This window comes from Buteo buteo, chromosome 5 (genome assembly GCF_964188355.1).
Source record: "Buteo buteo chromosome 5, bButBut1.hap1.1, whole genome shotgun sequence".
Classification (NCBI taxonomy): Eukaryota; Metazoa; Chordata; class Aves; order Accipitriformes; family Accipitridae; genus Buteo; species Buteo buteo.
In genome coordinates, this window is record NC_134175.1 from 24,583,653 (window position 1) to 25,737,085 (window position 1,153,433).

General features: G+C 41.2%; 13 protein-coding genes, 2 long non-coding RNA genes and 2 other non-coding genes across 51 annotated transcripts; 5 read left to right on the plus strand and 12 right to left on the minus strand.

Moving 5' to 3' along the window:
- Positions 1 to 14,494: 14,494 nt before the first annotated feature.
- Positions 14,495 to 29,114, minus strand: CPO (carboxypeptidase O). The gene is made up of 11 exons (XM_075029284.1): positions 28,938 to 29,114; positions 25,621 to 25,696; positions 25,078 to 25,202; positions 22,403 to 22,517; positions 21,240 to 21,341; positions 20,339 to 20,443; positions 19,596 to 19,706; positions 17,782 to 17,872; positions 16,995 to 17,197; positions 15,956 to 16,040; positions 14,495 to 14,763 (listed from the first exon to the last, which is right to left on the minus strand). Exons 1-11 carry the CDS (start codon positions 29,015 to 29,017, stop codon positions 14,495 to 14,497), a joined length of 1,362 nt encoding a protein of 453 aa, XP_074885385.1. The 5' UTR covers positions 29,018 to 29,114.
- A 13,273-nt stretch (positions 29,115 to 42,387) lies between these two features.
- On the minus strand, positions 42,388 to 55,256 carry FASTKD2 (FAST kinase domains 2). The gene is made up of 12 exons (XM_075028206.1): positions 55,194 to 55,256; positions 53,661 to 54,429; positions 53,160 to 53,263; positions 51,560 to 51,668; positions 49,891 to 50,014; positions 47,468 to 47,607; positions 46,990 to 47,162; positions 46,443 to 46,603; positions 45,198 to 45,419; positions 44,187 to 44,271; positions 42,987 to 43,101; positions 42,388 to 42,522 (listed from the first exon to the last, which is right to left on the minus strand). Exons 2-12 carry the CDS (start codon positions 54,342 to 54,344, stop codon positions 42,403 to 42,405), a joined length of 2,037 nt encoding a protein of 678 aa, XP_074884307.1. The 5' UTR covers positions 54,345 to 54,429; positions 55,194 to 55,256; the 3' UTR covers positions 42,388 to 42,402.
- Positions 55,257 to 55,373: 117 nt separating this feature from the next.
- Positions 55,374 to 64,746, plus strand: MDH1B (malate dehydrogenase 1B). The gene is given in 12 exon segments (XM_075029285.1): positions 55,374 to 55,395; positions 55,847 to 55,959; positions 56,076 to 56,166; positions 56,169 to 56,209; positions 56,917 to 57,051; positions 57,214 to 57,356; positions 58,030 to 58,532; positions 59,622 to 59,763; positions 60,736 to 60,899; positions 62,045 to 62,184; positions 62,909 to 62,993; positions 64,715 to 64,746. Coding segments are annotated over 12 exon segments (1,611 nt in total).
- Positions 64,747 to 69,779: 5,033 nt separating this feature from the next.
- On the plus strand, positions 69,780 to 90,765 carry DYTN (dystrotelin). Its single transcript, XM_075029286.1, has 14 exons — positions 69,780 to 69,816; positions 71,879 to 71,953; positions 73,599 to 73,800; positions 76,456 to 76,541; positions 77,433 to 77,521; positions 78,191 to 78,262; positions 78,623 to 78,786; positions 79,673 to 79,784; positions 82,392 to 82,537; positions 84,138 to 84,309; positions 86,025 to 86,095; positions 88,181 to 88,340; positions 89,615 to 90,095; positions 90,662 to 90,765. Exons 1-14 carry the CDS (start codon positions 69,798 to 69,800, stop codon positions 90,763 to 90,765), a joined length of 1,953 nt encoding a protein of 650 aa, XP_074885387.1. The 5' UTR covers positions 69,780 to 69,797.
- Positions 90,766 to 97,448: 6,683 nt separating this feature from the next.
- Positions 97,449 to 102,159, minus strand: FAM237A (family with sequence similarity 237 member A). Its single transcript, XM_075029287.1, has 2 exons — positions 101,751 to 102,159; positions 97,449 to 97,588 (listed from the first exon to the last, which is right to left on the minus strand). Exons 1-2 carry the CDS (start codon positions 102,157 to 102,159, stop codon positions 97,449 to 97,451), a joined length of 549 nt encoding a protein of 182 aa, XP_074885388.1.
- A 15,394-nt stretch (positions 102,160 to 117,553) lies between these two features.
- ADAM23 (ADAM metallopeptidase domain 23) lies at positions 117,554 to 201,136 on the minus strand. Of its 6 annotated transcripts, none has more exons than XM_075028211.1 (26): positions 200,555 to 201,136; positions 199,260 to 199,486; positions 188,789 to 188,865; positions 174,381 to 174,444; positions 169,788 to 169,870; positions 168,993 to 169,056; positions 166,619 to 166,691; positions 166,009 to 166,082; positions 165,026 to 165,091; positions 161,092 to 161,163; positions 158,172 to 158,242; positions 156,083 to 156,167; positions 155,225 to 155,315; positions 153,581 to 153,629; positions 150,678 to 150,777; positions 147,954 to 148,025; positions 147,086 to 147,172; positions 146,850 to 146,930; positions 144,242 to 144,292; positions 143,708 to 143,771; positions 141,982 to 142,087; positions 140,434 to 140,553; positions 139,277 to 139,445; positions 137,100 to 137,211; positions 128,138 to 128,228; positions 117,554 to 120,802 (listed from the first exon to the last, which is right to left on the minus strand). In XM_075028211.1, the coding sequence occupies exons 1-26, from the start codon at positions 200,721 to 200,723 to the stop codon at positions 120,754 to 120,756; spliced, it is 2,367 nt and encodes a 788-aa protein (XP_074884312.1). In that variant the 5' UTR covers positions 200,724 to 201,136; the 3' UTR covers positions 117,554 to 120,753. The 6 variants fall into 6 exon arrangements, with proteins under 6 accessions (XP_074884312.1, XP_074884313.1, XP_074884308.1 ...); XM_075028212.1 differs by lacking the exon at positions 128,138 to 128,228 and adding an exon at positions 124,952 to 125,006 and having other exon boundaries at positions 158,172 to 158,338; XM_075028207.1 differs by having other exon boundaries at positions 158,172 to 158,338.
- Positions 201,137 to 221,752: 20,616 nt separating this feature from the next.
- On the minus strand, positions 221,753 to 241,220 carry ZDBF2 (zinc finger DBF-type containing 2). Of its 3 annotated transcripts, none has more exons than XM_075028213.1 (7): positions 241,185 to 241,220; positions 237,847 to 237,958; positions 237,208 to 237,259; positions 236,614 to 236,665; positions 235,897 to 236,002; positions 234,965 to 235,092; positions 221,753 to 229,150 (listed from the first exon to the last, which is right to left on the minus strand). In XM_075028213.1, exons 2-7 carry the CDS (start codon positions 237,868 to 237,870, stop codon positions 226,441 to 226,443), a joined length of 3,072 nt encoding a protein of 1,023 aa, XP_074884314.1. In that variant the 5' UTR covers positions 237,871 to 237,958; positions 241,185 to 241,220; the 3' UTR covers positions 221,753 to 226,440. The 3 variants fall into 3 exon arrangements, with proteins under 3 accessions (XP_074884314.1, XP_074884315.1, XP_074884316.1); XM_075028214.1 differs by lacking the exon at positions 241,185 to 241,220 and adding an exon at positions 239,579 to 240,179; XM_075028215.1 differs by lacking the exons at positions 236,614 to 236,665; positions 237,208 to 237,259; positions 237,847 to 237,958; positions 241,185 to 241,220 and adding an exon at positions 233,660 to 234,032 and having other exon boundaries at positions 235,897 to 236,005.
- Positions 241,221 to 244,584: 3,364 nt separating this feature from the next.
- On the plus strand, positions 244,585 to 266,865 carry CMKLR2 (chemerin chemokine-like receptor 2). Of its 4 annotated transcripts, XM_075028244.1 has the most exons (5): positions 244,585 to 244,599; positions 248,486 to 248,598; positions 249,134 to 249,348; positions 251,795 to 251,937; positions 262,725 to 266,863. In XM_075028244.1, exon 5 carries the CDS (start codon positions 262,741 to 262,743, stop codon positions 263,791 to 263,793), a length of 1,053 nt encoding a protein of 350 aa, XP_074884345.1. In that variant the 5' UTR covers positions 244,585 to 244,599; positions 248,486 to 248,598; positions 249,134 to 249,348; positions 251,795 to 251,937; positions 262,725 to 262,740; the 3' UTR covers positions 263,794 to 266,863. The 4 variants fall into 4 exon arrangements, with proteins under 4 accessions (XP_074884345.1, XP_074884344.1, XP_074884346.1 ...); XM_075028243.1 differs by lacking the exon at positions 244,585 to 244,599 and having other exon boundaries at positions 247,178 to 248,598; XM_075028245.1 differs by lacking the exons at positions 244,585 to 244,599; positions 248,486 to 248,598; positions 249,134 to 249,348; positions 251,795 to 251,937 and adding an exon at positions 254,385 to 254,883 and having other exon boundaries at positions 262,725 to 266,864.
- Positions 266,866 to 268,507: 1,642 nt separating this feature from the next.
- On the minus strand, positions 268,508 to 272,597 carry EEF1B2 (eukaryotic translation elongation factor 1 beta 2). The gene is made up of 6 exons (XM_075028247.1): positions 272,436 to 272,597; positions 271,951 to 272,073; positions 270,465 to 270,588; positions 270,017 to 270,083; positions 269,215 to 269,340; positions 268,508 to 268,698 (listed from the first exon to the last, which is right to left on the minus strand). Exons 1-6 carry the CDS (start codon positions 272,513 to 272,515, stop codon positions 268,544 to 268,546), a joined length of 675 nt encoding a protein of 224 aa, XP_074884348.1. The 5' UTR covers positions 272,516 to 272,597; the 3' UTR covers positions 268,508 to 268,543.
- LOC142031708 (small nucleolar RNA SNORA41) lies at positions 269,585 to 269,718 on the minus strand. Its single transcript, XR_012650604.1, has one exon. It is a non-coding gene; the product is annotated as a small nucleolar RNA SNORA41 (small nucleolar RNA).
- On the minus strand, positions 270,159 to 270,235 carry LOC142031706 (small nucleolar RNA SNORD51). Its single transcript, XR_012650603.1, has one exon. It is a non-coding gene; the product is annotated as a small nucleolar RNA SNORD51 (small nucleolar RNA).
- Positions 272,598 to 272,914: 317 nt separating the features above from the next.
- On the plus strand, positions 272,915 to 288,020 carry NDUFS1 (NADH:ubiquinone oxidoreductase core subunit S1). 2 transcript variants are annotated; one of them, XM_075028241.1, is made up of 19 exons: positions 272,915 to 273,229; positions 274,019 to 274,086; positions 274,323 to 274,414; positions 275,883 to 275,990; positions 276,792 to 276,868; positions 276,961 to 277,042; positions 277,146 to 277,276; positions 278,009 to 278,194; positions 278,667 to 278,801; positions 279,216 to 279,330; positions 280,327 to 280,472; positions 281,077 to 281,205; positions 282,394 to 282,523; positions 283,014 to 283,174; positions 284,761 to 284,915; positions 285,518 to 285,693; positions 286,446 to 286,580; positions 286,777 to 286,849; positions 287,205 to 288,020. In XM_075028241.1, the coding sequence occupies exons 2-19, from the start codon at positions 274,023 to 274,025 to the stop codon at positions 287,294 to 287,296; spliced, it is 2,187 nt and encodes a 728-aa protein (XP_074884342.1). In that variant the 5' UTR covers positions 272,915 to 273,229; positions 274,019 to 274,022; the 3' UTR covers positions 287,297 to 288,020. The 2 variants fall into 2 exon arrangements, with proteins under 2 accessions (XP_074884342.1, XP_074884343.1); XM_075028242.1 differs by lacking the exons at positions 276,792 to 276,868; positions 276,961 to 277,042.
- On the minus strand, positions 275,942 to 297,169 carry LOC142031205 (uncharacterized). Its single transcript, XR_012650450.1, has 3 exons — positions 296,984 to 297,169; positions 283,471 to 283,530; positions 275,942 to 276,520 (listed from the first exon to the last, which is right to left on the minus strand). It is a non-coding gene; the product is annotated as an uncharacterized LOC142031205 (long non-coding RNA).
- A 34-nt stretch (positions 297,170 to 297,203) lies between these two features.
- On the plus strand, positions 297,204 to 344,246 carry INO80D (INO80 complex subunit D). Of its 8 annotated transcripts, none has more exons than XM_075028234.1 (12): positions 297,204 to 297,599; positions 298,987 to 299,056; positions 306,898 to 306,993; positions 307,100 to 307,346; positions 313,011 to 313,759; positions 316,897 to 317,005; positions 322,964 to 323,188; positions 325,208 to 325,317; positions 327,195 to 327,328; positions 328,771 to 328,988; positions 329,379 to 329,536; positions 330,515 to 334,350. In XM_075028234.1, exons 4-12 carry the CDS (start codon positions 307,129 to 307,131, stop codon positions 331,681 to 331,683), a joined length of 3,090 nt encoding a protein of 1,029 aa, XP_074884335.1. In that variant the 5' UTR covers positions 297,204 to 297,599; positions 298,987 to 299,056; positions 306,898 to 306,993; positions 307,100 to 307,128; the 3' UTR covers positions 331,684 to 334,350. The 8 variants fall into 8 exon arrangements, 6 of the variants coding, with proteins under 6 accessions (XP_074884335.1, XP_074884339.1, XP_074884337.1 ...); XR_012650448.1 differs by lacking the exon at positions 297,204 to 297,599 and adding an exon at positions 341,477 to 344,246 and having other exon boundaries at positions 298,567 to 299,056; positions 330,515 to 332,722; XR_012650449.1 differs by lacking the exon at positions 297,204 to 297,599 and adding an exon at positions 342,477 to 344,246 and having other exon boundaries at positions 298,567 to 299,056; positions 330,515 to 332,722.
- Positions 344,247 to 381,031: 36,785 nt separating this feature from the next.
- NRP2 (neuropilin 2) lies at positions 381,032 to 474,918 on the minus strand. Of its 13 annotated transcripts, none has more exons than XM_075028220.1 (20): positions 474,679 to 474,918; positions 474,459 to 474,589; positions 473,974 to 474,130; positions 473,521 to 473,665; positions 459,225 to 459,402; positions 442,017 to 442,198; positions 437,507 to 437,737; positions 436,773 to 436,928; positions 434,717 to 434,886; positions 433,516 to 433,671; positions 424,871 to 425,015; positions 424,220 to 424,569; positions 422,956 to 423,100; positions 419,096 to 419,212; positions 416,385 to 416,537; positions 406,302 to 406,564; positions 404,274 to 404,370; positions 401,765 to 401,806; positions 385,176 to 385,244; positions 381,032 to 384,553 (listed from the first exon to the last, which is right to left on the minus strand). In XM_075028220.1, the coding sequence occupies exons 4-20, from the start codon at positions 473,594 to 473,596 to the stop codon at positions 384,249 to 384,251; spliced, it is 2,835 nt and encodes a 944-aa protein (XP_074884321.1). In that variant the 5' UTR covers positions 473,597 to 473,665; positions 473,974 to 474,130; positions 474,459 to 474,589; positions 474,679 to 474,918; the 3' UTR covers positions 381,032 to 384,248. The 13 variants fall into 13 exon arrangements, with proteins under 13 accessions (XP_074884321.1, XP_074884320.1, XP_074884325.1 ...); XM_075028219.1 differs by having other exon boundaries at positions 473,974 to 474,178; XM_075028224.1 differs by having other exon boundaries at positions 381,032 to 384,502; positions 473,974 to 474,589.
- A 95-nt stretch (positions 474,919 to 475,013) lies between these two features.
- Positions 475,014 to 482,445, minus strand: LOC142031620 (uncharacterized). 2 transcript variants are annotated; one of them, XR_012650583.1, is made up of 5 exons: positions 482,280 to 482,445; positions 480,113 to 480,374; positions 477,881 to 478,019; positions 477,310 to 477,388; positions 475,014 to 476,222 (listed from the first exon to the last, which is right to left on the minus strand). It is a non-coding gene; the product is annotated as an uncharacterized LOC142031620 (long non-coding RNA). The 2 variants fall into 2 exon arrangements; XR_012650584.1 differs by lacking the exon at positions 477,310 to 477,388.
- Positions 482,446 to 493,036: 10,591 nt separating this feature from the next.
- PARD3B (par-3 family cell polarity regulator beta) lies at positions 493,037 to 927,263 on the minus strand. Of its 4 annotated transcripts, none has more exons than XM_075028231.1 (24): positions 926,824 to 927,263; positions 898,827 to 898,928; positions 792,908 to 793,079; positions 773,318 to 773,427; positions 742,374 to 742,465; positions 731,360 to 731,446; positions 727,668 to 727,793; positions 721,929 to 722,287; positions 720,145 to 720,284; positions 719,238 to 719,366; positions 703,343 to 703,528; positions 696,333 to 696,491; positions 692,814 to 692,943; positions 687,090 to 687,189; positions 684,788 to 684,903; positions 676,684 to 676,704; positions 672,813 to 672,857; positions 638,981 to 639,187; positions 637,759 to 637,990; positions 593,847 to 593,957; positions 575,928 to 576,224; positions 544,735 to 544,870; positions 524,173 to 524,252; positions 493,037 to 497,860 (listed from the first exon to the last, which is right to left on the minus strand). In XM_075028231.1, the coding sequence occupies exons 1-24, from the start codon at positions 926,941 to 926,943 to the stop codon at positions 497,506 to 497,508; spliced, it is 3,612 nt and encodes a 1,203-aa protein (XP_074884332.1). In that variant the 5' UTR covers positions 926,944 to 927,263; the 3' UTR covers positions 493,037 to 497,505. The 4 variants fall into 4 exon arrangements, with proteins under 4 accessions (XP_074884332.1, XP_074884331.1, XP_074884333.1 ...); XM_075028230.1 differs by having other exon boundaries at positions 696,321 to 696,491; XM_075028232.1 differs by lacking the exon at positions 676,684 to 676,704 and having other exon boundaries at positions 696,321 to 696,491.
- Positions 927,264 to 1,153,433: the final 226,170 nt, after the last annotated feature.

Here is a 1,153,433-nt window from a genome sequence, read left to right on the forward strand (position 1 = left end):
TCTGAAATTCAGCTAGTAAACTGAAGAAGGCTCAGGGAAATGAACTGAAATGTCTAGTGAGAAGAAAAATGGCACTGTAAGGATGGGATAAAAAAAAAGCTCAGGGTAATAGAGATTGATCACTCAATCTGACCATGGCCTCAAATAAAACTGAGTGAGTTTAACACGTTAGGTTACAGCTAAGAAGCTGAGTTGTTTCCGTGGATATAATATAGTTTCAGATTATCATGGGGAGCCATTTATTTATTTTTGCATTTGTGAGTCATTTAGGCAGTCCCTTTATGTGAGTGAAAATATGTTTATTTTCCCACTCCCTGCTGTTGTGTGTTCTATTAATATCACACTAGTTGAAATAGATGGGCACACTAGAAACTATTTGGTGTTGATTTTGTTTTTCAGATTTCTTTTTCTCTTCTTTTTCGTCTTCAGGCAGCTATTTTTATAAACCTGTTCAAAAGTCCCCAGGCACCTTTAATACAAGTTTTCCTCCATTTTCAAAACACAGGGCTTAACCCTGCAATAACAATCCACAAGGATGCAGGAGCCTATGTAAGATCTGCAATGTCTTTTATCCCTTTCAGACAAGATGGAGGTGACACTGTATTTCCCTAGCTTTCCAAAACAAAGTGTCAGGCACTCAGAAGTGGCCCCAGTTCTGACTGCTTCTATATGATTAAAATAAAAGGTAAAAAGCTAGAAGCTGTCAAAAGAGAAGCTAAAGTGAATAGAAAAGGAATGTTGCTGTGAGATGTACTGGTCCCTGTAGTTTACCAACAACCACAATTACCATCTCTTCTCCCTCACCAAGGACATTCCTGGTAGCTGCTGCCAGAGATGCTGTTGCCCTTTTCCTCATGGCAGAAGTTAATGGGACACTGGTAAAGTTGAGCCTTTTAATGCTCCCCATAACCTCTTGGAGTTCTTTTCCCTTCACTCTGCCCTTCCTATGGCTCCATTTTGATTTTACTAAAGTATGGACACTCCAAGCAGGGATCTGATGCCATGTCATGCTTGGCACTGCATGTACAAACTATAATGAGGATACTGAAGAGCTTCTTATCTAAAGAGATGAGGCACAACAGGTTTACAAAGGAAATCAGTGGAGAAAATCAATGTGAAGTGTTCCCAGCTGAACTGAGCAGTTCCCCACTGAGGGAGGTGAGAGATGAGAGCTCAAAGTCCAGGAGCTGGAGCCAGAAGACCTGACTTTCAAGTTTGACTCAGCCATTCTTTCACATGTTGAAATGATGGGGGATTAAAGCACCAGTACTTGATGGAGGTGCCCTCCCCTTGGTGGAGGCAAGGGGATTGTACTAGGGGCTCCAGGCAGTTATCTGTGGGCGCCCGAACTCACATAAGCTGAATTGTGCTATTACTGCTGTCTGTATCAGAAGCAGGATGGCACTGAAAATGATATCCTCTTCACGCCCTCAGCTAGCATGACCCATTTAGCTTGCAGCAGACATCAATCAGGATGTTTGCCTCTGCCTGTGACTGAGCAGCAAGCCTGCTCTAGTGCCCCTGGCTTGCCTTTTGCTTTGCCCCCCATTTGTCTCCCCGTTATGTGTCCCTCTCTCCTTGTGCTGCGTACTGTCTAGGTAGCAAGGTATGTGCATCGTCAAAGAGGCGCTGTCTGGTTTAAATATCACTATCATACCTTGTCCAGGATGGCCCTGACCTCTTGGTATTGGTCTTAAGAGCTACAGAAATAGAAATTGATACATAAATCCTCCCACCTTAACAATAAAGGAAGGGTGGGCTGGTCATGACCCCATGATGCATATTCCCACCTTCCCTAAGAGTCTTCAACCCTAGGTTGTCACTCCATGATGGAACACATATTACCATCTTTTGAATGTAACCTCACCAGCTTTCTCCTTGTGGGAAAGTGCCTCTGTCTCTTTGTTCTTTCTTGATCGCATATTTTGGTTCACATACAACCCATGTCATGTTCTCGCCTCTGCCAGTAGGAGAGCAGCAATTTTGAAAGGGCACTAATAGTCTCTCATTTCATACATGCTTCAGATAGATCAATGAAAGTGCCAGCTCTTCCAAAGATACCGCTGGACAGTAAGCAAATGTTATATAAAGGTGAAGAGCTACATAGTCTGCTCCACTGGCTTAGGCGAACAGATAAGAAGACATGAACAAGCTTCCTGCAGAGGGAATCTAAAAAGACCAGTCACAGGGAGCAAGAGATGGGAACAATGGATTGGAAGAGAAAGCAGGAAAATAAGGACAGCTATATTGGTGTCAGTCCTACTTTTCTAAAGTCCAAGAAAGATGTGTCAGCATCTACAAATAAGAGCAAGATCAAGACACGAGAACTTATCCCCTCATTGCCTACCACTTGCATTGAATATGCTGGTATTATCTACTTTCCCAGTCATTTTATTCAGCCGAGGAAACAAGCCTGGTAAAAATGTCATATGTCTTCCCCAGGAACAAGTCTGCAACATCTGAGTGTTTTTGATCTAGGACATAATTTTCCTCTGGTGTTACTAGCAAAATTGGTGGTATCACCTTATGAGTCATCTTGTACAGCAGCAGTTTTTGAAGGCGTTCTGCTTTCTAATGCTGCATATCTTTTAATAAATCTTTTTCCAAAGTCCTCAGGCCCTAGGAAGCCAATTTATAACACATCTCTTTTTAAGTGCATGTGCCAGAAACCCACACATTCAGCATGTCAAGCATGGGAGCTTGACATTAAGTTCTTAAACCTGTGGCTGAGATCCTAAAAATGAGCACCAGAAATTTCAAGAGGGGTGAAATCTAAAGAGCTTCAACCCCAGATCAAGAAATTATGTATTTGATCCTTTTGAAAAGCCAGAAAATAACAAGAGACAGGGCTTGTAATGCAGGACTCATTTTCTAGCCTGTGTGAAGTGTTTTACAGCATTTTACACTGGTTTCTCTTTAGAGTGATATTCATCCATTAGAGAACTGGACCAGAGTCCAGGAATTTTCAGCACATCTTATTGTTGACCTGTTCTCTTGGCTGCAGTTTCACCTTCTATAAAATGAAAGGTGGGGAGGGAAGATAAAAACGTAAGTAGAAAAGAGGAAATTATGGTGACCAGACTTAAGAAGCAGCTTGAGCTCTCCTGATGAAAACAGGACAGAAGAGCTAGCAGTTGTTACGGGGCACCATATTCATACCGGACTAGAATGTATACAAATAGGCTTGGCAGAGCCTCCCCAGGAAAAGGAGTCCCTGAATTTATTCCTATATTTACACAGGGATTTAAGTATAATTATTATAGGGCTGCAGAGTCCTGATGTAATGACAGGGAAATTGATGTTCTGTTCTATGACTCTCTCATATAACCAACCCTCTGCCCCATAAATCATTGCCCAGTTACATTGTTCTGCTGGAGAAACTTCTGTTACTGCCCCAAAAACGTAAAAAATAAATTTATACTACCTGGCTTTTGAAGAGCAAACAGTGGCTGTGCCTGGAAAATTACTTCCTTCGCAACTCTTTATACTAACAAACCATGTTCCTTCTGTGCAGGTGGATCCCTGGAGGCAAGAGCATTCAGCATTCCATAACTTGGGATCACAGTGGCAGAACTGGGCCTTGGGTTTTTCTATTTTGTTTTGTTTGTGAGGGGTTTTTTTCATGACTAGCAGTCTCCTAAGCAACAAAATGGGTAAGAGGAAAAATAGCAACTAGGCTAATAACAAAACTAGGGGAAATCCCAGCCTGAGTCATTGTAGGAAAGGGAATTAGCAGTCCCCTTGAGCCTTGTGACACTTATTCAACAGAAAAAGTTGTTCAAGATTATCATCCTGTCACCTGATGAAGATGTGGGGTATGTGCCTAATGGGTCTTCCTAATTGTAGAGCAAAACTCCCTCCTTGCCTTCCCTTCTGCTTGCTTTTAAAAAAGCAGTATTTTAACAATTGAAGAGTAAGACAGTCCTCTTTTCAGCAGGAGCTAAATTCACACAGAAACCAGATTTTGTTCACAGATTGGCTTTAAATGGGAAAAAAGCCTGGCATTTCTACAGGCTTGCTTTTGCTTTTCAAGACACAAATGGGAGCAAAATCTGACTCTTTAGTCACTTCTGTAAGGGCAGCTCCTGCACAGCTTATAGCTTCCCCATTTCTCTACACAGGTCATCTGAGATCTCTTCTATATGAAGGATGTGTTTTTTAGGGCTGACACTTGCTTTATCTCTAAGCATTTATGCTGATGCTCTAAGCATATTCCTACAAAACTGAAAGTTGTTCCAGTCTAGAGAGCGCAATGGTCAGTTCCGAGTTAACACTTCTACAGGAAGCTGCAGTGCAATAATAAGGTGTTTTGGTTTGTCCAACTTCCCAAAGGATCAAAGAACTCTCAGAACAACCTTTGGCTGAACTCAGGTATGTCCAAAAATACACACCGATTTATGTAGGTGCCACCCTTGCTCTAAATGCCCCACAGGTTCTTTCCTATTTTCGAGTGCTTTCAGCATGTGCATTACTTTAATTAACATGCAGTGTAAGCTATATGTTGATATTGGCTCTTATTGTGGATGACTACATATTACATGGCTTCTCAGCATTCGAGCTTCTTTTCTCATCATCCTCTTGTGGTTCAGGCCTTTTCAAGTTGGTAATGCAATTGAGTCAGCTATGTCTAAGAATCCTCATCATTTTCACAGAAAACAATAATACAACCAAGCAGCAGAATTAACAAAGTCTAGTTTCCTCTGAAATTGTGTCCCCGCCCACACACAGTCTGTAACCCACTTCTCCTCAATTTCCATCAAAAGTGTGCCAAAAAACACCCTCAATTTCCTCTGCACTTCTCTTGGAGAGGCCCCCCCCCGCTCTTTTCAAACAGGACCTATTTACTGACCTCATCGCACACCCCTTTCCCTCTTAAAGGCACTAATGTGGGGTCTGTATTCCACATAGCCACCTTTTTTTACAGAGCTTATAAGAACTTCTTAATTTTGTGACCCCTTTCACATTGCCAGTTTGGCTGAAGGCAGGCAGCTGGTTCACAAGTTATTAAGGAAAGGCTGAGAGAGAGACAGTATGATTTCTCAGGCCTTATTTCTTCAGGAAAAGAGGATAAGAACACAAGATGATTAGAGCCCGAGTCTTTATGTCTATGGACCTGGGGTTTTAGAGGCATCTTTAGCCCACAGATCTGGTGATTTTGCTGAGGAGTTATTGTGTATACTCCCACATAGTATCTAATCATTACATTTTAACATCATCCATTGAGGACAATAGAAATGTTTCAGTATAATGGTTAATTTTTCCAGTTGGCTATGAGAGACTGGGAACTGCATTTTACCAAGGCAACAATTCCCTTCTTTTTTAAACTGCTTGGGAGTTTGCAGGGACCTCATCTGACTCCTGATTCCCCTTCCTTACTGTTCCCTGTTTTCTAAATTGGCGCATGTTGCCAAAAGTGCCTGCTGCCCAAGGAGTGGACGGCATAGCTTCCTGGCAGGCTGTCAACATAGTTCTTTTAATCAGTCAGGGATTTGTTGCTGAATGAAAGAAATCTCCCCCAGACATCTTTCAAGTGAATGGTCTCCACAGAATTCCCAACCCAAGTTGCTGTGGGAAACTGGGTAAAAAGGTTTTAGATATCAAGCTCTCGTCTCAAGCATGTTAGGATTTACAGGGTCAGATCCATCATTGCTAAGGGCAGGAGAAGTTTGACTATGGACTCAGTGAGTGCACGATTAAACCCATTGCCACTTAGGTACCATGGTGACAGAAACCTTAGAAATTTCTGAGACATTGCTGGTGTGCTGGACTAATTTCAAGCTTAAATTTGGAATTGTCTGTACAGTAAGTTTAACATTGCCTTTTAAATTACCATCAACTATCTTTTCTCCTAAAATGCATTAAACAATATATGTATTTACATCTCGGAAGTACATTGTGGTTTTGCAAATTCTCTTCCTTTTCATCTAGAAAAATTGACTGCTCAACAAAGAGGATGATTTCCCTTTAAGCAGCTTCTGTTTCCACTCTTCGTGTTTAGAAAACGCTGCTGTTCTTTAGTGAAGAGCCCTCTGAGACACTTTGGCTTTCTGTGAGGTCAGAACTCCTCACCCGCTTGCTGCAGTCTGCTCCTGACACATCATCATATTAATGTTTCTGGTGGGTTTCTCTGAAGTGTCTGTGTGTTTTGAAGCTGAGGAAGAAGTGGAGTCAGTAATTTCACAGAGTACTGTAGCACCATGTCAACATTTGGGTTTAGTCCTCTAAGTAAAATCTGCTGCACTTTATATAGAAACCTAAGGTCTCTCAAAAAAATGTGACCTTTAAGCAGGTTGTATTTCACTAGAATACCTGTTAACATACTTACAAATTATTTTCATGGTTTTTCTCTAGAAAAGCAAAATGAGAAATTTGCACTACATTACTAAAAATGCTATGTAAGAGAAATGTGATAAACAAAAAATATTGATTTGCTCTAGGATGCTATGTGTTTTTAAAGTAGACCTGTGCTTAGAAACAATTTCTTTTCCTTTGAAGCCATTTTTCATTTTAAAGCTCTGTGGCTCAGTTTGAATGCTACAGGGTCATGAGTAGGTCACCGACTGAGACTCCAAAGATCTAGGCCCATTCTGTGTTCTGCAGTCCATCTTGCTAGGTACATTTATGCAAGCTGGTTTTCTTTCCCCTCAGTTCACATGTGTTTTGTTGAGTAGTTTCTCTTGCCTCAAAGAGTAAGACTTTCAACAGCCATGTGGGCCTCACTGTGTTGGCCTCACTGGAGGTACTGTAGTCACATAAAAAAATAATATTTTTGCTTTTCAAAAACATAGAACTCCAAAATAGTTCTGCAGCAGTTGTCATTGTATTTGATTGTACAGGGAGGTGAAATAAATCGTGTCTATCCCTGAAAGCTTACAGGGAAAGTGCCATTTTAACCTATTCAGAAAATGAGCAGCTTTTTCTTTCCTGGTCACTTCTGCATCAACATTGCCCCTCTGAGAGGACCTTCACCTGGCAGAGAACTGAAGAATAACATAGCTAGATTAGTGGGACTGACCAGCCTGCCTAATTTGAGTGATCCTGAGCATGGAGTAGATGTAGGGTTAGAACAAGCTTTGTATCAACAGCTATCTTAGGCTAGAGAACTCAGCTGGAGTTCCTGATTTTCCTTGGAACATAGTCGAAGAGCTCAATCTTCTGCTGATATTATAAAGAAAGCATACAATAGATACAACATCAGATTCCTGGTAACCTGGACAAAACCCACATGTTACAGCTGAAAAAAAGCTTCACAGCCATCTTATCCATACAGTCTAAAGGAAGTGACGGTTTCTGGAACTTACTCTTTTTCAGTCTCTGGGACACTGTGGGTCACAGGTAGATAATTAATGGGTGAAACCAGTGGCTGTCTCTGGATCCTTGAGAGTCCATGGGATCCACAGAAGTAACTAAGTAAGTCTTGCTAAACAAAAGAAGTATATATATATATAAAAAATACATATATATTTGCAAATATATATTTCCTGTGCTGAAGAGAGTCATTCATATTGGAAAAAGTTGAAAACTGAAGGTAAAAGTACAACTCCACAGTTTGAAGGGGGACATGGAAGAGGAGAGCTTGAGACTTTAATGGCTCAACTAGACAACCACCCCCAGAAATGTACCCCAGAGAGCAATCCTAGGAGACGGTTAGGCTTTCATTGGCCTTTTTTGTCATTTCTAACTTCTTTGATTCCGCACATTTCCATGTTCTTTAAATAGAACAGGGCTCCTATCAATCTCTTGATCTGTTCTCCTGGCACACACAATGACAGTCCTATGTGCAGATGGAGCCAGGGGAGTTTTACTGCTTTTTTTTTCTAAAAAACATGTCCAAACTGCTTTTGGATTCACTGCTTCTCCACCCACATCATTCTGCTACCTCTTCCCATTTCTTTGCTGCTTACATTACATGACTTTTCTCCCACTTGTAAGATATATGCTTTATTTTATAATGTTTCTCATGCATTTAAAAAAAGTGCTAAGTCAAGCAGTTACCAGAGCTAGAAGATCTAACCTTCCTCCAATCGGCACAGCTGTCATGTAATAGCCATCATGTTAACTTTAAGTATAGATTATTATTATTGAGCTTGTATTACCTTGGCTGTTTGCCCAGCATGTCCTTGATAACTCAGGGTCACAAAAAATGACTAATACTCTGGTCCTACTCAATAAGACACAGGATCAGCATGATGAAAATGGCCTTAGCATTCAAGAATCTTTTAAATTTGGCACTCCAAATTAGATTAAAAAATGGTTTAGATTGCTTTCCATGAATAATTGCTATTAACCCTTATTCCCCTTCTTGCCCCTTCCCAAGACTAATATTGATTCCCAGTTGCTAGGATGCTAAGAATATCCTTGGATAATTTTGGGGGGATTTAAGGCATTAAAAAGTTTTTTAAATTAATGGGATCCTGTAGGTAGCAGACAAAAGACAGCTGGATAGATTTCTCCATACACAAGTAGCTTGATACCTGCCTCTGAGATGGGAGCAATGTCAAGTAATGCATTTTGGCTGTGAAACTCTTGTGCAATCATTTCCCCTATAGAATTACATTCTCCTGGTGTGGGATGCTTTGTCACCCCTGAGCATGACCCTTTTATAATATTTCCTACTCAAGTGTTTGACGCAGAGCTGGCTTTCCCAGATTTCTACCTCTAGGTAATGATCCCTTTAAGTGTTTTCAAAATCACACCGTAATTGGTTCAGGTCAATGTCAGAGGTAACTGGTGAAGCAAACAACAGTGAATTCAGAGGCGGTTCCAATATCATGAGTGTCCTGCCACAAAGGACACTGTTTATGCCAAGGAAGATTCATTTTTCACATAGAAGCTAAAGCATAAGCCCCCCAAAACCAGCCCCCCCCCATTTGTTTCTAACTAGGTAGCTTGGGGGAAAAAAAGTCGCAACATACAAATCTAAAGAATATGCAGAAACAGTGACTGAAGTGAAAAGAGAGAATCTGCAGTAAAGTGGCCTTTCTCATGGATTCATGTGGTTTTGTTTTGTGTTTAGAAACTAGGAACACAGGCATTAAATACAAACTTACTTTTTGTGTGTTAGGTGATGGCAGTGCATGGGGGATCCTTGCTACAGTCAGTTGATTGATTTGCCCTGGCACTAGCAGTAAATGACATAAAAGCCTGTACTGCAGTCTCAGGATGGAAACTTCTTTTAGGTGACTCTGGCAAATAGACTTTTACACCTAATCATCACAGAGTGTGCTGCCTACTCGTGTGTTCCTTGCTGCCTGGTTATGCTTGTGCTCAGTATCTCCCTCATTAGTTTTAGTCCTTCTTCCACCCTGTGCCTCACTAATCAGAGCTAAGTATCTTTCATCGGTAATTCTTTTCCTTCTCAGCCCTCTCCCAGGTAAAGCTGTATGGGTGCTTGAGAACAGGAAGAGTTTGTATTTTCAAAACAAAGGCTATCTCTCTTAGACACTCACGCAGAAGAAACTAAAGCTAGGAAAAATGGCATTATTAGTCTGTCTGTGACCTACCCATTTCCTCTTTCGCACTGCTAAAGCCAGTGTTACATCTTTGTCAGCACAATAAATTTCCATCATTTTTGCAAATGCTTTCCCTCCTCTAGGGATCTTTCATTGCAGTTGGCACTATGCAACCCTAACCACCTCCCCCTAAATTACATTACCTTCATTTGAGGCATTCCCATACAACAGAGTGCAGCTGTGATGAGATGTACGTTGGGTCAGTATACCAAGGTGAATTAAAAGGTATGAGCATGACACTGCATTTCCTCTTTCTGCTTGCCACTGGCTGCCTTGTGAATAGCATACTCATATTGTTTGCCAACTTGCAGAAAAGAAGCTGGTTTTATGAATGCCTACCATGCACATAAACAGACAGCATGAGATTTGGCAGACAGGAGCAAGTGATGACAGGTTGTCATCAAATTATTCCTTTATATTTTATACCAACAAGGATCATCCAGATTCGTTGGAAGGAGGATGCAGGAAGTATAAAATGTATTTTAGACAAGATTTCCATTAAGAGCACCCAAGTTTGCTAATTCTAATGCCCAATCATAACCTCTGGGTTTTTTTTCTTATTATTGGTCCCCTCTCCGCTTAGTGGTAATGAAAACAAAGCAGCCTTGGCCAGCCATTTACATAGAAGGAAATTGTAAGCACAGCATGTCTCATCAAACCAATCTGCTCTGCTGTGATTTTTGTGTATGGTATAACTGGACATCCCATCTAGTCAAGAAAACCCAGCTCTGGATGAAGCCAAAAGAAGTCACAGGGAATGAGACAAGGCTTATCAGGACTGTGAATACCTACAGATTGTAGGCTGAGGGAACCCAAGACCAGCTCAGGATACTTTGATTTCCATTCAGATCCTGACCCTTCTGTGTCTGAAGTAGGTCCCAAGCTAATTTGAAAAAAGGGGAGTTTTGGCTAGGGGGATTTGGGACACAAATGGCTAAGTCTTCAGCTGTCATAAATCAATACATTTCCATCTATGATAATGACTGGAACACACTGAGACATCTTTTTGTGTTTCTGAGCAGGTTTGTTCCAGTTAAGACTGCTTTCAGTTTTCATACACAGTTTAAGATGTTCAAGTCTGAGAGTTCTTCATTTGGAATAGAATCTGCACAAAAGAATAATGTTTGAGTGGATTTCTGGAGCATAAGTAGTTTATCAGGAAGTAACAACTTGCATTGCAAGTGCTTCCCCAGAAAGGTCAACTGACAAAGGTGCTTTGCACACTCCCCTCAAAACTGTAGGTTTTTGCTCTTCTGTCATATGATGCTCTAAGAAATGAGGCTACACACTTTCGTTTAATATTATAGTTCCCTCGTGATATCTTCACTTTCCTTAATGAGGGCAGTGTTGCTAACTTGTTAGGAGCCTGAGGACTGTATCAAATTAACATAGCATGGAAGAGAAATTAACAGAGAGAGGAGCTCCTTGCATGAAATAGAATGAGATTACTGGTGGCCCTTTCTTCAATCTTTAATTTTGTATTACAGACAAAATGTTAACAAGGATAATATAGAACACTGTTACTCAGAACTGGGATGCCCTTGTTTTTATTCAGTAACCTGAATGACCAAAAGTAATTAATCCTTCACAATACTAATTATATAATAAAGCAAGCATGATTTGGGTGTTTAACTGTGAGAAAGAAAGGGAAGGGGCATGGTCTTGGTAAAATTATTGGGGAGAAACAACAATGAATAAAAGAATCTTTTAGTTTTGCATAATAACTTCTAGTTTTGCATGTGTTTACACATGAGTAAATTGAAATTCACACTGTTGTGTCAGTAGGATAATATGCTTCTGCTAACACGCAAGAAATCAGAATGCAGCTCTTTCCATACTTCATCATAAAGCAAAACCTGGCAAGGGTCAGAGAAAGCCAGGCAATGGATTCATGAAGTAAGGGGAGTTTCAACAGAGACATCCATACCGTATTTTTCTTTTAAAAGTTCCTTTGCAAAACATGATTGATAAAATACACCCACTCTGCAGTGATTTTTGTCAGCCATACATACCATTCTTCTACAAGCACAAGAGGTACATAGAGAAGTCAGCAAACTGGGCGGGTGCATGAAATATAGAGCCCATATAATGTTTGTAAAGATCAATTTGCTGCAGCCTTGGCCTTTTAGTGGTTGTGGCTTATTTGTGCAATGGCAGTTCCTAAAAGGACCTGTAAGTACTCATTGCAGGACATCTGTTCTGCAGTGGCAATGAGGGCAAGGTGCTCCTTCCACACAACCTTCATTTGTGGTTTCACTATGCAAAGTGGGTGAGTCATTGCTGACAGATCCAAGGACCTGTAAGCCCAGGCATGATCAGTGTGCTGACAGCAGCACACATTCTTCTAGATAATGATTATTGCCAAATACCTAATTTTTTTTCTGGTGAAGTCTTCCTCTCTGCTTCTATGATTCTTGAATGCTGGGAATGCTGGAGGCAAAATCTCCCCTCATCCCCCTGCCTAGGTGCCAGTTGCAGGGGCATCTTCCCCTGCCTGATGGTGGTTCTTACAAGAGGAGCTTATGAGGGACTGAGCCAGTCCACAGAAACCTGCTAATTAACTTTGGGACACACCTGATTGTATCTTGTAGTGGTAAACAATTTTACTAAAAGATACCCAAGATTAGTAAAATCAGCTCCCTTCCTCTCTGGTTCTAGGTGTTCAGGCTGTGCAATGTCTCTAAATCTAGTAGAGAAGACCTGGCCAGCAGCATTTTTGTACCAGTGTAGTCATGGTTTAGTTTTGGAAAGCACTTGGTGGCAGCCCAAGCTTGGGTTGGCTTTGGCAAAGTAAGTGTTTGGGCATCAGTCCCCAGAGGGCACTGCCATCTGCTGTGGGTTGCACTGGGGAGCTTTACTGCCGTTTGCCAGCAAATGGCTATGAAACACTCGTGGTCAAACCCCACTTGCTTAAAGACATCTCGCAGTCATGGGCCAGGTGGACTTGTCTTGTTTCTTACAGTTCCAAAGACACAATATACAAATACAAATATAAAGACTTACAAGTCACATCCTAAACTAAACATAAGTTTGGGGAGTGATGCTCCTGCAGGGAGAGGTGCTAATTAGTGACACCTTCTGCTACAGAGCTCAGCAACAGACGGGTCTTACTGTAAATGAGTGATTGGTCTGGAAGGACTATGCTCTGGGGAACCTGCAGGAGTTAGACAGATTTAGCTACACCAATTGGTAATAATCTGTGGACAATGAACACAGGAGCTAAGATTTGTCAACTAATAGTACAGACAAAATGACAATAAGATGTACTTTGGAAAAATGATTGCAAGGTTTTACCTTTTTTTTTTTTTTTTAACAGTACCATGGTCAGGTGATATGCATCCTTCTCTTGGCAAAATTGGAAGAGAATTGGACAAAAGAATTTACCAGGTTCTGCCACAGATCCTCTATGAGATCTTAGTCAAGTCACTGAGTCTTGCTGTACTTTATAACTTGAGGACAGTAATATTTCAGTGCTCTCAATGCCCTTTATCTGTGAGTTTTCTGGCAGAAGCTCTTGATCTAGCCTTCAAGCAGTCAGGGGGAAAAAAGCATTCTCTTTCCCAAAGTTGGAAATACTTTGTTGAAAATCTCTGGTTAGAACACTTTCAATTTTCAAGTGGAATCCTGAAATTTGCTAAGAAAATCAGACATTTCATACAAAGTCTTTTTTTTTTCTTTTTTTTTTTTTCCTTCCCCCTGGACTCTTAATTTTCTATCAGGAAAAAAAAAAAAGTCTATCATATTATCTGTAATAGCCAAGCCTGGTGGACATATTTCTGGGATGCGGGACTCCTGGATTCAAAACCAGACAGAGTACAGGTTAAAATAGGTCTTCTCTATTTTAGTGAATGCCCTGCACCCTCTGGTGTTGACCGTAACAACACAGAAGCTCTTTCCTAGGTGTTTCCTTTCAAGTGGCTCAGGCAGAGTCCCTGCTCAATGGGCTGGAATGTTTCCTTTCCTCTGGCACTCCACTGAGCTTCCAGCTTCTCATGAGAATCCCAGGCAGATCCCTGCAGGCTCTCCCAAGTGATGGAGAGCCACAAAACTGGGTCCCAGTCCTTCTGCAGAGTCAGCCCCAAAGGATTAAGGTGGTTTGTAAAAGAAAGGCATCTCTCTGTAAATAGACATTCTTTACGTACCATCTGTAATGAAATCCCTTAGGAGTCTGACTTTAGGAGAATATTTGTCTCCACCAGTTACACAGTTTTGGAAGTTGAGGATGCAAAGAAATCACTTTCTGGTCTGCACTGTAGGAATAGCACCCCATCCTCATCTTACTTTTCCCTTTCCCTTCTGTATTTTTGAAGGATTTGGGCAGTTTCTCTCTTCACTAATCTGACTGCATCTAAGTGACAGGGCCACATTTCTTGTCTGTCCCCACATGCTTGCACCAGCTCAAGCTCTTCAGCTTGTTTCAGGCTGCTGTTGATGGTTGCCTGATTATGACCTTTCACCAGCTTTTGAGGCCCCGTATTTTGTGGTAAATCCCAATGTGGCAGTTTAGGGAAGGAAGGTGGATGTCAAAGAAGCTATCCAATTTTCGGTAGTGGGAACTGGGGACATTTAAGTCTCACAGGCGTACTGTTAATGCCAGCAAGACCCAGGAGTCAGCAGGGTCAGGCAGTGGGGAGAATTGTGACAGAGCAGGACTGTGGTTGATGGAAGGGCTGCACAGGCCCAGGTGAGCCCCTGAAAACATGCTCAAGAACCAGGCAGTAATAGTGCTCTGCCCCCATGCGTACTCAAGCTGGCTTCTTGCAGAGCCAGCAAGTGAAGCTTGGGAAATTGCCACAGTCCTTCACTCTTTTCCTCCTTCCCTAAAACATAGCTATCAAAACCAAAAGTGCACGCTTGTATTGTATGGGACGAGCCTTTATTGAAATACTTGACATTTAGTTCCTCTGCTCAGGTAATTTTGTCTTTTCAAAGGGACATTATACTTTGCATGGGAGTCTCTTGCTGGGTTATCTAAGTCATTTTTAAGAAACAGTCCATGTAAGTACAACACTCAGGCAAAGGCTCAGGCCCAGGCTACCAGAGGTCAGCATCACAGCCCCACCTGGGAAGTACTTCTGATCAATGTAGTCTATGATAGTTGTCACAGCCAACATAGTCTCCTCACATGTGGGTTGGATCTGGTCAGGGGGTAGAACAAATCCATGACTACCCTTGTCTCGCAGTTCAAATGTGTAGGAGAAAGGAATGCCAATCATGTGAGCCCAGTCCCGTGAGGAGCCTGAGTTACTGTCTGTGAATTTAAAAATAGACAGGAGATATATGTATTAAGCACGGTTCTTTGAAAATACTTCTTGCTATTGTTAATGCAAGATTATACCAGAACCCCTGAACTAAGCAGTAACCATTTATTACTGTGACATGGAGAGCTAGGTGCTGCAATTCTTAATTATACGAAAAGGCTTCCATGGAGTTTCCTAAGTGAAACAATCCTTCATAAGATGGTATTGTACAATAACAGGAGATGATTTCCAGGGATTATGTGTATTTAGCATTTTATTGTGATTATTGTGGGGTACAAGATGGATTGGCCATTTGTCTGCTCCGGTACTTCCTTTCCTACATTGGCACTGCCTGGAATTTCTTTGTATATTTGTTTTTAAGCATACTTTTGGTCAAGTCTGAAAAATTTCTGACTACTCCCTGTATCACTATTCATCTGCCTCATGGATCTTTTTTCTTATCTATTTGGTATAAGTACAAACCCTGGCAAAATGCAGTCCTAGGCATGGACAAGTTACCTTATACCGCATTGCTCATGCAGTAGGTGCCTGTGTGACTCGGGGACTGGCACAGTGAATATGCAAAACCGCATGGGTATTGGAGCCAACTACTTACTGTTCTGAGTGACTAGTGTGACTTATTGGTTACTGGGAAAAGATTGGGTTTACCAGGCAGTTTCTAGGGCCCTCTAGTCCTCTACGTAAAGGGTATCAACTAGTATCAGCCATGACGGTGTGTTCATGATGTGGCTATCCAGTTTATTAGGAGCGAGGCTGAAACCAACATATTTCTCACAGAACTGCAAACAGCTGCCATGTGATGGAGTAACTATAGACTTGATTGGGATTTTAATTTTTGCTTGACTCCAGTGAAGACAAATAGGAGTTTTGCTGCTGACTTAGCAGGGTCGGGATGATCTATCACCAATCTCCTTCTGTCCCCTGTGATGTATCTGTAAGGAATTCATGTAGGAACTAGCTTCTGATCAATGATTCCTTCCTTCCTTCCTGCAGTCAGCTTTATAACATACAGTGTTATCTTGTATTCAAATGACTGTTGCTTAGATGTTCCACCGAACCAGCCCATTAAATGTTACTCAAAGAGGAAACTCAGCAAAACAGTACTTACTGATGCCTGTGACACAAGAATGACTCTCTTCTTTGAAAAACAGAGCAATCAAAGGGAAACATAAAGAAACTTACATAAAATTAAAGAGGTTGATCCTACTTCATATCTGGTCCCATACTTTCCCATCAGGGCAGCAGATGCTTTCTTTGCAACATGCATCTGTAAGTCCAAAATAGGAACAGCATTGTCATCAGTGCCAGTACCTTTGGCAATTATTTTGAGTGGACCAAAATTTTTGTCTCTTTCAGCTTTACATTTACATATGACGAGCTTTAAGTTTTGATATTATTAGTTCAGGACTTTAGAGAAACTCATTACATACATTTGGGCAAATTTTCTTGATTTTTTTTAATGCCAATTATGTTGAAATTTTAAAAATTACTCTGCAATTAGGTAGAGAAGATATTTGCTTTGTTGTAAAGCTAGAGGGCTGTATCTTGGAAAATTAGAGTCTATGCTGTATAGCATCCTGATACTGACTACAGCAGTGACTGATCTCTTACACTTGTTATATCGCCATAGACTCTGTATCCCACCATCTTTAGAAACTGAGCCATAGATAGACTAAATGACTTCTCCTATGACTCATATGAAGTCTGAACCCAAGTCCTTCATGCTCTTGACTAGTGCTCCAGCTACTGGAATGTTCATAAATACACAAGTTAATGAACTCAAATTAGAACACTCAGAAACTGAGGGGAGAAGTAACTAAGAAGTAGGTGCCTACTTGCCTCCCATTCTCCTAGTGAGCACATTTGGAATACCCTTTCTGAACACAATCGTGACAATCGTGTGTATAATGTGCTGGCATCCTAAAGTGCAAACACATTCTTGTATGCAGCAAGGACTTGGTCCTCTTCTCCACTTACCTTGCATTGCAGTAACCCTATCTGTAATAGTTCAATTTTCCTGATTTAAGGTGAAGGATTAGGATTAATTCTAAGGCAAATAAACCTTGCTGATATTGCACAGAGCAGCAGTAACTCTGGGAGTCAAGCCCCTGAATATGTCCAGCTCCTCTGAAGGAGACGCAAGAGGGCAAATAGAGTTGTGCCACATGCTACTGCCTGTACTTGTTCTCTACAAGTGTAGAAGATGAATGTTTTGCCCTACCAGTTCTTCACTGTTACTTGGAGGTTTAGTTGTGGAACCATATGGAGTGAGGATGTACTGTCCGTAGGAGTGAATTGTTAAATAGCACAAAATGTCACTCTTCTTTCTTTCAATAAACTGAGCCATAGCTCTTGTCTCAGGCTCTGATTCTGGTCCAGATCCACAGAATATTTCACTGCTGCAGTTATAAGAAACACCAATACCTGGAGAGGAATACAAAAAGTGAATCAAAGGAGAGACATATAAATGCCAGTTCAGAGGGAACAGGGAAATTTACCTTGGAGTGTTAAGGTGTGTGTTTATGTGGGCAGGGAGACTAGACAGCTCAGTGGGACTTTAACATTTTACTCTGTTGGTAGCAACTAAATTTTGCTACAAGACTGAAATATTTGACGCACATTTACAGGCTGGCTGCAACAAAAACACTCTGACACCACCACAGTGTACCACCTGCCAGGGAAACTTTGGAGGCTCCTTGAAATATGTGGCAAACACAAATACTGGCTGTTAAGTAACTAACTCCTAGCATTACTGCCTAGAGCTGATGCTTGCTCCTGCAGTGAATTAGAGGAATAGTTATATAAGCAGCAATTTTCTGCTCACAGAAATAAATGCCGGTTGAAAGTCAATGACTTAATATTTTTACAGACCATGTTTTTATTTTTACATATGTCTTGGTGACAACAAGATGAGTATGCCTTTCTTACAGGACTTCATCTTATTTCAGAGACTAGTTATTACTCTTTCTTTACATTTGCGTTGCTGATCTGAAATACTTGGAACTTACTGCCCCAGGAGGAATTGAAGTTTCGGTTCAGGTCTGTCCCATAGCAGGTGCCATTCATATGTGGAGAACGATTTTTCCTCCACAAACGATCCTAAACAAAAGTAACTTCAGTTACGTGATAACAGCTCAGTGATCCATAGGACCTAGTGATAGTACAGTGTAAAGAATCCTTTATTTTAGACCTCTGCATTCTGAGTAACTCCTGCATTGTAAGAGTGCAAGTCTGCATGCAAGGGTGATAAAGCTTAGTGATAGAACATTTTATCTACTGCAGCCAGGCCGTCATCTTCCACAAGCCTGCATGCACCTTGAAATGAGCCTCCTGAACTTTAAAAAAGAGTATGCTTTTTCTGTAGTACTCAACTGCTTCCATGCAGTGTTGCACTCCTAATAAAAGCTTGGCATTGTAAGGGATACCTCTGTGTCCAAGAGACAATAGCTGAACCTATGTTTGTTTCAGATTCAAGAAGATGACTGCTTTTTTCGTCAGCTAATCTTGCTGCTGCTTCTTGGTTCCCTGCTATACTCACTGCTATACTTGGTTCTCTGCAGACCTCGCTACACTGCCTATATGAGCTTCCCAGCTGAATTACGTGTCCATCAAAGTGCAATGTGTGGTATGTCCCTGTCGTGCTTTAACCCCAGCTGGCAACTAAGCCCCACACAGCCACTCACTCACTCTCCCCAGTGAGATGGGGAAGAGAATAGGAAGGGTAAAAGTGAGAAAACTCATGGGTTGAGATAAAGACAGTTTACTAGGTAAAGCAAAAGCCATGCATGCAAGCAAAGCAAAACAAGGAATTCATTCACTACTCCCCATTGGCAGGCAGGTGTTCAGCCATCTCCAGGAAAGCAGGGCTCCATCACATGTAACAGTTACTTGGGAAGACAAACGCCATCACTCCAAACGTCCCCCCCTTCCTTCTTCTTCCCCCAGCTTTATATACTGAGCATGATGTCGTATGGTATGGAATATCCCTTCGGTCAGTTGGGGTCAGCTGTCCTGACTGTGTCCCCTCCCAGCTTCTTGTGCACCCCCAGCCTACTCGCTGGTGGGGTGGGGTGAGGAGCAGAAAAGGCCTTGACTCCCTATAAAATCCAAAACATAGCCCCATACTAGCTACTACAAAGAAAACTAACTCGTATCTCAGCCAAACCCAGCACAGCCCCAAAACTGCCAGGGAACAAGCTGGGAGACAGCAGGATCCACATGGTGGTAGGCTGAGCCTGTTGGGCCATGCTGAGGTCCTGCATTAAAAGGTGTTTCAACTGGGCTCAGGAGCCTGGAAGCATGATGAGAGTTGCTGAAGACCAACATTTTGCATTATCCTCCATATCACAAAAGGAAGATTATTTGGGAGGGCGCACCTATTTCAAAACCAAATAGCCCAATATTTGACCAATTCTCCTCTTGTCCCATGCTGCAAAGGTGCTTAGACCTATCTGCCAGTTGGGACCTCTTGCGAAGAATAACTGACTCGTCTGGATATGCTTAAGGCCATCAACCAAGACTTGAGCTGTTAGCAGGGAAGTAAGTTCATCCCCAGAAACCCAAAAGCAATTGATCCTGTGGTTTTGTCCTTCTCTCTTCCCAAGGCTCATAACACTTGCCAGGAATTTTTAGCCCTGTAATCTCAAGTGACTGCAGATTTACCAGAAGAAACAAAATCTCTCTGCCATGAGAGGATTTGTGTGAGTAATGATTCTGTCACTGTTCTCTGTTCAAATATAATTGCTATGATTGTACCTAAAATTAACCAAACATGCTGTGTATATCTAATTTTCAATCTTGTTCCTGGATTTTCACTACTTACTTTTTCCCAGGAATAGATGTAGCCATCAATATTGAGGACTGGCAAGATGTAGAGGTCCAAATTCTTCAGAAATCTGCTTATCCTTGGGTCAGATTTGTAATTTTGAAGAATCTGAAAAGAAAAAATACCGAGAACTGAGCAGAGAATCTAGTGGTAATCGCTGGAAAGAGCTAGTTTAGAACTATCATCAGGGAATCGCTCACTCCTGGATATCACCATGGTATCTAAGATCTAGTTGATCCCCAGATATGTTGAGGTATCTACCTTTTGCCATTAACAAAGTGACAGTGTATCCAGTTACAGCGTATTTCATACGTACACAGTCTTGCAGGTATGAAAGCTACATGATAGCATATCTGTGCGCCATGTACTTCCAGTACATGTGGAATATCGCTATACCATATCTTAGGGTTGCTGTATTCCAGGGCCACTGTGGCTTTGTGATGCAGAGAGGCTTGATTCAAAAGGCACTGTGGAAAATGGAGAGATTGCTATCAAGTTCAGTGGCTTTGGAATCAGTTCAGGTGGAGGAAACAATGCGCTAACAAATATTGTCCCGTATCTCATCTCAAACTGTGATTTGGACTTAGGCCTCCACAGGTATCTGTACTATGCACTAATTTTGAAAATCATATTTTAATAGAAAAAGCATAATTCTTGGCACCATGGTAGAGAAGAGAACTGAAGTATCTAAAGCGATATGGGGTTTTTTTATTATCTTAAGTGGAAAAGTGAGGACTCACTTCTTTCACAAACCACTGGCAGAAGGCTGGAGAGATCCATTCTCTGGCATGAATCCCACAGTCCATCCAAATGATCTTTTTGGTTTTATCTGATGGTTGACTGATCTGGGAGAGTGTAAAAATGATCGTTTGGAAAACTGTTACATTACAATAAAATAGCCTAGCATAATACAGAAAGAAAAGGATGTGCCTTGATATGCCATTGAGCCATCTGAGATTATTATTATTATTATTATTATTATTATTATTATTATTATTATTACAGATATCATTATGACAAGCTCTCTTTCCTAATCACCCCATCACTGTAGTATTGCAGGGCAAGAGTTTTAAAGTGTCTGTTGAGCAGGAGTGTCAATAAAACAGCTTCTTTTTCATTTATATTAGTCATTCGCAGGACTGGTTGTTCTCACTTTGAGATTCTTTCTTTTTAGAAGGGGAAGCACAAAAAGGCAGGGAATCTAATTTTACTCAATGATAGGAACAGATTAGACAATAACTAACCCAATTGTTAAGAATATGGTTTTTACTAGAGCATCTGATAAAAAATGTCATGGAATACTCCTAGCAGAAAGGGTATATGCTGTAAAAAGTAATAAAAAACAAAAAATCAAAAGTCTTTATCCTCACACACAGCTGTTGCCAAGCTAGTTTTAGCTTGATTTGTAATTCTAAACAAGACTTCAGCTAAATTTGTTGTTTTCACTGCATAATAACAATAGCAAGGTTATGGTGATAGTGTATATGAAAGTTGGCAAATCTTACTGTACTGTAGAGTAAAACCATCTCCTGTTATTTCAGTGAATTGGGATGAGCACTGTCTTAGGAAAGATCTGAATCCTGTCTTCTCCTGTGTACTTTTTTGTGCCTTTTATTCATTTTAAGAAAATTCCTCTCTTACCTGCAGATAATACATTGTTCGATTCTCAATTGTCTTCCCCAGGTAGTGCTGAGTCACCAGCTTGCTGTTGCTTTTCTGGATCTGAGTCATCCATTGATAAATCTAAAGTAGTCACAGAGAATCCTTGGTCCAAAGTGGGAGTTTCCTTTTCTTTCCCACCTCCATTTCCAGATTAAACTATTTTCTTTTGCTTAGACAAGCAATGTTTTCCTCAGAGCTTATTTCAATCTGTGATATCACTTAACACTCATGGAAGGCCTTTCACTTGCCTCTGAGCAAAGACATGGTTGTATCTTGCTGGGTGTTAAAAGATAACATCACTGCAATACAACACTGATACTCTATTCTGGATCTCATTCAACATGCCCATCCTATTGGGCATCTTTCTGTTGACTTCACCAGACATGGAGCCACGCCATCAAATCTTCAAAACGGTATTACAGTCTCTTCCCTATCAGTACTGATTTTCTACATCTGAGTCCAGCAGCAGTCATCCCCAATGGGTAGCTCAAACAAAATACACATGAGGATTAACTCTGTTCTGTGACTCTTATTATGTGGCTAGGAGGAAGAATACCACCATGCTCTGCCTTTATCCAGGCTTACCCACTGGTCTGTGAAACATAGCACCAAGAAGTCTTCACTACCCACCCTCATGGCATTATTCTCTCCTGAAGGGTCAAAACCCTGTCCTTAAATTAATTCTTTCTACAGGTCTGCCACTGTTCACCTCTTCTTCCTCATTGGGATTCCAGAGACCACAATAGTCATTGCACTTCACCTTTGGCTCAGCCTCAAACATACTGGGGGTTAAATGAATAAATACCAGAGATAGTGATAAAGCATAATAAGGTAGAGAGGTAGCAAACCAATCAACTGAACCCCAGAATATTATCTGCAAAACAATATGGCTGCTTCATGCAGAGCATTTAGGCTTTGGTCAGGGAGGAATTGAGGATTTAATCAAAATCAACGGCAAATTCATGTTCAATTCAACCAGGCCAAGATTCTAGTCAAATGCTAAGGACTGATTCTGCAAAGAAGAAAGCCAGAAGGAGCTCCACTGACTTCAGCTGAGCTTTCTGCAAGCACAGAGTTGCTTGCTGTGGCATTTACAAAATAGCAGCAACAAAGAAAGCAAGCAGATTTAGGTTTCTCTTTACCTCTTCCATTGGATGATACTGGGTGTAGACGTAATCTTCTGGGACCTGCGTGTGGCTGGTCCTCTCCCTTCGCATGCTCTGATCCACAAGTTCCTGCACATCAGATATTAGGACTCTGAGGGGAGAGGAAAGGGAGAGGTAGAAAAGAAAACAATCCCTAACAATTGCTGCAGAACTATCATGGTGTGTACATTGCTTATATCAACAAATGAAAGGATTTAGCCTCTTCTCTTGTGGGCTACCTGGCAAATTCATCACCATCAACTTAATGGTTACTTCCATGTAAGAGAAAGTTCAAAGTACTGAGAGTTTCACTGGGTTTTAACAATAAAATAATAATTTTCCCAGTTTTTTTTTTTTAAAGATTGACAACTTTCTACAAAAAAATGTTTAATATCTTTCTTTTCTTTACCACTTCTACTTCTGGGCAAAACTTTAAAATAACACATTTTAGGAAAAAGAGGGAAAAGTGAAAAATTCAAGATTAGGGTTTCACCATATTTTATGGAGACATTTTCAATTTGCAAAGGCTTCACAGAAGTATTTATTGCAATTCACAAAACATCAGAACAAAACCCCTCTTTCCTCCAAAAAGCTCTTCTTGCTTTTTAGCCACAAATTAGTTCAGAAATGAGTATAGCACAGGAGTGATTCCATGATCAAGGGAGTCAATACAACCTTTTCCTTGGCTTCAGAGGACTTTGGACATGCACTATGCTTTCTCACTGCAATCAGCCCCTTGTGACACTGTTACAAATCTGTGCTCATTGTAAACTCTTGTGATAAGACAATTGCAAAGGTAGCTTAAACGTTGTTGATTTCAAATGCTGAAAGTGCTAATAGGCTATTCTGCTGACAGTAGCACTGATCGGCATTTCTGGAAACTGCACATAAGAAACTTTTAAGAGTAGTTACAGCTGACTTTCACTCTGAGCTTTGATGTTTATTCACATCTGAACTTCAAACTAAAATTCAGGCAGTGCAAATTCCCATGAACTGAAACCACACATGCAAAATGCCTTATCAGAGCTCTGGAGAATTGAAAACCCAGAGTCTGACACAGTCAGAATATTGATGTCCTGATTATAATTTGTCATTTATGTCTCTATCATTATATACCTAACTGTCATGTTACCTTCCTTGCATGTCAACTGCCTTCTAAAAGGTGGTTCCTGCTTTGAATTTTATAGGAACTTTAACTCTAACATTGCCGTACTCATCTCAACCCCTTTTCAATACAAAGCCAGAATTTCAGCTTGACTATTAAATTACCCACCTCTTTCTTTAGGACCCTACACAAGGTGGAAACAGTTCTGGCCCCAATCCAGGGGGGAAATAAAAAAAAAAAAAAAAAAAAAAAAAAAAGATTAAGCTGCTACCTTCAGTTTAGTCTTTAAATTTCCACTAGAAACAGTTGAAACTATTAGAAAATTAAGAGCCTTGACATGAAGAAGAGGTTAAATATCTTCTGGAATGTTGTCTAAGTCCTGAATATCTAAACCTGATGCTAGATCATTTGTACTGGCTCCCACCTCATCTCTCTTCATCTCTGGTTGTCAGGGCATCACACTTACTAAAAAAAATTTGTCAGGCAAGATGCAGGATGTCAAGATCAGCTTTAACTCTAAACAGCTTTGAAGTGGCACCAATTGTCCTTTAACTTATCTTGGATTGGTAAATGTCAGTGTATGTCCATAGGCCATTTGTCACCAGCCCTGATAATGACTACAGGTTTGTTTATATGAAATATAGCTAGCTACTGGTTACCTGAAAAAGTCAGTTACACATGGGAATGGAACTGTGTGAGGAATAGATCTTATTTAATCCCATTTGGCTTTATAAACACTCTTTGTATCTGGATTAGATCTTCTGGTTGGAAGTAGAAGTGTGGCAGTTAGTGAAGATGTGTGGCTGGGTAGGTGTGATAAAGCATCATGAGCCATTTGCAGCTCCTGGCTCCCAATTGCGTGCGCAGTGGGGACCTGCCACAGGGACTTTTGTCCCAGGCTTGGATGTCTGTTTGGCTGGATGGTGCCAGGAAATTCTTACTAGCCTGGCAGGGGAGGAGGGGATAGGGGTAGGAAACTGCAGCTTTGAAGAAACTGGCTGAATATTCATTTTGAAAGGGCTCTTCTCAAAACCAGAGGAGCAACGAAAGACAGGGAAGGAAAAGCAGAGCTACAGAGACTGCTTCGCTGCAGTCACACTAATTAAACCTTTGGCCCGTCCAAAATAGGGAGGACCTTGTGTTCAAGTATCCATGGTTTCCAAGAGCAAACCATGCTCCTATAAGTAGTGGTTGTACCAAGTTTGGCTTCCTTTAGTTTACACTAAAAAAACTGAGCCATACATCCAAGTGCCATCCTCTGCTGCTGAGAAGTCAACAGCAGGAAACAAGACAGATTGAGCTGTCTTGGATCCCAGCTTCAAATTCACAATCCAGGCTAGATGGAAGGTGAATAAGCAGGGCATAGGGGAATGTGCTTTTGAGACTCTAAGATATATATAGCATCTGTGCATTGGGCAGGTCAAGGTAAGTTGGAGGCACTTGGAACAAAGGTTGGATCCTATCATCAGTACTTGCTGACTGTTCATTGGAAAGGGCTAGGTCCTTTTGTGATAGCAAGGAAGATTGTTAAAGCCAGCCCTTCCCATCAGGAAATCAGAGGTTGTACTTGTAAGAGATCATATGCTGATCTAAGCTGTCTTTCACCTCCTGCACCAAAGGGGCTGGGACCCTTATGTGCAGGTCTTCTCCAGCCCAGATGTCTTCAGGCAGCAGGGGCTTCCACAAATCCAGCTGTGCAGAGGAGAAGAAAGAAATGCACAAATCAAGCTCTGTTTTCAGAATGAGAAAATATATTTAAGATAGAGTAGCTGCATATCAATAAATGGAAGAAGTTTTCCTTCAAATTCTCCTCTTAACTATTCTCCAGCCATCTGTTCATAGAGCATGCAGAACAGGGTTAGTGTTTCCATTGACTCGGGCACCACTGGTAAGGAGCAGCACCTTCACAGAGCCATGAAAGGAAACTAACTTCTTCCCACAAATTTCTTCAGGTAGTGGAAGGGCAACTCCACCCTACACTAAGGAAAAAAAGCTAGGTAACACTTTTTCAAGTTTACTTTAACCTTCATTCCTGTCCAAAGTTACATGCAAATTTTACAGCCCAAGACCTCACTCTGCTTTTTGGGCACACATGGTTATTCTTACTCACCAGTAAACTGCTGCAAAGATGCTGAAGATGCTGGACTTGCTGAAATGTTTCTGGCACAATATGCAAAACCTGATCCCTGGAAATTCAGCAAAGAAACAAGATCAGTTTTAATGTCTGTTAAAGTATCCATGATTTCATAAGTCAAAGGGAGATATTTTGTTATGTAGAAGGAAGACAGAGCATGTAACTGAGTGCTGTTCCAATAAAAACATGTCTGAGTGATGAATTCCTGGAACGTTTTAGCTACAAATAGGACTAAGTAATGTGAGTTTTCTGTTGCTAGAGCATTAGGTTAACTCTCCTTCCTTGCCAGTGGCAATTCTTTATTCACCATACCAGCTTCACTGAAGCCAACTGCTTGCATGAGCCCTAGTGTATGTTTCTGCCTTTGCAGGACCAAGGCCAAAACAAGATCATTCTAATATATAATAAACTATTTATTTGATAAGATGTCACTGATTTTTCCTCCTGTTTGGGACTTATTCAATTATTCCAGATAGACTTGGTGCTTTGCTGATCTACTTCAGCATGCAAAAACATTAAAGCGCCATGATAAATGAACATTGCTAAGAGCTTGAGATGTTCACAAAGCACTTGTCATGAGAATAGCCAATTTATTGCACAAATAGTGAATAGTACAGTCTCCAGAATTGTATATTCTTACTGAATTCCCAGGAAACAAAAATTTCTAGTACAGGATCTGTCATTTTATATTTCTAGAAAAGACACACAGGTCCAGTGTCTGAGTATGTGTTTTCATGAGGTTCTATGAAACTTTCATCTACTACAGGCTTAATTGAAAAAAATATCGAAAGTTTACAAAGAACAAATTAAAATGGTTGGAAATGCAGAAAAAGCAAATCTGTATGTTCTATTAAAAAACCCTTTGTAATTATTTTTCTAATATTTTTTCAGTGATCGTTCAGATCAACTTTCCAGGACTGATAGCAAGCGTGACATTTCTAATGAAAGAGTTTCATAATGAGGAGTGGATTTTGACGACTACATACATTACATTACTCAAAGGTGAGATAACAGCTACCTGCTACTGATGTGATACTATGGGGAACCTGAGAAATGTTCGTATTTGTTAGTAACTAATAACTACTGCTTCACAGTCTCCTTCAGTGACTTCAGTGGGCCTTGGAACCTTTACAGGACAAGTACAAAAGAAGAACATTTTACTTTTAAAGCTTTTGTAACAGAAATTCTTGTTGCAAAATCCTTACATGGCTTTTTATTAAAGCCATGGTCATTATAACACACTCCCATCATCTGAACTGCAACTGTTATCATTTGTGCTTCCATACAGAAATGTACAATTATCAGTTTAATATACATGCAAATAGAATTCACTGTTCATTCACATTATCCACTGAAAAATAGGGGGATTTTGTTTTTTTTACATCTCTCTTGAAAATATCACCTTGGCTGTTAGAGGAATGTAGAACTTGATAGTTGAAATGGGCTGTTTACTGCTGGTTCAGGAGACGCTGTTAGCATATAGGACCCTCATCTATGGGGCAAAATGAATACATTTGCATTGCTAACTATTTGGTACAACAGCCATATCTTTGTAATAAACCTTGTAGATGCAGGATAAACATCTTTGCTAGGAGAATAAACATCTCAGCTGCAGTTCAGAGTTTATTCTCTCTAAATGCCTGGGCTTGCTTTGCTCTTTGTCTATCAGGAAGGGAAACAATATCCTGTAATATCTTTCTATCCTCATTGACATTATGTCTTAATTACACCAAATGAAAGAAATGCCAGACAGTCAGATTGCTGCCAGATGGCCAGCTCTTATTTACTGATAAACCTTTTACAATAGCCAGTGTGGAGACAAATCATTTTTAATAGTAAACTAAGATTAGAAAGCACACACTTGTTTATGATTATGGACTAGGATTCTCAGTTGAGAAGTGCAAAGTCAGCCCATGTGACCACATGAGAACATCAGGTTTTTAAATGCTACAGTTAAGTTTTCTTACCAAATTAAAGGACTGTTCTCAGCACAAGCTGTGTTTCCTTGGATGCTCATAGATTGGATGTTTCATTTAAGTTGTTGAACAGAACAATTGACAGTGAAAATGGGCTTTACTAGTCATTTCATCTTTGTGCAGGTACTGCCCACCCGAAGTCACACTGACCATTCAGTTAAGTGTGTTTTTAAATCCCATGCAAGTACTCAACAGGTTCAGTCCTGGACAGCAATTAGAAACAAAAATGAACGCTACCTAACCAAGGATCTGTTGAATTCTGTTCAGTGAAATCGACAGGTTCTGACTGCATCTCTGATACAAATCTAAAGACTAAATATTATCCAAGGGAAATAACACATTTTAAAGACAGAAGCAGTGACTCTGTATGCTTTGCCAGGAGAGTTGTTGAATGGGTATACTATGAAGGAACTTACTTGCAGTACGTATTACTTGGTTTTCTCTCCTTTTTAAAGCTGTATTCTTGGGATATAATTAGCCTAGAGGCATTCAGCACTGGTCTATTTTCTCTGTTTACTTTAGAAAATTCCATGTATAAACTTGTATGTGGATAGCTGGCCTCCACACTATTTTTGTGCCCCTCCTGCAAATCCCAACTGCTGTAAAGGCAGAGTGACTTCTCATTCCTTGTAAAGTTGTGGGTGAATGAAACAAAATAGTTTAGATAGATAGGCAAACAGCATAATTTTATATCACTCATTTTCTTACGAAGCAGAACTGAGAGTGGAGAATACAGCAAAACTAGACATTTCATACTTTTTGAAAACATTAGTCAGTAATAAAAATGTGATAATCTCATTCTCTGAACACCTTGGGGTGAAGATTGTCTGGACCAACTCCATTAGCTTTTTTTGTTATTGTTACAGATTTCCAGCAGGGGTTCAGTATCTGAGCTGCTTTTGAGACACCATCTTTTCACATAATCTCAGCTGTCTTTTATTAATGGATATAATTTTGCTCAGTCATCCCCCCCACTTTATACTCAGAAAAGGCATTTTATTTCTGCAGCATCTGATTTCAAAGTTCATTATGAAAGAGGCTAAGCCAAATGAATTTCAGCTAATGGAAGCAGAGCATCCTGAGGTACATTTGAGCAGCATTCTGTGTCTCCTTTGGCTGCAGCCATATCTTTGTTGGCTTGGATTTGGTTCACTCTTTCTTCATTTCCCATCTTTATTTTTTCTTTCCAAACCTTACAAAGCTTATAGCTTAGTAACCCTATCTCCAGGTTTTCAGTTCATAATTGTTATTACTCTTCTTACACAGTTCCTGGGAATTTCACTGCACAATTCTTAATGATACCCCATTCACACTCACCTGTCATATTGCAGTTTCAAGCTGTGTTTTCCAGGAATTAGCACCCCCAGAGAAAAGATGATCCCAAGAAAAAGCCACATCTTTGTGCAAAGAACCCAGCCCCAACAGTGCAGCACTGGAGAGGAGGAGAATAGGCCTGGACTGAACACTTTATTTGTACAATTATAATATATAACCAGACTTATTCTGGAAGGGAACTTGCCCTTGTTGAATCATTAACTTCACTTTTAAATAGTTCTACTTTTTCTTAATTCTCCAAGCTCTCTTCCACACCCCAAAACACAAACACATAAAAATAGCAATATTCTCACTGAAGCACTTCTTCTGAGAAGTAAGAAGATTTTTCTATGTCACCTTAAAATATTTGAAAATGTTATGTGACAAAGTTGGTAGTCATTGGAGAAAGTGTTATCTGCAAGGTCCACAGCAACTAGTTGAAGGTTAGCTTATAAAAATCAGAGGGATGGGAAGAACAAGAGAACAGTGGTAAAACAAGCTCCATCCTTGCTCTCTTCCTTCCTGTGTTTGTGCCTTTGTGGAGCACTTCTTTGACCTCTTAACTTTAATTCTGTCACTTGCCTAGCCAAAAAAAGGACATGAAAGAAACAACCAACATTCCTGTGAAAGGAAAAGATGGGGACATCAGAGTCTCATCTAAACCAGTTTCAGTTGGACCAGATCAGTATCTGGCCACAGACTATCAACTTTACACTGTCATAAAGAGTGTTTTTGTTATATACTCAAAACAGTGGGCTGGTTACTATCTGAAATATTTAATCTCTTGCTTAGTTCATATATTGAGAGTAAACAGTTGAATTCCTTCCTTCATAGACTACAGTTAGACATATAACACATTTCTTCAGAAATCTCAGCTTCTCTCTTGGACTAAAGCTATCCCATGGTGATTCAATGCAGAAAACTGCATGCATTTGCGGTGAAGAGAGTCCAGTAAGTCAGTTTGTTTGTGTACACATGCAATGGACATTAACTGTAATTATAGTATCTTTGTAAATCTTTCTCAGTGAAGTATGAGTTCCACTTACAGTACTACCAAGGCTGTCATCAAGGAAACAGGCAGCAGAACTGTCCCAGTATAAAAGAGGAACAGCTTAACTCAAAAGTGTGTTCTCACAAAACCAGGCTGCATGCAAAAGAATATGTCCTTCATAAATCACACCAGACCCTTCCCATTTTATTGCCAGTTTAACCTGCTCAATTTCCTGAACCTGAAAATGGTGAATATTTCCCTCCACGTAGATATCCAACCCACAGTGACTTCCAGAAGAACTGAAGGAAGTCCAGTTTACAGGATTAGAGGCAGCTCCATTTGTGAGGAATCAGAAAAACAAACTCATGTTGGCAGACCATATTCCATATTGACACTCAGGACATCTGCTCAGATAATCTTTGGGTTTGCTTCCTTTGTCTCCACCACTGCTATGAGGTGGACTAATGTTTTGAAGTCTTCTGCAGTGTTGTCTGTGCCCTTTTACCGGAGCTGGCTTTGAACTGGGGTTCAATCCCTTGACAGGGACTCAGAATCTAGGAACAAGAGAAATGGAGTCATAGAGAAAAAAACAAAAGGCTTCAACTTTTTTTTTTTCTCTTGCAAAAAAAGATATGCACAAATGGAGCAAATCATGATATGCACTAAAGTTCAACTCAAGCCCAAAGCTTACCCCTCTATGCTGAAAGCAGAAGCTATTTATTCTGTGGTGAAAACATTACTCCTGTGATTCCAAATAGTTATGAAGATAGATAGGGTCATTTTGTTTAATGGGCATAGGATTCAGAAGAAATGACAGTTGCTTGCTAAGTCTTTGATTCAAATTCCTTTGAAGTCTAGTTGATTTTAATGGGCTTTAGATGAAAGTCCTGTACAAATAATCACGGACTTTTCTCACTGATTTAAAAAATTGACTTGTTTTGGGACTTCAGCAAAAGATTTGTTCATGAAAGAAAATACTTAAGTATGTACTTAACATTCAGCTCGCAAGCAGCATTGCTGAATTCAGAATAAGAGCCATTGGAGACATTATTCTGCTACCAATGCAAAAATATCTTGGGACAAACAGTTAACTTCAACAAGCCTGTTGCCCTCTTGGGCATAAATAATGTCTCTCTCAGTAATAAAGTCAGTTCTTTGGTCAGGTTCTTACTGGCAGCTGCTTATCTTTCTAGCAAATGTGGAAGGCAGCTTAATCCATTTATTCCCTCCTTGAAAACTGTGCAAAAAGGCATGGGACAGTCTGGGGAGAGGAAAGGTCGTAAACATATGGCACAAACATGCCATATGAAACCATGTGGTGTCCTTTCTTCCAAACAAGTTTACTTTGCCGTTCTTCCATACGTTCTTCTTAGAGCTTCAGAGCATTTTTTCAGCATCAGTTTAGCCTCTCAACTGCCCTGTGAGACAAGCAAATATTATTTCCACTACTTAAAAGATTAAGAAAAAAGGGGGGAAAAGTGACTCCCCAAGGTGACATAGGAGCACTGCTGCAGAGCCAGGAATAGAATTCAGATCTCCTGACTCCCTGTCTGGTGCTTCCTTAAATATATGACCATCTGCTCTCCTGCTGGAAGTATAGATACTATATGCTGACTCCAACAAGCTGGCTGCTAAGCCTGTTAGTTTATCCTCTTTTTATCCCATACTGATATCATCTCAAGCTAAGCTTTTGGCCTGGAGTCAAAGTGATTTCCAGTGTTTGAATGATTCGACCTGCTTGTTATTGTTTTAACCTTGCACCACACATATGCTCAGCTATTTGTGACTTACCTGCATACAGTCTGTGTAGCAATAGCTGCAAGCTAGAACTGTTGTTTAAAGATTCCATACTGAAGCATACCACATGTTTTAAACAACTATCATATAGTGGTGAGTTTGATCCTGGTAGCTGCCTGCACCCAGATTTCCTGCTGAGCTGCATGTAACTTTCAAGGACAAAATGCTTATTAAAAAGACAAAAAATTTACACAATTGTGTGTCCCCACAAACATCAGTTCATCATGTTAAGCTTTCCCAGTTCCACAGCTAAATCCTGCACTGACTCCATCTGAACTAAAAGCCAAACTAGAGCTAAATGGTATTCAACATGATCAACATTTTTTTAAAATCATCACCTTGATTCTGAGAAAATAAACCTCCAGTAAATCTCCTTCTCTGCAGAAAATTCACAGTGTGCGTCCAAGACAGAATCATCACTCAGTAGGGTCAATACAATAGCATGCTGACTAATGTGCCTTAAATCCTAGTCTTCTATACCCTCTGGTTATCACTGTAGCTTTACTTGGAGGAAGCACACAATGAATGGACAGTGTCTTTCCCATTGACTTGTCATAGGAGATAGCTTATTCTATAGGTATTGTCTTTTTCTATGAGTACTAAAAGATATTTTTGTCTTTCTGAGCAATGTTCAAAATATTCCAATTCATTCTACGATATTAAGTATATGGTCTTAATTCTGTAGCATATGAATATTCAGCAATACATTGTGTGGTCTGCAATGTGAATCATTGTTCCTCTCAGTATGCCAAGTCTTCAACTTTCACAGCTTTGTTAGAGAAAGGTTTTTCTGAAATTCTTTGGACTTCATTATGATTTGACAGTGCTAACTGTTCTTAAGCCTCGTTAGCTCCAGCAACAATCCTAGCATAAGTGGGAATATACTGGAAGCTATGCTAAGTTACGACAATTCTCTTCTAGAGTCATCTTGCTGAGTTTTCCTCTCTCTCTCTTTCTCTGAGATTACACTGAAAACACCCCATTAACCTTACATTTGGGATTTTAAAATAATCTTAAACCAGAAAGAATTCCAGCCAACATGCACTAGATTAGAATGACATTACTAGCAAACTTTAAAATTAGTTCCATTAAGCCAACCTTAAGTGTCCTGCAGATCAACTGACATAGGATACTTAAGCTTTAGCTTAGTGGAACTAGTTTGATGATTGGTACATGAGTTGTTAGTAATTTCAAGAAATACACATTTACAGGTACTTTCAAAGATTTCTACATAGTTTTTACAGCATTTATACACATGCTTACATATTTTGAGCCAAAAGAGGAAATATTAGTGTGTTGTGTTAGTGTGGGAAATAACACCTGCCTTTTCTCCACAAGTCCCATGATGCAGTTTTTAGACAGCTTTGTTATCAGAGAGGAGCTTCAAGTACCCATTCAGTAAGCAGTTCCTTATGGAAACGGGCTGAAGCAGGCTGACAAAATCTGTATTGGTTTAATTAGGTTGGCAGAGCAGCTTCCTCAGACACCATTTTCTTTACCTAGAAAAGGAGAATGTTATTAGTGAATTCTCTTTCCTTAATAACAGGTGGCCTGTTATTTTTCCTTCATCCTTTAGACAGCAAAATGTCACTGCTAAGGAACCTTGAGCTGGTCCTTTAACATACAATCTGAATTCAAGACTATGTTTACCACCTGTTACTAAAAGGTAACCAACACTATTGGTTCAGTTCTAGGAGTTAGGGGTGATCACCTTTATGAGGAGTTGTGCACAAAATCCTACAGTCCTTATGTAAACACAATTCCTATGGGAATTTCTATGGCAATTTAACTTAAAAAAAACCTGGTAGTATATTTCAGGTGCAATGGTAAATTGTTGGACCCAAAGTCCACACATACAAGCTGGCTGCAAAATATTGCCCTTGTAGTTTGATGAAAGGAAAGATTCAGTTTGCTGACAGTTTTTAATGTTCCTAAATCTACTGTCAGAAAGACCAGTTGGATTGTCTCACTCACCTTCTCCAGGCCTGAAAACTTTCCCTCATGATGACATGATTAGAACTTATAATTTCAAAGGTATTGCTCTGGGGGAAAAGGATTATCAGAAGTGTTTGATCCTATATTGATGTTCTGAGTGGGCAAGAATTAGACAAAAAGCCTTGATTTTGTGAAGAAACAAAACTTCTTGTAAACCTTTAGCTGTCAAAGCAATATGTTGTTTGTTTTAATTAGGCCTTTTTAAAGAGGATGTCACATAAGATTAAAAGCCTATCTTGTATTTTTAAATAAAATAATTACCTTTGTAAGTAAATAAACTAGTATTATTTTATTGCTACTAGCAGAACTGTAAAGGACAACACATAAGTCTCTATTATTGCTTAATGGTTAAAAAACAAGCTTACTGCACTGTATTCTAGAATAACTAACATTATTTTTAATGAGTTCTATTACAAGAACTAAAATACTTCATGATTAGATGAGAATATGCTTGCATACAATTTCTTAGACCCAAACAACATACACTATATTCACTTTAACTTAAGTAATTAGCTTTTGCAGCTATAAAACATGTTCATATTAGCCTTTGGCCTCTGTTCTATCAACAATGATACACATTCTTAGCTTTCTGTTCAATACCAGCACCACTGAGCATACCAGTATTGCTTGCATGCATGCCGTTATGTATGTATGTCCATGCAATGTGAGTAATACTCTGAACCCCTCAACCAGCATGAGGATCTGTTAAAAATGGTTATGATGTCCCTGAGGAATCTCAGTGATTATTAATGAAACCATTAGTACCTGACAAAAGACCTCAAAGAGGATCTTGTCTGAGCCAAACCAGTCCATTCTACATAACTTATACTCCCTAGAATTTATGGTGTATTTTTGCAAATGAGCCTTAAAGAATTTATAAGCCAGTTTTGAAGTGTGCTGTGTATGTATGGGTGTGACATGCAGTAGAAACAGCTTGTACTTTAGTGTCTGATTTTGTAAAAAATCTTTGCTGCTAATAGTATCTGGGGAAGGGACTGGGTAGTGTAACTTTGAAGTGCTGCTTGTCACAGGGCTGGGTAGGTTTGCAGTGATGCTGTTGACATGGCTTTCATTGGTCACAAATTTTGGGGTTCTTCAGCGAAGGGAGCTGTTTCTTTTACAATTAGCCAAGTCTCTCCACTCTCATGGCTGAAACGTTAACTACTCTTTGTACAAGGAGTGGATCTGAAACATCAGACAGCTCTGCCTGGGAGAGCTTATAAATCCAAGCAACTCAATATCCCCTTTATAGAGACAGGGAACACAGACAACTGGCTGCGCTGGGACTGTGCGTCTGCTACCAAGCAGGGCATTCCTTTGAGTCAAGGCACTACTGAGATGGGTGCTAACACCAGGACTCTGGGAGTGGCACGAGGACCTCCTGAGTGACTTGCCAATGAGCAGACAGGTAAGTGGTGGCAAGCAGGGAGCTGAACTCAGATTCCCTATGTTTCTGTCTAATGCCTTAGTGTCAGATCATTTTATCCTCTGTTCAGAGAAAGTGGTTTTGATACCTTCAGTGTTGGTTTTTTTTTCCCCTTCAAATACCAAGTGATTAGATTCAGCAAATTAATATCAAACCTACCACCAGGAGTGAAAAGTTTGGAAAGTTCTCTTTTTATTCTGCATCAGCAGAAATCAAACCAACCTTCATCATCCTCAGTACTACCTTTTGGGGGGAGTACTGCCTACTGAGAAGGAGGTCTTCTTGCTGACATCAGTGAAGCATTCACCATATTGTACTATTCCTTGAGCTTAGATTGATACAGAGCAAATCTCCAAACATGCATGCACACATTTTTTTTTGCCTGCTTAACTTTTCAGAAGTCCATAATTTTTCCTTACATTTATACAGAAGTGACACAGACTCAAGATTCATTTAGAAGATGGTGTGTCCCTGGGACAAATCATTCATTGGCAAAATGGAGCCTCTTCTAGAACAACAGAGTCAAATGCATCAGCAGTCTTTACCCTCTTCTTACCTCATACACCACAGTGTATAAGAGGTTTAGGTTGCTTTTGTGTTTTCTGGAGAATTCCCTGATCTGTTGTTTTGCTAAAGCTGGTATCTAACTGCTGAGCCAGCACAAAGGGCAAGTAACCACCCAGTATTGGTCTTCAGCATGCATATTTAAAAAGATTAAATAGTCTTTTCTTATGTGACTGACATTTCAAATGTGGGCTCCATGCTTGGTCACTCCTCCCTCCCTATCTATTGTGTGCAATAACATCTTAACATATAAATATATAATCTCCTCCATAATAAGCCACTGTATATTCCCTGTATCTCATCTGTGTGAGTACACATCAAGACTTCAGTGACAATTCTCACCATTTACACCAGCCTCTGTGCAGTCAGAGTCCAATTCACCAGCTATTCCCTACTGCAGAAGGAGAAAACTGGGCTTATATAACAATTCAAGTTTTCTCCTTTAAAGTTGTACAGCCACAACCTCAGCCTCAGCTGGTGTATGTTGCTGTAGTGCCCTGACTTTAATTTAAACCAGCTGATGAGCCACACCCCCTTTCCCCACACACTTCCCCACCTTTCTAAATGGTGGTTGAGTATAGATGACATCTTATGTGCAGTGGAATCTGAACCATGAAAATCAAACAGGCAAATACAGAAAATTGACCAAGTGTCCTTTGTGGATTGAACTGATAAGAGTAACTATGGCACATACTCAGGAATGACAAAGAGTGTTCAGTAAATTGCCTCTTGTCTGGAGGCACGGATAGAGTTCCTTACCTATAGCAGTGAAAAGAAAAATCTCCTGTTTATAAAAATTTGTGTCTTGCTACATAAAGCAAGAGCATATCTGGGTTTTGATGGGTGCCATGGCAACAATGTTACTGGAGTATAGCATAGGAGCATTTTCAGTGAGAGGGAACAGGATGAAACAAAAAGCTCACTGGTTATCGGTGGACACAAGGACTTTTGCTGCAGACCCAAAGACAGATTCTCCTTCTTCTTGTTCACGGGTGGCTATTTACAGTTGCCACCACATTCACACATTCACTTTATACTGTGGTTGTCTGGAAATAATGAAAAAAGGGAAAAACCTGCTACAACTAGAAGGACAGATCTTAAACATAGTTCAGAGTACCATTATATTTGCATCACTTAAAAAAAGAAGAACAATGCAGAACTGCTAAAACCACTATGGTTACTAGCAAAGAACAAAACCATAGGATTACATGTTCAGTAAAACCTATGCTTAAGTACCATAATTGCCTTAAAAGTATGTTTGTAGAGAACAACAGATAACCATGGCTCTGCTTTTGTTCTAAAATAGCTAATTTCAGCACATTTCACCTAGGACTGAATGCTCCACTGTTTTTGAGATCTACAAAACACCTGCAATTCTTTTTTAATCCAGATATTCTGGTGTCAGTAAAAAGGTATTAAAACTGGTACCTCACTCATGCAAGCTTATGTGCTCTGAGATTTGTGTACAAAGGGAATAGGAATATAAAATAATACCTACTGCAATGGCCATGGGGGGGAGAAAAAAAGCATTAGAGGGAAGTCTTAGCATTTTCTTCACTTTAGCAATCTACCAGAGCCACATCTGTAGGTCTCTGCATACAAAACATTATTCAACCTCTTGCCTATGCAGAAACAGTTGCAATACCTGAGAAACAGACTTTCATTCTCTAATTCCAAGTTCCAGTTTATTCAGATTCTAACTCCTTAACAAAAATCAAACTCTTGCTATGTACTTTTAGTCCCTCTTTCCCAGTCACTTTTGAACATCTTGGCCAACTGGAGACCAAGGTGGAAGTTTTAAAGAGAGTTCCTGGATGTTTCTTGTGAATGAGTGGCTAGAATATTTCATACCCTGAGAAGGCTGGAGTTAGGGCTCAGAAGTGGTTTTAGACATAAGCAAATCCAAGCAGGAGAGAACTACAGGGGTCTGCAAATGCAGCTGCTTATGGTAACAATTTGTTTTTTAAAACTATCGCTGTTCTCATTCTGCATTACTTCACAGACTTTGTTTCATTTTTGCTCAGATGGTGCTAGTTTATTTTCTGTTCATGCAAGAGCCTTCTTGACCCTTGCAGCCCACATCTTCTGCCTTCCTGTTTCTTGCTCTCATTTTAGATCTGTTCACACATCCTGCAATGCTTAACATCATCCTTGGGCCAGTGAAGTTTGCTGTATAACTTACATTTGTAAATCCTTCTTACAATGTTTTCTTATTGATTGTGTGATACATGACAATTATCTGAGCTTGTCACCCTTTTGTATGTGGATATCCTTCAGATGACCTGGAGAATTCAGAGGGTGAACAGTATATGTATACATTATTCTCGAGGGGAAAATTACCAGATAAGCCAGTTTTATCATGGCATTTTACTGTTTTGTAATAACATAAGATTTATGAATCAAAAAAAGTCTAGCAGCAAGCAGCATGTAAAAAACAGGAATCATAAAAGGCACTATCTGTTTCTTTGAGATTAGCAGGGCAAATACTTAAGTCCAGTATTTCATAGCTCAGAATGAAGGAAAGATTTGTATGACTACTTTTCAGACGACTTCGTGGCTCAAGAATAAAATGTGCTGCCTTCATACAAGAATCTGGTCAAATATATGGTTGCTCTGTGCAGCTCAGTCCACTGTCTTTAAGTCATAGCTACATAATTACTCTAAGCCCTATACATGCTTTATCTTCAATTCATTGAAGATCCTCCCCTCCCTCAACAGTTTAGTTTACCTAATAAATTACCTATTTTCACTTTACATGGGGTTGAGGACCTTGGCCTTGCTACAGATTGGAAACACCCTTGAAATACCTTTAGTGAGTCAAACACCACAGCAAATGTCTGGGTTCCATCCATTAATAAGATACATCCATGGGCTGTATGAAATAAAGCCACACTCACCTTCCTGGTTCCTCACTCCTTGTTCAGAAAAAATTTCCAGCCACTGTGCTTACAAAGTGTTCCAAGTGTGAATAAAGGTTAGAAACACATGTTCCTGAGTCTGCAGGCAGACTGTGAAAATGGTAGAGAAAGATGCAGCTTGCATCTCCTGTTAGCCTCACTGGTGGGTCAGCTAAAAACATCTGTTTAGCATCTGTTTTGCTTAAAAAAGAGGATTTTGCACCTTTCGCACCGAGCAATCCATGCAGTGACAAACCCCACAATTACAGGAGCAAAATAATTATTGTTGATCTTTGTTGTGAGTCTCCCACTAATTTTAATAAGCATGATTCAGGAGAGAGAGGAGAATGGTATTCTAAATACAGATTGTAATGCAAAAACCAAGGGATTAGAACTTCCTTACTACATGAATTGGACATCTAAGAAGCCTGGGTTTATTTCAGACATTGCAGCAGAGTAGTTTTTTAGTAGATGTAAATATTCAAGAAATCCACAGCTCTGAAGTCTCTCTGGCAGCAGCTACACACTGCTTGGAACTACGAATCAGTGTAGGTGACATAGTAATGACTTAAATTATTAAGTTAGCATAAAGCAAGATACTTTAATAAGCAAGGTGATCATTATGGCAGACCACTGCACTTCCAAACTGTTTGTGTAAGTTCCCACCTACTTGTAAGGTGTTTAAAAAAAGAAAGAAAAGATGGTGATCAGCTAACTTAATGTAATGTGCTATGCTATTTTTTGCCCACTGGTGGCTAATTCTGTCCAGGCTGCTGACACCCAAGAAGACAGTACACTTCCCGGCCTGTTGTTTTGTCCCTGAGGAGATGGGAGCCACGTACCTGCTACTGACAACCTGACTGAGAAGCTCAAAGCACAAGCAGTTCCCCAGCTCAGGCAAGAGCCCCAGCTGTCACTGCATTAGTTTCATTTGTAGGGCTTCAGCTTTGAACAGCACCAAATGCTTTCTCAAACACAGCTCTGAGCACTACCCAGCTCTCCAGCTGTATTAGCTTTGTGTGGCAAGATTTTGGTAGCAGGGGGGTGGTGGGGGTAGTGGTTACAGGGGTGGCTTCTGTAAGAAGCTGATGGAAGCTTCCCCTGGGTCTGACAGAGCCAATACCAGCCGGCTCTGAGACGGACCTGCCACCGGCCAAGGCCAAGCCAATCAGCGATAGTGGTAACGCCTCTGTGATAACATTTTTAAGAAGGAAAAAAAAAAGTTGAGACAGACAGAAACGGCAGCCAAAGAGAGGAGTGAGAACATGTAAGAGAAACAACCCTGCAGACACCAAGGTCAGTGAAGAAGGAGAGGGAGGAGATGCTCCAGGCGCCGGAGCAGAGGTTCCCCTGCAGCCCGTGGTGAAGATCATGGTGAGGCAGACTGTCCCCCTGCAGTCCAGGGAGGTCCATGGTGGAGCAGATATCCACCTGCAGCCCGTGGAGGACCCCACGCCGGAGCAGGTGGGTTCCTGAAGGAGGCTGTGACCCTGTGGGAACCTCGTGCTGGAGCCGGCTCCTGGCTGGACCTGCAGATCTGTGGAGAGAGGAGCCCACGGAGCAGGTTTTCTGGCAGGACTTGTGACCCCGTGGGGGACCCAGGCTGGAGCAGTGTGCTCCTGAAGGACTGCACGTGATGGAAAGGACCCATGCTGGAGCAGTTCGTGAAGAACTGCAGCCTGTGGGAAGGGCCCACGTTGGAGAAGTTCATGGAGGACTGTCTCCTGTGGGAGGGACCCCACGCTGGAGCAGGGGAAGAGTGTGATGAGCCCTCCCCCTGAGCAAGATGTAGCGGCAGAAAATAACATGTGATGAACTGACTGTAAACCCCATCCCCATCCCCCTGTGCTGCTGGGGGGGGATGGTAGAGAATCCGGGAGTGAAGTTGTGCCTGGGAAGAAGGGGGGGGGGTGGAGGGAAGGTGTTCTGAGATTTGGGTTTATTTCTCATTACCCTACTCTGGTTGATTTGTAATAAATTGACTCAATTTTCCCCAAGTTGAGTCTGTTTTGCCTGTGACGGTAATTGGTGAGTGATCTCTCCTGTCCTTATCTTGACCCACAAGCTCTTTATTTTCTCTCCCCTGTCCAGCTGAGGAGGGGGAGTGATAGAACAGCTTTGGTGGGCACCTGGTGTCCAGCCAGGGTCAACCTACCACACCAGCACAGAGTATTTCAGACCTCCTCCAGTGCAGGCCGGGACTATGAGTCAGTCAGACAGCTCAGAACATCAGAATGGCTCTGACCAGTCTGCTTCACAGATGAATTTGTACAGACAATGCTTTCTTAAAGTAGCAGATCCCAAAAGGGAGCACAATAAACTTCTCATCAAGTCAAGCAATGAACTCTGCTCTGGTTGTTAAGTTTTACAATTGCACCTAACCTGTTTTTCTACATGTGCTGCATTTCAGAGACTGAAATGCTGAACAGCTCTCTCTGCTTTTTATGCCAGACAGCTGTGACAATTCTTCTTTGGTTGCATGGTTTCCTTCATAAACGTGCACCATATTCTATCTACATGTTCTGCAAGAAGTTGGGTGGTGAATTTTTTTAAGCACATTGTTTCTTTTTACCTTATGTCATCACTGTAATAGCTTTTTTATCTCATCATTGTAATAGGTTAACCACGTGTCCACGCTACTTCAGAAAGACAAAGAACGTAGTGCTTGTAGCTTATCAAGTGAAGCAAGGGCACCACGGTTAGGTAGCACACAGTCACTGTAGAAAGTATTGCCATTTCCCTTCATGCCGATTGGGCTGTGGCTATGATATAGCAAAAGTGGGAGTGAAGATCTAATTACCCCGCAGAAACAAGCAACCTGTTGTTGGCAAATGTATTTTGAGCATTTCAGTGCTCTTACTAAGTATTTCAGCAACTCCAGCATAACAAATGGATTTTACCAGTAAGTTACTAAGAATGGCAAAGATGTACCAGTTCTCTCTGCTCCTTCAGCTCAGAGGCCCAAAGCTGCTTTGGACTTCTAGAACTCTGGCAACATAATCAATTCCACCACTACATAACAGGCCAGTGGAGATGCATCACAGTATGTAATGAACAAATCTGAGTATTGCAACACCTCTTTAAATAGTTGTGGAGACACTAATATCAGAAACAGAGAGCAAGAGTCAGTTTAAAAAGGCGTGCCAGACCTATGCTCTTATAGCGAGAAATCTCAAAATGTATTACAGTAGCAGCGAAACAAAAGGATCAAAAGAAAAAGCATGCAGCTAACAGAACCATTATTGGCCTGAACTTCTGAAAACTGAGTGAGATTGATTTCTTCAGAAATTTTTCACCTAACTTTGGATTTTTTAATATACCCCTTAGACTGAGTTATTTACTGCTTTACCATCTGTAGTTCTGCATAAAGAACATGGGAGGATGGGGGTCGGATGGTGGGGGGAATCCTCCTAGTGCATACTTGCAGGCCAGGTTCCAATAGCACTTGAAATGGTCACTTCCTTTCCCTGACCCACCCCAAGAGAAGAGAGAAATTTGACTTGGGCATAGGGGAGGGGAAGCAAAGTGAAGCTAAAATTAGGAGATTTCAAAGCAATAGATACCAGGATGCTTTTTGGATTAATTAAGTAGTTCCTTCCACTAAAGAAAACCCACTCCCACTTCACAAAATAAAACCCCCACTATCAGCAGACACTGCTCGCTTCACAAACTTTTCTCAACTTGTAAATACTTTGGAGTAGGCAGTTGTGTATAAAACTGCTTATCTCTTCCATTTAAACCTTACACTAATTACACAGGAAAAAGAGAGATCAGGAGACCCAAAATCGTTGGTTTATTTTAATTATTATCCTGCACAGTCATTTCAGGAAAAGAGAAAGCATTTTCTGAATAAATTTTTCCTTTTAAAAACTCAACTGCATCTTCATTTGTCATTTCCTGAAAGTTCTTGTTCAGGACCTGGAAGAAAGGAAAAGGAAAAGGTACATTAGTTTGACTGTCTTTAGCAAACTGCCCCATCCTATAAACCGAGTGCTCAGTGATGGGAAGGCCATAGGGAGTCAACATATTTTGAAAACGAATTGACTTGAATCATTCATTCTATAAAAATCAGGGAAATAAGCCAAAGTCACATAGGTTTTTAGGTACAAAGCAATTTAGTGGCTTGATTTTTTTTTTTTTTTTTTTGCTGAACTATGATTACATTTATTTGGCTGATAATGGTAAGCGGTAGCTTGTCTTTTAGAGTTCCTCTGTCCTTTCTCCCTAGTGACACCACCACCACCTTCTAAGGAGAGATGATATACAATTACCACTCTGGAGAAGGCTCACCACTCCCTACAAGGCCTGTTCTATGAAACAAACATACTCATCACTGTGGTGGTAACAGGTCCAAAACAGAGAGAATAACAGGACTCTCTTACCAGAATCACATGATAGCCCAGTTTATTTAGATGCCGCTTCTTCATTGCCAGCTTCCCTTGGGGGTGCATTGTACCCACACAGAAGGCAGACAGAGGAACAAAGAGAACAGCCAATCTACAACCAAGAAGAGTAGGGAAGAATCCATTGTACAAATACAGAATAAGCATTTTTAAGACAATAATTCAATTATGTCCTTTAACACTGCAGAATATACAGCTGTCTTTCTGGTAGGCAAAAATATCAGGACTGCAAAATTTCATTACCCTTTTCCTTCTCCAGACTTAAGTAATTTAGACCCTGTCTTCTTCTATGAGCTTCGCACAGGTACCAGCATCTACTCAAATTCGTACAGCAGAATTAAGTCCTTAGATCTCCACTTCTCCCCAGTGAGAAGGTAACAGATCATTCAAAATTCTACATTATTTTGACAGCTTCTGCATTTACTTTGATCCTTTGCTAATATTGAGAATTAGTTACTTCCTGCCATAAAAACCTACTTGGAAGGGTGAGGAAAGCTGAATGCCTTGTAAGACTGACAGTGAGTTTCTGTTAAACAATTCATTAGCTCTCCTTTTCCCAAAAAAGCAAACTATACAAAATACATTGCTGCGCAGTGATCCAGCACACAAATGTTAAGTATTACCCAATTCTACTTAAGCGTTACTTAAATGATATATGTCCCACTTCAGTTACTGAGAGGTCATTCTTCTACACAAGATTAAATTAATCACCTAAAATGTGGATATGATGATCCTTTTTTATTCAGATTATATTTCAGCAGCTGAATTAATTGCTATAACGTACCATTGAGATGCACATTTTAGAGACTTAAGAGAATAACTGAATGTTTAATTGGACACACAAATACCTGGAGTTTTAAAACCATAATATAGCAATTTTTTGGAAGGGATTTCAGTCTTATTTCAAAACCTGTATCCATTACAAGAGTATCAGATTACTGTGATGTTTCCTGCCTCTTCCTTTGAAATGTTACATTTTAGCCTCTGTTAGAAGGTAGTGAGCTGAATGAGTTGTTGCTCTGAATTGGCATGGCAATTTTTGTACATTTCAGTGAGCTCAAGTAACAAGTTAGTTAGCTACTTCACTTCTGCAAATCAGTGAACCAAAGAAGTAACTGGATGGAATACATACAAATAAAACTTAGCCTGCCAGAAAAAATATGCAGTCAGAAAAGACACCTTTGAACACTTGAGTCAGCATGATCATCTGTTGCAGCTATTGGGAGCACTTTCTTTCTGTCTGAATCCATTCTGATTTCAAAATCTGAAAACAAAACAACAAAATATTTAACACTTGCAAGAGATCAGAATTAATGTTCTCATGTGAACATTAGTTGTTCAAATTGTTTTCAAATTAACAGCTCATTTGAAAAAGTTAACAGACACCGTCACTGCCCTGTTTCTAGTTGCTGTTCGCTAATAATTTACATATTACTGATGGCTTTTTCCTCCCTGCAACCAATATACACAGCTATAGCTTGCACATCTCCAGAAAGAAGCACATTTGTTATTGCAAACTGTAGATATAACTTTACGGGAGTGAAATCATAGTTTAAAGAAACTAGTCTTGATTGCAGTCTGTCATACCTACTCACATTTTCCTATAATCTGATTACTCATTAGAAATACTTAGGAAGAAAATTATTACAAATACAAAAAAATTGGTAAGCTGGGTGACTGGCAAAAAACCAAGCAATATCAAAATGTAAAAGCAACCAAATGTTATGAAATGATCGCCTGTCAAAGAAGGTCATATCCCATTTCATAAATGAAAGTAGAACCCAAACCTTAGTCAGAACTTCAGAGAAGAAACAAGTCAGAGAACAAAAGATGGCTGCTGTTTGGCTTTGTTTCTAATGACATGTTAGTACTAAATCACAACCCTCTAAAACAGTTGGCCATATTGGATTTATGTACAATTAACATCTGCTTGCTGATGCTTAACAAAAAGTCCAAAGCAGTTTTGTAAATAAGAGTAATCATAAAGTCTTAGTAAACTAACTTAAATACTTTAACAGAAGCATCCTAGAAAGTAGATTCACCAATCAAGGACATACTTGTTAAAAGATTGTGTCTTCAAAGTGTTACACTTTTAATCACTTGCACCCTACACAAATTTATTATCACCCTTTTATTTTGGGAGTTATAAACCTACATTAAAAAGAAAGTGACAGTAATTTGGCTTCATACCAATATGATATTTATATGGCAGCCGAACATTTTGCCGAAACATGTTTTCATCCCCCAGAAGTTCTATCAGTGCCTCCCGAGCTTTTCTGAGATTAAGAGATATTAATGAGGAGAAATTCTCAGTCAGCACAAATGCAGGCTTCGTGAAGGAAGGGCTATCAAGTTCCATACATGCTTTCACACAGCAAAGCATCATTTCCTTTTGTTCTTTGTAAAGATCATCTGAAAAAGGATACAAGAAAATATTACATCCAATGTCTCATCTCACAGAATTTTTCATTTCATTATCATTTATAGTCTGTTCTGGCAGAGCAAATGAATTTCAACACAGGAATCAAAACCCAATTATTTTTTCAGTGAATATTATTGAGTATCTTCAATATAGTTAAATATACACTGCCAATTCACTAATTATAATATTAAAGTCTATGGTTGGGACCTGCCTATTTATCCAGTTTTTCTCCTCTACTGTACACAGCTCTGTGCATGCTATCAGTTATTACAGGAGACTTAAGGAGAACATGGAATGAGAGAGCATGCATAAAAACCATTTATAAAATCCAGACAACTAGAAAGCTGTTTATAAAACAAGGAAGGGATATCAGACTTGGCCATAATTTTGAAACTGTACTTTAAGAGTACTAAGCTGCACAAACTCTTAAGCAGTTACAGCTTTACAGCTTTCATGTTCAGACACTGCAGGCTCAATGGCAAGACACAGTGTTTTACTCTACAATGAGCTTCTACTCCACTGAACTACTCTACTGGCTGTAGAGAATTGTAATGTGGAAACCAAATTCTACTACAAACCTTTCCAAGTTCCTCATTATAACTCAGAGCAGTCAAAAAACCTCCTACTCATGATTCCAGGTACTAAAATTGGTTTACAAAGGTTAAGATTTCCTGTGTTTCTAAAAATGCCTGAGCATCTGTCGAAGATAGAACCCTTGGCTCTTACACACTTCTACCATTTCCACAAATCTCATATTCACCTCTCTCCACATGCACACCTACTATAAAACTGTTGCCACCATGGGGCTCAAGACAATAAGCCTGATGCCCTAGTGCAGAAACAGTTCACTCAGATCACCATCACTACATTAGCTCTGTCTTGAAGGACTTCAAATTTAATATTAATTATGTTTGCATTCTTTAATTTCTAAATTTTTAACACAATTACAACAAATTATGTATGGAGGCAGACTATCCCTTTTAAAACAAGAACATGACAAAGTAAGGCCTGACCTGACAGAAGTTCACCCCTGCTGTTCTTTTGCAGCAGCTCATCAAGTGCACGATGAGGAAGATATCCTAAGATGCAAAGTGAATACACAGCCTTCAGCAGTTCGGTGTTGGAAATCTGAGGGAGGTACTTATTCAAGCAGCTATGAAGAGTGTCAAAAAACCTTTTCCAAAAGCAGAAGAAAAGTAACTAAATACACAAATAAGGCTATATAAAATACAGATTTCAAACAAAAATACAAGTTAGAAATCTTTATTATCTTCTATAATTGTATGTTGTGTAATCCAACATTAGCTTCTGATTCTTGAGGATACAGCTACCTATCAACAGATTTAGTAGCCTGGTCAGCATAGAACCAAGGTCTCCATTTTCAATTACAGAGAAAAGTTCCCACGTAGAGCAAATGTGAAAAGACACAGCAAATTTACCTTACAGATTAATAAAACAGGATTATGAACTCTTTCACAACTGAAATCAAATACTAGTTGCCACACATTATTCTATAATGACTACATAACGTATTATCAGGAATTCTAAATGAAAACCTACAGATGCTTTTGACCTCTGGGAACATAGTTGAGTCGTGAATACACTCGGAGAACAATCAAAAGGTTTTTCAAGTTGAGGAATTCAGGGTCTTCTGTCACCTTCTCAGCAAAAACACCCATCAGCTCACTAGGCTGAAAGCCAAGTGTCTCGAAGGCAGAAAGAAAAAGGATAATCTAAAAGAAAACATAGTTTTATAAGGTCAAGAAAGCCAGTACAGTGGACCCTACCTGTTGATTTCATAAAAGGCATTTTTAATGAAAGCAAATTTTTCAAACTGTAAAACCCCTTTTATTTCTTATTTCTTTATAGATCAGCAAATGGAAGAGTATTTTAAAAATTTAACTATATTATCTTCATCAGACTGGTACTCCTAAAAAATCTGTTCTCCAAAGATCAAACACAAACATGAAGAAAGGTCAGATGGAAAGCACCAGATATTCTACTAGTACCACTATAAATTATTTGGTCTCAAACTCACCTGTCTTTTGTCCCAAAGGCAGGCAGTGGAATTAATATAGTCTGCTAATGCTGAAAACAGTTTTACATTACGGTACTGGAGATTGTAACAAGCTTCCAGAATGAGAATTAACTGCCGAAATGGAGCATCGTGGACATTTTCTGTAACAGAAGAGCAAAAAAGGACAAATGATACAAAGCAATGGAAGCTGTAGGTTGGAGACATTGTGGGAACAGTTTGGCTAAGGGATGGAGGAGGGGCAGAAAAAAAAAAATCAGATAAAGAATTGTGGAACAGACTGAGACTAGCTAGGCAAAGTCAACTGAACTAAAACACATGAAGAAACAAGAGAGGTAGAAGAAACCAAACTGAGTCAGGATCAAGCTAGAAGGGATAAATCAGCAAAAGGGGACAAATTAAAAAAAGAAGCAAGAAGATTGTGTTCCCAGAACATCTTCTGTTCCAGCATTCTTGATTTTCAGCACCTCCCCGCATTCAGCATGGAAACCCTCAGGCTAGCCCCTTTAGTACTGATTGAGCCTTTGGGCTGTCCACTTCACCATGTCAGCTGAGGGAGGAATAGAGAGGTGGATCTAAAGCTGCTGATTAATCAGATATTAGCACATGATGAAATTTACTTTTTTTTCACACTTGGTTTCACAAACCAGCGAGTAACTACAAATATGAATCTATGTCTAAAAAGCACTAACAGCTGTCAAGCACTAAAGTGTTAGTGTAAGCCAAACTGGAAAACATGGAACCATAACATCACGTCCCAGCATACGAGCGTGATGACACAGATAGAGTGTCAGATGACAACCGACTGCTGCACAGGACTGCTGCTTCATTTACCACGTAAGACGGACCTACTCCTGAGATGAAAAAGATTAAGTACTGAAGAACAACGGTCTCTCTTGAACATCCTGCTTTGTTTGCTGCAATGAGGGGTATACATGTCATAAAAGACAGTGACTGCAAGAGAAAAGAGCATAGTTACAGCAGTAGGATCAGCACCCACCAAAACTAGACTTTATCTTTTCCTCTGCCAGAGGATGCAAGAGGATAGCAGTAAAATAACTGAATTTAACTACTCTGAGTTGTCCTTAGTGATTTTCCAGGCTCAGCATAAAAACACTGTTACGTCATTTCTTGAAATGCTGAGTGCTGACAACTGCGATTGAAGCCAATGAGAGCTGTGCATCAAATAAAGTGATCTGTAGTGCTAGATATTCTTAAAGAAAACAGGCTAACGCAATCTCATATTACTGGACACTTTGACCTTCATCTCTCTCTTCTGCACAAGTATCACCACTGGGTCACTCCCTTGTTGTTGTAAAAATTAACTCAGTAAGTACCTACAAAGTACATAGTTATTACAATTCTGGTCGGGCCACCAGATATGGGAGAGCGCGCTACTTTCTTAAGAGCCCCAGCAAGAGTACAGGACCTATAAAACCTGCTGAAGAATTCCTTTGCCGGTGGGCCCCAAAGCATGCCCCACACACACACACTTCCTGTTCCATCTCCAGCCTCTGACAGGGGCAGTTTCTGTTCAGAAACTAATCACTCTGTCCCCAGAGCATCATTTGCACAATGTGCAGCATGTAAGTCCTGAGAACATGCACGGAAAAAGTGCATAAAAAAGTACTGAGGAGCTGCTCACTCTGTGTATGCCATCTAGCCTGTGCACTGAGTGTGGTGTAAGTCCTGTGGGAGAAGCCAGTATGCGTAATTAAAGACCGTTTCCTAACACACATGAACAACCAGGGCAAATAAAGGCTGTACAAGCAGCCCAAACATTCCTGGTTCATTTATGTTAAGAACACTATTTTACTATCTTACTGGTTTTTTAGAAACAAATTTGTTCGTATTTTAAGTGTGAATCAATACATACTGACCACATATATTTAAGAAATGTATTGTAAAGGTATGGAGAGAGGTGAAAGCATTAGCTTTCATTTAATTTTCTTCTGGGCTGCAGCATGAGGTCAGTTATTAAAAGCAGCATTCAGTAATGAAATCCAGTTAATCAGGGAAACACTATGTTCCCTTTAGTTTATCAACTAACCATGCTAAGCCATCAATCCATCCTGTAAGATGTCCAGTTCAAATTCAGATTTGTTTTAAAAGTTTATCTGAAATCTATTTTTAATTGCTAGAATTCAATTATTTTTCCTAAACTCTGCATACAGAAAAATGCAAAGAAAAATATGTAACTCAGGTAAATGTTAAGAAGGGCAGACACAACAAGAGCTATTTGCTTTCATTATCAATCAGTAATTTTCTGTCTTGCTGCTTGTCAAATGGCTCCACATTACTCTAATATCCTGTAAAACAAAGATGTTTCCTGAGTTTTAAAGGAAATCAGAAAAGGGAGATGAGACAATAATTAGGAAGAATTTGGTACAAGGAAGAGAAATTTAATAAACATATTTTTTTCTTACCCTGGATCTTTTTACTGCAGGCATTCAGGATTGGAATGGAACAATAATTCATTGCAACAAGAGCCGAAAACACACGCAGCGCATTCGGGAAAGTCAGATGGTCTATCTGTTTCAAAACTGCCATCTAAAGTGAATTACAGTTTATTAAATCCTTCATTCTTCAGGTATATTATCACTGCTTTCTGGTAAAGGCATTTTCACCAAAACTTTCCCAAATTCCTTAGCCTGTTCAGACTTACATGAAAGAAAAAGGAGCAACAAACAACAAAAGCATAAAGTAACCACTCTCAATTTCTTAATATACAATTACAGCAGATCAAGCGTTCTAGAGCCATGTCACTACACAAGTTTCCAGCAATTTGCCTTTATATGTTTTTTTAAAAGAAGGAAGTCTCAGTAAAGCTCATTTCCAATGTGAATAGGTATCTTCTACCAACTCTTAAAAAAGTAGCAGAAACATAATTGGCACAGCTGACATATTTAATAGTAGTCCAATTACTGTTTTGGATGCATATGAAAGCTGTCAGCCTTCAAAGTGATCCAACAGCACACAGAGTGGAGTATCTGTAATACAAACACCCAGCTACAAATGTGGACTGAGCCACAGCAGGTCAGCTCTGGTGCCACAAAAGAGACTTCCTTTATCGAAGCAGTAATTAGATTGATATAAATGACAGTAAAAATGAGACTACAAAGTATGTGGGCTATTAAAATACAATATTCTTAATGTATGCATATCAAAGGTTAAATACAAAATGCATCTACAATAGAAATTACACAGTATTAAAAACAGCACCCTGTAGGCTCAGAAAATTAAGAGCTCCCTTCAGTTAACAAGTGAAATGTTACTTTCCTCTTAGTTCTGTATTCCACCACATCTTCAGCCAGTTCCTCACCATCTTGTAAAAAGTGATACCTGGTCCAAAGTTTTGCAATTTACTTACATCTAACACATTGCATGACCCCCTGCACTGCTCTATTCTTGCTCAGTTTCCCATCAGTGGCATCTTCCCTCACCTCCTCATGAATGCTATTACAAACTCTGACCTCAGAGCCCTTCAGCTATGTGATGAAAACACTAGCAGGCCCTGTTTGAAAGAAGATTTCAAAAAGTGTCTTTAAATCAGGGGATGAAACCCAGTACACCCTGTCATAAAACCTACAGCCTGCTCCCAACCACTGTATTTCCCAGGGGACCTTTAAGATACAGAGAAAGATAAGGCCATGAGCTAGGTGAGTTCTCCTGGCATCTCACTCCCATCAGTCCTCTAGCTCCATACCATTATAAGACATAGCCCCATCATAGACTAGTTTTCTGTCGTCTTCTCTTCCAGCCACAAGCTGGGCAAAGGAATCAGGGAACAGGCTATAAGTGCTTCTATGAAATACCATGTGGCCAACCCAAACAAGAGGTGAGGGCACTGCTATTTTACTGCCTCAATTCCTTTTGTACCAATGCTTTCTGCCCCCTTTCATGGTGAGATATTCCCATCCTCCAAATACAAGTTCTTCCTGCAGATATAGCTGGACTATGATTCATATAGCAAATGCAGTTAACCTTTCTATTATATTTTCTCTTTGAGTGTCTGGAAAGAACCACACACAATTTATAAACAATGCAAGAGCACAGGCTTTGTGGAAGTGAAAATGAGCCTCCAGATAAATTTACCTCCAATTTCTTTTTCAGAAAGACTGGAACATCTTTTCCCATGCATTTCATCAAGTTTTGCAGTATAAAGATGTCTCTGATACTTGGAATGCGCTGCTCCACTAGTAATCTGATGAAGAAACACACACAAGGCCTTGAGCTAGAAAGAGTAACTGTTTAACAGAGCCTTACTCATTTCAGCAGAAAAAGGTACCCCCATTCTCCCTCACTGATATACACCCAAGTTAAAGCTGTAATTAATTCCCTGCTCCTCTCCCACCTCCTTTTTTGCAAGGCTGGCATAACTCTACATGATGTAGCTGCAGCACAGATATTTTCCACATGGAAACAGTTATATATGCTTTCTTAATGTTATCCTGATATGTGAGTGTTGTTGCCGACACATTAACAGCAGGGGCACCTGACTGCACATGTGACTGTGCAGATGTGAGCGCTGTTAAGCCTCAAAGAATTAACACTCTTCAGCAGAACAAAAAAAAATGCATCTATGTGCAGGCAAATTCTGAAACAGCTAAGAAACTTTGGTATGGACACTGATAACAACTTGGTGCAAGTGAGGGAAAAAACCAAACAAGCAGTGCTGTGGGCTCCAGGAACAGAAGGGGATGTCATAACACAGAGGGATCATAAGCACAAGATGACGGAGTTCTGCATCCCCAGCACCTTCTTTTCTGCCTCAGAGAGAGGTATTGTAATTGCTACATCTGAATCAGTCTTAAATATACCTGCACAGCTATGAAAACATGAAGTGCCACTTTCTAAGGCAGTGCACTGCTCTGAAATTCATCCCTGCAGATGTGGCTTCCTGCAAATGGGTAAGAGCTCCAGACATCGAGACACAGAAAGAGCTGTAGACAGAAGTCCTGCTTTCTACCAATTTAAAAGAACTGTGTGCCTGAGCTTCCAGGAGAACCTATTTATTGCGTATCACCAACACATCCACTTTCTCAAAGCAGGACCTGACACAGGACAAAAAGTACTAATACATGGCAAGTTTTGTGACAGCCTCAGTAAAAACAATCTCATGGGAGTGAGCAGATTGGTTACCCACATAAATGTCACTGGTCTAGAAAAAAATCACTACAGCCAAAGAAGTTATTGTGATAAAGCACTACCACAGAAGGCCTTGCTGGATGGACAGATAAAGTCTAAACTTGCCTTCATCTTAATTTTTACTTACTATATTAAAAGAAAATATTCCTTGGCTGTTAAACAGCATTTTTCATCATGACAAACAGAAGTACTTCGCAAAGTAAGCTAGTCTCATTACCTCCTTTCTACACACAGAAAAAACAGAGGCATAGATACGCGAAGTGACTTGATCAACATCACAAAAAACCGCACAGCTGTGGAGCTGCAGTCAGAATATGAATCCCCTGCAGAGCAGCCTAGCACCCTACGCCATCGGAACCCTTTCTGCTTGAAACTGCAAAGACAATGTCAAAAATCACCGTCTTGTACAGCTGTTATCTTATGTGATACTTAAGTCCTAAAACCATGTTGTCTTTTATGCACAGACATTCCCTACATGATTTCTAAAAGACATATATTCAAACAACATTTAAATATGAAGAATATGTGAAAGGTATCTTTTTCTCACTGTAATCCAGCTTGAAGAGCGCTCACATTCTTGTCTTTATCCAGCCCTGCTAAAGTAGTTGCCAAAACTGAGATACATCGGTTATCAAGTTGATTGAGCTTCTCCTGTTAAAAGTTTTCACAATGTCAGGTTACTTCAGACCAGTAAAAGTTTCAGAAAACAAAAACTGACCACTCTTAACCTGTACCTGATGTCATCTCTTTCCCCCCCCAGAAGCCAATTCATGAGCTTTAATTCTGCAGTGACCGACAAGGTCTCGCACCAGTCAAATTTGGAGTTTTGAGATTTCTCCTCTCTGTTAAATCTGCCTGAAATCAAGCAGTGGTTTCAAAAATGAAGGAAATTAGAAGTACACACAAACTAACTATGGGACCCCTGTTTCCATGGAACATCAGACTAAATCAGGGACATAAATCAAAGCTGTCTGATGTTGCACAGCCTCCCAGAATTAGCCCTGAGGTTCCAGCCCAAACTTAGGAGAAGAGGGATTTCGATACTTACTTGGCACACTCTCAGCAAAGTCTGGACTAGGAGAGTGTTCTGAGGAACACCTAGGCTCACCACGGCATGCAGACTGAACACCAGGTCACCCCGTGTCATCCTTCTGGAGTCCCGCAGCACCTGCTGACAAAGCTTGACAAAAGCTGGGTGCTCAAAGATCAGCTGCTTCTCATAACGCTGCTGGTCTTCAGACAGGTTTTTGAAAAGCCTCCACACCGCAGTTAAACAGTTTGTGAAGTGCTTAATGGAAACAGCAGACTCTGAAGCCAAGTCCAGTATATCGCAAGGACAGGTACATTTCTGGAGACCATTAAAAAATGGGTCACTATGATCCACTACATGCTTCACTTTGAAGCTCCCAGAATCATCCAACTTTTCAAGTTCCAAAGAGCTCTGGGGAGCCTGCTCACTCACAAAAGCCTCTGTACTCTTCTCTGCTTGTATATTAGCACCTGTGCTAAAAAAGTCTGTCTCTTGAGACAGAAATCGAAGAGAAGATCCATGCAGAGAAGGAAAAATATTTAAAAATAATTTCCTGAAGTTCACATTTTCCAGGGGATCCCTGTATCTGCCAACCCATAAAATGTGTTTTCTTGCTGTGGCTGAAGATTTGGGAGTGAGCACAGAATTGCACCTATGCATGCATCTAACAGTATTTAGCAAATAACTTATTTTATTATTCATTTTTGCTAATGTTTGAAATGCCAACTCAAAGTAAGGGATCCGATGAAATTCTACTGTCCTGGAGAAACTGCGTAAGATCACTTATCTGTAAGAACAATTAAAAAATACGGATTAGTTACCAGACTTTCAATTCCTTAAATTTCAATTGCCATATCTATGCACATCTTCTACAGGAGACCACTCCCCCCCCCCCCCCCCCCAAAAAAAAAAAGTATTTGGCAAAAGATCCCTGGAAAACGATTTGCAGAGGGACTTCTATTGGGTCTCCTACGTTTTAGTCAAACATCTCAACACATCCCGGCTGTCAAGCCTTTTTCCTCTTTGCTGTTTTGGCCAAAAACCATGGTGGGGGGGCAGAGCCTTTTCCTAACTGACATTTCTCCAAGCAGGCGCGTCTCCTGACAGGGCTCTGGTGGGTCACTGCCAACCTTCAGCTCCGGTTAACAGAATCCTGCCCGGCCGCGGCCACAAACAGCCTGTCCCAGCCTCCCTGCCACCATCCCACAGGCGAGCCGCCTGCCCGGCGGCCGCGGCACACCCGCGGACACACGGGGGCCGGGGGCACCAAGCGGGGCAAAGCCTCTCGGCTTCGGGCTCGCCTTCTGCAGGCGCTGGGAACGCTGCCCGGGGGCGTACGGTTCCCGCGGCGTAGGCCCGCGGCCCGGCGCCAAGGGGACGGAAGCCTTTCGGCGGTTCCGCACGGGCTGGGAACACCCGGGCGCAACGGCGGGGGATCCCGCCGGGCCGGGCCGGGCCGGGCCGGGCCGGGCCGCCCGCTGCCCGCCTCAGGCGCGGCGGGAAAGGACGGGCGGGTAGGGCACCAGACCTCCGCCGCCCGGTAGCTGTTACCTCCCACGCGGCGGCGCCATGACAGCCGGGCCCTCCTCTCCGCCAGCTCTCGGCGGGCCTCGCGAGAGGGACGGCGCGGGCCGAGGGACAAACGGCCGCGGCGCGTGGGGCGTTGCTGCGCAACGCCGCGCCACACCACGCCGCGCCGCGCCGAGGCGACCGTTGGAGGGTGCCGCGCGCATGGCCAAGCTGGTGCTGGCAGGTGAGGCGCCGCCGCCGCTCGTCTCTGCAGGCTTCGCAACTGTCCGTTCGTCTAGTCCCTCTTGCCAGCGGTGTCTGCACGGCACGCTGCCCCAGCCGTTCCCGAGTCAGCCTTCTCCCTCACCCCGTCGGCGAGGCTTCTGCCTCTCTCTGCTGCTGTCCACCCCGGGGTGGCCTCCCCAGCCCCCTAAACGCTGGCTGCAGAGGCTGTTTCACCTCCGAAATCACCCTTTCTCTGCTGGCTCATATGCTGGTCCTGTTATTTCCCGGGAACTCACAGGATGCTGGCTATATAAGACTCTTTTTTAAGTGGAACAGTGTGGGGAACAATGTCTCTCAATCGCGGCAGAACAATTTTTGACTGGAACAATTAAAAAATGTTTGGCTCGTTAAGCCCTTATCAGTCAATGTCACAAAATCTTCCATCTGCGGTGGTGTCACTGTGTTCACAGGTAAGGCAAACTGCCCTTACTATGCCAAAGCTGAACTCCTGGCTGACTATCTCCAGGCTAACTTGCTGGACTTCAAGGTTCACAAGATCACTCAGCACCCTGACAAATGGGAGGTAAGGGTTGTAAGTCAAGTCATTGGTAGATGCCCCAGTGTTCTACAGAGCAGCAAATGTGCTTGCCTGTAGTATGTCTCTTCTTCTCCAGTATTACTGTTTTAATATGTGGGTAGAGGTACTGCAGAAACAGCTTTGGCAACAAAAGCCAGCCAGAAGAAAGGTTTGAACGTTGTGAGAGACTGGCATTCTCGCGAGTCTTCGCACAGAAGATGGGCACAAAACATGGGCCAGCCTAAAGCTGTATTTTGTCAGTAAGAAGTTAATTATTTTTTTATCATGTATAAATGGGTACTCAGCCTGTAAATCTTTTGCACATTGTGATTGCATATGCATTCAGAGTTGTTACTTGTTAAGAGCATTTCTGGCATTCAAGGGCTTTGAATTACAATAGAAGTGCGAAATTAAATCTCACATATTTGTTTACAATGTGGGTGGGCCTTTCTGAGTACTTTTGCTGCAGACTTGTTGCCATGTCTACACTGTAGCCCCTATAAGGAACTCAGAAAACTGCAGTATTACTTCATGAGATAGACAGTACTATGATGTTTATTACCTCTTATATTTTGCTTGACACCTCAGCCAAGTAACTCGAACAGTTAAGTGAATAGTGATTAACCTTTGCAGCTTGCTTACCTTCTGTGGCTAAATAGGAATCCTCAGGTTACTCGCTGCTTCTCAACATTGCTATCTTCACTACCGCTAAGACAACTGAGCAAAATTATAGCAGTAAAATCAAGCAGAAGTAAGACCTTTTGCTGAGGTATCACAGTGAATCACCACGCCTTGCTTTGTGTTATTCCCCCATTTTGCACACACTTTTTGCTTACGTAAGTTGTGAAGCACCTTGTAATTATGTACTGAGAGGAAATAATAAGAATGTTTATATCTGTAACATTTAAGTGTTATCAAATGTGAAAAAGTATTAAAACCTTTTGGTGGGGATGTTTACATTAGCAGTGGCTTCATGACATATGTGAAATGAATGGATGGGAACACAGACAGTCTCCCATCATTTGGAGAGAACTGTTGGACCGTGGAGGGAAGGGTCTGCTTCTCGGAGGAGTTAATGATTTTCTGGAATATGCTCAGGTAATGAGCTGCCCTTAATACTGTAAACTCATATTTTACATTTTCTTATAATACTGTTGTTCTTCATTCCTCCTTCCACTGTAAAATAAAGCTATCCTTTCTAATGTTACCTTGCCGTGTTTGGGTTGCCATTTAATTAGAGATCATCCTTTTTGTTCTTAGCACTATTACGGCATCACCTCAATGATGTCGAGTGAGGAAATGTTAGAAATTGCTGAGGAGAACCTGCAGGCGCATATTGAAGTTGAAAAAGAGGAGGAAGAGATTAAAAGTCTCATCAAGCCTTTGCAGATCTGGATCACCAAGTAAGAGTAAAAAGAATATCTATGAAGTTTCACTCAGCTTCAGAAGAACGCACTTTTTCCTATCACATATAACAGGTGTAACCTCTGAAGTTATACACAAATCCCTGTAATTTGCTGATTTGAATTAGGTCCTGTGCCCCTCAGTATGAGCATTCAGTATATAATTTAGAAATTATTTCTACTTTTGTTACATTTTGCACCAGTTTAAGTAAGAGATGTGAACAGGCAACATTTAGACCCCAGATCACCTTAGAGAAAAGCAAGTATTTACAAAATAGGCTAGGAATTTTGTGCAACTATTTTGCATTAAATGCTTTTGGAAATATTTAAATATGTAAAGAGTCTCTTGCATTTCTAGCTTTAGAAATGTCTGTACTTCTGATAGTCCTAACAGAGCACCTTAAAAAAAATTGTGGTTCTTTAAAGACACTAATTTTTAAGTGACAGTATCAACTGAAATGTATAGGGTGGAAAAACCTCCAAATGAAAGGAGGATCCAACTGTTTTAATTTTTAACCTGTTAAAATGACAGAGCAATAAAAGATTCAGGCTAGTGGTCTATTTAAACATTATCAAATACAAAAGAAATATCTTTGTGTTTATTTATGTAATACTTCCAAACAAGCAGTGGTTAGTCATCAGCTGTAATTTTTCTATATTCTTCTCTTACCAGTGCATCAGGACCAATCTGTTATCAGCTGATCCCTCTGTTGGCAAATGGAGAAGTGTTTGGGATGACCACAGAAATCAGTATCCATTTGCTTGACACTGGCCAGTTTAAGGAAGTTCTTTGCGGTGTTGTAATGGAAGCTGAAGATATGGCATTCCCACTTCTCCGCAGTATTTCAGAGCATACTGAAATAGATGAGGCTTTTGTGCAAGCCGATATTATCATTGTTCTTGATGATGTTCTCTTAAACTGTGAAGCCCAATCCCTTGAGAACTACATCAGAGAAGTGAGTGAGATCTGTCAAGTCTATGCTCCCCTAATTGAGAAGAATGCCAAGAGTGAGGTCAGAGTAATTTCATCAGGAAAAACATTTGTAAACCTTAAGGCGATGATGATTATGACATACGGCCCATCCATTAAGCCTGAAAATGTCATTGCCATTGCGACATCCTGGGAAAGCGCTGCTAAAGCCATGCTGGCCAGGAAGTTGAATATGAACGCAGCAGGTGAATATTTATGTGTTCTTGTAGCATTTGGGGAATTCAGTGGATGGACACCTTTGAGAGTACATATTTCATTGCAGAACGCAGTTGATGTGCATGCAGAAATGCAAGCACAGCAGTGCACCCACTGAATTGCGTGGCTGTACAGAATGCCAGGGTGTGACGAGCAGGTGCTACCGTTCTCTCCGCTTACTGCTGTCTGGATCTGTGCCTGATCCCATGAATGTTGATTCTTTTGCTAACTCTTGGACGCAGCCCTGCCATTCTAGAGTGTATTTCTTGCAGGAAATATACTAAGAAGGACTGAGCTGTGTTGCAGATCAGGAACTAGGACTGCAAGATTGTATTTGAACTCTCCAGTGCATTGTTGTTTTGGAGACACACAACCCAGCTGTGAATAAACATGACAACATACTGCTGTGCAGATAATGAGAGTATAGTAGAACTGTGTTGTAGGGTTATTTCTGGGTTAATTAGCTTTCTTTCTGAGGTCAATTGTTATAGCTTGGTTATATTTGCATGGTTCTGCACTGCATAGCAAAGAAGTGCTCCAACAGCCTGCTCAGCATCAGGATTCTTTCAATGTTGCGGGGGTAGGAACTGGTCATCAATGACAAGTCTAGATATTTTGAAGCCTAATAAAACAAAAAAGTATGTTAAGGGGCTGAATAGCCTACCAGCAGTTTGTTTGAGAAATTCCTTTTGCACCAAAGCAGGTAGATTTTTTTTAATTTATTTTTTTTTACTGTTAGGCATTCTATATTTATGTGTACAAGATTTTAAAAGGAACATTGCTGTATGTTTGCAATATGACTTGTTTTGTTTTTTAACAGCTAACTATTTACTAGGTTTTGCCTATTATGTAAAGTAACAGGATATAAATTAAAGTACCTTTTTCAGCTTGTGATGAGGTTTCATATGTTATGGAGAACCTCGTTGCATTTTTTAGATCAAATCTTTTCTGCTATCAAGGCAGAACACTGTATTAAAGAATAATTCATCTTGAAAGGGCCTTCTGAAGATCATCTAGTCCAGCTTACATTGTGAAAGTATTTGTCTCTTCATTAATCTATGTATTTTCCTCTGTTACAGGAGTTAAAGATGTGATTGTTTGGGGCAATATTACTGGCTGTAACTACATTGATTTATCACATGCAAAACTTTATGGATATGACTGTGCTCTTTGGGGGCCAGCTGATTTTCCACACCCTTTGTTGAATGTGATTTATGATAGGTACAGTATAGGTTTATTTTTTTAAAGTAAAACTAAATAACTGCTTTTAATCCATGTTTATCTGAATAGTGTAATTAGCATTAAGAAAGGTTTTTTTCTTCAAGATTTGTCTTTACTGACTAGCGCTGTACATAAAGGAAAATTCAAGTTGAAGTACTCAGTCTGCAAAAGAAGATGAGTAGTTCCTAGTGCTACACATAGTTCTGACTCTTCTGCAAACTTTGTTTATAGCTATATTTTCCTACATATTATGTTTCTCTTATATCATATCAGGAACAGACGATAAGAAGTAATGAAAGTCCAGATAGTGACTTAGATGTCTAGTATGCATGAAGAAACTTTGAAATAATACTAAACATTTATCTGCATCTTGAAGTACCTGACTTCCACTGAACATATGGCCTGAGCACACTAATATTGGCAGTTTCCCAAAATAGACAATTTGTTAACATATGTAAAAAGTATACCTGGCAGCTAGACAGCTTCTTGTGGAAAGAAAAGTAGCAGAAAAAGGATGGGTGCAGTGAGAGGGCGGCAGATGTGACATACACTCAGGCCTGGCTATATGGAGCTCCCACTCTGGTCTAAATCTAGCATTTATTGGACAGCAGACATTTCTTTTGTTCTATACTTGTCCTGTGCCTAGCACAGGGGGATTATGGTTCATGGCTGGGTTCTTATGTAAGATGGTAATACATATAAATAATAATAGTAATAGAGGTTATGACTTCAGTACATGAACTAACTTTTATTAAGTAGTGCTTGTTGTTACCCTTTGAGCCACTTTTTATTAGACCCTATTTTTTCTGTCTTTAAGTGCCTTGTCTTCAGCAGTGAAGTTTGAGTAAGTTTCGACTGTTCCCTAAGATTGAGTTCTTTTTTTTCTCTAGAAAAATACTCTTCCTGCAGTTGTCTTAGTTTTTTCTTCTTTTTTTTTCCTTTTTTATTTTTTCCCCCCTTTTTTGTCGGTAGCAAATGGATCCATTCAGAATTTCAATCTGCACAGAGTTCACTGAGCTCCCAGGTCTGTCATTGTGTTGGAATGTTACCTGCTCACGCGGTAGCCACTATACTGAGATACTGGTATCATGGCTCTCCTCCTGGAGAGATCATTTCTGTGGGAATACTTACTAAAGGTAAATCTACTTTTGCTTCACATATTCTCTTGTAGCTTTCCCCAGTATTTATAATGTTATTTTTTAATCAAGATTTTTAATTGAATAAGAACTTATAAAACAAATCATGATATAATGGGAGGCTCAGAGTTTGTTTCAGCATAAGAACCTCCAAATCTAAGCAATTTTGCTCTCCAGAGCTTGTGATTTGATACTCACTTCTTATAAGCATCTCTTAGGTTAATATTGTCTTGTTGCAGATTGTCTCTTAGACTTTTAATTTAAATGCTTTTCTGGTGTATGTGTTTTGCACAAGGACTCTATAGTTCTTGGAGCCTAAGCTATAAAACCATGTTATTCTTGTGTAGTTATGTGGACCAATAAATGGAATGTTTCACCACAGCCATTTAACCCTTGTATGAAATTAAAAATTTAATTTTTTTCCCCTTTTTAAGATGTAAAATTTTTACAGCAATTGTGTTAGAGCACAGTAAAGACATGGACCTGTTGGAGTGGGTCTGGAGGAGGGCCACAAAAATGATCAGAGGGATGAACACCTCTCCTATGAGGAAAGGTTGAGAGAGTTGGTGTTGTTCAGCCTGGAGAGGAGAAGGCTCTGGGGAGACCTTGTTGTGGCCTTTCAGCATTTAAATGGGGCTTATAAGAAAGATGGGGACAGACTTTTTAGCAGGGCCTATTGCGATAGGACAAGGGGTAATGGTTTTCAACTAAGAGGGTAGATTCGGACTAGATATAAGCAAGAAATGTTACAATGAGTGTGGTGAGACACTGGAACAGGTTGCCCAGAGAGGCTGTATATGCCCCATCCCTGGAAACATCCAAGGTCAGGCTCTGAGCACCCTGATCTAGCTGAAGATGTCCCTGCTCACTGCAGGGGGGTTGGACTAGATGACCTTTAAAGGTCTCTTCCAACCCAAACTATTCTATGATTCTATGATTCATGTATGTCTAACTAAAATACAAAGTTACAGTAAAAGGGGAGCTCTTCAGTCTCTGAACTGTACACTGAAAAAGCCAATCTCTGTTTATAGCAAGATCTGACAGTTTCAGCCTTTTCAAGTCTGTAAGACTTAATCTTGACACTGGTGAGGATGCGGTTTTAATCAGAAAAAATATGTTTGAGTCATTTTTTCCTTCTTCTTCAGGTCAATTTTGCATTCCTGAAGGAATTGTCTTCTCTATGCCAGTGAGGTTCCAGAATGGTAACTGGGAAGTCATGACAGAATTAGAAATCAATGAAACGACCCAAGTAGTTCTGGGACGCTTAGCCCATGAGCTGATTCAGGTGATTTCTTGTATTTAGTAGTATGCACATTCTGCCACCTAGGGGTATGTTGCAATATAACTTTGAATACCAAGACCTTTAGTCCAAATGTTAGACGTATGAACTGCACGCATGCACTTACGCATGATAAATACCAGTTATTTATAAGTGTTAGTTAGTATTTTTATATTGGAATGAACAAACGACTGCTCTGTTGCCCAAAAAGGAGATGATAAAGTAAGTTTACCTATGTAAGTGTAGATTTTGCACCCCCAAGTTCTGCAGGCTTTGTGCAAAAAAAAATAAATATTAGCTTTAATTTAATGTTTCAAGGTTCTAATGCTGCTGCTGTTGATTTTGTTTGTGTCATATTCAGAGTAGTTCTATGCCAGGAGACATATCTTTTGGGATCCTTATGGCTGTGACTCTGCATGAATGAAGGCCAGATTTTACTAGAATTAGGGATTTTTCAGAAAATGCAAAATCAGTGAGCAGTAATTTCATCATTAACTTCTTGTCACTTAGTAAGACAAAATGAATTTAATTTGACTAAATATTAAATACTAAAAAGACTGGTTAAAATTCTATGTTCTATCTTCAATCAGATTTTGTGATCTTCAGTCATATTAGTAACATGCTAGGATTATTTTATTGTAACATATTTTAAGTTTGTGCTAGAAATTACAGTGGATGACAAGAATGGGTGATATTAAAACTGCTTTTTTTTTTTTCCTCCCCCACTCAGGAAAAGCTTATTGCCCTAAAGGAAATAAAAGAAATGCATCCGTATGGAGCTGATAAAATCACTAGTAAAAAATATTTGCATCAAGGTGGGTTTTTCTCCCCATAAAAGATGAGATCAAGTTTTAAGGGAGAATTTAAGTAATGGATTCTTATTTTATGTCCCTTTCATTTAAAGCAGATATAAAATCCTTCAGGAAGGAATATAAATAACAAGTGCTTGTCCAATGTATCCTGACCATGTCTGGGGCATGGTAATAGGAAGGGCAAGCCTGCATGGTAACAACCTTGTTTTTATCTGATAAGTTTCTATTGTGTCATTCATAGATCATGAATACAAAAGCTGAGCATAAATAATACATCTAGCATGACACATTTTATCTTAGGTTATTAGTAAATATAAAATCTTTTTAACCCAAGTAACTATTATTAGAAAAGCACTTTCACCATATGTCCTACTATATGTTTTTGAACTCTTTACTATACTATTCTTTACTGTCTAGAAATAATGAGTTGAATTTCTAACAGAGAAAAATATACTTTAAATTGGAACTCAAACTTCTCATTTTTTCTGTTTGTTACAGTACCAAACAGTTTCATTCAGTAGCTTTAGTCTATAAGCCAGTCAGAAGAAGAAAAGCTTGAGACACCCAAAGACAGTAGGCTAAAAAGAGAGATTCCTACTTTCTATAGAGAAGGCAATCTTGGTAAGTGGCAGCCACATCTGCCACTTCTTTCAATTACAATAGATGAAAGATCTCTTAGAGATCCCTAGATTATAAATTATTAAGCAATTTCACTTTGTTTGTTAATGACACACCAAGTTTATCATGACTTAATTTTTTTAAATGCACAATGGTATGAGAGATTTTGACTAAAAATCTATAGAACAACTCTAATATTCCTTCCTAATATTTAGGAACTTGTGTGAAGGCTATAGCCTACATGATACTGCCATGGCAAAACTCCCCTGAATCCACAATCTCCTTTTCCTGTGCAGAATAAAACCCCCACATCTTCTCCCAAGTCTGACTATGCTGCTTTTCCTACCTATTTTACTTTTCAACTTCTCTGTCCTCTTGAGATTAAATAAAGGAAAAAAGAATCATTCATCAAAATAAGAACTGATAAACTTTAAAGTGTGTCTTATTTTTTTACTTTTCCCTATTCTCAGGTTCTGAAATCCCTGCACTTTCCTAATGTTCTAGCCATTTCTTTCTACTTTTAGGTCCCAGAGGCCTTTTTCCTTAGTTAATTTTCTTTTTCCCTTCCTCCAAATTCTTTCTAGTACATTTATATCGGCACTTACCATACTATGAGCTGTTCTTCTGCATTAAGGGCAGGCTGAAGAATGAGGAAACTATTTGGAGCTTGATGCCCAGAGCCTTTAGTGAGCACATAAACCTTTTGGTTACCCATGCTTGTTTCTCAGGAAAGGACTACAGACACAATTAGGTTTTCTTGATAAATGCAGAGTTTAATTATTCCACTAATCATGACTTTGATTAACCCAGACAGGAGATTCCCAGTTAGGTAAGCATGTCCTTCCCTGTCTGCTCTCAACTTTTATGGCACTGCTTTTCTGTAGAGCTGTCCTGTTCCTCTTGTGGCTGCTTTAAACACTAAGCAAAGGGCCTTTCCACTGCTAGCAGCTAACTGCTTAGTTGTGGCCTATTCTTGTGACATTAATATCAGGTGTCATACTATTCAAGTTATACTGAAGTGCTCTGCTTCTCTTCTGTGTAAGTAGTGTAGGAGCTTGGCAAAAATATATACTTTTTTCATTTTTGGTTTTGTTTTTTTTTTTCAGAGATGGAAACCTTGCCTACTGGCTCACTTTAGCCAGAGTTGTCTGAAGGAGAAAATGCTGGAAATTCCCGTAATAAAACAGTATTTCCATTGCTCAAAAGAGCAAATTACAAAGAAAGGCTAAACATTGTCATAGCTTTTACAGTATCTTCCTCATCAAAAACCTGGAAATCTGTAGGCAGAAAAATATTTCAAAAATAGTGTGAACATAACGTTCTTAACCTGGAGACCAAAGTAAAATTCCTACTGACTTTAATGAGTCTAGGATTTCATTTACATCCAACAACTTATTTCTTCAGACCAATAAACTATTTCAAAACCATTGTTTAATGTCTAAAGCATTCATATTATGACAATTTTGAGCAAGATTGTCACACATAGAGTAGCAGTTTTATAACTCTAAATTCTTGTTTCAAATGTAGTGGAACACAGTACTTGCATAAGAATATATATTCTCAGGCAAAACTGATTTTTAACACTAAAATTTAAATGCATACATCTCCTTGGTGACAAGATCATTTTTGTCTCCATGTTTTTTATTTATTTCATGAGTTTCCTATGGATTACTCATATGTTTTAAGTCAAACATGCAATTAAGTCCTTGTCTAAACAGAATTGTTGAGGAACAACTTTCACTTGCATGTCTTTGGTGTCTTAAAAGATGGAGACTGTGTTAAATGAAATATTATTTTACTTGCTGATTTTTTATCAGATGTGAGTCTTTAAAGCAAAATTAAAAGTTTCCTGTTCTTTGAATCAGATAGACATAGTTAGAATAAATTAATTATTTCTGTTCAAGTGGAGGTTCAAACTCTGAACAGGGGTAGACTTCTTACATGAGGAAACCAAGAGGAGTTTATTTGTCATTTATCAGCTGACGTGGACAGAATGAGGAGGGGCATCTCACTGGTCTTAGAAAGAAGAGCTCAGAAAGCTGGGATGTCGCAAGGGAGTTGGAAGAGTGAAATGTTCTTGCATGAAATGTATATGGAAGAAGCAACATTTACAGGAACTAAGATGTTGTTACAAGTATCTTCATGGAAGAGTTCACGTGGGAATTGTAGAGGCAGGTGTTGTAAACAGTCTTGCAGAAAGTGGTTAGGAATCATTCATTTCATGAGGAAGTGGTCTCCAGGGAATTAGTTTCTAGTAGTGTATGCACAGAAAATTGGCTGAGTCTCAGAGGAGCATCTGGAGGCAGATGTCTCATGAGAGCACAGCAGGGAAGGATACTACCAGTAGTCTTTACAAACTACCTAGCTTGTTCCACAGCTCCTTCTCCAAGACAGGAGGGTAAAAGTTAGCTTCTCTAATGTGTATTTACATTTGGGTTTTTTCTATATGGGATATGATTTGGCGATCTTTTACACACTTAATTCTTCTATTCTGCCTATGGAGATAGTACTTCAAACAGACTGCAATTCAAGCACCCACGCTGCACAGCTGTTAGTGAGTAGGAAATTATCTGTTTCTGCAATATATAAGGCTTACCCGACTTCTGAGTCACTACCTGAAAACCACAGGCAAAGAATTTCTTCTCAGAGATTGAGAGGGGAAAGACAAATGTCTTGGATATCTCTTGTATCCTAAATTATTCTAATTAGATTTGCCTAGTGGCCTGCAGGGAAATTCAGGTCTTTCCTCACTGAACCATAATAGAATGGAAAAGTTTCTTTTCCTAGGTTTTGCTTAGGAGAGAAAGAAAGAATAAATATAATAGGAAAGCTAAAATATGGTAACATATTCAAAGTTGATTATAGTTGTAACACAGTGATTGACTTAGTCATCACTAAGTTTGTTTTTTCTATAAGTAATAAGTAAACTCTGGTACATATTTTCTCACAAGTTACTGAGTAATGCTATGTATGCAGGATATTCATAGCATTGATGAATCCTGCTACCTGGGTGTTAGAGTAACGGTTGAAAAAATTTATGAAAAGGGGCTTTAAGATAAATGTATCTTTCTTACAAATGTTATATATATTCTGCATAAACCCTAGCATTTGGGTGTACTGAAGAGTGTGTAAGCCTTCTGGTTGGTCTGAACAATTCTTATTCTAGGACGTTATCACTAGGACTTACTATTTTTCCTCTTTGTGTAGTTGCACCAACTGTTTGTTACAGCACACTGCTTTCTGCATTATTGTGCCAGCTTCCACCTCGTTTTCAGTCTCTATAGCAACACTGTTTCTCAGCAACTGGGACATGCTTTGTGAAGGCCCCTCAATTTAGAAATATTGCACTCCAACCATAAGAAAAAATTGCTTTGAAACAAAGATCAAAGAAGTTTTATCTTTAATAATTCAGGATATTTATTACTAATTAATTAGTATTCTCTGTTTTGACTGCTTAGACAATTACCTGATACTTTGATGTGGGCCTTTGCCAGGCATTTGTTGTGAGCAGCATTCATTTAAAAGCAAAACCTTTAGAACTATGTCTTGAAGTCAGCTTTTAAGTGCTATAAAACTACCGGACTTTTCTGGCAGTGTCGTCTGACTTCTGGGCCTTTAGTAAGTAGCTGAAAGAAAGGTAAGTGCTGTTACTGTATTTAAGAGGAGACTGTAATTTTGGCCTTTGAACACAACATAGAATGCTTTCACCCTTCACGGGAAACAAAAGTAATTGTAGTTTATTCATATTTAAATTGTTGATCATATGTTGTCTGATTTCAAAAGAAGGAAGGCCTCTGTGATCAAGTCAATCTATTGGGAGATTTCTGCCTTACTTAATCTGCTTTGTCTTTCTCTGTACTTTAACTTTGTTATGTAGCATGCTTACAATGCATTTTATTTGCTAAAGTACATATTCTGAGAACCTGTATAGGCAAACAAAATACATGTAAGTAATCAAACATGTTACTTTTCTTGCACATTCCAATAGGATTCAAGGATAAGGCTATTCTTGTTCTGCATATGAGACTATTTGTGTTAATGGTATTGGGGTTTACAATTGTAAAAAAATATTTCCTGTACATTTGTGATAATTTTAAAATTATTTTTTGTTTTGTGGAAGTGTTTTTAATTATTAATAAAGGGGTCATGTAGCTGAAATACAACACACTGACTGAAATAGTGTATCAATGAGCAGAGTTAGTTGAGATTTGATGGCAGGCAGATACTGCTTCTACTTTCATATTATGTTCATTATAAAGGAGATGTGCTAACACTGAAGTAGATCCTGTTGATTTCACCCAAGCACTCCTGCTGCAGTCAAGATCTGGACTCTCCATAGAGTTTTGTATATAAAAATGTAGAGTGTACATATGTTAATAATGCCTTTCATAACTTTTTGGAGGGAGGGTTCATGGGTATGATGTTATGATGTTGCACAATGACAGCCAGTTTGGTAAAACACATAAACACATACTTAACTTTGAGACCACAAATACCCTAGTACAAGAGTATAGTGTGTTTATCCATGTGGGTAATTTAAAGGTTAGACATTGCACTGTACTGGATAGAGAGCTTATCATCTTACAGTATCAAGTACTAATAGATTATGCATGCTGTTTAACTCGGTGAAGTCAGTGGATCTGTTCTTATTTGAGTGAGCAAATTCTAAGGAGTGAGTTCTAATTTAAGTGAGTTTAACCTGTGTATTTTTACATTCATCCTTTTGCTTTACTTTATGGACCTTTGGTGGAAAGAAAAAAAGGAGGAAAACATGAGGCAAGCTGTGTGTTTGTAAGTCTATCTTTCAAGTTGCTACATGTAGCTTTCACTAAACACTTATGTTTAATTCATTGCTTAGAATCTTCTGATTTCATTGACTCCATACATTGACTTTTCCGTCAAGCTGTGCAGAGGCATATACTACTGCACCTATTTTAGGAGTAATTGTATAAGCAAAGTTACATGCGTACGTAAATATTGGTCAGAATTGCAGTCTTGCAGAACACAGGGTTGAGTCCAAGCTCTAAGCCTTAGTAAGGAAGAAAATAGAAGAATAGTGAAAAGGAAACATAGTGGTATTTCTTTCAAAGAAGAACTTCAATAAAAACTGTGACATTGTAGTCTTTAATGAAGAAGTTTTACAGACTGAAACACAAAGTTGCAGCTTTCACCAATTAAAATGGTGAGAAGCATATTTATGGTAGACTCAGTAATTATAGACCATTGAATATTTATGCTTCATAATCAGCCAGTATTCTGTCATGTTTATGACAAGTGACCAATGACTCTCACTGGAAAAAAGTAATAAAAACGAACCTTTGGGTAAGTTCAGATTTAATACCAAATTTATTATTTAAGTTTTAGATAGTTTCCAACTATTTAATTTTTATTTATTCTAGCAAATTTCCTTTTTTTGCCCACTATAAGCCACATATGTGGCCTTTGGAGTCTTGTGTAACTTAGATCAGCTATACCTAGTGTTTTTCAACTCTGATATTTAGTGAAAGGTAGTTACTGTACTGAATTCATCTTTATATTTTTATGTTGCATTAATGAAATAAATCCTGAGGGGAGACATTCAGTTTCTATTATTAACAGGGACATAATTACTTTTGCTTTCATGGTTGTGTAAAAAAGTAGATTAATGGTTACGCTTCCCTTTTCCCTGCTTTCTCAGCTCAAAAAGAAATAATGTCAGCTCAGCTGAAAACTTTAGTTCTCTTTGAAAGTTTTAGAAAATATACTTGTGAGCAATTGCAACCAGTGAATCTTGGGAGGAGTCTGGTGTAAAGGTATGCCCTCTCTGACCTGAAATTATACATGATGAACTGTGTAGTAATCCTGTATGTAGACACTGGACTCTTCAATAGTGAAAGATCCCATTTCCTGTACTTGAAACTGTTTTGGGGACTGGTTTCACCCTGGTACAATTTCGCAGTTACTAGAGTTACTCCTACTTTATCCTGAGCAGAGAGCCTGCAATTTTCTGGAGTTTCTCTGCACTTGGCACCAAGAGTTTTATGTTGTTTTATGTAGTTCTGTTTAATTTCTTTTCTGAAATGCATCCAGTAAATTGTTCAGATTAAAAGATTTGATTTGAATGGTTCGATATGTCTCTGTCTAGAAAATGTGGTTTTACACTTTGGTTTGTTTCATTATAGAACGCCTAATGCCATCTGTTCATTTCAAATGGATCCAGACTTGCAGGGTAAGGATTTTTATCATTTTTTCCCCAACTTTTCTCAGAGACATTTCTGTGTCTGTTTGAACAGAAACTACTGAATTGTAATGAAGTCATGCCACTTTCAGAATCTCTGTGCTGTAACACATAAATGACAAATTACACAGCTGTGATGTCCTACCTTTATTTTTCGATCTGTCCTGGAACCTTCCTTGCCATTATCTTGTTGGTTCATGGAATGGTCAGGCGCACAGATGCTGTGTTCCCTAATTTATAATATATGGTAAGTTTTTTCACATATTCTTGAATAGGCATGAAGGATGGCCATACACTCCCTTTTTGAGTGCAAAGTCTTAGTGGATACTTCATCTGCTACATAACAAGTAGTGCAAAATGCAGAACTAGCAGGTAACCAGCTGGAGATGTCAGGAAACAATGCACTCTTTTCTATATGTGTAGGAATTCCTTTGTCAGCTTCTCAACAAAGAGCATTTATGAGTCTTGAGGTGAAGTTTGACCCACTGCAAAATGATTACATGCTGCTTTTCTGTCCAAAGGGGAAGCTCCATTCTTATGAAAAATGAAAGAGTTTAATGCCCCTGAATAGCCTCTCATAAATAATAATCCTAAAATATTTCCTATTTTATTTGGGCTTTTTTTTCTTTGTCTGCTGTTTTACTTATGTGCTCTTGCAAGCTAATTCTGGAACTGTGCTTGACAGGCACAGAATGCCCTGCTTTGAGGCCACATTTTGTCTGTAACGATGGACTTGAAGTGAGTAGCAGATGGCTACTAAAACAGATTCTCTTCACTTAGAAAGTCATCTTGCACATGGAAGGTGTTTGAGTTGGATCATGTGTATGTTTCTAGCATTTGTATTTGAAAATAAGCATTTGGAATTTAATCCATAGCCTACTGAAAACTGTGGGAGTCTTTCTGTTACTTTCAAAAGAGCTTTGGATCAGCTTACTGAAGAAGGAGAACTGATGATGCATGGAAGTCAAAACTCATTTTTCACATTGTATGACATGCTACACTACATCTCCAAATAATATCACAAAACATAGTATGACAAGAGCAGGACTAAACAGATGGTGTAGCAGATATTGGCTTATTTCTATATCTTAGGCAGCATCTGGGAACCAGCAGAGCCCATAATTTGCTGACTATTAACATTAGTCTGGTACATTTGTGGGAAACCACTGCGCAGATTGGCTCATTTCCAGACTAAACAGGTAGAGAGTTTCATAAATTATTTCCACTCAGTTATGTGTATATGTTGCCTATCTTTGACCTTAATTAACTGTCTGAGGACAGGAGGATAACTGACAGATCCCTTTCTAGTTTCTAAAGCTTTGTGAACAAGCCTTTTTTTTGTCTTGAAGTTCTAGGTTTGTGTGTAAAGTATCAGGCATAGGTCATGTTCAGAAGCCCTTACTTCCCACTCAGGAAAACATCCTTTAGTGATGTGAAAGGAATGAGCTGAAATCATGTAAGGGTATGGAATTTAGTCAAGCATCTTGAGTGGGACTACTAAGAAGAGATGTCAAAAGCCAGTTGCTCTGGTAAATTGCTGATCTTCATCTGTGAGTCCCAGATGTTGATCTTGACAGAAAATTTGTTTAATGCTTGAAACGATATGCATCCAAAACAATAACCCTGCTGTGCAGACTGACAAACTGTTCCTTGTAAAAGAGCATCTCTGATCAAGAAATTGTTTTGCCTGAAGAAATATTATTTCATTATGATCTTGGCTAAAAGTATGCACAGTGCATATCCTTTTTTCTGGTCTATGAATGGATTTGATTCACAAAGAAGCAGGTGTGCTCTGTATGTTAAATACTATTTTTATGACTTGTCATGTCACTGTTCATAAGAAGACCATTTTCCCCACAAAGCTATTGGAAAAAAAGAACAAAATTTTTTTTCCCCATTTTTTTCAAAATTTTCCTTCAGAGTATTGTTGCTTTTGATTGAGTTCAAATTTGGTTATTTTGACTTTTAGTTAAACAATTTGTTTTTCTTTCTTTCCTTTTTTTTTTTTTTAATGAATCACTCTATTGTAATGTGTGTTTATGTTCTTTCACAGAGGCTTTCAATGATGTTCAGAGCTCCGTCTACAGAACAGCCCTAAAACTACGCTCAGTACAAAGTCTGTGCCAGTGTTAGTAGCTGAAGAGAATCCTGGTTGCTTTGACAGGGAGAAGAATCTGTAAAAAACTTGTGTTGCTATCACCATGAGTTATTATGCTTCTTTGCTCTCTCATTTTCCACCTGAGAATCTCAAGATGCATTACAAACACTTAAGAGCTAGATCGTACTTCATATACAAATTGACCCCCACACACCTCCCTTTCAAATGTCAGTGGAAATACATGGGTAAAATTCTAAAGGCATGGGAGAATCACGTTATTATTACAATCTACAACACTGCTATGTAGACATCACTGGCAGTTATGAATCTTTATCTGTATATTATTATTCTCATTAAATGTCAAATTCTCATGTGTTTCTTAGAAGTTGATTTATTGGAAATAATTGCAGATAATTGAAAATGCCTTGACAGGCATTATTATTAATACTATAAGTATTAATGAGAACAAAATAAAATATGATAGACCAGAAAAACCCTGGCTAGCACTCATTCTCCCTGTCTTTGAAATGAGCGAGAATTCTGTGCAAGCAAAGAATTATGGAACAAAGCCCTGGTCACCTAGCTCGCTTTGAAATTACTGGATGTAAATTCTATATCGAGCTAAAATGCATGGAAGTCTTGAATTTTCCACTTGAAACAGTCTGTTGCTGAAAATGCACAATACTGCAAGTGATGTCTTCAGGGTAGCACAGAAAAGATGACTAGTTTGTTGGCCTTGGCCATATTTTTTCATTTTGGGCATGCTCTTCTATGAATGTATTTAATCTGATCTCAGTCCTGATATGGTAAATCTGCCCGGTGCTATGTGTCACAGCACAGAAGTACCAGTTCACACAGGTACTGGTTTTCATTAGCTCTGTTGCCTAGTCCTCCATGTCTCTAGGCACTCGTAGCATCTATCCCAGTTACTCTACTGCTCCTTGAACAGTGGTGACCAGAATTGTACATAGGTTTCCAGATTGAGATTCACCAGTGTCTCACACTGATATTTCCCCATCTGTGCTGGAAAGACCATAGGTGACATATTCTAGCTTCTCTGCTTCTTCAGTGATCTACAGACTTTCAATCTACTACAATCTTCTGATGTTAATTCTAATTGATCATGCCTCTGTGGTGCTGAATGTGACATTTAAGAAGTCATAGCTCTCTCTTCCCACTGGATATTAGTTATTCCACGGCACATTTATATACAGCCTCTTTGCCCCTTTCTTGGCCATAGCACCCTCCTTCTCTTTCTACTTGTGCATGAGGAGAAAGCTTACATCAAAGCACAAATTGTTTTTACGGTCCCAGGTGAGCTTTTTTTCTGAAGTGCTGAATGGTGCATAGTTTTATGCTATCTCTACATAGAATGAAAGTTAGGTCTATAATTTGGATGGAGTTAATTGTGCTATTTTCTTCCCTTCCTATCTATCCCAAAATCACATCCAGGGAATTTTAGTTGAGTTGCTCTATCTTTGTAGTCCCACCAGTTTTGCTACATCCATAAACCCAGCAAGAACTTTCCCAGATTATTTCCTTTTTATGTTGCATACTGTTTTAGACTTCATTTTACAGACTTACCTTAGCTAGGCACTTCTAATAAAAAAATGTTGAGCTTCCATTCATGAAAAGGCAGAGATCCTCATTCATTTCTCCCTTAATTTTCCCACAGTGGATTTGATTGATGTTTCTCTGGTTCAGCACATCCTATCAAGTGAACAGAGCCAGAGGGAAAGGCAGATTTCTCTGAAAGTGCAGCAGATCTCTGGAATGCTGACAAAACTGTTCCAAAGGGTGAGATTAGAAAAACCAGGCCAGGTAGATCCAAGAGCTGCTGGATTCACATTGAGCCTGCTAGCTGCCATGTATGACAGGTGAGAGGAAGCACAAATGTAAATCCATCACGAAGTACAGCTAGAATAAGTCTGTTTCTACCACTTTTACAGCATTTCTGTATGAAACTTTCCCATTTTTACAGTACTTTGCTTGGTATACACAATGGGAATAGCTCAGCTATAGGAATATGAGGCACAAAGCTTTACCAGAGAAACAGTGGTCAAATGTTTCAAAAATTATCTGGAAGTCCAGATATCTGCCAGTCCATGTTAACTTTTTCTGTAAACAACTTTACAGAGAGTAGCTCTTCTTTTGAGTGCCATATTTTGATACATTCCTGAAAAAGAATCGGTATTTGCCTTTGAATGACCATACACAGGTCAAGAATTTGCCAGTCGCTTTTCATTATTCATTTTTCTCCAGCTTAAAAAGTTCATCAACCAATTATGAAACAAAACTACTGTCTCATAACTAAGCTGATCAGCTAGCTCCTGCGAATAGTTTCTGGGAATAGTAAGGAAGCAGCTCACAGAGTGTACTTTTCTTATGTATTGTTTGTGATTAATGAATTAATTGACTACAGGCAAGATTGGTTTGTGATTGTATCAGATTTAAAAGACAAAGGCTAAGTTCATTGTACAACTTATTCACCACAGGTGAAATTTATTCCCTTCTACATCAGAGCAAAGTTTTTTACTGAAAGTGAGTGAGATATGAGTGGTCTGCAGTACTTTTTCCTGAATCACTATTCGTTAACAACATGATCACTACTGCTTAAGGTCCCATGTTATGAATTTTTTTGTACTTAAAAAAATCAATTAAGGCTAAGAATAAACTGGTGTATTATGAAACAAAGCTAGAAACATCAAGAATATTTTGTAATTTGTGTGCACTGTAGGGAAATCATTTAGAAGAATCTTCTGAACAGGACTATCCTGGTCTTTTTTTCTGGTTTCTTAGGACAGTCCATCATTTTCTTTGTGCTGTAATTTCTTTTTAAAAATTTTTTTCACAAGTTTCTTGCCATGAATATAGGATAGAAAAGGCTTCTTATAATTTTCTTGTAATCATGTTTTCTCTGTAGAGTGCTGTTCTCCACTATAAACACTGGAAAGTGTTTCATGGCAAGAGCACATAAGAGATTTTCCATGTTTGTGTGGTAGCTTATTAATAAGCTTACATAAACCACCATAAGGGTTTTTGATTGCATACTTTAGCTTTAATCTTGGACTTTTTTCCTATGAAAGTTGTGGAAAAACTAAATAGATAAATTCAAAATCTAGAAACTTTTAACCAACAATTTCCCGTGCAGCTCATACTTTAGAGACTATATTGCAGCTTTATGCAGTATGCTCTGTTAAAATGCAGTTTATCTAAAGAGTCTTGAAGACAACTTTACGTAATGATATTCTGAAGTGCAATACTGCTTTCCGAAAGTGATATCTTAAATATAGAATTCCAGGATTTCCTGAGTTATGGTTTCCAATTCATGTCTTCTTTGTCTTCACATAAAGAAAAGTTTTTTCATTAGGTGCTTATGTCACAAACTGGGGTTCTAAATTCAGCTACATTCTTTAAGATCTAACTGTCAAAACTAAAGTCCTGCTCCTGCATATATCCTTTTGATTAAATTGAGTTGCGGTGAAATTAAAGTGAATCACCCCAAGAGAAGCTCAGTGCAGATCTGGGGCCAGCATGAAGCTACCTGATGATATAATACAGAAACCAGATTGTAATCCTGCTTTCTCTTCTACATCTGGGAAGGCTTTCCACAAATGAAGAGCAGAATTTTTTTAGGACATGTATTGTAAATGTAAAATTATATTTTACATGGAATGTGAAGTCTTTGAAGGAGATGCTGTCTTTTTGTTTTATGATTGCGTGTGTGCTGGTTTTGGCTAGAGTGGAGTTAATTTTCTTCATGGTAGCTAGTATGAGGCTATGTTTTGGATTTGTGCTGGAAGCAATGTTGGTAATACAGGGATGGTTTAGTTATTGCTGAGCAGTGCTTACACAGAGTCAAGGCCTTTTCTGCTCCTCACCCTACCCCACCAGCAAGTAGGCTGGGGGTGCACAAGAAGTTGGGAGGGGACACAGTCGGGACAGCTGACCCCAACTGACCAAAGGGATATTCCAGACCACACAACATCATGCTCAGTATATAAAGCTGGGGGAAGAAGAAGGAAGGGGGGGGATGTTTGGAGTGATGGCGTTTGTCTTCCCAAGTAACTGTTACATGTGATGGAGCCCTGCTTTCCTGGAGATGGCTGAACGCCTGCCTGCCAATGGGGAATAGTGAATGAATTCCTTGTTTTGCTTTGCTTGCGTGCATGGCTTTTGCTTTACCTAGTAAACTGTCTTTATCTCAGCCCATGAGTTTTCTCACTTTTACCCTTCCTATTCTCTTCCCCATCCCACCAGGGGCGAGTGAGTGAGTGAGTGGCTGTGTGGTGCTTAGTTGCTGGCTGGGGTTAAACCATGACAGCATGGTATCTTGAACAGTTAACTCTGTAGTTATGTTCAGTGACAAAGCGTCCTAGACACAAAATATCACTAAAATGTGACATCAGTTATATACATATAAAGAGATATGAGTTTTGACGTTGTCTTCCAACATAGCAAGATCTTTTTCTTTAGAGGTTTCATTTTTTACATTCTTGGTGAATGTAGTGTAACTTATTTTATTTTCCTAGATCTGGAACAGGTTATATCAAAACTAGATCTGCTGCAGCTGCCCTAATTGCCCTTTCAGGAGACACTCTACTGGCTAAATACAGAGGTGTGAAATGTATGATTTTATACACTGCCTGAAATACTAAACATTGAGAAAAATCTCCATTGTAATTTTTTACTTTAAAAGAGAATACAGTTCTGCCATGCAAAAAGTAAATTTTGTTGACTGCTTACTTGTAGAGAAAGGCTGATGCAATAGAATACCTTTCCATCAATGTCCATAGCCATCTTTGCATAGAGTCTCAAAACAAGTCATGGTAAAGTTTAAGATAAGTAGAGATTAAAAATGAAGGCCAAGTTCTATTTGCCTAGCAAAAAAAGAAGAGAAAACCCCTAGTTTTAAATTTCATTGGATTAGAAAACAATTATATATATTTGATCCAGGAATCTTTTAGAGCCCTTTTAACATTAGACAAAATGCTAAAGAACTAAGTGTAACAGATAAAGGTAGCCCAGTGCAATGTGCAGCACAAAGATTTCTGCCTGAATTAAGTGCTCAAAATGGAGAACAAACGGACCACAAGTGGCATATTGGCCTCATACTCTCCCACTGCATATTGTGTATTTCCTTCCAAATTACAATTTGGAATTAACAATTCACAATTTAAATAGGGCATATCTTGTATAAACATATTTAAACATTTTTCTTACAGCCATGAAAATGAGCTCATTGTTTCCTTCATCCTTACCTGTCTTAGATGCTAGGAATAAGGAATTGTCATAATTTCCTTGCTTTCCTTCTCTTTCCCCTGCCTGTAGGAAGAAAGTATTGTCACAGCAGTCACTGAGTGCCTGTTAGATAGACAATAAAGGGGAACTTTCTTGAGGGGTTTATTTGGTAGGCTGCAATCATCATGTCGATAGTTTGAGAAAAAGTAGCTAGAAGACACTTTAGGCTCTGCCAGAATTCCAGTTTCTTTTCTCTGGTTGTTTTCAGCTTTCTTCCAGTTTTATGCTGTCCCTGATGGGAAGGCAGCCTTGATTACCCGTAGTGCCCTGAGAAGCCTACTAACAGACTTAAACAAGGTAATGTCACTGCAGTGCTGTTACACAACAGGTCTTGTAGGAGTATCCTAATCTAAGAGAAAAAACCACATGGTTGATACATTTTTTGTCTGATTGCATTATGGGACTGAATTCAGTAGGAAACTGTAGACATAGGGAACTACCATGCAAAGTAGGTAAAAGATTAAATTCTCTATCTTTTCTCAGTCAGAGTAACCACTTGCATCAGTGCCTCTGTGCATTCATTTTGCCTGAGCTTACAGGTCCTGGGAACAGCTGCATGCAGCTGTTCCTAAAGTGACCCCAAACTTCAGGTATCTCTATGCACTAGAATAGCTTGCGGGTGCAGAAAAATGCCTTAGCATACAGGTATTTCCAGGTGAACTGGTGCTGAAAATGGGATTTGAAAATGGCCCCTGAGGTTCAAACCCAGTGTCCTTCAGTATTCTAGTATGGCATCATAGTACGTTGATCCATTTCAGTAAGTGAGCTGGAAGCAAATCATTCTGACACTGAACTATGAAATTGCATACTGATGGTATGAATATGAACATGTTTTCTTCAGAGCAGTCTGTAAAATGGCATTTCTATAGATGCTTCACCATCTGTGTGCTGTCACCATCTCAGCAGAGCATGATGGGAACATCTGTTTTTTGTTGAGGTGTTTCTGAGCCTTTCTTCCTGATGCAGATCCCAGCCATTGTGGGAGAAAGCTGCACTCTGTCTTGTGTGGAAATTGCGACTCACAGCTGTTTCCATGGGGTGAGTGAAATTCTGATGTCCTGGGAAATTATTTTGAATGTTGCTTGTTGATTAAAATTGCAAGCATATCACCATATAACATCCACCAGTATCTACTTTTAAGGGGCAGGACTGATTGTCAGTTTCACAGTATAGGAGAATTTATAGCTGTAGAAAAGATGCTCAGTAAAAGCATCTTCAGTAAGATACTACTGAAGACTTTTGCATTTATTCCAAAACCTTTGGAACCCAGTAACATTTTACATGAATGAAAAATCTGTGCTAGCAGAGTCCAATATTGGAGATTTCATTAGGAATTGTAGATGAGACACCAGTTCTTTTCAAGTAAATGGCTGAACTTGAGACATGTATTTTTTCCAGGTTCTGAATTCAGCAATTGTTGAAGAAAAATTCCTCTCTTGGCTGAGATCGGAGCCTGCTGTTCTCCTGTGGCTCCCTACATGTTACAGATTATCAGCCACAGAAATGGTTTCTCACCAAGCTAGGTGTAGAGTCTGCAAAATTTTCCCCATTACAGGCCTCAGGTGCGTCAGTAATTACTGTAGTCTATAGCATCCACATAAATAGTTCTTACCATTGTTTGCATACCTTACAGACTGTATTAAGCAAGAAACTTTGGACATAATCTAATTTAACAAGTAAGATAGGGAAAGAGAGAATCATCACAGACTAGCGCTCAAGCTTGCATCCTGCTTCTCTTCAGTTCACTAGCACAGATGTGATTATGGAGACTTACTGAAAGTAAACTGGCAGTTAAGTGGTAAAGGCAATTAAACCTGTGTATCTTATTTCTTAGTTCTTTGTCCCATAATCAGGTGTATTAACTGTCTAGTTAAGTTATCCATCTTAGCATCTTATTCATCTAAGTAATAGTATAAAATGGTTTAATGGTATAAAAAGAGCACTATCCATTACCTACTGACCAGAATGCTCAGAAAAGCATTTTACTGTTACTCACTTCTCACTGATAGTAAGCTTGCAGGTTTAGGTTTTTTGCATTTTTAGTTTTTTGCAAAGTTGCAAATCCTACATCAGTAGTAGGATTTAGTAGTATTGATATTAACAGTTACATGAGAGCAGCGAATAGAGATAAGCTGGTGCATAAGAAGCATATGAAGATGTGACTGCATTCTCAAAAGTGGTGCTAGAACAACTGTTTCTTCCTTGGACTGAATTTCAGTGCAGCAAATAAATAATATCAAAATCGTTAGTGGGTTCTGGAGAACAGTCCACTGTCATTTGGACAAAATAACTCTTGCATTCATAGAATGCTGAGGAAAGTCACTATTCTAACAAAGGTGCTTCTCTGCATTTCAGAACCCAGGGATCTGGATTTCCAGTAATCAAGCTCACTTACCCCAAGTTCTTACTTGTGGGGAAGTAACTCAATCCTTCTGTTTTCCCTCACAGGTATCGCTGTCTGAAGTGCTTCAATTTTGACCTTTGCCAAGTCTGCTTTTTCACTGGTCGTCTCAGCAAACAACATAAGAGGTCACATCCTGTTGTGGAACACTGTGTGCAGGTAGAGTCCCATTGTACTGATTCATTTCCCTGTTCAGGTTCTTCATGTCAGCAAGCAGGCAGTAGACTCTCGAACTACATTGATTATGAAATTGTGTGTGTATTAGCCATAATGGCCATGACATATTAGCATTATTAATCTGGGAACAGTGAGTCAGGGAAAGGAAAAAAGGGGGCTTCTAACTTTAGAAGGAGTGTTTTGTTCTGAAATAACTGAATAGAACCATGAAATGTCATAGTGCAAGTCCTCTTCCCAAGGAGTTTTATGGCAAGTTTGCCATTTGCAGATTGTCCTTAAACCTGTGCAAAGGGCCCTCGTTGTGTTCCAGTGCTCCTTCCTCCCAATCCCAGCGTGGACTCATTCAGAAATTAATTAATTCTAAAATTGTACAAAGTCATGCATGAAATTTCTTTAATTTCAGAGCTTTTCCACTTTATTGTAAGCATTTTGGATTAATTTGTCTCTGTCAGTTAGGGATGCAGCACAAAGAGGCAGCATGGGCCCAACTAAGCTCACCTACTTGGGCTCCATTACAGGGGCAACTTGTGCTTTCATCACACTAGTGGTGAAATTCAACACTGGGAATTTGTGTTTGGAAGACCAGTTCCTCTTTTGAGCAGGAGATTCCAGATCTTGCACACAGCAGCAGACAGGGTTTTTTTGTGGATCTATATAACAGTATCTTCTTCTGTTCCAGTAAATGAGCTGACCCATGAAGGTTTCCCTAGTAAGCTGTACTTCATGGTCTCCTTCCTGAAACCCTGCACTTAACATGAAAGATATCTGAGCAGCCAGTGTCTACACCAAGACTAAAGAATGTTAGACTGCTTTTGCAGTCACCCTTTGTCTGGGGGAACATTCAACTATAGCCACTTCATTGCTCTCTTTCTGAAAACCAAACCCTATTGCTAACACTGTGAGAAACTATAAATGGATGCTCAATATCTGCATTAAAAATAACAGACAGATGTTCATTCCTCCAAATAATCTTCCTCATCCTCCATCTGTGAGAAAGTAGGAGAATCAAATGGCAACTGATCTCATCATGTAGAGATGTCTAATAGGACATTAAAATCAGTGTGAATGGGAGCGTGGGGATGTGGAAGCAACAGAAGGAAGGGCAGAAGGGATATAAGAAGGCAGGAGATGATGCAACCTAGATTAGCTGGTCAGCAAGATCACAGCACTTCCACACACAGCTTCTGAGGACAACCAAATCAGGAAAACAAAAGGTAGCCTGAAACAAAGGACAAACTGCCATTTGAAAATACCATCACAAGAGATGATGATGTGAAGGTAAAGAACAAGATCTATACCTATAAAACACCCAAATAAGGAGACAAAAGATCACAATCACTGCCAGCTCCTAAAGGAGCTAAAGGCACATCCGAAAACCAGCACATGCTTACACTAAGAAGAACCCAGGAGGCTTAAGGACAACTGACATCTCTTGTCCTCTGTGTCACTGTAAGTCATCATGGCCATACCACTGGTATGTGAATGCTGGAAACAATACTTGGACACATGAATGTTAGTGCTTGTGAGTGAGACAGTATGAGCGAGTGAAATAAGTTTTGTTTTAAAATGAAGTCCCCTTCCTCTCCTATACTGCCTGACATTGAGCTTTCCCACATTGTTGCTGCAATATTGCAACTGGATCACTGAACTTTGGGCTCCTTTATGAAGCCCTACTCTTAACACTAACCTTGTAAATATTACTTTCGTGGCCAAAATCTATACCAAAATTAAAAAGATAAGCTACTCACTATGACAGATACCATTTTTATATCCTTCCTGTGGGACATAAAAGAATCAGTAGTAAGCCACTTTTCCCATACCTTCCACTCCAGATGCTATCATTGGCTGGGTAAGTTTTCACATTGTGTTTATCAGGGAGGGTGCTGCTGAGTGGGGATTTGAACTATCAGCACTGTTTTTCCTTACCGTGCTGACACCTTGTGGTAATGTTATTACCATGTTGAGAAATGACTGGGAGGCATGCTGTATGTTTTCTTTGTTTTTCCCTGTTCAGTCTGTCAGGGCTCACCCCACGTTCTGCAGCAGACACTTCTTGGGACAAACTTGGTTTGTGTCCTCCGATAATATGGCTACCGGGCTTAGTTGTTGTACCTGAGCCTGACATTGCTGTGACAAATGAAGTGTGGATTTTACTGTATTGTACGAGAGGAGGACGTGACGCACAGAAGGCTATATCTATTAATGCTTCATACAAGTATGAAAGTACTTCTTCCCATTGATCAAGAGGGAACTTAGATACTAGTCAGGCAGCACTATCGTTGTGACTGTGAGCTTAATCATTGTAACCACCAAAATCCTGCATTAGGCATTTGCAGGCTGCCTGAATTTGGCCCAGGCAGAGTGTTTTGCTTATCTAACAGAATTGGAGCTGCTCTTGCCTGTGGTCCTGCATCATCATCCACCTCAGCTCCCCTTCTACAGCTTGGACAGCAGCCATGAGCCTCTTCAGTTGTTGAACAGATGGACCTTTGCTTTCTTATGTCTTGCCTTTGCCTTGGACTGTGTCTACTTCTGGGCAGCACCTGTTTGAAAATTGACTCTCTTCTTTATTATCCCTCATTCCAATAGATGTCAGCAAAGGCGAATGCAAAGCACTTTCTCCGCACCATCAGGAACAACTTGTTTCAAGAGCGCTGCAGAAGAAAGGAGGCTCAGAGAAGGAGGGCTCTGGAGGTAGTGGAGGAGAGGCACTTCTCTACTCACAAAAAGACTTTGTGAGTTTCTGTTTCTGATGAGTTTATAATCTCTGAATAATATGTCAGGCTGTGGGATATTGCCAGATTATGTCCCTTGAGTAAATGATTTTGTTATGACAGACATCACATCATGATTTTTCCATAAAAAAGGAAAAGCATAAATGGGAAGTTGCTGCACATTGTTCTGTAGCTTAACCATGATTACCATGCTGACAACCTAATGACCAGTTGTCTTATAAAATATAACATGCTTGTGTCTTCCTTCCCTCCTTCCTTATGTCATCTCTTTCTCTCCATGGTATTTCTTATGCTGAGTCTGGAGTCAAGCTTTGCAAATATTTAATACGTGTCACAACTGCATGTCCTCTGTGACAAATTCATTGGAAATTAACTGTGAATACTTTCCTCATGTGACCCACAGTGTATTCACTGACAGTCATTCTACTCAAGTCCCACTGAATTGCAGTCCTGGGGAATTACTCACAATAGTGAGTAGCTGATGTCACCATTCTGGTTCTTTCAGATCAGTTCTGTTTTGTGTGCTTTTAGTTAATGTGTAAATTCATTACTGGATTTCCACTGATTGCAGTGGTTAATTATGAGCACTGGAGGTCGTGTTGTGATTTTCCCTATAGTTTCTCCTTTCTTGCTCTGAGATTTTGGTTGATATTTAAGTGTAATAACTGAAGGGAATGATTATATGAGATAAGCACTACAAAGGTACCAAGGGTGAGATTCCTTCCTAGTTGTATAAAGACCTAGCAACTTTCTTGCATCTCACATGTTCTCTAAATGAGGCTTCAGTGAGACTGAAATAGGGAAAACCTGGTTACTCCTCTCTGAAAAAATTAATTTCATCCTTGCACAAAGGAGGAGAAAAATCTGTTTATAAAACTTGATTGTGCTATGCTGCTAGGTAAGTACATTGCTATTAGAAAGCAATTTTTTATAGAGAGTAAGACCAATGGATGATAGTTACAGTGATTCTCATGGAGAATATTATTTCAGTGTTTGTTTTTTACAATGTGGTGAAATGCAAAACATTTTCCATTGCTAATATTTCCCCACTTGTATTCAGCAACAACAAAAAATTCTTCATTTTGAATGTCATTTAATCCTTCTGTGAGCAATCAAGATTTCTCTGTAATTCTGTGGGGTTTTGCTTACCTAATGTTTGGGCAGCAATGAGAGAAAGAAGAATCTGGGGTTGCTGTTACAAGTGTCCCTGTGGGGCTGATAGGTATCTGGGCTTCTAGCATAGAATGGACTGAACAGTAGGATATCTGGCTCTTTGCTGTCTTGTCGAATTTCCTGAGATATTTAGCTCTTGGCTAAAGGAAGCAAAAAAGAGAAGCAGCAAATTGCTCTGATATTAAATGGATGGAAAGAAGAACCTGTTGTTGAGATTCTATCGAAAGAGTGGAATTTGTTTTAAGGAATTTAATTCTTTCAGCCAAAATATGCCAGCAGGCATAGCTAAACGATACTTCTTGCATAGTCGATAGCACAGCTTTCTGTCTACTTACAGTGCATTAGTTTTATTTTGATCTTTCTTGTGTACCAAAACCATATAAGGCTTGATCCTTTCTCTACTCATTATTTCTCTGTTGTTATACAGTCCCCCTGCAGAACTTCGTGCTTCACCACTACCTGGCCCTGAAAACCTGTCTTTCCCAGTGGATAGACCTGTCCTGAAGTCACCCAAGTTCATATCTGAAAACAGAACTGTAATGCAGAAGAGTGAGAGTAGTAGCAGCAAGACACCAGAGCAAGGCAAGACAAAAGCTCAGGTGAGCAAAACATGAAGCTGTAATAGTGCTAAAGCTGTGAAGATGACCTACTAAGCTGACTATCTAACTGACTTCTAATTACCAATGAGAAAGAAAAGTAATGGGCAGCTTCACCTTTCTGTTAATTTCTCACTTATGGAAAAAAATGTGGAACCTGAAAACTTAGTGAAGCTTGAATTTGATACCTTCCCAAGATTAGTGACTAACTCCTTGACTTCCATGAATTTCAGAACCATTTGTAAGAATATTTGCTCTGTTACTTTTTTTTTTTTGAGTTGTCTTAGAGTAGCACATTAAAGACTAGCTAGGACTGGAGTCCTCCCTCTATTCTGACAGTAAAAAATGCCATCATGTCCTCCTACTGCAAGCAAATGTCAAGGAAGGACGCCTTAATTCTTATTAGGCTCAGGCCATTTTTGTCACCATGGCAATGGCAAGAGGACAGAATGGGCCCTTCTTAAGGATAAACCCAGAGTAGTGTCCACTCCAACTAAAATAGTTCATGCATAAAAGCTCTCCACCAATCCATTTCCAGGTTCCCTGCATAGAAACAATGCTAGAGCAGTGGGTAGGACAGTGTAGATAAAAATAAGTACATAGCAGGTTTTTGTTTCTATATTTATTTGAGAGGTTGGTAGCTCTGCACATACTTGGAATATAGGGAACACTGGGTTGTGTTCAAACCAGTTTGTGTCATCCACTCATCTTGTTCTTCCCAGAAGCCAAGGGGGCAGTAACTGAGAATTAGCTTGTGCGTGTCAGGTCACTCCTTTGGCTGCTACTCCTGTGCTGCCCTTTGGAAGACCTGTCTTTTAGGACTCTGCTGCCCAGCCTGCTGCCCAGGTATAGTGCCAGCCAGCACCTATCTGCAGGAGAAGTTGTGGGCAGACATTGCTTAAGCGTATAATTTTGATGGCTGGCATTTGTCATTTTAGAAGACAGCAAGGTGGGACTTGCACCACTGTAGTGGGATTCTGTCACATGCATTGCTCTCTTATTCGTTTTCTCTCTGGGTGGAGAATTCTTTTTAAGCAGTTTTATACTGATTTCCAACATCTTATATTGCAGATTATTTCAATGTTGCTTAAAAAGATGCAGATCTTAAGTCCAATGATAGCTTTTAATAGAATCTATGAGCTTGGAGGTCCTGGGGACCAAGCTCTCAGTCTCATAGTTTCCTGGCAGCCCAGGTTATACCATGCCTCTGAAGCAGCTTACCTGGAAAGAGTTTGTCTCCCTGACTTCTGGGCTACTGTCCCCTGCATGGCCCAGAGACTGCTACTTCCATCCAAAGACCAGGAGCTTCTCTTCTTTCTTCTACAACCGGTCTCTCCCTCCATCTCCTTGCCTCAAAGCAGCTGTGGGACTTGGGAGAGACTGTTCCCAAATCAGAATATTCCATTTTGTAGAAATTCCAGGGAATTAGGTTTTTGTTCTAATTTAAAACAAAACAAATTCTCATACACTTAGAATTTGTCATAGGACAAAGAATTTGTTCTATAGAGTAAATTTTCTGGTCTGTTCTAATAGCCATTAGAAATACTTCAATGCATCAGTTTATTGCAATCAGTTAAATAAAGTAAGTTAACTAGTAAATCTGTAAAACAGACCAAACCCAAAATTTTCAATGCCCTCTTATAGCAAAATTTGGAAAGAAAATGAAATGTTATTGCTGATAAAGTTATGAACAGAGTCTTTTCTCTTTTTTATTATAGGCAATAGCCTCTTTTGAAGCAGATGTGTTAAAAATGCACAAATCCATCAGAAGCGTTTACAATGAGAACAGGTAGGTAAATGCAGTAGTACAATGACTGAAGACTGGTGGGCAATGCTGCTTCAGTGAAGAGCTAGAAGGCAAATGATTTTTCCATACTTTAGAGATTTTGAGATTTTAAAAAAAATCCTATCAAATGGGGATGAATGGTAAAAACTCAGCAATAAAAATTGTAAATGGAGATCACTGGAAAAAACAATTTCTGGCAAAGCAAAACATTTTGGTTTGCTTTCATCAGCATTTCTGCAGTTGTTAGTTTACATTTCTAAAAATCATTTTTAAGGAAAAATTGTTAATTCATATAAAACTATCAGAATAGCATACTGTTTCAATTTTTTCTCTGAATAAGGCTTAATCAAAACAAATTTCATAATTTGCATGAAGTTTTTAAATCAAAGTAGGATATCTTTCTAAAAAATATGCTGTAAATCAAATAGAGATTACAGGCTTAATACGGTAACTATTGGTAAAAATTCCACAACTTAGATTATCATAGAAGTGCCTTCTGATATTCAAACCTTTGACAAGATAAATTAATTCCTAAACTACAAATTTCTTGGGTGGCTTGTTTGTTTGTGGGGAGATGGTGTATGGGCAACCATGCTTACCTTTTCCTTTCACTTTTGCTTTCCCCTCCTTCATTTTTGTAGTTATATATGAATGTCCTGTAGACACAGTCATGTCTGTGACCACTGAAACTAATGGAATTACAGCGAAGTGTAGAATTTGATTCTGAATCTACTCTATTTCCTTCAGTATGTTCAGTTCCCTCTGTTCCTGTTTAGTTTCATTCTAATAAGTCAATGTACAATTGCTGCTCCAAATTCACACAAGGGCACTCCAAGGCTAGAGCAAAACAATTGCAGTTTCACTGTAAGTCGGTGTCCTTACCTCAGTCTCTGTTCTTACATGGGAAAATAAAGAGATACGGCAAAGATCTTCAGCTTTTGTTTAGATTAGCAATAGTTGAGAGGATATCTGGGAAGCCTGCTCCCGAAATACTGCATCACTCTGACCCAGAGATAATCATGTAACTGGGTGTAATCGCTTTACTCATGGGAAGCACTTTGTTCTTGTTTGTGGACCAACTTCCAGCATTTATGTGCCTGTTCACAGAACCAGGCTCTGAGTTTGTTGAAGGTAGTCTGCATTTTACAGTAAAGACCCATTAAATGCTGTTATAAGGGACTACTGTAATATTAATTTTAATTTTAAATGGTCTGACTTGATGCCCCATTCAGACAAATCTTGCATAATTCCAGTGAAACTGATAGGGCTCTTGTCTGTGAGCCAACGCATACCCAAAAGAAAGTGAATCAGATGAACTTCTGGATGTAACTAAGCAAGGGAGATAACTATTTCTGCTGTGTGATTTGAAGCAGTTGGTTTATTACTGTCGTGTTAACAAGATTTTCTGTCTGTCTCCACCTCAGCTGTGGGGAAGACAAAACTGTATTTCTACCTTGACTTCTTAGAGAAATCCCAACTCTAGAACAGAGATGTGGGTGGTATTTTTATCATACGGTGCTCTGGGTAGGTAATTTCTAAATCTTCTCTGGTGTGCATGGGAGGGTGGCACTTCTAATTGCAAAAATCACGGTATCTTTTCAAGGAGAAGTGGCCTGTGCAGAAACTATTGGTATCATCAAAAAAGCTGCATAGAGGAGGAAGAAGGAACTCCATCAAAGGGGTAGAGGCTGTTTTTACTCCTTTGTTGCTTGGGGGGAAATGATGGCAATCTTTTGCAGGTCAGGGAGTTGCCATAAGTAGTTTGCTTCTAGACAGAGAGACTGCTATAATGTGTCTCCTGTTGCAGCCACCTTTGTGAGAAAAGTAAAATTCCAAGATGCAAGGCTCAGTCCTGGCCACTGTTTCACTCAGCTCACATCTTTCCTGATCTAGAACACTCCTGGTTTTGCTAATTCCACAGATACAGCCCAGTTCCTGAAATACTGGCCTCTAACCCCAAAGCTGACAAAAATTTCCTCAGCTGATGAAGAGGAGAAAGTTTGTGCTACAGTGTTTGCTCTTTTCCATGACTGCATATATTTGTGTGTGTGATACAGCAAAATTTCCACCCTCCTGTGTCCCTGGCAGGTACATGAAGAAGCAGTTCAATAAATGGAAGGATAAAATGCAGTTTCTTCACAACTGCCAGGAAGACAAAAGCTGCAAAATAGAGGCAAAGCTCCAAAGTCTGAGAGCAAGCCATGAAAACCTGCAAATGAAGCTGCAGCAAATGAAGCAAGAAGTAAAGGTATGTGATAAATATACCGAGAATCATCACAGCTATGGGCAATTACTGAACACTAACTACTCCTTTTCCTGCAGACCAGCACTCTTGATACTATTTCATGCACCCTCTGCTTGTCTGCTCAGTCATTTTAGGTTCTTATCTTCAGAGAAAGCAGATAGGCTCTTTGCAGCAGGGGTTTTCTTGTCATTCTGTATGTATTTAGCATCTAGCACAGATACCCATGTCTGGGATGTTTAGATACTACTGCAATGAAAATAATGAGAGGGTATTCCAATAAGAGTGAGAAAATGGTTTCAAACAGTGTTAGATACTGCATCACAGTCTTTTCTTTAGAGAAGAATCCTATGTTGGCACTGAATAAATAAAAAACTCTTTTGTCATTCCTAATTGCTGTCTTGTACTGGGATGTAATACAGACCTCTTACAGAAAATATTTTCTTTCTTTTCAATTGTATTGACTCTTGCTCATTTAGAGTATCTCTGAAGTTCCAAAAAGGCCCTTATTTCACAGGGAATGCATACATATTTGCCACCTACAGCATTTTCTGCAATGCTGTTTTTAGAGTGTTCTTCAGGGATGGTCAAACAGAGAGAAAAGCCAGACGCACCTACAGTGCACACTTAGTGACTTTTATGTCACTTGCACGTGGAGTCCCGTATGACCTGGCATGTCATACCATCCTGTGTGTATGCTGTGACACTGGCCTGTCCACAACATGAGGGACTGGCTGCACACATGCAGTTAAGTGTCCAGTGTATGCAGTCAGCTCAGTGCATCCCAGTTACTTCAGACTCGGCATTAATGCAGTGGATGGTACTTGCCATCATAGTTCTGTCTAGAAAATTCCAAGTACAATTGTGGCACTGACAACTGACCTAGTTTTGGAATTTCAAATGTTAACAGGTGTGAGGTGTCTGATGTGTGTTTAATATACACATATCTTTTTTCCCTTAGTTTAATTCTTTTAGAACAATTTTCCTGCAAATTTATTCTTGGGACATTATTATTCCCACTTTTCAATGGCATTAAAGCATATAATGTCTTCAGACTAGAATTGTGGAAAAAATGGCCACATAGATTTGTCTAAACTCAAACACAAAGTTTTATTTTATTGCAGGAAAATATTTTATTTGTGAAAAGAATTGGTTTAGTTCACCAGAGATTTTTTAAAAAAATACTTATTCTGACCCAAAATTATTTTCCTACCTATTTTAGTACTACCAGCAAACAAAAATATCAATTATTTGTAGTTTCTGTGTTTTGTCTACTGTAGACAATGTTACAGTCATCAAAGCATCCTTTTGCACAGTGTCAGAATACGATGCCAAGAAATCCACATGTCCTGCTGGAAAGGAGAATGCAGAGTGGATTAAATCCTGCCCAAATAAAGCCTACTGCCAGAACATGTGCGGACTGGAAATCTTGGAATTCCCCCAACTCTGCAAATAGATTACAGCTTTTACAGACACCTGAGGTTCCCACTGCAGTGGACTTCATGTTCTCAGAAGACCCACTGGAGTCAGTGTCCCTGCAGAGCAACAGATCTTTTATGGGACAGTATAAAAAAGCAAAAGAGAATCAAACGTATCTGCCTGAATTGACAGAAAACTCCTTCGGTGGCATCAGGAGGAATACAGTTCTTACTCCCACTGCAGTGCAGATACCACCTGATGAGAAGGAAGTCAGTGAGGAAGTAGAACTGCAGCAGCTAGTGATGAAACTGAAGGAAGCATTGTCTCTCCAAGCCCAACCAGGTATAAGTTCTCTCAGTTATCTTGACACTGTCTTCTCACCTTCATCCACTTTAGTCTATAATATTGTTCATAATCATTTAACCCTCAGGGGAAACTCACAATCTTTCCTTTGCCATTGCAGAAGTACTCCAGCTCTATATTGCAAGGTAGAACATACTCCTGTAAGGTGAAATATAGCCCCTACTGTTGGACTAATTTGAAACTGGATGAGTCAAAGCACATAAGAGGAAATCAGTCTCAACAGCCAATTAAGGAGCAAACTTACACTGCTGAGGGCATGGGACATCTTTTCTGTTGCCACTTCAGTGACACTGTAACTACAACTCGAGTCCCAGGCAGACTTCCAGCAGTACAAAATCCCTTTGTAATCAATGGTCTTACAGAGCAGAGCTTTGCTCAACACTCAGGATGCCTCCCTTTTGATACTGAGGATGTAATAAGGAGAATGACAGAAAAAGCTGCTGTTTCTACAGAGTTATCTTAAATTAGAGATTTAGACAGAGTTTTTCAGGGCTCTGGCAGCATCCAAATGCTCTGAAAGACTTAAAATCTGTTCTACTTTTCAGCTCAACAATCTGCTTTGCAGCAGGAGTTCTTCTCTACAGCTGAAGATGTCTGCAGATCCTTTTCTGACCTCATCAACCAAGTAACTTCACCAGCTTGTAAATGATGGAAACTACTATTCACCTTACAGCTTCACTGAACTATTGAAGGTAATTGATGCCATGTAAGACTCTTTGAAGTGTCTCAGATGTTGCATTATAATAACCCAGCATAACAGATTTCTGCATTTACTGACTTCACCAGGAACCATAGTGTTAGAGAACAATGTTGCTTTTCTATTGGTGGCTTCCAGCTCCTGTGCAGTAGATGTTGGCCCAACTGATAAAAATCAGCATGTCTTCATTAATATTACACTGGCTTTCACAACTGTCCTGCCCTGTCCTCTCTTCTTACTGCTATATAATCAGTAATGGCCTGTGTTTCAGGAACATTTATTTTTTTATATGACAGTTGGCGTGAGTCAACTGGTTTCGGTGACGTATATTCTATCAATCACATCATTGTTTCTTAGACTAAAGGAAGGAATAAGTTCTTAACTGTCAGACTTCTCAATACCTGATATCTACATATTCATATTTTTCCAAACTATTGAATTTGAAGGAAAAGATACTTTGAACATGTAAAGGAATTTGATTGCTTTAGAAGAGCCTTTCCATTCTTGATTAACTTATATATTAATATAGAACAGTTAATAAGAATGTAATGTTTAGTATAGTATGGTTAATAAGAATGTAGTCTTACCTGCAGCATTTAAAATGTGAGAAAAGTAATTTTTTCCTTGGTTATTAGTACTTTGTATTTGGTGGAACATATCTAAAACTTCCAGAGTATTAAAAATACTTGTCAAGCCTGTATACACACATACGGGCATATATGCATGTATGTAAACATATAAGCTGCACAGAAGTTTGTAAACAGATAGATGATTGGCTGCAGGTAGCAGGTTGTACTTATTGAAGTCAATTACAAAGCATCTGTTAGGCATCAGCAGGGAAACAGGCTGGGATCTGAAGAGAAAGTAAGATATCACACAAAAGAAACGTTGCATACTGCTTTGATCCATTTGTACTACAGTCTAGCTTTCTTATAATGATGGGTGAGTGAAGGCCTTAGAAAGAATTTAGATGATTCTTAGAAGAAAAATAAGAAATGCTCACTGCTTTCCTTTCATTGCTTCTTGTTCGCTACACATTTCTTACAGCAGTGCAACTCAGTGAGATACATTGGTATAGTCTGTGATGATAATGTCATCAAACGGATATTGTTGTAGTGACATCAGTTCTGACATCTGAATACAGGATGTTAATGATTTGCATGATATTATCAGATGTTTTACTTCTTTGGATTGTTAACTATTTGTTAAGTGACGTGAACTAATGGCAAATTTACCAAGTGTGATTCCTCAGCAGTGCAAATGATTGCCCATTTCTTTCTAGCCGTTGATATGCCATGGTCAAGTTACTTCCTTGGAATTGTGCTGTATCTCTTGTTGATGACAGCGACAAGGAAAACATGGGGTTTTTTTCTGATAATGCACAAAAGTATTTTAAAGATCTGAGAAATGGAAATGTTTCAGTACCACTTCATAGACAGATAAAAATTATAAATTCAGCGACTTACTATCACTGTTCTGCAGGAAGTGCATAAAAAAACCAGTGAATGCTTATGTGCATGCGCGCTCAAAACCAATTATGGTTCAAGAAAATTTGCATACTTTAAAGGACGTAATTTGAATCACTGGAACTATACCAGCTTTCCAAGAGAGAAAATACTGCTAGTTTTTACAGGAATTTTTCTGTGATTACTAAGAAAATAAATTTGGTTTGGGTGAAAGGAAAATATTTTTTGAAGCTTTGGGAGAAAAGTCAGTTAAGTTACATATTCTGAAGCTTCATTTCATGTATAATCAAACAGGGTTTAGGCTGATATGATTGAAAAGGCCAATGAAAAGTGTAGTGCTTAAGAAAAGCTGCTCAGCAGAACACTTAATAGATTTTTCCTGGTCTAGCATTTTTCAGAATGAATTATAATCACCAAGATAAAGGGACTATCTGACATATTAAACTGGCTAGAAATAATTTTTTCTGTTGGTAGCACCTCAGCCACCTTTTTGAAATACCTTACACTGTGGTAGTGATAGTAATGAACATTCCTGGTTCTTTCTGCTAGTTTTGGTCACAGGAGGCCTTAAGTACACATACTGCAAACACTCAAGAACTACAGCAACAAATAATTGTATGCAACTGAAAGCTAACAAGCAGTTTGTCTCTAGCAAAGGAAGGGTGAAAAGTAAAGAAACTAATTGACGGAGGAGGACCCCAGAAAACAAATAGTGATGAGGTCACTAGAAAGTGGATACACCCATATTATCACATAAACAGAATATAGTGTGAGATAGAAGCTTAGTAGCTTTTGCAATATACCAGTGCTAAGAGACACAAACAGCAACCCAAGGAACTCAACTGTTGATTATAGGAAGATACCCATCAGCTTCTCATGAGGCTTTAAATCTCCTTCAGAGTGAGTGCATCTGAATTAAAATTGGTTGGAAACGGTGACAGCTGACAAATAGTAGTTTGGTCTAAAGCAACATAGAAAGTTCTGGAGCACAAATTCTTACAAATAGATATTCCTGAATTACCATGCACTCTTACTTCATGGCAGCACATAAAGACTCAAGGAAGTGTTTTTCCATGCTAATAAGCAGTTGTTTAGCTGCCAGGTCCCTATAAGATGAAAGGGACAAAATCCCAAGGCCTTTATTTTGTTGTTACTCAGTTCAGCTGACAATCATAGAATCATTTAGGTTGGAAAAGACCTTCAAGGTCATCGAGTCCAACCATTAACCATGCCCACTAAACCATGTCCTGAAGTACCCTGTCCACTCGCTTTTTGAATATCTCCAGGGATGGTGACTCAACCACTTCCCTGGGCAGCCAATTCCAATGTTTGACAATCCTCTCAGTAAAAAAATTTTTCCTAATATCTAACCTAAATCTCCCTTGCCTCAACTTGAGGCCATTTCCTCTTGTCCTATCTCCAGCCACCTGACAGAAGAGACCAACACCCACCTCACTACAACCCCCTTTCAGGTAGTTGTAGAGAGCGATAAGGTCTCCCCTCAGCCTCCTCTTTTCTAGACTAAACAGCCCCAGTTCCCCCAGCCGCTCCTCATAAGACTTGTGCTCCAGGCCCCTCAACAACTTGGTTGCCCTTCTCTGGACACGCTCCAGCACCTCAATGTCTTTCCTGTAGTGAGGGGCCCAAAACTGAACACAGGACTCGAGGTGCGGCCTCACCAGTGCCAGAGTACAGGGGAACAACCACCTCCCTGCTCCTGCTGGCCACACTATTTCTGATACAGGCCAGGATGCCGTTGACCTTCTTGGCCACCTGGGCACACTGCCGGCTCATATCCAGCCGGCTGTCAAACAGCACCCCCAGGTCTTTCTCTACTGGGCAGCTTTCCAGCCACTCTTCCCCAAGCCTGTAGCGCTGCACGGGGTTGTTGTGACTCTAGTGCAGGACCCAGCACTTGGCCTTGTTGAACTTCATATGACTGGCCTCGGCCCATCAATCCAGCCTGTCCAGATCTCTCTGTGGAGCCTTCCTACCCTCGAGCAGATCAGCCCTCCCTCCCAACTTGGTGTCATCTGCAAACTTGCTGAGGGTGCGCTCAATCCCCTCATCCAATGAAGCAACCTCAGTCAGACATGTTCATCCCATCCTTCTGACATGCTCAGACTGAGAAAGAGTAAGCCAGGAACAGTATCTGCAAAATCAATCCTAGCTCACCCCAATATCTGCCATGAAGTTTACAAGGGAGAGTGGTAGGAGGCAATATCCTGCCTTTAACCATACAGCCATTTTTAATTATTCCTGTACAGTAAATCTGCTTGCAACTCATACTCACAGCACTTGCTTTGTCTTAACACAGCCACCCTAGAAGGCCCCAGTAGTAAACATCAGTATCATCTGATTGTGTTTTCATGCCAAACTGTTGACAACTGGATAAAAGCAAGCAAGACCTAAGTTATAAAATAGAATTGAGCTCCAAGACCAGAGACAAGTTCCCTGAGGTAGGAGTTCCTTTAGGAACTTTATCACTTACAGATTGTATTGGGTCTGGCTGAGATGGAGTTAATACTCCCCACAGCAGCCCTCATAGCACTGTGCCCTGCATCAGTAGCTAGAAAGGTGTTGATAGCACACCAGTGTTTTGGCTACTGCTGAGCAGTGCTGGCACAGCATCAAGGCTGTCTCCCCAACATTTTTGCCCTCCCCTCAATGGCAGGCTGGGGCAGGGCAAGATCTTGGGAGGGGACACAATCAGGACAGCTGACCTAAACTAACCAAACAGATATTCCATACCATATGACATCAGCTCAGATATAAAAGCTAAGTTAAGGGAGACGGGGGGGGGGGATTTTGTCTTCCGGAAAAACCACTACGCGTACTGAAGCCCTGCTTCCCAAGAAGCAGCTAGACATCGCCTGCTGATGGGAAGTAGAGAATAACATCATTTGTTTTTTTTTCTTTGCTTTCGCACGCGCGACCTTTGCTATCACTGTATTAAACTGTCCTTATCTTGACCCACGAGCCTTTTGTTATATTTTCTTCCCCCCAGCTGAGAAGGGGGAGTGATAGAGCGGCTTTGGTGGGCACCTGGCATCCAACCAGGGTCAACCCACCACAGTCCGTTTTGGCACCCAACGTGGGGCTCGAACCCACGACCCTGGGATTAAGAGTCCCATGCTCTACCGACATGTAATTCATTGCATCCCCTTTTTTATTTCAACACAATTAGTAATATAGATTGTCTCCTTTACATCAGCAATATCCAAATGTTCTCCATAGTGTGACCTATGTTAGAGATTAATTTGTTTTCTCAGTCTTTCCTGCCCATTTCCTCAAAGGCCAAATTATGCTACAGCCTCTTAAGAGGCTTGCTGAAGCAGAGAGGCATTGCAAATTTGTTTAAGCTAAACATCAGTTTGGCCCATAGTGGTATTTCACCATTTCTGTTGCTGTCTGAAGGGAGGAAGCAAGCTGCCAGCAGACCTTTCCTAGGGGATGCTGTTGTTACAGGTGGGACGTATCTGAAGTGGAAGCACTAGCTCTTCCCAAAGACCCCTGTGGAAAAGTATCTAAGATAAACAGTACCTGCTCAGATAATCTGTCTGGTTTTATGTTTTCTAGAGCTTGAAATCATATGGGAACAGGTAACATCTGGTCTACCACAATACCAATCCTAGCTGGCTGGGGCATCCAGCTCTTAACATGTTCTTTGTCAGTTGCTGGTCTTAATAGCTGTAGGGACTGTAGGTGGACTGTCTCTTATATTAATACAAAGTTGTGCACAATGGGGCTTTTAGATATATTAATGTAATTTAGATAATTAACAACAATAGTACAGTAGTGAGCAGATCTGTTGTAACAATGCTCTTGCCTCCCTCCCACACCGTAGCAGGGCGCTCATGCAGACTGTGGCTGCAGGCAGAGGCGGCTGGGGGGGGGGGGGAGCGGTGCTGAGTATGCTAAGCTGTGTGTTCCTGTGCTCATCCTGCTTTAGTGTTCCCTCCTTTCTTGAACATTTAAATTGTTTGTTGAATGCTTAACTTTAAGAACAAATTCAGTGCCATTGGAGCTGATAGCTCTCTTACAATTTTTTATCTGCTTCCATAACGTCAGGATTTCACCCAACGGGACTATGTTTAAGCTTTATTTTGTTCAGGCCCAGTAACCATCTTAAGATTTCATTTACATATTTTGCTACTTGAACCTATTTTTGCAAGTTGATGAACACCCAGTAAATGAGTTTTTCTTTGGGCATTTAAAAAAAAAAAAAAAGAACCAAATATTGCTACATGCTCAAGGAAAGAAACTTTGAATGAGCAACTAAATGTAGTTTCCCTGGAAAGCTGAATTTTTTAGTTGCATTCAGTCAGCCAGGCAATGAAAATATTTCATTTCACCAAAGCATCAAATGTTACCTGCCCAAAGTTACATTGCATTAGTTTAATATCAAATTGCCTATTAGAGTTATGAATAATGGTCAGAGGAAACTGATTTGTCTACAAAGAACTTGCAAACTAAAAAAGAAGCAAATTCAAGTTATCTATGAGAAGTATTTTGATTAAACACTTTAAGTGACAATGTGTAACATTTTAAGTGGTGCTTTTAATAACTAAAAATTTAGGGAAAATACTGTAAAAATATCATGTGAAAGCAAACAGAGGAGCTGGTAAAACCTGTTAACCCTTTTACTTTTGCTGGAAAACTGAAAACATTTTTTAAGGTATTTTTAACATAAAAATATGTACTACTTTTCTTTAGTGTGATGATATCTTTCAGCAGTGGTTGTTTTGCACAAGTGTACAGCTGTGCATACAATAAAACATCACCATCTTGACCCTAATCCTGTCTTGCAGCCAGCGGAGGTTTTTGGCAGCTTCCTGCTCTGCTTGTCTGTGTCTTATTGGAGGATCAGTTATTTCCTGTTTTGGCACCCAGAACACAATACATTGAATAGGTCAGATGCCTTACAAAAAGCCTGACATACACACAGATTAAAGTAGACAACTGCTTATAAATCATGCAGTTTATTAAGGAGATTGAATTCATAGGTAATTAAAAAAAACCCACAAACTCAAGTTAATCAGAGATACAGTGCTCATAGTTATAGGCCTTCTTTCACCATGTAAATTGACATCAATGAGGATTAAAATGTAAAAATTAAAGAGAAGTAGTTAAAAAATATCTACAAATCAAGATCTTCGACTAAATGTGTCATTTCCTCTTTTTCCCTAGCTCTCCAATGAGTCTTCCAAGTAATGTAGATTTACTCTTATGCATGTGGATACTTATTAAATCTTCAAATGAGTCTTTCTTCTTCAGAACTGATGACCTCTGAATATGAGAAAATATCCCTGAAAAGTGACATGAAAATGCATATAAGTAATCAATTTCCAAACAGCAAAGAGCAGCTGAATACTTAGTTTCCCACATCCATGTTTACTTTGTCTTTAGCTGCTGCTGGTCCCCATTTTATCAGCATTACCCTCAAACCTCTTGTTTTGGCAATAGCCTATCCCTCCATTTGCAAGTTGCCTTTCAGTGACAAGTTACTTTTCCCCCAGCATGGACCTTTTCCTTCAGTCTTCCTATAAAATTCTTCCACTTGTAATTAGCAAAGTCAAAACACTCGAGTCTGCTCACAGTCTTACTGACTCACTGTCTTCTCATCAAGAGATCGCTCACACTGTTTAGTAGCGCATTTGTTATTTCCTTGAGGAACTATGGGGCATTTTCTTTGCAATGACCTCCAAAAGCCAGCAGATTGGCCTTATTTCTTTTAGACACATTTATCTTCTGAAAAAGTAACTGGTTAACACAGTATCTGTTCATTTACCAGACCTCAAATTCATAACACAGCAGCCTTTGCCCCACTACCTTCCCTGACACCCTGCAGCCCAGCAGATTTGGGACAGCAAGTTGTGTCTGTCTTGGGCCAGGTGCAAGGGCTGATCCAAGCCCAATTACCCACACCTGTGAGGGAGGTATGCACAGCTGTGGCCACTCTGAGTGGCGAGGTAGCAGGGGGGCTGCTGGGTGTGGAGAAAAGAGGTAGAAAGGGTTTTGTATTTGTGTTCTTCAAAGGTTTATACTGGGGATGTGCTATGTGGCTTCTTGGGGAGGGTCTTCTTGTACAGCTGCTCTTCAAGAAGGTTTGCTGCGAGTACAAAAGCTGCGTTTTCCTTGTGGTTCTGAGGTCTTATTTTGGCTCATTAAGGGTTGTTACAACTATAACATATCTAGCTCCAGCATTATATTGGAAATGTTTTTATGAAACCTGCCTTTTTGTAGTGTTTGGATTTTGTTAGGGGAAAGGGATGAGTTACTAAAGATACCTTGGCCAGGTAACTGTAAAAGACTGTCCATACTTGTTGCAGTTTAAAGCTGACTAACACTTCTCTGCAGGATATCTAGGGAAGTTGAAATGCTTCTCGGTTAAGTGGGATGTTAGCTGGATGGAGGCAGTTTGTCAGATAGCTCATATATGGCTGTCCTGATTTTGTTGTGTTTTTCATGGATTGTGTAGAGTTTGAAGAGTATCTTCAGACTTTTTAGTAACCTCAATCAGGAGCCTGGGAGGACTAGAGTGGTTCAGCAAACAGTGCTTGCACCCATAAGTCTGGACCTGGGCTACTTCTACCACTGTCTTGATGGATGCTCAGAGTTGTTTCCCAGGAGGGCAAAGTATGAGGAACTGTGGAAGTGCTTCTTAGATGTGACGAAGCAGTTCTGTTTAGTACTACTGAGATGCTTTTACTAAGGACTTCACTAGTCTTTTTGGCTTGGAGGGCTTTTCTGTTTTCTTCTTGGAAGTTGAGTTCCTGATGGTCAATTTTCACAATGACCTCAGGGGATTTGTCCTTTAGTTCTGAAATCTGACACTAGAATAATAACACCATAACATCAGCATTTCTGTGCCAAGTCCAGATCTCTGCCTTGCTTTTCTAATTCAATGATATGTTTAAGAAATTACAGTGAATGTGGCTTACAGATTGCTCCTGATTTATGATCCTGTTTGCAATTAAAAAAAACCACAACCAAATTGGAATTGTGAATATTTAAGAGGAATAAGATTTAAAACTTCGGTATGGAGCAATAAAGACATTATCAACTGTTGCAAAAGTAACAGTATAAAGCAAAAAAATTTTGCTTTATTGTTTGACTTCTAGAACAAGTCTACTGAAAGTTATTCATACCCACCCATGCAGACATGAAGTACACAAGGTCATTCAAATGCTGTTAGTGCTGCTCTTTGGGCTAGGAAAACAGGCTTGTACATCTCTTTACGCATAAGAAGTGGTAATTCTATTCCTCATCACTTGCTAGGATGCGATTCCTATCTGCAATTATTAACAATTGATTTCTGCTTTCACTGACGAAACAAGGCAGTAGGGTCAAGGGTTACAAAGATTAAAACAGTTGGCTTTGTTAAGAAACTGGGATACTTGGATAAGAGGTTACACAGCTCCTCAAAAAAAATAAAATTTAGGCTGTCGCTGCTATAAGCTGCCTGCTACTGACTGATGTTTATCAATTGTACAGAGAAACCAGATTAACTGATTACAATTCACAAAACAAAGAGGTAAAAATAGAGAAGGGGAGGAATCCTTGTTTGTCTTAAAGTGCGAATACTTAGTAGTGCTTAAAATCTCTCTGTATAGGAGTAAATAAAGGTCAGTATTAATCATAAAACCCATAATTTGATTCTGCCAAATACATCAGACTGTTAATCTTGACTGGAACAAAAGCTCTTTGTTTGGGAAAAATCACAGTGTGATATAGACATGAAGAGCCAGATGTAAACAAAAGGCTAAGGGGGAATTTACTGATATTCAAAACTGCAATTCTGAAAACAAAAATTCATCTGGTGCTTTAGCCTAGTGGGCATCTCAGTTTTTGATAGTACTGCCTCATGTGTCTAAAGTTGCATTCTGTTTGCACCCAAAAGTGCATCAGTCTGGTCAGGACTGAGCAACTTGTTGTCTTTTGAGATGTCTAATGCCACTTGGGAACCAGAAGGGGGTTCTGTGCTGCCTGCCATCAGTGTAGCTCAACACAGTAAAGATCTTCTCAGAGTTATGTGATAGCTCAGATTCTTTGCAGAGCAGGATAGGACCCACTCCTTGCTTTTAAAATGCAGATAGCTGTTGTTTGGCTCAGAGTTTAGAAACTGGCCATGTGTGTGTGAGGAGCTCTTCAGTCTGAGGGGACTGATTCAAGCACAACTCCTATCTCCTAGCTTAATGGCTAGGATACTCTCTGTAGGTAATGGGGGCAAGGACATCTCAATCCTTCCTATCTCAAACCCTGTCTTTCGATACACAAAACATTTTAAGGTTTGTGGGCAAGATCTGAACTGTCCGGTGGTGTAGTGTCCCTGGGGTGGAAGAATCCTGAGTTCAAGTCTCTTTTTTAGAGACACTCTAATGGGTAACTGCCCAGAGAGGTTCTTCATTATTCCATGGACGTTTCCCCCAAACATCTTGATGAATAAGACACTGATACAGGAAATGGAGATAAGGGTCTGAATCCATTCAATTGGAAAGGCAGTTCTGCTGTGTCCCTGTGGGCCTGATGCACTATGCTGTTGGTGATGGCAGCAGCACTTCTACCCCTCCATCAAATTATAGCACCTGCCAATTTCTGAAAGTGGACATTCTCAAGGGAAGGCTGCATCTGTTGGTAGCAGGATCAGAACTAAAGCCTTGGAAGAGACTGAGATTTAGGAAAAGATATGCTGTATGTTCCTGCTGGGAATGGGGAGGCTAAGTGACATGCTACCTTTTGCAGATTGTGCTGTGAGGTGCCAGCTCTTGCCTTACCGCTTATGGAGACTCTTTAAGCCTGGGGATTCTGCTCTGTGGCTGGGAACCTGGAGATTAGGAATTGCAGCATTTAGTGTCATAGGTAGTGTTCTTCCTCCTGAAGCTGTAGCTGTGTCTGAAAGCCTGCAGGCATCTCAATCCTAGGTCCGCTTCCATTGTGTGTTGGGCAAAGTTACCAGTGTGGAAATAGGAAATATCTAGTGATCAACTACTAGATGGCAAGTAAACATATCCTTACTCTTCTGCTGAAAGACTGCTGCTCTCCCCAGCAGCACCAGTGCAATGCACTCCTGGGGTGATGCACCACTCGGAATGAGGAACGCAGAACTAGCCTGTCTGTGGCACAATACTGGTAAAAATGCTGGTGTAGAAGAATTATCTTTGTATGTTCAGTTGCTGAGCTGCCTTCTTTGATTCCTCCTATGTTTCATTTTCTGCTGCCCCTCATCCCCCACCAAACTGAAACTTAAAAGCTGTTGTTAGAGTTCAGATTACTTGGAGGTCAAATTTTTACTGAGATCACTTTGAACATAAACACAGCTCTGTACTGGATTGGGAGGAGTAGGGGGCAGTTGTGCAGCACCGTCCTCTGTTTTTGTACTATTACCACATAACACAATAAGCCTGTATCTCTTTTCTTTCCTACTAGACTCTAGTTATTGCCCATGAGACATATTAATGGAGTAGTAACCTTGGTTTCTCCCCGTGAACTGAGACTGTAGAGTAGCGATCTTCTGTTCAGCTTCTGCTAGCTGCCTTCTCCCTAGGCCATGGGTTCTGGACAGCACGCAGTCCACATAGATATCCCAGAAGAGTTGAGCCAGGTCCCAGAACAGAGCCCCATGTTTCAAGTTCTCTGATGATTTCAGGAAGATCATGAAGTCCCAAAAGCCACTGACAGAGTCAGCAATGCGAGGGTTCCTCATCTCCAGCAAGACAGCCGAGGAGGATTCCCAACAGTGGGGGTCTGCTCGCCCAAGAGCTAGTGGATCAATTTGGCTATAGCAGAGGAAAGGTGTCATGCAAAATGCTCCCATGATTAGCAGAGTGCAGGTGAGCCTCATGTTGCAGTGGATTATTCTTCTGCTCCCAAGGTCCATTGTGTCACTGAAATGTAACAAAACCAAAAGAAGCTGAAAAACTTCTCAGGAGCAAAGCCTTGGTACCTTACATGATATAGAAGGCACTTCAGATGTTGATAGTTTTTTCTCTGCTCTTTAAAGACCTATGTATCCTTTTTCGGATGTATGAATATAAATACCAGTGGAGTTGTATTAACTCTGTGCAACAGAATTGTGTGTTAAAAATTTGTTCATCATCCTCAAATCCATGTGATGAACTTTCTTATCTGGAAATTCTTCATCTTGAAAGTTTTTGGCCTTTCTTGATTTACAGATCCCTAACCTTTTTCAGTAAAAATCCATTCCTTCTTACAGAGAATTTAAGCCTTTAGGCAGTCTTGCTTTCCTCAAAATTTTATGAGCCCTTTAAAATAGTCTGCAGACTCACAGGCATTTGTGGACAGCAGGTGGAAAAGTGTTTGAAAGTGTGTTCTAATGAATTAATGGTAGGTTGCAAAATTATCCATTAAACAGGAGTGTTTTACCTGCTTTAGCATTCTGGATTTTAATGCAGAGCAGCTCTGAAAAGAGGGTATAGCAAAGCCACAGCACAGCAGCTGTATTGTACAGCATGTATACATGCAGATAGAATCACAGAATAGTTTGGGTTAGAAGGGACCTTTAAAGGTCATCTAGTCCAACCCCCCTGTAGTAAGCAGGGACATCTTCAACTAGATCAGGGTGCTTAGAGCCTCGTCCAACTTGACCCTGGATGTTTCCAGGGATGGGGCATCTACCGCATCTCTGGGCAACCTATTCCAGTGTCTCACCACCCTCATTGTAAAAAATTTCTTCCTTGTATCTAGCCCAAATCTACCCTCTTTTAGTTTAAAACCATTACCCCGGTCTTATCGCAACAGGCCCTGCTAAAAAGTCTGTCCCCATCTTATAAATCCCCTTTAAATGTTGAAAGGCCACAACAAGGTCTTCCTGGAGCTTTCCCTTCTCCAGGCTGAACAACACCAACTCTCTCAGCCTTTCGTCATAGGAGAGGTATTCATCCCTCTGACGATCTTTGTGGCCCTCCTCTGGACCAACTCCAACAGGTCCATGTCTTTCCTGTACTGAGATAGATAGATATAAAAAGTACAGACGCTTATTGCAGATCACTGTAACAATTGTCTGTTACCTTAAAATTGTGAAACTTGATTAAGTAGCAGCTATAGTGGGAGAAATCCCAAGAATGATAACCTTTTGAGGACAGAAAGGCCCAGCTGTCTCCATCAGACTTCATTTCTAGTATGTGCTTCTATTGTGCATGTTCTAACATGCTTCTAGTATTTCTAATATTACACTTCTGATACACAGGTTTGGGTGTTGGTCTTGGTGTAGCTCATGGCATATGGAGAAACTCTCATTTGTGGAAATTGGCAACATGTGAGATCAGCTTTTAGGACAAACAATTCTGTTTAATGTGTGTCCTGATCTGTTGAGTATTCATGCTTATGTTTTGGGTTTGATTGTTGGAGGATTTTGGCTGGGGAGAAGTTACCTCTCTTCATGAGCTTAACGATCAACTGGCTTTTTGTGTAGAAAGCCTCCTCCATGAGTGATCATCAAGAGTGCAAGCAAAGTTTCTCTGTTATGTGAAGAAAAATGTCAAAGGCAGGATAAGTGTGCGCAGATGGATTGTGTGTGAAAGGTAGCCCAGCCACAGCAAGTGTGCAAGGCTAGGGAAGGGCAGGCTGCTTTGTGGAACATATTTAATTGTAGAGCTAAAGGACTCTTCAGAGATCTCAGTCCTGGCAGTGATATTCTTACCTAGCCCCCTATTTGGCTACCTGGTCAGGTTCTGGGAACATTTTTGAGGTATTCACGCTTCACTCTCCAACTGCTTACAGTCACTTTTTAATCTGAATTGGGATCTCATGAGGAGAATTGGCTTGACAGCCTTGGATCTGAACCTTGCATTTAATGAATAGAAGAGGTACAGCACACTCTTCCCACACTGCTCTGCCTAGTGGGATGTCACTTATGACAGTGATGGTAGTAATGGGGTTGTCCTCATACTGCTCCCAAGATCTCCAGAAGCATCATTCTTCTGTACCCTACTGCACAAGGTAGGTTTTGATTGCTTTCTCAGAAGCAAAACCAAAGGCATCCTGTGAGTCACTACTTCATTCTTACTTGTTTGTGCATCAGAGCCTTTCCACTGGGCAGCAGACACCTGTGCATATATGCTATGCAATATGCATGTATCTATCTGTTTACTGAGGCTTTTTCAAGGGACATAATTAACTTTGTTTATCAAGCTTCTGGTTTTCAAAACAACTTGGCAGTCTCAGATATGACCATGGGGAGGAAAAAAACCCACCACCACCACCAGACAGTTCAAACAAAGGAGCAAGATTAAAATTGGCTTCTAAGGATGGTTCTGTCACTTGGACAGGCGCTATCTGGTTTGCATTGGTTATCAACTGAACTGGTTGCTTTGCTTTCTCTGCTCCCCCCCCGCCCCGCCCCCAGTCCCTTTGGAAACTTTCTAAGTTACAAAACTGGGTAAAAGACAAGGACAAGGGTTCTGGACTTGTCAGAGGTGTGAGCAAAGGGACTGCCCTGGGCAGGGAGCTCTCAGGGCATGAACATGAGGGTGGGTGCCATTTAAGGTGTGGTGTGAATGGCATTGGTCAGGGCCAGTAGCCAGGACCACTAGTCCTTATGGTCTGGTCAAACTCTGGCAGCATTTTGCTGTTATTCTGCAAGGTTCAGGATTTATTTTTTTTTTTAAAGATGTCTGAGAGCCGAGGGGATGATCAGGAAATGTTAGTTTTCATTAATCCCTTACCTGTGCTTGTGGTGAATGCTTTCATGCAATTCCCCTCCTCACCCTCCAATCTTTAGGTCTTTCTGTCCCTAAACTGAAGTTCATGTGTGTGTGCTATTCACACCTTCTGGCTCTGACTACTTTTTTTTTTTTTCTTTTCCCCTCCCTCCTCTTCCTCGCAGTTTAACACCACCACCACCACCCCCCCCCCCCATTCCACTCCCCGTCATGAATAGTGCCTTACAGTAATAATAGTCAAAAAGTTAGTTAGCTCGTTCGTTATCACCATTTTACTCAGCCGGAGCTATCGGTTACGACCAGTCCCTCCATCCTAGACCTTAACGATGCCGAGGCCGGTCCCACGGAGCAGGGGAGCGAGGGTGCCCGCCTCGGCGGCCAGCGGTGTTTGCGAAGCGCCTGCCGAGCGGAGCCGCCGGGGGCAGCTCCGCGCCTTCCGCCCGCCCTCACCCCGGGGAGCCGGGCACCGCCGCCGCTCTGCCGCGGGCGCCCGCCCGACCCCGCTCCCGTCCCGTCCGCTCCGCTCCGGCGGCCCCGGCCCCGCCGCCGCCCGCAGCCCTTACCTCGGCGCTCCGGCGTGCAGGGCGGGCTGGGCCGGGCAGGGCAGGGCAGGGCTCTCCGCGCCCGCCGCCGCGCTCCTTAAGAAGCCGGAGCGGGCAGCCCCGCTTAGTTTTTACGTCAGGGCTCGGGGAGAAGCCCCCACCCCCGGGGCCCCGGCCGCCGCTCCCGGGCAGCCGGCGCCCCCGCCTTCCCTTTGCCGAGCTGCCCCCGCTGCGAGCGCGCTCCGCTCCCCTGCCCCGCCGGTCCCCCTCTCCCTGCGGACCCCCGGCCCTCCTGGGGGCCAGGCTGGCAGCGGCGTTGCCTCCAGCCGAGGGGAAGCTGTGCGCCGGGGGGGGGGCGCGGAAGAGTAACGACCCGGGCACTTGGCAAAGCTGCAGCCCTCCCCTTGCCCGCTCTCCCAGCAGTGCTGCATCGGGGGGCCCAAGGGCAGAAAGCGAGTCCCCGTCCCCCCCCTCCCCAACCTTGGAGCTCCAGTTGTCCGCACCTGGCTCAGCCCCCAGGCATCTTGCTTGCTGTGCTTGGCTGCCGGAGGTCCCTCCACCCCGGAGCAGGAGTCTGTGTGGCACAACTAGAGCTCTTTGCTGGCTCAGGCTCTGCCCATACAGCAGCAGATCCAGCTTTCCTGGGAACTGAGGCAGAGACCCAGAGAAGAGCAGAGTCCCACAAGAAAGCCAGTAAAGGCAGTAGCTGCAGCAGTGGGGCTGAGCCGCTCATTGCAGCTTGGCTCACACGACTTTAGATAAAGGAGAGCCACCTTGGCAGGCTGCGCACCCTGCAAAAGGAGGGCGCCCTGGCTATATTTTCTCGGGGGGGGGGAATAATGTGGTTTGTTATTGTTGCATTTTCTCTCGGTGAGGTTCTCAGCTGCAGCCCCTCTCCACTACTGCCTCCTTGGAACAGCTGCAAAACCTCTGTACACATTAGGGAATAGGCCAAGCTAGTAGGGAAGTGGAGGGAAGCCATTGGTGAAAGGGCCATCTCCTGGTACATGCCGTGCGGAGAGGAAAGCCTGAGCTCAACTCTGCAAGTGACAACTCTGCCGCAAGTGACAACTCTGCCCAAGTTCACTGTGTCTGCTGTAGCCACCCCCTCGCATGCATAGAATGTGCAACTTGAAGAGCTGGTGTTCCAGAAATAAGCTACTAACCAGTGTCGGGCATAACTTTTTTAACACTAGCTATTTGAAGCAATAGGGAGGGTAAGACCATTCTTTTTTCATAACTCCCTGTAGTCTATAGGCCAAATCATGTAGCACTCTGTGGACTGCCTGAAGCCAGCCCATAACAACTGGGCAGTAGCCCATTTTATTTCAAGATTTTCACTGGCTTCTGTCTTTGCACTTTGAACCATGATCCTTTCTCCATGAAGAAACTGTGCTTCAGTAGCACCAGGCTTATCTTTGTTGAAGTCAGTGGGGCCACATGGGTTTATACTAGCTGGAAAGTTGGCCTGAAACACTGATTTTTCTGTTAGTCATCTATATCCCTATAATTTACATCTTTCTGTGCATTCAGTCCATATAAATGGAGAAGCATGTTCCTTTCCTAACCCGTGATCTTACGATGCATCTGTGACGATAAACACTTGTTCTTTTCTCCTGATTTATTTCCTCTTCTCAATGAGTAATCCATGTGAAAGTGTATTTTGTGTAAGTAATGTTACTTTTTAACAAAAGTGAAAGGAATTTTTGGGGGGTGAGAGAACATCTGGCTAGAACCAACGTAGATAACTATATTGTAGGACTTTGGCAAATTTGCCAATGTTCCATTTATTTCTCAAGAAGTGTGGGGTTGGGAGTGGGGGACTAGTGAGCACCAACTGCTGAAACAGCCTTCAGGAGGAACTGAAGAGTGCAACACCTCGCAAGGAGCCCTTGCAACATGGCAGGGGGAAGCTTCTCGTTGCATGTTGGATCTCCAACGTTTCTTCCTCGTGCTATCAAATACAGGCTATTCCAGTAGACTGCCTTGTCCCTGGTTCTAGGGCTAAAATGATCCTTAAGCTTTTTTTTTTTTTTCTTTCTTAAGTCTGTTCTGTAGGAGCTGATTCTGGGCCCGCGTGCTATCTGGAGGCCCCTCGGCAAGTGAGTAACCAGTGTGCTTCTCCTAGCCTCCGTATTTGGGCTCTGAACTGGGTTAGGGAGAGCAGGAAAGTGTGCCTGTAAGAGATGGGTGTTGTGATATAACCTAAAGGCAGCTCCTGGGTAGAAAAGGCTCTGAGGCTGCTTGTGTTTATGGTCGGCCTGGGTGTAGGAGAGCGGACCACAGCAGGACTAAGTTGCTGTAGGAGTGTGTTTTTGCTCATGTTGCTGGGTCTGTGGCGCATTGCTCTAAGGACTCTGCCCCACACTGTTAAGGGTAGAGCAAAAGGCTGCAGCTGGAAAGGAAAAGGCAAAAGGTTTCTTGTGAGTTGATACTTTTCTGCCAACCTGGAACCTTTCTGAATTCATTGTTAAGAAGTGAGTTTATTTAATTGAGTTCCCTTCTGGGGAGCACTTTATCTGGTTTTGGATCAAGAATGACATTGGTTTCTTTCCACTCGGAATCCTTCTGGTAGACCCAAGGGTGCTGAACCGGGGGTTCTCAGAGAAATGAGAGTCACTGCTCAAGGGAAATACTGCTACAGAGCTACTCGGCTCCACAAATACTTCCTGAGCCTACTACACTCTGTTCCCTCTGAACCAGAGCACTCATATTCTATTTCTGGGAAAGAGGTTTTTGATAATTGGATTCATCACCTCAACCTCCTAGTGGAGAAGAAACATAGAAGGATTGGCCATCTCATTCGGTTCTACGTACTCTCCCTCAGTAAAGCTTTCTGTGCCCTTTTTAGGCTATCGATAATCTTTGTTTCATTGCACTGCATGATGTATTCCCCTGACAGCCAATGTTCATGTCTTCAGTGGGTCTCCATATCTTATGAATGAATTTAATTCTGATGGGCTGTAGGTCATATCCAGAGTCATTTGCCAAAGGATATTTTTATCACGAAAAGCTGATTATTTAACTCGTAGATCAGAGAGAGACTTCAGATCATATAATGCTACAGAAATGGCTTTATTTCTACCAGAAATATGTCAAAATAAAATATAAGCAAATGTTAAAATGATCAGGCTATAGGAGTAGGGAATGGGAAGAGAGAAAAGTAGGAGGCCATCTCACTGGTATTTGTATTTTGAATAAAGGCATAAACAACTATGTGCAGGGTTGCTTCCTTTCTGCATTTGCTCCCTGCAAACCCACTGATGTGATTTAACATTAGCAGTTAATAGGCAATGGCTTATGGTTGCTTGAGCTAAGTAACCATTTACAAGTTAAAAAAAAATTAAATTCAGCACTGAGACTGACAGCAATGTGTGATGGTACATACAGCTTGCCTGTTGCTTCTGTAAGCAGCCACACCTGGACCCAGTATTAAGCTTTGTAAAATGATCTGCATGATGAAAGAGACCTGTTTAAGCCTTAATCCAAAAAATGCTTTAAAGACATGTTCTTAGCTGAAAATTTGTATTTTGCTGAATTGGGTTCCAAATTATCCCAGCTTTGTGTGAAACCTGGCTAAGTGACAGCAAAGGCAAAATTTGTGGTTCTCAGAGGACGGAAACCCCAAAGGTCTGTTATTTTTAAATTCATGGTACATGGCAGAGACCTGATTTTTCTTCAAAATCCACAAAGGTAAAGTGGCGAATCTAAGACCCATTTATACCTTTTCAAATTCTCTTTTAAGCAGGAGATTAAACCGTGCTTAAAATTGGCTCCCTGACAAATATACCTAAGAGCTTCTTGGAAACGAAATGCTTATGCTTGATCCAAAGTCTGTGGATATTTTTTATTAATTTTTAAAATGATATTTAGAGGGCTTTGAGTCAGGACTCTGAGTGGACTCAGAGTTACGCTACTGCCTAGTAAACAATGAAAGCCTCTGAATGCAAAACTTGTTTGAAAAGTAGAGCATCAATTTAAAAAAAATAATTTTAGCTAGGAAATCATATAGCATAGTGACTAGTCTGTATCCTATTAGCAGGTGACTGATTTTTTTAAGTGGAAATGGGCAAAATGGAACAAATTCTTCACCAAATTATTTGATCACACCCATACCCCCCATCCAGGATGGCTTGTGTAATTCTTGATGAGTAGTCTGTATCAAAATATTGGTATCAAAACATTGTTTTTTACACTTTTGATGTCAAGTCTTCCACTTATTTTTTTTTTTATTATTTTATTTTCTCTGGTGGATTGAATCTGCAGTCACAAAGTGTTTGATGACCCCACGCTGCTCTAAACAGTCCTCTGGATCTATTCTCTGTTGGAATGGCCAATAGCAAAGTCAGTGGATGTGATGTGACTCTTAACCAGTTCTAACTGGCGAGAATCTCTAACTGGGGGAGATGTAGTTACTGAAACATAGAAGTCTTCAGTGCTATACGGTATTGGTGATGACCTGAAACATCTCCATGGAGTGAACAGACAAGACGTGGGACAAACAGAAGGCCAGTGTATTTCTGGGCCAGGAGCTGGAGCCCTGTGGACACCTGGGATGTCTCTGGCCTCTGCCTGGGAAGTGGTCTCAAGGCCCTAATGACTTAGGCAAGCTTTGCGGTGCTCTGCTTCTGTTGTTTTACTCCACCAGGATGTGCTTCTGCGCTTTGTTGGAATTAATGGAGTTCGAGAAGTGCTGGTGAAAACAGTCCTCTGGAGGTCTGTAGTTCCAACTTCTGCTTGAAGCAGGTCTATTACCCACACTAGATCAAGTTAGCTGTGGCTGGACTTTGGGTGGAAATTATTTTCCCACTATCTAGCTTGAGTTTCCTAGTTTGTGGCTATTGCCCCCTGTATGGCTCTACCAAGAAGAATTTGGCTTTGTAATCTTCACAATTACTTGAAGGGAAGTTATAGTTGTTTTTTAGATCGTTATAGTTGCTTTTTAGATTGTCCCTTAGCCACCTTTTTACCGGGTCCAACAAGCCAAGTTACCTCGAGCTGTCTTCAAGAGGTAGCAGGAGCCCGTCTTGGTTGCGATCTGTTGTTTGGCTCTGTGAGAACATGTAACGCCACCATTGTCAAAGGGCTTCAGTATCTCACCTAACAGTGCTTGTTAGTGCCTCTGGCTTGTCACCTTCTTTGGCTAAACCTTAGCCAGTTATAAGATGCAGCATTCTGGTATTTTTTTCCTGATGCATGCTGTATCTAGCTATTCTCCTTGCCTATAACTTTAAAAGGCAATGTTTTCACTGCTGTAAGTCCTACCTTTAAACCTGCCTAGAATGTAGTCTAATTTCTTGATTAATTTCTAGATTATTTGAACACATAGACTTTTGTGACAAACTTAAGTTTAGAACACAGCTTGAGTTATGAGGAAGTGTTTGTGGTATTTGTCTGGAATACCATTGTGTTTTGCCAGTTGCTACTGGTAATTGCTTGTGTACTCAGAGAGATGTGTGTACAGATCTTCACTGTGAGCTGGTGCTGCCATTAGTATTTCATATAAGAAAACCAGGCCAAAGCCCATCTATTTTTTTTACAGGTTTTCTAGTTCTTAATCTCCTCTTGATACATCTGATGTTAGGTGATTATTTGTGTGGCATGCAAGCCATGCAGTGTGTTTTGTTTGTTTCCCCACTTGCCATCAAATGGGTTGCATTCCTATTATGGTTTTCCTACTGTGTGGCAGATCTCTAGATCTTAGTACTTGTAGCAATAAGAATTAAACCTCTATCTTCTCATCCTGTTTCAGCAGTGTGTAGGGACCTTGTTTATTAAGGCCTTTCAAATCACTGGTATATTTTGGCCTTAGGGTAAACCGGTCAAGTGTGCGTTCTTTTATCTCCACAGGTTTGTGCTTCCACTAGAAGGTATGAGGAACTGCAGTTCCTTATTAGAAAAGGTCCATCTTTCTTTAATACAGAGGTTTTCCTACCTCTCCTTGTCTACTAGCCATCATATGCAAGCAGTTCTGTCACCAGGGGCATATTTGGAGTGTTTTCCCAAGAGTAAATTTAGGTGCCATTAGTCAGAAGTTTGAAGTGGCTTCATCATTGACACTGATTTAAATTAATTCATGAAAAGAGGTAACACTTCTTGTGGCAAATGTCTTCTCAAAGCTTGTGTTAAATACATTTGGAGCAGGTATTTTACAAGTGCGAACTAAGCAATATTGGTTAGAAAGTTAATATATACTTTTGAAAATGTAATTCAGTGACATGTGGCGCTATAAATGCAAATGGCCTCTGTAAAGAATGTGACTATGAACCTCCCACATTTTTACCTGACTGAAACATTCCAAGAAAATAATAAAAAACCTCAAAGTGATTAATATAGTACACTAAAAGTTAACTGTTCATGTCCTGTGGGCAGGTTGTCTCCCTTTAACCATTCAGTGCAGTTTTTAGAGAGCTTTTGATTAATTTTAATGGCATTCAGGATATTTATATCCAGACAACTGTTAGTTTTTGAATTAAGGGATTCATTGCCATTTGGGTGTTGCACTGATATCTCCATGCTCAAGAATAAAGTCATTGGTTCTTCCTGATTTCCCCCCACCCCTTCCTTCCACAAGAACTCACAGGCAATAAAGAAATCTTTCTCACCTTCAGGCACTCCAGGCAGAAATGAGAGTCACCCTGGGTATGTCAAGGTTAAAAGAACAGTTTAGTGAAACATGCTTTCATAAAACTGCCATTAATATCTAAGAAAGCAAGCCTATTATGGGATCAATTTCTTCTAGTGTGTTACAGCCAAATCTTCTGGGGAAGTAAAACACTTTCACAGTGTGTTCTTTCTTGCAGGTGAGTAGGTAATGTGATCTCTCCTACCTTTTCTTGCTCTAGGGGTGTTTCTTTCCTGCAGACCTCGGGAGAAAAGGGTGTTTGAGCGTGCCTGCCTCGGGGCAGCTTCTGTGCTATGCCAGTGGGCCAGCCCGGGAAGTGTGCTAGCCCTGCCACAGTCACGCTCACCCTGCAGCACTGGCACTACCCCGGCAGCCAGGACTTGATGCTGGGACCCTGCACATCCACATCTGAAGCTGGTTTGGGGAAACTAGTCTGCAAGAAGTGGGGGGGGGGGGGCAGCAAATTATTTCAGGCCAAGAAATGGGTTACAGGACGTTCTGGAGAGTAATGAGGATATTCTGTCTCCTGTGAAAGGGATGGACTTGTGGGGTCTTCAGCTTTTGTTAGTTACCTGCTGATTCTTGGATAGTCCAGCAAACAATCTGCTTTATTATATGTTCTGCTACTAGTTCTGGCCTAGGGTCCCTTGGGACTCATAAAGTACTTGCATCTCACTAAACCAGAGATGTGATGCCTTATACATACACTAATGCTACAGCTGTTGTCAGACGAAAATGGTTGTTTCCATGCAAAATCTGATTAGAAGTGTTGATATGTTGTCATGCATAACTTATTGGCAGGGAAATCTGCCTCCTTAAATGATGTTTCCAAGTGAAGTAGTACAAGCTCTGTTATTCAGTATACTTAGACCAGACAAATCCCATACATTTTCAGTTAGGAACAGTGTGATAGAGGCAGATAGAGCACTGATTTTTTTTTTTATTTTTTTTTTTTTTTAATTGCTCAGACCACTCAGCCTTTGAAATCCCCATTTTTCTTTCACAGACATACCCTTTGAATCCTAGTCTCAGAGGAGATGCTACAAAGGTGATACTAGAGTGGAAATTCTAGGAAGTAAGTTTATCTTTAAATCAGAGCTTCTGGAGAGACTGTAGTTTGATTTAACAAGGTCCTTCCTCTCCTGTTCTATTTTTAATTAGGTATGCCTAAAGAGCAGCACATTTCATGAAGAATTATAACTGTTTTGAATGCCTGTGTGCAGGGTTGTCATAAATGTATCAGCCAACCAGCTCTGCCTAAAATCAGAGCTCCCTGGGCTAGGTGCTAAAAGTCACCTTTGAGTAAGATAGCTCCTGTCCCAGAGATCTTATGTTTGAAGTGAAGAATGCCCAGCTGAATCACAGGAAGGAAAACTGAAGTAAAATATAATGGGACCTGAATCTTTTACCTACCTGTCCAGCCCTCTGATGCAACAACATGCAGTCTGGATCCTGCTGTGTAAGGGAATTGGGTTTTTTTCTTCAGTTTTCAGTCTTGAGTTCAGGGCCTCCTCATTAAACAAAGGAGAACTTAAAATCTTTAATTTCCTGAAGCTTTTCAGTGAATGCTGGAGGGCACTATAATAGTTCAGTTTCTTGGAACTGCTTTCTCATTACACAGAAATCCTAGTCAAGCATGCATTGTCTGTAAACTATGTTATTGTTAACAATATCTGTAAGAGTAACTTCATAATGGAGCAAGTCTTGCAATAGCAATACAGAGTTCAGATGTGCCTGAAAGGAAATGGGGGAGACTGACTGACTCCAAAGCAAACAGGCTTGCTTCTGCACTTCGCATCTGTCTGATTTCATTGTTGTGCCACCCTTACTTAGAGCGGGGCATGCTGACAAGGGAATAGGTCTGCGGAGCAAATGGATGGTCAGAATATGTCAAATGCCTACATAAATATATGAATGGAGTACGAAGACTTAGACTGTATTTTGGAAGTAACTTGAGCCTTCTCTTTGAAAGCGCAAGTTCTGTACAGTCATTCTCTAATTTATATAGTTATTGGTGTGTTTTGGAGTGAACTAGACTGCTATAAATTGTGTTTTGGGAAGAGGTCCTTGTTAGGAAGATAAACATCTCTGTTTACATAATCTGAAGAGACAAGTGGAAGCATACTTTGTGTGACTGCACTAAGGCTGATATTCAGACTTTGCCAAATTTAAGTGCTATGGACAGTTGGAGCTTTAAGTATCCACAATGCTGCTGCCACACAGCTCGGCACACTGACCAGTGGAAAGCAGGGTGGGTATTGTGCCAGCATGATCTGGGCTCTTCCTTCAGATTGACAGCAAAAGGTGCCGTTCAGCACAGCTCCCGTCGCCTTTGTGCGAGGGTCCTTGGGACATTGTCCATGGTGAGTCAAAGCTGCAGGCTCACAGGAGAATCAGTTGGTGCTGCTAGTGCTACCTTCTTCTGTAAACCCCTGGGTGAGGGGACTTCCACTCGAGCAGGTCTGCAGCTCGGTAGCTAGCTGGGAGGGGAAAAGGGGGTTGTTTCTCTCGCAGGTTGTTTCTCTCTGCTGTTACAGGTACTGTGAGCTATTTGGTTGTGCTGCAGCTCCACAAGGCATCCAGACGCCCTGTCACCCAGATTAAGACACACTAGAGGTTGATATGTTCAGTTTTCTGGAATACTAAATGCCCCTTTCTAGGAACAGTAAGGCTTTCCTGTGCTGATCAGGAGTGTTTCACTGTTCTTTGAATCCATAGCATCCTAAGTAACAGGCGTATCAAAGAGTCCCCTCTAAAGAGGAGATACATAGTAGATATTTTAAACCTCAACCTTTACAGTCCAAAGACCTCATCTATGGAAAACTGTCCTGAATTAATAAGGTCAGTGCTTATTCTGTTCCAAGGCAAATTGTCAAATTTGTATCTTGGATCTAATGTGTGAGGGCAACATGCATAAGGCTATTGATTCTTGTTTCCATGTAACCACGAATATGCACAAAATACTTTCAAAGGAGACAAATGGGGAAACTTGGATCTGTCAGTTGTTAACCCAGTGCTTCTTGCAGTTGATATGGAAGCAAGTTTAGCACAGCTGCCATGAAGTTACCATTTTTTAATTTCTCTTAAATTAAAGCTTATGCAAATAGCACTAGGTTTGAGGTATCTAGATGCTTTTCATTCTTGAGAAGAAGCTGGTCATCATCTTAGCTGGAGATGGGAAATCAGTCAAAAGTACTATTTGCTTGTGTCATTATTTAGCTGGACACTGTGGGTTAGACTGCAGAGAAGCAGTGCGTGTTTCTGTGTGGGGGCAATTCCTTTCCACAGAAGAGGCAAAACTGATTGTTATGGAACCACAGCATGTTACCAGTCTGTAATGTAATGGGTGTGCCATATGCTCATGCCTTGGTCATGAGTTAAAAGCACAGCTTTAATAACCTGCACTGCTCTCTGTAGTTGCAGGACTTCAAGCCATAGGTAGTGCAGATGAAAACCTGTTGTTTCACAGTCCCAAAAGCAAATTCAAAGCTTATAATATTTGGTCTGATGGCTGAGGAAATCTGTCAATGTGTGATGTAGGAACAGTTAAGAGAATTTTTTTCAAGTGGTGCAGTGTTGTGCTTAGGAAGTCTGAGAACTGGACTTGGATCAGTAGATCTGTTCCGGTTTCTGCCTCTCCACAGTTAAGTGTCAGGTAACAGCATCTATCCTAAAGAGGACCAATTCCTGGGCCAGTGCTTCAGACTAAACCCAGCCTTTGGCGGGGGGATGACTACTGGGAGACTGAGGCATGGGTTAGGTCAATGCTGAAAGCAGCAGCTTCCCCCTAGGTTGTACAATGGATGGTGGGCATGGCTTTGTCCTGCATGCAAGAGCAGGTAAAAAAACATTGTTAGCTCTTTCATGCTTTGAGTTACCAGCTTTGGTGGGGAAATTCTTGCACTGGCTCAGAAAGTGCCATGCTAAAGCATGGTCTGTTACACCACTAGTGGTAAAGATGAGGAGGGTCCCATGATTTATGACAAAACTAAGATCTTTTAGAAGAAAATTTTCACAAGAACAAACAGACTGACACTCAGTTACTGGGCTTCTACAAATTAAAGCATTCTGAATTATGCTACCTTCAGCAGTCTGTGGTTGCCCAGAAATAATACATGTGAAGTGGATGTCTGTGCTGGTCTGACGTGGAGTCCTTGTACTTACCTAGAGGGCCGTATGTCCTCTTGCATTACACACTTCCGCTAAATAACTTCAACAAACCTAGAAAAATGTGAAGATGTGCTGCTGTGCTTGCTGTGTTCTGAACAATAAATCTCTGAACTGAATTATGGTATGTGCAGCTTTAAGATAATGTTTCTGTGACCTCTTGCTTTCAATAGTACTGGTTTGAGCATCACTCCTACTAAAATTCCCAGTTACTTATTTAATTTTTTTTCTTCAAGCTTTCTGAGGGCACTTAAACAGTCTCTATTGTATTTCCGATGGATGATTCATGTTAAATTAGTTTTTCAGTTCTTGTGGGTAGGGATCTGTAGTAAGTGCATTTTTCGGGTTTGTACAACATGACTTGCTGTTGTGTTGGTTTTGTTCTTAATAGTAAGTGCCCCAACAAGACCACTATTCATATTTTGTGCTGTAATTGTGAAAGTTTTCAAAAATAACTTTAAGAATTTTTCTTGTAAAATCAAAAGCAGATACGCATCTATCTATATACTGCTTTTGTATTCATATCCTGCAAAGGGCTTAGCTCCTATTTTAGGAATGACTACTATAATTACAGCCAAAATGTTGCATGTTCATACTGAGTTTACAGAAAAATCCTCCTATATCCAAATGACAGGAAATAAAGTGGATGATAGTGGATCCACTAATGACAGTGTTCCCTCACTCTATATAGTTCTAAATGAGAAACAAGGTTTCATACATAACCTTGGGAGATACTAAGACAACAGTGTATTTTGTTTCCCCGTTTGGAGCTGGAGAAAGCAAAAAAACAAAAAGGGAAACTGAGTTTCATTCAGTAATCCATTAAAATAATGACCGTATTATTTGGTTATGATGAGGGCTTCAAAATATTTTTTTAAATAATTACAGCATTTGAGACCTTTTGTAATTATGTAATTCAGACTTTTGAACTGCAAAAGGCTTCCCTCAACTAACCAATGCATACAGGTCTCATTCAGTTCAGTGAAGGCAGCAGATGGGACTGCAGCGGGCCCAGCAACCCTCCTCCTGTATGTCTGCTCAGCCCGGCGTGCTGAGGTGCTGGTCCTGCACACATCGGAAAGCCCGTGTGCAGCGTCCTCTCACAGACAGAACAGTTTTAGAGATCTTCAGTAAAAGAAAACTCCAGTCAGTTTCCGCTACTATAAAGGTGGTGATATCTTGAATGCAGAAATTAAATAAAATGGAGAGAATAAATAAAGAAAAAATGACTGAAAATTAAAAACTACTCCATTCCACGTTCATGATATTTTTAATACTCATCTTGCTAAGATGCAGAACAAGGACTATTGAATTCCATTCATTAGCAGCCAACAAGACATGACTATTAACTTCAGACAAAAACTGATTTATAACATCAAGTTGTGCACTTAAAAAAATAATTACAAATCATTTTTGAAAGGAAGAGTAACAGTGGAAGCAATAATGAATATAAAACATGACTCATTCAGCTTAAAACATAACTTCAAGTATTCTATGGCATTTCCTCAGACATCAGTCTTAAATTTGTTTGTGCAATACCCATCTTTGCATAGTAAAGAAAAATTGGTTAAACTCCAGCCTTAATTAATCTGTTTCTGTTAACATGCACCTATATAGCTGTTAATTTGCCTAGCAGACTTCTCTTTTAGGAGGATCAGATCAAATCGGTGATGTCATGCAGCAAACTGGAACGAGCTATACAGTTACCACAGTTTCTTGTCCAGATGAATAGATAAATAATGGAGCAAATGTATAGTGAATGAAACAGAGGCAGTGCTGACCAGGTCTTCTTTTGATGATGCTTTGTGATGAACAAATTGAGACTAAACGGGTATGTACTTCCCAAAGCAGAGCAAAGGCAGGATGTAGAAAATCAACACCTACCAAAACTAGTTTTTTAGTTGTCTACCACCACAGAAAGCATTTCAGCCTGTACCTACTCTGAGCTGTGTTGTCACTTGCGCTGTGTACACACAGGGCAGAAAGCGAATGTGTTCTTCCACATACACACAAAGGCTGATGAGTGGAGCACAAATTCAGCCAATGAAACTGCTGGTGTAAATAAAAAAGTTACTCCAGCACTGAACATATGTACATAGTAGTTGAGGACCACTGTGGTCTGATTTAGAACATCACATCACACACTAACAATGTTGTTTGTGAAATGCTTCTCAAACGTTGGTTTATTACACAGGTAGGTTACATCTATCCAGTTGATTTTACTTTAATTTTTGGTAACCACTAGTGTTTCTGTTGTGGGTTACACTTGCTTTGGGAGCAGAACCCTAATAAACAAAGTTGGGGATTATGTTCCCAATCAAAGTACTTTTAGAGGTCAATAATACAGTTGCAAGTATTTTTGGTTTGCCATAAAAGTATTGTCACTAACTTCATTCTGCTTGAAGCCAGCCAGGAATTTTTCAGAATAAGATTTATAATATATATCAATGTTGACTACCTGTGTGCAGCACCTTTAACTCATAACGTAGTAAGTGTTAATGTGATTATGTTAAAGCTGTTCAAAACCTTTTAATAACTGTCAACCAAAACAATATATTGTAGTTCTCTTGTGAGACTGTTGGACTGAACATTATCATAATACGAAATATAACGAAGTGAGATTTTGTAAGTCACAGGAAATCTGCAGCATTTTCTTAATGTTTTGGCTCTTAAAGCTAACTCAGGAAACGGATTTCCACTGAACACAGGTGGAGCAAGTAGTATAACTGGAATTCCGTTGTTACTAATACCCAACCTTTAAATTAAATCTAAAATTACAGAAGTTTTTAATTCTGAGCATCAGATGCAGCAAATGAAATTTTCAGGTCACTTCACTTACATAAACTGAATTACCAAAGTTTTAAGATGAAAAGGATGAGCCAGACTGTACAGCTCTATACTTGAAGGAAGGCCTAAACTAGACATCTCCATACCTTTCTCAAGCCAGATGCACCCAGGCTAGCCTGGTTACTAAGGGAACAGTACTGCTGCCCAGCACTTCTCTGCAAAACCCCATGTTTGTACACACGGCATATCTAAAAGCAAACACAACACAAAACCCCCTAAAATTACATAGGATTTTGCACACTTTGTGATGGTAACTAGCTATCAGCAGCCAAGGGTCAAAGTATTAATTGTGCATTATACATTGAAAAGTGAGATGCATCAAAGAGATACAGGGAGTGAGTTAGAAATGTAGATCACCTTTGCAAGCCGCAGAAGGCAAGAGAAGAATAACTTGTTCCAAGCTTTTAACATTTTCTGAGTATTTTAAGGCTTATTATTTCACAGGATCTAGATGGGAAAAAAAATCAGCTATAGTTTCAAAAAATAAAATAATAAAAAAAAAAGCTTGGCACTTCTGCGATTAGTTTGAGAGGGTGTCACTTATGTTATATACAGATTTTTCTGTAATAACAGCCAAAATAAAGTAATCCAGACTTACAGTCAATACATAGATATGCATTTATACATTTTAATTGTTTTTGGTTTCAAGCATACAAACTTTAGATCACATCTGTTTGATGTCAGAACTCCCTGCATCTGCATGCTATTATCTGCCTTTTTTGAGCAAGCCCCGAACATCTGCTGTACAACATGCTACAGAAAAAAAGGGGAGCAAAAAAACCCAAAACCAAACCCAACATCAAAAATAGATTTACATAAAGAATAGAACCTTTTTATATGGAAATCCTTTTCTCTCATATATATATATATTTATATATAATCTGTGAAAATGATACGTCAAAATCTTATTTCCATATTTACACTTTTTCCTTCTTGGAAGAATTACATCCACCACTCGATAGCTTCCATACCCAAGACTCCTGGCCCAGGAGACCAAAACAAGGTGGACAGCGAGCTCACAGAGCAGGGAACTCTGAAGTCCAGCGGCAGAATGCACTGCGTGGCTGGGAAAGCTATCAGAGCCTGGTATCGGCTTCCCAGTGGTTTGCATGTATTGGGCTGCAGATTTGGCTTGGGATCAGCTTGCTAGCTTGGTTGTTTGTATGTGAGCCATGCAGGTTACCCTTTCAAAATTAGCTCCTCATGCCACTGGAGTTTGATAAGAAAAAGGAAGTCATGCGAACTCAAGTGAAGTTAGAGTGCCAGCAGGCTGGGAAACAAATCTTCTATTTCATTATTTTGGAAGAGTTCTCTTATTGCACTTGGTCTGTGTGTCTCCTCCTTTGTTCGAGAAAAGAAAAAAACCCACCTGATTTTGAAACAGTGTGCTTGTAACACTTGTCAGTTAATGTTAACAAGAGAAAGGTGAATAGAGGAAGTATTTCGAACTTATCTCCAAAAAGGACAGTCTTCTCCTAACACCCAACATTGTGTCTATAGTTACTGTTTCTCATGTTCTTCTTTACTGATTCAGTTCCTGTGCAGCTACAGCAAAGACATCATACCCAAAATCCAGCAGTGCGAGGAGAAGGTTTTTGAATCACATTTCTTCAGATAGGGCCTTGTTGACTTGGATCGAACCTTCGTTTTTTGACGTTTCTTCCAGGTTGCATCAAAAGGAGACGAAAAGTGAAAAATGCAAGACATTAGTTCGATATAACAGGAACAAAGTCATTGCCAAGGTCATAGTAAAGTAAAAGGCTCACACTGAGACAGTTTTAACAAGTAACTTTTCTGAGGGGTAACAATTTAAGGAATTTGTTTGCATGCTTTCTGTAGCATAGTATCAAGTATTCGTTTCCTTACACAGTTTAAAGATCATGCTGGCACACAGCATTCAATTAGTTCTGTAGTACTTCCAGTGGTGCTCGAAATTTGTAGAAACTTTCAGCTCACAGTAACATGTGTGTCCACTAGGCCAAGAAAGCATGCGTATACCTAAAGGGAATGAGTCAGAAGTGCCAGTACTGGAAATACATAAAAGCACATGGAGACCTGAGTTCTCGGAGCAAGTGCCCACCTCTGGCTATACCAGAGTTTAGTTCAGTATTCCACTGTGACGAAAAAGCGAGTGCCTCTGTGAGCTCTTACCACACTATTGACCGTAACTGCTGTGACTCTTAGTAAAGTGCAAAATATAGCAAAGACATTGCATTCGAAGGAGACTGGACAGTTTTGTAAATTGTGTGATTAGAATTTAATGTTAACAGTGGATAGCAAGCTGGTCAGCGATATCCAGTCTCCTGCGATACTGATATCCTATGTCAAACAGCAAGACATTAGGAAGCGACAACAAAAGTTGGGTGCAACCTCCCCAGTATCTGGCTTTATGTGGGGCATCAAGCAAGGGGCTCATGCATTTAGTTTTAACATTGGGCATAGGCACCACTACCGCCACCAAACCGACATGCAAAAAATACAGAACAGGAATTAGTAAATTCCCTAAAGCTACATACCAACCCCAGGATTTTCTATTTCCTGCAGCCCTGCTAACTACTACCACTGCTACAATATTTATAAATATACTATACACAAGGTTTGCCTGGTGGTTGAAGAGACTAATGGATGTATGCAAAGGCAACTTCTTTTTGAGAAAACCTCCAGAGACTGGTAATTCTTAGGCATCCTTTGTTTTGTTTTGGTTTTATCTCGGGTACCAGTGCTTGTGTTTTTGCAAGGTCAATGCTTAAGAATTCTCCGTTTCTGAACGATCGCTGTATTCATCTTTCATTTCCCCTCAAGAAGTACTGTACTAATACACATTTTGAATTAGGCTGACATTACTTCAATATCTCAACCCATCCTCCTCTGTACTACAGGTAAGTTTGAGACAAGCAAATTATTTTTTCAGGCCAACTTGCAGAACTGCATGATAGGAAGTATGAATATAATATAAACTTGGTTAAATGTGAGTTAAAACCTGCTTTGCATCTGCTTGTCCTGCCAGTTCCATTGGGAAAGGACATGTCTGCTTCTCTTCCCCCTCGGCTCCCCCACTTTAAATAACTGTCTAGCATACTTGAATTCAAACACTACCAATGAGCAACTAATTAGTCAGTCCCCTTAAAACAAATCATCAATGCATGTAAAAAATCCAGATGATGTAACTTGTCCTCCTACTCTAGGGAAAGTACCATATTCCAGTTTGCTTGAAGAGGACGAGTCATTAGAACATACCCTGAATTACGTTCTGTTACCTGAGCTTATTTTAATTAAAGAAATGGACTTTGTAAGTCTTGGAACAAGGTACAGAAGACAGATGCTATACTAGCTTCCCAGTACAACTATTGTAAAAAAACTCTTTTGACTTTTGCCTTATCGAGTCTTTTCTAACCTGATCTCCACCAGTGTAGTATTCCAGTAAGGACCATTTGGTTGTACGACAGCTTATCTTGTGCCCGTGCCATGGGGTGAAGTCTGCTATGCCCTCTGCATTCTGTGATCTGTCCAAACCAGCACTAGTTTTATCCAGCAGATATACACACTTCAAGGAATGAGATACTAACCAAACCACTGACTTTCTTCACTTAGGATATTCTGCTAAGAGTGTCATGTGAGAGAGAAATGTGTGAAGAACTAAACATTTAACATAAGAGTCTGAAATAGTCTCTGAAATATGGAACATCAGGTACAGTGTCAATAAGGGAACACGGTACACATGCGCAAAGCATTAACATGAGCCTGCCACATCTCTCTGCTGCGATCGTAGCACTTCACAAGAGATAGGCAGTCAGGTGTTACTCTGCAAGAACCAGAATTCTATTCTGATTCCCTGACCTGCTTTAACAACTTAATCCCAAATTACCAACCATTTTAATACTAAAATGAAGACAGTAGTCTTACTTAAATCAGCAAATAGAACAAGTCTATCTCTTCCCCAAGAAAATTACAATAAAAAGAAAGGAAACTAGGTGAGTATCAGATTCTGGATATTTGCACCTCTTAATAGCTATGTATTACAGAAGTACAAGGTTCCTTTCAGTATGCGTCAGTAAAACGATAAGGGAGGAGGCAGAAGGGTCCTCTGTGGAAGGACAGATAGGAGAATGAGGCCATTTCCTAGATCTTTGTTGTTTTATGTGGAAGATCTTAGAACATTAACTACTTTTTTGCATTTAGTGCCTCTTTAAATAATGAGGGTCAGCCTTTCAGTCTGTAATCCAACTAGAAAAATTGTCTCTAACAAAAGCAAAATTGTAGGTGATTCTGAATCAAAGCAACACACCACTGCCTCTCTAACATGGTCATCTTTACAAATGAAAAATACTTCAGTAAAAAAACCCTGGTTTTAAAAAAGGCTGCATGTATGTAAGAAATACCTTGCTGCAATCCTCTGCAATTTTTTTGCAACTAATTAGGAACGTGGTTACACAGTACATTACTTGCAAATCCATGCCTTTGTGATCACATAAATACAAAGCTTTACTTAAGCAGTTAAAGATTTATCCAAACCCAGTATTTTAACCACTTCAAATAGCTAATGTCTTCATAGGCATTCCTAAAGCATGGCTCAAATGCTGAAGAAGAGCTTAAATAAATGACCTTTTGCTACAAAACCAATTCAAATTAACAAAATGAGGGACTAAAATTAGCAGCCTAAAATAAGACATTGACCTGCCATTTCTTCTAGTAGTTTGGAAAAAAGTGAGAAAATATCTCAAGTTTGATTCTAATGTTGATGTTTGTGTAGTGGTGACTGTATTTAGGTCCATGATACATGGTTTATGGAAATGCTGGTAAGGGACCGAAACCTCCTTCCTCACAAAGGCGCCACTAGCATTCCACTGCCTTATCTTGCAGAAACTTTTGGGGTCTAAACGCATCTGCACAGACCAGTTAAAAACTCAGCATCTGTTATATCTGGGTAACTCTTTGGTCCATCCATTAATCTTCCATTAGAACAGGGACAGAAAACCCTGCAACTCTTCAGCTAAGAAACAATAGCTGGAAATAGAATTGTGCCTACAATCAACTCTTCTCCATCAGCCACTTTTGCATTCTGATATAGTGAGAAGCAGCTTTTCCTGTGCATTTACGCATCACTTCTTTTACTAGCATTGCCTCTTAGCAGTGTTGCTTTATTACTAAAAATTGCTTTAATACTGTTAAAGTCAGCAACAAAAGCATTTAATTGGCTTATATTACTGCAGTAGCTTTGCAGAAGTAAATGACTATATGCTAGGAAAAAAAGTGAGCATAGGCCCCTGAGACTGCGACTGCAGCCGATGCACAGAACTACTCTAATGGTAAAAATGTCCTTCCCATATCGGTTCTATATTAAACTCTGTATACTGAACTCTTGCACAAACTTGCTACACCAAAATGAACTTCACATTTCATGAATGCCATACTTCTATACATTACCCAGCAGAGTTCAGGTAGAAATATGCAGGACTCCCTTACCGCAGTCTAAACAGCAACAGTGTTAAAAGTACTATGCACGGCTCAGATGAAGTAAAATATACTGCTTAACAAGGTTTCCACCCACAGCCTTTAAGCCACCTGAAATGTGTAATGAGGCTCTACACCCCCTAAAATTGTCAGTTAACTTTTTTCTTTCCTGTTCTATTTACCCATTGACTTGATTAGAAAAAATAACCTAGGCTTCACTCTTGAAACTGGAAGGTTTGGGTTTTCTTATAGACTTTGTTTCTCCAAACTTGCATCAAGCCTTCTTTTACACTTCCCTCCAACCCCCACCCCCCACCACCTCAGTTCATGAACAAAGTTTGCTTAGTTGCAGCTTACGTTTGATATGGACTTGACACCACAGTACCGTATGTTCATATGAACATCTGATAACCTGTGAAACAGAAATCACATCTCCCAGTTTGTAAAGCATTAGCTACCTTCTCTCATATTTGCAGTCTAAGCATATCACTTACTTACTTGCTTAAAAAGGAAAAGTTAAAATCCTCTTATTATCCTTCTCTGTCCCTCCAGATATAGCTGAAGCACAGTATCAGAGGGTCTACATGTGCTAGCCCTCTTTTGTATACAAGCTGAAAAGCCTTTTCAGTTCCCCTCTGACCCCCAGAAGAAACATGCACTTCAAGCTGTGAGCTAGGCCAGGCCAGTGTATTTGAGGTTCTGCTACAGAATAAAGAGTAAGAGCTTCAAGAGACATATCCTCTATAGGGATAACAAGCTTCTACATTTGGGCAAACGAATGACACCAGGATGCAAAGCTGAACACTTGTGAGAGTAGTTTGAGAGATGTGGAACACAAAGAAGAAATAAACCATCATGTAAATACTGTATTGTTTCAGACTTCTAAAAATCTGTGTTCATGCAAGTTCTCAAGCATAGGTGTCCCCAGTCAGCAGACAGACTGCTCGCACAGATGTTAGCCGGTGCTGCAGCACTGACGCAAAGAGCAAAGGTTGTTACAGCACAAGACAACTTAAAAAGATTCAGAGGAAGAAACTGCCTATAGTTTTCATATTTTAATGACTTGTACTGTGTTTTCAACAAATTACCTTCTGCAATACAAACGTATTATTTAGGAATGAGTACTCTATGTCTGGAAAGTAACAGACATATGTCTCTGATGGCAGAAAACTGGTCCAAAAGTATAATTTGACATTTATTTTTTCCAACAAAATCTAGCTCGCTTAATTCCCATGGGAACTTGCAGTATCAGTGTTTCTAATATTATCGCTTTAAATGTGTGTACATTGTTGTTCTCAATAAACCAAAAATTTTAACAGAAATGTTAATGCAAGCCTTGCAGAAAATTTGGTTGTATTTATTTAAAAAGCTAATTGCAGCAAAGTGCAGGGAAAAAAACCCAACTCAGTTCTGCAACTAACTGAAATTTTTATGTATTGTTTATATGCTTTATTTAAGTTAATAAATAAATCTGCATCTATTAGGATATGGTAGAAACAATGTAAATGTACTTGTATTAGTTAATGCTATAGAATATGTCCAAGTATTACAGAAAGTCTGTAAAAAAGCCTTATTCCCAGACTAGGCCTTTACACAGAAAAAATCTTTCAATCCATCAAATGAAAAGAGTCCCAATTCCTTCTTGTGTTAACACCACGTGTGAGGCCATGTCTGTCACTGCATATTCTAAAATACACACCTCATTTGAATTTCTGCCTCTGAACATAGATTTGATGAAATAACATAACGAATGAAAAATGCATAAATACTAAATTATTTTACTGTTTATAAATATGGAAAATACAAATCTCAGCCATATGAGACACAATGCAAAAGACACAGGACTGTATTAAAATGATATTGTTTAGAGCTGCGCTGTAGTAACCTATAAATACTGGAGGCTGACCTAGGGATATTAATTGTACAACTAAGTGGATTTAATTTATTTACCTGAGAAGAAGCCATATGAAAAAAAAAATACAACAGCTCAAGGTTCAGTCTATCAGTAGGAATTAAAAAGGCTTATGAAGATCCATTCTTAGACAGATGTTTTGACACCTTTTGTATTTAATCTCTTCTTACTAAAGCAAATGAGGAGCACTGACTCCCACAGCTGACACATGCAGCTCTTGCCAGTGTCAAGGGGAAGCGCAGGGAGTGTTCCTTCCCTCAGAACAAGCATCTAGAGAAAAATGAATGCTGCAGGTGCTGGGTCTTTCTGAAAGCACCAACAGAGGCAGGCAGTGCAAGAGGAAGTACTAGTTGCCTTGTCCAGAAGAAAGGGCAAAGTCTGTCTTCTGTTTTCAGCAGGGCTGAAAGAGATTTAGAAATGTTTTGCTTCTGTATGCCTGTGTAATTAAGGCCACCAGACACTAGGAAAATACAACACTCTAAACCAGAAGTAAATAAAGATTTTCAGGTGACCTTTGAAAGTGAATTAACAGATAAATATGACCTGATCACTATATCCTACTTTGCTAGCCACCTTAATCTATTAGGGAACAATTATGTTTTTCTTCTCAACTCAGACATGGAATATGAATATAGGCCACATAACATATTCTTTGAAGAGTTATAAAAACCTGATTCAGGAATTATGGCTTATTGTTGTATCATGGCTTAATCTTGATTCATGTTATTGAAAAGAAATAGCAACTTGAATACCATGAGAAATTACTTGTGCTTAACGCTTCCATGATTTGTAAGGTTATAAACATTGATCCTAAATTTAGATCCTTTTTACCAAATATGGAACATGCATGTAAGTAGACTTGACACTACAAAAAAAGGCAAGAATTAAATACCTTTGTACAAGACTCTCTCGTTGCTTTAACGGTCACAAGCAGAAGGACTAGCATGTTACACTTCATAGTTATAAAACACATGGAACTAGAATTGGGTGAGAAATGTTTTCATCTTTCATGAGACAGTTCAAGATTTCAAAGTGTTCTCTCTAAACCTGATTTTTTTAAAAAAAAAATGTGAATTGGTAATTAAAAAAAAAAAAATCAGTAACCACAAACAAAAGTTAGCTTTAGCACTTCCGAGTCAACTGTGTCAACGCATTTGTTTGTTACTGAAAACTACTCTGCTACTGCCACCACTTACCATTTACACATGAAGTCTTTAATTATAAAAAAGTTTATCAGTTTGCAAGTACTACTGCATTCAAAATAAACACTCCTCAAGACATGTCTCTTTTGGAGTTTTTAACCATTGTAGTCAACTTCTGAGAACAACACTACTAATTGGAAGTGAAAAAGAGACCTTGTTCCCTGAGTGTTAGGGTGAACTCATGAAAGTTAAATTCATTCTTTTATTGTTCTTCAACTTTGCAACCTGATGACATCTGCTAGTTTCAAATTCGTTTCCTCCTCTTGTTCAGTGCATGCATAATTCTTTCTCTTCAAAGCAGTTTGTTATAGTTGGGTTGCAGGGGGGAGTTAACTTAGAAATCTTGTAGCAGGAGCTCAAAACTTAGTGATGTAAGCAAGAAATAGAAATGCCATAGCCACTGAAGAGAAGACATGCGGCATTGCTTACTTAAAGCCCCATCCTGTCCCCCCAAGGACAATAGCTGCTACCAGGATGGCACCAGCGATGGAGCCTATTATAAGATTGGTGGCACTAGGACCTGTGATAAAGGATTATGGTAAGACAGACATAAGAAGCAACCACTTTACTCACGTTAAGTGAAGCAACTGAAGGGTAGTCAAACAATTCAAGGAATATAGACAGCACACAAGGTGATGTCTCTAGACAATTTCAGCAAGCCCAACTTACTTTTCTTTAACACTAAGAATGAACAAAGCTGTTGGTCTCTGCATTGTGCTATGTTGACATCTACCACAGAAAAAAATCTAGTGTTAGGCAGTAAATTCCATTGTGACTTACTCCATTATCGAGTGAATGAACTATCAGCTGAGGACACTAAGATATTTGTGAATAATTCCTTATCTTAAAGGAAGAAGTATGAATACTGTATGTTTTATGACTACAGCAAATGAGAAAGAAAATAAAAATAAAAAAGCCTGGCTTTTTTCATGGAGATCCTGAAAGGTGGTAGATATTTTAATTTGAGCCGAGAGCATCTAGCACCACTTGCTAATCAGAGTCCAGACTCCCTACAGTTACGTCAATGCTAAATTTACAAACAATTGTTTGACAAAAGCAAAGGATTATATAATAAGGAACAAAGTTGAAATAAAAGCTGTATTCCCATTAAGCTTTCCAAACATCAAAGCATCTCTTCATCATCCTCAAGAAGCTACTTAACAACAAAGTAGGGAAGGGTGGAGCAGGAAAAAAGAGCAACAAAAAGAAGCAGCACAAAATATTTTTGTGCAATTTTCTGAAGAGGGCAAGAGAACACCTGAATAAGATATTCATAATTGACCCTTAAGTGCTCTATTTACACAGGGTGGAGGAAAACTGACAATAGGCTTGAGTAACATTTTAATTGCTCTGTACAAAAATTTCCTATTAAGCAGTCTTTGATGTAAAGTTAATTGCATCTGAGCTCAAGGCAAAATGAAACCAACCCAACAGTTCTTTTGCAGCATATTGGATGGTTTTTGTTTAAACATTCACATATTCAGGAATAGCCTTCAAAAAACAGTTCTTACCTCCTATCCCAGTCTCCCCAAACCAACATTTCTACACAACAATTGAAATTTTCCTGTTTTAAATATTCTGAAAATGAGTTTGGAAAACTGTCAGACAGCTAACACAAGGAAGAAAAGGGAGCAGCCAGAGATCAGCAAAGGAAAGAGCAAGGGCAGCTGCAACAACTGAAAGTTTTAAGCTGTTAGGGCAGTATCACAAAACCTTCTGCCCAGTCCCAGACACAATAAGTACGTGCCCTAAGCTTTAAAATGTACTGCAGTGACCTAACTTCACTACATTCATTACGTGTTTCCCGTATCAGTGCTTCTGGAGATCAGATTAGCTAAAAGAAAATGAAGTTTTAAAAATTGCTTCCTGCAATTCCTACACAAAGATTATTGAGGAATATGAATAAAAGATTTGGAATGAAAAGAAATATAGTGAGCTTTACAGATGAGCAGTGTACAAATTTGACAACAATAATTAAACGGTAATTTTCTACAGTTTGGAAGAATGTATCTTATTTGGACTTACCTTTAAAGTCACACCTGGCTCAAATCAGCAGGAGTGAGCATGGTGGAGGGTAAATCAGTGCCATTCCACAGGCATTATATTCCCAATTAAGGCTTGCTTTCAACAGCAGCCTAATGAGCTACAGTACCTGACTCAGATCTATGGCTTACTCTAGATTTTACCAAATGATTGCACACAACAGAAGACTGAAAACACAGCACATACATAATTAATCTGAAATAAATTTTAGAAGCCTTGAAAAATTCTAAAGCTGATTTTTTTTCTAGCCATAGAATGCTATCTTCCCACAAAAGAGGTACAATGATTAACTGATAGTAACAACATCATAACTTAGATAAGAAAGTACCAAATCGCCACTTTTTTACATCCCCGTTCTTACTATGTTCCCTGGTTGCTAAACCTTGAGGGGGGAGAATCTATTTCATAGTGCACATCCATTCAACAAACAGCAGTTTGTTCTTTCAATACAGAAAATCAATATTGGTTTTATTTACTATAAATATGGAATAATTCAATCAAAATTTAAGCAGAAGAGGGTAATATACAAAGCAATTATGTTCAGTTAATAGAAAAGTTAATGAAATTATGTTAAATAATAAGTGGGTCCTGATAAAAACACTTTTCAGATCTGAGCCAATTTTATAAAGTGTCAGTGACTAAAGAAGTGATGTTCATTTTTAACACAAAAAAAGCCCTGAAAATCAAATGCCTGTGAGAGTTAGGCTATCTACTTGAGAGAGCCTAAGAGCAGAGTAAATCATACATGGCTGTAGATAAAGGCATGTCCATTCATCTGGAATAATTTTAAAACTGTTTCACAGTATGCTGGGAGTGGCAGTTCCTATGAATGAGAGAAACAGCTATTTTTCCTAGTAAAGACAAGATGCTGAAAAGGCTACATTCAAGGTAAAATTTCACTGATAAGACGACTATAATCTCATTTCCAACTTCAATAGAAAAACAAAGCTGGTGGAATACTTATGATTATTAAACAGCAACCACTCGTTTAGCAGAATGGAGTTCTCCAATTAATGAATTCCAGTTTCAAAATACAGAGATTTAAGGGGATTATTGGTAAGTTGTTTTAAGACCATAACAGATTGTGCACATAAAAGTACTTACAGCAAGACTACTTTTACATGTTATACCTTACCTTAAGGATGTATACCTTATGTTTTATTAAGCATCATCAAGGAAACTGTATTACTAATAAACCAGAATTTTCCTACCAGTACGAAGCCTACTTTGCATTGAGTCATTTTAGTTAGTGACATTTATGAAGAAAAGTATAAATCAATATATTTTAGCTAAATAAGCCTCTCTAGCCACTGGACTCTGATACTTGACATACAAACTGAAAGCGAGAGGAAGGTTTTAACAACCACCATACTGTGGGGTCATTTTCCATCCAGACTATCACAAGATGCAACACGTCTGGTATGCTTGTTCTTTCTGCCATGCTACTGCTATAACCTGCAGACAGAGATTTATCAGGAGGAAGCTCCTGCAACTAACCACACCATAACTGCCTGGCACAATACCCTTTCCTGCAAGGCGCTGTCTGCTTTGGCATGGCTATCGTATCATCTCTAGACATCTTTTAGGACCCTGATACAAATCCTACTCAAGGTGTTAAAACAGAGCACACCTGTAATTTCAGTGGAATTCAGATTATTCCCTAAATCTTCATCATCATCAGACAGATTCTACAAGAATTAATACACATTGCTTTGAAACTCTGCTAGTTGTAGAAGAGGCAAGTTTCCTGCACATTGTCCTGCAGGTAACAACACACTGGGGTGGTTTGATGTTTTCTTCTCTTGCCTGTCACTTTGCCAGCCAAATCCTCTGGTTTAAGTTATCAAAGCTAAGTATCCATTTTAGGATGAAATCTGGAAAAAAACCTACTCTGCCATTTTGTCCCCCATGATTACTAAGTTCATAAAGCATTAAGAAACTGAAGTTATTTCAGCACTTTGAGGAAAAGTTTGCAATTTGCAGGTGAAGTGGTGAGGAAGGAGGAAGAAGGGCAGGACCTGCCATCAGGTTGTGATAGCACCACCTCCCCTGCAGCCATTGATGGTTAACAGCTACCAGGGCCTGAAGGGCATTAGGAACAGAGAGGGTTTTGTGTTCCCATGTGCTTTCTTTAAACCAAGCAACAAAAAATAGCAACAGCTTGCCTTGTATGTACATTTGTATCTGAAGGAACCAGAGGACAGAGAAAAGACTGATGGGATCCAGGAAAGAAGAATGGATAGAAACAAAAAGAAGAATGAGTCAGGTAGTGAGTGAGAAGAAGAGAGGAAAGATGAAGAAAAGCTGGAATTAGAGCAGAAGGATACAGGAGCAAGAACAAATGGTCAGGGACGTTGGTCAGAGCTGAGTGGATTGAGACAGCAAGTAAGGGAAGATAAAAACAGAAGGGTACAAGGCAGAATATAAGGGAAAGGCAAATGGTCCTCAACCTGTAGGCAAATAAATATCCTGCTCCAGAATCTGGGTCCCAAACCTTTACAATCTTCACAGTCTTCAGTTTCTAGCAAACAGCTGTAAAAGCCACCAGTAAAACACAGATGTGCTCTTTCTCAAGCAGATAATCTATTACCTTCTTCCTATTTGTTTTTCTAGTAGTTGTCCTCTGTGAGTGTAGAAGTCTCTACTCTTCTGAGAATCTAAGATGAGTTTCATGCAACAGTCCCGTTCAGCAACAGCTAAAAAGGTTACATCTAGGGCTGCAAACTCAGACATGCAAAATGCTGCCTACCAGAAGACTACCTATGCAGCCTTAATTAGAACTGTACAGGAATGCTTTTTCACACAGCTTGATTAGAAATCACAAACTGTCTTGTTATGACTCCCCCTTCAGAGAGATGGCACTGTCACACGACAGAGGTAATACATTCACACAGCTTGATTAGAAATCACAAACTGTCTTGTTATGACTCCCCCTTCAGAGAGATGGCACTGTCACACGACAGAGGTAATACACAGTATTAGAAACACAGTGAAGTTGGAAACCTCAGAAGAGCAGAGTAACTGCAATTTATTCTGTAGTTTGCACAGCGAACACAGAATGAAAAGTGTTCTTATATGGGCATTTTTGTATGTGTATATGTAACACACACACACATATATAAATCATAGCCACTGTTAAAATTGACGTAGTGGGCTAACACTTAAGATTACAGTTTCCTAAAACTATGAAAAGACAATAAAAATTGCTCATACATATTGTGTATATATAATTTCTATCCTTAAGCATTCTATGGCCTTAAGGTAACAGAAACCTAGCAACAGAACATTCAGCTTTACTGTAAAACTAACTGTCTATGCTATTATCATCAGCTTTCATCTTCCTAGCTAGATCACATGACCGATTATTAGACTGAAAGCCCCGTAGATTGTAATAAACAATTTCTGCATTTTATTAAATAGTCCATGTTACTTAGTCTATTTTGCAAAATTATCACGAACTTCCATTTTTTTCCCAGAATTTTTATAATTTGGTGTAATGGAAACATTTAGACATTTAATTTTACTGTGACAATGTAAAAATTCACAAACTTATTGTTTTATGCCCCACATTATCCCAGACAGGAGAAGGTTCAACACTGCATGAGCAAACCACATGACACAGACACAGTCAAATCACATGACAAATACGGTCACCACATGACAAAGCTAACAGGGGGTAATACACAGAGGGCTCGGGTGCATACGGTTACCTCACACACTAGGCACCAAACATAAAACTCAAACTAAGAAAAATGCTTACTCTATTCCCCACCCTGTGCCTCCAAAAATCACCCCCAAGGCCAGAATGGTCCCTGCCACTGCACCTATTAGCCTGTTAGTGGCCATGCTCACTGTGTGGAGGGAAAAGGGAAGATTTTTTAAGGAAATGATCACATATATGTCTGAAATGAAAACATGAAATAATTCCTCAAAGGAATATTTTATGCTATAATCCATTGTCAGATAAACAGTTCAAACCTCCTAACAGACCTTTATTTACCAAATACTGTAGCTTTAAAAATTCTGAAATGAGCTATATTTGGTTTTCTTTGAATGCTTGCAAATATTTCAACAAGAAGTTTTCCTGTAAATGTGAGACTATCCCTTTTAGCTTGTGACTCTATTATTTACTTAAAAAGGGAACATCCTCAACCTACTGCTTATTTAAAACAGCCAAAACGTAAATAAATCACCAATAACAAAGCTTCCTTTCGATCACCAGAAACTTACTGTATCCATAATAACACTAAGCAAATGAAAACAGTTTGTTTGGAAATGGTTCCATTGCAGAAAAAGAAAAAAAAAAACAAACACACACAACTTCTTAATTCATTCCTTTACTAGTTAGTAAAATTTTCCTTTGTTACTGCATTTATGAATAGGACTTTCTATCTATATGCCCTAAAGACAGATAACACCTTTTAAAAGGAAAAACCTACCCTAGAAATGTGCTTCAGGTAACACCCTGGAAATTTCAGTATGTTCAGATAGTGTCTCTTAAGACATTGAGGCCTTATTTTTTATTTTTTAAGGGAATTCTTTTCAGAAAAAACATCTATATGTTTCTTATGTTAAAGATTAAAAGCTTGATAGATTCATTGAGTCATAATAGACCACAAACAAGCAGCTGAATTCCCTGTCTAATGGGAACTTTTCCAAGGGACAAAAACTTTGTAGTCTTCTTGCTGAATGAAGTCTGTTTTGAAACTGTTTCATTTTTTTTCCTGTTTCATAAATACACACACACACACACATACACACTTGAGACATAAGTTTTATATTAAAAAAACCAAACAAACATTATTCCACTAGTCAAACAAAGACCTAATTCTGCAAATGAAATTGTAAAGGAAGAATCTTGTGTCCATATGGAGTCCTACTTATTTCAAAACTACTAGCCAACACTCTAAAGTAATTCAAAGTTTCTGGAGTAGCCAAAAACTAACAGCAAGAACTCTTTGTCTTCTGAAAACTGCTTGCGTGCTGTGTAGGTCTACTAGTACAGGATACAGTAGGTTGCTGAGTTTAGAGTAATTTAAGACTCATGTATTAATACTGACATAATTAAGGACCACTAATTTTTTAAATCCTGAAATACAGTATGGAGCCAAAAGCAACTGATGGATGATGGAAACGTCTGAAAAGTCCAGAAAAGTCCAACAGGAGTAGCAGTCAGTTGTCAATTACTGTAACAACATATAAATAAACAGCAATACTTCCTAGCTATACGTGCTCTAATTGTAGTGAGAAAAATGCTTGGATTTATGGTGTGAAAAATCTTAAATCTGGTGAATTTTCACATCATGAGTGTTCTGTTTCTGAAACGTAACAAAACTCAAATTTAGGGCTAAGGAAAAACAAGTATTTGGTTTCTGTCTCAGACTTGTAAACTGGCATATGACATAGGAAGTACTGGTAATAAGGGGGAAAAAAAAAATGGAAACTACTTCAGTACGTTGGATCTTTACAATACAGAAAACTACTCCTGTATTCTTCTGACATCTTCTTACAAAGGAATTCCTCTGTTAGTACATACACCAAAAGAGATTATAGTAGCTGTCAGTGTTCAGGCTTGTAAATTCATTGCTAGGTGCCTCAAACATCAATAAATTACAACAACAACACAAGTAAAAATAATCCGTCTTTTGAAATCATTGAGCCACCCTGTACAAAAACATATTCTGCCTTTTTGCAGAGGAGTCCATTGAAAAATGCAGTCTAAACTTTATGTCTGTACCTACTGGCAGAAATTCATGCAGATACTATTCATTTAAGACTTTTTCCCAGAACATTTCAGCATCGATGTATTAGTTTTCATAAAGGTATTTCCATTCTGAAATTGATGAGTTAATTTGAATTACAAAAATCTAACCAAGATAAGTGTATCTTCTGTGTTGCTTTTCCTATAGACCTTTTCATAGAGGAAAGAATTATTTCTTACCAGCAGGATTTGGAAATGAGCAATACAAAATTCATGTACTCTCAGTGTCACAACTGTAAATACTGCTCTCCTCATCCCCACAGAAAGGGAAGTAACCAGCTCTAAAGTGCTGTTCTCCACTTTTTTTTTTTTTTTTAAGACTCTGTAAGCAGCGTTCCACAGTTATGAAGGTTTTTATGGGAAATGGGAATGACAAGTAGCTTTGTAAGACAGGGTACAAACCAGCCAGCTCTACACTCAATGGTGGTGGTGTTAGGAGTCCAGGAAGCACCTGCACAGATTCCCTAACACAAATCTGGACTGTTCTAGAGAGCCTCCTTCACAGTGGTAACTTGTTTCAAGACGATCTCTTCAACAGTTCTTGGTAAAGGTCTACTGGAACCATTCTGCTAAGGGGCAAAAGAGTAAGGCACACAAGACAGAAGTAGAGCCATTCTGGAGGGACATAACAAAACCCTGTCCTCCCTTGAAACCTTGGATTTTTTAAATGAGTAATCAATAAGAGTCTGAGCTGTAAGGACTACATTTTTAAACAAGTCTATCTTCTTTCCATCAGCCTTATATAAGGGACAGAAGAATCTGGAACTGGGACATAGCAGGAAGATTTTGTTTGGGTTTCTCAGTTGTTTATTGGGAACTTTATCTGTAAATGCATAACACTGGATAAATACAGCCTGATGTTAGACAATGTCCTGATGACAGGAAAGACAAAAAAATTGGACAGCACAATCCAAAGACATTCTTTGGCAGAGAAGTCAGAGAGAATCTCAAGTGCTTTTCTTCCTCCTTGGAAAACTTTTTTGATGAATTATTTCCTCAATAGCTCCTCTTTGTATTTTATACTTCAATGCAGTTGAAATACCTACTAAATACATGAGTAAGCAATAATAGTCATAAGAATAATGTAATTCCTTAAAATCTTGATTTACTTTTTTTCTCCCATTTAAATCTGATTTCAAAGAATCAAAGCTTTTTTCACCAGGGACATTCCACTTTTCCCTTTTTTATGCCACTGAATTAGCTGAGAACAGCTAAGGGAACTGGAAATCTCTAGTAAAACATAAATACTCAATTATGATATCAATAATAAGAGCTACACTTAGTCAGTTTCCAATCACAAAGAAAATGATCATAAAAAATAGAGAATAAGGGATGAAGGAAAAAAACCAGAAAGTACATACCATCATCTATTGAAAGCTTCCCCAAATTTAGGTTAGAAACATAAAAGTTTCATCAATTCTCAAAGCAGAAAGACCTACTTCATCTACATGAAGCAGAATTTTACTGTCTGGGTCTAAGAGGACTGCACAATAATATTCTTTTTCTATATGCTAATTCTACTATCATGTAACAACAGAAAAATGTCATAAATACTTGAAAGAACATCAAAACTGAAATCACACAAACCCTTGGGTCCTTCATCCTTCTTGCCACCAGTATCCCTGATAGGATCATCAATACTGCAGTCTGTCCCAGCCCAGGAGAAATTACAAATACAAGTCGCTTCATTACTACAAACCTGGAAAAGACAATAAATGACAGCAGTTGGTTTTTAACTACATTTTATTAAGTTTATTTAACTTGTAATTAGGTATTTGATTCACAGTATAAGACATCCATCTATATATTGTAACAATAGCACTGAGTGTTTAGAATGAGTATAATATATCAATAACCTGAAAGTTTGCTTTTACCCTCTAAATACACTCAGAGGCTAGGAAAAGCAGAAGTGTTCCCAGTGGTTCCATCATCATTTGCACTACACACCTGCATAGGATGTAAAAAATAACAGAAATTCTCATCCAAAAGAAACTCCAAAACCTATCTAGACTAGTTAGATCTTCACCAACCAACTCTCTAGACTTTGAGCCTGGATGTCCAGAAGGAATACAAGCATTTGCGTTTAAAACGTTCAAGATATGGTCATGTTTTACAACCTCTCATTAACAGCTTGCTCCCATGTATAAAAAATAGCAAGATTCTCATCAGTTTTGTTGTCATTTTTTTCTAAGCAGCAACAAGGAGTGCTTGCTTATCTTTTAGAAAGAGAGGAAATAATTCTTCCTAAGTCTACATTAACTGAATGACCTCTAAAAAAGGACTTAGGACTCACAAAAATTGGCAGTACATTTATCAGATACAGGAAAACCTATCCAACTGACAAAATCTAAAGTATCAAATCAATAGTGAGAGTTAATAGCTATAAACTTTCCATGTGAAAAAGAACATGGAATGTCTTGCTAGAAAAGGTTACTAAGGAAAGAGTATGACATGAGAAACAGATGCAAAACAAAGAATGAAGTTTTGATTATTGGACTAGAAGTGAAATCAGTCATTAGGCATCAGCTAATAATGCCTTTTGGACACTGGAACATAATGTCAAAAAAAAACCCCAAAAGAACCTATGCACCAATGATTACAAGTAGTACATGTGATTTTTTTCATTTAACTTTCACCTCACTCTTCTTCTTAAAGTATTTTCTTTCCTTTCTTTTTTTTTTCCCAAATATTGTGAAATACTATTGCTAGAAAAATGTTAAAAAAATAACTTCCTGTGTGATGACATTTAAATAAAAATACTAGTGGAATAATAGAAGAGTTAAGAATCATTGTTCACTCACCTAACTATGTAAGAGAGTATTCTTAGCATGACTGAAGAATCTTATCTAGGAAGCTGAAGATAAATACATCTTATGGCAGGTTTGACCAGCTGAAGTATTCTTTTAAAATTATGAATCGGAATCATCCAAAGCAAAACAAAAAAGGTAACATAGTTCCCTTACCACTCATGCCACTCTCCAAAAGTACCAAGACAATTTCTAGAACTCCTAGATCCTTTACTTTCCATTATTAAAATTTTTCTTCTTGATTTTGAACTTAATCCTCTCTGAAGCACTCAAATTCATCTTCAATTACACATAACGAGAAGAAAAAAACTTTGTATAAAGTCTAGCCCCTTAGGCAAGTATCTGTCCACTGAATCCCACAGTGGAAAGGTTTTACCGATGTTGTATCAGTATCAGTTAAGACATGGAACAGTGAATCTGTTCATCAAAACATACCTACTGTCTTAGACAAATGAACTTATGGGTAGAATAACAGAATAAAATGTTCCTGAATGTAAAATGATACAGTTTGCAGCTGTTCAAGAAGAATGTATCTTCTCTGTTGAGGTCCAACAGTTTAGAATTTTAATTATCTAAGTCATGAGGTATAAATCCATGAACACACGTCCAACTTTATAAAGGTGTTAGTATGCAGGAAAAAGCTTAACTGAAGATGGCAAGTAGCTTGAAATATGGGTAGTACATTACAGAAGTCTTTACAATAACTGATGTCAAAGTTCTTTCTTGCTAGTAACAAAAACACCACATTGGATACAATTGCAGAACTAATTTGACAACTTTGCTTTCTGAAGTTTTAGCTATGCTTCACGGAAGGGCAGTCTTCCTCTGAATCTAACATTTGTGTTTTCAGATCAACAGGTCTTGAGAAGACTTTCAGGTAGATAACTCCACAGGGTCCAAGATCAGATATAGCAGAGAGAGCTGGAGAAGCTTAGCTAACTCCCAGTACAGACTTACCCCATGACCAGAACAGACTTTTCCATTAGAACCAATGGGACAGCTGCTTATGTTCAAGGACTGAATTGGCAGGCACTTTTTGTCCAGACACATCATGTGAGGTCCACATGGAGCTCCATCCTCCACATAACCTAAATCAGTATCGTCATCTAAAAGAACATGAGCACCACTAGGAGAAAAGTTTTAAGATACTATTAGTATTGTGACTGGAGTCTTTTGAAAATATTAAATATGTTAGTGTAGATACTAAAAGCCTCATACCTTTCTCTCATTCAAGCATACAGACAGATTGAACAAAAATTATAAAGTATTTCTGTCTGTCCACAGCATTGACAAGGTGTTCCGGTTGTCAGATTAAAAATAAGTCTAGATAATGACTCAAATACTCAAAAAGTAACCCCCTTAGGCTTTGTTGGTTTTTTTTAACAGTCTTTGATGGGCCAAGCTTTTTTCTTTTTTTTCTTTCCTTTCTTTTTTTTTTCCCAAATATTGTGAAATACTATTGCTAGAAAAATGTTAAAAAAATAACTTCCTGTGTGATGACATTTAAATAAAAATACTAGTGGAATAATAGAAGAGTTAAGAATCATTGTTCACTCACCTAACTATGTAAGAGAGTATTCTTAGCATGACAGCAATGCTGCCAATGTCTTTAGAATACAAATCCAGTATTGTGCACAGTAGACTAAAACCCATCTACCTGCCCTTTAACTAAACCGTAACTTAACATCTTATCCTGCCACAACTCTTCAGTTTCCTCCCTCTCAGCCTTCACTTCCCTACACCTATTTCTCTGAGGATATAATATGCAAAAACATTATGTTTAATATATGGATCTTCAACAATTACAGATTTGTCCACCGCCCCCAGAAAAATATAATGCTGAGCATTAAACTCTGACTGTGAAGTGAAGTTCTGCTACTGAAGAGACCAGATGGAGTGATCAAGGAGCATAACCCACATTTTGCCCTCTTTAAAATGTGGAATATTATTAGCCTTTTAATTTTTTTTTAATCAAAAGAAATACCACTCAGAATAATGATTTTGCTGCAAGATATTAATTACCTAAAAATCATACGATTTTACATTTATGTTTATCTTAATTCAGTTAGGTTTGACAAAGCAAAATCATGTTGGAACACTGCATTATCTCTTACCTGCAGTCCACTATTCGTCCTTGATGATAAAAAGAATTTGGAATAATTTCTCCTTGAACCTGACCAACTCGTGGAACTTTAGTAAGATTAGTACAGAGCAAAAAGCCACAGAAAACATCACTGTAAAATGAAAACATAAATCAAAAAGTTACTGGAATAATATGAAGTAAACGTACAAAAAAGAAAGACCAGCAATGATGCTGCTGATCACATTAAGTAATATATTACCATAAGCCACATGATAGACTTTCAGAGTATAAGTCTGGAAATAAAATATTATTTGATATAAATGACAAGAGGCAGAAACAAGTAATCATTCATTCTAATGCGCCAGTGAATGTTCACATCAACAAAAAAATTTATCTGTGCTCTAAATATAATACAGTACAATTATGAGGTGCCAAATTGTACAAAGCTTTGTCATATCAGGCTAAATTATATTTCCCTCCCTCTAGCAGCTTGGATGCTGTATGTTAATATGAAGTTTTAATTTTTAATTTTATTTTATTTCCCTTGCAGGACAACAGAACTATAATAACAATCATTAGCATGCAGTGTGTGTGCCTGAATTTTGGTAGTCTGCTTTATTTGATGTTATTTTATATGAGCAATCTTCAGCAGAAGGATATCAGCTTAAAACTTCCATCTCTTACTCTAATTGTCTTAAGTCATAGAAGCAATTGGATGAATGCTGGAAACTGTATTTGTTAAAACTGCAAAAAATTAAAATGGCCCTTAAGCTAGACCATTCTTCTGCATATCTCTACTGACCCAGAAAAGCTTTTGTACAGATGAGTTTAATATACATATCAGAACACCACTGTTCTCATCTAAATACAAAAAAATTCATTAAACAACTTCTTTGCTTATGAACCTATCTGAAAAGTGAATCATGTAATTAAAAAAAAAAAAAAGCCACTTGATGACAAACATCAGATAGTTGAAGGAAAACACCATTCCGAGACTGAAATTTTTACATGGTTAATTAAAAATTACAAAACAGTAGGTAAATTAGGAGAAATTTAAGTCTATCCACTAATGATTATTAACCTGAAAACTAAATTTAATCAAATATTCATCTAGTAATGATCACATGCAAATGAATCAGCCATTTTCTCTATAGTGTCCAAATATCTAATGGTCCTCTGGTCAAAATAAAGGTTGGAATAAACTCGAAATAACATAATCTGGTATTAATTCCATAGCAAGCAAAAACATTTGCAGCCTAGTTTATCCCTACCAAGTCTGAGGTGCTTGTCTATTAGGAACTTGTGACTTTTTGCTCCCCCATCCCCCAGTCCCTCTGAAAGAATTAAAGTCACAGTACATTCTTCTGAAAATCTAGAATTCTTTACAAGTGTATTGCTGAGTCGCCCGTGGAATTGTCAGAATGAGCTGTGGAACTTTTTCAAGATGCAAACCTTGTGAGGGAAAAAAGATTCAAAATAATGCAAAACAAACTGCTCAAACATTCATGAAAAAGTAGACAATATTAAATTAGTATTAATCTATTTAAAATACAAATAATCTATACCAAGCTGAACTTACTGTTTGCTACACTGAATCCATCGGTCTCCATCCTTTCCACAGTTTCCTTTTTTTGTGCCTTCTGTGTTAAGCTTTTCATAACAAAATTTGTCAGATCCTGAAGACTCTGTGACGAAGAAAGGAAAAAGGAATATACTTTCCACTAGCAACATAAGAGCTTTGAAAACCTGTATAATTTATTGCAGTAGTTCTCTGTATTTTTTTAATACAAAACAGAAACATAAACACATGTGTATGTACGCAGATGGTATTTTCCAGTGACTACAGTGGGGACCTAGCAGACTGAACTGCAATACCTACAGATGGCTTTTCTAAAATAATCTCAATGTTCAAAATTTGCTCTGAACTTTTAAAAAAGCAATCTCCACAGTGTCGGTATTGTCTTCTGCATTTGAATTTATCTGTGGTCCACTTTTGTTCACTTCATAACAGCTGCACACAGATATAATCTAGTTATTTGCACTACAGTTACTCCTGATCTGTATTTCAGGAGATCAAAGATTTTATACATGGCATATACCATAAGCATATGTTCTGACATCAACTCAATGTTTATTTTATTTTATTTTATTTTTCAGGACTTCACTGAGAACAGGGTTGAACAGTCAGAGTGTAATTTCTACTGCTTTGTAGGAGTAGAAATCTGAACTAACAGCACCCCAGTTATTTACTAACAAGCCCATTTGTTTTTTCTAAAAATCAATTTTAAAAAGCACAACAACTATACAGAGGAAGATAAAATATTAAAAGTAAATAAGACAGTAATTTCAGTAAAATCACTTGTACAGAAGACAAACCAAATATTTTCAAATATAAGTTTGTAAGATACAAAGAAATTAGTTAACAAAAACATCTATTACCCTTAATATTATCAATAAATGTGAAATGGCAACATAAAGCTCAAAAAGGCATCAGAAGACAAAGAAAATGTTGCCATCCAATTTTACACTTACATAGCATCTTTTGTACTTGTTTTGTACAAGACAAACAACAAACAAACAAAAAACTATATCCCTTCCATCTTGCCTAGAATGGAGTGATTCTTCCGCCTCAAATAGGCAGTGTCAGCAGTGGCAGTTATAATTAGACAAAATGCACAAGAAAACATTAAGTGCTAGAGTACAGGACAACTTGATAGTTCTGCTCTGCTGAACTGTCTCAAAATCATTACACAGAGTGTTTATCCCCTCTCAGGTGCAAACAAACTCCATTGCAACTGCAATTCTATTTTACTTAACACCTCTGGGCTTAAATTCATAATATGTATATTTAAATTCACACCAATGTACTAATTTTCCTGACTTGTAGGATGGTATAGCAAAGAGAAGCAAGGTGGAGCAGCTTTAGCGTGAACCACTGCTGGGAGAATGGAATTAACAACTGTCATTAAAAATCTCAGAACATTTGTTTTGAACTATACCCAAAAAATCCTCAAACCCATTTTGCCCCCCCTGCTAACAGTAACTCTAAGTTGCCAATATTTTCTATGTTTTCTCACCTAATTCCACCAGAGTCCAGCATTTGCTGTCCTACCTACCACATCACGTCAGAACAATCTCACTGTCAACACTTCCACACTCAGAATTTCACTGGGCAATCAAGCCACAGTTTCTCACTGCAGTCTACTCTACTGAGCAGAAAACTTTAACTTACAGTGGCAAGAAGAAAAAATGAAAATACTAAAAATACAAAACAAAGACTTTTAAGGTAGTTAAAGTCAACCTACTAGATCCCCAGATGTATTTGCACTGATTATCTCTCGTCTTGCATTCACCATTATAGCAACGACCCTAAACAAAACACAACATGTTAGCAATGAGAACTGAACACTATTTCATTTCCTTCCCCTCCTCCAACAAATGTCTCATTTTGATTCTTCACACACATATTGGGATATATAATAGTTTTCATGAATTTGGGTAGATGAAGTACACATTTTGGCCCAGATTCTCAAAGTCAGTTGATGCTTAATACAAACCGACATTTCAGCAGCTGCTTTATACTTCTCATTTACATAGTTGTAAAGAACTTATTAACATGGAGTGTAATAAAAGATCTACATGTAAAATGTAAAGATACCAAGCAGATTTTATTCAAAGTAGAAATTTTTACTATTCATACAGTGCATAAAGCACAAGCAACAGAGATGTCCAAAAGACAAAATTTATGAAGAAATATGGAAGACAGGATTAAAGAAAGAAAACTTGTAATTGGTTGATTTCTATTTGCTGATGTGCAGGGATTTTAAAACATTGCATACCTGATTAGAATCACAGGCATACCCATCTTGTTTATGAAGATTTGGTGGACACTGAAAAAAATTAAGATTTTTTTTTTTTTTTTTAAATCATCTGTACTATAATATATTGAAGGATCACATACGGAATTTTCCTGGTTTTAAAAGACAATTGCACAACATATAAAGGGGGTAGATAACATAATTAGTGCAGGAATCTTTATAACTGCAAATACACATGAAAAAAAATAGTAACTTGAGCCATGAAATACAAGGTTTGATTCTAACTTTCTGCATATTCCAAGTAGAAGTTAAGGAGGTGAGGCAAAATGAAAAGCAAAACAAACGTGGTCAGTAGCAGGATATTTGGTAGCTAATACTGGGGCCATGTTTGCAACACTGCCCCTGCATTCATTTCAGTTCCACTAAGAAGGTAAGTGAGCACCTAGTTGTAGCCTACCAGTCTATTGCTTACAGAGCTGTGGTTTTTTTATGATGTTAATTGTCATGTTCTCTTGGCATTGGAAACTTTTTTAGTATGAACAAGTCATTAGGTCCAGAAGCCTCAGATTATTAAAGCTAGGAGCAGACCATTCTCAAAGCTTTTCGTCATCAAAAAGAGACCTGTGAAGATTTGGAAAGGGTCTGCTGCTGCAATGTACTGTTGTCCTGGTTTCAGCTGGGATAGAGTTAACTGTCTTCCTAGTAGCTGGTGCAGTGCTATGTTTTGAGTTCAGTGTAAGAAGAATGTCGATAACACTGATGTTTTCAGTTGTTGCTAAGTAGTGTTTAGACTGAAGTCAAGGATTTTTCAGCTTCTCATGCCCAGCCAGCCAGAAAGCTGGAGGGGCACAAGAAGTTGGCACAGGACACAGCCAGGGCAGCTGACCCAAAGTGGCCAACGGTGTATTCCATACCATGGGACGTCCCATCCAGTATAGGAACTGGGAAGTGGGGGTGGGGAATCACTGCTCGGGGACTGGCTGGGTGTTGGTCAGCGGGTGGTGAGCAATTGCCCTGCGCATCACTTGTACATTCCAATCCTTTCATTATTACTGTTGTCATTTTATTAGTGTTATCATTATCATTATTAGTTTCTTCTTTTCTATTAAACCGTTCTTATCTCAACCCACAGGTTTTGCTTCTTCTCCCGATTTTCTCCCCCATCCCACTGGATGGGGGGAGTGAGTGAGCAGCTGCGTGGTGCTTAGTTGCTGGCTGGGGTTAAACCATGACAACTGTATTAGCCAATACTTTGAGGGCAGCCTTTCCAGCTTAAGAAAGCCCTTCTCCCTCCCATTAAGAAGGCTCCATCAACAGAATAAAAGATTTACAATAAAAACTCAGCAACAGGTATGTATCTGTAAGTGTGGATGTCTCAGATGGTAATACAAAAAGAGGTTACTGTTAATTTATTGGCATCTATAATTACAGCCAATGCCCAGAGAGAGACATGTGATCTATCCTGAATCTTATTTCTTCAAAGCTCAGAACTTGATGCAGTAGATGACTGTAGCAGAGAGTTATGAAGTTTTTATATAACCTTGAAGCTAAATACTCAGTATTGAAAAGGAGCATATATCACCTAAAGCATCAAAGTTGCTGTGAAAATAGAATATGTACAGAATGTTGACTATTTAAAAGAACTCAAGTTAAAACAACCTTTTGGTTGCTCTTTATTCCTATACTTTTAAGTATTAGCCAAATGTTTTCAAGAGAAATGCATAAAATCCACTACTTTTAAAATTATCATACATGTGCACACTCTTAAAAAAACGTAACACTTTATACAAGTCTTATGAGGAGTGGCTGAGGGAACTGGGGTTGTTTAGCCTGGAGAAAAGGAGGCTCAGGGGAGACCTTAGCACTCTCTACAACTACCTGAAAGGAGGTTGTAGTAATGTGGGTGTTGGTCTCTTTTCCCAAGTAACAAGTGATAGGACAAGATGAAATGGCCTCAAGTTGCACCAGGGAAGGTTTAGATTGGATATTTGGAAAAATCTCTTCACCTAAAGGGTTATCAAGTACTGGAACAGGCTGCCCCAGGAAGTGGTGGAGTCACCATCCCTGGAGGTATTGAAAAGACATGTAGATGTGATGCTTAGGAACATGGTTTAGTGGTGGACTTGCACTGCTAGGTTAATGGTTAGACTCCATGATCTTAAGGGTCTTTTCCAACCTAAATGATTTTATGATTGTATACCTGATTAGTTGTAATTTTCTACATTTATAAACTATTTAATCTCATAAAATCTTACTGTTATTACCTTTTAATCCATTCACATTTGCAGTATAGTCTTAGTACTTACACTATAGACCAGTCAAAGAGTAAAGGAGGATGTCTGACACAAATACTGTACAGATACACAAAACCCCACAAGTTTTAAAAAACAAATAACCCTACAGAAGTCATATTTTAAGTCCACTTAGATTAATTTTTTTTTGAGTTTATGATAGTTTATTCTTATGTTTAAAAAATTTTGTTAGGATTACACCCCCACCCCCCCACCCCCCATTATTTTGGGTATATGAGTGTGCAGTTTGTTAACCCAGATTTTCCTCTTAATTTGATATAAAAATGAATGCAAACAAACATCAATAGTGTAGGAAGAGAAAGCTTCTGCATACATACCTGGCCAGAATCTCCAGTGCAGAACTCTGCAATATCACATTCATTCACTGCATATCGACAATCATAGCCCCGTGGGAAAAACTAGAAAATGAAGAATATAGTTCAGGACTAAGATTACTGTCTACATAAGATGTTCCTTTTCATTCTACAGAAAACACTCTTTGAACTATAACAGGCTGCACATGACTTCCATGGACAACTGAAAAGAACAATAGATATACTGCAGCAACACTCACAAGACACGATGTATTACAGCAGGGTCCATCACTACAATGAGCTCCATTAGAAAGAGAGCACTTCTTACAACAGTCTGCATAGCATTCCTGAAGAAAATATTAAGCAAAATTTTTAGTTTTCCATTTTAAATAAGTTTTTTTCTTCACAATCTTTCCAACAAACTATTATGCACCAGCAGACAAAAGATTCAGTTCAGCACTGATGACTTGAAATTATCAGCTGGAAAAATCCTTTGCAGTGCTCAAATACTAAAGTAAAGGGAAAAAAGTGGCATATATGTGCTAGCAACAAGGGGATTCACACCTTCTAAAGCCTCTTCATAAGCGTGGAATAGCCTGTGCCAAATGCATGCTGCTTAGTCAAATTGCATTCAGTGCAGAAAAAAGATTAAGAAAACTATTATGGGTGCAATTATAATTAAATACTAGAACTGGGACTCAAACCTACAGGGTAGATTTTTGCAAAAACATTATTGGAATATTTCCAGAGAAGAAAACAACAGTTTACTTATTCTGTCCAAATGCAGGCACCTATCTCCAAAGAATAGATAAGGAGCCTACCACTCCAGGCACGCTATCCAGGAAAAGTAAAGGGGTAAGCACTTCTACAGTGCAATTCAAAAATTGCTGGAAAACAGCTACATCTTGCCACTAGTGTAACAGGAACTGTTCTGAGGACAATCTCTGTCTTTGTACTTATTCTCACTTGAAAAAAATGTTTAAACACAGTCCTTGAATGAAGTTGTTCCCTAACAATAGGCAAAACAAATTCACTTCCATAACCTTTCCCTCTCCCTCACCAGTCACATAATTTATCTTAATATATTTTGTAAGAAAGACTTGTGGGGTAATATGTAACTCTACTTGCCATTCGGAAACCGCAGTCACATTCTTCTCCTGCTTCTACATATCCATTTCCACACTCAGTAGTTTCAAAGAGCTGAAAGCAAAAAAGCCCCCCCCAAAGTAAGAATAAAACTAGTATCAAATGACTTTTCTGTCCCACATAGCCCACTTCCACAATGCTACAGAAATATGGTCTCACAGAGAATATATATGCCATGCTACTGCAGTGGGGAAGGCAGGATGTTTTTCAAGTTCTGCTAGTCAGGATTGTTCAGACATGAAAGATGCACAGCTAAGTCACTTGAATACTAGCCCTCTTTAGGAGAATACTGATCTCAAAATTATGATAAACAGAGAGACAATAAAATAATAGTCATGGGGATAACATTTAAACATCATTCCTATTCTATGGACTCCCATTTCTCTGACAGTTCCTTCAAGAAACCAGTCAGCAATATGATCTCTGGGATCTACTCAGGTACCCATACTTGCTCATGCAATTAGCTACTGTCTATTCCAGTGTAACATGCTTGTGCATGAAAATAATAAACATTAAGAAACACTGCCAAAAGGAAGTTCTACGTGCCTTATTAATAAGTTAGAATAACACAACCACATACAGATAGTGCTAAACAGTTAATTGTAGGACCAGATATATACAATACAGATAAATTCTACAGTTCAGGATGATAAAAATTCCATACTGGTTTCACATATCATAATTTTGATTAAAGGTGATTCAGGATATTTTTCAGTCTTGTCACACAAATAATTTTGCAAAAACCTTGTCTGTTTTCCATATAATAATTCTGCTTTAAAATCCTATAAAGGTATCAGGAATCTCCAATTTAACCAGGATATTAGCAACAAAAACACAATCATCACTAGAACATGGTTGAAATGAGAATTTAAAAGTTAACAAGTTAAAATTAGAACAGATAAATCTACAGCTAGATAAAGGTGAAAGATGCAAATAAACACGTTCTTTCTGCATGGCCTTAGTGGCAGTACAGCTGTTGAGGATTATCAGGATATGAAATCTAGCATATAATACAATACAAATTATTTATAAACTTGGATGGAATTCTTCCTTGGTACTTTGATGGGGGGGAGGGAGGCAAGAATCATAACGCCTAATCAAAAAGAAAGAAAACATCTTACTTTCGTTGCATAAACTACATAGGTAATCAATACCACCCACAATTTTGGGTGCACTGAAGCAATACTCATATGTACTCTTCTTCACTAGCAATGTCGACACAATTCAGAAAAGTGAAATTTCTTTTTTTCCCCCTCTAGAAGTCACTGTTAACTACTATGCTTCAGTGGAAATAGCAAGATCTGTTATTCTGAACCTGAAATTAAGTTCTCCATCAGACCTAGTTATCTGACCTGTAGGCCATAAGAAAACAAAAAGGGGTCAACCAGAGTAATGCAAGAAAATACAGCACACACAAATTTCCTACAGCATTAATGAGGAACCACCAAATGTTCATATACATGTCAGAGAATAACTAAAAGGTTATAATTAAAAATGACAACATGGTGACTGCTTAACACAACTATATTTCATTTACCTAAAGATTAAACACACCATTTTCTACCTTACCTCCCAACCTGCAAATAATAGGATTCAGAACATTGTATGATTCCACCCCCCACCCCACCCCAAAGGACTTTAACTTCAAAGCTGTGAAACACTGACACAGATAACATACAAAGATAATTCAACCATTCTCCTGGCAGCATTTTCACGGAAGTAAACCAGATTTTTTTCTAGATAAAGTCAATTTGACAATTTGTTCACATCACCTTGCTAGACAGCCATCATCAAAAAATGAAGCTGTGTTTTTCTTTCTCCCTACTTCCTCTTTTCTGTAAGAATTCTTACATTCTTATTCTAAGATTGCTACCCTGGGAAAAGATTAAAAAACACTCTAACAAGCAAAATTTTTTTAGTTAATTGTGCAAGGTGGTGGTCTATCAAAGGGTAGAGCACACTAAACAGAATGGCCTAATAGTCTCACATGGTATTAAATTCTACAAGGACAGCAAGTTTGACACCATAATTAAATAGAATATTAATACTTTGGATTCATCTTACTTTGCAAAAAGAGCTGCATGGAATATTTTTATACTATTCAGCTTTAGAAGGATGTCAAGCTAATATTGCCTTGGAAAAAATTATGACCTTGGTACATTTTTAGGTGAAAAAAGCAATGGATGGTACAAGGAAACAGCTATAAATTACAGCGTTTGCTGGAAGTACGTCAGAAATGAAATGAAGTTAACTTTGAGAAAAACCACAAGCTGCTACTGTCTATATGAAGTAAGCTATTGATTCCTAGTGTGGTAATTGGCAATCTTTTTAACAACCTCAGGCAAAAAGTCCAAGAATTAAGTTTATGTGGAGCACGCACTACAGCCTCACTTCTGGATTTATTTTGCACTACTTCCAGCTTAATAAGTAGCGCATTTATGCTGAGTGGGGATGTATATAGCTGTGAAAAATGAACTGCAATATTTGTCATTATTTGAGCATGAAGAATTGATGGAAAACAAGTTGCATTCTTCTTAAGATTATTTTTAAATGTTATGGAAATGAACAGTCAGCTAATGCAAGCAATCTCAAGAAAATACTCACATAGACATTTGAATAAATTTGAGAACAGATGGGTGTTCGTGAAATTATTACATTTTCATTACAATGTTTAGCAGAGGTGCTGACTACCAACATATTTATTACCTTTGTTGGTTTGTTGAAAAGACAGGCACCTCCCCCTCGAAGTAAAAATTCTTTGTATTCTGCAATGCTGCATTTGGAGAATTTCCTGGAATGGTACACCCTAAAATGGCAAAAAATTAGCTGGGTAAATGCCTTGAAACACCAACAGTTACTGGAAGGGGGTGGAGGGGTCAAAACATTTTTTTAATACTGTAAATCCCAGTTTCTTACAACCACTGTGTGCAACAGTATGTCAGCTCAATCTTATTCTCAAACAGTAAAATCAGAACAAAATAAGAAGTTTTTAAACATTTTGCATTTTTATATTTCTGTTATATGGATCTGCAGTATATTAAACTGTAGTCTTCTAATCTTCTTAATAAGGTGAAAACCCACATTACCATAATAGCTGCTATGCATCCTCTCAATTGCATGCATAATGCGGTGTTCTCTTAAGTTTGTGTCCTGGTTTCAGCTGGGATAGAGTTAACTGTCTTCCTAGTAGCTGGTACAGTGCTATGTTTTGTGTTCAGTGTGTGAAGAATGTTGATAACACTGATGTTTTCAGTTGTTGCTCAGTAGTGTTTAGACTATAGTCAAGGATTTTTCAGCTTCTCATGCTCAGCCAGGGCACCTGACCCAAACTGGCCAACGGTGTATTCCACACCATGTGACGTCCCATCTAGTTTAGGAACTGGGAAGGGGGGGGCAGGGAATCGCCGCTCGGGGACTGGCTGGGTGTCGGTCGGCGGGTGGTGAGCAATTGCCCTGCGCATCATTTGTACATTCCAATCCTTTTATCATTACTGCTGTCATTTTATTAGTGTTATCATTATCATTATTAGTTTTCTTCTTTTCTGTTCTATTAAACCGTTCTTATCTCAACCCACGGGTTTTACTTCTTTTCCCGATTTTCTCCCCCATCCAGTGGGATGGGGGGGAGTGAGTGAGCGGCTGCGTGGTGCTTAGTTGCTGGCTGGGGTTAAACCACGACAGTTTGTTTTCCCTGCAGCTTCATTTAAAAGATGGATTACATTCCAGATCCCTGATTTCATGACAGGGTTTTAAAACTGTTCAATTCATCTGATTCTGTTAATAAGGTTAATTTTGAAAGTAAAAGTAATTATAGCCATAAGAAAGCTGTATAGGATCAGACTAAAAATCCACTTTACCCAAATCCCATCTCTGATTTTGGCCCTGAGGATGTGCCCACAGAAGAGTAGAGAACAGAGCACTGTACTACTACTTGCAGAATATTTTTCCAGCTTCCAACAATTTTCAGCTCAACTACTTTCTCAGGAAGCCTTATTTTGTCCTATTTAACAATCCTCACTGTATTTTCTCCCATAAATTTGCCCAAAATCTTTTAGCATCTACAAGATGCTACAGCAAGAAGTTTCACAGCTTAATTACAAGACTGGTAGAAGAACAACGTCATCCTGTTTGTCCTGTCACCTATTTGCTGGTCTCATTTCATGTCCCCTAGTTCTTACAGTGGAAGAAACAGTAATAATCTGCTATGTTGTTCATGATGTTACAGACTTCTCTCTTATTTCCTCATTTCCCAGCCTGATGAAAACATACTTTATTAGTCATTCTCACACACAAACTGTCTGATATTTTTATTAGCCATGTTTTGAGATGTGGGAATGAGAACCATTCACAATATTAAAGGTAACCATGCCATAAGGAGGTTCTCCATTCCTTTCCTAGCAGCTCACTGCTACTAAGCTGACATTTCCCCATTGAATTATACTATATATGTAAAAAATGTCTTCTGGCACTGATGGAGTTAAGTGAAAAAGGTTTTACACTGCAGCTAATTATTCACTCATTCCATTAGTCAGTCCTTTTTCAGCTTCTGGGTGACTATCATCTGCTCCTGGCATTTATTTTTTTTACTGTTACCTTATCTACAGAAGTTTGTTCCACAGCCTCTTCTACTGATATTTCCATCCGAGACTGGTACTTCAGTGAATTCACCATAGGAAGGAAGCTAGTATCTATTCTGATCAAAGCCTTACTTTGGATTCCAGAAGCAAACTTACCGAATAATTTTCTGTTGCATACGGTGCCCGACAATTACAAGTCTACAGGAAAGCCACACAGCAATTCTACTGAAGAACGAATTTCCAAATACTGTATGAAGAAACTAAGCTCATTCTGTCTTATTTATAACTAATTTTCTCCACGATTTTTGCAATCAAGCTTCCACAGTGACCAAGAATTCTAATAGGAAGTGATTTATGAAACTCAAAAACCTATGTTTCAGAAGCCATGCTTTTCTAATCAATTGCTTACAGTATAGATAAAAGAATCTCTGGCAGTGTGTAAGGGTAGAGGGCAATGAAACCTGGTTCCCTCCCATATAGATGTGCTTCCCCCTCAGACTTCACTGACCATTTAGCTAAGGATTTGAGAGCACTTGCTGAAAGTTTCAGGTTTCTACTTTTATTCACTGGAACAGAAGCAGAGAGATCTGTTCACGCAAAATTAGAATTTTGAAGGAATTGGGGGGGAAAAATAATTAAAATTTAGGAGGAAAATAGAAATATCACTTATCAAAAGTGTATTATAACACTTTTTCAGAGGCACGTAAAAAGTATAACTGGACTTATTTAATAAAAAATATGCATTCTTTACTTTTCAATCATTGTAAGTGTGGCAAAACATTAGTGAACACACTGCATTGCACTTCAAAATATAAGATTTATGAGTAACTTCTTAAAAAGTGAATAGCAAAGGGAATGAATTGCTGAAAGTTGAAATCATTGATCTGTATGTTTGGGTTGTTCCAACTGCTTCTAGTTTTGCATTTATTAGTACTAAAACACATGGACAAAACCCAATACACAAATATTTATGACATAATGTAAACTATTAACTCATTCCAGAGCCCTCAATTACTGATAGTTATAACATACCCTGTTTCCTCCATGATGCAACCACCCCAGGATTCAGTGCAGTCACACTCTTCTCAGGCAAGACCAAAATACAACAGAAAAGGAAAGCAGTTATAAATATGCTTAAAATAAAGTACTCACTATAAAAAGAGACCTTGACTAATTATACAAAGGTTAGATGGTTGCTTGGCTGTACAAATTCTAGCCCTAAAATGGAAGCCAGCCCACTTGAAGAGACACTAACATACTTAACATAAATGCAGTACTTTCAAATTACTATATATGCATGTTCTTAGCCTCAACACAAAGTTTCAGGCAGTATAAAAAGCCAAAAATAGCTGGCAACGTTCTTCCCTACATGCTCTCAAAACAGGCAGTAGAAGGGTATGTGCAGTACCCATGATACTGATGATTAAAAATGTTCACATTTCCTCCTCCCTAAAATGTGTACAGAACACCCTGAAGGAGATCTGTTACTGGACAGGCCACGTTTTTCCCCTTCAGCACAGAATTATTAATAGCAATGTGTGTATCAGCCAATCATTCATTAGAAAAAGTAGTTGAGTGAAAATGGATTTACAGTTTACTTACAGTTATATCATGTAAGTCAACAGCGACCAAATTCGTAAAATAAAACCAAAAGATCAACATCTTATGGCTGGTAAAACAGTTACAAACTGCCCGTAAAAATTATCTACAAAAGAAGTAATATTTTCAAGAAGAAAGGTTTCCACAGTGTTTCTCCACAGAAATATTCACAGATTATTTATATGGTTATTTCTGCTCTCTCCGGGTCTTTCATTAATCTTTCTCTACAAAGACTATCCAAATAAGGAAACTAAGCTATCATTTTAAAAACCTCTATCTTACAGTTAAAAAAGATACTGATTTCCAAACTATGTGAACTCTGTTTTACCTGTAATCAACAATCATATAGAAAGTATTTTAGCACTTTGCAAGTTTACACAATTCAAAAGCGACGCTTTACAAAACAACAACATTCCCTACTTTTCCACACTTTCCTAATTCACAGATTTCTGAAGTGATTACAAAATAAAGTCAGCATTATCATTCACATTTTTAAAGACAAAACAGAGAAAGTAGCAAAATTGCTTACAAGATGTCAGTGGAAAAAACCAACAATTTTCTTTAGCCCCAAAAAGGCCTTTTCCAGCAGCTTTTGCACCTACACTCTACATGTGTTAAGGTCACGTCAATCTAATCTGCTGGCTGCGAAGCAGCAAGGTAACAAATAGAGCAAATGTCACCCTGGACTAGGTTGTAGCGTCTTACTGTTTCTTCAATTATCAATCAGGTATTTTTGTATTTTAAGAAGTCAGTGATAGTTCTATAGGAATTACAGATTTTATTATAGTAGATAAGGAGTTCTGAGTTAAATTAATGGTGTTTTTACAATTATACCTTTGAATGTTGGTTATGAATCTCACCTCCTGACACAGGACATCACTGAGGTCATTGCAAAATGAGTGCTAAACTGGTGGTTCTTAGTTTGGTTAAACTCAAATTTTGATGCATATATTTCCAAAAGCAGCAGTTCTTGTTCTACAATTACAGCAAGTTTGGTATTTTTTCAAATATTACAAAAGAAGAGTTTATATATTTAGCTAAGGAGGACAAAAGAAGACTCCATGTCCATGCACATACTCTGTTTCCTGGCAGCTGGGTCCCATTGTATTCCAAGGTTCTGAGCAAGACTTTGTGCTAGTTCCTGCGCCATGGCCAAAGGGAGGCCATACTGCATTTCAAGGGGAGCGCAATTAAAAAAAAAAACAAAAAACAAAAAACAAACCATAAGTTATTGTAATGAACACTACACCCGCTCATTCTGGCTTACCACATACCTACTACTTCAGTAATTCTGTACAGCCAATCACAATTCTGTGTGCATGTAAGGAAAATAAACATAAGTACATAACAGAAAAAAATTTTCCTCTCTTAACCTGAGGGAATCCCTGTCCACTGGTTAACCTACAGAAAGGAATCTGATATATATGTGAAATAGTTTTGTATAGTATGATTAACCCATGTTAAAACAGGAGATTTTCATTATTGATTTAACACTGCACTGAGGAAAAAAAAAATAAATCAATACACAGGGACCAAATTTTTCTAGTTTTAATGTTAAAAAAAAAATCAGTAAGAATTACATGTCATCAGCACCTTAGAAGATCAAGCCTCTTATAGTGAGAAGACCCAAAAGGATATTCAGTGCTATATTTCAAATATGTCTGTCCGAGATTTTTGGGTCTAAATTTCTGTCAAATATACTAAATGCCAATTTAAGATCTTATGAAGAGAATAATGCAGACAGGAGGAATGCTTTTTAATAAGAAAAGCATAGTGAGCAATAGTTTAATGATGGTAGAAGAAGGTTGGCTGTGAGAATCCTAATTTTTTAATATGTAAGTTATCTTTAAAGCCCTGAATACTGAAATATACAAACTGTGAAGTTATAATGTACAGTTTCTATTTTATTTCACTTTAGTCGTGAAAAAAAATTACCTCATTCACTCCTACTCCTCTGGTCACAGAGCAAACCCCTCCAAAGTAACTTAAGCTGCTCCTTTTATAATGAAATGTCACATTCCTTGCAGACAAACAAAAATAAAGAAAATACAACACATTGGCATTGGGCACCAAGAACTTATTGAAAGATCACACTTTCACACATACTATGATACACTGCATGCACATTAATCCTCATCTAGCATCAAAAGCAACTGCAAGTTTATAAACAGAACACCAACATCAAAAGAGTTGATTAGATACAACCTTTGACAAAAATACTATTTTTATCTTGTAGAGTCAGAATCAGTCCCAACCCACAAACAAACCAAGCAGAGAAAGCTAGAGTACCAGATTTCTAAGAAAATACAATGATAACAATATATTCCAATTTATAATCTGTCAGGACGGAATTCTGTACTGAAATGTATCAGTATTGAGAATTTTTTTAATTATGCTCTTAATCCAAACCAATATAAGTTCTAGTTTCAACTCCAAATAAAAAGACTGAGAAGCCTACCTAAAGGGAAAGTAATTCAATACTGCTCTTTAACCCTGCCTCCTTTCAATTATTGTTAGTAAGCCCCAAATAATTTAATTAAATTAATGTAATCTGGAAGATATAAATTAAATATAGATATAAAATAACTATAAATTATTATGAATGACACTTATTTTAACTTCATATGCATAATAATAAATCCATGCGGCCCTGGGCACCCACAGCAAATGACCCTAATCTTTGAAAATTAAATCCTTTTACAATAGTAGAATCAATGTCCCTTTTGTTTTTTTTTAAATGACAGGATACTCCAGACAGGTATATATTTATTTTTTCAGAACATTCTGACAGCCATCAGAACTTTCAAACTGCAGCTCAACTATACTAAATGCTTAAAGCTAGATGCTTTACAATGGACAGAACTACAGTAAGGGCTGAGGTTAGCAGGCACTTCTGGAAATGGTCTAGTTCAACCCCCTTGCTCCAAGGGGGCTCAGCTGGAGCAGGCTTCTCAGGGCCATGTTCCATTTGTTTTTTTAATATATCCAAGCATGGACACTTCACAGCCTCTTTGGGCAACCTGCTCCAGCATCTGACCACCTTCACATTGAAAGTTATTTCCCCAATGCTTAAATGGAATTTCCTGCATTTCAGTTTGTATTCAGTACCTTTCACCATGCACCGAGAAGACCCTGTTTGCCCACTGACAAACTCTTCAGCAAAGGACAAAATACATGCATAAAAGTAATTAAGAGTGCACATCATCAGCACTTTGCATATGTTATGAAAAACGCAATTAGCATTTTATTGCAATGCCTGTATTAAGGCAGTATAGCTATGACAGAGGCTGGAGGAAATTCTTCATCCCCTATTTTTATCTTCCTGTGCAGAAGAAAAATGATAGAAGAATCACAGGGAAGACATTTGTCACTCCATCCTCGTGTATGTCATACTGCTGGCAGAAGGCTTAAGATCTTTATGCTGCACAAGTGAACACACTCTTCCTCCTCTTTGCTTACAATGCCATGAAGTAAAAAAATACTGTTGCCCAAGGTTGATGTGCCTAATGATGCAAGCAGAATCTCCCCTCACAATGCATTTTGTCTCAGAAAACAATTCATTACAGCTCTAAAGAAGACCTTCCATTAACAAATCATCACTGCAGCTACGTATGTGAATAAATACAGTAACTGGAATGCTCTTGTGGTAGCACATAATTCTGTCAGCTCTGCCCCCTCCTGGTCTTTACTGGGAAAACAGTACATTACACACCTGATTAGCAAAACCAGGTGTCCTTAAGGGCTCATGAGAAGACACTTCAAATATGTGACACTGTCTCCAGGTTGCAAAGACATTAAAATTTCAGTGTAGATATATATCAACATGACCATGGTATATACTACACCTATTAAAAACAGACTAACCTGTTAAAAAATAGATTAAGCTTCCTAAGGAAGGCAGATGTTGATTGATGTAGTGACTACCAAGCAAAAAACTAAGCAAGAAGAGACAGGTAGACAAAAGCAGTAGACAGAAAAATATACAATAACGTAATAGTCTAAACCATTGTATGATGGTACATACGAGAGCAGGTGCACAGCATCAGCATGCTGTTTGATGTAGTGCTGTCGATATTTGGAGAAATCATGAAGCATCTGCAGAGGATTAGGGTGAATATTAATACGATCTCTGTCTGTCCAAGTTTCCACAGCAACAAGAACCACCCTGGTGTTCAGCTGTTCCTTGTATATCTGCGGGCAAAGACAGGACAGGCATAGGAGTAGAACACTGGGTCAAACATGCACAGTTAGCCAGTAAGAGTAAAGCGGAAGGACAAGAGGGATAAAGCAGGAGGGAAACATGGGAAACCGTTAGCTGGTAACGCCTTGGATTTCCTAAAAATTAATATTCTGATCAACTTAAATTTTATATTTTAGAGGACAAAAAAGCCCCTTTGCTGCTCTTTTTCTGAGCTACTCCCTTTTCTTTGAAATTCTAATGTCAAATAATTTCACCACTGAGTTTTGCAGAAAACCTGTACAAAAATCAGCAAAGAAGAAATGTAAAGGTATACTGGGTGATCTTAAAGAAAAAGAAAAGAAAGATCTCAAAGACAAAGAGTAGCCAAAGCCAATTCCTAAGTCAACATTAAATAATTTCTCAGTTCTCCAGTATATCCAAAATTTAATTCACATAATTCTTGATTTTAATTTATACTATGATCACTTAATGCTACCTAAGTAATGTGAGAATTAAATAAGAATATTAATTTTTCTATTAATTTTAATGTCACTGTAGCAATAGACAAGGAAACAACGATTAGGCCCTAATAATTACAAAACAGCTTTATAATATCCATTTTAACTTTGGCATGATACTTCATTCTGAACTAAAACTGCTGCTCTCTTTAGGTTCAGGTCATAAAATGCCAAATTTTATTAAGTAAAGTTATTCAGAACTTGCACATCTACAAAAGAAGCATTCCTTATCCACAATTGACAGTCTGCCCATCAAAAGCCTTACATGGGACACGAAGAATAGTTAGTGATCATACTTAGTTGTGATCTAAAAGCACCAGATAATTAATACATTGGCTGCCTAATGCATAAAATACAGAAAAGGCAAGTTCTTTGATCACCTCCATGAGGCACCATATTTAATATTTGCTTTTATTATCTTTTTGCCAAATTATACCTACAATACACTAGACAAACTGCAAATATCCTCCTGCAGTTATGACAGATATAATGAATGAACTAGCACTGACTAGCATGCCAGTCTTTTGTACCAAGGCAGCATTATCCTTATAAAAAAGTCAGTGTATAATATTCAGCTTAGAAAAAAAGGCAATAAATATAGGAGCAAGAGAGAGCAACCAGCTGAGCTCAATTTTGTCCAAGAACTTTGAAGGAAAAAAGAATATTAATATGCTTCAATTTGAGGGAGACAGGCTGAGGACATACATAGAAAACGGTTAACAACATGAGAAAAATCAATAAAACTAAACCCCAGAAACTACATATAGGTGGATCAATAAAGACTTTACTTGTGTTTGCTGGGAGGAAAACCGTATTTCCTGAAGCAAACAGGAAGGAAAGAATGGAAGAGGGGGCAGAGAACGTGGAAGCCTCTAAAAGCCAATATCCTTTTCCCAGTAATATATCAGCAAGAAATACAGCCCACTCCCTATGAACACAAGGGAATAACAAGGCGGAAATTCCTGCTCCTTTTCATGCTTTGTTTAAAGAAAAGGCCATTAAGATGTCATTTTCCAAGATCTCTATCAGGGAACTGAATTCTACACTGGAGAGAAGCTGTTTCTGTATACACACACAGAGCAAATAAAAATGGAAAGACAAAAGGAATAGTCAGAGAAAGGAAAGATAGATTAAATAACTTTTGTTAAAATGCAGAAGGAATACAAAGAAATAATGATCAGTTGAGAAAACAATGAAGATGCCACCCTTCCTTTGGGAATGTCCAATATAAATTGCAGAAATATTATTTCAATTATTTTTATATGCTCTAGTAACTTTTCTTCAGACTACTGGCATTTTCAGACCATTACACAAAAACATTCCAGAACACTTCCAGTATTCATGTATTATAGATATATTCACCTAAGTTTTCAATATACATACAGTATACATAATACTTATATGTAAGATACTAAGAACAAATACTGTATTGCTTCCTCCGAACTAAACAAACTGTTGACAATCTTTTGCACTGAATCATATCAGGCAATTCTATTGGTATCAATAAAGTCACATGGAAAGGAGACTTAGAGTCAGAATTTTGCTAGCCTTTGTATTCATCACTACTAGAAAACCTATACTGTTTGAAAATGTATACTGTTTTTACTACAAACACAGCTCTGAAATGTGTGTGGTCATTACACATACATCAAAGAGGAAAAAGAAAAATCAAATTTTACCACAAATCTTACTTTTAGTTTATACGCTCTATGTGAAATCGTTCTAAATTTAGTCACAGATACAAGTATGGTACCTGTGTCAGTGCCACCCATTTATCATGTACTACAATGGGATTTTGCATTTTTTAGCTATACAGATTTATGAAGAAGAATTTTTATTCACACTCTCTTCTCCTCTGAGTAGATATGTGTATGCTTTGTGAACCATACTTGCAGCTTCAACCACTTGTAGTTAAGATTTGTTTCACAAATCTAAACTCAATTAAATGTCATTTTTAAGCAGTGAATGATACTGAAAGCTCCTTCAAATTTGAAATCCCTCCCTGCCAAGGGCAAACTCTGGCAGTTGCAAGCTTTGAGAAAAATGCCAAGGACAATTTGGTGGTTTCTTACACATCCACCCCAGGCTATTCTTCTCCAGAGGAACTGGAAATGAGTTTTAAAATGTAATTTTTATGGCTGCTGTTTTTTTTTTTATCCTGATATCTGCTAATTTTAACTTTTTTAATACAGTGCTAAACTAACAAAGTCAGTGATACCATTTTCAGAAGAAACATAGATACTTACAGCATCTACAAGGTTTACCACAGACTTTGCAAAATTGTTTGTGTATGCATTTGAAGAACGGTGCTTTTTGAACTAAAAGGAGAAAAAAAAGTAGAACACAGTGAGAACTTCAATATTTATTACTAATTCTTTATTTTTACAGCAAGAAAGGAAAATTAATATTTTAAGAAAGAGTAACAGAAAAACTCAAAAAGCTTTTCAGATCACAGCCTGTATCTCATATTCAAGAATCCCTGGAAGATAAATGAAGCCATGTATGCTAGACAGCCTTTCACATCTATGAAAGGAGCATTTAGCCACAAGAAATACCCTATTTAAAACCAGACTTCAAATGTTCGAGACCAAATTACATGTCAACATGAACATAAACATAAGCTCAAAATTGAGAGGATGCTGTACCCATTAAAACTGTGCTTAACCTGATGAGTTAAATATCAGACTATACTAGCCACATTCCATGACTATAATTATAAGACATGAAGATGAAGTATTTACCACTTGTCCTGTGTACAGCTCTTTGCAAAGGCATCCTGTCTCTACTACAGCACAAGACTTTTATGATGAGTAGCATTAGTTATACCAAAGCACAAAAAGGAAGAGGGAGCGCATGGTAAAAGTAAATATGTGTTTGAATGTGGAAAGAGTTAAGCTGAATAGCTTAAGTTTTAACTGCAATTTTTTTCCATTTCTATAGACTTAGATGAGCTGTATTACAAGATCTGCTTCCTAATTTCTGTGCAACTCATTACAATTGTTTCACGTCTTTCCTCATCCTGCCCCACAAGTCCCCTCTGTTCCAAGTCAAATTTTCCAAAGATGCTGCTATGGTATCTGAACATAAATCCATGACTTTCAAAAAACTGTAAAATCATAAACCAAAATGGCATTACACGATATGATTTGCAGGCAGGAAAAATAAGTCTTCAAAATTTCACAGAAACAGAACACAAACTTCCATAGAACAAAGACGGTAAACTGTTACTAATTTCAACTACTGGTTAAAAGCAACAAACCTCATCACAAATCTCATGAGCAAACATTATCGAGTTCCATGAAAGTGTCAGCTATTCCCACTCCAAAACACAGTGCCCGAAAAGAGGCCTTGAAACAAGAGGGTCTGACTCTTCTCTGAGCAACTGAGTAGCTACTCTCATCAAGTTAGATGATTAACTACCTTCCCAAATTAGAATTACAAAACAGACAAATCCTGTTTACCAGAATTATGCTTGGTGCAAAGGCGAAAGTAAAACTAGAAGACATATATGCTTTTAAAAGTAAATAATCTGTTTCTCAAATTCAAAGTCAGAAGTGACACACACACTATATCATAACAAATTTTCCATCCCTTTACATTGCAGTTATTTTTGCACAAGCAATCTAGTTTTATATGGACGAAATGCCACAAAGATAACAAAAAGTTCATCAAACTTAAGGATGACACTCATTCATTTGACTGTAGGAAGATAAATTTTTTACATATCCAGTTATTCACTGTTAAGTTCCACAATGCTTCAGCACATCCACAGCAGGTTTTAATACCCAAAGATCCTACAACATAGGTTTGCAGAGACCCCCTCCCCTATAACTATTCTCAAAACAAAGCACTTCCAGCTACAGCACTAGTAGGCGCGTAGGATGTACACTCAGTATCCATATCATGGACTCTGCTCCCCAGGGAACCATGATACAAGAACAAAATAACAGGGCAGAGGGGAAGGATGGCTTTGGTTTTTTGTTTTGAGCCAATCCCAAACTTTCCCAGAAGTGGAAAGGTAAAATAATATGCTTTGGAAAATGTTCTTTGTTTTTGTGAAAGTATTTAAATGCCCAAATCACCAGTAATATACAACATATTCTGTTTAAACACAGCTCCTAAAACAGAAATTACATCAGTAGAAAGTGCAACAACCTAATTAAATATGTTGAGCTGTGTCTTTAGTGTTACAGGAAGGGTAAATTTTCTGAAAATACATAGTATTAACCACTTAACAATCCAAGGACCAGAGGTTTAAGGTACTTCTTCCAACACAGAACCTTGCTGCAGGAGAAACCTGCCCTCTACTGGTAAGCAGAAAACCTTAAAAGTACATTTAGTGAGCTCCTGGATTGGCAGGCTTTAACTCATAATAGTGAACGCTTCCTTAAGTATATCCATTTTATTCCTTGAAAAGAATTATTATCTGCTTCTGAGTCACTGCCAACTCTGAAGCAAAAAAATCTTGAATGCTTGTGGTCTGAAGTTCTAACAAATTAAAGCCTGAGTGGAGACAACAGTTAGTGTCTGTAACAAGTGTACTGAACAGGATGGTTGTCTGTCCTTTAAACATGTCTGTAATACAAGAGGCCAGAGGAAACAGACATAGAAATATTATCTCTTCAGAAGAAACACCAACCACAGACCTCAAACGAGACAACAAAATGTCTGCAACTGCAGTTACTGTGCCCTACCCCTAAACAACTAACACATGAGCACTCTTAAAATAGTTTCCTACCAAGTGGCTTTACAAGTGAAAACAGTTGAAGAAATTTCTGTCCGACTCTTTCCATCCATTCAAATTCCCCCTCCATTGCTGAATTGACACAGATTAAATATAGGTAATTTTTGCCCAGACTATTTCTATGATTTATTAAAACAGATGAGGGAAGGTTGTATTATATGTCTATTCAGCACTGGAACAAGTACAAAATACTGCATCCCATTCTGGTATCTGCTATTTCTGGCTCTTTAAAATCATCCTTCAGTATTGACAAAAGAGCCCACAATAACATAAAGCATTGGGAAAACATGCAGTAGAGTGAGAGATGCAAGGAGCTCTTACAGAAACTTAGAAGTTTATTTTACTTGCCCATAAAATACGCAGAAACTGTTTTATCAACAGAATTTTATTTTAAAAATGGTCTTGCTCACACAGAAGCAAAGTCATACCAAGAGTTGATGATCCTTATTTGCCTCTTAGTCAATGTTAACAGCTGAGAAAGCTAAGCGAGACCAGGGCTCAGAACAAGGCACAATCAGGTGGGTTTTTTTGCGTAATTCGCTCTTGGTTGCAATATATTCTTTGTTACTAGAAAACTTTTAAACCTACACTGAGTATTTTTCCATAAGAGATATGCTTTAGTTAAAAAGTAGCTATTGGACTTAAATTTGTGATGCTTTTGAAAAAGGGTCTATAAAATAGTTGTTTAGGTTTACAAAAACTTATTACTCTCCAGGCCCCCTCCTGATTTTTCATAAGGGTAACACACGGACACTTTGATAGCCTTACTTGGTATAACTAGTGATAGTAGTAACATTTAAATAACAAAATGTCACTTGGTCTGATTTTTTCCAGTGATCCCTCAAGACAAAAAGGAAAAAAAAGTGGACTGCTTCCCCCCCCCCCTTTTTTTGTTTTTTTGGGGGTTGGGTTTTTTTTAAATCAAATGACAAACACTTTCTGAATTGAGCAAACAACTTACCTTGTACTTCATTATGAATTCTGTTTATGAGTATGGCATAGCCAGGAAGAACAATCAGATAGTTTTGTCTATATGCCTTCCTGCATTAAAATTTAAGTTAGTAAAACTAAAAGTAACAAGTTCTGACCTCTTTCTTTATTACTTTAAGGATAGGATATAATTTTAGAATGTTTAGTATGTTTATTCTGGACATAAATATTTTGTTGCTTTACTTTGTTGGTTATGGGCATATCAAATTATCCATATGATACCAAAGTGTTTCAGACATATTTTGAATATATAACTGCTGTAGAAAATCTTCGGTAACATTAGGCATTATTAGGTACTATGGCCTATACTCTGTCTTACAGTACAAATGTTAACAGATGCTGATAAACAATATATTTGACCCAAAGTAGCTGATGCAGCACAGTGCTGTACATCAACCTACAAATTATAATCAAAAGGAAGATTACCACTGAATTGATATACTTACCATTTTATGGTCATTGACTATCATGAGCTCCAGATATTTCATTTCTTCAAAGATACCACGAGATGCCTGACGGATTAAAGAAATTCTCTGAGAGATCATGAAGATGTAGCTATTTTCAAAAATAATTGCAGCTGATTTAATAGGATTACACATAAATATTATGTAGGATGTATAAACCTGTAAAAACTGGGTGAGACATTCAGCTAGGGTAAAAAATCATAGCTCCAGTAACTTAGTGAGTTATGACAGACACTGGCTGAGAACCTGAGTCACATCATTAAGAAAGTTTAGAGTCTATTCTTTTTGGCTCAGCGCAGTAGCCACCACTGCCTCCCTACTCTCTTATTTTCACAAAGGAAAAAAATCTGAAACACTAAAAACTCTTGGTCTACTGTCCGATTCATCACAGATTTAATGAGGAAGTTACAAAAAATAGATGCGTCCTCAAAAAATATGCTGTGGACTGTGCAACCCAGTGAAGAAATACAGATTAATCTTCTTTAACTCAATTACTCCCCTAGCTGACACATATGCATGTGTAGATCCTGAGAACTGTGCACTTCTGTTCTCTCAGTAACCCAGTTCTGGGTGTCCTCATTTGGATTTTTAATTTAAACATGCTACTTAATGAGCCAAATGAAAATAAAGTCAGATACCTACAAAGTACGAAGACTTAATTCAAAATTATTCTTTATCCTCAAGCAGACTCAAAACTTAAAATTCTCATTTTCACTACTAAACTTCCATTCAATTGACGTATAGTATTGCCGTCACTTTAGAAAGCTTATCTACTTTTCTCCAAATATTCTATTTTTAAAAAATAATCTCTTTTTATCATTTGATAACTGTATTATGAGACAACATTAAGCTACCAAAAATATTTGTTTTCTAAAGCCTATGTTCTCTCAACATTAAAAAATCTGTAAATTAGTGGGTTTGGTTTTGTTTTATAGATGGTCTTAACTCAGGGTCACACTACTTACTGCTCTCTTTCTTCTCTTTCTCCTCAGCCACTGTAGTTCAGACAGAAAGGGCCATTCAGAACTAGATTCAGTCTCTGTACAAATTACAATTTAAGAATTTCATGGCATTATTTTAAACTACTTATATACACTGTCTAAATCAAAAGTAGATTAAGATCACCAAAATTAGAAGAACCTTTGCTATAGAAAAGTTCATTTTTTAAAATACACAAAATGTAAAATAACTCATATCAAAACTCAAGTAATTTAGAAATCTGAAGTTATCATTAAAGCATGCTAAGGGAGGTAAAGAGATTGTAACCTGGGCTTAGAATATACATTTTCTTCCATCTTGTGTCCTCAATAGCATTACTATCACTGATTAAATTAAATGATTTGCAGAAGAAAGCTAAATACAGATCTCCGTGGATGGAAATCTTTCAGCTGCTTTTTGACAACTCTAAATTCCATTGCAATAATTGTGAAAAAAGTCACGTTAGTATCTATTTTTCAAGTTTATATAAAATTGCTGATTATTTAGAAAGACTGTTAACCTAATATTCAAATTTTTCAAGTTATATATACAATTATTTCCAATACTGAAAAACTCATAACATAAGCAAAAACATACCAAGGTCCTGCAACTGCTTGGAGGATTGTGTTCCATAAGTTCTTTGGATGATATGTGGCCTACTTTTACCTTCCTGATAAAAAAAATATGTGACATTTTCTTCTAATTAATAATGTCAAGTAAAAAGTGAGGCACTTCTTTCAGTATTTATCATTTTTATTATTTTTCCATAAAATGCAAGCAAACATAGTACCAATTTGGCATAGTACTAATTTGAAGCAATCTATTTGCAATCCTGAGCAAATCATGGAGCTTCTCTGCTTCAGCACATTTACTGGCCTACAAAGTATCACAGATGTCTTTCAGATTACTTGAAAAGAGTCCTTTAAAAGACTTACTGTTAGAGAACACAGACCGTTTATTCCAACAAATCAAATCAGAGAGTAAATATCTAGCTAAAATCTTCCTCCCACAGATGAAAAGCAACTATTATTATTTATGACAAAAATGTATCTTTCTAATTGTAGCAAAATGCAAGAAACTAATCAATATACTATCCATAAGAGGATTATTTCACCCTGTTTTATTGGTGTATACAACACTTAAAAAGGAGAAGACTTTTAATGCATATTCTCTGCAGAAGTCTGACATGCCCCAAATTATCGCATTTTGGTATCTGCTCTAGAAAACAACTATCTTTTCTTCCATAACACCTCTGCAGTACCTGCCAAAACAAGCAATTCTTTTAAAAGGGTAGGATACTACTGTTCTGTAGCTTCCATAAGAAATACATAACACACTGAAGGAAAATACCGCACATTTTTGCTGGGTTTTTCGGGGGGTGAGGGGGATGGGTGAGAGTTGTATATAGTATCTACTATATTTAAGATTAATCAAGCTGAATAAACTACATGCTGAAGGCTGTGTCCAAGCTATTTATCTCGCGTAGTAAGATCACAAAATGAATCTCTGAAAGCTCTCTGTAGCTGTATTATTTTGATCTTCAGTAGTTTTGAGAAAAATATTCATCTCATCTGTCTTCTTATCATTTAGAATTCCACTTGAATCCTCAACACAGTCGGCAAAGAGTATCTCACTTTTATAACTGGAACTTTTGCTCTACTTCCAAGTTTTACTGAAATATCACACTGAGAGATCTGGGCTTCCTTTGTCCACACAAGCAAGAAAACAGTTTAGTCAAATTCTCCTCTGCCTACTACATGGATACCATTGTATAAGTATAATCTCCATGAATTTACTGTATCCATGCTGTCAGTTTTCAGGCTTACAACCTTTATGAGTATGTGCTACATCAAAATGCATTACATAGCCTAACACATGACATGTTCCTGAGGAGACTGAGAAATCTTTTCGGACATAATATTTTCCCATGGCTCTACAGTTTCATTTAGAGCCCAATAAATGACCATCCAAATGACACTAATTCCTCTGAATGTTGATCCAGTTTCTTTGAAAGTGTCAGCAGTCAAAGATTTTGCAGATCTTTCTTTGGACTGCAAGTTCATAGTCACTAAAACATACCAGTTCTGCAGCATTACTTTATTTGTCATATACTGGTAATTACTAGAGCAAAACAAGCTTGAGAACTGTGACACAGCATCTGAAATATATCCTACAGACCAAGTGGGATACAAACCTTAAGAATTCTCTGTCTCAATGTTGCAGAATTATTTCACTGAAAATCACTCAAATCTGAACCATTCAAGAGGTAGAAATCTACCTGGTTTTACTACTATCTATGAAATTGAGTCAGTTTGATTAAGAGCTAAAGTTTTAGGAACATAAAACATGAAACTTAACATGAAGTACAAAAATAATAATAGTTAGCAAGATATTTGCATAAATGCAGACCTAACATGCTGATCCAGCATAGTCATACATTTGAATATGCTGGATCAGAATCATTTAAGCTATACAGCGATGACTGACTTAACACATACGAAGTGCAAGATACCCACTAGATATCTACTTCATTAAGCTCTGTGTGGAAACATGGTAGGTCAAGAGCAATGTGATCCAACTATTTAGAAGGATGAATAAATGACTTCCAGAGGTCCCTTCTACAAATTTATAAATCCTTTTGTTCAAGTACTAGAGCAAATTCATAAACGCTTTTTGACAGTCCATAACCATTTGCTATGGAAACAGTCTTATTAGTCTACTCCCAACATCTAAATGATAACAATAACTAGGAAAAGAAAGATTAAAGAAAAGCAGGGAAAAATCTTAGGTAATTCATACTTACACATTTCTTGCCACAAATAAATTCCAAGCAAGTGTTTTAAAATACTTTTGGTTTTCATATGAATGCATGAGAGATGTCACTTATTTATTAATTTATTCTAATAATTTTATTTGCTATTCCTTGAGCACTCTTTCCCAAAACAAATAAATTAGATACAAATAAACTTACTGCACTGTGAGTCAGATCCATCGGTTCTATCAAGTACAAATAAGTACTATCTTCAAACGTGCCACTAAAACATGGAGAAAAAGAAGTGATATTAAGGATTACATGGTAATTAATTTGACTCCAGGATATGATTTTTGACGAGACAAAACCAAACTTAGGGCTGAAAACCTGATCAATATTAAAATAAACTCCATGTATGCTCATTATTACCGCATGTGTCTAAAGCTAAGAATATTTTTAAGAGATCACGTGCATTTTAATGAACTAACACTGAATGTAATGGCAATGTAATGAAAAAGCATCAAAAAGAATAAAGATTTGACCTTGGAAAGAGGAAGTCCTAAGACATACATTAGCATACAGAATATAATCAACAGCTGAGTTGCACTTGACAGTAACTAATCCTAGTAAGGATTAATTTCTTACATTTTTTCCTTGTACAATCTAACAAAAAGATCAATTTTTCTATTGGCTGACAGAATTATACATGAGCAATACTGAGCATGCAAACTGCTTAAGTACAATTCTTGTTTACCCTTTACCATAATAAGTCATCTGGTGAAATATTTATTTGCACTTACCACATTCAAAGGTTTCATGAGACAGCATCAAAATACTTTAATCCCAGTGATACTAAAAAAAAATGCTAGTAGTTTGGCATAGCTGGTACTGGCATTTCAAAGCACCAAAAATCTTTGGGCCTGTAGAGTTTCAGACCCTTACATATTAAAAGATAATATTAAAGAGTAATAATTAGTTAATAGCCTTGCTTGAAAAATGGGAGCGTGTACTTACTGAAGTCCATTACAAGTTGAAAGAGCAACTTTGGAATCCTTGATACCTCTGATATTTCCATGGTAGTAACAATGCTCTCCACCCTAATAATGTTTAATAACAAACAAACAAACAATCACACAGACACAAAATTACCCTGATTTAATGTCTGTTGCTTAAAACCAAGGCAAAAAAAGATTCAACACCTTGCATTAGGTAAAATTTCAGAGAAAACAGTGAATTGCTAAAAACCAATGACAAGCCCTAATTGCTTCTAAGAAAAAAACTGTGCCCAGTAAAGACTAATTCATAACTTTTCAAGCCATAACACGGGTTATTTTTCTGCTTAAGTCACAGCATTCTTGACCTTTTAAGTGCATTTCTTTGCTGTACATTGATTCTGTAAAAATGTTACTTAATGCAGGTTACATGAGCATTGAATTGTTCCTTGATACCTTCCAGGTCTATTAAAATTACAAGTGATACAGTATTCACCAATCACCTGGCATGTATTTGGCTTAGATCTGGGTTTTACCAATTTTGTCTCACTAAAAATTTATCAATTAAAATGTTACATCATTAGACTGTAGTTACCGATATCACTAATGATGAATGAGCCAGAAAGTGAATCTAATTTAGTAACACTGAAGTGTACAGTTGCATTTTTACTGTACATATGTTAAAAGGGTACTAAAGTCAACTCTTGTTTTTAACTGCATAAAACTCCAAATAGATGCAAACTCCAAATTATTCAAAAAATGGCAAGATTTTTGTGTTTCTCTAAGGAAGTCAGCAATTGTGTTTTAGACAAGGTCCTGCCTTTTGTTTAATAAATAACAACATCTAAATTACCTACAAGTGTGTTTAAATGTTAGAGACTTAAAAAAAAAAACCAAATTAGGCAAACTACATCCAAAACTGTGATCCAAAACCTCAGTTCTCAAAGGCCCTAATGATATGATGTAAGCAAGATCCTGCTGAATGCTGCAATACAAGATTTGAAGAGTCAGCTGATGCAGGGATTAGGCTGAATAGAATTAGTGCAAAATGTGCTACCAAACAGGTGTGCAACGAAGCTCTGTGTGGAGTCTTTCGCTTCTCTGCAAGAATGTAAGGGAAGTTGCAGTATGTGTATATACGGGGGGAAACAGGACAAAGCAGGAGACCAAAATACCACAGAGAACAACTGATACATACTCTAAAATCTTAAAGTTCTGATCCAGAAAAGCCTTGCTCAGATGCCAACTAAACCCTAGTGAATGCTACATGCTTTCCTATGAACAGAAGTGCAGGTTCCCTTGATCTGCCTGGCTTTTATCATAGAATGAGCTAAGTTGAGCTCTCCTGTCCTGAAGCAACTAGCTCGTATCTAAGCTCTCCTTAAAGTGGGCAGAGAACTTCAAGCATGCTCAGAACACACCTAAGACAGAGTGACAAGACAGATCCTCACAAAACAGAGTTGCAGTGGATTTCTTTTCAAAATACTGACCATTACATGCCAATGCCCCTCTCTGGCTAACTACAGCACTCAACCCAGGTTTCCCAACTGCTGAACAATTTCCCGGGTCACCTTGAAGAGAGTCAACTCACATCTCCCCACCTTCTAAAAGTGTACTCTATCTCCACAGTTACTGGCTCCTTTGTGTCAGAGCACCCTACATGAATCAAACTGAAGCAGTCTTATTTTGTGGAACTCACAAAGATTTATGAAGTCAGAAAGAGGGAGAATGATTCTGTATCCCAGAGGCTAGGAAGCTTCTAGGAGGAGATCTTAACAGCAGACTACAATAAGTAAATGATTCAGATGAGAAATTCAGAAATAATTGTTTTGTCAAAGCATCATCTACTCACATGCAAGAATTACTAGTGTTAAAATAATGTCATGAAGATCTTTTTAAATCTCCAATTTTTTTACTTTCTGTACTTGCAGAACTTGTGATTTTTCTCTATATGTTCTAGTTTTCTTCTACGTACTAAATTTGTATGATTTAATTTCTCCGTGTAATGAAAGTAGAGTTCTACTGCACTATCAAGAGTTTTGTATTATTTGACTGTAAATAACTAAGTATGTATAAAAACTTAAAATCTTTAGCACATTTTTAGGATTACATACTATAGGAAGCCACATGGCAAATTATTAAATCCTTTATCTGTATTCTGATTCTGATAGAAATTAATTCTATCCTTATTGCTGGACAGTAGAATTACTAATCCCTAAAATTCCATAAATTGTTGAGGAATAAACTGATTAGACTGTTAGAGGCTTACAGAAGTACTTATCGTGACTAAGGGTAAAATAAACTAGCTTCATAGGAATGTTTCAACTGAGTAAACAAGAAGAGTATATTTATTTTCTATCAACAGAAACAAAGCATTAAGAGCACCATTAACAGACTGTTCAAGCTATGAATGTTCAGAAAGAAACCAAGAAACACTACTTTGACATTTCTAAAGAAAATGGACTAGTGAATTTAGAAGCTGTTAAATACCAGAAATGCTGCTGCTATTTGTGAGTGAAGCTGAAATGAGGAAAACTGAATGATACTAATTTACCTTATTTAAGTAGTTGGTCTTTAGTGTCTATCAACAATAACACCAGCTAAACTAAAGATAAAAAGTATTCTCAAAAAGTTTTATTAAAAACCCTTAAGTGTAGTTGTGTCTCTCACACATTGTTTGAAAAATGTACCATTCATCATCAAAATATTCTTAATTCTGGTGTCATGTCATCTGAATTCCAACAAGTATATTGGACCCATTCCTTCTGCAATTATTATAACTTAAAATAGTACCAAAAAAGTAAATGCTTTTTGTTTAAGTACGCACAGCATTATTTCCATTTTGCATCTTATTTAATGTTAATCAGATTCTGAATGAAATTCCTAAGACTACTGTGCATTATAAAGTCAAAGTACTACACAGAAAGCAATCACTATATATTTACCTTTCCATTAGTAAGAATGCCTAAGCCATGCTTTTTAACAACTAAATCGTGCTTATGTTTCTCGCACAAGTAGCTTTTCAAGAATTTTTTTTTAGAAGACAGTCATCTGAGTGAAGAAATTGCTGTTTGCTCTTCAGTGTTTTCACTCTTGTAATAGACTACCTCTTTTTACAAAATACAATACTTTTCATGAAGATCTCACTTCTTTACATCCGCATCAGGAAACAAAACAATCTTTTACTTACTCAGGTCTAAAAAGGATTATAAGATACTGCAAAAGACCAGGATACAGTCCTTACTTATCTCCTACACAAATTTTGTGTATATGTTTGGAACTTATAATGAAGCCTTTTACAGATTAATGTGACCTCAGGAGCTCTATTATTGTTGTTTCTAAATAAATCAACTCAGAAAACATCCCCTGGGAAGTTTGGATCAAGTTACTGCAGCATGCAAAGGTAGTCCATTTGCTGAGTCTAAAGTTCTAATATAATTTTCTAGTCAGATTCATGATTCAGCAACCGCAGTGCTCAATGCTAGTGCTGCAGCTGACAATTGCATGAGCTTGTCTAAATGCCAGAGGGAATTGTTTTCTTGCATCATTTAGCATTTTTGCCTGTTCTGCAGAGCACTGAGTCTTAATGAAACAACTTCCTTAGTATGTTACATGAAACTATTTTTCTTCTTCAGTGGAAGAAAACAAAACAGTATTTTGCAATAATTATATTGCAATGTAATTGTTTAATTTTGCCCTAATCTGTGATATATTGTTTTATTTGAGATTCTCTATAACAAGGGCAAAATAATAAACTACACATCTAATACTTGGACAAACAACAGTCCTGATTTTCTGAAGGCATAAATGCAACTTGAATGCTTGCCTTCCTCCACTCTAAATAGAGATGTATTTCACATGTAATAAGCTCACAACAAGTATTCCAGCATTCATGCCAAATATGAAAAAAGCCATTCCCTGAAAACATAGTTTATAACCTTCCTAGGAACCTACCAGTCCTCATTTTGTTACTACAACAAACAAAAGACTGATCTGGTTCCCTTAGGGGTGAACTATCTTGCAGAACTTTAATCTTTTTGTCTTTGGATCAATAGCCTATGGCACTGCATTCAATTTGGGAGCTAGTTTGACAAATGTAATTAATTGGATGTCAAGCAATATGCTGGTTTTGTAATAGCCGAAACCTTAACCTCTGGAATTAAGTCTTTCATTTTCTGTTTCACAACTGTATAGTTCTTGCAAAGAAAAGTCACTGCAAGTTTTTTTCGGTTGTTTGAATGTCTTACATTACCATTATGCCTTCCCCCTGCATGTTGTGCTAAGGTCATGTAAATTATTAACGAGGACTATACTGGTGGTGACTTCAACCCCTCCACCTCCTTCATTTTACAAGATGTAACTGTTCTGGCAGTATCTGGACCATCTTCACTACTACCACCTACCACTGCCTACCCCGCACCCTGACAGACAACTTTCCTTTTTTTGTACAATTCTACTTGCATTACTGAGCCATCCTTACAAGATGAGATCACAGTTACCTTGTATGTGTGGAAAAAGGCTTCTGTGTGTCTTGCAAAACTTTTTTTCTTTTTTTAACATTTTATTGGCATTGCTCCCTCAGAGAGACCATTCTGACGTTTTAAGAGCACAATACCTTAGAAAACTTTGGTTTTCCATCTTCATAGTGAATCTCCACATAATTGGAAGATAACAAGTCACTGTCAAAGAAAGGAAAAATCAAGATGAGAAAAATCTAAATATTCTTTCTACTGCTGTGGGTGGGGTTGGGGTTTTTTGTTAGAATTTTCAAACCATTTTTTCTTTCATTGTATATTAGTTTAACAAAATCAAGCAGCTTGTGTCCAGTAAATGGTTTGCTGGTGCACTGGAAGTCAGCGTGTTTCAGAAGGGGAATTTCATTCTGCAATCTAATCCCCTGTATTTTAGCTTTACAATTACATTATCAGCCTTTTAAATATGCAAAAAAAATCCCATGGCTTTAGAACTTTGTTTGCTGCCAGTAACTGTTACTGACAAAATGTACGTTTAGTTCATTATTGTTTTCAGTTAAATTTTATATTTTATCTAAAAGTTAAACAGGGTATATATAAGGCTGAACAAATACATACACAACTGTTCTGAAGACAAGAGCATATATTTTACCTGTAATTCACTTTCACAACTGCAAATACTCAGTTTTTTCTAAAAACAGTAACACTGTCCCAGTTTTGACTGGGATAGAGTTAATCTTCTTCCTAGTAGATGGTACAGCGTGTTTTGGATTTAGTGTGAGAATGATGTTGATAACACACTGATGTTTTAGTTGTTGCTAAGTAGCACTTGTCCTACGTTAGAGGATTTTTCAGTTCCCCATGCTCTGCCAGCAAGCAGGTGTACAAGAAGCTGGGAGGGAGCATGGCCAGGACAGCTGACCCAAACTAGCCAAAGGGATATTCCATACCATAGAACATCATGCTCAATATGTAAACTGGGGGGAGTTGGCCGGGAGGGGCAGATTGCTGCTCAGGCATCAGTCAGCAGGTGGTGAGCAACTGCATTGTGCATCACTTGTCTTTTCTTGGGTCTAATTTCTCTCTTTTTGTTATATTCCTTTTAATTACAATTAGTATTGTTATTATTTTATTATTATTATTATATTTTACTTTAGTTATTAAACTGTTCCGACCTCAACCCACAAAGTTTTATTCCCCACCCTGATTCTCCTCCCCATCCCACTGGGAGAGGGGAGGAGTGAGAAAGCAGCTGTGTGGTGCTTAGCTGCTGGCTGGGCTTAAACCACGACAGTAATGTTCTTAAAAGAAAAAACAAACCAAAAAAACACTAAAAAAAACCCAACACACACACAAAAAACCCCCAACCATACTACCCCTTTTCTTCCTTTCACTTTTTCTTCTCAGATTCTTTTCTCACTCTTATTTTTTTTCCTAACTCTGGCAAGACAAATTTCTGAAGCATAAAAATTTCCCTTACTGTATAATTTACGGTTCAAATTTCTTTTTTAAAAATAAGATTAGCTAGCCTGTACATATCCTGGGATAACTTCAGTGTCCCATTCACTTCTCACGCCATTATAATCTGGCTTGCAGCATAGCAGCCCAGGGAGAACAAAGCAGTTAAATATGTTAACTGGCCCCATCATATATGCAAGATAAGCATTTTACTTAATGGGATCCAGAATTCTCAGCATTTTTCAAGCCTCTAAGAGCCTGTACCCTTCCCCCCAAAAAAAAATCATTAAAGGGTCTGACAGTGGTACCTATATCAAAACAAAAATACTGTTGCCATGAATAAAAAACATCATCATTGTGGAAGCCTGGTCTGGCAAAATAGCTCTGATGGGAATTCACGACTAAGAACAACTTAAGATAATGGGTATCTCAAACTCAGTTTAGGCTATTAGCAATCCTGGTAACACTTCAACTCTGGGACTACTGGCTCATAAAATCAATTCTTCATGCTGCATTTATCAGGCGCTACACTTATCAGAGAAGATCCTGCAGAAGTCAGTTACCAGTGATTCTCTTAAAAGTCCTTTTTCATGGAACTGAGAGACCACATTAGGGCCACTCTATGCCTGCAAAACCAACACTAATAGCCATGAATAATTACAGAAGTCTCATCATTTGTCTTAACCTTCATTTTGATAGCAATATTTAATAGATATATTTTTAAAGTCCAGATTTAAAAGTAAATTCAGTTGCATAAAATCATTTTAACTTTCTCTATTTGTATCATAGTAAGCTATAAATTTTCTGCAAGAGAAAACAAATGCTTTATAAATAGTATAAGTGCAAATGCAATGCAAACAATCACTTCTTCAATGTGGCAAGGTTTGAAGCTTCTGAAGAGTATTACGTATCAAAGCAATTACACTTTAGAGTGTTGATAATGTCCTTTTCTTCTCTGCGTTTTTCATACTTACTATGAAGCATAAGAACTGCCATCATCGGTACTTAATAGGATGGTATAGACAAGGCTAGAGGTAACTGACACAAGTAGGAAAATGGAAAATTCTGATTAGATATAAGTTTAAAAAAATCACAGGATGGTTAAACACTGGAACCATGCTCAACTTGAAAGGGCCTTGACCAGATTCAGATTTTTACAGGCAATTCTGCTTCAATTCACAGAGACCATTTGGTTTCCTCAAACGAATTCCAGGATCAGCATTTATCTCCCTGTTTCAAGCTTACACTCTCACACTCCCTTTTTTGCCCTCTTCTACTAACCTTACCCGACTGATCTCAGAACTGCTTTCAATGCTATCTATCTAGTACTTTTGGCATCTCTTAAGACTCACAGTAGGTGATTTCCCACTGTGTCTACTGACTCACAACTAACTGTAGTTTAATTACAGTATTTGTCTCTTAGATTTATCCCATTTCATGTGATGTAAGAACTACTCAAAATTTCCTTAGTCCACCCTTTGCAGGATCTTTCCAGAGTTCTGTGCTCTTTTCTTGGATTTTTGGTTGAACTTCTGTTATAATCCAGCTGTTTCCTTCATCTGCCAACTGCTTCCGTTTTTTAGCTTCTCATTACTTCCAACTGCAAAGGGATACCTGATTCAGGTAGTATATACTGTGTCCTACATGATAGGATATCTAACATGACATGCTTGTGATGGAATACTCCATATATATATGTTACAATTATAAAGCAAGGATGCAGCAGACAGCAGCTTTTCCAGCAGACCCTACAATTTTCTCACTGGTGACTTCCCAACACTACTGTCCTGTGGGATCTGCTAGATACAAGGCACATCAATGACATTCTCCATACTGAATAAATTCTCTCCAAAGAAAATTGAGGCCTGCTATTCATGATATACTTCCCAAATGCTATGCTGTAAACAAAACACACCTTTAATTTGTGAACCACCCTTTTGCCAAATGTAACACAGTATCTGCCACCTAGAAGTTGGAGTGGAAAATCTATTATAAGGCTATTGTCTTTCACAAACCCGTTCTCATCCTACCCTGTAACAGGGTATTTAACACTAGTTTCCGATCACTATTATGTTCTTAAGCTTGTCACACATAACCACCAAAATACTGCAAGGGCATTTTTCTCTTAACATTTCACACAGGGCAGCAAGAATTTTGAACTTTCCATTGAAAAAAATCAGTCAGCTTCTCTTTAAACTGTATGCCTCTGCCTTGGTAGGTACCTGATTTTTGCTAGATACCTTGTATCACTTATTCTTATTTCAAGTATCTGTCTGCACTAGCAAACATCGGAAAGAACACCTTCCAATCATCCAGAAATCCCTCAATGTATACTGCTAATCTGAGACAACCATAATCTTATTCAGGGGAAGAGGGGGCAACGGGAGGGGGACAGTACGTTTGCAGGCGTTTTCCAACATGGCTCTGCTAGTACACACAACAAGTTGCTTCTATAATAAAGCTAATCTCAGTCCTGTTCTCTATATTCATAACAAAATCAGTACAAACACATTTGTAACTGTGCTTAGAAATGGTTAGTATTGAAATGTGATATTGCAGAGAGTAGTCTAGGACTGAAAAATCCAGAAAAAATGTTCCACTATTGCCGCAAAGAAAAAGACAGAATTTGGGTAAGGGAGTTTATTCTATATTTTGCTAAAGCTCCAGGAATAACAACAGCTGTAAAAATAAGCATAAAACTGCTACTGCAAATTCTCTCTAGCAAAAATTTTATATGTTACTAATGCTGACAAATCTGACAAAAGACAGAAGAAATTATTTAACGACAAGGAAAAAAAAAAACAAACAAACCAAAAAACACTTAACCAAAATAACTTTCAAACATTTTTTCCAACATGAAAGACAGATACACAGAGGAGCACTGTAATTTCACCAGTAGGTGTGATGGGATCCTTTACGTAAGTGGCATTAAAAAGAAAGGCCTGGAATACACCGATTAAGAGCTCATGTAGAAGTACGAGTACCTGAGGAATGAGATACAGAACTCAGGCATAAAGTAGGGAGTCTCCACATCACAAAATAATTCTTATTCTTTCATTATAATTTACAGAATGCCTAAATTTACCTCTGAAAGGTAGCCCTGAATTTTAGAAAATACATTTGTGCCTCATCTGCACTGGACTGTGTTTTGTCACCTTTCAGTTGATTCATTTACATTTGGATTGAGCAGAAATGCACCCAGTACAGCAAATTTGTTTTTCAATATTACGACCACCAGAAACAGTGCAAGCTTTAATTGAAACAATTATGTAAGTCATTATCACATCAGACAAAAGCATATTTAGGCTAGTGACATTAGTATGATGCTTTACAATGCACACATCAAATTGCAACATGCTGAACGAACTCATGAAAAAAAAAATTTTAGTCTGCTGTGTCCTTTTCTATAGTTCCTCCCACCCTGCCTTGTTTGTCTTGGGTAATTGTTTTTACTAAGCTGTCCTGCACCAGCTCTTCTGAGTTACATTGAGAGATGTAAAATAAGCAGCAAAGGGATATGCCATTCCTGGTAATTGCTGCCTTCGAAGACACAGACCAGCTGTTAAAGCAAGTAGCAGATGCTTTCTGAAGAACCCACATCCACTTCCCCAGCACATATCTCACTGCTGCTGTTTTCATTAGCAGGAGAGCTGCAGTGTGAAAAGTAGCTTACCTCAGCTGGCATCTAACCTGATGAAAAGAATTGATTTTGGTAGGTAAAGGCTATGAAATGACTAAAAGAGATCTCATACACAAGTAACCAAGTTAGCTTCCAAGAACTAGTACGCAGCCTGTGGAAAATCAGACTACAGCTGAATTATCTTTCCTGCATGCTTCTTAAATTATCTTTATACTAACCTACTACCAAGGAATATTTTTTTAAGTATTCTGAAATGATTCAAGCTCAGTACCAGTGTCTGAGCAACCTAGTTTAGTTGAATGACTTAACACCCATCAGATGTTTTGTCCATTTGACAGATATAGTTTAGTAGCACATAAAGATGTGAAAAACAAATTGAGACCTTGCTACAGCATTTTGTTAGATCATCAAGACACTGTCATCTAATGAAATGGCCACCTATAGCCTTGTTTCTATTACCAGTTTCGATTATACCCACAAGTTTTGTTGAATTGACTGTTCTTATGGGAATTCATTATTAAATTTCTAGTATGTATTTACAGTAGTCTTTACTTGGCCGTTGTCTTTGAAGCTGCTCTGGCAAGAGTGTCTCCAAGGAATAAATATACTGCAAATATTCATTGTTGTTTTTTAAAACACAGCAAAGTTTCACTAATTTTTCTGATATTACCTTGAAGGAGCTTCAAAATCAAAACATGATACTGTGGATCAAGCATCTGTGTTTACAAGCAATTAAAAGAAACAGCTGATGATGCAGGTGTATAGGTTAACTTTTCCATAACTATGGAATCAAAGAAAGTCCCTCCTCACTTCCGGTATTAATAGCATAATGATTCTATAACAGTAAACAGTACACTTATTTAAAAATCACTTCTTGCACAGTCTTGCTCTTGTTGTTTGTTTTCATTTGGCTTGTCTTTCAGGTAGAGAAAAGGATGACTCAACAACAAATTTATTACAATGAAATTACCTCGGTGATATTTTAGGTACTTTTTAAGAGGTCCTCAAAAAAGAGCTCCAAAAAAGACTGACAGGAAAGCATGTTCTGAAGTCGTATAGAACGGTGCAGAAAATGCTCCAGATTCTTTTCTGGATCAGTCTGCCTCCCTCAGTGCAAGAAGCCCTGAGTCAGGTCAAGGGAGTTCAGATAACAATGTCCTGAAGCCCTCCACCTGAGAATGGAACATGCTATATCTTAACAGCTACTTCAGCAAGCATTTTGAAAGTAGGAGCTTGAAGAGTTCTTCAGAACATTAAGAACAGTAGGTCGCTCAGTTTCTGCCATATTTTCCTTTACCATAGCCCTGAAGAAGATACCACTTTAAAAAGGGCTATGTAAAAGGATATGAAGAAATGAACAGCTAGACAATATTACAGAAGATATGTATGAGTACTGTGTCATGGAAAATACCTCAATGTAATTTGCTATGACAGAACTTCGCTAGAAGAGAAACTGACAAAGTAAAGATTCCTTTAAACAGCTGTTCAAGTTCATTCAATAATGCATTTTTTTGTCACCTGCTTGGAAAACAGGTAGTTTTGAATTATCAGTAAGAATTTTATTAACCTGTAGTGTAAGGCTGAAGGCTGCCATCTGTCTGCCAGAATGATCTCATTCAATGGTAACCATATTTGCCAAATCTTCCTTCATTTAAAGCAAGCTTCTTTATTTACAAAAGAAACTTGGGTTTCTTCTTCTCTTAAAGAATTCACTGAATGTTCCACATGTTCTGTTACTTTGTGTCTAATGATAACAGTCCAATTTAAACTAACTTTTACTATGAAGGAAAAATCCAACCAAATGTGGGTGTGGTGGGTTTTTATTATTTTATTTCTAATACTAAAACTAGTGAAGTAAGTTTATTTGTACTTACAGAGAGCTGACTTGGCCACCTTCAGATTAGATTAATGACTCTAGCAGAATCAGAGATACATTTTGGTACTCCAGCAAACTAAGTTTATTCTGGTTCCCTTAATCCATGCTTCCATGTTGAACTATATTGCACAACTTTAGTTCTGTCATTGAATCAAGTTAAACTCAGTTATATAGGCTCTTAGGAGCTAGTTTGATGAACTTAATTAATCATGTCAAGCATACACAGGCTTCATACTAGCTCTAAATGCAAAGATTTCAGCCTGACTATAACAGAATCTGAGATCCCAGTAATTCACTTCAGCATAAAGATGTCACTATTAACAAGACCAGACCGTGTCAGAAACAGACTGAAAAATCTACTAAATTAGAAAAATAACAGTTCTTCAGCACTGCCATGTTGCAGTGGTTACATGTGAGCAAGGAGTAAGAATATAACCTAAGAAAGGATGCATCAAGTCAGACAACTGCTTAGTAGTTGTTTGACAGCAGATACACACGTAGCAATTTTTCAGGGAGTTTTCTCAGCACCCAGTGATCTGTGACAGCAGGATTTCATAAACCAGAGTTAGTGTAATTGTTTTCAATGGCCCTCAGTAGATTTCTTTTCTGTTCTTCCAATCCCTTAACTCTTGTAAATAGTTTAATATGCACAGTATCCTGTGACAAGACCTGCATTTTAATTTTTTTGAGAAGCACCTCTTCTCAAGCCTCCTTTTGTATTTGATACCTGTAGCTGTTACACAGGGGAGGCAATAAACATCCTCATCCTGCTACACAGAATTTTATAGAATTGTCATATTGCCCCAAATGTGTATTTGCCTTGCCCTGAGCTTGCTGACCCTAACAAACCACCAAACCAATGGCTGTGGCCGCATCTCAGCTGACAGACATTCAAAACCCTGTTCAGAAGGGTGTGAGATCCACACTTAATTAAATCCAGGATCAGGAGTGCACAGGATAAAGTCTTTTCACTCCACCAGTCTGACAAGAGGGCTAACATTCACAACATCAATGTCTGCATTTTAAAATACAAACAGCATGTCCTCTCAGGTTTTGGGGTTTGGGTTTTTGGGGGTTTGGGGTTTTGGGGGGGGGGTGTGGGGGTGGAGGGGTTTTTTTGTTTGTTCTTTCGTTTTTGTTTTGTTTTTTACAAATTCTTTAAGATGCCTCTTCCCAGAGGCTCCCAGATGCCATGCAGGAACATACATCCCAAGAGCTCACACATCAGCATGGGGAAAAAAAAAAAAAAAAAAGGTGGAATTTCAAACAAACAAATTAGCCTGTGCTGAGTTTCTTGTAGTCTTGTTAAAATAAGTTCTGTGGTCAATGATTTTATTGATAGCCATTCTATGGAGCACAACTCTACTCATACATTGCACAGCAGGCATAGCGATATTACTTAATTACTACAGGGGAATCCAAAACTTGAGTTCTTGAAAGTCAGGGACTGCAACATTAATTTCTATAGCTGCAGTTATAAGTGCTCCCCTATAAAACATATTAGAAACAGACAGACATACACACTTTTTATTTTATAAAGATTTGCTAAAGAGAAGCAGATGAGATGAAGAAAAATCAGATCAAAAAAGAAAAAATATTAAAAGGACTGATCTAGAAAGTTCTAGGAGGAATGAAAGAAGTAGCTGACAAGGAACTAGAAACACTGCTGAGAAATATTTGAGACATTGAGCTAAGAGTGCAAGCCCTTGGTCAATGGCAGGACTGGTGCTGCCTCCTACTGTATTCCTGGAAGAGTGCATGAGTAAAACACTAAACAGTGCACATTAGTGAACATAAAAATGCAAATGCATACATAATATTGTAAGATACACATTTTTATCATAACCTTAGTGACAGGATGGAAAAAAATACCTGAAGAGAACTGTACTAAACACTTAAAATTACAGAAACAAAATACTAAGAGAAGACAGAATTACTGAAATACTGCTTTTAATTAATGCTTCTAATTTATGGCTGAACACAGTAATTGAGAAGGAAGCTTCCTCACACCATCAGGTTTTTATAATTTTTAAAATGACAAAAGACGACTTTTTTCACACATTAATATGTCTTGAAAAATATATAGAGGTTTTAGTATCTGTCTCTTTGCACATGAAATGCCCACTGAGGCAATGATAACTTTTAATAGGTTGCCTCCAGTTCTGGGTGTGGCAAATGAGGCAGTAAAGCCCTGTTACCTACAGCTGAGATGCTCAAGACTGCACTTACTCACAGGAGTACACACTCATTGTTGTAAAATCCTACCACCGAGTTCTTTGCATCTCATCTGTAACAAATTTTAAAAAGCTGACTAGAGTTAAACTTGCCACAGTAATATTATCACATTTAATTTACACAGCTTCTGTATCTCATAGGATCCATTTAGTACCCTAAATGTTTAAGCTTTTATTTAAGAAAATGTTATAAATATTTGAAGTTTTCTTTCTGGAAAACTGTGACTAGTTCTCCCATTTCCATTGAAAAAGAATTTTGAGAAAAAACAAGAATCAAATAGATTCTCAAATAATCCAGTTACTGCCCCACTGTTTTTTAAATTATGCTAACAATGTAATCTCTGCTGGGACTATTCTCAAGTTAAATTCAGCCCCACAGAAACATACACAAAGACTACACAACAATTATAAGCTTTAAACTGATGGATAAAATTGGCTGTAATATGTTGGCTGTAATGCTGCACTTCAAAGACTGACTGCTCACAGTAGTCATAATATTTTAAGGTCTCAAATATTTAAGTCGTGTTACAGTCAAACATGGTAGGGGTTTTTTCTCAGTTCATGCCAAAGATGCCAGATTTTTTTCATATGACCTCTTAATTGAAATCCATTTTCCTGGAAAGGTAGACTTCTACAGGGAAAAGAAAGAAAAGCTGAAAAATATTTGGAGGGAAGTTTTCAGTAGGAAGGGACAGAAGTTTTTTGTCATTGGTTTTTACCTTCTGTTTCTGTCCAGCTCAGGTACCTAATTCCCCATTCGTTGTATGGGCCTCAGACACCACAGTCCCAGTGGGAGAAGGCTCTAGCATGGTCCCAGCCCCCAGTGCTGGAGGTGACTCCTTATTTAGAGACTGGTGCTAGACCATTGGCTGAAAACTGCCAGACAATATACTCATCACTCAAAAAAATAGCAAGTAGACATTTTTAATTCACAGCTTTTGGTAGTATTGCTTTCTGATGTGTTTTAGTACTACACCAAAACATAAAAGACTGCTAGCTTTAAACAGGACATAAGAGTTACCTGCAGAAATACTTGGCCTTCAACAGAAGAGCAGCAGCTTAAAAGCCTTTTACAAATTGGTGGAAAACAGATCATTAAAAAGTAATTTGTTAGCACCTCACAGAAATGTATATAATACACAAATGTATGTATATAATTTATATTATACATACATAAATTAAAAAAGTAAGAAATTGTTCAGATATCCTAGGATCATTGATTACTCAAATACATTGTTACAACCATTAATTGACAGTATTGAGGACAAAAATATGAATTTACTGAAATTAATGAACACTTTTAAAGGATTTTTATATAAATCAGGTTTTGAGACAATGGTACATGTTACTTGTTGCACAGGAAATTTATCGAGTTTGGGCAATCATAGCTGAATTATAAAAAGTTTAACTTTTCAAATGGGGTTAATCGTTACCCCACTAGTACCCTATAATCTTTCATTTTTGTAGAAAGAGTATTAACTAAAACCATTATTTAATCCATTACAGATTAGAAAAAGTATTATTTTTTGCATCAAATTACTTCCATAATCCACATATCTGCAGTTATTATGCATTGTCATAAATTACATCACACTGACAGCCTGAAATTGGTCAAACATTTAAGTGTAACGAGGGGCAAAATGTCTGAAACTTCAGAGTAGCCCACCTTGTTAGAGTTCAAAACTAATCTTTTTTCTTGAGTCTTCTTGTCAGAAAAAGCTGCCAACAATGACCTTTAGAATAACAAATTATATTTCATCTGTTTTAACACTTGTAGGCCCTGTGCAACTGAAAAGCTGATTATCCATTCAAATTCCATACAAATCTTACATTTGAATTGTCTCTGCACATTGGATTCAAGAGGTTTGATGAGCTTGTATTCCCTTCAAGCTGTTTGTGCTGTTGCACTATAGCGAGATAGAAAACCTCAAGTAAGAATTTATATTAACGTGCTCCAGAAACTTCCAGATTGCCATGTGTTCTTCTTACAAAATCCTGACAGTTATTAATGCAAGTGAATATCCAATTTTCTTCACCTCCTGGTTATAATACTTGCTGTGAAAAAAAGAGCAGCTGGAACATAGAAGGTAGGTAACCGCACAGATTCCAACAAAGATAAAGAAAACTTAAAACCAAAACCTGTTTTGTAGGCAACAACAATCCTCTGATTTTAGCTTTATATACTCAAAGAACTTTCCTAAAAAAGGGACAAAACCAGAATACACACACAGAGCAGTAGACATTAACTCACCTTGGAGTAACCGACACAAATATATATTCAACATATTCAAGGGTATTCCAGATTTTGAATACATATTCCACATGTGACTGGATTATTTTGGCCAATAGCACATAACAGATCAAGTCTGTGGCCCTGTTGTTGTTCTGCCTTTCCTTCTGACCAGACATTAGCAATACCAGTATGCCAACTAAAATTCATTGTAATCCAACATAGTAGCAAAAGGCAGCATTTTGCTGAACACATAAATGTAACGGAATGGGTCTTTTTCAAATCATTGTCTACGGGTATTTACAAGTTAAGATGTTACAAGTTTTATGACTTACGGTTTTAGAGTCTTATGTCAGGTCAAGAAGTAGGGCAGGTTTTTGAAGTCATTATTTTCTGGAGCAGAGCCAGATCAAGAGTTAAACATTTATGAGTCAAAAGCCACATAGGAAGCTAGGAGAAAACCTGATGTATAAAGAGGTAAATGGTAGGGGTACCAATAAGGCACCTGAACACCCTGCACCTTACACATAGCCAGTAAGAAAATTCTCGATACCCCAAGAGCAGAACTTCTTTGCATAAGGTACACAGCAAGTGATCTTCCTCTCTCTTTTTGAAGTGAAAGACATTGCATTTCTTGATTGCTGATAAAGGAACCACAGTTGGAAAAAATATGTACATTTACTTTCTTTATGGACCCTTTGTTGTTATAAATAAGCAAGGACAAACAGCAGGGCTGGACAATGGTTAACACTGCAAGGGTGTGGGGAATGTAAGGCTATCTGGTTTGTGATGGTATTTGGTTAACAGCCATTCAGCATAAGAGACTAGGACAGGAAAAGCAACCAACACCCAGACTCACAAACCCTAATGAACAGAAGATAAGAGTTCTGGTCTTTGTAATTATCTCTGTTAGGTCACTGACTGAAAAGCCATGGAAAGAGCCACTCAGGCATAGCCTTGAAGAGATTCAACCAGAACTTTAGAACAGATAAGAAGTGATAAACAATGTCATCATGGGTGTCCTGGGAAAGAAAAAATTTATTACAGGATGTCTGCAGGGGCTTGTGGAAATGTGCAAACATTTTTGTGGGATGTCCAGGGGAAGCGCCAGAGATAGGGAAGGTGAATCAGGAGAACAAGTGCGGGAAAATGGAGAGGAAGTGGCATAAAAAGGAGTCACTAGTGTAAGCTGCAAGTCAGTATTTGTTTGGCCCAGCCCCGCACCTGATCACTACAGTCTGGCCTCTGTTTTTATTGAGTCCTACTCATATCTTCTGAGTGACTTTGCTCTCTATTCTGCATAGGTGTGATGTGCAAGCAAACTTCAGAGTCAGTCAACAACTATGAGAAGACCTGTATCTAGAAAGACCTAAGGTCTAAGCTGGTGACAAAGAGACCTCAGGCCTAGACATGAATGTTTGATCAACTTAAAGCCTGTGTTAACATTAGAGTCTGAATGTGGGCGTGCTTGTGAATCAGGAGAGGGCTGGTGTGCACATTTCACTAGCAAGCTTCCAGTTCCCATCACCTGGAGAACTTTATCAGGCTGTTTGTATTCTTGTTTACCTGAGTGCTGTTCGTGTTTATACATGGTGCCAGTAAAGGCAATGTTTTTTCTCTGTGATGATCTGTGTGACCAGCCATACCCTATGCTTAGTGCCATCTTGGGAATCTGTTCAGTCTCGCTACTGGCTGGACATGCAAACAGGAACAGTGGCAAGCAGACCAAGAGGAGAAATTCCCTGTAGCTTGGAGGCCACTAGATATAGGTTCCCTTCACAAATGTCATGATTACCCCACTGGAAATTACTTTGCATGGGTCCAGCTCTCCTAAAACACTGTAGTCTTCCACTATGCTACGGTTCTTCCAGAGGCTAGAGAACACCCAGTTATCTTCAAGCTTTCTTTCTCCTTCCATTCTGTGTGCCATTCTCTGCCTTCATATTAACTCATCTTTTCCCAGCCACTCAAGACTTTGTATCACATTTTAAAAGATGGAACTGCAAGAGCAGCCTAACTTCAAAATCATGCCTGGATGAAGGAAAATGTTCCCAGTTCACCTTTACAGCAAAACATCTGATAACTAGTAGCTAAGCACCAAAATATGTGAATATAACAGTTCAGCAAATTTTATAAAGCCATATCTTGCTGCTTTGAAAAGCTATTATATTTAATAAGCTTGCATTTTTCTCCCTAACAAAACTTTCATTACATGACAGTTAAGACCAAAGTAAGACCTCATATGGACCTCAAGACCAGAGGAACATGTTTTGTTTTGTTTTTAAAACAGTATGCAATTGTTTCTGTAAATCTGTTTCTCCTTTAAGTGTGCTGAAAGGCTCAAGGGCAGCAGAAGGGGTAAATAAATACACTTTTAAGCAACACTGTAGATAATCTTACCGGTCCAGAATTTAGTACTGATTTTATACTTCTACCTTATTCTTAAACTTTCTCAGTGTAAACTTTCAGTGGCAAAAAAACTTCATTATAATTTTTAGAAAAACATAGTTCCATACCTTCAGCTGGGGATATAAATAGATGTGATATAAACAACTAAACTGCCATTGACCCGTATTACAAGTCAGATCTTCTAGACCTGACGATTACGTAAAATTGTCTATCTTACTGGTAGACAGACTCTAGCCACACCTTTCAGTACAGCCAAACTGTTAGGATTCCCACCTCATTAGGAACTTCATGATTATAGCGACAACAGCATGTTTTCCAGATCATTAACGATGAGCCATTCATACAAGTATTTACAATATTCCTACACATCAACTTGAGCAACTAAAACAACATCTGCATGACAGTTCATCAATAAGTAAAAAAATGCACAAGAAAATTCACACCTTTCAAGCACTACTGGTACTGGAATCTCTCTATCATCATTTATTTTATGATGAATTATAAAATTTTAAAGGTATGTGTGTTATGGGCATCAGCAAGGATAACAGTTACCTTGCTTTCAAAAGGCTAGATGTTATTTTGTATTAATAAACTTGGATAACAGCATATTTTTCCACAGATCTTGGGATTTCACATGCCCTGACCTTGTACCATAAGTTAAAGACAAGAGCAGGAAAGAAAGAAACCTCAAATTGTGCACTTACTTATTCAGTGTGAGGTCAAGGATGAATTTGGAGCCAAAGGCCTCAATCTGGAAACTTGCCTGGGCCAGATGCACAGCCTGTAAACATGAACACACAGCAGTACTACACAGTTTTGCAGAACATTTAAAGTTGTCAGAAGAATCACTGAGCTTTATATGCAACAAATATGTGACAAACACCTGTGAAAAACAAAGTTATGGAAAACACGCTTATTTTCATGAATCTCATAGGCATATGAAAAGCTTTGCCCTTGTACCAAATTCTGATTCAGAAGGATATGCCTTTTTAGAGGGTAAAGGAAGAGAGAGATGCAAATGGTACCTGAAAAGCATGCTTTCAAATACACACTCATTTCTCACAAAAACAAGAAGAAAAAAAAGGAAAAAAGAAGATTCACATAAATGTTATATAGTCATCTGATTATGGCAAAATATAGATAAAAGCATAAGTAATGTAGTATACTGTTCTTTTAATTATGTTACTGCATTCATTCACTTTAAAAGGCCTGAAATAATTAAAGCATTTGTAATACACACCTTCAAATAATAAAATCATGGCAAGCCTTATATTACATGTTATGAAAGACTCCTTCAAAGTAATCCTTTCACAACTACAGACTTTTTACTTGGCATTATAGCCAAACCAGCACACAGAAGACTCATGCTGCTCAACATACAACACCAATAAAACAACATGAGCTTGTCTCACATAGGGAGTTAACTTTAACTTTCACGATATTCAATTTTTTTCAGTTATATAAATTGTATTCTTTATTCTTTTCTATACTGTTGCAACTGAAGCCAAAGGCATTTAAAACATGTTCATCTGTTTTCTAGAAAAATAAGGAGAAAAGATGATCCAAGAATTTCTTTTTTGAAGACACTGTTCCAGCAGGGTGGCAAAGATTAGATCTGAATTTCATAGAACCTCTTCCCCAATAATGGTCTAATCAAATCATGCTTACTTATACACTAATTTGATACAGCATTAATAATTACATGAAGTTGGAATATTATGACTAAGCCGTTTAATCAAAAGACAAAAATACTATTTTTTATTAAACACCACAATGAATCTTCAGGTATGTCACAAAAACTATATAGTTCTAGCTAGTTTACAACATAACATGAAAGTTAGCCTTTACAGCCCACAAGGCCTACAATTTTGTTCTCCTTTGGAAATTTTTCCACAAAGGATAAATTCTTTATGTTCCTCTTCCATTCTTGCACTACACAGAGCAGCACTGATTTTCATCTTATTTCTCAGCAAAGTTACCCATCATCTTTGATACACCCCTTCAATATAATTTTTTTAAAAATTTCTAAAAGTTGCTAAAGTGACTAAAATCAGCTGTAATGTTTCCTGTGTTAGTCAATCATTCTTTGCCCCCAGAATTATCATCTCTCTTTCAACAGGGTCACAGAGCTTTGTTGTCAAGCTTCTTTATAAAAAGTGTGGAGTTACAAAATATTTTAAAGATCTTTAGTATCATTAAACAATCTCTTACCTAAATCCTGGGGTTTTTTTCTATTAAAAAATACACTAGCTTTAAACAAGAATTTTAAAAATAATATTCCTAGGTGATATCTAAAATATTATGGAAGCAAGCCAGTATCAAGCTTTCTCTCTGTGACATTTTTTGGTAAATTAATATTAACAGTCATCTCACCAGTTCACCAATTCACTGATAACACTGGCCTGGCAAACTCAGTTTACAGCTGCTCTGAATCACCAGAGTGAAAGAGTTTGAGTATAAAGACAAACAGATGACTCAATGGAGAGAATCTCCATCAAGAAAAAATGTGAGAGAATCTGCAAGGATGAAAGCCAGCATATATACTAAAAAAAAAGCACAGAACCTCAGTGTAAATGCATGCCTAGTAGGAGAGGCTTTTCAGCCCCTGCTCCGCTTTTTTTGCACAATGAAACCAAGGAACAAGTGTCACAAGGTGCTTGAAAAGCACCTGTCTGACAAAAACCTCATGTTTTCAACTTGCACATGTATGTATTTAATTTTTCAAAAAAGCATGAAAATTTTTTGCAGGAAAAGAGTTGCAATTAGTTTTATCCCATAAAGATTCCACTTAAGAGTTACAGGTGCTACTGCTTTGAGTCTCCTCCACATGTAACATTTACCTAAAATTAGGCGTCTTCATATACATGCCACAAACATGACAATTATTAACTATCTGCAAAGTTTAAAAGAGCATGTACTATGTAGTTGGAAGTTTCAAAATATCTCCTGCTCAAGGATAAACATGGTAATTTTGAGTATACTGCATTTTTACATACAATCCATGAAGATTGAGTCTTTCCTTTAAGATAAGACTACCATTTACTGATCTATGACATAACATTCCTGACATACTTAACATGGCAAAGAGCGGCTGCTCAATCAGGATTTACTCAGTGTAGTATATAATTAATGATGTTTACAAGTTGTTTTAGAAATAATACTAACTACCAGTGATCCCAAACGCTGTACTTAGCCAAGTTGAGAAAAAAGTAATATCAAAAGGGACCATATACTTTTTCCATGGTTAGTTTAGAAATAAAAATACACTCTTTCTTTTCAGTTTGATACAAGTGCAGCATTTCTTCCACTTCTCCTAACAGACTACACATTACTTAAAATGTGTATTCTTTGAAACACTATTTAGAACAAGAGCAGCATCAAAGCTAATCACCTGCAAGAGAGAGACCCGAGTATTTTGTTTCCCACTTCAAATTTTTTTTTTTTTGTCCCTACTATTCTTCTGACTGCCAATTCCAAACCAACTAAATAAGCCAAACTCTTAAATCTCTCTCCTTTCAAGAAGATCCAAGCTACTTAAGTGATCAAGAAAATGCTTAAGTGTGGAGGATGACATACCACCTCGAATAATAAAACACACTTCAAAAGCAATCACGGTATACTGAAACACACCAAAATCCTGAAAGTTCAGCACAAGACATCACAGATACTAAAAATATACATGTATTAAAAAAACCCTGGATAACCTCAAGATCAGAAATTCCCATCAAGGGCTATTAAATCCAGAAGACAAGTTCTGGTTCCCAGAAGATCCTGAGCTACAATTTGCTGGAGTCTGGGAGACCAGTCTAGGAAGTAGCACCCCATGACTGTTATGCTCCTATATTCCACCCTAGGCATCTGCTACTGATTGCTCTCAGGGACAGCTAGATGGACATCTACTCTGATCTTCTATAGCCTTTCTTTTGTCCAATCAAGCCCATTCAATGATACACACGTATCATCCTTTAAGTTTCTAAGCCATCAACCATGTATTCTTTATCCTTCTGCAATTTAAAATTATTTAAATTAACTTTTCTACAATATCATAAGAAAAAGTTTGTCTTGTAGGATTAGATATAATATCATTGCTATTTCTGAAAACAATCGCTTCTGTATATAAAAAGACCACTTGCTATCTATTGCTGTGCCTCACTTAACAGATGCAGCCTGTACACATTAGCAAGTGCTGCAAAGCAGCTGACACTAATCTGCTACCCTGCAGTAGGGCATGTTCTCCACCAAACTCAGCTCAAACCACTGGTTACTGGATTTTAAATCCCTGGAGTTTAGTAAAAACACCATTTTGAATTCAGGTGAACATGATACACCACACTGCAGCAGAATACAGGTTTTGTTAAGCCAGTTTAATAACAGATAACCACCCATGAAAGCCATAAACTAGAAATCAGGTGAAAGTAATGAGACTGAAGTATTTAATCCTGAAAGGAGTCACCAGGTGTTTTAGCTGTTACAACCATCATATATCACCATGATGGTAGGAAGTATTTCAGAAGAGTATCTGTGGAATTTTTATCATGTCACAGTATTTTCTTATCTGCTACTGTGTAATACAATGCCTGAAGTATAATCTGAAATACAGTGTTCTTCTGATTGGCATAGAAATATAAATTCAAACAAGAACATAATGTAGATTAGTATACATTTTGAAGAACCTATATGGGCTAGATATCTTACCACGTCTTTTCATGGGAAAAATATTTAACATCACCTTCTTGTACCACTCGCTACATGCCTATGTTCACATCTGCATGAGTATTCTTTACTTACATAAACAGGAGACCAAGTTCCTTTGTACATGTTTGTTTATTATCTAAAAACCTCTGCAGAGAGGTTCCCACTTTGACAGCTATAAGCTACCCCAACAGCAAAGCTGCAAAATTACATAAAGTTTTTCTGCAGCAGACTTACTGATGATATATAGAGGAGTGGTTTGAAGGAAGATCTGAGTCTAAAATTTTTCCTGCCCCCAAACCCAAATTTTTTATTTTTTTTTTTTTTTGGGGGGGGGGGGGGGCGAATCTTTTTTTCACTGTTCTGGAAGCTCAGATTACTAGCATAGTCACTGTAATAAGAGATTCTTCATACTAGGGACATTCTAAGAGTGCTGCAGCTGCTTGTGCAAAACAGTAGCTCTCAGGGTTTTTTCCAAGCTAAAAATCCATACATAAAGAATTCCAGTTTCTTCCAAATCAGTTATTAGCTTACTGTAAATTTCAAGATAAAAACGGACTAGAGGGCTGTAAGTGGAATCTCAGTTCTACTGATTCATGTCACAACTTGAATGCTTTCACTGTTTTCATTATTGCACTTCAGCATCATTGGTCCATAGTTCACTTCTTCCAGACTTTCAGGAATTTTACAACCATCATCACCAAAAGTAAAGTACTATATTGGTTTTACTTTCATCACAGTAAAACTATGCCAAGTGCAATAATGTGTTATCCCTTCAAAAATACTAAGTTCTGTCACAAGTCTTTAAACAAAAGTAACAGCATTATTTAACTGACTGATAGTACCTATGGGTCTTTTGCTATATTCATACAGATATGATCTCCAAACAACAAGCTCACTGCTTTTAGAAATCTATTTTTGCATATAGTTCTGCTGACTTAACATAATGGCCAAATGCTGCCTCTCTCATTACAGTAGCTGAGCAAGGAGTTTCATCACTCCCATTTCGTAATTAGAAATCTAAGTCAGATTTAGATGGATTTTACACCATTAAAACATTTTTTGATCTAGACCTTCATTCTATTAATAGTACAAGTTTTGTCACAAATCAACGTGACTTACTATATAGTAGTTCCTCACTCTTTTTTTAGCTTGTTTGCATATCCTCAGACTTTATACAGAAGCCATCCTTCTTTAGTGTTCGGAAAACATCTACTATATGGCACATATGCCAAGATAACCTTCCACAATTCACTGGAAATAAAGCAATTCATACCACAACAGCATACATAAGCGTCACAGCAGCATGTAAAAACTCATGCTTAAAACATACTGGGATTTCAGAGAAGTTCCTGTTGATGATTTGTTTCTGGTCTTTAACAATTAACAGTAGAGAGGTTACTTTGTCCCAATTGAACCTCAAGCCTCAAAGGCTGTTCTTTGGAAGAATGGTTGTCAGCATGTGAACAAAGGCTCAGGCCTACACTGAAAGCAATCCTAGTGTTGCTCTTTTAACCCCAGAGACCAGAACCCACCACGCTCTCCCAACATGACAATACTTAGATACCCGTCCGTAGTGACACTGGCCTCTAAAATCATATCCCTCTCGGGGTTTTGTTCATAAGATTCTACAAAGTAGTGCATCCATATCTTGGACCGCTTTCCTGCAGTACCCAGCTTTCCACAAATGCTAGAAAACCTATGAACATTTTTTTTTTTTTTTTTAATTTCAGAACAAGGCCTAACAAGTGCAAGTGTTGCATTACCTAACACTTAGGAACTGAAACCTTTTGTAGGTTATTGCTTGAAGCTCATGAGAGGACCCAGAAACATATTTAAAAAAAAAAAGGGGGGGGGGGGATTTACAAAGTTTTAGAAGTATCATGACCCACATTTCAGCTAGGAAACCAAGATGTAGATCTACTCGATGAGAAGCTGGCATAAGGCAGATGGCCTTCTACTCCCAGAAACCAAAGACAGGAAGACCAATTTGAACCCTCCTTTAAGTAACTACTAAAGACACAGAGTCCAGATAAGCCTTTTGCATTAATATAAATTCAATATAGAATAGAAAAAAAAGTACACAAAATCATCTATTTGCAAGTAGTATAAATTGAAGCTGCTCCTCAGAAAATTCTGAAAAAAAAAATGCAAAGCCAGCTGAAATACTACAAAGATTCTCCAATAGTCTTAAACTCATACACATACGACACATGAAGTTCATTCATTATTTTGATCTGGTTTTATTACACAGGGATTAAAAGTGAAGACCTGGCCTAAAACAGGCAAGGGAAGGGAAGACAGTAATTAATGCACAGGATTTTAATCTGGATTTTAGTAAGAATTCACATGATGTCACCTCTTGAGAGATTAACCACAATCTTTCATCTTTTACAAAACGGGCCTGCTTTTTCTTCAATAACACCCCCTTTGCAATGGCTGTGATACAGTTGTTTTCTTTTCATCTTAAAGATGCTTTCCCTCTCCACTTTCATACACTACATACCGAAGCTGCATAAAGGACTGAGAGACCACTGTATCTCAACCTTTAAAGCAGGGCAACATTGCAGAAAACATAACATTCAGCCTGGCAGGAATATTTTCTTTATATGACAAACAGCTGAGCTGAACAGAAGCACCTGAAGTTTTCACCCCAAGAAAAATAGCTCAAAACTAATTTTTTTTTTTTTTTTTTGGGGGGGGGGACAGACAACTGTCCTCAGTTAAAACTATCACACTTTTTTTTTTTCAGTCATTAGGGTCTGCAAAACAGGTTTCTTAACACCTGCCTCCTCCCCAAAATTACACTAACAGCTTAGAATTATGCATGAAGACATTGCTTCTTTATAACTGCTGAGAATTTATGATTCAGTGATCTAAAAACAGTTAGCAACCATCCAGCAGATACAGTCTTCCTTCATATGCACCTAGTTCAAGCTATTTTCCACTCAAAGTTTGGTAAGGTTGCCCTGAGCTGTGTTTCTCTGGCAATCCTATTATCTTGAGATCACATCCTGTGCTGGGAGATTTTTCCCTCTGCTGGCCACCATAAAGACTTGCTCCTAGACTTTTGTGACAAGTGGTGTCCTATGCAGACTTCCCGCTAGGTCCTTACAATCTTCTATATGCAGTCTGCAAAAATGAATCAAAGCAGTCATCTGGTTCAATAAAGATATTACCAGTTCATTCAAAACGCTACCTCCATCTGCAGAAGTTTAGAAAGACAGAGCCGCAGAACACAGATGACTCAGACCTCTTCAGCAAGTTTAAGGATTCTTGTGAGCTTCTTCAGTGTGTTTTTATAAACAGATGCTCATTTCTGAGCATTTCACACTAAAAATAACTTCAGAAGAACTCAAAACCAGCTAGCCTTAATTTGACTATGAGGAAACAGGTATACAGATTTTAGAGTCTTCAAGCACCAAGTATTTAAAATATGCTTTTTTAGAACACAAAGAGAAAACAGATTATACACTAGAATTCTGTCCACCTTAGAGACAGACCATGTAGTCAAAACTATGGTGAACATTCCTTTTATTCAACAGTGAGAAAAAGCTTCTTAGAAGAATAAGAAGGAATGAGAGAGGTTCTACTAACAGTTTAGATCACATATACCATCTCGTTATGATGGCATTTCACCAAATTCAAAAGGGGATAAAGAGGATCAGTGCTAAGAAAGCAATTTATTATTTAAATTTTTGATTCTCTGATACACTGTTTCCTCCTTCAGCCCTTCATTTCTACATATATTTCATGAAAAAGTTTGCAGACCCTTACTTTTAAGAAGAGACTTTAAAAAAATACTTTAAATCATTTTACATAATCATATTTCTCTAGCTTTACCTCTTTATTCCCATGTGCACACAATTTCTTCCACTCTTCCCCTCTCCTTATAGTGACTCAGCATTTCTGAGGTATTCAGGCCTAATCCCACAAACTATCCATATGGCTTGTATTCTTTCGGCCACTATAATGAAGTTCCACAGAACTATTGAAATAGTAGTCTACTGAATAATATCCATAGTTAGGGAGTATATCCACATCGTATGCTTATAAATGGTGTATTAAGGCTGACAAGAAAATACAGGTTAAAGGATGTATGGTTCCAAGAACAGTAAAAAAAGAAGAAAAAAAAAAGGTATTTTTCTTCCTCAACTGTCCACTGTGTATGTATATAAGGTCATCACATTTGTCTTTGCTTTTTTCATGTGCTAAAAATCAATCCTAAATATAGGTTTCTTTCTTCACCAACTATAAAGGTATTTTGGTTATTTATTTTTATTACCAATATGGGAGACAGCAAAATCTTGCAAGTAGGACTTATTACAATACAGCATTTATTTTTATTCTGGAAAAGGATAAAAGTAGTACTAAAAAATCCCCCACCCAAAACAAAACCCAAAACAAAACAAAACCAAAATCCCTCATGTATCTTTCACAATCCAACTGTATTCTGTTTTCTTTATGGGTTGTTTTCCTTTTACATCCTAGGCAGACTTCTCCCCTCCTCCCCCCAAGTTATTGCTCTACAGAGACAATTATAGTGAATGTTAAACAGAACAAAACTACCAAAATATTTCTTATTATGTTATTGGTAAAATAGATGGAAGGGCAAAGAAATGACTTCATGCAAGGAAAGACACAAGATAGAAGCTGGGGCGGGGCGGGGGGGGGAGGCCTCTATGGTGCTCTGGAAGCAAGACATGCAAAAATCAATCCAGACAAGGAACATAATCAACCCTTTCCTTCAACTAAATGGATCAAAGCAGTAGAATTTTCATGCTAGAAGAATGAAGTCAACATAATGTTACTCTCCATGAAGCCCCAAGCTTAAAGAACCCTTCTGTGGTAAGAACTGCAGCGTTAGCATTCCCTACGTTTAAAAGGGACACAGTGAGTAGAAAGGAGATCCACTTTACACAATACTCAGCAGCAAGCACACCCAAGGAAATCAATACCAATTCTGTCAGCACTGATTTCTGCAGAGCTTTACCCCAACGGGTAGATATAAGGTAGGGCATAGGAAGGATAGGCAACAGTGGCAATGTTCTCGTGGGCAATGCTGGGTAAGTAAAGAGATTGGCAGACGTTCTCCTCTGTGGATTCCCAAGGAAAAACTCATGTAGAAACATGGAGGAAGCACTATTCCCAAAGGCAGGTCTGCAAGCACTTGCAAATCCCTTTCTTCCCACACCCCTCTTCCAAAGAGGACAACAGAACGTCCCTAGTGTTTAAGTTTCTTTAAAGAGTGGTCTCACTTTAAAGGGGTATTAATTCCAAATGTAGCATTCTCTTCAGTAGCCCCAGTTCCCAACAATTGAACAGTTTTTCTGTGCCATCCATAATATATTGCTGTATTCAGATGCATCCAAAGGCACATCCTGGCATCCAAGTTCAATAAGCTAGGAAGCAACCTTTCTTCCTGTTAAAACATCAAAACTATAGAACTATCTCATCCTTTTTTCACAGATTATACAGTCCCTCCATACTAATTCCACATCTGAAACGGCACACAGTCAATATCAACAAAAGCACATATAATGCATAATAAATTCACTTTCTAAAATTTCAAAAGAAATGCAATTCAATAGGTAGGAACGCCATTATAGCTAAGTCCTTCAGTAGTATCATACACACTGATCTGCTTTGCTGTCTCTCTTCAATCTGTCTCTACCATGGCAATCTCTTCCTATACAAACTATCTTTACCTTCACTTCACCATTTTAACCTGAGGGAAGAAGTTAATTTTTTTAAATAAAAATTTATGAAAATAGGATGGAAAGATTTTAAAGGGTGCCTCCTAAGTGATACAGTTTAGAATAGGTTTACTTCTTTATCAAGTTATTTCACAAAACCAAAGTTTGTTCAATCCCATGCAATTTCAGAAAAAAAAAATTACCACCTGCATCTACACAAAATTAAATACTAGATCTTGTCATTAAAAATGAAAAATGCAGGTATTATTTGACAAAAACTGGTAACACTTTACAGTGGTCTTCACTGGTCATACACTGGCAGGAAACCAATACTGCATTTATTAGGTAGTGCATGATACACTCAAAGCCAAGTAACTCATGCTGTAAGTTCAGGTTTCTAAAGAAACTCCCTATGCAGACATTTCTGCAGTCTAGAGCTATTTTGGAAAAAGCATTTTGTTGATGATGGTATACCATAAGTCAAGACACCAGAATCTATGATGCTCAGGCAAGTCAACTTTGCATAATTCCTATTCGTTTTATCTCTAGTTCAGCTTCTGAACCATCCTGAAATTCAAAATAATTATTTTTTAAATTAACACAAGGGAAATTACATTCTTGTTTAATTACATGTCCTCCTTTAATTCCTAAAAATGGTGGTAAAGACCACCATTAAGTCTCCAAGATCTACATCAGCAGCATTATAATGAATATAACATTCACACACAGTTCCACATCACATATTACCATTTTGAAAATTCTGCAGATGAGCCTCTTTTTACCCTACCTTGTCATGTTTCTGCTGGTGCCTTGCCCTAGTATCCAGGATATGGTAAGGGGTTTCAGAGTCTCTGTTGATGTAATAGATTAGTCTTGAAGGCAGTGTAATCTCTTTCTGGATTGCATTGCTGTAGCTGTTATTTTTACTGCTACTGCTTTTATTCTGTTGAAATGTATTCTCTTCATCTGCCAGTACTCCCTCCATACTGCCTGCCGTTTCATTCCAATGCAGGTCTGAGGAAGAAAGATATGTCAACCATAAATTAGATGGCAGAATGTGTTTATTTCCATAAAAAAGCTACACATTTAGCTTGCAGTATTCTAATATTTTACGAATCACTCAAGCAAACAAAGATAGTTTACTCATTGAGCTAGATCCGATTCATTTTTCACACATAAAATGGTTTCAGAAATAACCTTGTTTATTTAAATGCATATACATTTTCATATGCAGTCACGGACTATAAATATTTTAATGCCTCTCAACCTCCAAGAGGAAAAAAAAACCCCAACTTAATGGCTGTGTAGCCTACACCCTCTTTGATATCTAAGTTCTCTTCTCTATTGGAGACACACAGACACAGAAAACGAAATATACATCTACAAAAGTCTAAGAATACTCCCCATTTTCCTAAGGCAAACTGAATTCGGAAGAAGTTTTCTACCTCTCTCTTTTAACTTTGACAAGAGCCTTTTTCTTCGGTGACAGCTTTTCAGATTAAATCCTGTATCCTTCCTCATTAAAATTTCAAGATACAGTCAATCAACAAGCTATGTAACAATAACGGCGATAACATGATGCACAAACTAATTATATTCGGCATTCCACATATCATCTAAATGCAATCAAAAGCAAATAAACAAAAAGCACACACAAAAATCGAACCCCAAACAGATTAGCTTCCCAGTCAGATCCCCGTACACATGCATCCTAACACACACAAAAACCACCTAAGCCTTTTTTGTCGCATACCTCACCAGCGTATTTCTACACAGACCATCCTCTAAAACACTGCAGCACTGGCTTCAGAAGATCAGAGGGGGAAACCTCACATTTCTCACTTTTGTAAGAAGCAAGCCAGCCAAGAAAACATTTTCTGAGCCCCATTTTTCTACACGCCGAAGCAGACACGTACACAAAGCTGGAAGGGGCGGAGAAAGAAATCGTTCAGGAGGAATGGATGTTATGGAGGTTCATCACCCGGGGGGCGGCAGGGGGGCCGGGGGAGAACGGGGACCGAGAAGCAGCAGACACCTCACGCCCACGAACACACGCACAGACACACAACCCGCCATACTCACCGGCGGCCGCTGCAGCCGCGCGGGCCCGGGGGCCGGAGGCGCCGTGGAGGAGCAGGAGCAGCGAGACGAGGCGGCCGAGGAGCGGCAGGAGCGTGGGGCGGCAGGCGGCGGAGGAGGAGCGGCGGCCGCAGCGAGGCTGCCGCGGGGAGATGCTGCCGGGCGGCTTCATGGCTCATAGCGCCCCGGGGCGGCGCGGGGGGCGGCCGGCCGGGGGCTCAGCGCGGCGCCCTCGCCCCCGATGGGCTGCGCCCGGGGGAGGGCGGAGGCGGGGGTGAGGCAGAGCGGCTCCCCGCGGCGGCACCCGCCCGTCTGGCTCCTCTCTCCGCCGTTACGGGAGACCGTTCCCTCAGCGCGAGGGCGGCCGGGCGGGCAGCGGCGCGCGCGCACCTTCCCCTCCGCACCCTCCCCGCCCGCCTTCAGCCGCCAACCCCACGGCGGGCGCAGGCGCGCCGACCTCGTCCCACGGCGGGCGCGTGGGTTGGGGCGGGGCCGCGCGGCCGCTGTCCCTTGTGCTGCTGCCGCCGGCGGGGCGGAGAGCGCGACGCCCCCGCGCCCCTCAGGTGCGCGCCGCGGCAGGGCACGCCGCCCCCCCCTCGCGTGACGGGGTGCTGCCGCCCGCCCCCTCCCCGGGCGCGGTGACCGCCGGCAGCCGGGCGCACAGCTGCCGCCCGGCTCCGGAGCGCGGGGGAGGGCCGCGGCGGCAGGGCCTCGGGCTGCCCTGACGAGTGGTAACGTGCACCTGGGGCGGGCGGAGAGCGAGTAGGCCGCTGCCCGACGGCGCTAACGCAGAGAAACCCGCTCCGAAGCGGAGTTCGGAAGTGCTCGAGTTGTTTTAGGAACTTCACGCGGAGTGAAATTGCTTTGAGAAGGAGCAGCAGCCCTGAGCAAGGCTCGGAAGGGGCTTTGGAGACGGGAAGAAGCCGCCCCGGGTCAGTCCGTTCCCCGGAGAGCAGAGGCAGGCCCCTCTCCTCTGCCGGGGACGCTCCGCCGGTGCACAGAGAGGGACGCGGGCCGTTTCACCGCCTGGCAGGCCTCCTGTGCTGCAGAGGGCCGCCAGCTGCCCTTCCCGTGAACCCTGCCCCCCAACTCTCCTCCTGCTCCAAGCGTTGTGTGGAGCTTCAGGCTCCCCTCCGCTCCTCCCCAGCGCCTCCAGCCAACAGAGTGGTTGCTTGCATCTCCCCCCTTTTCTCTGCTTTAGTCCCCGTGGTCCGCTCGGCCTTACTGACTGCAGCCAACCCGCAATGAAGCCGTTGTGGAGGTGAGAACCAAACGTTACCAGAAGAGCGTACCTGTATTCACAAAGAGAATGGATGTGTGGGCAATAAACAACGAGGAGCGCTGCGGGAAGGCACACAATCATACTGTGACTTGGTGGAAATCTGCTCTGGCGTGCTGTGTTCAGCAGCAGTATTAGTGCGTTTCTGTACAGCGAGTAGTGTCTCTCATACTTCAGCGTGCCTGGGGTGAACCAGCTATATGAAGAATATTTGCAAAGATAAGAATAACTTCGGAGAGAAACAAGAAGATTAATCTGCTGCTTTGTATTCGTTCCATGGCTTCAGGAGCCGGAAAACCTGGAAGCTGAGTTCAGAGACAAGTTTAGCTATTGAGTTCTTAGTGCACGTTTTGCCCGGCAGACTTCTCATACCCAAGAACAGATATATTTTATTTTGGTACAGGTCTCACCACTGAGGAAATAAAGATGTTTCTCCTTTTTGTCTGGATATTGCTTTTTATTTGTCAGGTTACTCCTTCTAATCGGAGTCTGTATACCACATGGATTTCCAGAAAGATAGGCATTTTCTCTGCTTTACATCATTTTCCTTAGATTCCAGCCTGAATTCATCATCATTGTTAATTTAGAAAGTATAAGCAATTTCACAAATCATTACCATGCAGACTACCTCATAGCAGTAGTGTTATTACTTTTAAAAAAAATTAATTCTGAATTGTCATGCTGGTCGAATAGGTGTTACTTGTGGAAGCTCAAAATCTAAGCATGTAACAGCAGACAAACACATAGAAGACATAGACCCACCGGATGACTGAGGTGTGAAAAATAATAGAAATCGTGCCCTGGCTGTGTCCCCTCCCAACTTCTTGTGCCCCTTCAGCCTTCTTGCTGGATGGGCGTGAGAAGCTGAAAAATCCTTGACTTTAGACTGAACATTACTTAGCAACAACTGAAAACATCAGTATTATCAACATTCTTCTCATACCAAACACAAAAACATAGCACCACTAGGAAGACAATTAACTCTATCCCAGCTGAAACCAGGACACTGGGTCTAGGGAGAAAGCTGTACCAGTTTTCTATATAAAATTGTCTTCCTTGATGCTCACATTCCCACTTTCCATGCAGCCCACCTAGCCCAGCTGTTCCTCATCATTAGATATCACTAGAACATTTCAACCAACAGCAGCTCCCCTTTCTCCCCATAAACATATAAACAGATCAAAGGACCAGTTATATCAGTGCATCTAGATCTTAAATAAATAAATACAATTTAAAAAAATATTTTAGGACCAAAGAACAAAAGGCTAGAATGAGCACACAAATTAAAAAAAAAAAAAATCCAGAAACTAACTTTCACCACACCACAAAAAAAAAGTCTAGCAACAATGAATTCTAGAAGCCTCTGCTCTCTGAAACTATCAGTTCTTATTTCTGGTGTCCAGATTTTGAGAGGAGAAAATAATGATTGCTTCTTTCTGCAAAAGTTGTCTAGGGCAAAGATTTTCTAAAGTTCCTTTAACAAGTCTGCAGCAGAAATAATCACCTGAATAACCACGTGAAGCAGACCTGCGTAGTCTCCCAGTCCCTGATGGGCAGGTAACTCAAGCTGTGTTTCATAAACCTGCTACAAACCTTCAGATGGTCGTGGGCAGTTCACAGAGCATAAGCGGCTCAAGATTAAATACCCCACTAGGAAAAACAGCTGCTTTTTTTTAAAAAACTTCTTTTATCTTTGAAAGACACTATGAAATAATCCCAGATAGATTGCACTGCAGATGTCTGAAAACAAAATACCAGAAGCGTGGGTTATCATAGCAACATCTGTATCCAGTGAAAGAAATTGAAATATCTAAGTCAGAGGCACACAGGAAACCACTGATAGCTGGTGCTTCAAGACTGGCTAGGGAGCAAAGGCATAGTAGGCAAGGTATGCTATACACATGCTTTCATTCTGGGTGATAAATAAACTTTACATTGTATCTCCACATGATCGCCCAGAGCTTTTAAATTCATTGCTCCTTTATCAGGATGGGGGCCAGTGAGCACATGGGATGAAATTTTGTGATGCTGCAATTCAAATCAAAAAGGCTTCGGATGCAAAACTGCTGATAGTAGTGTTGGCTGTTCATATTAACAGCCAGTCAGGAAATATTAGTCCAGGCTCTGTGAACCTAGTGGTAAAGATACAACTGTCCAACACAATCACCTGAAAAAAAAAGAAAAAAAAAGTCAGTGTACCCCTTGGCTTGGCCAAGTCTCTATGTAGAATATGTTTTTAAAGAACTTGCTCCTTACCAAGGCATCAATAATTGTGCTCACTCAGCAAGGTCAATATAAGACTGTGTCTTACTAGGAAGTAAAGAAAATTTCTGGATTTCGACAATAGTCTCTTATCTAACATTTATTTCAAGATTCCAGTTAGGTCCTGTAAGAAATGAGCAGGTGGAGTATTCCTGGACGTTCCTCACACAGACAAACTCTTTACCAGTTTAATAGAAAGAGGAGTATTACTGTTGCAGACGGAATATGAAGGAGACAAGTTCAGGACATACAAACATGGATAACTAATTTATAAACAAGTCTTTGCAAGGATGCCATAGGAACCCTGGCTACCAAGTTTACAATAGTGGTGATCATTACAGAAGAGTAAACTGCAATATCAAATACTCAGTTTAATAGGAGGTTAAGCATAGGAAGACTGGCATAGTTACTTTGGTAATAACAGGCGATACCAGTTGGGCAGCTCAAGACTGGCCTTGGGTGATGAAGGAAGGGAACAGGCAGCACAAACAGCAGAGTAGAAGCAGCCATTGTTGAAGTCTGCTATCAGGTGAGTGCAGTAGTCAAGTGTGATTATGATTTATCAATATTACTAGCAGGCTCAGCCATAGGCCAAGGTCTCGCTGTGCTCTGTGCTGTACAGACACAGGACAAAATGACAGATCCGTTAGAGAAATTTCCTTTTGATTTGCAATAGCAAATAACTCAGCCAGTGCTGTAAATAACAGAAAAATATAACAGCTCTAGGAGGGGTACCAAGCACACTGCAGGTCTAAAAAGCGGTAATTACACGGTGGACATTGAAGAACAACAGAACCCTATTAGTTGGCACATAACTAATCCACACAACCTGTAATTTGCATGCAAAGCAAGGTGGTAGCCATTCTCTGTTTCTCAATAGGGGGTTAACAGCTAAGACAAAGCTGTACTGAAACTTCATGTCACTCATGTATTCTTACTTTATATCATATACAGTGTAAGTATGGATAATTTATACTTAGAAGAAACCTGGGAAATGCAATCAACAATGCACTGCATTAGTATAACTTTTTTTTAATCACACGTTTGAACACTCACTGATTCTCCATGTCCAGCTATTCTCAAAGAGCTCCTCAGTCATTGGTGTGAAAGGGAATATTTTTATAAGAAAGGCTGTTAATTTTTTTTTTTTTTAAATAATGTGACCATCTCTTGCTACACATCCCACCACCTAACAGCCCAGCAGCAACCCAGCATTTGGTCAGAAAAATAAGTACTTTTCATTTATTCTGTTTCTTTTAGCTTCTTTAAATACCTTTTAGCAACTGGGAAAAAAGAAAGTGTAAATGTCACAGTAATGCGACAAACACATCATGAAACAGAGCTGTGGCTCTAGATTCTTCTGAAGCAAGCATCACTTTCCAAACTGTAGATTTAACTGAACAGGGTTTCCATTGCTCTTCATTTTTCTTTATTTCAACATCATACTCTTCAGAGGAAGAGCTTTCTCCTGCTATTTAGTCCATAGCTCAACAGAGCCCTAAACCCAGCTTTCCTCTCCATGTACAATAGTGGAACAATGCACAATATTGGGCACAACACTGTTTTAAACACAGTAATATTATAAAACAGAACACAGTAAAACCGTCCCTTTTCCATCAGAACTATCACTCGTTTACCAAGCTCCACATGCACATCATCATTGAGCTGCTCCTCTCACCAGTAGTACTACAGAAATGAACTCTTTTATGAGTACCATATGTCACAGCACTACAAGTTAGAATATACACAGTAATTAGGATACACTTGCCAGCCCACTCCCCTCAACACTATGAAATATTAATGGTAAGGTCAAGTGAAGAAAGTAAGATGATGAAAAGAACATACCTCACCAACATTCCACAAGGAAGGGAGGTGAACACAGCTGTGCTGGTAACAGCCCATGAGTCAGGTTTTATTAATTGCAGTTCAATTTATATCCAGGTGAAACTTAGCATCAGTAATCTTCTTTTGACTTCAGGAAAAATTTATTTTGAATAAACTGCACCATACTCTAATTTCATTATTAACTCGCTGTGTACTCTGGTGTAATTAACTAAGCATTCATAGCCAAAGGATTTTACAAGTTGTTTAGTAGGATTCCTCAGCAATGTTTAAACAACTGCATGTAAGTCATTGTATACAAGATACTGCAGTAAGGTATTTTTGCTGTCAATGGAAATATTATGATACTAAAGGCTCCTATTATTCACCATATTGTCCAATTTATTAATAAGAGACAGAGAAGCAGCAGAAACATGCTGGTCAGTGGTGCTGTCTAGAACACATTTGTCAGCTGTTCTGACATGGATATACTTAGCAAATAAAACATATGCCACCAGCAGGAAAAAAAAATGCTGCTATTCTAATAGGCAAGCACTTCCAACTGTGGCTGTGACATCAGCCTACTCCTTGCTAGCTCATTTCACTCTTGTGAGTTAAAATGTAAAAACAGTGTCAAGAAAGAAAGACAGGGTGGCGGGGAAAATCTTACTTAAATATGTACTTTGTTTTATATTTCCTTCAAACTAAATACACGTTCACATCCTAAGGACTTGCCACAGCTGATCAAATACTTCCAAGTGGTAGGTTCTAAAAAAGCTAGATTGCAGCTATTCCAGTATGACTTTGCAAAGGGGAGGGAAGATATCCTCACTCTTTCCCTGACCCACTTGCATATGCACAGGGGAGAAAAGGGCTGCGAGGGATCTCTTGAGTCACCAAGTTCAGCCCCCAGCTACCACTGGCTATTCCATTGCACAGTTCCTTTCATACATTGCATTTAAAAGTAATTAGGCTTTTTGCACTTCTACTACCACTGGATGGCTGTTCCAGAAGCTCATTGTTAGAACCACTAAGTAAATCCTCCTACTTCCCAGCCTAAATTTGTCGGTGCCTCACAGAAACCCATTTGTTCTTGTGCCAGTGCTAGCATTAATAGCTCATTCCCCCTGCTGGTAGAAAGGACCAGAGTCTCAATGCTTACAGCATCTAAGCCCAAGCGATGGGTGAAAATTTCATGAGACTGTAGTTGAAAACATTAAGGGTGTTATCTTCAGCACAGAGATGCCCAGAATAACAAAGACTGCATTAGCCTGAGAAGCAGAAGGAATATGGCCATGCCAGTACAATGCATGCTTGAGCTACTAAACCTCCCCGGGAAAAGGAACTTCCTAGCTACAGCTACTACTACTTGGAAGCTGGTTCAAGGGGCATGGACACGCAGCATTTAAAGGTGTTACAGTTGCTTTTCTTATGTTCAGCCAAAAATAAAAATAAAAAATTCTTACTCCACTAATTTGCTGAGGCTGCTGCTCAGGTAAGAGACTTCTACACAGTCTTGCATTCAGGAGAGACCTGTGCTGATGCTGCTGCCATCATTGCTGTCATCCTATGCTATAAAAGGTAGGTGAAAATGCTGAAAAGCAGCAATGTTAGTCAGATGGGGAAAATCCTGGCATTTCCATAAAATGCAGCTCTACGAAATGGGGGGGATAGAAACTGCTATTTCCAGTTAGGCATCCTTCCTTTTCTCCATAGACAAACTTTGACCAGTTTCCAAGCTCCTTACCTAATTAGGCATAGGGATGAATCAGACATGAAACACACACCATCCTGAAAGATTCTTATTTGAGGATGTATCTAGGATTTGGCACTGATTCCTCTAGAGAGCCTAAAACATTTAACCATCATTTCTCTAGAGACATGGTCTGAATTGTTAAGAAAAATCAGTGCAAAGTATTATCAAAGTGTTGCACTGAAGTCCTAGGGTGTCCCCAACACATTTGAGTTACTAAAATACATTTTTTGTCACATAAATAACTTTCGGTATTGGATGTGGATCACAGATTGGTGTGTTATCATCACCCCCACCAAAGACCTTCTAAACTAATTTCCTTACAAGTTTGATATACAACCAAAGAAAGTCCTCTTTCAGCTTCTCCCCACCAATCAGTCGGGGCCTATGGATTCCCAAATTTTAAAGAGGTCAGTCACAGATCTGGTGATTCTCATGACCCATCTGCCAAAGATAGCATCTGGTAATGTCATCATAGATGTTTTGTAACATTGCATCAAAATTATGCACATATCCCACTGAACGCTTTGCATAATTTCTGCTGTTAATTCCTTGAGCAGATTCTTGCTTCCTAAGGAAGCTCCAGTAAATTTTCAATCTCCCAAAGGATGGAAAGAATCGCAGCCCAATAATATTTTCCTAGTTTACTAGACTCGAACTGCCATAATGCAGCAGATACTTCAGGGGATTACTACTTCTGCTTTGTCAGCATGGTACAAAGGCAAATAAGACCCAAACAGTCTTTCCTGATGTAGTATGCACCCCTCAGTCTTCTTGCTAATTTTCTGGACAAAAATCTCAGCCACAAATCTCTAGAGCACAAAGAAACCCAAAGTCCTCACAACCACGGAAGTGGATACTCCTTTCTCACACCCACAGGAGCCCCACACAGCCTGACCATGTGGACTGTCATGTCGAGAACTCGCACTTGGGGGATGTGAAATTATGCCCTTTACCCCACTGCTTCCATTCTTCCTCTCGCCCACATGAACTCACAATTAGTCACCCTTCAAAGATCTTATTATTTCTCTATGTGCATATGTTCCCTGTGATTTTCTGGAGTTGCTTATCCCACTGGTTAACTGTAAGTTCAAACACACATTATTATTTGTTGTTACTATGGAAATGTAGCGCTTTTTTTTTTTTTAAGACTTCCCTGGAAATTAAAGCAGCATTATTTTATCCTGCATGGATTATTTTTGTAGCATACGTGATTGAAAAAGTGCTAGTTTTCCTATACTACCCCCCCAAGAATGTGTTTATTATTCAAACCCATACTTCAAAAATAACTTTTTCTATTATTACTTATGAAACTGCTTCTTACGGGGAATTAAGTCATTTGCTTTTCTCTCTTAAATTCCATCCATATCTTATGGCTAAGAAATGCTCTAGCTTTAACCATCTTTCAGTTTCTCATCCTCTTCATCCTGCTTTTTACAGGTGGGCACCAGAAGCCCTATAAATCAAAGGAGGAGGTCACTTCCTTTCTCAAGACTGTTGCCTTGAGAAACCAAAGGCTTCAATGCATAATGATGCCAGAAAAATTTCTTGCTGCAGATGAGCTTAGGTGGCATGGCAAAGTTGTCTGTATGCATACATGTGCCAGCTACTGCTTGAAGTGAGACGTCACCAAAAGCAGTTCACACCTCCAGTTAAGGTTTAGTTGCACCAACTACACTATCACAGTTAAAGACTTTCACACAAATATTAAGAAAACAGTAGGAATGCATTAACTTGCAGCAGAAAATATTTGCTTATTGTAAGCCACTCTAGAAACTTAGCTGCTCCTACTTGTAAGCTGGAAGGGATCAGTTTGCTGATAACAAAAGCATTGCAAGTATCAAGTGCCTGAGCAAGAACTGAAATCAAAAGAAATCTTGCCTCTGATTAAACTTGGTTTCAGAACAAACCCTCTCCCCGTAACAAATATATACACAAAACTTGGATCATGGGGCCACAAAATAGAGAATTTAGTCACAAAAACTTGAATTATTCTTAATTTTTATTACTGTTCTCATGTGCTGATACTGCATGTGGAGCTTAGAGTGTGAAATAATTTCTTAAATAAATAAACAAATATGCTTCAACTGTTAGAGCTTGGTGGATTGAAGCATTAGACAGCAGGGGAACATGCCCAAAGGTACAAAGCAGATTAACTGCACAGTCCAAAGGACATCCTGACCTCTGCAGGCCAAAGGCAATTCAGGGCCCTTCCCACCAGACAGTGTTTTCCTGCCTTTATTTTTATTTGTATTATTTTAGCCCCATCCCAAAATTTATGTTGCTCTCCAACACAGCTGCATAATCAATGAAACTTCCATTTACCAAAGAGATCCTGCTGAGCACAAAATATCTCTTTTTCCTCATTCTGCCTATAGATAAATTGACTTTTCTTGTAGAAGAGAAAACTGCTTCTAAACAGCCACAGCCATCCATTGATTCAGTGACTGTTGAAGCAACACAACAGTGTTTCACAACATTATACCATCTACAATCTTTATGGGGGAAACAACAGTAGCTGAATAGAAATGGACAAGGAACATCACTGTAATAAAAAAAAATAAAAATGCTTAGAATGAAAGCAGTGTAATCAGATTTATATAATCTCTTTTGCATTATTTTGCCAAGTAACAACCACAAGAAACCCATGCAATTCTACTTCTGTTTCAGGAAGGTTGGCTACTCAACAATACAGTTCAAAACGTCAGCCTGTTTTATGATAGCTAAAGAATGACCCTATTTTTTTGACCCAATTGTTTTAAACTTGACTTGCACACTCTACACTGCAGTGCAGCACCCAGACCAGTATAAAATAGCACTGGTTACCACCTAGGAGCTACCACACTTGAAAGCTCCCCCTGGTTTCTAAGTGTATTTAGTAATTTCTAGTGCGAGAACAGCCTTTACAGATGTGGGCATACAGTAACAGCCCTCAGTCTAGGCTTAGATAAGCACGTTAATAGGTTTAAAGTGACATTTAAATGCTGGTTTCTGGAATGCTTTTTGATCCTAGACATATGTGTAAAGGCAATGTGTTGCAGAGCCAAAACTAGAATCTGTACTGGAAGCACTAATGTACTTATCCAGTCAGGGTATAAAATGTTATTTGGCTTATACGAGCTGTCATGCAGCTGAACTGCAGAGCTCAAATTTAAAATATTCATGATCATCCTGGCAATCTTTCCCCATCCCCCCCACCAAGACAGCAATGAAGAAACAGTCTTACATTTTCAGATATAACTGTTTTACAGAGGGAACATCTTTTGTTGGGCTGCCAAGCCTGAGTCATCCCTACAGACTCATTTCTAGAAGAAGTGTGCACATAGGACTGACAGCTGATCACAAGCTACCTCCTAACTTCCATAAAGATCTTATAGATTTTAAAGCAACCTAGTAAAATTAAGACACAGTAACCTTTTCTTTATAGTGGCAAACATTAATAAAATTCTCTGTTGCTGTAGTTATGAAGAGGGAAGACTTTTTTATTCATAAAACTAGGTCACTGAGGAAATAATACACTCACGCAGCAGGGGAATGCTCTCCGAGCGTGGAGATAGCGTATTTCGCAGATTGCTACTGCAGCTTGGACTGCCCCATTTGCCTCTCAGCTGCTCCCACCACAGTTCTGGCGCTGGACCTCACAGGGACCCCAGCAGCAGGGATGCCAGCCAGGAGCAATGGACCCTGAGAGCTTCTCCACCAGTATCGCTGTGAGCGGAAAAGGGACCTTCTAGTGGCAAGTGAAAAGAGTCAGCACAGAAGCTTTAGCCTGGTATGTTAGAGTATTAAGATGGCAAACAGCAGGTGGTAACAACTCTAACTTCTAAAAAGCACAGGTATTGGGTAAATAATAATCTTCCCTTTGGGTGGTTTTTTTTGGCTGATGCTACCATATCAGCCAGAACAGGTCAGTATTGCCCACATAACCTGTGGGCAGGGAGATCCTCCCAGCTGGCTTACTGCTGCAGGGGAGACTGGAAGAGCACACGATTGCTGTCTCTCCTGAGTCTGGGTCACCACATGGCATCCACATTCTGGGGACAGCCTTGGGCACAGATGGGGGGGCTTGTTTGGTGAGAGTCATCCTGGCATAGTAAGTCCCTGGGTAAAAGGCTCCAAGAGCGCTCAGGGTAAAGGGCTAAGCATCATGCTCAAGATCTGCAGTGCTTGGGCCTGATGGCCTTTGCTGGAAGCAGAAGACAAGGAAGCCCCCAGGTGACAATGGCCCAGGAGGCTCCCCGCTACACACTAACAGGTAAGTACGTGGGTCAGGCACCGAGCTCCTTCTCCATCCCCGCTGCCATCTCTGGCTCTTCTTTGGAGGAAGCCTCACTGCCTGGTGAAGACGCTAGTCAGCACCTCTCCAAATTCACTGGCTCCTTGCTGCCAGCCAAATCAGGCACCAGCAGCCCCCACAGCCAACTTGCTGCTGCAGCCAGGTCACCTTTCACACTCACTGCCCTGCTGAGCGGAGGGGCAGGGGCAGAGAAGGGCTCCGCGTCCACAGCAATTGGGTAAGGGCAGCCAGGTCTATGGGTGCCAGGGCTAGCGCCGTATCCTTTTGTCTCCTCCATCTCTTGGCTTCCCGTCATGTTGCTGTTGGAATTGAGGCACCTGCGAACGAGGGTCAGCATTAGGGGTGCCTCCCCTCTTTGAAAAGCTCTGCGAGTACGGGAACTGTCTGGGTTGCTTTCATGGTGGAGTGTCGCAGGTTTCATCGAGTGATTTTCCCATGTCAGGCAAGCGGTGTTTTTCCTGACCTCTTTCTGGCTCCTTTGCTGCAAAGCTACATTGTCACTTCAATGGAACTGCAAGTACTGAGACAAGAAGCCCCAAATCCTCATCTGGTGACCCTAATACCACATCTTTCACAGGTCTTCAATGGCTGTTAGGAGGAGACACTGAGAGATCCTTTGCTGTCTCCCCTGAAAATTGACTCTGTTTTGGTGGAAGCAGCTGTAATCTCTTCCCACGTATCCTGCCAACCAGCCTCCATCCAACACAAATCCCTGGTGGGATCCAAATTAGGCTGACAGCAAGCCCTGTTAGTCTTCCAACTGACGTTTGGAAATAGTAGAGATTTCTTACTTTTTTTTCATTTTCACAGTAAAGATGTCCTCAAGGAATTTACATGGGGATCTTTCCATTACCTTCCACAGCAGACATTTCTGCCCCAATATGAAAGTCAGCTGAATATCTAGAAGGGTCTTTGCTCAAGGCACATAGTAATTAGCATACCTTGTGCCAGGAGGGAGAGGATTAGACTCTCCCCAGCCATCTGCTGAATATGCCTTGCCAATGTCAGAGGACCATTCTGCTATATAAACTGCACAAAGCATATATCCGTATACAATTTTGAAATTTAGTAATTTTCCATTAAAAATAAAATCTGGTTTTGCAGAGCATAAAAAGGAGGAGTGAAAATGCACCACAGCATAACAAGACACAGAGAGTGATGTTATTGAATCTTAAATTTTAACTTTGGGCACACTGACACTAGTAGGAAAAAATGGCCATGTAATGCAAGTTCTCAGAGATTTCACAAATTGCCTTCACGACAACCATACTTGCTCAGCAAATACTTACATGAATAACCGGCTGAATAAGAAAATTGGAACAGACATGTGAGATTTAAAACAGAGACTTTGAAATTTATTTGGAGAAAGTAATGCTGTAGGGCCTAGGAGGAAGAGACACCCATGTTCTCTCAACTCTCATTTGTTACACCATCCTTCACCAAAGTATTTTCAGTTACAACAACAGATAAGTTGTACTCTGCAGAAAGGTAATTCAATTTTCTGGTGGATTTTGATATATTCTTGCATTATGTTTCATTGCAGTCTGGAGCAAAACAGACTTGTTTTATTTTCAGTTGCTTACCAAGGAGGATGGAGCTCCAACTCTGGAAGAGCCTATGTCTCTCCTCTCCAGAAACTGAGCTGCTCAGAAGCTGGCAGACATCATTATAGAGACTTCTCCATGCCTCACCCCATTCCACATGCCCAGGATTTGGAATTGCTGGGTAGCAGGTACATTAGTATCCTCCAGGCAAATCATGGAGAGCTTGGGAGTAAGGACTTCCAAATATTGAACCCACAGCAATTCACCAGCTACGCCCCTACAGGTGGACCTTCCTCCTGTCAGGCCTTCAAGAAAAACAGGACCCGAGTGCTTCTCTACCTGCAGCCCCTAATGCAAATAATAGAAGAAAGAGGAGAAGAAAGAGAAGACGACCAATAGCCTACTGCCAAGCCATGTCTCGTGCCAAGGCAGAAAATGCTTACCAGTAAATTAAGCCTTAAATACCAGCTTTCCCCTTGCTTCAATATTCATAGCCTACTAGCTGGACCCTGAAACATGATAAAAACTTACCAAGAGCTGCAGACCAGCCTCAGCATCCACTGATTGCAGAAGCAGAACATAAAATACACTGTAAGGACCAAACCTGGATGGAGCTTTATGCCTAAAAAGAATTTTTTCTATCTCTAATTTTTCTAATTCCTTTAAAATCCATACAACAGCTCTGTTACACTTCATGAGCCTTGTCACAAGTACAAGCCTTCATGTTGGCACATTTTAAAAATAACCAGTGAGTAAGTTCCTGTTCTCATTTCTATAAAAACTCCCCTACTGATGATAAAAACTGGTTAATAATTTAACAAAGTAATCTGAGTGTTCTAAAATGGGCACAGGGCCGCTTATATTTAAAGAAAGTGCTTAGTTATAGATTAATCTGCAAGAGAGGACTATTATTTAATAAAGAAAACACTTCCAAAATCATTTGCATAGGCTTCTAACATCACCTACCTATGGGTAACTATAGGCTATTTGTTCCTCATCTTGCCTCCCCTCATGTTTAGAGAATAGCTCTACTGAGAAAGGGCTGGCTACTTACAGACTAAAATATTACTCCACAGGAGGTTAATGCAGTTTGGGCCATATAATCAAGATCTAAACTCCACCACTTCATCCAGGCCCCAATAAAGTCATAAGAAAAGTCGGACCCCTGCAATACAGTTTATTGATCTGAAAATAGGAAAGAATTGGAGGGTTTGTGTTTCTTTTGTGGATTCTGTAAGGTTGCTTATCCCCACATTAACAAGGAACTCCATTTATGTCGAATGCCATTTTTCTTGATACTTGTTTCAGGTTACCTAGGGCCTGATTCTCCTAAATATCTAGCAAAGACTTGGACCAGCATCCAGGCCATTCAAACCTCTAAAAGTTAGTCAGTGTGCATCTTGGTTTGAAACTGAAGAAGGTCAAAACTAGTGAACATGTTTAAAATGTTTCTCTTGAGCGTCTTACCTCACTTTTCCAACCTTTAAAACAAGCATAATACCAGTTTGTTATTAAGAGATATTTCCAAGAATAACAACTAATCAGAAATTATGGAAAATGGAAAAAATAAATATGTGTTTTCTTTATTTGGTTAGTGCATCCCCACATCCTTCACATTTCACCTTGCAGGTAAAGGTATAAAAATATTTTTAAATGTTTTACAACGGATATCTATATTCCAAAACTTTAATAATTTGACAGAGTTATTTTTGGTTTGTTTAATATATTATTTTTATTCTTCAGACAAGTTAAATTTTATAACCAAATCTATGAATATGGAATACTGAGCTTCTGGATAGCTGAAAGTGAAGCCTGAAAGAAAAATTACAGTTCCAAGGCATTTTCTAATTTGGTTTATAAATAGATGGCTTTGACATACCACTCACAAAAACAAAGCTATAGTTAGCTTGCCTGAGGCAGCTGCACAGCTGGGAGAGGAACGTGCACTGGCAGCCTAGCTGTGCAGTCGCTCGTGTTGTGGTACATGCTATCAAAACACCAGTTAAGAACACAGGAGGAATTAGCATTTTGGCTCAAGGCAGAGTGATAGGAAGTGGTTTTGATTTTATGTTATCCAACATGTAAGCCACTGAAGAAAAGCAAGCTAAATAGATTCTTAATTGGAAGCAGCAGGTAAGAAACTCTAATGCAACTAACCTTCTTGGGTGTTTTGGTACAAGGCAGGTAGACTCACGTGAAAATTCCTGTTTCTTGTAGTTATAATGCTTTTTCACTATTGATAACCGTATAGCAAAATAATTCATATATTTAAGTCAAATGAACAGCACAAATATTCTCCGAGTGTGACTAGTGGAACAGATACCCCATAGAATGGCACATCCTGTGCGGGGCCTGAGCCAGGCTCATGTCTGCCACTCGAGGTTTCTGCATTGATACCAGCTGATTTCAGCCCAACCACTCAGATGAATATTCTGCTATACCTGCAGCATTCTGGCTCTGGATCAGCACAAAACGTTAAAGATTTCAGTTGAATCTCAGAAGTAGGTCCCCTTGAGCTGACGGAAGCTTGCCAGTTTTCTCAGATGATTTGGGCTCTAATTTACTGGATTCATGCCCTATTGCCCTCCCTTGAGTGGAGCAGATGTAGCAATTCTAAAGCTTATTTTGTGTTTATTAAATTAATGTATTCAAACTGCAAAATTAGGATCCACATCCAAACTTTCCAAAATCTCAGTTACTTCAACATAATGATTTGTTTCAGATCCATCTTTCAATGAAACACTTTCTAGCTAACAAATAAACCCAGTGCATGCACAAATATGAATGGATAATACCTTGATATCACACACTGAATGCCATAAAGGCCTTTCATGCTATATGCAACTTTTTTTAATTAAGAACAGTGTTTCCTGCCCCTTTACTTAATACTTCTTCCAACATTAATTTTCAGCATAGTAGACATGTGTTTTGCAATCACAAGAGGAAAATTCTATGTGCATTAAGAGACATAATACCAAGAGGCTGAAAAAGAGCAGGTATCCTCCTACACCCTGCTTACAAAATGATCTCTAGGCATCTGAGATGCTACGTGACCTTCACTTACATCAAGTGCATTAAACATTTACTTTAAATAAAAATAAAAACCACCACAACCTTTCCTCACAGAAGCATCCACACTTAGCATAAAAATACCATCAGAATTAATCATTTAGAAACAAAATTTTCCTTCCTTGAAAGTACAAACCTGAGCCTGTGATAAAAGTGATAGTCTTCTTCACTTCTAAGTGTTAGAAACATGAAAATTAAAGTTAAAAACAAGAGTCAACTTGTGCTTGAATTTCACCACTCGGTCCTTTCAAATCCACTTATAGCCTGAGCATTCTGACTGTCAAGACATTAATAAAAGTGCAATGTAGCTCTTTAAAACAGTGCTGAAGTGAAAGAAAGGAGAAAAAAACCCAAAACAAAACAAAAAACAAACAACTAAGAAAAAAAACCCCAAACCCATCACAACTTAAATACTTTACATAAAATTTCCAGAAGAGTCTGAATGACTTGCAAGCTCATGTTTCCCCCCACCCCCACCCCCCTTCAGATGTAATTCAATAATTTAGTAAGGTTCATACAAACTGATGACAATGGAGCACAGATTCACAAGTCCCCTTCTGGCAAATGTTAATTCTTTCCCTGTATAAACTTGAGGGAAATGAGTACATTTACAAAGAAAAAATACAGCACTACCATCCTATCCAAGATGGACTAGGAGAAAGAACTTAAGCTGATGGTTGAGTCATGCTGCAGTATTCAAACAAAAAGAAAACAAAACCAAAATGTCATCTTAAAGATAAACCTAAGTATAAAATGAGGGACAAACAATGCAAGCTTCCACATTGGGAATGTTTGTAACTTCAGCCCTCTGATATAAATTTATCAAGTTTTTGTTCATAGCAAATTTAGAAGAGATGGCAATGGCAAAATGCACTAAACTGTCTAACATTACTGGCTTAGCTGTTCTATAACGTTTTTAATCTACATACCTATGTTTTACAGAGTAGACATCACTGATGCTTAAGAAAGGAGATAAAGTGATAAAGTATAAAAATCCCACTTAATGCAGCCTGGGATTTTGCACAATGCCACTAGCCTGCTTTGGAGAAAGCAATGGCAGCACAAGTCAGCAAAGGAGGACTGTTTCAACTCCTGCTCCCTCAGCCCTCCTCATCAAAAGCTACTTAACCTAATTATCAGCAGGGGGACACCAAACACAAGCTCCTTAGAAACACAGGCAAGAGAAACCATAAAAAAGAAACAAGCAAAACCAATAATAAAAATAAATAAGCTCAAAACAAATAAGCCACAGCAAATTACCCCAAATAATCCATTTGTAAAATATTTATTAAATCAAATTAATACTAAGCCAATTAGGACAAAATATTGGACACAAAGTAAACCAATACGAAAGTCTCAAACAATAGCAAATGGAGCTAAAAGCAAACAGGAAAAAAAGCCATGAAAAGAACATGCACAAGAACCGTATAGACTTGTAACAAATTTATAATCGTAGCAAACAACTATGAAGTTTTAGATTTACAGTCAGTAAACCCATGTAACTTGAAATATGCAAAAGAAAACCAAGGAAAAATCTTCCATTGGAAAAAATCCCCACAAACCTTAACTCCTGTAGGATAAAAAGAAGGGAGGGTTAAGCCTTAGGAAGTTGGTTTATAGGACTCATTTTGCCTCAGAAGTCGGTAAACCACATGAAAACCAAAGCCCACGCAGGTCCTCACTGGTACGACAGCCGCCACCTCCTTTGTGGGCTGGGGTCCCCACTTGAAGAAAATCTCCTGGCAGAGCTAGGCAAGGGTTTCGGTGCCAGCTGTTCCCCACGGGCACCACAGACTGTGCCAGCGCACCAGGGGACGCACAGCACAAGCAGCGGCCCAGCTGCCAGCAGGCAAACGGGCTCTTCTCGGTGGAGCACAGTGAAAGGACAAGAGGTACCGAGCACCAACTGAAATACAGGGAACTCCGTTTAAACGTAGAGATATCTGTGAGAGGTGGTCAGATGCTCGAACAGGTTGCCCAGAGAGGCTGTGGAGTGTCCACGCTTGCAGATACTCAAAATCCCATGGGATGGGGCCCTGAGCAGCCTGCTCCAGCTGAGCCCGCTGTGAGCGGGAGGTGGGACTAAATGGTTTCCAGAGGTGCCTGCCAACCTCAGCCCTTGCTGCAGTTCTCTGAGCTTGGAGGAGACGGTGGCAACACAAGGCTTGCCAAAATACAACTGTGAGATTTTCGTTGTTTCCCCACATGTGCACTACAATGCGAGTCTCTTGTGGGAAAACGTGGTTGAAAATGGACTTCAACCCATTTTTTTCTGTGAATTAAAAAATTTTGGTTTTCCAACATACTCTAGAGTTAAATGAAATAAAGGAAATTAGTTGGCCCGCTGGCTGCACTAGGGAGCTTGAAAATAACGTAGCAGGCAATAAAACAAGATCCAAGGATTAGAGACAGACAGGTGTGAATGCTTGGCTCCCCTTTACAGCTTCCATGAAAAAGCAGAGGTGTCTATGAAGGCATAGGCAATAGCTACATAATTACATAAAACTATATTCATTATACAGCCAAATGACACTCATCACACCCTACTCTGAGAAAATAAAGATGGAGAACTCTGCATTGCAGATGAATTCTTATTTTAAAATGGAGGAGTGTGAGGGAGAAAAAAAGAATTTGCTAAGCACAGAAAAAGTGAACAGTCTCTGTAAAGTTGGAAATAAAAATACGTAAAATAGTTTCATTAATGTGTTCTCTTTTAAGCTCTAAAAAACAAAAAAAATTGTGCTTACCAATGCATTTCACAAAACGCTAATGTCTAAAATAAGAATAATATAGAAGATAATTCTTGATAATATTGAACAGTTGAGTTCTTTACAGCCACAAAAAGTGCTGTATGAACATTAACTAATTGTGGTAGGTGAAAATATGCTGACTTTGACTCCAACATCATCCTGACCCCAGATTCAATCAAAACTATCATGTGTTGGCAATAACTCAGGAAATGAGAATTTGCTAGAACAGACTGGAAAATTAAAGCATTTGACACATTTGGAAATCTGTAAAATATCTGTTACCAAAAAGTCAGTATGTTTATTTTTAATTGTATGCAGATTGAATCTAACACCATTAAAATGAAAAGCACAAGTGTTTCCATCATCATTTGGGCAACTGATTGATTAGTCATCATTAGATCAGAATTTTAACAGAGCTCCTTTTGATGTATGGAGAAACCTGCTGGTAGCCACACACTGCCTTACAACTTTCCTCTTTAGCCTTCAAAAAGAAGCACATGCACAACCTTTTTTATAATAATTTTTCCCCTCTTAGCAGTAGCTGAAAGGATCAAAACAAGCAGCAGTAAAGAGAAATATTATCCATGTATTAAGCAAATAAAAGTAACATACCAGAAGAAAGAATGATGGAATCTGAGCTGAACCACCACGGGAAATAGATGGATTTTGACAACTGTTTGCAAAGGTTCAGATGAAACAGAGATAAATACCAAAAAAAGAACAAAACCTGAATATTCATTGGTCTAGTTCCAATCCATACTACATCTTTAAGTCTTACTCCTCACTTCTACCTCCCTCTTCATCTTAAAACTTTAGCGTAATAAAAAGCAAGTCATGCACATGCATTGCATCGCCAAGGGATGCAACATGTATACTGAGGACTACACCTACCCCCCTCACTGTTAATTCTTAGAGCACAATCTCCAGGTCAGCAGAGTGTCTATGCTCTCTGCATGAGCTAGCAAGGGTATATTTTGATTCTGCAACTTGTCTGTACAATATTAAACGACTAAGGAAGCTATAACCAACGCTTTTAGTTGCACCAGGGCCAACATTAACGCAGTATGACACAGCAAATAGAAAAAGCTGGCCAGCTTTAATACACTAAAGTACATTTTTATTTGAGGATGCAAGAGAGAGAAAAACCTGATTACAAATGCTAATATTTGGGAAAAACTGTTTTTCAGTTTTCCTTAAGGAAAGAACACTGACAAAGAAAAAGCCTAGGTTTAGAATTGCTGACACTGTTAAATCACATAAGCTGTAATAATGATCTGTGTTCATCCGTTTCATCAAAAACGCTTCTGGAATTCAAGAGAATCACTGTGACTTCCAGGACCACAGAAACACAATAATTTTGTGCATCAAACCACTAATCACTCCAATGAATCCAAAGCCAACTAAATCCAAGCTATTAATTTCATCATAGCTCTCAAAATAGTCCAACTCGAACTGGACCTCCATTGTACTCGACACTCTATAAGTATATCATTAATTGCTTTTATTTCCCATGAAAGATGCAGTCACCAGACTTAAAATTTGGTTACAGTATCATGTCTGTAACTCCAGGTTTAGATGGTTGAACAATATGTCTTTACTGAATTATTATTTGACAGCACAGTAGTAACTTCATTCAGCCAGCTGCATAATGCATAGCTATCTTCAAGTACGCGTTGAAAACTGCAAAGCATGTCCTGAAATTTTATGATGTATTGAAGCCTCAGGAAACAACATGCCTATGCCTTTCAGCCATTTATTGATCCAAACTGACACATCTGTGTGCATTGCTCCCGCGAAAGATCATGCTGGTTTAAACAGGCACTGTTACAAACAGCAAATGACTACTAAATTTAAAGAACAAGGTATTCTACACAGGGTCCTATATTGTCCACTCTTAAAAGGATTTTTGCACACAGCTTTGAAGACAGTTCTGCATGCATTGCAAGATCATGATCAGGATTGTTTTGGTCTATGATTAGAGAAGCCAATCCATTTTACGTAAGTAGAAAGCTACTTAACACTATGATACTTCCAGCTCCTGCCCTCATTTATCAAGTGCACATTCTGAAAAAACTGTTCATGACTAAGTTCTGCAGGGATCTGGCTTGCCGTGTGGTTGGTGCTTCTTGGTTTCCTGCTGCCAAAATGCAGTTAGACACCTCAAATACATCTGATGCTTTTTCAATGCCATCCTAGGATGTCATTGCTTCAGTTGCCACAGGATGGGATGAATCTTGGCTTCACTGAAGTCAACAGAAGACTTCACTGGGTCAAGATATCATACAGTTGTGAACAGCTGTTTAAGTGATGACTTGCCTTCTTCATAGTAGCTTATTCCATAGCATTCTATGGTGTTCTTTCCACAACAAATTATAGCAAATAGTTTCAAGTTAAATTCCACTTCAAGAATAAAGAAACTACAAAAATGCAAATTCAGTCTTTATTTTATTAAAACAAGATTTTTTTCTGCTGAAGGAATGAATAAGCTCATAACTGGAAAACATAAGCAAACAAGGAACAAAAGCTTTGCTTCTGGGCATGCTCAGACCTATGCTACTACAAAGTTTTCTGAAAAAAATTATCAGCAATGCTGTGATTCATAGCAGATATATCATTAAAGACTAAAATTCTGAAATTTTAATTGCATTAGCAAGTGAGATACATTTTACTTTTCTTATCTGTCCCCAAAACATCAACAGTTGAAACACTGTTCTATTTCCAGAATAAGTGTGAATTCAGATTACTCCATTCTCAGGCAGAGTTACTCTAGGGGAAAGAGAAAGGAAGACAGCTAAAGAAATCAAGTATCATCATCCCACTCCCGTTTTGCACTACTCAGTGAAGTAAGCAGACTCCCAAGCACAGGAGCACATATGCCACCTTGTCCTCTGCACTTCAGATCAGGACACCATCAGTTTCTGTTACCTGTCACTGATTTACTTCCAAACAGAATATCTTGTCCTGTAATTTAGCTCTTCACAACATTAAAAAAAACTTCCAAATGCATGACCGAGGAAAAACATGGAAACAATAAATCTGAAATTAAATGAGCTGAAGATACAAAGAACGAACATCCAGCAATAGCACTGGACAAGTTTGGTAATACCACTGTATTCTTACAAACTCACATTGTGTCAAATGACCACAGACAGTAGAGACAGAGAAGCAGATAAAAAATTACAGCACCAAGCAAGAGTTTTGCAAAATACATTACCAATTACGAGAACACGAAAACCACAAAACCACATATTCTCATTTGGGCAGAAATTTAGCATGAAACTTAAACACACCTTCAGATTAAGTCATAGTCTCATTATAAATACAACTAAATACCTCATTTTATCCAAGTCTGAGAGGAGAACTTTCATACTACAATTAAAAGAAATGGATGCAAACTTGTCAGAAAGAACTAGAAAGCAAAAGATTGTATGAGAAAAGGAACTGAAGAAGTGCTAGGTGCAAGCTTCAAACATCTAATGTTTTGGGGACTTTCTATTCTATGTTTGGTTAGCACCTGGCACAGTATGAGTCTGGGTCACACTCAAGGTTCACAATACAAGTGAATAATAACAATCAAGCTGCTTAGAATGAGATTGTTTTAAAAGGTTGAGTGAGTACTTTGAGGGAGGAGAGACTTAAAATTATGAACTGTATAAAAACTGTAAGTATGAACTTGCAGAAGGTCGAAATCACATATGCATAGAAGAAACAGTAATATTTTTCTCAACTACTATAAAATAACCTGTACCTATCTGCTGCGAATTAGATTCAAAAAGCATTACTTTATTCCTCTTTAATCCAGTTATCTTTTCTTGCTTCTCTAGATTAAGACATGCAAACATACTGAACCATCTTTGTCCAGTAATGTTAAAAACAAAAAAACCCCAAATATCCCCCCAACCCTCCCATCAATTTCAGTGAGAAAGTATTTCAGCTCTGAAGTTTTCCATTGGTGTAGACTTCACAATCACGTTTCAAAGTTTCAGCCACGCTGCTAATGAAACAACATGCTATTCAAAAATGGTAGCAGAATCTGTATCATTTATCTAATAGGGAAGTGTTTGACTAATTCCTCAAGACCCCAGAAAACTTCTCTTTTCTCCTTCACGCACGTGATATTGAGCATCTCTGCATTTTTTTTACGTTTTGCACATATCTTCATCAAGTCTCTTTCCAAAGCAGTTTCTACATTTACTTCTCATATCACAGTCTCTCCTTTTTTCTACTAGTCATTGAGCATGCACAGAAGTTTCTAAACAGTCAGAAGTGAGGCACAGAATAACATCCAAGCTTACAGCAAATCTTATTTTGACAGTCAACCACAGAAATGTTTCCAGACTTGTAACCCAAGTCTTATTTTTTTATAAAAATTGTTACATTTCATACTTTTTTGGTTGTTTTGTTTTGTTTTTAAGGAAAATATATAGTTACTTAGAATTTTATTTAAATAGAATACATTTTTCTTTTTAAAAACCCAACCCTGACAAGGGGGTCTACTATTTACAAAAAAAAAAGACATTACAGACTAAAAATATTAGTCATTCTATAGTCCTCAAGATATTTTTACTACTCAAGGTTTCCAGGAAAAGTTGTGTGCTGGAGGAACACAAGCTTGCAATGAACAAGTATGGAGAACAGTATTTTTGGCTGTAAACAAATATGCACTAGTGATCTTAAAGTACAATGTGCATTAAGCCTTATTCACACACAAAACAATTCATGCTCTTCATGTGTACAATACTGTGAAAAATAAGATGGAAGAAGTTAGATAGGAAAACATTCTTGTATCATAAAAATATGTTAGAATGGGACTTCTCTATAGAGTTAATTTAAAGCTTTGCTTTAAAACACACTTTATTTAAAAAATCTTCTTTTGCTTTATCTAAAAATTACCCTTTCTATAAAAACCATGCCTTTAAAACTTTGCTTTAAAAAATCATTTTTATATTAGACAAAATACTAAATTATACAGGCACAATTAGTTAAGAGGACTATAAGAACGCATATTATAACCCTTCATTTTCCAGTGACTTGCAATATGGTCATAAGGTTCTGTGTCTACTGACAACCATAGGAAAATACATCCACAGAAATCAACTTTTATTAAAAAAAAAAAAAAAAAAAATCAAAAATCTGTCAGACCATTTTTTACTTGTAAAGGAACTTAGTTTCCAGCTGGCTTAAGTACATGTACATCTTTTCTTTATCCTGGGAAATACATGCATACTTAAGAAAATCCCCCAAATATTTTTTGAACAAGTGGTTTATGATGAGAGCTTTTATATTTCCTTCAGATACTGTATATTAAAATAAAACATTTCAAAGTCCACCTTTATCTCAACCCAAACCAGTGACCCTTGACATTTCAGAAAATGAATCAAGAATTATTTTGTTTTTTTCAGGGGAAAACACACAGATATCATGCTCAATGGCAGAGAGAGCAGGTCCTGTCTTTTCTATGTTTTTCTTGTGTTCTGAAAGATGCATTGTACCACTATAGAATTTACAAAGACCTTTAAAGTAAGACAGATTATATAATATACCAAATTGCGGATTTACAAACCAGAGCCCTGATTGTGATGATGTTTAACTATATGCTTAACTTAATACAAATGAACAATTAATCTTGGATTTTAAAACATAGAAACATCTGCAAGACTGGGGTTTATATCTCCTAAACACATTAAATACGCTGTCATCATAACTATTAAAAAAAAAAAAAAGAAAAAGAAAAAACTAAACCAAACCACTACGGTCTTTTTTGCCATAAAATCACAGTAGTTAGAGCATCAGTGGCCAAACATGAATCACTATGGAACATAATTTTAATTCAACTAAATATTTTAAAAGAGATATTTAAATATCTGTTGAAACAGATATTTGAACTCTAATACATTTAGATGGATGCTATTTAAGGTTTATTTAAATATTTTACTGAAAGTTTAAAAAGAAAGTTTCAACTATAGTATGTAAAAATGTAACCGATAGTACACCCAATTAAAAATCTAAGAGCACAGAAACTCCCAATTTAAGGTTGAAATTCTAGAACAACTCACTGCCATTTGTTTGTATTATAAGTTTTTCAGCCCCCCACTAAGGAATGTGAAATTCACCTATAAACTTGATCAATAAGCTATTTAAAAAGAAAAACAAACAAACAAGCAAAACCCACCCCAAACCCTAAGCCTATATTTCTTTTGGAATTTGAGATTTCACTTTAGCCACCACCATTTGAACAGTGCCCTAGAGACACATATTTCCTTACCAGTATGGTCCGTTATTGCTTGACGAGAGCCCACAGTGACTTTTTGTCCAAAATAACTGCTTTGGACATGGTTTCAGGAAAAAAAGTCAATATAAAAACATGTACAATTATATTTCATTTCAAGAAAGCACTGAATTGATCTGAATTGTATCATACTGTATTAATTTTAATGCCACTCCATAGGCAAGTATATATTACGTGTTGAAGTAGGTGTGCATATACACAAACATGAACTACATACACAGCCCAGATTAATGTATCTTCATTTAATTTCTAGCATAACAACTGAGTCATTTTTTGCACTTTAGAATTATGTCGAAAAAATGAGAATAGGCACAATTAATTACTACAATTTCTAATTTACCTTCTAGTGCACTATTACGCACTGATAAAACCATAAAAACAATATGATACTATTCAAGCTCATTTTTCTAATGTACAGGTGAAGTCTAGTAAATAGGATTCTAAGTGCTTTTTAACTCAAATGCACAACTTCTGCAGCTTTATACAGTAGAACAGTGCAATACATTATGTCCCCATATTCCAGGAACAAGAGCTGAGTTTACAGTTGTATTTGTTTCACATTAGACTGGCTTTACACTCTGCAATTCTAGCACTTCAACTGCTTCATCTATGACCTCCTTTTGTTCCCTTTCCTCTTCCTCAATCTTTCCCAGGTGCTGGCTATTAAAAAAAAAAAAAAATTCTTTTGGTAGCTAGCTCTCACCTGGTAGAACAAGACAGTTTCAAAGTAAGGGTACAGCAGAAATTCTTCAAGAGGGTCGGTTCACAGTGCTAGGGTGACCCCGATCTCCACTTACTTCCCAAGTTCCTGACTTTGGAAGAAGCTCACTCTGGCTTCTTGGGAAAAGATTCCGATGTGACTTTCTGCCTCTTTTCAGGAATCCCTGTGACAACTGTTGAGTTCAGAAAGGTCCTTTTTGGTTTCCTCCTCACCTTTAATTTTTTAGCATCAGACTTTTCTTTCTTACGGTGCTTTCCCACTGTAGTTTTCCTTGTCTGGCACCTGTGGATGGAGAAAGCAGAAGACTTCTGGGCACGAGGACGAAGTTTCCTTCTCATCCCTTCTTTTTGCTGTTTTTTAGCTCTGGAAGTCTGTTTGCCTGCAGTTACTCTGTTTCCTCTCCTCCCAACAGTACATCTGACAGACATAGGTCCTACAGCCTTTCTGGAAAAAACTGGTTCTTTATTAGTGCTTTCTTTTCTCTTCCATATTGCCTTTGGATTCTCTCTCTCTAACCGCTCACTCCTGACAGAGGTCAGAGGAGTTTTGGTAACTCTACTGTTAAATGGAGTTAATCTAACATCTCCTTCTACCACAGACTGGTGAGAGCTCAAAGGTGAAATGATCAGGTGTTTTGAGTTATCAGAGTGACCAGATACCCAACAATCTGTTCTTTCTGTGGAAACAGAAGATCCATCTGCCTTTTGGCTTGAGGCTGAATCATTCCCTTTACCTGGATCTGGCAGGAAAGATGCTGAAGATGAACTATAGAAGTCTGACCAATTCATTGACTTTGATGGCGTGCTTTCTCTCTGTGCATCAGCTAGTTTCCTCATGTTTGCATCAAAGCTGAGACTTCTGAAAAGCTGTCGAACATGGGAGGGCTTTTTGGCTTTTTCTCCAACTGTACTCTTTGGAGGCATTTTCAAAATTCGATTTGTTAGTGGGTCATAATACTTAAAAGAACACTGTTTGTATTTATACCTTACAGAGTCCTTGCTATCTGTGGAGTTACAATTTTTCCTCATTTTGGGAATATCTATAGGTTTACCTTTACACTGTTTTATCTCTGGGCACGAAAGTACATACACCACTGTCTTGGGCTGTACAGGACTCATAATCTTCCTATAGGACTCAGGAAGTTTAAGGGCACATAGTCTAGTTTTCATGTTTGGAGTTTTTTCATTCTCCGGCCACACAATGCTTGGTTTCTGATCAGCTGGATCAGATTCCCTTCTAGACATTTTTCTTTTTGCTACAGGGTAGTTCAATAGACTTGTTTGGGTGCCATGGCTGACTTTAACCACCTGGCATCTTGAAGCCAGGCGCCATGTCCTTTTCCTAGGCATTTTAAGAATTTGTGGGTTGCATAGTGTATCTGAGGCTAAAGATAGGTTACCAAAATCAGAGCCACCACTTAAGGCATCATTAAATTCTGGCAATGCTTTAACTGATGCACTTTCTGTTCCATTACCCTCAACGATATTGTTCTTTTTTTCATCCTTCTGCTTTTTTTTCTTCATTCTCTTTCCTGTACAGTTGGCTGTGGATTCACTGTCAAAGTAGCAGCGAAAACGACCTTCCCTGAAATCACGCACAAGTCTTTCAATTTTTATATCATCTTCATACATTATTTGAGACCAAGTCTTTCCCACAAAAGAAGGAGGCACATGAGGCAGAGCTGGAAGAACCGGTTCTTCAGTATGAGCTACAACATCCTGTTTCACTGCTTTTGTTTTCTCTACTGACTCACTTTTTAAAACAGAAGAGAGCTGTGTTCCATAGTTTTTATCTTGCAAACTTACTTGGACCTCTTTTAGGACTTCTATACCTTTTATAGCTGCCTTGGGTAAGTCTGTTCCTGCCTGAATAGGTACATCACAGTCAAAACTCATTTCAGAACCCTCTAAATTAGTATGGTCCAGAAGTGATGAAAAAGTTAAACAGGGATTATTCTCTTCTTTGAAATCAGTTTCTTCAGACGTAGTTCCATGGCAGTATTTCAAAATAACATCTTCAATAGTTTCATCCACTGAACTTTCATCATCTCTGTTTGTCTTCACATTTTTGCATCTTGCAAGTTGTGGGGATGTCCCAAGATCTAGGGAGCTGCTGATACCCACAGTATCCCTGAGATGGAAATCAGACACTAAAGTTTCATCCTGAGTTCGTAAACCACCTCGTTTTGAGAGAGATTGACCTGAGGTAATACATAAAGAATTGCTGTGGCTGCACATAGGTTTCTGATAAGAAACTGAAGGGCATTTTGGGTGAACCAGTGCTGGAGCAGGATTCAAGCATGGGTTCAATAACACATCACTATTGCATACCTCCACTCCCGTTTTATCACATCCACTATGCGGAATCAGATTTGATGCTGCCAAATTCCTAATGTTTTTTCCCGGTTTAGGATTAACAGAAGAACTATGGATTAAAGCACTGACAGAAAAACGCTGAGGTACAGGGCTCACAGCTATAAACTGGCCTTCATGGCTATGATTTGCAATCTGTGCATCTTTCGGGGTATTGCATTTCTCATTGCTACAAATGCCTGTAGACTGCTGGGATATTCTTACAACATGTTCCTGCCTTCTTTCTTGTTTTTGAATAAATGCTTGTGTTACCAAAGTTTTCTTTGTGCCCTCATCAGACAGGCACGGAGCAGAAGAGCGTATTTCACCAACGGACTCCTGGTCTTGGCTGGAAATCTCCTGTCTGTCTCTGTTCCTCTTTTTCTCCATCTCTTCTGGGGACAGGCAAGCAATCCTAGCAGCCTCTGGAGTGACAGGGAGTGGCATATCATCATAGCTTGGTCTAAAGCGGAGGGAAAAAAACCACCTTATATAGATACTTGAAAAATCTCAAGCATATTTACATCAATAGTGTCTCTTTAAAAAAAAAAAGAGTAATTACCTAGAGTGCATCACACCTAATGGACAAACTCAAGTTACTAGTTCTGCTACTTTAGCAGAGATACTCCATTTTTAAAAAGAGCAGAGGGGGATGGGAGAACGTTCCACAAAGCTAAAGATAACAATTTGGGCATTAGTCAGTTACCCTCTTCATGCAACCACCCATTAAGAATAGCCAAACACACATTACAATCCTTTTATAGAGCAAAGCAAGAAAAAGTAAAGGTATTTCCTTTGTTTGAAGCTGTGAGCTTATAAAGAGGTTATTTCACTGGTAAAACTATCACTAATTAATACTGAGCTTTTGTAGAGAAATGGAACATTAAAATATGGCACAGTGTAAAAATACTATTGAGTATAAATGCCCCTTTCCCTACAAAACATGGCTGCCCGATAGGAACTCTGCACATGTTGCCAAGGAATTCTGTACTTACTGTTTCTCACAGACATACCACAGCTTCTGGCTCACTTCTATAAGAAGCCAAGTTATGATTGTTCAGCCTCACTGTGACAGCAGCAGATTTTTATATATTCTGTAACTGGCAGTTCTGTCTTTAGGACTGCCTGAAATACAAGTGTTTATGTCTTGCAGAATTAACAGAACAGACAGATATGGACTAATTTCTCTTACACAACACAGGAATCAACAAGGCTTCAATGTGTAACAGCTGAGCAAATCCAATGAAAATAATTTTTAAAAAAGTAAATATAACTGAAGAGAGAATATTATGTTTCATTTGAAAGTTATAACCAGACCTTGCGAGACCCAAATGGATGCTTCCTTTAATACAACACGGTAGACAGTCATGCACCTCTTACGGTGCATTCACCTGCTAACAGAAGTATGTGAATAAATGTTATTGTAATTTCCTTGGTTATAAACATTCAGCTTCCACATTTATTGAAAGTTAAAAATCAATCAACATGTGCAGAAGTCCTTGAAGTACTCAGACATTAGTTATTAGTAAAGCCAGCTGATATCAAGCAAACATGTAGTAAGTATTTCTAACTAGCTACTTCACACTGAAAAAACAATTACAAGAGAACTTATCTGAATATAGCTATGTCTTAGCCTTTTACTGAGACATGACAGATAAAAGAAGAATTCTCAGCTTGGAAGAACTGTTTTATACTTGAAAAAAATGACAGGTTTGGCCAATGTTTAAAAAAAAAAAATAATAATTAAAACTGACATTTGAACTCTACAGAGTTAACAAGACTTAATCCAGAAAAGCTTACCTCATAAGGATCACCCCCAAACCAAACAAACAATACTTCCCACCCCCCCAATAACTCATACTTGAAAGCATCTACTTTAAACCTCAGGAGAGGGCTCAGTAATAGGGCTCATGATCCACCATTAGATTTTGTTTTCCCTCTCTCTCTCTCTGAGCCACTAGCAATTAAGAAAACAGTTACCCAGCCAGCCACATATTCATTTCATCACCATTTAATCCCCGCATTTTCCTTAGCTTGCTTATAAACCTTATACAAGAACATGCCAAAAGCTGGGCTTTTGAGAGGTGGTATGATAGATGCAACATGACAGATGGTACCAAGACAGATGATTCTCCTGTATTGACAAGGTCTGTTACCCTCTCAAAGAAGGAAATTAGGATGGCCTGATGTGATTTTTCTTAACTAAATCAGCAGTAAACATTCCTCATCACTTCATTGTCTTCTAGATTCTTATGAACAGTTTGGTTATTCAGTTCTCAGGGAAACACTGTAATTCAAGCAAAGAAGTCTATAAGCAGATCCTCTCTCTGCCCCTACTGATAACTGACAATCGCTACATTTGTTTTTTCTCAGTCCTTCTAAAACATCACACATTATCTGTGGCCTCTCAAATATAATTACTAACAGCTCCCAGACTGCCTCACAGAGTACTAAGTATCATGAGTGCCGAAAACCCTATTTACTGAGGTCATGTGAGAAGAACGAGAGTCACTAACAGTCATAAATAAACCAAATTTTTTTATGCAAAATAGCATGGAAATGAAAGTTATCAGAAGACCAAGACCTACAAGGTATTTCACAGTGCAAGGACTGAAGCACTGTCCATCAAACAAAAAAAAGCCTTCTAGGTAAACACAAGGGCAGTCATATGAACATCCTGTAGATCAATGTCTCCTCCAATCACTGCAACAAGTAACAGAAATCACACTGGCTACCTAAAAAGTGATAAAGCACTGCATGCTCTTCATAATGAAGCAACTTACATTTTACTTTGGCTATTACCATATTATCCTTCATTCACTAAAGTGATGTACACATCAAATATTGACTGCCAATACTTGATCTGAACTAATGGTGCAAGTTGTATTAACACACACCCAAAAAAAGATGTTTGTTATTACAGACTCACTACCTGTGGTTCCACAGGTAAAGTCAAGTCCGGGTTTTTCATGAGTCCAAATGCTAAATGCTGAAATATTCATGTTGCAAAATTTTACCTTTGTTTACTTTCCAGAGGCTAGAATATAAAGGCCACCGTGCCTATCTAACTTATTATAATTTTTACACAGTGTTCAAAAGCATGTACAAGACATGCACATGTTCCCGTATCTGTAAAAACAGTGTGTGGGGAGACTGTGTGTGTGTGTAGGAGTGAAGTATGTGTGAATGCATATACCCTTACATATTGTAATAATATGCAATTTAAGTGAAAGTTAGGAAACTAAAGTAGTAGCTGTCATGGCTCATGCACACCAGAAGCAGGTATCTTGCAGAAGACACGGCTATCTTGGTCAAAGGAAACAATAAAACAAGAAATGACATAATTGAGATGCTAAATTATATTTTGCCTCCTTACTGTAAAGGAAGTTTAACTGATACCTGCCACAGAGCTTAGTTTTATTCCTGGCAATATATACGGAATACAATCACAGGCTGAATGTTTGAAGAAAAAAATGCTACAACAAAACTTTTCTATTATAAATAGTTACAGTTACAGAAGACTGTAAAGTGGTAAATACATTGCTAACGTTTAAAAACATAATGAAGTTATAGGTGGCAACGCAGAAGTTTCATAGCAACTAAAAGCTCTTAGAGCTGTAGCTGGCAAGTTAGCTCAAGTAACAACAACTAAAATAGAATAAAATAGCTGGAAGACTGTAAGATCTAGTCACCATCAAGGTTTCTCAAAAGGAAAAGTTGCATCTCACTAATTTCTGGACCATGTGTTAGGCAGTGATAAAGGAGCAGATAAAGAAAAGATTTACTACTTCGATATGCAAAAGACTTTCATTAAGGTCCCTGGGAGTCTACTAAAAAGCTAACTAATAATTGGGGGAGGAAAAAAAACCCAGCAAATACTCCTCCCTGCTCAACATGCATTATTTTAAAAGAAAATAAATAAAATTTTATGAAACAACCTGCAATATTCCTTGTGTACTCCAAAAATATAACATTTTCCTCAAAAGCATATCATCTTTTGGAATACAGTGGAATTCTAGTTATCCAAGAAAAGGGATAGAATTCATCAGAGTACAGATAAGGGTTATAGGATTGACTTAGCAAAAGGAGAAACCTCATATAATGAAACATAAAAAAAGAGGATAATTTCTATTATCATATGAATGCATGTAATCAAATACATCAGATGATCAAACAATGCCTGTCAGCTGAACTGCTGTGCCTTACTGCTGCATGCATTCTTGGTCCACCTAAGCTCTGAGATAAAGCACCTTTGTTCAAACTTCAAAATCTTACAGATCAGAATTAGACCTAAAGAGAAGGCCAAAGGCAGTAGAAGTAATCTTTTAACTTTCTCACTTCAGAGTTCTTCCACCTCTGTGTGAAAAACCTGGCATCTGGATACTGCTGGAAGGCTGAATATAGGACTAAATGGATTTTGGTATGGATAAACTATAGCAAATTCCTAGGCTTCTAGTTCACTTAACCTATATACAATTTTTGTAAATTAATTATAAGCCTATGTCTCTGGGGTGAAGGGAATAGAACCACAGTTCTGTACAGTTAGGGACTTCTGACAGTTTTGCTACAAATTAACCTCAAAAGCAGAATGAAGATTTACTCTCTTAAATGCTCAATGTTATTTCTTTACATAAAAAACTTCTACACTAAGAGTTTCGAGGAAGGAATGATTTTTTGGTTTGTGTTTTGGTTTTTTTTACTGGGGGGAGGGGCAGAACACCAATATCCTTTGAAATTCAGTATAAGGCAAAGCTCTGATGAATTTTTTCCTTTTTCCACATCACTACTAGGTATACTGGTTCTGCAAAACAAATCAAGTCTCACAAATAATTTCTATCATCCTTTTAAATAACACTCTTAAGATCCCCTGTGTGAAGTCAGCTAAATAGTAAAAACAGGCATTTAAGAACTGAGTGAAACTGTGTATCAATCCAAGTGTTTTACATAAGAAAGAAGAGAATCCAATTCTTACCTCAGATGTCAGTTAAGAACATGACTTTTTTTTCTGTCATTTTTCAGAGCAGTATCGCAACATAAATCTATTCACACTTTCTTTTCCATCTTTGCTTTTCTTCCTTCAAACTCTGTTTAGATTTGGGATTACTCCTCCCCCTTCTCCCTCCAACTTCATCTAGATTTTCTACATTCTTTTTCTCATTCCATTCCTTCTTCCAACAACTTAGAGGAACATGAGTAGCTTGTTTTTCCTAGTTAGCAGGTTTCGTTGACCAAAGGAATAACCTTGTATTAGCGACACCTCAAGAGAGGGCTTCTTTTCGTTTGAGTGTTGCCTTAAAGTGAATCCTGTATTTTCTCCATGGCAAAAAAATGGTGGATGTTCTTATCTAGAAGGATTAAATTCTTATATTTAAGATGGAACGATTAATTAATTAATTTATTTATTTATTTGTAGTGATGCGTATATGTCCTGGGCTAATTTGTCATAGACATGCCTATTAGCTTGTTCTGTCACATCCCTGAAAACATCATTATGACTGCCTTCAGACAAAATACCCTTCCACTTGTTTGTCAGATCTATAGCAGTTGTGTATCAGGATACACTGTACTGGGTTCAGACTGGGATTTTTGTCTGCCTTGCAGAACATAACAAACAAGGAATGAGATTTAATTGATTTCCCTTCATCTACAGAGAAAAACTTATCTTATCCCTCTTATCACTCTTAAACATGTACATGATAAATAAAGAAAACATTTTTCAAAATCTGAGCATTAATAAATTGGCCAGTTAATGTAATTCATGTAAGTATTAACTGAATGTGTGAACTGCAAGGATAATGAAAAAATAAACATATAAATATTCACCTGACATTATCCACAAACAACAACAAAAATTACAAACTCTTTCAAAACATACCATAAAATATACTGCTAAATATAAAGCCCAAAATTATAAGAAAATATCTATAAAGCCCAAATTGTAAGAATTTGTAAAAGCATGTCAGACTGTACAGTCTGCTACTATACCAACTGACACATATATTCCTTCTTTTTTCAGGTCTTCACATTTAATTGCTATCAGTAGTGTTGTATCAAATCCTTAAGTAATGAAACAAAGTTTTAAAGTGCAGAGACAACACAAAAGCAATATACTTGGACAATGTTTATATAAATACACTCCTTTCTACATTGTCTTCAATGTGAAAGTTTCACTTCAAATGGGCAAAATTTACTGCTCAGCAGTGGAACAGAAATAAGAACTCGTAATACATGCATTCTACCAATACATATTTAAAAACAAAAGCCAGCTGTATTATACCTGTTGTCATGGTATCTGTGGGGATGATGCTGTAAAACATCTTGCAGGAAACGCTCCATCAAGCTACTGGTACCCATACGGTTCCTACAGTAAGTGGTAAAATGTCTGTGCTGGGAGCTGAAAACATGCTGGTGAAAGATAAAACAGATGACAAGTTTAATACTACTGTTAATGCACTGGTCTGTTCCTAAAAATTACTTCCCAGGTTAAACATTACACTGTTGCTATGAAAATATTTAAATAAAAAGAAAAATCTTCAGCCTTTTCTGCTTTCAAGGCCTAGATTCAATAAGCTTTTTAAGCATGCTTAGGGAGTCTCAAATAATACTAAAATGTATTGAAATGCCTTTCTGAGTTAGAACCTAAATTAGCAGCTCTGACAGCTGTGCACAAGTCTCTTGTAACTAGTACAAGCACTCCAAATGTATTATAAATTACTATTAAAATATTCTTGAACTTCATATGAGTAAACACCGTATAATTGGCTCAAATTAAGGAGAATTTTCATAAGCATAGAAGGTTAAAATATCTTTCTTATTAAAAAAGTCTTAAAAAGACAGGAGACTGAGTGAGTTAAAGAACAGAAGAGAAAATAGTTGATCAAATGTCTTCAGTCTTGATATCTAACATATTAACCCTAATACTTTACAATATATACAGCCACAGATATAAACCTAATGGATGCAATGCACAGCAGTGTGCCACTTCAGAAAAGCAGACAGCAGTAGCCATGCCACTCCACCAGCATCTTTTTATGGGTAAGAGATAAGAAGGGTATCTTCTTCTCAGGTGCATACACTGTGCAATTCACAAATTGATTTATTTTTCATTCAGTATTGGGTGTTCAGTGTAGAGACTGATATTTTATAAGCTGATAAAGCCTTTTGGTACTCCTTGCTACCTGTTACTGAATTATGCAGAAGTCTTCTCACCTGTTCCAGATTACTGTAGTGTACATGGCAACAGTTGCAGTATCCTTGTCTATTTTGCACAGTAGATACTCCAGGCTGAGGATGTTCTTGCCCTCTCGTGCGTAAGCTGAAAGAAGGTAATATTACCAAGACATGCTGGGCTGTTTAATTCATGTTCTTAACATGGAAATTCTAAATATCTATCTTATTATACAGCTGGAACAAACTTGCAAGATAAACGTTTCTATTTCAGAATTGTAATGGCAAGTAGGACCACATATTTTAATGTATTCCCAAGCGAATTTCACTAAAGAACATTTTTCTTAAATGCAGAACAAAGGATAACAGGTTAAAGGCACAGCTAACACAAACGCTAATATCAGCTGGCTGAAATCTGAAGAGACCTGTGTCTCCAGAAAAAGGCAGTCATCTTTTCAGTCTTCTGTTTTTTAGTATTTTGAAATAAAATTTAAAAAAAATAATTTAAAAAAACCCCGACCAAAGACAAAGAAATCTTGACACCCACACATTAGTTTTGGGCATTACAATGCACCTTCCCCACAGTTTTTAATAGTATGTGGGTACAAGATAAAAAGGACCTCCATCATACACTTGATCTATATTGCATCATTATCATCCATTACACAAGATAATAGGTAACATTGAAAAACAGATTCTTCCTGGTTTACTTTGTGTAAGCAGTAAGCTAGATGCCAGTTAAGTCATCACCTAACTTACCTGCTATTGCTATCCTGTTGTAGAGAGCCTTCAGCACCATGTCTTTCAATTCCTGTGGGAGGGAAACCAAACCAAAAATCAGAATATCAAAGAGATGGAATAGAGTTCTGCCTGCAATTAGTTACTTCTCTTACATTGCATTTGTCAAAACTACTATTTTAAAGGAAGATAATAAGTTTAGTAAATTCCAAGAAAGCATGTAGAGAGAGATCCTTTTGTCCTCAAAATTCCTCTGAAAGCTTCATAAAATAAGCTTTACTCTTTCATGGTTGAGGTGAGTGGGAATTTTTCTACTGATTTGTCTGGGATCAAGACTAGGCAATCTACATTTATATTGCTACATCCATGGTCACTGAGGTGAAATGTAGCATGTCTTAAACAGCTTATTACAGCACAAGAAAATTACACCTACATGGAAACTCTGTGGATGATTCAGAAGTCACTTCTTCTATCTAAGTTCCATAATGAAATTTAGGAAATCAAAGTATGCAAGTAGTAGTAGTTCACTACAAGGTGAACCAATGCTTCTACTGTTAATTATTACATTAAAAAAAATAATAACTGCAACAAAAATATCTGCTTTAAATTTCTCACCTTGTGCTGAAGAAGCAGAAGCTTCATCAGATGGTTTGATTCTGTCAAACATCTGCAAGTAAAAAAATAAATTACCTGAGAATAAAAAATAAGAAAAACCCACAGTAAAGCCCATGCTCAAGTTCATCCTTCAGTCCAAGCTCCAAGCTGTTCAGAAGCACTATATTGTTTCAGCTATAGACCAAAACTTCACTTAAATGAAGCTGCATTGTAAAAATAAATTTCTGCTTTACTACATTACCCTAATATTATATTTGAGAATGCATATTAGCTTTGATAGAAGGGGCTAATTCCTGATCTAATTAAAGAAGTCAAATACTATACTTATGAATACAGCTTAGACTCTGTTAGGTTATTAACCAATAACATTGTCAAATTTCCTAAGTTGCCTTTACAATAAAGATGAAAGATGTATGCTAATAAAAAACATACAAGACCTAAACCACACAAACTAATTATCCAGGCTGGAAAAGTAATCCTTATTGCTCGAAGACCTGCAAACCAGTACTGAATCCTACAATTTTTAATTAAAATATGACTGCAGCAACATGGAGTGCCCAAACACAAAGGGCTTCCGCATTTCACACAGTACTTCTACATTATGGATTGCAAGCATAAAATCAGCTTTCTAGTACAAACCTTAGAGGCATCAACCTTCTTCATCCACCAAAGCTGACTCCAGACTAGCAAAAACCAAATGTCGAACAGGAGGCCATTTGCAGTGCAGGACACTTATCTTTTCTCATCCCATCTGGCAACAATGAAGTTAAAGAGCCTTTTAAAATAGAGTTAATAATGCATGTTTTCCATGCCCTAAGGCACGTAAATTTTTCTGTACCACTTTGCAAACACGTCAGTCAATAAAATGGATAAAACTCTTTAAGTCCACAGTATGTCCTTCTTTTTTATTATGGAAGTTGTTTTGACAGTCTTTCCTACATAAATGCTAACCATACCTTCTGGAATAACTTTGTTCCTTCTTTTTTCCTCACAGTCCCTATGTATCAAATATTGTTGCCATTTTGGATGCTAGCACTCAAAATTAAGTATACTTCTACAATAACAGAAAACAAATTCCTCAATATTAACCAAATTGAAATGAATCTATTTTGAGCATCTTTCACAAACCTGCTCAGAAAGACAATGTTTCATTTTGCTTGTTATATAAACTAGTTAGAAATTGTATTAATACATTAACTGGAAATTTCACAGTAGGTTAGATGTTCAAATAATTTTATAAATTAATCATTATATACTCAATGAATATACTATTATCACTATTATAGTATAATATACTATTATCACTAGCATTACAGAAGGAAAACAGAAAGGCCACAATAATTTGCACAAATGCTGTCACCAGCATCACAGTGAAATTATCACATCCTGTCTCAAAACTCAGGACTTGGCAATTCTTAGATCCGCTCTTGGCTTACCATTTATGTAATTGTGAGATGACAAAATTACAGTTTCAAATCAACTACTTTTATTTCTTATCCTTTATAAACTGTTTTTACAGGAATCATTCCTTCCCTTCTCCTTTCCTGTTCTCATATATGTAGAAAATATGCTCCTATATGAGGCTACATACCATCAGCTTTGACAGATGCAAGATGTTGTTTGTTTTCTTTAAACTTGCTTTGCTCTTCCTCTGACTATGCACTGCTCATTATAAAATAGCAGTTATGGTCAGAAGGAATATCTTAGTATCTCAATTAAAAAAAAAAAAAAAACAAACAAACCCAAAACAAAACCCCAACAAACCATCCAATCAAAACACCAGACTCGTTCTCCTTCCCATAGTGTGTCAATTCATGTAATAGTATTTAAAAAACCCACAAAACAAAAACCAACCCAGCTGCTTTTATAAACCTTCTCATCAGGCAACAGAGAAAAGCTTTCTTGATAGATCAGCTGATCTCAGTCACCCTGTTCAGTGTCCTATACACAGCTGGGATCCAAAAGAAAGCGAAGGAAAAACCCACAAGACTATCTTTCATGAATGATGCGTTATGGAAAATAACTTGTTCCATGTGCTCCAGGTCAACTTACCGGTTTTTTTAAGGTCCTGAGATATAGAAATATATATATATATATATTCTAAAGATAAAGCTACAGATGTGAGGCAACCGCAGAGGCGGCCACCCCTTTGACATGGCGGCCAGACAGTCAGCAGGGGGCACCGCACCCATTCATCCCCGTCCACTGCCGCAAAACTGAAGCACCTCAATATACAAACACCCAGTCCCGCCTCAGAGACGCCAGTCAGCGGCAACTGCAGTATGTTGCAGGTTAACTACTACAACGGTTCGTTACTTCCTTATTCCAAGGAATAATTTAAATGGTGGTGTGCTACTGAGGGTTCACTCACCTGCAAGTACAATTCTGCAGATTACACCCCCAGGTTGAGACACAGACTCAGGCACGTTTAAACCGAGTTAGGAGTGTAGTAACTTTAAACAGGACAGGATTGTGAAAATACCTATACTGAATTACTCCAGCCTGGATCTCCTCGTCGCCTTTCTACAGTTTGAGGAGATTCAACGGACCAGATTTTCTCACTGGAGGAGGGGCGTATTAGGTAAAACTTGTAGAAGCCGGCTATCACTTGGTAACTGACAGGAAAACATCTCTGAAAGATCTTCCTCTGACACTTAGTTACAAAGCTGACAAGAAAGAAAAACCTATTCTCTTTATCTCAGTGTTTTATAAGAACCCTAGTGTACAGGACAAAGAAAAAAATCTGAACTCAAACTACATAGAGCTTGCTTACCATCTGAAGTCAAGCTCAAACCACAGGCTAGCAAAGTAAAGGAAATCTGCTATGTAGATGCCTTATGTTGCCAAAATCTGGGCAGCCTAAATGCAATCCTCACTTTACCAAAACAGGAACTACAGCTATAAATCCACAAAGAATTTTTCAGATGTCCACGCAAAGCCTGGAACATTCTAGTCTAGTTAAGATACTTCCAACTGTAAACATCTTAAACTGTTGGATTAAAAAAGTAAATTACATCTGTACAGGCTTTAGCATAAACATCTTACCACTGAAAAATCATGTAAATTGTAACAAACATAGTGCAGAAATGTTTGTAGTAAATTTCTAACTGGCTACTTTAGCTGTCTCTAACGCCAATACTTCTTTTTGGTTTTACCGAATTACTCTACATACAGCAGCTAAAGAATGAAAAGCCTCAGACAATCCCATTTAACAAGAGAAATCCATAAGGAGGCAACCAAAAGGCTCAAAATGTACACACGCACACAAAAAAAATCAGTGGTGCATTCTCGATAGTATATAAAAGCATCAAAGGCATCAGAGAAACTCTCCAGACAGTGTCACTCTTGCACTGCAACAGGTAAAATATAAATCAAAAGGAGCCAAAAGGCCAGTCAAAACTGCTCCTCCACAAACACCTCAGGAAAACCTCTACTGCCCCTTCACCTGAGAAGGTCTGTGCTGGGCAGACAGAGAAAAACAAGAGGGAAAACCCTCCCTTCAACAAAGCTACGTCTTCCAACAGCATCAGCACCAACAGGGGGGCGGTAACTTACTTCAGGAACTGCTTTTGCCCCACCACCACACACCGCCAGCGCTGGCTCCAGCTGCCGTCCCTGCGCCGCCGCCGCCGCGCCGAGAGGCGAGTTCGCGGTTCCCCCCCGTCGCGTCTCACCGCCCAGCCGCCGCCCGGGGCGGAGCCGCGGACAGCTCCCGGGGCCCGCCGCTAGCCGAGAGGCGGGAAGGGCCCGCTCTGTTGTGAGGGAGCGGCGCCACGCACAGCCGAGGCGCCCGCCCCCGCCGAAGGGGCTCCCCGCCGCGGAGGAGGCTGAGGGGAAGCTGGCGGCGCGGCGCCAAAAGCTTCACCGAGCAGCGCGCGGACCCCGCCCCAACGGCCCCTCCCGCTCCCAGCCGGCTCCCTTCGCCCGGTCCGGCCGCGCAGCATTCCCCCCGCTCCCGCCGCCCGGCTCCGTCTCACCTCCATCACTTCCCCGTGAGCTCTTCCGTGCCATGCTGGGGTCAAGGGACGCCAGCCGCTGCTTCCCGCTCCGGGTCGGCGCGGCGGGGGCGGAGCAGAGGGCTGCGCTGTGGGTGGGACCCGCTCTTTCCCGCCCAAGCCTGAGGGGCTGCGCCGCCGCCGCCGCCCGCCCGCCTTCGGGCACCCGCTTCCCTTCAGCGTCTCTCTCCGCCCGCTCGGGCCCCTGCGCGCCCCTGTCCCGGGCCTGCCGCGCCTGCGCTGCGGGCGGCGATGGCGTGCCGCCGGGCGGGGCGTAGCGCCGGCCCCGCGGGAGCCTCCCGCCCCTGGGCGGCCGGCGGCCTCGGCCCTGCGAAGGGCGGCAGCTGTCCCGAGCGGCGGCTGCCCGAGCGGAGCGGGGAAGTGCCCGGCGCAGCCTGCCGCCCTTTCGGCCCGGGCCGTTTTCTTCCCCTGTCGCTGTGTTACCACAGCTTGAAGGGAGGGAGCCCGAAACGCCTGGTTTTCTCCAGCCAAGGCGCTGGAAACCGGCTCCTACAAACCGGGGGTCTGCGTCTTTTTGTCAGCTCCGGTCGGGATTTTTCTGGTGTGGGAGGTAGCGTCTTTGATAAGTTTTATGTCAACAACTGCGGTAGTCGCTTTCTCCTTCAGAACACGTTATTTCGTATGCTGGAGAGCGGGCTATAGGGTTTATGCTCTTTTCGTTTACTGTCATTAAAAATAGCTTGCTTTTCGTGGTGTGCCTGTTTAGGTAGATTTTATCAGAAAGTGAAAGGTCTTGGTTGGACTTCTTGATTGAATTACTGCCAGATCTGCTTTTCTTTTGCTCAGAAATGGGTTTAAGAATATGACCTTAGTTCAGGTTCTTTTTTTGTTTCAATTGTCGGGTTTTTTTAACGTTTATCTAATCTCCCGTGGGAAACCAGCTATTGCATACTTAATTATGCTGAATCAGCACGATTTTTTAAGCATTCTGGGCAGACACAAAGATACCAACACTCTTATGTGTGAAGACAGGTGCAGATATACGCTTAGATTGTGCAAGGCAGGGGGGCGGATCTTGAATGCACCATAATACAGAAAATGTATTGGAGGCTGCTGTAAAAAGGCGCTGTTGTGTGATTATGAAACCATAGCTTAGAAATGTCCACCCACGCTGAACAAGTAATTGAACGTGAATCTCAAATGGCAGAACAGCAGGAAAAGACTTTAGGAGGGGACTATCTTAGTTGCTGTTGAATTCTTTTGATATGTACATAGATAGAAATATGTTTTTATTGCCAAATAATAAGTACTTAATACAGAACTAAAGTTGCCTGGTGATATTTTGTTGCCTGGTATAATACAGAACTTGGCAAAACTGGAACTCATTTAAAAAAAAGGTTCCCCCTAGGAACCTACTCCTCACATATGTGCAGGAACACTGAGCAGGGCTGACAAACTTCCTTTCCCCTTTTAAAAATTGTTCTCTCTCCTGGTCTAAGCGTCAGACTTTTTTCTCTTTGCCGGTATCTATACTTGTCTATTCAATTTCCATCAACTGTCCCCTACAGGTTTCACTGCTTTGCTTTCTACTTTTGCTTTGATTTGCTGTTTGTCCATTTCCGTTGGCCAAATATATTGCAACCTTATACCTATGAAAAACATTAACAAAAATTGATAAAGGTGAACAGCAGCTATTTTCCTAAAAAGAGTCACAAATTTCTTCCAACAGTTGGGTTCAGATTGCAAAGAGAGAATGTGACAAAAGAAAAACAAGGTTGGTGAAACTAGCTGGCAGAAAGCTCTTGCCTAGATTTTTAGTTTGTTGCGTATCTGCTTTGTACATTCTAATTTTAAAAGCCTAATTTATCATTAAATTGTTGTTTTGGTAAAATTCGTCAGAGCATCTGAGCTAAGCATTGACTGACTGACAGCAGTTGAGGGCTGGGGTTTGAGCCATGGAGAGAGTACTTTTGCCAAATGTCCACGACAATGGATTGCTAGATCTAGCCTGGATTCTAACAAGCACTGCAACTTTCAAGACAGTCTGAGCACATGTGTAGATTTTATAGCACTTCACATTCTGAGTAAGCTTGGGAAAGGAGGATCTTTTCAACTTTATAGCAGAAGGGATGTTCCGTAATGCCTGGCACTATGTTAAAACCTTTAATTACTAAGTGTAAAATTTTCTTAAAAGAATTTTGTTGTCTTTCTCTGAACAATCTGATGCTGGCCACTGCCCAACATCAGATATCAGATGAATGGAGCAATGATCTGATCTTCTATGGTATTTCAACTTTTTCCATTTAATGTCAGTTCAGTTACATTTAATAAGAAAGGGTTTCAAAGTGAAAGAAAAGAATTCCTCATCTGTGTAAAAGGCAAGGATAATCTCTTCTCCAAACAGAGCTTCTTGTTTTCTTTGGTCTGCTTTACTTAGACTGTTTGCTGGGGTTGGCAGGTTGCATATTTTCTCTGTTATAAGCATTTTTCTGATTTTTAAATGAAAAATATGTTTTTTAAAAATAATAATGATCTCTTATTTACTTTGGTATGGCACTGGAATTAAATGCAAGCCAAAAAGAAAATAAAAGAAAGAGTCTTATCTTACAAGAAGGCAAACTTACGGGCATTCTGCACTTTCTCACTATGTAAAACTGAGCTTTCTTTTTTTGTGTAGTACTCAAGGTTTTATAAATTTTATAATAAGAGCTTTACCTGACTTAACAATAAAAACATCCTCAATATATTGGATATCAGCTTAACCCCCAAACTTAAGGGATAGTCTAAAGCTTGTTCTTTCTATTTTTCATTCTCTTGCCAGAATTACCTTCTTAAGATTAAAAAATTGCAACTTAAATTATAATTTTAATTGCTTAATCATTTAAACAACCAAAAAGCTTAGCAGTTGTGTTATAATTGAAACATGATTGGATAGTGACCAAGGAAGAAGTTTAAAATACCTTTTTAACTGAGAGGATTATAAAAAGCATTTTTTAAATGCATGGACCAAGAATTTTTTCCTAAAAATATTATTTTACTTTCATGTAATCAGATCTTTCATTCTTAAAAGGTTACTGGAAGTACTTCACCATTTGAATATTTTTGCATATGTTATTAGAAGCAAATCATCCCTAAGCCTTTTTTTGACTATTATTTGAAGGCTGTGCTGCTGCTTTCATGGGGTTATATTTTCTGAGTTTGTGGGGTTTACACTTCTTTTTTTTGCACTAAAATTGTTCTCAATAATGTATTTCTGTATACGTGTACTTTGGAGAATACAGATATTTTGATTCTAATAGTGCTGAGCAAAATTCTGAGATACGCTGATCACAGAGCATTTTATTACTGCTGTTACAGCTGCTGTTGCTGTTTGTTTGCTGGCAGGTCATCCAGAAAGAACAGCTGATGAGACAACTCTAATGTGTCACTTTAAACAGTATGGCTACAAAATTTATCCAAATACGGTATTTTCAGAAAGTTTCTGCTTGATGGGCTACTAATAATGTTCTTACATTGCATTTCAAATCCATACCCTAGCATTGCTGCAATTGTTTTGAATCTGTCCATTAGCTTAAATTAACATGTTTTTAGTGCTTTCTGTTCTAAAAGAAAATGCAAGGAAATTAAATCAGCAGGTGAGAGGTTTGTATGCCATGGCTCTAACACTGCATGAAATTTTTCTTTACTGGACCAGGTCCAACTGTGCTGTACCTAAGACAACATGGAGAAAACGTGGTCTCCATGTCCAGATAGCCCTCTTGCGGAGCACAGTAAAATTCGCTTGAGTTAAAGCAAAGGGGAAACTCGTCTCCGGATCCTTTTTCCTGTTTGTAACCTGAAAGAGCAGTCTGCTTTCAGAGAACACGTCTTTCATCATAAAATGCTGAATAGTTTACTGTTACATTCACGGTCACTTCTGTTTTCTGTTAATGATTGTTCAGTCAGTTCATCCCTCTGAAACAGCTATGCCTGTTTTTTTAGGGAAGTGACACAAAGAAAAGGTCTAGGTCAGGAAGTAGGTTGGGGGTTGCCTGTAGATGACTGCTCATGAATTGCAGGATATTCTTTGAACTTCATGTTGTGCATGGAATTTTTTTAGCTTAAAAAATAACAGTCCCTTAGAATTGCTGAATTCTATTTGCCATTGTTTCATATTTATTTTCAAAAATAACACTGATTTTTAAATTGTCTGATTGATATAGTCAGATCGACCCTTGAGAATTGGCTAAGTTTTCAAGTATATTTGTTCATTACCAAATTATTTGGAAATATACGATAATTTCTGACATGTATGTGCTAGAAAATGCAGTGGAAAGTCATAAAGGGACTCCATCTCCCCATGCTGAAGGGAGCTCTACAACCCGAGGGCCTTCAGCTATGGAACAGAAAGACTAATAGGTTCTTGTATTAACTGTGGTCAGATAACATGACTGAAACACTTAGAATTATTTTCATCTGCATGGCAAAATGTTTTGATTAGCATGTTTTAAACCATCCTTTTTATTATTATATAAAGGTACAAAATTAATGTGGATTTTTTAATCAGATGTTAATGTGAGAGTCTTTAAATATTTTAAATAAGTATAGTAGATGACTATTACTCCCTTCTAGCCTACCTTACATCCTGTTGTAGTAGGAACTCCAAAGCATTTTTGCAAAAGTAAATATTAATTCCCACTTCTCCAGCAGGGAATAATGTATTTCTGATACAAAGAGGTAATTTTCTCAAAGCTTCTTGGACGGTTATTAATTCTGTTTTTTAAAGATTTTTCAAGCTTCCAGAAGTTGAGAACCTGCCTTGGCCCCTCAGAATATTCTGAATTAGAAGTTTGTATCTATAAATTTCGGTGGAAACTGTTGTGGTTTTAAATAGATGCAGACGAATGTAAGGTGATCCCGAATGTAAAATATCTCTACAGCTTCCTTGTCTGTAGTGTAATTTGTAGGAGTCGGGGAGTTCCAAATATATATACTATTATGTTGAGTCACTGGATGTTCTGCAGTCAATTTAAGATGGGGTCAAAATGTATTCCCAAGGTAGTTAAGTAAGCGTTATTTTCCTCTGCATTGGCTGTTCTAAATCGTGTTAATTTTTTTCAGTGTTCCCACAATAAACCACATAAGATATTTTCTAACATCTGAGAGCAAGCAGACTCTCTACCTTGCTTTACCCTGGGAATAATTTAAAGAAAGATTTCTTTATCTTATTCAGGAACGAAGCAGAAGGTTAAACAAGAGAAGTTTTGGTTTTTTTCCAAGGACAAAACTTAATTTTAGACTAGCAATGCTGATAAGCAAAAACATCAGCTTTTGGAAAAAAACTCTTTCTCTCATAGTTTGAAAATATAGAGACTTTTTCATGGAAAACTTTGAAAAGAGAGAAAGAGAACTTTTGAACAAAAAGCCTTTTATTTGATTTGTGTTTCTTCAGCATTTCATATACTATTACTGAAACTGCAGTAGTTCTTTGGATCAGAGTTTAATCTCTCTCTTTTCTGGTCCATCAGTAAAACCAGAAGTCTCTTCCATGTTGTTGGATGTTCTGTGTTTCTAATACTGAAGTAATGAGTGTTCAGTTTCTGGTTTGCACCCAAGCTACATAATAATTCCCCTTTGCCTAGTTTCCATCTTGAAATGGAGAAGTGGATGTTTCCTTCTCCACAACCCCTTCTCCTTTTGCAGGGGATTAGAAGGCCTTTTCAATCTCCCTGTTTGTAGTGTTTAAGACCAGGTCTATCACAGTGAGCACAATAGTCTAGCTGCAGAATAGCGAGGGACTGGAACTTGTAATTGTCTCCTCCCTGTGGATCTGCTTGTTTTGTCTGTTGTTGATCATGACAAGCTTCAACAACTTAGCTGTGAATTGTTAATAAATGAATGCAGAACATGAAACTTAAATACCTCTTGGGTCATTGTATGTAACACCATAATATAATCCTATTTAAACTGTGGATTTGGGGTTTTAATCAAAAGACCTATTACATAAAAGATGGATGACTGAATCTCCAGAGTTTATACTTTGAATGAAGAATAAGAGCTCAGTTCTTTGAAAGAATAGGTGTAGGCAGCTGAAATCCTGAAGACGTGTGGCTCAGGTTCATCTCTGTGCTTCAGGTTTCTGTGAACCTAGGCTGGTTAGGCTTTGGGCAGGTTTTGAGACATCTGACCCAATCTGTAAGTTGTAAATTAGATGCATAACAGTAAATTCTGGCTTCCCTTTTGAGGGCTTCCCTCCTAAGACCTCTTGAAGTGACTCTGTAGTTCCTGGTAATTTGTGAGGTGAAAAAGTACAAATTGGTTAATCCCTATAGCAGTACTAAAGATTGTGAAATATGTAGTGAAACAACTATAGTTTGCATAGCCACATTTTTGTTTCTGTAATCTCTGTAGTTCTCTCTGAAATTATTTTTTCCAAACGCTGGCATTCCTTTGTACAGGAGGAGACAGCACTTTGGCTAAAATGGAAAAATACTGTTGTTAAGTTGGCTATTCAATGACTATAATCTTTAGCACTCGGTGACATATCAGAAGGTTTGTTGTTAAGACACGCTCTGAAAATTCTGTGGCTTTCAAGTGTTATCTGAGCAGCAGCTATAATCTCTTTTTTTATTGCCATATGAATACAAAATTTGAATAGCTGTGGTCTGAAAGTTATGTAGAAAATCATTCCTAGTTATTTGCGAAAAATGAGAAAAAATGCAAGTATAAAAGCAAAATCTACGGGGAAAAAAAAAGACTATTTCTAATAGTATTTTTTCCAGGTATCATTCTTCGTAATAAAAAATATATCTTTTTCTTTCCCTTCCTTGTAAATTATTCTCCAATATTCATGATTTCATAGAATGTAACACCCTGCTGACTTTGTTTGTAGGAGTTACATGATGTGCTGCTTTTAAAGATCCTGCTCGAACTTCTATGTATATACACTCATATATATATACACATATAGCAATTCATTTTTATGTTTGTGTGTTTTGACCTGACTAAAGTAATAGATGGATGAAGGATTTTGACTTCTGCAGAATTACTGAATTTCTTTAACACATTATACATGAAAATCTTCAGATTTCTAATATCAGCATAGAAAGAGGATGTGGACCTGCCTAAATGAGCCAAGCCTCCCATCATCAGGCGGTTTGGTTTAAATGTGTCGCTGAAGAGTTTTGTCGTAGTTGCTGACTATGGTATATAGTGGGCACTTAAACCACAAGTAAACATTACAGCTTTACCAAAAGGATAGGCATGAATAGTCATTCGTTTCACAGGAAGGGAGGGAATAACCCTTTTCCTGATTGTCAGGTAGTTAAACTCTGTCTTTCCAGAGTGGGTTTTAATCGATGAGGTGTTAATTCAAACAATGAGGACAAAGGAGAAGTGAAGATTTTTTTTATTTTTTTTTAAAGAACAGAACTGTAAACAGCTGAATCCTCCAAAGGTAAGTAGTTTCTTTCTTGTGTTGTTCTGCTTAAATTAACCCTGAGAAAAACTAAATACCTTTTGTTTGACCTAATTTGCAAATTTATGGTTGGTACAACTTAATTGAATTAATGCACATTGAATTTAGTCTGGAGTGTTAGTGCTGAGATTATCTGCACACACTAATAGGCATCTTGATAAGATCCGGTGGTCCCAGCAGTGGGAAATAATTATCAGAACTAGGAAATAATTATCAGAACTGTCAGGCAATTGTTGGTAATCCAGGTAAATTAAACCTACTTTGTTTTTGTTGATTGCTTTGTAATTTGTGCTTTGGTTAATACTGGTAAAGTATTTCTGAGGGTTTTTCCCCTATATCTTTTTTCCATACGTCCTCTGCCTTTGTTTTGTTTTATAGGCTTAAAAATACCACAAAGCACTAGAAGTGCTTTTAAAACTCATTTGCTTTTCAGTAGACCTAGTTTATTCACTGCTGGACAACCCAATATCTATTATTTGTATGAAAATGCTCTCCTTTGTTCTTTTTCCATCAGATATAAAATAGTACTTCTCTGCTCTGCAAGTCCCACATGCAGTGTATGTTCATGAATGTAGGTCTGTCTTCAGTATAGCTCTGGCATATTGCCATACTTAATGTAGAGTGAAAACTGCAAGACTTCATTAACTTACCCTGTTGGAAAAGCACAAATGACATGGCAAAATAAAATACAACTTCCAAGTAGAAAAAGAAGACATGGAAGCAAACAAGGTACCTTTTTGTTTTCATTTTCTTCCAAGCATATAACTTCCACAAAATTATCTGAAAAGATCACACTTGTAAAATTATATCAATGGTTAATGCGTTGCATGAAAGTGTATATTAAAAAGCCTTGTAATTTAGTAGTCAACCATTCCAGTTTTACTGTGTCTGAGCATAGAAGGAACTAAAACAAGGAAAGGTTTAGGGCCCAAGCTTACATTCTTCAGGGACTTATGACTCCCACTGTGGTTAATCAAAACTGTAGAAGAATAAAATGCTGTATTTAGCTCTAAACAGAAAACAAAATCCTTTCAGATTAAATGCAATTTTGTCTGTAAAATTCTGTTCTCTTTTTTTTTTTTTCTCCCAGATACATTACATATGCTGGTTATACTGTGCAAATTGGGTAGCTGCTCATCAGAGCAAAAGTCCCTTTCAATTGAAAAGGAGCAAATGTAGGTAGGACAGATTGGTAGAAAATTCTTTTAAATACAGTAATCTGCTGTTCTTGGAAAAAAAATCTCATTGCTATGAAAGCTTGTCTTCACAAAATGTCTTCTGGGTCCTTAGCAGTTGTGATTTCATATTTGGTACAGTGGTGGGAAGGGTGAGGAAAATTGCTGTGTGAAGTTTAATCCTCCTTTGGTTCTGAAGGATGGAGGGGTTGAACTATCATCCCCAGTACATGTTAGAGGAGTCCCAAGCCTGCTTTAGTTTATGCTGAAGGAAACAGACCCTTAAGGACAATTCCTCACTACCGCAAAATGGCTAGAATCCATTGCACTCTCCAGAATGCTCCCTTCACCAAGAAGGTGAAGAGCATCCGGCAAATGTGTGACTCTACTTTGCTTGCTGAGGTTTTTCTCTTTTACTGTAGATCGTGTGTGAGGGTTATCTACCCAATAATTTTGTCTTTTGTCCTACCAAAACAGTACTGAGCAAGCCCTTGAATTAACTGCCTTACAATAGCTGCATTTGGCAAGTACCTAGAGACATACAGACCAGACCCGTGCCATTACAAGCAAAAAAACCTTGGCAGATTGGCTGTTAAATGGTGCCTATATTTACCCTATCCCAATATTTACAGAAGAAGATAACTGCTATTAAAAGAGCTTTTATCAGTGAAGGTTCACCAATCAGTTACCTAGAGAAAACAGAAAATCTTTAAAATGCAAGAAATAAACAAGTGAGGTGCCAAATTATGAGGTCCTTGGGTCTTTCCATACTTTCTCCTCAGCCAAACACCCTATTCTTCTCCTATGTCATACATTCACAAGACTCATGCCCCCCTGTCCTTTTGTCGTGGTCTAGGGCTGTGTCCCACTGTAGCATAATCTCTGTACTCCTTTCATTCGTAGCTTTTCCCCGTCATGTACAGGTTACCAGCATTTTAAGTTTTATTGGCAGAACAGGAAGAGCTGTCATGGAGGAAAGATAAAGCAGGGTAGTTTTGCTGGAAGGAGTTTTTGGTTCCTGTTAAGAGAATCTGTGATCTGTGGACCATAAAAAAGGTGCTTAAAACTGGTAGCCTTGCTAACCAGATGCTGAAATTTCAGGTTTGCTGCTTCTCACGAAGCACTTCTGTCTTCCATGGGTTTTTTTGTTTATTTCTTCCTAATCGTCACTGGAATTGATAGAGTTGATATCTGGGAAATTTGGAATAGACTGTATTAAATCAGTGTTGAACATTTTACATGTTTTGTATTCATGACAGAGGAGTACCACTGTTAGATTATTGCTTCCACTAGAAAATTTGATTTTTGGTAAGGGTAGACTGACATGATCAGCTGATTTTAAAATGGTATGACGAGTGTGGTATCATCAGAGTCGGGTGAGCTATGGTGTGTAGATAACTAGTGAAATAATATTCCCATTTTACTGAGAAACTAAGCAACATGAAGATGAGGCCTGGTCACAAAAACTCAGCGGTCCCTTTACAGAACTGGGAATCCAGCCAAGTCTCCTAAAACCCAGTTCAAATTTCAGACCAGTGTTGCACTGACTGACAGACAGAGGCACTAATTTGTGATGTTTTGTGGAGCTCACTCCTCTCTTACACAAAAGGAGATTAATCTACTAATCATAAATACAAAATGAATGTATCTCACCATACGGTTACAAAATTATGCTTTCAGTGTGACTTTTTAAGCATTTTTCTGCTCTCAACATTATTTTCTATACACCAGAGTGCTTACAAAGAAATACTGTTCAACCTCTTCTCTGTGTAACAAAAAGCAGCCTACAACTGTAAGGTCTCTTTCCATTCATCAGCTACCACATCTGTTGCTTGCTTGGACACTGACCAAAATGATTCATTCACATGTCTAATTTATTTTTGGTGAAATACTGGGATTATACAGAAAGGCAATATTTCAAAACTGGGTCTAGAAAACCAAGGGAAGTTGGAAACAACTTCCTCAGCTGAAAACAAACACAGTGCTATATCATTCTGCAGCTTTATTAGAAGGAAGGCAGTAGCCAAGTGAAGCAGCTGGAGTCACACTGAAGTCACTCTGAACTCTGCAGATCATTCTTCCTTCTGCTGCAGAGCTCACATCCCTGATTTACAGTGCGTTTCATTCCAAAGAGCTAAACAAGGTAGGTCAATCTCTCTGTTACGTTTTAAATCTTTCCCTCCCTTCTAAATAATGTGTTTCTATAGCTACAACACCACTTGCAGGCAAATCCTGTAAGATAGTGTAGCATATACTGGCTAAAAGCTTTTTGGAAGAAAAACTGTGATACTCATTTATTTCAAAGATTATTTTGAACCACCCCTGCAGCAAGATAAGATATAAAATTATGTGTGAATTTAATTTTTAATGACTTTTGTATGTGTTTATACACACTTCAAGGACTCTTTTATCCTGTCAGAGAATGGTAAGTGACCTTGACTTAAATCTCTCCCCCTCCCCTGCCACCTCCCCTTGTGTGTTGGTTTTAATTTTTTTATTTGCTTAGGGATAGTAGGTCTCCTGTAGCTATAGCAACTCCCAGTATTATTAGAAATAAGTACATCAGTTCTTATCTGAACAGATTCTAGAACTGAAACTGGAAAATCATTTCAATTTAAGTAGCAGATTAATAAAATAATTCTGAAGAATTACAGCCTTGCAGAATTAAAAAAGGCTTCTCTGATCCAAGCTGGCAGGTGTGTGTGTTTTCCCTAACCACTGTGGAATAAGGTAGGATGTGGATCTAGCTTTCATTAAGTGCATGGGAGCATGTTTCTTAGGAATTGACAAGAAGATCTGAAGCCTTATATACTACTGCACAGTGAGGCAGGGCTAGATTCCACCTCCTGTTCAGACTTAGTGATAACCATGTCATTGTCACCTGTAGCCTTTCTAAATGTGATCTTGCAAAGCCAAACAATATCCTAGACCTGGTTTTGTATATTTACAGAAGTTTTATAGATCATCTGTGAATTAAAACACATTTACTTTCTAGCTGAATAAAATTATATTACTGGATAATTTTAAATGTGTATTAATTCATAGCTAAGGAGATGAGAGTGAGGGAGGGTACGTCATGGTAAAGGAATTTGTCGAACCAGGTTTGTAGAAACTGATTCAGGATTAACTTGCTTATGACTGCTTACTTTCACTAGCATCGTATTCTTGTTTTGCCTCAGCTGAACTATGAAATGCAAATATTTTGATAACCCAATTTACTTTTGTTTAATGTCATTACAGCTTCTGCTCAAATGTAAAACATTATCAACCACTTATGCCAGGCAGACAGGATAGAGGTCCTACCAAGTTTACTTTAATCTTAGGTATTTTATATATGCTATGAGTGATATTAAAGTCCACTTCTATTGCACTTAGAATCTCTTTGAGTGTGGCATAGTGGAAGTTATTTGACTGTGGAGAATGAATTTATAGTTAGATTCTCTAATTGCCTTTGTGGAAAGGGATTATAAGTGAGGGAAACTCTACGTAAGGATTCCTAGGCAGGATTTGACTACAGATTTTTACTGCACCAGTGGGGGAAGAGGAAAACTGTTCATGATAATAATGCAATTTGTATGTACTATACATTATAAATTCTTCCTTTTCATTCTAAGAATTTCTTTCTCTGCTGACAACCCAATGAGCAACTTCTGAAATGCTGTTAGATTTGTGTTTCTTTCTGACAGACTGATAGAGGAAAATTGATACTTGTTTCCTAATAAAGCCATTTGCCTTAAAGAATTTTCTTCTCCTTATGTTTCTTAAAAGCCACTTGAAGTTTGTGATCTGTTCTTAGATATTAATTTTTTATTAATAACTGTACTATTCTAAGTACTAAGCAGCTATTTTTGCAGAGGACTGTAGTCTGTTGAATGGTCTTGTTATTTGCTTATTTATTCATTTTGTCTTTTGGAATGTGCCAACAGTTCAACTGTCTCTTACTGGGGTGGCTGGTTGTCTGGCTAATTTTCACTCATTATTTCTGATAATGGTTTGATTTGTGTTCATTCAATCTGAAGCTAGCAGTTTTCACAACAGTGCAGGGCTTTGTTGTTGCTGGCTTTGCAAAAGCAAGCTGAGTGGGAGGAACAGTTTCTCATGGCCTCTTACCAGAAGAAGGGATTACAGTGACTCGAGTGGGCAGTGTCCAAGAGACATTTGGTTTTAGAAGGGAAGGTGTCATCATGCACAGATCAAGTCTCCCACACTTGCTACTACTTTTACAGTGTGCTTGAGGCTCCTGAGACAAAAAAAAAAGTGTCCTCAAAAGAAGCATATAGTACTTCCAGGGGAGCTCAGCTAATTCTGTGCTCTTTATATCTTCAATATGTTCCAGAGGTTGAGGGCCTGGAGATGGAGCAAAAAGCCCTGTATCAGCCCACAGCTGCTCTTTTCCAGAGAGAATTCTTGCTGGCTTGTTGCAGCTCTTTTACACCTGGCCTGCCATTTTACTGCATTACAACTCTTTAGATGAACTGAACAGACCTGCTGCAGATACAATACTTTTTTCATTAGTTGGCACAAAGGGAAATTAACAAAACCCATTGCTACAAGCCAGGTTTGTTTGCAAGGCTTACCTGCAAAGGCCAGCACTCTAGAAGTCTCCAGTCCTTGTCAGGGACATTAGCTGGCAAAGAGTTTGCTGCCTTCTACTTCTCTTCCCCAGCCCAGGCTCCCTTGTCCCTTTTTGATACTGCTCAAAGGCAGTATTTCAAGAATCACAAGGCACAAGTATGAAGAAACAGCACCTTTTCCCTCTATTCACAAAAGATATTTGTCTCTTCAGTCTTTTGGCAAGATCTGAATTCTGCCTCCAACTCTACCTTTGAACCTACTATTTGGCTTTGGGCAAGGTACTTCGGTTCCTTTCCCTACTCTTCTTGTGTCTGTTTATTCTGTTTAATTATAAACAAGGCAGGAATTGTCTCTCATTATGTGCTTACACTGACTAGATCCAGTGGGGCTTTGATCTCAAAGATTAGGGCGTTTGGGTACTTTCCCAACATAAAATACTTGCTTCTTTCAGCAAGAGTGAGCCTGGCACAGTTTTATTCTCTTCTGAAGCTGCCTAGATGAGAGAGAGAAAGTGGTGAGTAGTAACTTCTGTACCATCAATGTAATATCACTTTCTACACTCCTATTTCTTCTATCTAGTGATCCTCTTTTAATGAGCTCAGCCCCACATCATTTTAATGAGACGTTTTGGAAATGTTAAGAATCATTGTCCATTTAAGAAAACTGAGTAACGTGTTGTTGAGGCCCTAAACTCTTAACTGAGGGTGTTGCACCGTATCTGGTGGAGTCAAGTGAGAAGTGATTTGCAAAGGTAATATGGGAAGCCTGTAAAACCAGTATTTCCAAGCTCCTAATTTAACACCTTAATCATAAGCGCAATCTATTCTTATCAGTGCTAGGGAGTGTTCCCAATGCCATAGTAGGGAGACAGATAGATATCCAGCCCTCCTGAAATTGTATTAACAATATGATTTTTTTCAGTTTTACAGGAATACAGGCAGTGCTTATTTTAGACTTGATCTTAAAGTAAATAAAAGAGCCTTGTATGAGTAGGAATGTTAGAGTAACACTGATACAGAAGTAGACATGCTTAAACTACTGTACACAGTGATCCTAGTATATTAACTGTGAGGACAAAATAAAGTATGTTATCAGCTGGAATGTTTTGGTTATATACTAGCCATGTTTTGGAATTGGATGTTCCGATACACTCATGTAAGAGTATGTGTCAAAAGTAATATAACCATAGCAATATTACAATTGTGCTAGAAGAAACTGCTGATGTAGATTTAATGAGCAGCAGAATAAACAGATAATTTAGAGGGCAGTACATAACTAAGCATACTGTTAGAAGTGACTGGGAAATTAATATGTGAAATAGAATAAGATATAAGAAGACATGTTTGAGGAATAAGTTATGTTGCTAATTTTCTCTGGGGTTAGCTCTTAACTCTTCTTGTTAAAAGGACTTTAAGTATTACAGATTGTAAGCTATTTTTTAATCTGTTATTTGATAGAGATTTTGTATCTTGTTGGAGACAGTTGTTTTTTTTTCTGTAATGACCTGTTGTTACCCTGCAGTAACTTTAGAATGGCTGTTATCTAACATGTTTAATTGGCCTTAATCAGTCTGCTGAGACAACAGTTGATAGTCTAAAGGAAATCTCTGCATTCACTCTTTATTCTCTGCTCTCACTTTGCTACTTCCTGTTAGGAGTGAGCTGTGGTTAAAGCATGTATTTGCTGAAGGAGTACAACCATTTAAAAAACATGCTCAGAGCTGCATGATCATGTAATGGTCATATGAATGCTAGTCAAACTCTTCTGTCATCACAAATACATGAAAAATGTAAAAAGCTATGCTTGATTAGAAATACAAGCATTCATTATCTTAACAATCCAGTCACTGTGAAGCTGAGGCACTTAAAAATTTTAAATCGGGTATCTCCATTACTTTAGGCGTGTAGTTATTATGGTGGCTTATAGCCAAAGAAAATACTGCTGGCATTTGTAGAGGAATAGAAAACATGTGAAATTTCCCTGGAACAATACTTCATTAGTGTGCATATCTTACATGCTGAGGACACAGCCAATATGATATATGGTGTACCTGCTTGGCTTTGTCATCTGAGAGGTGTGCTTAATGGCCCTGAGGTATGTCCTGGGCCTGCAGAGACAGATCATATATGACAAGCAAATGGTGGAGATCCATGTTTCGTTTCTTTTCAGCATAGAGCAAACAGGCCAGAATCTGCAAGGGCTGCCCAGGTAGGTGCTGGCTCCCTCCATCACAGTGGGCATGACAGCACAGGGGAGAGCCTCTCTTCAGGAAGGGGAAGGTCTCCTAGAGGTGAAGCTGTGGTTTCTCCACTCCGTCACGACTGAGGGGACAGTGTTATGTTTAAGAAAGGAGGATAAGACTGTGGTTGAACCACTAGGCAGGGACTCTAGGTTTAGCACCTGGTTCTATCAGAGACTTCCTGTAGATCATTCTCAGCCTTCTCGTCTGTAAACCAGACTGACGATACTTCTCACTTGAGTCCATATTCACTAAGGGTTATGAATACTGAGGTGTTATGACTGGCTATGTAAATACTTCAGCAGTGCTGACACGTAGAATATAAGACCATATTTTAAATCTCAGGTGGCACTGTGTACCTAAACTTCTATTTTCACCTACTTGTAAGAATGCTTTGGTTCCCCCCCCCGCCCCAGAATGGGGCTGCTTGAAGTGTTTCACAGATATCACTTGTCTGTAGTATTTGTTGTCACATGACAGACTTGCAGTGGTTACGGCACTCCTTACATTCAAAAGGAATATTAAAAAAATATATTTCTACTTTTACGTATATCAATAGAATGGAATAAGAACAGAAGAAGTGCTAACTACAAAGTTGCCAAGTGCCCCCCCGCCCAGTGCATAACATCTGAGTTTCTTTGTCTTCTTTGGAGATGGAAGTCTTGGTGCTTGCAATCAGCACGAAAATAAATCATTTTTGATGATATGCAGTGGCTGCTTGCAGACATTTATGAGTTACCTGATTGTGGAAATGGTATGCTGCTCAATTTCAGCCGTTGTCTGGATGATTTGTTATATTCAGGCCAGGCCTACTGTAGGTACCTTTCCTATTACAGCAGCATTATTTAGATATAAAGTTGGGTTTTGCATTTGTTGTTTAACAGTTCTGTGGCAGCAAAAGTGCTGGTCTGAAATCATTGCTTTACCAGTATTAACTGAATCTGCTTTATAAGCGTTTGTTAATCCCGCTGTAGCACTCACTTTGTGTGAAAAGTTATGAGGCTATTATCTGGTCAAATGACTTCAATACCACAGATGAAGTGGTGTGTTATGACTAACAGGGTCATGTTTGGCCTTGCTCAAAGTTGGTTTTGGCATAAATTTTATGAGATGTCTAGCTAGTACATTATGTATACATTTCTAACACTGCTTCACTGAGAGGTGTGATGGAGAATTATGGTTATTTGCATTCTTGTCTTGTCTGCTAAAACAAATACATCTATATCATGGCTTGAAAAGGTTTCCAGTCATATATCACATCTATTATGACCCATTCTATGGGTTGTTATGACCCATCCTTGAATTCAGGATGGCTTACAAAATAATTTTGTTACCATATGTCTAATGACCATTAAAATGATAGCCAAGAGATAGGTGTTTGTGTATGTGTCTGTGAAAGAGAAAACACACACACAAGCCTTGATTCTGCTTTTGTGTATACTAGCTTAAAGTGCTCATTTCCTAGTAGCTTTGTCTGCAGGCCCAGCTTTAAGTTTAAATTATAGCATAGCTATGATTTAATTTTGTAGTATGGGTGTATCGGGCACTTCCTGCTATAGGAATTCTACGTGGAGGCAAGTGGTCATCTTGGCTTTGTTCTTTTGAGGTAGAAATATGAATCTATGACAGTTCGTAATCTCATCAGTATTCCTTGTGATTTTTAGGATCTTTTCTTATGTCTTTGTAATATACTTGCCAGAAATATGTATATACCTCTAACAAACTTGCTCAGCCTTCTGTGTTTTGAACTTTACAGATAAACTACTTGGTGAATTTCATGTTTATGTTTTTGAAGCTAGATAAATTCAAAATTTAGCACCTCAAAAGTTCCAAGAAATTTTTTTGAGGGCTCTCAAATGAATTCAATATCCAAACAAACTTGCTGAGACACACTATGACAAGTAGACTTTAGGTGACCTTTTGAGGAACTAGTTGTTTTCCAACATTTGACTCTTGCAAATGACAAAAGTTGAAGTGAATCAATCAAATACACTTTCCTTTAGCCATAGATCATACACATGGAATGTGATACGCTCCAAATTACTCATACAGACATTAAAAGGAGGGTTTGTGTAATATATTCCCTCTATGAAGTTAACTGTTGAGACAGCCAACTCTGCAAACCATAATTTTCCTATTAAGTCAGGACCCACTGTTGTGACCTCTGAAATCAATTTAGCTGGCCAGAGGCTCTGAGCACTGTTTATCACACTGAACAAACAGATCTTGGGACTACTGCTCAAATATTTGTGTTAACATTCAGCTAACATAGGCAATGAATAAGCTCTTCCCTTGGACCTCTCTGTAAATTTTGAAAGTAATGAGGACCAAATGTGAGACAGAGGTTGTGTGGGCTCTAGCCCAAACATGTGGCATAAACTAGCAGTGTAATTAAGTTGGATCCTAACTTGTGTGGTGCCCAGAGAACTCTGAACCCTCAGGAAGACTTTGCATCAAGTGAAGTGAGTAGGAATTGCAACTGTTTTGTTTGTTTTCTCCTATTTTAGACTGAAAACCCAATAATTTTAATTCCAAAGCCATTCCACTGACCTCAGGGCTGAGGCGTGGAGAGGTCAAATGACTTCCCCTGGTCAAACAGGATGCATGTGGCATAGCCATGAACAGAGTCCAAAGTACTAGTCCCATGTCATAACCGTAAGGGCATTCTTAGGGTGACAAAAGCTGTTCTGTTTTAAGCAGATCAAATCATTTGTCCAAGTTGTCATTATGGCTCAACTTTATGAAATACTGTAATGGTGGCAGAGAAAAAAAACTCTAGGTACTTGTAGTAAAAAAACTATGAATGTGTCAATTGAGATCCGATTCTGTAATTCCCTGCTGAAGTTCAGAGAAAGATAATTCATGTAGCACATGGCAAAGTCTCTTCCCAGCAGTTCTGTGGCTTTGTATTTTAGAAATATTTCCTAACGATCTATGTTTCTTGGTAATTCTGTTTTCTGTCCTGGGATCTAAAATGTACTAGCACCAAGTGCCAGCCTGTGATATTCCTATGAAGTCATTTACTAACTAACTTTTATTTTACAGAAGGGGACAGGAAATGAAACCTCCTGGTCAAATGTTCTGAAACCTATTTGCTTAAAATTAAGCGACTATATTCATAATCAAGCAACTGAATCAAGGAGGCTCAGTTTTCAGAGCTACTTGTGACCTCAGCAAACAGGAACAGACTCCAGTCAAACAACTGCTGAGCATACACTTTACACAGGCTGTTTACTATTAAATAAAAAAAAAAAAAAGACAACATGAAGTCTAAACTTGGTTATATTCATCCGTATGCAATACAACACTGTTCTGTAACCTGTGGCTGCCCCCAAGTCCTATTGCCAGGCCTCTAACCACACTATCCTGTTTACTGAAAAATATTTTCCTCACTCTAGATCTTTTTTGCAACCCTGGACCAGCAGGGACCGAGCCAGTAAACTGCACCAAACCTCCCTTACCCTTTCTAGCAGTTGGCCTGAAAGCCAAGTGGAAACTGCTGGCAAAAAGTCTTGTTTTCTCTATTAAGCCTCTGTTTGCAGACAGGTTCATGAGACTCTTTCCAGTCTGGAAATTAGACCATTTGTCAAAGATCATACAGGAAATCAATGACAGAATAAGGAATAGAATTAGATTTCTTCACTTTCAAGACCTAGACTTGAACTGCAAGACAGTTCTGACTCTGAAAGTCTATTAATAAATCAAAACCAAACTCATGTATTTGAGACTATGCATGTCTCAAGAACACAAGGAAACATCCCTGCTGAATGATGGTTAACGTTTATCCCAGAAGAAAAAATCTGGGTCCTTATTGATGTAAACCAGCATAGCACCATTGACAATCCCCTACCGCTTATCTTTTTCAGGGCAGGGCTTACCACTATGAGTCCTGTTATAGAAGTGCTTCATCTATGTGGGTGTCAGAGGTAAAAGTTTCTGGGCTTTGCAAATGTAATTGTCAGTCTTTGCTGAGCCCAAGTCATAGAGATGCCCTTCAGCATCTGTGCACTAGGAGCAATGGCAAGCAATGTTCCTCCTGCTTTTTTGCCCCCACTGCTAAAGAGTTACTGCATTGGAAGACTAGGACTTAGAGATAGGGAAAAATACAAACTTGGAAAAATAATTGCATTGTAAAGGTGTGCCTCTTCAATGGAGGAGTTTTAAACTACAGGAGGCTTGGTAGATATTTGGTATTTATTTAGATATGTTTTCTTTCTCCTGCTATACTTCATCTTTGAAATTCTAAACATAAAATTAACATTGTTGGGCAGTAGGGAAATGTTTGTTATTGTCATTATGTTTTTTTAGCACCATTAGGAAAAAAAAAAAGTATTTGGGAGCAAATGTTTGAATCCAAGTATTTTTGTGTTGTGCTAGCTCTTGAGAAATGTAAACGCATAATTAATTAGTGACTGGAACACAGGATGTTAATCAGAAAGAGTCTGAAAATTTGGATTTTTTTTGTTTAATTGCATAAATTTGATTTGAAGGTATAGTCCTGTATATAGACAAAGACCCTTAAAAATCCAGTTATTAACCTGACTGTCCTCTGAAACTGTCCAAATGTAATGTTGTTCCAGATGTTAGTGGTACTGCTCCCTGTTTATACTATTTCTCAGCAGCTGTTAAGCTATTTGAAAAAATGACTCAGATGGGTGGTACTGGTATTTGATGCAGAATCTACCCCCACGGGGCATGTAATTACATAAAATTATATTTATTGGGCTTCATTTATCAGGACAGCAAACCAAATAACATTCCTTCAGCCTGATGTAAATTACAAAGGGCAAATGTTATCATAGCCTCTTGACAGAACAGGCTGTATTGACTGTTACTAGATTTTTTTTTTTATCAAGAGATATAAAATCACACGACTTCTTTTTTTTCTTTTTTCCCCTTTGTCTATCCACCTACAAATGAGAAATCTAATCCTGCTAATGTGTGTGCACATGCATATCTTCACTTGTGTGAGTAATCCTTTCAAAATAAGTGAACTACTTTTTCTGCAGGAAAGGTATGTCCATGAATACAAGCTTGCAGATGTGGTTCTGCAGGCAGTGTACTCTGGAGACCCCTGTCCTGTTGTCCTTAGTGTGCTAAAATGAATGGACTTACAGGAATGCAGGCCTGGGTTCCAAAAGTGGGCAGGCTGAATTTCAGTTTCTGAATCGAGCTAGCGCTCAGAAGTGTACTGGTGAGCTCATCTGTAGTACAGCTAATGGGCTGGTCGCATCCTGCTCTCAGGGACAGGTTTTAGTGCAGCTGAGTCCAGCCAGACAATATAACATAACAGAATTTAGCAGAATATTTGTTTTGACCATGGCAGATGCTTCTGTCAGGCTGTGGCCATCTTTGTTGTGCTGCAGCATTGTCTGCACTGTGGAATGGACACATAACTTTGGAGTGCTTTTTCCTCTTCAACCTCTCTTTGCTATCTGTTTTCCCATTCATTTCTTTTTTTCTGGGTTTTTCTTTTGGTTTATATTTTCCTTCCCCTCCGCCCCCCTGCCTCCCTCCCACGCTCTTCCTTTGGCATTTTAGAAGAAAATTCCTATGTGAAAAATCATGTGTACTTGTAAGTTCCAGAAGCTTTTGCAACAGAAAAAAACTGAGACTGTTGTTCTGTCTTAAAGAAAAAAGGAGACACACATATTTTCATCTATAGCTCTTACAGCATGTCTTACTCTCCTGGGAAGCTTTATTTTCTTTCATCTATTACCTGTTTCTCAGCTTACTAGTGGAATAATACTGCAATTGTATGTATTGTCCCTGAAATATGTTCTGTATGTTTCCTTCTCTACATCCTTTGCTGTGTTAAGGAAATCTAATACATTGAATGTGTCTGAAAACCAGCATTCCTTGATACAAAGATAGATACATCATAGAGAGGAGTAAACCCATGAACTTTCAGTTGCTGGGGAAATCAGTGTCTGTGACCAAAATACTCCACAAGCTTGGTGCTAGCAACTGACAGCTAAACAGTGATAGATATGTGAAACTAAGTCAATGATTTGGGATTTTTTTTAATGACCAAGAATGTAAAGGAATTGCAGGTTACTATTTGCAGTGCAGTAAAACATTTCTGCTTTGACTCTTCCATTTCTTTTCTTCCCTAGAAAGCAACTGTGCAACATGACATTTGAAGATTTTGAGAACTACTCTTACTTCTACGACCTGCCTGAGGAAGATGAATCACCCCAGTCCTCCCTCAGCATTGCCCATATGATTTCCCTTTCCTTTTACAGTGTGGCATTTCTGCTGGGAGTGCCAGGTAATGCCATCGTCATCTGGTTTATGGGCTTTAAGTGGGATAAATCTGTTTCTACACTTTGGTTCCTCAATCTGGCCATTGCAGATTTCATTTTTGTTCTCTTCCTGCCGCTCTATATTACATACGTTGCAATGGGCTTCCACTGGCCTTTTGGGAAGTGGCTCTGCAAAATGAACTCGTTCATTGCACTACTTAATATGTTTGCCAGTGTTTTCTTCCTGACGTTCATCAGCCTTGACCGCTACATTCGCCTAGTCCACCCAGTCTTTTCCTACAAGTATCGGACTGTAAGGAACACCCTCATTCTTAGTGGAATCATTTGGATGTCAGCTGCAGTTATCGGTGGCCCTGCCTTATACTTTAGAGACACAGCTACAGTTCTCAACAATGTCACCATTTGCTACAACAACTTCCATGTGCATGACAGAGAACTTATCTTGCTGACACATCACATTCTCATTTGGGTGAGGCTTGCATTCGGTTACCTCTTTCCTCTACTGACCATGGTCATTTGCTACTCATTGCTGATTGTCAAAGTGAAGAGGAGAACTGTATTGACTTCCAGCAGGCTTTTCTGGACCATCATTGCTGTAGTTGTAGCTTTTTTTGTTTGCTGGACGCCATATCACATATTCAGCATTGTGGAGCTGTCTGCTCACCATGATGAAAACTTGCATGACTTACTGCAGGATGGCATTCCCCTCTCCACTGGCCTTGGTTTCATCAACAGTTGCCTCAATCCAATTCTCTATGTTCTAATTAGCAAAAAGTTCCAGGCCCAGGTCAAGACAACAGTCTCTGAGGTGCTGAAATTGGCACTGTGGGAGGTGAGCCGCTCAGGAACTGTCAGCGAGCAGCTGTGGAGCTCGGACAACACCCATGCGCCCGTGCGCTATTGTGAAACTGCTCAGTGACTGCTCTTGTCACCATCCCTCTCCAAAACAGCTGACAGGAGATTTGGAGGTATTCTTGACTTCACATCTGCCAGTCAGATGTGCATCTTTGCAGATACAGTTTTATGTAAACAGCTGGCTTAATTACACTTGCTGCTTTCCTTGAAAGGTTTTTAAAGGACACATCATTTGGGTGTGGTGTACTTGCAATGCATACACAGCCTGAACTGAAAGTTGTCAGCATAAGTGGAATTGCTCTAATGGGGTTTTTGATCAGGAATGGTGTTGTAATCCAGTTGTGTTGTTGCGATTCCATACCTCGTTGATATCAATAGAGCACATAATAAAAATATTCCTCCTTGCTGTCACTGATAACACTCTTGATTGAGGCATTCTCATCGAAGAGGTTGTGGCCATATATCAATGGGTCATGAGTCTCCTGATTGTCTAGTATTGCCTTAAGTAGGAATCACTTAGCTACATCCCAGCTAAGCAAAGATATCTGTGGCTCCACTCTGCGGTTGGAGAAGAATCCCAAGACAGGGAACACTGAATCACTGCCTTCTCTTGTCAAAAAAGAAGAATATGGAAATAAATTCTGTTTTTTCCCAGTGCTCTTTTGTCTTGTACTCAAACCTAAGACAGGAGCTCCTGTGTTTCCTGGTCACTTATTCTTGTGCTTTTAGCACCAATTGGGTGCAAAATACTGAGCAGATGTTTCATATAGGTATTAGGTTCCTCTGAAAAGTGCAAAGAATTAGTGAAATGGTTTCTGACAGAAGCTGAGATTAAAGGCCCCCACCACACTTGTTCTTTTTCTGTTTAAACTTCCAGGCTCAAAGAGGTTTACAACTATCAGTTGCTCTTTATTGCTCTGTCAAACAAAGGTAAAGAAATAATGTAACATTTTGTTTGCCTTAATGCCAATCTTCAAAAAATGGGCAGAGTGAATTAAATAATAGTCTGTTGCAAGTCTGGAGCCAAATTTGGATGACTTTACCAAATGAGAGGCAATGAGTACATCCAGGAAATGGAGTCCACTCCCATAAGAAAGATGAAGTAGTCCCAGTTATGCTGTATTCTGTTCCAACTTGTTGCTTGCTGTAGAATCACACATGCATCAATGCAGACATATATGCTGAGTGGACCAATTTATGATGCAATACCACATAACTTAAAGAGTTGAATGTAGGATAAAACTCCACTAGAAGTAAAAGCATAAAGCTTTGGGTAAATTTGAACAGGTTTTTCCTTGTTATTGGCCTAGGTATACAGAGTAAAACTGCCTTTCAAATAATCTACCTAGTTCCTATGACCTGCCAACACACATAAGCAGCACTTACACTGCAATTGAGGCCTTATATGTAAATATATTTGCTTTTGTATAAAATATATATTTATATATGCATGCATAAGCACATCCAGTATTGGTAGCTGTACAAATAGAAACAGTCTGACTGTGGTCTGTAACTGTTCCTTTGGGCTCTGGTTTGAGAGTTTGGGAGAGTCAGGCAGAATCAGTGGAATTTCAATGTATTTCAGTTTGGACTGGAAAGTTGGTAAGCAGCATTCTTCCTTTGAGTCATTTGCTGCCTGGTACATAGAGACTCATCATAGTATTTTGGCACAGTGCTGCTGAATGTGCCCAAATCAAACATTTTGCAGTTTTTCTTCGCATGTTCCCTGACATCTTTCTAAGAATGATGTATTAGTACTACTCTCCTGACTGTACTCCAAGTGAAGTAATAAATTTTTGTAGTTCCAAAGAGTATGTTCATTTGCTTTTCTCAGCAGCAATACACAGTGACTGTCCATTCTTAGAACAGCTCCTTCTCAAAGATTTCGGAAGATGTAAGCAAGCCCTGACCCTTTCTACTACAGGCATTAAAGTTTATGTCAGCTTTCTTCTTGCATGTCAGCTATGTGAGCACACATATTGCTATATACTGTAAAGAGATTGATTTTCAACTGAAAGAACATATATATGCTGTCTTGCATAAATTATCGAAGCCTCCCCTGAAGTAGACAACAGAGATACAGAATAGAATTGAATAGGGCTGAAGTCAGTCCTGTTCTGTGGAATTAAGTGGATTAACAATTTTGCAATATAACTACTACCTCATTCACATCAGGATCAGTTACAGAATTATCTCCAAATCATTTCTGCAAGAGTAATGTGTGGAAGATACCTGAACAAAACAGATAACTCTCTAAGTTTCTGTTTCCAAAACACCACCAACAGTTCTGTGCTGCTTGGACTCGGGAATGCTCATTCAACCCACCACAGTGGAAAAAAAGCCAGACGAGGGGGATCTCTCTTATCATGCTAAAAGATACTATAGAAAACCACTTCATAGGAAGTAACTCTCTGATCAACCATTCATTCAAGAAAAATAGCTATTGACATTTCATAATAGACAGGTTCTGGTTACTTACTCTTACCTGCTTCCTGAACAGTTTGTACTTCTGCACATTGTTATGTAGGTTAGTTTGTAACCAATACTTTGTTGAAACTGTTTTCCCAGTATTTGTACGTATCTCATATTTAAGTTCTAGAACTTTCTGGTGATCTTTCTGTTATGCGGTGCACTTGGGATAGAAGTGTCTCATTTACTCCAAGATGCTTATTTTTCACAGGCATGATGGCACAGTAATATACCAGCACATAACCAAATACTACACAAAACCCCCTGACGTAGATATATGTGGATTCTGTGGAATTCTCTTGCCCACATGCCCATCTACTTTGTAACTGGGGAGACTGTGCTCTCTAGCTTTTTTTTGGTTTGTTTCTACGCAGCAAGTTTCCTTCTAACATCAGGACCAAAAAAAAAAAAACCAAATGAAATGCTAACAACTGAAGAGTTTGTGCATGCATGCTTCACATAAATGAAACACACATAAAAATCCAGTCTGGCAGGTGAGATGGATAGCCTATAGTGCTGTATTTTAGCAAAGTTACAGTCTATTTTACCCACCTACAATTTTATCCACTTACAGATTTAATTTCAAGGTCAAGGAAACAGTTTAAAGGCAAGAAGCACATTGAACAGGAGGTCAGAAACAGTGATGGCCAAGGATAATAAAAATTACATTTTTGTGGCAGAATGTTTATTTCATTTTTTTCTGGTGTGGCATTTGCTAATTTCTTGCTTTTAACAGCACCGTGACAGTTGCTAAAGCTAAGCTACATGATTTAGCAGAAGCGACAGCTAGAGAATTGCCACAGAAGGGGTACTGTGCATTAATCACACACAGGATGAAGCTAGGCTTTTAGAAGTTAAGTTTATGGAAGGTGGGAATGAAGCCTGTAATTATACTTACTTCCAATTCTTTAATTGCGCTTTAAACCTCTGGCAGGCAGAATTTTTTCTGAGATGAATTATAAAACAAAGCTCTTCTTCCATAATCTGAAGTTGGCAGACCTTTCAGCAAAGAGAAACAGGACCTGCCGTGCCAGATAACCACACGCAGATGCTCCATGAAAAAAAGAACAAAAAGAGTTATTTTAGCTGCTGCTGTCAGTCTTCAGCACTGAGCATCTTCATCTCAGAGTGACCAATGTGGCACATAAAAGGCTTCCATTTCATGGTCACAATGAATTCTTTCAGTCAAACAGAAGGCCCAGAAACGTGAGTTTATCTAGAAGCTTCATAACTTGTGACAGCTTTTACATTTGTATCATTCCTACAGATAGTTTTTGGAAAGCAATTTAGTCAATAGGTTCTTCAATCTTTAAAAGATGTCAAAATCAATCTAGAAACCAATCTGGAGCCAAGCAGGCAGCTCAAACTGCTGTTAATTATGCCACTTTATCTTTGCCTTTTAATCGAGCCCTTATTTTTTTGTTTTTAGCCTGGAGCACGCTTCAAGTTTAGTATGTAAGAAAATTATCCACCTGCATTAGCTGTAGCCCCGCAGTACCACAGCACGGGGTCAGGCGGCTGATGCCGAGGAGTCCCTGTGGCAGGCATGTGCTGCCCCCTGGTCGCCTCCGAGCTCCCAGCACCTTTCAGTAAGGACAACCCCGCTCCCCGCGGTGCCTGCCCAGGCTCTTCAAGGTGCAGGACGCACCAAGGACCTTGGAATACGAAAGGAGGAGCTTTTACCAACACCATTATTTGCTGTACTAATTAAGCCCCAGAAAAGATGCGAAATCTGAAGTAAACGTTTTCACACCTCGGAGGAAAAGAGCTCCAAGTCCAAACAACAGGAGACCAGAAGGTACCGTGGTAGTCTCAGCTCCAAGTAGTCCGTTTCATTGTATGCCTCATCATCTCTAGTGCATTGCAGTTGCTTCTAACTTACCTTCATCTCCACTCTCTCAGTGAAGCAGAGTTTTAGCTTTCAGCAAAAGCCACAGTGTATTTGGCTAGTCACCACCCTTACTAAGCAAAAAGAATTTATACTACTGTTTATCTGCTAAAAGAAGTTATTTTGAACCATGCCTGAGCCCTGTGCTCTTCCCTTAAAGCCATGACTCCTTCCAGAAGAATTACAGAAATTTCTAAAGATGTGACTTTCCCCCAAAATGAAGCTAAGAGCATTTCAGATTTTTAAAGCCACATAAATGTTAAATCTGGATTGACGGTAACCTCTGCTCATACTCTTGGGTGCTACAGTTGGGTGTTGCAGCAACCCTGAAATTCAGTTTTAGTTTCTGCTTTATCCATCAACCAATTTTATATTTGAGTTGGATTACACTACGATTTTGAATTAACCAGACACAGCCCAATTTTTGCAATTACATTTATTCTAGATATATCAAGACTTAAATCTTATTGAAAGCAGCTACATCCATTGATTGTACATAATCTTCAAAAGCTGTTATTCTCTCTTCCAGCATATCCGTTCCAACTTTATCATCTTCAACAACACACTGGATCTGAAGCTTTTTGATACCATAGCCAACTGGTACTAGCTTGGCTGCAAAAAAAAAAAAGAAAAAAAGAGCATTTAGTACTTGATTGATGGAATCTCTTAAAAATGCAGATCTAAGATTGAACTGACCAAAGTAGTTTGCAGGAGTACATAAAAACCAGCTTGTTCTGTATTATCAACTGCCTAATCAACAACACAGCATTCATTACAAGGTGGTCAAAAGGGGTTTTTTTTGTGGGTTCCCCACCGCCCCCCAAACCAGTGATGTGGGTGTATGGGTGTTTGCTTGCTGCATCAGGAACTGTACAGGGACATACAGGATAGCAGAGCCTAAGTTTTAAAGCTTTTAAAACCTGTATTTGAATCTTAGCCCGGCTGCTGCACCTTTTTGACTATGTCAAGATACTGAAGTACTGTAGTATTGTAATTTCCTCGCTATTTTAGCTACCTGCATTTTCACACATCACCAAACAATGACCACAAGTCTACCTATTCATACATTATCTTAAGAGACTGCATTACCTCTCCCCTCTCCCTGCTTTGAAATTTTCTCCTACTTACACGATCCCCAGACCAAGCCATCTGCTTGAATGCTTCGAACACACTCCTCTAGTTTGGCCATGTCTGTCTCATCATCCCAAGGTTTCACATCAAGCAAGATTGATGACTTGGCAACAACAGCAGGTTCTGGGGGAAGATGGGAAAAAAGCTAGGAAATTTTCAAAAACTTATGAATATACTTGCAAATTAGCTTTACAATAACAACTTTTCCAATTTCATGAACAAGAACCTCCTCGCATAGCTGTCACAGGCCTCTTGTTCCAACATACGTTTCCAAAGTATTTATGCTATGCATATCCCAATGTTCAAGACGTACATACTTACGTTCTTGAGAAACAGTCTCATAAGAAAACACAGATTCAGAACCCAACATTGTTTGTTACATAGGAAGTCCTTTCCAGAGGATCTGAGAAGGAGCTTAATGCTGTGTAACAGTTTATTTTCCACAGAGGGAATACTGCAACTGCTACAGTTCTGAACAGTTCCAGACCAGTAGCTGTGGAGGGACTTGCACATTGCAGCCTTTTCTCTAAACTTTTAAACCCTGGGGTTATCTTTTTATATAGAAAGCTCAGCCTCTGGGTAAGACAAACAAGAGTGTATTAAGCAGGACAAAAAACTGTGTTAAGGTTCCCATTTGCTATGGGAAAGGCTAAGCTCACAGGCAATTCAAGTGAAGCTAATTACTCCCATCTCATTCCAGTCAAGTTTATCTGTTACAGTTAATTAGTGTTTCTAGCCATCCTGTTCAAATGAATGAAAATTAACCAAAGCATAAAAGATAAGTTCTTGCCAGACATACTTTTGGACTTCTTTGATTCATACTGGGCCAGACGTTCTTCCCTCAGTTTCTTTGCTTCTTCACTTTCCTGAAAGAGAAATCTAAAGTTACAGAAAAGCACCAAAACTCCACATCTTTAAAGCATTACTAAATTGACTGGCATCTGCTCAGGCAAAAACAAATCATCACAACTGTCAGCCGAAAGATGGTGATTTTTTGTTTTATTCATCATGTAACCAGTCAAAGTTAAAGTAGACAGTTCATCCCATTGCAACACATTCCTTTCCAACTCTTGAGTTTTTACCTTCCAAGCTTTTCTGTTTTGCAAACACAGCTAAATTTAAGAATCCCAATTAGGATCTGGTATTAAGGTCACAAATTTAAGTAACTTAAAACTAGTTAAGGCAAAAATCCGCATACCTGGGTATTTCTAAAAAACGCAAATATAATACAAAAAGGCCACAAGTACCTCCTCATCATCAGACCCGAAAAGATCAATGTCATCATCATCTTTGCTATCTGTGGCTGCACCTGTTGTGTCCTCAACATCAGCAGGACCGTATTTCCCCAAAGCTTTCTTCACTCCTGGCAAGCTGAAAGAAAACAGCAGATATTAAGAACCTACTCAAACGTCAATGTAAATACTGCCAATTTGTCAAAAAACCTACAAGTGCATTCATAGTAAAAATGGTGTCCTAAAAAAAAAAGTATCTAATTCTGCTACTTGGAAACAGAACCTCCCCAAAGACAATCCCCAATGCTCCTGACATGCTAGCTGAGACTACAGCAAATCCCATATTCAAAGATTTTTCATCTAAGCTGACACAATCCTGGCCAACATTGCTGCTCCACCTAAGTATATGGTTAGAAGAAGCTTTCTTATTGGAATAATTTATCTGCATTATATTCTGTGTAGGAAGTTATCAACTTCTTGTTCATGCTTCCCTAAAAATATTTTCTTAATAGTGACAAAACCCACATTATTGCAAGGTAACTGATCCCGTGACCTTGCAAGTGTCAGTGAATGCTTTACTCTGAAAGCTAGCTCTCAACAGCACGCAAGGGACCAGAACCCCCTGAATTAATGCTCCTATAGCTCCTATAGTTCTGTCTTGGAATAAGCCCATAGTTCTGCTTCTGTGAACTGCCGTTATGAGAGTCATAAAACTAGCTTTAGTTTTCAGGAACTAGTAGTTTCCAGAATGGATTTTGTGAAGCAACTTTCTCAGTCCCCTTATAGCATTTTAAGAGCTTTGGAAATGGCCTGGTGACTAAGCCACCCAACTTTAAATCCCTGCAAACAGGACTGAGGCACATAGAGGAGGCAGTGTAGCAATACTGACACTACCTATGCTGTACCTTTTTAGAGAGGCCTGCAGTCTCCATGGATGTCAATACAGCACCTTTCATGAACACTAAAATCACTAAAAAAGAAAAAAAGATAACATTTGCTTTCATATTTCCCCTTCTTTATATGTGCTTCTGCATTGCAAATCATATTTTATCTCATCTCCCAGGACTAAAAACCTCAACAAACACTTTCCTTATTTATCATCTATGTACTGTGTATTTACCTCTAAAAGCTCCTCTAATACTTTCTAACCCATTTTCATGTTGCCTTTATGGGGTCAATTACTGATAAGTTATTTCCAGCTTCCAGGATAGTTGTCTGTGAAAATGGCAGCAATAAAAACTCAAGCTTTTCTTATAAGCTTTAATAGAAACGTCAGCAACTAAACAGAGACAGAATCAGGTTGCCCAAATTCTAAGTGAAAAGTGTGATGTACTGACAGAAGAAGTCTGCTCTGCTTCCCAAGCTGTTCCTGTTCCAACGGCAACACAAAAAGCCACGTGGTACCAGGGAAAAATGGTGTTTTGTTCAAACTCGGAAAACCAAATGCAACACTTCGCAGGCTAGTTCGTACGTATATTCCAGCTTTGCCGTTTAACCATACCTTGCCTTTTGCTTTTCGTACGACTTAATATGATTGTACCACCGAAGAGCATGAAACAAGTCTGCAGGAGGTGGGGCAGCGATTGCTTCAAAGACTGCTATATCAGCCTGAGAAGGGACGTACCTGCGGAGAATAAGCCGAAGTTAACCCCCTTCCTCGGTGCACGCAGGAAGACGTGAAGCAGCAGCCGCTGAGCGCAGAGACGACCGCGCCGCAGCAGCAGCTCGGCGCGTCCGCCTGGCTGCTGCTAGGCCCGGCGGCGAGCACCGCAGAAAGTGCGAGAAGCCAGGCGGGCTCGCCACAGCGGCGGCTACCGGGGATCGGAACACGCGCGTGCCTGAAGGCCGCCCCCGCCCCCCCCGCCGGCGCCGGCAGAGCACGGCCCCCCACCCCCACCGCTGGTTCCCGTCAGGCCAGCGGGCCTCACGGCGGCCTGGCCAGACTCGCCTCCCCCGAGCCCCAGCGCTCCCCCAGCCGCCTCTCACCCCTCGATATAGCTCCTGTCAGCCAGGAAATCATTGAGGACCCGGAGGCCGGCAGCGGACTTAAGGTCCCCGAAGCCCATGACGGCGGCGGCGCGGCACACACGCTCCCGCCCGCACCCCGAGCCCGACCGCCGCGCAAAGAGGCCCAGCAGCCCCTGCGCCGCCCTTATATAGCGACCGGTATCCCTCCGCACCCTGCACGCCCATAGATCCCTCCGCAAGAACGAACCGCGAGGTAGTTCCTCACGGGTTGGCTGTTCCGGCGAAGGGCGTGCGGCGGACGGGACGTCAGCGCTGCGGAAAAGGACCGCAGTGATGAACGTGAAGTTAACGGCAGAGCACAGGAAGCTTTTCAGCGTTACGGGGCAACCGTAGCACTTCCTGTACTGCCGTGTCCATTCCGCCACCGTCACGCCCCGCCCCCCCAGCCCCGCCCCGCCCCGCCCAGCAGGCAGCAGCGGAAGTTGCCGGAGTTGGGCCAGGAGCGAAGCGGAAGGAGACGGAAATTGCCGAGGGTGGGGTGTCCGACGGTGGCCGAGAAGGTGCCGGGAAGAACGGCGGAAATTGCCGAGTTCCTTCGTTCGCCGGCAATCTTGACGGAAGTCCCCGAAGCGGCCAGTCCCGAAGATTGCCGAACGCGCGCGTCGCCGAGGCTGCCCGCTCCGGAGATTACCGAAGGAGGCTCCGGGGAGCGGCGGAAAGGCCCGAGGCCGCCGCCGTAGAGGCCCAGGCGGAGGGCAGCCCCTGCAGCGGCGGGGAAGGCCGAGGCGCCTCGGCCGCCCGTCCCGCGCCAGGTAGCGGCGGACGTCCGCGGCAGGGACGGCGGCGGCGGCGGCGCCGTTTTCCCGGTGCCCTTGACGGGCTCGGCGGCGGGCCGGGGTCTGCCCGGCGAGCAGCGGCGGAGGCGCCGACAAGGTGACCCCCGCCGCGGGCCGTGCCCTCGGCCCCGGCGCTGTGGCGGAGAGCCCCGCCGGCGGGGCCGGGGCCGGCGGGCCCGCCGCCGAGCTGCGCCGTCTGGCGAGGCCCCGGCGCCGTCCCTGCGGGAGCGGGGCCCGGCGGGGACGGGGCGGGCAGGCGCCCGGCGCGGCGGTCCGCTGCAGGCGGAGAGCCCGCTTGGCTTCTGGCTGCAGCCGCCCCTCGGGGCGGCGGCGAAGCGCTTGGGGGGTGCGTGGGGGGTGAGGGGGTGTGTGTGGGGGGGTGTAGCTTTGCGTGCGTTCGTAAACACGGACCGGTTGCAGAGGAGCTGCCACCCGTTCTCTATGGCTGCTCGTCCTTCGTCCGTGCTCCTGGCAGCTCTTGCAGAGTTAGTGGCTTGAGCTGGGCTGCCAGCTGTTTATCAGCGTGACGTTCACCATTTTTAACGTAAGGTGGCATACATACCTACGAAGTATAGGTAGTTACAAGAAGAGAACCGTATCTTGCAGTTTAAGAATGTAGCTTCTTATTCTCTTATAACTCTGCACATATAGGTGCGTACGTGCTTTTTTGTAACTGGCATAGAAGTTTTTACTCTGCCTGTTTAAAACCTATCACCAAACACTTGAACTGATAAACACTTTGTGCTGTTTCCTCTCTTGCCAAAGCACCATGCTTCAACTGCCTGCTGTCCGCAGGACCTTAGCTGGGGTCGCCCAGTCCTCCAGAGTGTGTGGTAAGTGTCTCTAGTTCATGCGTGTGTGTATGGGGATAAAATTCATGTATGTGACATTAACTTACTGAAGGGCATGTATGCGTGCGTTGTTCACAGCTCTGGAATTCTACGTTGTGCTCTTTCTAGAACTCAGGTTCTATCAGTACTGTATAACTGTAAGATAAGGAGTGTGGGGTCTGATGGTTTGCATCTAGCAGTAACTGAAAGTTTTTGCTTTCTTTTTCCATGACTCTCAGGGCGTACAACTGCGACAGCAGCCAGCAACCAAATAGAGGTTTTTGTGGATGGTCATCCTGTATTGGTGAACCCAGGAACCACAGTACTTCAGGTGCGGGGAGTGGCATGCTGAATTTTTCTTGGACTCCCCGTTGTGCTTCTTGCCAGCATGTTCTATTCTATATAGCAAAAAAAAACCCAAACCCAAACCCTTTACATTGTTTCTTGCAATTCTTTAGGGGTGTTTTCACTGACTGTGATGCAATTTCATGTGGCAGAAATTCTTTGGGGAGTTCAGTGTTTGAAAAAGAAGCATCTGCCGTGATTGTCTGAAAGAAGATGCATGCAGCATGAATCCTGACTGCAAAAACCTATGCAATGCAATAACAGACACTGATAAATTCTAGTTGAAATTCTAGCTCTGAACTCTACGTGACCTGGTAGTCTTTTAGAACCTGTTAATTTTGTATCTTACTAAAGTGGTGTCTCTGGTAAATGAGGGATTGTCTCCTTTTGGTTATTAGTTCTTATGATTCAGAATGCTGATCCTTCATTGCTTTTATTCATCTTGGTGTGGGAAGAAATAGAATCTGGATCTCCCAGCCTGTACTCAGCGTTGTTGCTTTCCAGGCCAAAATTTCAAGTAGATCTTTTTCCAGTCGAACTTCTTTTTAAGAAGCCATTAAATGGGGATGTGGTACAGTGAGTTAGAACACTAAAGCACATAGTGTTTATTTAAAAAATATATCCCTCATTCTTTGGATACAAGTTACAAATTTATTTAGGCATCAGAATACCCTCAGCAGGAGTCTAGTGTAAAATTTTCTTAAATGCTATTTTTTATTAGCTTTTTAGTTTTGCTTACATGTGATAATTTGTTGCAGAAATCATGAGTAAAATTAGATCTTGTTAGTTCATTTTTATTGAATTCAGTGGTATTTCTTCTGGCCGGCATAGCTAGTGCTATAGCATAGATCCCATCAGCCATGGGGATTTTACGCAGGAAAGGCTGTCTTTATCTGTTCTCTGGAAATTTGTCATCTCTCTCCTCTTAAGTCTTCTTCAGATATGGCATGGAAGTACGTTTCTTTGAGTTTGGGGTTCTACTGAAGTTGAAGATTGACTATGCTCCAGTACCTTTATAGAGAGTATCCATGTTGTTGAATTACCAGAAATCATTATGCCCAGTGTTGTTTCCTTTATATTTTTCAAATGTTCCTTTTAAGCACTTTTCTGTAAATAGTGCATATGTACTTTAAAAAGTTATATGTATTGCTAGTGTCCTATCTATTAGAGAGAATTCTCTCTATTCTTGGAGGAAAGAATGAAAGAGAGGTCAGTTCTCATTTCCTCGATCAGGTACAAATTTTGGAAAAAATATGTTTGTGATTGATAACCTGACATGTTTTTGCTTGATCACAAATTTTTATTTATGGTCACTTCTTAAGATGAAAGGTCAAATGTGCTATATTCCTGAGCACTAATACTGTTAGTCTTTGAAAAACTGAATAATGTTTTATGAGGTGAAGCTGAAAGGTCTAACTAAAATTTAATTTTCCTTTGTTTCTTATTCTTTATAGGCCTGTGAAAAGGCTGGAATTCAGATACCTCGTTTTTGTTACCATGATCGTCTCTCGGTTGCTGGAAACTGTAGGATGTGTCTTGTGGAAATAGAGAAAGCCCCAAAGGTATTGTATGTGTTTCATAGGAATAGCAATTTTATGCTGTGCTTAGGGCCTAGTTTAAATCTTGTAAATAACTGTTTGTACTGTCGTTAGCACACAAATTGTTGTCATTCAGCTGCTCAAAGCAGTTTTTTCCCTTGTCCCCACTGGACCACAGTGATTGCCTATGGATCAAAGTCGGTTCTTGGGTTCTTATGGGTTATCTTGCTGCTGGACCTGAGCATTAGATAGCTGTGTGTTTTCAGTCAGATATATCTTTGTTCTGTAATTCAGCCTTCAGCCGCACATTTTCAGCTGATATGACACAAATGGTAAACTTCAGATACTGTATGATTCAGCTGTAGGATCAGTGTCTGCAGGTTTGTTCTAGCTAAGTAGAGATTGTAGTTACTTATTAGTTTATATTTTAATGCATTATGTACCATTGATGTCTGTTGCAAAATAATAGTTGACTTCAGGATTGAACGCTGTCTTCATTGCCTTATATCTGTTACAACTGACTTTCTTCTTGCTGTAACTGCTTGAATTGGAACCTGAAAGTGTAAAATTTTTAACTTTAAAAATAAATAAATCATAACTAATTTAACCTTTTTTATAGCAGATTATTAATAAATATGGTTTCTAGTGACTTTATTGGTTAGACTTTCTTCTTTTTTTCCTTGCAGATACCTTTTTAATTCTACAACACATTAAATTAATAACAGATGCCTATGTAAGAGTTTGGGGGGAGGGAGAAGTTGGGGGTTGTGCTCATATTGAGAAGAAATATGTTGTGTTCATGCTTGCTTTTTATGATTATTGTAGCCAGTTGCTGCTTGTGCCATGCCAGTTATGAAGGGCTGGAACATACTGACAAACTCTGAGAAGTCCAGGAAAGCAAGGTGCCTTTCTTTTAGCCTCCTATAGCTGATTAGTTTTACTAGCTGCTAAATGATCTAAAATTGACTTGAACTTTAATTCCTGAACCCAACAGAGAGGGTGTAATGGAGTTCCTATTGGCAAATCACCCACTGGACTGTCCTATCTGTGATCAGGGTGGAGAATGTGATCTACAGGTACAACATCCAATTAAATTGTGTATGTATTAATACTATTGTCTTAGGTGAAATTGTGCTTTCCAGCAGCCTGGATATGTCTGTTTTCTGTTGTCTGTTCTAGGATCAATCGATGATGTTTGGCAGTGATAGGAGTAGATTTAGAGAGGGAAAACGTGCTGTGGAGGACAAGAACATTGGCCCATTAGTCAAAACAATCATGACACGGTGTATACAGTGCACTCGATGTATCAGGTAATGTCCTTTATTTTTCACTGGAGAGACTACTGAGCAGGCATATTTATATCAGTTTGTTACTTGTAAAAGAAACTCCGTGAGGGGCAGTCAATTTTTTTTAATTTCTTTTCTGACTGTACTGAGGAATTTTGTTTCTGGTAGGGACTGATAGTTTACCAGAGCTACCAGACAGCTGTCCTACAGGAAATAGAGAGAGATGGCCAAAACGTGAAAGTGAAACCAGAATTCTACAGGGCAGAACTGGTCCTGTGGTGTTAGTGCCAGAATGGATTTTAAAAGATTGACTTCCTCAGCCATGGTTGCAAGATTTGTTTATTCTTGACAACCTCTAGTAGTTACGTTTATGCTGTTCTGTAGTCCTGAGATTCAGTACCAGCGTACTTGAGCCAGATGGAGAAGAATACAATATACCCGCCTAGTTCTAGAAAGAACTTGTTAGTTAGGACTGATCTTGGATGCAGACTGTCAAATTCAATGAGCACTGAACTGGTCTGGTTTTTGATTTAACTCCCACCTAGTTTTTGTAGCCCCATCTGAATGAAATTTTGGAGATGTATAGTCCTCTATGTGGTGGCACTGACTAATGCATCTAAACAATTGTTTTCTTCTTTCAGGTGTATGAACTAAGGCTAATGTTTTATCTTAAGAAAAAGAGATAAGGGCTGAAAAATGTGCTGTGTTGCTATTGTACATTCCAGATTTGTTTTTCATTCTTTTTGCATCTGCCAGGTTTGCTAGTGAGGTTGCAGGGGTAGATGACTTGGGAACGACTGGAAGAGGAAACGATATGCAAGTGGGTACTTATGTTGAAAAAATGTTCATGTCCGAGTTATCAGGAAATATTATTGACATCTGCCCAGTTGGTGCTCTTACCTCCAAGCCATATGCCTTTACTGCACGCCCATGGGAGACAAGGTATGTATCTTAACTCATACTGAAGATGCAGCTTTCTCTGTCATACACTTTATCTTATGTCCATCTATGATACCAAAGGTTTTCTCTGATTTTTATTCTCTGCATTTTTATTGTAGACTTTTCTGTAGACTGAATCTAAGATAAATTCTGTTATTTACTCACAGCTTATTCAAGAAAGGAAGAATGTTATAGTTTGTAGACTATTCTTCCCTTTTTTATTACTCTAAAATGTTTTGGACTTGTAGGTTGTGCTGATTGCTCAGTAAAAACAATGTGTATGAAGGAAAATTCACATTCATTAACTCAGTAATTGTTGAGGATCTTACTTAAAATAATGTTGTGAAACCAAGCTCTTACATGCATATCTAAAGCTAAACCTACAGCGCTTTTTTGTTGTTGTTTTGTTTGTTACGCAGTCTGTGGCTGCTTGTATACAGAACACTGCAAATGGTTTATTTGTTCTTCTGCACAGGAAAGTAGAGTCAATTGATGTTCTTGATGCAGTTGGAAGCAACATCATAGTGAGCACGAGAACTGGAGAAGTGATGAGAATTTTGCCAAGGCTGCATGAAGATATCAACGAGGAATGGATATCTGACAAAACAAGGTGTGTGGGAGGTGTTTGAACCCATGTGTGCCTTTATGCACACATTAAAGGCATGCTTTGTAGAACCAAAAATGTGGATGGTAGCACTGACTTCTGGATTCCACTGTTAATATTGTAAAGCTATAGTGAAGAATAAGTGGTAAAACATGTTTTTAATACTGTAATTGAAGCTACTGAGTTTTCTAATGTTTTCATTTTTGTAGCTTTTTTTTTTACAGTAACTTTTTGATTTGTATTGTGGATTTTTTTTGCTTGTTTTTGAGAAGGAAAAGTTAAACTTTCAGGGGAAATATTTCATGTGTTTCGCTTTTCTAATTGTTGCAAGTTGTTAAAAAACCTCAGTCGTAGAAAATATTTAGTATACACAATTATCTTTGTCTTTGCTCTTTCATAATATTAGTGGTGTTCACTTAGGTTTGCTTATGATGGTCTGAAGCGTCAGAGACTTACTCAGCCAATGATCAAAAATGAGAAAGGACTGTTTGTTTATGCCTCATGGGAGGATGTATTAACTCGTGTTGCTGGTGTGGTAAGAACAATTTTCAATATGCAGTGTAAAATTAATTTCTAAAGCTGGACATACTACAATGATTAATATGAAAACAGTTATATAGAAAAGAGCTTTTTTCTTTAAGGTTAGAGGGGAGCATTTGACTTCTAATCCATTGTATTTCCACTTAAACATCTTCTTTTGAGTATTATTTCCTGTTTAATGGATTAGACCATCTCAAGAACTTTGTCTTATCATGATTTCATTTGGGACATTGGGAGAGAAATTACTTTTATTTAAATAGGAAACTAAACTGTTCCTTCAGAAATTTAAGAGGAAGCAACTTCCCTCAATTACTCTGATCTATCTGAAGACTTTAAATTTATATAATCTGTGCTATCACCACTTTTGCCATCAAAGCCATTAATTCTGTATTACTTATATCTGAATTTTGCTTGCCTCAGTGCTTTCTCTGTGTGGTGATTGATTCTGCTGCTCAAATGAAGTGCTGCATGACTGCTTTGGATTTTGATTAAAAATTTTATGTGGGACGAAGTAGAATTGAATAACTGTAATTGAACTTTCCTCAAGGATGTTTTTACCCATGGTACAGTAGCAGGGTTTGTTAAGAAAGCTATTGCTTCTCAGATAATGCCTTTGAGTTGAGTTTACTACCTGAGCTTGGGTTATGGAAGTTTGTATTCTGTCTGCACTCTAGCTTCATTAAAATAAAAGCATTCACCTATCTTTCTCTCCTCACCACACCAAATGAGAATTAGCCACATCTGAGCAATAACTCAAGTGGGAGAGACCTGCACAGAATACAGAGAGCTGTTCTTTGCTTATCATGATTTTTGAAGGAGCTGGAGTTGCTGCCTTGCAGAAGTCAGACACTGCTGATCAGTTTGTGCTACTCCAGGCCACCGGTTGCACTGCTGGCTTTGGCACATCCTAATGTTACAAACGTTTACCTGGGCCAAATGGGAATTTATTTAAATGGTTTCTTTTGCTTATGTTTATACTTTCTCTCTCCAGCTACAGGCTGTCAAAGGTAAGGAAGTAGCAGCAATTGTAGGAGGACTGGTGGATGCAGAAGCGCTAATAGCTCTGAAAGACCTCCTGAATAGAGTAAACTGTGATACGCTCTGCACGGAAGAGGTCTTCCCTACTGCCGGAGCTGGGTAAGAGTTCAGGCAAAGTTTGTCTATAATTAGTATGTTAATAGACTTATGGAAAGATTCTGAAATGACCAAGGATACCAATTGCTGATGCATTAGCAGGTTTTGTTTGAATTTACAATATTCATTTATAGAGAGTATTTATGGATTGTGAGTTGATACATAGCGACTACTACAGCAAGGGTTGTACACTTTACTGTATGTTCAGGCTGCTGCAGTTTAACAGTAGGCTACTGAAAGCCAGCTACACTCTGTTGTAAGTTGGATAATTTAGTCTATTTCTATTTGTGTTGTGAAAACTATAGTACAATTATGACCTTGTAAACTGTGTAATAGTAGGTGAAGTTTGTGAAGGCTGACAATAACTGTAACTGTAGGAAATACCCACATTGCAATTCCTTTAATATTTTGCTGTCTCTCATATTCATGAAAGGGAGAAGCTCTTACTTTTTATTTGGGTTAGTAATTCAGCTTGAGAAATCTCTTCTTTCCCTTTTTCTTCTTGAGATGAAAAAACATTTTGAGCATCTAGAATCTTTACTATATCTTTATTCCTTCCCTTTACTGAATTCTCATCCTCTTTCTTTCTTATATCATTTTGTTATAGCACAGATTTACGCTCTAACTACCTGCTTAATACCAAGATTGCCGGAGTGGAGGAGGCAGATGTCCTGCTTCTGGTTGGCACCAATCCACGCTTTGAGGCACCACTTTTCAATGCTAGAATTCGAAAGAGGTTTGTATTCCTTGGTGGTAAATAAGCATGCAGATCCATCTGGATTTGATACAATGCTCAGGTGGAGCTGTAGGCAGTAAGTCGAGAGCATTCATTCAGATGGTCTCAGTGGATTTAGTTCACGTTTTAGTAAAGGGAATGGTGATATATGTATAGAAAAAGGGGGGGTCTCTTCTACCTGTAGTGTATAGCTATGTTTTGTTCATTCTCACTTTGACATTTTACATAAGTTCATATACTCAGACATTTATCCCTTTGTTACATTATACAGACACCTCAGATTTTCTGTCTTACAGAAGTTTGTTAAAGCATATTCCTTAAAGAATTAATTTCAGCATCAGTTTGCTGGTTTTTGTATTGTCGTTGTAAAAAATCAGACTTGCTGATTTTAGAAGCGGTCATTCAAGTAATGTGGCTTTCCCAAACTTCTGAACATAGCTAATTGAACTTCAACAAGATATTTCAGCAGGAGACAACTGAGGTTTATAAAAGCCCTGTCCTTCCTAATGCTGGGATCTTCCAAAATACATAGTTTCAAACAATAATAGCCTTAAAATTTTGAGAGGAAAAAATGCAATGAAATTTATGAATTATTCATATATTTTTTATAAGTCTGTGCTATGAGAAACTGCAAAAAAGGAAAAATTTCTAACCAGCTAAATTTTTCTGTTTATCTAAGAAATAGGTGGATTTCTAAAACCATGAGCACTGTCAAATTCAGAATTTTTTCTTCCTACAAATGACTTTAACTTCAATTCTGAAGTACCTAAGAGTTAAGTCAAGCTAAAGAAAATAGTAGCTGTAGGTATGGGGTGTTTTTTGTTTTGTTTTGTTTGTCTTTGCCTAACACTGGAAAAAGTGGTTTAAAGCTGTAGCACCTCATTTTGTGCAACATTTTTTCCACTGAATTGGCAAAAGTTTGAGGGGAGGAGGGAAACGAATTATGAACTTCTCATGTAAGGTGTGTTGCTGCACTGGTCCCAGAATGTATGTAGAGAAACCCTTAAACTTGCTTAACAGTCAGAATAATGCTAAACCGCATGTTACCAAAGCAATGAATGCTGTTTAAATTCCTTTGAAAGAATTTGCATCCTATTTCAAGTTATTGCTAAAATTATAATTAGTGGCTTTGGTTGAGTAAAACTCTGTATTTCTTTGATTTTTATAAAATGTTTGCTGTGTTTTCAGCTGGCTTCACAATGACTTGCAAGTGGCCCTTGTTGGCTCTCCTGTGAATTTGACCTACACGTATGATCATCTAGGAGAGTCCCCACAGATACTCCAGGACATTGCTTCTGGAAAACATGCATTCTCCAAGGTACACACAACCTAAGAGCGTGACTGTTAAATTTCAGATGCATTGAATAATAATCTGAATTCCCCACAAAGACAGATTTGAAGAGAAGTACCATGTTGTATATGGGGTTATTGGCTTTTAATCAAATGCAGAGATGAGGTAATGATTAGTGTGCACCAAGTGTGTGTGAACTGTTTAATATATTCAGGTGTGTAAAACTTCGCAGTATAGGAAACTCCTGGAATATTTCTTGATATAAACCAGGCTGTTTCAGCCGCTGCTGTTCCCACTTAAATGTCTGGTTATCAAGAGTATAGTTCTGTATTGACAGGGTAGTGTACTGCTTTTAGCAGTTTCTCTTGGCTTTATCTCTAAATGAAACAAAGACCATTTCAGAACTGTAGCTTTGCATGGAAGACTTATGTAGAAATTATCGAGTTTATTACATTGTGGGTACCAAGAATTGTCTTCAGAGCTGTGAAATTAATTTCTTGATTCTTTACTTGCACAGGTCCTCGACCAGGCCAAAAAGCCTATGGTGGTGGTAGGTAGTGCAGCACTGCAGCGCAGTGACGGAGCAGCTATCCATGCTGCCGTTTCCACCATTGCACAAAATGCCAGGACTAAAAGCGGTGTTGGTTCTGATTGGAAAGTCATGAACATCCTCCACAGGTTTGCTTTAAAGCTTTTTTGGGAGCCACTTTTGTTCAGGCTGGGCCTACACAAGTTACCACATTGTATCTCTGTGGATTTCTTTATGTACACACAAGGGGCTTATCAGGTTAGAACCTGTAGGGAGTATAAAAAATGGAAGTACAAACTAGCAGAAACTTCATAATAAAAATGTATTCCTTGACCTGGCAAACTTTTCAGGCTCTCCATGCGATTTTGCTATTCTTTTATATTTAAATGTAGAATTTAAAGTTTAAATTTAGAGGTATAGAACACAAGAGAGCTTAATAACTTACCACAGTGCTCAGTAGAATGCACAGCAGACCAGTGTCACTTGCTAAATGATTGCTATTTAGCTAGGGGAAGAAAAACAAACAAAATGGCAAAAGTATTTAAATAATATGGTTTCTTATAATATTCCTTTTACTGTACTTTAACTGAATAGTTAATAGAAAAGCTTCAAAGCTTTTCATTTTAGGGCTTTTGATCTTAGTTATTCAGTTTATTGGGATATTACTCCTTTTAATAGGCAAGCTTCTCTTGGGACAGTCCTTTCCCACTCTCTTTCTAAAACTCCATCTGTCAAACTGACAATCTCTGTAAAGGAAAAATAATTTCAGCAAATGTAGTGGCACTCAGATTCAGAGAATCAACAAAATCCTTCTGCCAAAAGCAGCTTCATTGATGTAAAACTAGTATAGCAACAGCAGGGCTTGGTCCTCTGAAGGAAACTTGAATATAAAATCCTGCTGTTGAAACTAAAACATTTAATACCAAAACACTGATGGGTTAAAGAACGCTCACGATACCTTTTTCACATGTGGTTTGGCAGTCTTTCATGCTACTGACTTTCATGCTTTTGGTACACCATCCTCTCTACCTTAAGTGTAAACAGCAACTTAACTTACTGGAACCTATATGTCTGACTAGGTCAGACAAACATGAGTAACATTGAAAGATCTGTATGGAGAGAATCTTTTTTCGTTTAAATATAATTGTAAGTCTGGCACCTGATTATGCAGGATTATGCAAAACTGTTTCTTTGGAAAAGAAAAAGACTGCCAGAAAATGAGAATGATTATTTCATTCTTTTAAAAGTATTTTTATTTGTGAATAAATGAATAGTGTTGAAATAGTGGTCTTAAGTCTTAGATGCTTCAGAGTAGCTGACAGTGCAGTAACTGGTCTTTCATCTTCCACATGAGTGCCTTAAATTAAAGGCCTGTTGAGTTCAATTCATAGCTGAAATGTCATCTGGAACATCAAGGTTCACAAGTGAGTTGCCTGCCAGTAGGCCCTGACCTGGAATGTCTGCCTTTATTTTGCTATCCCATCTTAAACAGGTGAGATTCTCCATGAAAACTTCAAATGGCATTAGTTTGTCAAAATGGAAAACCAGCCTGATATCCTGTCAAATACTCTGTCAAAATTTTCAGCTGCCTTTATGCTTCATTTTTGTCCTGTTACCGTTAGACACATCTTACGTACCTCTTAAATGTTTAGTTAAAAAAAGAAGTTAGGTCTGTTTTGATGTGAGAGGGAGAATTCTGAAATAACTTGAAGTTGTAATGTGTTTGTTCCTACAGGGTTGCAAGCCAGGTAGCTGCTTTGGATCTGGGTTTCAAACCAGGAGTGGAGGCAATTAGGAAAAATCTTCCCAAAGTATTGTATCTCTTGGGAGCAGATTCGGGTTGTATAACACGTCAGGATTTGCCAAAGGATTGTTTTATCATCTATCAAGGTACTTAGTAGATGTAAATGAAGAAATGTTGCTATCTAATATATTGAGAGAAAGCCTAAACAGTGGTATATTCTTACAAACAAACCTGACCCTCTGATAAATTCTAGCCTTTATTTTCTGCCAAGAAACGGAACTTCCAACACATAACCGAGATACTGGTTACCTATTTCTTAGGTACAACTGAGAAACTGTTGATGAGTAATAAGGGAATATAAACCAGTTTGGTCTTCTGGAGCATAGGTTCAAACCTGGCAGACAAAACAACGTTGGTTCCCAACTGTTCTATCATAACAAAACATGGTCTTAGCCTAATTCACTAAGCATCCTTGTTCCAGGAGCCCCCCAAAGCTGAGTGGCTATAGAGACTGAACTACCATTTACTACTGCTTGTAGTCCATTCATTCTCCCCAAAGTATTAGCCAAGATAGACCTCAGAACAGTCAGTGTAGTAGGTTTTATATTACTGGGTTAAGTGAACCTTAGAAACTCCTTTTTTCTGGGAACACAGAAATTCTGTATTGTGTTAGTAAAACATTAATTTTTATTTTGACTTACTTATGTCTTACATGGTTGTATACTGTTTCCTCCTTCCATGTATTTAGGACATCATGGGGATGTGGGAGCTCCCATGGCTGATGTTATTCTCCCAGGGGCAGCATATACAGAGAAGGCAGCCACATATGTGAATACGGAGGGTAGGGCCCAGCAGACAAGAGTAGCAGTAACACCTCCTGGGATGGCGAGGGAAGACTGGAGAATTATTAGAGCTGTCTCTGAGGTACTGTTGCTGTTATAGATTGCTTCTAATAAAAGTATACTGAGAGGTTGAGTTCCTTATATATTGAAAAGTGTTTCCAAAAAGGAGGTACATTTTCAGGGAAATACATGACCGTAGTCTTAAGAAGTAATGTTTTGTATTGAATCCTTTGTTACTTCTGTGAGTTAAATCATATTGTTTTCCTTTTGAGGATAGCACTAATATTGTAGCTGCTGTGTGCTATTGGAACACATAATAGGTGAAGCTTTGTCTGCAAATTCTGCTGGTCTTCATGAAGTGCTTTAGCAGAAACTGGTGGGAAGATGCAGTTTGTTGCTTTTTAGAAATAAAACAACATGAACTCTGAGGACAGGATCTGGTATCATTAGATAAGTTCAAGTATGTGCTTACTAGTCACTGGGAACAAGATGCATTGAGAATTGCATCAACTTTTGTCATTTGGTGGTAACCTAGGGAAAGTACAAGTGACATCTGTATGGAAAAAGAAAAGTACTTCTCGTCTTTTTTTTTTTCATTTGTAGAGCAAACAGGACAGCCTAGTTGTTTTTTTTTTAACATGGGGTTAACTGTAGGCATCAGAAGTCTAACAGAATACTGTGACTTTGCTTCTGTTTGTATATTATAATTGCCTGTGTTTTCAGGAGTGCAGATTTTTCCTGGTTTTACTTTAGGTATGTTAATGGATTGGTAATCTAAACCACTATGTATTAAATCCCTAGACTTGATGTCATTTCTTTCTGTGAATCTCTTAGTTGGCTGGTATGACCTTGCCTTATGAGAACCTTGATCAAATACGGAAGCGTTTAGAAGAAGTATCTCCTAATCTGGTTCGATACGATGATGTGGAAGAGGCTAACTACTTCAGCCAGGCAAATGAATTGTCAAAGGTAACCAAACCTGAAGCATCTGAGCATGATTTAGTGCTGTTACATAGCTGGATGCATTTTAAAGAAATAGGTCTCCTTCATATGTAGTACTACAAGCATTCTTTGACCTGCAGTGAATGCAGAATTTACTGAACAGATGCATTGATAATGAGTTCCTATCATAAAGCTGACTTTCTTTTTTTTTTTCCTGCCACAGTTAGTGAAGCAACAGCTTCTTGCTGATCCTCTTGTTCCACCTCAGCTCACAATAAAAGACTTTTATATGACAGGTATGTATAGTATAGCCTTTCCATTCTGAAACCAGCCATACATTTTACTTAGCTTTACAGAAAGATTCTTATGAGGCATTTAAAGCTTTCCACTAAGATATATGTAGGATTTGAGTCTTTTGAAGAAACAAAATTTTCCAGTAAAATTATTTGGAATTTGCATAAAGCACAGACTATTGGACTGTTTTTTCAACTAAGCCATTTTCTTCCTCCTCTTTGTATGCAGTCCTGTACTAAATCTCTTTTATATTATGTCTGTATAATTTTGAAAATGAACAGTTATAACACACTGACTGGGGTTTTTTGGTGGTGGTTGTTTGTTTTGTGGTTGTTTTTTGTTTGTTTGTTTTTTCAGATTCAATCAGTAGAGCATCCCAGACAATGGCCAAGTGTGTGAAAGCTGTTGTTGAAGGTGCTCATGCAGTAGAAGAGCCAGCCAGCTGCTAGAGACTAACCAGACTGCTACCACCTCCATCCAAGTATTTGTTGCAGTTCCCTGCTGTGACCGATTTTTTTTGTTTGTTTGTTTTCAGAATCTATTTGCTAGGTCATTGTATTTTTCTTCTCTTCATTCACATTTTCATCAGTTCAAATAGTCCCATAACATTATAGGACTGTTGTGTCTGAGAGAACATGCAGCACTCAACTCGCTGTATGTACCCAGAGGCAGAGTACATGATGATTGTATACAAATAAATTATAATACCAAACAATCCATTACCTATGTAATTCATATAGCTCATGCTGCTTGCATGAAAAGAACTCAGTAAGCAACTTGGACTCAGTAAGTCTTGATTTGCTAGGAACAGGTCTACATGGCAAAAATACTAGGTTGTAACTTCTTCCAGAGTATTCCAGTATCTTAATTTTAAGCACTGGTGAGAGTATGAACATGTCATTTTTGCACTTTCAGAGCAAGTTGTCCCTCTTAAGTCAAACATACCTGGTTTATGTCAGTGTTCAGACCTACTACTGCTCTAGATATTTGTATGATTCTCCATTTCATTTCAGCTGAGAAACTACTCAGGGGGGAAATAAAAATAATTTTCACGTCGTGAAAAAGAAAAGCAGTTTTCACACAGCTTCCTCATATTGAACTGCTTAAAAAATTTAGCATAAAGATAAAGGCCTTCAGCTACACCAGTTCAAATACAGAAAAGATCTTGGAATAGTTTCTCTGTGTGCTGATTTTTTCATAGCAAAGTGGGGGAAGGGGTTGTGTGTGGTGGTGTCTTGTCTTTTTTTTTTAAGCTTTAGAATTACTTCAAAACAGCGACTTTGTTATGTTGGTTAATGTATGTTTGGAAGAAAGATAGCTTCCTCTTCAACAGGCTACTAGGGTAATAAGGTTTAGAATAATCCTTCCAGGAATCATGCAAATAGGAATGGTATCATAAAGCCATCACTCCAATTTCATTTAAAAAAAAAAAAAAAAAAAGTGTTAATTTTGCAGGAGGAAAAGCTAAATTTTTCAGTGTAGAATAATACTAAGTGCATGACAGTGCTGCTGTAAAAGCCTTAGCTTTATAAAATTCCTTTTTTCTTCCATGCTTGAAATTTTTCAGTAACAAGCAAGTAATTTTTTTTAAAATTGTTTTCCTTCTGCCCAGGAAGAAAACTCTTCCTGGTTATCCTGGTATAGTCCAGTGTCATTACAGTAGCTGACTAAGTCTTAAATCTTGGATGTTGTTTGACTTCACCTGCCATCTTCCAGTTACCAACAGGGTCAGTTCTCGTGGTGGTACAAAATAAAGACAACTATTCACTTAATTCAAAGGTACTACTATGCATGTTAATGATACATCTAGAAATTTTGTAGTCTGTTTTTAATGTGGCAGTTCACAGGACCCTGTAGCATGTATGTCCATGTGTGTGACCAAGTAGAGCCTAAAACTTTCATGTTGTCCTTGCAGAACATTACTTCTTTAGGAGGAAGAGGGGTTTATGGCAGGGACATAGCAAAAGAAGAATGTGCGTGAGAACATATGCCAAAAGCAAGGCAGTTGCCTTTTCTCACAGATGGTAGGTTTAAGAGGAAAGGGTGTAACTGAATCCTATATTCAGTAAAACATTTGGTTCTCAGGTTCCTAGGATGAAAACCTTTTTCTTTTTTTTTTTCCTGAAAATCCATGTTGTACAAACACAGAGGAATAATTTCAGCTATGCAACAAGCCAGTTGTCACTACTTCAAAATTTATAAAGGTTCAAAAGCTTTAGAGATTTTTTTTTTTCTGTAAATGTTATAGCTTTATTTAACTTTGGGAGCTCTGGCACACAGACTTTTTATTTTTTTGAAAGCTCTGCATCCTTCAGTTAGTGTGTATAGGAGATCCTTATTTCTATTCAAAAAGTGTCTAGCCCTTACCTTGAAAGACAAACAGGATAAGTAGTACATGTGGTGCTGTCTGTCCTGCTTTTATCCTCTTTCCCACCTAACTAGTCACCAAGTATAGAACTTTTCAGCCAAACTTGATAATGGCAACAAGGCTCTCTACAAATTTGACTATTGGAAACTAGATAGTAAAGAGATATCAAGATTAGCATTCTTATCAACTGAGTTTACAGTGTAGCCCTTCCCTTGTCTCTTCTGTTTGCTCTGGTGGCTGGAGAGTTAGCACATATGTGGACTTTCACCCAGCTAGTGATAAAAGGATAGTAGGGGTCTGCAAAGGAAGGGAGTTGATGTAGGCTGGGCAAAGTATTGGAACAAAAATTACAGAAAAAGGGCTATTCATGCAATTTAGTGCTGTTTATTTTAAAAAAGTTTATGGTTTGTGCTACTACTTGCTGGTTCTAAAGCTGCAATCTCGGATTACAGCAGAGCATGCTAAGAAGGCAGCAATGAAGAGCTGGGATGATGGGATGAACGTGCTCCAAGTATTGCTCTTGACTGTTAAAGTAAGGGCTTATTAGCTAGGTGATACATTGCCTGAACGGTCAGTTCTGCTGATGCAGCTCACTTCCAAATGCAGCGTTGGTGGGTGCATTTATCCAGACTCTGTTGGGGGGTGGGCAGGGGGGTTATTTTACTTTTATTTTAAAGCGAAGACCAGAACTGAAGGAGGTTTAATTCCCCAAGTGCAGCCCTAGTACCACCTGGTGGCCAACTGGCAGAATTTCTCACTGGTTGGATTACCCATTATGCTCCAGAAGCCTTCATCTCACTTATTCCTGTACACTCCTCCCTGCACCGACAGCAGGACAAAGAACAGGTATGTGTCTGGGAGAGAGATGGATGGGTTTAGTCATTAAGTATCTTCTCAACACAGCACTGCATAAACATAGCTCTTGTGTGCAAGCAATTAACCCCAAACATGGCTTAGATTAAATTTTGCCTTTATGTAGTCTTGCCTTCAGCAGAAAGTTATGGGGACTGGAGAAGGAAGAGGCTGTGTTAATTCAAGGTAAAACCCTACTAAGCACTGCCATTTTCAAGCAAGTTTAGGCCAGGTTAACACCAGCAGTCAGATTAAAGAGAAAAGAACTTTGTCAAAATACTGCAGGCAGATTTAAGCATCTAAGTCTAAAGCTGGGATTTTAGAACAAATTTTTTTTTTAAAACCCTGTTCAATAGCCACCTTCCTGGAAGCACCAGCATCCCTGCAGTTCTAGAGGGAGACTGCTTTAAATTCTGGGCAATTTAGTGAGCTTCTTACCAGACTATGTGGTCCCAAATGGAAGTCAAGTCAAACTGAGGTATGTTCTCAGCAAGACTCTGAAACAGCCAACAAAACTAGGCCATTCATAAAAATAGTGGTAATTGACTCTTTTTAATGTATTTTGAAGTCTAGCTCAAGGCAAAAAAGGAAGTGTCTAGCATTTCTCCATGAAGTAAAATATTTGGGATCAGTGCCTCTTCTGAGGCTGACAGATTCTTGCCAGACAATGGCTGCTGTCTGTTTGGTTGAGGGATGTGCTGTATATTACTGCTGAAGCTGATAGAAAAGCAGCTCAGATTCATAGAGCTGAAGAAAAAGCAGAGCAGCAGCCTGGCATCGGCCTTAATCCAAAGAGAAAAGGTAATAAAACCTCATCTCTATCCCTGTCCCCACATGCCTGCTCCTCATAAAATACTCCAACACTGGCTAAGCCAAAACATCCTCTTCCAAAACAAGACAGTCTCTTAATAATGATTTGTTGTGTTGTCCTTTGAATATGCAATTGGAATAAATCACTTTCAGTGATGAAGGGTTGAAGGACTGACTCTTTCAAGGCACTGACAGGACATGAACAGAGAAAGTGCTAACAAGCATACTGATAGAAGAGGACTTAATTATGACTACCATCGTGGAAAAAAATTAGCCATAAGTAGGTGGGGAATTATGGAGAGCACCTAAAAGTTAAGGACTTCACTGACAACTGAAGTAAGCTTTTTATCAGGAGTACAAGAATATGTTTTATGGGGTAAGTTCTATCGGAGTTACCTGAGAAGTTGCCTTGTTCAAGAAGCAGTTTTTAAATTCCTATTTAAAAAAACCCATCACAACCTATTATTCATTTATTAATAGATATTAACATATTTATTATTATTCATAAAATGTCAAAGGGGCACAAGTACGTTTGGGAATGAAACACTGAAGTTTACAGAGAGTCACAAGGAAAACTTTGTGCAGAAACAAACCCTCAATCCTTTACTGGGGGGGGGGCTCACACAAGTCATGGTCCTCTCTGTTGTGTAAGGTTTTATGCAAAAGACACTTTACAGTAATGCATATTAGCTGATGGAATGACTCAGCAATGTGTCCCAAAGTACCTGGGTATCCCCAACTCCCCACAACAGAGAAATGGCACAAAGTCATATAAAACCTTGCGATTCAAACTCTCTCTGAGTGACTCTAATCAGCAAAGCCTGCTATGCTAACCACTGTTAAATTTTCCTCCAGCTACACGCAAGCATCCGTTCACAGTTCCTAATGCTGAGAAGCCTACTGAGATTTAGAGGCCTCTTTGCATAGTAAGATACAATAGCTGGTAGAGACATCTCCTCCCTGTGATGCTAATACTGAATTTTGAATACACTTAACTAATATTTCAAAGAAATAATTTTATTTCTTCTTGTCACCTTCTGTACACCTCTATGTTTGAAATGGATCAGAGAGGAGAACCATGCATCAAAAAGAAACATACTAAGAGCAAAAAGCTTTGTGTATAACAAGTAACTTTCAAAATTCACTGGGATCTCATGACCCTAGACACTAATTAAGCCTTATGCTTCGATGTTAGCTCAACTCCCAACTATTTTTGAAAAATCCTGTCCTGCATGCTTTTAATTTCTGAATTATCCGTCACAGGATGTTCTACACCTGTGTTTGAAGCATCTTACACTGGCTACTCTCAGAAGACCTAAGAGATCGCTGATTTGGTCCAGAGTGGGAATTCTCATCTTTACAATTTGCAGTGATGCCAAAGACCCACTCTAACCTTAATGTACATGAGTAACTGAACTAACAGCAGAAAGAAGGACTGGTGATAAAGTGTGTAGCTTCTTAACCGCTTACAGTCAATTACAGTTAATGAAACATCAATAGACAGAAGCAGATAGTAAAAATACAATAGTATACCTTGAATTAACAGTGGGCTTCCCAGTAAAATGGGACTGTATTAGAGCATTCTGCTGGGACAGTTTACTCCATTAATTTGTTTTCTATTTAAGGAACTCTCCACAGATGCCTGTCATGTACTCTGGACAGCCTTCCCGCAATTAACAGACTTACTATTTTGTCTTTGCTGAGCTTCAAGAAGACAATACCACGTATTTAATGCACATTAAAATACATGTTGATAATGAAGAACAGATGAGTTAAGCCTTAGTTAATTACTATTTTCAGTACAGTTCACTATCAATTAATTATATTATCATGCAATAGCTAGCATACGTCTGCTCCCAGTTGGTTAAATACTTCTGCAACTATACTCCTACTGAAGTCCACAGCAAAAGTCCCATTGCTCCAATAAGCTTTAATGAAGCCCCTAAGACTCAGGAAAACAAGGCCAGTCATCTGTACTTGTTGCTTTGCTAGCATTTATGACTTTTAAATGAAGTAAAGTGAAGTTACTCTGTTCTATATACGGTTTCTCCTATACTTTCAGCTGTGCTATCTGCCACGTAGGAGTGCACTAAAACATGGGTTTGAAGGAGTTTAGAGCTGAATTTATGCCATAACTTGGGTATATTTGCTAGAGAAAAATCCTTGGACTGTAGACAATGGTTTTAGTATAGGGACTCTGATGTTTTGAAAAGTGGCAAAAAGCATGCTGGTTATTAAATACATGCTACTGCAGCAGACAGGGTAACTGAAATTCAGATATTCTAGAGACAACCACTGCAATAAAATTTCCATGTTAAAGAACTGTTGAAAAGTAGGAATAAGCATTTTTCAATAATACTAATATGCTGGGCTTTAATGGTTAGCTTGACCACAGAACTGACCACAATTAAATAGACCAATACCACATAAAACTGCTGCTCAAGACATTGCTTAGAAAAATGTATCTCATCATAATTTTGGCTTTTATTTAATGTCACCTTTTTCAGTGTTTAAATGCCTAAAACAAGATCTTCTATACAAATGTGGCTCTACATACAAAAGTCTCTAATGAACATCTACATGCTTAGAGTTGTTCCGCCCCTTCACAATATTCACCTGCATTTTAAATAAACTGCTGATCCCTTTCACAAGCATTTGAAGACATGGGAACGGTCTCCTCAGAATGTATGTGTCTTTCAAGGAGTAATAGCAAGATGTTGACATTATAACACTATTTGCGGAAAACTCCAGACTCTTTACTACATGCATAGAGTCTAAGTCACGCTTCAGAAATTCCTGAGGTCTGGACTTGGGGTGCATCTGACCTTGGGAGAGAGTCAAGGTTCATTTCTTGATGCAGCTTCCTCCAAGTCACTGGTATACAACCTAAAGCATCTATTCCATTACTTTTATTAGACTCACAAAGCTTATTCACTATGTCACTGCCCTCTGTCTCACTATTAGTACCAGTAAGACACATCAGTGAAGTATGCCTCATTAGCCAGAAACTAGTGATTTAGGGAAAATTAATGTTCTTTGACCACTGTCTGCTCAAGCGTACAGTAGGTTTATTGGCTGGAACAGTTGGTCCAGGGATGTGGCCACTTTAAAGTCGAGGCAGACAGATCTATTCTGTAACTAAGAAATGGAATTTCTAGAATACTATTCTTCATGTTGTACAGGGGATGTTTCTTGCTTTGGGTTTACACACCGTCCTTGTACAGGAATCTCAGAGTCCAATTTGTTCTCCAACATAATTTCAGAGCACTGCTTTACTCTATCAAAATGATGTATCTCCCAACTTAAGTCTTGTCGATAAGGCAAACAATTTTTTTTTTAAATCTTCTTTTAATTCTGCATTACTAAAGCTAGCAGACTTTGCTCCTCTAGGGCGTTACTGTGTAACATTTTGTTGTTTATAACAAAATAATATTTGCAATTTTTAGTAAGTTACTGAAAAGCAAATCCTTTTAATCCTCTCAGGTAAATAAACAAAGTTTGATTAAATAAAATCCTCCATTCATAACATACAGATTTTAATTTCTCTGTTGAATGATTACACAATAGTCCATGTAACTAAGATCTAGTGAATTTTTCCTCCTTACTTTGTCCTCCGTAAAAAGAGTCAGGATTTTTCACACAAGACACTAAAAAATAGCCCATTTCAGTTTTCCTATTCCAAACTAGATTCAAAATGTTTCTCCTTTCCCTTAGCATTAAAGCTTCTGGCTTTGCAACTAACACACATTAAATAGATCTCAGGATGTCACCAAAATGTGTAATGCTACTATGATGCATGTTTAAATTTAGGCATGCAAGTAATGCGATTAAAGTCAGTATCTGCAAAGTCAAGCTCATAAGCCAAATAAAGGGTTTAATATTGTTTCTGTGTTCAGGTTCTCAAGTGCTTTCATAGCCATTTCTCTAACATGTATCATCTGCATCCCATTTAAAAAAAATACTAAGATACCCTCAGTGTGCTGTACAGATATTCTCAAGAGTACCACAGAAAGACAGTATAGACCAGTTGTTCATGGTATGCCTCTTCCTAAAACACTGACAATTTCTTAATAGTGCAATAAAAAGAACTAACTTGAATTATAGTTGAATTATAGAGAACTACTGAATTACAGTTAAAAGTAGCAATTCTCTTGTTTAACACAGTGCTAGATAGAAGACCACTTAGCGCAGAAACTTGAATTCAGGACTCTAGCAAAACCCTACCGACTTGGTAAGAGTTTTACCCAAGTAAGTATTGAGTGATTCTTCAAACACTTCTGAATTGTTAATCAGGCCTACAAGCACCTGAAAAACTGGGGTCTGAGAATTTGGTCCTTTATTTATTTAGAAAAAAAGAAAAGGAAATATTAGTTTATGCTGCATTTGTTGAATTTCTGAATACATTGAGATAATATATTCATAATATTTCAAAAGGAGTTTTTTAATCATCCCATATATGACCAGCATTTGTAATCCCTGTCATTCCTGTAATGAATTTTAGATATAGAATATAGAAGTATTTTATGTTTAAATATCTTACAAAAAGAATTGTTATACTCCATGCTCCAAAGCACACAATAATGACTGGTAAGTTTATGAAGTGCCCTAATTATCGCATTACTTTATACAAAATATAAAATCTTTTAAAATACGATAAGAGCAACATATTTGATTATTTTTTGTTTTTCTAATGTGAGAGCAGAATAATGCATTTAATGGATTAATAATATGATACAGAAAAACACCTCCTATGCAATAACTCCATAGAACGCAACACTGGATTATTAAAATGTGCTAGGTAGACTAACCATAATTTTAAAAAATTCCCGCTGAACAAAAAGTACACAGTTTGACACAAACACCAGCTGACTTATACGTTAATTCAAACTAATTTATCTAAATGAAAAACCCACTATAAACAAACTATACTAGCTAAGGAGACTCACAAAGTATGTTTTGAGAAGGGAATGTATCTAAATTCAGGATAATTTAAATTTTTTTTTTTTTTAAGATTAGAGTAACTGAGCTAAAACAACAAATTTTAAATTTGACAGAGGAGGGAGAGAGGTTGGTAACATACTAAGTAATTCAACACGTTCATTCATATGACCTTAGTCTAACTGCAGTTCAATTAGGCTATAGCACCTGAATAATTTCTACAATGGAAAAAACTTATTTTTTTTTTTATGTATAGCTCATTAGTTTCCTAATTATTTCCTCTTCCTTCAGGACAAATAAAAGGAACCTTTGCAGTTCATCTCTGAACAGGGGTGTGCATAGTCCTATTGTAAGAAACATTATCATAGGTCTGCTGAATACAGTGATCAGTGTCTTCACCTATAGATAAACCGTAGCATCTCACATTGTTTTGACAGCATTTCATATATTTTTTACAATCTAATAAAAACATTGCAACAAAGAAAAACACAACGGCTGTTTTATATTACAAGATACTGTAGTATAAATTTAATGCATTTCTCAATTCTGTAAAGAAGTCAGGAATAATAGTATTCATAAATATCAGGAACAAAGCCCCCAAATCAAAACAGTAACTTAAAAAGAACCAAAAGAGGCTTTAGAAGCCTGCAAAGTGCTTTGAAAACATTAAAACCAAAACTCAACTATTGCCTCCAAATTTCTTGCTATGAGCTTTATTTTTTCACATCCCATCCTGCAGGGCAGACAATTGCTAAATTTATGACAGATTAGTAGAATTTCTCAGATATATATCACAGGTTCCACTCACTTGCATTAAATCCCCCATAGCTTCTCTATATGGCCTACTCTAGGAAAAAAAAAAAAAAAAAAAGGCAAAAAGCAAAAAGCTGTTTTTTCCTACCAGTACATTCAGTTTTATTTACAATGCCTTGAGAGAAAGACGTAATGGTACAGTTACACCAAACTAGCCCACATCAATCTCAGCTGTTCTACTGAGAGTACAAGTACCAAAAAAAAAAGTTACACTAACTTTCACAGTTACACATTAATTTTAGAACTACCACACAACGACAAAAAAGTTATCAACTTTATAAATTACAGGAGAAAACCACGAATTTTTAATTTTTAAAGAAAAACAAAGTTACTAAAAATATATTTTTTACCGTACCTCCTTTTAATTTTTTTTCCAGAAAGCTGATCTTAACAGGTTATAAAGAAAATTATTTCTTCAGCCACATGCCTTTGTATTTTATCTTTATTTAAAATAAAAAGTCACATAAATGATAAAAAATTTGGTTTTGGCCATGTGGCTCCCTCCCCCAAATTGACACTTTATAAAAACCTTCTGTACTTTTTTTCCCCCTCCCTCTCTCCCTCTCTACTACCTCCAAGATGGTAGGAAAGTTGTTGTTTTGGAGGGCAGAGGAGCCGCTCTCTGATGTTATGTCCTCTCAGTGCCTGTAGTGGTGCTGTAGGAGGCTGCTGGCTCTCTTCTTGAGCAGCCCCAGCAGCCCTGCCTTCTTTGCTGGAGAATATATTCAGGGATTCCCCTTAATAATCACCTACCCTCTGAGCACTTTGTAGTTTTAAAATAATAAAGAGCCCCTAAAGCTTCCTCCCCACAAAAAGCAGGATCTTCTCAGAGCCAGGGGGGCAGCAGCTCCTCAGCACAGAGCCCGAGCCCATTCCCAGTCCCTCTGCTGGGGAGGAAACTCTGATCTGTCAGCCCAACAGAGGGAAAGGGGGGAGAGGAGAGAGAGGAGAAAAAAAAAGCAGCTGGAAAGGTAAGCCAGGCCCGGCCTGCATCCCCGGGCTCGCGTAGCGCGGCAGGCGGTGCGAAGGGTGCAGGGCGGGCGGGGAGGCGGGCTACGCGAGGCCGCGGATCGGCCGGGGCGGTGTAGGCCGCAGCGGGGGGTGAGGGGAGCCGGGGGGGGTTTTGAGGCTTTCGGGCGCCGAGAGGAACGCCGAAGGGGGGGGTGAGACGGTCGGCGGAGCCCAGCGGGAGGGTCGGGGCGCGGCGCCGCGGCGCCTTTGCCCGGGAGGTGAAGGGCGGCGGGGGAGAACGGGGGCGGGGGGGGCGCTAGGCCTCAGCGCGGCGCGGCCCGGCAGCTCCGCTCCCCGCCCCGCCGGGCCCCCCGCGCCGGGCCCCGGGCCCAAAGCGGGCCGAGCCCCGCTGCCGCCGGAGCTTGGCGGCTGGGGGGAGGCGGCGGGGGTGTCTCGGCCGGGGCCGCTCCCCCCCCCCCCCCCCCAGCCCCGCGCGGAGCGGCGGGACGGGGGGGGGGGGGCCGCGGGACGGGGGGGGGGGGGGGGCTGGGGGCGGCATTAATTTGCCGAAATGACTTTTAATGAGCGGCGGTGGCAGGAAGGGGGGGAGGGGGGGGAATGCCCCCAGCCCGGTCCGGGCCCGCGGAGGCGGTGCCGGTCCCGCGGGGCGTGCGGGGCCGCGCCGGCCAAGGCCTGGAAAGTTTCGCGGCGTTTTTAGGGTGCTTCCCCCCCTCGCCGCCGCCGCCTGCCCCGCGCCCGCGGGGACGGGGCCGGCGGGGCGAGGGGCGCCCCGGGACGCGGCCGCGGCCCCCCCCCCCGCCCGTCCCCCGTCCCCCCCCCCCCCCCGCCGCCGGAGTCCCCCCTCGACCGGCCCGGCGGCGGGCTGATTCGCCTCACAACTTTTTTTTTTTTTTTTTTGGGGGGGGGGGCCGGTTTTGGGGGTGTGTGGAGGTCGTCACAGTGCCTCTCCGCCCCCCCCCCCCCCCGTAAGGCGCCGGCACACGGGGGCCCCGGCCTGGCCTCCGAAGGTGGGAGTGAGGGTCCGGAGCGGGGGGCTGCCTCGGCCTCGCCTTCGCGCCCCGCCACGTGCTGGGGCCGGCGGCCACCTCGGCCCTGCCGGGGCCAGCGCCTGGGCCGGGGTCCCTCGGCCACCCCCGCCGCCCCAGGGCCGGCTGGCGTCGGCGGGACGGGGGCTACAGCCCGCTGGCCCCGCGGCCGGGGGAAGGGATCGCCTCAGCGGCCCCTACGCAGCAAGGGCCGTGCCTGGACTTGGGCCCTGGTCCCTCTCGTGTCCCCCGCTGGGGGAGCCTAGCTGTGCCCACGGGTCGGGGTCCGGCTGGGGTGAGGGGGTCCCCCTGAGGTGCTGCTGCGCCCCAGGCCTGAAAATGAAAGGATCCTTTTTTTCAGGGAAAAGAACGTCTGGTAGTCGTGAAGTGAGCCCACTGGAAAACCCACCAACGCGCTTCACCCCGCACAGGTGAAATAGCTCTCTGGTTTCTATCTAATGTGGGAGGCGTCTAGTTTTGATCAAACGTTCCTTAGTATGTCTTTTAGCTCAAAATGCTAATGGCTTTGTACAGGTAACCTCAAATGAATTTTGGAAACGACAGTAGCGCTTACCTTAAAGCCTTATATTATACTATCTGATTAAAATATGTAGATCTATAGTTAGTTCTAACTTTGTTACTTAACAACATACGATGAAGGTTTATTTTAAGGCTGTTCTCAATTTTTGAGAATTGGTAGACTTAAAAAGAAAACTGGCAAATTTAGGGTAACACATCATTCCCCTGTAGTTGAGTGCCCTCTCCTATGGGCACCCCTGTACTGGCAGTGTTGCACGCTAAGGCTGTACCCACCAGGTACCGCTGCTGACTGCTGCACTGGAGCACTTGTGGTTTTTTTTATGAAGCTGTCACTTATAACCTGGTAACATTTTTGCAGCCATCTTCAGCCTCTTATGTGATTTGTTTGTAATATATATGTACGTCAGACAAGTTTTACTAATTGTAAAGCTAAATTATTTACAGAAAGCAACCTGAAATTTACTTAGTGGGAGTTATTTTGATGTTTCAATATTATTATGGTGAGTGAATGAATTTGTATGTAGGGCCTGGTCCTACAGAGTTGCATGTACAGTGTTCTCACAGTACAGTAAATCCTCAGGTATGAATTTATTGTAATACCATATTGAACTTTGATAGCTTATACCTGCTAAAAGGCTGCTCTGTAAGGAGCTCTGCTGTTTTATTTTATTGAGTATTCCTACTGAAGCAAGAATGATATTCCTATGTTGTGTGAAAATAAGCTTGTTTGTCTTTGCAGTATTGGGACTAAAAATAAGACTAAGGCATTTTGTTTAACCGCGTATGCAAGTGCAGGTTATCTGTTATTCAAATAAATAAAAGGCTTGGACTTACAGCCTTTTTTTTTTTTTTCTTAAAGTACAGATGCAAGATATGCTGTGGTATGTTTAGTATCTGCTTTCTCTCAGGATCATGGTTTTGATATTTTGAGATAACGTTTTAAAGTGCATTTCTGCGACGTTGTGATGGCCTAAATGCTCCATTTATTGTTGCATCTGAAGGCCGCCTTTCTGCAGCCCCGCTTGCCCTGGCAAAACCTGGGCCTGTTTATAGCCACATTGAAATAAGTGGGCTTCTGTGCAAGCATGAGAATATGCCTGTGAGGATGTGATTACAGGACTGGGGCCTGCAACCTTCTGCTCAAATAGAGAAATCCTTGTTCAAAAGACTTCCAAAGATATGGAGCCCATCTTGAACCTTAGGTCAGGAATAGCCACGTTTAGGAAATTATTTTATTGAAATCTACAGGAGTGTGCACTTAGCGACAGTTACGAATCTTCCTACTTAACATCTTTTCTCTCTAGAAGTCCTTTGAAGTTTCTGAAATTCCAAGAGTCTTAAATGTTTGGGGTTTTTTAGGCTTTGGGCTTTGTCATGTTTTCTTTAAGGCACTATTTATCAGATGAGTGAATCAGCTGAAATTAAAATTCCTGCTTAAGTTCATTTTATGTGGGAAAACAAAAAGTAGAACCTGTTCAGTTTTGGAACAAGAAGAGTTATTTTCCCTCATCTTAGTTATGTTTTCTGCTGTTGATTGAAACTTTTTACAAGTCTCATAAGTTCTCTAGCCATTATTATTATTAGGAATAATACATAAATTTAATTCTATATTTATTGCATTATATTCTGAAGCATAATCTATATTACCAGTATTGCCTAAAATATACTGCTGCTTTTCTGTTAATATATCGGACATCCTTATGCAATATAAACTGCCTTTTTGCAGAGTTGAAGTAATAAGCATTCTAAAAAGGCAGAATGAGGACAACGTTGCTGCTTCTGTCTTCCTAGGTAGATTTTAACATATGAAAAAAAGTAGTCCAAAATATGATTCCAGGTGGTAACTCAAAATGTCTAGTAAGATCTTAACATGTTAAGTGCCTTGATCTGTCAGGGTACTTGCATGTGTGTGCGGTACCTTGACTTGTATGGGGCTCTTCAGAGGTGGTCTTGAGTAAGGATTGTACTCTAGTTAATAAAAGTGTTCCCTACAGGAACTCTTGTAGTTGACTTTGGTTGCTTCCCAGTGTTTTCTGTCTCAATTTGGATGCTTTTACTAACAAAAAGACTCTTGTTCCCAGAATTATAGCAGGCTTGGTTTGGTAGCTGAGTGTAGTAGAGAATTGAGCTGTTAAATGACCAGAACTAAGCCAAAGTTATGGTTAGATCACAGAATGGGGACAGAAGTTACAACTTTGTGGTGTTGATGTTGACCACAATTAGATGTGGTGCAGCTTCTCTTGATAGAACAGAGCACTTCACAGAAGAGGTACTAGTTGCCTGAAGTCTTAATATGAAATAGAAAAAATGAATGTTTTTGCTTTCTCTCTGATAGTATAGTTTTTACTAATACTGACTGAAAGGTTTTACTGTAAGGTAGCTTTAAATGTGTGTCTTTTTGCAATGATTTTTATGGTCTCTGTTCATCTCTGAGTGGATGAAATTCCACGTTGCCCAAACATCTTAAAATCTATGTATTTACTGTTAGTCTCAGCAAAAGGGTCAGACAGTGGCAAAGGAGGGAATTGTTCTTTCTTGGTCAAGTTGAGGAATCAACAAAACTACTAGTTATGCTATGTGTGTTTGTGGAAAAGCTGAGGTTCTTGGAGCTCCATGTTCCATTTCTGGCCCCAAGCTGATGGTTTTGGAAGCATATGTAGATGATTGTACCTTGTCTGTGAGATATCATGAACACACTGAGCAATTTAACATAAAGTCTGCGCTGGTATTAGCAAATGCAAAACAACACAGTTAAGACCTCTTTAATCGTGGCTTTTGTTTGGATGCAATGTGTGAAGCTCTGAGCTCAGTCCTCTTAATTATACATCTTTTAACCACTGATATATAATTGCCTTGCAATTTACAACGCATTTGGGGATTCCATTGCCTAAAAGGGTCTTATGTACGTTGAATGTCAAGTTCTGAGCATATGTTTAAGAATGTATCCTACCCACATGATTTAAAATATTCTAATATTTTCAGCACGGTGTTTTCTCAAAATTACTAATTGAGTTTTGAGGCTATAATGCTTTGGGCTTTCTAATAGTGAGTAGGCCGTTAACTTCTCTGTAGACTACAGATGATGTCAGGTACCAAATTTCTGTGTGACATAATGCTAATACTCAGTATGGTCTAGCAAAGATTGCCTCCCCAAGTTTGCTGCTGCACTGTTTCCCAGCCTCTCTGAAGGACTCTTGAACTGTTTTGGGAGAGGGTAGGTGGAGTGCAGGGCTATGGCTTTGTTGTCTTGGAGCTGATGTGCGCTGCAAGGGAACTGATTGTGCCTGCTTGCCAGTACTAAAAGCAGTTGGGAGCTGGCTTCTTCCTATGCCTGACAGCAGGTACTGGCAGCTGCGCAGGTGTGTGCCTGTGTGTATTTAAGTCTTTCATTTCTCTTTTTACAGTCACTTTGCAAACCACCTTCTGTTGTCTTATGGACCACCAGTGGCTGCACTCAGCAGGACAAGTAGCTCTGCTTTAAGTGGTGATGTCCCAGAGTGTGGCTTTGCTCTGTGTCCTGCCTGTTCTGGCTATAAAACCTGGCTGGGAAGCTAAGTTTGTTGCTCTTCACATGTCCAGATAGGGCTCTACCAGAGGGAGGAGATTTTCTTCCAGTCAACTGCTCAGGAATAAAAAATTGGAGAAGGGAAGAAATGAATGTGTTATCAAATTATAAATGTTCGTGATAACCTCATAAGAATACAAGAAGTACCCTGCTGGGTCAGATCAGGGGTCGACCCAACCTAGTGTTCTGTCTTGGGCAGTAGGAGTAAGTGATGCTATTTAGAAAAAGCCTGAAAGCCCAGCCACTTTTTGTGTTTTCTTCTCTTACTCCTCCACTATCCCTGTTTGTTACATTAGGCATGCTAGCAGGTACACCATTTATGTCCCCACTGTCTATGAACTTTTCTATTGTCTTTTTGAAGCTGATGATACTGTCTGCTTCCACAGCCGCTTTGACAGCAAGTTCCAGCAGTTCACTACCTGTGAATAGTAAAAATGAAGAAGTACTAGTTTAATATGTTTTGAGTCAGACTCTTACTAGCTTCATCAAGTACCCCTAGCTTTAATATTGTGTGATATGGTATATGACTGTTCTATATTCACCTTATCCCCTAGTATGATTTTTTTAAACCTCAGTAATATCTTACATCATTTGGCAATGGCACACATTTTTGGATTCTCTTCTGTTCTTTGCCCCGTTGCTTCGACTAGCTCAGAATCTTTTATTTAGAAGCAATTGTTTAAGGAAAATCTAGGTTCCTCAAGAAGCAGTCTTTGGTTCATGGGTTGTGGCTAAAGCTAGTCTGAGCATATGCAAGCATAAATTATGTTTCTGTTGAACCTTTCTACAGCTTCAATGTAGAGTATAAATGCAAAACCCAAAACAGCTTCCAGAAAGTTTTGTACCCTGATATTTTTGCAGTGAAGTACAGCTGCTTAAGCACTTGATTTTTCCAGGGGAAGTCCATGTTTCCGTCATCTCTTACTGAATCCTGTGGGACAAAAATAATTTCTCCCCCACCCACTATTTAGCTAACTGTAGTTTCAGTTCTCTTCAGTTAAGCTACATGTGCCTATTCCATGCTTGTGCTACTTTTTATGTAGCAGCAAAAAGCTCTGGTAAGAACTCCTGTATATTTTATTCAAAATAAAATACTGCATCAGATTAAATCAAAATCAGTAGATTTAAAAGTCTTCATTATTTTCATCTCTCTCTCTCTCTCTCTGGTATGCTATGGAAGTTTAAAAAAAGACCCCAAAACGGCCCTCTTTTTAGATAAGTACAACTTCAGTCTCTGATCCTGGCAGTATATCCACATAGTGCCACTGTCTTTTGGGGAGTCTGTGTAGGAATCTACCAATAAAGATATACTTGCAAGTTTGAGAGAGTTGCTGTAGGTGTTGGGGTTTTTTTATAACATTGGCTGCTAGGTATATTAGCTTTCTTTTTGTTCGTTGCACTGTAGTTGCACTAATTGATTCCTATCAGGATTTTTAACATGGTTATATTTGCACGAGCTTCTCTTAGTGTATATATAGATCCAAAAATTCATGTTCAAGCTCATGGGTTTCCCTGAGGGTTATTGTCAGTATTTTTGCTTAAATGTTTCATATGGCATTGTACTTGTGTCCTGTATCTTTCAGACAAGTGAGAAGTAAAGTACTATGCCTGCCTTGACACGGTCAAGTTAAATGCAAAAATAAGACTTAATTATGAGTTAAATCCAAAAATAAGACTGGGGGCACAAGAATAAATCCAGGATTATAGTGGCTGGGAACTGTGGAACAGTTTCTTTACAGAAGCTTGACAGAGGCACACCAGATATGCATTTCTCGCTGTTTACTTTGGAACCATTCTGAGGAACTCTTTTCTTTGGTGTGGTGCTTGATAACCTTCAGAAAAGAAATGTTGCTGGGTTGTGCAAATGAGGAGAAGGTCATTGATCCATCAAAAACTCTGCAAAGCATGATAGTAGTAGCTTAGAAGAAGGTGGTAAGTAAACCAGAAAGAAATAGAGAGCAGCATGTGAGTCACCCCAACTGCAAGATGCACTTGTTCTTTCAAGTTTTTCATCCTGTCCAGTATGCCACCAAATACAAACTGTGGTTAACTGTTGAGAGAAGCAATCTCCAGCTGCCTTTCTGTCAGCTTCTTTGTGTGTATGAGATGCAATTAGTTAAGACTCATTTGAGTCTTTGCTGCCATAGTAATGGAGGAGGCTGTCTCAAACATATGGGACCCAAACTCAGATCACAACTCCCATATTGGGCATGTCACCATGGGATTTATGTTTTTCTTTCATGCTGTTGCTGGATAATACTGAAGTGTATGTCAGTATCTGCCTTTGTAGAGGTGTCTGAAAGGTTTATTTGGTTCTAAGTATGCTAAAGAAGAGATAGTTCTCTCTTCCCATTCTGTGTTTTTGAAGGGCACAGCCAACAATGAACTTTTTTGTTCTTAAGACTGATACACTGTGAAGGTTCATACTCCAACAATTAGTTTCAAATATATATATATATATTTATGTATGTAGTACGTGCTCTGTACTTTCATGTGTTTCCATGCATTGAGAGAAGTTAGGAAAGGTGATTGGAACTGGATTAGATGTCCGTGCTTGTGTTGTGGCTGTCAGGTGTAAACAAAGCATGAGGCCCCTGCCCTTGGGGGGGTGTGCTTGCATGCGTGCATGGAAGGGGAACTATGTGTATAAAGAGGAAATACAAAATTATCCTTAATATTGTCAAATGATTAATGAGGTCACTTGTGCTAGTTATGTTTTGTAGCATGTGTCTCCATTGTGTATGCTGCACGTGTGCATATACAACTGTTTCATGAATTTTAAGTGTTTAAATTTTTAGTAGTCTTCTGTACTTCTGCTTCTACAGCTAGATACATGCTAAAGAAAGGCCTGGTTTATGCAGTGTACTGTTAGAGGTGTGATAGGGTGTTTTGTTTTGCCCTAGTGACTTAAAGTTGCTTTTCTAAATCCCCCAGTGCCAGAGTGCTTGTCATTTTTCTCAAGGTGCTTTTACACAGTGGGAGGTGAAGGCTTGTACCTTCACAAGAGGAAAATGCATCTTTCCTGCAAAGTCTGTGTAGGCTCCCTCCTTGCAGTCATGTTCTTGCCATTTCGGGCCTTGGGAACAAGTTGATTGAGGTGGTAATCTGTACATTTGTCACATGCCTCTAATTTATTACATATTTCCTGAATATCACCTCTGTGTACATTCCTTTGCTTGGTATATAACACATATGAAACTGAACTGAGTACTGAATATACCATGTTCAAAAGAGTTTATTCCAGTGCTGCAGGATAGCCTTTCTGAAGAAAAGCTGCCTTTTGCAGGCTAAGCTGAGTGTAGCAGAGTAGCTGCAGAATATGTGTACTGTTAATTTTATTTGAAGATACTTGGGGTGGGGTTTGTTTGTTTGTTTTGTTTGGTTGGGGCATTTTTGTTGTTTGGGGTTTTTTTTAAGGTGATTGCCAAAGACTCCCTAGTGTTGGGAAATGAAGAAGTACCTTATGATTGCATGGATTTGCACTGTAGGAGTCTATTTTAGGGGGGAAAAAACCCCAGCCTCCCAGCATCAATGGGAGTGCTGCCTCTGATATTATTAATGCCCACATTTACCTAAAATAAGTACAGTAGGGTAGAAAAAGCTCTGAAGAACCATGATGACCTCAGGAGGGACTGCATATTGATGCTTGCAGAAGCTGTGAGCAACTACAAGATCTGAAGACTGTTTGTCAGGTGTGGTAAAGAAAGCTTTTTTAAAAAAATAACCACTTTCTTGCACTGCCTGATGAAATTAAAATTTTGCAGAGCAAGGATAGTCACCAGCGTTTTTGTAAGCAAAGATACTTGAAGTAAAACCTCTGCGATCAAATAGATTAATCATCATTCAACTTGATTCCTGAAAGCAGGTGATCTAATCTGATGCTTAACCTTTTTCAACTTGTAGCTCCTAATGACTTTCTGGTAGATGAGTGGAGTTTTGTTTAACAGGTTTAAGTGCAGTGGCAGTAGAATTTTTTTTCCCTCAATAATTTCCTTTCACAGTTTCCAAAGATCTGTGACTACTGATTGAAAACTATTGTGCTAGTGGATTTGGCTTATTGGATGCTAGCTGAACCACAGGTTTAGTGGCTACATCTGACCACTTATTAAGCAGTAATAATACCTATTTTATTCTGACTGACTTTGACCTTTTTGATACTTTCCTTAGACAATCTGCTTCATCTTGATTCATCATCATTCCAGGATAGTGGTGTCCTTGGGGCTCTCTCTTAAGATTGATATGGTACAGAAGATTTAAAATCAGGTATTGTTTTGGGTCCCTCTTTCCTGCTGAAATGAAACACACAGTCTAGAACTGAATGCATTTTTTTTTCCTTATGTGATTTGTCTTAATATTTTGTTTCTTTCAGCTGATGTTCACAAGGAATAGAGTCACGTGATGTATGAAGGCAAACACATACACTTCTCTGAGGTTGACAATAAGCCCTTGTGCTCATATAGCCCCAAACTGTGCAAGCAGAGGCGACTTAACGGCTACGCCTTCTGTATCAGACACGTTCTGGAGGACAAGACTGCCCCCTTCAAGCAATGTGAATATGTGGCCAAGTATAACAGCCAACGCTGCACCAACCCCATCCCCAAATCTGAGGACCGTAGGTGAGTTGTGGTTACCCATCTGCAAAGAGGGAAGCGGCTGGGACATAGGCATGAGTTTTCTTTTAAGGCGCTGCTTGGTTTCAGGATGAGGGACGAACTGGCCTGAGTGGATTGAATTCCAGGATGTTCCTTTGAGGGTTTTGTTTTAAGACCAGTAAACTTTTATTTTATTTTCTGTGGGAGTCAAGTACTTAGAAAGGGGGCAGTAACTACTCCCAAGGAAGTTTTTGGGAGAGTCCATTGCTTTTCTCAAATTCACTATAAACTGTGGATCAAACCTGCTATACAATACCTGCTGTTCCAATTAATTTGCTTTGTCAGTCACAATACATGCTCTCAAAAAGGCCTGCTTGTTTGGCCAGCTGTGCCAAAAGCACACTTCCATCTGCTTTTTCAGGACAAATGGTTGAAAATGCATACCTTCTGGCCATAGGGAGCAGTGACACATAGGGACGGATCCAGAATTAGAATTCAATGTTTGTGATTTGGTACTGATCTGTAGTGTATTACTGGAATAAAATATATATTACTTGATAACAGATGAGCCAGCTGAGAAAGTGCTGTCTACTCCCTTTCTTCTTTGCTCCCCCCTTCCTCTCCCCCTCCCTGCCCAAATGAAGATGCCCAAGGTGCCCAGGTATTCAATGATTTGCAAGAGATAGTACTTGAGGTTGCTGGAGAGCTGGGAATTCAAACCAGATTTCCTGAATCACAGCCCATACTGTAACCACAAGGACATTCTTCCTTGCTCTTTAAGACTGCCTGAACACCAGTCTCATTGGTGTTGCTTGGGCTGAGATAGCAGAATTTGTCTAATCTTGGCTGCCAGGTATATATGACTTTAATTTTTCAGAGTCGTTGCAGGTTTTGCCAGTAACATAGTATTTAATTAATGTGTGTGTGTGTTAACTATCTGAGGCTTGTTCTGTTAGAAACTATTTTTTTAACCTAAAATATAAACAAAATGTGCCAAAAACGAATGAAACCACTATTCACTGACCTTTCACATTATTAGCTGCCATTCACTAACCTTTTGCATTATTAGCAGTGTTCCCACTGTGCCCTGCATATAACTTCCTTCTCAGCTCACAGCTCCCTCTCTTGTCTGAAACAACAGTTGGACTGTGCTCTAAATTAACTTGCACTTCACCTGCCATTTCAGTTGAGGAGACTGATGAAGTGAGAAAAAAACATGAATGTTTGTCAAAAGCTGTAGGGCAAATGCTCAAATGGCACAAGATGAATAACTTTAAGCTGTAATTTGACAGTCGGTGACTGTTTCTTTGCTACTGTACAGTTGAGGCTCTTTGGAAGTAAGCTCGCAGAAATGATCATGGAAATTGTTAGCGCAAATGGTATGCTGTAATTTCAGATGCAAGTGCTGACTGAGCCAGAGTTGCTGTTTACCGGGGTCATACTTAAAAACAATAGAAATAATAGTACTTAATGACACTTTTTTAGGTCTCATATGTTTCCATGGAATTTGAGATTTTTCTTTACACCTTGAATTGAGTTCACACTTTGTTCTTTTTTATTTTTCTCAAGTTAAAGTGAAGTGTGGTCATGTCATCTGGTGTATGTTATATTAGAATAATTCAGTTGCATGTCGAGTGTCACATTACAGTACTTGAAGAGGACAGCAGGTGTCTGAAGGAGAAGATAAACTTTTAATTTCAAATGAGAGGATGTGATAGTTTGAAAGAATATTTTAAAAGACTGCTTCTCAGGGCAGAGTTTAATTTTAACAATAAAATTTAATGAATGCTAGTGATAAGACTGTGCCTGCTCTAAACTTTTTTTTTCTTTTGGCAGGCAAACCTGTATCTGTTTCTTAGGAGACTTTTTTCACACTCCGTTTGAAATAAAGATGTTTGCTACGTTTGAGTTCTTCACTTGTAGCTTTTAATTTTCTGTGTACAAAATTACTGTCAGATGGTCATTTTGTCACAGTTTTAGACATGTAACTGTAAAAGATCAGAAGCAGGCTTTATGATGCTCTGACAGCTATCTTTTTATATACTTTTAAAGATTATAAAAATAAAATGTCTTAACAGGATGCATGCATAGTATGCCAAAAGCTTCGTAGTCTGTCCACAGATAATTAAAAAAAATGATTACTTGACCCCAGACAAATGAAATGCTACCAGCCACAAAGATGTTTAATATGCTGCCATATTATTAGATTTCTTATTAACCATTAACATTCTACAAATTAAATCTATTAATAGTGCATGACTTCATTGCCTTATTTGAAGTCTAGTTTCTCTATTCACTATCTTGTTTTTTTAAAGAATATATACGGGATGATACAGACATGGGTTCTGGATCTGTATTTCCTCTGAATAAATGTCTCCTAATCCTTTCTTATCCAAATGCACACAGAGATAATGAAGTTCAACTTAATTTTTAAGTATAGGGTTATTACAATTTAGCAGGGTTAAACACCATTTTATCTCTAATTCTCCTCTTTCAAAAGAATCTTTAAATATTTTGTTAATATGCAAGATGCTCTCTAGTTTACTTGGATCTTCCTTTAAGTGACAGAAGTCGATGCCAATCTGGGATGTACTGGGAAGCAGAATGCAGTTATAGGTGGAAAACCTCACTGTCTGGATTCTTGCCCTCTCAGTGATGTGGGAAACTGTCCAGCTGAAGCCTTTAGAGCCCGTCACCTTATGTGTGCTTCATGTTACCATAGGTTTAATGGATATCAACCACCACTCTTACCATATGTGCTGACTGCGCTCGACCTCACCTGCACAGAATAAGTGCCTTTGGCACTGAGAAAGGAAGGGGGGAAAAACTATATTAGATACTCAATGTGATACTGTCTGCTGAGCAGAACTCACAGGCAGGTTATAGAAGTGACAAACTGAGCCACTAAGACAGGCACATAGATTTGGCTCTTGTAGGGCCAGGTTGATCCTAAAGGGTTGCATGCTCAGAGCCATGTGAAAAGAACTGTGCTACTTGCAGGTGCTATTCCAGTCTTCCCAGTGATCTGTCTTCCACGGAGCATGAACTGCTGACGCTTTCCCTGGCATTACATCTGATTCAAAGAGTTTATTGCCTTAACTCAGCTGGTTATAGACTGGTTCCAGCAGAGTCGGTTAACATCTGCACCAGGCTCTGCAGCACCGCATAAAGTCAGAGCCAGTTTGGGCCAGGGCCAACTAAAAAGCCATCCTGGAACCTGAAGGATGGGGAAGCGGATGTGGTGTGTGTGCCTGCCTGGCTCCGCATGGGACTAACTAGAGCCTGACAAGGCCAAGGTTGAGTTGGTGCTGATAAATTCTGCCTAGCCAAAACTGCCTGCATGTAGTCCTCTCTACCCAGAGAAGATTTAAGTGCTCTTCCCAGTTTCTTCTTGTTCCTTTTAGTCCAAAGTGTATCGGCCTCGGTTCTGCTGGAAGACTGAGTTGATAGAGCCAAGTCAATGTGTACTGGAGTCTGCAAGTGCATGTGATCAGTATTTTCATTATGTTGTAGCCTGGCATCTATGGGTTTGTGTCCAGAGGTGATGCCTGCATAAGATACAGTTGGCTTTCAGTGATACTGTATGGTCAGAGCCAAAGAGCCAAAGCTTTATACTCTGCCATATAACAATGATTCTGTTAGAGTTAAATGAACAAGCAAACCCCTTAATAGCCTAAAACTCAGAGAATGTTAGCAAGCTTATTACCTTTTCATAGGTTTATTCACTTTTTCTATTTTTTTGCTTTCTCTTTGTTTTTCACGATGAAAACAGACTAGCCAGTTTTACCTCCTCACATCAGCACAAGCACAAGGTGGCAATATTTAAGTTCTGAACAGTATAAGGGAAGCATTCACATTGAGTAAAACTGTCATTTTATTCAAATAAGGGGGATAAAAATTCCCTTGTATTTGTTTTGTCTGTTTATTGTTTTTTCTTCTGTCATACTAAAAGTGCTGTTGTAACTGATCTCAGTCTTGTTATAAACAAAATATTTAAAAAGTGCTTAGTTTTAATTATGGGAATAGTGCTCTTGACTTTAAGGGAAGCTTTACTGAGCCCTAATTATATAATCTTATTTTTAGAAGTACATTTCTCAGTATGAATTTACAGTATTCCAGTGTGTTCTAACAAAGACTCCACACGTTGCTGGTTTTCAGTTTGCCTCATCTAGATTTATTACTTACAACTTAGTGTAATAATGAAATTATTTAGACAATAATAAGTAGCAGTGCTTTTCAGCCTTTTCTGACTTGTGAATCCTTATGGGTGTGGATCCCTTGGGAAACTACACATACGGAGATCATTAAGGAGCATATATGAATTTGCTTTTTCTTTTTTACCTTTTATGGACCCTTTAGAAGCAGTTCACACATTGCTTTTTTTTTAGGGGTGGGTCAACAAGTTGAAAGTCACTAAACTGAAGTGTTAAATCTTTTGGGGGGTTTGGTTTGGGCTTTTCTGCTATTTTTTTCTCCGTGAAGACCAGGAATAATTTAATTTTAATCTATTTGTTCAACAAAACTTACTTTTCTCAGATTCATACTGATCAGATTTTAAGGAATACCTTCACTGGTATTTCCTTATCTTGTCCATAAATACCTTGATGTAGACATCACTCTTTCCTCATATCTTTGTTTTCATCTGTAAGCTGCAGGTTATAGATGGGATCCTGCAAGGGCAAAAGTCTGATTGCAGGAGGGCCTGCCTGTGTAAAACAGGAAAAGGATCAGATCATGGTTCCTACTTTCCTATCACCTGCTTGTTTTAATCAGACAAAAATTGTTTACTTCTTAGTATGTTATCTGTGGCCATAAATTGTAATTCTTCTCCTTTTAGTTTTCATGACAAACTTTCAAAGACTTTTTTCCTTTTTTTTTTCTTTTAATAACATGACTTTAAAAGCCTTTTTTTATATTGGAAGAGCTTAAAATCCATGTTTGTGGATTGTATGTTTACATATTCCTGGCATTGTGTAAACATTTTGTAGCAGCAGAGAATTTCTTTTAAACTAGATTTTTGTTTGAAGAACATTCAGCTAATCCTCTGGCTGCAAAATTGATCATGTTAAACTACTAAAACAGAATTTAAATATTTATGCTACTTGTTCATTAAGTGCAAATAGCGACCCTTCTCACCAGGTATCTGTAGTGAGATTGTCCATACAAGAAACTGCTCCCTACTCCAGTGGAATTCATAATAATAAATGTGTGTGTTGATGAAAAAGTTAACTACTTCCAGTGAAAGAACAGCCAAATGAAAGGAAGTAGTTTTCAATGTACTTTTTCTTGGAGCTTTTGAAATGATCAGAGTTAATGGCTTAAGTTCTTACTGTTCTATGTATCAGACAGTCCATTTGTTTTGTTAGCTTTGTTTTGTGAATATGTACCATATTAGAGTAAATATTTTGAATGGTTGTGTGTTAATCTCCTATGAATAATGAATTAAGACTTTAATATCTTAAGATTGCAAATTGTCACTAGTATAAGTTTTTGTTTTCTGTTACAGGTTGGGAACACCACAGTTATCTGTTGTATTAGAAGCAGTTGTGTACACTTATAAAATGTCTTGTGTTTCGATTTATATTTGCATGAGATTGGGGGGGGGGGGGTCCCTTTAGTGATGTCTGTTTTCCTCAGATTTTACTTAGAGCAGTTGAGTTAATAACTGACTGCTTTTACTTTTCAAAGGTACTGCAACAGCCACCTGCAGGTACTTGGCTTTATACCGAAAAAGGAGAGGAAGAAAAAGAATGATCCCATAGAGGAGGTAAAGGTCAGGCATCAGATGGATGCTATGGCCTTCAGTCTGACAGTGCCCAGCCTGGCCTTGAAGATGCCCAATGGGCTGGATGGGATGTCCCTCTCCCCTCCAGGGGCTAGGCTTCCTCTCCACTACCTGGAGGCAGAATTAGAAGACCCCTTTGCTTTCAACGAGGAGGATGATGACCTAAGGAAAGGGGCAACAGTGAGGAAAAAGTTGCAGAGCAAGTTGGCTCAAAACCGGCAGCGCCAGAGAGAGACAGAGATTTTAAAAGTTCGCCAAGAGCACTTTAGCCCCCTTCCTGCACCTTTGCAGCAGCAGCCTCTGCAGCAGCAGCACTCCCATCTGCCACCTTCATCAGCTTCGTTAAAGCCAACAGGGCTACCGCAGGGCATAGTCTGCAAGTCACCTCAACCTCCGAACACCAGCCTACCAATGCAGGGAGTGGCACCCACCACACACACTATAGCACAAGCCCGGCAGTTGTCTAACAAGAGACCTCTGCCTCTCCTGCCACCCGCTAGGGCTCCTGTCACGGACCCTCCAAGGACTGATCGGGTCCTCATGAAAGCCACAGCCTTCTCTCCGCATTCATCCTGCATGAGCCGGCTACAGAGACTGGTGAAACTGTGCACTCGAAAACAGCAGCTGGACACTGATCTGTTTCCACATTTAGGTGGGTAGATAATAGATGCACTGCTGCCTTATTTTTTAACCTGAAACCAAAAGACAAAAGGGGAATGTCTTCCTAGTCCTGTCCTGCATTCATGTGTGGTCCTTACAAAATAACCCTGAACTAGGTAATCTCTTGGTGTTTTCTTTAGCCCTGTTCTCTATGAAGGGAATGCCTGGACCCGTCACATATGGTTTATGGCATTTCGGTTGTTTATTCTTCTTAAATGTTCTGTTAACCATTTGAGAAATCAAACTGAAGTTTAGAAAACATTGCTTGGACGATACAGATGTTGTATAGAAGATTTGCAACTCGAGTAGTAAAGGTGGCGCCAGCTGTACCTACGTGAGTGGACAAGGTTACATTGAATGTTAGATATGTGACAAGTGCACATTACAAAATGAGTGCAAGTAAAAGTTTGGAGATTTGGCTCATCGTTTCTGCGGATCCAAATTTCTAGTTGACTTGACTGGGAAAATTGGAGTGTAAGAGAATTTTTCTTGACTGGGCCTATTCGTGTACAGAATGTGGATGAACAAAAGCAAAAGACTGCTGCAGGAGGGCAGTACTGTTACAGAAGGTAGTTGGAAGTGGAGTCTTGTCCACATAGCAGCACAAGAATAGTCTCCTTCTCACTTATTATCTAGAAACCGTAATAATCAATTGCTGCTTGTGAAGATGTAAGTAAATATAACTAACTTGCTGCTATGGTAGTAGTGCTCTATAAAGCTTTAAAAAGGCAGCTGACCTTGTGGCTTATTTGTCTGAATGTGAATATGGACCTAGGTACACCTAGCTGTCCTTGTTATCTCCCTCACCCTCCAAAGTTACCTTACTTTCTGCTTAGTTTTAGATTGTACTTTCCTAAGAAATAAAATACTGACAGGGAAAAGGGAGTCAGTGTGTGATATTAGAGCAGGAATGCCTTTTATGATGTTTAAAAAAAAAAGATTTCAAATAAATCTGGATGTTCTTCATGTAACATCTTATTTAATTGCAAACATCTGTAATTTTTGCTATTTCAATTAACCTTTTTTTAATTTGCTGTTAAGATCTGCCCTTTGGCACTCATGGGATAGCTTGACTATTTGTTCAGAAGATAATTAGCATCCCATAGTATGTCTCCAAAGGACATTATTCATCAGAAAATTGCCTTGATGGTCCTATATATAATGCAGGTCTTTTGAGGAACGGCAGATCCAGAGGCACTTCTGAGTGTCACAGACCCCAATAGCTTAGAAAGTGACCTGCATTTTGAAAGACTGTAGAAAGATCACTTCCTGTGTTTAATGTTTTACATTCTCAAGTGGTGAAGAGAATATGTTTTCCTAAAAAAAGAGGCATAGGAAAAAAACTGCTCAGACCCATAAATGTAGAGTAATGCAGATTGCATAACTATGTGTGTGCAATTAGAACATTTTGCATTTGGCAAAGTAATGGAATTCACATGCTAATTATGTGAGAGTGGAAAACGTATTTGTTATTTTTTCCTAATATGCCTTAATATTAAAAACCAGTTATGCTGGTTCAGAGAATTTCAGGATTTCTTTTTTATGATAGAGTAGCACTAGACATGACTGCGCAGAATCTTTAAAAAGTTGCAGCCAGTTTTATGTGTAACCACATCAGAGCCATATAATTGGATATTAATGTAACTGCAGTCTTCAATGTGAGTATAGCGGAGTCTGGATTAGATTTTATTCCTTCATTTTTGCAGTGCCCCTTAGAAGCAAAACAACGCAACCTCTGATTTTATTTTTAAACTTGGGGTAAATAATTTGTTACATGGTATCAACTGTGGACATCTTTATCCAAGGATTAAGTTGTTTTTTCATTCCTTTATGGAAGGGGCAAGAGTAAAAAACATTTCAGTTGAAAGTATAATTCTGGCATTTTATCAAGTGTCTTAAGATACCTTAATTTAGTTCAAATGTGTATCTTAAAAATAGGAACAAAGAATAGAATTTTCAGGATCCTGAAGTTCCTGAAAAATACGGTTTTTGATATTTCTGGTTTATGTTAAAGTGTTGCTTCTAAATGATGAAAGCACTCCTGATGATTGTATTCCAAGTTTGTGTGTGTCTAACTCTGAAAGGAGGTGACCAAGTACTGATGCATTTCCCAAATTCAAAGCATCTGACTTCTTCAGAATCATCGCAGATATAGTTGTTTAGTTGATTTTTGGCAAAAATGAAGTGTTCTTTAACTCTATCCCAACTGCTGCTCCATGTTCAAGGAGCACACAAGAAAGTGAAAAAACAATGCTGGCTTGTAAATGCAGCTATGCGATTTTATCCCACCTGCTGCAAGGAACTGGCAAGAATTCCACTGGATGTGGGAGAGAGAATAGGAAAAACTGCAAAAGATGAAGCTCCAGCTAAAATGTTCCACCTGAGAACTTACTGGACGCTGTTTCTGGCTGTCCTGTTCAATGGTTGTGTTTAGCTTGACCAGCTGAGGCTGCTGGTGCATACAATAAGTTGATCCTACTGTAACATCATTAAGCAAAAGCATGCTGCTTAGTAAAAGTGCAGGAGTATTTGCATCTCTCCCTTTAGCTCTCTTTTCACACTAATGTAGACATTTGGCAGGCAATTATAGAGGCTGAGCAGAGGAACATCCTGTGTAGCTGTGCACCTCTCTGTCCGTGCTGCTCTGTCTTATGGTTTTCTATTCTCCCTGTGTTTTGGCACAGAGCAGGGGTCAGAATATAAACAGAAATGAAAGTGGCCCATTTAGATCATATAGTCTTAAAAATTACCAGGCAGTCAGTTCTTCATAGCAGGGACTTCTCTCACCTCATTTCTGAAGATTCCATGTGCTTGGTATGAAAGCTGTAATGTTTTTCTGTGAGTAAGAAAGCTGGTGATTTTTCTCCTACAGCTTATGGATAAAGAAGACGATAAGGATTTTAAAAGGAAAACTAAAATTTGACAAAAATCACTTCATGCTATTTGCACACTGTAATAGAGCTGTTACTGTAACTTTTCCTGTGTAATTGAGAATATTATATGATTTAATCAAACATAATTATGCTTGCGACTATACTACACATTCATCTTTTGTGCCATAGGTTGCTCAGAGACTGACATGAGGTGTATACACTTTTCATCTAGCTTTCATGTTTTCAATTCCCATAGGGCTGGATTGGTCTGAAGACAGTGGAGAAGAGTTGGAGGATTCAGAGCAAACCTCCCCTTACCAGGTTGCGTGGTCTATCCGAGAAACCCTTGGCTATGAGAGACATGAGTGAGTATGATTCTTTAGTATTCATGCTGGCCTTGATGGAATAAATCGTGTAAATATGAGCTTCACTTCAAGTGGAGTCAGTGGAACCTAAGCGCTTGTTCGAGTGCTTTGCTGAAACAAAGGATTGTTTGAATACATTTGTTTGTAAGAGCAATGAAACAGCTTGTCACCTTCTGTCCTAGTTTCTACATAACTTAGTGTCCTGGTTTCAGCTGGGATAGAGTTAACTGTCTTCCTAGTAGCTGGTACAGTGCTACGTTTTGAGTTCAGTATGTGAAGAACGTTGATAACACTGATGATTTCAGTTGCTGCTCAGTAGTGTTTAGACTATAGTCAAGGATTTTTCAGCTTCTCATGCCCAGCCAGGGCACCTGACCCAAACTGGCCAACGGAGTATTCCATACCATGGGACGTCCCATCTAGTTTAGGAACTGGGAAGTGGGGGGCAGGGAATCGCCGCTCGGGGACTGGCTGGGTGTCGGTCGGCGGGTGGTGAGCAATTGCCCTGCGCATCATTTGTACATTCCAATCCTTTTATTACTACTGTTCTCATTTTATTAGTGTTATCATTATCATTATTAGTTTCTTCTTTTCTGTTCTATTAAACTGTTCTTATCTCAACCCACGAGTTTTACTTCTTTTCCTGATTTTCTCCCCCATCCCACTGGATGGGGGGGGAGTGAGTGAGAGGCTGCGTGGTGCTTAGTTGCTGGCTGGGGTTAAACCACGACACTTAGTGTCCTGGTTTTGGCTGGGATAGAGTTAATTTTCTTCCTAGTAGCTGGAGCTGGTACAGTGTCCTTTGGATTTAGTGTGAGAATAATCTTGATAACACACTGATGTTTTAGTTGTTGCTAAGTAGCCCTTGTCTTAAGTTAAGGATTTTTCAGTTCCCCATGCTCTGCCAGCAGGCAGGTGTGTGAGAAGCTGGGAGGGAGCATGGCCAGGACAGCTGACCCCAACTAGCCAAAGGGATATTCCATACCATAGAAGGTCATGCTTAGTATATAAGTATATAAGCAGAGCAGGTATTAGCTGCTGGTACAGAAAGGCTTATGGTGTTCTCCATATACTGCTAGGTCATGAATCTGAACTTACAGCAGGATATGATAATATATTTCTATTAATGTAAATTTTAAGGTGCAAAGTTAAAGCAAAGCATCCCAAGCATAGTATTGTAACAAAACTGAAGCATGTTGATAGCGAAATTAGGGTCTCAATAAGATTTTATTATAGTTTCTATAATGTGATTCTCTTTCACTATGCAGCTGGACTTTCTGATACAACTCTCTCCCATTTGTTTAATTTTTAAACCACCATTAGAGTAATGATGTTAATGAAAGGTTATTTTGTTGTTACATGGAAATTCTGAAACTTACCAGAACTTCTTACCATGTCTAAAGATTGTCCACAAGGTGAACAATAAAGCTGTATCTCTGTCTCCAGGACAGACACCAGGATACTAAATACTGAGAGCCTTCAGTGTATCAGAGCTTATTAGCAGTGTGTAGACTTACCTTTTTTAAAAGAAAGGTTTTTTTCTGTTATGAATGACCATTGTTTTTTAGGGCATCAGGAGTCAGAGAGACTCACATTACATCACAAACATTAGTTTTAACTTAAAAGGCAATTTTTAAATAAACTGTTTTGGGAAAACATGAACAGACTTTCAGACTTTTAAATCATACATAATTTTCAAAGCAGATATATCTATTAAATAACTTCTATTACACTCTTCTGTCTTTGACATTTGATCTGGTTCTTCCATAGATTCCTATTTTTTTGTCAGCTTTTGAAGGTCATCTTTGTGTGTTTTGTCTTCTATTTGTCTTAACTTCCTTTGGATTCTTCCTACTCTTTTCACATGCTGAGAGAAAATAATACCTTGTCTTGACATTTTCTGTTCCATTCTAGCATTTTATGCACTTCAATTAAACACTGTCTTAACTAATCATGATGGATAAATTTTTGTATGGTACTGGGTGCTTTTGTACTTCCATCAGCCTGCCCAGTGTTAGCTGTTCAACTTCTTTTCTAATTTTGTTTATGGATAAACATTGATACATTCACTTGATGTCAGCCTTCTAAAACTTTTAATTCCTATTCTGTAAGCTTCTGTAGAGGTTTTTATTACCTGAAATGTTTCACTTTGACACTTTTGCAATGTGGTCTGTCTGCTGCTGAAGATGAATTAGTTCAGACTATTTCTTGGGTGGTCTGATTTGTGAAAATGACTCGGTCTTGCTAATCTGGCGGTGCAGACCAGTGGCTCCTAACTTAGCCAATGACTTGTTATGGCTCTGAATTTTGGAGGCTAATTTTACCAGAAAACTAGTGGAGATTGTTTCCCAAAACCTTTAGATTCTGAAATCGCATACATAAGCTTATGGGAATTTACTTACTGTTTTTCACAGTAAAATTAAAGCTACTTTTTCTCTGCTCATTTGTGTCTGATCTTTCAATCCCTGTGTGAAAGGGATAACTCTCCACCAGCAAACTCCATTCTGTCCTTTTCCATTTGTCTCTGTGGAAGACAGTGGGAGGGATGCTTCTCAGAACAGATGAGTAAGAGAAAGCGAACAGTTAATTTCTGCATTACTGGGCAGCTTGTTCTCAGCATTTCTGGTTGTATGATTGTGGGGGGAATCCTCTAACTTTCTGTTGAACTTCTTGTGTGATACTCTAGCTGTTCTTAAACGCTCAAAAATTGACCAGATTGGTTTAAAATTAATCTCTTAACAGTAATACATTTTTGAGCTCACTTGCCTTCTGGCCTTTTAATCCGTAAAATTCATATTGTTGCGATCATCGGTGGAAACACAGGCCAAATGTCTGCTTTTATTATTCTGTCCTTTAATTTTGGAAAACCGGGTTCCTGTGGTCGCAGAATTCCAGGATGCAGCGCTTCGAGGCAGGCACAGAAGTTTGAGTTCAAATAGTAGCGCAGAAGCTGGCACCAGGCGCAGTGCAGGCAGGGCGGCTGGCAGGGAAGGTTGCTGGGGTGGGAGGAATTGCTCACGGGAGCAGCAATTCAGGGGGAAAGCAGGGGCTGTTCCCTGCTGCTGATTAGTGAAGCTTCCCCCCAGTTGATTCGATTACTGGGTCTTGTAGCTTAGAAAGTACTGGAAAACAAATGACTTTAAAACAAAGTAGTTTTTCACTTCCTATGCTGAAATACAGATAAAATGAGCGTTTCAAGTAGCGAGTTTGAGAAGGGAGTGTGAGGATTGGAGTCCCTCCTCATACCAGCTCACTCAAAGGAGCAAATATCAACACTGTATTGTCAAAGCTGGATTTAATAACTCCCAATAATGAGAAGAACTAAGAGGAAGAGGGGAAGGTTCTTCAAATCCCTCCTTACAGAGGATTTTGAAGTACAGTTGCTGTGGTGTCTCAGAGTAGAGAGCATGATCTCCTGGTTCCCTGATGGTGCCTGACTTCTCACGCTACCCTTTTGCTTTTCCTTTCTGTTGCTTCGTGCTGCCTTTGTTTTCTTCATGAACACTCAGCAATAATTCCCCTGGTGTTTACACATGACAGTCTTAAAGGGAAGGGTTGGGAAGAAGCATTTTGGATTATCAGATGGTTTGCGTGCTCTTTCAGAAATCTTTTAAAACATGAAATGCTACACATTAAGTTGAACTTCAGAAGTTATATATGCAGCTTAAGGGAATAAACTAAATAGAAGTTGTTAAACTTATTTATGAAATGACAACAATAAAAGTACCTTTCGCTTTCAGTCCTTGCCTAGCAAAAAAAAAAAAAAAGAAGGTGTTATTGTGATATTTTTAGATTTCTTTGAACATATAAATATGCTTTGGTTAATCTTACTGGCCTGGAAACAAAATTCTGAATAAGCTTTCAGGAAGTGTTTGCCTCAAAATAAGCCCTTGTCCATTGCAGGCATGATTTCTTTCTACATCTTGTATATATGTCTTCATCTACTTTTTTTAAAATGATCTCATAAACTGCAGTTCAAAGTATTTTACATAGGATGACTTTTTTCTGTCTATTTCAATGGCAGGGAAGTAAAAAGTGTCAAATATGAAGACATTTGCATGAAAAAACACTCTTTCCACCCAGAAGAAACACTTTTTTTCCCTCAAGGAATATTCTTGTCTTTTCTTAAAGTTAATTTGTAACCATAATTAAAATTAAATCAGTATGTCTGCAACTTTGTTAAAAAATCTTGGCCCAGATCTACGACCTTGAACCTACCTACATCTAAGTGATCCCATCCCTGTATTCCTGTTTTCTATTAGTACATTGGAAAAATTAAAATCTATATTAAATAGCACACAATTAAATTTTTCTAAAGAGGTTGTTTTTCCCAGTAGGCATTCTTTCCTAAGAGATCTTAAAAGTGTTTTTTCTTTTCATTTACAATATGAAAATATTTTAAACATTACATATGTTAAATATTTTTAACAGGTTGTGTTTGCTGCTAAGCATTTAATTGCAGAGGTTAATTACTTGTAATTTATGCTTCCAGAAAATAATCTGTAATCTGTTGTAATAAACAAAATACATAGTATGGTTGACTTTACATAAAACTTTATAAAAATGTGCATTTGAGTCAAGGCAGTGTTCATTCCTGCAGAGTTTTTGTGGGCAGCCTTAGTGGAGATGGATGCAGTTTCTTAAATTTGGCCTGCATGTAGATGGAATAAGAGTTTCCAGAAAGGAAAGTAGGTCTTAGTCATATTGCTTTTCAGGGACAGCTATTCCGCCTGTGTTTCTGGATCTTTCTTACTTTATTTAGTAAACATCATGGCTGGTATTTTGCATCTTTTCTATCATCAGCGAGTTGTGGTCTGCTTTGCTGTGCACAGGTTTGGATGTCAGCTCATTCAATCTCGCTGGCCAACCTGTGCAGCCTGAACCTTGGGAGCTTTTGATTTGCTTCATTTGTTTAGACATGTTTTCTTCCCCCTGCCCTTTTTTTGTTTTACAGATAGGAAAGTTAGGAAAAAGTTTCTCTGTTCTATAAGGAAAAACTTAAAGGAAAAACTGAGCAAAGTCTGCTTTGCTTAGATTCAGTGTGCGGTCTTTGTTGCTCCATGAACAAAAAAATAATTCTGCAAACCAGTACTCGTTGTGGAGGACTTCTGGGTAGCTTCATGGACCTTGTTGTTTTAACAAGTCCCAGTGATGATTTTATTAAGTGTCATGATTTTTACTTCATTTAGCCAAACGTGTTGACATGGTTTGATGGACTTGTTGATATGTGCCTGGACATTCAGAAAGGCAAGATAAATGGAAAAAGGCTTTCTTAAGCAACAAAGAATTGCATCAGTCCTTTATCTGGTCATTGCTTAGCCCTGGTCTGATTTTTCCCTCGGTACCTTTGCAGTTAAATGTGAATTTCTTCTCCATGGCTGTACTGTAATTCAACTTTAACTCTGCAGCAAGGGGAAAGCAGTATCAACCGCTAGCTCTTGTGAGTGTCTGTTTGGTTTAGAAAGGAATACACCACCTGGTGGAGTAAAAGGAATTGGAAAAAGTCAGAAGTTTTGATACTTCTTAGGATTTGACCATCTTCTCCAGCATGACCTTTCTTCAATAAATTTCCACTATGTAGTTCCCCACCCTTGTCCTCTCCATTAATTTGCACTTTGATTTAAGAGTTTGTCTCATTTGCTGAGACGTTTACAGTAAATAAAGGTTAACAGTATAGATTTCTTTTGAACAGCAGGCTCCAGACATTTAAATGTGTCAGACTTGATGATAAATTGATGTAATCTCTAATAATGACATACTAAGAAGGGTAAGTACCTTTAGAATTCGAAAGGGATCTTGCTCTTACCATTTCTCAAGCATCCGTGCCTGATTTCAGCCTTTGGATGTTTGTGGGGCTAGAAGATGGATGCCAACTTAACAATTCTATTAAAATGACAAGTTAGCTTCCTTGAAAAAAAGATATTTAAGGCCCATTTATTTTTATTTTCCCTCCTTTAGGTCCGATGATGACAATGCAGATGACAGGAGTTCCAGGGTGACCAGACTTTGCACTTACTTTCAGCAGAAATACAAGCACCTCTGCCGCCTGGAGCGGGCAGAATCTCGTCAGAAGAAATGCCGGCATACACTCCGGAAAGCCTTGCTGCAGGCGGCCAGCAGAGAGCCGGAGCGTGCTGGGCAGCTGATACAAGAACTCCGAAGAGCTACGTGTGCTCATACCAGGTTAGACCTTCCACTGTGACTGCAGTCCGGAGTCGGGACAGGGTGGAGATGGGCAGAGTATCCAGCAGCTGAAATGCTGAACTCTGAAACTGGTAGACGTGCACAAGGCAGAAGAACCATGACACATAAATGCCTGTCAGTGGAGTAAAATAAACACGGCATACAGTGTTTTCCATGAAGACAGGCATTCTCCAGCTTTGTGTTTTAAAATGTGGATTGTTTGTTCAGCAGTATCTGGGCCCGATTTCTTAAATGCCACAAAAGAAGTTAGTGGCCTGCTAAAATTTATTCTTATTAATTAATCTATGTATTTTAGCTGCCTTCAAATACCTGGTACTTTACTAAGCCCAGTTCTTCAGAAGTTGTGCAGTCTGGTCTGCAGCTCACTGCTTCAATTCAGATTTCGTTTTTCAGAGCTTTTTTTGAAAAGCCTGTACCTCCTGTTAATTATCTTCCTAGTAAATCACACTTAAGCTCATGGTTTTTGTTAGATTTAACTCAATCTAACATTAAATGAAACTTGGCAACAAAATAAATATCTTCTAACAACTCTGAAGGTTACCTTCTGTGGGAATTCTTTCTAGATAATGTCAACATCCCTCCAGCTCTCGGCATACTGAGAGTTGGTTGATTCATATTTGTGCAGAAACACAGTAAGTCTGAACCCTGGTGTTATGTCTGGGGTATCAGCAGCATCCTTTTCTTGTTGTGGTTTTGCTTTACAGGATGTGTGACTCTAGGGGGTAGGAGGGCTAACATGAGAGGCAGGCTGGAATACTGGGAGTATATTCTGGTTATGGGATGCTTTTGTTTCTGGGCAGTGGGCTGTGGTTCATCACAATTGGAGGGTTTATTGTTGGGGAGGTGGAATGATACTGAAGAGCTGCTCAGAGATGTAATGTAGAAGTATGTTACTAGTTTACAAAGTTGTGTAAATGTCTCCAAACTTAAACTACAGCAAAACCTTGCCAGAACTGGCAAACTCTTTCTGGTTTTTTTCCATTATTTTTGCCTTTTATTACCCAAAAAAGATGACGTTGTTTTGGGTAGGCTGGCAAAGCCAGGTATGCCTGTCATCACTGCTGTGGTTAATTTAAGTAACCATAGAGTCTTTTCAGTTACGAAATTTTTCACAGGAATAATATTGCTAACTAAAACTTTGCTCAGTCAAAGTGCAGTCGATGACAGAAATGGCTGAAGGAAAACAGTCAGGCTACAGACAGCTTTTTGTCAACCTAGAAAACAGCGTGTACAGAGGTGAAAGTCAGTCCTGGAATCACCAGCTTTATCTACATGAAGGTGACAAATGCCTTGAGAGCAGGCTAACACCAAGCGAGCTGTGTAATGCTTGCAGTACTCATCCACGCTGCTGTCTGGTCGCCTGCTTGCAGCTCAGGCTCAAAGCATTGAGACTGTGCTGAGGAAGCGCTCAGCTCTGGGCACCTGCTGGTGGATTGGGCTGTAGCGCATTGATGAAGGAGGGCTTTTACCCATGTTGAGCACGCTCAGGCTCTGCCACTCCAGAGCTCAGTCTAAGTTTGTCTGAGCACATGCTTGCATGTAAGCTCTGGGGATGCTCGGCATGTTTTGATTTATGAACAGGCTTGGAAGTGCACTTGACTGCCCATGTAGGCATACCCAGTACATTGTATTCTAAAGATTGACCTCATTTTAAGGGTCACCTGTGTTGACACTCACTTACTGCTGTCCTTGATTCTGTTGCAGGGTGTTGTAATAGTTACATGGTAGTAGCACACAGCACCTCTCATTACAATTAAGGCCCTGTGAAATAAACAATAATCCTGGTACTGCAGTTGCACCTTCACCTGTCTTTGACATCTATTCTGTATCCCTGTGTAGAGTCTGGTAGTAGTGTGCACCTACCTGGATTATGACACACAGGTGTGTTACAGTTTTTCATCCTACTCTGCCACGCCACATTCTGTGCAATAGTTGTGCTAAGTAACCACCTGAGACTGGGTTTTTGTCTCTAAACTCTTCTATGCTTTTTTTTTTCAGCACAAGCCAAGCAAGGCAGAGAGATGCAGAACCAACAACCTGTAGTGGGACTTCGAAGGGAGAACAGTGCACTAACAAGGCCCTTCCATTCACCAGGCATTGTTTTCAGCGTATCCTCTTAACTCTGTTTGGGAGTTGCATTCAGATGTGGAAGCTGTTCTGGTTTAAGTTTGTTTTGTTTGTTGGGTTTGTGCGTTGACAAATACGTTTTCACAAAGAAATACCTATTTGTTAGTGTCTCATCAACTACTTTGCTTTTAATTTGTCTGTGTGATTTGGGTCTGTAGACAGTGAAGATAAGTAGTTTTCCACTGGTATCTATCATAGTCACATCATTTTACTTTGTAAGCTACATTTAGTAGGTGCAAGAAGCCTTTACAAAAACGATCATCTTTCACAGATGACTTGGTACAAACCACCTGGCTTTCAGCCTCATGGCTTTCATACAGTTCTTGGTAGGTTCCAAGAGACTAACTACTTATGAAGGGTTTGTGGGAACAAGTTTTTACACATAGTATAAAAAGATGGCTTACCCTGACTAGAAAGATGGAAATCTGATACTTTGCATTGCTTAAAGAAGCAGAATAGGAGGAGTCACAGAATTCTAGATGAGGAAGAATTCCCAGTGCACAGGATCTCAAGCAAAGCCTGAAAAAGATGTTAAGAGTCAATGCATGAAGATCGCAGAAAGGAGGGAGCACATTAGATGCGAGGTTTGATTCTGAAGACTATAAACAGGTAGACTTGTGACGTGGAATCCTAAGAATTCTGCAAGACTTGTCTTTTTTGTTTAGCTAAAGAATTGTTGGCGCTTTTGTTGGAGTGTCTCCTTTTGTTGGAACTTTTGGTTTTGGTATTTTAAATGACTAGCGCTGATCTGTTCCAGTTGTTATCAGACTGCAGCACCTTTTCAGTCTTTTTTTGTTTGCAGGTGCCTTTTTTTTTGTTGGTTGATTTTTGCAGGCCCCTTAAAAATAGTCTGCAGAGCAGTTCAAAACCTGTCTATGAGAAAGCACCATGGTGCGCAGCTGTGTTTGGGATTTGCCTCATGATTCTGATTTTTTTTTTTTAGTGGTGTTGCTTGTTGGTGTGTGTAGAGTAGAGAAGTCAAGACTAGTGATTTTGCATTTGTGCCCATTTTTTGCTCTGCAATTTCTTCTCAATGGAAACAGTGTCTCCTAAAATGAACAGGCTTTTGGTTCTGACCCATCCGTCCAAGTCTGCCGTCTGAACTGTTCTGCAGGTTTTCCCTTTTCTTTGTCCTTTCTTTTGCATTTCAACATTTTCTGAACATACATAGTGATGGTGAGGTCTAAGAACTGTTCAAGATGGAAGGAGTGCTTCTCATGTTGTTTGAAAAAACACAATGAAATATCTGTTTGATTTGCTGTGAGTCTGGAAACATTTTCACTCCTGCAGGGGATTTTTTTCTGAAGGAAATCTCAGCAAGCTTACATTTGGATTTACTTGACCTTTCTGTCTGATTGCACATCTTTTTTTCAGAGGAGCAGGAAGGATCTTGAAACTTCTTTCTCTGTGCTCTAAAGATAAATGCCAAGATTGTACCTTAAAAGACTGAATTAAGAAATACTCTTTCTTTAATGTTTCAGTATGGATTGTCATTAGTCTGTAAGGAAATAGTCCTGTTGACTACGCTGTTCCAACTGCTACTATTGATCTATTGATTAAGACTCCAGGAAAAGGCTTCTTTTTGCTAAGAACTCATTAGTGAAATGGCTGCTTCTATAAAACTATCTCAATATATAATAAAATCATTAGAAATTCTGCATGAATGCAGTTTTTCACTTTAAAAGTTGGGTTTGAGCCTTACCTAGCTTTGAACTTGAATAACAAAGTTAGGGTACTCATTAAAAATAGCATCTATGGACAGGTAGAGTTGAAGACTCTGATCTTCATCAGATTGATAAATCAAAGGGCGTTCCTCCATTGTTGCCTCATGTGTTATTCCTGATGCAGAAATGCACAGATATCTTATTGAACCGTTCTCAGCAGCTCTTCTCAAGTTGCACAGCCAAGTTTGCAGACGGTCAACAGTGCTCTGTGCCAGTTTTTGACATTACACACCAGACACCTCTGTGCGAAGAACATGCCAAAAAAATGGTAAGTACAAAGCCAAAACTGTAGTTACTTGTGTATTGGGATGACCAGGAGTTTTAACCCCAGTCTTTCTATGAACTCTTGCTTGACAATTAGCAAGTTTATGAACCTAAAAGCTCGTTTCCTTTTATTTTTCTTAAGGAGGTAAAACATGCCAAACATTTCCAATTAGTATAAAGTATGTTGTGAAAATCTTTTACATACTTTTGAGGATATAATAAAGTGTGCATGAGAATATCTTTCACTGGAAGAAATTTGATTCCTCTCTTCAATCGAGAAATAGAAGATCATTGTGAGAGATCCCGTGGTCGTTTTATTTGGGCTCACTCCTGGACCTTGGATCTGAATATAGTATGAGTGTGGTATGGTAAGAACACTGCATCTCAAGCAGTCTCAGTACGTGGAGCCCAAAATATTTTCTAGAGGAAATGTAGGTAGCAATTACAAGCATACAAATAATGTTTTTTGCTGCTTTATTTAGCTTTTGGTAATTATTGGAATTCATCTTTAACCTCCTTCAGGGATCCGTGGATCCCAGAGGAAAAGCATTTAAAATTATGCCCTCTGCTCTCCTTCTATGCCTCCCATCTTCCAGAGCAAAACTTCTGGGATAATTCAGAAACCCACTTCTGTCTTGCCCATCCTTCAGGGCATTAGGCATAAAACTGCATTTTTGTTTTTTTTTTTTTTTTGCTTTGTTCTGTTGTTGGATTGTTGTGGGTTTTTTGTTACTGTTTTTGTCCAGCTTCTCCAATATTTGAGAATTATGGAATTTTCTGGGTTAAAATGCGAGAGTCTGTGCTACACAGATTTGTATGGGATTTTCCCCCTCTCCCAGGCAATCGGCGGTGTGTCTCTCAAGGTTTACTTCTGTAGGACATACAATCCTCTGCCACTCCCAGTGTGATTGCAACTGAAAACTGATGATGGTTTGATTTATTTTTCAATTGGTCAATGATTGCTGTTCAAAAGCAATGAGGCCTTAGTTGTTTACCCACATCCTTGCCCTAGCCCTACAATATTAATTCCATTTCCTCAGTGCTGCCCCTCTTTTATGGCAGTGAGTACTTGAGGATGCTAGCTTCAGCTGCTGCACGCTATCCCCATTACTGCCACCTCACAACAGAGTTCTATCTTTAATACTTACAGAAATGCTGCCAAAGGTTACAGTTTTGCACTGATTTAGTTAGGGTTTGCTATGGTGATTTTTAAAGTCACACTGCGTGATCTCCTGTTTAGCATACCTCATAATTTGGTCTATGTGATTTTTGCCATTGGGATCAATGAGGAAGGAAACAGCATAATTTTTGTAACCTTGCCTAGGTGTAAGTTAGCAGTCTCTCTTGCATTACATGTGAATGTCTGTGGAGTGACCAGGCGAAAAAAGCAAGGAAAGTGATACTTGTTCTTAATATGCTCCCATTGGTATTGTTTTATTCCCAAAGGACAATTTCTTGAGAGGGGACAGCTCCCGTAAAGTTCAGCACCAGCAGCAGAGGAAACCCAGGAAAAAAACGAAGCCACCTGCACTTACTAAAAAACACAAGAAGAAGAGAAGGCGAGGCCCACGCCGGCCCCAGAAGCCCATTCCTCCTGCAGTGCCCCAAGGGAACCTCACCATGCCTGCCAGTGTCTCACTGCCAGTAGAGATGCCCCACATACGGTCAGTAGTAGCCCTGCCACAGTTTGCCCACTGCTAGCTTGAATGTTGCCAATGAACACGGTAGAAAGGTGTGATGTTGCTGTGCTGATCAGCATCCAGAGTGGGGCTAGAAATTGCATCTTCATGTGACTGTTGAAAAAAAAACCTTAGAGTGGGTCATTTCAGATTTGAGCAGTTATTGGGTTTGATGGATAAAATGTCTTGCTCCTGATGCCGCATCTGATGTATTTAATCAGTAGGCTAACTGTAGGCTTCCTAAAGAAACTATCTAAAAGCATTTTTTTTCCTAGATGATGGAAAAAAAAAAGGTGTGGGGAAACACCCATTATAGATGGATAAGCATTTGTAGTTGTCGTTGAACACCAGAGACTAATGGTACTTTTTGTCCAGGAGCCCCTCCACACCAGAGCTGAGTACTGATGAGCTGCCTGATGATATCGCCAATGAAATCACAGACATTCCACATGACTTGGAATTGAATCAGGAGGACTTCTCTGATGTCCTGCCACGGCTGCCCGATGACTTGCAAGATTTTGATTTCTTTGAAGGTACCATTTTATTTTATTTTATGCTAACGTGAACACAGTCAGTGAACTGAAGAAGTGAGTATTTCAAAAATGCGTTTTGAGAGATTGCTTGCTTTCCTACAGACGTAATAAATTTTAGGCAAGGAAGTGTGCATTTGCTCTATTGTTCGTTTGTGAGCTCTGAAGTAAAGCAGACTTTAAGGAGGCTGATGTGTGTAGTTCTCTGCTTGCTCTTATAATTACTGCTCTGAAAATCCTAATTGGTTTAGTATTTTAATAATTTATTTTATGTTTTTACTGCCTGTCAGTGTTGCAGTTTAATCAAGGGTATTCTCAGTAATGGCATCTTTCTGCCATCGAGTGGGGCTGGAATCACAGTCAATGTTGGCTTTTGATAAAAGGAGAAGAGAGTGAGAATAAAATCTTTAAATACATTTTTGAAACTAGCTTTTGATCAGAACTGTGCCTGAATTTGATTCTAAAGCTCAGTACCTATCACATGTAACAAAGAAATTAGAACAGCCCAGAGCTGGGGTATGTGATTTCTTTGGTCATTTTCTGATATGAGGTGACATCAGACTGTGTTTGAGTTTAAATTAACCTAAATTGTATTGACTGTAAATTTTAGGTCCAGGCTGTAATGTGGTAAGTAGGAGGGAGTTTGTGGACTATTTATGTTATTGCAGCATTGAAGAAAATCTTATTTAAGCGTTTTTACTTTAAGTCTAGTAGATTTGGGAGGCATCTTGTAGCATGTAGAAGAGGAGGGTGGAGAGAGGGAGTTCCATTGAAGAGGAAGATGTAATTTCTCATTTTTCTTACCTTGCTTACCTAGTGAACGCTGGTGAATGAAATTTTCTGTGTGCCACAAGCCATTCTGGAAGGTTATCATACAGTGCAGCTCTGTACTGAACTGTCTGTACATCTGCATCCTTAGAGTGCCAGTGCCAGGCTCACCTGAGGGGAGTACACTAACTTCTGCTGTCCCTGTTTCTGCAGGTAAAAATGGAGATCTCCTTCCGACTACAGAAGAGGCTGAAGAACTGGAACGGGCCCTGCAGGCTGTAACTTCTCTTGAGTGCCTGAGTACCATTGGAGTACTTACACAGACAGATGGTGTGCCAGTTCAGGAGCTGTCAGATAGAGGGATAGGGGTGTTCTCTACAGGTGCTGGAGCTCCAGGAATGCAGTCCTTGAGTCGAGAGGTTAACACGGATCTGGGGGAGCTGTTGAATGGGCGTATAGTACATGATAATTTCTCCGGTCTGGAGCTGGATGAGAACTTGCTCCGTTCTGCTACCTTGTCCAACCCACCTACGCCCCTGGCAGGGCAGATCCAGGGGCAATTCTCAGCCCCAGCCAACGTCAGCCTTACTTCTGCCACTCTGATAAACCAGAGTGGCCTTGGGGAGAGAGCCTTCCCAGGACAGTTTCATGGACTTCATGATGGCAGCCATGCCTCCCAGAGGCCCCACCCTGCCCAGCTGCTGAGCAAGGCAGATGACCTGATCACCTCACGACAGCAATACAGCAGTGACCATTCACACTCCTCACCCCATGGAAGCCATTATGATAGTGAGCATGTGCCGTCTCCCTACAGTGACCATATCACATCCCCTCACACCACATCCTTTTCTGGTGATAACTTGGCAGCTACCTTCTCAGCAGAGATGCCCATGATGGCACAGCACTTGCTCCCAACTCAGCTGGATGTGCCACTTAGCGGGGTGGTCAACCCCAGAACTCACTGGGGAAATCTTCCTGTCAATCTTGGGGACCCCTCTCCGTTTAGCAACCTTCTTGGTGCAGATGGACACCTCCTGTCCACCTCCCTGTCCACACCACCTACCACCTCGCACTCAGAGACCACACAGCCTGCCTTCGCCACTGTGACCCCCAACAGCTCCAGTGTGCTTCCGGGGTTACCGCAGACCAGTTTTAGTGGCATGGGTCCTGCCTCCGCTGAACTCATGGCCTCCACCTCCCCTAAACAACAGCTCCCTCAGTTCAGCGCAGCCTTTGGGCACCAGCTGAGCTCCCACAGTGGCATCCCCAAGGACCTGCAGCCCAGCCACAGCTCCATAGCTCCTCCCACGGGCTTCGCAGTGACCGGTGCCACCGCTACCAGTACCAATAATGCATCCGCGCCCTTCACCACCTCCAACTGAGCTTGTCTGCCTGGCTCTGTGCAGGTAGATGGGGGACCTGTGTTTTCTATCTTTCCTTTTTTCCTTTTTCTTTATTTTTTTTCTGTCCTCCCTTCCCTTTTTTTTAAGAGGGGGTTGAGAAGAAAACCCCTGCTTCAGTACTGACCAGGGTTAGCCCTCTGTGAACCTTGCTGTAGCGTTCACATGTGCTTGTTATGCACCGGTGCTCATTTATTGCAGGCAGGTTCACCGTTCCCCAGTAATTCCTTAAGGATACAGCACAGTTACTGGATGTAATTGACCTTAGCAGTAAGACCTAGAAATGGGAAGATACCTCAGATTACTGATGCATGTTACTGTTTCCTAGGGTTCGGATCAGTGCTTGCCATCCCATTAGCATCTGGTAGAAGGTTTTCCAGTGGGCAGAAGTCTCTTGATTTTTTTTTATTATTTTTTTTTATTATTTACTTTTTTCCGAAGGTAGCATCCAGCATGGAAAACTTGGCTGCACACATTGATTTGAGAATGGTGCACTGAAGTCCTAAATCAAGATCGTGGTTCAAGGATGAGTTTGGCAGTTTCTTAAAATAGTCTCTTGACCTCCTCAGTGTGCGTGTGTGTGTTTGGGGTGCAGGAGCAGCAGTTCCTTTTCTTCTTTTGGTGAAGAAGTGGGAGTTGTCCCCTTCCAGAACTAGTCACTGTTCTTACTGCATGCTGATTTTTGTTTCTTTATTACGATGATTTTTAATTCATTGAGCAGCAAGGGGATCAGTTGACTGGTTGCCCAGAAATCTGAAGGCTGATATGAAATTAGCCCAGGAAAAAAAAAAAAGGAAAGAAAAACAGAAGGATTGAAATAGATTCTGAATTAGTGAAGATTCCTGTGCAGAAATTCCCTCCCTTGCTGAATTACTGTGGCCTTGCAGCATTGATTTGCCTTTTCAAGTGTGGCTTTGTCCAGAACTCCTTGCCTGACAGGCTGACAGGTATTTCCCAGCTGAAACTGGAAGAATTTGATTGGTATTCTGCCCATCCACACAAGTCTAGGTCAGACCCTTTGGTAAGTTTAAAATGGACACATTTCTCAAATTATGTCCAGCTACTTTTTTGGATAGTTCCCCCCCCTCCCCCCAGGAGCCATACAGTTTTTTTGACACTTGTAGGGTTTGATGCTCTTTATGGGAAGCTGAATGTATGTAAAAAACTAGCAGGTACCTATCAGCAGTCATGGCTAACCAAAAGAGAAATCACTAAAGCTAAAGAGAGAGGTAAGAATTCCTTCTGTCTGCAGGACAGTTTTGCTTTTACTGCCCCCCTGCTAAAGATAGTATTCAGACTCTTCAGTAGTAATTTCAGTTCTTGAAAAAGGAGTCCGCTAGCTTTTAGATATATTTTTTTTATGTTTTTTTAATCCAAGAGAGAACAGCAGCAGAAATTCTGAGGTGTTTACTTGCATCTCTTTATCAGGAAGGGAAAAAAGGAATTTGCTTGTGACTTTATAGGGCTCAAACTTGCTACTGTACTCTGACTTTGACTGTAAAAGTAGCTCCTACTTGTTATAACAAGTCTCTACTCTTCTTGGTTTGTTTCTGAGATGCACATGAGAGAGAATAGAAAATCCCACATTTCAGTCTCTTACTGTAGAAGACAGATTTCATTCTACCTTACAGTAAAATGTCCTACCTGCATGTATTCTAGTCTAATTCAGGAAATTAAGAGATACCAAGCACATGTAATAGGGAGGCCTAATAAATTGTTTGAGCAAGGGATCATTGAACGAAGTTTAGTTGCTATAGAAATTGATTTTGTTAGCAGTCAGGCCCACACCCAAATCTCTGACCCAAACCTCTCCTTCCATCTTGCTAAGGAACAGAATTTAAATGGGATAGGTCTTGTGTCTTCTTACTATCGTAGCAATCATACTATCCCTCTTTTCTTGAAAGATTTGTCCTCCTTAAATATAAAGGAGTATGGATGATGCATATGTCCTTTTCTGAAATTGCAAGTGTTATGTGGGTGGAGGAAACAAAAATTATTTTCATGCTTCTGTTGTTATGAAGTCCTTATTTCATACTTGGTAAAATAGATCTTAATAATATAAGCCGAATATTTTTAAGTGGTGATTTAAATATGTTTGTAACATTTAAATGTTTTTAAATCATGTAAAAAGTTGAATTGAAGCCTATGAAATCCTGCTTGTGATTGTCCTGCTGATTGAGGAATGCCCAGTGGTATTGTGAAATGAGGCAAATCTGACAAGGCATTTATTTATTTTTGTATTATGTTCCCCATACTTTGTTGAGGAGACAACTGTTTGATTTGCAAATGATTTTCGTTGTGTCCGTATACCTTCTTCAATGTGTTTGGATGACTGGCTGAAAAAGAGTGGAGAACTAGTATACCAAATGGTTAATTCTTTAATCTGCTTGTGTATTCATGTCATTTTAGAGGATGTTAATTTCTATAAATTGGTTTCAGGACTTTGGTCTTGAAATCATTCTTGTGCCCATCAAACTTTTTAATGAAGCTGTGGCTACTGCAGAGTATGTTTGCCCCACATCACATTTCTCTTTCTTAGCAAATGCCAGGGGGAAGGGAAGAGAGGAACTGAGAGCCAAGTTCTGCTTGGTCGCGTTGGTATAAATTACAGAGGAGCTTTTTAGTCTAAGGTCACTGTGAGTTTGTACTGTTCTAACTCAGAACAGAACCCAGCTCCTAAGCTCAGCATTGATTTAGACAGGGAATTTCAAAACCTGTCAAAGCTATGCAGGTCCATAATTCCCATGTGAAATCAATGGTCATTATGTACCTGCATTCCTTTAAGGCAGCCTAGGATATCAACTCTCTTCCCCCACTTAAACTTCAATCTTTGTATATCCCTTGATGACTCCTCCCTGAAAAGTGACTACGTAACATTTTTCAATGAGCAAACTAAGTTTGCAATAAAGCTGCACTTTTAAAAATAAACTTCAGTTTGTATACATTTGAAATAGGAATCCCTCTGTCCTGTCTGACACAGAGTTCTGAAATGGGCCACCACTCTTGCCTTTTCCTGGTTCACCTCCTGTTCTTTCACTGCCGCCGATTTCATGGTTACAGTCTACCAAGCAGTTACGGGTCTTGGTCTTAGCTTTACAAGGAGGATCATTCCAGGTGGGCTTCTACACCCACACAACCTGTTGGCTTCAGTGAATTGGTGTCTTACTGTTGGATGTGAGAGATCCAGTCTGAGAGGTATGTGCAGCCAGAGATGTTTCACACCTCCTCTTCTGGGAAATACTGCAGGTCTGGTTAAGGTAGTCCTTGAGGCTGTTATTTATGTTGTTCCCAAGTAGAATCCATGCTCTCTTGCAAAGGTTTTTGAGTATCATCTCCTCGTATAGCAATTAGCACTCTATCACCCTTTCGCCAAAGAGCCAGTGTAGCAATTTCAGTCCATTGATTTGAGATGGTCGATACCTGTCGTGCCCTTTACATGTTAACAAATGAAATAAAGCTAGTTGAACCTAAATGTTAATTTCTTTACACAAGATTTGAGTTTTAAAGACTTTCAAAAAAAAATTAGACTTAGAATAGAATACCAGTAACTTCGTTTTTGGTAATAATAGCACCTCAATTAGTCTTTGTACAAAAGTACTTAACACAAGATGAACTTTGACAGTGTACAGAGGCTCATCAGGAGCAGCCTTGTGCTGGCATTGTGGGTAAGGCATTCTGTAAGACATGCTTTGATGTTTCCTTTCACTTGGGAAGACTTTCTGCCGACTTTGAGAGGAGCCATATGCACTTAGATATCTCAAGGTTGATTTGTTCTTTGGCCTCATAATTACTATAATATAAGAAGATGTATGTATGATGCAAGAATATAGAAAAGATGGCGCCTTTTGTCTCCTCCTGTCTTCCAGTTCCTCCAGGTTCTTGCTTAGTTCCCTTCTCGTTAGTAACATGCTTCTCTTTATGGTTGGGCATAAGGCTTTAAATCGATAATGCTGAGAGGTAGCACAGTTGCAGGTCTGCCTCAGGTACTGCGGAGAAGATAGCAACAGCTAGATTTCCTACTTCATTCAGCAGGTTAGTGAAATGAGGATTTGCAGTTCTCATTTGGAAAGCATTGGAACGCCCTGAGAAGCTTATCACCTGCTAGGCAAAAATCAGAGATGGTATTGGAAGTACAAATGCAAGGAAAAAAATGTTAGAGGAGAGTCATCCATAGTAGCAAAGAGAAGCCAAGGGAAGTGGCGCTTTTTAAAACATTTTTTAAAAATTTTATTTTTGAGGGAGATGGGTATTGAAAAATTGGGAAGTTCTCTTGTGAGCTGTTAGGCACAGTGTGATGCCACTGGCTTCAGGGGCATGACCAAGGCAAAGGGCCTAGGATTGAACCTGCAAACCAGTAGCGAAATTCGATTTGAAGCTTCATTTTGCTGTAACTGCATGTAAATGCAGTCTGGGATTGCATCTGCTTGCCAGGAAAGAAGACTCTCACGAAGGAGTACAATAAACAGTGGACAGGTGGTCTTACCTGAGAAGCTGGCCCTGGTGGTTACATACAGGTGGTGTTAGTCTGCTTCTGGGTTCTAGCTCCTCCCTGAGCTCCTGCAGCATCGTGGCTGCTGCATTTCACTGTAGGCATGGGCAAGGCTCCAGGGGTATTTCTCTGTCTCTGTGCTGCAGTGAGCTGAGTCCACTGGTGAATTCTCCAACAGTATGAGCCTTTGGGCAGGGAGGAGGGAAAATTTTTTAGAGGAGCCAGCTACCTGCAGTTGAATCTTTCAAGAGTAGTAGGGTTCAGGGAAGGTGGTAGGAGATGCTTTCAGCAGACAAACAATACAAAACTTACCTGCAGTGATTGTCTGCAGTGAGGTGTTTGTATGGGTGTCTGGGTAGCTTCCCTGGTGGGTTGTTTACTTTTGCTTTTGTATTTTTACCGTTACATATGAAGGAGTCTCCTGTGCAGGCCTGTTGCAAGGTCCGGTGGTGGTGGAAATATTAACGGAAGGAATGGGTTTGGGTTAATGCGTTGACCAGATCTTTAGGTCTTTCTGATCTTCTGGTCACAATCTTGCTGATCTTCTGGGTCACATTTCATGATAAGGTGTTGTGGGCTGTTTCACGTACCTCCTTTATTTCCTTTCTCTCTACATTTTTCATCATTCTTTCCTTTATTCTCCCATTCTCAGATATTTATCCAATGTAAGTAATGCCAACTGGTAAGTCTCTGGTGGTCCTGGGCAAATCTGACTGTAAATTGAAAAGAAGAAGAGATTCTTGCAATTCATAACATACATTTTTGGATGCTAGAATGACAGTGCAATAGATGAAAGTATTTCTCAGATCAGTGTATAAGATGATGTTTCACAACATGCTGATATGTCACGAACTAGATGCTGAGGGTACAACATTGATCATGGGAGTGCACAGGCTAGCAGTGAATGTGGAGGCATTTTTAACAAGAGTTTACCTTCTCACAATCTCCTCTTCTTTTGAGAAGTGCATCAGTAAAAAGTGAAGAAAAATTTAAATTATTCTTTTTAGTACCCACAAGCCCAAATAAAAGTAAGGAGTATTGCTGGAAAAATCTACATTTGCGTTTACTAAACTTAAACTGGGACTTTAGGAGAGGTCTGGTCATGAGAGACCTTAGCTCTATCAGGTAAAGTTTTGGTTTTGTCTTTAAAACTAGACAAAACCACTGTTATTGGGGAAAAAAAAGTTTTGTGGAGGAGAAGGAGTTACAAAAGATGTGTCTTAGAACAACTTTCTCACTCATGTCTTCAGCCTTTTTTTTTTTTAAAAAAAAAACAGTAGTGACTTTTTTAGGAGCTTTTTCCCTTTGCTGTTCTGCTACATCTCATGGTTGTTGGGTTCTTTGCTTTCCCCTGTTTTATTCTGCTTTCATTTACTCCTTCTCTGGCTACTGTCGAATAAGGTAGCAGAAGCATGAAAGGAGAAAGTGGGCTTAGCTGTAGATTGACAGCAATAGTTGGCGAAGGCTTTCTTTTCCTGTCTTCTTGAAGTAAGTGTTGGCACCGTTTCAGTCTACTCTGGCTCATAGAATTCGGTTTGGAAGTGAACAGGATGAAACTTGGGCTTTTGACCTTAAAACTGTACTTACTCAATGTAGAAAAATGCATTCTTCCTACTCCTTCCCCTTGCTAGTCCTCCAAACACACACACAGTGAGATGTCCAGCGTACCCGTGTATCGACCACATACACGTGTCGAACTTGGTCCAGTAATGCTAACGTTTTACCTGCTTTCTGTCATCGTCAGCCGGTGCCCACAGAGGTGAACTCTGGATAGGTAACATTCCCAGATACCCTCTGGAAAACTTTAACTTTGGTGCAGATTGCTCTGATGTAGCTAACTGCAATGGCGTTGGCTTCCACCTTGGAGTGGACAGATTTACCCTGAAATAACTCTCCAACCTGCGTCTTAAACAGTGTAGTTTGTTCCGGTGCAAATAGATTCATTCTGAAGTGATAGACAGTTCAATTCTCATGCAAAATAGCTACATCATACCAGAAGGGGTTGAACCAGTTTCTCTGAACAGTGATGACCTTCACTGTACAGTTTTGGGTATGTCTCAGGGATTCCTTGTGGAAATAAGGGCAGTTAACGAAAAAAAAAAAAAAGTAAATAGTTTTAAAAGTAAATAATAATTTAAGGTAGAGCGTCACCTAAGTGAGAGCGCAAGAAGGAGAAATCTTCGTTCAGTTTTATAGTCCACGGTGTCTGGCTTAGGGACTCTTTCTCTTCTCGGGGCTCTCATCTCAAGTTCAACATACAGAATCTTTTTCATCACGCTCAGCTTTAAACTTTTTATTTAAAGATACCCTTCCCCAATGAGCTTTCAGAATACTTATTGTAGATTTTAAGAGAAATGGTATATTAATTTATGCTATTAACATCACCTCATAAATTATAAGTTTTATACTAAAGCTGTATTGAGTGTAATGAATTATGTTGCATATGTGTTTTTAATAGCTATAAAATTATATACAAGCTTTTTTGGAAAAACAAACTAGTGAAGCACCTTTTTACACTGGATCTTTGCCGTGTCAAGGTGTACAGCTATTCTTTGCTACCTTGCAGATATCTATATCTATATATAGATATATATATATAAATAAAATAAAATGGTATCCTGTATCAACAAGCATAGAACTCTTTTTAACCCTTATATTACTGTTCCTATAACTCTTTTTAAATTTTATTTTGAGTGTTACATTCTGCAATAATTTATCCGTGGTTTGTACCTATGATTAGAAATTTAGTTACAGGGTAAATAGATCAAATTAAAAAAATCCAACTACTGTAGCTGGAAGTTGTGAACCAAGTTTGTAGGACCTTTTCTTTTTTTTAATGTATTTATTTCCAGTTAGCTCTGTGAGTTGGAATTTGAAAAGTCAGAACATTAGGAATCTACAGTGTCTTATTCAGGAATTTTTTCCCTCCTTTCCTCACAAAGGAATTCCCACTGTGACTTATAAATAGAATTAGACTGCTTGTGTGCATGTATGTATTATATATACACACAAAAAATATGCATTGGGGGGGATGTATGTGCGATACGAATGTGTATATTGTATGTAGGTCATAGTTTTGTAAAGAGAAAAGTAGTCGAGAGGTGATGGAATGTATTGTAGAAATGTGATTATTTAGTAGGGGGTTGTTATGTCCTCACTGTTGTATAAAAAACTGAAACTCTCTACTACATAATCTTCTGTTATAAGGCTAACTCTGATATCATGTCAATTTTACTGTTTTTTAAATGAGTTGCATTGAGCCATTTTAAAATGCCATGAAAATACCAAGCTCCCAAAGACAGCCTTTAAATAAAACAAATAGGGGAGGAGGAGAGCTGGGAGAAATGAGTGATGTTTTTCAGGAGAAACTGAGATGGGAAGGTTTGCATTCAGTGGAATGGGGAGGCATGGGAATTGCTGTGTCTTTGCAAATTAATACCCGAATCTCCTATGGTCTGACTTGGAAAATGTTGTCAATCAGTGTACTTGTGTTTTCAAATTAGGTTGTAAGGGCACTGTTTGTGGAGTGACTGTCTTCAAAGTAGATTTTTTTCTTTCCTTCCTTTGCATATATTAATTTCGCCCCAAATCTGCTGTTGTGGGATTGCAGAACAAAATATACTTTCAGGCCAAGGAGTTTCACTTGTGCCGTGAAATTCTGAATTTAATTATGGCCACTTAACTTTTTTTTTTTCCATAATTGGAGAAGGAAGATATCTTTACGGGAGTTCTCACTTGAAATTGTGAGAAGTCAGAAACATTCTTACAGATTGGCTTACTCTTCATACTGTTCTATTTAGGCTGGAGAAAGTAACCTAATTGTTATTTATTCATACAGTATCACTTTTAATGATGATGATCCTGGTGACTTTAAAAATCTGTTGAGAAAAACAGAGCTTCCAGTATTGCACAGACATTTGAATTTTTTGAAGGCTTTTTTTAAGCAGTTGCAAATCAAAACTTAATTTTCAAAAATTTGTTTTTCTATCCCCCTCCCTATCAGTGTGTCGATACCCCCCAGGCATCTCTTCCCCTTTCCCCCTCCCCACAATTTGTTTCTGGCACATATGCATACAAGTGAAAGGGCAGGGAGGTGGAAGTTGTCAGAGGCCTTTCCTTCTGCTTATTTGGTGGTAATGGGAGCTAGCAGCATAAATCTTTATGCCTTTATGGGGAAGAATAAACCCATTTTTGTGTATACCTGTACAGAGAGATATATCTGTATATGAGATGTTGGTAGCACTTTGCTGAATGTGGACTTGCCCTCATGATGTACAATAAATATGTATGGATGCAATCAACCTAAATCTATATATACATGCCTACAGATGTATAGATGGAATATACGTTGTATCACACACATGTACATTAGTTGTAACATGAGTAAGTGTGTGAGCTAAAGAGAGAGACTATCCACGTAACATATGTGTAACAGGTAAGCACTTGTGCCAAACAAGATTGTTCTAATTCTTTTGAGGGATTTGGATTATGTCAGTGACTGATCTGAGCTTGGTCACCATTGACTTGTGTTACCTCAGCCCTCACAGTGGAGTTCCCTTGGTACGTTTCTGCTTTTGTTTATTCTATATTAGGCCTCTTGCAATGCCGACCTCTTCTGCTTCTCTGCTCCCTTGCCTCCATTCCAGCTCCTCCTTACCCCTGCATCTCTACAGTTTCTCTTGCTAGCAGCAATCAGCTTTAATGGCCCAATCCAGCTCTGCTTAGGCAGTAGGGAAATTGTCTTGGTGACTGTAGTGGCAGCTGAATTGGGCCCTGAGCACTTGCTTGAACATGCAGAATTTCCCAGCTATTCAATTGTGCTCCAGGACGACTGTGATTGATTTGCAGATGACCACAAACTTTTCTTAGAACCTGATGCAAAGCTTCCTAGCATATTAAATGGTTAACCCAGCATCGTATTTGAGAGCTAAATGTTCAAAATGAGAAAAATTATGCCCCCCCCCCCAATTGTCTTCAATTTTCAGCCCCAGGGAGAAAAAGGGAGTTTGGTTTGTGTTTCCCATAATGCAGGCAGTAAGCTAAGCAGAAGGCAGGCCTGTGCTCTGTTCTGAGCAGTGGGCTTGTCATCAAACATATCAAGAGAAACACAGCTTGTTACATTTTACCATTAAACAGATTTTAAAACGAGCTACAGAGTTGACCATTAACATGCTAGCACTTTGCATCTAACTGTGTATTGAATGATCTTGCTTATCCAAGTAAATTGTGGGTTTAAGTATTTTATTTTCTGTTTTCTGACTAAATGGAGCTTTTATATCCTTTTAGCAGAAAGCAGCTGTCAGAAACCTGCTCAGTCACATTTAAGCACTGTTGAAACTCCTGGCTAACTTGGGCTTCAGTTTCAATGGAGAATGCTGCTCCAGTTCTGTCCTAGAGCTGTACTGCATTCCATGTTTTCAGAATGGATATGGCATGATTTTTCTTGGCCACAATTCAGCCATGGAATTTTGTCTTCCTTGCATTTCTATTAGAAAAAGGTAACCAGTGTCCTGTTCCATCTGAGCTTTCATGCAATCATATACGACAAATTCTATAATACATATGTTTGGGCGTGTGTATGGGTATGTCTGTGTACTGTGTGTGTATAATACATATTTATATGCACACATATATTACGCTGTTTCGGTTTATGTATGTGGAGAATGTACCTGTTGGTTCTCTCCTGATATATACTCATGCATACGTATATTAAATATGTATATAGAGTGTAGATGTCCTGCATATACATGTGTATATGTTATGAACCTTGGTTGGCAATTTTTTCTCACTTTTTGCAAATTGCTGTCCCTTATGACATATTTTCACTGAAGCTGCATTATATAGAAGAAACGGAGAAATGTGTTATCAAAGTTTTATTTTAAAAAGGAGACTCTTAATTATCTAAAGCCATTTGTAATTGTCTTGAATTTTTACTAGAAGGGTTGTTATTTAAAAAAAAAAAGAAAAGAAAAAAAAAAAGAAAAAAGAGAAAACAAAAAACCAAAAGCAAGCAGACAAGCCCTTACTCCCGCCTTCACTTAGATGGACATACGAAAGAAATGGAAACACAAGTTCCTGAGTATTTATTTCCTTCAGGGGTTTCTGAGACGTATGGTAATCGCATTCTGCCCCATCCCCCCTTTTGTCCAATTATAATTAATGATTCATGGTTTCTTTTACACAGCTTTTTCCCTTGTTACTTTACTTTTGTAAATCATTGTTCACCTCCTACATTCAATAGTACTGACATCACTAAGGAGATTTCATGTCCTTCTGTCCTTTTCAGGAGAAATACCAGTGCATCACTATTGTGTTACATTTTAACATACTTTGTGGAGGATGGATGTTTTTATTGAAGATATCTGTAACAAGTCTTTAACTTATTTAATGTGAGAAGCCTTCATTGGAATCTATCGTTTGTTTGTTTCCCACGAGTTTCTGCAACTGTTTTCTCACCAAGATATTACGCAGTTCCCTTATTTGATGCCTGAGGTTTTAGGGTTTGGGTTTATTGTTGTGGTTTTGGTTTTTGGGTTTTTTCTCTCCAATTCCCCAAAATGTTTACCTGCAAGTGGAGCAAAACAGATGTCAGAATCTCAACCAATATCCTTTTTATAGTTAAATATCTTTATCCTAGATTTAATAAAAGAAGGTGGCAGATGGACAATCTGAAGTGCTTAGAGGGAATGCTCACTCTTTAAGGCTGTCTCAGAGAAGTTTGTGTTTGGTGTCATTTTAAAGGTAGCTTGATCACGCTTTGATATCAGAAACAGCCTTGTAACAAAGAGCCTCGTACAGTTGTTTGGCCACTAGAGTTTAAAATGTAAACAAGTTGCAGTGGGAAAGCAAAGGTGAGGCAGAGTATTTTGAACCAGTGAATTGTAGCTTGCAAACGTACCTGATTTTGAAGTAACTGCATGGTAGCAAGGATTAGCAGTCTCTTACACCCCTTCCTTCTTCCCTCTCATCCCTGACACGTGTTCAGCATACCGTACATTGGGAAAAATAAACAACTTACTCCAGCAAGCTAAATCCACTTAATGACTGCTTAAAGGGAACATACAAACTTGCATTGCTGCATCCCGTCTCATGATATTAGCTGGAAGACTAGCTAATACGCACAAAAAGCCCAGTCCAGGTTGCTTCTGCAGATGTGTCGCTTTCGGAGAGTGCGGTGCATGGGGATGCCAGAGAAGAAGGGTCGCTTCCTACGGGGTCCCCGGCAGCGATAGCAACTCACACTACTGCTTCTAGTGCTGGAGGCTCACGGACAGCATTCCAGGGGCGGGTAGGAAAGCTCGTGTTTGTACTTTCCCTTTAAATAGGAAAGGTTGGCTCACATGTTCCTCATACTTCTCAATGAATGTACTGTATTACCATTAAAAAAAAAAAAAAAACAATGAAATGATAATAGATTGGTCTCCTTTTGTTATCTGGTCCTTGTTTAATTTGTTTAAGGGTTTTTGTATACAAAAGTTTACATTTTTATGTATATTTTTCTTGTGTAAAAACTGATGTAATATGTGTATAAAACACTGTATGTATTATCTGTATATAGTGTGACAAAATGATTTTCTTTCTTTCTTTTGGATGTATTAATAAATCTTGCTGTGAAGTAGCCGTGTTTACTATGATGAAAACCCTCTTCTCCAAGCCATTTTGCTAAGTCGGAGATGTATGAATATTGCCCAGGCTGAAATCTAATCCGTAAAGTCATTTTGTTTTTCTTTTAAAATATATCCTAAGTACAGTTATTAAACTGTCCTTTGCTTAGATAGCTGTAGAGTCTGATTCTGCTCTTGCTTATTCTCTATTGCTTTCTAATGACATTTAGCTAATTAGTTTTGCAAACAAGCTGGGGTCTTCACTCTCAATCCTGATTCTAATTATAGTGCTTTCTAGCTCTGGATCACTGGCCTGGAGACCAGATCCTCTTCATCTTGTTTTCTGGTTTGAGTTTGCAGAACTGTACTTGAAATATAAGGAGTATAGAATAGAATTTTGTCTTACATGTTGTTATGTTTGCTGAGATTTAAAAAATACATACCTGCTTCATCACCGAAACTGGTAAGTTGGCGTTTGGCATTATTTTGAAGATTAGCATGTGGATGAGAAATGATGGTTGCTGAGGTGCTGCGGGGCTCCGGTCAGCTCTCGGGCAGGATTGCGAGGCCAGGGCATGCATGTGGTAACTACCTGGGTTCGTCAGACGCTGGGAGTCACCACTGCCTTGTTAGGACACAGACAGTTTGCACACTGGGGAAAAGCTGCCATTCCTGCCACCTTGCTGCGGCTGGTGCGAACTAGCCTGCCTTGGCTGGCACTAACCTTCCAGTGCCAGGTTTGGTCTCCGAGAGCGGCCTTTCCACAGTAGCTTGAAGGATGTCCTCTCTTTAGACAGAACTATGCCTTGGACACTTTGCAGTAAGTAGATGGCTGCTGCACCTTCCTCTCACCATTTGTTTTGTGAAGTCTTCCCCTTTGCTTTCTGACGTGAGGGTGTGTGCTTCAACTGGTGTTTGCTTTGCTAGTCTCCATCTCCAGTGTGTTTGAGGTTGTGACTTGCAAGGGAAAAGCAGTCGTGTCCTAGGTGAGACTGTCTTCCAGGTTCTGTTTTTCATAAGCAGGCTCACTTAATGCTGCCCTGATCATCAGAGTAACGATCAGCAGAGATTGATGAGAAGGGAATTCAGTAATTTGACTTCTTTTTAATGAACAGAGGCCCAGCCATTCTGGACAGTGTAATTAGAGCAGCATTTCACAGTGCCTGGTTGCAATTCAGGCCAAGGGGTAAGCGGTGTCAGTGAATGATGTAGTCTTCCATGCTAACACGCGCTGCAAAGGTTTCATGGCAAAGGACAAAACTGGTTTGTGCGTTAATACCTTGCCTTCCTGAGAGATGGGAGTACACTGAAAGTGCCACCTCCAGACATCTCTCAAGACAGAGTGATGACAGAAAAGATCAGACACTTAAAGTAAACAAAAGGACAGTGCAGCAGCGTAAGTTCAGTGCAATATGGAGAAAATCTACCCCAAGTTTGTCCCTTCTAGGGAATTTTCAAGGTTATGGGCCTGAGGCATTTGGACACTATAGGGGTAATAGTGATGAGGCAGTTGTCGGCTGGTTTTGGTGCGATTCTGGCTGTGGATGTGGATGTTGCAAAGCTGATCCTTCAAAGTGCTCTGATCTCAAGTAGCACTCAGTCAAAATGGTGAGAGGTGGAAGAATTGATTCTTACGGAGAAAATAGTTGTTAAAAATCTGCTTTTAACAAAACACCAAAAGTAAGTTGCTATTTGGTGTAAGATTTGAGGCTGCAATGGGAAGTAAGAAAGTGGAAGTTAGGAAAATGGGGGCTTTTCCCTGGGGCTGACTCCCTGGCAGAAACAGAGTTGCCTGGTCTGGTCCCAAGCTGGACGTTCTCCAGCGTGGGCTTGACGATGGGCTGAGACTCCTCTGCTGACGAAGGCAGAGACCAACTGAATCACCTGGGGTTTTTTCCCAGCATTTCCTCGAACAACAAAGAAATGCTGCTCTTAGAAAATGATTGCATGGCTCTCAGTCTGAAACTTTACAAATGTAAACAACCAGTCATTGTTCTAGTGCCACATTTCAAAACACAAATAGGTTTTGTTTGAAGTATCAATTCAGGAAGAATGTGGCACATCTTTCTTTGTGTTTTAACAGCCCTTTCGAGCTCCAACAGTAGCCTTTTAATAGTTGGCAATTATTTTCTCAGGAAAGCTCATTTAGTTTGTACTTGAAAAGCAGGTGACATTTTGTTCCAAGAGCAAGTGTTGCTCTTGTATTCGTGAAGCAATTGGAAGGAGAATCCTTTACTGAATTAAGTTAAACCTCTCTCTCCCCTTCCATAGTCACGGGCAATTGTCTCCTCTGCAGGAAATAATGGGGGCCATCTTCCATACTCCCCCCTGGAGCCTGCACCCCAAGCGCAGGGCTGGTACTCTGCAGCTCTCAGGTCTGATTTGGAGATGATACAGGATGCTTGTTTTAAGGGGCTAAGAGGTGATTGTCGTGTTTAGTGGCATGAGGTTCAGCCCGGGAATGGCTGCCTTATTTTACTGCTATTGCTAATTTATGACTTACAGAAGGTGCCAGTGAAGACTCTTGGTACCACTGAATCTAGTAAGAAAATTGAAGTGTTGTGCTAAAAATGTCCCTGAAAGCAAAGTAGCTTTGATATTCAGATGCATTCTTGTGCTCCTGTAGGGGAACAGCGGTACAAACTTTCTAAGCCTGCATCCAGTAACTCCCTTGACAGATGTCCTTAGGACCAAGAGGCTTGCGTGTCCTGATCACCCCTCACAGCTCACTTGGGATGGCTCACAGCCACCCGTGTGGAGGAGTCCTGTAATGTGAAGTCAGTCTGGCTCTGATGCCTGTTTCTGCTCAGCTTGTGCACCAGCTTCAGGCTCTTGCCTGTTTCAATTTAAAATTAAAAGCCTTTGCTTTCATGCTGTGCAACTCTTGGTGGAAGAAACCCCTTGTAACTAGGCAGCAGCTGTCCCAGGGGGCTCTTACGAATCTGATCTGTGGGGCCCACTGCTGTGATGCCTACCAGGTAGCTGATGCTGGTTAGGCTGCTGGTACAGATGTAAATGCTGTCACACTCACCAGTATTTTCTCGCAGCTCCATTGTGTTCTGCAAGCCCACGTTTCCTGGGAGGGTGTCATGGACTTCAGCCACTTCCAGCTTCCCCATTGCAGCCATGCTGGATGCAGTGGTGGCCCTTTGCAGCAGGAGAGAAAGTGCTGTGGTGAGAGGGAGGGGAGAGGGTCTTCCCAGCTGCAGGCTGGTGCTGTGATCCTGCGCTGTGACCCCAGATGGGGCAGTAAGGCTTGCGAGGAGCACAGCTGGCATCTGACTCAGCACCCTCCCCTGTCTATACAGTCCTTCATCAGAGCATCTGTGTGGTACCTGGTACAACAGGGTATGGCTCATGCTAAAAACAACTTCATGGATGAAAAAAAAAAAAAAATCCTGGTTTCTCTTGGGTTTTAAGTGCGTTGGAGCATTTCTTTTCAAGCTATGGCTTTCTTGCACCGAGGCTTTACATGTGCTGAGGGTGGCAGTGCTCATGAAGAAATGCGTTGGGCCCAAACTCCAGCTGAAGGGGTAACAGCAACTCTGCCTCAGCATGTGCCAAAGCATAGGCAAGGATAGAGAGGCTGATTTATGCCAGATTTAGACGAGCGCTCTGCCAAAGTTTGATTTCAAGCTGTGAATCTCAGTTACAATACTGCCACATCAGCAGAGTTGGTCCACGTTTGTGCCAGTGGAATTTGTGCAGAACTGGACCCTGGAAGTGTTCACAGATACTTTCCAAAGTTGACTATTGTCGCCATTTCTATACAGGGCACGTGGTACCCAGTTACAGCTTCCCTGTGTCTCTCCATGGTGGTGCTGATCCCTTCCAGTGCTGGGAAAGCTGCCTGAGTGCGAGGGCCTTAGAAGTTTCTACAGCCAGTTTTGGGCAGGTCTTCAATATAATACCTTTGTTGTATTTTATTTTTCATTTGCTAATGAAAAATGTTCTTTGCCATCACTCCATTAGGATGAACCCAACTGGGATGGGGAGAGAGGTTTAAAGGGTGACTCTTCAAGTGCCTAGAAGCATACAGATGGGTTAAAACCAAGACACGTGAGGCATCTGGGGTTCTTCTCTGCACATTCCTGTTGCCTGTTGGTGCAGACGTTTAAAGTTGCTGCCTGAATTAAGAGACATGTATTAGCATCAGCAGAGGATACTTCCCTAAGTGTGTAGTCTTTGTGCTCTCAACAATTTGCATGCATTTGCTATGTCTGCTTTAGTAAAGAGCTTTTCCAGTCCAGCTGGGCATTCAAACTCAGTAAAACCATTTGACTTAGATATAAGAGAACTTGGTTGCTGGTTTGTTTGGGGTTTTTTTTGCCCCAACCAGTTTAATGCCTTGTTTAATCCCACAGAATTGAATTTTTCTGTTAAACAGCATTTGGTCAGTGGAGCCAGCCAGTTTCCTCTGTTATTAATCTCATTTTTTCTGCTCTCCCTTGGGTCCTACTGTTTAATATTAGCTTTTGGGTTTGGTTTTTTTTTTCTCCTCCTTTTTTGTCCAGTGCTTTGCCCATTCCATTCAATGTTTTTGTCTTGTCTTCTCTATCTCCTTTCCCCTCAGACTGCAACTAAAATTGTTGCTGAAGAGATTCTGGTAAGCTAAATTAGATTCCTAGAACTCAGAATTGTTCCTTGTCAGACCTTATCCTCTTCACTCCTCTCCTTTATCTCTACCAGCTCTGCCCAGGTACAAGGCCTTGCTTGGCAGAACTACTCCTAATACCCCTAATTAAGAAATTAGAATCAGTCAAGGTCTCATACAAATATATACGTTGTCTGAGATAGGCCCTTTCAAAGATGAGGGAGATGAGGATCTTGACAAATAATCTCTCTTAGAAAAATTCAGCAAAGCTGCTGTGGTATTTTGCATGCCCTTCAACGCTGGCTACCTGTAGCAAATTTCCTGTAATGACACACTAAAGTGATGATGCCTTTATCAGACACCGTTTCGCTTTAAAAATGCTTAAAAAGCTAGCAGTCCTGCTCCTATCGGTTCCCGGTTTGCTGTGATGTCGGCTGCTTTCATACAGCCCTGTGTTACGGGGAGCAGAGCGTCTCACAAAGACCGTGCTGTGTCTCTTTGAGTATGTCCCTGCTTTTGGGCAGACTTTGACCACGGGCAGCACTGCTGCCATCTGCTTTGCCAGGTGACAGAGCGCAGGACTGGTGGGTGGCAGCTTAACTCTTACTCAATTAATTGAATACTTGCAGGCACTGTTTTCCTTAATTTCCCCCCAGTAACATGGGATATTTTCCTGCAAGCTTTCTGCCTGTCTCTTCCTGCTTCTTCCTCGATTTTAAGACTGATGCTTTTAACTAATGCAAGAATCTGTATCTGGCTGCTCTAAGCTGAGTCTGTGAGAGACAAACAATGCATGAATCTTCTAGTGGCTCTAAATGTAATCTAAACTGTACAGAAAATGATGGAGGATACCAGCAGAAAAGAGCAAGCGGCTGAGTGTGACTGAATCTGTTCAGCATCACTGGGTGACACAAAAAGACACTGTCCTTATCTTTCAGTTCTGGTGCCTGCATGCATTTTGGAAGCCTATTTCACAGGCTCTCCATTGCCCCATGCACCTCACCGTCCCTGTGGTACCTGGCAGCACAGCTGGCTTCTCTGTCACCTTGCATACTCTTCGCTCCACATCTTCCTCCTTGTCTGTATGCTGCCCAGTGGCTGTCTCCTCTGGTGGACACCCTGCAGATGTTGCTGTCTTACACTCCAACATACTCCGGTGGATCCAAGCTCTTGCTAGCAGCTCTCCCTGGTCTGCTTTCATCTCTCGTCCAAAGCTCCAGTTTGCAGTTTGTGGAGCTATGACAGACAGTATTTTTCATCCTCTTGCTGCCTCATCAGCCACCCCAGCCCACATTGCTCATCCTGTCCTGTATGGGCAGCCTGTCCTGTATGGTGTGAGACTCCCTGGCTGGAAAACTGGTAGTTTTTAACCATCATATTCCTTCCATGTTACTCTCTGGTCCTGTAACTGACATGCAGCCTGTAGTGCATAATTCTTTATACATCAAAACTATAGAAGAAAATCCTCTTTTTACTTTGGTCATCTCTAATGGCATAAAAATGAATCCACTCATTCATATAATTCATAATTTAGCCTTGTTTTCCTTCTGCCTCCTGTTTTTCCAGCAGCTGTTTGGGACCTGATTTGCAGTGGTAGGTGGTGTTTGATGGAAGGGATACGCCGACAGAGCAAAGAGCTTCAACCTCTTGCACTCAGAGTATTAAGTTTTATGGCTCTCCCAGTGCTAAAAAACCAACACATCCTACTTTATTTTTCATTTTGGACATCATTCTGTTTATTTTTCTTGCAAGGTTTTCTACCAAGATAAGCATTTTCAGAGGTTTTTGTTTACTCTGGGAAAATGGCTTGGCAAGGGGAAGTATTACTGTGCAAGGCTTGCATTGTGAAATTGGTTTATGGCTGTAATTTTTATGTGAAAGATGCCAGACTGTTAACAATTGAGAATTACGTTTTCTACTTCTATTTTCAAACAGGTAATTTGCTAATTATTTACCATGGGAACATTCCTTGCTAATGGCCTATCTGAGTCCATGGCATACTCATAATAATCCTGCTGTCATGATCTATGCAGGAGAGAAATGCCGTTCCCGGGGTAGAAGTGGAGAAGGAAGGCAGCAGCGAGAGGAGGGCAGAGGTCCAAGAGCTGCCCTGCTCTCCTCGACAGTCGCCCCGGCTGCCTTGCTGGTGGATGCGTACAGCATGCAATGGTCAGCAGAGATGCAGTTTCTCAAAGGATGTAAGCTAGCATTCATGCTGTTAACTGCAAAGGTCTGTTTGCCCCAGCTGCAGAGAAGGACCTGGGAGGATGCCTGCTGAGTTGCTCTCTGGGTGGAAGCGGCCTGCTTGTGCCCACAAAAATGCTGGAAGAGCATAATCATCACAGATTCAGGTGCAGCTAAGGCAGGACTGTAGTATATTCTTGCTTGAGACTCAGGCTATTTTCTGCAACCCAAGACTGGTACCCGAAAGACATATTTTTGAATCGTTCCAATTTTACAGCTGTAGTCCGTGTTGACTCTCAGACAGCACCACAATACCATGGTCGCCTGTCAAACTCACTCCCTGGTGGTGAGACCTCTCTGTTGGATCAGAAAGCTTCAAATCAAAAGGTTTGCATTTTCTCTTTTCTTCACTGATGAACACTTGCTGGCAGTGCAACACAGCTCTCCCATTTAGTCCCCCCATGTCTGAACTACACCCAAATGGAGCCGTGTCCTCCAGACCAGCACTGGTGCCGACACTGCTGCTGACCTGTGCCAGGCTGGCAGGGCTGTTTGAAGGGACCTTGTTCAGAAGTGTGGTTCCCAGCAAGCATGTGGGAACTGCTGAACATGGTGTCAGGCCCTGGCAAGGAGCAAGCAGCAAGAACGCAGGCAGACAGCCAAGGGCAGGGTAAAGGTGCTGCAGCTTGCCGTAGAGGGTGACTTGACCTACTTGGTCCATCAGCTTTAGTTTTGCATTCCTGTTTTTATTTCATTCTCCCAATTCTGCAAGGAGCAGCAGGTCATTGTAAGAGGTTTTTGTAATATAAGTATTGCCTGAGTTTTTAATAATCAACCCGAAGTCGTTCCTGACCTGCGCTGGGTTTATTCCAGAGCAGCCATGACGGCGCTGCTGGCGAGCACCCGGCAGAATTGAAGTGACGGTGTGTAAGCTGCAGGGCTGGGGCTAAGCAGGGGATGCTGAGGAGCAGGACAGAGCCCTCAGTTCCAATTGTTCTTTTCAAACCCAGAAATTACATCCTGCAATATGTGGTATAGTCTGTGTGGAGGCTCACATGTGCAGAACCGATGCTCCCCAAGCAGTGTGAGATAAGGGAGAGCACAGGGAAGTGGAATATCTTTATTACTTTTTGCAAGGGGAGATTCTCTTTCACTTTTCATTTCCTCTTGCGTTTCCTTTCTGTATTTGTGCTTTAACATTAGGTTGGATTCTGTCTTGATAGCATTCAAGTGAAGGCTTACATATTTCATCAGGTTTGTCTCTTTTGTTTTCAGGGCTGAAAGTCCCAAACAATATGAAGCAGTCACAGCCACGTACACATCTGGGGTCCTTTCATCAGCTCCAAACAGGCACTTTCCTTTATTCCTATTCACCCTCATTACTTAATTTCCTAAAGAGGCTGCAGCTCTTTAATGCCTGAGTGACGTATGTCAAAATGTCTCGCTAGGCTCTTCCACTATGTGATAATTCAGTATATCCTGTTTCCAGAGCTAAGGAAATACATTTCCTTCACTTTAGCTCATTACTCTTTAGGAAATTGCTTTTCTTCAATTATCCTGACAACCTGGATTTTGACAGCTCCAGACTCGCTGGCTGAAGCTCCTGCAGTCTCTGCAAACACTTTTTAACTTGAGACTTCCCTGTCTGTCATCTATCATGTCCTTCCTAGAGAGGACCTTTTATTTGGAGCTTTTCTTACCTCTGCCAATGGAGGGTGGGTGTCAGGACACAATTTACAATGCCGATTCTGAAGGTTTACAGAGACTGGTTTACTGTCCCCTCTCCGACAAGGTAATGCGTTGCTTTGCATACTCACAGAGATCTCCATAGGTGAACTTGTATTACCCATTCCTGTGCTAATGCAACTTTTATGGCCAAGTTTTATAAAAAGAGCCATCACTTGTGTTGTCTGGAACAGGATCTTAAAGAAAGCATTAGCAAAGATGAACTACAGGGAGCACTCCTCAGCACTTTCTAATCCAAGAGCCACTTAACCTATCCAGAGGAAAACCCACAGATTATCCTGCAGCGAGCTGTCACAAGAGCTTTCACTTATGACGAAATACAGACGAGCCCAAACTTCAACAGCCTGAACATCGCCCTCCTTCCTCCTCTGCGCTATTGCTTGTGCATGTAGGAAGATGGGCTTCCCCTTTCCCACACCTCATGGTCCCTGAGCCCCCTCTCCGGTGGCGGCTGGGGGAGCTGGCACAGCCCTCGCTGTGCTGGTTTGCTCAGTAACTCCAGCAACTTCTTGCTGGTCCTTTCCCCGTGCTTTGTGGTGTGCTCTGAATGTTGTCTTAGGAGGCTCAGGTCCAGAGGTAGGGTGGCCTTATGCTGAGACACCTGTTTATCTCATGGCTAAACCAGAAATGTCCTGTGCTCCTGTGCACATGCTTCTTGCTGCTAATAGCACCTTCCTACCTCTCAGGGACATCTTGAAGAGAAAGCATGTGACTGTGAGGAGTTCCCATGCCATGCGAGGGAGGAGGCAACACAGGTGGAAATCTAGACCAGTTCATAAGAAGAAAACACTACACCAACACGAGGGACTGTTTATACTTAATGAGAATCTTGCATTTGAATCCTAGACCTTAGTAAGCCTGTTTTTTTCTTCAAAACTGTTTCACCTCATCCGCACAAGGGTCGTAACTGCAAGCCACCCCACCTCTCCTAGGGGCTGTCCTGACCCAGTCAGTCATCTGTCTGCTGCAGAAATCCCATGTGCAGGGTGCTTCTCCTTGTTTTCAGTTTCCATCAGCTCTAGGTGACAAGCTGGAAAACAGCAGTCTATGGCTCCCCCCAGCCTCTCTGAGGAAATAAAAGGCTCCCAGCTCTTCCCTTTCACCATACCCCACCAAGAATTACATGTTTTATGGCAAAGTTTCCCCTTCTTTAACCAATACTTTGCTGGCGACACTGGGTAAGATGCATTTATTCGCTGGAGACCTGCAGACACGTGTTGACATTACTCCCTGCCTAACCGCCACTCTGAACATGTATCTCATTTTCAGATGTAATGAACCTCTCTGAGCTTCTCCTTGTCTCATCTTCGACTCTGAACATTTTTGGCAGTTTCCCTTGACAGTCTGATGGGAAAGAAGCTTTACTAGATGAGAGTACTGCTTGCTGATTGTTTTTTTTCCCTCTTTTGTGATGAAAAAGCTCCTGTTGGGTATTCATCACCTGGGCTCTACTTCAGGAGAGAAGACAGACTGGCCAGTGGCAGCTTCAGCATTAGTGGGCTGTCAGGTATGTGTGTCTCATGGTCCTTTTAGGGACAGAGCAACTGTGCCTGCCTGGCTCCACGAGTGGCACTGGCTGCTGGTGTGGCTCTTCTGCAGGGTTCACCAGCTTGCCTTAGTTTGGTCCTGGATTTCGTAGCTGTTTTGTCACTGTTTTTAAGGCAGCCTCAAACCTGCCGGTGTGCTCTCCTGTTGACAACTCTTTCGCCTGCAGTTAAAACCAGACACCAAACTGTGGGGAAAATTAATGGCACCTGCAATTTACAGGCGCTTAAATACTGAGCTGCTTCATTTGCAAGTATAATCAGGTATTTTGGTATCTGAGGCCTGTTCCTCATGCATCTGCATATCTTAAGCATGTAAACAGCTGCAAGTTGCTCAGCAGGTTGGTGTGGCTGTGCACAGCACAGTGGAGATGGCTCCTCTCTGTGTCCAGTGTTGTGCATGTGTTGTTGGTGATTCCTGCCAAAAAAGCAGCTCCTGTTCTTCCCCTGTCCTCCAGTAGCTTTGGGAATGGCTCTCTGCAGTTCCCTTGCTGAAGACCTGAGGCTCACCTTGGACCTTGCACCAGGGTACCCTAGCCCAGCTGAGATCCTGCAACACAGCCAGAAGGTGAGATTTAGGTCCAGGAGACGTGCCTGGCCCTTGCTGAGCCCAGCACAGCCTTGGCCACTTACGAAGAGGACCCATATGCTCTTGGTCAAGGGTGCAGTTTTCTGGAGCCCACCAGGCCCTCTATATTGCCTCAGCTTTGCAGAAGGGCAGCGTGTGCATGGTGTGCAAACAGTTAAATCGAGCAGGGATGTGCTGCTCTTCCTCTCTGTTGTTTCCCTCCAGCTAATCCGAAGTAATTTTGAAAGCTCATACTTTGATCTCACTATATACAGAAAACATAACAGCTCCAAACCCTCATCCCAGCAGCACACAGGGACGCCTTTGCTGCGCTCACCGGCAGCACACATGGCTTTCTGTCACGTCCTGGGGCTCAGGGCAGTGGGCAGAGCTCTCCCGTGGTGCTCCCAGGCTGGCAGGGGCTCAGGCACCTCCAATACCCTCGCAGCCCGCCCAGTGGGACCTCATGCCAGGGAGTAGGGGTGGAGGTCGCTCCCTGGCCCCACGTGCCCCTCAGAGATGGGCAGCGACCACAGCAGCTTCCTGGAAGAGTGGGGAGAGCGAAGCTTCGGCAGCGGTGTGGGGAGGGGGTTGCATCGCCGTCCAGGGCAGCAGCTGGGCGCAGCCATGCCTGTGGCAGCCTCGAGCTCTCACCTGTGGGGCTGCTGGGGCGAGGGCACAGAGGGACTTCCTGGGGAAATGAAAATGTTGTTTGAATCCAAAATGAGGTTTTAGGCACCTCGTCTGCCAGGTTGCTTTGTGGGTGGCTGGAAAGGCAGAGGCTCGTGGCACTGTCCCGTCCCTCGGGGTCTCCGCTGCCCCGCTGGGAGCTGGAAGCCCCAGGGTGTCTCCAGGGCTCAGCGTGGGGGCCGGCAGGATCGGGGACAAACATCGCCTCTTCAGTGCTATGACCACATGGAGTGCAACACACAGCACATCCTAATTTTAATTCTAACATTTGGTTGCTGGAGCAGCTGCTTGGCCCCCGAGCCCCCTTGCCCTCCATCCCGTAGGGGTATGGCTAAAAGGGCTGCCTGCGGTTCTTCCTGCAGCTGAGGCTGGCGATGTTTCCCAAGCAGAGCAGCCCTGTGCTTGGCCGGGGGTTGCCAGCTGCCCTCCTTCTCCTGCCCCGGCTTCCTCACCTCTCAGAAATGGCTGAGGCTGCCATCTCCTCCATGGTCCAGCTGTGGGCAGCGCTGTGCAAGGCTGGCGTTCACAGCTTCATGGCCTGGCTCTTGTGCTGGATGAGGGGGAAACACATTTCCGAAGCTGAATTGCTGAGAAAACGCCAGGCGTAGTGCGCAGGTGGGACAGGCAGAGCAAGCTGCTGTGGAGGCGGCTGCCCCGCAGGACAGATGGACAATGTGAAATCATTAGACAGGCGAGCGAGCTGTGATCAAACGGAGCAGAATTACCTGCAAATGCAAAAAAAATCAAAGCGTGTCGGGGAAAGCAGGAACACAGAAGGGATAAAGAGCTCAGCATTAGCCTCCTCTTGGGAAGGGTGTCAGGGCAATAATAACTTGCCAGGGCTTTGATTTCTGGTGAATGCCTATGACGTGAGTGATTTGTTCGCTGCTGGCAGAAGATTTTATTGGGGGTGAGGAGACCAGGGGGAGCAGCCCGTGCTTGTTGGCTCTCTCCAGATAAGGAACTGTTTGATGTTGCGGCACCTCTGCCATTGGAGTGGGAGAGCTGATGGGCTGCTCTGCACAGGCACTACAGTCCAGCCAGCAGCACACAAGGTCCTTTACTACTGTTTCTTACTATTATTGTAATTGTTGCTATTATTATTATTACTACTATTAGTTGTTATTACAGACTCCTGCCAAGACAGACAAGCTATTTTTATTGCCTTCATAAATGCCTGCACCTATTTTGTTAGCTGTGAATCTGTGGGCACGTATCTGGGCAAGCCACAGCCTACCCTGCCTGCATGCTGATGTGGGGGCATTCACAGGGGGCTCCTCGGCATGAACTGGGCCAAGTGTGTGGGAGTGTGTGTGTGCGCACATCTCTAAGTCAGACTGTTATTTCTTAACTGTCTTGCTCTTTCCTCCATACTGCAAAGCCCAGACTGGGTAAAACTGAGCGCCAGTATGTGGAGAAATGCATTTCTCCATACCCTTTTGGATGCCCAAGCCTTGGTGTCTCACAGGGTTGTGGGCTGCATGTACTTGTGTCAAGTTCCTGATACATCCGTGGAAAGTCAGAGCTAAAAGTCTTTAAAGTGGTGATGTTTTCAGGTGCAGAAAAACCAACTGAGACCATTTGACATCCTCTGCATGGGACTCCTGCCTTGGAGCATCAAAGGCAATTTGGGAATCAGGTGCTATTCACAGGGAGGGTCAATGTACATTTACATCCATGCCCCAGACCACACAGACAAGGGTAACTGGGGTCAGGCTCCCTTAAAAGCAAGGCAAGACACTGCAGTGACTTAGCTGGCATGGGGTTGAGCCTCAGGCCAGGAGAGATCTGTAGGTGGAGGGAATCCATGAGGCAGCCTCCATAAAACAAGGCCAGAGCCAATGCTGCTGTGGCAGGCCAGGGCGCAGGTGGGAACACCATTGGCGAAGCTCTTGCAGACCCAGATTTACACTTGCTGCTGTCTTTCCTGGCACAAAGGTGCTCGGAGGAGGTGATTCACAAGTTGGAAGCAGCCAGCCAAGGAGTTCGCAGTGCCTAAGGTCTGTGTGCAGGTGCAGCACCCTGCTAGCTTGGCCGTCAGCCCCCCTGGGCCCTTTCCAGGTGCAGGCACGGCGTGTGGCACCGGCTCTGAAACACACCGCACGCGACAGCAGGAGCACTGCAAGACCATGGGAAAGCCTGTGTTACTGATGAGGCTGTTAGCGCTTTTTCAGTCATCTAATGTACAAGCCCTTATGAGAAGGCTCTGGCTTAATCTCAGCTCAACTGGAAAAATGCCGATGACTGGAAATGTCATCAGCTGCCTGTGGGCCAGGCTGGCCCTGAGCTGATAAGGAGCAATGCAGAATAAAAATGTCAACACAAAACTGGAGAAACACAGAGGCTGGTTGCATCTCTTCTCCATCCTGCAGGAAGCCGGGCCCCTCTCTTGCCAGTCCTTCCAGCAGCTGGACTTTCCCTAAAGTCTCAGCAAGAAACTGCTCTTTCTTAGAAAGGAGAAAAGTGGCTGATCTCAGCACTGCAGAGAAAAACTGGAACTCTTGCCCCATAGACTCAAACAAAGAGGGTAAGTAAACCCAATTTTTGTTGCTTTCTTTAACTTTTTAAGGCAAATCTCGTGATGTTCTGGGTTGGAACCTTGTTTTCTTGAAGCTTTGGTAGATGGTGGGGAAGGAGACCCAACCAGGAGAGCTGACCCACCTGCCCCACTGGCCATCTGCAACGTGGGCTCCGAGCATGACCTGAGCACTAGGTTTGAGCAGCAGCTCCTCCTCTCACTCCATGTAAAGTGTGCACTCAGGATCCCATAGGAACACCAAATACTGTGGCCTTTGGGCAAGGCATAATGCCAGAAGTAACTATCTCTAACTTCCCCTCTCTGGTGGGAAGGACATGTTAATTTTCCCTGGGGAATGGGGTGCAAAGCTCAAACCTTGTGATCTTTGGGTTGGAACAGTGTCTGAAAATGCCACCTGGGCCTTGAATCTGTCTGCATCCCTTCTCCAAGTTTACAGAGAAAATGAAATCTCAGGAAGTTTAGGGAGCTATACTTGCACAGCCAGCAGATTATAAGTAACCTATGAACTCGTGAAAGCAACCCGTGAACATTTCCATCTGTGTTTTAGAGAGGAATCTTTGAAAGAAAGATAGCCGGAGAGAAGAGAGGGAAAGAGTGATTTACAAAGGTCGCAGCTGGCATCAGTGCTGGCTTTATGTCACTAGAGGAGTACTGGGGTTTAGGAAGGAAGGAAGATGCACACGTTCCTCACCCCGCTGGGTTCCTTGGCCAAACTCCGACCCTGGGACTTGCTCGCTCTGCCCGAGGCACAGGAGGGACCCGGGCCAGACTCCTTGTACACACTTTACTTTGTCGCACCCGCCCTGATGTCAGCTCTGCCCTGCACATGGCGCATCGTGCCTGTGTGCCCAGAGGGCAGCGTGATGTCTGTGCATGGTCTTTGGGAGGCCATTCCTCCTCTGGCTGGCTGCGTGGGGAAGGTCCATTGCCAGCTCAAACCAACCTCCCCGGCTGACTTTCCCCCAGCTCCCTTCTTGACAGCATGGGCTCTCTCTCACGCCTGTATTTACGGCGTCGTCTTAGAGATTAACCCCCCAAACTCTCTGCCTGCTTCTGGTCTCTCTCCACAGACGCGGGCCCTGCGGGCAGCCGAGCGGTGGGTGACTCCTGATGTACAGCCCCCTCGGGGAGATCGGGACGAGGGCCGACAGAGATCCTGGCAGCAGCGACGTCCTGTTGCCACCCGCTCAGCCCCGGCATTTCCAGGGGGACTTTGCGAAGGGCTGGCGGCCGCCCGCCCCCCAACGCCGTGCGGCGGGCGCAGGGCCCGGCCCGGCTCGGCCCCGCTAGGTGGAGCTCGGGCCTCACGCACCGGCCCCGGCCTCCGCGCTCCGCCCGCCCGCCGCCGCCGATCGCCCGGCCCGGCCCGGCCCGGCGCGGCGCGGCGCGGCCCTCCCTCCGCGGCATCTCCCCGGTGGCCCAGCCGCGCTAGGGCCCCCGGAGCAGAGCCGAGCCGAGCCATGGGGGAGAGGGGGCTGCGGGCAACACCTGCGCCTCGCCCGCTGGGCAGCCCGGGGCGGGAGGATGGAGCAGGCGCGGGTGCCACCCCGGCCGACGTGGCGGTGCTGCCAGGCCGGCGCTCGCCCCGGCATCGCCTGCCGGCAGCGGAGCCTGTGGGAGGCTGGGGATGGCGGTGGCCGGGCTGACCCTGCGTCCGGACCCAGGCCGGGCGGGCGGGCGCCTTCGAGGGTCAGCCTGCCACCCGAATTTTCCAGCTAAACCCAGATAACCCCTGCTCTGAGGAGCTAAGAACGGAAGCGTGGGGCTTGGGTGGCAGCCACCAAGGAGCGGGCGGAAAAACGGGTGTGGGGACAGCAGAGGTAAATGATGCGGTGGCAAGGGCTAGCGTGAAAAATGTCATCCTCGCTGCCAGCCACTGCCACGTGTCTTTGAAGCGCTGCGGCAGAGATGGGTTTTGAGGAGCAACTGAAGGCTCACAGAGGGCTGGCCTGGCAGGCACTGAACTCCTGGTGTGTGGATGTAGGAGAAAAAAAAAAGCTTTGCTAGAACTCTTGGGTTTTGAATGGAAAATTTAATCAGTGACATTAAGTCCTTCCAATTATTTCTTGCCGTGGGTACTGCCTATTTATTAATTTACTTCATTGGAATCCATCGAGCAGTTGTCACACAGCAAGTAAACAAAAGCACCCCAGAGTTTTGATGGGACCGTATAAAAGTAATCGAAGAGGTTAATTATCGCTGTTAATTGCTTGCCTCGCAGACTCGGTTGCGCACAGCACTGCCTGGTGCCCTCGGGGCGATGGGGCTGCGGTGGCAGCAGCAGGGGCAGAGGGCAGGGAAGCAGCAGGACGCTGGCGGAGGGACCGACGGCTGGGTGTCAGTATGTCCAGGCTGGGACAAGGAGGTTTTTGTGGAGGCCTCTGGAAACCAGTGGTGTGACCAGGAACGTGTTTCCTTACCTTCCAGAGTGATTTGCTTAATCAGCCTTGACTTCCTGCTCAATCAGCCGGCTCCTCTGGTGGGGCAGTGTGGCCGAGGGGCTTTGAGGGGCTGCCCAGGGAAAGAAGAAGGTTCAGAGGCTGGAAAACTTTCCCTGGAGGGAGCCATGAAGGAAGTTTAATTTAGCATAACAAAAGAAAGGTTAAGAGGTGACTGGATCATCATCTCTAAGTACTTATTTAAGAATGAGACTTCTGGGAGCAGAGGGCTGTTTAATTTGGAGGACAAAGGCATAACAATATACAATGCCTGAAAGATGAAGACAGGCAAAAAAAGGGACATCTCCCTTGTTAATGCTTAAGGTTATCTACTAATGTACTCGGGCTTGGTAGGGTTTTCATCCTTCAGTATCTTTAAATCCAGATTGAAGATCTTTCTGAAAGTCATGCCTGGGGTCAAACAGAAATTATGGACTTGTGATTCTGTGGCCTGTGTCTTGCAGGAGTTCATATTAAGTGATTTTATCTAATCCTTTGGCCTTAAGACCTATATATCTCCTTGCAATAGCTAACAGCTGCCACAAACCTGCTAAATCCATCCGGTAGTTTGTAGATGACCATGACATGATGCACTTTGTGTCCACCTCACCCCAAAACATGGTCCTGATGTACGGCCAGGACCGCTGTGCCATTGCAGACAGCAGGGCGCCCCTTGAGCCCCCCTTTTTCCCTCAAATGGATTTCAGTGGTGCAGCATTTTCCCTGCACTAGTTTTCTGTCCAGGGGTGGCTGAAGGCTTGCTGCTACACAATTTGATGAAAGCATGTTTTGTGGTCTGGGCTCTTTTGTTTGCCAAGGACTACTGAGGTATATGGCATCATCTGCAGAGGCCATATGGCTTTGTTTCTGCGGAGCTTTGGCTACTCTGAAAAGTGACTGTCACTGAAATAGTGGGAACCAATACCTGCTTTTACAGAAAACTTTACAGTTTGGGAGAAGAAGTCCTCTTTTGCCCCCAAGAAATGTTCAGGTTTCTGTTGGCCAAGTCCAAATTTGCCTGATGGGGGCACGAACCTAAACCTCTTGGCTGCCAAATCCTCCTGATTTAAGGCTGCTGCACAGTTTGAATTTCTTCTCCTCTGAGTCCTTGAGTTGCTCAGCTGAGCGTTGTGTTAATGCTGGGCTTTGAATTTGTTATTCCTTCCTTGAATCGCTATGCTCTGTTGCCCAACCATGCGGTAGTGCCTCAGCTGATGTAGATCAGTTTAGCTCTGCTGCCTTCACTCCTCTGTCACGTACCCCGGCTCACGCCATCTCCCCCCAGCCCGGCGCCTGGAGGCAGCTGTCGCAGCAACCTCGCTTGCCCCCATGGGCCCTGCATAGGAGGGTGAGGTTTAGCTGGAAACGCCAATTAAAGCCCAGTCACCTGGGGCAGAGCTTCGGTGGAGCGGTACTCTTGTCATTTTGGTCCAGGGGCTGGGAATGAGGTCTCGTATCTCCCACCCTTTGGAACAGGCAGGTGAAGCGTTGCTGTCTGTCAGCCCCCTCAGAGCCGGTGGTGTGGAGGATTCGCCCCGGTGAATGTCGCCACGAGCAATACGTAAGAAGGCAGCGTCCCTGCACTAGGTCCTTGACTTCAGCAGGCTTCCTGGTGGATTCAGACTTCCAGCATGACTCAGGATAAGGATACATATTGCACTGTATCCTTAAGATAACATCTTTTGCTTGCCAACATGTAGGCTGTCTGCCAAAGGTGGGGGAGGAGATCTGTTGTGAGTCTTTTGTATGTGCTCATAGTAAATAGATACATGCCAAATTGATTGCACTTGCCTTTCTATTTCTCCTCTAGGAATTGAAGGAAGCGATGAAGTAGTTCCCCGTGGTCTGCCCCAAACCACTGCCCCACATCGCTTGGTTCCTTGGGTGCCTGCAGCCGCCCACTGCTGCTGTAGCCAGGACGCACCCCAGAAACAACAGCATCGGCACCTGGGTTTTGCAACGTGGTTCAAGATCCCTGACCCGCCGAGCAGGATGCTCTCCCACTCCATGTCTGAACATACTGCTGGGTGAGAGAGGTGCTGGTGTCCCTGATTATGGGTGAAGGGAACTGGGGTGCAGCAAGGCAAAGTGACACAGGGGTGCTGCTGGCCAGGGTCAGAACTGCCTGCGGCGGGGACGCCCTGCTCAGGTCAGCCCTCATCCTGCAGAGCTGAGCAGTGTGCTGGACCAGATCAGCCCCACCTCATGCCCTTGGTCCTTGCCTACTTGCAAAACCCCCGGACAACATCAGTTTTTGATCGACTGCCTCATTGCCAAACCATTAACTTTTCCAGTTAAAACGCTTAATACAATGGCCTTATTTTGAAGACTGCCAGCTGAGCTGCCTCTGCTTAGGACTATCATTTCCAACTGTTCTCTGGCAAGATGCTCTCTCAAATGATTTAAAAAAAAATAATCAAAGTTGTAACCACATCTGTGGCTGCCTTTATCTCTGGGAGCAGGGAAAATTAGCTCGGAGGCCGTGAGGTGCTTTCTGAAATGGAAGTCTTCTGCAGACGGCACAGCTCCTGGCGATGGAAAGTCCAGCCGCTAATGTGGCTCTCGCTGAAATTTTTGGCACTGGTGTTCTGCGGCTGAGTGAAAAGAGCAGCCTAAAAGCCACCCGATTTAGTCTGTTATGCTAAATCAACTGTGGGTTGTCTTTATGCACGCCATCCAGCTGTGCTGATACATTGGCAGGCTGACCCAGTAAGGAGATCTATAGTGTTAGTGAGTGTTTTTACTTAAATGCTTCTCTTTTTCTATTAGTTCTTTCTAGGCTGCAATATTGGTCCTCCACCCTTTCCTAGCACAGCTGGCAGAGGAGGAAGCAACATGAATTTTTGCCTCGGTGGAGAAGAACGGCAAAGGTACAGAGCACATCTGGAGCCATCTCCTGTGCATTGCTCCTGAATTAGCGGGCCAAATTGTCTGCTGGTATAAAAAACCCCACCTCAATGGCATACCAATGAGGTTACACCAGTTTACTGCAGCTGAGGCTCTGTCCCTGTCATCTCTAGGAAAAGTTGATTAGGTCCAGTGGATTGCTGACTTCTTTTATGAAGAAGCTGTAAAAAATTCTTTTCTTCTGCTAGTGCTTCTCTCTGGGGAGTTGTTGGCAGAGAGAGGCGAGTCTCTCAGCAATAATACATTTCAAAGTTATTATGCCAGCAGAAAAGAAACACAAGGATTTGAACTTGGTAATATATATTTTTTTATGGCAGGCCTGAACACTGAAGGGACCCGTCCCGCCCCTGCCACGCAGACCTCCTGGGTCTGCAGGGTGCCTGGCTCGCTGCACTGTGGGACAGCAGCAGCTCTGACTGGGACCCCATTTCAGGGCTAATCCTGGGGGGAGGTGGTAAGTGCGGCTTTTGGTTTTGTCGACTCAGTCCTGCCACCGAGCCGGCTCCCATGTTGGCTGGGAGGGATGGGGATTCGGATGGAGCTTGCCCGGCCTCTGGGCATATCCCTTTTTCTGGCTGCGGACAGACAGGGTCACCTTCTCCCTCTGCCCCACTGCTGTAACAAACCTACTGGTCACGATGACGCATTCAGGTAGCAAACAGTGCAGCCGAGCCTGAATCTTTGTGCTGCTGTGGTAATAATAGTGCTTTCACATAGGAAATGAGTGAATTGTCAGCTGAGACCTCCTCTTTTTGTAATGATTAACCCTCCGCTAATGATTTGATATAATATTGGGTGACGTTGAGTGCTGTGATATTGATGTTTAATGTGGTCCAAAGCAAGGGCTCAGGAAGCAATAAAGATTTACTCCAGCTAATGTGCGAGGGCTGGGTTGTCCCTGGGCCCCGTGCTAGCTGATGGCCTGACTTGTTTGCCGTGGTGTGGCAGCCTCGCCTAACAGAAGCTGAATTTCTGGCTAATAATTTAATGAAGGCTTTGCTGTATTTCCAATTACTGGAAAAAGCCATGATTCTTTTTTGCTACGTGTTATAAAATCAGCCCTTCATACTCTACAGAGCCGGGGAGAGCACCTGATCCCTCTCTTTGAGCTCCTAATCGGTCCTGCAGCAAAGCCTGCCCGCTCCTCAGTGATGTGCTGGGCTGTACAGAGGTGCTGCCCATGGGGCCAGGAGCCAGCTCCCAAATGGAGGAGGGTAGCAGAGGTAGAGCACCATACCTGAGGCACCTACCCAGCCCCAGGACCCTCCTTGCCCTGCGCAAGGCTGAGGTAGATGGAGCTGGCGCAGACTGGCACCACAAATAAGGTAGCGTGGGAGGAAAACTTGGAAGGACAAATTACCGTGAGTATTGATTCCCCCGGCTGCTTGCAGAGGGATTTCATTTTGCAACATTGCCAATGACATTATGTGCAGGATCTTGTCCATGGCTGGTTTGGTGGCATTAAGAGAATTACTTTGGCCTAATGAATAGAAATAAGAATATTTCAACCTCCTCCCTGGAAAGTAATGGTGGATCATCAAGTGTGCAGCCAAGTTCAGGTCTAGTCACTTGCCAAGTGAATACAAATGACGGGTTGTTTTATTTAATGGAGACTATGGTGTGTTGGCCAAAACTGTTGTCTCTTTTCTTTGTGGATTGCCCTCTCCACCCCACTTCTAAATCAGACCTTGTCTCTGCTCCTGACTGGCTTCTTTTTTCAAGAAGAGATTTTTTTCATAAGAGATATTTTGCTGATTCTTGCACTGAAATCTGTCTGTAGATTGCACCAAAACTCCTAAATCAGCTGTACTTTATGCTGTGCTATGGGGGGAGGCAGGAGCTAGTGTGCTGGTGGTGGTCACTGCCAGCCTGCAGTGGAGCCGGAGCTCCCTGTCTTCTTCCAGCTCAGAGACGGTGAGATGCTTCATCGATGTCACTGCTGCCCCATCCCACCGTGACCATGGGGACATTGTGGAGCCCCACACCCCGGCATCGGGCCCTTTGCTGGCACAGTGGCACGGGAGCACCTGGGCTGCGATGCACTTGGGTTCGGACAAACCACTTGCTCTTGCAGTGCACCAACACCTCTGCTGTTCAGCTGCCTTTCAGATGGGTGCCTGCCGGCTGCTCCCCTCCAAAGCCCATCCATCCTCTGCTGGCACAGCCCATGGAAGTGCCGCTTCCCTGAGCTGCGCCTGTTAACAAGATGTTTGCAGGGGTAAAAGCCCCTGCGAAGGCCCAGCCCCTCAGCTGCTGTACGTGCACACAGCCTGAATGCCAGGCAGGTGCGCTGACCTGCAGGGTCCAGGCAGTGCAAAAGCAGGGCTGCACCCCCAGCCCAGCACGGGGTCCAGCAAACCAAGGCAGGGGCGCTGGGGACATGGGGGAGTCCCATCCGGTCAGGGCCTTAATTTAGTGCTACGCTTACAGTGACTTATTAAACTCTTCAAACACAGGCTGTGCCTCACCATGGCTCACAAATTAGATCAGCATGAGACAAAATACTTACCATCATGAACAAACATTTTCAGATGGGATGCGGCATTTTGCTTCATACAACAGTGATGATTTGTAACAGTAATGGCTGAGGGTGGGTTTTTTCCCTGTTCTTTTGTAAAAACCAGAAAGTGTTTGCAAAGTAAACTCTGACATTTCAGCTACAGACCAGTCACCTTTCAAGTGAAATGGCTGTGAGCACTCACTGGCAGTTAATCCTTGCATGGAGATTCTTGCTTAAAGAGCTGGAGGGAGGTGGGGATTTTGTTCATTTGTTCAGAATCAGGGTTCTGTCCTAATTAATGTTTTAGTTGACAGGGAGAACGCGTTTCTGCTTTGTTTCGCCAAGTGTTTTGATGTACGAGCAGAGATGTTGTGCGAGATGTGTGTTTGCAAAAGAAGCTGACAGGAAAGATCAAAACTGATTTGTTACGTTTGCAGAGAAAGAGGCTCCATAACCGCAAAACAGAGCAGGGAGTGACTGAAGGCCCCAGACACCAGCAGTTTGGAACTGAAATTGTGGCTGTAACTGGTGACCAAAGTCCTGTTGACCTTGCAGAAGCCATGGTTTCATGCCAGGTGTCTGTCATGGCCCAGTCCTCCCTCCCAGTCCCATTCTCTGACCTGCCCCAGACAACAGAACTTAGCACAGCTCTGGGCTTTTCTCCTGCGGGATGAGCCCAAGGGCTTCTCCTGCTCCAAGGGTGAGCAGAGCGGGGACTGCTGGGCACTTTGGGAATGAGCTGGGCTGGGAGAGTTGCTAGACAGGTCTCCGACCATTTGCAAACAAGCTGCAAAATCATGCTGACAATAGGCCTGGAACCACGCCTGGAAAAAGTATTTCCCAAGTGGGGACTTCAGCAGTTACGAATCCCTGACTGATGTGGTCGAAGGACATGGCAAACACATGACCCGTTACCATGATCTGCCAGGCTGGATCCTGCTAATGCGCTTGTTTAACCCTCTCTCACACCACCCAGAAGCTTCTGCCTCTGAGTGACGCCAGCGTCAGCCCTTCCTGGTGCAACCCCCCCCATCCCTGCAGGCACGGGCAGATGGGAGCTCCCTGGAGGAGAGCTGGCCCGGCTGCTGGGAAAGCCGCAGCGGAGAGCATGGGAACGGGCGAGGAGCTGGCTGTGCTGCTCCCACGGAGAGCCCGAGAGCGACTGCTCGGCGCGAGGGCTCACCAGGGTGGTGGCACTGATGCTCCTCGGGTGGGGGATTGTCACCTCTTTCCTGACACGTGACTGCTTCTCAAGGCTGTCGGTCCCGCTGGCTCTTTTTCTGCTGCCTAACCCTTCGCTTGCAGCCTTTGTCCTTCGTGGCACACCACTGCCAGGGTGGGTGGGCTGTGGTGTGGGGTCTATGCTGTGATGGATGGAGGTAGGATGGAGGTCCTGTTTGGGCTCCATAGCCAAAACCTCTGCTTTTTGGGCATGGCAGCATGGCTTTGGGGACCCTCAAGGGCATGGGCACCACGTGGGGAGCTCCCTGTCCCAGCCCGCTGTTTGCTGAGGACGTTCACCTTCACGGGCAGGCAGCAGCAGCGAGCTGCCATAATACTTCATGAGCCATCCTAACTTGTCTCTAACGAGTCTCTAACAGCACAGCCCTCCTGGACTGATTGTCATCCACAGCAACACCACGGCTGGGTCTGAAGTTGGTGCCAGCTGAGGCGCTTCGGCTGAGGTGCAGAGATGTGGAGCTGGGTGCTCTCGCCTCTCCGAAGAGCCATGACACCTTGTCCTGACACTGCTGTGAGCTGGTACTGTGCTTGGTGAGTTCAGAGGATGTTTTTACACAATTGGGGCTGGGAAGGATTGAAGAGGTTTTCTTTCTCTTCCCCTTTTTAAACAATAAATAACGGCAAAATCCATCTCCTGCCTCTTTTAAAAACAGCTTCTTTTCCTGATGGATAGATAGATATAATGAGATTCTCAAAGTCGTAAATCTGCTGCGACTTTATTACCTGCATCTGTTGGAGATGATGTGAAGAGAACTTCATACAGAGAGGACTCTTGAAAGGTTACAAAGGGAACCAGCAGTCTTCAGAAAATCTTCATCTAGAGAAAACAGCCAAGAAAACCCGCATAGAAAAAAGCGCTTGAGCTGGATGAATAGGTGTCAGGGCTGAATGCGAGCGACACGGACAGCAGGGCACCTTGCTGTGAAAACGAGCCGAAGCCAGTCCCCGGCATGGGTAGCTCTGGTGCAGGAGCTGGCCTGTGGCTGCTGTGGACAGCCCTCACTCCCAGCACTGGCCGTGCAAGCGGCTGGCCGGCATCCCTGCCTTCGCACACCCAAAGCCCCTGCACTGCCGAGCGCGGGGGTCCACAAACAGCGGCAGTGTTAAAGCAAAAAGCAGAGCTCAAATGCGCTGTTGCTTTTTTATTTGCCCTCTGGTGAATGTGCCACCATTTCAACCTCTGCCCCGGGGCAGGGAGACTGGTTAGAGGCAGCACCGGGGCTCAGACCCTGCTCCAGGCTGCTGGGTCTGCCACAGCAGACAGCCCCATGGGTGGGATGAAGGCACATCACGGCCTCGACACATCCTCACGCTGCCCCCCCCTTCCCTCTGGGCTCTCATGAGGTCACCAGTGGGTGTGTGACATGGGAATGGGGAGGGGTGCAGGAAATGGACACAGAAAATAACTATTTTTTAAGCTGACGAGTAGCTGAGTGGGGATCTGACCGGCTCCCAGGTGAGTTGGTGGCAGCTCTGGGCTTGTTGCAGAGCCCTGGCCCAGGGACTGGCAAAACCCTGAAAAGAGCCCAGTGACCCCTGAGCAGGGTGGCCTTTTCTCAGCTGGGGCAGGTACCTGCTCAATGCAGCCGTGGCCAACAAAGCAGCAGGTAAATGAGGATGTCTCAGCCCGAGCCTCGTCCCGGGGCCAGTTCCAGTGCTGTCAGGGAGCTGCGATTAGCAGACAGGGGACTGCGATTGTCAGATGTGGTGAAAATGGGCTGGAGATGGTGCTGGAAAGTACAGCCAGAGCAGGACAGCTGTCCTGCAAGGTCGTATCGGCAGCGTGATGCAATGATGTCGTCGTCATGCAAGCTGGCAGTTATTTTGGTGGCAGAGAGTGAGGCTTAAACCTTCCTCTCCCCATCACAAGGGGGAAGATAAAAGGAGGAGCTTTGCTTGTGAGCTTTCCTGTCCAAAGTAGCCTCTGGTCTCGCTGACACCTCACCCTTGCTGAGCCAGGGAAGCAATCCAGAAAGCAGAGCTGCAAGCAGGGAGAGAAGAGACAACATCTTTAAGCTGTGATTGTTGAAGAATATTAACCGATCTTGGGCTTTGTGACTGCCAAAAAGTGATGCTTGAGCAACGTGGCGCCAGGAATCCTGAAGTCACTTTTGTAGCCTTGGAAAATGGAGCTTCTTTGGGATTTCAGCCCAAGACGGCTGTTATTATCCACTGTGCAGAATGAAGCTTCTGTTGGGAGCTTTTACAAAGGCCATCAGTCTTCCCAAATAGTGGTTGTTTTTATCACCTGGCAGTAATGATACTCTCTGGTCCCTTTAATATCTGAGTGTGTTCCCAAAGTGAGACCAGGAAACTCATTTAGGGCTGCCCCCTCCGAGGGAAACAGCTTACAATTTTCTGCCAGGTAGCCCTTACCGTTGTGAGAATGGGCATGGCTCACCTAATAAAAACCTCGCTGACAGGCATGACCTCCTGGAGGTTTATCTAAGTCGTTTGTTGCAGAGCAGAGCAACATATATCAGGGCTGAAATGCGCGCCAAGCAGCAATCCTAATGCACGTGGTGTCTCTGCTGTAATTGATTCACAGGCAGGACAAATACCCGATGGAGAGTGTGAGGGGCTCTGAGCAGTCTCCCGGCTAAACCGTTATAATGGTGTATGAAACGGTATTGCTGAAGCCTGTGGCTAAAATCCAGCTTGTGGGCTGGCTGACTGTAAAATCGCATCACCCAAAATATGCCCATCCTTGCATGCATTGGCTGGGGCACCTGGGCTCCAGTTCAGAAGGAAATGCATTAAAAAAACAGATCAAAAGTGATGACTCTTGCCAATAATGTGTGTCCAGTCAATGCATGTGCATTGACTTCCATTTTTTGGCCAATGCTGAGGTTTGTTGTTCCTCCAGGTAAATGTTGAATGAGGAAAAGCCTTGTCCAGTTGCTTGTTTTGGTCGGTAATTGCAGTGGGTGCCCTGGGTGGGAGGCACTGCCGACTGCCATCTGGGACCTGTGTGTCCTGACCCCTGCTCCCAGAGATGGGGTGAGTGATGGGACCGATGCCACTTACAACCACAGGGAGTTGTGAATTTTAGGGATAGCTAAAGTCAACGGGGATGGCTCGGTCTGGCACCATGGTTCCTCTCCTGCTGTGGCTGGAAAGCACAGGGTGGCTCTGGGCACACCCACGTCCCCTGCACTAGGAAATAGCCCTAAATTTTGTCATTCATCTGGCATCTCATATGCGCAGGTGGGGACAGCTGCGGTACTGCCTCCCCATCACTCTGTGACTGGGGGGACATGGGGTGCGGAGGTGCCCAGAGAGGTGTGAAACCTCACCGGACACTCCCTACGCAGCCTCCTCCAAAATACAGGCTGGCGGGGGGAGCGGGTGGTGGGGAAAGGCTGCCGTCTCCCAGCGAGCTGCGTAATTTCATCGGCTGCACGGGACTGCTTTGCCACGCGTCCCCCCGCACAGGATCAGGCGGTATTAGAGACTTGATCCTTGGGACGTGCTGGGGGAAATGTCTTACGGTGCGAAACTGGAGGAGCTCAGCCTGTTTAGCTTATTAAAAAGAAGATCAAGAGGTGACTTAATTGTGCTGTGTGAGGTACCTTCGCGGGGAGAGAAAGGCAGGTATTAAAGGGCTGTTTAATCTAGAGGAGAAAGGCATCGCACGAGCCCGTGCCTGGAAGCTGAAGCCAGACAAATTCAAATTGGGAATCAAACAGACCTTTTAAAAAGTGAGTGTTAATAAAGATTAAACTACCCAGGAGAGCGGTGCATTCTCCTGCCTTTGATATATTTAGACTCGGACAGGATGCATTTCTGTGCCATACACTTTAGCCAAGCAGGAGTTACTGGGCTTGGTATAGGAGTAACTGGATGCCAGACTCGGCCATGCATCAGGGAGAGGTCAGGCGAGATGGTCTAATGGTCTCTGCCGGCTGTTGGTCCTCCTGTGCCCGGCGGCTGTGATCTGTGTGCCTGCGGCTGGCCGGCTGACGGGGACGCAGCTCTACCAAGAAAAATCAGTGGGGAAACGCAAGGAACGTGGCATTGCATCAGCAGGGATAGGAGGAAGACAGGTGAGGTCTGACAGGCGTGTGGGGAGAGTCGAAATATTAGAAAGGAAAGGCTTTTAGCCAGAAAATGACCTTTTCTAAAAAAAACAGATTAACTTTGTGGATGTTAGCAGATACCTAAATTTTTTGTGTATAACCACCCCTAATTTTTCTCACTATTCCTTAACAATAAAACCACCTCTCAAGTTTTATATTGACCAGAAAAATCCAGGTTTCAATAGGAAAACCTCTTTGGGGGAAAGAAAAAGACAAACCATATCCCACTTTCGTGTAAGAAGGGTATGGTGAAACGATACCTGAAAATCTCAGTGAGACCCAGGACTGGTTCAGGAACCGCTTCTCACTTGACAATGCTGAAGTAGGTTGTGAACTTACTTTCCTCTTTATTTTTATGAGCCACTCCTGAGGGCTGGCAGGTGAGTACGGCTGCAGAGAGGAGCTGCCTTGGGTTGCCCCTCGTCATTTTTAATAATGTTATGATTCTGCAGAGCTCATCTCCCACTCGATGCCTGGAGTCACTGCCCCAGCCCTGTGGGATGCCGTGCTGGGAGTGGGATTTGGAGATGCAGCACGAAAGCGTGGAGGGACGTGCTGAGCCTCAGACGTCCCCAGGCTGAGAGATGGGCTCCTTCAGCAAAGGATGGAGCCTGCGGAGGCCTCTTGCTGAGAAGTTGTTGTTCAAGGTGCTTTTCATAATATTTAAAAAATGTGTTTGCTTCCTCTCGCAAATGTTCAAACATCTTTAAAGTGTCTGTGGTGCCAAGCTGCTTCTCACCCTGTTTTAAGAGAAAATAAGCTTTCTTTAAGGAAAAGGAGCCACAAAAAGCGCAGCAAGCCCAAAGTTAACAGTGAGCAGACCGAAACTAAATTAACACCAGCAAGACTTCAGCTGCCCCTCCAAAATATTGTGTCTCACGGCAAAGGGTCCGGGAAAAGATGGGAGAACAGATTGTTTTAGTGCATCTTCACGGTGTCTCTGCGGCACAGATGACGCTCAGGCTGGGTCCCCTTCCCCTTGCCAAGCCTGCAGTGGGGACTCCCAGCCCCTCCAAAAGTGGACAGTGGGAGGCACAGGCTTGGCAGTGCCATGAGCACCTGTGGGTCCAGCGCTGTGGGGGGATGCGACTCAGGATGCTGCAGCCAGCCCATTTGGAGAAGCATCACCTGCAAGACCAGAGCATGAGCCTGTAAAAGGAGCCTGGTGGTGAGAAGGAGACAAGGGACAGGGAAGAAGAGCCTGGACCTTCTCCACTGCCATAAAGGCGGAGGCAAGAGAGTGGGAGCATTGGCCATCGGCCGTGGTGTCACAGCTCCGTGTGGATTACGTTGGCCAGCTTCAGAGATGGAAATAGGCAGCTAGCAGTGAGTTCGTCTTTGTAACAGATAATAGTCAAAACAGCTTGAAAACTATTCATAATGAGAGCTCTGAGAACAGCCAACGCTACACACACACAGAGCGAATGCTGTCATTAAGTGCTCTTTGGATGACAGTCCCAGCAGTTCATTATCCCCCATCGCTGCTTGGGGAGGGCGGACGAGGAGAGAGAGGGGTGAGGGTTTTTTTAAATAATGCTTTTTTTTCCCCTGAATTAATCTCCACTATAAAGCAGAGCAACAAAGGAGCACTATAAAGACGGCATCCTGCCTTGCCAGTGCCCTCTGAGGCTGGAGCATGGGGCACTTGCAAGAACCAGTCAGGAAAATCGGGCACGGACTGGTAGGGGAAGGGGATGGCCTCACGGCGAGCAGGGCTGCAGCCCACCTCGGCAGGGCCGAGGGCCCTCTGCAGAGCGAGGTTGCGCAGGATGACAGCCGGCACAGGCGTCTGCTGCTGCGGCTGCGAGTTACAGGTAGGGCTGCGGGGGCTGCAGCCGTGGTGCGGGGAGGGGAAAGGCCAGGCTGCAGGTTAGACACGCGTGTGCGAGTCTGGCACAGCTAACAGCAGCCCAGGCACCTGCGCGGCAATTTGTCACGCTCGCTCTGCGCGCTCTGAGCGCCTGCCGCGGCACAGCACGCCGTGGCACCGCACGCCAGATGCCTCTGGGCAGGCAGCCTGCTCTGCTCTGCTCCCGCACCCCACGGCTGCACCCCAATGAGCTCACCCCGCTTTGCCGCTCAGTGCCACCGAAACACAATGCCAGCCTTGATATTATTTAATTTGTTTTGTTAATGAAGTGTATTTACCTCCATGCTTTCCTTCTTTTTTTTTTAAAGGTGTGGTTTCCGGCTGTATTTTTTTCTTCTGGAAGTGCAAACAAAACTTTACTTTTAAGACGCTGGTTAACATTTCTGACCCACATTAGGCAGCGGCTCCAGCAGACGCAGCTCCAGCCCCACCACCCGCTTACGGCGAATGATGCACCAAGTGCCGGGAGCCTCCTTCTCCGTGCGAGGATGCTCACGAGCAGGTTGTGCCTGCCTCACGTGGATGCAGGTGGGTGTCCCGGGCTGCGCCTCCTAAGCCCCTGCACATGTGTAGGGCTCCCTCCACATGGGGACTGCGGGGCAGGGGGGCAGCCAGGAGGAGCGGGTCTCCCAGCTCTTGTCCTGCAGTGGATCAAACCCCGTAGTTACCTGTCCTTAGGAGGAGGCGCGGGATGCCAAGCCCGGTGCAGGCACAGGGCTGGCAGCACTGTCCGCGTTCCCAGACTGAGCCAAAGTGTATCCTGCCTAGGCTAGATGGGGGCATCAAGGGACGGTGTTTTATAGTTAGCCTCCTCGTTTGAAAAAGAAGTGTTTGGTTTTGTCAGGGACAGTGTTACGGTGCAGTTTGGGTTGCCTGACCAGAGGTTTTTAGGATGTGAAAATCCCCATATGCCCAGAGGGAGACCTCTGCACCCTGCTCACCCAGCTGGAGGAGCCCAGCACCCCACCGCTGCCCTCCAAATTCATCAGGGCATCCCCCAGGCATCAGGAGGAATGCGGATGGGGCTTGTTAAAACTTGTGCAAATATTTTCCTAGCCTGCCAAATTGCCTGGGCAGCTGCGATGAGTCACTGTGGCTGTGCCATCGCTCCATCCCTGGGCTTCATCAGCATTATCTCCCCTTCATCTCCAGTATCTGGGGGAATCATCATCACTTATTCCTGAGTCAGGATGCTGAATCTCTTCAATTCCAGCAATATCGCTGCATTCACAACCTTGTCATTATCCTGAGGCTGATAACTTCAGGCAGAGGTGTTCATTTTTTAAGTCATTGAGCAATGTCCTGTTTGTGACACCATGAACATCCAGAAATATAAGATACAGCAGCCCTTTCTATCCTCCCAAATCACCTGCTGAACCCTCCGCCATTTGACACAGCCCCACTGTCCTGCTTAGCCCTTGAAATAGATCCTGGTTTAGAGCAGCTCAGCTGCAGGTCCCGTTACAGCCCCCTCCTCGTGTGCCACGGTCTGGCATCGCTGTGTGGCAGGGCCTGCCAGGGACTGCAGATCGCTATTTTAATGGTTTTATCATGACACCCAAAGCATTACACTGGCTCGTTCCCAAGTGTGGCACAGCTCTGTTTTAATGAGCTTTGGAGATTGCACCGGCAGCGCAGACCCGGCTGTTTGATGGCGGTCAGCAGGGCTAATTAATCTGGTGTGCACCCAGAGCCCCGCGCCTGCCTGCGGCCCCGGCTGGGGCAACGCCGGTAGCACGGCTGGGCTGTGGCTGAGATGTGAACCTGCCTTAGAAAGTGTGCTTAAAGGGGCCTGTTCTTACCCAGCTCTCCCCCTTAAATTGAGGCTAACACTGTTTCTACTCCCAAAGTCTAACTTCTTCCTTTGAGAAAAAAAACAACAAAAGGCTATTTTTGAAACAGTATCCAAATGGGACTCTGTGACTCGCTCTGTAACGCTGCCCGAGCCAGGTGAGGATGCTCCTCACTGGTACCTGTGTCTACATCTGGCCTCCACAGAGCTGGCGGGACTGAGGCCGAGGCACCCATCCCAGGGAGGTGGGCTAATGTGCTTTGCATCCCTCTCCCCTCCCCGAGCCCCCAGGCACACAGCCCCACGGGCATGCCTGCGGGAAGGGTTAACAGTGCTGCTGCCTTTGCCTTTGGCCGCTTCAGCGTGTTTCCCTCTGCGTTTCCCCCAGCCCTACAGCATGTGTTGCTGCTGAAGCTGGAAGGAATTGCTTGGATGGCACTGAAGTGTTTGTGTATTTGAAGTTCAGCAAAGCAAGAGTTGCCGGGATGGCTTTTCCTTTCCATGAGGAAAGCCAGAGCCGGGGCTGGGCTTTTCTTCCTCCTCCTCCCCCTTAACCAAAACAAACCCAAGTTTTTAGCTGCTTCAGCAGGTAATCACTACCTGCGTGTCAGAAAGAGCCATGGAAACCACCCTTTGCTCCATAAAACTGAGCAGACACATCCATCACCCTCCTCGACACAGCTGTCCTGCCGCGTGTTGGCAGGGAAGCGGCACCTTCCAGGCACTGGGATTTTCTTGCAGTGACAGCAATGGGCAGCGGTGACGGGGAGGCGGCATGGGTACCCTGCCTGTCCCCATCCTCATCCCTGTCCGGGCTGTGAGGGATGGGTGGCCCCAGCGTGGTGCTTGGCTTGGCCTCGGCACGGGGCAGGAGGTGTTTGTGCAGAGCCCCCAGTACCTGGGGAAGGTCCCCTGGCAGAGAGCTGGGCTCCCATCACCCCCCCACATGGGTGCAGGAGAGGGATGCGGTAGAGAAGGGTGTGCAAGCCCGTGGCTCCCAGTCACCCTGGCTGAAATGGCACGCGTCACCCATAGGAAGTGCCAGGCCTGGTTTTCTATGTGTTTGTGGGATGTCTCCTCATCCAGCAAAATAAATAAGTAGATAAATAAGAATTGCTGGGCGAGACATGGTGGCAGCGTGCCAGTCCCAGCCAATTCATTTGCAGTGCTCATTAATTTGGGCTGACCTTTGCTCACATTTTCACCATGAGCACGTTCAAAACAAGGCAGACATTTAACTTTGTTTTGGGCAACGTTACTCTAATGTGGCTTTTTTCTGCATAGCTCTCTCTTTTATGGTAATCAAATGTACTGCCAACTTTTCTCTTGCTATGTACACCAGCGAAGGGAACCAGATGCTTCGTGTTTTCCTCTGAAATGTATCTGAATGTTGTTTTTTGTTTAGCGTTTCGGAGGGAGGGCTGGCTTACAGACAGCATTTTGTAAATCCAGCCCTCGCTGCACCCTGTTTCCCAACTTACTGTGGGTTCTGGCTGTGGCTCCTGGCTGGATCTGCAGTCTCTCCTCAGCACGGTGTGGCAGCAGCCCCCGAGGCACTGCGGGGCTGATCCCCAGCCGTCCCAGTCTCAGCGGGGCATGCCTGCCACTGGGGGAGACCCCAGGGGAGGGCACCCCGGTGACATGGGGCGAAAGGTGTGGGGCTGGGCAGGTCCATCCCACCGACTTCTTGCACCACAGAACATCTGCAGCCTGGCGATGCTGTGCAACCAGCCACGGCTCTCGGAGAAGCTCGGGGGTCAGCTCAGAGCCACAGCTCGGGGGAGCTGATCCCCAGTTCAGGAGCGGGTTGTGCTGCTCCTGGGGAGTCGCATGTGTGGATTTGCCTGGCGAGTGCTGGGCTGCCTCTGGAAATGGAGGGGTTTTGCTCCGGCACGCCCGAGAACGCTGGGGCTGTATGGGGCTCCCTGTGCCCACCCCTCCTCACTGGGTCGTTTAACGCTGGTGTTCTGCATGGTAGGGGCTGCTCCTCCTTATGTCCACGCAGGGTCTAAGTTGTTGAAGCCCAGCCGATGAATTCTTGCTGCACAAGAAAAACAAGCAGTCTTGGGCAAGAATGTCAAAAATACCTGTGCCACCTGGGCACTTATGGCCATTTTTAAGAATTTCTTCTCTTCTACTTCCATCTGTACTTCTGCTGCTATTTTTATAATCAATTCTCTGCTTTCAACTCCTTATCTTCTTTAGCTTTCTTTCTCCTTTTCACTCTTTATGCCCCAAAATCTTTTCATTGCCTTTTTTTTTTTCTTTTTGGGTCTGATTGGGCTTTATTTCTTCTCCTCTGCCAGATTTATGTGAGTTGTTAAGTCCAGCAGCCATTTGTCTCTGCCTGATGACAGTCTTGCCTTCCCCCCTCCCCCCCCAAATCAGATTCATGGCTGTTCTTTAAGGCCCTTTAATATTTTAATGCTCTGACTATAAATTTCATTTTCTTTAAGCTTCAATCCTTCTGCAGGCCTTCCTGCGGCTGGGTTGGTGGGCACCCCCCCCCCCCGCTCCCCGGTGTGATTTGCGGTGTGTCACAGGCGACGTTTAGGGTGGCTTTGCTCCGTGCACAGGAGCAGAGGGCAGGGGAGGGGAGCGTAGCAGGAATTCGCTTTTCCTTAAGCTCAGACGATTCTTCAACACTTGACAGGAATTGACATTTTTTTTTTTGCTTCCAAGCCGTGATTTGTTGTGGGCTTGTTGTGCTTTTTATTAAAATGCTCTCGTGGAGTGCTTAAAAAGGTTGGCTTTACACAGCCCCAGCTTCCTTTAATAAACGCAGCCTCGGCTTACAGTTTTTCCCTCTGATGTGTCAGCTGGGGGACTCGCTCTCCATCTCAAATACACCCAGACTGCTTAAATCATCCTTATTTCTCTCGGAGGGAGAGAGACTTTTTGCTCTCCGAAACTTTTCACACCCTAAGTTAATAAAACTTCTCGGCTGAAAGGGATGGATGTGACACTGTGCTGAGGATTTCATGGCCGATCACTGGATTATTGCTGTGGTGTAAAGGGCTCCCCAGCTCTGGTAAGCACATTGAATGTCTTCTTAAAATATGAGGTTGAAATTCATTTGGCAACGGCTGTCTCTGAAGGCTGCTGGAAGAATTCACCCCTTTGCTCGTGCAGCGGAGCGGGACACCTTGGGGAAGCACTTCCCAAGGGGCAGCATGGCCCAGGGCTGCCTCCGTCGTCCAACGCAGCCCATCGGCGAGGTGGTGAGGCGAGGAAAGAGCTGCCCTGTGCCTCTGAAGGCCACTCCGCTTGGGAGTGTGCTTTGAGAGCTGCAAAGCGAGCGGGGCTTGAAGCCAGGGCAGAGTTACTCTCTGTGTAAACCCAAGAGACCAGAAGGGCAAAAATAGCGCTAGAAATCTTGATGGCGTTTGTAAAGAAGTCAGTCAACTCCGTTATTAAGCATGAGATTGGCAGCTGATCCGAAGGGTGACAAAGCAGCCCCGCACCACGCCAGGAGGCACCTGATAGGAAATTATCAGCAACATCTGGGACAGCTATTTCCTCCGGGTTTGTGAACACTTAACCGAGGAAGTGTTAGCAAAGTCTTTTGCAGCAAACAGCGCTGAGCTGCCAGCCCATGCTGGCTCATCCCACAGCCCTCCATGCACTGCAGCAGCACAAGGAAGCTGGGCTATATTTCTTCCCTTGATTTTTGGCACCCAGGCCAAAGCAGGGGTAGAGCTGCTGAGTGTTTAATTCAGTGCTTTCCATTTTGGATATTAGTGGTGCCACTGAGTTAGTACACAGGAGCCTAGAGAGGAGTCATTTCTTCTCAACACATTAAGGATTAGTTATTTTCCTATTAAACTGCTTTAGTCATGGTGAGTTTGTTGCTTTAAATGGGTCACTGCGTGTAACAGGTATTGATAGGAAAGCCTAATCCTACCTGATCAGTGTGAGTGACAATAATCTACTGAATTCAATGCAAATTTTGCTGTGGACCTGCATAGACCAAAACTCAGTGTCACCCTCCATATTTACAGCCACAGGGCTCTGCTGAGCGACCACTGGAGCAGCCAAAGCAAGGCTGAAAGGGCAGAGCATGGACGCAGCAGTAGTGGCACCGGCCACAGCGGGGCCCCCAGTGCTCAGCTCACCAGGAGTCAGCACTTGGGGCTTCACCAACACCTCTCATGTCCAGGCGGGTTTGGCCCATCTGGGGTGTAAAGCGGGAAGGTGTGAACTATTTCAGCGCAGCTACAGCAAACAGTGCAATCAAACTTCCCTGGGGACGGGCAGTGGGGACCTGGCCGGCAGAGAGAAGGTGCTTTATGGTGCTAGTCATCATGGCCTGAGCGTAAGGAGCCTGGCAGCTATGGAGATGTAGAGGCAACATGCTGCAACGGGCAGGCTCCCTGTGGTCGCCAGAGGGGGTGGGACCACCAGCCTCCATCCTGCCTGCCAAAGTCACTGTCCATGGCAAAGCCAGCACCAGGTTTCGCTAAATCCCCTTGGAGGGTTGGTGATAGCGCCAGGCTCCTGGAGACAGAGGAGCTCTTCAGAGAGGGATAGAGGAGACAGAGGCGACGGAAGGCTCCACTTGCACCTGCCTGCAATTAATTAATTACGAATCCACTCATTAGCTCAGCCCCGTGGCTCCCCCTCACTGCCAAGCCCCCAGCTGTCCAGAGAGCAAGTCATTATTTGAAAAGATTTCCCATTAAACCGAAAGCGAAGGAATATTTCAAAGAAGAAGGGGCAAGAGAGACAGCGAGGGTGCGTGCACGATTGCAATCAGCTCTCGAGGACGTGCTGGAGCGGCTGGATCCCCACCTTGGAGCAGCCCGAGAATGGGGAAATCGATTTCATTAGCCCACTCAGCTGCTGATTACCCTTCTGCCACACGAAACGCCCCCATGCCCCCCCCATATTCCAGCCTTCGCTGGCAGCAGGTACCCGTCTGTGCATGGCAAATGCACACAGGCACCCCTGGGTCCTACTCCATCCCACCAGCTGCAGAGCAACCCACCCAAATGCAATCCCAGCGCGTGCTAAAAAACCCCCTAAAGATTTCAATTTCCTGAAGTGGGTGCCTGCCTCCCCTTTGTGCCCAGGCGGCAGCTGCAGCCCAGCTCTCAGGCTTTTAACCCAGTCGGTGCACACATCTGCTTCGCCACCTGTTTTTCTATTACCTGCTTTCTGCTCCTCGCTTTAGTGGAGGCACCTCTTTAACCGCAGTGATTTACAGGCGGTGTTACGGCAGGACAGCTCTGACACTGATTGAGTCGCTTATCTGCCGTCTCTGTCCTGCTTGCTGACAGCCTCTCCCCCAGGTATCAATCTGCACATCAGTTCTTTATTCCTGGGTGAGGGAAGAGCTGTCAAGGTTGCAGCTACACTGTCATCTTCATCTAAGCTGCCAGCTGCCCTTCATCGCTTAAAGACCCTCTTTAACACACGCGTGCTTTAGGAGGGGGCCACAGCGTTGGAAGTAAGGAGACGGCAGCAAAATTTCATTTGCTCTTGAGGTGCCCGGGGCTTGATGGATTGGCTCTTGTTTGTCAGGGTGCCTGTAAATAAACACATTTCCATGCTGTAGGTTCAGCCCCACTGCTTCTTCAGCCAGCTCCTTGCAGCCCTGTCCTGGCTCCTGGCCACCGGTGCAGGGAGAGCTGCAGGGTGCGAGATGCAAGGCCCCCCTGGGCCAGGGCCACCATCAGGGCGGTGGGACACAGCGGAGAGAGGGTGGAGAAGACAAATGCGTGGGGCCAGGCTTGGCTTTGGGGTTTGCCGGGAGTCCCCACTGCCTAACGCCTCTTGTGACCCCCAAGGGCAAGGCTGAAGCCGAACCACAGAGGACTGCACCATCCCGGTCATCGCCCACCATCGCAGGGACCAGGACAGGGATACGCTGGCACCCAGCACCTGCACCCCAGTGAGGTGGCTGAGCGGGGACAGTCTGGCCCCCTGCGCGCCCCCGAGGCTGGCTGGAAGGAGGCAGAGGGGGTGCAGGTTTCTCCCTGCGTGGTGGCTGTGCTGCTGTGCTCTGAGTCACCCCCAGTCCCCTGTGCAGCCAGTGTCCTCCCCCCAGCCATCATCCCCCCGGCTGGCCATTACCCCGCTATGTGGTTGCGCTGCAAAGCCTTGACTGCAACTTTCTGCTCAGCACCGAGCCCTTTCAGTCCTAAATTATGTTTTTCTTAGCCTAAACCCACAGTCCTCTGCAGGATCGCTGGCAGCAGCGGGCAGCGGTGCAGGGTGGCAGGAAGGGACCTGTGTCTGCTTTTGGGTTTGTGTTCAGGTGTCGCTCTTGGGGCAGAGCAGCTTCCAGCCGTCCCTGGCTCTGGGAGGAGAGATGTGTCCGAGCAGGAGGACACGTGTGCACAGGGTCTGCATTAAAGCCCCGCGTCACCTCGGGGTGACCCAAAGGGATGGGCAGCATGCAGCAAAGGAGCGTGGTGGGCATGGCCCTGTGTGTCTCCAGCTGTGCCTCGGTTTCCCTGGGGTTTCTGGCCACCCATAGCCCTCTCAGTTCGGTTTCCTTGTTGCTGCTCTTTCATCAATAAAAAAAGCCACTGAAACATAATCTCTACCATAATGTTTATTAAATAGTAATTTTAAAAGGTTTTATACAAATCATATAAACACAGTTTGATTTTTTTTTTGTTTGTTTGGTTTTTTTTTTTTACACCGAAGAATCACAGTAAAAGCTCTTTAAGTCCATAAGTCCTGGCTCAGCCAGTGAACGGTCAAACACCTTGAACTGCAAACCTTGGAGAAGTTCCATTTCTGCATATAATTTCTTAATGGTTTGATTGCCCATGCTCACCCCCCACACCTTCCCACAAAATTAAATAACCCAGCACTGCAGCCCGCCCGTTAGCAACTCGTCCTCGCCACGGGAAGGGTGTGGAGGCAACAGCCCATTTCAGCAAAGGCATTAACACTGATTTCTTATTTTTTTTCTTTTCTGAATTTCACAGAGGGAATTGCGATCAGCAAACCTAATCTATTTGCAGAGGAGGATGCAATGAATTGAATGCACTGACAACTTTTTTTTTTTCCCTGTTGAAGTTACAATCAAACACAGTTTTCCGTAGAAGAACAGTAAAGCACCCAGCAGAGGTAAGTGAGGTATCGGCTTTGCAGCATTATTGGCCTGCTCCTGCCCAGCAAGCGCATGTGCGTGGGCCCTGCCCCGTCTGGAAGGGGCAAGTGGGACACGCAGGGCAGACGCTTCGCTGGGCCCATGCCAAGTTAGTGCCAAGATCAGCAGTACTCTCCTGCCCCAGATCAAGAGATATATTAACACGAGTCAGTCCCACGGAATAAGAAGTCACATACACAATACATACAGAGAATTCACGTGCGTGTGCAAACACACTATTTCTGAATATATGTATATACGAACTCTTCTCTCTGTACGTCTACGAGACACCATAACGTCACCTTTTTAATTATATATTTTCTCCTATGGTTTGCCTAAGTCGACTTTTCTACTGTATGGTCCTTTTCCATTCATCCTTCCCCTCTCCTGTGATTTGAAGGGGATAAAATCATCAAGCAGCAGCAATCCAGCTTTGAAATGGTCTGGTACATTTCCTCTTACTGCCTGTTTCTTTTGTACAGTAAAATAACACCCCTGTGGAATTTGTCCACGAAGAACGCCAAAAGAAATAAGGTGATTCGAAAGGGGAATCTGAGATACATTTACTGCTGTTTCTGTTGGGTGCACAGCGTGAATTAAAAAAATGAAGGTCTTTGTGTGTGCGCGTCTCTGCGTGTGCGTGTATGAACCGTGGATGTGTTGACGACACAGCTGCTGATATCTACTTCCCCAGTAACACATGCGTCTTTCTTACAGTGGAGAAGATGGATTTTTTTCCTAAAAACTTGCTGTCTGATGGAGCTCTTCATGAAACACTAGACAAATGTTCCTATTCCCACGGCACGGAGGAGCAGCTGTGGCACTGTCCGTGCTCATCTCCTCTCCAGATGTTGCTCGTCTCCCCAAACACCTGCCCTCCCACAGGATGTGTTTGCAGGGGCTCTGCAAACTGAGCTTCACAGCACATCACACCTTCGGCGCTCTGCGGTTAGCGAGGAAAAGAAATCCATCCTCAACCCAAAATATTTGCTAGGCAAAATGTAAAATCAGGACATGTCAGGTGTTTCCAAAGAGCCCCTGGAAAGCAAACTCAACATGCTGGAAAGGTTTCTCGCTTATATATGTGCAAGCTGATAAGGGTGATCTGTCTGTACGGAATTGGAAATGAAGGCATTGGTTTGGGGCCCAGCATTTGAACTCTTTTTCTCCATTAAATTGTTTTCATAACACTCCTCTCCCACGGCACAGTGGTAAGTGGAGAGCTATCAGCTGCCAGACAATGTAGCCAGACCACTTGAAAGTAGAAGGACCAGACTTCTTCAGCCGGGCTCTACCTGGTAAAGAGCGGCGAAGAAAAGTGTTTTGCCGGGGAAGGACGAAGGCCTCACTTGTTGTCTGATACAGCACTGATCATCAGATGGAGGAAAAATACTTCTTCTAAGGCACTTGTTCAAAGTAAAACAAAACACAGCTCATAAATAAAACTTCTGGGTTTTGCTACTGATCAGGAGCAGCGCAGCTTTGCTCCAAAGGGGATACGGCGGCAGCCGTTTGGTCCAGCGGTGCTGACGGCACCAGCTCGTGCCCCCCAGCTCCAGAGAGAAGGGGAGCACCATGAAGGCGAGGGGGGCCGGTGGGTGCCACAGCCAGGCTCCCGGAGCCGTGGGCATGGCTCCAGCCTCCTTCCCTGTTCATTTTCCCTCCCTGGCACTTCGGAGAGGCCTCGGCACTGTGCCTCAAGTCAAACCCCGAGCGAAGCCCCCTTTCCAAAGCCGTTGCCTGAGCGCCGGCAGCTTGACAGGCTCTATCTTTTGTTTGCTGCAATTTTCTCATTATAGCAAAAAGAAAAAGAAAAAGGGCAGGATCAAGAGGGGTGGGAGATTCAAAGAAAGGCCTTCCTGATGAAGGCCTCAGCTGTTGCAATCCAAGATCTGGATTTAATAAATGGCTCTTATTCACAAATCACTTTAAGGCTCTTCAGCTTCTCTCAAAGAGGTGCTTCTACACATAGGGTTTCCTTTCTATTTTATTTCTTAATGATTTCAGAAAGGGCTGTTGTTACCATCGACACTAAAGCCAGTATCCCACCTTTCCCCCCTACCAGGAGAAGAAAAGTTGAAGGTAACAACATGCTTCCATTTTCAGGACTGGAAACTGCAGCTTCCTGGACTTAGTGTGAAGTGCACAAATCCCTACAGCTAAAACGATATCTGGATGGGGTCTAAAATGGATCAGGTCTCCATCTGTGTGTGTGTGTGTGTGTGTGTGTGTGTGTGTGTGTGATTTCCAAAGATAGGGTGGCTGAAGAAATCCCTCAGCCTTCTCAGAGGCTCACCAGAGAAAGGAGGTGGGAAATAACAATCAACATTTAGTTTCTCACATCCAAAAGGTAAACCAGTCTCCCTCACCATGTCCCAGACACTCGCATCAGCAGAAAATGAAGATGAACCAACAAACAAGGATCTCGGTCCCTCCTCGCCCGGCACAGTCCAGTTTGCGGGAAAGCCCGCTCGGTCCTGGCGGAGCGTGACTCACTGGTGGGACCTGGCGGCAGGAGCAGCGCCTCCCCTCGCTCCTCCCACACCCCTCGTTTCCCGTTATGGCATTCAGTTCCCATAGAAAACAGCAAAAAAAGTACCCCCCCGCCAGCCCACCTCACCGGGTGCAACACCGAGGGTGATCCCCAGGGCACCCATCAGGCCTCCGAGCAGCACTTCTGGTGGTTCATCTTGACCTTGTGCTTGATGCCATCATACAGCTCAAAGTTGTAGTTCTCCAGCGTGGTGGAGCTCCGTGAGGACAGCCCAGCGTACGAGCACGTGCAGTAGAGGAGCAGACCAGCGCAGATGGCCCCGAGGAGGACGCCAAGGGAGCTCATCGCTATGATGGTCACCAGGATGGGATCCAGGGTGTAGAGCCAGCTTTTTTCTTTGTCTAGCTTCGGGGTTCCTGGAGAGTTAGTAGAGAACAGTGTGTCGTTCCTATCCGATCCAAAGTAATCTGCAGTGGAATGGGCACTTATTATCCAGGGATCACTTCCCCCCCCCCCCACCTTTATGCATTTCTTACTTGGAGTTGTGATGGCCTTACAAGAGTATAAGCACCACCATGGGTATATCTCAGTGGGATTTGCTAACCCAGGTCTACAAATAATGCAAAGCACCAAACTACCAAAAAAGTTAGGCACCCTAATTCACTTTTACATCTCAGGCTATGTAAATAGCATGCTAGCATTTTACACCCACTGAAACTCTGGCCCTTCAAGTGCCATTGGGTTCAAAACTATGGAGACAATCTGTCACAGCTCCCAGACTTAATTTTCTCCATTTACAAGTCAAAATGCCATGCAAGCAGCAATTAATGCTTGAAAGATCAGTTCCACTTGTCCTAACACAAATACAATATATTGACTTTGCAAGATTGCTGGCTGTTGAAAAAGGAAAACAAGAAAAGAAAATTAATGTCTTCATCCAGACACTAGGCCACCACTTCAGTGTACATTCTTGAGCGTGTTCTAGCTCCTAACACCCACTAAAGCTGAGGTTTGTGAGTAATGGTGGCATCTGATACTGAAACACAAGCTCCTCCAGATAAATTGCCCATGTGGCATTTGGGTACCAACCTGGATCATCGTTGTCTTCAAAGTCTTGCTCAGAGGTCAGAAAGTCATCCTCCATTCTTGGGAAGTTCACTAGAACAACAAAATGGGAAGCGCTGTTTGTTTAAAGAGGCCTTTTGCGGGCATTATTGCCACTGGTCACTGGATTGCGAGACCGGCCAGAAGAAAGCAATAGTTAAACTACTGGAAGGCTCTTCCTCATTGAAGGAGGAAGAACTCTTCCTCTTCTTCCTTTGGCCAAAGTCAATGAAGACTCTTGCACACTTGAGAGAACAGGATCTTCCCACTACATCACATTTCATGGCCACCAAATGACTAACTTTTAAGAAGAAAAGAGAGCAAGCGAAAGCAAAGAAACCAGATAATTTGAATAGCACTAAAATATTGTCATTGGTGCCTGCATAATTACCATAATTCACTATTAACATGTTCATGGGTATTATTCTTACAACTTTGAATAGGATCTTAGTGCCTATCATTACTTGCCACTAATGCTAGATCCATTTAGCACACTCTACTTTTCATCTTTTCCCATACATCTTACTAGACACAGAGCTTCAATGACCCAGTTTCTGTTTGGGTTTCAGATAAATTCATGGTAATTTGAGGAAGTCATGTACCATCATTATATGTTTTAATGCAAAAGCTGGTTGAAATGGAGAGAGTGGGAAATGGGTGTCCATATCTAGGCATTTATGTTAACATTTCTCTGATCCAAATTCCTTTTAGTGGTGACATTTCTTTTTATTGTTCAGCTCAGATCAAGCACTAGTAACCAAATGCACATGCTGTAATCTGAGCAGAACTAAGTTATTTTCCTGTGCAGTCTTCCTAGCATTATCTCTACATACAGTTACTATGGCCCTTTTTCAGTTTTCCAAAAGAAAATGCCCTTTCATTTCAATCTGCTTAGATTTTTCAAAGCTGACTGTAACTTGGGTTGCTCAACTGAGAAGAAACCTCAAAATGATCAGGAATGCAGAAAATCAGGGACTACTAGAAAGCAGCAAAGTCACACCTTTGAAATAGTTGTGGTTGAAAACCAAGGCTACTTTGTGTCTTGTGCAAAAATGGCAAGAAGAGTTTGAAGAGGTTACTTATGAACAACCAAAACCAAAGAATGTAACTTGTGCCTAAAAAGCCATGTACAAAGAAATTATTCAAAAACCTTATAAATGAATATTAGTGCCCATTTACACAGAGATTTAGGTCTTGAAAAGGCCTCCTGAATTGTCAAATCCATTTTTTTGCTATCCCAGGCAATGGTATCAGGCAATCCCTGCCAGCGACGTTTCAAGGTTCACTTCCAGAGCAGGGGGCTCTGCTGAACATCATGCTGCCCCAATCCTACCTTACACCTGCCTGCAGTGATCCTCTGTGATGGTACTAATGATACCTTCCCAAATACCCATTTTTTTGGGCAGAATTGTCTTTTGCCCTCTGCACTCAAAAGATTAAGGCATTTCTTTGAATTTTCAAGTGAACCTGGCAACAGGAACACACAAACCCCAACACTCTCCCCTCCTGATAATGAGCTCTGTGTCTAGTGAGCCAGGTAATTAAGCTGACTCGAGGCTGCTGGTAGCTTGTTGAAGAAACATAGGTGCACACCATCTTCTGTAAATCCTCACTTTAGCAGCGAGTTCACATGATTTCTCAACACTTCCAGAACTGACAGGCCCAGATGGCAACATCTTAGGGCTGGGAGAACTGCCTGAGGGCCTCTTGCAAACATTTAGAGCCGAACATGTGGAAAAATAGCTTGCAAAACAGTTCACACGTGGAGACGTCTGCTTTGCTAGTCCTCTGTCAGAAGACAAGCAGTGAAATTTGTCATCCGTGTCACCCACACAACCCTATGGAAACTGTAGGTTGCTCGAACACGAGCAAAGGTTGAAATTGGACCATGGTCTGCCCAAGGAGCCCACGTGCGGGGAAAGGCCGTTAGAAGTCTTTTGCCTTTCCGTATTGTAGCTCCTCTAAATTTTGTGTGAGAACAAGCTAGCAATTTGGTGCTTTTTTATTTCCCAGGGTAGCCTTGAGGGAAAAGCCAGAAAAAACAAAGTATCGGTTAATCAACACTTTGAAAAGAACACTAGTTCTTGCAGCCTGAAAGGAAGGAGCGCTGGGAAAACTTGAAAAGAGAGAACATTTATTCAAAAAGCCCAGCCCAAAATCTATTTACTCTTCTAGCAATTTTCCCAATTCCCCACGCTAATATGACTCCAAGTGCCGCTTTAATGATATCTTCCTCCTCGCCCATTCTCCTTCCTCCTCAGGCCCATGATAGGCCCTCATTCTTCTGTTCCCCGCACACCATTTCATTGCTATCAGACTGTATGTTGTCATGCAGGGCTCTAAGCTGGCTTTGGAAAAATGTAACTCGATGTTTCTTTTTCCATACTGGGGTTTCTCGAGTCATTAACAGAACCAGCTCTGGCTGTGTGGCTGTCTGTGGGAATTGAAGCTGGTGGTCTCAGTTCAGTTCCTAGCAGAGATGATTTCCTGTCACAGAAACTAGCCTGCTATTTGTCATCAGTTAGGCTCCGTTGTTACAAGTCTCAGCAATATTGTCACAAGTGGAGCGGGCCATGGGAAGTGACCCCCTTGGAAAGCAGTCCCCAGAAAAGCCCTGCAAGCTGCTGGGCAGAATGGGAGAAACATGCATTGCCCTGTGCTGTGGAGAGCTGCTTCCTTAAAGGGCAGCTTTCAGGCACAATTGCCTTTTTGCCTTTTAAAAGGAAAAAAAATATACTGGAGAAGGGTATGCAAGAAAGTTAGGGGAAACTGTATTTAAACATGAGGAATACTTTCTCCTGAGTGAAAGGCCCTTTTTAAAGCGTGTGTGCTAAATGATGGCTGTGAGCACCTAGCCAGTCATACCCAAGAGATGATGTTAGTGATGCTGTTGGAAACGGCCAGATGCCGAGAAAAGGCTGTTATCTGTTGGATCTGAGAGCACTGCCAGCTAAAAGGCTAATTTATGGGACCTGAAAAAGAAAGATGAGATTCTAATCAAAGACAAGGAGCGACTTAAGTACCACATTCGTATGAACTCACATGGAGGGAGAGCAGGAGAGAATTAGTATTTCCAGAGATTAAGGAGCTTTAGTGTACATCTGTTTTAAAATAGTAGCAGGGGCGGAAGAGATTGGGCCAGAGAGGGGGTTACGGGAAGGGGGGGTGACATGTGCTCGATATGCCTTGCCAGGGTGGACGAGGGAGGCACAAGAGCAGACGAGGTTCTCTGGTGTCCTACCACAGACATATATGTGCCTCTTGCAGGAAAGCTCTCCAAACCTGCCCAAGGCAGCTCACCTCTGCAAAGCTGAGGCCAGTATATCATATGGACTGGCATACATTTCGCATCACCACACATGCTCAACACCAGCCTGCCTGCACGGGGTTACCAGCACTGCCCAGTCTCAATTGCTGGAACCTAGACACATTCCTCCAAGGCAAATGACCACCATCGAGAAAAAAATGGCTGTTTCTTTCTCAACTGACTTTGTCTGGTGTAAGTCCGGGCGCCAAGCGCTGCCTCCTGCTGGGTCCCTCCTTCCCAGGGCAGAGCTCTGTCACTGTGCATCTCTCTACACACAGGCATTTGCAGATGGTGGCCTCTCGGGCTCTCTCTAGGTGAACAAAATGAGCCCCTTGGCAGGACGTGCCTTTCCCAAATGATATATCAAATTTGCAGCAATTTCCAGCCCTTTTTGTTGCCTGCCTGCAACCTCTCTGGCACAGGGGAGTCTGGCCTGGAGAAATCCTGGGATGGACTCCCGGTGACCTGCTCCCCACTTCCCACAGGGGTCCGTGGGCTCTGGGGCTGAAGGGGATGCACCAGGTGATGGTGGCTTGTGGGCTCTGCTACCTACCGTCTGTCACTCCCCAGTAATGTCTGCGGCTGTGCCTCCTGGTACAGAGGGGTAGCTGGCTGCCCTCTGGTCCTTTCCACAGTGGGGAAACAACCGTGTGCTGCTCACTTGCCTGAAAACAACAAGTGCCCTCCTATGGGCTCACCTCTCTCTTCTGCTGCTACAACATCCATCTCGGCTGGTGCTACCCTGACCGGCGAGGGGAGTACCGGAGGTGCGCAGCTTCTCTGCTGCCAAACAGCGCCCACGAGGGCCTGAAACATTAAATCCAGCTAAGCCCAGAGAAACAGGGTCAGAAACTACTGCTCCCCAGCCTTGGCAGAGAGGCAGCACTCCAGCTCTGCTCTCATCCTCGCTTTTCTCCCTTTGCTCATTCCCAGCCCTTTTCTCTCTGCAGCAATAGCACGACTCCAACACACATCATTTTGTTTTGACACAGCAGAGCAGCCGCCGTGGCCTCGCCTTGACACCGCTCCGTTTGGCGGCGGCAGCGGCGCAGTGCTGCTCCTTCGGCTGGGAGCCCCGGGGGCTGGGGGAGCGACACCTCCCACCCTGGGTGAATGTGAACGGGGAAGCACTTCTCAAAGCAGCAGCACAGGCACCAGGCAGAAACACTCCCTCTGAATCCCCCACCGCTCTATTTCCAGCCGAAAATCTGCCTTACTTCTCTCTTCCCCACTCCTCCAGAAACACACAATGACTTCAGTTTACAAAAGGGCTAAATCCCTGCCAAATTTCAAATTAAAACAGTGCTTTGGCTACAGCTGAGCATTAAAGAAAGCAAACAAGCAGCCTCTCCCCTTGCCTGGCCACCCTCTGCAGCACAGGAACCCCTGGACCTTATCCTCAGATTGCCTTGGGGCTGCCCGGCAGCAGTGCATGGTGCACACTGCGGCACCAGCTTCAAACTGGGGGGCACCGAGGAGCCCCCTGCGTTCCTTGGGCCTCCCGCCTGCAGAGAAGATGGGGAAGCGTGGCTGGGCAGGTGAAGACTCCCACCGAAAGCGCTCAGAGATGTGAAGCCAGGCTGAGGCAGGCAGCTATTTCCAGCCCCGGCGCTGCCCTCTGGCACGTGGCACCCTGCCCTCGCCGCGCGCATGGCAAATGGCCAAGGTGGCTGCCCGAAGTGGGGACCCTGCCAAACCCTCCCTGCAGCAGCCACGTCCCCTGTTGCAGCCCGACCCTTTCCCCAGCGTGTCCTGCTTTTGCACCTCTCCTCAGCGCCGGCACCGGGCCAGGGAAACAGTGGTGGCGGCGTGCGTGCGTGCGTGCGCACGGCATTACAGTGGCATTATACGGTGTGGTTTTCCTCTCCCTCTCTCTTAGCGCTGGACTACCCGGGTAAGGAGCTGCCATTCGGGTTCGGCGCTCCATGCTGGAGTTCGCCAGTCCCAAACTGAGCAGTTCCTCAGCGCAAGGGCAGCGCTGCCAGTCCGTCGCTGCCGCGCAAGGGCTTGGAGCTGGGGGAGAAGCTGGCAGCTCTGCGGCATCCTGATATGTTTATCTCCCTCCCTGTTGTTGCTGTTTGTTTTACAGTGGCGACGGCTAACGACGCTATTCCTCAAACTGGCAGTCACTGCTGCTAAGAGCCGGCAAAGCCACTGATGGAGGAGCTGTGGCGGAAAGCCAAGAGGCTGTCCAAGCTCGCCTCGGGGCCCTCGCCTGGTGTCTGCGCGCCTCACTGCTGCCCTGACACGGGGTGAGCTGGGGCCGGCCCCAATAAAGTCAGTAGGTTTTCACAGGGTTTCTAGAGGGGCAAAAATCTCAACACAGCCCTGTGCACAATCTGATTTCTACCTTATTCCATTGCATTCACCAGCAGAGGCATTTCAGCCCTGCCCAGGAAAGAGCCAGCCTCGCCCTTACAGCCCTGGGTTCCCTGCACCAAGTGCCATCTTGCAGGCGCTTGCCCGGGCAGACCTGGCTCCACGTCCAGTCTCCGGGCCGGGTGAATGAGCACTGTGCTTTGCAGCCTGCTCCTCAGCGACCATCCATCTCGGGCACGCTGACATTGCCCAGGCAAGGCACAGCACAGCCCTTCCCACGGCACCCTTTAATTTGCCAGGCCACCGCTCCCCCTTTCGCACTCCCGTTTGCCACCGGCTTTGCCCCATCGCTTACACAGAGGGCCCATGGGCCCTCTCCTGCCAGCCGCACGGAGTTGCCTTCCCTACAACATGGCAGCAACTGCAGAGATAAAAAGACCGACACCATCACCCTGCATAAAACCAGGGAAGCCACATCTGGACCCTCCTCGTGGTACACAGGACACATCAGACTTCCACCCTTCACGCCACTCCCTGAAATATGGAGCCCCTACTGCTACCCCAAAAAGTTTATCCCCCTTTTTTAAATAGACTCTTAAACCCCTGAAGTTACCTGCAGACAAGGTTGCATCCAAATCACACTAAGTTTATCTATTTTCTTAAACAAAGTGTGCTACTTTTAGCTGCTTTCTTCCCTATGATGTGCTACAGCCTGAGCAGCACCCAACTCTCCGGTCAATCTGGCTGCGGCACATATACGGAATAATTAAACCCTGAACAATTCCTCCCTTTTTGTCCGTTTACTTAACAGAATTTTTTTCTTCCTTGTTGGGAAGCCATCAGCCAGTCTCTCCCTCCCTGTTTTTCACATGTGCATATTTGTTTTGAATTTTGCTTGGACAGTCACTGAAGTGTACAAAATGCAAATTACAAGTGTATGGGCTTTGCTGTACAATTAGAGCAAAAAAAAAAAACAACAAAAGTGCGGCACGGGTCCTCAGCTTTGCTTGTGTTTGAACAGCCAAAGCGAGGGATCACATTTGAATTATTTTTTTTTTTGTTGATTGCCTGAATTCCTAGTAAAGCCAGGAAGTTTCATTGCAAAGCTGAGCTGTATGCCAAGATAAAGAGTGTGATAGAAGGAAAATAAATGCAGGATGGGAAGAAAAACCTCTCAAACTGGCAGCAAAATATATTTCACATGAAATGTGATGCTGCTGACTCCTTTGAAGGTGTGAAAGGTGCACCTAGAGAAGATGGGAAGGAGAAATGCTGCAGCAGAGGTCCCTGTAACAAGCTGGGAGGACTCAGGTGGGGGGAAGGCAGGGGACACACATCTCTCCAAACCCTTGGTGCCGTGGCACCCGGGCCACTCTCGTGCAGCTCTCCTACACAGCCCGACATCCAGAGGCCCAGCAAGGATTTCACGGAATGCATTGCCATTTTCATTATTAATTTTGGTAATGGCTTACCCGGTTTTCGTTGTGCTCGGGGACAGAGCGCACAGCTCAGCTGAGCTGGCAGCCCAGCTGGCCCCCAGGGCCCCGGGAAGTCGGATGTCCTGCCTCCAGGGGCCCCGGCCAGAGGAATTCTGCATAATCACATTGAGCAATTTAGCACTTAAGCAGTGTTAGCAAAATCTCCACACAATCCCAAGTGTCAGTCCAGCCGCCCAAAACTCCCACTAAGGACTGGTACAAACGTAATGGATCTAAAAGCCGCTATTAATGGTCCAATCCTGAGTGCAGTGAGGCAGGGTGCGCACACCAGCTGCACTGCCGGGGAGCTAGGTTTGCACGCAGCAGGAACAGGAGCTTCACTTTGCTAAAGGAGATACCCCTGATGCTCCAAAAGAAAACATGCAGTTTTGAAACACTGCTTCATTTCAACCAACAGCATTCTCATTAGCAAAGAAAGAAAAAGGAAGAAAAACCCCAGATATTTGTATAAAAATATCATCATTTTATTACATTCCACACAATACATCTTCAAAGATTTTCAAATTTCCACAAGATATTTTTCACACACAGGCAACTGGGCAACGCTGGGGATGTCAGGGCTCGAGGAGCAGGGGATAACTGGGAATAAAAATCTCGAAGTGACGTTCTGTTTTGTCTTTGGTGATTTTGGTTTGAAAGACAGGGTGCCACATTCTCCTCTCTGACACACCGATGTGCACTTGCTAAGTCCATGGAGGTGAACCTGGTCGAAGCGAGGGGATTGTCTGACCTAGGGATATCGAACTGACTTTGGAAACATGACGGTATCATCTGCTGACATGGCTTGGGCTGACCTGCAAGCGCATGCCAATATTTCACATCGGCTTTAATTTGCAGCTGGCTGAGAGGGGACGGGATTTCACATCACAAACCGTATGCACCGCAACACCAGTGCTGTGTAACAAGGAGGCTCATGAAGAAAGCACCCCTGCCCTGGAAGCCCCTCTCCAGGGACTTCTAGGCGGCACCACCTGTAAGGTGACAGGGGCTCCCCCAGGTCCCTTCCAGCTCTGCTGGGACAGGCACGTCTCTGCCACCCTCAAAAAGTTGGCAGGAGCCAGGCTGGGGTGGGATGCTGCCCCGAGGACCCACCACCCCCTAACATGCTCACCATGCCAAATCACCCTGGGGTTTTATGCGTTCCCTGCACGTTTTAGACACTTGCTGCTGCAGCTGAGGGGCTCCCGCTGAAATCTGCTAAGTAAACAGCATGAGAAACTGAAACAGGCTGCATGAATAAAGGCAGGGAGGGAGGGGATAGTGACCCCCCCATCAACAGAGACCCCTTGAGGAGAGGGCTCCGCTGCAACAGGGGCCAATACCACATACACACAGCACCGTTTGTGTTTCCACTTTTTCCCCAGACCAAAAGGAAGTTCAAGACTGCAGGGAAGTTAACAGAGCTGCTCGTCTTGATTCATTTTTATGCAATATTCATGGGCAAAGGAGGGGTGAGGAGCACTAGCAAGTTTAGAAGGGGGGAGGGAATCTGATCACTTGTCACAAATGAACACAAGATGGAGAACCTTGCTCACTGGAGGTACTTTTTTTGCCTGCAAACAGATTAGAGTTAACGATTCAAACCACTTTTGCATGTCATCATTCAGTAATTTATATAAGGCATTTCCACTACAATATGCTGGGCCATTCAACAGTCGGAGGCATGTTGGAGGCTCCATCTCACCTCCCTGGTTAAAACAGCAGCAATAGCTGGGCCCTCCAGGTGCGCCTGCTAGGCTTTGCTTGCTAGATGTTACTGATGCTTTAAGAAGCCGAACATCAGCAAACACAAAACTAATTGACATTCTAGAAAGTCAACTGGCAATTTTTATGATTCAGCAGCTATGAATTGGGCAGAGGAAAAAAAACCAAACCCAAAACCCAGAAAGGGGAATTATACTTGTTCCTTGAACATTTCTAGCAGAAAGACAAGGAGGAGCCCTCTCCCCCTTCCCCGTGTAAAAGTAAAAGCATCAGCACCCAGAGTGAGGATACTTACAAAATAAATAAACCTTCAATTCTCAAGAAACTACAGTATTTAGCATCCACCTTAGACCTGCTGAAGTCTATGTGTTACCCTAAGGCTGGCTTTAACAAATACAAACAAAACATTCATTATGAACTTCTCTGATATAAGGCAACTTTAAATAGATTCACTTGCAGGTGGGGGAAGGGGAGGGTCCCCCCCTCCCCCACTTCCAAACAATGGCTGTGTTATCATGTTGGCTGCAGAAAGAATAAGATGGAGAGATCTTACTTTTTGGATGTCTACGAACCTCTCTGGATTCTTCTAGCCATGTGAGGTGGACATTCCTACTGTCCAGCCTGGCCTCTTCTTCTCATTTTGCACCCGAGACATTAACGCTATCAAACAAGAAACCCAGCCAAAGCTAGATAAGGCAACAAAAAAGCATTGCTCTCTTCCCCAAGTAAACAAATCAGGTTATTTACCATAAACGTGTCCCAGACCTTCCGGAGGGGAGGCGGGAAGGGGGGGGCGGGGGGAAGCATTCCCTGTGCAAGTAGAAGCAACAACAAGCAAATGAAAAAGGGGCTATCTCTAAATATACATTCAGTCAGTCAGACACGCGCTCTCCCATGCACACTCGCATACACAGATTTAGCACACACGCGCACGAGCCATACACACAAGCTTCCAGGCTCACCATCAAGTTTCCTTGCATGTTGCCTACGGCGGAGAAAAAAACCCAAACCAAACAAGCCTACCAACAAAAAAATATTCCCCAAACAAACAAACACAACAAAAAAACCCCACCCAACACCCCAAGAGTCCTCGAAAAGTAATCGAAAGGGAGCGTTCACTTCTGAAGTGAAGGGGCGGTGTGTCTCTTCTGGCGATCCAAGATGCAGCATTAGTTTAGAGTTTGTAAAAGATTCGGGGAGGGCTGGGGGGACGGAGAAGGGACGGAGATGTCTAAGAGTTCACATGTATGCTAGGTAAGGAAAAAAGTGCAAAACTGAGGCAACGTATTTGAAGTCTTAGTTTCTGTCTGTCTGTCTGTTTTGTGTTTTGTTTGCTCTCTTGTTCCTGTTCGGCTCTCAGCAGCGTGAGCTGGGGTCTTGCTCTAGTTTTATGGTTAGGGTGGGCTCCACAGCCACAGGGGCCCCGTTGGCATAGTGGGAGGTTTTGTAGGTGATGGAGTGATCGCTCTTCTTGGCCGCATAGCGGAACCGGTGGTAGTGGAGCACAAGGGCCAGCGCGACGGAGACCAGCACCACAACAGCACCTCCGGCGGCAATAACGTAATACCAGTAGGCTGGGATGGGCTGCACTGACACCGTGTCCACTGTGGGCTCGGTCCCTGGCAGGAGGGTTGCCCCTGGGGAGGAGACACAGAACAGGGTTGCTAGGTGGGAGGCATGCAGACGCACAAAAAGAAACACATGCTTTCAAGAGTACAGCACCGAGTAACATGAGGTCCCAGGGCCGCCTCTGAATATGGCGCATGCTCCTGGTGGGGAGCACAGCCTAGTGTTTGCTGAGCCCACATATTCAAGGGCCTTTTTCTTCCCTTTTAATTTATCAGGCTGCCTGGATTGCAATACAAATTCCATATGCACGCTATTATTACTGTTATTTCTGGCATCAACAAATGTTTTTTTCCCCTCTTTTTTTTGGCCTTCTCCAGATCAGCCGCCTAGTTTTGTCTCCACATGGCAGATGTCATCAAGCAGTGACAAAACACATCACGTTCCTAATTGGAGGAAAAGCGTAATCTCAAATGGCCAAGGAAGTTACAACAGGAGACTGGGAAAGAAATTACAGGGAGAAACATTTGTCGTTCTTATGGAAAAGACAGAGAAGATCTCTCTCTGAAAGTGCTCTGCACACAGATCTGGTCTCACTAGGTGCCCCATTCACAGACTTACAGATTTCCTTATTATTTTTTAAAGCAAGAAAGGACGGTAACGATTATTTACACAGCACAGGCTGCGAAATTCAACCCAACACTCACATAAGAAACTCATGCTCTCTGCAGCTTAAGCAAGCCAGGACTATGAATTCATGCTGGTAAAGCAAACGCATCTAGGGAGGGCTGGAAAAGCACCTGCTTCCCTTGAATTCAAGGGCAGGCAGCACCCATGCTCAGCCCAGCAACGGTTAACCTTCCTACTCTTGCAGCTGCAGCATGTTGCAGGGCATGGCTGCAAAGCGCTGCTCTCCCTTCCCAGGTCATCCTGGGACAGCTCGGCGCACATCTGGTGATCAGACGCGCGTAGGACCTCATTGCCAGTCCGCAGAAGCATGCACACACACGCGCCTCCGGCAGGCACCGAGGAGAGGAACGCCGGTGCCTGTGCTCACGCCCACGGCCAAGACTGGCTCTGCGCTATTCCACCTGCACACGCTGCTCCCACTTCCCCAGCTCTGCTTGCAGGGTTGAGCTGTAAATAACTTGGGAGAGATGCACTTTTGCACCATGTTTATTTACTGGCTACTTCAAGGGGGCCAAAGTCCCTGGGGAAACTCTCCATAGGATTTGCTCTTCTGCTGGACACATCGACCCCCCCCCAACTCTGCTTGCCCTCTTCTCTTGCCCCCAGCCCACTGGCAGGGGGCAGCCCCCTGGTTGGGTGCTGGCAAGCAGAATTTTGGGGGCTCCTGTGGGTTGGTGTCAGCATATTGTTGAGCTCTGCGCTAACCATACGCCAACCTGGTTTCCTGAGCAGACTCGGAGGATGCCAAGGGGAAAAAACAAAACTGTGCAGGATGCACCCGACTTTGCTAGCAGCAAGGGCATCTCTCAGCATGGCCTCCGCCCTCCCCTCCAAACAATGCCCTACCAGCTGAGCCACTCGCTAGCAAATTCGGGATGGTGACAGCTTTTCTGCTGCTGGTGGCACAGAAGATGAGGCAAAATGATGGTTCCTCCGCCAGTCACAAGGCTTTCCTCCCTTCCCCATCCCCTAAAACCCAGGCACAGGGAGTAAAAATAAGAACAAACACTGCACCCAGATGCATAGCTGCAACAAAAAAAACCCTCAAAAGCAAGAAGAAAAGCCACACAGGCAAGACAAACCCTGCTTTTACAGAGCAGGAGGCTGGGAACCACCCACATATTTGTCATTGTAGGCAAGAAATTCGGATGTCTCGGGAGAAGTTTACCTGCCAGATACGCCGCCCTCGCCGCATCTCACCCCAGCCACACCTTGCCGCCAGGAATGGGGGTGGCCCCGTCCCTCCTGCCCCCTGACGGCGCCTGGGGAAGGGGACTACAGGCTGGGCTGTGTGTTGGGGGTGGCAAAGGCACGGAGCAGGCAGCCCTCCGACCTCCTTCTCTACCTTCACCGGCCACCCAGGTGCGGGGGAACGAAAGCAGCACATCCCTGAGCCTCCCTGAGCGCTGCACTGCACAGGGGGTGGCAGTGTGGGACACCCTGCGGGGACCGCCACCAGCCCCCCGCCGGGGTCAGCATGTTCAACACCGCCCTGAGCTTCACTGAGAGCCCGTTGCCGTCTCTCACCGCAGATCCAGCTGGCCAAGCTGCTTCAGACCCGCAGGCGGCCCACCGCCATCCCCAATGGATCAGCAACACTTCGCCTGCGCCTGACAGCACCGGGGCGCGGGCCTGACCCCCGGGAAGATCGCAGGTCTGCTCGCTGTGCAGAGGCCACTTGTGTTTACGCTCGGTGACAGCCTCTGCTTACATAGCGCCTTGCTCCAGCAAGAGGTTTACAGGCGAACAGCCTCTCACACCACCGATATGCACTGGGCCCCGCTGGTGGAAACTGGGGTGGGGAGAGGGCGGCAGGTGTCAGGGATGCTGACAGCTCCCGAGCTTGCGGGCGAGCAGCGCTCCCCTCTGAAGAACAGAGGGAAGGAAGGTTTGCACAGCCTCCCGACGGCTGGACATTGCCTGGCGCAAGGCTGGGAATACAAACGGTGGGTCTGGCCATAGAGGAGCCCCCTCCCCACACACCTCTGCCCTGTGCCTGCCTGGGGATGGAGGGAAGCAGCGTGATACGCCCCAGATGATCCCGCTTGTGGGAAGGGATCCCTGGGGACCTCGAGGCAGCTGCGGGTTCAGTACAACTTCTGCTTGGCTCTGACCGGCTCCAGATGTCCCCATGCAGCAGCCAGGGCTGCAAGTATGAGGGGTGGTGCAGAGCCCCTCCTCAGCCCTGTTTCCGTACCTCGCAGCCCTGCTGAGGAGATAGCAGAAGTCTGGAGAGTTCATTTAGCAACTGAAGTCATTAAGGAATCACACTCAGTTGTCTCTAAGCCCTAACGAAGCCAATTCCCAACATTAATGATTGTTCTTCCTTACACTGTCAGCCACTAAATATAGCTGCCCATCCACTCAGCACACAGCGCTGATGTTATCTGCTCTGTTTTTACTGGCTCTGCTGCTCTCTGGAAGTTTTCTCTTATATCAGTGGAAAAGTTCTCTGCTCAGGGAGATGGAAAAAAAAATCCATCTTCTTAACTTAATAATTTTTCCACTCCCCTTTGCCTTCTGCCACACACACACACACACACTTGCCCTTCCTCATTTATTCACTAGGGCTCTTGTCTTAATAAAGGAACGCCTCCCGCTGTTGCTGTCAAGTTTGTGGGTGCTGTGTTTATGCATAGCTTAGGACACCGGTCAACGGAAATCTGATTTAATCCCTACAGAGTGGATGCCTTAATGTGGGTGTGCTGCTGCACTCACACCTCCAACCTGGCCAGGTACAGCCCCCTCCTCTTCCCAACAGGGAAGACTCTACACGGACCAGTTTTAGAGCTGTGCAGCAGAAATCAAAACCCAAAAGAAGCAAGAGCAAATGTCATCTGGGGAAAAAAAGGAGAAAATCCTTTCCAGAGAGCCTCCTAGAGGGCTGCCTGCCTTGCTCTGCCACTGCTTTGTCACAGCTCGTATTCCTCTCTGAAATCACTGACATTAACGACTGTGGACAAGCAACACAGCTGGACTTTTCATAGATGGCACAGATGAAAGCAAGTATTACCTTCATTTAATCTGAATGCCACAGAACCAGTGTCAGCCTCAACCTCTTAATTGCTACCTTTCATTTCTCCAGGAAGATAACCCTGTCTTGATTTCAGGATACCTGGTGTGGGAGAATCCACCAGTCCCAAAGGCAAATTCTCCCCATGGTTTGTCTCCACGCTCTTTGGAATAAGTCTCTTATTTTTAACCTGGTATTTATCTAACTCCTTGCTTCGAGCTACTTGTTATACCTTTTCTTTAAGGGTGAGATGCATCAACTCTCAAATGCAGCACAGTTTAAGCACACTTGACTGGTCTTGTACGATCCCGACCCACCAGCTGAAAGATATTCCACCCACACAATTCTCTTATTATTTGCCTTGTGATCCTGGAAGGTGCATGTTTTCAGCTCTGCTCCCAAGTCAGGAGAGGAAGGATTTGCTATTATTTTTAATGGCATCTGACTTTTTCAGCTCATCAGGTAATTGCAAGAGTGGGGGCTACAGAACATCTCAATACTTCCTGCACAGTCTTTCCTCTCTGTCTCTCTTCTTTTCTCAGCTAGGGACTTCTTCCCCTCCTTTTACCCTCTCCTTCTGTTGGGTGTCTCTGTCTCCCTCATTTTAATTACTATCTTGCAGTCTACAGTCTTCATCTTCACTTCATATTTTCCCTCTGCATTTTGCTCTTTCCCTGGTCACTTCATCCCTCTGTCTCATCTATTCCTGCTCATCAGCCAGGGAAACCTTTTCGACATTTGCTGCAGTTGCTCACCTATTGTGACCAGTGCTAGGATGTCCTTGAGGGAGCTAGCAATGGGCAGGAGCCCACTGGCATAAGCTGGTGAGCTCCTGTGTGAAGGGGAGGTGTGCCTGCAACAGCACCTGCCTGTGGTGCTCAGGCACCTCACTGTGCTGGGCACAGCAAATGCTGTCCCTACCCAGCCAGTGTGCCCTGGGGAATACGATGGAGAAACGGAGGCATACAGGCAGCAAGGCATGGGGTGAAGAGGAAAACAACATGAGTTAGCAGGACTTTGGGATAGACTTGGTGTGAGGACCCAGAAGGAGGTTCAAACTGAAGATGACACACGTGTTACAAGCCCCAGAAGACAAGGATGGTGTCTGCAAAATAGGTACCAGCCCAGGCCCAGGAGAACATGGAGTGATGGTGTAAGTAAGGAAAGGTTGTGAGGCTTTAACTGTCAACTGAGAATATTGCAGCAGCTTTTCAGTGACACCACAAGCCTGAGTAGCAGATAAATAAGCAAGATAAAAACAAGCAACCCCAAATTCCTAGTTGCTACAGTATGGGTATGACTGTAAAATATGGTGTTATGCCCTGCGCATGTCCCTCCCATTGGTAACGCTCGACAGCCTGCGTCACACCCCAGGGACGGAGTCGTGCACGTGACTTCAGTCTTGGTGTCTACTTTTCCTTTACTGCCACAGCTTCCAACGCACGTACCCACCAGAGACAGCTTTGCCCTGCACAGAAACATAGCTGCTTCTAGGGTAGAGCCCAGCCATATCTTACAGCCCACCAGCAGAGTAGGTGATGGGAAGAGTATGGACATCATGTCCAAGTGAAAGCAAAGGGTGCATTGACTGAACTGACAAAACAACCTTCAAAGTTAAGGGGAGCCCCAAGTTTGCTTTTCATCACAACACAACCCCCAGATGCATTCCTGAAGAGGCAGGCAGGAAAACAAAATCCAAAATCAAAACGCAGGAAAAGAACCTCAGACAGACTAAACTGATCTTTCCCACAAAAGCAGACAGCTTTTCCCACCCCAGAGCAAGACAAACAGCATCCCCACTGACTGCTCAAAGAGCTAGGCAGTTTTTCTGAGTTCCTCACCTTTTCTCTTACTCTGTAGGTTTGATCAGAGAAATACCGGTTTCTGTCCTCCAGGCTAGTATTAAGCTATTAAATGCACTATTTCACCTTGTTTTCCTTTTATTGACTGTCACCTTCAGAGCTCCTCATGGCAGTTTGCTCTCCCACTTCTACCTCCCAACTCCCTTCCCCTTCCAAGCAGACCGGCCCCACCCTCCTTCCCCAGCAGCTCGAACACCACCACTGCCAGAGCATCTATAAAGAACCCCCCCCCCACTAACTTAAGTCACTGACACTCTTTTCACTTTTAATCGGCTACTGTTTTTTTGTTTAAGTCAGTTGATAATTATCCTTTATTCCTCAGCCTTCCCATTTTGGGGTCAGCTGCTCTTCAGGAGGGTGAATACCTCATGATGGCAGGTTTCCTAATGCTATTCAGTCCCAAGACAGCAGGAATTGTCTGTTTGCCTGCTCCCTGTCACCTAGCAGGAGTCAGAGGGTGCCACCTCCTGCTGCTGCGGCAGGGGAGGCTTAGCACACACTTGCCATTTCACTGCTCAGAACATTTGCTGTTTGTACAAGCACGCACATTGCTTTCCTTCAATGTAATAGCCCATGCCAGCCGAAAGAAACCACTGAGAGAAGTGCAGTTTTACCTGGAAAGTAGAAGTTCTCACCTGGGAAAGCTGTGATGGGTTCTGCAAAGGAAAAAACCAAAAACTAGTATTAGAGAAGGGAATATTACACACAAGGCCACAGTTCATGTCACTGTTGATTTGCAGCAGCCAAGTGGAGCAGGCGTGCAGCTCTGCCCCACAGAAGCCACTCGCTGGGAACAGCACAGGATGCTAGCCAACCTCCCCAGGACAGGGAGAAACCTGTCTCAGCTGGGGACTGATCAGACACAATAAGCTTCAACTCAGACACAGACTTCAGAGGAAAATATGTCCGAGGTTGAGGGTCATTTGGATTCAACTGGCTGGCCTGAGTCATCCAAAGACAAAGCCCCACCTGGCCCAGTCATGAAACTGTGAAACTCCCTAAAATTTGCAAGAGCAGTTTGGTTTCTGGCTCAACTCTGGCATCGTTATTCACATGGGAACTGTGTGGCAACATCTGGGCATCAATGCCATGCTCCCCTCCATCTCACAGTGATAAGAAACAAAGGTAAGTGATTTTTTTTCTTTTTTCAAGATACTTTGAAGAAGTAATCTATTACAAATTACTGGATCTGAAAAGCAATAATCGGTACTTATTACTGATTACCTTCTGGCAGAAGTAATAGACTTCTGATTATTTTTAGATTACTTCTGCATTATGCCTGTGAGTCACAGAACCAGACTCTGGCTCTACTGAGCGCTATGAAATCATCACTCAAGTTCAGAATGTGAATGACACATTTGTCAAAGGAAAAAATTATTGTGACTTATTAGTGTTCTTTCACGCTAAAAAGGAATCAGATTACTTCCCAGGATTACATTTGAAAAAACAGTAGCCTGTGCTGGAGTCAGCTATTCTCATGGCTCTAACAGGGAGAGAGCAGCACTGTATCTCTACTATTTCATTATTATTTTGGTGACATCAGAAATGACCTATAAGTTATGTTAAAGTTTGCAGTGGGAGCCCCTGGTTAGAAATGATCTGAAACAAACTGTCCTTATCGGTTTTAAGATTCCCATTAAACTTCCTAGAATGGGTCAAATAATTTTGTGTAGCAGTTTGGTGTTATTTTTATGGCTGGCAACACTTGAAACATTATAATTTATTAATGTTTTTGTCTGAAATACTAAGTTTTAGGTTCATGAGGCCCAAGATACAGTAACACTGGAGCTAGGTGAATTGCTGAGCTCAAAAGAAGTTAGATAGGAAATGCTATTAATGTTAATCATCAGTCTTGCTTCTTTTTAATGCCATAGAAGGCAAGGGATTAAAACACCACTGTCAAGCCTTAAATACAGGGAATTTGACATATGGAGTATTAGCTCTTTTGGCAGATGGGAGACCAGCAGAGTTCAAAGCATCAAAGAAACTGGGACCAACGGCGCTCAAGTGCATCTCTGGGGCAGTCCTGACCCTCTGTTCTATTATTAATGCTGGTTCTTGCACCATCTTCACCATCGCCTGCCTGCACAGGGCGGCAAGCGATGCGACCAGCCCTTCCTAGGCATAATTTGTCCCGTACCTCATCCCCCGAGATACACCCCTTGGAAGAGAGCATCTGTCCCGCTTGGGTTAGGAGGCACCAGAATTCTCCCCTCCCTTGGTGGGTGTGAGGAGAGCAGCTTCACTGAATGGGGCCTTTCAAAGCCCAAAGGGGAGAGAGGCTCTGCTCTTCCTGACTTTTAACACCGACTTCAGGATGGGTCAGACACTTTGCAGGTGTTTAACAATGAAACACACCTCTCCCAGGGCATGCAGAAGAGCAGGGCCTTCCTACTGTGGGCAGCTCCCAGCACAGATCCCACTAATTGAATATTACTGGTCCCACGTTCAGCTGGGATGGCTCTAAATCTACAACCAAGCTAGATGGCGACCAGAGTTATCAGAGTGCATGCGTGGATACACCAGGTAGAGGAACAGGGCAGGGCAATGGCTCCACCAGCAAACTGCTAAAATACACTTTTTTTGCTCTCTTTTTTTTTTAAAGTCCTCTCTGTCTTTCACATTGAATAAATCCACCTGGCTTTTGGCCTGGTTTGGGGAATGGTGAATTCTAGGACAAAAATTTCTTTTGTTATTCTGCTAACATTGCTGTAAAACCCCTCTGCTATTTTATTTCTTATTAGAGAAGACTCCTTTTGAACTCATCAGCGCCTCTAAGTGTGTAATACTGACTGACAGCTGGTTTCTTTTGTCCAGCACTTTCCTTTTAAATTTGGTGTATGTCCTTATCACATAGAAGAGTCCTCGGTAACCCTCGGCTGCTCTTTCAGCTTTGCGCAGCAGACATGTGCTTCCTGCCTCTCACACCAAAGCAGCCAGAGCCCCCATCCCCCAGAGACTGACTCCCCCTCATTTCTTTCATGGACAAGGAAAGTCCCAGCTGACATCCAGAAACTCCCAGTAACTCAATCAGGGGAAAAGTGGCCCACTGGCAGCCTGCGAGCGAAAGCTCTCCAGCCCCAGCTGCCCACCCCCACCACCCCTGGCCCCCGTGGCACGTACCCATGCAGTTCTCCAGCGGGATGTCGGTGCCTAGCCGGATGTCATCGAGGGCTAGCTCTCCTGAGTGGCCATTGCGTATAAATCCCTCAAACACAATCTGTGAGAAATCAGGACAGAAATGTCAATGCTAAGCTGGGAGACAGACAGTGGCTGCTGTTCCTGAGGGAAAAGGCAGGAAATCTGCTCCTGGCTTTCCCTGCACACCTGCAGATGACCTGAGACTAGTCCTGTTTCCTTGCCCTGCCTCTGCCACCCCTTCCCCAGTGAAAGCTGCCCCAGGTTTGGCAGAAAGATCATTACCTGGCCTGGCAGCACTTGGCTTGCAATTTGTTCAATGAAACGCCTCTCGCACGGAATAAAGACTCCGTGAACCAACGTTCTGCATTGGAGGCCACCCCCCAGCCCTTGTGCAAATTATGCAAGTGGCATAACACTGACTTACAGCAGCAGCAGATTTGGCCCGTGGTATTAACTGGGCTATGATCAGAAAAAGGAAGGGAAGGACACAAAATGCACAGCTACATTAACTGTAAAGTGCTGTTCCCATCAACATTACATAAGAAGTATTGAAATGTTAGAGGAGAAGGGTCAATTTATTCCTACTTAATCACAGGCAAAACATATTTACAAAAATAAATAGAGTCGTTAGCTCTAAGAACTGCTGAGTGGAGAGACTTGCATTATTTACATAATGATGCCATTATTTAGCTAATGCCGGTATATTCACATTTAACACATAAAGTAGTCAGCCAGTGCCCATCATTCTTATCTGTAGGCATATTGTGTTTACTGGCATTTTATTAAAAAGCCAAACACATGCATGCAAACTAGTCATGCAGCTCCAGTGCAAAGCTTCTGCTTTATATCTCCCTGCCTGCTCTCGAGGGTCCAAATAATTTCCTAGGGATATGTCTTTCACAAACCTCCTCTCCCTATTTTAGGTGCCCCCTTTCATCTGGGGTGCCTGGGCAGCCGGGACTCATGCTTGCCCACAAGGACACCTCCCTAAAGGGCTGGGCATCTGACTGAGCAGGGACAGAGTGTCAGAGCTGTTGGTCCCAAGCTCAGGCCATCAACCCACGTGGGAGGCAGCAGTTTGGAGGGGTCAGTAACCTGAGAGCAGCAGCTCCCCAGGTCAGGGTCGGGGCTGGGAGCAGGCTGGAGCAAGGCTCCCTGCCAGGGTGGTCATCGAAGTGCTGCCTGAAGCCTGAAAGTACATGTTTCCTTCTGCTTTGGAGGGTGCCGGACTCCATGCTGATGCTCGTTAACAAGTGACAACAGTAGCCCTGGCTCCCTGGCAAATGGCACGCTGCCCGGAAGGGCTAACCACGCCAAAGGCACTCCTGGAAGCAGCAGCCTCGCCGCGGGGTGCTGGCATGGCCGTGCCAGCGGGGCTCAGGCGGCTGCAGCGAGCAGCATGGCTCCCTCCAGCTCATCCCTCCCGCCCCCTCTAATCTGACAGTGGGACAGGGCCTTCATCCCACAGCGCTGCACCCAGCCCTCTGATCTGGTCTAAGGTACCCAACAAGCGGATTCACAACAAACCTGCGTTCCCTCTTCCTTCTCCCTGTCAGCACTTGCAGCCCAGCCTGAAGAAGGGCTGTTTGCTGCCTACCTTTAAAAGCTGGCTGTGCCCCCTCCCAGCTTCCCACTTCTCCTGGCTGCAGGGTTTGGGTTTGCTCCCTGGAGCTGCGTGCCTGCCTCTGGTCAGACTATCTAATGACCATCAGTTGTGGGGGGAAAAATGCACAAAACAAAATGAAAAAAAAAAAAAAGAAGGGAAAATATTTGCAAAGTGGGAGATTGGAGGAATGTAAAAGGCAACAGGCTGAACAAAAGCCCAAGTCTGTGCAGAAGACAGGCACTCTCTGAATAACAAACAGTGTCGTTTAGTTACTATGGTAACTCGAGAAACACAATGAAAACAGTCACATTCCCTAATGATGAATGGGGCCTGGCTCTGAAACACTGAAATAAAGATGCTGGAGATGCCGGCCCGATCCAGCACACCTTCCCCGAGCATCTTACCCGGTACTCCATGTCGTAGCTCGGCAAGATGACGCGACCTTCCCTCCACTCCTCCCCTTGGTCCTCCATGATGACCCACAGTGCCTTGTGCTCCTGGCTGGCTTCCCGCCAGACCCGCAGCATCACCCCGTTGCTGCCCCACGCCTGGTACTGGAAGACCATGCAGACAGCGCTCTGGGGCAGATAGATGGTGGGGCTGATAAGCCGGGCTCGCTGGCCTTCCCTCCTTCCGCTGCTCTGCAGCTGCAGGTAATTCTTGCCATCTATTCAAAGAGGAAAACACCGTTACATTATTTTCTGTGGCCACTTGCAACAAGCGTCTCACCTCCTGCCAGGTGGCTTTGGCAGTGCCGGGCAGGCTCCCACACCCACACCCACGCCCGCAGGAGTGGGTGTCTGGCACCGGCACCCCCCTTGTGCACAGCAAGCCATGCCGCTGCTGCGCCCTGGGCAGGGCGTCGAGGAGCACGCTTCCCTCGCCAGCCACCACTGTTTGGTAGGAGACCGACAGCAAAACCAGAAAGCGGTAAGCTGAAGATCGACATAATTAGGAGAAGTTACAAGAGCAGTTATTGTCAGAAGCAGTGACGCCACGATAATGACATTGCGGGGGTGGGGGCGTGTTTATTCTGCTGGGAGCTTGCTCAGCGAACAAGCCTGAGGTGGGTTTTTCTAACCGCTGGTGCTGAAGACTCATCTTGGGATGGGGATCTCAAGCTGTGTTTATCCTGCCTCTTTTCATCCCCAGCAGTAAATACTCCACAATCAGGATCTAGCTGACAATTTTGTTTTGAGGATACGCGTGACAAAATGAAAGCCTGGCTCTCAGTTTTTCTGTAATGCAGCAAAACAGCCCCTAAAGCACAGCTCAGAGGAAGGACGTGGTCCCAGTGAGTGAAGTATGCACAGGTGATAACCGGGTAGTTGCAAATTTGAAGGTAGCTGAAATACATACAGCAGGGGATTCACTTGCTTTAATATTACATTTATATTGAGCCATGCTTTTTGTCAGTCCTCAGGGAGGAGATTCAGTATGTTTGATATCCCAGGAGAAGTTCAAGGCTGAGACTGGAATTGGAAATACTTGATCTGAATACCAACAGCAGCAAAAGCCCACGGATACAAATCCCTGGGCATGGCTGATTTGGTCTGGAATCAGTGGTTTCCAGCCCTCTCTGATGAGAAGCCTCCTCAAGGAGTTTCCCATTTGCAGCTTGGATGCCTGAATTCCCTTAGCACAGACTGAAAGCCAAGCGTGTAGCTGATCTGATCCTTATGTGTCCCCCACATCAAGACCAATGGCAGGACAGAGTCCCTTGGGTTGCTCTGACTGCAGTGCCTGCAGTACAAGGTGACACAGGCCAATGACAAATATTGCCATATTTTGCGTTTCACGCAACAGAGGGATGAACATGCTTGCTCTTGCTACACAGTGGGCAAGTGTCACTGATGCTTCATGCCAGCATGTGCAAGCCCTCCCGCAGCCCAGGGGGGTTACCTCTGCCCCAGGACCACACCTCAGGGTCTGTCACTTCCTTTCCCCACATCTTAGCCCGCTGCGCTTGACAGGCAAAGCTCTGAGCAGCAGCTTGCCTCCTGCTTGCCCTGCTCCTTCTACGGCTTCAGTGCCCACAGCAATGGCAGGAAAGCAGCGTCTGCACTGAGAGTGCTTGCAAAGTGCACCCAAAACATCTCCAAAACTTAAACCAGAAAGACCTGAACTTAGACCCCAGTTCCTGAGCATCAAAAGACAGGTCCCACCCAGAAAACAGCGGCTGACGTCGTTGCCGCTCAGCAATCCGGTGACATCCCAGCCCAAGGGAGACGTATCAGTGGCTGCACAGCCACTGGCCCTGCCCGAAGTTTGTCACTGCCAGAGAGCTGGGCTGAAACCAACCACCGTGAGCTACACAGCTTTCTAAAATAAATACAGGACAAGACAGTGGAAAGATTTGCCATCACTCTACTCCTGGGATGTATGATCAAAATATTTCAAAAGCGTATCCGCTCCATATGAACTTTCACCGATTCTGCTGCGTGAAGGACAAATCTGTCCCTGACCAGTCACATAAAGAAAGTGCAACATTTTCCAGCAATATTTTCCAGCACCTATGAAATGTACTTGGGCCACTTGGCACTTCATGCCAACAAACAGTAGCAGAAAAAAAGATGAAAGCATGTTTGCCCACTCCTGCTCGAGTGAATCACTTGAAAAGGTACCATGCCGTTCTCTAATGGAGTGTTCTTGTGATTTACCTCAGAGTGGTAGTGGTGGAGGAGGAGATGTGGGATATAAACAAGTGGAGGAAATAATAAAAAAAAAAGAAAAGAACAAGCTGTACTCCATGCCTAAGGAGTGATAAGGCATAATAAGTCATCAAGGTCTTCTGAATTAAAATCCTCTTTTTGTAATTCACTACAAGCCTCTTCAAAGAAAAAAGCAACAACAACAAGAAAAAAGCAGCAACAACAAACAAGGTGGAAGAGCAAATCAGACTGCGATCATACAATTATCTCACAGCTGAAATGGTCTCACAGGCAAATCTTTAATAAAAGCACCAGTGAGGCTCAAGAATGATCAAATCCAGATCCTCAAAGTTCAGGACCGACCTTCAGTGCCAGTATCTAGGCAGCCTGAGTGAGTGCAGGGATGCAAGCCATCCTTGGATCCACCCAAAGCCCACAGCTGACCACAGGGGACTATGTTAATTGTGCAGCTGGACATCCCTCACGATCCCCACCCCTCTCTGGGAGCCGGTGGTACCCAGCATCGCTGCTTCTGCTACTTCAGCCAAAGAGCCTGTGTGCCTCTGAGTCACATCCCTCCCACCAGGGAAGATACCAACCTCCTGTTTGTTCCCATTCCTATCAGGCTGTGAAATCAAATAAACTCCTAAACTGCAGCCAAAACCGATGCTCCCCTCAACCACACAGGCTCTTTCAGAGCCACAGGAGCCCTCCCAAGCCCTGCACCTCCTGTGCTTCCCTCCCAGCACTTGCTGGGGCCCAGCGAGCTCTCCAGGACCTACTTGGCAGTCCCAAGGGCTGCAGGGAGGCTTGGTCTTCGGCTGATGAACCCAGCTGCTCCCCTGCAAGTAACAGTGGGTTTGGGCACCATGCGCTCCCGCTCCTGGTACCAGCTTCTGGAGCGGAGAGCTGAGTGCAAGCAGACACGACTTTCTGTGTCATTTGAAGATGAAATGGCTGGATCACTCTAATGGCTAGCTGGACCTTCTGAAAAGCCCCACAAATTTGCTGAGACTGACTGAACAAGGGCACTGTGGAGCTAATTGTTGGAACAGCATGTGGGAGCCTGGTGGTTCCAGTAGTCGCTCTGTTTGATACAGTAAATGGAAGCCTTTGGCACAGAAAGCACCTGAAAGGCTGATTTCCCCTGCTAAAACACTTGAAGGGAGCCTTGCAATGATGAGCTGATCAATCCTTCCAGGCTCAGAAATGCATTTTAATCTCTTTCCCAGAACTTTGCTTTGCAGCCTCTATTCCAGCTAACACAGCAGCTACATCCCCCACCGAACTGGCACTCGTAGTTCAAAGCACCGGCTCAAAAAAGGCAGGACAAACCTGCTCAGGCATTTTAACCTACCGCTGTTTTTGCAACCGATGCTACGGCATAAATCTCATGGAAGATTTATGGGATCATCTGGATGTAGGGGAGCCAGAGGAGCGTGAACATGCAACCATCCCCAGCCAGACGACGGCAGAGTCGCTTGTATGTGCACGGCAGTGAGTCCCGGATAAATCACCAGCCAGGCCCTGCAAACAAACCATCTGGCCAACGCCGTTTCCTCTTGGCGCGCCTGTCCCCTCCTGCTAGCAAGCCATCTGAGAGGACATTAGGGGCAGCGGGGGATGAAGCCTCGCGGTTTGGGTCAGGCTGCAAGCACGAGTCACGGCAGCCACCCCCTCTGCAAGGTCAGCCCGCCTGTGCTTGGGTCCTGCACGTCTTACCCCCTCTCCCAAGAAAAGCACCTTCCCTCATCGGTCTCAGCAGCACATCTGGAGGTTTTCCAGCAAAACATGTGGGGCAGGATGTACACAAGCAATTACTGAGATTTCAGATTCCCTCCGCATTTCCCCCTTGCTGGATGTTGTTGAATTACAGCTGCTGCTCCTACGGAGGACCCACGCTGAATTGCCTTATGTCCCTCCAAAGGTCACCGCACGCTTCTTCATTGCAGAGCTTGTTCCACGGTGTGTTTTAGTGGCAGCGCTGCAGCCCACCGGCAGCCACCTCTTGTCTGCCAAATCCCATAGGTGACACCTCTGCTCCAGGCCCTGCCTGCTGCCTGCACAGCCCCAAATGCCACCCTGATCATGCTGTGTCAGGGCCAAGGGGACGTCCCAGCGGGGCCTAATCCTGCCATTCTTCTGAGGCATGTGAACTGGAGGTTGAATCAGCCCTTGCCTTTTCCAGGGAGTGGATCAGCTCAGATACCCTGACAACTGCAGGGTGCTCTGGTAGCAGGGGGATGGCAGCTGCATGGATATGCAGACTGAAATTGGATAGTTAATGTATTTTTAATTTTTTTGGCAAATCATGCAAATTCACCTCAAAAGGCTGCCGCCGTTATTTCAGTGACAGGCCTCTCCTCAATGACAGACTTTCATTTACAAAAGGAAATCAATCCTCCGTAAAACTAATATTTATATTAACTAGATCACTGTGTCTGCTGGAAAATCCCCTCAATTTTGATTATGTGTTAATTAGCCTGCCAAGTCCTTGCCATTTCAGTCTCTAAATCAGTCCGTGAAAAGGCATAAAACCCCACACCGGCCCAGAACCAAGCCCTCCGCCTGCTCTCTGGAGCCTTTCTAATGGACAGGCCATTACATCCTCTCTCTTAATTAAGCCTCATGTCCTCAACAGCGCAGCACAATCGTGAGTCCTACTGCCTCCCCCCCGGGAGCGCAGCGAGGGCACAGCGTCCCTGACAAACCAAATGCCAATTAGAGCCTGACATTTATGCTAAGTGAGCTGATTGCCACAGTGCTGCGTCCACCACTAGCCTGGCAGGCACCCTGCATGCCCCTACATGAAAAGGTGTGTGCAGACCCACCCACACCCGGCGTCTCTGCATGCACAACGAGAGGCATTAACCGAGCCGGCACTTCCACCACACAGGCTGCACACTGCGGATTGCTCGCGCGCACGCACGCGTTCCTGAATCGGGCTCTGTGACTCACAGGCTGCTAAGTCACTGCTGCGAAGCGATGGAGTGATGCACGCACTAAGATTTGAGAGACAGTGTCTTGCTTTCCAGAGAGCATTCCAGCCCGGTTTTATAGGCAGTGTGTGTCACTGGTGCATAGGTCCAAAAAGTGACTAAGGACTCAGGCAAGCGGCGAAGAAATGGGTGAGCCCCAGAGGAATGGTTTCTTCTCCTCTGCCTCCAGCCCAGCCCAAGCGAGCAGGAGCTTTGCTGGCAATGCAGGGACAGACCATGGCCATGCCCCTTCTCTCATGAAAGACAGTACGGCCATGAGGACAGCCTGGCCCTAGCCTGTGGCTGGGGCACTCGCACAGCCCAGCCAATGCTCAGCAAACCTGCCGTGATCTGGGTACTGGGGCATCCCAGCTCCACCATGCTGCGGGCAGCCAAGGCATGAATGACTTTTTAGGGTTTGCTCTCCTCACTGTGCAAACGAGGGTCCAGAGAGCCATGTACAGCTTTGCTGAGAGGCAACCTGCACCACACGTGGGGGGAGCAGGGATAGACAGAGCCGGGTATGCGGCCTCCTTCCCACAGTGTGCAGCTGCTCACCCATTGCACAGAAGTGTTTGACTTTCACACCACCCCACATGCAAAACTCCCTCCTACTTCAAAGGGGACCGGGTTGATCCTAGAGGTCAAAATGTGTCCCCAGGGCACAAGCCCTGGGAGTAAGTCTCATGAGAGTAAATGCAGACCTAGTTCAGTCCAGCCCTCCTCCATTAACACCATGAAAACCTTTCTGCTGGTTTGGACAGAGTAGGATCAAGGCCTTCAGGCAGAAGTTCTCATGGATTGCAGGAAAAATATGAAACTTTCCCTTTTAAAGATCCCATGGGAAAAACACAGGCATGGTAAAGGGTCACCATCAGCTTAAAAACAGCTCAACATTTGTTTTCCTTAAAAAATAAGATCTTATGAAACTTCAGAGCACTACAAACATTCCTCTGCTGGAAACGCTTTGAAACAAATAAACCTCTCCCTGCAGCGCCTGCAACCCGAATGAGCAGCATTCCTGACCCTCAAAGCCAGCAAGGCTGTGGCCCACAACAGAAGCTCTCAGTGGGTTTTTGCAGCCCAGCCTAAGAGCTACGTGGTCAGGAGAGCTGCAAGGTTAAAATCGCTTCCTTTTCTGCGTGCATGTACAGCTGCCAACATCCAAACAACACAGTGTTCACAATGCTGCTGGGGCTCTGACCCCAGTGCTGTGCTCACCCAAATGAGAAGCAGCGTGTGGTAGAGGTGCAGACCCCACAGTGCTCTTCTAGGACCACAAGGTTATTTACTTAATGACTGCAAGAAAAGGGGAGGGGGAAAAAAATGGGCAAAACACACCAATTCCAGTTTTTCAGTGTTGACTTATTAGCGTAGCATCACTGAGAGCAATGCAACCTCACCTACCAGCTAAGGATACAACCCAGGATCTTCATACCCTTTGGGATCAAGACCCTGGTGAAATTCAAAGACAGTGAAGAGTTGAGGTTCCCAACTTACAAACTCAGATTTATTTTCAGGTCTTAAGACCTCTATCTTGACACCAATGGCATATTGCCATTGCGTGTAGCAGAAGGGGGGGATGAAACTTCATTGAAAGCTGAACTTGTTGCTCCTTGAAGCTTGCTAGGTGCAGCTAAGGGGAATCTTCCTACAGATGGGAAGCATCTGAAAATCCATAGAGGGGAAAAATCCTCGCAGTCTCTTGCGGGGAATGGAAAAGGTAGCAACAGTATTTTCTAGGCTTGCAAAGGGCAGGGTAACAGCTGGAACCATGTTGGGTTTCTGCTGAGTTGGGCACTTTGGGTCCACTTTTACCAATGGGGTCTGCAAACGTGTAACAGGAGCCTGCAGGAGAGGACGTGGAGCTAATGCATGGTGCGAAGAGCCCAAGGAACACAGGGCTAAAAAAAGAAACGCAGAGCTGCCTGAAAGAGTATCTTGGAAATAAAAATAGTGGAATGAGAGCAGTGGGTGTCTTGTCAGTCTCGAGAAGTTCTCCGTGCCAAAGATGAGGAGGAATTGCATGCAGCACATAAAATGAAATCGGGAGATATCTGAGGAATTCAGGCCCGTCTCTCAGCAGACTTTTCTAATCAAGTGCCTCACAGAGGATATTTCACCATGGTCACTTCCTTCCCCCTCTCTCTCATGCAGACTGAGCCAGGGCTCTTCCTTTCATTATTATTTTTTTCCCTTTTAATTTTAATTTTTGTTTTTTTGCCATTTTCAGAAGAAACAGAAACACATCCCACATGGCTCTTAAAGGCACAGCACATTTCCTTGCTACTGTGGAACAGCCACGGCCTCTAGCCTGAGCCAGCACCTTTAAATCAGAGTAAATTGGGCTCCAGCGGTTTTGAGTTCCCGTTAGCTTTTGGCCTGCCCCTAAACCAAGCACAGCTGCTCTCCTTCACCCAACTGCTCACCCCAGGGTGAGGAATTCACAAGGAGAGACCACCCCGAACAAGGGCTTTTAATTCCCCGCTCCCTGGAGTCTGAGGATGAATTTTCTAAGTAGAAACAAAGTGCTGGAGGGAGCGCGAGGGAAAGGCACGGGAAGAATGGGGGAGTGTGAACCAAACAATGCTTCAATTCTGTCCCTGCCGAGGGGCTGGCATCGCCTCTTTTTCATGTTTCTCGAGTTGCTTTTAAAAGCTGTGCGGGGATGAAAAAAAGCAAATAGTTGTTTTCTTTGGTGTCATGTCTCCTTAATTTCTAAGAGCAGGACCAAAGCGAGGCGTGGCAGCGATGCCTTTGCATGCCCGCCCCTCCGCAGTCCCACGCTGCGTGGAGGGTGCGTTCCTGCCCGACCCAGCCAGGAGGCTGATCCCATGGCACCACCACCAACCATCCCTCACCCCGTGCCTGGTGTCTGCTGCTGACTTCCTCCACCACCGTGGGCAAGTCACTTCAGCCCCCTGGAGCTGCTACTTCCTCCTCTTCCTCTGCCTGTACAGTCCATGACTTGCTGGGCAGGGCCTGAGCGCCTGCCTGCACCTCGCCAGTGCTTCGGTACCTGGCTCAGCACAGCACCGTGAGGGAGAGCTCGCCACACTGGCACAAAACCAGATCACTGAACTCAGTAGGAAAATGTTCCCTCAGCTGCAGCGATGCGGTTTTGCAATTCATAACTAAGAAAGAGAAGAAGGGGTAGAAGAAGGGTAAAAAGCAGAACTGCGTGCTGAGCTGTCTGAGGCAGCACCAGCCCCTCCCGGGCTGTGCATGCGCACACACACACGTGCGCACATACAACAGAGTCTTCTAAGAAACTATGGCCAACTAATTGCAGAGAGACTCGGGGGAGAGGAAATGAAATGAAAAATTGAGTCTGAGTTATAAAAATAAGTAATTTTTATCCTACTTGCAGGAGGCTTATATTAATTAAACATTATTACAGCGAATGAGATGGGGAGGGTTATTAAGTCTGGGGCTGGCTGTAAGTGTTCTCTGCTGTTGCCTGAGGCTCCACTGAGCTCCAGATATTAATCTTCTAAAGCACTCAAATGCTGAAGAGATAAACACTTGAAATATGAAAATGTTTTTCTCCATAGCAGACACTGTGACCCTATGTCACGCCAAAGAATTTGTCAGATGTCCATATAGGCTGCACTTACAGCATTACCGTGTCTCTTAGAAAGATGCCGAGCACCTCAGGAGCTGAAGAGAGAAATGATGTGTGCATTTGTGTGGGGGTGATTTGTGTGTGGAGATGTAGCAGATTCTCCTCTTCCCATATGTTTCTGGAATACATATTTTCCTCTTTAGCACTGCCTACCAGGTGTTGGCTGCACGGCTTTCCAACTGGCTGGCGGCACTGCCAATCTGGCCAGCGCCTCTGCCAGGTGGCTAACAGGTTCGCCTGAATGTTTGCATCTCAAGACTCAACCTTACCAGGGGGAGGGCGGGGAGGAGCCCACAGCATGCACTGCTCCCTGGGTGCACGGCATGCAGACACTGGAGTCACCAGGCATCAGGGCAGAGCTGAACACAGGTAGGATCAGCCAGTTCTCCCTGTGGGAGCCTTGAGTTTCATAAGCAATGACTGATAGTGAAGAGATGTGATGCGATGGTGATGCAGTCTACTGTTATGAGGAAACTGGAAAACATTCTTCATGCCACCCATGCCACAAAGTCAATGAGGGTAAGGAAAGGGGACTAGTCCTGGGGCAAGTTCCAAGATGTGAAGCTGAAGAACTTGATCTATCAACCACACTGCCAGAGGCAGGCTCCCTTCCAACCCATGCCAGCACATCTCAGTGAGGTCCTCCATAAATTAGGCTCTACCATGCTCATGCGAATCTTCTGCTTACAAAGCACAGAAGAGAAAAAGAGCAAAAGTCAAACAGCAAGAAGCTGGCATATTTCACCACTCTTAGGGCTTAGCTCATCCTTCACTTGGAGGAGGCTGAAATCCAGCCTATGCAAGCCCAGAGTGCAGAATAGCTGAAGACTATAGGAAATCCAAGCAACATATGGGAAGAAGCAATGCATCTCTAACAAAAGAGGAAATGCATTCTGTGGAAAAAGCATTGGGTCCTACAGAGGACGTTTGGATCAGGATGTGGAACAAAGACTGGGCTAACCTTCATGGTCACAGGGGATTCAAAGCCCACTGTCTGATTCAAGGCTATCTCAAGAGGATAGTTAGTATAATTCAGTGCCAGCAGTCACAGTCCTATAAATAAGTCATGAACCATACAGCAAAGCATCTGAAAGCTTTCACAAAAGAAAATGTTCAGCTCTGCACAGCCTTCACAACTCTTGATAGCTGTGCAATTATCAGTCATACTGTTCACACAGAGAAAGCCCCATCAGCTCCCTCTTCCCTGCTTTGGTATGGTATTAACCATCTTACCAGGCACAGTCTCAGGGCTTGGTTCAGAGTTGCCAGTCTGGGTGCTTGTAGGCTGAAAAGACCATGTATAACCCATTGCCAAGTCGTGTGACCAACCACAGAGGTCTCCAGGGAGATCAAAGTTGCAGTTGAAGTTCACAGGGAGGTGGAAATCTTATAAAAAGAAATAGAAGCAAAATAAAGTTGGATTAAAAAATCACTTACCCACGAAGGATTGCTATTAAAAAACAACCCAAAACTAAAATAGCTGACAAGCCATAAACACTGAAGAAAGCATGAAATCTCACTCACACAGATGCTTTTAACCTATCTCACATTTCGTCAGCTCCAGGGATCAGCCTTAAGTTCTGCATCATCAAAATGCTCACACCATGTCCTGTGGCTAATCCACCAAACTAAGCAAATATAAAAGCAAGTACCAAATGCTTCCAGACTCTAATCAGCACCTTCTCTTCATCCCCTAGAGCGGTCAAATATTAAATGCCTTCTTAAATGTCAGGGAAGAGCACTTCCTGAGTGCCCTGTGCTCATCAGTTCCTGCTCTGGCTCCAAAAGGAGAATCTCAAGTGCTCCAGAAACCCAGCTCCTGAGTGACAGATCTAGCCACTTGCACCAGACGGGAGCTGTCTGTCAACGTGGTGAGCTGTCACTCACCACTTCCTACCTTCTCGTGGAAATGCTACCAGGGGAAACGTGGGGCCACCATGAGCTCAAGCTTTTAGATTCTGAGCGAAAGGAGCCAGCCTCTATTTCTAGCTCTGCTATGGACTCACCACATGGTCTTTGGGCGAGTCATTTAACTTTTCATCTGTGAAACAGGAGTTGAGCTAATTCCCCTGTGTAAACAGCTTTAAAAGCTCTGGAGAGCCTTCCTGCAGAGACAAGTCTGTGAGCAGGAGGGCACATGCCAGGGACTGCATGTAGCAGCGAGGCAGCTGCTGGCTCCTTCAGTCAGGGAAGCAGCCATAAGGCATGGAGGCTGCAGAAATGGTCTGAGACCATCCCAAGCACTCAGCGGACATGCACGTCAGAGCCCAATTATAGGCTGGACTTTTCCTGAGCAGAGAGGAAGTTTTAAATCACAGTGACCACAAAATGAGTGATAGCCAGAAGGAGGTGAGTGACTCAAGCAATAGGCATCAGGGGAACTTTGCTGTGAGGGACAGAGGGCTTGCTTTATATGCTCCCACTCTGAAATAAAACAATGCAGATCATGGATCCTTGTATTCCAATCTAATCTCATACCCTGGAGAGCAGCATTGTTTCTGTTTGGCTGTCATAAATCTGATTGTCCAGAGAAAAACACTCATTGTTTATGGAGTATGAGAATGAAAATTGTTACTAAATCTGAGGGAAGCTGATAGGGAGGCTGGTTCCATGCTCCACGACATACTCCGCTCACTCTCTTGCCCTGGACTGCACCCAGGAATCGTGTTGTTGCAGAGACTATTACTGGCCTAAATTACCTCTTGGCAGTTTCCCAAGTGCCTCAATGGTAGCAGGGTTGCACAGGCTTATCATTGAGGCAAAGCAGTGAGACTCAGGCCCTTTGAGCTACTGCTGCAACTTGCATTTCCAGAACTGAACTACGTCAGAATCCTGATGGGAGGTGTGAAAAAAACAATTAATGTTCTTTTTAAATTTTATTAATTTTAAAACCCATTAATTTTTCTCTGGGACTGGAAGCTGAAGTGACAGAAGTCCTTGGAGCTATCTCAAAGGATAGCTTTTCCTCATGAGATTTCTTGTTGAAGTCCTTGTGTAAATGCCCCAACCCCAGTGCTGAGGCCCAGGCTCTGCTGTCGTGCCCAGGGGTGTGCATCTCCTGTACACTGCATTGTACAGCTAACCCTGCACAGCTCTGCCAAGCCCTCTTCACTTAATCTGGATATTTTACAAGCTTTAGATGCTCACATCCCCCTTTCAAGGAGCAGAAGAGTATGATGTCTGCTTTTACAGGTAGGGATCTGAGGCAAAGGAGATTAGTCCCCTCCAGCACTGGCTCTTAACAAGCACAGCATGTAGTCTAAACAAACATTCAGCCTCTTCTATAGTCAGAAGAGGCAGGCAAGAGTCACAGATACCAAACCATTCCCTGTACATCTGACAGCCACCTAAGACTGGGAGGACAAACTCCGGCCTGGAGTTAGTGTTCCTCTCTCTCTGCTGCCTGCACAAGGAGCCCAGTCTGTTCTCCTAAATTTTAGGCAGCTGGTATTAGGGAAGATGTTCCTTAATAGATAGGTGTTCAGGACATCAGCCTTCTCTACACATCGTGATTTAATCCCACAGTTGTGACCTCTGCAAAAGGAGCCCTGCATACCAGGCAGTCTGAATCTCTCCCCTGAATCACCTTCTGAATTTATGACACCTAGCCAAGGGGATCTGGAACAGGGGTGGCTCTAAACAGGGCACTAAGTGAGTTTCTTCAGGTCATGTAAGGAAGCTGGGAGACCAGCTCTTCAAGTCTCGTGCCCTAGGGACTGAATTAGCTGCTATCTCTTGCTCTTGCATCCTTCCTTGATATAACTTATCAGATTTTGGCAGGTTTTGTTTGGTTTTTTTTTTTATCTTAGCCTATCACTAATAATATTACTCTAAGCTTTCCAGGAATCAGCCCCATGTATAGGAGCTAATAGGAAGATAAGAGTATTTGCTTAGCTCCTAACCCATCGTTTATTGAGATAAAGATGTGCTGCTCTGATACATACCCTCCTCTTCTCCACAGCTATCACCACACTCGGTTGCCTCTTCATCAGTTGGGTATGGGACGGTGGTCTCTTCACTCTTCAAAGTGGGCACTAGTGTCTCTGCAGTGGGCTTCACATCTGAAAAAAATGGAGTACAGATGCTATTTGCAATAGACAGTACAAAAAGCCCAGGCAGGAGGAAACAAAGCAAAAAATCTTTCTCTCATGTTCTTATAATGGCAGGAAGAGATAGAACAAGAATACCATGAAATTTCCACGTGCTACAAATGTCAGCATGGTTTGAACTTCAAGTGAACTGGCTGTTTCCATATGGGAGTTCCTTTGATTTAGAGTTCCCATTGGACAAGGCTCTTCTCTAGACATACATGCTACTTTTTCTCTTAATTTTTTAATCTACACTGGTGCTGGCAATCCACTTAGCTGTCATTACTGGATAAGAGAGATCACAGGCAGAATGTCTTTTTCTTTCATAAAGGCACATGACACGTTAAAAAAAACACACAACATTCCCACTAATTGTGCCAATTTATAAACTAAGTCACTCAAACCCACAAATGACGTAACCGCAAATGGACCCAGAGGATCCCATAGTGCGCTCTGGCTCGCTGCAGAAAGCATCTGGTTTCACACTCCAGGCTCCTGACTACGCTTTCAAAGTGTTTCTGTCCAATTTCCCTCTCTCCAACACGGCCTGTGTGAAACAACCTCCAAGCAGGTGTCAGGGGAAATTTAAGCAAGAAAGGGAAGGATATTAAGATCAACAGTAAATGACATTAGGTTCCAGCAGTTTCTTCTTTTACGGGTGTGTTAACTGGAGTACAGCAGGCTTGATTCTATCCACTTTTTAAAAGAGGCTGCTTTGCTCAGTTATGTGTGATTGTTTCTTTGTCAGCACCCTTCAGGATATCATTTAATAAAGCCAGAAGCAGGAGGAAATGGCTAAATACATTGAATATTTTCCATAGGCTCCTTTCTGCCCTTTTATTTTCCTGTTATTAAACATGTTGCACATAAACTCTCAGGGGTTTTTTACTTTTTTTTTTTTTTACAGTGGCTGTCTTTTGTTCAGGATAAAATACCAAATAACCTCCAAGTCTTTTAATTTGTAAGTTCAAATTTGTTACGACCCCATAAAACTCCAAATGCAACCAAGAAGCAAATTGCAAGCAGCCAGGCACAGAAAAATGTCATAAAAAAAAGAAAAAAAAAAGCAGCAGGTGAAGGCAACATATCAAAAGATGCAAGTTATTTAGAGCTGGTACATTTTTTTAGGTTGTTGTTCTTGTTTATTGAGATTTATAGCTGAAATGTGACAATGTGGAAGGACCTTGAAAGCCAAGTCCCATACGGGACACAGATGCTGAGCGGATGTAAATCAACAGTGTTGCACTGACCTGGACAAGCTGCAGAAATGTATCTTGAAAAATCAGTTACCATGGCAGAGCCACAACACGATGGTTACAAGAGATAATGAAAATAGCAGGGAGGACAACGTGATGTGTGAAATGAAAAGTGAAAAAGAGGTCTTGCTTGCTCGCTTTTGCTCTCCCTGGCCCAGCAAGTGTCTGTGCAACTGGTGGTAACCACTGATCAAAATGCAAAGTCACTGAGCAATTGAAACCAGATGTTTGGAACTTCAAAGGAGAGAAAACCAGCTGCAAGTGAACATTCATCAATCTCCACTTTTCAGAGGAAAAATTTTGGCAGGTCTTTGAAAGAAGCCAATTGCTGACTGCCTGCTTCCCAATTTTTGAGTTACTAGCCAACTAGTTTGTGAGCCCAGTTGCTGTTAAGTTACCTGTTTGACTCAGTAATTAAGATGCTCATTGCTGATAAGAAATAGAAACAGCTGGGCAGGGTACACATGGGCTTAGGCCCTCACTCGAAAAAAATTTCCATCAGCTTGTTTTAATTCATCTCTTAATCTTGTTCCCAAGCAAATGCAATTGCCTAGGTTTTCACAGCCAGTTCTGCAGCATGCCTGGGTCCTCCTAGCAAAGGAGGGTCGTATCCTGGCATTGTCAAGGACTGCTGCATGTAGCAAGCCTGGATTTAGCATGCAGATAATGCTATGGGCTATCTCTGCTCCTCAGGTTGCATCAGGGATATAAATGCTTTCTATAACACGGTGAATCTACAAGATTACAAACCCTGCTCTGATTACAAAGCTGAATGCCTGTAGATCAATATAGCTACGAATATTTATGACTTGGCAGTTGAGTTTTAAATATTACAATGTACAAATGATTAGACAGCCACACTGGGAAATGACCATAAAGCACCCTGCCTGGAAAAAACATGGGCTGTTGCTGCTGATACTGAAACTGAGCGTGGACATAGCTGTAAAAGAAAATTTGGACCAAAAATAGCCCAAGAAGTTGAGGATACTAAATGCCTCTTATCTCCAATTTGGAGGAGTGCAACGGAGGGGCTGACATGTACGTGGTCGGAGGTCCTGTGTGACTGCCTCCCTTTGCGGCAGTGATGCAGCACTGTGATGCACCAGCCAGCAATGGTCTGCACAGATCTGGCAGCTGAAGACTCCTGGGAGCTGCAGGAAGCTGCGATGTGGGAGCTGCCCGACCACTTCTGCACAGAGCCTCAGCTCCCGCTGCTTGCATGAAAACCATGGCACCTGCTTTTCCTACAACATCCCAAAGATGTAAGATTTAAATTAAGATCTAATCTTGATTTGAAGTTTAGATCATTTACAATGGATTCCAAGTCCAGGGGGAGATTTGATATCGACTTCAAAGGTGACAAATGATCATTATTAATTGTGTGTACATGTGTTGCGTGATTTGCTGTTAACTGTTTGTAATGCATCTCAAAGCACATCACAGGAGGAAAAGGTAGTAAAGACTCCACAAAAGGGTGGAAAAAAATCTCAGTGTCTTTTAAGCTTCCTTGAATGGGACTTCTTACAAGAAAATGCCTTCTACAGATGTGTTTATAAAATGGAAATCATACCTCTTTATCACTGACATCTGGAAACCAGATTCTGATTTAAGCAGATTATTAAAACCAAAATAGATTAAAAAAAGGGACAACTAGCCCCTGGCACTGAAAAGCTAGCATCAGACCCAATGAGCTGTTGGGTGCATTTTTGGCTTTTGGGCATGAAACCATGGAGCAATCAATCATCACTGAGCCTCAAGAGGGTCAGAGGCACAACCTCTACTGATCCCAGTGAGTGTGTTAGACAGTTTTCACCTCTGTATTAAAAACAATGGTGGCTGCAAGGCATACCACTTGTGAAAAACAGGTGGGCAAAAGTGAACAAACTTCCCTGTTCTTAGGGATGTTGTAGAGATGTCATAGAGTTAAATGCCCAACCTTGTCTGCAAAAGGATTTCCACATGGGGTTCAATGAGAGAGGGACAGTTGTTTTTACAGGAAAGCCTTACTGGGGCAGTTCAAGGTACCTGTACTGGTCACTGCACCCCTCTTCTGTACCTCTGCTTCTCTTCCTACTCTTTGTCTTATCCATTTGGATTAAAAAGCCCAAATGTTATCTAACACAGAGACTGGGAAAGCCTGCACAACATCCAGATAAAAGATCTGAAAGGAGGGAGAAGGGAGTTGGGGACAAATCCTGCATGGGGCTCTGTGAAAGCTTGGATTGGGGTCCAAACATTGCTGCTACATTCTGCATCAAGGCCAGTTCTTTTAAGGTGGAAGCAAAAAGATGGGGTCAGGCCACACTGCAGGTCCTACCTTCATGGCTGCAGTCTCCCTGCAATGGCATGGCCCTGAGATGGGACAGCAGGGAGAGAAATAACCTTACACTTGCACCTTGCTGGTTTAGTGCCTGCCACAACTCCAATGGAGCCAGTGGGCAGAGGCACAGGGGCTCCTACCTGTCCAGTCGCAGCCCAGCACCTCCAGGCGCATTCCTATTCCTGCTGGGGACCACCTCTCTGGGTGCACTCGGACGTACTGGGCAGGAACAGGGTCAAATCTCCGGACTTCAGGGATATCATAGTGAATGTTGCCTTCAAAAAGCTACAGAGAGAGAGAGAGAGAGAGAAGGCAAGTGATGTGTGCATCCCACATGCTCTCCACCAGACTTGATAATTTGGGTCTGGCAGGACGCAGCCACAGTTTGAAATAGTTTAGCTGCCCGACTCCAGGCCATCGAGTCCAGCTGAGCAGAAATTGGGATGTTCCTCCTCAGTTTCAAGAGGACCAGACAGACTGTTTCTAAGAAACTTGCACAATCTATCTTGGCCTCTGCTTAATATCCAGGGGTCAGATTCTGATCCAAGCCATGCAGGGGAAGCCTGGGGAATATCCACTAATTTCACATATAAATAATATCAGATTTGTCCTTTGGCAAATAAAGACGCTACTGCATGTTCTAGGATAGTGTAAACGCGCAGTTTTCCTCACAGTCCAAGTACTGCTGCTTTTCAGCTTACGTGCACGAACTCACGTCTGTGGGGAATAAACAGAGGGCTATAGATAGCATCAGGCCTTCTAAGACTCATTTGTAGGATCGGGAAAAGTTAAACCACCCAAATTTTCAGAAGCAGATGAGTTTCCACAAAAACAGAACAGGCAGTAGCAGAGAATTTGTTTATTCCTCAAGCCCCTTGCCACCCCCATACCGCTAAGCAGAAAGATTATGGGGAACTCCAACGACAGGGGAAAAACACAGGGAATTTCAGGGTCACACCAGTGTGGCAAAAGGGACTTCAGATACAGCAAATTTCCCAAAGAGAAGTTGTGATTCACCTTCCTCTTCCAGAGGTACAAGCCACAACAGCAGCACCTTTACTCTTAAAATACGTAATTAGTTTGTGTCAAACATAATCAAACACACCATCTTGTGGGCTCTGACCTGCAGGGGCTGGGAGGACCAGAAGGTGATGTCCACATCCCCAGGCCTGGTCCACAATAAGAAATGAAGGGAAATTACCATCCCTGGGGCAAGGTTGAACCTACAGCCTCTAGTACAGCTTAGGAGCAGGACCAGGGGACACAACCTGGGATTTCATGGTGACAACCCAAAATCCCAATGTCTCTGTGGGGAGATACAGCTGATTTCCCAAGAACGCATCAGGCAGACTGAAGATAGCCAGAAACATATTTCATTTTGCAGCTGCTCCATGCAGTGCCTACCTTGGCTTGCATTGTTTTGGGGTCCTGGATGAAGTCCCAGTCCTTTCCATTCATGCTGTAGGCCACCTTAAACTTCTTCACAAAGGAGCGGGACTCGGCGGTGGTCACACTGTCCCCTCCGCGAGCCCCCTGAATAATGATGCCTTTGATATTCTTCGGGATGCCAAGGTCCACCTGCAGCCACTCCTCCCCAGGCTGGGCTTGGGGGACACGAGGAAACCAGCCTGAGCGGCTGCTCACCAGGCGGGCCATGCTGGGAGACCAGTCATAGCCTCTGATGGAAGAGGCCGAGATCTGTGAGTCAGGGATGAGGCCGGAAAGCATTCCCAACAAGTTGGAGCAGGGCGAATCTGCAGGAAAGGAAAGGGCATGAAGAGCTGGGGCGGTTGAAGGGAGAGCTTGTGGTTCTCCCCATAGGTTTAAGCTCTGGGCACTACACCAGCACCAGCACTGGGTGCTTCCCCCTTGCCTCCGGGGCCTGGGTGCCTGTCCCCCCAAGCATGTCCCTTGGGATGGGTGCCTCTATGCTGCTCACAGTGTCACTGTTCCCACCTCAGTCAGCCATGACAGCTGTGGGGGACAGCACCCTGGGACAGGCTGTTAGATGGACAGAAAGGAGGGCTGAGGCCCAGGGGAGGAGGGGACCCTCACCGGTGATGCGGCAGCCATACAGCTCCAGCCTCAGGGCGATGCCATTGTGCCAGCTCTGGGGACGGATGCGCACGAAGCGTGTGAGCACCGGGCTGTGGATCTTGTTGAGAACCACCTCCGTGGCGTCCTCATTGGCCTGAAAAGTCTGCAAGGGAGAGGGGGCACAAATACGGTTACATCCTCTCCAGGCAGAAAGAAATAACCAGTTCAGTAGCCGAAATAATCTCAGCAGGGAAAACCAAGGAGAGGCTTTCTGGGCTGGCCCAGCCTCTGGCCAGGGCAAGCACCCAGGGGCAGGCAGGGAGCGCTGACCCACTGGCAGGACAGCGTGGTGGATGGAGTCACCCATCAGGCAGGATACCCAGGAGCTCGCTGCTCTGCTGCCTCTCACGGCACCCCGAGGCACCTTGGACTATCAGGCCACAGCTGCTTCGAGCTTGCCCCCAAACCTAGAGCCACTCCAACGCGAAAGGCTGGATGTGCCCCAACGCTGCGCGAGATCTCGCCTCCCCTCCGTGGGTAAACGGGCTGACATCCTGACACGTCCTCGCAACCGAGTTCCACTAGGAAACATCATGTGCAAGCAGCGGTGTGAGCAGAGAGGATGCTGCTCCTGCCTGGGGTGACAAGCTGCTGCCCCAGCCAGCCCCTTCCCCCCACCTATCTCACACACATGCAGCCCGCCACACAGAGACAGCCTTTCAGGAGAGTTTATGATCCAACTTAATATGAAAAGGCTGCTGCCCTACCAGATGGCCGTAATCAGTAACTACCAGATGGACATTAGATCCACCTCTCTTGCCCATTATTTTAATAGGCCAGACAAGGACTGGATGCTTGTGTTCTCTTTCAGCCTGCAAAGCCATAGCAGTGAAAAGGGGGAAAAGAGGAAATAACCAACGTAAGGGTAATTTTCAATCCTTTCTCTGCCCCCAGCATAAAGCACTAAAGCTCACAGACCGGGGTTGCAGGCATCGCCCGCTTCCCCTCCAAGAATGCAGGCTCTTGGGACAAGGCTAGAGCATCCTCCAATCTCAGCCAGGAGCCGCATCCGCACTGAGATAGATGTTGGCTGGGCTCTTCTGCAGGCTCCTACCCTGCATATGCCGTGCTAAGCACAGGAGCTCCCACTAAGTTTATCTCGGAGTGAAGCAGAAAAGTGTAATCTCTGGCACTGATCTCCTTCTGTTGGAGGCAAGAGTCAAACAATTCAACTGCAGATCCCTGTGATCCGGGACAGAAAAAGGGGTGAGGCTGTATCCTGGCCTCTCGCCTTGAATAGCAGTTAAGAAGCATTTTATAAGCCTCCCCCTGCTCTAGGCCTGCTGATGGCACCTGTTACTGCTCTTGTCCCAGGATCCAGCACGCCAGGGTACGAAGAGAGTATTTGCAGAGGGGCAGCATCTGTTTGCAGCACCACAACCAGCTCTGGGCTGCCCCTGTGCATCACTGTCCAGCCTGGAACAGCAGCACTCCTGCTGGGGCAGGGAGCAGCCACCCCGCAGTGGGCCTTGGCTGCAAATCTGGCTGGTAATTGGGATTTGGGGTTGATGTGAAAGTGAGCAGAAATGCTAATCTGGAGAATATATATCATGCTGCTACTGTTTAGCAACGCAGCATGGTTTATGTGTTTTTAATATCCTATTTTATCCTGTCTGACCCCACTTCCCATCCTTTTCCTTGCTCAGCAGACACCAAATACCTTTTTTTCCAGCAGGAGAGCTATAAGAAGAGTGGTTCCTGTGAAACACTCTCCAGGCATGCATGTGTGTGTCTTGTAAACCTGTGGGAACACACACACACGCACAGAGGCTGAAAGGATACATTTCCACACCACAGCAAAGCCTCCAGCTTTATGTCAACACAGAAGCTGACACACAACACCTTACCTCTCAACCTAACACCAGAAGACAGGAAATGTTTATCTGAGCTGGTGCAACTATTTTAGCAGGAGGAGCAGCACGTCAGGTCAGCCCAAAGGTCCCTCTGTCCCAGGCGGCGGCTCCTGATGGTGGCCCCAGCAGATGCCTAGGGGCAGCAAGCCCGGGGGAGTCTTCTCCTGGCAACCTCTCTTCACTTCCCACAATCAGCAGTTTGAAGACTCCATGAGCCAAAGGTTGCATATGGACCAGCATGTTTAACAGTCACTGACGAGGTTTGCTGCTCTTTTTGGTTTAACATATTTCTAGTTTTGTTCTTTTTTAGTTCACTTCGCACATACGAGCATCAGGGGCCAGAATCCAAATTTACACCAGCGTAATTTGTTGCTGACTTCTGCAAAGTCAAGCTTGACAGAAAGCAGAAGCAGGACTGAGCCCAAAAACTTTATCACTACCACATGCATTGCTGAAAGCATCTCTTACACGACCTTAGTCCCAACCACCTGCTTCCAAGGAGAGCAACCTCAATTCTGCTTTAGATTTGGGGCCCTGTAATTTCCTCAGACTAGATGACATTCAACAAGCTATGGAACTCTGAATCAGGGCCTTAACACTCCAGACTGCCAGTTTATGAGGGCAGAAATGGCACCTGACTTCCAGCTCTAGTATCAGCCACATTGACAGGATCTGCCCCAGTGAACCTTGTTTCTGAAAAGCCCCAATTTATCATAGACAGTCATTGCTTCGCACCCTGTTCAGCGTAATAGGAAGGGGCCATTTTCAGAGGGCAGGTGCTTAGTGCTGTTAGAGAAGTGGGGTCTTCCTGCGTGCCTGGCCTTTCAGCCTCCTTCCCAAGTGGAAATGCATCGCGAGCCTGCAGGTCCCGATGCTGCTGACCAGGGTCTGACCCTGAGCATATGATTTCTCTGCACTGAAAATGCTGACCCCAGAGCCTGAACACACTGTGGAGAGAGTCCTATTGACTTGAACAGGCTCTACATCCTGCCTCAAATTAGCACTCACGGCATGGGAAGAACTAGCAGGAAAATGTGTGAAATTGGGAGTGCCAAGAAAGCAAAGATTTCTTCCCCCTTACCAAAATAGAACATTGCTATTCCTCCCATCCTATCTGCTTCCCATCCCACTCAGCACATATTTTGAGCCAAGTCTTCAAATGGTGTAAATCAACATATTGCCATCGAAGTATAAGAAGTCACAGTAATTTACACCAGCAGAAAAAAAAAATCTGGCTGTGATCTAGGGAGATAGATAGATACAACTCAGCAGAGAGCACACATGCACACGCGCATGCACACGCACACGCGCTGAAGGGTGACGGAGCCAGAAGACGAATGGGAAAACCATTAACAAATTAAAAGCACCTTCCAAGAAGCAGTCAAGGGACTCACTTTCACTGCTGCATCAAAAAGCTGCCCATCCCCTCCCCATATACTTCATGTTTACTTCTGTTTTAGTCCAGTTGGCAGGTCTACATGTAAAATTAAATTGATAATCAATGAGAGCTGACCTGCTTAATTAATTTGCTGCAGAAAGCAAGTGGTGGGAGATGATGCCTAGGCTAGAGGAGGATCGGGCATGTTTTCCATGTGCACAAGCTCCACACCAACACTTACAAGTTGTATTTCTGACATGTTGGAACTGCCACAGGGTGATGGGGGGATTTCTGAAGCTGCATTAGCACCAGTGGGTATGGGCATTGTGCCAACAGCAGTTTGGAGTGAAGGGAGTGAAAGACAGGGAGACAAAAAGCACTGTGAAGTCGAAGATGCAATGAGTCAGGGAGGGGGCAGGAGGTAACCCCTCTCCCGCTTTATTTATTGTGCCGCTTGGCCACTATGCAATTTCTTGGGGAGCTAAAGAAAGCAGCTAGGGGAGGCAGAGGAGAAGGCCAAGGATGGCAGCAGCCCTGCCTTCGTCCATATGTATGTGTCTCTCTGGACCCACTAGATTTACTGCAGGATTATGTTACCCCCGTGGAGACAGAGCCCTGGAACAGAGCATGCTAACAGGATTAGGGCTTCAGGATTTAGACAGAGAAGCATGAAGGAGAAAAGTAGGGGAGATTATTTTCCTTGTCAGAGAGGGAAAGCATAAAATGGGGCATGTTTGATGGTGGGAGGATTCTGGCTCGAGTGGAGGGTGGATAGTTCTGGATTTATTAAATCCAGGAACAAGGAGGTAAAAGAAAAATGATACTTGGCAACACTCAACGAAGCACAGCCGTCTGGGCAAGGCACAGTGTGCTGGGCTGGGCTTGCCAGCGCCGTGTCTTTGAGAGGCTCCACTCAGATCCGGGAGTCACCAGGGACACAAGGAGTGGCACTCTGTTAGCCTGCAAAGGAGATATCAGGCCTAGAAGTACAAAGCTGCAGCCTTGCTAGGAAAGCCAGGGCTGTAATTCTCCCCTGGTACTGCACCATGGGTGAATGCACGAGGCTGCTTTTCCCAAAGCTGGACATCTTTGTCCTGCCTGCAAAAGCAGCAGAAGCAGGCTGGGACCTGGGGATGCTTCTGGGCAAACCCTCTGCACCATGATGTCTCTGTGCAGAAGCACTTGTGGCCTTCTGGCTGATCATACAAGCTTTTCCTGAGTTTTCCAGATAAAAAAGCCACAGGACTGAAACCTTTTCTCTCCCTCTCCCTGTGAATGAACACAGGAGACATTAAGAACTGAAAGGACAGAGGAATGCTCCTAAGGGAAGGCACAACGGTCTCCAAAGAGTCATCCTCAATATTCCCTGCCACCACCGAACACCTCTGACATCCCCAGCTCCATGCACAGCTGAGATATTCGGCTCTTTGCAGCAATTCAGCCTGCCTTCTTGCATCCACCTGAAATACCACCCAGGAAGGTTAGCTGATAACAAGCACAAAGCCATCAAGATGAGTAGGAAATGGAAAATGCACATCAGCTGGATCTTGCTGCCATTTCTCATCCATTAACTCCTACAGGTTCTCAGAGCAAATGTTTCAGTCACATCCTCCCATTTTGCACACAGAGCAACGGAGGCAGCAAGAGCACCCATCACAGTCCCAACCCACCCAGAATCCTGAGACCCATCCTGTCCCCCAGTCCCTCGCCACACTAGGTGATCCCCATGAGCTGATGTCTGCAGTCCGCAGAGTGGCTGAGACCACATGGGAGTTGGAACCCGAGACCCTACAAAGAAGGAAATGAATCAGAATGGATGAGAGCTTTGTTTTCCGATAAAATCCTCATAGTTGAATCTGTCTGAAGAAAATGGCCAATACCAAAAGGTCAAATCCTGCCAGGTGCTCTTTTTTTTTCCTTGGGTTCAAGAACGAGTTGTTGTTTTCTAAGACGTTTGCGAACAACTAGGTAAGATCTCAGCATGCACACCAGGGTCGATGCCTGGAAGATAACCTCAGGGACCATCAACCCTGGATGACACAGAGGTGGATGCAAAAGTGAGGGCAAGAGTCAGAGCAGCCTTTCTGGGGCAGGGGTTGTTCGGTCCTGTCCCATGGGAACTTGCTGGTGGGTAGTAAGGGGTGCTGTGGGGCAACACATGGTGGTGGCCGCTCTCTTCCCTTGGGGGACACACAGGAAGACAGCTCTGCACCTTCAGCCAGGTCACTGGGTTAGCCTCTCCCCTGGTCCCATGCCCTGGGCAAGGACAGAGCATCACCCCCTGGACAGGGGGATGTCTGGGGTGTGCTGGGCTGGGCTTTGTGGGGAGCAGGCTGCCAGGCAGGGGGAAAGCCTGGCAGGGATGGGTCAGGAAGGAGAAGGTGTGAGTGTGGGGCTCCTCTCATGCTGGCTACAGACCTGACGCTGCCTTCCCACTGCCTCCCCACCCCAGAAACGCAGCAGCGCTCGGCATGGAAACAGCCCAGCCAGCCCTCTCTGCTGCAAGCACGTATTAATTTTGTTTTCCTCTGCTTCATCCTGCCTTTCCCATTTCTCTCACTGTGAGTGCCAGTGGCTGGGGACTCAAAGGTGAGCCATCATGTTTCACAAGGAAATACCCTGGTCCCACTCTCCTCTGAAACACCAGAGGAAGGGGAAATGGGGGTGAAAGAAAGCAGAAAGAAAGCAGGGGTCAGAGCTCCCCATCCTCGGCAGAGACCATCATCCCCTCTCCACCTCTCCTGCACTCGCTGGTTTTCACTTGCTTTAGTTCCCTGATGAAGATGTAAATGTTAGCTGACCCACCTATAACATGGCAGAGCTTTGCTTTTGGCCCACACAGCCAGCAGAAATTCAGAGCAGTGCTTGATACACCCCATATGCCTATGTGTGCATGTGCATATATATATATATATGTATGTGTATATATATATATGTATGTGTATATATATATATATACACATATATATCTGCATGTATATAGAGGAATAGAGAGTCCCTGTCTGTCCACCCCCTCCTCTCCCTCCCCGCTCCTCATGGCACCAAATCAAGCTGCGGCAGACTTGACAAATCTATTTGGCATGGTTCACTCCACTGTTGCAGCCTGAACCGTGCGGAGCGCCGCACTGACGCAGGGAGGAATCTGCACCTTGAATACAGACATCTGGGAACTTGCCTAATGCAGGAATGGCGGGGATTAATGTGGGTGGGGAATGTGGGGCCAGAGCCCCAGGCACCAGGCCCATGAGCAAGGGGCTTTGCCCCGGTCCTGCTGCGGCTTGGCGGCTGGCAGCCAGTCATTCGGCAGGAAGGAAAAGCAGTCACTTGGATGCAAGGGGTACGCGAGCCACCAAAAAGCAATTACTTATCCTCCAGCCTCGGGAGGTGTCTGCTAAATTGAGGCCAGAACATGGGAATGAAGTGAGACTGGAATAAAGGAGTAAAAAAGGAGAAGTTTGATTTTTCTTCTGTTTTATGAAGAGAGAAAACAGAGCAGAAAAAAGCTGATAGGACTCAAGGGTGAAATCCTGAAATGGTGGCGATTCACGTGGCTATGGGACAGCTTTGGGTTGGCACCAGCCAGGTTTTAGGGTCTTGCTGGAGCCATGTAAATTGGCCCAGCAGCACTGAAACCAACTGTGCTGTCCTGCTCCACCCTGGCTGAGGATCCAGTGTCCAATGCCTGGGACTGCAAGGATGGGACATCTACTTTTCCCTGTGACTAAAACCACCTGATTCCCACCCCAGTTAGACTCTGAAAGGTAAATTTATTGCCAGTGGTTATTTGAAACACTTAACTGTGTATTTAGCCCATCTCTCTGCCTGGCATGTTGCCAATCTCCTGTCTGCCTCGACTTGCAGAAATGGTCCCAGTGAGACCTGAAACTCACGCATTTCCATGGGGTGCCCAGGGTGAGGAGAGATGGCCCCAGTTCACAGAAAGGTCTGCCGCAGTCAGTGGGTCCTAGGAGAGCACAGAGCCTCCACACCAGCACATGGCCACCGCATCAGGGTTATACGTGAGCTCTGCCATGAGCTGCAGTCCCGGAGCCAGCCCGCCCTAGGTCTGGGGGAGCTCAGCTGCTGACTCTCCTATGGGGTGCTGGGATGCCCTGTGCCTCCATTTCCCTACCTCTAAAATAGGACTAACACCACCTCACTGGCACATGAGGAACTTAAATACTCCAAGTATTGGAGGCATGAGACCCTGCTAGGGGCCTCTGCACAGAGGACTCATTCTGGGAAGCAGAGTGAATCTGAACCATGAGACACACTTGTGGGGAAGGGGAAATCACATGGCCCGGAAGGGAAGGAAATGTCTGGATGAATCCTGGACAAGGCAGGCTACTGCATTTCATGCCAGCACTGCCTGTGCCAGCAAATGGAGGGGACAGCTAATTTAACAGAAGTGCTGAGCAAGCAGAAATTGCTGGGACGTGCATGTGGGGGGAAGTGTGTGGGACCCCAGCCACCGAGTTCACACAGACAGATTATGGCACATAAACAGGGAGGACCTGAGCTGCAGCAGCAGTGCTGGTGGGCACTACAAAAGAGCAGGAAAGGGCTTTCCTGAGGTGCCCTTAACCAGGGGACAACCACACAATCAAGGCAAATGACAGAGCAGGACCAGCCTGGCCCCACGGCTGCCTTAACACCCCTCCCCATATACGCCAAAGCTCCCATGCGGACCACCTCGAGCTTGCTTTCCCTGGCCACGCAGCAGCCCCTGCAAGGCTTGGAACGGCTGAACACTGATATTTACCCTCCCTCCCCCTCGTTCCCATCTCTGTGTGCCTCCTAGAAACACAGCAAGAGCGTGCAGCAGCTCCCAGGGCTCAATGCACCCTTGCTGACCACGCCTGCTAGCACAGATCCCACAGCTCTGGCAGCCTGAATTGCTCCTCATTATTTATTGTTCATTTTGTTCTCTGGGATGGTGCGATCCCCTCTTAGGATTTGTGCCCTTTCATTTCCAGGCCTCAGTAACTCCTGAACTACAGTTTCATGTGGTTTTGTGATTGTTAACCCAGCATGCAGACGGGGCTACGGCCATAAAAGCTCAATGAATCTTGTATGGCAAAACACAGGCTGTGAAAGCATTTTCTCCTTCATTTGCAGTCAAAGAACATACTCTTGCCACCACGAAAGATGCAACCGCAGCCAGGTTTTCCAAGGAATAGTGTTTCCTCATTGGTGTGCAGAGGAGAAAGGACTATTTCTGCTCAGAGTATCATCAGTCTTTTAACCCTCATCAGAAAAAGGGTTCCTCACAGATTAAACCCTCCAGGCCTGTAAAATCTCTCTGTTGTCTTCCCTCCTGTCAGCTGCAAGACTCACCAAGGTGCATGCAAAAAAGACAAAAAGGCCTTTACCTTGTGGTTTTTCCCATGTCGGTACATCATCCAGTCCTCCCCATTGGTGCTGACCTCCAGCTTGTAGGTACGGACATAGTAGCCATTCTGGGTTTCTCTCGAGATGGCACCCTGTGTGGCAATGGCTGTGAGCACAGTCAGGAATTGGAGGTCCACCTTTCCAGGGGAAAAAGTGACAAGAGAGACAGTGGTGACCACCTGAGAGCCCAGGCTGGCTAGTTAGTTCCTCTGTCTCTGAAGAATGAAAAGCTGCAATATCAGTCCATATTGCTCCATCTGTGGGCGCACATTTCAACAGGCACAAACCTCCCCAGGCTGACTTCAGCAGGATGCTTGCAGATAGGACCATGGGACAAGAGTAACTAAGGATCTCGATGTCTGTCCATATGGGACCTTCCTGCCTCAGACCAAGCAACAGGATCTGCACAGAAGCTCATGTCCATTAAAGCAGGACAGAGGCTGACTTTTTCCATGGAAAATAAAAGCATAATGTCCAATTAGCAAGTGCTGCAGTTTTTGGTTTTTCCTTGGTTTTTGCTGTTTGTTTTTTTTTTTTTTTTTACAACATGGGTTGAGAAAGGTCAGCAGAGTTGGCTTGGTAGCACTGCCATGAACGAAGAATGAGATGTCTGCTAGAGGCAATGACATTCACCACCTCCCATTCCTAGTGCCCTTTAGCAAGCAATGTCTCATGGCAATGTGACACAGCCAGAAGCCCTGTGCGGACAGACTGTGGCTCTAACCAGCTCCGAGGGAAAGCCTTTGCTCTGTCAGCCCCTACCTGACATTAGCCTGCTCATGCTCCCCCTGCATCACTGATGAGATAAATATAATTCTAGCTGTTTTTTCATGTGCCCCCTGGAGACTTTGGTCCTCAGGCCAGTGGTAGAGTCAGTGGCCCTTGTAAGTGGCAGAGGTCTCTCAGTCTCTGTCAGTATGCTGGGAAGTCCATCAAAGTTTTGGGCAGGAAGGAAGGGGTGGGAGAGGGACAGCGGGTCGAGTCAGCCCTCGTGCAGGCACGCTAATGGGAGAGCCAGCCCACTGCATTTCATGGAGGCACTGCAGCTCCCCTGCTGCTCGCTCCCCATGAGCCACAGAGGCAATAAAAAATCCAACAAGCTTTTGTGGTCAAGGGTCAGTTTACCAGCATGACACTCTATTTGGTGGGGGAAGAGGCGAGGGGGCTGGAAAGCGTGTGTACCTGGAGGTACTCTTTGTTGCTGTCTACATTGGGGGTCCAGCCATTGTCATCACTGTTGAGCCGGCTCTGTTGAGGGGTCCATCGCCCATCTGAGTAGGTGGAGGAGGCACTGATCTGCATGTTGGAGATCCTGCCAGACTCCATCCCCAGCGGCACGTTGCACTGGAAGTCTGGAGTGGACACACACACACATACACACGGATCAGCTTACAGTCTCTGTATTTCACTCCCAAGTGGAAGGCAGCCCTGAACTATCCTCCCCAGCTGACCCCGAGCAAAGCTGCCTGCCTGGAAGGATGAACAGATCTGCACCATCTTGCAGGTTGTGTGCGCTGACAGATGGCACTGAAAAATGAAAGACGGGGCAGCTTTATGTTTGCACGGCCCTCTGAAAACTAATACAGTCCAGATCTTTCTCCCTTTCTCCATCTCCTTCACCTTTGCACAGTTTTCACACAGTTTCCCTCCCCTCCCACCATCTCCATCAAGATGTCCCAAGTCCCCTTGCCATAAAGTTCCCCAACTTCTTGAAGGCTGGAGGTGAAATCTAAGCACGGACAAGGCAAGGAGTAAGGGCAGGCACAATGGAAGGGTGCTTACTGCTGTGCTGCCGGCAGGAATGTCAAGGCCTGGAATGGGCAGGTCTAAAGGTTTTGTGTGCATGTTGAGAGTATGGATACATGTGTGTATGTGTCTGTGTATATGTGCATGTGCTATGTGTGCTATCAGGCCCATAGGAATTAACCAGCCAAGAATATGAAAGACTCTGGTATGCTTTCATTTGAGTTTCCTCACTTCTAAGGCTTTAAAAGTCACAATTAGCTCAATCTCATTGCATGTCTCATATATTTTATGGAAGCTGTCCTGTAAAAACAATAGCAAAGAAAACATGGATAGGAAATACTGCATGGGCCCAAGCATGCTGCTGCTGTAAACCAATGGGGCCCCACCAAACTGCCTGTGTTTTTAATGTGGCCAAGCCAACCCTGGGTGGAAATGATGGGCCAAGTTAAGATCTCAGTGGTATTATTAAAGTTTCAATTTACACCAGCATAAATCAAAACAGGCCTGGCCCTTTAACAGCTCTTATGCTTGATTTCTCAAGCTTTGTGTGTCATTAACATTTTATTTCCCAATCCTTTTAAAGAACAGAGTAGGAAGAGGATTAAAGAACAGATCAACTGAATGTCAAGATAGGCAATGGTGAAGAGCTCATGCTTGTCTGTAACTCTCAGCCTCAGGAGAAGAGCAATCACAACCCAATCACAGAGCAAGAGCCTGTAACCCAGCTGCCCTAGTGCTGCACAACCCCTGCTCTCTGTCATAGGCTTTCAGTGTTGGGTCAGGGACTCCCTCTCTTTCTCTGGGACTGAGGGGTGTCCTGCAGGCTTCTTCCATTGTATCACAGGTTCACTGCAAACTGAGGTCGAGAACTGTAGCTCTGATGTAAAAATACCATGGGAAAACAAACTGAATCTTTCCTCGCCTGCAAGCATTATCACGAAGAATCAGAATGCTCTTCAGTTCTCAAAACACACAACCTACTTCCTCCCTCTACATCAATTTACCTCACTTAATAAGGGATCTAAACCAAATTCTGGTTTGAAATTCTCAGAACTTTAGGCATATTTTAATTAGACAGCCAAGAAATTCCAATTTGTAGTGTGGGACTGTGAAATTTTGGAAAACCAGAGAGAGGGAGAGTATTTTCCCCTGTGCTTTAATGAATCTGCTGCACCTGCTGGGCTGAAGTCTTCCCCTAAATCCTATGGGCTGAGCACATACATACATGAAGGATTCCATCCCAAAAGGTACTGAGAAGACTTCATGAGCAAGTGAAAAGTCAAAGAAAGGTCAGAAAGCGTGATTCTTACTGAAATCTCATTTCTATGAGAAACAGAAAACACACCTAGTGTAACTGCTGTCTGCATTGCTGGTGGGGAACCAGCCCCTGGACATACTCTTCTCTGCCTCACTCTCGCATGTGCCAAGTGCAAGACTTGGGAAGAACAGGTGACACGACTGCCTATGTCATACGCACACATTTCCAACTTACTTTCTGGGACTTCCTGCTGGATCAAGTAGTACTGAGCAGAGAAACCATCTTTAGCTACTGCCAGGTCCGTGTGGAAGGTGAGCGAGAGGACGCCGGTGGTTGAACGGATGTCCGATGGCATCTTAGTGCCACAGTACCTGCCTATCAAGGGGCCTACTGCAAAAGAAAGAGCAGCAAAGGTAATGCCTACTTTTCCACCAGTCAAACCCTCCCAGACCCTCCTGGGTCACCAGCAGATTGGCATTACTCAGCAGGGATACCTTAGCAGGACCAATTGGGATAAAAGAAAGACTTTGGGGATGGGCTATTTTTTACATCCGCTGGCCTGGTGCCATGCAGTATGCCGTGCAGAAATATCTACTGCAGCAGGCGTTGCTCTGCAATTTCTGGGAAATGCTCCAAACTGCTCTGTTTCTCTGTGTTGGTACAGAATAGGGAGGTCCTCCCAGCACTGCATGAACTCACTGCCCTTCCCTGAGGGAGGACCTGTGGTATCTTGGAGTGTCCCATGGGGCTCTTCAGATCAGTGGTTACAACAGAGCAGTAGTTTGGGGTTTAATGCATGCAGCCTTCTGCAAGTGCACCATCCCCACAGCTGGCCACAGAGCACCCCAATGGTGCAGCCACCTCTGAGGTTAGGCACCTTTGGTGTTCAGATATAGCCTGCACAGTTTTGGAGCTTTGTGAGACTCCAAGAGAGGTTGAGGACAGCAGCGCAGCAATCCATGGCTTACCCTGAGGGATGCCGTCCCAGATGTCCAGCCAGTCGTACTTGCAGTCTCCTTCCCCTGTCTGCAGCGGGTCATGCTCAAGGTCGAAAAGCAGAAAGTGGAGGAGGATTTCTGTCTTTGGCTTGGCTATGATGGTGAAGACACAGTCCAGGTTGTGTGGATACTTGTCAGGGAAACCTGGAGACTCAATAGTGCCATTGGAGGCAGTGAAGTTTCTGGAGCAGTCCTCAGACCCTGTAGTGGCAGGAAAAAACCCGCAGCTTTAGCAACAATGCAGTTTAATGTCAATAGCTTGACACTGTGGAACCCCCATTTTGAGCTTAGAGGGGTTGTGTATTCCGTTCTGGAAACATCCTGTAACCCAAGAGCTGTGTGAATTCCTGCAAGGACCAACAGGGTGATTTTTCAAAGCTTTCCACAGGTGGAGAGACAAGGTCCATGCATTCACTGGAATGGACAGCATGGTTCTAAATCCCTGAGACAGCTCTGCAAAAGTAAACTGTACAACACTGCTGGTCTCCCTGCCAATTACTCCAAAAACAGGACTAGGAGAGCGATCCCATCCAAAGCCACCCAAAGCCATGGCAGCGATTTGGCAGGCCACCACCCTGCCATGTCCCCCCCACTGGTGATGGGGGCCCTGGTGGGAAAGGGAGGTCACACCAAGCTGGGCTGGGCTTCCCCTGCCAGCCCTAACCCCTGTGTCCGCCACCCCAAAGCCCACAGAAGGGCCAGCCAGCACACAGAGGGCTGCCATATGCTGTCCTCGCTGCTGCGGCTGCCACCCGCTGGCCACGCTGGCAAAGGGCCACAGCAGCTCCAGTTCTGTCGGAAGAGCCCCCCCATCGGGGAGGGGGCTGCCTGGGAAGGAGCAGAGAGGAGTAACAGGGATGTCATCTCTTTGGAAAAGCTGTCCCCAGGGGCTGGTCTCCTGCAACCTCTACTCCTCTGGCATGAACATCTGTGCCTCAGTTTCCTCTTGAGAAAACCAGGAAGCACAAATATTTACACAGTGAAAGGGCCCGGGGGAGGGTCCCAATGTCTCCACTGTTAGCTGAAAACCCTCAGGAAGCGTGCAGCTAGCCTGTGGCCCCCTGAGACCCATGCAAGGGACGAGGGCCAGCTCCAGCATACATCCCCACGATGTGGCCACGGCAAGAGCGGGGGTAACAGGAGCTGTGGCAGGGGGGTCTCCACTGAGAGGAGGAACAGAGCCCTCTTTCTCACAGACTGAGCTGCCCGCACCAGAAATGCAAGTTATTTCTATCCTTAAGGAAGACCTTTGCATGGTGAGGAGGGCAGACAATGTTGTCTCTTATTTATCGCTGACCTCAGCACTGGCCTCGGCTGCAGCCGGGCCAGCTCGGTGGCCCCTCTCACACAGCCAAGGTGCCTCGGGGTGGCCAGGGAAAGGGGAATTTGTGTCATATTCATACCACGGTGACTTTGAAACCGCTGTGCTGTGGAGACAGGACAATAGGCAACAGAAATCTGCAGCCTGGAGCTATCGGAGGCGAAAGGGGATGTTAGAGAGGCTGCCGGCCGCTGCTGTAACCCGGCGCTAGCATTCACAAAGGTTTCTGCTTCAGTTTCACTGGGACACCCTCCTTCTTCTCTACAAACCCTTCTGCTCCAGCTCTTCCAGGCAGCATGAACCTTCCCAGGACTAATGGGAGACTTGTTATTCAATTCAGCATTAACCTACAGGAGTCAGGCCAGCAGCCCGCAGTAATAGCAGGATCCCAGCACTGCATTATGCAGCGCCTAGCTGGAGAGCTACTCAGGAGAGGCTTTTAATTGACTACCTAATGAAGCAGCCAGCTTTTCTGGTGTGAACCTGTGGGGTAAAACGCAGAGGCAAAAAATAAGGCCAAACACAAATCACAGCATAATGCCGTGAACAGGGATAAGGGTGTACTTTGTTCCAAACAGCTTGAAAGACAAGTAGATAAACAGGGAAATAACACAAGCTCCGCACTAGGGAGAAAATCAAAGCCTAAGCCCAGAGTCAGGGACTGTCCTCTAGAGACAGGAGAGAGACGTAACTATGTCACTGCATTAGACAACGACAGTTTCCTCATGTGGGGCTCTTATTGCATTTGGCATCTTTGTCTACAGTTTGGCTGATAGCAGCAAACACAATGATCAGCTTTTTATAAGGAAGCTGCAGATAATCAACAGGACTCATGCTGGCTTCGGCAGCACAGACCAGCCTGAGAGGAGACTTTGATGCCCAGCAATGGAGAGCTCAGGCCAGCCCTGCCAAACTGACTCACAAAGTGAGCAGCAGGGAAGCTGGACCAGCCAGGGCAGGTGGCATTTTTGTCAGCCCACAGACTGCTGACTGATACCCATCAGGGGATTCAAAGACTGGTATGTAGTTGTTTGTATGCAGATTGCTCCTCTCTCACACCGTGATACGCGAAATTTAGCACAAGATATGGAAATAAATGCTCAGTTGAAAAGAGTTGGGTTTTTAGGTCACCTTTAAGAAAGAAAGAAAGAAGCTGCAGCCACGCTGCCTTTGCTGATGTGGACAATGACAATCCAATGACCTTTATAGCTGGTGACACCCTTGCTGGCTACCCTGACAGCTCAGATGGAAACCCAGCGCTGCCCACCACCCTACCTGGGAGCCCTGGTGGGGACAGGGGCAGGGCAGATGAGGTGGGCTGGGGGTGCTCCTGGATCACAGGCTCATCACCACTCCTGTGCCAAAAACTGCCTTGCCAGCCTGGATTTCATGGGCTGTGGCTGGAAGAAAGCGTGGCTATTTCTGGAGAGAGGATGGCTGCCTGCGGGGGAGGGGGGTGGTGGCAAAATGAGCCCCAACACCACTTCAGATCTGAGGGCAGCTCTGCAGGGACCCACACCGAGGGACACAAACTCAGCTCCAGCCTCCATCCAACATTGACTCTCTCCCAGATCAGCCCTTGTTTCCACTCCCTCCCTACCAGCAGCAACAAAATCTCCTTTTCCCATGAATTTGGCCCCTTGCTGGCTCCCACCCAGGCAGACAGGGTTCCTGCCTGCCATCCCTTTCCACCCACACGCAGCCTGGCCTGGCCACCTCAGCCAGCTGGGCCACTCCACATTGCCCCGTGCCCCAACACACAGCACGGACCCGATGTGAGGGCAGGCACAACCCAGCGCAGTCTGCTGGGCTCGGGGGGGGCCGTTCAGGGAGCGAGAGGCAAGAGAGCCTGAGGTGGAGCGGCAGTCTTCCCACCTGAACACAGGCAGTCGTTGCCATCCTCCGTGCTGGCAACTGGCCTCAGCAAACCGCAATAGCCAGAGGAACCACTAAACTCCTTCAGGACTCATCTGCATCCTAACCATTAACAAACAGCAGTGGTGAGCTGGCTGTACCACAATACCTCAATGGCCAGTTGTACAGCCCAGGCCACCACCAGCAACAGCACTTTCCTCACCCACCTGAACCTCCAGGTTCACCTGTCCTCACCGTTTCACAATGAATTTGGGGAGTCGCATTCCAATCATCTTGCAGCAGAGTCTCCACATGCACATCTACCTGTCACTGGGTTGTGGGCAGCCTGCGCACCTCTGCCTGCCGCACAGCTAGGCCGGGGCCCCGGGGCACCGGTCCCTGTGCTCCCTGCCTTCCCTTTGAAGAGGCTGGGTAACTGACCCCGTTGTGCTCCTTTCTGGTTCTTCACCAGGCATGCACATTTTTATCGTGCTGGATGTGATGACGTGAAAGTCGCATGTGTGTTTTCTTCCAACGCACCACCAAAGGAATGTGGGCACAGGGCAGGCGCCCGCGTCCCCATGCAAAACACACTCTTGTTCCCCTGGTGCGCAGGCACACCTCTCACCCACGCACACAGAGAGCATTTTATTTTCTCAAGCCTCCTTCTCCCCAGACACACAATTCTGGCAAATATTTAGACAGAAACACTATTAAAAGGCCTTTGAGCAGCTTTTCCTTTCCTCAATAATAGTTCGGTATTAAACAGAATTATGAATAGTTCCTCTTGTATCTGCCTGGAAAGGCGCTGCCTCAGCCCTTGACAGCACTGCTGACAGCAGTCCCTTGAAAACCGGAGCTCCCCAGCTACAAAACCCACTTCCAGGGGGAGAAAACACAGTGTCATTGATCAGCCCTGAATCGCAACTCCACAGGAGGGGGAGCTCCATGCACTCCTAACAGAGGGACAATTGCCTCTTAGCCCTAACAAGCTCCACACATGCCAGGGAGAATGGATGTATGTTTCTAGTCCTCGAATACAAGACAGCATTTACAGAGGAACCCTGCTTTTGATGCCACACTGTGATCCAAAAACGCACTATCATACGCCACTAACAACTTTACCTTCTTGGAAATGTGATGCAACAAACCTGCTTAAATTTAAAAAAAAAAAAAAAAAAGAAAGAGCCCTTTATCTCTGGAGAACATGCTAAAAATCATATTGAAAAGGTGGCCAAAGACATCTCCTTGTGAAGATTGTCATGGCAGATAGCCTGGGAGACAGGCACTGACTCAGACACTCACCTGTCTTGTAGATCTCGTAGCGCAGGGAGAAGCCGGCACCCTGCCGTGCGTAGTCCGAGGTGAACTTGATATACAGAGAGGGGCCAGAAGAGATGATGGTAGGAGGTGCTATGTTCCCACAGTGCTTGCCCAGCAGGTCTGCCGCTTCACTGTCCCCATCTCGGATCTCGATGTAGTCATACCTGTGGAGGCAGGTGAAATGGCAGTAAAACCATCTGTCAGGGAGATGCTTCAGGATGCCAGGAACAAACGCAAAACGCTTCTTTATATCTGCATATTTCACACAACATCTTCCAGACAGGTACCTGGGACTCCATCACTCACACCACGCCACACACTCCCAATACATTTTTTGCCTTTTTTTCTGTCTGTTTACATTTAAGTCCCTTCTTCTGTTGCTCCTCCCATCATTAAGGTATTGCACCCACATCCAGTTCAACTTCAGAGCCAACATGCAAAATTTAGGACACAATTTACCTCCATTTCCACAAGACTCCTTCGGCATAGGAGCAGCTCAGATACAACTCTCCTGAGGCTACCCTGCTTCCCTTACCTCTCTCCTTAAGTGCCACTGTGCTACTTAGCACAGCTCCGTTTATTCCACTATTCAGGTGGGATTTGGCCAAGCACGCACCAAGCATTAAACAAATAGTCAATGTTCAAACCATGTGAGCGGGTAGCTATTTTGTGCACTGTCTGACACCGCATTGGTCCTTTAACAAGCATGGCCAGTACACTTACTTAGCACTTGGACAGTAATACTGATCTTCTTCTATTAAGTGCTAACAACGATTTTCTGTGGATGAGAAATGCTGTGTTAAGAGCTGGGTAACCACATTCACTATTGCCTGATCCTTGTACACCCTGTAACCGCAACCTGCCTTTGCTAAACCCTACCTGGAGATGTCCCACCTGCCCACTGGCATGGCTCCTGGGCATCTGAATGGTCTGGGGGATGAACATGTAGGGTTGGAAGAATTGTCTCCTGGTGCAGAGACAAAAGCTTGTTGCAAAGTCTGGCTAGAAGGTGAAACTCCCACAGATTCCTTCATATTTTCTAGGCCATGACTAATGGCAAGGTAGTATCAGGCTCTGTGTGCTGTGAAGAAACAAACAGCTTTTACGTGAACATCTTGTTCTTTAGCTGCTTTCTAACACCCACGCTCTCCCACCCCTCTTCTCCTCTCTGGCCAGCATGCTATTTACAGAAACTGCCCATCTCTCTTCAACTGTTTATTCGCTTTGTATCAACCTGTTTGAACAACATGCTACAGCTCTTCTCAAGGGGCCAGGGAGGGAAAAAGCATTTCCAGGCTGCCAGGAATCTGCCTTTCTTCTTTGTCACAAGATCTTCTGTTTGGGAATGGAGAGTTGAAAGGAGAAGTAGCTTGCTGGATACAGAATGATCCTCATGTGACTCATTCCTGTTCTGCAAAGCACACATCGGCAGGCAACAACCTCAAAACAAACTTACAGGGACTCAGTGTGCTCCTCCACAAAGAAAGATGGCCCGGACGGCTTTGGTTTCACTCCTTTCTGGGACTAAATCAGGCTGCAAGCCAGAAGCAAAATGCCTGCAGATAAAATCCTGTCTACGCCAGACCAAGCACTCAGCTAGCTGCAGTCACCCAGCCTTTAACTTCATTACAGACTCAATTGGCTTGGCCAAGGTGAAATTCAAGCGGTCTTGCGAAGAGGCACTCGCACAGGAAGAGCATTTGGCTTCGTTGGTGGGTGGACACGCAGTGATGTAAATGAAGATCTGTTCCCTCTGCTCGCTCCTCAGCTCTGTGTAGCTCCCTATCACCTCGTGACCCCTTATTACCCTGACACTGTCCAGCAGCACCCTGTGTGACCCCACTAATGTCCGTCATGTGTGGCTTGATCCCATCATCTCCCCAGGGAGGAGGAACATAGAGGGCAGTGTTAGTGCTTCTTCTAAGGAGATTTTTTTCCTCCTTGTCTATCTATTTGTTTAAAGTAGTGCTAAGCAAACAGCAGGGACATTTTGTTCTCTAAATAACTACTTGCTTTCAGTCGCTTGCAGCCCTTCCACATCCGAAGTACACATCTGTGCTGCAGGACTACTGGCTACTACTGAAATTGTGAATATGTGGCAAAAAATTAATTTAGCAAAAACATGAACGTTGGCAAAACACAGTTAACGGAGTGGATTGTAAAAGCTGCCATTTGCATGGCACAGGCAGAGGTTAGCTGCATCCCAGGGAATCACATCTGTTTGTGTCCTCGTGGGGTTATAACTCGCCAACACAGTACATGGCTTCAACTACTTGACTGTAATGATCACAGCTTCTGCTGTAGCCAACACACCAAACATCCTAGCACTGTCCACACGGCTCCTCAAACCACCCAGTGCTGTAGGAGCCCTGGCAATATCAGAAGCGAATTCTGGACCAAGAAGTATTTGCTTATAGAATGGGTGAATAACTTCCAATAATACATACAATTTGGGAATATTGCAATCTGCTCATGGGCAATCTGCTAATGGAAAATTAAAAGAATGAATCTAGTAAGTAAATCATCAGGAAATATTTGCCTCTGAATTAAACCCTGTTTGGCTTCATCCAAGCATCTAACTGAGCTTTCTCCTAGTGGAGCTAATCCTTAATAAATCAAACATTACAAACAACTAAAAAAAGCCCCTAGGAGAAGGTCAGGGAATAATTTTTGCCAAATGTAAAATGAATATAAATGCATTAAGAGTTTTCTTCCCTAGTTAAAAAACTCTTGGCCCAAGCCCTCTACTCCTCATGAGGCAAAACCGTCTTTCTTCAGGTCATATAAACAGAGTGTGAATTGGGAGAGTATTACACTCAGGAGATAACTCCTGTCCAGATGAGCAGGAGGACTTACTTCCTCTCCAACATAGCAATTCAGCTTTAGGCTTTCAAAATGAAACACCAAAGACGTTTGGTCCAAACTGTGAAACTTTCAAACTTCAGCAAGAACACTGGTTAATCCCTACCACAGACTCTTTTGACATCATGTACTTCAGTCACGTCCATGCCTTGGCCCACAATCAAACAAGCTGATAAACCCCATTCTCCTCATGTTGGGTCACTGGCCATGTTAAAATCTAGTTTGGCCAGACCTTTGCTTCAGTTAAGCTTAAGCAACATTTCCAGACTTTTTTTCTTCCCGTGTGAAAAACAAGAAGAAAAATTGGAAGGAAGAAAACCCAACCCTGGGGATGTTTTCTACTCTAACCATTTAATTTCCAGATAATTACAGAATAGGGCACAGCTGGGTGGGACACATTTATGCAGCGATAGCATCCAAACTGTCCTGATCATTGCCGAGCAATTTGCATTTCACTTATATAACCAAATCTATTGTTTCAGTCAATGTGCACCAACATCCTTGTGGGCTGACCTCTCTGGCATTACCTCCACTGGGCAAGCCGCCATCTCCAAGCACATTTCATGGCAACTTCTCCCCATCTAGGCGTTGCTCCAATGAGCCAACCATAAATATGTGAGGGCAGGGTGCAGCAGCATCTGTAACCCACAAGTATAGTCAATGGATTAACCAACTCTTCTTGCAGAGAAAGTGACCGCAGTTGGCTGCTCCTCCAGTGACAGGATATTTTCAGCTGCTGTTTGAGCGGGAAGGCCAACCAGTTGGTTTGAAACTGCCTCAAACAGAGGTTTCCACCAGGGAGTGTTAAGGCAGGGAGGCAAAGCTGAAGTGCTTTTAACTGCCCAGACAATGGGGGGGTTGAGAAAGGAGGGAAATGGCATTGCTTAGATGCTCTTCTTGGAGCTGTTTAACAGAATTAAACGGAAAACATACAATGCTTACAAATATTGCTGTGTTTTTATTGAAGATTTTTAGTAGAAAGTGCTTTGCTGATGTTAAGAGAGCTTTTATAAACTAATTATAAAGCACTTCTAATGCTGTATTACTCATGCTTGCTTGCTTTTTCCTCCAGTCAACCCTCTCTGCTTCCCAGTCTTTCCTTTCTCTCTATTTTCCCTAAGTCACTCTGCTGCTGGCTCTCCAAACAAGTTTGCGAGGCACAATAAAGGCAAAAAAGCCCCGACTTCAGCGATTATGAGAAGACCTCCACCTTTTCAGTCCTTTTCTGTTGCGAAATAGCTAATCATCTGCTCCCTGGCCATTGAGCTGTGCTCCACCATCCCCTGAGGCCAGCACAGACCTTCTGGCACTGGTAAGCTCCAGAAACGCTACCACCCACTTGGGGAGCAGCGTCAGAAAGCTGGTGCCATTCCTCTGGGTGCTCCTCTCCTGAGGCACACAGCTCAGCACAAAGCACACACAGTTTTGGGACTCATACTGCTCTACACATAATCAACAAACTTATTGCCCCTCAGCCCCAGGTCCTAAGAGATGTTGAGTCCTTCCCCACTGAAACATGCTTCAAGGACATTACAGGGACATTAGCTTAGGATGGAGAGAAACACGAACAATAAATCATTTATATGTTTGCAGCCTAACGTGAGTCCCTCCCATACAAAGACTTGTGCAAGCCTTGTTTCAAAGCCCCAGAAGGGCTGGCTCCCCAGCCCAAGCTCTGACATAGCTGGCAGCTTTCTCAGTCTCTTCCTAGAGCTATGATTTGAAGTAGGTGAGGGCTCACACACTGCTAAGCCTGGTTTCCAAGCGCTTGCCAGGGCCAGAGAGAGTTGCAAGGCTCTAACCTGAACTTCCCCAATGTTTAATTTGTAGCTGTTATTTATAGGCATTTCCATGGGGCACATGACTGCACCTGGAAAACAGTAATGATGGGATCCTCATGAGACCCTGGGAGGCAGGACGGCAGAGAGGAGCAGTGGCTAGCCCAAGGTCACATAGGAAGTTTGCAGCACAGCCAAGAATAGAAGCCAGCCTTGATTAGACAGATTATATTATATTGGAGGAGTCTGGCCTAGATAGACAGACAAATAGGTACTGACTGCATAGAACAGCCCCAAATTGGGGAATGCCCAGTGTTGACTTGAGCCTTCAAGACCCCTGGTCTGCTTGAGCCACATGTCATGGTGTCTCAAATGCATCTGCTGAGAACAGGGAAGAGAACCTGCAAGTCTAGTGAAATTCATCAGGCGTTAATACTCTACAGGTAACTGGGGGAAGGCGTGAGGAACCTGCCTAGCCATAACGGCAGCTAGTAAATGCAATTGTTCCCTTTGAAAAGGTGGCAGGTGGTTTGTTTCTCAGAAATTGTTATAAAAAGCATAAGCTTTTTAAACATCCTCTAAGAAAAGGCTGTTTCTTAAAAATGAAATAGCAGCTGCAGTATACAGATGGTTAAGAAATGGTGAACCAGCAGCTCTGTGTTTGTTTTGCAATCAAGGGGTGGCTGGAATTAATGTCCATTACATGCTAGCTGGCTTGATTTTTCTGTGTCATCACCCATCTTCATGCTCTTTCAATACGCCACCTTCAAACCAAATTCTTATTTCATGGGTGGTTACATTGTGAAAGACAAGAAAACTTTTCTGTGATGTTTATACAACCTTCAGCAACTGCAGGACATACCTTTCAAAGGTTAAGTTGCTGCAGAAGCTACTGGGGACATTTAAACAATATTTTTTTTATAGCCATGATAGCAGAGGCAAGCAGAACTGCTGTCTGAGGAAACAAGAGCAATGAAGTTTGATCTTAGCTGCCAGCCCTTAATCAGAGTAATTAATTATAAATACAGCAGATGAATTGGATTCTCCTTTGACTTGAACTGGTTTTACACATGTGTAACTCATCATTTTAAGGGTAATCACTCCTAATTTATCCTGGGGTGAGAAAAGAATCAGTCCTCATAGACACAGATCCTGATATAGATTTGTGCACAGACCTAAAAAGCTTGCATCATATCTAGCTTTAGCCATCTAAACATCCTCTGCTCTCAGTGGAAGCAGACTCCTTACACCCAGCTTGGGATGGGATTAATCGTTCTTCTGCACTGATGACAGAGGTCGTTTAAATAGCTCTTGCTGGCTGGACCTGGACTTTGGGTGGCTGAACGTTGGACAGATGAATCTGGTCTCAGTCTGCAGCTTGTGGGGCCATTTTTGCCCATGCTGAGGCCAAAGATGTTCACAGAGCAGGCAGAGCTTGCCCTTGTTTTGCCCTGAGGGAAATAACTGCCCCTGGCAACAGCAGAGAGAAACAGGCTATCATTGCTCTGAATCTGAAGGGATTTCACTGGATTTCAGTAACTAAAATGACCAAAACCGGATAGCAGCAGGGGGAGAGCCAGGTTGGGGCGGGGGAGCATAATTGCTTAGGATTTCTCAGAAGTTTGTTTTGAATTTGTTGCATCCAGTTACGTCTTGTGTAATCACAGTATTGTGGGGTTTTGTAATCATTCCACTGTGCTTTGGATTATTTTCTTATCTCCTCAAAACTCTGACCAGAATTTCTGAGAAATGAGAAAAATCCAGTCATCCAGTCAAAAAAAAAGAAAAAGAAAAAAGAGAGACAGAGAGGGAGAGAAAATAACCCTAACAGATTGGAAAACTTCTTCAAAAATGCCTTGAAGACAAAAAATGGAAACTACAAATAGCCTCTATTTATACTCCTTGCGTTGTTTTCACCCCCATACAAAGACCGCTGATGGGAAATCTTTCAGCAGTTATTGCTAACTTATGCAGAAAAAAAAAAAGGTAGCCAAAATACATCTTGCAAAGAGAAGAATAAAACATAGCTGCAAACTGCTCCTGTGGCAAGTTCTGATTCAGGAGGGAATTTCAGCTCCTAGCATGTTGTATGCTGCTGCCCCCCCTGAGACGGGAGAGCAAAGGCTCCCCCGCGCTTTGCAGTTCATCCTCAGGCTGCTTTCTTCAAGCTGTGTTGCCAGATCGCTGCGGAAAGGCGCGTTGGAGTAGAGAAGTGCTCTCATCTGGGGCATGTCTGGAAAACCGTTCATTATATAAGAAAACAAGATGTGCTAATGTGCACTTTAGGGGTTTTCTGCAGGCTGTTGTTCAGGAGTTACACATGGCTGTTTAATTTTATTTCTGTCTCCAAAACAATCTCTATAAATTCCTCACCTTTCTATCTTTAGCTACAGGGGTCTTCTGTTGCAAGATGTCTTTGGTATTCTTTGGGGGAAAAAATCATGGTGAAACCAGGAATAAAATATATAAAGCATGTTAAGAATAAGACCCCTTTCTGTGGCATTCTGCCTTCTGTTGCTGCTGTAAGGGAACTGAAGCAACTCACAACCCTTTCATACCCCAAAATGCAGGACACTTGAGAAACTGCATTTGCACTTTCCTCCTTCTGCTACAATCCATCTGTGGAAAAAATCAGACATTGGTTTCTATGTCATTTTACTGTCACTGCTCACAGGCACTTGATCACTAACAGAAAGAAAAAAAAATGTATATAATGAAAGGTAACAACCAGGAGGTAAAAGAGGAACATTTACTGCTGAAAAGCAGCAGAGCATGCAGGAGACAGGGGCCAAATGTTCACTTTGCTTGGTTTGCAGTGGGGGGAACAGGTGAAGAGGATCCCATCTCCTGATGGCATCCAGTGCCTGACAGCCCAGGCAATAGATGGGAGACCCATTCTGGCCAGGCTGGCCCTGGTGGCTGAAGGTCTGGGGACTGGCTGGCAGGTGCTGACGAGAATTAGGGGATGCTCACATGCTCTCCTGTGCCAGCGCTGTTCCCAGAGGAAAGCACCCTCCATGGAGCTGTAGCAAGTAATGTCCCATCACACCTTGCTGACACTGTATCGGTTATGGCCTTGGACACAACATGCCATGAAGAACGAAAGAGCTGGTAATAACTGGGATCAGATGGGAGCTTTGCAGCTTGGCTTTCCACATACCACTCATTTGCACTAGCTTTTTTCAGCACAAAACCAAACCAAACACCTCATTAAGCACCAATTGTATAAAGGAGGCAGCAAGAACAGAGCCCTGACCAGTCCACCCTTGTGCTCCTGGCTGTCTACATCCCTTGTTAATGACGGATGGTCAGCCCGGGACCAGCCCCCCATGGGATAGCTTTCTGACCCCACAGTTTCTCAGACGCAGCCTGGCTCCTGCCTTCGCCGATGCACAAGTAAGCAAAGCTCTGCCGCCAAGGCTGGCCTGCAGCCTCTGCTATTTGGGCACTTCCACAACAACCCGACTGCCAGCTTGTAGTAAGAGCGGTTTCTGGGGCAAGCAGCACACCAAACCTGCCTGATCCCTCCTTGCATGCTGTGTAGGTAGCACAGCATCTCCTACACCCTTCTCACCCCAACATATGGGCACTTGCAGCTCAACAGCCATTTGAACAGAGCCTCGCTGAGGGTCTGAGCACAATCAATGCCTGGACGAGGGCGGGCGCTGTGCCATGCATGCATCATGCCTCGCTGCGCATTCACAGCAGCGGTGGCCTCTCACCTGGGTCTCAGAGGCAGCAGGATCTGGGGGTGCGGGAGGAATTAGCCGCTTGTAGAGGCTGGTTGGTACCCCCTGAGGTGAGCTCAGCCCTGCCTGGGACAGCAGGTCAGAGAGGCAGCCACACTGAGGCAGAATAGGGAAACAGAGATGAGGGAGTGGGGCTGCTGCATGAAGCTGGTTGGTACCTTTTCTCCTTAATGGCTCTTGGAACACGGATGGGAGCCTCCCTGTTTCTCCCACAAACAAAGGCCCTGCCACTGCTTTATTCAGGAAGATTTTTCTTTGAAGTAACCCTTTGTGTCACCCTCTCGTTCAGCCACGGCAGTGCATCTGCTTTGTCCTGCCAGCTCAGCCATAGAGTGTTTACAAGCCTCCCTCACCCTTCCAGGCTGTGGTTCAGCTCCATTGACACTGAAGGCAACAGACTCCTCTCTCGGCGTGTGATGAATCAATTACTTCCTCTGACACTCTATTACTATAGCCCTTACATCTCCAGATTGCAGATGAAAAGACAGGCTGAGAAGGGGGACAGGGAAGGGGAGAGGTCTCCGGAGGTCTCCTTCAATTGAGTTGTTGGACATCTGAAGAAATCCCTGTCTGCCATATTTAAAGACACAGAGAGATGTTTTGCTCCTGAATGGCAGAAAAAAATCAGAGGGTTTTCACAAAATAAAACCCAAGAAATCAAATGGGTCAAAAAACTTCAACAAGATGCAGTGAACATAGATCAATGGTGAGTCAGTCCCCTCTGCTGATGGAGATCCCAGACCTTGTTCCTTCCCATGATTATCAGACAAACATGAGCATTACCAAAGGCATAACATGTGAGAGCCAGGCATTACACCTTCCCTTTTCACTGCAAAATAACAACATAAATGAAACCTCACACCAACACTCGCGAAAGAGGAAGGAAGCTGAGCACATGCCTCAAACCCTTGTGCTGCTGGCGGGTGGGGGTCCTACTCCTTGTTGGACATCCATCAACAACCCCAGCTTCGAGGGTTCCCTGGAGGTTTCTAATATGTTGAGCACTTCCCATGCAAACACCCTGCATGCGGCATGGCCTCATGCCTTGGCAGGCACAGGGCAGAGTGCAGGGGCTCTCCCACCACCAGTGGGCGAGTGCTGTCTGTCTCAGCAAAGAGGGACCCCACTTCAAAAAACAGGGGCACACCCTTCCTCACACCGACCATAATGTCTTCCGGACCTCTGCAAGAAGTGACATTTGGGGCAGCAACAGTACATACATAGAGCATCCGCCCTGCCAGTTTCTGTGCCATTTGAAACAGGACTAAGTCTTTGGCATACAATTTCTGCTGTCAGACTGCATTGCTTCAGGCTCTGCTTCTAGAAATTTATTAAACACTAATATCTCCATGTCTGACCCAGTGCTACTTTAAAACCACCACCATACTACTGGACTGTGATTGCTCAGCAATGCTGTAAGTAGATCCGAAGAATTCCTTGGGATTCAGGGGGTAAAAAAACCCAACAAAAACACTCAGGTTATTCACTCTTTCTAATGATCTACTGTTCTACTCGCTAAGCCAGCATAAGAAGGCATTCTATGGTGTGTTTGAACTGATATATCAAAGACAGTTGCTTAAAACATCCTAGCTGCAATTAGTGGACCATGACTGCTATTAACTTATAAGGAATTCCAGGATCACCAGACTGTGGTTTGCAACATATTATTACATTGCCATTCAATGGTGGTGTGCAGCCGCTTGATTTAAAGAAAACGGAGAACTAGTCTCAGACTAAAAACTAACCTCCCCCAATTCTTTCAAATAAGCTCTGTGCTGAGCTCTGGCCAAAAGCAACCAGAAACTTCTTCTGTTTTCAGTCTGCTCTTTGCAGTCTGTTCTTTTTATTTTGCATTCATATTTAATTGCAGAATTCACACCCGGCCAGAAAAGGCTGGGAATGAACCAGTCGTCATCTGCAGTGCTCTGACCTGCTCCTGTGTGATGCTGCTAAACAACAGCATTTGGAGGGGAGTATGCAATGCACTGTTGCTATGTAGACTGGGTTTTATGCCTGCAGATGCCCAGGTCTTCTCTTCTTTATAAGGCAGGGAATTTAAAGTGATTTGCCAAAGCAGGAATGGGGAATAACCCAAATCTCACAACTCCCAGACCTAGTATTGCTGGCAAATCTGCCACTCCCCTGTTACAGCCTGACAATAGGGATGATGATACCCATTAAAAATGCTGCATGTAGCTAAAGCAAACAGTTGCTCATTAAAAGCCTAAACCAGTTCCTATGGAAATCAAGGTGAAACCTCCCGCTGCCTTTACTGGGCTTTACATCTGGTCTTTATCAAAAAAAAGGATGTAATTTTTTAATATCATTCTGGCACTCTCCTTACATTCACTAAACCTTCTAACTCCTGCATCCAGACAGCAAACCTGTGACGGGGAAGAGCATTGCTAAACCCACTGTGTGATGCAAAATAAGTGACAGGGACTCACATCCCCACAGACATTTAGGCTCCCGAGACCCTCCTGTTTGGGATGAGCCTCTGTGAATGGTGTCACCTGGTGTCACCCAGTGAGCTGGAGCACTGTTGCAAAGACAGCCAAGGGCCTTGGGCTCTTTGCTAAAAGCACGAGCATCTCAATGCTGTGGTTATCATCAGGCCCTTTCAGTGGGATTGCTCTACTACTGTCCCATGGCATTCGTGCTAAGCAGGGTCAGCAAAGATGCAAGGGGCTCAGAGCTGGAGCGTAGCTTGCACTGCACACTCACAAAAGGCACACATTTCTGACACTTTTATCTGGATCCTGAAGCCAGTTAGTGAGGAGTCACCACAGCCAGCCCTGTGCTCACACCCTCCCCAGACATTGTGGGGGACCCACAGGTCCTGCTCCCTCCCTTGCTGGCCAGAGAGGCTGAGTAAGAAGCCAGTACACCACCACCTCCTCCTCCTCCTCCTCCTCCTCCTCCTCCTCCTCCTCCTCCTCCTCCTCCTCCTCCTCCTCCTCCTCCTCCTCGCTAGCAGGAAGGAGGGGGAGAGGTCTCTATCTCTAATGCTATTGTTCCCAGTGTCACCAGCTGGCCCTCAATTTGTCATCATGCCAACAGGAAACAAGGTGCAAAACCAGATCCGACTCCTACGCACCGGATGTTGGTGAGCTGGCGGGACGCAGGAGACCCCACCAGAGCTCCGGTGGGGCCATCACCTTCTGCAGAACCTGGACTTGGTCTGTCCCTACAGAGAGAGGCTCTGGGGCATAGGGAAGCACAGCCGTGGAGCAAGCAGAGTTCTCACAGCTCTGCAGATGGGCAGCAGAGAGATGCGAACAACCTTGAGCTGTTAACTCATGTGCTGGTCTAACGCCGTCACAGCTAGACCATTCACTGATGTTTCATTTCAGAAAATGACCTGGGCTTGACGGGAATTATGAACCATACAGTGGACGCTGGATGGAGTTAAAAAACAGTAGAAGCTCATTTAAAGACAAGTTGAGCTGCAGTGTCGTGTTACCCAGACTGAATTATTTCCTGTACGTTAGAAATGTTGCTTCTGGCTACCAATGCCACAAATGTATGAGCAAGCAAATGCCTTCCTTAACATCTCATCTTTGACTTCCCCTCTCTGCAAAGTTAAAGCTCGACTCCCCCAGTGTTGCAGGAGATGCTGTCACTTCCCCTTGCATCCCAGCGAAGAACCCCCCCAAGCCCTTGTGCTCTGTAGTGCTCTAAATGTTTTTCTCTTTTCTAAGCATTTTCCCAATCTCAAGATGAACGGCATTGTTTCTAAAATGTTTACTAACAAGCTAATTATGCATACTTTTCAAAGCATTTACTAATTAGCTGTCCATAATTGCTGCTTTGTCTACTCTTAACCTTCGCTGATGGAAGGATGGCTTCTTGCAATATTATGCTTTCCTTTGAAGGAGATGGTCAAGAGAGCCAGGCTGAATACTGCAGCCTCCAGCCGCCTGCCTGTCTGTGGGCACTGGGGCTGGCTGCAGCTCCCCCCGCCTCCTGAGCAAGGGATTTGGGCCAGCATCTCTGCTGCTCTCTAGGAAGGATGCAGACCTGTTTTGTTCCAGTGCTCAGCTTCCTGGAAGCACAGGAGACGGCCACGCTGCCGTAAGAGGCCTACACTGGCTAGCCGAGCCCGTGTGCCTCACCCTTTGTACTGTGGCCTGGGAAGACCAGCGTGTTACCGCCAGTGTCCCCTGGCAGGCAGCGCTTTGCGGGATAGACGCTGGGAGCGTGGTGTCTTCCTTTGCCAAACCTTGGTCCCTCTGCCCTTCAGGCTGGGAGCAGGGGCATCTCCTGCCATGCCTGCCTGGTATCCAGCACACACCAGGATGCTGAACTTGGTTCAACGCTCTTGGCACCTCCGTGGCACTTAGGAGGTCACAGTGACAACTGCATAAATTTCCTCATTATGGTGGCCCCGGTTCCTCTTTCTGGAAACCCTCAGGGCTTGACATGGGGAGCCAAAGTCAGGAGGATGAGCCTGACTGTGCAGCTCCGGGCTGTCTCCAATTTGCTGGCTCCTGCCTGTTTCTGGAGCCCCGGGCCCCTGTCTCCAGAAACCCTTGCCAGCATTTGGCATGTGCCACCAGAGGGGGCTGCGAGCCACGGCAGCGGTCCCCCAAATCCTACCCAGGCAGGGATCCCACCGATCGCAATCCAGTTGCAGCATGCGTTGGAAAGGGCTACAGAAAAAACCGCTGGCATGGTCTGATTACCAGTTGGGCTTTTTTTTAAAAAAAAAACATTCCTCTGGGGCAGATGTTATGACTCAGCTGAAAAGTCTTCTGCTTACAGAGGGAGCGCAAGCCCATCCGCTGCAGTCTGGAGGGAGTGTGCCTCTGCCATATGTGTACAGCAATGTCCCGACACTCAACAGCAGCCTAATCCTCTGGCAGAGCCAGCCGAGTGCGGCCGGGAATGGCAAAGTCAGTAGCCAATCTCAGGAGGGAGTCCAAAGAGAAGCCCAGCAGTGGAGGGAGGCACAAATGGAAAAGGTGGCTGGTTATAAATGCAGTGATTCACTCAGAGCTGAGGTTTCTGACCTGGATTTTCCAAGCAAGCAGTGCAGACAGAACAGCAAAATGACAATTAGGAAGGAGCGGGCAGCTCAGCTACGTGACTGCATGAGCTGCGGGACAGCCACCCCTGTTGCACACCTATTGCAAAGGGTTCAGGTCGCTCCTGGGATCACAAATAAACCCTGGCATGCACAAGGCTGCCCAGCAGCTGCCATGCCAAGCAGGGAGTGGAAACATTTCGCCACAGCAGCAGCAGCATGCTCTTTTCCACTGGATGCCACTTCCCTGTTCAGAGAGCAGATGCCAACGGCGTGGGGCTGCGGTGCCTGAGCAACAGCTGCGCTCGCAGCACAGAGAGGAAGAAATGGTGAGCAGACAGGCTATTACAATTATTTCCGAATAGTTTGGCAGGTCTTTTATCTGAGCATCAAACTTCCCTTTTGGCTCTGCCATTACTGCTGCGGCCCCACGGCTGCAGGACAGTGCGAACAACGGCCCGAGTCCCATACTCCCTGTCACAGCATGCCCACTCTCCTGCAACAGGGATCCCTCTTGTGCTGGTACACAAGAGCCACAACAGCTGGAGAAGGCCAATTTTCTTAACCTGAAGTGCCTTCCCAAAGTAAGGCGCTTCCTCAGGGGTGGGGGGAGAGAGAGAGGGAGGGAGGAAGGAAGCGGGGGGGGGGGGGGGGGGGGGTGTGCGTGCAGTTACTTCTTAATGCAGTTAGACACAGCCAAAAAATAAAAACCCAGATGTGCCTCCAGAAAAACAATAGCAACAACCAGCACGAAGCCACCGCCCCTGGCTGCCACCTCCGGGCGCCCATCCCTGGCTGATGCTCCTGCCCTCCAGGCAGGGAGGGCCGGCTGCTGAAGCTGCGAAGCTGCTGAAGCTGCCCTCCACAGCCAGCTTTCGCTCCGGCATCCGGGCAGCACCAGGTACGCAGGCCCTTTCCGGCCAGCTGCCTGGCGAGGGGAAATCACTGACCTTTCCACAGAGGTCCCCAGGGTGCCAGGCACAGTACAAACAGCAGGAAACGCCTCCTGTCCCAAAGGGAAATCTAAAGCAGATACAAGGCAGGCAGAAAGGACACAGTGAAACTAAAAAGACTTTTGCAGATATTTTTGTAGGCCTTAGCATGGGTTTTAGGACTGTAAATGTTATGCTTTATGACGGAGAAACTTTAGCCTAATAAGGTAAAATGAAATGTCGAAGGAAGAAGCAACAGAGGAAGGGGTTACAGTGTTTACCTCTGGCAGCTGGAAGCACAGACAGGCCCCACTCCTGCCCCAATAGCTGCCAGGTAGCAATACCAGAACGGGGAAACCTTGTCTGTCCAGAGACAAGAGTGCCACAATGGGGTTCATCAGCCTGTCACCTTTGTGTGAATGTGCTCTATATTAATGATCAGATGTCAAAAGAAAGGCTCTGCTCTGAGACTATTTCTTTGATGCTGAACTCCTGTTCCTATTAAGGTTCCCACCTGCAGCCGCAATGAGGCCTTTGCTTCTTCATAAAATACCCTCTGACATTTGGATGAGATTCATTACTAGATGGTCACCTATTAGTACTGCTTAATGCCCAAGAATTACACAGTGTTAATACTTGTCTCCTTCTGGTAGGTCACTTAAAAAAAAATCTCCCTCCTATCAATTTCTTTCAGGCAGTGTTTATCATGCACTGTTTTCATTTGATTTGTCATGCTTTCTATCAAGCACTGTCCGTGAAGTTCTTTCAAACCCACTCCTTTGCAATGCTGGCTCTGGGGAGCAGGCACCCAAAGTCAGTTTGGCTCCCAGCTCATACCTGCGGCCAGCAGAAGCCCAAGTGCACTGTGGATGAACCCTTGTTCATCTTGTTGTGATGTTTCACTTGCATACAGGTGGCAGCTGAGGGGATAGAGGTGCAGGCGAACTTCACTTTCAGTAGCAGTTTAATGTTAATACCTGTTTCTAGAGAGCAGTGTTACTGCAGGAGCTGAACTGAATCAGAGACCCTGACAAACCCTCCACCATTCATGTCCCACACGGGGGACCAAACCCCTCCAACCTTTCTGCTTCAACTAAAGGCTCCCTTGTGCACGTATATGCAGAAAGGGAAAAAGTAAGACCATGTAGCAGCCACTCGGAAGATCTGCCATGGTAAAGTAGAAAGCAGCAAAGGGACAACATCTCCAGTGCTCAGGCAGCCCCTCCAGCACACACCACCTGCAGCTCAGGACCAGACCCTGCTCTCTCACAGGCAGCAAAACATGTCAAAAGTTGTCCAAGGTGCTCAGAGCTAAAATTGACAGCTTCCTACATGAGGAGGAAAAGCCAGGTGCCTGGGGGGGTTTCCAGCTCTCTGACCAACATGGCTTTGCTTGCCTGAGACCTTGGAGGAGGAGAAGCTGGAGTCCCTCCTGCCCAGCTCAACCCCTGTCCCACACACAACATCGCCCTGCCCGATACATATCACATACTCTGCAGACTGCAAATATAGGTCTATAAAGCCTTTATTACTGTGAATTTGGGGCAACTGCATAAGCTATGAGAAGGCTATACAGTTCATCCTGTGCAAGCAATAATAAAATCTGATAGCAACCATCATTCTCACGCGCGCTACCACTGATGCCTTGTTGTGTTCATCCATGCCCACACTAAGCCTTTCTCTGCCTTCTCCCCTCTCTAAACACAGGCCTGATCCTGCTAAACGCCTTGCACACACAGTGACTTCAGGGAGAGTTCATGGTGCTCAAAGCCTTATTAGCCCAGGCTTTATCTGTAGGGGGTGATGAGATCCCCAATGACATCAATCAACACACCTTCATTAGAGTTAGAGGAGCTACACTGATTTATGGTAGCTGAGGATCCAGCTCTACACTTCATAACCTTCAGTACATCATCAAACCCATGCTGAATTCTTTGTTCTCCACAGGACTGATTCTACAGCCCCATAAATGCTTCCCATGTCCCTCTGTCCTTTTTGCAAACAGAGTTCCCCTCTCCATATATAACCCTCTTTTAATCAACAAGACCAGCGTGTCTGGCAAGACTGCTGTGTCAGGCCCGTTTTAGGAGACCCTAAACTCCTTCACAGCTCAGGCATCCCTGTAGCTGGCTGTGGATTCCAGATTAAACACACAGGTTTATATGTCTGCTGAGACCATGTTATTAACTCAGCCTTTTACAGTGCCCTTTGATGCCATTAATTATTCTTTACTAGTTGTTAATTGTTTTTCCCAGACATCTAGTTTCTGAGTCCCTTCTTAGAAGAAAAGAGGAAAAAAAGCAAACAAAACCAAACTCCCAGGTTACCAAATGCAGCAGAATAAGCACTGTGGAAAGTCAGATCCAGCCCAAACAGCTCAGACCCCCAAGCCCTGAGCCTCACATGGCTCGAGCCTGGGTCTCCAGCCCTAGGGCTCTCTATGCCATACCTCTGCCTAGTTACACGCCAGGAAATTGCTCTGCTCTCCCAGCACAGTTTAAAAAGACAGTGAGGCCACTTCAACATAGAAAAAAACAAGCTACCTTTTAACCAAAGTGAAACTCAGGTTGAAAGCCAGTTAACTCTTGCTTTCAGATGATATCAGGCTGAGTTAAGAACCACCAGTTCAATGCAGAGTAGGCTTATCCTATGTGTCCAAAGCAGCATCTTACAACCACCCAGTCGGTCGATGCACACTTGCCCCTAAAAGGCAATGAGATGCAGCACTATGGGGGCTCAGGACGGTGCTTGTTTTCACACACAAGGAAGCATGAGGCCCATAACGCTAGGCAAAAGTGGGAAGAGGAGGTGACTGTGTACTAGAGGAAGAGGAAGGCTCTTACTTGCAGTCGTGCTTTTCGATTTCAAAGTGAGGGTTGAAGTTGAGGATAATCTTCTGGTTGGATTCAGGGGCGTAGATGACCCACTCGCAGTTCTGGTGGGAGGGGTAGTCATTGGGGTACCCCGGGGAGGTGATGTACCCGGCATCCTTGGAGTTCAGGCGGCCCCCGCATGGCTGAGCTGCAGAGACACAGAAGGGAACAAGGCATTGGTACGGGTTCTGGGCATCAGCTGCACACAGCCGGTCCCTCTGGGCTACTGCTAGGGGTGGTCTGATAAAGGCCATTCTCCAGGCCATTGACATCCATTTGGTACTCTAATATTTCATGTTAATCTCTGGGCAAGGGCAATTATTCTACACAACAAACCTACTCCTATTCCCCTCCGCCTCCTGCCACACTTACATACCACATTTCACACAGACTAGAAAAGAGAAGTAAATGCTCTTGCCGAGGCAATTACAGAGCCATAAAGTAAGAGACAGACCGATATCAGATCATCTGAAGCTGCCTCATTTTATCCCTTCTTTTGCCTCCTTTGCAAGCTGCTCTGTGACAGTCTCCCACAGCTGTCCCAGGAGACACCAAAATTTGGACCTTACAAATCTGATACATCTGCAGGAGCACAGAAAGCTTTGCTGTTCCCAAGGAAGGAAACTGAGGCATGGCGGGGCTGATGGCGAGCCCAGGCCCACCTGCGCAGCCAGTGGCAGAGCTGAAGACAGTGTCTGGCCCTCCTGGCCCTGGCCTGCAGCCCCGTGACAGCCCCTCTCTGCTTGCTGTGCTCTCCCTCCCCAACTCCGCGTGCCCCCACGACCCCATCTCGGCAGACTGGCCTCCCGAAACCTTTCAAGCTAACCCAGCCGTTGGAATTGCAGACGCGAATAGTCAGCAGTGGTGGTTTTGTGGGGCTAGCCTGCAAATGACTGGCAATGGCTGCATGGTGAGCAGAGGAAGCACTCTCAGCTTTGGGTTAGAACAGGCCCTAGAGGGTGATTTCATCTTCAAAAAAACATTTAATCTCATGAACGCTGCAAATCAATTTTATTATTGCATTACTTGCTGGGAGGAAAATCTGCATCACAGGGTCAATTGATAATGCACTACAAATCCCATCCAAGTCCCTTTCTCCACAGGTCCCCTACTGCGTGCCCCTCGCTGCACACCCTGCCCTGTCCCAGCGCCACGGCCCCACAAGCTGCCACAGCTGCACCTGGAAGACAGCATTGCCTCTTCACACCCAGCAAAATGGGCAAAAAACAGCAAAATGGGCAAAACCCAGCACAAGCCTAAGCCCCTCCACGAGGCAGGCTGGCAGGCATACGAGGTGACCCCGGTCCCACGTGCAGAAAGGCTTTCCCCTCCCTGACAATAAGCAATGGGGTACAACGCGGGACACAAACCCTCGTGGGTTGTCCCCACTGCAAGGCTGTCCCCACAGCCTCCCCACAGACCCGGAGGGCTCCAGTCCCGCACCGGGTGGGCTTTCCCAGGGCCCACGTGTGCACACCTTGCGATGGGCCTGGGGCACATCCCATGCCCCCAAGGAAGCCGAGGCACAGGAGGAGCATCACCCTCAGCCCAGGAGAGTAACCACACATCCCACACCCCATTGGCTCTGTGGGCCGAGGGTCTCCGCCGTGCTCCCCACTGCCCGGGCCCCGAGGGCTGTTCCTGTCCCTCCCGCAGCGGCACTCGCTGCAGACCCCCAGGACCACCCAGGAGAAGCAAAGCAGTGCTCGTGTGGGCTCAACCCCACGCTGCGGGTCTGGCTCTGTCCCTCTGCCATGGGGTCCGTGAGGCCCCAGGAGTGGCCCCTGCCAGGCTGTCACAAGTCTGCCCGCTCTCGGTGGGGACATCCCAGCCTGCCTTCAAACTGCCCTCTTCCTAGAGCTAACGTGAGCAGCAGGAGCGAGGCAGGACCCCTTGGTGGTAATGCTTCCCGGAAAAAAGCACTTTGAATAAACAACCTGCTGCCTGCACGCTGCCTGCAGAAAATGCACGTGCCCTGTGCGGGAACAAGGGCAGCAGGAGGGCCCTTCATGGGGAAGCGAGGCTTCCTTCACCACGAAAAAGCACTGTCTCAGTTTCCCCCATGTTTTTCATGCCCTCTAACACATTCATTCTTCAAAATAACTTTCTTCTCACACACCCAAAGGCAGCTCTGCAGCTTTCCCTTTTTTCTTAAAATAATCCTGTAAGTATCCTGAAAAATAAGAGGGGAAAAATCGCAACACTGCCATGGAAGAGCTGAGAGTACCAAAAAACATCTGGTTTTGTTCCACAGGAGAGCTTGCTCAACACACAAACATTTACAAACCTACGTTCTTGCACAAATCTCTTCTCTCAGCAAGGCATATTTGCCCACACACGTGTCTATGTGGGTTCAGGGGGAGAGAAAGAGAGACATTCACGTGGAAGGAAGAAATTCACGGACTTGTTGACATCAACGTACAAATAGATGTGTAATTCACACTTCACTCATGTACGCACTTTCACACCTTCTCATAAAAATTCACACCTCGTTTGCACACATGTCCACCCGCTCCAGCAAAGAGAAATATTCAAGCTGCAGATTATTTTTCTTGGAAAGGGCAAAGTCTCGAAGCAATGAAAATACAGTCAATCCTTCCACACCTCGTCATCCCCTCCCCGTCTCTCCAGCTTTCACACACATGCTACCCGCTAGGCTGATACCACCAACATCACCCACCACTCAGAAGCTGCTAGCCCCTTACTTGCGCTGGATGCTATGAATACTCTGTGAGCCATTGCAACTCAACCACTTAGAGGGGAACTGCAATGTGAACAGGGGTGTCAGGCTCCAGCTTGCTCTAGCTCTTCCCTGACAAATGAACTCAGGAGCAGACACCCAGGCTTACCCTGATCTTAAAACTTCTCCCTTGCCCTGTGAGGTCATCGCAGGTCAGCGGCACTGAGCTAAGGAAATCCCTGGGCTTGATCCTAATTTCAGGTCAGCTTGGTGCCCAAGTTAAACTGCTGGTGAGGACTGCCTGAGTAAGAGGGGCCGGCTTGCCTCAGCAGACATGCCAACCACTAGCTTTCCATATAAAATCAGGCCCGTTTTGTACACAGTAGAGGGTCAAGCTTCTACATAAGTATGTCCTTTCAAACTGATGCATTGAATCTATGCAAAAAGAAAAAAAAAAAAGAAAAAAAAGAAAAAAGTGAGTGACATGGCTACTGCCTAGGCTGTATGCTTTGGAAGCAAGACGTGCTCCACAGCTAATAGGCTCTGGCAGCTTTTGCCAGCCCTGAATTCACTTAATAAAATTAAAATTAAATTCTGAAGTATAAGCCAAGTCTGCCAGGTGCGTGGGACACCCCATTGCTCAGTAAGCAAAACGCAGGCGTTGAAAGCAAACTGCTGGGGCCCCTGCCAGCCCGCACGGTGGAGGGGCCAGTGGAGCACTGTGCCGATGGCGAGGCCATGGGAGAGCAGCTGGGATCCTCAGTGGAGGCTACAGAGGTCAGCACTCCCTGGCAGAGTAGGAGCAGGCTGGCTTCAGGATGGGAAATCCTCAGATCCCATCCTTTGTTAAGACCCACCACATGACTTACATTATCCCAGCAATCCTCTCCTTGCAGGACCACCCCAACAGGAGAACTACACCAGAGGATGACAACCAAGCCATAGGAATGGGAAAGGGAGACCTGGAGAAGCTCGCGAGGGCAGACTCCTGCAAACGCCGCAGCATACGGCAGGCAACTCCAAAGTTTCCCACGGAGATGGGTATCAGCAGCTGAGCTCCTCACCCTTTGCGAGGGGCAGACTCCTCTTTCCCTGCCCTGACCTGCTGGAGACATCCAGGCTGACGAAGTCTGCCCCTGCTTCCCCCAGGCTGCAATGAGCAATCATTACTCAGGGGACCCAAAAATAACAGCCAGGGCCCGGGAACCTCCACCCACACTTGGGGTTTTTCAGCTCTGCAGCTCATCAGTGCATGCTGAAACCTTAGGCCGGGAGCAGAGCGTTCTCCTACTTGAATTTCCTGCCGATTAAACCCCTCTGGATTTCCCTCACCCCAGGAGAGCAGGGCTCACTGTTATTGTTGGACCTTCAACACAGAAACTAAAGCCAACTCTGCCTGTAACAAAAATAATCATCACCAGAGAGGCCCATTTCACAACAAACACACATACTACAGCCTCTCAGAGCTTGTAGTGTCCAGCAGAAAACTATCATGTGTTTTGATCTGCTGGGTTCAGTTTACTTTGGGGATGTAATTCAGGGCTGCGCACAAAATTTAAGGCATTCTTGTTGCCTTAGAGGCAAGCGGCAGCATCACTGTCTGTGCTGCTCGGAAAGAGCAGCCTTCGAGGGCAGCAAAGGAGCAAGGGAGAGAGATCCTGGGAGTTCCACAGCAGAGGGATGCACTGCCCAGCCTCGTCGCTTATTTCTCTTCTTCGCATGAGGCCCTCACAGCCCAGCTCCACACTCTCATCCAACCACTGCCGAAGATTTCTATGTCCTGGGATTCAGTGCTGGGCAGAGGAGATTTGCCCTGCCAACCCTCTGACAGTGCAGCAAAATATGGGTCCTGGCACACATGACCTACTGCTCTCAGAGCTGCTGAACTTGGTGTGAGCCCTTGTGCAGCAAACCCTGAGTTTCAGTCGCATCAAAGTCAAACAGCTCTTCAATAAGCAAAGTTTTTCAAGGTCCATGTGCATCCAAGCACTTTGCCAAACCCTGGCATGGAGGGGACAAACACATCTCTTCTGCCAAGGATTCATTACCGTTAACGTTTATTCTGCCTCAGTCCCCGGACTCTGGCCCAGGCGAGAGCCTGTGCAGGGCTAACGTGGCAGGGGGTCTCACCCCAAACCGTATGGCACAACTTTCGCATCAGGCAGGAACACAGATGTGAACTCTCCGATTTAAATGATACATCTTAGCCACTGGCCAAGGAGAGAGACATAGTGCAGAGGAAGCTAACAAGATTAGATATTTTATCCCCAGTAGCATAGATCATTTTAGCAGAAGCGTGTTTGCTTTGGATTGCAAGATAAAGCTTCAAAGGCTTCCTGAACAAATTAATGGACAAACACACCCAAACAACACAAAGCACTTACACGCACATTTCATCCCAGAGCAGTACCCACATCCATGTCTTGGGATTTCACACAACCAGGGAAAGTCCCCTGAACATTTCATCAAGGGCCTTTACCAGTTTAACTGAAATTTCACTTAAAAGTAGAGGCACAGCAAAGCAGAATTTAAAGACTGCTTTTGTGATCTGAACGAAGATTTGTTTGATTCAAAGTGTCTCAGGCCTGTCACGAGACAGGCTCATAAAAACACTGTCTGGGCTTAAGCAAGAAAGGAACGTGCCAATCCATCAGTTGAGGAATGCAGCCGTTTGACCACTTCCTAAAGCATCTGGGGAGGGATGCAATATATTCACTTTATAGCGCTGGACAGCAGTGAGAGGGGAACACCGGAAAGCTCAGCAAATGGAACATTTTAGCTGTGAGCTGTTGCAGAAAGACATCATTTAAAATTATTTTTAAATAAGAAGGGATTGTTGGAGGGAGGAAGAGAGAAAAGGAGATTTGGAGATTTCTTATACCTGCACTTTCTTTGCCATGTTAATCCACAGAATTAAGTGGAAACCTGAAAGAGAGACCTATTCAAGCTTCACTATGGAAAATGAGAAGGCCAAATCCTGCATGCAAATCCAGGTAATTTGCTTTGAAATCACTGGCATTCACCTGATTTCCACCCCTGCAGTTCTGCATAGCCACCTTCCAGGGGCCAGCATTGCCTTGTACCAGTTGAGTCAGTGGCAACCTTGACCTTTTAATGTTGCCACTTTGGGGTTTTGGTGGTTCCCGCCCCGCCTTGTATCTTTGATGAGATTTCATATCCTGGTTTTACATGGTGCCACCTCTGTTAACTTTGTTATTGTCATCTTATATCACAGGCAAATGCAATTCCAATAGGGCAAACGACTTAATAGTGTTAGTCTTTCTATAGCTATGTGTGCACACAATTCTCCCGGCTTGCCTGCGAATGTCATCAGTGGTTCTGGAATTACAACTCCTGGCTACTCCAGTAATCATTCGAGAGAGCTCATGAGTGCGTGTGTGCACGTGCAAGGGAGAGGGATAACTGCATATTGAACTTGCAGCAATCATGCCTGTTTCTCCTGCCTCTGTGTTAGGCTCCCAAGGGTTTGAAGTCTCGTGGAAACACACTGCCATCTCCCAGGAATAGGTGACGGCTTCAGGAGACCTTCATGCTGCAGGTTGGGCAGTTTCTGAGGAAATGTTGCCAGAACTGCAGGCAGGGAAACGGGGATGCAGGGAAGCTTGAAGGCTCAGAGCAGAGGCAGAAATAAAGCAGAGGCTTCCTGCATGGCAGCCTGCCACCCTACCTATAGGCTACACTAGGAAATAATATGCGGATGAAACAATTTGCTGAGCCACCCCCATGAATGCTATCAATAACAGGCTGGTTCGAGGGGCATGGAGGAAAAGCAAGAGACATTTCTAATTTCACACACTGAAGAAAGAGCCATGGATTCAACTAGGGGTCCTCTCTGAAGAGCTTCAGGCTTGATGAAAGGTGTTCAATGCCTCTGAAATACTAATTAGTATTGTTATTATGACAATTTCAAAAAGGAAAAAAAAGCCTATCTCATCCCTCATCTCCCCCCGCACCCTCCCAGCTTCCTCACACCTTTTGAGCCCATCTGTCGGGGTCTGTTCTGAAACTGAATCCTGGCTTTCCCCACCGGGCAACGGCAGTTTATTCCTGCCTCTTCCCAAAGTGGCTGGCAGAGCCTCTCCGAATCCTGCAACACCCCTGGCTCAGCCCTCCCTCCCAGGGGCCCTGTTGGAGCTGCAGAGCAAAACCCGGTGCCTTGGTGGCCGGCAGCCCCACGGATGGGACCGGACGGGACGGCAGGGGAAGCAATGCCTCCGGAGCCACTCGGGGAGAGGCCCTGCCGCAGCCTCCCTCCACACGCGCCGCTGAGTAGCAGCGGCTTCAGCCTTTACGATGGCTTGCTCAAATCCAGCTACTGCTGAGCTTCACTACTAACGCCAAAGTTATTACACATTCTGGCGAGTGTCTTAAACACATTGTTTCCTGCTGAGCACATATTCAGCGGTCAAACAGAAAGAGAGGGAAGCAGGAGAGCCTGGGGGTGTGCATGAGGGAGAAAGTTGCCAAGGGGCTCTGGGGGGTGAAGGAGAGCGTGGGGAAGGGAAGAATGCAGGAGCGTGTGCGTGGCAGGCAGCAAGATGGGGGGGGGACCGGAGGGGCTCTGTGCGTGAGAGAAAAGGTTGTCATTTGTGTGCTTGTGCAGAGAAAGGAGGAACCAGGGAGATAGTTAAGTGTGTGTATATGTGTCTACATGCACAAGGGGTTGGGGTTTTCCTCCCTCCTCTCCCCACAGGCATTCCCTAAAAACCAGGGTCCACAGGAGCCTTTCAACAAAACGTAAGCAAAGTGAAAGGACAGTGTCCTTTTGGCTTCACCGTCTTCCTAGGAGGGACGTAGAGAAAGGCAGGCATTCAAGCCCCACACGGACAGCACTTCACAGCTAAGGGTGACGCACCAGAACAGCTGGGGCAGATGTCCTGCCTTTGTCTCAAATGCATGGGGAGAAATGAGGGCAGGTTTCAAAGAGCCAGAGCCCAGCACTTCATCTCTGGAGCCCATTTTCTTTGACTCATCAAGTATGAAGAGAGGAAGAAAAGCATTCAGACAGAAAGTCTCTCTGCAGCCATCCATCCCTGCAAGTAATACTTCAGGCTATTCTGCATGCCGACTCACTGCTTGTACCTCTTTCCCCAACCTGTTTGGGAAGAGGCTGCCTCACCAAGGCTGTGGTTGGGGCCCCTGCCCCCCCCGCGTTACCCTAGCTGTCCTCCCCCATGCGATCCATGGACACTGCTTGCATGTAGAAAGGGTTACAGATCCGAGTTGTGATTTCGAGTGTTTGGCCCTGTGCCTGCTGACCTCGTGCTGACAACTCTCTCTTCTGTGTCTGTGCTTGTGTCTTTTCACTGCACCCGCATCAAGCCTGGCTCAGGATCTGGCCTTCTGAGATTGTGATTTGGCTCAGGCAGGGAGAAGGCTGACCCTTTGATTCTGAGTATGATTAAAACCATGCTACTGTAGCGCTAAGCCGTGTGCAACACAGCTAGCAACAGCCCTGATTTATGTTGTTGCTAGTATTGCGGTTTCCACCAGGGTGTAGACAGAGATTTCGAAAATAGCCCAGCTACCTCTTTGTCTGTGTGTGTATTATAATTAGAAATGTGTCAAAGGGCTGTTACGGCGTGAGGGTAGAGCTGGAAACGTTCACACCCTGCTTCTGCCCCCACCTCCATGCTGACACCCTCAGCCCCAGCTTGGGTGTGTGCAGGCACATCAGCTCTCCACACTTCCCGGATTAGACAACTGTATTCCTGAGATCCCATGGGGATGCAGTGGCAGTGACTTCACCGCACAATGGAGAGCAAGTTTAGCAGCTTCCAGTTTGCTCTCAGGCTGCTGCCCCCACCATCGTGGCTAAAAGCCGACTTTTTCTATTATTTCGATTTCAGATAGGATCACAGGTCTCAGATATAGGCGATTTATTTTCCTAGCACAGCTGGTCTGTCAGAGGTCATATAATTTGGCAGCAATCCCAGTGCTTAAAAATTAATTTTTCCTTATTAATACAACTGGGGGTCCCACAGGATAGGATCCCAGCCTTATCTGAACCTGACAGCTTCCTAAACCCCATGTAGGATGCTTTCTCCTCTCAGGCTATCTGCAATACAAGGCCACCATGTCCTGGAGCCCGGCGGCACTGGAGGTTTCTGCTAGGAAACCAACCCACCCGCCTGCCCAGAGCGGCATGCTGCTGGGATGGGGAGCGCTGTCTTCTCCAGCCCAGCATAGCGGGTTGCTTTCTCATTTTAACCTTCTAAGACACGCACGAGGTACCAAATACAGAGTAAACACCGGGAAGGGGACTGGGGGGTGAGAAGGAGCAGGGCAGGGAGATGGGAAATGCCTCCGTAGAGCCCCCTGGGACCAGTATGCCTGCCTGTCACTCCAAACACCACACACCAGGATTTTTCTGCGGCAGGAAAGTTAGGAAAACAAAATGCAGCATCCTAACCTGGGTCAGAGCCCCCCACTGAGCTTGTATCAGTCGTTTTCAGTGATGCTCCTGACAACTGTCTGATTCCTAGGCTAAAAAAGCTTTTGTTCCCAGTAAGAGCCGAGTTAACAGCACAATGGGCAAAAGGCATTACACTCAATGCTTGTATGGGTGCGTGTGCTCGTGTTTGTATGTGTGCGGCCGTGTGCCTGCTCGGCAGCAATTTGTTTTGGTCCCCCTCCCCACCTTGGCACATCTCCTAAGCCATTACTGAAGATGCTAGCTTTTAAGCAAACTATTCGGAAGGCTTCAAGAGTGAGCTTTGCTCGGAGCTGCATAAACATCATCTGAACAGCTCAGTACTTGGGTCACTCAAATCTGTTACTTTCTTACTTGATTGCTTTTTACAGGAAGATGAAAAACACACAGCCATCCAGCCTTCAGATTTATCTTCCAGGGTCTCCCACCCACTCCCCTCCATGGTTATCTCAGGGTTTGCTTGGATACATACAAATTGGCAGCTGCACTGTTTATCTCTTACCGTAGAAATATTGCACTAGGGTTTTTTTCCATGTGGATTATCATATTATTGTCTATTAAAAACATCTCCTCTCTCTACTAACCTCCCTTAGGGAACCTTAAGAGGGACTTTCATAATGGGGGAAGGCTTTCAGATACACCAGACTGAAACATAAATCCATCTACCTCTGGCATGTTTTTCTTACAAGGCTGGCTAATTTACTGGAGCTGAGCATAGTCTGACCAAGGCTCACATCCCGTTACCCCATACCTTTGCTCGCTGGGCTAGCAATAAAGTCATTTGACCGGGTTTGCAGCGCCACAACAACGTCTTGGGAAACAGCCGCAGAGAAACAACTTCCTCGCTGGCTCCAACACCATGTGATGCTCTGCTTAGCCGGGAAAACCCCGCGTTCAAATAAACATTTCTTACAGCGACTGAATGGCCTCAGTCGGAAACCCCTTCCCAGTCAGAAGTCCTGATCCCGAGCCCACTCAAGGACAGAAGGAGGTGTACGCAGGGACACAGGCACACACTCAGGCTCAGCAGCCACAGGGATCGCAGCCAGGCCGGCCAGTGCACCCTCAGGAGCGAAACTCAGCTTTCAGCCCGATCCGCCTCAGCACAATACCCACGCCAGGAGACCAGACGCTGCCCCTGCACCGGGGACCATCTGAAAAGACTCTTGCACTCAGCCCGGGCCTCCCAGGACTTTGCCCTTTCTCTTCACCCCATCGAGCGCCTATTCATTTGTTTTCCTATTTGAACAAAAGATGGGATTTTTTTTCTTTCCTCTGTCACCATAAGGAAGGAGGCGATGCCAACCGGCAACTGAATGTACACAGAACGTGTTTGCCGGGAACGTCTGTGCTTCGCTGCTGCAAAAAAAGAGGGACTTTCTCAGGAGGCAGAGAACTCTCCCACTTCCCCTTTCAAGGGGGAGCTGGTGGCCACGCCGCTCCGGGGCAGGGGGAAAGGCAGGGACCCGCGCACGCACATCGCGCCTTGCCATCTATCGCTGCCCGGGCCAGACGGCGGCTCGGGACCCTGCGTCCCCGCGGGCTGCCCGAGGCATGTCCCGAGGCCCGTCCCGAGGCCCCCACTAACGGGAAGGGAAGCCCACGGCTCAGCAGCTGCTGCCTTGGCACCACCGTCCCGCCAGGCAGCGCCCGGGCTGCTGACCGCAGAAGGAGCCCCAAGAGAGCGGTGGACGGCGGGGTGAGGCATATCCTTTTCCTCCAGGTGGGGACCCTGCTGCCTCCGTTAGCCGGAGCCAAAGCCAGTGGCCGGGGAGCAGAGGGCCCAGCCTCAGCCCGCCCTTGCCCCTCTCCCGTCCCCAAGCCGAAGCAACGCCAGCACCGGGGCTTCCTCCCAGCGCCCCCTGACAGCCCAGCCTAGCTCTTAAGCGAGGACCAGAAGAACACACTCGCGCCCCCAGACCTGCCACGAACCCGCCAGGTCCCGGGACGCCCCGGCGTTTGCAAAGTTAAGCGCGGGTCCCGCGCGTACCGCGGCCGGGCTTTCCCGGGGGGCTGCCCGGAGAGTGCCTCCAACGGGCGGGTGCCGCCACCGCCGTTAAGCCTCGCCCGCTCCCAGCGCGGCTCCCGCCTGCCTGCTCCCTGCCAGATGATTCTCATTTCTTACCTAAAGTTTCCCGAGGTTGCCACCGGGCACGGGGCCGCGGGCAGCCGGATGCGGGCGCCCGGGATGCGGCTGGTCCCTACCGCTTCCCCTCCCTTCCCCGTGCCCCCCCCCCCCCAAAAAAAAAACCCCACCACGCGCAACTTTCCAATGCGGCTCCGTCCCCTCACCCCTTCACGGCGGGGGCTGCGCCATCCCCGCCACGCGCACGAGCCCCCCTCCCCGAACCCCGTACTGCGAAAGCTGCGCGGCAGCCGCCGATCCCTCATTTGTTCCCTACGCGATGCCCGAAGCAGGGCAGAGCCTCTGTGCGTGCGCCCGCGGCCGCGCACGGGCACCCGAAAGTTGGGCGGGCGGGGAGGGCTCCCTCGCCCACGCGCGGCCGGGGGCATCCCCCGCCCCGGGGGACGCCTTACCTGTCTCCGCCGTGCCTCCGGAGCCGGGCAAGCACAGCCCTAGAAATCCCCACGCGAGAAGAAACGTATCCATCCTTCGGAAGAAATTAATAAAAAAAACCAAAAAACCACCAAAACCGCAAAACCAACAACCAAACCACCCGAGGCTGCGGGGCCGAGCTTCGCCTCCCTCCCCCGAGCGCGCCGCGCCGCGCCCCGCGTGGGCGCCCCACTCGCGAGCGGCTCCGGCGGGGCTCAGCGGGGGGCGGCGGCGGCGGCCTCCCCCGGGCCGGGGCTGCGGGGCGGGCGGTGGCGGCGGAACGCCTCTCCCCTAGGGCGACCCGCGGGGCCGGCGCCTCGGCATCCCCCGGGGCGCGGCGGTGGCGGTGCGGGCTGGGGCGCCGTCTGCGCCTCCTCTCCCTCCCCGCCGGCGCCTCGCAGCCTTTTCAGGCAGGGCGGCATGTGGCTGTCAGCGCCGAGCGCCGGCGCCGCCCCCCTGCGCCCCCCCCCCCCCACGCCCGCGCACCGCTCCGCCCCGCCCCGCCCCAGCGCTGCGGGAGCCTCCGCGTTTCCCCGGAGGGGAAACGCGGAGGCTCCCGCAGCGCTGGGGCGGGCGGCGCGGAGCGGCTCCGCGGTGTCGGGCGCGTCCCCGGTTGCGGCGCCGGGCCGGGGGGGTGGCGGGCGGCCCCCTTCCCCGAGCGCTCGCGGCCTCGCGGCGCGGGCAGGACTCGGGGAAAAAAAAAAAAAAACCAAAAAAAAACCGATGGAAAGAAGCGCGGAAGAGCAGGGCTGTGCGCACGCGAAGGGAGACACCCAGAAATTGTCAGATGGGGGAGCATCAGGACAAGGATTGTCCCTGCTCGTGGGCTGCCGCCGCTGCCGGCCGAGACCCAGAAGCGCCGTGCCTCGGCCGGAGCCGCCGCGCCGGAGCGGGAAGAGCGGGCTCCCTCGCTTCTGACACCCGCGTTGCGGTGCAAAGGCTGCTGCTGCAGGGGACGAATGCAAAACCTCGCCGGCACTGCGCCACGGTTGGCTTCCACGCTCCCGACCGGTTGTCTCCCACGGCGCTCTTTAAAAACAGGAGCCGAGAGCAGCGTTCGCGTAGTCACCGTAAGAGTGCGCAGAAAGTTCGTTCGCCTTTGCCCCGACAAGGCGAGGACTCCCCGCCTGGGCTGGAACCGCCGGGACCTTGCGTTTACCTGCCGCTTAAATTCACGGACGGCAACAGGCTTAAAAGGCGGTACCTGGCAAACTGGGGCTAACTCGCACCTCCATCCCGTTCGAGAGGTGACATTGCAAAGCACACAAGTGAAATGAGCCCTAAAACCCCGCACCAAAAAGCTACTTATACCCAAATCCTTCGTGTGGTTGATCAGAGCCTAGATTATAGATTCCAACTTCCAAATACGCAGTAGACAAAGGGATTAAAACTACATTACCTCAGGTTTTTTAAGTTGGTAATTAGTGAAGAGATACTGGCATGTGGCAGAAGTGAGATACATCATTGTGTGGGTGAGAGGGAAAGTACGAACATTTCACTGGTACTCGTTTAGGGTGATGAGACTAATTATTTTGTACTCTGCTGTCTATCAGTTACGGGTAGCATCACCAGCTCACGTCAATGAAATCATGATGCCAACCTGTTTGAGCGCATGCACACAACACAAACGCACCGAGTTCCTCTGAGGCCAGTGGAAGTTCATTGACAGCAACAGATTTGGCCTGACAGATAGATCTGATATTTCAGCCGTTACCCTGAGGGCTGTAGCATTCCTCTTCCTTCTGTGTGTTTTGATACCTGATTTTGCATCTTCTGTGGCTCAAATGTGCTCCAACACCTGTTGAAGTCGATGCAAAGCCAGTGGCAACGGAGTCTACTGCCTTATTTATTGTATTTTGATGTGGAATTATGCAACTATTATTTACTACTTGCTTATAGTTAGACTACTATCAAGCTAGCAAAGTGTGATTTTTTGTGTGTATAAATAGCCCTTGCAAACCATAACACAGATATTGGAGCGTAATATAAACCCACAGCATGAATCATTCCTCTCTTGAGATGTGCATGGAAAAGGAAGAGGCTACCAAGCCCTAACCAGAGTCGGCCCCATCTCACGCACCATACAGCACAGGGGCAATTTTTCTCCCATTACATTTAGTCAGAGTCTCCCCTGGTTAAGGTCAATAGAAGAGTGCAAATGTGACCTTGAACTGATACCAGCTCTGAGCTGCTACTGAGTGAAGAGAAGATAACCCTAGGAAAGAAAACGGTGATGGGAAATAGTTACCTGATGCTCCACGGAGTTTCTCTCGGCTGCTTTTCAATAGCTCTCCACAAATCCAGCCCTGTGTTTAGTGTCAGATCTCAAGTCTCCTCTCCAGAACACGCCGCTCTCAGGAAAGGAAAGGCACAACTAAAATACCAGGCAGTGCTACCGCAGTTTCTACCACCGCAAGTGTTCAGGACAGGATGACAACCAAGCTGGTGACACCTGCTAGTCCAGCTCAGGTACAAAAGAGTGAGAAATACTTCTTTGGGGAGCATTTAAGACTCAGATCCAATCTCAGGTTTGAAGGAACTGAGCACAAGGTGATGCTATGCACCTTGAACTTACCTCTGCCTGTTTCCAGGGGCAGCTGCTGCTGCTGCTGTGGGCGTTGCTCCATGCCCCAGGCAAGGCTGGGCCTCATCAGCTCTCCATGCTGGGGAAGTCCTGCTGCTGCCAAAGGGCTCAGGGCTCTGCTGTCTGTTCAGTCCGCCTGTGGGTGTTCAAAACCCACGAGTAAGCACTCGCCAAACCCATCAGGAACTGCAGCATTTTTCCATATCTTTATGTCAGAAACATCCACAAAACCTCAATGAAAATGAGACTACGTAATTTAATGGTACTGTAATATTTAATGTACCATCTGCATTAAATTTGGTTGAAGCATTTTTGCAGCCCAAGCCTTAGTCAGAACTGTGATGCAGTGAAATTTCCCCCATCTCTCTCCTCCCTTCCAGCAGAAAGCCTTCGCCTCCTTAAACAGTGCCTAGTTCCCTGCTGCTGACCCAAGGGCCCGCGTACCTCAGGTTTTCCCTGGCACTCTTCAGCTCTGCTTTTCTCTTCCCTCTAATTGCAGCTCCTTTTCAACATTGATCATACAGCCTCATTTATTTTCAATCACAGCTTCCTCTTTCTAAGTGAGTCCTTATAACACCATGAACTGACCATCAGGAGGTGTCTGTAAAGCAGGAAACCCCCCAGCTTCTCCTTAGAGCCTTTCTCAATCCTGATTTAAAAGAAAATAAAATTAAAACCAAGGCGTCATGTACTCCTGTAATCGTCTCTGGGCTCCAGAGTAGCTGGACAAACAGGGTATCTCCCCCAGTTTTATGTCAGAACACACTATTTCCAATGCAGAACTTGACAGCCTTCCAGAGAAAACAACACGGGAGGACTGAAACAGGGTTAGGAATGAGAGCGGAGGAAAATGATACCCAGCCTAGATAAAACCAGAAGTATTGTCAGTCAGCAGGAGAGCAGGGACTCAAATATTTTTGGCAGGATACCCGAAGAGCGGGAGCGTGGGGCACGGGGGCAGACGGTGTGGGTTGTCTTCCCGACGCCTCGCAGGAGCGCAGACTTCTTGCTGCAGTCCTCCTCCTCCAGACAGCGCTTTGAGATTCTCAGCTAAAAAGCTCTAAGTGCATCATATAAAATGTTTTTATTAGTCTATCAGGTGCACGATTATGAGATCTCATTTTATAGCCACAAATAGCCAATAATTACCTTAGCATCCCATTAGCCCTCGTCTTCAGCCAGACTGTTTGCTCGGGAATTTGTCCGTATTCAAAAAGCAGGCCAATACCCCAACTTGGAGAAAGCAGTTTGGCACATTGCATTCAAGTCCATAAACTTCCAGTGTAGAGGTGGCTTAATTAGCAAGCTGCCCGGTTAATTTTTCATGGGGAGTACCGTGGCTGCTAACCTGCGGTTGAAAGCAGCGGCTGCAGGGCGAGCCCAGAGGCTGCCCCTTCGGCTCTGCAGGTGCTGTAGCAAGTCAGCGCTTGCCCACCCCGTTACTGCCCACCCACCCCACTCCTGCCCACCCCATTACTGCTCGCCTCCTCCTAACATGCCCCCTGCACATTTTTCCAGCTGCTGGCCCAACTGCTGCTTTCTCCCCCCTCCTCTCCTGCTCACAGATATTTCATACGGGAGGAGCGTTGCTGGCGTGCAGAGGCTACTCCAGCATTCATGCTGCCCGGCTGCATCGTGGCCTGAAGCTCCGGTGGCCACCGAAGGCCCCGGGGCCAGTAGTGCCCTGCTGTGGGGCCGGGAGCTGGCGGAGGGCTGCGGGAAAAGCTGGGGAGCAACACCGCTGCAGGGGAAACAAGGGGAGCCCTGAGGCAGCCTGGAAAGGAGAAATGAAAAGAAGGGAGGAAAACAACAGAGGAAAAAGGAGAAAAGAGTGGAGGAGGAAGGCGGCGAAAGAAACAGGCAGAACAAGGGGACGGGGGAAAACGAATAAATGGCAGAAAACAGAGGAAGCAAACTAATGGAGTTAAAATCCATCCTTGGATTAGCGGAGAGGGGAAGAGCGATTCCTTGCAGCTGGGGAGGTGCTCAGCCACAGGAGGGGCGCAGGCGTGCTGCTGGGGGCCTGCTCCGAGCAGCAGCCTGTGCGGGGGGGTTGGAGGTGCCAGCTGGGGGGGAGGAAAGCCCCTGCATCTTCAGAGTTAATAAAAAAAAGCTTTCAGACTTCAGCAGGCTGACTAAATTAGGCTGAATATAAAGGTGCTGTATTATTTCTCAATACGGCAGCGGTATGAAAGGACGCAATGGGTTTCTTTTGAAGCAGCTGCTGTGTAATCCAGGGCTTTCAGGTGTACTTCAACGAAACGCTCTCCTGGTTTCAGCAGGTTAACCTCATTAAAGGCTCCATCTACTGCTTTAATGTTCACTGAAATCCCACTGGGTGGGTACATTAGGCAGAAAAAACCCCCACAAGATGATTGCATGCTGCTGTTTGGCACAGTGAATGGACCTGGAAAGGGAAATGAAGGAGGGGAGGGGGTCACACAGTGACCCACACTGGAGAGGGCAGATCTTGAACCACTGTAACACGCCAGCGGGCCTTGACCTTTGCTAACGGCAGCAGAAGCCACTGCAGCAAAACCCCAAGTCTGCAGGGAGCCATCCCTCCTGACCCCATCTCTGTGAATAACCTGACAGGTTCCTGCTTCGCTTCGGAATCCTCCTTCTCCATGCAGCCACTGGTGCTGGCCCCCAGCTTGTGAGGAAGGTGCCGATCCCCCACAGCTTCCCCTCACCTGCAAAGAGGAGACCATGGAGCTGTAAAGGCCATCTGTCCCTCCAACAGACCCTGGCAATTCTATTGGCTTTGCTACCGAGGGCTTTGAATTGGGCTTGAGTTTCTTACCCCACTGTAACTGTGGGGTGCAGTTAAGACTCTTGAAAAATCACATAACCTCTTGCTAGTGTGAGGTGACCTAAGCTCTGTGCACTCATCTGCTAAAAGCATTGAAAATGGCCGACTAACCGTGGTCTCTGCAGGTCCCTACCCACAGACCAGCATCCGGTCAGCTTCACGCTAGAGAAGCTCCAGTTGGACCACTCTCCAGGTAGCTTCAACAGCAAATTTTCCACAGACTGAATTAGAGGGCCACATTTGTGGATCCCTACACAGTTACAGTCACAAACCAAGGGCCTCATTTAAAGTCTGCTGAAGCTGGTGGGAGTTCATCCATCAACTTCACTGACGTTTGGATGTGAACCAAGTGGCTGAGCCCTGCAAAGCCAGCGTGACGTCTTTAACTGTAAGTGCTGCCATTGACTTCCGCCAGGCTGGCTTCCACGGTGTAAGTGTCATGCTCTGTAGTAAGTACTTACAGGGCTGTGTGCTCAGTGTTATAAAGGGCCACGCCAGCAATCTTATTAAAACACCTCCTTAAAAATACACAAATTCTTAAAGCAACAAATCATTTAGACCCCCCCCTTGCCTGAAACTTGGCAAACAAATTCTTAGGCCAGAAGTGATTTCTTTTTCCTTATAAACAAAATGCCATTACCATGCTTTGGCTCTTGGCTTGATAGATCCTGGCAAGAAAATGTGTGTGTATATTTTAAAGGGCTTTCTCCTTTGCTTATCATGCTTTAGCTTTTGACCTCTCCCCCCATGGCCAGGCACATTCCGGCGTTGGGTCCTGTGGTGGTACGTCGCACAGCCCTCCCAGCCACTGGGGTTAGACACTCCCTCCAGCAGATAGCACATTCTTCTGGAGCACTGTCATGGGGGGAAGCCCTGGGCTATGAAAGGTTTTATTTCCCTTTTAATCTTTTATTTTCTTTGATGTTCATTTTAAAACAAATTATTGTGCCTTATTTGTATTATGGTACCTGGCTCTGCAAGGACTGGGACTCCTCTGCTGTCCAAACACAGAGTCAAAGACAGTTTTTGCCTCAAACAGTTTACAATCTGAAGAGACAAAGCAGACAAAAACCAAGAGCCAGATACAACGTGGATGACAAGCCTATGGATTACTTTTGCATTTAGTTAGGTTGTAAACTGTTGAGGAAGAGATTGCCATTTGACTACGCCTGTGCAATATCAGAGGTAGGAACTTTCTTCTGACGCTGCTGGATACCCCGTTGTTTGGAGATGGGTTTTCAACACAGACCACTTTGGTGAGGATGTCCCAGAAAGTCAGTGATTCCTAAGGGAGCCACTGCTTTTCACCTGACATCACCAGACACGTGTCAGTGACCTCAAAAAGCAATCTCATAACAGAAAAAGCCATGTATATTCTGCTAATAAAATACAGATGAGGATAGGAAAGGGAACAGATCTAGAGGATCCCAGCTGATAGCTGGAAGCAAGGCTGAGCTGTGTTTTCATCATAGCCAAACACTCCTGTGTTTTGAGAACATTTCAAAGCATGTTTGGCACAGAACTTATGTACATGCTTACCTTCCTAAAATTTTCATAGTGGTGCTATGATCTTGCTGGAGACAGCTCTGCTGGATGTATCACATTGAAGATTGTTTTCATAATCCTCTCTTTGACATACATGCACCTCTCAAGTCAGACCTCACCTTTATGCCGCTTCCTAGACAAGAAATCCATAATCTCAGAGGAGCTCTACCCTGCTTCCTTTCCCTTTCTGTGAACATTCTGAGTCACAGTCATCACCCTTTCCCTCTGGGAATGGGGCTGCTTCCTTATCATTGCAGAGTAGCTCTTTTTCCCAAGAGGTGTCTTCCCTCTCTCCCCAGGGTCTGGCACACAGACCCCATTGATTTTTCAGTGTAACTTCCCATGGAAATCAATGGTGCTAAGGCTGCTTCACGGTCAATAGGATGGCACTGAGGCCCATGCCTCAAATAACTACACTGGATGGTTCTCCAGGGAACTGGGACCTCCAGAACCATAGTCAGGAAGCTGCCCATTTTCTGGGCAGCTCGTATGGCAGGGCAGTGTTTTCACTCCTGTGCTCAACTGCCTTCACAGGACATTAGGAGCATGTGGCCCTCTGCAAATTTAGGATGTGCTTCTCAAAAGCTCAAACTTAGGGTTTAGCACCGAAAATTTGCTGAAGAGATGCACTAAAATAACGACTATCAGGCACTCTGAAATGAGGGGTGGCTTTGTGGCCATGCAGCCACAGATTAGGAGAACCAGTAGGGTCTTCCTGAGCAAGACAAGTGACCCAGGGTCCAACCCAGTGTAAGCCTGGGGGCAGTACTGGACCTTTACCATACTTTTTTTTGTTTCCATGTTAGCAAAATGGGACTGCTAATACCGTGTCTCTCCCTCCCCTTGTCTGACTTCTCTGCTCATATTTTGAACTCCTGAACGGTCTCTCCCCATGTGCAGCACAGTGGGTCCAGTGGCTACTGTAATACAAACAGTCCTTAGTTGCAGGTTTTTCTTTTTCCTTCTCAGTGTGCAACATTTATCAGCATCAACCACAAGCCCAGTACAGTCAGGCTTTCCCTTGCTCTCAGCACCTCAGAGCATTTGAGTTCGTGAATCTTGCTATTAATAATACATTGTGCAAAGTTGGTAGAGAGCTCAAAGTTTTCCATGTGTGTGCTGGAGTTTGATTGTAACTGTGGGTATCATTATCATCAAAGAGTCTGAGGAATGGCAGCTTTTAGTTAAACAAATGGAAAGCTGTATTTAGTCTCTTTTGCCACATTGTGATAGGAAAGAATAAAGGCTTTTAAACATATTTTACAGCTGCTGTTTCTTAGGTTTTTCTGCCTTACAATAGTCTCCGCGGTTCTGACTGGGAAGTTGTTGCAAAAGCTTTTTGTTTATAAGCCTCCTATTGAAATAATACATATTAATTGCCTCATTCCTGAGTTTTTTGTTGTGGTGGAAATTTCAGATGGGGGGGTGGATGGACGAGCCGTAAATCATCAACAGCTGAGAGGGGGTGCCCTGGGTGAGTAATGAGAGAGGGGGCTTAGGGCTTAGATGACACACTGCTAGCAGAGTGTGAAGGAGAAGAAATGTCTCCCTGGAAAGTGAGAAGACAATTGGCAGAGGAGCCCTGGGCTCTTTGGGGGGAGCAGGGTAGAGGCAGAGTGGGGAAGGGGGAGCTGAAAGTGCTCAGCAAGGAAGCCAGGTGGGAGCAGGGACAACGCTAGAAAGGAGCAACATGACAGCATACTCTTTGAAGAGAAAAAAAGAGCTGGATTTGTCATACCGTGGCCACCAAAAATGAGTATCGACGGAGCAATTAGCTCTGTAAGCAATGCAACAAATGAACACTGCTTTCCTAGAGGTGCTTAGAGTGTGGTTGGATCCACAGGTGTACAATAAAGGCTGAGCTCAGGTTTTTCGGGTCGTGATGGCACTAACATGGTCTCTCTGTCCTATCTCCCCAGCTGTTTTTATGAACCTTGCAGGAGATTTATACTTCTGATGAAATTGCCCAAAGGTTCAAAAGTTACTGTGGCAGCAGCAGCAAAACACATGGTCATATACCATATATAAGCCTCTTCCTTACAAACTTAAGCTAAAGGTATATATGTATATCCTAATACTTGCAACACAATGCTATCCCAAAGGGCTACAGGTAGTTTAGGAAAGCGATAGTGATTGCAATTACCTCCATTTTACATGACAGGACATAGAGTTACTAGACCCGTTCCAGGCAGAGCAGAAGCCCCCGTGCTCCTCACCACCACTCACCTCTTTCCTCTGTGCTCTAAGAAATATTTTGGCCTTTCACCTGCTGAAAAATATGGAGGCAGTGGCCGTCTCTTCAAAGTGCTCTAACATGTTCGGACCGAAGGTGCCCAGGGAAGGCAATGTGAGCTCCCTCCTTCTCTGGGCTCTGTCCCACAGCACAGCCATGGGGCCCGTGCATGCCAGGTCCTGGGTGGCCGTCACCCAGAAGAGACCGGTTACAGTGCTGACGCCAAGCAGAAGGTGAGTAGCAAAGAAGCCCCATCTGTTAAACACATGAAAGGTGAATTGACGGGAGTTCAAGCCAAGTACTGAAATGTAGCTGTGAATCTGAAAGCTTTGTTCCAAAGAAATGAAGTCCCACTTTAAAATGAGTCCAAAAAATCCCATCCTGCTTCCATTGAAGTCAATGGCAAAATTCCCACTGGCTTAACCAGGAACAGGATCAGGCCACTTCCAGACAGATTTACAGCCAACACATGCTGTAACGCTTGCATACTGCATGTGCTTACTTCTATTTCCAGCCATATTAAAAAATTATAGCAAATGCCTATGGATTTGTGCATATGAGTTATTGTGCTGCTAATGAGAGGAAGAATTACCCGAACATGGTTTAGATGGTCATCTGTTGCCAGCACAGATGAAATTGCTGGGTCATTCACTGGCTTCATATCGCTGTTCATCCCATTAGCATTTCCATTAGAATTATTGCAAAATGTAACTCAATTTCTCTTTTTTTGGCGGATGTGGGGAGGGACACAGTCTGTGTTTGCAGTTAGAGCTGCTAAGGAATTGGAACTGAAGCCGCAGGCACACTTTTGTGCCACACTGCAGCCACTGACGGGACACTCCTCTGACAGGACCATTTCTGCTTAACTGGGGGAGCAGGAGAGGTTCTAGGTAATGAAACAAACCAAAATGACTTCTTACAGCTGAAGGCCTCTACACAAAATGCATGCACGCTCATGCACTAGAAAGCTTTGCCTAATTCATTCCCCCACGCTCCTTGCTTTGGGCAGCTGAATCCCTCCCTCTTAAATGTTAGGAAGTTTGCAGACAAAACCCCACACAGATCTTGTTTTTCAAAAGTGCTGCTGAGAGTCAGCAACCAGCGGGTTTCCCAGAAGCCCCTGTTTGCCAGTCCCTTCAGTAACTAGGCCCCATGTTCTCTGCAGCTATCATTAAAAAAAAAAGAAGAAAATCATCTCATGGTTGAAGCCTCCCTCCCCTCACTCCTCCCACTTGGAAAAAAACCCATCTATTGTTTTCCTGTAATTGATCAAGCATAAACATTCAGCTCTACAGTTTTACGACTAATCACTCTACTTCTAAGACACGTGTTCGCAGCTATGCAAGGCACCAGCTGCTGTCATTCCAATGGATATTAATTTATATTGTCTCCCGCTCCCGTCCTCCCTGCGCCGCTACACAAAGGGAGTGGGGTGGCGGCAGGAGCTTTAGATGAAGACATCTGCTTGAAAGGCACACAGTAGCCGTGCTGCCGAGACTGCACCTGGACTTTCACTGGAAAATCAGACACACCAGTTGCTTCCTGGCACTCCAGGCTTTGGTACACACACAGGGTTTTAACTACTGTTATTTACTTATTTACCTCACTCCAAGGGAAGTAAAATGTTGGGACAGAAGGAGGCAGATTTCAGGAGCAAAACTAAGCTGGCTGAAATAAAATATCACAGACATGCAGTGCAGGGCCAGGGCGGGGGGGGGAGATGGGGTGACGGTGAGAAGGGGAAAGAGGAAAGCTAGAGCCTCTAACTTTGCCCCCTAAAAAGGTTCTTTCATGATGGTTGGCTTATGCTCAGCTCCTCTCTGGAGAGGCTGGCAGCTTCCCCGGGCTTGTGTGCAGGATGAACCCAGCCAACTGCAGCCTTGGGAGGAGGAGGTGGAGGAGAAGAGGACTTGTTGGCTGTCCCTCTGTGAGACCCCACAGAGACAGACAGAGCTTGACACTGGTGGCTCGAGTCTGTGACCCTGCTGCAGTATACAAAGTTGGTCTCCCCCTCATCCTCCTGGCCAGCTCCCAATAACCAAACTTAAAAGCAGTGCATGCAAATTCAGAAGCTCTCCCAATCTGCAGTGTGATGGCCACAGCCCTGCGCGCAGCAGACACACGGGAGGCTCACAAACCACCATGGAGTCTGCCACAGACCTCCTCTGGGACCGCCACAAGCCACTTCTCCTTCAGCCAGCACCCCCGGGGTAAAGTCCTGTGCAGAGGGACATACAGGGACTAACCTGTATGCCAGGTGCTCTGGTAGAACAGCCTGTTCTGCTAAAGCATTCAGATACCATCTCCCAGATAAAACAAAGCTGAGGGCTTGACTACAGTGGATATAAAAGATTTCTTTCTCCTGAAAGCAGGGCTGTTTCCTAATCCCTCTGCATTGGCTAATCAAATACCAATGTGACTGGGGTCACATTACATTATGGCTGTCAGCTCTAAGCGCATACTGTATTTTTCATGTCCTCTCCTGGTCTGCTGCGTTGTGTTCTTGTTTCACCCCCAGAGGCAGCACTAGAAGACTTTTCCTTATTACTTGCCTTGTGGCTTTGCTTGGAAGCCCTGATCCAGGCTTGGACCTGGTGCTGCCACATCCCATGCAAATGACTAGTGAAAAGTTTACTCAGCAAAGAAGTTGGTTAAGCAGTTGCTTTGTGGCTTTTATTTACACTAGTAAAGAGCTGAGGAATGGTAATGTGCAGTTCAGATGTGAGGTGCTGTTTGACCATGCCTCCTGTAGCAATTTTTCAAAATAAAGAACTAGGCTCAAACTGGGGATCTATTTCACTCTTTTTAAGCTGTAGATGGACTTGAAGGTTTGGGATTCTTATTTATAATGTCTGAGCTAGCAGGGTTCCTGAGACAAATCTAAAAATCCTTTCTTGTTATTACATTACATGCCTGAATTCCCACTGCTGTATACCACATGAAGTCACTTACCCTCTGCGAGTGGATAAATACTGCTTCTGGTGGAGAATTTGTATCTAGGCTTGTTTTATTTTGCTTTTTGCCCAAGGTAAATGAGAATGTGGGTGCAGGTTGGGGAGGGCATCTTTCTTCCCTGTTTTTTTCATTAGCTTAAGCTGAACCTGTTGATTCTTTTGGCAATTGTCTCAGAGCCTGTAGTTATAGGAAGGTGACACAAACAACTTCTTGCTCTGCAAAATTTTCCGTTTCCTGAACTCATGGTTTCACTCCTCTACTCTCCTCAGAGGTCTCCAGGGAGCTCTGCTTCCCCAGGGTTGCAGGGCACCAGCCATGTGAAATATTAGTGCTCCCTCTACACATACACCCTCAAATAAGTCAAGATATTTTGGGACAGAAATGTTATTTTTAGCATCCATGTCCCTCTGCTGCAGCCACTGCGAGGAAGAAGCTAAGGAGCACTGACCCTCATGCCGTTAGATAGTTTTGACTGACTAGTCCCACTAAAATATATGACTCCTCAAAGATGACGTCAGGAAGTAATACATTTTTAACAGACGTTTGCCACCCCCTTCTTTTCTATAAACAGAGACGACATCTCGAAGGGGCAGGCTGCAGATGGTATTGTTTGTCTCTTAGCGACACGCATATCCCAGGTTGAAGTTTCATGGGGAATTGTACCCAGGCCACTGGTAAGTCAATATCTCTGAAGTAGTGTCCATTTAAAGGGCAGCTTTCTAGCTGCACTCTTAGGCAGAGACCTAAGGTCTCGAGGCAGATCAGGGAAGAGTCATATCTTACGGTCTCATGTTCCCCAAAACTCTTCCGCTGGATTTCCCAGTCCATTACCCACACTTTCTGTCAAGGTTGTCCAGATTCCTAGGAGCTCTGAGCCAGATGATATTGGGATGATTTACTGAGGGTGTGAGATGACAAACAGCCTGTGGCAAACCTTTCCTTGTGGCCTTGGCCGCTCAGACAGCTTGAAAAGAGCTTGGGGAGTGAGAAAGGCTATGAAGCATGCACAGCACAACCTTCCACTGCCCCAGCCTATTCCACTCCATATCCACACGGAAATCCTCACAGAGCACACACATTGAAGGGAGAAGCAGATTTTTTTTTTTTCAGCATTAGATAAACTCTTAGATGTAACCTGTGACCAAAATCTCAGGCCTTACCCACACAATGATCGGTATACTGCACCTATGCAATACAACTCTGTGTAGAGACCTGTATTTGAAAAAAGAGCTGCTTTTTTTTTTTTTTTTTTTTTTGCTTACCTTGCTTTTCAGAGTGCCAGTGATTTCTGTGTGCGGCCAGTGCTCTGCTCCACGCAGGAGACAAGAAGGGTTTCTCTCTCTTGAAAGGGTTAATTGTGTTGTGTTTGTAAAGATCTTGGAGAGCTCCAGTCTCCAAGTGCCAAGTCGTCTCTTTCTTGCTCTTGCTTCCAAGTAATACAATTCTGTGGGCCAAATACAAGTTACTTTTACACGTACTGTAGATCAGTCCAAGGGAGAGCAAAGGTGCAGCTCAGACCGTCAAGCCCTTTCTATACATACATGGTGCCTTTGTGCCCTGGGGCTCTTCTGCAGGAGGGACTCATATGGGTCAAACTATGGGGGTGTCAAGGCTTTGGGGCCACCTGTCTTAGGAAGGCACAGAACAGCTGTAAAACAGGTACACTAGATACTTTTTCCAGCCTCCGTCCAGGACCATCAGTTAATCACAGGATCACCAGTTGCTGACACCACTGAGGAGAACCATCCCTTGAAATGCAGCCAAGTCCCCAGGGCCTCTCATCACAGAGGTAAAGGGGGACAGCTCGACTCTCCAGGGGACAGGAAAAACCCCCAAGTGCCTGTGACTATGACCAGACTATGCAAGTGTCCAGGAGAGGTGGAACTGGAAGATGATCCTCTCTGCCCTGCCATCACTCACCTGCCTCCCCACTGCTGCCAGTGCTTCAGCATCTCTCTACTTTGCACCATGGCAAGAGGGCTGACAAGGGGACACAAGGAGCCTCTTTCCCCAGCTTGTCACAGGAGATGCAGATGAATACGTGGCAGGAGTAGAGGGATGTGCTGTGATCCCTGGCACTGCGAGGCTCAGAGCGGACGTGGCCCTGCTGGAGCCAGGAGAGGCCAGGAGGCAGGACCTGTCCCAGGAGGCTCCCTTCTTGCTGCCTAGACAGGGGTGAAGGGTCTGCGGAAAAGAGGAGTGGAGGGCTGGGAGGGGGCCAGGCATGACGCTGCAGCGGGAACCTCCTTCTCCTAGTTGGTTTTCAGCCACGTTAGCAGTCCGCCTGCTTGACCCCGGCTGATCAAAGCCTCAATAGGACATTGCCCTCATCTTCCTGCCCTGTCACTGCCAGCGGGGGCACGGGTTATTCCTCTTTTGTGTGTGAGGCCCTCCTCCTGGGGACCTCATCTTCCCTCTAATCAACTAATCAGATGCGTTTATTGTTGTGGAAATCATGCCTTCCCCTGAAATGCCTGACCAGCAACAGCTTCCTGGCTTTGTCTGCAGCCTGGATCCCACCTCTCCTCTGGTGTGGCCTGGGCGGGCTGCATGGGGGGCAGCCAGCCCCTCGCTCAGGGGGCCTGTCCTGTGTGTGTTGTGCCTGCGCAGAGGGGACCCCAGCAGACAGGAGTGAAAATGCACCCACACAAGGCTTTCTCTCTCCACGACCAACCTTTGCTGGGGGAGAAAACCGGCCACAGCCCAAGAGGAGGTTTGCGTTTGCAGAAGATACTGTGTCACTGGGACACACGAGTGAGAGAGAGGATGGCCACAACCATGGTGCTTCCCCTGACTCTGCAGAAGCTGGTTGAGGAGCCTGGAGGGTCTCCTTGTCCAGCCGCAGTGGCCGGTGGCCACGGGGCATGACATGCCAGCCCGTCCCACCCGGGTTTCCCCCTGAGGCTGAGGGAAGCTGGCCGGGAGCTCTGCTCGCTTGTAGCCATCTCACCGCTGTGGTGGAGCTGGGCAGGCCGGCCCCGTGCCTGTGAGGCAGCAGCTCTCTCCAGGACCCTCACCCGACCAGCCGCCTCTGCCGCTGCTCGCTCCTTCACGGCCAGTGAGCCCTGTGGGGTGCTGAACCAAGACCGGCTGTGGTGCACAGCCGGGCCCTGCGGAGCCTCCTCAACCTCCTGCAGCCCAGGCTCGGGGACACACACCACTGCAGGGACCTGCTGCTAAACTGTCTCATTTCACAGGCTCTCCGGCTCAGCCAACAACATGCTTAATTTGTCTACTGACTCCCCTGCCCCCTGACACACGTTATATAATGCATATTTTTTCCCTCTGATCCCATATCCTGTTAGGAAAAGAAACGTCCTGACTGCGCAGCACCAGCCTGAATTTTTTGGTGTGGGTTGTTTTTTTTTTTCTGTCCGGTTCTCTTCCTGTGTTTACACTCACACAGCGCAGCATTTATTAATCTGAGGATAAGGACAACTTAAAACATCTTAGCTCGAGAAGGCTCGCAGCAGGGGTAAAAGTAAACTGAGACCACGTCCTGCTTAATCATCAGCCAGCGCTGGCCCGAAGCGCCAGGGCAGCCCCACGGGGCCCGGGACCGCTGCGTGCGAGCTGCTGGCATGCTGCGCAGCCCCCGGCAGTCCCGCCACCCTCCCCTGCGCACAGACCGTCTCGGTTGCGGCAGGGGACTGCATGTTTAGTCGCCTGCAGCTCAATCACCGTATCTGGAGACTGCCTGCCTTGCACGGGCACCCACGCAACGCGCCTGTCTGTGCTTGGCGTTTGTTGGGCCCATTTTATGTTTTCACACCGATCGGTGTTCTGGCTTGTGAGCCAAGGCTCTGGCTACAGGAGGTGTGGGGAGAAGGGCAAGATAGAGGTGAAAGGAGCAGAGCGAACTGATTGGAGGCGGGTTTTTTAAAATAAATAAAGGATTTCTTAAAAATAAAAAGTCTTAGCAAATCAAAGCAGATAAGCAGGTTACTTGGCAGCTAGAGGATAAACCTGAATGTCCTGGGTATGTGAAGCATCAAAGCATTCCCCAAAGCAGAGGGCCCCGAAAGCTGCCCTGTGGGCTCGGTACCCAGACCTTGCTCTGTCGAGCCTGTTTTCAAAGCATGTTTTCATTCTGGCTCCTGGGAGCACGGGGACAAGCACACGTGCCCAGGGCAGTGCTGCGCCCAGGCTCTCCCGGGATGGGGCAGCTGATGGGCGTATCGTTGGCTCTCTACACCTAAAGCACACATCCAGCTGGACTCAACCTCGCTGAAGTCGGTGAGAGAACAAGTACCTCTTGTTCAGCGTAAACATCCAAGAGGAGACATGTAACCAAACAGCCAAAACAAAAGCTGCGCTCCTTGAAACACAGCCCCGAACACTGCCCGTGCCAGGCCGAGGGCTCCCATTGCTCTCCCAGAGTCTGCAGGGCCAGGGAGGACCCAAAGCTCAGCCGGCAGACCAGCTCCTCTCTTGCCTCTGGGGCCCAGTGACACCGGCCAAATGCCACTGCTGCTGGCCAAACCCGTGACTGATGCAAACCAATTTGCAGGGTGACTTGAATCATTTGCTGGCATCCCTGAGCCAGCCCCTGCCAGGGGAACAAAAAAGTCCTACGGAAAAACCACCATGATAGAGCCCCTGCAGTGACCGTGACCACCCCGGCCACGCTTTGGGACCTGCTGCTCCGGTCACCACCTCACTCTCCTCTGCACCCCTCACGCAGGAATCTTTGAGCAGCAGCCACCCTGAGCTGAGGAAGCCCAAGTAGGTGGGAACCTCAGTGTGCCCTGCACAGCTGGGCCATGACTGCACTGTCTCCCGCGGTGCCTGGGTCCCCCGGCCACCGAGGTGGTGTGTGTGTTACCCCTGGTCTGCAAGGGAGAGAGGGGTCCCAGGGCTCCCTGGTGCCTCCATGCATAAGTCATCCCAAGAAGGGGAAAAGCCACAACCTAAGTGAAGCCTCACGATTTCCCCTCTTTTCTTAATGCTAAACACAGAAGAAAATCCACAGGCGAGAGCCTCAGGATTTCAAACTTGGTGAACTCTGCCTCTGCTCTCAGGAAACTTGGCCAGAAGTAAACATGCAGAGGAATGTAACCGTTGCAGAAGATGGTGCCTGGCTTTTCAAATCCAAGCCCCTAAATACATTGTGCTTTGGCTGTGATTTAGCGTTCTTGCTTTTCTTTTCCTTTTCTGTTTTGTAGCAACAGCAGTCTAACCACTCTCCAACCCATCCTCACCCTCCAGCCTTGTTCCCATCACCGCTCTATCCACTCTGTTGTGCCATCAAAACAATTTGGGGGACTGAGTTGGGAAATGACCCATGCCAAAAACAGCCTAGCGAAATAAAAACAAGTCAGTCTTTTTCAAGAGCAGCTCAGTTACCTTTGTCCTCTCACAGCAATGAAAATCCCTACAACTGGGGAAAGAGAAGGCACATGGCGGATAGGGTGGGACCAAGTGCTAGGAGGGAGGGATGGGGCAGAAGGGGGAGACTGGCAGCACGACTGAGGCCTCACTCTCCTCTTGTTATATATAAAGAAAAATGACTGGCCTGGAGGGCTTGCTTCCAACGGAGAGGAGAGAGGAACAAGGAAGGAGGGAAGCAAGGAAAGACATTCTCCATAGTAAAGAGGATGTGGTGCGTGTGCCTCTGTGAACAGACCCAGAAACACCCTTCTTGTACCTAACACTCCTGTAACTGAATTAGTTGTGATTGATTTGGCCAAATCTCAATGAAGAGCTGGCAACTGGACACTCTAAGAGTGCCTTTGATTTCCTCTGCTTGCTGAAATAACCAGTAGGCTGCCAGGCTGCTTAACATAATCTTAGAGCAGCCTCACGATTGCTCCAATTTATGCTCTGGTTTCAATCTCCCTAGACATGCCACCTGCCCTTCCCATCCTGGCCAGGCCAGTGAGCGTGCTGCCACGGTGCCATGGCCCCGGTGCCTGTCCTGGGGCACTCACCCACTGCAGCAACCCTGGCAAATCCTTTCCACAGCTGGGGCAGGGACCGCCCTGCAAACTCAACCCACCTCTGCAAATTGTCACTTAGAGAGATGCAGGTGTTGGAGTGATGTGTAGCATGTGGAAATGCTGCTCTGTCTGGAAACTTCCTCCTCGCTTTGCTGTGCGCGGCTCAGTCGTGGTTGTTCTGTACCTCCGTCCACTCTCAGACGAGGAGGTCACCATTTCTACCACTTTTCTCATGTACGTGCATCGCTGTAACTACTGACTCTGCTTTGGAGAGAGGGAATGGCTAGAAATAAGTTGGAAAAGTAAACTGGCTTTTAGATCAAAAGCAGCAATACCTAACTATGTATGCACATATGTATGTGCATATACATACCTAGGAGGAAGGGAAAAGGGAAGGAAGGAGTAAGGGAGGGCTGCTTTATTTACTTTTATTTACTTATAAACTAGTTTCTTCATATTTGCTCTATTTTTTATTCTCTTCTCATTCCTAGAAAAATTATGGAGATGAAGCCTCTTAAAATCATAGCTTGCTAGTTTGAAAATCTAGGCTGCAATTTTTAAAATTTTTTTTTGTACCCTGGATTGGAGGATGTGATGTATGAAAACTCCAATTTAACAGAGCCTAGAGATTAAATCACATTGCGTAGGTAAGGTTTTGTCAGAGAAGCAGACACTGCTTCCTAACCAGTACCATGAATTCGGCGAAGAATGAGGTAGGTTTTAATGTAAGTTTACTTTTCTTGTTATGAATTTTAATGACAGCTTTCACGACTGCTTCTGTGATTCATAAGAGAAAATTAAAAACCTACACCTTGAAACTTATACGACAATGCTGCTAACATCTTGCAGCTTCTGGCATTATCTTGGAGAACCTTTCAGTCCTGTTTCTATGCCACATTGTTTTCCTCACAAAATGTATTTTAAATATAAAACATTGAATGTTCATTGCTTCTTTATATCATTTTTATTCATTACCTATTGGAGGCAAAGGGCACAGTTTTATATAGAATCCTCATTGAATGTCTTATTTTGCAATTTTACTCTACTGTACATATTTCCCAATAAATTATTTTCTTTCATATGCAGATATTCTTCTGGAAAAGCAAAGCAGGGCTGTTTCCTCTGCACTGAGTTTTTTTTTTTTTGCTGTGAGCACAGCCAACTCGTCTGGCTTGGGTTAGTTTGTCAGGCATATTTTGGGAATGGTTTGAGAATTAATTCTGTTTTAAAGACTATAATCACCTTTTTGGCCCCTGAAGCTGGTTCACGATTTTTGTGCCTGGCCAGCTTTTGCACACGTCAAAGGCTTGTTCTAGACAAGCAAAAAGATGGTAGAGATAAAATCTGTGTCTTTCTTGCAATCTATACCCACAAAGCAACTGATTCAAAATGGACTGCAACTTGTCCCTGTCTGTAATGACAGCACAGCCCCAGCCCGCACTGCACGGGAATGCTGGCCCTGGGGGCCGCATGCTTTGACTCCGTATCGCTTTCAGGTGCCAGTAAAACTCTTGGTGTTGGTTACCTACGCTCACAGCTGGCTCAAGGCTTCTCAGCAGTGAAGGCAAAAGTTGTGTTTGAAGGTCAATGCGGCTTTGGGGACGTCAGAGATCAGGGGGAGCTGCGGATGAAAGAGGCCGTTCGGGAAGGGGACTTTGTGGTGTCAGTGGTACCCAGGGAGGTGAAGGGAGGCATGTGGGAAGCAGGGCGTGAGATTTGGGTGGCAAGATGTGATCTAGGAGAGGGGGCAGTGATGGGTGAGGGGTGTCTCTCTCTCTCTCCTCATACTGGTTGATGGGTTTCCTCACAATTCCTACTTGCCCTTCTGCTTCCTCCCTCAGGCACAAGTAGCTTTGTGCTGCAAACAGGTCCTGACTCTGGGCTCAGTGGGGGGGTGTCACAGGCCCGGGATGCAAAATGGAAATTGGGGAGCAGTGGTCAGTGTCTCAGAAAGTGCCACCTTCCTTGTTGGTATGTGAACTTCACACATCGGGGACAATCCCCTCTTCTCTCCACCACGTATTTCCTGCTCAGGTCTGACACCCCCCCCCCCCGTCCTCTTCCCAACCTATTTGAATTACTCATCCCTCTTCCTTTGCTTCAGTTGCTTCTCCCTGTCATTTCCAACTCCCCCCCCCCCCTCCTGATTCCTAGAGCAATCCTGTCTCTCCAGTTGCCTGTGTCAGGCACTCCCTTCCAGCCCATGGGGAAAAACAGCGGCAGAGCCGCCCTCCCTGGAGCAGATCCCATGCTTGGGAAGTAGGATCCCTTCTCAGTCTCATTTGTTTCCACACTTTCCCAAGCCATGCCTCAGCACCTCCGCACCTTCTCTGCAGGGACGAGCACACCAAGCGCAGGGACCCTGAGCAACCTCCTCAGGAGGCCCCCAGAGCCTTTGGGCCAGAGGCCTCTGGGGCTTATTAAAAAGCTCTGAATGCCTTCTAGGAGGCTGCAGGAGCAGTCCAGCTCCACTTCAATCTCGATAACGCCAAAGCCTTCCTAGTAGCGCAGCTGCCACGGTCCTCGCCTCGAGAGGCTGCTACGCTCTGCCCCTGGGTAGTGCTCAACTGCTGCCACGTTGCAGCAGGTCACTGCATTTCTGCTGGGGTGAGTAACCCAGCTCGGAGACCCTCCGTGGGGAAAGGCACTGACTGCAGCCCATGCTGCTTACAGCAGAATACGGGTCTCATGAGGGGGTAGTCTGGCTCATTAAAATTAATTAACAGTCAAATGGCTCCACATACTTCTTTATGCAGACACAGCAGTGACTGCAAAACAGATCTTAACCTGAGCATAAGTTCCAGGGAAGCGAGTGCTACTGTGGGGGAAACCATGGGAGACCACTGCCAAGGCAGAAGGAGCACCTTCTGAAACTGTGGTCACCGAGTTTCCAGCTTTTAATACACTCCTAGTTTGTCTTTTGCCACTCTTTGTACAACTTCAGCAGACAGAGAAACTGAGGTATCGGTGTTTTATTTGTCCAGTTTTAGCTATGAGGGCAACTTATGACCTGATAACTTTTAAAATTGGCATCTATGTCAATTATAATTTAACACATGCTAAAATTGACTCGGAATTGCCCATGAACTGTCTTGACCATAAATACAAAGATCTGAATTCAAAATATTTTGGAGTGCAGCACACATTTATTTTTACTGAACCATTACTGCAATTTCTGCTGTATCTTGTGCTGCAAACCTTCTGCACTTTTCTTTCCTTCTGTTTTGTTCTTTTTTTCTTTGTAGTAAAACAGAATTTTCATCTCAGAAAGGCAACATTCTTCCTTCTCCCTGTTCTAGTGACTTTTCACTTAAATATCTGCTATTTTGAAAATTACTTCATCCAACATAACACTCCCGCCTGAATCTCAGTGTGCTCTGCAAGCCACAGCTCTGATCCTACAAAGATTTATGCTTGCGCATAATCTGGAGTATGAAAAGTAGTGTCATCAGCTTCAGTGAAATGACCCACGTACTTCAAGTTAAGTACCTGTGTAAAACTTTCAAGGAGTCCTAAATCTCTGGCAAGATAGCGCTGCAGCCATCTCACTGAAATACAGCTTCAGCTGGTTGGACCTGGTACCTGCTACACAGCCGCAGAACACCTTGGTTGTTACCAATAGCAAGAGAAGAGCTCGATATTGAGATGAAACTGTCTGGGGAACTTTAGCAACGAACACACAGTTGCCCAAGCTGAAATTTGCCGAGATGGCAAGGGACCTCTCTCTCGCTTCTCCTTTCAATCAGGGCTATGAAATCAGGACTCCAGCTCTGCAACTGAAGACAATGCAGATTTGAGAGGAAATCAAGTTAAGCCTTGTGATGTTTTTTTTTCCCTACAAGGCAGCACATGGCTGTTGTGGTTTGTTTTTTTTGTTGTTGTTGTTTTTTATTTTTAAAAAGTCACCTTACCAATTCTGATCCAGCCTGAACATGCACGATCTTCTAATATCAAATCACATCCAGGGGTGAGGATGACTTCGTAGATACAAAGAAGAGAAAGACTCTACATACAAATACAGAATCATATATAGTCTTAAAGCCTTTATTTTAATGCAAAATAAAACAGGTAAAATTTATATAGCCATATGTAACAAAAGATCAAAATCTTTGATGTGGTACTAGAAAAAAACTCTCAAATTGTGTGTTGAATTTCTCCCCCAAAACAATGATTTTTAAATCAGTTTCACTTAAACACACAGGTATTGTCAGGATCACAAACACCTCTCTCCCCCACAATAACAGAATAGTGTCTTGTAAAGCCTTCTCTTCTATGCAGAGATAGTGAATAGTGCTTCCGATTTTGCATGTAAGGCTTAGAGACTCTGCAGAGCAACTGTGACAGAGAGCACAGGTGTAGGGCCTTTTGGAAGTGCAAAGCAGCCCCTGCTCAGAGCAGAATGTCAGGATGCGGCCCTGGCAGAGCAGTCGGTAGGATTCACTCACAGCACTAACTCTCTGATAAACAAATCTGTGACGGCTGGGAGGAGGAGGTAGCACAATTCATCTGTAAAAAAAATAGGCAGCATGTGAAGCTATTTCTCAATCAGGAAGCTGGAGTGAATTGGAATTCAGGGCTGCATGCACTTTTTCAAGGCAGGAGCCTTTTTTTTTTCTTTTCTTTTTTAATGCTTAGTTCCCCCCTTTTTTTTTTTTCCCACAAAGGGCAGTTGATACTTCTTTATGCATTCGAGGGGTGCCTAGAGACTTCTGCATCATAATATATCACAGTGGTAATGTCTGCTCACAGGCCAAGATCATGGCTCACTAGTGGGTGGTCACTCAGAAAATCCACAGGCTCTTTTTCTATCTCTTAATCTTTCAACTGCTGGGCCCGGCTGGCCCCACGCCAGAGCCAGAAACGCAGGCTGCACGCCACCAGCTCAAGAAATCAAAGCTTCCAGCTTCATGTGAGAGCGGGCCTCTCTCCCCCTTGTCTTGACTCCTGTTCACACAACTTATGGCACGCTGCTCCTGCGGCAAACCCAAACTCTCCCTTCACACCCGCTACGTCAGTAACTTTACTGCTGGACTGGCACATTTTGGATGAGGGAGTGCGAGGCAATTACGTGTCAAGAGCATTTCAGACTCATAATTTTCCCAAACATATGGACATATGGGGAAAAGAACAACTTGTTACTTAACGGCTCTTTTGGATTTTGCAAGTGTGTATTTTCAACCGTCAGTTGTAGCACCTCGTGAATTCTGCACGGTACATATTTTTCCACAATATGGTGCTAAAATCATATATTTTACACTGCAGAGAAGCTGACTATATATACACTGTAGTTACACATTATACTTTTGAAAATACCGTACCTCTACCAGATATTAAACCAGCAAATGGCAATTTTCTCTCAGAACAATGGCACCAGAGATTGATGAGATGGTCTGTAATACTTTTTGGTCTTGTTCCCCCAGCTAGGTCAGACTGTTCTTCCTCCTTAGCTCCTCACCTGTAGGATGCATCCATATATTATACTTATAGCACTTTTTTTTTTTTTTTTTTGGAAGAAGCTCTGTACTGATCTAGCAGCAGAAGCATCATTTAATAACCTGTTGGGTAAGATTAACAGCTCAGAAGGTGTTTGTTTGATCTGTCTGCCTCAACTGAGTGGAGCCGATGCAGTCAAGGGGAGCCCTTAAGGAGAGATTCAGGTTACGGGAGACAATTGCGCAGGTCCTTCATAGGCTATAAATAACCCCGGAGCTGTTTCCATCCAGATTTTATTTGGCCCTGGCTCTTGAAATACTGTAAATAAGTTCTGTTCACTGTGCTGTGATGCCATTTGAAGGCTTAGTTGAGAGTGATTTATAAAGGCAGTAGCTTATATTCAGAGCTGTCCTTAATTGTGGCCTGGCTTGATAAAGCCACTGTCGCAAATATACTAGTTTCTTTACAGCTGGATCAAATGTATCAGGGGTTATATTTCAAGGAGGGAAAGGAAAGTATTTTAATTTGTTTTCGCTTCACTTTCAGTGGGCCTTCATAACACCAGCGGCTACCCTGTGGCTGCCAAGTCCTGCCTGAGTATCCTGCAGCATCTAAAACTCTTTGAGAGAAGTACAAGGCTGCGTACAGCACGTACACGACAGGCAGTTTCCTTGGGGAACGTGCCTTATTTATGGAGGGTACTGAGGCATCCAGCTTTACATCCAACTCTCCCTCCAGAGGTTTTTCCCTCGCTACATTACTAGGGAAGAGGGCAGAAAGAAATGGAACAAGAACTGAACACACTTGCTTCATAATCGGTTGCATTCCTCTCCCTCTCTCCCTCCCACCAATGCTTCCTCCTGACTGGATTTAGAGCTGCGCCTGCCCCTACCCCAGGGAGCCCAGCCCTGTATCATCTGAATCATGGAGATGTCCCCCCACCACCCCAAAGCTGTCTCCTCTTCTCCCCAGCCCAGCTGGTGGGTAGAGAGCGGTGTGAATGCAAATGCTAGAGCCTGCCGGCCAGCTGCAAGTGCTCCCCGTGCCTCAGGGTTATGCCAGTCTCTCACCAGCATTAGCAGCACAGAAGAAACTTTGGCTGGGATTAAATGCTGCTTCTCCTCCGGGCCATTACCTACTGGTGGTGGCCCCTGGCAAGCAGCAGAGCACAGACCCACCCTGTCCTGCGCCTTATGGACCTCTTACTCTAACAAGCCCTTTTCCCAGGGATATCTAGTAAAGGGACATGCTCTGAGCAGGACAAACCTTCCTGGTGATATTTAATACCTGGGAAGTGACCGATGTGATTTAATCTGTTGCATACCGAAGGTGTCAAAAAGACATCAAAGAAATCCTTGTGTTTAATCCTTGGCCAGGTCACAGTCTCTCCCTGACGAGCGAAGGAGCCCAAACGGTTTAATAGCACTCCCAAAAGGCAGAAGTCGAGGAATTAAGGACACTTGGAAATTTCACAAAATATATTCCTAGGTGGCAAGACCGTATGGTTTCCCTGTGACAAAATCCTTGAGACAGATCTCTGAGCATCCACAGCCCTGTTGGGCTGGGTATCACAGGTCCCTGTGGTTGGGGACATGCATTTCTGACCTCCTCCCAGGCTGGCTGGCTGCAGGGCAAGCTCAGGCTGCGCAGGGCAAAGAGCCACGTATACCCCACGTACAAGGCACATACCCCTCTGCCCTGTCCCTCCCACGGCTCTGCTGCACTGCTGGCCCCCTCTCCCCACCCACACCTTCTCTCTTCCTACGCACTGCTGCAAATAACTTGCTACAAACAGCTATTCTCTCCTCTTCTCCCTGGGCCCCAGGGTCTTGAAGCCCTCCCTGTTGCCTTCCTTGTCTTCTCCCTCACTCCTCGCCGTGAAAAGCCCCTCTCCCTGCTGGCCTGATGGCCCCTGGCTTCAGGAACTCGAGTAGTTTGGCACGTGGCACTGGCCTGGCGCTGCCCGAGGCTGAGCTTCACTTGGGGGACTGAGGGTGGGCCCCGCGCCCACAGGTGCCTTCACGCGGTGGCCAGGCACGTCGCTGGCAGGCACTTCGCTGTAACCCCGGCCAGAGCGGGCTGGGAAGGCGCTGCCCTGCCCCAGCCGAGGCAGCACCCGGTACAGTAACTTCATACGAATTATTGAGTCCATGCCTGCGGTCACCTCCTCAGCCACCTCTTATAGGCCAGCTCCACTGAAACACCAAGAGCGACGCTCCTTGACAGCAGCTGAGGATCTGATCTCCAGGGTTTACATTTAAAGAGTGCACACTGTATAACTAAGAAACGCTCACAAGCACACACACGCACATCTACAGACACACACCTCTCAGGTGACTGGCTGCCTTGTCCTCTGTGAGCCTGCCCAAGCATGGCGGATAAAGCTTTTCGCCTTACTCCAAATGCAGTGGGTGCAGTAAGAGTAGAATCTTGCTACACAAACTGCAAAAAATGAAGGCTACAAGATAAATGCTGCCACCATCAAACGGAAAGAGGAAGACAGAGGCCAGATTACAAATGTGGAACTGCAGCATCCTTAAAGCACAGAGCTGCTGGTCTGAATGTGCCTGGAATGTGGCCGCTACCTCCGTGGCAGTCCCTTGTCAACTCATGATCACACACTGGATTACACGAGATCCTCAGCTCTGCATGAAGTCCGTACTGTGTGCTGTGTTCTCACTTAAAGGCCCTACAACAGCACTCTGAAGGAGACTCTGGTGACACCACCGCCCTTACACAGACAGTTACATACTGTACAGGTGTAACTGGATTCGGTAAATAGCCCTGAGGTGTATTAAGTGTTGCGCTTCATTACCAGCAGCCACTTTCTATTTTTAAAAGGAATTAAAAAATACTCAACTGTCTGGTACCTCATGTACTCAAAACACGTTGTACCTCACGTTCGCCTGTTAGAAAGCACCTACGCTGAGCCCAGCTCAGTAAGAATGACTCCAGGTCTTGTGTGCCATTCTTATAGGCAGCTACACTGGGGAACAACTCTGCAAGGATGACGTCCGAGGGGATTCCTCCTGGGCTGTGCTGGCAAGTCCAGTGCGTGGCTATACTGCTGCAGTCATGGGGTTCTTCTGCCTGGGATCCTGTTGCCTGTACTGGTACTGGTCTGGACTGGTCCCACGGTGTCGGACAATTTCATTATAAGCTGGTGCTCGGTGGGACTGAGGAGGGGAAGGTGGCACATCCTGCCGGAGGGGTCCTTTATGCTGGTTTGTGACAGGCTGGGCTGGGTAGTAATGGGGGTACCTCAATTCTGCCACTCTCGTGTCCGGTGCACGGATGTAGTTCCCCTTAGATGGGTGGACAACAGGCTGTCCTCCTTGGTAGTAGGGAAGATCTCTCTCTTTGTATATTACTCGTGGCCCTGTTAAATATTCCAGTGGCTCTGCAGGTCCACGCCTGAGGATGAAAAACATAATAAAGCACATAAAAAGGCAGTCTACTAGCCCAGTGACACATTATTGTACTCACAATCTATGTCTACTTTGGGAAAGGAAATGCCACCTCAAGCATGACAGGTCCAGATGAATCAAAAGAACTTCTGAAGGATAACAAGCCTCCCACCTGCATCCTACAAAAAAGTCTGTAATACCCAGGACACTAGAGGAAGGGTCCAGCGCACACCACAGCCCTTTTACAATGGGGGAGCACTGGAGCCCTTCAGCTCCTAAAGTCAGCCTCCAGTGATCCATTTGCCGTAATGGAAACAAAGCTCCTTTAAACAATGCGTGTTTGACTGAATCTTATCTAGCCTGAGGATAAACAGATGAGTTGGGTCTGCAAGTCTGCAAATCCCATAAGCTATACATGCACAAATATTCATGCTTTCCAAGCCATTTCCCACTATTTTTTCTCCTAACATGTCAGACTGTAAAACTTTCCAAACACCGTAGTTGGAAAAAACTGGAACTCCTGGAAGAAACACTAGGGATGTCAGGCTACAATATCTGTGTTTAATGGGTGAGCTGCCAATGGGGTTTCAAAAAAACTCCTGTGATCTAGAAGGCCTGATATTACAACAGCCCTGTAACTTGTCTGCATCAGTATGGATTTGACAAGCTCTAGTTCATGTAAAAAGCAACATGTGAACATGCTATCCCTGAGGATGTGCCACGGAGCCCTCTCTGTAGCTTTCTGCATCTTAATTCCATGATTTGCACTAATGAAGCATTGATATTTTTTCCTAGTACAGCTTAACTTGTGATACTTTCGAAATGGCAAAAATAATTGTTCTTACAGACATGTCACCAGAGCATCCCCCAAAGTTCAACTCAATTAGGAGTTTTTGCCAGTCTGATTGCAAATGTCTTTGCACTTTGGGCAAAACCTCCCATTGACTGCAGAGGAAGCTTCTCTCCAAGTGAGAGCTGAAGGAAGACGGCAGGGTTTTGACCCAAAACAGGGCCTGAAAGTATAAATCAATTACACCTGCTCTGTGGTGTTGGGACTGAACTCATCAACTGTTTAAATATTCTTTGCATAGATTTATTAAAAAAGTCATCATTCTGGTACAGCAGATCAGGTGTTCACAATTTGTCAATGCCTCTCTCTTGTTCACACAGAGATTTTACAAGCATGCTCCCCCTTTCCTAATCTGGGCTCCCAGACTCCACTGGAACTTGTTTTGCATGAAGTAAAACAAAACATGTGGTTTTCTGCTGCACTCGTTTAAGCCCATGGGGTAAATCATGGACATAGGCAATGAACAAACATTATCTGCCTTGAAATGAACCTACAATTCTCCCCCTGGAATAACTTAGTGCAAATGTTTCCTGTTTAAAATGGAAAGAGCAAAAGGAAGAATTCCAGGCCTTGGACTTTTAGGACCCTATGCTCCCCAGAGACTTTTTGCTTTAAAAACAGAACATTATAAAAGACAGGCACTCCTGCCCGCCCCGTGGTGAGACAGTCCAGACAAAGTGCTGAAGGGCCTGAAGCCACCCTGTGAGATACCGAAAGGACTCTTAACTGCATGTACTGAGACAACTGCTGTCTCTGCTCACACACCTACGCCTTGCAACAAAGCCTAATTTCCACAGCAGGCCAAAGAGTTGTTCCATGTATTTCTACATGAAGCCTTGTTCACTAGTCAGTCCCATCACACTCAGCTTTTAATTCCTCTGTGTGCAAAACCACACGTCCAATCATAAAAGGCTTCTGCAATGGTAGGAACTGCTTTGTGTCAAGCAGCAAACCAATAGGAACAAATGTCAAACCTATACACATCACCTTTTAATATAAGGATAAAGCTCAAAATCCTGTATATTAGATTTTACAAAATGTTCTCATTGGCAGCTATAATCAACCAAATTATTGTGGATCACATTAAAAAGGGACTGAGCTTGGAACCTGATCCAGAATTCACTGAAGAGCCAGGTAGCTTTTGGACAGAGCTGTAACTGCAAAATTGAATTACTCTAAAATAACAAATTCAAGATTAATTGGTACCAAAATAACTGTTGAGAACAGGACTGAGCCACCAGCATCATCTACTGAGCCCTCAGCACACAGCTCATCCCTCAACTCACACGACAGGTCTGGATGTTGCAGGAAAAGAGGGGGATGTGGTTTGCCATCCAGCCAAAAAACCTGTTTCCGGGAAAGCTCAGCCGGTCCAGTTCTAGGAGAGAGTGTGACACTGCTGCCACAGAAGCTGGGACTGTGCAGAGGGTAGTGCATTCAGGCAGCTCTGACCTAGGACTGTGCAGTGAAGATGAGCCCAAGCAATCAAAGCACAAGCGTGCCAGACAGCAGCATGTACCCAAACTGCTTGAGCTTGTGCCATCAGGTCTTCATTGCCATTACCTATGCTGCAAAACTAAATCCACCGTCAGTTCACTTGCAGCTAATACTGTCCCTGGTTGTGTAGACAAACTGCAGAGCGGAACATGTGGGAAGGGCAAAATCTTTCTAAAAAATAAAAAAATACCCAAGCTGTTCACTCTTAGCACTAGTTTCCCTTCTCTGAGGGTGAAACACCCATAGGTGGTATCATCCTTGAGTGCCTTTCTCAGTCAGGGCTTAGCAGCTGGGAGGAGAGGTTGTACACAGAGACAAGGCTTGAATCCACTTCACTTGGATTCTTTAGGAAAGCCCTGGGAAGACAGAAGGTATGTGAGGTTTTTTAGCAGCCTTGGCAATAATACAAGCAGTGATCTAACCAATGATTACCAGAACTCTCGCATGAGTAAAATCTCGGGAAACCCTGGTAACTGCCCCAAAGGCTGCCCCTGGGCAGCATAACAGGGGGAAATTTCATGAAAGATATCCTCGTGGCTGCACCACACTCTCCAGCTCACTTCCCCTGGTGATCCCAGTGGGTGTTACACATACAGATACACATGCTACAATGACGACAGCATATTTGTCCCTTTTATGACCAGCACTGCATGCTGAAGCTGAGTTATTTCCTGAGGATTCATTCTTCCTCACCTGCCAGCCATGCCTGGTGAAGTCTGTTCTTAGGGAGCTGCTCACAGTGCAACCAACCAGCCTGGCGAGTCTCCATGAACCTGTGTCATGAACCTCCATCTGACAGGTCTTAAAATACAGGAAAAAACAGCCCTTTCCTCTCCAAGTGTGTCAAATTAACCATCAGAAAGTCAATCTTTTTTAAGGTAGAAGAAACACCTACATATACCAAGCTCTGGCTGTAAAAATGCTGTCACCATTAGGAGTTAGTCTGAGACACTGGGAGCAGTTCCTGGCAGGAAGAGCAGGGATCCCCTGAAGCAACACCATTTTCACTTGATAGCTCATGGTGTAAAAGTATATGCTGTTGTTTATCCTTAAAGAAATGACCATAATGACTCAAACAAAATACTTTCTACTTGGCAGCCCCTCGTAGATGCTACGCTTGTTTCTGCAAGCAGCAAAACAACCCCTGCCTTTTCACTCGGCAGACATTGCCACCTCTGAGGAGGCCCTAATGAAATTCTTCTCCCCTCCCTTGCTGTTTTTGTTGGCTTCTGATGAGTTCAGAGTTCACAGGGCCATATCACACCTCCCAAGTGACCCATGGTTTGGGGGTCAAACCAATAACCTCAAGTGGAAAATCAGTGACCCAGGGGAGTGATCAAAAATCCACAAATTGGGTCAAGCAGGTCCAGCCACTCAAAAGGACCGGGCCAGGAGCGTGCCCTCTGAGAAGACATGCTGAGTAGGAGCTGCTCTGACCGTCAGCCGTTTTCCAGATTTTTGGCCAGTTGTTTGACCTGTGGGTCCAGTGAAATTAATGGCAGGCAGAAGGTAGGGAAGCTGACACAACATCCTGGGAAGGAACTGATCTCAGAGCTCAAAAGAGTGTTTCTGCTGATCGTTCAGCTCTGCTGTGTCCCACTGGAAGATGCATCAGTGATGCGGGTCTAGCTAAAAGCAGAGGCTGCTGCTGAAGGAAGCAGTAGAAGGAAGGGAGGCAGAAGCACCAGGTTCAAGAAAGGAGTGAAACTGGTAGGGCAGCGTGAAAATGCACTCCTCAAAAATGTCACGGGCAAGGTACCCCTTGAAATGTTCCTTCTATTGTGGGGAAGTGAAATATCACCCACCCCTGCAGAGAAATTATAGATCACACACACAGGTAGTTGCAAACATGTTTTGCCATATCATTTCATATGCTGGTTAGCAGCTCTACTGGTTTATCTTCTAAATGATTCAGCAGGTAAAAACTGTGATCCATTTTGAGCTTTAAGAGTACAAAGTAGCCTTGTCCAAATAAAGCAGGTAACTCGTGACTGATGTTCAATTAACAGTATGTGTGTTGTTGTTTTCCCTGTAACAAATAAAGCCTGAAGTAGCTTGTTTTTCTACCCTTGCTTTATTTATCTTCTAAGCACAAAGAATATAAAATCTAATATTTTCTGGCTTTGCTGCAGAATTTTTAAGAGCTTCTGGGTTTATTTAAAACTGAACCAAAGGATTCAGAATACTTAAGAAAGGCTTCTTTTACCCAAAATGTTATTTAGTCATTGAAGTTAAACAGGTATCTGTAGGTTTCAAAAAACCTAAGTAAAACACTTTTTGCTTCCTGCAGTTCCCCCCCTTTTTTTTTAAAGCCTCCATTTCAGTAATTCTTCAGTTGTGGAGAATCCCACAGGGTAGACTGGCCTAAATACCTGATGCTTCAAAAAACAACCAGAAAAAAATAATTTCATTTCAGGTTCACTGTGTTTCATTGTTAACCCTCATTTGCAGGTCACCTTTAACATCAGCCACGAGACACATGGTTGGGTTATCTGAAAGGAAAGGAAAGCAAAATGATGGTCTGGCTGTTCATGCTGTGCCCCATCATGTTGGGGGTTTGGATTTCATCATGACAAAGAGTTTTTCTTGCCTCTGTTCTATAGGGAGAATCACAGAGGTCATGCTCTTAGTACCTGGTAAAAAGCAAGGAAGGGAATGCTCTCTTCTTACATCACTGTCTCCTCGTTGCTGAGGGAATATTTTGCGAGGGATATAATCTCACATGAAAAACGGCCTTCTTACTTTGTCAGGGAGTACTTCTTGAAATAAACTTCAAAGACAGTCACAGACTAAGTGGCAAATGGAAAGCCCACATTTGGCTGCAGTCTCTTTCATGTCTAAGCAAGACATAGAGAGACTCCGGGTGATGGCATCAGGCAGCTCAGGCTGTGATTAAAGAACAGGAGAAAGCAACAAGGTCCTATCTGTGTCCAAATTCTCACCGAAGAACTCTATTGTATGCATCGTGATTGCAGGCTGTTTGTTCTCAGCCAGGAGAACTTCTTTTAAAGAAGAAAGGAGAAGCTGATGTAAGAATTAAATTATGCAGGCAAACAATCTTACAATATCAAATACATTACACTGTGTCTTTATAAAGCTCTTCTCAACATACACTATAAACAACTGACTGAAAAGACTATGTAGTCCTTATCTCTCCAGATACAGTATTAAAGACACCGCAGTGCTGTTTGTAGTCAGTGGCAGAAAGAACTTCTGTTGCTTAATTTTCAATGTGCATATAACTTAAAAAAAAAATAATTTTTTTGTAATCACTGCAGCTTTCAAAAAACATCACTGCATGACTCTGAGTTTCATTAAAGTCTGTCTCTGTATCTAAATAGGTGAGACAGTCCTATAGCAAATATTCTTTGCCATTTCAGACCAACACTTCCCATAGCTGATGATGGGGTTTGCATTTAAAAAGCCACCGGAAAACAAATTTGGTATCTTAGCACTGGGAAGAATCTGCAGCACAGGGAAGTGCTCAGTGGCTGCGGTCTGTGAGAGAGGCTTGTACCTCTCAGAAGAAGGCAGATGTCTAGCAATGTCATACTAACCTCAAACACACCACACACAGATTATTTATGGGCTGAGCTGGTGGAGGTGCTTTCTTCTCCTGTTCTTTTATCAACAATACAAGGCTAAAAAATCAGATAACATAAATGAATACAATCCCTGGCTCTCATGTAGCACATGCCAAGCAGAGAGAGCTGTTTTTAGTTTGAGGACTGTGTTTGGAATTCCTTCAGTGTCAGGTTTCCAGTTACCAGACCCTCATCCCTGGGCCAGGCACGACTGCGGTTGGACTGGATTAGCAGAACACTCTGCAATGTATATTACATAGCTTTGACTTCTATAGGCTTTGCAGACCCATAAAAATAATGATCGTTTCATGACCTGCGTTACTGGGGGGGGGGGGGGGGGGGCAGAAAAATCTCTCTCTCCCCTTTTTAAAGAATTCATATTTGTTTTGGATTTGGAGAAGGAGTTTGTTTGAAATTCAAGCAAGACTACATTTCAGACGCAATGCAGGCAGGCCTGATTCTCTTCCCTTGCATGCAGTTTTGCAAAGTTTAACAGTGGCCTTGACTGGCCTGAACATAAGAGCTTATATGCATAGTTTTTGTCTCTACTGTATTATGGCTTGGAATATTTAGAAACAAACAGCAAAAGCACCACAATCCTAGAAAGTAAGTGCATAGACACGTTTACACTACTCTAGTTGAAGTCCGGCCTTAAAGCAGCTGGAGAACAAAGTCCTTTATTGTGTGCAGAGGGCCACATTTTGAGAGATGTTGGGCCCCAGCAGCTCCATGGGCAGTTCTTAACAACTGGAGACATTTAGATGTCCCCCTTGTTTTTACATCCAGGACCAAGCATCAAGTTTAGTCAAATACTAGCTTTCTATGCAGATAAGCAGACTGCAGAAACAACTGTAAGATAGGAAAACAGTAGTGTGACAAGTTTAAAACTTTACTATAAGATTATATACGATTTCTTATGACAGCATGAACAGTCTATTTTGCATGCAAGCAAACTGATTGTTCTCAATCCCTAACGGAGCAAACTATGACACAGATTGGTTAATATCAGAATTTACAGTGCCATTTAATTAAACCCCCTCTCATCAGCAATGAAGCCATAAAACATTGTGTTGCTCCTTTGCTCCAGCGTTCGTTTATTTTCCACAACAGATCTCAGACCAGCTTCTGATAATCCCATCCTGCAGGCAAAGCCCCCCTTTCTTTCCTTCCCTAAATTCAACCTACAAATATAGGAACTGCGATAATCAGGATTAAAACCCTCAAATCAACAGCAACAAACCCCCGAATATCCTAGCCGGTGCTCTATAAATGCCCAATAAGCATTCAAAACAACTAGTCCAATAATCCTTCCTACTCAATTCCTCACTTGTTTTGTTCATATGCTTTCAGGCATGGTACATCTCTTCTACCAGGAGGCATAAAATAAAGTAGCACCTATTGAACAAGACATCGCTATTCTGTGATCTCTTCAAGCTTAAAGGGATCTTAAGTAGATTGGTACTTTAAGTAGCGAGTCATTACAACATGTGTCATTTCATATGTTACTCATTATTCAACACAACATAATACCGTGTGAGTCATTAACCTCTTGGCATTGGTAACCTACTCTCAATGCTAAGCAGTCATGCTTGTTGCTCAGGAACCCCCATGCTCTGTCGGAGAGAGACCTGGATGAGATTTTAAGGTCCCTTTGGTCTTTTGTTTTGCAGATCAGCAGGGGCTGAAAGCTTTTCCTATAGACTAAAAGAGTTCTTGGCCTTTGGTCTCTTGCTTCACGTTTCTGCGATGATGCCGGCCAAGTTACACTGGAGGGAAGAAAACTTCTTTTTAAAGGACATACGCATGTTAAGCCAGCAAGAGAAGCAAATGTTTAGGTTTCTCAGCTGAATTTTGCATTTCAATGCAGACTCAAACTAATATGAAGAAGTACTGAACACGTGCAGAACTGCCACCGCTGGGGTGAGATGCTAAAGTGAAATCTCTCTTATGGTAATATTTGTACTCCATTACTGTGCAGTAGCTCCAATGGACGCAGGGACCCTGCTACCCCTGCCATGACACAAGCCAGCTACTTCCTTCAAGAGCAGGCAATCAACGAGGAGAGAGAGAGACGCAGAGAGGTGAGACCCCAACGCTGGCCCCAGCCCAGCAGCAGCACAAAAGCCAGACATACTACCCAGATCTCTTTGCCTCACCCTAACCTCTACTGCAGATCTCTGTGGTTTTGGAGGCAATCAGGATAGAAATTAAAGGTCCTGTGGTGGTTCAGGAGATGTTAATTTGATTTAAAAGGAATTCTGTTGCCATAGTCAAAATCCCTCTTCAGAAGGAAACAAACACGCCGCTCAGGCTCCAGGAGAGCTCCTCCGGAGCAAGGAAGCCTCCTCCCTTTGCCTATCCATTCACAGCACTACTGCTATCCATGCCATTTCTGTAAAGTGCTGTCAAAGACACAGAAACCCAAATTCTAAGCTGTTCTCATTTTTCACGTGAAATGAATTTAAAGCATGGTGATTATTCGGCTGTGCTGTTCAAATGATTCTCAACAAACAGCAGAAATCATTAAAAGAATCTTCCTAAGTAATAACAACCCGGGCCCAGGTCTTTACTGTTCAGCCGCTGGGATCTTAACACGCTATCTGATCTTTAGTGGGCTAGTAAAAACCTGTAAGAAGAGGTTATTAATATTATTAGCAAGCTTTTAGGCTTTTTTTTTTTTAAACATCTCTCATTTAAATTAAAGCATTCCTCGCAGCGTTTTCTCCCATTGCCGTGATGAAGCATGGCTGTCAATTCCACCTCTGATGGCACAAACTGGGTAGTAAAACTATGCTTTAAAAAAAAAAGAAAATGATTTTTGAAACTGATTGTAGCTGGTAATTTTTCCTTACATTTAATTCTTTCTGGGTCCAGACATTCTGTTAAACTCACTGGGATGTGCCATTTCCTTTGTTCACCTTTGCAACAAAGGCAAAGCTGGAGATCCAGAGAACGATGGCTGCTTTTTAGGGGCAAGGTGGACCTTAAAAACAAGCAGTTCTTCTTTCTTTCCTCAGGTAGTATTTCAGTCCCCATTGTTCCCCTACTGCTCATGTACTGATTTGCCTCTAACCAGCCTGTAAGTACATCCTCCCCCCACTATATTTTCTTTTGTTAGAACCATTCATTTCTATACAGGCATTAGATTATAGATTTCCTGGCTTGCTGCACTCCATTAACACTCTGGTAACCACCCCTTTTCCAGCCAGCCATTAAACACCACCTTTAATAATTGAGATCTAAAGGCTCAGGGCATGATAAACAGCTGAAGTTATAACTTTACAGCTGCTTCTACAGAAGTGTGTAAATCTCCAGATTTGGTTAGGCAAATCAGTTAATTAGACTTGCATTAAGTCACAAACTTTGCGGGTGCTCTGACAGCAGATGTCCTGAAGTTGAGCTTTAAATAACAAGGGTCAAACCCCTCAATCCCACTGGGCTAGGAGAGACGGAAACGTCCCACCCGGTGCCCAGAGAGCAGTAGCACTGACTGCAGCTGCTGTGACTTGCAGACGGCCACGAGCGCCTTGCGACTGCAGCCCATTCCAGCTGTGTTTATGCTGGCTTCTTCCTTAAGAGCTTCTACAGTTACACGAACATCAGCGCAGCTGCAGCAAGCAGAACGACTGCCGACTGGACGTGCTCTACCTGCTGCCCGTGGCGGAGGCGACCCTTGTTTTACCACCCTGCGTTTCCCACCCACCAGCACACAGGTTATGCTTTCAAAGCGGGGCCCTGCAAGTTGTGGGGCTGAGCGCAGCTTCCCCCTGCCCCGACCTGCGGCCCAGGAAATGTTACGGGGATGGCCCTTAGTCACTGCTAGCCAGTAAATGTTCAAAGCTGGTGAGACTCGGAGCTGCAGGCCGCTGGCCTCTTCAGGGACATGGGTAGTAAGAGGTTAACCTTCGGTCGTGAGGCCCAAGTGCCTGTGCTCCATCTCTGCAAGAGTTATCTCCCTGTTGCTGCATTTAAAAATACTGTATGTAATTAACTGTTATCAGGTTGTTAAGCAGTGTGCTGAAGTGTGAACTTATCATTCAATTGTTTCCTTTATTTACAAAGTCCCTGCCATTCTCTGAGGTGGCAGCCTGGGACAGGCTGTTGACTAGCTCAGATGAAGAGGGTTTAGCACACCAGATTTTGGTAGCAGAAGCAGATTCTGGATAGGTGAGACACAGCCGTGAATCTGTTTGGTTCCTCAAACACCCCCTCAACACGCCCTGCAGAATAGCGGCGTGTGAATGAGACACACACACACACCACTGCTACCAAATACATCACTGTAACGTTGCTTTGAGCCCTGAACCACACAGCACGGAGGAAATTCACAATACAGCTCCCAACCACTGTAACCCAGCCTTCCAGGCACAAGCAGAGTTTTTACTCATACATATGGCACTAACTTTAATGCCTATAGATATCTACAAGCTATGTGGTCCATTCACAGAGGAAGACGACGTAACTACTGACTTCCATGCACTTCTGTGCTCAGTTCTTCCCCTTCCCCTTTTAATTTGCTGGACTGTGTTTCCTTAAGAAAAACAAATCTGGAAGTCAGTGGACATCATGTTAGACCACAGGCTGGAGAGGGAAGGACATGACAACAGGGCAAGATGCCACATCCACCGCTGTCCTCTCTGCCTCCCTCCACAAGGCCCAGGTTTGGTTTCCTGGAGGCCATGGCTTCCACCACTTTTTTTGCCACTTTCCCCTCCTGGCCTGGCTACTGTTCTCTGCTTTCTTCCCCAGCAGCACCAGCCCTGGCAATGCCTGCAAGGAGTCCAAGATGACATGAAACATCATCAGATCTATGTGACTTTCTTCTACGCATTCCTGGTCTGGGGCAGCACCATGCATCCAGCAGGACTTACTAGCATGGTCCCTAGGCATGAGGTGCCCTTTGCTCTTTGGGAACCGGTGCAATCATCAATATCCCAGATGTATGTGCATGCCTCCCCACTACTTGTAATAGAGGAGATATGTAGCTTCTAAACAAATTTCTTCTGTGCCATCTGCACACCATGCTGCATGCCAGATGACAAGATAAAATTTGCAACAGCAAAGTTCTTGGAGCACAGCAACCTTCTAGAGAGAGCAAGCACAGCCTGTGGCAACACAGTTATGTCAGCTTAGTCATGTACCTAGAACAGAAGACATCAGGATGCTGAAGCTGGAAGAAGGAGCACACAGCAGAAGACAGAAAAAGGCCATACTTTAAAGACACATCAAAACACTGCATGCTCGAGCAATGGGAAAGCAATGCCAGCAGCTGGGAATCAGCGATACCTTACAGACATGACAGCACAGCAGCTGGAACAGGGGCAAGTCAATACTGAGATAAAGAGAGGCTTTGGACAGCACCACCAGGTATAGACTTTGATTTCTTTTGAACACACGTATACATCATGTCAAAGACTACCACGTGCAGTAGAGTGTTACGTGCGAGACATGATGCTGTCAGTAGCTTCAGCTTAGATTATGATGAACACCAGCACAATCAGAGAGGCACCCCTACTCCACCCACGAAGGCTACTACACGCCATCAGTGAGAGAAAGAGAAGCAACAGCACTTGCTGATCTGAACCGGGTAAGAACCTGGCAAAGATTCCAGACACCATGTCTCAATTTGGCTGGGGGAGGTGGGGGTGGAATGAAATAAAAACGCCCTCTAACTTGAAACAATCTTTTACATAATGAATCAATCAAACAATTATCTTTGCTCTAGTATGTTCAAATCAAGGGAATCATCATTGAAAATAACAACCAATTTATATAGCTCATTTAAAGCCACAGTAAGCTAGGCTGCTGATTCACTAATGAACAATAAAGGTCACTACTATAATACCATTCTAAGTATTTTCAGATTGTGCGGTGTGATAGACTTGAAGTGGCATGTTCATAAAAAAACCATCGAGATGCTTTGCAGAGGGAAGTAAAGATGGAAAGAGATCTGTACTCTGCCTAGATACCAGACTGAGAAGAGGGCATAACTTGATGCGATGAGGAACCTTGTGCCCCAGACTCATCCGGCCTCCGCCAAAGCCTCTGGATGTCAATGGAAGCATTTCAATGAGCTTTGGATTAGGCCCTTGTATAGGAGAATGGTATCTGAAAGGGGATGAGAGGGCAGCGAGAGAATGAGACATCTGTATTCTGGAATGAAGTCAGAAAGTTAAGGCCTGACAGCCTTAGACAGCAAATAAATAGCTCAAGTACTGGATGTGGGTTGCTGAAATGCCTCACTCCACGTGGAAACATTCCTTTTCAATTGTGTCTTTCAGGTATTCAGAGAAAAGACTGACCAAAATGCAGTTAGCTTATTTTTTACTTTTTGAGTGCTCATGATCTAGAGAGGGGTACATATATGTGATTACTAAGAAACAGGACATTCTACCAGATGAATAACACACCTCGGCTACATGGAAGTAGTATTAATAGTAGTAATAGTATTAATAATCTATGATTATTAATAGTGTGGCAACTGGGGCAATTTAGCAGTGTGCCCTAAATTGCAGCATCATGTCTTTCACTGTTACCAGAACCAGATGCTTGAGAGGAAGATGTAATCAGTGGAGAATTAATAGTTTGCATAGGCCTTACAGCATAAAAGCAAGCTCTCCTCTCCTCCCCAGAAGCTAACTCAAACCAAAGCAACTATTGGTCTAAGTTCAGGTTTGCAGAAAGGTGTAGGATTCAGAAACACAAAACACTTGATGGCATGTCTGTACTTACAGATGTTAATATAAAAAACCCCAACAACAATAATATTTAACCTTGACAGACCTACTATTTGAATCCCACAGAAAAAAAGCACAATATAGTAGTGAGTGAGCCTGTGGTGAGTTGAGAATGACGTCTTTTCCAAACCTCAATGTTAAATCTTTAATGCTGATTTGGGTTCCTCTTTAACGAAAATATGTGTAATTCTACTTCCAGTAAAATGGGATTGTCTTTAAAAGAACTTTGCGACACTTCAAAAGTCCCTCTTTTTTCAATGATCGAAAAGTAAAAGGGAGAAATTTCATATCATATCAAGCAGCTGCAATATAAACCTTACTCAAGAAGACCATTCCAGTTTCTATGTCAGAAAAGCACAAAGCAGCAATAGCATTCTGAGGATGCAAAATGGTCTCTGTATACTAAAGTCCCTTGAAAAACCTGTAAAACTTGTGGTATAAACTAGTACAACTGAAAATGAAATGTCTAAGGAGGAAAAGACCAGGGTTAAGGGTTCTGTATTGATTTTTTTTCCCTCCACATTGGGATTAAAGTGATTTCAGCTGGGACCCAGAATTACAGATGCAATTATAATTTCCATTTATATTTTTAGACTGTGTACAAAGAAGTGTAATAATGGACAGCTGAATGTTTTCCATTGTCCATTAAAAAAGAAATGTTTCTGATGAAATCTCTGTAAAACCAAGGACCATTGCAGTAATCTCTCAGTAACACAGCTTTCTTCAGATGTTTGGTGACGAGAGAGAAGAGAGAGCTGTCAGCCCTTCACACAAAGAAATCAAACCAAAATTACATTAAGGTTGTTATTCCCCTCAATAACACTAAAAAGATTCCAAGTTAAGATCAGTAACAAGTCTCTTCAAAGATTATTCGTGAAATAAGCTTTCTTGATATTATTTACAGGGTATTTAACAAAAAGCATTGCATTAAGGCAACATTAAGAAGGCATTATTTAAACCACAGAAACTGCAGGGACTGAAAAAGTGAAATTTCTCTAAGTACCACTGACTGTCTGCCATCCTTCCCCCATGCTTTACAATGCACGTTTAAGCCCAGGTTTCCTCCTGGAGGCCTCTGATAGCTAGGCAAATCATTGCTATTGAAAAGCAAAATGTATTCAAGGTAAAGCAGGTGCTTAAGTGCTCTGATGGATCTGGGCCTAAAAATTCAAGTTGTAAACCCCAACTCAATTTCAACTGACTAATTGAATTAGTCTTTCTTTTTTTTTCCTCCTTAAATTCCCTTTCATTTTAAACGGATCTGCTCTGTGCTTTCTGCCATAGAGCGTGGTACAGTCAGTACCGCAGCACAGCCTGTACCACTGAGTTTCCACTCGCCATTCCAGAGGGGGCTGCAGCACACCACGTGGTAAAGGGATCCTTGCAGAAAATGCTCAAAACCAGCATGGGTGTATTCAGGCAGTCTAAATTCAGCCTAATTCCCTAGTTAGTGAGAAGCCTAGATGCCTTCAGAGACCCTTACAAAGCTAATTAGAGGACAACCAGAAGTCGAGGCAGCCAGTAAGAAACAGTACACCCAGCAAAGTCGCATAGGCTTTCTGAAGCACGGCTACTGGGGTCCTTACAGCTTTTAACTGATTTTGGAAATATTTAATTGCTGAATGTATAGTTGTAAAGTGTGTTTGCTGTTTGAGGATCTTTGGAAGAAAGACTGTTAGTATGTCCTTTCTTCTACTCATTTTGTCCTAACTAATGTTTTGGGTGGTTGATTTCACTTCAAGAGCACATCACTATTACTCCTTTAAGAAAGCAAAACATGGGGCAAAACTGTGACCATACCATGCTTCTAAACATATATTATTTTTTATACTGAAGACATCTCAGTTCTCAGTAAACAAATATTCCTTTTCTTTAAAGCATAGCATCTCAGAGCAAGCCAAAATTCATAACAAAAATGCTAAATGAGGGACCAAAACCTGGTGACACATGGGTATGTACAACAGTACGCTAACACCTAGATCCAAGCAAAAAGCCATTCACATGGATTTTCAACTGTGAAATCCTGCTGAGATTGGTTTTGCTTGCCAGATTTTGTCATGATCTACAACAGACTGCTCTCAAAGTACTTCCCTTCACCTGGAAAACAAAGGCTATTTTTCTTCTTTAAATGAAGAAGAGTGCCAGCTACTCAATATCCATGGACCCCTGTTGGCTCGGGGTTTTACTTGACAACCTGGGCTGGGTTTTATTCACGCATTTACCGCCCTCTCTGGCTGGAACTGGCTGCCAATTTCCAAGGTGCATGCTGTTTCAGACTATCTAATGCACAGATCCAGTCTCCTTGCTGAATTACATCTGGAGTGGAACAAAAATGGCAGATAATTCACTTTCTATTAAAGTTAACACTCTCCTCCTCTTGCTTCCCACATATGTTGTACAGTGGACGTGTTTGCATGTTCTGCTCTGTTTTTTCAGCTGTTGCAAGCACATGAGCTATTAATTACTCTGTGCGCAGAGAGAAGATGGTGACTTGAGGAACAGCTTCCAGTTTACATGACTCCTCACCTCATCACTACTCGAACATTTAAATGAATCCTGTTGGGCAAGAGGCCTGAAGCAGAGATTCCTTAGGCGCTCTCTTCCCTGCCATCTCCCCCCTCATTGAATGGTTAATCAGAGCAGAATAACTCGTTAAAAACTAATACTTATTCAAACAGCTGTAGGATCCCATCTGCTCACGCAGAACGGAGTGTAGAACTAGTGGCGGCCACAGTGATACCAGACATTAGCCAGCAGAAGGTATGAATTCTGTCAATATCTCTATAGCCAGATTAAGTTACGTTTGGCAGACAAAGTTTTTGAGTACAGCAAAGACACTACCATTACCGTAAAGATGTGGTTAAGTTTTTAGCACATGCATTATGGTATTTAAAGTATTTCCAAAATAAAGCTTGCTGAAAGTCTCACTAGTGGCCTATGTACTATTTAACACCAACCAAAGTTTTGCTGGCATGTTTCTGGCATACCCACGACATCTTTACCTGTGGTAAAAATGCTGAATAGCTTATGCAGATTTTCCCAAATAAGAATCAGCAAAAGAAACAGTATCACTGTGCATCTTGTGCTTTGTTTATGCCATATTTTAAAGAACTGTTCTAGTAGAAAATTTCGTACAGGTGCTAAGTGACAAAATAAAGTGCTAATTTACATAACTATTAAATGCTAGAACAATGCAATCTTTTCCAAGCCTGGAGATGAGGGTAAAGATTTTTAAGAAAGCAGGAATTAATTTTCTCTAACAGGGTACAACAGGAGTTTTAGCTCCATGCTTGCTCTTAACAAAGTTAGCGGTCCATAACTGCTAGTGATCTGAACGTTTGCAATTCTTCAACAACCTTGAATTACATTAATTTCTAAGTCCTACTTTTGCTGCACTTATATCTGTGGCAAGATGCGATGGGGTGGAGAAGAGCAGGCAAAGATATATTCCTTTTTCTAGGATTTCCCAAATATGGAGAGAGACTGCTAACATTGGTGGGCAGAGTTTCTGGGAAAAAAACAAATATCCTAATCAGAGTTTATCAAATACTAGCAGACTGACCCAGACAGCAATGAAATGAAGGAATATGCTCTAACAGTGATCACATTTCAGTCTAAACCTACTGCTGACTGCAATCGGTAGGAACACGTCCATGGATTGCAGTGGTTCTGGATCAGGCTCATACTACCTTCTACAACATTTCTTGCAGAATAACGTGTTACTCAACTTGGATCAAGATACCCAAAGCATGACTTTCTGAAGTGTCATAGTTGAAGAGCAATGTAAAAGCCATAGGTAAATACATGGGCAAATAAATTTGGACAAAACCCTCTAGAATTTAGAATATTCTCTTGATATGTGTTTAAGAGACTTCTGTGCAGAGAAATTAAATATGTCACCTACTTATGAAATGGAAGCAGTTTGGCTGCCAATTGTATGAGCCGTGTTGAAACAGCTGCTCTAGCAACTGTTTTTACTATTAAATTCTTCAGTGATTCTCTTAATCCCAAATTAGATACCTCTTTCCTTCAATCACCAGTTTATATAAAAGCTCTCTCCTCACAAGGCAGGGTTTCACCGAGGATAACAAACAACTGCAGGTCTGCTTAAAGCACTGCCCTTGTGTTTCTCTATGGCTCACGTCTCCCTCACCCTGTTTCTTATTTCTCGGTGGGTGGCACACCGAGTGCTCACAACTCTGTCCCCTATGTGTTTGTAAAAGAATCCAGTACTATATTTGAGTTCTTAAGATTTCACAGCCTGTCATTACCTTGCAGAGTGCAATTAAGACTGTCCACATACAATTCACTTGCCTACTTCACCATCACAATCTCCTTTCCTCTTTCCTAAATATGTACATAGGAATACCTATAACTGACTCACTTTAAATGGCTTGCTATTAGAAGCTTCAAACTTGCCATCATGACAGTGCAATTTCCTTGTCTTTTTAACATCTTTCCTGTTTTTTTTTTTCTGAGCCTGCTTTGCAAAGACTGGATGGAGACAAAGGAATTGGCTGGATTATGGAGAACTAACTGCAGTCTGCCTCTGAGTGATGGATGCCATCGCAAAGCTGCTGTTTGCTTACAGGAACCTAGCTGAGCCATGGCAGAACATACAGGAGGCTCATGCATAATGCTGTGAGAGCTTCAGGAAGTTTGCTCAAAATATCCCGATCCAACATCCTCAAAAATCATATATATTTACACCTGATGCTGTTGGCTTCCTACATTTCTCCTTTGTTAGCTGTTTTTAAAGCATGTTCACCGACAAGCGTCTTTCAGCCATACCTCCAGACCTGTTTATCAAGGGAAAGCCAAAACCAAGAACTGCAGTGGAGTTGTCTTATTTTACAATGCGCTTTCTCACAGAAAGAAAAGCTTATTTCCTCACCTTTGTGGCCTAGAGTCCACACTTTTTGATCAGTTCTCAATTATAACCCAACATAAGCAGCGACATTTTTATTCCAAATATCCATACCTGTAAAGCAGCCAGCTAAGCCTCCCAGCCTGTTGGTCTCCTGAGCAATTTCAATATCCATCTCAACAATGCAATGGATGTATTTGCATTTTGTAGCGCACATGTTATTCCCCAGGTTTCACTCAGCACATCAGTCTGTTGATGCATTCTGTGGGATATATGCTTTTGTTTTTTAATTTGATCTTCCTCTTTTTAATTTGCATTCACTTATCTTTTTTCCACAGATCCTTCATCTCAACCTAACCATTTTGTACTGACACTTCTTTCTTTCATTAATATTTTGTTCCCTAACAGTTGTTTTGTTCTTTTACTCACTGGAGGCATAGCTAATACAGCTTTCTTTTCTGAGGCAATGTCTCCATGACTTCATTAAATTTTATAATATGAATTCAAGCCCTTTTGTTCCAAGGCAGTATTTTCCTCCATCTCCTGTATTTTTAAGATGAGTTTGGTGCCCTTAGTTTGAGTGGGAGGTCCTTATGCCTGGTTATACATTAAAATCCATACCAGATCCATGTTTTTTGTAAATGTGACACTTGAAAGTATTTTTATTTACTCCGGCTAGTATCTCCTTGCAAAAAGGCTGGCTGTTTAGTTTCAAAATATTAATTGACTTTTAAACTATTCCATATTGCATTAACTGACTTTTCGCTATGAGGAGCTGACTGACTTATTAGAAAAATTGACAAAATCCATCCCTGTCTGCCTCCTTCTACACTTCCAAAGTATTCTTCTGGGACATCTGGCTTTTAGTGGTTTTTTGAAGCTATGTCCCAGTTGTTGGAGACATTTTTTTGCTCAATTTTCCTTAGTCGTTCCCATGGAAATTATAGAGGTGGCCTGTCAGCCACAGTCTGTGACTCGATGTCATGAACTTTGACCTTTCTGACTTTCTAAAGTATACTTCTAGCATTAAGACTTAATTTGGCTTGGATAGAGGCATCCTGTTCATTTCAAGTGATAATTCTATTTTATTAGAAAGCTGGAGGTATGTTTTACAACCGAATTGCCTTCCTTTTGAATTCAATGTAGAGAGTTCTGTAATTGTGATCCTGTTTACAATTTTCTTTCCTCCTTTCAGCCAAGTCTTAGAGAAAGACACAAGACCATGTTTTGGAACATCTACAGTACACTGACCCTTTTCCTACCTGCTCTGCTTTTAATGCCTGAGACTCTCCCTGTAGAAGGTATACACAGGTTATTTATGAACTCTGCATGTTTTTGGACAAATGCGTTTTGACACCACACACAGAAAAACCTTCAGACTTCACATACGACACTGAAGTGCAGCAGAGTAACTGAAATGGAGATAAAACAGAACAAGTTGCAACAGAGCACTTCCAGCTTTCTGCTGCAGGTACATATCACAAATCCAGTGTCCTGCTATGGATTTGGACTTTGTCCTTGAAATACAATGACTTTCCTGACATCTCAGAGATACTGGGCAGTTGCCACAGCAATCAGTTTTATTATCTTGCAGAGTTAACTAAGGTTGGTTAAGCAAATCTTAAACTGTTTGATATTGGATTTAAGCTAATCTTTTAATGAGCACATCAGCTTGGTTCCCAAGCTTGTGCTGTAGCATGCAAGAATGATCTTTTTTCTTTGCCTGTATTTCATCTTGGCTGGTTTATTGCAATGTATCCTGGAGGTCCTTCAGTACGACCAGTATTGCCATTAAAACCGATTCTAAATTCATCTGCCAGGACTTAAAACCCAAATAAAACCATACACATATTTCATTTATAATGAGATCACCACATTGGAAAATACAGACAGGTAAGATTTTGCTGCATTTTCAATGAAAGTACAGCTGTCAAGATAAAAATTGTATTTAAAAAATATCCCTGAGTTACTGATATTACTTTAGATGATTAAAACAGAAGAGAAAGTTAATAATCAAGTATACCGTAGAATATACTCCTTAAATATTATATGTATTTCACGTGACTAGGATGATGAAATTAGGTGGCCCATTCATTTTTGCACCCTACTTGGTTCTAATCCTATTTAAGACTCCAAATTATCGTCTTAGTTTTGTAGTTATGTCAGGGAAATATTGAAAAAAAAAAGATTTACATTGAAAATTAAAAAATACTCACAATTGGTTCTCAAATCTTTGTCTTGACCCTCTTATCTTAATTTAAATCAGTATGAGAAATGGGGGATATACAGACTTTTTTCAGCTAAGCGGACCTACAAAATATTTTTCTATCACCATGCCCTTCACTGTTTTCCACCACTTTGGAGGGAAAATCTGGGCATTACTAAAAATACTGGGCATTATATTATGCACCAGTACATATACATATATGTAACTGTATAATATGTGTCCAGTAATGTGGTTTCATTGACAGACTGCAACTTCGGTGCTTCTGGACTGGGTTGATATATTATTTCATTGCCATTAAAGTTTCGGCAAACTCCCCGCCCCATTTATGAAAGTATATCTGCAGATGCTCTTTTTAACCAGGTGAACGATGCTCCAATTTAAACAGTGCTACAAGGCAGCAATGGCATTCCCTGCAATACCTGCAGTCTGCATCAGCATTGCCACCATATCTGCCTGCCATAAAGCACAATTTTGGGCTCAAAAAACCCCCAAAAGCCAATTCAGTAGAGCCATGTAACGAAGTCAACTGATGAGAGGAACAGTGGAAAACTGAGAGGCAGTCTATTACTAAGAAGTAGCTGAGCACCAAGAAGGTCCCTGGAAGGTAACTTGGCAGAACAGCAGCAGTGTTATGGGACAGAGCAACGCTGACACCGTTACCAAGAACCACTGTGCCAGTGCATGGCACTTGTCAGTGCAGACGGGTCAACATCAAAAAACAACCAAGGACGTCACATCCCTCAGCTGATGGCTATTGCCACGACTGCACTGCTGGGTCAATGCTGTGCAACATACTGTTAGATGTCAAGGAGGAATGTAAATGAAGTATACAAAATGAGAAGGGGGACAGATTTTTTGCTATGTGGGATGGAATAAGTTAAATCAAAGTGATTTAAAGCAAAAAAATTAATTGTGATTTAAACCAACAAGCAGGGAATTCTGATTTAAATAATTGATTTTAAACCTTGCTTTTTCATCTGTGCTCCTTGGTTAGTCAATTCCCCTAGGTCGGGAATGCTCTGACAAGTTGATTTGCAGCTAATTACAGGCTGCACTAAAATTGTGATTTCTTTTTGTTAACCAGGAGAACACACTATATACATATTTAAGTAATGCCAGTATATTAATTTCAGATTCTGCTAGACAATGGTGAATGATGACTCTTATTTAATAGACAATTAACTTTGTCTTGTGATTTGTGTCAAGTCACTTTCTGATGACGTTTTTGGGATTCAATTAAATTGCAGAAATCCTGCATTTTGAAATAAACTTGGTTAGTAAAATAAAGGCAAGAACACTCAAGTGCAAGAAAAAGCTAATGAAACTTGCTAAGTAATCCATTCTTTCTGTTTGAAGAACCTTATCTCTTCATGACATAGGTGTTATAGAAACTTTGCTTTTGATCCAAAGAGTTGGAAATGTTTTTGACTCAACTATAGAGGCTACCTCATAAATTGACTGCATGGGGACTCCGGCCCCTTGAGTCAATGCTGTTTTCATGCTCTATAGAGTAAGACCTAAGTGCTCAATCTATTTAATTTATTGAAAAGGAGGTGAAAAGATAACATAAATGATTGCTGCATAGAAGTACTGAAGGGAAGGTATTTTGCAGGCTTGGCTCTTAAAATCTAGCAGAAACAATATTTACCATTGTACTAGAAACTAAAATTGGGTAATTTCAGACTTAGGAAAAAAAAAAGGCATAAGCTTTTTAAACAGTAAAATAATTAATGTCTGTAGAATGTAATGAATTCTCCACAACATGATGTTTTAATTCTAGGTTAGATGCTTCTGTAAATATATTTATAAAAGTAATGCAATGGATCAAAATTGAAGTTTAGTTTGATGGAAAAATATAGAAGGTCTTGGAGGGCTCAGGCAAGGTGATCAAAAATTGTCCTTTCTGGCTTCATACCTAGAAATGGAGGATGTGCTGCTTTTAGCTACTGCCTTAAGAAGTGCAAGTTGCATGGTCAATCTAAAGGGAAGGTTCCAGCATGGCAAGACTACATGCTGCCACTGTACTTGCAAGGCTAGTTCCTTAATATATTTGTAAATTTCCCAGTTTAAGATGCATGTTACCTTTAAGACATATTCCTGTGAGCCAATTACCAGTTCGTTCAGCTGTCTCCTCCCAGCCACAGCAATACAGCTGAACTCATCTACACAGCCTGAACTTGTTTTTCCATGCTAGCAATTATTTTGTAATGCTCTTACTGCCTTTCCAGCCCCACCCCTTTTCTCAACAAAAGTGCATGTTTTTCAATAATACGAGGATTCCAGAGAAAGTCTGGAGTATTAGCTTTCCTTTGGAATCAGCATTTCTTACTAGGAAGATGGCTGAGCTTTCTGATCTACACTCATCATGTCACCAGTATCCCATCTCAGTGTCTGACAGTCTGCTTTTGGTCACAGCCAGCTTTTCCATCAACACAGAAAAGAACGTGTCCTTGAACATGAGATTTCTCCAAACAAGGCTGCCATTGGCAAGACTGTGATTTACATTAAAACAGACTTCCATATAAGCAAGCTCAAAAATAAAACTATGAACAAACAGAGCAGTTTCAGCTTCATATCTGTTCCATAGCTCCATCAAGAAAATATTCTGGATTACACCAAGAAGACAGGCATTAAAAATAGTTTAAAAAATACAAACGCTTTTCTGGCTCCCACAACCCTTGCCCTGCTCCTCTTCCCAAAAGAAGAGGCTGAGAGGTGTAAGAACAAAGCCATTCTCCTTCCTAAGCAGGAGGATTTAACATTGCTTACTACTACTACTCAGCACTACTTAGCTGTAGCCCCAGGGCAACATGTAAGCATTGAGTGCAAAGAACTGTACCTCTCTTGCAAAGCCTTCCATTCTGTCTTTCCCACTTTGCTGCTTTTCTGCAGACAGAACAGCACAATGCAGTGCGAGATGAAGACCTGCCACTCTCCTGCCACAGCCACTTATCATCGAATTCGGATGTTTGCCTCTGTAGACATTTCCAAACCAAGTCTACACAGACCGGCATTATTTTACCTAGAAGCTTAACTACGTAGCTCAGCTGACCACTCATTAAGCCAGTCACATACAAAGCCTTCCTCCAAAGGCTGCTGCCTCCTGTTTTCAGCTTTTAATTAAACATGTAACCTTACACAGGAACAGATCCTTCACTCAAAGGCAAAAAGGACACCACTGAGCTCAGTGACACTGCTCCACTGGATTAGCTGCTGCATCTACTGAAAAGGCAAGCACACTCGACACAGCTGAATTCCTCAAATGCAGTTAATACTGACTTACATCACCTGAATTTGGCCCATAATATCTAGGCTTAAATTAGCAGCTTCAGAGAAAGACAGAAAAATAAAAAACAAATGGGCAAAGCAGCAATGATATTTCAAAGCTCAGATTTTTACAACCCAGCAGCAGATGTGCTCGGATGCTGCTGGCAGTCTGACTTCCCCTTTTGTGCAGGATGCCTGCCTTTGCACAGGAATGGGGTAGTGCCTTAGGGGCACCAGACATTCATGAAGCTGTTTGGCAGGTGATCATTCCTCTTTCTTGCTCAGTGGGGAGGAAAACCAAAGCTCTCTTAGTTTGTCCATGCCCACACACCCTGGCATGAGTCCTGCTGGCTTCCAGGTAAGCAGAACAGTTTCGCTGTGTAGGTCCCAGCTACTCTTGACATAGCACAGATCCCCTCCTCCCTCCTCATCCAGTGAAACTGGCCGCAGTCCAAGCTGCTTTCCTCTCTTCCTTGCGTGTGCCACACCACAGCACCAGGCAAAGGTCGTATATTCCTGGACTCAACACAATACTGCAATAAGAATCTGTTTCCCAGCATCTACAACCCTCACCTGAAGCCACTTTAAGTATCTCTTATTAAACTGGACTTAAATGGCTTAAGCACGCAGACAGTTATATATCACATCCGTACCAAATTCAGCTCAGTGGTTTGACCAAGATGAGGACAGGACAAGACAAGGAGGCGAATAAACCCAAGGGCAGGAAATCATGAACTAATGATACTAGAATGCTGGGGAAAAGAAAGCTGCTCTTTGAGGAAATACTACCTCTGTATTTCTTTCTACCTTCCTATTTCTTTCTCTTATTTTTTTTAAATCATGCTGCCCATTACAGTAGTATTCATGGATCCTCCACTAAGAATAGGCTGGCAAATGGGTGGGTTTTACCTGGATTCCTCTATACTCCTGGGCAGTCAGCCATGAGAACAAAAGAAATCACTCATTTCCATTAGTGGCTGGCAATGAGACTGCATCCCCTTCTTCTGGATTTAGACTTCACCGTAGCAATCTAGTAATTTGTGACTGCCAGGGCTTAATTACTGCAGTAACATGAAACTGCAAAACTTATAAAATGCAAGTATAAAAGGTGGCAGCCGACTGCTGGACTGCAGGCACACCCAAGGGTGCGCTGTCCTAAGGCTCTGCTCCTGCCAGGGTGGAAACCCTCTGGACAGCCGGCAATGGCACGGCCTGCGTGCAGCAGTGCGCGCGTTCGGGTCAGGAAGCGCACAAAACCCTGCTGAAGTGCAGGCCCTCTCACTATCCAGCATAATCTTCTTAGGCACCGAGAGAAATGACACCCTTCACACCGATCTTCAAAAGCTTATTGAACGTTTGGATGACTTCCTAAATAGTGAGTCCCAGCCAGCTAAATACTCAAACCTGTCACAAGAGCTGGAGAGTCATGTTTCCAGCAAGATAAACGGCAGTTTTAGGAAGAACACTGTGAAATTCACGATCTGATCTATCTTTAAAAAAAACCCCAAACAAAATACAAAAACGCAGGGTGCAGCGGCGAGCAGTACAAACACCCAGGGGACAGGCTGAGGATGCAGCAGGTTTGAAAAGGAACGGGACAGAAGGAATCCAGAGAACACTGCTGCAGAAAGCAAGGGCATGTCTGCACCCGCACTGTTGTGCTCACTTCTGGTCATCCTTGCTTGAAAGGAATGCTGGAGGAAAAAAAAGAATTCTGGGTGATGGAAGTTACTTCGCTGGGAAATTCCATTTTATAAAGATTGAAAAAATAAGGTTGATTAGCTTGAAGGGAAAACAAATAAAAAGAGACATGATACAGGACTACAAAAATTGCTGTAGAGAGTTACACTGGGCACCAATTGCTAATTTATTCTTGTAATTCACAAGGAAGTACTGAACAAAATTGAAGTTTAAAATAGATAAAAAAGAGTGTGCATAATTAAACTACATCTAACTAACCTGTAAAAAACACTGCTAAAAACATGACAGGAGACAAGAGTGTTGGAGGACTACAAAAAAAGATGGCTATTTACCTAGGAGAGTAAGAATATCCACAGTCAGTCAGGAAATAGATACAGGACACACTGCTGGAAAGCAGGCTTCTGTTAGAAAAGCCAGTTACTGCACAGGACGAATTCCCAAAACGATGGCTGACACAAATATCATTTGAAGGCAGTAACTAAACTATAGACACATTCTTTGGTTTAGAAACCACATACATTAAAAATGCCTACAAACGTCCAACAACGTCTTGTGAGACAGCCTTTATACATTGGTTTCCAAAAGTAAGATATTCTTTGTATTTTCATCTGGAATTGGACACAGCGTTACATATTTATCAATCAATCTCTCCGGTGACACCTTTGAATGTAAATAGCTCAGTGGAAAAAGAAAAAGAAGCAAAAGAACATATTCACTGATTTCCTAAATGCCAGCACTAGTTCACAACAAAGAATCTCTTCTTGCTTGTAAATAGCTGGTTTTGCTTTGCTTTTACAAATTATCTTGCTTGTAGGTCCAAGAAGTGGACTGGGCAACCCCTCTAAGGTCTTTCCCAGCCCTCTAATTCTAAAGGGGGAATATTTTTCTATTTTTGTTTTCCTCCCACTGCTTCCCACTATCTATTCTAGCACCCTCTCGCTCCCCTTTCTGGCTTGCTAAATCTTACACTCCGCTATTAGAACTCCCATAGAAACAGGGCTGAAATCTCTGAAATGCTTCCTTTTTGTTATGCCCCACTGGTTTCAGACTAGAATTACTCTTCATTGAGTTGATAAGGATTAAAAATTAAAAAAAGCCCTCAGAGAATTCACTCTCATTTCCACAGTGTTCAGTTAAAGCACAGAGATGCTCTACTGGAGTAGGACTGCTAGTCAGACAGTCCTTGCAGCAACAGTGGGACTTCAGTAGCAGTGGCTGCTGTAGTGGAGGCTTTCCACAGCAGTACTCTGTCAATGCCAGCTAGGATTATATCACTATAAACTCGGTCATTTATGCCCTGCTACGACCCGTTACAACTCTTGCAGAGCCAGCTTCCTCAATGTCATGTTCTCTACCTGTGGATCATGACTCTTGCTGACATGTTCAATGACAGACTTTTTTTTTTAAATTCAAAAGTCCAAATTAATAGTACAGTTATAAAGATGGCACTACCTCAGCAGCAGAAGGTGACAAGACAAAACTGCAAAATAATCTCTATTTGTTGGAGCCTGACATCAGCTGTGGGCTGATTTCTCTACCCATCAGAGGGAGGGTGAACCAGTGTGTGTGTATGAGGCTCAGTGCTGTACCTGGGTAAGGATGCATACTGCCTTTCCAGCCCCTCGTAGCGGAGACCATACGAGCTCCCATCTGGACCTTTTCCAGGCACCTGTGGAGAGGAGAGTAATTAGAGATGAAGATCAATTATGCAGCCCAGCTACTAACAATGCATCTCAAAACGATAAGCAGAGAACACATGATGCTGCAACATGCCAAAATCAACAAAAGAAAGGCAGGGGCTCAAAGAAGCTCCAAATCCCATACATAATCTTATCACTGCTAACAAGAAAGGCTTCTGTATCAAAGAACTGTTTAGAACAGGTACAATCTTCAGAGCCTTTTCCTCGTCTGCGTGCTAGCCAGGATACTCTCTCTCCTTCCCTGGCTGGCCTTCCTCCTAGAATTCAGTAACATGAGGCCGTAATCTAATTAAGCACACCCCTTCTGATTCCAGTGACGTAACTACTTGAATCACAGTTAGTACCAAGTACAAACTTGTGTGTTTCGCTCAAGTATAAAACGTGATATAAACAGGCTTTGCTTTCATTCTTAACACAAATCCAGAAACTTTCCCTAATGCCACTGCAAAGCTAAGTACCCAGCTGGGAGTTAAGTGCATTTATCATGCTCTGGTGCCATTTCAAAAGTGAAGCATCAGTGTGCTCAGTCAAAATGCCAGCTCGCCACTTGGTTTGTTTTCAAGATGGCAGCCAGAGTTGGCTGCAGAGCGCAATTCTATCGGGAAGGCTCCAACTGGGGTACAAAATGGTGAACTTCAATGCTTTTAGCACACAGGAGCTCTCCCAATTTCACTCACTCAATGCCTGCTGATGGCCCAAAGTGTTAAGAGCCTTGTTAAAATGGAGCTATTAGTCTTTTCCTCCATAAATGCAGGAGGCTCTGACTGCCTTCAGTGTTTCCTACATTAGTATGTATTCCTATTCCGGTGCTGCTAGAATCAGCAGTTTTATAAAGCAATATACTAAGAGGCCATTTAAAATCCCCTTCCCCTTTTACAGATTAATAGCAGAAAGGAAGATTTAATGCCTTTTCAAACATTTTTAACAATTCATTAAAAAGAAAAGAATAAATCACACCAAGCTTTCAGCAAATGCCTGATTATAGAAGGAGAAAACAAACAAAAATTAACAGGTTTTTCACATTCTACAGGTTAGAGTACATTTCTGTCAGTCCTGTAATTTATGCACAATATACCATTCTCACTGAAGAGATGTATAAGCTTTTGCAATGGGAAAGGTTGTGCACTTAGCTGTAGTAAGTCTTATCTACCTTTACATAGCATTTCTGTTTACAGTCTCTCGTGGACCCATTACATAAGCCAAGTCCAATACAGAGAGAGGCACTATCCCTTGGAGCTATCAGGCAAGCTTAGGAATTATTCTAGACGAATACCGTTATGCACCTTGCCACTCACTGAACATCCCAGATACTCATAAGTGAAAAAAAATTATTCAGCACAGGCCTCTTGCTAACTCTCCTTTATCTGACTCAAAACAGAAAGCAGCCCTCATGGAACTGACGGCCACAAGAAATAACCACCTCTGATTCAAAATGGCCCATGCTTTAGCAGTGCCTGACTTTGGATGAGCAAAAAATAACAGTAATTGCCCTACATTTCAAAAAGAGGGCAGTAGGCTAAATGGATCATTCATTCATTTTTTCCACCAGAAAAAGTGACATGTAGAGAGAATTTATAAAGATAGAGTCACTTAGGTGAAGACTCACAGCCACTTTGGCTGTCCTTACACTGCTAATTTTATCAGGTTGGTAATTTCCCTTAATTCACCAGGTATGCTGGTGAGAGAAGAGCCTCCACACTTCTGCTGTTTCATGAAGAAGAACGAGGGGACAAGAAATGAATGTATAATTTGGTTCGCTCAGCACAAAAGTCATGTAGTATACAGTCTACCTGCGTGGCTGTAGATAGGCTATTAATTATGTGCAGTGGCAAGACGTTTATGAGCTAAAGGATGAGCTTGGTAACTCTGCATTTGCCACCCTGTGCAAGTTTCCTGGTGATCACTCTGGCACCTAGCAGGAATAACAGCAGCCAGTCAATGTGCAAAACCACAAACAGATTCGGAATTGCATCAGGATTGAGCAGTGATCCCCAAACTTATACCAGTCACCATAAAGTAAAAAAATATTTACACCGCAAGGCCTTTTTGCAGCCTGAAGACACCCCTTTTCCGACGGCTTCCTACAGACCAAATAGAAGGCTATACCCCCCGCCAGGTCTGTTTGTATATATGATTTGAGAGACAGTTGCCATAGAAACACCCTGGCGGTGGATACACAATTTTGCTAATTTGGATCCATCGAGTGGCTGAGTCTCCACACCCTATATAAAACCCCTGATGCACTGGAAAAGCATGTTCTGGCTCTGCACGGCTAATTAAAGACTCGGCCATTTCTTCTCCTTTCGCTTCTCCATCTGTCCATGCGACAGTAAAAATGTATCATCACTCAGCCACCAACAAAATGGTGCCTGGAATAAAATACTACCCCAATGAGAAGAGAAATTGCGAAAATGGAAACTCTTCCTTCATAGAAGTTATTTATGTTTCAGAGAGAGTCAAACCAAAGGGTTCTTTGCTGTCTTTTACAACAAATTAAGCTAAAAATCGGCGTGAAAGGTAATAATTAACAAGATCAAAATATTCCAGCTTCTCCTCCTTCCTTTAAACAGGATGTATGCAGCTGGCCCTCAGTCCAGGTGCAGAGGTTTTAACCACTTAGTTAATAATCACAAAATATTTAGGCAAACAAACAGTAACCTTAATAAAAAAGAATTAAAACTTCGAAGTCCTATCAAAGCCAAATGGATGCTGACCATGAGGTGACCAGCAAGGCACGGGAGCTGATGGAAGGTGCATTACTTGGCTGAGTCCATATCAGAGGCAGCTGGAAGAGTTTTTGAGACCAACACCCCCATCAGTAAAGAGAGAACATGACAGCAGGTAAAATATACATTTCACAAATGTATGGTAATGCGTAGCAGAAAGAATGATCCAAAACATGCTCCTGTATTTTTAGGGTTTAAATTAACAACATCAACTTAAATAAGAGCCATCATTATGAAGAGATCATCTCTTAGTCTAGAGCGGCCTCAACTAACAAGCAAAACATGAATATGCAAAAATAGCGGGGTAGAGATAAACACAGAAACAGCGATCATCCCATCAGTGCAATTAAAAGAGCAACATGCTTAAATTGAGGAAAGGAAATGCTATCTTTATCAAAAAACAACAACAAACAATTCATGAAACTTAACTGTTGCAAAGTACGGCCACTTTGTAAAACGGAAAATGAATAAACTGGATACACATATGAAGCAGAACAACTAGCACCAGGTTAGCAGAAGACAGTAAAGCCTTTGACAGGTTGAAGAGAGGTAAAGCCTCAAAGAGTCAGCCATTCCCTGAAAGGGAGAGCAAGCAGAAACCTCTGTACCAGCAGGTTATTCTCTTAGTCGCCCCTTTGGGAATCCCGATGAATTCTCTGAAGGACATAGCAGTGGCCACACTTGGAGACAAGGTACCAGACAAACGGGCAAGACATTGCATCCATAGAACTCGATGCCTTCATGGTCAGGATTTTCTGTGTGCCAGAAAGGCATTTTCTTCTACATAGCTAGCAACGCTTTTGTTGTTCAAGTCTCTTTTTAAAAAAAACAATAATTACCATCAGCAAACAAGATTTCTGCGATAGAAACGCGTCACTTCAGAAAAAACCCTATGACACCTCTGCATCTTTAATTAAAGCCCTGCCAGTCCCCAGGGGCAGAACCAGGCTGAGGGAAGCGCAGACTGAAGAGCGGTGTGGGCACTGTGTGCTGCTTTCCTCTCTAAGTCTACAACCTTTAGCAGGAGACCAATGTGAAGGGCCAAAAGGCAGAGAAGAACAAGCACAGGCTGCAGCTCCCTCCACTTCCCTGGACAAATGGAATCCACAGTTGTTTCAAGACAGAAAACTGTAGAAAGATTCATAGGTTCACGTTCCACATGCAGATCCAAAACAGACAGAAGGGGAAAGGAACTGTAAAGAAAAAGAGAAAACAAAAGCTGTGTAGGTGTCAGTGCAAGCTATGTCCCTGGCAAACACGGTAACTGCAGGGCACTTCGAGTTTTCTAATACACGGAAGTGATAAGCTAGCAGCAAATATCTCTAATTTGCCAATTCTCCCTAGGAAAACTTCCCAGGAAAAAAATAAAAAAGGTAACGTGAACATGCACTTGTAGATCAAGCCAGAAACAAGTATCTTAGAGCATTCAAATATTTGCAAATAAATTATAAGGCGTAAGTAGACTATATCTGCATGCAGGTATCTTGAAGTAAGTCTAAGATTTGCCTACAGGAAAATTCTGAGGCTGCAGAAGAACAGTTCTTTAAGAGCAGAGAAAGGATTTACTTCATCCAGAAGCTTGAGACTACCTTGAAAACGGTGCAGAAAAGTGCAAGAGGCCGTGTTTTTTCCTGGGAGACACTGCATTTCGTTCCTCCTCACCTGCCTTACACTGCCTTCCTCCTGGGGCATTTGTTAAAGACTAAAAGACTAGCTGCTAGGAGGAAAACCTCCCTTGCCCCTTTCATATAGATCAAGGTATTTGGGGTTGGACAGCCTTTGTGGTATGAACAGTAACAATTATAGCGATCTTTTTTAAAGTTTAAGCTTCATAAATCAACTTTTTCTTGTGCATTTGCACACAGTTCGAGGTGAGAGCTACCTCCATGCAAACGGAAGCCAGCAGCAGCTCCTTGCCCCTAACAGTGGAGACACATTTGGCAGGACAGTGTGTTTTCACCTGTCACAAATTCTCACCTGAGCTACCTGAGCTCCCTGCTCCATGTCTGTCCTGAGTGAAGTTGGCATGCTGAAGACCCAAGACCATGGGTACTCCTCATAAAGAAAAGAAATGATGCAGAGCCATTTTCAGGGTGGCTGTCTCAGAAAGCTGCAGTCACTGTTCCCTCTCCTGCAGGTATTTTATTTAGAGCTGCACACAGAAAACTTTGATCATCTTTGCAGAGATCAGTTTGTTAATAAATTTGTTTAAAGCTTCTTAACTAGCCATAGAAAAACCAAAGCTCAGACTCAGAAGTTTCACACTCTTAAAAAGGAGTAATACACAGTGGGTGTTGCATTCAGGCTTACTCATTTTTCACTTATACACTAAACAGCTCCTTTGCCCTTTTAATTTTTCTTTTTAACCCTTTGTTTCCCCCCACTTCTGAACAATAAGTCTCCTCCAAACATTTCAATTATCATTAAGATCAGAAAGAAAATGAGGAGCGTGCACTGCCCACTAGATAAGTAGCAATAGCATAACTTCATGAAGGCTGATGTGATTTTAGGTACCTGTTTGTGAACCCAGTGCAAAACACTGCTGACTCTACTTGAGTCATGCCTGACTTAAAATTATGGGAGATCAGGAAGAGCTTACGAAGGTAGGAGTCCTGGGACTCCTAATTCTTTCATTTATTCACTGTGTATGCTCAGGAAAGTCACTTGAGCTTGTGCATTGTGGTTTTCTGCCCAGAAAAAATGGCGTGATACTACCATTGTATTTTATACGACTGATGTGCACTAAAAGACAGGAGCCATCCCAGGAAGGTTGCAGAGTGAGACACGTGCTCTGCTATCACCCAAGTGCTTTGAAAATGCCACCCAGTTCTGCTTTTTGCCTGAAAGTCTGTGTATAAACATGGCACGTAGAACTGCTGCATTGCTTAGTACATTTTTCAATAGTCTTGTGATCATCTGTTAAAGGACTTGATTCAGATGCTGGTTTGACCTCTGTTCTCAAAGCTCTTCTTTTGTCTGTGAGCGTTTCTAATCACATGGGTTGAGATTCAGCGTGCCAAAAAGAGTCGTGGTATAACGGAATTTGCCCTTTAACCTTCAGGTCTCCCCTCTGCTGAGACACAGTTGGTTTTTGTTTTCAATTAAGTGAAAACTGAAGAAAAACTGAGAGAGGTAAAAGTGGATTTGTTCCCCACCCTGGTCTCAATGTTTCATACACAGGTGAAACACCAAAATTCACCCATTTTATTTTTTGCATTTCAACAGTCTGCCTGATTCTGGGGACCGCAAGTGAAATTTAAGAGCATGATTAGACTCACTAACACTTTCTTTAACTGTTAAAACAGAGGTTGGTTATGTAAGGCAGTGAACTGGATGTTCCATGTGAAATGGAAGAAGTTGATCGCAGGGGTCTTCTTAATTCCTTACTGCTGTGATACCCTAATTATCCCACCCTCCAAGACCTCCAGCATTTACACAGAAAACATGTTTTCCTCCATCCAGCTTTTTTATGTTTTCCATCAAAAGGTAAAAATTAAAAATTCTACCAGTGTCCACGATTCAAAAGAATTTTCCTGATGTTTTCCTTACATACACAAAGAGGGATGTATTTTGCTTTCCTGGTTTTGCAATGAAAGTTGAAACAGTGATTTTGCGTTATTATAACACTCATCATTTCTCCCTCTAATTTGGATGGTTTTTAATAAAGCTCCATTGATTCCACTGAAAGAAATCCCTCCTGGCAAAAGCAGAACACACACGCTGATTGCTAAATATGCAGCAATTATCATATTCAGCAGCGCACTTTAATATCTTATTTATAGATGTATCTATCTATAATTTGCTTTAATTAAGTTGCATTGATTTTAATGACAGAAGCAGTCCTCAAAGAGTCTAATGTTATATGAGCCCATCGTTACTGCTTTACCATTGTTTGGATGTAAGACAGCACCTTTAATACTTCTTTTTGATATTCGTAGTGGTGCTTTTCTTCGCTAACTGGCTGCAATGGCAAACCAAGATGATGTTCCACAGGAACTCTCAAAACTACCTCCATCACTGGAGAGAGAGCACTTTCAACTTCCCTGTTACAAACTTGCTCGTAGGACAGTTTAAGAATAAGGAAGGAAGCAGTATCTTCCCAGCAGGTCCTGAGGAACCTTGCGTTTCTGTTCCCACTCCATTTTACAGACATCTTGGGAGTGTAAACATTAGAGGTTCTTAAATCATGGTCTGATGCCTTCAAAGTTTGTTTTGGGCAGCCTGGCACCTACTTTAAACTTTTTTATTTTCTTGTCAACAGAAAATACAGGGCAAATAATTTGGGAAGGTGAATCAACAGATGGCTATAGATGCCTGTTCACATCCCAATCACCAAGTCATGATCTTGTAGACTATTAAAGTTCTGTTTTCTGGGCTCAGTCACAGGGAATGTTGAGCCTTCTTTTTATTAAGCACACGCTCACTTTCAGCATTTTATACTAGTCTGGCTTTGAGATTATTCCAGAGAACACTTAATACTATTAGATCTGTGACTAAGTTTGTCAAAAAACATCTTGAAGAACTAAAGGAAAGTATCACTGCACTCCTAGTAGAGTCTCACAGCCTTGGTTTCTGCTGGGTGTTACCACATACCTTGGCCCTGATTCAGGAAAGCATGCTAAATACTGATGAGGGTGGTTTGTTTTAATTTCAATAGCATTTGATTCCTCTTGGAGGCATTCCCAAAGCTGACATACACCTGCATCTCTCAGTGGCTGTATCTCCTTTTTGGGTGAAAATACACAGTAAAAACATTTATATCTCTGTATCCTGAACACGTCTTCACAAATTTGAACGCAGCATTCTAGTGATGATGATCTCGGCATCTCCATCTCTGAAGTAACCCCATAAGATATTATTGGTCCACATCAATTGAGGATCTATCTCAGAGACTATTGAGGTAGCTTTATAACATTACTTATGCAGATCTTAATATATCATTCACTGTTAGTATTTTTTTTTGAAGTGAAAAATAAGTGCTGGCTTTTTAAATCACCACCTTTTGGAATATATCAGCACTAATTTTATAAGAATTGTTCATGTTAAAATGCAAGGGCATGATCTCAAAGGAAAAGCACCAAAGTAGCTATGCAAGTACATTTTCAGTTTCTGGTCATCATTTTTCATTCACTGATTATTGCTTAAGTGTTGATTAATAGTTATGTTCATGCTGCTTGAATGCATTTCCCTTGGGTGAGAAAAACATCCTTGTCCAAAGGAAAAAAGAGATAGTAATCAAACCATCCTTCCTCTTCCCCGTAAGAAACACAGACACACACTCCAGAGTCACTGATGATCTTGGTTTTGCTGGTGAGTAGTTTTGAAAATTTTCACTGAGAAAATCAGCTGTATGCAATCAGAACACTACTTGGTCAGTCAGATTGCTAGGCAATTAAATGCTCCCCTTCTGTCTGTCTCTCTGTACACATGTATATACATACGTACACATATATACACACGTACACACACAGATGTACATACTTACAGTCATTGTCCCTTCTCCCTATGCAATGAACACCAGGAACACTGATGACAGCAGCAGTGCTCCATGCTGGAATTAAGCAGGGCTGATTATCTCAGGATTTACTTTTCCTCCTCAGCAATGCCCTACCTCTTGTTCAAGGAGGTGAAACTAATGGTTTAGATTTAGAGAGAGTGGAAAATTCTCTATAAAGGCAATAGACTGAGGGAAATACAAACACAGATGGGAACTTTAAAAGGGAAACAGGCTGTTCCCATAACAGTTTAAAAACATGGCAATTGCCTTAGCTTAGTAGAAAACAAGCTCTCAGCATTTGCTGTATCTTGCAACACTAAGTAGACAGAAAATAGCAAAGATGGAGGTGAAGCCAAAACTGCAGAGTGTTTTTGCACAGCCCCACAAAGATAATATTCTGCCTTCTGAACCCTAGCTCTGCGATCCCCAGTGCTGGAGGACTATGGTTTCCTGTGACCATGCAAAATGAGATCATTTCCTGGCCTGTGTCCGTCTCTGTGGGTGGCTTCTTTTTCCATTAGTCATATAATATGTTTTGGTTAATTCTACCTCTTAATTGTCTTTAATGAGCACCAGATCTGCGACACCCTCACTTGCAAACCTTTTCTCAGAGTAGAGGCAGAGGCCCTTCAGCTGACAGCAAAACTTAAAAGCAGCAAACCAAAAAAGCCTCGGCACCCATCAGCATTGATTCTTTCCAACTACAAAGGGACACTTCTGTTGCTCTTCCACTGAACCAGGCCAATGTAATTAATCTCTTCCCAGCCACTAAATAACTTGTCAATGAGATACACTTGTGATGCAATATACAGCATATATAATACATACATATGAATATGTTTCTAAAGCATATCTCCTGCAGTTGTTCTACAATACTGTGCACAATTCCTTCCCCCCATGAAACCAGTCCTCTGCCTTAGCCTGTTTGAAACTAAGCTGCTTCTTGTTTCTCCCAGTCTTGCATTCTTTGCTTCTCTTCTCACTGTAATTAGTTTACAAGACTACTTATCCAGATGATTACTGCTTTTAAATGACAGTCGTCTTTTCTTTTACTCCAGTTCATTGTTGTGTATCATTTTGTCTTGCTATCTGAATACCCAGTTCTCTAAAGCATTTTCTCATTATGTTATCTCCTGATATAAGACATTTTGAAATACTTCATGAGAGACACTGTATGAAGTAAATTGAATTGAATTTTCTCTCAAAGTCAGGGGCTTTCAGCATCTTTCTCTAGCTAAGTCAGCAGAGTTCTTGGCACCAATGCCAGGATGTAATGGCCACACTTTGCAGCCCAGCTATAAGCTTGTGTTCTTTTTAGGGAAAATGAAATGACAGTGTCAGTACCTGGAAAGCAAACAGGGGACAGATCAATATTTCCATTTATGATGAGGATGGCAAAATGAAAATGTTTGGGGTATTTTTGAGGTTTTTAATGCACACATTGCAATAATGTCATTTTGCCGTTATCTACCTACATCTGGTGCTGGTGCTGAATGTGTACGCGGGGGGTATATGCATGTGTATGTCAGGGAAGGAAAGAGGGAGGGAAGGGGGAAATAGCAGGGCATGGAACTAAATTGCAGAGCCAGTAGTGGAAATAGACAGTGAAAAGCTTCCTGCAGGCAGGCGGCTTCACAGGGGAGAGCGAGCCTTTCATTGTCTATAAAATCATGCCTTGCTGGAGGTCCTCAAGAGTAGAAGGGGTAGCGCCTGGAGGCAGTAAATCTCTCACTGTTGTATTATTACATTCTAAACACTTAGCTACTGTACAAACCAGCACACTGCTTCAAGAGAAGAAAAGGAGGAAGAAGGGGGGAAAATGAACAAAGGGAAGAAAAGGAAGATGGTAATAAAATTGGGAAACAACCCCTTGCCACAGCTCTCCCCAAGAATACTTCACATCAAAGAAAAACAGCAAAGAGTAAATCATCATGGAATTAAAAGTTAACCTCAACTCCTTCCACTGTGATTTGACACCACTCTGGAACAGTACTCCTAGAATTTGAATGGTTAGTCTGTAGCACAGGGTATTAAATCCACCTTAATCCTGTTAAACATAGATGCCACTAAAGAGAGAGGCGCACTCTCAATGGCATCATGACAAAAGCTCTCCATACTGCAAATTAGATGTGGTTAACAAAAAAAAATAAATAAAAATCCCAAACCTGCATTAATACTGAACAAACAACATCAGCATAAGCAGGCTTAGAGAGAGGGAATTGCTTTCCATATGCTACGGCATCAGGTTCCTCCGGATCTTCAGATACCGGTCTGTAAATGTTACAGACATTGTTTCTCCTGCTTGCAACTGCTGCTGGGTGGCGACCTTCTTTGCTTGCTGATACCAATTTAGCAGTTGGTACAGTTTCTCTGTGATTTGGTACTGTCTGTTGTTTGCTGGTACCAGATGGATACCAGATGGGTAACTGTGGGCAATGGTTCCTCTGTGTTCCAGTCCCCAAAATCACTGCCTATAGGGTCAGTGTTGTCAGTTGACTCCTAAATGGCACTTCAAAGCAGCATTCTGAAAAACCTCAACATCTGTTCGTTACTCTTAATGACCTTAAAAAAAATGTAGCCAGGAGTTACTGTGCATCTGCAGGAAAAATACAATCTTGCAGATGCTTGCAGCCATCAAACTAGCTCCTTGCTAATGGCAGCTCCAGAAGCCACCACCTCAACTCTAACAGTCAGCACTCAATGTGAAGTATAATCAATATATTCTTTTCTGTGGTAGCTCCACAATGTAGGAGTTCAGAGATATTTCAAGGCATTTTTCAAACAGTACTTGCAGCAGTGAAGTGGAAGAACAAGAAAACAAAAAACTTAAAGTGCCTTTGAAAGGCAGCAGGGATACCTAAGGGCCAAATGTAAAGCATGGAGGGAAAGCAGGGACAAAGTGATTCAAGAGATCTGTTTTAACTATTAATTTGTGATTGGTCTTTCAAAATGTTGACCCAGTTGTCAAACTATACACAGGAGCTGAAAGGTCAGTTTTGAATACTGCCTATTGCAGTTCCCTCCCATGTTATTCCATATAACTGCTTCTGTTTCTAAGAAAGGGAAAAAAGTTTATTTAGGACAGTACGGGAGCATTTTGGTAAATTCTCTATACATGCTACAGTAGAATGCTGTCTACAGAAAAATATAGCTGACATCAAAGCATGTTCCCCACCCCCTGTCTTGCTTCCTGGAGAAGTTATGATAAACAGGTTATGTGTTCCCTAGGGTTACCATGGAAACCCATTCTTTTCAGGCCATCATTTGCAAAGGTAAAATTTGCATTAAAATGTGATGGAATTTGATTTTGTGCATGTGTGTGTGAAACTCAAGTGGGGTCATGCTACCACGCGGTATAGCTATTATTTCAAACCCAGGAGCATACGCTTAAGAGAGAGATCTATTAATCCGTGTAAACACCTCAGTGACCAAATTACAGTTTAATTGCTAACTTGACAGGTACCTTCCTAGCATATTAAGAGAAATACTATGAAAATTAGCTTCAAATGCAAATGTAAATGTTAATACTGATCCACTGGTGGGTACCACTAGATAGTATTTTGCTAAATTCCACTATAATCATTCCACAGGAAAGATTGAATTTAGATTGTCAGAATGACTTTGTTTTGATGATGGCAGACAAGGGATGGAAGGCACAGGCATGTATTTCAAATTATAAATTTTTATCTTATCTTGAAGGAGTTATCATAAAATTATGAAGTATAGAATATATTTTGATATAACCATACTTACTGCAATATAAGAAACTTTTGGATCTCCTCAGAATCCCAATTTGCTCACTTTGTTTTGTGTCATATCATAACTTCAAAGTCATAATTTCACTCTAGGTATCTGCTACTCTGACTTTTCTTGGAATACCTGATGGTGTAAAGCATATACCCAGTCCAGGCCTTCCCAGGGTCCATGTTCCTTGAGAGCCACTGCCATTATTTGTTGCCACATGTAGCACTGGTCTTCCTAACATAGGAGTGCATTATTCACAATAGTAATTTTGACAATCATTACTTCTAGCCTATCAAGAAAACAGATGAATGGACTAAACCCAAAAAATCCTACAACTGGTGACCAGACTGCATTTTAGAAGAGATACCAGTATTTGCCCTCTTGCTCAGTTGTACACATTCACAACACACATGCTGAATTCGATATACTACTTTATGAAATCCGTGCTACTCTGGGACACTGGATTATTCACATATCATCTGCCTTGAATAGCAGGACCCCCTTGGAGGCAGCAAGGCCAGAACTCATATTTCTGCTTAGAAGGCAGACATCCCAGTATCACCTGGGTTACAGAGGACTCAATATCTCCTATCATACAGGACTTATGACATATAGTTCAGCTGGAACGGCTCTACTTAATATTGGGCAACATGACACTTAACACAGCAGCCAGGCCATTTGATGAAGAAAATGCAGCAAAACCACAGACAGCAGTATTTGTCACTCTTGCTTTCTTATTGTTAATAAATGCAATTGCACAGCAGGTGTCTCAAAAACACTAAAAAATCAAAATCAACCCTTCAGATTTGGTTGCACAGTGCCAGTATTTTATCAGACTCCCTTCTGCTTTGGGAAATTCCTGCTTACAAATTCAATTAACTAAACAAAGCAAGAACATTAAAGAAGGTTTAAAAAACCAAATGCAAACAAAAATGAAATTGTTTACTAACTTTTGCAGAAGTTCTCAAAACTCAACATTCAATAGAAGGAATGTGTTCCACTTGGATCCCGTATTGAGCAAGAAAGAAGGTGCTAGCACTCCTTTTTCCAAGTGTTCTTTAACAGCCAGAGTTGAGATTGAAAGTTGAAAAGAGCTGGTCCTGAGCAGAAATGCCAAACTCATGTACAGCACAAGCCTTACAGGGTAAATGGAGTTCTCTTTTCCCATATTTTGTACTTTATTTTTATGCAGACTTGATATTAGATTAGCATCTGCACTACAGACCTTAGACTGGGAACTAATAAAGTTATCCGTCCAATCTCTCCATGTCTGAGTCAGTGACTTTCTTTTTCATTTTAAATAATTATAACAATGTCGCCTGTTTGTTGAGAAAAATAGAGCCTTTATATATTCACAGATAATTGCTTATACCCAGCACCCAGTGATACATTCTAATTACTTTTCACACCTTGGCTGTGAAGAAATCTCGAACTTTTTAGTGTTTTTTAACTGCAAGACAACAATGTAGCCAGAGCACTGACACCCTGACTGCTGAAACTATGTCTAGGATGAAATTTAACAAGCAGTTCTGCTAATGCATTTTGCAGTGAGGAACTTTAGCAAAACTCAAGAAGACCCAAGGCCTCCACCTCAGATCTTGTGCTGCAATAATGAGAAGTGCTGCACAGATGTACAATAGAAGAACTCAATCCAGAAATCAAAAGTAATCAAAAGTCCATTATTTCAGCTGGCTTCTGTCACATACTTAACTATAACAAATAAAAGATCTGTACTCTGTAGCAGCCTCAATGACATAGTTGTATTGCTTGACCCAGCTTCTTTCAAGCTCGACCCTGTTCTGCACACACTGGGCAACCGTTGCCGTTTGCCTCACTGAGGTCATTCTGCTTTCATTATGTTAAATGGACAAATTTTGCAGTCCTTTGTCAAAACTGCTATCTGTTTTAGTGGGATGTTATCCCTAGCAGGCAGAGCTGGACAGTGACCAGTATCTTTAGGGAACAGGGTGCTGTCTGGGACAACAGTAGCTAGGCAACTCTTTGGATCACCAGAATTTTTTAGGGAAGAGATTTCTTTTTAATCAGCACACACTGAACAAGAACATAACCCAGGGAGATTAAGCTATGAGAATTCAAAAAGAAGTCAATTGTGTCAGCATCTATTTGATAAATGCACCAGATAACTGGTAGTAAAGGCAAAAGCTTGTGCCTAAGATGGAGTCAAGTTTGAGGCCTGATTTCAGGCCTGATCTAATAAATACCTAAGCGCATGCTTAGCTTCAGACATGAATTTCAATGGCATTACAGACTTGTCTTGTGATTAAAAAATGAGCGTTGTTGTAACTGGGGCCCCTTTCCAGAAGTTGAAGCAGGCCTCTTACTAATGGACTGAGGAAGAGGAGGTCAATTTTAAAAGGAAATCTACTTTCCCCTCCCCTTGTAGTCAGACCCATGAGCAGCTGTATTTGATTCTATGGTATGTGGGGCACTGCCTTGCTAGAGGTCGGGACCAAGCTGTCACGACGAAGTACGTATCACTGAGGGTAAGGGAAGGTTCAAAGTGCAAAGTATTAGCTTTAGCAACCCCACATGCGAAGGCTCGGTGTTAAAATCTCAATCCTCTTCCACCTTCCCCACATGATGCTGAGATTTGACAGACCGTGCACACATGCTCAGGGAAAGTGGCCACACAGTCACCCATCTATGGAGTGATCAACAAGTAGAAAACTGTTAAAGGCTATACTGGCAGAAGCTTGCCAGAACCAAAGCAAATTGCAAAGACCCAGCTACCATGCTACTCAGAACTGCAGTGAAGCCAGATTACAGCCTAGCTCTGAAAAAGCTATTTCTGTGCCCATTCAACTGTGCTCCGAAGGATAAAAGCTGCAGAGCTGTGGCCTGTCTATGTGCACGAATGCAGTAACTGTTCAGTGTACTATATAGCATGGATTACCTGTTCATGAACCCCCCTCATCAATGTTATTACCAATTAGAGGTTTGTTTCTTACCTCCCTAAACATATTGGCAAGTTAGGAAAAATACATACAACAGAAAACCTCTAGGGCCCTTCATATCATATCAACATAATCTGTGGCAGCTGTCATGATCCCTGTGATGCCCCACTCAAGTTGTCCGTTTGGGCAACATCAGAAGAACCTCTCCTAACTGCAAGGGACACGACCGCTGGTACATGTGTTAATGTGGAACCTCTCAGTGCTGTGATCCTGCAAGGATGGCCACAGCCTGGCAGCACCGCATGTTTTTGTCTGATTTCCTTCAACTACTTGTATAAAGTATGAGAAATGCTTAGTGTTTGTCCTCCTCAGAATCAACCCCCTGCACTGAAATACAACAAAAAGCAGCTGTGTGATGAGGTACCTTGTGGAATAGATGGCATCATGTATTTCTGGAATTCACTTAATATTGTAGGGTATAAACAGTACCAGTGGGCTTTGACAAGACGACTTATGGCACCAGAACCATTTCCCTTGGTAAACAAGAGTGTGTACATAGTGTTAGCATGAAGACATGAGCATTTCAGACTCCCCTCTGGTTCAGATAATCTATGCCAAATTCAACCTTTGTGTAAGTAGGAATGACTCCAAATAAGTTATAAGAGTCACTCTTTATTACTAGTATTAATGGAATTGAATTTGGCTCTCCTTGCATGTGCCATTTGGAATAATTTATTTTTCACATGGGGTTTGGCAGGGATTTCCCAAAAACAATTTCCCTCCAAACCTACCCCCAAAAGCCAGCCTTGTAAATTTCAAAATCCCTCTGCTTAGTTTGAACAGCTCTCTAGAATACACCCTGATCTGAAACCTTCATTATACAGAGATAAGTAGTGACAATAAAACGTTCTTGATTGGTAAGTTAATCATACATCCTAATAAAATGTTTTACATACTCTCTTAATATTTTAATCACATATACACAAATACTTCTGATCCATGGTTTGCAAAGCAGCTATACTTTAAGTAAGTTATTGTCTTTTTAAAAAAAAAAAATTAAACATTTTCTACTAATAGTCTGTGGGTTCAGAAAGTCTGGAATCCACAGCAGTTTCTGCTATATGGTTTTACATAGTACATAAAATTGTCAGCTTCTCCCATTGCGCTAGAAGACAGGAATGTTATTATTCTAGAAGTTGGAATTTTGGTTTCTAACCATGGTCCAACACAAACGTCTGTGCATTTTGGGAACCTAACCTATTTGAAATGCAACATCCTGAACCTGGAATTAATTGATCATGAAAAGTACAAACAGCTCCTTATTCACCCTGAAGCAAGCATAGAACCCTTTGACACATTATGGAAAAATAATGCAGTTCTTAATGCTCCTTTTTTTGTTCTGGTTGATTTTTAGACTTGGATCCCTGCCAGGCACACAATAAAGTACTTAGCCTTTAACACAGACAGGCATGATTCTCCTTTCATGCTCTCAACTGGGAACTGACAAAACTCAGTACATTACAGATTTGTTTCAATCGAAATGTTCACAGCTAGTATCCAGAGACAGGTTTTTTTATATCTTTAGGTTATTTATCAGCTTGCAAATCTGATCTGCAAATATGGAAATGGCTTTTAGAACCACTTAACCTAAGGTTTGGTACAGTGAAGCTGATGTGGTCACTAACAGGTGAAGAACTATTTGCAGCGTGGCTGGTGTTACATGCAGTCCTTGAACGTACATTAAAAAGATAAAGTTTCAAGGATTTACTGCCATCCTGAAGGAAAGAATTGATGTTTTAAGTAACTGGATTTGTACAAAGTCTGTAAGACAATCCAAGTAAATCCTCAAATAGATGATTAATTCCTCATTATTTAAATGCCCTTAAATACAAGTGCAGATGCTAACTTCACGGCTTTGTCTTGACAGATCCTTCGCTGTTTCTCATGATCTGCTATTAGTCTGTGACTCTAAAGCCCTGAAAAAGAGTGCCCCATGAAAACACCCTCCAACTCCTAGGGAGACTAAGTTCTTGGAGCTTATTCCTTATGTAGTTCTCTCAGGGTCTGACTGATACTGCAGTATATAATACTACATAAACATATTATACCTCTTTCTGTAGACCTGGATTAGGTTTGTATCAGATACGTTCATGAGCCACTAAGACAAGAGTATGTATGCACATGCCTAAACTCTGTCTTGACCTGATACTTCCCAATATACCCTAGCTGTCAGAAAATTTTAGGGTAATCTCACATTATACTGACAACAGGCACTCATTTTCCTAGAAAGTATTTATGCTTACCATCAGCCTGCCCTTTGGTTAACAAGCTGAGGTTTACTTTAAGCCTTGTGATCCACCATAGAGAATTTGGCTTATCATTTATCCTAGTTATAAACCTGAAAGGGGGGGTGGCAGGGGTGGGGACGATTCTAAAGGGTGCAAAACTCAACAACAAACGAAACCACAAAGGAAATGGAAAAGAATTTCAAAGGGTCTGGCTCTATAGCACAAACGGTGCTATATACATGTGTCTGTTTATGGAGACACAGTAAACTGAATTATTCAGCTACTTAGAAAAAGAAAAAGAACAGACTGTGGGGAAGGGAGAGGAGAATGAAGGCGCAAGAGAGAAAAAAATTCACCCAGCAACAGATGAGAAGAACAGAGGAGAATTTGAAAATGGATGCAGGGGGGAGGAATGGATGATGAGAGAATAGCAGGCCTATTTAAAGTGAATTTTTGACCTTATTTTTAAAACATTTATGGATCCCAATTGCCTGTCATGAGATCATTTTCCCTTACAATACTAGCTTTTCAGCCGGCTCTGCACTTTAACTTGATTTATCCCACTTTAAAAAAAGTAGATTGTTAGAAATACCCCTTCTATTAGAAATTCTGTCCCATTACAGTTTCAGCCAAAGGCCACGTGTCAATGTCAGCTTTATCAGATAGAAATTTGCCTCATGAGTTCTCAGATACTTTTTTGGAGGACAAGACCCATGGTCCATTTCTGAGGCTGTTGATTTGCGACAGGATAGTGTCTTCTCAAATTATCCTCTGTTATTTCCCAACTTATCTACGTGTTTCATGAGATAGTGGGAAGTGATTACAGCAGCTGCTGTACATTAGAAAGACATCTTATAGGAAAGCTGGCTTAGGTAAAACAGCTGACTGACAAAAGCATAGAAAGAACTAATTGAGTATTAAAAATACATAGGGAGATCCAGCATCTCCTTTCCAGCTGCAGCTTCTCTGGTGCCATAACCTCCTGTGGGAAGGAAGAAAACTTACACCAGAAGGTTTTCCTCCTCCTCAGCTGTCTGTCGACTCTTCAAAGAAAGACCTGACATCCTGAAGATTAGAGTAAGTTTTTATTTATTTATAATTATGCAATTAGTCATCAGCATGTCTCTTCACTGATGAGTAAAGGTGGAAAAAAAATCAGCTGTTTTTCAATCTGTGTTACCACAGTACTGCTGAGGGTCAGCAGCCCGAGGTGGGAAAGATGATATTGCTTAAAAAGTATCTTGAGGACTCTCCTGGCAAGATGCTTTGAGACATTTGTTTTCTTTTTAATATTTTGATTCTATTTTTGCTCCTTCTTTTCTGTCTGAATGGATTGATATAACATATGTATTTTAAGGGTAAAACTACATGCAAGAGTAGAAATTTCAGCCAGGAGTTGAATGAGAGCAAGCTGTGGCCACAGTATTTTCCAGACTGAAAGACAGTGCCTAATGAAAGCAAGGCTGGATGGATCAATGGATGATATTGTTGCAGGGAAGAGACCAGAAGTCTTTGAAATTTGCGAACCACTTCAGCAAGAGGAGCTGTTGCAGCAACAAACTTCAGCATATTAAAGCCCTTAAGGTAAACTCTGATTTTTGAGCAGACTGCCATTCCTCACAACAAAAACATTTAAAAATATTCTGCATTGGAAGTACAAAAAGAAACAATCCTGGTGCCACTATTATTAATCAGCTCAAGATTGAGATACTTAAAGCTCCCTTTCAGGTGCTCTGATTAAGGACAACTTGCCTCACAGGAAAAGCAAAGCTTTGGAAATCAGTAATCTTTGGGCATTATACCTAATAGGAAAGGCTTAGAAAGGATTACCTAGAAGAAACCTTTGTGAATCTTGGGAAACTACACCAGACCATAAATCTCAACCTCCTCTGAGGATTAATAAGGCTTTATCAGTTTCAGATAAGAAGTAGAAATCCTCAGGCTGCTGAAGAGGTACCACTGGCCCAGTCTGAGGCCTCTGTCAGGACACTTATGCCATACAATTTCAACAGAAAGACACATTTGATGCATATTCTCATTTTAGTTTACAAAAGCTATTTGGAAGAAGAATGGCAGCTACATAGATTCACCAAATTTGGGTCACAAAATTTAAGGCAGTAGATTAAAGTTAACTGTTCTAAGGAAAGAATTATTTTGCTGAAGGTGACACCTTTGGTAATTGAATCAGAATAATATATACAACAACATTTTTGGGGTTAATGAACAAATATATATGATAATTTATGTAAAAACACCCCTTTTAATTCTATCTCTCTGTGATTGCAGTAACATCTAGTCTCACATAGGACTTTTTTTGGACTACAAGCCCAATCATTGAAGATTTCACTTCAGCATTCACACTGATAGTTTGGAGGACTTTAAAACCAACAATGTTAGTTCAAACTTCAAGTGTATTTAGATTCTTAAGATTTTAACATAATTCTGTCTCTTTTTAAACTAAAAGTTCAAATTTGAATGCTGGTTGATTATAATTACTTCTAAAGAGACAAAGTCCAACTCAAACTGCTCAGGTGGAGCTCTTGAGTACCACAGTTGTGATCCCATAGACTATATGCATTTATTTAACACATTAAAAAATCTGGCACTCTTGATTTAATCTCTGATTCTACCACAGGTTAGTCTTTGGTAGTGGGGTAGGTAATACGTCTCTGTGTAGTGTGACTCCTAGATGTAAAACAGGGAGTACAGCGTGTCTGTAACAGTTGTATAGTGTTGGTAGAATATTTTAAGATCTTTTGATGGGAGAGGAGCAAATTATTCCAGTTTTCACTTTACAGAAGTTACTGAGAATGTATTGTGGCCAGATTGCTACTGTCCAGTGTGCAGAAGGAAGGGCGGGAGCAGACATGCCTCTGTTTCCTCCCTCCCACTTTGCAGCTAAGCACAGTGAGAGTCTGCTCTTCTAACACTCTTGTTAACCCAGGGAATCACTGGATGAACTGCCAGAGTAGCATAAATCCTGCTGAAAAGCCTTGATGCTACAACATGTGACAAAGTTTGGCAATGACTGCCTATCTTGGGCCTAAAGAGAGGAAACCTGGGCCTAAATGAAACACAGTGAACAGTCAAGTTATTTTTAGCCAAGTTTTCATGTTATTAATGTTTCCTTTGGTGGGCTGGCATTAAGGATTTCTCCATTTCTACAAATGCCCCAAATTCATAGTACGCTGACACAGAATTTCTGGAAAAAACAAACATATCAGTGCCTTCTGCTAACCCTAAATGCTGCAAAAGCACTTTGGATCACATTGTGGACCTACCCAGCGCTGGTCGTAATCAGACGGCTGTGTTCTTCCTTCGTCGTCCTCATAGAAAGGTAAGCCTTCTCGCCTGGCCTGATGGTATTCCTTCCGTAACTTCTGGATACGATCAGCGTTCCCACCACCCGTGCAGCCACTGAGAAAAATAAAAAATGCTAAATAAAACTCATATGTACACGCATATCTAACACTTACCAGGTACCCATATGAGCACACACAGAGAATTGTCACACCTGACACAAACGTATTATGAACATTTGATTCTCCTGACTTGCATAGTGCCCACTGGCCCATAACACCCTTATTTTTGCTTTCTTATATTAATAAAGCTGCTAATTGTGAACTTGATCCCCATTTTTAAAAAACGTTGTCCCTGTCCAAAGCACTTAACAATTCTAGTACAAGACAAGAGACAACAGATGGATGCAGACAGATGGGGGAGCACGAGGAAACTTTTAACATTCCTACAAGCAGCTATAAATGGCTATCATATTTTAATAATAATGATGATGATGATGATAAGCTGCCAAAAAAATGTTTCCTTTTGCTCCCACGCTGAATGTGGAATTTCCCTAAAATTACATTTGTTCAAGGTAAAGAATAAACTATATTCACAGAGAAGCACAGAAAGAAGTTTTATCTCATAAAAACCAACCTCCTTCCCAATTACACAAAGAACTATAATATCAGCCATGAAAATACAGGGGAGGCAAGAGAGATGGGCAAGCACACTATCAAATCTTGACACCATTTTTTTAAAGCGGTAATTAAACAGTAATCCACTTAGTAAACCACAAAGACTCACTTGTATGCAGAACCACATACACTGCAAACTGCTGTGGATAAAGCTAGTGGAGTTGCTTAGTTTATCAAGTTAAACACATGCTTGCCTGCAGTTTTTGACCCTGGTGAGCCTTCCAAAACCATACCGCTGGAATTGTACAACTGTGGAAGCTCAAGCTATACCTGGAAGGATTAAAAAAAAATTCTGAAAATGCCTAAGAGTTAAAAACAACACAGCCACATTTAAAATGAATAAATTAGAAAGTTTCCTGCCACTATGTCCAGCCCTGCTCTAGTCAGCAGTGGTGTGAATACTGACTGTATGATTCAGTGGCATTTACTGGCATTCACAGGGAATATCATAGAATTTATTTGTGGCCACTCCTAAACTCCAACCATTGTTTTTGCAGCATATCATCATATATTCTCTTAATCTGCAACCTTAACTCTGCCTCACCAACAACGGGCTATAGAGATACAGATTTATCCACATGAGCACAGACTCTGTGGAGCATCTTGTCACACTGCACTCCAGTATGAGTACGCCAGAATCTAAGGAAGCCTTTTATAGGATTTGCATAGCAAACTGAATTTGGAAAGCACGTACAAAAGGTTGGACATAAACCTATCAGTTCAATAATAAGTAGTTTCTAGTGTCTAACTGCAATCTACATTGGTTGGAAATTAATTACCAGTGAAGGGAAATTCCACATAGGGTGCAAATGCAACTGAATATGCAGCCAGGATTGGAAATGTTTACTTGCAGCATCAGTATGTTTCCATGAAAAATCAAACACTTAAATTACTTGCCTTCCCTGGATCCTAAGTTATCCAGTGCCCCTCTATTCTATAAAGTCCCAGAGGTTTCAGGCTCCTCTAGCTGACTTACTGAACTCTTCCAGAGCATACGTATTTTTTCTCATGATCTGCCAAGACAATGCAGAAAGCTTGCACAAACTCTGTGGACTACTGAGAAAAAAAAAAAGTACCTTCCCTTTTCCCCTTGATTCCTTCCACAGATAAATGCCTCTCTTCCTTGCATGAATTCTTGTCAAATAGTGGAGAACCATTTCCAGTTTGCAAAGCACTGGAATTGAGGACTAGCTAATGGGGGCTATCACTTAGAACAGTGAAGCTTGGTCCACAACTCACGAGCTATACAATACCTGTGAAATCCTCTGACTTTACTTGTGAGCACCAGTAAAGCTTTTAACTAGGGCTGCTAACATACACATAAGGCCCAAAGTATTGTCCCTGTTGCTCTGCCAACATCATTACGCAAAGCAGCACTAGCTAAGAGACAAACACTGAAATACAGGCAAGGGGTCTGGTTCGATTCCAGCTGATCTGGCTCCCCACAGCTCTCTGCAAACTGTATTAGCACCTGCCACCAGTGGCCTAATGGCCACATACCCACTTTCTACCTCCAGGTAAGAGGTAATCTGAAAATACCATACAGTTTTGTTTTTTTGTTTTTTTTTTGTTTTCCTTTTTAAAATGGAATCTGAGACTGATATATTGTAAGAGGCAGTAACAGCAGTCTGTGCTCCATTTACTGCAAATCTCCTGCCAGTGAACTTCCTTCTGCTTAAACCCATCTAGCCAGCAAGTGGAAGTAGGTGCTGCAGAGATCAAGCTGATTAAATATATTAAAAGACGGCCTGACAGTTTTTTCTTTGGCAAACCTCTGCTATGCCATATTAAAGTACAAACCCTAACCATGAGAATGAGTAGGAACATTTGAATGAAAGATAGCAGCACATGGAAAGTTATCCATCTGGATTAGTGTGAAAACACAAGCATAATCTCTGTGGAAACAAGCAGCTCCGTGAAGTCTGATTTCCTTTGCTTCTCTCCTGTGGGTTCTCTGGTGTCCGATAACGGGACTGAGTTCATACTGCAGCATTTCTCTCCAGCAAGGGCATTTGTTTGGGCCTCTCTAGCAGGCTGCTTATTTTCATGAAACTTAGTGATCCCGTACCTTTTGAACATGGAATCACCTGTCAAGTCTGGTCAAAAATGGCCAGCAGGTTCAGAATTTGTTAGAAAGGTGGGGAGAGCAGGTTGGAAGAAGGATGGTCAATACATCAGCTTAATTTTTTCAGGAAATTTTTTCAGTTTTTTTTTTCTTTTTTTTCTCTCCATCACTGTTTATAGGCACAAACGTAAAAGACAGGCTTTTGAAAGAGCTGCATTCTAGCTTACCATGAAAGTTTTACCCACTCCTGAGTAATGCGAGATGAACATGATGCCCCATGCAATGCTCATGAAACAGTTCTGAATTTCAAGTTGGCTCCTGACAATTATGTGAATATATGAACCACATTCAAACTCACCAGATGAATTCAATCAGCACTGTGCAAATATCGCATACATAATCTATTAGTTTACCCCAAAGAAACTGAAGCATTGAATTCAAACAGAATGAAGTCATCAGTAATAAAAAAAAAGAAACTGATAAGGCAATATTAAAAAAAAAAAACCAACACAATTTTCCAAGATTTGCAGAGAAGATCATACATTGACTGTAAACTATTCTCCCATCTGCCTATAAATACATAATTAAAAAATATTGGTTTGATCAGATAGCAGTTCTCAGACAGGGAAACAGCAGATGAATACCAGTTCAAATGTTTCGGATGCACGACTATTTATACTGAAAAGGAACCTGAACTTACAGAAGAAATATAAAAACAATACTCCAATCAAAGTCAATTTATATTAAGGAGACTTACTGAAGCTTTTCACCAAGCCTAGTAAGTACAGCAGACAGATTTCTATTACAGTAGCTTTACATTTAATGTAGTGCTCCCTCCTTGAGGAGATTTAAATATTACAGTCCTTCATCATATCTACAATTTTGTGCACAACACACTTCCCTGACATGGCTCCCTGTGCTGTATATTCTTCAGAGAACCGTGCAACCACACATTTGCCATTCCCCTCCACCACCATGTGTTCCCAGGCTCTAACATATAATCTACCCATGGACTTCTTCATTGTCACGACAAGACTGTAAGAGAACCGTCCACTCTGCATTTTGCAATTGATTTCAGAACAATTTCCTAAAATTGCGCAACGTGTAAGGAGACTGATTCAGCAGCAGCTGATACTGGCATAGAACCTGAAGCTTTTTGGAGAAGTTTTTAAATACTGTCTAGGTAGGGGGAAAAATCTCTGAGAAACTTTACGAAGAGTTTAGTGAAGACTCAGATGCTGATTTCAAACAACAGTAACAAAACCTGTCCAAAATCCCACACCACAGACGACCTCAAGAGAAGTTCAACAATTCTTCGAATAAGCTACACGCACTGCAAGGATTTTTTTTTTTTGAAACAGAAAAAATAAACAATCTTACATGAACATTCAAAAGTGGAAAAAGCACATTCCTGTCAGCTATTCTGTAGCTTTGCTAGGTACAATCGTTACAAACCAAAGCTTTTTTCTGGCCTGGGAGAAGATAAAAAAAAAGTCTGAGTGATCATTCTAACCCATGCTGCTGGGGCTGTACTACCAACTAGATAAACAACCACCAGAAATCACCATCTTCTGCCCTGTGCCTGAATCTGTCAGAGGCACTATACAGGTTCCACCTTGCCTACTGCGACTGTAAAGGGACCTGCGACGAAATAGCCACCCAACCGATACAGTTGGAATAGGCATCCCAAAACAAGAAGGAAACCATAATTTGGCACAGACTTAGCTTCAAGCTATCTCTAACATTATATAAAATATGACAGTGAAATTTCATTCCATCATCTCTGAGGAGATAGATGAACAAGCACCATAGCAATAACATTATATACCCAATATGACAGACAAGTTATTTTTTTCAAAGAATCAAAACATCATCATCAGTATTTGATACATATGGCTGAGGTTTTGCACAGTAAAATCTCCCCTCTGTTCTTCCTCTGAGTTGCTAATCTGGATTTCAATCATTCAGGTTAAAAATGTCAGTTTTTAAATTAGTGACTTCTTATTGCAGCTCTCTAGATAATAAGAAATTAAAAACAAGTGTTGCACGTACAGAATAAGATGAACCACTTAAAGCTGTATATAAACATACATTTAAAGAGGCAATAAACATTTTGTTTCCAGTGGTTTTCCTAAACACATTAATATTGCACAGGGCTTTTTTGCCAGCCACTTCTTTCAAACTCTGATTTCACCCAGCTGACTGTCAGCCTCTAAACAAACAACTGGTGCTTCCAAGTTAAAAAAAAAAAAAAAAGAAAAAAAAGAAAAAAAAAATATTCTTTTAGTGAACTTTCCATTAACAAAGAAATCCAAGACAAAACGTGATTCACAGACTCAAGAGAATGGACAATCTCCCATTCACAATCTGCTATAAAACAAAGCTGATTTTATACACTGAAAGGAACACAGTGGTCTGCAAAGATATACAGTCTAAGAGAGTCCAACAGAGCATGTAAAAGTATCTTTCACTTAGGATAAAACTTTCATTTTGAAGTTATAACAAATAAGTATTTGAGTACGTTATTCTCAGTTCCAGCCCTTGTCTTTCTACCCTGAAGTATTACACTGCTTATGAAGATATTTCTGCAACATCAATAGTAAGAGGGAATAAAAAGAATGGTGGGAAGCGATAAAAAGAAAATCAATGATAAGAACATAATTCTACAATATTTCAGCTTTCATCTTTGTCAACCACCAAGAGAAAGAGAGTTTAGGAAGAAATGAACATTTGTTGTTTTCATATGCACTTGAGTAAATGAATGATATTGCAATGAAAAACTTGTCAGAAATACCTTGTTGACATCACTGATATTGCCTTGCAGGCTCAGGAATCATCTTTGATGTTCAGCCAGAGCCAGCCTGGATTTTAGCTATACACACCCCATGCTGAGGACCCAACTTAAGAAGGATGTCTTTCTAGCTACTGGAACCATGCAAATGGTTTTATTGGTCTCCGTAACACTTTCTTTCTTGCTTTGGGCAGGAAGATACCCTATGTATACACAATTACCATCTTTATCAATGGAGAGGGGCCCCAGTAGGACGCTTGATTTGGAAACCTGTGCAAAGTGACGAGGAGGAAGACTTTGAGCCCAGTTCCATTTAGACAGGACTATTCTGAGAGGGTCTGTATAGATGGGCTGACATGGAAGCACTAGATGGATATGTTTCTCTGTAGGTACATAAATACATATAAAGTCAAGAATCATAAATAAACTTCAGGAAAACAAACTACACTGAAAAAGCTATTTACACTTATTTGAGTTTATTTGAACTTGTATACTAAAGCCCCTGAGTCTTAATCTGCTTTACAATATTTAAAAAAGTCGTAACTGTGCTTCAGTGGAACATATGCTGTCACCTTTCAATTCTTTAGGCTAACATAAAAGCAGTACAACCACTTGCGTCCAAAAGGTCAAAGACTCCTAGGGCAGCACATGACTGCCATTTGTCTGGATGTAAATTGAGTCCTATTGACCCTGTAACATCACTACTGACCTCTTGACATCAGGAGCTTAGTGGAAAGAGAGAAGATGATATTCTTAGGTTCCTACAGACTCATTAGGAAGAAAGAAGGAAAGGGAACCTTGCATGATATGAATTAGCAGTGTCATTAACCTTTTCTTTCCCTAAATAGCTCATAATATGTTTACAGAAGCCTCAAAAGAATGATTTGAAGATTGAGATCAAAAGATTTGTATCACTTGCAGTTTCTCCAAACTGTTTATAAAGTATCTCTCAGCGGCTTGACATAAAGCATCCTTTTATGTTTCCCTCCTTTCACGTGACATACAACACCTTTTCCTGTTTGTCATGGCAGATGGCCTAAACATTCAGGTGAGTGTCATCTTTTCAATCCAGGCCACTTCTCATCTCCATTACAACTTATAGTCGACTACAGCTGGCCAGAAATAACGGGACATATAGCCTAATTTGTTGCTTTATGGAAACAAAATTGGCACACTGAGGTTTAACTTCACCCTAACAGCAGATATAGGATGTGCTACTCTAATGGAAACAGGTTATTTGCAATCAAGTAGGAAGGAAAGAAAAAAAGGGGACATTTTCTTGTTTGTAGCCAGCTTGTCATCTTTACTTCAAAGAAAATACTTTTTTTTTCCTTTTTTCTGCTCAATGTACTGTGGCTCATCAAGGAAGGCAATCACCAGATTTTAACTAATAATAAAAAAGAGATGCCTTACAGTTCAGGCTGGTTAATGGCAATGTCTGTTTCTGGCATGTGACCAGTTTACTGCTGTCTTGTTGATCCGAGATGTGCATGTGTCCCCAAAGGGCTAGGAAAGCAGGGAGATCAGGGACCCAGCTGCTGACAACAACCAAACTCTATAAACAATACACAATGAAAATAATGAAAAACAGATTTTCCTGGTATTTTCAGTAGCCTCTAGACAATGCAACAGTTTCTGATTTCTGCACTAGAGATGATATCAATTATGCCTTTTATCCATCATGCAGAAGTCACGTGTGAGGCATAATTGAGGGCCTTCTCTCCAAGGTAATTTCTTCTGGATTTACACGGCAAAGTACTTAAATTGCCTTTTTTGGCACTTTGTATTACAACATGGCTTGGGAGGGGGTTATTTTACTTTACTGATGTAAAGCAGCTGGCATATTTACAATAGATAGGTCACATCAACACAGAGCAGATTTTCAGCCCTCCAAACTCCATTTACAGCAGCTTTAAAAATTCAACAAAGCAAATGCTGAATGCTAAATTCTTGTGTGGAAATGTAGCTCTATTTCTTAATGGCTATCACACCTGCCTGCAACTGGCAGCTAGTTTTTCTTCACTTGCAGACTATTGCTTTTTGCACTACAGTTTATTAAACTTATTGCTAAAGCTGAAATAATAAGTACTTTACAGACTTCCAATGAATTAGCCATTCAAGAGTCCCTCAGGAATTCCCTTCAGCACACACAAAGCAAAGGCAGGAGGGAGAGAAGGTGACAATTCAGTGCAGTCTTAATTTCTGCGCTCCCCTGTGAGGGAAGAATCGAGGATCTAAGAATTTGCTCACAGTAGATGCTGCTGCCCATTTCTAAAACATGTTTTGTTGAAAACTACAAAGCCCGGAGTAACTATCCGTTTTCTCCCAGAAATCACCTCTCCAAGTTTCACACTAGACTATACCCTGCTTGTCCTTACACACATGCAAATCTATGCCACTGGCAGAGTGACAGCAACTAATCCTCTATGTGGTTTGTTTTTATAATACCTGGCCTAGGTAGAAATGAGGTAGAAATCTCAATCTCAACTCAAAACAACAAAAAGAAAAAAAGTCTCTGTGTCTGTAAACCTGTTACAGATACAGCTTACATTAAAAAAAAAAAAGAATTAATTTATACCATGTGCAAAGCATCAAGGAAAAGCACAGATCTCACAGCCAAAACGCATCCTTACTATGAAGTTGGCTTTTTGTGGTGTTTCTAATGAATGGTCACTATGAGGATAACATTAATCCAGCATTAAGACTTTTACGGGAAAAAAATACAAATGTAATTTATCTTTTTTAACTGTCAGCTGCATTTCTAAAGCTTTAAAGTCTGTGGCTTCCAGCGGCCTTTTGTCTTTCTGCCATGGCAGGAATATCTTGGACAGCTGTAAGAGCTTTGTAAGCTATCTTTCTCAAAATCCATTAGCTAATTCAAGGAACCTAATTAGAGCTGCCATTTTGATGGAGCACATTGAATGCTCCGTATAAACTACTAACACCATCAATGTTTATTAAAAATTGTAAGAACCAAAGCTCTCAGTTCCATATTAATATTAATGGACAGATACGCAATACTTATTGAAATATAGACGGCGTATGTCCACAGAAATACACACAGGTATACCTACAACCCAGTGTGATGCATTTATTCACAAAGGCTGAAGAACAGAAGCAAAACCTAGGGACGATTTTACACAAACTGTTGAAAATTGACCGGCTTCCATTTACACTATCCTTATGTGCATTAAAGGAAGCAAAGCACACTAAAGATGATTTGTTTCTTGTGTTTTTCCTGAGTAGTGTGCTGACAATTTGGAGTGTATTTTGAGCTTACCTCAAGAATGCACTCCAGCTGGAACCGTTTTATAGCTCCTCTTAAACCAGCCACTCCAATCACTGTACTTTGTAGACATTTACACATATTCCAGTACTACACTGTTTAAGGGCATCCAAAGATTCAAAGGGAATTTGCACTGTAGAGCTAAAACTCAAATTTTGCTGTAGACAGCAACAAAATTCGTGAAAGGAGCCAGACATCTGGAGAAATGCTCTCCTACATTCCGCTGCGTAAAAGCCCAAATATAAAGAAAAAAGCAACTTGCAGACAATGATACAACACATGAAATACTGACCATTCGAAGAATATATCAGAGACCTAATTAGGTTAGGCTGTACAAGCATATGCCTTTGGCTGCAGAAATAAAAAATTTTCTAGCTACTTCCCAGCTTCGTTTTTAACTTGATACTTCATAAATGGAACTGCAGAAAACCTTCTGTGTAACCATTTCAATCTCACATACACTTTCATACGCATCTAACAGTGCCTGGATTCTATTTATACGTACAACTAAATATACGTGCATAGAAAAATCATCAGATTTGCCACAGAAAGACAGCAGATGTTCTTATTAAGCCACTGGCACATGCAAGGTGAAGCATGTAAGCCTTATAAGGAAAGCATTTAACGTTCCAACTACAAGCTAAAGAAAAGCAAAGACAACAAATGAAATTATTTCTAACGTATTTTACTAGCTGCGAGTGCAAGGCACAGCTACATGAAAGCACCGCTGAGCATGCTCGAATGACTTTTACAACACATGGGGCTTCTCACAGAGGGGAGTATAATCCATACGCACTCTTTGGAACATGCTAACTCCAATTTAATAATCCAAAGTTCACTTATTCTGAATATATACTAAAATGACACATGAAACATTTAACAGATGTGCAAGAGAAACAGGCTTAATAATATTTTCTACACTGTAGTAGTGCAAGGGGGTAAAAATTTTATGACAATCTTACCATGGGGACAACCCTGAAGGTAAATTCATTTTAGTTCTCTGATAGGGCAGTATTTCCAAACTACAACTGAGATCTGAGCAGTTTCACAGGAACACGCTCAAAAGTCAAAACATCAGTTACCACTAGCTTCTCTCAGGAATTATATATGGCAAATTTAGCTTGTGGTTATTGCTCAACAGAAACCCTGCCAGATGCTGAAGCGGCTGATGGATTTTGCAAAGTTCTACTGCCTTCAAGGCCACCCTGCCTACCCTTCCAGCAGCCTCCCTCCTCAGGCACCTCTCCCCCGCGCAGCTGGGCTCCGCAGAGCACAGTTGTTTTGTTCCTATTCACAAAGACTGGAGAGTGCACATTCCTTCAACTAGCTTTCATCACAAGCTCCACATCAACAGAATTAAACACTTTATAAGCCGAACTGCATTTCAGAGAAATATTTCTGAACTCAGGGGCCTAAAGTTAGCAGTGTAACTTTATTACTTTTTATTATGCAGGCAATGGAAGCTCCTGGACTTCCAGACATGCACGGCTTTTCTAGCTCCTTCTTCTTATGGCTGCAGCTCCACTGCACCTCTGAAATTACTCCCACTTTTCCACTTGGAGAAGTCAGGGATGAATTTCAGGTGATTAACGTCGAAGGTAAGCAGTACTCCTTTTCAGTAATTGTTTTGAAAAATGTTACATTAAAATGGAAGAAACGAAGTAATGGAATCTTCAAACTACACACAATCTCACCTGGAAGAGGAAGAGCACGCCCATCTCTCTGCATTTGGCTGGGAAATCCCAGAAATGCTAAAGCAAGTGTTCTGGTTCAGACTCTGACTCTACAGAATGACTCTCATATGGTTTCAACTGCCATGTTTAGAGACACGCCTTACAAATCCTTTCACATCTGTTTTTGTCTTGCTCCTTTCATTCCCTGTTCTCATCCTGATGTTAGGAAGTCTTTCCCTTCACACCTTTCACCCAAGGATGCCAATTCCTCCACCCATTTGTTGGCTTCCCATACAAGCACATCCCTGTCCCACAGGCTGCTCTAGTATAGAAACACCTCCTCTGATGCGCCTAGGTCAGCGTCTCTCCTTCCAGCACTCCTCGAGACCCATCTCCTAGAAGCGTTTCACAAAGCAGCCTGCCCGTAACGATGAGGCTGCAGGTGCCGTGGAACACCCAACAGCACTTCTTCCTTTCTGCACTGGTTCAAATGAGTGGGCTCATGTCTAACACACTAACAGCGCATTAAACTTGCAGTATTGGTAAACTTCTCTCTACTCTGAAGCACGCGCTTATGGTCCGTAACTCTGCCCTGACCCAGCACCCCTCCTTTATTCTCCCCATCCTCTAGCTGCTCCAGCAATTGTGTCTCTTCTCTGTTCCTATTCTTGTCCCACCCCACCATGGCATTTCTTAGGATTTTGCATTCAAATCAGCTCACCCTTTCCCTCCCTGGAAGGTGGGGGGTAAGGGCAAGTGGGCACTGATCATGCCCCATTCACCTCATCCTTCACTCCTGCACCAGGAACCTCTGGTCCCCGCAGCCAGGAGAACCTACTACTGGAAAAGCATGTCTAGGCTCTGGCAGTTCAGGACGAGCACTTTTGGTGAAGTCAGCAGCCAAGTTTCTATCATGTGTGTGGGAAGTACTTTAAATCTTATAACTTAGTCAAATTGTCAACGTTCAAGGGGTGGTAAAAGGCACAGTCTGGTATAAGTCTAGGCTGTGTTCCCTTCCTAAATATAAAGCCCCCGTTCCAGCGTATGGAAAGACTACAGCTTCTTATTAAAAGAATCACAGGCTGCTTCTTTTTACTTTTTACACAGACAAAACAACCCCTTTTCTTCTCCCTCCAGCCCCCCCCAAAACAGCTGTCATCATGTTCCATAAAAATTCGGCTTCAGCACACCTCCTACATAGGCATTTTCAACCCAAATGGTTGAAGACTGGTTATTAACAGGTGGAAATACAGTTTTCCCATGGAAGTCAGGCCAGCAACTCCCCTCACGCAACTGGCACAGTCTGGGTTTGTATGGCTGTCCCCCTCCCCGCCCTGAAGGACTGCATGCTCCTGGTGCAGCAGCTGCCTGCCTGGCTGTGTATTCCTGAAGGCAGCATAAAGCTGGTTTGCTCCTGGCATCTGCAGGATGAGGACTACCTAACAACAACCTCAACACCTTTGAGGTACAGCCTGCTAAGCACATAGTACTCCTGCATGTGCTCCAGATTAAGCTGTAGTCAGCTTAATGAGAGACTTAATTGATGAGTGCTACTTCCTTCACTTGTCCATTAAGATAAGTACAGCACATGGACATTTCAACCCATGAAAGATGGGAAAATGCATTAATTTTGGTTTTCTTAGAGCTGTTAATAAATCTGACACTGTCTGGCAGTTTTCTTCATTTCCTACCATTTGACAGATACTGTGATCACAAGTTACAGAAGATGTTTTTCTTCTGAAATTATCACTATGGTAATACAAGCCAGAAGGAAACTTTATCAAGATACCAAGAAGCTGGGTATCATTTTTATTTTTAACTTTATGTGGCTGGTTTGTGAATATCTCAATGTGGTAAAAAAAATAAATTCCATCCGGTACTATTAAAAATACATACACACACACACGTTACAAATGACTGTATTACAGCAAATAATCACACTGTGTATTTATTAGTGAAAGTCAGTATTCCTCTCTAATAATCAGCCTGGCTCTACTTAGAATCCTTTACTATAAGAACTCCTGCAACTGTTTTCTTCCTCTTTCTCTCAAATTGACATTTGTATGGAATCAAGAAAAATCTTCCTTAATAATTTTTCATTACTAATGGCTTTTTTTGGTATGTGTATTTGGGAGGAGGGAAGGCAAAGGGCAGGAAAAAGCAGCTTTAAGTGCTCTGCAAATGATCCTCCTGAATCTGGGCCTCATAAATCCTATCAAATGTTATATTTCATCAATAGGCTGGAAAAGCTTTTTTCTCTGCAATGATGAAGCCTGGCTTTAAAATTTATGGTTTCATTTTAGAAATGGACTATAAAAAGAGTCTGACTTAGCCGTCTATCAGCTGTAGCTGACATTAGCAAGTTAGGTGTGGACTTTCAAAGTGTTATATGTATTTTTTATTTATTATACATGTACATACATACATATAGAGATATACGAGGACATGTATATCACTGTAGGTTTGTGCACGCATAAGTACACAGCTGGCTTTTTCAAATATTTTGTCTTAAAAAACCATTTTCTTCCAATGCAAGAGGATCCCAGATATTCATCAGATTAGATTGCGAAGTGATAAAAGTGTCCAGACCAAAGTTGGCTCAAAGATCTGCAGCAACACAAGCAAATTGCATTCTGCTGCCCAAATGATTGAGATAAAGTAGTTTATTTTGTTCTCATTTGTGGGGTGGCAAAATGCAGTTCAGCAATGGCAGAGCAAGTTTCAGGAGGAGGCAGGGAAGATTTCAATAGGCTGTGGAGACAAAATGAGGAGGAGGGCAGGGAAGTACCAAAAAGTTTTAGGTGGAGGAGGAAAATTAGTGAAGGACTGATACATTGGGGAAGAAGGGGGTGCAGAGCTTCTGCACCTCTCATGCATAGGGAGGCAGCAAGCCTCCCCTGCCTCTGTGCAACTCTCTACCTCTATCTACTCCCTTCCACAAGCCCTGGAAACAACTCTGCCTCCCCAGAGAGCCACTCTACTTGCTCTCCTGCGCTCCCTGGGGAAAGAGAGCACTGGGAATATGGCTCCTATTCCTGGTGCTGCTACCACTGATGGGAGCCATGTGGGTGCCAAAGCTGTCCCCTACAAGCCCCAAAGCTTCCTCTGGCAGCCACAACAGCAGCTTCCTCAGAAGGAGGAGACAGCCTGTGCATGCTGCCGACACATCCACTCCTCCTCTCCTCCCTCACCACCAGAGCTGGAGGTCTGCAGCCAGTGACTACTACTTAGTTCCCCCTATGCTTAAATGCAGCCTCAAAGGTAACTCTTCTAATAGAAGCATTACTGCTCCCCCAAATCCTCATGCTTGAAAAAGCAAACCACGTTTAAAATAAAAACCAGATAAATAAAGTGACATTGCTGCAGTCAGAGAAAGTGAAGCTCCACTTTGAATGTAGGGGAGCACATCTCTTTGCATCCTCTACAGAAGAACCTAGTTTCCTAACTCAGACAATGAATGATGGATTACGTGAAAACAGCATATCAGATCATGCTGTTGAGGCATTATATGAACTAAACAGAAGAGCAGTTAATCTAAATCTTATGTGGGATGGTTATTATTGCCTGTCGCCATCATTGCTGCTGAGTCCGGCTGTAACATCGGTTTTAGTGGCAACACACAGAAAAACCTGAAAGTCCTGTTCCTCATTATAAAATGAGGAGAAATCTCACCCTGGGGAAGATGGTCAAAGCTGACAAGTGAATACTACAGAAAAGGTTGGGCAGGAGCGGTTAATGGTAAAGGTATTCTGAGTCAAGACCAAGAAAACAAATGTCTTCTTCCATTGCCTCTATTTTGCAACACGAACAAGATGAATAAATAAAAGAACCCGTCATCGATGCTGAGGGCGTGTGTATACTGTAGCCTCAGATCACTCCTGAAATGCCCCATTGGAAGGATATTCGCCAAGGTTCCTATTGCCAGCCCCACTGGGGACAGCGGAGGGAGGCACTGCACCAGCGGGCAGCACAGAGCAGGACCCCAGCTGCGGCTCCTCTAACACATCCGCTGCAGGGGCCTCTTCTGGCTACTGAAGGGAGCTGGCTCTGCTCACTGTGGTCAGCGATGGGATGGATAATCACTCACTTGGTATTATCAAGCAGGGGTACAGGTAGGGGAAATACCACCCATCCATGTTCTGCAAATCGAAATGTGTTCTGCTTCTAGCACCAAGTTTCCACTTAAGTATACAAAATACATTGTGCTTACACCAATTTATGGAAATGAGAGGAGCTGAAACTGCCTGTATTTTCACAAAAGGGTATTTGTATTAATGAAGGGTAACTTTATCAAACCTTGATCTACAGACAGTACATCTCTGGAATTCTACATTTTTTACTGGAAGGAGGCATATAGCAGCATCACATCACATGAGCAGAAGTGACTTAGAAAATCTCAAAATGTTTCAGATTCATACAAGTTAACCCCATTTAACAATGAAATTCAGGACACTAAACCAGTGTTAACATGATAGTGTTTTCAAACAAAAACACACTTATCTCACAGCAGACCAAGAATATTTCTAGCAGTATTTTTTTTTCCATAGTTCTCCTATATGTTTCTCCTTGAAGGTTTCAAAATAATCAAGGAATTCAGCTTTCCCTGTAACTCTTGGACTTTTTCAAACCTGAATTAACTCTCCTATATACAAACGTCTTTTTGGTAGTCTGCAAAGAGAAGCTCCTGGCACTGTTCAAATCCTTTACGTTTTCCCTTTTAAAAATCTTTTCATCTCATTTCCCCCTCCCCCCAAAGGATGCTTTTTTAGTTTTGTTATTCCTTCTTCTTTCCTTGTCTCCTTATTTCCCCACCGTCTCCCTGAGACTCATCTCCAGCTTTACCTTTTTTCGCATTTTGCTTGAGCTCTTATGAAACCCTGACCTCTTTACAAAGAAAAACCCACAGAGCTCAAGGGCTAATGTTTTACCCCTTACTCACCATCCCGTATCTGGCTGCAGTCAACAGTAACCAGAATTCATCATCATCAATGGATTTTCAGTGACATGCACTGTATTTGCTCAGATAATGGCCCCATATATTGCCTTTGAAATGAGGGTGTGACCGTTACTTAGGGATATTCTCAAGAGTCAGTAATTGGCATTGCTGCGGGACATGTTTGCTTCGTGTTTTGAAGGCAGACCTGCAGAAAAGTGAGCTTTGAAGCTTTTTTTGGATGGTACTGTGCTCTCAGAAGGACACACCAATATTAACCTAAGCACATCACCTTTGGATTGGAGCAGGCCATTTGCTAGATGGTTTGGAGAGCAGGGGAGAAATAGGCATATGCTGCCTCTGAAAGGTCAGGCAAACACATGAAGGTACGGATCTTTCCGAATTCTGTAGTGAGAGCCAGGCTAAACAATGTAGGCTGGAGTGGCTCACTCCAGCTTCTGACAGGTATTTTCCTTACCTCCACATAGTTTTGAGATGGCCTTCAAATCTTTCAAGACCGCCTCAGGAATACCTGCAGACAAACGACCACTGCAACATCCCTGCCAGAGATACAATTCTCCCTGCAATAGGCTCTGCACAGATGCGTATTAAAAAGACAGTCCTGTTCCCCACACACAGCAGAGCCACGGAAACAGTAAAAGCAGGTGGGACAGCGCAAGATAATATGGAAACAATACTGGTCCACAGGATGCAAAGACAATTTCAGAGTTTATGAGCCTCATTGCTATTTAAAGTCACTACAGACAGACAGTATACAATTTTTTTGATTTAAAAGAACTAACAACTTGATAGAGCTACTGGACAAACAGGACCAAGCAGCTTTGGTGGCAGGTGACTGTAAAACGTATGTACAGAATACCCGTGAGACTGCAGCCTCCAAAACTACTGTTTCCTGTGTAGGATAAATGTCCATCCACTTCTTTAGTCCTCAACTTTATAAGATTGCCAACTGAACACAAACATGGATCACAGCCTCCATTCCTGAAGCAGGAGAGAGATGGATATGCTGTATCCAGTCCAGCTCTGTACACGTGTCCCACCTAGAGACAGGAAAGCAAAGCCAGCCCACCAAGATTTGGGAGAAGGAGGAGGAGAGATCGCTTCCATCTGTTGTATTTTTTCTGCAATGGCTAAGGTTTAAAACACCATGGACGTGCACTATCACTGACTTAAGCACAGTGACCGTAAGATTTTTCCTTCCCTCATTTTCTCCATTCAAGTAAATTCTCCATTAATGCACAAAATTACCCGTTCTTTTCCTCATCTAATTCACTGCTCCCCATGGGATAGCCATTAAAATTGATTCATGAATACACCACATTTACAGGCAAAAGTGGGAACAGAGAAACCCCCTCCTCATCATGCCCCTCTCCAGGCGGGAGTTTGAGACACATTGAACAAAGAACCCTCAAATCTTCTGGTATACAGCTTAGAAATCAGAATGTCATTTCCAGTCTGTATGTCTTGCTTCATTACAGAAGATATGGCCCTTAAAATAGGCAATTGGCTTTGACCAGTAATGTTTTAGGCTCTAGCTTTTAGTTTTGTTTTTCTGTAGATTCCACACTGCAACAGGCGGCTTCCCTCCCTCCAGTTCTGCCTCCCAACCCCAGCTGCAGCAGTGAAGATACGTAAAGGGCTCAGGCAGCTGGAGAAAATGCAAGACCCCAGCTCTTGGGTCTCACTTGTGTTTCACTCCTTTCACTCCTGAACATACATGTGGATTTGACAAAGTCATGCTTATCAGATAGATTAGCAGATAGTCTGCTATCTGTGTTGTGGTGCAGAATTAGGTTAGAAGAGCACTCTGCCAGCTTGTGTTTTGCTGTTTAATCCTGCATAGAGTAGTTGTGGAGACAGCAATAAAGGACAACTCATCACACTAACCAAACTCTTCACCCCCTAATCCTGGTCAATTTTCTGACCTTGAGAGGAAAATGAAATAAAAATCATACATTACTACTATTTAACTGCATATTCCAATAGAATAAATTTATGAGAATACAACTGAGGCCAGGAGGCAAGTTTATTTTATGAAAATATATCATGTTTGAGAGCAAATTGAACATTATAAAAATAAAGTCTAAAGAATGGTAGTTCTCAACTTTTAAGCTGTCGTCTTCTGCGATGCCATAGCTGGGTCTTCCAGCCAGCCTCATCAGATGGCCACATTGGCCACCATCAGAACAGCAGTCTGGAAACAAGTGCCCTACATACAGCCTTACCTCAGCATCTTGTCTGGAATACACTCTGAGGCACCAGTTCTGTACTTACAGTTCAGAGATACTCCCAATACACTTGCTTAAGAATTCCTGAAATTTGTGAAGACATTAAAGCCAAACTTCTGGCCCCATAGAGGCCAGGGAAAATAACAGAATGTACGTTACTAGCTTTTATATGTTAATCATCACTATTCACACTAAAACCTCATTACACTAAAAACAACCCCTCCCTACACCAGCACACAGTATGAAAACCTACTTAAAAATAGTATAAAAAAAAAAAAAAAAAAAAAAAGGAATTTTCTCCTAAGCAGTAGGCAAGTTCAGCTGCAGAGGATTCCAGCACCTACATATAGTTTTTTGTTTCATGGAGGCTGTGCAACCATTCCTCCTCTTACATACAACTGTGCAAATCACTGTATTAGTGATGCTTTTGCAAAGAGGGTTTGACAACAATAGAGAGTCCCCAGCCTGCTAAATAAGAAGTGACAACTCCATTTGAAAGCTGTCTCTGGATGTGTTTTATGTGCAGAAATTATCTGTGACAGTTCAGATCAAAATAGAGTTTTCATTTCATGTGGGAAGTAAATGGACAATAGAATAGGTTACTTTAAATGCTGTAGTCTAGTCCAATTAATGTTTCAGACCTTCTTTGTATGGATTTCTTCTGTATTCTATGCTCTAAACTTTGGGGTAAAAAAATGTAAAACTCATTTTGTCAATAGTATGATGCAAAGAACAGGCCAAAAGGTAATAAAAGCGGTTAACAAAAACAGTCATGCAGAAGTATGGCAAAAAAGCTCAAGTTACAGTGATCTGGCTGTGAAACTAACAAGTATAAAACAGAAAAGAAAACATCACTTCATCATTCTTTCAGGGACAACCAGGCAAGGGAATCAGTTCTGATTTCCCGCCTCAATCAACAGAAATTTTGCCACTTACTTTGATGGAAACAGGACTTGCACATCAGTCTTCTTTCTGAGCAGCAGATACAAATCCACATGCTATCATTTGCTTTTCAGACTGTGCAACATAAATTTACAATTTCTAGCTTATGTAACTATACCAATGGCACAACTTGTACTTTAAAAAAATGTCAGATCCAAGATACTGCTTCTGCCTCTGATGCAAGGTTGCAGATTTTCATGTTTTACAGAACATCATACCTGCTGATTCTTTCAAAGATCTGCCCCATTAAGTACCAGGCATACTATGTTACCGGAAATAAGGCAGGATACAATATGAAAGCATTAATGATTTCATCTGTTCTTGTACCCTTTTATGTGCTGTGGCAACTGCTACAATCTTATCATATACAGTGACTATCACATGTTACTACCTACATCCACAGAAATGAAGCATCCACTACCAAATTTATGTGTTTATCTAAATTCAGATGTGAACTGTCACTTTTCTTTCCAGTAAACACACATTCACATTTGTTACCTGTAAATCAATCAGTTGTTTCCTGACCCATTTTAAAGAAACACATTTTCTTAAAGGTCTGGAGCCACCACTGTGTTACTCAAGCACAACAGTGGTTCCAATGTAGAACTGATAGGAGCTGTGCCCGTAGCTTCCTAATTATCTTTTTCAAAGTTGATGGGGAAACCAGTAGTTCATACGTGCTTTTTAGATGTAAGCACTAAGTACTGTTAGTAGAGAAGCTACAGACCCATGAGAGAGTGATCTCATCCCAAACAAGGGCCTGCAAACCTTACATAATCTATTTTGTTTATGCCACACTTTAAACAATGCATATTTTGAATCTTTTCTGAAAAACAGCATTTTGCTTGGCACAGTTTTCAATTTCCACCCCCTTGGACAAGCAGGTGTCTTTGTGTATCATTTCTCAACCCTGGGAATAAAGAAAACATTTAGAAAACATGTTAAAATGTTTTCTTAAAGTCAGGGGATATTAATTTAAGGTTCCATGGGCATTAAAGAAGAACAGACCTCTACTATAAATGCACTGAGTTAGTAGAAACACTAACTGAGACAAAGCATTCAGGAGATACGAGACCTCAGTATCTCTACCAGCCAAAGACTGAACACTGGTAATCTTATTCCTCTGAGGCAGGTTTTAACACAAAAGAGAAATTAACATCTATCTATGCACTAGAGTCTTGAAAAGAAAAACAACAGAACAATGAAGCTGCTCAGACATCTGGTATATTTGCCACAGCTAATAGTAATGAGATAGTGGGCAGAGTGGAGATTAAAGGCGAAAAGGTATGAAGGAATACTGTTAATCATTTCAGAAGCTACACAGACATGTAAAAAAATATCAGTACTCAGACTAACGAGTCTAGATTTTGGGAGGAATTCTCGAGCACTTACCATATTTAGATTGATAATCTATCTGTAGCAACGCTCAAAGAAAGAGAATTAGACTTCTGCCTGTTCAGTTTTGAAGCCAGAACATGTCACTAAGCACAAGAGACTTTTCAAGCTCTGTAGCAAAGAGGTCAAAGCATCACCACTGATGCAGACAGTGGTATTTACAGAGAAAAGGAGGAAAAGATCAATCCCTTCCCCCCAGTCCCCTTTACTCTCCCTCTCTGAAGCAGCTGCTGCTTAAACATTGCTATTGTATACAGAAGCACAAAATAATTGCCTCCTGTTTTTTTTTCAAATCAGGGACAGGGACGGCAGATGATGTTAAAGGAAGAAAACAACACCTTATTCAGGTGAAGGACTGCAGACTGTCTGCTTGTAATCTGTGTACTAACAATCAATAACAATTAGGAACAGGTTTATTGCTGTGATGCTGTTCCCCAACCCTTCTCCACAACCTCACGCCCCTTTGTCATGTTATGGAAGTATTGGCTGATATGTAAAGCAGGGACTCCAGCCACAGAAGGCCTCCTCTGTCATTACCTGAGAGCAGAGCAGAAGCAGTCCAGGTCCCCTGGTTAGCATCACACTTACAGCATACAAGTGCTCAATTAAAGCAGTCCTTTCAGACAATTAGTGAGCATTATGGTGACTCAGGCATAGAAAACAGTTGCCCTCTCGCCACCTCGCTGTAAGACAGACCATGTATTGAACATGTTTTCATCCCTCTGAAGGTGTGTTGTTGCTCACTTTTCAATTGCCAGGCCATGTACAAAACTTGCATTAGAAGCACGTTCTATGCTTAAACTTACAGGCCAGTCTCAAAATAATTGTTTTCCATGCATTTTATGTAAATACCATAATGAACATTTGCGGTTGATTCCCGTTTACAGGGTAATAACCATATCCAGGACTAAGTAGGCGTCAAAGCCTAAGGGCAGAAGTGTTTATAACAGATAAACTCCACAGCTGAAGGACATATTCTAGCTAATACTGGTTTGAGAAGAAATGCCCCTAAGATACTACTATGCTGAAAAATTTTATTTAAGATTAAAATTTTAAGTGAATGAAGAAATTAAACCACAAATATGGGTCAAAGACTGAATGGTAAGATGTTGTTTGAAATGTTAAAACATTAGTTGGACCTTTCTCATTTCTCCTTACTGCTTCCAAGCCACTGGAGGGAAGGGACTAACAACCTCTCAGAGTACAGATTCAACAGAGGACTGTGACACTGCAAAACTGTCACACTGACCTACTGGTACACAAGTAGGAAACTGGAGAGAAGCAAGAAGGGGAAAAATAAATTAAGAGGACATCTATTGCTCTACAAGTATATTTATTTCATTTTTAGCACTTTCTAGGGGTCTCACTCATTCCTCTTGCACCTTTTTTATTGTGAGTTGTTTTTTGTTTTTCTCTGCTTCAGCTTGATGAAATGAAAAAATGAAGGCAGCTTCCTGTTTTGCAGGCAACTTAAGAGTATAAAATCTTTCATGCAATCACTCTCCACCACTTTCTGAAAATGGCCTCCAGACATCAAGGACAAGTTAGTGATAAAAAAAGATAACCAGTGTGGTTATCTGAAGCAACATCATTTTCTCACGTCCCTCTGTCCTAACAGATGCAGGCCACAATGTAGTTTAAGACAAGTTATTTATCTCATTTTCTACGACAGTCTAACATCACTCTCCACAAAAGAGTCACAATTCTCTTAGACCATCCCAAGATCAATACCGATACCTTGATCAATGTCAACGCATGCTCCGCTGCTGCATGGCCTGCCAGAGAAACTGCTCCTTAGCCACAGTACACCATATGGGCGCCAGGTCTCCTTGCGGCAATGTAAGGACAGTCACAGAGGTTCAGAGTATATACCAACTTAACTACATCAGAAGACTTGAGCTGATGAAACAATAAACTATTTCTTGGCTCACCATGACCCCTTAGATTACTGTCTGTGCCAGTGGACTTGTGATCATGGATTGAAAACCAGCACGTTTTAGTTTGTCATTAACTGTATGCTCTGCACAGCTGTCAGACAATAATCACAATTATTCTTTCTTTATTCAGCATCCTGTTGCTTATTAAGCCATTTCCATCACATCTCATCAGTCCTCCCAATATTTTTGCTAGCACAATATTGAGTGATTTTCAGCTTTTCAAACAACATCAATTCTTGCAGTTTTCTGCTAACTGAAAGATCTGGTTCATGCTTCTGCCTATACTTGCTGTCAGCAATGCTGCTCACTAAGTGCTTGGGTAACCTTTCACCGCTGGCATCTTGACACAAGCAGGGAGCAAGGTCCTGGACTCTTTTTAGGAGTAGTCCTTTTATCCTGCTATTAGATGCCTGAACCCTCCAAGAGAAGGTTCCCATTGACTCATTCTGAGGTCAGATCTGTGGCCCTGTTACATCTTTTATATCTTATTATGTTGAGAGCTAAGTCACTCAGTGGAACAGAATAATTAAGATTAGCAGAAAAATCTTAAAGATCTGGCAGTGTAAACACCAGGTAAACTGGGACTGCAGAAAAACCAGTGTATGGCAAGAATTCCCTACATCTTATGGATGCGTAGAGATGACAAATTTCTACCGTAAGGTTTCCACTACACAGTTAAGCTGTATGAGTACCATACAAATCTAAGCACTTTGCCTGGACATGAGCAGTCATGCTGAAAAACCCTACCAGAGTTACTGCATTGCTCCTGGTGGCAGCATAACCTGGCAATGCTACAGGTCTGAGGGGTACCCCATGGGCCCCTGTGCTGCAGTCATCTCAACCGGTGTAAGAGTTTTTCCTGGTGAGCTGGGAAAACCAATGGAGTGTTTATTTTGAGAAGGTATGAGAAATTGTGGGATGCTGCCTGAAGACTCTCAGGACTCAGTTATGCTCCTCACTGCTTAATGAGGAGGAGGGTTGGGGATTGCTCTACCTGTAGCTCAGAAGAACCTGTTAGCACAGGTCCCACTGACCATGGATAACTTCACACAGAAGTGAAGACATCGAAAACATTTCTCATGGTTCCAGTCAGTCTACGTCCATTTTCCCTGCCACATCTAAGAGTTACTTCTCCATCCTTACTAGACAGATATCACTGCTCTCTTAACTGGAGCTACTCAGCATTTTGAAGCAGTCCAGAGATAGCCCTTCTTCCCCCTCCTCCAAACTTAACTCTTTGTCCATTACTTTAAGATTTCTGGGAAACGATTCTTTGTCTCCCACTAACTTTGACTATTTTTCAAAAATAGTTTGGCCAGAAGCCACTAATTTATCTCAACAAAGTGAAAAGTCAGGACAGAGCTTGCTGTGAGCTCATGTCATCACCCGGAGTCTGAACATACAGACGCTCCTACACATGAGCTGGTCTGTGCTCCTCATGTGCAACCTCTTCCACCTCCAAAAAAAGACAGACTCATAGTATGCACAGACTTAAAAGTCCAGCACAACAAAATCCCATACCCTCATCTACTGGTCAGTTTTACTAAACCAAGATTATCGCTACAATGGAAGAAAGAATCCCTTTCTTCCATTTAACCAGTAGCAGCTAGGAAAAAACTTCGGAGAAGATTTTTGAAAGTCAGTTTTGGATAGAGCATGAGCTCCCTGAGGTCAGCAATGTAGACTCATCTTACACTGGGCTACACAGCAAAGCTTGCACAAGGCCAAGGCACCAGGGCTTTCTCTGGAACTGCGTGCATATCCAGAACCTAGGAGATCGTAAGGCAAAATGACTGTGTCAATAAGCTGGGGGAAAACCAGCAGATAGTTAACAAAAAGATTGGAAATTGGGCTGAGAGAAAGAGAAAACAAAAGAAAAACAAACAGTTTCTTGGCAAAGGACTTGCTGGAAGGACAAGCCTCACAACTGTGAGCAGCATAATGACCTTCTGCTTGTTGTTTCTCTTCAGTCAGGAAAATGGGACTAGGTTAACATTCATCATTTAACCAGAATTGCAGTACAGAATAAACCTGACTGAAAACACACCTTTTTTTTTTTTTTTTTTTTTCTTAGCTAGAGCAACTCTGCAAGGCTAGTGATGGGGCCAAAGAGACTCATTCTGACAGCAGACAACCTGAGGCAATGAAAAGCTGGGCATTTTGAAAACCCTAAAGCGTATGAAGTAGAACAGACTACTGGAGAATAGTGGGAAAATAGAATCACATCAGATTTAACCATGTCCCTTATACTTTAATTAAAATAAGATCTAGCAATTTTATTTAAGGTTAGCAAATTCTCAGAGGAAATGCATTTCTCTGTACTACTACCAGACAACTATTAATTAGGAAGAAGAAAACACAGTACACAATGCTACATCCATCCATCCATACTGCTTATCGAGTAAGGTAGCCTTCCTTGTTCAAGGAAAATATCCTAGTTACATTGCTTGCCTGCCAAATGGAAATACCACATGCTATTAGGGTTTGCACTTTAAGTATGGAAGTGACTGGCCTATAAACAAGATTTTAACAGCTTCTCTTTTGAACAACTTTGACTGTTTAAATTAATCTTCAGCCATTAACCATTCATTTAAAATGCCACTTACGAAATCTTAATTTTGCACATTATCAGCTGGTTCACAAATAGCTATCTATGAGCAGAAGTGTAATGATCTTCCTCTCTCTTTCTTGGAGCTTACCAGCCTTATAGTCAATTCTAGCTTCTTAATTAACCACACACACATATTAGCATTTAAAATTAAATGGTGTCTTATTAAAAAAATATTGTGCAGAGAAAAGTTAATACATACACACATTATTCTGCTACTGATTAAAGGAGCAAGTATGAGCTTTTGGTCAAACAACATCCTGCATAAGACAGAATTTAGCATCTCTTGCTCACACTAGGAAATACGCTATGGCAGGAACACATGCAAGGCCATATGATTTCATTCCAGCTGCATGGACGATCTCATTTTGTCTTTATTTGTACATTTAAGAGGCTGACAACACCATCTGCATTTCACTCTGTATCCTCTGGTATGGTCTCATCTTCCAGTAACAGACCTGCTCTTTCTCCAGGGACCTATCTTTTGCATTTGCATCCAAACGACTGAAAGAATGGGACACTACCAATAAATAGGCAGAATGAACGTAAAATAATTCCATGCAATAATATATCACATAAGAAAAGACAGGGCTGGAGGGGAAAAAAAAACCCCAAACCTGAATGCTTAACACAGCTGCCAAAACTCAGGCTCACGAGCATCTGCAGCAGGACAGTCACAGGGGAGTTGTGGGAGTGCAGTATATAAAATTTTACACATCTGTCAATAAGTGAGGTGATCCAAATGCAAACCCTAGCAGGCAGGATGCACGCAGGCAGATTTGTGGCTATTCCTGACAGAATTTATTTCTGCTGAAGAATGCATGGCCTCGAACAAGTATGCACATATTACATGGCAGCGGCAGCTCTGCTCTGGTTAGTTTGACAACTTCCTTCTGTTTAGACACGCTCTAAAACGCTCAGGGTCACCCAAGTTCCATGAAATCTGGGGGTTTCCATGAGAAGTGAATGTTAGGGCTAGGGTCCCAAATTTGGAAGGATCTGGGTGAGGGGTTCCTGGGAACTAGCATTTTGAAGTCTATCTGTAAAGTAGTTTTTCTTGAATGCTATAGGTAGGTTTTTTGGTTTTTTTCCGTATAGGTGGGAAACAAAACCAGGGCTCATTTAAATGTGTGCCAGGAGGTCCAGTTACTCAACATTTTCCCTAGTTAGCACAGTGAGTATGCAGCCCCCATTTGTCCTTGCTGAGGAAGAAAACTGCAAATAGTATCAGGAGCAAAAAACACAATACAAGCATAACTCCAATGGCACAACCTACACCCCTGTGCAACTGGTGGCCAAAGGCATTTCTGGACTGCCTGCTTCCATGAGCAGGATGGCTCTACTGAAAGCCCTCAGGAACCACTGAACCGCTGCTGTACTTACCAAAGCCAGTTTGAATTTAACTGTTGTCAGAAATCTATCAGCCATGAAGGACAGCAAATTGCCAAACATTAAATTTCTGGTTTCAACATTATGGGAAACAGTGACCGGATCACAGCCAAAGGTTCAGAAGGCCCTGTGGTATGTTTCAGAAAGAATAAATTCCAGAGGAATCAGAGGAGAGTCTCAGGGGATGTAGGGTAGTATAGGACAGGGAAACAGCGTAGATGATTTTAGGACACCAAGCAGAAGAGGCTATATGGTAAACAAGAGTACACGCCTTGCTTCTACTTGTCACACTTTGTAAATTAAAATATTCCAATGCATGACCATAATTCTCTTTCCACTGTAACACAAGGTAGAGTGGCAAAAGGTATGTAGATATTACACAGTCTCATTCAATTTCTACCTTGCCTTTATGATATCCATCTTAAAGAATAACCATTCCTGAGTAAAAGACCATCCACTTTTACAGCAGTGGATTGCTTTTCTGCTAGTCAGTGATAAAAAGTGTTGTAAATGGACGCACGATGAGCAATGCCCACAGTACTTTGAACTGAGAACAAAAAAATTCAGTTTCTGGCTTACAGGGGCTAAGTAACATATCTGGGCAACCCTAATTTGCCCTTTTTGAACAAAGCCTTTTCTGTGCAGCTCTGGATTCCTACGGCCTTGGACTAAGCAGGATCGGAATGACATACGCCTGCCCCAAAGACAAGCATTTAGCCTGCTTTTTAGTAAAAAATGCTCCCTTTGCTAAATTTCAAAACTCCAGACTCTTTTTACTCTCCTCTCAGGCTTACACATAGTTTACATTTGCCACTTGGTTTCTCAGGACACGGGTAGCAATTTTTTCTTTTGATCCTTTCCAGGGAGAGGCAGATGGCTCAACGTCTTGTCCCTCTCTCTCTCATTACTCTGGCCAGCTCTGAGGGTGGGACGTGAGGGACAGAGTTAGGGTTGTGCAGAGGTATGGGTTTCATTTACCCCTTTTCAACTTCGTACGCTGCTAGATTGAACGCTCTGGAAGAGTGCAAGTTTCTATAAGGAAACTTTCACCCTGAAATAAGGAAGATCCATTTTTCAGTTAATTAATTAACATTGTAGAGTAGAAGATCTTGCACAGTGGGACCCAACGTAGCATCTCCAAAAATGGAAAGCTGGATCAGACTAGGGCTTTGGACTCTACTCCTGTGTAATAAAACAATGCTGGGTTTTTTATTAGTATTTTTTAAAATCTGCAACAAGATACTGCTCTGAATCTATTCTCACTAAACAAAGGAAAACTGTATGTGTTTTTGTCAGACCAGCACTTTGAAATTCCCCAAGATAAGACACATAAATAAATGAAGAATTATACTTGGCAATGAGTTTGGCATCAGACTTTAAATGTTTCATAGTTCTGGGCTTAGGAAATAAGTTGAACAAAGTCTCCAGAACCTTTCTGGAGACGTACTTGGGGTGTTTGGATATACTTGACAGCACCATGTTCAAGGGAGGAAAAAAAGAGGAAATTGCTTATTCGAAACGTGAGAAAGGGTTGCACCATGTGACATGCCTGACATTTAAGTGATGATAGTGTTATGCATATGCTCTTTTGGCTTTGGTCTGACACCTAGGCTCTGCCATGGTGCAACTTAGCACTGTCATGGTACAGCCTTGATGACAAAACTCAGAAAGATGTGACTTACAACTCATTTCAGGAACATATGGGCCACAGATCACCCAGCCTCTGCCGCAGGCGGGGAAACGTACAGCATCTCAGGCAAAGACCCTGCAAAGTTCCCCAGCTGCATGAGGTAGCTGTGCAGGCTGCAGCATCCTTTGGGATGCCATTTGAATTACAGAAGATTGTGGCTAATTAGAAATAAACAGGAAAATGCTTGATTTACAGAGAAATGTGTGATTCTGCCAGCTAATTTTTTTTTTCACTCTCTTTAACTTAACATTCACAGAATACACTGATCATGCTAATGCTTTCACTATATTCATTAATAAGGACAATTTACATTTATATAGCACCTCTCTTAGTTAAGAATTCCAAAGCTTTCAGCAAAATATACACAAAAAATTACTTCTATTTCACTGAATATAGTCATCGTCGGAAGGAAAATCAACAATTGTGAAGCAGTGTAGAAGAACATTACACAACAGTTTCAAGTAAGACACAAAGCAAACCCCCCAAAAACCCAAAGCAAAAAACCCCTGAGATGCCAGATGCAAGTGTAGGTAAGGGGGACGTTCGTATGCAAGCAGCAGCGTGAAGCAGCTCTGTGTGTGCCCTGAGGAGCAGTGCTTGGAGGCAGCAAACGTACTTCATAATGATTAAAGCAACAGACTTCATACATGTGCAGCCTATTGCGTTCTTGCATACTGAGGGAGATTCTCAGTTTAAACTGCGAATCTACCGAGAAGAGCGAACCAGGAACGCTTATTCTGATGACAAGAAAAGGGAAAGTATATGCAAATTGTGACCAGCACTTATCTGACCACTAAGCTTCTTACTTTACAAATGGTCTCCAAATTTTAAAAGGCATTAATTATGTTAACACACTCTTCTACAAAAACAAAATTAAAAAGAACTTCTTGTTGCAAGTGATGAGTTTTAATTCTCTGTCATAATGACACATAACTGGAATTCCCAGACAAAAATGAAATAATCTATTCTCTTTGTGTTCAAATCCCCCTTCTACCCCAAACCCCATTTACTTTAGTCACTGATCAAATCTCCACACACTATATTACAAGTTGAGAGTCAGAGGTGGGAGAAAAAGCCATCCATCTAAAGTAAAATTAATAGCAAAACTTTGAGAGAGAGCATGCATGCGTTAGCAAGACCAAAGCATGAGCTATTACATGACAAATGTGTTGATAAATGCTAAGCCCTGCACACACAAAATAACTTTGGTTTGGCTAATAAGCATCCATTATAGCCCTTTCCCATCATTTTGAGGCAGACAAGGTAGTTTTCATACTTGACCCTTGAAAGCAGATTTGTTTTTGTAATTAACATGTTATCCAGGGATTTTTCTTTCCACTTCTCTTTCTCCTTTCAATACTCTCCCTCTAGCATGGAAAGATTTCCTTGCCTAAGGTTGCCACTATATTCAACAACTGCTGGCTGAGACCTCACGACCCACTGCATAAATTCACATAAAATTATTCACATTTGGCACATCTCTGCTGGTGAATAACAACCACCTTTTTGTCTCTGAGACAAAGGAAAGAAAGATTTAAAAAAAGAACAAAGGCAGCCTAATAAGAATCCCACATTTCCTATTTTTTCCGAATCTGGTTAAACAGCCTCTACAAGTCAGAGAAATTCAACAAAGCAAACTTGTTGTGGACTGTTTGTCTTTCAGTACAGAATCAACACAGATGGAACAGCCTCTCAGCATGACTTCTGATCACGGGCTTAGATATGAGATAACTTTTCTTGCCTGTTAGATGTTTTCATTTTAGTTTTTCACTAAGTTATCATGCTATCATGCAATTACAGCTAAATCCACACTAAAATCCAGGATTCCAACACCAAGTCCAAACCTGGTTGGGACTTCAATCTGGTCCACATAGCAAGTCAAGAGTTCATTCAGTGTAGTTACAACCACAATACAAACAATCAAATAAAAAAGGCCAGAAGGAAAGACTTGAGCATTTCTTTTTGCTGCATGGAAAAACAATGTATAGACCACACTTCAAAACTGATCACATTTTTAAAATGTAAAGCTATGAAGTCCTGTTAAAACTGAAATTATGAAACAACCTTAATGACAATGTCTTACTCCAATTGAGTTACATCTGTATATATTTATATTTGAAAAATACACATGAACCTGAATTTCAACTCTCTCCCACTGGGAATTCTCAGATCTTGGTTTACTGAGTTAGTATGAACTCAGTTTCTGATCCCTTCGCTATATACAAATGTTTGTGCAACTTCAGTGACAATTGCCTCAAGACTTTTCTGGTAAAGCAAAACCTGCTACATGGCAAAAAGCTGCGATCACTACCTCTTATTTTACCCTTACGCAGTAAGGGAAGGGTTAATAATATGGCAGAAAAAAATTAGCAATGTCATTATGTTTGGAAAGATCTCTACCATACTGTATTTAGGTGAAAAAGAGAGATACTTGGCCCATTCCCAGCTACAAACTTCTGATTTATGTCAGAAGTGTTTTATTACTATTTATAACAATGACTCAGTAGATGTTTTTAAAGCACTATGATGCCACAAACTGAAAATACTCCTACTTCTGTGCTCGCATATTTCTCCAAAATTAACAAGTGTGGTATCACATAGCACAGATTGAGGCTATCGGGAGACACTACAGGTTGTATTATGAACTCAAAGCGTGAACAATTCCTCAAGCACCCCATGCCTTACTCTGTCATCTCTTCTTTTCACATAGACTTGTAGATCTTGCCTACACACTCATACGTTGGTTTGAAAAACCCAACATCAATATATTAACACCATGATAGTAATGAAGTCTTACATTCTTTTAGCCCCAAATTCCAGAAGCAACTAGTTTTAAAATCATCATAATGATGGGTACATCATCAACTCAAAGGAATTTCTCTTTTCTTTTTAACCCAGTGAAAAACTTGACCATCTTTCTTTAATGCTATCAACCTGGAAGCTTGACAGTAAGGATTAAAAATTGCTCCTTCCTTCCCACTTGGTTATTGGAAAGGCTGTGAAAGGCAATCAGTCTTGTGAAGCCACACTTCACAGTCTGCATAAAAATGCCATGATTCCCAGTCCTCTCCCCAACCTAATTGAAAGTGCGTAATATTACACAGCTGGGGAAAACTAAACCATAAACATATGCAATACATCATGCTATCATACAAAACCTGTTACTAATAGGCACTTGATGATCAGCAGGATCGAAAGGGATCTGAAAACAGAGATTATTTTTGCTGCAGGGTAAGAACTTTTCCCGATTGAAAGAGGAAAAACACTCTTCTCAGCAGTGCAAGAATTGGACTGGAGTCAATTCATCCATTCTGTTTGTGAAATATGGACTTTTCCTTAATGATTTCTGTTTGACTGCTGCCTTGCTCAGATGCTTTGGGGGTACTGCTGCAGCAAATCATGGTTTTGGTTAAGAGGAAATCCATGGCTTTCTAGTCAGTAAATACAGAGGTCTGGGGCATCTTAACAGCCCCCCGCCCAGCCCCAGGCTCCCTCCCCACCAAGCTATCATTGTTTGTAATTCTAGGTGGCAATATTACCTGTCACCAGGAGTCTGTGGGTAGTGCTGCTTGTTTATTTTTGCATACAGTCCTTCTAAGTGCTCCCTCTCCATTGGTGCTGAAGGAGAATCACGTGGGTATACAAAGGTTTCTGCTACTGCTGGTGATGATGGCCTGTAGATGCTTGCTGCTGGATAAGCCTCTCGGAAGTGGTTTACTCTGGCATAATTTGGATCCACCTCATCATCGTCAATGTCAGGTCCTCCAGGACCAGTAGAATAATCACTCAGGCCTCTCAGTTGCTTTTGCCGTAACTCCTGATGCTTTGCACCAATCCTAACAACAAAAAAGAAAGAACAAATATACAGTTGGATCTGCTTCAACAGCAACGGCAGATGCTGATTCATCACACAAATTTGGAGCACCAACCACAAACCCAACTGTTTAGATCTTCCAGTACACTGTGAAACCGGTGCCAGATAAAACAAAAAGGTACATGCAGCAATTTTGTTCTTTATCTCTGGCAATTACCTTTGTAACCAAGTTGCTCATCCTTCTGATGAAAAAAGTTAATGCTGAATATAGTGTGGCTTTTCACAAGCGTGTATGCACATGTGCGTACACGTGAACTCATACAGTTTTAATTCTACACCTATCCTCCACTTTGCAGTTAATATACCTAACCCAATCCTGAAACTTTTAATCTAAATTAGCCAGTAAAATTGTTACTGCCCCTTGGCCACTTGACCCACCTAGATTCTCCTAAATACATTAACTTGTGAAAAGTGGATTAAATGTGAACGTAAATGGAAAGATGGCACAGTTGTCTCAAATCAGAGGACCACAGTTAATTCGCTGAAGATTTAATTTTTTTTAAATTTTATTTTGGCTACATAAATGTGGAAATCATGCCTTATTATATAGGGGATAGGGACAAAGTAAAACAGCAAAGAAATTAATAGAAACCTGACAGAGATGAATTGGTACATATAAGTGAATTAAAGACTATTACTGGCAGTACTCCACTGTGATAAAGCCTTAAGTGGTATTACAAAATGCTGCTGCTAATCAGGGGCATTGTGTAATCTCTTTGGAATAGTAGAACATATTCAGGTAAATTTCAAACTCAGCTGATATTCAATGATTCAACATTCATGCTGGAGAAAAAAAACCTACAGCAAGGCTCTGTGAGCATGCAACTTCTGTTAACTGCTCAGCTACTCTTCAGCACAGGGTAATTAAATGCAGCAAAATGGATCTGGCAGAATGCTGACCACAATAAATAGCATTTACGGAAAATAACGGAGCATGGAGGAAGAAACAAAGGACGGAAGACAGATACAGAGATGCAGTGCCTGACAGAAGTAGTCAACATTTGCTGTTGACTGTATCTGAACTCCAGGAGCAGCGTAGAAAGAACAGTGCAATTTGTACCATAGGAGACAAAGTAAAAAGGGTCTAGCAGACTTTGTTACCCCAGTAGAGCATAATGGCCTCAGGACTTTGCATAGTGAAAAATGAAGATGTTCTGGAGAAAGTCTTTAAAAGGCATGGAGAAAATGGTTTCCTAAAGAAATAGATGAGCACATTGGGAGCTTCCAGTCAGACAGACAGGAGCTATTAAGTACAGAATGGGATTCATACCATTTATTTTGTTTCATTAGAATTGTATCATCAAAATAAATGCTAATACTTTTCAAATAATTTGTAGCTCAAAAGGCTTACGAATAACTCTAGTGAGAACAACATGCCTTTCTACACACATACTTGAGTACATCAATGTGTATCACGCATGCTTTCCAGTTACACCTCTCCATTAACTGTGCTAGGACACATCAAGAGGTGATGCTAGTTTTTAACACTTAAAATGTAGCCATACTTTACAGCGGGATGAGCTTGCATATGATATGCTCCTTGACAGCTGGGGGGTGCCCACTGTCCACTCTGCCTTCCCTCAGTGAAGCAGATGACCTTTCTCTTCTCTAGTACTGCGTGCCCCACCTCCAGTACTGTGTGCGGTTTTGGGTGCCTCAATACAAGAAGGACATCAAACTATTAAGAGTGTGCCCAGAGGAGGGCGACCAAGATGGTGAAAGGCCTCAAAGGCAAGACTTAGGAGGAGCGGCTGAGGTCACTTCAGCTTGGAGAAGAGAAGGCTGAGGGGTGACCTCCTTGCAGTCTACAACTTCCCCAAGGGGGTCAGCAGAGGGAGAGGTGCTGATCTCCTCCCTCTCTGGTGACCAGCCATAGGACACAAGGAAATGGTATGAAGCTGCGTCAGGGGAAGTTCAGATTGGACATCAGGAAAAGGTTCTTCACTGAGAGGGTGGTTGGTCACTTGAACAGGCTCCCAGGGAAGTGATCATGGCACCAAGCCTGTCAGAGTTCAAGGAGCGTCTGGACAATGCTCTTAGTCATACGGTTTAGTTTTAGGTAGTCCTGCAATGAGCAGGGAGTTGGACTCTATGATCCTTATAGGTCCCTTCCAACTTGAGATATTCTATGATTCCATGAAATATTTGACTATATAGACCATGTGAGAGAATATCTTCCTAACACACCATTTCTACTTTTCCTCAAGTTCCTGATCCCAGCCCAGTTAGTTAATTTTCTTTAATTTTTCTTAAGATATTATTAAAAATACTCACAAAGCCTTAATGTAATTTACTACAGTAGTTCTTAGACATGAAAGGATGATAAGAAGAAATAAGCTACAATCTGTCTACATCCTTAACACCTCTCAGGTTTCTACACTGAGGCTTCCTAAGAATTCCTAAGAATTGCTCCTTTTTTCTTCCCAGTGCTTCTCTTCCCCACACAATCACCTCCTCCTCCCGTAACCTTCACTCCACTTCTCTTTTGCTTCACGTTTTCATGCCACACACACGCCCTATTTTGAACTGAAATGGTGGCCCAGGTCAGGAAAGGCACTATCCTCAGGTGCAACCTCACCCAGAGTAATGCAGTGTCTTGAAGAAGTCGCAGACTTCAAAATGAGCCTTTGATTCTGCACAATTCTGACTATCCACAAGGGAGATTTTATTGGAGAATCTTATGGAGGGCACAGCCTGGTGTCAATATGTGATAAATTCAGTTAGTAAGGCACATATTCTCTCATTTTACTGCTGATTGCACTTAGCTAGCTTATGGCTTCTTGGGACAGTGAGAGTTTAATGGCATTTGCAGAACAATGGGACATACAACTTATTCTTTGTAAAACTAATGGTGACACTGGTATAGACCTTGGTAAAAGTCACGTTTTTATTCATAAAGCAATGGGCAGTGGCATGGGAAGAAAGTCAACACTGAGGAGCTGTATAGGAAAACGGAAACTAAAAAGCAGTGGTCAGCTTGCATTTCTGTCTAAACCACAAACCATTGCTAGCAAATGAGTAATCATTAGAGAGCAGCTGAAAGCGTGCAAAGCCTTTCCAAGGGTTTGTAAATAAAGATAAAGGAGAGATTATGCAGCAGGGAGTGGTGAAGGGAGCCAGTCTGCCCATGTCCGTGAGTGAAACATCACATTCATCATTCACATAAAGGAATTTGGGGCAAAGTTACCACTTGGTCCATTCACATAAAAAACCTGTCTTTTCAGGTAGCTCATCATCTGAGAGCACTTGTACTACAAGGACAGGGGTGGATTTCCATTGCAAATAAGGCCTCAGACATCAATGAAGCAGGGAGGGAAGTCTACATTGCTGTTTTCCATCTTTTATACATACAGGCACTTCAAGAGAAACCCTCTTGCAGAAGGATTAATATTTTACATGTCCCACATGGGATTATGTCAGAAATGTAAAAATGAGGGCGCTATCTTTGTTTAAAAATAAAAAATCACACAAGTAACTGTTAGCTCTTGCACCCAATAACTGTCAGTTTGGTAGTAGTCTTTGCCTCCGATTATTCTTCTATGAAAATGCATAAAGCACTTTGAGATTGTTGCTGTCTACCAGATTAACTCTGAAAAAGCATTGAATGTTCTTAAAAACCTGGGAAACTGTGGAGGGCTTCACCCTCAATTAGTGACCAAAAAAGCCTAAACACAGACTTCAGTGCAGGAATATATCATATGAGGTACAAGCTTCATGGCACACGCAGGTCCATGTGAGATGACACAAGCAGAAAAATGGGAGAACACTGCATTTCAAGGAATGATCTCATCACACATCAGTGCAGAAGACATGGCACACAGTCCTGAGAAGAGTCACAACAGTTTCTCAGAAAATGATGAGCCATAACATTCTTTGGACCAATACATCACCTGTCCCCTAGGTATTTAAGACCTACTGAAAGCAAGAGTAGTGCAGCACAGCAGCATCACGTGAATCTTGCTTTCATGTCTGGCAGTGAGAGTAATTTGTCCTGCTATCAATACTGGTGTATTCTGCACAACAAAAGCCGTAATTAGGTCACCACAATTTTCTTTTGTTCCTGTGAATAAGCCTAGCTTCTTCAACTTCTCCTTCTGAATGCAATCTTCAATCGCTGCCACTATTACAAGTCGAACCTACTCAAGAACAATTATTTCTGTTCTATATTATATGGACCAGTCAATATTAGGTTATGTGGAATTCTTCATGATCAATGTTTCATCTTTTCAATATGGCTATTATAATTGCATTAATATTTCTTGTTTCCTTTTTACTCTTCCACACAAATCTATAAAATTTGCTCAGTGATCTCTTTTTCATTTCAATCCAAATGTTCACATTAGGGAAACAAACTATCAGATGGCTGTTTTTTCTTTCTTTCTATTTACCTGTCCTTCCATGCCTTCTCTTGTGTTTTTCACCTTTGAAGTTTCTTCACATTTTTGTGAAGTTTTAAATATCCTCACTGTATTTCAGCATCATGTTTTCACCCAGTTTTAAAGCAATCTTTTCTATAGCACATCCCAGTAGGTGCCCAGGAATTCTTTACTAAGGTACAAAAAAAGATGTGCTGTTCTTTCTATCACTCCTATAATGCTCTGCCAATCCTGCTAAGCAGGCTACTTCTGCTATATCCCACTCTAGTCATTCACCATTTCTGCACCTCCCTCTGTGTTTCTCCTTATCTGAAACAGCAATATCTTTACTCTCCATCACAAAGAAAAAAAAAAATTCCAAATCAACACAACTATCATAGCAACCAGCTTATTGAACAAACAATTACTACAAGAGACCCCCAAACTCGCAGCACAGGATGGGTCTGGTTAAACAACTGGTGCAAATTTGTGACAAAAGATAAAATGTCACTCAGCACCACAGTGCTGGCAGTGAAACCAGAGATGAGGAGAGGCACAGGTCACCATCTGAACAATTTAGTGTAGCACTAAAGTTTCTGCAAACTTCCTGATGAGGGAAAGGGAAAAGAAAAACTCGCACAGAATGAAGGGAAGTTAGATATATTTCCTTTTGGGTATCCCATATCAATCCTGCTTGCTCTCTTCCGCCACCTGAACACCATGCTCTCCAGTTAAATTGCTGCACGACAACTACATCAAATTCCCGTAGCTGTGTTTCTGTAAAAACACAACCTTTGCACACAAGCAGCCAGGGGACAGGCAACAGAAGTGCCGTATCAAGCAATGCAGTTATTTTTCCTGTGACTCACCTTTTTCTCAATAGCATCTAAACACATATCCTATCCTAATCTTTTTTGTTGCTTTCAAGACCCACTAGCTATCACTAGAACACTTCTCTACAACAAATAATTTCAGAAAAAAAAATAGTTTGATAAAATATATAACCTCAATAGAACTATAAGTAACATTTCCAAAACATGTGGCATCCTATTTATATAAGTCAAATTATAGACAGGATCCTATATACCTAATATACTTCTGGAAATGGGACATGGTATTTTTAAAATGCTTCTCTACACCTCACATACTGTTCACTAGCACACCCCCAGAGCTGTGAATCTAGGAAACACTCTCATTTATCCTTCAAACAACCTTCCTATCTGACACATCCACACAAATCATATATGGTGATTTCTCATGTACTAACACATGAAAAGATGCATAAACCTAGAGCGCAGCAGCCATGAAAGGGTTAACAGCCCAAACAGCTCCTTCCAGCTGCAGCTCAGATACACCAATGAGTTACTGTGGCTTAACAAGTTATTGTGTTTCTGCTGAGCTACTGTCAATGACCACATATGTATTCCCTGCCTGTGACAAACACAATGTAAAACGTTTTAGCCTGACATCAGTGACAGAGATACTGACAGGCAAAAGCTGGCTTAAAAGACTGGAGCACGCACAGAGTGAGGCAGCTGCAGGAAGGGATATGGACCACCTCAAGAAAACTCCAGAAGAGCTGAGCAGAAGTGACTTTTGGAGCAGACTCAGAAATGCTTTTGGGAATGGAATGAGAGGGTTAGGAAAAGCCACAAAAGATACTCCTCATCTCTTGGCCCATCAGGCAGAATCTGGGCGGGTGGTTGGGTTGTGAGTGGGGAACGAGAAAATACTGAAGCTTCCAAAACCAGTGCTCTAAGCCTCTGTGAAAACTAAAACACAGGACTTGATGTTACCAGCACAGTAGCCCAGAGAAGGCCAGGGTCATTCAGAGCCGTGGAACCCAAAGACTGCCTTCGATGGGGAACAAACAGCAAGACACGGGATGCCGCCCAGCCTGCAGTTCTGGAGGCCCACCACCAGGCCTAGCTCAAAAGGAGCTTTGCACAGCGAGTCACAGTCCAACAAACCATCACCTTGGAGCAGGACAAAACTCGAAGCAGCATGTCCTCCTGGCTCTGCCACCCCCAAGCAAGGGCCAGGGCACCTGCTGCCCAACAGGAGACATGAGAAGCAACTCAACGGCACCAACAGCTACCAGGTCTGGCCACAGTGCAAAAACTGCAGGTGGGAAGCTCAGCCCAGGAGAGACCGTGGGCTCTCTTACAAAGAGAACTGCAAGGTTGCACTTCACATCAGAACAGTTTTAGATGGGGAAAACTGACCAAAATAGACCCACAACAAAAAAGCACAACCTTTCCTGAGGTGTTTGAACTTCTCCTCCCTTGCACTCCCCATGAGCTCCAGGTCACCCTGTTTCTTCTGACTTTCTAGGGAAAGTGCAAAAGCGATGCAACATTTTTTTATTTATCATGGAATGATTGTGTGCTTAGCACTGAGCAGAGCACAAAGAATGAGATGGTTTGAGCCCTGAGGTGCCTATCTAAGAAGTCAAACACGGGACAGAAAAGGCAGCTGCTGACCAATGACAGCATATTTCACAAAGGTACCTTGTTTTATACTTCAGATGAATACAGCAACATTTCTTGTATGGTGGATTGAAAGCATAGACTTTGTGGAAGCGCAAACAGGTACATGAATGAGCAAGATGCTGGCTATGTCAATGAAAGATGTTCCCAGGGGAGAAGTATGAATAACAAGCAAAGACAAAATGTGTAACAAAAACAGGGTCATAGGTCTTTTAGGATAATTTCTATTCTGTTCACAGTAAGAGAAGCAGAATAAGAACAGGTAAGCGAGTGTGTGTACAATCAGTTTGAGGTATACCTAAACTCTGAAAAAGGACCTGATCCTTTAAGTCTTTTGAGATCATTGAGATGCTAAACATTCATCGTCTCATTTAGTTGTTCCTTGTGAACAGCAGAATAAAAGCTGCTGCATTGCTTTTTTTCCCCACTCATGTGACTCTCCACAAGATCTACATACTGCAATGATTACTCAATTTACATCTGATTTAGTATCTTAATACTTCAACTGTGATTTTACATAACATTTCTGCTTTTGTCTCTCATTTACCTAATTCATACATATATTGAGTAACGGGTTGTCTAGAGGAAAGCAGCCTATTTCTGCAGGAGGTCACTTAGATTTCCATTGGGTTTAATGTTTTAATTCCTTTCTAGCTGCTAGCAAAATATATTTTGCTAACTAAAATCTTGTATTTTCATTCATTTACATAATAGTGGACTGAATACATCCTGCCTTCAGATATTTGTAAGCCATAACCACTGATGAGAATGGGCATATTTCACTTGAATATCTGAGGACATAATTTCAGTACAGTGCTTTAAATTTTTTAAATTTCATAATAATTTTTCAGACAGACATGGTCTATAATGACATTAACAATCTTATTCAAACCTACATCTTTTATCAGGAAACGGTTCATTTGTATTTTTTCAACCATCACCTGGGAAAACTGCAGAGGCAGGCAAGTCTCATAGCTAAAAAAAATAAATAAAATAAAAATCCACCTCTTGCCAGTAAATTGAGGACATCTGATACAACATCCTCATCAAGACTCAAACAATATCTAATTTAGTATCATCTTTCAGGGTATTCTACTGGAGGCGTATTTGTTGAAAACATCTTCCCCATAAGCTATGCAAGTGTTTCTTCGTTTCAGCTCATTCTATTGTGCTGGATTTGAACATCTTCTCCCCCATAATTAGTATCTGTAATTGTAAACAAGAACAGAAAGTCTCGGAAATAAAAAAAGACAAGCCACAAATTCAAGGGAGTAAGAGACTGTAACTCAGGCTAAACAAGACAGATCTTGTAACAGCATTAACCAGCCCAATAATAAAAATCACCAGGGCTAAACATGAAATATTGCCTGTTATAGATAAATACCTCATATTCATATAATGCTGAACTGACCAAAGTAGCTGCCTTTGAAGGGTTGTAAGTAAAGAAACAGAGGAAAGAAAAACTTAAGAAGCAGATAGAGCGACACTGACCTTAAAATTTAAGATTATGACAAGCTGAAGATGAAACATAGCCCTTTTGTACCACAAAATGAGGAGTGTGAGCTTTGGATAGACAAGACTGAGGTCTTAATGTTCTTCCATTTATTTCAGAGGTGACAGGGAGTGATTACCAACTTACACAGAATCCTGCCCTATAAAGAAAATCCTGGTTCTAATGAGGTCATTACATTTTCCCCCACGCCATGAACTTCAACGAGAACAGGATTTTACCTTTGCTGTTAAATCTGAGGAAGTTTTTCTGTCTCTCTTTTGTCCACATTAGTTGTACACTGGGGGAAATGCAGCAGATTACAGAAATCCAACTATTGGAAAAGCCAAGTATATTATATTCTGTATTTTACTACATTATGCAATTTTCTTTACTCAGAATTACCCTGAGTTATTTTTTGAAGTGACAGTATCAGAAAAATTTAGGTTGGAAGGAACCCTCTGAAGGTCACCCTGCTCAATCGCCTGCTGAAAACAAGGCTGACTGCACAGATCAGGTTGCTCAGTCAACAGGGTGTGCCTTGTTTGTGATAATGTGGATTAGTGGAATTATTCCAGGTTTGCCAAAATTACTTTGGCATCGTTCACCTGAGATGTTCTGATGCCTTTAAAAGCTCCAAGCTCCTCCTGCAAAATGGACTTGAGTCTGCAGGGACTTTGCAGACCATAGGTATGTTGCAGGCCTAGTTCTCAACATTGATTTAAAGGAATTCTCAGGCTGCTGTAATTTGTACTTTTCCATTAAAAAGATAAGTGAGATGCTGTGCACATCATACCTGAGTCCCTTTTGCTAACATTAGCTCATTGTGGAACAAATAATCACAAAAAGAGAATCAAAAGAACAGAATACTCCTAGAAAGCAAGATTTAACTTTGCTTATATTTTAGTCATTGGGAACTTGATGTCAGGAATGGAAACAATACCAAATGCAGTCAAAGCCACAGATTCACCTATCCAACCAAGACATCAAGCAAATTATTTCAGAGAAGATATTTCATCTTCAGATAAGCAAATTATTTTATCATCAGATACAGTGAACAAGTATAAAGTAACTGCAGTATACCTGCAGAAAAACTATGGCGAGACAGGGACATCAGTCTATGAACTTATGCATTGCCACTGACTAGATCAGCTCCAGCAATTGCTGTAGTAGGTACCAGTCAAAACCACTGAGGATTCTAACACCATCTTAAGAAAAATACCAGAGACACTGTAATGACCATGGGAAGACACAACATTGATTTGACACCTCATGAAAACCCAACATCCACAACCACATGCAGTAACATAGCTCAGAATAGACACACGAAGACTGACACCTACTGAGTCCCTGGGGCCTCCTCCTTCAGTAAGTGGGTATTCTTGGAACATCTCCCGCATAGATACTTGCCAGCCCCACTTAGCTAGTGAGACCTCATGAGTTCGCACAACCATCTCTGCAACTGCTTAAACATTGTGCCTTCATTTGAATGGAATCCTAGCAGTGGAAGGAGCAAGCCTAGTTCCGTGTGATACGATATTCCACGCACATTTCTTTATTGTACACATAGGACATTGAGCCTGGAACCTATTGAACAGAATCTCTCTGTTCAAGAACAGAACAGCCTCCATCTGTTAGTCTGGGACTCACAGGTTGTTTCTAATTAACAATTCTGGATTAGAAAGCAAAACTCAGCTTTGAGGAGACAAAGCTTTAAGACTTTCAGGTATTTTGGTTTAACATCACTATGGATGAGAATTACACATGCAAACCAATTTCCTGCCTGACTGTCTATCCCCACAAGTTGTATTCTCATTTTTATCCCATAGGTAAGGGAGTCTGAGAACAGGAATTCTGTGCTGTGGCACTACTTCAAAGTACATGCCAAAGATTTATGATAGACTGTCATAAATCACACATGGAAGGGCAAGGAATGAAATGCAGCTTCCAAGTCATTCTTATGCCCTTATTGATTTTGCGGTAGGCAAGAGCTGACCTACATTCAGTACTGCATCAAAGAAATCCCTAGGCCAGATTAGCCTGTGTCTTAGAAAGCCCTCTATTACCCAAGTTGGCTAGTACACTGGCCAGTTTCACTTTACTAGTTTGGCCTGTAAAAGTTTCTAACAGCAGTATTTCTGTTTTACAGTGTCATTTTAAAAAACTTCAAGTAATAAGACTCTGATATATACAGAAAAGAACCCCACATTGGCCCATTTATGCAAGAAAGAACCAGGCCATTGCCCCTGACCTGCTCTGACCTTTTAGGTGGGCAGGTTTCACAGCTTGTGAAAACCGGTCTCCAGAGCAAAGTGAAACTAGTGCCTCAATGAAGGGCAAACCGAGGACGCTAAATGGCTTGGATGAGAATTTGGGTGCTTAAATTTAGAGGGCATGGCTATAACACCTGGAAAGTGCTATTCCCATCAGTCTCCAATACCATGAATAGTACTGAGATAGTTAAAGAAAAAGGCCAATTCCATGCGCCATTCTGTTACTCTCAATTCTTAATGTTCTTGAGCTAGGACAATCTGGGATCAACTCTCAGCCTAATGTTGTCTTAAAAATGTCCTCCAGCAGTGGATTAGCCACATGAAGCAGCTAAAAAATTGCTATTTGGTTCTAAATGCCACATCACAACCTGTGAAAGGTAGTTGAGACCCATCTACCTCAGCTACTCATAACCAAACATCAATCTCTCAGGATTCCGTGGTAGGCTTTTATTACATGTTCTGGTATGCAGAGCAGCAGCAGATCTAAAATGAGAATCATTCAGAATCAATGGGTTGGGATTAATCTGTCCTCCTGTCCAGTGCAAGTGCTGCCACAGTAATAAACAGAAATCTGATAACTTCATACTGTCAGCACAAAATGAAACTATGACCTTGACCTGTGCAACATCACCCAGTAATTTTTTCATAACTTCAACATACCATACTACACGGCTATGATCTAATAAGAATCTAAAAGTAATTAACTGGAATTTTTGAAAACTGAAGCCTTAATCAAATATGTATTCTTATCAGGGTTGCAAGCCAGCAATAAATTGGGACATTTAAAAAACTGGGATCCAGTCCAATCCGTGATCTGATCAGGGTTCAATGGTTATAATAAATTGGGGGTATTAAAACTGGGATCACATCCAACACTTTGTCTAAACCACAGGACCTAGCTGTGCTGCAAAGTCACGAATATTCAATGAACAGATATACCATGTTGGATTAACCCTTAATAAATAAAGATGCACAAGCTCAGGAGTCCCAAAACCATGTGGTTTAGCACAGAGCTTAATGGCGAGAAGAGCAATTACTAACATTCTATCAGAGATCAATATGAACTATAAACAGCCATAATAGACCTGGCAAGTGGGTAACAGGCACAAAAGCTACATGGGGCTGGCAACAATGTGTGTGTGTATGAGCATGCTCTAAGATGTACTATGGATTTAAAAAATCATACCTTGATTTTTGTAAAAGTCTGAGTTTCAACTTTTGATTCAAACCAATTTGGCTCTTCTACCATACTGCCATGTATGCAGCTATTCTTGTTTTCATTTTGATTTCCAGTAACATACAAGTTGTTTGTAATTAAATATAATGAAACAAATGCTGACAGAAATGGAGTTTCACTCACAAGTATTCTCTCATATATAAGTGGTCTCTAAATGTTTTTCTCTAAGATGCATTCCCTTCATACAGGGATCTTGCAGCTGCAAAATTAAACCTCTGTTTGCCAAATATCAAAAACATATGTACTGATTTTTTAACTATGGGAACAGGCGACAGGCATCAGAGCTGATAAGAAAGAAATGCTCTTCAGTTGCTGGAAGGTTTCCGAAAAGTAAAGGAAATTCAGGCTTTAATATAAAAACTGAAACCATTTAATTTTACCCAAATTTGAGATTCACTGTAACTTAAGCATTCAGTTCAGATGTTCTGAAAGCAAGGGCCAGATGTTCCTTCTGCTTCTCTAACACTCTGCTCAAGAAACTTCATACTATTAAAAAAAAATTCCGCAATTAATTCCAAGGAGAACTACAAAACCAAGACTGTTTTAACAAAACAACAAACTACTACTCACACAAACAAGTGGAGAGTATTACTTTTTTAGAGAGAATGCCTCCTTGTTCACCAACTCATATGCTACTTTTTAAAAACACCCTATTTTCAACAAGGTGCTTCATTTTGTGGAATTTTATTCTAATGTCAAGGAAATGTTCAACTCTGCTGGAAGAGAGACTTTGGTCTCAGCAGGAACATTCCAGTAAAATAATCCTAAACAAATAGGAAAAATAGTTTTCTTTCAATTGATAGTCACTTTATTTGCATTTGAAAGGCAAACAAATTATTATGTGTAAAACTCAAGTGACTAATATACTTATCCAGTTTGTTTTACAATGATTTTCAAATGTTAGAAAATTAATAGGCAACCCCAAATGAGTGGGAAAAAGATGGAGGAAGGGAAGAAGAGAAATCTTGTTTTGAGGGAAAGAAAAGAGAGGATGTCTTCCAGTATTTAATAATGTAGTGAACATCTTGTTGTTAAAATGACAAATTCTGAGTAATTTACACAGAACACACTAAAAATACAGATTTGAGTCAGCTTGATCAAAATAAACCTCAGACACAGCATTTGCTTTTTCCTTTTATGGGCTGATTCTAGACCTTTGGAGCACATGCTTTATTACAGCCAAACTCTTTGAAGCATGAACAAAATGATGAGTTTATTTAAAATAGGGCCCCAGTCCAAGGAACCACTTGACTTGTGTCAGGAAGAACAAACCACCACCTCAGAGAACTATATCACCAGTTAAGTCAGTCCTCCTGAACTGTCACGAACTTCTGACTTTCTCCAGTCAAGTATCAGTGACATTGCATTGCTGTGGCACAAGGAAAGCTAAGGGAGGTAGGGGGAGAAGAGGAAAATAGTGGAATTTAGAGGAGGTGCCGAATTCATTCCCATTGGACACAGATACGGCTATTACTAAAGAAGGAATGCCTAACATCCTAAGTTCCTGTTAACCACTTGAAGCCTGCAGAAGTAGTAGTCATGTAATGAAGTACTGGCTTTGAAAAGAAAGGAGGCCTGGGCCTGAGGTCTGGAACAAAGTCCTAGCCTGACAGGGACTTTTTAGGAATCTGGACAAGCAGCTGTGCTGCCTGCATGTCAGATTACCACCCACAGGACACTTTTTTTTTTCCCTGCCAGATTTTCTCTCTTATACCTCAACTGTAAGTGCTTGGGGTCAGGCCCAAGCTTCCCTAACAGCAATGAGCACAATGAGACCTTGATCTTGGTGGGGATTGCTAGGGAATACAAGCAGTAAAAAAATAATGATGTCAGCATTTCAGTGCAAGATGTGGAGCTGCTTCAGAGAACTGCAGCTACAAGGCAGCACAGAGAGTTGTACTGAAAACTGAGAATGAGACAATGTGGAATGGAAATAGAAATTACTAGGCTAGAGAAATACTAAATTTATTTTCACTTTTTGAGGTTCAAATCTGAAACTTGGCAGCCCATAAAAGGAGCTGCCAGGCAAATCTATGCTGAGGACCAATGTGCAAGCAAGTCCAATCCTTTTGGGAAGCATCTGCACTACAGAATGAGAGCTGTATACTCCATCTGCATACGCCTACTAGCTCTAACACATTCTGGATGTGCCAGACTTGTTGCACATGCACTGTACAATTCCTTCTCTGTGCAAGCAGGAAATCCAACCTATTCTGAGTATGATGGACTTACGCTCATGCAGCACACCTACGTAAAATCTGATGTTTCCTGTCAGAGCCAGAGTCACTGAGTTTGTACTGCAGAGCCAATCCACAATTGTGCAGTGAACACATCTGACATTTCTGCACGTCTGTAAATCTTGTCACAGTTTCTGGAAGAAGGCTGCATCCTCTACAGAAAGCCTATCCCTAGAATTTTGTGAAATATTATTGTACCTGTCCAATACCAATCAAAAAACTCTGTAAAACTCTGAGAGATGGCCTACTCCTGTAAGCTGGAAATGCACTTCCTATGGAAAAATATTTCTCAGCTGAGATCTTGGAACAGTATTCTGTTTTTTGGAGAGCTGCCAAGCATATATTGCATGCAAAACCAACATCCAAAACCATACGAGGTCCACAGCTGCTAAGATGCTGAAATGCACTTGATCATTAATCTTGTCACACCCAGCCCAAAAACCAACTACTCTGACCTCTTCCACTAGTGTCAAAATAGACAACTTGGCCTCTGAAAAAAACTGTCAGGTGAAAAATCATAGTATCGGTTAATATGGCAGATCCTGAAATATTTATGCAGTCAGCATTTAAGAAAACTGAAGTTTAAGCAAAAACTCTGACTTTAAGATTGTAATAATTGGATTGAGGATCTGAACAAGAATTACTTACACAGCTTATCTTGGAAAGGTAAAATTAGGTGCGTGTTTAAGTTAATTCTAGAAAGGTTAAATGTTAGAAAAGCAATTTGTATTTTGTTCAAGCTGTTAAATACAGGATTTGTTCACAGGTATCAGGGGACAAAACATGCTACATTTCTATTGACAGTTCTGTAGTCTGTTCTACTATTACATCCCTAGTAGTTTTAACATATACTCATTTCGCTCTCAACAAGAACAGATTTGAAAATATGCCTATGTTCTAGTAAGCTTCAGTGAAGCTTGGTTTTATAAATATGAGACCAAGTATGCAGGATTGCAGCTAGTGAAGTCATAGAAGCATAAGATCTATGGTGTGGATGTGCCACAAGGTTTTCTTTGCCAATATGTGCATTAAAATCTTGGACTTGAATTACATTATAGAATTACTAAATCTTGGGACAGAGCTATAAAACTTGTCTTTTCTGTCTTACTGAGCATCATCACTAGGTGAACAGTCAACAACTAAGCAAAAGGACTGAATTACCTTCAAGTCATGCAACGTTTCCTTCCACTGATTTTAATCAATTTCCCAAACAGTTCTTACCCACATATGAGAACTAGCTTCCTTACATGATTTTCCTCTAGGAAAGATAAAAGTCTCTTCTGTTTTATGATCAATTCAAGAAGGGTTCAATAGTCAGGCTGCAGATAGTCTTATGTGGGCAAACATATACAGCCATGCTCTTACTTCATTTAGAAAGTTGAAGCAAATTGCTTGTTTTTATAGCATGTATTGCATTGCATTGAGGATAACATAGGGAAAATATCTTTGCTCCTCTTATTTTTGTTTTTTAATTTGAATCCCCCAAACATATAAGATGTATTACCTGATAAAAAAGTGTGATTTCTATTCTTGTGCATTATAGAAGAAGAACCAAATAAGTGAGTTAAAAATATCATCTTGGTTCATCCACTTCTCAACACACCTGCTGTTCTCCATTTCAGTCGCAAACTCTTCCAGGTCAAAACTGAAATCATTACTAGAGAAACCAGAATGATGAAGACATTGAGCTGCCAGTTTCTAATGCAGCCTTACCAAGTTACTGTCAATCAGTGACTGTAATTTAAAAAAATAAAAAAGCATAGAACACTAAAGAAATATTAAGAACAATTATCTCGTGTCCAATTGGAACGTTAGACCTCTAGACAGAAGGGTTCATTCCTTGCAGCCTGCCAACATTTCAGTAAATGACACTGGCCCTTTAACAGATGGGATACATGCTTCTTAGCTTGCCAGGATCCTAATAAAAGACACTGGCTTCTTTAAAATGAAGGACACATACCTCTCAAATTGCCAGTATCCAAATTGGGAGTCAGCAGTTTAAAATAAAGGCACTCATCAATCTGGCAAAATCAAGGACACGGCACAGAAATTTTAAAACAAATGGTACAAAGTTTCTCCTGACACTACTTAACTTAGATGAACTAAATACTTAAACACTGGCTAAGTGTATCCAGTAGCAGCACTGCAGCAACTGGATACCTTACTAGCTTTTATAACAGTAAATATCAGCAGCAGACTTCTTCAAGGGTTGGATTTATTTTTTTGGATTTATTTCTTTTCCCCATCAAACCCATTAGCTACCACTTATAAGGCTGACCATGCACTGCATGACTCGAAAGCAGGGTGTTTTTTCCCTTGACATCGACCAGCACCACCAAGGCTGGCCTGTGTGGAGAGACCCTGCCTGCTCAACAGGAACCATATCTGCTTCCATTCCATCTCCCAGGAGCAGGATGCTTCAGTGAAGGAAAGAGACCTCTGAAAGCTTTCCCCATGCTCTTATAACCCATATTACTACAACCTGGAAAGTTTTACAGTAACTGCAGACACCTCTTGAGAGCTAGCAGGTATAGGCTCTAACTTTTCTGTTAGCAGCCATCAGAGGGAAACAAAGACCTTCAGCATATCACGAAGTACATCTGGATGAGTTGGGGAAAGGGAGAGGGGAGTTTGCTGAGCCTTGTCAGCACTTACAAACTGTCCCTAGTTCCTGAAGGGCACACATGGGGGAAAGCCGAAAACCATAAATTCTCTTTGTCTGGAAAGATAATGAAGTTGCTAAGATTGGGCATGAAAAAGGAGTATTTTATGAATAAGACAGAGAACTGGGCTTATTCACATCAGTGGTTCTTTTCATTTCAGTCTCAGAGCCTTACCTCAGAAATATGGCAACTGATAGCTGGCACACACCCAGCTTCTTGCCTTGGCCATCTCACCCACCTTGCTGCTTGCAGACCCCTGCCTCTTCAGACCGATTTTAACCATTTAAACCTGCTTTATTCCTGGTGCCTCTTGGCATACTCAGCATTTGTTGAGTAGATATTTCTGCAATGTGCCTAATCAGCAAATGCTGTGCAGAAAATACCATACCTAAGTACAAAACCTTCCATTTGATCGCACAGCCAGCTGAAGCCAAAGAGGTCTGAAGTGCTGGAAACATAGTAGAGGCTGTCAGGAGAGAAGGGGAGGGGTTCTTGCTTTAAAGAAGTAGAGGAAAAAACCCTATTAAGTCAGCTAGTCTTGGGAATGGGCAGAAGTGAAACAGGTTTTGAAGAAATTGATCTTCACCAGCTTAGCAGAAATTGGGACCTGAATAGCAGCTGCCACAGTGCACAGAAACTGCAGGAGACAGACAAGCTCCCGTCATACAGCAGCCCTAACTCAGCCAGAAGACTGGCCTAAAGCTCTGCACTGCCTGGACCTAACTGCCAGCAGGCATGGTCTGGGACATCTCCAGCCAGGCTGGCTGGCTGTCCCTTCAAGCAATCCCTTGTTTTGAAGTTTTTCATCTGGTGAACAAAGATGTTCCTACCATTTACTAACCTTTCACGTTCATCTTTCATTTTCTCCAGCTCCTCCTCTTTAAGCATGCCTTGCTTTGGATTCCCCTTCTGATCTGTTTTCCCACTTTTATCTTCTTTTTTCTTTCCAAATCTGTTGAAGATATCAAGGAAGGAATCAGGAGGAAATAATTACTAGAAGAAAAAACAGTACTTATCTATGATAAACCACAGAAATTTTAGGCACTCAAAACACTGTGAGTTTTTATCTTAGTCACTCATATATTTCCCACATTGCAAAATAAGTTACCAGTATTAAATAGGCCACATGCCATAAGAAGGACTGGTTACAAATTGATTTGGACCCTGTACTTTCAAAAGCTATTGCTTGAAACAAAGTTGAAAAGCCCCACCAAAGCTGAAATGCAAAGCACTGGAGGGCTGGACTATCAATACAGCACATGTTAAAGTGGCTGAAGGTTCTTCTTACCACAGGACAGTTCTGTGAAAGTAATCTGCAGTGGCTGCGGTGTTAGCACCCAGACTGTACCACGTGCTCTGCTCTTATCAGTAACTGTTGTCTCTCACTCATGTCTGGCCTTAATTTATGGATTTGTTCTTTGTTTAAATGAGGATGCAACCAGGAAGAATAAAATCTTGCTCTATACACTGTACAGATACGTGACTGAACTGGGGTGGTACATTTAATTTCTGATGGAGCTAGGCAGAATACTGGGGTCAAGTATGTCAAATATGCTTATGAATTATAGGCCAAAAAGTATAAAAACCTCCCCTCCTCCTCCCCAATTTGAAATTCTCAGTTCCACAAGTAAATGATCAGTTTGTGTCATCCCATGCAAATTCATGTGTCCTTGCATGCATGACAACAATGTAAAGAAAAGTAACGATTTCTTCGTTAAATATACCATCTTCCAAACGAATTACTCTGACTCAAAACTGCAAACCCTTCTGTGGAAGTCTGCAGCATTGCCTTGGTGATCTTTCTTTTACCCTTTTTATTTTTCATGTCAGTCCAAACTGCCTCAAATGGAATAGCTGTACTACTGTGCATATACTTAAGCTGTAAATCATTGACTTTAGGTTTCTCCTCTGACAAAAGCAGAAATCTTGCAAATACTCTGACAGGCTCATAAGTTAGTGATCCAAATTTTTTGTGAATTTAATCAATAATTCTGAGTTTGTGGTCAGATGAATTCTTAGGGATGCTGCAGCCAATCTTCCAGAGAATTAGAACTTGGTTAGGAAGAGAACGATAGGCATGGGAGACAGACACGTAGCGTGTGGTGCTAATGAGAAGAAGAGCAAATACTACAGGTAATAACATGAGATGCTTTATCATGGCTCTGCCATGGACTGCACTGAGGAGTAGGAAGAGTTGTATCTCAGTGCATGGTTTTCTCTTTCTTATATGCGGCAACAGAGGTAGATGGTGTCTTATATTCTTTGAGGGATCCTTTGATCAAAATATACATACACCTCATCTATAAACAATCTTAAATCCTATTTTTATGGCCCCTACTCATTTCAGTGCTTCCAGAAAGACAGCACATATTTTCCATGCTTTTGGCTCTTCTTGAGTACAGAGCAGCACACTGATTCCACTGCTGCTTTCTGAGTTCTAGCAGTCCCAAGACACTGTGGAGCCACAAACCCTGTCAGAGGGTGGTGGTGGCAGTGAAGTCAGCAGTCGGGAAACACAAGAGAGAGACAGAGGTTGTACATACAGAGTGAGAAGATACAAAGTGAGAAGGGCTCACAGATATGAGATGACCCAGGTGAAAAAGAAAAGCTAGAGGAAACTCTGCACATATTGCTCTCTACAGAGATGTCAGGCAGCCAAACAATAAATCACCTGGGGATGAGCACCAGCAGGCTGCACCTGAAACACCCCTGCTTTCTAACACATGCTAGGAAGGTCTTATGGCAGTTTTCTCAAGAGAGGCTGTATTAGCACTTGCATCTTGGTCATAATCCAACTCTGGTACTTTGTTTATATTCAGGCTGCTGCTTTTCTCCCACAGTTTCAATTATGGGTTTGTGGAGTCTCATGTTCGACTGTAGCATGTATTGATTTTGAAAACATTATTCTTGGGCATTTTGTATTGCTGCAGGGAGTTAAAGTTGGATGTGTTGCATACTCGAGAGAAATGTAAAAAAAAAATAATCTTTAACATACGTCCCCTTTCAAGTCTAGGTATTATTTCTTGCTTACTGGGGAAATACATTTTAAATAAAGTGACAATTTTGATTGTAATAACTGCCAATGTGACAACTCTCAGCAAATATAGTGCTGTTTGCTGGTAGAGCTGTTCTTGCCATAAAATTGGCAAGTTCCAGTGTAATTATAAATTGGGAATAGTGAGTTGGTCTTGATGAAAACAACCTTTGTTTTTTTGCTATTTTTGGCTTCAGATGGGATTTGTGCAGGCTTACAATTTTTACCTGTTACACTAAGTACACAGCACATAGCTCAAGGCTAGGGAAATGTTCAGATTTTTGGCCTCTTTTGCACATTGCTATACCATAAAAATCCATTCTCTTTTATTATTATTGTAATATATTTTCAGCTCAAAAAAAATCTTGCACAAACATTAAAAAATAAAAGCAGAAAAAATTTAATACTGTTAAGAAAAGCAATATAGAGTAGACAGCATTAAACCACAAAAAACCCCCAGTATCATCTCTGCCTGAATTTATACACCTTGTCCTAAAATTTATGGTCTGCTCACTGATGCTTTCTAATTGCCATGGGCTTCCGATGATAAAATTAACTTCCACCCATTGTAATTTTGCATGGGTTTGTGCACTACAGGCTTAATGGTTCCCTACTGCTTATAGGAACAAAAAACCAAACCAAACTGAAACAAAAAGACAAAAAAGAGGTAAGAGTACTTGCTGCCCAACTTGGTTTGACCATGTTCTCACTGATATCAGTGTGAAGCCCTCCACTGATTTCAACAAGGACAGGATAAAATCTATTGTCAAAATTATACTATGGAATTAATCAAATCCATATTAAAATTCTATGAAAACTGAATGGCCTTAGGATTTGAAGTTTCCAATTCTCCAGGCAACAAATAATTGGATTGTGGTAAAATCTGCCTTTCATATTAATACTATTGTCAGAAGAATAAAAACATTAATGAAAAAATGTATGGCACACTTTTTTAAAAGGTCTGTTTTGCTATACTGTGCACAGCAAAATTCTCTTCAACATAATATCTGATGGAATTGTTACTCTGAAAACCTTATGTAACAAATGGAGAAATATAAGTAGAAGACCTGAAAACAAATGGATCAGCTGCATCCTCTCATTCTATATCCATCTATAATCAATTTATGTAAAATGAAACCACTTGTAATCATAACAGTAAGGAAATAAATCCGTATATTCCCAGGTTGAGTGACTGCCCCAGTTCTCTGATTATCCACTGTAAAAGCCTGGGAAGTACTGTTAAAGAAGTTAAAACCCTAATAACTTCAGTATACTTTTCAGTTGAGAAAATTAATATTCCAACTACTGAGAGCATTGTCCTCCTGTAAACAAAAGCATAAAGGGATTTTCTTTATGTGATCAGATCTCTGAGCACTTCATCCTTATGGGAAAAGCCCATATGCAACAGTTCAAAACATGCTATGCAAGAATGAGGAACTATCCTATTTTTATTAATTTCAAGGGGTGCCCTGCAAATAACTAAAATTTTTCCCCTTAGAAGAATTAAATGACTGAAGTCTCTGAATACCAAACGTGTGTCATCTTCTTGCAGTATTACCATTCTATTGGCTATAGCATTAAAGCATATGTGTGCTTCATTTCAAGGCTTCCAAGAGATAAAAATTAAAACAAATCTCCTATAGACCTGCTCTGTTGTACTTGGGATAAACGTCTTACATGCAAGACCTAAAGCTGTGGTCATGGCAACACTTTGTTTCCATGTGGAGCCATGAGCTTCCAGATCTCAAATGTGTTGATATTTGCTTCAAGGATTAAAAAGCAGGCAGGTCTATAAAGTCTCAGACATCTACGCAGGAGAAACATCTGGTGAGTGGAACCCTAAGCAGCTTGCTGACCAAATTCAGCAATTTGGATTTCTTAGTTAATTCAGTTGCCCTAGATGAGTAGGTATCACTGCAGCTAACAGGGTACATAATGGAATTGCAAACATCAGTGGGGAAATAATTCAACGGGGCCTATGACGCAGCCAAGCAAGATACAAAGCCTAACAATGTCATAAAATCTTGACATCTCCAGAAATGATCTGTAAAAAACACAGAGTGATTTGTAAAGTACATATAACAAAAGCTCTGACTCCTAGTCATTTCACAGCAAATGGGGAAAAATGCAGAGATTATTAAAGCAGCTCCCTTATGAAAGACTAGAAATAACCCTTAAAATTAAATTTAAATGTGAGTAAGAATGAATGAGTGAGCAAGAAAGATAAAGATACTAATAAGGTATGATTTTCAGGTCCACACAGGGACTATAAAAAGCTTATTAACTGCTACTACTGCCGTGTGTTTTAAGTTATTTTATCACTCAGCTTTACAGCAGAAGAAATACTTTAGAAGCAGTGCTGTGCTTTGATTAATCACTTTCATACATACACTTTTACAGAGCATTAAACATTGCCGTAAAGATCCTTAGTGAGTCAGACTTGTTGGTGATTACAGGCCAGGCTCATTTTACATTTATGTTAATAGCAGCATTAATGAAATACATCTTTTACATTTTTAGTGGCTCTCTAAATACCTAAAAGGTTTATTATTAAATGTTTACTTATTGGGCAGAAGTATGCCATTGAGTATTACACCAGTGGGACCAAGAGCTTTGCAACAGCTGAAAAAAACTACAGAAAGAAGATTTTGGTTAAACATTTCGACATTTTGAGAACAGAGCACACACAGCAAGGGCTGGGCAACACTGTTCAAATCTTCACCAATATTCAAGAAGATTAAAGTACCTCCACAATACGAGTCAAAACTTGTGGTAAAAGGGTAGCTCTGTGCAGGGGTCTGCGAGCCAGGAGGGGTGAGCATCTCTTTTCCTTGCCCCACTACCAGCCCCCTGCTCCCAATGAGTGGATCCCATTCCCTCTGTGGAGGATTTAGCCCCAGCGACATCGAGATGCCCCAGTGTACGAGACCTATTGCAGCAAGACCTCCTCATGACAAAGCCTCGCCCAGGAGCAGTTTTTGACACAGCCTCCCTGCTTCGGCAGGGTGAGAGAAATGCCCCGATAAGATGATGAACACAGGAGAGGGCCTTTTCAGCCCCTTCTGCTCCCTGCTCCCGGGTGGGTAGTGCCTCCAGCTCTGGGGAAAGGGAGAGGAAGGGGTAAAATGGGAACACCATTGCTGGGCTGGGCAGTGCCATGTACACCACCCATACTGTTTGGTAAGTTGGAAAGTAAAGAAAAAAATCCACTTTTAACTAGATTTGGTGAGGCTTGCTTGCAGGAAAGAGTTACATGGCTAGCCTGGTGCCTCCCTGCTCTCCCACTGCTGGGGCTCACTCCCAGGGCAGCACAAAGCAAGAGGCAGGCAGCAAGAGGAGCAGCTTTCTGTAGTGAACAGGGCAGCTTAGGCAATCAAAAATAGCTCCCATGAAAAGGGAGAAATGACCTAACCTCCGATTTATTATATCAATGGAGGCACGTGACAATTTGTTAAAATGTCCTGTGCTACAATTGCTATTTGTTTTTCGCAAATGTGGCTAAACTTCATGAATATGAGTATCCTCATATGTAGCCATCTTCAAATTATTTGGGGAGATAATCCACATTATTCCAATACTGCAATCAGAGTTTAACTGGTTATGGTCTGCAGCAAAAGAGAATGTTATGTAGAAAATGCAAATATAAAGAAATCCACATTATTAACACCAATATATGTTGCTCCTGTTATGTCAACATTAAGTGAACAAGTGCCTTTTTTGTATTTTTTTTTTTTTTTAAATTTACTGTATCAGGCTGCTAGAGCTAGACTAAAATGACTGAGCTTCCAGATCCAGTCTAATGGGAGTAAAACTTATCTTTTTCACAACTCTGATTAAAAACAACCTCCCTCCACCCGTTTATTTCTTTGATGCCCAAATTAGCATCTTTTCTGCAGCATGCTGAATTAATTAGTAGAGTGACAAAGAATTAGTCCAGATAAGATCAAAGCTGAAACCATATTTATCTGGAATTTGAAATTAAGAGCAGAGAGTATTAACCCTCAGCACTTCAAGGAGCTTTCCACATGGCATACTTAGTAAGCCTTCCAGGAGTTCATTCAAAATAAATCAACAGTGCAATTTCTTTTCCCACTGAAGTTTTGCTAAAAGGAAAATAAATTTGCCATGAAGCCTGCTACAATGGGGGACTGCCTTTAATGCATACCCTGTACATGCTACTCATTATGTAACTTGTAGGCATCAGTAGAACAAAGCAAACAAAGCTGAGAAAAGACAGTTAATCACATTTGTATTAATGCTTGGATCATCACATTGTTCACAGACTTAAGGGCTAATGAAAGAATTCCCAGCACCAAATCTGAGAAGCTGCTTGCTGTAACACCTCACAGGTAAATAATCTATAATCTTCAATAGAGAGGGTCACATGCAGAAACAAACTGTCAAACAGAAGCCCTAAATTACACAGTGAAGTTTATTCTGAGAGTATCAACCATGTGGACAGCAATAAGAGAAAATCTTCATTGCTGGTATAATTGTCTTGGATATTATCTGTGTTTCAGTATCAGCTAAAAGACTGGAGGCTGTTTGCCATGTGAAATGCAAGATGTTGCACTTCTGCCTAGAAATTGCAGAACAAAGGCAATCTAAATAATCACCCCAAAATCTTTTCAACCATCATCTTCCCTAAGCCTTTGAGCCCCATATCCTTATTTTTAAAATGTAGAGCTTGCTCTTAATTTAGATAGAAGTGAGTTACTGTAACTCATTCTGGTAATTAGGTATTAGGAAATCCCTACCAGTGGGGCAGTTCTGTCCATCTGTACCACACATCAAATCTTACTTCTGCAGCATATGAAATGACCAAAGACAAAAACCAAGGACCATGATGGTACCTTAAGACTTGGGCCACCTGAGTTAGAAGTGGTTGCTGCAAAACCACAAAGTCCATCTACTGAACCAGTGGAATGGAATAACTCTCATCGGCTACTATGTAAATATAGACAACAGAAGGCAGCTATGAAGAGTCATCCTTCATACTTCAAGGAACTTATTTTTAGAAAACATGCTGAGGTAGTCTGAGTGTTAGAGATAGTGTTTATGAAGAGGGGTCACCATATTATTATCTGACCAGGAAAAACGTGATGTTGAACAGCAGCTATGCATCTGTTTCCATGAAATGATGCTTCGATCATCCGACGACCATGTTGCTGGTCTTTTTGGTCACCAGTACAAGAATTCTGCATCCCACATCATGTACATCAAGAAAGAAAAACCTAGTAATAGAACACAGCTGTGATTTACAGGTTGATCAGAAGAAGGAAAAAATGGATTTATAGTCTGTCCAATGCAACAAGCCCTGCCTGCTTGTCCACCAGACTGTGGAATTACCCTCCACCCAAGTAAGGAATTATTCCCGTATAGTCTTATTTTTCTGTACTTTCGTATAGCATCAGCCATTTTCTCTTCTTGGTTTCACTGTACCGGCAAGCACTTTCTTCTGAAGTGAATAGTAATTCTGTCCCAGACAGCGCACAGAAACATAGCTATGCCTACTCTGTATGGAGTCTGTGAATGCCAGTCTGCCAACCCCAGGGGAACATGATAATCACATCCATGTCTTGGGCATGGTAACTCCATACTCAAAGCAAAGGAAAAGGACCAGAGTATTAACCCCTTGACTGTGCTTTCTTAATTCCCATTTCATAGTCACGCATTTTCTCATCTCTCCACAAAAAGAAGACATAAGCAGAATGTTAGGCTAGCTACTAATTTTTCCAGGAATTTCTTATTCTCTGTCATGCAGAAAAGAGATAAATGCAGTTTCTGACTGAACCTATTCCTCTAAGGTTCAGTCAGTAAGACAAAATAGGAGACAGACACTCCCTGTGCAGTCTGCAAATGTTGCCAGCAGCCCCTCCAGAACTACTTGTGGACCTTGTGGTTTTCTCAGATGTGGGCATGGAAATTTTGCAGTCAAGTGAGAGCCAGCATGCCTCAGTGTCCCACCAGCACCTCCAGCCCTTTGCAGGTAACTGAGAGCCACTTGAAGGTGGGACAGGGAAAAGACCAACTGAAGGGAGATAAAAGATAGCTCTTTGGGTGCCAAATTTGACAAGAACAGGCTGCTGAGTTTTTTCTTTTCCTTTTCATGCTTTCTCCTCAACTGTTGTGGGTCTCTTTCCCTTATTACTAGCCACACAGCCCCAGAATTCACTGAAGTATCAACTACATATGCATGTATAGTATATGTATGTATTATCCATGTATGTAAGGTGAAGGACTTTTCATTTTTCTCATGTCATAACTCTCATGGTATTTGGTGCATTTCAGCTACTAAGGCACCATATGAGAATCTCTACTCACACTACAAAACTTTTTGCTCACCACTTTTGGGTATGGAAAAACAACATGCAACTGTGACATTATCAGAACTGCAGATACAAAACTCATGAGGCAAACTGAGGTTCAACAAGGCCAAGTGTCGCGTCCTGGACTTGGGTCACAACAACCCCCTGCCGTGCTACAGGCTTGGGGAAGAGTGGTTGCAAAGCTGCCCAGCAGAAAAAGACCTGGGGGTGCTGGCTGACAGCCGGCTGAATATGAGCCAGCGGTGTGCCCAGGTGGCCAAGAAGGCCAACAGCATCCTGGCCTGTATCAGAAATAGTGTGGCCAGCAGGAGCAGGGAGGTGGTTGTTCCCCTGTACTCGGCACTGGTGAGGCCGCACCTCGAGTCCTGTGTTCAGTTTTGGGCCCCTCACTACAGGAAAGACATTGAGGTGCTGGAGTGTGTCCAGAGAAGGGCAACCAAGTTGGTGAGGGGCCTGGAGCACAAGTCTTATGAGGAGCGGCTGAGGGAACTGGGGTTGTTTAGTCTGGAGAAAAGGAGGCTCAGGGGAGACCTTATCGCTCTCTACAACTACCTGAAAGGGGGTTGTAGTGAGGTGGGTGCTGGTCTCTTCTGTCAGGTGGCTGGAGATAGGATGAGAGGAAATGGCCTCAAGTTGCGGCAGGGAAGGTTTAGATTGGATATTAGGAAAAATTTCTTTACTGAAAGGGTTGTCAAGCATTGGAACAGGCTGCCCAGGGAAGTGGTGAAGTCACCGTCCCTGGAGGTACTCAAAAAGCACGTAGACAAGGCACTTCAGAACATGGTTTAGTGGGCATGGTTGATGGTTGGACTTGATGATCTTGAAGGTCTTTTCCAACCTAAATGATTCTATGATTCTATGAAATTAAATACATGGTATTTGCAAAACAAAACTGAAAACCTGCTACATTGGCACTCAGAGCCATGATACTTCAAGGTGTCAGACTTGCTAATCATCTCACCACTGCAGTACTCGCCTTCTCAAGCAAACCACGTGCCTTCCTCCCATTACATGCCACACTGGGGATTTGTTAGGGTTTATCTGACTTTCATGAAGTGAAACTGCTCATTGCAGGTTCCAATGAGATCTCCAGGAAAAACATGACCCTTGAAAAATATCAGGAATACAAAGGACTCCTCTATGTTTTGAGTGAGACAACACCCCAGACTTCACGAAAGCTCCATTCTCTATGGGAATGTAGTGACTCTCTAATGATCAATTAATATTGCACATATATCATCATATCCATTCTACAAATGAAGAAACTGAGGCATGAAGGGTAAAAATGACTCGCCCAGTTAAAAAGGTCCTATTCTCTTTCTCTGCTGATCAACTCAGAGCTACGATTACATTATCACTGCGTATCTACCTGCCTCATTCTCCAACCGGTTTGCTATGATGCTTCTTCCCCTTGATTATTTCCCCCTATCTCCTGTAAGTTCTCTCTTCATTCATTTCCTCCTTCTCTCCTAACACTCTCACTCTCCCCCTCCTTGCTCCACACTCCTTTCACATGCTCTACTGCTGCACTGCTACAGAAATACCTCTTCCCAGAGATTTCTGCTGGAGACTGCATGAAGGTAACGTGTCTTGGGAACCAGCACTCTTGCCTCCAAGACACTGCACAGCAATACGCAGGGAGACATGCAGAGATCTCTACAGTAGCTGAGCTACCAACAATGGTATCCACTCTTTCTCCACAGGATGCATTAGCCTGTATTTTGAGCTCTGTACTGCTCAGAGTGCTTGAGAAACTCTGAATAAGAGATAGTACACAGTGAATAGACTCTTTCGAAGGAAGACTTCTAAGAGGGAGAGAGAGATGGTTCTTGAATAGGAAAGGGAGGTTGTAAAGGCAAAGAGAAAACCTAAGATGACTTGTCTTTAGGTTCCACCATGAACTTCTAAGGTTAAAGCATCACAAATTCCACCTCTGCGCCGCTACTATAGCTGACATTTTTACAAAGCAGTAACATTCAAAAAATGCCAAAATAAGAGCGGAGTTATATATACTGTATTTTGAAAGATGTGTTTTGGCATAATAAATAATAGATGGTTTTGCAATAATACCTTCCCTCCCTGGCCTTGGCTATTGTACATTACTAATTAGACATAGTAGATTGTGGTTAACATCCTTCCCTACAGATTTATTATTAGCTTGTATATTCTTTTCAGTAGAATTGTGCTAATGGTAAGGTCTGCTGGAGGCCAACTGCATGAAGCCACTGGGAGGAGAAATTTGTTTGCCTGTCAAAACAGTGGCTATCAATTAGAACTGTAAATGTGATTCCTTTAAGTGTCTTGGATGGTGGCAGAGATTTCCAGTGATGGATTAGGGGGCTGAATCACTTTCCTATTGTACTAAAGCAAGCTTTCAGACAAACAGCTGTCCACATGAAACAAATTTACCACCATTTTCGAGCAAGTCCAGAAGAACCAGTCTGACCTGCCAAAATTCCCTCTGCTATTTTCCCCAAAATCCCAGCTTTAGAGCATTTGATGTGGCATACTAACAAAACTGATACTAGATTATTCTGTGGTTTTCTTAGGAAAACTTGGTTTAGGATAGCTATAGCAACAGGAGAAAAAACAATGAAGTTGCTGAAAGACATGATGCATCAAAAAAGAACCAGTGAGATGATGCAGTTCCACCCTTCACTGATTCAGGATGCAGCCCTGGCACACAGATAGCAATTTCCCCTTTGATACAAGCACCCAGCTCTCACTAGCATCCCTGAGTTGTGTGGACATACTGATGGGAATATGTTCCCCTGTATTTTGCAAGAAATTAACACCACTCACTTGAGGACTGAAGGAGGCACTGCCTGTCACTCTGAGGCAGCCTCTCTGTCAGTTAATTAAGCAAAAAACCTCTGCCACAAATCTCAAGAGGAAGCTCTTCTCTGTTCTCCTCGGTACAACAAAACTGATACGAAGCAAAATGTCAGGAGCAGGAGCTGGGAAGTGGTGATGTTCAGGGAAGATGAACTTCAGCCTGCCTTTGCCAAGATCTGTTGCCACTAGATTTTTGTGGATTTTGAAAATAGTTATTAGAAATCAAATTGATTAGTTATAGCTGAGTTTAAGCCTTAAGAATGATTTCAGAAAGTATTTTCAATTCTCATGCATTGTGGCTTTTGGTTACTGGTTATTTTCAGCAGAGGTAACCCCAGATGGCATGTATGAAAACAAGCCAGCAAGACTGCTAACCCTCCAGGACTCCACTGCTAATTTCATGCCAAGAGAGTGACTAACCAATACATGAAAAACCAAAGGACTCCACCATACTCACAAGATGTCGCTCTGGCAGCTGAAGGACAAGGGTTCAGGATGAGGAAGGTTTCATCCAGTTGCTACACAATACTCTCTCATCAGGATGAGAAACTAGACTGAATGTATTAAAATCTTTCCTCAGTGCCACTTTATAAACAAAGAATAAACATCAGAACTAAGTGACTGAAATTTTTAGTCAATTACATGAACTACACAGCTTTGTCATACCTGCTTTCAATAGTATTGCTCATGAACTATGTGCCAGAAACTTTATAAGGTTTCAGTGAAGACCTGGCAAACATTTCCGTTTCTTGAATCTTAAAAGCAGTAATTCTGGAGCAATCAGATAGAGAAAGACATTTTACTGGATAAGGTCAGAGAAAATTGCTAGAACGGTGCTTAAAACCATGAAGTACTTCCATTTTGCTATTACAACCACATACCTTGAAGTTGCAAACAACATAAACAGCCCAAATTCCTAAAACTTTTTCCTCCTTGTGTATTTCTTGCCTTTCACACATTGACTTCCTACCACAGATGTTTGTACACTATTTTTAGAAGAACTATTTGCTATTGGGGTTTACAGGGCCAGCCCGTTAATTTTTGTGTAACAAGGTAGGGAAAAATCTCTCTGCTTTCTTGTTCAGATACAGTGATACTTTGTTCACCACACAAAGGCTCTGACTTCTTTTCTTACTACCCCCCCAGTTCCATGTCCTAAGGTTATGTTCATTCATTCAACTATTTGCAATACTAAACCACTGGCACTAGTTTTACCTCGTGACCAAAATGAGCACAGATACCCTAAAAATTCTGCATGTTATCATCTCAGCATAAAAAAACTAGTCTGAAAAAGAACTTAATTATGAGGGTGATAAAACAAAAGTTAAATTCAAAGCCCATAGCAGTGTAGAAGGCTAAAGAACACAGATGAGGTCTGTCACTCATTTCATTAAAACTTCTGCCACAGGAGCTGCCAGGAGAAAACAGTATCACTGCATGAATAAAAACTAAATGGTGTTGATAAAAAAACTACTCCAGTGTGTGTGGTCAATGAACTTAACTCTTCTTTGTTCCCAAACTGTGCATGATTCAAGCCCAATTTATCCTGAACATATTAGTTATTAGCCATCATCCATCAAATAATTTGTAAGGAAAAACTCTGGCTTACAGGTTACCCATGAATTGAACACAACCAGTATTCATTACAATGAACACTCTGCTTATTCATTATGAACTGCAACTGTTCACATGTATTGTTTCTATTTCTTAACTTGATAACTCGTTGTTTGAAAACTACCTTCACAAGCAGAAGGGAGGAGAAGCCACTCTACACTTCCTGAAAAACATGTTTTGGCCACGGGCCTAAAAATTTAATGCATAACTGCCCCCCCCCCTCCCCCAACTGTGTGAACACAAATTTCACCACGCGAGTGCTTGCAGTTGGTGAGTTACATTTAGCTGAAAGTATTTAATCTGTAAAATAAACTAGAGACCTGACTGTGAAACGACTTAAGCATCTACATTTCCATTTCTTTGGCTGTATCCTTGGTCTTTTATCATGGGAAAGAGTGAAAGGAGTGCCTAATTTATCAACTATATAGCACTCATTATTTGATCTCTTTATAACCCTACTTCTTTTGATTTGTTAGATACCATTTAAACCAGATTTTTTGTCATGATAATTGAGTTGTATTTGTACTCTCATATTATTGTTGTGCATGTAGACAATGGCACCAAAGTGTACAGAATTTTAGATGAAGCTGCATTATTGATTTATAGTGCCACGATGTTGTTATTTTGTCATGGTCTTGTAACTAAAAAGCCCAGTTGCCTAGCCTCAATTTTGTTTTTCTTCTCACGTGGGGAAATGAAACCCTTTTACCCCTTTCCCTTCAGTCATACAATTTTCTGCCATCTTGTCTCACTTGTACCACTGTCTCTTTTCCAGCTGCTGCTGAATAGACAAGTATTACTACAAATATAGCCCACTGATCTTTGGAAAAAAGAAGCAACAGGATATAAGAATGTAAAGCAGAAATCACGGTCAAATGCAAGGTCCTGAGTTTCAATAACTGGAAAGCTGTACACCTGGAAAAAACATTCCTCCAAGTCCACTCACAATATCTGGGATTAACAACTACATCTTTTGTGCTGTTAGACATACTTCCTCTAGCAATTAGCTGGCATATTCTCTAAATAAGCAGAGTAGTAAAAGCCAGTTAGTGCCCCAGTGCAGCTATTGGAAATCTTTAACAAAAATCGCTAGCATTTAACAAATTGGTTGAAATCTGGTTTCAAATAGGAGACTTTCATGTTATGCAGAGGACAGTGAGAATTTATTCTTATATAATGTGGCTAGTACTGTTTGAAACTGAAAAGGGGAAGGTAAAGAAATAGAGATACCTAAAGGTTCTCATCTTGCTAAAGAAATATCCAGAAGGTGGAATGAAGAGTCTGAGAAGCAAAATGCCTGGACAAGGGAAGAAAGTAAACAATGGATTTAACTGCACTAGACTGCAAAGTATTTGCTTTTTGCTGATTTGAATACAAAAGAACCCAGATGTGGTATTTAGGCTTAAGCAAAAAAAGACAAGGAAAATATACACAAGGGATGAACAAGCATCAAATAGCTGCATGACTTCTATTTTGGAGAAAGATCACTGGGGAAGAGAAAACACTAGTATCAAGATAGATGCCCAATATCACTAATGTCTGTGCATTAAATATCTTGACTTGCAAGTTAATTTTATTTCTCTTAGCTACACTTTTAAAAAAGGTATTTAGTGGACACCACATTCCAATTTGTCTTATCAGCACAACTACTCAAATCCAAATATACAAAGAGGCCTGAACAACACCCCACCTGGGAAATCCCTTCTCTTTCCAGTAGTTACTCCCCTGAATTTCAGCGTGGCCTAGGAGACAGAGCCTAGGCTTTCTGTGTCCTTGTGGTTCCAATCACAGCACATTCTAAGGAATGTTCACTTCCCTGAGACAGGGCCAAAGGAGAAAGGTCTATTTCTCCCATGTTTTTAATTCCCCCCAGTTGCAGTGTTTACTATTTTACAGAACAGCTGCTTGGAACAAATGCAAACACAGTGTTTGTCCTGTGGTATTGAAGTTATTGCACCAGAGAAACTCCATGTCTCCTTTCAACAAAAGAAGATATTTCTCAGATGCACTGTTTTCCCAAATATCAAACACAGAGAGAAAACTGGTTGAAAATAATCTCAATACAACTTTATCAAGACATGGAAAAGTCCTTCTAAAAGGAAACCCATTAAGATAAATAAGGAAAGGCCTCTCTTATCATTAAATAGTAATTTAAGCACAGGATTAAACTTAGCCACATCACTTATGCTGTTAATGACCTAATTTTTTGAACCAATCTTTATGCTATCCCTTGATGTTCTAGAAATAAAGCAAGCTCTTAGACCCCTTCTCTCCTGAATTGTAGCCCTTTCTGAGAAACTGGTGTGTTCCTCCTTTTCTGAACCTTATACCTAAGCCCAAATCAGGACCTCAAAATAACTCAGCAACCCGTATTCACAAGAGGAAGAATCGTGGGTTCTACTTAAATTCCTTTTATCACTGGCCTTCACCATTAGCCTCTGGGCCCTTTGACAGCCAGCAAGAAGCTCCATTCTTTGAGCTCTCCTTTCAGATCCAAACCATAATCTATTACTAAAATTATCCCACCTAAACCTTTGCCATGTCTAAGCCATGCCACTGCAACACTTCCTTGGGCAGCATCTATAGAAGTCAGCTGGCATAGAGTTGAGTTCATTTGCTCACCCTTATTCTTGCATGTGCCCTTCAGGCTATTGGCAACTGTTTCAGGCTGGGAGCATGGCCGTCCACTAGAATACTTTTCACCTGATACCTGGTCATCATGCTAAGACCGGTTGGGATCCTCCACTATGAGACTGACTGGAACATTTTCTTACTTGAGGACCAAAGTCTGATGAAACATACCGAACTTGGAGAACTGTCAGGTCCAGAGTTCAGTGATGTTCAGAGAAGAATATTTTCTTCAATTTTTTTATTTGTATTTTTGTGTCTGTGGTAGAAGGCAGAGAGGAGGGAGAAGAGGGAGCTGATGCAGATTGATATTATAGTCAGAAAGCATATGATGACAACTATGAAGAGGTTCAAAGCGCTCTAAAATTTTATAGGATGAACTATATAACAAGGTAAGTGCTTTAAAACAGCACTAATTTTAAAAGTGCAAGCTGCCCCCTTATTTCCTAGAAAGTCATCAAACACTAGGACAGAAAAGAAGGATGAACTCAGTCGGATAGCTCAGCGTTAAATAAGAACTAGTCTGGCTTCTCTCATGAATTCACTGTCATGTAAACTGCGCGATCTCTCCACTCTACCAAGAGAGCAAAAGTTTAACCCATGTGATTAAGTTAATGTGTCAATTTCTATGACTCTCTAAAGCTCATTTAAGCTTGCAAAACTAGAAAAACTGATGCTTTCAACAGGCTTTTACCACTGGTGTGAAACATGCCCCTCTCCCCACCCCTTCTTAATTTTGCTTATATAGGGTGATTTCCAAAAGCACAAAGTTTGGCCTCCCCAAAGCTGCAGAAGCTGTCAGTTCTCTCCCACTGCCACATATGCTTTTTAAGCTTTTGCACCTGTTTTGGGTTTGTGTGTTGGGGTTTTGGTAGCAGGGGAGGGGCTGCAGGGGTGGCTCCTGTGAGAAGCTGCTGGAAGCTTCCCCAGCTCCAAGTCGGACCCGGCACTGGCCCAGGCCGAGCCCATCAGTGACGGTGGCAGCGCCTCTGGGAGAAGAGATTTCAGACGGGGAACCTGCAGTGGAGAGTGGAATGTGAGAGAAACACCTGTGCAGACACCGAGGTCAGTGAAGAAGGAGGGGGAGGAGATGCGCCGGAGGAGGGGATGCCCCTGCAGCCCGTGGTGAGGCGGCAGGCTGTACCCCCCAGCCCACAGAGGGGAGCAGATGTCCCCCTGCAGCCCAGGAAGGAGCCCACGCCAGAGCAGGGGGATGCCCCCCAAGACGGCCATGACTCCATAGGAAAGCCCGTGCTGCAGCAGTCTGTGCCTGAAGGACTGAAGCCTGTGGAAAGGACCCACGCTGGAGCAGTTCGTGAAGAACTGCAGCCCATGGGAAGGACCCACATTGGAGAAGCTCATGGAGGACTGTCTCCCGTGGGAGGGACCCCATGCTGGAGCAGGGGAAGACTGAGGAGTCCTCCCCTGAGGAAGAAGCAGTGGCAGAGACAACGTGTGACGAACTGATCCCAACCCCCATTCCCCATCCTCCTGCACTGCTGCAGGGGAGGAGGTAGAGACAACTGGGAATGGAGTTGAGCTGGGAAGGAGAGAGGGGTGGGGGGAAGGTGTTCTAGGGTTTGGTTTTACTTCTCAGTATCCTTGTTTTGATTTGATTGGTAGTATATTGAATTGATTTTGTTTCTTCCCCAAGTTGAATCTGTCTTTTGCCTGTGACCATAAATAGTGAGTGATCCCTCCCTGTCCTTGTCTTGACCCATGAGCTTTTCTTTGTATTTTCTCCTCATCTTGCTGGGGCCGGGGGAAGGGAGGAGTGAGTGAGTGGCTTCATGGTGCTTTATTGCTGGCTGGGCTTAAATCACAATAACACCAAAGCCAGAATGAATTTTCTCCTGCAACATCTTAGAAAAGCGATTATTAAGAGAACAGTGGCACTTCTGAACTGCAATGGATAGAACCCTATAACAACAGATCCCTCTGTATTTGGGAAGAAGCCTCATCAGCAAAGCAGCAAAAAAGGCAAGAACGGATGGTGGAAACTTCTTTAGCTGCCTGGATCCCCACAGCTCTGAATTCCTCCTGTTTGTGCCTGTCACCTTCTCCCAGAACAAATTAAAAACAAAAAAGAAAACTCAAGACTTGCTGTGCACAAGATTCAGCAAGACTCCTGATCACCTGAAGAATGTGATAGCCCATAGGGTTAGGAGAGAGACAAAGCCTAGGGCTCCAACTGGAATGTGGCAACAAAGGGGCTGCCAAGGAAGTAGAAGGCTGCAAACAGAATCTTTCCCTGAGAACTTGTTCTTCTGGGCAAAGGCTGGAGGTCTTGGGCTAAAGCTAAGGTTGAGGTAACCAGCTATATTAGCTACTATGAGATTCACAAATTTTCAGCTATGCTGCCTGCATACTGATAAAAGGTTATTTCCCCCCCTGCCTTTATCAACAAAAATAAGCCAGTATTGGAAGTAGCGGAACTAAAATCAGAATAAACAAGACTATTTTGATCTGACATTAATTGTATGGTAGAGCTTGTTTTGTGCACTGAGCAAACTGTGCATGCCAAAGTTGAAGAAAAGTGAATAAATATAGTCAGAACTTTTTTGTTCCTACCTACTTTTACGTCAAGAAATCCTTAGAACTTCTCATCTGAACTCTTAAAAAAACCCAAACACAGATGCAAGACCATATCTTGTACATTAACACACTGAAAAAGGATGTTGCAAGACTGCTGCCCAACTTTCTTTTTCAGCATCCCTCTCCTAGGCAGACTGTGTTCACAGTGGAAATGCCATCACTCCACTTTTATTCAATGCAAAAAATGTACCTATGCAAACCTAGAAGTCCATAATACTCTGATAATGAAGCAGGGCAGGCAGACTTGACTATATTCCATAAATCTAGCCTAGCTAGTATTTTTCCCTGTTATTAACTCATTGGCAGTGTAGATTTTTCAAGAGCTGCAGAGAATCAGTTGCAGTTGAATAAAGGAGATCAGCACTAGTCACTGCTGGGGATCTCTGTCCCAGTGCTGTCCCAGGAATATATTCCTTGCAGCTGCCTCAGATATCACTGTGCTTTGCCACTGCCACAGTTGCAAAAAAACTCCATCCAGATTTTTCCCGTCCCTATAATCTCAGTATCTCCCCCTTTACATCTCAGCTCCGCAGCCAGTAACATACCTGAGTTCCTCTTATTAATACTGAAACTTGCCTTAAATACTTGACCTTCCCTTCAAAGGATTCAAACAACCACCTGTCTGACACACATCTCAAGCCATTCTGCACAGCTCCAGCCAATACATGGCTCAGCACTCCAAAAATCGGGGCTGGCACAGCAGCACTTGCATGAGCATAAGCAAGCACATGAGAGCAGGGCTGCCAGCCAAGCACACAGTGTGGCTATAGCCAGTGACCAGCACTATCAGCTCCGATCAACAGCAGTGCATATACAGACATCTTGAACCAAGAAGTGCACATGTAGCCCAGCTGCAAATGTATCCTTTCTCAACTCCCTTCTGAATTAAAAGCAAACCAACTAGCCCAAAGCAGGCTCTGGGGAGAATACAACTAGAAAGTTATCCCTTATGAGTGTCAGAAACAAAAAAAATGGCTATCTTTCAAAACACCATTATTATCTCTTAGGTAGTTAGCCCTGCCTAATATCAGGTACACAGGGAAGGATAGTAAAGACTGGTTTAGAAACTTACTCACTTCTGCCTGTCTAATTAAGAGTCAGTTAGTAACCGCTGAAACTGTAATCTCCCCTGACCCTCACAGATGCAGAGCACAATAAGGCAACAGAAGCAGGAGGAATGGGAACCGAGCCGTGGTGTTCTCCATGGCTGGGAGCCACTGGCTGGCTTGGAGGCACTGCAGGAAGCATCTCCCGACCTTCTCCAGCCAGGCTCCCACCACCACAGCACAAGGAAGCCAGCCACCTAGGAACCAGGCCCTCCGTGGGGAGGAACTGGCACTTTTCTCAGGTACATACGTAAATGTTTGCCTACCTAGCTATAAATACATTCAAATATGCACATAATCATACCCACATGTAAATACCCCACATTTTGCAAGACACACTTATTTAAATATGTACATACTTAAATAAGAACCCTAAGTAGGAGACTAACTTCCCTCCTTCTCTCATCAGTGTGGGCCCAGCCCAATTCCTGATGAAACAAACAGGAATTTGTAAATTGTCTTCACTGAGCATTAGATTAGGCCTCAGAAGTCCCCCACAGCTCCCTCCTGTACATACACTATCAAAATTCTCTAACAGCTTAATATTTCCTGAGGCCACATATTACAATGATCAGTTCAGACAAGGGAATATCAGGACACTGAGGCCTTGTGAGAAGAGAGGTCTGGGAGCTTCGAGCTAGTGAGAGAAATCTCTTCCTGTGCTCCTTTCAGCATGTACTTTTTCATCAGATAAATATAAATAAGTAGTACAGCAGTTGTTTAGTGAGCAGCTTAGGGACATATTGTTCCCACTGTCCTAATTTTCCTGACACAATTGGTAAATTTAGACATCTAATTAACAGTCTGTGCCATTTATCAGGTTACTCGTTGCTAGGTTTTTTTTAAGGCCGTCAATTAAGCTTTCCATACCTTAGACATATCCTCCATCTCCAGACTGAGTCCTAGGCCTCTCACAGAACGATTATAAATGCCTCTAACACATCCCCATTCTGTTTATATGGGCTTTACACAGCCCCAGGGAGATGAACTAGGGTAATCTCTAAAGCTAGTTTCAAAGTAATACTGTAACACCTGCATGTGTCAGATGGAGCAGACAAAGCAGGAGAAAGAATGGAAGAATTTACAGTTCATCTCTAAAAAGTCAGCTGGGGTACAGAGTCATCCAGTAAGAGCCATATTATCAAACATTTGCATATTTGTTGACATTTTCATAATTATATGCACAACTCTTACTTTGTAGGCCTTGCTGTTCTAGGTTTATAAATGCACATTTTTACCTTTGCTTATTTATCTTCTTTTGTGCTAGTAGCTCTTACCTCTAACATGTAAGATTTTCCATAGTGAAATATTTAACCCTAGTAGTGACACTATTTGATTTCAAGTCCCTTTCATCACAGAAGGAGCAAAGAAAATTAAGAGTATTTAAATACAAAGGAAGATCTTTTACAAGTTTATTGCCACACACAGGTACAAAAGCAGCTTGCAATGCTATGACAGATATACAAGTTTTGTTTGCAAAGAGTCTTTGACCAGATCAACGCTGCAGGCCTGCACTAACGTGATTCCTCTTTAACAAGCTGTGTATTTATTATCACTTCTTTACCAAAGAATAACAATCATGTAGTATACGGAGTACACCCTCTCACTCGCTCTCCCCACAAAGGTAGGGTAAAATAGGTCTTCTAGTTTATGCTTAGCTAAAAAAAATAAAGCTAAATGTGTGTACGCATCAAATTTCTTAACGATATTCCAGTCTGAGAAAGGTAGATGCAGCGTGAAAAAGAAAAGTCCCAAGAGAAAACTAGGTTGTCTTCACCTGTTTTTCTGCTCCTGGACCATCGAGATTATTGTCAGATAACTACTACCAGAAGCAGGCAGAGGAAGAAAAAACTCTGCAGAAGTATCTATTTATGCCTGCCTAGATGAGACACAATGCATTTCTTTTCTCTGTCAATAGTAACAATTCAACTAAAACCACAAAGGTAATACCTTCAGGGTCATGCCTTGACCACATGAAACCTGTTTAAAGAAATGCAGGGCACTAAAAATCAAAAATGCCTGGAATCAATGTTTAGTAGGCAAAGACAATCCATAACATTATGCAGTTCCAAAGAAAGCTTTGCTACAGCTTTCTTTTTACACGTGCTTTAAATGATCAGCTTTTAGGGTGCAGTTGCTGTTTGCTTTAGCAACTTCTATGAAGAAGATAGGGCATGCAACCCCATGTACAACTAGAAGGAAAAATTCTGGCAAAGTTTTCTAAGAGATTAAACACCTTGTAGTGAAAAATCCTGTCTGACACCAATCTAACATCAAGTAAGAAAGGCCTCCACTATGCTGCTCAGCAGCTCACCCGACTTCCCATGAAGAAGTCTGACCTGACTGTAGCTCCGGGGCAGCCCAGCATTTCTGCTCTCCTGGGTCCCAGAGCCTTGGAAGGACCCGTCCAGAGCAGTCTCCAAGCAGTCTGCTGAGGAGTTGCCCAAGGGAGCCAGGAGGAAACCCAACAACCCTCCTCTCTCGCTTGGCTCTGCTGTTACTCTGTGGCAGCTGCAGCCTGCTGGGAGATGCCAGGGCTTCCAGGGTCCTTAACTCCACAACAGCTGACCGCTTTGAGCACTCGGGGCTCTCTGGAAAACAATCTCAACGTCAAGGCTGGGTGCTCAGGGAAACTAAACTAAGTTTTCAAAAAATCACTAATGTTTTTCAGTGCCTTCCTCAATCCCTCCCTGAAATTACCTTTAGCGGGGTTCCAATTTCTGTATCCTGCCTGGAGATGAAAGGAGGGGCTCTTGAACATAATTTAGTAATAATAAACCAGGCAACACATGAGCTTTAAGGCTTTCTGCTTCAATTCTTTTCGTAGCTCTTTCATGCCATGGACAGATTTCTACAGGAAAAGCAGTAACCCGAATTTGCTGGAATTGTGTCGCACGCATGCTTGGAATACAGTCTGGCTGATACAAAGAAATTTGCAGCATTTCCTATGAAGATATTCACGTCAGAGATCATCACAGACCTCCAGAAAATCAGGTCACAGGGAGGTTATTTTTTTTCTGAAAGGCATAAAACATTTGGATTAAAAATAAAAAAAAGCATCTTAAAAATTTTAGCACAAGGTTGTGACCAGTGGCTAGTGAAAATCTACAAAATGTCTGTGAATAGAATAATTATTACTGGTTTCCAAGGTGAAAGCTAGCACCTTTGACTGAAGAGTAACAACTAACTTGGGTTAGCAAAAACCTTGATTGAAACCATTGTGTTTCACTCACTCTCTGTGGTTGATCATGCCTAGGGAGACTTCCTTCATTATATAAAGCGTGTAGGAGATAAATGGAACAAAAATCTCTAGGATAGTTAGGTCAGACGACATACACCACAGTGACACGTTTTCCTCTATGAAGCCAGAAATTTCCAGTCCTCAGACGTGACAGATGTGTCAAGTTTACTTTTCAGGGAGAAAAAAAGGTGCTGTTACAGTTCTGGCTAACCTTTGTAGAAACCCTTAACTCACAGAACAAGTGTGGAATCTTGTCTGGGAAAAGCTGATCTCCTGCTTCATGCCTTGAAGCTACTACATGCCTTAAGTACCCTGACAAGATTTTGAATCAGACAATAAGGATGAAATGGAGGAAGAGAGTCTGTTGGGACAGAGAGGGAAAGGGGATGTGTGTGTGAGAACAGCAGATGGTAACATTTGTTATGTTTTGCTTTTAGAGTCCAAATAAGTCTAAAACCCAAGGCAGCTATGCTGCTCCGATGTAATTAAGTGCTTCACTAATGTGAAAAACCTTTCTTTATGAGACACAGCAGAGTACAGAAGGAGGTTGCCTCTGAACGGCCACTCCTAAACCCACCCTAATCAAAGACATTTGGCAGTCTTATCAAATACAGATGCACAAAGTTAGGGGCGGGAGAGCATCTCTGTTAGCAACAAAAATTGGCAGTAAGTCTTGGGTAGATTCAAGTACCTTAAAACAGAATTCAACTCTTCATCATACAAAACCCTAAATAGATTTGGAGGTTCTTCAAAGTTGAAACACATAGAATAATGTTGAACACATGTCTGTCTTCATTGTACTTTTAACTCAAATGTTTAATAAACTAATCCAGAGTAACACTCCCTAGTACATGAGAAATGAGTATGAATAGTGGCGGAGGAGGAAATGCAAAAGTTGAAGAGGATCCAGCCACATTTTACCTGCAAAGAAATGCCCAGCTCCCGCAGCTGACTGTTAAGATCCTGAGAACATTTGTTTTGTAGAATTAAAAGCATGTTCCAAAAACTTACGAGGTGCTGCATTTACCTCCATACTAAGAAAATCCACTCTTTTCTTTGGCAAAGAAAACAATAAACTCCCTTTTCTAAAACACATCTTGGGCAAGACTTCATTCTATGTTATCTGTGAAGAATTAAGTACGGCTACCCAGAGCACCGAATGTAACTCAAAAGTAATGGGCTCTGTGATAAATTAAGATGTTCCTTTCATAGATTATAGTGCATTCCTGTCACATTAAGGCATTTTGAATTACAAAGCCAACCTAGAGATTGATTGGACTATTTTTTCAATAACTGAAGGGATTATGTGCCAACATTTATATTCCAAACAGTTTTCTTAGATGTTATTGAGTATATTTTTCTGAATGTTAAAATTAAATAAAATCAAATTTATGATTAAGCACTGCATTACTGAGCAAGTTAAACTTTGGAGCAATGCTACAAAGCAAGAGGAACAGTATGTGTAACTGACTTGTGTATTTGGAAAAAAGTAAAAATTACACCACTATAAATGGTAAAAAGTAGTTTGGGTTTTTTTTTAATACTTTTAGGTTTTGAGTATTATTCTAAGACATTTTTAGAAACCCAGGTAATTCTTATTATTTTTTTAAACATTAATGACACGGAGAGATGCAATGACTGCAATGATTTTTTTTCATGAAGTCTAAAACCCAACCAACTACTCAAGCCTTATTTACTAAAAGGGGATCAAGAATCTCTTCTGTGTAAAATAACCTGTGACTGAACATACAACCAGGAACCTATATGTTTTAACTTGGTTGCAGGTCCCTATCTTCCCACAGCTCAAGGTCTCTTAATCCACTGACCAGTAAATTCTTGTTAATAAGATGAGGTTCTTGTCTGTATCAGGCTGCTTTTGTAGAGGTAAACAACACGACTGGCTCTTCCTCCCCCCAACATTTAATAAAGGTCTGCAGATAGTTAACAAAAACCCAACTCAAACCAAAAAACTCCAAACTGAGATGCCACAACCCACTCCCTCCCCAAACCCCACAACACTGGACAGCTAGACTCAGTCAGCGATCTGCAACCGGAATCTTTCCTGACCTCTTCTGAACTGCACAACTACACCTCCCTTGCTACCTTAGCTAGGTTTGCCTTTTACCTTGGCAAGAGATGGGCAGCCCCCATCTGCCCTGGCCCTTACATGGGGAAGATATTAGTCCCAGACGAGAGCCTGGACACATGCTATCTATCATCCAAGCTACCCTCAAGGTCAACAAGATGGCAATAGCAGAGTCCATCCTCAAAAGGTAATGTCCCTATCCCTGGGGGAGGATTTCCTTGCTCAGATACCAGGCCAAAACTGCTACCAGGCCACTTGGTAGCAGAACAGCCCAAACGTTCAAAAACTCCTTTGAATCCCTCTACCTCCCAGCACTGTTTTATTTATATATCATCCATCTTATGTACTTACTCAGACATTGCAATAAATGGTGTTTATAAAACGGTATACTGATACTTTTTATTAAAATTATTACAATGCTCTCCCCAAGTTAGATTAGTTGAATCTTAGATGTGACTGAAAAACAAAACACTATATAAAACTTACTAGATAGTTGTTTGCTCTTCAGCCCACTTCCTAATATTCACTAAGAAATTCAGCTGCCTGACCTATGCTACCCAAGTTCCCTAAACGCGTACTTGGGAGAGGCAAATAAACAACATAAAACAGTAAAGCTAAAGAGATTACCAATTTCTCTCTTATTTCCTGCTGATCATTGCCAGACTATGTTTCTGCCCCAAAGTGCAGGCTTCATTATTAAAGATGGACAGAATACAAGTATATTCAACAGAGGCCGGCTGTTCAGGAAATAGCTATAATTTGGTAAATAGCATAATAAACACTTGAGCATCCTTGATGCAATGGGTAATGAGCCAGTGCAGTCGTAAGTATGTACATAACAATGTTAAGATTATACTGTATTTCACATTATATATCTACGCACACACTCATGTAGGGATGTCTGTATAATATTTCAACTATTATATTTGTTTCCCTCCTGACATAAATTTATTATTTTTTCCTCCTTACTCAACTAGTCACTTGTAAAAGAAAGTAACATTTTACTTTTGTTCTTTGCTCTTTCTCTTTCATTTTACTTCTAGTATGCCTACATAAACCATCAGAAGCTTTTGTTCATCATGGCAACCAAACGCATTACACTCTGAAGCACCAGAGATCCTGGAACTAAATGCAATCTCACAGCAAGTCATCAGCGTGTCTATAGCTCATGCAGTGGAAGACGATTTAAATCCCCAGTCTGTTCTCCCTGCCACCATGGAGAATAATGACAAACCGTAACATATCCCATTCATCTAACAGCTGAGAGGGTAATGAATTACAGAGATAATTCAGCCACTCATTATTAAAAGATTACAACATTAAAAATAAAGTAGGTTGTGTTTTTTTTTTTAAAAAGGCAAATGATCATGTTTTCATATAACGTGAGTGAAACAGTATACAGTATTATTGATTCCCAGCTATATTGTAAGGGTCAGCTTGTAACAAAGCCCTCAAGTTGAATTAGATTTAAAGTTAGCACTTCTCTAGCCTGAAACTCAATCCCAGTTCATACTGTTTTACTCCAAATGCTGAAAATATCAGTATGATTTAACAGGAGTCTCCAGAATTTCTTGCTATTTTTCTCCGACAGCATTACCCGTTTTTAATGAAACTGCAAGTGCCCATAGTCGATCTTGCTTAATACCATTCTTGGTCAGGGTTTAAACAAAAAACAAACAAAAAACCCCCAGGAACAGCCCTGCTCCAAATCAGTCTACATTGCATGGTGGAAGCTATGAAAAATCTAACTGGAACAAAGTCTCTACATTACATGCTGGGCTTTGAAGTCTATGCAGCTTACAGTTCCAAGTGAAATATCAGTGCCTTCATTTCAGAGCAAACCTGTTAAGCTTTAGTACTAAAAGAAAGTTCTTTATCAAACAAGCATCAAGCCAGCCCTTCCATCCAAGGGATCTGGTTACCCATAGACTTTTCAGGTTAATTCAGTGACAGATGAAATATGTACATAACTGAAACGGCTCCGTATGTACTACGGGTAAATGCATGTTTCCACAGGAGACTACTCAATCACTAGATGCAGGACACAGCATCATCTAATATAAAGAGACTTTTTAATATAGAACATCTGCAACCTTTCTATCAACTCCATCTAAATGTCTACCTGGGGTCAATTAAAAAGTACCTCAAAAGTTTGATTCATGACCTTTTCACTTTCCCAAATATATTTCTGTTGTTTGCAAGGTAAGAATTGGGAGGTGGGGAGAGGTGGGAGGAAAGAGGAAGGTCTACAAGAAAAAATAAGTTGTCAGAAAATGTCAATAGTCACAGCAAATCTTCTGTAAATTATTTTTGAAAGCCTGTTTCACTTCATGTATAGCTGAACAATAACAAGTACAATGCCAACTTTCCTTTTGGAAACAAGCTGTGAAGGGCATCCGTAAGTGGACACAAATTGTAACCAGTTAAGACAAAGAAACTGCATCAGGACTTCTATGGGGCAGACTGGGGAGAAAGCACATTCTTGGCTGGCTTGGGCAGCGGAAACCTGGAAGGCTACTGCTACAGGGCTCAAAGGAGGGGAATGAAAAGTGATTATTATATCTCTAACCGTATTTCTTTTGTTCATTCATTCACATTATTTGGCAGACTTCTTTGTAGTGACTGGGAAGCGCTACTAGAGGGTTGCTGCACTTCTCTCGCCGTCCCTTACCCAACAGCACGGGGCACTGTTGCCACTCTGAACACAGGATGGGGGAAAGAGGGATCCAGAGGAGAGCACTACTGGGGAAGCTCTTAAATTAGTATTCTTCTCTTTAAAGGAAGAAGACACACAGTATCAGCTCCACTTTTAACAAAATAAGAGGCACAAAGGAGGGCAACGATATGCCATGATTTTCACGTTACTATTCCCTCTCCACTCCTGGAGAGTTGCCATTATTCTTTATTACTCATTTTCATCCTATAACCTTTCAGCTGAATGTGCTGACTGGCTTTCTTATGAGTCTGTCTATTAGCCCATGATATTTGGTTTTTACTTTGAGCAGGCTTCTTACTTTCCTCAGAACACTTTCAGTGCCACACTAAATCCTACCAGATCCTCACGGGCTGCAGCAGGGACTTGACTCACCATCACCATCTGTTCCTCACAGCCATGAGTCAGTGCCTTATCAGAAGTTTATTACTACTACTATATACATTTTTAGATCATGAGTTGATTTCACTTGAAAGTTCTTTTTAGCTCTGCTCCATGTTCTAGTAAGGTCAGAGGCCAGATTTTTAGAATTAATAGCAGACTATATAAAAGAGGATACATTTTTCAGTCACATCATGCACACTTTTTTATGATGTTAAACCTTGAGTTCAGTAATCACTATGGTCATTTTCCTAAAGTACTACAAAAGACCATTCCTCTTTTCTAGGGTGGTAGATTTTACTAAACAAGCAGACTGTAGAGGTTATCAGTTTTTTGTTTGGTAAGCAATTTTTCATTGTTTTTCAGTAATGTCACAAATTTAAATTGTCAAGTTTTCTTGTATTTTCACAGGAAGCTATTAGGGATTTTAAACAAAGTGGCTCTTCAGATTAATATCCATCTTAGTCCCTATTAAAAAGCTCTAAAAATGCAAAGTGAGAATTAAAAATAAGTATTTTTAACTGACCCAACCTTTTTCTTTTTCAGAATTATCCCATGAGGAACGTTTGAGTTTTGCAACTGTTGTCTCAACCTAGGCAAGATATTGTATGAAAATCTAAAAATTCTCAGGGACAAAAAGCATGCTTCCTCCCCTGTGCAACACTGAGTGCTACGCGGCAGAAATAGTACTTCACAGATCTGCTTCCTCTGGGAATTCAGCCATATATTATTAAGGAAATAAAGTTAGTTTCTCCCACTTTTTACTCCTTTTAGCCCTGAACAACCAGCAAAGCTAACAGAAAAAACCCTGAATTTTATTCTTTTTCATGAATTACAAGGCTAAATTCCATCTGGAATTATTCCTGTGAAAGACAAGTCAAAAGAATGGGATTGTAAAGATGCAGCTAAAGGAAGAATTTGGTCTCTATCTTTGCATACCAGTGAGAATAAATGAGTAGCAGAAATATCTTTAAGTTTTGACTGCAGTTTTCAGGATTATCAGTTAAAAGGTATTTCTGAAGGAAAAAAAAAAATCTGACACTGAGTTACTGAAAGAAATACAGAACCTCAATATACCATTTTTAGGTTCATTACTCAGGGAAGAAGTGGACCTTACAAGCTCTCAGTTTCAAGCTAGGATGGCCCCAGCAAGTGAAAAAACATTCATCACTGAAGCCTACACAGAACTGGGACTAGACTTAATTCTCCTATACCCTTATAACCCAAAGGAAAAAAGCATTAGTCACAATTTTATACCAGCTCACTTCAATCTCACAGTTGTATGTACCGGGAACACTCTGTGGGTCTCATTCAGTACAAGACTTCCATGAAGTTCAGCAAGCTTTGACTCAGGCCTGGAAAATTTTGCCACAAAGCCACTACTACGCATTTGTATTTCTGTGGTTTAAGACCAATCCATATTGCTTTGAAACATCTGCTGTTTTTTATTTCAGGAAGACTGACAGGCTCCAGGATGCTCTCCACTGTTTTAAAATAACCGTTGGTTATTTAGGTTCCCCAAACCCTTCCTTCTGATCACTCTGCTCTGCCTCAGTTAGTATTTCTATTTAATTTTCTGCAAACAGGTCTGATCACTTGTGCAGCTGATCCCTATTCCTTCCACTTTTGCCATGAAACAATAAACATTTTTACCTTCAATCTCATCGCTGCTCATGCAAATTTAGTCTGAGCTTCTGGAATTTTTCTGTTGTCATTTAAATGCACAAATGTTAACTGTGCTTCGAAAGAAACAGGTTATAAAACCTGCTTGTTACAGTACTCTCCCAGCTTTCTTTGTTCTGTGCTTCAGAACTGCTACAGTATATTGACTTTAATAAAATTCTGTTTTTTCAAGAGACCAACACAATTATTACAAGTCCAAGTTCCAAAATGGACAGATACTGAACTGAAGCTGCCGTATTAAAGGTCTATAACGATCTTTCTCTGCTCAGCCAAATGGATTGCCATCTGTGTTGATTCAATGCAACTTGTCTGTGCCATTCAATACAATTGATCACGAGACGCTTTTATAGAGCATTTGGTTATCCTTGAAATTTGGTACCCAGGGGTCCTGGAAAATGCCCACAGCTTGAGCTGTTCTTCAGTGAATACCTTTCTCTATAGCTGATAGTAAAATTGTTCTTTTAACTTGCTCCTAAAATTCCCCACACACATTCAGAGAAATTCTGTTTAAGCCTCACTGTCTCATTCTTGATAGCAACATCCACTTGGTAATTTTAATTAAATCTCATGGCTTCAATTATCTATATGCAGGCACTATATCAATTTAAGTTGCTTTCTAGGTTGGTTTTTTACCTCCTCCCTGATGTTTTATTTTGGTCTCCCTCTATTCTGTTTGGTCAGCCTTTGAAACTGGGTCCTTGAGAAGGCCACCAACAACAATTTGGGTTTATTTTTTTTGTATTGCTTTTTAAAACTCATTTTAAGTCAATATTTACAAACAGAGTGAAAACCTCATACTTCAGTGCTTCATTTACAATCTTCTCCTTTTAGCTTGTAAATTAGCATGACATTTTATGCAACCAATTTAATTTTGTATTTTAATTCCTCCTCTGATCACTGCTGTATATGAAATTTCCTCTAATTTATATTACAGATTTCCGTATCAACCTTTGTATTTGTAGGCTAGTTTTAGGTCTGTGTCTGTATCTGCCTTGCATGGTGGTTATTAAACAAAAACCTAGATGTTCAACATAATTTTCCATTTAGCTTTGTGGAAACTTAAGGATGGAGCTGGTCTAAATGCTGCTGGACAACATAAAATGTTTGCCCCCCCTAGACAAGGATTTTTCTCTACAGAACAGAGCAGTCCCAGTTTCAATCTGACTGGCATTTTCTAAACACAACACATAACATTCCTCACAAAGAAATCTGCTGGAGTTAATGACAGCCCAAATTCACCAAGCTGACATCTACCTGGAACAGCTACACTAGAACCTTCTATTGAGCTTTAATGATTGTGCAAAGACATTACAGTATTACTGCAATAAGTACGGTATCAAAGCCAACAGAAACCAATGCTATCACAGGCAGGCAGCCTCATGAGTGACTTAACCTTTGACCAGTAAATTTGATCTATTATAGGCAATTTGTGTCCCAAGGTACTCAGTGAATGGCTGATGTACACAAAATAAACAAAGACTGAGAAAGACAATAAACTGACAGCCAAGATCAACAAATGGTCTTGGTATCCCATGAAGCCATTAATACAATACTCTGTTAAACATGCTTTTCTCCAGATGTGGGCTGTTTCAACATGTTTGAGTGCCTCTGTGTCCTTGAGAAGTTGAGCGAGATATATAGTGATGTGACCAGACTATTCGACTGTAAAGAAGCTCCTTTTAGCTTATGTAGCCCTTGAGCACCTCCTTGTTCCCCTCCCCTAGATTATTTATAGTACTTGAACACGTAAATCCACCACCTCCTCTCCTAACCTTTCACTGTTCTCATTATACAGACAGAAACAGCCTGTCAAAGAAAGAGACCCAGCCTTTACTTGATATTCTGGAAATTAATTATACAATACTTTAAAAAATTTATGTGCTAATCCACCAGTTCCATAAAAATACAAGAACACAGGTAACAGCTTAGAATAGCAAAAGTAGAAAAATTTGAGTTTCCATGTGTGATGTGTGATTTATGCACACACACACACAATCTATACACATAATCAAGACACTTCTTAAAAGTTACCTCTGTATTTTAATTTTAGCTCCACTGCAGCCTTTTACTGTAGTGTGAATGCATTATTTTAATAAAGATCTGGAGCAAAGAAGATAGAAGCGTATGTAATACAGCTGTAGTTTATTGCTTTGCTCTGCCGGACTGAGGCCTCAAGAAGTTATTAAACTGCTGAGGTGAATCTTAACTATTTAGTTATTTTGAACCTTCCTTTCCACCCCCCGCCCCCCCCCCACTCTAGGATTATTGGTTACTTCTATTTCTTTCCTTTTTTTTTTTTTTTTTTTTTTTTAATCTTCCCCAGTGAAAGATCATCTTGTCTGTGTTCCACTTTCAATTGCATACAAGTGCATGGACAGCAGTTTATGGTATAATGCAAGTTTTCTGCAGCAGGTCTAGGGCCAGTAGCAATCTTTCTTCCCACTATGACAGGAACATCATCTTTCAATTTCTTTAAACTCTAGCCTAAAACCAAAAAAGATTAAGCTCATTCTCTCCAATCGGAATATCCCCACAAGATAGAGGAAGCTGGTATTTAAGTCTGATAAAATGTTAAGGATGAACTAAATAAATATACTGCTATTAGAATATTTTTGTTAGCATAGTATAGACTGCCTAAAACTTGGTGGGCTTCTAATTAGACCACTAGAGCACGTATTTTATATCAGTGTGGCTTCCTTCCTCCCCTCCAAGCATGCAGAAATGTGTAAGTCTTTGTAAAACACTGAAATATCTCTACAACACAGATTTTTAATAGTAATTTCCATGCAGGAGATGCAATAAAACCAAATTCTCTTTATTACAGCACTGGGGACTAAAGCCAGTTATCCACTCAGAATTAGCAAGCTTGTACGTCAAATCAGTTTTCATCACTCACTGGGTGCAACATGCTTCACAGGCAAATCAACAAATTATGCAGTTTACAGAGACCAGCACCACAGGATTTACAGGTCTCATCGACATCGTCAGCATTCATATTACAGATACATAAATACAACTTCCACTTTGTAATTACTGAAATTAGCAAGCATCTTGCATGTCGGAACAAAGCAGCTAACACCACTGCTATAGGCAGAGAGAATTCAAAGCAGATCTATACCTAAAAATTTCTCTACATATCTTCCCAAACCATTTCAGCCCAGAGCTCCTGGAGCTCTGCCTGAGCCTGCCTACAGCCCCCTCCATTGCTGCAGATGACTGATGGTTTGGGAAGCAACAAATGACAACCAAGCTAAAATAGCCTAAATAGGAATTAATTAAGAAAAAGATGTGGTAGAGGTCTTCAGAGATGAAGAGGTACATTAACCTATTGCAGCACTTAGACACATAATAATCTGCCTTTTTAAAAGAAAGAAATATTGGCTAATTTCTTTTTGAGTAATTTAGATCAAGTCACTCACTATCCAGTGTGTGTGTGTATATTCTAGTCATAGTAAAAATGATCTGCAGCTGTAAAGTGGAAATTTTTTCTCAAGAGCAGTGCAGTTTGGTTTTGTGAAATCTTCACATTTTGACAAAGTTTTTATATTAAGAATTGTATTTTGCAGTGCAGACTGCATCAAAACAAACAGACAAAAATCAATAATTTAAAAACATGTATTGCTAAGAAGATGAAATGAATGAAAGTGAGCTTCCTTGACAAGTCTTTCCTTGCTATCTGTTAGGGAGTCTGAACAATTCAAGAACATGTGAATGGAAACAAGCACTTCCAAATGCAGACGAGGATATGGAAAGCATATTTGGGGCTGGGTGGGGGTGGGGTGGGGAAGGAAAGCTAACTTCTTTGAATTGTTTATTTCCTCAATCTAAATTTAATTAAAACCAGAACATTACATGTCTGTTATACTAAGCTACTGTAATACAGATTTCCACATTAGAGGATAAAAGCTAAACAAAAAGACGACAGAGGTAGAATGAACAGCGCCCAACTCATTACTCACTAGGGTTCTTTGGCTAGAAAGAAAATAGCAGACAACAGTGGTAGCCTTCTGTCACCAGAAAATAGCTTTACAATTCTATTTACGCATTATTACCAGCCAAGCTGATAATCTGGGGTTAGTGTGAGGCCAGGTATTTGCTACTTTCGAATAAGGGACAATGAATGGCACAGGCATACAGCTCATTACTTCAGACCTAATACTGAAGTTAAATGCTAAAGAACTATAGCAGACCCTTAGTGGCCTGGGTATCTTGTACTACATATACACACAGACAGTTTTTCACCTTTTGACTCAACCTTTAAGACTTGAATTTTTATTTTTTTTTTAATTCCTAAACCAGTGGTGACACATATCTCTCAGAGTTTATGTAATATATACACACACAGAAAGGGTGATAGTTTTTTTCATGTGAGCATTCGGCTAACACTTTATATTTGCCCAGGTTCCTTTTTAGTCATTCTTTACTGTTTCTTCTCAACAATAAAAAAAGAAATAGGACAGAAGTGGGAAGTTGCAAGAACATAAAGGGAGAAAGGGAGAAGATATCTTCATCTTCACCACTAAGAACTATTCAACGACTTCTAAAGAGTAAGATCAAATTCTCTCAAATGCCCATGGTCCAAGCCAAGACCCTAGAGACGTCATTTCCACTGAATGAAGGAAGGAAGCAAGCATGTAAATAAAATTGAATGTAAATATTTCTGAGGGGAGCACTCAATAGCATAATTAACTCCTACGGTAAACGCCATGCAGTATCATGACCCCTGAGAAATCAGAGCAGTTGCTCCTCATGACAAGGTACGGAGTAGAAGCAACACACACAGAGGGCAGAGCCCGAACTAATCAACTCTGCTAGGCTTACATCAAGGCTCTGCATAAGCAGGGTGACAGGCAGGACAAGAGAGAGCCCAGGGCTCAGAGCGCGGTAGAGAGAAGGAGAAAGTAAGAAGGGCAGAGAAACCTGGTGACAAACAAGCATTGTCAGAGGATGGAGGGCTGGAAGTGATAAGAGGATGGAGTTAACTCCAGTTAACTCCTGAAGTTAACAGCTGAATGAGCAGGAACTGGTGGGTAAGGATCAATCCTGCACCTTTTCATTCACATCTTAACAGATTCCAAACAAATGAGGAGAGGTGGAGGTGAATGGGACACAGCCAAATGTGGTGCGGAGCACGAAGCTGTAAAGAGCTTTTCTTACTACTGGTGGACAGAGACATAAAGTAGGAGCTGGGGTGGAAATGATATAAAGCCTTACTTCATTACTCATTTAGTCCTGCCAACATTTATACACATCATGGGAGTTTTACAGCAGAGGCAAATCTTAGGGAAGTTGAAGGGCTATGTAAAATACTTTCTGCCCAGACATGCTGCAACATGTTGCAGTAGAAAGTGTGCTGCTCAGACAGGCTGCCTGGGAAGTGTTCCTGGCTGCTCAAAGCAGTGCGTTACCACACCGGTCTGTTTAAGGTGGACCAAACTGGGAAGGAGACAAAGTTGGGGCTGTGCTGGCAGGGGCAGGCAAGAGTAGTTGGAACAATGACCCAGCAGTGTGATCCACAAGACAGACTGACATAATCTGGAAGCAACAGAAGTCCAAGCAGAAAGGGAAGAAAATTCTTTTGTGTGGTCAGGTCTTCAGTGTGTTGTGTAAGAATTGAGCAAATTTTAGACACTGATCCACTGAGTGGGTTAAAGGTTCACTGAAAGATGACATCCCATGTAGGGGCTTTTGTAAAAGGTGGAAGGTGCTGCTAGTTTCCATGATGACAGGGTACGGACATAAAGAGGAACAATCTGCAGAGAAAAAATGAGTTTGCCCGTGTTAAATTTGAAATGACAAATCAATTTTTTCTAGCAAGAAGGCATAAAATCAGGGTAAAAGATAGAAGGTCAACTATAATTCTGAGGCATTATATTCCAAACTGCATTTCTGAAGGCAAGAGTATCTGTAGCTAGGGAGGTAGTACAGAGAGGAGAAGGAAACCCCAGCTTGGCACCTCACACACTAGCAGGAGCAAGAAGGCGTAAGGGTGAGCAACCCAGTATCTGTCAAACAGTTTTCAGTAACAGTGCAACAGCAGAAGGTTGAGCTTGCAAACTAGGCTAGGCTTGCTTCATATTTTTTTCCTAAGTTTGATAAAAATGCATGGGAAGGTAATAATGAGACAAGGATACAAAGAGAATGAGAGATGCTATGTGGGAATAAGTGGGCAACAGGAGATTAACAAATGAGAAAAAATTGGAATTACTGGAAAAAAGTAAAAGGAAAGACAGTAAGAAGTCCTCAGACAGAGAAGGAAGAATCCTAGAGATTAGAGGAAAATCAGTTTGAGAAAAATCACACAAAAGCTTACTACTTTTTCATTTTCTTAAAAATAAAACTATTGGCCTACTATACTTTTACAGGACTAGCCAGACTAGTTTTTAAATATATTTATTTTTTAACAGATTTATCTGAGTAATGATCACATGAACCTGGAAAATGCTGCTATTTTTAATTGTTATAAGCACTCAGGATAACTTTTGTATAAGGACAACCGTGGGTCAGAGCAGCTAAGTGAGTTAGCCAGTGCCACCCAAGAAAACAGTAGCAGAGCTGGCACTTAAAACAAAGCCTCTCTCAGACTATTTTCCTACCTCCTAAACCATCTCTTGCCCATTTTCTTTCAAAAATCCTGTGTGGAAAAAAAAGAGGGAAGAAAGAAACAGAGTGGTTCAAAGGGGTCAGTTTTTTTCCAAAGCAGCATACTTCATATGCTCTGAAATTGTGACTACCCCAAAAGGAGCTTTGTTCCTTTTATATGTCAGCAAAACAAAAGGTCAGCCTATTGAAATATTGGTTAGGTCTGACTTTCTTCTATTAATAACAAGTAGAGACACATTTTTTAAAGTAATAGTTAAATAAATGGCTACATGTCTGCAATCATTTCAACTTAAAATGTCAACTGGATTTGAGATGCCATGTGCATTTAATCAATGACTCTGCATTATAATATAAATATTACTCTGGTTTGACTGCTTTGTCTGGCATAAATCATAATTCAGTGAGATGAGTACATTTCATTTTCTCTACAGATGGCTGTTAATGGCAATACCTATTAAACTGGCACTTGCCAGCACTTCGTAGTTAAGGAATCTGTCAGGAGCCCCCTTCTGTATAATTTCCCTGTTAATTGTTCGTCTCTCCCCCTAACCCCCCATTTACCAAGTTCATGTTTCAAGAACTACTGAAAAAGAAAATCAGCAAAACTGCTGGGTTTTTTTTGTCTCGAGGTAGAACTCATATTCCACACTGTATTCCTGAGTAAAATATTTATTTATTGGTTACAATGCAGCTCAGGAAGCCTTAATTCAAACTCTTGTGGGCATGACTTTAAAACCTCAAGGATCATTGACCATAATGCATCCATACTACATACAGAAATACCCAACGTAGCATAAGTTGTATGGAAAACCTGGAATTCAAGTTTTATCCTCAGATAAGAGATGGATTTCAGAACAAGTAACAGCCAGCTACAGTGAATGAAGGATATACACACTGCCACAGCATTCAGTATTCATCAAGACTACACTTTGCTTTCCAGGACTTTTTTTTGCAGAAGGCAGTTCTTGGGAGAGAAGAGACAGATGCTTAGAAGAAATAATGACGAGACTCCAGAAAAGACCTGGAGTTTACTTTTATTTTAGCAGATGTGGCATGCACAGAGGTCAGTATCAAATAGGCAAGTAGATATTTAAGTAGACGTGTCACAGAATTTAGTGCACAAAGTTAATCCTTATAAACAAAGCACGCTGCTTTTTTTTTTTCTTAGTAATGTCTTGAATAATGATATTTCGACTTGAAGTGAACATGCAACTATTTCACAAAAAGCATGCTCCTTGCAAACAGTTTGTAATTTCCAGTCCTTTTAAATAGTCAGAGGGAACTTTCTGCTCTGATCTGTTAAGTAAATATAAATCTTGTTATCCAAGTTCAGTAATGAGAGTAAGGGGTCTATTATTCTTCACTGCGCTTGCATACATTTAACGTTAATGAGATTTATGCATGCATATTAAGAGGAGAACAGATGCTTAATTAAACAAATAAGCCTGTAGTAGGCAGTCCACATGATCGTTTTTAGCACAACCCGCCCTTATTTTCTCTGTTTTAGTCTATGAATGCAGCCAAGGAGGAATCAATACAGTGGAGGAAAAGAAAGTGATACATGTAAATCGAAGTGTTTGTCTTTTTTTAGTTTAAAATACTTGACAAACTCTAGATACATTAAATTGATTAAGTATCCCCTCTCTCTCATACTCTGGTGCTCTTTAAAGGAAACAGGAGTTTTATTTACTAATTTACCTATTTGAAAAGTAAGAATTTTATTAGGCAAAGGGAAATCAAGACCTCTTAACTCATCTGCCTCATTAACTGATGCTGTCTGTCAGATACACAGGCATGATCCATCTCAGATCATTTTGCTATTGAGGACAAAAAATTCTAAAATAACTTTAGCCTAATTAAATTATAATTTAATCTAGTCTTGTTTTTTTTAATCTATCCACATCCATACTGATTTCCAGGATCATATGTACATACATTTAAATATATTAAAAAGTTATATACACTCTCTCTCTCCAGCAAATCACATCTTCATCATTTGTTCTTTCTTCATTATATTGCTTACTTTTCTTCTACAACACTCAACTACCCAGGGCAACACAGAGCAGAAAAAAAATATCTCCAGAAGCTATCGTAGTGCTATACTTAATGGAAGTCAATATCTGTATATTATGTTATCTGCTCTGCAATACTATTACAGGCTCAACAGTGCTGGTTGTAAAAAGTATCATTCTGAGCACAAGGCCTACAATAGTAATAATGAAAAAAGGGTGATTTCTGTCTTCCAACTAGAATGAAAAATTAAAATCACTAAGGCACTTAGCTCAAAGGAAAATTGGCAAATTAAGGGGACAAAAAATAAAATATTCATGGCTCATATTGCGAAATGAAAGGTAAATAATTTAAGATGAACTATTATGTGGGAAAGTGCACTCTTTCTGAAGAAGAAAAAGCAAATGTAACGAATATGCACATATATATTTCTGCTTCCTAGGCTTGCAGTTACATGTATACATACACCAATATGCAAGTCATGGTCGATGTGCAGTATTTGTGAGGGATAGACATTTTCTCACTTATACTAATTTTGAAAATATCTGCTAGTGAACTAGTAAAGTCAAGTTGAGAAGAGTTGCCTTATAGGAAGATGGCTGGTTGTTTTTTTTTCCTGAATCCAGCCTAGAAATAAAGACTGAATGAGAGGGTGTTCTCCCACTGCACTCCAGTTTGGCAAAACTCTTTACTCTGAGTCACCAGTTACATACTTGGTCTTAGATTTTTATACCTACTGGTCTCTGCCTGGGGGAGCTACCTATTAAAATGCCATTGGTGTGGCTGCAGTCCATTAGCTAACTTACCTTCATACCCATAAAGCTGAAAGAGCTGCCCAGAATTTTTACAATTACTAGGTAGTGAGAGACCCATAGACTGATGTTTATTATACACCAGGACTGTAACTGCTATGGGATTAGGATACAGAGCAGCACCGCACAGCAGAGGTCACATTTCCCTGGTGATTTAAAGGTTTAGTCTTGCTCCAGCTTAATTTAGAAACCAACAAAGTCTACCTGTGTTAGAAAAGAATATTTTTATATTATTTCAAAGCATGGCAATTAAATAACTATAGACCACAAATTTAAAATCTAGAGTTGATCACCTAGCAAACTGAGGAATAGTTTTGTTTGTGGGTTTTTTTTTTTGTTTTTTTGTTTTTTTTTAACCTCATGGTTAGATGAGCTTTGCATTCCCAGTGCTAAGTGATAATGCGTTTTGCATTAGTGCCTAGCATCAGGGATTTCTAACACCCTGCACCAACAGGTTAATTATCCCTTTCAAACAGCCTACAGAGCCACCTCACTAGGCTTTTGACAATTCTAAACCAATGACACTACACACTACCTTTATTCAAAGGCACAAATATGCTGCTTCACTATAGTGTTTCTCATGAAAATACAAAATACCTTCAAAAAGAAGTACAGGGAAGGTCATCTGAGGTCCATCGGTTTCCTCAAGACTCGCCCTGCCCTAAAAGAATGTCGGCGCAATGTAAGAAAAGGGATGAACCAAGAATTGAATGTGGCATTGTATAATGAGTATTATTTCTGTTCCAAAAGAATTTCAGCATAGATGCTAGACACTGACTTTTTCCTGAGACTGCAGTATACATTTAGTGACAGCTCCAATAATGAAAGTATTTAATATAGTTGTTTTCCTGATACACAATATCAATCTACTTTGCTGTCTGTTGTCTACTGGTGGGTTATTTAGTGAGCTATGATGGTGCCACGTGCCAGAAAACATCAAAAAGTAAAATACAATGCTCCTTAGCCAATGTTACATACAAACACGGTCAACTTCTGTTGTTCTTTGGACAGCACATATACACATCCAGTACTAAGGCAGGCAGTATATGCATCAGAACCAACCAAACAAGAGAACAAAACACTGTGCAGTCTGTACCACAGTAAAATGGTCCTTTAGATTATAGAGACTTAACTAATGAGTAATAACCAGTGTCATCTGCATTACAAATCTCCAGTATATTAACCTACTTTGGTCCAAGTGCCACAGTCATAAAAATGCTGCAGTCAAGAGTTCCAGTTAATATTGGGTAAAACAACAGGACTTTTAAAAACAATGATTACAAAAATAAAAGCATGATTTCTTGATGGTCTCCCTAAATCACAGTCACCTAAATAAAGCTTCAATCCAGGAAAAGCTTAGCAGGAAAGCAATCATTCTTTTTTTGTATGTGTAAAAAAAGACCAGGAACTACAAGTAAATAGCAGCTGAGCAACAGATGAGGCACTAAGTGAAATCTGTTAGCAACTGCTAACAGCTTTGCTATTTTCTGTTGTTAAATTAAAAAAAAAAAAAGCAAAAAACCAATGCAGTAGCAATTCCAATATGTTCAAAAATCTCAGATGCAAAAGACTAAAGCTCAATGCTTCTTGTACTACAGATAAATACTTGCGTTTGGTTTTAATATCTTGAAAAGCTTTGTTATTGATTATAAGGCAGAAATAAGCCATTTTACATGGACATACTATCAAGATAAAACTTGTTATAGCTGTATATGTGACCCAGCAAGTATAGCCCAAAAATCCCACTGTAGACAAGTGCGACTTTTCCAGTAGCTGTTTTAGCCTCAAATTCTACTTTTCTCTGTCCTTTACATCTGACCCCTAGTCATTCGCCAGAAAGTGCATGTCTTGATTAGCACTGAGCTTTCTGGCAAGATCTCAGAAATATTTTCATTGTCCTTCTGGTCCTGGAGCTTTCACCACAGGTGATCATTTCCTACTTATCTCAACCAAATCTTGACATGGGTTCAGCAAGTCTGTTGCCTGTTTGGATGCACCTACACAGCACAGCAGAACTATGCAGGCACAGCTGAAATAGCTCTGAACAAAGCAGGCCACAAATTACAAACAGTGTGAACGTATCAGTATGGGGTGCCAGCTCTCAGTAGGATCACTTAGTTACATGGCTGCAGTCGCTGGACTAGTTTAAAAAATTCATGGCATCACCCAGTCCCAGGCAGATATATCCTCTTCCCACTCCTGCCAGTTGCTTGCTTAACTTATTTTCTCTCCTGTCAGTCTCCAGGGGCTCTGTTCCATGTTCCTCATTTTGGTGGTCTCCCACATGGGGGATCACAGTACAAACACCATCATAACTACAAAGACACACTACAGATTTCCTCCTCCATCCAGCTTTCTGCTCCCTTATGGTGTTTACATTTCTAATGACTCCTATGGCAGGTTCCCCTTCCAATTTAAACTCAGCATGTAAAAAACTGAGCTCATCTCTATTTCTAAATACTTCTCTCTACTTCTTTTTCTTAAGCTACGAAGAATTAGTAGTCACCTTGCCTCCTGCAGAATCTCACAACTTCGTCATCTTCAGCTTCTCTTCTTCCTCCCACAGATGTTCTACCAATACAACATGCCAGTTTCATTTCCACAATGCCACAAAAAATCTGGCTGTTTCTTTCCATCCATGCTGCTAAAATACTTGATCATTCAACCCCTTTTACTGCAGCCTCCTCCTCCATAGCCCCTCCTGATACTCACTCCTCACTCTTCACATCAGTGCAAAACTCCAGTTTGCAAAATACCTACTGAATCTAGTATTTAGTCAGTATTTGACCCTGTATAAATTCCCCCATTAGTTTCCTATTATTTCTTTTAAAAACATTCAGATTAATTGTTTTTGTTTTTCACATTATTCACAGCAGTTTCTCCCTGAAAAAATACCAACCTGGTTTTGCTCATCTTGAGCAGGACACATGGTCCCCAATTCTTTTGTAAACTCACACTGTTTGCTCTTGTTCAATCTTTACAGGTCATCACCCTTCTTTCACTTTCATCATGGCTGGGACTCCCTAGGACTCTCACCTTCTCAGGAAGGAATTTCTTTTCAGGAAAAATTTTATAAATTCTAGGAAGAATTTATATTATCCTGACAAGGATACAGAACCTCTAAAAAGCTCCCAGCTGAACTGTTAGCTCTTACAAGCAACTACTTCTCTGTTCATTATAACCGGTTGCTTCCATCTTTGTGGCTTTGTAGAGATTTTCAATGGTGTGGGATAGGAATTCCCATTCTGTGCTGCCATACAGATAAATATTATTAACAATTACTGTCTGCTGGGAAGACTATCAATCTAAATAAAAAGGAAGCTTATGAAAAGAAGAGATGTATAAAGCTGGTGTACAACCAAAATGTGAAATATATTCTGAAAAAGGGAATTACTAAAAATGGTAACCTATTGTTCCCAGCTTTGCATATTGATCATTATCAGATTTTTTTGTCAACTACAATCACTTGTTTTGGATTCTGATATCACCCCATGTTCTTTCTGGCTCAGTCATCACACCCCCGTAAGTAAGCCTTTGCACTTCAAACTTCAAATCTGCCAGTGATACATGAAAAAGAATACTTATGCTTTTGTCAGACCTCTGTATCAGTCCCCTCCTCTTCCAACAGCCCTATTCATGCCAAAGAGTTAAAAAGAAGAATGAAAATAGACATACAGCTTAAGATACACAGGAGAGTTGTTGAAGTCACCCTCCTAATTATTCAGTGTTTTGACTACTGTTCCATGTTAAGCCCTATTGCTTTAAACAGTATGAACACAAATGTACATGCAATGCACAGGTGTATGTGCCTCCTCAGCATTCCTAAAGAGCCCCATTTGAATGCAGACTGGTATATACACGCACCTTCATCTTATGAACACTAACAACTGCTGAAATCATGCAAATTTGGCACATAAGCATTTCTGTATATTTTTGACAGTATCTCTACAGTGTTCAAAAGTTGATAGGGCAATTTTGAGGATTCCTAGTGACGATACATGGAAGAAAGTCAGCTAAAATCTTCCATGTCAATATAACAGAAGCCATTTGACTCCAGAGGACGTATCAACAGAAAGCTGCAATGCAAGTTCATATATCACTGTCCTAATGAATATGATTGTAAGTGAATGATCTTGCAGCTGAATTTCTTAGATTACTAGTTAAATGTATCTTTGCCTAAGAAATGACTGTGGCTTTTGTATGTATCTGGCTTGTCTACAACACAGCATTCTAAGAAACACCAATAGCCTCCTAAATCTAACATTAAGTGTTCAGTGCCACAAGTAACTGCATGTTCATACAGTCTCATCTCCTCCAGGCAAGCATTAAAATTTCATTCACATACCCTATATTAATTGCAAAGATCTACTTAAATGGAAACACTTTGATCCTCAATGAGGTAAACAGGTACCAGAAGCAGGGGTGATAGCAACCAGAGTGCCTACAGCACCAAAGGCTCCCACAATAGCAAGGAAATGGCCTGAAGAACTTTGTCTATTCTCTGATGATTCCAGAGATGCAAAACCAACCAATAGCCACAGAAGAAATCCAAACATTTGCATGCTGCGCAGGAAGGATGGTGAACTTTTGTGCACTGCAGGCAACGGCTGAAGCTGAGAAGCAAAGATTTTATCATAGCTAGTGGTTTTCAGCAACTACAAATGTTACTAGACTGTTTACAGTAACATTAGCAATCCTGCTCTCCCCAAAGCTTGTGAAGGAAGCAGATAAGCAAGGGAAGAGAAGGCAAAGGTCTGAGCGTGGGAGCTGGTCATGTATTACTCAGAAATATTCCCCACAAAGCCTCCCCCACTGACACACGCTTGTTTTTAGCCTGAAACCTTGAATCTTTTCTGACATATGGGAATGAATTTCAAAGGCACAAAAAGACATTTTGTCTGCCAAATATCTTCTGCCTCAGCTACAAGTTTGGTATAAAAGTATAAACTGCTTTCTTTTTAAATAACATAAACATTATTTTGAGTCCAAGTAAAATAATTTTTCTACTACTTTATGAGAGTATCAGTTGTTTCCTATGTTATAATGAGAATGGGTGGCTGTTCTGCTTTGTAAAATGCTGTACCTCAACATGACACCAAAGCCTTTCTTCTTTTTCTTTTCTGGATCTTCATTTTCTTCCTTCCTTTTCTTCTCTTTGATTTTAGATTTGCCCTTTTCCTTTTTCTTCTCTTTTTCTCTATTTTTTTTGTCTTTTTTTGCTTTGGTTTCTGCATCTTCTATTTCAGGGTTCTCTGGAGGGGCTTCCATGTTCTGAGGTTCTTGACCAGAGTAAGAGCTCTTATCAGAGAAACCATCTGCACAGTATGAAAAAGAACCAGTGAGGATGGCTAAGGGCCACCAAAATGCAAACACATGAAATACTGCATGAGTGTCTACAAAGCACTCAAATGACTCGCAACACTTAACTCATTTAATTGAATAATTTAAAAAGCAGACTAAACATATCTAGTGAATTCAAGCAGATTTCTATTGTAAATTAAATACTGAGTTACTTTAGTGACTTGTTTTCTAGTTATTATTCCTGATACAAAAATCCTGACATGGTAAAACACTATTCTGTTTGAAATCTAGTTTGTTAACCTCCATCAGCTCGAGAAAACTGACATGCTGGGATGCAAACACTGAGAGGTTACTTCAACAAGAGATTCTGGCAACTGACGTAGCCAACCTATGTAACAAAATGATTTCATTCACTCCCTGGAATCTTTCTATTTTAATGGCTCAACAAGAAATAGATAAACTGTTCTGTCTGGTTGAAGAGCTGTGTTGTTTCTATTTGGGGGGCTCAGGATCCCGGCACAGTTTTATGCTTCACGCTGAAGAAGACATATTTCCAGACTGGGGTCTATAAACCCATGGTGACAGAATGAGCAGCAGGGTGCTATCAATACACTCTGCCTTGTCTATAACAGGAAACAAACTTCCTGGTTGGAGAAGGGGGAATTGTAGACAGCTCTGTAAAACAAGCAAGATAATTTTTAATGTAATCTGAAGAAGGCAGCTGCTTCTTGAAGTTGAAAAATATAATTATTTAAGGATTGAGTTCTAAATCCTCCAAACCCATCCCTGCCCCAAAGGAGATCAGTGAAAGACTTTACACTAAACCCAGTCAAGGTTGGATGGGGTACTGCAAAGACAGCTCTATTCATTGGAAGACATAAGCAGCTTTTAAAATGTGATCAACTTCAATTGGACTAAATCACTTGCTTATGTACTTTATTGAGCTGGCCCTCAGCAGTACTAAGTGAAGGTGGCTCCCTCAATATGTGCCATTAGCAACATACCCTCTTCTCCATCTTCAGGTCCATCGTAAGACTTGTCAATAGCAGCTCGGAAACTCTCATTACACCCCCGACCACGGACCACGTGAGGCCTGGGTCTGTGAAAAGGGAGTTCGTTCTTCCTAACCTCAGCCACAGCAGTCTGAAGACTCTCAAGAGAACTGGACTTCTTCAATCCCAGTGTAGGACCGAAATCTTTGCCAGATGAATCTGGAAAACAAATAGTTACGTTTTTGTACCTAAAACCACACAGAGACAAGAATCTAGTCAGCCAGATACATTTAATTGTGTACTTTATTACTTGGGGCCTTTGAAATACTATGCAATCAATGTAATTTGTTCTAAAAATAACATCAAGTTAAACCTAGTTCAGTAGATATCCCCGTTCAGCCTTGGAGGGACTTGCATATAATTTACAGACCTGAAAACAGTGACGGGCAATAGCTGGCTCGCTCTGTGTCACTTTAAAGCCTGCACCAGTGATAAGGATGGGGTTGCTTCTTCCCCCTTTGACAGCAATGTCCAACTGGACACTGCTAACAGTCTCAAGGAGAACATTATCCTTAGACTTACAAAACCAAACACTGCTACACAACAAGAGTTTTGGTTTTAGAATGAGTCAGGTTGTATGCATGGTTCATATTTTCAAATACATTTCTCCTGTGACGAGATATTATTAGTTGTCTCAGTCTTATCCGACCTTTTTCTTCAAGCTGAAGCTGGTGCTATGATATCAACACACACAGCAGGTTTTTCAAGAAACAAATATTTCCAGCAAAGTACAGCTTAACATAAATGATGTTGTTGCCTCCTTGCTTCTATGCATTAGAAAGCACTTCGTACAAAAAAAAGCAAATACCTTCCCATGTCTCCCAAACCTTTCCTCTCTTTGAATGCTTGACTATCTGACCTTAGAAAGGCTTTATTTTGTGGCAGCATTAGTGTTAATTAGTATTAATATAATGATAGTAGAATAGATAAAGAAAAAAGTTCAACGAATACATGCATACCAATCACTGAAGAAATTCACAGCTTAATTTAAAAGCCTTTGTAGCATCTACTTAGTTTTTATATGGCAGAACAGTAAATGTGACATATAGACACCGCAGAAGAGACTTTGCCTTGCAATATGCCTTCTGTGTTTGAGAACACAAATGCTTTTGTTTTCAACTTCTACGTGATACTAACGCAAGCAACAGGAGAATGTAAGAACAGAAGACCTTCACATACATGTCCATACACTGTCAAGCCTGAAGAGATTCAAGGAACACAGAAAAGACAGGTATGTTAGTACTATATGCTGTGATTTTAGCAATCCTAGAGTACAGGTATTTCTGAATTAATACAGTGTGATCAGTGAATGTTAAAAGGAAAATAGCTAAGAATTGGCACCAAACAGAGACTCATTGGTAGTGTCTACATGAAGCAATTTACAATTCCATTACCTGCAGACTGCTATGTGGCTGAAAATAAGGTGCCGAGAGGTGTGGAGACAAACAAGTTTAAGGGAAGCCTGGTTGCTCCATCACACAGTGCAATCTTCTTTTGCTCAATGATTGCCATTCTGGAGACTACCATTATTGCCAAATTAGCAAGTGCTAAAATGGCGTTAGAGCAACGACTTGCATACAACATAAAGGTGCTTAAAATCACTAAAATCTTGTGCATTAGTAAGAGGCATCTCAGGCTATCTCAGGCTGAGAAGGAGCAAAACCAAGGGAAGCATAATCACTGTAAAAGGTGGCAAAGTGAAAGCCGCTCTGATTAGCAGAGAAAAAGCTTTCTTGTTCTGCAGTCAGAAAACAGCTCCAACGGGTTGCTTCTGCAGAAGATCCAGGGCACCGTGGTAAAACTGGCGGAGCGTGGCCGGCTGCAGCGGCCCAGGGAAAGCGGAGCTCAGCCAGGCTGGGTCGCAGGCCTAAGCTGAGGGCTGCCCGGGCGGAGGTGGGCGAAGGCATGCCAAGGGCTACGGCTCCCACCTCCGTGGGCAGCTGGCACCCAGTGCACCGCCTGCGGAGCGGAGCCTCCCGGGTTTAAAGGCGACTACGGCGCCTTCGAGGAAGCGACGGCCCCAGGCCCACCTCCAGAAGCAGGCAGTGCAGTCCCAGGGAAGGGCCACACACAGACCGCAGGGATCGGCTGGTGCCCGTGGCTCGGGCGGTGGGGGTGGGTTTGCCGCCAACGCCGATTTCCAGGTTGCTGCAGCTACCCATCTACCCGAGACAGCTATGCCAAAGCCAGCGCAAAGGTGTTTATATACACATCCCAGTACAAGCTGTACTACATCAAATTAGTGCCCTAAGCTGCATTACCTGAAAGAAAGTCTCAGGTTAAATGCCAGTTAGACTCTGTCTCAGATAAAGCTAAGGCAATTACTCAGACAGGAAGACCACTCTTCCCATATGAAGGCCATTCCTAAGAAAATCCAAGCCAACACCTAAGGTTTGGAGTGACACACTCAAATGTCACATGTACCAGAAAGCAAGCTGTCCGCTCAGCCTCGCTGCAGCTTCCCCGGCACACAATGTGATGCAGTTTTTAGGCACCTGGTCACATACTACATAGTTCAGTCAGGATCACCAAAAGAAGGTTCTTTGTCCAATACTGGTCTCAACAATTGCGTGGGAAACTCAGAGTTATTGGCAAAGCATGTTTCTTTCTGTATAAATAGCCTTTATTTTGCTATTTTGTCCTAACATGAAAGTCCCCCTGAGGAATTAATTTTAGTAATAACTAGCAATAACTTCCTGGTTTTTGATATTTTAAAGAGAACACTTACAGTCACTTTCATGTAGTATTTTCAGTTTGACACTAAAAAGAGGAAAAAAGAAACTAAATGGAACGTTCTTTAGCTACCAAGTAAATTCACAACACCACTACCTTGGGAACTGATTTTTTTTTTTTTTCTAATGCTCTGAAAAGAAATAGAACTGGATTGTGGTCACTTCATTGCCTAACATAAAAAAATAATGTGTTACCTTAAAGGACAGTATAAAATGGCAAAGATTAACTGTATTTCTCCCTCACTGGCAAAGAAAGTTAAATTTCACCTGTGATCGTCCTGTGTTCTAACATTTAAAAGGTGTCTACATTATTCAAAAACTTACCAAGAGCCTTCAGTCACAGATCAGTATTAAGCCTTTAGTTGCCCCTTTCTAAGGCTGTGACAATTTACACTGAAATTTCACTGGCAATATTGGAAGTTTCTCAATATTACCATCAAAATCCACCCATGAAGAAGCACCTGAACCCAGGTGAAAAATAACTGATTTTTTTTCTTACTGATGACAGTAGTAGCAATGAAACTTCATTAAGAAAGGGAACATTCAGTCAAAAAGTTTACATCCTTGGACATTCTCACCGGGGTTTTCAGTGAGAACTTAATATTTTTGCTAATCAGCTTTTATTCCTTTTTTTTCTTTCATTGTAAGGCTACAGCAATCACACATTAGGGCACAACTAAAGACACAGGAGCTGAGGAGCTTCCCTAAGCAGGGAGACCAGCCCCTTCCTTTCACAGCCAGCATCTATTACTGGATGCTTTACAGAGAAATGCACAAGACTCTGTAATGAACAAGAACCAAATCCCAACTAGCTATATTTACCTCTCCTGTCCCCCGCCCCCCAGTACCTTTTGCATTTCTGGACTGCTGCAAGCCTGAAAACATGAATTTTTCCTCATGGGTAAAAAAAACCCAAACCCAACAAATAACAAAAAAACCTTCTCACCTTTTACAAGTTATTAACAGGCATTTCTGGGGGTGCATGGTGTGCATATGTGTGTCCACATCTAGCCCTACCCAGATTTTTAATACAAAAATACAGTTTGGCAATGAGAGATTTCATCGTTCATTGTGTAAAAATGTTTCTTTTTATGGATTTTAAATTCTTGAGCCCTCATTTTACTGCTTCTTGTAGTACAATGATAAAAAGTCAACTGAAGCATACACTTTGGGTTTTTTTTATATAAATCGTGAATTACTTTATGCATCGCTAATGAATTTATGAGAGAAAACAACAACTGACATCAGTACCTGCCTATGACTGGCTGGAATCAAGTTGCTGGTTCCTAGATGATACCTGTAATGATCATCCTTTAACTGAAAGATAGTATTACACAAACCTTAATTTTCTGCTCAATGCCAACATGGCTACCGCAGATTTTTTTTTCTTAATGTACTAGTAAAAGCAAACCTGCTTTCTGTTCTTTTATTATTATTAGTTTCAGGTATTTCCAGGCTTCTCTTTTTCCCACATCTGCACACTCCTTTCTTTTTCTACAGCCCAGCAGAAGGAAACATGCCAAAAGCGTGATGTGAGTCCTGAAAATCAAAGGGAAACAAATGACCCAACCTTGTGGGCAATGCAAGCCACGCCAAAGGCATGTGTAGAGAGAGTGGAACTGAAGAGAAGCCATGAATCACTGCCATTCTAAATGAAATACAACTCCTAATACACCCTAAACAGTACATGTTTTATATATTTATCATTAATTTTACTTTTTAGATAATGTTTCTTCTCAAATACCGAAACTATATAAATATGCCTAAAGGAAAATATTCAGAGGAACCTATCTGTGTGAGCTAAACTAATTTAGGTTTACATTTTGAAAGATATAGTGAGGTAAAAACCAGTTATGAAGAGAGAAAGAAGGGAAAGTGTCACCGAGACTGAGAAACTAGAGCAAACACAATAGATTATAAATAGTCTGGCTCTGTATTTACCAGAGCCCTAAACACACATGTTCCTGGTTCCTACTATGTTGCACATGATGGAGGTGCATGTGTTACTAGGGAAGAGAAAACGCTGATGAAAACAATGCGTCTTCTATCCTGTGGGTACTGGGATGGTGAAGATAGCACATGAGTGCTTTTAGCAGGCAAACAACTGTTTGTTCATGAAACACCAAGGCTGACTTCTGTTGTGGTAGGACTTGGAGTGAGATATGCCAACAGCTTCTGGGGAAGCAGCTACAGCCCAGTGCCTGTTCTGCTTTGGACATACACCTTGAGTAACATTCATGATGCCCCTTAGCCTCACTGAACTTGAACCTACTCCAACCTAACTGATCTAACTGCTCACTCTATAGTTATCTCTTCTCTAAAGGAACTGGGGCATGTTTAAAAAATCTTTTGATACATATATGTTCCAGTGATTTTCAAAATACAATCAATTCATTGATCACATACATGTTTGGGTTTTTGACACAAATTAATGTATTGCTAACCTTACATTGCCCCTGCAGAGGTGAGGATAGCAAGTATGGTTTCAGAAACACCCCAACTTTTGTTCAGGAAGGAAAAATTCTGTTGTACAGAATCAAATGATATAGTTATCAGGCTGGTACAACAGGCCCCTCAGCAAAATTTAGTCAAAATAGATCCCTGCTGTAGGGAAACCTTTTGTATGAGAACGAACCAAATCTGTTACCCAAGTGAAAGAAATCCAAAAGGCAAGAGACAGTAAGACTTGACTGCTTTACTCTCCCCTTAGCTCCTTTTGGAAATTTACCTCTAAATAAATTAGTGTGTAAAGTGAAAACTGTGAGCATCTTTTAGTAAGTGTAAGGTCGAAAGATAAAACATTTGTCATTATTACCAATCTCCATGTGCCATAAACATCAGAGAATAGGTAGACAAACACGGTTCTTACCTACAGGGTTGTAATATCATATCGTAACTTTAATTAATTCATATTCAATTCTTTCTGAACCATTTTGTTCAATGCAGTTTCATTTATTTCTGATAGGATTCACAGTATGCACAACTGCAAAGGATTTTTTTTCTCTCATATTTTTATATTCAGATACTTCCTCAATTGCCAACTGATTCAATGCAGAGAATAATTTAGGAAGGAGGAATTTGAAAATCATTACGTCATTTAGCTTGTGATTTTCAAATGAAGAGCTTTAATAGGACATTTTTGTAGAATAACCTTATATCATACTGTAGCCTTTTCTTCAACACTAGTTTATACAGGTAGCATAGAAAAGATTATGAAGGGCTTGATAAAAAGCAAGAGAAAAATCACTATCTTGCACTCACATATTAAAGACAACATGTATCAGTTTGCTCATTTTGTACCTCAAACCAAGCATTCCAAATTAGAAGCAGGAATACTGAACACAGAACAATCCCACACCTGACGGGGAATAGGGGGGGATCTAAGAAAGAGAAATCAAAGCATGGGAGAATTTAACAAGTTCTCTGATTAAAAGAGCCAGCTACAGTCTTCAGATTTACAGATATTTCAATCTATTTTACTACATATAATGATTGCAATTTAGCCCATATTTGCACAAACTGCAATTTCAACTACGAATAATGGCAGTTCACAATTTGTAGCTAGAAGGTACACTAAGCTTTAGCCAACTGAAGAGGAAGGGCTTTGAATAAGGCAGCCATTAGGCAAGAGGTAAAAATGCACTACTGTCATCTTGGAAACATATGCTGATGTCATCGTTTTCTATAGTCTTATTACTAACAAAAAACAACACTGCAGAAGAACGTGTTAGTATTTCAAAAAGAATAATACGTACAGCATTAAACATCTCAAAAATGCTATTAAGTTTCAGAGTGCAACAATATTAAAGCTAAGAATTAGGAGCAAAAGAAGAAAGAGATTCAAACAAAAGCACTCAGAGAAATGGCACGCGCATTTGCTAGGTTAGTGCTGAATGTTGGACAAAATGTAGCCAAGCCTGTCTTTGCATAAAAGAATGTCTAATGTTATCTGTTGAAATAATTAGTTTTCTCCATTTGTTTACGCGTTTGACCTCTCACATAACTTTCCACTTCACAGTATAGCTCTGCATCCAGTGAAAAGTTTTCCTAGACATTTGAATCCCTACTCCTCCAGCAAGCTAGTGTTCTCTCTCTAGTTGGTGCAAACTGAAGCACTTACCCTTCAAACAGGTCCCAGTATAAATTAAGCTACCTGACCTTCTACAAAGCAGGAACTTTCTCCTCAAGGATATTTATGTATATCAAATTGATTTTAGATATAGCTGTTACAACCTGCTAGAGGAACACAGCCATAGGAAAAGCAATGCAGACAGGAAAAAGTCCAGTTTTTAGAAAATATGATTCCCCAGTGATTTCAGGCACCTTGTAAATTGATCAGTCTGGAATTGAATAGTAGTAAAAAAAATATTCCAGTGCCCTGTGATTGCTTTATTTCTACTTCCACACCCACTCTCTGATAAGGTCAAACATTTCAATCTGGCTTTAAAAAATTGGGAAATGTGATGCCTTCTGAGATTAATTGATATAAATTACACTTCTCAAACTAAACCAACATTTTTGTTCCCAGCCCAAAGTTTAACACAAAGTGAGAGTCCCTGCACTAATATTTAAACAAAGTCACTTTTAATGGTATGAGGCTAACATCTAGAGTGTTACCTTTGACCTGTAGGGCAGAGAAAGAAACTTCTTCAGTAGCAGAACAGAAGAAATCAAGCCAACACTTACGTTAAATTCATGGTTATGATCTATTTTGTTAAGCCTTAAGGCTATTTTAAAATAAGCTGCTGAATTATTACTCAATCTCAGTCATCAAGCCTGAAATCATATTTTTAAAAATGACTAATTGAAATCAGAAGTAACAAATTAAAAGGATACAAAAAGTTCATGTTAAGCTTTCTGTTTTCTTCACTAATTCAAAGCTTTTTTTGAGTTCTTTACATGTGAATGCAGAAAGAAATTCTCTCACATCAACCATTTTATTCACAATTATTTTCTTTTTTAAAAAGTGGTATGTTATTTTTACAGATCAAGTTTTGGCCTGGACACATTTTTACAAACACTCACATAAGCTGCATGTTAAAGATTCCTTTAAGCGTCATTCAGGGATTAATTTAGGCCATTACAACAACATGGAAGATTATTATTATAAAAGAAAAGCCAAGCCAAGCCAAGGCAACAAAGAAAAAAACATTTCAATTTCACCAATTTAACTTGCAATTAAAAAATAAATTATATAAACCACTTCCTTTGTGTGTGCTTTTTTTTATCTGTGAACATTAAGACTAAGGAAAAAAAGGCAGATTTTTAACAAAATAACCTGGGAAAAGGATACCTTTTGCTAATAACGGCATTGCTTTTGTACACCTGCCCACACTCTGATCAGTGAATCCTACAAGCTTGAGATATTTATGAGCTCTCTTTATTGCTACCCGCCCCCCCTCCCCCCAACAAACTGCCCAACAGCCGCTCTAATTTAAGATGCTCTAAATATTGTTGCCATGGGTGACACATGAACATGAGTAAGGCACAGCTCTGCTAATAAAAAGGCTTTCACAGCATTTCAGTCCTTCCTCATAAGTAAAGTTAAAATTTATGGCTTTTAAAATACTGGATCTGAGAGAGGTCAGGTGAAATGGCTGCTAGTAATAAAAGGAATCAATATGCCACAGCATCTGAAGCAGCCAGCAAACTAAATAAACACTTCATCCAAATCCACTTGGCCCCGAATTAAAAGAACATAAAATACTGTATTTATTTTGTTTGCCCTCCACCAGTCCATGGTTTGCATCACTACATCCGCTAGAATTCTAGACAGAGTAAGCAACAAACATATGTTGGCCAAGTAGCAATTAAACTGTATGTCAAGGCTAGGAGCAATTAACTGGGCATTAACCTTATCAGGGAACCACTTCTGCATTAGCCAACTACAAACAGGCAAACATCTCAGTCTGGGAAGATTCTGCAATGTGTATTTACAAAAGCTTCAGAGGACTCAGACTTTCTGTCTCAGGCACATACAGAGTAAATGAGCCACTTCCAATAATAACCCTTTATTCATAAACCCTGAACAAAACCAGAATCACCTTTTCCAGTGATTAGCGTGTCCTATTAGCATAGAAATGCAAGACAATTTGTTCCTTACAGTACTTTAAAATAAAGCAGACCAAAAGAAGTAGTGAACTCACATCTTTTGCTCCTAATCTACATTTGGTTCAGTTTATAAATTGATTTCCAGAAGAAGTTATGAAAACCTATTTTCTTCTGTTTATTTGTACATATTTAAACAGAAAGTGCATAGGTTAATTTTCAGTTTAAGAAATTAATGCACATTTTGCTTGAAGTTGCCAGTAGATAACCTGTAAAAAGGTACTTATGCACCTGTAATCAATCTATATATACACACACACAGAGGCCATTCAAAGGCATGCATATTTTTGGAATTGCTTTGTTTATGAGTTTAATAATATTTATCTTGAAACAGTTTTGAAAAGTTGATGTCAAAATCCAACTCTTGAATAGGAATATGCAGAATTTTGTCAAACCTACTATTAACTAAGAGAAACTGTTATCTGGCACAGCTCTGACTCAAAATCCCTACAGAATTTGAAAGGATTATGTAGGTTTTCAGCAAAAGCCCTCAGCAATGGTTCCTTTTTATTTCCTAGTGAGATTTTTAAGAACATTTGAATGCTTAAAAATTTGGTAGCAGTATTTTATTAGAGATTCCTCACAGCTGAATCCACAGTTGGAGTGATATTGGGTCTTTGACGTAGCTTTATTTTACATGCTTCACATTTTTTTTTTTTCCCTTCCCTTCTTCCTTAAACTATCCTCTGTACTGAAACTTCTTTGCTTGGTCTTATTCCAGAGTCGAGGATTGTTTTTAGAAAAACAAAAAACCCCAAAGAATACACCTCCCTCTTGCCATATCTGAAAAACTAAAGAGTGGGAAAAGTACATTCTTCCAGATCAGTAATACGCCCTCCCTCCCCCCGCCCCCATTCACCAATAACTTAAAAAGGACTGAAAGGAAACCTTTCAAGCTTTGCATCCAAGTAGGCTGTGAACTAGGTCCTTCACCATAGCTTTTAGGGAAGTCAAGTTTAATTTCCATGTCTAGGTTATTTCCTCTAACATTAGTTGGATCTGGGTAAACTTGGCCATAAACTTATGCCTAAAGTACAGAAACAGAAATACATATGCAATCCCATAGGTACGTGAGCATACAACGATATTCCATGTGCACATTTTCAGCAACTATAATGATCCCATCTACTGACACACCAGAAGCTAGAAAGGAATATTCACACATGCTCCTCAGCCTACGTGTGTAAATAAGTTGCAAAGTTTAATAAGAAACTCAAGAAGGCAGAGGGTCATATGAGCAGAGAGAACATATGTAAAATAAAGAATTTAGTATTGAGAAAATTGTTTTGTAGGTCTTAAAACAAGAAAAGTATTTTCAGGGCTTTCTTCCACAAAACTGAATCGTTAGAAATATCATGTCCAATTCATGGAACAAATGGCAAGGAATTTTCCTTCTAAACAGCTGCAGTCAAGGATTTTGCTAAACTGTTCTGTAGTGTGCAAAGACACAGGCTTACACCCAATGACATCTGGCTGTCTTCTGGGGTCTTAACAGACATGATTCACAACTGTATTACAATCCCAGCCTTGCTTGAAAATAAAGTCAAAATACTACTTTAGTTATACTGGTTAACTCTGAGACACAGTCTATATGATTTACTGCTTTACACTTTACATTTGTTTGGGCATGTATAGTACAACCTTTCCTTAAGAGGTTTGCAGTTCCCTTGCTAGATATATCATGATGTGTCATCTTAATGAAAAGGTTATTTTTAAAAAGTAACTGTCAAAGCATGTGAATGAGAGATCAAATAAAGCTAGTTTTGCAAATCTGATTTTTTGGAAAACTTGTTACATTCTTAGATGTTTAGCAAATGTGCACCTAGCCTTTAATATCCCCCATGGAAAAGGGAACCTCCTCAGATCTCTAAGTTTTGTTTCCTCTGCAGCAGTTTTTAGTATCCTAAAGAAGGTACTCTATTAATTACCAAGTTATGTGTTTAGGATCTTTTCAATATGCAATTTTGCACTGCTACAATGTGTTTAAATGGCAAATTAGAAAAGCTAATTGAATTGCTGCATGGAACAACTTAGAATATGATTTAACCACAGTAGCAAACAAATACCAACTTTTCTTGAGATTTTCTTATCCATTTTCCTTGCCTATGTACAAATGACATTACCTCGTTCTCTTTCACTTCCCCAATAAGTGGAGAGTAGATACAAATACGCTCCCAAACATAATATTGTACCAGACTGCAGAAGTGTAGGGTCAAAAGGGTGATTCCAATTCTTGGCAACATCCCTCATCGACCAATGGGGACATTTCTGGAGAAGTTAGTCAAAGCACTATCCTAAATCATGATCAAAAATTCCAAATTTATCCAGGTTCAACAGGATGGTAAGCAGCCGCCACAGTGATACTGCAACCAAGATAACTGGATACAGGTTAAGCCAATCAAACAACATTTTAATACAGACAAATCCAAGATGGCTTATCCTAGAAAAATGAAGGTTTCCTCTAAGCTGGGACTCAATATTATTGGAAAACACATGATTCTGCTCAATGACTCCATATACTCTTGAAGCATGAACCAGGATCTAGCTACGAGTAGATCAGGATGCACTTGGATAACCAGACTTTTAATCAACCATATCAGAAAACCAATACATACCATGGATCAGGTGCAAAGCTCAGTGCCCAATTTGATCTACTTCAGCTACTTGATGGTTGGATCCTTGGATGAAATTTCAAAATCGGATATTACAAAGGCAACTGTTCTTCAGGAGCAGTCAGTTATTTCAAATAGACAGCAAACCAATCAAAATACATCAGTGCAATGAAATATCCTAAATCAATACTGAACTGCAATCTTTGCCTAGAGCAGGGTCGTAAGCAATTGATAGCAACTGCAACTTTTAGGAGCCTTACTCTAAGATCAAAGCCTAAGTGTACTCAAATTATCAGGATTCTAGAAATGGAACAAGTAGGTTCGTTTCCAACCTCGTTCAAGCCTGGGGGCCAAATCCTCAGCTGGAGTAAATCAACACTTTTCCACTGTCTGCCAGGTTGTAACAACTGAGTATCTGTCCTTTGATCTTTGTACTCTGTTTGGCACCATACTTTGGCATTATACACACCTGCCCACAGAGAGTCAGACAATGTTAACTCGTTTTACTAAGTTACAGCACAAGTGTCAGATGTTAGCCAGTTCAGCCTGTGGTGGATTCAAAGTAGTGATTTGTAGCTTAAAAAAAGCTTTTTGTGATTTTAGCAATCCAGAGAGCCATCTTCGGTTGCCCCCCAGTCCTGCTAAAGGAGAAAGAAGAAATGAATATGTTTATATGCCTTTCAGCAGGAACCTGTTTCCTCTTTGAAAACTCTGTTTCTACTTATTCAAGGAATCAAAGGTCTGGAAAGAAGTAATAGATTCAGAAGTATAAGCAGGACAAAGATGCATCATCATAACTATCAGTAGTTTTGAAATATTACCTCATGCTTTAAGCACATCATCATGTGAAATTTCTGAGGTAAGAGCACCTCTGCTAACTGCAGCTCACAAGAGTAGCTTGTGCAGTGTTTTCCCCGGGTTATTTTTTATCTTGTGTGTGTCCGTGGTGAGTGCAGTCCAGATAAACCCAATTTTCGAAGTCACTTCCTATGTTACAGCAAATTTTCACTGTGTTCTTTTTCTAGTTATATAGCATTTAAAAAAATGAACAAGTATTTACATGTTTTTAAAAGAACACTTTCCAAGTAGTGTGTTTTGATTTGTTCTTTTTCTTATTTTAAGTAATAGCTTCCTCCTCTGCTGATGTTTTGCTGGTTCTTTGGTCAACATTGATGGAATCCATCCAAAATACAGTGGACAACGCTAACTTCTGAAATACTAATCTGCAGCTTTCATTTTGCTTGAGACTGACAGCTAACTTTAGTAGGGCCTGACCTCTAGCCAGAACACTTCCACGGAGACAAAGCAATTATATTAATGTGCAAAGCAGGAGTTACTGTTGATCATCAACCAATCAGGAAATAAATCTGCGTACAAAGAAATGCTGTCAGATATACAGCACAAATAAATAAAAAGAAAATGTATTTTTGTTAACCCTCTCCTGTTATGCTAATTTGAGAGTCAGCAGGTATAAAGTTTTCAAATTCTAATGTTATATTGCAAATGACATATTGCCATTTAATGCCCTGAATCATTTGCAACAATAAATGTCTTCCTTTCTAGTAATCTCATTTTGAATTTTATATTTGGCTTATTTAATACTAAAAGGATAGCACATTGATCTCTGACCCCAAAATCCAGATACTGTCCATAAACACACAGTTTACTTATACATGAAGGCAAATATATTTGGCTATATATACACACAGTCATACAACATAAAGGTATAAAACTTCATTCTTGCAATTATGTTGCTTCTCAGCTACATTTCTAAATGCTATGGGGATATAAAAATTAGATACTACTACTTGTGGCCCTTCAGTAGATTCTTGAAACTAAATAACGACTTGTCGTGGTTTAACCCCAGCCAGCAACTAAGCACCACACAGCCGCTCACTTACTCCCTCCCACCCAGCGGGATGGGGGAGAAAACCGGGAAAAGAAGTAAAACTCATGCGTTGAGATAAGAACGGTTTAACAGAACAGAAAAGAAGAAACTAATAATGATAATGATAACACTAATAAAATGACAACAGCAATAATAAAAGGATTGGAATGTACAAATGATGCGCAGGGCAATTGCTCACCACCCGCCGACTGACACCCCGCTAGTCCCCGAGCGGCGATTCCCCGCCCCCACTTCCCAGTTCCTATACTGGATGGGACGTCCCATGGTATGGAATACACCGTTGGCCAGTTTGGGTCAGCTGCCCTGGCTGTGTCCTGTGCCAACTTCTTGTGCCCCTCCAGCTTTCTCGCTGGCTGGGCATGAGAAGCTGAAAAATCCTTGACTTTAGTCTAAACACTACTGAGCAACAACTGAAAACATCAGTGTTATCGACATTCTTCACATACTGAACTCAAAACATAGCACTGCACCAGCTACTAGGAAGACAGTTAACTCTATCCCAGCTGAAACCAGGACATGAATATCACTAATATTCTTGAAATTATAAGCTTTTGCTCCAACTACAATAAAAGCCGGTCTCATACACATTAAGAACAAATGCACGCAAAAATTTTTGAACAGTTTCAAGTATATTAAATAGCTCTGCCATATTTCTCTAGCAACATCAGAACACTTTATTTTGCCTTTTTACAGTGGCTAGTGCTGCAGTTTAACTTTTTCAGGTTGACCAACAGTACAAGAACATAGCTCTCGTGTTCAGTGATTACCTTACATAAAAAACTTTTAGCATCTATATGGTTATACCAACTTTTTGTTTCTTCTGTATCAAGAGTGAATGCTTGCATCTGTATTCTGCCCTGTATCCTATTTTTTGTGAAATATTTTTGCCTTCTTTAGTCTTTTTCTGACTGTGGACCAGTATTTCCTCTGCATTAAGAGGGAAATTTGGTTAATCTGTGAAACGCATGCCATTCCATTTCCTCAAGAGGACAATGCAAAACAAGCCATACTGTGGTTAGATATAGACTTATGGCAATCAATTATTTCAATATTTATATAATTCGTAAAACTGCATGCATATTATCACACAGTTAATCAGAGCTGCTTGGCAGCTTCTTCCCTCAACCTTTAATGAATATGTCCCTCATGTAGGACAGTGATACATACTAAGGAATTTACTTCAGAGCAGAAAAATATATCAGATTTTGAAACACTGAGGTTAATGTTATTAAAGTAAAAAATGTAATGGTTCTTATAGCATATGCTTAATTGTCCCCCCTGCAAAAGAAGCAGTCCCACAGGAAGGAGCAGGAAGCTACTAGTTGGGTTCATATCTTGCTGTAAGAGAAAAAGAAAGTAATGGGTAATCAATCATAATTTCTATTCACAGCAACAACCCTGATAAACATTTATGTGAATAATTTTTTTTTGTTGTGGATACTAAGAGTTTACATGTGTTCAAAGGGAAGCAAGAAAACTCAAGAGAAGCAAAATCTATCGAAGATTAGCAGATAAATAGAAACTATTCTTGCCTTCAGTCTTTAAGTCCATGAATATTTGAAGGCAAGGAATGCTCTTGGAGAAGCAAGATATAAACTTGTCATATCCTTGCATTTCTTGTTAGGCATTAGCATTTGGTAGTATCAGAAAGAGGACATGGGCTATATAGACTTTTTGTCTGATCCTGTATGACCACTGTTATCTTCTTGGGATGTGTTACAGGTGAAAGGCGTCCAGAAAAACAAACAAACAAAAAACCAAAGCCCCAAATAAGGATGACACTGCTTCCTGTTCCTATCAATTCTTCATTAGTTGCATTATGAAAGCACACAGAACCTCTCTAATCATGGGCCAAAACCTCGCTGCACTTGGTGTTATACCAACTCAAAACAGAATAATATTCAGTACCTCTAGTAATTTTTGATCAAGCCTACCTGTATTTCTACAATACTGTCTCTTTTGAGTGGCACAACTATAGATCTCTGTTTCTGCAGTGATTTATTTATAATTTGTCAACACTTTGTAAAGTGCAGTTCATCTCCTGCTGCATTCCCTTTATGCTCCTATGCCTCAGATGTTTTCTATTTTAAACAGAAAAAACAGATGTTTTGGCACAATATTAATTTACTCAGATTTCACATTCAGATTGAACCTGAACTGTTAAGATAAGTACAGCATTTCAAATGAATGTTGCAAGCATCAGCCCATAACAGAGCTAATAACAAGTTCCTTCCTCACCTTTTAAAGATGACATTAGTGGTTCATTACTTCTGAACAGCAATATAGAAGAGATGAGCACAGATTTTCCTGATATTCTCTTAAACTGTTTTTGCTATTTGTTTATTTCAAGTCAGTTCTGACAGAATGGTCCCTTCTTGCTTAGGTGCTGTTCACAGAATGGGTTAATTTTTCTCCAAATAGCTTGTAAAAAAAAAAAAAAGTATCCGTTTTAGCACAGAAGCTCTCTGATATGGAGTTGGTATTTTGTGACGGCTTTAATACAGTCTTATTGCCGACTGTCATTCTTCAATGTCTGTGCTCTCAACTCTTAGAAGACTTAAATGATATTCCTGTACACTAAAGAACATTAGAAACATACTACCTTCTAGTTAATTCAGTTTGATCTAAAACAGCTACCCTGAGTAAGAACTAATATTGATATTGCCTTATACCTTATGACTGCTAAACTTTAATGACTAGGTTTTCTTAGTCTGATTATGCAATTAAACTGCTTAAATGAAAACTACAGGCAATTGCTTAAATGAAAACTACAGGCAATTGATTTATATGAAGGTACTAAGGAATTCTATTTGAAGTTTAAGAACAATTCTCTACCAAAGATAACAAACATATGAAAGCTCAAATTGCAAAAGCATATTTCAGTATTAGTTGTTCTAGTACTGTTGGCCTTTTTGTTGTTTATTGATTCTATTTACTGGAGCAGTCATTCCTGGTTTCCATTTTCTAAAAATCAGTAACAAAATGGGCACTCTGTTCTGCTAATGCAAATTACAGTGCAAGTAAAGACTCTTCATACATTGTAAGTGTAACTCATCACTAAACTAGGAGAATTACTGCCTATAAAAATATTTTAGCTATAAAAACTTCCTTAAAAATGTCTAGGGTCCCTTCTTTCAGTTTGGATCATAAAGTATTTGCCATAACAAGACAGAAGGAAAGAGGTGGAGCTTTTAATGCCAAGTCATGTAGGTTTGAAAGGAGTTACTGTTGCAGAAACATTCATTGTTGCTAAGGTTTGAGAAGCACTGAAATGAACAGGACTACCTGCAAGGTAAGTAACTGCTCAAAACAAACAACAAGGACAGAGTTCGCTCTACATTTGATCAGCTTACTGTTTCTTTTACTCTAGGTGAGTATCAGAAGATTCTTGCATCTCCAGTTGAAATTAAGTACTAAACATACAAAAGGATGTCAGAACCTCACTAAGACTCCCCTAAAAAACCCAAACAAACCCAAACAAAACCTAAACAAAAACCAAAACAAAACACCCCCCCCCCCCCAAAAGAACACCGAAAAACCAACAACCCCAAAAAGCAAGGAAAGAGGGATGTGTTGATCTGCTTATATGGTGCTAGGAAGCTGGGGTTTTTGTCATCAAACAGAAGTTAAGCAAACATGTTATTTTGGCTTGAAGCAACCAAGTACATATCTACATCTCTCGTCACTAATAACATTCACTACCTACACGTACTTTCTCTGTTGCGTCGGCATCTTGCAGGGTGAAGGAGCAGTATAAAAGACAGGTAAGCTAATCACAGACATACCACTGTGCTGACTGGCGAGTGCTCAGGTCAGAATTTTAAAAGATTATTTGTGGGCTCTTCCATGAGGGGAAGAAGAAGGGTAGAAAATGAAAAGGGAAGCTAGGCAAGCAGAGAGTCTATATAGGGATCAGATTTTATAAAATATTAAGTACTTGCTCTCAGAAAATGAATGCTTTAAGATTTCAGCTTCAATCTTGTGGCCTATAACCCATGGCCCCCCATTTTATTTACAATAGCTGAGATACTTAATCTTTTTATACTACCACTCTATATTGTTCCAAATCCAGAGGTTTAGGCCCAGCACTAGCTACTTGAAGTCAAAGTGATTCTTAAAGCATATGTGATTTGTAGACGACAGTGGGATCTTTCTACATAGTTTGCTATTTTAATAAAGAAACATTTTTATTTGTTTACATATACAGTAATACTGTATCTACTACATACTAAATAAAATGCATTATTTATTTGCATTTTCCTGTCTGATTTTCTGAAAAGGCTCATGAAATTTTAATGGAAATGGTTAAAGCAACAGACTATGTATTAAAATTATATACAAAAAATGAACTTAAAAGAGTACTATTAACATTGCAAAGTAAAGTGCTTCAGCTTGGAGAATGCCACAGCAGAGGTGTCCACCATTAACTTATTTTATGCACTCATTGTAATAGACTTCCACTTTATGTCCCAAATACATTATGACAATTTTATTTACAAAACCCCACCTTCCTTCTTTCAGGAAAGATCTACAAATATTTTCTTCCACATGTACAGCAATTAACTCCCTTTCTTATTCAACACACACTTTAATCTGCTCTGACATCAGCACTAAACAGTCCTTCGTGCATCTTTCTCTGAAACACCATATAAAGTACTAAGTTTTTTTAATAAACACTGATGACATAATTTTAACAGAAATGGTACTATCTGTGTCTCAGGGACAAGAAACTGAAACAGGATGATTAAGATCAATTCAGGTTACCATTTTAAGATTCTCAAGACCTGATTCCTCTGCCCTCCACTCCGCCTTCTGAATACTTAACAGCTAGCATTTTCTGGGCTCACAGCACTATTGTCACTGACTTTGTTTGCAGCCTGAATACGTTCAGCACTTCTGCAAATCAGCACACAGGTGGGTCAGGCAACAACAAGGTGAAGAACACACTATCTCATTGCGTGTGGTTTAAAGACGACACCTCCTCACCGCCAGCAATTCTAAAGTACAGGCGCAGCTAGAAAATAATTCAAGCAGCATTTAATGCCTAGAAAATGGAAGAGATGTTTCCTTTTGCCTGAGATCGCCTACACCACTAACATCTGATCCTCCAAGCAGAAAATACCAAACAGGTACACACCTTACAACTTCAACAATAAATGAGGGGAGGGTTGGGCCTTACACAACAGCCTTCATTACCCTTAAGCAGATCCCTCTTGTGCTCTGAAAGTCAAGCATTTGGGAAGAATTATGCTTTGATTATGTAAGTCTCACCATCAGCATCCACTAAAAGGGTTTGAGTTGCCTTTGCAGACATCCTTACAGCTAGCATTTCCTACTTAAGACACCTGAAACCTTCAAACTTACATTCTTTTAATAGAGTTTGTATATACAGTTTCCTAGATGTGGGGTTTTGGTGTGGTTTTTTTAGTTTGTTTGGTTTTGCTTGTTTTAAAGAAAAGCAGAGTTTTCTTTACTGCAGTGCTGGCTGCCAACCTTTTCTTTCCTTTTCCTATGGGGTTTCTGGATCCACTGTCCTAGATCAGCACAAGCTAGTCTCCCCCTCCCCCTCAGTTATGCCACCCTCTCCCACACTGCATCTTCTCACTTAGCCACATGCCCAGTCTGCCTTTTTCCCCCATCTCCAGCATCCTTTTCTAGCTTCCCTGCCCGCCCCCACTAGCTTGCTATATTCCCAGCCTCTAGCCATATATTCTTACCTTTTCCTCTCCTAAATAAAAACAAGTATCAGAGTTATTTTAGGAGACAGTAAAAGAACAACCTCTGTCAAAAAAGCAAATAAAACCCATGCTTCAATTGACACTTGAATGGAAAGTTTTACTTCAAACGGCTCCAGTTTCACAGAATCTGTAATGGGATGTGTCATGCATGACACTTAACAGGCAATAACACTGACTACTGCACACTACATCCATGCTTTATACAGAAAAAGAGAAAAGAAACACAAACCATGAGTACAGGAGACCAAAGGTTTTTCCTGAGACTTAATGATTTACCTGTATACCCTACAGGATGGCAGAAAAAGAATGATTGTATGAGAATTTTTCTCCTGTTTTTTTGTTTGTTTCTTTTTTTTAATGTATTTGCTCTTTTAATATAAATTGAGACTGAGAATTATTCTTTGTAGGTATTTTGTGATGTACATTTCAGTAATAAGTAGTGAGTTATTTGATGCAACAGCTGACAAAATTTAGTCCTGAATGTAATGCTCATTCTTTTTTGTATCTTTAAAATTAAAACCAGTGAGCTATTTTTTAGAAAAGAATTGAACTCTAGAAGCTTCGATCAAACAATTTTGTCTTTTTGTTTTCAGAATTAAGCATCTGAGCAGATTATAAAGCAATAAAAAAAATAGAGGCATCTGAATAACTACACTATATTGGATTTCTCTTTTATAACATCTCTGTTTGTCAACTGCAGTATTACAACTGGCAATCAAAAAAACCAACCCTTTTTTTGAATACAGGAATTTACGCCAACTGCAGATAGCAACAAAAATCGTAATTACATGAAAAACCCAAACAAATCAATGCCAGATCCTCTGTTCTGGTCCTACTGCACAGAGGCTTGAAAACTGCCATAGCAAGTCAACTGAGGCTTTTGTTTGAAACCTTTGTAAGTGCAATCACCCTTCAGTAACAGATGCAAACTTCTAGTGCCAAGTTCTAGCTCTGTCCTGTTTGTCCCCCCGATTGCCAGGTCCTGACTATAGCACTGGAAGGGAACTGATCCCCATTTAAGCTTTCAGTGCAGCAGAGTCAGGCTCTTATGGATATATGGCACTAAGGAAACTATCATTCTGAAATTGGGTGAATTGTAGAAATAGGGTCTGCCTCTCTCCAGTGAATTCCCTGCTTTGCCCTAAGCCTACTATTCACACTAGACAGAATGGCTCCTTCCTACTCCCTTCAGTCTGTGAACTTCGCAATTGCAAGCAACAATAGAACAGGAGAAGGAGATGGTCTCCCAGGAAAAACCCACTAATACTGAAACATGCTGTGCAAGCAACTATCCCCAGGACCGGACTATGCCCTGCATGCTTTCCTGCCCATGGGGGACAGAGGGGAACCACAAGCAGAACCGTAAGCAGAAAGCTCTCCATGAACTAGTACCAGAATGGCCAAAAGAACACAATGAAATTAAGATTATGTAGATATAACTGCACCACATCTGCTAATGTCCTTGAAAATCTGGAGGTGAAGCTTTCAGGTCACAGATTTGCTCCCCTCCCAGACAGATATCCAATCCACAAAGGTTTCCTTTATATATAAGGCCCAGCTTGAAAAGGAGGGAAGGATTAAAGAAAGGATTTTCACAACAGAAGGTGAAGAACTAAAAGGATAGGAATTAGATATAAAATAGCCTCAGTATAGGTGCCTGAGTATTTGGGGAAAAAAAAATAAAAATCAGCATTTAAGTTTCTTTAGAAAAAAACAACCAAACATAAATAAGCTTGGTCTCATGCTAATAGGGATCTTCTGTGCACTCATAGGGTTTAGATAACAATCATACTTATTACTTGTAGACAAAAATGAAATTATTGGAAACTACATCACCCATGCAAGACTAATTTAAGTCCAATGAGAAATTTCACCTATCAAGACATCAGGCAGAAAAAAAGGTAAACACTAGAGAAGCTCTTATGTTTTGAAAGGGCAGCATGGTGCCATTCCCTGAGGTAGGAGGAAAGTATGAGCTGGTAGTCGATGGTAACTCAAGGAAGTGCTTTCTACTCTTCTATGAAATGATTTCCATTTGGGTTGCCACTGCTATGTACAGAAAAACTCTCCCACTCTGCTCTTAGGTCAGAAAAAGCATTTCAGTAGGACACTTAATTAGGGATGATATTCTGGGTACTTTTGGAGTGCTGTGTAGGTAAGTGCTAAGTAGCACTGCTGTATTGAAAGACCCACTAAAAATAATGCTGTTTCATGAGACATACAAATAGCAATGTAATTCTGTTCTTCAAAGTTAATTTCTGAACCATATTGCTCTGCATAGCTTTTATTATACAAAGATGTGTATTAATAAAATGCGCCACCAACCCATTTTGTATAATAAAATCCTATTTCAAATGTTATGGAAGGCAAACACTGTATAAGATACTATTCCAGAAGTGAGCTGGAGTAGAAATACCAATTATTGGTAGCTACCCTCAAAATCCTTCTTACTGACATGGCAACATGATGGGACTTCAAAAGAAAAAATGAAGGAGAAGAATCATTCAAAGTGGAGAATTATAAATGCTTCCCTGTCTATATTCAAGCCTTAGAAGGTAACGTAACTGGCAAATACATGATATTACAAAATTAAAAAAAGAAAAACCACCAACAAAAAAAACCCACAAAACCAACCAAACAAAACCTCAAACAAAACCAAAACAGTTAAATCTTCTGTGAGGCGACATAATTTTTAACTTTCAGTCAACTAGTTTAAAAAAAGAAAAGTGTCCCCTTCCCCTCTTCAGCCAGTAGCTCAATTTAGTTCAGTGTTCTTCTTTCTACATCTCATACTTCATACTCCAATATGTAAGTTAGAAGGCCAGATGTATTATCTGGGAAGCTCTCCAAATTCATTAACTCCTTGGCACCAATGACTTCAGGATAGCCACTGCCAGCACTGAATATTATGCCCAGCAAAAACCCAGTTGCTGGAGGGAAAGGATTAATCAAATGAGGCATTAGGCAGTGGCTGTTGGTCTCTTTGGTCACAACAAGTAACTAAAAGAACCACAGTAGCTGCCAACACTGACCACAGCCAACTTTTCAGTACCTAGTATTCTGAAGGTCTTTCCTGAACATCTGCAGATCATTCACCACAAAGCTTGAAAAATGTGCAGATTGTGCTTGAAGGAACATGAAACCAATAGTCAGAGAAAAGACTGGCAGGAAGGCTGTGACTCCAGTTCTAACTGCAAAGCGTGGTAAATGTTACTCAGGGGTGTTAGAATGGTATCGGCACTTTCTCTTCAATTACAGGAGGTGCAGTCTGAGGCAACTCATTTTGCTTTCTGAAATGGATGCAGTCTGGCTGTCACCAGCTAAAGGGCTGATGACTGAGGAGCTTTATAAGGCCCTAAAAACGCAGGAGACCTGAAGGATCCACTTGCTGTTTTCAGCTTTCTTCTTAGGGCCAAGGGGGGAGTTCCATGAAGGAAACCAGCTTACTATCAGTCATGCAGGCACTTTCATGAGCCATCTGTTCAGGTACCATCACCAGAGAAACTCTCCAATTTAAAGATCAACATACAGCAAGAGGTCCCCAGGATTTTAAACACTGAACTTGTTTTGCTGGCTGCTGTGCCTTAATTTGAATCTCCACAGCTCCAATAAAAAGCACACCAAATCCTTTACATTCTTCAAACTTCAATTTTAGCTTCTTCAAACTTCAAAGTTACTATTTCTTATTCTTTGATTAGGCTTAATGCCAGCTTTTGTGTTTTATTGCCATCTCCAATCACTTCAAATTTAGTAATGATTCTTACCGGGCATGATATTCCAGGATCCAGAGATGCCAAGATCTCAAGTCCCAATAATCACTTTGCAGAATTGCAGTATCTTTTATCCTGTGTGAAATTCTGCACTAACACAGTTACACTGCTTCTGCTTTCAGAGAAGGCTTTATTCTTGCCTGATATAGCACTCCTCATATTGACATATTCACCATATTTACAAGCTCTCCTACCCTCATGTCAGAAAAAACCTGGAATACAAAGCAGTAGGAAGCTCCAACTCAAAGCAGAAACTTTCAGCAAAGACATGAAATCTGGCAGGCTCAGCACAGAGTCACAGGGAAAAGTGTCACCAGGTCTCAGGAAGAGAATGCATGCCCCAAACAGCCTACAACTGATAATTCCTGCCAGCACCACACCATTTACTAGAGAGAGAATTTCAGTGTGCAACAGATACAGACTCCTGCAGGCATGCCTCTCCTTCAGTCCACTGCAAGCTGACACAGACAATGCATTTACCACAGAAAGATGACCACTTATGTCAATACTAGCTGGCCTTACAGTAAGTGGATGCATTCACTTCATTTCATTTCATACTACTTGAATATTCTGGGGTTTTTAATACTCTCTTGACTTGCTTCACTGAATCCTGCTGTCTTGGTTTAGCCCCAGCCAGCAACTAAGCACCATGCAGCCGCTCACTTATCCCCCCCCCCCCCCCCCCCCCCAGTGGGATGGGGGAGAAAACCGGGAAAAGAAGTAAAACTCATGGGTTGAGATAAGAACGGTTTAATAGAACAGAAAAGAAGAAACTAATAATGATAATGATAACACTAATAAAATGACAACAGCAATAATAAAAGGATTGGAATGTACAAATGATGTGCAGGGCAATTGCTCACCACCCGCCAACCAACACCCAGCCAGTCCCCGAGCGGCGAATCCCTGCCCCCCCTTCCCAGTTCCTAAACTAGCTGTGACATCCCATGGTATGGAATACCCCGTTGGCCACTTTGGGTCAGCTGCCCTGGCTGTGTCCTGTGCCAACTTCTTGTGCCCCTCCAGCTTTCTCGCTGGCTGGGCATGAGAAGCTGAAAAAATCCTTGACTTTAGTCTAAACACTACTGAGCAACAACTGAAAACTTCAGTGTTATCAACATTCTTCGCATACTGAACTCAAAACACAGCACTGTACCAGCTACTAGGAAGACAGTTAACTCTATCCCAGCTGAACCTAGGACACCTGCTCAGAACAACATTTAGCAATACTGACCAGGGGGAGAAACAGCAACTATGACGTGTGAACACCGAAACACTGCCCCTGCCCCCAGGCCTCAGTTAATGTAACAATAAGCTCAGAATCACTTCAGGAAATTAAAGAGGGGGGAAAAAAAAGGAGGTGGAAGAAATATGAACGTATGAGTGTCTTGTCTGGAAAAAATTCTTGTGTGTTGGGATGTTTTTTCTTCCTAGTCACTTCTCCCACTTCTATATCATAAGGGAGCTATAACATCAGTTAACTGCTGAGCATGAAAATTCCCAGGTCACATTAAACAAAGTTCCTGCCCCTTTCTCTGCTCCTGGAGCGACGAATGCTCCCCAAGGAAAAAGGCTGATGGTTTGTAATCCCTGGATGCCAACAATTCATAGTGGGTAACACGTAATTCCCATATTGTTGAGATGTGATGGAAAAGAAGTAAATCTTTCACCTTTATCAGTTATTTTTGAATACGGCAGTTTGGATATCTGCCAGACCAGGTTTCTCCTCTCCGAAAAGGCCATCATTACTGCCATGCAGACTTGCCACTCCAAGTTTACCCCCCTGTAAAAATGAGGCATCCCTAGCACACAGGATCACACTCCAGCATCTTGCTCTAATAAACATAATATTGCAGCTTTAGCAGGCATTTCCCTAGCTATGCATTCACAGGAGCGCTCTGTATAGCTCCTTTCTCCAGGAGCTCTTAAGTTTTACTTCATGGGGGTCAGATTGAAATATATACCTTTGGTACACTTTTAGGGCACAAGCTTCCTTCACAGAGAAGTCCAAGTTGTTCAGAACTTTCTGGGAGATGTACATGCACTTTTGTTCTTAAAGTGGGAACATGGAAAGGGCTTTGCTGTTGAAGCTAGGGTTGTTTTACTATACGTCCGTAGCACAGAAAATTCACATTTGCCGGGTGAGACAGAGTGAAATAAAAGCTTCTGCTCAACTTACGCTTTTACAGGGTCATTTGTTCTCTGGTTCAGCAGCTTTCTGTGATCAGCTGACTGAAAGCAACCTTACCCAGTCCCTGTGGTTCTTAAGGAAAATTGTCCTTTCTGTCTGAGCTGCCTGTTCACTCCATCTGGCACTTATGAAAGCTTCTCCCTGCTTGTCAGACTCAGCTGCTCCCAAGAACTGTTCAATCTTCTCTCACTCCTTAGGACTGTTCAATCTTCTCCCACTCCTTAGGACAGGATGAGACCCAGAGTGTAGCAGCCCAAACAAAGCTAAAAGACAGCCATAGCCCTTTAACAGCAAGTAACATCACACAGTCAAAAATACACAAAACCAAGTTTCGCTGGCCATTAAACAAACCCCTCAGAAACTCACTTTCAGTTTAGTCTTCAGGACAAGAAATAGACACTCAAACTTGCTCCCCCACTTCCTTTGTTCCAGCACAAAGATATCTGAAGATCTGCAAATCTTCTTTCATCCACATTTTCTCCCTCAGATGTGTCTGTCTATCCCCTCCACCCCAGTCAACTTCCTTCAGCTCAGGCTGATCCTGGGATCAAAAACTGTCAGTTACAAAATCACTCTTCTCCTGAACTTTCTTTTTCTTGCTCCCTTGGCTAAACCAGAAAAATACTATTCTTTTTTGTAGAATTATTTTTTTCTGCTAGGTTAGGTCCCCACAACAGCTCATCATGGAATTATATGAATAATAATGCTGGCATAGAGAGAAAGGGGGCAGAAATGTATGGTTAGGCATTTATGAATACAAGGGTATCATGGGATGCTCTTCAGGAGACAGGAAAACATTAAATCAGCTATGCTATGTTATAAAACCTCAATCACAGACCCTTGAATTTGCATCCACGCTGCAGTTGGCCTATGTTCAGCTCTGCTCTAGATCCTAAATATCACATAAGAACAGAGGGAAATGGGTTTCTCCTGCAAATTTGTTATTGTTCTCAGCAGATCAGATCTATTCACTTTAATGACTGTAGTTCAAAGAAAGATCAGTGGGCACTGCTCTGCCATATCTTAATACAATGCACACTAAGAGCCAGTCACAGAACACAAAGAATTCATAAAATCAAAGTCAGTAAGTGATTTAAGAAAAGATTCTTGCAATTCAAGGATGAGACAGCAGGGATGCTCTTCTTCAGTTTGCAGAGGTTTATTGCCATTTTTTTGTTCCTTGCTCCTGCCACTGGGAAAGTAATTTTATCCATGGCAAGTAAAACAATCTATGTAAGTTTGGCATTTGAATTTAATAAGGATATGGTATGACATGGCAGATAAGGTGATTTAATAAGACAGCTGCCTCTGAAAGCCACAGTTCTCACATCCATCTGCTTGCTGAGTTTCCCTTCTACTGGCATGCAAGCTTGTCTCTCTCAAATGAATGGTTCGAGGAGATAAGCTCAGCACTATTCACTTCTGTCTGTCTTGTTTTAGTTTTTGGCTGGTTTAGCTCTCTCAACCATCTCACCAGCAAAACTGTGGGACTGGAATAGAAGTAGTAATGGGAACCAAGCAGCTGTGGGTAGGAGGTATGGTGACTAAGACTGCCTTTTTCAGCAGCAGCAAGCTTTTAGATCAACATCGTAACATCAAACCACACCCTCAAGCGAGGGATTTTTATCAACAGATGACTTTCTCAGGACCTAACAAAAAAGGGGCCACAACCCAATCATCATCACACAGCTAATAAAGTCTTCAAAAACAAGAAAAAAAAGCTGTCAAAGGAATAGTTACAGCTGGTGAGCTATTGGGGGCATAAAATGATTCTTCTCGGAGTAAAAATGAGAGCCTGTTTCCCTCTGTAGGGGAGAACCATCTAACTAGGTTATCCGTGAGAGCTGTTTATAAGCCACATAGGCCGGGCAGGCAAAGGGGACTGTAAAGACTGCCAGCCTGGCATTCAGAAGACATTTTGACCAATAAACTGCTTTTCACTCAAATTCAACAATACAGCAAGTTCTGTTAATTTAGAATAATTGTTTGAAGCAGAGGAACTGATAAGTGTCCAGCCTTTCTTTTCCTGAGTCAATGAAAAATCAAACTTCTCATGCAGAAATACATACAATTTGATAGGGGGTTGGTGGTGGTGGTATGGGGAGAAAGAGAGACATTGCTGTATCAGTCCCGTTTTTAATAGCCTCTTAAAAATAATCAATATCTAGAATGTCCAGTTTGAGCTTCTCTTGCTCAAAAAAAAATAAACTAGAACTTGACAAGAGTTCTAATTTTGTTTTCATCTTGTTTCAATACACTTGCCTATGTCCAACAGGTTAAAATACTAAAATACATGAAGTTCCAACAGATAAATGAAAGTTCATCCAACTAAACATTCATACTTTATATTTAGCACTTTAAATATTAGATGAAGTTAAAAAAAAGCATTTTTCTCAACAGTAATTCTTAAGAGTCAGCTCATGGAAGCTGGAGGCTCAGGATTTATTCCTACAGACTTCCAGACTTTGACCATTATGATGTGAAAAAATCCTGCAACCCAGCAGTTCAATATTGTGCTGTCCTGTCCCATAGGCTTGCTCACAGCATAGTTTTGGTTCTTGTGAAACTAGGCAGTGCTAAACAACCCCCCACCACCACTCCCAGCTCTAACCAATGTAGGTGGTTAGAACAATCTGTAACATGAAAACTATTATACATATTAAAAAAAAAAAACAAAACAAAACTTAAAAAATAAAATCCACTAAAAAAAGGGTAGTAAAGCCATACTGGCATAGAGTACTAAGTAAATTAATGTATCATCCTAGTTTCACTAGACAAGCTGTGTTTGAAGATAAGAAAAAAAACAGCAGCAGGCAGAGATTCAATGAAAGCTAAGCATTTTAATTTTTGGACTAGAAATCCTTGTAAACACCAAGAATATAATAGATTCAATGTAACATCTTTGACTTTAGACCTTACCAGGTGTAAGTATAGAAGAAAACATTAACTCTGTAAGTGACCTGCAGGAAAAGGGAATCTTATTTTTTGTTTCTTGGCAGCATGAGTCAGTAGAGATTCTCAGATGACAACTTATTTGGAACTATACGGTCCAAGGAACACTTGCTTGGAGAACCATAATCCAAGTTGATGATAATGATAATAATGATGAGGATGATGATAATAATAATAATAATAATAATAATAATAATAATACCACCACCACCAGAGAAGAATCATCCAGGGAGAGAAGCCCAAAGTGAAGGTAACGGTAAAAGAATGAAAATCTTGCAGAAGGTATTCTCAGCAATAAAGCATCAAAGTTAACCCATAGCTTAACGATTCAAAGCTTAGAGGCATGCGTTATGGGTAATATGGTGTACTGAAGCATCATAGAAAGATACTTGCATTTGTTTTTGTGTCAAACTGAAATAGCACCAAGCACTACACTGGCTAAACTAAGGGTAAAATCACACTGCACAGCTTCCAGTGCTGCCACTGTTTGCTTGCCTCCAGTACCCAAGCCAAGATATATAGGTTAGATTAGGCTACATTGGTATTGCTAAGGTATACTGCAGTCTGCAAAGTAGGCAATTCCTCTTCACACTTGCAAGAATGATTGACGCAGCCAAGTATTACACACTTATTATCAGAGAAGTAAAATGAACTCAAATCAACCTTTTTTCTCCTCTCACAAATGCAGAGACAAGTGTCAGATTCTATATGCCACATGCTTTCAGTTACGTAGTGGTAAGGTCTTTGTTTGGACAGGTACTTCACTTGCATATGCCAGGCAGCTCAGCCATTTACATGAGTCTTTTCTACCGTGGATCTAGTTACTACATAAATCCTTATGAACTCAGTACTAAACCCAATGCCCCCTTTGAAAAGCTCAGCTTTAATGACATCTACAGCAGTGAGAAGGCTTGTTTAATAAAATTATGAGATCTGGCACAAGGAGAGGAGAACATCACTTCCCTATGCAGCTCTTTGGCATAATTGTGTTACCTGGAAATCAAAAGCAAAACAGAAGCCCATCTTGCTACAATGGCACCAGTCTCAAACAAGCCTAGCTGCATCCACTAAGCTTTTTGTAGTCCTTCCTAAGCCCACCATTAACCCCCAACAAAAGCCTTGATTAAAAGAAAGCCTTGTACATAAACCACTGGATTTTGCTGGTGTTCCAATATCTCAACCTTTGCACGATTCCTCCAGTTTAAAAAAAAAAAAAAAAAAAAAAAGGTTCTCCCGTTTTGTCTGCCCTTCCAAGTCTGAACTCAAGTTGCAGCAATAAGCTTAGCCTAGCCGTTATTCACACTTTTACCAGAACAAACTTTAACACACTGGATTCTGCCTGCACCAGACCCTACTTCGTCCCTGCAAAAAACTAAGCTTGAGCTCTTGAAATCACAGGTTATGTTTATATTTGCAAATTTAGCTAGCAGTGACTGCGCACACCTGAGTTCACTAGAATGCAATCATCTACACTATAAAAGTGTTATAACAGCTCTTCTGCTCTCACAAACACTTCCTAGAAATGGTTCAGGAGCTAGGGTATACCAGGCACAGCTTTCAGAGGCAACCTGAAGCTATCTTACAATAGAGGCTCAGAGCACAGATGGGGATCATCCTGTGCCACTCAACTTTAAAACTAAAGGGGACATTCAGCTTACACTCATATAGATGCAACCTTAGCATCTCATAGACCTATTTCACCAACAAATGCAACCATGGCTTTCGCCATAGGCTGGAGAACCTTTCCTGAAGGTAACAATGAAGCTTAATCTGTTGCACTTTCCATATGCTATTCCAGTGGGCCATATAAAATCTGCCAATAAGCCTAACTTTTCAACCACTTCTGTGTCCTAAACCATAATCTTAATCCTCATCCTAGCCTTAATGAAACCTCAGTAAAATGTATTTAATGCAGAATACATCCTGGCGTTAAAGGATGCAGAGATACAAGAAAACCTTCAACCTACCTTATTCCAAACTATCTCCAGTCCCAGTCTGAATCCCAGTTTAACCACAACTCAGTTACCCATACACGAAGCATTAGAGACTGGAGGTCTACCATGCATGTTGGGACTCAGAACTCATCAAAGCCCCTGACCTTGCAGGATTTAGCTGTACACCTTCCTCTTCAAGCCTTCTTTCCCAGAATACTAATCGTACCCACAGGCTGAACAGTAACCTGGTCACTGCACTGTCAGCAAAATTAACAGTAAGGGGCAGAACTTTACCAGAACCATCCTTCAAACTATACCAATGGGCCTTTTCCTACTCAGGTCCTAACCCTATCTCTTGCCATATAGCATCAATTCAAATTCAGCTTGGTAACAGAGCTACCCCTGTATCAATCTTGCCAGCACTAATCCATAGCCCAGTCACATGTTCCTCACATAGCAGCCAGCAAGAAAATAAGATCTTCAACTCATCTTGTCTCAAAACTGTCTTGAAACATAACCCCAGCCAAAATCATGGTCTAGTGACATTAAAATAAAAATAGGAAAGCTTTTTTGCCCATTTTGCTAATTAATATGTCAGAGCTCATAAAGAAAGACTCATCAGCTTTTCTCCAGCACTGCATCATCTGAAAGAGCTGTGTCAGCAGAGACCTCAGCAGACAGTCAATACATACTAAAAGTGTTCTAAGCAGTAAATCAGAACACAAAAAAAGAATTTCAGAAAAAAATAAAAATAGCTACAAAGAATCCAGTACTTTCCGTATTTGATATAAATCTGATTATATTTGATGTACCACAGTCTTGCCATTCCTTATTGACGGGTATCCTCCTAGCCGTCCTGGAATTGCTTTTCTAAAAAGCTAAAAGTTCATGGAAAACTGAGCTAAAGTTTGCTGATTTTTCACCTTTGTGATATAAAATTTTTCTCCTGGTTTACAATAGAGGCACCACTTGTCCGCTTCTCATTCTCGTTGGAATTGAGTTTAGGGAATGCAGACACACCATTGTTGAGTGCACAGGAAGCTTACAGAGGACAAAATCCTCCTTAGAGGGTTCAGAGAACATGCCTTACACACACACACACACACTCTCTGAACTCCGGTCTTTTCCAGAAACGGCCAAGTAGGCTGCATCAATACAGCACTCCAGTGCTTTTGCCATTGGTATTGTGGAAAACATTTGCAACACTAAGAACACCTGTAAGCACTGCAGGAGTCTTCAATCCGTCAGGATGAAGGACAGGCCAGCTATGAGAACCAGAATTCACAGATGCATTTCTGTGAGGATGAAATACAGGAACAAGTTTCCAGCTGTCTTCCCATAGAACATGCTTACAAGCTCAGGATGTGTCCAGGCATGCTTCTAAAAATCATATCTACTTTTTTAAAAAAAAAAAAAAAAAAAAAAAAAAAGGAACTGCTGTTTGTGGGTGCAATATATAAAAACACAGAAAGATGGGGCTACAAGCCACAGATCCTTTTAATGCTTTGGTCTTCTGCAGAATTGTGATAATGCTTTTTGAAATGAATACACACTAACTCCTGCTGCTGCTCAGTAACATGTAATATGCAAGGGATACAGTAGCTATACCAAAAGCTGAGACTAAATGCTTGAAGAGTCACTGCCCCAGAAGGAATAGAAAGGATATTTCCCTAGAGAGAATCACTCAATTGCGTATTTCATAGAACAAGTCATGTTGAAGGAGAGAAGCGATAATTGCATTGATTGTTAGTAGGTGATAATTAATTCTGTAGAGAAATATGCTTAATTTCCTGAAGGTTAGAATAGGATGGAAGCTCGTCGTTCTGCAATAAGAAAATAAAGGTGTGTTGCTCCCAGCACAAGCAGCTGTAATGTCTCTCTTGGCATGTTCTTAAAAAAGGTACCTATAGGAAGGCAGCACAATGAACGATGTTAAAACAAGAGTTCTGTGATGTGACTGAATGCCAGCAAAATGCATATATGATATATAATTCCAAAAAGCATACAGTAAAAAGAGACCAGAGAGAAAGAACACCATGTTCTTGAACAAACCTTTAAAATAAATATTTGAATGGAACAATGAGAAAGCTGAAACTGCAGCTTGATTTCTCTTTATGACAGGTTAGGAAATGGAACAGAGAGGGGAGAAACATTTTTCAACAGTAATTGAACAGTATTTAAAGTAGACAGAACCAAGAAAAATCATTTACACTCCAATATTCTCAGAAATTAGCCAGCTCCTTTTATTCTGAAGGGGAAAAAAAGAAACAACCTGTAGGATCTTTCTATCTATTCCTTCAGTGATCTGTTGACCACTGACTTTAGTCTATGAAAAAAAGATCTTAGGTACTTGTAAGAGGTCTATGAAGGATAAGTAAAGCAAACAAGCCAAAGTTCAATAAGCATGGGTCCACATTTTCATATAAAATTTGTAGGTATCTTCAAATAGAAAACTTTTCAAAGCCACGGTTTTCAAGAATCTGGAGAAGTGTGCCGAAGAAAGATCAAATGCTGCCAAAAGTGATATTATAAAGCTTCATGTACCTATAACAACTGATTGCCAAAGAGTTACGATCTCACCAAGTCTCCCTCCAATATTCTTTGATAGCAGTGAATTCCACTGATCTTTGGAAAACTGCATGATGTTGCAATGTTTGTAGTAATTTTTCTGCACAGGAAAAAACCCAAGGACAACACCCCTAGCTTCTTCAAGTTGACAAGATCATTTCTTTGAAGCTTTCACATTCCCAAAACAAAAAGTTGAAAGAATTTTTTCCTCCCCAGGAGTGATAATGTTACCAGACTTATGAACTACCCCCTGATTCAGAAAGAGAATCCAAGAAGTTCACAGACTTAGGAAAGATACCAGAAAAATTTGAAAAGAGTTTGTCTACTAAGTTCAGGAAAAGGTCTTCAGTTAAGGAAAAACTACACCAGAGAATTAAAGGAGGACACTCAGTTGCACAGAGAAGGAATACCATAAACAATCAGGAATATCATAGTTTACCTTCCTTTACATGAATTCAGCTTTTTAATTCTATCAAAGAACTGGAAAAAGGCAACATGTAATCATGCTACAAAGTGGCAGCCTGAAGCTTCAGGATTTTCTAACATCAGAAGAGACTGCTGAATAACTTGAGTTTTCTAGAAAGTTTAAGGTTTCTTATGTCAGCTTATCCACGGCTTGTGAAAAATTACAATATTATGTGACATTTCCTTGGAAGTTCTTTTAATACAAGAACTGCAAATTGTACAGTCCCATGGTGTGGTTTGCAGAACTTATTTAGTATGTAGGTACAGTAATGACAGTAGTATGGACTCTTTTTTTTTTTTATTATTACTATGGGCTGAAAAGTTTAAGAAAAAACAAATTATTTCTACTGCACAAGCACAATGAAAGGAAAAGCTTTGACATTCTTTTTTTTAATCTGTAGAATTTTTTTAGTGTTATCTTCAATATTCTGGGTAATGGAAGTAGAAGTCAGAGGAAAAAAAAGCAAGAAATATTTACATTTTTCAAAATGTATATTGTCTAAGTCTCCACATTCCACAAGACACCTTGCATTTGCCCTTATTTGAAAGGACATCTTCTTCAGTTTACACCACTTGCACTGAAAAATAAAGTTACAGCTCTTCCTGCAAATGACTCAGCTACATACACTGTCTGGCAGAGAACAATCCCTAATTCATCATTGTACAACTTGGAGTCAGTGCATACAAAGTAATGCCTTAATTTGCAGCTCTCTTAGTCACCACAATTTCTGTAAGCTGATTTCATTTACTGCCCATACTACTTTCAAGTTGCTGACTTTTCCTCCAAAATAAGAGAACAGCTTACCTGATTTGTGTCCGGCCAACAGACCAACTTTGCTTTCATCTGCCACTAGAGGAATAAGAGAAAAGAAACAAAGATCAGAAACTTACTTAAATTCACAAGCCTTTGAAACAGTGTCAAATTATTTCAGACACATAGCATCCTAAATCTTTAAATTAGAATCGTTTGTAAAAAGCCTTTTTTTACCCTATCCACCTGGGGTGCTTCAAAGTCCAAATATCTGAATCAAAGCCCACTGAAACCAATAAAAGGACTACCAGCAGTCCTTGTGGGTTACAGATCAGGACCTCAACACTTACACACTCAAAACTGAGTTGTCGGAAGAGCAATTGCATTTGTAAATAACTCATCTTGCCAGACAAATCACAGGGCATAGGAGAGTTGTAACATTTTCAGATCAAAGACTTCAAATGTAAAAAGAATCCAGATGTGGAAACCTTCCCATCTGCAAGACATCTCACTGACTCACAGGACCCTCTCTGCAGACAATGAGGTCTCCCAAAAACTGATCTTTTGGAAGGCTTATGCTTTTTTGTATGTTATGAATTACTTTATTTTACCTATAAATTGTACCTTTGTAGTATTTCACAACATCTTATAAAGAAAGATGTTTACAGTAGTAACAGTTTGCAGACAGACTAGTGGAAGAACAAATTCTGAATGTAGCAAAAACTGTAATTTTTCTTCAGTAACTGTACTTCAGTTTATTATCATATATCTCAAGAAACTAATTAAAATACTCTCCCAGAGGGCTGAGGGGAAGAACCAATCACCATTTCTTAAAATGAATTCTATGCAAAGAAACAGTGCTAATGTAATGTTAGGGATGATAAAACAAGCACAGGAAATGAATGTTACATTGAAAGCTTATCCTTCAACTCTGCCTGCCCAAGCACTCCCTTATATTATGCCTTAAAACGCGATCTCTTTATACGATAAAATAAATTGTCCACTCATACCAAAAATACTATAAATGGGAACTTACACAAGCTTTGCATAGTGATCACCATAAAAAGTTTACATACAAGGTTTTCTGCAATGATACAGGAATGTGCTATTTTCTACCCAGGAAAGAACAGTGCAATAGTCATTGACACTTAGAAGCTACTACTGGGAAAATAATCACAGTAAATATTTTCTTATATTGCCTCCCCACTTAGGGAAGCTTCCCCCCCAAGCATCAGATTCAGGACTGGGACTTACAACTGGAATCATGAATCTACAACTGACCGTTCCATCTCTTCTCCACCTTGTAATCTGATTGTCATCTGATTATCAGTAAAATTGACACAGTATAGTTTTGTTGCGGGATGTATATCTTAATAAAGTAAGACTAATACTGTTTGCAGCGTTATGCAGAGATGCTGCAAAACAAAATGGACTAGTCAAAATTAGAAGTGCAACCAAAATTCAAGGCAGTTCTGTACTCCTTGTCCTTTAACCTTTCTTCTAGTCCCTGGAAATAATAACTATTTAGCTCCTTGCTATGCAGTTCGATCCTGTAACGCAAAATGACCTGACAAGGATTTGCTATAAGGATAGTTCAACCTCCTTTTCCTCCTCCCTCACACCAAATTTACCTCTAAGCAGAACCGCCATGGAAAACTTTAGTCCCAAAGGTTAGTATTTTGACAAGTTATGACTGTGTGAAAACAAGGGATTATAATGGAAACTGATTTGCAACATTAATTATAGCAGTCACTAATGGCAACCACTATAATATATGATAATTACTTGGAGTAGGTTACATTACAGTACACAGGAGCTTTAAAAAACAGAGATACCAAGGTTTATGGTATTTTTTTAAAAAATATGCTGATGACTTGGTTTGCCTGAAACTAAGTTTTACATTATTAAAAGGGATAAATCCATTTAACTTAATCATACTTTACACACCAGCTTCACACACAAAAATTACATTTTAATACTGGAGGGAAAAAAGGAAGACTAAAATGATTAGAAAATGAAAAATAATCTTACAAGAATACAAGGTTAGCATTATGAGTTTAAGGACACACACACAAAAATTGGGAAATGCAAAAATTAAAGTTTTATGTCAAACTTTCAGCAAAATATGTGTGCCCCTCCACAGGGTATTTTCCATTTCATGGGATATTATGCTTAGGCAGTCACTTCTAGGCTGGCCATCTTTCATTAGACTGAACATGAGTGGCACAGACAAGTCCATTGCACGAGAATCCCATTCCACCCCTTGTTTCCTCTGGGAACAAGGAGAAGACTACAGGAAAGAAGGAGAAGGCTAACAGGAGATAAATACTTTTTATGCCAAAATTGAAAACTTTGTAACTGAAGATTTCATTTCAGAAGTATACAAGATGTCCTGTTCCACAAAATAGCATTTGAATACACTACTCTGCATGTTGCTAAAAATTCATGCAATCATTCAGTTATGACAAAAATAGTATTTCTCTGGCTATCTTCCTTGGCTTTTGAAAAAAGCAAGAACTAAGTGGAAATTTCTTTTCTAAGATTCTACTAGTGTTGGCCTATCTTTGCAGAAAGGCACCTGAAAGACTTTAAACAGGCAAAAAGTACTGTCTACTCTTAAAACTCAAGTAAAAAAAAGAATTATTTTTTTATTGCAAGATCAAAAAGTAATTACATTGCAACTAACTGTGAAAAACTTCAGCTCAAGAGGATCACACTTGGGAATGTGCAGTGCCAGACTGGAATATGTCAGGAAAATATTTACAACAAAATTTCAACTGTAACTATTTCTATGAAGACACTAGAAATACTAAATATTCTTGAACAAGGATTGTTAAATGCAAAATATTTCAAAAAAATGAAACCACCTAATTTGGGGACTGTAAACACAAACCTCAAACAAAAATCTGGGAAGGATCAATGCAAGGGTATAAATACATTCACAAACAAGAAGACACTTCTCCTTAACTTGTAAATCAAATAAATTCTTTACGTCCATGTCCCTGGAACTCCAGGGGATGTTAGTTCATGAAGTTATTAATGTTTGTCAATACAAAACATGCTAGCTCTTTTAAAGTAACATCTATCATTTAGGAACCACATTTTTAGTGCAGAAGCCAGTTACGTATTCATTGTCAGTACTCTAAGTAATTGCGGAAATAAAAGTGACAGAAGTTCTACAACTATTTAATAAAAGCATGGACATTTGGGGGACTAGCAAAACCACAGATTATGAATGATGGAATACTACTAAAACAAACAAATCTTTCCAGCTGATAGCAAACAACTGATTTTTTTTTTTTTTTTTTTAAACTATGCCAACAACCACAACAAACAGTAGAAAGAAACAACTCTCTATGCCATGAATAATCTAATGTATTAGAATTTCCTATGGTAATATTCTGGAGTGCTGTTTTGCTTTAAGAAAGTAAGTAGCATTGTTCAGCAGCAGTAAAAGCACCCAACAATGCATCCATGTCCTTCCACATAATCTTTTGATTGCCATTTGTGTGCCCTACTCAAGACAACCAAGGTAGCCATTTTATTTGAACTGCATGATTTTCAATGGCTTAGTACACAACAAGCCTTCTGTACTGCCTCAAAGTTTGCATCAAAATACAGTCTGGGTTTATTTAAAGGTCAACAAACTACTTCCCAACTATGGTTTAGAGAAGCACAAATCAATGCTGCTGCCAATCGTGATAACCAGTTTCCCTCCTTTTGCCCAGTTCAATCACTGTACCTACCATCATATCATTTTTCCCCAAAACAAGCAGTTACTACTATTCACAATATAGAGGGTACTACTATTCAACTTAGTGCCTCTTTTCTGAAGGATCAGTTTGGCACATTGACTAAGAGCTACTTAAAATCTTCTAAACATGTGAAAATTACTTGTATTTCTGCTGGACAAACTGACACGTACCTTTGAAGACCAGCTGCAGTTCTGCACTCAGAAAAGAAAGAAACAAGGAAGAAGCAAACAAGAATTAAAATTACAATTAATGAGAAATAATAAGAACAGAGACTGAAACACCAAAGAATTTCCTAGAAAACAAATTTCCTGATACCTTTATTAGTCTACAGGAAGCCCAATATAAAATTTTTTATTATACATTAGTCAATTAACAAGGGCTCTATTCCCAAACAACATATACAAATGATGCTTCTGTGCTTTTTAGAATCCATCAGTTTCTATGGTATAAACACATGAAAATAAAGCAAAGCTACAAATTGGTCACTGTTTTTTTCTGACGAACTGTAACCTTATCCAGCCCTTTCATCATAATGAAGGCACTGCATTGTCAATTAATTTTAGTCAATGACAGTGCCAATGACATATTTCTCCTGCCATCTTTATTTTTTCTTGGTGAAGCATTTCCCCATCTAGGAATGGCATAAATCACTCAGAAATTGTGCCAAATGTTTGCTCACAACCATCACTTAAAAAATGCTGCTTGCTGTTCTAGGTTTGCCCTGTAGTACTGGGTACAAAGACCACAGGCTTTGGTACCAAAATCTACAGAAGCAATAAAATGTGCATATTAGGAAGGGTAAACTTGCACTGTCTTAAAACATTTTCCTTCAATTCCCCCTCCCACCCTCTCTAGTGACAGTAAAACTTCTCATAAGGGCCCTGTCTCTCCTCTTCTGGGGTCACCTGGTTATCTACCAGCTACTTATGCTTGAAGGATTATGAGTCCTTGATAGATTCCTGTTCACTTCAATGTTGAAAAGCAGTGAGACTAGCTTTTTTTTTGCACAAGGACTAAGGATAAATTATACTTATGCGGTAAAAAAGGTAAACCTTTTCCAAAATGGCATCTAACACAACATTTGGGATGCCCTGTTCAGCACAAAGACAGGAATAAATCACATCCAAACCAAGACTCTGGATTCTTTTTCTCACCTGTACAATGTTTTCTCCAATTAGGTTTTTCAGAACAATTTTGTTAGAACTGATTGAATACTTCAACTGTACTCAGAGAAGGTCCCCAAGGCATACATCTTGTGTGTCAGCACATGAAAATGAAAATGCCTAGGCTTGCATTCACTATTACTACTACTTGTTGAAGAACCAGCAGTGCAGTTCATGCTGTCCACTAGACACATTTACCTTTAAATAGAAGGTTTTCTCCTGGCAGAAAATAACATTAGTTTACAATTTCCCAGCCAGCATGATATAAATTTCTTCACATTCTTCTAGTGGCACAATTACTCATTTTTTGAAGGTTACACTGCTAATTGAGGCCATCGTGGCTTCCTTTACACATTTGTTGTCATCTTTAACCCTCTCTCACCTCTGTTCCAGAGAAACTGTACCAGGCTAAAACTGATCCAACTGCTCTGCTACACATCTCCTGCATGTCATTAACACTTTCCAAACTCCTAGGGTTAAACCCCAAGTTCCTAATTTAACCTGTCATTCACTGGTTGAAAACATTGATAGAGAACAGATTTACAACAAAATGTTCTTAAAAGTTACTTCATTACCACCTGTACTTTCTTTCTCATAGTAGCTATACATTAACTTAATTGCTATTTTCTCCCCCTAACAATTTAATAATCTAAGTGCATTAACAGATCAACTCACTTCAAAATTAAAAGCAGCTTAAGAAACTACCACCTCAACCATGTGTTACCATTTTCTTGGCTCTATCATCATCACAGCTCATATCATGCTCCCAGTCTGCTCCACAGCAAGCTTCCTTGAATCTTAGGAGATTTCTACAAAACCAGTCCAAAAAGTTGATATTCCTGCCCACTTCTGCCATTATGCCACAGCTCACCTTCCCCTCAATTGCATCAACACAGATGTGGTGTAAAACTGAGTAACAGAATTGACCTTGTTAAAAGCCTTTCTTTTCATACAGAATAAACCTAATTTCAGTCTCAATTCAATTCACAGTCTCCCTATCACTTAATAAATGATTTTGTTCCATTCCCTGCTTCTAGATCTTACAAACAGAAATTTGAAAGTAATTTAAACTAAGAAAACTACGTTGTGTTAATTTTTAAAAATCTATTCTGCAGAGTGACTTCAGAAAATATACATCTAATCTGGCAGTACTAGAAAATTACTCATGACATAAGCTAGAATAATTTTAAAATCTCTCTTGGCCTTTGATCTCAAAGACAATCATAGCTATAAGCAATATAGTTTTTCCTAAACCCATGACATTTTTGGTTTTGAAAAGTCTCTCTTCAAGAGATGATTTGTTAAATTACTGTTATAAGCCAGTAACATTGAAAGGTCTGTTAGAATTCTGGGTAACCATCATCTCCATTTCCTCATTACTTTTCTAATGAACTTATCCAGCTCCTAAGTGTAGTTCTGAAGTTGGTTTCCACCCAAAGCAACCCGACAAATATATTCCATACATACATGGTTAACCAAATAATGATTTTAAAATACCAAACCACTTTTTGTCCCACTAATACCATAACTCTCACTAGGCACCTCCCAAAATATATTCTTTTAATTGCATCTAAATCAAAACATTGTTTAAATCGAAGAGTAATCTCCATTAGCTCTGCCTGGTCCTCATTTGGCTACAGTTTAAGATATTTATTTCAATATCCAAAATTACACTCAGAATAAGAGTAATCTGGTTCAGAGCAAACCACGAAGTAGCTAATACCTAGTAGAATCCTGACTGCATTTTCTACATCCTTCTGGATGTGAAACACTGGTTTCTCTTTGTTTTGAGGTGTTTTAAAAGTATGAACTGTAATCGAATGCATGCCTTCACTAACAATGAAATTAGCATTAGTTAAATATTGGCTTCCTTGCAGAATACTCCATACCTCACATCTTGCATATTCACTTGCTAATTATTCCTAAATACATAAATAAATTGGCCGATATCTTTAATAAATATGCCCCAAGGTTAAGGGACTCTGAGTATGTCTAACGATGTTTTAGCAAGAAATATTTCACTCACATTTAAAATCAAGTAAAGAACATTTCCATTTCTTCAGGCTGTAGAGCTTAATCAGTTAAGATCTATGGGTTTTTGCTTTTTATGGGGAAAGAAAGGGAGAGTGGAGCAGTACCTTGGGTCATGGGTTATTATACCAACATCCTCAAATATAAATCTACGCAGTACTTTGCCTGAATTGATACACAGCAAAATTGCTATATACTCATATGATTCAATTTCACATTGCTTCAGGTTAAAACAAGCCACACTTTCATGTGTTTGAATACAATTCCCATGGCTGTAGTTTTTACAGTACATTTATGCATAGCCTAAATCATGCCTGTGCATAAAGATTTATGGAAAATAAGGGTGTTGGAGATAAATAATAAAACACCTTCTTTCCTTTCTTTTTGTTAGGGCACACCGATTTTCACCTTCCAATAAAACATTAAAAAAAAAAAATCCACGTTGCCATTCACTCTTCACAAAAATTACCTTTTTAATACAGCTAAAAGAAGGAACAGATACTACTAAAAATGGATTCTGATGAATTATTATATAGAAATTCTTCTCTAGACAACTGTGGTAATGTATGGGAAAATGTGTGTGTATAGAAAGTTGTTAAAGGAAAGGGAAAATCATCCTTCCTGTGACTTCTATAGAAGCCACTGATTTCTTCTTCATTTTCAATCTGCCATTAAGTTTCAAAAAAAGTGTACCACTTAAGTGGGAAGGGACAACATGACATTAATTTTTAGCATTTTTTAATTTGTTTTGCTTACTTTTAATGCTATGCTATAAGCACATGTCCAAACTTGCATGTGGTCTAAATTGGTCAGTACAGGCGTGCACTCTAAGTCAGACTTCATTTGGCCCTGCACAAATTCTTGAAATGACAGTATGAGCAGAATCTTTTCTTTGCTAACATATCCAAACACCATCATCCATAACAAAAAAATTTATGCAACTGAGTGGATGTGTCAGGTGCCAGGATCAATAGAAGGAAAGGGGTGGCTGCACTCTTATCACCCAGTTCAAAATAGAAGTAGACAAGGCAAACAAAAGATATACCATAAGACACAGGATATGAACTCTACCAGTGATCCAGAAAGTGCTGTCATTATCTCAACAAAGCAGCAGGGAAGAACATTAGGACTTACAGCTGATATGGAACTAATCTGTACCCTATTACTCTGAATGAAGCTGTAAATTTTGAGAAGCCTTTGACCACTGTGTAAATGATGGATGCTAAAGCAGGGAACCAGTCACCCTGCCTCCATACACTTTGTGCAAGGACATGTAAACATATAAGGCAAGGTTCTGCTCAAGCCTGCAAAACCAAAAAAATTATCACTACCACTACACTTGCCTTTTTGTATTTTTATTTTTAATTTCTACGACAGTAACTCACAAATGCCACTAATTATTTTTTTTAAAGTAGATTCAAGCAAAAACCAACTCATCTGCAAATAACTTGAGTTCTTCAAATACACCAGCTCCAAACAATGCTACTTTTAGATTCATGCTATTAGTGAATTTAGCAGTTAAGACTTGTGTCAGTTCATACAACTCATGGCACGCGCATGATGGCTTAGAGCCCTGCCTAAACAACCAGGTGGCAGTGGTTCATGCCCTCTGCTCCTGTCCAGCTGTCCAATCAACGATACAGAAATGCACCAAAAGTCAAGAAATTAAACCATGTCTGCCCTACTGGCAAGTAACCTACAGCTTTCGCCGCATGCGCTAAGTTCCTTCTGTTACAAGATTTGCTCAAGAGGCACAATGACAAATTGATGCAACATGTTAGCAGTACTGAGCACTTTTTGATCACCCATCCTTATTTCCTGACATTATTCACTAAGGATATTAATTTATAATTATAATAATTATTATTTTGTAAATAGATACAACTGCAAAACAGATTAAGCACTCAAAGGTTTCTGTGCCTAAAATATATAAAACTGAAAAGATAAACATCAGTGTTAAACGGGTTTCCATTGTGAATCTATGTAATTATAGACTAGTCTTTACTTAACAGATTTGCTTCTTGTGTATACATCAACATCAACTCACCAAAGCCAGAAAAATTCTTACTATACAATTTCATTAGCTCCCTAATTTAATGAATTTACTATTTTCTCATAAGGTTCACAATCCGTAGCAATATCTGGATTCTCGGGACTCCTGTGTTTAAAATCTTCTATTACCTGCCTTTGATGATCCTTCTGATGGTGATGCCATTATGTAATCCATGCCTTTGTAACCTTGTAATTAGGCAATAGACGCATTATACATGTTTCAAGGTAAAGTAGAATGTTTCAAAAGTGAATAGCAGTACGGATTTCACATTTATGCCCTGTATTACACAAATTCTGTTGTCTACTGGGTTCATGGCATTATTCTGGTTTAGAGACACACAGGTGATTTCTGGACCTTGTAACCTGAAAGGCTGGTTATGTCTTCCCAGATCTGTGGAGACACCCAATTCAGAGACAATTTGGTTTAAAAGGAAAGAAACTGCATTTAAGTCACATTTTGTAAAGTCTCAGAGCTCTCCTCCTGGACTCTAATTCTGTGATTTTTCTGTTCACCGTGTTAGATGTATTTTGGAAGGGACTGGCAGAACTTGAGAACAACAAAAAAAAGTACTAAGTGGACAGCATCCTATGACTACTGGAAAAAGAGGGCCTAGCAGTTACACAAGCATTTTCAGATAGGGGAATCCTCCTCTTTGTTACCAAATCTGCTGCACAGCTCCTCTGTGGTGCTGAACAAATCTCTCTCACAACCTCAACTCTGGGTCTGGAAGATGAAGACAGCAGCACTTCCCATCTTTTCTTTTTTTTTGTGGCAAACAACGCACTGGAATCAATAATGGGTACACAGCTGCATGTTGGGATGAGAAGCTACTATGGGTCATGCCTGCAGTTAAGTAATGAGCGAAATATAAAAACAAACTAAGAAACAATTTTCCTTTCCCCCAAATCCATTTTGGAATGTGCATTATATGAATGCTCTATTTGGAAGCACAGTTTTATATACCAAATTATTGGGATTTTATTTGCATTAGAAGCATTTTATATTGCAGTTACTTCACTTAAGATTTTCATGTTTCTTTTCCTTTTACCCTTCCAGTCAGAACCTTCTGCTTAAAAACTTTCAAAAGGTGGAAAGTTGAATATGGTACTGCACTGCTTGCTAGAGAACGACTACAAAAGGTCCTAGCTTTCATCTTTCTCAGCTTCTTTATTTGCCAAGCTACATGCAAGCAATTTTACTTCATCCATTGTTATTTATATAACACAGGATGGGTGCGGGTCTTTCACAGTTCCTCCTGTTCTTTAAATGACTGTCTCAGGTAATAGGTTTACCTTCACATCACCATATATGAGAAGGATAAAACATTAGGGCATCACATTAGACTGATTATTATCCCTTTTGTATTTTACTTTCATAGCAGAAAGGGTGTTTTCAACAGTTACCTTCTATGAGCAACAATTTTTGGAAGTTCTTAAAGACATATTCGTACCCAATTTTTATTTTATTTTTTGTAACCAATTTTATTTTATTTTTTAAGCACTATGATTTAGTGACTAATATACACATTCTCAGAGCATTGTTTCTGGGTGTCAAGAGCAGATTGCTTATACGAATTTGAATCTCACAATATAAATGAACACAAGCCAGGACAAAAGGAAGTACAAGTTACCTGGTAGTTCTGAATATGCTCTGAAGTGCACTCCTATTGCCTAATTTTATATTGGTGCTTGCGAACATTCTTTCTAGTGACTTCTGTGGGAGCTGTAAGTAAACGTTTCTAAAAGAAGATTCAGTAAAGTTGAACATTATTTTTTTTAGTAGACTACATACAATATATGTTTTGACTCAAGTTTGTAAACTCATTCCTTTGTTGAGGAGCATTTCCATTCTTAAAAAAAACCCCAAAAACTAATGCATTAACTCTTTGTCAAAACAGTGGAACAGAACTGCAAAAGGATGAATTTCTGGTCCAGTCATGCAGTAGCTTTAAAATTCTGCCTTAAGAACTCCCCTAAATGAATTCTTAGCCATTCTTATCCTAACTGTTTGACTTTCCTTACACTCCATTAAAGGAGTACACACATTCTATGTTACATTAAAATATTACATTAAGATGACAATAAAAATCCACAATACAAAAACTTAGACCAATCTAGAGCATTTCAAGAAAAAAAAAATTAGCACCACCACAAAGCTACCTTGAAACTATATATAAAATTAATCATTATCTATTAATGGTGTACAAAATCCAATCCAAGAAAACACACACATCTATGATTAAAGACAATCTAATGGCAGGTCTCAAAGTTACTCCATCAAGAATGAGTGCCACAAAGAAGAATTAGAAGGAAAAAGAAAAGCTTATTCAGTTTTCTTTGAGGTTTAAGAACTTTCTGAATTTTTCCTTGAACTGTCATTAAAACATGACTCTGTTTTCAACCGCAATAAGCCTTCAATCTTCCACTTGCAAATGCTTTCCCAGTACTGAAAGAGCCATTTACTTTCTGCTTCACACACTCCGCAAGAATTTCTGCCCAGCATTGATGGGTAAAGGACCATAACCTTACCACTCTTCAAGCATTTATAAAGATCTACTGCAACACTTTGATTGCCCGCGTTTGTCATTGTCAATGAAGAAATATACAACTTGTCTTAGGAAAGTTAGCCGTTGTCCAGTGTAGTTTTGCAATCATTTATATTCTATAATAAAATGACTTTTGTTATTGCTGTTTTGCTATATTTTTTAGACACATAAAACTAGTACTACAATTCTTTCTGCTCATTTTTACAAATGCTCCCTCTTCCTCAGCTAAGATTTCAATACAATGGATAGAATGGCCTTTAAGAAAAAGAAAAGAAAAAAAAAAAGACCTTTCTTCAGCTTCAATAAAAAGTATACTTGCAATTAGATGCTACAGGGGGCTGACCATTGTCCCCATCACCGTACTTCCTCTGCAGAACTTAATCCCTGATGTTTGTGTTTAAGAAACAAAAGCAAGAAACAGAGATGGTGCAGATGGGCTAAGGCTAAAAAGCTGACCTGTATGTCACCCCACCCCTTCTTACCCAGATCCATGCTTTTTGAGGCTTTCAGATTAATTGATTCAGACTGCTTGGCTGGTGTCAAAGATCTGAAGTTGATGTGCTGATCTGCTAAATGCACTGCTGAATTTATGATAGGGCTGCAGGGAAAAAAAAAAAAAGACACGTAAAATAATTAGATACTAGTTCAAAACACAAGTCAACTAAATAAAGCATGCACAAATATACATACATGTGTTTCTTTCTCCAGTTGCTCACAGCCATGCATTTTAAAATAAGTTATTGATCCTCAACTTCCTTTTTTAGAACTTAACACCTCCAGTCACTTGTTTTTCATCATGGGTGCAAATATAAATGTAAATGCTTAGTGATAATTGCTTTTAAACAATTCATATTTTATTTAGCAGAAGAAAAGAGGAACATACCAATTTTTTAAATTTCTTTTTTTTTAAGCATTTTGCTAGTTCTATTTAACCAGTGCATTTCCAAATAACATGCTGCAGCAAGTTGGAAAAATATTACCAATGCATCTGGCTCAGTTCTACTTCATCTGCTAATATAAGGTGATTTTACAGCCTTGTACCACTTCTGTAGAGGCTGGAGCCTGGAGGTCTTATGGAGGGTGCCATAACACTCTGAAGAATTTCAAGGTATTGTGGTTTGGTTGTTTGTGGGTTTTTTGTGGTTTGTTTGGTGGGGTTTTTTTTAATTATTTTACTTCAAGTTAGGCAAATATCTAAACATTTCAAAATTCCACCTGAGTGAAACTCAAAGTAACTTTCACCTGTGAGGAGTCAAAACACCTCACTGCAATGCATTTGAAATCTTCCATGTCTCTTTTCAATTAGAAACACATATTATTATTTTAAATGCTCTAAAACCAAAAAGCAGTTCCAAAATTAAAAACATTTATTTCCAAACTGTTCAATCAAAAGGTTTAGTTTTACAGTGCCACAACACTTTCCCCAGTTTTTTGCTGAAATGCAATTTCAATGAAATCAGCGTAACTTGACACAGCAATTCAATTTCGACAAAACTTAAGTTCCAAACAGAAAACCAATACAACACTGGAAAAAAGTCAGGGTGGGAGAAAGGGCCTGTAAATTCATCATCATTTTAATACATGGTTATCATTTAATGTTTTTGCTCCCAGCTTGTTGAAGAATTAGGAACCAATTCTAGCAAACAACTGCAAGTGAGAATTTAATGCATAGTTCCATTAGTCTATGTAGACTTTTGTTTGTTTGCAATGTCATACATACCTGCCTGGCAGACCAGATATTATAAAATTACACTAGTGAAATTACTCTATGTTAGCAAAAAGAAAATAGTTACAAGAGTCTTCATTGCTTGAAGAATTCAAGGTATCCATAATAAAAATATCCACTCTTTGATATTACATGCAGCCTATCATTTACAGGGTAGCTTTTAATCACATCCATGCACACAAGGACAGAAGTATGGCTCAGTTTTCAGTTGAAATGTATACTTTCCCAATATCTTTACAATAAAACAGTTGCATGACTATCAAAACTGAATACACACAAAATGAGTAAAGTGTTCAACATTGAATTTTCAGCATCAGAAGTATGATAGGTTGAAATGATACTTTGATTTGAATCCTGTGCTGCTTGAGACAGACAAAGTATATGCCATCATGAACTTCAACATGTTTACACTTTTTTCTGCACTTCCAAACTTCCGTATTTACTAAGGAAATTAAAGCTTGTAGCTGCCATCAAACATACCAGTCTTTACAAAAGGTATTCTTAAAATATCTGAAAAATCTACCCAGTGCATTTACAACCGGTAAAGGGTCCATTTGTTTTTCCCTTACACACTTCAATGTTTGAACTTACTGACGCTTCATTTTGTAACCTCAGGAATGTCTTTGGCTGACATGCTGCATAGGAAGATTCAGTTTCCTACAAACTGAATTTGGCTAGGACTTTTAAAGCTTTAAGAGACTTCAGGCACTACATCTACACATAGCACCTATTGGTATAGTTTTAAATTAACTTTTTTTTTTTTTATAAATTGGGAGATTGTTTTGGGATTGTTTTTGTTTTACTGAACATATGCTGGGTATTGTGATCCATATACCATGGATAGCAGGCATACTGCAGCTTATGAACAATTGAAATGGATGTTGCACTAAATGCTAAAATAACATTCCCAGCTTCTATTAAATGATCATCCAGGCAACTAAAAATAGTGGTACAATTTTTTATAAAATAAAAAGTGATTTTAAAATCAATTAGAACTACTTTCATAACCACTAATGAGCAACTAGGGCTGTAACTATTAAGAAAAGACAAAGTCCAACCTATGATTATAATCCTCATTCAGCAGATCCTCACTGGGATGCGGTGGGAGAGGTGGAGGGGTTTCGTTTTCACCATTGCCATGATCAGACACTGGCAACTCTGAAATAAAATTGAAAAAGAGGTTAAATAAACTGCAGAAACAAGTACATTATACCAGTTCACTCATCAATGACTGGACTGGAAGGCCTCAAAGCAATACTGAAGTGAGTCACAAATTATTCAAATCCCTAAACTAAACTAGAATTAAAATCACACCAAGCAGAAAATATACCCCATGGGATTTCCTGAAGAGCTGATTTTCAGATTTGCATATGCATAATTAAAGATAAATATAGGGAAACTTTGTGCTTATAGTGAAGTTGAGTGCAAGGTACAAATTGCTTTACTCCATTTGAGTGGATTTTCACTTCTACATAGCTGCATCCTAACTGATTGTAGGTTCATGCTTTCATTCCCTTTGATGGGGAGCATTTACCTTTCATGTACAGAAGAGAACCACATTCTCAGCAAAGAGTTAAGAAAAGAAAAATTTCTGTTATCCCATGGCAAGAGAAGAAAGACGCATTTCTGAATTACAGTCTTCATTTTCCTACCATTAGGGTAATTCCTTCTTTACCTTTACAAAAGGCATTCAACTCACACCAGAAAATTACTTTGGATGAAAAAAATCCATGAACTACTCAATTAAACCATTCAGTGGTTTGCTAAGCAACAACACTTACATACCTGCAGTATCTAATATGATTGCTGTGTCTGCTGTAGACCAGTTCATTATTGTACTGTAAATTCACCTCTCAATCTAAAGCTCTAGTCTTGTAAGAAGTCCCTACATTTTTCAATATAGAACATGACTTCACCCCTCCAAAACTTAACAGGAAATATGGACACTTAATAATTCTTGGGCTTCAGTGGCAGGTAAGCGATTTAACAATACTGACATAGCACACTGCCACGTGACCTGTTCTGTTGCATTGAATGTTGCTAGTCTTTTTGCACAATCCTGCGTAAAAGTACTAATCTCACCTGAGAGAAAAAGGGTTTACAAGGAGGGGATCAAGGCAGACCGCAATAGATTATATTTATTAGGTAAGAGCACTGAGATAGTTCCCTAACAGCAGACAAACAAAAAAAGACCAAACAAACCCATGCTATTAGCTCAAGAATCCTATAAAACTCCTATTGGCTGGATAGCCTCCTAAAGATCAGAAAGATAAGAAATAGTTCAAACTCTGTCAAAAGTGAGAATGTCATCAGAAGAAAGCAAAGGTGAGCAGATGAGGAGAAAAGTTCTAACAAGACTTTAGAAGTATCTATTGCCTGTCTGACACAGAAAACAGGTATGCTACCTAACATATATGCACACTGGCTTCTTGCATTACGATCACATTCTTTCAGGTTGCAATTTACGGACAGGGAACAGAGATGAGGAGTAAATGGCAGGTTCTGACAGAAGAAAGAATTTAGAACAAAGGGAAACTCGTACTGTTCAATGTAATTAAATGATGTGAAAGATGAATCGGAAGATGAAAGAATTTACTCATGTGAAGACACTCAGAACTACCAAAAATAAGCAGACTATGAAGCTCTGCAAAAGGACTGCAGGATATTAAGTAGGAAATGCAGGTGAAATTCCCTGTCGGTGACTGCAATGTGATAAACATGGGGGTAGGGGAAAACTCTTGACACATACACAAAGGCTATTACTTTAGCAATTACCACTCTGGAACAACACAATAGAAGTGCACTGGACTGTTCTTTGAATATATGCTTAGTGAAGTCAAGAGGAAACGACATTTAGAGCCTCAAGGAAAGTCCAAACACTCCATCTAGAACTCAGAGTTAATGGTGTGCCTAGTTTTTAAATAGCATCTAAGGTTTCATTCTTCCTATCTGAAAAGGGATGTAAAATAATTCAGAAACCTATTGAAAAGGTGGCAAGATAGTTGGACACACGTAGAAACATTCCGAACAAGGAATATGGACTAGGATTCTTTGGTTTACAGTAAGAAGCAATAAAAGGGGATACAAGAGGACTCTATGAAATTGTAAAACCTATGCATAAGGTGAAAAGGAAGCTCTCACTGACTGTCTCATACACAGTAACTAGAAGGCACCCAGTGTAACTATCAAGTAACACACCTAGGACAAACACAAAGTAGTATTTTTTCCTGTGCAATTAAATCATGGTACTCATTGACATGAGGATGTTTTGGAAACCAAAATTTTAAAACATATTAAGAAATGGACTAAAAGCTAGAGAGGTATCAGTGGCACAATGGTCCAGACAGAACCTTTGATTTAGGAAGTCCCTAAATCACTGACTACCCTAAGTAGGAAACAGATGCCTGATGAAGGGGGGTGGGGTGGGAAATCACACCACACCCTACACTGCACCTTACCCTCTTCGTGCAGCCTCCAACAGCCACAGCAAGAGATTGAGCATATCGTGTAGTTATATTAACTTTGATTCATAGTAACTGATACATCATTTCACAAAGACTGTTTGGTGCCAGGTTACCACTGCCATTTTTCTGGCAGTACACAAATGGTACACACAGAAAAATGATACACTCAGAAAAAAGTCAGACTTCCTGAGCAAATCGGAAATGATCACAAGGGGCTACAGATCCCAGCAAAATGGGAGCAGGAGCAAAAGAGTGAGGGAATTTAATGTAAGAGGCAGTCACTGGCTCCATGTTCAAGACCTCACAAAATGATCTTAACAGATGCAGAGAGAACAGAGGAACAGCTAAGCCACTAAACAAAATGTACTGAATTTACAGTTTAAGAGAGCAAATAATTGAGTCTGTCTATAAGATATATATAGTGTTTACAAGCCAAATTTAAACATTAACTTAAAATTTCACTTCTTAATTTTCTATCTTGACATTACCACACATGTATGAAAACAGAGATGCTTGTACAACCATGAAGACTTGGCAGTCTACGGTAGTAGAGAGAGTTTATGATTATTCTACTACTTAACCAGAGAGATGACAGCATTTCCCCTATAACCATTTATAATGTAGGGTTATAAGAAATATATAAGAACCTCTAATGAAACACATTCCAGTAATCTTTCAACACCAGGAATGTAAAGCTGCTGGCACTGAAGTATCAGTTCTCAAAGAGGTTGTTCTAAAAAACACTGAATCTGTGCAACAGCTTGGCAGCAAAAGAAGTGAGGACCTGAAGGCAGCAAGTATTATTCATGCAAAAATAGAACAAACACTGGCATTTCAATATTGGATCAGTATCCCCTCCCCCTTTATTTAAATATCCACAGGCAAGACAAAATGTAATGTTTTGGCTATAACCACTTTTCCCCAGACATTAGTTTTTCTTGCTCACGCATAATAAAAAAGACTCTTAAAACAGACAGCAATATTAGCAGGCCAAGCTTCAGTGTATTTTTGCTGAGCTTTTATAAGAATTTTATTGGTAGGAGCAGTGAATGATACTGGAAATAACTTATTAGAAAACTTTAATTGAGAAAGTGACATTTTATTAAACATAATACAGCTCCCGTCATTAAATTCTTACATTAGATCCTGTATTACATTAAAAATCTCTTCTATCTTTTATTATTCTTTGCAAAACTGCACCAGCTGTACTTCTACATACAAGATCTGGATAGTACACCATAAGAGTACAAGGGACTGTTCGTGCCTGTCACAAGAAGCTCACCATGTCTGTGACTCACATCCTTAAACAGACACACAACCTAAAGTTCATAAGTCAGTTAAATGAGGGTTGTGCATAGGCATAGTGTTTTGCCTTTACAGATGCCTTGAAATACTGAGGACAAAACTTTACAAGAAACAATGCAAAACAATTTTTGAACCAGTGACTGGAAATAAGTGACAAGCTCATATCGAAAGTAGAATGAGTATTAGCTCAATAATAATTAATACTATGACTTCAAAATTAGAGAAAGATTTCTACAACGTACAGGACTACTGTAAGCCTAAAGTGTCTTTCACCAAGAAAATTAGCCCTACTGCAGACACCCTACTGCTGAAAGCGCCTGTGCAGTTCTCCATTAAGATCACTTAAATTTTACTCATCAAATGCCAAATCTTCAACCGAAATTGCAATACAGTGATACTTTTAGTAAGTGCTAGAAATGTCTTTGTCACCTGTGGTCCACTGACTCTAATTCCAAAACGCTCCCAGGCCACAGCTGGGAAGACTCAGCCATGCCAAACCCTCCCTGACAATAGCCCTCAGCAGCACTCCAGAGCATCCTTTCCACATCCAACACACATTCTCTTCTGATGCCATCCCATTTTTTTGCTATAAAGCCTTCTTATCATCATTTGTTAATTAAAAAGATGTCTATTGAAAATGATTTTATGAATGAGCTGCAAACTAGTCATCCTGATTTCTGGATTGCAGTTGGAAAATCCTTATCTGAAAGTATAGCTCTTCCACATACTTTGTTTTGAACTTTATTTAGGTGACAAGTTACCTGTTGCCATCAACCTGTATCAATGGCTCCACAGCATTTGCTTATATGTTTTTTAAGGAAGCGGTTAAAGGTATTTGCTGTTTTCTTATCCTTTGGCAATGACTGACATCCTCTAGGGCAGGCTAGCTCCGAGGATGACCCTTTTCTCCTGTAACTACAGAATCAGTGTAAATTCCATACAAGAGAAATATAAGGTAGATCTCAACAAAAGGGTCTGATCTTTGAATATTTACATATTCACAATGCTTGAGTCTATATCCAATTCTTTGCCTGGAGTCAAAATATTGAAGAAAACACAAATGATTTACCTCTAAATTACATGGGAGTTTCTCTTGAGCTTTACAGATTGGGCTCTTTGGTTTTGCTTAAAAGTACCCCACACAGTCATCACAGCAGCCTATAAAATTACTTTTTGCAGGCCACCCAGATTCCACAGCTGTCTAGGGAAGTGGGAGACATCATGCATAATTCAACTACATAAAAGAAAATCTTTTTTTTTCCTACCAGAAGGTATTTAAGTATGTGCTTGGCTTGAAGGATAAGAACACACTTAAAAGGATAGGGGTCAAGACCATCTCAAATACTTGAACTTTTCAAATAACTAGTACCTTGCTGAGTCAGGTGCAAATTGGACAGACAGTACAGTATGCCATCAGAAATGAAAGAAGACAGGAAAATAAGTGGTCTTAAAAGCTCTTCCTTACATGCTTGCATATGCTCATACATCAAGCTTTTCTTTGTACAATGTACATGTGTACCTAATTTTTTTTAATGAGTTCATTAATATAATTCCAATTTGTAAATTAAGGGAATGTTTCTAAGCTTTGAACAAATTTTACCTCTAAGTCTAAAATAAGCAAGCGTACTTTATGAATATCATGCTTTTGTATAAATTCATTTAGCTTATAATAACCTGGGACATAATCTAAGAATTCAATGCAAAAATCATTGCACTCTAATTAAAGATATATAGAAAATAAACATTTTGACAACATATATTTTGCACTCATCATTTGTTTTTTATCCAACCTTACGTGTTGGGGCAGCGAGCTAGAAACTGTTACTTAAACTGGAATTTGTGCCAGGAATCTAATTCACAACTTCTGAGTCAGCTCTCCCACCCTCGCTGGATCTTCAAGCCTCAAAGTAACATAGTGTGCACTTAACTCTAATTAACTGCTTTTCTAGGGGCTGTCAAAAGACAAAAAAATAAAGCATTTTCTTTTAGCAGAGAAGGATATCTAGAGACTACCTTTTATTCTTTCCTGAGGACTGCACGTTACAAATTGCTGAAGAAGAGTATCATTGCGTCGGGAAGCACCTGCGAAGTTGTGACTTCCGTCAGAGGCTGATTTTTGAAAGACTCCCTGGTCTGAGCGTTCCTAAGGGAATAACAGAACCACACACTGTAACAAAAAAATTACATGTTCAACAATGCAGAAGATCAGCCATCACTACAGACAGTGCACAAATAACATAACATGTCCACTGTACAGTGCTTCTTTTCAAATGAGGAACTTGAAAGATACCTTCAAAATGACTGGTTTTACTGACCATGAAATAAGACAATATCTAAGCAATAACAATCATTAAGAATGATGCACAAAAATGAAGACTGTTTTTTTTATGACCCACAACTGGCTTCATTCAAATTCTCCATCTGGGAGGGCAGCTTGTGACATTGTCAACACAAGAACACGGGCAATGCCAATGGTATTTTTCTGCCAGCCAGCTGGTTCCCTTCTCTCAGAGACTGAGTGCATATGTTCTGATGATCACACACTAGAGCAGTTTTGCAAGTAAGGAGTTACACCAAACTCCCAAAAGCAGGTCTTCTGGCTAGCAGCTAAACAAACTCCTGTCACACCTCTAGTCAGCTTTTCTTTTGAGACATTTCCCACCCCCCATACATGCCATATCGCCTAATTTATTCTCCTGAGCAGTTGCTCAAAAGAAAAAAGGGGAAGGAAAAAAAAAATTAAAAATCACAGTTTCTAAAACTAGGACAGACCCAGAAAGACGTTTCTGTACTCATTATTCAGGGAAAACAGAAAACCCACACAGGGGAATATTATGGCTAGTTTTCAAAATAACCTTTATAGTTTCTGTGATTTTAGATCTGTTTTTTTGAAGGGGCCTCCAACTGGCTTCTATTTTTAAAGTGCATGTTCATTACGCCAGCAAACATTACACTAAATACATCACTCCTTAAATTTCACAGTCACGTCTACAGAAGAAATGCATGTATCTAACCCATATATTTTCTCTGTGAAATGATACAAGAGGTTTAATGCATTGGCAAGTGATTCCCTGCAAACCAATGCGTAAGAAAGGACAGTGTGTTACATCACCTTGCCATCTGCCTTTCAAGCTTAATAATAATATACTAAAACAAAAATTTAAACAATAATAATGATAGAATAATAACAATCAAAAATAATAACAACATGGCAAAAAATGCACCTCAGAACACAAAGTAGTGCTGGGATGCTCACGTGACAATATGGCTACAAATGTAATCTCAGTGGACAGGCAGCATCTGCAACATTCCTCCTTCTCCGAGCAGCATGAGCCATTTGAAAAAGCTATTTTGAACCTCTGTACAGAAACACACATACCACACAGCCACTGACAATGATGATTCTTCTCGTTACTGGAAATTCTTTAGTTTACATAAGATTCCTTACATTGTGAGGCCCACATTTACTACTTTCTCATGGATATTGCTGGCTAAATTAAGCCGTGCAACATCCAAACTACTACTACATTGGAGACTTGTACCCAGTGGGATAGGGAGCCTTAAATTAACAGCAACAACAAATCTGTTTTTCCAGCTCTTTGATAAATGACACAATCGATATCCCAACAACTGATCAGTAACCAGCCTAATTAGAGTATTCAGCTTATAAAACATAGCTGTCATGGAAGACCTTCATTAGCGTCCTGACCAATAAAAACAACAATGCATTTCTAAACATATTCTCCTTCTATCAAGCTGAGATGCAGTACTCAGGAAGCTGTTTTGGGGAAGGAAAGAATGGGCAACAACCCATTTCTGCTATGGTCTCCAGACTCAAATGGAATTACAATTGAACTTAAAAAGTACCCTATAAAAATTGATTCCTGTCTAAAATGAATTTGATTCAATCAAGACCTCATTATGCATTATTCATACAGCATGAGTCAAGACTATTTACCTCTTTCATACATCTGGATAATAAACAACACTATACACTTAACTATAAAAAGCAGCCTCATACTTTTATTAGCTCAATCTGATGTTTGATTGGAAGTTTTTTTAAAAAAAATTTGGATTCTGTTAAATGAAGAAAACTTGCAGGAGTGAGCTTTATTTGAAGGTGAGCTATCTTTCTTATGTCACAAAAGTGCACAATAAATGTAACATATACTTTATAATACTTCCTTACAGCATAATGCTATGTCACATAGAAAGGGAAAGCAAAAATGTGTTTTCCTCTAACATACTCCAGAATAGCTAATGAATATTGTCCGTATTTTCCTGGCACGATTGACATCAGTGAGGCTTTTGCAAAGTGTCCTCCCAACAAAGTTAGAACATAATGTTTGGAAAGCAATATACTTCTAAATCTATTTCTCAATCAATCAGTGATGGTAGTAAATCAAATAGAAAATTATCAGGAAAATATTAAGAGTTAATTATACTAAAAAGATACCTGCATTCTCTTCCACCCTCTGATATTTTATGCAAATACACCCACAAACATGATTGTTCTCAACATTTTAAAATGTTCCAGCAATGCTTATTAAATAAGAAGCTTGAAATAATCTCTTGGAATTCTATAATGGGATTTATTACATTCTTTTATACCACAAATCCACCTGTAAGTATTTTTATTTTAAGGAACTGTACAGATGTTGAAGAACTATTACAATATTTACTCGAGTGTCAAAATTAAAACTGGGGTGAGTAGGAAGAGCAGCCAGTATACGTACATACATATTATCTATGCAAAGATGAAGAAAGAGTATGCATATGAGCATGCATGCATGAAAGAGAGGGAGCAAGAGAGATCACAAACCCAATCTTTTTCAAAATAAGTAATTGGCAAACATCAATTTATAGGAGGTCTAGAAAACATAACCATTAAAATTTCTTCCTTTTTTAATTTTGTAATCTTATTTAAGCAAGTTTTATGTTAATCAACTCAGAAACCCATCCTGAAGGGGTGGCCTTCATCTGACCAGGGAAAATGAAATATTAATTCCTTGAAGGTCAAAAAAAAAAGAAAAGAAAAAAGGTGGGGGGACAGGACAGGACCAGAACACATACAAAAAAGCAGAGTGAATTAAAATACTGATGAAACTGAAAAAGCAAGACTGAAGTAAAATCAAAGTCACACTAAGATATTAAGGTCTCTGCTCATGACAACAAATGAAATCAGAAAAATTCTAGTCACCTGTATCCCAGCTATTACCTTGAGGAAGTAGCAGGTAGTCAAAACTACATCAACACATTAATATTAACCCTTTTTAGGATCACATTTGTTTTTGTTCTAATGCCTGTCAAATTAAGAGAGGCAACTTTTAGCCTGGTCTCAACAGGAACAGCAAGACCAGGAGATACAACCAGAAACACTGTGTGAATCCTATCTCCAGGAAGTCAAGAGTTCATTCTGCCAGGAGCTCTCTGACACCAAGTCCTTAGCCGTCATCTCTTGTATGCAAAAACATTGGGACTGGAAATACATTTATCTAACAAATGCATTTACTGCTTCACCTCTGTCTGCACCTCTAGTCTTCGGAGAACTACTAGCTGGATCCTCCCACGAATGTTCCCCTCCATGGACATGGAGCGCCTCAGTGTTTCCATAGCCTCATGATTTGACTTGCCCAGAAGTGACTCCCCATTTACTGCAACAAGCTGATCATTTACTCGCAAACGACCATCCTACAAGCAAAAAATAAAAACAAAATTTTTTTAAAAAATCAGGAATTACTAGACAGAGGTGCTACATACAGGAAAGCAAGATGCAGACAATCAGACATTACTTTATAAAATTTAAGAAACAAGAGACTGCATACTACCACATCTTTTAAAAAAATATCTTTCTGTCCATTAACTGACCATCTTTTTCCTCCATTTACTACATTTTGGGAATAGTGCATAGGGCAATTACAAACATAGAAGCACATGCACATGCTGCTGTTTTTCTTGCATATACAATTTAATTTGTATCAGTTCTAAAAAGAAAACGGGAAAAGGAGGTTTTAGTTAGCTAAAAGGACCCACATCACAGCTGTTAGTATCTACAGTGCAACCGTGAAGGAGTACTGCAACATATTTTCCATGCATTATTATCTGCTACTAGGGTCTGGTAAGAAACAGCTCCAAATATTGTGTCTTGTAGTCTCATTAGTGCCTATCTCATCACAATTACCATGCCACCATTATGGGGGGGCATTCTCAGTTCAGAATGGTCATTAAGACTTAAGCATCCTTATTTTAATTAATGCCATCCCTGTATTTTAACATCCAAACCTGCTGTCAATTACAAAATTAGGGTTGAGCCATATCAAGTAGCCTATGCTTTGAAAAAAGTCATTCAGTTTCATTGCCAAGGTTAGCTGACATTTGTGGGTATAATAAAATTGTGGACACTGCTATTTTGTGATTTAGGAGTCCTACTGCTGTTGTTGTTATTATCTGTGATTTATTTCTTTCCATAAAAGCATGTGCCATGGAGTTTTCTCTCTTTAACAAGAAAATAAGGTCTATTTAATTAAGAGACAAGAGTTTCTCTTAAAGCTTGTCAAGTTCACAATTATCAGGTTGGCATCAGACCTCAAAGAAGGAAGAGAAAGAGTAAGAAACTAAAGATATCCAATACAGAAGGGCAATGAAGAAAGAATAGCAGGCAAAGAACCTGCACAGACATACACTGCTTGGTTGAAATGAATCCAATTCATTGGTAGGCTCATTACATACTCTTCATAAAGCACTCGTCCAAACTGTTTACATATTTCGTGCATCTGAGTAATCCAAAACATATATACTTTTTGATTTTTATTTTTTCTATCACTAAGATGTTCAATTAACTATTCTGCTATTGCTGCCAAGTAAGTCATTTGTGCTCAAGTGAGTTACAGTAGCTGTGACAAACCCTGCTTTCTTAAGTGTTATTTTTGTTGGAACTGGGTATCATCATTACCACAGCAGAATATGAATAGCCACAGAGCTGAAGAACAGCATATACCAGAATCCAAAATAAACTGGGAGGGACAAGAAGACGGAAAGACAGAATTGGGAGATGAGTCACTCAGTGAAGGAAAATGAAGAGAAATAAAACTTTTCTCGGGAAGGTATGGGAATGGAGGATAGGAAACAGTAATGCCATTTGGAAAAAAACCTGAAATGTCTCCTACCTCTCTGCTGGATATTTCATGCCAACATAAATTTACAAACAGCCAAAGTCAATAGGTTAACTCCACCCTTTCTCCACATACAAAATGATGCCATCACATATGCTGAAGTTTAGGGAGAGAAGAGTTATTGTTAAACAAGGAGTTTTATTACTTGCACATGTTGCAATTCCTTTGTGTTCTATCAAAATTTGCTAAAATGAATGGAGCCATTCATGACAACAGGAATTTAAGGAAAAAAGATTTTCTTTTTTGTGAGTTTCTGTAAGACTTTGAAAATTTTACAGGTCCTCATGTCCTCCTCCTGTGGTCCCACAGGTTCTTGGGTTACTTATTTTCCTTTCTGTGGATTAACACCCATGTATAAATATCCATTAATGCTTCTTACTAAAGTATATACAAATACAATGTCAAATGCATCTTGTCATGACTGCATCTGTTGACTATACAACTGTCCTGAGCACAACGCGTATTTGTAAATGAATCACTGCAGCCTCAGAAAGCTCTGAATTGGCCTGATTTTTAATTTCCCTTACAATACTTTTGTAGGAGACTTTGTATTTATTTATATTTTAATAATGTCAGTGCTTAAATAACTTCTTTTGATGCATCTCTCTTCTTCCCACTCCGTTACATGCTCCACCTAAATGCAAAGTTCAACTTGAATTCAACAATTCAACTATAATCAGAAAAAAAAAAAAGGCGTGCATGCTTTATAAATGCTGATCCATTACACTTGCTAAGTCACGTGTACAAGGTAGGCTGGAAGACAGCTGAACACTGTTTTCACACATGCTCAGGTAGGAGTTATTTCACAGAAAAACCTTTTGCTATTTTAAAGACTGGAAAAAAAATTCCCAAAGTCTAAACAGTTGCCAAACACAGATTTTCACATCACTGGTGTTATGGCCTGGTTTAGAAGTCCGAACAGCAAGACAATCTGCTTGACTCAAAACAAGCTAAATGTTGTTTTAACACATTTTTTCTTTCATCTCTGAAAGGTAGGTTTCTTAGTGGCTCCCAAGTAGAAAACCCAACATTTGGCATTTCAGCAAAACAGTTTTCAAATGCCATTTCTGAAACTGTAAGTGAGCTATTCTAATAAAGGGTGAAGTTACTGTTCCCTTGCTTATTCAAAAAATGTTGGGTTATTTTAGAGATTCACAGCAAGGGGTGGAACCTACCACCGCATGGCTACCCTATTCAGACAGTCACAAGACTCTCATGCTTTTTACAGTAGAGCAGGGAGATATAATGCCATGTTCTTCATGGACTTCTGTTTTTAATCAAAGCACACCTAGTTATTTCCCTTATCACATCAATGACATTTCTCTCAGAAGGAATTCGTTGATGGCATTTACTGGAATCATCCAATTTCCCCATCCACTCCAGACAATAAGCAATGTTTACTGCAACAGCACTCAGAAGCCCCAAAGAGGTTCAAATGGTATTTGATTTGAACAAATGCATATGTAGAAAATATTCCATTATTCTAATTATCCTAATAATTCCATTATTTCTAATAATGGCTCTGCTGCATTTCAGCTGCAGTAAACAGCAAGTACTTGATCATCAGGAATGCATCACAAGTGAAAAGCCAAGATGTCTAGAGAGGAACAAGGCTGAAGTCCCTAAAGTTATGGGGAAAGATGATGCATTTAAACTCAGTCAAGTGTTAGTTTTCTTCACATGAAAGGCTCTGCATAATTACAAATATCAAGTATTCTAGTAACCTCTTTATCTTACGGATGATAAAAAATAGACACTTCAAAAATTACCAAAGGAGGTGAAGAAGGGATGTAACAGTTCAATCAGCAAAAGCAACTGGTTTTATTCCTGCAGGATACAGTGTTAGAATACCAACTAAGAACATTAAGGCATTTTTATTTTGTTTGGTTTTCTAGCAAGAGCACTAAATAGGCACCAAGTCTTACTGTAGCATGTGTGATACAAGATGCATTGATATGTTCTAAAATCTTCAGCTAGGACAAAAAATCAGAAAGTATAGAATTAAAGACTTCAATATTCCCTCATGTTTTTTTACAACTCCCTTACTGTACTTTGCAATGCTGCTAACACATCAGAACTAGATTAATGTGTTAATGTTTTGAAAAACACTAAAAAATGTTGGCCTCTTTTCAGACCTTTGGTTTAGACCAATAACAGGTAACAGTAACCAACCAAAATTGTCTGCATCTCATATATAATTCTTCATTCTAAAAAACATGCTGGTGAAAGAACTTTAATGTATCAAGACCTTTATACAGCGTTAGAAGGACTGAGCATTTACTTCAGCAGTGAAACAAATGCACTGAAGTTCAGTGTATTACATGTCTTCTTTTGAAGACTAGTGGTGACCGTATAGACAAGGGGATGAAGCTCCCCCTTATATTAGCATTTTATTACAAAATCAGAACAGATTTTAAATTCTAAATGCAGAAGTAAGAAATAGTGAGAGAATTCCTACATCAGTGAGCATTATGATTTCCTCCTGTGATAGTTTCCCAGGAAAACTTTGTACACTGAAAAGCAAATGCACATGTCTAAATCCATAATACTCTATTTCAGAGAGTTACAATGAACAGGATAGGAAAATGCTCTGGACAGCCACCAGCTGGAAAGAAAGGCTTTTTATTTCAAAACTTGCTACAAAAGGATGTTTAAAATAAGGACAATAAGGAGATCTTTAGATATTTATGGCACAAATATGTGCACACTTTTTAACTTGATACAAGAAATTTATTAACTGTTAATACCCACTGATTATGTTTTGTTCTGTATAAAGGTCATTAGACAGGAGAAAGACAGCTGTTCTCCATGCATATACAACAGTAAACTGTGGTTCTTAAGACATTGCCAAAATGACTGCATTCTGAGAGTGCTTGTATTAAACACATAGGAAAGATTCTCTGAAGAGTTTCTGGTTGAGAGCTAGAGCCTCAGCTACTATTTCATTTGCTCTGGAGCCCACACTCAGATCTACTACTACACAGCTCTAATTGGTGAAAGGGTTATAATGAGGTAGAATAGAGAATAGGTCACAGGACCACATGCTATCACAAGACAAAATAATCTTCCAGTCATGGTGACTAACTGTCATGGCTTAACCCCAGCCGGTAACCAAGCACCATGCAGCTGCTCGCTCCCCCCCCGCAGTGGGATGGAGGACAGAATTGGAAAAAAGTAAAACCCATGGGTTGAGATAAGAACAGTTTAAGAGAACAGAAAGGAAGAAACTAATAATGATAATAATAACAGTAATAAAAATAACAATAATAATAAAAGGATTGGAATATACAAAACCAGTGATGCACAAAGCAATTGCTCACCACTTGCCAACTGATGCCCAGTTAGTTCCTAAGAAGCAACCCCCGCCCCTGCCCAGGCCAACCCCTCCCAGTTTATATACTGGGCATGATGTCATATGGTATGGAATACTCCTTTGGCCAGTTTGGGTCAGCTGTCCTGGCTGTGTCCCCTCCCAACTTCTTGTGCCCCTCCAGCCTTCTTGCTGGCTGGGCATGAGAAGCTGAAAAATCCTTGACTTAGTACAAAAACTACTTAGCAACAACTGAAAATATCAGTGTGTTACCAACGTTGTTCTTATACTGAACCCAAGACATAACACTATACCAGCTACTAGAAAGAAAATTAACTCTATCTCAGCTGAAACCAGGACACTAACTGTGCCAGTTGCCTGTTTACTTAGGTGCAAGCACAGAAGTCCCGCTTTATTAGTCTGCAGATGCCTCAAGACAAAATTAACTGCTCTGGAGTGAATAACTATAGGAGAATAGAGAGTGGCGAACACACAGAGCTAGAAAGGGTTGCCTTATGTATCTATGATGTGACAAGTCAGGTAGACAGTGCACTAATCCTGCACGAATATGGCTCCACAGGCTTTGCTATTCAAAACAATGAAATTATTTGTGGCAATATACACTGCCACTGCAACTGGTGTGGACAGTTACTTGGGGAACACAGAACTGGGAAAGCGAGGAGAGCAGCCTCATTTTCACAGTAAAATGAGTTGTACTCTGTTAGCAGACATGCACATAGATTGAGTTTATCCAGCCCTAATTTGGCCAATTGTGCCTTAACTCATTTCTGATATACACCACGTAGATGAGCTTACTCACTTGTCATTTAGCCCTGAGTTAACCACAGACGCTATTCTGAATTGCATGTACCAGGCTCAGATATACTTGAGAAGATCTGAGCTTTGAAGTAACTATGGGACTAAGACAGGTAAATAATAGAAGCAGGGAAGTATTAAAGATTCCCATCAAAGCTAAATCCTTGATTATTGCTATTTACCAGCTGCTGTAAATAGATGATCATGAAAGTTTTAATGCTGTGAATTGTCTTACTCAGCGAGCTGATATCAGTACAGGAATTTACATACACTGAATTAAAAGGTATTTTTACAGAAAAAAAGATCTGTGAGGAATTGCTGAGGTAATGCAAAAGAAAAAAAATTACATTATGGATCCACAAGAGTTAAACATACTAGCCCTGAAAAATTAAGACACATGCTTCTAATTTCAAGAAAGTTACCCTTTTCAAGTTTTATTTGGGAAAAAAATGCAGTCAACAAATTTCCTAAAGATTAGAAAATAATTCAAATACTTTTTAATCATAAAAATGTGCAACAGTCCTTGTATAGTCCTTAGAGGGAGAAGAACAATTCATAATACTGTCATTTACCAATTTAATATTACCAATCCACCTCAGGAACAATTGGTAACTTCTGCACAATTGATGCCAGGCTCAGCCAAGTCACATTTTTACTACAGTGGTAAAAAATATTTTGAATAAAAAAAAAGAAAGAAAATTATGAGCTAGCTTTTTATTTACAGCATAAATTAAACACATAATCCTTAACCTCACAGAATTGTCATTTCTAATTTTTTCCAAATTTCTAAATAAAGAAGTTTGTCTTTTGATTGATTTTTTTATGGGTCTGCCTGTATCATTTTGGGAGGACCAAAAGCAGTGCAGACAGATAATAAATGTAGGTATCTAACTTCTCTGTCACTGAGCCTAGCAGCACACAAACTTTCTGATGTGCTTCTGTGGGGAAGCTGGGAGGCAGCCTCTCCCCATATGCACACGCTCTCACCCTTCTCCCTCTTCCCCATTTCCTGCAGCATCCAAATGTCCCCCAAGGTTTTCACCAATTCACTTCCCTTGTGGCAAACCCTACCACACATGACACCAGAATCTTGGGACAAAACATTAGTAGATTTGCAGTTCACCTAAAGGAATGAGTGACAAAAAGGTATTAATTCCTAGAATGCTTATCAAGTGAGATTCAGTACTCAACATAGAAAAGTCAGAATTCTAATGCAGTCATCATCTGATGTGTTTCTTCCATACCTTAAAAGCAGCACCTCCGTGAATAACAGACTTGATGAAAATCCCAAGATCAGCTCCAGTCTCCCGAGATTTGTTGCCTTTTAAGCTCACACCAAGTCCAGCAGAGCCAGAATCATTCAGAGGAATCTCAAAGGTCAGCTGCTCTGTGGTTTCTGGAGAAAGAATACTGCAGTTTGGCTCTCCTTTCTGTTGGAGAAAACAAGGATGAAAGTATGGGTGAAAAGCAGGCAGAGACAATGTATAAACCAGTTGTATCCATAGGTTCATATGACAAGAAATAGTCCTCTTTTCCAACAAGTAGCTTGAAGAAGCAGCCTTATAACCAACAATGCATTTAGCTGACATTTTGTCACATGATCTGGCTTAAAATGTTATTTTTAATGATACCTAGGAATATGCCTAAATAGAAGGTAAAATAGCTTAGTTCCACATGATATAAAACTGATGTTGCAGCAGAATATAAAAAAGACATTTATTTTAAACACAACTGCATTAAAATTGTAAGCCATAAAACTCTCAACATCTTTACATGCAGGTCACAAACTGTAATGATAGTTGTACTGTTAAATCCCATTCCCCTCTGAAAATTGAGTTTCATCCTTAAAAAATTATCCTTCCCTTAAACCTGTCTACAGAGGGAAGGTGGTGTAACAAAAGTGAGGGTGAGAATTGAAAATGCAGTAACTTATTCTGCACTGACTCACTTCACACATACTTTTATTCCATAGAGGTTTGGGGTTTTTTTCCCTTCTAGTATAGGTTGATCCTAAGATTTTTTCCCAGATTAGATTGTTGTTTTCAAGACTGCCAAGTCAAGTATCCATTGCTAGGGAAGATGAGAAAGAACTTTCTTTTACTGTATACTGTATCTGCAGTTTTATAGTGTTGTATGTTGTTGGGGGGGTTGTTTGTTTGGTTTTTTTTTTAAAACAGGTTAGAATCATGAAATTAAACATAATCAAATTCTTGCCTGAAATATTCATACTGGCACTCTACAGAAATAAAACTAGGACAACAAGACCTACTATGGAGTAAAGAGTTCATGGAACGTATTAGTGGAAAAGACCTTATGCATGACATCTGATCTTATTCCACTCTTCCTTCTCCATATAGCTCTAAGACAATTAACCAGCTTAAGTTTCTTGTCATTTGGACTTCTTCTGTTCTTTGTAACAGCAGTGTTAAAAAATTAATAGGAAAAAAACCTATGAAAAGGAAATACACAGACAAGTACAAGCTGAAAAAGATGACTGGGGGCTGCTTTCAAAGGTGTCAAAGTCTTATGTTAAATTATCAAGTAGAGGCTGAATGAGAACAATAGACAATACTTTATCTCTATACTGACTCATGGATGGTGGCAAATGCTGTGTAGGGGTGGCTGCAGCAATGGAAGCAGAGTAACTGGCAACACAGAGGTAAACCCATCTGGGCTGCCCCATGGTGGCAAAATATTGCTGCCCAGCTAGAGAACCTGGTTGTGAAAGCATGTAACAGATGTTCATGTACCTAAGAATCGGGCCATTGAAGAACATCAAAACAACCAACAGGTTAGCCAAGGCTGCCAAGATTCAAGTGGCTCAGGTAGATCTGGATTGGCAACAGTGAATTATTTATGGCTCATTGGGCCCATGACACCTCAGGCCATCAGGGAAGAGATGCAACATATAGATGGGCTTGTGATCAAGGGGTGGACCTGACCATGGATACTATCGCACAGGTTATCCATGAATGTGAAACATGCGCTTCAATCAAGCAAGCCAAGCAGTTAAAACCTCTGTGGTATGGAGGATGATGGCTGAAATATAAATACGGGGTGGCCTAGCAGATTGACCACATCACACTTCCACAAACCCATCAAGGCAAGCACCATGTGCTTACAATGGTGGAAGCAACCACTGGATGGCTGGAAACTTATCCCATGCCCCATGCCGCTGCCTGGAACGCTATCCTGGGCCTTGAAAACCAAGTCTTATGGCAACACGGCACCCCAGAAAGAATAGAGTCAGACAATGGGACTAATTTCCAAAACAACCTCATAGACACCTGGGCCAAAGAGCATGGCATTGAGTGAGTATATCACATCCCCTATCACCCACCAGACTCCAGGAAAATCAAGCAATACAATGGATTGTTAAAGACTACATTGAGAGCAATGGGTGGTGGGACCTTCAAACACTGGGATACACATTTAGCAAAAGCCACCTGGTTAGTCAACACCAGAGGATCTGTCAATTGAGCTGGCCCTGCCCAGCCAGAACTTTTACATGTTGTAGAAGGGGATAAAGTCCCTGTAGTGCACATAAAAAATATGCTGGGGAAAACAGTCTGGGTTACTCCCACCTCAGACAAAGGCAAACCAATTCATGGGATTGCTTTTGCTCAAATACCTGGGTGTACTCGGTGGGTGATGCGGAAGGATGGGGAAGTCTGATGTGTGCCTCATGGGGATTTGATTTTAGGTAAGAATAGTCATTAGATTAAATTGTATGATGTTGATTGCTATATCAGGCTGCCACTGTATGTCATCATTATTATAATTGTTATATGCTATATCAATGGTATTATAATAAGAATCACTTAGATTAACGAAGAATGAACTTTGATAAAATCAAGCAAAGGGCAGTGGCGATGGAACCGGGACTGACTTCAGCATGCAACAATCCAACACTATACACCATCCTCCTGCTGTGCCCCATGTCACCGGCTCACCGCATGACGCCAAAGCCCAATCCTGTTCTGTCGACTGAGCGGAGTTTGCATCATCCCTCCTGCCCAGACAGACTGTTAAGACAGATGGAGACCAAAGTCATGGACTGAATGAACTCGACAGACACTTGATAGAGATGGCCCACAGACTACGTGAATGGTATCTGTGTGTATATATCAAAAGACGAGAAAAGTGGTGGTGATTAACTGGAAATGTATGGTGAAGTGTGGGATCTGGGCATGACATGAATGGTACAGAATAAGGGGTGGATATTGTCCTGGTTTCAGTTCGGATAGAATTAATTTTCTTCTTAGTAGCTGGTACACTATGTTTTGGATTTAGTGTGAGAATAATCTTGATAACACACTGATAGTTTAGTTGGTGCTAAGCAGCGCTTATCCTAAGTTAAGGATTTTTCAGTTCCCCGTGCCCTGCCAGCAAGCAGGTGTACAAGAACCTGGGAGGGAGCATGGCCAGGACAGCTGACCCCAACTAGCCAAAGGGATATTCCATATCACAGAACGTCATGCTCAGTATAGAAACTGGGGGAAGTTGGCCGGGAGGGGGGGATCGCTGCTCGGGCATCGGTCAGTGGGTGGTGAGCAATTACACTGTGCATCACTTGTCTTTTTTTTTTTTAATTATATCCCTTTTCATTACTACTATTATTATTATTATATTTTATTATTATTATTGTTAGTATCACATTTTATTTTACTTTAGTTATTAAATCGTTCCTTTCGCAAGCCATGAGTTTTACTTTTTTTCCAATTCTCCTCCCCACCCCACTGGGCTGGGGAGGGGGAGGGAGTGAGCAGCTGCATGGTGCCTAGCTCCTGGCTGGCCTTAAACCATGACAAGGCCACATGCAAGGAGGAGTGCAGTAGCCAGGCCAATCCTCCTTTTACCTAATGAAGGATCATTTCCAGGGCCTGAGCTGCAGCACATACAATATCAATACATTTGTTAGCAAAGGTGCCAGCAGTATAGTTGTTTTCTCAGCAGCCAGAGTAGTCCCATATATTAATCTATTACGCTGTCTGGTCAACAAGAAGTATGATCACAGAACTAAGAGCAGAAATTAATATTCTGAAGCAACAAAAAATTAGAAACAATAACTACTAAGTATATTTCCATTTATTTCAGATACCCTTTCACTGATGAGAAGCAGCTACTGGCTCGACAGCAATTGCACAAACCAGAGAGCTAGGACTATAAACCTTAATCCCAATATGGACCATGCTCAAATTATTTCTGGAATTTAACTACATGATACTAAGACAACACAATTTGCCTAACTGCCAAATATAAAAGTGACATAGCACCAACACTGACAATTGTCTTGATGCCAGCACTCATCTCCAGTACCTGTTACAAATTTGTGCTTTTGTTTTTGTTCACCAGCAGCAGACAATTCTCAGTAACAAATCTGTCACTTTTATTTCTTAGCTGTGGATCCTGAAAGTAATCCCCCAAAACGTACAAATTCATACCTACTACTGTGAACGATACAGAATGATAATTTATAAACACTCCTGCTCAGACTTCCTTCAAAAGAATCAGTGTAAGGAAAAAAACCACAATTAGTGGCCTTCTAACATAAAAGCATTGTGCATTTAACTTTCTCAAGGTATTACATGCAAGATTTTCTGCCCAATTTTTTGTTTTTCAAAACGCACATATTCTTGTCAGTCAGTTCAGAACTCTTAGGTCAGAAGTTTACTCAAATGGCACATCCTGTCCAGATTTGGACAGAAGAAATTTTTCTCAGGGTCCAGGACATTTGATGTCTCTTGCAGCCCTTCAGGACAGTCTATTTTATATTACTTTCCTGGTTCCCTAGGCAAGCAGGTCCTGTGTGCTGCTACTGTTTTTCCACTTTAATCCATGACACCTGCACCAGACTCTTGCCCCTTCTGTATGTCAATGCTATGGTTTTGTCTTTCTCAATACCATGAGGAAAGCAGAAAAGAGGGGTTGTTATCACAGGACATAAAAGCTCCCAGTGCTCATGCCTACCTTCACCAGAGCAGTCACAAATTGCTTTATAATGTTACCTTAATATGAACTTGGACTTCAGAGAAAACTGAATTTGGTCACATTCAGATCAATTTTTAATGGGGATGGCTGATGGTAAGCCCTAGCACAAAGGCTATTATTCTGAAAAAAACCCCAACTTTCAAGGAAAAGGTGGCACAGTATTTTTGTCACAAAAAATTATGTAATTTTTTGTTAGCTTCTTTCTCAGGAGCATCTTACCTATTTCACTTTAAGCTCCAAGATGTACATTAATTTCAGGCTAAGGACTTCATGCATTTATTAACACAAACTTGTAAAAAACCAGACAACAGGATCTATACATGTCCCTCAAGCCAATATATGAAAATAAACTAGGCATATGAGTCTGCTTTAATTTGAGTCAAGCACTCTAATCAATACGATTCTCATGTGTACTATCGCTCTTGTCTCTGACCCACCGGTGACACTGATGACAAGGCTCCAGCCCCCCCTGGCTGTCCCCAAGGCCTTGGCAGTGTTGGGAGCAGGAGTGGCTGTGGGAGGCAGGACGCTGACACCTTCTCCACGGCACGGGCACAGGCTCCGTAGCAGCACTGTGCTCAACTCTAGGCTTCAAGAAACAAGCTGGATGAATTCCAGAGGACAGTAATCTAACAACCTTGTTTAACCTTGAAAAAACCCAAAAGAAAAAAAAAAAAGGCGGGGGGGTGGGGGGGGGGGGTGGGGGTGGGCGAGCGAGCCTAAAAGGGGACATAATAGTCTTCAAAACACTTCACAGTAGCATTTTCCCCCTTTTTCTTTGCAAGTGATTTTTGACATAAGAAATATCTCATTTAAATAGCAGGCAAGGAAATTTCAGTGAGTCTCAAAGAAAAACTTTGCCCGCAATATCTGGGGAAAAAAGACTGACTAGGTGGTCACTAGAACTGTCCCACTATAAACTTACTAAGATAACGATATTACATGTAGTTTTTCAGTATAGCTTAGTCCAATTTCAGATTCTGATACAAATAAATTGCTAAAAGCAGAGTAATAAAAAAAAGTAACAGAGTTGTTCAATGTTCTATTCTATCTCCTAAATTCCTTTAACATAATTATGCCATGCATTAGCTCTTCTAAGTAACCTACCAGATCACTGTCTGCATGCCTGGATGTGTTACCTACTGAACATTAAGATGTATTCAGCAGGACACCAGACAAGTACAGTAAATTTTTTGTCAGTATGTCATTTCCACTGCTTTCTTTAGTATCTAATTTGGAATCCGTAACATTTAACTACCATTTTCCTTGCTATGATTCTGTGGGAAACAGATAATTTTATCATGCAAAAATCTTAGTAAATTTAATTTAAGTTTAAAAAAAACCAGCTGCTTTTACCTGTTACTGAGGAACTCTCTGATCTTCCTTAAGTCCTTCACAAGCATTTCTTGTTCAACACCAATTATCCTAAAAATATCTCCTTTTCCTTATTTATATTCAGCCTTACCCTAACATCCAGCAAAAGTTGATTTAAAAATAATGTTGAACTTTGTTTAATAGTACTATCAAAAATTTGTTACCCATGAGGAGGGTGAATGACATTTCAATGATTTCACAGGGATGGGTAACAGGAAAGGAGATGCACATCTACAAATCAATGATGAATTCATTATAAGATCAAGTAAACTCTGTCTTTATTCCCTTAAAATTTTCATTCGCTACTCATCCTATGGCATCTGATAGCAAATGCCTGGTAGTCAGTCTGTAACATGAAGATTCTTTGGTGCAAATACAAGATTGAAAACTTTTCTTTGTGGGAGAACGTGAGAAGTGGCAGAAAGGAGGAAAAACAGAGGAGAAATAAAAAGGGATGAACAGAACCTAGAAGCTTGATTTCACCCTATACTCACTAAATGGTTTCAAATTATTATCCTGATGATAGTGTCTTCCCAAGGAATGCCTTTTCACTGATGATCAAAAAGAGCTCCAGCCATCCTCAAGTTAACAGCTCATCAATTAACTGCTTCATTTGGGTAACTAATTTCATGAGTGATGGTCCTGGTTCCTACGATATGCAGGTATGACTACTAAATGCTGCTAGTGACTCACAGAGCTGGATTCCTACTGCCTCTATTTCCCTGACTTTGCTAAAACATCATCCCAAGACATCAATACTTTACAAAAGAGCAACAACCATCAGCTGAATTATGGTCTGGTAAAGGAATTCCTCTCCAATGCACTAAACCTTGAATTCTATTAGAAATACTTCTTACCTCAAGATCATCCTAGAATCTGAATTCACTCAAACACAGAATGAATGAAACGAGCTGCAACAAAAATATGTTTCTAGCCGAGGAAAAACTTAAGAGTTTAATGTTATAAAATTCCCAGTCAACAATCACATTGTGTATTTTCCATGACAAATGTATCACACCTCAGCACTTCAGGAATTAAATGATAGTGTATCACTTACATTATTCCCTACTGCAGACATAGATAAGTAACTCAATGGTACTGTAATAAATGAGAAATCTTCATATAAATCAAAGTCCAGATAGCCAAGCGATGAGACCTCAAGATGGCTAGAGATTTGAGATAGCCTGGCCTGTACTCTTCCTTTAATATGGGTACACTGAAGACAGCAAAAGGGATTTTAAGCTCTTAAGTATTAATAAAATATACTATACAGCAAAACAGGTTTAAGTTAAGAAAAAAAAAAAGACTTGAAAAAAAAATCCATCTCCATTGCTCATTTTGTCCTTGCTGGGCAGGTCCTTCCTTCAGCTTTGCTAAATCTTAGCCTGTCAGCTTTCAATGGCTTCCTCAGCTCCAACAAGCTCTCAACAGTCCCCTCTAGATATGCACATCTCCCTTCCCAGTCCCCTCTGCAACCAGGTGATGTTTGTTCCCTACTATTTCTAGGAGTCTGCCAGCCTCAGCTCCTGCTGCAAAACTCCCTCCTGGTCACACTGTCCAGTGTTCTAGATAGTTCCTGAGCGTTCTCAACTGCTTGGGGAAGACAATGAACTCCTCTCTTTCTCCAGGCGGTTTCTCCTGGACCAGAATGCAGCAGTCAGAAGTCATCTAAGGGCAATCTTTCCACTTGCTGTCCAGGCTCAGCTGTTAAACAGCATGGAGCAACCAACCAAACAGGTGCCATCTCCCACAAGGGAATTCAGGACAGGAATGTTTTAATCTACCAAGATACCTGCATGGAACTTCAGTAAAATCAATTCTGACATTTACTAAAACACCACAAACCAGACAAAAAAGTTCAGAAGAGTTTATATGAAGGTGAGAGAAGATTTGAGAGTTGAAAGCCCTAATATGTACTGAATAACATTCAGCAATGCAGATTGAAAACCTTTATCTAAGAGTCTCAGGATACATTTGATTAACTGATGTTCTGCCAATGATTTTATTTAATTTTTAGAAGCACATCTATACTCAGGTCTCTGATTTCTTAATTAAAAGGCTATAATAAAGGATTCCTAAAACCTAAAATTTCACTGGTATATAATATAATACAAGAACACCAACAAATTCTCAGTATTTTAAAGAACAGATAGAATATACTTTTAGCCTTCTCTTATTCCCACAACACACAAAAACTGCTCAGTCACCAGTACAAACAGAATTGTAACCTTTGAGAAAGTACTCTGTATTGTATTCTACCCCTTTCTATTTAGTCCATGGTTATATCTACTCAATATTGTGTCAATCCTCTGTCTACCATGGGACAACACTTTCAATTAGTCCTTTTATTTAACGCCTGTTCTCATTGACCACGGCACTTTTGATCTGTGGATTTATGATAATCTAATGCATATCTCTCACTGGAAAGGTTGCCTTATTTATCCCTATTGTTCTTTTGCCAGAAGAGAAGCTTACAAAAAAAATTAGCTCCCACTTAAGGCAGGAAGGAAACAGCATTTGTTTAACACAACAAGAGACCTTTCAGTACCTGTCTGGTGCCCTTGACCAACACGCTATTATGGTCTCTCAATATGCTGGCTGCCCCTTGCCTGACTGCTCACTTCTGATAAGAGATGCCAACTCCCTGGAGTGCCATTCAGAGCTGAAAGCAAAAGGCAAGTGACCCAGGAGGTTCATTTTCAAAGGCTTATGAAAGAAATAAGACATTTACATGCTTCTGCAATTATTTTCTGAAAAAAAAGCCTGTAAAAGTTAAAGAGCAGCATTTGAATTGTGGCACCACATAACTGTTATTGGCAGAAAAATCTTGAAAAGAAGATACCTCCGTATTTGCACTATTCTCTATGTTCTTTCCAAGATCTCAGCCATAATTAAGAAATACTTTGTTGACAGCTCAGTCATTCACTTACTACAAAATCTGCACTGTATTTTGCAATAGATATACAGTAACACTCTTGAAAATGATACTCAAAGGTAATGCACTACTGTAATCTTGTCACAATCTAGTAAATAACTGAAGTCATTGCTGCATGTATTCATCTTTAGCATTTTTGACAGATGCTTTCATATTGGCTTCTTTAAAATCATCTGTATTCCGTACCGCAATATAACCTAAATGATCACTAATGGCAAACCCTGCTAAGACAAAAAAGTCAATAGCAAATCCATGGAGATATATTACACTGTACTTGGATACTTTTTACATTAACACAGTACACTACAAATTTGTGTCATATTAGATAGAATGAATGGTTCTTGTTTGAATTATGTAGACTGTCTGTAATTATAGCTTTGAAAACTGACAAAATGAGATTCAGCTCTTCATCCAAGGCAGATACACTGCATTTCACAGTTTATTACTTGATGTCATAGGATGCTTCAAAAATGGGAGACTCTCCAGTTTGCTTGACATGCATATTCGAGATCCTATAGCAAGTTTTACCCAAGGAAATGGTTTGTCCTTGCAAAAGAATTTTGTAATTTGGTGTTGCATTGCTCTTCAACTTTTAAAAATGCAGTCTCACTTAACCTTTTAAGTTACATAACTGTAGGAAACAGAGGGAGAAAAATTAACTAGTTCAGTCCTCAATCAAGGTATGCCCCACTGTGAAAACACCCATTTTCATCCCACGTATGGGGTTAATCATGTGCTTAAGCACCCTACTGAGCTGGAGCCTTATGCAGTTAATATACCTTGCCACTTAGATCCTAAAATCTCATCACTCATGAAGATGGAAGACTGCATGGTATTTTCAGGGTAAATTTAGGATTGCTGTTACTGTATACTTTCAGAATATATTCTGGGCAAACAGGTCACAACACTGTGATGTACAAATCCAACTATTTACTTGATTTACTGGTTACTGTTTTAAAGGGATAGTAAACAAAGCAATAAGCAGTGTATAATTCTTTTACATCCAATTCAAACACCACATGCACATTTTTTACATTAAGTCAGCTTAGGAAAACATTTTTCATGGATTCTAAGGCAGAGAGACTTTTAAAAAATTTCATATGGTATATGGAATAAATCTGGTGACCCTTGTAAATGGCAAGGTACTATAGTTGCCAGTAAGATTTAAGAATTGCCCAAATACTTTGGTTTTATTAAAAGCAAATACTGTAAATCTGGGTAAATGCATCTAAAACGTATTAAGACTCAATTTCTGTTAAAAGCCAGATTTTATACACCTCTATTCTGATGTATATATACTTCTGATTTCATTTCCCAATGGTCTGAGGTAGGGTTCCTCAACTTAGAGCTGAGTTTTGGGCAGTAAACCTGAAAGCAAATACAGTATCTCATGGTATGAATAAAATTATGCTTTTCTCTCCTTACTTGACCCCACTCTAACTTTTTTTTTTTACCAACAGGCAGAGCACCATCAGAGGTTCTTGCAAGCAACGAGTGCTATGACCAGAGCTTTCAGACCACCCTTTTAAGATTCCTTGTATTTGCTGGAAAATAGTAAGAGTGGGATCTGAAAGACAAATCATTGCTGGATCACAACACTTTGACAGGTTTGACAGCAAAAGCAATGGTAGACCGGATGCAATAAAGTCTGCAGCCTCAAAAAGGCTGACTGCCACTATCACATGGAAAAGCACAATAAATGTTTGCTGCGTTGGAAGCTATATTGGCACTTCACAGCATATGAGAGCTTGTTCTGCCATTGCAAAATTGTTGGATCTAGTTTAAATTAAAAAAACCAACCACTTTTTAAAGATACATGAATTATTCATTCAATTTATTCCCCTTTGGTAAGCTAGGGAGTCCCACTAAAACCCGGGATAAATAAAGGGATACTTTTGCCACACCTTCTATTCACTGTGACAGGAAAGACTGTCACATTCCTTCTAAACAGTGATCTCTTACTGACTTTTATAACGAGCACAGTAACTAATCAACAAACCTCAGTGCATAGTTTCCAGTACTCTAAGCTATAACGAACTAGTAACCATCTTCTGAAATACATAATGAAAGCTGAAAACCTTTGAGGGGCTACAGTACACAAGGTATTCACTCTAAAAAGATTCATTTGTGTAGACACAACCTACACTCATCTCTCAACTATTCTAGATAAAGGGAAACCATAGGCCCCAAATTAAACATGTTCCTTCAAAAGTTCTTGGAAAAAAACCTGGACTTTTAAAAATCTACATAAAGTTATTCAAAATGAAAGGCACCATGTGTATTCACAATATCCTTCTCTTTATTATGCAGAACAATTCAAGAACTGAATCTTGTGTATGTTATTAAAATCCAACATATGTATATTGACTTTTTTTTTTCTATCAGATTCTTCCCCTTTGAATAGAGATAACACAACAGAGAATTGGTACCTGCTGGAATCACTTTCTGACTGAAATTATTTGACCATTTCTGCTTAATTGAGCACTAGAATCACTGGTTTGACCTACAAAAACAGGTGCAAAAATGGTTAAGTCTGGGTTGAAATTTCACCTATTATTTCCTGCACATGAAAAGGCAAGAAACCATTAAAAGGAAGTAACAGAAATTAAACTTTGAATATTAAAAACAAAAAAGACAACACTTCAGGCAAACCAGTTCTCCTTCAGGCATAGAAGTTCAAGGTAGTGGAAGGAATTAACTAGGGGAAGACCAAAACATGAAAGTTAATCACATGGTACACAGAATGAAGAAAAAAATGCTTAATTGAACTTGCCACTCATCCTGCTTCCTTCTATCCTGTATAGTACATGTGTAAAAAAGGACTCAGAATTAAAGATCAGTTAGTACATTATATACATTGTTGTTCTTTTAGCTTTTGTTGTAAAAATGCTGGTTTGTTCCCTTTCCTCCTCCATTCTTCAGGAATCAGTGAATATGGCAAAAACCATAGAAATAGTGATTACAGTTGAAAGCGGTAAGTCAAAGCTATCTTTAAAACAACAACAACAAAAGCATATGCAAAACTTACACTATGCATGTGCTCTAACTTAAAGAAAAATGCATCAAAGTATTTTCAGTGCTATATTATTTCTGGCAATTGCAGAATAGGCACATTCCTCTGTTTATGTGCGCCATACCCACTATCCTGAAGGCTCATGAAAAATAACAAGAATAAAGAATTGCATAGGGTCATGGCACAAAATGGGTTACACCAAAGCTGTTCTCATGCAAGTAGCTTTGTTTGTTTTACCAATTCAGGGATAAAGAGAGAGAAGGGACAGTAAGTGATCTTTATATCATTATTAAAAGAAATGGCACCTTCAGATCACACATTTTCCCCAGAGAAAGAACAAGACGCAACAAATACACATGATCAAAACATTGTATTTTCAAAACACAATAGAATCATAGCCACAATTTTATGTATATTCCGTTTACTTTGATAAGAGCTGGAAAATCCAAACCTGTTCAGTTAAGCCAGTTTCTCTCTGTAATATTCACCATCCTTTAGAAAACAATCAGTGTTACACAGTTTAAAACCCAAATGCACCTCAAATAATGCACTAATCACTGGCCACTCTGTAGACTGTGGTAATTAAGTGAATCAAGATCCTCCCCTGAGTTTTGGAATCAGCTCCTTACTCAGCTGCTATATTGTCAACAGCTGGCATGAATTACTGGGAACATTTGGCTAACTGGATAATAAGGAGGACAGCCTGTGGTTGGTCCAAATTCTACTTCACTGATCTGCTTCAATTAAAAAAAAAAAACAAAAACCAAAAAACCCCCATTGGTTCCTCCTTTGCTTTTTTAAAAGCAGTAACAACACTACAAAGATTGGATTTTCTATTTTATTCCCTCATTATGCGCAAACAATGTAACTGTACCACTCTCACATGTTGCATGGGCTAGTGTAACTGAAGTCCCAATTCCCTATAATTTAATAATGCCTGTTTGCAACACTGATTCATCCTCACCCATATCACATCTCTCTCCTGGCTGATGTGGTAAGGTTTGCAACTCTGAATATACTTTTGTACCTGTTAGCAATTCATCAGCATAGATCACAGTAACAAAACCCCCAAACTTTGCTCCCACCTAGCTTACTGAAGAGAAAATACTCATGAGACAAAGCTTTCTCCAAACCACAGCTTTGTTATGAGGTAAACTCAAATTATATTATTACAGACCCATGCAACCAAATGCCAGCCACTGTTACTTTGTTACATTATTTGCTTTGTGCCCCTGCAGCTATCAAATTCTCTCCAGAAATCCATGTAGGAATCCCGTTCTAGTGGAGCAACATGCTCAAAAGTGGGTTTGTGCATGGTCTCTAGTGGGTCCAACTTCCAGAGGCATCTTTGCCACAGGAAGCTGTGGGGATTGGACACGTTTACCAGGTGGTCCTTCTCTTCCCTTCCACAGGTAACAGGGAATCTAAAGAAAACAGCTTCTCAGATTACAGTCCCTGGAGAACTGCTCAAATCAAGAACCAAGTCTGATAAAAAACAATTACCCTACCATTGCCAGGTATTAACAAAACCCCCAAGTATTTAGGGAAACTCTGCATGCATGTTACATAGAACATTCAGTTCCAGCTGTCCTTGAAAAATATTGGATTATCCACTGCCTTTTCTTCCAAAACCAAACATTTAAAGTGCTGGCTTTTTTCTCCTCTTTGATCAAAACAGCATTGTATCTTTTGAGGTAGCAGAGGATTAGTCGAATATAATATCATGGCTAAAGCTAAAAACAAAGAAAAAAGCTAAACCAATTTTAATTATTTTTTTTTAATCTTTGCTGAGACTATTCTCAGTCATCCTATGAATTCTAACAAGCATCATGTTAATATCAACATCTGGTAGCTTAGTGTTATGGTAACCCACACTTTTGCTGTGAGCTACCAAACAGATGCTGCTGAAAGGCTTTTTAATTTAGAAGGGCTGGTTTCATAAAATTATCTAATGTATTTCAGTAACTCACATTTGTATTATATTGTACTTGACTGGGATAACAAGAAACATAGAACAGTATTAGAATTCACATATCATCACTGTTACAGTGAAGGCCATCACTTGTGCATCATTCTTTTGCAGAGAAAGCAATCTAAGCGAAGGTCAAGCCAGCAGGATAAATGTGGCTACCTTCTGGATTTCAATCATGCCAGTCATAAGTCAGTCACCTTTTGAAAGGTGGTTAATCCTTGCTGTAGGGGCTAGAATTTAATAGCAGGCAATTGTGGCAGGTAAAAGTTACAAATAGCTTTCAGATTCTTCCAGTCTTTTATACTCACACATTATTACAGTGATTTCCAAGACAATTTGTACTATGATAATAAAGAATAACGTATAATGTTGGGGGAACAGGACAGATAAAAGAAGAATACATACTTTTTTTAAAAGTACATTTTCCAACTAATGTGTTTTATAACTTAATCTGGAAGAAAAAAAACCTGTTGATGGGTAGCCTTTTCAAAAAAATTAGCTCTTACCTAGAAGAGCTTGTGGAAGAAAAGAAATCCTGAATACAATAGATAATTCAGTACTTTCACACTCAGGAATTTCCCTCCGATCCATACAGACACTGACTGTACAGCTAGGGGCTTACTAAACAGAGCGTTACAATGACCAGCTTTGGTGCTTTGGGAATCACTGACAACAAATGCCCATTACAGGGCTGAAAATATTCTGCCATTATACTTCTTAAAGATTACCCAATAAAAAAGGAAAATGAAAGCAAGAATAGTTTCGTTAGGACACTTCACAATTGCTATACTACATGAAAAAGTGGGCACCAGTGGCAGAAGAGGAAAGGCTCTCATAAGAGAATCTGAACTCCCCTCCAGCTTCTTACCCTACCATAGGCAACGGGCACCCTTTCCTCAACAAGGTCCAACTGGTAACAAGGAAACAAGAGGAAAACTGTCAGCAATGTTTTGTGAGGAAACATGGAGGATGCTAATGGTCAAAAACAAAAGGAAAAGCAAGAAGGCGGCATCTTAAGACTTAAGAATGAAGGCAGTTTATGTTTTTTAAAGGAGATAAAATGAGACAAAAGCAGGAAATGCTGTCCTTCCCTTATCCTGAGAACTTCTTAATGAAAGGTCAAGTATAGCCATCAATCAAGATAAGGAAGAGGCGACCAAAGAGATGACCTTCTTTGAAGGGAAACAGGTATCAGATAGCACTTTTACACTGATGTAGTCCTCCCTCTATGTGAGAGAAAAGAGAACACAGTTTCATGCCAGTGTTTAAAAAAAAAAAGTGAAAATCAAACATTTAAGAAAGAACAAAGTCAGACATGCAAGAGCCTATTAAGTCAAAGACTTGCAGCCAAGGAAAAGCTTGCTTCCAAAATTTGTGAGGAGTACAACAGAATCCTATTCCTCACCACTCCCTCAGTTTGGCACCTGGTTTAGGAGATGCATCTCCTGGGGGCAGCAACCCTCACTAGTTTGTTACTGATAAGCTGCAGGACTCATTACATGCTCTTTAAATTTCTGGTTTAAAGTTTGTTGCTTTTCTGAAAGAGAATAATCCATTTTCAGTCATGCTTGACCTCACAGTTACTAAGTGAATTTACAATATTCCCCCCATGAGTTATGCTTACGATGTCATTTATGGGATGAAAAATCAGATTGCATGGAATTGCATCTAAAGTAGATGAAATCAAATATCCTTCAAAATCAAATGTAAGTATAAATACATCTCGCACACAAGCCTTATACAGTTACCTTTTGCTGGCTTTCTTAGCCAACAACAATTAATTTCTATTTCTCAAGCTAGTTTTAAAACATGGAATTGTTTCAATATCACTCTTCAGGAAAAAATAATGTTTACCAGCTCTCGAGGTAGAAAGGCCTCCTCCTGACGAGCCACGATCAGCCAGACAGTTTCCCCTTGCTTTGTGCTCCTCAGCATAGCTACAAGCTCCTCCTGGGTCCTGCCAGTGATGTCCCGTCCATTCACCTACCAGACACAAAAGAACAGAGGATGTCACATCTGTGAGTATGACTGTCCTTTGTCATTTTCCCCTCAACTAACACAGGTGTCATTCAGTGACTGAGAGCAAAGAAGAATTAGCAACAGCTCCCACACTGTCTCCCCCCTCTGGCCCTGCACAAACCACTTAACCTTTTTTTCCCCCTCATTTTCGCCATCTGTTAAAGCAGCTCTGTAGTACTTACCCACCTTGCAGGGGGTTTGTGAGGCTTAATTAGTTTGTAAAGCACTTTGAAGATGAAAAAGTACAGAAACAAGACCTAAGTATTAAAACTGTTTACCTTAAGAGCTTTTTGAGGTTAGTAAGTAGAAATAACCCATTAGATAATGAGATTGTAAGTTACAAGATATCTGAAAACTTTAAACAGACTGATTTGAGCAAAATTGCCTTAAAATCAGCACTTGACCACCTTGATATTAATCAGAGATTTTTGGACACGGCTGAAGAGGCAAGACATGTTTTATTTCTAAATTGATACATTTATCTGCTTTAAGAACCAAGATGTTATCAGGTTCCCCTTGTTCAAACATCCCATGGATGCTTGTGAAAAGCACCTTTTTCCAAATTGCAGTGTAAAATACTTGTTGACAGACAGTACAAAAGCCATAAGACTTTTTTTATTTTAAACCAAGGTCAAGAATTTTAACTCCATACATCAGCAGTATGTATAAGGAAATAAAATATTCATGTCAAAACCAGCAATCAATACTCAGCAATGCAAATAGAATGGACATTTATCCTAACCTCCAGGATTCTGTCTCCTGATTGCAAACGACCATCTTTTACTGCTGCACCTTTTGGTAAAATATTCTTCACAAAAATCGGACCAGGACCATGTACTGAAGAGTCTCTGGTAACCACAGTGAAACCAAGTCCTTCTGGACCTAGAAGGTCAGATAAAGAACTCCCAACATAAGTTTCAACAAGCAAATGATGATCATTAAAAGTAAGTAATGTCAGCAACGTATGATAGACGCTCAATTCAGGTTAGGTCTTAAAAAAAGAAAGCAAACAAAAAGCTGTAAACATGAGCCTGTTTTCTGCATGGTCTAGAGTGGAATTCTATCAATGTCAGAACACATGCTCAGATCTTCCTGCAACAGCTAGAGATGGAAATACTTTTGGATAGCCCACAACAATACAAAACAAGCAAGAACTCCCATTTTAAAGCATTTACCTTTTCTCTAGGTGGTTTTAGTATCAGCCTTCACATTAATGTCAATAGTCTTTGAAACAAATCAGAGCAACCAGAATTGTTTATGAGCATAAATTTAGCAGGGTTTACCGAAACTTGGTGAAAAGTGGAAAATGTCACATGATTTGAATGCAAAAACTGCTGGCAACATGCTGTTAAGAAAGGACAAAGTGATATTTCAAAGCTTCCATTAGTGAAGTTGTTTGCTGCTTGGAAATAAACAACCTCAAGTGTTATTAGACAAATGTTTTAACAAATAATTAGGGAGTAAAATCAATATTAGCAGGTACTGCTTATAAGCCACCAAAATCACCCAGGAATAGCAGGGTCCATAAAAATCTTTTTATATTGAGTAGGATTGCTACCCATGTGATAGTTTTCAGAGACATCATCATGTCAGTATCACATTCCTATCATTTCTAAAAATATAAATTACTGTTTCAAAATCAAAAACGTTACATCTAAAATGGGGAAAATTCTAAAGTAGGCTTTGTTAATGCAAAGCTGAAGAGTTCAGAAGTAAAAATACATGATTTAAGTTAAGAAATAACAAAAATTAAGAAATGACGGCTTGATTACATTCATTATGTGTTAAAAGAATAAAGTTAGAGTTTTTAAAAGGGCCACTTCTAGCATAAAATTTAACTCTCAGCCAAATCAGAGACAGAAATTAAACAGAAAATATAAATGCTAATTGGGATCTGCTTAAGCACATTTTACAACATGTGCATAAACCTGTTACTCCATGCAAAGACAGACATCTGCATGAAGCAGCAATTAAAGATATACACACAAAATTCGGCCTGCTGACAGCTGAATAAATAGAGATGGAAAGAAAAGGTTTGCAGAAAATAAAAAAGGGAAAGACAGGTAAATCTGTGGTCAACCTCTTGGATAACATGAAACAGACCAGAATATATTTTTAAACATATCTTTAAAAGAATGTCGTAACAGTGCTGTAGTCAATTAGCAGTTATGAATAAAAATAACAAAGGTCACCAGCAGACAGTTCAAATTTTTATTCTGTACTTGTGAAAAGGCTGAAGCATCTCTTAATATCCCATGTTGCTAATGAAACACCTTCCACATAATCAGTAACTGAGATGCTTTAAAAATCAGTAAATCTGGATAACATGCATCCAAAATTTACGACAAAGCTGACTGTTGAGAACATTACTGTTAATATTCCTTCAGCTTTTGGAACTTTTAAACCATAAATAACTTGCTTGTACTTTTGTACTTATAGTTTTAATGTCACTAGTTTAGTTAAAAGTTAAGGTATCACTATAGAGAACATGATACAGAATTAATCACATCATCTCCAAAGACTTACCTTTTTTCAGGTCTATCTTTATTTTCTTTGCATTTTTTTTAATGCCAAAGCCCATAAGGGGAGACAGTGAGGGAGAAGACAACTTTCTACCCAGACGTGGGAGGCTGGGGCTCTTAGCTTGTTGTAGTGTTGCCTGTACACCTGCCTCCAAGCTGCTTGCTCCAGAAAGAGTAACTGTTTTCAGAGCAGGTTTTGGATGAACAGGAGGCGGAATCTTTGTTTTTGGAACTCCTTCTTCGTTATCCAGAAAACAAAGAGGAGCAATAGCAGACTTCTCATATTGTTCTCGATTATATGGAGGAAGGACTTCTAAGATGACACTTTGAAATTTCATTGCCTGACGGAAGATATCTTGAGCCCTTTAAAAGAAAGGTACGTAAATTCACATAACAAACTTTGCCCAATTTTTCCAGTTTGAAGTTGTTTACAGGGAATAAGACAAAAATTTATTTTAAACGTGAAGAAATAACCTTACCTTCACATCTACAGGGCCCCTTTGCTAAAAAGTACACATGAAATAGGATTTCTAAACTACCGCATTTCCTTACATTTCAAGTAGGAACAGCACATCTGTCAGGAGTCCTAGGGTGCTATGAAAACATACCAGCCACAATAAACTAATGAACGCAATTCTTCATGCGAAACGTCAGGAAGGGAAGTTCCAATGGCAAAAGCTCATCAAAAGACTCCTGAAGTTATAGCTTGCTACCTTTTTCAAGTGTTTTTCTGTTACATATTTTGTTGGTGGCATAGAGGCACACTGAGCACTTAAAACCAATTGCTCTGGTGGATACATCTACTCTGAGCAAGCTCAAGACTCCATTTATTCTGAGTACAGCCTAACTGCCCCTCAGATTCCTTCAGCACCCCTAATGCAACTGCTGGCTGATTCCAAAGCAATAAAAAAGGATGAGGCTATGGGATATATGAACATCTTCAGAAGAAATATTGTGACTGCAAATGGTGCAACAGAAAAGGATGATGGTATGGGATATATAGACATCAGAAAAAATACTCGTGACAGAAAAAGTGCAACTATTTGTGTGTTTCTACATAAATGGATAAAAGAATAGGTAGATACTACCCAAATCTTTCAAGCAGTAACCTCTTGCTACGGTGGCTATGTGGACTTTACTTAATCAATGTCTTTATAGATGTGCTCAGTTGCAACACCAGAAACTGTGTTAGAGCATTTAACGAAACTACTCCCCTTGAACTGATAACATGGTAACAATACAGTGTTCGGGTTCCCATGTATTGCAAGACAATTAAGACAAGTTGGCCAGAGCAACTGCTCATACAGCTTTCCCTACATTTTGAATAACCTGTAGATTTGGTCAATCAAGACATTTTATGACCTTGGATTCTAAAGGAACAAAGGAGACTTCTCTCTCTCCATGCATTCCTCTCCTACCTTCTGATGGAGTAAGTGGACTCACTTTCTTCCATACTGCAGAAGACAACTCAAGTACAAACAGAAGCAGTAGCTGAAGCATGTTTTGAGAATGAAAAATCAAGAACTACTGCTTAGCAGAATCGGGTCAAGAGGGGAAGTAATGGCCACATTAATATTTAAATAAATCATGGGGTCCTTTTGAGAACAATTTACATATCTCCTACCTTTCTGTAGCACGTTTGTCAGTCAGGCAAAGTCAGTATTTCACTGAAGTCTTGGCTTTGGATTTACACTCAGTTATGCAACAGAAGTCAATACTGAAAGTACTTCTGAAATAAACAGCTTTTTACACCGATACAGAAAGGAAGCCACTGCAAACGTTAACATCTTGAATACTGTATTGGGTTTGCGTGTTGGGGTTTTGGTAGCAGGGGAGGGGCTGCAGGGGTGGCTCCTGTGAGAAGCTGCTGGAAGCTTCCCCAGCTCCAAGTCGGACCTGGCACTGGCCCAGGCCGAGCCCATCAGTGACGGTGGCAGCGCCTCTGGGAGAAGAGATTTCAGACGGGGAACCTGCAGTGGAGAGTGGAATGTGAGAGAAACACCTGTGCAGACACCGAGGTCAGTGAAGAAGGAGGGGGAGGAGATGCGCCGGAGGAGGGGATGCCCCTGCAGCCCGTGGTGAGGCGGCAGGCTGTACCCCCCAGCCCACAGAGGGGAGCAGATGTCCCCCTGCAGCCCAGGAAGGAGCCCACGCCAGAGCAGGGGGATGCCCCCCAAGACGGCCATGACTCCATAGGAAAGCCCGTGCTGCAGCAGTCTGTGCCTGAAGGACTGAAGCCTGTGGAAAGGACCCACGCTGGAGCAGTTCGTGAAGAACTGCAGCCCATGGGAAGGACCCACATTGGAGAAGCTCATGGAGGACTGTCTCCCGTGGGAGGGACCCCATGCTGGAGCAGGGGAAGACTGAGGAGTCCTCCCCTGAGGAAGAAGCAGTGGCAGAGACAACGTGTGATGAACTGATCCCAACCCCCATTCCCCATCCTCCTGCACTGCTGCAGGGGAGGAGGTAGAGAGAACTGGGAATGGAGTTGAGCTGGGAAGGAGAGAGGGGTGGGGGGAAGGTGTTCTAGGGTTTGGTTTTACTTCTCAGTATCCTTGTTTTGATTTGATTGGTAGTATATTGAATTGATTCTGTTTCTTCCCAAGTCGAGTCTGTTTTTTGCCTGTGACCATAAGTGGTGAGTGATCCCTCCCTGTCTTTGTGTCCACCCATGAGCTTTTCATTATATTTTCTCTTCCTCATCCCACCGGGGGGGGGGGGGGGGGGGGAGGAGTGAGCAAGCAGCCTCCTGGTGCTTTGTTGCCAGCTGGCCTTAAACCACAACAAATACAAACATGCTGCTTTCCCAGATCAACAGAGCTGCACAGTACCTCCACCTTGCAGCTCTAGGAAGGGAGGAGCTGTTCTGAGGAGGGTTTTGCAGCATGAAGACGCTGAAGTCAGGGGGCAGTCCCATTGGATACTGCTGTGGGAAGGAACCGTCTTGGCTATACTGAGTGTAGGTGACCAAGAGTCAGAATAACCGCATTTGTTGACAGGAGTCACTGCCAAAAGAGAAACCTCAAACCTGGAAAAGAAAGGTAGCAGGGAGAGTATTGGAGGAAGGTATTCTTCCAGCACCACCCTCAAGGGTTAGGTTTCAGAACTGTAACAGCACTGTCCCAGTGTGTCTGCAGGGGTTATAGATCACCGGCTCACCTATAGCCTGTGAAGGTTTTCATGGACAGACCTTACCCTAATCATAGAAACCATGGCATCCATAAGAATGTAAAGTCTTAACCGTGTTTCTTTCACACTCTGTCTTCATCCTTGCCAGTAGTCACTTGGTCATATGTTAGAAGGTTATTTAGTAACTCAGTTTTGGGAGATGAGTATTTTAAATACATGAAAGAGAAAATATAAGATGGCCTTCAAACAAAAAATTGTGGAAATAACGCAAAACATCCTGTGGGAAAGCCTGAATGCAGTCTTCAGGGGCAAAATAACTAGCTGTACTTCAAAGACAAAAAATAATGGATGGAGAAATTTACATTTCTTGAGACCCCAAATGCATACTCTAAAGAAATAAGGGAGTCAATTAAAAGAGGTGCTAGAAACTCTGCAACACAACAGAATGTAATTGAACAGATTCAACAGCAAATGGAAAAGCAGACCAACAGTCCCAATATATAAAACTATGATAAACATGGGAATACAGAAAGTAGGCTGCTGCTATTACAGCTGCAGAAGCAGCAATCATCAGGAGCAATACTAGAAAGTCTCTGCTGAAAATGGAAAGAGACAGTATGTAACAGCCTCTGCCAAGTGTTAAAACAGCTTTTACAAGGGTTATGAAGAAATGTCAATTTGAAACTAGCAAACAGATTTTCCTCTCAAAGGAGAACGTGACAACTATTTCTGGGTCAATAGTCATTGGGACAATACTTCATCACATCCATTACAATTACAGCATTTCTGTAACTTGGACTTCTGTCAGGTTAGTACAGTTATGTCATGCCAGATGAAAACTAAAACGCATATTCACTGAGATTAGTTTCAACCTGGAAAGCTGCTTTCTTTAGCCATTCTCAACAGCCAGGGAAAAGACATGATGCAGAAGGCTATTCTGGAAGGCAGTTCAGCAGAACAATGTAACAGAACATGGGACCACGATAGAGCTTGTCCAGATTACTCCCCCCAGTCCCCAAATGCATGTGGAGCCCTCACTGCCCACAGTTTTTCTGCTCAGATCCAATGCCACTGCAACCACACTACTTGTTATTATAACACAAGGTGACTTAGACCAACTAAATTAGGCTCTGCTCTGAATCACCGTTTAGTCACTTCTCTCACTCTCCCCCTGGTATGTAACAAGACTGGCCTCTTTAAACTAACGATTGTCTCTGTAAATATCCCTTCCAACTCCCAAAACTTTACACAAACTTGAAGAAAGTGAAGTGTCCTGCATTTCTCATTTTGAAGGAAAGCCTGATGGAGAACTGGAAAGTTTACTGCAGTATTTCTAACTGTCCCAAAATCTAGTAACCTTACAGAAAAATACTCAGTCCTCCGCTCCACATACATCTCATGGGCTTAAAGCCTCTGGAGATCTAGTTACACTCTGAAGAGAACACAAAGGACAACAAATTTGTAAAGAAAAGATCACATACAATTTTGAAAAGAGAGGTTTTGATTCAGGCAAAATCTCATTTGAGAAGGATACATCTTCATTACGAAACTGCACGGGTGAGACAACAAACATTTTAATATGATACCAACATTTATGTTCCGACAAAGTTGGTATCTTCTGTAGGAACTTTCCATGGGTGGAAGAGAATGGCATGTACTGTATCACAGCAGAATACATTTGCCACCAAATATGCAGAAAGCAGTAACTCAAAAAGCAATCAGGCAGCAAAAAGCACAGTCTCAAAAACAAAGTAATACCTACACTACAGAACTACACTAGTTTTATAAAGACCTATTTTGCAAATATTTATCCCTAACAGTGAAATTACGTATTTGATTTGGTCTAGAAACCTTGAACATTTGGCTTACTGTTTAGAAAGTTAAGCCTCAACTCCCTTGAGATCTCACTAGGTTTTTGTTGTATTATAAACAATCACTCAGCTGTCTAAACATATGGATTAAAAGTAAAAACAAATTACTATTTAAATTACTACAGCAAATATCTGTAAAATCTGAGAGGCTATTCTTTTGTGCAACAATGTCACATTATTTCACAGCCGATCAAAGCAACCTGTTACTTAAAGTAATTTGAGAAAGATAATAAATGTCAACAGATTTTTAATAAAAGTCATAAGAGGTGAGACTTACCATTTAGCTCAACTAAGCATAGTTTGACAGTAGTAGTATTTTTTAAAAATTAAATGCTCAAAAAGCTGCTGCACAAAAAAAAATACTCTTATTTCATTTACAAAAGAACATTAAAAAACATGCTGTGATGTTGACTCATTCTGAAGGTCTTATGAGGAAAAAATTACAAAGAAAATATGGGAAAAATAGTAGAAGAATTAGAACGGGAAGATAACTATTAAAAAAAAATAATGCTATTTAAATTAAGTAAGCACAATAGGTTCACTAAGACTACAAGAAGATTCCTCTCCTCAAATTTCACCTTATTTGGAGGTTTCAGAAAGAAAATCACAAAGTTTCTGCCAGGTATCAATTTTACAGGCATTTTATCTGAAATAAATATTAATCCCTTTGCATGAATCACTTAATAAACACAGCATTGTATAAAATCCTGGCTAGTTAAAAGTATCACTAAACAAGCACTTACTGTGCAAAGGTTTTATCTGCAAGGTCCACATGGTTAATCTTGACAATGCATTCATTTTCATGGAAAAGCCCATCACGTCTAGATCTGCTGTTTTCTTCAATACCACGGATGAAGAGTCCCAGCATCCTAAAAGGCAAAAAAAAGAGTGAAAACTATCCTTATTCTGCTGGTATGAATTATAGCAACTAAAAATAGATATTAATAATCTCTACTGTGTATGAGATGAGATAGAGTAGACCATTATGAAGTACTTAACCCAGAGAAAGGATTTCCAGCTCTCTCCTTAACTAAAAGGGAAAGGATTGCAAGAAACACAAGAAAAATTGCTAGACACTAATGCTATACTACTTGCTAAAACTTCAGAAAGCATTGTGTCCTCTAGGTTGTACTTGGAGAAACAGAGGAAAATACCTACATCTCCCCATCCAGTTAAAAATTTGAATGTAGCTCATGCAATATTTCTCTGCCACTAAGATTACATTGCTCCAAAGAAAAGCACAAACACATTAAAAGCAATTTTCGAACTCAACTATAATAAATGGAACAGGCATTAGAATAAGATAAAAAATAACCACTATTTCTACATCTGAAAAGTCTCTGGAACTTTTCAGTTGCCAAAGCCCCTTGTTTTGGTACATGACAGCAATACTACTTATTCATGTGGCAGGACAGCAGCAGAACATCAAAACCTAAGTTGTTTGTTACCAGGTTATGTGCAAATTGAAAATTGAGGTGCAGCACAGAAACTCCTGATAATGTGTTAAGTGAACAACTGTAGGTGGTGCAAAATTCCAGTGTGGCTAACTGCTGGGAGCTCTAGGCTATTTCTGACCCACTTTGAGCGTCTCTGTATTGCAGGCTATAACTCAACATACATATATCCAATGACACCAGTATAATGTCCAAAAAAACCTGACAACTGCATGTTTGTGAAGACCTTTTATAATCAAGTTTTATCCACCAAATTTCCATACCACATCAGCATCAAAGACAGATGACCTTTAGAGACCATATTCTATTGGTTATACTCCATAAAATATTAATGCGCAATTTCCAATGTGCCAACGCTCCAATCACAAAACAGAAGTCTTGTATTTTCTTCTCAGATTCATAACTGCCCCTCATATTTAAGTCCATTCAACAGATCCACAGCACACCATTAACTATTTCAAATGACACTACAGTCACCATGCATCTGATTTTAGATTTACTGTATAATAAGATTTTAAAATTTATATTTGTCATATCAATGTACTTTAAGTGAAAACTTGATTCCTACTGAGGACTACTACTTGAAAACATCTAACAGAAAAAAAATGATTTAACCTATTGTATGAAGATTCTCTTGCAACCTGTGTTACCCTTCACTAAAGGATTCAAAGAGGTGGTGAGGGGCCGCAGCCCTATCGATGACAAACATTCAACTAGTGGCAATCAAAAACCTAAACCCTAACAACTAATGAAATGCAATTACGTTAAGATGCAAACCAATAAAAGTAGAGAAACAAAAGAAAGTAAAAATTAAGTCAGTTGCTCATTAATCCTGTTGTGCTTAGATGCTGTATCCATACAATGCAATAGGATTGCCCACTTGTCTGAAACTTGTTGTGCATGCTGTAGTACCTCAATGAGTGGTGTGAGTTACATATGCTGTGGCAGCTTAAATCCATTGCTCCATTACTTTTTTCCACAGCCTCAATTTTAGCATTACTTTAATACACTATTAAATGTTAATTTCCTTTTTTAATAATATCTGAATGCAAAATAAAGGGGGAAAATTATTTCCATTAGTTTTGTAGTTCCTGTATAAACGAAGATTTTGTAAATTAATACAATGTTTTACCTACCTCTGGAAAAATTCTGCTCTGCAGCAGCACTACGCTGAAGCCAGCATTACCTTATTAGAAGATAACTTTACAACTGAAATACCAGACTAAACTAGTCATGGCCAGCGTTCCCCCATAAACTGTATCTTGGCATCAACAGAAATAAGATGCTCTTCTGTACTTTCTCATGTCATGAGTTAATATTAATTCACTAGTCTCAGAATTGATTAAATAAGAGGGACAAGCGATATAAGTCACTCTAGTGCTTTTACGAAGACATTGGTATGGTTCTGCCAAGAGTCATTAAAATTTCAAGACAACTGTCTAAACAAGTATTCCATCGGTCAAAAACCCCTTTGCTCTGAGAGATCCCCAAAAGCATCAGTATATAAGGACACAGTAACCTGCATGCAATGTAGACCAAGGAACTCTGTTTTTTCTTCATGGAGGTCTTTAAAAGCTGCACCCAACACTGTGATACTTCAGTTCAGAACTGTATTATCGTCACAATAATTACTGATTTTAATAGCTTGCAACTTCATCACATTTTTAGCCTAATGATCTTGAAATATAGTGTACACACTACAACCTTTATGTCATGGCTATCACAAAGAACTATTGTCTGCATTTCATAATGGGGTAACACACACAGGTGTCTTTCTCAAGACAAACAGGCAGCCTGCAAAGCCAAGGACACAACTCAGACCACCTACAGTTCCCATCGAAGACCAATTTTCTTCTTCAAACAGTGACGACATTTTTCCAGGCAGCAGGCGGACATCTATATTCCCTTTTGGCAAATAAAACATTCTGAATGAATTTGGGTTCATTTACAAACTCAGATCTTCCTGAGAAAACATTTACACACACAGACCTTTACAAGGCAATTTAATCCTTCACACTGTCTGTCCTACGTGAAAGTTGACAAGTAAAGAAACATTTAAAAATTAGACAATATTTACTTTTACAATAAGTGTCTTTGTTACAGGCAGCCATTTTACTATAGTGTCATTTATGGCACTGGCAATTTCCCATCTCTTATTCAGGACTGCCAGTGTCAAATTAACTCTGTGGCTAAGCCTCTGCATGTCAAATTTCAACCAAGAAATATATAAATTTTTTTAATTTATTTTTTTTTTTTTTTACACCTGAGTTACATAGCTTGGAAAACAGTTATAATGAAAATGCTGACACAGTCTTAACTACAGTACATCAATATGAGCACACTGCTATAATAGGCTTTTGTGATCTCAAAAGACTATGTTAAATCATTTATTTTTAAAGTAATTGTATTGTGACAAAGAAAAATTCATGGTATAGTGCACATTTTATAAATGTTATACAACCAAATCTGAAAGGTGGCTTGAAAAATATGAGGCAGGATCAGAAAAGCAAATTTTTTTACTTTTCTTGTCTGATATGTCACTAAGGAAGGGCCCAAGCAGAGAAATCCAACTGAAATAAATAATTAAAAAAAAACCCTACCACCACCAAACCTAAACAAAAAAACCCCAACACACAACCAAAACCAAACCCCGCACCCACAAAACCAACCCAACACTACAAAAAAACCCTAATCCCATAGCCCACACACGTTTAGTATTACATTATTCTACAGAGAGTCTAGTTTACCATTCAGAGAATAAAAACAGAGGTAATTAAAAGGACATACATGAAAAAAGGGGTTGGTATTGTCTTATACGTAACTTCAACTAGTAAATATTTTGGTAATGGAAGAGAGTGCCATAGACCAATTTTCTTTTAAGCATTTCTTTTCCTTATGGTTAAATAGTAGGTATATTAAGAGAATCACCACTGAAATCCTTTCATTAATATACTTCTTGAGCAATGCAGAAAATATCTTACCTTCCACTCAGAGATGAAAAAAAGGGCACTACATGTATTCCCAAGGGTCCACCTTCCCCAGAAATCTCCACTGTTTTTGTCATTTCACTAAAAAAGAGCACAGGGAAACACATCTCATATGCTGCTTCACAGAATTCTCTGTGTTAAAAACAAATTCCTGATTGATCAGATAGCAGGAAAGATAGAAAAAATATTTGACTCAGAGCTCACTAATATATAAAAATACAATGAAATGTAAAATGGCTATCAAATTCTTTAATTTTTTTAGATTAGCATTTGTGTATTTTGAAAGGGAAAGACACCAAGTACTAGACATTTTCCTAAGTCAACCCTTAAGTAAATTAACCAGAATATTAAAGAATAAGCTTTTAAGTGAGGAGAGACTTCATCATTAAAAAAAAAAAAAAGATTCTACATGTTCTTAATTTGAGCTCCACGTGAGCAGCTTCAGTCAATTTCCCCATGTGGACACATTATAAACATGAAGATCACACGTTAAGGACATCAAGCCAATAAGAAAATGAGTCAAATCATATTTAAATATCTTGATTCCTGCCCTCATTGCATACAACCTCACTGACACACAAAGACCAAAACAAATTGTAATCAGAAGTGCAACTCTGCTCATTTTATCAGGAAGTTTCCTTCCTCAAACACCATTATCAAAACCCCCTATATTACCTCTGACAGATTTTTTGCTGTTTCATGGCTATGTGCTGTTTGATTTCCTATTCAGTATTTTACACTGCCAGCCTTACAGTGGCCTTAACTCTATTCTGGGTGATCATAATTTAAAAGGAAGGTACTTGAATTGGCTAGAACTTGGAGGGGGAAGGGGGGGCGCAGTCTGTATTCTAGCAGATCACATTCCTTCTTTCTATACTAGTCTACACCTTCCGTAACACCCCCTCCCCTCAAATCATACTGAACACCATCAAGACTGGGGATTAGTGGCCAGTGAACAACTATTGGGTATTTCCATTTACATCAGAACACCCTAAATTCAAGATATAAGAAGCTCTATGGTTGTACACCAATCCTATAGTATTTATAGAACATGTAAAACTGAACCAAACGGCCACTTTATATACTGCCATGAGTTAAAGACTCAGTCTAACTGATGCAAGTGCAGGCTGCTGTTGGGAAAAAGACTTCTGACATTTCTCCAAAAACCACACAACAGATCTGGAGACTGCACATTTGCAAGATGAGAAAGATGACCAAGCCACACCACCCTTCCCCCCAAGTGATTTTTTCCTAGTACAACATCCTCTGGGATCAGCTGACTGATCTCACTGCCCCATGCATGGTCTTATGATCATTTGATGTGATGCAAGAATCAGCAGAAATGCACAGGTATATGGGAAGAATCTGTGACCACCCTTGAAGTGGCAACACACAGTTACATCACATTAGATACAACATAAAAACACACGGCACAGCTAAGCCCTCTCACAAGGACGACAATTACTGCAAATGATCTTAGACAAATTCTGACATGGCTTCCTAATAACACAGGAATATTATTATTTTTTTGTTACGAACCTTTATCCAGTTGCATAATGATTGATCAGAAGCAACTTACCCTAGATAGAGTAATTCTTAGCTTGGTCAGCTAAATATGGAATATGACTGGAAAATAAGTTTATATAATTTTATTTTGGTTTTGGAGTTGGGGGAAGCGGGGGGAGTTTGAGAGGGGTTTTTTTGTAAATTATTCTTCCAAAAAGACTGACACTGGAATGAATTTATATTCCATAAAAATGAAACGGACAGACCTGAACCAAACCACCACTGATCTCAACATCACAGATTTTCATTACTATATTTATAACACAGGCACAATGAACAGGCATTTCTATTTGCTGGTTTTTTGTTTCCTGTATTCTCCTCTCTTCATGAATCAAACAGGGAAATCCTGAAAAAATCCTCCTGTCAGTTTTTTTAGAAAACATTTTTTTCTAGTGAAACTGGTCAGAAAAGCTAATTGGGGTGGTTACCAAAAACTCAAAATTGCATGCATAGAAAATTAACTCTTCTTTCAGTTCCGTCTTCTACTTCCTCCAATTCTCTTAACAGACAAAAAAACCCACAAAATTAAAGCACTACTTTTACTGTCTTTTGAACTTCTACAGAATGAAAACACATGAGCAAATTAAGTAGCCAAATCCTATAGATCCAGAAAATAATCAGAAGTAGTCAATAGGCTTTCATTTGTACAGGGAAAATTTAAGTAAGTTACATTTGTCCCCAGATAACCCTGTGTTGCTTAAGTACTCCAGGGGAAAGTTGTCTTCCTAGGCAACTGTAAAATAGAGCAGGAATTCTTTTGAGGGCTATCATGATAGACAGGTTAGCTGTCATATTAAATCAATGCACTTACAGTTATAAGTAGACTCACAGCCAAAGAAAACATACAAGTTTATTTTTAAATCTAACAGGAAATCTACACACTAAGAAAAACAGGTTTCTTTGTGGAAAAAAGATAGCCCACATATACATTGTATTACTTTTAAAAACATTGTGGCGAATCCTAAAATTTATGGATGTACTAAAGCACTAAATATCCAGAATAAGAGCACACTGTGTGTGCATATATATATGTGTGTATATCTATATATAAAAGGTTCTTTAGAATTATATTTTTAATCAAAAATCTATGAGTCAGAATGACTTTTCATTCTCAAACAAATGTGATTCTTAGTTACATCTGAGAAGAAAACTGACCTTCACAACAACTTTAATAGATCTTTGAGAACATATTATTTTTATACTATACCTATGAAAGCCTGACAGTTAAAAAATTAAAAAGCAGGATATCTGGGCTTCAGCTTTTGTTTGTTTAGGATCCTCAAAGATTGGAGACTCAGAAAAAATTGACATCATTCACTCATGCTGTCAATCTTCCAGGAGGTTTAATCTGCCCACTAGAACAGCTGAATTCCAGCAGTGTACTATTCCACACTGGCTTACAGTTTACACTATACTGGAGAGAGTATTCGGGAATAGGGCATGGCTGAATGAGATCCTGAACAGGATGAGCTTTAAGAATACTAATTACTAAACTCCACAGGCACAAGGGACACCAAGGTGCTGGCATTCCTCCGTTTTTAACAGAGTCAAGTTAAAAAACTGAAAGAAGGGAGTGGGAGAATGCAGAATGGTTTTCCATTGCTGGTTAATAGCTATGATATTGACAACAAGGAGGGTAATTTATGGATTTTCTGCAATACTCAATATATTTAAAAAAAAAAAAACAACAACCCCCAAAATAGGAAAAAATAAATTCCAAAAGTTAGTAATGTACTAGTGGCCTACTCCTATTTTAAGTCTCCCCTACAGATCTTAAAATGCATTTTGCAGTAAAAGAAAAAACAGGTCTGGCCTATCAAGTCAGTATAAAAGACCTGGAGTCCAATTGCTAGGTAGGGATGAGAGGCTGGGAGCATCGGTGAGTGATGCACAGAGGGTGCCTCAGTGTCTGACACTGCTAGTATCTCCTGTGTGTCCTTCAAGGAGCAGACAGAGCTCTTACCTCAGAAAATACACTACTTGCTGAGTTTGCAACCCAACTTTTCTGGAATGCGTACAGATATATTCTTACAGCAATCACAATAAGTGAACTTTTAAAAAGCATTTATCTCAGTGAAATTTATCAGAACTGCAGGATTCACCCCAACTAGAAACATGGCACCCGGGTGTATTGGGTCTGGCTGAGATGGAGTTAATACTCCCCACAGCAGCCCTCATAGCACTGTGCCCTGCATCAGTAGCTAGAAAGGTGTTGATAGCACACCAGTGTTTTGGCTACTGCTGAGCAGTGCTGGCACAGCATCAAGGCTGTCTCCCCAACATTTTTGCCCTCCCCTCAATGGCAGGCTGGGGCAGGGCAAGATCTTGGGAGGGGACACAATCAGGACAGCTGACCTAAAACTAACCAAACAGATATTCCATACCATATGACGTCAGCTCAGATATAAAAGCTAAGTAAAGGGAGACAGAGGGGGGGCATTTTGTCTTCCGGAGCAACCACTACGCGTACTGAAGCCCTGCTTCCCGAGAAGCGGCTAGACATCGCCTGCTGATGGGAAGTAGAGAATAACATAATTTGTTTTTTTCTTTGCTTTCGCACGCGCAACCTTTGCTATCACTGCATTAAACTGTCCTTATCTTGACCCACGAGCCTTTTGTTATATTTTCTTCCCCCCCAGCTGAGGAGGGGGAGTGATAGAGCGGCTTTGATGGGCACCTGGCATCCAACCAGGGTCAACCCACCACACCGGGCTTCTTCAAATGCATGCTGGCATGCCCCTTCCCCTCGCCGCACTAAAAGGTGCCTCAGAGGTCTCAGTGAAGAAAGAACACCTGCCTAGCATGACCTGTTTGTGGCATCCAAGACCACATTCAACACTGTAATATTGATTTTTAATGTGAAGAAGCTGTCATCATTTACTATTTAAATTCTCCATTGCTTGATGTTTATTGATTTCTGCTGGGTTCTTTACAGTCTATCACATTTGTCAGGAAAGTTTGCCATGCATATTATTAAAAATGTTGATGAGTACAGTTTAGCAAAGAGAGGGATAGAGAAGATGTACGCACGTGTGTAGTGAGCATGCACAGCAGTCCATTTATAACATGGAAGGCAAAATTTAAACGGAGTGCTGCACATTCAGCAGTATATATTCAGTGGTGAATCAGTCTGATCTTCAGATTGGCAGTGCCCTTGCTGTTGAATACTATAGCTCCCTCTCCTGAAAACTGTATGAAGAATTAGCAGTTTGTCAGTTATGCAGCGGAAAAAGACCTGTTAGCTGAAAACTATCCAATAATACTGAAGAACTAATCTCAACCACCAAGCACACAGATGCTTAAAAGGGACTTCTCTCCAGAAATAAACATTTTGGAGTTTTATAGCAGGACCTGGTTCGCTAAGGCACTTTGACCTTCTCCAATTACAAATGCTAGGAGAATCTTGGTAGGATTTCTCCTGGAGGATGCAGTAGATGCAGCCTAAAGTGGATTAACTGTTTTGCAACATACTGAAGACAGTATCTTGGAAAAAGCTGCTTTCTGCATGGGTTACTGGGCAAAACTTGTCATCATGAGTACTTCACAAGAATCTACTGCCTGAGTAAACACAGATCAAGTATTTATCATTCCAGTGGCATATTCTTTTGCCATTTTAGTCTTATTCAACACTTGCATGTAAGTCTTCAACCCAGGCACAACATGGTGAAGGAAAAACCTTTGAATAGATCTTTGAATTCCTCATACGTTTTTAAGAAAAGGTACAGATGAGTAAGCTGCTGTATCTGAAAAAAATCTCTTAGCGCAGGACGTCAATGTTTCCTTTGCAAACAAAAAAGCACAGCTGATATTCTGAACATGCTTTGTGGCAATTTTATTGACCACAGCCAAGTAAAAGGCAAAGGAAATGTCACTCACATGCAGAGCGCTCACAGATAAAGTTATTAAGCTGCACTTCCTTGCTTGCTCTTCACTTGCGCCTCCAGGCCCATCAGCCAATGCTGCCGTTCCAGGGGAGGAGAGTATCCATTAACAACAGGTGCTCACATTTGGTAGAGAGCACAGGCCTACAGGTGATGTCAAGCTACTGAAGGGAATTTTAAAGAAGCAGCTTGTACTGATTTATCCAAATAAAGAGGATGATGACTCTGTCCATGTACTTCTTTTGCATATTAAAACAGTACAGTTGCTGATGGTAATAAAGTATTTGTACCCATTCTTCCAGAGAGGCTTCCAAAGTAGCCAGCTCAACTAAAGCTGTCAGACAGCACATTTCCCACCCGCCTCCTACTCCTTTTCCACATTTTTCCTTCCCTCTTTTAATCTAGATGCTCAAAGCTCTGATGAAAATGTCTTGAAAGCCCTGAAGAAGAAACAGGCGCTCAAGATGTTAAATAGTGTGAAATGATGAAAATCTGAGCAATATCTAAGTAGGGATGGAAAGCACCCTACAAAGAGAAGAGAAAGCAACTGAACATGCAGAGTCAAGAAGGAGCTTTCCAGGGACAGTTAAAGAAACTGCTCACTGACTTTTAGAAGACACAGACACATTTCAGCTGCTCCATTCTACAGAAAACTAAACAAACTATCCCAAAAGTTTAAATATTTACTATGAAATAATGTCAGAATCTTCCAGTTTCAGGTTTGAAGAGATAACCCTCTAACTAAAATGCATTAATCTAGTAAATATGCTACTGTAATCCAGATTTTTCTCCTCATTAAAATTAGTTAGTTCTCACAAGATTAACTATCTAAAGGTTTAGAGAGAAACCAGACAGCCTGCAGGCACCAGGTTTTTGTGTCTATTTTTTCTTTAAATCAAGTTGTTCCTATTCTGTGTTGTTAGACTAATGAAAGACACAATAGGTTAAAAAAAAAGTAAAATACAGAGAAGGAAAAAACACTGCAGTTACATAATTAAAGTGTATCTACAGTGCTTAAACCAGGGAAATGACCCTGACCTCTGCTAAAAAGAAGTGGGAAGACAGCAAAACAGAACATAATGAAAACATGTAATGAATTATCAATGCATAAATTACCCTTTGAGTTCCAACTAATCCACTGCTATTAAGCTAAACATCCACTTCCAAGCAGATTCATGTTTACTGTTCCTTAACACAGTCATTTTTACTACAAAAAGAAAAGCAAGATTTTCAAAACCAGTATTTATATGTATAATGTGCTAAGGGATTCAATGTTAAAGGCTGTGACAAATTTCTACCTGACTTCTGCAGAGTATCAAGACTCTGCTGTTACTTTAAAAATCTTTCAATCCTAGTTCAGAACATGAAGGCAAGCAAGGAAAAATACCAAATTTTATACACTGTTGGCATTAGCTTGGCTTCCCTTACTCTGAACTTCATCTTTACTAGCAAATAAATTAAAAAAATCCACCTTCAGAAATTACAAGAGGATTGTCATTACTCCTGTCTTTATTTAGTCCATTAAAAAACGTGACAATGACCCAATGTTTCAAGTCTCTCTTCTAGGCAAAGTTCAACTCTCAAAAGGTCAAATTAAAATCTTCAGACTCCTGAGCGATACAGTCCTGAAAAGTTCCCGAGTACTTTTACAGTGAAATGTTTTAAGAGAATCCAGGCAAAGAAACTTCCTTCCTATTAGCTTCTGAATAGAGGAGCTAAAAATCCTCCACACTGCCACTCATTTCATTTACCCAACGTGCAACTAATTTTACCTACTTAAATCAGTGAACCAGTTTTCTTCAAATGGAACAGTTTTCCTCCTTGAGTGAGAAATATAAAACAAGCCAAGTCTGAAGACTTTAACTTCAACTGACTAGGCTTTATAATCATAAAATATTAATCTTGGTATTCTTTTTTTCTGCTTCCCTCTGAAATACCCATTATTGGCCATAGTTAGAGAAGCAACACTGACCTCAGACAGGTTGGTTTTCTGATGAGAGGCTCAGATAGTTTTCTTAGGTGACTAGCGCTCTTTTGCTTAAGTGCTATAAGTCCTAATGATTACCAAACTCAGTGACAGGAAGGAATATATTCTAGTGAAAGCAGCAGGGACAACAGTGGTTTTCTTTCTTTCTTCCACAGTATGAAGTAGCACACGATTAGGCTGAAATATTAGCTTTATTACATCACTTAACATGGCTTATTTAAGTGAAGGCTTAAGGTATCATTAAGGTGGTCCTTCATGGCTCTAACATCTTTGAAATACAACAAGAAAGATACCTGTAGAAATCAGAATTACAAATAATACTTTCTTTCAGAAACAACAGTGTAAAGGAGTCAAATTAGATATTAAGATGCTAGTTTTACTACTTGTGGAAAAAATAGTTTTATTATTTAATATTATTTTGTTAATAAAACTTTCTTTACTTATATCCAAACAGATTAAGATACCAGTAAGATAGATAGATGGTCTCTAGTGACTCATTATTTTCCTTTATAAACCTATTACTCCTAATGAAAAAACTTTTGGAAAAACAGTTTTAAAAATCCACCTCCTCACTTTTAAGAAAAAAGCCATACAAGAATCAAAATCATTGCCTCAAAATTTAAATTATTTGGCTTCTGAAATTCCAGTGAATTTCACAGAAGTACCAACTAACTTTGCTTTACAAAATAATGCATTGTGAATTCCTCTTAAGAGTTCACTGTTTGAAGAAATTGGAATGTATTACAAATACTTTAATATAATTCACAATTTTGAGGAGAATGTCCCCATACTATCCATCGCAACACTTGCAGGAAAAATAGTGGTTTTAAAAATCTCTTCAGGACACAGGAAGCAGAAACAAGGTGTATTTTGGTAGAATTACTTTACTGGGACTCTGCATTTAAAGAAACACTGCTCCTTTCTCTTTATTTTGGTTTTTGGTGGGGGTTTTTGGCCAATGTTTCTCCTTAATGCATCAATCTCAATGCAGATTAAGACAACTCATTTTATCTGAGAAAAACTACAACCAATGCAGAAAGGTTCTTGGGAATACCTTGTTCTGGCCAGCTTTCCCTCTGCTCCCTGCCTGTTCAACACTTCCATGCTCAGGCATCAATTGAGTGGGCCCCAATCTATATTCTTTATCACTTTTCTTTCCATACTCCTCCATGAAGACAGCTGGCAGAATTCAGCAAAAATCTTAAGACACCTACAGAAATCTAGGCTTATTATTGACTGTTTTGCGACATGCCAGAGAAGCCCTGGCCATTTCAGAAAACTGAATAGCTCTCAAAAGTATCACAGAGGTCTTTCTCATTGTCAACATTTCCAATGGCCACCGAAATCAGGTTATGAAGATTAAAAGCAAATGAGTCTCACAACCTTCTTCTGAAGAATCCCAAATGCAAGCAATAGTCAACTTGTTTATCTTGATAAACAATAATATGCTCTCAGAAATTCCTAAGAGGACTTAGATGATCTAAAACACCCTAGTAAAAGCATAAGGACAACAGTAAATACAAGCATAGCATGCACAGAGCTTGATTAATCCCTATTACAAATTAACGGATCAAGAGACAAATGAATGCATATATTTGGTGATGCATAATAATTACCTCAGGTGAAACAAGCTGTAGAAGTCTTTAGCAACATTCCATAAAGAGAAAATAAGCTTTAGCAACTAAACTGACTAAGTTCTATACCTGCATGATGAACACTAATCAGCTAGTGTGTAACTTAGAGGCCTGGCAGGTGCAGAGAAAGCTGCAAGAACACTCCAGTTCCTTTTCATGATGAGACCGTTCTAAAAATATGTATCAGTACCAGCAGGCAAGAGAAGACACTACAAAATGGCATACAAAGTAGGTGACAAGGAGGCCTCCAAGAAGGAGGAAAAACACAGACAGACAGACGAGTTGAAAAGCACCACCTTCCCAAGACAAAAAAATCTCCCTTAAAAGAAATAAAATGATGACTAGAAGAACAAGAAAAACTAAGAAATTAACTCTCTTGCATGGAAAAGATTAATTTTTTACATGCCCTAAAACGAAAGGTGATCCTTCTGCCAAAATCCTGGCATGGCCCAGAAGACCGCCAAAGTTAAGAGTCCCTGCCCTTGCAAACTTCCCCACAGGCTTTGGGTATATAACTTCATGCCTCTTTCCCAGCCCTCGTGTAGGTAAAATGGGAATATTAACACTTGCTTTTTCTGAGGTGTTTGTGAAGATAAATGCTCTAAGATTAAGACATGCAGATTCTATTTATTTCATGGTTTTTATTTCATACTGTTTTGACAAACAACTATAAGCTGCAGAATTACAGCAAATGATTATTTGCTATCATCAAAATCGAAGCAAATTAATTTCTGACATTCTAGCTGTCACGCAGAAGTCTGCCATATAACACTTCTTAATTTCATTATACCATATGCTATGATACCACTACAGTTCTGCAACAAACAGAACATACTGGACCAAGGACTGAATTCCTTTGCCTACTCCAAAAGGTGACTTCAGCACAACCTGAAGCACCAGTCAAAACTGAATTTTTAACTTATGGTGGGACAGGAGAACAGCAGCATGGAAACATTTTGCTCTAAATTTGCCAGGTTCAATCCTCTATTACCACCACTGAAGATCTGACCGACCTACTTTGTGCCACTGTATTGCAGACTGGCCTGTTAATTTTGGTATAACAAATGTAATCTGCAATTATTTTTTTTTTATTTCATTTCAGCCATTTAGAATTTTCCCTGTGATTTCAGGAACAATAAACCCCAAAGTTCATTATCAAACCTCTTGAGAACACCTAGTTTCCTCTTGTTTCAGCTATGCAGCTCTTAAATTTTACTGTATTGGCTTCCAATGCAGATTACGTATTTACCTAAATTTCACTCAAAATTTAGACTGGTCAAAATAAAAGTTATTTCCCAAACTACCAGTGTGACCACTACCACCTTCAGTTGTAACAGCACTGGCCATCTCTGGTTTGTTATAAATGAAGAGAGGAAAAGGATGCATTCCATCTGACTACTCTAGTGAGGCAATGCACAGGGAAATATTGCAAGTATTGGCTATAGTTTTCACAGTGTATAAACATAGATACAAAATGTACTACAGGATGTAGCAAAGTAATAACCTTACCACTCAAAAACAGAGGTGACATTTTAACTAAAAAACATAATTTTAGGATTATCTGGTTCAGCTGACTGGTTATTTATTGAGATATAATATATGACCTAGGAACATCCTCTATCTTAAGACATTAAGTACTTGCAGGACTGAGTAGAAAGCAAAAATAGAGTATACAATAGTAGCATATTTCCCCCTTAGGCTTATACTACAAATACCACAACAAAATTATTCATATTCATCAACAGGGGTAAAAGATTGTGCAAATATGTGCTTCAGTATGCGAATCAAGCACATTTTTAGGATGGGAAAGGGATAAGGAGGAAGAGATCATGATGATGATGATGAGCACAATGCAGATTCACAGGTGCATTTGGAATGAGAAGTCAGTCTTGTCTTGCATGTTGACAATGCTTGCGTCAACACCGAACGGATGTTCCTACCTGACAGGGAACCGGGCCCTCTGAGCCAGCAACAGTTCTGTGGGTCCAGTGAGGTTCATCTCCCCATCCTGAAAGGATACCTGGGAAGCACCCTGTTGAGAGATTTCAAAGCACATTTTGAAACTACATACATATCTATGCTTATAGAACAATGGCTGTGTTTATATTTTTGAGTCAATATGTGGAAGAGAAAAGTCATAAGTAACATCATCTCACTGATGGTGAGGACTGAAAGACCCATTCTGTATGCAGCATAAGTGACAGCATTTGGAGAAACAGGAAGGTATCTAACTCCTGGTCCTCGCACCAGAGTCCCACCATGCTTCCACTGGTGAAGCTCGTGGTAGTGCTTCCTTGTCTGCCTAACCTGAATGCCACAGACCTTGGATAAACGCAATGGGGTTTTTTCTGCTCTTTCTATCCCTTAGTAGCATTTATCTGGTAAATAGATTTTTTCACAGTAACTTCACAGAAAAAGAAATTATGTAACCATTTGGCCAGACACAAAAATACAGTCCACACAGGGACCTAACATTAATGCTAAAGCTCTTGAAAACTATTATTTAACTTTCTTTTTGTGATCCTTAGACTCTTAATGTTTGCAGTTTTTTTCATACTGGGAGAGGGAAAGAGGTACCAATGAGATAAGACCACTGTCAGCAGGTGATATATTAGCTTTAATGTACTGTACTTCATTGCGACCCTTATGGCAATAATGTAAACAGAGCAAAATCCATAACAAAGGCCTTCTTTGGAGAGGTCACTTCTGCCAACTCTGCAACAGGAATATAGCTGGAAGACATAAATCTTCAGCTGTCAACACACTAAAAGAATTCAATTCAGAGCTTGATTTTAACTAGATAAAGCCTAAAGTTCGTAATTATTTTGTTGTTGTTGCAGTCGTACGGTTTTCCAGTATATATACTTGCCATATCAAGTTGTCTCCAGGCAGAAGGTAGCAATGTTATAAATTAATTCCAAAGAACAAAGCCAAGTAGAAAGGTAATTTAATTTTCAAAAAAAGTTCTATGTTGTATATTAAAACCTTCAATTTCTCTCAGAAGATGGCTCTACTTGGAAAGATGGCTTTAAAGGTTTTGTGTTTTCAGTCCCTCAAAGACTTGTAGAACTTATTTTCAGTTTATAAGTATCAAGAGAGTTTAGGGGTGAGAGTGGGTTGCTTTGCATTTTAAAAAAGAATCATGACCAGCCTTGCAAGCAAACCCTTGGAATATAAATCAAGCTGGATCCCGTTTTGGTTCACACACCACTTTTGAACGTATAATACTGGCAGAGATTCTTTTTGTGTGTTAAACAGAGCACAAGCCAACAGACTTGGCTTCCACTGCAAGACCAATATAGCTTACTGAAAGCAAAATTCTGTCAGTAATGGAAGAACTATTTTAAAAAAAAAAAGTGTATTGAGTATGTGCTATCTCTTCCAATCACTTTTCACAGTGGAAGCACGTGTCAAGGAGCCATTCTTGTTATAGGAAGCATATTCCATACTAACCTCATAAATCAGGAACTCAACCTCAAGCAGTGCATTAGCAATAGAAATCTGACACACAGCCTCCGTATCTTGACTTCATCTTAAGAAAAGATAGCGCCTTTGTAACAACAGATGCCAGAAGCAGACAAACCTCCTAACAATAATGCTCCCAACAAAGCTAACCTCCTTTAGCTAACCACTGAAAACACTGGCACTACAAAGGATCTTCTTTTTGGAAGGTTTAAAATAGCCAAGCCATGAGGAGATTTTAGGCTGTGTATTAACTAGACTCTTTTCCACCAGACACTGGGTGCAACACAGTGCTGCTCAGTGCATGACAGAGAACTTGGTACTCATGCCTCAGAACTGTTTTGTTATTTAAAGCCTCCCTTGCAGTCTACACAAGTCTGCATAAGCTACACTATCTCTCTGTTTCTGGGCTTTTGGTTAGTGCTGTTCTTGCTGTAATGACAGTACGTCCATACTTGTCCTCCATTTCCACTTCTTAGGAAACAGATTTCATGGTAATGACAAATACTGATTGATGTTCAGAACACAATCTCATCTCATGTTTCTGCTGACTGATTCACAGGTTTTAAACCACAAGGAACCATTTTTTGATCAACAAGTCTAATCCCAGATTTGTTTAGCGACACAGCACAACATTGGTAAGGGCACAGTTACACTCTGAGATAACTAAGAGGTTTTTACAAAAAGATGGCAATGAACAGCTTTCTTTTCTGCTAAAGACCAGACCAGAAAAAATCATTTCAAAGCTGGATAAGAGAGTTATTATAGATACTAGGGGTATCAGACCTTCAGTAGAGGTCTTCAAGAACGGATTTATAAACACATCACAAATGTTTCAAGGCACATTCATTCCCTTGCCAGAAAATAATGGTCCAGCCTTATGAGGTGCCCAACAGTCCCACATTTCCACATTTCCATCATTCCACAAGATAAAACTTCTGTGAGGAATTAGATGATGAAGTTTGGAGTCTGTAACTGCAATTACAGCTTACTACTACCTTTTTTTTTTTTTTTTTTTTTTTTTTTAATTTAAGGGTAAAAGCTCCTAAAGAAAAGTTACCCTCTATGGAGCTGGACAGAAGTGTGCTGAGGGACTTCAGAAATGCCACAGGGGGAAGTTCAGTGTCACCGTGTCCATCCTGCACACCACTGCCTGTTTTGATTTGAAGGCATATAGTGCTCACAGATATCACAGATTATCACATGCTCAAGTCAGTAAACACAAAGCCAGATGTATTTAAAGGCTTAACTGATCAAGGAAACATGAATCATAACACTGAAATTGTAACTGAGCTCTCTGAGAATGACATGAGAGCTCCAGTAATGTAACAATCCCTACAAATGGACAAATTCCTTTCATACTTCAGCATTTCATTACAAGCCCAGTAAATTTAAACAGATCATCTGTGCAATTAGCAGAATGATAGCAAACCAACAACGCACAAGACACTGTTAGAAGACAATGATCCAATACACACAGAAATTCTCAATCTCTTGTTCATATTTTAAAGACTGTTGTCAGTTTTTCAATAGTAGCAGAATTAATGATACTGGCTCCCCAAACTTGACTCAAATTCAGCTGACAGTGTAACAGATTTGCAGTGACAGAATTGCAGCTTTCACTTAGGTAATAGGAATAAAATGCAAAATGGTATGGTAAAAACAAAAGCCAAAAAAGCATATGCATCTTAGAACAGTGCAAGTTTTTAAATGTATTTACATAGGGATAATTGGAATTAAGCAATTTTTCTTAGTGCTGCAAAAAGCATGTTCTTCAAATTAGGACTAAAGCAGAAGAGGGATCCTATTAAATAATAGCCCTCTACAAACGACTGTAAATGCTTTAAAGAGTCTCGTATTCATTATGTGACACCTCTCAAATTAGGTAAACATGGATGTGTAACAGTAGAAAGGATGACACAGTACATACCAGTAACATTTTCTTCTCTGTGACCATGCACAGTCTTCTTGATTCAACAATCAGCATGGACATATATTGGCCTCAACAATACATATGCGGGAATCAGTCATGGGTGTTACTGAGGTTAGGGAGTATGAGAAATTCTCCGTTTTTTCTTTATTTTTTTTGAAAATGCTTATTTCATAAAAACCACAAAACGTCGGGGGGAAAAAAGCAGTAATGGCACTTTTTGACAGAGACACAAAAGTATTGGTTTCTGGCTAGAAAAAGAGAGACAGACAGAACTGACTGAAAATGGTCAAAACAGCTGGTTTTTATTTCAAAGGGTGCAGCCCTGAGCAGCTAACATAGCAGACAGCTTCCCTGACAACCAGGCTACCGACCAGCCCCATTACTCTGTTTTTTCACTATCATCACAACCCCAAAACTGTGGATTTTTGTATCTTAAAAAAACCACACCAGACCCATTCTCTAACTAAACTCTGGTTACAGTGTAGTTTTGCATTACATTTTAGCTAAAAAGAAATCTTTTGTTGAGGTGGTTCTGCAGCAAAACTTTGCACATTCACCCAAGAGTGGACTGACTATACCACCTAGCCCAGTAAGACAGCTTTAGAAATATTCATGGGCCACCAGTGGCCATAAAAAGGCCCTAAACCACCTTCCTCAATTCTCCCTGGTAGGCTCAGAAAACTATTCTTAAGACAAGAAGTACGTTTGCAGGTAGTACAAAATGGCAAAAATATCACTTTTAGAAAAGCTATGTAGGAAAAAACATTCTCTTCTCCTTGGAAAAAAAATTATTAAACAATAACCAACATGAGACAAATCTCAGAACTAGATAAATTTAGAGAATAGGAAGTCTACACAAACAACTGGTGAAAATCCTGAGTGCAGAGTATACTTGGAGTATAAAATAGTCATCAAACACTAACAATGAACTTGAAGGAAATAAATAAGATCTATTAATAGAAGAAATACACATGGTATCTACTCAAATTAGGACTGAAGCAGTCTGGCATACCCAAGGGAAAGTCTCTTTATCTGAAACTTTCTTTTAATGATGAAGTTAAAAGTGAAAATGTATGTCTGAAGGTCCAGTTTATAGTATTGTATTCCCTGAGGGCATCAGCTTTCTAAAACAACGGAAAGGCATCCAAACCCTAAAGCAGAAGGTCACTGAGCAGGGTGGCAGGCTGCAGAGCTCACTCTCCCTATTTGACCAACAGTAAAACTTGTTCCAAGAAGGTTCAGTGGGAGTTCAGATTCTACCATCATAACAAACAGTCAGATGCAAGGAAACCTGGGGGTGAAGGGGATGCTTAGTTTACAAATGCAGGAAATGTCTCATCTACTGCTCTCGCAACAGACAATTTTAATTACCATATTTAAAAATTGAACATTTTTAGCAACACTTTCAGGATCACATGAGCATTTCTGACAGCCAGAATGAGTTTAAAAAGTCACAGCACTATTTTTAGCTTTAAAAATCAGAACTTTCATAAATATTCCCAAACCATCTAGTCCCTGTTACAAAGTAAAGGTGTTTACCTTCAGCTACAGCAACAAATGCAACAGTTGACACTGCACACAGAAGACGATCCCCAAGACCATATAGCTCAAGGAACACACATAAAGGCCCTTTTTCATTCAGTAATAATATAACCAAGCACAGGTTAAAATAGGATAACCTATTTGAACCAAAGTTATACATATCTTGATGTAACATCCAACAGTTAGATACAGTGCTGTTTTCAAGTTCTGGCCAGCTGTACGTGACTGTGCCTCAGAAAGGCTTCTCCATGGCTCACTTCAGTCTGTTGGGGCAAAACGTAAGCTGTGCGTGTATGTGCATTTCTGAAATGGCTAAGAAACTTCATTCAACCACAATAACTGGTGCCCTTCATTACGATACTCCTGCCACCCTCAGACTGTAAAAAGAAGAATGCAGCAAACCACAAGTTTTAAAAATGTTTTAGACTTAAAATCAGTATCTAGATTCCCCCATTTGGCCTTAAATACACAAGAGGCCTAACTGAACCTGTGGCACTAAACCCCTTCATTAAGAAAACACTTATTTTATCTGTATTACTTATGAAGTAGAGAGTCAGGCTATCTCAAGGCCAGGGAACACTGACAAGTGAAATATGTAACAAGTGATCAGTTAGCAGAAACCTGTTCTTAAAACACCTTTGTGGAAGAAAAAAATTTTTAACTGGGGAAAAGCATTAAAATCAGAGACTCTGAATAGGTTAAACATTACACATTGTAAAATACCAACTTCCAATGAGGTACACAAAACTCAAAATAATTCAAATATTAGGTATGAAAACAAAGTTGGTGTCAATATCTGCATTTCATCTGCTTAGCTAACCTTTCATTATGAAACTAATACCGGACTTATCTTCCTGCCCACACAGCTTTACATAACGCCCAAAACCACTTCCTGAAATATATTTAAGAATGGTTTAGTATTGCAAAAGCATGCATAACAATGCCTCAAAAAATTTTCCAGATTAATTTTGTTATTTTAACATATAGCTTTCCTTTTTCCTTCTAAATAAGCATAATGAAATATCAAACATCCTTTTAAAACCAATCAACAATAGAAAATGGAGTTAAGTTGCTCAGTATGCTCTTACACATCACAGAGCTTGTCCAAAAGAGAAAACGTTGATCAACAGACATGCAAGCTGTCATACTTAAACAAGTGTATTTGTAACCACAACTAATTTATCTCAATTAAAAAAATTCCTAACCATCTAACATCCCCACAGTATCACTATCTTCAATATATCAAGGATGGAAACCAATGCAAAGCAAGCTAATAAAATGCTGCTAAACTGAAGGAAAAAATACTAGTGTTTGTTACGGTGTATTTCTTATTTTTCCAGCGGTCTGCTTGATTTAAATCCCTCTGCCTTCATAAAACGTGATAAGTATTTTTAAACAGCTTACAATACTTCCATTTCACTTACTGATTAAACTACATCATCCTCTCAACTATTCAGAATGAAATTCATTTGAAATGGATAATTGATGCAATTGTGCAATATCTACAAATGCAATTAATCACTTGCTAAAGATGATTTTTAGACAGGCAACAAATATGAAATTAAGAATCATACAGCTTCTTTCAATGTTGTCAATTGAAATGTATTCTACTGGACTGGTAAAAGATATTTTTCAACATAAGAATAGCTGTACATCTTCAGATATTTTTAATAACATGCAAGTGGATTCATGTTTAATTAGCACAGTACAAAGAAAAGCCATAATATAGCACAGGTTTTAGCAATTACATTGACAGTTTCAGGAACCACAACAGCAACATTTTCCCCCTCTCAACTACCAATGGATTTCTTGAATATTGTAGTGAGCTGTGGTCTTGGCACTTAAAAAGATATTTTAAATCAAGGGCATAGACACTCTCCCGGGAATCAGTCTGCAGTAAGAAATTACTCCCCCAAGTTGTTTGCTAACAAGTCTCTGCTGAGGATTATCATCACAGCTGAATTGTACTGGTGGATTACATACACTGTGTGAAACCCATTCCCTGGCAGATCCAACTACTCTGGGCAACTTTGCACTGAAGCAATTAGGAGCAACTGTATCACATGCGCAGTTCAACTGAAATACTCACTATCATCGTGAAAAGTGGGACAGGAACATTTTATGCACACACATTTATTTTCAAAATTACTGCTTATGCCTTAGCTTAGTGGCCAACAACTTCTGCCTAAAGAATATGAGGGTAAATTCTCAGTAGTAAACAGGGCGCTCTCACACTGAGAAGCCAAGGGAAGAGTACCTCATGGAGATTAAGGATAGGAGGCAATGTCTTCTACCCTCCTAATTACCACTGGCCCAAAGTCAGCAGGCACCTTGAAGCCCCTGCCTTCTACATGGGCAAGATACTGTTAATATCAAACACATCTCCCAGGGAGCATAGGAGTCAGCAGCAACCAAAACCAGAGGAGCTTTAGTTCTTCAGGGACACAAGCTACGTCACCAGTTTCTCACCTCTTAACTCCCACTGAGCTCTTCTGGAAATGTTCAACCTCTGCATTTAAAACACACTTTGCCAATATCAACCTTCAAAATGTTCTCCCTAACCCTTCCTGCTCTACCTACTCCCAATTTGTTTCCAGTCTTAACCATTCAAAAATCTAGCTGAGGAGCATTCTCTGCATGGAAACAGCAATGCCCTGTTTCTTAAAGTCCTACACAAACACCAAGTTCATTTTTTTAAAAGCAGCAAGGATTGTTTTAGGCCTGGAGATCAAAACTGTTACATATAATTTTGGTCATGAAACTCTCCAACAGTCCTCAGGTGAAAAAATTCTCTAACACTGAGCAAAAATAATTCCACTAGTTGTAACAGTACTGGAATTCACACCTTTCTTGGCAGTTGTTTTGCATGGGTGAAGGGAAGGAAGAGGTGTGGCTTGAGTGCCTAAGTACTTCCCTTTGTGAAGGGCTCAGAGGAAAAGAAAAAACAGAAAAATTGCCTCAGTTAAAAGTCTCCAAATGTAGCTTTCCTGCACATAAAACTTTGGACTTAAGCCCAACATTTTAAGAATTTCCAGGGTGAGGTGTGAGCAATGTCTTTTCCAAAGCAGTGGAAAGCCACTTTTAAAAGCATTGATAGCATATTGATAAATATTTGGATTTAGCACCTCTACTGGCCAAGAACCAATTCTTGAAGTAACAGGAAATGTTTCAGTATGGGAGAGAAAGAGAAAAAAAGAAAAAAAAAAACAAACAAACCAACCAAAACTCAAACACCAAACAAACCACATTAATATCAACCAAAAAAGTACTGGAAACATAAGAAATATGGTAAGTGTCTGCAACTTTTAGGAGCTGTCAATGTTGGAACAATTACTAAAAGGATGGAGTAACTGGCCAGCCATATGACCATGGCACCTTTAAAACAGAGGATATGTTTATTAGCCCTCTCCCCCATTTATCATGCTGATTTTAATTGTCTACTTTGATCAGGTAAGGATTCAAACACACATATGCTACCGAATGTTTCTAGAGGGGGTTTCATGATGGAAACACATTAGGATTCTATAGGGTGTACAGAATTTTAAAAAATGAAGCTCTACTTTCTACAATTAGAAAACACCAGGATCTGTCCAGTATCAGAAAAAATTAGTTTACCAATAGCTGCAGAAAGAGTTAAAGTCAATGTATAGCTCTTTTCCTGATGAAAACTATATTAATAGCAGAAAGTAGCAGCAAAATTAGAGAACATTACTGACTTAAATACCCCTCTAGTGTTTCTGAGTGTGTCTACATGGTCTTTTGAAGACATATACGAGCTCTCTGGCTGCACTGTAAGCCAAGTAGACACTACAAAGCAGTATTAGGAGGTCAGTGTGCCTAAGCCAGTATTACTTGCATCTCAGCAAGCTTATTAATTTGAGCTCATCCATGCTAAGAGCATTTAAAAAGATTCTGGCTGACCTGAAGTATGGCTACTCTTGTACCTAGGTGTTAGAGGTCACATAGATAATGAGATTCTGCTAGGATATTAATATTCATATTTTATTTACCTTTTACTTATATTTTACAGACTATTGCTAAATTTACTGTCCAGAAATCCATGGGTGGTCTAGAACATTTACCAGTGCTATCAGCAATGCAAGGCAGTAAAGAAGCAGGTGTTTCCAAGCTATAACTTATGATTTCTTCTGTATCATCCAACTTGGAGACAAAAATCTATGTTCAAAGAAAGTGCACAACCTTTAGACATTTGAGTTACTATATAAATTGTTTGTAAGCATTCCCATGGTAACAAGCATCATTTTAAAAAGTGCACTATCATTAGCTCTACAAATGCACACTAATCCCTTCTCTTGGTTGGAAACTGCCATTGGGCAATTAATATTGCAAAAACAGGAAAGAAATTCGTTTTTCTACAAGAAAATCCATCAAATTTTCTCAGACCAAGAGAACACCAGCATTATCTTCCCTAGTTTGACTCACTTTAAGCTTCCTAAGATCTTTAATTGACAGAACCTTTTGCAAGAGATTTGCAAGCTACAAATCTATATTTTCACTCCTTTCTTATTTGTGCAAAGAGGAACTGGTTGTATTTCTTTTAAAAAGTAAACAAAAAAAATCTCTGAAACTACTGTACATTTTATCAGGATAATTTCTTCATGACAGTATTACTCAATGACTATCTAAATCTTATCTAGACAGTCTTATATATGATGCCACATCATCATTTACCCAAAACGAGAATTCGGGTTTTATTCACACCACATAAAGCTACTATTTCTGAACACTTAAAAAAAACCAAACCACATACCACTAATGTACAATACAGAAAAAAAAAAAAAAAAAAAACAAAAAAAAACCCAAAAACCTGTTACAAATGTAATTGCACTACTAAATCAAAACTTTCTGCTTTTACTATACTATTATGCCCTCAATATTGTCTGAAAGGCTTCTAAAGAACATGTATTAGCTAAAAGCTGAACGTACAAATGATACTTTAGCCTCGCAACTTCATTCCTTGCAATAAATCCTTTACTGAATTTAGCTGCCTTTTTCATCCAAATGAAAATTATGTGTATCTTCACCACCATTACCAATGACAATGGGAGTGAACACAATGGTTTCTAAAATTTAAAAACCACACCCATTTTCAAGGTTAAAAAAGGGACTTCACTAGAGGTTGTATCTGATATTTTGCTGCTAATTCTCTTTACAAATGGAGCATATAATGTGATGCCTTAAACAAGGTAGGTTGGTCAACAGGCATCCATAGTTCTGTCGACTAACAGCAAGGAAAACGAAATCGTTACCATCCATCAGCCTGCTAAGCAGCTCTCACAGCCTGTGACAGCCAACATTAAGCTTTCTCTTAGATCAGGAATCTCCCTCATTGCTTTGGAAATTAAACAGTAACATCAGTAAGATGCTGTAATGGGATAAGAATGCTCTTTATCTCACTTTAGAAGTCACTATCATAGCCATATTTAAGTCAAGAGGACAGTCACTTCAGTAACCAATACCAGATGAAACTTTGAAAAAGATATAGCTAACCACATTGCCCACATCTTCTCAGACATGCCTTTTTGTAACACACCACTAATCGGTGATAGCCTGAGAGATTCCCTGTACCAGTAATCGGTGGATCACACTCACATCCAAAGACCACCTAGAATCAGGCCCACCGGGCACACTTCTCCCAGCAGACAGAGCTGTGCTGTGGAACGGGAGGCCTGGCAGAGGCATGGCTCCATTCCTCCTCATCTGGGTTTGCCACTTATGGTGTATTACATTGTGTTTTCCTCAGTGTACAACATAGGTTAGTAATTGCTACTTATGTTACTACTATTCCTCATATGGGATTATCATAGTGAAGCAACAGCACTGATTAATCAATTAGCATGGATTCATTAGAGAAGAGATGAGAGATAGGACACTGTAATTGTGTTTACTGAACAATGGATGACAGTGTGCTTAAAGCCCAGGATTCTAATAATACACAGCCACCTAGCATGATATATACATAACATCATGAATATTTAGAACATTCTCACTGCAGAACTAGAGAGAAAACAATCAGAAGGTGACTCTGTGTGCAAGTAAAGCTGGAGCCTGAAGAATGTGTAGAAGAGAGAGAGCACAAGACAGATGGTGCAGTCAGATGAATATTTTAGCTTTGACTAAAATCTTGTAGAACATCTACATCATTTCCTATAGTCCAGTACGCACAGGTGCATCTGCACAATACAGTGGCCAACAGTATTAACAGTTAAAACCTGCTTTTCTAATTAAACACTGACAGAGCCCAGTCTCAATGAAACAAATAGAAGCATATAGAGTAACTTAGAAGCTTTTTCTCCAGAAGTCCGAGGTGCATATCCTTCACTGCTTGCCCTTGTCAAAGGTTGAACACTGAACTGACATAAGCAACTGAAGAACATGAATACTAAACTCCCTGGCACGTCTCATGTTTCAATATATGATCCTCTTTAGGCACTAATGCCATAGGCAAAGACCTCTTCTTCTAATGGTGGTATACAGACTAGCCATTAATGCGTATGGACATCAAGAGATGAGACAAGAATTATTTCTTGAAAATATGGTGCAGTCAAGAGGTATTGAAATATAGCTTCTGCTGCACTCTGAAAGGATAAAGACTAAACAAGAATGTAAAAGGTTACAGAGGAAATGCCTCGCTAAAAAGCTAAGGTAGAAAACATGCCCACCATACTCCAGGAAATGAGAAATCTTCACATAAATCAAGTATCAGGGTCCTGTGAGAGACCCAATCTATAGCACGACAAGGACTTGAATGCTCTCGAGACCCACTCACCCAGTGTTTTCCCAAGACACTTCCACAACATCCCAGGGAACCACAGTTTGTGTTTAGCGCAGAGCTTCCTCAGCTTGGAAGGCAGCCCTTGAACGCAAGGTACTAAAAATTACATTGCCTGTTTAGATTAAAGGCACTTTCATTCCTGCTGGGAGTTAAGTATTCCCCATTAACTTTGTGGGCTGCGAATTCATTTACTTTTCAAGAAGTTTCAGGCATTGAGTTAATGAAAGACCTATCAGCTTGCTTCCAAGTGGCTTACTGGTAATAGTCTGAGCATCATCCTGTAGACATCTAATATTCAAACATTTTCTCCATACTTTAAGAGATGTTAAATTCTCAAATTTTATTTATATATATACATATTTATAAATATATGTGTGTGTGTGTGTATATATATCTATATAAATATAAAAGTTGCAGGTGAATTTCTTAAAAAATCATACCTGGTCACAAAGATACTATGGAAGCTTCACAACATATCTCAGTACAGGAAGGAATTACTTCTCTTAGAAATCCTGCTCTCTCCTTGGCTCTGGGCATTCTACAAACCAAATTACAACCTTCATTCTCAACAAAACCTCCTCAACACTGTGGCCAGGGAGCCAGCATGATGGCCTAAGAAAAAAACAACACCAATCGGTCTTGCCAAGCCTCTATTTGACAGGTAAACCCCAGACTAGTGATAGTCCTGAACTTCTCTAAGAAAGAACTAGTCAGAGGAAAAACAGGTCATAGGTCCTGAGGATGTTTCTAAGGGACCATGACATCATCTTAACCTAGACAGCATCAAATAAGTGAATAAGGGTTAAAATGTTGTCTGAATCTCTTCAAGGAATTGAGAGTTGCCTGCATCCAAATGGAAGAAAACACACTGCCCTATATAAAGCCCTTGATCTTGATCCCAACTCTCAATGGAAATTAAGGCAACTCTGTAGCATTTTAATTCTGTGCAACTGTATACAAAACCTTATTTTAGGATCTGAAATTACAGACACAGCGTTAACCCTGAATTTATGAGTGGATATTATTAATAAACCTGAGTTGACTCCTGTGAGCCAAGACATTACTATCACTGGCTTATCTTAAACCTAGCAGGCAATTTAAACTAGAGACGGATCACCTGAGAGTATATTGTTATTTCCAACAAATCCTTATGAATCATAATGGCATTTTCAACCTCTCCTAGGATTTTTAAAAGTCATCAGAAAATAACCTTTCATAAAATGATCTGGTTTCGTGTTAATTATTAACTACATCTTGAAATAACAGCACTGGTTAGTAAATAATTTGACAGCACTAAAAATTGCAGTGGAAGAAAACAAGATTTATCACACGGTTGAAAGAAAGCGGGGTGAACAAAATACCTTAAGCAAAGGTGTATCAGCGTATTCATTGGGAATAAAACAGAATAGCAATAATAAATCCATATAGATGAATTAAGCTCAGGATATTATAATGAGCACAGTTTTACCTACTGATCAGTTTATGTGGGGGACAATCTTACACAGTTAGAACTCTCACAACCATGATTTATTTTTTTTAATCGTTGAAGGAAAATAAGCAAAAAGAAAATCACATGGCTAACTTCATTTTCACACTATAAAATTACATTTATTGATAGAAATTGCTTTTTTAAGGTTACAGGTGGACTTAATTGCACTATAGTTGTTGACTAATAGCAGCATCTTTAATTGCAAGAACAAAGGTCAGAGAACACATTGCTGTTGCTTAGGTGAGCACAATAGGCGACACAAACAAATGAGTAATTTTCTGAAAGACAGAAAACAGCATGAGTTATCAATTCTCCTATTTCTTGCATGTGTCCCTGGACAAAAATGCCTGTTTCACTTCAATGCCTGTTTCTTTGCTTTTGAGAAAAACAGGAGAAAACTGTGCCATGAGAAGTGTTGGGAAGAAAAAGGTCTTCCAGCAAAAATTCCCAATTTTTGTTTAAATAAACATTCTCACTTATATCAATGATTCCTTGGAAACAAAATATCCCAGAGGCATGTTTAGTATATAAGTGTTTGCTAGAATGTGGAAGGAAATAGCTAATCTATCTCCTTGCATGCCTTTATGTAGCTCCATCATTTCCTAACCTCTCCACAGAAGATGCTCAAGCTGGTTTCAGATATGCAGAGAAAATACACGCTGTGACAAAATAGCTCCCTTGTTTCCAGTTCCTCAGAACTCAGAAACCAAAAGTATGGCGCCAAATTGCAAAGTAAATCAAGTCCCAATTTAACACTGAGTACGTGTCAACTCAATACCTAACTACTACTTCCTTTCGCAGTTAGGTCTTGACCAAAGCAAATCACATCAGAGCACTCCAGCAAATTACAAAGTACTCTGCACAATAATTAACCCAGTGAGACACAAGGATGTTGCTCATGTTTGCAAATAGGCAGCTTTCGTTTCAGTGTTCTATTAAATTCTGAAGATTTTTAGAAACATTTGGAGTAGATATAAAAGGCAATGTTTTCTTTCTTCTTTTTAGGCTAAAAACCTCAAAATTTATGCATTCTTTTAATACTCAGAAGATGTTTGATCATGTTCAGCAAGACCGGAAAACTGAAAGCTTTGCTTTACAAACCTCTAGTCTCAGCTGCACTGCTATCTCGAAGACTGCCATTTTATTATGGTTCACAAAATGAAAGTATCCAATTAGCATCGTACGCCATAACTGCCTTGGGCTGAGCTGTTTGCTCTTTGTTACCTATTTGAGTCAGTTTGTCTCAGACAATGCTACAAACCAGAAGACAGTGAAGCAAACTAGTGAAAAGCTGTTTCATGAGCCGACCCAGAGGCAACACAGTGAAGGTGTTCTTGGAAATAACATGGCTAACAGATCTGTTTTACATGTAAAGCAGAAGTAGCCTATTTAAAAAAAAAAAAAAAAATCTTTGTGCAAGTTACAGGACCATCCAAACCTCTCCCCCAACTTCTAGAATACATCTCCTACAGCTCATCCCTCCCAAACTGCAAACTACCTTCTTCAGATTTCCTCATTTTTACAATTCTGTCATTTTTTTATGGCTAGCTGGGAGGGCCGAGGTCAGTTAAGACTGTGTTTATGACAGAAAGTGAGGAACATTGGCAGATGCATGAAGGAGTGATAAGGTTCAGTACATCCGAGTACTTTATGATGCTTCTGAGCTAAGGCATGTGAAGTGAGATTGATTTAAACACTAGTATTTCCTTAACTTACAATTTCCTTGATTTTAAGAAATGTGTTGACAGAAAATTTGAGCAACCTTAACACTAAGTTATCAAAGTTTTTATGTATGTGTATTATTTAAGCTTTAAAACTTCAGTACAACACGCTTAGATATAAAGCACAGTGCAGTTTTATTTACCAGTTAAATATTTCAAATATGATCACTTATGAATAAACCCAGCATGAATTATCCAGGTCTGATTATAATTAGAAATACTCCACAACCAGAAATGCTGGAAGACCAGCAGCATGCTGGGAGTAAGGGGGTGGGTTGGTTTTTGGTTTTTGGGTTTTGTCTAACTCTAAGAAAACAAGACTACCTATGCCAAGTTTGCTGAAATTTATTGTTTATAAAAGCAAATTTATAAAATGTTTTGAAGTTTCTTATTCTATCACATAGAAAAGCAAAGCTTTTTCTTAAGACTTTATAATTGCCTTAAAAAATCCAAAGCACCACAAGCTGCTAGACTTTGCTTGCCCCTTTCTTATATTGAGCACTACTAATCTACGTATTTAATGGCTCTACATCACTGTAATATGTTCTAGGTACCCAAAAGTAAAGATGTTATCTTTTCTTCTAGAAAGAAAAGGTAGAAATAGCTTCAATGAGTTACTTTGTGAAGGAATGAACAAGGTAGACTTCCTAAAGAAAGGCCTCTCACTCAGAGATGAACTTTACCAAATTGAAAGGCAACCGGAGGAATCATTCACTGCTTTCTTCTGAGAATGAGCTTAATACTCCAGGACCCCAGAAACATGGTACATCCTGCAGGCACAAGCAATACATCCTAGACAAAAGTAGCTCTCAGCAGAAAAGAGGATCATGGAGGGAATGACATTTTTTCAAGTATCTGTACGTAATCTCATGCAGGGCTTTAAATTTCAACAAAAAAAAGCACAGTGAATTTGGCTTAATATTTTAATAGGAAGTACTGGATACATGAAACAGAACAGTGGAATAACAGGATAATACTGATTTGTGTTGCTAAACCAGTGCACTGCTGCATTTTAAGCTACTTGAAGCTTCCCCAACACACGTTCACTCCCATACAATGGTAATGGAGTGATCAAGCCTGGAGATCACAAATACAGGGGCCTGGGGAGCTGAACTCCAACTCAAAAAAACAGTTCTGAACACTTCGTTTCCCTCAAGCGTGAACTGCCTACAGCACAGTGTTGTGAGCACAAAAGGAATCCAGGTTCTAAGAGGAACAGAGATGAGGCTTTCTATCTGCTACATCCTCTCTCAGAAAATAACCCTCTCCTGTTTAAATGGTTATAAATTTCACTAGCAACAAGTTTAGCTAGCAAACCTTCACTGGAACATAAATGGAAACCCAACCAGACTGACTTCAGGGATAATTACACTTGACCTGGACTGAAAATGTTCCTTTCCTTTGTGCAAGAATCCCCATGGCTGTATCCAATTCCAACAGCTACAAGCACCATCAAGTCTGAAAAACACAAATGCAAGGATCCAGGGACCTGAATGCAAACTGAAAGTTTGAACAGTTGTTGGTTCTTCCCCCCCTCCCCCCAAGCCTGAACTGCTTTACATCTTTATAACAATCAAACAGGAACTGTTTACCATACGAAAGCAAATATTATTTCTGTTGTTATGGCTATTTGGACATCTGATAGCCTCAGGCAACCCAAAGGGGCTCCAACAATAACAGCTCAACTTAAAAGTCAAAGGGCAGATACCTTTGAAGTGAGAGATGACACAGAAATAGTAGTAGACCTTGAAGTTTGGTCTGATGGAAAGAACCTGAACACTTCAGAGTGCATTTCATTCGTACTCACAACACTCCTGAAGGCAGAAAAGGCACATTTGATCACCGATAGTGCTAAGTGCCAGAAAATCTAACAGCAGAATGCTCTTCCAACAAACCACTCCTCTCGGGAAAAGGCAAAGGCTATCAGCAGTTCCGTTCAGAGGGGTTCAGGGCTCTGGCAAATGGCAATAGAGAATGATTCTTGTCAGGTTCTCAATTAGCTTGCGAGAGGGCAGAAGTTAATACTCTGTGAACTAATTAACTTTTATTTTTTAAAATAATTCTCTGGTAAACATGAGTGAGAGAAAACCTGTCAAAGAAAACGTTAGCTGTCTCTACTAAGAAGATCCTTTGATTCTTTAGCATTCAGGCTGAACAAGCATAGAAGTTTTAAGATATCAGTACATCAAGACTACCGCTCATGAGCCTATTCAAACTAGTGGAAAGGACAACACCGGATTTCCAGTTCTGTGTTTGGCTTGATTTTTAGAGCCTTACAACACAATTCAGGACACAGGTGAGATACTGGCTTGAAAATAAATGCCGGGTTCTAGGAGCAAGTAGTTTCAAGTTGGATTAACAATGCGACTGGAAGCCCACAGCTGGGTCTCCTGGGTCTTTACTTATATTCTGCAGTGGTACGACACTTCTTAGCACAGGAAAAAGAAAATGGCAATTACCTTTCTGCTGGGAAAGGAGAATACAAGACACTACTGCATAGGTAAGACTGCAATCTCAGGGAAGGACGTCACCATGCGACTTTGGAGTAATCATGCTTTTTGTGCAATTGTGGCTTCTCACCAGTAAGGAGAGGTGCATAAACGTGTATAAAAGGCTTCTATACACTACATGTTTTCAAAGCTCGTCTAGGGGCAAAGACTTGTCATTTGGCCTTAAATCAAAGATTAATAGTAACTGTGCACCCAAGGATTGTAACAGTGAGAGCATATCTGCCACTGGTATTTTATATTTTATTGCCGCAGACAATGGCTTCAATCTGTGGTCAACAGACCTCTAAATTCCTTAACTACTTTTAGAACTTCATAAAAAAGTAACTGAAGATCTAGCTTACTGTCTTCATTGGAAAATTTTGGGGAGTCCACAAACCAAAAAAAGTGAAGTTATAAACCGTACTTCAGACTAGATTGGTTGGCATTTCTGACACTGGCAGAGACAATGACTTCTTTTTTTGCTAGTGAAAGGACAGAAAATTTGGGGGGTTTTTGTTTTTCATAGAGATAAAACTGAAATGTACTAAGGATTGCTGCTGGTTTTCCTCCTGGATTCACTTCAGACTGATTTATAGCAGGGCTTTCTGCCTTTATCTGCAAATGTCACAATTGAGCTAGGACTTTATATAGTTTCTTGGTTTAATAACTATGGTAGATATAGCACATGTTCTGCCTCTGCCCCTCTCTGAAAATAAACAAAACTAATCAGGTCTAAAACCTAGTTTATATCTCACTGTTCATAGCAAATAGAAAGAGTTGGGCACAGATAACCTAATTTTCACCTGTTTCTGCTTACTGCATATATACTAACTCAATTTAGATTGATCGGTTAATGTTTGCAGAGTTACTACAGTGGCACAAGGGTACTACATCCATTCAGCTTATTTTAAAAGGAGAGAAACCAAGATGAAATGTTGTTCATGCTCCTTGTTAATTTTATTTTAGCTCTTTGTTTATCTCTTCACTTCAAAGCACTTCCAATATGAGGCACAGTTTCAGTGTGACAACTTTGTAAAATTAAAACAGAAAAAATGTGCCAGCATCAATCTGCTTTACATTGAAAAGCACAACAGCCTTGAGACAGAAATGACGACTTATGAGAGCAAGCTATAATGAACCCAGAAGTGCTATCTGCAGTAGGAAAAACATATTAGACTGGAGGCTGAACACTCCTGCCACAATTTGTCTTCCTCAATAGGAGCCTCCTGTTCCCCAGTTGCAGTGTACAGTCAAGTCTGACTCCAAAAGCAAGGAAAAGTTATCAGTATGAATCCCCACAATTCTGGTGGCTAGCATTTCTTATTTGACTTGAAGCTGCTTAAATTCCAAATTAAAAAAAATACCACGCAGAGTAAAGCTGAGTTTGTGAGAGACTTCCCCCACGTGTGGCCTGCCGCTGCCTGGGCAGGAAGGAGGGAAGGAAGGAAGCCACCCCGGCAGCAGGAGCCCCACAGGGCAACCCCTGCCAGCCCAGGGGCACACGAGCCACCCGCCCCACCACAAACCAGAAGAGTCACGCGGGGTGCAGTCCCGGAGAGTGGGAGCGGAAGCTGGCCAGCAGTCGCAAAGGCTCGTACGAGGCTGCCAGAAGGGCCCCGAGTGGCAGGGCCAGCCTGCCTTCCCCTTGGTCCCTGCAGGAACGGGGCAGGGGCAAGGAGGCCTCCCTGTGGCAGGGTGAATGTCCCAGTGCCCAGGAGGACTCCAAGCCTGCGAACTGGCTCCCCATTCCCCAGTTCAAAAAAGCCCAAACCTCATGGCAGGACAAGCACGTTACTAAATAAAGTCCTGTTTAAGAGAGAGGTTAGAGAGGGTTAAGGGTCTGATCCCAGCAGTATCAGTAAAACTCAGTGGCAGGTGCCGAAGTAGTTGAGCCCTTCTCGAATTTCAACGTTGCTGGAAAATAAATTGTACTCTCTAGGGAGTTGTATTCTCAGACTCCTTTACCCAGACATCCTTTCTTTATCTGTGAACTGCAATATATTTATCTAGTTCCTGTTCTTTTCACAACAATGAGGCACAATCTCAATTCTCTTTAAATACATTTGATAGCAAAGAGCACCACATGAACATATATGCTACATATGCCAATAAGTGGATAGCATTGCTTTAAATTGCTTTCCAAAGACATGCTTTCCTGCTAAAAAGAGCTTTTGGTAGGCTCAAAGCAGAGACATTTTCCTGTCTTCTACTTCAAAAAAATTTTTTTTCCCTTTAAGAGCTGGTGCATGCTATGAACTTGCTTTCCAACTTTAATTTGTATCATTTTACTTAATACACATTTGTCAAAAGCCTAGATTGATTACTTCAACTACTTAAATAGCAAAATAAACAGGTTATAAGTTGCATATATCAAATCAAGGAGTATTTTGATTTTTCCAGTGCAAACTAAACAGAGTTGCCAACCAGACTTAAATGTGCATGCTTCATTATTGCAGAATGAAACACTAGCAGCAGTGCAACAGAAAGCTAGACCTCAAGTAATTTTACTAATTAAACAAAAAAAAAGTATTTCTGTGGTAGCCATCATCATAATCACATGAAAATAGAATAATATGTAATAATTCTAAATACGGAATCATTTTAACAAAAAATAAATCACTATAAAACTAGAATCTGCATGTTAGACCTGTGCTTAATAGGTAACCAGCATCAGACATTATATAAAAGTAATTTTATCAGAACTAACATCAATAATTTGGTGCTTATACACTTGTATAGTATTATAAATTGGCAGCAGATTAATTTCCCAAAAGTGTTATAATCTGTTGGCATGGTGCCATATTTAAAAAAAAAATTATATACAAGTGCATGCATCTGGTTCTAATGAACTAACTTTACCTGGTAATATCAGTGTTTGTATGATTGATGACATTAACACAATACCATCATTAACATGCCTCTCAAAACAGCCACTTGAAAATGACAACTACACACAAACTAGACATTAAAAGGTAAAAAGGCAGAAAATAACAGCCGGGCATTAAGCAATCATTTGGTTCAGTGTTTTGTAAACCCAAGGATAGCTTTGTTAATAATAACATGGTAATTCCTAATCTAAAAGTATTTCTACCATTGTCAATTTCTTGCTATGTTCTAAGGTGCTTTAAAGAGAAAACCACACACCAGAGATTCTCTTTTGCCTATTAACTAGACCATCAACTTGACCATAACACAGTATCCATCTCAAAGCATCCTGGCTAGCAATGTTTGGATCTATCTATGAACAGTGTTTTCCCATGCTTAACAATAGGGAATCAAAGATGGACAGAATGGCCTGAAGACTGAAGTGGAACTGACTTGTTTTACCCCAAGAGTTAATTCTGCTATTTAGAAGTTTACAGAGTAATTTCTATATAATAAAAATATTGTATATAAGCTTTTCTAGCCCATTCTGACTCTATCTACTCCTCTGAGCCTCCCTGGTAGGAACTTCAGGAGAGCTTGTAATATAAGCTTAACATAGTCTTTTGCATTTTTTCCACAAGGAGCAAAACCTTCTGATTCTAGCTGTTCTAACCACTATACAGCAGACCAGTCATCAATATTTTCAGGAAATCTTTTGTATAATATTCTCCCCTCAGATACACAACATTACTGAATTCACTCTCTCAAATGGAAATCTGAGAGCATCCAAGGTGGCACATACTACGCATGAAGGAAATATGGGTACATTTATCTGTGTAGCGTATGTTAGCCACACTGGTCTCATAGCAGATCTTTGTGCCACAGAATTTTCACCAATACCATTAATTAAGAAAAAAAACATCTTTGCAGAAGCACACAGAAACATCTGATGCCTAGGCAGTTATGGTGGATGCCTCACAGATCTGAAGAAAATGTTCCTATGTTCTTTTAAACCAAAAATACAGCTAAGACACTAATTTTTTGGCTAGAGAGATTATCACCACAAGAAATTCTGAGAGATAAACAGATTTGTCACCAAGAACTGCACCATTTCACAGACTTTACTGATTTATTTTTAAGATGAAACATCCATACTTTGGCTATGTCTTTTGAAACCAAATTGAAGGGGATATCTCTCTTCCTGCTGCTAAATAGAATTTTTTTCTTCTTTGTGACTTAAAATCCATTTAATCTATGTTTTTTGTTTCCTGGCCTCTCCTCATTTTAACATGCTTGCTACTGCTCACAGAAGTGTTTTATATAATTCCCCTTGGAATATGCCTCTTCTGCATCAGAAACAGAATTCACTTGGGCTCTTATGGAAAGTGTCAAAAGATGAGGCGATGAAGAATAACTGGTCCTTGCCCAGCAGTGCTGCCTGCAGAACTTTACCCCAAAACAATACATTTCTGTTTGATACCCATTCTGCTGCTTGAAGGACAGAAAGATTTATACAGATCATTAAAGGGAGGTGTGGGGGTGGAAGTGAACTCCAGATTTGAAGAGCCTTCACCGTATTTTTTAGACTGACATGAGGGCCAGCTGAAAAGAAGGGGTTTCCTTTTGTTTCTGTAAAGCTGACAGATACACCACAAAATTGATTGTACTTGGCAATTCCAAAAAAAGTAGGAGAACGGAAAACGAGGAGGCCAATTTATCTCCACAAGAGTTAAATACATAACCATCTCAGATGCACTGCTATTAGGTCAACAGAGCAAGCATGCTACAAGAAACACAGCAGCTCTTTTATTTAAGGTCCAAGTTCATGTCACTCTAAGCCAGCTGCTAAATAGACAACAGTGTGAATGCCAACACAGAGAGTAATTCTGCTAACTCTAAGATACCATAATATGCTCTCAGCCCAGCCATGTTATGTGGTGCAGTTCAAATACAGTAAATATGGTACTATGAGCATCCCTTGAGACTGATGCAAAGAAAGCCGGTTTACTTGAATTTTAGAGAGGAGCTTGAGAATCCGTATGTTCTAATTGCAACCTACATTAAACCGAGGCTTAAACCAAAATGAATTAAAGGCAAAACTTCTTGGTACTAGTACATTAAAAATAGAAAAATAATTTTAAAAAAAAAAACCACAAGCCACTACTCAACTTGATCGTCAAGAAAAAAAATACCAAAAATCTTATGGGAGCAACTGTTCCTATAAGATCTCTCTGGGAGGCCAAAATTTGGGGGTTTTTTTCTTTTTTATGATACTGCTTGGGATGTGTAAGACTTTGAACTGACAAATACGCTTCTTTAGGATCTGAAATGTATCATAAGAACAACTGTCAGATCAGACCACAGGTATGTCCATCTTTGGGTGCGCAGGACCAGAATACCAGGGTACCTCACAAACAGGTAATTATTCTCCCTCATAGTACAGAGGAACAGTGACAACAATTTGCTCTTGCATCAAGTCAGCTCTTCTAGGTCTAATCACTTTCTTTTGAACTGAAGATTTACTTATTTACTAAATTGTTTATTTATTAGGTTTTGTTTATTTAAAGTTATTTCAGAGAAGTTCTACTGCCTGGCTTATGACAAAAGGTCATATTAGACTTACAGGCCAGAAGAAAGCAGTGCAATTACTGACAAAAAGTTGAGATGTTTGTACAAAATCTTGAATCTCACTGAATCACCCTTACTATTTTAGTCTATATTCTCAGTTTATTATTTCCAACTCCAACATGTCAAACACCTGCAACACCAAAAGCACATAGTACACAGAAGAACTAAAATATTTCTCCTTTCATTCCAGTTGTCATGAAGCAATTTCTCCCAATAGGTATGGAGTAAATCAGGACCCGCTGCTATAAAAAAAACCCTGGATGTGCAAGTTTCAAAGAGCACTGTGTTATTATTACAACTCAAAAACTTGTAAATCCAGATTAGCTGAGACACCAACTACACGGAAGAAGAACAAAGCCCAAGATAAGGTGTCTCCAATTTAGTGTCTAAGAGGCCTCTCCTAAAGAGGGGGGCGGGGGGGATCACCTCCTTTGAGTGTGAATAACTGTCAATTCTGTAAGAGAAACAAAGCCACAGATCTCACTTTCAGAGACACAGATATCTTAACCAGAGCAAGGGCAGTCTCATAGATCAGTGCACTGCAAAATGACACATTAAAAAATCTGAAATGAGTTTTTTTCTTAATGTCACAGCAACATTTGGGTCTAAGCAAGTATCAAAGATCTCTGCCATTATTCTCAGTTGTCCACTGGATTGCTATGTTTATGAAAAATATTATTTATTTAGTAGTAGGCATTTCAGGAGGACACTGACTGAGAACCTATTTGACTTTAGCTAAATGTTTCTAGAGCTTGACAGTACATGATATGCATGAGCCATGTTGACTGTCATCTTCCACTTTTAATTTGACTGTCAGACATACGAGTAACTTGCTAATGTTTCATTCCAATTTCAGCACCATGAACCTGTTGCATAAGCTGCCTGCTAAAAGCTGTTCCAGATGGAATGACAGTATTTTGTAGGACCCCAAAGATGTAGCTAGAGATGAATATGTGTCAACAGCATTGAAAGCATGACCTTTTTTCCTTTTGTTGTCAGCAGTTCTTCTTTCCACCCTGTAATTTTCCTCATTCTTTATAAGATAGGCCATGTGGGAAAAAGAAAGAGTTTAAGTCTCTCAGTCATCTTCCATCACCTGCAATCACATCTACCTGACTACACAAGGCAGAGGACAAAGGAGGAAGGTTTATAAACAATCAGGTATATTCAGAATGACAGCCAAGGTCCAAAATGTATTTTAAAGAGGAAACAAAACCCAGCCCCCTAATAACATAAGTTCCAGAACAATGGAGAACTTTGATGGTTTTCATACTAGGTACTTTCTCTCATGAATAGTCAGTAAAAAGCACTCCTCTCATTGGAAATGGGCTTTAGAAAGCAACACATCAACAATTAATAACTTCTTTTACCAATTGTACCATTTTTACTGATAATTTATATGCTATATTAACGTCACAGAACATTCATTATTAGCTCTTATTAAAATAAATCACAAAAAGTCTACTTATCCCTCTCAAATAAAAATATGTAAATTACACCCACTGCTCATCTTAAACAATACAGGTAAAACAATACACTTTTTCTGAAATATAGGCTGTGCAAGGAACACAAAGAGGACTTTCCCCCCCACACATGTACCTCTCTGCACCCTCAAAAGAAGAAATTACCACAGGGCACTTCTGTCCTTTTTCAGATGATCAATTCAGTATTCTCAAGTATTACAAATATTTCATTTACATTTCTTAGTTTTTCATCTACAATATAAAGTAATTTCTTTTTGACACAGAATGCCACAGCACACAGTACAAGGAAGGGGAAAAAAGCGGTGCCTGGTTGAAAAGCAAGAGAAAGAATCAAGAAGGAATGGCTTTTGTTAATTTGACAGCCCTCAGCTAGCTGCATAGTTGGATTTATAAAAGGTTCTTTAAGAGCAGCAGTTTTTCACGGTGTAAGAGTGCCACACAGCTCTGGTTCCTGCAGTGCCTCACACCAACAACTTCAAAACTAACTCACTGCAGATGTCCCTATGATCATCTAATCAGACATCAAAGCAATACACTGACAAGCTCCTGTGCTGATTAGGAGTGTTCTATATATGTTCCACAGCATAAACAGACACACAGTAGTTGCTTTAAAATGGATTCACCCACATCAGAATTCCCTTTTAAAAAACTCAAGCTGTTTGGAACTCCCCAGCTGAATGACAGAAAATTCTTTTAAATCTCCCCAGATCTTCTGTTCAGTTCCACACAGCACTATTTCAAGAGCAGGAGTTAAATTATTAATAGGAAAACTTTTACCAGAAAAAAGTAAATGCCTTCCAGAACTTAAAAACCTTGCTATTCTGAATGACAGTCTGAGACCACACCACTGCAGGGAAGCAGGCTTGCCTCTACCTTGCAACACACATTGTAATACCTAAGATGTGTTTCCATCTCCATTTGATTTGTTGTCTAATTATTATACATCAACAAACCTGGATTTAAAGCATTACAAGCGCACCATCCTTCCAGCACTGCTAGCTCCTAAAGAATTACTGCATTTCTCTAAATACCTTGTTTCCTTCTCATAGCCCCCCTCCTGGAATACTTAAAGGGGGCTTATAAGAAAGATGGGGACAGACTTTTTAGCCCAGCCTGTTGCAATAAGACAGGGGGTAATGGTTTTAAACTAAAAGAGGGTAGATTTGGACTAGATATAAGGAGGAAATTCTTTACTGTGAGGGTGATGAGACACTGGAAAAGGTTGCCCAGAGAGGTGGTAGATGCCCCCATCTCTGGAAACATCCAAAGTCAGGCTGGACTGGGCTCTGAGCAGCCTGATCTAGTTGAAGATGTCCCTGCCCCTGGCGGTTAGACTAGATGACCTTTAAAGGTCCCTTCCAACCCAAACTATTCTATGATTCTATCACATAACTACAGGAAAATTTCATGCTGAAATTCTAACACATGGAAAGGGACCAGAAATTAAAACTACCTGACCTAGTCAGGATGAGTAAACATACCAGGCAAAAGTTTTATCTTCTAAAATCAGACAGAAAATAAAACCCTCATGGTAGTGCAGTCTCTTAGCTCAAGCCTTAGCAGAAAGCCGCCAGATCTCTACAGCATTATTCCACCACTGTGTCAAAGACAACCTTTTCTGCCCTGCCCTGCTTTTAAATAGCCTGATTAGATGAAGTAATATTTCTGCCTTTTTCTTATATGAAGATACCCAAACATTTTGAAAGTACTACTGATAATCTTTATCTCAAAGCCAAGTTCTGATTGTAGCATATCTTTATGTTTACATGTGTACATAAAATACTATCGAAAAGGAACAAATCATGGAGCTGCATCCTTACACAAGCTCACATTATGCTAATCTGCAGACACTTAATCATGAAGGCTAATACATTACAAATACAATTAATGGCCAGAGGAACCAGAGGAGGTTTCAACCCTTTTTAACAAGGGCTTGAAACATAAAAATGTTCTGATTATATATGAAACTTATCCAAAATTGCAAATTATATGTCCACAATGCATAAAATACAGTCAATTTCAAGTCACATCTAGGTAAAAATTGAAACTGTATTGAGCCACTGGAGCAGCTCTTCAATTGATCCAGCATCTCATTGTATCTTTAAATGTGGATGAATACAATTTAATCAGCCGTTCCCATTGATTAACTCCAAGTTAACCTAAGTATTTATCCAGGAAACATGCAACTATAAAAGAACAAAGTCATGCAGAACAGAGCGTCCCCATAATAATTAGCAAGTTAACAAGAGGGGGTGAAACCTTAGTCCCACCAGAATTAATGCAAAACTCACATCAACTTAAATAGGACCACAATCCTCCATCTAAAACTCATGACAGATGAGTAGTCATGAGTCAAGATAGTAGGGAAGTCTGTCCCTGGACACAGAGAGAGATAAGCAGAAATGATAGCTCCAGAAATGAAAGTTCAGATGTTTTAATTATACCTTAACAATTACAACCTGGATGAACTTGACTGAGCAAAAGCAGCAAAATGTATTATGCTACCTAAAAAGTAAAAAAAACAAAACAAAACAAACCCAAACCAAACCAAAAAAAAAACAAAAACCAAAAAAACAAACCCCACAAACCAGAAGAACCTCACAATTCAGACTTTATGCCTTGTTGCATCTCATCGTTACCAGAGTGGAGCTTGGGTAGAGGGATCCAGCTAGGAACTTCTGAGTTGGCACAGAGAACCTGAAACTGCAGCTCCTCTCAGCAAGCTAGGGACAAGTATTGAGCAAGTGTTAAGTGGCCAAAGAATGCTTCCTCCCTCTGAAAGGCTTCGACCGTCTCAATCGCACAACACGGCCTAGTGCCAGGGGAGATCCCTGGTGGAAGACTTCATGCCTATTGCTAACCCCACTTTCTGAAGCCAGGCCATTCACAGCCAAAAAGCAGCTGGACCAGCACTTGGCTATTTCTGTAGCAAAGCTATGGCCATCAAATTTTTCAGAGAAGTGCATTATACTAATTATGCTTCCCTGAGGTCCTCTCTGGAGACTTGGGGAGGGAAGTTTCCATTTTTGAAAGCCTGGCCAGGGCTCTGTGATTATAACTAGACAGAAGAGCTTAACAGTTCCCTCATAAATTAACAAATTCACTAACAAATACCTTTTCTTCAATTACAAATTCAGATGTTTGTTACCCGTATTTTTCCCTGATTACAGTCTCTAAATTTTTCAGTGGCAGCTACCACGATAAGGAAGGAGAGGTTTGGATGAAAAAAAAGATACTCAAATTTTGTACCATCTGTTAAATGACTTCCAGTCTGAGAGAACAGATGCTGGACTTCACTATCAGTTTTTGATTGATCTTGAAGTATTTTGTTAATTGGGGCTAAAACTACAGCCAAGACAAAATAAGTGTCAGAGAAAATATGAAAGAATAGCTCAAATTCTTCTTAAACTACCTGGTCACCCAGAAAAAGATTTTGTAATTTTGGTAATGATCATATGGCATGGGAAAAAAAAAAATATCTTCCCTTGAATTAATGGAACAACATCTAAAAACCCGAATATGTGCTCTGCTTAGAGTCTATAAACACTGTGAACAGCTCAAATGGTTCATCAGGTTCATCCGGTTCACCTGAACTAGATAGCAATGTTCTTTTCTTATATTACTGCATGTTTGCTGTTTTATTTCATGCATTACTTATTGTACATCTGTCCTGCACTCTCCTAGAGACAAATCAGTGCTGTCTTCAGAGATTCATATGATAATAACCTCTCAAAAATCTGATCAACTACTGGTGTATCAGTACATACCATGTAAGACAGCATACGGTCTAACTATGAGTATTTCTACAAAGAACCAAACTGCCAGTTCTACACGTGCCACACACCAAAATGCCAGAAGTGCCAAAACAATTAAGCTAATTATAGAAGTCAGTTTCAATTACAAAATGATGGCTAAGATAATTGTGGCATAAATACAGAGACTTAAATTTTACAACATGGACTGAAAATTGTTTCATCTACCAACAGCTCTGGTTTTTCTAACTGTAAGTAACCAGTTTAATGTGAAAAAAATAAGTGTTTGTGGCAAAGGAAATGCACTATTAATTTTAAATTTTCAGCAGCAACATACAAAACAAATGAATTTTCTCTAAATACTGCTTTAACACTCACGTGAAAGAGCGTAACTATATTCAAAATGCAGTGTTCAGTTGTTTGTGCCATGTTTTTTCATTTGTCACATATCGATTCTTCCCCGTGTTTTAAAACAATCTGTACCTAATTTAACCTATGTTATTTAAGCTTTCTATGCTTCCCAAAACATTATGCCAAAGCATATTTCAGTATGATTGATGATGAGAGTTTTAGAAATGGTATTGTTGCAAAAGTAAGAGCTGGTGTAATGTATTTTGCTGTAACAGATTTTCACTTTAACAATAAAAACTTTCAACCTTCTGGGCCTCCCCCCCACTTAAATGACATTTAAAAAAATCTGAGAGCATTCTCCACTGTTGTTATCTGTCTAGCTTTGTCTGTTACCCATATAGCTGACAGAGGGATGCTCTGTATTTCAGGCATAGAGAACTCCTTTAGGCCTAGAGGATTCTTGTGTACTGATGCAAGTCAGTGAAGCATGGTGAGGTTTTAGCCTCCAAACATAACTGGAGTCCTCATATAATGGCATAAAATGGCACTTGTGACTGCTAATATTGTATTTTTAAAAAACAAGAAAACACCAAAAACCTATCTTTCTCTCCTTGACAGTCAAAAATAAAGCATTCAAAACTTGTCCTGGAATGCAATAAATTTCACCGATTTTTCCAGCTTTTTTTTTTTTTCTCCCAATTTTCATGATTATAAAATACCAGAGGTCAGCATTACATACTGACATACTCACACATTTCTCAACTTTGCAAAGGGTAAGATCTGCACTGTTAACCAAGAATTCTTCTTTGTACTTTCATTTATCAGACTAAGTCAGTATTTCATTAATATGTAAGTGCTCTGAAACATCAAGAAAAACGTCTCAGCTCAAATAGGTCTGACAAATGATGCAGGACTTTGACAAAGTTCAGCCTCCTGTAACACCATAATATACTTGGAGAGTCACTAGCACTTTTAAAATTGCATCACTTAGCAAATAACACAAGCCATTGTAAAATAAGATGCACACACATTTGGCCATGCAAAGAGAAACAATGAACAGTCAACTAAAATCCTGTGTTTGCCTTCAGAATTACAGAGTTAAGATTCAGACCCACAGAACAGCATTTATATGCAAGTCATATGACTTTCTATTTACTTCCTCATTCACATGAACTTAACTGGCAGTATGGTCTTTAATACAACATCTTCAGCTGAAAAGGTTCCCACCTCAAGCATGTGTTGCTGAACCCAGTCCTTTCCTCCTGCTCCCTAATGTGCCAATACAGCCATTTGTGGAATCTTGCTATAAACTAGTTGTGATCTAGGCTGAAAAGTCCCCCTTGTGCCAAACGAAGAGGCTGGGGGTTTCTGAGCATTTTTTTGTTTTGAAGCAAAACAGTGAGAGACTGGTTTACACAACTGGGGACAGGGAGTAAATTGCAACAGACATAGGGAAGCTGAAGGGGAAAAGGCATAAATTTCACAAGCAAATGAAAGCAGGTGCAACTGCACCATCATTTAAGCCAGCACTCATTTGGCATAAAGCAGCACAGAAGCAGACCCACCAGAGCTTTCTAAGCAAACATCAAGTCTCTGAAAAAGCTCTATTCTGCTTGATATGCTTACGTATCCCAGCTGACATTCAGAGATAAAAAGATGAAATTCTTTAGCATAAGTAATACAGGAACACCTTCCCCACACACAAACACAAAGCTTCAGGACTTAAAATTGCAAAGTAAAAAATGTGGTCCAAGTGTGACCAAGACAGTATCACTTTTAGAATACTGAAGACAGCCTGCAATAACATCTGATTAAGAGTTACTGCATCCTGAATAACTATGTCTTTGCACTAATATTTAGTAATAACTATGTTGAAAACAAATTTGTCCTCAAAAGGGAAGAGACAGGTTGTAAAACAGAAAAGTGAGAGAAAGAAGAGACCAAGCAGGATAGTAACAGGGTGCCAAAGGAAGACAACAATGCCATGAGAAAACAAGGGAAGTAAAAAAGGGTGCAAGACCAATGAAGCATATTAAAGGGGAAGTACATTTTTTCCACTAAGCAATGGTAAACTGGATGATACGATACTGCACAAATAAATAATTGCTAAAAGTTCAGTTCATATTGCAGTGCCTTGCATCACCATTGAGCTTTATGTGAATCTCTTAATTTAATAAAAGAGAACCACTGTTAATTGACTGTATCATCTAAAATAACCATTTTGTCCAGAGGAAATTCTCTGCTTTATTGAAAATGAGTGTGATGCACTTTGCTTTAGATCCAAATACATATATAGCTTATAAAACTGCTACATACCAACAGGTAAGAACAGTTTTTGCCCTTAAGAAAAAGGTGATTTACATGACACCTACTGCCACAACATGCTTGAGACTGTGGTCACTGGAATGAGAAGCACTTGGCTGGAAGTCAGCAGGTGGGCCCAAAGCTGGATCACTGCTCCTTCGTACTAGAAGTGGTGTGCCTAAGAGACAAAATAAAGAGCAATGGTTCAAGGGTGCTACAGGAACACAAGGTCAAGTTTCATGTGGTTCAACTAAGAGAGGAGTACAGCGCTTAAAAATAAGTTTATCCGTGGCAATATCCACCTGGTAAATTACTAGATTTGATGGGGTTGTGCCATTTAATATTTACTAAGCTAAAGAAATGAGAACACTTTAAGCTGTTATATAGACTTTCATCCATGAGCTGCTGAATTAGGTGAAAACTGCTGACAAACAGGAGAAAAAGGCACTTTCTTGGAAAAACGAACACATAGTCACAATGTATCTGTGACCACATGTACCATCAAGTTCTAACAAGAAAATCGGACACTTGATCTAAGAAATAACTGTGAACACAGGAAGAAGTGGGCTGCTATTGTTATTTCCTACAACCAGTAGTCGTTACTTAACTAAACCACAACATGGTCTAAAGCCTTTCACTGCACACCAAGGACAGCTCTCATTGTGCTATTCTGCATTAATCCACCAAACTGGGATCTCATGATCTCCTTTTCAGCTGTTCTTTACTTTCTCCTGGTGTAGATCCAAAAGCCATGCAGAGCAACTCCTTGTCTCTCCAGTATCAATTATACAAACCCACACTGTTGTGGTTTAAGCCCAGCCAGCAACAAAGCACCATGAAGCTGCTCACTCACTCCTCCCTCCCCCTGGCCCTGGTGGGATGAGCAGAAAATACAAAGAAAAGCTTGTGGGTCGAGACAAGGACAGGGAGGGATCACTAACCACTTACGGTCACGGGCAAAAGACAGACTCAACTTGGGGAAGAAACAGAATCAATTCAATATACTACCAATCAAATCAAAACAAGGATACTGAGAAGTAAAACCAAACCCTAGAACACCTTCCCCCCCCCATCCCTCCTTCCTGCTCGCCTCAACTCCACTCCCAGTTCTCTCTACCTCCTCCCCTACAGCGGTGCAGGAGGATGGGGAATGGCGGTTTACGGTCAGTTCATCACACGTTGTCTCTGCTGCTGCTTCCTCCTCAGGGGAGGACCCCTCAGTCTTCCCCTGCTCCAGCATTTGGTCCCTCCCACGAGAGACAGTCCTTCATGAACTTCTCCAACCTGAGTCCTTTCCCCAGGCTTCAGTCCTTCAGGCACAGACTGCTGCAGCACGGGCTTTCCTATGGAGTCATGGCCGTCTTGGGGGGCATCCCCCTGCTCTGGCGTGGGCTCCTTCCTGGGCTGCAGGGGGACATCTGCTCCCCTCTGTGGGCTGGGGGGTACAGCCTGCCGCCTCACCACGGGCTGCAGGGGCATCCCCTCCTCCGGCGCATCTCCTCCCCCTCCTTCTTCACTGACCTCGGTGTCTGCACAGGTGTTTCTCTCACATTCCACTCTCCACTGCAGGTTCCCCGTCTGAAATCTCTTCTCCCAGAGGCGCTGCCACCGTCACTGATGGGCTCGGCCTGGGCCAGTGCCAGGTCCGACTTGGAGCTGGGGAAGCTTCCAGCAGCTTCTCACAGGAGCCACCCCTGCAGCCCCTCCCCTGCTACCAAAACCCCAACACACAAACCCAAAACACACATTTAACCTACAGGGAAGGTCAATTTGAATATGATGGCATGCCCACATATACATACACTCATAAATCTTATTTCCATAAGCTCACAAGATGCAATAGTCCATCACCACTACTTATGTGCCATCCCAACCCGAGGCATGCAAATGACAGATTAACCACAGGTTTTTTGGGTACAGAGGCAGGTGAAGGATAAATGGATAACTCCCTATATTAACTTCATTTAGTATCTAACATGCCTTGGGCTGGCTCTGCAGAGACAGCCTAAATAAGGATATAAAGAGGGGAGGGGGAAGAGATTTTATTCACAGCAGATCTGCCTCCCACTACTGACTGCCAGGATTCCCAGGGAACAAACGTAGGCAGTTGCAGTTGTTTCAGAGAAGCTGTAGACTAAACAGCTTCCTCTTGCAGGCATCTCCAACTAGACTTACCAACTCTTCATGTCTATTCAAGTGCTGTCTGGGAATAACCTCAAAGACCAGTCAGCAACTTCTAGTGACACAGCCATTCAGTTAGCAGAATATGCTCTGAAATACTCCCTGCAAAACTTCCAGGTGGGGTGAGAGGGAAAACACCTTTAGTAATACGATAAAGGAATTTCTCACATTATCCAAAATGAAATTAAACAAAAATGACTTTTTTTTTCCTAAGTCTTTCCAAAATAATTTATTCATGGGCAAACAAAAAATTTGAAAAGCACATTGGTCTTAAGTAATCTTTCAAATGTTGCAAGTGAGTGAAAATAAGATTATAACTGTCAGTTATAATATTAATTATAGTGTCTGGGACTGATGGTAGCCATAATTACTAGATCTACAACATAAGCTTCAACATGCAACACTTTCCTCATTAGAGAGATGCTAACAAGGCTGCAGTGACTGTACCACATTCACACTCAGCACAACTTTGTAATTATAGCTGGAATAAATACCAGCACCTGATGCTGAGGAACAACCAGAGAACATAATGCATTTACCCTTCCTCATAGTGAGCAACAGTTTTATATGCAAGTAATCCCTATGTCCACTTATGTAGGAAACCAATAAGAAAAGCAAAAGTAAGACTTAAATTTGTGTCCTGGTATTGAGGCAACGCTCAAAACTCAAAAGGCGACTATTGTTTTTTGTTCCAAGTGATTATCATCTTGATAAAGAGCTATGCATGAGGAGATTTTGAAGAAAAGGATTGATCACCAAATTTATCCATTTTGTGTGATTTTTCCAAAGTTCTCAGTAGGTCAAAAGGAATCAAATCTCTCCATTCAAATATTCTTGTTCTTCACATGGTGCTGAAGAGAAATTTTTTTCCCCTCTCTAAGCACATTTCATAAAGAAGGTGTATAAAAGCTAAAGTCAAAAAGTGTTGGATTTTTAAGTTACTCCCTTAAGATAAATACTTGTTCCTTAAAATAAGTATTTCCATGTATGACCAAAGGGTTTCTGGTCACCTGTATCCAATTTCAGTTTCTCTTCAATACAACAGTTTGAAAACAGACCCGAAGAAACTTTTGTATGATTGAGCATAATTTAGTCTCCAACTCCTTTTGACATAAACATGAACAGTACAGAGAAATGCATTTGCTAAACTACCAGAAAGCCCTTTGCATTGGTACTTCTATTTGTAAAACTTTCACAACTCAATGAGCCATATTCCAAATTCAAATTAAAACATACTGTTGCTTATACTCTTCAAGGTCATCATCCCAGGTCCTTTTCTCATTTCTGTCCTCCTTTTTGCACAGTGAGAAAGCAACAGTAACTCAAAGAGTGTAAAAAAAATTCCCCACAGCCAACTAAAGAGGCCAAAGATTTGGGGGGGCAGGGGGACACACGACACCCCCCAAAAATCACTCATATCAAGCTCACTCCTTCTCACAAAGCCAACACTCTGAAATTAAGATTTCTCCTTTTCCTGAGCTGTCTTCTACAAGCAACTCCTCATTTCTCTCTCATTCCTCTGTCTGAGAGAAAGATGAAGTCTCCCATCACTGTGACTGCTGGGAGACAGGACCCTCATTTGTTCCAGGGCCTCCCAGCTTCCGCAGCAATTGAAAGAAGAGGTCTCCTGTACCACAGCATTCACATAATGCTTGTCTAGTAAGACCAGACCATACTTCAGCACTTCTGTCTGCTGCTGCAAGGTACTGTTTTTACCACATCCACCCTGCCCTCAGTTTTGAAGACATCCTTTCACTTGCCTTCTGCCCCTGTTTTCCAGAGCAACTGAAGCAAAATTACATTATCCAATTCTCAGTTTACAGCTGCCTAAACTTTGAAACCAAAGTTTGCAGGAACAGCGGGATTAATATTACTGTTTTCCAGTTTGGGAAGGTGGCCTTGCAGCTATTTGCTTGCTTTTTATTCCTACAATTTTTTGCTTATTGCCATGAGGTTATGAAATTTATGGTGCTCATTTGGAATGCTTCCCTACTCGCACAAAACCTGGACTTTTTGACCGTTGCCTACAATGCTTTCTCTTTTCTCCCAATTTGTTGTAAATTTTAGGGTCCTACAGATCGTTTTCTTGTTGAAGAGAAAACCAGAGTCTATTTCCTTAATTTTTTAAAATGTATTTACTGACATATATAACATCATTTCTTGTACAGAGATATCACAAATCGTAACATCTCTGTGCACCAAGTCAGCTGCAGTCTTCAGCTAAAATCATCCACAACAGTCCCTCTGGCCCTTATTGTTTCACATGCATACACCACAAAGACACAGGAGCATGAAAACAACCTTTTATTAGACAAAAGTAAATTGAATCAAAATGCCCTCTCTAATAGGGGAAAACAAATGGCAAGCAGGAAGATTGGATTAAAGACTTGAGAAGAAGCAGTGCTCTCCCTCTTTGCGGGGAGAATCCCTTATTCTGTTTCAGGAGACAGCAGTTCTCAGCGGCTCCCTGAGCTAACCAACTCTCCTCCATCTCCCCTCATCTCCTTTGCAGCTCAGGCTGCTCCCTGCCATAACAACACCTTCCCTGCCACTCAGTGCCTCCCAGCCCGCACTTCTCCCGCAGGCTCCTTTCCTTTTTTCAGCCTCTCCCTGCCTCTTCTGTACTGCACACACAGGGCTCTTGAAAGCCGAGCATGCTCCCTTGCACTCTGGAGAGAGAAACCTCCCCAAATCCCACTGCCCAGGGCTCAACCTGACTCAGGAGTCAGAACACATCCATTATACATACATACCTTGAACTTGTTCATCACTGTCTTCCCTAGGCATGGATAAAATGTAGTGGAAAACCATCACTGATACCATTTATTACAGACATACTACATACAATTATACACGTTTACTTAAGAGATTCTGTCATCCGTTTTCTTTTGTCAGGAAAGAGAATAGTACCTTTTTTCTTACTGCTCTCCTTTTGTCGTGTTGTGTTTCCATGTTATTCTACTCACGCTCTTGCATTTTGTGCAGAACATTTATAACAACCAGTGTAAGCTCAAACAGAAAATTCATCTTTTCCCTGAATGATGAGACAGAGAAAAACTTCTTTCTGGATACCAAGTTGATCATACAAACACGTTATTTACAGGCACTACTGTTTTGTGCCAGAGTTGCACTTTGTATTTGAAACTTAGGAACTCAGTTTAAAAAACTAGTTATCCACATCTTGCTGCATTGCATCAGTAATTTACAGACAACGAAAACTCAAACACATGGCGAAGACTAAAATTTTTCTCATGATGACAGCTTTTAACCTCAATCACTTCAGAGTATATTTCCCCTTCTTTCAAAATTTGCAAGAGTACCTTCTATTATGGTACCGTAGCAACTTCTAAGCACACATGGATGTCTCAGCCTTATTCACAATACATACTCTTTGACAAGGCTGATGAGAAAAAGTCCTGGAGTTTTCCTTCCTTAAAGTAAACTATATCATTTAGTTTCAAGCCATGTAGATCAATCTTTTCCTTTTGCTGGCATCACCCTCAAAAATTAGTAGCTACACAGATTCATGGTTGTGTATTTTCCCTGAACTCTCATGTTTTGGAAATATTTTTTTTAACTGCAAATATGGTTGAAACAAACATATGGTAGAAACCACACTTAGATTTAAATTGGTTACACTGGGGAAAAAAACAGAAGAGAGAAGTTCTGCCATTTATGCACAATTAAAAACTGAAAACTTGCATCAATACCACGGCAAAAGAAATGTCTCCATAGCAGATGTAATCCTATTTTCTTATTTGGATTTTTTTTTGTTTGTTTGGGTTTTTTTAATTTCACCAAAAAGCTGTACACAGACATTAACATATACCCTGAATAGGAGCGCACTCTGTCTCACTTCGCTTAAGCCCTTTGGAAGATCAGAAATCAGCATCTGAGGTTAGGAGGGGGCTGACTAACCAGAAGTGATGGGTTTAAGAACACTGTGAAACCTCAGGTAAACAGCGTAAGGTTTGGAGTTCAGGATCCAAACACGGCCAGGGGAACTCTGGAGCTCCAGCTGTCCCTCCTGGCGTTCCCCTAAACTCTTCAGAGTCTCTAGGTTCCAAGTTCTGCCATCGAATTTGATGCCTAAATTTAGGCAGACAAGTATCTCTCAGGGTGACCACTACCACAAAAAAAGATTATTCCAACCCTTCCTTCATTTTGCTCTTTTGCTCTTAAGCCTCCTTGCTCAAGACAGCACAATTCACCTCCAGGCTGAAATCCTTTTAGTCTTTGGGATATACTTAGGTTGCAGATTGCCGTTACAGGGCCAAATTCGGGAAACTGCTGAAGACAACCAGAGTTTATCACCCGTGAGCATTTTAGTAGGCTGTGCTATCTATAATGCAGTCAAATTATGTACTAAAAATTTATTTCAGCATTGCTTTGGTGCAAATACTTTCAGATGACTTTTGGGTAAGCTGACAAATCAAGGAACATAGGAAATGCAAGCACATGTGTTGCCAATGCATCAGTTAGTTGCATCAGTGGCAACTAACATATTACGAGGTGTTTTTTTTTTTACTTTGTTTTTCCAGGTAAAGGGGAAGAACTATTTTAGAGGAGAACAAAAGGTACACTTGGACAGAATACCATAAGTGGGTAGAAAGAGATTTACAATAAATCACCTACACAGTTAAAGCCATGATTTTAAATTCTGCTCCTGCATATAAAAATGCTGACTATGATAGGAAAAAAGCTGTCCATCAAGTGTGTATCTAACTGTCAACTGTTAAAGGCCATACCAATGACAATTACTCTGCTGCCTGCTTCCAAACTACACTTGCCTGGACAGACAGACAAATTATTTTCTCAGCTGTATGTGCCTCAAAATATTTTTTAGCGCTCCTCCTGAGCAAATCCTAACAAAATTTCAAGTCAGACTTGAAACAAAACACCACAAATACTACATGCATACACACAAAAATGTGAAACTGCACTTCAGCATAGACACTGCTTGGCTGGAAGATCTCTGAACAGACACGACAAAACCAAGCACCATTTAAACTGGGAAGTAAGAATGACTTTTAAATTGGTCCCATCATGAAACAGTTCAGGCACTGCAAACAAAATATTACAAGCAAGATATTAATTTATATTTAAATATAGGGAAGGTCATTAATGTATGCCCATTTTTCTTCTTTTCATCAGAGATTTTTCACATTAACAAGCATACAGACAGTTCTGCTGGTCAGCACTTTTTGACAGCACTAAGCAATCAGTGTGGGTAAATTTGGTCACCCTCAGATTTATTGCTTACCACCACCTGAGGCATCATGTAACGGTTCTGCCATGTACTTAAAATGTAGCTGGCATTAGCTTGTACGTTCTACCTTGTGATAGGACTGTACCACATTTTTTTTTTTAAATTTTTAAATATGTAATGCTCTGATGATGTGACTTTTATGTTTAAAACTAACTCAAATTGCTCATAATAGCACCTATCAATACAATTTCAGATCTACAGCTATCTGTTCTTTCCAAAGTGCATACTGCACTTTTTAAATTCCCATGGATAGAAGATTAGATTAATGAACTAGGATGATGTAACAGTTAAGACAATTGACTTAAATCTATAAACAGATGAAAATCCATTTCCAACAAGCTTTCTCTTTTACATATTAACCCACTGCAGAACAAAGTATTTCCTTATCAGTCTAAATGAAGTGTAATTTTTCTTACAAAGAAAAATAAAAGAAATTGCCTACAAGTAAAACCCAGTAAAGTCTTTAAAAAGAGACTGTTTTGGGGTAGTGTTCTTCAATGCCATAAATTCAAAAGAATTATTTTCTCTGGTTGCATGTGCTATAACAATTTAAGTCAGATTTCAGTTACAAAGTGCAAGAACTGTTGTCTCAGCTTTTATGATCAGAATGAAATTTCTTTGGTGTTGCCATTGTCAGAAACGGTGCCTAATGAAACAACTATGGAATATTTACATTTACAGCTTTTAGAGTTTCAAAGATGGACATGTAAGAATCACCAACGTAGATTATTTCAGTAATAAAGTTAATCTAGATTCCATTTTCAGGATCAAAATCCACATCCATATGAAAAGAAGTTAACCACTTCTAGTCTGAAGGCACTAGGATACGTATGTATCTACAGAAGATGTACAAGTAATACTGCTACTTTCTCCCCATTTCAAAATTTCTCTCAAGAAAGTTTCCAGCTGAAGGACAGGACTTCAGTTTGGATCTTAACAAGTATTCTTTTCTTATGCTTAAGGTCACAACACACACCAGATCTAGAGTTATTTCAGGATCTTCTCGCCTCTATCAACACAGTGCTCCTATTTTCAGCTCCTCATGAGATGGAGAGGGAGCGCACAGAGTTAATGGAGTGCTGGGAGCACCACGACTCCGCTCCAAAGAGTCTTGGCTAGGGGTACCACGTGGCAGAGCCCTGGCAGAAGGGAAGTTGCTGCAGCAGAATCCTTGTGGCACAAGGATTAATCAGTCACAACAGGGAGTTGTAATTTTTTTCCCAACCCGAGTTCTGGCAAAATGCGCAACTCTTATCCTTGCTGGGCAGACTGATTAGGAGCTTTGTGAGAACACACTGGCTATTACTGACAAGAATCAGCACTTTCCACTACAGGTCAGGCTTTCTCTTATTCTCGTCCAGGTGAAACATCTTTGTGAATCACATCATCGTTGTACACCCACTGACTGATGCACATCCTCCAACTTCCAGCTTCAGACACAGGATTAAAAATTAGAGCAGCTTCAAACATTTTATGTATTTTAAGTATCACTTGAAAAAAAAATTGATTTGTGTTATATTATAATTTCCTTACACATGCGTGCAAAGTTTCTTGGTTGGGTGGGGCTTGGGTTTTTGGTTGGGGGGGGAGAGTTTGTTTGTTTTGGGTTTGGGGGTTTTTGTTTGTTTTTGTTTTGTTTTAATGTAAACTCTTTCAAATGGTATTCAGATGTCAATAGAAACTAAACTTTAGATATATTTAAAAACACCAGTCATCTTAGTTATCCAACTTGCTGGACACAGCAAAAAGTATTCATCTTATTAAACGGACTGGCTTTTTTTAAGCAGCATATTATGTGTAGTTACTGAATTTAAATCAATCACTTTAGACTAATATATCCTATAAGATTTTAAAACTAATATATCTCAGACTCTCACACCTCATTTTTATTCACAGATTGAAAGGTGAAAATAAGCATTTCTTCTATTTCAATTCCCAGCCCATTTCTCAACTTCAAATGAAATACTTAATGAACTGTACTAGTTGAATAAACTGACACAAAGAAAATATTCTGTGCACCTGCAAAAGAGGCCATGCTGCCAAAAGCTGGTTTAGCACTTCAGCTAACATCAGTTACAGGTGCTTATGCAGTCACTTTTCCACAGTTCAACGGTTTAATTTTCTTTAAAACTTTGGCAGCTAAACTGTACAGCTTGAATATTACTTTGGTAGCATTTTATTGCTAGTAGTAGAATAGTAAAATACAGTTTTTGAGTATTTTAATGGTATTTTAAAGGAGTATCACAAATTACAGCATTAGTATAGGTTTTTGTAATATTTCAATATGACCTGTGTTTTATGTATCTGATCTAAATTAAAAACCTTTTCTGGTTTGACCTTTCCTTAAAAAAGAAATCCTATTATGATTATTTTCTATTCTGGTCATGGTAAACTAACTAGTTTTAGTCTCAAATTTCAAACCTCTTCCTGCCAATTTTAAAAGACATTAAGATAAAACAGGGAAACCTCCTGAACTTGAAGCTTTCTGTGAGGTTTCAAGGAATGATAAGAACATAAGAGCAGCTAATTTGGGTGGACCTCACCCATTATCCCACACCTAACAGTGGCAGCAAATACTCAGGGAGAGGGCATAACAAAGTTGTATCCTACCAGCTTGCAAAAAATAATGTTTGAAAGATTTCCAAATCAGAGTGGCATCTAGACCACCATATTTTAAGAGTCACTGATGAGCCACCTCCTGTGAATTTGTCCAATTCTATTATAACTAATTGATTTTTGGCCTGTAACACCAAATTACACAATTTAGTTGCATACTTCATGAAAAAGTTAGTTTAGGGTTGTTTTGCTTTGTAACCTGTTGAACAACAGTTTTGTTCAATAATTCTAGTTGTTATATGGTGAGGAAAGTTAATAATCATTCCCTATTAATCTGTCTTAATATTTAAAACGGTAAGATGACTATTTCTGTAGAAGAGTTAAAAAAAGGACTCAATCACAGAAGGTCATTCGTCCCTTTCTGTGGGAGGGTTAAGAAGAGATGACCAAAACTCTCTGCAGGATTCATCTGTCTAGTGAACATACTACATCCTTCTTTTACTTAATGTCTACAGTAAACAGACTTCCCTCTAATGAAGTAATGAGTTATGAAGAAAGCAAAACTAAATCAACACCCAGTGCGTCTAAGGGAAAATTGTGCAACATATTGGGAGGGAGGTGCATCTTTTGCCAACTATGTTCAGGAGTAGTAAATACACAACTCTCCATTTTACTTGGCTGAGATTCCAGGTACCTGTTGTGAGATACAATCAAAATCTGAAGTGGCACTTCAAAGAAAAGAGACAAAAAAATTAACTATCAACTAAGGCTCTTGAAAGGGTAAATTAAACAGAAAGCAATGAGAAAGAGCTACGTGGCAATGGCCAAACTGACCGAATCACTTAACTGTTATTTGTAACTTTTCTAATGATGACTTTCACAAAGACGGGTTCGTCTGTATACTGGAACATGTTCATATGGAAACAAACAGTAAACAATCATTAGCGAACAAACAGTGCAAAAAAAAAGTGTAAAACTATATTAGTTTGGTTTCTTCAGAAAAAAAAGGGTTATCTCAAGACCTTTAGTTGAAGTCTTATTTTAACTTGAACAATTTCAAACTATCAATCAGCCAAGCTTAGCAGGCTCATTTTCAACCTGAAATACAGATTTTGCCATATTGCCTCAGAGCTAATACAGCACATAGCACTGTAGAGATTTATAAACACACATACACACTCCTTTGCCTTACCAAGAACTAGAGTGTACTGACAGAGCTTGCATGATAGCCTTCCAGTATGATATTATACCATAGCCTTCCAAAACCTTCAGCTGCAAATATTCAGCTTACTAAGTGGGTTGAGAGACACTACCTTTGAAACTAGCTATGCATCAGAAGAATATACAAATACTCACAAAACCAGCAAATCACAAAATTAGTAAAATAGACAAAAATCTGAGGAAAAACACTGACATCGAATAAAGCGTGTCAAAAAGCAGCGTAGACTTTTATAATAGAATTTATTCCATCATTCTAAGTCCCATTCATCACCTTCCTCAAACCCTCCCTGAGGCAATAAAAGGCTGGAAATGAACATCTCGGCTAGAGAGCTACTGCAGGAAAATGTGTAACTTGTGATGGAAAAATATTTTTCTCCCTACTTAACGTATCTTCATGGGGATACCCTCTTTCCCCAAAGTAAAGCATATTAAACCAAGTGCAAAGGGAATAGAGACAAGGGGAATAATTGATGAGAAATAATCTTTGGGGAAATCAGGGGCAGAGGGGCTATGAAAAAGAAGTTCTTTTTTAACCAACTATGCACATAAAATTATTACCTACACTACTACTAAATTTTTGGGTATGGGGAAAGGAAGGAAAGACTGGCTTGTTTTCTAAATGGGCAAGCAAGAGAAACATATGGAAATTTTTTGTATATATATTTCTTTACAGAAAGCATTACTATGTTCTTTTGCTGCAATACAAAGATAAACTTTAGCTATGCTGGTGCAAAGCTCATTTCCATGAATCAAGGACAACTAAGTAATATGAAGCTTAAGTCATGAGGTCAAAATATACCAAGCCTGCACTCTGACTGAAATGAAAAGTTATCTTCAAACCTTTAGCTTGCCTGAGAACAGAAACCATTTGTTTTAGAAACACAAGTAGACTTTAATTGATCATCACAATTCTTTAAAAGCAGATTAAACTGAATGCTGCAGAGGAGAAAAATCTATCAAGTACAGTGTCATCCTCACAACACCTATGACAAACAGCACAGGACAACATTCGATATCGCTACTGTGAGATCAAACTTCCAGTGCAGAGAAAGAGAATAAAGTCTTACTCGCTTAAGGAAATAAGCAGTATTGCTTCAAACCACAGAAGGCTGCATGTGCTTCTAAAAGGCATTTCTTTTGAAACTTACCAATTTCAAAACGTTAATTTTTCCTGAATCACACAGGAAAGAATTAATATATGCATGTAGTACCCTCAATGTACTGACAAACATTGGAACATTCAGCCAATAAACTGATGTTGCAAGATCAAGATGAACAGGATACCTTTTGTGCAAGAAAAAGTGTCTTTCCTACTTACTGACAAGGCATGTATGCTGTATACAAGCATTAGCAACATTTTGTTTCCCAAATGAATAGTTTCAGTTCACATCTGTTTTCCTAACTTTTAAAAAAACATAATCAAGTGGTTTCCTCTATTTAAAAATATGCCGTCTGTATAGCCACCAAGCCGGAAAGAGGACTAACCAAATATATACTGTTTAAAATGCCCCTAAGCCTACTTACAATACTTCCATTTCAAAGCAGATGAGAAAGAGAAGGAGTTCTTTCCAAGCTCTGAAGTCACACAGAAATGGATGACATCCCTACCCTGGAGGTAACAATTTAAGCCCTGTCAGGCCTATCAAGGAAGAAACTTCCAAAAACTCCTGAAAGAAACCTTGCCTCCCACTCCCTTGGACTTCAAACTAAGACGCTGCCAATGGAAGCATCTCTGTTGATTGACTTAGCAATGCAAACACATAGGGCCATTGAAACTACGTAAGTGTTTTGAACAACCCCATGAAGCACGATTTAAGCTAGAGCAAGCCCAAGAACACAGGAATATATTAAGCTGATTAAGTATATTCTCTAACTGAAGCCCCTGAAACACCTTCAAGGAAATTCCATAGGAGCGCAAGTAACCTTCCCCAAATGTTAAAAAGACATGGCCACAACACCAATGACTGCATCAAAATGGAAAATCAAAACTTTCTAGGCTAGTACTGTTATTATCCTGTACTGGACCCACTGAGGGTTGGAACATTCCCAGGTAGCAATCTCTGTTTTCAGGAAACAAATGTCCACTGTGAAAACACTACATAAAATGTCCAGAACTGAAATAACTGTTCAAAAGCACCAGTGCCTCAATATAGCTTGAACTTCAACTATCCTTGCCATTCGTAAGCTTATTTTAGGAGAGAGACTATAATCAGCCATTCCAATCATCATTTGCACCCAAGTGTTCCACTCGCCTAGAACATTAATCAGATGGGGGGGGTGTGTATATATGTATATATAAAAGAGTATATATATAAAAGAACGCATACATACGTATATATAAAAGAAGAAAATCTTGTTCTCAGAGATTTCCTATAAAGCAAAAGCATGCAAATTTTGAAATACCACAGTAAGACCTTTCAGTGAGAAAAGCAAGACACTTGCCCTACTTAGCAGTGACAGCTTCCAAAGGCAGGAGTTAAACTCCTGTAGTTTACAAGATAATTTTATACCCTATCAATAACTGGTTTAAGCAATTATTTCTTTATCTAACTTCAATTTTAACTAAACACTATAAAGGTATAAATTCATTAAGAACCTACGTTTTATTTTAAAAGCCAACAATCAAAGTAACCTAATTGTATCTGCTTCCCACAATGCTTGTACTCAGAAAACAGCTTCAGAAATCTTCAACTCGATTCCCAAAGAAAGGGAGAAAGACAAAAGAATGATTATAACACAAACAAAAAAAAAAACATCCTGGAGATACCTACACATACCTCAATTTTTTTACTGCCTTAGTATTCAGAAGTGGTAAGTATCACTGAATACTGTCTGTCTTCCTCCAGCCAAAAGCATGACTACTTAACACCAAGGAGAGGAGCAAGAGAAAAGAAGCAACTAAGTTTGTATGCCTTCGACCACCATCTATCAAATACAGCAAATGAAACACTGAGCCAGTCACGAAGGCATTTCCAGTTCAGAGTGACATGTCCATAAAATGGATCCTCCATAAATAAATTAGTGCTCTCCTTCCTGCCCATATGGACTGAAAAAAGAAAAAAACAAACTAACATCATGAAAAAAAACCAAAAGGCTAAACCTCTTACTCCCCCTTTCCTGTTCCACTACCTACCATGCAGGGAAAACCACTAGAAAAGAACACTAAACTATTAGGTGCAAAAGGAAACCAAAAGGACCAGTATCGTGCTTATGGGTGCACAGAAAATTACAAGATGGTTTATGAGAGCCAACAAACATTACAAACATACAAACATTAAAAACTCAGACAGTTCAGCTGGTTTAATTGAAAAAGCCTTGCAAGAAATTGAAAACTCTCCTACTAAAAACAAAGCACCTGTACTGGCATGTTACATACTTGAAAAGTTATTATGACAAACTAGTGCTTTTTTAAAAAAAATTGAACATTTCTGAAATGACTGTGTCTCATGCTCTGCAGGAATAGCTAGCTTGCAGCTGAACCTAATGATCACACAAAGCATTCCTTATAGACCAGTGGTCTATGAAGAAGCACACTTTCACTGGACATTAGCTTAGCAACAGCCTGCAGGCCACTGCTTAAAATATCATGGATGCACCAGTTTCATGAGCAGAAGATTACTGGTGGGTAACCATTTATTTGGAAAAGACTTACTAAAAACCTCTAGTCTGAAGTTGGTAAACATCTAAAACAAAACATTCTGAAAATATTTTAGGAAGATCACATCAATTTACACGTAGCTCATTAGTTGCTACCATAAAGTTGTGTTTTAACACTCTACATTGCTAGTTCACTTTTAATAATTTTAACAATAAACATGTATGTATTCAAAAACCTCAAACTATTAGCTAGAGAACCCCCGACAGGACTATTTGCACATACTGTTAGTAACCCTAATATACATAACCCCATCCATCATGGGCTCTCTAAAGATCTTAACACACTACAGAAGAATGTCATCTACTACCCCAGCGAAGCTATCTTTAAGATGAGAGAATGACTGTTTAATCATACATCAGCAACAAAACAGAAGTTTGGAACAGGGAATAAAGGCAATCAGTCAAGAAGGTCTGCAAAGGTAAGTCCCTGCTCTTCAAAGTCTTCTCAGCTACCACCCCTGGTCAAAGAGAAATATTAGGACATGATATACTCAAAAAAAACAAACCAAACAAAACACACATCCAAAACCAATGCCAACAGAAACCAGTGCTAGTTAAATGAGTAAGTACTCTACCACCTACATACAAGGATCTCCAAATGTTTCATCATTCCAAACAGTTGTTTACTAGTTGTTGCATCAATGGATATACTCGCACACAATTTGCCAAAAATCCATCATAATACATTTTACTGTTATAAAGATAAATGATCAACAACAGTGACTAGGCAAAATGTATTCATCTAAATGGCATTTGATTAGAAAGAAAAACCCACCACCTTTGCAGAATAAAGGAAATAAGTGTTTCTTAAATGACTTTGATATACCAATTTTAAAGAAATATTATTGCATCTCAATTTATTCATTCAAAATGATTTTGTCTGATTATATAAGCTCAGACTAAAGGAGGTGCAAGAACAATACAGACCGGAAATGAAATGTTGTTAGAGATGACACCTAATCCAAGAGAGCATCAAGGTCTTGTGGAAACAATGGGGAAAAACTAATTGTCAGTCATTCAGGCAATGAAGAATTTGTGACAGTATTTGGGGTTAGAGATGTTGAAGCTTACTTCCATTCCATTTTTCAAATATAAATCAGCTATTTAGACATTTAGTTGCCTGTATCATTCTTTGAAAATTGTTGTAATGTCCACATGACTAGTGTACTCTGGGAAGTTCTTCTTACAGGTAACACTATGGTCATGGGTGTGCAAAAGTATACGTGACATCATCATTAGGTTTTCATCTACATCTGAATGGATGACGGCAGGTTTCAGTAGATAAGCCTTACAGCTCTTGAATACAGAAAAAGTAAATCATGGAGAAACAACTACTTCAATGTGTCACCGTTTCGGTAATCATGCTTAACAGGAAAATACCAGGATGCAAAACCCACAACCAAATTGAGACCTATAGACCTCCCAGACGTGAATGACTGTGTTTACCTCAGTAATTTCAGCCCCAAGTATCAGAAACTTCAGTAAAGCCTTTTCAGCCGTAAGAAACTATCAGGTATTGCTTACTTTGCAGTCTGAATTCAGACACTGTCAGCAACAACACCTGATAATCCAGCTCTGTGGGGAAAGGAGGGAGGCACTCAAGTATGTTTGCACCATACCTTATGTTATGAACACAGCAAGCACTGTGTTCAAAAACAGTTAGTCTTCCTGCATTTTCTCTTTAATTAAACATAAGAGCCCACAGTTTCACCTTTTTGAGAACACTGAGTTAACTTTAAAAGTAGAGATGCATTAATTTCAGGGAAAAGAAAACAAATAGCTGAATACTTTCCTGAACTGTTTTAAGGAGATATATACCAAGTATTAAGAAAGTACTTTGATAATAAGTAAAATAACAGACGTATTTTTTTGCTCTAAAATTTTGCTGGTATGTGGAAGCAATGTAAGATATAAGGTACTTTTAGCTTTCAAGTCAAATGTAAGATTGCTTTTATTCTGGCTCATTTTCAAAGTTACAGGTGATAAAGGGGGGAGGAAGGGTAACTAACTACATAATGGAAACCCTATGATTTCAGAGTCAAGCTGATCAGTATTCTAAAGAGTATAAACCGCAAAAAAACCTGAAAGAAGTAACCATACAAAAAAAAAAAAGTATTTCCCCCATCATTGCCATCTCTATCTAGCCAGCAAAGGCTTTAAGACTAGGTACAACATACAATTAACTTAACTGGATCAAATACACAATTTATAAAAAAGAAAAAAGTTAGAAAAATCACTTGAGATACTGCCTTCAAAAATCAGTGCCAATTCTCTCATGTTTGAGAACAACAGTGTTTAGTTTCACATGCTTATTAAGCATCAAGCTTTAAGTATTCTCTGAGCAAATCACAAAATGGACATTGTTTCTGGATCTGGTTTCATAGATCACAGAACATCCAACAGAAATTAACAGGCAAAATTGTCCCACAGTCTGACAATTTATATACCAATGGATTCCCTGCATTTCATCCCTAACAGCATTCTGCAAAAATACTCTAAAAGGTAAGCACATAACAGTTCTTGAAGCACGGCTCTACCATGGAAAACACTTGCTTGCTACGTATATATTTAATCACATCCTTGCTCCCAAAATAAGAACAGCTTTTTAAAATTATTATTATTATTATTTATTTCTGCTAGCAAGTGTGAGGCAATTCAAAAATTAGACAGGGAGCCAGACTACTGTGGTTCGTGCATCAATGATATTGATGCAACCAAATTGTCCTTCTATTTCTTCGTTTACTTTTCAATTTGCCTCTAGTGGAAATAGGGACATAATTTAAGGTTCAGGGACTTGTACAGGAAAGATAAAGGCAAAAATTAAGGCTAAAGAACTGTAATCCATGATGTAAAAATCCAGAAGAGAAAACAATTACATTTCGGAGTACAGACTGAGTTCATAGGACTGACAGGTAGAAAAATCTCTCATTTACCTTGTAAAATAAAACAATCTGAAAGAGAACCATTGAGACAAACACATTCTATTTATGTTCTCTACTTTAAGAAGCAAGCACCCATTTTAACTTCAAATATATATTAGTATTGCACTGAAAATGAAATAGAACCCTAAGTGGCTGCTCTTCTCTCCACCCTCAACTTACACAACAGTATGCTAGACAAACCACTATCAATTTATATTTTTTTTTTTAAATATGGCACAGAAGTATATGGAGAACAACCTCTACTTTATGAAACATGCTAAAATGTGTTTACACAGTGTTATTTAAAAAAATGCAATAAATGAAGTAGCACACCATTCAACCATTGAACCTTTAGCTACAAACTTTCCATACCTCAGGATTACCAAAACCACAGCTCAAATACATACAAATTACAAGAATAAGTCTTTTCCCAAGATTTTTAGGTATGAGAAATTCCTGTGTATCATTAAATATAGAAAAAGATTTTTCTATATTCTAGAATATAGAAAAAACAGAAGTGATCCATTAATACAGAAATTTGAATCTAAAAATTTTCATGCAGCTTGAATTGCAATATTTTCTACATCAGGCACAAAAATGAGCACAGAATTCCATTCGAAGTTAAGTTACACCATCTCATCCAGCAAGCTTTATAAGAAATTTTATTTTAGCTTGCTGGTTTTGTTCATCAGCATTTTCCTTTAAAAATGTAATTAAATAAACAGACAAGCGAACATCCAATTTCTGAAGTCATGCTCTGACTACTCCATGAGAGTAGCACAACTAGAGGTAGTATTTCTATCCTTACCCCACCCACTTGCACTCAGAAATTTTATTGCACACCATTAGGAGACTGCTAGCAGTACTCAAGAATACAGGGTGAATTGGGTGACAAGCTCTGGTGAAAGGCAGAGAAGCCTCTCCTGAGCATTATTCATTTGCCAAATGCTGTCAGCGTACTACTGCTTTACAGGCAAACAGTAAGAGATTTCACCTTCAAACTGTTTTTGAAAGCTTCTGTGTGTAGTATCTGGGTGACAGCTTAGCCTGCTCTCAATCCAAGAAAGTATTTCAAACCACTTTGTGTTCAACGTACAAGACTTTAGCTCTTTCTAATTGGAAACCAGCATCTGAACTCTTGGCCTTCCAGGCACGCTGAAACAACACAGGGGACCAGAGTTGCAGCACTTCACGTAGTACCCTCTGATATAAGAGGGAATTAAGCAGAAGCCCCTCCTAATCAGTTTGCTCACCTGAAAGTCAGATAGGCAAACAGACCCTGCTGTGCAACTTCTTCAAAGGCAAAGAGCTGAACTGTTTACAACCAGCATCTCCTCCTTTCTACCTCCCAAGCCCAAAACAGGGCACTGGCTCAGATAATCAGCGAAAGTATTTGCACACAGCAGTTTTACACTCATTGAAACCAGGTTCCTCAACAAAAATGCTGGGTTTTTTTTCAGTGACTTTGTTATTTGAAAATACTTTGCATAGGTTTCATCTCTTCCACTCTCAAAAGATTACAATGAAGGATTGTCAGTGGCCTACCCAGTCAAAGAAAGGAGAAAAAAGAGACCCCAGCTGTATGGATGGGCATAACATACAGCAGGATACAAGGATCAGGTGCAAATTTTCCATGCTCAGTTGCAGTCTTCAGCATCAATTTTTCAAAAGCCCAACTTTTGTCCTTACAACTGTCTTCACTGAATTGCAAGGCAAACAATGGGGTGCTAAAAAAACCTCTTTAAATACATAAAATCGGACTACAGACATACTCAGAAAAGAAAAACAGAAATAAGAAAGTACTACATATTGGTCAAAAAAATTTAAAAAATAACCATGCAAGATATACATACCCAGTTTTAGGGCAGAAGGAGTCACTTCAATCTCACCACCAATCGGCTGAAAGGCAGCCAGCTGAGCCGTTACCTCCGTCTCAAAAGAGTCTGGGCTATTTCTGTCTGTCAAATTGCCATTGGTGCCATCAGTCTTTCGGTGAGTTTCTTGCTCATCATAAACAGCAATCAGCTATCAAAATAAAACATAATGCAGTTTGTATAAACTTTTTTTCTTAAAGTAAAACTTACTCTTCATTGGGAGTACAAAAAGAATTATCTTATTTCAGAACAGCTAATAATAAACATACAGATTCATGAAAACACATACATTTGTGTTTAAATACACTGACTTCAATGACTTAAGTATGTGCTTCAGCACCGCCCTGTGCTGACATGCTTTTCTCAGTTAGCATGCCACCATTAGTGAGCATTTTACATTGTTACAAAACTTTTAAGGCTGACCAGGCTTAAAAACACAGAACAGGGTTTAATTCTTGGGGGTGGAGGCCGTTATTACCTTAAAAAATTTTAGTGCTACTGACTGACACACTGCACAAAGGTAAAACAAGCATGGAAGCTGTGCTGAGTGAGCAGATACATGTTTTATTTATAAGTACATAATAATTACATTCCAAGGACAAGATACATGCAAGCACACTGACAGAGTGCAGAGTTTCCCCAGTCGCCCAACCTATGCCGCTGCAAGGATGAAAGTTTCTTGGTCCAGCTAGGTACATACACACACAGGTCTCTACCCACCAGGTATCTTTCATCTCCCCTTCTCTACTGCAAGCTTGTACCAGCTACGTTGTTTCTCAAAACCCTCCCCCAGTCACTGACTCTTCCACATCTTCAAGCATACAGGAAGGTCAAGATTAAGCAACAACAGACTGTAAAGTCTGCTGTCCAAGTTCACATTAATGTTGACGGAAAATGATAAAAAGCCGCCATAAAAATCATTTTTTTGTCTCAGCTAGCCTGGCCTTTCACAAGGATGTTCCTTTTGGTCCTCCTAATACAAAGTGATCAGATAACGCATATACAGCTTCATCAACAAGTGACACAGATACACGTGGCTGGCTGTAAATTGTGTTACAGTTTGGGGGTGGAGGAAGATTAATTCCCAATGAATCTAAACAAACTAGAAGACTTGCTGTTCTCAACCAACAGGACACTTGACACCCCAGGGTCCACACTCACTATTTAAAAATATTAGTACATCAAATCTCCTCTGACACTTCCAAGAAGTGTCAAAAATTATATCTGATGATAAATAGTATTCTGAAACAGAGACACAAACATTTAAAGGAACTCATTTGCCTAAGGGAAGAAATGAATATATGAGAGGAAAAATGAAAAGAAAAATCCTGAAGTGCTTCTAAGGAAGAAACTGACATTTTCAGGTCTTCCACTCATTTATAATTTGGTTGCTAGAAATGTGTCAGCTCATATTTACCAACACATATTTCAGAGACACACAAGACCCTCTTAAATCCCCCTTAAACAATCAGGTAGAAAACTTGCTCTCCTTTTCCATACAGAGCCTGTTTCCTTTCCACGGCCATATAACTAGCTCTTAAAACATACGATTTGGGTTTTTATTTGTCCAAAGCATAGAGGAAAGATTAATTCCAGCAACAAAGACAACTCTCTTTGTACCTTATTCCTGCATTACAGAGAAACTACCCAGGTGTTCACACTGCATTCATCACCAGGCCATCGCTATGCCCCACAACCACATACAGCCAAAAAGGCTGCCTTAGAGCCAGAAACCAATAGATCATTGCAATTTTCTCCAGTACCAAGGGGGAAAAAAAAAAAAAAAAAAAAAAAAAAAAAACACAAAAAACCTATGGTGTCTTTCATTTGTTTCTAAAATGATTCCTCATGTTCATGTTATTATGGAAGTCCATCGTGATTCAAAAAGTTCCACAACTATTGCCCACCAAAAGGTTTGCTTTCTCAATCTCACTTTTGCTGTGGAAACTTAATTTCTAAGAAAAAGGCTGCTACTAACGAAGAGGAAATTTGAGATTGTGTAGGGCCATGGCACTGAAAGCACTTTAGGTAATAGTAGGATACGAAGTTCACTTGAGCATTTGCAATGCAGAATAGAGTCAGTGGAGCTCAGCTGTAATTTGACAGGAATAAACAAGTGAATTCCTCAACTGGACCAAGCCAAGTTTCCCCATGGTTTCACACCCTAACATATTAAATGCTATATTACGTTGTAATACTCTGTGCTTACTGCACCAGGATGTTGCAGAGGCCAAAAGTAGGGGTTGACTCAAAATTAGACAAACTGATAGAACAGACCAGCAAGAACTGTTAAATGGAAACATGCAAGCACTACCTCAGATTCAAAAGCCCCCCAAACATGTAGTAATAAAAACCAGAAAGGTAAACCAAGAGAACATTGATATTATAATGACCCTATTTCTATATGCTTTCTTCAAGTATTTTCCACTGGTCACTAGCAAAGTCCAGAGCAGCAGTCTGGCCCTGCACGGCCACTCTTGCAGGCTCACATACATTACAATATTATCGCATACTTAGGTTTCTAAGCACCGTATGTCTTCCTTATTCCCCTGAAGTTCAAATGAAACTTTAGCAGAAATGATAATATAAGATTATTTTAACAGATAAGGACAGTCACGGACAGACTTCTGACAGCTGTAACATAATGGTAGCTTACCCAGCAGTCAGCCCAGAAAGACAAACTGCATTACAGCTACACCACAATAATTTCACTGGCTTCCTGGGACCGGTGGTCCTGCTCCTGCCTGCAGCGTGCCACTTTCTGGGGCAGGTAGCCATGGCCCGTGGTCACGTAGTCACATACCCACTTCTCCTTCTAAAGGGGTCCCAGGGCCGATCAGGAAGAGCAGGGACACCTGGGAGCAGGCAGGCGCTGGCTGTGCAACCGCCATCCCAGTCGGCTGCTCCCTCGAGGGCAGGGGGAGTTCTGGATGTGTGCCTTGAGCTCAGGTTACGGCTGATGGGTTCAGATGACCCGGCCTGCAGAGGGTCTGGGACATTAGCGAATGACCTGATCTGCAGAGGGGTTTGGGTGTTAGTTTTGTAGGAGGACCCCATCTGCAGAGGGTGCGGGTTAAAACATCATTATGTTTTGATTGTAACAACAACTTTGTTGAGTCATTGCTCCACTGAGGATCCCTAAAGCACCTGCCCTCGTGTTGGGTGACACTTCCCAAGAGCTAACACGTTACAAGTCAAACAACTGCCTTGAGTTCAGGCAAATTGACATATGGAAATCACAGTGCCCAAAAGTGGATAAACCCCCCAGGTCTTCACCTGCTTAATTATATGGAAGGATTGGAAATGGTTTGATGGTTCTATCAGTTCTGCATCTTAAAGGGGCTGCCGCTTTCATTCACCTATCAAGAAGGTTCAGCAGATGAAGACACATCAGCTCCTCTCCTCCCAATTCCCGCAGCAGAGTCAGGAGAAAAAGACACCTCCACCACCACCCCCCTTCCCAACCATACCCACACCAGCCCTCCATTTCCACACTCCGAGCTGGAGCAGGCTGGGCACAGGTGCAAGCCAACAGCAGGCAAACACCTGCCATACAGCCTGGCACATGGCCAGAAGATTTCATCTGAGCTAAACTGCACAGGCCTCACGCCCGTCTGAAAGCGGGGAAGTTTCCTACTGCTGTCATTCTTCAAGAGACTTCAGTGAAAAGCCCGCAGTTCCTAGTCTACACCTAGGCATTATTTTGACAGATTAAAAAAACCCAAGGAGAATCTATTTCTTTACAGTACGGAACACACCATTAATTAAGTAACATGATCTAGAGTTAAACTCCCATTTTTTAGAGAGTGTGGAAAGGAGATCCTTCAGTACTGCATGCAGAGGTAGCAAAGATGCAATGCCTTTCCTCACCAATGAAATAAACAGCCACTTGTTTTCTAAAATGTTTATTTGGGAGAGAACTCCTCAAGACTGCAGTTGCAAGAGCATCTCATCAGTAGCAATTCTAACATTACAAATACCCTGCTAATCAATCAAAGTATTACAAGTATCAGCTTCGGCCTTTCAAAGGGAATGAATACAATTAAGGTTATATAAATTAACTATTCATAAATAATTGTAGTAATTGACTTCTCATTTCCAGTACGGAAAATTCTTTAATTGGAAGAGACTGCCAACCTCTTCTGATGGAAAAGAACTTCGGGACACATTAAGAAATCCCTCAGAAGCATATTGTGAAAACAAAAACATTGTTTGCAACACTAGTTTATTCTTTACCAAGTCAATATTTATAAATATTGAGAGTTCAGTAGGTCAGCTGATTTCCTTTTTTTTTAAACACATCAAAATATTACTCTAGACATTTGTAAAACTGTAGAAGTTGTGCTAGTACTCTGTTGTGTTTTTGTACACTTGCTGCACTCAAGTATCTCCTTTTTTTTAAAGGTTCTTTAAAGAACATGAATATTTACTGTGAAAGTTATCTACGTACTTCTGTATAGGTAAAAATGGTTCTACCCCAGTATTATTGTAATCTATTTTAACAACCTACCAGTTACCTAGACAATCAATAAATTATCACAATTTAACACTTATCGGTCATTTCTGATTACTAAACTCCTCTCTACTGATACTGACATAGTCACAACACAAGGCAGCAATAATGGAACAGTTCTATTTTATTAGCATTTTTGTTGATTTTAAGTGGCAAACTTATTACAAGGCAATGTAGTACAGCCAAATTTTAACTTTGTATGATGTCCTATGGCACAGCTCTTTCAATACTTTACTGGTATTTCAAATGCAAAGCTTGCAGAAAAATTACGTGACTATACTCCCAAATACACAGAGCAACACACACACGTTCAATTAAGATCAACCCTCATTTACAAAAAGGTGGGTAAATACCAATAGCAGACAGTGATGTTACTGATTGAAAGGGACCGAGTACAAAGCAGCAGCATGTTTTACCTGAGGGAACTACTGGCCACTAAGATACAGAAAATTGATGCATGTTTCATTTAAAAAAATCCCTACAAGACAAAATGCTCCCCTACCCCCGTCCCCATGTGAAATGTTACATTTTCCAGGGCCTTTCAGTGCTTCCAGAACTAGTTGCACTCTACTCTGCAAATTCAAGCCGCAGCAGCTTTGCTGGCACTCCGCTTGCAGGCAGCTGCAGAACCGTGTTTGAGCGCACGGCTCAGACGCACGCGTACGCTGCAGCTGCGCTTCATCGTGTACAGGGATATACTATACAGCACACACACAAGAAGCAGTAAAAAGAAGACCTTCCAAATTAAAATTGCAACAGTTTCGGTCTAGTGCTTGCTAACTGAGCTCAATTAAATATAAACAATTTTGTGGAATTTCAGAATTTCAAAGAAAAACATCCTCACTTTTGAACAAGTAGCAGAACATCACAGATCTTGCTTTAAGCCACTTGTCTGTTAACCCAGAAACAGCTGACTTTCCATTACCCTATACACCATTTTAAATAAAATGTTTTGTAATTAATTCTCTCTTCGAACTACACTTTTGACAACTAGATTACTGTTAATAAGGTTAAAACCTGTATCTTTTACTAGCTTTTCTGTACTGAATTGGAAAATAGACACCACTATTTCCTTTTTGACCCCAAACACCAGGCATGTACACAAGGTACTAGGGAAGAAATGGCGAAATAAAAGCTTGCTTGCAATTAAATTAATCAGCTTTCAATTACTGTCAGGATGAAATCACTAAGAGCAGTTCTCAGTCATAGGCTAGCATCAGTACGCAATTGAAAAGACACAATTTTCAATAGCTGAAATAATATATTCAAAAGCACAAAAAGGAATTAAATGCTCAACTTGCATTAAATTTTTTGTTCAAGCTGGATGGAAATTTTTCCTCTTAATTTTTCCACATTCAAAACTTTATTTACATTCTTCTCTCACTATAGACAACAAAAGGTAGTAAAATTGTCGGTTTCTTCAAGACCCATTTGTTTCCTGTTCAGATGTTCCCTGTTCATGACTTCAAATACTCATTTAAGAAAAAAGCCTGTGGTTTTTTAATCATATCTATACTTCTGACAGCCAGTGGTCCTGTGGGAGTGATTATTAGTTACTTATAAAATGACATGGCAAAAAAATTCTCCCTTTTTGGGGTCAATTAGTAAAGACTTCACACAAAGCACTCACATCTTAACAAAGAGGCATCAGGAAGGGTGAATGAATAGCTCCGTGACTATTTCATTGAACTTTGTGACATAAGGAGAAGCTATGGCTCAAGCTACAGCAGCAAATGATGTTCACCATAGCATCACACTGCCTTGTTCTCTGATCCCTCAATTTGGGATCTACAGGATTAATCTTGTATTTACCCCTACACACACATCACAGAGGTAGAAAGACACACAGTGTTTCTGTATGTGACACACTGATATCAGAATACAGCAAAGTTCAAAACAGAATTTTAAAAAATTGTAAGATCAGAACTTCAATTCTCCCCAGGTGCTTGCACCTGCAAACAACCAGACACAGATGGAGATAGGCTGCAGTTGACAGTAGCCTACATATGATCAATGCAAAAAGGGAAAAGGGATCCTTCCCTCTTTTTTAATTTTCTCCTTTCTTTCGGCAAGGTTATGCATTTGGCCAGGTCAGTTCTTTACTCCAGCCATCTAAGACACTCGAGCGCCAGCACCAACACAAGATAAAGGCAAAGCTACCTCTTTAGCCAGCAGTGTGCATCAAGCCATCTTAAGTTCAAAATCTGACATCTACCTTGAGGCTGCTGTGGCCTGACTTTCCTCCTTCCCCAGCCACTAGTTTCTACTGTTTCTTTACACAAGTGCTATAACTCGCTAGATCCATGGTGAGTCCAGACTGTTCAGGAAACTAAACCAGGAAGAAAAGCAACTCTCCATCCTCCAGCTGCTTCAGCTCTGTGAACCACACAAAGCAAATTTCTGTCAAAACATCACTGAGTTACAACTCCTTAGACTGCCATTGTCCGTAATCTTGCAGTAGTGATGTGTATCTGTCTCCTTTAATGAAGATGGACCAATGTTTGTGCCCTCACTCCGTGACAGCACGCTAGAGTGGTGTGCACACACATGTCATGAAGTCTGAACATAACAGCAGGAACATTTCTGCAGTTCTCTCAAGGAGTTCATCTTCCTAACAGAAACTCTCCTATGTGCGCTGGTTATACTTTTAACTTATGCCCACAAGGGGACAAGAACACTTCAGATCGAGGCAAGAAGACTGAGAGTAAAGTGTACCGTATGTTGAGAAAAAAAAAAAAAATTCATAAAGCCACTGTGGAAGCTGTCTCAGAACTCCACAAACTCATTAATGTAAAATCAGATTTTATACATTACTTATGAAAGACTCCTGTTCAAATGGTTAAAAGATGAAAGACTGCTAACAGTGTAACATAGACAGAACTAAGGTAATTAGGGTACCTCAAAAATGGATGAAAATGTTATTTAATTTTTCAATTTAAAACTTTCCTGGAGCTCTGCAGCCTTTTTTCAATGTTCTTTCACAGTATTCTTCTGGTATATACTGATAAGTATTTGAAATGTTATTCTTGCATAATAGTTTGCCTTGGAATTCCTTTAACTTAAAATAAAGGCTGTCAAGGAAAAATACCAATATACACACCATATGGCAGCCTTCCTTCACACCTACATATGAAAACAAATTACGGATATATTCCATGAAAGCTATGTTGATTAGCTCCTCTTGTTTACCTACATGCCAAAACTACGTACACCAAAATATCTTCCCAAAGACCACCTGACACTTTTCCTACCCTTATTAGACAATACCAAAAGAAATCTGAATAAAGGTAGCCAAGAACAGAATCCTACTGCATACAGTACAAACACTGGTAGCCTCTGCTCTCAAAACTTTCCAAGGATACAAGGAAAATGCAAAATAGGAAGAGAAGCAGCATGCCTAAAAAAGAGAGACCAGATCCAGACCAAAGCCACAAAACCTGTATTAAGAAATCGTGCCTGTGAAAACCCTTTCGTGCATGCTTTTCAGAAAGTCTAGCTGTTGTTTTTGTGTGTGTGATCAAATCAAAAGATATCCTTATCTTCCTGTTATTTCCCTGTAGCTGAACTGGTAGGTTTTGGGGTTGGTTTTTTTTCCTTTTTTTTGAAAGGTCATGGCAAAAAAAAAATCTACCTGACTGATGAGACCTTATGTACTACTTCTTCCTGTCCAACCTATTCCTTCATGGCCACACGTGACTGTACTTCAAACAATGCAGCTGATTGGGTACTTAACATTGATATTTGTGGCAAAGTTTGATGAGCCCTTCAAGCATGACTGAGATGTAATTTTTTAAGCCACTTAGTAACTACTTGAGAGCTGTTATGGAGATCCATAGCAACAATACAGACATTCCTTGAGGGTTGACTCTGGGTAGCTTCCCTGGCAGATATAAATGCTAGTGCTAAAATGTCAAGGATTTATAATTATGATGGCGGATGCATAAAACACATAAAACAAGCCTTATTAGGGTTGATTGAAGTAAATATACCAAAGGACATTCCTCCTTTCTTCTGCAAAAGATTCATCTTCAGTGCTATTTGTAGCCTGTCACACTCATTATGTTCTCATGTGAAATAGCTTCTGAGTTTTGCTAGATAACAAATGCCCTTTGTTTTTATTCTTCCTCTATCCAAGTGAAAAAACAAATGGAAGGAAGACTGTAAAATGCAAGACTGATTATTTCCTTTCTGTTTACCTTGAAACTGAGTACTTTCACCTATATGGACTTTACAGAAGATGAGCTAATTTTGGAGAGTCCATTTAAAACGGCACTATAAAAATGTAGATACTAATATCAAAGACTGCATTACTTACTAGAACTGTGCTTGTCAAATGCACTTATTGCAATCAGTCATTGAAAAGGAAAAATGTACTGTGCCACGGTGTTGGAAATAAGACAGTTTATTCAGAAATGAAAGTAACACCTTAGTTACTATATTGTGGGTAAGCATCAATAAATGTTCACTTTCATAATATGAATTATAGTAATTCCATAATATGAATTATCCTACATTAAAATACTACTTTAATGTTAAATTAACATCTTAGTCCAATTCCATTGGCAAGCCTCCTATAGAACACACAATAAAACAAGCCAGTAAACAACACAAAACCCACTTGATAGAACGAGCATCTTGAACAGAGAACCCACAGTAACACTGGATACTCCAAGCCACACATGGAGAAGTGAGGCAGAGGGGTGGAAACCAGACAAGGAGAGCTCAAACAGCTCCCAATTCCTATTGCAGCACAAGGTGTTCCTGCAGCCCATTCCTAACCTTGCCTGCTATTCAGCAGACCTCTCCAGCAAACTGCATCAACCTCTTCTCCCAACGTTCTGACCGCTTTCTGGATGCTTTTGAAGTCCTGGAAAAGCTGGTGGGTTGTAAAAATCCAGCCTGTTGGGCAGTCCTGATTTAAGGCATAAAGAAATGTTTAAGTGGACTGCTGCTGAGCATTTAGTTACAGACAAAGCTGCAAGAAAAAACTCAGCAGCTCTTGGACTTGCAAGCTTCTTCATTGCTGGGGCTTTTTAACAGGGTTTCTAAGGAACCCAAAGTAGGAACAAACAAGCATCAATCCAGCCAGCAGAGAATCATGTGCGAGGTGGTAGCAGGCGTGCGGATTCACACTTGCTAGCACCCACAGTACCCTCAGTCCTCCTTTCCAGTAGTTTCCTTCCCACTCCACTCATACCCTGTGCATACTTGCCAGCCCATCCACATGCGCATTTGTGGACTCTCCCAAATCTCCATTAACTCTCTGATCACTATGATGCCATTTAAGGTGGCTGAAACACTGCACAGCTTTGTATAAAAGGGGCAGAAGCTGAAGTGGAAGCAAAAGAGAGGCTATTACCTGCCAGCTTTCCCCATTCCAGTCACATCTGATCTGGATATAGGAGCTTATAGGGCTGAAAGGGAGCTGGGAAAAATTACTTTAGCGAGCCCATCACCATTTCTCCTAATTGCTCTGCTTCTAACCCTCCTTAGCTACAAATGCTTGAAGAAAACATCGGCCTTCAGTACACTACCAGATGTACTTGCAGTACCAACAATTTTTACTTGTTCTCTCTTCTAGTGTCTCAACTGCATATAATGAATACAAAATTTAAAGAAGCAGAGTCCTCCAAGGTAGTTTGTTAAGCTTCAGATTATACAGACATGTGAAAATCCTCAGAAATTTAAAGCAAAGTAAACTGTGGTGAAGAGACACTATACCATTTCAGTAGCATCAGAGGGTATAATTCAAATTCTTAGGAATCTGCATGGCTCTTCATACTCTAGGCAATCATTTACAATGTTAAAAAGCACTTTGTATTTGTAACTAAGCACTTCAACTTTCATCTTGTTTCCCGATTCCAATCTAATGAGTAGGGCCCACAGAACAATTTAGGTTGGAAGGGACCTCTGGAAGTCACTGGTCCAGTCCTTCATTCAAAGTAGGGCCACGCTGGCACTTAGCTCAAACTTTAAAGTTGGCTTAGGTTGCTCAGGGCCCAACTCAGTTTTGTGCATCTCCAAGGATGAAGATTTCATAAGTCTCTGGGCACCTGTTCCAGTGCTTGACCACCCTCATGGTTCAAAAAAAGGTTTCTTCTATCTTATTAGAGTCTTCCTCATGACCACTTCATGTCCATTAACTCTTGCCTTCTCACTGCAGACTTTCAAGAAGGCAGGGTGTAGTCTCCCCTCCACCCTCCCATTAAGTAGTTGTAGACAGCAATAAGATCCCCCTTGTCCTATGAAGTTCACTCACCCTCTTCCCCCACTTAATGTGTTCATTCCCTGATCACATTGGTGATCACATGCTGAGCTTGCCCCAAGTATGTCACTGTCCTTCTTGCACAAAGGAGACCCAAACTAGACACAATAGTATAGCCGTGGCCTCTCAAGTGCCAAATTCAGAGGAGGAATTGCTTCCTTTGACTTGATGGCTAGCCTCCTGCTAACCACCTGAATGTGCACTTAGCCTTCTTAGCTGTAAAGCTAAGAAAAATCCACATCAACTTCTACCAAGTCACTCTACCCTGACCCCCTCACTGATTTGACAGTATGCATCATGTGCAAAAATAAGTTTTTGCTTTGGCCACATTACTCAACAACAGCATCTGAATTAGCTGTTTATCTGTTTCTGAATGCCTTTATTCTTTTTAGAGGACATTCTGGGATAGGGGAATGGAACTTCAGAAGTAAAAAAAAAAGCAGCAGCACAAAAAATACTTGAATTGTAAAACCCATCAGAAAGTGTAAAACCATCTGCACAGCATAACGCACACAACAACTTTCATTAGTACAGACAGGCTTGATAAATCTTGGGACATTGCCACACGTCATACAGTTCTCACACTGTGTTTCTGTCTGTGCAGAAAAACATTTCAGTATTTACAACTGCCAAGAGTCCTATTCTTACTGATGCCTGGCTTAGTGAGACTGCATTATTTGCCCTGTCTCTGACAGTTTATATGTCAGGCTCCAGAAAGGCAAAAGTAAGCTTACAAAACTGGTTGTCACCTTGATGAGGAAAGGTCTGTCCCTAATGATAAACTAATGCTATCAGTCTCTACTAGTTTGTTATTAATTCTGTCAATAAACAGTATTCCTAGGGGGTTTCGAGTGCATTATAATAATGCATGGATACCCTTTTGAAAAAACAGAAAATAAATACCTTTTGCCTTTCACACAGTGACCTCATTTTCGTAAGTCACTACCCTATACGCTTCAGCAGCAGAAGTCAGCTGACCTTGACCTCGAGCAACTGTCCCTAAAGAAAGCTCCTCAACATCATGATCCTTTTATGCATAAAATTTGAGACAGAGGAGAACAGAAGAGGGGAGAGGAGAGAATTTTAACAGAAATGCAACAGGAATGTCACCAAAATCCTCAGAATGTTTTTAGTAATTGGCTAGTTCACATGTCTTGTTTTATCATACTCATTAATAGACTACAAAGTCAATCGTCATCACTCACAGAAGAACAGGTCTTTTTTTTAAAGGCAAACCAGTTTAAGAAGTCTACAACAACTAAAGAAGAAACCTACAAAGCTATGCTTTCCCAGCAGATCAGTAACATGCAAAATTGTGAAACATTCAGAAACTTTAAAGTGTGGTGGTTCTAAACACTGCAGTTCCAGAAATATACATTCCCAAATGGACTACCAGAACAGAACTAGAAAAAAAATATTTTGACTTTACATCTTAATGCACCATTACTGTGAAAACAATGAAACTAAAAGTAAAATTTCCAGAGATAGTCACAGCTCTGGCAATAACAAAAAACCCTTCAGTGACAATTACTCATTTCAGCAATCAGTTCATAACAGACATCCTACCGCTGCCTTGCTCATTATACTCCTTAGAAGAATGATCTACATGTTATAAATTTCAGTAATTTTTTACCCTCGCATTAGCTGCCCACAGCATAATTTCATAGTTAAGTTTCTTAAATTTTTAGTAAGCAAATTAAATGTTGACATCATGTTCAAGATCCAACGTAAAATTAAACATACTATTTTAAGGTTTTTTAACTGATAGTTAGAATTCAGAATGCAACTGAGAAAATGGTATTTGCAAAGTTAGTAGCAGCTATGTATGTATACATGTATGTTATGCAAGCCTTGGACGTGAACGTGTTTGCAAGCAAACAAGATCTCACATATGTACCCTTCCCCTACTCACACATTGGTACTTGCTACTCAAATATTAACACAGCCTATTAAAACAGAATACACAAGAAAAAAGAACAACCATTCAACAAATTACAACACTAGGAATGTTCTTGTCCTTCCACAACAGTATAGGATAAAAAAAAAAAAAAGCGCCCCCCCAAACCCAACCAAAAAAAAAAAAAAGTACATTTTCTGTAAGTGATATTATAATTGCTCGTTAGATGGATTTTGACACAATCTTCATTTCCAAGGCTGAATTTTAATGCCCTATTAAGTATAGTGTTGAACATTTACTTGATACAGAGTTTTGTAACATTTAGCTATAAAAATGTGGACTGCAAGTCTGACCTCTGAACAATGATTAAAATTATCTTAACATTTCTTAAGGAGACTGTCTTCTGTAAGAAAAGCATTAAAAAAAAAGGAAACTTTTCTGTTTTATTGAATATACCACAAAATACTATGCATTGTTTCCTACCTACACTACATAAAGCTTTTTATTAGATAATAAAAAACACTGAAGAATATACTAACCAAGAAGTTGTATTCAATTAACAGATTCCCTTTAGTCTGAAATATTGTTTTAATGTGATTTGAAGCTCTCTTTTCAAATAAAAAATCTTCGCGCCTACAGCATATTTTAATTTTGACTACAGTAGTTTGAATATCCTGCAAAACAGTGATATGTCTTGGGAATAAATGGCTTCAGACCATTCAGATCATTACTCAGAAATTTCAAATGTGGTTTTTCAGAGAGAAGCTTGCTCATCCATTTTCCACTCCTCATTACAAATTATAAAGGGACCTATACATAAAGAAAAGCATTTTTTTATTTAAAAAAAAAAAGAAAACCTCAAAGTGAATGATATACCAGGCTCCACTTTCAAAAGTAAGCTAAACTACTCAATAAACAATGCAATGGGAGAGGAATAAAATACCTTCACCTAATAGAAAATTCTCCCAAAATATTTCAGTTGTCATGAATCTTCAAATATCCTGAATATCATGAAGAGTCATCAAAACTGAAGCCACACAACTAGCCAAGTGTTTTAGCCTCCTCTAGAAAAATGACATGGCTATTCCTTGATCTATCCGTGCTGAGGCATCACCAGACCCTGTAAAAGGGAATTCATGTTTTCCCAGCTTTACGACTAGTACTTGAATGGATTCACAGTAGAATCGCATTTGCCTTCCTCACTGCCACATCACCTTGTTACCTGACATTATTGTAACACTCTGAAATATATGAACGTTTAAGTTGGTAGAAAATGCTAACAACATTGGTTCAGTTCTTTATCTACTTTTATGGAAGATGTTTTAACACATTTTTTCTTCCAGTAAAAAAATAGTAACAATACCACCCTGTTACGAGAGTGACACTCTTCATCCTCTGAATCAGTTCCTCCATGCATACAGCTTTCCATTCTTCTGTGGTTACACCACACCGAGCATTCAGTCCCCTCCAGGTAAGCCACATTTTCATAATGGCACACTGCTCTTTGAGGCTTCCTACACTTTACAAAACCCAAGGGGGGGGGGAACACACAAAAAAATTCCAGACAAGGTAACAATATATTCACACTGCCTTGAACCCTTACCCTCCAGTAAAATTATTTTATTTCCAAGACACTAAGAGAGTGTTTTTTCACACTTAGCTGAAATCAAGTCTGAGGGGTTCCTATCCAGTGTAAGTTAAATAAGTTTTTATTAGTAATTCAGCAGACACACCCACTGCAAAACTTGACACTGGTCTTCAGGAAAGTCCCCAAAAGTAACTTCACTCCTGATTTAAAGACCTGGGTGCCCAAACTACTTTTAAAAAAAGAACAAACAACAGCAGGAAAAAAAAAAAAAAAAAAAAACCAAAACACACAAAACACCACATGACACTCTGCAGCAATGAAAGGGAACCACAGCTGGCAAACCCAAGGATGGCCACTATCCACTTTGACACAAATTGAAGAGAGAGATGTTTAAGAGGCAAAAATTGCCACTCCTTTCTCCCTTCTCTCCCAGTTTCAACTTTTAGATTAAAGTTAAATCAGGGCACCACACAGTCTGAGGCTGCAGACTAGCATCCAGAGGCCAGGCTCAGTTTGGTCGCTCTTACTGGCACACCACGCCAGAATGGCATTTCCAGTAGCCTCCCCCGGAAGGTTAGTGCTCAGGAGAAGTGTGCTCTCCAGGTATTCTCTGCACAGAGATTTAGGGATTTCAGAAAAGCCAAGGAACAGAAAACAACAGAAGTTCATCAACTCTTCAGAGATGTTAAGAGGCAGAGGAGAATCTGCCAAGTATCTATTGCACAGGGTATCAAAACAGAATTGATCATTGTGGGTGGATAAAAGACCAGGCTTTTCCTCATGGCCACATTTGAACTTGTAACAAATTTTAACTAAGTTAGGCTAACACAAGTCAACCACAAAGACGTTATAAAAAATGTGACAAGGAAGGGGTACGCACTCTAAACAGCAGTTCTGGCCAAGCTTGTGGTAAAAATTTATTTTTGCTCTTTGCCTTCTCCTATACATGCTGTTTAGGTTACCTGGGAAAAATACGTAGTTTTTAATCGAAATGAAGTTTGCAGAGCTGTACTTCCAGTCTGCTGATCCCTCCTTGTGTCAGTAGTCTACCAATAACTAATTAGTCCTTGGCCTCTTGACCTTCAGGGCTTTAGCACAGGGAAGAGGCAAGAAAGGTAGCTCTATCCTCTTCCCTGGGCTCCAGTCCCAAGTCATCGCAATAATTACTAGAAGGCTTCTGTTAGCCTGCTAGCTACTCCTCTCCTTCTGTGCTTTCAGACTCTATCAATGAGCTCTACAGCTTCTGTTGACCCAGCAGAGCTCTTACTCTTCAGACACATCACCCCACTCCACTAGGATTACAATCATTTATACTAATCTTTTCTGATCTACTCTTCAACCACAACTTGGCAGCATGAAGAGAGGTAGGCTGTTGTGTAATCTGTAAGGTAATGTAAATTAGACTAAAAAAAGTAGCAGGGGTCTACAGCCGATTCCTACCCTCCACAGGATTGCTCACAAGCAGCATGCTCCTGTGCAACACTTTAAGGAAACTCAAACTATTGAAGAAGGGAAAGCCTAGAGCTAACCACATGGAGCTAGAGCTTCCTGAAGAGATAAAATGACGAGCCCCTGACAGTCGTATCTGTCACTTCTTGGCAAAGAATATATTCTCATTTCAGTTTATCAAAGCAATTTGATTCAACAAGAAGTTCATTCAAAATAAAAAAATCAGCTGAGAACTGAAAAGCAGGGAAGCTTACTAGTCTTACTTTCTTACAGCCTCTGAATAAAAACTAAATGCAAGAGCTGCGCACTGTTAGCTCCAAGACCCTGAAAGACTCCTCCTGCTCTCATCTACTTTATCAGCTGCATTAGTCTATCATGCATCATCTGCAAACTGCTTCTTTTCAATATATCAGCTATAAATGCAAAACTCTTCCCAATACACATCCAGACCGTTTCCCATTTTTTCTTAACTATAATTCATTTTAGTCCTCCGCAGCTTTAATTGAACTTCAATTACTAAAACTAGCTTGACATGAGCCATGAAGAAGAAATTAATATTCTACTAAATAAGAACTGTCACTCAGCATTTCCTAAGCTAAATGTAAAAATTAAGTCTGAATAAATGTATGCTAAGTATCATTGCATAAATATGCATATAATGCATTTTCCTCTTTATAAGAAGTGTTAAATTTAATGTAAAGACATTTAATTGCACATCAACATTTTAGTGGTGATCAGTCACTGAAAATCAATGACTCTTTTTCATAAATGTAGAAATATATTTCATTCAAATCCAATTACTTTAAATACATTTTTGTTTACTTTTCCATCACTTGGACTTCAGTCAGTTCACTCTCCGGTCAGGAGACAGGATCTCAGGACATAACCCCACTAACTACTAAAGCATCTTTCCCTTCTGCAATAAACAGTTGTTATGCTGACAGTGAAATCAACTGGCAACCCAACTTTCTCATCCAAAAGTGCATCACAGTTTACCCACACTCAAGCCCTCTACAGAATTTTTTTTGTGCCATTAAAATATTCCAGTCCTATTAGAATGCAAATATAAAGGGGTAGAGAGAGCACACATAATACCATTAACATTCAAAGATTTCTTGGTCCCCGTTATCAGATATTAATTCCCACATTAACTGATGTTTTGTTAAAAAAAAAAAAAAAAAAGAACAAATCCATTAGCAGCTGCATTAAAAGTGAACAAAAGAGGCAACAACTGCTGATGTGATTATGCACCTAACCCTTTTTGAAAGTTTTTGTATCCAAGAGCACCAAACACGGACTGCTTCAACTTTCATTTCACACCAGGTATGTAAGTACATGTTATTTGAAAGGCAATCTTGACAGGGCTTCCCCCCATCCCGGTATTTTTAGCAAGCTTTGAAAACCAATCAGTGATTTTTAGCAAGTCTCTAGATCATTTCCTTTAAGGTCTTTTAAAGCCATAATATGGTACTTTTGAGGGGGAAGCAAGAAAAAAGCATTTTTGCATACAAGGAGCTTGTTTCAGTTTCAACTGCACAATGTGGCAGGTGCCAGCAGTGAGCCTGCCAGCAGAAGGAAGAGCCCATCTCAAGCAGGCACCTGGAACATTCTCAACCACCTGCCCAGGTGAAAACTTTCCTTTACATGCTTCTCTCTACTGCACATGATGGTACGTGATCCTGTTAGTGGGAATAAAGTAGCCTGCCTTTTCATATAGGAGGGAGGATCCCAAGCAAACAGGTACACTTTAGTCAAAGGCATACAAACAGCACTTTTCCACCCTAGCAGTGACTTTATTCCTAGATGAACATGGGCGTATGATCTTGTGTGATAAATACATTTTCAACACAACTTGCATTCTCTCTTTTACAAATGCACAAGTCCAAGATTCTCAAATCAGTACTACATAAACAGAAATCATGTAAATTCACAGTGCATCACTGTTGGTAGTCTTATTCTCCCCCGCAGGAGTCTACCATTACTTTGCCTCATCTTGGATGTGTGTTGATGTGATGGGTTGACCCTGGCTGGACGCCAGATGCCCACCAGAGCCATTCTGTCACTCCCCCATCCTCAGCTGGACAGGGGAGAGAAAAATATAACAAAAAGCTTGCGGGTCGAGATAAGGACAGGAGCGATCATTCACTAATTACTGTCACGGGCAAAACAGACTCAATTTGGGGAAAACTAACTCAATTTATTACAAATCAACCAGAGTAAGGTAATGAGAAATAAACCCAAATCTCAGAACACCTTCCCTCCACCCCTCCCTTCTTCCCGGGCACAACTTCACTCCCGGATTTCTCCACCAAGCCCCCCCAGTGGCACAAGGGGGACAGGGATGGGGTTTACGGTCATCACACGTTATTTTCTGCTGCTTCACCTCCTCAGGGGGAGGGCTCATCACACTCTTCCCCTGCTCCAGCATAGGGTCCCACCCACGGGAGACAGTCCTCCATGAACTTCTCCAACGTGGGCCCTTCCCGCGGGCTGCAGTTCTTCACGAACTGCTCCAGCATGGGTCCCTTCCACGGTGTGCAGTCCTTCAGGAGCACACTGCTCCAGTGCGGGTCCCCCACGGGGTCACAAGTCCTGCCAGTAAACCTGCTCCGTGGGCTCCTCTCTCCACAGATCTGCAGGTCCTGCCAGGATCCGGCTCCAGCGCGGGGCTCCCATGGGGTCACAGCCTCCTTCGGGAACCCACCTGCTCCAGCGTGGGGTCCTCCCCGGGCTGCAGGTGGAGATCTGCTCCACCGTGGACCTCCCTGGACTGCAGGGTCACAGCCTGCCTCACCAGGGTCTTCACCACGGGCTGCAGGGGAACCTCTGCTCCAGCGCCTGGAGCATCTCCTCCCTCTCCTTCTTCACTGACCTTGGTGTCCGCAGGGTTGTTTCTCTTACATGTTCTCACTCCTCTCTCCCGCGGCTGCTTCTCACTGTCCCAACTTTTTTTCCTTCTTAAAAATGTTATCACAGAGGCGTTACCACTATCGCTGATTGGCTCAGCCTTGGCCGGCGGCGGGTCCATCTTAGAGCCGGCTGGTATGGGCTCTCTCGAACACAGGGGAAGCTTCCAGCAGCTTCTTACAGAAGCCACCCCTGTAACCCCCCCGCCGCTACCAAAACCTTGCCACACAAAGCCATTACAGTTGACCAGCTTGATTAGTCTATAAATCTCCCCAAAACAAGATCACCCAAAACATCATTAGAATTGCCCACTGTACATCCAACCAGATCACAGGCTCACCAATATTTGCTAAGTCAATTAATATTTCCTCAAGTATTGTTAAAAACCACAAGTTATATCTGAATCACTAACGGAGAGAGATTTATCTATCTCGCAGGTACTTTCTTCCGTATCTCATCAACATGAAGCCTACCGACCAGTTACGGGCCCTTTGAAAAGTTTGGCACTTCCATTATTCCCTCACAGATGTTCACATTACCAATGAATCATCACCACAGGGAGTCTCAGCACAGAGGCTAAGGGTTGAATATACTCACTTCAGTCTTACGTTGGAACCCTTTCAATATCTTCCAAAACAAAACCATAATTTAAGTAAAAAAAAAAAAAAAAAAATTAAAGAATTTATGTCCACGCTCAAATATATTATGTAGCACTATGAACTGCCCTGTAATCATGAGATAAATTGATTTTAAGGTACCACAAAATCTCAGTTCTAGCTCCACTATCATTATATAAATTGAGATGCCTTTAACAAGGTAAACTGATAATCTATGAAATTTAAAGCATATACAAATACTATTAAAGTATCCTAAAAAGAAACGTGAACTAAAATTTAGCAGCTCTGCTAGTAAACAGGAATTACAAATCTTTTTTTTTTTTTGATTCAACACCTTTTTTTTTCTTTTTTTAAATCTACTACAAACAGTGTAAGACAATATGAAGAATTTTTCCATATTCTTAGTGGATGACATGATGTCATTAGTTAAACATTTTCTATTTAAAAAAAAAAAAAAAAACACACAAAAAAAACCACAAAAAAAACACCAAAAAACAACCCACCCCCCAAAACCAGAACAGCTACATTTCAATTCCTTAATTTTAAGTAAAGTACCTAAATCCTACATCTCCAGCAGACAAACTGAATTGGTTTCATCAAGCTTATCTGTTGCTAGCAGCACACTCTATATCTAATACACTGACAATGGAAGGTCACAAAAATAACAAAAAGTGTACTCTGTGTATATATATGTATTTAACGAACACTCACGAAGTGCAGCAGAACTATCATTCCTACTTCACAAACGGACATAAAGGCACAATGAAGCTGATTTATACAAGATAGTACCGGATATCCATGACAAATCTGGAGTTCAGCCTACTTTTCCTCAAGTCCCAGGTTACTACTGCACCCATGAAATTATCTTTTTTTCTTTATCAGCATTTTTTGTCAATAGTTAAAGTGCTTTACAAAGTCTTGATCTTGATTTTACCTACAGGAGAACTGATGTGCTATGTCAAATCACTTACCCACGACTGCCCACAAAACCAATGGAACATCTCAGAACTGAAGGTCCCACTCCTTGCGCTATCAAATAGGCCACAACAGCCCTGAGGTTCAATGTAAGCACCCTTGCTGCAAAGAGCAGTAAGGAATTTTAACCTGTTCTTTTTAACAGGAAAAAGAACTTCAACTTCACAATCCAGCTTGTTTCAAGCACAAGTGAATAAATTCAACATAAATAGAAAGGCATTTGAAATTAGAAGTCTTTATTCAGGGTTTCAGGTGAACCTTCAGTTTTCAAGAATCCTGAGCTCTCAAGGAATACACAGAACTGCACTGCTCTAAGAAATAACATCATTAGAAACCCCACCATGTAATTACTCGCACTTTAATTACTTGCTGAAATGCTTTATCGGGAGCATATATAGTCATGTCTACAGAGACATGCAAATATCATTAAGCAGAATCCATGTGCTCTCCATAAAGCATGTTTTCCAGCTTGAGATTGCTTTGTTTGTGTGGGAACAGAATTCCCAGACCAAGAGATGGGAAGTTTAGAACTGCTGATTCACACTGCAGAAGCTCTTACTCATAACATCAGTATATACTCTAAAATAAAGACACTCAGCTGCAACGCTCCTATGTAGAAGGTGCTGTTAGAAAAAAAAATCCTTGTCTATGTGGCTGACAGGCATACAATAGTCTGAATTTTTTCATAAAAAATATGTTTCTCAAAATTCATCCGTTTTATGACAGATCAACACCACATCCTTTCCAACATCTCCCACTTAAATGCACTTCTACAAAGAGGGAATAAATTTCAACAGCCTATAACGCAGTTAGGCCTTTTGCAAGCCATCATCACTGTTTCTATAAAGTAGCATTAGAGTAGGTAGCAGTATTTCAGAGTAGACAAAAACATGCAGAAACCAAAGGAAACGCATAATTCAGTAGGTGAATACTAACAAAAACGCATGACCAAATTCTTGATATGTACTACAGGGACCTAAGTTTCAAAGTCTTCACATCTGCTAGAAACATTCACTTTTCTTTGTTGTAAAAGAAGGATTTCAAAACATGAAAAAGCATTAAGAGGTAACTGGAGAAAACACATACTACACAATACAGTTTCAATACAGTTTAGGCAAAAGTGTTGCAAACCAACCTTTGTAGGATTTAAGTTATGAACCTCTACAGCATGCTCTAGCTTTCAGTAGCAGAGACTACTGGAACTTACAGAAATTTTAAATATTCAGGACTCACTTTAACACCAGCTTTGAAAACTGCAGAGATGTATGAAGGAAAAAACAAGAAGTTAAAAAATTCCAAACCATAAGTAACAAAGACATGAATACTCACATTAAAAATATATAGCCTGTATTTAGAAGGAAAAAAAAAGGGGGGGGGCAGATAAAAGTACTTTCTCATGTTTTGATCACAGAGAAGGAATTAAATTATAAGTGACACCATTCTAATGAACCAGAACTGATTACAATTTTTTTTATTTTTTTTTTTTATGAAAAGGTATGCAAAACAGACAAATAAAATGCGTCAGAGCTTGGTAAAGATCAGTGGTTTAGCCTCAATGTTATCTACTGCACATCTGCCACACCGCATTATCTTACTACTCAAGCATCATTTTTGCATTTCAATGTAGTAGCTCCATCAGATTAATGCCCAAGACATTTCAGCTGTGTTTCAAGTAAATAAGTGGACATACAGGAATATTATGCATGGCCTGTATCATTGACACTAAGCAAAGAAAATGTGATTAGCACCAAATTGCATCTGACAGGGGAATCAGAAAGCTGTCAAACACAATGACATGGATTCAGTATTTAGAAGGTAAAAGGGGAAATAAAGAAGCTGGCCAGTCTGGCATGGAGACAGCAATAAAACACAACAGCTATGATAAATTAATTCATTTACTTATGAAAAATTAGAGGCTTCCACATGCAGCTCTCATTTATAATCTTGTCAATCTGGCAGAGTAAATAAAAAGCCTATACAATGCACAGTGGGAGGGATGAAAAAGAAACAAAAGAGGGGGGAAAGAAAAAACAGATTTTTGCATTTAATCTAACAGAATAATTTCGTACATTAAATCACACTGTATCGAGCCTTTGATAGGAGTGACTAATGCAAGGATACATTATAGCAGTGGTTACTGTGTTTACTAGAGACACAGTGTTAAAACAACAGGAAGGTTGAGATCAAACACTCAGAAGCCGTATAAAACAAAATGAGTTTTTTACATGCAAGAGATGCTATTACTATGCCTATCAAAAGGATGCCAGGAAGAATTATGGGCAGGGGAAGTGGAAGTAAATTCAAAGGACCAATCCCCTGGACCAAGAACAGGCTCTAGAAAGAGGAGATGTTCAGGTAACAGCTGCCCGGAGTGGCTGATAACAGCGGTCTGCCTTGGAAATCCTGTTCAGGGAAAAGCAGCTCTGCGACATCCTGCAGCTCAGTCTCTGCAGCGCTTTCCAAGACGTTCTCCCTGGATTACCAGGTAGACCCAGCAGCTAATACCTCAACAGCAATATGGCTACAGTAATTTTCTCAACTGAGATCACTATTATAACGAGATCAGAAAAATATTGGCCTTTCAGAGGAATATTTCAATGACCACCATGTCTGGCAATTGTCAGTAGGTGAGTTCAGACCAGAAAATAATTAATTTCCTGGTAATGAAAGAAAAAATGATCCATATCTTAACAGAACAGGATTGAACACCACCATGAAAATCTAAGGGTCCATGAGCAGCAGCAAGGACAACTGTCAGAACCAGCACAGAGACTATATTTTCACCTTCTGGCATTTCACATTTTGACTGATCACTGCAAATCTATTAAAATCCTATTCATCCTTCGACATGTACCTTGGCCATAAGGTGTTTAGGGTACAGTCAGTTCTTATACAGTCCTGGAAAGTTTGTTCTAAAACCCAGTGAACAAAGCTGACACTGCCACTTGCCAGACATCTACTCTACAGCAGCCTAAAAGGACTCCAGGAGATCAGTAGGCCATTGTGCCCCAGAAATAGGTTAAAAGTTGATGCCTACTCCGAAAAGCTAGCGTCAAAAGACAAGCCAGTCACCAAGCTTTCTCCCACCATTAACTACGCATCCAGTTTATATGGGAGTGACGGACCAGGACAGACAAGGCATCTTGCTGACGAGCACACAAGAAGTTTCAGACTAGGACCATTTATGATTAGGACTGACGGCTTGCCCCAAAACACCTTTCTCCCTCTCCAGTGTAGTTCAATCTACATGACAACTTTATTTTATTTTTATCAGCACATGTGTGGAGTGGTGGAAGAAAGAGTGATGAAGGGATGTCTCACCTCTAAATCAACAGACACACCAGCAGACCGCCAGGTTTGTGCCACGGCAGCAGTTCTGCCAGCCTCTTGACTAGTACTAGTGTTACTGTTTACATCCTAACCTCCACACAGTTAAAAAAAAATTAGTAGTTTTACAGGGCTGTTTTGAAATCTGTGAGAGACTTCAGAGCAGACACTTTCTAGTTAACTTTGGAGAAGCAATTGCGATAAACCTATTTTCAGAAAACTATCAGCCCTGAAGATTTTGAATTTTGTACCTTCACCACATACCTCTAATCACTAGGTTTTCTTTAATGTGCCCTATTTTAACTAAATTTTTTTCATTTTGGTCTACAAATTAAAGTACTTTGTATCCAATTCAATATATAGAATTCAATGCACACATACTTACTGTTTGACACCTTCTGTTGCAAATCCACAGATGATAAATGTTGCAAGGCCAGCTGGGGTTTACTTGTGAATTTCTGCAAGATTCAGATTTTATTCCCCCATCTAAACTTAAGTATGCAACCCTTATGCTTGTGGAGCCAGCCCTCCAAACCCAGGCTTCTTGCTGGCTATATAGGAAGATATAACCAAAGATGGCCACTGCTTAAACACCTAAGAGGAAGATTAGGTAAGCAGTACTAGGGGCATAATTGACCTCCTACCTGTTCATATTTAGAGGCCTAGTGAAAAATTACATGTTATTGAAATAAGATATATGAATTTTTTTTCCCCAGCATCCTGCATCTTCAGAACAAAACCAAACCAATCCTGTAGCATTCCTATAGTGGAATATTTGCTACATTACCCTCTGGAAATAATGTGTTTTCTTTTTTTTTTTTCTTTTTTTTGAAACAATACAAAAGTGCAAGTAGTAAGGTTTTAGAATTAGCTAGTACCTCAGGTTCTCTGCCAATTTTCAGCCTAGTTTGGTTTTCCATCACTGAATTTCATTTAATCTTTTAATTGAAGACAATTTTTGTGTACTTTATGATACCAACACTCAACACCCAGAAGAGGGCACAAGTGACCCTAGGGAAGCCACAGGTCAGGCTACCAAGAAACATTTAAAACCGCCCACTCAACTTTTAATTGGTCAAATTCACAACCATAACCTCAAATGAATTTTTAATTCTTTCATATCTGATTCTTAGAAAGCTTTGAGAGAGGCAATTTAAAAGGTTGCATGGTATGCATCAATGGCAACACCACCGGAGGAAAAAAAACATAATTATTAAATGACCTCTATGTCTAAAATCTTAACATCTAATTCCAAATTTTCAGCCAATTTCAAGCCTTAAGTAATACAAAACATGCATATATACAAGTTTACATGGCCTACAAGAACTCAGAGTATAACCAGAGCTGGGGGGGGGGGGGGGGGGGGGGAAGCCTGATGGAACCCTGTAACATGAAAGTTATATGAAATACTTAGTACCTGGCTAAATCCCCATACAAGATAATGCCTGTTGATGATAAGCTACTTCACATCACTTAACTGCCCTTTTAAAGCATGTTAGAAGTACACTCTTCAGCAAAAGTACCCTTTTATCTTGACACTACCTGCTACACTATGGAAATATTGTATTACAGCTCACAACTATGCCATAAAAGCCTGGCTTATGATTAAACTTGTTGTACTGTACCCTGGAGCAGAGTTTTTGCAGTTTTGTTGCTTTTAAGGTACACAGCTAAAGAAAACAAAACATCTAACTGAACAGGTATGTTAAAAAATGCCTATTCTTAAATGACCTATAGCTACAATTGCAAGAAGTTATAGACCAGATAATTGCACAGTCCCACTGTCACTGAGAATTTCACAATTGGTCAGGATACAAAGCATGACCAGCTATAATATCTTGTTGAGCATTTACACCTCAATTAAAACAGATTTTGTAAAACATTTTCCTATTATCTTTTCACCTGCCCTATTGCAACAGAGTAACTTTAGCCCATGGGGCTGAGACAAGGGGCAGATCACAGACAATATGATAATGCTGGAACAAGCACTTAGGAACAGGTAAGACCAAGACTTGAATTTACCATTCTTTACTTACTTTCTCCTTCTATCCCTTTAATCTACCTCATTCTCTCTGTACTTGCCTGGTAATTTTCACTTGTTAAGAAACTGTTATGAGCTCTTTATCCTTTTTTCAAATTTCAGAAGAGGTACTGATAATAAACTCAGTTGCAAACAGGTGCTGAATTGCAGTCTAGGTAATTTATTTTCATTCCTAATCTGCAAGTTCAAGTAACTGCAGCAAATATTTAAATATTTCAAAGTATTTAAAACTGAAACTTCATAAAACCAAAAATTTCTATACAAGTCCAACTAGGCACAGACTACGGCCCAGGTCCTGCAGTATTTGGCCTATTCATTTACATTTGGGGATTTGTCCTAACCTCTACATCAAAAACTGTTGGGAATAACATCTTGGCAGAGTGCTGCCAACACCACCCTAGCAAAAAAGATCAGTGTAATTCACAGCAACAGTGTAGCACAGCCTAGTCCATTCCCATACAAAGTCTATTTCACACCTGCCAGCATACATGAAGAGAAGTAAAAGCACATTTGCAGGTGACTTTCTGGAGACGAGACTAGACCCTTGCTGCTTGCCCAGGAAGCAAAGCAGAGCTGCTTGTTAGAGTTGCTCACCAATGCCGTAAGAGGGCATGTATAGCGCTCACCGATGCCATAAGAGGGCACGTATAGCATCCGAGTGCCACAAATGCTCATCCAAGCGCACGCACTCTTGAGTTGCGACATGAGTTTGAAGCCCATTGAGGGCAGGAAGGACTAATGGCACTACTAGGGCCCCAAACAGTTTTAACCTTATCTCAGGGCCAACTCAAAAATAAATTTCTCTATATTCACCTTAAGAGCCACTACTTACCCATCCTTACCCATCACTGACAGCACTCACTGTCTTCCCTCACATTTCTTCAGCACCTCAAGTCACAGTGATATTAAATAGATGCCACTGATGAGGGATGGGAAAAAGAAAGCAAGAAGACTACATGTGTATCTGAAATCATAACTCAGCATAATCCCTGGCCATTATGCGCGAGATTAAAAGAACGAAATCATCCCAGTTCAGGCAAGTTTGGAGGCTAATAAACGCCTGTTACTCTAGAAGTTAAAGATGTAACGTGGGCTCAGCGGGGTATGAACACTGCGCCATGCTGTCTTTTTTGCAGAACTCACACTTGAGGTACAGAACAATGATTTTATCCTTTGGTATCTAGTAACAGCTGAATTCTGAGGCAGCAAACAGATCATTCATTTAAGAAAAACATCCCAGAAGAAAAATGTCTAAGTATGAGCTTCTTCCTCATGGTGGCACTGAGGATAGGTCTGCACTGCAAAGGATGATGGGCTGTGGCAGAAGCAAGTACACTCATCCTCCTCTAGCCCAGCCAGCTCAGGTAATGGTCACAAGGGACCAGGAATGGCTGGGACCACCACCCCGCCCTGGCCAAACAAGGACTCTGAGCCTCCACGCAAAGTGTGCCAGGTCCCTGCTGCTGCACCTTCCCCAAATTTATTTCCCTAATTAGCGAGCCTAAAGGAAGCTCACGTATAACTGTGTTGTTTCATGTTGAGAGGCATGACGAGGTAAGTAAGAAAGTAAGTAAATAAACAAAAAAACTGCTATCAGTAAGCTTGCCCCAAATGGTCTCTTACCTTCTGCCATAGCTGCAGCTATTCCCTTTATTCCCTGCTCCTCAATTCCACACCAGCAGCAAGTACTGCAGCTGGCCCAGTGCAGCAAGAAGAATGACACAAAAACACTCAGCAAGGAAGTGCTTATTTAATACACAAGGCTTCCCTGACTACTAAACATTCAATTTTTCCTATTTTCCCCCATTTATTTATTTTCTATGTCTAGCATTATGGTGTCAAGGGTGACCTGCATAGATTAATCGTTTTGCCTTCAACATAAATGCCATAAAATTCTTATGCACTTCCAGCAAAAGAATTTAGAATTTATTTTCCTGAAGAAAGGCAACCTGACAGTTCTCTTAAAAAATGCACTAATACAAAATTAATGACAAAGAAATTGTTTATCTTGTCTAGTTTGCAAACATTTATTTATATAAAATAAAGTATTAGCTAAATAATGACTGCCATAAAGTATTTTTCATTGAAAGCACACGTATACAAACTGACAGACAAAATGGCAGCCAAAACAAATATTTAGCATTAAAGGTGAAACATTAGCTGACAAAAAAAAGCAAGGAAATTCTAAGTTAAGGCTTTCTATCTTCACTTTTCGTGTTACACCTAAATTTCAAACAAAAAGTGATGTTGCACCACTCTCCATTACAGTAAGCATGCAAAATAAGTAAGGCAAAATGGAACTGTGAGCAGTGTCAGCAATACCTTTTGATTTCTCTGCTTTTGTCAGTTTGCGTCCAAATAGCAGCATAATTTTGCTATTAATTGACTACGTTTGTGCTTTCCAGTCTCCCTGTACCATGGGACAGCTTCATTGAGTTTCCTTTAGGAGTGAAGAAAAAAGTCCTGTCTCTTGAGAAGCAATTAAGACAACTGAAAATAACAGTGTTCCACAGAAGGGTAAAGATAGCAGTATCAGATAAATACAGAAAAAGCCAAACATTACTGTTTTTAAATTAGATTTGAATACTCCAAAAACATAATTAAAAACTTGATGCATTTTTCAGAAAATAAGCTAAGTAATCTCTTTGTTCTGTAGAAAGCAAAATTCTTAACCTTTTTTTACCTGCTTGGAGCAACTGAGCAGATAGAGAAGCAAATACAAAGTGCCAATCATCCAACATATAACCTAAAAAAAATTAACTTAAGAATAATTCCACTTCACAAATCTGGAATACAGAAATATTTCCCAAACATATTCAGATACTAAAAATCCTTTAAACAGACAACCCTATCAAAAAAGTTAAATCCACAAATATAGCTGTTAAGTAACTTCTTCCAGTGCCTAATACAGAGACATTTAGAATACTCATTTAAAAATAACAACCCAGAGAAAATGCTATACATTTCCCCACCCCTCTCCCCACAAGAAGGAACATTACTGCTTCTAAGAATAGTGTCCCCAAAAGTGAAATCATCTTGGCCAACAGCAATCAGACATGGATTAAATTCATGTTGGGGTTTAGACTGATGATAAACAGCACGCCAGAAACAATGTACATTGGAAAATACCCTCAAGCACAAGCACTTTGTTTTGTCTGCCATGGGTTCCTGTATAGTAGTCCTTTAACAAGTCCTACATAATCATTCTCGATTCCAAGAAAAGAATGAGGAAGAGACAAAGATCCATATAGGACTCAGATGCCACAAAGGACCCAAGGTGCATCTTTCTATCCTTGAAAACTCCCAGGCTTTCCTCTGTGTTTGTGCCATATGTCAGCTGCAGACACCTTAACAGGTATTTCCATGCCCCCAAAGTAGCAGCTTTCTGCTTTACTTCCTACTGCTGAAGTCAATGACAGACCGTATTACATCACTTACACTATCCAGTTTCAGGAGTCAAAATACCAACATAAACAATTCACAAACAACTATTAGCTTGTGAATGTAACTGCAGTTCAGTTGCTCCTGAGAACACAGTGGGCACCTGCAAATGTTGGACAAGCTGATTTTCAACACTTCTTACTGTACCCACTGCAATGAGCTAAAAAGTCTTATAAAACATATTGGCCTAATGGATAATACTGGTTATTTATAAAAAATGGAACCTTTATTGTAGAAATCCTTGAAGTTACCTATATACTCTTTGAAAAGCTTTATTACAATTTATCAAGAAAAAAACGTTGGCCAAAGCATCAGTTATTTTCAGTTTTAGATAGAGACTAAGAACACAGCTGAGACGCACCTGAAAAATCACACAAAACATCCGAGATGTTTAAATTATCAAATAAAAAAACAACACTGGTACTCTCACAGCCTTCTGTCAGTTAAAAAGTGTTGAAAAACACACTCAACAGTGTAATGCGGATGAATCACTTCAATATCTAAGGAAGTTTTACTTATATATTCTGAGCAAGCATAATTCCACTTCTCAATCACTTCACATTCTCCCAATCTGTACTGCTTAGGTAAAGCTACACATTTCTATTTTGTCACAGGTTACTGATTTCAAGGGTTTCAGGAAATTGTTCTTTTAGAACTCACTGGAGATCTGAGAAATTAGGAAGATTTTAAAAAAAAAAATCTTGCAACAGCTGTTTCTATAGACACAAATACTGAACCTGCAATAATAAGATGCAATTTTTTTGCTTCGTGGACTGTGAGAATTCTGTTAAAAAAAAAAGTTAACAGGGTCCTAAAAATCATCACTTCTCAAAACAGAAACCAAAATCCAAAGTTTATTTTGTTTTCCACCAAAACTTTGAAAACTCAACAAGTACACCTTTAGATATAAAGCCCAAAACTTTTCATAACAACAGCAGTTTACATGCTAAATACAAGCAGCACGTTTGGTCTCAGATTTTAAAGTAGAAACTAGCAACCCAAGCCAAATAAAATAATGAAAGCCCAGTTTGGGGGATTTATCCTACAGCATTGAGAATGATTTCTCTGCCCTTTACTGCCAATAACAACTAGACGCACCTAATGCTTCATAAGCCTCTTGGAAGACCACACAAGAACATAAATCACAAACTGTCTTCCCCAAATCCCTCTTCCCCGACTCGCCCTTTCCACCCTTAAGTGTCGAGCGAGGCGAGCGGGGAGGAGAGGACCGACGGCAGCCAAGCCTCCCACATGCGCCAGTTGAGACCTTGCATCTGTGCAGCCTGGCGAGAACCAGCGCCCAGCCAACAGCCCAGCAGCAGCAAGAGAGCTCATTAAACAACCTGCCAGCACCCGCCCTGTAAGCTGGAATCGCAACAAACCATGTGAGGCAGCCCATAAAGAATTAACACAATCCATCGTTTGTTTGTTGTTTGGGGTTTTTTTTAAACTTACAGCTTTTAGGAATTGGATTTTTAGAACCTAAATAGCTAAATAAAGCCTAATCACCACACTAGCTCCCACAAAATACGGTATCTCACAGTATCTCTTCATCCCAGGAAGGACGACATCAACTTTATTTTACATCGTAAATTTGCATACCAGTGTAAGTTTCAGTGAGAAAGGAGCTAGCAGCATGAGAACCTGATTAATAGAGCCAGCAGCGAATCTGCAGAAAAGTTACCCCATGCTCAGAGTTCCATTTTAGCACATAAATAGGGTCAGGCATAATTATTTAAAAGCAAACATGCAAAGAAAATGTTGGTTTAGAAGCCACCCAGACAACAAAAACTGTGACAGACCTATGACAAGCAAGGTATACCCATTATTTCAAGTATGGAGTATTTTATTAGTTCTTTGCACAGGATAAAAATCTGCTCTAAAACAAAGACTAATCGTACCAACTCAAGAAAAATCTATCAGAGACGCACAAAATATGCATTAGATTAATCACCAAAACTGTCTTTTTAATAATGAAAATAATTGTTCAGCAAATAAAAATATATTAAGTATTTTAGCTTTAAGTAAGCCATTAAACCACAAGACCAAAATTTGTGATAGGGGATGATACATGACCATCCCAAAAAAATTTACAATATCTGGGTGGGAAAACTGTGAGTTAATGGAGAAATTGAATTTTCACTATTTAAAAGGGGACACAAACATTCTGCTACGACATCTGTTCATAGGTTCTACTGCAGCAAAAAAAACAGAAAACCACCAGAATTTTAGCTGTCAAAACAAATCCTCAGACTGAAGAAAGGAGGAAGAAGTAAGTGCTGAACAATTACACAGTTCCAGCACCACAAGTCTAGCATTTAGTCAGAAAAAAAAGCATGCAAGAAGCACGGATGCAGTCTTAACACTCAGCCAAATGCTATAAGGATTACTACATTGGAAATGCACTCAGATACGCACCCAGTTTTACAACAATTTACTGAGATCTGTGAAAAAAAACTGGAGTCAGACTCATGAGTCACTTGTCACTGCCCAGGCACCTAAACACTTGCTCAGCTTCAGGCATATGAAACAAAATCCCTTTGGTCCAGAGACAGCTCACGATGTTGAATGCTCAATTACATGGCTTTCTGGACGGGGTCAGTACAAGTTTCTTTCTCTGACTTCTAACACTAAAACCAACATGACAATGTGGAAGAGCGATTACAGCACTGCCAAGAGACACTTCCACTGCACAATGGTACAGCATGGTACAGAACTCCTTTAAAAAATGTTCAGGACATTGCTAAATTTAAAAGACGGCTTTACTTAATCTAAACTCAAAAGACACACTAAAAGCAATTATTACTCATTTACAGAATTTAACATTTAGATTTCTAACAGTCCTTCTCAGTTTCATTTTTACTTTCTGTATTGTAACCACCACTTTAAATAAAGTGCTTGGGAAATTACAATTGTTATGAGTCAATTGTCCTTGAAGGTAATTTAAAAAAAACAAAAATCACTTTTAATAATGTAATGACCTTCCTGAACAATCTATAACTAAGTTTTATCTAGTTGCTTTAAGTGGAGAAAATGGGAAAAAGACACTTGTGAAAATGCCACAGCATCATAAGTGAACTGGGACATAAGGTGCTTGACTACCATTTAATGTACTAGTAAACACTGTACCAGTATGCAGATCACAAATGCATCTCACTCTTCTTCAAGCTTTTGACATTACAAAAAACAACACTATCTCACTGCCTTTGAAGATGGTTACCAGAGACCAATTTGAGATGAACCCCACTGACTCCAGCTTTCCACAAATTTTTAAATTTCAAGAGGTGGTAGTCATGTCACATGAGCTGACCTGACTTCCAAAGAAGACAGGGACACACCACTGCGGTAGCTACTAGTACCACTGAAGAGTTCAGAGATGAGAGAATCTAAATACAAACAAGCAACAGTTTTGGAATCTTGACCCTATATTCCAGCCTACAACAAAAGCAGAAAACAGAAGCAGAATCTAGATTTTCAAAATCCCCTTTGAATCCTTCTTTTGACGTGTCATAAATAATGTTTTAAAAACGAAACTGTCACAAATGTAACTGAAGTGAATACTAGATATTGGAAATACCAATTTCCAAAGTTTTCTAGTAAAGATGCGATACCAAAACAACATGTATGAACTGCAAGAGGCATCTGAGGAACACATTGAGTCGCATCAATATCAGGAGCTCCATGTGGGCATATGACCAACCAGACCATCTTGAAATGTATTTTTCTTTCCATAAGACTAAAGAAAGGAAACAGTCATCGAAAAAACAGACTCTTCTACCAGGGTATATATTTTAGAAATAAAATATTTTCTGTTCATATGAATGACAAACACCTTTGCGTGCATAGACATTGTTTCATACTTTTGCTACAGAACTGAAAATTCAATACTGTCATGTTGTTAATCCCCAGCAATACCTACAACCAGCAGTTACTACTGCATGTGTAAACAGGTGCGAGACAGTGCATATTTTTCCATATTTTATGAAATATATTCCATGATATTAAGGCAGGTGGGTAAATCAAACTCTTCTCCTCCCTCACAAATTGAATTTGATACCAGACGGCTGGGACAAATTAGGTTGTGATCTGATCCAATATGTTGCATATTAAAAAAAAAAAATCCCCAACAGTACTTCATTTTTTGTATAACTGAACTCTACCAAGCAGACAGGGATGAATGCTTTTCTCTTTAACTGATCAAATTAAACAAGCAAATTCAGTCTGAAAATAATACCCTGAAAAGTGTAGCAGCTATTCCTTTTTGCTCTACCACACAACTCATTTTTTTGCCTATAAAAAGAGGGAAATTCACAGTTAAGAAGCTCTGCTTCTTGACCTTGAACACAGGAAGACCAGTCATTAGAAAGAAAGCTCATATAATTTGAAACCATTTTACATTCACAAAGATCTGAAGCATTGGAGTTAACCATCTTTTTTTTTTTTTCCATCTGCCACGTAACTATCAATTTAGAAATTGTCATCCAGGTTCTAGGGCTAGTTCTGCAGCTTGTGACCTGCCACTTCTTCCCCCTACCCCTCCTCTTCACTGTGGCATTTTAAGAGCAATGTTTTAGTCTACATCACCTGTTTGGGTTATTCATCTGCTGGTGATACCAGGGGTAAAGCAAAATGGACTCCATGCAGCAGACAATGAGCTACTTTCAGAAATCATACTTGGCGATTCCTGTGAAGCGTCCAGCTTTGCAAGCAGTGGAGCAAGCCTTCCAGCACACAGAACACTGGCGGCAGGTAGCTGGCACCAGCACTACTCTTGCAGGTGGGGAGCAGGCAAGCCACTGGATGAAGGCAGTGCCAGAAGTTTCTTAGTTGCAACAAGTTCAGGACTTGAACCGAGAAAGCAAGTGCTTGACAAGTTGGGGTTTGCTTTAAAGATGCAATTTTGTCTTTCAGCAATATCTTTATTTCCAAGTCAAGTGCCTGCTCCAAAAGGCTGCCAAATAGGCAGGATGACGCTGAGCCCCACAGCCCAGCATTCCCCAGGAAGCTCCAGCAGTGCGGCACCAGCTCACCCTGCCCACAGGCACAGCTCAGTCCCTGTAACCCTCCCTGCAAAGGAGCGCTGACACCCAGCCTCTTACAAGGCTTGAGCCGTGGAGATCTCCTCAAGACGTACCTTGAGCAATCAAGGGGCCTGCACTGAAACAGATACAGCATCATGATCATTTCTAAAATGGGGGAAAATTGACGTAAGTACTTTCTTCCTTACGTAACTGTGATACAGCATTCTGCTCCTTCATTCATAGGAGTTGCCTTCCAGCCATTCACTCAAATATCAGACAAAAACGCATATTCTACTGCTACTTATTTACATCTCTTCTCAAGTTACAGAAAAGGACTAATTCTCCATCAGGTCAAATTACCCAGAGATCAAGATTTTAATAATAGATGTAGATAACCTTATTATCAAAAACAGAATTACAAAAAGTATTTGTTTTCAAGTCTAATAATATTGCAATATTTAACACGGTGTTGTAATTGACTCAACATAAGGCAGCTTAAGAAACTAAGATTCATATCTGCCTTAGGGAAAAAATTGTGTATTTCAAAAAACAATTAAAACAATTTATGCCAGCCCATCTGACCGCCATCTCCAACACCACAAAGTCAACGTATCCACCAGTTGCTGTGAAATTTGGCAGAAAAATAACTGAGCTCAAAAATCTGCTGTATTTGCTGTTTTCATTACAGAGACCTTTCACATTGCCTATGCAACATCTATGTTTATAGAACCTGGGTGCTCATACTATTAAACATCAATACAATCTGTGTTTATATCATCTCCATACTAATCAGATCGATTACTTCTGATGTATTGCCCTGTCACACCACCATAATACTAATCAAACAAATGGAGCTGCAGGGAGATGAAGCTGATATATAGGTATTTAATACTGCTTTTTTCTTTTTTCCTTTTTTTTAAATGCTCGTGGGGACCACTGCCACAGGAAATAACAGAACTGCCAGCAAATCACAAGCACTACACAAGTAGCACTGCATAGTTTTGTTAGGGGCCATCAAATAAGAATATAATCCAGGATAGTATGACAAAAACAACCTTGAATGAGAAATGAGGCTAGTGGTCTCGCTTCAATTCTAAGAGGCAATTAGAGCATACTATTTGAGAACACCCCAAGAGAGCCTTAGGGTAACAGCGGGACACTGAGTAACAGCCATTTGCCTGGTCAATCCTTACAGAACCTTCTCAAAAGACATACAGAGTTAACCTTGCAATTAAAAATGTCTTTGTAAACATTATAGCTCCGCAAATTTTTATTACAGTAAGACTCTTTCACAGTTAATCACTGTCTACTGTAGTATTCCTGTACAAAGAAATTTAAGTAGTCATTATCTTTTGAATTCTCTTTCATCTCTAGAAGCAACTAACATTATTTCTAGAGCTCTATTAATCTCATTTACAGCTAGTAAACCAAGATACAAACTGTATCTATCACTGAGGCATACTTTATATATAACAGAGCTGTTAAAAGCATTCCAGTTCATTTATAGGTCTATTATTTAATGAAGCCATACTCCATCTTAATATATAGTGCCAAAAACTAGCCTAGGAAAATTTCTTTTCATTGTCCCAAAATGGACTGACAAAGATAGCAGAAAATGTAAATGTAAAATTGTTTTTTAATGCTCTCTGATCTAGCTTTAGTTTTTTCTTCTATGCCTAGAAATATCAATTAACAAAATTTTTTAATAGATTATTCTTTTCAAAGAATTTTTTTTTCTTTCAAACAAAAAGAGTTCTTTGTAATAAAATTGACATTCATACAGCATTTTCCAGACTTTGACATCCACACTTCTTTGAGACACCATGAATGAGAAAGGGGTGAATTCTGACCACTGGTACTCTCAAAACGGTCCAACACTAGAAGTCACAGAGGACTAACCATCTACCAGCCCATAAAGGCATGGAAACAGGTTATTCCATGCTTAAGTTAAACAACTTTCATAAAGATAAAACCTAGGTAGATGGATGTTTTTCTTAGGGAGTTACCATCAGAGCTACTACGCATGCAGATTAGTCTATTCAAGCAGAGAGCCTTTTTGACCAAGAGGGCCGGGACAGGTTGCTCTGTACTGATGGCACACATTTCAGTCCTCTCTGATCTGACAACCAGCACATCTACCATTTGACCAGAACTGACAGCAAAACCCATCACGTAAGAAGGTAATTTAGGAAAGAGCTATGGTGACCATATAGAAAAGAGCAGAAGGGAGTTGCTAGCCGGCACAATGTGTCTGGCCAGCAGCTCATGCAAGTCCTGGGAAAGCAGGGAACAAACCGTATGGTAAATGACTTGTTTAGGTGGGCCAGATTCCACCTGGTTAATTTATTGCAAAGTGAGTACAGCAGGTGTTCTGTGTATGTTACAAAAGCTGCTTCTTTAAATGAAAATGTAGCAAGAGGGAAAAAGGAAAGATATTCTAGAATATTGCTTAAAAAACCCTACCATACCATCTATGGACAGAGCCATAAATACGTAACATGTTTGTTGTACCAAATACAAAGCAAAAATAAAACTTGCAAAAATCAGTTTGGTTTGACTACTAAGTTAAATACAATATGATAATGAAAATCCAGAAGCTATAAAAACTAACCTTGATTTCTTATAATGCATCAACAGAAACTTTTAATTTAAAAAAAAAACAGACTGTGTTCTTAATTTTATACATAAATGCTTCCAAATTGCCGGAGCAGTGAACAAACTATAGCCAGCCGCTATTCATTTGGGCCAGAGGAGTAAAACCCACTCCTGAATATTCCCAGACGTCAAAAGAGCAGTAATGTAGAGAAACTGTTGAGATGAAGGCAATATGTATGTCTGAATTCATAAATCCTTTCAGTAAAGAGCTGATGAAACCCAGTTGCGCACCATCAAATACCTGTTTCATAAAATGAGAAGGGTTACAGGTCTGCTGTGAACTCCAGAGTCCAGCCTCACACATCTGATTCTCAGGTAAACAACTGGACATGCTGCAAAAAAGCCTGCAGAGGAGGGAGGAATGATGAAAATGCTGCACTGTCAGGGTAGCTGCATGCTTCACACAAAGAATTAGAAATAAACAAATATACGCACAGGAAAATTCTGCTACTCTGGATTGTATTTGAGCAGTGTGTTTCTGCTTCTTCCCTCCCCTTTATTTTTAATACCCATCACTTGAGCATAATGAGACATTTGCTGCTCAAGAGCTGATCTACTCCTGCTGTTTATTCCTCACCTCAGCCTACCACAGCATCATAATTAGGGCCATGGAGATGATTAGGTTCACAGTCATTAGGACTAGAACTGGGCACAACCTGACATTTTCCATTAGGCTGGGAGGAGATGCGAGGAGGGTTTTCTCACATGAGACGTCTTAGTTTTGCCTTGCCACGTACAAAGCCCTCCTCTGTCCACCGCACTTCATTTTGAATCTTGCCTCAGTTACACTCCAAAGCATGGATTAAGTCAAATTCGTTTTAAGATCATTAAACAGGGCCTGAAGTTTCAGGTTCACAGGGAAATCAAGCAAGTTTCTTCTAGCTCCATTGTGCAAGTTGAACGCTGCTTTAATTACGCTGTCAAACTGAGGATTGTGAACTCTTAATAAACAGAGACCTGTTTTCATGCAAATTTTACTAGTAATAAAAAGATAGGAAGAAAAATATGTCAGCAGAATTGTTCCTGTAAGCAAAATGTTTTTCAAATGCTTTCATGAGTTGTCAGCAGCTCTAAGCAGAAACAGTTACCAGGGTAAAGTCTTGCAGCAGCAGCTGAAAGTTTTCAGTCAAATGTTCTACTTAAGACCAATACAGCTGAAAGCAAAAGGTAATAGCTAGAAACACAGCCACAACTGTCTGCATGCCAAGATTTATACAGAAGCAACATTTATGCATGAATGGCTTTATTCCCATTAAACTGTATGAACTGGGGGTGGGGGCGAGAGCATTTACAAAAACAATCCAGCAAGCATGTGTGCCTTCCTGTGCACAGATCACTTACACTGCCACTTTCAAGTTCTGCGGGACACGGCAAAGGGCAACATATTTCCAAAGCCAGTTCTCAACATATTCACAAAGCATTACAAATAAGGACTGGAACTACAGTGCGCTCTTAGAAGACAAGGGCAAGACTGCCACAGAAAAGTCTCAATGAAAGTCTTCCAAATAATTCTCCCACCATCGCCACCACAAAAGGTAAGATGAGGATGGCATAGCATCCAAAGAATAGGTAAAATACAATTGAAATAATTAGGGTCTCTATTTTTTACTTTCTAATGTAATCTGTGAGGTCTAGAACAGACAGAGTATTGCAGAAGCTGATGCAATAATAATCTAATGACAACTTTGTTTTTACCCAGAATTAATAACAAGTTATCCTAATTTAACACAGAACTTTTCAAAAAATTAAGCTACAGATCACCAAGTGAGACCCAGTGAGCCCGCAAGTCTCAGGGCTCCAGGCTGCTCTATAAAATGGCAACAAAGAAAGCATTTACCTACAGCACAGGGGTGCTGTGACAATTAATTAATGTTTGTAAAGTGCACTGAAGCTGAAAATTACTAGATACCATGCTAAATATTAATTACCACGACCACAACACAGAACTGGAATTGTCATAGTGCTCTCATTGTAAACTCCACTCATTGAACAAGCTGAAAAAAGTTCTCAGCGCCAAGCTGAGGTGAGCACCTTCTATACAGACATATGAACACATATGCTTAACATGCTGTGCGTGGCACCTTACCAACCATACTGTTAGGTATCATTCCGAGCACACTTACACACATACGTGTGCACAGCACACTAGATTCATTTCTGGCTGTAGTCATGAAGATAGCTTATGCACACAAGCCATTTGGCTACAGTTTCTCATCTGTATGTTGCTTCAAGCCACTATATAGTTTTGAAGAGTGTGAAGGCAGTTTTCAAGCATGCCAGTAGTTACGGACCCCAACAGCGAGTGCAGCAGCCAAAACTCACTAACAGTTCATGATCCCCTCCACACAGATGTTTTGGGAAAGCAGCTAACTTTCATAGGCACCATAGTTCTAAACCCAGCAGAAACTGCCTCATGTCATAGTTTTGCAGCTTCACCATCTTTTTCCTTTGTGACAATATATCTCTCTATAAGGGACAAAAACAAATACAACAACTCAAATAATGAAGGAAATGGCATCTTTGGAGCAGATAATGAATCACAGAAAACCATCAAGAGATGCAATCCATGTGGAAATACTGATTCCATTAAAGTAGCAGTATTTTGCAGTGTCATCTCTTTAGAGTATTTTAAACAAAACGAGTTCAAGAGGAAGATGAGGAACGCCCCCATTCTGGGCTGGTAGTTACCACATGTGCTGCATGGGGAATGTAGATGATGATACTCGACAAATCTGAAAATTCTAATCAATACCACAGCCATCTCATTATGTCTTCCTCACTGAAGGAAATGGTACAACCTGTTTGCTCCCAGCCAACCACAGGCATATGTATAATTGTGGTGGGTTGACCCTGGCTGGATGCCAGATGCCCACCAAAGCCACTCTATCACTCCCCCTCCTCAGCTAGACAGGGGAAAGAAAATATAATAAAAGGCTCATGGGTTAAGATAAGGACAAGGCGAGATCATTCAGCAATTACCATCACAGGCAAAATAGACTTAAGGAAATTAATTGAATTTATTACCAATCAAAATCAGAGTAAGACAACAAGAAATATAACCAAATCTTAAAACACCTTCCCCCCAACCCTCCTTTCTTCCCAGGCTTAACTTTACTCTCATTTTTCTCTACCTCCTCCCCTGCAGGAGCACACGGGGACAGGGAATGGGGGTTGGGGTCAGTTCATCACACATCTCTGCCGCTCCTTCCTCCTCAGGGGAGGACTCATCACACTCTTCCCCTGCTTCAGCATGGGGTCCTCCCACAAGAGACAGTCCTCCACAAACTTCTCCAACATGAGTCCTTCTCACAGGCTGCAGTTCTTCACAAACTGCTCCAGCATGGATCCCTTCCACGGGGTGCAGTCCTTCAGTCACACACTGCTCCAGCGTGGGTCCCCCACGAGGTCACAAGTCCTGCCAGCAAACCTGCTCCAGAATGGGCTGCTCTCTCCACAGGTCCACAGGTCCTGCCAGAAGCCTGCTCCAGCATGGGCTTCCCATGGGGTCACAGCTTCCTTCAGGCATCCACTTGCTCCGGTGTGGGGTCCTCCACGAGCTGCAGGTGGATATCTGCTCCACCGTGGACCTCCATGGGCTGCAGGGGCACAGCCTGCCTCACCATGGTCTTCACTGTGGGCTGCAGGGGAATTTGTGCTCTGATGCCTGGAGCACCTCCTCCCCCTCCTTCTTCACTGACTGCTGGTTTTGGCTAGCATAGAGTTAATTTTCTTCATAGTAGCTAGTATGGGGCTATGGTTTGGATTTGTGCTGAAAACAGTGTTGATAATGTAAAGATGTTTTTGTTATTGCTGAGCAGTGCTCACACAGAGCCGAGGCCTTTTCTGCTCCTTGCACCAGCCCACCAGTGAGTAGGCCGGGGGTGCACAAGAAGTTGGGAGGGGACACAGCCGGGACAGCTGACCCCAACTGACCAAAGGGATATTCCAGACCACACGACATCATGCTCAGTATATAAAGCTGGGGGAAGAAGGAGGAAGGGGGGACGTTTGGAGTGATGGCGTTTATCTTCCCAAGAAACCGTTATGTGTGATGGAGCCCTGCTTTCCTGGAGATGGCTGAACACCTGCCTGCTGATGGGAAGTGGTGAATGAATTCCTTGCTTTGCTTTGCTTGTGTGCGCCACTTTTGCTTTACCTATTAAACTGTCTTTATCTCAACCAGGAGTTTTCTCTTTTACCCTTCTGATTCTCTCCCCCATTCCACTGTGGGGAAGCAAGCAAGTGGCTGTGGTGGTGCTTAGTTGCTGGTTGGGTTTAAACCATGACACTGACCTTGGTGTCTGCAGAGTTGTTTCTCTCACATATTCTCACTCCTCTCTGCCAGCTGCAATTGCTGCTGCACAGTTTCCCCCCCCCCTTCTTAAATATGTTATCACAGAGGTACTACCACTGTCACTCAGGGGCTCAGCTTTGGTCAGTGGCAGGTCTGCCTTGGAACTGGCTATCAGACATAGGGAAAGCTTCTAGCAGCTTCTCACAAAAGCCACCCCTGTAGTTCTCCCGCTACCAAAACCTTGCCATGCAAACCCAATACAATAATCAATAACTTCCAATGATACAAGGTCAACTCATGCAGAAAAGATACTTCTAGTATGGTTCAAAAAAAACCACTTAACCATTCTTGTTAAGTGAGTGGCCTATTTTGCTTCTAGCTCAGTCACTGGGTATTTTTTTAAATAGGAAGAAGATAACAAAACATTAATTGAATGTGTCAGAAGAAGGATGTCACAAGAAGCATATCAATACAGAGAGACATTGCAGCACGTGCTTTAAAGTAATTGCAGGATGCTGGCTCTGCTCCTAATTATTACATCAGTTATCATATTCCCTACAGAGTTATGCAAATTTATTTATTTATTTTAAAGATAACTTGCCCATGGGAAAGTAATTGGTGTGCAGCTATACATCGGCTGTAAGTTTCTGAAAAATAAGAATGAGTTTTACTTGATCACTTGTAAAACGTATTTTGCTGTCTTCCAAAAATGTTGCATGGAACACTACGGCAACTAGTCAAAGGAGACAGAGGCACAGAAGATCCAACTACGTTGATGTCCTACAGCTACATTAAACATTTAAAATCTCAACTAAGTCTCCACAGTAACAACACCAGCCTTCATTTTTACACCATTCTGAATGCCCCGGACTAAAGTAGCAAGGGAGCATTCAGAAGAAAAAAAAAAAGTCTCAGTTGGAAGTTATACAGAAGAGAAAAGGCAGCTAGCAGTTTGGTAAAGGGAGGTAAATAGCCCACACCCTTCCTTTCTACAGAGAGAGGAATTTAACTCCAGATGGGATTTTCTACGGCACGTAAGCAGTGAAACATATCCAAATAGTTACACAATCACCACATCTTCTCCTATTAAGGCAAAGAAAATATTTTGCAGTTTAACTGATTGTTGTAAGCACACAGACGTATCACTCCCTCTGCAAACTGAAATCCCTGCTCAACATCAGTATGTGTCCAATTAAACATGCACTGTGCCTGGCCTTTGTATTCAGCTGGCAGAGATCCTTCTCTAATTCATCTGGTACTGGCAACCAAGAAGCTCAGCGACAGCCATGCTCTAGAGCTCAGGTTCCCTAGCCTCATGATGCACAGCAGCTTCTAGGTAGATTTCTCGTCCTCCATCTTTTAAAAATCAGGGAAAGCTCTTCAGCACGGAGACCCTGACCATCACAGGTGCATTATATTCCTATCAGAATTTCATCAACAAGAACCTACTGGTACAACTGGATACCTACCAGATGGTCTTTCCAGCCTTTGACAGGCCAGTGGTCCTTCCTTCTGGAGTGTGAGACACGCTGCAGGGAGAAACCTGTTTCCTTACCTAAAACAACTTGGTTGATCTCTTCCAATAGACCTCTGTTCACTTGCCTCTCCTGAATGCCCTTATAAAAGATACATTTAACCAAGCTATGAAACCACAACAGAGGTGGGTTTTTTTTGTATGCAGTGAAAAATATGCAGTGTCATTAAAAAGGGGATCTAACACTGCTAACATTTAAATACCAGAAACTAGAGCCCAATAATCATAAGGGACAACATTTGAGATTTTCAAAACTATATGTAATTTAATAGTTTTTATTTTCCATTTTAGGATGTTTCACCAAAGATAGGAAGTTTCTTAGATTCCCACCCAGTTCCTCCCTCCCACTGAAAACTATCATAAGAGACAGAAGGGAGTCTTTCACTCAAGGAGTTGCCAGCTCTCAAAACACATTAGTGCATATCTCGCAATAATTGATCTTATCTTCAAACTGCAGCTGTGGGATGCATTTTAGGAGATGATAATTTCAGCTTTGACTTGAAGGAAGTTTGTCACTTTTTGCAATCTGGAGAAATGCTTTCAATCATAAGGGTACACCCCACCAACCAGCAAAATTGCAATGCAAATAAAGACACTGCTTTCTTCTTTTTTAAATACAATTTAAAGGCAAGTCAATCTCATGACCAAGGGAGAGATTCATTGCTGAAAACAGAAAACTTACATTAGAAGTAGATAACAGAACTTTTTATGAGGATGGAAGTTAAGACAGAGCAACAGAGGGACACAGATGTATATGTACACACACACACATGCATTAGAAAGACTTCAGCAGATTTCTTCATATCTAAAAGAAATATACAGCACAAATAATCATAGTGACAATGAAGCTTGACAGTACAAGTATACAAAATAAAAGCTAACTGTTAATAAAGTATCATCAACTCTTCCTCTGAGCATCTTCCCAGCTCTAAACAGCACATTATCACTACATTAATCTAGGAGTACTCATGCAGCAGTAAATCACTTTGTTGATTATCCATTTTTATCTGTTCTCTATTATTTTTCTTCAATAATGGAAACAAATAGCCAATGAACAAATTCCAGTTTTCTTCTTTTCTAGCTTTAGTATTTAAAGAAAAACAAGCTTAAGCATCTTGTTAAAATGATACAATGAATTTCCTTCACCAACAGACATTAAAAGACCCACTACTCACTTACACTCTGCACATACACACCACCCTACCCTCAAGACCCTAGCAGCATCTCAATCTTTTTGCTTTTTCAGACAATGCAATGACCACCTGTGCTCCTGCAAGATACTTTGGAAACCTATCTGACATCATAACACAAATTTCACTCCAGCATGAAGACAACTTGCAAAAAAACAAACTTCAGGATTCATGGACAGAACATGCACAGATGTATAAAATGCCAGGCTTAGTGTTCCTCCTTTCTCAGCCAAGTGTCATTTAGGATATCACTAAAGAAATAAGGAAATACAGCTTTACAACATCTTACATCTTGTTGTATTTTGTGGCCAAACCATACATCTGCCCAGATTCTGCAGTTAGAAAACAGAGCGGCTGGGGCTTCCTTACCCCACACAGTCGATACTGCTCCAGAGGCAGTTCTTCTCCTAGTGCTTTACTTCACACGCAACCACCCTTTGCAAGAGAATCTTGCTAAATTGAAGCTTTTCATCTCTAAACTATCTAAAGTGGACTTTGAAGCAATGAATCATTTAACAACTGGGGGGAGAAAGAAAATCAAAATAAAAGCACAAGAACTCTGGTTTAGTACAGAAAGAAAACCAGAAAATATCATGGTGTGAATGACAAGTAAGTGAACAAGCAGAGCCTCATAGGCCTATTAAGCTAGCTTTTATACTTCAGATATCTCAATTTCAATGATAGGAAGCTAAGAAAAAGCAAAGAAAAGAGATTTTGGAAGACTTTTGCCTGGACAAGATTTAAGATCCCTTTCAACAGTCAATGTAGCTAATGAAGTTGAGGCAGTTTACAGATTACTTTTGTTTGTCTTTGTTTTAATCTAATTTTTAAGCACAAAGAGAAAGAAGCCTGTTCATCATGACTGTAAGGTCCAACAAAAGAGCCTGAGGCTAAAATCCAAACACACTGAAGCCCACTACAAGCTATTGAACAATCATCCTCTCAAAGCCTCTTTATTGTACAGCTGTAACTGCAAATTCCAATGACAAACTGAAACTCAAATTATCTATACCGGTGCATACATATGCTCTTTTCTAAACAATATATGAAATATCCTATTCGAATCTGTTAATTTTTGCTATTTTTAACTTGAGGGAACAATTTTGCAGTGTTATCAGATACCACTTCCTTCTTTACAAACAACTAAATTTTTGGTGCAATGAAAATTACAGGAGTAGAAGGTTTACAGCATGCACTTTTACACACAGATGTGAACAGGGCAGGAACAACAGAAGACAGAGTCAGCACCCACCAATTACTGCTTTCTACTCAGATTAGAGTGCTCATTTATTACAAAGGAAAAAGGACTATAAATGTTTTTCTTAAAACACTCATCCCATCGTACATTTCTTTGATAATAACTTCCTTATAATATCTTTCCAATGACAGAAAGGCATCACAGAACCAGCTTCAGCAAGGAGGAACAAGAGGTCATAAGATGAGTCTTAATGACTATGTCAAGCTTTTGAAAAAATCAGGGGCTGAAGTCAGTTACCTGTAACCACACCCGGCAAATCCTCAGAGCTTGAAAGACTTTAGTGCCTGAAGAATATACTGATTTCCACAAGCCCCGCTGCTGCTCCCTCCCTTTACAAAATATAAAAATCATATTTAGGTGCTTAAATAGGGAATCTGGTGGTTAACTTCAGCTAGCCATGTTCCAAGGCCTTGGCCAATCTTACTAAGGAAGATGCACTTTTCTGAGTACTTCAAAGGTAAAAAACAGTACATGCACCAAGTTATGTACCTCATAATATTTAAAAAAAAAAAATTAAAAAATCATTGGCTATTTCAGAACTTTAGCTATCAGTGTTACAGACAATGAGGGAATCCACATCATCTATTTTATACACCACATTTTAAATGCTGTGGTTAAAATCTCTGCCTAAAGTGACCAACTCTTCCAGCAACCCTTTCAGAGTACCTAATTTAGTAGGCGTCTAACACAGGCACTTACAGTTAGAAAAATACTCACTCTCCAATGGATGCAAACACTTGTTCCAATGAGATACCACTGTAAGTGCATTTTCAAGCAGTTACATACTTTAAATAACAGCAAGTGGTGTCCATTTATTTCAGAGGTCCCAGCCTCTGTCTACAATTCATAGACATACATACTCGGCAAAGTACCCTGCTGTCCTGGTTCTTACCCACATACTTGATCAGCCAGACAGAAGTACAACAGACCAATAAAAATCTCATCTAAAGAGTCACAGAATCAGTTCTGTGCACATCATACCTGAGCACAACCCAACACACACCTCTGAAGCACTGAGACAGCCACATCAATCTCCAACAACCTAGAATGGTGCTCAGATTTCTGACACTTCAACCACAGAAAATTAAAATTTTATTTGTGGTTATGGATTTAGCTATCCACTACAAAAGATCTTTCAAAACACACTGGTATATATTGCCATGTTGAAATTTACAGCTAAGGTTCTTGGATGGCTTTTATTCACACAACAGAAAACATGGGACTAGCTGAAACTTCTCATATATGTACAAAATTGCAGTGGAGCATTGATCCAAATGAAGCAAGAGAAATTTATATACTAAAGTTGCACAGTGTTGTAACATTTGCATGCAGCAGTCAAGCAATATACAACAATGACGTATAACCTACAATACTCTATTGAATATAGTGCTACAGAAGTTTTGTCAAATTTCTTTAAACTTTTTTTTAACCTTTTTATACTCCATTCATTAGTGCAATATGAAGTATGTACAGATGAAAACATCTGTAGTTCCATTAAAGAATGAAAACGTGTAAAAATACTATGTACATTATGACACAAACCAATCACTACCTACAAAATATTATAAACGCCTTAATTGAAAACTAGGGAGAAAAAATTGTTTGATTAGTATCAGGATATAAAATAGGATCCCATAATGCTGGTTTTTGTTCAGTGTCCTGTTACACAGTGACTTATACAACCCCAAACATCATCTGCTCAACAGTGTTTCATGCCTGTAAAATATGAGCAGTATGTTGCCACAGTACAGCAGTGTCAGGAAAAATTCATTAGATACTGTACTCATGTGAACACTACCCAAAAATTAAGAAATACAGAAACAAGAACAGCTGATCCAGAAGAGCAATTCCTATCTTCCTGAGTTACTAACAATGACAATGTAATATTCCAGATGAGCATACACATAAGGATGCCAATGCTGATGGTCTACTGCCAGTAGACTTCCTGAAGACTGGAGACTGAGCTACCTCATTCAAGATGGTCAATTCCAGGACTGATGAGCATCACATGGAAAAGATAAAAGTTTGCACTACCATTCCCTGGGGTGCTGTCTATTTTCTACAGATAGAAATTCAGCCTCTGGACCTCTCAAGATAGCATCTTTTGCAGTATTCAAACCACATAAATTTGGAATGCAGAAAGTATTCTTCTCCTCCTTTGCAAAGGACATGCAGTCCACATGCCTGTCCCCCCCAAAGTCAAAATGACAGCTAGATAAAAGGAAAATTAAAAATAAGCAGAAATAAGAATATTTTGGGAGCTTAAGCAGTCCACAAAATATCTAATTGATTTCAGTGGTGTTTGAAAACTTAACAAATTGTGGTGCTCACCATCATGATTATCTGCATATGTTAACAGCTAAGGACCTCAGCAATCCAGCTAGAGTATCCAACACAGTAATTTATTGCAATTAACTACTTCAAAGGTGACCTTTATTAAACTATCTTACCAATACACAGGATTCTTCTTTAAGCAATAAACAAAACATCTAGCATCTCATGTTATTTTCCTGTATTTTGTGCTTTGGCAGCACAAAGCAACAGCACAGTTATGACAAGAAGAGGAAGTAATAGGGAAAACATACTTACAAGTTAACACACCCAGATACTACTAAAAACCGGCTACTAGTTATCAAATCCCTATACTTGTGCAGGACACAGGTAGTCATGTAAGCCACCCCAACTGTTGCATGATTACAAGATCTTCAGCAGATTCACCAGGTCAGTTCCATTTACAATCCATTCCAATATCATTGACAGCTTTATGCACAATGCCTTCATGATACCTCAGCTGTCGACTTTAATAATACCTTCATTCCCCAGAGGAGCAAATTTCAAATGAAAATTTGTGGCTTTCAAGTAGGGTGCCCGTTGGCTACATCATACTTACTTACCACAACTTGGTTAAACAGTGCCTCTTCACTTACTGAGTATTTATGGGTTATAACATGTGCTTACTCATCATAATTCCTCAGCAGAGAAGCCAGCCCACAGTGAAATACAGAAACAAGGGAACTTGGAAAAAAGTTCCTAGCACTGTACCTATTTACAGAAGATCTTATAGCTCCATCTAGCTCTGCATGATGGAAATCACTGGGACATCTAAGAAAGTGCAACCTAAAACCCAAGAAATCTCAGCCACCACACACACGCACTGATGTGGGATAATACTAACTGTAGATATACTAGTTCTTAACAGGCACAGTTGTGATCATTTTTAAAGGTAAATTATTTAACCACTTTTGTGCATGTACATCTAGTCTCCATTGTGACCATCCTTTTCTCAGCTATGTAGTTCATCTAGTGGAATGAGTGCACTGCCAATAGATGAAACAAAGGGGCTGTGGACTGTCTACCTTTTGACCTAAAACACCTCTCTGCTACACTCTTTCACATGCATTATAGCTATAGGTTGTCACGAGAGGTAAGTGATGAAGACTTCCCCAGAGATCCCAGTGACATGGAAACAAAGACATGCACGTGGCCAACTTCAGGCTCTGTCCTACAGCTCATGAGACACCTCTCAAGGCAGCTGCAGACTGCCACACCAAGAAGAGATTCCAAGGAGTCCTACAAGAAGGGTCACTTGCAGGGGAGGATATATGATTTCAATGGATTCCTGCTCAATACTGTTAAACAAAGGAGTATATACTCATTTATATCAGGACAAAACTTCAGTAAGGCAAACACCAGGTCATTAATTGCCTCCCTCTGTGAAAGAAGGTTAAGTCTTTTATGGCTAAACTAATTCACAACCCCTGTGCCTTATCTAAAGTACTATCATTTTGACTCTGGAGTGAAAACATATGCAACACTTGAACACTTAAATAAGAATATTTATAAAAGACATTCCTCCTGCCACAGGGAAAACTGTATCCATTACAAATCCAGAACTCCAATTTGAGATCAGGATAAAATACTAAGTATGATTAGCTCAGATAAAAAAAAAAGGAACAGAACTCTGCTACTTTTCTGTAGGACACATTGCAGGTAACTGGACTTTGTCAACTATGTATCAAAAAAAACCCAACACCTTCAGGGACTATACATATACAAAATTCAATCTCTTCATTTATTGACAAGTATCATTTCAATTCTTTTCAAAAAGAGAAGGCTCTGCATTTTTGAGTAAATCTTGATAAGCTCTTCTGCTTCATAATTGCTATTAAATCTTAACAGAAGAAGAAGAAACATAACTACTAGAAAGAAGCAACCAACATCTTTCATGGTAATTCTTGTGATTTTTCTAGATTACCAAAATTAGCTTCTATAGCATCTTATAACTACAATTTCTTCAGAATTCTCCATCAGTAGCATATTCCAATATTTCTCCCACTCCCCCTTGTGCAACAGATTGCTGAATGATCACAAAGTAGAAGCAGAGAGTAACATGTTGCCAATTTCATTTAGGAAGTTCAGTCCCTTTAAAAAGGGAAAATCTTCAGCAGTATTTTGAATTTCACATAGACTACCCCAAATCTATAGCTTATTTTCTCATAACTGGAGTAACAACCTTATATATTACAATACCAAGTACCTCTATCCCCATTTGTGGAAAGGTTTTCATCACAGATTAAGCGGACATCATCTGACCACTGTGCTAGAATGATACATGACATGTTAAGAGGAATACACTGAAAATCAGTAATCTTCACATAAAAAAAAAGTCTTTTTAGTACGTATTAGGCTCTCTTTTCTAGAGTACTTAAAATTTCCAAGAAGCTGTGACTAAAGGAAAAAGAGTCACTAGGCAGAAACATTCAAGCCCAAGACAGAATTTTGCTTGTCTTTTCAAGGCCAGCACACAGAGGGATGGCAACCAAAGTTTCCAACAATATCTAAGCCCGGTATTACTATCCTTATTAACCAGTGTCAGTTTTCAATATTGAAGTGCTCAATTTCTAAAAAATGTGAAGATTTTTCACTGAAGTTCCACCTCAGTTTTCAGCATTGCAGCTATTCCGAGGCTCATCCTGAAATATTTTGTAGCAAGGTACAGGCAGAACCACCACCTTCATCAGGAGATGGCCACACTGACAAAGGAAGCTCACCTGGTGAAGGTGATTCTATTGAGTGGCATGAGGCTCTCCCTGCAAAGCAGCAGCACAATCTGCTGAACTACACTGTTTGCGAGGGGGTGGTGGTGGTGGTTGTTTTGGTGTGGGGTTGTTTTTTTAGTTTTGTTTTATTGTGGTTTTGGGTAGGTGTTGTTTTGGGGCTTTTTTGTTTTCTTCCTTTGTTGCTGTTGGTTTTTTATGGTGGTGTTTGGGGTTGGTTTTGTTTTGTTTGTCGAGGCTTTTTTGTTTGTTGAGGCTTAAAAAAAACAAACAAACACACTCAGAACATAATATGACAGCAGAAGCACAGACTACAGGAGAATTTCAGGATGCTGGGGAAGGGGGATCCTCTTGGGCTAATAGAGCTTTGTGCCTTATCCCTGGGCTCAGAGGATACTGTGCCTGAAAATTAGTGAGAAAATAAACCTCCTTCTTGCATGGGCAATGAAAACTTAACAAATCTGTATAGTATGCTCATGAAATGCTCTCATGAAGAGGAAAACACTTCAAGGATCTGAGTTTAGATAAGTCAAATAAAAGAAATACAGATCTTTACAAATTCTGAGAATGAGTTGACACCACTGAATTCAATTGTGCTGTAAAGCTCACAACAGATGCCTGGATGAGAATTCTTCAGCATCCTAGGAGCCAATGCCTCTATCAACATAGACTGGGCTAAACAACAGCAATTTGAAAATCACAAGGCCACTGCCTGCACAGGATCACTTCAAATCCTACAGAGAGCACACTGAAATATTCTAGTGTCCCAGAGGGATCCCATAAGCCCCTAGATGTGATCAGTTCATGTCTGTCTCATTTTTCAGAAATTCTTAACACAGATGAGAAAAACTTATTCTGCACTACTAGTCCAAGCAAAATTGAGAAAAACTAAAGAAAATGTAGTCTGTTTTATATCCAAAACTGTAACAAGGCTTCTAGAATAAGATACTGCTAGTGGTGCTGTTCTCACTCACAGGACAAGGAAACAGGGAAACCTGACCTCACATTACTATTAGCACCCTTTGGAACAACAGCAGAAAAGGAAGGAAACTGAGATCTACTATTCAAAAAATTCTGATCTCTGACCATGTACCCTAGAGCCAATTACAGCAAACCTCTCCCACAAAATCTTTATAGCCCAGTTCATCAGTTCCACACATTCAGTTGTAAAAATCTTAACAAAATAAAGTACTCTGACTAAATTTACTTTTCCACAGTCATCAATACTGCAAACATGAATAGACCTTGCCTTTTGATCTTCCATATTTAGTTCCCAAAAGACACAAGAAGCTACCTCAAGATGATCATATGCTCTTACCTTGCAGAGTGAAACAAGTCCTTCCATGCTTTATAATCTCCTTTTTTCTGGGACTCTAGAAAGACACCTACAGACTAGGCTTTCAGCCTTCTTCACTTGCAGGATTCCACCTGTCTTAGCTAAGCTACTGCTTGTCACCATACAGAGCTGAAGGTACTAGAAAAATGCCTGAGTGCTTTAAGGACTAGATGTTTCTGCTTAGCATTAGAAATGTTAAACATCATGCATTGGTTAAAATGTCAGTATTTATTCCATGTCATATCTAATATCTTAAGTTAGTTTTTTCTTTACCTGTTAGCACAGAAAAAAGAACACGCATCACTTGTGGTAATATAATATATAAGTGTGGATCTGCTGTACTCCACAACCTAGTGGGACACAGCTAGAAGATACACAAGATAAATAAGGGAAGACATATACACAATCATATTGTTTTCTTAATCCCAAGGGAAGCTCTTTGAAGGACAGAGTCACTACCAAAAGCAATCCCTTATTTGCTAAAGCCTTCTCACACTCTGGCTAGGTTTGCATTGTGAGGACCAAAACAATAGCTGCAGAGAGCAAGCCATGTAGGAATTTTCCCATGCAGAAGAGATTCACAACTGGTTAACTGCATACCACTCAAAAAGCACCACAAAAGTTAGTCTTCCCCTTTCCCAACACCAGAATTGGGGAAAAAAGAAAAAAACTGATGCAACAACATCACTCAATAATCCATCATCACTTTTTACATATAAATGACATTGTCTTCAAGATCTAAAATAAACATGTTCCCCTGCTACAATTCCCTTAATTTCTCTTTCTATTCTCATGACTCTGCAAATCCTGTGCATTGCAAGAGGAGAAGTTACTTGCTTCAGTAAAATCTGTCCCTTTCTTCCAACATATTGTCCAGCAACTTCTTGTCCAACAGCCCATGGCATCTTTCAGCAGTGTTTCCTTCTTCTCAATGCTGTCTGCTAGCCTTTGTATTTCACAGCTCTCTTCACCCTGAGACCATGCTGCCCCTCCTCTCCTCCACCTGCGTGCACCCTAAAAACTCTGCACAGGTGAGAACGTTGTTCAAACACAGCCCTGATCAAATAATAGAGTTTTTATTTCTGAATTTAAAACAAAAAAACAAAACAACAACCAAAAAAAAAAACAAAAAAACACACAAAAACAAACAAACAAAAAAAAACCAACAAAAACCGCCCCCCCCAAAAAAAAAACAAAAACAAAACAAAACACCACCACAATGAATAGAGATGTTCACTGAAAACCTTTAAGTTTTTAGACTTTTAGCCAAAGATCTCAAAAGAATTTATACAGCCTTATTTTGTTGTGGTTTTTTGTTTGTTTGTTTTTTTTTTTTACATAAATTAAGGACAAATATTTGACTAAAACTACTGTTGAGGTTTAATGTACATTTTACCAAAACAAGTAACTTTTACTTAAGAATTAACTAGACACTGACAACACCATAAATCCTGATTCAGGCTGGGCTGTGTTAAGTCTTCACATTAATCTGCTTAAAATTCCTGACTTTTAAGAATGAACAAGGGCCGCATTACAGGCTTATAACAAGGTTAAGCTTGAGAAGTTCTATTAATACCCTCCCTAAGGCTACCAGGACATTCCTTAAAGCAAGCAAATTCTTGGCTTTGCTGTGGATTATGCTCTAGGGTAGTTTGGTCTAGCTCCCATAAGGCAATGAGTTTATCTCATGTCTGCATCAGCAGCCCAGTCTCCTTTTGGGGGCTCATCAGCTGAGATGCTCATCAGGAGTCACAGAATAAGTTAACAGTAAAATCTGGAATTCTGCCATGTTCACTCTCCATATCCCCCGCATAAATTAAGTTTTAACTGACTGTCAAGCATCTGATTCATTTGTGAGAAAGAATGGTTTTATCTGTCTAAATTCCAGATACTCAAGAGCATAACTGAAGCCCTCAGAAAAAAGTGGTAATCTGTTGTAATGGATCCATGATAACTGTGTCTACACACAGCTAATGCACTAACACACTTCCTGAGTCTGAAAGGATAGGAGCAAAATCAGGTTCATCTTCCTTAACCATAATCTTTTTCATTTCTTTCTTTAATGCTTCTTCTATATCACGGCTGTGACATTCGGAATTTTAATCAAACAAGTTGCTATAGATATGCAACTCCAAATGAACCTGAAAACCAATGTGCAAGTTTACTGCTAAACAAAACTAAACATAACTTTCTTTTTAATTGCTCAGGCCACTGCCTGAATCTTAGGGTTACTGAAAAACAGCTCCAAAATAATTTATTTCAGTAGGGTTATTGGCAAAGTTCAGAGCAACCAGAGAATGATCTCAAAAGCCTGCAAATAAAATAATTGAGCACAGTTTAACACTGCCTGTCCTCTCAGCCGGACTGTGGAGACACTTTAGTGAGCAATTCAATAGCTATTTTAAGAGGTGCAATTTAGTGAACCCAGGATTAGTAATTGACTTGCCTTGTTCTGCCATCCAGAGAGGATGTTTAACTATTTCAAACAAAGGAATGGTTGTTGAAGAGCTGCGAAGGAGAGAAATTGGTGTCCACAAATAAAATTACATTTATTTCTACTAAGCGATGTTTCTGAACTTCAGTTAAACAGCTCCCTGCATCTAAGGATGGAAGTCAGCTTTCAGTCACATACCTAGTACGATAAATAACTTGGGGCAAGGTGGAGATTGGGGGTTGTTGTTTTGCAGGTTTTTTTGTTTGGTTGGTTTGGTTTTTTAACTAGATACTGCATTTGTGACTTCTCCTGCCCAATCGGTTAGGTCAATCTTACATCAAAGAGCTTAGGTTTGTGAGACAGCCCATTTGATAAAAAACCTGCTAGACTGTTAGTCATTAAAGTAATACAACCTACATTAGACTTTTCAATTATTATTTTTTTTCCAGAAATAAAATCATTCTGGCACTATGCTAAAAACTTGGCCATGTTTCTTTGTTCTGAAAAGCAATAATATAATGGTGATACCAGAACCGTGTTCCTACTACAATGAACTCGCTCCTAGAGACCACTGGCCTTAATTACCTAGTTGTGTAGATTTCCTAAAAAGTGTTCAATTTGTCCACTGAAGCCCATTTCAAAAACATTTTTGCACCAAGTTTAAGATATACAATACATGTTACCAGCTAGCTTTAGATACACTAAAGTTATACTAAATTTATCCACAAGGTGAAATATTTTGCAATTATTTTACTGTTCGGAAGTCTGCCTTTTCCCATTAGAAATCAATAACTGCAATGAAAGGGGCAATTTTCCATGCTGAAACTGTAGCCTAAATACACTGATTAAGATTTGCTCTTTTTTCTTCTTACTTAGTAAATGCAGTGTTAACGAATGTGCGTTTGAAATGCATTACAATTGCCCAAAAGAATTCAGTATTTGTAGACAATGTGTGGCTGATTTATAACTCAATCAAAAACAAAGAATCATCAGGAGTTGTATATATCCACTGTTTAGTAACATTAACAGTGTGTCAAGAAAGTATCAGTATCCCCAAAGCATAGACCAAACTGGAAAATACATTTTACGTGCATGTGTGTGTATAGATATATATATAGATATCTTTCTGTTGAAAGGAAGGTTCTATTAATATTTCTTCTACCTGTTTTTTTTAATTTTATTTTATTCTTTTTTTCTTTTTTTCTTTTTTTTTTTATTCAAAGTGTTTTCTTCTGGAATAGTGACAGGGAGAATGCTATGTTCTAAGTGGTGGTTACTTCCTTAATATTTCTACTCACAACGATTTTGGAAATTCTATTCAATTTAAGACATGTCCAAGTAGCTATCATTCATTCCTCATTCAACACTGCTTTCTTAGGTACTTTCCATAGTTAAACTGTTGAATAAATGGTCTTAACCAAACTGTTACATTCTTATAGCTTGTCTGTTCTGCTGGGAAGCAGTTACACAGAACACACTGCAAGAAAGTATCTCCAATATTGCTTTAAGCTAAATTTATATTCTACAGTTATTAACAACAACAAAAATTATTAATAAATGTCCTTTTTCTTTCAATAACATTAACGTCATCATAAGCAGGTGTCAGAAAAACTTAAAATTTTCCTGCTTTGAGTCTTTGTAATCTTCTACACCAATTCCAAGTTCTGAATTTTTGAAACTGTTTCAATACTACATAAAGCTTTGCTACCCTCTCAAGAAAAATAAACCATGTAAGAAACACTTAACTATAGTTCTTCTACCATCAAAATGAAAGTATATTCCTGACACTTGGGGTGGGAGATAGTGTGGAGTAAATCCTACGAAAGGTGACTACTATATGCATTTGATCTCTCTTCCTTCTATACTGCCTCATGAATTTTGCAAATCTAACGCAGAAGAATAACTTATCACAGAAAAGGACAATCTCTTCTACTCACTCATGCCCCTTGACAAAGGTAAAAAAGCAATCATTTTTAAAACAACAGCTCAACAACTCTGGAATCCAGTTGAGGGTAGGCATGTGTGGAAAAGCTGATAGAATGAGTGTTTCCCCACAATTTGAAGGAAATTCAAGGGATGTGTTTTAGCAAATGTCTTTCATTGCAGGTTTTAATCCAGGTAAGTTTTCTCCAGGTAGGTGCCTATTTCCCAAGACATGCAGACCGTCTGCTTCACTTTCTCTTCTTTCTTCTGCTTCTGACATTTGACTTAGGAACCAGTACATTTTTCTCAGTTAGTTGTTTAAGAAAGTAGACTGCAAGACAGACTTTGATTGCTGGGAATTTACCATTAGCCTCAGTTAGAAGCATAAAACAAGACAGCACAGGAAAATTTGTACAGGACTTTTCTTCTCTAGTCAAAAACGCTGTACAAAAACTAGTTTGGGGATTGAAGTGGTATGGAAGCCAATAAACAGCTTGAAACAACAGTACTCCAACCATTCTGCCAACTGCTTCACCCTTACTACTAGGTGTTGTCGATAGACCTTAAAAACCACCATTTTCATGAACATGAAGTAACAAATGTTCTCCAGTAGAAGGATTTATCTTGCATAGATATGCAACAACCTAAAACAGAGCATTATCCTACCCAGCAAGTCAGCACTCCACAGAACACCAGTTTTAAGGCATATGTGAGGCAGCCCAACAGACAGGCCACTCTCCCTAAACCAACTTTCCACAGAGCAGCTGTGGTGAAGAGATGACAGGCTTGAAACCATGGCATCTCCCTTGGCCTCAGCTTTCACGTTACTTTCCAACCTTTTATTCCTAGCCTTGTGGTATCAGAATCTCTGACCAGCTATCACTAGCAACACGATGCCTCTGAATACCTTGCTGGGGCATCATTTTCAATAATGAAGAGTATCACTTAGCTTAACAACTTTGCACTAATGTTCCTGGGCAAATTTATCAAATTGAAGCCTTGTTAAGTGACTGCTGATGCAATCTCAGGAGGAAAAGCACAGTACAAGTGCTGGTAAAGGAACCTGTAAACACTGCAGTAACAGGATGATTAAAAAAAAAATACATTTCAGCATGTGAAACCCTTCATCTCATGCTTTCTTAACATGTCCTTAATTCTGTTTTTTTTTTAAAGTCATATTTGTGAGATTTATTTGCTTCACTTAGATTCATCCAGGATGTTCACGCTGCAATTAAGTAATACACACAACTTAAGTAAGTTAGCATTTAAAAATGGAACGATTAGAACTTTTATACAATTAAGAATTAGGATGCTCTAGAGGACTGTCTGCCTGCAAAATTACTACTTGTCCCGGCTACATTAAGGCACAAGCCAAAGGCAAATTGACTTCGCCTTCTGGAAAATGTAATGATCCCCAGAAATTCTCTGCTTAGAGTTAAGTCACTTGTCATTCATTAGTTCCTTATTCCTGAAAAGAGGTTCTGCTCCAGCTTCACCTTTCTCTCTTCTGCTCTCACCATTCCTTCATGACAAGTTAATTCTCAAGAATTCAGTTTTAAAAACAATGTGCATGGGTCAGAGTGCTACACATTTGCCAGGTTCAAACAATTTCATACTAAAAATTACTTTTTATGCCACTTTAGTTGCTCTCTCACAAAATGTGTGTAGTATGTTCTGCAGTAAAGCTCTTTTGCTTTTACTTTTTAAGAATTGCAATCATAAAAATTAATGACCCATTTTTTGTGAAGCTTTGCACAACTTAATACAAACACTATGTAAACTGTAGGGACAGTGATGTCAACTAAAAGCAGCACGAATGCCAAAGGGGAGACCCTGCTCTGAGTTTCAGAAAGCCAGTTCAACAGAATGCACAGAAGTTCACCACTTCCACAGGGGTGCAATTCTGAGTGCTGTGTTTCTCTTCATTGTTGCCAGCTTATTATTTTCATAACCACTCTGTTTTATCACTGGTTAGAAGAATAAAGAAATCTAGTTCAGGTTCACTGTCTACGGAGCTGTGTTTCTGTCAGACTGTCAAAAAGTATGCCAGATGTAATGGAAGACAGAAGGCACACCAGGAACGCTTACAGAGGAGCAACTGAACTGAAATTTCCAATTCATTTCACACACGAATCCTTTTATTCAAAGTCAACCTAATCAAAAACTGTTTCAAAACTGAGCTTAGTGATACATTTTAAGATTGCAGGTTCTATTCCCACTTTTCAAGGCAACGTTGTTAAAAATGAACTGCGTAATTTCACAGTTACTCTCTTTCTAGTGACTGTATTGTACAAATAACAGGGATCACTTGGTAACAAAGCCTGTATGGAAATGTACTTTCTCTTCATGACCCAAGATCACAAAAGTCATCTTCATCCTACCAATAAATTGTCTTTCTGACTTGCAAGTGGAGTTTGGAGTTGGAAAATGAGATGTAGAAAGATACTTGAAAGGTGCTGGACATTCCTTGTCTCACTAGCACCACATCATTGCATTTTATTAAGTTAACTGTACTTTAAGTTCCATCTTAAAATTCAGTTAGCACTGAAATGCATTTCTAATTTTGCACTGAGTAGATCTGAATTATACACGGGACATTTTAGAAGCTGCAGGGTGATTATATCAGGCTAAAAGCATAATTACAGGTAGATTAGAAAAATTGTAATGATGCTCAAAAACCTGCCTCCCCTTTTTAACTCAACTTGCCTCCACGGCAATTCAGCAGCTCAGGCTTTCAGCGTGTGCTGCAAGGGGACGGCATGCTGAATGAAATGCTTGCAAGCCAAGGAACCAGGACTTACACGCAGTCCCAAGGGACCCCACTACGCCAGCTGTCCCAGAGCCAGCCTTCTGTCTGGTTCCACACAGAAGTAATAGTAAGACACTCCCCCCATATCCACACACACAACACTGTTCCAAGCCACAAATCTTGAAAGCAAAATCCTCTATGAGAATATTGCTTCTCTTTAACCAACTATACAGTTAATACTGAACCAATAATATTAGAAAAAACTCTTCTTTAGACCTAAATGTGTAAGAGTCCTTCTTAAAGAGTAAAGAACCTTTATTATATCTTTAATTGCTTTTTTAATTAAAGAAAAAAATCTGTACTTTATAACATCCACCACTGTTCCTTTCAGATCTACCCAAATTATCAAATTTAAGTATTTGCTTGTCCCAGCTAAAAAAGGAATTTTACTCTATTAACCTAAAACTCATGCTGATGAAGGCTTCCATCACTACAAAGTACTTTTTCATAGCTTCAAGCTTCACTACTGCCAGAGATTCTCAATACGCTATCATACACAGTCCAGAATTTAGCCAGAAGCAAGAGCACTGAAACAGCCAGAAAGTCATGACATCTAACTGAGGTTTAACCACTTCACATCACATCCTATTGTACGCAGATCACTAACCTGGTCTCATCTTCCCCTGTGTAAAACAAGAACAAACAAGTCTACTACTGGAAAGTGTCTTAAGCACTCTTATTCTCAAGCTTCTAATGCATCTTATCACTCTTTTTTGACATTTCTGTTGCTCTAGCATGGTAGGTTCTTCTCCACAGAAAACCACCACAGGCTTATCCTGGGGTTTTTCTTTTTGGACAGTCTAGAACTAAAAGTAGCATCAAACCAAGTAGCCTGCACACAACATTGCTATGTTACCCAGGTACATCCCAATATTATGTGGTTGTGTTATCCTCACATACGCAACAAAAAAAAAATGTGTTTTTTCAAAGCAAGAATTTATTTGTTTGGTGAACAATTACTCTCTCACACATTAATAAAATTAATAGCAAGAGCTAAAAAAGCAGCCCTTAACATTGCATTCTTACCGGATCTTGCAATCTTGAGTTTGTTAGCTGGATTTTTTTTCTTTTTTTTTTAAACCTTCCATCAGCAATCCATCATACAATTTAAAGTAACTTTCTACACAAGCTGTCAATAAACTGCACTCTCTCAAACATTATAATTCAATTCTGTCCGCTTAGAAGAATGTCACTTTGGGTTGTTTTTAAAGGAAAAAAGGCAAAACAGCTAGATATACTTTTAATTCCACAGCATATAAATCTGAGAGATACAAGCTTTCAGGCCGCTTCTTTCTTTGCTGACATTGTCAACATATTTAAAATTTAAGTTGCCACCCAGAGGTTCTGACTCCTGTTTTATAACTCTAGAGACTAAGTTTAAAAGGCCATGAGAAAAACAAACGCTCTATTATTTACATTTCTGAATTACGATGACCATGGCAAAGAATCTCTCAGCAACATACCATAAAACTTTTTGAAGTAATAATTTCGAAGGGTTTTTTTCGGTCTTCACAGTGAGTTATTCAGATATTAAATTTCCTATGAAATTAACATGACCTCTGGAAATGCAGCATCTTAACTTATATTACTTCACTTATTTAAATTCCATATACCTCACTACGCTTTATGCATTATTCCTAACAACTTCAGAAAATTAGGAAGTTAATTTTTAAAATTACTCTATTATTAATGTTGCCCCACTAAAATCAAAGGAATTTAAGTGGAAATAAGGTTCTCTGTACAGCTTTCTAGCTCTCCGAATGGACTGCAGCTGATAAAGTAAATCTAAGGCTGGTCCTTTAACTAGTCTGGCAGCTTTTGAAAGGCAGGAGAGGACTGCCCATCTGAAGCCAAGTGGTATCAGGCAGTGAGCAATTCTATTACAGCCAACAGGAGCCAGCCAAACACATTCCCTCAGATCTGCTAGAAAGTTAAGAGCTCACCTATGGAAGCCTGGCTTCATATTCATGCAATGTCTTCAGAAATCTATTTGTATGAAAGTACTAATTCCCAGTTAGCCTCCTAAAGCTAAGAAAAAACAAGCAAACAAAAAAACCCAAAATAAACCCCAACCCCAAAAGCCACCAAAAACATTAATGAAGACAAATATCACCCCTCCTCCTCCTAAGTATTCATACAAAGAACATGGGAAAATTCATGCATACAGCTACGTTACTGAAACCAACCAGAATACTACCACTGTCTGGCACATACAAATTGCACATGCACTTTGAGGCTACTGCTAGTATTAGTGGCACCCTGCAGCTACAACAGTACTGTTAAACCTTCTTAAATTTCCCAAGTTAAAAATCATAATGCCATCAGATCTTAAAATCAACCATATTGAAAATATCCAATTCTAAGTACAAGTCTTCCAAGCAGAAGCATCAGAGTTAAATCTAATGAGCAAAAGCTAAAACAAGATAATGAATTCAGGACTGACAAGAATTGCAGGCTCAAGTGTGATCTCATTGAAATAAATGTGGCTTAACTCATGCTTAACACTGTGCAAACATGTCCGCTAGATAAAGACTGAAGTTCAGAATTTGAGGAAGTTTTAGAATGAGTTTTGAAGCTGCTAACAAACATGCAAGGTTTACTTAATCTTACCCAAATAGCACTTCACAGTTCAGCTTTGGACTGCTGTTGGCCGTTCTGTAGCATGAGCATTAAGTTAATCCAAAAATTCATGTAACTGCTTCAGTAAGATGTTCAAGGTACATGCAGAAACACAGGTAAGTTTAACAGAAATGACTTTTGAAATGATCTTTCATTTCTTTTGAAAGCACAACTGATACCTTTTGAGATCAGGGTTTACTTTCCTTGCCAAACTTGACACATATGTAACAAGTCTTAAACCAATTAGCTGGAAACTGATTTATCTATTTAACATATGGGTGAAAACCAGAAAAAAACCTTTGCAGGTAATGAACATGACACAGACCTAGAGAAGGGATCTCACCAAAATGTCCACTATTTAATTTTATTTACTCCCTCATGTAACAGTAAAGGACTTCACCACCAGCACTCCAATCCAATTGCCCCCTGTGCAGTGCTGCTGCTGGTCTTTCTAAATCAATTTTTATCACTCACTGAGTCTTAAACTCATGCTCTTCACTGAAGCATTTAATTCAATCCAAGTGTTAACTCTGATCTAGAGTGGGGCAGCAGGCGAAGGGAAAAGTATCACTGGTAAAGCATCAGGTTACTTATCAGCAGAAGAAGAAATAGAAACAGCTTGTAACACAAGAATTTCACCGGTGGTCTGAAAACCTATTTGTTTTGTATTCTCCCTACACTTCAAACACACACACAAGGAAGGTATGCACAACTGGATTCTGACAGATTCCAAAGCTTTTCTACCACCTAACAAAAGGGATATTATTTTATTATTTTTTCCTGATTCAGTTTTTCCACCTTTGTCCCATTGTCCTCGGGGCAGTATCATTCGACATAATATAGCACATATTCTTGGCAACTAAAACTCAGGATATTTTACTGCTACAGAGTGGAATACAGGACATGCTACTTCAACTCTTGAAGAAAATTTGAAATGGGAAAAAAAAAAAAAAAAAAAAGTCCTGCACTGCAAGAGTAAATTTGTCAGTGGCACAAAAATCCACGAATTCTGGGTATGCAGACATTGTCCTCTGACAAAAAAAAAAAAACCAACCTCAAACTGTGAAGCCAAGACATCACACTGCTGGTATGAGTAGATAACACACTATCTGGCCTTCCAATTTGAGAACACTCTTAATCATATTGCTCCAAGAAGCTTTTGTTACAGATATGAGATACACATTAAATTCATGACCAGGATCCTGAACTGGAAAAAGTACAGGCTGATAAGATTACCCAAGTATTTCTTGTTAACATTGCTTTAATGGCCTTCATATTTTGATAAAGAAAAATGTGATGACTAAACACAAATAAGCAAAAAAAAAAAATCAAACATCAACAATGAAGAGGACAATTACATGTACTTGCAAGCCACTGTTTTGGCAGTAGCTGCTGATGTAAAATACATCACACCCTTGCTAACTCAGACATCCATGGGATGCCAACTAGCCAGGATCTTCAGCATTGTACTCATAGGAAACTAGAGTGCGTAACAGTTGGAAACAAGGCACAAAAGCACCCTCAAATGTTAAAAAGTTTAAGGCACCTCCTCCCCCCCCCCCCCCCCCCCCCCAGATTTTTTTTAGAAAAACAGTATCCTTTTGATACCTGCATTTGCAAACTCCTCAGGCAAAGTCTAAGGACCCAGGGGCTGACAAGCACCAGTGAATTCTCCAGACACTCTGATCCAGCAGAGCACAAGTTAGGCCTGCTCTGGAAGCACAGAGGCACTGCAAGAGATGACTAGCTTTATAGGAAACACAACAGATGCTGAGGAGTATTGGGAAGAAACTTAGTGGAGCCCTCAAGAGCTGGAAACGAACACGCACCAGCTTCTCACGTGCTGTCAGATATACACAGCCATAACCTGATACTCACTGATGTTATCAGGAAAAGGGCAAACAAGCTGCAATTGTAGAGAAGAACTACAAAGGCAATTTACAACCATGTAAAAATAATTGCATTGAGTATTCTTTCTATAACAGTACAACCAAAAAACCCCAAATCAGGATCCAAAGGCATCAGACAGAAAACAAAACAAAACACATTTTTTTCAGGGACATTCCACAAATCACAAAATAAACAGTGTCTGGCATTTACCATATCTGAATTTCTACAACCCCCTCCCATACTAACTTTGGGACCGACTGAATTTCAGTTGAATTCTTTTCATATTGTGATCACAGAACCATAGAAGAGAAGCCACTGGGCAAGAACAGCAGCTATCTGGAAAGTGGCACCTCCATTACAGATGTTTTCATTGCAGAACCTATAGCCTGTTAACATTGAACAAGGTCAGGGAAGAAAGCCTGGTGACTGCTAACACACAAAAGAACATAGTTTAAAGATGGACACTTTTTTCTCTTAAACTGATTTTACAAACTAATTCCCCATAGGAAAGCAGGCTCCTTTCATCTACTAAAGCAGATACCTGTAAGATCAATCTTAGTAGCTACTTGTGTTTCAATAACCAATCGTAGTGAGAAGCCAAAGAATAGTGCAGTAAAAGAACAGATTTCAACAGACTCCGTCAAAATTCTGATGTATTAAAACCTAATCCTCGGGGGTGGAATCCAACATTGCCTACAGTGCTCTGTCATGTTAGATTTTTCTCTTAAGATGTAAGAACATTACAGTGAAATTACCTACACTAAACAAAAAATATTTGTGAATATTCAAAGATTTCAAGTGATGTTAAAGGAGCACCTTAGACACGCTACAGAAAAAGAATATATTCAAAGACAGTATGAAGCTACAAATAAGCTTTGAAAACTAAAATGTACCATTTGTCAAATTGACAGTCTAAAGTAGCTTACTTGCAAGGACTGATGCATATTGCATAAAAAGCCAGAATATTAAAAAACAGCAGAGCCAAACAATATATTACAATGTATCTGTACATCATACTTCTCCCCTTTTATCAAAGCATACTATCGGTTATGCTTTCTCCCCACCTCTTACAACAAGGTTTTAAAGATAACATCTGCACATGTTAAGGACTAACCAAATGATTAACTACAACTGGGAAGAAGACTTTTTTTTTTTTTTTTTAAAAAAAAAAAAAGGACAAGAAACTGATATTTCATTTCCTAACCCACCAGTATTTTGCTATTCTGTGAAAGGATGGCTAGCCTTTGAGGAATTGGACAAAGCGGCTAACTACCATGAAATTGTATACATCCCAGGTACAATATTGAACATACTGGGGTCCAATAACAATTTATTGGTAAAATGACAGTTTTGAGCTAAGCTTATTTCTTTAATTAAACTCTATAAACATTAGTAATATTTAAAAACTAGTAGAAGCAAGTATCTTGTATCAACTTAATTAAAAGGAGTGTAGGGGGAAAGAGCATAGGTTTTCAGTCCAGAAGGCAAGAACTAAGCTGAATTCTTCCAAGATGCATGCTTAAAGACAACTGAGAGGGAAAGGAAAGCCCACAAAATCTTACCAGAAATTCCAGGTTAGAAATATAAGAACAGAAAAATCACAACTTGTTTCCAAGTATTCCTTAGTTCCTATGCTGCTGCTTTTCCTGTGAGTTGAAGATACATGGCTACAAGGAAAAGTGTGCCACTAATAAGGCTGATTCCAATTAGAAGACTACCACCTATTAGAACGAACCTATTCTTATGCTGATTATAGGCTTATTTGGTCAACATGACATAAATCTCCTAACCTTTTAGAAGAAGTAATAATATTTTTAGTTAATTCTGAAATTACTGCTGAGAATAAGAGGTGAGTTCCTTTTGGAGAATGATGACTTTAGAGCTAGAAAACTTCCTTGCCTCAGGTTTCACAGTGCTACAGGATTTAACTTTGCTTTCACTAGGGAAAGTCATGTCCCCTGTGTAGACAGGGTCCCAAAAAGCCTGTAAAACTAAATGCCAGATTACAGATTTCTGGTTTTACTACAAGTCAAAGAACACTGCATTTCTAAACTCTGTTGCTAACAGGCTAGAGGTCTCTCCTCTAGCTTGGGTATTCTGGGAGGTGGCGGGAGGACGACACACCAGTGTTGTTGGTTTAGTTTAAACATTTGTCTTTTACTCAACTACTACACTCCCTCTTTCCCCCTGAATCTTCACATTGCTCTTCACTCTGCGTTCTCCATAAAGTTTCAGTACCGAGACCTGCCAGGTCTGCTTGAATCCAGAAAGAAAAATGTCTGTTGTCTAAACTGGGAAGTTCTTATCAAAATCCTTCCAAGTTCTTGACAATGTAGTACTTAGTAATTATTTAAATGACTCCATACTGACTTGTCAGTATTTTTATATCAATTCTTATAAAATATAGATTACATTACAATTAAATTTTCAGTCAATAGTCTTAATATTTTTAAATGTTAGGGTGGATTGTACTTTGAACATTAAACTGTATGAACTGTGATAAGGGCCCACCCAGTCATCCTCCCCCTTTCTTCACACTGTAGATTTACTTTAAGAGGAAAATTTTTCTACATGCAGAGCGTTAACACCAAGGAACTGCTTTTATTTAAATATCAAGTAAGCATGACCCTGAATTCATTGTCTCAGGCAAACATGTCACTGGACATAAAAATTATATTACTAATGAATTACTGTCTTTCCTACAACTGCTGGTTAGTGCTTACTTTACTGGGAAAGTGTGAAAATGTACAAAACCCAGTATGTCCTTCTTCCACAACTAAAGGTCTACTTAGGGCTTCAGAGAAACCTTGAAATAAGTATCATATGTTGTGTGGCCTTTACTTTTGGCTGATTCATCTTCTTAAGGCAATGCTTTGTTCTTTCCCCTCCTCCCCCCTGCCTTTTTTTATTTCCCCCTTAAGGGGAAGAGACTAACTGTAATTATGAAGTGTCAGAGAGTTTGTACCCTCCCATAAAAAGCAAATCACTATCTCCTTTGTAAAAATAGCAGCCCTGTTGATAAGGCTCCAGCTATTTATGGGACCATCCTGAAATGCTTACTTTAGCCAGTCCTTACCGATAGGCTATGTAGTGATCAGCTATACTTACTTACAATCTACTCAGAGCGGTATCTGTGCAAATGCAATGAAATCCAACATTCTCACTGAAAGACAAGAGCCATCTTTTTTTTTTTTAGTTTTCATAAACTTTCATAAACTTTCATAAACAAGAGGGCTTAAAAGCAGAGTAGTACTTCTACCATAAATTCTATAACTGATTAGCATAAAAACGACAGCTAAAAATTACTCTTACAGGTGTAAATAAACTGGCACATATGAACTGAGCATTCTCTTACAAAGATCAGAATTTGGATTACCTCTAAGAGACTCTGCTTGGCTGTGCGAGCAGCTACATAGAGGGACTGACAACACAGCAGACAGTACAAAGGTGGAAAGCCACTTGCTCAAGTTCCCATTCAGAGTAGGGAGGAAATCAAGGAAGCTACAAATGTAGCAAAAGAAACATCTTTAAAGCTTTTCTGTGTTCAAGATAAACTCCAAAATGCGCTTCCTTCTACTAAGAGTTTTTGAAAAACATGGCATGATCATATCATCATGCATTTTAAACAAACTAAAGTCCTTAAAAATGTTTACTGTTAACTTTTTAAAAATATAGGTAAAATAAAATGAAATTATATACTGAAACACTTGAAAAATATCTGGCCATGAAGTCTGCTGAAATTGCAAAAAATTGGGTCATTCTCAAGTAAAATTATCTAATCAATATCCTGAGTCTGATCTGGTAAGTCATATGAAATTGATGAGTCACTTTTAATCTGCCAAGCAAAAGTCATGTACAGAGAAGTCTATTTTGAACAAGTTCATTATATTCTCAAGCTAATACACACCCATTTTGACCAGAGGGAATTCCATTGTCCCTAGAGGTACCTCTACACAACTGTTTGCCATGCATCCTATTATGAAAAAATTCAAATGCATGCAATTAGCCACAACATTTTACAGTGAGGAGTAACATTAACATTGGTAAGAGCTGTCTTTTATCCCCTCCCGACAAGTAAAAAAGTCAATTCTCCCCTACGTGTCAACTCAGCGTATAAAAACATATACGGTATAGACCAGGGGTTTATAACACTCAGTTTCAAAACACGCATGGAATTTCATTTGCACAGACAAACAAGTGTTTAGTAACATCATTTCCTGCACAACAATGAACATTTACTAGATTTCCCACACTCTATGAGCTTATTCCAACTACACACAGAAGCTTGAAAAAATATTCCAAGACACCATTAGTGTCAGATTGCTACCATTAGTTCTAGATACAGTAACATCTCAATAACAGTAAGCATGGATCATTGCTTCGTTCACATTTAATAAAAGTCCTACAGAATTATTTCTTTAAACTTGTGTTTATTTCCAAGAAATAAACAACCACGTAAGATAGTTACTAGTAAAACTAATGACCCAGATATATGGAAAATGAAAGCTTTAGGAACTGAAAATTGCACCCAAACCAACCAAATACAAAATCCATCCCCTTAAATTTCATTAAAGCATCTACACATTGTCAAGACTGCTTGTGTGAGAAGGCTTTTTTTCCATTAACCTAGAAGCTTTCCTCCTTCAAATGAAGGATGCCCACTTTCTCACTACCATATCAGTGCCTCTTCACCTCTAGTCTTACTGCCTGGAAACAAGCCTCTTTATTGTTCAGATCTGAACGTCTGTGCTACACTCCAGTCAAGTGAACTAAGTTTCATCATCTCCAATTTCATTCCAAAAAACAACTTGTCTGCATTTAATACAATACAATTTGAGGACAGACAGTGGAGTACTTTTAGAATGAACATCTGAACTACATTAAGAAACCAATATAAGCACTTCTGCATCTCATATCATTAAATTCTTACAGCTATACAAACACATCAATAAACCACCTCTCACCCAAGAAAGTGCTGGCTATGGAAGTTATATACTGTAGAAGTTCAAAGAAAAATAGTACATGGGGAAAACAGTAAATCCAACATGAAGTTAAAAATATGGAGTGGAAGAATAGCTAGCTTGTGAGAAATAGGCTATTTTCACATGATATAAAGACCTCTTAACAGCATTTTTCATTTATTTCTAACAGATAATTATACAATCTATATAAAATTTCTAACCCAGTTCTACATCTGTTTAAGAATGAAACTTTTCTCCAACAATACTTATATTTTCCATAAACTGGAACTTACATGGACATAAAGGTACTTGTGACATTGTTTTTGACAGCTATTTAAACAGTTAAGTTTTTCTTAATAGACCATGAGCTTATTTTTCAGAAGTCCAAGAATGAATTTGACTGCACTAAGTAATCAACAAGAAAGGAAAAAATGATGCCTGTAGTCTCATTAAAAAAAAAAACTAGCAAAAACTAGATGTATGAAATACATCCCAAGATAGCAGTGAAATTAAAACAACACTGCATGGACACAATGTAAATATGGTATCAACTTGAGGTGGTGATACAGTATTTCCAAACAAGGTTCAAGTAAAGCACGCCAGGGTTTTAAAATGCAATGTTTTTTTCTTCTTTTTTAATGAAGGAGGAAGAAAAGCTCTCACATTTCACAGATGAAACCATGTCTACAACAGCCTAAAGCACTGCAGAAGACTGCATTTGGTGGCAATTCATGGGATAAGGTCTATTACACACTTACAGCTAATCTGATATAGTCTGTCACATCCAGCTTTTCCACCCCATGTCAACCCTTCAATGGATCAGGCAATCCAGTTATCACACACCCATGTTAGCTCAGTCAGTCACAAGAAGACATGCAATTATTTAAAGCTGCCTTCTTAGTGGAAAACCTAGAAGAAATCCTTAGGTGTGTGGGAGCAATCCTGTGCTTTCAGTCTCAGCCCTCAAGAATGCCATGTTGGAACACCTAAGTCTTTCAAAAAGTTCTGCAGCACAGCATTCAACCTTTCTGCATTAACAACCACCCCAGAATGGTTTTCCTCCCTAGAGCAGAAAGCTTATCAAAATTAAACTTGCCATGTAGCAAGCCACAAACCAATATTTTTTTATGAAGAAAAGTCCTCACTAAAGCAGCAATCACAAGTGGCTAACCCACTCCCAAATCAAACTATGTGTTAGCCACAATGGTCCAAGACATGATCTATCTTTCTTCACACAACATGGCTACTTCTCACTCCGCCTGATTCAGAAAAAGCAGAGGTACTACACTGAAGCTGTAATATCCAACCTTCACGTGATATTTATCTCCAGGGCAGAAAATAATTGGATGTCACACCTACTAACTCAATTTCATTCTGCTAATTATTCTTTAGTGATATTTTTTTTCTTTTTCTCCCCTTGCCACCGCATTTTGAATAGGAATAATGAAATCACTGGTGAAATTATTTTGAAGACTATTGATCACATACATACAGTAACTACCCCCTCAATACCTCTTCAGAAAAAAACAGCACATAAAAAAACAGATCAAGTTTGATATATTTATATTGTAGTATGCAGAGAACAAGATCTAAGACTTAACTGAAGATCTAAATTTTTACTTTAAAAAAAGCTTAAGACATGGTTATTCCATTCTTACACCACTACAAAGAACTAACCAGTGATATAAACAACCAATGAGCCTACTTCAATTCAATAAAGCCAGTTCTTGCTTCTGCACCACTCTTTTCCCCAGTGCTGCACAGGATTCTGCATAAGGTAGGTTTTTGTTCTTGCTCCTCAGTGTGGTTCTCCAAGAGACTCGCAAAGGGGGAGCGCCAAAATCTTTAATGTCTTGTTTCTGTTATTTAGAAAATATATTTACAAGAAAATATATTTATCACTAATATTCTATGCCAAATATGTACTGGATTCAAGCTTTTAGATGTAAGAATATGACGGTTTTGTCAGTTAACCTGATGATCCAAAGGCTGAACTGAGAGCACAGCATATGCTACAACAAAGAGAATATAAATTATTGTTGGCTGGGTTGGTTGGTTGGTTTGGGGGGAGGGGGGGTTTAAAGGCAAGTTTTACAGAGAGTCATAACATAATAAATCTTTGCACGATTCTAATGACAGTCCAATGTCTAAATGCTATAGAACATTTAACATACACACACAAGTGCTAATCAACTGATGCAACCTTCAACCCCAGAAGGACTGAAAGGCATAAAAGCTAGCAAAATAAGCAGCAATATTGTATAAGAACTTGGTGGTTTGAGTATGTGGATTTTCAGAAGGAGGGCAAATTCAACAGTTAAAAGGTACATAAGAAATCAGTCACATGATTTCACAAGGTAGCATACACAAAACAAAACATCCATGCACAATATTACAGATAATACCTAGAGATTTGCAATTACTATATGTCATTATCCTTCAGAAGGGTATAACAGGTCAGCAGGATGAAAGGCCCCCAGATGGCCTCTGCTGCCTTTTGGTTTGGGGAGCTTCTGAGTATGATGAACTGTGCAGAACCCAGGAGAGGGCAGGCAGCTGACAAACTTCCCTGCTCCCCTCTTCCCCGACAGGACAGTTGGGGGCTGAGCCTTCCCAAGCAAGGCAGGCAGAACATACACAAACACGCCTTGGAGGTGGCATAAAAACTTTCTTTGGCACCAGTAGGATTCCAGAGTATTTGGTGTTACCCAAGAAGCCACTAAGGGCTGCTGAACTGAAAACAAACCTAAGAACCATGCACAGCAGAATGGGGTTTGGGGAACTGCTCCACCAGCTCTCTCCACACTCTGTCACACTCCATATTTATATTTATTCCTTTTAAGCACCTTCACTATTCTAGTTTCCATTATAAAAAAAAAAAACACAGCTTTCAAGATCCACAGTTCTGATAGATAGATAGATTCCCCTTAAAATGCTGGCAGAGTGACAAAAAACAATATTACCTGCAGACTTTGGCCAACTCTAACATCCCATCACACATTTATAAAGGTTCTAGTTATTAAAACATCACTATGAGATTAATATACACGTAAGAATTAAGTTTGTCTCCCTCAACATTAGTTCAAGGAGGTAACCACTTTATCCAAAGTATTTATGTGAAAGTACCCTGGAGACTGTACATCAGACACGCACCAGCTAAAGGGACTGCTTTGTCAGCAGACAGTCCTGCCTCGGCAAGCCAGTGGCATCCTGCCAGAAAAACACCTGCAGACTGAACAACCTCCAATATAATGTACAATATACACAGAGAAGAACAGAAAAACAAAACAATGACAGCATTAATTACTCAAACAGCTCAATGACTCACAAGTGGGACAACATTTATGCCAAGTTAACACAGGCATTTCTTCCCACTGGCTAATTGTAACATTTTGATCCTGCCATCAAAACAAGTTTCATTTCTACCCAGTGGCTTGCTCCCTGTATCCCAATTCCTCACAGAGAGGATGGTCTTGCTCAACTCCATTGATCTGCTCCAGAGCACGATGGTTTGTGATTTATTTCTTCAAAAACAGCACTACTCCTGAAATGGCTTCTTCCTCTCAACTAGGGCAAAATCCATCCTAACATGTTTGAGCAGCACCTTTATTTCTTATTAGTACATTATGGTACACTCTCCCCTGCATTTCACAGCTCTAGCAACACAGAAAACATCGGGATTACCATACTGCATTTGCTCTGTTCATATAACATTCATCCAATGTAATCCAATATAATGTTCATCCAATAACTTGTGTCCCCACACTGGCCTGTGCCATATGTATCATGAAATGGTAAGAGGATCTTTGAATACTCTCACCCTTCAAATCAGGTTTCCTTCTACTCTTCAAAAAAATTATAAGGCAATTTAAGTCACGAAGGACTGAGTTTAAGCTCTTTTCCAAAACACAGACTGGCATCAACTCAGTTATCTCGTTAGCTGCACAAATACTCAATTCCCGTTTTCAAACCTGCTATACCTGCAGGCCTTAACAATGTTCTGCAGCAATGTTCACATTTGACATTTCTTCTTTTTCCCTTCTATTGCACCAGACACACTTGCACCTAACACTGTTTTGCAAACTGAGACAGAATTTTTTTCAGTACCTCATTTACCAGTGTAAATCAAGTCTAATATTAAGAAATAATATATATTAGAAATATACTGAAAATAAAACAAAAAACCCAAAGACATTTTATTTACTATTTCAGCAAATTTCACTCTTAAATTGTGAATCTGGTAGAAAGAGCTGGACATAAAGTGTTCTGTATACAATAACTTCAGAAAATATGCAAGTTAGGTTTTTTAAGTGTGGTCTAATAACTCATACAAATACTCTATATTTCTTGAAAAGTATGGGAGAGACCTTGTGAAAACTAATAGTCCGTTATCACACTGTTACTCGAAGTTAAATAACCAGAATTCTCGTTTTACAATCTTCATCATTTTAGACACCAAAATTATCAGCTGTTGACTCTGGCCAATATTCTTAAAAATATGAACCCATAATTTAAGTTAATAACTACTGTTGCTGATGTTTCTATAGTTACTCATGAAAGGGTCGCAACTCTCTGAGGTACATGCAGTCTTTAATAATAAGCTCCACCACAGTACGCTGAGAATCTTTAATGATTAATTAGGCTTAAGACCAAGTTCCTGGTAAAGCAAGGAATCCCACAATACACTCATTACCTACTGAAGCAGCAATGAAACAACTTTAGATTTTCAGATAAACTGTGACTTCATGTTCTATCTTTGTGTTCTGGCAGGAGGAGAACCCCAAGTCCATGAGCTCCCCAGCCAGCCACAGCCCACAGCAGCAGCCAGCACAGCAGAGTTCCCACCATAGCACTACTAGGTAGGGTGATGACACTTTGGAGATACCTCCTTATTCTCCCACCTTTCCTCTCTGACTCCATGGCGCATGCGAGTTTGCATTAGCCTCCCTGGAAGTTCCCTGAAGAGATGACAAACAAACGCAATATCTGTACTGCGCAGAGCACTTAGCAACAAACTGCTAGACTAGGTAGAAATCAAAGTGCATCAGCAGATCAAAGTATGGGACAAAATCTGTCAAAAGACCTACACATTAAAACAAAATACAATGCACTTGTACCTCTCTGGATTGCTGCTCTCATGTTGTCATTTTGATTTGCTATTTCTTTCTTACATTTTTTCTTTACTTTGCTCTTAACTACACAACACAGGGAATAATACAGAAAGGTAATTACCAGTAATCACGTCCAGATATTATATGTCAATATCTGCTTGGGAAGGAAATGAAGTAGTGTTGTAGAAAACATTTAAGAAGGTAGAAGTTGGGGGGGGGGGGGGGGGGGGGGGGGAGAAATGCATTCAGGCTATAAGTCTAACAAAATAACATTTTAAGGCCCTGCAGTGTAAGAAGTAACACTACTTTGAATGTTAGTGAGCAATTCCTTTATTTTCACTATACCTCATGTGAGTAAGAGACCCCTTTCATCTCCAAAACTCCCACCTGCAATTGCATTTGTGACATAACTTGTAGCGTTCGCCGCATATCAAGGTGCCACGATTAGATCACTGATCAACCCCCAGACCAGGGAAAGAGACAGATAACACACACAGTGTGAGCACCAACTTCCGCCTTTTATTGCGCAGTTAATTCCTTTTATACTAACAAGGGGAGACGGGATTACAGGTACATCACAAGGCTGCGACTAACCCTCTAACTTTCTGTGACATCGCGAGATCTTCCGAACGCCGAACCCTACAATAACTAAACTTAATTTTGTGTTAACAAATGTCACTATTGGAAAATGAAGCCTCTTGTTTCTCCATTAGCTAAGGACTTCCACCCTACTTAAAGGGCAGCTTTACCCTTACACATGCCAGACTTCTGCCTGCATGAGGATCAGTCTGACCACTGAAGATATATTATAGATATACACACAGAGAAATATATATTTATTTGAATATATACACACACCAAGATATAGAATGTATTATTAAAATTATATATTATACTAGTTATAATTATATATTATTGTATTACATATATCTGATAATACTGTCTCTAATGCATCTGTGATATACAGAGCTACAATATATAATGTATCTAACAATGTGTTACACATTATATAACTATATATATCTGTATTTTTATATACAAATATATAGTAACTATAATATATATTTTATGTATTATATAAGTGTTTATATCTATTATGTGTATTATAGCTAACAATATTATATGTATTTTAACTGTAAGAGGAATTACAGCAAGTCAAGCATGCTTTCACTTCTGTGTTTTGATCCTAGAAATGAAATTACAGAGCTGCAAACAACATAAAAATTACACACGAGAGGTCAAGTATGTGCCTAATATTCAACATGCAGAATTTGCAGGTTTAAAAAGGAATGCTAATTGCAGTGAAGCTACACTTACCTGTTGTTGAATATTATGACCTTTTTGGCTTCTCACATCCCCAGCAATACAATCAAGTCCAGGCCAAGTGAACTCTCAGGAGTTTCTTTGAGTTTCTTGGGGCAGGGGAAGAATTGTTTTGGGGTTTTTTTGTTTGGGTTTTATTGGGTTGGGGGGAGTGGGAAAAGTGATAGTTTGGTTTAGTTTCTGGAGGTTTTCTGGTCTTTGTTTTGTTCGGTATTTTTACAACAGTAGCTTCAATGAGTGCTAGATTTGGGGGGGGGTGTGTCTATTTCTTAAGCTGAAAGAATACAGAGCTAGTTAAAAAGCTGAAAACACAACAAAACAACTTTTAAACTGTCAATACTACACCAATTTTGAAGCCAACAATAGTTAATTAATTCATTCCTTAAATCCTCTGGGATGAAGTGATAAGTTCGCTTTGCCTATGAATTGCTCTAAATATTAATTTTTTGCTTGCCTACTGGGACTAAATCAAACACAGTTAAAATGGTTACTGTGGTTACAGCGATGGATCAAGAAAAAAAATAGAAAAGTTATTTAACCCTCAAAATACAAACAAAAAGCCTACAGAAAACAGCAAAGCACTACTGGCATTTACACGATAAAGAAAAATGCAGATCTACATTTCACGCAATTTCAGAAACACAAGGCTCATGATCCCAAATCCCCAAGAGGTTGATTTTTTTTTTCTCTCCAATACTTATAAAATACATTTACACGATTTTTTTCAGAACATAGCCATAAATATATTACTACATCATCTTTACAATCATTATAAAAACAAACTGTTTTATCAACTAGTGAGGGAGGGGAAGAACAATGTCAAAATGGTTACATATTACACCTAAAAGGTGGAGAAGGATGCGAGGGGGGGGACAAGGAACACACAACAGATATACTTTTTATGTTAACTTGCTAAAGGCAAGATAGTATTAGGACAGTTTCCAAGTGAAATTGTACTGAAATTATGTTGTCACAAAAAAGGTCCATCTGAACAGCTCTGCACATTGCTCACACAAACAGCACTAAAAGGTAACAGCAGAAACCCACAGCTTTGAAGAGAGGTATGAAAAACAAAAAACAACTTTGAAATCGTATCCTTTTAAATCAAACAGCAATATTTAATGGTTCTGTAACAAACTGTAATTTAACCATTAAGCCACACTTAAGGGTGATAAGAGAACAGCTCTCTTATCACAGGGCTACTTTCCTGGCAGCAACGCTGGCAAAATCTCTTCTCCAGCTTCCAAGAAGAACACATGCCACACCTAGCCAAAAGGGACACAGATAGTCCAAAGCTGCTGAAGTGGTAGCAAACCCAATGAAATCAAAACAAGGGATGAGGGAAAAACTGAGCTCATTTTGAAATTAAAGAAAGAAATCTATAAAATACTGTAACTATTTTAATAGCCATTGCAGCAAAGACATGTAACCGAGGCTGGGTTTTCTCATGCATGCAAACGCAACTCTGCTACTCCTTGTGAGCACTATGGTTGCTCTCATCTACAAATCCTACCTAATTCTAGTTATTTACTTAACAATAAATCTATTTTACATTATTTCCTTTTTTTATCTATTGCAGGTTTCCCCCCCATTCTTCATTAAACATACTACAATCTACATCTTTAATAACGTGAAAAAAATGTAAAGTGCCAAAATTTGTAAAGTGGCTTTTTTAAAACCATAATTTTCATGCTTTCTGTGATGTGGTTTTGCTTTAACTACCCATGGTTCAAGAAGTGGAAAATCATCAGCCACTGCTTCTTCATAGTAGATTGTTTTAATGAAATCATCATATTTTTTACTTCAGGAAAAAGTTGGAGGACCAAGCATCTAATAGCCATACAATAAACATTAAATAAACCCAAATACAGACAATTTTCTACATATATGAGGAATTTTCCTAAAATGTTAAAAACATCTTCTATTGCATTCTTATTTCAAGGATATTAAAGTAGCAGCCCCTTATCCCACTCGCCTGCAGAAAGTAAGAGTTTCAGCTAACACACGACTGTAATTTGGCCAGCTTCTCAGACTACCCTTGCAGATTCCATGTATACATGGAACAAGGCAGTCCAGGGAAGCATAAGTATTTCAGTAAACTCCAGGATTTCTAAATTATACGCATCATCAGTCATCCAAGGCTGGAGTTGCAGACAGCTATTTGCAAACCACCTATCCTCTTATTTGAACATAGGTTCACCCAACTCCTACCAAAATTCAGCCTTCCCCCTGCATGTAATAATCCAAGTATGTCATCTAATGACTGCTTGTGTTTTATCATCATAACACAGTCTGATGCATCATGAAGCTTAAAAAAATTCTCAATCTGCTCTCGGAAATTTACCTGCCTCATTAGTCTTTACTTCTCTGCTCTACAGACTAGCAATGACAAAACAAAACAAAAAAATTATTAAAATCAAGCTATAGAGGATGTGGAATTAAAAAATGTTGGCTTGATCTTTATCGCCTGGTTATATTGAGAACACGCTACTCTTAGACAGCTCTAGATAGCTTTGTTTCTAACATAACGTGCTTGTTTTGAAGATGAGCCTGCCTTCCCTTTTACTATTGTCTGAAGATGCATGTAAAGCAAATATTGGATATTGAAATACAATCCAATAAATTATTTCTAGTTTGCTAGTTTGGAGAGAGGAACAGATCCAGAAGGCTTTCATAAAGCAATACGGAAAAAATTCTAGATTCCAATAACATTTATCTCCCTGCAATCCCTGTCCAGCTGCATTATTACATCTAAATCATCATCTTTTCCATCTGCCTAAGTAGCATTTGAAGTTCTTCTGAGAAAAGACCTGGTGTCTTCAAGTGACTTGCAAAGTTCTGGGTCACTCTCTGACAGCACATTTTATGCAAAGGAAAGGAAAATATGTAAATCACTTGAGATACTTTGTCTTTTTGCTCCCAAGTTCATTATTTATTATATATGTAAATGATGCCTAGGGATAACACTAACATTACATTGTTCACATTGCAGTAATATCTGGTATTCTTACATAACATATCATCCACAATACTCACCAGCCCGTCAAATGCCATTAACCAGCACAGCAGAGAGATGTATTCATTTTAGACCAGATATTTTACAGACATTGAACTATTTCTTTCATTATTAGTTTTTCTACTGCCTCAGGACAACTTTCAAGAGTTCTTTCCACCTCTCACTACTTCTTCTAGAAGTAAATACAACCTTTCAGTGCTTTTATTTTCAACAGAACTAGGAGTCTATGAAAAATGGGAAAATATAAAGGAGAACATCACTGCTGTCATTCTGAAGCAGCCCAGCAGGGGAAGGGGTAGAGAAGATGAGACTACATGCAATGTGGCTTTCTGGTCCATCACTTGTGTAACAGATTCACTGCATTACAATAGGCAAAACAAATGTCCCCTTTTCCTATGCTTCCTCCACTACCACTGTACTTCAAAGCCCTACATATAAAAAAAAAGTTTCCTATGGAATAGTTATCTGTTTCATTCAATAGGAAATATTTCCACTTGGTACAACAGACAAACTCCACTTTCAATTTTCTCCACAAGGAAGTAGAGAACACTGTGATTTCAGTGCAAGTGAACCTGCAGCTCGAGGTTATCTAAGAGTAAAAGTCCTTTCCATCATATTAATAATTTTTTTAATATAAATACAATATGGAACATTCCCAGGCTTTTCAATAGATTCTTCAAAGATGGAGAAATCCTACATGAAACACAACAGCAATCAAGTTCTTTGTCTCACAGAACTATTTAATTGAAAAAGCAGGTATGGTAACAAAACCATATTTAAGCATTAGCTACAGAAGTGCTGACTCATTAGTCCACTATTGCAAGGGGCTTGGTCTAAAACAGGTTCCTACCAGGCTTTCCTTTATGCTGCCCTCTATCACAAACCAAAATTCCTAAAGCTACAATTAAGCCCAATGCCTACTAGAAAGATGAGAGCTATGAACTACTACTTCACTGGTGATTTCTAAAGCTCATGAAGGATGAAATTAATTATGAGCAACCCAAGCATCAGTTAGCCTCTGTACAGAAGAGATCAAAGAATTTCATTAGCTCACTCGTTTTCCTTGAAAGTTTTTAAGAAATCTCTCTGGCAAATAACCCAAGTTCAGCATAATACAAATCCGCTTTAGTAACAAACTCCAGTTAAGGATTAAAAGTTCCTCCTGATGATACTTGCAGTTAGGGCTACGTTACCAGTGTTGAGCAGACAGAGTAACAGACTGGATCAGGCCAAAAGCACATGATAACCCAAAGGAGTGGCATGAAGAGAGACCAACTAATACTGAGCAGTCTAAGAGGAGGAAGAAGAAAAAGCTTATTTCTGATTCAAAGGAGTTTGACATGCCCCTCTTTTCAGTGGCAACACTTTCTTCCTCTGATCTGCTGATGAAAGGAGAGCGTATATTGGGAAGGAAGGGAAATCCAGAAGGAAGGGGGAAAAACAATCCGTATAAGCAATTTTCTTTAAGCACCTTTAAGAATTTACTTGAATTAGATGATCCTGCAAGAAACTACTCCACTCTACAGGCCTGGCAACATGCAATGGTGACTCTAAAACAAAAAGTGCTCTCATTCTGTCATATGAGAAAGAGAAAATACTAGATCAAACTCAGAACTTAACCTGCTCATGACAGCATAGAGATGCCTCACAAGGTAAAATTCAGCCCAAAGAAATCAATGTTGTTGTTGCTGGGTTTGGATTTTTTGCGTTTGGCTGTTTTGGGGTTTTTGTTAAATTGGAAAAACTCAGGCAAGACAGGCTACTCCTGTGATGTATCCTAGCAGGAGAAAGGCTTCCTACACTGCCAATAACACATCAATTGATGAAACAGGCCTTGTTAAAAAAGTAGTGTTTCCTTCTTTACCCACTGACACCTTAAAACAATGGAAACAATGTACTCCTCTCACTGCAATGGGAGTTGTTGTGTCTCTGATGATTTTCAAGACTGCAATAAACCACTTTAAAAGTCTCTGAAAGCATGTCCTGTGGTCAAATGACTTCAACTTTGACAGTACGTAATCATTTGCAGCTGACAGTACCAATTCTGATACATACTATTTGTCTACAAATTAATGGAAAAATAAGTACTAGTATTTGCTTCCAGCTAATTAACCAGCTCATTTCATGTGATACAGGAAGATGTGCTCTAGGTAAGTTACCATTGATTTTTAAGTTTCCATCAACTTCTCACCTGTCAAAAAAAGTCAGAGAATTAGAAAAGCTCTTTCATTTTGCTAATCTCGGCTACACAGAAGTTGAGGTATAACCCCACAAGACACCTCTCTATACCTCATAGTTAGCAGGTAAGCAGAATGTTTTCAAGCTCTCAGAATTCTGCTCCCTGGGTGATGTTTTTCCATTGAAATTTGCATTACTTGAGGATGAAGGTAAGGGGACAAAGCTCCTCTCAACGACTGAATATTACTTCTTTTTATAGACATTCTATTAGGTCTGTGTAATAAACACAGTTTTGCACATTCTGGTCTTGCAGGCAGTGATGTTTACATCACCACACACCTTGTGAAAGGCCAACTACAACAAACAAGAAGGCAGGGGGACATGGAGAAAGGCCAGGCAGAGAAACACAGAACCTGGTGTATCACAGCGCTCTAGGAACAGCACAAGAAACTCTCTTCCATCCTTAGAAGACAGAGCAAAAAGGAGAGGTGATATTTTTAACAAGAGTGCTTCAGTTAATATTTCAACACAACTTCAGTACTTCTGTCTGATCAGTTGGTTTCCTTGTTCAGGAGAGGAGCAAGGGAGAGGTAAGAATATTTCAAAGTCCCAAATATGTTATATGATACACCAAAACCCAAAATAAAATTTGAAATCATGAGGTTTGTGCTGGGACAGTCTTTCAGGTAGACGTAGCAGTAATTATCCCTAAGACTCAATTCTCAGACTTTAATGGTATTGCTGCTTAATGGTGGATAGGACAAGTAATTTCCATAGTAAGTGCACATTTGTGCCACTACTGAGAGAAGAAAATCATAAAAGCCTGAAAGCAATTATCCCACAAACGGATACAAAGGTCTATGGCAGACTGATAAACCCCTGGATGTTATGAACACTTCCTATCCTATATGTCAACCTGGTGAAGACACCCAAGTGATTTTCTTTTCTTTTTTCCCCTTTAGTAGAATTCAGTAAAGCAGGGAAACGTTGTTTAACCCACTGCTTTCTAGTGAAGACAGATAATTGTTAGAGAGGAGCATAACTTTGGACCTAACAACAGATGTCTTCATCACAAGGGAGCATCTCTTCTATGTCAGAAAGGAAATTTTCAACTAAAATCTTTGGGAGCTACGAAAAATCACCAGTTTTGCAAATTCCTGCTCCCAGTGGAGGATGAATTTGACCATACCTTCTTCAGCACAGATACAAAACAAAATTTATTTCAAGGAAAAAAAAAAAAGCATAAACTTTGACATAAAGTTATTTAGCCTTACACCTTTAATTTCTTTGAAGGGAAAAAAACACATACATGACAGTTCACTATGTTGCCCAGTTCACCACCTCAAAACTGAAAAAAATTGGAATAAGACAACTGTATACATAACAGCTGACAATAAGATACCACATAAGAGCTTTTCCTATGAAAGTCTCTCTTCCACTCTCCATGTGCCCTGCTTTCCACTTGTCTTTCTCACTCCTGTCCTTAAAACTAACATTAAGTTAATAGAATTCTGCAATAGTGAAAACTTCTGACTAAACATTAAAATAAACTTCCTGCTTTTTAGTTTCTAGAGTAAAACCTTTAAATGATAGGTACCTTTCAGTCATGTATTCCTACATTAAAAAAATAAAGAAAATTTATTTATAGATAACATATGTAATATTACCATCCTTCCAATGGAAAGAAAACATTGTTGAATTCACCAGGAATGTCATTATTCACATACATTATTCCCACAGTAGAAAAATCTCCATGTAGCCAGATTTAACACCATAGCAGGTTTATTGCAAATATCCTCCAACCTGCATCAAGTTTCCCATACCCATCCTGAAATGTGTTTGGAAAGCTGGGCCCATTAAGAATGAATTCCTTCCTTTCTGAACACACACCCTTTTCTGAGATCTGTCTTAAAGCACAGACAAGACAGGCACATGGAAAACAACACTTGTGATTATAATAAACTAAAAAGAAAAAAAATTTTAAATCCTATATTGTGGCTTTCCTTTCCAACTCTGAATGTTCAAAAGTCAAGGAGCAAATAAAAATGAAGTGTCAGAATGATACACCTCAACCCATGAGCAAATGAAGGAGGTTGGCAAATGCAAGCTGAAGATGTTTTACAGACAGGCATTCCCTGAATTTTTCATTCTCAAAACCAAGGCATGGGAGTGGTCCAGAATACTTTGAGGGAAGCAAAACAGACCAGAGTTTAATTAAAACCTTGACCTATCAACACATTTCATAGACTAGCAACTCTATTCTAGGAGACCCATGTAACCTAATTATAATCTCATTAGAGTCTGGTAAATAAGTTTTGTTTGCATTAAATTGTAAGCAGCCACAAAATACACAGAACAACAACATTCAACACCCTACCTTACCAAAAGTTATCTGAAAGTCTTTCTGCTTTTTCTGTCATCTCTTTTTCTCATGAAGACCCTGATGGAAATGCCCATATACAACAAACTGTTCTCTCATTAGGGAAGCATTACATACCATATACGTATGGGCTGGATATCATTCTTCTAGGCATGTTCACGCACCTCCAGGAACACTGAGGTTATACACAGTTACATATGAAAACTGTTATCAAGCTTAAATAAAAGTTATGGTTTTGACCCATGACAGATGCTTCTAGATTCTTGTGCAACTTGTTTAAAAAGGAAACAAAAGAGCAGTATTTTCCCATTTTGTCATGAAATGCTGGGTTTTAGATAACAAAAAAAAGGAAGAAATTGCCATATAAACGTACCTAAGATGACAGAGTAAGGAAAAGGACATCAAAGATTTCATACACGGGAAACAGAAGCCATTCCTAACTGATCACTTACTCCTATTGTACACACAACCTCCATACTGTGAACTTACAAAACAGAAGGGTAAATAAAATCAGCACATTTAAACATCATTCTAAAGGTGAAGACTCAAGTGTTGAGGGTGAGGGGCAAGACTTGTATCAAGAACTATAGCATATTAAAACACATGGCATAAAGCAGACATTTTCCCTAAAAAGACAGAGATACCAGTAAGAATCAATCATATATGGGCTCCACCACCTTCTCGCTCCAACAAGCTTTGCCTTTTCATTTCACAGTGAGATATGTACTCTCCCATACTTCTGTTGTCTGAAATACTCCTGATTTTTGTTATATGTGCTTAACACCACAGCCTGCTGTCAGCAAAAATCAAGACAGAACAGAGCAAGTTGTGCCTTCTGCAAGCCTGCTGCTTCTGAAAATAAGTTATTGTGACATGCCTCACGTGATTTTTTTTTTTTTGCCTTCTCTTAAACTGGCTTATGTGCAAAATTAGACTGATGTTTAAACAGTGTCAGCCTGTCAGAGGGAGAAAACGACAGTGCTACTGTGACATGAAACATGACAAGAAGAAAGATTAATCACTTAGTCGAAAGTGAAAAGTTGAATACAAGACGCATAACCATGTGTCTCAAATTTGTTATAGCAGGTGAAAGACTGAATGCTGATCCCAAGATATGCTTCATAAATTCCAGTTAACTGAAAAAATTAGTTTATTATAGCAGCAAACATACTTTGAAAACAAAGACAATTGAGTTGAAGGTAAAAAGTTCCCTAGGGCAAAAATGTTTGTTTGGGGGTTAAAATTTATATAAGTACTGAAACAAGTTAGCTTCCTACTCAGCACTGGAAAAGACTTTCCAAACAGGAAACAATCTCATTGAGAAGAAAGAGGGGGTAAGAATTCAGCTGTAAATAAAGCCCCCCCCCCCCCCCAAGTCATGGCTACAAAGTATTTCAAGTGTTCATTCCACTGTTTTACTTCAACTCTACTGCAGCAGGATATGCACCTAAATATTTTCTACCTCCATTTCCATTTCTCCCTGAAATGCATCCTGCCGTTGGGCACCTTTCAGAATGATTTCTGGTTTTGTGCAAGTGGGTCATACATTAGTTTACTTATTAGACATATCTGAAGATTGAAAAGGTTAGTCAGCACCACTATTAGTAAACAGGTTAGCAAACTCTGCAGGGGAAACAAAAAAGGAATATGTAAACTAATTAACATTAAATGTATCCATAGTAATGCGGTAAGTGACAACCACAATTTCATGATTAAAGATTTTTAATTCTTGAACTGATAGGTTATTTTGTTCCTAACTGCAGCACACCTGAATTTCTCCACTGTAGTAAAAGGTATAAAAGCATGGAAATAGCAGGTGATTTACTTGAAAACGATGCAGCAGAAACCAATGCAAAGATATTTCCTCTTTTAACAGAAGGTTCTTGCCTCCCTGGCCCAAGCGTATCTAACAACTCCTCTATGTGCTCTGTAGTTAAACTATTCTCTGAAAAATAGTTCCCTATCAAACCTTTTTCCCTTTCACACATTTCAACCCAATTAAAAGACAAGAAAGATTAGTGTGAAAGAGACAGTTAATTTTAGAAAATTTATGCATAGACCCAAATGTGTTTAATTACTTCACTATTTCCCACATGTAGGAAAATCATTTTTAAGTAGGCTGTAAAACAGTGTTTTAAAAAGTAAAATCAATGACAGGAACAGTCCAGTACAGAGCTATCAAGTGGACATCAAATTAAAATTTAGCTTCTTAAACACTTATTTCATATTTCATCAGAAAACCACAAAACATACTCAAAATTCTTTCCTTACAGTGTCCTCATGTTAAGCACATAAGCAGTTGTTTGGTTTTGGTCTGGCTTGGGGGTGGGGGGGGCAGTTGTTCTGTTTGTTTGGTTGTTGTTAGGGGTTTTTTGTGTGTTGGGGTTTTTTTGTTTGTTTGGGGGTTTGTTGTTGGTTGGGGGGGGGGGGGGCGGTGGTTTTGGTTTTTTTGTGTTTGGTTTTTGGTTTTGGGTTTTTTTTTTCCACACAATGGAACTCTCCTCTCCCTTTCCTTCTGTCCTCTTCCCTTCTCCCAGGACAGGTTAACATAGAAACAAATGCTGTGCTTGAGATGAAACAACAAGAAAAGCCCTAGTTCAGTTTGCCCCTTATCTATACCAGTACAAGGCAGCCATTCCACAGCCCACAAGGACCCAGTGAGAGGAATAGAGGAGTCCAAGCTAAAGGATGCACAGAAACCTCATAGCTCCTTCAGACTCCTACAAAAAAGACCGAAGCTGTGCATTTAAAAAGTGGTCAAAGACTATTTTTTTTAGTTACTCAGTTTTGCTCCAACCAATGCTCACAGTACCTAACACAGCATGATTCATTCAGAAAGCCAATGACAAAAGACTTAAAATCTTGCAACTTTAGAATCATTCAACAACAGAATTGGGAGTTTTCACTGGTTTTGTTCTGGGAAAGGAACAAGGAAAAGAGGAGCAAGAGGAAGAAGATAGCCAAGCTCACAGTGAAAAACCACTATTTTTAAATAAGGCTTGTTGAGCCAGAGACTTGAGAACTGTGATTTGAAGGCTATGCATCCATGCTTTAGGTTTCAGATGGAGCCAAACCTGTGAATGTCAAAATTCACAAGTTATTTGTACCTGTAGAACTCCACACAAAACTTACCAGTTTAATTATCCATTTTCCCCCAATCAAGATATACATGCCATTATTCTTGTTCCTATAAGCCTATGCAATCTTTTGAAGTTGCCTCAACACTGTAGAAAAGGGAAATAACACTTTAACAGCTGTTTAACACTTAAATGACCAGGCTTAAGTTACTGGAACTGGGAGCTAGAGCACTTGGAGGCCCACTCTTCAGCCATGTATCATCAAGATAATAGAAACTCATTTTGTTCAAACCTGCCCTCATCCTTTCTTACTTCCCCACCAAAAATACTTCAGGAGTCTTTATTGGCACAAAGTCATTCAGTTACAAGACAGCCCTTAAAAACTTTGAAAGTCACGTTGTGCACCACTTCTTTCAAATTTACAATTTGCTCCAGAGCATAAGAATCAGCAATGTCTGTTCAACAATAGTATATTTTAAATCTATGGGAAGAGGAGCATGTGCTGAGGTACAATGCACAGCACAAGCAGCTGTCCAAAAGCATAGACATTGTCTAAAGGCATGACAAACAAGGACCAACTCAGTCAGTGTTCAAATGTTATCACATCTAGGAATCAAAAGATTTCAATTCACCTTAAAAAAATTTCACCCTTTTGAAAAGAACCATACATTGACTTACTTTTTTCTCCAAATGTTTCTGTATCTTTTAAATACAAATGATCTATTCATGTGTCATTTTAAAAGCTCCCTTAGTTCTGTTTATTCAGTTCCATTCTTAGCTGAAGCAGAAGCTTTCAATTGAAATATATAGCACAAACTCAAAATCATATGGAATTACAAAGGAATTATACTGCAAGCCACTGCAGAGCGAGCATCTTACTCCAAAAGACTGAAGTTCATCCAGACAGACAAACGAAGAGATACTATCTTGTTAGTTAATCTGATCAAAAAACCAAAAGACAACACTATCTAAAAAATAGAGTATGTGATCACACTACTTAACCATTAACTTTATTTACATTTCACACTGCTAAAAGCCAATGCATGCAGTAACAAACAACTGAACTAAATACAAATTTTTTAAAAAGTCTTTTACAATTAACAACTGGGAAGAACAGATCAATATCTAATTAATAGAAAAGGCAATTTTTGTACAAGACATGTCTGTTAGACCCACTATAAAAAACTGTTACACATTTCTCAGTACTAGCAAGCTAACAAAACACTAGCTATTAGAAATAATAAAAAGTGGTAGATGACTCCAAACCAATAGCTTTTCTTTCTTCTCCTGAAAATATTTAATTGTTTAAAATGTCAACGCATTCAACATGCTGTTTATTATTCTACCACTTAACTGCGTGTTCAAGCCTTCTTTCCTAAAATTTTCTTTTTGGATACACTACAAGTACAAAACCATTTTAAAAATATAATGCACCATGCTTCTGCCAGAAGTACTATATTATCACTAACACAGTGAGCTAATGACTGAAGGGGACAAGAAGTATGATTTCACTAGCACTCAAGTGTCACACACCAGGTTACAAAGGAGAGGGGAGAGAACATAGGTGCAGCAACCAGCTGGAAAAGAAGAATGATGGCCCAAGCCATCCATAAGACACAATAAACAACAACACAAGCCTTGCCAGACCCTACACGCACGCTTTTTACAAGGGGACTTGATCACATAATCAGCAGCAGAGCTGATGTAGTTCAAAGACTTACAATGATAGACCAATGTGCTCCAGTGAAATCGGCACTCTGACTTTAGATTTACATGATAACAAAACCTTGCCACAATATTTAGCACTGCTAATCACCCAGTACCATGCCATTACCAACAACAGGTCCCACTGCATACTGCCCAGCGACATGGAGAACAGCTGGAGACCCACTAATAATATACTGTACTGCCCACACCCACGTTGGGGATCTGCAGGTCTTGGGGAGGAAGCAGATAAGGGAAAGAATCCCTCTGCATTGAAGGTGATAATGAAAAGAGAGACAGTGTCCCAGTGGCACTAGGCATTGCAATCTCCATGGCACCTTTGTGTAACAGATACAAAAGGCAAGGGCAGGCTGGGGTGGAGGGAGACTCATTGTAATGCAAACACAGCTCCACGAAATCATACAGATCCTTTGTGCAAGTCATTTAACAGCATATTACTTAGTTATATAGGCATCAGAGATTCAAACGGCATAGCTTACCACTAGATAATTCATGCTCTAGGCCAAAGGTGTGAAAGATCCTGTTGGCTTGCTCCTCAAGTCAACCTCCCTTGTGTGGAAGCTAAAAGCCCACTCTTTGGCCAGGTAACTGAAGTCTACAAAGCAGTGGCTCCTATGCAGTCTCCTGCCTGTAAACTACTCTCCTCAGCTCTCTACAAGGCATGCTATCTGTCTTGTGGCTTCTGTCCTATGGAGATTTTGCACCCTGGTTTACAAAGTCAGCAACTTGGCTACTCCAGGTCAATTGATATCTGATGTTTAGATCTGTCATTATTTCTTGAGGACATACCAATTACAGTGCCAAGTTACCTAAATCAGAAACAAATCTCTGAAAAGCACTACCAGCAAGAACACAAACATGTGAAGGTGCACACTTCCCAGCTAGGAGTCAGTGTATAATAGCTATTTAACACCTGTTAGCAGAACGTGAACCTGGAGACTCCCTTTACTATCAACAGTGCCCCCATGCATAATGGAAGAGGACTCTGGCATACAGACCCACAGCCCTGCAGCTCTATTTGTGGCTGACTTTCTCCATGCACAGTAAATTTTACTATTACAAACACTTCTGAACTGGCTGTGGCCATTTTCAAATACTGTCTGCCTCTTGAAACTCATTCAGCTCTACACCTACGGTCTTCCATAAAGCACAGGTGACGAGGTTTAATAAATCTGTTGTTTGTGAAGTGCCAAAAAAAAAAAAAAAAGATATTTAAGATACTCCTTATGTGCTCCAGTACTTTGCCAAAATAAAGCAATCTCCTCTAAAACTTGGCAATCTCAGCTTGGATAAGCAGTTGTTTGCCACTCTGACAGAGCCTCTCAGACTTTGTGTTAGACTTTATTAAAGAAATTGTCTTGTCTGCAATATGTTCATCCAACCAACTATCCTGCATCTATTTTTCCTGGCAAGACAGCAGCTGGAAACAAGGGACTTAACAAGAAAAAATGAATAGGAATAAGGAATGTGGTTTGCACATTTGGGAGTTCTCTGGAAAGCATGATTTGAAGGGATTTAGCAATGGTAACATGCCAGTAAAAGAGACTACAGCTTCTCCATGCTAGCAGTTCATATCATAAGGACCATCTACTCTTTTAGCCTTTAGCTGCATAAAAGAGCAGAAAAGTAGGTATATGATGCAATTAGTATCATTTACAGTGTTAGTAAGATAAATACAAGTATAATGCATATAGTTCTGAATGTCATACTAAAATGCACAGGGGTAAGTCTGTATGTAAATGCATGCACACAGAGAATGAAGAGAGAAACAGAAAATGGTTGCAGGCCAGAGCACAGGGAAGCTTTCTAGCAAGTGATGAGAGGAGTTTAGCCCGTTCAGTTTCTCCAAAAGTTCAGAGCTAAAGACATTAACAAGTGTATTTTCTCAGAAAAAAAAATTTAGACAACACTTGCTTATCAAACAAGAATCAACACTGAAAGCTGACACTGGACACATTCAAAGCAAGAGCAAAGTAACCTGTTTTCAAAGGTGACAGTAACCTGTCCTTTGCCCAGATTAACACATCCTTTTCCAAACCATAAAATGGGAATTGCCTGGTACTTACATACTTAACAGAATATAGGTGGTGGGGGCAGAAATTGGAAAGCAAGTTCTTGGAGTTATAAGATTATGATGCAGAGATGGAACACTGTAAAACGATTCAAATTCTGCAAGCCATTGTTCCCTAGGCCAGCTACATAAGTGCTACTACTTACATAATGGAGCAGTGGCTTGGGGTTTTTGCTTGGGGTTTTTTTATTGTTGGTTTGGTTTTTTCCTCTCTCCAAAAAGTGAGAGCTCTAAAACCAGGGATGTTACAATGAAGCCAGCAAGAGGCAGCTTCTCACAAGAGGCAAGACTAGCCAGGGCCAGAGGAGAGACTAGCCAGGGCTAGAGGAAGACAGATCAGGAATTAGTAATTCAGTGGGGAGGCATAAGGGAAGCCAGCTGTATATTATCAGTCCACAGGCTGGTTTCTAGGTATAAGGGGAAGAAGCCTGTCTGTTTTCTTTGGTTGCTTGCTTTTGGCGGTTGGGGTTTTTTTGTTTGGGTTTGCTTGGGGGTTTGGTGGGGTATTTTTTTTGTTTTGTTTTTTTTAAGAGGGTCAGGAGATTGCTTACTGTCTCCTTCACCTTAAATACATCTTTTTACCTATTACCTCAAACAGCTTTTTGCTAAATTCTTGAAATTTACTGGCAGTGAAAAGCATCCTGTTTCATTACACTGTAGCTCTCCTAGATCCGATCTGAGACTGTCTGCACTTATGTCAATCACTCTTCAAATCCTGAGTCATCCCTCATGAGAAAAAACCTTAGATTCCTCTGCCTAACCCAAGAAGAACTAGGAGACAAAGATCTGCTTGCATCCCTAAACAGCACAGATATCCCACTTGCTACCCTCTCCACACAAGGCAAAGTTCTGTATCTTGTTACTAATTTCCCATAGAAAGTACTTTAAATCGTTCAGGTATATGCCAGAACAAGTGGTATTTAGCCTTGCTTGTAAGTGGCCCCCATTAGAACTACAGGTCTAATTCTGATCAAGACCCCAGGGTTTACCATATCAGGCTGTCAGGTCACACTGTAGTATATTAGCATTACTGCTTCCTTAAACTGAAAAGTATCGATTCCCAGTTACACATTAAATCTAGTCTCTCAGAACAGGTTTAAGCATATGAAGATTATAATTCCAAATCTAAAGGTATTTGCTAGAGATTTTAAAATTACACTTTCTGTCAAGTGGAAGAACTTCTAGTGGTCTATATATTCTGTATAGAAGTAGTCTATATACTCTAGACTATCTACTGGCTGGGTAGCAAGTAGAAATCACAGCACTGCCAACTATTAAGGCTGCCTGAAACCTCACAGCTTAAAAAAACAGAACATCATTAAGAACAGCTGCATATTTCTTTGACAGGTTTCAACTGCTTGGCACAAGTGTTTGGTGGTTTTTTGTGGTTTCTTTTTAAATATCCAAGTGCATCTCCAGCTGATTTATTTTTTTTTTTTGTAGAGTTTAAAACAAAGCAGTTCAACTGATTCAGATCTTATCTAAACAATTCAGATAAAAAGATAAAGATAAATTAAAAAGAAGGTATGGGAGCTGGGTCAGACGGGAAGGGTAACATGCAGTCCTGACAATTAGGGACAACATTCAACAGCACATGAAGATCACAGTGGGTTAAAAGATGCTTTTGTTTTTCTTGGGAGGTGAGTAATCTAGTGGTTTTCTTTTCAAATGTTTGCACTTTCAGAACAATATATTAGAAATAAACAGTTCATGACCTTTAACAGATAGTTCGATTTTCTCTGTATCAGATACAGTCAATGATGTGTCTTCCATTAACTGGATAAAACTATTTTCCGCTATTTGAAATCATACTGCAGAACAGTTTCACCAGGCAGCTATGATAGTGTTTATAATGTGTTCACAGTACAATTCTGGGTTGTTTTTTTGTTTTCATTTGTTTCTTAAGAGTAAGGAACATACTGGGGAAAAAGCCAAGTACTGGAAGTCCCAGTAACACCCACTGTTTACAATGCAATCAAATGTTAACACAAAATAAAGATACTTGAAATGCTGTTTGTTATTTTTCCTCAATTCTACCTTATATGATTTGAAGATATTTAGAGTATGTTTATATTCTCAGCTATCCTCCACAGAGTGGCTAGTGTTACTAATTAAACAGCCAACAGAAAAAGGAATAGTTGGAAGCATTTATTCATGTGCTTTACATGTTTGGGACAATTTCAAAAGGGACTGAATTACCCCTTTTTAATAATTTTTACTTTTAAAGTAATAAATAAGCCAGAAAAAAAAAACATTCTCGCTTGAATTTCCAAGAGAGTTTCACAGCATATGCTTCTATCTGCATTAACACAAAGACACAGGAGGACATCTAGGACTAAATTATGTGCCATGATTTGGCTCCCTGGAAGATGGACGTAGTCACCCTCACCTCTCCTCTTTGGCTATGAGGTTACCAGCCAGGTAGGTCTGCTATGACATTTGTGTATATTAACTTTCAAGCCCTGTTCTACTACCAGAATATAGTTAATTAAAGCAGACAAGCAAGCAACCCACAAATACGTTATAGTTAGTGTTTATAATGACTCAGATCATTCTGAACCTTTTGACATAACTCTCCCAGTGCCTGCTGACAGCTATGTACAATTTTGTTTTTTGAAACAGCCATTGATCACTTAAGTATCACAGCACAAGGATATTCTTTTCACTCAGCCTACAATCTCTATTTCCAGCTCTTACACTACCTTTAAAACCTCCAAACTACAGAATTATTCATATCCTCATTAGTTTTAATGACTAAAAGCTGGGGTTCCAAATGCTCTAATTATCAGGTTTTCCTACTGTATGTGGCCAATCATCAAGTTTTCTAAACTTTGAAGCAGCACAGTTAATCAGCGTAGCTACAAAACCCTTTATGCTGCCCCATAATCCTTTTCCATAGAATTATTTTTTTTTTTTTTGTCCAAGGAGGTGAAAATCAACTCTTCCGCAATACTTCTGACTTCATGAAAAAGAGCTTGTTGGTTGCCAATCTCCATTTAGATGAAGTAGTATGTAAAATTAGAGAAAAAAAAGACAAGAGAAAAAGAAAAGCCCACACACCTATCCTAAAACCTCATTTAAGAGCCATACCTGTGAGGCAGGATGAGAGGAGCTGTCCAACAGGCACTTTCTCCCGGGGGTGCAGAGAGCACTCCAAGACTAGCAAGCTAGGTAGGTACAAGAGCAACATCCCAGAGTTAGAAGGTGCATGAAGTGGTATAGAACAGTTCTTAGAAATCTTCATTGAACATGTAATAACTATTTATTAACATATTCCCTGCTAGCATCAAACAAATAGAATTTCTTTGAACAGGGGACAGTGATAAAAATTAGACTGTGAAATGGCAGCAAAATCTCTGAAATTTGGAAGCTACTACAGCAAAGAGGGCCCAGTTCAACAAAGCAGTGCAGTGAAAGGACTGACAGATGATCCTAATTTCCCAAGGACAGTTTTTGTCCCTTTCTGGTGTTCTATTGCCTAGTCACATAGTTTGAAACTAATGTTCTTCCTCTAGTGGTTGCAAGCAAAGAACAGGAGCCTCAACTCCTTATATACCACAGTAGCATGACCGCTTCATGAACGCCACCAGCACCACCTTCCCCCTACCCAGCACAACTGCTGCTTCTCACTTCTTTTGGCAGGCACAGAGCCCACAGAAGGAATTACTTTGGAAAACTGTTCTGCGTAAAAACAACAAAGTTTTATGTTTGTGTCAGACTAGTTTAAACACAGACCAGTTCCTGTGCAGTTCAAAGGGCAGGAGCAGCAGGACTGGGTGGAGACAGACAACACTATCTCTTTTGAAAGCAAATGCACACTTAGGCCAGCTCAAGGCTGCCAGGAAACCAGAGCCAAAGCAAAACTAAGCCTAAGAAACAATCATTTTAATGGCCAAGCAGAACCCTCATACACTGAAGTAAAAGTCCCTTTTCCAGAGACACAGGCAACCTACCAGGCTGTATAAGCACAGCTGTACACAACTGCTTCATCTTCTCTTTCACATGAGAAGACCAGGACAGCATTCCAAAATGGTTACAGGGAAATAGGAATGTGAATCACTCACGTAAGACAGTAAAGAGACCATGTACAGTTACAAGTCCTTTGCTGTATCTCAAGCCAGCTTTGTGAGGGCTGGAAGGAGCAGGGAAAGTTTCTGAAGAAGGGATTCTGAACACAAAAATGCCGTATCTTTGTAGGCTTTCATCTTCACAAAAGCAAAAAAATACCATTTAGGAGGGGAAAAAAAAGAAAAAAACCTTTGCTGAAGTGCACTTCAATGATTTCTTAGATTAATTGCTACTGTCTCCAAATTAATTTAATTTACTTTTCCACTTTGTGTTTATACATGAAACTCAATCGAATTCTAACTATGAAGGTGTTACTTGAATTGCTATTAAGTGAATGCTGCTACTACACAGAATAATGCTACTACACAGAATAACAAAATAGAAGCTGTCATCTAAAAGGAGAAATTAATATCCTTCACCCCTTCATTCATCAGTTACTATCACCAGTTTGTGGGGAGGGGGCTGGAAATAAGAACTACAGTTCTATACAGGGATTATAAATACAGCCAGTGGGTAGTTTTAGCTTCATATAGATCTGCTAACTTGAAACTAAATACACTACACAAGGTGATCAAAGCTCCTCGCATAACACATTTCATACCTATCTTCAGCAGTTTAGCTTCAATGTCACAAAGGTAAAGTATCTTAAGACACCTAGTTCCTGTTGCTGTATTGTTTGTTCATCTCACTATCTTTATTCTATTTTGACATATAGGAACTTCTTGATTATACAGGTTTCTTCCTTACAGCTTTGATTGCTATGGTGTAGATATTAGATATAAATGTAAGTCTGGGAAAACCTTCCTTAAAGGCTGAACATAAAACGATGTAAGAAGAAACATGCCATCCAAGAAAAACTTTTCAGAAGTGTTAATATAAAAGGCATTAGCACCACGTGAAAGACTCCTCAGATTTTAAACATGTAAAACATTAAGATCAGGAAAATCTCAGTACTCTGAAATTTGGTTCTTTGATTTCTTATCAGTCAGTAATCTCTGTGTAGTCCCAGGAAGGCAAGCAATAACAACTTGAAAGTTGACCTGGGTCAAGCTAAACCTAGCAGTTTAAGTTTAGGACCTCAATCAACAGCAAGTGAGGACATTTCTTCAGCAAAAGAAGAGCAAGTCTTCATCTTCTCTAATGGAGGTTCTTCCAAGAAAATTATTAGCAACCTGATTGCATTAACTTGATTGCACAATCTACCTTAGTGTATTTTATTATCCTCTTGAGAATTACACCTTAAAGTTAAAAATGCATTAGAAAAAGTATACTACTTTAAAAAAAAACCACACTAATTACTATAGCATGCTAAATAATCACATAAGAGTAGAACTCAAGTTCATCAAAAAGTTAGCTCTTATTTGAAAGAGCAAGGAAGACATGAAATTGTTTTGTTAAAAGGACAGTAACAAAAAAACCATAGATCTAAAGCTAGCTACTTTTAATTAGTAAGAAATCACACACCACATGAAAAAACACAACTTTGCAAAATTAGTGGTATAAGGCCATGTACTATTTTTATGCTGTTCTAGGAAGCCACATAATGCACATCTGCATGTTACTGACTAGCTTTTGACTTCTGGATTATTTGGCTTGTCTCCTAACAACAAAGGAATCTAAAAACAAGGCTGCAATTAGATGTCTGTATAGACTTTGAGGTAAAAGTGCAAGAATCAGACTACTAGCACTACAACAGCAAGGAAACAGCTCTAACAGCTTCATCAAGAATTAAAAAAAATAAAACAAAGAAACCGGTGCATGTGGAGCTAGCATTGAATGGATTCAGTGAAGCGCTTATAGAAGGCGGCAGCACAGCAAATACGTTGCTCATGCTAGAAAGTTTAGAATATTTTAACATTATTTCTTTTTTTTTTCAGCTAGACTACTTATTCCTGGATGTCACTTCTTATAACACCATCTCCTATAACACTTTCCTGAAGGCACATTTTTGTTTATTTAAAGATTTTTTTAAACTTAATTTTTGTTTGGCTAATTAGCTGAACTTTAACTACATTAAAGCAGCACTGTATCTTGACCCTCAAATGTGTAATTGTGAATATAAGTTTGGGGGGTTTTTACTTAGTTGTTGAAATATTTTTCCATCTGTTTTTGAAGAAAGGGAAGAAAACTAAAAACAGTGAAGACTTGAGTTTTCAAATTACCGTAACTTAATTTTTATATTAATGCCGTCTTTGCAGAATGGTAACAGAATGAATAACAGGAAAGCATTAATACTGAAGAGAATCATAGAATCATTTAGGTTGGAAAAGACCTTTAAGATCATCGAGTCCAACTGTTAACCTACCACTACCAAGTCCACCACTAAACCATGTTCCTAAGCACCACATCTACATGTCTTTTAAACACCTCCAGGGATGGTGACTCAACAACTTTACCAGGGCAGCCTGTTCCAGTACTTGATAAACCTTTTGGTGAAGAAATTTGTCCTAATATCCAATCTCAACACACCCTGGGGCAACTTGAGGCCATTTCCTCTTGTCCTGTCACTTGTTACTTGGGAGAAGAGACCAGCACGCACCTCACTCCAACCTCCTTTCAGGTAGTTGTAGAGAGCGATAAGGTCTCCCCTCAGCCTCCTTTTCTCCAGGCTAAACAACCCCAGTTCCCTCAGCTGCTCCTCGTAAGACTTGTAAGCAGGTTATGAACAGAGTCAGCCTTCTGGTTCTTTGCAGAAGATACTTCTAAACCCCCCAAAAGATGGTGTGTTCTCTTACTCATACACATTCTCAAAAGATATTTACTGTATGACAGGTATGTCAAAGGACAGTAGGGTCTCCGTCCCTACAGCCTCTCCACCCCACAAAGCAGGCACTAACTCACACTTACTTTGTATTTTCAATAGAAATCTACTATACTTCAGCTACAAAGCTGCCTTCTCAGTTGAAGTACAGAGCCAGTGCCCTTTCCAACCTTTTGAAGTCAAACTAAGGCAGGCTTTCTGTTAGGCTCCATATTAAACATACCAGGAAGCTGGCACATAACCAAGTTATGTGTGCATTTTTAATGGCAATTTATATGGTATTTTCCTCAAACATGTCAACTATGCCTTAAATAAAATAAGGGTTGATGACTCAAACCTGCACACAAGAATTGTGTTGGGTTTGTTTTGTTTTTAAACTTTTAGGAAGGATTTGCTTTCACAATAGCAATGGTATTAGGCCATCTCAATAGTACACCATTACAATATCCCCATTACAACAGGACAGTTCCAAAATACATATCTGAAATTGTTTGCAACTGCTGAAATGTGATATTTCTACCACTACTTCAAAACTTTAAACAAGCTCAACTTTCTGGAGGGAACAGTCACAGGAATTAGAAGAACAGAACTCTACATGGGAATTGTGTACTTATCAAGAGTAACACAAGCTTACTACACTGAGACAGTTTCTCAAAACAGTACCAGGACCAACTCCAATTCCAGTCACTTCTGAAAAGGAATGAAATACCAACACAAAACAAAACCTCACCTCCTTCTCCACTGTCTTACACAACAAGGTATACTACAGTAGCCATTTACAATTCCTTGTACTGAAGTATTCTTTGGAGCCCTAACTGGAAAAGGGAACGAAAAGCCCCTTTCTCAATCCATTTGCAATATAAATAGGACAAGCAAAATAATAATAATAGAATTGGGTTGGGTTAAAAAGGACCTTTAAAGGTTCTCTAGTCCAACCCCCCTGCAGTGAGCAGGGACATCTTCAACTAGACCAGGTTGCTCAGAGCCCCGTCTAGCCTGACTTTGGATGTTTCCAGGGATGGGGCATCTACCACCTCTCTGGGCAACCTGTTCCAGTGTCTCACCACCCTCATCGTAAAAAATTTCTTCCTTTTATCTAGTCTGAATCTATCCTCTTTTAGTTTAAAACCATTGCCCCTTGTCCTATTGCAACAGGCCCTGCTAAAAAGTTTGTCCCTATCTTATAGGCCCCCTTTAAGTACTGTAAGGCCGCAATAAGGTCTCACTGGAGCCTTCTCTTCTCCAGGCTGAACAACCCCAACTTTCTCAGCCTCCAAAGCATATTATAAATGAACCACTACGTGGAAGTATTTAAGAGCTCAGCTTACTTTATAGCAAGAAAACCCACCAAATTATCTTTCCACAACAAGGTTACATTATTTTCACAATGCATATCACTCCCTTGGTAAACATTAACGTGATTGCTTACATGTGCTTAAGCATCAACACTGTGCATATAGAATTCCAAGTATTTGTTACATCAAGGAAAATCATTAAAAAGGAATAAGTGTCTTCCACCAGGTCATGCTTACACAAAGAGGTATTAGGCTCCTTTTCATCAGGATATTTGAATGTCAATTCAGCCCACCATTTGTGACGGAGATGCACTTAGTATGACCTCTCTCCATCCACCCCTCTCATTGTTTAAGAAACAGAAATTCAAGCAGCTTCAGTTGTCAGACCACCAATTAGCTACAGTACTTAGTGCCCAGATGACAAAACACATTTTCAGGTCGAGAGAAAGTATTATGGTTGTACAGCTGAATACTCCCCAAAAACCAAGTGACCCAGGTCCCAAAGCTTCTGCCTGCTGTATGTTTTTAATACTCCTTTTTTAAAATGCCAAAACACAAATCAGATAATAGAGGGATCAACAGAAAATCAAATCAGAAAAGCACAAGTTTCAGATTTCCATGTATCTTACATAAAAAGGATTTTAACTCCAAAACCCCTCTTTTAACATTTAAATAGGCAATCTCATTCCAAAACTATCAGGAATTTTATTAGTGTCACAGATCCACTGTCACAGTTAATTCTTTTTTTTTTAATCTGAAAAAAGTAATGGAATACTTATCACAGACAGAAAAACTCTGGTCATCACAGATGTTCAGAGAAAGAGTTCACAGTTCAGAATGCTCAAACACAAACATTACACCAGAAAAACTAAAAGTTTGGATTCCATCTGGTAAGAACCTTTATAACCACATTTTTACTTTTAAAGTAGGTAGAACTGAAATAAGTAGCCCCGGCAATATGTTCCAAGACAATATTTTAAGAAAAATTACATTATACAGCAGTAAATATGTAAAAGCTTATAATTTTTTCTAGGATAAATAGAAGGTTAATATATGCATACAGGCACTGTGTTATGGCTCTAAATCTATAAAACTGGATTTTCTTTAATAAGCTAAGCAACATTTGACCAGGTGTCTGTTCTTAAAGCTATGAACTTATCTTGAAGCACATTGCTAGACCTGAAGTTTATTACAAGAATGTTTCCAGTAACCAGAAGCACGTGATAGTGTAATTGCACACCACGGAATGTAATACTACACTTAAAAAATGGTTATTTTAATGATTACGCTAATGAGTTCTGAACTTCCAACCTATGTGCATACAGTTTCATAATTACACAGCTTGAAATCCTCATCAGCAAATCCAAATGCTCCTGAAATCCAAATCATTTTATAATCTTGAATAATGCATGGCACCTCTGCAGCAAGAAATTAAAACAAATTTCATAAAAATGCAAAGCTTCATAATCTGTATTCTAAAAGAAACTGCGTAACTGAAATAGTGTTACTTAGTAAGGACTAATGATGGTGATTTTCCCCCCCTTCCCGTACTCGCAGTTCAGATCCCACTTCAAAAATAAACAGACTAACTCATATATATGGTGGCTCACAGCATATCTTACTATACAAGAGTGAAATCAGACATCTGTTTCTTAAACAAGCACTGGCTCTAAATGGCATAAAGCCTTTTCTTCCTGAAAAGTGTGAAACATCTTTTTTTTTAAAATACACTGCAGCTTTACTGGCTTGCATACTATTTCATCAATAGCAAAAACAAAACTCATCTTAGTTCATCAAAGGGCCAGCAAGTCAAGGTCTGCAGTTTTTCCATAAGAATGTCCCCCACCCCCAATGCCTTTGTTTGTTTTTAAACTACAGGTAAAACCTAGATAAACTCAACATAGGTTTTTAGCAAGCATTGGCACTGTCCTGTTGAACATGTTAAAAAGTCTGTGACTCAAGATGAGGGGAAAAGCCATCATCACAGGCAATGCAAAATGATAGATACTCCATTTTGATTTAGGATTTTCTTGGGTCTCACATCTCTTCTTCATATTTTAAGATGCTGAAAAGGATAAAGGCAGTATTTAAAATATGCCCTTTCTAATACTTCCCCTCCTTGTAGACACGACACATAGCTAATTATCAGACAGCTGAAGAGTACTCATACTGGGACTCCCTTGATAGAACAGAAGCTACATGGAGGTTTTACTCACAGTACTGTTTTGTCTTTATATCTTCATCACCCAGAACTAGCTATGAATATTTAAGTAAACAAATACTGTCAGCAGTAACAGTTTCATATCCCAATAACCTTCATTATGGGAAATTACAACTGAAACCTATTACAAATTATTTATACAAGGAAGAAACAGAATACCATAAATGTAACAAAGACAAGAAACCTGTATCATGCTTTTGAAGGTTGTAAACAAGTTATTCTGAATAAAAGTTAAATATATTTTAATTTTTACTAATTTAGGGTTTGAAAGAAGAATGACTTATTAGTTATCCTTTTTGCTAATCAAATCTTAAGATTTCCGCTCATCTGTAGGATCTCATTACTGAAACCACAAAATACAAATGCAAAACCAGAAGCAGTAAGGAGGAGTCACAGAGACAAACATCTACACATGTTCTGGCAGACATACTAACCACAGCCTGAAAATTATACTTAGAAAAAAAAGCCATTAAAACCAAATCAAAGAACAACAGCCCATGCATACCAGTTTTACCAAATTTCTAAAACTTCATTTTTCCCATCTTGAACATACCAGGCTTTTTGATCTACTAAGCCCCACTTCACCTCATTAGCACCAAGGAAATAAACATAAAAACTGGCTGCCTCTGGACAACAATTCTCTCAAACAAGGCTTTCAAGCTTACAGATATGTAACCAAGCCTCTGGCAGAAGCACTAAGTATCAAAAGTTTGAAGCAAGTATTTGCTGCAGTCCAGAGCAACATTCACCACCTTATAGAGGGGGAAAAGCTATAATTTCTTTTTCCTTTTTTTTTTTTTCCTTCTATGCATGCCCTTTTTGGTGCAGATTTTATGAAAGACACAGAGCATTCAAGTTATAATACACCAATTTGAACTATCCTGTGTCCACTGCACACTTTAAAATGTTACCTCCACATTATATGAAACTAACATCATTAAATTGCTTTCTGTGCTACTAGACATCTGTCTTACATGCTTATTCTTTATAACAAAGGGAATTTTTCTTTTTTAAAACTTCTCCAGGGGAAAGTTGACTAATATGCAACAATTTGTAGAGCAGCCTACATAAAAAAACCACTGCAGCATATACTTCAATAGGTAAAAATTCTCAGTTGTACCTAAGTCTTACATATCTTGCTTTGTTTTCCCTAGAAGTGTAATATACTGTTGTTCAAACTGAAGAATAAACTCTATTCTGCATTTCAGTTATCAGAAAGTTACAAACCCTAGAGAAAATACTAGAAAGCTCAATTACACAGAAGTCTAGAGTTTGAACCACATTTCTCTAACATATGTATGCGTTAGTTGTATGGATCATATATTTGAGAATCAAACCATATGACAGAGATCTGTGAAGTATGACATTTTCAGGCTCTGCTGACCCATTGGAAGGTAATTTAAACAAGCAGGCATCGACAGCTCTGCCACTGATTTGCAGGGGAAGCTTCTAAAGCAGCAGTGCTGTAACTCCCCACTAAGAGAAATTCCCTCAGAATTCCACAGCCATTTATTTATTTTTGAAACTATTTTGATATTCCTGCCCACTTGCCTTGCTATTTTGACTTCATTTTACTGTTTTTCAACCTGCTTGTAGAAATCATTTTCCTCATCACCTCATACTCTTCAGCCACACCTCTACTTACCTAAAGGTTACTTTAGTTCTGATTTCCTTCATGAGGAATTCAATGGTTGGAGGGATCAAAAACTGTTCAAAGGTGGAATTACTTCAATATAACTTAATTTAAATACACACTGCGCATTAGAGCATGCCACTATTTTCACAGTCGGAACGACAACACTGAAGGTCTACAGAGTCAAACACAGGTCAGAAAATAACTGCTGTATAATGCTATACCCAGTCAACCAGCCAGTACTCCCAGTGACTAAACCTGCCTAGAAACAATGGAAAAAGTTCAGAATCCACCGACAGAAAACACACCTGTCACGTACTTGGAGAGACACTTTCTTGTATAATTACATCAATCTTCAAGTTTATATCTGCTTCTGAATCCAAACATTTTTGTCATTTTGCTGAAACAACTTCTCCAAACCAGCCTCACAATAACATCACTGAAACTAAAGCTACCTGCAAAGACCTCTGGCTGAAGTAAGGTTTAAGAGAGTTACTTAGCATCCTCTACAAAAACACCTTCAGCCAGATCTTCAGCTTCTTATCAGGAGCATGCATGGACCCAATAACCATTTTGAACAGCCAGCAAATGATTTCTCTAGCATTTGGACACCTTCCAGAAGACATGTTTTCTCAATATTGCATTTCTCCTGGTAGTGAACTGAGAAGGAAAACATCATTGATTTTGCTATTTAGTATTTCATTAAATGGTCAGCTAAAATAAGTGTTTGAACTACACTTAATTCATACCATTTACTTGATAGCATCATTAGAAACTGAAATGACAGTTACAGTCCCTACAAATCTTGAAACAATGTTACTGTTTCAGCATGTCATTGATGTTGCTTTGTGTCCTTCAAAAGCTTCTGCTGCTGTTAAAAAACACAAGTCACCTATATTTAAGAAAGGAGATACCCAAGCAAAAACTACTTCTAAGACCATATTGGCACACTGATATTTCAGTATAAGCGCAATGCCCATCACAATCATATAACCTTTTTTTTCCTTTACACTCCTAGAAAAAGAAAAACCACCCACCACACACACACAAAAAAAAAAACCCCAACCAACCTCCCCCCCCAAAACAACAACAAAAAAAAACACAAAATACCCCCACTCTATACTTAAAGCAGTGGAACTGCTAACAAACAAGCCTCTGGAGAGGTTAAACCTACATTACCTTCTAGGATGACAAGCCTAGATCTTTTGCCAGCAGCACCGATCAGGAAATCGTATCTTTACATAAGCGTTCAACAGCTTTGTTGGCCAAATTGTAGATACTGCAATACTGCCCCTGCAAGCATAGTCTTACCAAAAAACCAAACAACAACAAAAAAAACCCAGCACCCTGACAGCAGACCATCATCCCCTACTTCAGAAAGGCTCTGCTGATAAACATATACCAGTAAGCACATTTTGCTTGTATTATTTAATCCTGTCAAAATATGAAAGTATATGTTAGACACGTTAGAAACTGTATTTTCCCTGTAGACTTTTATACGTATTCAGAAACCAGAACTGTTCTGATCTAGGAAGTTATTAACAGTTTAAACTTCTCCTACAAGCTAAGCAAGTTTTAACTTATTAACACAAGGCTTCATTACATCTTTTTAGTCCCCCCAGGTGTTTGTGAGTATTTGAAAACATGACTCCATACGAAAATCAGAGGGAAACCTAGATGGGTACATTAAGCTTATGCATTTAAGACACGTGCCAAGCACAGGCTCAATGTACGCAATGATATGAAGGGAAACATTCTGTACTCATATTTTGCACAGCATAGAAGTTTTCTTAGGGCATTTTCTTCCTCAAGGAAAAAAGTCATTTCAAGTGACAGAGATCTGTTAAGAACAGCGTACAAAGAGGACTCCATTTACAGCTTCAACACATTAAAAGCAGACAATTTAAATAGCCAGTTTTTATTCAAATGACAAAATTTTGGTTTTTTTAATTAATTAGATCCATCACTCAGAGTAATCAGGACATGAACCACTCACTAGGTAACTCAGTGAAGACAAATTATTTTAAAACTATTTAACGCTAGCTTTGACATCCAATTCAGGCCACAGATTATTGCTATTATTGCTGAGGTGGTGGCAGCAAGACGGGCTCTCGCCATAAAGAATTTCCAAAGCATTTTCACGACACATGTTACCAAGCACACATAATACTAATTTAGACATGTTTTATATGCAAATAGAACAAGCCACCATCTCCAACATGCACAACTGTGTGGTTGACAGCAATTAATATCATTCACTATACTGCCTATTTGCTGAATTTTGATGAATTTTAAGTTCAAGAGGAAACCATGAAGTTAACATAAGCAGAGCTCAAAAACATTGCCACTTCCAATAACGTGCATTACTCATCCCAGTGCTATCATTTCACAATGTTGGAAACTGACAATTTATTCCATCTTTTTGTTCCCTCTCAATCATTTACTGACCCACAACAGCACTTGCTGCTTACCTCATGAGTAGTTGTGCCTCCTTAACAGCCTATTGTTAAGGACTGTCAAAAGCTTTTGAAATTCCAAATAAATTATATCTGATAGCTCTCTCTGATTCACTGTCTTGTTGCCACAGTGAAAGAATTTCAATAGATTAGCAAGCACGTTTTCCTTTGAAGAAACTGTGCTAATTTACTGCTATCAAAGTACAATCTAGAGCAGATTAACCCTTAAAAAAGCATCGTCTAGTTTTCCCTGCCACTAAAGAAGAACTTGATGGTCAGCAATGCCAAACACACCTTTGGTTAAAGGCACTGAGGTTAAATGCAACACTTATTTTTATATAGAGTGACTGATTTCATGGTAGACTCCATTACTGTCTTGGATGCATAGGAAAGGATGACAAGGTCACTGAAGCAACAAAGCTGTGGCCTATTAATTTATCATACAGATATTCATAACCAAAGAGAATCAGTGCACAGATAAATGTACCAAAAATTCTTTCATGTATTTAGGGACTTTAAACAGCAAATTAGGTATCAGGTCAATTAGATCTAAATATCTCCTCCCCTTTTTGCAAAGCTTAAAGATCCCCTAGCCAATATTCTCAGTATGGAATAGCACTGGTGAAGGCTCAAAGGCTAGCAGGCCACAATAAAACTATTAAGAATATTTCTAAGCCTTTTATAGGGCCAGTTCTTTGTTACCAAACCTTTGAAGTAGGTAGTACGGACATCTCCTTACACATGCTATGGCCCAATTCCACTCTCAAATAAAAGAATTCTTTGACCTCTCAACCAGCAGTCCCTATACATGATTACACGATTCCCCCCTAGTTCATTCAAAAAAACTGAGTTGTCATTGCAGTTGCTGCTGTTCAGTAAGTCTTACTTATTGCTATTTCACCAAAGCCTTCTGAAGAAAAGATGGTAGTGATGCATGGCACGTAATTGAGACTTCACAAGAAGAGGAATCGAGGAGTTTGCTGTATTCCTAAACCACCCCAGACCACTTCAGTAAGATCATGGTTTTCCAGTGGTTTTTCTTCTAGGCAGCCTCAGAACTACAGAGTTCCACCTAGCACTGTTACAACAGAAGATGCTTAAACCTACAGCTGTGCGTGAACTAGAGACTTCATCAGCAACACATATTTAACCAGTGACATCCACCAATAAGGATGTACAGCAAAGGCTTTGGCGACAAGTTAAAAACTGGATGGTATATCAAATATTCTGCAAACTACCACTCATATTTGCATAAGTGTTCATGTATCAGTACTTCAAATAGAGGAAATCCTGGGTGGACATGTTAATTAACTGATGAGACCAGTAACGCATTTCCCTTTGATGCACTATCTCATTTTATGGCATCTTATGCTTATGGTCTTATCCTTTATATACAGGTGTCTCAATCCTTAGAACCCAGTCTTTAGTCTCCAAACACTGGAAAAACACTACTGGAAAAAAGTCTTAGGGTGTTTTAAGTACACCTGCAGTAAATATGGGCAAGCAAGAAAGACAAGTTTGATAAAAAACGTATACCAAATAGAACTCCGTTGTTTTTAAAAATTCCCATGCAAACTACCATAAAATGACACTGAAGTACGCCTTAGACAATTTTCTAAGGTATTGAGAAACAGCATCCCACTAATCATAAGCAAAGTGTTGCACTTTATATAAAGTCATTGAAGAATCAACAACATACAAAACTAGCATTTCTGTTTGCAATATACAAAACTATTTTTTAAGTCACCAAACATATGGCACTGTAAATAGACAATGCTATTTGTCTGAAAGTACAGGCATATACCATATTTGGATCTTCAGTTTCAAGTCACCGGATATATTTTTTCCTCTGATTTTATGAAGAAAGGAAAAAAAAACCAGCAAAGTATTGTAAGTTATACCCCTCCTTCTCTATGCTGAAATAAGTCACCAATTAGCATCCCAAAACTAAATTTCCCTGATAATTACAAAAAAATTAAAAGGGGCTTCTTTGCAGCTACTACTTCTCTACCCAGAAAGGAGATCTATCTTATTTGAATTGAAAGTTAGAGACTCATCGCTTTTAAAATTAATAACTGGCCTGCTTAGACTTTCAGTAGCAAATCACAGGAACTCCTCCTGAAATTTAACACAGTTGAAGCAGCTGTTCTTGTCATTGCAGGATTTGACTGTTTATTTTGTCACACATATTCAACCATGACATTTGAATGATTCTCAAAAACTTAATTCTAAGCAAAGTAAGAGATTATAAAAGATATTTTAAGTGGCATAAGAAAAAAAAGATGGCACGCAAAACTCGCATTCCTTCACCGCTATTTTCATACAGCAATAAAAAGAAACACAAAACTGCTTGAAAAGGTTAAGTCCTAAATCAACTGCTTGCTTTGGTCATGCTTTCCACACACCCCCCTCCAGTTCTACTCCAGAAACAGAGAGCTATAGCACCTATGGGCAGATGTGTTTAATTTACGAATATTTAACACCCACTTCACCTGCCAGATGTCCAAGAAATAAGAAAGTAGCATTAGTTATTTGAAAAGATACAGCAAAAAGCAAAAGTAGTATTTTCATCCCAGCTCTACCTTATCTTTGTCTTCCACAACATCTGCCAGCACATCATCCGGGTCCAGGATTCCTCCATCTGTATATTCCAGGTGGTGAATATTTACCCAGGAAGTTGGATCCTGTAAGACAGACACAAGACTTCTTAACTTAACCTTGCAATGGTTTTTAGTGCCTTCAGACAAAGCACCTTTGTATCCCACCTGCTTCCCACCCATTTCCCTTTTTAATCTTGAGGTAGAAACTTGAGGCCACTATCTGAAATTAAAACTGAGAGAATGAAAGCTACAGACACATAACAGGACACTACCTATAGAACACTATGCAAAAGGTCTTTAAAATGTACATTTCCATTTCCTTATCATCCTTTAAGTTAAATAGTTAATAAAAAATATGGAGAAATTAAAGTTTTTTCATTTTACAATAGTTTATAGTTGCAATATTTGGGTTATTATCAGCACACACACATAAATATACATATGGACATGCACCATTCCTGACAGTTTTGGAGCGGAGGGGTATATACATGTATTTATATATTTAAAAAACACCCATCATTTCTCTCTCTGAGGAGGTAGGTCAGGCTATTGTGGCAAAAAACAAATGAATATAATGAATAAATCCCAGTTTGTTTTCACAAATAATTGCTCTCAAATTCCAATGTAACACTGCATACCATATTAACAGGGATCATGTTAGTTATCCAAAACTAATGCCTTTCTCATATATTATTAACTACTTCACTTTAATAACTGGGAGCTTAGCCATCATTCCACTGACCCTGAAGCCAAAAGGCTCAGACAGAGCGCACTGCTCAACAGCAAATTCTCCCTGACATGAAATACAAATCAGGGAGCAGATACACAGTCTGTAACCACTGCCCCCAAACCATACTAGCTGCCCAGGTACATATAACTTCCCAGAGGGACAGGCCAGGCGGTAATGTTTGAATTGCCTTAGTTAACATTTGAACATTTATCTTATTAGGGCCAGCTATTGTGGTTTGACAAGTACATGGCAGCTCATCAAGTCATAGCAAGATGTTTGAGTACTCTATGGTATCAGCATTGATAAATGTTGGATTGGCACATCTTCTACAGGACACTGAAAAAAGGAAACATGCTTAGTTAAGATTACAAAGAATATTTGAGTCCTCCATCAAATATTATGGAGACTGGCCAGCATATGCTAAAATTAAGGATCAAGAAACTGGCATGCACACATGTAACTTTGATAAAGGTTTCAGAAATGGACAAAGAAGAGCACTGATGTGCAATATGCAATCCCAATGATTCCATTTCTATTACATCTATATTTCCAATCACTTCTTCCTTGTCAAATCTAATTAGATCACAGGTCTCGGAAGGAAAGTGAAGCACCATAGCCACACACTATATAGACTAGTAAATTCCTTATCTCTAGTTTGGATATTCCCCATGTAATGAAGTCCCTGAGAAGTAGGGATATTCCACTCCATATTTATTTATGAACATTCTATAACTATGGCCATCAAGTCATGCAGACAGCAGATAAATCAGTGTAATTCCATCACAGGTACAGATGTGGATCAGTTGGGTTAGGCCTCTCTTTTATTGTATCATCAATAGACAGCAGTCAAAAAACAAACTGAAAAACCTCACACCACAAGCCTAGCATTACCAACAGATAAACTGCTGGTGAACAAAATATTTTTCCTGTTTTGACCCATCTAGCTTCCACAGTTCAGTTTCAATTCTTCCACTGAGACATACTGGTTTGGGCTGGGGTAGGGCTAGTTTTCTTCATAGTAGCTTGCATTGTGCTATGTTTCAGATTTGTGACCATAACAGTGTTGGTAACACAGGGATGTTTTGGCTATTGGTGAACAGTGCTTACACAGCATCAAAGCCTTCCCCGTTTCTCACACTGCCCCTCCAGTGAGAAGGCTGGGAGTGCCCAAGGAGCTGAGAGGGGACACAGTCAGGGCAGCTGACTCCTGACTGACGGAAGGGATATTCCATACCATACGACACTGTGCTCAGCAATAAAACCTGGAGGGGGCAGAGTTGTGTGTGCAGCTTTCGTTTTACCTATTAAACTGTCTTGATCTCAGCCCATGAGTTTTCTCACTTGTACTGTTAAGATTCTCCTCCCCAGCCCACTGGGTGAGGAATGAGCAAGCAGCTGCATGGGGCTTAGCTGCCTTAGGTTAACCCACAGCCTTTTTACCCCCTTATACTTAACCCTCAAACAAGTGTATCTAAGGCACAGTGTGGCTGAATGACAACCACCCAATTAAGCACATAAAAGCATCTCTATTTGTAACACGTCTAATCTGTAATTTACCTCTAACTACAGTTATTTCATTTTGCACTGAAACCACCCATTTGTGAAATAGCAAATGTTTGTTCATTCTGGGCATCAGGTGTTCAAAATTACAAAATGTAAGAAAATCAATTAAAATGCTTTTGTCTCTGCAAAGTGATGAAGTGTAGGCAACTATTACAGCTCAAAGCTCTATTTTAAAGCCCATGGTTTAAGTATTTTTACCATAACCACAAAATTTTAAGATGAAAAGGCAGAGAGGAAACATATCTCTGTGCAACAAGCAAGCATGTTAGCTTAGATCAAACAATTTACCTAATGCAGAAACCTTGTGAAAGAGTGTCACTTGACCCTACCAATAAACATACAAAATATAATTCTCTCAAACTGGAATGCATCAGTAGCTACAGATGTTCCTCCTGAACCTTTTAACTAATGCAATCACAAAAGGTTTTCATAGTAACACTAAAACAGCATACTTGAAAACCACTCCTCTTAATTAGACAAACTTCTGCAGCTAACATTTTTGTCTGAAGATATATTAAAACCTGTTATATGTATTGTGCTGTTCAAGTGTCCTGTAGACAGAATAAAGCTGATGTGAAAAAAATAAACAACTGATGGAAATATTTTGCTTTCAATGTTTGCTTCCATTTGTGATTCAGTAGCTGTGCCAACCCAGATGTGTCATTGAAAAAGAAACAAAGAAAAAAAAGAGTGTAAAAGCTCTATTGTACCAATAGAATGCAGCAAGTTGGCAGGAAACAAGCTCAAGACACAGAGCCACCCTTAACCACGTTAAGCTTAACAAATTCTTAACCTTCCTTTTACTTTGGGCCACAACAAATACAGTAATTTAATGGCTTTGTTAGTGGTCATATCAAAAGAAAGTAGACTCTAAATCAGTCTGAAAGAGCAGAAGATGTCATTCGTCACCAATCTTTTGGAGCAAGCGGCCAACGTTGGATTCTTTAAAAGAAAGGAATGACAATTGACACTGAAATACAACAACTAAAACAGAACAGGATTCTCGTAGTTTCCTTAGCAGAAAAATACTTCTTAACAGTCTAGATAGTGCTCCCACACACCCTATGACTCAGGTACACACAGCGTGAAGCCACTATGACCTTTTGATCTCAAGGACTCCCCTGTAATTACAGTAACTACCAGAGACTACAACCAGACTGAATACTTGCTGTTTAAGAAATACAAAGGTGAAATTGGCTTCTATTAACTTAACCAGAACTTCATCCCTGAAAGTTAAAAGAACAGCTACTAAGGGGTGGGGGAGGGGGGAATGCTTTTTATAGACTTGTTTGATAAAGCAAATAGTAACTACTCCTAGATAGCCTAAGTGGAGGAAATTCCCTCTGCAGAGTCACAGAAGTAACAACAGTTCATCTGACCAGCAAAATCACTCACCCGTTCCAAAAGAGATTTCAAAGTCGGAGAACATTTTCTGTTTATTGGATGAACTCCAAACACTGCCATACACAGGATATAAAGTGTCTATATATAAAAAAAAAAACTAAAATCTATACAGCAATTTCTTCTGTGCTTCTTTACTCCCACCAAGAGTCCAGACAGCTTCAATAAATAAAACACCAATATTTTAGCTGGCTCGCCATACAGAAAAAGCCATTAGCTACCAGCAGATGTAGGAGTTGAATATCTTGAGTCCCAAATAGCATTTCATCCGCACGATGAGTAGGGGATGGACAGTAAGAGGAGGAAAAATGAATGTGCATGCATATGCATGCATACACACACACATTTCACACATTTTTTTAGAGCTGAAAAGGAGTAGAACAGGCCTGAAAAATAACTGTGGTACATCCAAGACACAGTCATCATTGGAGAAATCAAAACTTTCCTTAGAAAGGGATGGTCTTTAAGTTTCTAACATTTTAGTAAGATACGACAGTCACGAAGAACATCAAGAACACTTCAGGTTTCCATATATTTTAAAACCACTAAGCAGGAGACTGCATTTCCACAGTAACAGGGTAACTTTATAAAGTATATCACTGGAGTTCTTGCAAAACAGACAGCTTTTCTGCTTCTAGAGTATTTTCTGAAAGGTCTGAAAGGAAAATAGGAACCCAGTAACAAAGGTGATAGGCTGTTGCAATGTTACACATGTGAAGGGTTGATCCCAGCTTGCATATGTTTGCTTCAATGAAATAAGACTTCTTACCTGTTGAAAGCAGAAAATGCTGGAATTTTAAGTTTATAAATAATACAAGATATAAAACTACACTTATCCCATTTTTGCTCAGGAAAGGGATTTGATTGACATAATTACTGAGAAGGCACTTGCTGAGAAAACTACCAAACAAAGCAAAAAAGTGTAAGAACTATATTCTAAAAAGCTAGAACAACTTTTTTTGTTGTTTTGTTTTGTTTGTTTTGTTAACTGAAGGGTTCTAGTTTTCTACTTTGAGATTAAAGTCCTTCCAAAGAGTGACAGTGTCTAGAATGATTCCTCCCAGTATCTTCTCAACCATCATCACTAGAAGTTCACATCCTCAAGAAGAAAGAATTAATTCTGAAAAACAAAAGAATGAGTGTCTTGTAAAAATAAAACACTAACAGCAGCCTAGAAGGTATGGGCAGCATTCAAGTATGGTTATTGTCTGTCTGTGCTCCTAAATGCTCTCTTGTTAACAGGGTCGTTAAGGAGAAAACACATCTACAGGTTCCAAAAAATCTTAATGGCAGGAGTGGGGAGAAGTTCTCTTACAGCAGGGCATTTAACTCTTATGCAGAACTTTAGCTGCGGTATACAACAGAAACATCTAAACATATAAAGAAAAAGTATGAATAAGTTACCTGGTATAATACATACCAGCACTTTCCAAATGAATATTGAACAGTTACTCTAATGTGCATTTTACCTTAGGGCTGCAAGTCATGTTTGTGTTTAACATCAAGCCACTTAAAAGCTGTTTATCATCATTTCCTTTATGTGTGGGAGAACACCTTAGGAATTACTATGCAAATATTTACCAAATGTTAAATTAAAGCCAGGTCACATGAATGCACAAGTGCGATGGAGGCAGAAAAGCAACATAAATTTTTAAAAGTGATTTTGACATTTGTGTTGTCACAGAATCCTAACTTAACTGTTGCTACCTCATGCAACATCTTCAGTGTTTAAACAGTCTAAAATAGGTTCAAGAATTCTTCTATGCATTTATTTTCAGTCAACAAACACACACTCAAGTGAAATACCAATCAGTCTATAATTAAAAGACACTCCCATTTATTGTTAGTTTTTTGAATACATCTAAAAGCACACATTTTTAATGTATCAAAAGCTTGGAGTACCATCTTGATTCCTTTTGTTCCAAACTCAAATAGGAAAGTGTCAGTCTACTTTTCTGAAAATGAAAGCAAAACACTTTATAAATATTGCAGTTCATATAGCATATTTCAGACTGTTAATGAGCAAGAGCATCCTAACAAGTTTAAATACATTTCAGCCGGCCCATCAATAAAATAAACAACATCACTTAGTGATTTTGCAATTAATTATTGTTTGGTGCTGTTATTTGTTCTGCTGTGCAGAATGCATAAAATTAATTGCAATCTCTATCCTGGAATTTTTAATTTAAATACAGTAAAGATAGGATGTACTGAAAAACTCAGAAGTAGAAAAGAAGTAGTAAGAGACTCCTCCCACAATTACTTCTCAGGCTGGTATTTTAGAAGCACCTCCACATTACTGCTTCATTAAAGCAAATAAACGTCAATGAAATACAGCATGAAAAAGGACATATTTAGAAAATGGAAATCACATATGCCTGTTCCACATCCACAGCAACAGAATAAATGCTAGGTCAAAGTTGGGGGAAGGATTGGACTCTGGCTACGTTGTTTCCTGTCATTTAGACAGTATGAAAATAAGATTAAAACACCCATGCTCACAACATATTTCCTGATGAAGGGGATATTTTAGGTTGAGGTCAGTAACAGAAAGATATTCTACCATTTAATTATTTTTAGATTGTATATTGCAGTGTGATCTATTACCTCCCAATATATAAGAAGTATTTAATGATTTCTATAAGCATTCTAAGGTTACATGATGTATCATTATCCACAGCCAAATAGCACTAAGTATTAGTTACTCTCAAACCTCTGCGTGCGGAATGGAGTACAAAAAGGGAGCTGGAGAAGAACAGATGGATGAGATCAGTCACAGCCTCAAACTTCATCTCTAAATATATCACTAAATTAGACCAGCCTCTAGCATTTCTTGTTTGTTTACCATAACCACCTCCAAACAAGCCTGAAATGGTACTTCTATAGCCAGACTGCATTTCAATTGCCAGCAACTGGGCTGCCATCATCATCTGTAGTAGAGGTGGGGCTCTGGTTTTATGGGAATATGAATACTGAGTTCCCAAAATCAACAGCTGATCAGGAAGCAAATGTTTGCATACTACATATTATCACTGCTGGTTGTTAAATACTCCTCAGTCACAGCAGAGGGATTTCTCAAGAACGATCTAGAGCTGAATGGTTAGATCTCGGCAACAAGAGAAGGTACATGCACTTGAACATCCTTATACAACCTAATAAAAATGTATCACACCCCTGTCCTCCTAGCAGGCAAAGAACTACATTCATAGCTGTGAAGACAGCTGAAGTAGTAGAACTGTATCATTTCTGTAACAATATTGTATGTTGCAGAGATGACATTTTTATGGAATAAAAGCAAACACAAGAAGCTTCAGTAAAAATCAAAGATAAACAGCTTTCTGCACAAGAGATTAAGTCTGTTCCAGACATTTACTGAATTTAGCAGATCCTAGCACTGACCAGATCCAAATAAGCCTCCCTATATGAAGGCCAACTGAGTATAAAACAGGTTGTCTTTTCACAAACTTCCAAAAATAGAGGAAAAAGCAACATTCAGGTTTCACCACTCAGGAAGCTTCCAGGGTTTAGTCTGCATTACAGTACAACACAGTAAGTTACAAACACACATTTCTAGGTCTCACTGTTGAAAATAAATTCTTACCTGGAATTAATTGTCTTTATAGCTCTATAGTTCAACTCCATAAAGTTAAACAAGACATTTTTAATCATTTCTGGCTAGAAATTCAAAAGCAGCAGAAACCTTCAAGATAATACAAGGAATAGAAAAACATTACAGCACAGTGAGATAGTAAAAAAGATTCCTCATGTATTCCATAGTATTGTTGTTCTCCTTTACCAAAACTCTGAATCTGCTTGCATTAGAAGTGAAAATGCTTTAAGATGCTAGAGAGAAGATAAAACTTCTTTATATCCCTCTACCAGCTGAAGTGACACACGTTCTCTCAAGTCGGTAATATTCATGAAAGATCTATACTGATTGAGCTCGAAGACAGAAATTATAAGTGAGGAGAGGGCAAAGGACAGAAGGTAGTCTGCTCAGAAAGAAACTGCTTTTAAGCATCCAGCAATAAAACTATGGAAAACACAGAAGGCCATACAGTAGAAATAGTCCGAGAAAGATGACTGTAAAAGGTGCTTCCTAATCTGCCTTCCAGATAAAACAAAGTACTATAAAAATAAAGCCACCTAAGAAAGGATCTTAAGAGCGGAATTCTGGTTTAAGGGGCAGGAGGGGTGGGGAAGTGATGGAGAACAAAAAGAAGTTAATTCCAAGCAATCAAACTTCCGAGTACATACAAGACAAAGTTCTTCACTTTTACCAGTAAATTTAGCAGGGCTGACTAACAAGCTTTCAACCCCCACACCAAAACATAACTTTGCCTCCCTTTCCATAGTATTCACAAATAGCATGGGTATTTTCATTTCAGCTGATACAGTTACAGGTATGTAGCCCTGAAACTGTTCTTTACCATAAACCATGAAGTGAAGCAAACAAGAAATGTAAAAAAAAAATAATAATAAATTTAAAAACCATAATATTGACAATAGCATCATTTTAAGCACTGTTTGCATCTGTCAGCTTCCTACTAGGAAGGCATCTGCCAATGAAGAGACCCACCTCATAGCTGTTAACACTCGTAACTCAGTGAGAGCTGCTCGCTCACATTTCCCTTTCTGCAAGAAGAGGTCCAATTAAACAAACTACTTCAGTAAGTGCTTTTGAAATTATAGGCTGTATCACATGACTGCAACACATTTAAGTACATAGCTGAAGTAATCACAAAGACCTTACACATTTCATCAGGCTAAGATAGGACACCACTGCCTGCTACATGAGGGCTTCTCGAAATGAATTTTCACCTAATAGTAACTTAAGCAATCTTAGACCAATTACCTCAAGAAAATTAAAAGAATACTGGATTACAACATAACTGTTGAGCATGGCATCATCCTAAAAACACCAGCAGCCAACTCCTATCTAAAATTTCTCCTTAGTAAGCCTCCCTTATTAATTCACATACAACAGTTACAGTGTACTGAACTGTTTCAAAGTTCAAGTCAGACTCTCAAAACAAACAAAACCTAAGTATCTGCATGCATGAAGAACATATAGGAAATAAAGTAACTGAAGAACCCTTACATCAGTACATTTTTTTTTAAAAAGCAAAACATTACCTGCAAATGAGCATCAAGGACCATCTTTTCACAAGGATTAAAAACACATCAAACCACAAAAAAACTGAACCTCTCAAAAGATCAAGATACTTTTTAACATGGGTGTTTACTGGAGAAGGACACACTTGATCTGTTTGTGCCTGGTTTATATCAGCTTATATGTCTTGATTTCAATACAGGAAATAAAATGAGAGATCACAGGAAGTAAAGCCAGTCTAAATAACATATCCATAATGCTTGTTTCTGGCCAAAGCACACATTTTGATTTTTAGGGAGTTTAAGAAGTTTTCTCCACAGCAAGACAACACAGAAGAAATTTTACTCCTCTTAAAAGGAATAAATTAAACATTCAAGTATGAGCTGAACCAAAGATTTTTTTTCAAAAGAACACAATTTGCCCTACCATTTAGAAGATCTGCTTTTAGAGCATAGCAGAGGAAGCTATTCCATGTAAACAAGTGATTTTAAAAAAATAAATTTTAAAAAAATCTCATTTTATGTATTTTCACACACAAAGTTTTTTTTAAATTCATTCACTTTATCTTTCAAGACTAGTTGTGAAAACTTATCCTTCCCCCAATTCTTCTTTTTTTTTTTTTTTTTAAATCATCTTTGGATGTGATATAGCCAAATGGTGCAATTACAAAGTAGGAAAGAAGTCCTGGGGGAAAAAAAAAATTTTTTACATAAGGTCACTTTAAATACCCAGTTTTAAAAGTTTCTGTCTTTGAAGGTGCTAAAAACCTGATGCCAAAACGGGGACTCTAATCAGATGAGGCCAGTACAGAAACAGATTTATCTTTGTCACTAAGGTTGGTTTTATCTCAGCACATCTGCAGTTTTTGTGAAGTCTGCTCACACTGTTTGCCTTGCTGGCTCTTAAGCATCAGACTGGAAAGAGCAAAACAAACAAAGACAACCAAACAATTCAAGCATGAGGCCTATGGAGTACCACAGACTCGTGACAGAAAAAACTATTACCCATCTGGGAAAGGGCAGAAAATTCTTCCCTTGTTTTTCTTTGAAGTCAAGGGGACTACTGAGTGAAGGCAGACACAGCTGACAACCAAAAAGCAGAGTTTCTTTTCAGTCTTTTGAATGAGACTAACGCAGCATAAGCACAGCTCACTATCAGCTTTATACTTAACATGATAAATGGTCCAAAAAATTGCTAGTCAATCCCTAGTCACCAGAGGGTCTAAAATATTTCTTGATCTTTAGCCATCTTCAAGTTACTATGCTCCAAGAAATTAACAGGACTATGTACTACTATGACTTCAAGTCAAGACACAACAGCAAGGACTAATAACCACTTCTTTGCACTTCCTTCACCTATCCTCTTCACACCATCATTCATCCAAAATGAAGTTTGGTGTAAGAACCTCATCCTTCTCCCATTCTATTTCTTCTTCTTTCCTTCTCTCATTCATTTTCATGTACAATTAACACATTCTGTTTTTCTTGAGTAGATGGAAAAACAAACTTTTACAAGTTACAATAGCCACTTCTTCACAGCAAGACAGGCTCAGACATCAGAGAGCTTCCATCGTGGGTGGTCTCTCAAGGTGAAGATGCTTGCTACAAGGAACGTGACATACAGGTTATATACATGCCACCATCACCTCAGTTTCATTTGTTTTTTAAAAGTGTTCCAGTTCACATTTTATGATAATGATCCTGCTCTGAGCACCTGGAAGACAAACGATAGAACACAAACACACTGAAAGTTTTTCAGACAGTTTATAAAGCATGGCAAAGTGAGCACGGTGAAGAGGTTTCCTCCACTCGAGTCACTTGACACCTGCATACTATAGGCAACAGCAGAACAGAAAGACAGTGATTCTCCTCTGTCCCTCAGAGACAGTGTTTGCAAAGAAGGACTAGAAAATTTCTTGTTCTTTAGCTATCTTTAAATGATTATGCTTTGAGAAATTAATAGGACTATGTACTAATAAATAGAAAGTCTTTTCATTTTCACAAGGCAAGGAAGGTAGTTACTCATCTCACCTAGTGAACTCCACTATCACTAGAGAGCAGAAACAAGAGAAAGTTGGTTTATCCTGCAAGTTGAATATGCAGGGCAAAAAAAAATACCCATCTCCCACAGAAGGAGGAAACAGAAAAAACTGCAGTGATATCCCTAGCACAGAATTCCCAACAATCCAATAGTCAGAGCACAGATATATAAATCCAAAATGACTCAGAGTATTTTAAATTACACTCAACTTTTATTTCATTTGCAGCACTGGAACCCTTCAAAAATAAGAGCATTCTGATTTTATACTGAATCTGAATGAGAACCACTCTCTGAATATGGCCCACTATCTGAATATTATCTGAGTAAAATGACGTAGAGAATACATCAGTAGAGTGATCACATAGCCCACCTTTACATCACACTCCAGCATTTGACATTTAAGAAGAATACTTCCGTGAAGAACAAGTATGCAAAACCAGAACAGGCAAAGATAGCTGGAGACATGCATTTAGATAAAGAGGTCCACACACTGCATAACTACAAAAAAACCTCCCCTTAAAGCCTCACTTGAAACTGGAGTGCACTGTATGCCAGGCTCTGAATCCAAGATAACTATATGAATGCAAGAATGCAAGTGTAAACTGATCTTTAGTTATAAACTAAGAATATCCTTTAGCTTATCAAGCCCATTAGACTAGATTGCTTCAACAATGTAGAAACACAAAAGACTCACCCCTATGTATGTTAACACAACAGCTCCAGAACAAAACACCTCTAAGTAAAACCACAATATTTTAAGCTTTAACTTTCAAATCCCAAGTTCTCTGTGTCAAATATTAGCTACAACATTCAGAGTAGTATTTTTACACAAATAAGCAAACTGCTACACAGCTACAGGCACCTGGCAAATGATTAATTAGCACCGAGTCTGGCTTTTTGTTTGGTATCTGAAGGTAACACTGGGGGGCTGAGGGACCACAGTCACGATTTCTTAAAATCCAACTTAAAGTGAGCACACAGAACTATAAAGCTGCTCCTTCAAATTGCCACCCATTTTTCACACAGAAATGACGGGGGGGGGGGGGGGGGGGGGGCAAGGGGAAAAAACGAAAAATTAAGAAAGGCATGTGTACAAGACTACTGTATTTCAAAAGCAAAGTCCAGGTTAAGTGAGTGAACAACATTGTTCTTTCGCCAACTAAAACTGAAGATACCTTTATATTCTAATCATTCAATACAGCTACAGATAACAAAAACACAGGCTGGCTGTAAATTCACACAAATCCATTTGTAATAAACTCAGCACTGAAGATCTTGAACAAAAAATGATAAATGGCTCAGCATCTACAATAAGAGCAGCCACCACTTCAGTTCTGCATCTAGAAACTATCTAAGATTATTTAATTTCAGCTGTTTGGGCCTTCCTTTGATAAAGTGATTAATGTATTTGCAGCTGACATAGGACTGCTTATCAGAAACAGCTGGGGGTTTCAAACATGTGAATGAGGAACAGCAGACTCCAAACATCCACAAAACCGAATACAAATACCTGTAAAACAATGCAGATTAGGTATGCTGAAATCCTGTAAAACCTTATAACAGAAACGGAGCTTTAGACAAAGCTCAAGTAAGAAAAAACAGTAGTAAATTACAGAACTATATCCTTAATTCCACATAGAAAGCCTTTACATATTTTTTGGAAGAGAAAAATCCTCTCCTTCAATAACATGAAAGTATTTCACTTATTTCACAGAAAACAGTAGGACTTTGCTGCTGCAGGGCCATCCTATTTTCTGCATGGATCAGGCACTGAGCAGAGGTTGGGGAGGAATTTTGCCAGAAGGTTGGCAGACTTACACTGTCAGTAAGGCCAGTCAGAGCCCAGACCACCACTGTCTTCTCACACTTCCAAGGCTGGTGCATTGCAGCAATAAACTCCCACTGGTGCCACTTCCCGTATGAACCCTAATCAGTTCTCTCCACGCTGTCAACCTTCTAGCAGTTACAGTTCATTGCTCTCTATTTAGAGACGCGTTAAGCATGGATTTGGGGTCTTTTTCCTCACTCAGAAGACAGAGAAAATACATGACCTTTCACAGTACATTTGGTCACTGTGCTCCAAAATAGAGCCATTAGGGACAATTGTAGGCCCCAGTGCTAGAAAGATGCAGAGACAGCCATGGTAGTTTTAAATACCCAAAGCATTAGAAGTATTTGAAGATATAAGTTGAGTCCCTTTGAGGCAGAAGTTCATCACAAGAGAAAGTAACAGATCAACCAGGAATTGGATGTGCGGGGAGAGAAATAAAGGATTTCCAACCATACAGGTGTTGGAGCAAGGTCTGTACTAGATGAAGCTGTTACATGCCACTTTGTTCTCACATGAAACACTAAATTAACCAGCTGCCCTCCTCCCTTCTCAGTAGCAAAAATGACTGGGTCAAGAATGTTCTGAAGGCACAACTAACAGGCAAGCACTGCCTAATTCCATAAAGATTAGTCAACTTCACTGGTTCTGGCTACTACTTGAAAGAAAATGAACAGGAAATTTTTAAAAGTAATAAAAATATTTACCAGCATAATATTACACCATGGGAAGTATTATATAATCTCTCTTACATTTTGTTATATTAATAAAATTTATATTATCACAGTACAATATTAGGTGTAGTATTTGACTCTGAGATACAGCAAATACAGCTGGTGAATAGCCCAGATGACCTCTCCCTCCAATCACATTGGCAGAGCCAAGTGATGGAACTGGATGAAACCCAAACAAGGACAATTCTCTCACTGTTGAGATCAACTTCCACCTTCACCTGACTGAAAAATACAGAACATGCCAGAATTAACACCTCATCAAAACTTCATGCTGTATGCCTAACCACATCTCATGAAGTGGATTTTGGCCAGAGAGAAGACAACAAAGACAAGAATGAGGTTATTCAGTTCCTCCCGCCCTGCCCCTTATCCTGAAGGGCAAAATGAACTGCTTTCTTCTGCTCCTCCAAGTATCTTCAGGAAATAGAACCAAAAAAGGGTTGGGAAGGAATGGCTTCAGAGATTTAAAAGAAAAGAGAAGGTGGCAAAGCAGAATGAAAGTCATTGCAAAACAGCTAACAGACTAAGTAGAGCATTCAGCTCGAATGTGGAAAATGACACCTGAGGGACACGTTCCAGTTACTGTTTGGTGGCAACTTCCTCCAACCCTCGGACCAGGAATTTCTTTCTATAGCCTGCAGAAGGGCCACGTGGAAACTTTCTTTACACAATTTTAATTCAGTCAGTACAACCCCACAAGAAACTTCAAATGAAAACAACAGCTGGTAAGCAAACTTGATTAAATGCTGTATTTGCATATATTTTGCAACAGTTCTGAGATGCCATTATAACCTTTCTTTTCATTTGCATTTTGATGCCATCCATCACTCATACAGATAAGTCCAATTTACTTTTCAGTCAACTACCTTATTCATTCTCTTTGGGCTCCACAACTGTACCCACATACATTGGCTCCACATATTATGCTATGCTCAAGCACCAACACAAGTAAGATTTCACTGTAAAATTAAACAAAGAACTATTGGAAATGCCTACAGCAAACAGGACATAACAGCCATTATTCACAAGAATGCTCAAGTCTAACCAGGTTACAGGAATGCTTTATCACAATGCACTATCAATAGGACTTCCAGTGTAACATTGCCATCTCGTTAACAGAGGTGATTATATCTCAGTTTCCCGACTTACCTACATAAACGCCGGTAGGGAGCCAGTCACTGACCAGTTCAGCCACAAGATACTGAAGGCTTTTCAGCAAAGTAATTTGATCTACTTTCACTAAATTTTATCACTATGTGCGGTGCCTGAAAAAGGAAACCAGCACATGCAATGAAGCAGTTGATTCTCTTTTTTAAATGGCTAGTAAGTAAGGAAACAGCCATTGTCAGTTAATAGAAAAAATGATAACATCAGAAACTGCTAGTATAATGGTCACATAAGCTAAGTGATTTGGCCTCCTACAGAACCTGCAACAGCTTTGGCTGCATTATTAGAACTATCTCTTACGCTAACTATGAAGTTCGGCTCCAAAACAAAAAACAACAAGAAAAAAGCCTGAAAATTCATTACGCGAGCTTTAGCCAGGATTACAACAGTATTAAACAGTCTGATCATTAAATTGTAGCTTGTATCTTTGAGTATTAACTCACATATTTATCTAAAATCACCACGTAAAAAGTATGATTCACACTCATAGTTTAAAAACTAAATCCAGCTTTTTTTCTTCCCAATCAAAAGAAACTCCTTCCCACAAAGCCTCCTCCTCTATCAAACTTCCACACACACATTGCAGAAAAACATTTTTTCACTAACAAAAAAGAGCAGTATGAAACTTATCATGCACAAGATGTTTCAAAACTGAAATAACATTTCGCAGAATGTTAATAGTCCACTACAACTACTGTCTGCAACATGGTACATGGAGCTAAGACCTGCACTGTCAAGTCTGCTTACGAACACTAACATCCTGGATTTTGCTATACCATCAAGTTGGGGTTTTTTTGCTCTATTGATAAGCCAAACAGTTAATCTCTAAACACACAATGCATAAAAGGGATCACTTCAAACCAGAAAAATGGAAGACATTTATAATCACCACAGCATTCACACTTGAATGACAGCTAAACATAAAGACACAAGAAGCATTCAGCCATCTGGAAAGAAGCTGGTATTTTTTTCATATTGTCTATTCTCAAACCCTTAAGGCAAGAGTCAGAGGTTGACCAAGACTTCCATTTAGTGAGATGCTCATTTCATATCTACAGCCATTAATGAACTGCAGTATGAACAATAAGCCAGACTCCTCCACTTTTGTTGAATTCAAAAGATGGTTGTGTCATACCAAGACAAACAATGTGTGTATACTGCCAGATGTATGTTACATTTAAAACATCTGAAGTTACCAAAAAAGACCTACCTAGTGTTGTCCTAGTGCCTTTGAATATGGCTTATTTAATAAAATGATGATAGCAGTGAGTATGTATTTTGTACTTACAGACAAGAAAGAATACGATGGCAACATACATAACTGCAAAATTAATGATTTATAAAAAAAACCACAACTAAAGTAGGTATTCAGCCTCTATTCAGAGTTAAAAGGTAGTGAACGTTGCTGCAGCAAAACAAACAAAAAAAGGACATTGTATGTACAGCTAGCAGAGACCTGGGACAAAGAGAGTGAGGAGAAGGATGCTTTAGCACTTCAGCACTACATTTTTAATACTACATGAAAGGTCTAATAAGAAAAAGCACGCTGCAAGTAGAAAAGCAAACCATATACTCCTTTCAGCTTCTGACTTGCTGCAATTACTCCCCAATAACACAAAAAAATCTAATTTAAATGGAAGATGGCCTAAGCCAACATTTTTCCAGACTCAAGGATTAAGGGATCAACACTGGCATACTCCTATCTCATCCATCTTACTTCAAGTGGGAAGTATGTGAGAAGGATAAGAGTTTAGAGCAATTTTGTTCTGTTGATAGTTTTGAAAAGTAAGTGGATTGAATACAACAGTAATCAGAGGGAGGAAAAAATCCTCAGAAGTAACATATTTAAAATGCGCAGGCCATAAGTGTTCTTTCAAGCATTTCTAAGTTATGTTGAGTATTTTGAGCAAAAATTAATTCTTAATTTTGCTACTTGTAAAGCCAGGGGAGTGGTTTCTATGAGAGTTTTTCAGGTAAAGTTAGTATCTCCCATCAGTCAGCAGCTCAATGAGAGCTATCCAAATAACTGTTCCTGAAACACTAATACAGAAGACCTCTGGATTTTCGAGTGCTAATCTTCTTGCCTAACATAGAGGAGTCATCATTTATCATTGACAGTACAAACCCTAATGTTAGATTGTATTTTTTTTCCCCCAGACACAGATGTCTACTTCACCCCTCCCCCCCCCAAATCTATCTTCCTTTTTCACAGCAGTCTAAACAATGCCTGCATCATGACTACTACTATGCAAATGCTGCTCTCTCTCGCTCTCTCTCTCTGCACATTGTCAAAATGTCAATGAACCTTCTCCTTTTTGTTGCCTAACACAACTATTTCAGGTTTCCAGCTCTTCAGGGAGTTTTATTTTTGTAGCTCATAATGCCAGGAACTCCTGAAACATTTGTTCAGAATACATTCATTACAGACAGCAGGGCAAAATTAATTGTGAATTGGCAGCAGCTAGGTTTTTCAAACAAGCCTAATTCTGTGGCAGCTGACCATGTTAACTCCCTTCAGTCCTTGAAAAATTTCAGCAAGTCTTTCTACAAGACATGGCAAGATTCAAGGGAGCAATCTCCTTTCCAATCTTCTATTCTTTGGGCAGACAAAGAACAGGTTAAGAGGTACCAGAAGCAGGAGATGACAGCCAAATTTCCAACACCATCTAAAAAAAAAAATTAAAAAATGCCATATTTCTTAAATAGGGCAACTGCTAGAAACAGACTTCTGAAAAAAAATGCCAATAAATTAAATTTTATAATAGTATACAGTTGCAACCTATCCTACAGAACGGGAAGGGGGGATGGGGATGACAACCTGGAGGAAAAGACAAAAACAGTTTCTATAGAAAATCTCAGTAGAGTGAGTAACCTAAAGAAAATACAATTGAAGTCAATGAGTCTAAGCGAAGTATGCCACATTTTTGGCACACTAGAGCAGACCAGATACTTCCCCAAATTTAGAAGTCCTTACTCAGTATGAAATAAACCCACTTGTAAAAATAATCCAATACATTGCTGACAAACCCTTACTGTAGCCAATTATTTTATTTATCAGAAAAAAAGTTATACCTTAACAAAAACCATTGTTATAGCCAACAACTTTTTCACTCAATGTGAATGGAAGGAATGTGATTTGGAGGTAAACTGCATTTTCATAGCATTCACAATATACAGACATTTGATTGACACAATAATGTATTTGCCTCATTTTTTCCTGCAAGCTTAACAAATACTGATTTTTTTTCTAAATGCAAGCCCTCTGGAGTCTTTACTCTGCAGAAAACCTTCATGTATGACTTCCGGTTTCCATATAGGTTTTCATGTAGAATAACTCACAGTTCAAGTAAAAAGCAAAATAATTAATAAGAACTTCTTTAAAGAAATAACTTAAGTAGTAAATGGAAGACTTCAAGATTATTTATTTTAAAAAATAGAAGCTTGTTTCAGTTAAAAAAATGCACAGGTGAGATGCAGTATGATCATCCAATATACTGGTGACAAAGTATGACATGCTAGAGGATCAACAGAGGAAGTTACCACTTGGTTTTGTCCTGGATAGACTGAGGAACATTTTTCACTACACAACTGCATAGGCCTTACTACCCATGAAAGAGAAAAGGTATGACTAAGCCTCTCAAGGCTTAAACTGCTACAAAACAGCAACCTCACCTTGATCAGATTTGTAGAACCCCTGAATTACTTCTATTTTTAGAAAAGCTCCAGACACACTGTCACAAGTAGCCTTGTTTATTGCTTCCCTTACTTCTGCACTACTGTATTTCTGTCCCACCTTTGTGGTGTTTAGCATCTAGGATAAATCAAACAAAAATTCTGAGATGAGAACCGTCCATCAAAATCCTTATGGAACTAGTTAAGAAAGCCTTATAGAAAAGGTTACAGCTGGCAGAATGAGAATTTCAATAGCTGCTCAACCAGGGATCCACAGGAAAGACATTCTGCAACTGACCTCTAGGCAGGAGTTGCAGGGTTAGACAGCACATGCAGTTCTGACAAGGAAGAAGAAGTTAGTTAAGTAGAATTCCAAGTCACATACTATCTTCCTTATCCATACAACTCATCACTTACAAAAGGTCTGTATCCAAATCAGTCTACAGCCAACATTTCCACTAACAGCAAAGTCTTAAGTCTTAAGTTTGCAGTCTGGTTTCACTTCTGGCTTGTACTCAGAAATAAAAAAAAGTTGGCAAGCAGAGAACGTTAGTGGAAAGCTTTGTAAGACGCAAAATACTATCCATCAAATTACTCACCAAATGAGTATCACAGGGGATTATTAAAAAAATTATCATAGTCAGTTTAGGCAAAAGTCACAGCAGGCGAACTGCGCGACTAAGAACTGCATTCAACAAAAAATGCCTGACCTACAGGAACTGAAGTGAATGGTACCTACATTCAGTACTAGACTCCTTAAAATATAGAAAAATGGTAGAATTATACCCCCGACCCTCTACATGAAATTCTGGCCTTACCACCATTAATGACATCCAGCACTGCAAGACTAACAAAAAAAGAAAAGAGGCTAAGAAAGACTATGTGCCCTCAAAACTTTTAGTTTGAGGAGAAACGTAAATAAGGAGCTACCTCTATATGGACATCACTGAAATTTATAAAGATGCATTTAATTTCAGTCTGCCTGCCCACAGGCACACCAGCCAAGAGAACAGCTGCAGAGCAGGTACTTGCACCTTTTCAACCAGTCACCTTCCACAGCAGCTGAAGATCACCTGCCTACTTACTGGAAGGACAGAACCTTGTAACAGCAGCTTTCAGGGAAATGTGAAAACACTACTTTGCCATTACCTTTCACAGGTAATAGGAAGGCATAAATCCATGCCTAAATTAAAAGAAATAATCCTCAACTGTTGGATGGTCTACAGGTGGGTGCTCAAGGTCCATTCCAGAGTTCAGACACAGGACAAATCCATCACATACAGGGGATTAACCCATCAGAATTTGAGACATGTCTCTCCTTCAAACATCCAAATAGAGACATGCTGGATTCCAACCCCTTTGGAGCTGAAACTACTCTTAGTTGACCTGTATACTGACACCCAAATTAAAAGAAACAGGAGACGATTATATAATTTTTTCTCCTCTCAGAAAATTTATAACATAGATACTCAGGTTTGCCAATAAAGATCAGCTCAGCTGTTGATGGATTGATGAGAATGAGGTAGTATCTTCTGTAACAACCTGAAGGTCTTCTAAGGTTTTAGGGAAGAGTGATGAACAGGCGAACTGATTAGTCAAAGAAAAAAATAAAGCCACACAATTTCCCAGGAATGCAGCTCTCAGAGCTTCTTTGGGTTCTATCAAATTCTCCTTTAGTCTAAGCACTCCATTTTCTTCTGATTGAGATATTATTGCATTTTTGTAAAGGAAAATGATAGGGAGGGTGCATGTTAAGATTCACCAATAGCTAGTATTTTACTGGAAATCTGGAAAACATTCTATCAGATAAGCTATACTGCAAAACCATTTGGCTCAATGGCCAGAAAAAAAGAGCCTAAACAGAGCCAGCTGTTAGCCTCTACCCATCAGACTGAATTCTGTGATTCCAAATATCAGTCTTTGTTACACTACAAACATTCATCTTCCTCCCTATCTACCGTTCATACAAATAGTATCCTCATTACCAGCTGTAAGAAGCATGCTCATTCAAGCATTCTGTAGTTTTCTTTTTCATATATGTAATAACCAATAAAGCACTGAAGTAAGAGGTCTCACTGTGGCAATAAACACTGCCAGCGCACCCTCATGAAACCAATGAGCAACTTGTTTAAACCTCCCAATTCAGGAGCATTCCCAAGAGCAAATCTGAGCACTGGAGTAGTGCTATGGCACCTGCCACAACAAAGCGAAGTCATCAGTTCTGAATGGATGTACTGATGGCATAAAAATTACAGGTTTACACTGGAAAGTAAGACAGATTTTGATGACATTAAAATATTACAACAGTTCACTTAATGGAGGTGTCTATAGCACAATCACTAGGCATAAGAAAAAAAACATTTATAGAATCAAGTCTTACCTATTTCCTCTTCAAAGTGAGGATAATGGTCCAAAACAAGTCCTATCCAGTGCAATCAGTAATTTCTTATAGCACAAAGTTTTCTTTAAAAATAAGTTATTTTAAGTAATCCTATGTAAGAAAAAGTACCGATGATAAGACTCACAGAACTACCAAAACAAAATATAACCTGAGGGGAACAAAAAATGCTTTTATTAAGGAAGATACTACACAAGTACTGCATAGACTTTTTTTGCAGAAGTTCTTGTAACATGCTGATTTTCTAAATTTTTCATATGAAGCAGCTTTCTCGGTTTACCAATGTGTCCAGGCACTGTCTGGTCAGTGGAATTTAGAACTCCGTCTCTATCAAAAAGTCATTCAAATGAGCCCATCATTTCTGTTTAGTCAGCTCCTTGACATAAAATATCTTTATGCATAAACAAGACTCAAGAATGAAATATAAAAATATAAAGCAGAATCTGTTTTCAACTATACTAATTGCTCAAGACCTTGATATTATCATATTCATTAAGGATGAAACATAGGCATCTTAATAGGGTGCTAGAAGGAGCCTTCAATAATGAAGCAATAGGTCTTCATGCCTAGGAAAGCTGCAGTTATGACATTAGCATCACCAGGAAAGCCTAAAGAATGTTCTGCTCAACGGGGGAAGAAAACTGCTGCTTCAGTAGCAGGATGCAAGACTCTGCACAGTATGGTACAATTCAACTGACGTATCATACTGAACAAGGAAGGAGGAAAGTATAGTCACATAACATGAACCATTACTCCCAAATAACTGTATCTGTTAAAAACAAAAACATTAAGTTTTTAAGAAAATACCAATAGAACACAACCCTCCATTTTCAAATACTTAGGAAAAAAATATTAAAGCTGCATTTTATGCAGCAAGCAAAAGCACCTCCCGGTTCCATCCTGTGCCAGAAGGAATTTTTTTTTTTTTTTTTTTTTTTTTTTAACATCAAGACTACCATACTACATCATGCTTCCCAAGTTGGAAATAAATACACAAAAAAAAACCATTTGGGCTTTAAATTCCTTCCTCACAAATTCATCAAGACTACTGAGTTCATTTTCTACTGCACAAAGAGCAATAGGAAGCAGTCACTACTGAGAACTCTGCACTGTTCTTCAGTGGTTTTGACTTTTAACACTCAGTTATTACAAAATTTTTGCTGTCTCAAGTGATAACAACTGAATAGTACTCAGAACTCAATAAATATAATCTGGGAGACAAAAATGAAAATTCTGCATTATCACATACACTGAAGTCTGACCTGCAGTATTTCAATTATGAGTTATTCTCATTTTGCCTACTGAATTTCCACCAGTTTTATCTGGCTCCACCCTTCACCTGAGCTCCCCTGAAACACATTAACATCAGATAACTTAATATTCAGCCAAAAGCCCAAGTTACTGGCAGTAGTCTACTTCTTAAAAAGAACAAAGGGATCCAAGTCCAATTGCAGTTTTTCTGTTTGGACTATAAACACCTGTTAGGAAGAGAAAAGGGACTGGAAATCTACCAAAATCTCATTACATCAACACTAGTGGCTACCATGCAGCACAGCAGCAGCAATTTTATGCAGAAGTCATAAAAAGGCAGGCACTTCTTAACTCTCAATTTTTCAGGATCAGTGTAAAAGTGATCCTGAAAATTCTTTAAGAGACTCAAAATTCTGCTACTTGAAAGCTACTTCCAGTCTCAATGAAATACCACCACCAGTGTTAAGTCAATAACAGAATTTGTTTTCTACAGAATTTTTTAAATTTGTCTCCTCCCCTTTTCTTTACTCCCCCTACTTACATGGCCTGTCTTCCTATATATGAGTCAGTCACCCATAAGCTCATTCAAGAATAATGGAAGAGCAGTGTATCAAGTTATATTCTCCTTTTTTAGTATGGCATCATAGTGGACAAATCTGAAGGCTGAATGCAGAAGTGATAATCAAGCCGTCCACTGAAATACATCAGTTTCCAAGACAATGTAAAAGCTCGCTAACTTACTGTAGCTGATTGAGCAATACTAAGACAAATATGGGAACGAATAGTTAAAACATTTCCTATAAAAAATGTACTTAAAAACAGATCTCAGAATTGTTTTAGTAAAACAAAGATTATGGATTAACCCCACCCCTATTAGAGCGTAAAATAAAACAAACTTTCTAAGACTAACTTGGATAGAAAAAAAAAAACAAAAACAAAAAACTCACACCAAAAACTAGAGACCAGGTCCAAGACAAAAAGTGCCACACAAGTACAACTGTATTGCTCTGTCTTTATAAAGGACTAAATACTTAACAATTTGTGCCAAACAGAAAAATGTTCATAACAAAGGATTTCTTTCAAAACTTTCCACATATATCTTCTGAAGAAATGTTATGTTTTTGCAAACATCTTTTGTAAGCATAGAATTTGGAGTCAAAATAAATTGTCATTTTCCCTACCCCCAACATTTTTAGAGAAACTACAAGAACATTTACTACTCCTTCTGCTTGCTGGCTCATTTACAATAGCAATACATAATTCCAGAAGACTAATTGTCCTGTTGTGGGGCAAGCAAGAACAGAAAGAAAGGGGAGAAGTATTTTATTATTAGGAATCAGAAAATGGTAATCGACAGTCAAGCCGCAGCATTAGCTCTTTAAATGCATCTAATTTGGGAAAGATCGCCAATACAACCCAAACAACACACTATTTCCACTCTAATCAAAAATGCACCATTCTTCAACTTAGTCACTATATTATGGCTTCCTTCTCAGTCTGACTGCCAATCAAAATTACGATTACAATTCCAGAATCAACTGCTGGCTTCTGTACATTCTCGTCAGTGGAAACACACACTCTAATGTCCGTAAAAATTGGAGGTCGAGTCCCTGTAAGACAGTTCAACTAAGATTTGATTGTCCTTGCCAGTATTCCAAAAGGGAGGCCCAGAAAGGCTGTGAAAGTGAGCCACTCAAGAATTTCATGGTGCTTAAAATGACAAATTTTAAACTGATATTTAAATGACAAATTGCAGTGCTTATTAATTTTGGTACATGGCTTCCAGGTCCCACCCATTCAACTGGCTTCCATGACCAAGACTTCAGACAGCCAAAGTAGTCACTTCAGTCAAGTCACCTACGTAAGTGCCATGCATGCAAACATGAGTAAATCAATACACAGGTGATAAACGCCACTTCCCCATCTCTGGCTCCTACGGAGATAAAGAACATCTGGAGCAGCAAGATGTTTTTATACATTTTCCTGGGAAAAGTTTCACTGCAGCTTAAAGAAAAGTCATTGTGGATTTCACCTGCTAGTCTCACAGCCATTCTTTTCCCCGGGCATATAGCACTTTCTGTACCAACAGCCTTTGAGTTAGCAAACTAGCACCTCCAGCTGAACCAAGGGCTTCACTACAAAGCTGGTAATTCAAGTATTGCCTCCTACTTGGGGGTAGCAGCATTTCAAAGGGGAAAAGTATGAACACAATGGTGCATTTAGCCTGAACGCATTTAGGCCTGTATACATTGAGGAATTGCTTTCAACAGAAGAACCACACAGATCCAGACAACAACACAGGAGCATATGGCACCCTTCAGTGCTGACCCAGAATCCCTCTCTCCCTCTCTCATCCACATACTCGGGGAAAAAAACCCAAACAAAAGGTGTCTCACAATTCACTGGAAAACTATCAGTGATGTACCTTGTCTTGCATCCAAGGGCTATGCCTTATAGTCAGAGAGAGGCAAACACAGTAACAATAGGCACAACAACTCAAGTATTTTGCAGTAGATCTGCTCTCACTCAAGCAAAGAATCCGGAAAAGATGACATGCAAGTGCTCCCCAAGGCACCAAAAATACCAAGTTACAAGAAATACTAAGGGACTGGGCTGACAACAAGGAATTATTAATCCTACTGTATCTACCTGTCGGCAGGAATCCTTATCACACACATTACTAGACAGCAACAAAAGCAGATCCTAAGTCACAAAAAAAGTTCCACCAAGCTTCATTTCACTGAAACACAAGTAACTTTCCAAGATGACAGTCGCTTCCCTGAAAAATTTATTTACAGTTCTCACAAAGCAGCTGATCAACAAGATGTTTTCTCAAACATCTAAGACAATTCACCTCATGAAATCCCAGAGCACAGAAATCTCTTAGTTGATACTGTAATACAAACAACAGTTCATAAGTCCAGACAGTTATTTGTATCCTCCAGTGAATCAGACAAGATCTGCCCATTCAGAACTGCAACAGTACCTCTAAAGCCTACTGCTTAACTCAGTAGCATCAAAAAATAATCACTGTCTGATTTTTCAGCTGAAACTGGCCCAGTATTTTGTTTCAGTTAATGAAGCAATTGAGCCTTCGCGACCAAGCCTTGCCAACACAGCCCAGCCAAGAAACCAAATCAAACTTGTTAAGAAAACGCAACAGGCTACAATAAGCAACTGCCTGCAGAGTTCTCAGCTACTTACCAAAAGTCTCACAGAAACCAGAGACTTAATCATTTACTGCATCAACTTTCCTCCCATTACAAGTATAAAGAAGTGCTGAGTACTTTAAACCAGTTAAAAATTTTGCTATTTTTATACACAGAAATTCAAGTATTTCACAATATAGATGAATTAATATTCTAATCTCATATCTTCCCCTTTACCAGACAAGCAACTGCAGTGTAATAGCAAAACTAGGCTTCCAGAACAACCCCCAAAATACAGAGCCTCTCACACACATTTTTGTGATATTTGACAGTACCATAACTAATAAAAATTTCCTAAAGCTTGTATCCTAGCTACCTTTTTCATCTTCCATTCTGCAACTACGAAAGATACTCCTCGTAGCAATTGTCCTCCCTTCTCCAAACACTTTAGGCACTTCAACAATCACATTTTGCACTTTGTTCTTTTAAATGATTTCAACCCTTGAAAAAAACTACATAAAGAACACTTAACATGCCAACAGAAACAGCAGCATTCTGCCACAGGAAGTATTCCAAACATTCTAAATATTTTGAAAAGAAAAACAAATCTTCAGTTATCTTTAACATAAACCTGTTCACATGCCCACACCTCACAGCATATTTTAGCTACTGATTATCTTGAGATAATCCCATTCTCTATAAGATTTTACATTTTTTTAAAGAAAGTCAATTTTAGAAAGAGCCGATATAAGGAAAATGGTAAACCACCCAATCCATCCACGTTCAATTAGACAAAAACTCTCCACAAGGTAATAAAATCAATTGTTTGTGACTTCTGTATGATCTATTTTACCAACCCCAAATTTTCTCTCAGGAAAGAGCACTAACTCCAAATGATACTTGTCAAGATAAGAGGAAATTTATCTATTTATCTTTTTGGCTAGTACCACTGCAAATCATGTAGACTGAAAACTAACTAATCAAAGCACTGCAGGAGAACTGTTTAAATCTCCAGTGAAGAGGCGTAGGAGAGGGTGCAGAAGTCATAAAACTTTCTTTAGTGACTTGAATGAAAACCTGTTCTGTATTTTTCAGTTCCTTAGGTTGCTTCCCCCACCCTGTCTCTTTAGACATCCTTGTACAAGCTCTGCATCACCACTACTTGAGGCGATCAGCAATTTTTGAACAAACTGGCCTGTATCCACTTTGTCCATCTACGATGCAGCATAGGGAACTTAAGACTTCTATGAGGAAATAGCCAGAAAAAAGTTTTATTTGCAAAGGTAAGAAATACAACGATGTCAGAAGCATGAACTCCGGCCTCTGGCTGTCCCATAGAGAAGGCTAGATGATTTTGACCTCACACTGAAGGGGGCGTAGGAGATGACCGCTTCACATAAAAATAATTTTCTTTAAATATTACCTAAATAACAAATCGGGTACAAAATCATGAGAAACTAATTGGACTATAGTACATCTTAAATGTCCGGCATTTATCTGAACCTTTCTCACATTGTTGGAATGTCTCTCCTATAAATTGCCTTCTGAACAGTCTGGGCCTTACCTAGAAATGCAGACAGCCTTCTACTCCTTTCTAAAAGAATTAAAAAAAAAAAAAAAAGAAGAGAAGGAAACGCATTTGAAGTATTTATACAAAAGCTTTGTAGGCCACCTTTCAGCCATCATCATGAGACTAATTCCAATGTCATCACAAGCACAAATCAAAGCTGAAATCAAATTTTTAATTTCTAAGTTCAAGTCAGCTGAAAGTAGTTGTTTCTGATAAACCCCACTCTTGAACAGAGACCATATGCCTATTTTAGTACTCTGAACCATACTTTGGTGCAAAAGATCTCATTGAACTGTTGGCTGTAACAGCACCGGGAATTCTATAAACATTTTGCAGTTGTTACACACATGCAATATTCATTAGGAAAAAGATTTTTCACACAAAATGTTTGTCAAGCTCTATGTATCATAAGGCAGGTTATAGCATGACACTTGCTCAGAAAGACTAACACGGTGACCGCTACAGTCTCTACCACAGAGCAGTCTCAGCTGTTCATGATGGATTTAACATGTTAGTAGCAAGTTGCTCTCAAAATAAGCCTGCAAGAACAAAAAGTTTACTTCCAGTTTTGTACTCAGGATATCAAACAATTGACTGGGCACAGAAGAAACCAGCACAGGGTATAAAATAGATCCCATAAGCCGTTGGCCATACTTTTTCTTTTTATTTGGATGTCTTAGGAGGATGAACAATCCTGCAAGCCCTTAATTCAGAGCTTGTAACCGGAATCTCTTTCACAATATTAACCAGTATTTAATATTAACCAGTATCCTATTAGCCTTTGGCACCTGCCTCTCGGAAGAAAAAGAAAAAAACTATTTTTATGCTCAATTAGGTACAACCTAAGAAAAACTCGAGCTCCTTTCACGTAAGGGAAGTCACCTACCCATGCAGAGAGCACCACACAGAGCAGAGGATGCCAGAAAACACGAGCTTTAATGGAAAAAACCTAAGCTGTGTTTGTGTTTATTGTTAGTCAACGCGCACAGCAATAACATAAGAAACCTTAAAACACGTAAAATAAGCCACGCTAGCTTCTTAAGTGAGCGGAACACGCCCTCACTCCGCCAGCATCTGCTGTTCACACAAACTATCTGGCAGGGGGATTCACAGCAGGGGCCCACGCGAGACGGGCGCCACCAGGACCGTGCCCCGTGGGCCCCACAGCCGCGGGGCCTGGTAGCCCACCCCTCAGCGCCGGCAGCCGTTAACCGCCCGCCCCTCGCGCCGGCCCCGGGCCTTTCCCCCGGGCCACCCCTGGCGCCGGCCGTTCCCGCCCGCCCCTCACCCCACAGGCCGGCTCCGCACACGGCCCGGCCCGGCCCGGCCCGGGCCGGCCCCCCGGGCGGGCAGGCGCCCTCACCTTCTCCTGGGCCTTGCGGTAGCGCTGCAGGGCCTGCTGGGTCAGGTCCCGCACGCGGAGCTGCCCGTCCTTGCAGGGCACCACGATCCCCGTCCGCCCGAAGCACACGGTCACTTTCATCTCAGCGGACCGCCATGCCCTGCCCTGCCCTGCCCGCCGAGAAACGGCGCCCGCCGCCGCCGCCGCCGCCGCCGCCGCCGCGCGGCCCGGCCCGGCGGGAGGGGGGCGGCGCAGGTGCGGGAGGCGCGGGGGCGCCGGCAGGTGCCTGTCCCCGGCCCCGCGGCGCGGCGGGGGCGGGCCGGCAGGTGCGCGCGGAGCCGCGGGGGCTGCGCCTCACCGCGCGCGGGCAGCGCCGGCAGCGCCGGCAGCGCCGGGAGCGAGGCCGCGGCCGGCGGCCTCCTTCCGCCGCGGCGGGCCGCTGTGCCCGCCCCTCCCCGCCCGGCTCTCCGGGGAGGCGCGGGCCGGACCGGGCGGGGCGGCCCCGTACGGCGCAGGGGGCGCGGCGGGGCGGCCGGGGGCGGCGGCGGCGGCGCCGCTGGGCCGGGGCAGGACAGCGCCGGGCAGGCCGGGCTTAAAGGGGCCGCGGCGCCCCGCGGGTCAGCTCGCCGCAGGCCGCGTAGCCCACGCCGCCTCGCGTAGCCCACGCCGCCTCGCGTAGCCCACGCCGCCTCGCGTAGCCCACGCCGCCTCGCGTAGCCCACGCCGCGCAAAGCGGGGCAACCGTGCAGCCTGGGGACAGGCGCCCACCGCGCCGCCCCCGCTGCGCCCACGCAGCTGCACCCAGGCGGTCTGCGGCAGCGGCAGCAGCACTCTGCCCAGTGCTCGCGGGCGGCGACCGGCGTGAAACGCTGACCCGAAACGGGGCACCCCGCTGTAGGGCACGGCGCTGCCGCCTGCCCCAAGAGCCCCAACAGCCCTCCCTGCCAGCGCCGGGCTGTCCCGCGGCGGGCACCGCGCACCCCTCCCTCGCCGCGCAGCCTCCCGACGCAGCGCAGGGCACGCGCACCCAGAGCAGGCCCTTTACCGCGCAAAATACGGCCTGGGAGAAGCAACGCACAAAAACCTGCGCTGTGGTGCAACGACCAGGGCCAGAGCACGGCCCTCGCCCCGCCGAGCAGCGAAACGCGCCGCGTTGGTGCGCGCCACCCACCCCTGACCTACCCGGACGGTGACACGAGACCTCGCGCACGCCTTGCCACGCCACGCAGCAACTTGCAGGCACTCCCAAGCACCGTTTCTCCTCTGCAGCATACAGCAACACACACGGAAACACGTTGGCCCAACACAGCGACAGCCCGTACCCTTCCAACGCGTGGTATGGCAAAGCCACGCAACCGGCCCAATGGGACGTCACGCTCTGCAGCGCTCCCCAAACACCCGCTACTCTGCAAAGTACTTTTTTCTGTACCACATGGTACCGAGTAGTGCCCCCCGCATCTTACCTACCACCAGATCGTGTAGAACACAGTGCAAATACATGAGACGGCCCAACACCATTACAATTGTAACAGATCAATCTACACATGAAGATGTGCACAACGGAAAATCACCACAAAGCAAACAAAAGGCAATATAAAAATACCTCTAAGCCACAGCGTGACATCATACGGCACAAGGGGACTACTGCTGCAGCAAAAATAAATGCCCCCCCAACTCAGATTAGCATTCAGAAAGGCAGCCCACACCCTGGGCTGTATAACATAAACAAATGATAGTACCAGAGAAGTTGCAGTGGAAGTGGGCCAAAACAGCCTAAGCTGGAGGTCAAAGTGAATAGTGAAGTTTTGGGATGAGATGGGGACACAGACACATAAACTCCAGCAAGCAGAAAGTTTACGCAGGTTCCTTAGGAGCAGGCACATGCGGAGTGTGGGACTGCTGCAGTGGTAAACAATTCCTCCTTGCCTTTTCAAATCTGGACATGTCTGCCACCAGCCCACAGCACTTCAGAGCAAATCACAGGGAAATAATCTATTAAACCATATATAGAACTGCTTTTCCTGGGTATGGACATGTGTTTGCATGTGCAAGTGCACAAATGTGCATCCCATATATGTTGAACCAGAAAAAAAAGATTTTTTTTTTTTTTTTCCCTTTCAGAGGAAAGCAGCAATGCAAAAGAACAGGAATATTCTGTTTCTTCAGGAAACACTGTGGGTAAGGTAGCATAGCTTGCAGGCCAGAAACACCCCCAGGGCAGGTAGGGCAGTGCTGGATGTGCTAGGGGCAGCTGAAAGGTTCCCTGGAGTGGGCCCATGGGGCCATCCCAGACCCACCGCTGGGTCCCAGCTGGCTCAGCCTCAAGCCAGCTCACCGCTGGCTCCCAACAGCAGAGCAGGGCCCAACAGTTTATCGTGGGTCAGCACCACTGTAAAGCATTCATCATGCTAAATAATTAAGCCTCCCAACTGCTTGGAGAGAGCAGCAGGTCAGCTAGGCTATGGAAATGGTTCACATGAAAAATAATAAAGGAAGGGAAAAGGGAAGACTTGGTATAACTCTTCACAATTCCATAAGCTTGTAAGGAGGGAGCAGCAGGGGTACCTGGGGCAGGGAGGCAACAGCTCCTCACACCTTTCTTTGCTCCTGAGAAATTATAGGGGGGAGCAGTCCCATGCAGCAGCCTCAGAGCTGAGTCAGTGAGAGCAAGAGGCAGGAGGAGTTCAAGGCACTCCTCTATCTCAGCTGCTAAGGTGCAGGTGGGAAGCCTGGGTCCCTGTGCTTGTATGGCTTTGGCTACAGAGTACAGGGGGTTTTAGGTTAATGATTGACTGTGAACATAAAGGCTTCTCTCCCTCTCTGTTTCTCTCTCCCTTTCCCCCTCTCTCTCTCTGTTTATGAGCAAGGTCTGGCACATTCAGGAAAAAACATGGTATGGGTTGGGTTTTTTTCCTCAAATGGAGATGATACGCACTGTAACTGGAGCTGGATGGAGCTTGTTGACACAGATAGTGTCTTGTGTTAGACCAGCTGATACATCTGGAAAAAATTATAACTATTTTGGCCCCAATGCCATACCTGAAGCATAAGCAGCAGGTTTCGAAGTGTCTATGGTTACACTATAAGGACCTATAGTTATTTCAGAAAGGAAGAAAATAAAAGGTTTTCTTTAAATGTGCATGCTAAGTATCTTACAGAAACTGAGATTGTATTTAATTATCACACATCAACAAGGGGGAGGGAGGAAAAGTTGCAGAGGAATCACTGGAGTGTTTACTGTCTGATAGCGTTTGTCTGAAAGTTATGCATGGTATTGTAAATAAGATATTATTGTGTTCTGGGTGCACTACATATTTGTTTACACTGAAACAGTCTGGAAGTCTTTGAAGCCAGCTGGTAACAATTAACACCTACATATCAAGGTTTTACCTGTAACTACCTCTGGGACTTCAGTCTGCACAACTTTCTGCAAAGAAATCCTTTCCTTTATCAGAGAGCTGGCCATGATACTTTTCTTGGGGCAGAGAGCAAGAAGGACACAGCACTTTTTTCCAAAAGTAAGTTCCTCCAATGCAGCTAACAGTGTGGCAAGAAAAGCTGTCATATTGGCATGGCTGAGAAGCCAAGTATGGGAGGACCAAGAGTGTTGAACCGGAATTCCCATAAAACACTTCTTAAGAAACTACAGCCTGAGTTGCAATAGGGTGAAAGAGAGATGAAGGTAATTTTTACTTATCAGATCTCTACATAATCTGCTCCTGCATGGAATCATCAGGAATTATGACCAGAAAATACTTTCCTCGAAAAAAAAAAAAACACGAACCTTTGAGATCTGAAGGCTTCCAAACCCCAAAGCAGCTGCAGAGTCACATACAGCTCTTCTTGTTGGGCACACAGAACTTCTAAGAACCACGTCATCGATATCATCCTTATGGCCACTTTAAACTCACTCAGAGTAAAATACAATAACTTTTAAGACTGACTAATAATGAGGTCTTGTTTTTACTATACTGTTGTGCATTAAGAGGGGCTGCCTGCTTGGTTCTTTTACCGAAATCTAAACCGTATTTCATTCTAAGGAGATCATCACCCGGGTAATGCTGTAAGCAGCGTAAACTGGCTTTGCCCCCCAGAGGAGGACTGCTGCTCCCTCCCTGCCCCAGCTGTTTGTTCCCATCCATTCCCTTTCGTGTGCCAGCACACACAGTTGTAGGCCTGTGCAATGAGATGCTGTGGAAATTAATTTTTTTGCCAGATTAGCTTTCAGCCAAATCAGTTCTGCAGAAACCAGAAAATCGGGAGAAATCAGAACTCGGCTCTGTAATGGGGTTTAAAGCCTGTGCTGGCCCAAGGGAGGGCATGGCACAGCAAGACGGCAGCCTTTTTCTTTTGGTTTATATCAGCTTACGGTGCTTTGCAGGCAGCCTACTTATTAGAGTTTCAGACACAAATACATATGCATATCCATGAGGTAATATTGATAACATTCATGTATCAGTTTCATGAAAGGGGATGAGCAGATTTAACAGCTCGTTGTCACTGAAGGATACTACTGTTGCCTTCCTCCCCTCCCTTCGCCCTTTCCCACCTGATGTTTCTTGGATATCTCCATGAGCCATTTCAGCTCATCAGTCTGGTAGAAAACTAACACAGAAAAAGGAAAGGGTTTTCTGCTTTGCTGGCAAGCTAAGGCTGCTCAGGGAAGGGTCTGACACATCCCAGAGCAGGCTGGAGGGTGCGGGCAGGGCCCTGTGGCTGGGAGCAGGAAGGGGAGCGGACGAGACCTCCACTTTCATCAACAGCAATAAGTCATTTGCCCAAACAACTGCCTTAGCTAATCTATTGCGCTTTTCATGTTGCTTTGTACTACAGCTGATTCATCTGCCGTCCCCTCTGGCTCCTCTCCACACAGGCTGCGGGCGGTCAGGACCATCCACTCAGTTCCGGAGCTCCTGAACACCAAATCAGAAATGCTACAGCCAAAACACAAGGTGCTGACCAGGTATAAGCTCACTTTACACCATCATCATCGCTTGTGCTAGATCAGCCCTCCACATAAAAGCATACTGCTTCCATCTCATCTGTGCTGTTTCACAGGACAGCAATGTGGTCGCATCTCTGTGCCTCACCCAGGTCACATCATTGGTACTGCTGGGACTCCCCTGCAGTACAGATACTGTACCAGTAATGCATCCCCACTAGCATCCCTGCCCTCCCTTCTGGCCTTTCCCACAGTGGTATTGCATTAGCACAGTGCCAGCCAGAGGACTAGAATTTAAGACTTCCAAATTCATATTTTTGTAAGTTGAATGGCTCTTACAGTTTCTCTGTTATAACTGGAAATTGCCATAAGAATAATCAGCACTTTGCTTTTATATCTATGAGGCTTTATCTAAAGATCCCAAAACAGTCAGCAAATGTCAGTGAAGATCCGCAGGTATTGAGCCAGCAGACGTGGACTGGTTAAGCAACTTGCCTAAAAACACAAAGGAATTTTTCCTAGTTTTGCTGCTAACAAGACAACACAAGTTTTGACCTTTAATTTTTGGCTCTGAGCAGTGCCTCTCTCCTACACTATCACCCATTAGGCATTTAACTATTTGACAACAGTAGCCAGGGCTGCCAAAGAAGATGCTCTTAGAACACTATTGGCTCAGCCTCTTTTCTACCATTAATAAACCATGTAAAAGGAATACAGTCAATCTGAGTTCAGGTACATTCCAAAAGTCCTAAAAGACCGTTAGGAGGTTATTACTACAGGTGTGTTTTGTTCTGGGCTTCAGACTGGCACGGATTTGAGGATAAAGTTGAACCAGATGAAAAGAAAAACTTTATCATTTAAATCAATCTTATAATCCCTGGAGACCCGATTTGTGATTTTTCAAACTTCTTTTCTGTTAACACAGTAACATATATTTGTTTGCTACTTACTGAATGTTGTTACCAGTAAACCCTTCAATTACTAAAGGCAAAAAAGGTCATAATTCCTGCTGTTTATATTTTGCATTTCTCCCAGCTTGGATAATGAAAATCAATAAAACCACTTTCACTGCCAAGTCTCAGTGGTACAATGTTGGTGAATAAAGGGAAAGCAAACTAACAAACATTCTTGGGAACTGCAGTAGAATTTTAAAAAATATAATACAAAAAAATGGGTTTACAATCTATAGAAAATCAGATTCTTGCAAAAGTTTAATTTGAACCTAACTTAAAGTTGAAATAAGAAATAAAGGAATTGTGAGATAGACTTGCAAAGAAAGATGATTCTCAGTTTCCATTCATGATGCCACCCTTAGTTCACCTTGGATCTTCTTTCTGCTCATATAACTATATTGATTTAGCTCAACAAAGAAATTTTTTTAATATCTATGTTCTATAAGGATCTGAAAGAAGAGTGTGCTTGAATAGCCAGTACTATACCCCCTGTAATATCAAAATAAAAGTGTGGAAGCAGATGGGAGAAATCCAGTTTTGGTTAGTCTAGGTGGAATCACATCCCTCCTTCCCCCTTCAGGTAGGAAAGGGTCCCTTCTCCCTGCTGCCATTCCAGGAAAGGTAAGGGGGGGCTGACAGAGCCCTCTCGTCAGCTGGGGCAGCCAGCCGGGCTGTAATAACCTATGCAGTAACAACCTATGCATCCTTCCAGGTTCTACTGGCATCAGGTATACCTGTCAATATATGCATGCCTGTAAAAGAAAAGGCTGAGTGCACAAGAGCTGAACGCTGAGGGCCAAACCCTACCCTGCAGTGTGGAAAGGAATGTTTTGCTCACAATCGAATAATGATTTGTTTACAGTTAATTAAGCATGAGCTGTTGATAACAAGCTCTGTTTACAGTGTGGGCAGGAGATGGCTCTGTCTAAATAGGTCCAAAGGATGTTAACATTCTTAAAAGTTTGGGAGGTGCAGAAATTAGTCCCCAAAAAAACCCAAAGGTATGTTCAGAGAAATCTAGAGGGGAAGGAAAATCTAAATAGAGCCCCAATGGGAGATTTATGTATAAAAGTTACATGTTTAAAGATTTCTTTAAAATGGTCCTCAGCCACAAACTTCTGTAAACACCTTAGTGATACAATTGCTAGGACTTAGAGAAAGAGAAAGAAAAGCCTTTTGAAGCTAACTTAAAAGCATAGGTGGATATAATCCCAGATTTCTTTTTTATTTCTGTTCACATATCTCAAAAAATATTACTCCCTGTTGCTTTCTCTTTGACTACTAAATTCTGCTTCAGTCCTATCTCAACCTCATTTTGTATGAAGGGTGGTTTTGTGGTCCATGACCAACACTGAGGTCCCATTTATCACTTCATGAGAGTTTCATTCTTGTTCTATCCGTGGTGAATCTCGGCCAGGTTCAACCTCTGTGCCAGGATGGCAGAATGTTTTCCCAGGACATCAAGGAAGGGAACAAGGTACCCTTCTGCTCTGCAACAGCACGGAAAGACACAGCACTTTGTGGAAGACTTGTCTTGGGTTAGTGAATGTTATCAGGCAGTGAGAGCCTGCCCAGCCCTGGGCTATCCCTGATTCTCCATAGTAAGGCTAAACTATGAACTAGAGATTTCTTGATTAACTCTGTGATAATGTCGGCTGCGTACTATCACCTGGGATTTGGTCTGAGCCACACCTCCATGACAATCTTGCTCATCTCCAGGTAGCTCAGTGTACAAACAGGGTGTATGGTAAATTGAGGTTATGCAGAAGCACATAGGCTGCCTTGAAAATCATCCAGGCGTAATTTTTTCCTCACAGGGATTTTTGGACAAAATTCGTTAGCAGTTGTACATGAGGAATTCTCCTCTTGAGCAGGAGAGGAAAATGAAGGTCTTGCCCTTTTACTACACCACTAACTGAGGAGATTCAGGTTAAGATGCTGGGGTGTGTCAAATTAGTTCTGATACAGAGCATTGTGTGTTAAATATATATTTTAGAGCCCATATCCACGGGATGCTCTGATGCCACATGACAGCTTTGCAGTGGTGATTTGCTCTCCTGACTGTGAGGCTGGACACTGTCACCCTTCCCCAGGAGAGCGCTGCTAGCTCCCAAGGACGGCCTGCAGCTGCTGCACAACATTTGCTTACATCTGAGCAACTGGGATGTTACACTGAGTCTCTGTTCTTCCCACCCTAAGGCTACTCCTGTAGCGATGCAATTTATTCATCTCTCCTTGCTCAAAGCTGTGCCTAAAGGCACAATATGGCCTTTGATTATTGAGAGAAAAAAGCAAGTTTTCAAGGGCCACCACTGGTTTCTATTTAATAATATGTCATTTCCAGATTCTGTTTACTTCTAGCTTTTAGCGCTGATTTCTTTTACTTTGGGTTTCTTTAGTTCTGTTTGCAGCCATTGTTTGTGGCTGCTAACGGCAACATCTATATTTGCTGTAATTTGGCCAGTATACATAATTTTAATATATGTGATTTTACAATGTCTATTTCAGCACAAAATCCATGAAAAGACCACTTACATCACAGCTGAAGGTGCAAGTTTTTAAGAAGATTCTCACCAATTCTCATTTTTTTGTTTACTTTCTTTTGCCTTCTCCCTTTCTTCCTTCCAGGCTATTTTATACTGTCCAGTAATACGAGCTACAGATGCTAAAAGTTTTTACCCATTCATTCCCCAAAGCTGAAGGATTTGCTCTAGATGTGGAAAAGCTGTGGGCTCCCAGGCCAGAGCAGCCTGGGGGGAACTCAAGGAGGGAGGAAATTTTCATCCCTGAGATCACAAATCAATCTCTCTAGCAACACGGCAGGAGGAAGACTCAGTGGAAAGAGATGCTATGCCTGCTGCCAGATGCATTACCTTCAGCAGCTGAAGGAGGAGGGTGTATAAGTGGCTGTTCCCCTCCATTGACCACAAAGGATTTACTTAAAATGGATGCCAGAAGGAGGATTAGAGCAGAGCCCTCCCTCCTCTCCTTTGTTCAGGAAGAGGAAGGGTGCAGAAACCCTTGAGTGCTGGAGTCTGGGCTCACCTAGTAGTCCCAGTGTACTCCTATTTGCCTTCCCCTCGTACTTTGACATCGCTATTGAAAAGGATTGCTTGATGTTCCAGGAATAGCACTGTGCTTTGCAGGAATATCAGTCCCCAGACTGCTCCATAAATTGTACTCTGCTTATGTAGATGGTGTCTACAAAGCTATCTGGGTCAGGCATGCTAAGCACCCCGCCTTTCCTTTAATGTTTTACCATGGACACTCCCTTACATGATCGTTTTTCCAGATGGTCCTTAATCCTTGTACATATCCAAAATCCTCCAGCTATGATTTCCTGATCTCCTCAATGACAGATATTTTTCTTTAGGGCATACAGTGCATGGTGTTCTTTCTGCTTCTACAGCACTTCACAGTATTTCCCAACAGTATTTCAAAACCCTCATTCTTTTCCACTGTATTCCAGCTTTCACACCTAAGGCAACAGCTGAACACCAGTGAGCCGAGCCAACGGCGTATCAGTCTGACTTGTGGTAACTGATACACACCTTTCCTTCCGAGAAGCAATTCATTCATGCAGATGTTTTCTCCAGAAGTTTCTGGAATAATCCCAAATTCATTGAGGGGGAAATCTAAACAACAGCAATGTTCTCACTCTCCACCATCATAATCAGCTTCTGCTGATGAAACCTCAGCTTCCCATTCACTGTTTTTCTCCCCATTCCTCCTTTTTTGTTTTTTTTATGCCAGTGCAGAACTCCTACAGCCCAAGCACTCCCAGTCCCTTCACTACCAGGTATGGAAAGGGTGGCCTTCATGCATCCAGAGGGATTTCAGCTGCCTCTGAAGTGTGGGAATCTGCTCCCTCTGGCTCCAGCTGGGCCACAGGAACCAGCATGGACATGCCTTTCTGACTCTGCAATGCGGTACTCTCCTCTGAGCTCCTCATCCTCAGCTGGGGCCCCAGTTGAGCTGGCAGCCTATTATCATTAGGATGAGTAATAAAACACGTACTACTGAGATAGTTGGTGCTTCTCAGGGCTGGTTTTGGGTGGAACATGGCGAGTAGGCAGAAGAGGCCTTTTCCAGCCATCATATTCAGTGCTTGAATGACAGATTAATCTTCCTATTAAAAAAATTCCTACCAATAGTTAAAACTTTCCCTTATTTTCTCTAGGGCTAGGATTTGGCCCTGAGCATGTACGACTGACTGCTCAGCATTCTGGCTGCAAAGCATATTTTGTTGCTATTTGTGTGGTATCCAATATCCTGTCTTTTGTATTCTCACCTCCTTCCCCTTTCTTTCCAAGGTGCCCAATAATGTATTCTCCTAACAAGTGTATAATTATTTAGTTATTGCACTGTTTTATGATTGCATTGTTGGTAATTGCTCAATATTGCAAGTGATTTATTAGTAATTGCAGAGTCTTTCAGATCTGTCTTCAGTAGGAGAACAAATAGCACCTTGCATCAATAGACATCAAAGTCTTCAAGAGGGATTTTTCTTTAATGATCTTTTTTTAACTATCTTTACTACTGCAGCCCTGAGGGCCAGAGTTTCTTTCTCTCTTTAAACAATAACTTGAAGTTTCACTCCTGCCCTGCAGTGGAAAAATACATTACATCAGCCTTTGAACAGGGTTTTTATTCTGTAGTCCAGCTATCACCTTCTTGTAGTTTCGTCTGCTTCTAATAGGATTTTACTCTGGTGATATATATTCAGACTGCATAACTCCTCAGCCACTCAAATTCTTCTTAGAGCTTTTTGATAATAAACTGCAAGCTGTTTTCAGATATTCCTTTCATTTAGGCCTTCCCATACTGACTTCGGTGGGGTTCGCAGGTGGAACAGACAAGAATTTGACTTCCCTCTCATTAATGTGTGTGGTCACACCTTGCCAGCCTTTGTGTAAAACCCTCAGTCATTTTATCCCACCCTTGCTCCTAAGGGATTTCTCAGCTTTCCACCAGCTACAGCAAAACTCAGGCCACCTAAGCTTGGTTGTATGGCAAAGAGGAAAAGAATTTCCAGCTCCTCTCAGCATGCCTGGCATTGTGCCCCAAGTTTTCTCTGCCTGCCACTTACTGCTGCGGCTTCTCCCTGCCACTGGTGCCTGCTGGGAACCCAGCTCTGACTTCCCCCGCGTGACCATGGAGCTAGCTAGCAGGCACGACGAACTCTCTCATCTGCTCAACCGTTTACATTCAGCCTCTCCTTGGTTACATCCACCCTAACCCCACCTCTCCCTCTGCCAAGACTTTCAGCGTGAGCTGGCAGCTGGTCCAGACAACGCTGAAGAGGCCACCCAAGGCAGCCATGTCCCCAAACAGCCACGTGTTTTAGGGAAGATACGAGGAGCGTAGGGACACTGTGTAGTGTCCCATCACCAGGGGTTATGCCGTGCTTAACAGCCATGTGATGCCCGGGGCTTGATTTAAACCTGCAACACAGACTCCTGGCCATGCCAGGAAGAATGCTATTTTGAAGGTTCTGAGCTGAGCAGAAGAAATTAACCCTTCACTAATTGGGTGGCTGTGCAGCAGTACTATATTTCTCCTGATTAGTAGGTGTGGTTGGCTTCAGCAAAGCACATAAGCACAGGGATGGACAAAAGAGGTGAAACCTCAGGCATGTCTGCTAGGTACCTGTGGACGTTTGGGGACCTAAATAAACAGTTCACTTTTCTGACCTATTGGGCTTCAGTTCGTAGTGTGACAGCTATCTGTAGGTGCACATTCAGGGCTTTCTTGAGTTATTGCACCCATAGGACTAACAAGTACCTAATACACCAGCTACATAGTCCCACAGCTGTAAATAGATAGTTCCAAGACATAAATACTTCTACCGACAGCTTTCCCTCTTGTTCCAGTAACAAACTGATCTTTCCTTTACTAGGGAAGAAAATCGTTTCCTATTGAAGTCACTGGCTTCAAATGGGAACTGGGTTTGTCATGGACTCTTCCAAAACTTCCTTTGCAGAAGTTCCCATGCTGCTGACTCACCATGTGTCTGCCGGGGACAAACCTGCCCTAAAGTCAGCTCCTGCAAGGCTTAAGGCAGCCAGCTCAAGCACTGTCACACAACAGAGGAGGCAAGGGCCAAAACCAGACAGTTGGGAAGGGGGGGGAGGCAAGAAAAAGAACAACAAACCTACCATCCATTTTATCAAATGTTACATTTGAGGCAAACAAATTTTACCTTTGCTGTCATTTAATCAGGATGAGAGAAAGGAATCTGAAATTTGGGGGTAAAGTGCAAGTAATGTTCTTGTTAGCTATGTGCAAAGCCAAAGGGATTTTTAGAAAATAAACCAAGATTGTATCTGTTTATACAATGTTAAGTATTTACCGAGTGCTGGATCTGTTTAAAAAACAGAAAAAACAACCTTTATGGTTCTAGTCAATCCACAGCTAATGCTGGAGGCTATAATATTGATATTTAAAATAAGACACACTGTTTAATAATAAATAATATTTTTCAGCTGTAATTACTTTGCCCCAACATGTTTACACACATTGCAGAGATCAATAAGGATCAAAAATAAAATCTTACACATGATTTAGTTTTATTATATTTAAGCAGTAACTATTAAGGGACATGGCAATTTAAGCAAATATTGTTTAGTGTTATCCATTGTCATCATGCTCCTTAGCTTCTCTTCTTTAATCTCACACGGGAGGAGCCTGCTTTTCAGAGACCTCAAAGCCAGATACCCTGGCCAAAGTTTGGGAAGCACCAGTGCATATCTGCCATTTCCCCAAAGCAGCTAAATTTGGTTTTCCTTGAGGCTTAAAAATCTCCATGATTTGTCCCTGTGATGAGAACATTACCCTGAAAAACTCAGCAGTTAAAGCCTACACACACTATCCTTTGCTGTTAGCTGTGCACATATTTACAAACACAGAGGGGAAGTTTTCATGTTGGCATTAGGAACAGCTTCTCGCCCCTCCAGAACTCGTATTAAATAGATGGCAAAATGCTCTTTTTGTCCTCTGCTAGGCTTTGGGAATGAAATACACCCACTAATTCCATAAGGAAAAAAGCAAACAAACAAACAAACACATGCTGATTTCTTTTGCTTGCTGTTTCAACAGCTCATTTGTATTTTTAAAAATAGATTATGATCTGATCATACTAATTTTGTTTGTATTTGGATTCATCATTAAAAACTTTGAACACTGAATAATCATTATTAATACTATGAAATAACATTATTGGTGGTTTTAGATGCCTTTCAATTAATGCAACAAAGCATTAAATTTCTTATTTTTCCTGTAACTGTCCCATGATATCTTGCACTCTTTCTCTGTGATTTCTATAGTATGGATTTTTCATTATAAGGTTAACAGTTAGTTTTTCATGTGTTTCCACAGTTTCCTGCAGCATTTACAACTTTGGCCCTGAAGTTAGTGTTATGGTCACATGAAAATCTGTTCCTGCAAGGTCTGGGTGCTTTTGGCAAGGAGCTGAACATCTCCCTGCTTAGCAGGAGGATTAGGGCTTTTACAAGGTACTGTCGAATCTAGGAATAGTTTAGGGAGAAGTTTTAACGGCATTTTGCAGGAGCTCCAAGGGAAGGCATCCCAGTAGCGCTGGTGGGCAGGGGCTGGTAGGACCCAAGAGAGAAGGGTGTGTCCAAGAGCTGCTGCCGCAATCTTTGCAATGCCCTGCTGCTACTCTAAGAGCCTCCGCACCCTGGGTTTTGAATCAAAGCTGCTTCTTCCAACAGCCAAATTACCTTCTTATCGCTCTGCCCACCAGTTTGTTTTCCCAGTCCCTGAAGGCAAAGCGTGAGATGGGTCCTGGGCCACAGGCAGGCCAGTTTTGAGGCAGTGCCACCTGCACCGTCCAGATCCGCAGCACCCAGCCACAAAGGCTTCATCCCAGGTAGCAGGTGGGGTACATGCCTGACTGCCAACACCCTCTGCCTCCTCTCCCCAGCACAGCTAAAACCACACAGCCTCCCAGCTCCCAGGCTGCCTCTGCAATGCTTGTAATTAGAAACATCTTTTAGCTTCAAAACTGAATCCTGCAGGGTGGAAACCGCCGGCAGAGACAAACAGAGACAAACCCTCTGTTGCCATTTTGAGAGTCAGGAACACCCTCCAGCCAAGAGCGAGCTTCTCCAGCAGCCTCCAGCCAGCTGCGGGGCTCACGTAATGATTTGCATTCATGGGAGTGCAGCAAGGACTGGAGTTAAGGCAGCAGAGGCACAAGCAGGACTTTCTGCACTTCCCCCCACAGGACTTTAAGGAGGCTGACTTGGGTTTGTTTGAACTTTTCCAAGCTGACAGTGAGAGATCAGCTTGGGAGAGCCCGAAAGCATGGAAAATTCCAGCTCCGTTTGCAGTTTTATTCAAGTTCAGGCTGTTTCAGAGCAAGAGATTCTTTTTTCACTGAAAATTTTGCAACTTCAGTTACAACAGCTGTTACCAGGCAACCGACATAAATGAGAACAGTTTGAGCCAATGAAGTAGACAGTTTATTCCAGTTGCTTGGTGCCCAAATACCATAATCATGAGAACAGCGTTAAATGGATAAATAAATAGTACAGGAGAGCCAAAGAGTCAGAGCGAGGAATGGGTAAAAAAAAGCAAGCCTGACTGCAAGAGGTGATACAAGGTAGGAAACCAAAAGCTCATGTATAACGTAGCAGGAACAGGAAGGGCAGGACACATGGAGGTCAGAAAGTGGCAAAAAAACTTGGCAAGGAATGAGAGCCCCAAGAAGCTGCTAAGCCAAGCCGTGTATGGCACCCTGGGGCAATGGTCCCTTGTCCCAGCTTTCTCCTCTGCTTTTCCCCTGATTTTCTGAGACAGCAGCACTGCAAATGTGTTCAACCCTGCTGTGAAAAAGTTTATCATCTGGAGCATATGACAAGGGCAGTGGGTATTAGAGCTGAAGCCTTGCCCTGCTGTCATGACCAGTGTGGTACATATTGCCCATTACCTGATGTTGGAGCAGCTGCAACACTGCAGAGACCCCACTCCCAGCCATTTTCCTCAGGATTGGGTTCTCAAGTTGCCTGATGGCTACGGTGAGAATGGTGTGATGGGAGAAACGCTTAGGGTTACAGCTATGGGATGGACATAATGGAGACAGGTGCAATTTAATATTTGAGGACACTGTTACTTGAACACTGTGTCGTGCTTTGGATGCCCACACTTCAAAATGACTGTTAAAAACTGCAGAGGCTTTAGAAGAGAGCTTGGAAGAACTTCTGCGATACAAAACCTGTGTTGTAGTCAGAGGCCACCTAAACTCATTACACTGAAGAGGCTGGAACATGGCGGTCTAGCACCTATGAAGCAAAGACATAGAAGAGACAGGTCTCTAATTGAGCTGGAAAAAAGTATAACAGGATCCAGTGGGCAGAAGCTCCATACCATGTTACCCATGAAATACCAATAAAATAAAATAATGATTTCTCCATTAAACTTCAGCTCTCCTAATGGAATACATTACAGTAAAGTCAGTTTTGTGTAAGAAACCCGTAGGTGTCATATTAGGAGGTTTCTCATGCGGTGCATCACCGTAGGGAGTACACTTCAGAGACTGATGACATAGTTTAATTATGCCAATGTGTCACTGTGTTCTCCTAATTACCTGAACAGGGTATTAATGCTCTGCCTCCCTGCATAGGAAGTTATGCATGGGAAACGGCACAGTTCAGACCACAAGGGCAACTGCAACAGACATTTTTAGCAGTGCTGCATAGAAAAAGAGTGTTGATGAGCAGTGATTAAGCACACAAACAGTCAGAATGTAACGATTAAAGATTTAGAAGCAATACATAAAAACAACAAAAAGATACACTTTATATTTTGGGCACTGCAAAATGTGAAAGATAAGGAACCTCTCTGTAGTATTTTTTTCAGATTTTTGATGTCTGCTGCAACAATTGAAACATGCTATGGAAGTGGTTTAGGTTTTTCCAATTTATCTGGCAATTTTACAGGGAAACATGGTTTTTTAGTCATTAACATTTTTGAGGTAATCATGTCATGCCAGTCAGATAATTTATGGTCCTTTGAATTTTTTGCTGAAATTTGAATTGACTCAGCTAGATTTGTAATACGATATTTTGAATAATTTAAAACCACCCACTTGAAGATTTTAAATCAGACTATCCTCTTTTTTAAAGAATTTCCAATCAATGGCTGACACACTACAAGCTTTAACAGACTTCTTAGTGCTTTTCCTCATAGGATGCTCTGTTCTCAAGAGATTCTTGGGAAGAAGGGCTTAACCACAAGCTTGTCCCTGGTGTACACAGGTTGTGAACAATTTGGGGCCTGAAGCCTAGAGAGTTTCTGAATGAAAGGTACTACTACCAATTTTATATTTTTATTGAAGTTACTAAAGAAAACTGTGCCAGAAAAGTAGTACTGGTCAGCACTATGCAGTCTCAGGAGCTGTAACCTCATTGCTAAGTTTTGAAGGGAAATTTCTATTCAGGTATGTCCATTTCCATAGCAAGGAGTTCGGTGCTGTAATCATCTGCGCTCCCTTCAGATCCATTAAGGCATTTAGAACCACGTCTTCTTTTATTACTTCTTGCATTTCTGGTAGAGGCAAAGCTTATGAAACCACAGGGATAGCTTTGAAAATGAAGTATTCTTTTGTGATTGATGGTAGATAGCATTCCTGATCCAGTGGGTATATTTGAGATATTGTCAGGTTACTTTCTTTCCTTGAGTTAGTCACAGTTTTATGGTCCTAACCTCACAGCTAACGTAAACTTCTCCCTTGTTGACTGGCAAGCCCAACTTAAGCCAAAACTGAGAACAGGCAAAACTGAATCTTGTGGTACTTAATACCATGCCTAAAGCCCAGCAGATGGAGTCAACTTACACACAAACATTTCTGTTTTTGTTAAGGAAACAAGCAAGCAAGACATGCAAGTATTAGGGCCAGAGACTTCTTAAGTCACATGTTTCTACTGTGCTGTAAAGGCTCAGAATTGAAAAGCACATATTTCCTTTTTTTAATTGGAATTTTAGGACATTTTCCATTTCTCAGGATCATCTTGCTCAACTTTAGAGTTGTAGCATTCTTTTGCTTGGCTGGGGGCTTTCCAGCTTGCTTGGTTTTCTTTTTTTTTTTAATTCGTGCATTTGTTTCAAGAAAGTCATCATTTGAAGAAGGTCAGACAAAAGAATGAGTTACTATAGCAAATGGAGATTTAGAAATAAACCAATCTATTTACGGATGCCTAGATGACAGCTAAAGGCTTTGCTGTGGAACAGCGTAACGGAACAACACCAGCAGCAGTGCACTTGCATCTGCCTCCTCTCTGCTAACAGTTGGAATCAACCTGTGCCAAGCTGCATGGCCCTTGTTGCCCTTCTTCAGCTTTGGTCCCAGAGCAAAAGTCAGTGAGAGTTGCTTCTCTTTCACTGTAATGTAAATAAGGCTCAGTTTGTCAGAAATGAAGCAAAACCTGTAACCCCCTTCCCACCAGCCCTGTGTAGAACTAGCAGTTCCCAGGAGGGCTGCAGCTATAAAGGACACCACCGCTGTGGGCCAGGACCCTTCCACCTCTGCTCTCCTGCCTCAACTCTAAAGAGCACAGGCTCTGGGCCCGACCTTCCCACAGGCTTTGCTCTAGCCAAGTTCTCACTAGCTTCAGCAAGGACATCAGAAACTGCTCTCCTGTAGCCAACATCAGCAGCTTTGTTTTTTGAGACCTCTTGACTTTGAAGGTAACTGTTGCAACTCTGTTTTCCCTCCATAGCACACTCCAGTTTAAAAGAAAGAAAAGCAGGCAGCGTCAGAAAACCACACGTTCTTGACCTCAGTGCCGTCTGTCCGGTCTCTCTGTTCATGGCTGTACGGCACGCTGCAGCAGAGAGAGAGCCAAGGCCCACTGCGTGAGGCGGTAACCAGCCACAGTACGGGCAGTGACTGAACCGTGCCTGCGCTCCCACCGTGCCAGAAGAACCACATTTGCACACGTTGTTTTCCTGTGTGTTTGCATATAAATGACAGCAGAGCACCTAAGCCTGAGCCCAGCACAATTAGCACTTACACAAATTCAGCATGCCTCTGCTTCGGTCTGTGGGGCATGCTTCCAGGCTCCCCCAAAGCCGACAAATGAAGCAGTCCAGGAGTGAAAAAGATTGCTCATGTGCCTGTTTCTACGGATGTGGGAACAGGATGCACATGCCCCAAGGTCACACTGAAAATTCTGAGGAACAGCTAGGAACGTATCCCACACCCAGCTGACACCTACAGGCTTAGCCAAGAGAAGAACTTTCTCTGGTGCACTGACGGACTTTCTGCTTTTTGGAGGACTCCATGCAAGCGCAGTGATCCTTTTCCAAATTCAGCCCTGGTTCTGCACCCTCTGCATTGTGACACTCTCACACCACTCTGAAAGGCTGACAGCACTTGTCCTGCATTTCCCCAAAGATTAGAATGTCATCACTTGTGGTTAAGAGCTTCGGGAACATGTTGAATTACTTTTCTGATATTATCTTTACATTTTTTTCAAGAGCTTAGCATATTCCAAACATTAATCTTCTGTGCTGTCTTGCGGCAATGTGACCAGAAAATGCTTTGTCAGCTAAGGTTGTGACAAAAATGCCAGGCATTACTTTAAAAGTAAATAAATAAAAAAGAATCACCCCCTCTAAAAGTCTTGTTTGCCATATACGTTTGATGAACATGTTAGTTCAGCCACAACACTTTGCAGTCTTTACATGTAGCAGAAGCCATCGCAGTCTAAGCACCAGACCACTTGCAGAAGTGACTCATTCTCACTGAAATAGGGCATCTATGGTAAATTTACAAAGATAGACACATGAAACACAGTTTCCAAAGAATCCTCCTGTGCAGGTTGCCCTGTCTTGCAATATACAGGGGTTAGCTTTCAGGAGCAGGGAGCACTCCAGAAGGACTGATGGCGGCGATGGGTCCTCAGCGCCTCTGAAATTCAGACCCCACCTTGCTGCTGCCTACCCAACATGGGTTCAAGCAGCCACCGCTCTGCAGAGCACCTCTCCAGTGACGACTGGACTGGCAGGAGGAGGACCTCACACAGCAAAAGCAGGAGATGAAATGGTGAGCATGTATTAACTGAAACCACCCTGCATCTCAGCTTCTGTTTGAGTGTGGAGCTGCAGCACTGGTGACAGAAGAGTAGGCACCCAAAAGATTTCACAGCTTGTATTCCTGGGGCAATAGGCTCTTACAGAGGGACAGCAGAAGGTGGGGACTTGTTAAATTACCCCAGTATAAATGCCAGGCCTCAGCAGGAGAGACCCAAATGTGCATCTTGCTCCCACTGTGTTTAGTGCGTCGTATATCAACAGAGATATTGATAGTTCCTAAATCCTTCACACTGGGGACAGCAAACATGAGGCGTATGCTCAGCCAAGCAGAAAGGAGCAATCCTGAAGATTAACAGCCAAATCTGGCAGTCCTTCAACACCCATACTCTATAAAAACTCCCATCAAAATCAATACAGTTTTTAAATGGGGACTCAATCATACTATTACTCAGAGTGAGGGGGCAGCTTATTATCACAGTCCTGGAGCAGACCGGAGTTGCTGTAAAGGTCCTGATGCCAGTTATTAGCTAGAGGTGCGAAGTTCATGCATGTCAAACTTGTGTGTGCGCACTCAGCCCTGCACTGGCCTCCCACTATTACAGTAAAAGCTTGGCATCATAAGCCTATGTGCTGACAGGCTTGTCCTAAGGGGCAGACTGCAGGTACTGTCCCTTTTGCCTGTCTTGCCTTTGTTTTATATAGCTGTACCAGTTGGGTTTGCCCATGCTCACAAACAAAAAGAGGATGTAGCAATGCTCGGGTGCTGCTTTTCCCACTATACTGCTGCCTGCAGTCCAGGAAAGTGATGCTCAAGACTGAGGGGGTCTTCGTGCTTCCCAGTGCATCCGTGCAAAGCACCATGTGACCTAGTTGCAAGAAAGGTAATGCAGGATCCAGGTCCTACTCCCTTCCCTATGCTTCATAGGTCATTTTGCACGTTTCCTCAGGTGAGATGGATTTCCTCTGAATGGCATGTAACAAAATGCTCTATTCAGAGACTATGTTAATGCACAGTGAATGGGAGTTACCATCGTAGACAGTGATTGCCACAGAAATGCTCACAAAAGCAGCATTTCAGTGCGAAAAGCAAGAGAGACTAATTGCAGAGCAAGCCCAGGGAGATCAGTGTAGCCAGCACAGGAGGTCCTAGAAGAGAAGCTGCACCTAGTGAGAAAGGGAAAACTACAGCTTTTTTCCAGAGATGCATACCAGAATCTCGTATCCCCACTGCTCTAAATTGCCTGGGTAAGAAACTGCTAATTTAATATCCAAAGTTTTGGGTTAGAATAATGTAATTCAGTGGAGAATAGCTGGCTTGGGATATAATCCCTGTGAGTGAAATGCAATTGCAGGGGGCAATTTCCAATAAGAAAATGATTTGTGCAATTTTGCTAGTATCAATCACATTCAAACCTGAAGAAACTAGACAATGTCATGTGTTAAGCCAAATGCAGGACTGTTTTCACTTAAATCTTGACTCTGAATTCCTCCTGGAAAGAGAATATAGCCAGAAAGTCAACCATCTGCTAATGTGCACAGGTAGCTTTGAAAGTGAAATCAGGAGGAAAAGGTAGACAGTAAACAGAAGAAATGTCAGAGAAGTGAGTAGTACAAGCAAGAGTGACATCCACCTCCCGAGATTGCATCTGTTCCCTCTCATGTGGAGGGTGTACCTTCTTCTAGTTTTGCAGTTCCCACATCCTGCTTTTTATATGCTTTAATGTTTTAGTAGCTGAGTGAGGTCCCACAGGCATCTCTCCCAACAATTACAAAGCAAGACACTGGGCATCCCCTCCCTCCCTCCCTGCTAGGGATGTGGTGCGTCTAGGACACCTGCTATTCCCAAGGATAAGGTGGAATCACTGGGCAAATACCAGCTGTGACATAACTTTACTTTCGTGGTTTTTTTAATGTCCCTAAAACACACAGTGCAGGCTTTGCCTCAACAATACAGTAAAAGCATAGGCATTCAGCATGTATAATTTAGAGGCTGAGGTTTTGGCCTCTAGGGCCTTGCTTAGCTGATGATAATCCACTTGACAGGGTGATTTTTTCCCTAAATGATTCAGCATATCACATCCCTTTTGTCCTGCTTATTCAAGGAGAAAATACCTAACTGAAACAAATAGCTGTGGGGTAAGCCCAGAATGACTGGGTTTGGTTCCCTCACTAGGTAAGTGACCTTGCACGGGGCACGCAGCCCTGCAAGAAGGTTGTTTCCAGCCATGCTTGTTTTACCCAACATGCCAGTGCCCTGCCTTTCTTTCAGGGCTGTAATCGACCCTGTGGCCAGGCGCAGTATTGCTGCCCTCTGCCCTGGCGAGCAAAGGTTGAGACGTGCCCTCCCCAGCCCTGCTAGACTGGTTCTACCTGTAAATGCATCTGGATGCAGCTGGAGCCACATGGATGCACCTAGCAGCTTTCATTGTGGATGGTGCGGGGGGTAGGCTCTGAGCAGCTGGAGTGGTTCATATACCTTATTTATTGCCTGCTGTTCAGGTGTGTCAAGAGTAGAAACATATAGCTGGCTCCAGGGCAGCAGGTGAGCTGCTCGCACTGTCCAAATTCAGCCCAGGAGCCTTGGATTTGTCACTCCTAAGCTGGTGCATTTGTCACAGCGAGTCCTGCCTTGCTTTCCTATGCCTTGATGTCTGCAAAACCAACGTTTCAAGAAAAAACACATTCCCTGCCTTCCTGCCCCCTCCCAAAAGACCAATGCAGAAATACTTGTGCTGAGCAGCTTTAAGTGTAAAGGCATGTGCCCCCAAGCGGCCTCAACCAGCACTAAGCAACTCAGCCATTTTGAAGCCTGAGGCTCCTGGGAGCCCAGCTTTGGCACTCTGTTTTTGCAAGCACTGTGTTCTAGGCCGTGTTTAATAATTCCCGTTAGATGTATCTCCGCAGGTGACCCAGATTCGGAAAGCCTCTTTGTTTCAGATTGTTATGCACATATTTAAAATGGGCTTAATGGCTTTCTCAGATCAGGGCCACATCAAACAGTTTTGTTACTGAAGAAGGAATGATTGCCCGCATTTGAAGTAGCTGTGCACCTCACAGAAGGCTTGTCAACAAGGTGCAGATTCATCTAGGGATTCTCTTGGTTGCTGCTTAGCCACTTAAAATGTACATCTGATGTAGCCAGCAATATTTTTTTGGCTTTTAAAAATCCCTTTTAGAGCAGGCATGCAACATTGAAGGCTTCAGCCTGTCTCATGTGATTCCTCATCCCTCGACAGCAGCAGGATGAAGGGACAGCACAGCATCCTCTTTGCATAGCAGCTTGCTCCTCACAGCCACAGAGTCCCCAGCTTTGTCACGTTTCCTACAGTTTTAGACAACTGTGCCGGACTGAAGCATCAACTATAAGAACTGGAGGAGGGTTAGCTGTGTGCTGTTGCCTTACTATAAATGTAAAATTGAATCTGGATATTTTACATTCAGCTTACTCTTTGAACTAAATGGATGGTTCTTCCTCTCACCTCATATTCCCTCTGACTATTTTCCACTGTTATACAGTTGACTCGCTACATAGAGATACCGCTGTGCTCCAAATTCTTTCCCTTCGTATGATATTTCAATTAGCCTTCTTACCTGGCCTTATGCCATTTCTTAACTGTTTCAAGGTGTGGGTAGGTGCCTTTACACGTTCCCTAAAACAGTACATGTGAGACTCTAAACAGCGAATATTCATGCCAAAATATTGTTATACCCATTGCTCATCTTTCCAAGGATGCACTAAGATAGCTACCAGATATACACTGGTGTGACAATTGGCTGCAGGGTGTATTTTGGCGAAAAGGGTGATCTGTTAGTCAAGTTGAGAAAGGAGCAGCAGAGAGTATCAGAACAGAGGGTTTTTACAATTCTGCTAACAAATTGTAAAGTAGCTGAAAGTGTAACTTCACCTTCACAACCTCCATTTATTTTTAGTTTTGCAGATTAACATAAAGTGTGCCACAAATAATACCTGATGAGAGAAGAGGAAGAGAGGGGGAAGACAGGACCAGGAAAGAATGCAGTTTTGTTCTCCCTTTATCAAAAGGATGGAAATGCTGCAGAATGTAGTCCCTTCTTTGCCAGAAAAGCTTGGACACCACAAGTCCCACATCCCAAGGAAGGAACTGCCATTGGAAAAGATAATTTGTCTGCATAGTTCTTTTTCCAGTGATATTTTTTATTATATTCAGTTGAACAAATACTCTCTGGGGCAAGCCCCAGGCACATGCTCTAACCAAGAGCCTGTGGAATCATCCTCTACATGAAATACTTCAGCAGTCCCAAGTGCAAAGCACAGCTGTAATCCCATGAGAGGGGACTGACTTCATGTTCCAAGTACTTATAGCCTAGTTAGAAAACTCACCTAAAAGAGGTTCCTACTTAAAGTTTACCAGTTCTGAGTAGGATTTGAACCAGTCTCTTCACATTCGGAGAAGTGTTCTTAGACACTGAGCTACTGAACAAGAGAGTAACACCACCACCACTGCATCCTCAAAGAGTTTTCTGAATCTCAGTCTTTGTGTCCTCTTTTTACAGATTTTTTTTTTTTAATTGAACTAAGAGAAATTTAGGGGAAGGTAAAAGCAGTAATTTTGTTAAGCAGGACAATAAGTCTGATTTAAACCAATTAAAAAAAAAGATTTAAAAAAAAAATAATCAATTATTCATTTGGCCCTAATCATGAAGACATTTTTGAACTCACCATTTTCTACAGTTACAGTGTTCTGATAAACTTACAGGTGCAAATTTAACTGTCTAAATCAGCATCCTCGTTCTTTGTCATGGCTACAGAGTCACTGAGAATGCTATAACTTCTTTGGAAAATTGGATTAGATTCAGGGACTAAAATATGTGAATGCAAGTATATAACTAAGCCTGAAAATATTAGCCTACAGGAATAACACTGTGTTTGTGTGCCTCTTTGCACATTTATTTGAAACAAAGCCATTTTTCCATGTGCATCTTTTGGCTAACTCAGAATATTCCACAGTCAGAACCTGGGGGGAATGTGCAGAGAGGGAGGAATGATTGTGTTACGGCCATCCTTATGAGTCTTGGGTTCAAAACCACAATCACTTACGCTTATCGATGCCAAGAAGCTTACAAAAGCCATTTCAGATTGTAACAATTCACTGCAAAATTAAAAACATATTCATTTGACTCCACCCCACAACAAGATAATCAAATAAAAACTTCAAATGCAAAAGCATTAGAAAATGTGATACACAGCCTCTTGCAGTACCACCCATGAAATAATGCTATCCACCCCTGACCTACCCTCAAATATTTAACCCAGGCAAAACTGGGAATAACTGGTACATGTTGATCTATCTCTGGGCATGTCTTAAACTTAAGACTACAAAGTGAGCCTGTAAAGTTGTTCCTAAATAAACTATGGCATTGTATTGAATTGAACTGCATGAGCATGAAGCTAGATGAACTCAGTATAGAATAACACCAGCTGCTTCTTTAACAATTCTCTCCAAAATGCTGCAGTCAGGGAAGAGTTTATAGTAATCTATGGGTTTGGGATAATTTAATAATATTACTGCTATTTCTACTTCAAAGAGACTGTAGATAAAACAAAATAGTTTTATTTTGTTAAATCACAGTTATTTTTTTCTGTAATTTACATGCACCTTCTCATTCTAAGAAGAAAATTTGAGTTAATATAATTCCCAAATTGTAACACATAAATCAGGATCTATTCCTGAGAGCAAGACCTAACACACTAATAAGTCTCTTTTTACCTAAAGGCATTCCTTCTCAGTTTTAATAACAAAAAAAGGAATGACTACACAGCTACAGAGCAAGGAAGGAAACCTTATTGTACATATGAAAAACAGACAGAGGATACTTTAAGGAAAAACTAGTTAAAATGAAAATCTCATACTATTTTCTGCCATTTCACAAAACATGCCCTTAGCTGGACTATGGAATAAAATAAATATGAATCTTACTTTGTATTATTATACAAGCTTTCATCTCAGGAACTCATAAAGAAGTTCAGCAGTGACACAATGCCTTTGTGGCATTGGTATTACTGTCCCCAAGAGGCAGAGGGTCACCTTGGGAGCCAACCTGGGGCAAAGCATCTCTCCTGTATTGAAATGGCCATGTCCAGAGACTTGGCTACAAAAGTGCTTTCACATGTCTAGCCATTTTTCTCCAATTTATGGCAAAATGAGAACACTTGATCAGCCATACAAAAAATCCCAACAAATACAACAACAACAACAATAATAATAATAATAGTAGTAGTAGTAGTAATAGTAACAACAACAACAACAACAGTAGTAATAATAGTCCCACCCTGAGGTAATAATAGTTTTCAGCTGCTAAGTTATTTTTACAAGTTTTGTTTAAGTTTTTAACCATTCAACTGCAATTTATTATTTTTCTAAGAATTTAAAGATATCTAGTGATCACTTCTTACCAGTCTTCATTAAAAACCTCCAGTCCCAGTAATGGATTTGGGCAGATACAGGGTTAGGACAGACCCCTTTTCCCCCTGTAGCCTGTGGCAGCTGCTGGCTCTCAAGGCCAGCCCCAGCCCCAGATGTGTGGACCCATGGCCAGGGGGAAGGAGCTCAGCACTGGGGCATGCAGCTTTACAGGAACCCCCCACACACCTGGAGCAAGAAAGCGGGTGGGTGAGTGAAGGGCAAAATGAGGGCAACGCACAGGGAATGGCAAGTCCTTTGGAGACACACTGCTCCTGTATTTCAGGCGTTGTCAGGGCTCTTAGAAGAGTTCCTCAATATCCTGCATGCCGGTTTTGCTTCAGGGAATACTAGAGAAGGTAGGAATTGACTCTAATTCACAGCTGTGTTTTATTTTCAATGCTCTGAAAGGAAATTGTAGAGAGTCATATTGTATAAGACCAAGGAGACTTCAACAAATACCTAATCCGACCTCCTACACAATCAAACAATTCCTGCTGTGGGTACCTTCCCCCAGCAATACATGAACCGTGCAACTTTCATAACAAGAGCTATATAGTGCTTCTTTTCTTTCAAGAGAGCCTTAAGGCAGACAGATTATGGATGTAGGCCTCAGAAATCTCTATGAGGTAGTTCTTACTTAGGAAAAAGGTAAAGAAAAAATGCCACTGGGCAGATCAGCACTTTGTCACTGTTCACTATTAAATGAGGAAGGACTAGAAAACATCAAAATTGTCAAATCAGTGCCCTCCTAGTCCCAGGCAGATGCTTTATATCTTCCTTGCACTTTGGCAACCCTTGTATGGCTTGTTATGCTAATAGCTTTTAATTGAATTCTATCGGTGACGATGCGAGTGAAGCGCTTACTGCATACAATTGAGTTACCATGCTCTGCAGGTCTTTCAGATGTGACCAGATATTGTATCTTTTCCTGTTGTTCCCATCTGTAAACTTTAGGTTATCCATCAGTGCCAAAGCAGATAGGTCTTTAATGTAGTCTGTGTGGAATCAGATGTTGCTATTTCCTACTAGCCTCGAAGTGACCCTGTGGCCAATGGCAGGCAGGCTGCAGCTCACTCCGGAGAGCACTCTTTCATTTAATAACCCCCAACACACAAAATACCAAACTAAATTGTTGCTGATGTTCAGCCAGCTGCTTTCCCATGTTACTGCAGAAACAGGTCAAGTAATATCTCCCCTGGTGTGCTAGTTCATTGCCTTTCTCTTCCCTCTACCTGCAAACACTATGTGGGCACAACATGCTTGATGCAAAAGACCCTGTTCTGTCTGTGAAAGCCTTCACTGACTAACACTGCCTGCACCTCTCAGGTTCACACCTCAAACCTGTTCCAGGCCAAATTTCAAACTCCTCAGGTGAGGAAACAGGGAGAACGTAAACCATGCATTACCTTGGCTCAGAGCATGGGCCAAAACTGTCTTTCACGTAGTTTGAACAGCAGGGCATGGGAAGGGCTGGACATGCTGCAGGCTAGTCCACCAGCTGAGGCTTGCTTTTCCTTGTGAGCACTGATGAACTACATATGAATTATTCTGGGTTCACGACAACTGAACATGGTCTAGCATCCAGCATATTTGAGTTCATGTTGCAAACATCACTGGCTACATGTAATAAACTAGCAGTTAAAACGTTAAACTACCAGGAAGTCAGTGGGGTCTATTTTCTTAAGACAAGTTCACCTTTTCCAGATTTCAGCTTCAAGTCTGTTTTTGAAAAGCTTGGCTTTCATTTCCTCGAACCTTTAGAATATTGCAGGGCAGAAACAAAAACAAAACCCTATAAAAATAAAGAAACTAGAGATGGGGGCATATTTTACAGCACATTGAACCATGAGCAAAAAGTGTAAATTAGGGAAAATAAGAGACTACAGAGTGCTTATACAGTCAAAACCAATGTTTTTCTGGGGTCTGAAAAAAACCCCAAACAACCTAATAATAAATGACAACTCCCATTCTACAGCAAAGCAATAATTTAAAACTAAATTTACATTGCAATTAGCCTTTCAAAAATGCAAAGAACTTCAATATAGATGTCCATTAATAATCTCACTGCTGTTGGGAAGCCTGTTCCACCCACACATGCTACTTAATTAAACTCATTCATACAAACAGACATTATGAAGAACAGGTGGTTCCTAATCTGAAGATAATGGATAAGTGAATCTCAGTATAACTTCAGAACCTCAGATTATCTCATGTATTGTTTTTCTTGTACCTTTGAAGATTTTATTTTAAGCTCGGTTTGGTTTTTCTCTTACAGCCATGACATAGCATATCTATAACCAAATACAGTGCATGTTTGTCTTTTAATCAAATGACACAGATCACTTTCAGAGCCCTTAAAACTGCTTAAAATGAGATCACCAGTTAACCTGCATTTTTGGTGTGACCACAGGACTGTTGTTCACTCACAACAGACAAGAGCTTGGACATTTGGAAAGTGTTAAACCTTTCCTCCTCCTCCTCTCCAGTCTTAAGAAACTTGAATTTCCAAAGACAGACTTTCTCGGATTGCCTTCTCACACAGCAATGAGGCTAAGAAATGTCTTTGAGGTGGAGATAAAGGAAAGACATGAGGACAGTTTCCTACCCTTACGTGGCCTGAATAACCTCTTCCCAAGTGGACTGGCCATTTGCAAGACAAGCTGCAGTTCTGTCAAAAGCCTCTCTGCTGCAGATAAGCGTAGTGATGGGAAGGCTGGTGTACAGCAAGGGTCTCTAAGGCTGCTTGCAGCTGGAAAATCCCCTGCTGGTCTGCAGGATATTGAGAGCATCCTCAAAAGAATCGGTAAAACTTCAGCTGGCTGGTGGAAGGGCTTTGTACTGTCAAAGGAGTAGGGGAGGGGAAGAGTGAGGGGTCTGGAAAGAACAGAGGTGGCCAATGAAAAAAGAAGTCCAGTCTTTGTGCCGGGCTGCCAGACCTACACTCAGCCAGCACTCTGCTCTGTAGTGATACCCAGGTGTTGGAAAAAAACCCATATAGCACACTCAGGATTGCTCCCGGTGTTTTGATGCTTCCCTTGCATGTTGTCACAGTGTTGTGTGAAGGCAGGCAGCAAGCTCAGACCTTGGGCTGCGCAAGTGCTATTGAGTCAGGCTCCATGTGAGCTGGCTCTGGACCGAATCACTGAGGATGCCCTTTAATTAATTAGTATTCAGTCTAATTAATTAACCACATGCCAGGTTGTCTGTGGGTTGATAATGTTCACGGGCTGCACAATATTTATAGGGAGTTCTTTGCCTGGCAGTTTATATCTAGAGAGAGCACAGAGACCTGGAGGAACAGGCTAGATTAGAGGGAGTTTTTACTGCCACCTGCAAATTTTAAAGCACTTTATGTGGGGTTTTGCTATCCTCAGCTGACGGCACATGAAAAGCTGGAAGAAAGCAAAGCAGGGAAGAGCTGTGTCTGGGACTCAGGTCTCCTGACACCTTATTTACCTGATAAAAATCACTTCGCTTGAGCTGAGGCCTTTTTGTTGTGGAGAATTATTTCAGAATTTCTGGTGCTGCAGAAAGTCAGGTTGCATCTCTGTACAAGGGGATGGCAGTAATAACTTCTAAACTCATTGTATAGGATTTGGAGGTTCCCTTGGAAGGCCCAAAAATGAAGAGGAGAAAGGCTGAGACAGCTCCCAGACTTCACCCAGAAATCATCACATTTGGCATTTCAGCTGTGCAAACTGCAATGACTAATTCAAAACAATGAAGCATTTAAAGACAGAGACTATCTATAGTAGAAACAAATGGGTCTTTTATACCCAATTCTAACAGCCATTTAAAGAGAAAATATAATCACAGTATAATCAATGATGTGAGTAATATTTACTGGTTGAGTGATGAATGGCTCTCTCTGGAAGAAAGGATATTTTTAAGTATGACTTCTGACAGCTAAGGTAGCTGTAAGATGCAGCCTGAAATAAATAGCCATTTTATTTTAAGAAAGCCAGATGATTCAAATAGTGCAGGCAAAGACCCAGCACCTCACACCTCCACTAACAGTTTATTCACTAGCCTACTGTTTCTTTTGTTAAACTCTGTTCTACCTCTACTGTTACTGAGGCAACTTGCATTTTTCAGCAAAACTTTATTACAAGGTTGCTTTTAAGTAGAAAGGACAAAGAGATTAAACCATGGTGTTACAGTTTACCGCCTATCAGCCATCAGTATGCATGACGGTGGTTTGAAACGAGTACACTAAGTTGCATTGCTTTGTACAGCTTAGGCTAACTTACAATCCTTCAGCACGGGCAGGGCTAGACGTGCACACTCAACCATACCTGCAGTTTAGCAACAACAGGTGAAGATACCATTACTCAGCTGTGTGTCAAAACCAAATTTATAACAGCTGCTGATTTTTATGTGATGAGACTATCCCTTATTTGCATTTATTCATTGGAATATTCAGATAAAATAATTTGTCATATTGAACATAAGGGTGCTCAATCATGTAGCTGCATCTTGAGCAAGGGGGGAACAGATATACCATAGGAACCACACACACATGTGTGTGTGCAATATACTCTGATTGGGCCAGACTGGGACAAAAGGAGATGTTTTTTCTGACTATGCTCTACCTGAGTTAAATGAAAGGTTGTTGGAAGTTTTAAAGGCTGTTTTTTTCAGGAGAGGAAAGGCAGCACTCAGAGGTATTTTTCCTATATATTTATTCTACAAGCCCCTTGAAGCAGGCACTATCTGTTACATGTCAAGAATATTGAGGCCTTTACCACTAAGAGTCCCTTGTCTAGTCCATGGCCTACACGCTACTTCTATATCATCTATCTTTTTAAAAATCAAATAATCCTCATATTATACAGCAGTCAGAAGACAGCTAGTATGGCAGATGTTGTGTATTCAAAATCCACCATCAAACTATAGGTGTATGGTAAAGAAATCAAGAGCAGATGACTCCTTTACCTTAAATTAGCTGTATGCCCATTAGGTGATCTCTGTTCTCTGCTCCTTTATTCCTACCCACACTGCTCCCTTCCTCCTAATTGTCAGTCTTGTGTTCTTCTCCCAGTTTTGTTCCTCCTGATGTGTAGCCATAGAACACAATAAGGCTAGCTGCAAAGCTCCAATTCAGTTATGCAGAAATAAGCAAAATCAAATGAGAGGCCTGGGTTTGCAAGATCTCTTAAACCTGTCACGGTGTTGTTTGTGGATGAAGACATATCTGCCGCTATCACTCTCCCCTTTCTAAACAGAGCTTCGACATTCTTCTGGAGTACAAAAGCCTCATGTTCAAGTCCATGGTCTACAACTTTGGTGCAAGCAATAAGCCATTTATTTAAGGAAGTGAAAAGTTCAAAACCTGTGAGAGTGGAAAAGGCGTTTATTAGTTTTTCTTTTGGGCCAGGTCTCCAAACAGTGCTACTAAAGCCTCAGAGAAAAGTTTGTGCACTCAAAAATTCATCTGCCCCCTCCCCATCAGCATATTGGTTTATTTAGTAGAAGGCAGCATCTCTCCCTGCAAGTCTTCTTACTTAAATAGCCAGTTTCTCCTGAACCTCTGGTATGACAAACCCGCATCTCCCCCTCACGCATTTCATTACTTTGCTGACTTTGACCCTGTTGAACACAAGTGATGAGGCTTCCTTGCCCTCCTATACTTACATTCCTATTGATTCTTCCTTCTCATCATGTCTTTATATACATGTCTCCCTAAGGTCTATGTGCCACAGTCCAACAAATGTCTGACTTAATGCTTAAACACCACCCTGAACAGAAATGCTTTCTTGAGTAGGGGCCTCATTTTGGAACAGCACCAACTTCTAGTCCAACAGGCTCTTTTCTCTCCTTCAGAGCCCTCTTTCATCTAAGTGCTCATTTCATAAAGCTTTCTGCAATCAATTTCCTCCTCAATGTCATCTCCACTTCCTCCTTTATTTAAACTATTGCCCTCTTTCTTTGCTTCTGTCAGATTCAGAGTGTAAGCACTGTGACCAACTCTGCATGCCTTGATGGCACTAATAATGTATCATTATATATAATGATGTAATCAGAGAAAGTTCAAGAGGCAGTTCAAGCATGGGGAGGCTGGGACCAGCCCATCTTCAGATGAGTAGAGCCTGCCATACAATTTGAGATAAAAGGAAAATATGTAAATAAACAGTAAAACTACGTGGGGAAAAAGCAAGTGGAAAGCCATGATATTAACACCATATATATTGTGGGAATAGAGAAAGGAAAGTGGATCTGAAGTTTCCAATTTCTCCAAGTAGCATTATATCATTGAAGATTTTGCATAAGACTATTGCGTAATGGGAAAAGCTTGTGCTTGCACGACACATTCCAGCAGCAGCCAGGAAGAAAGGCACATTGTGTAGCTTTCACCTTCCCTTGCCAGATTCCCTGTTATTATTTTAGGAAGGCACAATTACAGGCTCACAATTTTCATAGATTTTTGAAAAATGCCCCATTGATTAGATTTTACAAACTGCCCAGAAAAGGAACTCCAGAATTAATGGCAAGCTGACGCAGTCTATATTAGTTTGGTCACAGAACCTCTTTGTAACTGTCAGCATGTGGACCCCATGGCTGTAGGATACACTGTCAGTTTCTTAGAAAGATGGAGGAACATCGCCAATTCATTTTTCTCTGTCAAACATTTCATTTATTATTGAGTCTGTATGCAAGTTAACATCTCTCTCCCGTGCCAGCACTACTGCAACAATAACCATTTTTGTATTTCACTTGCCAGCTAAGTTTGCACTACCCTTGCTTTAGCACGAAGAAGATGTTCATGGCAGCATGCACTTAATGAATGAGCATAATTAGCTGGAAGATGTCTCAGCAGGCTGGTGAGGTGGCAGTACACTGAATTGCTACACAAAACGTAAAGCTAAATGACTCCCACACCTGGAGCTGGTGATAAATAAGCTTGACAGAATACAGTTGCTGGTCTTTTAACATGCCAGTTTGAGTTCACTGTACTATGGACTGGAAGTTTGGAGAAGACATGTAGATGCCCTACATCCTGCATCCTGGGGCTCCGACTCATGTGCCTGTGGGCAGAATTCCCTGCGCAATGGCAGGAGCCTGTGAGGATGTCAGTGGCCCCCAAATCTTTGATACGAGGTGCTCCCTTTTGCTGTAGCAGATTCAGGAGAGCGGAGCAGACACCAGGTCTTCAGCAATTCCAGCTTACAGTTTGGCAACTGTGAACAGATCTCCTTTTGCTGATGATTCAAGGTAAGAGGCTGCAGGGAGCAGTGGCAGCCTGGGGACCACTTCATTCTGCTAAACCTGCCACTTGGGCAGTGACCTCGGGGTGGGACAGATGACTTGGGGAATAACCACCTTGCCCTCTGGAGCCGGATGTACCAGAGTCCCTGTGGTGCTGATGATACTGGAAAATGAAAGTGTAAAAACAAAGACAACTAAGAACAAAAGTGGAACACCTCTGCTAGCATAAATCTTGCTAGCAAAGGCAAGGCACCATTTTCTGCACTTGTGAACATTTCTGGGCTGCTGGACCATGCCACGCTACTGCCCACACCGTGGTTGTGCCTCCAGCACCTACCACTGCAGCTTTGCTTTGCTGGGTAAAGCTGAGCAACAGGAGATTGGTCTAACCGAAAAAAAGTAAAAATGAAAAATTGGGCAGGTACTTAGAAACATGAGAACTGGCAAAACAGACAGTGGCAATCTCTTCATTCTGGTTAAACACAAAACAGAGCTGAACTGAAACTAAAGCCTGGGCATCTCTGTGTTTCTGTAGATCTGTATTTTGCAGAGTAAGACTGCACTGGAGTCATTGCATTTTATTCAGCATGTGAAGGGATGTTCATGTGACTTTAGTGCTGTCCAACCAGGACAGTTTATTCTGGGCTAAAAAGTCCATGTGAGGGAGTTACACCAACACGCTTACAAAAGAATAGCACGGGTGGCCATGTTGGCTAACAGCTATGTCAGACCATTTCTCTGCATTGCTGTGCCCCCAGCTATGCCATGAGGGAATGAGCTGGATTATATTTTGCATTTTGCAGAATCAATCACATCCACATTCCTGGGTCTTTGTTACAAATGATGTTGTAATAAGCATAAAGAATGCAGTTTGAGATCCCAGAATGAATTTGCAGTGCTGACAGCTACAGAAATCAACTCTTGATATATAATCAGAGGAAATTTGATACAGGAGTCACTGTGAGAGGATAAATGTGTCATTTTTAGAGTCGCTTTGACTATAACCCCACTTTAATTGCAGAAAATACAAAATAAGTGCCAAATGGAAGTATGAGAAGCAATTTTTTCTGTTCATTACTGACACAAAATAAGCCATGAGCTTATCCTTTCAGACTCTGTAAATTCAAAACACCCTCTACATTTTAAGCCCTATTTCCCTAGAATGAGAAGTAAAACATATCTGCATATTTTTACAGTTATAAAGCTGTAGAAAAAAATCTTTCTTTTCTATAAGTAAGATTGATAGGCATTTTCCACTAAAACTTAATTTCAAATGAGAATATAAATTATAATTTTTTATGTCTGCCATGCAGTAGGAGCTTGAATATTTTTAATCTGAATGGATGTATTCCACATTGTTCAGGGGAGAAAAAAGAAGACCACAGCATCTAACAACAGTCTTACTAAATAGCAGTCCTTCCAACTATATTTTGGCAAGCAGCTACAACTTGCAGATATCAAGTAACCATGGTGTCTAGTCATCCTTACATCCTCTGAGATCAAATGCAGTTTAAGTAACCACAGTTAAAACAACTTTCTTTGGAAAAATAGTACAATTCAGAGAACATACCTTTTTTTTTTTTTTTTTTTTTTTTTTTTTAACAAAAAGCTGCTGCTTCTTACCTCTGCAAGGGATTTTAAACCACAGAAACTGTACCTTTGGTAATAAACTTTAAGATACTATCTTGACTACTCAAGTTTTAGAGTTGTTTGGATTTAGAAAATTGGAAGCACATGGATCAATTAAGAATGAATTAATGTGACATTCCAGCATGAAAGAGATGCTCGGAAACCAATTGCAAAATAATCAGTTTAAAATGTCACAGAAGTTTAAAATGGCTCATAAAATTACCAGTGGTGAAACTTGGCCTTCAATGAAGTCAAAGAGATCTTTAAAACCAACTTAAGTTAGGGCCAGGTTTTCAACCCCAAATAGTTTGACTTCATAGTACATTTGCCCCAGCTTGAACAGCAGACCTCCAGGGAAAGCAAAATTCTGGAGCTACTGATGCTTCAGCATGGTGTTAAAGGGCATAATCCATCTTTACAGTGGAACATTTAATGGAAACTATGAATAAGTTAATATGTGACTGCAGATCTCCACTCACCTCCAGCTCATTTTGGCTGAGACACGAGAGTCCTGCCTTCCACCCTTCTGCCTTTCTACCTCTTCCCTTGGGACAGGATTCAGCAATCATGGGACTGTTGCCTCTTTAACGAGAAACTTTTTTCAGATGACTTGGAACCTCAAAATTACAGAAACCCTATACTTCATATAGAGATGTTTGTTCCAACATCCTCTGACCATCACTTTCCTCCCCATTTTAACTAATCTTTTACAAGCTTGTTTTCAAGGAAGCTCTGACCCTGAAAATGTACACCCATATTTGTACCTTAAGCATTGCAGATAATTTCACTGAGGCCAAAACCATCAGTTACTCATACATGCTCTTCCCTCCTCCCAACCCACCTCTCCCCACTTGTCTCTACTCCACTTTCTTTCCTGACACTCTAATTGGGGGCTTTAAACTGTTAAGTCTTCTGGATATAAATTATATCATCTTGTGTGTTTGTACATTGCCAAGCACAAGAATAGTAACTGCTCGCCTTTGCTGGCAATCCTATGACACCTTTTGTAAGAGGGTGGAAGTTCTGGAGGTCTAATTAAATTTCAGTGTGGGTGATCACATTCTGCTTTTCTAAATTCCTTCTGCTTATCTAAATTCCTCCTGTAGTTACAACCTGATACAATATTTCTCTTCACTTCCCACTCCAGCATGCTGTGTAGTGTGACTGTGTGCTTTTAAACAGCTGCTGGTCCTACCCAGAGCTCCATTTCATTAGTGGCTAACACTTCTTCTGTCTGTATAGTTTGCAATGTGAAACACACAACCCTGCGTGTCTGTATGTGTGTACGTGAGTGAGACAGAGTATTTTATTAATATGGATTTCTTTAAAACATGGAATAAGACACTGATTCTTAAACTGCACTCCACAGAGCACTTGTGGATGGCCCATTATGAGCTGGTATGTCACATGGTGCTCATTTGCTCCTTGTTTCCAGCTGCTAAATTGCACTGTGACACTGTTAAATATACGTTAAATACTTTCCTAATGTTACTTAAGTATTTCCATTGCCTGAAGCAAATTCTGCAATTGCAAGTAGGGGGGCAAAGGAAGGGAAAGGACGATCAACAAGAATCTCTCCAGTTAATGTGATCCCTCTGGTTAATGTGATCCACTAGGTAGTGGATTCCTGCTCTCAGACAGAAAAACTACGTGGCTCTAGAAACATTATAGGTGCTGTTCAGGGCCAAGTCCCACTAGCCAAGCTGTGTTTTGGGCCAGACCTCTGAAAAGGTGCCCGTTCTTTTCTTTGCCTTTTATCAGACATCCAAAGCTTTTCAGGATGCTTGGCACATAATCATAATTAAGTCTCTTCAGGGGAGGGGATCAAGACCGTTAGCCATAGACAGAGGTACACAAAGTGATGGGTCACCTGGAAACCTTGGAGTAGGGTGTAGGGGGACCTACAGTGACACTCTACAAGGACAAAAGACTCCCCATGTTAGAGCAGCCTATAGAGCTGAAGCCAGAGGCTGTGTCCAGTGCCCAGAAAGTGAAGTGTGATATTGCAGCCTCTTGTATGACAATACTTAAGCATACATGTCTGTTTATTTACTGGATCTGAGCATTTCCAAGAACTGCTGCCATAGTCCATATGCCATTTCTTTTCTTTTTCTTTCTCTTTCTCTCTCCCTCTCCTTTTTTTGAACAAACCAACAGAAAATAAAATTAGACTTGCAATTCACGCTCTGCTTAGGTTGCCGTGACCCTAAGGATAACATGGAAAATGATGACTAAAAATGTCGTAAGTGAAAGCACTTTCTACACATACATACCTTCTTCTCCCCCTCCATTTACTTAAGCACTAGTCAGAGGCAGAAAATAAGGGACTCATTGCTACTATCCAGCCTATCACTTTGCCCCCAGCCAACTCCCAGTATCTACAGGGAGTTTCTTACCATTGTGGACATAAGCCTATGCAAACAGCGTGTTTGTTATACAACTGTACAAACACACATGAACGTACACAGTTCAGCATGGTCATGCCATGGCAGCCAGACTGTGTGCTAGTGTGCCATGTGGGGTTGGGCAGCACACAGCAGATTTGGTTGCCTTTGGCAGACTTGTGCTGCTCTCTGCTTGCATTAGCATCAGAACATGTAATAGTCTGTTCAGAGTAGCTGTAGAAGTTGTTGATTTTAGATTTCTATTTCTAAGTGAGCATTTGGGGTTTGTGTCCTGTTACAGAACAAGGACCACAGATCAGTAACACGAATATTTGAAGCCTGTACACTTCCACTCTCATTATGGTGTTTGTCACAAAGATGAATTAATGTTGTGCCATTTTCAGTTCTCATTACAATCTTTGTCATGAGATGAAATATTAGACTCTTAAAGTCTCTATGAATCATAGCAGCATGCTCTACTATGTTGACCTTTTCAATATTCTGTGTTTGGACTGGCTGGCATTTCCTCTCCTCTTCCTCTGTAATAGCCACACTAAACTCGTGGGCAGGCTGCGCTGGGCTTACCAATGAAAATGCAGAATACTGATGAAGTCAGCATTGCATAGGCGTGTCTGTATTTTGAGCAATTCATTGCAGAATTTGAATTCTAGTTACCATGCAAATGAGGGGGACTGAAAAAATGGGTCCACGGAAAGCCTTACTTGCTGCTTCTGTAAAACACTCGTGTGCATACACATGCTCAATGAAAATAAAGTAACTCCTGAATAGTTGTAATGAAAAAGAAAAATGAGCCCCCATCTACCAGCCATTGTTTGAAAAAAGAAAATGTAGGTCACAAATCTGTTGTTAAATGGCCTGAAAGTTGTCATCCAACTTCTTCCTTTATTTTCCAGTGCCAGGTATGGAATTTCCTGCTTTTCTTACACTGATGATATCAACACAGCACAACTAAAGGCTGGACTGGGACATTGGTGAGTGGCTCTCCAGTGTTCTCTAACAGCTCCTAGTTGAAATCAGTTTATGTCAGACTGTTGGTATGATAGCCAGGATCTTTTAGGAGAACACTGGATATTATTCCCTCCCCAAGTTGTCACAGAGGAGGGCAAAGATTTCAGTTGACAGTCAACGTAATAGCTCAAGACACGTTGCTAAAATGTCCATTTGTACCCCCATTTTCATTGCAAATGTGTGTTTCACCCCAGCTGTCAAGTGACGAGACAAATATGTGACTAAGGACCCCAAGCATTGCTACATACCTCACAATTTTGTGCGTGCTAAAGGGCTTTTTAACCCAGGTGGACTGCTGAGGGCCTACAGACCAGTGCACTGCTTGGACAAACCCAACCTGAGTGCAGGAATGTGACTAGTTCTGGGGAAGGCTGTTCTGTGCATTCCCAGGACCACAGGCTGCAACACGCAGGAGAGAGCCCTCCCAGAGGGGCTGAAGTACTCTGGCCACACAGAGAAGGAGTGGGGCTGCATCATTTCTGGTGCAGTGTTTAGCAGTGATCTTGGACCCATCCTCATGTAGAAGGCAGGGGAGAGCAACTGTCCCGGGGCTGTGAGAGCAAGACCAGACACTACCCAGCATAAGGAACTTTGGGATCTTAACTCCGTCTTAAAACACGTCTGCATACAGTGTGCTGCTCCTGTAGTTAAATATCATGCATGCTATGGATCTGAGACCCTTCTTAACTGCCTATGGTTTCCGGTCCATTTGTCACATTTACAGAGATCAAAAGCCTTTAAAAAATAGGAAGCTTTATTTATTGAACTTAAAATTTGTGAGCTTGCAAAAAATCTACTATTTTAAAACATGCTGTGAAGTAAAAAGTTAAATGGGTTGGAAAATGTGTCATTCTAGTCCTTGTAAAGAATCATAACAGCAAGATGGAAAGGGCCACATTGCATCTCCGCATGCACAGAGCACGTGCTTGGGAGCACAGCTGACCTGAGTGCTGTCTAACTTATAAACGCCTTGGGCAGCCCACTGCAAGACCACTACCTTGCATTTGCCCTCCCAGGAGGCCTTCTCCACCAAGGGCCTGGCAGAACCGTATTTTTCTGGAGCTGAAATAAACTTCACACAGCTTACAGTAACAGGGACATCTCTTGCTATATGAGTGGCCTGAATCAGATTGAAAAGAACAAACTCTTCTCAGACTAATTGAAACCAGAATTCAGAGTCTTCAAAGGCCACAAATATGAAACAGAGACTGAGATGTCACTGAGAAGTTAAGATGAAGGCCTTACATGCTTTCAAAACAAAACTTTAGGGTAAATATTTTGGTTTAATAATGGCAATTGAAATGAAAGGCAATACCTTTCATATGAAAGACCATGAGCCTACTCATTGCCAATGAAAGCACACTGTTTAGGACAGGCAGGTGGGTGATGCACTCCATTACACTTTGCATCCTTACAGTGAAACTTAGCCCTTACTGTCCTCCTCTCAGTGGTACTACAGAGGGTGCAGAAGAGCGGCTTCATGGTAGCAACCTTAGCATGCAGTAACAGCCAGGCTGTCCTCTCCCCAAACTGGGAAGCACTCACCTGTGGGAAGACATACATATAAACCCACCTTCTCCCCTAGGGAGGGCCCATCCCTGCAAGCCACAGCTCCTTTTATGTGGATAACAGAAAATGATGTGGATAATGGCTGCCTGCAACTGCCTCCACACACCTGCAAGCCTCCCACCCCAGCTGAAGGCAAAAAGTGAGAAATTGCTTCTTCCTGCAGGCTGTCACCCTCCCTCTGCGGTACATTCAACAAATGCAGTCTCACTGACCCACAACGCTCATGGAATGGAAATTTTAAACTTATTTTCCTGACCTCAGTGGAGAACTGTCATTGAAGTCCCTCCTCCAGTCAGGATACAGGGCTCTGACAAGAATTTCTGGAACAGCTGGAAGGGAGCACCAGCCTCTGCCTCACCATTTCATTTCTTGGTCCAGCAGTGTCACACAGCCCTGACCCTGGTGGTCTGACAGCACATATTCCCTTCTCCCAACCCTACTGTGAGCTGCTGTGCTGTAATAAGAAACCACTGGAAGATGATAACCTCTTAAACCAGACCAGCTGACCAACTTAGGTCACAGCATTTACCTCTTCCAGCTGAGACCTGCACCTGTAGCAGAATGCAGAAACTGAATTAAACTGCAAAGCAGCAGTACCAAAGCAATGCTGTCAGATGATACCTACACAGAAGATGGGACTGCTGTTTCTAGGTGCAGGCCCAGCCTGTCTTAAAGCTAAGAGCTTAAAGCTCTTAAGCTTTCACGTTGGTTGCTCTTCATGAAATAGTTATGTCAATATAACCCCTCCTATGGATTAATTCATACAATTCAGAGGTACCTTTCATGGGCAGTATATTCCCCTTTCTTCTTAGGAAAGTGTTCCTGTGGAATAGGTACACTGATATATCCATATACTCCCCCAGCCAGAATCCTTATCCTCCATATCTGATTCATATGTATGGACTGGGTATTGAGAACATGGACATTCCTTGTGCTCGTTTCTGTGACTACTTCTGCTTCCCAGAGAGGTCACTGGCTGGATTCCTTAGCAGTCATTGCTATTCACAGGGCTGGACTGAGAAGCTGGGGTCGCTGGTTTCTAAGATGATACATTGACACACATGACAAAGTTAAATGTTTAAACAATACATCAACACGTTGTATAGGAAAGCTGTCCCAGCCTCCAGCTGTCAAAACAGAGCCAAGCGCTGCTCCCTGGTAGCCCTAGAGATTGGTTTACAGAAGTCCCCTTTACAGAGAAAAGGGCACCAACTTCCTTACCTGCACAGAGATATAACAAAAACTGAGATCCTCCTCCACCTGTAGGATTGGCAATGCTACCAAGGGGCTCACACAAGGCCCCTCCTGCTCCACAGCAATGCTTTTTATTTAAAATCCAAACACACAGCTCAGTGCAGTGCTAGCTGTGAAATAATTCTTCCTCCTTAAGCAAGCTCCGTCAATGTTTTCCCTGTTTTGTGGTAACAGACCTGAACATATAAACAATCTCATGGCACACTGGGTTAGTCAGCGTCAGTCACTAAGAGCCCCCCTCCGAGAAGACACTACAGAAAGGAATACTTCTAATTTAAAATCTTTGCAAGTGCTAGAGACATTTAAAGCATTAATCAGCAATTAATACAAATAAGAAACTCAATCTCTCACATCATTAATACTAATTATGCTTTATAGTTGCATTTACTGAGTAAGATGACAGGCAACATGCATATGGAGGAGGCTGCTTGACAGAGGTGCAGAAATGGGAGGCAGCTAAATTGAAGGAGAAAGCAGAGCGTCAAACATGTTTTAAAAGGCGCTTAATTTCCTTGAGCAGGGGGAAGGCATTTCCAAAAAAGCTGGAATTAGGCCCACAGAAAGTTCAGGAGCTCAGGTGGAAGTGCCACTCTGTGTGGGTGTCTCAGGTGCTGGGCAGCTACTCCTGATGCGCAGGGGCTGTTTTTTTGCTGTGGACAGCTCCTGCGGCTGTGGGTGTTTGCCACCTGTGAGACTCAGACCCAGGGTGTCTCCAGTTGGATATCAAGCACCAGAGTAATTTTGGGAAAAGCTGAGTTCAGCTTTTGCCACAAGGAATGTGGCACTGGTGACTCAGGGGACATCAGTGATGATGCTGAGGATGACTGAACTGAAACTGAGCCAGTACTTTCACATCCTGCCTCTTTAGCAATGGATTTCATGTCCTGCATGGTGAACTTCACCAAATACCACAAGTCCCTGTAGAAAAAGCTGCTGCCTTTCACTGGAAAGGTGGGGATTTTATCTCTCAGTATGTTTACACATGAAATGATGAGTGGGACAAGGACTGCTGGAAAAATCAATCTGGCATTAATGTGCTTGCTCACAAGTTTGCAGTATCCAGAGAATCAGGAGGCAATTTCTACCTGAAGCAAACAAAACACACACTAAAGATTGCGTTTACCCCATTTTCTCAGATTAGGACTATTACTACACCCATACTGTCACACCTTAATGTTGTTATCTGCTTTCACTTTACACCTTGTACTTTCCACGTAGTCATTATGTACTCCTGCACTGGTCTGGTTCACCACATGACATGCAACTTCTAAGCCAGACCAAAAAGGTCCAGGGCTTAAATCAATAATGCTATTCATAAAACCTCAGAGTACTAGTCAAAGGCAATCTGAACTATGCTTATGACAAATGCTTTCTGTCTGGATCCCCCGTTGCTGCCTTTGGCCTGGCTCCAGCTACTTGTCCTTTCAGGAGCAAAAGCTGGTGAAGTCATTAGACAGGTTGTCTCTGTCCTGACCAGTGTTGTGCTGAATTATACTTGTGAGGCTACAGAGGCATCTGGCTTTATTTATTTCACTGCAACAGGGAAGCCAGTTCTGACCTGGATTAGCAGTGGCAGAGCATCTTAACTATAAGCTCTTGAAAGATGGCCCTACACAAACATATTTCAAGTTCACATGTGGTCTCCGGTCTCCCTGTGCAAAGGAAGGATACTCTTTGCATCACGACTAAGTAGTAAAGAACAACACAACAAGAAAGACTTTTTGCCAATCAATAAAACACAGCTAGCCCAGATAAGGGGGAAGGAGAAAGGGAGCTCATCACATCTCACTGTTCGCAAATACTGTGTTTAGTAGTGATGACTTGACATCCTTTGTGCACACAGACTGTCCTGCACCAGGTCTGTGCTTACCCCTTAGTATTACAATAGGGCTGCCAGATCAGTGAAGAGCCAGCACCAGTACAGCCATACAAACTAACACTGCAGTGCCCTGTGCTCAAGCCCCACAAAGGCTGTGCACAGTGCTCCCTTGCAGAAAGTAAAAGCCATCATTCCACAGTGCAGCTGCACTCTGCTGCTGGCAGTGGCCCTGCAGAAGACTGTGAGCATTTCAGCCTCAGAGAAATTCTGTACATAGCTTTAGGCAACGGACATCATGCTGGCAAGAAGTAGCAAGACTTCTTATTCTTGGCTCTGTCACTGACCTGCTGTGTGACCTCAGGCAAATCACTTCACTTCTGTGTGCCTCTTCTACTTCCCGTCTTTCATCTGTCTTGTCTGTTTGACTGGAAGCTTTGGGAGTGGCATCGTCTCTTACGATGAGTATGCAGCACCAACCACAGGAGAGCTTTAATCTCTGTTGGGACTCTGAGGCACAGTACAAAACCTACAGCTATTCCATAGTCCATGCTGTCTACATTACCACTTTGCACAAAAGTGTTGCAGAGTGGTCAAAATGGGCCACTACTCCAAGATTTGCCATGTCAGCACTTCTCAGATCATCCAGCATGTACCCTGGCACTCTGTGTACAGAGTAGGCCAGACATGCTGCCTAGTAGACCTCCTATGTTTTCATTTTGATTGTTGACTGTACATGAAAAGCGAGATTACGAATGGGGCTGCTTTGCCTTGAAGATATGCTTTGAATGTGCTTTTCTACAAGGCAACAGACATGCTGTAAGAAGGCTTCTTCTTTTACATATGACCATGCAAAGTGCCAAAGAAAATGAACTTTTATTGCCATATTTCTTAAAAATGACTGTTAACAAATGGATGAGGAACAGTGTTATTACTGTTAATGTCATGAAAACACCCCACATTTACAAGGTACAGTACAGATACATAGGCGAAGAAAAGACGTGACTGGTAGATATCCTAATGGGATGGGGTTTCTTTGGCTGTAGAAGATGCACACTCACCACAAGTACAGTTCTGACCATAAATATGAGTGAATGGATATCTCTGTGTGTGTGTGTATAGACAGAGAAGAAACAAGATAGAGAACAAGACTGAAGACAATGTGCTGAAAGAGAAGTCAAAAAGAGGGATCCCACAGGCAGAAGAATCCAGTTGCTACCTGGACCTGTTGCTGCCCAGATTTTTTAAATATATCATTCCCTGCAGAACCATTGTTAAAATCCCATAATTTTTAAGTATTCATCTATACTTAGCCTTTCTTCCAGTTTTCTAGAACAAAGAATGTGGTATGTCTCCTGAAAATACTCCTTTATGATCTGGAGCTGACTGAAAGATCAAGCTGTCCTCAGGCAGCTTGGATTAGCCCCATGACACCTATAACACTCTCCCTGAAGAAACTCCCAGGAAGGCATAACTTTCTCCTCTGTTACTGCATGCTTTGTGGAATTTCCATACAAAGTACCCCTGTCCAAACTGTAAAGCAGCTTTGGTAGAACCTCTAAAGAACAGCTGTCAGCAAAGACAGTAGCTCATGTTATCACACAGCACAATGCCCTGCACTGTTATCATTTTGCAAGATGCGCTGCTTCCTGTTGTCCTATTTGTGAAGGTGCTTTCTGGCTTTCTCTCCCTCTTTTGTGACAGCTTTTGTCTTTGCACCACTGGTGCAAAACTAAAGATCTCTGAATGAGGGAGCAGTTTTGTTCTCCTGCAACAGAGAGATATGCCAGGCTTTTCAGATGAAAAATAAAATATAGACATGTTTTTGAATCCCCTTTTGTTTTTCCTAAGTTTTACAACCTTACTTATCTGTAAATAAAATAGTCTTTTTTTTTTTTTTTTCATAGCACACTGCATAAATATAACTTCATGCATCTGGGAAGCTGACAGCTGCCCTATGAGATAGAGTGTGACAGTTTAAAATCAAGGAATCAATCACTGAGATATAGCGCCTGGATGCTGTTTCCACCAGGATGTATTGCAGGATCCAGGAGCTCGCTATTTGAGATATGCCATCATAACTCTGATAGATTAAAGCACCACATCCAGGAAACAATTGTGCAAGAAAAAAATGGTGTCATAGATCTGCCAGGTTACAGCACAGACTCCAGGAGCCAACCAGGGGAAGGCAGGGCTGTATCTCCGCTCCCAGAAGCCGCCAGAGCAGCCTGATGACAGTTCTGTTCTCAAACAGCCCCATTATGACCTAATTAGCATACATGAATTGCAGATTTAAAGCATTAAAGTGATGTACAAATCATTAATTTTTTGTCAAATCCATGTCAGCCTTGTGTATGCCTTCCTATTTTAATGTTGCATGACAGTGAAAAGAAGTCTAATCCTCTGTATATAAAGAGGAGAGATTTGGTGTAGCTGATATAATGAGATCTATTTAAACATTGGATGTTTTGCAGCTTTGAGTGTATCTGCTCAGAGAAGAAAAAAAATGCCACATTTGTCCCATTAGGGTTAATTGTGAAAGGATGTAAATATATTCAAAGCCCCAAGGGCAGTTCTACATGTTTTCTGTATGAAAGAGAAGATACAAAACTTGTTTTCCATCAAAACTCCTTTTTAGTTTTGCGACAAATAAAAAGAACCACATGCTTACACAAGATGGACCTGATTTTCAGAAGAGATGAGCACTCAGAAAAATCATGCCCTCACTTTGAAAACCAAGTCTAAGCCATACTCTCCAGAATGGCATACAAAAAAAATCAAACAGATATCAAAATCAAGCCCACATGGACTCCAATGCATGCAGAGAATCATTGCAAAAAGGGAGGATGACTACTTTAAAGTGGGACTTCCTAAACTATTTGTGCCTCATGGTGTCACTGGTAATCCTAGATATCACCTGCAGGGTGTGCTTGGCTGCCTCCCTGAGCCACCACAAACTGTTAGTTCATGTTTCAGGATGGGTCTCCATCTGTTCTGGCCTCATGGGTTGACTACTTCTTACTACTCCATTTCCTATCCTCCCCTTGCTTTCCTTCCTTGGCTTTAAAAGAGGTCTTGCAACTTATGCTCAGAACACATGATACAAACCCTGTTCTGAGCTGAGAGCACTATTCAACACCATTGGGCAAACCCTCCTGCCACCCAATTAAAGTGTCATCCAAGTTCCTTTTCAATGAGCCAGTTATTCCTCCACAACAAGTGGCATTTCACAGGCATGACCAAACAGCGCATTTCCACCAAACAGGTTTGCATATTAGGCTGATTGAAATCCAGATGCATGAACAGAGAGGTCTTCTTTGACTGACTGCTCCATTTCTCACACAGCCTGGCCAGGGGACTGACTGAATTCCAGGGAATTGCACAGGAGGTGGGTAAGAGGAATAGTCTTGGCTGCTATGTTCAAGTATTTTATGCATCAAAAGAGTATTTTATGCATCATATTGGCGGCATAATTCCAACAAAGCATAGAACTCTCAATCCTGGCTGGGATTTTCATAAAAGATAATATAATTGGGCACCCAGTTCCAATTTGTTTTCCATGGGTACTGGAACCTTCACCTCTATGCCTCTTTGAAATCACCTACAATTCCAAACCAGCAGGTTTGGTCAAGGGGGTTGTGTGTGTGTCTTTGTTTTAGATCTGTGTGTTTCTGCAGTCGACAGCACTCCTGGCCAGATGATTTCTCTTACAGTTCACTAGAATGACTTTCCCAGCAGAAAATAATCAGCAGTGTAGCTCATCATTTCTGACAGGAGTTGAGCACAGAGATGGGACTCCTCAGGCTAGCAAAAAAAGGATATAGAGGAATGAAAGTGCCATTGAGAAATGTGTTGAACTGAGAGGCAGCCTGTGTCAGCTCCACACCTGGACAGATGCTCAGCACTTACCTCTTGAGTGTTATTTCAGTAGCCCAGATGTCTGTCCACTGGCCTGCTATCCCTGCCTGACTTGTGTAGACAGCCTCAGGCTAGTTTCATTGTCCTTGTGTTCTGGAATAATAAAGAAACAAACCCATAATTTAAATACACCATTACCTTTCTGCACAGAAATACTGGACATTTACAAGAAAGATAAGAATGGCTTCCAAGGGCACATCCCCATATTCATCTGCATGGCAATAACCCAAATCAGCTTTGTTCAGAGCCAGATCATTTTCCAACCACCATGGTAGCAGCCAAAGGAGATGTACAAGGATGGAGGAAGCTGGTGTAGGTTAAAGATAGCTTTGACATTAGCATGCTGGACAGGGCGTAAGAAACAGAGACAGTAGAATAATTCATTAATTATTTTTTTCAATATTTTAGGAGTCACAAGGAGAACAGGTCCTCTGTGGACTTGGGAAGAGCCTTGATGTGTTGATAAGGAATCAGCCATCAGCACATGGGGATCCCCACACTTTATTTATTTTTTTCTGATGTCTTAAAGCATGTTCTGTGTGTATTCCAGTGACACTTGGGCATTCTCTTTCAGCATAAGAGTATTAGCAGCTTTGGGGTAAGGAGGAAGAGAGTAGGTGAAAGGCTACTAGGAGCCAGGAATGGGAGGGTAACCTTTGGATTTAATTTTCCCTTCAAATCTTGTCAGAATTTGGGGAACGCCTGAATACAGTGCAACTCCCCAGCATCTAGTGGGCATGGTTAATGGTTGGACTCGATGATCTTGAAGGTCTTTTCCAACCTAAATGATTCTATGATTCTATGATCTTTCTGCATTTACTATGCAAGAAGGGTTATTAGAGAAATGGCTGGTAAAATAGGGACTGTTTTGGTATGGGATGTGTTTTACAGAATGATATTTAGAGCTTATTCGAAGTGAAAGATTTTATTTTGTGTAGGAGCACTCTCTGCCTGTGACATTGATGTGTTCCGGTTCATTTGCAGTCTGCACACTGGTACTATGTTTTAAAGTGAAAGGGGAAATGGAAATTGCACAAATTCAGAGACTGTAGGGAGAGCAGAGGCCATCTCTGAGCAGAGCCAGCACTCAGCAGTAGGCATAACTCCAAGAGTTGAAACTAAAGAAGTCTCAAGGTCCTCATGAAATTAATCCCTGTGCGAAGGGCCAAGGAAACCAGGCAAATGCTTTTGCGAGAGCCTTCCTGCAGCCCTTAAGGGACTCTGGGAGCATGTAGGGCTTGTTCTGGCCTTCTTTCACAACCTGGAGTCCAGGGGAATACAGTTGCAGGGACTTTCTCCCTGAAGAGACAACTTTAAAGTGAATTGGCAGAATGCAAACGAACTTCTGAGCCATGCAGACCCAGCTTTGGCCTTATTCCTGCTGCTAAGGACAAGCTGCTTGGCCTCTGCACAGTGGTGGTTTCATTGCTGCTTGCTGAATTCCCTGCCCTGCTCGTCATTTTCTTCTCTGCACTTGCACTTGCAGAGCACTCTGTGGGATCTAGCCATGTAACCTGATGGAGCAGCTGCAAAGCCTTTCAGCTGCTTGGATTTCAGCCTCACCTGCACCTACTCCAAAATCTCTGTGCTAAGATGGCTCCTCGGCTGGTAGCTCCTGAATTCACAATCTCATGGTGCTATGGGATAAAGATCTGAACAAAAGGTCCACTAATGAAGCAGCAAAATCAGCTGGCTCCAGGGACTTGTTTAATTTCATTAAGTTGATAGTTGATGCAATACCTCCTGCAGTAATTGGTATGTTGATCTTGACCTTGTGCTTTTGTGTGAAAGAGGGGAGCATAAGATCTCCATTTCATCCCAGAGCTCAGATGAGCTAGCCCTACACTGCACTCTGTCAGTAATCTTCAAAAGGCATTATTTATAAAAGTATCTTTCTGGGATGCTGTTCAATCCATGCCCATTATCCATGCAAATTCCTCAAGCTGTATCGGGTTAGATAGCTGCTGGTATCATAGCTGGAAAACCAATGAACCTGCAGAAATCTTTGCTTAGTTCTTTATTGAGCACAATGAGGTCAGGATTAGTCAGTCAAGGCATTGGATTAGCACTACTGGTAGCCATGGCAATTTCCATTTGTGTGACAATCCATGTCACCTTTCCCATTAAAATTCAGCTTAAAATACCTATGAGAATCCCACAGTCCTCTCTGAATCCCAGGAATATCACATGGCTAGATCATCACATCATTCAAACTAGAATAAATCCAAACACATCTGAAGCTTTATTCAAATAAGCTGAAACCACAGTAAGTCCAATTAAAGAAGAAAAGCATTAAAAGCCTGAGAAATGGGCTGTGTGCATTCTAATTCTGATCTGGGTCTTGCCATGATTCATTACATTTCTAATTCTTATAGTTCCTTCAAATAAATAAGGGAATTGTTCCCCCGATTCCTCTTCACTCAGTAGTTAAGCCTGGAAGACCAAGCTTTCACCTGAACAGACGTGAAAATTTCTGGTGAGGTCATCTCCATGGCTGCTAAAGATGCTGCACACACCTGTTGAGGAACCGAAGGCTTGCTGTACAAGGCCATAGCACCGACCCTGGCAACCTAGCTTGCTCTTATCTGATTCCGAGTTCCACGTTCAATTTTTCAGGTACAGATCAGGGTTTTCTTCACCTCAAGCCTGTTGAGTTTTTCTTCATTTTGCATAGTTACCAACCAATTATTATAACTGTGCTGCCAAAATTACTGTCACGTGGGTGGAATTTAGACAAACTGAGCTTGCTGACTATTAACAGCGTAAGTATGGAAGTGGAACAGGAGGCGACATCTTTCTGCCCAGCCTCCAGTTCTCCGCGTCCTGCTTACTGACCTCCAGCTGAAGGGCAGTAACAAGCAGCTGGAATGTACTTACATTTTGAACTTCCACAGCTGTTTGCAGCTGTCCCTGCATGCCTGGACCCTTTTACAGCCAATGCCAGCAAGAGAAAAAAAATTATGAATTCTTGCTCCTTGGGAAGCAAGCAATCTTGGGAATTACTGCCTTAACTCAGTGTGAAAGGCCTCTGCTTCTGAGCCCTGCCCAACCAAAAGATCTCTATTTTGAAATGCATCAAGTACCTCCTACTGAAGCTCTACACAGGGTAGCTTCATTAAAAGATTGCAAGGAAACTAATAGGATCAAAGGGTGTAATAAGCAAACATGGCAACAGGCATTTTACTCCATTATTTTGTGTGTTGCAATATCCCAGTTTTCTACACTGGGCCTCTCTTAAGAAAGCAAGTGTTCAGCATGGCAAATTTTCTGTGTGGAGGTGTAGCCATTAAAATCTAAACTAAGATTATACATTTGTTATCTACCCCTGAGTTACATCTTAGGTCAACAGAGGGGAAGGCCTGAAAAATGAACTTTGCACACAATGCCCTCCCCCTTCTGAAACACTTTTGTTCAGAAGATGTTGGATTATAGTGCTTAGAAGTGCAGTACATCCATAATAATAATAAAATAAAAAAATTCCAGCATAAAAAGATATCTGTACACATGAGTACTGAAATGATTTCACACCTAAGCTGCATACTCCTTTTTCCATGGCAAGGAATCATAAGATGCTAAGGATCTGCAAATACCGCTGTGGCCACTCAGACCTTTGGAAAACCACACCAGTTTTGCCTGGGCACCTGAGGGCCAGGACCACCTCCAGCACCTCAGCCTGAAGCAAGTCAAGGTGTCCCACTTCGAAAAAGCTGCATGGACCCCGCACCATTCCTAGAAACTAGAGCAGATTTACCTAGATGTGAAATCACAAGTAAATTTACCAGGTTTTCAGAAGTGTCCATTTCAACACACGGCCCATTCACTTCTCATGCACAGCCTGTATCTGCCATGCTGCAATTTGCTCTTGGTTTATGCCTTCAACTTCACTTCGCCACTGCTGTGTCAATAGCCAGCCTTCACTTCTACTATCTTAACATTTTGTCATGTTGTGCAATTGCACATAAAACCCTTCTCCTCTAGATCTTGTGCTAGGATAATTTTTTTAGCTTGTTGCTAGAAGAGTCTTACACTCAACTATAAGCTAAATAAAACAATTTTCTTGCCATCAAATATTTAAACCCACTGTGCTGGCGTGGACTCAAAGGGAGGGAGTGAAATATGGCTGAGAAAAAAATGGGAAAACCAAAAATCTTTATCCTACAGATACTTCCATCAATAACTTAAATTATGCAGCTGTCCTCAAATAGATCAGGCTCACAAACAGCACAGCTCTGAGATGCAGAGAAAACCTGATGAAAACACACTGATTTGAAAATATAATTTCTTTGTATATTCCCAGATATTTTCTGAAGCCTAGGATCATCTGAATCACTGTGAGAGGTTACAGAGCTGTGAATGGTTTTTCTTAAATTGCGTGTGAGGTAGTGGGGAAGTTGATATGTTATGTACTCAAATGAAAGGCTTTTTTGAAACCGAGCTCAAGTGAACTGCAAATTCAAATCGGCAGGGTGCCAATGCCCTCTGTGCTTGCTGTCTGTGTCTTTAAGGAGACAGAGTCAAAGACTTCCAGCAGAGACATGTGAACATCATCTTCTCACTGCCTCCTGCACTAGCAAGGTATGGTGCCTAGTTGCAAAACCTGTGCGTGACTTCGCAGGACACTGGGACCCTCTCCAGGCACCTCACCTCCCTCCTCAAACGCAGCCGCAGCTGCCATCCACAGCCCTGGTGCATAGTGCTGTCAGCACCCGGCAGGCAGAGGGGCTGCGTGGGTGTTCTACAGCTAAATGTAGTTTGCAGGGGGTTCGGGGTAGCTCCCACCTGCGGCAAGGCCACGATGCGCTGGGTCACCTGAACCCCTGGACTAGGAAGAAGCCGACCAGCAGCCATTGCTGGGCCAGCAAAGAGTTGAGAAGTACATGAAGGAGTAGTAGAACTTGTCCCCTTGGACCCCATCCTGAGCATCTCCCTGCTCTTTAAGGACAGGGAGTAGGTCTAGTGGCTCTTGACGATAGGAAAATTCTGACAGAAGACTTGCAGGGTTGGCTCACCTCTGTCCTCAGATGCTGTTTAGCTATGTTTTAAAGGCTGTGAGCACAGCAGAGACCACATCAGGTGTGCCTACATGGTTAAATGCAGATTAATGAGGTCTACCTATGTCCGTTCAGAAGCCATCGGGACACATTAACCCAAGTTCTCCAGCTGTTCAACAGCCATGATGCCTGAGGGTTTTTTTCTCTGCAGTGTGCCAACCAAGGGACAAAAAGAAAGAGCACCAGATATCATAAGTCTTCTAAAACAATTGCAAAGGCCGAGAATACAATGGGGGAATATAGATGCAACTCACAGAGACAGAGGTGAGGGGATGGAAGAAAACTCATGGTTTGCCTTCCAGTCTTTTGTCAGAGAAATTAATGTTGGACATGCAAAACTGCACACTGCTCCTGAGTTTAGCTGTATGATTTGGTAGCTTTTATCAGTGATGCCATATGCACCGTCTGAAAAAGAAAGGATGGCAAAGCTACAGGAACAGTGTTTATTTTTTGTGCGGGGGGGCATCCCTAGATATTTGTATTGGACCTGAGTAAATTATGGTATTGTATACTGAAAATGGACAGGAGATTATATGCATTGTCTTAATTTAAAGTATCTGTTGAGGCTTTATATTTACCGAAAGCTTTAGTTACTTCTTTACAGAAAAATTAGTCTGTTTAAAAGGACATGAGAAGATCTCACCAATCACCATTCACAGACTGAACCTGTCTGGAGCCAGCTTCACTGGCAAAAACATTTTGGCTGTTAACCCCTACTTTGGTGATACAAAACAGATACAAGAGTTTATGGCTGCTTTGTGTCACCAGAAGAGTACAAGGGCCCTGTGCACAGGCCAGTGCACAGGCTGGTGAATCTGGCATTCAATGCATATAAAATAATGCTTGGAAAATAATTTTACAAATGATAGACTATGCAAAACTCTCTTCTTCCTGGCATTATTAATATATGTGTAGTTATCAGACTGCAAATAAGTTTGAATCAAATGCAGCAGCACTTTATGAAAATAGAGTGTATATATCAATGTACATTGTGTATAATTGGTACCATTTGAAATGATGAAGTGCTGCTAACTGATCTTCATAAAATAATACTTTGCATTTATATAGTGCCTTCCATCTGAGATCTCAGATCACTTTGCAAACATTACTGAATTAACTCTCTCTGAGCCCTCTGAGTTAGCTGTTGCTCTCCTTAGTCTACAGATGTGGAAAGCAAAGGCAAAGAAAGATGAAGACCGTATGAGGAAACTGGGGCTCTAAGGGCATGCACTTCCTGCCCTGCAAAAAAACTCACAACCTTTCTTTTTTGAACAGAAGCTGTAAGCTTTCAGCACCTCTGAAAATCAAGCTACTTCAGTTGCTCTTTTGGATGCAAATGCCCAATTTAGCTTAAATGAGTCCTTCAAAATCCTCCAGGAAGTGTGTAGGAGAACTGACAAAAAGGATCCAGAAAGCTTGGCTCAGGGCCCTGTGCTTTGGCTGAGAGACTGTTCTCTGCATACCGCCTGGCCACTGTGACCACAGCTTGTGAAACCTTGCTTTGTCTTCTCATGCTTTCCCCCCTCCCCACAGTTTTCAGCAAAAAAATGAAAGCAAAAGGCGTCTGCAGCTTGCCAGAGGAGTGCTGGATCCACTTCAAGGGCACAGGAACCCAGGACCTATGGCAATAAGGCAAGGTAGATAGTCCCAACCTCAGCAGATTTCTGAGGAACTTCTGAAATCAGATCAAGTCAAATTAATTAATCTAGTCAAACTAATTAATCTGGCTAAAAATTCTCTCTGAAGAAATGATCACACTAATCTGGGACAGTCTGACAGAACAAGGCCAGACACCTCCTTGGTGGGTGTGAGGATGGGTATGGGGCAAGCAGCTGGAGGAGAGCTGGAGTGGCATCAAGCCTTTAATCTAGGTAAAATGCAGCCAAGGCAGTACATTCAGGTTCACAAAGACAGTGGGACTTTGCCTTCAGGGCTGCATTCAGACAGATATCAATGTCTGGACTTGATGCCTCCTACTCCCTATCAACAGTGCCTTACTCAGACCACTGGAGGCTTCCGAGAGGTGTCTCACTCTCTCATCAAACTGGGTCAAGGACATAAAGTGATGCTTAGACACCAGAACATAGTCCTGAGACTTTGAGGAGGCCTGTGGCTGGATTTTCCCCTCTTTCCTGGCACTGGTGTTGCCATAACTGCAGAGAGCTGATTGCCCCCACATCCTGTGAGAAGCGAACTCTGTGCGGGGAGTTTGTCCTCTCTGGCCAGGGCTTGAAGGCAGGCAGAGGGATGCTGATCAGGCCTCCAAACAAAAGTGCCAGATGCATCAGTTGGTGAGTGGCAATTACCACTAATTTGCAGTGCTGCACTGGCAAATCAGCTTCAGCAAGGAATGATCCCCTCCTCACCAGGGTAAAGATAAATGATGCTGCTCCAGAGAGAGCATTTACACTCACATGGGGAATCAAGGAATAAAAGCCAATAAAATAAAGTGAATTATAAAAAATAGTAGAGTAATATTACTTGATATGTTCCTTTCTACCCTGTACTAGGTACAGAGCCTGTGACTCCATTTTTTTATGGGACCTAATGCCTCGATCTGTGTTTAGTCTCTGATTAGTGATTTTGGCATGTGTTTTTTCTTATCTATCTCCCCTCTACTGTCTTTTTTTTTTTTGAAGATGATGCATTCTTTCCCTTGCTTCTCAATTCATTGTTTGAAGAAATATTTACTAAGCAAATGTGAAATGCATCAGAATGCTTTGCAGAGCTGCCAAGAGGTCAAAGGTCTGGAATAAAAATGATGTTGAAACAATAATTAATTAGCTGACATTCTCTTAGAAAATTTGCTTTGGGAAAAGCTATGGTAAATCAAGACAACAGACAAAGTGACAGAAAAATGAGTAATGAGGGAAAGAGGGATAGGAAGAAAGAAAATCTGTATGGGTAGATTTATTCACTTTTGAAAATGATCTGATCTTTCTCAGCCATTGTCCTGGCCCCCAAACAAAAATCTTCTCCAATAAATAATTTCAAGCTGTTTTCAGTGACTAAGCCACAAAATGTTCCATCCTGAATAAATTCTATTTACTGCATGCAAAACCGATTAACATACTTCCAATGCATTTATAGGACTTCTAGTCTGCAGAAGCCATCTGTTTAGGGGAATTTCTGGAATAGCAGTGTCATCTCTACAGCAGGACTACCAAGAGGCCTGAAATATCCACATACTCTATACACAGCTGTATAGATGATTCAGGAGCTTCTTGGACAAAAAAGAATTTGTGCAACTCACTGGGCAAATATGTCATCTCTGCCTACATAGGGGACAATTCTAAACCTTTTGTCCTAAATCACCTGTTACTTTATAACATGTTACCAAACCCTGTTTGGAAACAGCATGTGTGGAAGCTCTGTGGGAATGCATTTGCCTTCCACACTGCTTTCCTTGGAAAACTGCCTCACCTGTCTTCATACCCTGTGCACCCCTACTAGGACAGGCTGGCAGGTTCTTGCGATCTGTAAATGTACTGGGGGAAAAAGAGAGAAATTGTGTTCATCCTTTAACTGTTCACTGAATTGGGATGAATTTGCCATGAAATCCCTGCAGACTGACCATGGATAGAGAGGCTGTATTTCTCAAGGCAGAAAAATGTCCAGACCTGCTAAGGTTCCTGCCTCAGAGATCTGTCCAGATCTGTATGGTTTATATGGTGATCAGCCAGGACTTAAGAGCACCAGATGGAAGGGAAGCAAAGGATAGGACCATCAGTCCAAGTGCTGATCCCAGGATATTTTGAAAGTTCCTAACTGTGTATCCTCCGCAACAGCACACTGTTCATTGCCTAGGCTGAAACTGGAGAGGAATGGGAGAAGAGTACAGCAGTCTTCTGATGGCAGTACCCTCTTCCATTGCTACTGCCCGAAGACTGATCAACAAACAACTAACTGGTAAGGAACCGGCTGGCAGCAGCCAGCAGTAGAGGATGAGTTTCCAAGTATTGGGGGATGCATGCTTGTCTGTGCCTAAGAAACTATTCAAGGTCACGTTTTCCCCCTGCCAAGGAAAGTAGAGGAGTCCCATGAACAGTCTGGCTGCAGCCTCTTCAAATCCCCCAGTTTCCTTGGAAGTGGAAAGCTCAGCAGCTGTTTAAGAGACCCTGAGGCTGTCTGACCAACACGCTTATTTATAAATTTCCTCCTATGCTTTGTGACAGCAAATAGATGTAATAAATATCATTCTGTGGAAGAAAAGCAAGGAACAGATACACTTGGACAACACTCTGCATGGATATAGAAAAACCTGTTGTGATTTGGAAGCTTAGATGTGCCCTAACATACCGCAATTATTAAGCCCCAGGTATTAGGGAAATCACATCTGTCTGTGTTGCACAGCCGAATTAGCCAGGCTGGTCTCATTATCCAATAAATAGGCAGCTTTCGTGTATTTCTCAGATTTGTATGTGTGGTTGTACTTAGAAGCAACTTGTCAAAAGCATTTTTTTCAAAGTTGGTGTTTAGAGCTAATACAAAATACACAGGGGAAAAAATAATCCAGATTTTGTAGGTCTAAAGGATGAGATTTGCAAAGCTGTCTCAGGACTTTCTGATATCCTGTTCCTATTCAGGATGAATGTATGAATAGGGAAATGCAGCGAGGGCTTGAACTTCTTTAGATTAGGGGGATGATCCTCCATCTTAGCTCAAAGAAGATTCCTGCAGAAGACAAGGGGAGTTCTGTATGGATTAGGGGCACAGAACTGGGCTGACAGGTTGCTTGCATACAAGTGTTTTCAGGTTTTGATATCCTCCTTATGGCAACTACAGCTCTTTTGTCTCTCTTCCCATTAGGATTCCCAAAAGAAGCCTATTTTCATCTGAGTAAATATTCTGCTCCTGTCTTCATTTTTACACATGAGCGTTCCACTTCGTGCTAGAAGCATGCTACGGTAGCAATACTCTGGGGATGCTGCTCTAATAGATTCACAAGGTTGACTTGTTTAAGTGGGATTTCATTGTACTACACAGCGAATTTTTTCCTAAGGATGTGATTATTCCAGGACTGATCCTACTGCTGTGATATGACCACTTTTGGCACTGTGCATGCATGGCATGGGATTAGTCTTCTGGCACCATATAAAATGACTTAGACATGTTGTCTTACTTATTAGCAAGTGGTATCGCAGATCATTTTACAAAGGCAACAGCTGCAACCATTACTCCTACAGTTATGTCATAATTTGGTATGTCAAACACCTCTATATAGTGCAGGCAAGAGGAACATTTATTCGTCTCACTTGTCAATACATTTATTTCCATCTACTTATGCTTTTCCTTTTTGCAGTAGTAAAACAATCCACTCTCCATACAGCTAGCTCTCCTAGGAGCTGATGAGAGGATGCAAAAGGAAAGGTACTCAGCAGCTGCAGATTAGCACATTGCAAGACCCTATACAGAACAGATTCATACAAATTAAAATTATGAGCACTATTGCTATCACCGCCATGACAAGTCAGCTATTCTGTGTACAGCACAATCATTTACCACTGCCACGTTTACCGCAATCATTTGCCACTGACTTCAGCTTCAGGGAGTCAGGATGTCTGAGTATCTGGCACTGCACAGAGGCTGGGGAAGGGTTCAGCAGAGGCTGCACGCTCAGTCCCTTGGAGGGTACCCTTGCTCGCATCTGGGCTCCCCAGCCAGGACACTTACCCCAAGGAAAAGAGTGCACCAGATTCAGCATATGAAAACCTTGCCTTGCCCCTGGCAGGATGGCTGCCATTCAAATAGGAACAGTGTATTCAGACAAAAAGGGGGGCCTCTGGATCATAGGCACCTCTTTGGGACTCCAAGTATGTTGGGTGAGTGCAGGGACATGAGCTAGTCACTTCTGGCATTTACATCCTGCCCTTAGCCTTTCTCACAGCACCTTCTGCCCCACAGCACAAGCTACCCAGAACACAGCATTGCTGAGTGAAGGGTAACCAGCTGGTAAAAGAAGCCTGAGATGATACTTTTCTTCAGTTTCTCTTCAATAAAATTGCATGTAGAGTCACAGGTTCAGTGTGGCCCAGCTAGGCAGCGGGGCTAACACAAGATGATCTTGAGGAATGGGAGGCGGATGTAAAGCTTTCCCCTGCCCTTCTATAAACTCAGATTCCTGCAGAGGGTTGGAGGCAATCTGTCTGGGTAAGTTCATGCTGCCTCATCCCTCTGCAACAGGTTGGGTCCACCACAGTCCCAGCTCTTCATGGCCCTCTCCTCATTGACAATAACCAGTGCACAAAGCTCAGCCAGATGAGCCTCCTGTGTGAGCACACCTTAGTCTACTTGGGACAATGAGCTGTTCCCAGTGTAACACATGTTACAGCCTTCACCAAAACAGCCTGGTTTGGCCTAAATGGGCAAGGAGCATTCACAGAAGACACCCACCAGCAGATCCAAGGAGGTGGACTGTGTCAGAGCAGTCATGAGGAGCAGTTGGGCTTGGCCCCAAGGTGGCTGCCACTAGAAGACGCTGTGTTTTCAAGCCATCCCTCCAGGGAAGGAAGCTGCCCCAAAGTCACATCTAGTGAACCGCTGCAAGAGACAAACACACTGTGACTGTGGAGCTGCTGTTGAGAGAATGATTCTGCCTTGAGCCCCCTCACATTTAGCCCAGCATAAATCAGTATGAGCTGGCATTTTGCAGCAGTCCTGTCCCTTCAGCCCCCCTCCTCCACATGACTTATCTATTTGCTTTGAAAGAAGGAAGAAGAAGGAAGGGAAATGGGGGTGGAAGGGGATCCAAATTGCAAGCTGCAGCAGCTGACACTTTGATTGTCTTTTAATTAAATAAGCCTCAGACACATGAGCACATGCAAATTCCCATGTACCCTCCTCCTCCTCTTCCTCTTAAAAACTCATTAAGGAAGAGGACCACAATCAAACCAGGAATGTAGGGTTGCCTCTCCTACTTTCAGGCTGTCCTCTGCACATCTTTGCCTGGACAAAAGGTCACTACAGAACAATGTAAGATGGCTACGACTGCGTTTCGTTCTGTGTGAGTCTCCTTTTCTTCTGCAGTCAATGTGCAAGTGGGGGGGGAAGTGTGCAAGTGGGAGGAATTGTGCAAGTAGGGGGGAAGTAGTTTGTGCTTTCAGACATCCTGCTTTCTTCTCCAGTTTGATAACAGACTAAAGTATCTCTGATCAAACAGATGATCTACTGAAAGGTGCAGCTGAAGTAAGAGGGACTGCATTTGTGTTGCAGTGTCCTCTGATGAATAGCAATGCCCAGCAGGGCAGCAAGTACAGAAGCTGATGACCACCTTACTTATATTTTCTAGACTAGGTCTAGACCATAGGGGGGATCCTGGCTGCAAAAAGCATCTCACTCCAGTGCTTCATGGGCTGCTGTCTGCTTCAAGGCATTTTCCTTGTAGGTTCAAGGGCCTTTAAGTGTGTAAAGGCCACCCCTTGCTCTACACACAAGTAAATGGGATCCCTAAGATCCACTCTGCATAAAGAGGAAAGCTCCATCTGCTCCATCTGTACAGACCGTGCAGAGGGCATGCCCCCAACAGCTGTTAGTTACCTCCCCTTTGGAGGTAAGTTAGAGCAGCAGTTATGTTAAAATTAGGCCTGGGACCACAGTGATATGAGTGTAAGCCCTTAGCTAATTTTGTGATGAACATACACAAAAACATGTGTGTGCATGTTTGCAGTGCCTTTTATGCATCTTGGCCACTGTGGCACACCTATCCTGTAATCTTACCCACGCTTTTGTCTCATGGAGGTTCTTGTGGGGCTGGGCCAAGAGACTAACTTCATCCAGTCCTTTCTGTAGGCAGTTCATACCAAGGCTGCTCTCTTTCAGCAGTTATTGCCCTTGCACAAGGGAAAACCCCTCGCAGGAGAAGAACAGCCAGAGGTGGAATAGAAGGATGCTAGCACTGACCTCCAAGGGGGCCTAGCACAGTCGAGAGAAAGCCCTTGAAATGATCTGTCAGCATTTTTCTTTTCCCACCATGGATCTCTGGGGAGAAGGCATGGGGTCGCTGCTTCAGCTCTGAGATACACTCTCCTGCGCATCCTCCGGAAGCACTTGAGGGCCAGGTGAATTTATTTGCTATTGCATTGTTTTTCCTTGCAGATCTGACAGCTCATAATACCTCTGGTGCCTGACAGCCCCACTTTTCTCCAATTGATAAATAATCTCTTTCTGATTTGAGCAACCAAGGAACATCTTGAGCCTGTCACACTGAAGAAGATCCATCAGTCTCTCGTGCCACAAGTGAGGTGTTTGAAAAATGCTGTTTGTGCAACCATTCTGGGGTATTAATTCCTGGCATCCCACTTGTATTTTGATTGTTTCTCAAAGAACAACAACATATTTTAACTCTTTGCAAATGAAGCAGCTTTCTGTTGTTATGGTAACTCAAGTTCTAAAAATAATGTAAAGAAAAGACCACCTTTAATTGATATCACAAGAAGTTGTTATGGTAACTGGAATTTTAAAAGTAACTAGGTTAAACTTCATTTCTTTTTATCCAGAGCTTTGCATAAACAAATTCTGATTAAAATATCAGGTTTAATTTAATCAGTTAATTAATGTCACTAAATGTCATTTATCTTACAACTCTCATTTGTATTCAGTGCAAAATTACCTAACTTGCTGAGTTCTAACTACTCAGCCATCAATCTGTTATTCTGGAATAGGATGACTGTACAATTTATTTTTGGTCATGGAGTGGTTAAAATTGAATGCACTGCTTTTATATCATGCGAGGGCCCTAGTTTCTTCCTCAGTAGCATGGGTGTAATGCCATCAGGTAATCCTGCTATCAAAGTCAAGTGTGTGCTATATGAATGAAGGCGCATGCTCAGCTGACTTCTGTATCTCTCCAAAGCAAGTATCTTTCAAACCCTTCTCTACTGTCTGTCTCACTTCTCCTCCGCAGTGTCCAGGCTTTCTGTCTCTGCACCCTCTCCCCCCAGGCTGTCTCACCTTTCTGCCCAAATCACTCTCTCCTCCCTCCTCTGTCAGAACTGGCAAATTGTTTCCCATTCTAACCCCCTAAATTGGCAGTGACATTTCCTCCACTGCGGGTGTATTTTTCTCTTTCAAGAGCTGCCTGTCTCTCCATTGCACAGTCTCTGCCATTTGCATCAGTTATACCTCCCTTGCTTACTCCTGTTCTCTTTGAATGTCCCAGATTGTCTCATGAGTGCTTCCAGTGTGCCCCAAGTTACTGCAGTCAAGCCCAGCTCTCTGCCCATTTCGCTGGCAGGCTCCTCTAACTTCCTTTTACCTTTTCCACCAAATTTAGTCTCCTTGTCCTTGCTATCCACAATCTGAACTACGTAGCTCCTGGTTACTTCTCAATTCTCTGCTCATTTTTTCACAGATTAATAGAGTGAAAGGCCAGGAAAGGTTCATTATGACCATTTAGCCTAACAGGCCAGAGAATTTCATGCAGGAATTTCCGTGTTGAACCTATAACATCTGTTTGAATGATTAGTGTGTCTTTTACAAAGGCACCTAGTCTTGATTAAAAGACTGCAACTAATGGACAACTCACTACATCCCTAGATAGCTTGACCTAAAGATTTAACCCTCCCTGTTAAAAATAAATGCATCATATCTTTCATACAAATGTGGCTAGACTCAGCTGATAGCCCTTGGACTTCTCTATGGACTTTAACATTTGAATAGTTCACCTCAAGGGAAAAAATCACAGCGGGTCAGCTTCCCTGTGGTAATCACCCTTATTCATGCTCTTACCTACTGTAATAATGGTGAGATGATTTATTAGGGGAGCCTGTCTCCCAGGGTAAGAGGGGTAAACACACACTTGCAGAGAGGGGACAACCAGCTCCTGCAGAGTAGCTAGAGTAAGGTAATCTATTTTTCCTGGTACCTGGTCTGTATGTCTTCCTTTCTGCTACAGTTTCTTTCCCAGATGGAGGATTAGCATCAGAAATTTTCTCATGATATTGATGCTTATATATCCCAGTCAAATTACTTCTTAACCTTCTTTTGGATAAGCTAGAAAAGACTTGTAAGAGCTTTTTAAGTCTCTCATTGCAAGGCAGAATTTCTAGGGCTAGGAATCATTCTTTCAGTTGTTTTTGTACTGCTTTTCCAGTTTTCTGCATCCTTTCTGGATGTCTGAGCATAAGCACTGGACACAGAATTCAGCAGATCCCTCAGCAATCCCATATCAAGAAGTGACATCATTCCTCCTCAAGCCCTACTAAATCCCTTTGTTTACTTGCCCAAGGATTGCATAAGCCCCTGTAGCATCAGCTTCACACTGGGAATTCATATTCATTTGTTCATCCAAAATAGCCCCTACATCCTTTCCAGAATTTCTGCTTTCTAGTTCTCAGTCTGAAACTGAAAATATAACCTGCATTCTTGGTTTGTGTATATGTGACCTTTCCAGCGGCTGTATGTATACACCAGCTTTCTAAAAGAATCCAGCTTACCAAGCAATCCAGATCTTGCCGTAGGAATGCTCTGTCCTTATTAGCATCACTCATCATGCCAGAGATGTTTATTTAATCTGCAAAGTTTACCAGCAGTGCCACCTTCTTCCACCTCAATTGTAACTTCTTTTGCATTTGCCTCCAAGCTTTCAACCCTGCCGCCTTCTCTGCTCTTAAATCTCTAGCTTTCTAAACCACAACTTTGAAGCAAAAAAATTCCCAAAGCACTGAGCCTGCCCCCAGAGCAGTGCAAGCAAATCTAGGATTGAAGAATCCCCATTAAAAAAGAAATCCCAGAAATTACCATTTAAGGGAAACACATGGAAAACGGCCCTAGTCAGCCACAGCACATCCCAGTGTACTGCCTCCACTCTTTAATCAGTGCCTGGCTATTCTCTAAACTATTTGAGTCAGGTCCCTGTGTTGCAAAGCTTCTTGCATACAGTTAATATTATCAACATATTATTATAAATCATACTAACAGCAAATGCACATGCAGTATGAGGCTTGTAAGCACAAGCATGCAAACAGCTATGAATCAATCTATTTGCCTTTTTTGATGTACTGTAATCAATCCATAAACCAATTGCAGAAAGGATTGTTTTGTTCTTATGAAATGCAAAATTCTCCAAGTGCAAGTGGTTTCATATCAAAAGCTTCTCCAGAAATTAAGCTTTTAATTTAATCAACATGAGTTTAAAAAAATCTTTCTCCCTCACAGCTGCCAGCTAGAGAGAAACAGATTTTACTTTACATCTTAAAAAAAAACCAAACAGCCAAACAAAAAGCTACCTTGTCTTCCCTTTAAATGTTTGATTGCCATTCATGACACAATTTGCTGTAACCATCCTGCTTAACTCCCTCACTCAAATGGACATTTCTAAATTTTTGGCAACATCTCTACTCCCAGCTAATGTTGGTTCTGGTATTTTGCTTTCCCTGCTTGTATGATCCTCAGCTGACATGAATGGTGTTACCTGCTTATATTGAGAGTAGAATGTTATAACTGATGACATTCACTAAATAGCTGAGAGAAGGATGTTAACTGGAGTTTTACAAATTTATGCACCAAGCATTATTTATTATTATTATTGTGGAGTTTACGGAAAAGCCACATCTCTTGTGCCACTCTTAAAAACTGACCTCAAGTCTTTAGTCGCTGGATTTATGGGAAGGAGATTTCTTGTGTGAAATGACAGGGGAAGAGTCACCAAATATTACTGGTTAACACCAATGAGTAAACAGCTTTGGAAAATCACAGATCACCAGATTTACTCAGAGCTCCAGCTGAAGTCCCATATCTTCTACCACACACCCAGAGCGCTTATTATTAGAGAATCCCTAGGAGTTTAGAAAATGCCGATGATTTTTAATATTTGTGTTTGAGGTGTACATAGCAAGGCAACTGATCAGAACGTGCAATACATTTTCTAAACAATAATTAGGTTAACAGAACATATTCATCATTTAATATAGTCATTAGAGATGACTGGAATTAATCTTTTTCCTGTAGAAGCTTTTAAGAACCTTCCCCTTTATCTTTTTCAGAGCAGTTTCAAGTTTTTGGCAAAAAATCAATCCCTGAGTATTTGTGTTCTAAAATACCTCTTTGACATTTGTTGTTTAAATATCTCCCACTCCCCTCTTCTCTGTCCCTGCGGCACCATGGCTATATCCCAAGTCTCATGGTGTTCTGCCACCACCTTTCTTGCTGACCCTGCTGTGGGGACATGGCTCTGCTGCTGTTACAAGCACGATCCCAGCCCAGGGTGAGCTAGAGAACAACAGTTGGTGTGGGGCATCACACCACAATTTTAGAATCAAGACAGTTGGGACTCACTTATATACTTCTTTTTGACAAATAACAGGAAATTTCTGTTGAAAGCAGATAGCTTTCAGCTTTGTGTGAATGTAATTTTCATTCATAAAGGCATTTTCAGGGCAGATTCATGGAGGAGCTCTAGTAGTCATCAAATAAAAATTTGATTAATGCTGTTAGAGCATAAGGTCTCCCTTCCCGGGGAACCCAAGCCACGGGAGTATATGATGAGGTACATATGAACCTGACACACATGACACCGGTACCCACAGAAGCAGTTTGCTGACCCAGCGCCCTGACTGAAATCTTTTACTTACAGGTATTAAGTGTCTGTTCATAGTAGCAGAGTGCAGAAATAGTTACTATAAATTTTTCCCAGTCCACGTAGGGAAAGGCTTGAAGCCCTGGCCTGGCCAGAGACTGTTACATCAGACAAATATTTGGAAGCATAGATCCAACTGAATGAAACTGCAGCCAGGCCAAACTTGTGTACAGCCATTGAAGTTACTAGGGGCACAACAGCTGGAGGACGGGCAGGGGAAGCCAGAAATTGCTCAGCTGAATCCTCTCCAGACCATGTTTGACGCATTATTTGTCATCTTCTTTTACAGGTCTCTTTTGCCACAGAAGTGGGAGAGACAAGTATAGCTCAAAGAGCTGTTTACTTTCCTGTTGAATGAACAATTTTGAATGAGCAAGATCAGTGTACAAGGATGAAAATGGAACCCTGTCTTGCTAAAACAAATAAAAAGCTAAGAAATTAGGTTAGCTCTTCAAAAGTTTTTCTACCTCCACAAGAAGCAATGGGGCTTAATTCCATCTGTCACCCAGTCCCCTCTCAGGAGGGGACCTTCTATCAGCCACCACACTAACAGCCTCCGCATCAGCCAATGCCTTCAGAAGTGACATGCATAGATGTCTGTGCGGCTGCAGCATCCACAAGCAACCCACAGCCTCTGAGCACTTTTCAAATCAGTTGGATGGTGGCACAAATTCCCTTCTTCCCCGTGCCATCATCTGCTGTGCATTAGTGGGTATGTGGGATAAGGACTAGCCAGGCTTCTGGCCCCTCTGCCTGTAATCCATTCCCTCTGCAGGGCTGAATCAACCCCGCAACCCCAACGCCTGAGGCAGTGCTAGGCCTGCCTCTTGAACGTGTGTGCTGGGAGAGGCCAGTGGGTACACTGAGAATGTGATTTACATTGGGACCCCAAAAGTATCTAGAAAGTGCATACTATATTAGATATTGTAATACCTAATAATAATCCATGTGAATATTTCGCAACCAGGTGTTACAGATTATTCTTTGCCAGAATAACAAGGTTAAAAAGATTCAATTCTGCTGTAACTGGGCTTCCAGATTCCCAGGGCACCAGCCAGTCCTCACTGAACATCGCAACTCTACTCAGGACATTCTGCCAGCAACAGATTTTGAATTTGGTTATATTCATTTGAGAAAAGGTTCACAAAGTTCAAGGCAGACAGAGGGCAGCTCCTGAACATGCGCTAGAAGCATAGGTGCTGGCTTCCCCAGGCCCAAAGCAATCCTAGAGCAAACTTCCCCACAAAACGGACTTTAGATTCCTTCTGGATTTGGGTTAAACTGGTATGTCTCTTCCTTTGCTAACCTGGCAATTTCCAGCGAGCTCCCAACCCAATTGCATATGTCTGAAGAAAAACAACTCCTTGTATTTACAGGGAATTCTGCAAGCAAGAGAAGCATGAAGTTACATAAAGGATTTTCACTCCTTCAGAAATGAATAATGAGTAAGACGAGCTGCCCAACAGAAAAAATTGCCCTTGATTCAGTGGATTAATTTGCTCGACAGCGTGAAATAAGACAATTTAAGGGAAATTAGAATTAATATAAAACATTTGTCTTCAGACACGGTTAAACAGTAACATGGAAGAGTACAATAGTAAATAGGGTGTACAGCGAGGTTTAGGCTGTAATACTGCAGCTATCTTAAAAAAAAAGTTTGATGCCAAATATTGTGTATATATTTTGTCTTATCACAACATAGTTGCTATATTACTAGTGAGTAACTATACAACCTTGTTATAGAGAGACAGACTGACAAACATACTTGCTTCTGCTTACTATTTTACCTAACCTATTAGTAGCATTTGCTTTAGAGTAGCTCCCAGGAAGACAGGTCATAGACTGGCTCACTATTTTGCAAGGTGCTACACAAACACAGACTACAAAGACTGCCCTTGCCTTCAGAGAGTTTACAGTCTGATATCTCTTCTTGCTCTACCATGAAGTGCTACATCTGATGGGTAATGTCCACAGAACCTTTTCATTTTTTCTCAGCATGTTTCTTTGAAAATCCTGCTGCTGCTTTTTTCATTGTTGTATTATGAGGGACAAATCTCTGTGAGTCACAGGTGTCCTCTCCTTTTCCGAGCCACTTTTCTTTGTGTTTTGCACCTGCTCTGCCACTTGGTCAGAGGATGACACTCTCTGACTGGCTTGCATACACAGTGGGGTGGAAATAAAGATCCAGTCTCCAAAGACATGCAAGTTCACATTCCCATGCACTGGTAGGTGATCTGAATCCATAACTAGCCCTGGCAGCAATGGGTGACAGATTGCCTTGAGCGCAATTTTACCACGGTACACAGTGCTAGTAACACTGTAAGCTGCTCTTCGGCCACTGTGAGTGTGACAGAACTGCCAGCATGGCCTCCTCCTGTGGAGATTAAGTCAGGAGATAAAACACTATGGGTGGACTTTAATACACTGCCTACGTTTTTCAAGTCCTGCTGCCTAGCAAGTGGTTGTCCCTGGGCATATCACCAGCAATATTTATGTATGGATGGACATGCTCCCCATAAATATTATTGTTCATGGTTAAGCGGGTGAATGTTAGAAATAATAATAAAGAAATCTATATGAAAGGGTGACTCAACCTAATAACATTCCTGACATTTGGGACTCAGCATCTCAGCGAAATGGCCCTGTGATGGCTCACAGAGTGAGAAAGAACAAGAAGGAAAATATACTGCATTCCTCCTAGCCGTAGCTCATATCCAGTGCTTCAGCAGCAGGTGGGTTCCTGGCCATGCACTGCGCCAAGGGCTGGTTTCAAGAAGGACTTACCCCATGCCCAGAAGAGCAAACCTAGACAGTCCAGATGACTGTGGCAGTCAATGGATCAGGGCTTGAATAGGAAGAGATATCATTTATGGCTCTCACGATGAACATCTTGTTTGAACGCAGCTACAAAGAAAGCAGGGGGGGCACTCTGCCTGCAGCCCACATCTCCTGTGTTACCCACGGTGGCCTGGGGAAGCTGCTCAGAGGAGAGCTGCAGGCTTCGCTCTTTCTGTTCCCTAAGTAAGTGCTGCATGACTGTGGTGACAGCATGTGTTACCCAGCCCTTGAGAGCTACTGGGGCCAGGCATCCTGCTTGGGAGCAGCCAGTCCTTCACAGCAGCTTGGACCATGACTCCAGGTGGCAGGGATTTCTCTTCACTCACCTGGCCTTCTACATGGTAAACATCTAGTGCCCTGGGGTTTACATCTCAGCTCAGCACTCTGGAGGCGGGCAAGCCTTTTCTTCTGGGACTTAGAAAGGGGCATAGGGTGTAAGCATACACCCCTCCCTCCACTGCTAAATGAAACCAGTCCTCAGCTCCATCCTAGTAAGACAGGGAGGCAGCAGAGGGATGTGACCTAGGCTTGGAGAGGGTTAAGAACAACTGACCTAGGGCTGCTACTGGCTGTGCTTTGCTCTCCCAGCTGGGGGAATGCAGTCAGCAAAGAGATTTTTAAACTTCATTTTCTCTGTCTACAGGTGCCTGTCTTCCAGTATTAGTCTAGGGAACTGCACACCAATTACCTCATATATTCACTGAAAGTGCAGTACAATACAACTTATTGTTATATAGTGTCCTTGATAGAAAGCCCCATGAAATGCTTGACAGTACTATTGGGTCCATAAAAGTGTGCGTGGTCATGAATACATGTGAGGGTTCAGTCCCTTGCTCTTGATTCCTGTTCTCTGCTGGAAACCACTCTGTTAAAATTCTCTCAATTTCAACACTGAGAGAAGGTGGAGGAAGGGAATATCACAGCTCTGTGTCACTGCAAATGTACGAGGACATAGAAGGGCCATCCTGCTAGACGTGGGATAAATGGACCCAAGGGACACACACAGACATGCAAATACAGAGGCATGAACACTGACCCATAGCTGACCGCTGGTGACTGGCCTGACCCTCGGCACCATTAAGGCTACCAAAGTGAGGAGTTGTGCATTCGTTGCTGCGGCAGAAGGGACTCGATTTTCTATGGCAGTGCTTTGGCTCAGCCACACATACTGTACACAAGCAGCTTAATCTAATCTTTGCAGCACTCAGCAAATGAAGAGCATAATGTCATTCATGAATCACCTGTTTTCTCCAGCACTGGGCCCAGAGGAAAAAAGGGATTTTGCTGTCCAAAGTTCAAATTATTTGTAACCATTTGACTAAACCCGTTTCTAAAAAACACAATAAAATGTCAGTGTTGTGTTTCTATCACGAGGCAGCGGGGGCTGGATTCAAACAGCCAACTGTGAGGCTGAAGACAAACTTAGCTGCCTAATGCAGCATCTATGCTCAAAAAATCTGTGAGAGATTCGTGGTGTGCCTGACTTCCAGGGCTCCTGGTTTTGGAGTGTCTGTACAAGTCAGTGGAGAGGGACAGGCACGAAAATTAACTGGCCATTGGAGGATCCTGGGGTGAATGGAGGACTGCCTCTCAGCACAGTCAAAGCAGTCCACCAAGTAGAGGCCACCCGACTGCTGGGGACTCATCCATGCCGGGGGACACCTATGGCAGGTAGGAGAAGTCAGGACAAGGCAGGGGAACATGTTGCCCCTTCCCATCCAATGACCAGCTCCCCAACCTCATAACGTTTAAGGAGATCCAGCAGGTGAAGTCTTGTGACTTCTGAGGGGTGGTTTCCACTCTGGGTCTTTCAGAAACCATTCAAGGCCCAGGGAAGAAGGTCAGCCAAAGTAATTCTTTCTGTTGCAGTTAGTGTGGCTGCAATAACACCCATGTGCTGCAGCTCAGACCCAGGGATTTTCCTTAGGTTTGTAGGAATGTTTTGCAGAATGAGACAGGTGAATATTTTAGAAAAAGTACCCAAAGACTTTGATTTCTTCTTAATAGGCTGTTCTCCCTTACAACCCTTGAATTTTCTTTGCAATAACCGAGGCACTGACAAAAAAATCCCACACTTAATTAGGCCTGATTTTCATTAAAGCCCTGTAGAAATTAAAAAAAGAAAGAAAAGACAAGAAAGCTAGAACCTCAAAAATTTGCCCATAGCTAAACTTCACACATTATTATCCACACAAATAGGCAGTCATCTCTCAAATGTTTTAACAAGCAGTTGTCAATGAACTATATTGCACAGCACCTACAAATCTAAAGAAGAACGATCCGATGCCATTTAAAAAGAAATCACAATTCTTGTTGTTATGTGGTGCCCTGCCTAGTGCTGAGAGCTCCTGGTGCTAGGAGATGTCCAGAGAGAGGATCTGTCTTGAGGATCTTATAAAACCTGAACCCTGCAAAGTGTTAGCTGTGCTTCAGTGACTAGGAGGTGCAGAAGGGAAGGGTTCACTGAAACTATAGTTAAACTTTGACGTGTTACCAGTTCCAGGGGAAAAAATGGCGTGAAAATATTTTCAGGCTGACATTAGATATGAGCCTTTGGTGAACTGAAGAGTGAAAGAAATTTTGCTTTTTGTTGAATGAAAATTTGGATTCAAGCAGTTTTGCTGATCTGTACATCGTGTAAACAAGTTCAAAATAAAATGGAAGTTCAAAAATAAAAATGTTGTGCTGACAACTGAAAATCAAAATGCTTCATTAGAAAAAAAGACCAAAGAGACATAATTTGAGTTTGGGGGATTTTTTATTTTTTTTTTTTAAACCAGAGCTAGTAAATCAAGATTTATTTGAAAATTATCTTGCTGCTATGAGATCAGGTCATGTAATGCTCACCCAAGGATGCGTGTGGTCCTGTGTGACTCTAGGACTGATATCTCTGCTGCAGCTGAGGGGAGGCAGACTAAGCCTATCACTGTGCTCCTGGAGAGCCCTGCTTCTTCTGTATCCATCCAGCTTGGTCCAGCCCAGGCCCTGCCCAGTGCCACCACAGTGTTGTTTGAGTGGCTTGGGGGTGGTTTGCTGGCTGATTGTCCTGGTTTCAGCTGGGATAGGGTTAATTTTCTTTCTAGTAGCTGGTACAGTGTTATGTTTTGGATTTAGTATGAGAATAATGTTGATAACACATTGATGTTTTCAGTTGTTGCTAAGTAGTGTTTATATTAAGTCAAGCATTTTTCAGCTTCTTATGCCCAGCTAGCAAGAAAGCTGGAGGGGCACAAGGAGTGGGGGGAGAGGTGACACAGCCAGGAAAGCTGACCCAAACTGGCCAAAGGAATATTTCATACCATATGGTGTCATGCCTAGTATATAAACTGGGGGCAGTTGGCTGGGGAGGGTCAGATCACTGCTTGGGAGCTAACTGGGCATCGGTTGGCAAGTGGTGAGCAATTGCATTGTGCATCACTTGTTTTGTATATTCTAATTATTTTATTTTTTTATTGTCATATTATTATTATCGTCATCATCATCATAATCATTATCATTATCATTATGATTTTCTTCCTTTCTGTCCCATTAAACTGTCTTTTTCTAAACCCACAAGTTTTACTTTTTTTTTATTATCTCCCCCATCCCACCCAGTGGGGGGGACTGAGTGAGCAGCTGCATGGTGCTTAGTTGCTGGCTGGGGTTAAACCACAACAGTGATGGAACCCTCTCACTTGTTTCTGTGGCTGCTGAGACTGGATTCAGCAGTTCTCAGCTGGCCAACCCCCTCAGCTTCAGCATGAAAAAAACAAGGTTAGACTCTAATACCTACCCAGTGCCCTTTAATTTCACTTGCCTGGTGCTGATAATTGGAAAATGAATATTACACAGGCAGCAGAGGGTGGCTGCAGTGGGTTGGATATAATCAGCATCCCTGTGCATGTCCAAGTTACTCTTGTCTTATTTTAATTCTGGTAGTATTTCTGTTTAGAGCCAGCTCATTACAGAATCTATTCAAAGGCTGGAGACTACACCCAGAATGAAGGTAGCAAAAAAGGGAAAAAGATGAGCATAATGTGCTGGCTTTTCACCTTCCCCTGCTTTTCTCCCTACCATATTATCAGCAAAGACCTTTTAAAGCACCTCACGTAGGCATCCTTGTTATCAAAACTGTCCTGCTGGTGAGAATCAGGCCCTGAGCGCAGTTGCATTGAGGTGACTCCCACTGCCCGATCGATAGCTGGCAGGGCTCCTCGGCAAAGGAGCTGACAGCAGCATTGCAACCTGCCGCTTGGAGCACTCAGCATCCTAATTCTCTGCCGCATGCGACCATGGGGAAGCCCCGAGAGGAAGGAATATGGGGCACAGCACAGTGGATTCCTCTCTTCCTCCATTTCTGGCCCCCCTTGTTTATATGTGCTGAGGTTCAACAGGCGTTTCAAAATGTCGGGGAGCAGGAAAAGAAAAGGAAGGAGAGAGAATTATATCCTGCCTGTCTCTCTTCTGTAATGTATTTATATGGGAATTGGAGAGGGGACCTGGGGCATCACTTTGTATCTGGTTTGAAATACTTTTTTTTTCCTCCCATAAACAGAAAGGCTTCAGAAGAAGAATGCTAAGCAGAACAGAGAAATGACACACCATTTATCCAGGTTTTGTTAAGTAATGAGCTAGATTCCTCAGTGATCAATCTCTTCCCTTCAATTAACAGCAGTAAATTCCTCATAAAATACTTTAAACAATGCTGGACTTTCTTCTTGCTTTACATTATTTATGCAGCATGTTTGTTATTCTTATCCTTAAAGCAACTTTATATATTATGTCTTGTTTCTCGGCCAGAAAAACAACTTGCCACTGCGGAATGATCTCAGCAGCATGTTATCTCCGCCCGTCTGATCCCTGCCATGTAATGCACACACACACACTGCCCCTTAGAGGTGACATGCAGTCATGGCCACAGGGAAAAAAAATCACAACTATTAAGATAAGTTTTGATTGCAATGTGTTTATGTAATTTTGACCAGCTGGCTGGCTTACCAGAAAGAGAGTCTGATATTTTTTATTTAGAACGCATGTCCATATTTTGATCTCAGATAAGCAGTGCAAATCTGGCATAGCTCCGTTGATTTCAATACTGATTTTTGCCATGGACATATCTGATGTCAGGTTCCTGACCCCAGTTCCTTTTCCTGAAAACTCTGTCACGTAAAGATAAAGAATCCCAACTGCAGCCACCGTGCCTTTCCAGATGCTGCTGGACATGGCCATGCTTGGAATACAAGAAACCCCATAGCGACTGGATGCAAATTGACATGTTGCCATCCACCTTAACAAATGAGTATGGAAATGATGAGAAAGGAAACAGCAAGCTAAGCCTATTACTTCATCAACTGCTACAACAGCCACCAACCCTATTACTGCTCTGCTCTGTGCTTCCCTGCTCACTGGGGACACTGCCTCAGCAAAGCAATAGGCATCCTCATGGAAAGCACAACGGTGACAGCCCAGCCAGGCCTCAGCCACCTCAAGGGATGCTTTCTTGTGTCAAGTGCTTCTCTGTCTCCTGTCCTGGTGGAATAATAAAGAAAATCTGTCTCATTCTTTTCATCAGCAGCTGCCTCTGCCCTCCTAAGCCAGGTGGGGTAGCACACAGACAGACAGGAGGAAGCAAAGAGCAGCAAATGCTTTCTCATGTCCATCTGTCTGATCTGACAGTAATTTATCTAGCTAGGATTTTACATGAAGCAAACTGCTGTGTATGTGTCTCCTGTGCAGGGCTGGAGGTGGGAAATGAGCAGTAAGCTGTGTGGGACACAAAGCTATCATGTAAGCATGCTGGGAAATGAGGCGTTTAATTTAAAATGAGCAGAACTAGGAGCTCGAGGCTGGCAAGAATTGCAAGCCACTCCCCCAGCAAGAGCTAGCACAGCATCAAGTCATGGGATGGACTTAGCATTGAAATTTCAGCCTGCCTGTTCACTCCCCGGCCAGCAGCACAGGGCTGGGGTCACTCTTTATTGCAAAGAAAAAGACTTCCACAAACATGACTTGCCCCTTTCCCCCGTTTGCCTCTTCTTTTGACTCTTGATGACTCCAAATGCTAGGTGGAGCATCAATGCTTGCACTTTTTATGACTTTTATCTGCACTCTGAGCAAATTGATTGGCCTCTAAGGCAGCAGATCTTCAGGAGTAAGATGGCTGTTTCTCTGAGCGGGGAACCTCAAGCATGAAGTGGTGTGAACTGAAATGGGGAGAATCTCCAGGGCCAAAGGGTGATCTGTGATAAAGTTGTGATCCAAGAGCTGGAGAAAAAACATGCATTTGGCCCTGCTATGACTGGAGGGAGGACAGGTCTCCTGAGACATGGGAGAGACACTATGAACCAACTAGGAACAGAGAAGACCTGGCCCAATCTCCGTACAGGAAGGCAGGAGGCGGGCATGTAGGAAACTGAGGTGCAGTTTGTCCTGTTATGGCTGTCCATACTGGGATTGGGGCCGCTCTGAAATGGAAGGGAAAAGTACAACCCCAACAGGGTGGGATAGAGGCCCTTTGGCAATGCGAGACAATGTCCTTGTCCTACAAATTAAAATAATGACCATTTTGCAAACCGTTACTGGAATTGCTCTGCCTAGTTTCAGCTGGAGGAAGCGGGACTCATTAATTCCCATCTGACCTTCCCTTTTATGTGGTGACTGGGGTCAACCTACAAGGGGAACACCCAGCCAGGCATTAACAAAACAGGAGGTGTGTGCATGTGTTTGTAGGGGAAGAGAGAGTTATAAAAATGCTACTTTCCCTTGGGAAGAAACTTGCTACATGAGATTTTAATGAGTAATTAGGTTCTTGGAGACCATCCCTCTACACAAAATTAACCCAGCAATGCCAGAGATAGAGGTCAAAAGAGAAGTCCTCTCCAAGAGCAGCCCCCTTCCCCGGTAGGGGTGGTCACGTCCATCATGCCTGCAGCTGCATCAAACTGCAGACCAGTGTGGCTGAGGATGTCCAGAGCCTGGAGGTCAGCAGACCAGCCAGTGCCAAAATAGGTCCCTCTGTACTTGTAACAAAAGCCTCCACCACATCTTCCCTTATCTCATCACTCTCTTTGCTTTTCCTATTCTCCTCCCTTTAAACATGCCTTTCTTCCTGCAGAGATACGCTGTAGGAGAAACCTTGTGCATACACACTCATCTCCGACACAGAGGCCTGAGGCTTCTGAAGGACCTATGCAAACTGTTGCCATGCACAGCACCCAACAGACTTCCACACTGACCTTGAGCAGTCCTTCCTCAGGCCTGACCAGAAGCAGGAATGCTTCTTGGGCTGCTTTTTCTGAGTGCCAAGAATACACCATTTGCATGTAACTGACTGTGCAGGAGAGGGAGAGCCTACCCTTCCCCTCAGGCTGCATCTGCATGTCCTTTCTAGAAGGCAGTGCAGTAGTATGTCCATGGCGAGCTTACTTGAGAAGGAAGATCTGCCAAGCACTGGGCAGGGACTGAAAGAACCATCACTGACCCAAGCCCCTGCTTGCACAGGCAACACCACCACGCATATCCCTCCACTAAATACATCAAGCCATTTTAAAATGACAAAATTGTTTTGCAGTACCCATTGTAAGGATGCAGAATGTACTAATACACCAGCTACCATCCAAACTCTCTCCACTACAATAGCAGCTGCAAAATTTTCATTGTGGCTTGCACAGAAGTGACTGGATGCAAACAACCTCAAAGCTCCCTGTGAGGCTGTGCTGGCCACACCCTGATCCCTAGCCTTCCTCCTCCTCCTCCTCCTCCTGGGAAGAACAATAGGGCTTTGTCAGCACCAGGAGGAGCGGAGCACTAGCAAAGCATAATGGCCTTTTTTATCCCAGCTTCAAGGCATTTGTGGTTGGAAAAAGAAATGCATTCATCTTGTAAGAGCGAGGAATAACTATGTTAGAATTGGGTTTTGCCCAGAATTCTGTATTTGACCTCCAGGGAATAGATCTGAACATGGATCACAGTCAAAACATTTCAGCTTACTCCTCTCTCTTTGCTTCAGCTAATTTTGAGAACCTGTGCTTGTTCCTTTACCTACATGTTAATTGCAGTGGTGATCTAACCTCTAACATCTTCAATGTCTTCCCTAGCTTGGGTAACCTATTCATGTCATCAGGAAGACAGGTGGAAGCACAGGCTTGCTTATTGCTTGTGAATAAACTAATCTTTGAGGTCCATTTAGCCAGGAAAGAGTTAACACCCACAACTCTCGGTGAACAAATTGGCTCATCCAGGAAAAAAAAAAAACCACAACCACCAGAAAATTGGATGTCAATAGATTATCCTTCTCCAGATCCATGGATTAGTGTGCTTGGAGAGGGTATCCAAGTGGAAAAGAATGTAATATCACTGTATGTGCAGAGAGAGCCTTCACCTCTGCTCCAGCTCAATTACACATTTCTCTTATCACAGACATCACATGATGCCTACCCTCATGCCTTTCTTTGCTTAAGCCTACTATTGCATTTTTATAAATATAGGAAAGCCTTTTGAAATTGTGAAGTTTCTTGCCGCAATGGATCATATGTTAGCTAAATCATTTTGTTTCCTCAGTTCTCCCTCCTCTGCTCTTCCACACCACGTGCTTAGTCAATTAGTTCCCTATCTTAAGTGATCAAGACATTGCAAGAGCCATCCTCCCTTCAATTTCTCCATGACACTCACACATACAGGTTTCCACCTACAGCTTAAGGCCAAACTCTTCTCTCAGATTTCTTTATGCCAGCCTAGAGCAAGTGCCACAGGCTCAAATACCCAAGGAGACAAAGAAATGACTCTGGACTTCCTGTAGGCTACAGGAAAGTTTGGAGTGCAGAGAGAAACCAGGAACCAGCATAGCCGGTGCCAGCTGTGCCTCGAATGCCTGATGCTTCCCCACAGAAGAAATGGTGCAATAAAGCCAGGGTGGCTGAATGATAATGTCTGCAGTGCCAGCTCTTTAAGTTATTACAGGTCTTGTGGCAGTGTGACATTTCTTCTTAGAGCCCTAGCCTTGGGATCCAAGGGCTTGTCTGACATTCTCTGCTTGCTCTTTCTGCTGTGGGCTTTTTTTTTTCCTTGCTTGCTTGCTTTTTTACCCCATTTATCATTCATATTTATGGAAGAAAGCTTGAAAACAAGAAACAAACAGATCTAGTTTGAAAATCACAGGCTGATTAACGTTAGGAAGAGGATCTCCAGGAAGGTGCCCCTTCCCCTCTCCTCAGCACTGGTGAGACCACAGCTGTGTCCAGTTCTAGGCTCCCCAGTACAGAGACACATGGACATACTGGAGTGAGTCCAGCAAAGGGGCATAAAGATGGCAGAGAAATCAGGGCATGTGACATATGAGGAGTGGCTGAGAGAGCTGGGATTATTTAGCAGAAGGCTCAGGAGGACCTTAACAGTGTGTATAAACTCCTGAGGGTGGCAGGGGGTAAGGAATATAGATCCTGACTCTTCCCAGTGGTGCCCAGTGGCAGGACAAGATGTAGTGGGTGGAAACTGAAATACAGGAAATTTAATTTAAACGTAAGAAAAAAAACTTTTTTTCTGTGAGGGTGACTAGGCACTGGCAAAGGCTGCCCAGAAAGGCTGTGGAGTATCCTTAGAGATACTAAAAAGCCTGACTGGATACTGCCTGGAACAGTCTGCTCCAGCTGACCCTGCCTTCAGCAGAGAGTGGGACTGGGTGATCTCCAGAGATGCTTCCCAACATCGGCCCTTCTGCAAGGCTGTGGTTCTCTAACAGAATGCCAGAATTATGATTTTAAATGTTAATTTCTAGATTTAAAGCCATTTACAATTCTGGAAGGGGAGCTGATTTGTTCTTTTTCAGCACCTCTGTGGGCAATATTATGTTCTGTTTTCCTTGAGCTCCAATTCTCGCCCATAAGTAAGCGCAAGCTCTGGGACCAGCCCTGGCCATACGCCGCACAGTGTGTTAGACAATCACCTACAATGGCTTCTCATGGGTGAGAAGTGAACATCACTTTAACCAAGCAAAGATGAAGCTGAAGCTTCAACATTGCAATATGTAGCACCTGGGTAGTTTCTAGTGTGTGTCTTGTACGTTTGCTCATTTAAACAACGACACATGAAACTGAACCTAGAGGTGGAAAAGAGTGAAAATATTAAGAGTTCTAGATGTGAGTTTGAAGTTTGTTTCAGAGGTTTGCAGGAGGATTTTCATCAGCATAATTGACTTTTACAGGTTTTACATTTCATTTTTGAAAGTCTGATAAGAGTAATCAGTAGCTGTATTTATTTCCCTTCATTCTTTCACCTGTTTATTGCCAACAGAGATTAAAACTCCCCACCTTCCTAGCATAAAACAAAAATTTAAAAGCAATAATAAGCCAAACAGAATTATTGCTGAGAAAGTCAGACTTTCCTCTTCTTTTTGTCTAAAGCTGACCATCTCACATCACATTTACAAACTCTTTAAAAGAGAAAGTGGTAGAAAGCATTTTGAGATATTTAGATTCTTAGCAGTCCAATGCAGAGAGCTGAATATTCAAGTATCGTAATGAAATTGATCACATTATGAGTAACTGGGGAACTGAATCCTGTTTTGGATATTTGATTCAAAAGAGAGGGGATACTTTCCATTAAATAAGTATATAAACCTACAAAATTAGAAGTGTCTCCTGATTTAGGATAGCTCAGTTTTCTGAAACACTGCAAAGGGGTCTGATTCTGGGGAAATGATGAGGACTACTCCCCTGAAAAACTGTCTCTGATTGATGCAACCCAAGTGCAAGGATCAGACTGATTCACCAGGTGGAAAATACTGTCCACAGTACAACAAGCATTGCCAGGGGAATTGTCCCTTAAATCCTTTATCTGCTGAATTATTGCAGAAGAATATTTCTCTCTCCAGACACATGCTGAGTTATAATTTGCACATAGACTTAAAATTGCATTTGGAAAAAATATTCTAAAAAAGGGTAAGGTCGGAAAATCTTTTGTTTTTTAGAAGTTCAATACTGAGTGGACAGCTGTGATTATTATTCTACTCTTAGCAATTAACTATTGCTATACACTAGAACTGATTAACAAAAGTGGAAGTGCTCATGGAATGAAAAATTCAAATTTTCTTTTATTTATTTAATCTTTTTTTTTTGTGATCTCAGCCATTTTTTCTCTTTATACCTCATCTCCAGTTTTAGTAACATGATCAAGCTGATCTGTCCTAAGACTTTTAAAGCACAAGGAATGCCTGTGCACTAGGATACATTCTAATCTTGCTACAGGCACTACCGTAGTTTACTGTGGAATTGAGCAGAGTATCCTGAAGAGAAAATGATGCCATCAGGTAAAGCCAACTGGATTTGCAAGAAAGAAGCTCAGGTAGGCTGTCCTGTTCAGGTCCCTGTAGTCACTCTCCACTGAAGTCACAAGCTTCTTGGAAAAGAGGGCCATTTCTCAACACCTGCAACATAACAACTATGCTGTTGGTGCTCAGTAAACAAAAAATTAGAATAACAAATGGAATTGTTTCTAAATATAATGTTCCACAAAACTTACAGAGATACCATCTGCTCTGTAAGGTAAAAAGCTGGAGCCTATAAAAACTTCTGTGTATTCTTACACCTTCAAGCAGTCCCAGGGACTGTTCAAGCACATAAAATTGAGCAGATATGTAAACATTTGCAGAGCTACAGCTCCATAATTGGTAACTTTGCAGCTACTGTATTTTTCAAGGATATGGAAAGAAGTTCTATGGCAAAGGGTGCCTTGAGGGTCAACAGAAATAAGCTGTGGACAGCTAATCTCCACTTTTATTCTAGTGCTTGGCTTAATTTGGCTGTCTCCGAAACTCACCCAGTTCACAGTGGAAGGATGGCACATTCCCAGCACTTTGGCATCTGAGAGACAGCAGAACATATATCTCACTCCTGCTCAGAGCTGGAAGTGAAAATAGAGTGCGAGGAATCCAAAAGGAAGTTGTTGAATGCATGGCAGATGTTGTTACATTTGGCCTAGCAGTACTCCGTGTGGCAGTCACACGACTGGTGATCTTAGCCAGAGAGGTTAGCAGGGATGGGCACTCCTGTCTGAGGGTTTTCTTTCAAATGAGAATGGAACAAATGTTATAAGTGAACCAATAACAGCAGAAACAACAAAAAAAAATTAGAATAAGTAGAAGGGAAGCTCAGAGCTAATGGTATGTTGGCTAGGAAAATAGCACATCAACAGCCAAGAAGAGACTTAAAACCAAGACGAGCATTTCACAGGGAAGTGGGCTGAAAGAGACATCTTAAGACCACCCTATGTACCTCCATCCCATTTCCCTGAGCTTTGGTTGGCACCCACATCTCCTACAGACAAATGCAGAGTGAGGAAGTGATACACACTGGTATGAATCATGGATTTCTAGGCCGTCATTTGTAATGGGAACGATGCCTGAGCAGAGGTGCATTACTCACATATTGAGGATGATTTATGTGGGTTTTATGTAGCTGTTGGGCTTTAATTATTCACTTGATTATCAATAAAAAATAAGCAGTGAGCAGTACAGAATGTTAACATGTCTGAAAGGGGCATGCAGCCACTTGTGTGAAATGAATGTGCACATGCACAAAGCCATTCCTGTCCTGTCAGTGCCAGGTATGAGGACAAATTCACGAGCAGGATTAGCACATTTATTTTTCTTCCCTATCCCCTCCCCACCCTTTCACAAACAAAACTTGCCAACCTGTTCATCAGCTCTGTGATGGCAGACAAATGTTTCAGTAAAACACGTGCCAAATATCCATTGATATTGGCTGAAATTCAATATGATGAAATGAATTGATGCTGGCGTCCCATTTGGTGCAATGCAATATCTGATCAATAGCAAGTAATTGGACATCATTTTATGTAGGATAGAAAGCTGGGGCTGTGACATCACTCTGAGTTATGGATCATATTAATCACTGCCTAACTGTTTCATCAATGTAATTTCTTTTCATCAACATGCTGTGGCATTTAGAACGTTGGACATAAAACCTCCATACTGTATTAACTTGAAATTAAAAGCCGTACAGCCCAATGAAATAGAACTTCGTTACCATGGGTGTGAATAATGTTCTCACAACCTAGCGCAAAATTATACAATTGGCACCTTTAACAAGCAGAGCGAAGTGACGGGGGAAAAAAAAATCAAATAGCAAGAACTCATCTGGACTGGGAGGGATATGCACTCATACAAGCCTTACCTTCAGTTCCTGCTCCTTAATTGCAATCAATGCAAGACCAGAAGGTAGAGAAATCCATGTTTCTTTTTAGCTCTTGCTAGTTCACAGGTGTTTGCAAGTCGTGAATCTACTGAGGATATATTAACAGGGCAGGTCTAGCAAAGGACAAGGTGTGGTCTCTCCATCCCCCTTCCTAGCATGGAAATACGCGCACCTCTGTCAGTGATAACTGGGATTGCTATTGATTACTCTACGCTCTTTCCATTTTAGCTTTCTTCAAGCCTCTTTTTGTACACCATCAGAGGTACATTTGTGGACGTTGGTACCATTGCCTTCTATCAGATGGCTCAAATTCACTTTTCTTCCATCACACACTAGCAGGAATCCTTGCTTAGCATTTGGCAGCAAAGGAAAGCTTTTAGGAAAGTCTGTCAGAGTACTAGTACCATTGGTTTTGCCACAGCCAGAGAAGAGAGACAGCTTCAGTCACACCATGGCACAGTCCTGCTCTAAGTGACCAAAAAGCTTTTTGTGGGGTACACTTCAGACACCTGCTTGGGCAATTAAACTGCACAGTCTGGCACTCCACCACTGAACCCAAACCGCATAACACGTACTGATGTTTTCAGTAAGAAAGATCATCACAGAAAACTGAAAGTAATCCTCTACTCCTCAGTACAGACATTCACCCAGGCAAACCCCAGCTCCATGCTGGGGCATGACATAGGTATGCACATCCTCCCACACCCTGGCTTCTATGGGAAATAAACTGGGAAAAGTAAGTAAAGAGGTGTTTAAGGCAGACCCCTGTCTTTCAGACCATAAGCACAGAGCGCACAGTTTATGTCTAGCCCAAGAAGCTGAATGACCCTGTCTAAGCCCACAGATGAAGTTGGCAGATAACAGCCTCAGGTCTCCATTATTGTTACACAGAAAAGCAATGGGACTGTGACCTGCCTGAAGAGAGAACAAGAAAGAAAGTCAACAGCAGGAAAAAACTGACAACTGGATCTTATTCTCAGAGCACCTGCATTTCCCACTGTTAACAGAGCTGTGGGTGCCTGGCACCTCTTAAAATGTAACCAGCTTACTCATCCTGTCTTAGGTGACAGCATTTTCTCTGTTCTCTGTTTGGTGTGAAGCCTGTTGGGAAAGACAGGATGAGAGCAGATAATAATAATAATAATAATAATAATAGTGTTTCAACATCTCCAGCTCATAGTTTCTTGCCATATTTGATGATTGTTTTCTTTAAGCTCCAAACTCCAGGTCTGTGGGAATCTTAGCTTTCTCTTAATAAAATGCTGTCTGTTCCTTTTGATGGGGTAGGAAAGCCTGAAAACTTGTTATCCAACAGAATTGAAAAATTATACACTGCCCCCCCCCCAAAAAAAAAAGAACCTTAAGTGTGCATTACCCTTAAACATCTGCATTTTTAACAGTGACCTTATGATTTTTAGGAAGGTCTCATTATCTGGTTTTGAGTGCTGGAAAAATCTGACCCTCACTAAGGTTTGCAGTTTGGATAGAGATAAAGTCCTGAAAGAAATATTTGTAAGTGCCACTGGTCAGAAAAAAACTTGGATTAAAGCAAAATGGCTTTTATGGGAAATTTTCTGTACTTTGTCCTCCCACTCAGTTCAGGGGTGGAGGCAAAAGGGAGACAGAAATTTCTTTTATTTCCACCCCTGCTAAGGGAAATAGTTCCTTACATGAATAAATCTGACTATGTGCCAAGATCCTATTAGAACTTGACTTCATATTTCAAGTTTCTCAACAGGAATGTTTTATTTACGTAGAGCCAAAGAAAATGGTGTGACTATACTTTTGCTTTCAGAGCTAAACGATACTGGATCACTAAAGAAACCCTGGAAGGAAGTATGTGAGTCACCTTGGCTTTGTTTTTAGCTAAAAAAGTCAGAACCTCTTGTTAATGGTGAGTTGAGGCATTAATTTCCTCTGCCCTTGGTGGTAAACCTATACAGTATTGTATACAATAGGAACTGGTCTCCTATTGAAGATGCACCAGCAATTTCTTCACTTAATCTGCACATGAGACATTTTAAAACTATTTCAAGATCCGATGGTGCCTGTGCAGACAAGAGTGCAGGGCTGTAGGGGGAAATAGCACAGTTTTTTTTCCCTCTGTGGCTGCTTGGAAGGTTTAAGCATCACTGACAAAATCTTCCAGTTTGCCCTCGTCCCGTTTCTGCTGCTGACACTGGCTGTTCGTGCCTTTAATGGTACAGGCTAAATATGTAAATGTGTGCCAGTGGTTTGTGTTTTTTTATATACTGTGCCATTAAAGTTTAAAGTGATCCTGCAGCCACTTTTTAGGGAGAGCTCCTTCTGAGCTAAGTCCATTGCAGTCATTGTCACAGCGCAAATCATCTGTGCACATACATGCACTTAGACACACAGCTCTCTTCATTTTTCCGCTTTCCATTGCTGCCAGTAGCACCAATAACTCTCTACTGATATCTGTTGGTACATTGTAATGGAGAGCTAATCATGACATGGGCAGAGTGGGAAGACTCCTCTATAAGCCCCACAGGAAGTCAATCGCGATTGCTTGGTTCAAACTCCCCTTCACCCTCTGTCTCTGCTTCCTTTAATCTAAACCAAGAGCTATTCAGAGTGCAAAGACATTTGCTCTTTGTCTATGGAAAATATCCCCCCATAACCCTTTTGTCTGTTTGTGTCACTCAGATGATCAGCCACATTGACTCTTCCGTGACAGCTCCCCAAGGTGCACCTATTTTCTACTGCTCTGTTGTGTTGCTCTTGCATTTGTAAGAATGACTTATTTTAGCAACTGATTATACTAACAGCCATACAATGATAGGGCCAAAAAAATGTAAAACCACTTTCAGAAGGGAAATGAAGACACTAGGTTATCTTAAAAGGAGAGAGTCTACTACTAAATTCATTGACACTAGCCTGCTGGGGTTACCTGCCAGAAAAGGTCAAGATGTAATTATGATGGGTGTGCTGAGTGCATTGTATCCCTGATGCATGAAAATCTGTTAGGTCTAAGTATTTTAGCAGTACCCAAGACAGATTAAAACTCTCTGAGAACCATAAAAGCAAAGTAAATTGTAAGGTCCTACCTACAGGCTGATGCTCAAATATTCTGCAGGGGGAGCACACCCTGGAGCTCAGGAGCAAGAATCTGGTGCCTTGAGATCTCTTCCTCATTTCACAGTGGATTTACTGAGGAGCAGGTGGGCAGCTGTGCTACTCTGTGCTCAGCTCCTCACATACAGATGCTATGATTATTTCATTATTTTCATCCCACCAAATTCTTAGACAAATTCTAAGAGTAGATGTCAATATGTCAGACTACTGTGCTGTTTGTGTATTACTCTCATTATCAGCATACAAAATGAGGTTTACATACTGTATTATGGTATTTATATAGCATTAATCGCAAGGGTGTTTGAGCTTCCTACAAAACCAGACATTAAACATCTCTTTTTTTCCCCTACAATGAACTAAATCATTTTTACAGGCATTTAGAGAACTCAGACGCTCCTGTAATTATTGCTACGTTGCCTCTGTCATTCTCTTGGTCATGTTCAGGAGCACAATTCACTTCCCCCAGTATTAATGAGTAATAAATAATTCATACAAAAAATAAAAAAGATACCTAACAAAAGAGACATGGGCATACTTCATGTGGTGACTGCATTATACGGTCTGTGATGTCATTTTCTGTGGTAAAGCCCTGTAGAATTTAAGAGGAAATGATAACCTTTCCTTACACTTTGAACATCCTATAGAATAGAACACAATTAACATCTTTGTCAAATAATATAATCTGATAGGATGGCTCGAAAAGGTTGCAGAAGACAGCACTCTATTTCAATTCCAGAATACAGTACTGTTACACTTCTATAGACTCTTATGGGTTTCATCCCTCTTAACTTCTGCAGGACTTTCCCAAGAGCGTTTGCACATGAGATGAGAAGAATGGTGGGAGAAAAATTCCTACAGAGAGACAGGAAAATGTGTGGCTTAAATTTACTACCAAAAGCTGTCTTGGGAGGCTTAAACATAGTGGGAGTATTCAGCTCCACGATAAAGGGGTCAGGTGTGTTCAGAAGAGGGTTAATGAGGATAAAAACAGAGAAACAACAGGACAGTGCCCAGCAGATACACAATTAAACTGCTTTATCTGCCTAATAGTGACAGGTGGAGTACAAAGTCCCTGGCTATTGCAAAAGCCCCTCAGCTGCAGCAGAGGCAGCAACCTACCAGACGATCTGTGGAGTTGCCAGACTGGTGCTCTCCATAGCCTGTGAAAAGCTCTTTTACCCAAGGGGTTCAGAGGAAGCATCTGGTCCTTACATGACAGACAACGTGAATTATTTTGAGCACAGAAGGGATCAGACATCTTTGTTCAGTTAGCATGTGTCTATCCAATGTATATGGGACCTTTCAATTGTGTTCTACACAAAAGAACTGGACAGTAGCCCACCATGAACACTCTCCATGCCCACACAAACCAACCCCTCCCCACTCAACTTCATTCTCAGACCAGTCCTGTTTTGAGTGTATCCCCACATAAAAGGTAAAACTCGATTTTGAGTTCTTCTGTGGCTGCTCAGCTTTAGTACTGTTTTTCAGAAGAGTGGCAGAAAGAAACAGAAAATACTTAATTATTGTTGTTCATTTTCCTATGAGCTGATGCTGAAGGGAGCTGATCAAGATCCAAGCTCTAAGAAGGGTCCTGCATTGGTGGGAAGAGGGGGCTTCAATGCAGTTAGGCAAGAGGAGGAAGTGAATGGCTGGTTGGTGTTAGAACACAAATACTGATTATATTCTGTTAGACAAACACAGAAGTTAAAAACAACCCCTTGAAAAACACCACAATGCTAAGACTGCAAACTCAAACACACAGATAGGAGATGTCAGAACGGTATGACCTTAATTAACCCTCCTGTGTGCATGCATTATCTAATTGCATGAGCATATATTATTTCTCCCCAGAGGGCCTGTGTCTCACAATGCAGGAGACAGACAAGATCCACTGCACAAGAGGCTGTTCAGTATTTTCCTTTCTCCTTTCTGTTTGTGTGGTCCCAGGCTTATTTACTGAACACTATTCACTTCATGCTGAAGGTAGGAATACTCATCTTACCATGGACATTCTTGTCACATTCCTGACTTTAGCAGCTGTGGACCTCACATAAATTAACACACTTGTTTTCATCTGTGTAAAAGGAGAGCTTGGCATTAATCCCCATTTAGCTGAGGAGATCGCTGCTGAACAATTTCTATGAGAATTTCCATTGCGCTCTCTGAAATGGTTAAAAAAGCAAATGAAATATGGTTTTGCCATGAGGAGAGCTGTCGAGTTTTAATAATAAGTGGTGCTACCAGTCCTGCAAAAATTTTGCATTTTCATCCTAATCAATATAAGTGCAGATACCCTCATTATTCATAAGAATAATTAACCCGTTTTCAGAATCCCACCAACTCCTTTGATTGAATGGCCATTGTGAGATGAACCCCAACAAAAGACTATCCTTACTCTGCCACAGAATTATCAAGACTTCAGCTGACCTTGAATGAAGTCCTTTGCACCACTAAGGTTGACTTTCTTAAACTTTTGTTACCTAGTTCCTTGCTAAACTAACCAGTCTCATTTGCCTTTTTCAGTCTCTCCCAACGTAATTTTCATGGCCTTACTTCAGGAGTTCTTCTAATTTGGAAATATCTTCCACAAGGGCAAAAAATATTTTTCTCCTTTAATTTTAAAACTCAACAGTTTTTAGAAACACCTGTCACTGTTTCCATCTCTCCAATCAGTGAGCAGTGCGGGTGTCTCTCTCAGTGGGAGCTGACAATTTGATGATACTTCATCAGTGTGGGACTCCTGCTGAGAAGTAGATTGAGACAAAAGAAATGCCTCTCACCATTGGAACAAATAAGAGATCAGATTTTCTCAGTTATTATTAGGTAAGTTCAATTTCTTTTCTTTTTTGAAGTAAGTCTGCATGTGTGTTTACTGGCATTAGCATTGGCCAGTTCACTCCTGTTTCTCTCTTGCAACCACACTGACATTAATGCTACCAGCAAAATGACAGTCCTCAGAAAAAAACACCAGGCTGGGATTCAAAAGCAGTACTAAGATGCTGGCCTGACCAGAGATTTCCTGCAAACCTCAGGTAAGGTTTCTTTAAGGTCTCAATTCACTGAAGAACATAAGCCTAGAGCAGCAGTTCTTTAATCAGAAAGTTTATTTTGTTCCTGGTGGTATGTGTGTTCTGATTTGTATTTTCAAGGCTGTCTGCATTATCAGGAAGGACAGATATACTTAAAAAAATAATGAAAGGCAGCCTCAAATTCCACAAAATGCATGTGTTAGTACTGGAAAGTAGGGAATGTAAGAATACAGGGCAAAAGAATTGGGGAGGGAGTGAAAATCCAGACCTCCTGAAATCAGTTGGAGATGACAAATCAAGGGGAACCTTCCCACTCATTCTTTGGGACGGAATGCCTTATTGCCTCCTGGATTGAAGGGGGTCACAGCCTCTCTGCAGGTTGACAGAATATTAGGTGCATGAGTGGCTGGCAACAACATGTCCAAACTCAGGCCACATTAAGAATAAGTAGTTGATGGAAGCTGTTGTTGGAAATACTCCTTATCATTCAGTGTGATGGGGTTCCCTTTTCTTGCATTATGGATAACTGGGGCCCTGTGAAGTTGCATAGCAGAGAGATTCAAGATCACCTGCAGTCATCATCTGGATAGTAAGGAATAAGTAAGATGAGTGGTAGGGGTTAGTCATATACATAGCACTGCAGGGTTACAGAAAGCATAGTATGAGTGCTCTTAGGATGATATGAGTTCTCTCTGCATTGATACACACAGGGAATGAACTGGGCCCTGTTCCTTTTTCCTATTGGGACAGTTTCTACCCCTTTGGTCAGGCATTGGGTGGCCCCCAATAATCAGGACTAAGCCAGTATATTGCTAGGAAGAAAAGCTGCCTCTCTGGGTATTTAGATACCACTGGGGCTGAAGGGAGTCCAAACTGTATCAGGAGTGACACCTGCACACTTCTGGCCAGACTGTGAGTACGCATCTCTTGCATTTTTCTGTAGCTTTGCTCTACTCCCTTCAGTTCCTCCTTGGATGCCAAGTCCTGAACCGCCCACAGTACAAGCCACAGCTCATGATGTCCAGCTGACTTCTACTCTCATAAACAGGATGATATTTGTTTAATTTAGTGAAATAAATGCCTCTCCTAGCTGTTTGGAAAGCAAATCCCTCCTGACCCTCCAGCTGGTATTTGCTGTACTTGAGTGAGCCCGGTAAAAAGCTTGGGTTGTAATTTAATGGTTTATGTTTGTGCAGAACCAATAAGCCTTTCTTAAGGCCTCTTAGGATTTTTTAAGCCAAGGAACTGCTCTTTTCCTCGATGGAGCTCTCCAGTGCCTTAACAGCATTGCACACAGCACATCTTCAAACAGGGACAGCAAGCAAACAACATATTACCTGCAGCAATAGGTACTGCTGAGCATAATAATATATTGATGCATGATCTTACCGAGCTTTTTGAAGTTCCCCACAACAGAGCCACATGGCACCTCTTTTTTGTTGTTTACTAACAATGAACTGCTCGTGGTCCTGCTAGCACAGTGCTACTGAATGTCAGGGGCCGTGTCTCTGTTTTTTCCATAGGTCTTTGTTATAATCCTCATCCTGATGTGAAAAATTTGGACTTTGCTGTAAGCAGGCATCAGCACAGCTCTATTGATATCCATACTGAATGATTCCAGAGACACTATTTACAATTCTAGTGCTTTTGAGCATAATGGCAGTCTTGCCATTGCTTTGAGCAGCAGGAGCAAGTCCAAGTACCAAGACAAGCTGCAGAAATACGAGGTCAATGTGGATGGTGGTTAAATGAGTGTAAGCTTCCAAAGAGGACTGAGACCTGAAGTCCCAGATTTTTTGCCTCTTCCCACCCAGCTTTACATACTGTAAGCTCAGTTAATAGAAACACACATGGTTTAGAATGTAGTTCTTATTTCCTTCTTTCAAAATGTATATATGTCCACTAATTTATTTACTTCCATGATGCCAAGAGGAATTCGGGCTGATGGCTGGCACTATACTATAGTAATTGTTTGCTTTCCAAAAAAACATCTCTGCTGCAGGGCCAAGTTCTATTCTTCTGCTTATAGTTGCCCTAATCCTATGTATATTCCCCTGTGCCCTCCACTCTCTTCTTCCTACTCTTGTCTCCCCATTTCCCCTTCACTTCAGTGCCTCTTATATCTTAGGGTCTGTCTGATCACGTACGTAAGTCAAAGAGATTTCTTCCAAGTGATTGCTTTCATTCACAGTTCTCAGTTCATGTTAGTGGAAACTGTACATAGAAGAGTAAAAAATTAATTGAAAGGGACTAATTTGTAGTTACTGTCTCAAAACCAGTAAAGTAATAAGCTTTGCCATGTTAGACCATGGACAAGCACTTTAATACATGGTTTCTGGGGTGCCAACTACCCAAGAGAATTTGGAGCCAGGTGAAGTCAGCACCCAGAGTGTTCAAATTCAATGAGTGCCCAGAGACATATAAGGCAGAAAACCATTATTTCCTCTTACCCTTGTATGTAGCGTTTTCACGCTACAAACCAAGAGATGGGAAGACACAAAACACTGTGTGAGCTTGTTTGAGAGTGATGAAATCACTCAGCCCTTGCATTTTAACAATTTTTCATTTAGGAAGTATAATGAGTGCACACATGAACCAGCATCAACATTTATGCAAAGATATGTGCTGTTTATATGTGAAACATTATACATCTTAATTAAGATTACTTTCTTATGAAGAACTCTTTCTCGAAATGAATACAGCCTGCTGGGCATCCCAGTTGTTAAATGAAAAGCATGCTAGAAGACCACTACAACTTTGGCCAATATTTAACGACTCATTTGTGCCTCCAGGATATAACTCTGATGGATATTCTAGAGAGCCCACTGGTGCCATATCCAAGAGTAAATCATGCTTCGATTATTCCATCTTACAGCCCACTGCAGCACAGGGAACATGCTTTGCCAGCAGCTGTTATCAGCATACTTGGAATTCTTGACTAAGATCATTGAAAGCCCAATATAAGAACAAAAGGCTACGAATTATTTTCACAGTATGTTAAAGTTAAGACAGTAGGCTGTAAAATAAAGAGAAATCTCTCTATTAGATAGAGCTGTCTCAGAGTTACTTCTTCCTTTAGAAATCATGATCTACAGTTTCATAAATCGATGAAAGGATTTTGACCATTAAACTTAATTTATACTGAATTTAAAGGCAAGAACTTAAATAATTTTGCCATTTTCTTTGACAATTAGTTTTTCGCATTGCATTTCTCTCCATCACTATATGAAGCAAAAAATCACAAGCACTGAGGAAGCAAGATTAACATGTACAAAAGATGAAGCACTGTGAGAAGCGACATCTGGGGCAATGCAAAAGATGTTTCAAGGAGTGTAAACAGGCAGAAGTAAAAACAGAAAATAAAATCTGACTTTTAAGTAAAATCAGCAACAACTTGGATTTATATAGTGCTCCATATGTTCTAGATGAATAACACCCAAGGCATTTTAGAGTGAAGTAAGGTAAAAAGCACACTTGAGGCGAGAAAGTAAGAAAATAATTAAATTTCTTGAAAATGTTTTCAGCTTTGAGTAGGTGCAATTCTTCCGTTTAGATGGCTGTTGTTAATGGTGCTGAGGTGCTGTTGTTTTACATAATTGGCTTTGGACAGGAGCCATGCTGCAGTGAAAGAGCAAAGACTGCTTGTAGTTGAAATGCTCATTCTATTTATTTTTATTTTTTTTTAATGTAATGCTGCAGCAGAATTCTGATTGCTTAGAAAAATCACCTAGAAAGAATGAAAACATTCAGCTGTTTGGAAATGCCATTGAGCCAGTTATGGAAGAAAATGGGCCTTGGGTGGGAGAGAAGAGGAAGAACTGCACAACATGGATAGTTTTTTCTCCTGGTTTTGTGTTTTTTACCCCACCTCCCATTTACAGAGGAGTAGACTAAGAAAATGGTTCTTTATGGTTGTGTCTAGGTAGATTTCTCCAGTTCTGAGTATAGTAAAAATTAAAATAACCTTGTTGGAATACCTATAATAGCAAAGGACTGTCAGCAACAAAAATAAATATGGCACAAAGTAAACAGCTGTCTAACAGTCTTGAGCATGAATCACAAACACAAGTGAGGCATGTTTTGTCTTTTTACAGAATGAAGAGTTGCACAAGTATAGTACAAAGTAGAGTCTTTCCTTTCCTACCATTCACCAAGCACAGATCACAACACCAGATGAGGTTCACTGAATGGACAAGTACATATGCTACCCCTATTCCATTTTTTCACAACAAATGTGCCACACGTGCTTGAATCACTCTTTTCCACCATGGTTTTACATTTTTCACAGGAGAAAAGCTCAGCAAGTCAGTAATTTGTTTGGGTTCTCACTGGTAAACGGCAGGTGGGTAAGTATTTTGGATATGGATGTTTTTCTAGCCAGAAGCTCTCATTCCTGTTGCTGCTATGAAACCTCCCTGTGCTTTCTGACATAAAAGCCGTGCTCAGACACTGGGCCACTAGTCCTGGAGGCCTGTATGGCTGGAACTTCAAACACAGGCTTTGGAATAAGATTTAGATTTGTCAGACTGTTGTGGGATTCCCAGAACAGTGAAACAGGCAACGATTTCACTTGTTGGCTATATGCCAACAGTAGGAGTTTTACAACTTATTAAAGCAGTCATCATCTTCATCATTACTTGGATTTATCAGCTGTATTGTCCTGAAGGCCCCTGTCAGAATTTGGGTCTTACTGGGCTATGGTTTTTTATAGATAACCAAAAGATACAGATCATGTTTCAAAGAGATAAAGATTTATGCTTGAAAGAGGTTATCAAATTACTTCTGTCTCAGAAAACAGCATTGGTAACCAGTACTCAAGTCTGTCCAGCTGGCTCAAGGGTGCTTCCTGATTTGGAGGAAGAAAACTTGCCAGCTTTTGAAATTAATATATTATTATTACTGGTATCTTGCTTTTTAATCCTTCACTATGTGGATAGCATGATCCTCATCAAAAAGGAAACCAGAAGGGTATGCACATGCTGCCAAAAGTCTGCCAGAAAAGGATTCTTGGCTAAAATTTTCAAAGCTGCTCGGAAGGATTTCCTGCTGACTTCAGTCCTGTAAATCCACCTTTCACTGCATGAAGATAAAGGAGAGGCTATTCATCAACATCAACATTTATTTAGCTTTATGGTCAACTTACATTTTCTCTTTAAACTGAGGAATCCTAGGCCCAGAGCTTCCCTTTTAGTGATGACTCAGTCTGCTGATTGTGCCTTTATATAAGAGTTAGAGTGAGGGCAAAAAGCCCTATCCATAACCCACTATATAACAGAGACCTGCAGATTGCCACAATCCCCAAAACTGATCTGATGGACTGAGCTGTGCACCATAGTCCAACTCTTAAAGTCAAGGAAAAATTATTCACCATCAGTAGCTATCCATCATCTGGAACAGGCAGCAAAAGGCGATTGAATGGAGTTCTAATTTCTCATACGTGATAATCAACAGAGGAAGAGTCAAAACAATAATCTAGGTTAGGCCAGTAAGGCAGTGAGTTTGTGGTGTTTATGTTTATTCAGCATGTGGAGCAGATATAAGGTCAGTCAGAGCTGAGTTTTTGGTATGAAATGGCAGACTTACAATTGTCTATTTTACTTCTGCAAGGTGCTTCTGCTGAGCCTTATATGCTAAATATTTCCATTAACATTTCTGGAAATTACTGCTCAGTTATTAGTTCCAATCAGGATGTAAACGATGCAAAGATTGTACCTCAGGGCCTTGAAGAGTTAAGAGAAAGGCAGTCTTGGAAAGATCACCACAGATGAACAAAGCACATGAGAAAATGATAACTCAGATTTATGTTACAATCTTATTTTTGCTTCACTAATGAGGCCTAGGAAATACATAAGAATCTTGTTCTAGTCCCCACCAACTTCTCTGGGCAGTGTATCAGACTCCTAAGGCAGCTTATGATGCCCTGCTGAAAATAGGATGGGACTCCTCTAGTAACAAAGAACCAAAAGCAAGGGCACATTAGTTAAACAGTCAGCAGCAACACTATTAAAGATGCAACCAAAATTGCCACAGAACAACAAAACTGCAATTTCCAATAGGCCATAGGCTTCAAATCAAAGGCCACAACACCTTCCCAGGAGCATAACACCCAAGATGCCTGCTCCTTAAGCTAGCCGAAAGAGAAGCAGCAGTACAGTGTTGCACAGGGAGTCAGTGACTGAAAAAAGGTAACTTCACTAATGCATAGAGAACTGCCATATACACGCTGTCCTATAAAATGGAAACTCTGACAGTCACTTTTTGTCTTAAGGGCACTCAGCATTGTAAGTATCCCTAGTACTTACTATGTCTCTTTTCTGGTTAATACAGAGGCTGTTTCTTGAAGTTTGTCTTTTCTAGGGCATGCTGTCTCAGTGACTGCAGCCAGCTTTCTCTTTGTTAAACAACTGTGTAGTAAGCAAGGATAAAACACATTCTCCTTTACACAAAGAAACTTTTTCTCTCTTCTACACGCACTGTGACTCTGACTGTCCACTTCCAGTTACAATGTGCAACCCAAAACAATAGAAACGTCATTCTCCTGGCCTCCACTCCCTCCACCAGGTTTTCCCATTGCAGTTACCTGAGCTGTGGGAGTAGTTGTGGAGAAATGGAGATGACTTGTGCTCTTTGGCTTCTTCTGTTCTAGCCAGCAACACACTGGCAGTAATCTCTTCCTCCTATGGAGATAAAGAGAGATAATTAAGACAAACTAGATCTGCTGTTGTGCTCCCTGCTGGGAGGTATTAAGAAGGAAGACATGCTGGCCTATTTCAAAAGACTTGTGAGGTACAGATCAGCTTTACCATTTTGAGATGGAGCAGAGGCTTTTGAGGTGTTTTACTTTGGAAAATACAACAAAATTATTTTACTTTTTTTTTCCTTTTGTGCAGGGCTCAGTGATTGGAGCTGGTGCTGAACTTACAACTTGATACTTGTGTGCTGAAACCAGGGGTCAGGGAAATGCTACTTTAGTACCTGTGGAAGTAACAAAACCTACATTATGTTAAATGCTTTAGGGAAGGTTAGGTAGTGTAAAACTTCCTTCCACTTTCCAGACTTGCTCCTTGGGAGATGTGATAATGCAGGGTTTTAAAATACTTAACGATTTGCATTTATATAAAAAAAGGGGGGAAAAATGTTGTACAAAGAAAAACACAAACATGTTCAGAATGCCTACTGCTAGCAACATCTTGGCATTTGCCAGTTCTTAAAGGTTATGTCTGTCATGTTTAGATGTGGCATAAAGTCTTGCACCGTTTCCCAAGTAATTGGACATCATACTGATAGGTAAAATTGAGTGTGTTATGAACAGCTCTCCTTAGACTTACAGGGCTTATTGACAGACAGTGCTTGGAGAGAAGGCCTAATTTTATACATGAATATGTCATGCTGGAATAATTATGCAACTGCTTGCTTTCCTTCTGCAGTACATTCTGAAACCCCATGATAGTTCTCGGGAATTCATACTTTCTTCTGGTTTTGCATAAACACAGCTGCCGTAGTTAACAAGGGGCAATAAATTATTAAGGTGAATGCAACATATAACCAAGAATAAAGATCTGAATAATTTTATGTATATAAAATTGTCTTCTCTCAAGGTGTATTAAAGTGACTTCAGCCTACACACCTTTTGTAAACAGCAGCAAATACAAAACTGGCTCTTGTAGGGGAATCTATGGTCATTGGTTTCCTTCTACTTTGTTGGCTGACTGATAGACATGTGTGCAAAAACTGAGGTAGTGCTTTGCCACTGGTAAGCTTGACTTGTGGTGTTTCGGTTTTTTTAGTTCACGTCAAGTTTAACCAGTGTGAAGTATCCTATCTTAGTCTAAAATAAGAAATCCTTCTGGATCATTGCTGAAAATCATTGACAGCTGACTATAATCTTGCTCTCACCTGAACAGGCTGACTGAAAACTTAGAGTTAAGGGAAGGAAAATGTTGGGATTGGGAGGACATCTCTTGAGCTGAAAATAGCTTGATGCTGGGAGGGTGGTATTAGGGAGATGAAGGAGTATCCTTATGCTCTTCCTGTTCCTGTTCTCTCCAGGAATCTGTTCACTGTCAGAGTTTTATGTTTTTTGTTGGGGTTTTTAAACTGGTACACAATGTTCACGCCTGTATTTCACATTTGGAAATGCATATTTCAAACAACAATACAAAAAGTATCCATGAAGAATGTATAATCTCTGAAAAAAACTGACAGCATTCTTGCTACTGTTTCATTTCTAAATAGAAAACTGACTGCCATATTGCTGCTTCTGTTTGTGCAGTGAGAAAAGTTCATTTTTTGTGTGAGTGGCATGAATGACAGTCATCTTATTTGATTTCTTTGTCATTTAGGATTCTTAAGCTTGCAAACCTCCTAAAGAAAGATGCAATGAGCGCACAGCTGGCTCATGACATCCAGTTTAGGACAGTTAAAAGAGCCTCTGGGTCATTTATGTCAGAGCAGAAGCACTTGAGTTGCTGCATGTGTGCGTCAAAACAGGTCCATGACCTATTCTGCATCTGTGGCTGCCCTGGCCACCGTGCTGTTGGCCACCTCTCTCTCTCTCTGGGGAGCGGGAAGTCTCCATTGTTAATTTCTAGCTGTCATGTGATATCAATTGCTTGTTTACAGAAATATATATTACAGTGAGCCCCATCACTCTTTGACTTGGGAAGAACAAATGCTTTTGCTAATCAGGACTTATCAACAGTAAATTCCCTTCCTTCACCCTTTTCATAAGCAGGTTTATCAAATTGGTGCTCGTAGAGAGATTGTCTTCTCTCAGCAGGCTTGCTGCCGCTTTTGACCAGGCTTTCTGCTGGTATGTTATCCCTCCTCCCCAAGTGCCATGCTAGGCTGGCCACTTCATTCTTCCCTGCTGTTGAGGGGGTAGCATGTTCTTGTGCTCCTTCTGTGTGGTTGCTTTGCTGCATGGTCTGTGCCGGTGCTAGCTCCAGTATGATCTGGGTCCCTGCTACCAGCCCTGCCAAGGCTAGGTCTGACAGCGAACTGCACTGGATGGACCTTTGGGCTGGACCACAAAGGTTGTTCTTATACCCCCGTGACATAGCTTGTATCACAAAGACTGTCTGGTTCCTGTCTTGATGCCCCAGGCAGAAAGCCCAAAGCAGGGCTTTTCTTCTGCTGTCAGTCTGATTCAGCTGGCCTTCTTTTCCTTCTTTCCTTCTTTTCCTTCCTTCTTTCTCTGGTACACTCTTCTGGGTCCTCTCCAGTGTGGCTGGCACTAGCAGCGGTACTGCCAGAACACAGCTGCTTTGAGTGTACCAAAGTGGAGCAAAACCATCTCCCTGTACAGCTGCAGCTCACACAGCAAATGCAGATTACTGCTGACAGACGCAGCAAAGCAAGCCATGAGTGCTCATGATATGTACCTACTTACAGTCATCTGCTCACTGCTAAGCTGCCCGAGCAGCTCCGGGGTTGCAGGACTGGGATCCCCCTTAACTCTGTATTTCCTGGTTCTGATGACATTCCCCTTACCCACAGCCTCCACTTGCCTTTTTTCAGAAGTTTGCATTTAGTCACCCCGGGACTCCAGGGGGCAGGAGAGGCTACGGAGCAGTTTTAACTCCAGCCGCGGGGTACCTTGGCTCGGAGCTCCGGTGGGTCCCTCCCGAGAGGGGAGCAGTTCCTTCAGGAGTCTGAGGCTGGGGGTGCGCTTCCCAACCACGGCCCAGTGTTCAAAACCACCTAATTTCCAGCCCAGTCAGACTCAAGATACGTTGAAGACCACAGGAGTGAGCCTGCTCTCGTACAGTTTCCAACCAAGGAGGGGCAGGTAAGTCGCTGATCCTCTAAGATAACAGGGGATTGCTTGCTCAGGGTAATCACTCAACCCCCCTTTCAGTAGTCTGCCATGTGAAGCATTCCTAGTAGTGCAAGCAAAACAGGGTAATGTTTGTTCCCTCCTTTTCCTGTTAATTTTGAAGCATTGCTACCACTTTTCATGCATTCTTTTTCTCCCCTTTGCTTTTCCTATTTGCATTTACTCAGCAGCAACCAGAGCATATCCATTTTTTAAGTTAGCTTAAATAAATGCTGTTAGTTGATGACTATCCATCCTGCACAAATGCTTGCATAAGAAGATAAGTTTTCTCAAAGCTGTTTGCTTAGGGGTAGATGGCTGTTCTAATAGTGTGTTTATTGAACAGTGATTTATCTGTTGCAATTATTTGCCCTTTAGGGCTGGTGATATTATATTAGTCGGTTTGATCTTTGCTAACACCTGGATCCCTCTTTGCAATTAGCAAAGTGATACACTGTGTCTGCCACTCTGCTGCTCACCCTTTCCCCTACCGCTTCTAAACAAAAGGCTGAGAGTAGCAAATCTCATCCTAAAAGCAATAAAAAGGAATAATGTTGATCAGTACCTGCTTCTGGATTTAAAGGGAAGGACGGATTACTCAAAGAGAATGCAAGAAAACTTTCCTTACATCAACAAATAATTCATGATGTGTATATGGGCATTCAGCAACTCTATTATTGCAGTAGTATGACAAATATTGTGAAGGGGACAGCAAATGGGACATATCATTCTACTGTCTTGACAAAGATTATAACAAGAATGGGAAACAGGACAAATGTAACTCATTCTAGAGACAGTCCCAGAGCTGTAATCTCATTTGTTCTTCAGCATGAATTATACAGCAGTGCAGAGGATGAGAATGTGATTTTCACCATGTTGTATATTTTAATCACTTTTCTTTGCTACTAAACAAATAACTCATTGTGAAATGCTGATAGATGGGGAATATTAGTTTTTGAACTATGAGCTAAATGAAGAGAAGGCAACTGTAATGTAAGAGTTATGCCAGTTGCATTAAAATTTGATAAGGGTCAAATTCACCTCAGGTTTAGGCAAACAGAATTCCTGCAGATTTCTGAGAATTGTCTGCCATGTCCCAGAGTGGAACTGGACCCATGCCCTCACCTTCCTGAGCCTGAGATTGAGTCTCCTCCAGATCATTCCAGAGCTGGAACCCACAAAAAATGGGTGGCTAGTTGGTGTGAAGTCTGGAGCTGGAAGCTATGGTGAAAAACATTGTGGTCACTAAGTCCCGTTGCACTCAGTTCTTCTGGCAAGAAGGGAAGGCAGCTTGACTGTTGTTTATGCCAACAACATGATTTGGATGCTGTTTGGTGTGGAAAGGCAACATTTGAAGCTTCCCAAGGAGTTTAATCCAAGGCTGAAATCCTTAAGTAATCCATTCTGTAGTAGAAGACAGCTAGGAAGCTCCCTAAGGTACCAATGGTTTTCCAGGGCTTGACTCCTGGGTAAGGCAAACTTTTGTGAAAGTCTGTATTAAAAAGAGGAAGAACTAGCTCTTAATTTGTGTGCTAAGTTATTTTCAGAGTAGCTTACTGTCTCTCTAAAACCTCTCTGATAGTATAAAATCCCTTAGGTTTCGTCTGCATACTCAGCCTGCCATTCTGCGTCAGACTGAAGAATGTGTTTGCTCTTCTTCGCTTTGTGTTTGCTACTTGTAACTCTAAGGCACCATGAGAGGGTGAAGGGCTGACGTGACCACCCATGAATTAGGCTGCTGTGACAGCCAGCGAGAGCAGAGACAACCTGGGCCCTGAATTTATGTAAATGGAATTTCCATGTTCCAGGTGGCTAGAGGGCTTGAAGTGACAAATGATCCTTCATGAAGGTAGATGAGAATATCAGGACTCCCCTGGTGGGCAAGCAATCACGACATATATGGGAATGCAGGAGACAAAGTTTTGATTTTGAGTCTCAGGTGCACCGTGATGACAATGCAAGCCATGGAATAGTTTGTGTGAATTACAAATGAGCGCATGTGAGCAATGGAGGAGCAGTCTGGGCTCTTTGTGTGAATGTAGGAGGTTGGTGTGGGTTTACTGTGGAGAACTGCCTTTGAAAGCCTTATGAACTGAAAGTTAGTTCTGCCTGTCCTGCAGGACTGGGGACAAAATATACCAAGTCTTAGTTTTACCTGTGATTCAAACTGATTTTAACTTTTAGGACCAGATTTTCAGAATCAGTTGAACGTAATTGTGTGCTGTGTGCCAATGTCTCTGCACAAATCCAGCCTATGCTGTAAATTACTTCAAACTGTGCATCCAGTTTCCCCTACCTGGCTTAACCTCCTGGCCTCACTGGAGTGCTGTGAAGGTGAACTGGTTAATGCTGTAAACTGGTCAATTCTTGCTGGGTAGCAGCAATTTCTACCATGCTTGGTGGGAGCTGGGGGACAACAGAACTCTTTTGTGTGACACTGAATCATTCTTTTATTGGGAAGTAGGAGGCCTTTAAATGGACATGCTCCAGTTCTGCTGGAGATCCCAAGTTACACTTTGATTTCATCAGTTTTCTGAGAGAGCTACTGAGATTAGGCCAGCAAAGGGGACACAACATAATGTATTAAGATTGGTCATCTTCTCCGGAGTACAAGACCCTATCTTTTTTGTTGTATTTTGAATTAATAGGAAGGATATGGGTTAGCAGGAATGCTTCATTAGACACAAATTTTCTGTCCTTTCGGAAAAGAGGGTGTGGACAATGTTCAGGGTCTGAAACACCATGGTGAGTTTAGAGTAACATGAGTGAAGTAAGAGGGGTTATTTAGGATTTATGTTTGCTCTAGGTCAGACCAAAATTTATTAGTCTAGGACTGTAATTCCCCTGAGTCCTGGCTGGTCTCTAGGCTGCAGTGATCTCAGTTTCTCAGAGGATAGATTTGAAAGCAACATATCTCAAATAATGAAATATTAAATTGCCCTTACTTAAAGAAAAACAAAATAAAAATAAAACCCTTCACTAGCATGGCTACCACAAGATGCACCTCTCCGTGCCATGCGTAACAGCTGTAGCTGCTGGAGCCCAACAAGCCTGCACAGCCAGGAGTTGCATCCTGAGGGACGAAGCACCATTCCCTTCTAGCAAAAGACACAGAACCTATCCCTGTTGCCAGGGCAGTCAGCCACTCAGCCATGTCTGCGAGCAGGGTACAGCACCAAGGCAGTGCTCAAGACCTTCTTGATGCTTTGGTGTGGGAAAGGCTTCCCTCTCTGAGTTAGGAATAACTCAGAATATGGAAGATCACAGGGGGATAAGTGGCCTGAAGCCATCTCTTGGAAGGAATGACCCCTTGGCCAGGCAGTGGGCAGTAGGAGTCATGCAAAAGAGTTTGCATGGACCCATCTATTTCAAGAGAAAGTATTCGGGGCTCCTAAAGCCTTTCTTTGCTAGAAAAATGCCAAAGTTGCTACTGCTTCCTTTATGGTAAAAGAGCAAAAATGGTGAGAAAAGCTTGAATGAGTTAGCTCACTCCAAATTTCATCTGACTTCACAGCCAGTTAGGTACTGGAACAAAGATCTGGGTTCCTTTACTTTCTGTGTTGCCTGGAATTCAACTGGTTCTTGGCTAGATTACTTGTGTAAAGGGCCAGTTTACACTGTCATGTGGTATTTAAGTTCCTGAAACCATGGCCAGGATTTGGCTCTCAATGGCTGGGGCAATCACTGAGACTAACCTGGGATAGAAGAAGCTGCCATGGTGCTAATCCATCACAATGGCAATAGCCTTGTATCTTAGCTGTCAGGCATGAGGGGCTTGGATATAATGTTCGAGTAGCCAAAAATTAGCCCTGGTTATCATAGCAGAATGTTACTTTTCCCTTCAAAAAACGCTGAGGAAAAAATGTGTTAGAATAATGAACCTGGCAATGACCTGTCGTGGAGTCCACATGCCCTAGGGAGACAATGGTGAAATGAGGTGATATAGCAGAAACCTTATTTTGTATTTAGGTTTATCCTTGTGTCAACTCCAAGCCCTCTGATTTCACAGTCTGGCTGAAGACTGGACTCCAGGGAACGACAGCTCAGCATAATGCTGGCAATGCTTTCAGCTTTCTTATTTCTTCCAAAATGGGTCCCCAGTGGGCCCTGATGAAGGATCCATAGACTCTTCACATCTTTGCTAAGCAGCCTACCCAAATGCTAGCTGCTGCTCCTCCTCTGTCCTCAGGTCAAGGGAGAAAGCACAGATCAGAGAGGTCAAACCTCAAGAAAGGAGCACAGTCCCAAGCCAGGTTCTTGCTCAGGAGCAGGAAGAGAGTGGTTTCTGCATTGGGAAGTGCTGATTTCACTCTGAAGCCTTTGTTTGATATTAAAAGGATTTGGAGACTGCACAGATTTAACAGTCCTTTCTCTCTTCCTTGCTTTCTGCTCCATCCTGCTTTTGGTCACTTTCATTCATCTGTCCATGGCTGGCTGCCTGGATTAATTTCTTCATTGAATACATTTCCTTGTGTTAACAACATATGTGACAAATAAGTAATGTGACTCATCAGAAGGCATGGGAATGCAATGTTCCAGCTACTGAAGGACATTTAGAATTCAGCAACTTGCCACCTTTGTGTCACTCCTAAAACACTGTAAAATGTAAACAGACAGATCTAAAAGGAGATGCAGGAGTACAAACTTGCCCAGAACTCTGCTTGTTTTCATTCTCAGCTTAAATAAGTAAACTGTAATGAAATCTACTGACACAGTTTTGGCAGTTTTGATTTACATTTTCTCTGAGGCCCAGTAAAGATTTCCTCAAGATCTTATCTGGGGTTAAAAATATTTCTGCGTTTCAACACACACCTTTGAAAAGTGTCAAGCACTTTAGCCACAGTTTGTGCAAATACAGTTGTTTTTTCCCTCTTTTATTATGAAAACCTTCTGAAAAGAGTATTCAGAGGTAACATTAATTGCTTGTGAAGGGTGCTAAAGTATACCTTTTGTGTAGATCACCTGTGCAGCTTAAATGGTAGGTCCCTGTTCCAACTACAGGTGGGAAAAACGCTAATTTTGAGAGGTAAAGGTTGATGCCAAGTGAGCTGTGCTGATGCTGATCCTGCAAATATGACTCTTCCTTGCCTTACACACCATAGCTCCTGGTCATGTGCAACAAGTATCTTGCAAAAATTCAGTTCGTGTTCTGCAAGCTTTGAAGGTACCCAGGCTTAATTGCTTGCTGAGACACAGCAGCATGCCAGCTGTCTTGGCCAGAGTACTTCTCCAAGGAGCAAATGGGGGCTGATGCACTCAGACCCAATGCAGAGTATTGCTTTAACCTCACAAGACAGTAAGAAATGGGGAGAGGCTTCTCCTGCCTTACCTCCTATTTTATGTATCTGCATAGACTTCATCACAGTCTGACCCTAACTTTTTTCCTCACTACAAAATTTACCATGAAGCCCACAGGTATATAAATTACCCTGGAAAAACAGAAGAAGAAATTCTTAATTGGGCTTCCCTGCCAAACAAGGCACTCCGGCCCAGAAAAATAACCAGTCTACTGAGGCTCTCACAGTTTTCTTCTGGGGTCCCACTCATACCTGTGTCCTCTAGAGAACCTGATTCCTGAAACAGAGTTTCCCCTTTGAGATGGGCTTCAGAAATGGCTTTGGGGTGTGCCGAGCTCAGCTGTGGTACCCTGTGACAGATTTCCTAACTGTAGCTGGGCAAGCTGAAGACAGACTGTCATTTCATCATTTCTGGACAGAGATCCCCCCTTTAACACTTAAGTATTATCCACATACTGGTATTCTGGCAAGCCTGTGTTCATGCTAATCTGTTGGGATGGTCCTGTTCCCACTCATAATGTGGTACAGTATGTCAGCTTCAACCAGGCAAGGATGCCAACCTCAGTTGGATTGTGAATAGCCTGCGGAAGAGCGTCCTGCTGGTGGAAGAAGTGCCAAATTAGGCCACATGCTCTCTCATTGGGATGCACTGTGCCCAAAGCTGCTTTGGTATCAATTATGGAGGCAGTAACACCCTTTTTCAGAAAAGAATGCGTTAACCCTTCCATTCATGTGCTCTGTCTCCCGTGTTCAGTTTCCATATGTTATTTCTGGGATTTGCCTGTAAAGAAGAAGATATTCTTCTTCCCTGACAGCTAACGAAAGGTCAGATATGGCTGTTCAGATTATGAGCCCCAACTGTGTTTGTTGTTGACTTTGGATTTGTCTTTTTCTATTAAACTATTTACCATTAAGACAACACCACTGGGTGCTGCACAGACACTGATTCTAAAGACTGTCTTTGCCTCCAGCAGGATTGCTGTCAAACTGCTCAATGTTTCTGCAGAAATCCAGGCATCCCATGCTCCTGTGGATCTTGGCTACCCACAGAGTGCTGGTGAGTAGGTAAGAGACATGTACTCTGCTGCATGTATCGCTCTGACCAAGACTTGCAGGAATTGCTAGGATTCACAAGTGCAGCATTATTCAGGACAGAAGAGCTTCTGGAACTGCCTTTTTCTAATCAGGATGATCTCTATAGCTTCTGGCAGGCAGCTGCATAAGTAAGAATATCATACCTATCAAACTAAATGTGGCCTGCCAGTCTCAGCATAACATCTTGTCAACAATCTTGCATTGGTGCTGAATTGTAACTTGTTTTTCTATAGACTCATGGTTGCTTCTGCCTTTCCAGCTATGATGCTGTTTGTCCTTTGTGTAAGCACCATCCTTTTTTTTAAATAATATGAATGGGGAACAATATACCACCAGCTAAAATGGTTGCTTTTCCACACTTGCTCACCACAGGAACTCTTTAATCAGCAATGTCAGCCAGGGACAGAAATCTCACAGTTGAGAGATAACAGTTATTTGCTGGCAACTTCTTGTATGATAAGCCCAACAACTGGGTGATTACACACTTTCTCAAATAACACAGGCAAATGCCGCACTGCATTTCCGAAAGTACATGTTGCGACATCTGGAAGCTGCATAAGAATTTTGTCCAGATTTTTTTCTTGGTGCTCTGAAATCTGAATGTAATTTTGACATTCTTGAGCTATCCACCAGCTTTTCTGCAATGAAAGGCACCATAAAGAGTACAAAGTCAATACTATAGACAAAGTGCAACTGATTAATGGGAGAGGGTTTCTGCCATAACTAGGCTGCTTAAGGTCACAGTTAAACAATTTTTCATAGCTGCTTCATCCACTGAATTGCACTCGCATGGTTGCACTGCTAGTTGAAAGGGAAATGAGCAAGTACATGCTGGTTGAGTAAATTATTAAAATACATAAGCTGGAGCAAAGCTATTTCTGTGAAGACCCTGCTAATGAAGAGAGACTGCCTTTGCAGCAGTGAAATTAGTTTAAAGTAAAAGGGTGAAAAAAAAAAACCATTTCTAAACACTGACAGTGTGTTTCTAAGGTGTAGGGGAGAGATCTGTGAAGTAATGTTAGTCTGAGTCCCTCTGAGTACGGTTCCTACAATGATGTCTGGATGGTACACCTTTATAGCTAGGTCAAGGTATTTGGGCTGGTTTAAATGTGGACCTGTGTTTTCAGCTATGCTTGGGGTTCAGACCAACCAGGTGGATGTTTTTAGGCTTCTTGCAGTGTGTGACAACAGTTGTGGGACATGTAATGAGAAAGAGCATCTGACATGCTGATGCATACTCCCAGGTATTGCGTCAAATTGTCATGGGCTGTCATGCTAGGCAGCTGCTGGGGCATGTACTTGAGTGCAGGAGACCATCTGCCTTTTCTCCAATACAACCGTTGATTGCTGGATACAGCAGTCTGGAGAACCAAAGGACCTGAAGGGTCCTAGAGTGAGGAGAGAAGCCACAGTACTGCTTAGTCAACCACTAAAGACAGGTAAAACCGTGGGTGAGAAAAGTGCTGGATAGGATTCAGAAGTAGATCCTGTATTTCATGTGTAAGATCTGGTGATGACTCTGTGGTTCAGGTCTGCAGTGGTCTGAGATATTCTTGAGATTTCTATCCCAGTCACAGTATTGTGTGATATTTGTGCCACCTTGAATGAGTGGGTCTTTTGAACTGAAATTTTGCAGGGGAAGCTTTTAAATTATTTTGAGCAAAAAAGTTTAGAGCTTTTCTGGCTTTGTATCCAAATCTGAGGTTGTTTTCAAAGTGGGGTAATTAAGTCCAAACATCGTTTTGTTCTTAACCTGCCATGATGTGAACAGGGTCAGGATTTGTGGTTGTTTTGCTGGCCCTCTGCATCAGGGACAATGACTGCAAGATGAGATTTTTAGCATTGGGTTGCATTTCACTGAGGAGAAAGCCATCTAGATTATACTTCTTTCTCCCTTCCTTCCTGTCAGATATTTGTTTTTTCTGTTGCAATAGCAATAGCAGGTGTTGCTTTTGTGCTTGCACTGGGAGTGAGACAGACCTACTAGCTTGCTGAATTTCATGGACTGGTTTGCACAGGTGGGAAGAGAAATAGATAACATTAATGGAACTTAGATGCCCTCATCTCCATCTTACTTCCTCCCTGAAATTGAAGGCTGTCACCCCCTTTCCTTCCCCTTAGGACTCATTCATTGACTCTTCCTCTGCCTTTTCCATTGCCTTGACTTCCCTCTTCTTTCCTTTTCTCAAGCTAGATGTTGTGCGACAAACTCAGGAAGGACTGTGTGTTATTTCTGATGTTTATAGCACAATTGGCCATGCTAATGCTTCCTGTATAAGCTGAAATTGGGAACTTCTCCAAGACAGCACGTAATGCAAACATAACCTGGGAACTTTTTCAATAGCCCTAAATAGAATCTGACTTTCTCTCTTTCTCTCTGAAGGTTGATCTTTAGGGATCTTTGTATGCAGTCTTCAGGTTTTAGGCTACAGGTAGCTTAAAAGGAAAATATGTCTGGAGTTTGCCTGTGGAGATTAAAAAGGTTGTTTCTGGCTCCAGACAACCACTATTCTTTATAAGTCTTTTTGAAACAGTAAATCTGCATTTATTCATACTGGGTGAAGTAGACAGCTGGCACTTTCTGATTCCAAGACAAACAGATCCTGTGGATTTTGCTGGCTGAAAAGAAGTTAATGCTCCAGAAGTGGAAATCCACATGGCTCCCAACAATGAGACTCATATCAGCCAAGCAACAAGATTTCAAGTGTACTGTGTGTTTGGCTGACAGATTCTGAGCTCATTTAACCCACTGACATCAGGTTAGTGCTCATGTAAATGGATTTATTTCAGAGTTGTTATCTGGGATCAAAATTTGACCTACTGACATCTGGTTAGGCAAGTATTTCTCCTCCTTTCCATATACAGCTACTTGTTGTCTTACGTTATTTTATATGCTAAATTTATATGCTAATTTGTATGTTAATCTTCGCAATAGTGATTTTCAGGGGTTTACCTTCAGAAGGATACCTGCCCATAGCAATATATTTTGAAGCACTATATGAGGTTAGAAAATATGAAATTCAGTAAGAAAAATACGTGCTTGACACATATCTTGCAGTTTCCAATAATGATTTTACTTTAAAAACTCCTACAGTAACAGAAACCCTCCACTATAAAGTGACTTGTTCTTTAATAAATAAGACTCTGGATGTGACTGAAATCTACATAATTTCACAGTTTCTCATGCTTCCTCTCCATCTGTTTGTCTCCTGTCTCCTGAGGAACAATATCTTTGCCGTATTTCAACATTGTTCGAACTTCTGTAACTTGGTTGGGAATTGCTAGGTGCTATGCAATATCAATTAAAAATTATTATCTTGCAGTGTATGGTTTGATTAATGTTTATGATTCTCAGAGGGAAAGACTAAATTCCTACATAAAAGCTTTCAAGCTGAGTCTCACCAATTCCACAGAAAATGGAATAGTTAACACTGCTACTTGAGCTGACATATGGGGGAGTCATATGAGTTTGGAAATGAGGTGGAAAGTAGTCTGTTCTATGCCAATCAATACATTTCCTCCTCTGTGTTAGCATTGTGTACTTAGGACCTTTTCTGAGGGCCACTCATGGGGAGAACTGGTCTGTCATTCGTGGAAGCATTAGGCTGACAAATGGTTTGTATTGGGAGTGCCAGAGAAACCACTCAGTAGTCACGAGAAGAGTTGTCTTTTGCTTGGCATGTTATTTGGCGTCTTTAGTGGGCAACCTCCAGAGCAGCATGGTGTGGCAGAAAGGGTGATACACAATTTTTCAAGTGCAAGACATGTTTTGTCCTCAGGTGGCACCACTGTTCCTGGGACTATGCGTTAAATAATGTGTTAATAATGCGCAGGGCCTTCATGAAACTTGTAATTTGAAGTGCCTGAAAGTCATCGTGACTGTATTGCTACTGCCATGAAAACTGAACAGCTCTGCTATTTCCATGAAAATGGTGAAGCCACGTGATGAACTAGAAAGCAAGCTACCGGCTCACTTTCTTACCTATCTCTGTAGTTTGCTGCTGAATGGCTTGCTTGATTTGCAGTGCTGTGGCTAACAGTCTGCAGGTTTGCGCAAAGAGGCATGAGCTAAGCAGAGTGGTGAACTTGTTCTGCTACAAGGGTTGTGATGTGCTGTGGAGAAGTCAGTGGATAAATAACCCTGCTCATATCAATATTTGTGTAACAAGCAAGAGTACACCATGAACTGCACACTGTGTTCTTATTTGCCAAGGAATTTGGAACTGATATACCTTCAGTCACAGAAATGTATATTGTAAATAGTGGTCTAATCCAGCTGGGGATGTTGGCAATTGTCTACAGGAGTGACCACCTTGGGCTGTGGCACACGTTCCTTCTTCCTCCCACCTATGTTCCCTGTGCCTCCAGTGTGGCAAGGTACGTCTCTTTCTGCTTCCAAGCCTCCATTGGAAAAGCTACTACCTTTTTTGGGGCATTGCCTTCCCCCAAATGTGCTGGAGGAGCAGCGTGCTTTTGTGCATGCTCTCCAACCGGTTCCAGACTAAACTAGGTGGTTTTGCTCAGCTCAGCTGACAAAAGTGGTGTGAGCACCATGGCACATTCTGTGCAGGTCAGGGAGTGGGGAACCACACTGTCCCTTGTGGCAGAGCTGTCAGTGCCTCTCCAACAAGGGCGTGGGCCAACAGCTGCCTGGGGCATTAAATGCTTCCACCTTGCAAACAATGGTGATAGGTTTGCTGGACCATGTTGGAACGCTGCAATGATCTGCAGCAGGCTCCTCTTTTGGCCATTGGGCTGCTTTGCTACACAGTGCAGATGGGAAGGATGTTAGGGTTGCTGCTGAATGGTCCATTAGGTGTCACTTGCCCCAGACAAGCAGTGTGAGTCCATGGGTGAGGTCAGAGAAAGAAACTGAGAAGCACTATTGCCTCTTCTTCTTTATCCTCCACCCCACTTCCTTGCAGTTCTGTCTTATATTACACATTATGGTTGCTGATGGATCCACTGGCTCTGCCCATTTTAAACTGTTAGATAGGAGCATGTAGGGAGCCCTGATCATAGGCAGGGAGTGATGACCTCCTGAGGCAGGCTCTCCCCATCTTGCTGCCTCCTTGCACTAAGTCAGATAGATTCCCCTGTATTTGAGGACTTCACTGCACAGGATTTGCCCTGCAGCCCAGCCTGTGGCTGGAAGAGCTGCTTTTTCAATGTGATAGCCTTGTTCTGTTGCCACTGCTTCTGTGTTGACATGTATCAGATAGGAGAGCTCACTCTCTTCTTTCAATAGCCTTTTGTGGCTCTTCTGCCTCCTTTTGTTGTGAAAAAAACATCCCTAGATCCATTTCACTTCATCTGCCTGCAAGAAATCATCTTGCTTTAACCCTCTGCTGGCTTTTATTTTCAATATGCAGTCTCAGTACTGAGTGGTTCCTCTTCACGGAAGTGGCAGCTGGGTCCCTCCTTGTGGGTCTGTTGCTGCCCTGGTCTGTGCCTTTCTATGGAATGCTTTCAGAATCCCACTTTCCTGGCACTTATGGCTCAATTTGTGCAGAGTGGAATTACACCAAGGCCTGTGAGTGAGAGATGCAACAGCAGAAGGCAAAGCTGGGAGTAGTGGGAGCAGGTGTCTGGCACTTTGTAGAGTTGGAGCTAGTTCCCTGACATTTAGAAGGGATAATGGCTGTGCTGTTCCATGCCAAGAATTGGGAGCATGGGATTTATCCAGCCTATGCCCACCTACTTTCTGCATGTGGACATTTGTTCTCCCACCCACCTAATTAGGAAAATAGAGTGTAGAAAATGAAGGGGTGGATTTGTTATTTTGTTGTGGCTGTTTGAAAGCAAAGTTTGCTTTGCAGCCTCATATTACAGTCCATGGAGGGACAGTATTGTCTCCAAACCTGGCATTAGTGTTGGCTTTCCTCAGGAAGTCTAATGGGAGGCAAAGCTACACCACAAACTGTCACTGTGGCAGGAGAAAGCATCAAAATTACTGGAATGAGCCTCTGTCCTGAGAGTGAATGCTTGGGAGAGGACTGCTATTGGAGATAGGCAGAAATAACCTCTGGGTAAACAGGGAAAATTGACACTTTGACTCTGCTGAATATTTCAATAAACGAAAATAATTCTCAAAGCCAGGGAGTTTCTAATAAACCCTGCCACAGTCCAGTAGACATTTAAAATTCAACTTCCTTGAGAAAGTAACTATATTCCTTTAGCCATTTCCTTTTATCCAGTAGTTGCTTTGTTTGCTTCTTCTATTTTTGGCCCCAGATAATTTGCTGTATAATGGCAGGACATTCAGCATGGTTAGAGAGTGTCCAGGGAAAACCCATTTCTGTAATTTACCCATGTAGCCATTATCCTGTTTCTTTCATCCTTAAGTAACTTGTTATGCTACACAAGCAAATAGTAAATAGTGGGTTTGTTTCACCCAAGAATGCTTCATCAGTCAGGATCACAGAAAGAGGGAGCTGGAAGGGATGCTGGGAAGGCCATCCCTCACCCTAGGGCAGGATTTGCTGTAGCTACCTCATTACTGGCAGATGTCAGTCTAATTTATCACGTAACTTCAGCAGAACAGGATGAGAGAGGAGTAGATGGTGAAAACCTCTAGTACATGACAGAATCCAGATCAATTACTTCTCAGCCTGAGGATTTGCCCCTTCCTTCTATGTCCCCTCACACAGAAATGTGCCTTGGCTAACAGGGTGTTTAGAGGCGGGATTCCTCCAGATCCTTCTCAAGGGATCGTGTATGTTTGTGGGTTCAGAGAGACCACAACTTCCTAACCTAACGTACAAAACACTCAGCTGGGAGCTGGGTTTTAATAGTTGCCCCCATTATTAATTAGTTTCTGAGTGATGACTTCCTGAATCAGAGGTAAATTCACCAGCCGTTGCTGAGGGACTGTTACACTGGAGACAGCCTCTTCTACCACCTTCGTGAATCTAACCCTTCATTTCTTTTGCTTTTCTTACAAGTCCTTGAAAACAAAATATCCCATTTTGGCTCAGATGGGGCACTTGTTCAACACAAAGGAAGGATGATGGGTTTAAAAACAAAGGCTTTGGTTCAATCCAAATAAAATATTTATGCTTTTTTTCTGGTTCAACTGCTGAGCTGAAAAATCACTATTTGCTAGCCCTTGAAAACCACTGACTGTCCCACTAAATTTGTGTCAAGTGGTTGCTCCAATTCCTCTTCCTGATGGTCGTCTTAGAGCTGATCTCATCACAGCAAAAGTGTCTCCTCTGCTTGCAGCCCTGCAGAGCTATTCTGGCTTAGTCATCAGCAAGGCGGAGGAGAGGTAACTTCACTCATCTTTGCTGATAATCTAGAGGATTTGTGACAAAGCATGCATCATATTCTCTCAGCTTAGTCAGCTTTAGACTATTATTATGAATCTGGATTTTTCTTTTTTTCCCTGATGAAAGCACCGTTATGTTGAACACTGGTAGTCTGGCTGGCAGCATCTCTTCCTGAGGAGCTGCCTTCCAAACCTGAGCATGTGGGGTAGAAGCCATCAGAGCGTGGGTGAAAGAATTGTTCCTGAAGAATGTAATAGCATAAAATCATATCAACTCCTATAACACCTAGGACACAAAGACATAAGCATTTACAGCTTGTAATATCACAAACCTGACTGAGGTACCTAGATTCTCTCGGCAGTATTCAGGGAGAAATAGGTGTCTCAGAGAACGATTCACAAAAGCCAGCAAGCTGAAGATAGATGTATGTTTAAAGTTGTGCCCCTTTCTAGAACTGGGATACCACATTCAGCACTGTCAAATAAGACATCTGCCCACTTAGGCTTCACAAACAACTGCTCTTTCCTGAAAGTTGGGGCATAAGCTTTTCTTTTTCAGAATACCCTATTTCCAAACCGCTTCTCACCTAGACTGATGGTATTGCCCACCAACAACTGGGCTTCCCAAGGAGATATGAACCCATATCTCAAATACAGAGTGAGTTCTAACAGTGAAGGTGTGTGTTACCAAGAGGTTTCAGTTTCCTCTCTGGGAGCTGCCAGAGAAACCACTCAGGAGCAGGGGGTTTACCTGGCAAGTAAGTGGAATACCTGGATTCAGCTCTCGTTGAGTCTTTCAGCTGTACTTTTTCCAACAACTTCTTAATAGGAAGTCTTAATGTAAAGTCTTTGGTGAAAGAACTAGAACCCATATCTGCCATCTCTCAAGGGACTTACCCATCCCTTTGATCACATTCCTCATCTCTCACAGCAATCCTATAGTTTCAGCAAAAGTCTTTTCCTGGAATTAGCCTGATGTTTAAGTCTGTTCCACGAGAGAGCTAAGACCCTGACACCTCTCAAACTAGGAAAGGAGCTGAATCCAGAGCCTCCACCATCTGTGTCAGTGCTTTGAACACTGAGGAAACATTTTATTTTTCTCCTATATAAAAGGAACGCAACTTACAGTTACATTTTTGGTGGAGGTGGTCCTGCAGTAATGCACAGGAGTGCTCTGAGGTGCTAGTGGTGGTGCCAAAAAATGGACTATCAAGAGCCGGGGGACAGTAAGACAGAGGGACTTCAGGTGCTCAATCAGTGCATTAAGTCTCTTTGGGGCTCTAGGCCTGGGGAATTTTCTTTCACAGTCCACGAGGAATGGACAGCTCCTGCTGGCTCCCAGCTAAGGAAGCAGAACTTTGAATTCATGAAGAGAGCTTTCTTAGAGATACAAGCAACAAGGAGCTTAGCATGGGTACCAAGCCTGCCTGTGGCTTGCCAAATAGTTTGAGCTGAAGGATGGTGTGGTAGAAGGCCTTTAGTAATATTCATCCTCCACCCTTTTCTGAGATTAAATCCAGCCTGCATGAAACTTGTTGGCAGCGGTTTCCCACTTAGCAATAATCAAACCATATTGGGACAAAATATTCAAAATATGTAGCAATGTGGGACTTGGGAAAGTATCAGCATAAAATTATGCCTTCCAGAATAGCAAACCAATGGATGTGCTGGAGCTGAATAGCATGATTTTTAATGAATGAGACCCTGGCTACACTTCTTGTTTGGCATTAGCCTGCCAAAGAGCATAACTTGTCTTAACATCTTTTTGAAGTGATTCAGTGACATTTCTAGCTTTTGGATTAAGAGAGTCATTAATAAATTGGACTAAAAAAGTCTGAGTGAGTGTAACCAACTCCTACTGAAAATGTGCTGAATAAAGCAGATGTGATGCTCAGGTAATTGGCAAACAGGCCACCTGTTGATTTTCTTGTCAGCATTGTTGCTACCTGGGGTATGATTCTAGTCAAGGAGAAAATAGGGTTCTTTTAATTGAAACAATTCGTGCAACATCATTTCACTTAAAATTGTCCATGGCTTTTTAAAGAAGATTGAAAGCAGTCTAATCAGGGCTTGATTTGGGTCCTACAGCAGGAGGAGAGAAGCGGACAATTAAAGGGAGTTTCACAGTGTGTATGTGAGAGGGCTAAAATATAGGTGTTAACCTTGGCAGTGGAAGTTAATGAGCAGTCTGATACTCCATAGTGGTTCTATTTCTCCAGCTGTAATTGTGTGAATGCTCAGAGTTGTTTCTTTCTGCAAAGCCTAGGGTGTGCATCTGTGTTTCTCTTAAGTTTTCTTGAAATAACACCTGTAATCAGCAGCACCCAATTCCAGCCAACCAGGTCCTTACTTACAAGTGCTCAGGTGCTTTCTACTGGCATAGCCTAGATAACAATACAAACCAGGAGCTCCTATCTAAAGGAGTGTTTGCCCTTTATGTCAATCTAACACTCTTCCCTAAATTCATGGTAGAATGTAGTTTTGAACATGTTTGCAGATAGCTTTCTGGAAAAAACAGTAATTCTGTATGTGCATATAGCTTTAACTCCAACGTATTTTACAAACAATACACACAAAATACTGCTTCAGCTACTGCCCCAATATAGCTACCTTGCAGTGGAGTGGTTACCTGACCATGCTAGCAGCTGGATTTTAGGAAGGAAGTAGAAAGTGCAACCAAGTACATAATTTAAAAATGTAGGCCATAATGAGCTAAGAAATCAGGATGCAGTGATCAGCACTTCTGTCCTGCAGTGTGGAATGCTGCCAGCTTGAATTCAATGGTACCTCAGTCGATGAAAGAGTGAGAATCCTGAATATCAAATCCACAGGAACCATGAATATATTTGTTATGATGTTCTCAACCAGTAGGGGAAGCAGGTGGGAATGTGAAAACAGAATTACTTATAGCATCTAAAGTGAGTATACTTCAAACACCACTTAGCATCTAGTCTAGACAAAGACAGACGTGTTTAAAATGGTCTTATCTGCTTGCGGTTAACCACAGTTGTTAATTATGGGTTTTCCCAGTGCACATCCATTTGCAGCTTTGCTGGGTCTGGAAGGTGCCTTTGTAAAGGGAGTGCAGCTTGAGGAAGGAAAATTTGTCAAGGAAGGTAATGATCGATACTTATTGATATATTTAAATAATACCCAGTCTCTGCATCAGAAGGGGAGAGGATTCTTTGTTGCTCTCCCATTCTTGTGGAATGGACTTGAGCAGACACATGACATCATGGGAAGAGGAAGTGTGTGAAATGGAGAGACATGAGAAAAACTAAAGCAGTGAAGTGGAAGACTACAGAAGAATGGAGAGAGACACCCAGGCAAAAGAAAGTCAGGAAGCTGGCAAACTGCAGGCACCTGAACTCCCTTACGCAGAGAAAATAGAAACAAATCAAATCCTCCCTTCTGCTGCCCCTTGTAATTTTCCAGAAATCTTCTATAATTTTCCCTGGAGTCCCATGCTGACAGCTGGCAGATGCTGAATGAGAGAGGGTCCCCAGAATGAGTGATGGCAAGGTCACAGTTGGAATGCCTATGAAGATACTGATGCAGTGAATCACCAGCAACTTTTGCTGCCACATAGTGGCAGAGAGAAAAGCTGCCATATGACAGATCCTCCTTTGTAGTCCTTGTCTAAAGATGATGTCTTTGTACTTTATTATTAGTGTTGTTCTCTGGTAACAAGTGTGCTCATTCTAGGAGGTTAAAGTCATGGAGGAAGGGGAAGACCTTAAGCAATACAGTTTCTTCAGACTTAATTTAATGTGCAAGTCACTCCTTATAAACCACACAGCACTCTTCTATGCCATAGGTTTATCAACAAGTGTTGCTAAGAAGGTGCTTAAAAGCTTGTATTTCAGAGACTGTGTATGAATAGTACGCCTCACTGCTGTGGTTGCTATAGTAAACCCTTGTTGTTAATTGAATACTACAGTAAATAATACTTTAAAACCAGAGAGGAAAATAAAAAGAAATAACTCCATTAGGAATTCCGTGAGCCACTTGAAATTACTGCTCCTTTTTTGTGTTCTGCAAGTATGGAATGCTTTGTGCAGTGTGTTATAGAATAGCAACACCTGCATAATTGTGATGCTTTCTCTGCATTATTTCTTGTCCCTCAAAACTTTGCAGGATGTGGTTCAGAGCACCTCTGTCAATAAGGAAAAGAGCAGTTAGTGGGATTAAAATTAGCAGTTGTTTTCTTAAAATTACATACATTTTAGACCAAATATAGGTGGGGAAGAGGATTGAAAAGGTTGAAATGATCCTTGAAATGATCCATGCTGTAACTTCTGCCAGTGGAGTTACACTGGAGATAAATTCTCCAGTCTTTTCCCCTGGTGTTAAACTGTAATAATCCATAAGCATTGCAATTAGAGAACTCACTCATGCCGATGGCAGTCTTAGAGTACCACAGATAATGCTGTCCAGGAAAGAAAGTACGTGGTGTGCAGAGAAACTGTCAGGGCATCTGTGGGGAGGGTAACAAGCAGAAGTTGGTGAGCAGCTGAGAACTGCAGCACTTCCTTGTTACCTGGGGGTGAAGAGAAGGAGGAAGAACCTCGAAGGTGAGATAAACTCTTTCAGGGCCTTATAAGAGAAACAACCCATACATCATGATAAACAGCTGTGAGGCAGAAGACTTACAGGCCCCTGCGGGGGAACAGAAGGAGCAGTGAGGTTAATAGAAGTAGGAGATTATTCTATCATAGGGTAGTAAAGTAATGAAAGAGATTAAATGATACATGAAATGCTGGGTTCGGAGCTACTAGCGTGAGGCAAACAATAGATTTGTATTTAAAGCACTGGAGTGCGAATAAGCTGATTTTTGGCCTATTTTATGCTTTGATAAGACTCTGTATGTATCCTTGGTCCCCTGCCCCATCTTCCCACCTATATATTGGGGCTAGCACTTTCTTCTTTTGCAGGGCTTTTGACAGAGGCAAACGTACTATCATTTGTGAATTGTTCAGATGATGTGGCAACGTGGGTCATAGACATAAGACATCTTTTGTAGACTTCTGCTCACTCAAGGAGTGGAAGACATGTTTATTCTTCACCAGCTGAGTTGATTCTAATGGATCTGCATCCTCATTAGCAGACAACATCTGTTTCTTCTTGTAATTAGCTCACAGTTCAATAGGTAGCTCTAGTCTCTTTTACACCTGGACTACAATGAACATGGAAATCACAGAAGCACATGTCTCTCCCCTCCCAACTTTGAAGCAGTCTGAGTTACACACATTGTTAAACACCTAATAGACAACAACTGTGTGTTAGAATGCTCCAGCACATGTGTGAAACAATGTGGTTTTTTTCTTTTTTTTTTTTCTTGATGGGCTTCACTTCCACATGTGCTTAAGCTTCTCTGGCTTCTGTATTAGCCTCAACCCACCAGTCATGGATTAGGCCATAAAGAACTGTTTCCAGCCACCTGCACAATGGAAAGGGGAAGTGAAGTGAGGGCTGCTGGAGGGGGGAGCGTGCACCAGCTGGCCCTGCTCCTGAGGCATTATAACTGGATTCTTTGGGGTAGAAGGGTGTGAGGTCTCAGGTCATTTCCTGCCAGGTTTGCTCTGAATGGGAGTGGGATATGTAATTGCGCTGTCTCCTTGTACCATTAGTGTCAAGACTCATTAGGAACCCAATCTACTCAGTGGCAGTAGGCATACAAAAGAAAGAACTAGCCAAAGTCTGCAGACTGCAGAGCAGGAGTTGGTGGAGGAAGCAATTGTAAAATTCCCGTCTGGGTAATTAGAGTCAGCAGGGAATCAGATTGGCTACAGCAGGGCTTTCATTTTTCCCCTTGCTGTTTTAACAGGATTGGCAGGTGCTGCTTTATTCCAGGGGTGAGGTGATGTGCCTGTGTCATAATTCACAATGAGAAATGATCATCAATTTGCTGCCATGCTCCTGGGGTGAGCTGAGCAGGCAAACTGTGATTACTATTGTTATTAGTACCTTGTTAGCATGGAGCAGGACGATTGGTGTGGGCAGTTGTCTCTGGAAGGGGTGGGATCTGTGCACACAAATGCATGTTCCTGGCAGCTTAGCTGCATTTGGAAAGTTTGAGACTGCTGGCTATTTCACACCCTTTACGCTGGGATCTATTTGTTAGTGGTCAAAAATATGAGTGACTTCGAAAATTTATCTCATGCTTAAAAATTGGCAGCATATTGTGGCATGCTTTATCAGCAGGACAATTTAACAGAGTTACAACATGATAAACCAAAAGGGACCCTCTTTCTTTGAATGCATTGCTTGCTACTTATATGTTTGCTTAGTGAGAGGTGGAAAGAGACATAGGCAAGCTATTTTGTCTGCGTGCAATGCAGTTTAAGGCCTGGATCGAGATAATGTGAAACCAACGGACAGATTCACGTTGACTTCTCTGGATTCTGGCTCAGACCAGTGGGCTTGCATGCTCTGACAGTTGACATGATAGTTAAAAGGTGCAGCAGTAAGGTATGTGCTGGGAAGCATAGCTTCTGGGAAGAAAGGTTTTCTTAACACAGCATTTGTTCCATAAAAGTTCCTAGAGAGAGAGAGATTTCCATAAAAAATTGGCTATGTTTACCAGTCAAAATGGGATTCTCTCAGCAGCTTTGCTTATCTGAATTCCACATCTGAGAGTCAAACCTTCTTCTTTCTAGCTCCATCCATCAATACCCAAATGAAAGATTAAGGAATTAAAACTTTGCAGACAAATTTGTTGATGATGCACAAGCCAGCATAAAATGCACTTTGCTTTGCTTCTCTGTAACTGTGGTCCTAGGGCTAAACTCTTGGATTTTCATGAAAGGATGCAAGACTTACACCCTACCACTGGCAAAAAAATCCTATTGTGGACAGTGGACTACTTTCCTGAGTAAAACATACAGGATTGAATCCACAAGGAGGAAATAAGTGCAATGTCAAGCCACGCTGTTTTCTAGGCACTCTTTGGTAAATTGTTGGACAGGAAACAATATTTCTGTCCAGGGAAATACACCAACATTGCAAAATGTTTTGCTCTCTATGAAGCAAAGCTGAGGCCTTTGAAGGTGTATTTTATGGAAAATATTAAAGAGAAATTAAAGTATTAGCCTGAAGAGCTACTGTTTGGACCCTTGTTGGAGGTGTGGGTGACCTTGTAGTGTCCTTGGTTGCCCCTGTTCTGGGACAGTATTCTGCTGGCCAGGTCCTTCTGAGGTGCTTCTTTGGGCTCTGGCCAGATTTCCCCAAATCTAAGGTGGAACTATGTCTTACTGGTGGACTAATAAAGCCAGTATGTACCCACAAAATTTTTCAGCTTCACTAACTCAGTATTTTCCCACCAAAAGAGCAATTTAATCTAAAAGGATAAAGGGGGAGAGGGCGGGAGATCCCTGCCAGCTCTACCCTTCAGACTGCAGCTACGTTTTAAGAACCTATTTGGAATGCAAACAATAAGAGATGTGTGTTTCCCTCAGTGCCTTTCCTTTGAGCTTCTGTGCATCTCTTCAGCATGTGGGGTCACTGGCAGAATAAGAAACTAATACATGAAAACCAGCCCTTCCCCTCACTTCCAGGTTCCTGGCTGGAATGAATCAAGCTCAGATCTATAAGCTGCTTAGACCTTCCAAGCACCATAGATTAAATGATGGCAATAGAAGCTTTACTAGCTCCTGATTTTTATAGCTAAGTGTCTCTCTCTCAAGTCAGAAGCTGACAGTCCATACAGATATATGTGTTACTGCAGATTATTTCTCAGGCCCATTTGGGCCATTAGTTATGCATGGTAACTTGGAATTTGACTGAGCCTGTACTACCAAGGAAAAAAATGCATGCTTGTTTCTCCCTTATACCCTACTCTCACTTAATCGACAACTACTTCTGTCAAAACAAGGCTAACCCTCTCCCTTCCTACCCCTCACCCATCCTTGGCGGGTCCTCTGTCTAGATGGCTTTAAATCTGATTTGGGATTTGAGTGTTATTTGGATTAACTCATTAGTGGGGCTCCGTTCTGGCAAGCCTGTTAATCTGTGGCAGTGGTGCATAGCACTGTGACAATATTACACTGAAAATGAGAAAACTAATGAGATTAGCATTTTATGCATTCAGACAGGACCTGGGTGTTTGAATGGTCTGCAGACACTTGGTATGAATCACAGTAGGCCCAGGAGGAGACAAAGTGACTGGTCTGTAACACAGCACCCAAACACATAGAATGGAGATTGCAATGGTGCACAGAAGCATCGGTAGCTTGCTTGTGGGGAACAGAAATGTCTCTGTCCCCATCAGCTGACTTTGTCTCAAAAGCATTCCCATATATGCCCAACAGATTAATTTCTTTTCGTAGGGATGGAGGAGGGCTGATCTGTGTCCAGGGGTCACCTTGCAACTTAGTCCTGCCCTTACAAGTGATGATGGGGGAAAGTACTAGTGGTTGCTTTCATGGAGAAGTGACTGCTGACTCCCAAGTTGTTTTTACATCACACAGGGATGCAGAGCAAGATATGCTTGTTAATGTGTATTTCTACCAGACAGCTCCATTCTAAAATTATACCCACAGGATTATTTGTCTGGACAAATTCCAGTCACACTTTTCCCTCTCAAAGGCGTTGTTGTTTTTACTTCAGGTTTAAACAGAGAAAAGTTAGCCAATATCTGCAGTCTCCTTTGGTGGTTGCAGGGAGACTGAGAGCTCTGCCTGGTTTCTTAGGTACACCTAGTAGAGCAAGGCAGTCCCCAATGCTGGCTACATGGGCTTCTCCTGCTCTACCACCCAACTAAAGCTTTTGTAGCCTTTTGTAGGTGATAAGGAGACAACTTCGGGAGAAGCTGAGAAGTGATGCACCAGGGCTGGGAGTCACTACCAAGTGCTGTCCTAGCCTGCCACCCAGTGCTGGTTTCTGGCATTCAGAGCGGCTAATGTGCTCCAGCACTGCAGCTGGTACCTGGCATGTCCTGAACTGGTTCTTCCTGGGCACTGTTGGAATATTCCTTCCTAAGTTACTGAAACAGATACTCAGGTCCTGTTAGAAATAAACAGTGTTTTAAAATGGGCTGCCTTTGGAGAAGTGTGTGACAACTTCTTCAGATTCCTTCTTGAGTACTGTGGGCTCAGGAAGTAGGCAATGTCTCTTGGGTGCTGTGCACTCAGCAGGTGATGGGCTAGTCTAGCTTCTGGTTTTAGTGATCGTTAAGCAAGAAGGGAAGGCTATTATTTCTGGTCTCGTTTTTCCAGGACAGCTTAGGAATGATCAGAGCTGCACAATCTCTCATCGTGGTGATGGATCCGAACCAAATACATCCACAAAATGATGCTGAAGTTGGCAATAGTTTCCAAACTGGGATCAGTGTGTCATCTCTGCTAATAGAGCAGAGAGAGGTGATAATTCCTAAAGATACCACAAAACTGCTTGAACCCCAGAGAAGAAGGGGAGGAAGGAATATTTTCTTGGGAAAGCAAGAATGGTTAACAGTGCTGTGGGGCTGGGCTGTTCCAGGGAGAAGATGGAAGATCGTGGTGCAGATGACAGTTTTCATTCACATGACTCACCATGTCCACAAAACGATTTTCCTGCTACAAGGCTAAAAGTGCTGCTGGGGGAAAAGATGTTATTTTGTAAATTCTTTTTACATAGAATCTAGGATAAGTAATTTAGGGAATTGTTTTGATTTTTTAAGTGGTTTTTTTTGTTTAGTTTTTTTTAAAAAAAGACGTCTGTCACTTCACCATTGAATAAAAAGTAGTAATTGAGCAGTGTCACTGACAAAACAGAAACTGTATGTACAACCGATAGCTTTAATTGGGTAAACGAGGTAAAAATCTGGCACAGTCTTAGAAACTGCTGTTTGGCTGACTTAATAAGCAAGTCAGTTGTTGTTTGTAATGGCATGGACTAAAGCTGCCACACCAGTGTTTTATCGGCTGAAGAATTTAATAGAGCAGCAGCCTTTGTGACTGTGGCCTGACATTCAGCCTTGACAATGCTGCCTGGATTTATCTAGGTGACCAGATATATTGAGCTTTCACTCTGCATTGTGGGGGTGGTGGAGGGCATGAGTAGTCATTTTTCTTTAAGTAGTGAGATAGTTTTTGCTGCCAACTGAAAAGGAAGGGGCAGAGAAGAAAGAATGTGATGAGGTGGCCTTGTTTTAAAGTGTGTGAGGTGCAGAGAGCAGGTATAATATAGGAAAAGGTGAGTATAGAAGCAAAAGATGAAAAACAAAGGTGTATTTACTCTGAAGGGTGCTTAAATGCTATTAATATGTATTGTAAATTTTTAAATGCTTTGTTATTCAAGCATTGTATTAAGTGGAAGGAAAAAAAACCCCACTGCTACTGATTTGCATTTTGTTATTAATTCAGAGTAAAAGAGAGGAAAAATTGTCAGCAAGGTGCCTTAGTGATCTTTATATAATAGTAACAATTTATGTATGGGAAGCAAATACTTAAAAAAATGAGTAAAATGAATAGAAATGTAATTCAGAGCAGCACTAGCACTTCATCTTCATGTAATGATATGGGCAAAGCCTGAATTCCAACACTCTGCAGTGAATTATAGGACATGGTAGAGCTTGCAGGACTGCAGAAATAAAACACGATCAGTTATAAAGTCCCATTAGGAAAAAGTGATGTAATGAATTCTTCTTTCATGGCCTAGCAATGACACATTTAATTCGCTAGGTTATTTACCCCCTGGATAAAATTCATAATCTCTCTCATAATATGAAAATATCTCCTTAGATACATTTGTGGGGGAATCTCATTAGAATGTTTTGCTGAATGTATTTTTTTGTCAGCGTTGTAAAGGCAGTGAGCTTCATCAACAGGGAAGCTGCACTAGAAGCCAGAATACCTGGGTTATATTCCTGATTCTGCTGCTGTATGACACTGGGTAAGCACCCTCAGCTGCTGAGACTCTTTCCAGTGAGTCTTCTGATTCCATCTGTCACAGGTCAGCTGGCATAGCAGAGACTCACTTATTTAAGCTGCCTAAGCCAACCCAGGTCATTCTAGGTGAAATGTGCTGGAGCCATTTTAGCCTGTCTGACAGGGAGGTAATCTTCAGTGGGAGAGGTGATGCATGGCTGTGGAGGGGCCTGAGTAGTACTAGCTGTGGTTAGGAGAGGACAGATGTCCAGAGCTGTAAGATATCAGCTCCTTGAGACAGGGTGTTATATGTGCAGGAAGTCGCAGGATCCATCCCTCAGCTAGGATTTCTGGATGCTCCAGGAAAGCTGTTGCTAATGTGGTTGTTTTCTTTTGGCTCAGTGCTTAGGTTGAGAAGACTGGCCTGCATGGGCCAAGTTTGCAGCTACTACACATGAAAAAATTACTCTTTAGTGGCTTGGCTGGCTCTCATATTTTTCTCAACTAAGGAAGCAAGGGTGAACAAGATGCTGTTCAGTAGAGAGAACTGCTTTTAAAGGAAAGCTATTTTAATTTGATCTTTTTTTTAAATCCTGAAAGGAGGCTTGAGAATTCTTAAAAAGCACACCTGGAAACACAGTTGGCTTGCTGGTTTAAAAAAACACATACAAATCATCCCAGAACAGGCCTTGCAATTTCTCATACTATGTAGCATATCTGTCTCTACTAACAGGTATCTGCTAGCACATCTTTACAGGTCTGTAAATATTCAAGATTTAGCTTTAATGAAAAATACTGTCTCTATATAAAGAAAAGGTAAGAGTTTATATGCAAATGTTACACTGCTATCTTTTTAGTTATCTTAGTTTTTTAAAAAATCAAACCATGGCCTTCAGTCCTATTTAAATGTAATAAAATAAAAAAAATCACTTTCTCTCCAGAGATCCAAAAAGCTGAATATATTTTCCTAGCTGATTGATGCTTTTCCATTTATTTTTAAATGTAATTTTCCCTGGGTAAGGAATTGTTCTCTTGAATGTCAAGAAGGAAATATTTCCCAAATCATAGGCTTGGATTGGCTGGCTAGAGCCTAATGAGATAGCTCTGTTGAGAGGGGGTAGTCTGGGGAAGCAGAAAACAGAGTGATTTGTCATGCTGGTTTTCCAGCCATTGCTAAAGAGCTGCTTTGTAATGCCAGCCTGCCAAATCTCCTGGCCACAATCAAATTACTCCCTCTGCATGCACGCGCATCCACACCCTCACCCTTTAGATCTATCACTGACAGAATAGTTATTAAACAAAAACTCAGCCCAGGGAATTATTAATCGCCAGGCTTCATTTCTTTATCAAATGTTGTGGCCCGGAGGGAGAGCTCTTTAAGCTTTCAGAAAGACCATAGCACATTAATCACTGGAGAGAAGCAGGGTGTGGGCTTGGCATTTGTAATACTTGTCAGATCAGAAATAGGAGATACAGAGATCAAAAGAGATGTTTATGGCTCGGAGGTGAAAGGGTTTCACTTTTCTCGTTGTTCTTTGTGTCCTCTTTTTACTGTTTGTTTTGGGATTTTGGTTTTGGTTTTGCTCTGTTGGCCTTGTCCCAGAACTTAGACTAATTCTGTTGCTATACCTCTGGCCCACACACTGTCCAGGAAGAGAAAGGCCATGCGCTGTGGATGCAATTTTCTGTGTACCCAATAGCAAAACAGTGGTCACCGCTTTTGAGTGCCAGCCTGTTGTAGTGCTGCACTTGTCCAGGCACTTAGCAGGCGCCAAACTGCCGTCAAAGTTGGGAAGCTGGGGTGCTTAGGTGCTTGTCTGTATAAACTAATTAAATGGAGGTACCCAGCACTGAAGATTGGTCCTGAAAAACATGCCTGACTTCTTGGAGGTTTAATACTGGGTTCACTATTACATGCACCATATATACACATACACTTTTAAAAAATTACTACAATGACAACAGCTCCAGACCATATATATGGCAGATAAGCCAGTATTGTAGGTTGCCTGGAGCTGGAAGCACTTACCCTGTGATTAGTTAAAACATTAATTAACATTGACCTTGTTCACTCTAATCCTGAGACCTTTAGCCCCTGTAGTATGTAGGGAGGTTGTTACTACTGGCAGGGTACCTTGTGAGGAATGTAATGTAAGCTGCTGTTCAGTTCACATGTTTTTCCTCAGAAAAGGATGGTATATCAACTGAAGTGAGTAGACTGTATTGTAACACTTCAGCAACGCTGCACTTTGCATTCCTGATTCTTGCTCTATCACCTGCAGAGATTCTTCAAACTACTGGGGTTGAGAGGTGGGTTTGCTAGTATAAGTCATCCCCACTTGTACACATAAACTTTTTTGCAGCAGAAAACTCCCTGATTTCTTACTAATACTTTAGCTTGAAATACATAATAATTTTAGCATACATTGTAAACATATGTCCACTTCCAATATGACCTGGAGCTAATTATTAAAACAGCCTGCTTTTTCAAAATAATACACATCTATATAAAATATGTATTTAGAGAAAGAGTATGAGTGGGTAAAATCAACTTAGAGATTTTGTAAATAAATACCAGCTTCCCCTCTCATAAGATCGCACCTTGAGTTCTGTTGCACTAATTTCCTATCAGAACTATCCAGGGTTTTGGCTGCAGTTATAGAGCTGCAGGTATCTAGAACCTCCCTGTCTCACAGGAGCACTTGAGGGGAAAAAAAAAAATCTTTAATTCTGTGGTATGTATGAGAGGTTGCAGCGAGGATCCCAAGCTCACTGGAGAATGGCTGTGTGTTAACATGCATTTATACCATGGCTGGCACATAGCCTGGTTTTGTACAGCCCTGCTGTTAGCTGGAGCCTCTAGCCACTACTGTAACACAAATATTCTGGAAGAATAATAGGGCTATTTGTGGTTCTTGAGGGCAGCTAATGTAGCTGGTATGCACCATGTTTTTCAAGTGTTCATCTCTTATTTTTCCAAGCATCCAGCAAGAGAGAAGAAACAAACCACATTTTCTGTGTGTAGACAGAAGGAATGAGAGGAGGGATGGATCACATCAAATGGATTTTGAGAGAGCCACAAAACACTTGTTGCGTGTTGTCCTGACACGGCAATATGATATTTGCATTGTGATGTTGTATCAATATGTGAGACGATCTGTCTTCTTGGGAGTCTCATGTCTGGCAAGGCAGTTCCCAACTCAGAGGCTTACTTCTTTTAAAGGGATTTTGTCTGTACATGTGTAAACAGCGGCCAATTTTTGGGGATCTCCAGAGCTATTTGTATAGATTTAAGCACTGAAAAACTTGAATGACCTACAATTCCACAGGCAAACAATTCAAATGATTAGTTGTACTCCCACGTATATCATCATACACCGAAAAGCGTATTAGCACACCACTGTGAATAACTATCAGGCAGTCTTCCTAATGAACAGCATGGCAAAAGAATGTATGGGCTAAGAAAAATACTCAGTGAGTCTGGTTTGTCTGTCAAGAAAACCCTGAAACATCCATACCTTTTGATAGACTTTGCATACAGGAACCAGCTCTGTGTGTTTATTGTTAATTGAATCCAGCACTGAAGGAATTGCTTCTATGTCATTAAATGGGTTATCCCCTGTATGATACCTTTTTTTTGGCTGTTTTTTAGAAGAGGTGGAGGAGGTAGTAAACTAAGTGTGTTGCATTACCATTTTTATCCCCAGTTTATAATTTTGTGAGAAAGAGCATGCAGATGTCACAATCCCCTAACTCCTGAGATACAGTCCTGTGCTTATCAGGGAATATTGCAGCTAGTACTCAGAGAATCTCAGAATCAACAGGATTTGAGTTAGGATTCTGCAGTAAAACAGGAATTATTAGAAGAGAAAATCTGCGTAGTAAGTAGCACATTCTCTCTTGTTCCATCAAAGCTGTTTTCCCACCTCTCTGTGAGGAGCTATAGGTGAATTTCTTCATGAGGGACTGTAGTCAGGGTTTACATGCCTCTAACAGCTCAGAAAACTAATAGAACCCAGGAAGCGTTGGAGCTCAAACATGTATTTGGTCATGAATGTTTTTAATTAACAACATTTTTGCTTCCTTTAGCTCTGTCCTAGTTTGCTTTGTATCTGCAGAACCTAACAACAACAGGTTCCTTGGACTCAGTGCTTTCCTTGCATCAGATTACTTCAGGTCAGCTGCTCCACCATGACTGTTCTCAGACTATGTCTTGTTCCCCTCTGGTTGAGCTGAGGTAATTTACTCTTTTTTCAGAACAGAGTATGTGATCTCAAGTGGCACTACAATTACTGAATGGTAAGATCTTGCACACAGGCTGTTACTCCTGAATAGCTGATACACGATAGCACTCAGACAGGCTCAGCAGTTCCCACAACAGCAGTAGGATCTTCATTTTTCAGGTGAGGATGTGGCGTGGGCCTGTGGGGTGGAGACAGTGGGTAGGTGGCTGAGGAGAAGGAATTAGAGAAGCCTTGGGGCTGGGCAACAGACAATTTGCTTCTAAAGCATTTTTTAAATTTCATTCATGAGCACTGAAACAAGGTTTTATCACATCCTGCACTGCATGTTTAATAGTAGTGGCTGATATGTCTCGATAGAAGTTTGGAAGAGCTTTCCTAGTGTCTACAATAAAACTATCTGCCTTATATTAATCAGTTCCTGTAGAACCAGCCTTGAATTATGGTTAAAAGCAGGGTTTTGTCCAGATTTGTCTGCTTCCAGGGCTTTGGTTTCAGTGTAGGTCTCTGGCATCCAAGCCTAAATCATTAATCCTAATGACAGCCATTACCAGTCTCTTCATTGAGTTTATTTTTCCTCCCAGAAGACCTATATTTTATATTCATATATATGAGTATATTTCTAGACATATATATTTCTATATTTTAGTTATAAATATGTATGTATAAATTGATTCTAAAGCATGAGTTACTTCACAGTGGAGAAGATACTTAGATACTATTATACTTAAAGATGCTACTGTGATCCAGAGGTAACATTCTGCTGTTCCCTTTGACAGAAATATGCAGTCAGGAATAATTCTCAGTGTTAATACCTTCTATTCCTGCCTGTTAATTGTGTTATGGGAACACTTAGCAGACCAACATGAGGTGGAATCCTTGTTATAGTTAGTACTGCAGAGACATCTAGCAAGAGAGTCCTCACCCTGCAATGCAGAGGACAGAGGAAGAGATCCATTAGTGTCACCAAGCAGGTGAACAAGAGTCAGAAACAACCCTCTCTGGGACAATGTATGTTCTACTGGAGCCGTAAACTACCACTGCCACTGTGATACACAGCTCTTTTTCTACTCATTTGGTGGGACACCCAGGAGCCACACCAGGATTTTTTTTATTTGTTCCATTATCACTTCTGTGTTGCCACTGATTTATCTTCAGCAACTGTAACTGGGTAAAGGCTGGGCTCTATAATACATCAGCTGTGAACAAGGTGAAATGCTGCTGAGCACATGCCAAGGAGCTGTCTTGCACAGAACCACAGAAAATAGGGTGGGGAATAGTTCCTGAGTACTCATAACCCGAACGGGGTCTGCTCCACCTAACTTACCTTTCCTGCCTTGCCTGTTACTGAAGAACGGTAGAGACTCCCAGACTTATGCATTCAATCCATCCCACTGCTCCACCATTCCTGATGTTAGAAAATGATACTCCTTTGTTTAACTTCCCCTTGCTTCAAGTTGAGCCATTACTGCTTGTCATACCTATCTACTCTTCTTTTTTTGCCTTTTTTAAACTATTTTATCTGTTATCTTGACTATCTTCAGTTTATTTTTCTGTTTAGCTAACACCTGCAATTCCTTTGCTTTTTCCCTTAAGACCATGTGTTTTAGCGCTCTGCTTATTCTCACCACCCTACTCTGGAACAGTTCCAATTGGGCCACACTTTTCTTGACCTCTTGCTAATACTGCCTAGCTGGGAGCTGGGACTGAGAAGGGAGTGGGAATCCTATGTCAGAGAACTCCCCGATATAAAATTTTGCAAAAAAAGGGGGGGGGGGGGGAGAAGGGAAGCAGAGCAGAAGTAGGAGAAAGTGACCAGAGACCTCCTGTAAGTCCCAAGTTTCAGGATAATTTGCTGATATGAGGTCAGAGGATTTAGCACTGAGAAATGCAAAACAATGCACTTTGGAAAGAACTACTTAAACTACATGCAAGTATGTATGTATGTACATGCAGGGATTACATTTTACTTGGCTGCAACCTCTCTGGGGGAAAAAAATGATGTCAACAAAGACATCATCTCTATGTGCACAGCTGGTACAAAGAAAACAACAGCAAAAATGTCAGATTGTATGAAAGAGGAAAGAAGAATAATATAGAACATACTAAAGTAGGATTACATTGGTTGGCATTATAACTCCAGCTAAAATGCTGCATTGGGTTCTGGTTGCTTCATTTCTAGATGGCCATTGCAGAGACCAAGCCAGTTAACAGCCCAACAAAATTATTAAAGACACAGCATGGAGGAATGGGAGAGTCTATGCCAGATGAAGTTAAAAAAAGACTAGGATGACTTAATTTGAAAAGTAATGGAGAAGATAAGAGACAAGAAGATAATGAATTCCATTCTGTCCCATGGCCTAAATGCAAGTCAGCTCTTGATGAAATAAAAAGGCACAAATTTAATATGGATCAAAGGAAATTTTGTTCTCAGTGCAGCATAACGGCCAGATATCTTGGCCTGACTTTTGTGCGCCTCGCACAATTCAACGCAAGACACAAGTACAGCAGTATTTGTAAGCTATTTCTGGTCCTTTCTGATAAGAGGACCATTGCTCTGTGTCCTGGGCCAGGTCTGCTGCTGCAGGACAGCAGGGTGCAAAATAAAAGGGTCACTTGGGTGGACAGTGTGCCCATAAGGCTCAGGATTGAGCTGTTGCTGACCACTCTGCTACAAAGTGCTTCGTTTTTCATTAACTCCTGCTGCAGATAATCCTGCTTTGCAGTGTCACTACTTGTTAGATTTGCAGTGTGCTTCCCTAGCCGTAGATTTCTAGCACTCTCAAATGTGTCTGAGCTAGTAGTTGCCAACCTCAGTTGAGTAAACAGATCTTTCAAGGGAAGTGCTTTTTCATGTTGTGTTTTATGTAGAGAGATAAACAGCATTTTTCACCTTTTGTTATTGTCTGAACAATGTAAGCACAAATATTGCTGAGGATCACAATGCCTAATGTATCCTGGGAATACATTATCCATCAAGAGTAAACAGAGGTAGAAGGGAGGAAAAATTCTTAAGAGTTGCATCTCTTACTTATTTCATGACTTAGCAAAACTGCCTCCCCATGAGATAATCTGTGTAGCTCTGTGTGGCCACTGTCTCCAGTCATTTATCTTGATTCAGCTAATATGGCTAGTATCCGGAACATGCCAGCTGGTTTGAGAAAAGCTGAGGTCAGGAAAATAAAACTTGAGATTATACCAGTTCAAAGGAGAGATGAATTAAAATCAAGAGGAATTTGGTGGACTTCCTTGAAGTGTCTCCATTTGCATTTACACTACTGTAATAATTTTGTGGTTGCTTGAAGCTCCTTTTCCATTAAAAAAATTCTTTCTGTCATCTTGGGAGCATATCTCTAAAGCTACCTGATTGGACTTTGGCTCTTAGGTTTTAATTAGGCTCAAGAAAGGATTCTCTTAATTAGGGCTCCTGAGTGAAGGAGATCTAGGAGCATTCCACGATTGTTGAAAGAGAGAAGGATTAGGAAGGAATTAACTCCCTAAATTCTGGTTATCTGGCTGGCTATGGTACCCTGCCAGAATTCAGTGCTAATTGTTTCATGAACAGAAGGGATAGCGCAGCATGGTCTGGCAGTGGAAGCAGGCACTGGTCCTTCCTTGTGCATCCTGGAGATCCCTTTGGAGAAAGGAACAGAGCATTTATTATCACAGCATGGCTGGTTCTATCACCATGACCTTGTCTGTACCTAGAAGTTGTTGGGCAGTGACCAAGAGTGTGAATTTGAACTGCATCAGCAAAGGTGCACCAGTGCATGCAGAGGGCTGCTACTTCACACAAAAGCATATATTGTACCTCAAGCACCAGGAAAGGAGTTACTGCAAAGTAGGTTTGTTGTGGTTTAAGCCCAGCTGGTAACAAAGCACCACGAAGTTGCTCACTCACTCCTCCCCACCCCGGCCCCGGTGGGATGAGGGGGAGAAAATATAAAGAAATGCACTCCACTCCTGGTTTTCTCTACCTCCTCCCCCCGGCGGTGCAGGGGCCTGGGAAAGGGGCTTGGGGTCAGTTCATCACACATTGTCTCTGCCACTCCTTCCTTCTCAGGGAGAGGACTACACTCTTCCCCTGCTCCAGTGTGGGGTCCCTCCCACGGGAGACAGTCCTTCACAAACTTCTCCGGCATGGGTCCTTTCTGTGGGCCAATCTTCAGGCACAGACTGCTTCAACACGGGCTTTCCCATGGAGTCATGGCCATCTTCGGGGGCATCCCCCTGCTCCGGCGTGGGCTCCTCCCCAGGCTGCAGGTGGGCATCTGCTCCCCCACTCACCTCCATGGGCTGCAGGGGGACACCCTGCCGTCTCACCACGGGCTGCAGGGGCATCCCCTCCTCCAGCGCACCTCCTCCCCCTCCTTCTTCACTGACCTCAGTACCTGCAGAGGTGTTTCTCTCACATTCCAATCTCCTCCCCCACTGCAGGTTGCCCTTAAATCTGTTCTCCCAGAGGTGCTACCACCCTCACTGATGGGCTCGGCCTTGGCCAGCAGCGGGTCTGACTTGGAGCTGGGGAAACTTCTAGCAGCTTCTCACAGGAGCCACCCCTGCAGCCCCTCCCCTGCTACCAAAACCCCAACACACAAACCCCAAACAAGGTTGTAAGCACTAAATTTACAGTCATGTATGTGATATCCCTATACAGAGCTCTGTCTCTCTTGACACATAGGAAAGGGCAACCAGGGGAATATCTGCAGGGGAGCTTATATGCCAGTTGTGAGAGTGGCCTGGCTAAGAGGAGGCTGGACAACTTTGTAGATATGGCAGGGCACCCTACAAATGTGTTAAGGAATAAAGAAGGAAAGTGCTTTAGTTAACTCTAGGCTTTCTACTCCACATGTAAGACTACTTTTATGTGGCTCAAGGGAACCAAGTGTGATGCAGAACCAGGAATACTGGGTTTCTTTACCAAGAAAGGTGCGGGCTGTTGATAAATTTGAAGACTTTGGTGGCACAAGGAAGAGAGACATTTAGGTAGTGAAAATACCAGGTATTTGAGGAACTCTCTGCATTCAGATGATCAAAACTGCTAAGAAATCAGTAACCTGAAAGAGCCTTATTTAATTGCTTGTTGAAAGAGGAAAAAGGTTGAATTCTGTATTGTCAAAAACTCATACTAAGGCCTTAAAGCTGCTCTTCATAGAGGTATAGTGTTTCTGAGAAAAGAGTAATTTGAAATGGTCATCTCCAGGAACTTAGACTATTCAGCTAAAGGAAAGCCTTTGAAGGAAAAATAGTCAAAGTACAGTACCAGAGAATGAATGGAGTTCTGGGTTTAACAGACAGTGGGATTATTCAAGTAAACATGATATAGAATAAGGTTACAAAGGGGACATGGCAATAACAATAACTGAGGTTAAAAAATAAAACACTGCTATCACCAAAATTAGATTCTTACAACTGCACATGGCAGGTACAAAAGGGGGGGGTGTCTGGTTGCTCATGAAAATGTATTTATATATTGGTAGATAAAGTACTTTTCATAATGGTATGACACAGTTAAAACTCAAATGTTTGAGGTAGAGATTGGACTTTGAAATCACTTTAATTGAAGTTACTAAGCTTTCAAAAATACAAGTATCAGGCAGACACTGTTTTTTAATGTGGTTCAACCAGTCCAGCTCAAAAAATTGCTGTGCACTTTGTAACACAGCCTCCATAACTATTTATGATTGAATGAGGTGATTTCCCCTGGCTCACAAATCAAATTGCAGTGGCAGAACTGGGATCAGGGCAGAAGAATTAAAACTCTCAGCACTCCTTATTCTTGCCACTAGATCAAACTCCTGCTTCCACGCTTCAGCACAGTAAAGCCTTCATTAGGAAAAACCACTTCAAACAAACAGATGAAGTGCACATAATATTTTTACTCCTCAAAATCTGGAATACTATATGCCATTAACACTGAATCATTGAAATTGCTCCAATATGGAATATTATAGTGCATTGTGCCAATGCCTTGAAAGTCTTTGTGTTAAGGTTTCAACAAGAAAACCAAACCAAAACTCCAAACCTGAAATTTCCAGTCTAGGCATCACATTTCGGTCCTAATGCACGGGAAATATCAAAGTACTACGAGCCATCATGTCCACACAGAGAGGCAGATAAAAGTCTAGAGTCAACAAAGATCAGACTGCAAATAGGATACACATTTAACTGAAGATAATTAACCACTGGAACAGATGGTAAAGGGATGTGGTAAATTAATCGCCTAGAGTCTTTAAATCAAGATTGGATGTCCTTCCTTATAAAAGAGATGGCATGGTTCAGCTACAGATTATTGGGCTTGATGGTGGTATCATTGTGTGCAATGCCTTGGACTATGTCATATGCAGGAGGTCAGAGTTGATGAGCATAATGATCCATCCCTCCAGACCTTGCTATCCATGAATCCATTATGTTACCTTGGAAAGTTCTATATTTTAACAAAGCAGTTACAGACTGTTAGGTTCACAGTGTGCAGCTTTCAAAGTTTCTAAATACTCTTTCATTCTATGATGTAAAGGGTCTGAATTAATCTTGTTAATATTGCTTAAAAGCATGCAAGTGTAAAATATGAACATGCTTTGTTTTTAACACATTGATTCCTATATCTCACTAAAACAAAAAATGGTCTTCAGGCAAACATTGATTAAGTATTCCCCAACATGTTCATTGACCCAGCTCTTGGGTGGGTAGGTGGTAGAAAATTTTCCTCTCCACCTCTTTCTTTCCCTCTGTTGAGCAATGAGAAGGAAGTGACGTGTCCTAGGGTAAACAGGGGCTTATCACACTGGGATGTCTCCGCTTTTGATTGCTTGAAGAGTTCTGTGACAGAGTACTACTCCATCGCTCATGGCTATGGCAAAACTGTGGTCTACTGCTCCCTAGTCTCCTCCTTTTCATCAAAGTACCAGCCTACTGCGTGATAGTTCTTATTTGTCTCTTCACAGTGTTAGGTCAATGAATATGCTTTTAGTATATTTCAGGTGAGACATGTGGGCTGGGATTCAGGTGCCTGAACACAGGCATCTAGTACTGTCCCCAGTGCTGTTGCACATCCTGCCTGGACTTCAGCTGCTGTTATGAAGGGTGTGAGTCTCTAGCCCCATAGTCTTCTGGAGCAGTAGCTGGAAACTAGATAGACTAGCCAAGGACATGTGGACTGGCACTGGATGCCTGTATTAATGCACTGAATCACTCCCGAAATGTTTTTGGTCATTAAAAATCCCAATGAGCTCTTGGTGAGTCCTGAGAAAATGATCTAATCAAGCTGCAATTTGGAATATTACTTTCTGCCACGTAAACTTCATCCCCACAGTTTTATTTGCTTACAATAGCCTTTACTTCCTGTCCTGAACTACTGTGTTGTGGTGCTGAACACCTCTATGCAGTTGCTGAATTTCAGAATGCACTCATCTGTGGTGATGCTTCTTGACAGATAGATTGTTTTGTAAAATGTTTTGGGATCATACCTTAATATATCTTCAACATTTAAGATCCCAAAGCACTCTGTGAGAGTTAAAAATAGAAAATGCTGGGTTCTCCTCTCTTGTTACAGGACAAGGTTATCAACACATCATTAATGATGTTGGAGGTCTCTGGTTTCTAACATTAAACTTTTCACCAGAGACATTTGAAGAGTCAGTCAAAGAGAGACTGCTGAGCCCTTTGTGAGTACTAAGCTGAACACCCCATGGTGGAAACACCCCCAAATTATCATTTTCTTTGTAGAAATCTTGGACCTAGTGAATTTTCATTGTCATTCCATGTGCATGTTAACATCTTTTGTGATTATGAGAAACAGCCTTGCATGTCTACAAGGCAGTTTTTAGTCAAGCACCAGGGAAATAACATTTTGAATATCTAGCCCCCTAATGCTGCTTAAATTAGATCAGTTTCTCTCCTCTCCTTTCTCTTTTCTTAATTCTGATTGACCCTTCATACTCATTTGAATTACATTATTTTTCTGTCTTCATCTGTTCTCAAAGTTTATAGTCCCTTGGTTAGATAACCATAAACATTCAGCTCCTCTCATATATAACCAAGATTAAAGCTGTGTATATAAATCTGGCAGCAAAGTGGTATTTTTGCCCACTCTTGAATTGTAGATATATTTCTTCAGTAATGACTGAACAATAATTCATCTTTTTAACTTTTTCAAACCCCACATAAAAATGTAAACCAAAACGGCAACAAATATTTTTGCTGGCAGCTGTTTATTGCACTTAACACCTGAGAAACCCAGGTTATATCTGTGAACAAATGTAGCTGCAGATTCCTTCCATGTTATTACAAGTAATTCTGTTTCACTTGCATTGCAATTAGAAGTTGTACAATAGAGCCCTCAGAAAGAAAGGCCACTGAGTCAGCTTCCCTCCATGGTATACTGTATAGCATCTGCAATCTCTTGTTTAGGTATATAATAATCCAATCTGACCTGTACTACTTCAATCTCATTTATTTTCTGAATCCCACACATAGTCCTATACATGCTGCTGTGTCCAGCTTTGTGGTGGATCCCACAGATCTGCCCAGGCAAATATGTGGATATGTGGATTTACTTATTGCAGGTTGTCCTGGTTTCGGCTGGGATAGAGTTAATCTTCTTTCTATATAGTGTTATGTTTTGGATTTACTATGAGAATAATGTTGATAACACACTGATGTTTTTAGTTGTTGCTAAGTAGTGTTTGTACTAAGTCAAGGGTTTTTCAGCTCCTCATGCCCAGCCAGCAAGAAGGCTGGAGGAGCACAAGAAGTTGGGAGGGGACACAGCCAAGATAGCTGACCCAAACTGGCCAAAGGAATATTCCATACCATATGACGTCACGCTCAGTATATAAAATGGGGGCAGGTGGTCGGGGGGTCGGATCGCTGCTCAGGAACTAACTGGGCATCAGTTGGCAAGTGGTGAGCAATTGCATTGTGCATTGCTTGTTTGGCATATTCTAGTTCTTTTATTATTGTCATTTTATTATTTTCATTATTATTATTGTTATTGTTATTATTATCTTCATTTCTGTCCTATTAAACTGTCTTTAACTCAACCCACAAGTTTTGCTTTTTTCCAATTCTCTCCCTCACCCCACTGGGTAGGGGGGAAGTGAGCAAGTGTCTGCATGGTGCTTAGTTGCTGGCTGGGGTTAAACCACAACACAGGTGATGCATGGATGTGCTGTAAAGGATGATGTGTTCAAGCTCCCTGCACAACACTTGAAAGCACAGCATTGCTAACTAAGGATAAAATTATCTCATCTGCCCACGTGTTTTCAAGGCTGTTGCTGGCTGCAGCACTCATTGCTATTTCATGTCCTGTGGAAAGGGGTGAAATCAAAGCCATGGACCCTTGCACAAGGTTTGCTCTGGGTTCCATTTTGTTGATGACAACAGGGTTACAGCATGGGGCTTTTTAGCAGCCCTGGGAGAGAGGCACTAAGTCTAACGCTCCGTAGAGCTTCAGGAGCAAAGCTGTCCCATCTTTGCTTGTAACTGTTTAAGCACTGCACCACTACATATTGTGGGTTATAAGTAAACAGGTCTGTGGCACCCATCCAGACTTCACATACATCTGTAACTGATAGCCTAATTTCTAGAAACTCCTCTTTTGAGAGCCTGCATCAGCAGCTCTCTGCATGGCAGTCTGTTTTCTCTGACTTCAGTTTCCTAGGGCTGCTTTTTGCTCACTCTCCCCTAGTTCTCTCCTTCTACTCTGCACTTTCCCTCACAAAAATTCCTCAGTAAGTTCTGTTCTCTAACCCACTTCAGACCCTAACAAGATGCTTTTCACCTATAAAACCAAGACATTTTGTCACTTGTCCCACTTTAAAGTGCTTTATGTAGCACTCTTGTTCCATACTGCACATTAACTGCCTTTTACATTCCCTGCTGCACCTGCGTCTCTCTCTCCTTCCACCCTCAGTGCCCAGCCAGATGGGAAGCTGGATCCGTATCTCTCTCACACACACAGGAACCTGCATGCACGGAGTCTGGGCTTCGTGTCAGATAGTTCCACCACAAAGCTCTTTACTTTAAGTTAGATTAGATGGCAAGGGGTTTAGCAGACTCATGCTCTCTGTTTTCACCCACTCAGTCCCCTTTTTAAAATTCAGTACTGCAAACAAAAATAAAAACTGATTGAAGCTAATCTCTGTTTCATTTAATTTTGGGGTACAGACTCTTAGTCCGCTGAATAAGCTTGGATGGCCTATCTGCTAGAGAGAGTGCTTTCAAAACCTGAGCTTTCCTACAAACAAAATAAATTATAGCTCCCTGGTTGCTAAAGAAACGAAAAGAAATTTTATGAATATATTGTGTTTTCAAGCCCAGATCTATAGGGAGAGGTATTATTTTGTACTGAGTCACATAATGTAGCAAGGAAAAAATTAGGCACGGTTTTGGACACAAAAGGTTTTTCTGAATGTGCAGGCAGCCTGACCTGTATCTGAGCTGAAATTCCCTCTGTATTGAGTATGTTAGGGCATTAATTCTCTAGCTTCACAATGCTGTATTAGCCTCAGCAGGAACTGGTTAATTTTAGTGGCTGGAAGTGGTTGCAAAGAGAGAAAATGGCAGATCAGAGGGAAAAGCCCTTGGGGGTGTGGGGGGAAGGAAATAGAAAATAGAGAATGGAGCAGTAATTGGGCCCAACCACAGCAGTCCAGCAGGGGGAAGCTGTTTTCCTTCTGAGTCAAGTCAGCAGTGAGGTACCCAACTAATAAATAATAGAATTACTACAGAAAGGCCAACTTTTCATCTTGTTGCAAATCTCCTGTCAACATGGGAGAAGGTCTGGAGGAAGTAGAGAGCCCCTGATTTATTCATGCAGGGACCATGATTACAGTTAAATTCACTTAATGGAATTTGTCTTATTTTCTCCTTCATCAATGAACTGCTTCTCAGAATCATCTTCTGACTACTCTTTCCTTGGTTTGCAGTAGCTGGATGTTTCTCAGATGACAGCTAAAACTGGCAAGCAGCATGTTCTTTCTAGTAAAGTAATTCAGGTCGGTCCCTCAGGCAGTGCGTCAGGCTCCAGGTCCATATGTAACACAATGCTCAGTTTGGTTCAGATGGAGGAGCAGGCTTTTGTGTGTTCAAGGATGATGCCAGACAATGGGATGCCACTTCTTGAAACCTACCCTCAGGCACCACAAAGGAAGACCAGGTGTCATGCTCTACTCAAGAAGCAAGAGATGCATGAAGCTGGAGGCCAAACAACCACCCCATTCCTTTCATCTTAAAACTGTTTTGGCACTTAGGTAGTGCCTGATGCAGGTTCAAGACCTGAAGGCTACTTTGGTTTATGCTTTGGCTAAAAGAAAATGAAGGGTAAGCTCCCAAGGATGCTTAGGCCCATGTGTAACTCTTACTCATGTTCTCTGAAGGCCAAAGGTCCTCCAGGTCAAGATTTAAAGAATGTGGTTTTTAGAGAGATATTGTCTAGTATTATAAAAAATGCACTTGCCCAAATTAAAAAAAAAATGCATCAGTTCTCTTACAGTTTCATCCTGGAAGAATGGAAAAATCTTTTAACTTTTGGAATAAGAAAACCAGTCCTCTCCTTCACTGCAGCTAGTAACTGCCAGATCTGAATTACAACAGTGTGGTCCAGTGAGTACTGGGCTTTGCTGTCAATCAAATTTTATTCGTAGCTTTGCCATGAGTCATTGCTTTGAGATAATAATAGTTCACTTCCATGTTTCTGGGTTTTTTTTTTCATCTAGTCTAGAACTCGGGAGCTGGGAATATCTCTTATTACATGCCTGGACCAAACTTAGAACAGGAAGTGGGAAGATTTGTTGAAGATCTCTACTTGCTATTGCCGTATGAGCAAATGCTGTTAAACAGCATTGCAGCTCTTTGTCCTGGAGTTGGGAATAGGAGTAATGGGAACAGCATGCTTACATTTTGTTGCCAGCTGGCCAGGGAAAAAGAATATATATGAAGTATATGAATTTAAAGGGTTACATGTGAAACATGGCCCAGTAACTTGAGACTTGGGATAGCTACAGTTGATTAGCTACACTAATGCAGACTTTTTATGTGACTTGTGGTGAGTTGGTTAATAAGCTTTAAAATTAAGACATTTGCATTTACACACCTTATGGTGCTGTTAACTATAATTTGCTAAAGGCTTGAGGTACCCAGAAGCTGGTAGCAGGAGCGTCAGCTCAATGCCTACAGCACATACATTCATAGTGGGCTGTGATAACCCAGCTCTGTGCTCATTCTTCTGGGAGTATGGAGTAAGAGTAAGAGAAGGTAAGGACCAGGCTCACAACTGTGGTATTTATGGGTATTCAAAACCCACTGAAGAGACTTTACATCATTCTGTTTAGGGGCTGGTGTCTGTATGTTGTGCATGCACAGGAAGGGAGAAAGCAAGGACAGCTAGCTGCTATATGAAATTGTTATCTAGGTTGTGCTTTCATTTCAAATTACTGCATTGAAGTGGTACCCTTGCAGGAGAAAAATTTGAAATGAGCATTTTTGTCTCTGACCTCAGATTGCTCAGGACAACACTGGAGCATTTTGTATGGAGTAAACAGTGTACATTAGTCTCCTGCATTATTCTTCTACTGCTGGGTGGAGATCCTTGCGTATGCGTGCAAGTGGTATTTTGTAAGAGTCTGGGAAACAACAAATCTAAATATGTCTTTGTAGCTTTCCCCCTTGACTTCTGGGTAATCAGGACCCTTGTTTATTTTCCCCCTTTGTAATACCCCAAGATGCAACTCCCTCTGGGAGTTCCTTAATCTGTGTATCAGTGGCAATCCTATAATCCCATATAATTGTATTAGTCTCAATAGCAGATTAGCTCCAAGTGCCCCTACAGACAAGGAGCTGTCAGCTCTGCTATTGTTTCCCACTTAATGTGATTCCAGACAGCAAAGAAGAAAAGCAGCTGAGAGCCCTCTGTCTCACATTACAGCCCACAGTTTCTAAACCAATTAAGAAAAAGGGATTTACAGTCAACTGGATTAGGGGGTCTGTTTATATTATCCCATATTTCTTTTTATAATACCTTCCATTTTCTATCTAGCCTTGTAATCAACTACCCTTTTCTCTGCCTTTTTGAAACACCCATCCTTGTCCTTACCTATCCATTTACCAATCCATCTCACATGTAGGATTTCAGCCATCTGTCTGGTTAACTTCACCAGCCTGCTTTATTGCATATTTGTTTAGAGGACACATGGTATATAAAGCATACCGAGTAATGCTGAGATTAAAACCGATGCCTGATTTCAGATCAGTGTCAAGATGACCTCACTAATATAAGTGCATTTATGATACAGTGTTTGGGCAAATCTCTCCATTCTGCTAGATAATACATTCTACCACAACCCTCATCAGAGCCAAACAATGCTGGTATGTGAACAGCAAGATGGCCAATCATTATTAAGCAGGAAAATGGTACCTATAATACCCTGCAACATTCACAGAGGAAGAGGTAAAATGAGACTCTGGCAGCACGGTGTTAATAAAACGAAAGATCATCTTGCCAGTTTGATCCTTGATCTGGCCAACTAATTAGCAGATCAAGGACACAATCGGACACCTTTCTCTCACAGAAGTGTCCCTTTTGCTGTGACAAGAGGTAATGATTACTGGAGGATGTGGGCTAAAACACCACTTCACCTGAGAACAGGCATCAGCAACCAAGAAGCTGTGATTGGTCATCACTATGGTTTGTGCTTTTAAAAATACATACAAAAAGTCATGCATCAGCTACCAACAGTAATTGTTTGCTTTTATTTGATAAAAATAAATCAATATAATAAAGTTAGCACAATCCATATTGCCCAAAACTTCTCAGTTATCATCCTGCAGGGTAAATTACCTTGCATTTCCTTGAATTCCTAATTCAGCATAAATTCGCACTAAGGGACATTAACGCATTCAGGTGACTGTGATTTTATGTGCTTTCCTAGATGGAAGTTGCACAGTGAATACGTTTCTTTATGGTTTGTTCTTATGACAAAATTAGTTTGGGGCTGTCTTTTCTCTGAATGGAGATTCTTTTCCTATTGAATACCATTTCTCCAAAATATTTTTTCCCAATCAGCTCAATATTTAAACAGGTTTAAATTTTAAATCTCGCTGTACAAATCCACTTAGATTTTTAAATTACAGTAATACTTCACCAGGATTCATTTTTAAGGCAATGCAATATGTATAATTCATTCCATGAATCTTAGATAAGGTTGATACTCTGATACAGTGCAATTTGCTGCCTTGCAATGAAGCTTTACAGCTAAGGTGAGTTCTTCTACTTCAGGCTGTAGCTTTATTACAAATGGCTTTAAAAGAAGTATGAATGAAAAATTAGAAATGAAGTGTTCCAGTAGCTGGAGAGCTCCACAACCAATGGCTCTTTTAGCACTTGTGCTTGTTCATGGAGTGCTTATGGCAAAGTACTGCTCCACCTCACAGTTTCCTTGGGGCAAGGAGACTCTTTCATTGAATGAGTTGCCTTCATTACACATTTGAACCAGATATATTCAGGGGAGAGCCCAGAGAAAAGGATAAGCAACTGAGACTGTGAAAGGATTGATGATGGCCAAAAGATTAAACCAAATAGGCAAAAGTTTTCAAAAGCAGTGATTAGTTTTCAATACTTTAACAGTTGGGACCCAAATGTAATGCATTGAAAGATGTTTTTTTTTCAGTTTAGTATTTCTTGCTCCTAAAGCCACCAACCAAAACCAGTAAGGAAAAGACAGAAGTGTTTGAGTTCCAAACAAGCCCACGAACTAAAACACCCCAGGCCTAGCTACTATAACAATGCTTGCTCCAGCTCTTTTCTGATTGCTGCTGCAACACTAACTCCAGTGAGTACCACTAGAGGGTTTGCTAAAGTCTCCCAGTATCCCAGTAACAACAAGTGCTTGCAACCCCCTTTGATAAGCAGTCAGCAAGGAAAATTACTCAAGCTGGGCACCTAAAAATGGAGATACCTCAAATAACAAATTAATCCTGACCCTGGACCAGCTGGGTGTTGCTTGTATGACAGCAGTTGATTCAGGAGCCAGATGGCAAATGAACCTTATACTGTTATATGATGATGGAAAATCATTCAGGATCCAGATGGAGCTGGATTGCCAGTTTGACAGTCTTAATGCAGGCTACTTAGCGCCTGTTTTCCAACAGTGGCATAGTTATCTCCAATGCTCAGAAAGAGTTTTGCAGCAGTACCAGTGTATACTCTGTGATGGCCTAAGGATGTAAGAAGGTGTTAGCATTAAAGTGGACAGTTGCCAACTGATCAGCATTACTCAGGTTGTCAAGCCTTGGTTCTGGCCTGCCCTAGCAGAGCTGTTACAATCAGCGCTGGTGCTAGCTATGTTTTTGCTGGTAAACATTCACAAGATTTATTAGCGTAGACACAAGTTGTGAGCATAGCTTCTAAAGCTTTCAGGCAGTAGCAATCTGGAAAAATTGATGTTTACACAGAAATCCTGTACCGTTCATAATTTGAAGATGCTGCTGCCATGGTGTATTTCTGTCAGCTTGCCCAGAATCAAATCTCTTAGTGATAACCACAGAGGGATAGGAATATCCAACTCATCATGGGGAGGTAGAATCAATTGAATACAGAAATACTTGGTTGGCAAAGAAAGGATGGGTATTGGAGGGGTTATTAAAGAGATCTTCTGTATTCACCTTCAAAGATATTACTGGAAACACTCCTCTTTTTCTATATGGTTCTTCTTTTTTTAATGAAGACCACCTGAAAATTTCCAAAATGTGGTATCTGTTTGGAATATTCTGCTCTTACCTTGTTTTTCTTGAAAGGTTCGTGTAGAAAAAAACATTTGTGGTATGGTAACATTAAAACAGGCATGACCAACATCTAAAAAATGCGAAGGGACATTTAGTACAAGTTTACAAGAGATGTAGGTGTGATTTTTAAAAGCTATGTTTCTGCTTTGCTTTTTTGTATAATGAAGGCCTGAAAGGTTGTATACATTTTTAAGAATGACTGCTTTCAACTTGCTTTTTACATCAGGAATATCAGGACTGGTAGCTCTGGTCTCCTCTAGTTTTGTAGAAAGCATTGTAGAATGTTTATCATTGCATCTGTACTGAATCTTTAACACTAAAAGTCAGTGTTGTTATGAGAAAAAAACAAATGGCAAATAGTTTTAAATAAGCTGAGGATAAACCTTATCACTGCTCAACTTCCAGTCTTGTGGTTTTTATACTGTGATAATTTTGGTAACCCCAATAATTGTATAATTTCCCTGGGATGAAGGTACCTGAAATTTTAACATATGAAAAAACTGTGGTTGGAAGTAGGGATACTCTTTAAAGAAAGCAAACATTTTTTCAACCCTTCTCCTATATCATAAGAAAACACAAAGCCAGATAACTATGCATTTGTCTAACTCCAAGTTGATAAAGCAATTGTTTATTAGTTCCCTTCTTTCAGTTATTGGCTGATAGCCTCCCTCTGCACAGTATTTCCAAGTGACTCACCTCTTATCCTTCTCTCAAGCAAAAATAGGAGGATTGATACTGCTCACACTAGAAAGATTGTAAGACAAACAACTATTTAAATGTATTTGTATATAATAAAAAGTGTAGGAGGCCTTCCTCTACTACTGTTTTTTCAGAGCATCTCTGGTTTCAGCTCCTTTCCCAAGAAATCTACTAATTATTAGATACTGTTGGCAAAGCAGTAGTTAAATGTATCCAAAAGACTTTTGGACAAGGTAGAGTTCTTTGCTGTGAAATAGTCTACTCTAGTGGTAAGATCAGCATAATGAATTAAGCAAATGAACCTGAAACACAAACTCAAAACTTATTTTCTAGTACCCACAGTGTGAAAAAGTCAGTCCTGAGAAATACACTGCCAGCTCATCTATGTTGAGTAATGTTGCCAATACACTGATGCCTATTTCATAATATTCCTCCTTGCATTTACTGTGTGTGTTCTCCTGACTTCAAAGTTTTTCCAGATATCATTTAAACTTTTTGAACATACATAAATTAAGTTTTATATCTTAGATCTAATAGTTACTATAAAATCTGTAGGTAATAAAAAACAGGCAACCATAAAAGCAGATTTTTTACCTTGATTGTGATGAAGTTACAGCTTGCCTTTATGAATAATCCTTTATAGGTTGTAAAGCACACAGATTATATGGCATATGAACCAACAACAGATACCACATAGCAGCAATCTAATACATATCACCAGAAACAATTTAGCAGTAAATTATTTCCTGTTAACTAGTAAATGCCACAAACACCCACCTTATACATAAGTCTTGCTAGATATTTCAGGGCATGCTGTCAAATAATTTGGGGATATGGATTGGATTTGAGGAATAAAGGAATGTAAAAGACAAAGAGTGCCAGGCAATCCAAATCTGAAAATGCACAGGAGATTTTAATGTGTGGGTTTAGTTATATTTTCCATTTAAATGATCCTAAAAATACTGCATTTCAGTTTGCAACACCCTATGCTAGTGCAAAAGAATGAGAAAGTGCAATGGACTGTGAAGAGGTGAAACTCTGTTGTCTAAATTAAAAAAAGACAGCAGTGCAGGAGAAAAGCATAGGCAGTGAGCAGCTTGCTGAATGCTTGCAGTGCCCTGGCTTTTAGCTGGCTGTTTTAAGATGCTTGTGGTAGAATAGATTTTAAACAATAAATGGAAACTAATTATGTTCCAATTTAATGTAAAAAAAGTACTCAAAAATTAAGTTACATGAATAGAAATTCTCCAAGTTTTCACCATTACCATGATTTTCATTCCTTTAACTCTCCCCTTGTTCAGATCATTCAAATTACAAATGTGTTCAGTAGAGAGTTTTCTAATAAGTAGGGATGTATATTGATTGATTTGCCTAGACTGGTTTGTCTAGTAAGTGTAGATAATTTTAATTACAGTGCTCTTGCACAAATCTACAGGTATTTAGAATTGTATTAGTTTTAAGGTTTTCTAAAAAATTCAGTCATTGAAGATACCTGGGAATGGGCTTGGACTGGCAAAACCTGCAAATTTTCAAGTTTGCATTGCTGTTATTCTAGGCTCTGTCTGTACCTGAGATCCCAGTGTGATAACGAGGGGCACAGGGCCTGATCCTGCAAGCATTCACTGTGAGAAGCAATGGCAAATACTCGGGGATGATTCAGCAGATGTTAAACTGAGTTTTTTCTCAGGTCTGTTCATTCAAAGGACCCTTTCCCAAAATTATTTCCACTGCTGCATTTAAGATATCCCACTGTGTCTGTCACTTCTCTTGTACTTAGGAGACAGTACAAGGCCAAGGTCTGAGGAGGAAGCAAGACAAGAGCAGACTTACCTGGCTTGCAGGCCTCTGGCCACCTTCAACTTTACCCTTTGCCATTCCTCTGGGGATTCATCAGAAAGAAAGATGCATCCCAGCCATCACACATGCAAGGAAGCAGTAGCACCTATCCCATTTCAGCTAGCTGCTCACAGCACAAGGGTGCGGAGGACAAAGGCCACACCATGTGGAGATGCAAAGCTGCAGGCCTCCCACCCTGCTGCAGGACTTCAGCATGGCATCACCTCTTTGTGTGGCATCTTGCAGTGTGCAGATGATAGCGAGGGCCTGCAGTGAGAGTGAGGGTGATGTCTGCAGCTTGAAAAAGCACTGTTGTGTGAAAGTCTCTCACTCGCACTCCAGCGCACCTCAGTCATTATGGCTTCTAGGATTTCCCCTGTTGCGTGTCATCATTGTAATGTAGAGAGCAGGGATGGGAGTGGACTCAGATCAGTCAGTGCATTCTCTCTGGACACCATAGCAGTATCACTGTGGCCAGGGCTGAGCCCTCAAGATCAGCCCCCACAGGGGTACCTGGTACACTGAAGAAGGTTCCAGGTGCCCTGGTCTCTTCTTTGGCTGGAGCTGCCCATCTGTACGCTTTACTGCCTCATCTGCTCCTTGGGGCTTTCCAAACCAGGCTGGGGATGCTGCCCAGGGCTCTGCTCCCCTCATGTGGGGAATCATCACTGTGACATGCCCCTGTGTGTGGTCCTGCCACCAGCCTGTAGCCTCCATGGGCAGCAGAGACTTGAGAAAACACTGACATTCCCCACATTTTGCTGTGCCGGCTGCTCTGCCTGCCCTGCTGCCTGATCCTGCCGCCCTTTCTCTCAAGCTGCCCCATCCCCCACACGGGGCACAGGCACACAGCTCACCTCGCAGCCAGGCAGCCACTTACTTCGGGGCACCTGCAGGGCCCCCAGGCAAGCATGCCTGCCTATCCCCAGAGGGGTTGTTGGGAAGTGCCTGGCACCACAGAGAGGGGGCTCTACCTGAAGAGATGAGTGCCTGTGTTTTGCTGGGGAGATGGCAGCCAGTGCCAGCTGAGGAGATCGGTGCCTGTGCCCTGCTGAGGAAATGGGTGTCCGTGCCCGCTAAGGAGATGGTCTCTGGTGCTTGCTCAGGAGATGGGCGCTGCCTCACTGAGGAAATGGATGCCAGTGCCCCTGCTGAGGAAATGGCCGCCGGTGCCCTGCTGAGGAAATGGCCCTTGGTGCCTGCCAAGGAGATGGGTGCTGCATTGCTGAGGAAATGGATGCTAATGCCCCTCTGAGGAGATGGCTGTTGCTGCTGGGTAGCTGATGGTGCAGTGGGAAGAGGCCAGGTAACTCCTGGGTGGTGTGTGGCATCCTCGGAGGGCGCTGGGGTGGTCCAAACAGCAATCCTCTTTGGAGGGTCCTTCAGGAGTAAAGCTGATCCACACAGGGATCCACAAAGGGCTCTTTATGTTCGCCATATTGACGCTGTTCGTTGCTTTGCTGTGGGTTTAAATGGTCCATTTTAATACCGTCATAAATCTTTCACAATGCAATGAGCAACTATACAGAGAAAAGTACTGTATAAACCAGAAGGCACTGTTTGCCGACATAGGAAAAGCCATGGTGACAAGCCGTGCCGAATAGAAATGCCTTCTCAGCCAGGGCTGCTTTCTTAAGATTGTGATTTACAATAAGTGGTTGAACTATTTGAAATAATTAACTTATTTAATGAATTGAGTTTCATACTCACTTTTCAAATTGTCATTGAATACGCTTAGAGTTTTGTAAACATACTTGCAATTATTTCAGAAGTGGCTGATAAGAGTTGTCACCCAACACATTTCTCATTAATTGTTTGCTGCTCTGCTTCGAAAGCACACTGTTGTACTATATCTATGTGCTTGATAGCCCAAGTTTTATGGCATTCCCCCTGAGCTCACGGCCCCTTTGTCAGCTTGTTGCTTGAACAGTTCCTCCACAAATAGTCATGTGAATATGATATATCCGCATACACATGGAGATATAAGCCATGCTTGAGTGTTTTGAACATTTTTTTTTCTTTTTAGCTATAAAGCAGCTAGTGTGAATGTTTGCAGAATAATAGAAGAGGATCTGGATGGAAGTGGAACTACCACTAAAAATAAGCCATTTTGTTCAAACACATATGCTCCCCCTTTCTCCTCTAGCTTTCATTCAAGAAATACAGAGGTATTAGATACTTGACCCTGTTTTATCCAGAAATAATACTTACAGTGTTATATAGATGCAACTCTACTATTCAGCTGTGTGACCCGAATGTTTTTCATTAATGTAATAACAAGGGCTGGATGAAGAGGCTCTGGAGTTTCTCCATGTGCCAGTACCACGAGGTTCTGGGCTTGGGTTACTGGGAGTGGGGAAAGAGCATGCTATAGACCCCATTGCTTCTCCTCCATGGGCAAATAGCATCAATCTGTGTGTGACAAGCTATACTGTAAGATTATGGGGGCTGCTTTTTTCATTACACTCTGAAAGACTCCCAGATAATCTAGAGTCCTTCATCATCACTCTGTCTGTTTATATATATAAATAAGAAACAGACAATTCCTTTCTATTAACTGTAGCTCCCAGATTGCAGATATATTTTTCATACTCAATTCCTTTCCCAAACACTTTTTCTTTCAGAAATTAAAAGCATATGAATCCAAAAGTATCTCAGAGAAGCAGCCAAAAATCAGGTCATAGGCGCACTCAGATGGTGGAGCCTCTATTACCACTGTAGTTTGAGTAGAGGAGATAAAAATCTCGCTGAGTTCCTTTGCATTCTCCGACTTCAAACAATGCTGTTAAAATGTAGCATAATTCTTAGGATTCCTGAGCAAAGCAAGGTTGCGTCTCCTTTGTTTTAACTCTTCTCTTCAAAGTCCTGGAGTCTTTGGGGTGTGTTATCTTATTTTACTGGTTGCTTTATAACAAGGATAAAGGGGCTATGTCGTTGGTGTTAAATATCACTTAAGAACGTCAAAGCTGCTCCTTTGAGAGGAGGTTCTCTGACTTTACATCTGGGTGGAGGACACACATGGAAAGGGTTACCATGAGAAACAGTCTTTCCCAGCTGCTGCCTGTCTTAAATTACTGTAGCAGCAGCAGCCACAGTTACTTACTTATGCCAAACATTGTTTTTTGGCATATTTCAGCCTGCTCAATTCCTTGCAGGAATTCCCACAAGGGTGGAAGGGATTTCCAGCTTGTTGAAGCCTCTTTTAAACAATTCGAGATGGCTCTGGCAGTTTCTGTAGCTTAAGTCAAGACTGGAAAATGGAGTCTTCCAAAGTCAACAGCCATATTAAGTATGAGAAGTGACTTGCCTGAGCTTGTGTGAACAGTTGTCACTACGCTTTGAGTAACTCTCTTCTTCTTCTGAAATGAGAGATACCTGCCTTTTGCATCAGATGTCTCTGTGGCTTAAATAATGTGTAGTAATTGTTCTTTTGTCTTATTTATTGTTGTTGTTGTTATTGTTTGTCAACAAGTTATTTTTTATTTTTCTTAACTTCAGCCTTGCTATTTTTCACAAGCTCACTAGACAGGTAAGACAAAAAGAAAACCTCAAGCCCAGCTCCTCCTCACTCTAATGGCTCAGCAATGAAAATGTGTTTTAATTATATTCAGCTCCTGCACAAAAGGCTTAGTCACTCAAAGTTAATAAGGTGTAATGGCTTCCCGCCCCACAGAGTGCTCAACCTGCCATGCGGCTCCTGCTCTGAGGCAGCCATGTGATGGATGGAGTTGGGAAAGGCAGCAGCAAGACCGGCTCAGAGGATTAATTGCTAGCAGATCTGAGCACCTTAGATTTCACTTGCTCATTTGAAAACAACCAGGGCCCCTTTAACAGCACTCAGGAAAATTTTTCAAGAGAGTGGACTCCTGCTCCAAACAATTATTAGCACCATGTCTTCATTATGTTAGCTGCAGTGACAGTTACAGCTCCCTTTGATCTGCTGGTGCATGTCCTGGCCTGTCAGATGGCACCAGCATGCAGCCAGATTGCTAGGGGAGCAACAGTTTGCTCCCTGATTCCCATAGATTTGCTAGTCTAGTTTGGATCAAAACCTGAAGAAAACGAGGCAGATTCCCTCAGGTCTTTTAGACTCTTGCTGTGGAGGTACTGTAGCTCTGCCTGCTCACCGCAAGCTCAGAAGAAGCCAGGTCGAGGAAGAGGCACAGCCAGCTGTTGCCCATGGCAACTGTAATCCCACGGTTTTGCTAGTTTGCAGTCCCCTGCAAAGCTACAGCTCTCACTGCTGATGGCTCCTGCTTTTGCTGAGAGAAGGCTGGGAAGGTGGGGATGTCTCTGACTGTAGGATGGAGAGAAATGGAGATGGCAGAATGGCCCCTTAAGGCAGCAGTGTTTGCTACCCCAGCTCCTGTGCAGCCAGCAGCAGTGGGAACAGCATCCTCATGATTTTTCTGTCTGGCTTTACTATCCCACCTCAGCCACCTAAGAGCATCCCAACCCTGTCTGTCCTTGGGTTGGGAGGATTCAATTTCACCTATGTTGCAGGGAAGCCTTGAGCTGGGTCTCAACTCAGCCATTTGATGAGCTGGATTTCCTTCTATTCCCAGCACCTGACCTGAAATCTAGTTAAATTGATGTCCTAGGTTCAGCTGGGATAGAGTTAACTGTCTTCCTAGTGGCTGGTACAGTGCTAAGTTTTGAGTTCAGTATGAGGAGAATGTTGATAACACTGATGTTTTCAGTTGTTGCTAAGTAGTGTTTAGACTAAAGTTAAGGATTTTTCAGCTTCTCACGCCCAGCCAGCCAGAAAGCTGGAGGGGCACAAGAAGTTGGCACAGGACACATCCAGGGCAGCTGACCCAAAGTGGCCAACAGGGTATTCCATACCATGGGACGTCCCATCAAGTATAGGAAGTGGGGGCGGGGAATCAGCGCTCCGGGACTGGCTGGGTGTTGGTAGGCGGGTGGTGAGCAATTGCCCTGCGCATCATTTGTACATTCCAATCCTTTCATTATTGCTGTTGTCATTTTATTAGAGTTATCATTATCACTATTAGTTTCTTCTTTTCTGTTCTATTAAACCGTTCTTATCTCAACCCGCGGGTTTTGCTTCTTTATCCCGATTTTCTCCCCCATCCCACTGGTTGGGGGGGGTGTGAGTGAGCGGCTGTGTGGTGCTTAGCTGCTGGCTGGGGTTAAACCACGACAATTGAAATGTCTGACTAGTCTCATTTTCACTCTTAATCTTGAAAGGGAACAGGAGGAAATTACTTTTAGCATACAAGTCAGGAATTACTGCGGGAAGTCCTTTTGGCTGGAATTCAGAAGGCCAGACTAGATAATCAGGGTAAGCCTGTTAGAAATCTATGAAACATCATGATGGAGGTGCTGGAAATGGGTTAAAGTTAAATCCTAGATAAGTTTATTCCTTTTTTAATTTTATCTTTTATTTTTTGCTAAGTAAACCCTTTCTTGATTATAGTAAATGCCTTCTTAAGAGATCAAAAGAATTATTTTAAAGGACACTGCTTACTCACAAAATTCATTATGGTAATGCTCCATCATAGTTTGCCAAGCTGCTCTCTCTTTGATCTGCTGCTGCGGCCTTTTGTCTGTTTCTGCAGTTAATCTACATTTTGTTGGTGTCAGGCTTTTTTCAGCTTTTACATCTCTGTTTTATTTAGTATGGTAGTAACCCTATGGAATTACATGATCTACTTTTGAAGTTGATTTCAGTTTAAGATTTTAAAAATTCCTCCATTATGAAAAAATAAGGAGCTCTTGATTAATTATTCATAAGGACACTTACTATTTTTTTAATCCAGTAGTGTAATCTAGTAAACATTGTTTCCTGTAATACAGTGTGCTAGTCATACTTGAGCTGGGATTTATTTGTATATTTTAATGGCTTTGGCTTATTTTGATAGGGAGTGTTGTGGTAATTTGTTCTTGTCAAACAGTTTGGTTCGTGTTATATGACACATTCCATATAAGCCAAATTTGACAAAAGCCTTTTTCTTCAATATCTTCAAATTACAGCTTTTCATTGTCAGATCACTTTTGTTCTAATTTATTTTTAGTGGATGTTAGTACTTATGAATGGCAGTGAGATTGACAGCCCTAGACACTCCTGCTTAGTATGAGAAGAGGACCTTCATAGAATAGACTTTATTCAATAGACAGCTTGAAATATGGTGCAATGACAAAAATCAATAAGATATTGTAATTCCTGGCTATGAACTATATCCAAAGGACAGCTTAGGTCACAGAGGTGTGAGAAGAGTACTGTAGCTTTAAAGAAAGAAATTACTCTGAGTAGACTGATGAGGTAAAATTTTAGTGAAGTGCATGTGACAGTCTGTGTAGATAGAAATCTCCCATAGTGTGATTAGAGGTGGACTAACAGGTTTGTGCAAACAGCTTTTTCCTCAATAAATGGATACTGCACACGGGCTGCTAAGGAAGATCTCAGAGAAATAAGGTAATGAAGCAGTAATAACAGGGGAATTGCAAACAAACATATATGAACTATTCGGGTAGGACAAAAGGGCAGGGGTTTAGAGCAGCAGTTTCCCAGGGTGTGAAGCAGTTGTTCCTGCTAGTTCATCCAAGAAGAAGGGTGACTAATTAGCATGAAAGACTTCTAATAGGAGTTTAAGACAGAGCATGTATGGCATTAAGTAAAAATCCCACAATAGCTTGGAGTTCAGTGTCCATAAGGATACCAACAGCTTATAAATTGACGTTTCATTTTAACAAGGGGGTTTCAAGAAATAGACAATACCAGTCAGGAAAAGACCTTTCACATAAAGAAGGATTTGGCTGAAGAGTCAAAATTACATGGAGGAACAAAATGTGTGACAGCAGATGAAGGTGTGTTGGCAAACACAAAGTGGAACATATGTGATTTTGCTTTTCCCTCTCACTGCAGTTTCCACCCAGGATGGGTAACCAGAAATGAATAGAGTTCTACACTGAAGCATACCACTAATTTACAGAGTGGCATTAAAAAAAAACAACAACCCCCCCCAACCAACTTTTTTTTCTTGTCCTTTTCTCATTCATCATTAATGCTCCTTTCTCTTTTTTTTTTGAGCAATGACCAGATGTTTTCCACTGAGACTGTCTCAAAGATACCTAGCTCTTTTTTTTTTTTTTTTTTTTTTTTCCCCCCAGAGTAGTTACAGCTAATTTAGGACCAAGCTGTCTTGTTAAACCTGCCAAGATCCTAAGGTAACAGAACCCAAATGTGTGTATTGTTCAAATCCTTTCTTCCAATTTCAAGCTAACTCATTTGAAAACAGTGTTACTGCTGGCTGACTGGAGTACAGGGATAGACCAGTTTGACTTTCCCATATAAGATCATGTAAGGGGAGTTACTCCAACCTAAACACGTTTATAAGTCCTACAAGTTCTTTGACTCCAGGAAGAAATCTAGATGTTCTGGAAAGTTACAACTAAAGGAACGTGGAAGTTGAGGAGGCTTTCTAGAAACTCAGTATCCCACCAGGATAAGCTAAAATTTTGGAATTACTTCAGTACTCTGGTAGACCAGGTTTATTTATGGGCCAGACTGCATTTTGTTGGTTTTGGACGCATATATATCTTTAGAAGTGTATGGACAGTTTCAGCTACAAAGGGCTTGAAGTAATGCTAGTTTGGATTTTTGTAATAAAGCACGTGAATTTCATGAAGCCTCTCTCTTCTCTTTTCTCATTTTTTTCCACTTATGAACTTTCAGCTGAGTTTTGTGCCTGAGGGGGTCATATCAGGGTTATATAATAGACTTTAGCCACAGTTTTGTTGTTTGGAGACATCATCCTTCACAACATTAGCTTGTAACATTTTTCAGCCAAAACCATGCTGGCCATTGTGGCTTGTTTCACAAGTGTGATCTATAGCAGCATCATTTCTTATTATAATATACAATGTGTAGTATACAATGGTATTCGAACGTGTAGTAAAGATATAACCTTATAGGAAGCAATAGACCAGGCTCTTTCAAGCCTGATAAAATAATGTATTTTTTAAAGATGTGTAATGTTGAGGGGTGGAGCAACTAGATGGTATTTAAATGTGCTCTGCTCTTTTGCATGCCAATACTATCCAGTGTGACTTCTTTGGGAACACAACTTTACAAACCTACATCACTGTCTCAGTCTTGGGAGTAAGTTTAAGCAACTGGTGTTCACATTGTCCAGATTTCTGGAGTACATGCCTCTGCAGTGCTGCATACATGATATTGTTTCATAAGACTGTAAAATCTTTTTTCTTGTTCTCAGCAGGCCTGCTTATACCTGCAGGCTGTAAACAAGGAAGATGGGGAAAGAAAAACAATCCACAAGTCTTTTAGCAGCATTAAAACATATTTGGAATAGGCTTAGGGGCAGGGAAACCACAGGGAAAATGCTATGATGACAGTGCTGCTGCAATGGGCATCTTCTGCCTAAGACAAGGGGTAAATATGTATTTTAGGCCTCAACTCTGAAAGACAGAAATGTGTCCTGTGCCCACTCTTTCCCTTTGGTTGGCTTTAGCTCTTTAGAAGTGCTTAGCTACTAGACTCAGTGATTTAATGAGCTTTTAGATTGTCTGAGACTGGGCTTTCACATGTGGTGCATCCTTTTCTATCTGCACTTGTGTTGACACACAAGTTGACTAGCTACTTGTCACCAGCTCTTCATGGAAGATACTTTCCTGTGTAATCTGCTGGTGAAGCTGCTCTTGTGAGTTCTGCCTATCCCACTTCATTTGAAATGAAGAGGGTTAGTGAAAGTCTTTCATTCAAGCTGTGTTAGCTCACCTGGCTAGTTTTGACTGAGGCTGTTCAGGGCATGCTCAGTTGATCTACCTGAGCTGGGGAAGGTAATATTTCTTCAGAGGTGGCATGGTGATGAAGTACAGGTAGGAAAGGTAAACCGTGGCTTCCTTGGCTACCATCCCAAGAGGAGCTTTTTGTTTTGGAACTTAACCTTCACACACCTATGTAGGCCAAAAAAGAAATATTGGGGGAGGGCAGGAAGGGGTAAAATGAGGTGTTATATTCTTACAGACTGCACGTCTGCATGGTAGAGTCTCAGGGCTCATTCACTGTTTCCCATCTGAAGCAGAAGCTGTAAGTCCAAGTCTTCCCAAGCAAGGAGGTGCGTGCCTGCTGCATTTGGCTCCCTGGCAAACCCCTGGCTACAGTGTGCTGCAGGCAGTTCTAGTGCTACAGCTCTTTATTATTTTGTTGAATGGGTGGGGGCTGGAAAATCAGTAGTTTTAGTATGCATGCCACTGTCTCCAGAATTGAGTACTGACCCTCTTTATTGTTACCGGTAAAATTAAACTGATGCGACAGTCATACATGGCAGGTTTCCAGGTCTCTGCTCTTCTTGGGGTGGGAGGGAGGGATCGCCCTTTCCCTAGAGAGAAAGAGGACTGGATACTTTCCAGGAGGGAAGCAAAATTCTCCTGCGACCACTGTGGAACTGTAGATGAACCTGCTTCTGAAGGAAGAAACTTACTGTAAATGTGGGAAGGCAGATATAGGAGAAATAAATCATAGATTATAATGGGGGACATCCCCTTTCCTCTCCTCAACAAATACAGTATTTCATCATCTATGTTCAACCATAAAAGGCATTTATGCTTCTCCCATGCATACTAAATAGGAACTGTCTGGCTCATGTGTTTCTTAGAGTCAGAGGATGGATATATCCCTGCTCTTGCAATTCTAATTTCTTACCAAGCAATATGATATAGTAGCAAACATGCCAAGAAGGATGTATCCAGGTGGCAAGGAGGGACTGAAGCACTTATGTTGCCCCAGGTCAAAATATGGGAAAAATATTGTGTTATCAGGGTTTATCTGCAGTTGTGAGTAATGGAGTTGATAGCGTTTCCCCGTTTTCCTGTGTGATGGTTGGTTTTTAAACTAGCAACAGGTTTGGAAAATCACGCATCAAGTCAGGGTTTTTTTCTTTTTTCTTGCAAGCTATTGCACATAGGTACTTGGAGGGAGGCAGCTGCCTCCCTTAGTGGGGGGAGGAATGTGTTCCCTCCAGTATGTCCAGAGGAAGGTCTTATGATGTCAAGCTGGCGGAAAGGCAGAAGTCCTGTTCTCCACTCCAGACTTCAGGGCAACTTCAAGCAAGGAAACATCTGTTTTGTTCTGTCTCTGGTTCCTTCCTGTGCAGTGACCTCAGAGAGGGCTAATGTCCATCATTAAAGGTACTGAATATCTTGGATTTATCTCTATGTGCAAAGCATTTCAGGCCTCTTTATTTGTCTGTTCCCTCATATGTTGGCTCATATGAGAAGGCTCACAGTGCAGGTCTGTGGCTGAGGCAGTGGGCCATGCCCAATTACATTCCAAGGGAGATGCTGTGGTGCTAAACCATAGGTAGGCAGTGGATCTCGTAGTGGGGCTCACTCATGCCTATAATCTCATGTATTCTTCAGTGGGTCAGGGAAGAGGCCAATCCAGAGATGTACATGGGGCCCTAGATAGAGACAAGCTCTGGTATGGTGGTGTAGAGTGACTCAGGCACTTGCAGCATGTGGGACTTGCCTTGTCTGATGTTGTAACACATGGGTGCTAAGAAGCTCTGCTCTTGATTTCAACCCTAGTGCGCCAGGGCTGTTTGGATACCCAGACAGCCACAGCCCCTTGCTGGGACGGTATGAATTCCTGTAGGTCTACTCTAAGTCAAGCAGCAGTTAGAAACTTGCATAGCAACAAACCTCTTTCCAGAACCAAAGGCCAGGATAGCCTTTGAGCTTTTAGGTAAAGGAAACAAGCCAAAATCAGGAAAATACAAGGCAGTAGTGGGCTTTTGTTCATCCTCTCTTCTGTTTAATTCCAGCTCAAGCATTGTGGATGGTGAATGGTAAACTGAACACAAAGCTGTAGCTATGCAGTAACACGTGTATTTCTCACCCCTGCTCCAGATCCCTGCCTCCTGTATTCCTTTCTGCCTGAGTAATGAACATGCTTTCAGGTGTGAAGTGCTCTGTTTCAACATCAACACTTGTCACCAAAGCTGATTTCTGGTCATATTTGGCCTTGATCTCTCATTTAGTACTTCCTAAAAAGCAGAATGGAAGCTTCTTAAGGAGCCTTTTTTAAATAATGCTGAGTGGTGATTTAAGAAGCAGAGGCAAGATAGGGAGGGGGAAAAAAAGGCATTTTCTTCCAGTGTTAAGTGGTGCTTCTATATTTTAATGGCTTCTGAAGTCAGTCACTGTTGCTTGGTCCCAGCTGGACACTAATTCCTGCTGGGAATGCCGCATGGCAGCTTTCAGAGTGCTCTGAAGCTGAATCTGTAATTGTGACTCAGAGCAGATCAATTCCCTTTCCTTTCTGCAGTGAAATTCGGGTTCCATTACAGATATGAAGATCCCCCAATGTACTAGCAGCATTAAAACCAGAAACCAGTACTACACAGTATGGTAGCTGGGATTTGGATAGGTATGTTAAACTAGAAGAAGTGCAAAGAATAGAGCTTAGAACAGCTGAAAGTCTCTTTTCTTCATTTGGTTGGTCTTACAGCAATGGCCATGAGGGCTTTCTTGTCCTTGGGGATATTAAGCCAAGGTTAAGAACAACTTTGAAATATTTCTTCTTTATTTTAAACTCTGGCCTGCTGCATTTTCGTTCCACTCCTATTCCTCTATTACTTGTTCTTGCTTAGCCATGTAGCCCCAGTTCATTCAGGAGTGATCAGTTGTAGCCTCTCAGATAGTGACATCATTGTCATCCTGAGAGAGTAAGTCAATCATGCAGCCTTACCTATTAATGAATAAAAGACGATGATTTGTCTCTTATTAAATCCAGGATCAACTATAACATATAGAAGGACAGATCTAAGCTGTAGGTCTAGTCAGCAGTCAGGAGTGTATAGTTCAAGTATTTAAAACCTAAACTTCTGAGAAGAATGAAAGAGCTACTCTATCTCCCAGCTCCATTACTGGACACCCACCCCTAGAAGTACTTCATCTTCATACTGGTAGTTCCTCTTCTTTTCAAAAGCTTTTGAGCAGTGAAGCAGTTAGTAATACTGCCACTTAACGTATTCTGTTTAGAATCCAAATTGTATTGGAAAGGAGCAATTCAAAGCTGGCATTTCAGGCTATCTGCAGACTCAGGCAGATCTTTTAAGCAGTAATGCTTATGTTGCTTTCTCACAGTTTCCTTACCAATTTTTACACCTAGAAGCATGCTTAAAAATGGAAAGTGACTGAGGTATCTATCTGGTTTTACCCCCTGAAAAGAACATGCCTCTTCCTTTTGGGAAGTGAAATTTTATGTTTTATGATAATTATGACCATTTTCTGGCCTACTCAGACTAAGAAGTGCTTTCATATTGATTTCAAAGGAGCCATGATTTAGGCTTCTTTTATACTAAAATGGATGATGTCTCCTTCCCCTTAAAACTGATGACATTTGTGACTTCAGAAGCTCATATTCAATATTAAGGATTTTATTATCTGGTCAGTGCTGCATTAAAATAACTGAGAAAGCTGAACTGTGTAGCAAAATTCTTCTTGGGCAGATTCAGCTTATATTTCTCTTCCCAGTGCACAGAGCACGGTCCACTAAGCTTTTGAATATCAAAACATGAGACACTGGTTGGGGCCATTTAAAAGCAGCTGTTCCCATAGGGGAGCTAGGGGGTGATGGACAGTAGTGTTGGGATCAGATGTGCTGTCATGTTAATGGCTTGAATTTGCAGCGTGGTGCTGCGTAACAGCCTGCAGAGATGGTCTAGCTCATGGTCTCTGGAGAGTATTTGGAGGAGAGAAGTCAGAGGAGGGAGCAGAGCATAAACAAGCCCCACTGGAAATAAGCATAAAAGTCAAACAAAATGGACCAGGCTTTATAGTTAAAGACTATGCAAACTGTATGCTGAATAATGCAAGACATGGCATTATCCTTAACCTGTCACTGAGAATGTCTGTTGTGTTGCAGTCATCTCCAAGAAAAGTCTACTCACATTAATTTCAGTAGTAGCCTTTACAGGGCAAGTTCATCTGCCACTGGACTTTTAACTCTCAAAAGCCTAACAAAAATTAAAATTAAAAAAAGGCTGTAGGCTCCACTTCCTGCACTCCTCATCTGCCCCTGCTGCCCCTCTTCCCTAACCTTTGCCTTTAAGATGATGATAAAATTGCATTCCACTCCAGGCAGCAAACCCTTTGAAAATGTATATCCTCCCCCAAACGGTTCCATTTTTCCAAAATGTGCTAGAGACACTGCTTCATGATCTGCAGTAATTATCTTGACAGGTCAATTATTAAAAAATAAATTAAAAAATTAAATTTAAAAAATTATACAGGAGCTTGGCTGCTGGTTTTCCTTTTACTGCTGTTTCTCTGCAGAATGCTCTTGGCACCAATTGACATGGGAACTGCATTGCACCAGAGAGGGAAATTATCTTCCCCTACCTTGATGCCAGAGGACAGGTAACCTCTAGGCAGAGACTTCTTTTTAGATTTGTGGGCATTCAGAGCAGGAACAGCACCCCCTGGCACATGGCGGATTATAGTACCCGGGCTAGTAATCTACATAGTCAAGTCATTTACTCCTACTGGCCTGCCTGAAAGAACTATCTACTTGGGAAAAGAAACTTGGCATGGAAGAGTAAGAGAATGGATGGAGATAACTGTTCTTGCTTTACTGAAAGGGCTTAAAGGAAGATGTGAATTTCCACCTGTCAGATATCTGAAGAGTTTAATAATATCCACATATCAAACCTTATGAGGGTTTTTTTGAAGAATCCCTTTGAGCTTGTAGGTTAGTAATATGTGAGTAGTATGTACCTGCAAGATTCACGCTAACAAGTAAGCTCTTTGGGGGAAGTAGTTCATCTGTTAGTTCATTTTTCTTGCAAAATTGACGTTAATATGCATTATTGTGAGATAAATACTTCAGCACATCATATAAACAGCTATTGAAAAAGGTACCAACCGGAGTCCTTAAGCTTCTACACCAGTGGAGGAATGCAACGCAAGGAAGAAATTGGGTCCTCAAGGTGCCTTTCAAGGCTGATTGAGAAACTAACTTGACAAAGAATCTCCTGAAATCTTGTTTTCTGCTCTGCTCTGCTCCTCTCCTGGGTCCTGGGATAATTTGTAATTCAAGCTTGGAAAGAATCCTATGCTATTTCCTTCAGACTTATTCCTTCCACATGTGAAATCTAGTAATTTAAACACCTCATCTCCTTTCATAACTGAGGCAGGAAAAAATAGCCAATTGCTGATTGAATCCATATTTCCACAAAGTTCCAGTTATTTTGTTTGATGTTTAAAATATAAAATTAAATGAAGGTAATTAAAGGAATAAGTACACTTCTTTAAAAAATAAAGATGGTCGTGGCAAATGAATCTGTACTAATCTGGACTTGCAAATAAATCCCTAAGAACCTACTGGCCCCATTCCTAGGGTGTGATATCAAGCAATGAATTTGAAACCAGAGACAGGTTTAGTAGTAAGTGCTGGTTCAGCTTCACAGTGTGGGAAGCAGCTCGGAATGAGTGATGATGTATTTTGGCTTAAAGCTTTAAGAAGAGCACAGGATAAAGATTGAAAATAAGCTCCATTACCTAATTACTTGGGGCTCAGTGGGAATTGAGGATACTCAGTATCTTGGAGAAGTATTCTTCAAACTTTTAAGAGCTGAGCTCTTCCTCACTAAAACCAATCATGCATCTCCTGTGATGCCTCATGTGGTTAAGGACCTAACCATATTTCAGATCTTAGTACTATACTACTTCACCATTCTTACATGCTGAGGGCTGAAGGAGCTAACAATGGTGGAATTAAAGGTACCACAGTTCAAATCTGAACTGGCTTGCTTTAAAATGAAAAGAGCAGATCATGCATCTCAGAGTTGATGTTTCAGGATCTCTGCAAACTCCAGCAGAAAATGAATTGATTACATTTGAGTTTTGTTTTCACAGTTGTTTGGTTGGTTTGTTGTTGGTTTTTTTTTTTGTTTGGTTGTTTTTTTTTTCACAGACAAAAGAACTACAGAAAAAAGAAGAATGCTGAGACTAAAAAATCTGAGGAAGGCCTGAGTGTTCTACATCTTCCTTGAGAAATGGCAGCCACATGACAAACTGGTTGCAAACTGAATAACTTTCTTGAGTTTAAACTGCTTCCACTTTATACACAGGCAACATCTCTAACTTCAGAAACTTGAATCCCATTCTAAGGATGGTTTTATGTTGTGAGTGCTGTCGCTAAAGTGCAGGAAACTGAAGAGAGCACCAGAGTTTCTCCCATGAAGTTAAAGTTTGTGTTTCCTAGCCTCCTACCCAGATTTTTAAAGCAATATATTTGTTGACCAGGGACTTTTTGAAACCAGAGGGGACCTGGCTCATTCTGTACAGATTGTTGAAACAATGAAAATGCCATAATTACAGCCACATTGTAGAAGACAAATGGGTAACACTGGGGAGCTGAATTTTAGCCCTTGTCCTCCACATGGCATGTTTCCTGCAGCAATTCCCAACTGAGCCGTCAGAGGAAGAACAAGATTCTTTTTCCCGCATCAGCAAAGCCATTTTATGTGTGCAAACTCCCAGGTTTAAAACAATCCATTTTTCAACTGTTGGCAGTTGAGGTGGAAGGCACATATCCTACCTGCCACCAGCTTTCCCCTTCCTTTTCCACACTTGTAACTGTACTTTCTCTTACTTGTTCTAGCAGGGACTACAACAGCAGGAGTATTAAGTACAGTTCCACTCAGTAAAGCACTTCTAAATTATTTCTGCCTCAACCCAAACCAACTGCCAAACCCATCTCTGCAGACACATTTAGTCAATGTACAACAGACTGGTGTGGAATTAGCCTGTATTGTGGGGTAAAGCTCAATGCCTGTCCTGGGAGAGGTGGAAGGACTGTGTGGTCATGTACAGTGAGATAAGCAGCTACCCAGTGCTCAGGGCAGCTGCCCACTGCTCATTTCTGTCATAACACTCTCCAGCAGAACAAGCAGAGAGAAATGGTGTGTTGGCACAACGCTACTTTCTGAAGTTCTGAGGCAGCTCATAGAGGGGGTGTCCATGACATTGAAGCCTTGGAATGACACTAAGGAGATGTTGAGTTCTTTCCTGACTGGCATAAAACTGGGCATGTCTAGCATAAGATTTGCAGACACATGTGAGTATTGGAGGTATTCAGTATTCATAGGTATTGTCAGGTCTTCCCTAAAATGCAAAAGGTCCTTTGATAAGCACTATCAAGACCACATTATGTGTTGTGCATTCTGCTTGGTTAGGCAGCTGCCTGGTTCTTAGGCAGAGTGCTGCTAGGTCACCAGGGATGCTGTCCCTCTGCAGATCCTAGCCTTAGCTTCTCTTTGTTTAAGCATAATCTCTGTAAAACAGAGGGAATTTTTCCCTGTCTGCCAGGGCTGCAAGGAGGGTAAGTTTCTTGCACCTGTAGGAGGTGATTACTGATAAGCCTGCTAGGAAGTATGAAGAGTCCCTGTACCCAAGGCTCTTACAAAGGTGAGGGGACAAGGGTTTCCACATACTCCATCCACATAGAGAAGATACCCAGAAAAACCTGGCAGTACTGCTTCTCAGCAACAGGAGAGGAGGCAAAACTTATTCCACTAAACTGAGCTGAAGGAAAGAAATCCATGAGCAGGAATGTGGGTGCAGCTGGCACATTATTTACTATTTTAAAAACTTTGTCTGTCTGCCTTACCTCCCTGAGAAATTACTGTATTTTCAAATGGGTGAAGACTTTTGCTGTAGAATTAGAGATCTCAGCCTACTTAGACCAATCTTTCTAATGAGCTGTTTAACCAATACAAAGTTCAGTCTACCTGATGTATGTCAAATGGAGAGCCTATTTAACTTTGCATTAATTATGACAGAAGACTGGAGACAGGAAATAGTTGTGGTTGAGAGGGTATCAAATCACAATTCATTGCAATGAAGCTTCAATTGTACCATAGATGTGGTAGCTGTACACATCTCCTCTTTTACCAGATAAAAGAAGAAACCACTTTCTAATAATAAAGAAATAAAAACATCCCTTGTATTAAAGCCTGACCACCCTGACCTTTATGCGATGCATTATTGACAATTCCGTTAACATTTATTTAAACTTAATTTCCCAGAGCAGGACATGACAGAAAGTAAGAAACATTCATTTCAATTGTAAACCCTTTCACTTTAATGCATCTCTGAATTAATTGGGCACAGTCTTCATATCAAGTGAAATAAATGGGCTGATAATTGATTAGGACCTCAGGGAACAATGAGATCTGATTGGCTAGGAAAAGAGAAGTGACCTATAAAAGGCCAGGATTTTTTCAAATAGCTTTTTTAATAAAGCATGTTGATGAAGAAATTATCTGCAAGGCTTGGATGAAATATTCTGATTTGATATATAACTTCTGTCAAAGCGAAAATGGGATGTAATGTAACTTAATTCTTGGAAAACTTGAGATCCTCTTTGAAAGAGATGAGTCCTCCTCTGAGTCCCACTACTAGGCTTGGTTATGCTCTGTAGCTCAGCATGGCTTATCTTACCTTTCCACCTTTTTGTCAAGAGAGGTCTCCCGCTCTGCTGAAGAAAGTAGCTCATGGAAGGGATTTTGGTTGGTTTTCTGCCTTGCCTATTATGAACACTGTTTTGCCCTTCTAAGATCTCTCCCCTCCAGCTGTGCCTTTAGCTGAGAGGCTAGGATGAGCAGACAGGGATGCTGATGCTTGTGGTGAGGCTGATGGTCTCACCTTCATCCATGGCCAGAACATTCACTTTTGGAACAAGCCCTTCTCCTCTTAGCTGGACTATCAGCCTGTCCTCAATCCTTGTCCTTCTCCCAGCTGTACTTTTAGAGTGCTGTGCCCTTCTCTGCACACTCTTGTGCTGACACATCACTACAGCAATTCTTGTGAATATGGGAGTATTACAAGTCTCCAGCTCAATTAAAATCTTTCAAGGTTCTGACTGATAACAAGTCCTTGCCTCACTCCACCAAGCTGGTTGCAGCTTGACCACTTTCACTGTGTCATGAGAGGAAGGTGTTTCCTCTTGTGCTCCTGGCTCAAGTGTCTATCCCAAGTTGACTGATTATTGGTTCATCTTGACCTTCCTGCAAGCCTCTGCCTTTCTGTGAACAGATCCAGAAAGTACTCACCAAGTTTGGTGCTGTGCTGGGTAAATCAATTAGAGCACACCACTCCAGGGCTTCTCTTCCTTGGGCTGGATCCCAACTAATCAGTACAGTGATAATAAAATGCTGATCCTTACCTGATGGACAACCTCCTTCTCACCCATGAAGGGGCTGCTGAAAACATTGTGTTTCTGGGAAGCCTTCCAGTGCTGATAACCACATACCCACAGCAAATGCTTATTTGGCACCCGTTTGTTTTGTAATGATGTGTATTGCACTCTTGCTGTAATGTTTTATCAGTACTTGGGTTTCTCAAGAGGAGGGGCAATAAGGCTGTCACTGGATGAGCAGACAGTCAGCCTGGTCTGGCTCCTGGAAATGTCTAGTTTTTGCAGAAGACTTAACTATGTTGTTAGTATTGTCATCCTCACCCCAGCACAAGGTGATCTCATTGTAGAGCTGTCCTCTTCAAAGTATTTCACTGTTGGAAAGTAGTTAGATACTTTCATTTTTCTGCAGTGTTAGTTGTCAGGCTCTGAGAGATTTAAAACCTCTCATTTTTGTTTGCGGAATTGTCATAAAGACTGATTGCATTTAATGACAGATCCAAACTGGAATCCCAAATTCAACCTTGTAGGTGTTGGAGATTTCAGCCTATCAGGGAAGTGATTGTCCCTTTGTACTTGGCACTGGTGAGGCTGCACCTCGAGTACTGTGTTCAGTTTTGGGCCCCTCCCTACAGGAAAGACATTAAGGTGCAGGAGCTTGTCCAAAGAAGAGCAACGAAGCTGGTGAAGGGTCTAGAGAACAAGTCTTATGAGGAATGGCTGAGGGAACTGGGGTTGTTTAGCCTGGAGAAAAGGAGGCTCAGGGGAGACCTTATTGCTCTCTACAACTACATGAAAGGAGGTTGTAGTAACGTGGGTGTCAGTCTCTTTTCCCAAGTAACAAGTGATAGGACAAGAGGAAATGGCCTCAAGTTGTGCCAGGGGAGGTTTAGACTGGATATTAGGCAAATTTCTTCACTGAGAAAGGGTTGTCAAGCATTGCAACAGGCTGCCCGGGGAAGTGGTTGAGTCACCGCCCCTGGAGGTATTTAAAAGACGTGTTGACATGGCGCTTCCTTACTTGGTTTAGTGGTGGACTTGGTAGCGTTAGGTTAGCAGTTGGACTTGCTGATCTTAAGGGTCTTTTCCAACCTAAATGATTCTATGATCCTGAATCTCAGTTGAATGCCTTATGCTTGTAAAGACCCACATTCACAGAACAAACTGTTGCATCCGTTGAAGATGTTAGCTCCTTAGAGCTCCACAGGAGAACAGGAGATGTACCCATGCCCGTTGATACCAGCTTCTGAGTGCAAAACAGTCTACCATTGGTTGTTAAGCCAATAGAGCAGAGTGTGAACTTGAATGAGTGAGACACGGGCATGTGGCGTGGAGATGAGAGCCTTGTGCCACCATGGTGGGGTGCACAAACCAGAAACAAGATGTACCATAGTTCACCTGGCAGAGCCCTTGTGTTTTGGCTGTGCTTTGATTGCCTGCTTTTGTTCTGCATTAATCCCTTTTTTCAGGCCCCTGAAGGATTTCCCTGCCTTCATAGCCTTTGGGCACTGACTTCTATTGTTTCAGTGATCTCTAAACAAAAGGACATTAAGTGTTTCTCTCCCTCAGCTGAATGGAATGTGGCTCAAGGCCCAGAGCTTTAGTGGGACCTGTGGGAGCTCAGGCCCCATTACACAGCACCTTCCCCCACCACCCTGCATGCTTTCTCTGGGAGCTCTGCACTGCACATTCTCTCTCTGAAATTTCTTTATAGGGGAATCAAAGCTCTTTTTTCTAATACTTAAGTTTCAAAAACACATGGTTCCTGGGAATGCTTGGATGGGGGGCTTTCTAAGCAAAACTAGGCTATGAAAGCAAAAAAATCCCTCTGTGTTTCTAGAAATGGAAAAGGTGCCCTAGCTGATGATGTGTAGGACATATTTCGAGGTACCCATTTGGAGAGGTGCACATCGCTGCAGCAATATACTGTCCTCCTCCTTCATTGGTAGGTTCAGCGGTAGGCTGGTGCCTCCCTTACTCATAAGCAGTGTAAGGGAGGCAGGGGTGTAGCATAAGCCATGTTTGTCACCTCTGGGAAGCGGCAGATGAAGGCAGGCTGAGTCAAGGAAGAGGTCTGCTGGTCTATGATGGCTACTTGATAAAATCTAGGCGTTCCCTAAGAGTTAAATTGATAGTCCCACTGTTAAACTGATAGTCTCTTCCCCTCCCCTATACCCAATTGAGAAGTGGATATAGAAGTTTAATGCCTGAAATCGTGTATGACTCTTTCTCTCCCTCCTCTCCCCCAGCTTTTAATCCCTGTAATTGCCCAGAAAAAACAGTATCAGTGTTGGTCAGAAGGTGTAATAGGCTTTACAGTACACAAAGTACAGGTAGTCCAGGTCTCTGTACAAACGGAGACTTGACACACATGTGTTTATATGACAAGTCAAAAGAGGACCAGTGAAAAAAACCTTTCTGTGTTTTTTTTTTTGGCTGAAAGGATCCTAAACTCCTGTAGACCCCATAGCAGCCTGTAGGACTGCAATGCCATGTATATTTCCCCCATGTGCTGGTCATCCAGCTCTGAAGTCAACCTTCAGAAGCCAGGAGCCTCCATGGAAACAGCATCCATTTCAAATTACAAGTAGCATGCTGACTTCAGCTGGAAGTTGTCCAGGGAAATGAAGTCTGCACCCTAGGCAAGATGGGCTTGGACTGCTGAAGTGGAAGTAGCAATGTTCAGTGGCAAGGTTTTGGGGTAGGGACCTTACAGTTGTAAGTTCAAAGTCAGACTCTTCCACACTCTGCACTGGTTCTACCTTTATCTTGTCTTAGGCATTCCTGCCCCCACCACTGGTTTGCCTGTTTGTGGAGCAGCTTGAGAACTGCTGTAAATTATAGCTCAAACTGTTAAGGAAAACCCAAGTCACTGACAGGAGTTAGTTCACAAGCAGGTCAATAGTACCTGCAGTGAGAGCAGGAGTCCCTGGGAGAGGGAGAAGGTGGACAGCTGGGAACTTCTTGACAGCTCTCCCAGACTAAGTCATCTCCACAGCCCCCCTTGTCTGTGAAATTTCAAAGGTATGTGGAAACAGAAATGAGCAACATTTGGGGTTTCTGTCCTGTGGAAATCTTCAGCATTTCAGGACTTTTTTATTGCTTAGAATAAAATGCTGAGTTTTTAACCACTGTTTTTTAAGAAAACAGAAATTCTACAGGAAAAAATATTTGAAAATATTGGAATATTTAATTTTATTTTTCCAAATGAAAAATATGGGTTTTTACTTTTGTGTGTGGCATAGCCAATGTTTTCTTGTATAAACTTCTTTCATTTTGTAGCAACTGCTTTTCTTTTCTCTGTTGCCTTGCCTTTCCCTTTTCCTCTCTCCCGTCCCCTCCCTGATTGTGCTTTTGTCATTCTAACCCAGAAACAACTCTGATCTTCAGGTCTTGCCATCTAATGCAACACTGACTGTAAATACAAGGCTTTTTTCTCAGCTTACACCCGTGCAAATAGGGTGTAAATTCTTAATGTGGTATAGTAATATTTGCCTTCATTTTGCACTTTGCAGGCAGAAGAGTACCTGTGAAAAGTGTACCCTGCGAGAAAAAGTCCTCCCTGGCTACATTACAGATTAGGAAGCACAAGAACTCTTGTGCTTTTGAACTTTGGGGTGAAGTTGACCCAGTTTGGCAATTTTTTTTTCAGTATGAATATGTAGTCCAGCTCCCTGCCCTAAGGCATTCTCACCTAAACCTATGTTGGTCTTTGAAGATACTTTGCCTAACATTCTTAAAAACCTTCAGTGATGGTGATTTGATAGCCTCCCCAGGGAATCTAGTCTTATGGTACACTCCCATTACAGTTTTTAATGATTAACCTAATGTTTGTGGTAATTTCAGTCTATTACAACTCATCCTGCCCACCATCAGTGGGACAGCAAACTCATCCCTTTCTCTCTGAAGCTATTCTTTCTGTATTTCAGGATTTAGCACAGCTCCCCTCTGTGTTATCTTCACCACACCAAGCAACACTAGTTTTTGCAGTTTTTATGCTGTTTTTTCTTGTCAATCTCCTTTTGTCTCCCAGTTGGTCTGTATCTCTTTTAAAAAGGTATTGCATCAGTGGATGCCTTAATAATAGTTTGGAAACATTATTTCACATGATATGCAGATTACACTCTTGCTTGTACAGGATGATCTGTCTTTTTTTTTTTTTTTTTTTTTTTCCCCCATACAGAGATGCTATGGTACTGTCAATTCATGTTCGGCTCATGATCCTTTCTTACAGAACAGCTACCCAACTTTGTTCTGTAGTTGTACAGTTGATTGGTTTTGCCTGAGCTCTGCATCGTTTGTAGATTCGGTGGGTGTCCTCCCTAATCTATCATCTAGGCCCCAGTGTGAGCATTAAATCATCCCTATGGAACCTCACTAGACCCATCTTTTCATTTTGACAGTGAATGATTTTCCAACCAAGTCTGCACTGCCTGACCCTTACAGTACTTTTGTATGGCCCACATTTCCTTATCTTCTTTTTCAAAGTATCATGTCAGTGTCAAAAACCTTAATGAAGTCAAGATACGTGACATTTTCTCTCTTTCCCCTAAAGCTATTCCCCTGTAATAGAAGGACATTAGGTGGTTTGACATGGTGTCTTTGTGACAAATCCATGTTGGCTGTTACTCATATTTTGTTTTCGTCTAGGTATTTAAGTAATTTGTTTATTTGTGTCAACATTTTTCCAGGAATTGGATTTTAGCTCTATTATTTATTGACTACTCCTCCTTTGCCCCTCCCTCCCCCTTTTTTTTAAAGATACATGCATTCTTCTAGCCCTTTTGCAGTTTTCTGAAGCCTCACCCTTCCTTTTGGGGGTCTTGGTCCTCAGAGACATCTTCAGCCAATTATCTAAATATCCTGGGATTTTCATTAAACCCAGCTGATCTGAATTATCCTACTACTCTGTACTGCAGCCTCAGCATGTGTTCAGGACTTTGTCATGCTAAGTGCTGGACACAAGTAATAAAGACGGTTCTTTCTACTGAAGACCTGATTAGCTGTACATACAGATAAGGGAAACTAAGCAGAAGCCTCTGGCCAGACAGAAGGCAGGTTAAACAATGAAACGTTCTTCATTAGCTTAAAAGATAAAAGTGTCCTCTTGCCCATGGTCTCACTATTATCAAACGCTTTGCAGGCATTCCAGCAGGGGGGATTTTAAAGCAGGAGTCAAAACAGGACAGTGTTTTAGCTGGCCTGCCTTTTTACACAGATCTTCTCTAAAACAATAGAAGATGCAGGTATAAAGACTAGACAAAGGAGTGGGTGTTAGGAACAAATGGTGAAGAAGAGGTCACCTGGACTGCTAGACTGGCCACTGTGTGCAGAGCTGGAAGCACAAGTCATGGACTAAGTTAAAGTAGTTAAAACAAGTGGGGAACATAAGGATGGGCCTCCTGCCATATGCTGTCTGCCGGCACCTGGGGTCCACTGGTGTGTTTTGGTGGTGTGTGTCACTGGCAGGTGTCTTCATGCAGCATCTCTGCCCTGGAGCCCACTCATATGACCTCCCATCATGGTGCTGTAGCCCTGGGGAGGTGGTGTGAGTGCAGCTGAGACACAGTTTGAGTGAAATCTTATTTTGCCTTCTGTTTTCATCCTCATTTGGCATAGGGTCAAGCTGGACAGGTTTGCATGAAGGGGTTAGTGTGGTTCAATTTGGACTGGGTGCATTTGCACTCTGACCTGCTCAGTGCTCAGCTGCAACTGCTGTCAGCCCATCAGCTCAGGGGCCAGGTGCATGTTTGACACTGACAGGAGGGCTGCAAACTTCTGCCTTGAATGCCTAGTGTTATGGTGGCCAGGGCAGGGAAATGGAGTGCATGTCCTGGTGGGAAGGATGACCACAGCAGGTAAGAAAGAGGCGGCTGTGAGAGGTCATTGGCCAAAGGTGTTTTTCACTCAAGAGGCTTTGGCGAGCTCTGGGTCCTGGGCAGGGGCTAAGGCACTTAACAGGTCAGAAATATAATTCCTGGCTGCTAGAACAGCTGAATTCAAATTGGCCCAAAGTGGCTACAGACTAACTATCCCAGCCTTTTTCTCCTGATACATCCAAGATTGTTCTTGGAAATGATTATTTTAATGGTTGATTAATGAGTTGTAAGCCACAGGGGGTAATTAGTTTGCTAATCACTAGGTTCAGCAACCTCACCAGCCGCTCAGATTGCTCTCAATGGCAGCCCTTTTACCGCCATAGTGCACAACTGGCATTAAGGAACAGTTAATGCTGTGATGCTCCAGTTGAGCTCAGCCTTGCCAAGCAGCATTAAGCTGTACATATCCTCCTTCACACCATGGGGCTCTTCACTGTAGAGATTGTTTCTGCATTGGGCAGCTTCATTAATTCAGTGATTGCATCTTGCCATATAATGAGAGTGAAGAGTGCACTGGCTGAAGGTTTCATCCTACTTCCCAGAAGGTTTAAATAAATAACATAAAAATAAAGAATAAAGCCCTCTAGCCCACGTGTTGTGCAGGGCCCCAGCCGAGCTGGTTGGCTGTGTTTGCCAGACTGCTGCTGAACTATACTGCAGGTGTTCTCTGTCACAGCGACACATGTTTGAACCAGGCGCCCTGTGAAATCCGAAAAAGTGCACTTCCTTTGCTTTGTCAGCACGGCTCCCCTTTGCCTGCAAGGTTTTTCAAAAGTATGAGGGAAATGACTCACCCAGCAGAATGTGGGAATTATCCTGTTTAGCTGCTCTGCTTTATCCTGTCAGAAACGCACGATGAAAAACTCTAGTCACAAGAGACCAAAGGGGCTCCCACATAACTGACAGACACCAACTGTTTGAGAGCACTCAGATCCTGTTATCGAGAGGAGCCTGACCCCTGTGCTGCACCTCCATTTATCATCATTTTAATCCAATTGGAAGTCTTTTCAAAAGTCTCCATGTTCTTTCATCCTTTTCCCACTTTCTCTTACCCCAAATGTTCTCTTCTTTTCTCCTTTTTTTGTTTACTTTTAAACTCCCTGCACTCCCAAATACTTTTTGTTCTTTTAACTTGGAAAAGGATAAATTTTTAGAGATGATCCCAGGCCAAAACTTCTCTGTTAAAGCAGTATAAAGAGAAGATCACTTCACCAAAATCAATGGAGTTAGTCCAGATTTAGCTGTCAAACTGAGCAGAATTCATCTGGCTAAGTCACTTTTCTTTTTTTCCTTTTTAATCTTCAAAGTGATCCTGAAAGGTGCCAGACAGCAACTGAAAAAAACTTACTCATACAAGCTAAGGCCTAAATTTCTCCATGTCCTGTTTGTCATTAAGGTAGTAACTGTTACTCTGCCAGGTATTTTGTACTCAGAGTGAGAGATGGTTCTTGCCCATGAGGTCTAAACTTTTCTTCATGAAGGCATTTAAATGCCTGAGCACTTTTTAAGCACAAGTTTTCTTGTGTGTTTAACTTCCTCTATCTGCCTAAATGCATTCTGAATCAGTGTCCAAAAGAGTCAGGGAAAAAACCACTATTGTCATTCCTGTTTTAAGGGAGGAAGAAGGATGATTCTGAATGATTCTGTCCCTTGAAAATAGAATCTTGCTGTTGATATGCTGGTACAGTCCTCCTGACTGTATTGCCTGTCCACAGTGGGACCTTAGTCAGGATCTGGCCATAATGACATGTTAGGCTATGGCTGTGGAATGTATCTTATTTTTGAGTCCCCATTCAGCGCAGAGAGAGTCACAGGGGACTGTGGCAGGTGTGAGGGTCATTCTCGTTTCTGCTGCCCAGCTAGTAGGTGATGCTCACATGGTTGTCCTGTGCCTTGGAGCCAGAAAGACCCCTAGGATGTCTCTGGGTGCAGCTGTGGGAAGGTGAGGAAGAACTGCTGACACTTGCACTCAAAGCAGGAGGCTTAAGGGACCACAGCATAAGTGCCTGCTAAGTAGGAACTCCTGGGGTACAGATAGGCCTCTGGAGTATTGGGCCAAGGTACTGCCTAGTTCTGTGAACACTCTGAAGTAATTATAATGCAGCAAATAGGCTGGAGAAATAGGGAAGAGGCTGGAGTCTTCAAATTATTTTTTATTTTCATTAGGGAAAAAAATTCAGCTGATGAAATTCCTCAGAAATCAGAAACAGAAAGAGCAAGCTTAAGCTCAGAAATTGTGTACTTTGCCTCAATTGTGGCATGAACTAGCTAACCAGTGTAAAGGGCTACATGAAACTTCTTGGTTTTCATGGTGTCACACACTAGTCACACTTTGTCCTTGTATGTATTGTGATCTTCTCAGGACCCATCAGTGTTTGTGCAGTTTTATTAGAAAGCTGATGATGATAAAGTCATGCCTTCTGAAAACAAAACAAAGACCAAGTAGTTTTACTGTGGTTTTGTGTCAGTATGTTTTATGCATTTTATCTGAATGATAACTGCTACTGCCAACAGAAAAATATGAAAATAGTAGTCAATAAAAGGTAAACTGAGGCTTAGAAAGGACAGAGGTCTAATCCTGGCTATGCCATGGGGCCACATTGCCCCTGAAGGTGCACTGAAGCTGAGATGTTTGGCTAGCTCTGGCTTTTGCTAAACATTCCTGCCTCTCCCTCACCCTTTGGTGACACTGAAAGTTGTTGCATTGAGGATCTGTGATGCCTTGGATATTTGCACTTGCTGGCAGCACCTTTTGCTCTGTGGATGCATGGTATGGTTTGGAGTGTCAAGGCACAGGGCTTTTGTCTGTGGGTGAAGGTGCAGGAGAGGCAGGGGAAGGGTAGAGCTCCCGGGGCTCACTGCCTTCCTCTGTAGGGAAAGAATTGCATAGGATCAGCTGTGCCATATTTAAAGCATAATTATTCTGAAGGCTAATTAGGTAAAAACATAAATTGTGCAAAGAACTGTGGTTTTTTTACAAGTGTTTCACAGCTTAACCAAGCCATCCTTGAACCATTCTGACCTTCAGATTTTCAAAACTGGTTTTGGAGAACAACTTCTCTTCTCATCCCATCCCATCCCATCCCATCCCATCCCATCCCATCCCATGTTATCTTCAACTACTAGGTAGAATTGAGAAAACTTAAGAAAAAATATTTGAACCTTCACAAGTTCAGTTCAGATTGATCCTAAAATCTTGGTGAAAGCCTGGGAAGGACAGAGGTAGGGAACTCTCTCCTTTGATCTGGAATATGATTCGCATGAACCAATTGCAGCACCATTTTTGGGTTTCCAGTGGTATCTAGTTCTGGGTTTCTAGTCATTGTTTATCAGCCCTATCATGTACAATAAACAGACATGAAGTTATTCAGATTCCCTATAAACTTGGGTGGAAAACTTCACATCATTCTCTGAGTTCAGTGTTTGTGTTGGGAAAGAAAAAATGGTGGCAAAAATAAGGCTGAAACATGAACACCAAGAAGGAAACGATGTTGGGGCAAATGCCTAAACAGAGGCTGATGAGAGGAAAAAGAAGTTCACAACCACTCCCACTCATGATTATGGGAAGACTGAACTTTCCTCTCTGGTTCCCTTCCTTACCTTTTCCTGGCTGAAACAAAGCTAATCTAAGTATTTTTTGATGTTCAAGATGTTAAAAAATCAAAAGCATAGGTCCAGCCATCCATTGCGCATGAAACGATACCACAAGTTTTCCAAAGCCATCTGTAGGGGGAGGTATGTATCTGCTAAGCTAGAGCATCCCTACACTCCTCTTTATGCCTCAGATCTCTTGTGTTCAGGTCAGGATCTACTCCTATCTATTACTTATTTATTTCACTATTTATACCATACAGCTACACTAAAATTCTATCAAGAGTCAATATGTAACACAGGTGAAAAAAGTAAATTTAAAATCTGTAACAAGGAACATCTCCATTCAGACCATTTTTTCAGGTGATAAAAAAACACAGAGTGCATAAATAGATTATACACTGTCCTAAAAGCATTGCAAACATAGTTACTGATTTGTATGGTAAAAATTGCATTTTACAGGGACATTACAATTGTCACTTACATGAGGATATTCTTAGTATGTAATAAAAATGGAAAGCTTGAATTATTTATTCTAGCTAAGTTTAAATTATTTCTATGCAAACTTTTCTGAATGGGTAAGATTGAGTATATATTGCTCTTTAAAGTAATGTTAATAGAAATGTATAATTTAGAGGCCCTAAACCCACAAAATTCATGAAAAGTGTCAGGTATCACATGAAACATAATATTGATCTGACTCTGAAAAGTGGCTGGGTAAAGCTGGAGTCTTGCTTAAGAGATCTGTTCATTGTTTGCATTTGCTGCCTTTTCTGACAAAAATACCTTGTATTGCTTGATATTCCCATTAGCACTGCAGCATTGGAATAGCCAGGGAAGAGGATTGCCTCCAATTCCTTCCTCTGTGTGACAAGCAAAATATTCTTGCTAGTTCATTGTCATTTTAGCACCTGTGCAAATCTACTTGATAAACAGAAGGCAGTGCAGCTCCCTGTGCTTTACTGAGGCTGTCACTGGGGCTGTAGAGCTTTTCTTGCTTGCATGGATGCTAAACAGAACCAAAAGAATCCAGCATGACTCTCTGATCCCAGGCTCAGTTTGCAGTGCTGGTGGTTGTGAGCAAATCCATACAATAACTGTTCTACCCAGAAACTGAACAGGTCTCAGCCAAAAATAAGCCTGGAGCCCCATGCCGTAACTTCAACAAACACTTCTGCAGCTTCTAAGCACATTATGCTTTTAGAAGGCTTCTTGGGAGACTGAAGGGAATAATTCTCAATAAATAATTCATTTAACAATTCTCTTTTTTTCCTATTCACAAATAGTTGTGAAATTCTCACATTGATTCATTATTTGAAATTATTTTCCAGTGAGTTCATGGAAAAATACTAAGCTTTCAGATCGTGTCAGTTGGAAATGTTAGAATTAACTGTGCCTTCACACTGTGAAGCGTGTAACTAACTGATATAAGTTGAATTGCATAAGTTGAGCTATACAAATAATAATGTGTTTAATAACGTGCAAATGTTGAAGTACAGAACATTTTATTTGGGCAGTCTATGTTAGTTCTGTAAGTCACCTAATCAAACCTGGGAAACGTAATCACATACCTTTGGTGGCTAACAAGTTATGATTTGGATTTTACCTGGGATGTAAGAGTTTAGTAATGCCAACACATATTGAAGCATGGCTGTAGCTGCCAATAACAACAGTGTAGGATACTTCTGGGACTTCCTGTGCACCTTAGGGTTTTTTTTTACTTTTTCTTTTTTTTTTTTAATCTAAAGCATTAGGACTGTGCGTAGTGGTGATATTTTAAGGGAGAACATATTCTCAACCACCTCTACCTTTAACCAAATTTTTCATCAGGGAATTCATTAGTATTTATGTACACTGGGAGCAATAAAAAAGTTTTATTTTGTGGGGTTTTTCTCATGATCATAACTCAGAAGAATTGCAGAATATATTTGCTGGTCTATTTAGTAAGGGCATACTTTACCATCAGTGCTCAGGGAGTTTGCAACTTTCATTAAGTCTCCTAAGTAGCTCCCAGGGGAGTTGTATAAGGTTTGGTTTTGTTTCGTATTTCAGTGTGAACACAAATGTACCTGAGAATTTACTGAAGTTATAAGAGTCACCTGGATGAATTGGCGAGTTTATTGCGATAAACTATATTTTTCTGCTCATGGTAACCATCTTAGCTGCTGACCAGTGCTTGTGACCTTTTAAACTAAGCTGGCACAGTCCCAGTTTCCTCACTAGGTACCAGGCAGGTATGCAGGCTGGAATCTTTCCCATGGTTGATGTAGACTGACAGCCAATCCCACAAAAGCTGTGGGAATAAGAACTTCAGTAGACCATAACTGGGCTTGCCAGAGATGCTGATTGTCAAGAGTACAATGTTGGTTTCAGTGAAATTTGCACCTGCTTATACCAGATTTGCACTTCTCTCCAGCAAAGAGGCAGTGGATGTGGCTAAGCTTCCAGTCGCAGAACTCTGTGGTATGTTGCTGCTCCTGTCTGCTGGGAAGATGCTATGGGTAGGTCACAATGAGCTGACCAAAACATGAACCAGACATCCCAGCTGCTTTGTAATGGCCCTGATAATTCATGTTAAGGTGAACGACTTACTTGAAATCCAGCCATTTGCTATAACATGTTTTTCCTACAGATTTGCCTACAGGCTGAGGTAGTGGCAGTACAATGTCAGTTACAGTGTGTTTTCAGACTAACCAACTGCTCCTGTTTTCTCGTTGTCTGATTCACCACTGTTGAATCATCAGTGTACCTGATAAAACAGAAGTAGGGAAGCTCATTTACTGGTTATTGGGTATGTCTACGCATTTGCTTTTGCTATCTGAAGTGAGCCAGTGGGCTGGAAGACTTCTGCACACATATCCTCTTATCACAACTTCTTGTAGGGGTTATTTCAGCCTATAATACTGTTGTTGCAAACTCTCTCTGCTACAGAGTGTCTTGAAAGCCTCAAAGTTTTCCCACAAGCCTCTGCATCCACACAGCCCAGGCTTGTCTAGCAGGTACCATGCCCTCCTGTGGTCTGCATTACACAAATGATATCACTATTACAGCTACTACTGTTTACACATCACTACTATTAAAGAGCTATTCAGTGGAGGATCCTGTTCTCTTTACTACTTTCTTCTTTTTGTTTTGTCCAACCTGTTCATTTTGTATATCAGGGACAGGCGTACGGAGTTTCCTTCTTAGAGGGCCCTTCTAATACGAAGCCTACAGACTGGGAACTCTTCAGTATAGAGATGGCTTTCACACAGCCCACTTGGGAGCAGTGTCAGACCTAAACCACTGCAGAGCTGGCTCCTTTCCACGCTATCTCCTATCAGTCTCTCTGAAGGAGCCACTGTTATCCAGCTGAGATGATCTATCCTGTCAGATTTGCTTATTGCAATAAATCTTGAAGAAGAAGGAAGTGACTCGGTACCAGAGCTGTGGTAGTACATTGCTTTTTATGGTATTTGCCGTGTGGTATTCTCAGACCTATCCTGGACTACACGGTGCATAAAATTCAGGCAAGAACCCCTGCCCTCTAGAGGTTTGATGGTCTGCTGAGGTTTGCACTTGTGTGTTCTGCTAGGTGTTGGATGCATTGCTTCTAAAGACATAAAGCTCACTGTTAGACTTCTTTGTGATCCAGAATGACTATTTTTTTCCTTCAAGTCTCACTTTGTTGAACAAAACCCCACAGGGTAGGTCATCCTCTTGATGAGAAATCTGCTTGAGAACAAAATGGTGGCTGTAAGGCACATAAAGGAGCTTTTCCTTGGGTCTATGGGCAGGAGGGTCAATTCTGAGGTAAAAATAGACAACTGCCAGCACCTGAGCAAGCCAAGGAAATCTCCTAGCTTAATGTAGACTGGCATCTGGCCTACTATAAATATTGCTATTGCCCCTGTTTGTCCATCCTGTTTGTAGAGTTTTTCCAGTATTGTCATGGCATCATTCATCCCTCCGTTATTGCAAAGCAGTAGGCAGATGGCAGATGGCAACTCATTCATCAGTAAGCTCCGTGGCTGTCACAGAGAAAAGTGGTGCCTCTCTCATGACTGTCATTCTCATGTGCCATGTCTCAGAAACAAGACTCTCTTGGTATTGTGTGTTGCTGTGTCCCTCCAGACACTGCAGGGCTCTGTCTTAGGTTAGATGCAGTGACATTTTTTTCTATCCCTGCTGCCTCCTTGAGCATCAATTGTATCTGCCCTTTGCTCAACCTGGCTCTCTCAGCTGAAAATAAAGGAGTCTATGTTACTCCTTTAAGTCCCACAGACAGCCTAAAAGGACCAGAGCAGGCTCTTACATCCCTGCCACTTCTCTGTGTTACAACATGCTGGTTTTTTGCAGGTGTGTACATGTTTAAAGAGATCACAGGGCAATGCCTCCTGCTCAGCTCTGACATACTCTGAAAAACATCACCCTTGGTGTCCCTGTGTCCTGGTTTCAGCTGGGATAGAGTTAATTGTCTTCCTAGTAGCTGCTACAGTGCTATGTTTTGAGTTCAGTATGAGGAGAATGTTGATAACACACTGATGTTTTCAGTTGTTGCTAAGTAGTGTTCAGGCTAAAGTCAAGGATTTTTCAGCTTCTCATGCCCAGCCAGCCAGAAAGCTGGAGGGACACAAGAAGATGGCACAGGACACAGCCAGGGCAGCTGACCCAAAGTGGCCAACGGGGTATTCCATACCATGGGACGTCACAAGTAGTATATAAACTGGGGGGAGTGGGGCTGGGGGGATCGCCCCTCGGGGACTAACTGGGCTTTAATCGGTGGGTGGTGAGCAGTTATACTATGCATAATTTGTACATTCCAATCCTTTTATTATTACTGGTGTCATTTTATTAGTGTTATCATTATCATTACTAGTTTCTTCTTTTCTGTTCTATTAAACCACTCTTACCTCAACCCGCAAATTTTACTTCTTTTCCTGATTTTTCTCCCCCATCCCACTGGGTGGGGGGGGAGTGAGTGAGCGGCTGCATGGTGCTTAGCTGCTGGCTGGAGTTAAACCACAACACCCTGTCATATTTTTTCTGACCATCTCTGAACCAGAAGATGCATAGAAGTCAGGAGAGGAAACCCATTCTTGTGAGATTTCATGTTCCCTCAGCACCTTGTGTGTGCCTCTCTACTTTTCACCTTTGGGCAGAAATGGAGCGCTTCTGATCAAGGCTGAAAGTATGCTATTTTCCTGTCTGTGAAAGTGAGGGGGTTTTCTGTGGGGTTTTTTTGTTTGTTTTTAAACCAGCAAAACCAAACTTACAAGGTGCCTACAGAGGTTTGGGTTAAGGAATCCAGGGCATAAGCTAAGGCTATATGAAGATGTATTATAATGATAGGTTCTCTCTAGCCTTTCAGATTACAGTGAGAAGGGAAAAGCGCCAACTGGTGTTTGTAAGTCTACGTAACAGCACATTGAGGTTTTCTTATCCAATTTTCTTACATGTGGTGAAGGAGCAAAGGGAATTCATGGGTACACCTCGTAAGAGCATGGTGCTCCAACATGGTCCCATAAAATGAACAACCCTATCGGAGCATGATTTACCTCCTCCCTACCATGCCCAGACAACAAAATAAGACTTCAGGTTTCAAAAAGAAGGTGTTCTCTAAGGACACTCTTTTGGCACATGTTAAGGCAAGCTTACACTGCCTGATCAGAGACACCAGCCTCTATGAGAAGGTGCCAAACCACACAGCTGCAGCAAAGGGTGGGACCCCCATTTCCCTGTCAGTCTGCCTTGGCAAGGTGTTGCTATGTAGTGTTCGCTACATATCAAGGTGCCACGCTTAGATCACTGGTCGACCTGAACCAGGGAAAGAGACAGATAACACACACAGTGTGAGCGCCAACTTCCGCCTTTTATTGCGCAGTTAATTCCTTTTATACTAACAAGGGGAGGTGGGGTTACAGGTACATCACGAGGCTGCGACTAACCCTCTAACTTTCCGTGACATCGCGAGATCTTCCGAACGCCGACCCCTACATTGCTGGTGGCTTTTCTTGTGGGCGCAAGAATGCGAGGCACTGTCTTGTGGTTCTGGGCCTGCTTCTCTGCTCCTGAGCTGCTGTTCACTGTGCCACAACCTCTTAGGGCTTTTTTCTGCATTGCTCTGTCTACAGCAATGTCATGTTATGAGATGCACACTTTGTATCTGCTGATGTCAGCATGAAAAGAAGAGAAGGAAATCGTCTTTTCACTTAAAGAGTTGTAAATCAGCCCAGTAAACCAGACTATACATTATGCTTTTGTTACTGAGAGTTAAATTACAAGGAAATGAATGGTGCATAATAATTCCCCATGTCACTGAATTCTCCACTTCTCAGCAAAATAGTCTCTCACACAAGCAGGTTTACAGTCCTTGTCCCATCACTGTGGAAGAGGCGCTCTCTAGTGGCTTTTTGTCTGAAAAATTGCTGCTGGTTGGTGGCAGAACAGCTCAAAATAGATTCATCTATATGCGGAGAATGGTGATTATGACAGGAAGTTGTATTCAGATAAGTCATGTTATCCCAGTCCAAGATTTGTTTTGGTAAAATAATATATTCCCCAAAAGACTAGGGGGTTCTTTTGCATTTATTGAAGGCATTATTAGTTAAACTGATAGCTCATGTTTATCATGTTTGCAGCTTTATTCCATCAAGGGTAAAATGGTAACCAATAATTCCATTTTGAAAGGTAATGTTTATTTCGGTTCCCAGTTGCATTTGGTGATCAGCACTTCTAGGGCTGTGCTTTCTTCAGCTGGGTTTGGTGCTTGAAAACTGCAGTGAATGTGCACTGCTGATTGCCTGCTAGAGATTTAACAACCAAATTTGAATAGAACACTAAAACAAAGCTTGGAAACAGGCAAAACCAGGTCCACATTTACGTACCTCTGGTGGCCATTTCTGTGTGCAATGTGTACAAGAATGTGTAAAGCTAGGTATAATTAATCCTTTCTTTTATGCCAGATTTACAGATAACTATAGCTAATTTTGTCGAAAGGAATCTTTAAAAAAACCAAGAATCCAACCATCTGGGACTGTCCCAGGGATATGGGAGCTAAGCAAGGGGGATCTTTCATGAACAAGTCATTATTTTAGATTGGAAGGGCACCCAGGAAAAGGGTTTTGTTTGCAGCATTACCACCCCACGCTGCTTCATCCCCTTGCAGAACCAAGCTCTGTGCAGCTCAGGGAGGGATGCGTCAGCAGGGGAAGTTGGGGCAGTGGCACGGAGGCACGTATGTCACATCTTTTCAATCTCCTAAACTTGAGTCTAGAAGGTGTCTGTGCATTCAGGAAACCTTTTTCTGATATTGGTCCTGTGGGGAGGATGACAACAAAGAGAGACCGAGGGAAAGGTTTAACTGGAAACAAAGGCTGGTACAGAAGTTCTAAGGCTTTGAAGGGATGGTCCTTGTCCCTTAGGAGTCCCTTGGGATCTGCTAGTTTTCGGCAGTAAGCCTTACAGCCTGCTGTGCCAGGAGAGTTAAATTAAGGGCTTGACATGTTGTGTTTTGGGCAAGATGTCCTGCTGCAGGATGATGGCATGAAGGATATAAGCTGGTTTGTGGCTGCTAATACAAGGTAGTATTTGCTTACCTCTGAATTCAACAGGATCACAACACTTGCAGGCTGAGAAAAACTCTCCTAGGGATACATAACTTGCAGGCTGAGTCAACAAGAGCACTATCCCTCTTCCATCTGCTGGCCCTCTTCAGTTTCAGTTTCTAACTGGATGCTGAAAAATTATGCTACTTCAGAGCTCTTTTGTGGAATATGGTGGCTGTGTTGTAATTTGACTTTTGGAGCTGTGGGCTTGAGAAACTGATCTCCAAGAATGCACTGTTCTTCCACACTCAGAGATGTGATTCTAGCTATATGGTCAACAAGATGATACCTTTAGAGAGACAACCAGTCAGGCTCAAAAACTACCACACCTTCATATTGGCAAAACATTTTAGGACCTTGACTCACAAGACTGATGCAGTAACTGGTTCCATATGGTCCTCAGCCCCACTCCTGGGTGGGTGGTGCTGCTGTCTGTGGAACTGCACGTGAAACAACTCCTGCAATGATCAGTTTTGCAGCTTGGTGTTAATAACAAGATGTTACCAGTGTGTTCAAGACACGAGATGTACACTGCAGCACTTCGGGTGCAGTTTCATTTCTATAGTTCTGCTGTCCCTGTCAAGGGGAAGGAAGCCTCCAGGGGATATGCAAGACAGCTCTCAAGGGCTGCTACTCTTCAGGTTTAATTCAGTCCTTCCATGAGTCAACACCCTTCACTTTGTGCTGTCTGTCTGTTGGAGCTTCCAGCCAGTAAGAGCACAGGAAGAGGTAATCAAGGTACTTTGTTGTCTAAGTACCTATTGTTTCCATTTTGCAAAAAAGTAGACATTGATAATGTGAGGAAAGGAGAGATTAAAGGATGGTAATGTATGAAGAATTGATTAGCTGAGCTTCTAAGTAGAATGAGAGATGGCTTTTCATTTGAAAGCCTTTTTTCCCCTCTAATAAACACTGTAAGACATCATTTTGTATTAAAAACTAATGTATGTAGCTCTTTTTTCTAAGGGTAAGAAAAGAAAGAAAGAAAATGCTTTGTTTCTCAGAGGCACCATATGTACCACATGCTGCAGTTGCTATGGTAATTATTCGCATTTTATTGAATAGCACTGCAAGGGGTTATACAGAAATGAATCTGACTGGCCAAAGTGCTTGTTAGAATGAATATGTCCAGTTATTTATAAAAGCCTCCATGAAGCACTCGAGGAAAATAAGTGTGTGAGGGAGAGGGAGGGAGGGAAGAAGAGGAGAGATGAAAACTTTTATAAAGCTGAGACCAACACAGTGACATAACGTCGTTTTCCCTTCATGGGAGATGGCATTCTGTGAGCCTTCTTGCAGAATAAAAACTAGCAAACTAACTTGCATTTACTTAAGTTATTAAGTTGTTAGCAGACAAAATGTGGAGTAACTTCTGCACAAAAATACTAGTGGGGAGCCAAGCTTGAGGCTCCAGTAGGACTTAAAGGGTTTACTTTGATTTGCCAGACTTGGGTATGTTTGTACTTTTCTTGTCCCTGATAGGGTCAGACAAAGGGGCCTCTCTTTTTAGTTCTTGTGTGCTTTAAGACTGGCTTTTCAAGGCGACCACTCACCTCCTGAGCTGACTGAAATCCTGAGAGAGTGAATCACCTGTGAGTTAACAGCTTCCAAGATTTCAGAGTTGGCCAAAGCCAACATGGCTTGAGGTCACAGCCTAAACATGGTCTACAACTGAACAACTCTACTTTGGTGTTTCTCTGAAACATAATATTGCCATTAATGGAGCTATTCGTGCAAGAAATATTCCTAGGCAATGTAAATAAATTAACAGGAATTAATTTAGCTAATTAATTTGATTGCTGTAAATTGATAAAATTTTACCAAATGCATAAAGCATGTCTGCATATTTTCCATAAGGAGGTGATTAGTGTGCCTTGATGTCAGAGGCATAGATAAAGCTCAAGTCCTTATTATACTTAAATCTAGAGAAATGTACTCTTCCACTGACACAAGTGAAATTATGTCCTTGGACTTCTTGTAGCTAAAGGGATGTCTGTGTAGATTGGTATTTGCAGTGAATGAATTTTGTAGACTTGGGAAGGACATAATGAGGAAGGCCACTTACAGATCTGTAGATACTAAAGTTCTAATGAACTTTGGCAGCACAACTTCGGGGAAATTACTATCAACTAGAACTGTACCATGGTTTGCCGCATGACCGTGGAGAGTCACCAGTGCTTTGGGGGTTCATGTCAGAGGAGTACTTTCTGGGATCAGGGCCCTGTGTCAGAATGCTACAGATGAGCTGAAGGTTAGCTGGAGATTTAAACAGTGTTAAAGCAAGAGTATTGACTTAGCAAGCTCTGGTGGTATAGGGTCATTTTTTTAGTGCTGTGCTTGGACAGCACCTATTATAGCGGGGCTGTGGTGTGTGGCGGGGGGGGTTCTGGAGGGGATGAGGCTTGTATCTCTTCAGTAAACAACACAGTTGATGAAAAATGTGTCTGCTAGTTAAACTTGCAGGTGGCACCGGGCACGGAGGGCCTGCAGGCACATTGCTTAGCAGGAAGAGAATTCAAAAAGTATTTCCAGTGTGGAAATCTGATCTGAAGAGCAGTAGAATGAAATTCTATAAGAACAAGGTACAAATGTTTGTATCTTATGAGGAGTAATCTGTTGCAGAATTGTCAGATGGGGAACAAAGAAATAGATAGAAACTTTGCAGAGCCCCAAGTAAAAAATGTGATGGCATTATAACAAAAGCAGAAGTGCTAGTGCATATATATATATATAAAAAAATAAAATTGTCTATAAATTAGGGACAACACTTTTTTGATGTATTTAGTACTTGAACTAAGTATCCAGTTTGGGGTACTGTAATTCAAGCTATAGATTGCCTGGCTGGGGAGCAGAGACAACTGAAAGTAACCATCAGAAATTCAGGAAATGTGGCTGGTGAAGACAGACTGAAGGATTTAAGGTTGTTCAGTCTACCAGAAGATACTTAGGGGAGATACAATAAATCTACAAGCAGGAAAAAGCTCGCTTCAAAGAAAAGGGAATAATCTGTTTTCCTTGCCCATAAATAGAGATGAAGAGAAGCAATGGGCTTAAACCGAGCATGAGATTTAAGTTATGATTAGAAGAACCTTTTGCATTGTAAGGCTAGTCAAAGACATAGTAAAGCCACAGGCTCCTGTCTGTGAGGCATGGAATGGGTAGGGATTTTCCTGCTCGAGGAGGAGGTAAACAAGGTCATCTTCAGAGGTCTTCATGCTCTACTTCCCATGATTATAAATAAATCCTCATAAATCCATAACACATAATATGTATAGTGACTCACAATTCTTATTAATTGAAATTGCAAACTTGCAGCAGGGCTGGGCTTTTGATTCAAATTCTTTATGGACTGTGCTGCTGCTTTGAAAAAGTGTCTCAAGGAAGAAAAAAACCCCCACAGATTGAGTAAAGTGGAGCATGGGGAAAAGTAGCGAAGAATTCCCTAAGAAACAGTGTATGCCAAACAGGAGTCCAGCTAGGTTGGCTTAATGTCATGGTTTAACCCCAGCCAGCAACTAAGCACCACACAGCTGCTCACTTACTTCCCCCCCACCCAGTGGGATGGGGGAGAAAAATCAGGAAAAGAAGTAAAATTTGTGGGTTGAGGTAAGAGTGGTTTAATAGAACAGAAAAGAAGAAACTAGTAATGATAATGATAACACTAATAAAATGACACCAGTAATAATAAAAGGATTGGAATGTACAAATTATGCATAGTATAACTGCTCACCACCCACCGATTAAAGCCCAGTTAGTCCCCGAGGGGCGATCCCCCCAGCCCCACTCCCCCCAGTTTATATACTACTTGTGACGTCCCATGGTATGGAATACCCCGTTGGCCACTTTGGGTCAGCTGCCCTGGCTGTGTCCTGTGCCATCTTCTTGTGTCCCTCCAGCTTTCTGGCTGGCTGGGCATGAGAAGCTGAAAAATCCTTGACTTTAGCCTGAACACTACTTAGCAACAACTGAAAACATCAGTGTGTTATCAACATTCTCCTCATACTGAACTCAAAACATAGCACTGTAGCAGCTACTAGGAAGACAATTAACTCTATCCCAGCTGAAACCAGGACACTTAATTTGAGAAGAATTGTAGGGACACTCTCCTGGTCCAGCAGGAAGGTTGTCTTCTAACTGAACATACATATGAATGGCACTGAATTCAACTGCCTTGTCAATGTTAGGGTGAGCCTCTTTGCTTTGGGAAAGAGGCTCCGCACAGGCTGTGAGAGAGGTAGCTGGGTATAGACAGGAGCCATTGCTCCATGTCTGGTAGCCCAGTTTTTCAGGTGAGGAGAAAGGATTCTGAAGTGTGAAGGAACAGGACTACCAGGGTTGCTCTGCACTCTGCAACCTGCTCTGTGCTAGGACACACTTGGCCTCCTCTGGCAAAGCAGTGGGAGTGAATGTCCAGAAGGAATATCTCTGTTTCTCTTCCCACTGCAATGTTTTCTCATGAGTGTAGGCCATGGTTTGCCCCCAAGTCTTAGCTTCATCCACGTGAAGCAATTGGCCTAGCCTGGGACTTGGTTTGGTTGCATAGTAGTGTCCAGATGCGGCACCCAGCTAAGGAAGGATGGAGGTAGAACCCCTCTGTGAGGTCTCCCAGGTAGCAGATGTCATCTTGTGCCACTGAGTGGACTCTTCTGGTAACCAAGGAAATTGCTTTAACAAGCTGTCCTCAGGGGTGTCTCAACACCGAGGACTCTTCTGGCTCAAGTGTTTGTGCTTGGTTGAGACTGGATTTCACAGTTGTTTTCTCCCTCTGTTCAGAGCTTCCTCTTTGTGCTGCAGAGATGTGTTTTGTCTGAGCATGGGATTTGGTCTGCCACTTTTGGAGAGCCATCTTCCAAGCAGATGGAAGCAAGATTCAGCAAGCAACCCCTGCAGCCAGAGACAGAGATGCTTTTTTTAGCTGGCAAGCAGGGAGGTTCTTTTGCCTGCAAGTCTGTGTCCATCTCCTCAATAACTCCCACTAATTATGTCAGCTTGTCTTTCACCCAACTTCCAGCCGCTCCTTTTCAATGCCCACATCTGTGACTACCAATTAACACAATAGCAAGTCGGCACAGCACTACCAGGCAGCCCCCCGTAGCCATAATGGCATTCAAATACTGTTTTGACCTGAATGAATTCTCTTTGTTGGACAGTTACAGCCTTATGGAGGCTATAATTACAATGGTAGCCTTAGTTCTGCAGATACAATTTAGCAGTGATGTACTGAGAGCAAACAGGATTACAAGGCAGTCCGTATGCCCAAATATTCACCACTTAATATAACAATAATTTAAAAATCTTTAAGAAATCATTACAGCTGAAGCTGAAATGTACAGTGTGTGATTACATGCTCACTGCTAACAGCAAAGCTTGTCACTTGCTATGGGAAGCAGGCAGCACAAGAGCAGAATTTATTTTTGAGCAGCATGTGACGTAAATAGCAATCTTTGGGGGGTTCGCCATTAAAAACATAACCAGAGACTCAGCTGCAATCTGTAGGACTTGGTGAAGCGATGTTTTGAGAAGAGATTGTAGTTTACCACATGAAATATTTAGATAAGTCACTGAAGATGTTGTGCTCAGCTTCCGAGAAACACAGAGGGCACCTAACAATTCATTATTAACAGCTTAGATGTTCAGCGGTGGGAGGGCAGGAAAGCAGAATCAAGAGGGATGGAAAGCTTATGTTAGGTAAAGAGATTTTGTAGGAAGCCCTCCAAAGCCTGGGCCTGGAGGGGAGTGAAGGCAAAGAAGCTGGTGGCTTAATAGGAAAGGATGCCCAGCCATTACTATAGCAATGAAGAGTGCCTGGGAGGCATATTCAAGTTGCTGAGGGCAGAATTGTCAGAGAAAAGGATGCCTGAGGGGAGCTGAGAGGCTCAAGGAACTGATAAATGAAATGGGAATTGGGAATGGATTGACAACTTTTCACCTTTTCTTGCAACCAAGTAATTATTGCCCTGAGAAGGCCAACTTGAAAGCTTAGGCTAGGCTTAGTCTGTTGCTGAATAGCTGTCTCCCAAACATGGGCTGTAGTTAGCTTGCTCCCTGGGAGCTCTTGTTCAGGAATAAATACTGACTACTTCCTCCCCAATCTACAAAAGCCCTCAAGTGCCTGCTTTGAGCCAGAGTAGCCCACCGAGTAGTAGCATAAAATAGCCAGTTAAGTACCTCAGTAGATGGGCACTAGAGCCCTGTATGAGAAGAGTCGCTAATGCTGAATCACTTCTGTGCTCCGCAGTAAGAGAGGCATGTTGGTAGGTGTCCTGGTTTCAGCTGGGGTAGAGTTAACTGTCTTCCTAGTAGCTGGTCCAGTGCTATGTTTTGAGTTCAGTATGTGAAGAATGTTGATAACACTGATGTTTTCAGTTGTTGCTCAGTAGTGTTTAGACTATAGTCAAGGATTTTTCAGCTTCTCATGCCCAGCCAGGGCACCTGACCCAAACTGGCCAACAGTGTATTCCATCTAGTTTAGGAACTGGGAAGGGGGGGGGCAGGGTTTTGGCCGCTCGGGGACTGGCTGGGTGTCGGTCGGCGGGTGGTGAGCAATTGCCCTGCGCATCATTTGTACATTCCAATCCTTTTATTATTGCTGTTGTCATTTTATTAGTGTTATCATTATCATTATTAGTTTCTTCTTTTCTGTTCTATTAAACCGTTCTTATCTCAACCCAGGAGTTTTACTTCTTTTCCTGATTTTCTCCCCCATCCCACTGGATGGGGGGAGTGAGTGAGCGGCTGCGTGGTGCTTAGTTGCTGGCTGGGGTTAAACCACGACAGTAGAGCTGAGTCAGGATCCCTGCACTGCTGCTTTTCACTGTGCCACTGTGTGGATGGGGGACTGCAGCCTTGGGGGCTGCCGACGAGCAGCCTCCATGCACACTAGATGTACTTTAAAAATTAAATCTCTATTCTAATTTCCCAAGTCTAAATGAATGGCTTTCTCATGAAAGATTTCATGAGGTTTTTATGGAACTTGTGTCATTTGAAAGCTAGCGACCTGGAGACATGCAATATATTTTTGGTTAAGTTAAGCTGACCTCCACAATCAGAATGGGAAGGAGAGAAAAGAAAACAAAACACTTTTGTGCTTTTAAAAGGAAATTAAAATGTTTAAGGTTTCTTGAATATGTAAACTTAACAGAAGTGCAAATCAGTAACTATTTTTTCAAAGGTACTATGGACAACCTATGTCTTCTGCTACTGCTTAAAGACAGGGACCTTAATATATAGTACAGGGAGTCAGGCAGATTTTAGCTTTGTAGCTTTGAGTGCCAGATCTTTCAGAGCCAATGTGCTGCACGTATGACATCCTGCCCTTCTGTTATTATGGCCAAATGCTTCCATGAGTAGATCTGGAGAAGCCCATTTAAGGGGAAAGGTGTATATTTTCATATTGCTTTATTGCTGGGAAATGAAATACAACTCAATGGAGATATGTCTGGCAGAAGGAAGGAATATGATGGAGAACTGAGCTGAGGGAGAGAGAGAGATGTGGAGTGCTGTTTGATTACCACCAAATTCTGGTTTGCAGCTATAAGCATATTTAAAAAAATAGTTTCTCTTAAGGTTACCAGGAATAAAACATTCTCAAATTTTTGGATGAACCAAAAAGAAGAGATTAATGTATTTCAGCTCTGTATTCTAGCTTTTCAAAGATTTTTAAGAACACCTGGAAAATTAAAACAAGTCAGGTCAATGTCATGCACATTTTCTGAGTGTATGCTCAATTATCTCACCCAGGTCACTAATGAAATAAAAGATGAGCCTGGACAGATCAGTGCTGGGTCCTGCTTCAAGTATCCCTCCAGCTGGAGAGAGATCCACTAACAGTGTGTATTTGTGAGTGATTTTTAACCAGTCGCATACTCATCTTACAGTGATTTCTTCAAAGCTCTGTTTCTGTAGTTATCTGGAACAGCATCAGAGACACTCGCAGTACATGCTTCCCCTGGATCCTGTCAAAAAGGGATTTTTGCTACACTATTCTGAGTGGGTGTTGATGGGACAAGATGCCATTTGTACAGGTTGGGGCAAAGGATGTTTCAGTGGTGGAGATGAGAAATCATGAGAGTCAGCATGAAACCTTGACTGAACAGGAAATATTTAGAGACACTATGCTGAAAGCTACATGTAAAGCTTGTGTGTAGGCTGGGTTGGAGTACTGAGAGAAAGATCCCAGTCATAGGTGCCACTTGGACCATGGGCAGGATGGGGTTAATATTCAGAGCGATTGAACAGGAGGAAGTGAGGGAGTCTTGGAGTACAGGGAGATGCAAAGTCTCATTCAAAAAAGGTTGAAAAACATTATTGAAATACAAGTTGACAATACATTCTGACACTTTCAAAGCGAAGTAATTTCAGGTATGTATCATGAACTTAGGCAGAATAGATAGCAAACAATTTCAGACAAAAAGAAAAAATAAGGAAGGAGCATTGTTTTTAAAATGCTGTTTTATTTTAAACAAACTTTCCTCTTCTTTTTTCATTTTTGTACAGATGAAATTAGTTTGTCAAAGTGTTCCATACAAGCTCACAGTTTGGAGCCACCTGAAATACCTTTTCTTTGGCAAATTGACCTTTTGTTGAAATTGCTTTAACTTGGTTTGACTTCAGCTCTCAACTGCAAGTGGGGACTTCCATGAGGTTAATGATGCAGGGGAAGAGGAGTTGGAGAACAGCAGGGGGTTGAGATGGAAGATAACATAGGGGGAGGGATAACAAAAATATTAACAAGTTTTTTTATGGCAAGAAAGTGTAAGAAGGAGAGCATGAGGGCACATGGGATAAGTATATGTGAGGGGCCTGATGAGTGGAACAGATAATACCTTTCTCTATGTGGAGAAAGGTACAAGAAGGCGGAGCGAGGGAGCAGCTAAAGCAATAGAGAAGATCTGTAGATGCAGTGAGGATCCTTTCCTCCCATCTCTCTTCATTTTTTTAATGCTTTCTTGTGCCCCACACACTCCAGGAATCAGTGAGGCTCCTTTTCTTTCCCTCTTCATGAACAGTTCGTTTTGCTTCTTGCAGCAAAACTGGCTCCCAAGTGTAATTATTTCCTCCTGTCTCTGTGCGTTTACCTGTGCCTCCCAGCAGGGCTCTGTGTTTGGCTCAGACTCCCCTGCTCTCCTCCTCCCCCATGTGATGTGGCTCCCTATAAGAAAATTTCCCCGAGAGGTTTTTAAACTTCCCTGCAGGGTAGGTTTCTTCTTTCCGGCCTCAAGGTTTCATGACAACACACTCACCTTTGCTTTCAGAGCCGTTTACACTGCCTCTGCTCTTTTCTTTTCTTTTTGGATATTCTTTCATTCAAACAACTCCTGCAATATGTATCATTTCAATTACCCTGGAGGTTTACACAGTGCTTACAATGAACTGAGCTGTGCTTCCAACTTCTGCCCATTATATTCTGACAAAGAAGCTCAGAGGCAAGGCTGTGTGACTGGTGAACAGTGTGTGAGGCAAGGTTCAAAGGGAAGGAGCTTATATAATAGTTACTCATAACTCTTTTCCCCTTTCCAGTCTAGCTCTGTCTTTTAATATTGAAATTCAAGCTGCAATCAGGGGCTGAGAGACTTCATTTTAGAAGAGGATTTTGCTAAGGGTAGTAGGGGCAATGTAAATCAACTGTTTGTTTGTTTGTTTGTTTATGCTCCTGGACAGTAAGAACATAGGCAATTGTTATTGCAAACATTCACTAAATACATTGAAGATTTCTCTTTATAGAAGATCTGTTTAACCGAAGATTATCCAACATGCAAAGGACTGCTTCATGGGAACTTCTATATCTCTAGGGCTTTTGGTTTGTTTCAATGCCTGCCAGCTCCTCAACCCTTGTCCCTTCCCCATCAAAGTCCTAATGATAACAGCCCTAAAAGCCTCAGAAACTGCCTATTGTAACCAAGGGTTCCATCCATTACTTAAAAACAGAGGAATAACATTTGTCTGCTATGGGGAAACTGGTATTGTCCACTATGACTGGCAGTCCCTAAAAAAAAAATGCACTGCACACAGACAGAACATCTCCTGCTTTTAGAAATAAGGATTCCCCAGATGGATGCCTTTGAAAGTAATTTAGCGGTGCCCTACTCCTTACATTCATCAGAGTATGCAATCTGGTAACATCTTGCAAGCACACCTGGCCAGGAGAGAGGATTGTATTATAAATGCCTAACAAAAGGATCTCCCTTTCTTTTCTCTCCTCCTTCTGCACTTACTAAGCTAATTACTTCATTTTTAAAAAGGGAAAAGCTCTTCTGTCTTCATCCTTCACATGCCTCCCATCTCTCTGGCTTGGATCTTTGAATGCTGTGTGCTTTGACTGTGAAACGACAAGGTAAAAAGCTCACATTCACTTTCCAGTTGGAATTTCAAGGCTTGATTTTTTTCTAACCCAGCTTTCAGCTGTTAGTCGAGGGTCAAGCCGCTGTAGACGAAAGCTTTCAAACTTCAGAAGATATAATTCAGCAAGAGTGGCTGAGGTGCTGGTGGAAGGGAGGTCTGACCATGTCTCCCTATGGTTAAGTATGACAGTGCATGTAAGGATGTGTTAATAGATGCAGCCTTTCACCTTCTGACACCTCACTTGGTCAGGACTTCCTTTTTGTCACCTTGGATGATCATTCCCCCAAATATGAGGGACTTTGGCAGAGGGTCCTGCTTCTCTGATTACAGCTGGGCTATCAAAAGGAAAGTAGGATAGGTACACCCTAACATGGCTATTTTTGCCTTGAAAGAATAATAGTTACTCTGATTTTTTTTTAGATGTCTGAAGTCTTTTTATCCCATGTGCTACTGCCTAACTTACTGATAACGTCACCTGTGGCGGAACAGACCACCACGTCCTTACAAAAACCTGCCTCTTCAAAACGGTATTTTGGGGAATAACAGCAGGAGCAGCAGAGACAGCAGGTGTGCCAATGTTGTTCAGGAAAAGCATTTCTGCTTCTCTACTAACGCTTGCTTGCATGCCATCTCTTGCACAGCTTGAATGGACAGGGAAGAATTAATACTTTTTATTTAATTAAAAAGCTACTGAGGTAGCAAACAAATTCAGCAAGAAGCTTTTCCTTAACTTCAGAATGAGTTTTTGTTATTGGTGATACTTCTGTGAGGACTCAGAGCTCTGCTGAATTTAGGATCTATCTGGAGTCCTATACAGAGAAGGGGATTTCATGGCTTATACATTCCCTCAGGACAGGACAGCCCAAAACCTTGACCTTTGGTGGGTTTATTTTCCAATCCAGATCTACGTTTGGATGTCCCTCCTTTCTAGGAGGAGACTGCCTACAGCATTTTAGGCTGTCATTAGCCATCATAGTTCTGTGGTAGAGGATGTCTGTCTCCAATACTGACAGACATTTAGACTGTATTGCACATGCACAACCATTACTTGTCATTGCTTTTCCCACCAATTACTTGTCAACCTTTTACCCACCATCAACACAACCTTGCAATCAATCCTTCATTTTTTTAATACTTTTTTTCTTGGACTGGAGGGTTTGAGTGTGCAAAAACTGCAAAACCAGGGAGCTGAAATATCAATCCTTTAGTTCTAAAATCCATAGCTACCAGCAGCATCTTTTGATGTGTACTCTCTTAACGAGTAAACATGTACTAGGAAAATATATTTCCTTAGCTCCATTTTGCGGCCAAACAGATATCCCTTATTGTTCCTTCTTGGCATGCTGCCCATAATGTTGATCTGCTCTTACTGAATTAGCCAGACCCTTATAGACAGCGTTTCCCCCTTTTGCTGTACATGCTTCATCAACACAACTAGATATCTCTCTAAGTACGGTGCCCTTTGCTGCTGCCTTTCTGCCCTTTCTTCCTCAGACCACATAAAACCCATCTGTCAGAAACTCTAGAATTACTTGTTCTGTGAAGTGTAATCTTCAAAGCCCTTCAAATATCTAGCGTATGAAAACTCTTTTCTTTATCCCATTTAGGATTACAGCCAAAAAAAAAAAAAAAAAGAAAAAAAAAAGGCAAGACAGTTCCTTCCTTGCAAAGAAAATAGTTATTAACCTTCAGGATAAAAGCAGCTACAATTCCAATGATGAACTTCTTTTCCAAAGGAATTGTGGTGAAGGTAATTGCTGAGGACAGCAACAAGAAAGTTGTAGAAGAGCAACAGCTCCCACAAAGATTTGTCACACTTAAGGAAGAGAGTAAAATAAGCATTCTAACACTAGCCTACTTTGGAGTTAGCAGAAATCCTAGTTTGCATCAGTGATTTGCAAACGGTCCTTCTCCTGACACTGTGTCAAGTAAAACTTTTGCGGCTCAGCAGTTGGCATCTGAATTTGGTGACTTTACCAATATCTAAAAGCCATGAAGTGTTTGAAGCAGAGCCTTTTGGATTATGTTTAAGTTTCAAGTCACTCAATATTCACTTCTATAAGAGCAATATATTCTTATATTCATTATATTCATATTACTGGCTTTTACTTTGTTATTTTTATACTCATTGAGACATGACAAGGCTGATTAGAGTCAGTGGCCCAAAATGAAATGTCAGTAAAGTATCAGAGGGGAGTTGTAAAACATACCCTGTCTGAATACTTTGAAACTCTTTGGAGAGAAGGTTCATACTGCTTTGGAAAGGCAAACTCTTGTGTTTCTATCTTCCTACATCTCCATATAAACTGTGTAGGAGCAATTCACAGGACATGATGAAAAGAATAAACAGGCAGAACAGCAGGATGATTTGCCCCAAATCAGACATCTCCATGAGAGCAAAGACAGAATATAAAGAAACACAGCCTGAACCATATATGCTGATAGGAGAACTACAGAAAACAGAGATGCAGTGACATGAAGCTTTGTGAGGTTTAGAGAACAGTTTACAACAGACATGTAAGTCAACATAAGTTTTAAAGCACCTTATCAGCATCTAACTTCCTTTTTCTTGCTATTCTTCAGATTTCCCTGAAACTCTGAGCCATCCAGGTTCTCTGCACACTTTTCTGCTCCAAAGGGTGAAACTGGTGTCAGCTTTAAAATGAGAAGTGATTCCTATCCTTGGGACTTTCCCCCACTGATTTCTCTTTGCCTGTTTGTTCACTTCAGCATTTGCAGGTTTAGGCCTATGAGCTGTTCATGCTGCTGCTGAAGCCACTGACAAAGCTCCTTTTGGCCTGAGGACTGGTATGATCCCTTTCAGGAATTAACAAGAACAATTCATCCCCATTCCAAGAAGAGACAAAATGTCTTGGTCGGTGCCTTGTCTAGAGAGAAGAGTGCAGGTATCCCACACTGCTGACAGTTCTTATCCTTCTGCCTTCTCAGCTGCACACAGAAACACAACAGCAGCAGGTAGACTCCCTCCCCAGCAGAGAAGAAAGGGTTAATTCTGAAACAAAGCTGAAAGGAAATAAAAAAATTTCAAACATCTTTAATTACTGCCCCTATCATGTTACTAGTGCCAAAATAATGCCGCTCTGCACTCCAGCAGGCCATGCACTTTTCAGGGATCCATTTATTAATATTAGTCTGGAGGTGCTCATTTTGCTGAGTCAATACCGAGCCACACAGGTGCATCTACATATTTATCAGTTTTCATTATCCTGTTTGTGGGTTTAATCACATATTTGGGCACATCCTAAGTTCTTAGCCTCCCTAGTGCTCCCTTTGTGCTGGGACAGGCAGAGGAGTTTCCTATAGGCTTCTGCAGGAACTGACTGGGCTCTGAGTTGTGCTGATCTCATTTGATCTATGCAGTTGCTGCATGGCCTCAACTAAGCTTCTTGACAGCTCATGTGGAATGAAAAACACTGTCAGCAGGGGCTGTGTTCCCTAAACACAGTTTCCATCAGACCAAGGAATGACAAATTATTTTCTCTTTCTCAATGATGAGGATATCACAAAAAACAACCTACTGCTGCACTTTATTTTCCAAGATGAGGTAGAGAATAGGAAGAAGGTGGGGGGAGTTGAGGTCAGAGAGGTTTGAGTTTTTCTTTGCTTTCATCTGCCCTCAGATACCATTCACCATTTTGGTGAAGAGCATGAACTGCCAGCTGGTTTGTGTGGCACAGTTGCACGTTTAGATCTGCCGGTGGTTGCTGAAAAAACTAGTTGTGTTTTCTTATGGAGGAGCAATCTGAAGGGGAGGAGCTGCTGCCTGTTGACTGGGTTTGCAAGGCAAGCACCCCAGCTCCGGAGTGCCCTAGGGAGCAGTCTGAATGTGCATCTGACCTCACTGCAACCTGCATTGCTGCTGCAGCACACTCACAGAATTACTTTCCAGAATGCTTGTAAACATGGTATTTCCTGATTTCCAAAAGATCTTAAAAACACTGGCTCATGCTCCAGCCAGCCAGGGAGGTTGCTCATCCTAGGCATTAACCTAGATGGGCTGTGACCCCATCTCTTTCTTACAGTGGGAAGCGGAGAGAAGAAGGAAGCTAAAGGTTTGGATCTGATGACTTCAGTATCCTAAAATGGAAAAGGCTGGTGCAATGTTGTTTATTTTAACTGAAGGTATTTCCATGGCCCTTATCACTGCAGTATCTGAACCAAGGCCAAAATTCCACTTTCCTGTCAGACCTGCAAGGCTAGAAGCAGACAGCTGAGGGATAAGTGTCTGGTGAGTGGATGCAGCTGGTATTTGTTAACCTGTGAGGCCGACTGAAGCATGCAAAAGGAGGAAGAGGAAAGGAGTGGGCAGTGGGGGAAAGGGTTGAGTGCAGTTCAGGGAGGTGTTTGGTGCTGTCTTTGGATCCTGGCACAAATAGCATGTTTATTGGAAAGCCTGTCCCATCTCTGAGAGGCAGAAGGATCTTTTGCTCTGGCCCTTTAGGCTTTTTTCATCTGTTTGTGAGGCAGGCTGTTTCTCACCCATCAGCAGTTGCCTCAGTCCTGCTACATCCACCTTGAAGAAACATGTGATACTGAGAGCTTGTCTGTGCTGTAGGAGGAAGCTGAGATCTAAAATGGAGTGCCCTTGGTTTGCAAGGTAACTTGGCCTCTCTAAGCAGAGTATTGTGAAGAATGTGTCCCTCAGCGTGTCCTCAGGCTCACTTGGAAGGAGTTATTTTACCTACCAAAATGTGTTTTGTGAAGAACTGATAAGCATGAGGCTAGTTTAGTAAAGGAGTTTGTGTTGATTTCTCCCTGGAAGAACAAGCATCCTTCTCCCTACCTGGCAGCTTACTTGAGAGCCTGTTTGCTCTGTCCCTGAGTCCTGTGCAAAGATCTCAGCCTTCAACAGGAATAGCCTCTTCCTTGCAAAGTTTCAGGAAAAGCCTGGGCAATTTGGCTTCCATCTTCCCTTGTGAGAATGCTGCAGTCTTTTTCTCCTGAGGGGTCTCTCTCTGCATGGTTTCCTGGCCTGAAAGGAGTCCATGCTGCCAAAGTCAGATTTTTCAGTGGAAAATGCTATTTTTGTGGGTAGTCTTGAAATCATTCCACAGAAATAGCTAATCCAGGCCTTGACTCTTACATGACTGCATTCTGCCAACTGCTGTTTTTATAATCACCTTGTATAGTCCCACTTTCTTGACTTTCCTCCTGGACCTTGTTACACTAATTAGCTGTCTTGCCTTGATTTGGATGGTAAAGTCCTGCTTAGTATGTGTGCCTTTCCTAACTTACTGTTTCTATCACTGGGGCTTTCTGGAGGGAAAAAAAATTGTCATATATACTAGCAGTAGATGAGTAGAAATTGCTTCTGCATTTAAAAAGCTGTTGAGTGGCCCTTAAATGCCACTAAAGAGAGGTACTGCTTTGTGGTTAATAGAGATTTGGTGGGTGGGGAGAGGGAAAACCAAGAGATACAAGTTCAGTTCTTGTGTCAGCAAGTCATGACACCTCTGTGGGCCTCAGCTTGCTTTTCTAGAATGAAGATATAATTTTCTTCTACTCTGCTTAGAATGTTTAGTTAGTGCTTTGGATCAGGGACTATATGCATTTATGTATAGGCATGTAAGAGCCCCTGGTTCTGGATCTTAGTACAAGATTATTACAAGAGTAGTAACGTGAGAGGCTGTCACAGGAGAAAAAAAGAGCTGTTTCACTGTGACATTTGCAGCTCCTCTGAATGTGCCTACCACTAGCCCATAGACAGGGAAGACCTGGTCTTATGATGATTTGGCTAAGTCTCATTTCTACAGCCTACCAATGGGCATCTTGAAAAAGCTTTAGATTTTGGTTGTCACTTCATCAAAGAGAAAAAAACCAATGTGTGATTCCAGCGATCAGTGATACCATGAAAGTAGTGAATTTTCAACAGATAACTGAGGCAGTTTGCCACAGATTTTTAGGCTGAAATGGACTTTCCACAAAACAGCCTGATGAATAATACAGGACAAATGAAGTATACTCTATATATTTCTTACTAGCTTAGAAGGAAGACTAAATCCACCAAAATCAGTTCCATGCCACGAATCATGCAAAGTCACAAAGTCTGATTTTTAAACTTAATAAATGTAAGAATGTTGGCAGTGTTTCATGTTGGTTTTATCTAAAGTAAAGGATTAACTGTTCACCAGCAGCTTTTGCAGTGAGTCACAAGCTAGTCTGAAAATAAGGACTCTGGGCTGACTCTGGGCTAGGTACAGCAAAGACTCCACGACTTATGACTAATCGGGGCACAGCTACCGGTATTTCACCATTTTTCATCATATCCATTTTTAAAAATATCTTTCTCCATGGAAAACACAAAACAGTGTCCATAATCCACAGGGATTTTTTTTTTTTTTTAAAGCAGTGCCTGTCATAAGCCATTCTGCCTTTGTCCTAATCCTGAGACCTCATTCATCCTTCTGCTCACAAAAACCGCCACTCATCAAAACTGGTCAGCCCCATGGTTCTGACTCTGAGAGACAGAAAAGAGGAAAAGAAAACATGAAGTGTACAGAGTAACCTTTCCCCTGGTACCTCCCTCCTGTATCTGTAATGAGTGGCTTAAGGACGGGGTGTACCAGGGCCCACAGCTGAGCTCCCCCTTCAGGACCCTGATTCTGGACCATTACCATCTGGTAGGCTTGTTTAATTAACTGGGGAAGGTTTGGCATTTTATTACCTACTCCATCTGTTTTATCCTTTGTATTTTATTGGCATCTTGAGTTATGTCTAATGATATTTTCAAATCCAAGCCACCTATTTTCTAGAAAAGTGTTTCTCCAAAACAATGGCAATTTAAAGAACATTTTTAAATCGAAAGGGTAGCAGTTCCTGCTCCCATAACTGAAGCTTACTTTTTTCCCCATGGCATTCATTTCCTCTTGAAGGGAGTCACATATGTTTACTTGTTTATTTCTGTCTCTCAATTGCTTTTTTGGCTTCTCTTACCACCCTGATCAGTTCTGTATATTTCCAATTAGTTTTCAGACAGTATTTCTGGGTTTGATTTTTTTGCCTCGATCTGCAGATACTTGCTCCTGCATGTGCCCAGCCTCAGCTTGGGGTGTAGAAAATGGAGCCGCCTTCTATCAAGAGAAGGCATCCTTGAACGGGGAAGATATGTGCAACAGTGATATGTGCAACAGTTAAGGCAAAAGTTGTCACTGGTCTTGGAAAGCATGCTTAGTATGTCTTTCAGTGTGGGGTGACTGATTGCTTTGTAGCTTGTTTCTCCATAGACTTCTCCCTGTGTCTGCTTATTTTTCTTTTTCCTGGACACTTGTGCTCGACATTGTCTGATATTCCAGAGACTGGTCTTTGAACATCTGCCAGCCACTCCCCTGGGTACTGCCTTCGCTTTCTTATGCTATCTGAAAAACAAATACGAAACAATTAACAGGAAGATCAAAATCACTCAGCGCTTTTGGAATCCCTGAGAGGAATCTGTCTGGTGCTCAAGGTACATCCCAAGGCTAACTGGCTCATTCTTTTCTTTTCTTTTCTTTTCTTTTCTTTTCTTTTCTTTTCTTTTCTTTTCTTTTCTTTTCTTTTCTTTTCTTTTCTTTTCTTTTCTTTTCTTTCTTCCCTTCTTTCTCTTTTCTCATCCACTCCAATTTCTCTTTGTTCCACAAAAGATTGTCCTCCCCTTCCCCCCCCCCCAACCAATATAAAACTTTATGCAAGCTGATCAACATCTGCTGATAACATTTTTGCCATGTCTGATCAATGGCTCTGCCATGGCCCAGTGAACATTCAGGATGGGTTGGTACTACATGCCTTTCTGCTACTGGCCTACTTGATGATGATGATGATGATGATGAAACTGTTTCTCCCATCCATGCCTCAGTTTCCTAATCAGTAAAACACTACGTATCTGTTCTGGAATCTCATGATAAGGAGAATTCTAAGAGGTAGTTATTTTTAGTTATGTCAAGTGGGTGACATTCCAGTTATTGTACAGATGGTGAAGATTATTTTACAAAACGGTTATTGAGATTAAAGGTTATTTCTTTTTCCAACTAATAATTAGAACATTGTAATTTTTTAGGACAGAAGAATTATATCCACCGTCCAACAGAAAAGTGTGTTCTAAGAAAACTGTTTGAAGGGGTCTGCTTTCCATACTTTTTTTTCTTCTTTTTTTTGTTTCCTGTGGGATTCAGTTATGTTGTGGAAGAATACTTATTTTTCTCCAGCAGAAATGTTATAGCCTTTTACAACAAATATCTCTTATCAGCTATGTCTTTACCTTGTCACTTTTATCAAAATTCTTCATGAGGGAAAAATACAAATTCTCTACAGTGTTTTGTTTTGACAATTTTTAGTAAATCTGAACTCAGATAATTTGAAACACAACCACTCCCCACTCCTTCAAGTTCAATCCTATCTGGTTTTCTTGACCAGTGCATGGAAAATTTCTGTGAATTGCACAATGCTGCACTTCAGTGCTCCTCTTAGTTCTCCAGCAAAACTCCATTTAACTCATAAAATGTGGGATGATTTTATTTAAAAATAATTATGACTGGGGATCTCATTTATGCTGAGACACAGTCTGCCTAATTAGAGCTGAATGAAGCGGTGGTGGGGTAGACATGAATGGGTTCCTACTGCCAGCAGACATCAAAGAAGGCTGGGGACCCAGATTTTCCGGAGGAAAGAGTGCTGTGGCATCAGGTCCAACCTCCCTCCTAACACAGGTCACTCATAGCACTTCAGCAGGCTGATATCTTCTGATGGAACTGCAGTTCATCCTAGGAAGGTGCCCAGGCTTGTTTTAACATCTTCAAATGATGGGGAATACATTGTATCCCTTGCAGAGACTTCTAAATACAATGTGGTTAGAGGCCATTCTCATTTCAGCTGACTCGAGCCCTGATGAATTTTTGGTTCTCTGGTCTCTTTTGAGTGGAATGTTCTTTCTTTTCATTACACTGGTGGAACAGAGGAGGCAGAACAGGGTCACAGTTATAGGAAATATCATTGTTATCAGTAGTCAGGACCATTCCCATGCAGGAACAAAGACCTTGAGGTGGACAAACAGCAGTAAATCTGAGAGATATTTTTCTAATTAACTCTGTTGATGGGCTGTCACATTTTGAGCTAGCTGTACCTGCTTGGGAGCAAGGGATCTATTTCTGGGTATGCAAGAGAGGAAGAGATTGCACTAGGCTATTACAAATACAAAAGCTAAAATTATATTTCTCACAGCTAGCCATGGCTGGGATATTTTGTTCTGGGCCCAGCATAGCTATATGGATATCTATATGAACTGCAGCAAGCATATACATACCCGCATGGGTGAGGACAGGTGGACTTCTTTACTTACATGAAGAAGTGGCTTGACAGAAGGCAGTTGCACTGGCCTGCTGCAGAGGTGGTAGAGTCCAAAGACATTTGCTCAGGCTCAGGGCTGGAGAAGTATGGAGACTGGAGACACCCCAGAGGGTGTGGAGGAGTACATGCAGAGGTTTGGTCTGTCCCATCTTTGTAGACATGGCCTAAATGGACCTGCAGGCTAGCTGAACAACCAGAGAGCCCCACTAAGCATGTTTTTCATGTAGGAGCACATCTTAAAGCACTTTTCTCTCCAAACCTTGCTTCAGTCTTTCTTATTCCAGGTAGTAGTCTTACTACTTGAGAAGGAAAGCCACTTTGGAAAGTTTTCCTTTGCTGAAGGAGTAGGTAGGTGTATTCTGATGGAAGTTTGGTACTTCGGGTTTGACTGGGACTTCTCACAGCAGTTAAGATGAGAGGGAATATAACAGCTGTGTGAAATGAAGATGAGAGGGAATATAACAGCTGTGTGAAATGCTGGTAGTGTTGTCCGCAACACTTTCAGACTCCTTTGTTTAAGAGGAAAGACCTAAGTCATCACAAACTTGAGCTGAGATTGTTAGTTGTCATTTTGCTCCCTCATGCTGCTTTGTGAGCAGTGATTTGCGCTTGGCTGGCTGTTTCAGATGTAAAGCCTGCTGAGTTTCTTCCTGGAATATCCTGACACGGTAAACAAGGGAAAGCAGAAGCAAAGCTTTTCCTTTGCAGCCAGCTGGAGTGCCTGTGCTTTCTCACTTCTTCGTGCATTCTTACCCTTGACCCTGGTGTGCTATCCAGTTCCCTCTGTGTCAGGTTCTCCTGAAAGCTGCGATTTCCTCTCCTGACAGGCAGCAGGAAGATGAGAAAGCTGTTGGGCAACCTTTGCTCTGAGAGTATTGGAGGGTTATTAACAAGGCATGCCTGACAGACAGGGTTTAGGAAATACTGATAACATCAGGAAGAGGGAGGAAAGTAAACAGTCCAGTAGCTTTGGGTGTGTTTGTCATTTTAAAATTGGCCCAAGCTAGCAGCTTTATAAGCTGTTCTTTCCCTTGCAGTGTCACTGTCACAGACTCAGTGCTGCATAAGGTCACACCATTTCTACAGGCAGCTGGGATGCGTTCAATACCTTTAGCTGGAACTCCATTGTGAACCAGTCCAAAGGCTGGAGATGTTTTGGCCTGGTTTCACCACCACACAGGAGAGTTAGATGATCCAACTTATTCTGTCTTCAGATGTAAGGGTGTGGCAAAAGGGAAGAGTCTTTATTTCCACTCCCTCATGGCCACTGCAAGGAGAAGCCACCTATTTTATGTGGGATTCAAGGCCAGGGATAGAACTTGTGTCATTGAATTCCACTAACCCGGCTTTGTAAAAGCCAGATAGGACATTTAGCTGGGAACTATGAAATTCCATCCTCTGGGCAGTTTGCAGCTCAGCTTTTGATACAGGCTTTTTCTAATTATCACTGACAGGCAGATCGAGGGTAAGATTATACATTTGAGTTCTTGTTTTTTCTCTTCCCTCCCCTTCTTCATATCATGTGTCAGCTCTAGTTTCCAAATACATTTCCGTGTCAAAGCACTAAACTTCATCCATCATGAGCACATTTGTGCAAGTCCGAATAAAATAACCCTGCTGCCATGTCTCTCTGGGAAGGTGGAGACTCCAGTCATAATGTAACATGACAATGGAAGCACCATGAGGCTGGGTAGTGAGATTATATCTTTTCCATTTGTGCAGTAACTGTTGTTTAGTATGGCTTGTCAGTCTGTCAGATAAAGGCACACAGCCATCTATGAGGAATTATTAATGAAGATTCAGACATTTTTTCTGCTGGAAACGGACCACTTCACTCTTCATCTCACTGACTTTTTACATTAGAAAACTAAAAATAGCCCTGAGTTTATAAGGAAAGACCTTCAATATCTGGCAGGTTTTGCCTTTCCTGTAGTCCATTCCCCAGAGAAAGGTTAAATACACAAACCCTTTTTCTAATGGTTTGAGCTGAGCATTTCAGAGCCATAAACATGAATACAAGGTGTGCATCTTGTCTGTTAAGCACATTCAGTCCACCAAGCCCCCTTACCATCCAAAGAGAAAGCAAAAACCCCCAAATCCCTCCAGCCTCTGATAATTTACACTTTTGAGGAAAAGGCAGGTTAAGAAAGAAGTGCTAATCACACCAGCTTGAATAAACTTGGTGTTGCCAAATGCTGTACAGCTTTCGCCACTTTTCCCTGCCAATGCAGCTCAGCCCCTTTCGAAGCAGCCCTGCTGTCGCAAAGCTGGGCCATGCTGGAACAACGGCTTTCCCTTGCACCAGGACGTGTTGGGGGATGCCAGGGGCAGGAGAAGCATGTGGGAGGGGAAGAGTGTTACAAGGGCAGCTGCCTGCTAATGACCAACATTGTTGGTTTATGACTTAGAAAACTCATTTCTACAGATGACCTTGACAGGACTTGCCTTCTGGCTTTTCAGAGTAAATGGCTGAAACCCAGAAATATTATTGTCTGCTAAGGTGTGGGTTTTTGCTTCCTGTCCCCCACAACATAGAAATCCAGGAGCTATTTAGATCCCCAGAACTTCTGGGTTTCAGATGCTGAGGGAGAAAGCCCGTGTAGTTGTTTGTAGTATCTTCCCATTTTCCATCAGGATGATAGTGAGATACTCAGCTGGTGTGGATGTGCTGCCCTTTCCAATGGGCATATGCCAAAGGCACCAGAATGCGTAAGTAACACAATACCACCTTCATAAATGGGCAGTGAAGCTTCCTGTATACACATGCATGCATGCACGCGCACACACATCTAGTTCAGAGACCACTTTACAAATGGGTGATTCATTTCCACCCCTTACTTCCTGGAGGGTGGGGTACAATTCGTGTCCAAATGCACAATCCTCAGGTGTGCCTCTGCATTGTGTGGGGCAAAGATTTCAGTGCAACAATGGCCAACACCCTGAAATCCCAAGAAAGGTAAAGAAGAACAGACTCTTCTGTCTGCCAAAGAATCTTACTGTGGTTCCACACAATTTAATATAACTAACTGATTCTCTTGGATATACTGGGGCTGCATTGTATGGTTAGTGCTTTCCAAAACCAAACAAAGTCAACAGAGTGCTCTGCAGTGCGAAGCAAAACAAAAACACAAAAAGTTCATGTGTAGTCACCAGACAAAAATTTGCTAAGTACCAGCAGAAATGAGGAGTTAATGGGTCCCATATGTGGCAGCTAACCTGGGCTTTATAAGATTTTCCATGAGATTTCTGAAAAGAATTCTATAGCAGCAAATGAGATCAAAAATCCATTTTCTTGTAAAACTGGACAGCTAACATTCAGGCTGCATTTTCTTCCATAGCTGAGTCTATAAATACAGGCTAACAAACTTGGATAGGATTCCCACACTGTAAAAAAAACAGATGACAGCCTCTAGTATCCCTCAGCAATAAGACACTTAAAGCTTTAATCAGCTTCTCAGCAAGATGAGATCTGAAATAGTTCAGAAAATATTTACCTTTTAATGCATCTTGTGGAGATGTAAGTTTTTACAGTCTTCCTAGATATTTTTGTATTCATATGTTGCAGTTAGACCATGTGCCTTGCTTCTTGTACAGTGTACATATAGCTCACATTAATTAGATGAACTTTGTGATGCCTTCAACAGATGTTCCAGTGTTGCCATAGCACTGGTGTTTAATCCTTACTGGGATGGAAATGCATTGTATTGGACCCTACAAAGCCTGAGGAGGTTGGGTTTGGTTTGCTTTTCCCTGTTCATTTTAAGTGTGTTCTGAACAGCAGGGTTAAGAAATATTATTGTTTTCATGTGCTGACATCAATTCTGCGAGAAAGGTCAAACCACTGGAATTCTGTTTACCATTGCATAGGAGAAGGATCAGTAGGCTAGATCTGAAAACTAAAAGCAGCATGTTTTTCCCAATGATTGCATGGAGTGCAGATGTGCTGGGGGATTTTGCATGTGTGATTTTAAGGGCTTAGGCTGGTAGAAGTAGCATTTGGGGAATTTTGAGCTAGAACTCCTGACAAAGAATGTCTCCCAAGGCAAACTGGTAACAGAAACACTACAGGCTGAAGCAGTATCTCTGTCCCTTGGTATCCATGCAGTTTCCATGCTGGAATTCAGAAGATTGTCTTTTCCTTGGCCATTTCCATGTTTTTATCACAGCCTCAAATGCAATTAGGAGGGCTATTCAGACCTTCCTCACATGCCCCCAGGAAAGCTCATCAGTGTAGAAGCCAGCGATTACCCCTAAGAGCAGAACAGAGAATTGCTGTTCCTTTGAGACCACTTGCAGAGACTGCTATTACATTTGGGCGGGGGGGACGGACGGACGGACGGACGGGGGGGGGGGGGGGAACACGACCTTTAGCCTCTATAGATGTTAGAAGTTTTAAAAGTATCAATAGATAACTTGCCACAGATCATATTCTCAGAAATCACATTCTCAGTTTCTTCTGACTTTGAGATTCTGGGTAGCTTCATGCATTTCTGTCTGTAGCCTTCTACGTGATCTTGACATGGAAAGTGCTCAAGAATGCGAAGTGTTACTGCTGAAGAAAAAGGTCAATGAGAAAGATGAAGAATGCAGCAAAGTGTGAGGGCAAACTGTAGGTGTTTATGTGGGAGACATTATTTTGTTGAGTCACCCAATATTATAGTCTGAGCTGGCCTTGGAGATTTATGTGTTCCTGTATGGCTTTCCCAGAAATAAGTTAGTAAAGATCTGGGCAATTAAGAGCAGCCTACAGCTCTGTCGGTGGGAGACAAATTGAAAGAGAGAAAGAGAAGTTCTGGGGGGTAAGAGATGCCATGATGACTGGCAAATCTGGAAAATCCTGTGAGACAGTCCTCCATAAAAATCACAAGGACCGCCAGGAAGCCCAGCATGAAATTGTGTCAGTGAGTGATGTAGGAGGAAGATACAGGCATAGATTTCCCATATCTTGATGTCCTGTAAGGTGTACACCTAAGTGCGTGTTTGTCGCGCCTCCTGGCAAAGCCATGTGGTGACTTCAGTGAGCATAGGAAAGATAGCTCAGAAGCTGAGGCCAAGGGAACAGCAGTGTGTTTGTAGTAGGAGAAAAGCTGAATCTCAGAATTAAGGGACTGCATTAGTATGCCAGAATTAGCAGTCTATTCACACCTTTTGAATTGCCCTGGTACTGTAGGAGGAGCAGGTTTCTCCTGTGGCAGGCAGAAGACCAGTTCACTGAAGTGGCACAGAGCACTTAGTGCTGTAGTTGACTGGAAAGACCATGAGCTGAAACACTGAAGAGCAAACACAAGGGAGGGAGCGGGTCCAAAGCCAGACACAGTGGGTGCAGTCTCACAGGATGCATCCCACAACACTGCAAAATGCAAATACTGCATGAGCAACCAAATGCAGCCTCCTACTGGGGTGTGTGGGCAAGAGTTCCTAGTACTGCCAGCAGTGGTGGGATGATGAGCCACCACAGAGCAATGCAAGCTTGAAGCCTGAGCTAGCGTCTCCAGCTGAGCCTTGGGAAAGCTTCTCCTGGTGGACACGCTTTTTTTGGGTTCCCCAGTTTGGGGTAGGCTTTGATATTCCTCCAAACACTCTTTGTGGAAATAGATGATTTCTTCTGATGTGCCCGAGACACTTGCCCTCCCTCATAGACATGGCTGCTCCTCAGGAACATGGAACCTGTCTGGACATTTCTGTCCCTCTCTGAACTGGCAGACAAGAGAGTTTCCCTTCTCTAATAAAACCCTTGGCCAGCTTACCTTTGGCCAACCAATTAATCCAAGTCTCTGCTAACCGATCTATTCCTTAATTACTCAGTGACCACGGCAGACTCTGTTTGCACAGAGGGGGAAGAAAAGCTATGGGAAGTTATTCTTTGGTTGGGTGTTTGTTTGTTTGTGTGTTTGTTTCAGGGTTGTTTTGTTTGAGTTTTCCTGTGGACAGTAGCCAGATCTTTGTCCAAGGCTGTCTGTATGTGAACAGGGCATCACCAAGACTAAATAACGCCCATTGTTAGCCTTCTGTCACTATCCCTTGGCACATAGATCCAACTTGGAAACAGAGAGGCAGCAAAGAAAACAGATGTTGGAAATGAAATTTGCAGGCTGACAAGGATACAGCAAGATCACTGTACAAAAAAATGTTTCCCATATGATTACAGCTAGTGGACAGAGAAACCTATGCACCCTAAGTGGGAGAAGATAATACTCAGTCTTCAGCATTTCTCTGTTCAGCCTTTACCACATTTTTGCTCCTGCCAGATCCTGTTACCTCTTCATTTGCAGTGATTCTGGAAGCTCTCCTTTCCTTCTGAACCTGACTGCAGAATTTTTGAGAGTGGATCAGGGACTGGGCACAATGTCTTTCAACATTTGTTATTGCATCTTGGTTCCTCTTTGTGGATCAGCTCTTTTGTCTGAGCTTTCTTCAGAGCTAAAATCTTTTCCTCCTGTTTCTGATCATGCTTCTTCCTTTCTCAAGAGTCTTGATCGGTTCCTTCTATTGTCAAATTCAGTGTTTTCAACCGCCCCTACTAGTTGCACACAGCTCCAACCCAGTGTACCCCCTCAGCACATCTAGCATCATGGCAAGCAGAGTGCATCAGCTCAGCAAGCTAATGGGTATATTATCTTCTGGTCTTCCAGCATAACCTCATCTTTAGAACTATATATGTTATAGCCAAACGCAAGGGGAAAGTAAAGCTGGAAGGGCACTCAGCACTGCAGGAGGGTGTAGAAATGGCTGTCTTTGGGTGTGGGAGAAGAATCAGTATTTCAGAGGGCTCTGTAGTGTCTTTAGAGGTCTGGAGAGGAGGGAGGAAAGCAAGCTAAACTGCATGTGGCCAGAAGCTGTGCTGCCCCACTGAATGTATTGTCAGTGCTTGTATGTAACTGAGAACCTGTTTGGTGGTGGAGACAGATATGAAAAATGCTGGAGGAGAACAGGCTTTGTGTATCTCTCTGCAGAGCAGCACGTGCTTTCACGCAGGTGGACTGACAGTGAAATGCCATATCAATACCGGACAAGCTCCAGATATGGAGCAGCCCAAGGCCAAGGGGGGAGGAGGTTGAAATGTAGGACCTGTGAAAAGTCAGTATGATCCACCAAGATAATGCAGAAATTCTGTCTGACATCTGAAATGATGTAGCCAGGAAAAGATAAGGCTCTCCCTAGGAGAAGAGACAATAATTGTTTTCTAGCATAACAGATCAGAGATTAGGCACTCCCATCTGTAATCTGCCATGCTGGAAACAGTAGCTTCCTGTGCTGATGCTAAATATTTAAATTGAAGACTGCGACTGTCCACCACATCCTCCTCCATTTATCTCAAGAGAGAAAGGATTAAATTTTCGTCTAGCTTAAGTTAATTTGGAACTTGGAAACACTGCTACTTCTTTCTTCTTTCTGTGATCATTTCCTTATAGATGAATGGAGGAGACTGGGTAAAGCAAACCAGAAGGAGCAGCAGAGGCTCTGCCAGCTGGGGACATGTGGGGGGGGGATACTGATTTAGGAGGACTTGCTGTTGACCTCCTGGGAGAGCTGGTAGTGATGTCTGTACTCTCTGGTGTAGGCAAGGAAAAGAGAACTGAAGACAGTGACTAGCAGGTCTCCTCTTCTCACACATCTTTGCTCCAGTTTTGTTTTCCCTCGAAGTGCTATTACTGAGCAGGGTGCTATATAACACTCAGCTTGCTATATAAAGCAAGAGAGCCAGGGAGCTTTAAATGAAAAGTAGTTAGCCTGTTTTGGTCGTGTCCCGTCCCCCCCCCCCCCCCGAGGAAGCAAGCAGAGCTTTGGTCTGTTTTTACATCTGCTTCATGAGTGCACTGCACAGACCCCATGCCCAGAGACATATTACAACCCCACCTCCTAACACACCAGCACATGTACCAGCATAAATGCATAAGCAAAGATTGTGTTATTTTCTCTCTGTGAAGTGGATTTATTTCCCCCCCCCTACTGTTCCCTACAAGCCTCCTGACCCTTTTGCCCCCCTTTGGCAGGCCCCTTACACTTGTACTCTGGAAAAACAGTAGTAGCTAACATTTGTGCCTTTGGCAATAAAACCACAGGCCTTGCAAACCCCAAATGGCAAAAAGACATTTCCATTCCAATCCCAGTTTTAAATTAAACTGTAATGAAAAATCAGCAGTGGCAGCTGGGACCAGAGACAGTGATTGTCTAGAGAAACAAAAAAGGGGAAGGAGGAGGAGAGACGGAGAGACTGCAAGGAAAGCTCAGCCTGGTAATAAAGCAGCTGGTAAACCTTCAAGTAAAAAGAAATTAGAAAAACAAATCTAGCAGAAAGGGAAGCAGAGACGCCCGCCCTTCTGCACAGTGCCATAGAGGAGGGCCACAGTGAGCCGTGTCCCAGGCGGGCCGCGAGTGGGAGCTGCGTAGTCCTGTGCTGACATCTGGAGGAGACGTGTGGCAGCCCGGCACTGAGCCCATCACTCCTGCCCCGGCCCGGCCAAGTGACACGTGCCTGAGCTCCATCCCAGCCACAGAAAGACCCCACAGCTCTCCTTGAGTGGTGACACACGACGCTTTATCTGCCTCTCCAGACACATACAGGCAGCCGCGAAGCACAGAACTAATGTGTAATGCTGCTCCAGGAGTTTTGGTAGGTTTTTCAATGAAAAACGGAAAGCTAGCCATCAAAACTCTCAGGTTTGTTTTTCATGTGTCGGTTCTTCAAGAAGTCAAAGTTTTCTTTGGTAAGCAGACACTTCATTTAGTCCCAGTGGGAGGCTAAAACAAGGAAGAGAGATGAACTTTGAGAGGGATATGGGTCTGCAATGTGAGATTTGTTTGAGGGTTTGGGGTTTTTTTCTTAATAATATATACAGCAGTTCAGCCAAAGACCTGACTTATATTTTCCTGGCATACCTTAAAGAGACAATCACAAGAATATAGTGCTACATCTCATCCTTGTGGACAACATTATAACATCCATGAACTAAAAATGAATTTTTATGCTTTTGTTTTTCTCAGTTGCTATTAATTTTTTTATTTCCTCACCACTGCATAAGACTGAAGGATAAAAAAAGGAGAAAATTTTGCTCTAAAGAATTTGCAGAGAGGGAAAGCAGGCCTGCGAGGGGAAGTAGAAGTGCAGAGGAGTGCAGGGACGCTCCAAAGGTCATATAGCACATGAATAACATTTCTAAGAAAAGAACCGAGGTCTCTGGAAAGTCAATCCAGTGCCCCATGCACAGCACTACACAGCCTTTCCAGAGCCTCTGCCCCTCCTGGGCCCTAACATAGATCTGATAGGGTGAGATTGAAGGGTTTGTGGTACTTGCATGCAGGGCAGGTAGGTGCCTAGTTCATTCAGACACAAGCATGCCTGTAAGTTAGGTGACAGTGCACTGCAAATAACCACGCAGGGTCACACCGCTCACTTGCCTATACAGTTTTGCAGTCAGCACACACAAGTGCAGGAGCTACATTCACATTTACTCTGCCAGGCCTGAATACAGTCTTGATGTGAATTGCAAGTTTTAGTCACATTACTTGCAGACCACAGAAGGAAGTGCTGATTCAAAACAAATTTGTAGTTTTGTTATCTTTAATTTTTGAAAGTATCTGGAAGATAAATTATTTGCTAGCCAAGTGTTCTCTTTAGACTGTAAGATATACGGTCAAGCTGGTACCTAAAATTAAGATCCCAATCCAAGCTCCTTAAAAATAGTTAGGTGCTTAAGTCCTTTCAAAATCCCAGAGTAGTAAACACCTGAATATTTAAGGCCTAGATTTCCAGACTGCTGAACACCACAAGCTTTTTCACTGAAGTCATAGGAAAAACCCTTATGTATTTAAAAATCATGCCAGTTATATTTGCATCTAAATAAGAATTTAGAGCCCACATTCAATTCAGAGGAACTGTACACCTACTTAGAAAAGTCTCAGCCTATCTCCATGCCTCAGTTATACTAGATGATGGTAGGTGCTGTGTGTGTCTACTTGTAGAGCATGCTTCAATGTACGTGGCAAATAAAAGGGTGTTGCTCTATATTTTTGTGATTGTTTGCAAAAAGCTGTTCAGTTTATTTTGTTATAGGATAAGGGAATTAGATACCCAGCTTCCACTGAATTAATTGTGGTTCATTCCTTCACAGTCTTTTAGAAGAGGAAGAGAGAAAAATTACAGATGAGATTTCAGAATCTCCCACCCCATATCCTATTCTCTGATCTCCATCACAAGACACACACAAGCAAACTTCTGTTCCATTCAGCTTCTCCGCTGCTGGCCTCCTGTGCATACAAGGGGTGTGGTGTGGGTGAAGGCAGTCCTGCTAAACAGTGTCTTGGCCACCACAGATCCTTCTACTTGGCTGAAATGCTTATAATGCAGATGCTTCATTCAGCTCTGGGTGAGCCTCTGGTGGTGCGAATCACTTGGAAGTGCAAGTGCGCACAAGAATTGAGGTGATTGTGAACACTTGATCTAAATGATCCCAGCACCTTGGGCCTTTCAACACAGTGGACAGACTTTCCTCAAAACCTGCATTCCTCGTGTGATTTTTAGTCATACCCTAAACCTCAAACAAAGTCTTACGTCTGCTTGCTATTTTACTCAAATTGCTTGTGTCGTCCTTAATGTTATCGTTGCTGTGCTTACAGTTGTGGAGGAGGAAAGAGACATTCAATCAAGACCACAGCTACATTTCACAGCTGGGTTTTTCTCTGCTGTTTATTTGCTTTTTATACAAGCCATGTTGGGATATTTGCATGATAATGCATTTTTTAAGGTGCTTTTGGATGGGACTGGATCCTTTTTGTTTGTACAGTGGTTTGAGCCTTTCACAGTTGTGCGCTGGCAAGAGGCCAAAATTCTGCTGTCTGTTCTGTGCCAGCAACTTCCACTGACTCCCAGACAATGCAGAAGCCCTGGGAGCTACCTATGGCTGTGTGAGTCTGGGGACAGAGCCTAAAACTCAATCAGTAGCTTGCTAATTCTGTACAAAGCTGTAAGCAAAGCAGTCTCAGAAATCAAAATAAACTCCTGTGAAGACTTGAGATAGATATAATCTGTATTGTTGCTACTTCGGTGAACTTTCGCTTTTCAAACACAGCAACTTGGTTGTTAAGGCCAACTGCAAGGGACCATAACTGGTTTCTTATAATTATTTTCTGTTGTGGTACCTCTGTAAAAAAAGAAATAGTATGAGATTTCTCTGTGAAAGATTTAAGAGGGTTCACAGACCCTGAACCATATCAAAGAGGTTTCTGACTTGAATTCCTGAGTTATTTAAATTACAGGAGGTCACATCTGAGCCTGTGTTATTTAAAAGATCTAGTGGACAAAGCTTTTTATGCTGTGGAAACAACTTAGTGCACATACAAAGATTCCTCTATTTTTTGATCTACACATAGGGCACAGAAAGCAGTGCAGCTGTGAACTAGAAGGACATAGAATAGGAATAAACTTGGATCTGTTTGTAGTTCTATCAAAGCCAGTGGCAAATGTCCCATCAGTTTCCCAGAGATCAGGTTCAAGCCTTCATGAGCACAGCAGATAATGCTCATGCAGTGGGGTGGGTAAGCAATATACCCCAGAAAGTAAAGTCTAGAACTGTGTTGCATGGAAGGTCAGCATTAGAAATAGCCTTGGGATCTCTGAGTGCTGATGCATTCTGCTCCATGCCCAAACCAGAGACCATGCCCAAACCAGAGACCATCTCTCTTAAAGCATTCCTCCACATGGGAGGATCATAGATTTATAGCACATACACTGAAGAAGGGACAAGCATGAAAATCTGTTCTGACCTACTGGAATTGATTTTATAAATCTTTTATCTGGTCCTTGTGTGAGTCAGCATATCCTTACATAGCGTGGAAAAAGCCCTTTCATCTCCAAACCTGGCACTGCAAGGTATTGGTTATATGGCTGGAAAGGAAAGGCTGTGCCTAAAGCTCACAGGCTGCTCCTGGTCTGTCATCTGGGGTAACTGAAAGCAGCCCCAACCCCAAACCTTCTGCTACCACTGCTGACACAGTAGGTGCTTTCAGAAAATTAGAGAATCACAGAATGTTTGAAGTTGAAAGGGACCTCTGGAGGTCATCTGATCCAAACTCCCTGTTCAGGCAGGGCCACCTGGAGGACCAGGGTGCATCCAGACAGCTTCTGATTATCTCCAAGGATGGAGACTCCACAAACTCCCATGGCAACTTGTGCCAGTGCTCAGTCACCCTGACAGTAAAAAATTGTTTCCTGGTGTTCAGAGGGAACCTCCTGTGTTTCAGTTTGTGCCCATTGCCTATGGTCCTGTCACTGGGCACCACTGAAAAGAGCCTGGCTCTGAGCTCTTTGCACCCTCCCTTCAGGTACTTACATTGATAAGATCCCCCTTGAGCCTTCTCCAGGCTGAACAGTCCCAGCTCTCTCAGCCTTTCCTCATAGAAGAGATGCTCCAGTCCCTTCATCAACTTTGTGGCCATTTGCTAGAATTTCTCTAGCAGGTCCATGTCTCTCTTGGACTGGGGAGCCCAGAAGTGGACACACTACTCCACATGTGGCCTCACCAGTGCTGAGTACAGGGGAAGGATCACCTCTCTTGACCTGCTGGCAATACCTCGCTTAATGCAGCCCAAGATACTGCTAGCCACCTTGGCTGCAAGGGCACGCTGCTGGCTCATGGTCAACTTGGTGTCCACCAGGATCCCCAGGTCCTTTTCTGCCTAGCTGCTTTCCAGCTGGGTGGTGCCCACAATAAATGCTGACTCCCTCCATAGGAAAATTGTTCTGTTGAAGCATTGTTCTTTGAAAGCCAAAGCCCGATTCTCCCCCACCCCCAAGTATGTTAAGACTGGGGGTTTTTTTCTGAAAACTGCCAAAAGGATTCAGCTGAAATTTTGCTGGAGACAGTTGTCACTTGATCGGGGAGAGAAATCAGATGGTATTTTAGGAGCTCAGAAATTAGCTCATGTTCTTGCAAATCTAGCAGATAACAGCTTGCTCAGTGCCATTCACACAGCTGTAGGGGAGAATATTAAAAAACTTTCAGATTTTATTTATTAAACTTGCTAGAAAACGTCAGAGGAAAAAAAAAAAACCTCTTCAGCAACTCCATTCCCCCAGCTTATGTGAGATGCCATGGTAGCAGAAGAAATGTCTGCAGCTTTACTGGAGGAAGTGAGTGTTAGAGTAATAGAGCAGGAATTAGGACTCCTGATTCATTCTGCCACTGCCCCTGACTATTTCTGAGCAGCTCTTACCTGAGCAGGTCCAATGGCACTGCTGCCTGACTCATTCAAGTAATCAAGATGACTGAAAGCCTAATTTGACCTGAGTTTATCTGACAGTGAGACATGATAACAACACCTGGCTGTCTTGCATATAACTAGTGATTCTGGATAGTTAAACTGTTTTGAGATCTCTTGAGCAAAAAGAACTTTGTAATTACAAAGAGCTCATGTTTTAGGTAGCCTATACTGGCAAGTTCTTTATAAAATACAATTTTAATTGCTTTTTAAAAAAGATATCTTCCCTCCACCTTGAAAATCAAAAAAGGTTACAAATCTCTATCTCTTCTTCCTTATTCTTCAAGAAAATTCAGCTCCATTTTTGAAGCTGCTTTAAGTGAACAACAACAAAAAATGTTCACAATTTTCTCACCCAACTTTGTAGAAACTCAAAATAAAGGTCTCAGCCTTTAAGACTCTTGATCTTCTATTTCACAAGTTATTTCAAGTTCAAATCAAACACTATCTCACAGGTAGGATTTCTTTTTTTTTTTTTTCCCCCAAGCTATTTTTAAAATGCATCTATTTCATTCCCATTGGTCTGATGGTCATCGTTTATCCATTTTATGCATTTTCTTTATCTGAGGGGTAGGGGAATGAATAATTTGACAGAAACAATAATCCACTTGAGAAAGCCAAAGGTTGTTTGATATTAATATGGAGAATGATTAATCAAAGAAAGAGCAGTCCTCCAGTAATAAGCAAAGGATGAGGTCATTAGCTGGGTAGCAGAGACCAGGCAGCACTTGAGGATATGCACTGGGGTCAAGAACGAATAAGGGAACCACAGGAGTTTTCAGTCCTTTAGAACATGGTAATGGCCTTACTGGGTTAGATTGAAGATCCCTCTAGCTCTGCAGCCTGTTTCTGACACTGTCCAGTAGCAGATATTCAGGGAAGAAGTATAGAAAAAGGTGAGGGTGCAGAGTACTCCTTCCCTGCTATATACCTTTTCAGCAGTTAATAGATTAGAGACCTTGTAAGCGTATAAATCATTGTGTTTGAAAACCACTGTGGGTGTATCTGCCATGAAATTGTCCAATCATTTTTCAAACCATCTCTGCTTTTGGCCTCCACCAATAATGAGTGACAGTGAACTGCACAGTGTAACTGGGCGTAGTGTGAAGTAGAAACCATGATGTAATCCCATCAGTGATGCTGTTATCCAGGCCTGAGAAATACCAGAGGCAGGAAGTGCTCGGAGTTTCTTTAGTTCATTTCTTCACTGGCTGTTGAGGACTGAGAGTGTGTCTGCCTCCCCACAAACCTGCCACTACAAGCTTATAGACAGCCTGTGTGTTCCAGCAATCATTGAGTGCTGCAGGCCTTGTTTTTACTGTGCACTGGTGCTTCCAAGTCAGTGTCTGAAGGGGACTGGCAGGAAGATGAATGCAAGAGATGGATGCTCAAGAACAGGAATAGTGTCCAGAGGGGGAGGCAAGTACAGAAGGTGATAGGAAATGGAAGGACTGGGTGGTATAAAGAGTATGAACCAGAAAGCTGAAACCAGTTCTGAATGACGTGCTGTTTTTTATCCTTGGCACAGGCAGTCCTGAAAGCAGTCTTGCTTTTAGTGCAGAACAGAGTGATATGGTGTGGGTTGTGAGCTGCAAGCCCAGCTCTCCAGGGCTCTGAAGGATCCGTAGGTACCAATCCAGTCAGTCTGTGGGTGGTTCCTCCTCTCTGCAGGGGATTTCACCACTTGTGTGGTGTGGATTGGAGAGTAGGCTGGCTCCTTGTCCTGCTGAGGACTCCCAGACATGGGAATGAGCCCTTATGCCAAAGATGCATGGGGATCCTTGGATGCTGTTTCTGTCTGGACTTAGACACCCGCAAGGATTTGAATCCTGCAGCAGGGTCTGCCCAGGCACTGAAATCAGTGAAACTCTGTGCAGATGCAGGAATTGATCAACTTGGATCCAACCACAGAAACAGGGAGTGTTCTGGGTCAGAGACGAGTTACAGATAAATGTGCCTTCACAGGCCCAGGGTTCATGTCTCAGCTGTGTTGCACTTGCAAGGCGAGAGCTGAGTGCATCTCCTAGAAGCCCTGCTCCCTTTCTGCTGTGTATATTAAATACAAAGCAGATTTCATCTGTAATAAATAATTCTTGAAAGTCAAAACAACAAGAGCATTTGTTCCATCTATTTTTAGCTTTGCCACTTGTTTAAATTTTGGGTGCCTAACACTGCTTAGATCTGTGATAAAGGCAGGCAGCAAGAACTTTATCGTGCTCTGATAGGGCTGGTTTTTGTCAGCACACTCCCTCCTTTGTCATCAGCCTTAGAAGGCAAAAAGCTGGAAACCATTCATGGGGAGATAACTGAAACTTATTCTGCCAAAGAAAGAAACACAAAAGACAATAAAAAATGAAAAAGACCCTTGAAACTAGCTGGGGCAGTACCTTCATGAGGAGGGGTACCGAGCCCTGGAAATGACTCAGCCTTTTGCAGGATCAGGCCAAAGAACAGCTTGTCTGCTTTGTGCGGGAGAACAAACACCTGCCTAAATCCTGCTAGAAAACCACAAAGCCTGGAGATGGTTTTCTACATCTCTTTCCCCTGCCTCAGACATATACACTAGATTCTACCTGATGTGGAGGGAGATACTAGTATCTTCTATTCACCTAAATCATATCACTGATTTCTTTCCCCTTCACTTCTCCGATACCTTCTGAGGACAGGAGCCATCTTCTTCCTGTCTTCTGCAAGAGTCCCTCACTCTCAGCTTCCACCTTCTTGCAGTGAGCAAAGAGCCTTCTTTCTCTAACCTCTTCCTCTCTGTTACCCCCAGCAGATTGAGAGGGAAAGACATCCACCTGGTCCTGCCAGGTGTATTTTCCAGTGCCATATAGTGAGATAAATGCAGGCCTTGGATCAGGAACACTCTGCTGTTTGCCAAGAATCCTGTAACTGTTTGGCCTGCTTAAGGCCTCATGTTCTCCATTGACCGAGGACCAAACTGACTGGATGTGGCTCACACAACCTAACAGCAACTCCTATGGATGTCGGAGGAGCACTCTAAACCCCCTGCAGGTGCCTGGTCAATGTGGATTTCTCCTATGATTGTGCTCTTTGCTAGATTTAGAGAGAGAAATGACATTTTCCCCCAGCTCAAAGGGAAGGCCTCTGAAGGGAGGGGTAAAGGACTAATTGCTATTTTTTTTGCTTGTTTCTAGTCTGTAGAGTCCTCCCTGGGCTCATAGCACCTATTTACGTGGCAGGCCCCGTTTCTCTAGGTTGACGGAGTAATTTTGACTTCTCTTGCACCCTTCCTGTGGTGCGTTGTAGATTTGGGGCTTCTATTGTGCAGGCAAGAAGCCTGCATTTTCAAGTGTCTGGACTTAATAACTAAGGGAGACCTGTGCTTGGTTTGCATCTACTGAAGTAGAAGGTGGTTTTACAAATTTAGCCCTAAATGGATAATGTATTCTGGGTCTTAGGCATACTGTGCCTCGCAGTGGCTCTGTTTCCACATGTGTAAATTCCTGGTAGACATTAAGGAGGGAAGATCTTCAGGTTTTACAAATTATTTGGAGCCTGTTGAGGCTTTTGACACTCTAGAAGAAAGGTGGTTTGGAGGCAGTGGTTTTGCAGTGGAGAAAGGATTTTCTTGTTCTTTCATCTCTTTTCTCTGAACAGCATTGAAGTGATGTGAAAGTTTGGATTCTTAGCTCTTCATCTCAAACAACCGTTGAAAGCAATCGATCCTACAGCTCTGCAGCTGAATAGGACTTCTATAAAAAGGTTGTTTATTTTTCTGATACAGAAGACACAAGGCAGTGGCATGTGCTCCATTCCTAGCCTTACTCATGCTTCATAGGTACATATGGGCAGGTCATTCGACATAGAATCATAGAATGGTTTGGGTTGGAAAGGACCTTAAAGATCATCTAGTTCCAACCCCCCTGCCATGGCAGGGACACCTTCCACTTGAAGGTTACTCAAAGCCCTATCCAACCTGGCCTTGAACACTTCCAGGGATGGGACATCCACAACTTCTCTGGGCAAGCTGTTCCAATGTCTCACCACCCTCACAGTAAAGAATTTCTTCCTAATATCTAATCTGAATCTACCTTCTTTCAGTTTAAACTGTTATACCTTGTCCTATCGCTGCACTCCCTGATAAAAAGACCCGCTCCACCTTTCCTGTAGGCCCCCTTTAAATACTAGAAGGCCACTATAAGGTCTCCCTAGAGCCTTCTCTTCTCCAGGCTAAACAACCTCAACTCTTTCAGCCTGTCTTCATAGGACAGGTTCTCCAGCCCCCTGATCATCTTCATGGCCCTCATCCGGACTTGCTCCAACAGGTCCTTCTTAAGTCAGTGGCTCCAGAGCTGAACGCAGTACTCAAAGCGGGGTCTCACCAGAGTGGAGTAGAGGGGGAGAATCACCTCTGTCAACCTGCTAGCCACACTTCTTTTCATGCAGCCCAGAATGCGACTGGCTTTCTGGGCTGCGAGCGCACATTGCTGGCTCACATTCAGTTTTTTATCCACTAATACCCCCAAGTCCTTCTCTGCAGGGCTGCTCTCAATCCACCCATCTCCCAGCCTGTATTTGTGCTTGGGATTGCCCCAACCCATGTGCAGGGTTGTTGCATGTGCATGTTGCACTTGGCTTTGTTGAACTTCATGAGGTTTGCACAGGCCCACATCTCAAGCCTGTCAAGGTCCCTCTGGATGGCATCCCTTCCCTCCAGCGTGTCAACTGCACCACACAGCTTGGTGTTGTCGGCAAACTTGCTGAGGATGTGTTCGATCCCACTGTCCATGTCTCTGACAAAGATGTTAAACAGTGCTGGTCCCAATACCAACCCCTGAGGAACGCCACTCGTCACTGGTCTCCACTCGGACATCAAGCTGTTGACTGCAACTCTTTGAGTATGACCATCCAGCCAATTCCTTATCCACTGAGTGGTCCATCCATCAAATCCATGTGTCTCCAATTTAGACAAGGATGTCATGAGGGACAGTGTCAAATACTTTGCACAAGTCCAGGTAGATAACGTCTGTTGCTCTTCCCTTATCCACCAACGCTGTAACCCCATCATAGAAGGCCACCAATTTTGTCAGGCAAGATTTGCCCTTAGTGAAGCCATGTTGGCTGTCACCAATCACCTCCTTATTTTCCATGTGTCCTAGCATAGTTTCCAGAAGGATCTGCTCCATGATCTTGCTGGGCTCAGAGGTGCAACTGACTGGCCCGTAGTTCCTCGTGTGTTCCTTTTTTCCCTTTGTAAAAATGGGAGTTATGTTTCCCCTTTTCCAGTCAGTGGGAACTTCCCTGGACTGCCATGACTTCTCAAATATGCCGGATAGTGGCTTAGCCACTTCATCCACCAGTTCCCTCAGGACCCGCGGATGCATCTCATCAGGTCCCATGCACCTTCAGGTTCCTTAGATGGTCTCAAACCTGATCTTCTCCTACAGTGGACAGTTCTTCATTCTCCCAGTCCCTGCCTTTGCCTTCTGTGACTTGGGGGGTGTGGCTGGAGCACTTGCCAGTGAAGACTGAGGCAAAAAAGTCGTTGAGTACCTCAGTCTTCTCCATGTCCCAGGTAACCAGGTCTCCTGTTTCCTTCTGGAGAGGGCCCACATTTTCCCTAGTCTTCCTTTTATCACTGATGTACCTACAGAAGCTTTTCTTGTTGCCCTTGATGTCCCTGTCCAGATTCAATTCTATCAGGACTTTGGCTTTAAACATCTGTGTTTGTTTTGTTTTGTTTTTTTTTTTTCCAAAACTGTGTTTGAGAGAAATGTTATGAGCTCAGAATCACACTCTCAGCTCCTACAATCAAGTCACTAAACACAACTGGCCAGTTTCATCATTGTATATGCAAATACCTAATTTGTGCTTGCAATCATATCTCTTGTTTCTGTGCAATTAGGTGCACACAGTTTAGAAACCCAGACCTCTTTAAAAAAATAAACAAAACCTGCTCTAACTGACAGTTTGGTAAGCCAGTTAGTCCATGTCTTTATTTAAAAAAAGGGGGGGGGGGGAAGAGATAAAGTACATTCTTGAAGGGACGCCATGAAGCTCAATTTCTTAATATTTGATAATTATCTTTAGGTGACAAAGAAAAAAATGCATTAAGACACATGCAGTGTTACGACTTGCACTGAATAAAAGTAGCATTTGCCAAGAATATGATGTACTGAAAATTACTGTTACTGTTGTAATGCCATCAGCCAGGGTAGTTGTGAAGGATTTGTTTTTATGTCTCTGCCTTTAATTTCATCATGATTTTTAAAAATTCCCAGAGAGTGTTGCAGCTGCTCCAACATTAACAGCCTTGAAATAGAAATGTGTTACTTAGCAAGATACAGCTGCAGAGGAGAAAAAAAATTCCCCAAACAGCAACCCCAACATTTGGATTGATTAATCTACCAGGATTGTTATTCGTATTTTAAATTCATGTTGTTTAAACTCAAATCTGTTTGCCTCCCAGCCATTTTATTTAGTTATGTTTTTCCTAAAGTGGTAACAACTTCCAAGATCTGCATAAAAAATGAACACTGCCCAAGCAGCTCAGCAGCTCCTGCCACTTGTTGGCTCCTACTTGTTTCAGTACCACAAACTGAGCCACTGAGATTGCTCTCTTGAGGCTCTTTATCCACAATGATGTAAATAATTATTCCTCCTTACTTTGCCCTTTCTGTAGATGCTTCCACCATCTTTGGCCTTTCCTAGGTACAGGGGATTTCATACAATCATTATTAGAGGTTGGAAAAACACACAGTATATTTGCACGTGTCCAGGTATATAAGACCTAGGGGAGTGACAGAAGTTCAGCAGTTCCCAGATTAATTATCACCCGCTCCAACACTGCTGTTAGATAGCATGTTTCTGCTCCCTTTGCTTCCAGTGCTATAATACCATTGCTATGTCATGAATTTAGTAGAGTCCTTTGCTGTATGGGTCTTGCATAACAAAATCTTGTCTGTAGCTCAGACTCTCTTCCTGCACCTTGGATAAACACAACGGAACCTCTCTAACCACTGTCATCAGAAAAAGAGGTCTCAAAGATGTGTGGCCAATTTTTTTTGTCTCAAGAGTTGCTTATGATGTGGCTGAGAGCCGCATGAGACCTGCTGTGAATTGAGAGACAAGGGGAGAGAGCTCTTTTGTCTGCTGGCCAGGAAAGGCGTGGTGCTGGTTCCTGCTCAGCTGGTGGCTGGGCTCAAAGTAAAGCAGTCCCTGCTAGCTCTGCACTCCCTCAGCCAGCACAGATTTCACCAGGGGCCAGCAGAGAGCCCCCCGGCATTGCATGGCAGAGGCCACGCACAGGAGCCCTCCTTGCATGCCCTACATCTAGAGAGGCCAATGAGAACAGCTCTGAGCAGACCTAAAGGTGTCTGACTCAGGTACCATCCCCACCCCATGGCTGCACTGAGCCTTCCTCCCAGCTCCACCTAGGTGTTGGCCCTTCACGCATGAGGGTATGGCAGGTATCTTGCTGGGAGAAACTCAGTTTTGACATTATCTATGGCTGTAACCACACACAGGCTTTCATATATGGTACTGGTGAGATGCGGTTAGGCAAGGAAACAAAAGAATTGGAGAAAGTATCCCTAAAAACACCAGCCTGCCTCAAGCTGGGAAGGATTTTCCTTCCGACATGTCCTGTGAGAACTCACTCCATAGTGCCTGCATCCGCAGGAAGATGAGAGGAACGTGACTCCTGAAAAAACTTGTGCTACCACAGGGGTGTTCCTGGAAGCACAGCATGAGAGCAGGCAGTCCCAAAACACAATGTTTCAGACCTCCTGACATGCTCTGGTATCCAGGGGATTTCCTCCTGCAGTCTGTAATATTCATGGATTTTGGAGGACTGTTATCCCTTTTAGTCCTGTGAGACCATCTAATTTATAGGAAACTCAGAAAACAGGAAATCTGTGGCATTTCCCAGCCCTCTCACATTTTTCGTGCTGATGGTATAATTCCATTTTCATGATCTAGAAAGAAATACATCTTTTGGTCAACTGATTATCATGTAGCATTTAATATTACTCATGGCATTGACTCCTACAATCACACATTATGCAGCCAAGCATGCTTTACCTCTAGTATACCACTTACAGAAACCGAGCTGGATTAATTTTTTATTCCTTATTTAAAAAGAGCTGCCCAAGGTTATCTTATCCTGTCAGACTGTGCTTTTTCCCTTCTCTAAATAATTCTTTTGCCCTCATATTGTTTCAACTTTTTATTTAGCAGCTCTCCATTTCTCTCCCAGCTAATTTATTCCTTGAAGTGCCTCCTCAGTCCTTTTAGTTTGTCTGTTCTTTGTTGATGACATTCATGCACCCTAGCTCAAGTAGGCTACAGCAGCTTTTTCTTCTCTCAGAAGTTGCCTGCAGTACTTTAATAAGTCCTATAATCTCCTTTTCTATAAAGAATGCAGATTCAGTTTACCTAACCTTTCTAAAAACTGCTGTGTGTCTGAGTCATCTTTATTGCCCTCTAGTACTTTTCCATAATATCCTTCTTTTATAAAGTGACCAGAAAGGCATATAGCATCTCAAATGTGACCTCACATGTACTTAACCAATGCTATAATAATTTCCTGTGACTTATAATTGATACCACAATATTAATGTTTCCCAGGATTCTGCAGAGCGGTGAGGTTACATTCCTATTTCCTTAAGGCTTCCCCCACACGCACTCTTCCAAGCTGGCTCTCCCTCATACTGGCCTACAGTATTCTGCCATTAACCATATACTTCCACTGTCCCCTTATGCAAGTCTGGACAAGGTATTCGGAGTTATGCTTTTCTTTAACCTTTCTGTATTGGCTGTCACTTTCCATATATCCAGCTTCATGTTGAAGGGTTAATGTTATGAGGGTCTTTTTGCATTCAGCCCTGTTCCCCATGGGTTTGAATGCTTCCAGACTCCAGTGGTGCCTGTGTTATGATGGCATCAAATTAGGTATTTACTATTATTAACAGTCTCTCTGGGCAGGAGGTGATCTGAGTCTCTTTCTTCTGAAGCAGGTATTGGATCTGACTGGTGAAGAATTAAGTGCACAGTTACTCTAACAGTAAAGAAAGGAGTAAGTCTGGGAAAAGAATGAGAAATTACTGAGTTTCAGCAGTTGTAGAAGTTCAATGTGAAGTAAACCTATGCTTGATGCCTTCTATCAAGTGCAAGGAATTCCTGACCACTCACCTCCCAGCAAACTGCATACGTCAAAGGATAAAATCCGGCTCTTTGTGCTAGAAAATATATCAGATTTTTTTCAAGTCATTCTTGGCTTTTTCAAGTCTGAGAGAATGATTCTATAAAGAGTAGCATCTGTGGCCTATTACTGTTCACTCCCACAGGTATTAAACCAGGTATCTCTAGCCTCAGCATTCTTGAAGGCAAATTTCAACATGGATAAAGGGAATCCCTTTCAGTTTTACAAAGTAATTGTGCACATTTATCTAGACACTCCAGATTGTAGGCTCCAAGTGCTATTAACCTGCAAGGCGACCACTTGTGTGTATACATAAAGTGCTTTTCTGGCTTTCCTACTTGAACAGTAAGTACACAACTATGCACCCGTACACACGGCCTCCCTGTATTCATATAATTGCATCTCTCAAGTAGACATTAAAGCAGGAATGTTGCTTGTTTTGTAAAGAGCAGCCTGGCTGGCTTCTAAGAGGTACTGGCTGAGGTTTTATTCTTACACAGTGTGTATGACAGCGCTGCAACTAGATCACAGGTTTACAGCACATACATAGGTGAAAATATGATTTGTGCGGAGTGCGATTGCAGCTCCCAGTCTATAATCACTTCATCCTGAAGTGTACTTGTTATATAATTATCAGGAGGCCTGAGGTGACAGGGTAAAAAAGGACACTGGAAGAGGTGGAAAAATTACCTGGGATCTATTCAGACAAAGGAGTACTTGCAAATTAATTTCACTGGAACTCTGTGATTCTCTTAGACTTACTTAGATGACTACTCAAACCACACAAACTTAGCAGTAACTAAGCAGTATTTCACAGCATTGCAGAGTGGCTGAGGTTGGCAGGCATCTCTGGAGATCATATAGTCCACCCCCCCTGCTCAAAGCAGGCTGCTCAGGACTGTCCTGTCACACTCCTAGTGAAAAAGTTCTTTCTTTTTTTAAATTGAATTTCCTGTATTTTAGTTTGTGCCCACTGCCTCTTGTCCTGCCACAGGGCACCGCTGAAGTTTCTGTCTCTGTCTTTACTTCCCCCATCAGATATTTGTACGTACCTATAAGATCCCTCTGAGCTTTCTCTTCTCCAGGCTAAATAATCCTAGCTTTCTCAGCCTCTCCTTGTGCGATAGATGCTCTGATCTCTTTACCATTTTTGTGTCCCCATCTCCAGGTAGAGGAGTTGTTCTGGTGGCAGCATCCACATGCTTTGCCAGGGCCGCCTCAGAGCGGGTGAAGGAGTGAGCACCTATTGCATGCACACACAGGAAAGCTAAACTAGGTCTCCTTAGGCTCCCTCAGTAGACAGGAACAAACTGCAGTTGCTTTGTGCTTGTGAATGCCTGAACTAGTTTTTGGATTTGCACAACCAGTTTGATTTCCTGAACCTTTGGTGAACTTCAGTTACGCTTTATTCAGGGATGACTCAAGTTAAAAATATGCACATTTTCCTAGCTATATTTCTGGGAGTTGAAGAACTATCCCTCAAAAACTTTGGCTGCCCCAGATGCATGTCCTTTCCCTAGACTAAGTCCTTGGCTGGCCTAGATGGACATAGCTGCACTGACATGAGGGAGTGCTCAAGGACCTGTGCTATTTAATTTTCTCTCTAACCTCCTCTCACTTTATTCCCTGCTTCTCTTTCACAAATGCCATGTTGGTTGCCCTCTGACTATGCAGCATATCACTCCCCCTTTCCTCCACCCTTTTGTAAGATTTTTGGCCAAATCCGTCACTGTGGTAATAGCTTATTGCTAGGTTAAGCTCAGTTTGGTTTTACTTATCAGAGCTGCACAATTCGTTTTAAGGGGGAGCTGTGCCTATTCATAACAATTGATGATTTAGCCCCCTTTTTTCACCTCTTGTTACAGCACCTCCCTTGTTAACATTCTTGGATATTCAAGTTCTGTGGTGCTTGCTGCAAGAAAAGCATTCTCCCTCCTCCCAGCAATTTCTTGGTGAATAATGGAAAAAATAAACCCATTGATAAAGAAGACATCTTACTGAAGCTGTCTGGTTTATCCCTATCTGGTCAACAGGCAGACTGGTTCAGAGTTAGTCTCCTAGTATGTCAGTGCACTCATGAGACAAAGTGGTTTGTGCAATTTTTTTCTATTATCTCTGTAACTACCTGTCTCCCACTCTTTAAAATTAGATTTTTACTCATTAATTAAGTTCTGTGGCCTTTATGAGAAAATTAAAGGAATATCATCTTTTAAAACCAAATTGCTATTTTAAAGATCTAATAAGTAAAAGTATGATTTCAAAATTAAACATGATATTTCATCTTTGTCTGCTATGCTCATTAAATATTTAATTAAATTCCGGGCTGAGATGGATTGATGGTTGGGAGGAGGGAGATGTGAATTGCCCTTGCACCCACAAAAGTCTTTTATTTGGAAGTCTAAAGGTTTTGTCAGGAGATCAAGCCTTCAAAGCCCTACTATATGACACCACTGCTGTTGAAGAAACAGTGAATCATAACTCATGAATTCACTCCACCTTTAGCTAAACCTTATATTCACCTTACCCTCTCCTGGGTCTGGCCTAAGGAGATAGGGGAAGGGGCTAACTGTAGCACTGCCACATGTGTACAAAAGACCTCCTCCAGTCTCTAGGGACCTCCAGGCCCAGTTGACCCAACGCACAGCTCTGCTTCTTTCCTCTAGTTCAGGAAGCACAGAGTGAGATTTTAATTTGCTTACCTTTGTGGGGCCAGAACTTAGTGAATTCAGATGATTCTTCGTCATCTTTCTCATTCCCTTATTCTGGAGCTCTCCCTGGCTGCTAGTGTCAGTCTGGTCCACTCCAGAGTTGTTAGTTTTTATCTTCTTCCTCCTGTGATGCCAGGCAAACAGAGACTCACCATAGTGCTGCCTGCACTGGCTGTAGCCCCTCACTACTTGGAGGCTGGGAGCATGTACCATGTATTAAAAAGTCTGTGGTCTCAGGAATGCCAGGTTAGTATGAAGCAGGCCTTTGTGAAACAGTGCCACAGCCAGTATCTTTTTCTTTTTAGCATGCCTACCATTTGTTCATGTCCAAAGTGTATGAGTAGGAAATAAAGACTGTAATTAACTCACTTGCTAACCACATTATACAGAGATTCATAATCAGATCAGATCCCACTTGAATCTAGATAGGAATCCTCTTATTCTGGAAGGCTGATTTCCATTCAAAGTCTATTCCTGGTTGATTTAGACCTATTTTTTCTTGTGCCAACCTTATTCTTCAATGTAAACAATTCTTTCCCATGAGGATATGCCTATAACAATGTCTTGATACACAGCGATCTGCTCCATCCTATTCTCCAGACCTGTTCCAGACTGAAACCCTGCCTTGAATAAGTTTGGCAAGTATTCCCAACCAAGTCTCAAGCCTTGTCTGATGACATCAATGCTTCCTTATTTTCCTTGGAAACTTTTCACGCAGCACTTCTTAGGATTTTACTTGCCTTTTTAATGGCCATATTACATTGCTGGCTCATAATCATTCAGTGATCAAATAATATGCCTAGATTTTTCTCCCTCTTAGTCATTTCCGACTAATGAGCCAAAGCTTACAAGTAGAAGTTTTGTTACTGGTCTCTAAGTGCATGACTTCACACTACTTAACTTTATTTCATTTCTGGGTTTTGAGTTCTTCCCACTTGATATAGTGATAGTCTTTTCTTTTTACTGACAATGCCTTTCAACTTTGTGCATCTGTTAATCACTTCTGCATAGCCAGCTCTTCACGTCAAGGTCATCAAAATACAGAAGATACAGAATGAGATTGGTTTCAAGAGCAGCTGTTGAGGGCTGACACTAAGCAACCTCCCACCAGAAATGTCTTCTGCAGAGAGAGACAATTGCCTCATTTCCTTTAAGAAGTTCTCACAAGTTCTCTTACAATTTTAAAGCTGTCTGATTTCTCCAGTTAAACCCATATCTTTCTATATTGTATCATATTAAATGCATTATTGAAGCCCAATTAGTAAAAAGCAGATCATTGCCTTGAAAAGTAAAACCCTATGTTGCATTTTCTTTTAACTTTGTGTCAATGGCTCTTCATTCTAAAATACATTCTTTAACCTTGCGTAGCATAAAGGTCAGGCTAGCACATTTCTCTACTTGAAAAATGAAAGGTACCTAGAGTGTGCAGTTGGTTAGCTACACATTCATATCATATATTGTTTATTATCTAGATGCAATGTCAGCACTTAACAAGTAAGAATGAATTCTATGTGCTAGAGTTATGACTGTCATCTCAAGAAAGTAACAGAAACAGGCAGAATAAGCTGGTATTAAATGCTAAATCATATGGCAGCTCATGAGCTCACCTTTCACCTCTGGGAAGCTGGATTTAATAGAAATCCATCGCAGGGAGAAAAATATGACCAGCTCAGTCCCTCTGCAGTTCTGCACACCCTGGGCCATTGAGGGTGTGTGCTGGTGGGGAAGGCATGCCAAAGCTGATCGGTAAACTCTTGCAGGTGCTGCAGCTTGCACAGGGCTGCTCTCTGTGAGGCCTCTGATACCAGGGCCTGTCTGACCTCACGGAGATTAAAAGCAGTACTTAGAGGCTGATGCTGTACCTTACTAGCCCAGGCTTTGGGAAGGGGCGAGGTGAGAGTTTTTGACAATGCGAGGAAGTCTGTTTGTGAGCAGGGAATCTTCAGTCCCATTTTACCCATGTATACCCTAGCACTGACGTTGGTGCACAGCCCACTAGGAAGTTTAAGGCTGCTGTAGGCCTTGCACTCAGGTGGCCAACAGGACTACTTGAGAAGCAGGGGCTGGGGGAGGCAGGATCAGACTGCTTTGCCCCCACCTGTCACTCCATAATGCAGGGGTTTTGTGACGCTTGTCATTTCCTCCCATGCAATACCTGTGAGCTGTGGGAGAACTGCAGCAGAGAGGGAAGAGCATCAGGCTGAGTGTGCCTTTCAGATTTTGAGAAAGAAAATGCCCACATAAAGCAGGAGCTGCTACAAGAAAAGAGCTATGCAACCTCATTCACTCCCCTTCATTTGCCTTGCATACATGCTGGGAAAGTACACACACAGAGACAGCAGCAACACTGGATACTCCTCATATGTCACTCTTGCTGCTTCCTTACCACCCCATCTCCTTCCATCATTCGCTGTACAGGGGTTCTGCACCAGACTGATACTGAGAAATGGCTGATCTCCTCTGCTCTGTCCTTGCACAGCCAGCCCTGCCACTCTTGCCTGTCTCGGTCTCCCCTGGTGTCCGTGGGCTACTATTTGATCATTGCCAGTTTGGCCTGTCAGTTCTCCTTACAGCCAAGTGACCTGCCCAGTCATTTCATGTTCTTTATTTTCTGGATTACATTGTTCTTCTGAGTATGTTGCCGGACTGCATGAAGTGCTCTCTCCCTTTCTGCCTCAGTTATTCCAAGTATCAATCATTCCACAACCACCTTTACTGCTATTAACCTTCTTCCTGTCTTCCAAATAAAACCCCATTTCTCACTTCCATATGTCAACACCAGCAACAAGCATCGATTAAATGTCTTTCATTTTTAAAGCACACAGCCTTGCTACCCTTGCTTATATCTTAATGCTTCCCATATGCTTCTCATCAGATTTTAAATTCCTCTGTTTGCTTCCTCTGAGAAGTCATTCTTCATTATAATAAGTTGCCCCAAGTAAATTTATTCATCATCTTTTTCTATGACAGCCACGTTCCTTCACTACGGGAAATTAAACACTGTACCATATGGCCAGAGCAGCAAACTTTAGTACTCACTTGCTCAATTGTTTTAACACTTTGCCGCCTTCATACAACAGTCTGTTTGCCACTAGTGTGTCAGGCTTCTGCCTGACATATGCATTAGACACATTAATGGGAAGGAGGAAATTAAGTGAAGTTGACAATGTGAAGAAAGAACAGTATGATCCCATTAAGTTCCAAAAATTCACTATTTCTACTATTTTTCACTGGGTTGGGGGAAAAAAAAGCCCCTTAAACTAATTCCTCTGAACATGCTACATCATTAGCCTGCTGTGCCACCATATGACACCTTTCAAAATCAGAACAATGTGAGAATTCAGAAGTCTGGGGACAGCATATACATGACTCTGCTGTGCAACCCTTTTGTGAGCCTGGTAACGTCATTAACTTTACTTTTCATGCTGCAGTTGTTCCTCAAGCCACGCTAGGGCCTGTCTAATTAATGACACACCATCTACTGCTAGCAGCTTAATTTTCTCCATGTTTGTCTTAAGAATTTGGCTCTCCTGACAGAGCCTTTTTGATACATGTGGCAAATTGCATTTAATAGTACAGAAGGAATACAGACTTCCTTCCCTAGAGTCTCTTCTGATGTTGACTTCTTGAATATCCTTCTTTTATATATATGGATCTCTTCTCAAGAGATAAAGGAAAAATTAAAAAATTGGGGTTGAAGACAGCTACATGC

What these genes read in the sequence shown, in the direction of transcription:
- CPO (XM_075029284.1), bottom strand. Translation starts at nt 29,017, where the DNA reads ATGTGGCTTTTTCTTGGGATCATCTTTTCTCTGGGGGTGCTAATTCCT. An exon ending in ATCTTTGCAGCAGTTTACTG is followed by an intron (nt 25,203 to 25,620) that starts GTGAGTAAGAAT and finishes TCCTCTGCACAG; the next exon opens with CTGGATTTGTGGAAGCCCCT. An exon ending in ACATCTATTCCTGGGAAAAA is followed by an intron (nt 17,873 to 19,595) that starts GTAAGTAGTGAA and finishes ACTTTTGTTTAG; the next exon opens with GATCGTTTGTGGAGGAAAAA.
- FASTKD2 (XM_075028206.1), bottom strand. Translation starts at nt 54,344, where the DNA reads ATGAATAATAAAATAAGTTATTTGCTAAATACTGTTAGATGCATGCAT. An exon ending in GCTCTTCAAGCTGGATTACA is followed by an intron (nt 51,669 to 53,159) that starts GTGAGAAAAAGA and finishes TTTCTTCATCAG; the next exon opens with ATTACTAGTGGAGCAGCGCA. An exon ending in CCCAGAGGTCAAAAGCATCT is followed by an intron (nt 46,604 to 46,989) that starts GTAGGTTTTCAT and finishes CTTTTGGAAAAG; the next exon opens with GTTTTTTGACACTCTTCATA.
- DYTN (XM_075029286.1), top strand. An exon ending in AAGGCAAGACAAAAGCTCAG is followed by an intron (nt 84,310 to 86,024) that starts GTGAGCAAAACA and finishes TTTTTATTATAG; the next exon opens with GCAATAGCCTCTTTTGAAGC. An exon ending in GTCTCTCCAAGCCCAACCAG is followed by an intron (nt 90,096 to 90,661) that starts GTATAAGTTCTC and finishes TCTACTTTTCAG; the next exon opens with CTCAACAATCTGCTTTGCAG.
- FAM237A (XM_075029287.1), bottom strand. Translation starts at nt 102,159, where the DNA reads ATGGACCTTGGGAGCAGAAGAATAATCCACTGCAACATGAGGCTCACC. An exon ending in GTTCACGGGGAGAAACCAAG is followed by an intron (nt 97,589 to 101,750) that starts GTTACTACTCCA and finishes GTCACTTTTCAG; the next exon opens with GGATATTTTCTCATATTCAG.
- ADAM23 (XM_075028207.1), bottom strand. Translation starts at nt 200,723, where the DNA reads ATGAAGCCGCCCGGCAGCATCTCCCCGCGGCAGCCTCGCTGCGGCCGC. An exon ending in GCTGTAATACATCGTGTCTT is followed by an intron (nt 146,931 to 147,085) that starts GTGAGTGTTGCT and finishes TTCATTTTCTAG; the next exon opens with TTTTTCCCACGGGGCTATGA. An exon ending in CAAATACATCTGGGGATCTA is followed by an intron (nt 142,088 to 143,707) that starts GTAGGTTGACTT and finishes TCTTCGTCACAG; the next exon opens with AGTCTTCAGGATCTGACAAA.
- ZDBF2 (XM_075028213.1), bottom strand. Translation starts at nt 237,870, where the DNA reads ATGAAGAAGGTTGATGCCTCTAAG. An exon ending in CAACAGGATAGCAATAGCAG is followed by an intron (nt 236,003 to 236,613) that starts GTAAGTTAGGTG and finishes ACCTTCTTTCAG; the next exon opens with CTTACGCACGAGAGGGCAAG. An exon ending in ACTACAGTAATCTGGAACAG is followed by an intron (nt 235,093 to 235,896) that starts GTGAGAAGACTT and finishes ATCTTTCACCAG; the next exon opens with CATGTTTTCAGCTCCCAGCA.
- CMKLR2 (XM_075028246.1), top strand. Translation starts at nt 256,453, where the DNA reads ATGGCCCTGAGGTATGTCCTGGGCCTGCAGAGACAGATCATATATGAC. An exon ending in AATCTGCAAGGGCTGCCCAG is followed by an intron (nt 256,578 to 262,724) that starts GTAGGTGCTGGC and finishes TTTCTTCCCTAG; the next exon opens with AAAGCAACTGTGCAACATGA.
- EEF1B2 (XM_075028247.1), bottom strand. Translation starts at nt 272,515, where the DNA reads ATGGGCTTCGGGGACCTTAAGTCCGCTGCCGGCCTCCGGGTCCTCAAT. An exon ending in GACAGGAGCTATATCGAGGG is followed by an intron (nt 272,074 to 272,435) that starts GTGAGAGGCGGC and finishes TATTCTCCGCAG; the next exon opens with GTACGTCCCTTCTCAGGCTG. An exon ending in TGAATCAAAGAAGTCCAAAA is followed by an intron (nt 269,341 to 270,016) that starts GTATGTCTGGCA and finishes ATCTTCCCCCAG; the next exon opens with AACCTGCTGTTGTTGCCAAG.
- NDUFS1 (XM_075028241.1), top strand. Translation starts at nt 274,023, where the DNA reads ATGCTTCAACTGCCTGCTGTCCGCAGGACCTTAGCTGGGGTCGCCCAG. An exon ending in CCAGTCCTCCAGAGTGTGTG is followed by an intron (nt 274,087 to 274,322) that starts GTAAGTGTCTCT and finishes CATGACTCTCAG; the next exon opens with GGCGTACAACTGCGACAGCA. An exon ending in AATGCTAGAATTCGAAAGAG is followed by an intron (nt 281,206 to 282,393) that starts GTTTGTATTCCT and finishes CTGTGTTTTCAG; the next exon opens with CTGGCTTCACAATGACTTGC.
- INO80D (XM_075028234.1), top strand. Translation starts at nt 307,129, where the DNA reads ATGTATGAAGGCAAACACATACACTTCTCTGAGGTTGACAATAAGCCC. An exon ending in CTTGGCTATGAGAGACATGA is followed by an intron (nt 317,006 to 322,963) that starts GTGAGTATGATT and finishes TCCCTCCTTTAG; the next exon opens with GTCCGATGATGACAATGCAG. An exon ending in AGATTTTGATTTCTTTGAAG is followed by an intron (nt 329,537 to 330,514) that starts GTACCATTTTAT and finishes CTGTTTCTGCAG; the next exon opens with GTAAAAATGGAGATCTCCTT.
- NRP2 (XM_075028220.1), bottom strand. Translation starts at nt 473,596, where the DNA reads ATGAGGCCCAGCCTTGCCTGGGGCATGGAGCAACGCCCACAGCAGCAG. An exon ending in GCCCCTGGAAACAGGCAGAG is followed by an intron (nt 459,403 to 473,520) that starts GTAAGTTCAAGG and finishes GTGTCTCTGCAG; the next exon opens with CTCAGCCATGCGGGGGCCGC. An exon ending in CCCGCTGGAGAACTGCATGG is followed by an intron (nt 401,807 to 404,273) that starts GTACGTGCCACG and finishes TTTCCTTTGCAG; the next exon opens with AACCCATCACAGCTTTCCCA.
- PARD3B (XM_075028230.1), bottom strand. Translation starts at nt 926,943, where the DNA reads ATGAAAGTGACCGTGTGCTTCGGGCGGACGGGGATCGTGGTGCCCTGC. An exon ending in TCCTCAGGAAAGAATAAAAG is followed by an intron (nt 687,190 to 692,813) that starts GTAGTCTCTAGA and finishes ATTTTATTTCAG; the next exon opens with AGTTGCCAGTGTCTGATCAT. An exon ending in CTGATTACGACCAGCGCTGG is followed by an intron (nt 524,253 to 544,734) that starts GTAGGTCCACAA and finishes TCCTCTCCACAG; the next exon opens with GTGCCTGGAAAAGGTCCAGA.